Below are 1,153,433 nucleotides of genomic sequence, written 5' to 3'. Positions count from 1 at the left end.
AAAACCCTTCTTGTTGCAATATTGTGACTTCTAATAACTGACTCCTATTTCTGAATCTTGATTTTGCATAGTGAACTGCAAACGTCTTTTTCAACAAAATATCATATTACTTTTTTAAGACACAAATTTAAGTTCAGATGTTAACTCCTTACATTTTTATGTTTAATGTTAATTTCCTATATTTTGTTGTTTAATATAGTTTCCTCCAGTGCTTAGATGGAACATCTTGAAAGCACAGGTTAAAAATGTGTTAATTATCAGCATCAGAGAGAGCTTTCTAAAAAGGAATCGCAAAATCTATATTGAATGTGATTTATTTAATTTATTAATTCTCCCTCAAATGAGGTAGGTGACTGATTGTAAATATTAGAAGAGTAGATTCCTCCTACAAGAAGAAGTAATACTTCATCATTTTTACAAGGTACTTTTATTTTCCATATTTTATAATATCATTATATTTTGAGGGTGAAGAGGAGTGGAGAAAAGAACTCCCTCTCCCTTCAGTGTGTTTTCCAGTTGCATCATTTGGCTAAAAATAATTTCTAATAGTGGGTTGCTTTCTGACAACTAGAGTTGTGTTTTGGGAAAATTAATTGGACTTGTGTTTGCCAATTTTTTTAGGAAGGGTTGATATCAAAATTTTACCCTTGTGTTAGTTTGGATTACTTTGTTCCCTTTTTGCCTTCAGAGATAATGTATGGCAGAGATAATGTCTCCATATCATTACAGTAGTTGATTGCAGATTAGATTGTGTTCATAGAACAGCATCAGAGCTAACTCTGGTGTCTATTTTATTACCAAGAAATGATGCCATTCACCTTGCCATACATATATATATCTTATTTCTTCTCAAAGAGAATTTGTTTCCTCTCTTATTAGGTATAATATCTGTGGAAACTAAATCGCTTTTATTTTCTACTATCCACAAAGATATATTACAGAATCTTTTGTATAAGCTCCAACTGAAAATTCATTTTTCCTGAGGCTCTGCCCTCCTTCTTCTCAGGGACCCACAGTGTACTGGCCTGCAGGCACTTTCTTGCATCATTTAGTAATTTTCCTGCCTTCACACTGATGGGGTCACCTACTGGTGACAGTCCCCTGTCAAAAAGCAGCTACAACCACATATCAGTGTTGGCTCTGCCACCTGGGCACTATTCAGGAAGGAAACCAGTTTGTCTGGATATTAGCAATTTGGAGTTTAGAAATTCTGGGACCTCCAGTGACCTTCACCTCTCCTTTTCAGTTTAGCCATTCTCTAATTTATCATCACAATTTCTTTGATTAGAAGTTAGCCTAGTATAGTTAACATCAAAAGTACTAAGTGACTAGACTAGTGTACCTTCTTCCTATGGTTAATATTTATTGACTTTAAATCCATAGATGGAGCATGGAGATGGAGATGGAGATGGATGCTCCTATTCTTTTAAAAGTTTTATATGCCTTTATTATTTCATTTTATATTGAAGTTAAGCTTGGAGATGTTCTCTTCTTTTTATTTTTTTGTGGGGGGAGGTAATTAGGTTTTATTTATTTATTTATTTGTTTGTTTGTTTGTTTATTTGTTAATGGATGTACTGGGGATTGAACCCAGGACCTCATACATGCTAAGCATGCATTCTACCACTGAGCTATATCCTCCCCCCTTGTTTTCTGTTTTTGTTTTAACCACTAGGATTCAGTTGTTATTTTATATTCTTTTACACATTTTTTAGCCTTCTACCACATCATTTGTACCATACCTGTCCTCTTACCATGACAACTGTCAGTTTACCTAACATGAAAAGAGGATCAGTGCATATGAAGTTACCTGCAATAGGTTCTCCAGAAATTTTTCAGAGAGGAGTATTGAAATAGGATCTGTCAAAGGATGGGTACTGAAGCAATACAGCCTTGCCCACAAATAAAAAAATTGAGTGCATTTTGGAGCAAGCTGCTCACCTGGAATGTGTCTTTAAATATGCTAATCATAGAGTACAAAAATAGCCTACTTCTGTGAAGGATATCTCGGCCAAGGACATTGTATTCCATCCTTCTGATAAAATGCAGATTCCCCATCAAAAACCAAATTTATCATTTCAAAAAATTATAGAAACAATGCTTAAAAATAATTCTAGTTGATTAAGGTCAAAGCATTGGACAACTCCAATAAAGAATACTGTTTGAGCTTATAGCTTTAAAAAGTTACTTTTTGGATTGAATACATTTTCCATTGTTTTAAGACTTTCTTTCTTAGTATTTTGTCTTATAACATCAGATGAGTATTGCTGTGCTGAGGGGTTAGTAATGCTGCTATACCCTTTTGTTTACAGTTATGTTTTCATTTGTGGTGCAGGTTTTTTTTGACATTTGCTACATGTTATATGAATTTGGCCTTCTTTGGCTTCTTCTCAAAATCTGATCTTTTTATTTTTAGAAGCTTTGTTCTATTTGATATACAACAGTTAAAAAGTCTAATGGCATCAGAGGAAAATCCCACTAAATCATAAGAATGCTAGTTCATATTACTTTAGCTAATGCAATTACATGGAAGAATTTTATTTCTACTAAATATCATATTTCCTATTTATGCACCAGCATTTTCCTTATACCTTTCTTATCTTGATTCCAACCTATTTCACAGTAAGTTACCTTAATAAATGTCTATTTTATCACAAAATAAGGAATGAGAATGTCTTGAAAGGTTGTTTAGGCCAACCAATTAAAGATACTTAAAATACTGCTATTACATCTTTGACAGGAAGTGGTTCCCATGTGCCCTAAATTCCCTAACTATGCTTAGGATTTCTAATGATAGCGGGAAAATATAGAACTTAAATTCAAAGGCAGAGTTTTACCTAGTAGTCAGTTTTCTATATAATGACCTGACTTTCTGAAATTTCCATTGACTACTGGGAGTCATCCAAACAATTAAAATTTCTCTTCCATGTGATATTTGTTATCAATGTGATATCTCACCAGTTTTTTCATGTATTCTAATTTTAATTTCCTCGTTATCATAGATAACTCAAGTAGATCTTAGATAAGTTATTATCCAAAAGTCTTTCTAAAAATATGCACTGCTACTAGGTCACATCTCCTTCCTTCTAGAATTGAGCAGTTTTTAATGTTGTTATTATTATTATTCAAAGAGTAAGACTTTGTTTTATTGTTTCCTTTTAAATGTAAAACTATTAGCTTAAAAGTCTGCTCTATCAATAAGGTCTGGGATTTTGATTATTTAATTCATCTTAGCATCCCAGCTTTGCCCTCAAGAGTTAATTATGTATGTTAAAATTGAGTAAGAGAGGGTCAAGTGTAAATTTCCACAGCCCATGACCAGCAAACTACTACCCTGGTGGTCACTCAGCCTGTTAGGAATTACCTTGACAGTAAGTTTTTTCACTACATACTATTCCACTTTATAAAGAAATGAATAAATAGTTTAAAAGTCATTATAGCATGTACACAACTCTAATGAAAAATTTACTATACCAAAAACTGTATATAAGAAATTTGAAGACTTGGTGTCCGTTATGAAATTCTTTATGCTCTAAAAGGGATGACAGTTTGAAAACATGCAAAATAAGTAAAAATAAATTATGATAGTATAGACATTTAGAAACGAGTTTATACGTGTCTAGGGAACAGTGAAAGAAAATATTAGTGAAGGTAATTAGCTAGAAAAAAGCTGGAGAAAGGGAATTTTGATTAGCTTTTTTAATATGGTGTTTGTAAAAGGTAGAAGCAGTAGTAAGAACGTCCCCATTGTGGATAAAATAAGCTGATTTGCTTGGCTGGAGTGAAGAGTGTGGGCCAGGAACTAATAATAAAGATGGTAACTCAAATGTGGGTTTTTACATTCTGTGATTTCATGACTCTTTATCAATATGAAGGACAAGTAATTGAGAATTTTTTCTTGAAGTACAATTCTGGTTTACAATGTTGTGTTAATTTCTGGTGTACAGCATAGTGATTCAGTTATATATATATATGTATATATATATATACACATACATACACACACATATAGACATATATTCCTTTTATATTCTTTTTCTTTATAGGCTACTAAAAGATATTGACTATAGTTTCCTGTGCTATACAGTAGGAACTTGCTAATTATCTGTTTTATATATAGTAGTTAGAATCTGCTAATCCCAAACGCGCAATTTATCCCTTCACCTCCCCCCACCTCCCCCTGGTAATCATAGTTAATTTCCTATGTCTGTGGATCTGTTTCTGTTTTGTAAGTAAGTTTTTTTTGTGTCATTTTTTTAGATTTCACATATAAATGATATCCTATGATATATTTTTTTCTTTTTCTGGCTTAGTTCTCTTAGTATGACAGTCTCCAAGCCCATCCATGTTGCTGCAAATTGGATTATTTTATTCTTTTTATGGCTGAGTAGTATTTCATTGTGTGTGTGTGTATGTATGTATATATGTGTGTGTATGTGTGTGTGTGTGTGTGTATATCTCTTCTTTAGCCATTCATCTGTCGATGAGCATTTAATGTTTTGGCTATAGTAAATAGTGCTGCTATGAAAATTGGGGTGCCTGTATCTTTTTGAATTAGAGTTTCTTCTGGATATATGCTCAGGAGTGGGAATGCTGGATCCTATGGTAAGTCTTGTTTTAGTTTTTTAAGGAAACTCCATACTGTTTTCCATAATAGCTGCACTAAACTATATTCCCACCAATAGTGTAGGAGAGTTCCTTTTTGTCCACACCCTCTCTAGCATTTATCATTTGTGGACTTTTTAATGATGGCCATTCTGACTGGTGTGAGGTGATACCTCATTGTAGTTTTGATTTGCATTTTTCTGATAACTAGTGATATTGAGCATTTTTTTTCATGTGCCTATTGGCCATTTGTATGTCTTCATTGGAAAAATGTTTGTTTAGGTCTTCTTCTCATTTTTTGATTGGGTTTTTTTTTTGTTGTTATTGTTGTTATTTAGTTGTATGAGCTGCTTGTATATTCCGGAAATTAAACCTTTGTCAGTCATATTGTTTGCAAATATTTTCTCCCATTCTGTAGGGTTTTTTTTGTTTTGTTTATAGTTTCCTTTGCTGTGCAAAATCTTATAAGTTTAATTAGGTCCCATTTGTTTATTTTTGCTTTTATTTCTATTGCCTTGGTAGACTGCCCTAGGAGAACACTGCTAAGATTTATGTCAGAAAATGTTTTGCCTATGTTTTCTTCTAGGTTTGTAGTGTTTTGCCTTATGTTTAAGTCTTTAAGCCATTTTGAGTTTATTTTTGTGTATAGTGTGAGGAAGCGTTGTAACTTCATTGATTTACATGTGGCTGTGCAGCTTTCCCAACACCACTTGCTGAAGAAGCTGTCTTCTCCATTGTATGTTGTTGCCTCCTTTGTTGAAGATTAATTGACTGTAGTTGTGTGGGTTTATTTCTGGGCTCTCTGTTCTGTTCCAGTGATCCATATGCCTGTTTTTGTGCCAGTATCACATTGTTTTCATTACTGTAGCTCTGCAGGATTGTCGAAAGTCTGGGAGGGTTATGCCTCCAGCTTTGTCCTTTTTCTTCAGTGTTGCTTTGGCAATTCTGGGTCTTTCGTGATTCCATATAAGTTTTAGGATTATTTGTTCTAGTTCTGTGAAAAATGTCCTCAATAATTTGATGGGGATTCTATTAAATCTGTAGATTGCGTTGGGTAGTATGGACACTTAAACAATATTAATTCTTCCAATCCAAGAGCATGGGATATCTTTCCATTTCTTTAAATCATCTTTAATTTCCTTAATGAATGTTTTGTAGTTCTCTGCATATAGGTCTTTCATCTCCTTGTCCAGGTTCATCTATAATATTTTATTTTTTTGGATGTGATTTTAAAAGGGACTGTTTTTAAGTAATGGAGAATCTTGAAGCATAAGCTGAAGAGTTTTGGTTTCAAGAAAGAAATGTCAAAGCAAAGTTTGATGTGATGCAAAAATAATTTTTAAAAGAGTAGATTCTTACTGAAATGTGTAGGGAAGATTCACTGGATGGGTAGGGAGAAAATTAGTCATAAAAAGTTAGTTATTGTAGAATTCTAGGCTGTTAAAATAATGTAGACAAAAAGGAGTCAAAGCTACCTTTAGTTTTGCAATCCTGAAAGTTCAGGAAAATTTTGGTGTGATTAATGGGCCTGTAATAAGTAGATTTCAAAACTACAATACTTTAAGTTAAAAAACATGAACTTAGATTTAGTATGTTCAATTTGATGTGAACTTTGGCTAAGAGCACATTTATTACTAGCAAGAGTGGATGTGTAGACAAAAGAAAAGCCAGGGACAGTCATAAGTTACCCTATTTGCAATTTTAAAAAGTGTTCAGATCCAAGTAAACCTTGTTTATCCAGATCCTGATTCTCTAGTTCACTAACCTGGGTAATAAAGAGTGATTTCTTTAAACTCCAACCTTTTGCTTTTTAAGCATGTTACAAGGTGATCTTTGAAAACTATATTATGTAATTCCCTGACATCTTTTAAAGAGAGTGCTGAATTTAATATGAACTTTACTTAATATACAAACTAATCATCATGAATATCAACTATTATATGTACTGGAATACAACAGTAATCTTGAAGCCTGTAGAAAAATATAAAGTCAAAAATGGCCCCAGAATGCCATACTTTTGAGTTTCTGTCTTTGCTATTTTTTTCTATATTGACTAAACTTACTATACTATTTTCCAAGTTATTTAATCAGTATTTAGTTAACAGCTACTATGTACAAAAGATAAAGGTGAAGTACAAAGATACAAAAAAAGCTTGAATAGAAACAGAAAGCTTGAATTCTTGATTCTTCTGCCATACTATCAGTCACCCTGTGACTTCATTTGCTTTGAAACAAATTTTCTAAGTAACTTACTGCGTAGGGTAGATGGTGATGGAAACTTCTATTTTATGTTTCTATCATATGGCTTGGCAGTTACCAGTCCTCTTCAAGCACTAAAATTTTTCTTCTAGTGACCTATGGAGTTAATATGCAATGACTGTTTTATGGATTTTCAGTAACTTTCTGGATAGTGGCTGGAGCAGTGTCATTATAAAGAGATTTATCAGAAGCCATATTTTCATCATGCTCTGTAGTAAGACCACAGAGGTCTGGGAAACCATTGCTGAGGACAGAATAGTTTAGTAAGCACCTATAACCACTGAAAAAACAGATCATAGTGCATGCTGTTCTGATAGATTAGAAGCAGCATCTCAGTATGAGAAGATTATGAGTTGTCAGAGAAGCTGTAGTTGAAAACCAGAGTCAGGCTGAGACATAAAGTCTTGGCTAAATGACGTGGCTGTTTTCCCCATCAAAGAGCTATCATAGATTCTAAATTTATGTAAAAATATTTATGTAACTTATGTGTGCAATTTCTACTTATTTTTCATGCTTAATTGTCTTCTATAAATGTCTACAATATTTTAAATCTTAATGTACATGAAAATTTATAATTTTAATTTTCTTCAATCTCATGGGAAGTTTTGTTTTCTTAAACTCAAGGCATTATGGTACTAAATATAGCATTAATATTTTCATGGAGAGTATTGGCTCAAACAAAAACTTGGTGATCAGAAATTCTCATTTATCAATTTCGGAGTCATCTATTTTAGTCACTTCATGGCTAATAAATTGAAGATTCAAGGCACTTATCTAAATGATTCATATAAAAGCCTTAATTCGCAACTGAAGCACAAGATTTTGGGGAGCAGTTTTTTGCTTGCTAAGTAACTTATTTTTCTTTCTAATGAAGACATGACCATTTATTCATTGATGAACACAGGCATCTACTATGTGTCAGACATTGGTCTTGGTGCTAGGAACACATAAATTAAAAGAATAATAACTATTATTATATTTCATCATTGTCATTATAATTGTCCTCAAAGGTCTCTTCATGTTTTAAGAGGCATAGAAATATATAGGCAGCTAAAGGTTCATGGGTGACAGAGAGTACGTTTAATCACTTAAAAAACTAATGCACAAAAGGCTATGGGAAATAATATACATTCATCTTGGTTTTATTTATTAAATGGGAATGATAATCACTACCATATTATTTACATCATGGCAGTGTTTCAGAGAACAAAAGAACTAACTTTTTCCTGCTTTTATTCAACTGCCCCCAGTTAGTCCTTCTTAGCTCATGAAAGTTGAGCAAGTACATGAAATCAGTTAATCAGGTGAAGATTTTTGACCCTAAATCTTGGTAACAGAAGATAAATAAAAATGCAGCATGTACTATAGATTTCAGGAAACTTTCTTATGTTATAAATGAGAAAACAAAGGCCCAGGGAAATAAAATGACTTGCCTAAGACCATAACACTCAGTAGTAACAAAGCCAAGACTACTTCAACTTTGTGTTAAATACTTTCTTAAACCAAGTATTGTTTTTAAATGCATGAGCTGCCCTCATGCATTCCTCTCTCCTGTGAGTTTTATGTCAGCCAGCCCAGCTATGTTCTTACTAACTTTGCTGCAGTCATTTAGCAGCTTCTAGGAGTCTCTGCTGTCACTCATTCTCACTGCAGTGAGTCTATGTCAACTCTTGCCATGCTCTTGGGTGGTTCCAACATTCATAGGTCATTTATCTCAACTCTGCATCCTTCACTTTTACTTCAGCAACCCACCCACTCTGCCCACAGTCTAGCACCTCAAGCTCAGCAAGCACTCTTCTATCTCTGAACTCTCAAACACCAGAAAACCCCTGAACAATAGAAGCCTCTTCTCTTTAACGTCTCTTGCTTCCTACTCACTTCTTCTCCACATTGCCCTGGAAAGTCTGGTTCAAACAATTTTCTTATCTGATCTGATTTCTCCCTTGGATTTGAGCAACTCTACCTCTATATTTGTGCTTGTTGCCAACTCATAATAAAGCTCCTTTCTCAGAGAAAATGAACTTCCAGTTTAAAGTGTCTACTGCATATGAAACTAGCTGAGGAAATTATAAATGATCATTCCCCTTTTCATTCAGAAAAGGGGACATTTTCTGCCCTTCAGTTCAGAAAAATAAAGACTAGGAAGGAAGACCCCTTTTTTTTTTAATGAAAGAAGGAAGCATTCCCTCCCTATGAGGACTGTGGTCAAGAGTGGGAGATCACATTTGCTCAGACAGCTCTGTGGTACCATCTCTATAACAAGTAACCAGGGATGATGTATAGTGAATAAGGATGAGAAAATTTAAAAAAGGATGGCTTGGTTTGGATTCCAGGGGTCAGGGATAGGATTGACCCAAAGGTTTCATGATCAGCTATGCTTAGAGAGCCATCAGGATAAAATGTTAAGAAACAGTCCCTTAAGTTTATTGTGCATATGAAGTGAGACAGTGCTGTGTATAGAGCTCAATAAATATCAGATCTCATTATTGTTATCAGGCCATTTTAACCTTAAATCAGAAGTTTTCTTTAGTCTAGGCGAGCCTACATGAAATCAGTACAGGACTGTTCTGGGGTGAGGGTGTGCAAATAAAGAGAGAAGAGGTATATCTTGCTGATTTGCTAACCTTGAACAGCACATTTGGCTTCTCATTCTCTTCCTTGCATCCACAGCATGTGGTCCTAAGTGCAAGCCCTTTGGTTGTATAGCTTATTCTGCAATTATTGCTGGATACACTGAGACAGTTCCCTCTTCTCTGTGGTACTCTAACCTTTTTTATAATTTGTATATATCAGATCTCTATCTTAATAAATAAATGTTTAGTGAGCACCTTCTCTGGGCCAGGCCCTCTGCGATAGTTATTGAGGACCAGAGATAGTTAAACAATAGATAACCCTTCAATCAAGAACTTCCCCATAGAATGATTACCGTTCAGTTTGATAAGTACAACCATAGGAGTAGGTTTGAGTTAGGTAACAGAGAGAAGTGTGACTAGCCTTCTCTGGGCCAGAAAAGGAAGTGATGAAAACCTCATAGAAGCCTCCGAAAGGAGATGACTTTTGAAGTTTACTACATTAGAGGAATAAGAGAAGGACACAGAGAAGTGAGTGTGAGTAAAAATATTGATGTAGATAACAATTCAGGAATATATGTTCAGGGAAAAGAGTGGGGAAGGTTCAAACAGAAAATGGACGAAAGGGCTAGGTCATGAAGGGACAGACTTACTTGTCAAGTCAAGGAATTCAGATTCTATTTTGCAAGTGTGGTAAGCCAGTGAAAGACTTTAAACAGGGAGGAAACATGATCAGATTTATATATTGGAAAGGACACCCTGAAAACCTTGGAAAGGACATATTAGGAAAAGGAGTCAGATTAGAAGTTAAGACACAAGTTGGCCATTGATAGTTGGTGGAGTGGTGGAGAAAACTCAATTTATTTAATCAGTTTATTCAAGAGATGATGAGAGCTTTATAAAAGGATGTGTCAAAGGGAATGGAAAGGAGAGAATGGATTTGATAGCCATTTAGTAGAGAGATTAGGATTGAGGATCCTAATTATGAGGATCCAAGAGAATGTCTAGAATGACTCCCAGCTTTCCATTTTATATAACTATCTGGGAATAAAAGAGGAAGCACAGACTGGGAAAACATGAGTTTTAGACTGGTTGAGTATGAGGTACCTACAGGACAATAAAGTTGAGAGATACCATAGGCCAACGGTCTGAAAAGAGGTTGATCTGAGATTTGTCAGCAAATAGCTGTGGTTTATACCACAGGAGTAGATGAGATTGCCAAAGGAGAGGATATAGAGTGAAAGAGGAGAGTTAAGGGCACAACCTTGAAGAAGGTGAAATGAGGAAGAGGATCCGGAAAAGGGATGGAGAAGGAATAATTAGAAAGCTAGGAGGAGAAAGAGGAAGAACCAGGAAAGGACCAGACATCACAGAAGCCAAGGGAGGAGGAAGTTTCAAGAAGAGAACCATGGCAAATATCACAGAGTTTCAGGGAAGGGAGGGTTACGGAAATGGTGCTCCGTACTAGTCTCCACTTCCTCTGAGGTTTTGCCCTTAAAGAATCTCTTAAACTCTGAACCTATCAGAAGGGCAGAGGCCAAGACGAAGTGGAGGCTTCAGGTATACAACATTGTTCCCAGAGACTGAGAAGGGAGAGTGAGAGATATGATGGTACCTAGACAGAAATGTGCTTCCAAGTGAAAACATTCTCTAGGATGAGAAAGACTTAAGCTATTTTAAAGGATGACAGTAAAGAGTGGTAATAAAGGAAAATCTGAAGATAAATGATGAAGCAAAGTTGCTGAGAAGGCAAGAAGAAATCATGGCTGGGCCACACATGAATGGGAGAAGGCTTTCCTCTGGGTGGTGATGCTATTATGTTTGGGGAACAAGAGAAAAAGGAGGTTTGAAAATAACATTTGGTAGCCTTTGTTTTCTCAATTATTTAACGAGATGGGTGGAAAGGGAAAGGGAGTAGGTCAAGTATAAATAGAGCCAATTTTCAGAGGACTTGAATAATATTGGAAGCCATATATTTCTAGGAGCATCAGTTCATACTGTTTTGATATTCTCTCCAGTAGTGTACAGCCCGCAGATACAAGGGAGGAGTCTCAGCCTTCATAGCAATTCATTAACTTGGCCACCTGCTGGCCTGATGTCCAAAACTCCGCAATATTTCTCTGGCTAATTGCATAGGATATCAGGTGCTCAGCTGAGATCATAGCCTAGAATTATCCTTTATCCAGCTCTTGTCACAAGACCAGATGAGGGAATTGTTATTTAAGAATATCGTCTAAGAGATCACTATCAACCAATTTGCATACATTAGGCTTCCAGAATACTACATACCGGACTCTATTTACTCTTCCTGAAAAATTTCTTTTTTTAAATTTAAACTTTTTAAATTGAAGTATAATTAATTTATAATGTATTATTTTCTGGTACAGCATACTATGTACAGCATAGTGATTCAGTTGTACATATATACATATATTCCTTTTCATATTCTTTTTCATTATAGGCTATTACAAGGTATTGAAAATAGTTCCCTGTGCTATAGAGTAGGACCTTGCTGATTATCTATTTTACATGTAGTGGTTAGTATGTGCCAATCCCAAACTCCCAATTTATCCCTCCCTACCTTCTTTCCCCTCTGGCAACCATAAGTTTGTTTTCTATGTCTGCAAGTCTGTTTCTGTTTAGTACATAAGTTCATGTCATTTTTTTTTTTTTAGATTCCACATATAAATAATGTCATGTGGTATTTTTCTTTCTTTTTCTGGCTTACTTCACTTAGTATGACAATCTCCAGGCCCATCTGTGTTGCTGCAAATAGCATTATTTTATTATTTTTATGGCTGAGTAGTATTCCATTGTGTATATACTCCACATCTCCTTTATCCAATCATCTGTTGATGGACATTTAGGTTGCTTCCATGTCTTGGCTATAGTAAATAGTGCTGCTATAAAGATTGGGGTACATGTTATCTTTTCAAATTAGAATTTCCTCTGAACATCTGCCAAGGAGTGGGATTGCTGGATCCTATGGGAAGTCTATTTTTAGATTTTAGGGAAACTCCATACTGTTTTCCATAATTGCTGCACCAGAATACATTCCCACCAACAGTATAGGAGGGTTCCGTTTTCTCCACACCCTCTCGAGCATTTATTATTTGTGGACTTTTAAGTGACCATTTTGACCAATGCAAGGTGATACCTCATTGTAGTTTTGATTTGCATTTCTCTGATAATTAGCAATATTGAACATTTTTTCATATGCCTATTAACCATTTATATGCCTTCATTTTAATACTCTTAATTTATTAAAAATAAGAACAATAATTGGAAATGTAAATAATGTTTTATAATTTTCACAGTTTTTTGATGAAGACATTTCTTATTATGTTGTTCAATGTCCCTTGTGTAAGGTCCAGTGTTAACAATTCTTTTTAGATTTTAGTATGATGAAATCATTTATCTCTCTTGAAGAACTGACATGCTTCATCTTTCTTTTTTTTAAGTGTCTTTCTTTTTTAAAAATTTTTTAATTGAAGTACAGTCAATCTTTTTTAATAGACATTTTTTTTTTAACTTTGGGCAGGAGGTAATTAGGTTTACTTATTTATTTATTTAGAGGAAGTACTGGGGATTGAACCCAGGCCCTCATGCATGCTAATCATGTGCTTTACCATTTGAGCTATTCCCTACCCCCCTTGACATGCTTCATCTTAAATGATAATGAGAGTATTGTGCTTTCCCTTTTTCTCTTTGTGTACTAGGAAGCTCAAACCTAAATTTGCTCCTCAAGCACAGAAAATGTTTAGTTTACACGTGTGGATATTAGCATCTTCTACCTTACTTCAGCAGCATTATTTTATACTTTTTATAATTGCAAAATGTCTCAACTCCACTTTAAGAGGAGTGAGTATATTAATACATACACTTTTCAATGAAAGTGACTCAAATGTAGATAGAGATCCTTATTGAAATTTCTGTACATTATGAAGCAGACAGTAATAGAGGCTGAGAGATTTTCTTAACTGCAGAAGGTTGTTATACTCATAGTTGAATATACTAAAGATGGAAGAAAATTTTTCTGTATGTTTAGTGTGACAGAAGAATCTTCAAGCAATGATCGTATACCAGAGGAGAATCATGCTCTTTCAGATTAGTGAAAAAGGCGTTCCTCTGGCTCACAGATGCTCTGACCATTGCTGTCTTTTCCTTTTTTCAGTGTGTTCTGGGGTTTGCTTTGTGGCTGTGCCGTGCCCGGTTTTGGTAGGGTTGTTATGTGTGGGTGAACCATTCTCTCACTTTTTCAAGATCAATGGTGAGCTGGGCTGCTGTGCCTCTGTGAATTTACAAAAGCCTCTTTTTCTGATCTCCCCTCTTCTTAGTCTTAGGAAAAGATACATCTGTTTGTAAAGTGACTATTCAGTGACGAATGGATAGGTAGCTTGCTTTTTACCCACTTCCTAAGTTTTCCTGGTGTTCTCATCCTGTGCCTTCCGGACCATAATTGCTTGGGAAACTAAGCTTGATGTAGAATGAGACACCAAAAAGACATCCTATGTCTCTTAGTCCTGTTAGTAAAGTTGGTTGTTTAATCACAATGTGCAGGGAGGCCCTATGCATTAATATATGTGAAGGATGAATTACCCTTTGTTTTTTGCTAGATATGCTAGGTTTGACACTGTGAAAAGGCAAACTTCATTTTTTTCTACATACCAAAGGAAAGCTTAGTATTAGATCCTTGATCTGTCATTTTAAAAGTAAAATTTTACTTGAAAAGAACTTCTTAAAAATAAAAAAAATTGAGTGAGTGATTAATTTTTGAAGTACTTATATTCTCCTTTTCAATAGATTATTTTTAGGCTCTCCTAGATTTGGAGGAATGCACAAGAATGGAGCTTCTCAAACGTTAGTATGCATACAGATCACCTGGGAACTAGATAAATTGAAGAGTCTGATTCAGTAGACCTGGGATGGACCTGGAGTCTGCATTTCTATTAGGCTCTCAGGTGATATTGATACTGCTGGTCCGTGTACCATAATTTGGGTAAATCCTTTGGAAGCCCCTTCTGATAATGTACATCTTATCATAGTGCACTGTGATGGTTTATGAGTTATTTTCTTCAGAGTCATTTATACATGTCTCAAGGCAATACTCTATACTCCTGAAATAGGCAAACAATGACATTTAAAATGTGCATACTTAGAAAGTTATACTACAGATATTTATCTCTTCATTTCTTACATTTGTTGATCTTTAAAAAATATGCATTAACTTAGCCTGAATAATTCCTGAATGTAGCCTTGTAGTTAACCACATTTCTCATTACATGTTTGCCTTCTACTAGAATACTCTGCCCCAATAGAATATATCCCCTGATGGAAAGTAAATTTTTGGAGTATGGGATCTTTGTTTTATTTTGTTCACTGATGTATCTCCATCGATTAGACCAGTGCCTTGCACATAGCAGACACTCAATAAATATTATTTTAATTGAACTAAGTGGGGAGGGCATTTGTTTCAGTCTCTTTCTGCCTCCGTTAGGAGTTGGATGATTTAAGAGCTTGCGAGGCTTCACATCAATTCTTGTTGCCAGCCCTATCAGTGTAAGTGAAACAAGATAGTAGACTAATTATTCAATTTCCAAGGACCAAAAACCTTGAAAGTGTTTTGTTGTTACTAAATTCTTCATAAATAATTTTTCTTTTTATTTGCTTCTTTCTTTTAATAGTGGAATAAAGCAAAGAAAGTATCCAATTAATTGCATGTTTCTTGGGTAGACTCTTCTTAATATTCCTGTTCACCTTTCACCTTTCTAATTATTGAGGAAAAATCACTGCATTTACTATCAGCTAAAACTCTCAAGTTGTTATATTTTTTCTCATTTTCTTCCTTTTTATGAACATTGCTGTGCAGCACCAATATTACCCTTAGCACCCACATGCAGTAGGAAGTGCATTGAGTAGGAGGACCAGAAGGGCCCGGGTTTGGTCTCACATCCTCCGTCAGCTACCCATGTGACTCTGGACAAGTCAATAAACCACTTTAAATCTGCATTCTTATCTGTAAAGGATCAGGCATGCCTTTCTTCCAGGCCTCCTATGAGGACTATAGGAACTGATATGGAAGTGCTTTTGAAACTGTAAAGTTTCAATAACTGTAGTTAGTTGCACTGTATTATCCCATAGCTTATATCATTATTTTCTCACTTTAGTTATTAATAACTGCCTCCTGGCCTCGGCTTTTCCCAGAAAGTTACAAACAGTCACTTCTATTTAATATTTATTTGGAATGATAGATTTTGTGTGGAAGGAAACATTTATCTAAGTCCCTGATTTGAAAAGAAAGTTAGGTGACTTACCTGAGGTTGCATACAGAGAAAAGACTTTCATTGTAGCCCAGCTTTTGCTCTCTGTAACTCCTGAAGCAGCTCCAGATTATTTACTTTCATATGCTCCGCCTATTCTCTGATATTTTTCCATCCTTAATCTTTCTCTGTTGCTTTGAGGGCAAACATCAGCTTTATATCAGTGGATTAACCAGTTAATTCATTTATTCAGCAAATATAGATCCTACTAATCATCCAGCATCAGGTATCAAAAATGAATCCGGTTGCAGATGTTAATCAATTTTTTTTTAACATAGGCAAATATCCATAGGAAATTATCAGCTATTATATTTACAGTAATAAAAGATATATATATATACATTTATATTATTATACAGTAAAATAATATTGTCTTGTTTCCAGACTTTATATATATCCTGTAGTTCCTGTCGCTGCCTGAAGGAGAGGTAGAGAAACAATTATTGCCACATCAGTGTGACATGGATGAGAAGAGGATGAGGAGAGGGTGTGGAGTTGTAGAAGATCTGATTTGAAAAGAAGACCCAGATGTCAGACTGCTGAGAATGTCAGAGTTTGAATTTGTCTTCCATCTGCTAATTTAGTCGAAATAGAGTAGACACTGTCTTGCAAATTTCTACCAAAGACTGATGAATCGGGACTTTTTTTGTTAACTTTTCCTGCCCACTCATTTTTCTGATCATTTCCCCCTCCTTGTAGCATTTGTGCTAGAAAGTGACACTTTTGCAGGGAAGCTACCTTCTTTGTTTGTCTGGAAAAATGTCGTTAATCTTACAGTCCATTTACATTTTCATACCAATATAAATATTTGACTGTAAGAAGAATGCATTGCAATGGTTTGCAGCTAGAGTTGGAGCCTCTGTGGACATGTGGCCCGCCTCCCTGTGAAGCAAAAGGCATATTACAAGCTGGTTTCTCAGCTGTGAAATGCCACTACTTAGGTCACATGCCTCAGTTAAAAAACTGCCAGGAGCAACGCCTTCTTCTTGGCAGAGAGGCGTGCCACCTGTCACCCAAAGCTGCCGTCCCCTCTGGCATCAAGCATGGGTAACTTTGATTCACTTCTGCATATAGGAAGGTTGTGTTCTCTGCCTTTTGCAGCATACTTCTCTATAGTATTTATCTAAGGTAGAATTCATTCTGGTACTCACTAAACTGGGGATTATTGCCCATCCATCTAGGGGCCAAATCTTAATCAAGAAGAATAGTTATAACCTTGGGTATAACATTTGATTAAAAATGTAAATTGTCTTACATGTGAAAGATGGCAGGCATATTTCCTCTCGACACCTAGCCTTGAAGCCACCCTTGGTGACATGACAAGTTGCACCTTATGTCACTCCTTAATAGCATGCAAGGATTCCTGGAAATCAGCCTTAGAGAACACACATTCTGGACCCACGAGAGACCACCCACATAGACTCTTAAGACATACAAAATAAGAAACATATTTCGTATCTTTACAAGCAGGTAAAACACTCCTTACAGCATGTACTTTATTTTAGATTCCTTCCATAGCTTTGTAAGATCTAACAGGGTGTCAAGTACCAAGTAAGTGCTTGAGTAATACATGTTGAATGAGTAACCAAATGGTGGTTCTGTTAAAGGTAATGTAATTGACATTTGGACTGGCCATGGTATTGGAATCATTTGGCTTCCTAGTTCTTTAAGAAGCATATACTATAAAACCAATAATACCCAACTTTTGTGAAGCAATACAGGTTCCTTCTGCCATAATGATGTCAACTTGACACAAGTGTCAAACTTGAGGGTTTTACAATGTGTTTTCTCTTGCATTTTTGAGTGGTTCAAGAAAAAAACTATACTAAAATGCATATCTTCCAAAATTTTTTCAAATATAATTCCTATTTTTGGCATTTCTTCTCTTTTTCTCGGTTGAATCGTTTCTCCCCCACAAAATTCTTCAATCTTCATGCCCAGTACCTCAAAATGTAGACCCTAATGGAAGAGAAGGTCTTTGCAGAGATAATCAAGTTAAAATGAGATCATTAGGGTGGGCCCTAATCCAATATGATAGATGTCCATATAAAAAGGGGAATTTTGGGTATAGAGACATAGAAACAGGGAAAATACTATGTTAAGATGAAGGCAGAGAAAGGATGATGCATCCAAGTCAAGAAACGTCAAAGATTGACAGCTAGGAAAGAGGCATGCAACAGACTCCACCTCATGGCCCTCAGAAGGTATCAACTCTGTTGACATCTTAAGATTGGACTTCTAGACACCAGAACTGGTAGATAATAAATTTCTGTTATTTAAGCCACTTAGTTCATACTTTGTTACAGCAACCCTAAGAAACTAATCCAGTCTCCTCAGGTTATCATAAGCCTGGTCTGGGTTTAGGTACCTCCTGCATGTGCTGAGAAAAATTGGTCTTTATGGTACAACTGATGCTTATCTGGTTTATAAACTATTGGTTGCTTAACCTTTAACCTTCTCCACCATCTGACCCACTGCCTTCTACTCATGAATAGTAATATAACTTTGATGTCTATTATTACTGAAAAATAATAACAATGCCAGTACCATTGATTGAGCATTTGTTGTGTGCATAGCACTGTGCTGTGTGTTTTATGTATATTACTTTATTCAGTCCTCCCAATAATCCTATGTGTAAGGTACTGTTATTATTCTGGAAAGATTAAAAATGCTTTTCTGAGTCACACAGGCAAAAAATGGCAGACACAGGGTCAGAATGAGTCAGTCTCATTCCAAAGCTTGTGTCTGATCACTATATAATCTGTATAATAAGGTGCTACGGTACTTAACAGGCTTATGACTTTTGGGCTAGATATTGTCAGCATTTGAATACCCATTTAAGTGAGTAAGGAAAATGTAAATAACTAGGGCCTAGACTGTATTAGTGTGAGTCACATGATAAAAAAAATCAGGCCCTTGAGTCATATTGTATTCAATATACCTGTCCTAGTCAACCAGGAGGACCGCATAGGACCCACTACCACATTATCGGAGCATGACAAGGGCTACGTGTTGATTTGTTTTAAAGCATACCTGATACTTCTTAGGAAATCTTCAAATTTGTAACTCTTGGAAATGATAATTAAAAGGCATATCTTGTTTTTTTGTCTGTGTGTGTCCAGAAAAATTCTGCAATTAAAAAAAAAAAAGAAACAAACACACTTATATTTCTAAAAACAAGGGGTATTTTTAGTGGGCAAAGGGGAAGAAAGTTTTTACCTTCTCTGGAAATTTCTAGGGCTTTAGTCCTGGGGAGTTTACTACATTTTAAAATTTTACAACACTAAATTGACTCATTCTCAAAAGCAGAATGTACACACTGCCAATTGATTTTCCAGTGGCGTGTTACTTCATGTGGAATCCATCCTCTCTTGTTTGGTCCCTAGTGTGATTATGGGAATGTGTTTGTGAGATTCTTGGATTGTTGTAGGAGGAATTCAGGTGTTAGGTGAGTTGGAATGAGCCCAACAACCTGAGTAGCTAGGATTCTATGAGTAGGGGTTCATAGAATCTATCACTTTGTAATAGAGCAATGTGATCATCCCTTCCTGGAGAAGGGTACCAATGACTTTGGCTTACCGATGAAGCCCTTTAAATCAGCCCTTAAAATTTTGGATCCTCTGTTTGTAGTTGGTATTCAAACAGATGTATAATATGAAGTGTGGGAGATTCCTGGTTAAGAGGGAGGCTTCTGGAGTTAGACTTGGTTTGTTATCCCATATCTGTCATTTTTAAGCTTTATGACTTTAGGCAAGTAACTTAACCTCTCTAAATCTCATTCCTCCAACCTGTAAATTGGAGATTATAGTTGTATTTACTTTTCATGGGATTAAACAAGATAATGACTGGTACACAATAAGAATTCAATAAAATAATATATGTACATACACACAGGCTAATAAGGTGATGGTGTGATATGGTGCATTCTACTTTGGTAATCTATTGGGAATGACCTTTCATCCCTTTGTAAATATGTTACCTTTCAGAGGTAGCATAGAATTTATTGGTAGAGGGGAAAAAAGAGGCGCCATGTAATTCCCGTCCCATAACTACTTTTTATCTGGAGAATTTTTGAGTGTTTAATAAGCTTCTGGTAAAAGATAGTACCTTTGGAAATTATAGCACTTAAATCTCTTTTCATTATCTTAGGGTTATCAGATAAGCATTTAGAGTGGGCATGACAGGGTAGCCAAGAGGGGAGAGCCAATCCTGCACAGGCCAGTTGGAGGACATCAGAGGTTATTTCTGTTTAAAATTTTTGTTTAGTTTAGCTATGAGCACGTGTATAACATGTATTTCCTGAAAGTCCCTGATGATCATCTTTAATCAGCATCATTATCATTTCCTAAGCACCCTTATGTAATGTTGGTTTATAGAAAGTAGTGGCTTCTGTTCCCTACAAGGCTGAAATCTGAAATGGATGACACTAGGAAGGAAGTGGTGGGGTTCAATTCATGTTAATAAGATCACAAGCCTGAAAGCAGATACTTGTAGTCCTGGTTGTAACTTTCTTGAGGGTGGGATCCATTTTATTGTTTTTGTGATTCTTATGGCATCTATTACAACTCCTTTCCTACAGGTTGCAAATGTTAGTTGAAATAAATTGATCTTTGTTAAAGCAGGACTTGTTTCTCAGAGTTACGAAGCTGTGAGGAAGAGATATTCTTTGTCTCAGGGAAGAGATTAGTGATTTGAGAGTGTTTTCTGTACCCAAATGTTCCTAAATGTTTTTTGACTTTATTACATCCCCCCTCCTTACTATTTTCTGGGCATAATCTCAGCCCCTCTTCTGTTTGTATCTTAAATCTTCACTTTTTTTGCTTAGGGCTCTGGTTCTCACTTCTAGCTGTACATTAGAGATGTCTGACTTCACTGACAGAGGTTCTGATAGAGCCTGGAAAGCAAGTAAATGTGTGCACACACACACATGTGCAAGGCCTTCCACGGGATGAAGGGCCTGGAGGTGAAAAGCAAAGGAGGCAGAGAGTGGGTCTGGCACTGTGAATGTAAAGGGTGAACCTGCAGTGATATCATATAATATCGCCTGTTCCATTCTTCCTCACACCCTAGCCATAGGCCTCCTTGCCATCTTTGAACACATAAAAAAGGGTGCCCCCTCCTGGAGGCCTTGGTGTTAGCTGTTTCCTCTGGCTGGAATCCACATTGGATCTTTTAGTGACTGACTGCTTCTTTCCACTAAGACTTTACTTGGTTCAAATGTTATTTCCACAAGAAGGTCCTCTCTATCCAACATATCACTCTTCTCCTCTCACTTTCTATCCTATTGATTTGTTTTATTTATTGATGCCATTTATGACTATTGGAAATTATCTCATTAATGCAATTGTTTACAATTTTACTGTTAGTCTCACCTACTAACAGGACACTGTTGTATTTCAGTATTACTAGAGCATAGAACAGTGCCTGGCACACAAAAATCTTGTTGTATACATATATTCATATATATATATCTAATTAATAACTAATGCATGAATCTATTGAATATATATTAAAATTCATTAAATACATAAATTTAATGAATAATCCAAAGAGTTTGTTTGCAACAGGATTGACACATACATGTATAGACACTGCTAACTGACTATAGTATCTTTTCTCCTGGATTCAGTATCATAGTTCTCTCAACACAGTTCTCAATCATCCAGTTAGCTTCAAATAAAAATCTTTTTTATATCCCAAGTTTAAAAAGTACTTTTTGTACACAGCTTTTTTAGTTGAGGAAATTGAGACTCAACTAGTAAGCAGTGTCTCCTTGCCCATTCAATCTTTCATTCATTCAGAAAAAATATTTGTTGAGAATTTAGAATATAAGAAGCAAGATTCAGGTTTTTCCCAAAATGTGTCCAGTGCTTGGATCTTGTGCTATGCTTGGTTATAATATGTTTTTCAACATATATTTGCTGAATTTAATTCAATAGGGGCCTTAAAAAGGTACACAATTACTTTCTATAAGGCTCCATAAGACAAATGCAAGTGGAATGATTACAGTGTAGATTATAGGGTAGAATTAGAGAAGGGATTTCAGACCGTCCATTCTAATGGCTTAATTTTACAGATGAGGAAGTTGAAACCCAGAGAGGACAATAGCTTGTTTTCTATGATTGCCCATAGGATGAGTAAAGGACTGACAGACTGAGCATTGCTCGAGGTCAGGTGATTACTTTGTGGCGCAGCGGGTATCAGAGCTCTGCTCTCAGTCCAGGGCTCTTTCATCCCTACAAGCTGATCCCCAAACGTGTGTACTTAGAAACATCTGGGGCTCAAAACATGATGATGTCCTGGGGCTTGAATTTTTACCATCCCTCCCCTTCAGGTAATTCTGTTGTACAGCCAGATTTGGGGGAACCACTGTATACGCCATATTATTAATACATGAATTTGCCTCACCTATTCCTGCAGAGATGAAGAGGTTACACACAATGTATGGAAAGTACTGTTTATAGGACTTATAAACACACAGTATCATCAGTTTTTGAGTTAAATCTCAGTAAAGATTTGCTTTTGACATTTAATTAAATTTGACCGTTATTGAGTGTGAGGGATATAAAAATGAGTAAAACATACTTCTTAATATAGAGTCTTTAATTACCGCTTAAATGGAGGGGAATAAGTCAAAGTGCCTGGTATTCTCTTGAATTTTAGATAATCATGATTTCGTTTGGCTTCTGACAACATAGCTTGTGCCTTCTAAGGTGCACAGGGATGCTTAATTTGTGCTGATTTACTGTTAGATGAAAGTTTCAGCTTCTTACTGAAACTATTGTGGAATTATCCACCACATTATAAGTACTCAAAAATACTCTTTTATTACTTACATTCTGTGGATGATTGGGGAGGAAATAAAAAGGAAGCACCATATTTTTGTCCCTCTCATATTTTCAGATTGAACTGTAATATAATAGATATAATTATATAATTGATACAACAATTATATAACAGAAGTCATTTTTCTATGACAGTAAAACCTTCATGGCACACATTGCTTTTCCTAACCAGTTTTCACCTTCTATGCCTTGTATTTTTTCCTAAGGTATCTGTCAACTGTAAAATATCCTATGCATAAGCATTTCCCTACTTGATCTCCACAGAATGTTGGGCCTGACGTGTTTCATTTCAGGAGACATAGAAATTCATTTCCCATATTTATGGAAAAGAAAACAAAAAAGAAAGACTTTGGAAACAGTCATTAGACTCAAAGAGGCATTGGGAAATTCAGTGTACACTGGGGTGCAACGTACGTTTTTGTATTTGTTTTTTAATGGTCTACCAGAAATGTTCCATAGCAAGAGCAGGACAAAGACAACTACCAGAACAGTGGGTGTATTTTTCCTCTAGAGGCTTATTGGGACTATGTGGTTGTAGGAGAGGGATGTCTGGGTCACAATTAGCGTCACCAACAGTCCTCTCCCTTATCTTCTGTGGTGGGGAATTGTGGGTCGGTGTGGAAGACAAGTGACAGGCAGGAGTGGCTGTGGTGGGTGGGTGAATGGGGAGAGCTGGATGCTGGCTAAGTGCCCAAGTGGAGAGATAGGAATGTGGAGGAGCAGACTTGCTTTGGGTCTGGGCTAAGCTTCCAATACAGGTAAGACCCTGCCTGTCTTGTTTATGCTATTTTTTGGGAGACCAGTACAGTGCCTGGCACACATCAGCCATTTTTAAAAAACATGTTAAATGAGTGTTTATATAAATAACTGTTTGCACAATTATGCCAACTATTTTGAAGAAGTTGAAATTTAGTAAATAGGATTAGTAATGTTTAGATGAGTTTCTTGGTTCTAGCATATCTTGCTCATAACTGGCACATAAGAAAGTTTGTGTCCAGCCTCTAGAACTGATATTGAGATAAGCATTATAGATTTTAATACTTTAAATACATTAGAAAGGACTGAGAACACTGAAGTTTTTTAATTTTTAGGAACTCATACTTCTGTTTTCACATTTTTGACTTAAATGTTTTTCCCTGAGAAAGAGGACTCACTCCATTCAAAATTGAAGTTACTCCAAAATTATGATTCTCAGTTCCTAACGTATTACCTTGCTTATTCCTCCTTTTGTAAATACCAACTTTTGGACTGAAACCCTAAGTACAAATCTAATAAGACTATGATGCAGTCGTGTGTGTCTGTGAATTTAAGGGAACAGAATTTGAGATGTGCTTATTTTTTGAGAGCATGTAGACAGCATGTAGAGCAATAAATTATTTCTCTCAGCAGCAGTAAATGTGGATAATCTTTGGTTTTGCGTTTATAAATGAAATGAAATAAAAATGACTGCCAACAAAAATGGGAACATCACTGTAATGAAATAACTTGGAAAAATGGAAACAGAATTGCCAGTACTAAAAGAAATGCCTGTTTCCTCTGTTTAGTGAATTTTATGATTTTTATTTATACACATAAGGCATTAATAAAAAGGCAAAACAATTGAATTTAATCAATCACTAAATTATTTTGAAGGGAAGCAGTTAGAGACTAATCAGTGAGAAAAACCTTCTAGCTGATTCATTAGTTATTAACATATTTACTGTTTATATGAATTCAGTCCTACTCAAACCATACAAAAAATGCTTCCAAATAATATACTCTTGTAATTTGTCCATTTTCTCCTCAAACTTGCTTTTGTGTGTGTAATCACTGTCAGATTAGAAATCCTATATCTTGTCTCTGTGAACAATGGAAAAGCTGATATATTTTGAATGTTGTATCTTTCCATAAAATTAATTAATTTTTAATTTGTTTTTTTTTTTTTTTAAAAAACCATCTGCATGGCACCAGGGACCAAAACCCCTAATGTCTACAGAGGACAGGTGGGTGAGGATAAAATGGGGAGGCTGACCATGTGGGACCTGAGGGAGCAGGAGAACAGGTGCCATATCATCTCCAGCAACTGTAGCTGTGGGAGAATCTGGGCTGGCTGGTGCCAGATCTCTTCTATCAAGGAAAGCTAGAAATTGGAATTTCGATGTGAAATGTCTCTATCTTTAAATTTCAGCAACTAATTAATTTTTAAAACATCATGTAGACCAAGCAAAGCCTAAGTGTGCCCTGGCTGTCAGTTTGTGACCACTGCTTTAGTTGAGCAGGTGTAGTCAGAACAGTACCACCCTTAGGGCTGGATACTTTGGGTTCTAACTAAGCAAGAACTAAATGTGGGACGTTGGGCAAGTCTCTCTCATTTTTAAAATTATGGATTTGGGCCAAATGATATATAATTTAGTGTCTTTTCAAGTTTCACAGCATCTATGATTGTATAAGGAGCAATTAACTGATCTTCTCATTCATTACCATTCTTATTTTCACTGTGACTTATGTGATTTCCCCAAATATTTGAAATCTGCCTACTATTGGCCTCTCTGAGAGCTGTTTATGAACATTTGTTGAAACTGACCAGAGAAAATACTGTCAACTTGTCTCTGAGTCGAAGCACATTGTTAGCAGAGTTGCAGAACTTGGCTATCTCCTGCTGTAGTAAACATATTAATAAGCTCTCACCAGAAGAGCTGTGAACAGATGCAGTTCTTGAAAACACAGTGTCCTTGTCACATTTACTCGTCTGTCTCTCCTCATGAGGCAAGACTTGCTTGCACTATCCTAGCAAATGCTCTCCTTTTTTGTCATAACCAGACCATAGTTCAGGAATTCACTAGAAACATCATTGTAACCAGTATCTTTAATACACAGATCCAAGCCCTAGGGGCAGACACACAATAACATAAAATGACAAGTTCCTCCCCCTCTTTTTCATTCTGTCACATAGTTTCTTTTATTTTATCACATAATTCCTTGGAGCCAGAAATAAGAATAGTACATTGCCTTTGTAGCCACTTTTCAATGTGACACTTCAGGTGCTTCAAATATAATAAATGTATCCATATAACATATCTTATGTGGTAAATTGGGAACCATCCTCAGTGTAGCGGAACAACTTAGGCATTACACTTAAGCACCTCTTTCTTCGCTGATAACTAGCTGGGTGACCTTGAAAATTGCATACCTTTCTGAATTTTCATTTTTTTCATCTATAAAAATGCTTCTTAAAAAAATTCCCATCTCATAGAGTTGTGGAGATCACAAGAAAGCAATTAGATGTGAAAGTGCTTTGCAAAACACAAAGCGCTGTATGTCAGCGAGATAACATGCTAATCAATCACTTACCTCATTCCAACATGAGGAATGGAAGTACAAATTGAATAAACCAGCTTGTTGGATATTGTATGCTGCAGCTGTAATTCTTTGGGATTTGGAATTGGCCAAATTCTCTTCTCTCATTCCTTCTTCCTGCCATTTAATACTATCTCTTATATCTTAACTGTTTAATTCATTTGTCACTGGATATATGGAATCAAACTTGGAATCTCAGAGAAAAAAGATCTTGTTCCTTGAATGACCTTAAAAATATTTCATTGGATTTATTCTTTAAAAAGAGTTGTGTCTAATCTCCATTTTTTTTCCTTCTCTGGACTTCCAGTTTTTCTACATTAGTGTTAGAATTGAGGACCTTGGGGGATTGTAATGTCATATACACAATTATTTAGAGAAAACATTATTATCTTCTTTTCACTTAATCTTACTTAATAAACAGTTTTCTAAGTTTCTATCTAGTATTGATATCTGTGATTTAAAACAGTGGCATGATATTTGAGAACTGGACGTACTAAAATTCCCTTCATTTTAAGTATTCAGGATATTTCTGGTCAGTTTTTTTGTTTGTTTGTTTTTCCTCAGATATATTCAGTAGTATGCTGCTCTCCAGAACATTTCTCTAAAAGCCCTGATTTGCAGCACTTACAGTTTTCAAGGTGTAAATTCTCCCACTATATTTGATGCCAAGCTAATGATTTTATGTCATTGAATTTGGAGCTGGGTAGAGAGATGCCTGATTACATCTTATGAGACAGTAACCAGCCCATAACTACATAGTATTATGATAAACATATTAGTAAATGTGGAAAAGAAAAAGCTCTAAGTAGTTTTTTTATTACTGACATTATTATTGATAAACTATACTTAATGTCTACATAGTATTTTATGCAGTGGATACTAAATATATTCACTATGTGTATATCAGCATAACAATTCCATATTTTTCATAAAAAGAATAAAATAAGTAGATCATTAGATTCAAGATTAATTTTATTTGATTTTTCTTCAGTTACAAAAATTATTTATACTCACCAGTCTCAGTCTTTTTCTAACATCATTATATCTTTAAAATGTTTCAAATCTTACTTCAGTCATGTTCATTCATCCATTTCCTCATAATGTAGTTTTTACTTCATCTCACAGTGTATATCACTGAGAGGTTTTTTTGGTAGAAAAGGTATTTTGGTATCATAGTTTCTGAGCTGTCACATGACAGAGAGTCCCCCACACCTCTGGATGTTGCTTCATTGTCCTCTGGTAGCCACTGCTACAGGAGAAAAGTTTATGGAAAGCCCAATTTGATTTCTTTTGAAGGTGAGTTTATTTATTCATTTTTTTCAGCTCGGATGCTTGTAGCATTTCTGACGTATGAAACAATAAAACTTACCAGCATGTACCTAGATTGTCAAAGGCCCCGCTGCCCACGTTTTGTGCATAACCTTGTAAATCCTCTCGGTTTCCAGGTCTCCTACTAGTTCTGGTTGTTGCTCTTCTGTTTGTTGTTATTTCTGCTGCCCCATTGTCTTCTTCGTGGCAGGGATTGCTGTTCTCTGTCTTGTTGTGCATGTCTCTTTTAACTTTTGCCTTTTATTTTTCATCATTTTTAGTTTATTTTCGCTCTACACTTAGGTTTGTTAACTGTATCATCAATCTAGTTTTCCACCGTGCCTATTTTGTTTTTGTTTTTCCTCCAATGTGATTTTTTTGGGTCTATCACTCTATATTTTATTTGGCTATAATCTGTTCTTATCCTTTTCTCTTACCTCAGTCAATTCTTGTTTAATAGGAATGATACCCTTTTAAAACCCTCATTTTTAAACAACAAGTAGATATTTTCTAAAACCGCCTTACATTTCCTCAGAAAGCTATTTTTAAGGCTCCCTACTCCCTGCCATGCCTTTAAAGTATTGTTCTTTTTCTTCCTGCACTACAAATTTTCTTTCATGGACGCATGCTGACTATGTTTCCTGTTGCCCATCTTTGAGTGAGGCTAAGTCTGACCAGGTCTGATAGGTCAAGGCAACCAACAGGCAGGACTTCCCTTAGAGCTCAGTGTCTCCTCCTCTGCCAGCAACCTCCGTGTGCAGACCTGAGACAGGAGGGCAGGCTGATTTCAGAGCACCGGGCACTCCTCTAGCACAAAGTGTCACCAGAGCAGGTGTTCGACAAGTGCTAGGTTCTCCTAGCTGTGCAAGGACTGGTCAGACTTCAAGTTGAGGGGGAAATTCTATTTGTCTTTTTTCTTTTTTAATTGAAGTATAATCATTTACAATGTGTCCATTTTTGGTGTACAGTATAATGTTGAGGGGAAAATTCTTTAAAACGAGCTTGGATTGCTACTTAATACTGTTTCCTAATTGAGTCTTATCAATTTGAGAGTTTGTAGAAATGTATTTTTTTGTGAGTTTTTGTTTTTGTTTTCTTTAGTTTGTAGAAATGTTGACTGGATTCTAGAAGGTCATTTTCTTTGTATTAACTAGTTTCTAAACTTGTAAGAACATTTTTTCTTTTCAATTTGGACATTTTCTTGGCCATTTTAATAGGGATCAGGAAGGAAGCTTACTGTTAGTTTTATTTTCTGATCTATATAAACTCTATACTCAGTTTCTCCTTAGAAAAAAGTCACCGAGCTTTGTTTGTTTTGTTTTCTACTTCATATTTTACTTATACAGTTCCACATACACAGCAAAGCAGGATGATTGTTCAGAGCTATGTTTTAGACTTTTATGTTAGCTCAGCAGCCACTTCCAGGCTACATGATACATCATACCATTCATCAACATTATGGATCCTTAGGTACTTATGTTGCACACTGAGGTCAAGGACAATCATACATACTCCACTGGAATCACTGCAAATCCTGTATTAATAGGACAGGAATTAATGATATTTAAATGCATTGCATACTCAAGTACAGTCAACCAATTATCTATGCCAATTAAGAGGTGCAGTGTCACAGAAATATAAAGCAATCCAGAAATCATTTATGCATTATTTTCAATTCATATGCATTACAACTTTTCCCTGTTTCATATTTGCATAATTACAATTTCACCTAAACTTATATGCAAATTAGCCTGGGATCTCTGAGAACATACCAAGTGCCTAGATTAGCATGCTGGTTCACAACCAAAAGGAAAAAAAAAAACAAAAAACAACCCAGGATACAAAATTCAAAGTGGATAATTCTCAAAATGGGTAATCTGCAAATAGTTCAGAACTGGCAAGTCCTCTCCAGGAATCTGTAAGAGTTCCTGGAATGATGCACGTGTGTGCATTTGCATGTGTGTATGTTTTTCTGTATTGAAGGTGTACTTAATATTAGACATAATTGTATTAGTTTTAATTGTGCTATGTATTTTTCCATAGCATCAAAATGAACAAGACTTGTTACATGGTTTTCATCTAAATTCATTAGGTCTATTTTTGTAGATTACTTTAATCTAATTTAAAACTCTTTGATTCATAAATATATTAAATAATATGATATTTAACACTATACTCTGCAATTCTGTACTGATGTTCTATCCATGCTTTCTGTATTTTCAGAAAATATTCGAACATATGACAACATTTGAGTTATTTTTTACTAAAATGTGATGCTTTTCCTGATTCTTAGTGTATATCTGTCCAACTCCCTTGATCCACTAATGTTAAATTCCTCACAAAAACAAAAAAAGCAGGAGTCAAATTTGTCCTCTTTAAATTTTTCTTTTTAATTATGAATATTCATGATATTTACAGATTTTTTTCTTGGCATTAATCTTATACTTAAGCCATCATTATCTAAGTGCTAGATGGCAATTAGCACACTGTTTTACCTTATTAAAAACAGTTGCCAAAGTTACTAGATAGTTTTTAAGATCTGAAATTTTTGTGATTAATACTTTAAAATTTTAATTTTGAAACTGTTTTAATATAAAAATATATACTAAATTGCCCTTTCAGCTTGTATCATCTAGGAAAAGCAACTTTCAGTTCTGAACTCTTCCTTGATCTCCAAATGGCTATTTTAAATGCTTTAATTGGAATCCTATAAAAATATGTTCAAAATTTTCTTTATTATCAGATCCTTTATTAATTTTTAGAGTTAATTTTGGAGGAAAATGTAGTGATTCTGTGCTGGCATGGGCTTAGTCTGTGCGTGAACCACATTCAGATCTACTTGCACTCAGTGTCCCAAAGCCGAGTGACCGGGCAGCCCTGCACAATGGTATACAGCACAGTTTCTGAAGTCAGGCTGCCTTTGGTCCAAATCCTGACTCTGCCCCTTATTGAACAAGTTCTTTAACCTCTCTGTGCTTCCATTTCCTTGTCTCTAAAGTGGAGATAATAATCATCTTACCTTTCAGGATAATTAACTGACAGACAGTTCAATGAGATAGTGCCTGCCACACAGTGCCTCATTGTAGAATTTGTTCCCATTGTTTTTATCCATTCAATAAAAGCGAGATACCCTACGTAAATTACATTTTTAAAAAAAGGGCGTTTATTGACTCATGATGCTGGGCTATGAGCAAGAGGAGAGGCAGAGTCCACCACCCCTGATCAACATGAAATGAGATTTCCAAAATGAAGAAGGGAGTAGTCCAGGGAGGAGAAGGCAGAAGAAATGCTAGGCAATTCAAAGCAACAGGTGTCCAGTCCATATGTGGAGATGTTATAGGAATCATAAAGGAAAAACAGCAAGACTAGTCCTCCTTATTATCAGAAATAATATTTTATGAAAAAGGGATTCGTCTTGTTCCATATGGTTTTAGAGGTCAAGAATAGTACATACGGGGAGGAATTTCAGGACATCAGATTCCTCTAATTTAAGGGGAAAAAAACCAAACTAGTATTCTGAATGGCTGTGAGACACCTGTTGCTGGTAAAGACTTTTAAACAGAGATCTAAAATCATTTTCTAAAGAAAAGATTATACCTAATAATATACAGGGATGGAGAGGTAACAGTAGATAAATATGTCTAAATTCTATGACTCCTACAAATGTGGGACATTTAGGGAACAATCTCAGGTCTTTGAGTCATTGCTCTGTTAACATGTATGATACTTAGTCTTCTAAATTTCTAATGAAAATGTTGACGTTTTTATTCAACATTTGATTTCTTTGAGCTATAGTTTAGAAGTAATTTCGCTTTTGTCTTTCATATTTCATTACATACAGTCTAATCCTTGCTAATCCATGCTTACTAGAGACTGGGAGAGTCCAGAAACATAACTGACTCTCAAAGCCTATTTTGCCTAATAATGGCAACAGGACTAGTGAACTTGTGAATTTCTGGCATGATACTCCTGACTCTGGCATTAATAAATTTCACTGAGAGAATAATTTATTAATTGATTTCATGTTAATGAACTAGTTACATTTGCCCATCAACAATGACTCTTCATAAATGAATTCCTTTTTTTTCTTTTTTTAGAATTTGTTTTTTTTTTTTAATTGAGGTATAGTCAGTGTACAATGTTGTGTCAATTTCTGGTGTATAACACAGTGCTTCAGTCATACATGAATATATATCATGAATATATATTCATTTTCATATTCTTTTTCACTGTAAGCTACTACAGATACTGAATATATTTCCCTGTGCTATACAGTCTAAACTTGTTTATCTATTTTATGTATACCAGTCAGTATCTGCAAATCTCAAACTTCCAGTTTATCCCTTCCCACCCCCCTGGCAACCACAAGTCTGTATTCTATGTCTGTGAGTCTGTTTCTGTTTTATATATAAGTTCATTTGTCTTTTTTTTTAGATTCCACATATTAGTGATATCATGATATTTTTCTTACTTCACTTAGAATGATATTCTCCAGGGCCATCCATGTTGCTGCAAATGACATTATTTTATCATTTTTTATGGCCGAGTAATATTCCCTTGTATAAATAAACCACAACTTCTTTATTGACAACTGTCGGTGGACATTTAGGTTGTTCCCATGTCTTGGCTACTGTAAATAGTGCTGCTATGAACACTGGGGTGCAGGTGTCTTTTTGAATTAAGGTTTCCTCTGAATATATGCCCAGGAGTGGGATTACTGGGTCATATGGTAACTCTATTGTTAGTCTTTTGAGGAATCTCCATACTGATTTCCACAATGGCTTCACCAAACTGCCTTCCCACCAACAGAATAGGAGGGTTCCCTTTTCTCCACACCCTCTCCAGCATTTATCATTTGTGGACTTTTGAATGATGGTCATTTTGACTGATGTGAGGTGATACCTCACTGTAGCTTTATTTTGCATTTCTCTGATAATTAGTGATATTGAGCATCTTTCATTTCATGTGCCTATTGGTTATTCATATGTCTTTATTGGAGAATTGCTTGTTAGTTCTTCTGCCCATTTTTGGGTTATTTGTTTTTTTCTTATTAAGTCATATGAGCTGTTTCTATATTCTGGAAATCAAGCCCTTGTCAGACTCATCTTTTGCAAATATTTTCTCCCATTCCATAGGTTGTCATTTTGTCTTGCTTATTGTTTCCTTTGCTATGCAAAAGCTTGTAAGTTTAATTAGGTCCCATTTGTTTGTTTTTGCTTTTATTTCTATTGCTTGGGTAGGCTGCTCTAGGAGAACATTGCTGAGATAAATGAATTCTTTATAAAGACTTGTCTATTTATTGCTCAAATATTTATTCAATATGATATATGCATTAAATATTCTGCAGAAGAATTTTAGACCTATTTCATTTTAGACCTATTTCAGCCACTATTATTGTAAAGATATTATAGACATATATTTTGTTTATCTTTGTGGTTCTTTGACTATAATTTAGAATCAATTATCAAACATATGTGTGTCCTTTTGGAATGTTTAAAATTTATTTGAATGGGACAGAACAAATTAATAGAATCATTATTATGATTATCCAAGTAAGAAAGAGCTTTTTTAAAGAAACATTTTATTTTTTAACATTTTTTATTGAGTTACAGTCATTTTACAATGTATCAAATTCCAGTGTAGAGCACAATTTTTCAGTTATACATCAATAAGTAATCACACATGATCCTCAGTCAAGTTATTTGAAATCATCTTAAACTATTTAAATGGTTTCAAAATAGGTTATAATTAACCTACCTACCACAAGTTCTTTTTATAAAAGCAAAAGCATAGGGTAAGGACTAGGTTTAGATTTTCCTCATATAAAAAGAAAGCCCTGTTAAATTCTTTAAAAACAAACAGGAGGAAAACAACAACAACAAGATTCCAAAGATGAAGGACTTGGAAAGAAAATCCCACAAATGACTCGGCAAATAATTCTTAAAGGGCTACTAAAACAGTCAGTTCCCCAAATCTTACGGTTCATATTATGACATGATAAAATGACAATGAAGCAATGTTTTAAATTCTAATAATAGGAAAAATGATTTTTTGTCTTACTCTCACTGATTTGGTTTTGCTCAGTTCTAATCATGTTCTAGGGTTTGAAGGGGGAGAAGTAATAAAGCTCTTTGTGTTCCAAAAGGTGACTTATAGCTTCTCTACAAAACAACTCTTAGTTATTGGCAATAATTGGTAAGATTCACAGAAACTCAGGGAATTTAAGTACCTTTGACTCTCCAAATAACTCTGTTCAGATTTTGTGATGTGATAAATGATATCAATGCATTCAGTTTTTCTGTTTTTTTCCTCCTCCTCCTGAGGTTAGAATTAAAATCTGTTTGCAAGATAGGGAGAGAAGACCCAGGAATGTGACAAGTTGTGATGAATGTCTATTTGGAATTAAAATTCAGGTCACAGCTAATCTGAAAAATGGGTAATCAGATAATTGCAAATTATCTGTCTTGAAAAACATAATTGCTGTGAACCCATGGTATAGCCTACCCAACTGAAAGTATATCAAAAAAGGAAACTCTATATCATGCATCAGAAAATATTGTGATGTAGTAAAGGAAAATAATTAGCTTGAATAACTTGAGATTCTAATTCTACTTTGCGATTATATTTACTTACCTGAACAAAATATGATTTTTACCCAATAACACCTTCTTATTAAAAAAAACATTACTTATTTAACCCAACAATCCTTGAACATCAATTGATAATTACCTGTTATTTTAAAAAGTATTTTAAAAATCAAGGCTATGCTTTCTTTTAAAATTTTAGTATGAAATTTTTGTTACAAGTGTGCTGTGTGGAATTTCTGTGCTTCTTGACCTCTGTGTTTCTTAGAAGGCTTCTAAGTTCCTAACAGTTTTTGAACTATTGAACTTATGGTCATTTGATATCAGTTTTTGAACTATTGAACTTATGGTCATTTGATATCAGTGGGATCCCAAACATCAAAGTCACATGTGGCATTTTGAAATACAGAAATTATTAGACTCCTTTGTAGACCTACTAAAAGCAGAATATCCAGAAGTAGAGTCCCAAATTATATTGCTTTTTAAACTTTCCTAGTAAATATTACCTTATTCTTGGGGACCCTTGATCTTATATATAACTCTTAGGACACTTATATCTTAATTCAGTGGTTCTTATTTGGCCATTTAATTAAATCTCTTTTACCAGGTTTTAAGCTTCTGAACAATAATGCTCACATTACATTACATTAATGCTGAGGTTTTAAAAAAGTCTTCTAAAATAACTTGCACATGTTAAACATTAAAAATATTTTTGTCACTGACTGATTCTAGGTTGTGTTTTGAGTTAGGAATATGAGAGTGTTTTTTAAAAAGAAATGCAGATAATATTCTAATATATTAAAATATATCCTATTCCATTTATAATTGTTAACATAAATTATGCAGATTCCCTGGGGGCCAGTTTTCAGTCTCATCTACTGGGCTTCCTTATAATCAGTGTCCAGTTTATAGAATAATTTTAATAAAGCCCATGAGTTAAGTTTATTTCTACCCTTAACTGTGTTTAAATAGTAACTGTGATTCAAGTTGAACTTTAAATGTGGATGTAATATTTTCATATGATGAAAGATTTTTAATGTTGTCTTATGAAAGTTGTGGAAACTCCTGGGAAGTCAATGAAGCAATCTACGTTGAGGTTTAATATGCTTTTTTTGTACCCACCATCACCATCACCACCATTTCTTCCCCTACCACTGTTGTTTACTATATCCTGAATTCTATGCAAGCTGTTTTAAATATATTAGCTAATTTGCTCTTTATAACAACTCTACTAGGGTGAATGAAACTGAGGATTAGAGGGTTTAATCGGCTTGCCCAAGGTCGTACAGCTATAAAGTAGGGGAGCTGGAATTTGAACCATCATATCCAAAGCTCTTCTGTATCTACTGTATTCTTCTGCCATGATAAGCACCCCCAAACCTAGTAAAAGTGTTTATTTGCTATGTTCCAGTTTCTGTGTTTGACCTTGGGAAGACCAAGGTAAATAAGACCTGATCTCTACCCTTGGGGAGCTGGTGATCTCAGAGAAGGCCCTCAAAACACTTCTCTATCTTGCCTCCAGTGCTCTTAAAGTTATTTTTTTTCCTCTAATGAGTTTATTCCTTAATTGTCACCTGGACCAATTTTTAAGGCCAGTTAAAAATATCCTAGAAAGCTCTCACAAAGCTTAAAGCATAAAGAATGTAAGTAAGAGAATATATTAGGAAGAGAATGGGCACATTTTGAGCACTGAATACATGTGATTTCATTTAAAACTTAGAGCAATCTTGTGGTGTGTATTTTATATAAGATTTATTAAGGGAAAAAAATAAGGCTCATAGAGGTTAAGAGATATGGTGAAGGTCACTAACTTGTAAGCAGAAGTGCCAAGATTTTAATCTTGTCTGGCATCCAAAGCATTTTTGCATTTCCTTTGGAATCATGTCCTCTCCATCTCCCATGTGGTTTTAGGTGCCTGATTTCTAATCTGGCAACCATGAAAAAGGGAGAGTTCCCTGGGGAAAATGAGATTTAAAGTGCAGGTTAAAGTTTTGCTGTTGTACTCGGTAAATTGGTAGAATCTATGTTAAAATACTTTTAAGATGTAAAAGTAACAGGTAGCAAAAGCAGACTTAAGTAAACTTTGTTCTGACATCCTCCAGTGAAAAATGCTGCTAAACCTATTCGTCAATGCTAGGCAGCAGAATCCTGCCCTTATTAGTCATTCGTGAATCCACTTGGTTCAAATGCCTCTCTAAATGTTTATCAGGATTTATTAGCCTGAGACCTTGTAACATAAATATTAGTTGAAAATGGCTGAACTTACAACATGTAATGAAAACTATAAAGACTTAACCAAAGTGTAATCATATGCAGCAATTATAAGTACTATAAGGCAAAGTTTGATATAAACATCTAATTCTCATTCACTAAGGAACTATTGAAAATTTAGCCTTATGGGGCTGGAGGAATCACTTGCTTTTGGTGTATCTGGATTTCTTTTCCAAATTTGCAGTCATTCTTTTTGTTCATGCTGTTCTTGCTGGTCTGCTTCTTTACATCAAGGTTATTATTACATTGACAGGAAATTCTTGGGCTCTGTCCATGTGATTATTATTCAAAGGTCACTTTAAGTACAGAGTCTTTCTAGATTGTTTTTTAAGGGGGTTATTTCTAATATAGTTCTGGTAGATAAATTCCATCTTAGTTATTCTCTTCACTATAACGCTTTAGCGGTGCCCTGGACTGTTATCCACTGTCCCATGTTCTTCTCTGTGGCAGAAGGAAGGAATTTTACTCTGTTTACTTTCTGGCAGAAGAAATTCCAAATAGAAATCGAAGCTAGAAATGGACTTCATGTTATGCAGAACTATGGATGTCACGTGACTTCATACTTAATATTGTTACATACTTTCCTTCTCTTAGGCAATTCTGGAGTTTTCCCTTTAATCACATTTTTTTTCCTAAAATCATGTGGGTTTAAAAAGCAAGACTTTTTGGAAAAGGTAGCATGGTTTCTATAAGACGAATGGACCATTATTAAGATCTGTTTTTTTCAGTCCTCTTATGTTGGGTCCCTAGGAAGCAGACTCCGTGATGAAGATTAGCCTGCAGAAAGTTTATTAGAAAAGCTTCTGAGATCCACATCTCTGAGGGAAAGTGAAGAAAGGAAACAGGATTGGGTAGAGGGACACGATGTAGCCACATCAAAGCCTCAGCCAACCAGACAGGGAGCTCTGCAGGGGGGATATTGTACCCCTCAATGGTGTATTCAGTTAGGGTGAGGGACTGGCTTTCATACCTCTGCATTGTCATTGGTTGCAGGCTGCCCTTGAAATCGACTTTGGGTAAGGGAAGTCTTTCAGTGGAGGCAATTCTAGAAAAAGGTTGACAGCTGAGAGCTGTCTCAGTAGCAGAGGAATAAATCTGTCATTGCTAAAGACAGGATCTTGGCAGCACAATGCAACATCCATAACACTAGTATCTAATGAAGAGGAAATGATGACATACATTAAACCAATCTTTCTCAGTCTTTTCAAAATCATTCCACCTTTTGCTCAACATAGAATGTGACTGATATGTCTGAGGGAAGGGTGGTATGGCTCTTGGTTGACCATCTGCACACTTTGCATACTCCCACTGAACAAGAGTATATCCTGAGCCCTGCCATTCATTAGAAGGTATGTCTTTTCTTTTGCTTTCCTCCTCTCCTAACTTCTCTTCCCAGCCTCCCCTATGCAGGAGTCTGAACTGTAACATGTTCTGCAAAATATCAGGATAAAATTTAATAGCAATATCGTGGTATCTTTTCCTCCTTTTGTGCATTACTCTATAATATCCTGCACAGTGCCAGGACCATACCAAATGCTCACAAAACATCAGGTGGTCAATGTGAAAAGGAAGAACCAATGGATAGTATTTGTTTTTACTTTCAAAAATTTTAAGCAATGGTCTAAATCAAGAGCAAAGTAAATGAATAAACAGAACCTAAATTGGATTTTTTTTTGATCCTGAAAAAAACTGAATTGGCACTAATTCTGTGGTCAGATGACATATGTAGCTATCAGATACATTTCATACAAGAATCCATGTTGAAATATGGGGTTACTAATTTGTACCAGATAGAAGAAGGAAAAATTGTGGGTGAAAGAAAATTCATTCTAAAGCAAAAGACAATGAATGTTAAGGGATCAAAGGAGGAACTGATGATAAAAGAAGAAACTCGTTATAAATTTCTGAACACACGATATATTTGCCAGTGAGCATTCATTAAGTTTTTATGACATGCTGGATCATATGCTAGGAGCCTGGGAAACAAAGATGAATAAGGAATGATACTTATTGTCAAGCAAATTACAGTCTGATGGTGATAGAAGCTGAGCACAAGGGTCTCAGTGGTCACCTGAATATGTAGGTCCAAAAGCTTGCTCTCTCCTCTAACTCTCCCACCTACTCTGTCCCTCTTTGAGGTTAATGTCATAGGTTAGTTAAATATTTATAGAGTAAATGCAATTATATTGTTAATAATTATATTTACATATCTCAGGTGTGCTTATTAAGACTGGGGATATTTGTTATTACTGTAATTGGAGGGACTGGAGATACATTGATGGATCGATAAGGGAGATTAACTGATTACATGCCAAACTCTGTCGACCTTGGTGGTTAGAAGGGGGTATCTGGCACTGATGCTTAAGGAGTCAAAATATTTTCAGTGTGAATTAGAACATTATAGAGGTTTGGAAGAGAACATTTTAAAGTATTCTTTCTTATGAAGGAGTGGCTTGCACTCAAGTACGATGTGGTGTAGTAAAATGTGGAACTGGGATAAGGGTCAAAAGGCTCCACAGCTTATTAGCTACATGAACGCATAAGTTGTTAAATTTTACTTTTCATTTGTATTTGGAGCTAACACTTGGCCTACTTATATAACAGGATCAAAGGACACAGTCAATATAAATACACTTTGAAAACTATAAAGCATGACAAGAATGTAATAAATTATTATAAAAGTATAGGCTATCAACTATCAAATGTGAGCTGAAAAGGAAATCTAGGAGTCATTGTAAGTTGTTGCCTACAAAACTGGAGATGATAGGGAAAAAAGCAACTGAAGAGCCTTACGAGTATTATCAGCAATAATTTTAAGTGGCCACAAGAATATTAAGCATCATCCAGAAAGGCACTAGGAAAATCCTACAGCTGAGCAAAACCTTGTTTACATGCACCTGAAAAGATAAAATTCTAGTATTGAATTTTGAGAAAAAAATGAATATGTGGATTACAAAAGTAATCAGCTGTGAAGACAATCAAGTGTAGACAGAGGCGTCCATATACAGAGTAAGTAGAAATACTTATAGTATTTAGTCTTGAGAAGTTAATGGTTAATGTAATCTATGAATTAAAATCTGTAAAAATCACCAAGATTAAGGGTTGTATGGGTGATTCACCATCACAGGGAACTAGATTTTGGGAGCAGCTATCTCTTGAAGTTTGAAAGAGGTGCTGAGATAAAAAGATGAAAATTCTACTTTACCCAGAAAGTCATTATCTTGAAAGGGCGTATATACTGCAGATGGGTGGGGGGAGAGGTGTCTAAGCCAGATCATCTCATATGTTACCTTCCATAGAGTGGGATTCGAGTGGGAGTGGCAAGATTTTGTGCAAACTTTATCTTCGAAAGGTGGGACTTTTTTCTGTGGCCTTTCTAGTCACCTGTTTTACCCTAAGGGGAGTTTAAGAAGTGAGTAATGGGGCCCCCAATGTGTGGCTACTATGCTTACTTACCTCTCAGCCATCAGGCACCTGCCATGCCTGAGAACCTGCAGGGTTATTGGGATTCCCTTGAATTCAGGACCACTAGTCTGTGCCTGGATTAAACTCACTCAGAGACCTGGATGTCTTAAGTGAATGAATCAGTCAATCGTGGGACATTTTGTGACCATTTCTTCTGTGCCCATGACTATGCTCACCTTTGGCTGGAGTATGGTTAGTCATTTCCTGGCAGGTTTCCTCAATGGTAAATTGTTTGTTTTTAGATGTTGAGTTCAAAGTAATATTGCCCAATAAGTCTTATTCTTAAATCACTTTGGCTCCCTTTGCTTTTGGCTATAATTACTTGGGCTACTCTCTTTTATAAGTAACAACAATGTTTTATTGAATAATTCAGAGTAATAAATCTAACAAATATTCCATAGAAAATGCCTATTTACTTTCACATAACAGTTTAATGACATTAAACCTTGGTTCTGTGACAAGTAGAGAGGTCCAAAGTACCTGCCCAAATTAAATTATACATAATCAAGGGCTGTGGCAGCTTATTGAAAAAAGTTATGTGCCAGTAAGAGCGATTTAATTTATGGAAACTATAATTTGCTTTTCTTTTTATGTCTACTCTACATAATTTTTCCTTTTATAATTTAAATAAGGATCTATTTTTTCCAGAGTTCATATACTATGCAACTGTGTGATCATATTTCTGAAAACTGGATTTCATATATCTCAAGGCCTTGATTGGTTCCTGCTAGTGTTGTGTATGGAAGAAGCATTAGATGTTAATCCTTTGTGAATAACAAGGAGATATTTGATACACTCCAGAGAAAATAATATATTGTTGCCTAGATTAACAAAGCAATCCTATAGCACATTTCACTGTGAGAAAGCCTATTGTCAGACTCTAAAAAAAGGAGGCACAACTATTTCTCCTCATTTAATAATATTCACTGCCTGCCAGGCATTGTGCTAGGTTCTGGGGATACACCAGGGAATAAAATTCTCCGTCTTCAGAGAGCGGATCTCCTATTGGGAAAAGAAAATAGAAATGATAAATGATTAAATTATATAAAATATTCAAAGCTAAATGCTTTGAAACTACAGGGCAGGGTAAGGGTGATGTGGAGAACAAGAATGGGCTACATCTTAAATAAAATAGTCAAGATGGGCTGCATTTAGAAGGTAGCATCTGCATAAAGAACTGAAGAAGAGTGTGTTCACTTCCTATGGCTGCTGTAACAAAATTCCACACAGCTAGTGGCTTAAAACCACACAAATTTATTTTCTTACAGTTACAAAGGCTAAAAGTTCCAAATCTCTGCATTGGTAGGGCTATGCTCCCTCTGAACCTGCAGGTTAAGAACACCAGTCATGTTGGATGATATCCCATTTTAATGATTGTATTTTAACTTGATTATGTCTGCAAAGACTTTATTTCCAAAAAAGATCGCATTCAGAGACACCAGCGCTTAGGGCTTCAACATGTCTTGCTGAAGGACACAATTTAATTCATAACAATGAGGTAATCAGCCATGCAGTTATTTGTGTTTTGAGTTTAGGGTCCAGTACCAAGGCCCTGAGGAGGGAACAGGACTGGTGTGTTTGAAAAGCATGAAGGATGCCATTCTTCCTGGTGCAGTGTGAGTGAGGGAAAGAGCAGAAGGGAGTGAGGTCAGAGAAGAACCAGGGGACAGCCCATGTGAGGCTTTGTGAGCCCTCAGAGGGCATTGGCTTTTTAACGCAGAAGAAATTGAGAACTTTCAGGATCTGATTTTCATCTTAGAGAGTTCACTCTGGCAGCTACATGGAAAACAAATTATGGAGGCAAAGGGGGATGCTGGGAATCTGATTAGAAGCCTATTGCAATATTCCAAATGAAACAGGATGCTGACTTGGATCAGGGTGGTAGCAGTGGATGTGGCAAAATGTTGCTGGATTCTGGGTATATTTGAAAGGTGTAGCCCAAGGATTTCCTGATAGTTTGGATGTGGGTATGAGAAAGAAGACTCAGGGATGACTCCCAAGTATTTGGGCATGAGTAATTGGAAGAATGAAGTTTGGAGGCATGATTAGAAGCTCAGTTCAGGCCATATAATCCCTTTTCAACACTGGAGTGGAGATGTTGGATAGTTGCGTATAAAAGTTTGGAGAGCTCATGGGAGAGACCAACAGAAGTGATGCTTCTTGCCAGATGGTATCTGTGTAAATTAGGAAGAGGTACCTCTTCTGGACCAGCAAAGCTCTGGACCAAGCATTTTAGCCCTGACCTTGTCCTCTGCCTGGGAGATTCATGTAGCACTAATGATGTACACAGTGCTGTGAGAATGGTGTCCACCAGGCTGTTTCTTCCTTCCCGTCTCCATAGGAGAGCCAGATTCTGACTTTTCATTCCTCTTAGACGGAATGATCTTGGAAAAGGTGTGGGGAAAGTAGAGGTGTAAAGAGAGGGGAAGGAAGAGACTGATACTAAGATTTTCTTTCTTAGTGCAGGGGTCTGTTCTTCATTGGCCTTGCCTGGTGGTGAGAGGTTCCTGGCGGGAAGTCAGGAACCTCCTCATGGTTCAGGGGCTAGTCCAAACATGCACATTTTTGTTTCTTTGTATCTGCCGATGACACACACAGTTCCATATACTCTCACTTTTAAATTTATGAACGAGAGATACTTACTGGTTATTTATGAACTGTTAAGATTACTAAGTTTCGATGATAAAACAAAGTGCATTTCAAGGCTTATTGAGAACTGTGACTCAGTATTCTGTTGAGAAGTGTGGTAGCTGCTCAACACTTGGCATGCTTGCAAAGCCTTTTCTGTGCAAGTCCTCACACGACTTGTTAGACTTACTGCAAATTTCAGAAAGGAACCTTTGTTCTGAGTGTATTATCAGTCTTGTCCTGTGTTGGTCATGCTTGTTTATTGCTGTTCTTTTGGCATTGTGATTAAAAATGACCCTTAATTTACCTTTCTCATTTTAAATTAAATTTACTATGGGTTTTGTGATTGAAGCCACAGTATGGAGTGAGTGATACATATTTAAAACATACAGACTTACACAGACACCTCTCATCTGTGTGGCCCACTGTTGTCTATTAAAAAGTAACCTAATAAACTCCTTTCTGTTCCCATTAAACACACACACACACACACACACAAACCATACATACCACCATTGCTAAGGCAGTGCAGAGAGGTACACATGATACATCTATTCCTCCCATATTTTATTTGGATGGTGGCCCTTCATGGGAGTACAGGAGATGGAGGAAGGCAGTAGGGTATTTTACTTCAACCCGAGTCAGCCAGTTGCTGCTCTGCTCCAGAGGCTAATCTGATCCCCCCCACCTTCCTGCTCCCCTTTTTCATCTCCTCAATACTGAATTGGACCTAAGGAGACAGAAAATTTTCCACAACACAAGGGCAACTTTAAAAAGCAGAGTGGTGCTGTAGAACAGGCATTGCATTGCGCCTCAGAGATATCAGTAGATAACTATTGAATTTCAGAAGGAGTAAAAATAATAGCCAATTATCCTCTGCTTACCACAATTAGAAAATAAACTTCATATCTAAATAATGAAGGGGCAAAAATCTTACTTCACTTAAGTTTTTACCAGGAAATTCAGAACTCCCCTCACTTTAAAAAATTATTCCTAAATTAACTGTATCATTTTTTTTTATGTCCACAAGGATGTACTGAATGCCTTCCTGTATGAGGTGCTGGTCTGAGCACAGAGCTACTTCTTCACTTCATTTTGGCAGAAGGACTTGGACTAAGAGGTCAAAGCAAGGCAGAGTGACTCAGTGTCTGCTGCGCTGCTCAGAGGAACCAGAGGGGCAGGTGATGAAGCACAGGGACAGATACTTGGCTGAGGGGTGGGGGGGAGAAAGTGCAGACAGCCCGACAGAGGTGTTCCATATTAAAATGAGACACTGAGTTTTGCTTTAATTCCTTTGATAAAGCAGGTGCTAGTTTAGTCGACACATTCAGCAAAGTGTAAGCAAATGAACATTATTAGGGAAAAGATTTCCCCCTTTTTTGGTTCTGCTTTGTTTGTTATGAGAGGAATAGGCACTGTCAGCAAAAATTTTACACAGGCTGGAAATGTTTCCTAGTGTTTACTGTAACATCACATCTAAAGCATCTTCATTATTATTCAGTTTGAGATCTGCTAGTGTGCCCGAAGATGAAAGACAGGATTTTTGTTGCTAAATTCTTTTCCTGTGCTGTGTCTGAACTGGCTTCTTTATGTGTTGTTTCTGATGGCGGTCTGAAAGACCTCCAGATGAATAACTCACTTGAGATAGCAGCTGTGGAAATACACTGTTTAAAAAAGTTAAAGATACTGGCTGTTCAGCACAAGTGCTCACTGAGACTGGCATTTGGATACGTGCTGGTTCAGCCAGTGTCTGCTGGGAGTCACTGATAGTCCTGAAGTGCTGGGACAGAGACAGCAAAGAAAATGAAGGGGATGATGCATTTATCACCATTCCACTGGCAGGAACTGTGGGTGTAGAGGTAAAGAAAGATTTATGTTAACACTGCATTTAATACACATGGCTAAAGCATGTGACAAAATTATCTTATTATTTTTTATAGGATATTTTACCATATTTAAAACTATTTCAGCAAAAACTTAGAAAATTAATGTGATTGGAGCACTTTAATAATCCCAATCTCATATTTTGTGTCATAGAGCCCTTCTTATGGTTCTAAGAGCATGGTATCATAACTATTATCACAGATGTTGCATAGAAACACTTGTGGCAAAGCTCATGTGCTGGAAATCAAGATGATAACATGCAGTTTCTGAGGCAGTTTTTAGTTTAAACGCAACATCCCATCCAATATCTTGGATATGACATTTGTGCAACTTTAAGGTGATGGGTGGGATAGGAAGGCCTTCTGTGAATAAAATGGGAGAGACAAAGGGGGAGAAAGGAAAAAAAAAAGGCAAAATCCTCTGAAGAATATCCTCAGAAGTATCTTCTTTATTGGAGGAGGTTGTTGGATAACATTTTTTCCTATTTATTTGTTTGTAAATTGTTGAAATTTTATAAGAAACACCCCCATTATTAAAACCTATTATCTTGTTCCAATAGGTCAAAAATTAATACTTTTTTTAAACTATATGAGAGAAAACTAAGGCAGAGGTAGGGAGTCTGTTCAGGCTCATGTCCCCTTGCCCTTCTGTATGGTACCTGGAAATGCAGAGCAAAGACTCTTGAGTGCAAAAGGCATTGAACCTGTCTTTTCTTTTAAAGCAATCAATAAGAGCCAGGTCTTCTCAGTTGTGAGGATATATAACATTCATAGCTCATGGATCATCAAAAATGAAAACCAGACCGATGTCGCCTTTTCAAAGCCAAGAGCTGTAGAGGAGCTCTCAGTTGGAATTTTTATTTCATGTGCCTGTTGGTGCACATCCATCAGATCCCTTTAAAGCTACAGATAGGCTAAGAGGTGCCTAAAGGTGGTGAAACAGAAACCTGGATTCTACTTTGTACTTTGTTCTTGTTCTCTTCAGTGAAAATGAGGCTTGAGAGATTTTCACAATTCTTTTTCAGAGGTTTGCCACAGTGACAGTACATAATTGTAAAGTGAGCATGGCAGTGGCTGGCTGTCGCCAATAAAGTAGGTAAATGTGTGATTTTGGTGGCTCGGAAGAATCAACTGTATCTTCAAGAAACTGTTTGCAGAGACAGAGTTATAGCTTGCACCAGGGAGGGTGATTTTACTTTGTTACTATGTTCAAGAAGCTGATGTTGAGGTCAATGTAGCAATAAATTTCCTATTTTACACATTTTGCTAATGTAAAAATTTTATGTACACTAGCATGTGGGTGGTGTGATAATGCTTTGAAGTATTAACCAGTTGATTTCTGCTCTTTTCCTATTCCGCGTATACAAGCTTCTGGCTTCACTGCTTCAAGGAAGGGAAAATACAAAACATGAGAGCAAAGATATCAAATCTTACTTTTTGTGTTTCCAAAGCCTAGGTCCTGTGGGGGACACAGAATATAAAATTACACATGATGCAGGAGAGCCAGTTCTTCGTTCCTGAAACTAGAAAAGGGCCCTTATGTTATAAGAGAAGGGAGAAAGATAAACAAAAGAGTTAGATGTTGAGGGTTCCTGAGAAACGGCCTCTACCCTACCATACTCCTCTGGGCTGACCTTGCATCCCTCAGATAGTTTCGGAGGATCTGAGAGCAGAGAGGGTCTAGGTCTTGGTGGGGTTTGAGAGAAGGGGTAGGGCAAAGAAGGGAGGAAGAAGGGGGAAATGCAGGCAGCAAGGCTGTCTTTTTTGTGTTCCCAGCTGTGGCTTGGAAGCAGGAGGGTAGAAATGGCGGTGCGGTGTCCATACATGCAAGGCTAAGAAAGCTTCATCATCATCTGTGCCCCAGTGAGGGGAGGAGCACGCTGCGGTCTGCCTGCTCATAGGTAGCATGGGACCACCTTACACGTTCCCACCGAATTTCCCGCAGTCCTCAATGGAGTGGGAGCAGCTAAACGTTTTCCAAGTGCCTGAGAGAGCAGCACCTGAGCATCCTTGCTCTTGGTAGTAGTGAAGGGTGATGCAGTAGCCTCCCATGAGAATAGATGACCCAGGGCCAGGCAGAGCAGAGTCCATCTTGGCAAAGCATCCTTTAAAATGCATTGAGTTACTGGAGTACTTGGAGTTAAAGAGCCATTGTGACTGCAACTTGCTCACAAGTGATTAGGGGCAGGAACTGGAAAATGATAAAGCAATTGTGATGAAATATTCACATTTGGGAAATCTGGGGAGGTCTGCAGAAATTCTCCATGTATTCCGTAAGTCTGAAATTATTTCAAAATGAAAAGTTAAAAAACTAGGAGAGAGAGAGAACAGAACCAAGAAATAAAAATTCAAGCTTGCAGAGAGGTCTGAGTTGTGTTAAAGATTTGCAGTATAACCTTTATTCAAAAATAGTAGCCTGGAAGCACTGAATTAGTAATAACTGGGAGCCTACCCCTTTACATCTGAGAAGAAGAAAGGAGGAACCGACTTATAGACACTTTGAGGACACACAGGAGCAATAGCTGAGGAGTGTTAATTTCTTTTAAATTGAAGTTAATATAAAGTGAACTGAATGTGACCTGAGGCAGCTCACAGCTTACAGAAAGATAAAGTTCAGAAAACTTGAACTTTTGGTGAGTTAGTTGAGTGTCAAATGTCTGATTTTGCCTGGAAGCACTTATTTAAAATTAAATTAATGTCATTATTTATTCCTGAATTCACTGATGAAATGAATACGGTTTTGCATAATCTTAAGCACTGTGTGCTAGGTGTTGTGGGGCTATAATGAACATGGCTGATAGCTATGAAGATGAGACGCTTTCAAGGTGATCGTGAGTCTTTAGGAGTGACAGACGCATATACATATATGTATGTATATAAATAACCATGAAATGATAGGATTTAAAAATTACTATACAAAGTATGTAAGTAAAATGCTAAGGCAGCAAAATAAAAAACTACTTATTTTTGGAGAGCAAGGAAAGATTTTGTGGAAGAGGTGGCATTTCAGATGGATTTTGAAAAGGATCCATAGGTTTTTAGAGGTTAGAGGTGGGAAGTTTAGGGTGGCCCTTATGAAAAGATGAATATGAGATAAAATATAGACACAGGTAAGGGTTCTGAGTACTGGGTGGATGGGTGGTCTACACACTGCTGCTTTGGGAACCAGGTAGGTGGATTAGGTAGGTCAATAGGCAGAGTGGAACATATTCCAGAGGTCCTTGATTCCTTAAAGGAACTCAGTGGTTTCATTTTTTGAACATTTAATTTCTTTTTCTATCTAGAAGTTGTTTTGATATCTGTTTTGAAGTGGGATCCATTGTGATACTGTATCTCTGCCGTACCATCCCTCCATACCTGGTCTATTGTCCTAAACACCACTTATTAAATAATTATCTTTGTCTCTTTCCTTTCTCTACCCCCTTACACATCCAATAAATCACTGAGTTCTATCAAATCTACTTCTAAGTAGTCCTCAAATATTTCCATTTTCTCCATCCTCCTTGTCAACACTTTAAGCTACAATCATCTGTTACCTGAATTACATGAACAATTTCTGCAACAGCCTTCAAGCTAGTCATGACATCCACCTCTTCCCTCTCTGATCCACTTTAAAAAGGAAAATCTGATCAAGTCATTTGTCTGCTTAAAATTCTTCAGTAGCTTCCCACTGCCCTTATATAAAGTTCAAAATTTCTAATATATAACACAGAGTCTTGCATAATCTGGCTCCTACCTACTTCTGCAGATTCATTTCTTACCACATTCTCGTTATTCTCTGTGTTCCAGCCACAGGGAACTTCTTTCTGTTCATCATGCCCTTCTTTATGACAGGATGACTCTTCATCTGCTGCCTCAGATCTCAGCTTGTAAGCTACTTTCTCATGGTATCCTCCCTGGAGTCCTGAATATAAGTTGACTCTTTAAAATACTCCCCTAGTGCCCTACACAACTCCCTTACCATGTGTGTAATTACATATCTTACAGGACCATCTTCCCCACTAGCCTATAAACTCAGTGAGGCAGGACCCTGCTTGTTTTCTTTTTCCAGCACCCGGCATGGATCCTAGTACATAGAGATGATACAGGTGTATTTACTGACTGATCAAATTCATCTCTTCCCCTATTGATTTGTGATGTATTCTTTGTCATATATTAACATCTTTATTTTAAGGTCTGTTTCTGGGCCATTTATTCCATTCCAGTGATCTTGATCTCCCCTGCCTCCCCAACTATCTATCTATCTATCTATCTATCTATCTATCTATCTATCTATCTATCTATCTATCTATCTATCTATCATTCATCTGTTTTTACTGACATCACTAACCTTTATTTTAGTTGCTGCAACTTTTAAGTATGTTTGGATGTCACCTTAAAAAATGAAAGTTTATTGAACCTATTCCGTCCTGTTTATTTATTTTTCTAGGTTAGCCTAGAAACCCTTAGAATTTTGACTAGGATTTTATAAAACTATTTTGGAAAGAACCGACACATTTACAATAGTGTCAACATTTTGCAAGACTCTTCCCATACAGAAGCATGTTAAGCTTCACCATTTAGCCATGTCTTTCTTCAAGTCTCTAAGGAATGTTTGCAATTTTTTATAACAAAATCTGGAAGAAAATACAAATATGTGTTTATTTAATATCTGGACAAAAATTATTTCCTAAACATTAAAGCAATAGAAGCGCTAACAATGGAAAAGGCTGGTTGATAATAAGTGTATAACAATGAAAACAACAGTGTTTGCTTAAACACATTATAAATAAAATTAAAAGACAAATGAGAAACTGGGAGAATAACTGCAATACAGATGCCAAATGGCTTCTATCCTTATCAAATAAGAAATGCTACAAATTGATAAGAAAAACAGTAGTTTTTTAAAATAAAATTAGATAAAGAACTTGAGTGATTTTCAGAAAAGGAATTAAAAATGTCATAGACTATTCTTTTAAAGTAATTCTATTTCTGACATCACTGTTTGCCTCAGGCTGTTTTTAGATCACAAGGCTCTTCGGTTGAATGATACCTACCAGATATTTAAAGTGACTAGATTCTTTGTTAAATATAGGTTATAAGCTTTAAAATTTTATTTAAGTATCTTCTCAGTGCTTTTCTATTTAGATATGTAGGGGTAAAATAGATGAAAGAAATTTTCTATACTTCATAAAGAGAGGACAAAGAACTTGGTACGTGGTTGTAGACCTGTATAAACCAGTGTTCTTTTCATTGTATGTTAATTTCAATACCCTAAGTGTTTATTGGCATTTCCTTTTATTGCCATTAACCCAAGTATTATGTTTCTAGTTGCTTTGAGGAACAAGGACCTGAGTTTTCTTGAATAATTTCTCCTATTATATACTTTTAAAACTGAGAATGTAGCTGCTGAAATTTCATCATGAAATTGGTGAGTTTATTTAGCAAAAATTGACAAAGTTATTACTTTGTACTGGCACAGCCTACATTCTGGGGATACAAAGATAGAAGACTGTTCCAGCTATCAAGTGAGCACTGGAGTATGTGATTGCTTTGTTACAATAAGTGATATATTTTAGATTTGAAAGAAGCACAATACCCGTTTTCTCTTTCTTGTTCAGGAATGAGTGATCATGGAGGAATCAGAGAGATAGTAATCAAAGTATCACTTTTCTTTCTGTTAAGTCTGAGTTAGAGTATTTGGCTTGACCTGTGGTGATAATGAGTTACACAAATTCTGATCTGCTATGCCTTCCCTCAGTGCCCCACTGAATTGAATCCATCCATCTAACACTGCAGCTTTCCCCCTGAAGGACAAAACCTGTCCCAATTAGCTTATAGCACAGTGGCAGAAAAGCGTGTCCCGAGGCCAGACTATTCTGTAAGACAAAGAAGCTGAGCTGCATATGCTCAGTCTTCCCAAAACCACTAATCAGGTAAACCAGGGCCTGAGGCTTGGAGGGAGATCTGAGAGAGGGGCCAGATACTATTTTCACCCAAGGAGTAGAGTTTTCTCTCCTGCATAAAAGTGTAAAAAGTAGGAGATAAACACTACCTCTAAGTCTCCCCTAGCTTTTTGTTTTCGCAACCCACTGAATTTAATACCTAAGCCTGTGGTCATGCGGGGTGTGACCGTCCCCTTCAGGGGGAGGAGATCATACACTTATCCTGCTCTTACCTTCAGAAACTCTTACCCCCAGCACCACCCTTGTTCTTAGTCTGTCTTCCTGAGACCGCTGGTGGGCAGTGCAGATATGCAGTGGTCAGAACCGCACATCAGTTGAATCCGTTCTAAGACCTCGTTGTTATTAGGACTAGCAGGCATCCCCTAGTCTAATCCCCAACCCAAATTATGCCAGCCTGTGATAGACATAACTCCCTGGAAGTTATTCAGGGAGAACAAATGGCAACAAAAGGGTACTCTGGTAATACTACAATGGCAATGTAAAAGTGTCCCCAGTTGTGGATTTTCCCCCTTCATAAAATTCCCACGTCAAAATCACCTTATTTTGTCTGAAACTTTAAGGTCCACAAATTTTAAGCCACAATTTAAAAGAATGAATTTTCAAAAATTATGTCCCCCATTTTCTGTTTATGTTCAGTCTCAGTTAGGGACATCTACTCCACAGTCTGGATAGAATTGGATTCCTTACATTGGCTGTTGCTGTCTAGTATTGGAATTATAAACATCTTTCAATCTTAATCCTCCCCTGTGCCTCAACTTTTAAATCTTTTTATTTGACATAATTTTAGATTATCGTATCATTATATAGAGAAGTACTATGTATCCTTTGCCTAGTCCCCAGTGATAACATCTTACATGACAATAGTACCATAACTAAGTAAAGAAACTGACGTTGGTACAATCCATAGATGTTGTTCAGACTTCACCAGTTTTACATGCACTTTGTGTGTGTGTGTATAGTTCTGTGAAATTTGGTCACACGTGTGGATTTGTGTAACAGCACCGCCATCAACATATAGGACTGTTCATTATCATGAAGATCCCTCGCGCTACCCTTTTATAGCTACACCCATGCTCTTCACCTTCATCATCGCTGATCCCTGGTCCACTAGTCTATTGTACCTCTCTGTGATTTTGTCATTTTAAGGATGTTGTATCAGTGGAATCATACAGCATATGACCTTTTGATATTGGAGTTTTTTACCCATCGTAGTGCTCTTGAGATTCATTCAAGTTGTTGTTTGTATCAAGAGTTTATTCCTTTTTATGGTTGAGTGGTGGTCCATGGCCTAGATGTATACTTTGTTTAACTATTCCCCATTGAAGGACATTTGAGTTGTTTTCAGTTTTTGGATATTACAAATAAAGGTGTTGTGAACATTTGTGTGTATGGTTTTGTATGGACAAACTTTTAATTTTTCTAGGATAAATACTCAGAAGTGGTTTGTTGTTGGGTCATATGTTAAGTATATGTTTAGATATTTTAAAAACCTGCCAAACCATTTTCTAAAGTGGCTGTACCATTTTATATTCCTACCAGAAATGTGTGATTGATGCATTTTCTCTACATCTTCACCAGCATTTGCTATTGTCATTATTTTTTAATTTTAGCTTTTCTGATAGATATGTAGTAATAACTCATGGAGTTTTGATTTTTGTTTCCCTAAAGGCTAGTTTGAATACCTTTTCATATGCTTATTTTGCATGAGTATGTCCTCTTCAGTATAATGTCTCTTCATGTTTTTTGTCCATTTTCAAATTGGATTTTTTTTTACTGTTGAGTTTTGAGAGTTTTGAGTCCTTTGTCAGATATATTGTCATATGCCTCATTTAAAAAGTTTAATAAATAAACACTTGACATTATAAGACCAGGCCCATGGAGATGAAATTTAAAAACAAAAGCAAAAATTTGAGTTACTAGAACTGTAATCCCAAGCAAAATAATGTTTCTAGAACACATTGTTTAGTCTAATGCAGATTCCTATTATTGTGGCCAAAGACCATAACAGGAATTCCTTGATGTTTGGGAAAAGAAGGTAGGCAGAGGCAATCTTATTTTAAGTCTTGCCAGGATGTCAGTGTATGCCAGTGGTCTGGATACCATGATATATGAATTTAAACTTAACTGGGGGAAATCATCCACCAAAATGTTAGTTTGGCAACATGCATGTCCCATAAATGGGGAGAAAAATCCAGTTATAGGTGAGCAAGTCCGTTTTTGCAGTGGCTGCCACCTGCGTCTCTGGTTCTGGAAGAGACCTGTGAAGCAGGCCTTCCTAGGAGAAATTTCGCCTGTCCACATCCGTTTCTCCCTTAGCTGACACTTTAAGAAAAGTTGCTGTTATTTCTTCTAAAGCTGAACCATTAAGAGTCCATGGAGGTAGGGATTTTTTTTTTATAAATTCAAGGTCATATTATTTGCTGCATTTGCTTTTTCTCATTCAACAATACCTTTGGAAATCCTGTTAAATCAAGTGATATAAATTTATTCTTTACAGTGACTACGTAATATTCAATGGTGTAAACACACGACAGTTTAACTAACCTTCCCCAATCGGTGCAGTTTAACTTCTACGGAGGCACAGACACTAAGGTAGCCACCTGTGATGGCCATTCTTGGTGTTCATACCTTTGTGTAATCCTCTTCCTTTGAAAGTGTGGAGGACCTGTGACTTGCATCTAACAGCGGAACACAGCAAAGGGGATGGGTATCACTCCAGTGATTGTTACATTATGTAAGACTGTCTCACTAGCAGATTCCCTCTACAGACTCTCTTTGCTTGCTTGATGAAGTAAATGGCCATGAAGAACTGCAGGCCTCCTACAGGTGACCGGGTGACCTTTGAGACATGAGGGCAGTATCTAGCCAAGAACCAGCAAGGAGCCAGAGACCTCAGCCCTACAGTCACAAGGAAATGAATTCTGCCAACAAACTGAATGAGACTGAAAATGAATTCTCTAGTCAAACCACCATTCTACATCCAGAATGCAGCCTGGATAACACCTCGATTGGAACTTCATAAAAATCCTTAACAGAGAATCCAGTTAAGCTGTGCCTTAGTTTTGACTCACAGAAACTGTAAGATCATAAAAGTGTGTTGTTTTAACTCATTTCATTTGTGCTAGTTTGTTACCCAGCAATAGAAAACTAACACAGCTTTTTCCCCAGACTATTTATTTATGCCACTGAACATAATTCTCAATAAATATTTTTGTTTCTATATTTTTATATATTGATGCCTTTATTTTATAGAATAGATTTTTTTCAGAAATGTGATTACTGTTTATATTATTTTTAATTTAAAAAGGTAATGCCAGATTGTGTTCTAAAGGTCTAACAATTCATACTTTACCAGCAATGTGTGAGTAAACCTTTTCCTTTAACCTTACTAGTAATAGGTTTATAATTCTTTCCCATTGAATAGGTATAAAGAGATATTTCATTGTTCCTTGAATTCACACTTCATTGCCTATCAGTAAGTTTGAGCATATCTTCATGTTTCTTCATTATGAGGGTTAGTTCTTCTGTGTGTTTCTCTTTTATATTCTTTGCCAATTTTCTCCTTGTGTGTGTTTTCTTTTTGGTCTCCTTTTTATTTTGTAATAGGTCATTTTGTACTATGGATGTTAACCTTTATCCTTGTATGTTGCAGAATTTTTTTTTTTTACTTTGCTTATTAGGGAATTTTCGTGATAAAAATTAATTTTTTGCTAAAACAGATTTTGTATCTTAATAACTGCTGAGTTTCCAATTTTATCTAAGGAGGTCTTCTGTCCCCACTTCCCCCAACCCATGGCTCAAAGATATTTATGCTTTTAGGCTTTTATTCATCTAGAATTTCTTTTTGTACTTGGAGTAATTAAGGTTGAGATTGATTTTCTTCAAGGGGTGTAGCCAGTTGTACTAGCAAAATATGAATTGCCAAATTAACTCAAGAAAAGTTAGAAAACTTGAATAATCTAGTTATCACAAAAGATTTAAAAAACTTAAAAATATACTTTCAAAAAGCCCCAGTGGATTTATGCCTGCACTGTAACTAGTCTGTAAATAACAGATCACTCCACTTTGATTTAAACCTTTGTTAGTCAAAACGTGGTTTTGGGACCAGTAGCATCAGTATCACCTGGTTTATTACTAATTAATGCAAAGTCTCAGCTACCACCCTGACCTAAAGAATCAGAACCTGTATTTTAACCAGATCCCAGATTATACCTGTATACATTAGTGTTTGAGAAGCACTGATTTAAACCATTGCAGGTGGCAGAAGATTTGGAAAGCTCCCTGTAAATTTTCAGTTGTTACTGTAGAGTTCCATGCAGTGTTCACTTACATGGTTTTAATTGCTCCCGCATTCTTGGTATGGCTCCTTTCATCCTCCACACTTTAACTATTTTTGTTTATTATTATTTTCCATTAATTATGCTTATAATAGATTTATCTATTTTGCTGGTCTTTTAAAAAGAATCATCTTTTTGATTCTGCTACTGTGTTCTCTCATTAATTTCAAATTTTAGCTTAACTAATTCTTCTAGTTCCTTTTGGTTTAATTTGTTGTCTAATTTCTAAATAAATATTAAGCTGTTTTCGTTCTTTCTTCTTTTTTTTTTTTTTTTTTGCACAATGAGGCGTATAATTTTATGCTTTCCTTTGAGTATAACTTTTGCTCTGCTCTTAAGGTTTTGGCCAAAGTTTCCTTTTTCATTTCCCATTGCTTTTCTCTTTTATCTAAGTAATATCTAGAAATATGATTTTTAACTTCTAAGTAAATGAAATATTTTTATGTAAATTGCTTATTTTATGATTAGATTAAGTCCTCTTTAAAATAGCTTAAGATTTTATTTGTGTGCTAGTTATATATTTGAATTTTATAAATGTTGCATGGACATACAAAAATTATATATTCTCTATTTCTATTGAATTGATGGCTATTCAATTCCTCTGTGCCTTTACTTTTAAATTTTATTTTTGTCTCAAATCTGTGCAGAAAGAAGTCCTGATTTAGTGCTCTGGTTATAGATATAGAAAGAGATTAAAGGTTCCTCATTACTACTCTTTTTCATCTTCTGTCTTGAGATCTCTGTTTTGTTTGTTATTTGTTTAAAAATAATTTTTTTTTCTGATAGTTCATTTGTTGGTTAAGTCTCTGAATTGTTTCATATTCATAAAACATTTTCTAGATGTGAATGTCTTCTTTCCTTTACTGTTTCTCTATTTTCAGGCCCAGACATTTTTGTTTATAACATATTGTGCCTTTGCCCCTTTGCTTGAATTTCTGTTTAGAAGATCAGAATGTGTTCTCCCTTCAGAACCGTGTCTGAATGCGTCATTGTCCTGCCTGCCTTCCCTTTACTATGGTGCATCTTCCCTGGTTGCTGTCAGTTCTCCACATTCCATACCTTTCTTAGGCATGTACCTTCAGGGCATAAATGACAACTGCATTTCTATTAGAATAGTTGTGTTTCCTTAAGCCTCATCTATCTAATTCCCTGTAATCATTTGAGATTGTTCAGATCTTTGAGAGTGATTCCCCTCTTGGTTTTACTGTGGACTCTCTACAGGCAACTTTAAGAGTGTACTTCTTAGTAATTTCCTGGGTCATATCTCCTTCTGGGGAAGCCTTCCAAATTGCTCTCTGAGATATTTCTTCTCTTGCTATACTAGATTTCATTGGGCTTTTATGCTGTCTGATATAGTAAATGCTAAAATACCTATTTCTCTTCAAGTACCCTCTTTATGAGCTGTTAGACCCAGGTTCGTTTTTTGAATTTGCCATCTTTCTAGCCTGGCCTTCAAGGTCTCATTTGTTTTCCTTTGGTAACTATCTAGCTTGTATTCTAAGATCTCAACATTCCATTTAAGGAAAACTCTTCCTCCAGCTTATTCAGCATCGTATTTGCTCACCGTCTCATTGCTTCTGTTCTGACGCTAAGGCTGAAGTACAATAAACCAATGCAGCCTCTCCTCGGCTTCCTCAGTAAACGAGTCTTAACAATGATATGTTCCGAGCCCAGGCATTTTAAATTGCCTCTTTGTCTCTGAGTTTGCTATTATTTCATTTGTGGGGTTTTTTTTTTTTCTTCATGCATTAAACACCGGCTCCTTTTTAGTTTTTGTTAATAGCATCCCTTCTGTGTGTGATGCCATAGTGAATCTCTGAAATGCAAAGCCGGTGTCCTGGTTATTTCAATAACAAGTTATAGCCTCTTTGAAACCATTGATTTGGAGGATGACTCTTAAAAGCTTGTGAAAAGGCTACGTGGGCCCAATAGGTTATTTTCTCCATAGTTTTCTTTTTAACTTTGTATTTCAAAACATAGAGAAATGCAATCTAGGGCCGCATATTTAGTGATATTTACCTATACCTGATTTGAAACCTACTTTAGAAGAACTCTCTGGCCTAGGAGTAACTTAGCTGGTTCTGTACTTCAGAGACCCAGCCTAATAAGTACAATAAAAGAAATTAAATTTGATCTGACTCCAAATGCCTAAAGAGCCTATGTACTAAAGCTCTGCTTACATTAAGGTTAGTCTTTACTGGAACAAAAGAGATGCTTACCTGTAATGTAATCTCTGTCCCACTGGCCTGCGTTAAGCCATAGCTGTGCTATGTAAGTCAGGTTAAGTTTAGGCACAAAGAACTACACAGATCACAATTATGAAGCCCCACATTCCCTTAACAATTAAAATCCTGCCACATAGTGACAATAAAAGCCACAGTAAACTACCGAGGTAAAAACCCATGTGGCTTAGGACTCCTAAGGCATCAAAGGTTTCAAATTTTGTCTGTCTTTCTATGCACTGCCCTCATTCTGGCCCAGGGTTTATTGCTCTGTATTTCCAGTGAGTTAGGGCTAGAAAAAGCTAATTAATAACAGTCCTCTTCACCTCCTGAATATGAAAAAAAAAAAAACCTAAAAAGTACATTCAGGAATTCAAAAAGATGATGGGAAAAATATCTGCTTTTATGTTGATAATGAATAAGAGAATGCTTGATCTATAGCCACACTCTGTCCTCTCTCATGTGCTCCCGCAACCTGTGAATTGAACTTATAACTTCAGGCCTTGTGAAAGCAGAACCTTCCTGGTAAAGTTACTAGGGTGGATGAGAGGAAAAATGTGTGTCCTGAAGACTTCACATTCTAAAGCAGGGAAAGGAGCTGAATTATTTGCCTCAGTTCCTTCTTCCCATTGTCAAGATCAGAGATGTCTTTCCTCTTGTTGTTGAATCCAAACTCATTCTGCTCCCCGCATGACAGGCCGGTAAATTGGGAGACAAAGTGTCGGGGCAAGGAATAGCGACTTTATTCAGAAAGCCGGCAGACCAAGAGGATGGCAGACTAATGTCCTGGAGAACCATCCTGTTCCAGTCAGAATACAAGCTCTTTTTATACAAAAAAAATAATGGAAGGGGTGTGGTTGATTGTTGTAATCTTCTTGCTGCAGGCATTCTTTGTTCTTGCAGCCATCTCCATGGGCCAGGTCATGGTGTCCCTGTAAACCTCCAACAAAACAAAGGATATTCTCTACTACAATTCCCCACTGTCAATGTCCATTCCACAATCTTGTGGGAAAAGGGGTGATGACCACTCTGGCTACTTCCTGCTGAAAAGGGGCAATGAGGGGGTGATTATGGAATGGAATTGATCAACCTTGGTCAGGGAACATTCCTGGGAGTTTTAGTCAGTTGTATAATCTCTCTCTCTTTCTTTTTTTCCCGACTGTACCATAATTACTCTAGATTCTTGTGCTATTTAGTTCATCAGAAGACTTAGAATGCTGTCATGATGCTTCCAGGCGACCAGTTCTATAGAGGCTAACGGTTGTCACTGTTTCCATCTCTTTATCTTATAAGCACCCAAGGTGTGGTCTTCTTGGTAATTCAGGCTATTTTGTAAGGTTAAAGTCCTGTGACCTTCTCCCTGGAGATCGACTCAGCGACCAAGCGTGATTATAGCTTTTGATTATTGGAATAAAGTAGAAACAGTAAGATCAATAGCTTTAGTTTTAACAATGGGCCTGGAACTGTGAGTAGCAACCAGTCAGGCAGGTCAGTTGACCATTTTAAGGGCAAGCATAAGAATAAGCAATCCGTTAGGCTAAGTGTAGCCATTTTATTAATCCTCCTTCAAAATCCCCATTGCCAGTTTCTCTCATTCCATTTCTATGGAAATAGGGAGATGGGCGTCGAGTTCCTGCTAAAGGGGGTGTTGTTTGGGGCCCTTGAAATGGAATGAGTGAACCTGATCTTGCCATGTGGCTGGGGGTTCAGAAAGAGCCTTAGCTGCTTGTTTCCTGCACATTACACAATGGAAAACAGTCTAAATATTAGATATATACCAACTCCTGTTAACAGAAGTGATAACAGAAACTGTAGAATTCCCATAGGGGTGGATTTGAGACCTTGGGGTATCCATGAAAAGAGATGAGAAAACCAGGAGTTAACTTGGGTTATAACTTTCCATACATATGCATCTGAATCCCCTACATTTTATATTTGTTGTTTTATGTCCTCCAGGGCAGTTGTGATGTTCCTGGATTTATCTGGTATGAAAGTACAACAGGCAGTATGAATGCAGAAACTCAATAACTACAAGAGAAGAACTTAAACCTATAAGGTTGTAGCTACAAGTTGCCAGCAGACACTGCTTTGAGACTGGCTGGTGGCATTCTAATTTTGACACAACACAGAAAACTCAAGTACTCAGCAATACAGAAACTTGTCTGAAATCACATCTACATCGGTTACCTAATTTTATCTAGGATGTCTGAACTACAGTTATTCCATTTTGATTTTCAAAAGCATTTTTTTCTCCTTAATGGCCAAAGCAGATGTTACCATTAATGATTTTAGTGCTTTTCTAGATATGAGGAGATGCAAGAATTTGGGCTCATACAATCTTTTCCTGAAAATATCTAGCTGTCTGAAGGCCTGTTCAGACAGTTTTCCCAGAGCACAGAGCACCTCGTTCCTAATCTCCACCCTGAACACCATTCAGGGTTTGTTGGAGGTCAGCGGCAGCAGCAGCTCATGATTTAATCCAAGCAGTGGTAGATGGCAAGTGCCAACATGATTCAACCCTTGTAGAGGCAGATGGCAAGTGCCTTCATGATCATAAATTTGACCATGGTTTGGCACGGCCATTTCATCCCACGGTGCTGGTGCTAGGAATGCATATTCCTAGGTCAGGTGAGGATTTAATTGACAAGCCACTCAATGTGCTATTATGGGACTAGACCTTATTTTTTTTTAAACATTTTTTATTGATTTATAATCATTTTACAATGTTGTGTCAAATTCCAGTGTTCAGCACAATTTTTCAGTCATACATCGACATATACACACTCATTGTCACATTTTTTTCTCTGTTAGTTACCATAACATTTTGTGTAAATTTCCCTGTGCTATACAGTATAATCTTGTTTATCTATTCTACAATTTTGAAATCCCAGTCTATCCCTTCCCACCCTCTGCCCCCCTGGCAGCCACAAGTCTGTATTCTCTGTCTATGAGTCTATTTCTGTCCTGTATTTATGCTTTGTTTTTGTTTGTTTGTTTGTTTGTTTGTTTTTTAGATTCCACATATGAGCGATCTCATATGGTATTTTTCTTTCTCTTTCTGGCTTACTTTGCTTAGAATGACATTCTCCAGGAGCATCCATGTTGCTGCAAATGGCGTTATGTTGTCGGTTTTTATGGCTGAGTAGTATTCCATTGTATAAATATACCACATCTTCTTTATCCTGTCACCTGTTGATGGACATTTAGGCTGTTTCCATGTTTTGGCTATTGTAAATAGTGCTGCTATGAACATTGGGGTGCAGGTGTCATCCTGAAGTAGGGTTCCTTCTGGATACAAGCCCAGGAGTGGGATTCCTGGGTTGTACGGTAAGTCTATTCCTAGTCTTTTGAGGAATCTCCACACTGTTTTTCATAGGGGCGGCACCAAACTGCATTCCCACCAGCAGTGTAGGAGGGTTCCCCTTTCTCCACAGCCTCTCCAGCATTTGTCATTGTGGATTTTTGAATGATGGCCATTCTGACTGGTGTGAGGTGATACCTCATTGTAGTTTTGATTTGCATTTCTCTGATAATTAGTGATATTGAGCATTTTTTCATGTGCCTTTTGATCATTTGTATGGACTAGACCTTATTAATGGTAGCAAAAATGTCTCTGGACCACCTGTCTTACTAGCCTTTTATGATTCAGGAAAATATTCCCTCTTGTTGGTTCTTCCCATATGTAGAGTCACACTATTACAATCATTGGTCTCATACAGAAGTATATATCTGGTCTACTCTTTCAAGTTGCCTAGTCATTATTTTATCAGAGGCTCAGTCACATATTTGTTAATGCAAGAAACAACAATTTTGTAAAACAGGCAAAATACAAATAATATAGTTAGTAGTATTAGTAAGGTCATAAGTTAGAATTTAAGCCAAGAACTTTCATTAGGTGCAGCTCAGTGTATCCCCAGGTCTTCTGACTTAGTCTGTTTTGTACCAATCCTTATCCTTAAGGAAAACATTATACAGGCATTGTTCATAAGCAAAGATATGAGACAAAACCAAAAATTATAATCATATTTATCAGTGTACTCAGTCCCATGTAACTAATCCTTTTTGTTAACAGGTTTATGAAATCAGAGTTTCCATCAGAATTTTAAAATTTCTTACCCAGTTTAGTTCAGTGCTATAGTTTGAAATTTATTAGGAACCAGTAAATCTCCTTGAAGAGAAAGCATTTTGCAAAAGCATCAAAATAAAACAATAATTGCCTATAAATGGCAAAAGACTTAAAAGCATGGTTAAGCACCTCGTTACACTGTAATCGATAAAGAGACCTGGTCACAATAACCAGAATTATGACTGGTAACATTTCAGACATATCAGATTTTTAGTGATTTCATATAATTTCTAGAATATCTATATTAATAATATTTTTTCATACAATATAACCTAGGAAGATTTATTATTCATTTGACAATACTTCCCATGTTATTTAACATACCAAATGAAACTTACTAGTTTAAAACCTCTCTTTGGGATGTTTCAGGGGCCCTCTGAAGCATCCCACATTTAGCTGGAGGTTAAAAGAATTCTGATTAAAATTTGATATTTGGGAAGCTTGTTAAAAAGTTTCAAAACACTTGGTCAGATAAAAGTATAGGTTACTGTGAAACAGTACTTACTCATTAACAATAAAAATATTTCAAGGGTAAATACAGAACTGATTACTTATGGGGTAAAAGAAACTTTACAATCTGTTACTAAAAGCAGATTAGCATTTTAAGATAACTTTGTTCTCTCAACAGAGAGAAAGAGAACCAAATCTAGTCATCTTGTACCAGCTTACTTTTAAGATTTATTTAATCAACTAAATTTATTTTAAACTTAGCCAATCCAGACCACGTACAAAATTCTTCTCTCAGAATTTCTCTTTCGCAAACCTACAATCTTCTCTATCTATATTATTTTGTCCCTTATTTTCTTTTCCATTCAGGAGCAACCAGCTTTAGGAAAAAGTCACTCTTTTTTCATTAACAAAATATAATTCCATTTCTTATACCTTCTTTCACTGAAAACATTCGTCTTATTTTCCTAGCACACTGAGATATTTCCTTTAGTAGTAGAGACTATTTCAGGGCGGCACCAAACATTTATTAATATTTATTTCTAAATATCTTTAGTTTCTCTGTAAGAGAAAGTCAATATTCAGCAAATAATGTTTCAATATCTTATTTTATCTGAAAATGACCCAGATATTTAATAAATTTCCATCATTTAACTTAACTTAGCACAACTCTAAAATTTTAAGTTACCAAATATCTGGGGATATCATTTGAGTAGACATTTTTGAAATAATCATTCCTAGAGAGTTTACCCAAAAGCTCTTTCTCACTTGCATTTAAGTTACTTACAAGAATATTATACTAAGTTGTTTTTCTTGCTGACAAATTTGTAACAGATATGACAAGGTCTTGTTGGACTTCTATTAAACCTAAGTACAACAGAAGTTTTATGCTTAACATTAATGAATCTTGAGACATGTCTATATTAATTAAGCCAATACGCTTAAGCTAGCTTTAATTACCCAGTATCGATTCAGTACTGGATTTTTTTTTTAGATCACATGAAACTGATTTTCATTCTGGCCAGTTTCTTTTGTATTTCTGAGTATTTATATAAGCATTTAATTTTCTTTAAGCCAATTAAATAGAACTCTTTTACAGATTAATTTTGGCAATGCCACATATCTACAACACACGTATGGGTATGTACAAACATACAAACACAGAGACCTCATAGTTCCCATTTTAAACTCTTAGCTGTGAATCAGATACAACAATGGAAGACTCATCAGTTACAAGAGGTTGGATTCAAATTGGGTTTTTGGCAGATAGACCAAATCAAAGTTGCCTGACTAGATAGCTAAACATAACTTCTATGGAAGACATTCAAGATTTCTATTTGTTTCCAAATTACTCCCTTTTTCAAAATCTGCATTCCAGCAGCAGTTGAGGCATTGGTAACTGGACAGAAATTAGAAGTTACAGAGCCCACTAGTTGAGACCCTGCTGTCAGTTGTACCTAAGGCTCTTGAGTGGCAGTTGTTATAGGGGTCTTTAAAATGGCTAAGAGCCCTGGACCCTGGCAGCCATTACCTTCCTCATTATGGGATTTCATAAAGGCTTATATATATATAGTATTTCTTCCTATTTACCTTTTCTCTGGCAAAACAGTTCTAGCTGGAGAATGGCTTAGTAATTTCCAGGCTGGTGTTCCCCAGAGCCTAAAGTGTACACTGCTCAAGCAGTATTACAGTAAAATACCATCCTTTTCTCAGTCACAGGCTCACAGCTATATTTTCCCCATTTATTTAAGATACACCCCAAAGGGCTTTCCTTAGGGACAGATGGAGTACTTCCCATATCTATAAGTTTAAGAACAATAAGACACAAAAGGTGCAAACAAACCCCGAGACCAAAAACACAAAGTATGACATGACTAAACACAACACTGAAGCCATCTTTCCCTTAGGCGTGGGTTCATAGCTGTATGCAATCAGACAACTTATTCAAAACTGCCTCAAAGAACCTTCTTTAGGGATAGTTGAAGCGTTCCCTATTTTTTTTCTTTTTTAAGACAGGAATGCAAGATAAGCAAAACACAAACGATGCACACAAATGCTAGCATCCAAAGAAAAAAATGAACTGGTTTGCAAATCGGGTAAAAGTCCAACAACTATTTCACCAACAGGGTACCCCACCTAAAACAAATTGGCTTATTCCAGAGAAAAAGCCCTAATGGAGAGGAATAAATTTCTTGGCTGTACACACCAGAGCGACTTGCCCTACTACATGGAGCCCGTTGGTCCCCAAATGTCGATTCCTTGCTCCAACTAACAAGCGCTGGGGCAGCTGGTGACGCTTCAGGGAATTTTGAGGGGAAGATCCTCAGGACAAGTGGTCCTGACAGCTGGAAGGGCCTCACCTGAAAATTCCCCAAATGGGGTCGGCTGGCCACGAGCAGCAAGGCTCCAGGCTGGCTTTGCCAAAATTTTTGCTGAGTCCAAACTCGTTCTGCTCCCCGCATGACAGGCCAATAAATCAGGAGATGAGGTATTGGGGCAAGGAAGAGCGACTTTATTTGGAAAGCCAGCAGACAGAGAGTTTGACAGACTGATGTCTTGGAGAACCATCCTGCTCTAGCCAGAATACAGGCTCCTTTTACACAAAAAAATAAGGGAGGGGGTGTGGTTGATTGTTGTAATCTTCTTGCTGCAGGCATTCTTTGTTCTTGCAGCCATCCCCATGGGCCAGGTCATGGTGTCCCTGTAAACCTCCAACAAAACAAGGGTTATTCTCTACTATACTCCCTTGTGAAAGTGTAGGTGGGGAAGCAGAGGGTGCCTTTCTGAGAAGTAGAGCTCTCTCTCCACTGTGGAAATGGAGTCAGGGGTGGGTAAGTGCCCTGCCTAACTTTATGATAAGGTACATACAAAAGGCTCTTCATAGCTGATGAAATGCTTAGCTCTGTTTAGGATTTGGATTGAGAAACAAGAGTGTGACGTGAAACCTGAGCTTTAACAGATGAGCAGAAATGCGCTAGATTTTTGATGGCTGGAAAGGCATTTTAGAGAGAGGAACAGAATAAATAAGGAGAGCCATAAAATTAAAGGATGTGTTCAGGGAGCAGTGAGGGGTCCTATGTGGCTAGAACACGGGGAAAGTGGCTAGAGATGAGGGCAGACAGTCCTGCTGAGACCAGGTTTTGGAGTATACTTCATTTCACACTAAAATCTCTGGAGGTTATTGTATAGTTACTCATTTAAGGCTTTAAGTAGAAAAATGATTTTGATTTTTACATTGAAGGAAAATTCCATCAAATAGATATCTATACAAGTGGTAAAAGGATAGCTTTGAAATGTAGATACAGAGTTCAGCAGATAAACAGGGTGTAGCTAAGAATTGTGAACACATCTATGCCTGCTATTTTAGTAGAACTAAGAAACACTCAGATAAGTTTAAAGAGGTAAAAATGCTTTAATTAGTATTCTGTGTGATTGGAGGAACTCTGTAAACTCAGAGAAAGGAAAGGTAATGAGATTCAAACATGGTGGGATTTTTGAATTGTTGAGATTCCATGCTGCCATCCTCAATATGCCCCATATCTAATCAGCCACCAAAGCTATGAATTTTCCTTTGAAGTAATTTCACAGCCCATGATTCACTTTTCTATCCTCCAACCATCTCCATTTTTCCCTGGCCCACATTACCTCATGCCTTGGTGATTTTGGCCTGCAGTAATCATTTGACAATCTTAATGTCTTCATCGAGTTTTGGTCCTGTATTACCTTTCAAGATTAAACTTATGGTGTGGTTTCTTCTCCTTTGCATGGATCTGGTTGAGAGTTTATACATAAAGAGCCGTATAGACATGAAGTCCGATGTACATATGGATGAAGGACATAGACAGGCCTTTTGATTCTGTCACAGATTTAACTTATTCATCTTGCCATGGGTGAATGCAGTGACACACATCTGAAGGGTCTTACTGCCTGGAAACTGTAAGTCCAATGCCTAATGCATCTGAAGAAACAAAACCAAGAGGAAAAACAAAGGAAGAGAATAGACTTTCCTTTTAACTCTTGAGCCGAAGTGACTCCGATTGGCAGCATAGTCAATGAAAGTTAGACTCTTACCAACATCATCAAATTGATATATTTTTCTCTTTCCAAGGGGAGGAACAAATTAGAGTAGAGTCTAAAACATTTCTAGTAATACTATCCTTTACTTTCTCAGAGTTTGCAATAAAATTTTTCTTAACTTTTAGTTGGGGAATGGATGTAGAGGTAAGCAGGAGTAGAATCTTATACTAAATTATTCATCTTATGTATTATTTTCTAACCTTTTAGGGTATGTGCTTTTTATTTCTAGCTTGGTGCTCTCTGAGACCAGAGCCCAGGTATATTGCTTTAGTTCCTTCTAACATCAGTGAATATTTTGAACATATATTTAGATTTAGTTAGAAACATGCAAAAGGGGTGTCATATGGGAAAGTCTCACTGCTACAAGATCTAGGTAAGATTGGCTTGAGCTCAGTAATTCCATACCTTTGCAAGGTTTCCGTCAGTTTCCAGGGCTTTATGTTTTCATGGTCTTGTCTGATTGCTCATCTCCTGCTCCCATATGTGCTGTCTTAGCTGTGCATGCAGTTAATTCAGAGGGGACCCTAAGAATATTTGTTGTTTTACACATGCTCAAAGCATTTGTGACTAGGTTTGACTGGTGAACTGACAGTCACGGAGAGAGGTCTCTTGATCAAAACTCTGTCAAAAACATACATCCACATGATGCATTCCTGTTCTCTAAAATCTTTTGCAGTTACCCTTCAGAGGTTTCCTGTCTCAGTCCCACACCCAGGCATTATGTTTTATATCCTTCTCTCAGCCACTCTTTTTTCCTTTTTTTGTTTCCCATGTCCTCCTTCCCATATTTCCCTAGAAATTCTAAATAATTCAAACTTTATTTTGCTAAAAATACAGCTTTCTCTTGCTCTTCTTCCCAAACACACATAACCAAACCCATTGAAGTGCTTGGTAAAGGACTGCCAGGCATCTATGATCCATTAAGTCTATGATTCATTTTGAGTTAATTTTTTGTTTATGTTATAAGGTACACAAATGGTATTTTAAATTTCATTTTTCAATTGTTCAGTATTAGTATATAGTTATAGAATATATATTTACATGTAGATAATATGCTCAAGGGAACAGGCCCACCCTCCTTAGGAGAGACTTATAGTATCAATAGCACATTTTTTTGTTGTTGTTAGACTTAGGATAATACCCTTTCATTTCTTTTTTTCCCTCTCTCTCTCTTTTTTTTAAATAGAGGTACTGGGGATTGAACCCAGGACTTCAAGCATGCTAAGCACACACTCTACCACTGATCTATACCCTCCCCCTCATATACATTCATATCTATGTTAATTTTTCCTACTTTAATGATAAAGAAATACATATTAAAGCTGTATTAAGAAATCTCAGTGTTCATGTCCTATTAGGCCTCCTAAAATATAGAATAAAAATGAGTCTGAAAGTAAGTAAAATTTTACAGAATTTTATTTAAGGGCACAAAATTTAATATGTTAATTGTGCTTATAAAAACCAAACCAAACCCCCCCAAACTTTTCCAGTATTGATGGTCTCATGCCTTTTTTGGATACAGATACATCTTGAATACATAAAGATAAAACCAGAGATAAAGAAGTCTTTAACAGAAAAGTCAACTGTAAACCTTATTGTTAGGATTAAACACAATGAATTCCAGGTCTCTACAAACAGGAGAAAGTGAGAGGAATACCCAAACTATACAGGCAGTTTGAGTGCTGGTAATAGTAAATCTAAGGTGACTGTCTCTTTTCCTGATCTGAGGATACTACTCCTTCCAGTTAACTAGTGGCCAGCAGTCCTGGTCAGGGGCATACTTTATTCTGGTAGTTACTACATTCAAATAAACCTGAGGCCTTACAATTCTTTTTTTAAACTTGTATCATTGGCATTACTATTCTGTAGGTTCCTGGAATCAAGAACAATATTACCTTATCTTCATGTGACAGTCACAGGACATATTACTATATTTTCTTTACTATATTAATCATTTCATAAGTTTGGTAACACCAAGAGGTCTGCATTTCAAACAAGTTATATAATCATTTCATTGTTAACGGAATGATGTCAAATATTGAAAATACTTATTCTAAATTGCATGTACGCAAGGATAGCAAAGACTTGGACACTCATTTTAAACTATAATTGCACTAGAATAGGATAACAATCTCATTGAGATATGTCATTGGGGATCTACTATAGGCTCATGACTGAATTCTCAAATCTCAGAAGATGCTCTAAGAATCACGTATTAGTTTAAAAAGGGGGCTCAGGGCGGTGGTTACGTAAAAATAAAAAGGATGGCATCTCGTATGCAGCATTAGCTGCAGTTCCTCTAATGAGCAGAAGGTAAAGTTTTCTTGCTAATCAAAATTAAATTAAAAGCTACTACAGTGTAAATATACCACAACTTCTTCATCTAGTCATCTGTTGATGGACATTTAGATTTCTTCCATGTCTTGGCTATTGTAAATAGAGCTGCTATGAACATTGAGGTGCATGTATCTTTTTGAATTAGAGTTCCCTCTGGATATATGCCCAGGAGTAGGATTGCTGGATCATATGGTAAGTCTGTTTTTAGTTTTTCGAGGAATCTCCATACTGTTTTCCACAATGGCTACACCAAACTACATTCCCATGAACAGTGTAGGAGGGTTCCCTTTTCTCCACAGCCTCTCCAGCATTTGTCATTTGTGGACTTTTGAATGATGGCCATTCTGACTGGTGTGAGGTGATACCTCATTGTAGTTTTGATTTGCATTTCTCTGATAATTAGCGGTATTGAGTATTTTTTCATGACAGATGACTGAATAAAGAAATTGTGATACGTTTACACAATGGAATACTACTCAGTGATAAAAAATAATAAAACAATGCCATTTGCGGCAACATGGAGGGAACTGGAGATCATCATTTTGAGTGAAGTAAGCCAGAAAGAGAAAGAAAAATACCACGTGATATCACTTATATGTGGAATCTAAGAAAAAAAAAGAAAGAAAGAAAAAAGAGGACACTAATAAACTCATCTACAAAATAGAAACAGACTTGCAGACATGATAAACAATCCTATGTTTACCAGAGAATAGGGGGTGGGAATGAATAAATCTGGGAGTTTGAGGTTTGCTAATGTTAACCACTATATATAAAAATAGATTAACCCCCCCAAATTTCTTCTATATAGCAGAGAGAACTATATTCAATATCTTGTAATAACCTTTAATGAAAAAGAATATGAAAATGAATATATGTATATATATATGTATGACTGGAACATTATGCTGTTCACCATAAATTGACACGTTGTAACTGACTATACTTAAAACAAAACAAAACAAAACAAAAACACCTTGGTCCTGTCATCAAAATTTCATGTGATGCCTTTGGTTTGCTAGTGTCACCCAAAGATAATCATAATGTGATTTTGATTCCACATTCAGTGTGAACCCCTGTTCTGGTCTGACGTCTCCTGATAGCAGGGTGTACCCCATTGGCCCTTCCTTGATTAGCCCGATGGGTCAAGGAGGTAGCACTTTAAGGTAGAGGAACGAACATATCTGTGCTCATTGTCATATCATTCTCAGCTATTTATTAAGCACATGAAGTCTCAGGAATGGAAGGTCTTAGAAGGCATTTATTTTCACTCTGTATTCCCTGCCTTTATTCAGGTCTCTGCTCCACCTTCATCTCTTCCATGAACTCTTCATTAGTGTTCCATCTTTGCTCTGCAAACTTGGAAGTAATCTCTCCCCACCTCTGATCTTTGTTGGTTTTTGTGTTTTTTCTATGTGCTTCCCTGGTAGCTATCACATTCTTATCTTATTCTTCAGTAGCACAGTGTATACTCTGAATCTTGTTTGCATGCCTTATAGGACTTGCACAATGCATGGTCCAGGATAGGGCTCGATAAATGCGTTGACTGAATAATGAGATGCATTCTGCTGTGGGATCCATGAGAGCTAAGAACACTGGATTCTGACATTGCAGCTTATGGTGATATTTTATATTCTGTTTGGAGATCTTGGAACTTGATTTACAAGCTCCTCAACATCCTTACCAAGTGAGCTTCCATTCTCTCCCTGAACAGCTCCCATGATGGTAAACTCACCTCTTTTCAAGGCAGTACATTCCATTTCAGACAGCTCCAAGTGTGACTCTCTTCCCTTCTCTCCTGAGAGTATTCTGACCCCAAGACTTCGATTCATTATCAGCCCAGCTGAAGTTACTCTAACTTAACTGAGCTAAAAACATTCTCTTGTTTTAATCAGTCTAAACAACTGTCCACATTCTACCTGACTATGTTGGAATTTTCTGCAGCTATTTCCTTTTAAATTGCTGTTTCTTTCATAGATTAGAGGACTGGAAGAGATCTGGAGAGTAGCTAGTTCACCTTACTTAATTTTCAGAGGATCAAATTGAACCTCAAGAGAGGAAGGGACTTGCTGAAGGTCACCCAGCTTCAGCGGCCTTAGCTGCAGTCATCAGCCGCACAGGGAGTGGGGGTGCGTTTGCAGAGGCTGGCCTGCTTTAAGGAGCCAGTAGCTATTTATTCCCACATATTTCACATAGGCAATAATACCATATGCCTCAACAGAAGCTTTTCACTTTAGAAATACAATATTAATGGCATGAACTTAATTACAAACATAAAAAACCGCCTCCTTCCTCTCAACCCCTCACTTGTTCACTTGCTGGCATATCACCCATGACCAGGCAGACAACTGTTTGTCTTCTGTCAACTGATTGAGGAGTGATGTTGGGTGGGTGTTAGTTCTTATGAAGAAGAGGAAGTCAGAAATTCACCATAGGAACGTGCTACAGTAATAAATTTGATGATATAATTTTTAGCTATGAGACAGTTTTGAGTCTCAGAAAGGGATAATTTTTTATAATGTTAAGTTGCATTTTAATGTTATCCATTGAAGTGCATTTGAGTTCAGCACAGGAAACAGATGATATTTGGTCTGAAAACACTGTGAACTTACTTTTTTTCACAGATTGTTGCTTACTTTTTAAAAATTTCATGTTCTACTATGCCAGGGAATGACAGCTAGATTAGATTATGTAACCGATAATAGTAAATTGGGGAAATAAATAATTAGAGTGGAATGGTGGTTCTGTTCATGGGCAGCATACTCAAAAAAGTTCATACTGCACATGTTTTAACTTTGTTCTGAAACTAAAATATGGACAATCTAATAAATTTTAGGGGGACTTCTGCCTAATGGGAGGGGTTTCCAAAGTGAATTCTGATTTTACTCTTTTCCTCATCTCTCTGACATGCTGCTTGAGAAAAACTATATCTGTGTATAATGTTTTATTTTAAATTCATGTTCTGACTAAATTATTTGATTTTTTTATAATTTCAAAATTTTCAGTAGAAAATACTTTTAACCCTGTAGGACAGGTATTTGCTAGTACAGGGTAAGAAATACCTCAAGTAACAAGTAAGTGTGGGTGAGGACAATTGGTTAAATGGAATTTTTGTCAGGATTTATAATTCTGGAATGCATTTGCCAAGCTGTGTGGTGGGCCACATTCTCCTCTCTTCTGTTAGAGTCATTTTAACCCAGTTGCTCTAAAACCTATAGCCACTTCTATATACTCAAAGGTGGGTTCCCCGTTGCCTATCCAGTGTGTTCTTCCTCTACATCCTGCTACAAAGTGAATGTTCCACCTGTTTCAATCTCCTTTACAATCTTTGAGCATATCTAGGACTTTGCTTCTGCAATTTCCTCATTCTGGAGTGCCTGAAGAACTTGTTCAAATCATGCGCTGGTAAGGGCCTAATATGGATCATCTGTCAGCCTCCTTCAAATGACAATCTGTCCTGATTTACTCAGTCTGAGTGAAATATTCCTATAGCATGTTACTTAACCTCCAGTAAGCATTTATATCAACTTCATTTTATGATTAGTTTGTTTCCTATTGATTTAATGAACTTTGCGACTTCCTTATTGGCCATGCGTTATTTACCCCTTTAGCTCCTCTTCCTCCCATACTTGATACAATGCCTTTCACAGTGCAACACAAGCTCACTTGTGGAAGTGATACTACTTAAAAGAATAAAATTTTTCTTCTAAGTCTTACAATCAGTAATTCTTGGATGAATCACAGTGGTTAACTCAGTTGATTTGAGTACCATCCTACCAGCTCAATCTTTAAAATTGGATATTAAAGAACAGAGGAAGAAAATGAAATATGATTTGATGATTATATCTAAGATATGATTATTTTAAAAATATCAATATGTTAAACTTTAGAATATATGGATTAAACCACTTGTTTCAATAGGATAACATATGCCCAAATGACTTGGTTAGTTGCATATCTATTTGAAAAGGAAATTAATATTATTGCTCTCCTGTAAGGAAATCTACACAAAAGGGCTAGGATTACTGGTAATCACAAATTGTCCTAAACAGCTGAAATATACCTTCAAGTAATTTCTGAATTGAAAGAAAAAGATCCAGCTTTTAACAACATTTTTCTTTTTTCATGCTAGCTCCTGTGTACAAATACTTTAATATTACAATTATTATACTTGAACATGCATTTCATCTTATATGTATAGCTAAGCATGTTATATGGGTTATGTTTAATTCTCACAATAAGTTACTAAGTAAATGTTGTATTTTCCCACTATTGTCTAAAGTTAATCTCACCACCTATATTTTTTCCCCAACACTTTTCATTAAGAAATATAACTTGCACACAGAAAAGTATATAACACACATATGGACAGTGTGATAAATAACTATAAAGCAAATACCTGTGTAAACATTACCCAGATCAAGAAACAGAACATTTTATGTAGAAGATTCAGAATAGCTACTGAAGGCAGAGGGTGAGGAAACTATCCAGGCAAACTCATGCCAGTTGAAAGCTCATTCATTTCCTCTTGTGTTTATACTATCCTGACTTTTATAGTAATAGTCTTTGTTTGTCTTTATGATTTTACCAATTATGTATGTATCCCTAAATAAAAAGGTTAGTTTTTTTTTAAACTTTTGAACTATGAATAAGTAGAATAATATTATATGGATTCTTCTGTGACTTGTTTCTGCTTAATTTTGTGTTGGTAACTTTCATTCATGTTGTTACATGTGACTTTAGTTTGTCAATTCATTCTCAATATTTCATAGTGCCCATTAAATGAATACATCACAGTTCATTTATCCTTTCTACTGAAAACCACAGTTTGGCATATTTCCAGTTTGGGGCTATGAACATTTTCTCTTGGTGCACACGTTTCTTTAAGGTATGTACCTACCCATGGTATTGCTTAGTCAAAGGGTACATGTGCTTCCACTATGCTAGGCAATGTTGCATTGTTTCCAAAGGGAGTGTGTGCATTTATGTTCCCACCAGCAGTGGGATGCTCCAAATCCTGGCCAACACTTGGTGTTAGGCTTTACATTTTCCAATCTTGGGGATGTTTAGTGTTAATTCATTGCTTTAATTTCTACCTACTCTAATTGTCAGTGAGGTTTAGTACCCATTTTTTTTTTAGAAAATAAATTTATTTATGATTTGAATTTTCACATCTATGAAACTTCTTGTCAAGTTCTTTGCCTATTTTTTTTAAATAGGATTTCTTGTGTTTCTTTTTCTCCCCCATTTATTTGTGTTTCTCATTGAGTTGACTGTGTATTGAGATCTAGTATGACCAGTTTGCAAATGTCATCTTCTGCTCTGTGGTTCATTTCTTTACCTTTTTCATGGAGTCTTATAATAAACAGAAGTTTTTAATTTTAATGTAGTCAAAATTATCTATCTTTCTTTTATAATAACTTTTCTGTCTTATTAAAGGCCTCTACCCCTAGATTATGAAGATATCCACCTATATTCTCTTATAAAAGTTTAAAAATTTTGCCTTTTCCACTTAGATTTTTAATCCACCTGCAAGTGATTGGTATATATGGATACTCATTATTGTAGTTCCATTGGTTGAAAAGCCTGTCCTTTCTCCATTGCTTTGGAGTGTTCCTTGTAATAAATCAGGTGTTCGTGTGTGGAGTTGTTTCGAGACTTCAATTACATTCCATTGGTATAAGTATCTACCTTTGCAATAAAAATTCACCATCTTGATTACTATAGCTTTATATAAGTGTTGGTATCTGGGCAAGCTCTTTTTATCTTATTTTTCTTTTTCAATTGTGTCTTGGCTATTCTTAGCTTTTTTAAGGCACATGTAAATTTGCTTGTTAAATATCCCCCTCACACACTGAAATAACTTGATGATATGGAATTCATTGAATCTATAAATTAATTTCAGGAGAGCCATTTATACTAGTGAGTTTTCCAATCTGTGAATTTGGTATATATTCTGGTACTTTTAAAAAGTGTTAATGTACATGCCCAGATAAATTTAATTTTTTTCTTCCCCTCAAGATTTATTGATATATGATTGATAAAAATTGTGTATATTTAGGATACACAATGTAATTTTTAAAGGTGTACAAAGTGGTGATTTAATACACATATACATTATGAAATGAAATTATTTCAGTCTTTGAGGTTTTTTAAAATATAATTCAATAGCTCTCTACATCTTTTGTTAGTCTTTTTCTGAGGTGCTTGATGTTTTTCATACTGTTTGCTCTTGATCTACTCCATCTGAATCTTCCAAGACCTTGCTCGTTATTTCTTCTCTCTAACTAATATTCTCACTATTTCTTCCTCCACTGAGCCAGGCCCTTTATTATATGAACATACTCTCTACACATTAAAAAAGTACTCTAGAAGCTCCCTGTCTGCACTCCTCTCTCTTTCCTTTTATGGCTAACAATTTGGACTTATAGTCTACTTGTGTCTCTTCTTTCTTCCTAGTCAGACAGTCACTTCACAATCTGCTGTGATCTGACTCACTGCCACCACCACATTGCATCTGCTCTCTCCAAGGATCTCCTGAAGGTTAAAGATGGGGGCAATTTTTCTCAAAGACTTTCTGTTGATATTTTTTTTGGATTATAGAACATTATTGATAATGATAAAACTGTTAGTAATAGCCATAATAATTATAAAACAGTAATAATATTGTCAGTGATAAAACTTATCATTGAGTGAGTTTGTGTGGCAGCACTCTAGGTCCATTATTTTTGCAAAGCAGACATTATTATCACAGATGAGATGGCACATTCCATTGTTCAAGGGCACAGTGAGTAAGTTCTACAGGGAAGTCGGCCTAACGCGATAGTCTAAACTCTGTCCAGTCCTTATCTCTCCCTTAAATTTGGGGCTCTTTCTCTCCTCTGGTTCTCCTTTTGCCCACCCAGCCTCCTTTTCTTAGTATTTTTCTCATGTTTCTCTTCCACTGCCCATATACTCAGTTGGCTCCTCCCCAGGGTTTTGACATGGTCCTCTTCTCACTCTTCCCATCCCTCCTTGTATGATTTCATCTCTTCCCAAAGCATTAGCTGTCATTAACCACACTATTGTCTTTATATCTAGGCCCTAGCATGGTACCTTTCTCATAGCTAACTGAATGATAAATGAATGAATAAGTGAATGAGTCTATAAACTTGTCTGCCAAATTCATATTCCAAGCTCAGCCCTGAGCAGACTGACAGATCTAAAACTATCTTGTATTTTTTGCTGGATGGTGTCCAGGTATTTGAGCTCAATATTTACAAAACTGAGCTCATAATCTTTCCTTCCCCAACCTGCTGCTCCTCTTATATATCTTCCCTGGTTAAAAGCACCACTCTTCGTCTATTTGCTCATTCATGAAACCTGGCAGTCACAGAACTGTTTTTCCTCATGCCAGCCCTGGAACTCAGGAATCAAAATCTACCAATGCAGATTTCTTGCATTCTAGTCTTTAGCACCCCATCTCTTGCTGCTGTCCCTTTTGGAGCACCTATATGCTTCATTTGTTGGTTATTTGATAGACTGTTCTAGAAGGAATAGAATAGCTGCATATTTTACCCTTTCTGGGATATATAGAGTTACTATTTCCATTTAAAGAAAACAAATATGTCTAGTTTGACAGCTTATATTTTGAGATTGCCCAAGAGTCATATAAGTATCTACTCCTTGCTTTTTTTCTTTTCTTGCACTTTTAAGTATATAAAATAATGGAAGAAAGAAACTTGGGAAGAAACTGAAATATTCAGCTGGAAGTTGTATATTCAGATGCTTTGGCACTTAGTTAAGACTTTTCAAAATTTTCATTTCCAATGATCACAGAAATATGGCTGAGAATACTAAACTGTGCACTTCATTAAAGTTAACTGGTGAACAACAAAATATCTAGTTTTCTGTCATTTAAGTCTCCCCAAATGGAGTCACATTAAATTCTCACTGCAAGGGAGTCTGTGTACAGTTTCTGGGATGTCCTTTTGGAAGGGCTCTCTGGGGCAACTGTCCATTGGGAATGCTGAGAAGGCAAGAGAAATCAAAATAAAGATTGTAAAGTTGGAACAGAAACTTTTACAACAAACTTAGTAAAATTGGCAATTACCATTTTTTCTTAATGATATATAGGTACAGCTAGAGCCACTGGAAATCCTACCTAACGGACATTATATATAACTCAGGAGGCTGATTCATAAAGTTCTTTTTAACAGAATTTTATAATATGAAGGACACTGCAGAGCTAAAACTAGCTGGCATCTATTTGAGCTGCCAGAGCCCACCAGGGACTGGCCAGTCAAAGAGGTCACGCCCTGTTCTGATGTAGATGAGGGAACACAGAGGCCCAGCTCTCTAACCCCACCTTGGGACGTTCCAGCCTCAGAATTCTCTGTAGTGTCAGTTAAGGCTTCCATTGCAACAGCATCACAGCTTGACATCCTCCTCTGCTCAGTCTTGCTTCTTTTTCTTTCTCTTCATTTCCTTCCACAGGTGTTGATCCCAAGAGTTTTCTGTAACAAATCTCCTGCATGTTAATCTTCGTCTCAGAGTCTGCTTCTGAGGAAACCCAACCTGCAACACGCCCCCCACATAAAAGTTTGATGCGTCTTTGGCAGACAAGCACAGTGCGAATGTGAATGCTGTAAGCCTTTCCTAGCATAGGAAATTCAGAAGGGTTACCAAGTAAACAGATTCCTTCATTCTGGCAACATTTATACATCAAGCACTCTCAGGGATTCAGAGATGAATAAGACATGACTCCTTGTCCTCTGGTGAGGGAGATAGACACACAAATGTTCACAATACAACATAATAAGTGTTATAGCAGGGGACTACTCTGTGTGCTCATGGAACACAGATGAAGGAGCAATGAGAGCTGCTAGAGTGTTTCTGAAGATTTCACAGGAGGAAATGTTTGATCTGGAAATTAAAGGAAAAAGAAGGGGAAAGAGAATTCCAGGCCGGAAGAGTTGCTTATAAAAAGGCACAAAGGCAAGAAGGGAATGGCGTGTTTAGAGGTAGCTTTTTTTGGCAGTTGTGAAAAATGTCTAGAGGGAAGGGAGAGGCTAGGCTGGGATGAGGGCAAAGGAAGGCAGGAAGTCATGAAAAATCCCAGAAAAGTAGTTGGGGTCCAGAGCTAAGAAAGGAGTGGTTGCCTAGTGATAATGTGTGCAAAGAGCAGTTAAAGAAAGATGCCTAAAGAAGACCAATATTTCATATGAGAAGCACTGAAGAAGAGCAGTTAGTGAAAAATGCTGAAGAACCATCAAAGTGATAGAGGGGAACTTTGGAGAGTGTTGCTGTAAAAGGCAGGAGAGAAGAGAATTTCAAGGAGGTGATGGTCAACACTGTTACATGTTCTGGAGGTGTTTGCTGGGATAGGGACTTCAAAATAAGCCATCGAGCCCACAGTGGAATGGGCACACAAATGGTGGTGTATTCATAAATGGAATTCATGCAAGAAAAAACAATAAATCTTGCAAACTCAATGTTGGTCAGATAAACTATGAAGGCAGTTTTAACTAAACCCATAGTGCTTAGGAATACTTGCTTAGGTGGTAAGAATGTAAAAAAAGCTAGAAGAATAAATACGTCAAATTAGGATAATGGTTACTTGGAAGAAAAGGGATAAGGACTTGGAGCAGGCATAAGGGCAAGCTGCTGGGATCTCTTTCTTGATCTGAGTGATATTTCTATGGGTATGTCTCATGGGAGAAATTTTTTGGCCACACATTTATATTTTGTGAGCTTCTCTGTGATGTAGTTTAAATTTTACACTAGGTAGGGTTAAGAAATAAACAACTGGAATGATTAATTTCAGTGTCATGTTGGCTTTGGTGAGTAGTTTCAGGAGAGTGGTGGGTGGTGAAAATCTGACTGTACTGGGTTGAGGAACTAAAAGAACAAAGTCCAGAAATGAAGATTATCCCTTTCATATATTGCTCATGAATAGAAAGAGATAATCTACCATTTTGCAGTAAGTAACCTTTAAAAATTAGTAATACTCCTAAGCTAAATGCCCATAGCTAAAGTGTATAACACATAAAAGTAGACAGAAGTAAGTTATAAATAACTGAACAAAACATTGTAATCACTAGTTAAAACTCATGGTGACAAGCAAATAACCTTAATTTTTTTCAAACCAGGTTTTTGAAAGCCTTGCTTATAACTGTTATTTAATGTGAATCTAGTGAATGATTCTTAGAAATTTGGGGTTATAAAAGGGACTGCTTGAGAAAAAGATGAATAAACTAAAACAACAAGCAACTCACAAACATATGTCATTAATAATTTGCCTTTAAGGGACTGGAATCTTTGGTATACTAGCACTTTTAAGTCTTGGCATAGTATTTGTATTATGTAGTATTTTTGATACAACAAATTACAACTTATTTGGCTTCATGAAAACCAGAATTTTGAAATTTGCACTAATGTGACTCTCTTAAGAATTAAGAAGTGTTAAGAATAAGGGAGGATTTGGAAGATAACTCAATCAATTTGCTTATTTGACAGATTGGAACTCTAAAGCTTTGGAGACCGAATGTCAGCACCTGGGTCACAGAGTGATTGGAAAGCTTAGCTAAAGCCCAGGTCTCGTGCCTCTTAGTCCAGTGATAATTTCCCTGTAACACCCTTGAGCAATACTTCATAGATCAAACTTTCGTGCAACAAAAGATTCCCAACAGTCTCAAGGGTTTTGTTACAATGGGATTTGGTCTGCACCAATAACAGAATGTTCTGTATTTGGAAGTTGTTTTCCTTCAAGTCATAGCTTTAAAACATTTAATATATGGTTAAGTGCGATTCGTGTTTGGTCTTGGGGTGGTATCATTTATTTAGGGAGAACTCATCTTCTTTGTAGAAGAATGGAAATGTGGAAAATGACTTTAATGGAAATTCACTGTAAATGCAACTCCTAAAGCAAACCTAGATTCCGAGGCAGAGGTCAGCATAATCTTGTCAGCTTCCGTTACAATATGAGCACAGTTATGTTGCCTTATTACAGAATCTGGGATATCTTTGTGGATGACCAGTGCCTCTGTCCTCATGGTACAGGGAGAAAGAAACCCCTGGTTGATTAAGCAATAAGTCTCGGGCTATATTCTCATACAAACCCTGACCTTAAGGGAGCTTATTCTTAGTTTGCCCTTCTTTTTATATGAAAATTACTCCTTGAAGAGTAGTGTCCTTTGTGACACATCATATGAAGCAGGGGAATTTTTCTGACTTAATTCTCATTAGGATTTGCATTTTTTTATTTTTTCACATTGATTTGTCATAAGGGCTATGTCTCCCAAACTGAGGGGAGCTTTGTATCCAGACAGACTGTATATCTTTATAGTCATTGACCTTCTGAGTAACTGTTAATAAAATCTTCTAGCTTATGACCTCAACAAGCCACTTCCATCATCTGTAACTTTCAGCTCACTTAAATCCAGACAACCTGTGGGTTGAGATTACTCTTTATGTATAGAACTGATTCCTCTGCTAGACTGTAAATCCCTCAAAGGCAGATTAAGAGGCTGGGTAATTTTTGTGCATACGAATGCACTAGAATGGTGATATGTGCAGAGTAAGTTCTCAATAGTTATTAGTTAAACAAAGATAAATGCTTTCTAGCCTTATTGCTTTATTGATTCAGTGCTTCCAAGGGTACCTAACTTGCTTTTTAACCTCTAGGCAGCATTCGACAACATGACTCTAAATACTTTCTCCTCTCCTGGCCTCAGCATCCCTCTAATGTGCCTTTACTCCAGTAAGCTGAGTTTGCAAGGTTTTCCCTGACAGCATTCCTGCGATGTACTGTCCTTGTCACTAGGAGGATGACTTTCTTTGACTCCTTTTATTCTCCTTCTTCTAGGATAAAAAACATTTAGCATGGTTTTGAAATTATTTATATACATTTATTTTAAATAGTATTACTCTCCTGTATGAGGCAAAGTACAGAAATATAATAAAGGAGCAATATGTAAAATAAATGGAAACATCCAGACAAAATGTAGTAATATGTTAGCTTAAACACTTAGTTGGCTATTGTCAGTTTCTACATAGGTTTTCTCTGGCTTCAATATTCATTTATTTACCTACAATGATTCTGGGTACTGAAAAAGAGCCCCAGAGCTTGGCTAGGCTGAGACTTCTTACAGGCTTCCTGCAGTCAATTGGAGCCTTGCCTCCTACTGGGCCTGAGGTCACTGTTCTTACTGGAGCCTTCACCCTTCAAGTCTGAAATGGAATTGAGATTGTCCCAGAAATTCTGAGCACTCCTGGGGACACACTAAGTCCCTTTCAGTGGCTGTTGAATTTGCTTAACCTCTCAATTACATTTATCTTCCAAAACAGTAGATATTTGTACATTTGACAGATAAGTTTTGGGAAAATGGATACTTAAAATATATCCATGGAATCCAGGAGCCACATTTCCTATCCCTCTTACATGAGAACCTAATTTCCAAATTAGGACTTGGTTATCTGGGTGACTATTTGCTCATATGTGGGGATGCCTTTTCTCCTAAGTCTCTCTCCTTGATTTTCTAATTACTGGATAATAATCGTAAAAGTTTCTTATTTATGAAATTGCTCACTTGTATTCATTGACATTAGTTAGGTTTCCTGCTATTTAATTTGTTTTCTTTTGTAATCAGAGAGCTGAACATTTTGCAAATACTTTCAAATATGTGTTTATACAATATATATTTATATGCTATATATTATAATTATATTATGTATTATATTACATTATATTATATAGTAGTAATATATTATTCATATATATTTCCATTAATCACATTAACACTGTGAAATATGTAGAAAAAATTTTACAAATGTAGAAATTAAAAATCAAAGTTATATGATTGCTAAGCCACCTAGTTGATAAAAGGCAATGTTCAAACTGAAATGTAGGTGGCAATAATTCAAAACTCAGTGTACTCCTATCATCTTCTACCAGAATGTTCTCCCTACCACCCCAGAAATGGCATGTGCATCCCTTCTGTCTTTTCTCACCAAGTTTTGTCTCTCTGCCAGTCCTGAGATGATCCGTTTTCCAGGGCTCAGTTCAAGTCTACCTCTCTCCTGGAACTTGTCTCTGGCAAGCCAGTCTGGAGTTACTTTTCTATAAATATTTGTTATTTATGTCATCTGTTTTGTATTTACTCATAAGCTCTTTGTGTCATTATTTGATGATAAATTAGATATTTAGAGGTAAGGAAAAAGACATGGGCTTTGAAGTCACCTGGACTTGGGTTCATGTCTTCATGCTACTCACCAGCTTTATGAACTTAAGTTCCTGTTAATTCATATGTAAAATGAGGATTTATTAATTCACTTAAAATACCTGCTGAATGCCTACTACATTTTAGGTGTGCATAGTGATGAACAAAATACAACAAAGAGTGTGAGGGAGATAAACAAATAAATGATCAAAAGAATATAAGCAAGTGTTAAATGATTTTAAAAATAAAACCAAATGATGAAGTAGTGACTGTGGGAAGGGTCCACATTAGATACAGTGGTCAGGAAGGTCACTCTAAGGAAGCTGATACTTGATATGTAGAATGAATCACATAGAATCAGCCTTGCAGAGACCTGATGAGGAGCTCTCCAGGCAGGAAGATTTGGAAATGCAAAGCCCTTATGGTTTGAGAGAGCTTGTCAGAGGAGCAGAAGAAAGGCCAGGATGGCCAGGGCGTAATGGGAAGGACTGTGATCATACTGTAAGGGTAAGGTTGCAGAGGAGAAGAGGGATCAAATCATGTGGGATCTTTAGTGGTCACGAGGAGTTTGGGTTTTATTCTAATTGCTATAGGAAGTCAATGAAGAGGACAAGAAAGCCCCCATACAGTTGGGGGTGCTGAATGGGTTGACACAGAAAAGCAGTTAGCACAATACCTGATAGTTAAATGTCCAACACATTTTATTTCTTTATTACATATATAAAGACATGTGACACAGAAAACCTGATGAGATTTTGTTAGATACGAGCATCAGCCTAGTGTGCCACTAGGCAATTGCCTTCCCTGTAGAGATTTGCACTGTTCTAAGTAGTTCAGCCAAGCTGCCTGATTCTGCCTGTGTGACATCACCTCATACACACCAGGTTACCAATAAGTTCTGTAATAGCAGCTTGCGTGTAGTGGAGTATGCAAGTATGCATAATTCTCACCTCAGTCTATATTTAATTGCCATTCTGGAAAAACATTGACTTCTATATGATTATCCAAAAAAAAAAAAAAAAAAAAAAGAGAGAGAGAGAGAACAACACAAATATAAGAGTTTGAAGATTCCATTTAGCATTTTGGAAAGGTAACGTCTTCAGAAAAGTTTTTATTTGCCACGCCATCTGCTTTTCAGATAAGCAGAACTAGTGAGTTCCTTACTGAGATACATAGTGTTTCTTAGACCTTGAAAGTTTCTTTCTTTCTGTTAATGCCAAAGTGTATGAATTTTTCTTTGCTTCAGAGCATATATTCTTTTTCTTTCTGACAGAATAGAGATCAAGATAGAAATCCCTCTAGCTGGGCTTCCCTGGTAAAGGTTTCTTCTGAAGGGCAGCTTCCCAAGAGCCATTTGTCACTGTTTCTATGCATAACAAGTGGGAAGATTCTTACATTTTTCCTTTGTATGTTCACATTCAGATCACTCACTTGGGGACATGCACTGGTTTTTAAATTGTCTGCTGTTTGGAATTAGAGATGCCTCGGGTTTTTATGCAACTCCAAAACTGAGCCAATTTAGCTCCCCCCTGAATTGGTGGCCCTTTTTGTTGTTTCTCCTCATTTTCTTCATAGAAAGTCACCTTCAGATAATTAATAGGTGCATTGGCTTTAACGTCAGCATACATTTAAAAAACATTTGTTTGATTTTTAGCTATTTATGTAGCTGTAGAAATAATCAATATAGAGAATAAAACTTTAATAAGTTAAAGGCAAACCGTTATTTGATGAAATTCTCTTTTCATCTCCGTAAGTCTTCAACCTCCGTATTTCTTTTTGACAAAAACATCAAATAAAATCCACTAGCAAAATAGAAGGAAAACCATGAGATCAAAAGTACCTTTATTCCTTTGATTTATCCAGTCTTTAGTTGTTTTAAATGGGATTTAACTTTTGTTTCCCAACCCAAATTGAAACTTCTGGAGGGCACAGCTCATGCCATGTGGTCCTGTCTCTTCCACAGTGCCAAAATCTCTTTAGATACTCAACACACATATAGTAAATTATATAGAATATTTTGAGCCAGTAGACTTGTAATTTAATGACTTCCTCCAGCAACTTAAAACTTTATGATATCCCTCTTGTGATAGTAATTAAGGTATATGTAAATTCTGAGTTCTTGAACTTGACGCAGTGCAAGAAGAGAAGGAGTACTGACAGGGCCTTATCTTATGCTAACTACACTGCTGCATTTGTGTTGTTAATTCAGCCCTCCAAACACTAATATATATATATATATATATGTATATATATATACATATATATATATATTCTTTTTTTTTTAAATGAAAGGCTTCAAAAGAAAGAATTCAAATGAGGATAGCTTAATTTCTTTCTCTCTCTTCAGTCTCCAAAGTGCAGAACAGCATTTTTTGAAGCTTTTAACTGAAGGTCAAGGGTGAGATGGTAATGTTGTTTTGATGTCTAGGACATTGACAGTTTTTCTCTCCAAGTTTTTTTTGCAACATAGCTTATGAGTAACAGTGAAATAAATGATACTTTTCATAGTGAGTTCTCATGAAAATAAAAATATATGCTTCATTTCTCTCAGGTATATTGTGAAAGATCTGACAGCAAACCATTACTCTGTAGCCATTTCTTATGGGAAAGAGTGGGTCCAGGGCAGGTGTCCCGAGTCATTATCAGTCCTAAATCCTCTCTTTGGACTGGGAAACGCCCTGTATTGGACATGGTTTCTTGCCATAAGTCTCAAAAATTAAACTATATACTCCTCCCAAATCTTAGCTACCCTTAGTAAATTTTTGGATCCATGTATTAAACTCCTCTTAGACAATAACTGCATCTCTTGACAACATGTTGGAACCGAAAGAAGAGACGTAGAGGATGTGTATTTAACACTGAACTGTGTACTCTACTGCTTAATTTTACTACTTTAAGAATTTGGAAAGGAAGATCTCGTTTACTAAAAGCAGCTATGTTGTTAGGAACATTGTTTTAAGATTTCAGTAAAATAATTATTTTTGAGAGCCTATTAAATTGGAAAAGTTACTTTAAATACTGAATACTGAGAGCTGCAAAGAGTTTGAATCTAGTATTCTTGTACTTTTGTAGTGGATTGCTCTTCTACCATAAACTGAAAAGCAACCTGACATATGCATTGAAAATAAAAATATTTATAATCTTTTCTGAGGAATTACATTTTCTATGGAAATAATTGGAAACATGGAGAAATTATATGCATGGGCAAACTCATTGAAGTGTTATACATAATTACAAAAGCAAAAGAACACCCCACACCTCAAAATAAAGCAACAAGAGCTGTGGAATGCTTATGTAAATTAGGATACCTCCATTCAATGGAACATTATATGGCCTTCAAAATCATGGTTAAATGGCAACAAAAACATGATGAAAGTGTTTATTATGCAATAGTAAGTGAAAGTAGGCTGCTTCCTAAACTATTCTAGTATTACTGGTTAGAAAGAATGTATTAAAATTACAATGCTAGTTACGTTTGAGTGCTAAGATTATTTGCTTATTCATCCAACAAATAGACTATGTAAATCACATATATTCTTTTGTAATCCTTGAAATAATGCATTGCTATCCCCACTTAAAATACTTGGAAAACACATTAAAAATAAGATGCTTTAGACCAGAATCTTAGTGTTTAAGTTTGTTGTTTAGTCATCATTCCAATACTTTGGGTATTGAAGATATGCTAGGGTCTTTATTTTTCCTTAAAAATCTATCAGTTTTATCAGTTGTGTGATTAAGGACTAAAGCAGTCCAGGAAATCCACACTTCAGATGCTATTATAATTCTAGTAAACCCTGATTGAGACAATGCTACTTGAGAGAAAACTAAGCAACTTCCTTCAATCCTATAGATTTTTAAAGTGCTACCTAGATGACTGTAGCCACATTACTTAACTCTCCTGTGGTTCATTTTCTCATCTTATGAGACTGACACTCTGCCTACTGTTCTATGGATGCAGGTTATTTTCTCATCTTAAAATAGTGATAGTAATCATCCAGTTGTTTTGAGGATTAAATGCTTATGTGTATGTGTGTGTGGAGAGAGACAGTGTGTGTGTGTGTATGTGTGTAGGGGAGGGTTGTGTTCATCATATTTAGAGCAGTGCTGGGCACATAGTAAGTTCTCAATATGTAGCAACCAGTACTGCATAATTTTAGATTTGCTCCTTCAATTGCAGATTAGAGGTTTTTCGTAATATTTCTTAATTAGTTATTAGAAAAGCTATTGATTCTAGTTGGATGATCTTCTATGTGGTTACCATTATGTGCTTTTGTTTTAGTTCTAACTAGTTTTCTAGTTTACTTCTGGTATTAACTAGCAGACAAATACAGTCTATAAAATAACTTTTGTGTCTTTCCAACTAATATTTAATGATTTATCTCTTTTCTTGTCTTTTGCATTGGCTATAAACAGTGCTACATACTTACGCTGTGCATGTAAGTGTATATGTAATTTCATTTCTATAAAGAAACAAAGGTTATCTTTGTTTTGTTTAAAATCTTTCCAGTGTTCACCTCTTAATATTTTTAAATTTGTATTTGATAGATACCTTTTATCAACTTAAAAGAAACTTTACCTATCTTTAACTCAATTTAATTTTTTAAACTCAAGAATAAGTCTTGAATTTTGTCAGATACTTTTTCTTCATGTCAGGATGAGTATGTAATTAAACAGTTGACACATTGACTCATTAAATACAATTAAAATTTTTGAATGATTCTTTTACTTCTAGAATCAACCCGGCTTGGTAATTGAATAATATAGTCTTTTAATATTCTTCTATATTTTGTTCAATCATATATTGTATTTAGAGATTTTCCTCTCTTTTTCATAAGAGAAAAGCATTTATAGTTATTATGTGTGTGTATGCACATGTGTGACTTTTTTTTTTTCAGTTTTGTGATCAGTTTTAAATGCTTTTCTGGAATCAAACAAAAAGTTTACTAACTTTCATTTCTTACTATTGTTTAAAGTTTGTAGGTTTGATAAAATTTACCTGGAAAGTCATCTCAGCTTAGTATATTTTGGGGGGAGATGAATTTTTAATTTTCAAAGAATTTCCTTCTGTGGTTATCTATTAAAAAAATTTCAACTCTTGGAAGGAAGGTATAGCTTAGTGGTAGAGTGTGTGCTTAGTATACACAAGGTCCTGGGTTCATCCCCAGTACCCCCACTAAAATAAATAAATAAATAAACCTAATTATCCTCCAACAAAATAATACTAATAATAATTTAAAAAATGCAAGCCATTTAAAAAAAAAGAAAGAAAAAACATTAAAAAAATTTCAAATATTGTTAGGTCAATGTGGAAATTTATATAATTTTCTGTTTCATATAGATTTTAAGGTTTTAGCATAAGATTGTATCTCATTAAAAAAAAAAATCTGTGTATCTATCACCAAATCGCTCACTGCCCCACCCCCCAACTTCGATTCCCAGTGTGGTTAACTTGTGCTTTCATTTTCTTTCTTTGCTTTTTTCCTTGAGCAAATCTGGAAGAGATTGGTCCATTTTGTCTATCTTTTAAAAAACATCTATTGTTGGTTTTATTTTTGTTGTGTTTTTTTTCAGTATGTTTTTTAGTTTATTAATTTCTGTTCTTTTGTCCTTTTTCAATTTTCTTTGGTCTCATTTTGCTTTTTTTTCTAGATTTTTAAGGTGGATACTTAACTATTAATATTTTGATGACATTCTGTTTGGATCAAAAATTGTGTTTATTATATATTTTGTATTCATACAATTTGTTTGCTGTAAATCTACTTTGCTATTAATATATTGCTGTTACTCCTTTTAAAATTATTGTTGTTGGTATTTGCCTAGTGAATACATATAGCTCTTGTTCATTTCTTACCTTTCTGACATTTTATTTATTTATTTATTTATTTTTATAACTTGAATATAGTTGGATGTTTGTTGGTCCAATCTGAAAGCTTCTGTTTTAGTAACATCTAATTTACATATTTTTATTGAGATTACCTTACATTATAGTCTTTCTACCATTTCATTTTATGATTTTTTATTATTTCCTACTTTATTTTATTTTTTAATGTTTTTGGTCAGATTGATTAGGTTGCATTTATTCTCTAGTCCAAAACTGTTTTGATATTCTTCTATTTCAGTTCTACTAATGAATATACTTATATAGACATATTTATCTTATGTTTTCCTGTCATTTTCAAAACAGTATCTATAACTTCCAAACCAATCAAAAAATGGGCAGAAGACCTAAATAGATATTTCTCCAGAGAAGACATACAGATGAACTACAGGCACATGAAGAGATGCTAAGCATTGCTAATTATTAGAGAAATGCACATCAAAACTGCAATGAAGCATCATACTATATTAAAATGAGTTACTTATCAATAATGACTTATGCAGCTTTTTATACATTTTACTCAGTTCTTTATACACCACTGTTACTTACATTCTATAGCTTCTTTTTTCTTGAATTCATTTTAAATTTTGCTGTAATGCAGCCTAAATTATTTTCTAGAAAAAGTGCATAGGTAATGAATTTTATGTCTTTATATATCTCGACGTCTTTACTTTTTTACTTGAGTTATTATCTACATCAAAAGATTTTTTCCACCAACAACTTGTAGATTTTGTTCTTCCCTCATTCACACTCCTATTTTGTAGATAACATAATAATTCTGATGGCTGTCTGATTTCAGTTCTTTTGCAAATATTTTTCCTTTTTTGGTAACATAAGTTTTCCTCCTTATTTTGGAGTTTACATATTTTATTAGATAGTATCTAGGTTATATTCTACAACTTACTCCATCTCTACCACAACATTTCTGTAAAAAAATTCATCAAGTTCTTGCTCTCTGAAGATGTTAATACCTTGTCAGCTCAAGTAACTTTTCTTCTATTATTTTCTACTTCTTACTTTTCTCTTGTTAGGTAGAGGTTAAGTCTTCTGCATTTGTTCTCTGCCTCAGCTTTTCTCTTATAATTCTCATCTCTTTGTCCTGTTGTATTGAACCCTGGAAGATTTCTTGGCACAATCTTTTGTTTCACTATTTCAGCTTTAAGCCTATATCATTCTGATATTTTTCTTTGAATTTTGTATTTAAATATCTTAGTTTCTAATTTAAAAAATCACTTTATTGAGGTATGATTGATATACAAGAAGCTATGCATATTTAATGTATACAACTTGATGAGTTTGGACTTAAGTATACACATGAGATACCATCAGTATAATCAATGCCGTAAACATATCCAATTGCTTCTCTCTTTTCAAATTGAAGTTGGGTCAATTTCTGGTGTACCGCATAATAGTTTAGTCGTACATCTGCATACGTATATTCATTTTCATATTCTTTTTCATTATAGGTTACTGCAAGGTATTGAATACAGTTCCCTGTGCTGTACAGTAAAAACTTTTTTTTATCTATTTAATATGTAGTAGTTAGTATCTGCAAATCTTGAACTCCCAGTTTATCCTTTCCCACCCCTTTCCTCCCTGGTAACCATAAGTTTGTTTTCTACGTCTGTGAGTCTGTTTCTGTTTTGTAAAGCATTTGCCCATTGCTTCTTTTTTGTAGTAGACTTATTTTTTTGTGTGTAACATCTTTTCAGATCTCTAAGAATTCTAATTATATGTATTTAAAAGCTATCTGCTCTTTTTTTTGTCCTCAAATTGATATTTTATTAAAGTTATCTAAATTGTTGAATGGGGATTTTTTTTATTGAGTTATAGGCAGTTTAGAATGTTGTGTCAATTTCCAGAGTAGAGCACAATTTTTCAGTTTTACATGAACATACATATATTCATTGTCGCATCCTTTTTCACTGTGAGCTACCACAAGATCTTATATATATTTCCCTGTGCTATACAGTATAATCTTGTTTATCTATTCTACATATGCCTGTCAGTATCTACAAATTTCGGACTCCCAGGCTGTGCCTTCCCACCGGCCTCTCCCCTGGCAACCACAAGTTTGTATTCTATGTCTATGAGTCTGTTTCTGTTTTGTATTTATGTTCATTTTTATCTACTCTTTCTTATATGGGCTTTGTTTCCTCAGGTATTCATTCCTTGGTTGGTTCTAACACCTGTTTTGACACAGTTGGCTTTTTAGAGTTACTTGTACTTATAATTGAGGCCTGAGGTTGCTAAGTCATGAGAGCTAGAGATGGTTCCCCCTGCAAAAGTGAATATAATAATTCCCTTGGTGAGTGAATTTAGATTCTATTTATTGAGGAGTTTTGTGTAGAGAGAGGGTGCACGATTGTGACCAGGAAGGTATTTTTGCTGTATTACCCTGAGAGTTTGCTTAATACATCTATGAAGTGAACCAGAAGTTACCGGGAGCACCACTGCGGTACTCTCCTTTTGCTCCAAAACTTCTGTGTTTCTTATGGAAGATCCTTTATTTTATCTGCAGGGCATTTCTTGAGGCTTTAATGTGAGTGTCAAGATAGAATCAGCAGTTCCACGTTCCATTCCACTGCCGCTCCCAATCCCACTGCCGACTGTACTTCCAGTCCCCGCTGCCTTTGGTCTTGATGGGCTTGATTTCTGAGAAGAACACGCTTCTTTAGTGCTGTTCTCTTGTGCATTTCAGTGCTACAGTTTCAGCACTATTAGATTTTACTATCAATCTGATCCCATCTGCTGGTATTTTCTAGAAATTCCCCACTATTCTGGTCAGCACCTTTCCCAGGTTTCTAGTGCTACCATGGATTCGTTCTTATTTTAAAATTTCTTCTGTTATTTGAATGGCATCATGGGAAGTAAGAAAGATTAGTACATATGCTCAGGTATCCATCATAAAGCAGAAAAGCCCAGTTTTTAGTATTAGCAGAAAAAGAATTTCTTCCTTCTGAGGAATCAGCATAGTTCATTTCATGGAACTCATAACTCTTCTTTCAGTTTAAGCTTTGTTTCAGAAATATTAAGTGCCAGGTACTTTTACCACATGATTTGAACACATTTCTCTATATCTTTATATAAATTCAAGGTTATTTTCCTATTTTACAGATTAAAAAACAAAAGCCCGAGGAATTTGAACTAGTAAGTGATTTTAACCAATGTGTTGCTTTCAACATGATGCTTTCCAAAGCCATATATTTTTTTAAAGGACAAAATGATTTAAATACAGAACACTGGAGACTTCATAACATAACTTACGTTTTATGATTTTGTAATTTGATTCAAGACTACTGATATACACAGTATTTTCCTCACTGTAGACTTCAAAGAAGACATTAAATGTTTGCATTGATTTTGGAAGAGATGGTCTCTAAATTGACTAAATATTTAATTCCTCCAGACATATTCTATTGACAATTCCCCTTATCCCTTTGGAGACAGTGATCACTATAATACAGTAGTAACTGAGTATATATTTATCAACATTTATGTCTATAACATATGTTGGCAACAATTATTTCCATGATCTAAGTATCAGCTATAATTACTTCTGTGGCATAAGAATTGGCCATACTGTAGTAAATATTTCTTTAAAAAATCAGCAATGCTTACATGATAATATTCATGCATAGGGCTGAAACTGAGAGCATTTTGGCCCTCATAATTTTAAATAGCTGTTTATCGTTTAAACAACTCACCTGTGGTCATTTATAATTTAGAGAAGCTAGTCTGATGAATTCCTTCAGTTTGCATTGGTTAGTGGCCACAGAGCTCCAGGGAGAGAAAAATTGCTTAGGTTTCTTGAAATAACGAAATTGTAAAAATTCCAGTTCATCCTTTAAACAAAAATGGAAAACTACCTGTTAGCGATCTGAGTAAACTTATTTTAATTATCTAATGCTAATGACATCATTTAACCAACAAAAGAATTCTTTAAAATTTTTTAACATTGGTATAATTGGTGGTCATGCAAAAGAGTTTGAATGTTAAAAATGATAAAGACTATTTCTTCTTTAACTTACCTTTGGTCATTGGCACTTGCCAACTCATGGAGTCTGGAATTAGATAAAAAAATTTTTTTACCATTTCCATCCCTGAAACAGTTAACTTCACTTTATTTTTAATTGATATTATTTCAATTGTGGCAATTAAATATGCACAGACAGTATTGTCTGTACAGTAGTTCAGTTATTATATGTGAATATATTTTCTCTGCTTTCTGGACATTTTAGGCCATTTGCAAAGCCTTTGTTGTGGTGTAGCTGATACTTAAGATTATAGGGATAATTTCCCCCTCTTCCCTTCCTTCCTTCCCTTCTTCCTTCCTACCTCCCATCCTCCCATCCTCCCATCCTCTTCCTCTCCTCTCCTTTCATTATTTGTTTTTCTTTCTAGCTGTCATTACCTTATTCTTAGACTGAAGGTGTAATTTTTAAATTGAGAGTTTAGGTCAATATTCTAAGTATATTGGAGGCTAAGGTAATGATTTTGTCTTTTATCACCTTTAATAGCTTCTTTAAGTAAATAGGCTCCTTGTTTCCCCTCTTTTCTCCATTCTGAGTTGCTATTTGTGTGAGTGTTTATCATACTTGTGTATGTTCCCAGTTTTTTCCAGTTCACTTACTCAGACTCCTAATTAGTGTTGAAATGCTCTTTCATTTTATCTTCAAGGATTCTTAAAGGAAGCAGCCTATTCTGAAAATGTTTAAAACTAATGAAAGTCAAAACATTAAGTGAAAGTGAATTTGTGATTTAATCCAACTGATGAGACTGTCTTAGCTTCTTAAAGTTCAGATTGTTTTAAAATCACTTTTGTTTTTAATCTGCTTTTTCAAAAATTCTGAAGTGATATAGTCCTACCCATTTCTACTTATAGCCAGAAATGAGAGAAAATAATGTTCAGTTTTAAACTGTTGCTACTTCATATTTTTGTGTAGACCCTTAGGGAGGATCCTTATAGCAGAAGGACCAAAAGTTGACCCAAATTGTGGAACAAAATTAATTAATCTTAGTGAAGCCTGAACTAAATACAAATAAGATTTTATTTGAACTACCACTTGCCAAAAAAAAATTCTTGACAATGAATATTTATCATTCACTTTTGATATAAACATAGCCCACATTTACTATAAAACATTTCTAAAATAAAGGAAAATATAAAGGAAAGAAAAATCAACCACAATCTTACCACAAAGAGATATTTTCTGTTAACTTTTTGATAAATTGCTTTCCTATATCTTTTTGGCATATGTTTGTACACAAGTATACACATATTTTAAAACATACTGTGTATATAGTTTAATCTTTAAAAATGATCAACTTTATCAGTTTAAATGGGAGGAAAGCTCATTTTTTAAAATGGCTGAAGCGAGGCATCAAAATATTCTCTGAACTAAACAGTGATCTCATTTAAAACTGATTACAGAAGAATTTTCAAATTCTTGAGTGTTCTAAATGTGTCATTAGTTGTATCATACCACTTGAATTTGTAATTATTGAGGGGGAGGGAAAAGATTCCCCTGTATGTTTGGTTATTGAAACCCTAAGTTTTATACTTAATTTGAGAAGCTCCAATAAACTTTTTTACTATTGAAGAAAATTCTAAACTCACTATGAATGGGCTGTTTTAAACATGCTGTTTCCAAACTGTTTTAAGATTTTAAGTTAATGCAAAACCACTCCTACAGAAATAGAAGTTAATAGCTGTGGTGTGCATTCCTGTTTTGACGAAGTCACTCTCAAGGGTAGGGGAAGATTCAAGGTTGTTGAAAATATATTGTACTTAGCAAATTTAATAAAAGAATATGTCCATAAGTACTTTGTTACAGGCCCTCTCCAAGTCTTGGGAGGAGCCTATGTAAGTGAGCAGCCCTGAAGCTTAAAGCTTCATTAGTTTCATAAGAAGATTTCCTTAGCTCAGAAGTTAATGATAGTTTTCATTTGAGAAGTATAGTTACATCACAACATTATGTTACTAAATGTGGATCTGTAATTACCTAATTTCATGGAAAGAAATGGTGGGGAGAGTGAGGGGACATATTAAAGGTTCTGTAGGCCAAGACTGACAGAGAGGCTCTTACATACCTGAAAGTTCAGGTGATGCTATGGCCATAACACCCTGAGCACGCCCAATCTCGTCTAAAACTTCAGGTGATGGCCCAGTGAGTAGGTATTATTGCTGCATGAATAGTCCAGGTTCAGAAGTCAGGAAAGGCAGTCTAAGCTGGTGGTCAAATGAGACGAAGTTCAGAAGCAGAAACAGAAATTCCTGACTTGGGAGCCAGGAAAGTAACGGGAAAGGCAGACCCAGGTGGATGTAGATACTGTTGCCCATGGATGGTGTTTACTTCTGAGATGTGGTGGTTGGGAGGCCATCTGGGGTCAAGTGATCAGAAACGGTTTGACATCAGTCTACAATGTGACCATGATCCAGGCATATTCTCAAGACGTTCTTGTTTAAGACAGCTTTCCAAATTTGAAATTGTGTAGGAGAATGTGATTTGGAATCAGAAAATCTGCCTCTGAGTTCACTTGCTACCTCTTAATGTCTATATAACATTGGGGAAAATTCAGCTTCCCAAAATTTAGTGGCTTAAATAACAAAATTACTTTTTTTTTTTCATGAATCTGCAGTTGGGTGGGGCTCAGTGGGGAGAGCGTGTCTCTGCTCTACTTGGCATCAGCTGGAGTGACTCCAAGGCTGTGGGCTCGGATGATCTGTAAGCTCACTCACTCACCTGTCTGTTGGTTGATGCTGTCTGTGTGCTGGAACCTCTGGCTGTGGCTGGAATACCTACACATGTCCTCTCCACATGGCGGCTTGGCTTCCTTGTGGTGTGGTAGCTGGTTTCTGAGGGCAAGTATCCCTGATGGCTGGGCAAAGCTGTATCACTTATGCGACTTAGCTTCAGAAGTCATTCAGGGTGACTTCAAGGGCAAGAAACACAGACTCCTTTTCTCAGTGGAGAAATGATGGTGTCACATTATAAGAAGAACACGTGGATGGGATATGTTAGTGTTACCATTTCTGGAAAATGCAATCTGCCACAAGGATAATAACAGCACATTTATTGAATACTAAATAAGCATCAGGTGCTAAGTGACTGACATATATATTACCTCACTTAATTTCTCACCATAACACTCTTAGGTAGGTACTGTTACTGTTTCTATTTTACAGATGAGGAAAACGAGGCACAGTTGAGTCTTCGATCACCAAGAATTCAGATGATGAGGGGTGGAGTCAAGGTTTGAACCCAGGTCTTTAGAGCCATACATACCAGTCTCTAATAGCATTAGTCTCTAAGAGCAGAATCGTTTTGGGGATTAAACAAGATCATGTCCGTGATAGAGCTTTGTGAATTATGAACTTGCTATGCAAAGTTAGGTCTTTTGAGGAAAACTTAGGGAAAAATTTCAGAAATATTAATATTTCAGATTCAGTATAGTGAATGTGTGCCTAGGAAGGCTGCAAAATTAGTTTAACAAAAATACTACTAATGGTGTTATTTGGTGTTTCCAAAAGGTAAAGCCTTTGAGAGTCTTCTTGTCCTTTTATCCTCTCTGATTATTCCGTTTTCTCATGCCAGCACCTTTGGCCATGTCCTGTATTACCATTATGGAATCAGAGAATGTGAATGCTGTGAGAAGTCTTACATATTATACGGTCCAACTTCCTAATATATCATAGAGCCTTTAGTTGTGGCCTTTAGAAATGTAATGCTCTTCCTTTGAGAATAAATACTGATGAAGAGTATTTTTCCCCTTACATTCTCAAAAAATGTAACATTTTTAGTAGTTCATACAAGCGTAAAGAATGACAGACTTGGGGTGAAAGACTTTTTATTTTACTTCAGAGATTAAATATTTGGGTATTTATTAGAGTATTTTGCCTTCTATTAATATTTAACAAAATGGCAATATGTGTAGTACAGAAAGGAAAACAGAAAATAATATTCCCCATGTTCCTAGAGCCTGCGTTGTATAAGGAACAGCCTCTAGACATAGTGACTGGTTTCAAATTAGCAGAGATCTAAGTTATTGGAGGTGTTAAATATCCAGGATATATGCCTTTCTTCTAAGTGTAGTTGTTTCATTAAACAAGACAAATAATGCCCGTGTGTGTGTGAGTATGTTTGTGGCAGGAAATCAATTTCAATTATCCTATGAAACACCACTCAGCGTCTGTCCTACATGAAGCCTACTGAGAGTAGTTTGTGGGCAGGACAAAGCCAGAATCCCCCTTGGAGGCGTTTCTGTAGTTCACTGAGCACGGAGTAACTTGGGAAGGTGGCAAGGATTTATGTATGGTCTCTGGTTCACCTTGAGATGAATCTCAAACTCAATCCTTCGTTAAGCTAGGTCACTCCATCCTGTTTGAGACAGGAGGTCATGTTTTAATGACAGTTTCATGTTGTTGCAGGTCTCAAACTCTAGCCCAGGGCTGCCCTGTCTGGCCAGTATTAGGATCTCTGTATCCCAGCGTCTTCTCCTGCAACAGAAAGAACCCAGCTTGATTTCTGTGTGGGCGGGACTTTGCAACTTCCCAGGGAATTTGGGTTATCAGCTCAAATCATGCTTTGTCCAGAGCCTAGATTCCTAAGGCTAGAGTCAGAGATGTTGAAAGCTGTTTTCCTATCAACAACAACAACAACAACAACAACAACAACAACAACAACAACAAACAAAAAATCACTCAGAGCACAGGCATTCGTTTCGGAAGTTAGACATTTCTATGGGTCAGACTAAAAGATTTCAGATGTATTGAGTTTAGCAAGGTAGTTTTCGGAGGAGAAATGTGAGTTGTCAGTACTCAACCCTGATGTTGCCTCAGTATATAATTAAGATGATTAGTGTAATTAGAAGTCATGGAGAACTTTACCACAGTATTGTTTCAGATTTCACAGTTACGCCTCAAGATTTTGAGAACAGGTTAAAAAATGTTTAATTTTATTCTCACTGTTGTTTCCTGAGGCTCTAGGGTTTAGTTTTCTTCCCATCCCCCCTTTCTTCTTTCCTTCTTTCCTTCCTTCCTTCCTTAAGAAAAAAGCAGATAGCTTCATAAGGCATTGTATCAGTCAATGCACTTAGGAGTTATAATATTTATGCATTAAGTGTAAATAAATGATAAAAGTAAATAATAAAATTTCCTAAGATTAACAGGTGGAGGATGTCAGACAGTCAAGAGAAAGTAAATTTTGATCAGTTGAGAATTAGTTAATTATTTAATTAGAACTAGTTTGGTTTTATGTTTTTTAAGTTATAATATTATTCTTCAAAGCTTCATGGTAGGAAGACCCTAAAACTATGCTAAGATTTAAAGAAAACTTTGTGATGAGTTATTTCTTCCATCAGTGAACTCACCTTCTGCTATGTTTTATTAATAATAAAGTTATTTGGTGTTTTTCAAAAGATAAAACTCCAGAGAATCTTAGTTTCTGTATTAAATCATCATTAGTTTTAACAAGAAAGCCCTAAGAAAGGAGGCAACTAATTTCTGAGACTTTCAATACTAGGAAGCAAGAGGTTTTAGCTGAGCTCAGGCTGCAGTGTTGTGCAGAGTGATGCATTTGTTGGACTGATTCTCGCTGAAGTTCTTTCTAATTACAAGTAGGGAATAAATGCATGTGCAGCAATTCACGTACCATCGTAGAGCTTCATCTTTCTTTGTTAAGTAATTCTTCTTATGGTGGAATAAGCACTCTTACCATGATTGATGACCTTAGACGAAAGTTCTTTCCACTTTTCTAGCCAACCTAATGACAGTACATTGGAAGATCCTAGTAAGCTCTGTTTCTGCCAAGACTGTTCTTTCTCTCTGGAAGAAAGTTAGGGCCGTAATAATTCTACCTGGACTTTACATATGTTTCCAGAGTTGGAAAAATTAAAACACTACCTACTCCTCTAAGTGCTTGTTTAATCAGTTAAGATTTGAGAACTGTCACAGAATGTTGTAATATTAAAAGAGATTTAAAGACTGATTTTCTCCCACTATAGTTCTCTTTTTTTGTGCATATAACCATCAATAATAACCTAGAGTTCTATTTTATATGGCAATGTGGTAGAAGGGATGATGTCCCCAAAGTTGGGAGCCCTGAGTTTTGATAGATTAGTGCCACTAACTTCCTTAGTGACCTTGGGTAATTTTCTTAACTTTTTTGGACCTCACTTGTAAAATGAGGGTCATAGACTATATAGCATCTAATGTTCCCCAAGTTTTAATATATTATATATATATATATATATATATATATATATCACATTAGATATAGTTAAATGTTTTATATAATATGTAATGTTATGTATAGTATATACTATTATATAAATATATAATATTTATGTATTTAATTATTTCATTAAATATGTAATTTTTAAGTGAACTGCAGAAAGTGCACACTGTCACTTAAAGTGCATGGGCTGTAAAAGGGCAGTGATACATGCTTCCCGAATTCCTCTAGGACTTTAAATCCAATATAATCACATTCTAGTGGGACAAAGAGTTTATCAAGGAGACTAATTATGTATTTTCTGCTTGAATTGGTCAACAATTACTCATCCAACAAGAGTTATTGGATTGAAACAGTGCCCAGACACTGTGCTGGACGAAGGTGGTACAGACACAGCCCTTACTTTTACCAGGTGCATGCATTAATGGAGTATACAGGAATTAAGTAAATAATCACACTAACATGATTACACATTTATCCATATCTCACCAAAAGAGCTGTAAAGGGAATAAACAGGCTTTATTGTTATTGTGATGGTGGAGCCAAGGTGGAGCCACTTTATATAGATTGGTTTGGGAAGACCTCTATGAATAAGAGACAGAGCTGAGAGGCTGAAACCTGAATGATGAATAGAAGTAAGTCTGGCAAAGGCAGAGGGAAGCAAATGAGATTTTGCTCTCAGCAAGGAAGGAGCTTTCCACACTTGAAAATGAGAAGGAGTCCAATGTGGCTGCAAAAGTGAACTGGCAAAGTGGCAAGAAGTGAGGTTGGCATGGCAGGGAGATCGGGGTCATATGAAACCTTTCAGGCCATGAAAAACTTTTGGATTATATCCTAAGTGTTGGAGGAGAACCACTAAAGATATCTGAGCTAATAAATAAACTGATCCAATTATATTTAAGATAACCACGATTTCCAAGTTGAGAGTGAATTGAAGAGAAATGAGTGGGCATGGGGAGATCACAAAATGAGAAGAAAGAGAGTGAAGACTTGGATTAAAATAATGGTAATGGATAAATTCAACATACATTAACTGATAGATTATGAGTAAGCAAGAGTAAGGAAATAAAATGATTTAATTTTATTGGACATATGGAATATATCTAAATTAACTTTCGCTGCAGACAGCTTTTTTATGTATCATACACACAGATGTATATGCATGTGTGTGTCTGTGTATGTACATGTGTGTATTTGGAATTGTCATAAATTTTATTATTTTCTTCTTCTTACTTTTTTTTTTTAACTTTAAAGACATTTATTTACTCCTATATTAGAATGGGTCCAGAAAACAGACATATGGGTAAGATATTGTTTTAATACCCTTAGTTTCTGGTTCTTTAGATACTCTCTCATCTGGCCTGCACTTCAGCACTGTAATCATTCCTTTGCATGTCCATCTCTTCCAGAAGCCTAACTTTATCTAGTACATGGATTCTCTCTATTCATTTGCCCCTAAGGGTCTTGCTTTGCCTGGCACACACATGTGTTCTGGAAGATACTGAACAACAAAATGATCATCATGTTCATTCATAGGATGTAATATTTGTTCTTCTGTGTCCCCTAATGATGGTGAGAAAACTGGAGGCTACAGAGCTGCTTATTTGAGTTCCTACGTTTCTGCTCTCATTTCTCGGTAATGAGTCAGAGATATTGGAGGGTGGTGATTTGGCAGCCATAGAGCTTGCAAAGTGTCATTGGAAGAGCTAAGTCAACAGTACCTGTGTGGTTCATCAAGTTGAAGCTCTTGGAATTGGAAGAAAGCTCAGAGGAACTCTAATCTTACAGAGGAGTCTCTCTGTACTGTAATGTCATAGCTGAAGGTCGTCTAAAATGCTTGATTCCAAATATTGGGCTTCTCAGAAATAATGTCTCCTTTCTTAGTTATAACTGGTGAAAGTAAATGATGATGTAATACCAAAGTGGGAAACTAGACTACAATGCATTCTCATTAATTTAAACTACTAATTAAACTGTATATTCTATTAAACATAGGGATAAGGAAATAGATACCATATACAGAAGAAGGAAAATTACAGTGGATGATTTCCACTCAGGTTCTTCATGAACTTATTCTTTATATTTTATTTATATACATTTTAACCCAAATACTGTCATTAAATATTTCCATCTTCCATGCTCAGCCAGTTCCTTCTCTCTGTAGTCCTCTTATAAAAATATACTGTGGAGATTTTAAATAATAGACATAAGGAACTATTCACCATCAGAGCATATTTATAAATGATCCAAGGATAACTTTGGGAAAGTGCCCAGGACCTAGTGTGTTGTGAAACTGACACACTCTGCCTTCTGTGCACTGCTCTGCTTTACAGCCTCTTGTATCCATGGCATCATGATCCCTTCTGTGCCCACTGCTTTCAGGAAGATCTGCCAAACTAAATCAGATTAGGATGTTGGGGCTTTAATGAGTTACCTCTCCTAGGAGCATTTTTCTTTTTAGGAGAAGGAGAAAAGTCATGTCTTGCTAATGGTAGAACTTCAGGTATCAGTGAAGGAGACATCTTGAACTACAGAGGACCAAGCCTCTGCTGGCGCTTTTAACAGCAGTGTGTGTAAGCCTTCTTCCAAACACCCTGGCCTGAAGGGCAGATAAAATACCCAGTGACATTTACTTGGTTGTGTTCTTAGTTGGCTCTTCAGTGACTCTGCCTTGTTATCACACATAGACACAGCCTGTCACCCTTCCTTGCAGTCTCCCTGACCCGGCTGATTCATCCCTAAAGGCTCAGACTCACACATCTGGTCCCTCTGCATGTCAACTAGGACCACAGGCTCTGGACTCTGATTGCTGGGCCTGACTTCCCTTTCTCTCCCATTTACTGTGTGTGGGAACAGAAGTAACCTTTCCAAGTCTCAGTTTTATCATGTGAGAAATGCCATGTTGTGGGTTTCTGAGGACAAAAGAAGACAATGGATGTAAATGGCTTCATCTAGTACCTAGAATACAGAGGAGCTCAAGAAATATTAGCTAAACAAATAATAACAAACTCTCATATGTGAATATTTATACATATTAAATCATCTAATTCTTATAACAACTCTAAGAAGTGGTTTCTATTATTATTTCCATTGTACAGATGAACAAAAGCACAGAAAGGTTAACTGACTTACCAAAAGTCCCATAGCTAATAAGTGAAGGAGTCAGAATTTGAGCCCATGGCTTTCCAGAGTACCTGCTTTTTACCATTCTGCAGTGCTACGTCTCCTATAAACAAGTGATATCACCTAAGAGCATTGGCAAAGTCATCAGAAAACTCTTCTGTATAACCCCAATCCAGGTGAAACGCAGGTCAAACGAAAGCTCTGTAATGCAAAGTGATGTGGAATGAATGAGTCATTCCCACCATAATGCAGAAAACCGGGGTAGCCTTACAGCCTCATAATAAGAGACCTAAGATATTATCCAGTGCAACTGTTTCACTTTATAGATAAGGAAACTGGATCCCAGGCAGTCCAGGTACTTGCACATGGTGATAGTTAGACCGACGCAGAACCAAGTCCCCATTAGGTTTCATAGGCTCAAATCCAAGGGCACTTTTATTCACTACATTTTCTGTATGAGACTCTCATGTCCTCTGAATTAAAGACAATTTTTCTTTCATAGGCTAATTTCCTTTGACCCAAGGTAAAAATCTATTTTGACTTGTTTCAATGGAAATTTTTAGTGATGATGTAAGATACAAAAAGTGGGGTTAAATAGGAGGAGACCAAGAGCTCAGTAATGGGGTTGGGTTAATTCCACTGAGCAAAAGGTGGCTAAAAGTAGCTGTTTGGCGGGGTTAGGGAACAGCTGGCTCCTGCTGAATGTCAGTCCAAAGATGCTGGACAGTATGTCTCTCTATTACTTCGGGTTCACCGAATGAGCTTGTTCTGTAAGCTGCCTTGTTTTCTAATACGATGGCTGTTTCTGCAGGGCAGTGTCTTGCTCCCTGCTTTTCAGTGACTGCATACCTAAAAGTGAGTATTGGCAAAAATAAACCTGCAGGCAAGATACATTTTAAATGGTTACACAACAAATGCTTTCTCCTCCCCTACAGTAATGTACTTGTAAAAGAGTCAGATTGGGGAAGGAAAAAGCTGTTGAAGAAAACTTTGCTAAGTGGATGCTTACTCTGAGCGCTGAGAATATGAAATATGTTTTGCCACGAAGCTCTGGATTATGAAAGAGTGCTGATTCATATTGTTCTGGAATCACCAAATGCTCGAGCTGTAAGGAGCCTTAAAGGCCTCCTAGTGTGAACTCCATGTTTTGAACAGGAGCAAAAGGAGACAATGATAAATAGCTCAAGGTCACAGCTAGTTTGAGAGTCAAGATTTTTGTCCTGGAATTTTTATAGTGAAATGTCATTTACAGGGTCAAGAAGGTGTTCATCTGCAAATAACAGGAACCCATCCTAATGGTGGCCTTGCAGATTGGGATTCACCTGTGTCATGCAAGAAGACATCCAGGGGCAGCCAGCGTAATGTAATGATGCTGCCAGGTGTCTATTAAGCTTTCTGCTCCTCCCGCCTTTGTGTGAAGGCTTCATTCTCATATTTTCCCCCTCCCTGTGACAAATACTGCTGCATCTCCAGGCCCAGGTCCATGTACTTATGTAAAGAAAGAAGGGACAGAAGGCCTAAGAAGATGCCTGACATTGGACCTTTTCAAAATTTTCCCAGAAGCCTCACCTGGCAACTTCTGTTCAACTCTCATTGTCTGGAAGTGGGTCACTTCTGCATCTCTAGCTGCAGGGGAATCTGGGAAGGCAGGTACTTTTGGTTATGCACAGTCACCCCAAACAAAATAGGGGATTTTTTAGTTAAGGAAGGATGGGGGAATGGATAATGCATAGAAAACTACTTGAGTATGAAACATAAAGGATGCTGAAAGTAAGTCATTAAGGGCATAGTCTTCAGGGTCAGACATATCTGGGTTCAAATTCTGGCTGTGACAATTTTGGTGCAAGTTACTTTACCTTCTCAGGCCTCAGTTTTCTTTACAAATGGAGAAAATTACGGTGAAATGAGGCAACAAGTTTGTAGTGAAGTTAACAAAGATAATTGTGGCATGATAAGATCTCCAGATATTTTCACATTTTATCATTGTTTTAGGATCTGGTAACATTCGTGTTGCTTACCCTCCCTGGACCAAGTTATACTTTAATTTCTTTTACCTTCAAAGAGACAGAATATTCAGGACACCAAGATACAGAAGCTGGTTAAACAGGTTTTATTCACCTTTATTCCCTATGACAAATAATGCCCAAATGATAACTTGGACATCATTTACACTGCTTCTGACACTTTGCTCAAAGGAGGGAGACTTCAATGGGCCACCCATCCTGGCCTCAACCTGAAGAGCTTCCTTATTGTGGAGAAGAGATGCCCAGGCCTGCAGCCCAGACCTCATAGGAATTCACAGCCAACAGAGAGGGAGTGTTCGGAGCCTTTTATATATTTTCCTAGGGCAGAAACTCAGTAGATGATGAAATTTACATCTCCCAGACTAAATCTCACTGAGTTTTAAAGAAAAAAAAAAAAGGAGACTGACTGCTTCTTTAATAAATTAGAGGAACTCATATTTCCACATTTCAAACAGGAAATGTGTGTGTTTTACACCTTCTCTCTCAATCCAGGTAGTTAGATATCACAGGAAGTGGCACAGGGCTTTGGTCAACTTTATTTAAGAACAGTGATGATAACATTAGTATTTCTTAGTTCCTTTAGAAAGAAAAAAAATCATTACATTGTTTCTATGAGAGGTTAATTTCCCTTCTGGAAATATTTCCTGAATACCCTATAATAGTTATGCTTGGCATGATATTCAGGTGAAAACTGTACACTATATCCTTTTATTTCAAACATTTTTATTAATAAAATAATACATGAGTGTTGTAGATAAATGAGAAAACAAAAAGATAAAAACATGGTCATGTATAATTCTACCATCTAAAAACACTTAATATTTTCTTGCATATTCTTCAAACTTTCTATATATTTACACATATATATTAAAATTGGCTTTATGTTTTGCATACTATTTTTTAACTTTTTGTACTTAACAATGTGACATTCCTTTTACATTGAACACACAACTTTACATCATCCTAGAAAATGGTTGCATAAGTATTCTTTATATAAATGCATAATAATTGTTTAACTACCTCCTATTGTAAAAAATTTCTTTTGTTATTGTTTGTTTTGTTTTGCTTTTTGCTTCTGTTATATTTTCCAGTCATGTGTTGTGATGGAGCACATAACTGTATTTGGACCTTGGTGGGCAATGAATTATTTTCTGAAAACTAAATTTCTGAGATAAATGATATGAATGTAATTTAAAGCATTACTACTACAAATTTTCCACCAAACAGATGAGGATGGTTTGTACTACCATTAGAAGTATATAAGAGTGCTTATTTCCATGAACTCTTGCCAACACCAGGTATTATCATTAAAAAGTATACTATAGTGTGTGTATGTTTGTGTTGGGGGTACTTTTTCTGAACTTGTAACTAGATAGAATTTTCCCAGCTGTGATTGTATATTCAGTATCACATAGACAGGGATAGTGAATAAGTGTGAAGGGCTGCTTCTGTGAACCTGTTTCCTCCATGTGAAAACTGAAATGGAAAAATGCTGCTTTTCTGCAAGAATGATGATGTCCCTTTGTATTTCTAATACCAGTTAAATTTTGCTTTCTCTGAACTTCTTTCTCCATATTGTAAAGAAGTTGAGTTGAAGAAACAGCAAACTGGGTTATTACATAAAACTCTAAAATAGATACAATGTCTGATACTTAAAGAAGATCAGTGACAGAGACTCAATATAGACAAATACAGCTTTTGAATGCATCATGTAAACACCAAGAGTCCAAAACAAAAAGGGAAAGGAATTGCTTTGTGCAAGCATGGCAGAAAAAGTAATCTAGGGGCAACTTGGGAACAAGGTGACCATGAGTGAAGAATGAAGCATTTCAGTTATAGAAACAGTCTCAAGCTTGCGTTTTATAAACAGGAACACAGAAATAAAGGAATCTAAAGCTCCTGAGTCAATGATAAAGCCTTATGTCCAGTTTTAGATTCCACAACTTTAGAGAAACATGGAGAGTAAAAGTAGGCACCATTCCTTGAGTTTCTTTCTGTATTCCAGCAACATTGCATTCATTAACAAATATAATGTAATAATTACAAGTCTTTGAGATGCATATTATGACCCCCATTTTACATAAGAGGAAACCTAAGCTTAAAGAAAATACTTTAAGGCTGCCTATCCCCTCATCTAGGGTCCAGGATTGAAACCAGGTTGGTCTGCCTCCAAGGCTCATCCTCTTATTCACTTAGCTATAAGGCATGCTTGAAAACATGATGCGGCAAAAGGGCAAAGATTAATCAATCCTATTGCTTAGAGATGACAGCAAATTTCTATTGAATCTCCTTCTTCCACCTGGATACTGTAACTATACCTACCAAACTGAGGTAATTAGAGGCAGGGTTGGAAAATTGCTGATAAAAAGAATTTTGTTTTCTCTGACTGCATTCTGTGAGACAGTTCCTTCATTGACCTTGCATATAAATTCCCTTATGTGCCCTAAGGCAGGTGATGACTCACTCACCTCTGACTGACCAGACCTATAAAGCTGACTGCAGGTGTGAAGATGAAAGCAGGGGAACCATATTTTTCTACACGTTAAATGGGAGAACCAAACAAATTAAAAAGTTGCCAGGAAAGGTTAAAATATTAGGAATTTTTTTCCCTAGGAGAAGAAAAAGCTGAATTGTGGCTTTCAGAAAGACTTAAAAAACAAAAAGGAAATAAAGAATTCAAACCAGCTGATATCTGTCTCCACTGAGAATGAAGAGGAAATGAATTTAGATTTTGTTGTATAAGATTTAAGTCAGAAAGAACTTTCTGATAGTAATGGTTGTTGAATATTGCAATAGGTTTACAGAAGGTGCTGTGAAATCAATTTCCTTCATCATAATTCTTTTAAAACTGGGGTATTATCTTATTTGTCCAAAGTGTCCAAAGAGGCAGAATAGTCCATTTTCAGAACCTCGGATAGGGACTAGCCCATGACCAAAGGGACATCATTACCAAGGGAGCCTAAGACTACTACAGAATACAGAAGAAGGAATGTAAACATAAAATAAGGCAGCGATTAAGGGATTAAGCATAAAACAAGAGAATCTTTCAAAGTGATAGCATTCCTTTTTCAAGGAAACTGAAGAAATATTTACGTATTTTCCCTGTATCAGTGTTTCCCATCATATCACTGATGTGTGTCTATGTGGGGATGAGGCACTGAATGCTGCTGTTTTGACCAAGGTAATTTATAAAGATGTAATAACAGAATTTGAACTTCATTCAGTTTAATGGCTGAAATGTTATTTTAGCCACCAAATGGAGTTCAGTTTGTTTCTTAAATTCTGCAATATTTTAAGAGTAGAAGAAAAACAATCAATATAAGAACTAGTGTTCAGTGCCTACTTTTCACCATGACAGTTCATACAGGTGATTATGAAATCCAAGACAGTTTTATTTCATAGCTTGTTTGCTCAGTGAATCTTACATACCAAAGCACTACAAAATCAGTCTTTTACCAATGAATGCCTGTTAATCTGGTCTGATAATAATTATATCTAACCTCTTCAAAAAATTATGTGTAGCTTAGAAAATTCCAAGTTTTAGCCTTCTTTTCTCTTGAGATAGTTCTATTTTCAGTGCCTTTCTAAACTTTGCCCTTCTATAGACAATAATGTCCATTTCTATTATGTTTAAATACTTTTATTATTCAAACTATAGGGATTTCTACATAAGTCCCATATTCTCTCTCATTAATCTCATATACATTCTGTTTAAAAGCATGTTTTATAGAATATCTTGATTTATCTCTGTAAATCTTTTCATCATATAATTTAGAAATTGAGATTTTTCAACATGTTTCAATTTTATATTTTATAGGTTTTGTCAGATGTCACTCTTCCCTCTCTCACTCTCTAGGTTTTAGGCAACATCATAACAGTGATAAAGTCTGTAATAAAATCTGCTATGACACAGCAGCATATAGCACATTTCCATGTTGCAATCTTGTAGTTGTATGCCAGATGCTTCACTAGAGATCTGCTATATAGAGTGTCATTCTATAAACCATGAACCTTCTGCTCCAATAGAACTTCTGTACTTATCGCCTCTAAAAATACCTTTTGTGGATTCTCATTCACTTCCATTCACCCTGAAAGCCAATCCATTGCTTACATTATTGAAGAACTCAGTTTCATTCCTACTTTTCCCAAAAGGTATTCTCTGATCATCTCTGATCTCTCATTCTGAAATTTAGTATTGTGGTATTTTTTCATCTCCCGCATAGCATATACAGCTTGGTATTGTTGCTGTATTTTGTGTGCTTGTGTCATGCCTTCATAGCTGTATTATAAGTCCATATAGGAGGCAGTATAAAATAGTGGTTATGAGCAAGAACTTCTGAGTCAGATGTTAAATCCTACACTCATCACTGTTTGTTCTTGGGCAAGTTACATAATCTCTTAAAGCTTCCATGTCCTAATCTGAACTATAACTTCTATATGGAGTTGTTGTGATGAATAAGTGAAATGCTTAGGTATTTAGCACATTGCCAGACATAAAGTAAGTATTCATCAAATTGAAGGCAAAGCCAATGCCCAATAATTCAAGGCAACTCTTGAAAGTGCAGAACCTAAGGATTTTTTCCAAGTTGAGATCTCAATAAACAATTTGATAATTGAATGAAAATATGGTGCTCCCTACCAGAACTGAGTAATAACAATTATATAGTTCTTCTAAGAGCTTTATAATAAGTCAGCTATTTATCCATCCACAACTCCTTCTAGGGCTGCACAGAGAAGTATCTAAATAAGTTCTTCACTACTAGGAAAGTCAAGATGAAGCCTGGGTAGTCAGATGGAAAGGGAAGAAGAGGCAGAGCATGGGTTCTGTGCTGAGTGTTTTATTTTCAGTCTGACATTATTTACTCATGACCTCATAGACAGGCAAAGGGTACATGTCCCCTAGTTTTCTTTCCATCTATGGAAAATCTGTTTGTATAAGATCCAGAATAAGAGCACTTTATTTTTTCCCAAACTTTTGAGGTATAATGACAAAAAATAGTATATGTTTAAAGTGTACAATATGGTAATTTGATATACATATACACTGTGAAATGATTACCACAGTCCAGTTAATTCACACATCCATTACCTCATGTAGTTATCTCTTTTGTTATTGTTTTTCTAAGGACATTTAAGATCTACTGTCTTAGCAAATTTCAAGTATACAATATATATTATTAGCTATAGGCTGTTATTTGTAATATATATCATCAACTGTCTAGTCACTGTGCTGTACATTCGATCCCCAGAACTTAACCATCTTATAACTGAAACTTTGCAGTCTTTGACTGACATCTTTCCAGTTTATCCATTCCACAACTTCTGGTAACTACTGTTCAACTCTCTGGATCTATGAGCTTGACTTTTTCAGATTTCACATATAAGAGAGATCACATAGTATTTGTCTTTCTATGTCTGGCTTATTTCACTCAGCATAATGTCTTCCGGGTTCATCCATGTTATTGCAAATGGTGTCATTACCTTCATTTTTATACAAATATTCCATTTTTATGGCTAACATTTCATTGATAATATTTCACTCAATTATATGTAATATAACATTTATTATATTTGCTTTCTCCATTCACCCATCAATAGACATTTAGATTACTTCTGTATCTTGGCTATTGTGAATAAGGCTGCAATAAACATGGTAGTGCAGATATTTCTTTGAGATACTGATTTCATTTCCTTTGGATACACACCTAGTAGTGGGATTACTGGATCATATAATTGTTCTTTTTTTAGATTTTTGAAGAACTTCATATTGTTTTCTATAATGGCTATACCAATTTACATTCCCACCAACAGTGTACAAGGGTTCCTTTTTCTCCATAGTCTTGTCAACAAGAGGCACTTTCTTTAGGCAGCTCTTCCTGATTCTTAACCCAAGGCATCTTTATTAGATATTTACATTCAACTTTGTCGTGTCATTAGTTCGGTTGCTACTAAATGAAAATTACATGATTTTAAACTTCTTGGAGGTGATTTTCTTCCTCTTTTGTATCTAGTACTATCATCAATATGAGTACAAATAAGATAATATTTATGAACACAATGTTTAAAGTACAAAGATTTATAAGAGTGCACGTTATTTTTCTTGTTCTTATATTAGAGCTTCTCTTATAGAAATGTACATGCTAGTTTGGAATCTCTTAGACTTCATAAGAGAAATGAGCAATTTAAGCATGGTTCAACACTTGATACTCAAATCTCAATCAATTTGTAAAGAATTGCTATCCAAATAAGAAATATGAATAAAGAAATTGAAATAAGTATTTCATAGAACTAATTGACCCTTGACCCATGCTGACATCTTTTTTTTTTTTTTGGTTATGAAAACATACACATTTAATTCCTTCTTGCTATTAAGAGAAACAAGCAGTAACTTAGGAGTCAAGTAGACTGTTCCAGTTCTAACATAAATAAACTTCCTGCCTATTGGTGAGCTTTACATCTCTATGGCTCAGTGCTCTTGTCTGTAACCTGAAGGGTTTGAACAGAGTATGTCTAAGGCACTTAATAAATTTAAAACACAGGATTTTCTTATTCAAATGCATGGAACATTCTTGCTTATTTATTATGCACGTATTTTGGTTAAAAAAGTAAAATCATTTTTGTGATTGTAGTCCAAAGGTGGGCACCTTAGCTGTAGAGTTGCTTCCCTTGTAACACCAGCTTCTGATGCATTTTCAGTGCCTTTTGCTGAAAGAGTTGGCTGGTGATGTCTAGGTACCTTGTAACTTCCTGAACCTGCATTTATTGTGAGTAAGCGGCATCTGACTTCCTTCCTCGTGCCCTCTTCTGCAGACAGATGAGGCATTCATTTGCCAGCTGCAGTTTCCCCCTTATAATCAGTCAATGCCTCTTGTCTGAGCTGTGATGTCCATGGAGCCGAGGATTTTGCCACGTGTTAAATCTTCCATTTGGTCTTCACTGGCCTGCATTAGGCCACTGAAGGTGGTTAAATGAAGAGGAAAATACATTAATTTGGTAATTTAATCTTATGAAACAGGAAACAAAAATTTTTCTGTTCAAAAATACAAAAAAATATTATTAGGTTTCATTACAGTATCTATGAAACTTTAATAGATGTTGAGATTTAAGTCCTAAGTTGTTTTTGGATATCATTGTTTTAAAATAATTTTTACATAACTATTGCTGTATTTATATGATATTTATCTTGAAAAATTTTGAAAGCTACTGCCAAATTGTCCACCAAAATTTGAACTACTTTCGCCAACAGTGAATATATTGGTGCCTTGCCAACACTGAATATTATTAATCTTTGAAATTCTGGCAATCTGATAGGTAAAAAAATAGCATTTTGATAAATGACACTCTCTTCATATTTAATGAGATTAGTGATTTTTAAAACATGCTTATTACCCACTTTTACTTACTTTGTTTCAATTGCTTGTTTATAACTTTTTGCCATTTTCTATTGGGCTGTTGTAACAAATGTACTTTTACCATGCATTTAATGTCTAGAACTACTCTAAATACTAAGACTGTATCATTGAACAAGTCACAAAAGGGTGTACTTATATTTCTAGGAGGAAAATAAAAAATAAATAAGAAAAAAATTCAGGTAAATTTACTAAGGTAAAATCAAGGGACATGCTCAGTATTTACTGGGAGGTGACTTTAAGATAACTGATCACAAATGGCTTTTCAGAGGATGTATTTGTGTTGAGACATGATTGACAATAAACATCCGTACAAGTACCTCTTTTTAGGTGATAGAAACAGCTAACATAGAGGCATGAGTGAGTTTAGGGTATACTAGGAAGAGAAAAAGACCACAGAACTGGCTCAGCCCATGTACAGCCTGATAATCCAGAGTAAGGAGATTTGGCATCATTCCAAATATATTGGGAAATGATTGGAGCTTTCTGCAGGGGAGTGATATAATCTGATTTATACCTTAACAGATCTGTTTTCTAAGTGTGGAATGAATCATTGAGGACAAGATTGAAAGCAAGAAGACCAATCAAGAGACTAGGATAGTTGGCTAGGCAAGAACTGATAAGTTACTTAGGGTAGAGGATGCTGTCAGTGGCCTGCCCAGGTTGCCTCTACCTGTCTGGTGCACCGATCTCCCAGCTACTGGAGAGTAGGCTTCTACAAATCCCAGCTGTCTCCTTCCTGGGAGGCTATACCTCCCTTCCCCTCTCATGGACCTTATACAGTAATGGATGGACAAAGGGGTCTGCTTGCTTAAAGAGGAGGTTAAATGTGTAGTACAATTTGTCCCTTTCCTTGTGAAATCAGATGAAGCTAACTTTTAGCTGAGATGACATTCCTACTTAGTATTCCCCTCTTGTTCTTCCCTGAATCTCTCTCTCCTCTTCTCAAAAATTACTTGAACAAGAAACTTCATCTCAATTCTGTTTTTAGGGAACCTAACCTAAGACACTTGGTTTAGGGTGTCATAGGTTGAAATGAAAGAGAGAGACTGAATTAGGAATGTTTTAGAGATAAAGTCTGCAAGAATGTATCAGAAATATGAGAGAAAGACAGCAATTAAAACAGCTCCTAAATTTTGTTATTGAACAGCTTGATGGATAATGGCACTATTTACTAATAGGAGATGTCTGAGAGGAGCAGTTTTGCAAGTTGGAGAAAGAAAAATTATTTTTCAGATATGTTAAGGTTGAAATGTCTATACATGGATATGTCAGGTAGGCAATTGAATACACTAATCTTTTGCTCCAAAGGACAGTCCAGTCTGAAGATTTATATTTGGGATTCAACTATTGTATTCAAATGGTGTTTGAAGGGATTTGACTCAATGAGGGTACTTAGAGTGAGTGTACAGGTGAAGAAGAGAAAGTTTCCCAGGACTGAGTCCTGGCATGATGATATTTAGAAGTTGAGCAGAAAAGAGAAATCTAGGAAATACACTGAGGAGTGGTCAACGAATGAAGAGGGAACCGTGAGGGGGTTGTGTCACAGAAACTGAGAGGATACAGTATTTCAAGGAGGTTGTGGCCAACTGTTGAATGCAGCTGAGTGGTTGATGAAGACGAAGACAGAGAACAGATTATGGGATATAGCAACAGAGAACCTATTGATGACCTTGACAAGAAAAGAGTTTAACAAGAAGAAGGTACTGAGGTGATGGGAGTGAATGGTAATGGGGAGAATGGGATCTGATGAAGCAAACACAGTGAGCCAGAAAACTATCATTGCTGTGAACAGGAATAGTGAATGAGGTAGTAACTCAAGTAGGACAAAGAATCCAAGTTTTTTTTTTTTTTTGATTGACACTATTAGAAGGGATAAATTGATTTTACAGAAGAGAGGGAACAATTGCAGAAGGAAGTCCTAGAATAGACAAAAAGTGATTGGAATTAGTGTTCGTGAGCAGGAGTTGGCTTTATCCTGAAGCAGAAACACTTCAAATTTGCAATAGGAGGGATGCCAGAGAATGAGTGCCAATAAAGAACATTTCATAGATGTTGTGGTATGTGGCTGAATTAGTTCTTGTCTGATTGTTTTTGTGTTTTTACTGAAAAGTGAAATGAAGATCTCAGCTGAGATGGGGGTCAGAGGAGGGATCAGTAATTTAAAGACTTGCGGATAGAAGAATAAAGATGAAATAATCATGTTAGGGACTAGGAATGTTTATTTATGGGAAGATGTAGTATAATTTCCTTGCACTATTGAGTACCCCTTTTGGTATGTATGCTTATGAACTTTAATTAAAACCAGTCATCAAGGTTGTGAGTTTTACACCAGCCATGTTCAGGTGCTCAGGTGTAGACATGGACTGGGTGAATAGTTCGGTTTAACTAGCATTAGGGTTTTTTCAGAAAAACACAAGGGAGTTAAAGAATTTGCAAGAGAGTAATTATGAGAATAGACTATGTGATCTAAGCTGGGCTAAGAAGCAAACCAGAGGGAGGATGGAAAAAAAGGGAGGTGAACAATTTGAGATTTTTATGAGGTTGAAGAAATGGTGGAGTAGTGGTAGTGAAATATATAAGCTTGAAAGGTAAGAGGACATAGAGACTGGGATGTTTTATATCCACATTTAGAGTTATTAGAAACATTTGTGATAGTGAGGTAAAAAGTGTGAACATGAAAGTAGGTGGATTCCAGGAAGTATAATTGGATGGAGGAGGCTGAGAAACTGAGAATATGATATTGGATCATCTACATTGGTATCAAAATCCCCAAGTTGGGGAGGGGAGTAGAGGTGTAGAGGACACTAAGGGGGGTCATCAGTGAAATACAAAGATGGGGGGTTGACATAATGTGGTATTTCTTTTATTTCATTGATTTCTATGAGTTCTTAGCTTTTTAAACTATATTTTATTATGAGAATAATATTAAGATAAAAATCAAAACATAAGACCAAACCTCTCATAATCCCATCACTTCATTAGAGGGTGGTGGGTTTTGACTAAGCCCTGTAACTGTTTTTTGTCTGCTTATTTTGGCCTAGCCAGGTGTTCTATTTGCTTTGCTTACTTACTCTTTGTGAAAATATTGTAGGACTTGCTATCACCATGACTATCTGCCTGGCAGCCAGCAGAGGCAAGCCCTCAAATGAACAAGTCTCATCATGTTGGTTGACCTCCTACCCCAATGTGCTGATCTCTCCCACATTGCTAAAATCTGGGACAACTATTAATCATGGTTGTAAAATAGGGCAGCTGTCCTTCATTTCTCAAAACCTGTTTCACCGTGGACATCCCAGTTATATAGTTTCCCTTTATTTTCTTAGAGCTGATAATTTGATTACATTTGATTATTCTCTTTAATCCATCCAGATCTTCCTTCAGTCCTAGTTATATTCACAAATTATTTGGCAGATCTGTCTTCTCCATTCTCTGTGACTAATGAGCCCTTATTCTAGCTTGTAAGTGCTGCTGCTGCCAGGTTGGGTTGAACATCTGCTGATTGTTTCTGGACAGGGAATTACGGGGAGAGCGGAATGGATGCTTTCAAAGAGCTGGCTGCCCAGGAAGGCCTCTGCATCGCTCATTCAGACAAAATCTACAGCAATGCAGGGGAGAAGAGCTTTGACCGACTCCTGCGCAAGCTCAGAGAGCGGCTTCCCAAGGCCAGAGTGGTGGTCTGCTTTTGTGAAGGCATGACTGTCCGAGGCCTCCTGAGCGCCATGCGGCGCCTTGGCGTCGTAGGCGAGTTTTCACTCGTTGGAAGGTAAGTCTTAATCTCTTTGTCTCTCTCCCTCTCTTTCACACACACATCACGCGCGCGCCCACACACACACACACACACACTTTGGCCCACATACACTTGCTCTCACAAAACTGGTCTTCTTGACTCCAAAGCGGGTGAGAGATGCTCTGGGCTGAATGTTGGTTCTGTCTCTCATTGAGAGTGGGGCTATTGCCATGTTGATGACCGACAAGAGCAGAGCAGTCAATGACAAGATGATGAGACTCTTTCAGAAAAAGGTGCCGAGTTGTTGCTAGAATATGTCATCCTGGTGAATTATTCTTTTCATTTGCTTCTCCTCTCCCACCCCTCCTCCTCCCCAAGCCATGCAAATGCTTATTTCTTCATGTTCCTAAACGTAGATTTCTCAGTGGGCTTAGTTAAAGGATGGAGGGTAGCAGTGAAGGTGGAAATATATATTAAGATTTGAAATTTAAAGGGCTAGCTGAATGCAAGTGAGGACATGTGGCTGAAATCTGGTACTTGATAATATAATCTCTTACACCATGGGATGGCTGATAGTGATGCTTTCAACATGTGATTTCTGGAATTGCAGATGGTGGGTTCCAAAATCTGTGTTCTTTCTAGATAATAGGTACTTGTGTGGGAATAGAATTTAGTATCATATTTTTCATAAGGGTTTTTTTTGACATAAGAGGTATCTTCTTTAATTTGCCATCTTCTAAAGCTGCATAAAGGAACCAATAAATTTTTCCAAGAAACCTACTGAGTTCACTTAAATGAAAGCTTTCGTTGATCTCTGACTCTATTACTCTCATCCTTCAGATCTCTTTTTCTCCTCCATCTTCTCTACTAGCTAGAGCACAGTCCTTTCTCAGCTGCTAACGTACCTCAACCACCAACACTTTTCTCTAGGAAACCGGGTAGTAGTGGTATGGACATCCCCCCTGGACCTTTCCCTTCTGTCCTTGCACTTGTGGTAATGACTGCAATGGTGAGAAGACTAATGTCACCATCGTCTGGAACTAGAGGCACAAGGCACTTCAAAGACTTTTGAGTAAAAGATAGAATAGGAATACAACTAAATGAATAAAGAAACAAAGAAATAATCTCTAGGCGAGAGGACGTATGAAGTCAAGTTAGGGTATACTTCAAAATTAAGACAACTATTGGATTTGTGTAGTATTGGCACACTGCCACAGTGTCTTTTTGGTTTCTTCAACGTGATGCAGTTGTATGAAGCCATTTGAGAAACGACATTTAAAGAAGGAGTAGTTAAAGATGGTATGCTGTTTCCTTTATGAGTAGAAAAGAATATAAGTAGCATTGTTGAAGTGTTACATGGAATAAATTTCTTAATATATGCACCAGGACAGATGGCATATAGATATTCAATCTTTTAACTGATTTTATAAAATGACTCTTTTATGAAGGATGCTTTTTTTTTTAATTCTCCTGTTTACCATTTTCAAAAGAAAAATAGTCTGTTTTGAAGGATTCATTCCGTTTAATACCCCTAAAGAGAGGCTAGCTACCTGGATTCTGGCAATCTTGAACAGATATAGCAAATATGTGAGCTTTGGGGTATACAGATTGCCTAATTATGAAATATATTTATACAAAATGCTGCAGTGAGTAACTGGAGTGTGAAAAACTCATTCTATTATCATTATTTAAAAGCTTCACAAGAATGGTGGTGTAAACTTACCTCTCTGGCTCTTGCTTACCTGCTAATAACACAACTGGGTCTGTCCAAGAACTTCTGAGAGTTTCACATGTGCTTGCTTGTCAAGGGCTCGGCCACATGTGATATCTACTTCTTTTACTCCTCTCTTTCTCTGCCTCACCTCTTCCGGGTTCTACTGACATGTCCTAGGGAACTATTATCACAGTGAACACCTCTGCTTCTGAGGACACTGCTCCCTATACTAATGGTCACTGCCAATAAAGCATGGAGCCCTGGAGATGTCAAAGCTATGCCACACTCAGTGCTTCTCTGTCTTCCTGGGCTGTATTCCATGAAGGTCTATCAAAGTGGTTTTTTGCTTTTACTCTCCTATCTCAGAGGATTTGAGGGAAAACAGCACTTTTTTCATTCTTTTTTCAAAGCTCTCTCCCTTTTCTGGGAGAGATATGAGTCCAGGGGGAGCTGAGCTGACGATAAAGACAAGTAGTAACACTATGTCATACCTAGAATCAGCCTTTCCTTCAGACGCTTGATTCTCCCACTTTCTGTGGGGTGAATTCTATCCCAAATGTTCCCCTGTGCCTCATGCCAATGGATATTTGGTGAGCTTGGGTCCCTAATTTCAGCAGACATGTCCAGAAGGGTTCTAGTTTAACTTCAAGTTAAACCTTTGTGATGCTGTCAAACATATCTCCTTCCTATTTAAAGGGAGTTTCATTTACCAAAAGATAAATTCCTCTAGGGTTAGGAGCCATTCTTTAGTTTCTTTCACAGTACACAGTAAGATTCTGCATGCTGTGTGATTCACAGAGGGGGAATTGCATAGATGGTGATGGACCTCTATTCATAGAGGTGAAGATAAGTAAATCATGGTGTAGATTGCAGCAAGAGACATGTAGTTCAGAAAAAAATGAAAACTTCCTGAATGGAGATTTGTACTCCCTTGCCTCCCTCAACTCTTTTCTCTTATGCTTCATATCCAACAGAGAATGAAATGTTGTTGGTGCTACCACCAAAACATACCCAAATTTTGACAATTTAATACCATTCTTGCTGATACCATCCTGGTCCAAGCCACCATCATCTCTCACCTGGGTTATTGAAATAATCTCCTAATTGACCCTTTTTCCTCCCCACCATCTATTCTTAAGGCAAAGGAATCTTTTAAAAATTTAACTCAGGTAATGTCATTTTTTTACCCTACATACTCGATACCGTAAAATGGCTTTCCATTTGTCTCATAACAAAGTCCTTACAATGGCCTTCAAAGTCCCACATTCTGTCATTAGGACTGAGTTCCTTATAATGGAATAATAAACTATAGTGACAGAAATAGAAAATTCTCAGAGATATTAAACACATTCTATATTTAATTAATGTATGGCAATGGAAAAACCAAACAAAACAAGACATGAGCTCAGAGTTCCAGCTCTGCCATGGTCGTGTGATCATGTGATCTTATTAAGACTCGTTTTGTCTCTGAGTCTATTTTTTTCCTGTAAAAATTAATGAACTGGCTCCAGATCATCTTCAAATATTTCCAGTCCTAGAATTTATAATATATTAAGGCCATATGACTAATCTATGATTAAAAGAAATGTACCTATAGATTTATTTGTTTCTAAAATTATTCATGAATTTGGATTAATCAATTTATGTTTCTCACCAGCCACCTTTTTAAAACCAGGAGAATACATTAAATAGAAGTGCTCAGAATTAGTGTCTTAATCTGTGGTCATGGAATGTAGCCAGCAGATCCACACGAAAATCAAACCTTTTGACTTTGGACAAATTAGAATAGTATTCTCACCAAGTTAAGTTAACGAACCGCACTCAAGTTAGTTATCATGCAAAATAACCATTTTATTTTCTTGGCTTTATGGAACTCCCTCTTTTGAGATGCTCCTCAGACTTGTGCTCACCGTTATCTATAATTATGTTTTAATTATGATGGTGATGACAGTGATATTGTTGATGATGATGATAATACTTGTTTAGTACTTACTGTATGCCAGGCACTGTTCTAAGCACTTTGTATATATAAATTCATTTAATTGTCATAACAATATAAGATAGATACTAATATTTCCATTTCAATGTATAGAAATGTAAAGAATGTGTCAAAAAGTGTTGCAGTGCCAGAGCTGGGATTTGAACTGAGGCAAAGTGACTTCAGAACTCATGCTCTTAATCACTAAGTTATACTGTGTGTTAAGGCATGAATGTTTTGTTTAAGAGATACTAGCTTTACCCTTAGTTTTCTTTTAGTTTGCTCTGTCTTCTAGAGATTTATTTCATTGTTTAGATCCACTTTATTTGGGACAATCAACTGAAGTATCTCTATGAGAAAATTATTTTTTTTTTGGCGAAGGGTGGAAGTAATTAGGTTTATTTATTTACTTAGTGCAGGCACTGGGATTGAACCCAGAACTTCATGCATGCTAAGCACGCACTTTACAGCTGAGCTACACCCTCCCATCCGCTCCGTGAGAAAATTATTTTGCATTTCTAATTATTCTCTATTTCTTTCAGTCCTTTTTCGCTTTCTTTTACTATTAAATGTTTTATATGATATTTCAATAAAGGGGCCATTCTTTTCAAGCTCCTTATTTTTTAATCTTAACATGAGACTCTGCAATATCATTCTCATGTGCATACCAGTCTGTATCTATGGAACTACACTTATAGAGAAGCTGATTTGAAATAAGTGTGTGATATTTGTTGGAAATCCTAAGTTATAATTATTAAAATTCTAATAATTAACCGATGGATTTGTTCTAATTCCTATATTGTTCTTTTATTTGAAGAAAGTGAAAGTAAGCATGGTTTATGTATATAAACACCTTATAATAGCTACCATTTACTGAGGGTTTGATATGTACTAGGCTAATAATATATATCTCCAGTGTTAACAATAATCCTGAAATGGTGATTTGGAAGGTAGAGAAGTTAAACAATTTCCCCAAATTCCTAAATCAGTAAGTGGTGAAGATGAGATTCAAACTTACTACTATACTACAACATCACATAGATATGTAAATATCACAATTGTGACCTCCTCAGTGATAGGAACTAGGAACTTTTATTTTCTTATCATGCCAAGCAGTGTTTTGATGTGTTGGTTATGTAATAGCTATGTCAGGAAGCTCGGAGTGTCATAAAGAGAGCAGGTAGCTTCATTATGTGGCCCTGATTTCCCTTTCATGTTCCAGGATCAGTGAGTTTTACCTAGTGTGGTGAGTAGATGTTCTTCAATCAACCTCTATTTCTAGAATTCGTCTGTAAAATTGGAACTCATACTTGCTTACCTCTCAGAATGTTGTATTTGTCTAATCACAAAATGCTTACTTGTCTGTTAAACCAAAGCTGAGTGTTGGTAGCAGGTTCTCTGTGGGGACCTCTTTCCCTAAAGACACTCTTTTCTGACGGTAGGTGAGAGCTTTCTGGCTTTCATTCTATGCCTGGTATTGGCATTGTCCTGGCCTTCAGCCTGGCTTCCTGATCTTGGGAAGTTCTTATGGTAAGTTTACATTCTACCTTTCTAGAGTCTCTGATTAGATATTCTTAGGTGTACCATGTTTAATTATGTATTTCCTAGCCCCTTTTATTGGATTAATTTCTAATTAATTTCTACCCTGTAAAAAATGAACATCCAATAAAGATGATTAGGTCAATAACCTTCCATTTTGCCCCCTCTCCCTACTATATTCTGGTCAATCAGTTTGTAAGTGTATGGTCCTTGCATTTCAAATGCCTGTCCCTTTCTTACTGGTGTGTGATGTTTTACCTGTCACCTCTCCCAATTCTGGAACTTCTCACTCACTAGACCCACTTGGCATTATCTGTCACTGCAGAGAAACTCCCCTTCCCCATCTAAAACTGATCCATGAAAATACTAAGCTGAAAGCACAACAGACAGCATTGGGCACATATTTGAAAAAAAAAAATATTGAAATGGAATAATTTCTTTATCTGGAAAGTCTAGAGTTTCATTTTCAAACAAAGGAAATACTTGGTTTTTACAATGTAATTTTTAAAATATTTTTCTTCCAGAACCTAAACACATGTTTGGAAAGGTTACTTTTATACCCTTGAAACATAAGATAATATACCATGGTGTTACATTTCACACCCACGCTTTTAATGAAAAATGAGTCATTTTAGATCCCATCTTTCCATTATGGAAAAAAATGGAGAAACTATCTAAGGTTTGCAGACTTCAGGCAGAACTGCAAAGGTTATGTGTTTTAAGTAAATGTGGACTTTTAGTGAAGTATGACCTCCCCCACAATGGATTATAATCAGGAGGCTGCTAAGACCAATGAGCATTTTCTGACATGAAATGGTCACGACTTATAGATTCATAACTTGGCCTTCTTTAGCTTCCCAAGGGTGGAAAGTGATTACTAACCTGCTGACAGGCTGTCCCTTCCTTAAAACATTCCTGCTCCAGAGGCAGATTAATGAGAGCTTTGCAGAAGATAACACTGTTAGAAAAAGACCATGAGAAATGTGTGCTAGGGAAAGAGAAGTGATTTAGTTTAGAGCACTCTGGAGAATGGACATTATTTGTAGGATATTGACAGTTATTTTGAGCATAGAACTCAGCCACAGAAATGCCCAGGATTTCCACAAAATTGGGGGAACGATTTGCATTAAAGTTAGTAATGATTAACTCTTCTTTTATACCAACACCTATTTCTACGTTTCAGACAATGGACATCTGAAAACTGAAAGACTATTATCAGAGTCTCTACTTGCCTTTAGGGTATTAGAAAGGATTTAGGGTTTCTTCTGTATCTATAAGGCACTGGCTTAATTTGAATGAATGAAAAAGGCAGTCATTAGGATTTAGCCCGGTTTGTGTTTGAGGCTGATGGAAGATAACAGGGAATTTATCTTAATACATTTTTTTGGTTCCTATGACAGTCTATTTTCAACCTGGCTGCACATCAGACTCAGCAGGGGCACCTAAAAATGCAGATTCCTGGATTTCACCCCAGGCCATCAATAGAATTTCTTGGCAAGAGACTTTGGATCTTTTTCTTTTTTAAATAGGACCAAAGATGAATTAAGTTTCAGAACCAACACTCTGCAATGTCTACATCAGTGTTTTGCACTCAGGTGATGAATGAATTACTTACAGGATATCTTTGACAGGGAAAACAAAGTGAAAATTTTAGCTCCACTGCCTGTCAATCCACCATTTTAGCTCCACTTTTGGGGGATTGTTTTTTGCTTTATTATATCTTGAAATTTATTTGCCTTTAAGATTTTCTTTTAAAAATAAAGATATATCTGAAAGTAATAAATCATAGTAGTAGTAGTATTAGTAGTGGTAATAAACACTATTTGCAGCTCTGCTTGTTTGCTTATTTCCTGTGTTTCTGTCTCCTCCTGATGCCCAAACTGGCCTATTGACCTGGCCCCTAAAAATTTAGCCCTGGCTCAGTTTTCAGACTAATTAAGATGCAAAGTGGGATGTGCATAAACATGTAGCAGATTTAGTGTCAGCCATCTCCGAGTCCGGGCTTTCCCAGGGCGGACCAATGAACTACTATTGCTGAGGACAATTGACCTTTGAACAACACAGGTTAGAACTGCACATGGCCACTTTTACGTGGATATTTTTCACTAGTAAATATTACAAGTACTACAATGGTCAGTGGTCACTAGTAAATATTACAAATACTACATGGTCGAATCCACAGATATGGAGGAACTGTGAATACGGAGTATTCACTATAAGTTATATATGGATTAACCTCTACATTGTTCAAGGGTCAACTGTAGTATTCCGTGGCATGGATATGCTTCAATATGCATATCCTTTCTCCTGCTGATGAACATTTGTATTTTTTCCAGTTTTGACTATGATGAATAATACAGCTCTGAACATTAATGTATAAGTGTTTGTTTGGACACATATATTTCATTCTCTTTAGGAAATATTATAGAGTGAGATTATGGGTCACATGGTAAGTGTATATTTAACTTTATAAGTTACTTTATAAAAAACTGCAGGACTACTTTCCAAAGTGGCTGTAAAATTTTGCAGTTCCAACAGCAGTTTATGAGAGTTCTAATTCCTCCACATCTTCACCAGAATAGTATTACCTGTCTTTTTAGCTTTAGCTGTTCTAGTGGGTATGTAATGGCATATTGTTTTTGGTTTTAATTTGCATTTCCTAATGACTAATAATGTGTAATATCTTATGTACTTATTTGCCATTTTAATATCTTTTTTGGTGAAATCTCTTTTACAGTCTATGTCCCTTTTATCAAGTTGTTTGCCTTATTATGAAGTTATAAAAATTCTCTAAAATTTCTGGAACCAAGTCATTTATAATATATATGTATAGCATATATTATCTCAGTATATGTCTGAAAATTTAATTTTGTTAATTGTATCTTTGAAAAACAGAACATTTTTTGAACTTATCTACAGAACGCTGAGCTATTACTCACCCCTCTATAATTACTGTTTGTGATCTTTGTCATTCCTGTGTAGGTCCATATTTTCTCTGGATTTTTTGTTCTTCTGTTTGAAGAATTTCCTCTAACATTACTTGAGTGACTGGTCTGCTGAGATAAATTCTCTCCACTATTTTTTTGCCTGGAAATGTTTTTATTTTGCTTTAATTAAATTTTTTCTCTGGTATAGAAATATAGGTTGATAGTTGTTTTTATGTGAAATGCTTTAGAGGTATTACTCAAATATATTTTGACTTACATAGCTTCTGATGAGAAATCTGCTATAATTCTTATTTTTGTTCCTTGAATGTGTATTTTTTTCCATTATTGTTTTAAGCATGTCTTTTTATCACTAGTTTTCAGCAGTTTGATTATGATAAGTCTTTATGTGTTTTTTCTCTTTATGTGTCTTTGACTTGGGGTTCATTAACTTCTTAAATATGTGAGTTTTTAAAATCAAATTTGGAAAATGATTGGCTATTATTTCCTCAAATATTATTTCTATCCTGGCCATTCTTTTCTTTTTATCTTGTACTCCAATTTTATGTATATTTGACTGCTTAATATTTTTGCACAGGGAATTTATATGTTTAGTCTGGGCTTTTTAAAGTCTTTTCTCTCCTCTTTTTGTTATTTTATGGTTTCTATTGCTATGAATTTGAGCACACTGATTTTTTTTTATAGTATGTAATCTGTTCTTAATACTATCATGTGCATTTTTTATTTCAGATATTGTGTCTTTCATCTTTAGAAGTCATATTTGGGTCTTTTAGTTACCTTTTATTTCTCTTCTTAACACAATCATGTTTTTCTCTACGTTCTGGAATACCTAGAACATATTTGCAACAGGTGTTTTAATATCCTTGCCTGTCTTGTCAGAGCAGCTTTTATACTAAGGTCTAATGGGGTATGTGCTATTCTCAGTATTGTGTACTTCCATGATTTGTTTGGTCTCTGGATTTTAGCGAGTCTTTCTCCAGCCTCTGGTAGTTTCTTCTCACACATGTGCACATCAGAACTTAGCCAAAGACTTGAAGGGATCCATCCACGTATCTCTGTTTCAGTGTACATCTCTCCTTTCTACACCCTGTTCCAGTAATTCTATGTTTTTGCCTTCTTGAACTCTGATCCCCATGTTTTTGTTTTCTGTTCAGTTTCATCCTCCCTTCTCTGCAACCTAGAAAACTACCATAAGGCAGTAACATGGTAAATTAGGCTTATCACATTAATGTATTGATTTTAATTCTCTAAGTTATCATAGTCTTATACTGATGTTTACACAATGTCTCCTAACGGTTAATTTATTTTGTTTGATGTTCTAATTGTTGAAGGCAGGAGGGAACCATTTTACATTTCTTCTAGCAACATATGAGTTTTCCAATTTTTCCACATTCTTATGGTGTGAGTTAGGGGTCTAACTTCCTTCTTTTGCATGTAGAAATCCAGTTGTCCCAGCATTATTTGTTGAAAGGACTATTCTTTTCACATGGAATTGTTCAGACACTTCTGTGAGATATTAACTAAATATAAAGTTTTAGTTTTGGACTCTCAGTTTTATTTCATTGATCTAAACGTCTAGCCTTGTGCCAGTACCACCCTGTTCTAATTGCTGTGGCTTTTTAGTAAGTTTTGAAATTGGAAATTTGGAGTCGTCCAAATATTCCATAATTATTTTGGTTATTTTAGATCCCTTGTATTTCCATATGAATTTTAAGATCAACCTGTAAACTTCTTTTTGAAAAAGGGCAGTTGGTATTTTGATAGGTATTGAATTGAATCTTCAGATCAGTTTGGGGCGGTATTGTCATTTTAACAATATGAAATCTTTCAATCCGTAAACGTGGAATGCCCATCCATTTAAATCTTTCTAAATTTCTTTCAATGGTGTTTTCAGTGTACACATATTGCAGTTATTTTGTTAAATTTGTTCTTAATTATTTTATTCTTTTTATGATATTATAAATGAAATTGTTTTAATTTATTTTTGATTGTCATTGTAGTGTATAGAAATATAAATGATTTTTGTATATTGATTTTGATCCTGCAAACTTGGTGAACTCATTTATTAGTTCTTATAGCTATTAGTGGATTCCTCAAAGATTTTCTATATACAAGGCCATGCGGTCAATAAATAATTTTACTCCCTCATTTCAGATTTGGTTGTCTTTATTTTATTTTATTGTCAAATTTCTCTGGCTAGAACATCCATTACAATATTGAATAGAAACACTGAGAATGGTCATTCTTGTCTTGTTACTTATCTTTGGGAGAAAGGACTCAGTCTTTGCCAGTAAGTATTGTGTCAGCTTTGTTTTTTGTAAATGCCCTTTATCAAATTGCAGAATTTTCCTTCTACTACTAGTTTGTTACATATCATGTTGGATTTCATTAATGGTTATTCTGTCTATTGATTTGATCATGTGATTTTTGTCTCTGTTTTGATATGTATACAAAGTTATTTGATTTTTGAGTGTTTAACTCTTCATTTCTGGAATAAATCCCACACAGTCATACTTTATATTTATTTTTATATTTTCTTAGACATAATTTGCTAGTTTTTTTTTTTAAATCTTTTTTTGTGCTTATATTTAAGAGAAGTATTGGCATGTAGTTTTCTTTCTTTCTGATGGCTTTGCCTGATTTTAGTATCTGGGTAATATTAGCTTCATAGAATGAGTTGGGAAGTATTCCTTCTCTTGCAGTTTTTGGAAGAGTTAGTGAAGAATTGGTATTAATCCTTCTTTAAATCTTTGCTAGAATTTGCCAGAAAAGTTATGTGTGCCTGGGCTTTTCTTGTGGGTAATTTTTAAATTACCAATTCAATTCCTTTACTCATTATAGGTTTATTTAGATTGTCTATTTCTTCTAGAGTCAGTTTTGATAGTTTGTGTTTTTCTAGAAATTTGTCCTTTTTATCTAAGTTATCTAATTTGTTGGCATGTAGTTGTTCAGAATATTCCTTATAATCCTTTTTATTTCTGTAAGGTTGGTAGTAATGGAACCTCTTTCATTGCTGATTTTAGTACTTAGAGTCTTCTCTATTTTTTTCTTGGTCAGTTTAGCTGAAGAATTGCCAACCTTGTTGCTCTCTTGAAAGACTATTCTCTTTTGTTTTTCTGTTCTCTGTTTCATTAAATTTAATTACAATTCTTATTATTTCTTTCCTTTGCTTGCATTAGTTTCCATTTGATCTTTTTTTCTAGGGTCTTAAGGTGGAAGGTTAGGCCCTTGATCTGAGTTCTTTCCTTTTAAATGTAGGCGTTCATAGCTATGCATTTTCCTTCAAGCACTGCTTTAGCTACATCCCATAGGTTTTAGTATGTTCTATCTTTTTATTCATCTCAAATTACTTTGTTTTCTCTTTTGATTTTTTCTTTGACCCCCTTGTTTTTTTAATATTGTGGTTTTTAATTTCCATATATTATTAATTTCCCAAATTTATTTCTACTGTTAATTTTCAATTTCATTTCATTATAACTGAGAACACTTTTTGTATGCTTTCATTTCTTTTAAATTTATAGAGGCTTGCTTTATTGCCTAGTAGATGGTTTATCCTGAAAAATATTCCAAGTGCACATGAGAAGAATATATATTCTGCTGCTGTTGGGTTGAGTGTTCTATAGGTGTCTGTTAAGTCTAGCTGTTTTTAATGTTATTAATTTTTTTTTTTGATTCCTGCTGATATTCTGTCTAGTTGATTTATGCATTATGGAAAATGGGAGTATGTTATCTTCTATTTCTACTATTATTGTTATATTGTCTTCTATTTCTCCCTTTAACTCAGTTTTTGCTTCATCTATTTTCAGTGTTTGTTAATTATACAATTGATGAATTGACCTTTTTATCATTAGAAAAAGTCCCTCTTTATATCTATTGTTTCTTTTTATTTTAAAGTTTACTTTTTTCCTGGCACACGTAAATTTTCTGGTAAATTCCAGCAAAGATTTAAAGAAAGATTAATACCAATTCTTCACAAACTCTTCCAAAAACTGCAAGAGAAGGGAATACTTCCCAACTCATTCTATGAAGCTAATATTACCCAGATACTAAAATCAGGCAAAGCTATCAGAAAGAAAGAAAACTATATGCCAGTATTTTTATGGATAGCAAAATAATTAAGAATTACTGCTTTAACTATTTCAGAGAGTAAAAATAAATAACCTCTTCTCATTGGTGGATTATTCCAGGATTTTGGCTATAAAAGGTTGACAATTGCACAAAAGAAATGTACTTTTTTTTTTCCTGAGGTACTCACCCAGAGTCCTAATTCTAATTATAGTCAATGTCAGAGGTGTTAACATATTTGGGAGAACTTGGATTCTTGCTTTTTATCTGAAATCACTTAGAGATGAGAACGATTTCTACATATTTTTAAGATAGCATTGAAAGTTAAAAGAAAGCCTGCTCTGAACATTTCTTTTAGTAATTTTTACACTTTTTCCATTGTAAAAATTTTCCTCCTGCACAGATATATTCCTTGGAAATTACCATGGGCGATTTTTCAAAATGTAGCTGCAGCTGTAATTTGCGGCAATATCATACAATAACTGGGGAGTTTGACCTAAAGAGCTTTTGGGTTTGGTATTCCTCTCTAATGAGGAGACAAGCAGGTTTAGTTTTCCTTCCTTGCTCACCAAAGGTAGCACATTGCATAGTTATTAAAATTTACTCTAGTCAATGCCTATGGGGACTGCAAACTTAGCTAAAAACTTAAGGAAGCTAGAATTGCAAAAATTATTTTAGTAACAAAGTACAGAGGAGTAAGCCTGCTTGCATGTTTTACCAAAATAGAAGTAGAATATTGAGAACTATTAAACTGATTCATTGATTCAGTCATACTATTGGAAAATATTAGAAAATCTTACATAGATTGATATGAAATCACTTAATGAAGCTTGAAATTTCAAAAGGACACTCTGAGTTCTATTAACTGCGTTTCAAGTTATTAAATTAGAGACGTTTATACCTGTATCTCCAAGGCTTTGTGTCTTGAGTTTTCTGTGGAGAGGAAAAGATGTTTGCGGAGCCTGACTTTCTGTAGAGTTGTAAAATGCAAATAGTTTTCATCTATCAAAGATCTTGTTATCCTGAGGCTCAACTTGGGGAGAATCTGCTTCCAAACTCACTCACTTTCCTGTTGCCAGATTTCAGATTCTTGCTGGCTGTTTGCTGGAGATATTTTCTTACCACATGGGCCTCTCTGTGGGGCAGCTTACGTGACATCTGGCTTCTCTAGAGCAAGCCAGCAAGGGGGAAAGGGAAAGAGAAAGAAAGAGTGAGAATGAGAGAGAGAGAGAGAGAAAAAAAAAAAAAAAAAAAGAGAGGCAGAGAGAAAGAGATATGGAAGTAGTTATGGTCTATTTGTAACCTAATCATGGAACTGCATCCCATTACCTTGCCAAATTGTATTTATTAGAAGTATATCACTAGGTCCAGTGATTCAAGGGCGGGCGGACTGCATAAAAGAATGAATACCAGAATGTGGGTCTCTCTTAGAAACTACTGTAGTAGTAGTAGCATGAACAGAACTACAGTAATTGCATTTGTAATTCATTCTTTTCAATAAAAATTTTGCTTTTAGTCATGTTGTGATCTTGTTTATAAGCTATTATGCTAATAAGGTTTAAAGTAGGAATCACAGTGAAATCTTTGCAGTGGCAACATTAAAGGACACAAGTACCCTCTGCTAGCATTATCCTTCGTGTTTTCTGAGGTTTTTAACGTACACTTATTACAACTTCTATTTCTCTCTAAGTGTCATCCCTTTAAAAGCTTTAGGAAAGCCTGTCACCATTTGTCTGGATATACCTGTGTAGATGATGTTTCTTGTCTGGATTTATTATATTATCCACAGGACCTTGAGAAGCAGTGTATTAATAACAGGAACATCTAACTTCATAGAAGTTGGTTTGACTTTGTAGGTTTTTGTTTTCAAGATGGTAAATAGTAAAAACAAATAGAACAATGCAATACACATAAAAACAAATGCAGAATCTATCTCATAAATCCAAAATATCCTCCTTTGGTTCATTAGAAAAATATGGTTTTAATCACAAACTGGAGTTTTCAAGTCTTCACGCACAATTCCTGTGATAAGGAAAATAACATCTCAATGGTGTATCTTCTGAGAGGGGTAAGAAAGACCTGCTATCTTTTCTAAAGATGATATGAGCTACATTAGAATTTGAAAATACACTATTTTATTTCAAAGGACATACTGTAACATTTGGTTTATGTACATCTATATGTTATAATAGCATTGTGGCTATACGAAAAACTCTAATCCTCTTTCTTCACTTGTGAAGGGAGACAAATAATGCTCCTATATATAGTGCCTATCTCATAAGTTATTCTGTTGATTAAATGATAAAATATAAACATAATAAGGCTAGGGTCTTTTTTAAGCTCATTTCTGAATCCCTAATACCCCTGTAACAATGCCTGGAACTCAGGAGGTATTTGTTACATACTTGGTATTAAACAAATATGTCCAGTTTAGTACCTGTCACACAGTAAATACTCAATAAACGTTGGCCATTGTGATTATCTATTCACAATAAAATAGATTTTTCTAATGTTTCAAGTGAGAATAGCCAAGCAGAAGTTGTAGAACCACCAATCAGGAACTGGAAAAGATGACTATATTAGAAAGATTTATTGGTCTGCATGATTTTAAGTCATGATATATTGTAATTGCTCTTTTAGCATTGATGGGTTGATATTTTGCTTCCCCTTTGAATAATTTAAAACATAGTTATACTTTTAATTCTTCCCCATGGGCTTCTCTGGTCAAATCAGTACTAAAGACTCAGAGATCCTCACTTACAAAATTTATATATATATAAATAATATATAATATAATGTAATATTTATATATATTATATATATATATATACTGAAGTATAGTTAGTTTATAGTGTGTCAATTTCTGGTGCACAGCATAATGCTTCAGTCATACATGAACATATATATATTCATTTTCATATTCTTTTTCACCTTAAGTTACTACAAGATATTGGATATAGTTCCCTGTGCTATACAGTATGAACTTGTTGTTTATCTATTTTATATATATTAGTTAGTGTCTGTAAATCTCGAACTCCCAATTTATCCCTTCTCATCCCTTTCCCCCTGGTAACCATAAGTTTGTTTTCTATGTCTGTGAGTCTGTTTCTGTTTTGTAAATAAGTTCATTTGTGTATATATATATTTAGATTCCACATATAAGCAATATCATATAGTATTTTTCTTTCTCTTTCTGGCTTCCTTCACTTAAAATGACGATCTCCAGGTCCATCCATGTTGCTGCAAATGGCATTATTTTATTATTTTTTTTATGGCTGATTAGTATTCCATTGTATAAATATACCACAGCTTCTTTATCCAGTCATCTGTTGATAACCATTTAGGTTGTTTCCATGTCTCGGCTGTTGTAAATAGTGCTGCTATGAACATTGGGGTGCATGTATATTTTGAATTAAGGTTCCCTCTGGATATATGCCAAGGAGTAGGACTGCTGGATCATATGGTAAGTCTATTTTTCTGACTTACTAAAATTTTGGTTTAGATCACTTTGATCTATCTCCTCCAGAATCAACAGCTCAAAAATATTTGACAGGAAGAAATACGTATTTCCTTTCAAGATAAATTAAATATTATAGTTCTTTCATGTTTCCTAAGCAACAAGGAAATTACATCTACTGTATACCAAAATAATTAGTTGGTTCAGTAAATTCTTAGAAAAGATAGTTAAATCTTTGAACTTATTTCTCTAAATTGACCAGCAAATTGCATCAAATAATTACTGTAGAAGAATAGTTTTTTACTAGCAGTCATAAGAGTCAGAAATACTTGAATTCTAACCCCAGCTTCCCCATTTATTGCAAAGAGACTTTGAATAACATCAGAAATTGACACAACATTGTAAAACTGACTATAATGTTAAAAAAAAAAAAAGACCTTGAATAAGTTTCATAACCTTTCTTCAGAATAGCACCAATACTAGAAGCCACTACATGGAGCTATCGCAACCTTGAATGGAGATAATGGAATTTAAATGCTTAACAGAATTCCCCTGCATTGCCGTTAAACCAATACATGTTACCTGTAGAGGACTCTGAGCTTTCCTCCTGAAGCGTTAAGTATTTGGCCTTAAGTCTGTTATTTTCCGAACGCAGCACAAAGAAGGGAAGTTACAAAGTGAGCCCTCTATGTCTGACCTTTAGACCATTGTTCCAACATATGATTTCCTAATCCCAACCGAGTGGAGTAACAAGAACTGACATGTATTCCCATTGTGACTTTCTCTGACAACTCACAGCAGGCTAGACTAGAATAGGATGAAATAGGCTGAGTCACTTTTTAATCTTAAAAATTTTAGATTCTCTTCATTCTCTTTCTGCTTGATATATTCTGAAAATAGTTTGCTCAAGGTAAATTTTATTTTTTTCTTTTAGGATACTATTAAATGTGTATTTTAAAAATCTGGTTCTTTTTATCTTCTATAAAGCTATAAAACGTATATATATTTACACATTTAATGTTCATAAATCTGTTTCAAAATTTCTATGTCACATTAAATCTACTATTGACATATTTGCAACTATTCTAAGATAGATAACTTATGAGTGATATTTTGATATCATTAATTTCATTACTTTCTCAGTTATTATTTACATGGCATCCTTGCCTTCATTGGATTTTTTCAGTGATGTGCTTATTAAATATATTTTTGTAATTTCAACTTGGTCATTTCTAGTCCTTGCCTCTAAAAATACATTATTATATTATAAAGCAGAATTATAGCAAAGAAAAATGACTATGATAGACCACTTTCTCATATTCATATAAGTATTATTCCTTATAAGTATACAGATAATAATTTATTTTTACAATAAACTAACAGAACTCTTCCTTTTTGTATATATTTTCATAACTTTTTTTAGAATAGTTTTACTGTTTTTAGAACAGATTTACAGAAAAATTGCTGAGATAGTACAGTTAGCTCCCATATACCCAGCATTTAATTTCTTTTATTAACATCTTATGTTAGTTTGATATATTTGATGCAATTAATGAATCAATATTGATACACTCATACTAACTAAAGTGCGTATATTATTCACATTTTCTTAGTGTTTACCTAGTGTCCATTTTCTGTTCTAGGATTCTACATTACATTTAGCTGTCACGTCTCCTTAGGCTCCTTTGGCTGTTACGGTTTCTCAGACTCTCCTAATATATGATGACCTTGACAGTTTTGAGCAGTACTTTGTATTGGTAGAATGTTTTTTAACTAGGACTTGTCTGGATTTTTTTTTTTTTTCTTTTTCTTCTCGTAATTTGACTGGAGTTACAGGTTTTTGGGAGTAGACCACAGAGGTAAAGTACCATTCTCATCATATTATATCAAGGGTAAATTCTATCAATATGACATTACTGGATTGATATATTAAATTTTATCATCTACTTTTTATGCATTAAAGAAAGAATTTGCTGATTTAAAGGCCATTCTCACTTGGATACCAAATGTCATGGAGGCATAGCATTTATGTATTTGTGTTTGGAATATCTGTTCTAGACCATCTTTCTCACTGTTTTATTATGTGCATCATCCACTGGCACAGATTAAGGGCAACTGAGTAATGGACAGCCCTCTGATTTTAATTCAAAGTCATTAGTTCACCCAAGAAAGGATTCTAATCTGGGCTGGAGACATAGGAATGAAAGTGGGGGTTGAATATAATGACTTGGTAGAGGGTCTTATAAGAAAGACAATTGTCAGAACCCGGACACATACTCTTAGTAATATATTTCCAAATAGGAAATGGAGTACCAGATTGAAAACCACTGGAAAATCCCAATCATATAAATTCGGAGATTTATACTAAAGAAAATAAAATCAGCACTCTTGTGTGCACATGCTTTCTCAGGATTAACGCTGGTACTGCAATCTGGACATAAAGCAGCAAGACTGATTTCTGATCCCAATGCCAAAATGGCACTCGTTGCCCTAGCAGGATAAGACTTGGTTAGGTCTGCCGAAAGATGACCTCAGGGAACCCCAGCTAAGCATTTGGAGAAGGAATGGTCTGGTTTTAATACAGTGTCAATAGATGGAACACTCTGCTCATTCATTTACATAAAATAATGTTGAAGGGCAAAAGTGCCCATTGTTCAAATTGCACAGAGTTGGTAGCATGCCCAGAATTAGAACTTAGAACCCTCAATTTTCCTGTTCTTTATTCCTTTACATTTTAAGAGTTTTCATAAACCTTTACAAAATGGTTATTTACATTTTTGTGTTATTTCTTTGTCATATTTATTTTATCTAAATATTTTATTTTGACTTTTTTTCACATTGCAGGACCAGATCATATAAGGGCTTTACTAGATTTTGTTACTTCCATTAGGTATTGCATTTTCTAATTACATATTACTTTATTTTCATTGATGATGAAAGGGAAAAGCTAAGCTTCAGTTTGTTTCTATTGGAGATCGTAGAGAATTACCTCTTTTAAAAAAGAGAATTGTCTCTTTTAAAAATTATCTATTTTAAAAACTCCTCTACACACAAAGCAAATTAGATCTTAGAGGCCTTGTGTGAAGTGATATCAATTGATGGAATTCCTTTCTACTACTTCTATTTTAAGAAAAAATTAACATTTTTTTCTTTTGTTTTTGTCCTATAGGTTTTACAACTGTGATAACTTTTATTTTTTAAATTAACATAGACTATAGTATCCAAATGTCATGAATTTAAACTTTATTAAATTTAGTTTTCTTTGTAGGACCTTTACTAGTTTTTTTATGGTGAACTCTTTCCAGTTCATAGTCTGTTTTTTAAAAATACACAGAATTTTAGCTATAAAATGATCTCAGAAAATAGAACCGCCTTAATATGTGACCTGAAACAAAACTGACTCGAGTGAGAAGTCAACAAATATTTTAAAAAGTAGATCTTTCTAATTAGCTCTCTTCAAAATGGCTGAAGATATATAATCCTGGTTTAATTAGAAATAATCTCAATATGATAACACATAAAATCCATAGGGTTATGAAACATAAAATTATAATAAAACATCTGCTAAGGAGCATTTAAGCCAAGAAAAGGAAGACACTATCTTCACTGCCCATCAACCAAGGATAATTTGCAATAACACACCTCAGGTACACAAATAGATGTGTAGTGCACATGGATAACAAATGCATTTCAGCAAGAGATTTCAGTGAATACAAAATTAGCTTAGAAAGAGGCTAGAAAACTTGAAACGTTCACACATAACTTGTCACCTCTTAAAGCAACACAACACAACAAAACCCCACAAATTCTTTAAAGAGTGATGGCGAGAAATGAAGTGTTTGAAGCACTGAATAATGAAGTCTTCATGACAGCTTCAATTCACTAGAGTATGTCTTAGATCATCACCCTAAGTTATGAACATGTTCAAGATCAAGGAGAAAACCCCGAAATAACTGCAAGTTTTCAGGTGAGAAAAGAAAAGGAAAAGAGGGGTTGTATATCCCTAACTCATCACTGCATTGAATACAGGTTTACTCTGCGATGATTGCTTTTATGTTCCCAGTGTATCTACAGCACTTAGTATATGATAGCCACTTAACACAGTAGAATTTCTAAATGACAGGTGGATGAAACTTTTCTTCTTTTGAATTTGGCTTGATTGCAAGAAATTAGCTAATTTCATCCCCCAGCTCCCCCCTTCCCCAAGTCAGTTACAACTGTACATGCACCATTATCTGAATTGGAAATATCCTTCAAAAAATCATTCATTTGCATGTCCTACTAGAAGAACAGGCAATATTTACTTGCCCTTTCTTTTTGCTCTTTATAGAAAATGCCTGACAAAACTCTACATTAATGTGCTTTAAACTTTTGGGTATCAGCTCATCCATGTAGGATCCATTCTTAGAAAAAAATTTTTTTCTTAGCTTTGCCAAATGGCTAAATGAAGGACCCATTTCTAGCATTGCAGATTTGCATATCAAATGTTTTTTTTCCCCCCTGGACTAGAATGAGATATGGTAGTTTGCAATGTAGAACAAGTCATACACACAGGGGTTAAATCAGTAAAACATTACACTCCACATTCTTTGAGAGAGGCACTAATCAGTGATCATGTGTCCTAAGCAAACTGGGTATCAATATTTCCTCAAAATTGGTGATAAAAATACTTATTTTGCCTTTTAATTAGAGTATGAGTTTGGTTACTATAATAAAAATAAAGCTAAAACAACAATCTGGAGGTAGGCACTTCAAGGCTCAAAGGGCTGCTCTACTCCACGAAGTCTTCTAGAGGTTCAGCTTCCTTCCGATTTGTTGTCAGAGCTTCCCTTCTGATGTTGTTCTCATCTGCAGGGTTTAAGAGGGCTATCTATGCTATCCATGTTCCAGTTTGGGAAAGAGAAAAGGAGAAAGTGGAGACCTGCTTCCTTTAAGAACAGGGCATGGAAATGTCAAGTGAAATAAATGCGCAGCCTAAAAGTTGAGAGTTATGCTTTATTTGGCAGAGGGCTCGAGCCGGGATGACAGCCTCTCACATCGCTCTGGGGGACTGCTCCGAAGAGGTAGAGGAGGAGCTAGGATACATAGGAGCTTTACAACAAAGACCAGGTAGTTGGATCAATAAAAGATTACTTGTTATCTAAAGAAAACCAGGCATCTCAAGTTAAAGAATTTAGTGCTTTTCTGTGTATGGGAGGAAGCAAACATTTGGGCTCATTGAATTCACTTCTTTGACAAGCATCTCACTATCTAGGGCCAATATCTTGTCTTTTATTATTCTGAGTGCCCTCAGAGGGCACCATTGTGAGTGGCTGCAGAGGCTGGGCTGCAGGCTTGTCTTCACTGGGGGGGGTGGTGGCAGCGGCTGATGACTCGATGGCTTCAGCATTCTTTTACTGATATGGTTTGCAGTATTTTTCGTTCACAGAAGTTCTACACATCCATCACTCTCCTTATATTCCACTGTAACTTTGTTACAATGCCACAGTTAGCTCCGTGAGAGATTGAATTTGTTCTTTCTTTTGGTTGGCCATGTGTCCCACTAGGAACTCTTATTATGTAAAAAGGGAGGATGAATTTTTGTTGGCACTATTGTTTTCTGTTCCACTTCCCAGCTCTTAAGTTTGCATTGAGGGTCAAGTAAAGTGATGGATGGAGAGGAGATCTGAATGTTAGCTGATAAAAAGTGGTAGTTTCTGGTCTTATAGTCAGCTACTAGGACCTGAATGGGAAAACAGCTGAATGACTTTAAATAAATCCCTGAATTTTAGTTTCTATCTATAAAAAAAATTTAGATGATACTTATGTTCCTTTTCTGTGCCTTGTATGATAATCTTAAAATTGTTTCTGTACCTTTTAAAAGTAATTCTCTGGTCCTTATTCAGAGTCTTTGTACCTGTGGTGATTGCTTGGCATTATTCTGTCTAATTTTGATCCTTTCCTCTCCCTACTCAGTTTTCCCTCCTTAGTCTGACTCCTGATGTTGGCAGTTTCAGTTACTGCCATCCCATCTGTCTCTTGCTTTCAGCATAAATATTTACATTCTGATAAGTACTTTGTGTGGTTTTTGTAAAACTAGGAACGAAGTTGAAAACAAAAATATATACCTCAAGAAGTATGGCAATAATCAGGCCATTCAGTCTGTGAATCACAGTTGGAATGGTCAATTAAATAGGTCTCCTCCCTACTGAGAACCCTGAAGCATTGTAAAATGTAGGACCTGGAACACTGGCTGGATTTAGCCAAGAATTCAATATTAAAATGGGTCACCTCAGACATATAATAATGCTTGTCAGATGATAAAGTTTAATAGCATTATCTTACATCTTGGGTTTAGCCTAGGCACTTAAGTTTCTACCTGTCTTGTTTTAAATCAGTTTGGAAGAGACAGAGTGGGAGACAATTACAATTACAAAATCTTTGAATCAGAATAAAATGTAAAGGTCATTTCAGTCAACTTCCCTTCCAGGAAGAACTTTCTTTTCAACTTCTCAAACATGTTCATTCTATTTTTGTTTGATTGGAAGCTCACTGGTTTCTAAGACTGCCTATTGTTCTATTGTTTACAATATTGAGAAATCCTCTAATCTTGTGCTGATATCTCTTTTCTGTTTTCCAATTACCTATGTGTGGATTATCTGAATTGAACCTCATTGAATGCTGTGAGAATCCACAAAATTGCATTCCCTTTGACTTGGATTTTTGTTACTAAACACTAAAACTCCTGCATGATTTTCAGTTCCATTATCAAATCTTTTTAAGTGCCTGTGGTAATCTTAGCACTGATTTTCTATAGGTACATATCTTGTGTTAGTCAAGTGGACTATGTTATGCTGCGGCAGCAAGCAAACAGCTCTGTTATCTTAGTGGCTTAAAACAAAAAAGCTTCACTTATTGCTCACATTACCTGTCATCTCAGGCTTATGGGGCTCTGCTTCATGTTGTTTTCTTTTAGGGATGTATATCCTGATGAAGCTTTTGTGATCTTTCATGATCTTTAGTACTGGTAGTTAACATGGAAACAGTAAAGGAATAAATTAGAATAGTTCCTTTAAACACTCTAACCCCGAAGGGACCACATAACTTCCACTCACATTTCACTGAATAAACTTTGTCTTATGGAGGAGAGGTGAAATCCTACCATGTGTCTGAAAGAAGGCAAGCCAGAAATATTCATTATCCAATAAAATATTAATGACAGCCATGTAATATTTAGAAAATGGTCGATTTATTTTTATTACTATGTGAAAATTGCACTACTCTTCCCAAAAGAGGGAACCCAAAAGTCCCATCCAGTGATAGCGTAAATCTCATAGACCAGGATGTCTACATAATAAACAGGCTATGCATCAGGTCTGAATATCACTCCTTTTGATCTGGAGACATATGAGTTAAAAATATGAGTTAACTTCCTCTCACAGTCCAAAATGCATTGGTTATAGTAGATTATATAACTTCAATAAACATCCCCTTTTGGAAAGAAAATAATGAAAGACGTGCAGCAGATGCTAGTCTGATCCAGAACAATTCTACTGTCTCATAGAGCCAAAATTATAAAAGTTGCCTACCTTGGAAATAGAAATGTTCTTTGCATAGGCTCTGGTTCCACCAGCTGGAAGTAATCCCCCTTGCCCAGTGTTCTCTGTGGTCCTCTGTGAGAGTCTTTCTTCTCTGTGATTCTTTGTAGGCACATCTGGAAAACTGATGTAGGAGTATATGTCATCTTTCAGACTCAAGCAGCTCAAGTCCACTTTCTGCCTGTAGATGACTGAAAATTCAAGAGTTGATTTAAGCCTAGATCAGTGGCAGTCTTTTTCAGTCCAGACTGGTAATTCTTAATGACAATAAAATTCTCTGAAAATGTTGTGGGTGTCTTACCTGTTTGATTCCAGTCAGTACAATGTGCCAGCAATCCCACCCACAGTTCTTTGTAATACAAGGTTCTTAGGACAGCTATATTCTTTAACTTTCTCATCAAGTATCCTATCTCTAAATCTTGACTTCCGGCAGAAACAGCAGTTAGACTTGGAGGAGAGTAACTCCATTCAGTTCACTTTCCGAGAGGTCCACCTTTAGTTCAGTCTCACACTGAAACACCTTTATCCATTCAGAAATTTATGCAATGTGTGCTATAACCATGTACTTAGCATGATCCTTGCCTATGTGGCTGAGTTTTACTTGGCCTTTGTTTCTCAAAGGTTGTGAATTTTATCTCAGGCTGGGAAGCAGTTGCCTCTTCTCTATGTTTCTGGATTCAGAGACAGTGTGGATTCCTTTCTTATTCTTATTTCCAAACCGGGTAACATCTTCCCGACCAAATCTCTCTTATAATACTTGCCAAGTGCAGCCAATAGCTACCTATATATGCCAAAATTATTTCTCCAACCTCTTTTCCAAGAGTTTGAAGTTCATTGGGTACATGATTTGCAAATTTTACCAGATGTTGCTCAACCGCTTAACTGATAACAGTTTCTGATAATGGTTTCTTCTCTCTAACTGCTTAATTGCTAAACTAGTGCCACATTTTGTAGTTTTTCTTGTTAACAGCTGTCTTCTCTTTTTGTTCAAATGTCTGTATCAATCAAGATGTGCTAGATTATGCTCTAGTAAAGAACATCCACAAAATTTTAGTGGTCTATCACTCACACTACATGTACATTGTGTTACTGGGATTATCACCTACCTGGTCCTCACCTGAGCATGTAAGTGAGGGAACCTCCTTGATATTTGGAGTATCACTGGGTATCATGGCAGACAAATGGAACTTTAAAGGCTTCTACCCAGAAAAGCAGATGTCAGTTCTATTCATATTTTATTGGTCAAAACAAGTCAGATGACCACATCTAACTTAAAGTAGGGGAAGAAATGCAAATTAGTACTAATGACTACCCTGCTCCTTTTAATTTCTATAAAAGATTATTTGATTATGTTTAAAGTCTAGAAGGTCTGAAACTCTAACTGTGCTAGTTTTTGCATATGTGACATCCGGACATGATTTCATTATTGAGACATTTGTAGAGCTAGAATATATTAACAACTAACCATAATAAAATACCAGCTACATTCCATAATAAAGGAAAAATAAAGCCATAGTAAAATAAATCAAGATTCTCCATCAAGAATATTTATTTACTAATAGAGGTCTAGAAGGTATGGTATTTTCCAAATGAAGACATTCATAATTCATGCAGCTCCATGAAGTCTCTGATCAAGTAGAATTCATTCCTAATTCTTTTACTCCCTTTACTCATATGTGAGGTGCATTAGGACATATTTGTGACAATGCCATTTAAGGGCTTTAAGATTTTATTAATTTGTTCAGGGCAAAAGTCCATCTTCTTTTAAAAAAATCCATGGTATCCATTAATTCACTAAGTACATGGGAGGCAGAGACATATTTCATGAACAACAAAGAAATGATGTTCTTTTAATACTGGGGTTAATTTCATTGAAATGTGATTTATATTCACTAAGAAACAGAAGAAAAATATCTGTAACAAAACGAGGCACAAAAGGTATATAGAATGAGCTATTTGCTTTAAAAAACAACAGAATAGAATAAAACAAAAGCCAAACATAAAAGGTTTTAACAATTATTTTCTATAATTAGTAAGACAATCAGGCAAATCATCATCTGGAGTTTAGTAGGATAGCTGCTTTCTTATTGTTATTTATATTCTTACTTTACTGTTAAAAAAAAACCCTCAAAACTGAATGTTTGGTTAATTAAGAAACAAGCCTTCTGTCTTATGCAGGATGTCCTCTTTGTAAAACTAAAGTCCATTGTGTTTGTCTCTGCACATAATTATCACAGTCATTTGACATGTTTCAAAAGGGATTAGTGTTTCTCTTAGAGCCACCACAGGTCATAGAATTAGCAGGAATCTCAAAAACCCCTGTGGTCACTATACCACTGAGATCACTGCAATATTTCTCTCATTTCCTTTCTTCCAGACATCTTCTCTTTCAAATCCATCCTGCACCCCACGGTTGAATTGATTTTTTAAAAAAACCTTTCTTTGTCCATATCAGTTCAAGACACAAACAGCTTTGATTCCCTGTTATTTATAGGACTAAGTCTAGATTTCTTGTGCTAGCATTCAAGATCCTTTACAGTCTTTACAACAATTTCTTTTCTCTTCCAAGAGAATAGAAATTCTCTTTATCATTTCTCCAATGTGCCACAGACATCTCCATTTCTGGACCTGAAATGTTCTCCCTGCTGTGACAATTTGTACATAGACTCAAAATCCAGGTGATTTTCTCCATGACGACTCCCTCATGTTCTCCTATTCTTAATTAAAATTTATGTTAGAACTTTTTATTCTCTCCCCTCTCCCAATAACTTACAATTTGTAAAAAGAGGTGTAGTTATCAAGTAATAAGATGATTTCATGAGCCAAAGACTATATTTTTTAAATTCCTCACAAGACCAAGCTTATACATATGCTGAATTAATGCTTGTTTATTGACCTGGAGACATTGGATTAGTTTCCATCTCCTGGCAAATCCATAAATTAGCAAAAAATTAGACTAGTTCATTTTCTCATTCTCTAAAACCAGAAATTCTTTTTAATGAGAAATTGTTTTTTACTCACTCTCTGTCTCACTTTTAAATTAAAAAAAAAAAACAAACTTACTTTAAAAATTCTCCAGAAATTGTTTCTTAACTAGGTAACACCGTGCTTGTCATTCATGAATATGAATTATAATCACTCTTGATGTTTTAAAAAACTGGACTTGACTTCCAATACTCTAATTTAACAGGTATGAGTGAAGACAAACATCTGTACTTAAACTCCACAGGTAATTCCAATGGGAACTTATCTGTTGAGAACCACTGCTCTAATAACTTGGAACTCTTGACTATTTCTATATTTTTTAATGTGAAGAGACAAGCCTAGTCTTGATTATCTTAAAATGCTTATTATAACCTTCATCCCCCTCCTTTTCACTTTATATTTCATACAGTGGTTCATAATACACTAGTTTTAGCTACAAAGTATTGGTATCTCTAGGACAGACTCCCATCAGACACAATTCAGTCTTATCAGCGTTGTTCCACAATTCTTCAAAGTGTCTCTTCTAGACCACCGAAAATGGAATTATCCAAGTGGCTTTGTAAATACACAAGCTATTGGGCTTCCCCACAGACCTTCTTATTATCATGTATACTAAAGTTTGAAAACCACTCTAAACCGTTATTCACCATTCTGTTATGTAATGGAGCATGTCAGTGATAGCAAACCTGAAATCGTAGACTGGTCTGAAGCTTCATAGGAGAACCTTGAAAGAATTAGTTGTAGCACATTAATTTGATAATTTAATTATTTAAGGTGCAGGCTAGGCTGATATGTAAGTAGATGATCAAAATATTCTTTGGCTTAAAATAAAAGCTAGATTCCTACTTAACAGTCCAGATGTGAGTGGTCCAAAGCTGGCAGGGTGAATGTGACCCATAAGGTCATCCAGAGACTCAGGCTGAAGAGAGTTTGTAGTCCTGAACATGCAGTTTCCTTCTCTCAGTCCAAGGCAACTGCCCTAGATGTTGCCAATAACAAGTGATTGTCAAACACCAGCTTGCTGTCCTATCTTTCAACTCAATTCTGACATATCTACATGGAGATAGTGTCAGATTCCATAGGCTAAGGGCTTAGTCCTACAGGGCTGCTCCCTGCTTCCACTTCAGACTCCAATCTCAAGTCTAGGTTATCACCTGGGCTTCTTTCTGAGCAGCTGGCTATAGATGGAAGTTTCCAATGACTCCCTCCTTGGGTTTGTTTAATTTGTTAGAGCAGCCGACAGAACTCTGAGAAAATTTTACATAATCGATCACCAGTTTATTACAGAAAGATATAACTCAGGAACAGCCAAATGGAGGAGATGCACAGGGTTTAGAGCTTCCATGCCTTCTTTGAGCTACTCTTCCCAGACCTCCACTTATCCACTAAACCAGAAGCTCTCAGAAACCTGTCCTTTTGGGTTTTAAAGAGGCTTTCTTATATAAGCAGGAATGTTTAAATCATTGGCCATTGGAGAGTGACTCAACCTCCAGCCCCTTTCCTCTCCCTGGAGGTGGGGAGTGGTGAAACTAAAAGTTCCAAGCCTCTAATCACAAGGTTGGTTTCCCTGGGAACAGGCTCTATCCTTTGGTGGTGGAGGAGTTTTCCAAAAGTCACCTCATTAAAATAACAAAAAGCAACTTTATGGCTCTTATCACAGAAAATTGCAAGAATTTTAGGAGCTGTGAGCCTGGACCCAGTGGACAAAGACCAAACATAAATAAGAAATATATTTTGTTGTTGAATGACCAAATATATATTGCTTATAAATCACAATATCACAATTTTAATATTTATTTACATTAATTACTTTATATTAATAAATCTAAGTATATACATTTCCTCCTTGTAGTTTGGGACATCATTAAGCAAATTATCCAACTGGCAGATAACTATAACATTGAATCAAAAGCCTCACTAATGTTCAATTAAATTACACTAGTTATTTCTTTTATCTACACAACCTGCCATTCCACTGCAAAAATAATTTGATTTGTTATGATTTACTCTTCCCAAAGCTAATCTAGTTGTTCTATGAACCTTCAAGGTCTCATTTAAAATACTTTTGCTTTACTGTCCTCAGTGACCTGGCAGACTAGTGTGAGTTGCTGAGTTTGCCCTCTTCCACTCCCTTTGATGAAGAGCCCTCATTTGTCCGCTTTCCTCCACTTTCCAGAGGCCTCCTCTGTTCTCTCTGTGCACTCAGAGGTGGAGCTTGTGGCTGTGTAATATCACCTGCCGATTTCAAGTTACTCAGAGATTTTAATAAAGATGCTCTGGTGGTTTGTGTGAATCCTGATTCTGTCTGACATCGCACATGCCTCTTTTCCCTGGCTTTTTGTGTTCCTATCATGTCAGCTTTCTTATTTGTCCTTTCTGCATTCAGTTGTTGAAAATGTATTCTGTACTAGGCCACTGTGCCTAGGGCTGGAATTGGAGAAATTTCTCCTGCCCTTAAAAAGTACATAGTGTAGTAGTAGAGACAGAAGCTAAGCCAACATGTACAATAATGTTATAAATGTTGAGATTAAAACATAAACAGGGTTAATGGGAAACATTTGAAGTTCAGTAGAATGACAGTTCCAAAGCCCCGGTGTCTCAATTTTTGGTATAGTTTCCTAAGTACTATTATTTTCTCATTGTTTTTTCTGTTTTACTTAATTGAAAAAAGTTTTCTAGCAATTTTCTTATGTCTCTTAAACCTTAAGATCCCTGATCTGATTTCTGTGCAAGTGGACTATTTTTCTGTTTTCCTCAGTGACCTGGCCTGTTTTCTACTTCTCGTAGGATTCCCACCAGCCCTTTGAGCCTCTCACAGCTCTGGACTGAGCCACTATGACATCCTGCTGCTTTTCCCATCTGCCCCATATTCCTGTAGAAATTCCTATTCCCGTCAAAGTAGGAGTTTAATGTATGAGCTGACCTGTTAGAGTCTCCTGCCTCTGAACTGTTCTTCCATCTGCATGCTTTCTCTAAGCATCTTGGCTTGCTGTTTTGAAATATTAGCACTTTCTCTTCCTGATCTCAGGTTCACAAGTAAAATAAACAATGCTTTCATACCATTATCATTATACTTTATATGTTAGAGGCTTTTATATATGTCAAAATCATTTCTGCTTTCCACATTTTATTAATAAAAACAAAAGTGCAGTGAGGGTATGTGATTTGATTGCAGTGTTTTTTTAGTAGGAGAATAGGATTTAAACTCTAGTGTTCTGATTTTAAATTCCATGAGTCTGTGACATTCTGTAATAGCAACATTTTGGCCCTTTCCACTAAGATTATATCTGCTATGAAAAACTTCTCTCAATCTTTACCGCTTGAAATAGCATAAATCTTTTACCTTCTATTAAAAAATAGAAATTCTGGATATGTTTCAATTTGTAAAAATTATGAGTGTTAAAGAAAGGAAGGGAATTGCTAGGTTCCAGAATCAAAGGGAAACTTAAAAGCCAAAATGTTAAGTTAGAATGTTTTGCTTTGGCAGCTCTAAGATTGGAGGGCAGAGATGTCAGATTATGTCTCGATATAGGACCTTGGTAAGTAAAGTTGAGTGATCATTGTTGGAATAAGATGTGTAATCTTAAAGTTGAGTAAAGGAATGAGAACTAACAGCCATGCTAAAGCTGGACCTCTACAAAGAATGGAGTTAAAGAGGAAATAGGAAAAGTATACTCATCTGCACAAAGATATAACAAAGAACTTGACTCTACCATAGCCCTGAGTGGGAAAAATATATTCTAGTAAGAAACCTAAGTCCTAGGACAGAACCAAAAAACAGTCATGAAGTCTGAAGTTATTTTGCAAATATTTTGCTGGGCTGCTCAAAACAGAAAATTAATTTTAAAACTAAACTATTGAACACCTTGTGGGTTTGAAGAAGCAAAGACAAAACAATTACATAACAACCAATCCAGAGAACATGGGATTTGTACAGGAAAAAAAAATTCCTACTAAAAATGAGCTCATGAGAAAAAATAGAACACACACAAGGAAATATTACACCTTGAGGGAGTTAGCCAACACATATTTAAGGACTAGCTCTCTTGGAACTTGAGATAATAAAGCAGTTGCAAAGAGGTCATGTAATAATCACGATGCTACTAAAATGATTTAAGAAACAAAAAGAGGATTAGAGTCATAGAAAAATAAGAGAAGACAATGACAAAGTAGCTTGCAGATTTGACAAAGAACAAATAAAGCATCTACCAATAAAGAAAGTGATCACTGAAACTAAAATTCATGACATGGTTAGATTGAACATTATACAGCTAAAGATATTTTCAGTGAGATAAATCTGAGATTACCTATAATGAAGCACATAGGATAAAGAGTTGGCAAATAGTAAATAGAGGGTAAGAGATAGAATGGAATGAGAATACGATTATCAACATGAATCACCTTCCAAGAGTGAGAGTGTGTAGAAGTTATTATTTGCTCTGAATGTTAAATGTATAGAATAACCCTTCTGTCTCAGATTCCAAGATCATGATGAAGCCTTCATCTGATGCAGTATTGTGGACATAGTTGGAAATTTGGAATGAGAGTTTAAGAGAACCCAACTTTCTGGGAATGGGAAGGGGGAGGTGTGTGTTTAAGAGGTCCCAGAATTCATTTATTTTATTTTCTTGCTGCAGACTTTAATAGCTCTAATGTTGTTTTTATCTTTTGTATCTATGTATGTCTGTGTCTTTCTGTGTCTATCTATCTAACTCAAGGCTGGCTAGCCATTACATTTGGGATTTGATGATTGAAAACTAATGTTTAATGTACCTAGAAATTAAAACTTTTTCTGCCAGTTAGATTTGCCTGACTGGCACAGTAGAACAAAAAGGTCATCTCCCTCCGTTTTCACTTTTATTGATTTTTTTTTTATGGTGGTCTCTGATCAGTGATCTTTGATGTTACTACTGTGACTCACTGAAGGCTCAGATGATGCTTGGCATTTTTTAGTAATGAAGAATTTTTAATTAAGGTATTTACATTGTTTCTTTAGACATAATGCTTTTGCACACTTGATAGACAACAGTTTCGTGTACACCTACGAAATAAGAGAATATATTTGCAAATCACATATTTGATAAGGGGTTAATGTTCAAAATATACAAGACACTCACCCAACTCAATATCAAAACCCCCAAATATCCCATTTAAAAAGTGGGCAAAGTACCTAAGTAGACATTTTTCCAAAGGAGACATACAAATGCCCAACAGGAACATGAAAAAGTTTTCAGTATCAGTAATTATCTGGGAAATGGAAATCAAAACCACAATGAAATATCACCACACAACTGTTAAGATGGCTATTAAAAAAAAAGGACAAAAGATGCCAAATGCTGGTGAGGATGTAGAGAAAAAGGAGCCCTTGAACACAGCTTGTGGGAATATAAAGCCACTATGGAAAACAGTTTGGATGTTTCTCAAGAAATAAAAAACGGGAGTATCATATGACCTAGCAATCCCACTTTGGGATCCAAAGGAAATGAAATCATTATCTCAATGATAGCTGTACTCCCATGTTCACAGCAGCACTATTCATGATAACCAAGGTATGGAAACAACCTAAATGTCTATCAATAAATGAATGGATAAAGAAAATATATATATAATATTATGCAAAGAAGGAAACCCTGTCATTTGCAATAACATGGATGAATCTGGAGGACATTATTCTAAGTAAAAATAGCCACACTAGGAAAGTCAAATACTATTTTTTAATTACTTATAAGTAGAAACCAGATAAATAAATAAATATAAAAACTTCAACCTTACAGAAAGAGAAAGTAGTGAAGTTGCTGCCAGGGGCTTGGGGTGAAGGAAATAGAGAGAGGCTGATAAAGGGTGCACACTGTCAGTTATAAGATGAATAAGTTCTTAGGATCTAATGTACAGCATGGTGACTCTAGCTGATAGCACTGTATTGGGTAATTGAAATTTGCTAAGATAGTAGAACTTCAGTGTTCTCGTAAGAAACCAACTAAAAATAGTTCTTTATATGTGGAAAAGTACTCACACCTCCAGCAAAGGCTTCTTTTCAGATGGCAGTAGTCAGAGGCAAGTCAGTGATGCTATAATAGGTCAAATCTTTCAGATAGAAGGATGGTAGCATAAAGCAAAGAAAAAGGGACAGCTTGGGTAGAGCTGGTCTCAGTTGCCACTGCCAAGCATTGATTCATTCATTCAACAAATGCTCTTTGAGCACAAAGTCTGAAACCTAGATACTTTTAGAGATACAGCTAGGAACTAGATGAAGTCCTCGGGGTGGAAGAAAGGACCTCCTCCTGCAGGTTTGGAAAGGCATTCCATTTGCATATGCTATCCACCCTTGATAGGCAAATCAAGACTACACACTTGTCTCAATATTAGACATTTGGAGCGGTAAGTAGCTTTGTGTTAATTAGGCGTATATCATCAGATACTCTGCAGCAAAGTCTAAGGATGGATTTTTTCCTACTTTCTTCCCTCACCATTGCCAATAAATGACGCATACTTACCCCTTCTGCCATTCTGTAGAACACTGCCCACCTGTGTTCTAGATTCCATGTCCTTTGGTCTCCTCGGAACTTTATCTCTCTTCTGGTTGTTTCCTACTGGCTGTTCTCTACTGATTGGTTACTCTTAGTATATAAATACGCTTAGGTATAAACCTTAAAAATAAAACAAAAATGAAACAGCAATAACAAAAGAAACAATCCTTTTCATTTCTTCAAACCCACAGATTTTTGTTTGTTTGTTTGTTTTTCGTGGGTTTTTTTTTTTTTTTTTGCCGGAGGCAGTGCATTTTACTGTTTCTATATTGTTATCCCCAATTCACTCTTTGATCCACTGCAGTCAGTCTTTTGCCCTTTCATGCCTGAACCTGTGTGATTATGCCTCCTAGTTGCTGTATCCTGTGGACATATTTCCGTCCTTATTAATGTGCTCCTCTGCTAAATGTGTTGCTGTTAAACATCTCTTTCTCCTGATTTTCTCAGATTCTGTTCTCTCCTCTTACTATTCCCTCTATTATATTCCTTCTTGCTTTGGAAAATCTCTTGCAGTCTCCTTTGTCCCTCCCTTTGCTTCTGCTAGGTCCTTAAATGCTGCTGTTTGACATGGTTCCCTCCTCACGGAGCATTGCTTCTTCCTTTTCCACTCTCTCTGGGGGATTTCGCTCACTCTTAAGGTTTCACCTTCCATCCATAATCTGTCCTGAATTCTGCATCCACACATTTATGTACTGACTGAGCATCTTCATTTGGACGTCTGCTGGCCACACAAGCTGCTTATATGTGAGGCTGAACTCATCATCTTCTTCCTATGCCTCCCTGTATGTTCTACCTCTTAATGCACTATCTTAAGGAACAGTACCCCATACTGCTGCCTTGTCAGCCAACTCACACACCTGAAGTTTTACACACACACACACACACACACACACACACTCATCTATATCTGAATTTGGTCACCATGTTTTGCTATTTTCTCTCTTCAATGCTTTTTGGCTCTGTCCCCTCATCTCTATCTCCATAGCTCTAATCTTAATTCAAGCCTTCATCATTTCTCATTTGGATTACTACCATAACTCCTAACTGAATTTCTTGAGCTCATCCTTGCAATTGTACCTCCCTCCACTTTGACTCTATTTCCACTTCTTCACATTGCTGTAGCAAAACATGCCATTTCCCTGATTTAAGAATTTGAAATGGCTTGTAGTCTTTGGGATGGCATCTGAACTCCTTGGCATCCTATCAATGCCTCCTTTTGATATGACCCCAGATTACAGCTCTAAATATCATCGTATAACTGCTTTATCCTCTGAGCCCCTGTCATTCTCCCTCTGTCACCTCCGTGCCTTTGCATACTCTATCCCTGATATTTCGAAGGACTTCCAAGTCCCCTTTGGAGTAACTAGTCCTTTTAGGAAGCTTCCCTGACTCATTATCTCTCAAGCCTCTCCCCACATCTGGGTTAGCATGCCCACCCTCATGCCTTCATCCCCTTAGTGTCTTTTTTTATAGCACCTTGTACTTTCTGCTGTTCTGGAATTTACTTCAGTGTGTTGTGATGGTCTGTATACTGGTATGATTCTCCCAATAGAATTGCAAGTTTTTTTGAGGGCAAGGACCCGGTCTTGTATTTGTTTGCCAAGCATTCAGTAGAGTGTCTGGCACAGACAGTGAAGGCTGTGCCATAAATGAATGAAGTGGTTACAGAATTATTTTCTTTGGAAGGATTCCTCCCTCTCTCATCAGTCCTTTTATTGCTTTTATTTCCAACTTAAGCCAGAGTCTTTCTCTCTGACTCCTTAAAATAGTCAAAGTGGATTTGATTTGCTTCTAATAGCTCTTCAGCTTCACTGTCTATTTAGGCTCCTCAACATGAGGCCAGAGTCAATGATTTTACCTAAGTTGGAGGGAGAAGGCACTGAATTCTCTCTTTTTATTTTCTTTTAAATTTATTGTTTCTTTAATTAATCTTTTGGTTTAGCATTTCCTCTCCTACTTTCCCCCATTTCTCTCCTTTTTCAGATACTTTATTCATTCCTTGATGCCTCTTTGGTTTGCTCATTTTCTTTTTCCTTTTTCTTATGCTGAAGCTAAAAGCAGTCTGTCACCTTTTGTTCTCTCCTGTCAGTCAATCTCTGGTCCATGACAAATTAATGCAAGCTTTTGTATTGAGTATATAATAGTTTCTCTCTGTGCTTAAGAAGGAACACACAGCACACAAACAAAGCTGGGGAAGGACTATTTACCACAAGAGAACTTGGAAAATTGGAATAAACATATTGATCTACCACAATCTTTTGATTGTGCTAAAATGAGACCAAGTAACTAAACATTCAGAATACTTACTAGCCTCTTCACACATAAAATTGATTAACTCCAGCATAAACAAGATTTATTGCCCTCTGAGTCAATATCCAAATACTAGCATTTGCCTTATGAAAAGGGAAAATCTATAGGATAATATGCCTTTAATGCAAATATTTACAGTAACAATTTGAAACAATTATCATTCACACCAATTACGTGACAGCAAACTGAAATAGAAAAAATGAGACTATTATCTGAGGTTTTAAATTAATGCTAACTACTTATAGAATAATAGTGGAACACACATGGAGGAAATATGTTATCCTAGTTACAGAGATGGGGCAGTGAGCTCATACAGAGCTGGGTTAGAATCCCAGCTCTGCAACTTACTTACCATTTGACCTTGGGCAAAACCTCTGTTTTTCATATGTCAGCTTGTCCAGGATTAAACATTTAGTATATTGCCTCACATATAGGAAATATCCGAAATAGGTAAGTAAATCATAAATCTAAAGAGTATCATTAATTGCTTTTTTATTCTCCTGTTCTCTTCATTCTTATCATTCGACTTACCTACCTGGTCTTAAAACTCTCACGATTCTTACCTCTTCCTAAATCAGTACTTTTCAAATTGTGTGCTGTGACCCATTAGCAGATCATGAAATCAGTTTAATGGATTGTGATCTGCATTAAAAAATGTTATTGGAAAAAAATGAGTGAATTGCATGTACTACATGTCACTGTATCTGGCTTAAGTGTCCTGCTAAATTGTAAGCTGTTTGAGGGCAAGCATGTTATCATAAGCCAATACAGCGTGGGAGTTTACAACGTGGGCCTGCTCTGCTGGTCTTGGTTCCAGTCCTGGCTCTGCCATCTAACAGCTGCATAGCTCTGGGGCAGCGTTACCTAACCACTTCGTGCCTCAGCTGTTGCCCCACTGTTGTGAGAATTAAATGAGTTACTACATGCAAAGCTCTTAGAAGAATGTCTAAAGGTTATACTGTTCAATAAATGTTAACCGTTACTATAGACATTGCTCTTCCCTCTACTTCCATCCCAGTAACATGCTGTATATGTTAACAATGCACATTTTAAAAAAATGACTTGAATATAAATGCAATATAGTATAAGTAGTAGGTGAAATGAGAGCTAGGAGTAAAAATGGGACGAGGCAACTACTTTTTAGCACTCTTTCTCTGTACTTGGCCCACAAAATGGTAACTTCACAGATATTGGGAGGAAATTTCACCTCTCTCTCCACCTCCTCAGGCCTACCTTCTAGGAGAAAGGCTCTTTTGATTGGTGAGAGGAAGAGGATCTCCAGACATGCCTTCTTGAGCCCTGTTTTTTTGCTCTTTCTTTTTACCTAGACTTCCTGTAGACCAAGATCTTCCTTATTCTCTCCTTATAGTAAGCATACTGGGGCAGGCCTTGCCCCTGTATAGGGAGACACTCCTTCCAGAGGAAGTGGGAAAGCCTGTGTTTGTCTTGTATAGAAACCAAATTCTCTAATCCAAATTTAAAAGCAATAAAGTTATTTTGATTCTTATCTAATATCTTCCTTTATCACTGTGCTTTTCCTCTGAAAAATTCTAATAAAAGGGGAGATAAATACTAAGATCAAGAAGAGAGAGAAAATAAATAGGAAGAAACAGAAAGGAAACTGGCCAGCTGTGAATGATATGATGGAGATTTGTTTTATAGGACAGGAAAGTCCATGAGATTGCAGTGCTGGTGACTGATGAAGAAAAGAATAGATCCAAGGAGGTGTTGTGGGGGGTATAGATAGTTACAAATAGGGACCATGTGGCCTGCTGTTTCTGCGACAGTCCAGGCTTGTGCTTGCAGTCCTAGCATTTTGCCAGTTTAGCATTCCGTGACAAAGGTATCCCTGGTTAGATTATTAGTTTTGTAATTACCATGCATATTACAGAAAGGACTCTTCTTCGTCCACAATAATGGGTAAAATAGGTGAACAGTTTCATGAGAAATGTGATTTTTAAGTGATTAGCTATATGTTTCTAGTTTTAAATTAAAATTGTGTATCATGAGTCTTCTTTGGGGAAACATGGTCATTAATACAAGGATGGCCAAAAAGACTCTATTTTAGTGTTTCTCAAAGTGTAGTCCCTGAAACAGCAGCATCATTGTTAGAAATGAAAATTCTCAAGAGTCACTCTGAATTACTGAATCAGAAACTCTGAGAGTAGGGCCAGCAATCTATGGTTTAATAAGCCCTCCAGGTGATTTTGATACACACTAACATTTGAGAATCACTGGCCTCTTCTATATGTAAAAACTTCTATAGTGAAAGGAGGAATATTATTGTACTATGAGCTGTCAATCATTCAATCAGGTATTTTTTAAAGAATTTATGAAAACTGTGTTGGGTACTTTATCCTATGAAGGGCATAACAGCACAAATATAGTAAAAAAGAAAAGCAGTCTCTACTCTTTAGAAGGTTACAATCTAGTTTGGGAAGATTGCACCTATGCCCATAAGAAGTTGTCTAGTAATAGAAAATGGTAAATAACTAAGCAGGCTGAAATTTCCATTGGAATTCAGAAGAGAATTCCTAACATGAAAGCATAGTCAGGAAATATTTTGTGGAGATCTTAGAACTGAAAGAAAACATAATATATGGCAGGAACTGGGAGATTAACTGGGGAAGTACGGTTGATTCATATAAAACAGTGTTCACATCAATAGGGCATTAGGTCATTTCACTGACAGTATTGAAAAAAGATTCAGAGGTAAAATGTGTTTTGGAAATTTGGGATTAAGCAAAGTTAAACAAGTGGTTTTTTTTTTTTAACTGTATATACTTCTCAAAGTATTTAAAATTCTAAAGCACAATGTGGTGCTCCAAAAGGGATTATGGTACTAGTTTAGCTGTATTCCTCAGCAAAGCAGGTGCCAAAATGGGATTAGATCCCTGAAAACTTTCTGAAATGGAAAGTCTTTGAATCATCGTAGTGCATGTGGCTTACTAAGGCATCTGACATGCCAGCCACCTCTTGCTTATCCTGTTGCATTAGAATTATGTCGTTGATGTAACAGATCAAAGTAATGTTCTGTAGGATGTCCAGACAACCCGGATCTCTTTGGACTTTATTATAATAAAAGGTGGGAGAAATAACAGCCCTGAGACAAACTATAAATGAATATTGCTCATTCCATGCAAATGGGAACTGTTTGAGATCATCTTTTCTATTTGTAATAAAAAAGATTACATTTGCCAAAACATGGCAACTTACTACTTTTAAAGCTTTCCCGATCTGCCTAGCGATGCCACGCCCTGCACAGCAGTGGAGATGAGGGATACTATGTGACTGAACCTGAGATAGTCTAAAGTTACTCTTAAGGATCCATCCGGTTTCTGTAAGTGCCAGTCCAGGGCATTAAACAGAAATGATAACAGCACCACTCCTGAATCTTAGAAACTTTAATAGTGGAAATAACCTCAAACTATCTACCACTCCCAGGATAAAATATGTATTTTCTTTACTATTTTGGCTGGAATTGGGGGGGGGGGTGGTTAGTTTCAGAGTTTCTACTTATTCTTTCCTGAGACCAATAAACCGATGTGGTGGTAACTCTAACTCCACCCAAATATATCTATTCCAATTATATACTTGGACTGGAGAAATTACTATTGCCCAGGTCCATGGACCTAGTAGATCCACTGTAAACTGGACTTTAGCTGGGACTTCATTCATTATCTGGCTATCATAAGCCCCCATTCCAACAGAGAAGCCACAATGATGATTGGCATTTCCAGGTATCGAGGCCAATTCAGACTCTATGTCCAAATAGTTCTAAAAACGTATCAGTATTCCCTTTCCTTATGTACAGTTACATGAATATATGACTAAAGATCCCCTTGAGGAAGAATTAGGGAAATGTGGGCTCCTTCCTTCTAAAGCACCAGCCAATTCTTCAAAGGTTTCCAGATCTGAATATTGGCCCAGGCCTGTGAACTGAACAAGGGATTGTGGCTTTGTATTGAGATTGTTCCCTTCAGCCTTCTGCTCTTCCATTCTTGCTTTTTTTTTTGTTTGTTTGTTTTTTTTTTTGGTCTGGTTGTAGATATTAAGATGCATCCTTGTTAGCTTCCAGTCTGTTTTATCTAGAAATGCTATACTCTGAAACCATCTCCACAGCTGCCTCTGATTTAAGCCCCTTGGCTAGTCCTCCAGCCATTTTGATTGTTAGGCTGATTTCAGTCTCCTGGCTTCTGTTTGTCCTGACCCATGGTGCAGATGGTGCTTCTGTAAGCACCATCCCATGGCCTCTAATATTCAGAGCCCCATCATCCTTACTGATAGTAACAACCCTTCTCTGACTGTCTCTCCTATACTCAGACTTAGTCAGCAAAGGAGATATACCGCTGAATAATTATGTGATGCTGGTGTCCCTCTTACTAGTGTATTCCTAGTAATGGTTGGTATGTCCACTGGGCTTCCTGTGGAACAAAATTCTTTGGAGGATTGTCTGAATGCATGTAATATACCCATGACAGAAAGCTCACTTTCCTCAGCCTCTTTATTCCTTCCTCTACCGTCTGCCAGGACGCCTCAGCCATACCCATTTCACTCATCACTGACTATTGCTTTCTCCAGGCTTCTAAGAACCACTGTAAAGCAAAGCACATTTTCCCCTGTCCCCTGGCATCCTTGCCAGCATGTTAAATCCCATGTCCTAAGCCAGTGAATTCTTGATTATCCATTCTTGTACCATGACCTCTCTATTAAGCCCTCTTAAAATTCAACCCCACAGGTAATTCCCTGGCTCCTTGCAGTACCTGCTAGCTAAGTATCACAGCTCCTTCAGAATATAATTTCTTTTCTCCCTTATCAGATTCAACACTGTCCCCAGCAGAGTTATGCTGGAATTTCTGCAGCATTTTTAAGCATAAAAGAAGTGCTAGCACTTTCTATGGAAGAGTGGGCTACCTCAGAAAGCTTTGAGGGTTCAGGGCATATGCAGAGCCAACCCCCTCAGAGGCATCCATCCAGATGTCTTCATCCATGTTTCAGGGTCCCAGATTTTCCCATCTAGGACTTTAACCTCAATATATCAGACCTGCCTTGGCTGAACACTGAAACACTTCTGGAGCTCTGTGAGGCTAACAGGTCTGCAGCCTGCTGCTCATCTGTATGTGCCTTACACTGCAGGAGGTAAGGGCCTCTTGGCAAGCTACCAACAAGGCTCTCTTGCTCTCATACTTTAGTCTTAAACTGCTTGTTATGACCTTCAGGTTCTCCTTGTCCTTCTGCATGGCATCAATCCAACTTAGCAGTACCCAGACAAATCCCTGTCCTAGACATTGTTCCCATCATCTCTTTCAAATGCCTGAATGCCTATCCTGGGAGCATTCCTCCGTGTCACCACTAATGAATTCTTTAGTCATTGGACCATCACCCCTGGTAGGAACTCTCCATGGCCCTCACAACAAGGTGCATGAGTGAGTGGGTGTCCAAACTCTTTCTTTCCATCTGTCTTCTCATTTCACTCCTGTTCCCAGTTGTGATGGTTCATATCCTCTAAGAAGTAAATGCCACAATGAGAATAGATGTGCAGGAGATTATTTTGGGGTGGGTAGGGGGAATGAAAGCCTATAAGAGACAAAGGGGCAGGAGGACAGAATGTAGAAAGAACTTTTAGACCACAAGGCAGTCTGAATCTATAAAACAGAGGGACCAGGGAGAAGTGAGTAGAAAGAGTCTCAGATTACAATGAAGTTCTGAGAACGTTTTGGTCAGGTTTGTGGGGAATTTCAGGTCAAAATTGTCAATCAGAAGTGTCCTGTGTCTTTCATTATTACTTTTGCTGTGCTCATTTACTGGCCATGAGTGGCCTGTGGGGAGCATCACCTCAGTATAAACATGGTGGTGGATTTTTGCCTCCACAACAAGAGACATGTGGTGCATTTCATGGCTGCCAAGGATCCTGTGTTTCCAGACTTATTTGATCATGGGCTTTCCTTCTAAAAAAACCTTCAGGAGATTTTTTGTGGAATATATTTCAGAAAACTCTGGGTTTTATATTTGTGTAAAGATTTGAATTACTGGTATAAATCACTTTAGGAATGCACAAGACACTTCTTTAATGTCTCTGATTTTCATTGCCTTTTTTATTTTGATCAACAGAATGCTCTGCATTTTTATTATATTTTTCTACAAACATCTATATAGCAGATTGCCAAGTGCCAGACACTGTTCAAGGCTTGTATAAGTATTAACTTTTAATGGCACATTTAAGATGGACACTATTATTATCCTCATTTTACAAATGAGTCTCAGAGACGTTACATGATTTGCCTAAGATCATATAACTAGTAAGTGACTGTGTCCGAAATTGAACCCACAGAGTCTGATTCCGTAGTGTGAGCTTTTAACCACTGGGCAATGCTGACATGTAGGTAGGTATTCCTGTGTGTCTGAAGCCCTACAAAAGAGCCTTTGGAAGCTAATGCTAAACTGCACCTAGCAGGCCATTGTTGATGACCCATTGTTTGGGTCATCCAGGCATCTCAGTGCCTGGATGACCCAAATAAGCAGGATTCTAATAGCCAGAGGGAGCATTCTCCAGTGAACATGCACACAAATACACACACTCTGAGTACATATTATTTGTACCATGGATCAATACATATAACAAACCCGTACATACATGCCACATACACACCAACTATTATGTATCAATGCCATGCCTTGTAATATATGTTCATTATAAGTATACACAGAAATTTTCCAGTATCCTCATGAATGTAGTAGTAGCTGGTGAGTGTGGAACCCTTGGGGCTTGAAGCCATACAGAATTTCACTCTTTTTAGCAATGGGATCTTGAGCAAGTTCCCTTCCTTCTTTGAACTTCAGTTGTCTCATCAGCATAAATAGCTATCATAAGGCCTATCTCAGGATTTCTCTGAAGATCAGGAGACGGGAAACCACTTAGCACAGTCCCTGCATTCAGGAGTGCAGTGAAAGTTTAGTTAAATTGAATTAAATATTATCTATAATTTTTAATACAGATAAATTTCTAGTGATTATTAATGAAATGAACATGGATCATATTAACCTCAGCTGGTTTCAAAGTATACATCTTACTGGTTCTACTTTGATGTCTAGTCTTCTTGTTTTTCTTTAGGCTTTAGGCTTCAGGGGGCTGCAATTATCTTCCTCACTCTCTCACTGTTTAGCTGTGCAATTCCAGACAAGTGACTTCCCTCTGTGGACACCAATGTCCTCTGTTGTTTCTGGGATGAGATTTAAACATTCAGGACCATGGACAGGTGCTGGGTTGGCAGCATGAGAAGCAAGAGAGAACTTAAGAAAATGCAGTCATAGGCTTTCCCTTAGGGATTCTTTTGTGTAGCATTTTGTTCATTAGGGTAACAGTAGCTACTATAAAAAATAAATTCCTGAATTTTAGTGGTTTAACACAGATAAGTTTATTTCCTGGTCATCTAAGTGTTCAATGTAAGTGTTTCTGTAATTGTATTTATTCTCCATAGGAGTTTTACCTTTCGTCTTCTTGCTCTGTCATCTTCCAGGACATTGGAATCCTCTAGTCCCAAACAGAGAAAATGCATGTAGGAGTGTGTGCAGAATGGCACTCATCTCTTTCTCTTAGATCTCATTGACTAGAACTCAGTCAAATGGCACACCTAGATTCAAAGGGCTGTAAGAAATGTAGCCCCTGACTACAAGGCCACATCTCTTATGCTGGGATGAAGAGAGCTCATTTCTCCTAGGGACAGCCAGCTCTTTCTACTATAGTCAAGTTTGTGAAAGAGTAGACTCAATAGCACCCAAAACCCCTTCTGATACAATCAGTTGAGCACATGTCTGAAGCACAGTGTGTACAGAAGAGTCTTAGTTAACTTAGTTAACTTCTTAAGACTTTTTGAAACTCTGAAACTTAGAGTATATATTCTAAATGTTATTCTACAGGAAAGGAAAAATCAGAAAAGATCATGCAAAACTTTATCTCTCACCTAAATTTCTCAAAATGTAGATGCTGGAGCATTAATTACTGTCACTCTTTGTTAATTCCCTTATCTTTTGAGTGTGTGGATGGCAAAAATCTTTCAAATCAAAAGGAAGCATATTATTTTAATCACTATTTATAACAAACTTCTCATCAGAATGAACTCTCCTGTTCTTCAACACATGTAGACTATGTGTTATTTTTGAATATAGTGTTCTTATTGAGTGTTAATTGCATGCACCTACAGCTTTCAAAGAAGTGATAACTAGATACTGTCAAATTGATAACAGCCAGTCCTCTCTCTACCATTGTGCATGTGCTAATTTATAAGGTGCATTAGCAGGAACTTCACAAAACTTTTATTTTTGGGCTACATGGTGATGTGGGTGAAGAAAGAAAAATGCAGATATACCGCTTCCACTTAAAATGTTATAATAAGGCAATGAGCAGGAGCTCTGTAGCAGTGACATTTTTATTGTTAAAAGCTTTTACCAATTTACCCTAATTTCTCAAGATTTCAGAGTTAGCACAAGAAGGACTTGTAAACCCAGAAAAATCTCTATCTGAATATGTTTTCCTTTAATTTTCTTAACACACGCATTCTCCTTTGGAAAGATTCTACGTAACTATAGTTAAAATCATTTGCAAAGCACTCAGTCTACCATTTACATCTGTGTAACTTCCTAGGGCCCCATGAGATGGGTGTGGTCGGTGTAGCCTAGGGCATCATATTTACAGGCAGGTCTAATATTGGAGTATGTAGTGTTCCTGTTGAGAACATCATCTTTATAATAAATTTCATTAATTTTGTGGTAATTCAGAAACAATTAATTGTTTTAATTGTCTTAATTTTTTAATTGTCATGAAAGAAGAGTTTACTACATAAATTAATAACATAAAAGTTATAAAAGAAACCCTCGGTTATGAATAATTTAAAAAATCAGACTTTAAAGCAATTTAGAAACCCTAGTCACAGGTGCTTTGGAAATGCTCACCGTTATAAAACATTCAGCAGGGGGACTTTTTGTGTTCAGAGTTCTGGAATAAGTATAGGGAACAGAGCCGAGGTCTAAGGCAACAGCCTTGTTTTAGCCAATCGACAGCCTGCCTTGAAGTTTCTGTAACATCTTAAGACATATCCTTGTATCCTCTGAGGACAGAGGCTCTGTACAGGATTCTTGCATCCCAGCTCTTAACATAGAGGTTAAGGGTGGCCCTTTACACAGTGTTGTGTAGTATTTCACTAATGAATGAATAAACACACGAAAAAGGCATACATTTAAAAATATCTAGTGATTCCATAATTTTCAACACTTAAACCATTTCTGATTAGTGAAGTTTTAAGTAATGTGAAAAAGTGGCTCTGGGATGCTATGGGATTCAATTTAAGATGCATTTGAAAGTACTAAATATTTGTAATATACGAATGCTTTGTTAAAAAATGACAAGGAAGTCATTGAGCTATGGTTCCTTTTCCTAAACTGATTCTTTTTTTTTCTTTTAAGCTACTGTTTTAAATTCTTTCATGTCATAGAACATTTATTTTAAAAGTAAGGTTCATTTTATGGGAAACCTTACAGTGTTCTAACTTTTTATTTTCTCCTTTTTGACGATTTATTTAACCCAGCATGTATATTTCAGCTGAGTGAAAATCTAAGAAGCAAATTCTTAACGGCTAGCTGATCTGACAGCTGATTCAAAAGATTAAAGCAACAGAAATAGCATGATGATAGTTGTAGAGTTGATGAATTCTTATGTAGAAATTTTTTAAAACTTTATTTTCTAGTTAAATAAGTTGGAACCTGTATTGTTATCATCATAATGCAATACACCCTTCTCCCTAAGGAGTTAAATGTAGAAAGACGAAATAACTATACTTAGAAATGGCATATTGAAATTAAATTTCTTTATTTTTCCCCTTTATAAGTTAGACCTGGCCCTTTATCTACTTTGAATCCTTTTCTGGGACACATAGGTTTTCTAATGGGAAGCTGAGGGCGCTATACAATCTTTGAATTGTAACCAAACTGAGTCAGCCTTTTCCCAATCAACATCTGTCCACTTATGTGGTTCTCCTCCCTCACACTCCGCACAAAACGAGTGGGCATGTGCAAAGCCATGGCATGCTTTCCCAAGGCAGTGGGAGCAGAGGTCCCTTTGTGGGCCGCATAATCACGTCAGCCTAATCACTGTAGGATGTGGGACCTTTTCAGTCCAAGTGGAAGGATTTCAAGGGAAGAAGCAGGCTTGTGTGCCACAGCAGAGGAATAGGAGGGTGGGCATCTATAAGGCGTGGTCAGCATGGTTGTTTCTACTCTCAGAAACAAAATTAGGGCTATCGCTCTAGAACTCTTATACTGGGGGCCGTTTTTGCTGGTGCATGTAAGGCAGGACGATGGGGTCAGGAGAAGCAGACAGAGAAGCAGGAGGTAACATCACTGCTGTGTGGGAGAAGATAGGGCCAACCTTGTGCACCAACAAGGAAGGACAGATTTATTCCTTTCTTCCCAACCCAGTCCCACTTCTAGCCCTGGACTTCTTCACGGACACTCCCACTGAAGGGGGAAGGAGTTGCTATTCCAGGCCTGAATCTTCACACTATCAGTGGGCAGGGTTATTATTCCTTAAAATGTACAAAGCTATGCTTATTTATTATTCTCTTTCTGGTTTCTTGAGCTGAATGGGTAAGTGATCTTAAGGCCTTTTGGAGCTTGCTTAATACACACACTCGTATCTCCCCTACCCCTTCTCTTTCTCTTTCTTTGCGTATCTGCCTGTGTTTCTCTCTCCCTCTGCCTAAAATATACTTCATCCCACTGATTCTAAGATACAGACTTGGAATTTGTTAGGTCCTTCAAACAATCTTTTTCCAGAGCTCCGTTTTAAGTACTTTCACAGTTATTAGTTAAGTAGCACTTCACTTCTTATCTCCCTGCAGAGAGAAAGAATAATAGGCAGTCCAAGATACAGACATTTCTAGTCATCTGGCCATAAAACCGCCAACCACCACCAAACCCCCACCTATTCAAAATAGAAAGGCAACTCAAAAGATAGAAAGGCAACTTGTTTTGGTGAGAAAGGAAAAAAAGGCATTTGTGGTCAAACAGACCTCAGTTTAAATCCTAGCCAACACAGTGTCTGTGGGACCAAGGGAAACTATTCATTTAAAATTATATAGATTAATTAATTTAATATATTAAGTTATTTGTCTGAGCCTGTTTTCTTATATATGAATAGGAGCTTATAATGTTTGCCTTGAAAAATTCTAGCAAAAATCAGAGATAATATACAGTGTTTGAGATATAGTAGATACTGAATATGTAGGAAATTTTATTCTAATCAGCTTCTGATGGTTTTCCTCCTTTCCTCTGTCCCAAGTGACCTCTTTCTCTCTTTCATACACAGCCTTCAGACTCCCTGCCAACTTTCTGTTATTTCACTTTTTTTCCTTAAAGGTTAACCTGATTTACTGTCATCAGATATCACCTGTGCAGACCCGTAGCTTGTTGAAGTTTGAATAAAGAAGGACACAAGTCCTGTGGGGTTGTGGTGACTTAAACCTACAGGCATGTTATATAGGTAATCTCCCCATCAAGCACCTTGATGCTTTCAATTGATAACCCAAGACAGCTAACAACGTGACACTTCTACAGTGATGTTTCTTTTTAAAGTGCTTTTTCAATTTTTACTTAGAGTGAGTAGATATAAAGAGTTTCTATAAAAATTGTACATATTTTTTCTGTTGAAAATAAAAGATTTGTTATATACACTGAAAATAGCATAAGTTGTTAACCTAGTGAAATAATCTTTATTTTTCACAATTTTAAGTCACACATAAAAGAAACATTAGTAATTCACATAAAGAAACAGTGTTAATAAGGCTAACGCCCTTTAAATTTTCCCTTTCTTTTTTGTCTGCTGGGTTAATAAAGATAGCATCTAAATAAAAATTTTCCTTATACCTGTTCCCTGCCAATTTTTCTTCACTTTACTTATGTTGGGCTAATAATTGACCGGTTTTATTTTTATTGTCTCTGTAATTGTTGTTATGCATTTTGAAGTTAAGATAGGACTTTTACCTTTTTATTATATACTATATATATATATATCACATATACACATATATGATATTGAATTGCATATATATCTCCCCCTAGAAGAAAGATAAATTACTGCTAGTATTTTGTCATAGTTATTAATTTTGTGTTGCAATTTTGAATAGTCTCCAACTCTCAGTTTAAATCATTTTCCCTCTTAACATTTTTATTACTGCCAATAATTATGAGCAGTATAGTTTATTTTTTTAAAAAAGACAATGACTAAAACAACAAATTTTTGAAAGATTGTGCAGTGATATAATAGTGTCATCTATGGGTAAAAATCTTAATGTAACCTTTACATATTACATTATAATTTTCTTACAGTTTACTAAAAATATCTATTAATTAACCCTGACAGAAACCCTATAAAGGTAGGTATTATTAATATTCTAGTCAACATTATTAATATCTTATTCAATAACTTCATTTACCTAAGAGTGTGAAGCTAGAAGCTGGTGTATTAACCAGAGCTCAAATACAATTCCTTTAGATACAAATCCTATGCTCTTTCAAGTGACCATCTTGCAGCTAACAGATACTTTATTTTTAGAATATTGAGCAAATGTTCCAAATCTTAGGTTAAGAGTCAGACAGGCAAGAATAGAACACCATCCACCTGGGATGATTTGTCCTAGAGAGTGCAATTAACCTGGTCCCCAAGTGCTTTAAAGATCTGGGACATTTTTGACTAAGTAGGTGAAGGTTGGTAAAATTTGCTAGTTTTTTCTGTTCTGACTTCATTCACTTCTTTGTACTCTAAATGTGGTTTCATAGAACAAAGAAGAAATGGAGCATCACATTAAAGGTTGACAGTTCATGGATGCCTCCAGGCATTTGAAAAATCTTTTATTCTACTACATAGGGTTTCAGAGAAAACATACAGATTTAAAAGGCTCATGGAAAATGGTTTGGAGGCAAGGTACACAAAGCAGAATGATGGTTTGGGCTGCAAGAGTGTATTTCATTCATTGAAGGGAGATGTTATGAATGTCTGAGGCATTTTTGTTGACATGTGAGTATCAACTCATTAGGATTTTGCTCATTTACATTATAAATACAATTGGTATTTTAATTTGGCTTCTGTAATTTTTTGGGGGGGGATTCATGTTTCACAACTTTAATAGAATATTCTAACTATTCTGTACAAAATGAAAACACTGTATTCAGTTACAAATGTGTAATAAGTAAAGCTGAGCACTTTACAGTCCTGGCCACAGTGTGGACATGAGGCCCTCAGCTTCCCAAGGATGTGGTCACATTCTCAGCTTGGTGTTGCTGGTGGGTAGTAGATACTTCACTCTGAAAACATTTTTCAGAATGTCAGGAGTTGAGGGGCAGGAGTGCAGGGAGGGTAAATGTTGAAAAAGACTTTCAACTTTATGGTTCTTGTTGTGCATAAGAAGTATAATGATATTACAATAATGTTTTAAATAGAAAGGAATCTTGAAGAGTGGAACATTACCATTTTGCACAATGTGATTACATGCAAAGAACAACTATGCTGTATTTTCTGAAGGTACTGTTATTTTGAGATGAAAGATTAGGGTAGAATTATAAACTATTACATTTTTAGCTGCAGTATCACAAGGGTTCTCTTGGCTTTTGTATGTTCAGAATTTTTCAGTGACTCAGAGCATATTGAGTTGGGATGTTTGGAGAAGTGGGAAGAAATCAAAAAGAAGGAGCTTAGAATTAGAAGCAAGACCTTAAGAAGCAAAAGGGAGAAAAATCAAGTCACAAAAGCTTTATAATTTGCCCCAAATTTGACAACTTCTATATCTGTGTTCTTGAAATTTATATCCTCATAGTTCTATGAAATCTGTGAAATAAGGAGGATAGTAACCCTAGTCTGTAATATTAATATAGTATTAAACTACAGAATAAATCTTAAGTGCTTAACATAGTATGAAGCAGACACTACAAGATACTATAAGATTATAATGATGATGATGTTATGATGATAATTCTACATCCTCTGCTTTTTCTTTTTACTGTCCCATACCTTTATAACACAAGATGATTCAGTGGTAAGACCAGGCTGACAGAAAAGCTGCTGCTTCTTTATTCTTATAATGCTAGGAAGTGGCTGAATTATGGATAGGCTAGCAGGAATAGGGAGGGGTGATTCCAGGCTGGTGGAAGAGGGAGGGGGGCATAAACAGAACAAGACTTTTGAGCCTGTCCGTGGCAACTTGATGGAAGTTAATATCTTTTCAGCAGACATCCTGAGTTCACCTCCTACGTCATCACTGGGAAAAGTATTTGAAAAAGAGCTTATTCACTTACCAATTCTTTATTATGAATAGATCTACGAATAGGTCTATGAATAGGTCAAATAAATGAGACCCATTTCAGGGAAATCCAACAGTCCTCCAAATGCAGGGGTTGTTTGCATGGCATTGAGAGCTATGCTTCTGGCTCCTGCTGTGTACTTGCTGGCATGTGTGTGCTGAAGAATGAGGACTCATAGCAGGAGTGGGAAAGAACCTTTTTAACCTCACAAGTTAAGTGTATGGGGTAAAGTAGAGTGCCTGTTCTACACACCACCCTTCTGATGTGACTCTTTCAGAGAAAAAACTTCTCAATATAAAGTAATTATAGCCTATTCAAATCAATCTTTCCCACCTTTCAGCTCCATTGATTCACTCAACTTCTACCAGTGTTATTTTCTATTTGAGTTATACAGAGGAAAATAACATTTGGTTTAACTTGCTACAGCACTTTTCAAAATCCAGGCATCACTAGATGGAAAGTTCTTGGGAAGTAATTACAACTGAATTTGTCTTTGGTCCAGAGAGTTTTTATCCCTGTTCCTGGCAGAAATTATGGTTCTCACATTTGGCCATTAGTATTTGATGACCTTTGTATCCCCAATATAACATGAAGAGACAAACCCAATCTTTGATGATAGAAGGAAAGCAAAGTAAAGCAAGGTAAAAAGTTTTACCAATTGCTATAGCAGATAGACAATTTTTACTTTAAAAGAGAAATATTTTTAGTAAATGAAACTTTTCTTAGGTCTCTTAGATGGGAGCAGTCTGATAATCACTTAATCAAATCAAATCAATTTAATTGTCAGGAGATATTTTTATTGTGAGATCTATTGCTGAGGAGTGTGTCAAGTGGGTAGAACAGAATCCATTAAGACCTAGTATAAAAATATCCACAAACTTTCATCAAACATCTCAAATTATATCTTTCAAAAATCCATGATGATACTTAACTTTCTATGAGCTAGTAGCCCAGATATAAACAATAGTTAGCTATGAACAACAGTGTTTGTCTTTAAACTTTTCCTAAATTTAATTATAATAATTAATTATAATTAATTATACAGTTCTTTTTTTCCAGTTTCATTTTTACGTTCCACTGACTAGCCTGGCTCCTAGAAAGTCCCCCAATAATACAGAGGACAACATGTGTATTAGGGCTCAACTAGGGAAACAGAACCATTAGGACATATACATATTAAGAGATTCATTGCAAGGAATTGGCTTATGTGATTGTGCAGACTGGCTAATCAAGTCCAGAATCCACAGGGCAGGCCATCAGGAAAGACAGGCTGGTGCTCTTGGGTGTGTTCAGTTTATAGGCAGAATTTCTTCCTCATTATGGAAGCCTCAGCTCTGCTTTAAGACTTTTTAACTGATGGAATCAGGATAACCTAATTATCTAAGGTAATCCCCTTACTTGAAGTCAACTGGACTTTAATCACTTCAACAAAATAACTTCATAGCAATGCCTAGATTGGGGTTTAATTGAATAACTGAGGACTGTAGCCTAGCCTAGTTAATACATCAGAAGACAATTTCAATGTGTCAACATGCAACAGATCCATTTAGATAACAAAGAATTAGTATTCACCAACTGCTTGAATCAAAAAGATCTTATCTATGCATTTCTAAAAATAGCTTTGAAGATGCTCCATCACTGCCTTTTAGTTTACAGTGCAGTTATAAATAAATAAATTTGCCCATGACCTGGGTGGGTTTTTCACTTGAATGTAATTCTTGAATAACCTAAAAACTGTTTATTAATGCCTCAGGCCTATAAATATCAGTGCATAGCTCTGATTTGGAGAAGGGCTGGGAACATGAGCTTATTTTCTTCTTTTCCTTCCCCATCTTTTTTTTCAGTTCTAATGGAGACTGTTCTTTCACTGAATTATTTGTTGCTACAGTAAAGGATTTTTCTCCCACAAAATCATGTTGAATACATGGTGGTTAAGTTCCCAGGCCAGCCCCTCAAAGTCCAGTTCAAAGATCAAATCCTGTTCTCATTAGGTATACATATCCTAATTAGAGATTTATTCCTTATGCAACTAACTTGAATTTACAGCTGCCTTATGGGGTATATATACTGCCGTCTGTTCCTTCAGGTACTCATTCATTAACTTATCCCATTCCTAATTGGAGAATTATTTCTAATTGTATCTCATAAGAAAACATTTACTGAGTTTCTCTCATGTCCTAGATTTGATACTAGATGTTGTGGTATAAGGAGGAAACAGCCTCACAGAGATTAAGAATATATTCAATTCAGGGTCACTGGTACTGTGATAAAGGGAAAGATTCTAAGGGTGAATATAGCAGGGAGACCAGGGGGTTGTTTCTGAAACTCTTCCTGGAGGAATAAACACCTAAACTGATATTGGCCTGGTTTAGGGCATGTGAGAGTGGTGATGAGCAAGAAGAGAGGAAACACATGCACAAAGGCCAAGAACTGGCAGAGAACATGGGGGCTATGAATGCTAAGAGTCGTTTTATCAGTTTGAAGAACAGAATTCAAATAAGGGTTTTCAAATGTCCAGATATCAGACTAGGGAGGTAAGTAAATGCTAGATATTCAAAGTCCTCATTAGCTATGTTAATAGATTTCAAAATTCATCTATGGGGAATCAAAAGCCATCAAAGAGTTAGAAATAATAGAGCAAGAAGCATTTTAGAAAGATCTCTCTTGATATAATATGAACAATAGTTTGGACAAGAGAACTCTGTAAATTCAGCAAGAATAGAGATGTTTCTATTTTGGGCATGGTTGTATGTATTCCAACCGACTAGCTCATTGCTTAGAATACAGTAGGCATTAATTAATTCATTAAATATTTATTGATGAACTATGTACAACATCCTTGCTATTTGCAAAAGAGACAGTGTTGAATAAGACTGGTGTGATCTAAGCCATCATGTGTCTGGTAGGGAAGGGAGAGAGATAACATCAATACTTTATAAGTAAAATAATTATATACTGTTCCAAGTGCCATAGAAGAAACCAAAGCATTGCGTTAGTAGAGAATGATGGGAAATCTCTACTTAGGTAAGTTTATCAGGGAAGACCTGCTTAAAGAGGTGGCAGCTTGGAGATATAAATCATAAAATATGTATTTTAAAATAACTATAAAAAGTAAGATCAAATGGAAACTATTTGCAATGATCCAGGGAGAATATTATGAGTGTCTATTACCAGGGTAGTGGAAATGATTGTGGAGAGAAGTGCTGGATTCAAGGATATTAATGATCCTATAGGACCAGGTCATTAACTGAACATGGAGACTGAAGAAGTGGGAGGAGTTAAGGATATCAACAAGTGGATGGTGGCACTATTTCCTGAGGAAGAGATTCCAGGAATAGAAGTAGGAGGACCTTCTGTGTTGGAGTGATGATAGATTCTGTTTCAGCCACTTGGGTTTGAAGTGATTGTAAGATATCCTTGTGGAAATGGCCACATGGAAGTGGGATATATAGATTTGGAACACAGGAAAGAGGTCTGACGTGGGTGGAAATAGGAAGGAGGCCAAGAGAGTAATGTCACAACAGCCATCAGGAAATGGCATTTCAAAGAGTAAGTGGTAAAATGTCAATTGGTGACTCAATCAAGTAAGATAAGGATTGGACTATTGCAAATTGATAGATACAGATTTTTGTTGTTGTTGTTGTTGAGTTGTCTGTGCTGTTTGCATATTCTGGAAACTAAGTCCTTGTCCATTGCATTGTTTGCAAATATTTTTTTTCCCATCCATATGTTGTCTTTTTGTTTTGTCTGTGGTTTCCTTTGCTGTGCAAAAGCTTGTAAGTTTGATTAGGTCCTACTTTTGTTTTTATTTCTATTGCTTTGGGAGACCTAGGAAAACATTTCTATGACTATGTTCTCTTCTAGGAGATTTATGATGTCCTGTAGAGGTAGCAGGATACAAGATTAACATACAGAAATCTGTTGCATTTCTTTACACTAACAATGAAGTATCAGAAAAAGAAAGTGAAAAAAAAAACACTCCCTTTTAAAATCACAACCAAAAATACTTAAGTATAAACCTGACCAAGGAGGTGAAAGACTTATGTGCTGAGATCTATAAAATGTTGATAAAGGAAATTAGATGATTTAAAGAAATGGAAAGCTAGCCTATGCTCTTGAATTGGAGGAATTAACATTGTTAAAATGTTTATAATACCTAAAGCAATCTATAGATTTAATGCGATCCCTGTCAAATTACCCAGGACATTTTTCACAGAACGAGAATCAATAATCCTAAAATGTAAATGAGGTCATAAAAGACCCAGAATTAGCAAAGCAATAGTGAGGAAAAAGAACAACATAACCCTCCCAGACTTCAGACAACACTACAAAGCGACAGTAATCAAAACAGCATAGTAGTGGCTCAAAAACAAACATATGGATCAATGGAAAAGAATAGAAAGCCCAGAAATAAACCCACACACCTACTGTCAATTGATCTTCAACAAAGGAGACAAGAATATGCAATAGAGAAAAGACAGTTTCTTCAGCAGGTGGTGCTGGGAATGCTGGACAACCACATGTAAATCAATGAAGTTAGAACTCTCCCTCACACCATACACAAAAATAAACTTAAAATGGCTTAAAAACTTAAGTTTACTTTTAAATAAACTTATATACAGTTGTTTATGAAACTGGAGTGGATGATTTAGTTGAAGAAAAACATAGTAGGCTGCTACTTTGAGAACAGTATTTATTACTGTCTCAAAAATGCCATTTAAAATCATCCTGTCAACTACTGTCATTTTCCTTTGAATGGTGAAATTTTTTGTTACCATGTCAACTGCTTGATGTAAAGTTCAATCTTCCTTGGTCTCTAGTGAAAATATATTCTTCAGCTGACTAGCTCTCTCAAAGAAATTTATTAAAGCTAGCCAGACATTTTAACAGTATAACAATATATTGGGAATGAGGGATAATGGAAACTATGGCTTGAAGATGCAGCACTTAACATGGAAGAAACATGTTTCTCTAAAACTGTAAAACATTCACAGCAGAGTAATCATACTCTCATGAGCTGCCTCACATACCTTAGTCAAGTTATCACTCGATAAATTGTTGCAAACATTCCACTGACAGCGAAATCTTTTAAGAAACTTTCCCCAACTAAGCACCACCTGCTGGAGGCCACATGTTTTCCGAACAGTATGGTACCCAGACAAGTAGCCCACTTAGTTTTAGTTTGTAAGGTGTCTTTCCATAGCCTATAGCACTGTAAAGCTAGAGAATATTGGTGCTAGAAACATCTAAATATTCTGATGAAAAATCATTTATTAAGGAGCCAATATTATAAGCCAAGTACTGTGCTAGGTACTGATTTTATATATATAAAAATAAAATATATATATATATTTTAATGAAAGTATAGTCAGTTACAATGTGTCACTTTCTAGCATACAGCATAATGTTTCAGGCACATGTATACATATATTTGTTTTCATATTCTTTTTCATTATAGGTTACTACAAGATATTGAATATAGTTCCCTGTGCTTTACAAAAGAAATTTTTAAAATTTATTTTATATATAGTAGTTAATATTTACAAATCTCAAACTCCCAGTTTATCCCTTCCCACCTCCAACTATGTCTGTGAGTCTGTTTCTGTTTTATAGAAGAGTTTATTAGTGTCTTTTTTCTTTTTTTAGATTTAACATATGAGTGGTATCATATGGTATTTTTCTATCTGTTTCTGGCTTACTTCACTTAGAATGACAATGACAATCTCCAGGTCCATCCATGTTGCTGCAAATGACATTATTTTATCATTTTTTTAATCACTGAGTAGTATTCCATTGTATAAATATACCACATCTTCTTTATCCAGTCATCTGTCGATGGACATTTAAGTTGCTTCCATGTCGGGTATTGTAAGTAGTGCTGCTGTGAACGTTGAGGGGCATGTATCTTTTCGAATTAGAGTTCCCTCTAGATATATGCCCAGGAGTGGGATTGCCCGATCATATTGTAAGTCTATTTTTAGTTTTTTGAGGACTCTCCATACTGTTTTCCATAATGGCTGAATCAATTTACATTCCCACTAACAGTGTAGGGGGGTTCCCTTTTCTCTACACCCTCTTCAGCGTTTATTGTTTGTGGACTTTTGAGTGATGGCCATTTTGACTGGTGTGTGTAATACTTTATTGTAGTTTTGATTTGCATTTCTCTAATAGCGATGTTGAGCATTTGTATATTCTTTAGGCACTGATTATTAAAAGACTGGGGAATCTGGTGGGAGCCCATAATTTAGTTGAGAAGACAAATACATGTAATTACTTAGTGATATGGGTTCTTATATTTAAAGAGTGCAGATGAACCACGGGCCAGAGGAGTAAAGGGAGGAGAAAGCAAAGTAATGAAAATCTCTCATTCACTGAAACACACAGAATACCTACTAGAGTAAAGTACTTTGTGTACTTTCTTGTTGAAAACTTTGCAGTGTGGCTACTAAATGGTAGCTTGTTCATTGCCAAATTTTTCACCCAGGGAGCCATAATTTCAGTTGGTACATTCACTTCATTAGTCAAGATTTCTCTGGAGCTGTCTTTTCAAAATCCTTATCTGAAAGACTTTGATGAATTGGGGTGATTCTTCTTTGACAATTATTTGAATTCAAAATGAGTTAGCTCTCTCATGATTAAAGAGCTAATATTATACGATGGCTTTTTTATAGTGTTGTAATTAACTCAATAATGCTTCCAAATAGAAGTGAAAAGTCACAAAAGTTATTTGATGTTATCCACCTGCTGATTAGTTAACGTCTGTATTTCCTTTGTGTCATGATATCAGTAAGACTCAGGCAATCCAATTTTCAGACTTCAGAAACATGTTGGGATTTTGACATAGTGTTTCATAAACACAACTTAGTGCATCCTTCTTAACTGCTCACATTGTTCTTCTTACAGATAAAATCATGATACATAAACATTAGCGCAGGTGCAATAGAGCTCCCAATTACTAATATTTTAAGATATTATTTTAGCAATTAGATGATGACATGACCTGTCATGAAAAGTAATTAATATTTATTGTACTTTCCTAACATTTAGAGTAAGACATGATTCCAACAATGGAGTCATTCGTTTATCCAATAGGCAAAGACTATAAGTACCTACTGTGCACTAAGCATTGTAGTAGAGCATAGACATGTAACATTAACTAAAATATAGCTTCTCCCTTCATATAGCCTGTAGTCTATATGAAGAGACAGATACATTCCCAATAATAACAATATAATATGAAAATACTAATAGACGCAAGTAAAACATATTTTTGGAGCATCAAGAATAGAGGAATATCTGCAAGATGAAGGCTTCACAGAGAAGGCAATTTTAGAGCTGCATCTTGAATGAAGAATAGATTTTGTAAGGCAGATAAGCTGTAATAGTAGCAGAATTCTTTTATAATATATATTTTGTCAAGTATTTTGCTATACGTATCTTATTTTTTATAATACACATGTTATGTATCATCATAATAAAACTGTGAGTTGGCACCATTACCATCTCCATCTTAGAGACAGAAGAATTACCAGGCTTAGAGAGTTTAATAATTTGTCAAAGTCCTCATCCAGGGTGTGGAAGGGGATGGTTGCTTAATAACTTGATCTCTTACCTACTAAAACTAAACCATTTCTCAATATGGTGGTGAAATACTGAATAGATACAATGGTTATGGGAAACTTAGCATCATCTTCTGGCCCAGGTGATTTGCTTTTACTTCACAATTTTCTAGTTTTAGTGATATTGTAAGATCTTGAGAATAAGGTCCAGATCATATATTTCTTTCCTACTCCTTGCAGTGCCCTGGATGGACTTCCTAGATAATTATAGACACAAACTTCTTTGTGTGTGTGAAAATATTTTTGAAGCAGAAAATCATTGGCAAGTACAAAATTATACTCTAAAATACTTGGAATAAAGATGTTCTCTGAAGCAAATGCCCTGCCATTGATTCATGAGTATAGTCTTAATTTTACTAAGGAAACTTTAAGAAATCATAAATGATGTATAAGTCAGTGATGTGCTTGCAAGATTCTGACAAAGTCAGTTAGTATCAGAAGAACAGACATAAATAAATTAGTTCCTTGCTAAATAAAACATATAAATAAATCAGAAGAATGAACCTGAAAGGATCCAGATCCTGATTTAATTAAACAGGTGGTAGAATATACCTGCCATAAAACATTGGCATCTCTGAATACATCTATAATTCCAGATGTAATGTCCTGTCTTTTGCTAGGACATTGTGCATCAATTTCTGGAGACTCACTAGGTAAATTTAATATTTAATCACAAGTGAAACTGAGAAAAGGAGACATGCTTCATATCACAAGTATAGTTTGTTTTTAACATACCTTTCTAGAAATAATACTGTAAGGAAAACGTCATGGCTGCAATCACAGTTAAACCTGTTTTCTTGTGTCTTTAGTGGAATGATTTGGAGCCCACCTACCCATAGTTTGCCTGATTTCTCCATCTTCGAAGAGCCAAATTACATTATGTTTTAGAAATGATTTTGTGACTTCTCTTTTTCATTCTAATTCCCTTGATTGCTCAAGCCTTGGTTATTTTTAAAAGATTCAGATTTTCTTTGCACTTATCTCTCATTTAGAGTCTGAAATGATGCGATCAAATACATCTGCTATAAGAAATAGCATTCAAATCACAATCTGAGTAGATGGGTTTGAAGTTTTTCATTTTTTGTTTTTTTAAAGTAGAAGGCATGTTATTAATTATAGTTTCTGTCCATGGTAATATTTTAAATGTGTGAGGCCAAAGAGAATACGTTATCTTCATAGCAGCTTGTGAGAAAGTCTTTGTAGAAAGAGGCTAGCCTTGTTGAGAAGAGGCTTTGATAATGACTCTGGGGGTAGGAATAAGACTTTGGAGTCTCAGGTAAAACTTTCACCCAGGTTTCATGCAAAGAAGAGAGCAACTTGAAAAATGAAGAATGAATGAAACTGGAGGTAGAATAGTCAGTCTGTGGGGCAGCCTGGAGTGGTGGTTTTCAAGCTATCATAGGCTCAATAGATGGGTGACTAGCCATAAAAATTTTTGAAAATAATAGAATAGAAAATATCAGTGCCCAACATGTAATAAATATGAAGTATTGCTTTCAGGAAATATTAGCATGTCATATATTGTAAAGATTAAGTATTGTTTTATAAAATGTTTGTTCAATTTTATGTGGGTCCATAGTGGATAAGTTATATTTCTTATAAAATTTTGGTAAAAAATAAGTTATGAATAATGATCTAAAAAGAAAAGGAATTCATATTAATAGCAAGTGAGGGGTTTTCTTTGGGGAAGAATAAAACTGAAAGTTTGCAAATTCTCTCTATCTCCTTTGCTAAAACTTGAGTAAATTCTACTTTGTTTACAAATACTTTCATGAAAATGAAATTTGTCATTGTTGCTGTTGTGTGTATGTGTGTACACAGGCACCTGCACACACACGCAAGAGTATGTAGGTGAAGTATTATAAACAGGGAGGGTTTCAAGAAAGTAGGAAAAAATCACTTATGATACATATAGGAAATATATATTCATTTTTAAGTGTTTTTCATATATCCATATATAATAGATACTGCATTTAAATTTTTGGATACATATATTATCTTGAGGTCAGAAACTAATAAAATTCAAATAGTTATATGAGGAAGGGAAAGGAACATAGATACAGATAGTTACTTCATTAAATTTTCAATTTGATACTCAATTCCCTCAACTGAAATGAAATGTATAATTAATTGAATGTGTAATATCAGGTCCAATGTTAAAAGACATTTTATTTTTAATAAAATTTTCAACATTTACTTAATTTTAATGCCCTATCAGAAAGATTTTTTCAGAGTATATTATTTTTTATAATTAACAATACTGTATTGTATATTGAAAGTTGCTAAGAGGATAGAGTTTTTATCATCTATTGAAAAGTTGAAGTATAATTGACTTATAGTATTATATTGGTTCAATGTGTACAACATAGTGATTTGATATTTTCCTACACTACAAATTGGTGACCACAATAAATCTAGTTACCATATGTCATATACAAAACTATTACTGTATTGTGAACCACACTCCCAGTGCTGCACATCGCATCCTCATAACTTGCCTGTTTCATAGCTGCTTAAGTTTATACCTGTTAATCTCCCTTTCATATTTCACTCATTTCCCCACCTCCTTTCCTGGAAACTACCAGTTTGTTGTCTGTTTCTATTTTGTAATGTTTGTTTTGTTTTTCTAGATTCCACGTAAAAATGAAATCACACAGTATTTGTATTTCTCTGTCTGACTTATTTCGCTTAGCATAATAATCTCTAAATCCATCCATGTTGTTGAAGATGGCAAAATTTCATTATGTTTAAGGATGAATGATATTCCATTATATATATATATATATTCTTTATGCATTAGTCTATTGATGGATACTTAGTTTGCTTCCATGTACTGACTATTGTAAATAATGCTGCAATGAACGTAAGAGTGTACGTATCTTTTGGAATTAGTATTTTTGTTTTCTTTGGAAAAAATACCCAGTGAAATTGCTGAATCATATGGTAGTTTTATTTTTAATTTTTTGAGTAAACTTCATACTGTTTTCTGTAGTGGCTCTACCAATTTACATCCCAATAACAGTTCACAAGGGCTCCTTTTCTCCACACCATCGCCAACACTTGCTATTTGTTGCCTTCTGATAATAACCATCTGACAGGTTTTAGGTGATATCTCATTGGTAGTTTTAATTTGCATTTCCTTGATGATTAGTAATGCTAAGAATCTTTTCATGTATCTGGCGGCCATCTGTACGTCTTTTTTGGGAAAATGTCTATTCAGGTTCTCTGCTCATTTCTTGAGTTGTTAGTGTTTTGATGTTGAATTATATGAGTGTTTGGTACATTTTGGATATTAATCCCTTATCATATATGTAGTTTGCAAATATCTTCTATTCAGTAGGCTGCTTTTTTTTGTTTTGTTGATAGTTTCCTATGTTGTGCTAAAGCTTTTGATCTGCTTATTTTTGCTTTTGTTTCTCTTGTCTGAGAATATGTATCTAGAAAGATATTGCTAAGACTGATGTCAAAGAGCATACTGCCTATGTTTTCTTTCTGGGGTATTATGGCTTAAGGTCTTAAATTCAAATCCTTAATCCATTTTGAGTTTATTTTTGTATATCGTGTGAGAAAGTAGTCCAGTTTGGTTATTTTGCGTGTATGTAGCTGCCCAGTTTTCCCAGCACCATTTGTTGAATAGGTTGTCTTTTCTGCATTGTCTAGTCTTGCCTCCTTTGTCATAGAGTAATTGACCATATAAATGTGGGTTTATTTCTGGCCTCTCTTTTCTGGTCCATTGATCTATGCGTCTATTTTGTGCCAGTTTCATAGTGTTGCAATTACTTTGGTTTTGTAGTATAATTTGAAATTAGGGAGCTGGATACCTCCAGCTTTGTTCTTCTTTCTCAAGGTTATTTTGGCTACTTGGAGTCTTTTGTATTCCATACAAACTTTAGGATTATTTGTTCTGGTTCTGAGAAAAATGCCATTTGTATTTTGATACGGATTGCCCCAAATCTGTAGATCGCCTTGGGTAATATGATCATTTTAATAATATTAATTCTTCCAGTCCTTGAGTATGTTATATCTCTCCATTTGTTTGTATCACCTTCAATTTCTTTCATCATTGTCTTACATTTTTCTGTGTACAGGTCTTTTATCTCCTTGCTTATATTTATTCCTAGATATTTTGTTCTCTTTTATGCAGTTGTAAATGTGATTGTTTTCTTAATTTCTATTTCTGAGAGTTTGTTTTTAGTGTATAAAAACACAACAACTTTCTGTATATTAATTTTGCATCCTGTAACTTTGCTGAATTCATTTATTAGTTCTAATAGCTTTTTGGTGGTAGCTTTAGGATTATCTATATATGATATCATGTCATCTGTAAACAGGGACAGTTTTACTTCTTCTTTTCCAATTTGGATTTCTTTCTTTTTTTTTTTTTTTTCTTGTCTATTTGCTGTGGCTAGGACTTTCAATATTATGTTGAATAAAAGTGGTGAGAGTGGGCTTCCTTGTCTTGTTCCTCGTCTTAGAGGAATACTTTTAGCTTTTCAATTTGAGATTGGTGATGTACCTTTGTCATATATGGCCTTTATTACATTGAGGTATGTTCTCTCTGTACCCACTTTATTGAGAGTTTTTATTATGAATGGATGTTGAATTTTGTTAAAAGTTTTTCTGGTCTATTGAGATCATCATATGATTTTTGTTCTTCAATTTGTTAATGTGGTATTTCACCTGGATTGATTTGCTTCTGGATATTGAACTATCCTTGCATCCCCGGGATAAATATCACTTTTTTGTTGAAGATTTTTGTGTCTATATTCATCAGTGTATTGGCCTATATTTTTTTTCTGTGGTATCTTTGTCTGGTTTTGGTATCAATGTGGTGCTGGCCTCTTAGAATCAGTTTGGAATTACTTCCTCTGCAATTTTCTTTTTTTGAAATAGTTTGCGAATGATACAAGTTAACTCTTTCTTAAATGTTTGGTATAATTCACTTGTAAAGCCATCTCATCCTGGACTTTTGTTTGTTTAAAAAAACTCACAACAAACAAAAGTATTTTCTTAAAACTATTGAAACTTGAACAAAGAATTTCATTCCTTCCAATTGCAAGAAACCTTTAATTGAAGGAAACCTTAAAAAATCATCTACACAGCAACCTTGGAAAATTTCATTTTTATCATTAATATCACTAAAATATACTTACACAAAAATAATTTTATAGCAGAAAGACAAAGCAATCCCACTTTCTTGGAACCACCCTTTATCACAAGTGGATCACCTCTTTCTGTCATATGTTTTATACACTACATTAAAATAAATCACACTGCAATGCACTGTGATTCTAGGCTTACATTTATAATCTCTGTATAGAACATGCACATTCTGATATACTTTTATATATATTATATCCATTATAACCCATGTTCAACCACAGAAAAGTGAGTCCTTTTCATTTTAAATGTCATGAAGATCATAGTTAACTGTTTTGGTGCATTTTAGCTGTATCCTTAGGGTCCAGGCATATAGTGTAGGTTCCTAACATTATGGAAGATCCATTTTAAGGGTGATAAATAACCCTAATATCTTCATTACATATGAATAGTTTAGGCCTACCAGAAATCCAGCTGTGATGCCACAGAATCTTCATTGGCCTAGATGTGATGTCATCACCCAACAAAGCTAAAATTAAATCATTTTATTATAAATTGTTAATACAAATAAATTCGAGTCATCTAATTATTGGTTACAGATAACACTTCCCCAGTGCTTTACTCTAAGGTGTTAAAAAAAAAAAAACATTAAATATGATTGGTCAGTAATGAAATACCACAGTTCTGGGGGGGCACTTGCTAGAATGATGAAATTTATTATATTTTTAAAAACAATGAAGCAAATGACTTCTGAAAATATATTCTTGAGACAAAATTATCTTAATGATGTTTAAAAGTGCTAAGTACAACTTTCTAAATAGGTCCTATGCTTCTCATTTTCATGACAGAAGGGGCTTGTAGCCATTATGTTCAAAGAGCAAAACTCAGAGGGTGCCATCATAAAGTGACTTTATTTTTCTATACAACACTCCCTTTAATGTTGCAATAAAGGATGATAATTTGCCTTCTTCCTTTAAGTGATATGCAGGGTAGGTTTCATAGCTTAGATAATAGAAAGTCCCACATTCACTTCTCATCACAAGAGTCTCTGTTCAATAACTAATATGTCTAATCCAGTGTAATAATAAACAACTTTGAATTTTGACTATACTTAAAACTTTTGCTTTACCTTAAAGAGAATCTTGTGAAGTTAGGTGTCTAAAATCTGACTGAGGAAGGGTTTAGACAGCTTTTTCCTCTGCCAGCAGTATCTCCTCAACCAATAACTACTGCTTGGGATGGGAGGAAGAGAGGGAGGGAAAACAGAACAGAATGAAAACAACTCTTATTTGATTGATACTGTTGAGTTAGTGTCAATCCTCTGGAGGGCTACCAGGGGTAAAAGGTGACATTCACTCTTGGGGCACTTTCATGGGTTCTATGGAGACCTTCACCCTGCTCCTCCTTCCCCCAGTCACAGAGATGCATCTTCTCCAACTGGTTGCTTGTTTCCTCCATCATCCCTGGGCATCTAGAAATTTCCAATTTCTCTCTGCTAAGATATCCTTAGCCCTCAAAGTAGTGCTTCTGGGAAGGCCCAAGAAAAATACAGCCTTGTTTTCTCTTTTATATAACCAACATCTGGTCCACAGAAATCATGGTGCCTTTGACTCATTATGAGTGGGAGTGCAACTTTCTTGTTTCAGCTCCTTTACAGGAAGCTCCAGCCTTTTACCTGTTAGATGTCTCAGATGGGCTGTCTAACGTGATCCAGGGACATATGTTGAACTCTCCTGTAGTTTCCTTCAAGTCATATCACTAGTTTAGGAGAAAGAGCAGGAAGGTGCTGGAAGTACTCACAGTATAATAGTCTCCAGAAAACTCCTCCTTCTGATGTTCATTTTTTTTCCAGGCAATTCAACTTCAACCATATCAGACTCATAATGTAAGAGAAAGGTAAGGGTAACAGAGTTGGTTTTATTTTTCCCTTGTCAAGAACATTGAGGTAGCCACCAGTTATAGCTAGGCATATTATTTATTTTACCTCCATATCTAATAACAATAACAATATTGTCTATCATTTATTGAACAATTGCAAAGTGCCAAGCAGTATGCTAAGTGCCTTAATATGTTACTTAATTCTTCCAGTAATCCTCTGAGCAGTTTTCATTAGCTTCATTTTATAGATGAGAAAATGAAGACCTAGTGAGGTTGATTAATTTGTCTGAGGTCACAAAATTAGTAAGTAAAGTAACTTAGATATGATACCAAGTCTTTCTGAATCCAAAGCCCTAGGATCATTACATTATTATCCTCAAGTCACAAATTGATTACCTTATTAGGAACTTAGTTAAATCCTTTTGCTATACTTCTCCTAAAAAATAGCAGGAGTGGGATTTAGCAAAATTATATCTTCTATGAAGACAAAGCAGTGTTCTGATGTAATTGTCTGTACTGATTACCATTATACTTTGTTTCACATGGAACAATATTTTTCCCTTTTTAATTAGACTATTATTTAGAGTAGTGTTAGTTTCACAGGAAAATTAAGTTATATCTCTTCTGTCCTCCCACCCTCAAGCACAGCCTCTCTCACTGACAACCTATACTAGAGTGGAATATTTGTTGGGACTGATGAGCCTACATTTACACATCATTATTACCAAATTTTACACTAGTTTGCATTGCATGACATTACATCAGTTTATATTCCATAGTTTACATTAGTGCTGTTCATTCTATAGATTGTACATTGGTTTTGTATATTCTATGAGTTTTGACAAATGTATAATGACATTTATCCACCATTATGATATCATACAGAGTAGTTTCACAAGAATATTTGTAATGGACATATCTTCAATTTTTGATTCAATAAATAAGCACTAATGAAACTTAGAATTCTGAAGCCTTAGAGATCACATCAACTGAATATGAAAGCTTAATATTCTACCAACTTACCAGCATTTCTTTGGGGCCAGTCTCAACAATAAAATGTATCAAATGACCAGATATGACAATTGAGTGAACTGCAACCATGGCTTCATATGAAAGGAAACAGAAACATGGGCAGCCTCCTTTAAAAGATGAAGAATTCTTTTATTCTAACGGGAGGTCATCTTATGCAGTAGAAAGCACCACACACTCATTGCATCCAAACTGAAATCACTGTGCAAGGAGCTATGCATTGTCATCTATTTTGAAGGTACCAGACATTTTCTTTGGCAAAACAATTCATTCAGTTTTAAAGAACGTTCTTATGTGCCCATCAGATTTCAGAGGGCTGCGCTTAGAGATTTTTTCTCTTACTGTTGTCAAGTGAGAACAAGAATAGAAAAACTTAGCCTACGAGTTTTTTTCTGACATTATCTCTTGCATAGTAAATAGTACAAAATTTTAGGGCCTAATATACATCTGCAAAGCATTTATCAACTGTTGACTAAAATGCAAAACTGTGTTTGGTCTCTTTTGCATTACTTTTTTAGCCCACGTTTTTTGCTGAAGTGGTCTGATACTTGATTGGGAATCTGATTCTTAATAGTGGAATGAGAGTTTTAACTCTGAAGAATACAGTTCTCCTTCAACTGACAACATAAATAAATTTCATTACAGGTGCACATAAGAGAACTCAATCATGAGTTTACTGCAGTCTACACCTTGTCAAAGGCTCTCTTGAGATAGATGTCTGATGTTTAACAGTCTACCAAGCATATGAATTATTGATTCCTGTGACTTCTCCAATTTATCTTTTTATTCAATTACATCACCTATAAATGCATCTCTAAACTTTATTATCTTGGTGGCAATCCCATATTCCTATCCTTGCTCTATTATGATTTCTTACCTTCCTCTTCAGCTTTAGTAAATGTATTTGTTTATAATTTCTATCTGCCAGTCTAGAAAACTTATTCATTATTTAAAAGTTGGGAAAAGAAATTTTAGTATAGGGGTGAGCCTGCAGAAAGCACAATAAACATCTTGTCATTGTAAGCTTGTCTCTGTTAGCCCTTGAAAGGGGAGATGCACTTTAATAGCAGATGAAGGTCAATTCTAAAATTTCATTTATTTTTCGTTTTTGGGAAATTGGGTTCCTGTTACACTAATGAAAAATGATGGAGTTATAGTTTCAAGGATATGGGCATTATTTCAGATTCATAAAATTTATCCTTATGTTAATTCACATACTTTAGTTTTTGATACACAGTCTTATAGCTTACCTGAAAGAGTTTTTAAAATTATAATTGAACCCAGTGTAGCTCTTTTTATAGGAGGTATTTATAATAGACATTTTGCTTTCGTGTGAGTCCTGAAAATAAGATGAGCTCCACCTTCTGTTACAGGAATCTCAGGGGCCCAGACACTCCTGTTCTCTGCCCCCAACAGAAGGGGGTCAGATAGGGATAGCTGAGGATGATGGAAGAGAATCTGAAATGGCCTGTTCTGGTGAATGATTATTTGCTGTCTGGCCTCTCTTGACTCCAGCCCATTTCTGAGCCTGTTTTTCAAGTCTTTTGTTAACATGTGAGCTACCAAATAAATGAAATAAAATACTTTCCTGCTTAATTAGCAGGTCAGATTCAGTTGTTTGCCACCAAAAATCTCTAACTGATTTAGCATTTAATAATTCTTTGTGAACTTTGACATATTAAAGCTGCATATTGAGGAAATCTAGGTACCAGATCACCTAAAATGTTCTTGGGAAGGAATTCTAGTCTTAAATGAACTTCTAATGATCTGAATAGTACGGCACAGGTCAACATCTCTGGGCACCAGTGGCCTTGTCTATAAAATTAAAAGTGTGACTAGATTAGTGACTTTTTTGCCTCTAGGCGCCCTAGGGGTTTATAAGAACTTTCTTTTGGCTACTGAAAGAGAGCAGAGTAAAAGGGGTCATGATCAGGAAGTGCTGTGAAACTAAATTTCCTCCCTACATTTTACAAAAATTACCCAAAGTCATGTTCAGTTTTACTCATTACGTTTTTGGCAAGATTGATTTTTAATAAAGGATCCTTCAATAATTTTAAAAAAATGTAATGAAAGATGTCTAAAATGTCTTCTAGCTTCTTTATTCTTTGAATCGGTGTTTTGTCCTGGAAATCTCTTCTGCATAGTGTTATCCAAAAATAATGAGAGGAAAGAAAGTGTTAAAAGAATAAAAGCTCATGCTTTTAATAAAACAACTATTATTTATAGAGTGCTTATAGTGTACAAAGACCAGTGTTACAAATGCTTTAAATAAATAAATTAATTTAAAACCCTCAACAACCCTATAAGTTTAGTACTATACCTAAGACCATATAAGTATAGGAGGTAGAATTTGAACCCAGGCAGACTTACTCCAGAGCCCAAACTCTTAACTACAAGTCTATATCCTTTCTGCTTGCTGATAAGACATTTGAAGCTCAAGGCAACATATCAGTGGCTTCCATAAATAAATAAATGAATAGGAATCTTGGGAAAGTGTAACAGTTCTTATAGTGAAGCTCTATGGGATGCATTTGTCAGATCCAACATGAATGGGATCACCAGACAAAAAAGTGGTTGAGACTTTGTTTTCAGCAGTTTGCATAAATTGTTTCCTGCTAAACTGCTGATATGTAAAAAGGAAAAATAAAGTTGATTTAAGGGCATCACTTTAACTCTATCTCCAATAGCAATGCCAGGTCAATTCTTCTGGCCACGACCTCCAATACTATCTTCAATAAGAGTGGTGTGAGTGGACAACCTTATCTTGTTCCTAGTCTTAGGAGAACAGATAGATGATTTCAACTAAGAGTTAAAAACTCATATCTAACATTTCAAATAGAAATGCTATACATAAAAAACAGGATGACAAGTATTCAGTATCATTATTAAATATAATAGTAGTTATGGTGGTGACATATACCTTTATGAGGTTGAGGAAGTTATATTTCATTCCTAAGTTTCTTGAGTGTTCTTTCCATATATGAATGTTGAATTTTGTCAAAGCTTTTTTCTGCATCTAGGGAAGTGATCATATATTTGTCTTTTATTCTCTTTTGTTTGTTGATATGGTGAATTACATTGATCATCATTTGATGACTGAATCAGCCTTACATGTCCATATTATACCCCACTTTGGCCATAAAATATCTTTTAGATATATTCCTGGTTCGTATTTGCTGATGTTTTATTGAGGTTTCTGCATCTATATCCATTAAAGAAATAGACCTATAATTTTATATTCTTGTAAAGCTTTTGTCTGTTTTTGCTGTCAGAATACTCCTAGCATCATAAAGTAAATTAGAAAGTATTCTCTCCTCTTCAATATTCTGGGAGAGTTTTGTAGAATTGGTATTATTTATTACTTAAATGTTTGGTAAAATTCACTGGTAAAGCCATCTGGTCCTAGAGTTTTTTTTTTTTTTTTTTTTTGAAGCTTATTAACTACAAATCATTACTGCAATAGAGATTAGACAATTTAGGCTATCTATTGAACGAGTTTAGGCAGTTTGTATCTGTATTAGTCTGCTAGGGCTGCCATAGCAATGTATCACACAATGAGTGGTCTAAACAACTGAAATTTATTTTTTTCAGCATTCTGGAGACTAGAAATCTGAGGACAAGGTTTTTGCAGAGTTATTTCTTCTAAAGTTTCTCTCGTTGGCTTGTAGTGGCTGTCTTCTCCCTCTGTCCTCACTTGGTCATCCCTTGGTCTGTTGTGTTCTGATCTCCTCTTCTTATAAGAACATCACTTATATTTGATTAGGTCCAACTGTATGACATCATTTTACCTTAGTTACCTCTTTAAAGGCCTTATCTCTAAATACAGTCACATACTAGGTACTTGGGATTAGGACTTCAATATATGACTCTTGGATGGACACATTTCAGTCCATAATAGTGTCATTCAGGGAGTTTGTTCAAGGCAGTTGTTCAATTTGTGACTATAGAGTTATTCATAGCATCCCATTATTAGTCTTTTAATACTGTAGATGCTGTACTTATGTCTCACCTTTTGTTCTTGATGGTGGCACTTTGTGTCTTTTCTCAATTTGGCCACATGTTTATCAATTACATTATCAAAGAAACAGCTGATTGTTTAATTTATTTTCTTTATTGCTTTTCTGTCCTCAATTTCATTGATTTCTGATTTTAGCTAAATTATTTTGTTCGTACTTATTGTCCTAGGTTCAGTTGGCTTTTGTTATATTTTCCTAAGCTGCAATATTAGATCATTGATTTGAAGTCTTCTTCTCTAATGTAAATGTTTTAATACTATAAATATTCCTCTAAGCAGTGCTTTAACTGCATAGTGGTATGCTGGACTTTAACTGTATAGTGGTTTATACTGGCTTACAAGAACTGATTGTAGACATCTCTCTTTAACTCCATCTTCTGTGATGTTGACCGTGATGGAAATAGTCACATCATGGAAATTGAAAAATACTATAAGACTTTTTTTCCAGAGAGCTGGTTGTTGAACATTTACTGCTACACTGTTGAGTGTGTCCTGTGAATTTTGGTATGTCATGTTTTGTTTTCACTCAATCCAAAGTATACTCCTATTTTTCTGATTTCCTCTTTGATTCATGAGTTACTTTAAAGGATGTTGTTTAACATAGGAGTATTTGAGGAATTTTCCAGATATCCTTCTATTGTTGATTTCTAGTTTATTTTATTTATAATCCAAAAACATCCTTTGTATAATTTCAGTTCTTTTAAATTTGTTAGGATTTGCTTAAGGCCTAGAATATAATTTATTTATGGTCCAGAATGTTCTATGTGTACTTGAAGTAATAGTGTATCCAGTTATAGTTGGGTGGAATAAAAAGGTCAACTAGATTAAGTTGGTTTGTAGTGTAGTTCTGGCCTCCTATATCCTTCTCAGTTTTCTTTTTACCTGTTCTGTCATTTTTAAGGAAGTAAGTGTTAAAGTTTCCACCTATGATGGTGAATTTTCTATTCTCCTTTCAATTTTAAGTTTTTGGCTTCATGAATTTTGAGACGTGAAGGTGCATACACATATAGGATTGTTATGTTTTCTTTTTCATCATTATGTAATATTGTTCTTTATCTGATGTGTGTGGTAATTTATATAGCTAAATAAACATTCCTTTTTTAATATTTTCGTATTTTTTGTTTTACTTTTTTAAAGTGTACAATTCATTAAGTTTTTGGATATTTGCAGAGTTGTGTAGCTATCACCACTTTCTTAATTTCAGAATATTTTCCATTAACTCAGAAAGAAGCCACTCAAAGCATTATGCTAAGTGATATAAGCCAGAAACCACTCACCCATTAAGTCACTCCCCATTATGACTAGTTTCTTTCACTTAGCATAATGTTTTCAAGCTTCATCCATGTTGTAGCTTAGTACATCATTCTTTTTTTATAAATGAATACTATTTCATGCATGAGTATACCGCATTTTGTTCATCCATTGATAGATACTTTGGTTGATTCCGTTTTTTATTCTTTTACTTTAAACCCATCTATGTTTTAGCATATAACTGGGTCTTGCTTTTATATCCATTCTAGCATTTCTTTTCTTTTAATTAGTTTGTAATGATTGATATAATCATATTAACATTTATCATCTTCTTCAATGGTTTCTGTTTCACTGTTCTTTTTTTCTTATTTCTCCTTTTTCTTTTGAGTTTTTTAATGATACATTTATATCCACTATTGTCTTACTTTTTATATCTATTTGGAAGATATTTTTGTGTTTGTTGCTCTTAGGTTTGCAATATTCATCTTATTCAATGAGACTATACCTTCAAATAACTTTATGTCACTTAATATTTAGTGTAAGACATAATAACAGTATGCTCCTAATTTCCTCCTCTCATACTTGAATCATTTTTGTCATAAATTTATTTTTATGTATTTTATGAATTCATTGCAATTTTTTTTTGCTTTAGACAATTAGTTATCTTTTAAGTAAATTAAAATGGTAAAATAATCTTTTTTTATTGAAGTATAGTTGATTTACAATGTTGTGCTAATTTCTGGTGTACAACATAATGATTCAGTTGTGTATATATATTCCTTTTCATGTTCCTTTTCATTATAGGCTATTACAAGGTATTGAATTTGCCTGTGCTATACAGTAGGACCTTGTTGTTCATCTATTTTATATATAGTGGTTAGTATCTACAAATCCCGAACTCACTATTTATTTCTCCCCTCCTTCCCCCTTGATAACCATAAGTTTGTTTTCTACGTCTGTGAGTCTGTTTCTGTTTTGTAAGTTCATTTGTGTCATTAAAAAATCTTGAGTTCATCTTTATAACTAGTTCTCTTCATTTTTTTTATATAACCAAATTTTTCTCTGTCATCATATTCTTCTGCCTAAAGAACTTCCTTTTATGTCATAGTGCAGGTCTGCTGGCAATGGATTTTCTCACTTTATTTTTCCAGAGAAATGTCTTCATTTCTCTTTTATTTTTTAAATATATTTTCACTTGATATAATGCTATGGGATGATAGATACTTTTTGTCTTTCAGCACTTTAAACTACATGTTCTGGCTTGCATAATTTATAATGAGAAATATTCTGTAATTCTTATCTTTATTCCTTTTCATGTAATGTGTCTCTATCTGTGAGTGGTTTTCAGAAGTTTAAATATGAGATATCTAGGGATTTGTGTGTTTGTTTTTGTTTATTACAGTTGCTGTTTCTGAGTTTCTTGGATTTGTGGTTTGGTGTTTATCATTAATTTTGAAAAGTTCTCTGCCATAATGACTTCAAATTAATTTTGGTTCTTTCTGTTTATCTCCTCCTTCTGGAATTCCAATTACCCACATGTTAGGTCACTTGATATTTTTGCACAGAAATATTCTTTTTTCTATTTGTGTTTCAATTTGGTTAATATTTCTCCTTTAGCTTCAACTTCCTGATTTCACTTTAATTTCCAGTCTACTGATGAGCCCATCAGAAACATTTTTTACTTCTGTCACCTTTTTTTTATTTGTAACATTTTCATTTGATTGTTCTCCTATAGTTTCACCCTTTTGTTGAAATGATCTATCAGATCACATACGTTATCCTCCTTTTCCACTAGAGCCCTTTACATGTTAATTATAGTTATATTAACTCTCCTGTTTTAATATTTTGTTTAGGGAACATAAACTGAGGTAAATAGTATTTTTCCCTGGAAGTGGGCATGTTTTTTCTTATTCTAGACCTTTATTATGATGAATAGAGTCAATCTTGTTAGGACTTTAACTGGGTTCAGGCTTCAAATTCTTCTAATGCAGCACTCTAATAGAAACACAATACAAAACCTATATGTAATTTAAAAATCTTCAGCAGCCTTATTTTAAAAAGTAAAAATAAAAATGAATTAAATTAATAATATATTTAATTTAACCCAACACATCCAAAATAATATCATTTCAATAAGTAGCTCTAGCTACATTTCCAGTGCTCAATAGCCACATGTGGTTTGTGATGATAATATTGGACAACAAAATTTGAGTATTTTCTGTGTTTAGGGTAGAAGTGGTTTCACCAGAGAGTTCTTCTCAGCATCTCTTTCACCTTCACCATTAAAGTTTCCCTTGATGCCTGTGCCTTAGAGAAGTTCTTTTTCCATAGTCTTGTCCTTTCCCTAGTAGTACACTGCCATTACTAATTAACCCAGTGCTTGGTGGTAGGCACTGAGGGGACATTCTGTGTTGTTCTGGTGCAGCCTTATTCTTAGGCAGCACTTTGTCCCTGCATCTCAAGGGTGGGGCCATCTCAGTGATTCTTCTGCTCTCTCTAATGGTTCCCTTTTCCCAACTTCATTGGGTTGTTCCCTGTGCCTTAACCATGATGGTACTTTCCCATTTCCCCAGAGACTTGAGGTTTTTATTCTATAGGAAAGATAAGGGAGAAGGATCCACAGGTAGGACACTGGCTTCCCTTCAGGGGTGCTTTTCTACTACCTCAGGCCCTGTACCACAGTGATCACTTGCTCAGCACTCTTTTCCTGCCCCCGATTAATTAGGTAGCATCTAGAGAGGTTTGTGGAGAAGAGTCTGACAGTGGATACAGTTCTCTGATGTTTTGGTTCCCAAGAGCCATATGCTGTCACACTAGTTCACATTCTACCTTCAGTATGCTGGTAAATTTTAGTAGAATATTCTCACCATCTTGTTTGGCTTTGGGTATCCAGCATCGACGTCAGGTTATTGAGGGCCAGTGTACTGTTTCTCCTTGGAAATGTTTGTTTTTCTTTAGATTTAAGGTTACTTGCTTGTTCTGTGACTCTGCTATCTGATAGAGTCAAGAATCATTGTGATTTTGCAGATTTTTCTGTGCTTTTATTTATTTACTTTTTGATGTAGGGGAGAAAATGACACTATTTTCAGCTTTCTACATTCCAAGCAGAAGCTGAAATTCCTGATGCTTACTCTTCATAAATATAACTCTAATTTTATTGGAATCTCTAATACACCTTGCTTAAAGTCACTGCTATGCATAAAGTCTTTTACAGAGCTCTTCAAGTCATATTTTATTATGCTTCAGTTGGTATTGAGAAACTGTATATCTTAGTTTGTTTTCCAAATATAAATTATAGTATCTTGTTAAATATCCTTTTTCATATCATATTGCTCCCTCCAGAATGGATAAATACCATTGTTTTACAAGGTAATGAACTCAGACCGTATACTGAAAATGTATGCAGCCAACTATGCTGGGCACTAAACATATATTTTCTAAAAGCATTTGGAATAAATTGTTTCTAACCTTACACTATTACATCCAGGTATGAATTGCTGCAGTGCTCTCAGGTTACTAATCACGGCTGCTAACTAATGGATGCTATAAGACCGTGGCTTCATTGACGCCCATCATTGTGTGTGTGTTTCATGTTGTTTTTCTGCTGGAGCTTGCCGTGACAAGTTAGATCCCATCTGTCTGCTCAGTAACAAGCAAAATGACAAACATAACACAAAAAACATTGTTCGGATATTCAAGATTGTTTTCTACCATTTGGTTTTACTAATATGCTAACATTTAGAGCTGATAAATAAATGGAAGATGGATAGGGCCTTGAAATTGGGATGATCTTGATGAGAACTGCTAGATGGCAGCAATATATTTAAATGAACATTTGTTCACATTCACATTTGTTAGACATTTTATACTTAATCCATTTACTCCTCTCCAAAAGATTCCAGTGCTGTGGAATAAATTAGCTGTCATATTTTATACCAGTAGGGAGTAAAAGAGCTTCTTTCTTCTTTGGAGCTGCGTTTTTACAGGAAGATGTCGACATGTGGTATGATCGGTATTTTGTTTCCTGATCTAAAATAAAAAATTTTTTTTTAATGAAGGAAAAAATTCACCCTTTAATGGATTTTTTTTCTATTATAGTTACTGAGATACTGTGGTAAGAATATTTCTCTATAGTTAGAGGTGGGTTTGTGTATTTTATATCCTTAATTATCCCTATCAGGAGGTGGAATATTTTTTTCCCTGTAACTTTCCATTGCTTTTTCTGTAGTGATACAGCTGTCCTTGGGAGATGCGCTGTATTTTTTCTTTAAGGTGAAATCAATTGAAAAGATTTAGGAGTTTAATTAAATATCTTAATCACAGGGGATATATATTTGACCCATTTTGTGCTTCTTTCCTAACATATATCCTTGTTTCTCCCTACTTTTTTTTCATAAAATACCTTGTATATAGTGGGTTAAAGATAAAAAATGTGCTCAATAAATGCACATTGGATTCACAAAATCAGGTCAGCTGACTGTTGTATATTTTCCTAATGAAGGTATTTGACTATAAGAGTCTGCCTCAACCTTCTCACCTTTCCAAAAACTGCCTAACTTTGACTCCAAAGCATGCACGAATTAAAATATTATGCAGTTCTTACACAAAAGACTTATAAACACCCACTATTATTGCTGTTATTAATATTCTTTTGTTTTAAAGATAAAAGTACCAGCTCCTCTCATTTCATAGCAAATAACACAACTGTAAGAGCTGTTGCCAAGCAACCTGCATTCACAGCTCAGATGGGCTGGATTGTTTATATTCATATGTGGTTAAAATTGACCCATTCCTTCTCTGAAAAAAAATATGAAATCTTTGAGATAGTTCTACTAAGATTTTAGGGGGTGGGTCATGGCATTATTATTCTTAGAAGGTTCTGATACTGACATATCCAATGTACATATCTCTCTCACTGCTTTTGCCATGTTACAGTGTAAGTGTCTGTTTTGGGATCTGCTTCCCCATTAGACTGTGAGTTCCTTGAGGGCAAGGATTGCATTCTACTCATCACACAGGAAAGGATTCTATATATAGCTAATATTCCATAAGTGTGTGATAAATCCTCAAAAAAGTTTTTATACAATTTTTTGTGCTATATGCTTTCTACAAAAATATTTTTTACAAGAACATAGGAGCAAGAAAAAAGAAACTGTTAGATCGAAAAATACAGCAGTATTAAATTATGATAAGCCAAAACTAAAGCAATATGTTAAAAAATACTAGAATACCAACTTTTTAGAATTAGGAGAAATTTTACAGGACATTTATTCCAATGGTCTCAACCTTAGTTCTCATTTGAATCATAAAAGAAGCTTATAAATTTAACTGCTGAAGTTTTGAATTGGGGTATATTTAAAGTTCTCCAGCTGTAGAACCCAGGACTGAGAACTACTGACATAGTCCAACAATCTGATTTGATGGTGGAGCAAATAGCCTCAGAGGAGCTAGAATTGTGAGGGTGGGGAAAGAACACAAGCTTTGGAGTCACTGCCAATGTCTAATTTTAGCTATCAGTTACTCACTATAAAATGGAGATAATAATATCTACTGTAGGACTGCTGAGAAGGTTGAATGGGATGACACATGTAATGCACCCAGAATCATGCTTGGTGTCAAGGATTAACCCTTCCCTCAGCAAGTTTATCTGAGTTGCAAACATGATGTGAACAGATCCTGGATCCACTGACTTCCAGACTTTTTGTGTTACCGAATCCAAACTCATTTTGCTTGCTGCACAGCAGGCCAATAAATCAGAAGACAAGATGCTGGGGCAAGGAATTTATTCAGAAAGCTGGCAGACTGAGAAGATGGCAGACTAACGTCCTGGAGAACCATCTTCCCCAAGTCAGAATTCAGGCTCCTTTTATACTAAAAAGGGGAGAGGATGTTGGTTGGTTTTTGCAAACTTCTCGTGTCAGAATCCTTTGTTCTTACAGCTGTCTGTGTAGGTCAGGTCATGGTATCCCTGCAAACCTCCAATAAGACAAATGTTATTTTCTATTCTACAACTTTTTATCTTTATATGAATGGGGAAGTGTTATACCCTTAAAGGTCAGAGCCTTGAGAATAGGCTATCCTGTATATTTCTGGCTACAAGAAACATTCTTTTACAAAAGGTGCAGAACCAGCATGACTAAGCACCAGAAACAGAGCTTAGAGTTAGAGCTAAACGAACAGATCTAATATGTAGTCAGGTTTGTTGTTCCCAATTACATTCAGTACCGTGCAAAGCAGCACAGGATCTCTCTAGTTTTGATGTTTATACCAGGAGGGAGCAAGCATTAAATATATCTGTTAGGATTACTTCAGGAAACACATGAAGCACCAAAAAGGGTAAATGAAGAGAATTCAACGAAGGGACTTTTTTTCAAAGGTGTGGCAAGGTTAAGGGAATCACCAAGGAACCATGACGTGCAGAAGGGCTTGCCGGAGGAAGGGGTCAGAGGGGTTACCGGATCCTGGCACTACTTGTGGCTGCAAGAAATAGGCTACCTGGTAGAAGCTGCATCCCAATTAGAGGAAGAGAGCTAGTGGCTCAACTGCAGCCTGGCCTGAAGGGAGCTGGGGCTGAAACTCTTCTCCTTCCGCTGTCTAATTTTCTGCTGGTGCTCACAGTGGTTAGGCCAGGGGCAAGGAAGGCCAGTGGATGTAATTCATAAAGGTCAGTCTCCTGAGGCTGAGAGCAGAGTGAAGAAGGATGAAGATGGCTCTGAAAACGCAATCAGAAGTTATCCAGGCATTACTGGGCTTCTAACCCAGGCTGGGTACTTTATAAGCATCATGTCTTTAAAGGTTGTGTTGTTTTGAGCCTAATCCAATTGAAAATAAACTGCCCCAAATTAATGACACTCCCTGTGGCACAGCCTTGGTTGCCAGAAATTCACATACATACCTGCTAACTTTGCCCTGAAATAAACTTTCTCTTGGCAATGAGACCTGAACTTGACTAAACTGATAAGCTCCTTTTATGATTCAAATGAGAACTACGGTTGAGTGGAATGTGGGTCCACCACAGAAGAGGTACCGCTTCTGCACCGGCAAATGGCTGCTTTGTTGGAGTAGATTGACCTGGGAAATCAGCATGCAAGGCCTGCTAGCCAGGGACACAATAGCCAAAATCCACTCCTGCTTCAGCAGCTGCCTGCTTTTCCTGAGCCGTCTGTTCACCTCTTTGTTTTGTAATTTATCCATCTAAGAAATGAGAAGAACACCTGCTTCTCATTATGCGATTGAGATATTTTGAGGGAAATGAGGATCATTCTTATAGAAGAAAGATGCTATCTACTTAAATGCAAAGCTGAAGCAGGAGACATTCTACTGGCACATATTTTCATCAATAAATGCGACACACTGAAGATACCTCATTTTATTTCTTTTAATAAACTTACTTGAAAATCACCTGGAGAATCAGAGGAAAATAAGGCAGCCTCTGCCTCTGAGGAATTCACGGTCTTGTGGGAAGAATCAGAAATGAAACATTTCTTAAAAGGGAATAATATTAGGTTTTAGTATCCTTTTAAAATATGCCCTTGTATATATCAGTCTAGGAATAGATATCTGTTTGTCTGTCTGTCTATCTATCTAATTTTGTTTATAAGGTCTGATCTGCAGACACTCTTTCCGCATTTCAAATGTATCACAATCCTGACCAGGAGTCCCTCTTGGCCCCTCTCCTACCTCACATGCTTTCTCTTAGATTCCCAGGGTTTTCCAACCATTTACATTTGGTTCTTTCTTCAACCCCAACTGATTCCCCATTGACTTGCACTCTTATTTTGAATAATTTTTCCTAACCCAGTTTTTCATTCTTTTATGTTAAAATTCTCTATACTAGCCCTCATTCAGCATCCTTATCCCCATCTGCACCTGCCTGGAGAGAGACTTACCAGTAATTTTATAAAATATCTTTTGAGGACTTGCAGACAGTAAATGTTCTGTTGCTCTTTTCTCTTTGTCGAATGCTGAAGAGTCTGGCTTATTCAGTAACTGGGATGTTGGGACTAACAACCAGGGAAACCCTAGACTTACAAAAAATTCTCAGTCAGGTTTTAAACAGTTTAGCTAAGACATATCTCCTAACAACATTAAGAGGGAATAAGGCCTTGTAGTTGACTTGAATATGAGCTGGAGGTAAAGAGGAATAGTATTTCTAGGACAGCTTGAGCAAATACTCAGGGTTAGGCATTGGCCCAATGTGCTCAAGGACAGAGTGACAACACCATCCTGTCTGGGGTGAAGAATTCCTGGTAAAATGTGATTCTGTAACCCACCATTTGTTGTGTGCCTACTGTGTGTCTGGAACTCTGCCAGATTGCTTACATATATGACCTCTGTTATGGACTGAATGTGCCTCCGACTCCAAACTTGTTAAAACCCTACCTTCCCCACCCGCTAATATAATGGTATTGAGAGGACCTTTGGGAGGTAATTAGGTCAGGAGAGTGGAGCCTTCATGAATGAGATTAGTGACCTTATAAAATAGACTCCAGAGAGCTTCCTCATTTTCTTTCCACTGTGTGAGGATACAATGAGAAAATGACGTCTGAAACTTGGAAGAAGGCACTCACCAGAATTCAACCATACTGACACACTCATCTCAGACTTCCAGCCCCCAGAACTGGGAGAAATAAAATTCTGTTGTTTACAAGCCTCCCAGTCTATATCATCCTTAACTGATTAAGACAAGCTCAAATCCTCACAGCACAGAAAATTTTGTCACACAGCTAGCAAGCAGTAAAGCCCTGTAAGGTACCCAACTCTGTCTGTTGTCAAATTCTATGACCCCTTCATGGCAGTATGCTGCCTTTTTTAATAAGTAAAATAGAATTGGTGAAGGAGGACCAAATATCAGAAATCCTTGGAAAGCAAAATGAAGAGTGTGGGAAAGATCTGGTAGCTATTGGATATCAATTTTCATGTGCATCATTTATGGAAGAACATTTTCTGAGATGATCACAGCCCCTTTCCCCCAAAGATTCTCAAGTGAGTAAGCATATTGCAATATTTTTTGACTCTGAAAATGTGTTTTTTTTAATCAGGCACTATAAAGTCAATTGCATGAAATTCCTGTGCTCTGTCCAATCCCTTCTGAATCTGGTGATTATTTTCCTCTCTTCGCTGTCACAAACATATAGGAGTGTATTCATTTTCCCAGAATGCCTACATTTTATACTCTCAAGATTAACATTCATACGACAATTAGTCATTACAGTTAAAAGTAAAATATAATTGAGAAACCTCTAAGGAACAAAATGCTTTTCCAATAGCTACAAGCCAAATGTGTAAATCTTACAAGAAAGAGCTTTTATCTTCAACTGCCTAATGTTTATGACCTTAATGCCTTCAAAGGATGTGACCTGTGAATGTTTATCTCAGTGATATAATAAGATAGAGTGGCCAGCTCATCGAATTTTGTTCTGCAGGCCCTGTTTCAGTAGCTCAACTTTTTCCAATCTTTTACGGCTGAAAACATTTAGCTTTTGATGTTAGTTTTTGATTTTAAACAAGGGTAAATTAAATTATGCTTACAATTTTAAAATGCTACACACGTTAGAGTCAACAACAGTAATAGATGAACAGGACAGAATCTTTGTACTTGGAGTCTTATTCGATAACATTCCAGGAGAAAATTCTCAAGTCATTAGGAAGCATTCTCTAGAGAGCAGATATATGTACTAATTTGCCTTCAACAAGTTAGAAATATGTGGGTTTGGACCTGCTGCCTGGGTGACTCTACCAGGGTTGGAAGTTTGCTCTAGCTGAAAGCAATAGCTTTGGTGAGATTCTCTGGTTTGGGAAGTCAGTAAGATTCCTGGGTCAAGCTTCTACAGTAAGCAGGGCTCAATGGAGCGCTCACCATGCAGGTGCAAATGATGACTGCAGTAACTATGGAAGGTGGAGCTGACAATGTGATAGTATGTGGATGAATACCCGCAGCAAAGAGGAGATCAAAGGAGGAATTATGCTAAGGGACCAAGGGTTAAGTATTGCTTATTAACAGAAATACCTAGAATACATTCCATGGAAGTGTCAGTTTACCATGTTCTTTCAGTCTGTGTATTTATTATCTGTTATTTCTTGATCAATGCTACATCTCAAATACCAGAATCGTATGTTTTTCATTTTGTATATCCAATACATAAAACATAATAAGCACTTGATACATGTTGCACTTTGATTAAACTGGACGTATTAATTAAAGACTGTCTTGGTTGCAAGTTACAGAAACTTATTAGAGCTAACATAGGGGGAAGAGATGAGTTTATAATAGGGGGAAGATCACATTCAGGCATCAAAAAAAACTGGTACCAGTCCAATAAATGTTAGTAGCATGTTCTCTCTTGTCTGTCCCTCTGCCAAATACTTTTCTCTTCCTGTACAAACCAGCTTCCTCTTCTCCTTCAACTCACTTGGTGGAACACATGGCTGTCAATAAACATTCACATTTGCATGATATGAGATCAATCTTCTGGTGAGAAGAGATATCTCCTTCTCATCCCCAACTCTAAATTCTCCAGAAATGAAGCTGTTTATTACAGCTTAGGATCAAGTGCCCACTCATATCTGGCAAGGATCTTAGGGTTACCTGGCTGCCTGTATCCCAATGACATAGCTGCATGAATGAAGAAGGCAGGTTTTAGAAAATAGCAAATGAAACAATTCTAAAAGTAGGTGGCCCACTACTTTAGAGGAATCAGTGTTAAAACAGCTTAAGAAATACACGTATATATTATACATGTATATCTAAATATGTATCATATATGATGTATTATACATAAATATATACTATATATAATATATGATATATACTATATAATTGGTTATAATATAATGTTATATATTATGTAACTATATAAAGTATATCATAATACATAATAAATATTGTATATGTATAATAACATCAATCTACTTTTTAGAGCCTTTCCCTGGTCTTAGTAAAGCTGTACAAAGAGAGAAAGAACCTATATCAGATGTCTCCTTGAGAATAGTTTGTTGGATGCTGGGTCTTAAGAATTGGAAAGGAACTAGATCATCTGTTCTGGTGAAGCTTTAGGTGTTCAGACAAGAGCTTGTTGCTTAATAAAGGCTTCCTTCTTTGCTCCCTCTCTTCCTACCTCCCTCTCTCCTTTCCTTTTTCCTTGCCCTTCCTATAGGGTAACTCACAGCAGTGTGGCTGCTTCCATTCTAAAAAGCTCTGTTGGTGATAAGAACTTAGGTCTCATGAATGAAAAGAGTTGCAAAGGTATGAGAAAAGCTGTATAAATTACTGCCAAGACAGGTGAATTGGATTGGTGATAAATATAATAGAGGCAGGCAGATGTACAAAGGATTCAATGTATTTATTTAAATTGTTTTTAGATATTGGAGATTTTATAAGCATATTTACTGTATTGTACTGGTTTTTTGGTATCATCCAGAGTTTACTATGTATTTTCTACATATTTAACATTATGATTGAGCTCTTATATTGTACTAGGCACAGTTCCAAGCATTTTATTTATCATCCCATTTAATTGACATAATAATTTATAGGGTAGGTTGTTAGCCTCTTTTTACAGAGGAGGAAACTGAGTCACAGAGAGGTTAAAAACTTAACACCATATGACGTGACCCACCTGGTTCCAGACCTCACCTTGGTGTGTGCTCTATATAAACCTCACCTACCTTTTCTGTGCATGTACAGTGATGTAATAAGTTATGCAGCTGATAAAATTAAGGAATATATTACTGGAAATATTTTAATGAATGAGAACTATGAAATTAGACAAACGTGAGGAAAACATACCATAATTTCCTATGCTTCTCTAGGCTCTAAGGTGACAGATGGGACTATTTTAGCAAGACGAGTGCCTTAAAGGGTTTCTAACATTTCACTTTTCAGTCCATATGCAATCATTTGATTAATGAAGTACTGGTTTGAGTTTCCCTGATTTTTAGGCTTAAAAACAAGATCCTTGGAAGAATATGTAATAAGTCTAAGTGGAAATTTTAGCATCCATGTATCTCTTTCTAAATAGGACCGTTTAAATGGTCACAAACAGGTGTCTACCTTAAAACTATAAAAATATGTTGTAGAATGTCTTTCTTAACTCTCTCACAAACAGGCATCTTAAATATCAACACCATAGCATTATCCCTTCTTTCTCCCACTCTAATTTTAATTGACTTAAATCCCTAAAGCTCCATCAGTGAAATAACTTCCAAATTAGTTTCCCAATCCTCTTTGCATAGTGCTTTTCTAGCCCCAAGATCCTTTTATGTTTGTCCTTGCATTAACTTTATTTTCAGGTATGAGTGTCACATTTACAAACGGGCAGCCCTAGAGAAAGTAGATCATACATTATTCTCCTTTGAATTATTTGTGACCTAAAATTCAAATGTTAGAAGTGAGGGACAGACTTGCTGTATTTATCTGGCAGTTCTTAGTTGGAAACTACCTTAGGCCAAAAGCACCAGATGATCTGTTTTTGCAGTTGTTCTTAAGCATCACAAAAAGTAAAGACACCTTGTCTGTCTAATCTGGTCTTAGCATTTGATTTGGGCATATGGTTGAGGGAGAATTTGTGCAGAGTGATCTTTATAAATCTACTCAGATCATATCTCTTATCCACTTCGATCTCTCCAGTGGCTTCCCATTTCATTCTAAGTTCATGCCAAATCCTCCATGATCTATTCCTCTCTGACCACATCTTTTAACCCTGATTCCAGCTCTTTCTTGATTTTTTCCAGTGCATTTCTACTTGAGCATCTTTGCATTTATAGTTCCCTCTGCCTGAAATGCACATCCTCAGACATTCTCAAGGCACATGCCTGAATCTCTTACGTCCTTTCTCAAATGCATCTCAGTGAAGCTCTCCCTGACCACCCTCATAAAGTTGTCGCCCTCTCCACTGATATTTCCAAGAAGTTATATCTATCTTACATTTGATATATTTTACTTACTTTTTCTTATTGATTTTCTTGCCTTGTGAAGGTAGATAGCTTTGTGTGTATTTTTTACTAGTATATCTCCTAAGTCTAGAACAGTGCTTCAGCAAAATACTTGTTGCATAAATGAATGGGCAACAAACTATATGTGCAAGAAATAGAGATAATAAAGAAGAGTGTGATTAATTTTTTAATGGTGCTAGAAAATATTTGGGAAGACTTCCTGGAGGAGGTAACCTCAAAACTGGGTTTTGAAGGATCAATAGGATTTTTCCAGGAGAGCATATTGAGAAAGCATTTCACACAGTGGAATAACATGCACAAATGCATGGATAGAAAACCATATAATATGTTTGGGAAACTCTGAGCTTTAAAGTATTGATGAATTTTACTATATACTAAAATAAGAATATTAGAATGTATTCTTTAAATAATATAAAGCCTATAAGAAGTCTTAAACATGGATAATAGAGAACCATGCTCTGCTCCATCAGCAATGGAAAACATGGATTCAAGGAAATTGAGGCTTAACTCAGGGGTACAAGTTAAAAGCCTTAGCAATAGATTATCAGAGAAATGCAAATCAAAACTACAGTGAGAATGGCCATCATTCAAAAGTCCACAACGATAACTGCTGGAGAGGGTGTGGAGAAAAGGGAACCCTCCTACACTGTTGGTGGGAATGCAGTTTGGTACAGCCATTATGAAAAACAGTATGGAGATTCCTCAAAAAATTAAAAATAGGCTTACCATATGATCTAGCAATCTCACTCCTGGGCATATATCTGGAAGGAACTCAAATTTGAAAAGTTACATGCACCCCAATGTTCACAGCAGCACTATTTGTAATAGCCAAGACATGGAAACAACTTAAGTGTCCATCGACAGATGACTGGATAAAGAAGTTGCCACACACACACACACACACACACACACACACACACACACAATGGAATACTACTCAGCCATACAAAAGAATAAAATAATGCCATTTGCAGCAATATGGATGGACCTGGAGATTGTTATTCTAAGCGAAGTAAGCCAGAAAGAGAAGAAAAATACCATAAGATATCACTCATAAGTGGATTCTAAAAAGAAAAAGAACTAATGAACTTATCTACAAAGCAGGAACAAACTAACAGAGATAGTAATCTTATGGTTACTGGGGGAAAAGGGGGTGGGAAGGGATAAATTGGGAGTTCAATATGTGCTATTATATATAAAGTAGATAATAAACAAATTTCTTCTGTAGAACACAGGGAACTATATTCTATATCTTATAATAACTTATAATGAAAATAATATGAAAACAATTATATTATTATATGTATGCATATCTATGACTGAAACATCATGCTGTACACCAGAACTTGATGCATTGTAACTGACTATACATTTTTTAAAAAGCCTTAGAAATAGTGCAAGCTGAAGGAAACAACGGACTGTACTAAGGGGTGTGTATGAAGGGGTAGTAACAAAAAGAATTAACATGAATGAATGATTGATTGAGTGTCTTTGTGTGTGTGTGTGTGTGTGTGAAGAGGAGGCTTAGAGGGATGAAGGAGCTGAACTTAAAATGTTGATGAAGAATAGGGCTGTTCAGCTGAATTATCCAATCTCTCTTTTGTTTGTTGACTCTGGTGCTTGGATAATTCTTGAGCTGTCCACCTTCATTTGATAGATCTTGAGAGTTCCAGAACTCCGGTTTATTGCTAGGAGAATGCAGTTAATAGGATGATAAAATTCTTTTTCTTAAAGTCAATGAAAATATCAGAAAAATAATCTAAGCTATATTTTCTCTCAATATGTATAACCTTAAGGCCTTCTGTTAAATCTCAAGAGTGTTGAACTTTATCTTGAAGTTAATAGAAAACTATTGATTTTGATTCACTCAAATAAAATAAGAACTATTCCCTGACAAATCCTCTGCATGAAATTATTCTACGTATGAAATATATCACTGTCTGCTACTGCCAGCTCAATGTGCATTATTTAATAGAAAACAAATAAACTTTAAAAGTGATAGTGATGTAGTCTGAATTCCATACCTGCAAGGATGACCTTTGGCAAGATTACCAGATCATTATGTATCTCACTTTTCCCACTAGTCAAATAAAAATACCTACATCACGAAATAGTTTTGAGGTTTGAAAAAGGATGACACATATATGTATAAGTCTAGAGTTCTTTCATTAGAATAACAAAAAGTAACTCTGGTTAATGAGCAAAAAAGGATTTATCAGAAGGAAGTCAGGACTTAACATATTGACATGAAGCTAGACAATGGGCGGCAACGGGCAGAAACTAAGGCAGCAGGAAACACAGAAATGGCTTCACTGCCTAAACAGAGTGATCTGGATGTCACCACTAGAATGGGTGTGTGCCAGCTATTTATGTTTTTCATTCTTGTGTCACCTGCTCAAGACTCTAAGTCCCAGGAGACAGGATTCAGTTGGCTGATTTGGCTCCTTCCAGCTTCAATACCAGGAGGCTGATCTGGGAATTTCTATCTCAACCAGACCTCAGCAGAAAATTGGGATGCTGGGGAAAGTGGAATGGATTCTTGCTAGCCAAAAACATTAAAGTGATAACTTGAAGGAGGCCCATAAACTTGATGACTTTGGAACTGTTTTAACCATAATACACAGCAAGAAGTATATTTTACATCATGGCCTAGGGTTCACAGATATATCTGTATATGTGTGTTTATATGTAACCAAGACAAAATTTTCTCTAAACTGAACTTATTCTTAGTATATGTGTTATACTATGTTCTGTATTAGTTTATTCTATTTCACTTTTTACAAGCTCTGTCATGGACCACTAAGTTGATTTTACGACTTATGAATGGGTTGCAATGCATAGGCTAAAAACATTTTATTACAGTGTATATAATATTAGCAAGTCATAGATACTCTATAAATGTCAAGTTTTCACACCACCTCTCTCCCTTTATTCTGCTTCCTCCTCTCTCATCAAATAAAATTGCAGACAGTAACTGAATGACCAAGATATCTGAAGCCTCTTTCATTTTATTGACCTAATGACATAATATTAATCGTATTTCCCAAAAGAATGGAGTTGTACCAAAAAATCAGGATTTTTAAGAGAAGTGGAGTATAAAGAAAACCAGTATTGAAGAAGAAATAGTATAATTAAGAGAATAAGATATGACTTTAAGCCTCAGCAAAACTAAGAGTCCCTTCTTGAAATAGCATGGAATAATTTTCTGTTCCACACACAACATCTGCTGCTGCTCTCTGGAATAAGACTTAGAAGATTAAGCACACCTTTTCTTAATTTTCCCTGTATTGAAAGAGCTATTTGGCTTTCTTTCAGAACAAAAATATATTTTGATCTAAAATATTGAGTCAGTTAGTTTGGGGGTTTAGGAGCTTGAATTAGTAAAATAATTGGCTCAGTTCTTTATTTCATTTGTGTGTGTGTGTGTGTGTGTGTGTGTGTGTGTGTGTGTGTGTGTGTGTGTGTGTGTGTGTGTGTGTGTGTGGTGGGGCTGGGGTGAGATAGTTACAAAGCATTAGGCTCATAATAGTTTCCACCAAAAGGCCTTGAATCTGTTTATATGCTTCAAACACGAGACAATTAGAGAATTTATCAGTTTAAAATGTTATTTTTTTAAAGCCATTTCAGAAGAGCCTCCTTTCCCCAACTGACAGGATCCACTATACATGCATGTTAGCTTACCTCCCCTGGTCCTTACTGCTCAGCAATCTTGTATTTACTTTTTATTGATTCCCTATCCCATTTCCAAGGGGGAACTGTGACAGTCCCCCTGTATTCAAGCCTTTGGTGCTTAATCTGTCCTTGTCAAACCCTGGAGTGATTTCTCTCATTTGTATCTGAGGCCTGTCTAGTTGAGACTCCTTATTTCTCTCCCTTCAAATAACCCTCTGTCTCTCCATCTAGTAGAAGCCTCTGATTTCAAGGCATATTGTTTTTCGTGTCTCTCAGACTCATTCCCTCTTGCCTTTTCTGGAACCCAAGTCCTCTAATTTAGTACCCTCTCATTTAAATCTTCAAATCATCTTTCTCCCCTGGAAGATTCTTCTCTTTTTATAAGTGTTCTCTGATGCTGTAACAAACTACCCCGACACATCCTGGCTTACGTTTTCTAGTCCCACAAGCGATCATACTGTCACTCCCCTTTCCTTCATTTGCTACACTTCTTGAAAATGCACACTTGTTGCTTAGTACTCATTCTTTCCTGTGTCTCTATTCAAGCTTTCATCTCCCTGAGTCTACTGAAACGCTTTTCTGTGTCTTCATGACAAGAAGATCCAAACAGCTGTTTTTGTTCTACTCGGGGTCCCTGGTAGTGCGCTATTCCAGTTACTTGACTCCTTCCTGGAATCCTTGTTCTCAAGCTGTACCCTGAAGAGCAGGCATTTCCCAAAGCCCTCTCCTAACGTCTCCTGGCATAGACGTTAGGAACCACAAGGCCTTAGGTTCTATTCAGGATCTGACACCGTGCGCTGTGTCGTCTTACCCGATTTACTTATCCTTTCAACTCCGCCAGATGAAAATAGTAACACTGCCTGTATCCTAGAGCTTTTTAAATACTAGATGAGACAATGTCGGTAAACCACTTAGCAAGTCCTTTTGCTGGTAGTAAATGTCAGCTATCATTTTTACCTCCTAAGAAAATACAAGCCCTTCTGTTGGGGATGAAGGAACAATTTTTGCCAACTTCTTGTACAGAGAGCTCCTCCACTATACTTCTCTAGTCCTCTATCTGGCCCTAACTCTGTCGTTTCCTCGTATGTTTGGGGAAGGTCCTCAGCAGTTAGTTTAACCCCTCCAGTTTTTTGCCTTTCTGATTTTGTAAAGCATTCTCCGTATAGAAAAGTCTATCTAATGGTAGGAGTCTATATTAGGAAGTTCATTGTTGCCGCACCCCTAAACCATGACCTTCAGCACTTTTTGTATTCATCTGCCACCTCCATGATCAATTTCAGTTGGTCCGGAACTTGATCAGAGAAAAGAGGGCGGTAACTCTTTGGCCCCCTCAAATCTCAACACTTACTGTTTTATTTTTGTTTATTACATTTGATTCTGTGCTCAAGCCTTTCCCTGCTGTAATCCATCCTACACATTGCTGCCTATAATCTTCCTAATGACAAGCTCTTATGATATCATTTCTTTTATAAAAAATACAATTGCTCTTTTTTATTTTGAGAATTGTGTGTGGATTTCACTGACATATTCATGGTCTGACCCTCCCACTTCGGCTTTTGTGTTACCTAGGGCTCCAGATGAGCTAGATTTTTTTTTTCTTTCCTGAAGAGCAAGTCAGATTTCTGCCTCTGTCCTTTGGTTTATACTGTTTCTCCCACCTAGAGTAGTCTCTTATCCATCTTTAGTTTTTTAAATTCTAGTAATATTCTGAGACGGTCTCCATTGTCATCTTTTCAGTAAAGACGCTTGATTCCACAACCTGATATAACGTATTCCTTCTTTTGCATGTATTTTTCACTTCTCTTATGGCATAAGAATCTTCTTATTTAAAAATTTATAATGGGACTATTTTATTTTCTGTTATACAAGAAAATCACAACCTGTTTACAGGGCAGGAGCTACAGCCACCTCGTCTTTTTAAACTCTGTAATGTCTATTGAGCATTGAGCTTGAGACCCTGTATTTAACAAGTGCTGCATAAATATTTTGTGATTTAAATTTAAATTACTAAATAATACAAGGTACCTATGTAACACTTTCTACCCATTTGCTCTTTTGTTAGAATAGTTTTTCTCCCAAGAAGACAACTGTGGTTTTAATTGCAGTATTAAGCCATTTATTTCATAACTAAACAGCACAGTGTTTATAGTAGAATGAGTACTTTTCTTGAGATTTTCAGGTTGGATAAGTTGATTTAGGGTCTTAATACTTACAATGGAATTAAAGGCAAAAGGGAATATTGGAATGCTAGTTTGAAGACAGGTGGTTTTCATGGCAATAGTGAGATTCATACAAAATTTTTGTTGAAAATGAGCTCCTAAGCACTTAAAAATACCCTGTATTGCTTATTTTCTTTAACTCATCACATAAAAAAATTTTTTTTCATGCACCTATGTGCACAAGGCACTGAGCTGGGCATACTAGATGTTCAAACCCTTAATTAGAAAGATCATAGTGTCAAAGGTAGACAGCCTATTATGCCTGAGAAAGCTTTTCATGGCACTTTGTCTTTTTCCATCATAAATATATTATTTCTGTTCTCTTTCTCCCTTTTTTCCCTTATCTCAGTTCCCTTCTTCCTTTTTGTTTCTGTCTTTTAAAAAATATCCTGCCCTCTTTTCTTTCTATATATTTTATTCTCAGCTTACCTACTTGTGGGTTTGTTCCATCAAAATGCTGCACCAAACTGACTTCACAGAGGTCACTGGAACCAAATAGCCTAGAAGATCTCACTACATGCAAGGCAGCAGTAAAATCTGTCGGAGCAGGAAGTATATCTCCCATACTTGGTATTATCACCCAGCATTTTGTTCTGCATTGAAATTATGTATAGTTGCTGAATGAAAAAATTAACAACAATGCTAATAATACATGAAGAAGTCCTCTCTGTCACATTCAGGACAATGAAGGCTTCTTGCCCTGAGAGCTAATGAAGACATTTCTGCCCAAGCTCCCAGAAGCCGTCTGCTCAGAAGAGTTGTGCTGATCTCATTACCTGGGCATGGTCATGGTTAAAAGTTAATGCTTCTAGAAAACCCTTTCCTTCTCATCAGTTGTCTTTGCTCACTCCTACTCAATTCATCCATCAGGGCCTAGGTTAGATAATTGCTTTTCATACAGCTCAAATCTCAGATGGGTGCCTGATTTCAGTTAACACTTCATTTTTCCACCCCATGCTTATCACACTGTTTTAAAATTGCTAGTTGCCTTGTCTATTTCGCCTTTGACTATTACTTCCATTTGAACAGGGACCTTTTTTGCCTTGCTCATTGCTATGTTTTCAAATATCTAAACACTCTACTTGGCAACAGCCAGGATAGAGACACTGAGTGAAAGCCATTTAATTGAACTATTTAATGGGACCTCTGGTTTAACCTAGCTAGTCATCTGAACTCCTCTGAAAAACTAGTGGAATCTCAGGGTGCCTGACCAAGCCAGCTGCGATGGAAGTTTGATTTGAGTAAGGGAGTCAGAAAGGATTGATTGGCAGGTGATATACTGTGCAATCATAGATGAAATGAAGGACAATATTGAGTGGTGGAGCTGGAATAAAGTGCCAAGGAGATAACTGGACTAAAACATCCACCTAGGATGGGGAAGAGATGGGCAGAAATGTGGACTATGCAATGGGGGCTAAAACTAGAGATACCGTGACATTAGAAAGAAATAGGAAAGGAGGGTAGGCTGAAGAGCCTGAATGTCTTGGAACATAGGCAAAAGGTTGCTTTGTGGAGCTTCTGACCTTAGCACAGAAAGAGAGAACTGTTTAATCACACTGGTCTAGTTTGGACACATGTTGCTATTCTCAATTTCTCACAAAATGCCCTTTAACGTGGAGAAAAAGAGAACATAATAATTCCCGCAACTAAATTTTACTGTAAAACTTTTGTCAGTCTTGAATACATTTTCATTAATTCAACGTTTTGGACAGAATTGAGAAGTAGCTGGCAACTGATACTTTCTTACTTGGAAAAGATAAGCCCCAGTGGTCCAAAGGAAAGTAGAGAGACATTTCATTATTACTCTCTGCTTTCTGGCAAAGAGGTCTGGGCTCTGGACCAACCAGAAAACTGGGTAAGTATCCTTCTGCAAATGCCTCCTGAGGCAGCCAGAGAACTTCTCTGTATCCATTTGACAGCTTATCTTGTCCTGTGAAATGGCAGGACACAAGTCTTGGTAAGGGCACATTGCATACTTACAAGTGTATTTCCAGCAAGTGAATGTTGCTCCCCTCCAAACCCTTTTTTATACTACCCTGTTTTGTTTTCCTAATATGACATAGCACTATTTGAAAGGACCCTATTCTTGTGTGTAATTATTTATTATCCACTCCAGCATTAACATGTAAGCTCCATGAGAGCAGGGGCATAGTCTAGCTTGCTCACCCCTGTATTAATACCCCAGCACCTAGGACATTGCCCATGTGGCATGGCACTCTATAAATAGTTGCTGAATGATAAATCAAGGAAAATTGATAAAGTTGGAATATTTCTGATTTTAGTCCATGTTGTGGAGTGAACCAGAGAGAGGTTCTCTAACAGCTCCTCCTAACTCATCAGAGCCATGCTGAGGACCTGTGCATGTTGGCCTATCCTCCAGCTGGAGGTTCTGATGAAACATTATGAGCAATCCATGGGGCCAACCCACACGTCTTGTCCATTAGCAAAACTGAGCCTGGATAGAGCCCTTATGTTTAAAATGCACATAAATTAGAAAATAAGTTTAGAAAATTTCTTGACATCCTTAAAAGGATAAAAATGATATGGTCTTCATGAAACAGGTATAGACAGCCAAAAGGCAGACATTCAGAAGGATGAGTAAGGAAGGAATAAAAAAATAGAACAGCAAAAATAGATTAAAATCTGTGCTAAAAATTAAATTGACACTGTGGATAATCAGTTGATGATGGTGATGCCAGTGCTGAAACTGAGGATGTCTTACATGCACTGAGCACCGGTATGTTTCAGAACACACGCTAAGCCCTGTGCACATGCCATTGGCTTCCCGCCTTCCTAATCATGGTTGCACCCTGGGATCACTGGAGAAAAAATTTGAAATATCAGTGCTTTACTGCACACCCTGATTTAATTGACATAGAGTGGGACCCAGGCAGTTCCACATCATTGCACAGCTCCAGCAGTTACTGCCAATAGGGAATAGAATGGCTCATGAATTGTGCAGTGTGGATAGCCCTAGGCCTAGCCATATTATTATTATTATTATTATTATTATTATTATTATTATTATTATTATTATTATTATTATTATTATTATAGTTTCACAAGTGATTTGAACAAAAAGCCAGTGTTGAGAACCACTGACATATATGATTCCACTTAATCTCATTTTTAGAGGTAGGTTTGAGATGGTCTTGCAAAATGCAGAGGGAAAAGCAAATACAAGTAAGGAGAAAGAAGACTATAGATATGGGAAAAACTGAAAAAATGCCAACTATGAATGATAGGCATTCTCATGAGAGAGACCAAGACCATTAGAAGTTTAATTTAAATAATTTAATTTAAATTTAATTTTAAAAGGGCTTCAGTTACAAAGAAAAGACCCTTTGAAAGGGCATGCCATGCTGCAGATAAAATTAGTGAAAAGGAGGCATCTAGACACATCCTTGCAATATCTATGAATTTTAAGAGTGTAAAATATTCTAATGAATCAACATACAACAGTCAGAAAACAAAACAAAAACAAAAAGAGAACACTGGCCACAAAGGTATAAACTTTGGCTAGCTTTGGATTTTTATGATAAAAAAAAAAAGGTACACAGAATTTTGTGGAAGACAGTTTGTTATCTTTGACAAGCCAAGATATTGTCCTCATGTGAAGGCAAGAGAAAAACAATTTTATTTAAGAACTTATCCTAACAACCTGCTGAAAAATTATACAAATATATTCTCCATCTGACTAGATGCAATAATCATTAGATTTTTATCTTGCAACATAAACCAAATACATCTTAGATAGATGAAACCATATGTGTGTGTCAGTATCTAGCAAACTAGTGATGTGTATTAAGAACTTTTAAAAAGTTCGTTTTTTTGACTCAGTTCTTCCCCTTCATGAATCTATTCCTAGAAAAATTTCAAGGATATTGGTAAAATGTAAGCAAAAGGATATTTACTTCAGTGTTATTTGCAATAGAAAAAAATGTTAGAAACAGCTAAAATGTCTAGCTATCGGGCAGTAGAAAATATTCCTTTATAGTTTATAAAAATATTTTTAAATAAATTTTCATGATGTGGGGAACATTTTATTATATAATTGTAAGTAAAACACTGAACATGAAATTATTAGTAAGATTTGAGCTTTTTAAAGAAATAGATATGTAAAATAAGATTGGAAAGAATTATCCAAATATAATACAATTATTCTCTAGATGGTGGGATTATAGGTGATTTATATAATCTTCTTTACAACTTTGTATATAAAATTTTGATTATGTGATAAAATTATAGACCAGTGAGGAAGGATTTTTAGTAAATAGTATGCTGATAAATAGTAATTTAAAAACAATCTAAATTAGATCTTTATCTTACCTTGCACACATCATAAATTTATTTATTGCTTCAACACAATATTTTTATTTTATCTGTGTTACAGCACTATAACCTTTTGTATTTTATCTGTGTGCCAGCACTATAATCTTTTGCATCTCGATTTTTATTTGCATCTCAATGACTAACATCTCTACAATTTTTAGGGACAAAATAACAGAGTTGTCAGTGTAATCTATTATACAAAAACTAAGTACACAGTTATAGAAAGATCAAGTTTGTCATTTATACTTGAATCTTTAATTTTCTCATGGAAGAAAAATAAGTAAGCTAGTGCGTAAGTCTTAGCCTTTTGGTATAATGACATTACAAATCAATTTGAAAGAATATGTCCAATTCTTACACTGTTGGGAATATTCAGCAATTGCATTACTTCAGAATGCTATTCTTTGTAGAATGTGTACTCACTGGAGAGTTAAGTAATGTTAAATAAATTAGCATCTTAATGAAAGTTGTATATTAATACTGTTCCTGTTCCTAAGTAGTAATTTAATTCCAGTAAATCAAGGAATTCAATTTTAGCTAAATAAATATTGCTGTCTTGGAAAGTACTATGCTGCAACTGAGCATTTGCTGTTCTCTCTGATAGAGAGAGCTGTTATTAAAGAGAAGATGTATTCATTCTGAGGACTATATGGTTTGGAAATTTTGCTTACTGTGCTATAGAGCAAATTATATGGGCATATACAGTATTCTCAAATGAGTCATTAGTTAATCCAGTTTAGTTATAGAATATGATAGTTATATACTATATTGCTTAGGTAATAAAACTTTAATAAGAGTTCTATTATAAATTTAATTTCTTTAAAAGATTCAGCCCAACTACAAAGAATGACAGTAAGATTCTTACCACATAGTATAACAGCTAGAGGGTAATTTTCTAGTAAATATTTTAATCCACATGACTAACTTTTCAATGAAATTAAGACTTTGGTATGAGTTTTTTAAAAAATAATACATATTGAAGAGTTTATAAATACATATGTTAATAAACATGAAAATCCAACATGAAACGAGCAAAGAATCTTTAAAATGAAATTTTAAAGATTGTATGTAATGTTTCATCTTGAATTATAATTTATATTAGGTGTTTGTTTCAGTTAATAATGTCTACACAAATCATTTTGTGTCATGTGTTTTTTTTTTTTTCATGCTCAGCTTTACCAAGTTATTCATACAGATTTATTTTCTGAAGGCTCTCAAAACTTATTCTCCTGTTCGTTTTTCCCTTTTCTTGAATGCCCAGGAACTCCACTGGTTTTGATTAGTGGCTTGAAATTTTGACTTCTGCCCTTGTTCTGCCTTCTTAACTCAGAATGTAGAATTTATAATACTCAGGAATACATGCAAAATCATGTATAAATGGTATTTGCTAAATGCTTATTATATACCAAGTTCTGTGCTGGTCATTCTGTATGTGTTGTTGAATACTCATAACAAATTATTTCACAGATGAGCACATTAAAACTCAAAGAAGTCAAGTCACTTTCCCAAGGTGACATAACTGTAGATAATTAGTGATGGATTTGGGGTTTGTTCTTAGGTGCATCTGACTCAGAAGTTTATAACATGAAGAGACTATAAGAAGTTGAAAATACATACTAGTGTTTTCAACTTATAAACTACTCCATGTCTTTTAAAAGGCCTTATACCGCATTCTCAAAAATGTGCTTGCTGGTCTTCCTCTAGTAGTTATCTTTATCTTATGGCTTGGGATCTCTAAGCTGAGGTTCACTGGAATCTATGTCATCAAGATTCATTGGTCTTCCATTTCTGTCAGTCAACAGCAGCATCTTAGAGATGAACTTGAAGAATCTGAACTAGGAACCTGTTGGTTGCCAGGCGATTTGTTCATCCAGGCTGCCCCATATTTCTTCAGACTCTATCAGAGACTTTTTCAAGTAAAAGTACTTTGAATCCAGGTGTGTCAGGAGGTCCTTGAGACCAGCCCCAGGTTTAATGATTTGCTTGGCATCCTCACAGGACCCAGTATCTAGGAACTCTCATAGGTATGATTTTTTACAATGAAAGAAAACAAAGCAAAATCAGCAAAGAGACAAAAAACACATTAAGGCAAACTTGGAGGAAACCAGGCAAGTATTACTAACACCCTTTTTAAAAATAATTTAAATGTTTCAAAAATATAGATAGAATAAGGAATAATACAACAAATACCCGTGCAACCACTAGTCATATTTAACAAATGTTAACATATTGTCATTTTTTGTTCTTAAAGCTGCAGATATATTCGAGGGCTACTTCGTTCTCCCTACTAATTGTTGGTTCAGTTCCTATTTCCCCAGAATGGGATCATCACGTAGCTCACCTCTATAGGCACTATTCATAGAAAACAGTCAAATAGGTTCATGGAGATGTATAGTCCTGCAGTTCTGCTCTTGAATTAGCTGCTATCTGAGAGTGGGTACGAATTTTCCCTGACAATACTTTAATACTTTTACTACATATGTATGGACCCATAACTAATTTACAGTATTATATTTTGGAATTTTCAAAGATATACATACATGCTAGTGGCCTCTTTGTAGCTAAATCTAAGGAAACATTTTTCTGCTTACCTTACTTGACCTCTCCACAGCATTTGACTCAATGGATCATTTTCTTCTTAAAACTCTCTCCTTCCTGAGCACTTTTGGCACCAATCTCTCCTCGGTCTCCTCTTCCCTGTATTACCAATCGAGGCTCCTTCCTTGGCTCTTGCCAAATCTTTTGTGTCCTTTCCCACTAAACCCACAGTCATGAGGATTTTATTCACACCCATATATTCTAGTACTAGCTCTATACTGATGACTGCCTCATTGGGATCTTCATTCTAGACTTACATCTTCATTAATAGTCTCATTAAATTGATGACTGACTATATGAACTGTAATCAGGTTGATGTAGGACCTGTTTTCCACATTTTACTTTTAGCCATAGATTAATTGACCATTTGAATAATAGATCAACCTATAAATCCAAACTTTTATTTTAGTGCTATGCTTTTATTTTTCATGTCATTTTTCAGAATTTCTCATGTTCTCTCTTAGCTCATGAGTTTTTTGCTTGGTGAGGTATAACTTATAAACAATTAATGATTGAACATATAAAATGTTAAACCCATGACCACCTCCCAGACCTACATTTGACTGAGTCCTATAATGTCCACTCGCCTTAAAGAAGTTGATTCATTCATCACTTCTTCCCCAAAGGCTTTCTTTAATCCCCACTTCCTGCTTGCCCCAGGTAAAGAGAATACTTCTCCATCTCCATTGACTACATTGTATTATCGTCTGTTCACCTGTTTCTCTCTCTTGCTTTCCTTGATAACAAGTACTTAGTCATATTTGTATCTTTAATGACAACTACATACTTGATAATAGTGAGCACCCAGTAAATATTTGTTGATTAATGGAATAAATGCAATTCTGTTGTAAATATTTGTATTTTAAAAGTGTATTAAAATCATCCCTTATCATCAAGGTTCATTCAGCTCATAAACTACCTCCTACATTAAGCTTTTGGGATTGCTGCCCCTTTGTCAGTTGGTTATGACTTTTCCTTCCTTTGAGTTATTCCTTTCTTATAACTCATGATACTCTGTTTTCTATAATTTATGTGCATGTGTGTCTTATATCTTTGTCTTACATTTCCCACTCCAACCTCTAGCTCCTGGGGGTGCTAATCCTAAATTCTCATCTTATTTATGTCCCTAGCACCGAGCTATGTCCTCTATGACAGGGAATCAATATACACTCTTTGGATTTGGAATTTATTTGATGGCCACATCCTGGTTAGACTGCAGTGAGATAGTCAAGACCACATGCCAGTCATGCTTTAGATCTACCAGAAGTTAAAAAAAATCCATTGCTTAAACTATTTTATTAAAAGAAATTCCCAGTATAAGGCAGTGGGCCATGTTTTCCATGAAACAGAAGTGTATTATCATCTCTTTACTCGTTTGTCTCTTTTGCTTTCCTTGATAACAAGTACTTATTCAGAATGATGTAATGAAGTGATCTGTCTATCTATGGCTCCTTGAACAATGTCAGAAATAGAATGCTCAATACTGGATAATTATTACTTTATGACATTTAAGTAATCACTATAAACTTTCTGGAATGCTTTTAAATATTGTATAGAATTTTCTGATGGCTATACTAATGATATGGGTGGGCATCAGATGTTCCTCATTAAGACATTGTTCTAAATTTTGAATTTCCGCAGAAACTTCTATCAAGATTCTATTGTATGCCATCAAGAAGTGATTTGAGTCATAGCTATCAGAGACAGTCTGAATAGCAAGAGTTTTGTCAGATGTTCATTCCATTTCCTAAGAAAGAAAATAATCTATGAATAAATTTTTAAACATTTTTACTTGAAAGAACAGACAATACCCATTAGGCATAATCAAAAATTGTCACAGTGTAACACTTAATGTATGTTCTTTGTAGTACCATAACCATGACTATTACTAGATTCAGCAAATATACCTACCATGGGTGAAGCACTATGCTGAGTATTTGAAAGCACAGTCTATGAAAATGCTACTTTATAGTTCAATATTTATAAAATATTATACTAGAAGAATTTAACCTTTACTCTTCTCTGTTTGAAAGGTGGTTGCCAAGGGCCAGGGAGAGGGGAAAATTGAGAGATGTTGGTCAAGGGGTACAAATCCCAGGTATGTGAAATGAATAAGCTCTGGAGATCTAATGTATAGCAGTGTGGCTGTAGCTAACAATCCAGTATTATATACTTGAAACTTATTAAGAGGGTAGATCTTAAAACACTTTTACCACAAAAGAAAAGAATAGTTTAATTATGGTGATTATTTCATAATGTATACATATATCAAAATATCAAATGGTATACTTTAAATAGATACAATTTTAATTTTTCACTTCTACTTTAATAAAGCTGGAAAAATAAATAATAATAATAAATTTACAAATAACACCAGAATTACTCTGGTACATAATGCAAATTCATTTTCACTCAAGAATCATTACAAAAAAATGTGCTATGTACTTTCTAAATGAACAGTACACAGGTATCTTTCCTGCACTGTCTTTCTAAATGAGCAACATGGAGATAATGATATAATAATTGGTTCTTTTGTTGAGTGCATGTTCTTTGGTGAGTGCTTAAGTATATCATCTTGCCTCATTACCTATGAGACACAGAGAAGTGAAGCTGAGAAGTAACAGTAGAAATCTCAACCTAAGCAGAATACTTTAAGAGTTTTAGCCACTGTGCAATATTGATATAATGATTTATTTCAAAAAACCAAGTGTAAAATGCTTATTTTTAAAAAATGCATCAATCTTCGATACCTGATATTTTATAATTTTCTAAAGAAAAGTTTCTTATTATTTATTTGAAAAATTTTAAATACAATTAATATGCAGCCTGACTATGACTTATTTTATGGCATATAGTTCCAAGTGAATATTTCTGAGTTATTTCACAAAATAGTTGATCTATTCTATTATACATCATTTCACAATATCATAGTGAATTCATAATAATAGTGTATTTGTAACCTCACAAATTGCATTAAATCTTCACCTAGAGTGAGGCTATAGTACTGAAATAAGTGTAACGTACATCTCACTGTGAGGTAGCCACTTGACATATAGCTGAAATTAAAATCTGAAAATTAGGTCAGTTTTAGACTGCCACAGCCAATGCAGTCTGCAGCCATTTTCAAGCGGATAATAATAAAAATACTCTGATATGTCTGAGGGGTAAGAAATAATAGATAAGAAACATCATGCCATCATTTTCCCAAAAGATTCATTGAAGTTTTAATTCTTTTTTTTTTCTACCTTAGACTTACGCAAGATATTCGAGATCAATTAGCACAGGGAAAAAACAAACCAATGTATATTCCTTAAAGAAAGAATCTTTTCTTCTACCACCCACATTCCTTCTGATGTAGGCTAGGTGAAATAAATTAACTTGAAATGCTAAGTAAATGATAATATTTTGATACTATCAGTTGACTCAAGATAAATGCTGCTCCCCATTCTGACAGGAGCATGAAACCAGATTTCATGTTACCATTGTATAAAAATACAATCATCAATGCATAATTTTGCATGTCTCTAACTCATATTTGCGTGTCCTTCTATAGTTTCAAAATGAGTTCATGCCTCATATTTATTTAATCCTCATAACCTTAAGAGTTAGCAAATAACTTAAAAACTGAAAGAGACAATGGAGGTCATGTAATACACACTAACTTCACAGATAAGAAAATCTGAATTCAAGCGCACATTTCAGAGGACAAAAACCAGAATGGTGAAGGAACTCAAACCAATGAGATCTGATGGAACCTTGTGCCCAAGAAATATTTGCTCAACTGGATTAAACGGAATAATGTAATGTAGGAAACTAATCTGTTTAAATATGAACAAAGAAATGGTGAGAAAGCAATTTGCATAGAATTGAGACACAAAATAATATTAAGGAAGTGTAAATGTACATATTCTTTGCATATAGAAAAATTAAGTTTTATGTTTTAATCCATCACAAGAATTTGCTAGCTGGAAAAGCTACATTTAGGTGGATAAACTCTTTCCTGAATAGTACGTGATTTCAAGAACTCAAAAAAAAAAAAAAAAAAAAAAGAAGGTAAAAATAGAGAGAGAAAGAACTTACTAAAATTGTTTTCCTAATAAAAGATTCAGGATGCAACAATTTTTCTTTTCTTTCCTTTATTCTTTTCTTTCCTTTTCATTTTCAAAAAGTCATGCTTGGTGTACAAAATATTTTGAACATAAAATGAAGCAGTGCAGAACTCAGTATGTTTTTAGCTGTTTCAGTGCCTTTAAATCCTTCATTAAAACTTTGCCTGTTTATCTCAGGCAGAAGAACCTTCTACATTATGTCAATATTTTAAGAACAACATTGGAAAAAAATTTTGTTTAACAATGATTTTTCTTCCTAATTAAGGTCTGTGGGAAAGAATCCCAAAACAAAAGCAGAAAAAACTCCTATCTCTGAAGGACATGCTGTCCTGTGGACATAGAGCAGGAGTTACTGATGATCCTCAGAAAGTTTGTACTCCTCCATCTCCTCCTCTACTTCCTTCTTTGTGACACCTGAGGCTGTTGGTCACAGTTTTGGTCCAGGAGAAACTGACTGGCCTAAACCATGTGGAAATTAAACCTACAAACTCATCTTTATGAACACCATTTTGGGGACGACTACACTTACGGATTCCTTGAATTGCCGAAGTTTTAATATTATACCCAACAAAGAATATTTTTTAAAAGAGTAAAGCTCTAGTAATATCCAGTTGAGAAGTTGCCAGGGCCCCCTGGCCAAGAGCCTAGAACCAGACTGTGAGTAATGAGGTGGGAGGGATGTATGGCTTTCTAGAGAACCTTGTTGGGAAGTTGGTGGAGGAGGATGGAGGAGGAGACTAGTGGGAAAGGAAATAAAGGGTCCATTTAGGAAGTCCTGGAGAGAAGGAGGAGAAAGAAGTAAGAGTTCAGAAATGCTTCTGACAGGCAGGTGGTCCTTTGAACGTTTATCTCATTCAAACCAAATAGCTAAGTCTTTAGAAGCTTGCCTGTCATTAAGTTTTGTAAGCATAGTATTACATTTTCCTAAATGTAGGCTGTTTGTCACCTTAAAAATTGCTAGCTTTGTTTGTGGGAAAGAATGAAGAGCGGCTGCTCATGTGAGAGACTAAATTTCCTCAGCATGACTATATCCACTAAACGGCCATTTTCAAATGAATTTCATAACTCAAAGTATTGTTGCTTTATGATTTATAAGCTTTATCATCCATTATAAGGGTCTATAATGGATAAGTAAGACATAATTTCTGACTTCTAAAATGAGATAATGCTTTATTAACTGAATAATTCGCAGCTTTTGTCAGGGTGTGCATTCCTGCCTGTGGCCATGGTGCTGAAGAAAATGGCAGTCCCTTTTCAGTTTTGCCAAGTGACCATCCACTTTATATTCTGCCAGTGATTGCTGAATTCCAAGTCTATGTCCAGATATACAGTAAAATTAGTTCTGCCTTCTCTTAAGGATATATGTGAATAGTGGATGCATGATGTAGGCATCTGACTATTTTCTGCAATCTGACAAGCTCTGCAAAGGCCCATATTCCTAAAACATCATTGAAGTGCCCTTGGGGATCACTTTTGAGCTTAGTATTTTCTAAAATACCAACTCTCCTTAGTAAATTAATATGATAATCTCCTAATACTGTAGCTAGGATTGATTTTATCATATGGGTTTCAAGTCAGCAAACATTTATCAACCACATTTTATGATCGAAATACAAAGTTATTTACTTTATGGGACACAAACAGTTATCCTTGCGCCTAGATAGCTCAGAGACCATCAAACTGTAAGTTGCTTAAAGATGGAGTGTCTTTTCTAGTGCCTAGAATGGTAGAAAAATGAGTAGTATTTATTCAATAAATACATTATTGAGTGCTTCCAGTAGATTGCTCATGCACAGAAATATCTATGGTCCGTAGAGTACATCATGAACAGCATAAGAACATTAAAAATGTTTTGGCAAAGAGAAGATTAATAGAGCCTTCATAGAGGATGTTTCATATGCCATGATTGATGGGCAGGATTTAGAATGCTTGTGGGAAAGGTTATGGAAATTCTATTAGCATAAACAGTAAAGACTGAGACCCAGAGATTAAAAATTAAAATATAGATTCTATTTGGGGAATTGACTAGTGCCTCTAGTGTAGAGTGGGGTGGGAAGTGGAAAGGAAACAAAGAAACAAATCTTGTGATCATGAATGGCATCCTATGAAAGCCTTGCAAAGGAGCATGGACGTTACCTAAAACAAGCAAATAGGGAGCTACTTGAACGTAGTAACAAAATCAGATCATGGAGTACCTGAGATGCAAAGAAAACATGAAATGATCTGGGGACAAAAGGCAGGTCTTGCCTACAGCACAAGTTGATAAGGCTGGTCTACAGCTCAATGAATTCAAGAGGAATGTTGCAGGAATTATTTATTCCAAGAATATTACATAAATTATTGACTGTCTACATAAGAATTTAAATCTGTGACAAATTTACTTTTTTACCAAAATCTAGTGTCTTCTTTTTCTTGGTCCTCTGGCACTTTTGTTAGATAACACATTTGGTAACTATATTCAGATGCTCCTGTAAATAGTGTGGGACTTCCTTGGTGTAAGACTCATATGATGAAGACCCTTAAGCTGATGGACTGATGTGGAAAACTTTCTGTGTGCCCTGGGAGAAGAATGTAGCCCCAGTGGAGAAGGAGAAAAATTCCACAGTTTACTTATGTGAGAAAATAAGTGATTTGAAGGAGGTGTTCTTCAAACATAAAGAAAAACACTGCAAAAGAATCTGAGATTATGCCTTAAATAAATTTATTGTTAATTTTGTCCCCTGTGTCTTCTAAAATCTCAGCAAAATGTTTTGAAATCTGGCCACATTTTCAAAAAGCAGGAACACCCACTCATTTGATTCTTGCCCTTACAAACTTTAATTGGTGCCCAGGGCTTATGATGCACCATTTTCATAGATTTTTAATGGTAGTCACATGATCTCTCTTCTGGTTTCCCCAGATCAAGACTTAGAAAGGGGTCCTTTTATATATCAGAGGGTAAATGCAAAATGCCCCCTTCAAAGGAGACTGCTCAGCAGTACAAAGGATTGGATTTAATGTTTGGAACTTGCCTGTTTTTTTTCCAAATGGATAATTGTTAGAGGGTTATTAGAAGTAGTTAAATGAAAAGGCAATTATGAGGAGACTATGGACAAATCTGCCTTCATTTTTATTTGAATGTTGAAGCATTCACAGTATTTGTTGTGTGCTCGTGGTAATGGAATTCAACCCTTTATCTTTTGTTAAAATGTGCTTCAATAATATATGATTATGCAGATTTATAGAAAAGCCTATATTACAGAGTCAGTCTCTCTGCAATTGTTCTCCTGTTATAACAAATGTAAGGTCTCTTTCTTTATGTAACTGCAATAAGGATGTGGCCTTTGAATTGCTCAAGGTACCCATATGTATGCATTTTATTTCAGCCACTGAAGTAAAGAGGAACCAAACACAGGAATATTACCAACATATCTTCTGAATAAGTAAAACCTTATGGAAAAAAAATGACAAATAACCTATGTCACTATATGTTTAACATTCTATCTAAATGTTTTTAATTCAATTAACATAAAAATATTTTTTAAATTGCATACCTACATTACATATTATCCAGATATGTGAGCTATTTTCAATAAAAATCAACCTATATAGGCTATTTTTTTAAATACTGCAAAGACTATATCCTACATAACTCTTAAGAAATAGAGTAATTTATGAAAGTGATGTTTAACTTAATTTTATGCACAAGATACCTAGTTTGGCTACAAAATCTTCTCTGACTAGAACAAGTTCTTGTCAACTATTGCTAATCATTTTCATTCTTACAGTATTTTAAAAATGTTTTTGCAAAAGAGGAAAATGCTTTTAATTGTTTTAAAAGTAAATATAAAAAAGAGAGTCAGTGCTGTTAGGAAGCTTATTTGCATGCCTCAGATTGTTGAATATGCAGTAGACATTAGTGTTTATCTCACTTCTATGATATAGGCTTAAAATAGGAAAAAGATGTCTGTTTTATGAATGAAGAAACAGAGGGCAATTTGGCTTAGCTCCTGAGAAGACCCTTTGCTTTAATAGTTACAAGATACTGAAATGCATTAGGACCAGGATCCTGGTGTCTAATTATTCTAAGAAATTGGCATCTAGTCACACAATACTTCATTGAAACATTTATGTTGAAGAACTGCTGTAAGCATTGTGGAAACTGTAAAGGACCAAATGAAGTGGATATTTATTTCAAAAAGCTGAACTGGAGGAGAAAAAGACTGTAAGGAGTATAGAGATTCAGAAGTGGGAGTTACAATGGGCAGTATAGGCTTAAGTTAGAACTTTTAAAGTAGTTAAAATTTGGACTGGAGGAGGAAAGAAGTAAGAACATTCAAGTGAGTAAGTGACAGGTCATTTACTGGTGGGTCAACTTTATCCTATTAAGGCTTGCTTTTAGGCTTTAGTAGCATGGAGGTAGACCAGGAATTCCTGACTGCACTGCTGACATTTTGGACTGGGAAATTGTTTGTTTTGTGCAGTATAGCATCCCTGTGCATTGTAACACCTCTGTTCTCTACCCAGTAGACACCAGTCACACTCCCCCACCAAACATAATAAATCGTCTCTAAACATTGCCAAAGTTCTCCTGGGAAGGGGTCAAAAATCACCCTAGTTGAGAACCGCTGATCTAGAGCAGTCATTTCTCTGGGACCAGAATAGCTCTTCTCCTTATATGTGGCCTCAGCAGAATGCTCAGGATATTTAGTAAGGTGTCTCTACTCTGGCTGGTCAGAACGCCAAGGCTTTGTAGCACTTTGTGGTCTCAGTTCAGCTCATATCCCCTCAATAGTCATATTCTGTCAGGTCTCATGGAATCTTGCCTTGTGCATTTCATTTTAGTACCCAGGCAAAGACTTAAGCAGATTGCTTTGCAGATTTGTGGAGCTCCTTCTCAGTGCAGCTCCCTCATCTGTGTTACTCTGTCTTGCGAATTCCACCAGCACCTGCTACCCTGAACTCTGAATTTAATTTCTCTCACCCTCCAAGACTTCAGCTCTCTCTTTGGACTCTGCTGCCCAGTGCAGTGATATGCATAATGCTCCTTGGCAGAAGGATGATGTTAATGTGGAAACTGTCTTGTGTGGTTCCCCATCTCAATGATCATAGCCCTGAGCTATTTTTTCTCCTATGCTTGAAAACAGTTGCTATGTTTATTTGTCCAGTTTTATTATTATTTACAGTGAGAACTTAACACAGGATGACCACTAGTCTTTCGTAACTTATTCTCATAACTGACACTCTCTTTGGAACCTGAATGTTTCTAGTTTGCTATCATGGTCTCGAAAACTTTTCCATTTGTTTGCTTGCTGTCAGGTTGAAGAAGCATCACACATCCTTTGATACATGCAGGTTATCAGGGACCTGGATTATATGATTTTTCTTTCTTAAAGACATGAGCATTTTATGTAATGGATTATATCTCTTTTCTCTTAATTTTACCCATTGCTTCTTTACATTTTTATGTATCAATTTATTTTTAATACCAACCTCACTCACCTCTTCTTGCCTTTAGGAAATAACTTTATACTAAAAAAGCTACTTTCTTTGCAGTTATTTTATTACCTAGGGAGGAATTAACTAACATTTCTAAATAGTGCTCAATTTTGTTTCAAATGCAACAACAACAACAACTTTGGAATAATTAATTTCTGATGAGTACTGCTTTCCCACATTCTTTTTGCTTATAGTTTCTTCTGAGGCAACCTTTTATGATTGCTAATTTCATCAAAAACCAAATTCTCAGCCTTTTTTTATGACTAGTGTAATAGTGAGAGAAGTAATAAGGAACTTAGGGACCAGAATTCCAGCCACAGCTCTGCTTCTGACTAGTTATATTACATTTAGCAAATTTCTTAACATGTTTGGGTTCAGCCTCCAAATTCTTAATGGGCTAGATGCTCTCAAATGTCCCTTCCAGCTCGAAATCCTATTTTGGATCTTAAAGTCACCTGAAATGTGTCTCTTTTCCAAAGCTAGCTAACTCAGGCTCTGAAGGACATTACAGTTATTAAAAATGACCTATTAGAGTTATTAAAAATGGTAAAACATAGTCAACAAAGGACAAAATGTGAAAATAATTATGAAAGCAATTAGAAAATGTTTTAAGTGCTTCAGCAATATAATTTCTATTATAAATATTATGATTTCAGGGGACAGAATATGGTCTTATTCCTTTTTTATGTATCTGTGTATCTTATGTAAGGTAGATCTTGAATTCTTTCACATTGTTACGTTTCTGGAAAGGGAAAATGAAGGCTTAAGTCACTTCATGTGACAAAAGGAATATGGTTCTCTTCTTGTCAAAGTGTGGCCTTTTCTGTGACTCTCACTTCCCCTTCACCCATTTCATCTGGACTGTAAATGAGTTGATCCCATCTTGGGCATACACTTAAACTGTAAAAAGCTGGCATTTGTTCACGTGTGCATTTGCCAACCTTGGGTTTAGTGGAGCTCTGTACTGGATGCTTTGAATAAGAAACTGCCAAGATACAGATATCTGCATGAAAGGAACTCGATTTCCAGTGGAGAAGACTGACAGGGCAGCCAACAATTATAAATCTAGGTGATCAGTGCACACGATACTAGGGAATCAAAGACAGGAAATCAAATTTAAGACATTTGAAAGGGTTTTTCATTTCGAGATTGGGGTTGAGAATACTTTCAGCTCTGGCTTCTTTCTGGACCTCAAGTAGGCCAAGCTCTTTTTGTCTCAGTCTTTGCTCCTGCTGCATCTTGTTACTTTCTCTATATCTTCACTTGGCTGGATTCTTCCATCATCCCAGTTTCAGTTCAAATATCACCTTCTTTAATGCCTTCCCTGTTTATCTTATCCAAAATAGTCTCACATCCATAATGTAATTCCCTAATACTTTACTTTTGTAGCTATTCACCATGATCCACAATGAACTTATTGTGTCATTGTTTATTGTTTGTCTCCCCAAAGTGGTAGGAATTGTTTTGATTACTTTTAGATCCCTATTACCTAGAACATGCCTGGCTCATAATAGCCACTCAAAAATATTTGTTGAATGAATAAAAGGCTGAATAAATAAAGCGATTAGAAGATAAAAAGGCTGTTCTTCTATCTACACCTCTCCAGGAAAAGCTGGACCCACTAGTGCAGGAAAATTACCCTCAATATCCCATGCTATTGATTCAAAAATACTTACTGAGTCAGGTACTGTTCTAGACACGTGTTCATGATATATATATCATGTATCATAAAGAAGATTCTCCCTTGTTAAGAAAAAGATTGTTTATTGTTTATTTCTATGGATGGTTAATAATCTTGAACTATACAAAGACAGGTCTCAAAATGAATTATTTAAATAGAAGCAAAAACAATACTTACAAGAATTATTATAGCATTACCAGTAGCATAAGCTAATGTGATAGATTAGGTAGCTGAGAGACATATTCACTCACCTCCCTTCTTGCTCCAGAAAAGGGTATGTATTTCTCTGTCTCTTGACAGGGATCAGCCACATTACTTGCTTAAGCCATTGAAGAATTAGCAAACTTAACACAAGAAGGGATTTGAAATGACTTGCACAGTTGGGCTTGTCCTCTTACGCTTCTGCCATCCCCACAAGCAGAGCTTTGGCACATAACACCTACTCCCTTACCCTCAGACCATGTCCAAGATGAATACATACGGAGCAGACTTGAGCAGCAAGGCCAGCTTGAAGCAGAACATCCCAATAGGGTCCAGCCTAAATCATCTGAACCCGTTCCACCTGTAGATATGTGAATGAGTATAAATGTTTGCAGTTTTAAGCACTGATTTTTAACAGGGGTTACTATAATACATGAATAACCTATATACCTATTAGAATGTAAAAATCAGCCAGATACAAGTTTCAAAGTGCTCTTGAACTCCTGAGTTAAGGAATTTAAATGTACACGTGACCCTTGGTTTTGTACTGTTGGTTATATGGAAGTTATTTAGGAAAACATCGAACAGGCCCGTGAGCTACAAAGGCACAAGAAGAGAGTTTATGGCATACTTATGCAAGAAAAAGAGCAAGTTCTGTCGTCAGTAGTCATATTTGCCTTCTCATGTAAAGTTAGTTTAGCATGTTCTAGATGAGCTCTGGGTGGCCTGTGGTTTGCATCTCCTGTGTTAAGTCATGCATTCTTAGATTTTTCTAAGGCAGGGATAAAATTATAATAATACACAAATATTGAACACTTGCTATGACAGGCACAGTTCCAAAATCTCATCATTCATGTAGGACTCTGCAGAAATATGAGATAGAGATATTAATCCCATTTAATAGTTAAGAAAATTAAAGTACCCATCCCTTAAATAATTTGTCCAAGGTCATAAAGTTTGACAGTGGCATAGATGAAACTTCACTCAAGCAACATGGTTCCAGGATCTACACGCTTAACCACACTGCAGTGTTGGAGTATTTCTGGCCTATGATTCATAGATTACTCACATCATATATTACTCACATATGATACAGAAACATCTGGCTTCTCAGTACTGTTTCCTTCAAAAATTCCAAATAGCTCAAAATTGATCTTTAAATACTGCAGTTTTGGCCGTTTAAGGTTTGCTAAGTGCAGGTGTTCTGAGTGTGTCCGCTCACGTTGAGTCCCTGTGGACTGCTTGCTTGAGCTTTTGTCCATCGGAATAGGGAAGGCAGCAGAAAATCAAAAATGAGCACACAGGAGATGGGAATTTGAGGGGCCCAGGGCTTCAAACTGAGGTAGGAATATGTGAGAAAGCTGAGAGTCACATATCTAACCTTCCCTTTATAGTTAATCAGGAAATGTTGGTTTAAAGATAATAAAATTAATATGGTAATAATGTGAATACTCCAGTTTACTAATAAAGAAGGGCAATGGCATATTTAAAGTTATTTTTAAAAAGAAAGAAAGAAAAATGTTCTCCAAAGCTATTATTTTCTGTAGTGGGCAGGTACCGATCTTTTTATCTATAAACACATATATTAAAGAGGGCACCTGCACATGTGTTCTTTGTCCTGGATGCTAAAGTAATAATGCATGCTTTGTTACAACAATAATGAAAAAAAGAGGCTTTGAAAATTAACTGGTATGAATTTCAGGTTATGTAGATATTGGAAATTTTAGCTCCAGCCAATCTGCTTTTTTCTCAGTGATGGATAACTTCATGAGAGCAAATAAGATATAAAATGAGCAAGTCCTGGTCCCAGGGACCTCACCTAATGAGAACAAATTTAATAATTCACAATGTTCCCTTCAGATCATTCTCTTTCTGCCTTCCACACAGTCACAGAATTTTAAAGATGGAGGAGACTTTCATATCATCTAGAAGAATATTTATTCAGTCCTTGAATTTCATCTGATGGAGAAATGTTGCATTTCCGGGGAGCATCTGATGCATATTCTTTACTATTTCAAACTTAACATGTCCCACACCCAACTCTTGACTTCTCCTATCTTTACTTTCCCCATCCCTGTTAATATAACTGCCATCCACCTGTTGCCCAAGTCAGAAATAGAGTTATTCTTGTCTCACCCCTTCATCCCTCACATCTAGTTCACCACCAAGTATTTCTGAGTCTAATTCCAAGCATCTTGTGGCTGTCTTTCTTCAGTTCCCGCTGCGTCTACCTCCCTATGTGTCACAAACTCAGTCCCAGGCACAATAATCTGTCATTCATACTGATTAAATAGGCTCTGACTAATTTCTCTAGTTCCATCCCTATGCCTCTTTAATCTGTATCCCTAGTAAGCCAGAGTGTTCTTTTTTTTCCTTCAATGTAAATCAGATCATTTACTCTCTTCTGTAAAACTCTTCACCCTTCAATAGACTCATATTGCACTTAAAAATAACTATAAACTTTGGCCCTGCATCCTCTGCTTTCCTCATCTCTTTGCACAGTGCTTATCTCGGTGACCTTCTTTGATTGCATTATATATTATTCCCATTACTACTTTAGATTGTTTAAGAATTAAATAACAATACATGTAAAGCTGTTAGAATTGTGCCTTATAGATAGCACTTAATTAATAGGTACATGGTTAGCTATTTTTTAAAATGTATACAATTTTTATTTGTCAATTACACCTCAATAAAGCTGGAAAAAATGATCACAAAAGTTTAATTGCAAAGTCTTGACTAAAATAATTTTTATGCTAAAGATATGTCCAACAAAGATTATTAAGTGTTATCACTGAGAGTATTATTTCTTTTTAAATCATTTTTTAAATTAAAGTATAGTTAATTTACAATGTGTCAGTTTCAGGTGTACAGCAAAGTGATTCAGTTATACATATATATATATGTTCTTTTTCAGATTCTTTTTTATTGTAGGTAATAACAAGATATTGAATATTATTCCTTGTGGTATACAGCAGGTCCTTGTTGTTTATCTATTACATATTTAGTAGTGTGTAACTGTTAATCCCAAACTTCTAATTTATCCTCCCCCATTCTTTTCCCTTTGGTAACCATGTTTGTTCTCTATGTCTCTACTTCTATTTCTGTTTTGTAAGTAAGTTCATCTCTTAGTTTTTAGATTCCACATATAAGTGATATCATATGATATTTGTCTGTCTCTGTCTTCTTACTTACTGGGTTAAAGACCTACATATAAGACCAGATACTATAAAACTCCTAAAGGAAAACATAGTTAGCTATTTTTATTGTGTTACTGTTGTTTTTGTATTCCATGCTTGCTCCTCTGTTAGAATTTGAGAGCAAACATATCTATTTTGTTCAGTGGGCTCATAGCACAATAACATCATACCTGGAAAATATGACATGTGTATTTAATATTTTTTATAAATGTATATTGATTTAAATATGTATTTAGAGAATTCAAACTTACATAAAGTTATTGAGTTGAAATTTATCTCTCTTCCAAACATTGGACCTATTACAACTCTAGGACATTCAAACTAAGTTATATTCCTTTATATAGTTACACAGTTATAGATTGTTAAATCTATCTTTATCTATGTTTGCTATCACAACCAAATCAACATTGAATTCATCAGTAAGTCAGTTGTAAAAATGTTGAATTTAAATTGCTTTAGATGCTAAAATTTCTATATATTCTAATCATTTAAAAAAGTCATTATCTTCTAAATACATGATAATTAAGCTTTTAAATTTCTTCCAAATTTCCAAAAGTTGTTTAGTCTAAGAAAACTCAGTATACAAAAAGGTACAAAGTGGAAACGAACTAAATGAAGATGCACTTCTAAAAATTTACCAAATAATACTTTGCTTTAAAAGGGCTTTAGATTTAAATAGAGTGTTACCTCAACATAGCATCTGTACTTCTTATTTTTTAGAAACTTAACTCTTTGATAAAATTTTAGTTTTATCTATAAGCTAAATCAAAGTACTCCTGTTTTATTAATACAGTATGTTCAAGTTTTTAAGTGAATCACCAGAATATTTGTAAGAAGGAATTCTTAGATTTTGCCAATGTGTCAGCTCTCAGTTAAGTTTTCAATATGATGACTGAAAAGACTTCATGTTTAGATATAAGGAAGGACCAAAAAGATTGGAAAGCTCATTTGCTAACAAGGTTTTGCTGGAAGGGATTTGCAAATCGGTTTTAAGAACCGAACTCAGCTGACATTGATGGCCTCTGCTGGTTTCAGAAAAACGATAATGAGAAAATGTCCTGGCAGAATGTACTGCTCCTGAAAAAAAGTCTAAAAACTGACAGCTTCTTGTATAGATTTTTGAGAAATAGTAAAGAACCTCAAATGAAAATGATGTTAAATGGCAGGCATATTATTCCTCTAGGGGAAAGTGTAATGAAAATCAAATGTTTTAGTGCTGTATTACCATTAAATGAGATGGTGAGGTGAACAGTTATTCTTTATATTTGATTAATGTGGACAGACAATCCAATAATTTGACCCAGAAGCAAAAGAATACAGCATCAGACATTTTGAGGGAAATTTTTGCTCATATAATCTAGAGTGTTGCTTCAGTTTTGGTATGAAGCCACTGGCTGTTGGCCAAGAAAGAGTTTCTTTTTAATAAAAAGAGGTGATTTCTATAATAATGAAGGTTTAAAGACTCTTCCCAGAATTCTGGGGGTTGTAAGAAACAAGTCCAGGGCAACCCCTAGCATATTCTACTTTTTATTACTAAATAAAGTAAAAACTAAAACTAAAAACATTTTGGCATAAAATTAGTTTACCACATTTAAGAGAGTCTTAAAGTACAATGTAAAATCATATTGCTTTAAACTAGATCAACTCATAAATCAAGCTATTTATGGCTGTTTGTGTGGGCAAAAGAGGATTCTTGTTTCATAGTGGCAGGGAACTTAGCTGAATTGTTTCTTGCAGACATATGGAAAGCAAAACTTGTAAATTATGAAAACAGAGGATTATTCCCAGGCTTTTAACCCTATGTTGTTTACCCAGCTAGATTCTGAATCTTTTTTTTCTTCCATTTTCTCTTTTTTGAATGAGAATACTTATGGCTGGTATACCATGACTGTCCCAGTATTGTATTTTGGGAGCAAATAACTTGTTTTCTGATTTCACAGGCTCATAGATGCAGAGGAATTTTGCCCCAGGATGGATCAGGTCTTATTCATACCTCAGTAAGATGATTTAAATAATGAGACTTGGGAATTTTGAGCCGATGAGATTTAGATGAGATTTAGGACTTTGATGCTGTAATGAATTGAGACTTTTCGAGCTGTTGGAATGAAGTGAATACATTTTACATGAGGGATTGATGTGACTGTGTACCAGAGGGCAGACTGTGATACACAGGATAATGGCCCCCTAAAGATGTCCACATCTAAACCTCCTGAACCTGTGAATATATTGGTATATGACAAAGGGTAATTAAGGTTTCAGATGGAATTAAATTTGCTAATCAGCTGAATTTGAGATAGGATTTTTGCCTTAAATCTCTCCTCTAATATTAAAATTATTTTATATAATTTCTTTGTTTATATTTATCTGGTTGCTCTCACACATCTTTTTATTTTCAACTTTTTGAAAAATTTGATGTTAGGTATGTCTGTTTGATCTAGCATACTTTTGATTTTTTCTTTGGACTCCAATTTAATATATTAATTTTATTATAATCAGTGAGTTAAGCCAATATTCTTTTAATTGAAATGGCAGGTATATTTAGTCCAATTTCTGCCATATAATTCTTTTGTCAATTTTATACTTTTTAAAGCCTCTCACTGGGTGTTTGCTTTGCTTTGATTTTTTTGGACGTGTGCATGTGGGTGTGCCTGTGAAGTTCTTCTGATATTTAGGAAAATTTTCATTATTATTCTAGAAGTTGATTTTATGTTTTACTTGAAAATATAATTATTTTCAAGTGTGACATATATACAGAAGGACAAATAAAATGTGCGCAGGTCAATGCATTTTTACAAAGTGAAAGTACCCATTTAATTATTGCCAAGGTAAAGAAATTGAATATCCCCAGCACCTATGAAGTGCCCCCACATCTTCTGTCAGTTGCTATCACACTTCTTAAACATAACTATCATTCTGACTTTTAAAACTGTAGATTAGTTTTGATTGTCTAGAACTGTATACAATTGGAATCATAGAATTTATTCTTTTGTGTTCTTTTGATCAACATGTCTATGAGATTCATCTATAGCTTGCTTACTTCTGTTGCTCTGTAGTATTCATTTGTACAACTATAAACACCATTTATCTCTTTCACATTTGATGAACATGTAGGTTGAACATTTAAAACTTAGTTCTTGGCTCTTAGAAACAATGATGTTGTGAACATTCTTGTTCATTTCTGATGATGCACACATGCACACATTTCAGTTAAACGTATAACTAAAAGTAAATTTCTTTGCATAGTTTACACATATATTCAGGCATGGGGTTTTATGAATATTTTCCTGATAGCTTTTATCAATTAAAGTAATTTTTTCTCTATATCATTTTCTGTTTATGTGTCTGTGTGTTTTAAAATGAACAGATACTAAGCTTTATGCAATGACTTTTTTCCTACATCAATTTCAATAATCATATGAATTTTCTCCATATATATATATATTATTATGGTGCATCATACTAATTAATTTTCAAAAACTAAGCCACCTCCAACAAATTAGATAACCTCGATGAAATGGAAACAATTCTTAGAAACACATAAACCAGCAAAATTGACTCAAAACGGAATGTAAGATCTGAACAGACCTGTAGTAGGTAAAGAGATTAAGTCAGTAATCCAAGCTTCCCAAAAAGGTAAGTCCAGAACTGCATGTCTTGATTTGTTAATTCTACCATTTCTGTTTTTGAAATTTCAAATAGCATAGAGCTAGATTTTTAAATGTAGTTTTAGAATAATTGCCTTTTAAAAGGAAAGTTTAATGTGTTTGTGGATTTAATATTAGTTCAGTATCCTTGGCGTGCACGTATGTGTGTGTATTTATTATAAGCTGATCTCAGATTTATTTTTTGATGAGCATTCAGAGTTCCCTAGATTTTGAAAGAATCTTTAAATATTGATTTCAGATGGCATTCGTTTGGTTTCTAGTAGTTTTAAGTAAACTTAGGCCAGTTTTTATGATAATTTCTGTGCTTATGGCTCTTGTACCATATAGGCTATGTAAATTCAGACATTACACATGTGCATTGTGATTTTTCCCTGTGTGTTTTCAATCCTAGTTCCTGGACTGACTTGAAACATACTCAGTCTGGTGGACAAAACTTTCAGTCCCTCTATGGGATTTTGCAGCCCAAACAAGCTCAGCTCCTGGCTTTGTGCTAAGGTGTCAGTTTCAACCTCCTGATTTCCATAGTTCACTAAAGAGTCTTTCACATGACCAAAGGATGTTAGAAACCATTTTCAGTTTCCTAGGGCTTCATTTACAGAGGCCAAATCCTTGTGGGCTACTCATTACCTCATGCTTATTGTTCAGCTTTGATTCCTCTCAACATTTCCAGCACCCGGGAATTACTTTTTATTTCTTGGTTTTATTTTATTCTGTATTTTTTATAATTTCAGATAATTGCAGTAAGAGGAATATCTGTATAACTTAGTTGACCACATTGTGAGAAGTTTTAGCAATTAAACACAAATCTATTTTTAATGATTAAAAAATTCGGAGTAGTTAAGAAAATTAGGGTGTATTAACAAGTCATATAGCTATTGATACAAAGTTGGTGAGAACATTTTTTCCTTCAAATGGTAAGATCTAGAAATTGGAGACTAGGATGATTTGCATTGGATATGTTAAAAGAATTTGTTAATGAAGTTTCTAAACCATTGGATTTACTTTTGAAAAGCCTCAAATTGGTGTGCTTTGACCTTTTGTTCATGTAAGGAAAATACATCAGTTTAAAAAAAAGAATTGCAAGAGATCCTGACAGCATGGTTGCCAGCCCAGAATACAAGCCAGCAGCACTGGAAAATTAGCCCTCTGTATGGTACTGCTAACTTTCCCACCACTGTGGACTTCATATGCTCATTTCTTAGTCCTTCTTTCTCCCTCCATCCCACTATTTTCTCCCTTCCTTTCTTCCACAAATACTTACAGAGGACACAAAGTTATATTATCTATAGCATTGAAGAATTATTCTTGTTGCCTGGAGCCTTTCATCAGGGAGTTCTATACTGTTGTCCAATGACCCCGCAACTCAAGACACTGTCCACCCACAAACGATTGCTGAGAATAACTCAAGATCTTTATAACTCATTCATTCTCCATTTTCACTTTAGAAACCTCTCACTCATTATTATTCATGACCTACTTCTCTGCTTCCATGTAAACTTATGTGCCCTTTTCCCATGTGATGTTAAATCAAAAGCAGTGAGAATCACTGTCTTCCATCAAGGAACACTTCCTTTTCTCTCTCTTCCACAGAAATATGCATAGCTCTTGCTTTAATCCACAGTCTTAAAGCGGATTCCCTACCCTCAACCCCAGGACTGCTTTAGAAACAGAGGCCACTAAAAAATAAATGGTAATGAAAATTTTAGCGATCAGTTGGAATCTATTGGATAAGCTCACTTTTGACTCTAGTAAAAAACTAAAGCTTCAAATTCCATTCAAACCTTGCAGAATTTAAGCTCCAAATGGGTCCGTTCTGACCTAGTCCTCTGAAATCCTATAGCCAATAGTTTGCTATAACACAAGATGATTTTGGAGTCATTTCAAAAATGGGACCACCTTCATATCAGCTTATTTCCTAACAAAGACTTTTAAAAATTGAAAACACTAAGATTTTAAGAGATCTTAGAGATTAGCAAATATACAGTGGGCAGCTGAAAAACAGAAAAGCATCTATTCATATGTCTTCTGTTCTGATAAATGGGAAGATTTTGAGCCTACATTTCTGTTGCAGGTGGGTAATGTTCAGCCACAGCTGCTTGCTCCTACCTCAGGGCCTTTGTGCTAGCTGCCTGAAGCCCCCCTCTCTCGGATCTTCATGCAGCACAGCTCTCAGTGGAAGTGTTGTCCCTTCAGAGATACTTCCCTGGCCAACCAATGTAAACCGTGCTCCTCTTCATTCATGTCATGTGACTCTTCAAAACCCTCTACCTAAACTGCATCACCGCATGATAACTTTTTGTTATTACTTACCACTTTAATATCTCTTTTCTCCCTCACTCTACCTATGAATTTATACGCCTAGTAATATTTATTGAACCCCAGACATTGTCAACTGTACCTTGTGGATTATCAGATATTTGTATTTCTAAGAATATTCTTGAGCTTGTTATTGGAGGAAGTGAAGTTATTTAGAAATAATTTGGGATTTATTTATTTTTAGCATCTTGATTTTAAGCTTTGTTAGACAAGTCCAAAATAGCACTTAGTCTAGGGTCTAATTTCCTCCAACTACTAAGGCAAGACCTTTCTTAGTACTTTAGCCAACTTTCAATGAAACATATTTTCCATGCCAGCTGTTGAGAATAGTTGCTATTCCCAACTCTGTGTAACCTCTAGGCACGCTTCCTTCAAATTCCTTTTGGTTGTTTGTTTTCTCAACCTTAGGTAATTTCATCACATTCTAATATTTAACTGAATACTTTTGGGAGAAGCACTGAAAACTGTTCTCTCTTGGCAGCTCTCCCCTTTGCAGTGCTTTGTGCTGGGAACTCTGGTCACCTCGGTCTCCCCCAACTCTGAGCCCTGTCCACTAAACTCAGTGAATCCACTAGACTCTGCCTAAGTTCATTCCTTCCCAATGCTCTTCTTACTCCTTTTGCTGTGACTTGGAAGTCTCCACACAGAACCCACAAGCAACTATAAGGCTCATCTCATGTGTTGCTCAGCTTTCAGAGATTGCTGTCTTTCATTGTCCAATGTAAAACGTCTTGCGGGCCATTGTTTTATGTATTTTGTCCAGTGTTTTAGTTTTTTCAGTCAGAAGTGTAAATTTGGTACTTGTTACTCCATTAACTTTAAGTTTAATTTAAAAAGTAAGGACATTTCTGGTCTCACTCAATGAATTCTCAGGATCTGATAGTCATTGGCATTAAGTTGGGTATCAGCAAACGTTTATTAAGTGAAAAAAAATGCAAAAGATTTGAATCAGCTAAGAGACCTGAATTGAATCAGTCAAAGGATCTAGATTTATTTTTCAATGAATAAAAATTACACTCTAAGTGAATTACATGAAATGTAAAATCAAAATTACCATATAAATATATGCTATCTTTTATTCATTTTCTTGTATTATCATAATGATTTACTAAGTTCCAGATACAACTCAACTGATCACTTTTTATCATTAAGAACTCTTTATCATTAAGAATGTGCACATGTCTGATTCTGGTGCAAAACATGCAAATATTGTTCCCAAATGCTAATAGCTACAGGCATTAGCTATAAACCTTTTTTAAAAATTAATAATATTTGTTATGTTAAAAGTATTTTGGTCAGTTTTTGGGGGTGTTTTATATTTTTTAATGCTCCTTAGCATGTAGTTATCTGTCCTTGAGAAAGAAAAGGTGAAGTGATCCAAATGTATAAACCATGGAACAATAGCTTTCAGAAAGAATAACTATTTCAAAGAATAGTAGCTTTTAATTTCTATTATGTATACTTTAGAACTAAAAATAATCATTTAAATCACCTTTAACTCATCTAACAGATCAGAAGTTCACAACTAATCCTGAATTTCAGAGAAAATATCACAGCATGTTATAGTGAGTGGTATGCTGGTAAATGTTTAACGACTGCCTCTCTTAAAAATTAAGCAAAGCAGAATAATGAAGCCCTGATTTGTAATGTTGGCTTATTGTTATGAGCTAAATTGTGTCTTCTAGATAGATATGTTGACTATATTGAATACAAATCCCCAGTACCTCAGAATGTGGCCTCATTTGGCAGTAGAATTGTTGCAAGTGTAATTAGTCAGGATGAAGTTATACTGGAGTAGGGTAGGCCTTTAATCCAACATGACTGATGTCCTTAGAAGTAGAGAAGACATATGGATGCATAGACACACACAGGGGACATGGTGTGACAATAGAGGCAGGGACTGGAGTCATGATGCAGCTGCAAGCTAAGGAATGCCAGGGACTGATGGCCACCACCAGCCTCTCAGAAGAAGCAACCTCAGAGTCTCTCGAGACTCAGAGGAAGCATGCTGCAGGGCACCATGGTTTCAGATTTCTAGCCTCCAGAATGTTGAGAGAATACATTTCTGCTGTTTTAAGCCACCTAGCTTGTGGTACTTTGTTATGGAATCTGATATACATATGAAGTAAGTACTCTCAGCATGGCCAGTTTCAACCAACTTACGTGAAGTCACTTACTAGAGCCAGGAAAAAGATGCTAACAATGGGTTCTTGCTAGCTGGTATGAGCCACCTCCAGCATACTACTGATCATAGTGTTTTCTATGAATTCTTGAATACAAACTAGTTCATAGAGTCTTTTATCCATTAATTCATGTAACAAATATATAATGAGCACCTACTATGAGCCAAGAACTAGTATAAATTCTGGGGTCATATATGGGAACAAAAAAGATAAAAATCTCTCCATGTGGGACTCCCATTTTACTGGAAGGATGTAGAAATTTATTTATATGGTATGTCAGATAGTGATATTTTTTAGGAGAAAATGGGAGTAGAAAAGAGGAATAGAGAAAAGGGATACAGCTTTAAATAGGGAAAGACCCCAAGAAAACGTGATATTTGACACTGAAGGAAGACATGAAGGAATGAAAAGAGTAAGCTCTGCAAATATCCAAGTGAAGAGAATTCCAGAATTCCAGGCAGAAAATATAGCCAGTGCGAAGATCCTAAGGCCAGGGTGTCCCTGGTTTATTGAGGAACAGCAAGGTGGCCAATGTGGCTGATGCAGAGCAAAACGTAGAAGAACAGTAGAGATGAGAGAGGTAAAGTGGATCAGAGAGAGCAGGGCTTTTTAAGGTACTCATTGAAAGTCTTTGGATGAGATGAAAATGCACTGATCAAAAAGATACATTCACCCCAATATTCATGACAGTACTATTTACAATAGCCAAGAGATGGATACAACCTAAATGACCATTGACAGATGACTGGAGAAAGAAGTTGTGGTATATTTATACAATGAAATACTACTCAGCCATAAAAAATAATAAAATAATGCAATTTGCAGCAATATGGATGGACCTGGAGATTGTCATTCTAAGTGAAATAAGCCAGAAAGAGAAAGAGAAAAAAAATACCATATGATATTACTTATATCTGAAATCTTTAAAAGAAAGACAAACAAACTTATTTACAAAACAGAAAGACTCACAGGCATAGAAAACAAACTTATGGTTTCTAGAAGGGAAGCGGGTAGGAAGGGATAAATTGGGAGTTCAAGATTTGCAGATACTAATATATATATAATAGATAAATAACAAGTTTATACTGTATAGCACAGGGAACTATATTCAATATCTTGTAGTAACTTATGGTGAAAAAGAATATGAAAACGAATATATGTATGTTCAGGTATGACTGAAGCTTTATGCTGTACACTAGAAATTGACACAACATTGTAAACTGACTATAGACACACACACACACACACACACACACCCACACCCAAAAAAAGAGAAAAAAAAAAAAAGCAATGTCACTGGTGGGTTTTAAGCAGAGGAGTGCCAGCATCTAATTTATGCTCTAAGTAGAATCACTCTGCCTTCTTATTGCATTCTTTTTCTAAGAAGTCTCTTGCCTCACTTCAGTTGGTTCTTAACATTTATCTGGGAAACTGCAGCCTTTCACACATTGCACAGGGACATGAAAAATAAAGGTTCAGCAGCAATAAAACTGCCAGGGATTTAAAACAGAGCAAAGAATGGTGGTTTAGATCTATAAAATTTTGCAGTAAAGAATGAAGCCACCACAGCCTTCACAACAAAATGAAAAGTCTACTGGTAGTCATGGATTCATTTATCATGAGCATCAAGGTGGAGTTTCTGAAATGTCCTTTTTTTGAACTGTTGTAATAGCAATGTCTTTATCTTAACAATTTCTAGAGTATAAAGGACAGACAGCTCTTCTAGAACAGTGCCTCTTGAACTCTCTTCTTTTTATTATTTTTTCTTAATTTCCCAGCTAGTGCAGAGTTGTACTTTGATAAAATACAATAAAGATAAATTACTAAGAAATTAAATACAGCATAAAGACATGCAGAATACAAGCCCAAAGTTGTATTATTAGATTTAATCAGCATAAAATCTCATCTCAGTAAATATAATAAAAATAAACAAAACAAAGGAGAAAAGGGAATTACAAAAATTGTATCCATTATTCATTGAAAGTGTGTGCCTAGTTGATAGCAGAGAAAATTTACTATTATAACTTTTAGATGTTTTATTATTATAAATAAACAAAAAGTTGTAAGTGAAGTAGGGGTTCCTCATGGTAAATGCCTACATACACACTTTGAAAAAACACCATGCCTATCAATATTTTAAAATTTTAATATGATAAGTGAGTTTATTAAATTATCTAATCTTGGTTGGAATAACAATGGTATTTGCATAGGATTATGCATGTTCTTTATTTTGTTTTCTTAACATTCCTAGTAGAATAACCAGCCTCACAGAGGTCTACTGATGGAAATGGAAGAACAGATTTTACAACACTTTCAGCGAGTTTGGGAGATATATTTTAAATTTTTGAAACAAGTAAAGCAAGTGAAGCTGTATTTTCAAAAGTCATTTTCAATTCTTTATCAGTAACCGGCTCCAATAATTTATTCCATGACATTTTGGTTCAGTTTATCTTTTGATAAAATAAGTGAATTCTGGATTCATTAATTTCTTATATGAGGATTTTTAAATGAATGATCAGTATTCTTCCATCTGCTATGGACTGAATTAAGTGCCCCCAAATTCATCTGTTGAAGGACTAACCTCTGATGTGGCTGTATTTGGAGATGGGGCCTTTAGGGAATTAATTAAGGTTAAATAAGGTTATAAGGGTGAGGCCCTACTCTAATAGGACTAGTGTTGTAAGAAAAAACACCAGAGAACTTGTTCTCTCTCACAGTGTTTCTGTGTACCAAGGAAAGGCCATATGAGGATGTAGCTGGCAAGCCAGGAAGAGAGCCCTCAGCAAAACTGAATCAGTTGGAGCCTTGATCTTGGACTTCTGTTCTCCATAACTAAGAGAAAATGAACTTCTGATGTTTGGTTACCAGTCTATAGAATTGTTAGGCAGCCCAAGGATACTAAAGCAATCAAATTCATCATGTTTGCTGTCAACACTTTGCAGATGATAATTTCCTACTGATTGATAATTATTTTAAAATTAAACCTGTGATACAGCAATATATAACAAAAACTTCATCTTCCAAGTTTCTAATTTTAAATTTTGCTCTTTGATCTTAGCTCCCATTTGGTAAAATAATAGAATTATTTCTTTTCATAGAAATATAGAGATTATTAACTATATCTATTAGCCAGTAGAACAAGGCAGCCTTTACTATTGATATGTTTAAATATTGGGATCAGCCTTATTTCTTGTCCTGAAGAAACACTAAGAATTTATTTAGTAGTACAGACACTCTTGATACAACTTCTTTCCTCAATACCAAAAATAGCTGTTTATAGACAGGTTCCATATTATCATAACTGGCTGTGTGGGAAAAAATTTTAAAAGAATCCCTGATTTATAGTATTTACTAGTTTCCTTGAAGTATATATCCCTTCATGTATAATTTAAACCTACGAACATAAAGTTACCGAACACAGCATTCCGGAGAAAAAGCTAATAATCAGTTCTGATGAGCCAGTGAAAGCCACCTCCAGTACATTGGGTCTTACGTAACTCAGACTTTGTGCTGTGTCACTAAGCGTTGTTTACGTCAGCTGACTTTTTTAAAAATCAAGACTTTCTCAGTGAGGAAAGCACTGCATTGATTTACATTCTCTCCCAAGCTGCTTAAGTAACTACTTCAGCATGTTTTCCTGATGTTGGCAGTTGCAGCATCAGAACATACCTTTATATAAAACAAAAACCGTCAACCACATTTGTTGACAAAATAATTCCTCATAATTTCCTAAAATTTAAAGCTAGTTGCATTTCTCAGCCATAAAACTAAAAGAATTTAAATCAGAGCAGAGATTCCTTTCTTCAAATCTTTATCCTTTTCAAATTGCACGTATACTAAAAGAACTGCCACAAAAAGCAGTATCTGCACATTCATCAAGTTACAATGAAAGAATGCTTTAACAGCTTTGTTTATTCAGTAAGTTGGTTTTCCATATCATTAGGCAGTTTTGGAAATCATCGAGCTATGATGGCATCAGAAAGCTGTACCTGAGCTACTTCTTTATCAGAGTCTCTGAACATTTCTCAGCAAATATCGCTAATGCTCACTCACTAATGTCTTGTCAACTGTATACGTATTTTAGTCTTAGCAATCTGAAATGCCACTTCATATAAAACTAATGTTTATTGGTAGAATTTCGAACATAGGTTTATCAGCTTTTTAATTCAGTGCTTTTTCTTTCAATTATTTTGGTTTAAAATTTTAATCCTTTATGTTTTATATATATAGTGGTCCCCCCTTACCCTTGGGTGATTCATTCTAAGATCCCCAGTGGATGCCTGAAACTGTAGATAGTACTGAATACTATATACACTATGTCTTTTTCCTCCTATATATGCATACCTATGATAAAGTTTAAGTTATAAATTAGGCTCAGTAAGAGATTAACAAGAACTAATAATCAAATAAAACAATTAAAGTAATATACTGTAATATATTGAACGTGGTCTTTCAAAATATCCTATTGTACAAATTTACTGCCTTTTTCATCTTAACTAAGCACTAATCATGCACTATAGTTGTAATTTTGCAGTTTGAGGTGCAACAGCAAAACTAGCACATATTTCTTTTTCCTTCTTCACAATTTCATGGATAGATTTTTTCTTACTGTGGTTGCTAAGGCAACTTCAACAATTTTTTTTCTTCCTTATTTAAGTCGAGAAAGTTCACTTTTTCACTTAAATGAAGCACTTTATGGCTTTTCTTTGGCATATCTAAATTGTCAGCATCAACACTCTTGCACTTTGAGGCCATTATTAAATAGAATAAGTGTTACTTGAACACAATTAATACCTCGACAGTCAATCTGGTAACTGAGATGAGATGGCTGCTAAGTGACTAAGAGGTGGAATATCCTGGAAAAAAGGTGATTCACGTCTTGGGCTGGGTGGAGCATGGCTCTGACATTTCATCATGCTACTCAGAACAGCACATAATTTAAAATGTATAAACTGTTTATTTCTGGAATTTTTGTTTAGTATTTTCAGACCATGGTTGACTATGGATAATTGAAACAGAGGAAAGCAAAACCATAGAAAAGGGTGGGGGCTACTTCAAGTAATAAATTTTGATGATTTCACAAATTCATTAGCTAAAACAGCCCCACAAATAATACACTCTGGTTTCAGCACTTCACCATCCATTGGGGGTTAAAAATCGAATTCAATATATAAACCAATACATGTTCAGATAAATTTCATTAGAGCACTTTTTGCCCTCATTTCTATAGAATCGTTTCCATTGTCCATATTCAAATACTCTTGCCACATTCAGCATATTGTCTTTTCTTGTAATAAAAAAAAAGTCTGGTGAAGCTTGTGTGGCTACATATAATTGGAGTTAAAGTAAATAATGAAAATTTTATTTCTCTGAAATAGAAAGTAATCTCATATGATATATCATAAAACAAGTTTGGTTAATTAAAATTTAATGTGATAAAAGCAAATTGATAAAAATAACTATTTATGTATCCTCAGATATTTATATAATTTGGGGTTATATTTGGCAAAGTAACCTCAAAAGGTCACACAATGTAACTTGGTTCTACTGCATATGACATGCATATGGCTTGAGTCAAAGGCAGTTCACCGTATGAATTGGAAAACAACGTGTTTAAACCTTATTCAATGACGTGAGTCCACTGATCATGTTCTTAGATCTTTCGATAAGGTCTCACTGCTGTAGATTTTTCTGAATGCTTACTCTCAGTCTCTGTACTGATCTCATCGATTAGTAACAGACAGTTCATGAACTGGCACCAATCTTTAGACCACATTGTGAGCAATACTTTTGTAGAGAAGTCTTTCCCTGATGTCAATACAGCTCAGTACATTTGTTGAATTATAAGAAGACTCATAATAAATTTCTGTTAAGATCTAGTAAAACTTAATTTGTTCTACATATTGTGATAAGTGTTTTACATGGATTATCTAGTTTAATTCTCACACAGTGCTTAATAGGTTAATGTCATTTCCAACCCCATTTTATAGGCAGAGAAACAGAGCTTAGGAAGTTTAACTAACTGATTCCTATTTCATATTGTTTCTTTGGATTATTTGAATGAAAGACAAAATGGAGTGCTTACCTTGGTAGTAAAATTTGAAGGAAGAAAAAAGACCAGCTTGTCCACAAGTAATTGCCTATTGGCCCACCCTTCTTTTATACTGGTTTGAAACTGTCATTGCTAATTATAAACGGTCCATATAAGGTTTAGGAAATGGCCTCCACATTTGCAAGGCTGTGTGCAATGCTTGTCAATAGACACCTTTCATCTACACTTCTGCTAGGAGAGGAGGATAGTCATAAGTCTCCACGTGGCAGATGATTCCAGGCTCAGGATGTCAGAGGTGGGTTGGGGAACAGGAGTGAGGAGCAGATGGGAAAATAGGATATCTGATCTGACCTTGACCTGCTTTACATGGAACTTCAGCTCCTTGAGAATTAATTCCCTTCATTCTTTCGCTTTTGCCTTTTGATGCCTTCCCTTTCCCTCCTCCACCTCCATCAATTTTCTACTGAAACATCACAGATTTAGCAGTAAGGCTTGTCTGAATGCTAATTCTGGCAGTGCAGTACAATAAAGGTGAAGCTATCCCCTCATCTTCTCTTCTGCTTTTCGGTAGGCTGAGTGATCGCTAAGTGCTTGTCCTAGATAATTAAATAAAGAGACCTACATCTTGTGTCAGTTCTATATTCATGGCAGATTAGCAGTCACTAATATTATATTTAAATATAAACTAATTGTGACCACCACCCCAATTCCTGGTTCAACACTGCCACTGTGCCTTCATAATACAGTGTAATTAGCCTGTGTGTGTGCATATGTATATGCACGTGTGTGTATATGTGTGTGTGTGTGCACACATCTATGTGTTTGTTTCTGTAGTTTTTGCCTGAGAATTCTAGAACCAAAGACTCTTCACAAGTACCTACAGTCTAGGTACTTTTCAGAACTACCTTTCTAAAACAGACTGCCTTAAAAAAGAAATTCAGAACCCTTAACCAGGATGTTAAAGTTCTTCTAGATCTCACCCCTGCTTATTCTATCTTTCTTTATGTTGCATACTGTAAGTAAACTGAATGCTTTGGTGTTGTTTGAAAGCTTTGCCGCCTCTTTAGCTGGTCCCTAGCTGGTCCCTCTCCCATCTCCCTCTTCACTCGTGGCAACTTCAGCTCATCCTTTAAGTCTCATCCTAGATGTTAGCTCCTCTCAGGCAAAAATCTTCCTTGGCATGGCCCCCTTCCCCTTCTTTGTGCTTCTGTGGCCTGTCTTCCTTTCCCTTCACTGATTGCAGCTCTGTGGCTATTCAGTGGTGTATTCAGTGGCCAGACTACCCCGCCCTGTAATTGCCTTGGCAGCAGGGGCCTTGCCTCTACTTTTTAGCATTGAATCCACAGCAGTAAGCAAAATGCCTAACTCATACAAGATTCTTAGTGAATAAATATTGAACGAATAAAGCCAGTCTCAGTTACTATTGAAAAAGCTGCCATTTACTCTATAAAAATTCCAATAGTTGACACCACTTGGCTTAAATTACATTACCTTACATTTCTTCAACCTTTGTAAATACAGTTAACGTTGTACTTTATAGAATGTTATGCTTGTTTAGATGTGTTTTTGAAAATATTGTTTTTATTATGCTTTTCTTCTTTCCCTGGTTTGTGGTAATCTTTGGATTATTTGTGAAGAATTACAGTTTTATTATTGGGCAGACACAATCACTTGAATTCATTACACAAATAAAATTGCTTTACTCTCTAGACTGTAATTATTTTAATTGAATGAAAATAGGATTTTTCTAAAATGTACAATTTTTAAATGAATATTATTGCTTGTATGTTGTTTTTTTTTTTTACTATCAGTTGGCTTATTAAATTATTTTAATTGCTATAATGCAAAAGAAACACTCCTGCGGCTCCTGTTAAGTTATAACTGGTAGAATTAGAGACAGTATTCTCCTGCTGCTAATATCAGAATTTATTGAGTAGAAGAAATCTTATTATTTAAGTTGGATTGTGAAATTTCACAGGACTAGAACAATGCTTTTATGGGAAGAGAACAACCTTGTGAAAAAAACTGCTGTATAAAAATGTTGAGGGGAGATAGGAAATAAGAAGTCTTGTATATTTGTGAGGAATACTTAAGACATGTAGCTCCCTGTTAGATGTTCGTCCTGTTCATCCACATTGTGCAGTTTCATTTCCGGACCCCAGATAGAAAATGAACTCAAAATTGAGAAACAGATGGAGCAGCAGAAGCTGCTAGAGGCTGTGAATATGCCTCATAAGAGTTCATCACTGCCTGAGGCTGGTCAGCGCCCAGCACAGCAGGATTCACTCCAGACACTGGGGTGAGCAGACCTCTGCAGGGTCATCTCTGGTCAAGCACAATCTACACCACCACCACTACCACAACCACCACCACCACCACCATCGACAGCAAAAGAGAAAACCTATACCACTATCAGAAGAGCTGCTGGCTTTGTTTTTAAGTGTGCTCCAGAAGAAATTCACCAAAAACAATATTCCAGTAAAAACCCCCAATACCATAACAGCGAAAATATTTTTAAAATTTCTGTAACTACATTTGACAAGAGGTACGTAGATGAAATGATTAAAATCTATACAAACCATGAGTTGCTTTATGGGTATTTTTCCATGCCTTTTTATTGTTAGCATTCTCTTACGCCTCACCTGTGATAGATTTAAAATGTCATACCAAACTTCAGCAATTAAAACTTCAAAAGATAGTCACCAAGTAATCCTAGTTGAATATTTTCTCTATCACATCTTGGTTCTCCTTGGATATTTATGACCTCTTGGGTTTAACACCAACTCTAATTTATAGAAGGGAGTTGTCTAGACAGAGCAGGGAAGGGCCTTGACCAATGACAAAGGGGATTTAGGGCTCCACCCCACTTAACCAAAGACTTCAAATTGTCTATATTCACGAACAAAACTTTACTCCTATGATGTGCTCCTCGGTGTTGGTGTGCAAAAGAGCAGGCGGTCACACTTTCGCTGCTTCTAGCACTGACGTATGATCCTTGCTTTTATAAATTCAGAATGATTTTTTTAAATGAATGCAAATAAACATTATAAAAGTTTCATTTCATACACTTTTAAAAATTGTAGTTTTCTTGTTCAGACTGTATGCACACACTGAAGTCTCACATAATATTAAACCTTGGGGAGAAACACACTTCAAGCCTCAACTTTATGTCAGAAAGTAGTTATTTCCTTCACGTTATAGGTCATTTTGATTTTAAATATATACTCATAGGCAGAATATCTTGAAAGCTTAACTGGCTTTATTCTTACCTTCTTTTTCAGCATTACATGGACTGTAGCTCACATCTTCAAACTGCATGTAGATGTAGTTATGACATTAAGGTGAATATATCTAAATAAACTAGCTCAAAATTTTCTAAGTAGATTGAGGATATATGAAGATAAATGAGTGGACTCTTTTTCTTTTAATCAATTTGATTGGCCAGCATATTTGGTGATGGTGAGTAGAGAAGGACTTCCCCTGCAAAATACTCAGGCCATTTGTCACCAGGGGCCAGATCTGAATGACTTCATTAAGTAATAGCCTTACAACACTTGAGGACTTCCTGCAGTCCTTAGGCTAACAGTTCCTAGGGTGAGATATATGCCCTCACTCCATCTTCTGCTACACTTCTCTCTATACTCCAGCAAACTGACTCTCTGAATTCCTTGAAAGAGGCTTGGTCTTGTCTGTATGTTAGATAATCTATCAGGAACTTTCTTCACCAATCCCTACTCATCCTTTGGGTCTCAGTTCAGACATCACTTTCTCGGGAAAGCCATCCCTAATCATGTCTCTCTTCACCCACAACACATGCTTGCATAAACACCAGACTAATTTAGACCCCCAAGCCCCTCCTTTGTCGCTTCTCCTTCTTTACCTCAATAGTGTTTGTAATTCTTGCTTAACGTCCCACAAGTCTGTAACACTAGGGGGAGGAGAATAACATGTCTCATTCTCACTTGGGTCCTGAGCATAGCACTGCACCTGGCACATAGGGGGTGCTAGGTAAATGCTGAAGGAAAGACGGAAGGAAGGAAGGGAAGAAACAGAGAAAAGAAAGATCCATGCAAAATATTAAAATCTATCTTCTAGTGGATTTGGAAGAAGTATATAGACATTCCCTTGTCTGGCTGGTTAGATGGTACTGTACTGTACCTCCAAATTCCATTAGTTCTGAATCATGTCAACTATAGGTTCTGCAATCCTTGATCTGGTGAAAATGCAGCTCCGGTGTGGTTCACTGGGAAGATTCTTGAATGAAATTATAGCAATTAGCTTATCTAAGTGGAGGACACATTTATCTCAGTTGCTATCAGGTGACAAAGAGAGGAGTGAGCTATTGTCAGTCATATGGATCTGGCCCAGCTCCCTGCTCTGTGAGCAGCAAGCGGTGAAACACTTTCTCTGGCAGAAACTGAAGGGTTGTGCTCCAGAAACTGCAGGACACTACTCTGTGGGTAGAGGAAGAAATCCACCACTTGACGAAGACAGTTTAATGTTCTCCTAAGCTTGACTAAACTTTAGACAAATTTCTTCCTGACCTTATGTCCCTTGAATTCCCTTAGAGCACTTACTTTCAAAAGCATTCTAATAGTTCTTTCTCTGACCCTTTGTAATGTAAATTTTCTCTCAGCCTCTCACTAGTTTTACAACAGAGAAAACTCCTTGTCCAGGGACCTGGGTGCCATCCCTTGAAATGTAATCATTAAGAATGATAGCAGACCCCTATCTCCCAGTTTTTATGGGACATGGGAGCCTAATTTAGATAAGTGACAATTATCAAACACAGATGGATTAGTCACATTGCCAAGATCCCCTCAGTGTCCTCCAGGACATTCTCACTGGCTCATCCTCGCATTTAAAACTCTCCCACCCTTTGCTTCAGCAGAACTGAGGTCAGTATCTCTGCCCTGTTGGAAAAGTCTTGTATAAAGTCTTCTTTGCCTGTTTAACTCTGGTGCAGTTTTTCTTTGACACCCTCTTGGGAAGGGATCACAGCCAATTACATGAGATCTGACCTGGCTCATGTGTACCATTGAATTAAACTGGAGACACATCACTCATGGTAGATGTGAATGTTCTAGAAGGTGAACTTTAAAAATTTGAACCTATGAATGAAATGTCAGTGAACTTCCATTTAGTGAGCAGGAGGATTATTTTTATTTTTATTTTTGTGAGTGAGACTTTTTTTAAATGCTGTTATTTTAAAATAGCACTTTTTTTTTTTTTTTTTGAGAGCATCTGGTCACTTCTAAGAGTTGCAGATTTGAACAATGTCCAGGAGCAAAAATCTGTGGTTGTCTTATTTCTGAGCTAAATCAATTTTCTACACCATAGAATGCAGCTTGTGTAATGGTTTTGATTGCCACCTTGAAAACTTGCCTAGCTCTTACTGAGAAGCCCTGAGTGCCTGGGTTTTATTTTCTTCCAATTTGGAGAGCAGCTGATGGGCTCTGTGGTCTCATAAAGAGCACTGGGCTTAGGAGCCAGACTGCTTGGATCCATATCTGGGATCCACCAGAACTTCAACTAGTTGCTGAACATCTGACTCAGTAAAAATGAGTAGTGTGGAATCTGATGACTAGTAAATGCTCAATAAATGTTGGTTCTTGTAATTGTTACTATTCATCATATTCATCATTACTTTCACTACTGCGAAAAACAAACTCACCACAAAAATTAAAAAAATCATTTACGGATAGCAGTGCTGGCTTGAAATAGACTTTCAGTCTTGCTGAATTGCTTCATTTATGCATAACTCAGAGTCCTATTTGTGAGACTTTTGTCTTTCTCTCTCCCCATCCCTATCCCTGCATTTTTTTTTTTAGTGATGGCTGGGCAGACAGAGATGAAGTCATTGAAGGTTATGAGGTGGAAGCCAACGGGGGAATCACGATAAAGCTACAGTCTCCAGAGGTCAGGTCATTTGATGATTATTTCCTGAAACTGAGGCTGGACACTAACACAAGGAATCCTTGGTTCCCTGAGTTCTGGCAACATCGGTTCCAGTGCCGCCTACCAGGACACATTCAGGAAAATCCCAACTTTAAAAGAATCTGCACAGGTAACTCGTATTCACAAAGTCACAACTCAGGTTTTGGTCACCTCTTCCAGCTTGTTGAGTGAGCATAGAAGATGCCAAGGCTGGAGATATCAAAACTAAATTGCCAGCTTAACTTATAAAATAGCTAGAATGAGGAGGGAGTGTGCATTGCCTCATGTTTCTAGATTCTGGAATGATGCTTTGGTCTCTGGTGGAACAAGCTAGAAGAACCAATAATATAGGCAAAGGAAAGGCAAACTGAGAATTCAGGTATCTAGTATTCAGGCTAGAGGGAAGAGATTTTATTGCAGGTATGCTTAGCAGACGTTAGCCACAGATATAAGTATGCAGCACTGGTTTGATCCCGTTTTCTTTATGACTTGCTTTGATATGAAAGTCAGCAGAAGATGAGATAATGTCACCTGGGGACACACTGCCAACATGGGTGTATGTGGGCACAGATGACAAGAAACTCTATACTTTCATCTGTAAACAGGAATGCACAGGGTTTGATGAACTCCACAGGATGCCCCCCCCACCCCCTGCCACCAGGAACTATCAGTTAAGACTTCTTAATGCGGTAACTTTATGAGTGTTGTCATTCCTGCATAGACACTGCTGTCCCCTGTTGGGTTTGTTTTTTTTTTTTTTTCCCCTAGTATTGTCTATTGTGACAAAGATAGATTCCCTTTGGTCTGTCTTAGTGCCATTCAAAGTACATGCTGGGTTAATAACATAGCATGGTGGGTAGGCATTAAAGTCTCTATCCATGACCAAATTTGTATTGTAGCACAGTGATATGACACATATTTCCTACAGGCTGGGAAGATTTTATTGAGAAATGTCTAGAACCCATTCATTCATACAACGCATATATAAAACACTATATACAAACCCCCAAAACGGACAGAAAGGTGTATAATCCATGACTGTCAAACTAGAGAAATGTGTGGTCTCTTTGGCAGATCAAAACAGATAATACACATGATATAGATAAATAACAACCAAAGACAATGAGTTTTTATAAGACAGCGTAAGAATATGGCTAATTATAAAAATCATTTCTAGTTTTAATAACATTCACATTTTGGTGTTAGAAAATTATTTTAAATACCAGTATATTTAACAGCAGTGACGTATGTCTGGCTCATTAAGGTTCAGCAGAGTTCACTGAGAGTTTGCTTGGTGTGAATCTGTTTTCAATCAATCAAGGTTTTTAAGATGTCCTTGGTACAGCTTCTTGGGAGGCTGAGAGCTAGGAAAAGGGGAGAGAGATGCTGAATAGTTAGCCAGTTCTGTCACATACGTATCTCTACTGACTTCTCTCAAATAATAGACTAAAAGAAGTTAAGAATTCTAGAGGACCAATAAATTACCTAGTGCATTATTCTTATTTGAAAAGTAACGATATTGAGGATGAAGGGGCTTCATATAGTTAATGGAATTAGAACATACATGCCTTACCTCACAATACTTGACTACTTTAGGACTTAGACTTTCGTAATAGATTGTCTTTTATTGTTCTCTGTTTTCTGATGCATGTTGTTTCTTAAACTGTAAGATCTTTGAAGATAGAGAGCTCTTGCAACCGTCACAGAACCCTGTACAACGTTGATCTCTGGAATCTCAGTCATTTTTTTAGCAATGGATTGATCGGTTAATTTATATTCTTTTAGTGTATGTAGTCAATGAGTTTTCCTTTACTTGAAAGTAAAGGACTATTATTTTTAAAATGAAATATATTTAATTTATTCAACATTCTACAAAACTTATTGAGCACCTACTATATGCAAGGCTTTAATCTAGGAGATGGAAATACAGCAGAAAACTAAAAAGAAAAGAACTGTTATCAATAGCCTTACATTTCAGTGCAGGGAAATAATAAACAAATATAAATTAAGCAAAATATATTCTCACTTAACTAATCATAAGAGCACTGAAGAAGGTAAAGTAAAGAATAGGGGTAGGGTAGGGAATGATGGAATGGAGGCACTGCAGTTTTAAGGAGAAGGGCCAGAGAAAGCTTCACTGAGAAGGTGACATTTGATTAAAGATGTGAGAGTGAGCCATGCAAACACTGGGGAAGGGCATTCCAAGTAGAAGGAATAGCAAATATAAAGAGGCACTCTCATGCCTGACTCAAGAGGAGAACAGTAAGGAGCTCAGGCTGGATGGAGCCAGTGAGTAAACAGAATAGTAAGAGATAAGTCAGAGAGGCACACAGAGGAAAAGGTCATGCAGGACTTGACTGTCCTTTGTAAGAACTTTGGTTTTGTTCTGAGTGAGACGGGAAGCCATGGGGAAGTTTGAGCACAGCAGAGACAGAATCAACCTTACCTTTTCTGAATAGAATTACTTTTGCTGCAGTTTTAAAGTTTTGACAGAAAGGAGAAAGGCAGAAGGAAGCAGAGGAATGAGGAGATCCTTGTAATAATGCAGGTGAGAGTGTGGTGGATTGGGCCATGGTTGTGGCAAGCAAGATGGAGAGAAGTGATTGACTTCTGAGTATATTTTGAAGAAAAGCTGACAGGATTGTGAAGAATGACTCTGGTCTGAGCAACTGAAAAGATGGTGTCACCGCTGATTGAGATGGAGAAGATTCCAGGAAAAGCAGGTTGGGGAAGAATCAGGAGCTGGATTTCAGATGAGTTAAGTTTGAGATACCTATTAGTGATACAACTATATATGTCATTTTGTCATTGTGTTTCATTAGGAAAATTCAGAATACTACTTATTAAAAATGCTTAGATGTCTTTATACAAGAATTTCCAGGAAAACATCTGGAGACCTGAGGTTTTGGAATAAAAGCTAGACCTCTGCAGCCATGTACAATAACACTTTGAATTTTCATTTGTACATGCAAATATCAAGGTTAAAGTCTGAACTTGGTGAGCATTCATAGCAAGAAATAAAAATTGGCCCTTTCAGTAATTATTCTTATATTATGCTTGACTCTCAAAGCTACTTTTAAGAGCTTCTTATGTGATTACAAAATTTAATAAACATGTTTTTATTTGCATTTTATTCTGGAGTCAAGTTCAGCAAATATTTCCCTTTGTTCTTAGTTCTAAGGAAGGCAGAAGACTTATTTAACTTTTCTACTTGGAACTAATTCATAAAGGTTATTAATCTTTTCTGCTGCAAAAATCCTAGAATCATATCTTTAGCAGTGTTTATTTATGTTACCTTCGTGTGTATGCATTCATGTACACTTACTCTTCTGTTTTAATCTCTGTATGAAATTGACTTCAGTGTTATTGCAGAACAACATAAACTTTCACTCCATGTATCATTCTTCTCTACTTGATATTCTTGAACATCAAATGAATTCCATAGTCTTCTAATGAATATGCAGACACACTTATGAAAATTAATGTGAAGAAGTCGAAGTAACCTTTCCATACTATTGATAGCTGCTCTTCCTGTCATTTATTTTTACCTCTTCTAATTGGGTCATTTTGGTGTTTTGGAAAATTTTGATAATTGCAGTTAGTCTCCATAGAAACCTTTATTGAGCTTAATTTCAGATGTCACTATTTAAATAAAGAGTTTACACGCACTAGATCATCAGTCTGAATATTAAGGGTCCTGATCCCAGGATGAATAATCTGGGAATCACTGTGGCTAATTAAAAAGTACTTCATGCAAAATCTACATCACTGCTTAATTAGTTGAGTATATCAAGGGATTGGAGATATGTTGGAAAAGCACGAACTGAAACATCCAAGTCTAACTTCTAAAAAATTAATCATTGTGAGGACAGTGGAAAAGTAGGAATAAAGCAAATCAACATCACTCTCCTTCGATAAATGTCTTAGTTGCTTGTAGCCTTTGTGTCATGTTGGCAGTGGTATAGTGCTTTATCACTCCTGATGAGAACTGCTAAAATGATTCCATAGAAGCTGAGAGAGCATTTGGAAGCTCAGCCATTGGGTCCAGCACTGGTTCAGTGAGGCATCTGCCGCATGACTTGGAAGACTTCACTTAACCCATGAGTCTCAATTTCTACAACTGTAACATGGGAACAATTTCTGCTTTACACAGGTGTGAGAATTGAATGAAATAATGCAAGTGAAATGCTTTGCAACCTGTAAATCCTTTTACAAATATAAAGTGTTATTATTAATGTCATGTCTTACCATAAAACAAATGATGTATGACAGGGGTCATTTCATTAAAAATTATAGTTTTTGAAATTATAAATTTAATATAACTACATTCCAAATATGGAAACTGGAAAAAAATAAACACACAACCCTTAATCAATCATCCTTACACAGTGCCAATATAGGTATTTTCTTTTATTTATTACTTATTTTTTCTATGTAAGATTTTATACTTTTTTCTGTTGGCCAAAGCAGTACATACTACTATGCTTATCATATGCAAATTGAAAAAAATAGAAAAGCATAAGAAAGATGAAGAGGATTAAGAATTTGCTTTTATATAATTACTGTTAATTATTGTTAAATTTTTAATTTATTTCTACTAAAAACTCTCATTAAATTTTTAGTATATTTTTATCTTTTTATAGTTTTAAATTATGAAGTTAATATAATTCTATATATTGCTTATTAAAATGAATACAGCCTTTTCTTTTAAATTTATGAAATTCTCTGTCATTAAATTATTTCATTCCTAATGACTATATAATGTTCTGCAAACAAGCTATAATTTATTTAACCATTTCATTTTCAATTCTTCATAAATTGAAAAAAAAAGCTTCAGTGTTGCAATACAAATTCCTCTTCCTAATTTTTTTTTGCACTCAGATAGTTTTCTTAAGATACATTTCCAGGAGTTGAATTACTCAATCAAAAGATATGAATATTTCTAAGGCTTTTGAAAATAAGGAGTTCCAAAAGACAACTCCCACCATCACTGCATGAAATTCTATGTACTTTTTCATGTTGTTTTGCATAATTATAATCATAGTGTACATATAATTCTGTATCTTAATTTCACTTAGGATTATACTTTACTTTTTTAATGTTGCTGCATGGCCTTTGTAACTACCATTTTAATAGTTCCATAATATTCTATTCAATGAATATACTATAATTATTTAGCCATTCTTATACTATTGAATATTTAGTTGCTTCTAATTTTCCTTCTTATTAAAAAAAAACCCACTGAATATGGTACAGAGTTTTCATGGTTGTTATTGTTACTATTTTTGGATTGTTCCCTCACTGTAGATTACTAAATATGTAATTATTGGTCTAAGAACATAGCAGTTTTGGGGTCCCTTGAAAACAAATATTACCATCCTCCCTCATCTGAAAGATGGCAGTTTTAAGATTTGCTGTGGCTCTCAGTGTATTAACTGTATGGGTTTACTGGGTTCACTATGTCCCCACCAACCTTTTTCATAATCTAGTGTATTTATAGCCATAGTTTTACTTTTTCCCCTTATTCTTTGTACCAATTGGGAACAGATGGTCACAATGCTTTTTAAAGTTAGTATATCCTTGTACTTGGTTATTACCCAAGACATAATGAAAGAATTTTGATGGCATTTGTAATGCTTACCAACAGCTGAGGACCAGTAAGATAAGGACAGCAGGTCTGATGGGATGAGATTTCAAGACTTCCAATCATATGGATACTCGTCCCAGTAGTGTGGAGACTACCAATCACAATTTTTAGATTGGTACTAATTTTTATAATATATTTGCCTCATCAGGTCATCAGGTTATAAACTTTATGGAATTTCTGTTTTGAATTAAGTTATTATGGAAGGCTGTATACAATTGGCCCATTGCAGTTTGATCTAGATTAAGATGATCTGTAGACTGAAATGGGTTCCAATGTACTTCAGCCCATTAGGTCTCAGGGCAATAACTTCTCTTTGCCTTTGTAAGTTTGGCCTAAACACCAATATTCATTCCTGAAGAATATCATTGTCCTTTAAACAAGAAGTCAGTAGTCTTAAGTGGAGTTTGTGGAAGACTTTACAATTCTTCACACTTTTCTGTATCCATGCTCTTTAAAAATCTGACTTTGTAGCTCCTTCGATTAAGAGATAGAGTTTTGTTCCTGACCTCATGAATCTGGATTGCCCTTATAGCTTATTAATTCCAAGTCTAGGTCTCAAGCGGCTTGACCTGCTCCCACTCTCTTTCTTCGAGTCCTCCCTCAGCCGTGTGTAAAAGCCTGAGTTAGCCTTCTAGAAGATGAGAGATGACATGGAGCCGAAATAGGATAACCTCTCTGTTGAGGTCATCCTGAATAAGCCAGTTCCCAGCCAGTCCACTAGCTTACTGTTAATACATGAACAAACCCAGCTGAGATGAGTCGTGGTCCAGCCCAGAGCAGCAGAATGCCCCAGTTGACCCCCAGATTTACGAACTAAATAAATACTGTTGTTTTAAGCCCCTGAGCCTCAGGATAGTTTGTTATGCAGCATTATTGTGCCAATAGATAACAGATAAAAGGTCTCCATAGCCTGATATTCCGTGATCCTCTCATAGAGCAATAGTTGGTTTAATTAAACAGAGAAACATAATTCCTTAACCCAATGCTAGAATTCTCAGTCTTTCCCTGCTGTAAGAAGAATGGTACAGTATTGCATCCTGCATTTCATGGAACAAAGCCAAACATTTTTATAGATCCTGTAATGAAGATTTCAAAGTCCCCTGATCCAGGGCAGTAAAACTCTTCCACTTAGTAATTCTGATATGCATACAGAAAATGCTGATGAATGGAGCGCAGTTACAGCTGAGTCAAACAAACACCCTTAAAACAGGAGTCATAGGTTCTCAGACAATGCTGGTAAAAGTTGCCTTATGGAGCTACGTTTCAAAGGCCTTAGATATTTTTAGTCTGTTTGAGCTGCTTTAGAAAATTACCATAGACTGTGAGTGGCTTAAACAACAGAAATTATTTTTCATATTTCTGGAAGCTAGAAATTCTGAGATCAGGATGCCAAGGCAATTAGATCTTGGTGAGGGCTCTTTTCTTGGTTTCCTCACAGGGTAGAGAGAGGAAACAAGCTCTTTTCTTACAGGGGCACTAATCACATCATGAGGACTCCACACTCAAGAATTCAAGACCCAATTACCTCCACAAAGCCCTATCTCCAAATACCATCACATTGGAGATTAGGGTTTAAACATAAGAATTTTGAGAAACATTCAATTAGTAGCAGGTGTGTTTAAATCTTTTGGTTGGAAGAATAATAATGAACTGAACTTGTGTCCCATCTGGACATTATAATTTCTCAGACAAATCTCATTATCACTCATAGATGAAGTTCTGAAAATAATATTGTACTATATAACCATAGTTTTGGTCTGACTATTTCTTTTCTTTTTATATTGAAGTATAGTTGATGAGTCTGCCTTTTTATATTTTTTATTTAATTTTTAAAAATTTTATACAGTTTTTAAAGGTTATTTTCCATTTACAGTTATCACAAAATATTGGCTATATTCCAGGTGTTTTACAATACATCCTTGAGCCTGTCTTACACCCAATAGTTTGTAGCTCCCACTCCTCAACCCTTATATTGTCCCTCCCTCTTGGTAACCACTAGTTTTTCTCTATATCTGAATATGCTTTTTTTTTTTTTTGGTTATATTCACTAGTCTGTCATTTTTAGATTCCACATATAATATCCTACAGATACCAAACAGTATTTGTCTTTGTCTTATTTCTCTTAGCATGATGCCCTCCAAGTCCATCCATGTTGCTGCAAATGCAAAATTCTGTCCTTTTTGTGACTGAATAGTATTCCCTTGTGCGTGTGTGTGTGTGTGTGTGTGTGTGTACGCATATATATCACATATTCTTTATCCATTTATCTGTTGATGGACACTTAGATTATTTCTGTATTTTGGCAATTGTAAATAATACTGCTATGATTATTTGGGTGCATGTGTTATCTTTTCAAATTAGTATCTTCACTTTTCTTGGATATATACCCAAGAGTAGAATTACTGGGTCATATGGTAATTCAATTTAGTTTTTTGAGAAACTTCCATACTGTCTTGGACAGTGGCTGCACCAATTTGCATTCCCACCAACAGTGTATGAAGTTTCCCTTTTCTCCACATCCTCGCCAACATTTGTTATTTGTGTTCTTTTAGATGATAGTCATCCTGACAATATGAGATGAGATCTCATTGTGATTTTGATTTATATTTCCCTGGTGATTAGTGATGCTGACCATCTTTTCATGTGTGTGTTGGCTGTCTACACTTCCTCTTTGGAAAAATATCTATTCAGTTCTTCTGCCCATTTTTTTAATTGGGTTGTTTGTTTTTTGGGTGTTGAGTTGTATGAACTGTTCATATGTGTTGGATATTAGTCCCTTATCAGCCATATAATTTGCAAATATTTTCTCCCATTCAGTAGGTTGTCTTTTCATTTTGTCAGTGGTTTCCTTTGCTGTGAAAAACTTTTAAGTTTAATTAGGTCCCATTTGTTTATTTTTGCTTTTATTTTATCTGTTTTAGGAGGCAGATCCAAAACATTGTTGTGATTTATGTCAAAGATATGTCCTGCCTATGTTTTCCTCTAAGGGTCTGGTCTTACATTTAGGTCTTTAATTCATTTTGAGTTTATTTTTGTGTATGGTGTTAGAGTATGTTCTAATTTCATGCTTTTATGTGCAGCTGTCCAGTTTTCCCAGCACCACTTATCGAAGAGACTATCTTTTCTCCTTTGTATATTCTTACTTCCTTTGTCATAAATTAATTGGCCATATGTGCATAGGTTTATTTCTAGGTTTCTATCCTGTTCCATTGATCTATGTGTCTGTTGCTATGCCAGTACCATACTGTTTTGATTACCGTAGTTTTGTAGTACAGTCTGAAGTCTGGGAGCATGATTCCTCCAATTCTGTTCTTTTTTCTCAAAGTTGTTTTGACTATTTGGGATACTTTGTGTTTTCATAAAAATTTTTAAAATTATTTGTTCTATTTCTGTGAAAAATTCCATTGGCATTTTGATAGGGATTGCACTGAATCTGTATATTGCCTGGGGTAGTATGGCCATTTTAACAATATTGATTCTTTCAATACAAGAACACAGTGTATCTTTCTATCTGTTCATGTCATCTTCAATTTATTTCATCAGTGCCATATAGTTTTTGAAGTATAGTCTTTTGCTTCCTTAGGTAGGTTTATTACTAGGTATTTTATTATTTTTGATGTGATGGTAATTGGGATTGTTTCTTTAATTTCTCTTTCTGATACTTTGTTGTTAGTACATAGAAAGGCAACATATATATATATATATATATATTAACTTTGTTTCCTGCCTTTTTCTTATTAATACTTTCGACCTGCATTGTCAAATGTGGTAGCCACATGTTTCTGTTCATATTAACTAATTAACTAATTAATTTACTTTTTTATAATTCACAGAACATTATGTTAGTTTCAGGTATACACCATAACGGTTTGATATTTGTATATACTGCACCACTACCCACCCCAGCCACTTATTGGTTTTCTGTCACTATAGTTAATTTGTAATTTTTACACTTTAATATGAATGAAATTATACATTGTGACCTATTTTCTGTCTGCCTTCTTTCACTCAGTACAATTATTTTGAGATTCATCTTTGTATTGCAGGTATCAACAGTTCATTCCTTTTAATTGCTGAGTAGTGTTCCATTATATGGATATATCACAGTTTGTTTATCCATTCACCTGGCAGTGGGCAATTGAGTTGTTTATGGTTTTTGATATTACAAATCAAGCTGCTATTAAGATCCATGTTCAAGTCATTATTTGAACATATGCTCTCATTTCTTTTGGATCAAGTCCTGAGAGTAGAAAGTCTGGATACTGTGGTAGATGTATGTTTAACTTTTTACTTCCTCCTTGGTCCTATTCATTATGGAGATACATATATGATTGGGAAAAACAGAATCATAAAGATATCAAACACTGAGGAGATAAACACTGAAAATTTTCCATCATTCTCTCACTTCTGCTATTTGGAGGTGATGGTTAAGATGAAGGGAATATCTTATATCCATACTGTGAACCTAGTGTTGGAAATATCCTTTTTGTTACTATGGAAACAGGGTCACCATGTATCTCTGAACAACTTCCTGAATATGTTCCCTAGTTGTAAACTCCCTAGTGTCTGCTCATGCCACAAGTTATAATTTACATTTGTGCTCTGAGGAGTGGGCATGCCCTGATACTATACCTTATGTAATCAGCCCACCAGTTACACTTTAGCACCTGTGTCTCTAGGACACACTAGTATCCTTGGAGCATTTACACTTTATATGTGGGAGAGGCTTGCCAAATCTCACACCAAAGAGCTATATGAAGGAGTGTCAAACCCAAGTCCATAATCACTTGGACCTATGTCAATGGCATGTCATAATTCTATGTGGCCGTTATATTTATTTACTAATTGACCTTTCTCTTGAGTGTTACTGGCTGGTAAACAACATAGTTATGACACAAATCATTATAGAAGTTTGTTGGGAATCCACTGGTACTACATGGGGACAAGTATTTAGAATTTATTAGAAGTGTCAGTGAATTGAATCTGTGGGGACTTGCCTCATGTGGATCTGGATGTAATACTCTAATACATTTGGATAAATTAATAACCAAACCCTAGTATGGTATGAGTAAGAATCTTGTCCTTTAGAGCAGTAGTCCTTTTTTGTTGTTGTTGAGTTATAGTTGATGTACAACATTATATTAGTTTCAGGTGTACAGACAGTGATTCACAATTTTTAAGGTTATATTCTATTTATAGTTAATATAAAATATTGGCTATATTCTCTCTGGTGTACAATATATCCTGGTAGCTTATTTATTTTATACATTATATTTATGTATTTATTTTATACACAGTTGATCCCTCTTAATCCCCCATCCTTATCTTGCTCCTCCTTCCTTCCCTCTCCCCATTGTAAGCACTAATTTGCTCTTTACATCTGTGGTTGTTTCTTTTTGGTTATGCTCACTAGTTTATTTTATATTTTATATTCCACATATAAGTGACATCATACAATATTTATCTTTGATTTTTTTCACTAAGCATAATACCCTCCAAGTCCATCCATGTTGCAGGTGGCAAAATCTAATTCTTCTTTATGTCTGAGTAGTATTCTATTGTAAATATATACCATTTTTTTTATTTGTTCATCTGTTGATGAACACTTACATTGTTTCCATATGTTGGCTATTGTAAATAAAGCTGCTATAAACATTGGGGTGCATGTATCTTTTCAAATTAGTGTTTGCATTTTCTTTGGATATGTACCCAAAAGTAGAATTCCTGGATCATATGGTAGTTTTATTTTTAGTTTTTTGAGGAACCTCCATGTTGTTTTCCACAGTGGCTACACCAATTTACACTTCCACTAGCAGTGTACAAGGATTACCTTTTCTCCACACCCTTGCCAACATTTGTTATTTATGGTCATTTTGGTTTATTAGAATCTCCAGGAAAGCTTTTTAAAAAGTACACTGCTGTACAAATCTGGATCCCATGCTATTCCAGTTAAATCAGAATCTCTGGGGTGAGGCCAAATATTTATATTAAGGACAGGAAGAAACTCATATTTAAAATTTATGAGCCCTTTAGTTCTCTCTCTCATTCTATTTTTCTTTAACTTTCAAAATTTGGTACCATATATCACTGTCCAAGCTGAGAGCTTGCCAAGATTTTGGCCCTGGCTGTGGCAGCTGTGGTAGCTAATGAGAATTTACTAATTTATAATGCTGAATCAATCTCTGTTTGTTATATTTATTTACTAGTATGCTTGTTTGAAACATTGGCATTTCAAAACCAATAAGTCATGACTAAACACTATATTTCTCTATGTCTAGACTGGGCAATTGGTAAATGTATTAATTTTCTATTACTGCCATAACAAATTACCATAAACTCACTGACTTAAAACAACATAAATTTATTATTATACAGTTTTGTAGGCTAGAACACTGACAGGGGTCTCATTGGACTAAATCAAAGTGTCAACAGAGCTGCATTCCTTTATGAAGACTTTAGGCAAGAATCTGTTTCCTTGCTTTTTCTAACCTCTAGATGTCATCCACATTTCTGGTTGTGGTTTCTTCCTTCCTATACTAAACGAGCAATGTTGCCTCTCTCTGGCTCTTTTTCCATAGTCACATCTCTTTCTAGCCAGAGAAGTTTCTCCACTTTTAAGGACTTGTAGTTAAATTAGCCTCACCAGATATTCAAGGATAAATCTTCCCATTTCAAGGGAAGATCAGTCATCTCTGCAAAGTCCTTTTTTGTCATGTAACCTGACTTATCCATAGGTTCCAGACTTTAGGATGTGTCTTTGAGCGCCCATTATTCTGCCGACATCAGCAGATGCCTAGACAGAGCAAGGGATTAACCTCTCTAAGTCTTTACTACTAGCTACCTCCTTAGCTCTTTCCTTTACAACAGCCCTATTAACAGCTGCCAAAAAAGCAGGTTATAACTCTTTAGGAGCAGATTTTAAAAACAAATTTCACTATGGTAAAGCATCCAGGCAGTTGAGGACATGTGCCTCTGGCTGACCAGAATAGTATATGAATGCATGGGGACCTTCCGTTTACACTTTTTGAATCCCTGTTTCTTGGTTTTCCATTGGTAGGGTTGTTCTTTTATAAATTGAGAACATCATAATCATTATGCTCTTACCACAGAGAAACAAAGAACTAATTTCTTGGATAATTCAACTTCCTGTAAAGCTGCAACTAGAGAAATGTCCTTACAAATACTCTTTGTTCCTCATCCGTCAATTCACTCTATATAAATAGTTTTCCATCTTTCTCCCACAGACATACACTAAGATGTCAGATATTCTCCATGAGCCTGGCTGTCTATAAGAGCTAGAGCCTTGGCCCCTTGGGGAATCATAGTTTGTTTCTCAATTATCTGTGTATTAATTACTGAGTGAATCTGAGTTGGTTTAAAGAAAATGTACAGATTATTTCATTCTGCAAAGTCCTAGAGAGGCATAAACACTGAGATCTTGAGCTTAACAGGTGCTGACCATGCTCACCCCTATACACCCCAGTATCTTGCCCTTGTACCCAGATGACAGCACTGTCTCAAACTTCAAGTCCTAGGTTTCAAATTCTAAACTCTCTCAGGGCTTGCTTGATAATGTAAAGTTATATTTGTTTCTTCATGGTCATCTTCCAAAACTACAGGCAATAACAACACAAATCCTGCCAAAGACTGTCAATTTAATCAAGCTGATTTGGGTTTAGTGCCCTTGTTTCTGTCTATTGCGTTTTTCTGCATTCCATACTAAATTTGGATTTCCAATTTATATAATCATTAGTTCAAAGATCTGACCATAAGAATCCTAATAAATTTGGCTCTTAGTAAGTGTGAGAAGATCCATAATTTCTTAGTTAAGCAAAGTAAACTTCCCTTCAAGATTTTTTGGAGTGCCCCTTTTTAGCAGTCCACATTTTTCCATGAGGATAAATTAGAAATAAATAAATACAAAGTGGAAACAGAAATTTGAATTAGGACTGACTAGGTTATGCTGCAATAACTAATGACCCCCAAATTCCAATACCTTCAAAGTACAGACCTGAATCTCTCCCATGTCCCATTTCCACTGCAGATTTTCTGTGCCTTTTCTCCAGGTCATCTTTACTCCACAACCAAGCCGACAGTGAAGATTGTCCGGAACACTGTCCATTATTCCAGAGGAAAAAAAGGGTGTGGCAAATCATTTGTTGGCTCACAGAGTTGCTACTCAGCAGTGACATTCACTAATTTTAGTAATAGTTTATTGCCCAAAGAGAGTCACATAGGCCTGACCTGATGTCAGTGAGTGGAGAAGTATCATACTCTCCCAGGAAAAAGCAGCAAATATTTTGTGAACAACAGCAAATATTTTGTGAACCACAGATCTGTTGTTCTGGCTGAAATAATTTAAATAAATCTAATCTGTCCTTCTGGTTGAAATCATTTAGATAAATCTAATTTCTTCATGCAGAATATATTCATGTACTCTCCCAACAGAGATCACACAGCGGGTCACCCAATGATCAGGCTCAAAATTTAGGATCAGGCAGAACATGGCTCCTCTTCTTTCTGGTCCCAAGTGTGAAAGAGACAAGTTAGACATCCCTCTGCACCCAAAGCATAATGAGGGGGGCAGTGAAATAATTACAAAAGTAATCCTTTTGGAAAGGGCAAAGTCCTAGTGATTGGTCCATAGAAATTCTAAAAATCCCCATTAGGAAGATATCTCAAATGCCCTTTACTGGTATTGGGAAGTGTTCTCTGAGTGGGCTCTGATGTGCTCCCTGGGAGAAGCTCCTCATGTGGTGTTCTCCATGGCCTTTGCATCCAGTCTCAGTGAGGTCCTTCCTTTTCCATCATCCTTTCTGGCCTCTTCTGATGAAGCATTCGGCACTGTCTTCTTTGGGGGCCAAGCAACTTTTTCAATCTGCCTCCTGGTCCTAAAATATTGGGGCACAAGGACCACTTTAAATCTTCAGTGGTCTTTTAATTTATCCTGATAGATTTAGTTTTTTATTAGTAAAACTCTTTCAAAAAGTGTAGGTTTAAAAAAAAAAAAACTAGATTATCACATCACAATGTGTGCCAATAGCCGTGCCTACAATTCTTTTTTAGAGAGGCCTCACCTTCTAGACTTAATTTTAGAAACCTTAAGTCTAACCGACTTCTAATGAAAACCCAGTCTTTATCTCTCCTCTCTTAGCAATTTTGTTCATCTGAAAAATTTATGGGTGCAAAATTAATTCCTTCAGAGGCTTTATTAAAATAAAAATGAGTTTTGATTTGCTCTTTATCATGAAGCTGAATTTTCATTTGTCCTTTGTAGCATAGAGACCTCAGTTTTAACTTTTAAGAATTGGAAATGGGAATCCGTTCTATTTTCATCTCTGTACATTTAATTTTCCTATCTTTTTACCTAAATATGCAAGCTCATTTGATAAAATATTTACCTTAGACAATGTTATATTCCTCAAATTTTCTAAGATTTCTTCCTTACTGGCTTAACATGCCAGTGTCAAATGGGCTTTTTATTAGCTTCAGGGGGAAAAAAGACAGTGCAAAACTATGTAAACTATGAACACAATTTACCAAACTGCATAGCAGGAAGTTTCTTGAATGGCAGAAGGGATGACTGTGTGGTCATGACCAGGTAACCTGATGAACACTGTGTCTCCCTCCAAAACTGCTGGTTGAGAGGAAAAATATTGAAGATTGATGTTACATTGGTCTTCATTTTTTCTGTGAAAATGATTTTTGTCAGTTGTTTTAGACACAATCATTTTTTAAGCTTGGAAAATAACTCAAGAAAGAGAAACTTTCAGAGAGAATAGATGTACTTTTTAGTTTTAATTTTAATTTTATCTATTTTATGTACTTTTTTGTTTTATTTTTATGATCTTTTTTTGAAAAAAAATGGACTTTTTTTACAAGCAGTTTTAGGTTCACAGCAAAATTGAGAGAAAAGCACAGAGATTTCCCATATACTCTTTGCCCCCACACATGCATGGCCTCCTGTACCATCAGCACCCCTCATCAGAGTGGTACATATGTTACAACTGACGAACTTACATCGACCCATCATTACCACCCAGAGCCCATAGTTTACATTAGGGCTCAGTTCTGGTGTTGTTCATTATACGGGTTTGGACAGATGTATAATGACATGTGTCCACCATGATAGTGTCACTCAGAGTATTTTCATTACCCTCAAAGTCCTCTGTGCTCCTCCTTCACCCCTCTTCCTCACCCCCTAGGCCCTGGCAACTACTGATATTTTTACTGCCTCCATCAGAATTCATGTACTTTTAAAGTTTTTACTGAGAAAGCAATGTTAAAATAACAACAGAAATCTATGGGAAATTTTCGCATATTCCCATGACCTTTTCAAATTTGTTTTTCTCTGGTCCTTTCGTTTTTACATTATAAACTTTTGTCTTACACATAACCGTAATTCCTAAATGTTGTAGTGATATTGTTGATCCAATATTGTAATTTAAGTTTTCAATTTTATCTTAGATTAAAAAAAATCTTTTTTCTTCTTCTTTTCTCTGTTTCCTTTCTCTTCCCCACATCTAAACCCTGCATTGTCAGCCTGATGCTATCCCCACTCTACCAGTTACATGTATTTTACAGTGATGCTTTATTTAAAGTTCCTTGATGTTTATATAGGAATAAAAAGGGCATAATACATATATTCTGTAACAAGGACAGGAAAAATCAACTACTTTAGGTAAAATAAAATGAACCTACGAGCTGTTTACTCTATACTGTTATGTCCCAAATGCTGTGTCAGTGTGTAATGATATGCTGTGGAGTGCACAAGATTAATAGCATGATGTCTGTGCTCACAGAAATTTGTAGTCTTATGAGGTGATGGGACATATTCACATGATACAATTAACTAAGATGATGTAGCATCTATAACAGCAAGATAGGCTGAAATAATGCAGTGCTTAATTATGAGATGCAGAAACTGACAGGATAGGAAAGCCCAGGCTATCAAAAATGTGCTGATTGTGAGGTTTAGATTCAGGCAGGAAGACACAGTTCAGGGGGCCCTGCAGCCATGCATCTCAAGGGGGAATCCCAGAAGAAGAAGTGATGGGGGCCAACACTGTGGCAGAATTTAGGTACCAGCAGGAAAGGGTTTCAAGGAACTGTCGGGAGTGTTCCATCAGCTGCCCTGGAATTTTGGTGGAATGTATTCATCTTAACTTGGAACCCACTTAGAACCATGTCCCACCCTAGCCAGGGCTATAAGGGTTTGCCCCCGCTTGAAGAGAAAGGCACTAGGAGAGGAAGAATCAATCTCTGTAGAATAAGATACTATTGTGTTTTTATGCTTGTTTTTTTTTTTTTTTTTTTCTAGCTAGGGTAAAATAGTGAAGAGGAAACAATTGGAAAAGGTATTGTACAAACCAAAGAACAGAGACTATTTCACTATTGTGTATGTATATCTATATAGTTGCAAATCTGAATTCAAATTCAGAAGCCTTTCATAAGCAAGGGATATAATTAATTATTATCTGGATAAGTCCTTTTAAGACCCCTGTGCTTAGGAGGCAGACAAAATGAATCTCGATCTCTTAACACGTTGCTTGTTAGTTATGGGGCTGGGAGCAACTTTAATTTCTTTTACTCCAGAATGAGAGTCTCAATATCCTCTTCATAAGGCTTGGAGGAAGATAAGCAGTGTACAAATAGATGTCAGTTTTGTTCTGTTTTCTTTCAGAAGAAAGCTTTCTAACCTCAAACATGTTTATTTTTGAAGATGACTTTGATCTTGTGTAAGTGACAGTAAAAAAATACAGTCTGGGCCAACAATTGCCATTGACGGATGGCCTTCAAGTCAGCTGGTTGATAGAAAAATGGGCTTTCAGAGTGTTCAACAGCTTGGAAGTCAGAAAAAAAAATCATAGAACTAGAATGGCAATAGCACACTGTCCAGTTATCATTTCAGGGAAATGAGCATTTCTTTATTTCTTAGATATTCTGAGGGAAGTACCCTTAGACCACTACCCTAGACCAGTACTTATTGTGGTGGTAGATTTCATGAAATATAAAAGCTAGTTGTGCTCTCCTAGGGGTCCCTCATTATCTACTTTCTGTAGTTGGCTGGAGGCTAATGCACCATGTGTCTCAGCCAGTGAGAGCTGTATTCATTTTCTCCTGCTGCCCTAATAAATGATCACAAAGTTAGCAGCTTAAAAGAACACCCAGTTATTATCTCACAGTTGTGGAGGTCACAAGTCTCAGTATTACTGGTCCAGTTGAGTCGTGTAGTGCCTCATAAGACTCTGGGGATGAATCCTTCCTAAGCTCATTTAAGTTGTTGGCTGAATTCTGTTCTTTGCAGCTTGTCCTTGTTTCACTGCTGCCTGTCAGACAGCAGGTATTCCTGCAGGTCTCCCATATACTTTTTCGTGCTTTCCATATGACTGCTCCAGCAAGGATGGGTCAGATCCCTCTCGTGCTTCAAATCGCTCCTATTTGTCTTGTCCCCACGTTCCTGACCCCAGCCAGCCAATGTTCTCTGTTTTTAAGGCTCTTGTATTTTAGAATGGAGCTGCCTGGTTAATCCAGAATAATCCCCCTAATTTTAAGGTGCTCAACCTTAACGACAAAATACCTTTGCCATGTAATATAACATTCATAGCTTCTAAAGATTTGGACATCTGTAAGGGTGCTTCTGCCTACCACAACAAGTTAAAAGCTATTACTCCTTACCCACTTTCAAAGCATATTGTCTTCATAAAAGATACTTTTACAATTTCAGTTACATTATCTTGGAGGCCATTAATATCTATTATGCCTACAATATAACTTCTCTGAGGAGTAGCTGCTGGAATTTGAACAACATCGATGTATCTCAAATATGTGTTTACTAGTTGGTTTTTTTTTTTTTTTTGGATTCTCTCCTAATCTAAGTAACAAGTCTTTTCCCTCATCTCTGTTTTGATTCTTTAGGACAATGGTGAGGAAAGAAATTAAACATAAATTTTATTAAATACCCTGGTAGTAATGTGGGCAGGCATAGATGATGAATCATCTGTCATCTTTTGGTGGGATTCAGCTAGTGGGAGAGACTGGTTGCCTGATAAGGGATCATTCCTGTCATTCAGAATGTGCTGCTCCCAGGAAAGAGTTAAACTCCTCCTCAGATGCCTGCAAACAGTGGTTGATTTGGCTACAACTGCTTAAAGAACCTAGAGACAAAACCCTCAATCCTGCGGTGCTGATTCCTACATCCATGTTTTATTACTCATCATATTTTTGCCCAGCTCAAGCAAGAAAAATCTCCCATATTCTTCTCTTTCTGTTTTTCTCTCTTGCCCCCCCCCCCGTGTTTATTTCCTTCAAGTCTAGAAAGATACAATGGGAAAACCTCAAGTCACACATTATTATTATAAAATCCTTGCTTTCAGGCTGATTTTCCTTCTTCCTCCCTTCTTCATCCTCCCTTTGGCTTGCTCAGTCTTCAGCCATTCCACTGCTAATTAGAATTCCTATCAGGAAGTAAGCATTGGCCGAGAGTGAAATATAGGCACATCTGATCCTAATTATTAGCCTTGATGGAAGGTTTACAAAATGAGAAAATGAAAAACAGTGACCAGCAAGAACTGGGCTCTTTAGTCTTTCTTGCTAGTCCCCAGGATGTCGGTGACAATCACAGGTAGCTGGGTGGCCTCGTCCTCAGCCAAGGGATTAACTTTAGTATAGCATTCTGCACATACTTACAATCCAAACTGGAAATGTTGGTGTTTACCTAGATTATTCCTTCTTATTGTACAAGATGAAGAACCTTGACCCAGAAAGGTTTACTGTCTGGTGCATAGCCACACAACACAAATACTATGTAAAATTTTTCATATAATGTCTAGAAATTTGACCCTATTATCCTTCTGAATACATTAGGAGAAGCCATGGCCAAAATTTGTTAATAACTTACAGTTGCATTGGTCAACATGGAAAAGCTAAGACCAGAATGCAAATCTGCTGTTCTCTCTCCATATACACTTCCCACCATCCTATGTCTGGCCAAGTGTGGAAGAGTCCCAGGGAGATTACAGCAGATGGGCTGTAATGAGAGGGGCTATAGGGGGTGGAAATCACCTAATGTGTCATTATCTGCATCTTCATATGCTATTAGTATGCCATGATGCTTTTTTCCCCACTAATAAATCACCATAAGCTTTAGGACTTTGTCTTGACAATTTTATTTTCTCTCAGCCCAAGACCATTCCATGGTTCTGGTGATATCTGACTAGACCTCCTCCTTGCATAAGTTCCTATGTAAAGAATTTCTCTTCATTTGAAAATCTTTTTCCCTTTGGAATTCAACCAAACTTTAATGAGAAAAATTATCCATTAAGCAGTCTCACTCTTAGAGCAAATGTAAGTCTCCAGTTGCAGAAGTCTTGTTGCAGATACTATCTGCCTTCAGTTAAGAATAATTTAGAAGTTGAATAAGAAATACTTTTCATTGACTGACATCTTGAAGATTAAATCTGAAGCCTCTTGAAGTTCATTATAGCTTCATGAATATTGTAAGGCTTTAAAACTTGGCTGTGCTTTTGAAACTCAGCCAGGAAGGTATTGATGGTTGTTAGAATTTGTATTTATGTAATGCCCTTTCTTCCAACTGATTTAAAACACCTAGCTTATTGTTTCAGTCTATCGCCATTATATGCATATGAGTTGTTAAGTGGAGGCCTCATTCTATTTATAAGTAGGAGCCCTAAGGGTCAATAAAGTGACACCAGCTAACAAAGGATACGTAATTCTCTATTAGGCATCTCCAGCTCTGAATCCCTGTTTGGGAATAGATGCCTCTTATTTGCATCACACTGCTTTAGCTATGCAGTAAGTCTCCACTTCTGCTTCAGCCTCATTCCTCTCCTCTTCATTTGTCCACCCACTTGATTTCCATCAATAGCTTCTTCCTACTTTAAGTTCTAGGACACCATTCTTAATCTTTAAAGTGCATGAGACTCTCCCAGGATGCTCTGGCCTCAGTATTGGTGGGGTTTTTTTGTTTGTTTGTTTGTTTGTTTTTTAATAGAACTATGATGGAGCCCAGGAATCTTCATTTTAGCAAATACATTAAAAGAGTCCAGTGCTAATAATAACTGAGAAAAGTGCCTCACTATCAATCATGCTATGGAGTGGAAAAGCTGGGAAGAGTTTTACCATCTTGAGTTTAGTGGCAATGGTCTAGATTACAGGCCATTTGTCCTAGTTAGGTTGAGTTTCTGAGAAGCAGGGCTAGAGGCAGAGATTCTTTGGCTAACAATTTATTGAGGTGTGTTCTCAAAAGAAGTAGGAGGGAATCAGGATAGGGCAGGAGAATAAGCTAGCAATGTCTCAGCTGGAGTCTGATCCAGTCTGATCCAGTCTGATCCCATGAGGATGCTCTGGAATACAGATTAAGCACAGAGTTAGTAAGGAGGCCGGCCAATTTTTTGAATTTCAGAGTAAGTCATTCATTGGCCGAGTTCTTTTATGGGGCACAGAGGGCGCGGGTAGGTGTAGTCTTCCTGATGAGGCATCTCTAGTTTGTTTGAGAGCAAATCTTTTTAGAAGAAGGCAGCTCTGGGTTGTTATCAGTCACACGGCAGCAACTGTGGTATGTGTATTCTGGCTGTAAAGGTGATCTGGGCAGGGCACCAACTGTATCTGCTACATCTCTCAGCTCAGCAAGAATCAAGAATCACCCCAACTTCTCCTAGTCTTGGGCTCCTGGGTTTATCATTTCCCCACTTTGAATCACCCAGTCTGATACCTAACTCTGTATATTTCTGTGTCTGAGTCCCCTCCCTGGTAGCTTCTATATTATCACAGTTCCTTAAATACTTGTTCTTAACAATCCCTTTTCTAGAGAAATCCTGCCTTACAACTTGGCCATTGAAAGAGTCTGCATGGCTCTTCCATTACTTCTCATTTCCAAGGTCCCAACATGAGTTCTCCCTTTCCTGCTGAAGTATTTGCCTGACTCTGTCCCTAGTTTTAGGAGGGGGTTCTGCATTGCACAGCCCCAGGGTACAATTATTACTGTGTTCTCTGAGAATGATGCCTTCCAGAGACTTGTAACATGGTAGCCCAGGCAGTACTCCTTGGGTGCAGGGTTCTGCCTCCAAATTAGTCTTCTGCAGTGGGATCAGGCTGCCCACTTCCCAGTTTCAGCTTCTCCCAGCCTCTCATTTCCCAGGTTCTGCCTGGTGAAATCCATATGATATTAGGAATGCTAGGGATGTTTTTATTTCTACTAAGTTTCCTCTTAGGTTGTAAAATCGTGAGTGGCCATCAAATGTTATTACACACTCCAGTGTATGGCAAACTGATAATGAAATTGTGTGCTTCAGCAAAATTACTTTGCTTGGTAGAGATATTGCTAAAATGTTCACAGCACAGAGTGAACAAAGTCGCTGAACTAAACGTAGAAAGTAGGGGACAGAGATATTAAGCCGGCTCCCTGGATCCTGGGATTGCTGACTGCACATGACCTGGCCTCATAGGACCATGTGATCTGAGGGGTTGTGTTCAATGGCAGAAATTCAGAAACACTGCTTCTAGCAGCTTTCCTGCCAGGAAATTCTTGTTCCACAGAGTGGTGTACTTGGTTAATCAGACTTACATTTTGTATTTACTTACAACAAAATTCACAAAAGTGAAAAAATTATAACTACTTGAAAATATTACAATAAATATCATTATTTAAATTTAAAACAATGAAGAAATAGACAGGAATACACAATTCAAAATAATGAAAGAGATTTACTCTCCCTTAGTAACCAAAGAAAACAAAAGGAATTATTTTGTACCTCTCAAATTGTCAAATATTTTACAAAATGATAGCATGTAGTATTGTTCAGGATGTGGTAAAATGGACACTCAAGTGGAGCTGAAGATAGAATAAATGGTACAATTTTTTTGGAGGACAGTTTTTTAATATGCATCAAGAGTCAAAATAAACATCTCGATTGAAAAGTTTTACAGCAAAGGATTTATATCAAAAAATGATCAGATACGGAATGATACAAACATTTGTGTACAAACAGGAAAAGTAATAAACTTCTCTTATTTCTAACCCTCAACAGATCAAATAGTATTTAAATTCTAGTAAACATATTTTTAAACACTTAATTTTTTTGGAGTAGATTTAGGTTCACAGCAAAATTGAGAAGAAGGTACAGAAGTCTCCCATATACTCCCTGCCCCCAGACATGTGTAGCCTACCCTACTATCAACAACTCCCCCTAGAATAGTACATTTTTTATAATTTATGAGCCTAAATTGACACATTATAATCACCTAAAGTCCATAGTTTACATTAGGACTCACTCTTGGTGGTATACATTCTGCGGGTTTAGACAAATATATAATGACTTCTATCCACCATTACAGTATATCATACAGAGTATTCTCACTGCCGTCAAAATCTGTTCTTTGTCTAGTCACCTCTCCCTACCCCTAGGTTCTGGAAACCTCTGATATTTTTACTGTCTCCTAGTTTTGCCTTTTCTAGAATGTCACATGTTGGAATCATATAGTATGTAGTCTTTTCAGACTGGCTTCCTTCACTTAGTAATATGCATTTAAGTTTTCTTCAAGTCTTTTGATGCCTTGCTAGTTACTTCTTTTTAGCATGGAATAATATTCCATTGTCTAGATGTACCACAGTTTGTTTAACCGTTTGCTGCTATATTCTTACTGTGGGAGGTAACGGCTCCATTTTACCGAGTTCTGTTGTGTGTGACATCAGTGGACTTCTTCATTGATGATATCACTCAAACTCAAAGTTTGGAGATTTGGAGAGCAGAGAAATTTGGGGTCGAGTGGGCATGGAAAAGATGGAACAGGGTTGAAATTACTTGGGTCTGACAAGCTGAGATATAACAAGGCTTCTCTGAGGCCTGTTTCAATTCTGAATTTCCTTTGTGACCCAAACCCCAACTAATAGTAAAACATTAACTTTGCTTTTTTTTGTGTACTTAGTTTACCTACCTTCCTCAGAACTTCGTGGGTGTCTATGGCTTAGAGTAAGACTCATGAATTTGTGTGTATTAAAAATAGACACTTAGGACTGGACAACCGTCTAGGAGATAAGACCTGGATAGGAATGATGGTTCCAGGAAGAAGCCTGAGCCTTCTATCCTGAAAGACTACAGGAATGTCCTTTGGCTCATTGTTTCAAGTCTAAAACTCTCTGACTGGCTATTTAAAGTTCAGTGAATAATAGCTATTATTATTGTTGTCTTCGTAAACCAAGTTAATAAGGCGTGGATACTTACTGGCTCCTCCACACTTGATATCTGCACCTCTGTCAGCATTTCCGCTACATCAGAAGCCCCTTCTTCTTCCATCTCCTTCTTCACTCTGTGTCTTACCTTTGATTAACAGCAGTCTTATGCCCACCATCCTGCATAAAGCTTCCCTGTAATTCCACAGTAATTGATTTCTCTCCTCAATCCCTGTCCTTGGAGTTGGACTCACACAATTTGACTCTTTAAAATATACACACAGAGGTTGACATATGGAACCATGCAGGGCTGAGGGAGTGATTTTCAGAATGAGAATGCATTCACTGGAGTATTTAATTCTTATTCTGTTAGATAACCTAAATGAATAAGCTGGCATTCTCATTTTAATTGTATTCTAAAAACTATTAAACATTTCTATTATTCCAGGTGCTGACATCTTCCTTCCCCTTCATCCCATCAGAGAACCAAATGGACATGAGCCTTGAACACCTCTCTTCCAACAGCACCAGTTCACAAGTTTAATGTGAACATAATTTTGGTTCTTTGAAGAGTTGAAGAACTTTCTTCCTTACTGCTTCTGACTAAAATAATTGCCTGAACTCCCTCCTTTCATTTTTTTACCCATTTATACACAGTTTCTTATTTTATTTCTACAGATGTTAAGAGCTACTAATTTGACTAATGTGTTAAATAGACACTTCATTTATATACATTTGTATTCAATAATCTCAAGTAGTAGCTTATAGTCATCATATAGGTTTCCATTTGAATGTCCCTAAATGTGTTCTAACAACCGTCAGTAATAATTAAGCCTCTGTTAGATCAGGATCCTGTTCCTGAGCTGTCAGTCATTCACTGTGAGAATAATTTAGATCGTGTGTAGGAAATTGTCTAAATAACTCTTATTACTGCACGAAAATGAGTGAGGCATGTTTTCATTGCAGATGGAGTCTATTCTGACAAGATGATGGTGGTTTTGCAATTTTCAAGACGAACAGGGGTTGTGTTGTGGTGGATTTCTGGCAGCAAAACAGCCCTCGGCCATCCTTGCTCTTTGCACCACAAAGTTGACTTGGGCTTGTATCTCCATCACATTCTGGAAGCCAGGTGAAATACAGACCAGCAATAAACCACAATATCCCTTGATACACAAAATCTGCTTTTCCCCCAGACCAATGTTACATGAAGAATTCCACAAATAAATTTTTATGCGGCTCCAGTCTGTGTGAGCAGTTGTAGGCATACCTGGTGATTCTGATTCAGCAGTTACTGAGGCAAAGAGAAATCACTGCTGCCTTCACTTTATAGTTCTGTGAGCTTTCAGGGGGCACAGCTGAAAAATCAATGCCAAGTGTTCTTAGAGAAGATATTTTTAATGATTTTCCTTTTGATCTCATCACTAAAAGAAGCTGTCATATTTGATCAATGTGGCAGGGTCATCCTGATCAATCCCTTCCCTGGTTTTCTCTTCCCAAATATTTCTGAGCACCTACTGGGTAAATATACATGTCCTGGTTCTAGTGCTCATTTCCCAGCAAGCTAATCTCTGTGTTGGCCTTCTTATCTCTAGTTAAGGGTAGAATTCACCTCTGCTGCTGCCTTTCAGTGGAGGGGTACCAGTGCTGTATCTCTAACCTTACTCAGAGTGTTGTGACAACTCAGCATGCCCTGTGTTAATGAGGAGGCTTCCTCCTTCTCTGTTGAGTTCATTTGAAGAACAACACAGAGTATCAGGCTTCAAAATTGTACAGTGCTTTGAATGCACATGCACAGCTGTTTAACCCAAAGCATGTGCAAGCACACACGCACACACACACTCACACACTCATACATGGGTAAGAAAGAGTTCTGCTCATCACTGAATTTCACATCCAGAACCAGAATTGCCCTCAAATAACATAGGCTTTGGTATAAATCTAGTACTTCAGCTTAGATTGCTTCTACCTTCATGATGATTTACAGGTATCCATTGTCCCTTCTTTCAGTCTTGACTTGGTCGTGATAAACCCTGTCCATCATTTCTGCTCTCTCAGTCTTGAACCTTAGTGGTGAGCCGGTGCCGAGATCTCTGTAACTTCACCTTCTCTCTAGAGTTGGCTACTCGTTTATGTGCTTTTGAGAATCAGATAGGTACACTGAAATATGGGGAGGCACACCGATTTTATCTAAATTCCAAGTCCTAACTGAAGGTAATTTTCTTTGTTACACTAGAAAAAGTTCAATCTGAGTACAAAAATGAACAGGGAATAAGTGTAGACAAAGAATCATCTTGACCACATTTGTGTTTGTCTCAGATCCTCATCTAAGAATAACTAGAAACCATCAGGGAAAAATCTTGATACATTGCTCAGTTATTTCAGTCCGAGTGAATCCCATGATTGAGGCATCATCCAAAAAGCGTGTAACACCTGGCATCCTAGGAAGCACTAAAAAGTCCCACAGTCCACAGAAATGCAGCCTCAGAGATGCTAAATTCCATATGTTCCACAAGTGCATTTTTGATGAGTGTGTTTGATAAGCTTGAGCAAGGTCAGTTTGCAATGACTTAACCCCAGAAGTCTAAGTTAGCAATCTAGGTTATCGACAGGCGCCGAGCATGGGTGCTGCTCGGGAGAGTTCCTTGTGATACTTTGGAGCCTCCTCAAAGTTTGTTCTTCTTTTGTGCCTTCCAAAGTGATATTACCAATAAAGACTGTGTGCCTTCCTCAAAGGCCACTTGTTTAGTTGGATTCTTAAGTTACCTTTCTGTAGGTATTTCCCCCTAGAAGCAGGTGTACTTTCAACTTTTTAAATGCTTGGACAACAATTGTGTCCAGAAGAGTTGACCTGCAGCAGTCTGGAAGTGCAGACAATACCTTGGGGAATCAGTTAATAGTTTCTTGTGGTTTTTGTCAGTCTGATGGTCATACAATCTAGAATACTGATTCTTAGTGATGGGTTTCCTTCTGAACAATTTTTGTCAGTTGGATTTGGCCTTCTCTATGTAGTAATGAGCAGAGCATCTATAAGGCAAAATCCTGCCTCTGTATCGACATCATCCACATGAAATAAATCAGGACAACCTCACAGTGTGACAAATGTGTGGGCGTTCTCTTCATACGTTACATATAATCTACAATCAAAGTCAAATCTCATTCCGCACACACAAACATTTATTAATACAGCATCAAATACCACTTCTGTCTATGAGCCTCCTGAATGTAGTGTCACTCGGGTTACAGCAAAGCAAGAGAGAGAGCAACGTAGTACCTAAGAGTAAGAGCTCTAGAGGCAGCTAGGTGTCAGGCAGTGTGACCTTGGACAAGTCCTTGGATTTCCCACTAGTAAGCTGCAAATAGTAATATCACTTATTTTATAATTCACTGTGAGGTGACGAGATAACATATGTAAAGCACCTGATTACATTCCTGTCACATGGCAAGCATTCAATCATGTTTCCTCTTATTAACTGACACTAGTCCAGGTTGGATGCTAATGCTTGTATATATTTTTTAAATAAAATTTGTATTTTAGAATAGCTTTAAATAAAAGTTGCAAAGATATATCAGGGAGTCCTCATATACCCTGCACTCACTTTCCCATCTCATAGCACTCTGCTATGTTTGCCACAATGAGCCAACATTTATACATTAACTAAACTGTATTTTTTCATATTTCATCAGTTTTCCTTTTTCTGTTCCAGGATCCCATCCAGAATATCACATCATATTTATTTTTCTTGTCTCTTTGGCTCTTCTCAGCTGTGGCACTTCTCAAACTTCCCTTGTTTTTGATGACCTTGACAGTTTTTAGGAGTAATGGTCAGGTACTTTTGTCAAATGCTTCTAAGTTTGAGCTTGTATTTCTCATGGTCAGACTGAGATTATGGGCTTTGGGAGGAAGACCACAGGGGTGAAGTGTCTTCCTCAACACAAGAGTACATCCTATCAATTTATCACTCATGATGTTAACATTGATTACCTGGCTAATGCAGCATTTACTGGGTTTCTGTTTCTATATCCTTTTTTTGGTACTCTACTCTTTGAAAGCAATTCACTAAATGTATCCCACACTTAAGGGGTGGGAAATTGTGCTCTACCTTCTTGAGGGCATAGTATCTATATAAATTGTTTGGATTTCTTCTGTGCAGTAGATTTGTCTCTCCCCCATTTATTTTTTATTTATATCAGTTTGGACTTGATACTATTTATATTTTATACTTTGGTTTATAATGCAATGCTATATTATTTATTTTCTTGCTCAAATTGTCTCAATTTGGCTATTGGGGGATCTTTCAGTGACTCTTGTGTTCTTTTGACATATCTCTATTTCATTTTTTAGGCACCTCCTTATTTTCTGGTACTACAAGATTTTTCCAGCGTATCTTTTATACATCCTGCCCCAGCCCTACAATTAGTTATTTCTCCAAAAGCATCCTAATCTCTTTTATTAGGAATGCTGTTAGAATCCAAGATCTGGGCACTGGGTATGCTTGTTACTGTCGGAGTGTTGTTGCTTCAGTGGACAAAATATATACCAGTCCACATATAAACATACATGTGTGGTTATTTCTCTATTAATTCAGCAGTACATGTATTAAGCTAAATTTAAATTTATATTGATGTCTTTACCTCAATTCCAGTACCTGGTTTCTTTGAGCTTTTTCCCTTTGCTTATCAGTAACCTTCCCCACTCCAACTGTGATAACCTCAGCTTCCGTCATTTGTCATCCACTTAGTCACTTGTTTTTTCAACTTTGATATATATGTGTACAGCTATTTTAGAATTTTTAATCCATACCCCATAATAAATAACGGCCAACTGGAATATAGTGCTTCTATTCCACTCCTGAATATAATGCTAAGAGTTGTATCAGCCCTGTGACCTCTCAAGACAGCCCTTCTTATGGAATCTATATTTGGCCTTCTTGTTTCTGTAAATTTGCCCTTCACAACCTGAGCAGAGTGGTAGACATATTTACATAAAGTCTGAGTTTACATAAAGTCTGAACCCTGTGTTTGTTTCAGCGCAGACCTTGCTAAGAGTCTGTATGTACTTGACAACGTTAATCTTAGGAGCTAATCTTTTAATTTCTGTGACAGTTATTGACTAAAGTCTCACAAGCTCTTATTCTTATTAGGCCTTTAGGAATTCCAATTTGATTCTTTCAGAAGATGCTGTTGAGAGACACCACATAAAAGGCAATGTGTCATTCAAGAAATCCCAACAATTGCAACGCTGGGACAAATAGTGTTTTAGTCCACATGGGCTGTTAAGTCTACATAAAATATCAATGTAAAATGTCAACTAACAGTGCCCCAGGGAAATGAACCATACATGAAAATCCACAGTATATCTCATTCTTAGGTGATGCTGGCAGGGTAATAAACCTTGTGGCCTATATTTAACCCCCAGAATCTGTGCAGAACATGGACGCTTCAGTTCCAAGCTCCTGCTTTACCACTTGGCATATGAATTCCAGGAAAAAGGCTGAAGAATATGCTATCCTTTAAAATGTTCCAAAGTACTTTTTATATACAGCATTTTGCCAAGTTATAAATACTGTATTGTATTAACCAGAAAGTCAATCAAAAAAGGGGATTTACAATGCTAACTCCATACATCATTTAAGGTTTGATTTTGTAATCAACGAGACCCTATATTGATTACCAGGAGATGTTATGTTAGATTCTAATAGGTCAGAGATAAGTAGAGTTTTCACAAATAGTTCCTTTATTTCTGGAAAATCCACTCTGACCCACCAGCTCAAGGTAAAGACTACAATGTGAAGCTAGAGATACCAAAAAAGGACAAACCATTGACAAGAACTCAAAATTGGACCATAATAGCATTAAACCATGGAACTCCCTTTATGTGTAAAAGGAAGCATGTTTTCTGTCACCCACAATAAGTAGAAATGGTGCTATGAGCATGGGTGTGACTCCTTAGAGTTTGGAAGAAGCCAAGATGAATAAGCTTGGCAAGGATTCTAACCCAGCAGGTCGCTGAAAAAGAAGTTGGTTCCTGATGAATTTTAACGGCACCCTAACTTCCCACACTGGCTGAAGCAGCCAGCTCTCTGTAACATACGCCATCTCTATGATTACCTGCCAAATGCTCACTGCAGACCTGCAAAGATTAGTTGCTCCAGAGGGAGTGGTTTATAACTCCATGACACTGTTTTGTGCCAGATCAATAAAGACAAAGGCACATGACAAGCTGCCCTTATTTTCTGTCCGTACAGACACAAAGGACCCCGCAGTTCCACCGAATGCTGCTGACTGGTCCTCAGCATCACTTAGACACCCCAGGGATTGTCCTCATTTGTTTTTCACATAACACTATAATTTTCTGAAATATGAATTAGCTGCAATGCAATTGTATTTTCAGGGAATTGAAGGTTTCCCATACATTATCGTCAATTTGCAGGGAGCTTGCTGTTCCTGTGTCATACAATGGGGGATTTCTCTATTAACAATAGATTATAATGACGTAGTTAGAAAAATGTCTGTATTGTTCACATATGTTAAAACCAGGTGGTTTTAAGCAATAGAAATTCAGCTAATAATAACAGTGATGATAAAACAGGCTCAAGTAGATGATCCTTCCTTTCTTCTTTTCCATCCTACATAGAAGTTAATTTACATTTTAATAAACTGAATAGAAAATAATGGAAGGGTCATGTTTTTCTGTGATGTGAGCAGAGAGTACTTTTTAGGGAAAGAGGAAAATACGGAGTCAGAGGACACAAAAAATTCAAAGATTCTAGTCTAGAGCATGAACAAGGCTAGACTGTTGTGAATCTTATCACAAATTCTCCCTGGGAAAAGATAAAGAAAATTTAACAGTCCAGGACTTCAAGAAAAATTGAGGGCACTTTAGTCCTATGAGGTCATTATTTTAAAAATGACCTGATTAATCTTCCCTCAATTAATCTAATACTCGGGTCATTTAAAGGAACATGAGTTTCATTTTCTTTGCTTGATATGTTAACAATATAAAATAATTACAATTCTTTCTATTTCACTCTGAATTAGATTGTATCAAATTATGTATTGAGTATAAAATGCTGTCAGATAAAAAAGGCAGTGGAGAGCTAAAGCTAAGAAATCAGAAGAATGTTTTCTCCAGGGACAGTTATGTTTTCTGATGTTTCCCAAAACATTTCCTTGTTTTATGATGAGATAGAAGAATACTTGTTTTGTTTCTTGTTATTTTGAATTTAATACTGAGGGTGTAGACTTGAAAAGACAGCATCACTAGACCCACATGTATAGTGGTAGGTTAGCACTAATGAAATAGAACAGGCATCAACAAAAGTACTCTCCTGGGGTTCAACATTCTTTCAGCTTATTTTCTATATTTTTCCACTTTGGACTTTCAAACTGAGGTGATATTACTAAAAACTCAGAAAAATAAACATCAGACTGATTGTTTTTGCTAGCCAGTGTCTCACCGTCTGTTATAGGACTGTTCCAGCAGGTGGGCAGGGCTGCTGTTGCATGCATAGGCCACTTGGCAGGGACCAGGTCCAGCCCTGGAGGCCACTGCCTCTGTCCTTGGTAGCTGTGTGACTTTGAATTCAGAATCTCTGGGACGTCAGTGGGACAGCCAATGTACTTCTTTCCCAAGTTTGAATCCAGCTAAGGAGTAGACTCAGAAGTGAAACAGATGGAGATAAAATATGTTTTATTAATAATATGATTGCATATGTAGAACATTCAAAAGAATTTATAAAAAATTAGAATCAATAAGTAAATTTAGCAAGCTTGCAGGATACAGGGCCAAAATAAAAATATCAATAGTATTTCTCTGTACTGGAAATGAATATTTTAAAAATATTTTCAAGGACATCAATTGTAGTAGTAGCATAAAAATCAAACACCTACAATCTGCACACTAAAAAATTACAGAACATTGCTGGGGTAAATTAAGGAAGCTCTAAATAAAGGGAAGCCTCTGGAAATGCTCCATATCGTGATCTGGAGAGCAGTTACATGGGTATGTACATATGTAAACATTTATTGAACTGTAAAGATTTCTGCATCATATGTGAGTTAAAACAGTAAAAAAAAAACTTTTAAAAGTTAACAACAACAAAAAACTGGATTAAGGACGTGGATCAAATGTGTGGCCACAATAGACTTTTACATACTAGACACACAATACTTGCCCAAAAGCACAGCTAGACAGCTACAGCCCACATTTACCAAAAGCTGCAGAACCAACCAGAACTCTGAGAACTGACAAGTGCAAGACTCCAGATGAGAGGGAAAGAGGCTGAGCCGAACAATCCAGGTTTCTTTTTCTCAATCCCCCCAGTAAAATGCATTACTCTTCTCTTTCCATTAGGTAAGACAAGAGGCCTGGGGTGTTATTTAATAGGAGTCTCTTCACAAAGAAGCAACTGAAAGGAAAGGAGGGCATGTCTCCCCAGTCGTGACTTCACTTCTCTGTGCTTTAATCTTCGTGCTTGTAAAGTGGTAATAATAGAACTGATCTCACACAGTTTTGCAAGGATTGGGGAGAAAAAAACAATACATGTGAATGACTTTGCTAAGTACCAATAAATGTGGAATTGGAGAAGCAAAGCATGGACACTTTAGAGAGGGAAGAGATCTTCAGAAGGACAATCTGATCCACTTCTGGTATTTTTTAGATTAGGAAACGGAGGCTCAGGGAGGTCTAGACCTGGTCCAAGCTCCACAGCTCCCTGGAAATGCGCTGTTGATTGTTATAGCGGAACTGCCTCCAGGTCCCAGGAGTTCAGGTGCCTAGTCCCGAGGTCTTTCTGCTAGACCATTCTGCCGAGTAGCCGTTCTAAGTGGCGGCAGGTAGACTTGCCAACCCTTCTCCCAACAACCATGGAGTTCCTGTTTTCAGTAGGTACATGCTATGTTTCTACCCCGTGGAGCCTCTGTGGGCTGCTGCACTCAGGCAGCAATTTATAGCCCTTGTTGTGCTTTTGCAGTAAGAACAAGATTACTATTTAGAATCAAGGTAGCTATTTTCACAATCCACTGCGAAGCAGTTAGGCAGGTATTCTTTTGAAGGTAAATAAACACAGTCAGCGCAATTATTTGATTCCATTTAGTATATTAGAAAAGGTAATGGGTTAATGATACCCTAATGGCCCATAACAGTTAATGCACCACAAAAAGAATGAATCATAAATCCCCTTCTCACTAATAACTCCGTGACTAGTGTTATAAAAAGGCACTAAGCCCTAGGGAATCAGTGTTTTCACCTGCCTACCAAGTGACAATATCATTAGTTTGGATTCTGTATTCACTGGTCACGAAAATATAGGATCTTTGGGGAACAGGAAAACCTGTAATGTATTCTGTTTGTTTGATGTTAGATCTTTGCAACCTCACCTGGGGGAGTTGTTATGGCAAAGAAGATGGTCCTGTAAAATCCGGGTGACTTTCTAACCGTGTGCTAGTTCATCCTGAGCTGGGGTAGTAGCTGAAGAGAGAGTTCTTACTGATGGCAGGTAGCACCCGCTTCCGGTGCAGACCCAGCGGAATGACAGGGTAGGGAAGGACATGTACCAGTTCAGATTGACACAAACACAGAAGCTGTTTGTGTTTCTTTTGGAAAGGGATTTGACTTATACGTATGCCCTGAAAACACGTGCCTTGCCTCCTGGTTCTTTCCCTCTATGGTAAATACTGACAGGACGGGCTTCTTTGTCATAATTTTGGGTTAATAGATTGGGAGCCAGTAATTCTAGTCAGAGAAAGAGCTGTGCACACATGGAATAATTCCAGGAGGATGCCCAAAAAAGCCTGACAATGATACTGGTGCACAGCAGGGCGCCTTGTCCTCAGTCACCTGGCTCCTCTGTAGATTTCTGTATCTGCACCCACATTTCCCCTGAATTACCGAAAGAACAACTTATCTAGGGACCATTTTGATACCATTGCTGTTTCCTTACTTATAAATGGTGAGATCAATATCTATTCGGCAGGATTTTCATGAGCTCATTATTTGAGTTTTGAATGTAATAAACACAAAAGTTCATAGCCATTATTATTATTATTATTAACGTGTGTATTTCCCATTAAAATTAGATAAATGTAAAATTAGTTTAAAATAAGAATAGTCCACTAGTTATTTATTATATATGTATACATAAATGTATATATATTTACATGTGTTGTTTTATATGTATATATCCCATAATAACTACAGTAAATAGATACAGTTAGAGATCAGCATGGCTCAAGAAATGTGTCACTGTTTGACCAATTTTCTTTGTTTACACTTGTGTTTATGGAATAATTATTACTCACTTTACTCACAGAAGTAACCTAATTTGGACAGTAAGTTATGTAACAGCCCTAACTAAGGATTAAATGGAAATCTTTGATCTCAGAAAAATCTAAGACCAGTTATAGTCCCAATGCCAATGAGTAAGGCATCCACTAGACAACCTGGCTTAAGAAATTTGTATTGGAGACACTAACATTTTTTTTAAAATATATAATACATCTTCAATAGCAGTTACCAAAACAAAGACAAAAACAACAAACTCAGCAGTCATGAGATTTGTCCCTAAAAGGGAACTTTGCACTTGGTAAGGAACATTATGTGTTTATTCTCATGTTTTCTTACAGTTTGCTCCTGGGGTTGACATTAATAGCTGCAAGTTCACGTGGATGGCTTTCGTATTGACTAGAACCCTTTAAGTAGCTGCTGCATTAAAGGTTATTCTGCTATTCAGTTTTTGTCTATTTTTTTTCCTTTTCTTTAACTCCTGGTAATTTCTCTAGTTCTCACAGCTTTTACATTTAACTCCAGCACTTGGAGATTTCAGGCAGTTTTTAAAGGCTCATTTAAAACTTATCAGACAGATGGCATAAATTTATCTATTTTATATCCTAATGTGAAAAAGAGGGAAAGCAAACTAACATTAAGACCTAGGGGTTCCACATGACAAACATAAATTACCTTATTTTGATGACTTCTGAATTTTTGCAAGGAGGATATTTGCTTTCTGCTTTATATAACTTTTCTGTACTTTGTGCAGTTTGATTTTAAAATGTCTTTTCTGCCTCTCTTACTTCTATTTCCTCTCAGAAAGTGTTCTTTCAGTTAGGAAAATATTACTTTAGCAAAACACCCTTTTAACAGTCTCCTTTTAAGCAGCACTGGAAGATGAGTTTTTCCTCCCTTCAATCTGGCCTGGGCATTTTGTATTCACTCTTAGGGTAGATGTACATGTATCTTTTTTTTTTTTTTTTTAACATTTTCAACTGTACCTAAATAGATTAACCTTAAATAGAACTCTTTAGAACTGTCTTATTTCATCTCAAGCTCAACATCAAAGTCAAAACTCTTTACCATTTCTTCTAAACACTTCAAGCTCTCTAACTTCCTAAAATACTCTCTGCTATTCTCCAGACCAGGAGCCTTGGGGTCCAGTGACCCATTTAGGCTGTCACCTGTGGCATAGGTAGAAATGATGGCAGAGTTTTTGAAGTTCACAGGTAAAAGCTATAGGTTAAAATTAAATGTGCAGTATGACTCTTACATTAAGAAACATTTTATTTGAATTTCTAATAGTAAATCTGATTCAGATATTTCTGTACTGCCAACCATATGTAAGGAGAAATTTCATACTACCTAGTTCGTCTTCTTACTCTAGGTTTTTGTGGCCCTAGAGATGATAAAATTAGTGGAGTCATCAAAAGAAAATATTGAGGTTTAGATAATGCACAAACTGATTTACTATGGATTGTGGATTGTTACAGAGGATATAAAAAATGGTTTTTTTTTTCAGTACTGTGACATAGGGAGACTTTTTTAATATAAGTCTCTGGGAACCTAGAGGGAATAAGAGTTATTTTCATTGCTCCTTAAGGATTTCATTGCAATATGTGAAAGTTCTTTATTTGCACCTCTATGGCATTTGCTTTGCATGTTATAAAGCCGTTATTGAATTCAGAAAATAAAATGGAATAAACTATTTGCAGTAGAATACACTAGAGCTAGTCACAAATACAAAGCTTGAACAGGTAGGTTTGGCTTCCCCTTCCTCTGAGAGCCCTGAAAATCATTTGAGAGTTAAACATGCAGGTAAAGACTTCATTACTGCAACCTCATCATGATCTGCTTTTATGTTACAGGCAATGAAAGCTTAGAAGAAAACTATGTCCAGGACAGTAAGATGGGGTTTGTCATCAACGCCATCTACGCCATGGCGCACGGGCTGCAGAACATGCACCACGCCCTCTGCCCCGGCCACGTGGGCCTCTGCGATGCCATGAAGCCCATCGATGGCAGCAAACTCCTGGACTTCCTTATCAAGTCCACGTTCGTCGGCGTGTCTGGAGAGGAGGTGTGGTTTGATGAGAAAGGGGATGCTCCTGGAAGGTAAAGCAGTCTTTTCCGTAATGGATCCAAATAACCTTGTTATCTTCCCTGAGCCAGACAGGTGGATGCTCTGGCTCCCTTTGGTTCCATGGTTTCTAGGCACCACAAGGATAGATACAACTGGACAGCTGAAAGGACAGGGCTAATGTCAGATGGAAATTACATTATAAAGCATTGAAAAACTTACTGGTGAATACGCTGTCTCCTGCATCCTGCCAGTGCCACCACCCGCTACCCAGCAATCCTCCCTGCTCTCCCCTCAGCATGCCTGTGACCCCCCTGCAAGGCCAAGAAACTTAAGAGATTATGTCAGATCAGCAGAGCCCCCCCGGCACTGCTGACACCAGGCCAGCATCTTCCTGATGGATTGGTCTCAATGCCATACTGGTCGTGGAATATTTTAATAACACACCTGCTTACAGAGCTTAATACGTGAAGAAGCCAAGTCCCACTAGGCACCCCCTTCCTCAGGCTAACTCATGTTCCTGCTAACACGTCTCGTGGAACAAGAAAGGAAAGAATTTTCCATCTGGCATCGCTTTCGAGTCTCTATGGCTTCCAAAGAATTAATCAAGAAGCAAAGAAGAATTAAATCTAACTAACTGTATGCATTTTCCCCAAGTTACTTTATATACAGTGTTTTCTGCAGCACTTGTTTTCGTAACTCCAGTCAGAGCTTGTGTACTTGGTACATGGAGAATGGGATCAATGTGAAGAGTAGTTGTGTTCACTCATGGGGATTTTCCAAGGCAAGGGATAATCAGAATAGTGGGGTAACAATTCAGACCTGCAACAGGAAAGAAAAAAAGGCACTCAGTTTGGCTGCTGCAGTTTGCCCACAGTCTTGGTTGTTTTTTTTTTTTTTTTTTTTCATAGGCCCTGTTATCTTTCAGTACATGATTTTGCAGAATGAGAGTTTAGAAAAGCATATGTTGTGATCAAATGGAACATCCAATCATTTAATCCTCATTTCTATAGGCATATTATTTTCCTCTTTTAAAGATGATAAAACTGAATGTCAGAGAAACTAAGAAACTCATCTAAAGTCACCCAGAGAGTAGCTGGTAGAGGCAGTATGGTCTCAATCGGAGGCTTGTAATCTTTTTGCCACAACACGCTGCCTTTTAGCTAATCCTAAAATTAGGCAAAGTTGCTGGCAACCTTCTTAATGGCATTTCAAAAGTACTGTAATAGACTATTTGACTCTAAAAACTTACCCACATATCTCTTTCATATAAACTTAAAGTTCTATGTTTAGAGAGTGCCTTGTGGGGCCCGAGTGGCTTCTCCCTGTTAAAATCCAGCAGCTCAAGGAAGGATAAATGATAAAAGTGATTGTCAGAAGTTAAAGCGACGATTTTATCAGATTCCTTCCAAACTACCAGTTAGGTAGGAGCAGATTTAGATGAAAATGAGAGAGGGAAGGAGGGAATGATGCCAGATCTGGGCATGTGGGAAGCTCCAGGTGCTAAGCACCTTAGGAAATGGTACCAGAAGGAAGAAGTAGGCCTAAGAGTCAGAACACTGACCACCCCCTACAACCCACTTTTAAACTCATGGTTGTTATCCTGGGTTCTGCTGGAAACCAGGCTGTGTAAAGGATTAGATTTGGAATGGAACCTTCCTTCCTTCATGATTCTGTGCAATAACACACACAATGTGCCCAGGACAGGGCCAGATGCATTTCCCACACTCTGTAGGTGTGAGTGTCCTCCCCTTCTCTCTATTTGTAAATTATCCAAAATACAGGCACACAAGTTTAGCTGGTTTCTCCTCCATCTTTTATTGCATGTTTAAATAATGAGCTTTCCCTTGGGTCCCTCTTCAAGGATCATTTCCTCATGCTTGAAGTTGGTCAGCTTAATCTGTGTTCAGTTTCTATTCCAACCACTTTCTACTGTTTGTATGTCCTGTCATACCACCATTCATGCTTTTGGTCCCTCTTGTAATTATTTTAGTTAATAATCATGCTACATAAACTTAATGCATTGAGAGGATGCTGTAAAGTTGCAATTTACACATAAGGATACTCCAAATAACTGCCAACATGTCAGGAAGAGACTCTGGGTTCAAGAGAAAAGAGCAGTGATCACTAAAACACACAGCGCAGGAGAAGACCTCTTTTTAGCAAGTCAGTGTTTTTCCCTTGTTACCTTCAAGCATTTTTTCCTCCAGCTCTTGGAGCTTTTTAGAAGTGTGTTTTTATACCAAAATATTGTGAATTTTTCAGTTTCTAAATGTTAATGAAGTGTGAACTGATTTCTCTTATTGAAATGAGGAAGTTGAAATAAAAGTCTTAGGAAACCGATTTATAGGAAAAAGATATCCTAAAGCTAGCGTTACACTTAAGACTTTGTTGAAAGTATATAAAGAGACTTAACCATGTAATATGGAGTAAAACAGAAAGATTAGAGGAAATGAAAAAGGAAACTACTCACTCACAGCAGGCTGTATAACCATAATGAGTTTAAAGTGGAAAAATATTGAAGGTGTAGATTAGTATCGTTGATCAGTGGGATGAGTGTGAGCTGTCAGCCCGCAGTGAATACCCATGTGGTTATCACTCAGAGAGCTACTCCAAGAGCAACCTGATGTGTCTCAGCAACAGGAGGAATAAGAACCCTCTATTAACCAAAAATCAGAAAGCAGAGAGGTGAATAATGTGCTGCAAGTGTGCCATTCTCTCTTCTCACTCCAGGTAAGTTTTGATCATCCGGAAAAGTAGGAGAAAGACTCCCTTTACTCTTGTAGAGTCCTCTTTCCCTTGAGGGGGCTACTATTTATAGAAATGGCCAGAATCTGGATGTGGAGAAGCCACTAACAACCCTGTGGGTGACAGAATGCACTTGCACATTAAGAACAAGCAGAAAAGCCAATAAAAGATGTTAGTTGTCCAGACAAAGAACTAGGCCAGATATAGCCAATAGATTTCAGATGCCATCTAAGGTTGGTTGGTAATTTCTTCCTGGAGTGCTGGGCTGAGGACAATTCTGAGTCTGAATCAGGTTTAGAGGGATGAAATCCCAGGATGGATTGGGTAGAAGCATTGTAGGGAGAGGGAAGAGAGCTGTGTTAGTTAATTGCCATCTGTTTCTTTGGGTCAAGCGCAAAGAGCGAGAACTTGCCTCCTATATTCTAGGGCAGAAGGGTGAGAACCCTGCCCATGTTCTGCAGGAAAGAATCCCACTTTGCAGAGCCAGGAAAGGAGAATCGGGCGTACATTTTGGGCCAATTGCCATGTGAGTTATAGTTTACTTGGAGTAAAGAGCAACATGGAAAGAAGACTGAAGAATACCTGAGAATTTTCAATGACTGAGAGAGAAATGGCTATGACAACACAAAGATGTTCTCGTATACTTATAGCATAGAAATAAGGAGAGTATTTTAGCACAACAATAGTGCTACACATATGAATGATGCAGTGATATTGCCTTACATGTGCATTTGTCCCGACTGTGAAACAGTTTTTTACATGCCTTATGTTCGTAAATCCCTGCAAGAACCCCGTGAGCCTTAAAGAGTTTAGCAACATTCCAAAGTAGTATAATCTGCTGTTAAAATGTTAGCAAGGCGATTCCAGCTTACACATTCTAACGTCAAATCCTGTGTTTTTTTCCATTGAGTTGGAAAATGCTCTCCACTGCCAGCACAGAGAAATGATGAATCTGGCCCCCCAAACACACTCTGGCTAGAGTAAATATTTCTAAATGTCGATTTTACCGCCATGTAGCCCCACAGCATTTGAAACCACTGAAATAACTGACGCGGATGATTTGGATTCAGAAATGTTTCTCCTAATCAAGGGAGAGACCAGTTTAAATGTCAATGCTCAGGATGTTCAATTCCCAACATCCTTGCTAATTAAAGATGCATTTATCAGATTCCTTGCTCTATTAGCACCTAAAATAGGTACCAGACTTGGTAAAACTCACCTCTTTTAATCCAATGGGATGAAAATAGCAATTGAATGTGAAAAAGAAATTTGGAATAAAAGCAATCAAATTAAAAATTAATGTTAGTAAGAACTGTTACTTGATCAAAAAATAACTATATTCAATATCTTATGGTAACCTAGAATGAAAAAGAATATGAAAAAGTATATATGTATGTGTATGTATGACTGAAATATTATTTGCTGTACACCAGAAACTGACATGACATTGTCAACTGCTAGACTTCAATTAAAAAAAGGTTGAAACAAAAGGATAACTTAGTGAATAATAATTTGAAGGAGATAATGGTCAACTCAGCACATATGGGATTACTTCTTTTGGAGAACAAGCAGAGAGAAAAGTACAAGAATAATATATTCTTTAATATGGATGATATGCAAACAGAGACTGAAGAATGGAAAACATATTTTGGAAAATCAGAGGATACATAACTAAACTAATTAAAATAAACTAACACATTGACAGTAGCTGGTGTTAGGACATGGGGTGATTCTAATTTTTACCTCTCTTCTGTCTATTATTGTCTATTTACCAGATTCCTTTGGTTTCTACGTCATGTCCATGTCATTCTCCAAGACACACATGTCATTTTCTTTGCAGGTATGATATCATGAACCTGCAGTACACTGACGCTAATCGCTATGACTATGTTCACGTTGGAACCTGGCATGAAGGGGTGCTGAACATTGATGATTACAAAATCCAGATGAACAAGAGTGGAGTGGTACGGTCTGTGTGCAGTGAGCCTTGCTTAAAGGGTCAGATTAAGGTAAGCCAGCCACAAATGGATTCTTGGATGATGTCCATAGGAGACCTCCTGCCTGGGCAGAAGTAGAGAAAAACACATTTTTCTTTGAAAATACTGTCCAGGAAAGGGTGTGCCAGGGTTACTGTTCCTGTTCTTGTGTCTAGCAAAAATTGAAACGACAAAGATCGGGAGATGAATAGGCATAGAATAGTCTTTATTCAAATCGCAATGATGAGCTGCAATCTTAAACACAGTGTAGAAAGCAAGAGGATGAGTAATCAAATTAAAAACTGAAACAAAAGTAATGGAAACCAAAACCAGTGATACTGCTTAGTCATAGTTCTAGCTATTGTTAAAGAAAGCAGAAGCTGAACAATGCCAAGTAAGTGTAAAACTAAAATAAAAGAAGTTGAAATGAGGTAACACAGAAGTGCTGCTTGCCTCTTCTCTTTTCTCCACCAAGTTCTTTGATTTTTCCTGAAACTACTGTTTTCCACCCAAGAAAGAGTCCTCACTTTCTAATTATTCTCAGAAGTTTTTTTTTTTTTTTTCCGGTTTGAGGCAAGTGAGTGACCATGATATCACTGTATACTTAAAACTAGAGTAAATAAACATCAAATACTGGGCATTTGACTCAACCTAGTAGAGAGAATTCTTGCAGAAGAAGGCATAGAAACAGCACTCTCTGTTTCCCGTGCTATTTAAAACCAAACTGCCTGATGCACCGGGAATGGAGCATAGGGGAGTGATTGTGAACTGGTAGGGGTGTGCATTAAATGACCTGATAGGTCTCTCCCATCTCTAATTTTCTGTGATTCATCTCTGGGAACAGACTAGCTGTCACGTAAATGTCACAAAGCACAGCTGGAGGTGCAATGGGTACTGTGTGAGGCTCCTGCTCTCTTGCTATGGAGCTGCACTGCTGCGCCGTTCGCAGGAGCTGCAGAAGCGCCCTCCACCCTCAGAAGATGCCCTGAGACGTCTACTGAAGGGTCCTTAGGGCAAGAGGCTGGTAGTGTTGGTGCAGCAGCTGGAAAAGCTTTCTCTCTACTGATCAAAGAAGGTAGAGGATCTGGAACCTCCAACATGTTTTAGCAACTGAGAAGAGCTTTCTGGGTGGACTCAGACTCTCAGTGGATTCAGTCACTTTGAGTTAGAAAAAAATTTCTAAGGCAACTCACCTGAGGTTTTAATGTTAGTGCTTTCTTTGCATATGTGATATTAAAATATTTAATAATTGTCTTGACAACTAACCAATCAAAATGAACTCCATTTTAGTGCTATAATGGGATGTTGGAGGCCTCCTACCATGCCCATGGTTAATCCTTGAGTTGTCGGATCACAGGAAGATTTAGGTGAGGAATCCTGCACAGATAGGGTAGTGTGGGGCAGTCAGGATGCTTGACGACACCATTAGTTTCTACCCAATGTAGAAGTATTTCAGAAATGTGAGAACGTCTCCGGCCAAATCAGTGTGTATGGGGTGGGTATCAGTGCTGCTTCTCCCCGTAAATCCAGTTCTGATTCTTGTCCAGATGGAAGTTTTCCCATGAGGCTGTCTAGTGGTATGTAGGAATCTATCCTCTGAAATCAGGGGCCTACAACTTCTCTTTGACTATTGCCACAAGATGCCAGACCACTAAACCCTGTGCCGGTCAGCTTCTCTAGGTGGTAGGGAAAACCAGACATCTGAGACCGACGTCATATGACTGGGACAGGCCGGAAGCCCCGGGCTCTATGCACTTCTGTGACCCAAAGGGCACGTCACATGTTCGACTCAGGTCTCCTTTCACTGAGTGTTTAGTGCAGAGAACTGCTGTGAAAAAGTTGATAGAATGAGAAAGTTTGGTTTTTCAGAGTATAAGAAAAGCAAACAAGCAAAGCAAGCCCTGGCAAGAGAATGCAAACCATTCCAAAGACGCTCCACACTCTCGCTCGCTTTCACAGTCCCCTCCTGTTACTCTGACTGCTGCCAGGCCGGGAACAGGGCTCACACACCACGTGCAGTCCCATTTGAACATTCCAGAGGAGAGGCCTTCCTCCCGCCCCCAAGTTCGGAGGAAAAGCTGTCTGCATAGATACTAGAGTATTTCTGGCACCACATGTGCGTTACACCTGTGCAGTGTTATCAAAGGAGATCCCAGAAATCGTTCCTGAGCCATTACAGAGTTCTCGCTATAAATGCAGGTCCCTTGGGGTCCAATTTTTGTAATACTGGTACCCTGCAGGATGGAAAGTGTGCCTGTTCTCAAAGCACCTGGAGTCAAGGTGAGGGGGATATTTGTTTCCCATAAGCACCATGGGAGGTATGGAAACAAATGAAATCTGAATCCCATTTACCAAATAATAGCATTTATATTCTTATACCATCTATTTGCCACCTACCAGGCCCAGGATGCAGAGCCAGATCTCTAAGTAGCCACGACAGAGACTGAAGAGAAGCAACTTAAAAGGCGACCTTAGGACTTGCACTTGTATTAACTGAGAACCATAACCTTTAGGAGAGGATTATTCATTTAAAATATCAAATGCCACTTAAAATGATGGAATAATCATTTGACTTCTTTTGTGGTAAACTTTGGAACTTTCTTCTGGTCATTTCCTTTGAAGTAGTTAAAAGTCCAGATTTCTTATGTTATTGATTTTTAGAAATATAACTATAATATCTTACAGATATAATATTTTATGGAGGCAGAAACTGATTTCAATCATACCACAGACACAGGTAAATAAAATCAGACTTTCATTGTTGTTCCTTATATTAGTCAGGGTTCAGTCAGGAAAAAAAAGAACCTATGCTCGGTAGGTTCAAGTTTTATATTTTTAATATAAAATACTGGTTATGAAAGTAAAAGGGGGAACTGGGGCAACTCAGAAATGAGCAACAGCAGGAATCATTTCCACCCTGGGGCTAGATGGACATGGGGAATGTCACAGCTACTACCTGAGATGCCCCCCAAGGTGGGAAGAGGAAGATACCTGGATATTGTGGCTTCTCCTCTCTCTGTCTGTTCAGTCTCCCATTAGATAATTCCATTTTCCCAACACTATCCAGAAAGACAGCCTGGAGAATGCAGTTCATCGGTACTTAGCTCAGATTCCCCTGAACCCCTGATGCTAAGCAAGTCTTAAGTGCTAATGCATTATTGGGAGGTGCAACCCCAGGGAAGCAAGAGTGCGGGGAAAAGTGAAGGGAGACATGGAAGCACGGAAAAACACCACCACCAGGAAGGTGATGCGTCGTTGAGCAGGACGCTGCCTCACTGAGCACAGTTAGTCACTCAGCCTCCTAGAGATCTCTGGACGGGCTGCTCGGACTCTCCGCTGCAGGAAGGGGAGAAGGATGTATGTACTCATGCCATTCTGTTTTCTGTTTCCTGTGGTCAACGTTTGCTCACAGGAAGTAGCATCACCTGACCCCTTTAGACAGCTGCTGAGGAAGCCAGGGTCCACATCCTGTTATATGGCCCTTCTTCGGATTTGGAAGCAGTTGGGGGAGTGGAAGCCTCTGTGGGTCTGTTCTGGGCTCCTGCTGTGGTGGGTGCAGTGGAGGTGGCTGTGGAACCCAGTGCCTCCTTCACGGAAGAGAGCCAGCTGGAGATGCCAGAAGATGACACAACAGTGGTGGAAGCTGAGGTAGGGGCTGAAGAAGTGTCCAGAACCCCCAAGAACTAATGGCCAAGGGCCTAAGAGACAGGCCAGGCAAAAAGAATCAGAGGCAGCACATTAAATGCAGACAACAGAACTGCACGCTAACAGCAAGGGCCTGGCACGTGTACTGGCCTCCCGTACCAAGCCTGCTGCTGTTTTCCTTGGTGTGGGGGAGGGCAGGAAAGATGTAGGAAGGAACGAAAAGGCAGAGGAGGGGAAAGTGAAGGAAAGGAGAAGGAGGCAGTAGAGATCAGAGATTAAGTTTTATCAAATTTATTCTTGTGCAAGTATAAAAAGGGATGCCTTATGGACATCATTTCAATTACTCCTTTAAACAACTGTTTAAAAGGGGAATAATCACCCTCATTTTATAGATGAGGAATCTGAGGCCCAGAGGGTTTGCAGACTTTCTCAGCTAGCAAATAAATGCTGGAGCTGGGCTTGGAACCAACCCAAAGCTCTTTATCAACCCACAGCCACATGTTGTTCAACCATCTTTCATTGTATGAACTGGCATACCTCCTACAAATGCAAATTTCAATTGCTAAGCCTTATTTTCTCAACAGTTCATAGGAAAATTATAGAGATCCACTTTAAAAATACTGAGGGAACAAAATCTGGAATTAAGGAGGCAATCAATATTTGTGAGAGCTGACAGGAGAGTTTAGCAGAGACAAGGAAATGGGCAGAAAAGTTGAGGGAAAGGATCATGGAGGTTGCTTTCACTGCTCTCCTATTCTTTCCCCGCCCACCCTTTTTTTTTTTTCCCTCCCCTTAAGTTTGTTTTCAGATTCTTTACTCCAAGATGATGGTTTGAGTCTGGGAGGCTGGACATGGAGTGTGAAGATGATCATCATTTCCCCTATTCCCACATGGACAATAAGACAGAATTATGGAGACATTAGGTGAACAAGGACTATATCATAAGTGGTCCTTCATTACACATGCCATATCGTCATATAGTAAAATATACCTTCTATATGTGGGGAATAGCCCAGATACACGTATTTTTTTTACAAACTGTAGACTTCAGAATTCGGTTAACCATTTTTTCCCATTTGAAAGTGAGGAGCAAATGTCATGAAACTTCATATCTTCATACCTCAGCTTTTGTTTTCTAAGAATAAGGGCAATTCTCACATGGCCGTAAGACCACCTAAGAAAATTAGCAATAACATCATCATTTATAACTCTCCTGCCCACCTCAGCTTTCTCTTTTTGTGAGTCAAAATGAACCACCCATTTAAATTGTTCATAGTTAATGTCACCATTTTTGCAACCAATGAAACAATAATATGGTTCCTTCATTAAGCAATATTTTCTAAATTCTACTGTAGGATGGCAAATTCTCAATATAAATTGTCCACAAGAAAATAAAAAGTTCTTTATCTGAGAAGCTTATGATTATATACTGATGAGGTGATCTGCCCTGGCTACTAAAAACATATTGGCTAAAATTCTGAAAAAAGTTGAAAAAATATTTTTGTGTGTTTTATTATGCATATGAAAACATAAAATTATTATAGTCTCTCTGGATGAGGAGGAATCTTTGGAAGAACTGGTCATAATGAGAAACTCTACAGAATCATCATTCATTTATCCACAGCCACTCTGAGTAGTACCTACACCTTCACCTCTCATGCTTTGACTGGGGTTTACACTGGTCTCCTGGTTACTGAATCTTTTGGTGATCACCTTATCCTCAGACCTAGCTTGTCTGCCACGTCTGGAGACAGGTGCCCACCGGAGCTGCTGCTGAGTCACGTGACACTGGGCAGAGCAGGAACGCAGCAGAACTGCTGTGCCTGGGAGGTGGCAGTGGCTGAAGCGGGGCCCATTTTCCCTTTTCAGCAGACATTTACTGAAGTGTAACACACGTACGGAAAAGTAGAGGAGGAAGGCAATAGTATGGACACCCGGGGCACTCTTACTGCCGGTCTTCGCTCTAGCTGCTCCCGCTGCGCGGGACCCACTTCACCAGGTATACCAGAAAGCTTACTCCCTGCCCTCTCTCAAGTCTTTACTTGACTAGCATGTTTCTTAGTGAGGCCTTACCTGACCGCCACATGCAAAACTGCAATCCCCACTTCCAGGTGCCTCCCTATCAGGCCTGGGGCTAAGGTGAGGCACCTAAGGTACAGACATTAAAGAGACCCCATTCTCAGAGACCTGCAAGTGCAGGGGGCAGGGTACGTGCACAGCCCTGAGGGTGAGTGCCCCTTTAAATCTGATCCCTAGGCACTAGGCTTGTGCCTTACTTTGGTCCCTGCCCTGAACCCTATTCCTCCTTTATGTGGTAGTTTTTTCAAGCCCTTCTCTAGAATGACAGTTCCCCAAGAATGGGGCTATTGTCTGTTTTATTGTATTTCTAGATTTTTTATAGTGCCTGGCACTGTAAATGCATAATGTGAATAAATGAATGGATGAATGATTGAACATATATGCTCTGCATAGGCATTTCATTCCTCCTGCCAGCAGTACACTGAGTACATCATGTGAGATTCTGAGCTTCTTACCTCAGTGATCATCAGTTCTTTTCATTTATTTGTCCCCATGCAGAGCACCATGTCTGGCATGCTGAGCCACTAAATAAAGATTGGCTAAGTGAATATATAGCTACCAACCTCAGAGATACAATTTTGGTTCCCAGCGTAACATGCTATCATTGTGACAGCCATTATTACACTAGGAAGAGCCTGATTCTTGAGAATAACTGGAGATAATGTGACTGAGGTTTGCACAAAGTACTATCCCCTTGGCAGCTGTTTCCTCATCTGCAAAATGAGCATAATTAACTTAGTCCATGGAATGGTTGTGAGGGTTAGTGTAGTTCTGTACAGGGTGCCTAGCACATAGTCTGGTTCCATACGTGTCTGTTGTTGTGATCGTTTTATATTCCTATATGATTTTTGTTACATTTTCCTCTAATAAATTACAAAATAGACATTTTCCCAAATGGATATTTTTCTTTAGTTCTTGCAAAATTCTCTACACTTTCCTCTTATTTTTTTATTCTCTTTGAACTCTTCATTTTTATTTCCTCTGTTTATGTTGTATTCCATATTATTTCCCTCTTCTTTTTCATATACATTACTGAGTAATTAATATGTGCCAAGAACTATGCTAGCGCTGTGAATGCAAAGGAAACTTAAACATGACCCCTTCCTCTGAGGAACTCGTAATGCAGCTGGAAAAACATATATCAGCAGTTAGGGTCCATTGTTGCCCAAGCTCTCATACTGGGCACGGGGGGGACACAGGAGGGTAGGACTAGCCCTTCTCTCTTCCAGCTGATTCTCCTACAGTCCTAATTGGGTAGCCCAGTGTCTTTATTCTGTTTAGTCTTCTAGGCATTTCCCTTCTGAAGAAAAATTTCTCTGTTCCCTTTGATTTATCATTACTTTTCCTTCATTATATCCTCCTGATGCTGTTTATTTTCTTTTGCCCTTTTTCTAAATAAAGCCTAAATTTTGAAAAAATTAGGTTATTTCAGAAATGTGGTCATAAGGTGAATATTTGATTTCCTATGGCATAAATTCTTTGACTCCTATAGAGTATATGGAATTAAATCATATCCGTGTGCAAAGCAGCAGGTCATCTAGCCTCACTAACAATAAACAGAGCATCATGTACACAGGGCATAAAAGGAATCAAAACAGTCCCAGTGTCTTGGAAAGTCTTAATCCTTCAAGGGCAGTTTCAGTGAAATATCAAATCCCTTACCATGACTCAGAGCTGTCATAAAAGTGCTTTACTATAACAAAAATGAAACAATAACTTTATTCAGCTTTTGAGCATATACAACAGGCAAAAGAAATATCAGTTAGTACAAAAAATATAAAAATAAAATTTTAAATTTTGGCGATATTGGGGAGAGTAAAACATAAATTAGAGACAGTAATCTAAGAATGAAAAAAACAATATCTGAATGAAACATACCTACTGTATATATCTGAAACAATTAGAGGACAAAAGCTAACTTGTGGTGATAAAATACCAAATATATTTTAATTATAGAGAATTCCAAATAAAGTAATGTTTCAAAGGGCTCGCTGCTCCAGAAATACTTCCCAGAGCTTGTGATGTTGTGTCAGAACTCAGAAGTAGTGCCATAGATGGACTGATGGAGGAAAGATGATATTCTAAATGGAAAGGAATATTCTTTCTTTTATTAAAATATATATGTTTCTTTACTATATTGTTTCATGTTAAAACCATGGATTAAACAACTCACGCACTCTCTCTCTTCTGCCCTCCTTAAAATCTGTTCTCCAAATAGCAGCCATAATGATCCTTGCAAAAAGCAAGCCAGATGAAAAACAAATTAGGCTATGTAACTACCCTACTTCAAACCTCTCTCAAAAACAAAGTTCTGTGGACATTAATGAGGACATAAGCAGGGGGTGGCATAGAGGCAGCTCTTCCTTGTTTGGCAAACTTACGTAACAGACTATTAACAGTCAAAGTTATGTGCAGAAACGAGGTCCAGGGACTAAGTGAATGCCTGACCATAGAGCTTGTGTTTCAAAAGTGTAGGAAAAGTGAGGCACTAAGGTTCCTTGAGTGGCCCAATTCTATTTTTAAGAACTACTGCACTCAACACTCATTCATTGGCCTCCTACTGTGTGTTCCTGATACATTTCTTGATAACTATGATCTGATAACAATGAAAGTATGGCGTGATTCCCTTCTCTTGAGGAGCCCACAGGCCATTCAAACAATTTTGGCAGCTGTGTGCATGTTACTCTGGAGTGAGAAGAAATTAGAGGCATGTTGTATGACTGGAAGATAGGGACCAGAATTCAGGTTTCTGAGTCTAGAGGGGTGACTCTGAGATAGAAAAGACAAATCCCATATTTTAGGCATTGTATGGCGAAAATACACATATTTGGTGGTTGAATAAAGAAGTAATAAAAAATAACTCCATTTGAGCAGTTCCATTTTCATTACTTATTAGAAGTATAAGCTAATCATTTATTTAATCATTTAGTCATTGACAGCCTAATTTTAAACATTTCCCATGTGCCAGTTACTCATATGATCTACCTTCACCAGTCATCCTGTACAAATACATTTTCTTAGCATTATTATCTTATGAATTTGTCTAGTTTGTAGTATTCATTTTACAGTGAGAGAAAAAGATAAAGTTGATTGAAGAGATATACAGTGTTGTGTGACAGCTCTTATTGTGCTTCTTATAATAATTAAAATTAGAAAACAGTATTCATTACTAATTCAATTTTTCTCTTATCACTTAGAAAAATTTATAATTTGGAATGTAAATTTCTCCTGATTATTCTGAGGATAAGTGTGAATTTTTTCAAAGACTTAATTTAATTCTACTTTCTAAAGTTATTTGAAAGTTACAGGAGAAATAGAAAAACCTTTACGTTTTCTGAAAATATACTGTCACTGGATATTTTTCATGTAATTCTAAAACAGTGGTATAAATTTTGACCTGATTTGCAAGAAGATAATTTTATTTTCACAAAGAAACTATAATGTTTGTATAATAATATTTAGTTTAATTTCTGACTTTACATATGAGAAATATTTGATAATGTTTAATAGTTAGGGAGGGACTTCAGTTTCTACCCATGAGGGAGTAAGAGTATAGATTTTGCCTTCTGCTGTAAACAACCAGAAAACTTGACACAATGCATGAAATAACTGGGATCAGACTTTGGAAAACAGTGCATGACCTTGATTCCAAGAAAGTGAAACAAACAAGGTGAACCCTGAAATGACTCAGGCTTTCTGCCTGGAGGCAATTTCCTTGTTGCTGTTTAGTGAGAAAGAAACAGAGCTTGGCTGTCTTGATAATTTAGGAAGACAGAAATCAGAGTTTAGAAAGGCCAAGGCAGCTAGAATTTGTAGTACAGAGGAAGGAAGAGGTTGGATCTATGCAGGAAGAGTCCCAGAATTTGGCATTCGAGCTCCCCTGAGTATTTGACCGAATCTGTATGAATAGAGTAGAATTCAGAAAGTCCAGATAAAGAACAACTGCTGATGAGTTGGATTCCCAGAGGTAACACAAGGCCAAGAGTTGTCCTAGTTTCTACAGGCCAGAGTGGAGGTACCTTGTTGAATACACAAAGAATTAAGTAGAGACCCCAGTAGATCCATAACTTAATAATGAGGCTAAACTATTCCTAGAGTAGAGACTATTTAGGCTTGCCAGGAAAGATTAAAAACAAGGCTCAAAGTGATCTACAAGTAACTTAGATGACTTCCAGAACAAAGGGCAGTACTTCTTAAGAAAAAAAAAATCCAGCACTCTACAACTTATGTACACAACATCCAGCATCTGATCAATTTTTTAGACATATGATAAAGTGAGAAAATGTGACAGAATACCAGAAGGAAAATCAAGCAATAGGAGCAGTACCAGATATCATATTGATGATGGAATTAGTAGTCAAGAATATTAAAATATCAGGTATCACCTCACACGAGTCAGAATGGCCATCATTCAAAAGTCCACAAATGATGAATACTGGAGAGGCTATGAAGAAAAGGGAACCTTCCTACACTGCTGGTGGGAATGTAGTTTGGTGCAGCCACTGTGGAAAACAGTATGGAGATTCCTCAAAAGGTTAGGAATAGACTTCATATGACCCAGGAATCCCACTCCTGGGCATATATCCAGAAGGAACCCTACTTCAAAAAGACACCTGCACCCCAATGTTCATAGCAGCACTATTTACAATAGCCAAGACATGGAAACAGCCTAAACGTCCATCTCCAGATGACTGGATAAAGAAGATGTGATATATTTATACAATGGAATACTATTCAGCCACGAAAACAACATAATGCCATTTGCAGCAACATGGATGTCCCTGGAGAACGTCATTCTAAGTGAAATAAGCCAGAAAGAGAAAGAAAAATACCATATGAAATCACTCATGATTTCTGTGGAATCCAAAAAAAGAACATAAATACAAAACAGACTCATAGACATAGAATACAAACTTGTGTTTCCAAGGGGCCAGGGGGTGGGAAGGGACAGACTGGGATTTCAAAATCTGTAGATACTGATAGGCATATGCAGAATAGATAAGCAAGATTATACTGTATAGCACAGGGAAATATATACAAGATCTTGTGGTAGCTCACAGCAAAAAAAAAATGTGACAATGAATGTATGTACGTTCATGTATAACTGAAAAATTGTGCTCTACACTGGAATTTGACGCAACATTGTAAAATGACTATAATTCAATTAAAAATGTTAAAAAAGGAATATTAAAATATCTACTATAAATACATACTAAAGGATTTTAAAGAAAACATACATATCATAAGAAAACAAGTAGAAATGTAAGAATATAACAAAATGGAATTTATACCATGAAAAATAAAATACATTAGAGATAATACTTTAATGGATGGGATTAACAGCATGTTAGACATTATGGAAGTAAAGATCAGGAACTTAAAACATAACAATAGAGAATGGCCGAATGAGGCAGAGAGAGCGAAAAACAAACTTAAAGAAATGAACAGGCTCTCAGGAACTTGTGGAGTACCATGAAGAGGCATACCATAAGTGCAGTTGGAAACCCAAAAGGACAGGGGATAGAGACAAGCCAGAAAAAAAATTAAGAAATGATGACTGAAAAAATTTCAAAAATAATGAAAATGTAAACACAAATCCATGGAGCTCAACAAATCTTGAGGAAGATAAACATGAAGAAGACATAATTAAATTGCTAAAAACCAGGGATAAAAAGGAAACTCTTTATATCAGCCATGATTAAAAAATAAAGGTCTGTGACACAGAGAGACTTATCAGAAACCATATGCAAGACAAGAAACAAATGATATCTTCAAAATGTTGGGGGAAAAAAAAAACTTTCAAACTAGATGTCTATTCCCTACAATAATGGAAGGGCATAAACTGCTGAAAGAAAGAAAAAGCTGTCAACTTAAATTTCTATACCAAGTGAAAATATTTTCTCAAAAATTAAGTCAAAATAAAGACTTTTCAAAAAAAAGCTGAAAGAAGTCAATTTTCAGATCAGCACTATAGTAAATATTAAAGAAAGTTCTTCATTCAGAAGAAAATTATACCAGATAGATATGAGTCAATACAAAGGAATTAAAAGCACCAGAAATCACGAATGCATGGGTAAATATAAAATATAATAATATTTTTCTTATTGCAAAAATTTATCTCAAAGATGATTGCTTAAAGCAAGAATGGCAACTTATTATGTGAGGGAGTTATAAAATCTGTGTAGGTAAAATATTTTATAACTGTAACCCTAAGAATGGGAGGGAGAAAAAAAAGGATTTTGCTGTAAGGGACTTACATTATCCATGAAATTGTATAACATTATTTGAATATAGACTGTGATAAGTTAAAAGTGCATATTGCCAACTCTTCAACAACTACTGAAACAAAACAAAGAAGTTTAGCCGGTATGTCACTATAAATAAATCCTTGGATGAAAGGCAGACATCATCAGATGAGAGGTGCAAGCAATATTGAATTAATGTTTACAAGAAACTCACTTTTAATTCAATTTTTTTAATGCAATGTTTTTTGATGTTTATTTTTGTATTGTGTAAGTGAAAAAGTACTTACCAAACAAATTGAAAATGGGAGAAAGTTTAAACTGGTCACATAAAAAGCAATTCTTCAGCAATTTTGAACTAGTAATTTTTCTTCCAACGATCCATGTGATCTTTTGAATTCACTAGAGCTAGTTACAAGATCAGTAATAAGGTTACACTTTCTTAGCCATTAATCTGTTTTTATTTATACAAAGCTGCTTAGTCTTTGATAATTACAACAAAAATTCCATAATTTCTCAGTTTTTATGAATTTATAAGGTTTTATTACATAGGAACTTACGTGGTTAAACATTACTTGCTTTTACAGAGAAGAAAAATGTATTTTTACTTTTCTGAGAATTATTAATACATATTAACATAAATATTGATAAAACTCAACTTTTTCACTCCCTTTATAAAATAAATTAGCCTTGAAAAGTCTCCAAATCCAGGATGGAATGAACTGAAATTCCTATTTGAACTCTAATGTAATAAGGTATTCCGAATCCATGTATTTAAGATTCCTCAATATGTAGGACTTTTTGAAAAATTACTTAAAAAAAATCATAGTGTGAAAGCAAGTCCTCATCTAAAATAAAAGAGTTTTGGGAGAAACTGTCTCTGAGGCATGTGAAATATCCTTATGTTACAGGTTATACGGAAAGGAGAAGTCAGCTGTTGCTGGATTTGTACTGCCTGCAAAGAGAATGAATTTGTGCAAGATGAATTCACCTGCAAAGCTTGTGACTTGGGATGGTGGCCCAGTGGAGATCTAACAGGTAGGAGTCACCTCACTTGTAATTGTTGTCCTTGATCTTTGGCCTTTCCAACATGCCCATTGTTCAAAATGTGAGTGATTAGCTCATGTCTTTTTCAATGTTTATTTTCATTGTTATTGCTCGTATCAAAACATACATATAAACCTCTTGGAAGTTTTCCATAATCTATATTGAAAATTCATTTAAATATAAATAAAAGTGTATTCAAAGGGTATTCTAGTATACCAGTTGTTCCTGTTTTTCTTTTTAAATTTTTTCTTTGAAGATATTTTTAGTCACCTGAATTTATTATTTGCAAACACTTCTTGAATATCTGTATGTAAGGCACTATTGCAGGTCCTACCTGTACAAAGGTAACTAAATCACAGCCCCAGCTTTACTTTGCTTAAAATATATTAGAGAAGAAACTTGTAAAAATATAAAATAAAAGTTATTAATATAATAGAGACATTTATAAACTACTGTAAATTTTAGTTAGGCAGACAAAGAGAAGAAAGAGATTCCAGATAGAAAGTGGAACATGGGAAACATGAAAGTAGGTTAATGCATCTGAGGAGAACCATGAGGTTGCTTGTAGAGATGTGGTCAGAAATGAGATTGTATGAGTACCCTGGGAGCAAATGGTAAAGAGCTTCTGTAGGAGCTTTTCCTAAATGTTTGGGTTTTGGCTTTAAGCACAGGAGAACCACCCAAGAATTTAAAGTGGTGAATAACATCATGACATCTGTCTCTCAGAAAGATGACCCTGGTGACGTGTGGAGGAGAGTAATGAGGCTAGACTGAAAACAGAGAGACGTTAGGAAGCTGTTGTGTTGGTCCAAGTGAGTAATTTCAAAGGGTGTGGACTAAGGCAGTTGTAGCAGAATTGGAGAGGAATAAATGAATACCATGGTTGGTTTACTAGTAAAGTCAACGGGGCTCCTATGGATGGGTTATTTGAGTTTATAAGCTTCCCAAGAGCCAATGTTCAGATATGTGAGTTTTGGTCTGAGCTTATAGACGAGAGATGTTTCGCAGAAACTGTTCACAAATTTAAAGAGTGATAGGGCCATAGAAACTTTGTCTTTCAGTGTGTGGAGACTTTATCATCTGAGTAATATAATCCCTCAATTTAGAACAAGAAAGCTGAGCCCTACAGAGGTGCACTTGTGTGCCCAAGGTTATGCAACTAGTTAGAAGCAGAACCTAGTTCACTGACTCCTGATCCTCTACCTCCCGGGGTGTTGCTGAGAATCATGAGAGGGTAACATTCATGAGTGTGATTTACTTTTTTAACTTGTTCCCAAATAAGAATATGAAAGTAAGAAATTGTGTGGCTTATTCAAAGGACATCGAAAATGTCTGACCGAGTAGAACCAGTCACATAATTAAAATTATACTTCATAAGTGAGACACCTTGTAAAATGTTAAATCTGTTAGAAAAAAATTGAACAAAAATGATTATCAGAAAGCTTTTAGAAATCACCTAGTACAAAGGCCATTTTTAAATGAAAAGAAATTAGATATGAATATTTTTGAAGGTACAAACTGTATCTCACTAGTTTTTTTTTTTAATTTTCTAGCTGAAAATGTGCCTAAAAATTACCCAGGAGAGACCCATCTGCAGAGATTTCCATTTGCTAGTTCCGAGATGAGAACTAGAAGCTTCTGGGTCACGTAGTCCCTGTCCTATACCTAGGGAAACATTACTCTCTGGCTCATAGCCTGGTGCCTGGAACATAATTGCTGCCTGATAAATATTTGTTCTATTGAGAGAATTAGAAAAGAGAAGGGACTCTCCCAAGTTCATGGAGGTCAATACAGTTGGTTAATAGAGAAGCCACCATGAGAATCCAGGGTTTTGTGTTTAGGTCTAATGCTGTTTCACTCTGCCATTTATCTCATGATCGCATGCAGCAGACTGACCGGAAAAACCTCTTTTGGGATACAGGCCTCCTCTTCCACTCACACTATGTCTCTCTTCACATCTTTTCCCTCTTTATAGTGTGTGCTTCCAGCTGGGCCTTTTTATCTCAAGTAAGCAATTCCTTTAGGTCACCATTGTGCTTGAGAACTGAGCTTGACTTCAGAGTCAGTCCTCTCTGCAGTTTGACTGGGACCACAGCTGACCAGGAAGAGAGTCAATTCGAAGACAAAACTAGCCTCCTTCTCAGGGTAATCTGAGAGGTCAGAGTCCTGGCTTTGAGGTAGAAGAGTCTGACTCTTGTCTACATTTTTTGAACTTCCCCTAACTTTTCCTACTGCTTCATTTTCACTTTAATTGGGATTTACCTGGTACATGAAAAAGAATTCTATCCTATTTTAAAACATTAAAGTACAAAAAACTTTTTAAAAAGATCAATATGTTATAACAATGGAACTCAAAGCCATGTATTTTATTCCCTAGAGATCTTCCATTGTGGATATATTGTTTGTCCACTGCCAAATGATCACCATCATTGACTGAGGCTCTTTGACTTAACAAAGTATTGAAAATATCCTCCTTGATTATAAATAGATGAATATTATTGCAATTATCTTTCTAAAGAATTTAATCTTCTATCATTCATCATACGTGTACAAGTCACTTTAACATTCAAATGAGTTGAGCCAAGCAACACCTGCAACTGCCTTTATCTAATAACAGGAAAGTGACTACTTTGGGATCATATATCCAGATTATGTTTCCATTCTGAAGTTTAGGGTCTTTCAGAATATGAATCCCTCATGCTCATTTATACTTAGCTTTAATGACACCTATTGTTTCTGCACCCCTTTCAGTCTTACACATGAATGGAAAAATGACACCCAATTCACCACTTGCTTGGTGCCATCGTCAGGCTCAGAGCGAGGGCTCAGTACATGGCAATGGGGTTCTGGTTGTTGCCATGGCAGCAGTAGTTATGAAAAGCGAAAACGCGCAAGCAGGGACTACCAAAAATCAGTGAAAATACTCGGAGGAATATGTACATTGCCTTTAGGTAGGTGTTTTGTTTTCATGGGTGGATTTTTGCTTTTTTTCTTTTTAAACGAATTTTAGTTAAAATGGGAAGTCAGTCTTTTTGGGAAACTTTTTACAAGAGGTAGAGTTTGTTAAAAATATGCTTAAAATCATTTTATGAGATAACCACTTTCTGTATATGCTCCAAAGACTCTAGTACTAATGAATAAAAACATGTTATTAAGTGAGTTTTCATTTTCATTAGGATATTTTGTTTTTTGGCTATGAAGGAAAATTTGTGTATTTCTTAGAAAATGTGCCTTCTGAAGCTGTTAATAAGTTTCTCATATTTTCTTCTTGCACATTTTAATTCAACATTTAAATTTCACACTTTATTTCTTATGGTGCATAAACAGGAATCTCTTCTGCCATGATATACAACTTAACAGTAGTTTAGCAATTCATAGGCCAATTATATGTAACTCAATGCTACTTATCCCTTTAAAAAGTCAAATACTATAAAATGATTTCTCAGAAAGCCAGACTACACTAAATTTTATCATTAAAAATAGAAAACACTAAGATATAGAAACTAACTAATTTTAACTATTTTTTTCCCATCCAGCAGTTGCTGCCATCTCTCATATTATCTGCTCATTTATTTATTTCTATATTATACACTGCCACCTGCTTTGGGCCAGGCATTCTTTTGAGAAACTGGGAACATATGGGTGAATGAAACAAAGTTTATACCCTGGAAGAGTAGCTTCATATGAAACTAGAAATGTAAACAGGCAATTATAGTATAAATCCTACAACAGGAGCATGTGCAAAATGTCACATAGATACAGAGAAAAAAAGAATCATTTTTCCCTGGGAAGAGAAAAACCTTCACAGAGGAAGGGACATTTAAATTGAAAATTGAATAATAAATAGAATTTCATCTTGTAGGTAATTTATATTAATGTAATAAAATTAAAGAAAGCATTTTGATGAAGCCTTATACAATCATGAAGTATTATGAATGTTACTAAATGCCCCAAGACATTTCCGGTAGAATGATAGTAGCCTATCTTTGTTTTCTGATTCATATTAAGTTTGTCTTTGCCTAATTGGAAAGAAGTTATATATTAAATTTTAGCATGCGCCAATGCATTTGGCTCTTACAGCTGAGCCAATTTGATTCAGTTTGGTTCAAAATTAGTAGTAACTCTTTGTCCTTAGATCAGAGGTACTACCACTGCACCTTGGATTTTGCTCAGTAATTCATGGTCTGCTTGAAGGAAATTAAGTTGTCTGAAGGTTCTGGGTTGTCTGGGATAACTCTAACCATGGACAGTGCCAGGTCCTTAAGTTCTCAGAGCTTTAGATATAGTATGCACAACTCCCATTAAAGTCTTCTCCTTTCGGGTGCTGAGGGTCAGGTAGGCTCAGGACACTCTTCTCTACTGGTTGGACATAACCCCCACCCCTTCTAGTCTTGGAACACCCAAACACACCTGGGGGTTGGGCAACTCTTCTCTTTAAACTTCAAAACAAGACAAAAAAGTATGTTACATCACATATATGGACGACATGAATATTTTGTCTAATTCCCTCAAGATATCAAAACTAGCACTTCTCAAATTTTGGAAGTCTGAAAAAGAAGAAGAAGAAGAAGAAAACAACTTTTAAGAAGATTATTCAAATTTAAATGACCAGTCTCAATTCCCAGGTGATTCAGTTTTGGGTGGTCCTGGATTGGCATTGAAAAGCCTGGTTTCTACATAGGGAAAAGAATCTAGGACCTTCATAAGAGATAAAGCAATCATAGTAGTGTTGTAGGTATATTGTTTTGGGGTATTGTTATGACAAACTGCTACTGTTATAACACAAGAATACTTATATTCCCTTCTACCATAAGGATATTTTTCTTCATTTGTGTATAGTACATGGCATAGGATAGGCTTAATTTACAGCTAGACTCGGAAAACTCTATGATTATTTGTGGAGATGGCTGAGTGTCAGTCTTTGGTTTCTGTCCACATTAAGGGGACTGGAATTTATGATATGCGATTTAGAGTTTGAAACTCCACTGTGACAACCAAAACCAGTTCATTTACTGAATGAATTTCACCTGGCGTATTTTATTAGACAGGCTAATTGGCTACATGACCTGATGGTCATAAAAGACTTCCCTGAGAACTTCTATCTTCAGCTTGTCTGAAAGCCAATGCTCACTGGGAAGATTTTGGTAGTTCATTCCATAGATGCCCTTGTGGGAATAAAGGTCCTAGCAAGCTTGTACTTGGATAGCTCTTGGTCCCTGGGTGCTGACCTGCACTGTCTTTCTCTTATTGTACTTTACCTTTTGCCGTTAAATGAAAACATTATATGAGTATGTTCTGTGAGGCTTCTGAATCCCTTCAAATATTTGAACTTGTGAAATATTTGCATGTACAAAGAGTATCATTACTGAAAAAGTTAGTGTGACATACCTAATAATAGCTTGGTATAATTGAATTATTGAGTTAGAGTTAACGATTGTCTCTAGTAAAACCTAGGTATAGGCAAGTACTTATTACTAGTAAGGAGAACATCAAAAACAAACTCAGGTTTGCATAGCTTTTAATCAGTAAGAAGAAAAGTATAAATAAGCAAGAACATACAAGGAGAGTATGACATATATAAGAATCTTCTTAAGATGATCTCGCACAGAAGAATATTGTGCAGTCACCTCGTTTCAAGGTTCTTGGGTTAACAGTCAACTTCATGGGCCTTCAGCTTCTGGAGGCTCTCTGCAAAACCTCAGTTTAAAATCACTAAAGGTTGTAACCTTCAGCAATATTAAGGGTCCTTTTTATTTGTCCAGAGGTTTGGGAATGAAGACAGCCTTTTATAATTTACATTCATAAATAAATGCTCCAATGAAATGGTCCCATATCAGTAGATTGGTAAATTGGAACATGCTAGCTAAGATCACAACATCTAATTATATTTTAGCCATTATAAGTATTGATTTTCAACAAGGGGATGTTTCAACCCATCCAGAAAACACACACACTACTTAAACTAGTACATATTTGTAAACCATAGATGGAGAAAGTGCACACAGTGCATTTGGAGTTATTCAAAGGATTCTTTTGTGATTGTATCAGTCAATTTCCCCACCTTTACAATTTTTCCAGATTAATTTAATTACAAGTGAAGCATGAACTGGCCATGTCTGCTATCCTCGAAATGTTTTCCCATTAGTGTTTAATTTTGTGGCCAATTTGTTTCTATTGGAATGAGTTCTTTCATTTTTTTCCATCAAGATTTTATCCAGTGTCTGTTAGATATTTTATCTGGTGCCACCACACAGCCATTCTGGTTTTGCCAGATATCCTCATGAATCTTACAACACAATCATTCTGGCATTTCTTTTAAGGATTTCTTTTCTGGTCAGATTTTATGTACCTGTAATGGAATTCTTGAACTTCTCCATGGATTTGTTATTATTAAGAAACTATTTATATTTGTTTTATATGAGACCTTTGTTTAAGGACTTTTAGTCAGAGTAGTCTGTTTAGTATGATCATCTCTAAAATATTTTCATTATATTTTATGGTACTAGCACAGCATTAGCTTTCATAATAAATACCCTTTTTTAAACTGCAAGTCTCAACGTTTATGACAGCAATTATTTTATATAACATCAGTATATCAATAAATTATTATTACTTTTAAAAAGTAACTGAAGGCTTATCTTTAAAAAAGTATCTAAATCATGTTAAATAAGTGAAAAAAGTATCTAAATCATGTTAAATAAGTGAAAGCATACCAGCTATTAGTTTATTTATCTGCCTCTTTTCTTTCAACAATTTGATATGCTACAGAGAAAGCCATAATTCAGTTATTAAAATATTCAGATTATGATACAGTGTTACATTTTGTAATACTGGCTGGACTTCTTATTGTATATTAAACCCAGTAGTTTGTTTTGTTTTTGTTTTTTTAGTGTAAGACTCATAGTGAAACAATATTAAGTCAAGATTTAGCATGGGGGTGTTCAAAATTCTGTTCTAGGTAGGTAGCAGTTGACAAGTTTAACATACAGAAATCTGTTGCATTTCTTTACACTAGCAATGAAATATCAGAAAAGGAAAGTAAAAAAAAAAAATCCCTTTTAAAATTGCATCAAAAAAATAAAATACTTAGTAATAAACCTGACCAAGGCGGTGAAAGACTTATCTGCTGAGAACTATAGAACATTGATAAAGGAAATTAAAGATTATTTAAAGAAATAGGTAGGTATACTTCTTGAATGACATAAACACAATCCCGAGATTCTCCTCCATTGATTATAGAGCTGCTGAATCATGAGTATTACGCCAGTGGATAGTGATATGGAAAGGAGAATTAGCAACACTTCGTAATTAGCCAATTAACAGAAAATGTTGGATGGTTTCTGTTAATTATAGGGATCTATTACATATGGTAACATTTAACTTTAGACCTTGTACAAAACCTAAGGATATTTTGACTAATTTAGTTTATGCCTGCAATTATCCTTAGTCAAGGAGACTGAGCAGTGGCTATGGAATTAAGAGGTTGGCTTTAATGAGTAAATTAGTTATTTATTTCTGTATAACAAATTACCCCCAAATTTAGTAGCTTAAGATGACACATATTTAGTATCTCACAGTTTCTGTGGGTCAGAAACATGGGCATAGTTTAGCTGGGTCCTCTGCTTCATGATCTTTCACAAAGTTAAAATTAATGTGTCAGCTAGGGATGGGATCTAATTGAAGACTTGATTGTGGAAGGGTGCACTTTCAAACTCACTTTGGTAGTTATTAGCATGGTATAATCCTCAAAAAATGTTGAACTGAGGGCTTCAGCTTTTTTTCTTTTTTTCTGGTTGTTTGGTGAAGACTACTCTCAGTTCTTTGCTGTGTAGACATTACCAGCATGGCAGGTTGCTTCATCAGAGCCAGTAAGAGCGTCTGCTAGCAAGATGAAAGTTATTATCTTATGTAACCTAATCATGGGAGAGACAGCCCATCAACTTTGCTATATTCTATAGAAAAGAAGCAAGTCATAGGCCTTTTAATACTCAAGGAAGGGGGATTCCACAAGGACATGAGTCCCAGGAGGCGAGGATCTTTGAGGACCATCTTAGAAGTTGCCTACCATGATGAACAATGGTTTTCCATGTGCGCCATGCTGTTAATACATCCAGATCATGGTACAGCATTTTCTTATTTACACAAAAAAAAAGACCTAGGTACCTGTGATACTCTGCGTGTATATGTGCCCTGTTTCAACCCATCTTGCTATTTTTGTGAAGTCTTTTAGCCATAGGAATTCTGGGACAAAAGCTATTACTTGGGTAATGCCTTAAATTATGCATAGTGTAGGTATTTTCATGAAAAAAAAAAAAACCAGCTATAATTTGACCATATGTAAGAACTGTAACACATCTTGTCTGGTAGTACATCCTGCATATTAAATTTGCAGGTTTTATGTCACTGAGAATAACATATCTTTCTAATAATAATCTCAAAGTACCAGTTGTATGTTGGGGCATAGGACTGTTAAAGGTTTTCACTATTTGAATGGCTTTATCAAACCAAGGTATCTGATGTTCTATTAATAGTGAGATTATTGGTGGATAGAAAGGCATCTATATCAATAAGAAAGAGGCAATGCTTCCCTTGGGAGTTCAGAGGGTAGACAGGGAGTTCTTGGGAGCCAGTGTCTCCCATGGAGTTGTCATTACACAGATTTCAGGCAGTTGTCTTTAGTTTTAGCTAATCTAGGACAATGGTTGTTTATTTTTGTTTTTTAGGACAATGGTTCTTTAAATGACACTTTTATTTGCAGTAGTAGATTTTCTTATATGTAGACTCCCAAATCATGGGGAATAGAGGCCCTTTTAGATATTTTACCTAAAGATCCATAATTACATTGATTCCTAGTTTATTTACTTTTTGAGTCTATCTGGAAATGTCTAGTCATATATTGGATATTTTCTATGTTGGTAATTTTTCATTTTAACATTTAACATTTTAACAATTTGATTGCCCTAATTCAGGTGTGAGCCCATTTACAGAGAAGATAAAGTCCTTCCTATGTCAGCTTTTGAGTCTACCCCAGAATTACATGAAAGTTTCCTAAAATCTATCTTTCATCTTTATCTTGAACTTTATTGAAAGAAAAACTTCTGAAATTGCCTTATGTAATGCATTTTCTATTTTTATTTTTAAAATTTTACACCACTGAGTTATTTAAATCTTCTCTTTTATAACCTACTGCTTTTCAAAAATTTTCCTCCATGAGGCTAACAATTGATTGAATTAATTGGTACATATCTGTAGTGCAGGACAATACATATCTAATAAAAAATCCTGAATTGTGCAGAAAATATTTTGCCTATATCCCTGAAGTTTAGGAAAATCATTAATTATAGCTCTTAATTTGGCTCTAGAACAGGGTTTTAATTCAACTTCAATAGATCTGACTTGTGTTCTAGCAATTTAAAATGCAGTATTCTTTTCTAATGAGCACTCCAAAGACAAAATAGCTCATTTGCAAAACCGGGTTGTATAGAAAAAGAGAAATGCAAAAAGGATAGCTTTCAGAAGGTTACAGAGGCCTTGACAATGACTACATTGGAATTTGGGTTTTATCTAGCAATCTCACTGTGCCAATTAGAGGAGCTGAGAATTGACTACTCAGTCTTGTATCTCCTAATTTGTCTATAGCTACTCTTCAGTATTATACTTTGTTGATTGTGTTACATCAGAAGTCCCTTATAATGGTCATTGTTGTTCTAAATAGCTAGCTAGCTATCTAGTCATCTTTCTAAACTGTATTAAGGACATGAGAAGATTTAGCATTGAAATGTGACTTTATTGGAAGCAGAAGTTCTTCCAGGAAGAGGTTGAGACTTTGACATAGACAAACCCCCTGACCCAGGAGAGAGAGGCCACCATGGTCATTAGGAGCATGTGTTGGTGAATGGTTGGCACTCAGGTATTAAATGTGAGCCTGTTCCTGACTGGGTGATTATCAGAAGCTGACTGGTTAACATGCGGAAGCTGTGTTCGCTGAGGGGAGCTCTTGTTGCATGACTGAACAGGTTTAAAACAGGTTCTGGTGGTTCCTTGCTCTCATGGCTACAGAACAAGGAGTCTTTTCCTAAATGTATGGAAATACATATTTTTATTCTCACAATTTGGGCAATACTGGCCCAGACCAAACACAAAATCCTGAGAAGGGGTTGTAGCCAGAACTTGACAAATGTTTTTCTCTCTGTGAAACACAAAACAGACTTTATTCTGGAAGGAAAAGATAAGCCAGGCATTTAGGAACACAGCGCTGTTCCTCCTTTCAAGGGGTAAGTGAGGGGAGATTTCATTCTTCCTCGGTATATCTGTTAGAGGCTGGCAACTCAAAGGCCCTCAGACAGATCATATACAGCTAAAGGGGTGAGACTTAGAGTGAGCAATATAATATGTGGTAAATAGGAGAACTAAATTCTTCTAAAAAATTCAAATGAAATGTATGTTTAAAATACTTTGCTGGCCAAGAAAAAAAATATGTGTCTATGAGCTGGACTTGCCTCTGGACAATAGCCACATAATAATTAAAATTTTGTTAGTTTATTTCTTACTAACTTATTCTATTACATTCTGACCATTTAACCTTCTATGGAAACACAGTTTAGTTCCCTTCTTTTTCTTCCTTTTTTCTGAAAGTAGAGAGCTGAGTTCCATCCATGGAGCGGCATCCATCTGTGATGCTGGTGTTAGAAGAAAAGATTATTTTCATAAGCCTAAGTATGTCACGTTAGGCTTACGATAAGATTAGGTTTGGGAACTTAGTTATCCAGAGAAGACAATGGTGTATCTTTATTTGTGTAATAGACAGGCGTTTTTTAAAAAATGAATTAAAATAGCATAAACCAAGGAAGATGCAAATATATCTATGCTTCTGGTGATGAGTAAGCACTGTTATTATTGATCAGCAAAAATCTTCATTTTAAAATTATTTTTCTCCTCACAGGCTGTGAACCCATTCCTGTCCGCTACCTGGAGTGGAGCAGCATAGAATCCATCATAGCCATTGTCTTTTCCTGCCTGGGCATCCTCGTTACTTTGTTCGTCACGCTCGTCTTTGTGCTGTACCGGGACACGCCAGTGGTCAAGTCCTCCAGTCGGGAGCTCTGCTACATTATCCTGGCCGGCATCTTCCTCGGTTACGTGTGCCCTTTCACTCTCATTGCCAAACCGACCACCACATCCTGCTACCTCCAGCGCCTCCTGGTTGGCCTCTCCTCTGCCATGTGCTACTCTGCTTTAGTGACCAAAACCAATCGCATTGCACGCATCCTGGCGGGCAGCAAGAAGAAGATCTGCACCCGGAAGCCCAGGTTTATGAGCGCCTGGGCCCAGGTGATCATCGCCTCAATTCTGATTAGTGTGCAGCTAACCTTGGTGGTAACCCTGATCATCATGGAGCCCCCGATGCCCATCCTGTCTTACCCAAGTATCAAAGAGGTCTACCTTATCTGCAATACCAGCAACCTGGGTGTGGTGGCCCCTCTGGGCTACAATGGACTCCTCATCATGAGCTGTACCTACTATGCCTTCAAGACCCGCAACGTGCCCGCCAACTTCAATGAGGCCAAATACATCGCCTTCACCATGTACACCACCTGCATCATCTGGCTGGCTTTCGTGCCCATTTACTTTGGGAGCAACTACAAGATCATAACTACCTGCTTTGCAGTGAGCCTCAGTGTGACGGTGGCCCTGGGGTGCATGTTCACTCCTAAGATGTACATCATTATTGCCAAGCCCGAGAGGAATGTCCGCAGTGCCTTCACCACCTCGGACGTGGTCCGCATGCATGTTGGCGATGGCAAGCTGCCCTGCCGCTCCAACACTTTCCTCAACATTTTCCGAAGAAAGAAACCAGGGGCAGGGAATGCCAAGTGAGTTATCCGACCTGGGTTTGCCTCCTCTCTCTTTGTCTCTCTCTCTGTTTTCTTCTACTTGACTAAGTCATGTTCTTCCATTTCCCCAATGTTTCTCATTTCCTTTCGTAATCTTTTCTTTTTTTCAAATCTCACATTCGGTTGCAGTAGGCATGTAGTACCAAAGGTTTTCTTTGTTTCCATTTCTTTGAAAGAGCAAGAAGCATGAAGCCGCAACCAGCTGGGTATATGTTTATTCTTACCTAGAATTGGCAGCTTCCTTTCGGCCTCCAGCATTTTCCTTCCACACGGGGCCCCTCCTGTGAAGCATGAGCACATCTCTGGGGTCTGGTCAGAGATACAATCTCTAGTTCTAATTCCTAGTTTCAATTATGGTTGGAGATAGTTTCTGATTTATCTTTCTCACTCTGGAGTCACACCGTTACTCATCTGGGTCAGAAAGGAAGGAAATTAAGCACCTGGGGAAATTTGACTCTCAAAATTTGACTGCAGCTACACACCAAGTATGTCCCGAAGTAAGTTCCCTTAAGCAACTGTCTGACCATGCCCCTCTTATTTCTTGAACTTTCACGTGTATTATAAACTTCCATAATGCTCCTCATGAATTGACCTGTCTCTACTACAAGGTCATGATTAGAACGGCTTCTTAACCATAAAGCACCTAATGAAATAAGGAACCAGATAAAGGTAAAGAGCCCCAAACTTGAGAAGCAGCATGAGCATCAAAGTCCAGATTATTTCTACTTTGGTAATTCTTCTGAGCAGTTTATGTAATACACACATTCCTGTCTTCTTCCTGGTCTGTTTTGCAAAGAAGCATATGCTAAAATTTGCATGCATCATGTATCTCTGAGACCCATGAAAACAGCTTTCATGTCACATTTACATCTTCTAAAATAACATGAATGCTTGACGTTCTAACAGTAATTGCATTATCCAAAAATTAAACAGTTTTCCCCAGTAGTAGGATTAATTTTACTTTTTGAAACAGTCCTTTTAAAGTGAAGAATTTTAATAGTAATAATTGTGACATATACATTGTTGTATAACTAGTCTGTTCACCTGCACGAGTCAGCAAGGTTTATGAGCTTGAGGGGGATGGATATTATTTTCCCTGCTTTTGTAGGTGAGGACACAAAGTCACTGTGGATTCGTGTGATTCTTAAGTAAATTCCACTTTGTTAGCCATTCTTTACCTAAGTGTTAACTGACATGAAATTGTTCATCTTAACACATGTCAAAAAATCTGCATGCCTTAAACGTCTGGGTTTTGTTATCTTTACTGGTCAAGCAGAACCATGGGCGTCTTTTACAGAAATCGTAGAATTGGTTTGAAGATCAGATGAGGGAGTCTATGGGAAAATATATTTTTGAAGTCCACCAAGTTTTATCATTATTTCAAAGACATCCCTAAATTTTTCAGCAAAGATGAAGCCAATCATTTACACCTACTTCTTGCTTTATCAATTTCCAGTTCCTTATGAGATGCTAACCATAAAAGTTGCTTAGTCATTTTTTAATTCCCTTTCCCTGATTTTTCATGCTAGCCAACATCCCCTCAGTTCCAGCCTCCTGGCAGGGAGTTATCAGCAAGCACGAAAGCAAAACAACAGTGCCATGAAATGAGAGAGAAAATAGACCATAGCCACAGAGTCCAGATGAACAATGGCGTCATGACAATTATCATTGAAAGGGGAGGACTGAGAGGAAACAAAATGAAAAGAAGGGAGAAAAACGTTCTTAAAACTAGAATGTTTTTATAGACTAAGAGATTTCCTTTATCCCATCCCATATAGCTTTGTGAAGTTTCCATTCCATCATCCACCATGACGGAGCTCCATGTTTTCTGACTTTATTATGGGCCTTCAGAAGCTTTCATATGATTTTTTGGTCATGAGTCATTTCTGAAAGCTGTTTTTCTAACCATTAATGGGAAGAGAAAGCCTATATGATCAAGTTTCTTGTGCTGATCCTCAGGAATATGCATATTGGCAGCTCTCTCAATGATTCTGTGTACAGACCGATATGGGCACTTGTCCATGAGAACAGTGACTAATCATTAGTGCACACGGCTTGGCTGCTGGGATAGAATGAAGTTGGCTTATAATTTCCACAGTAGCCAGGTATTATGTATATGCTGATTATCATCTCACACTTGGGACTGCTTTCCTTAGAAGTTGAGAATATTGTCTTTATTATTTAATGAATTTAGAAGTCAATTTCGTTTGGAATTATGCTTTTGAGAGAAAAATCAGCATGGTCTGAATTAGACTGGTTATCTAGGAAGCACTGTTTTACCAGTTAATGCATTGCTCAGCTGTTAGCTGTGATTTATCAAGTACTGTCCGATTATTACTTTAATTCTAATTAGTAATTCTAACATGACACTTTCTTAGTACAATTGGTACCTTAGTACAATTGGTAGCTGTGTGGTGCACCTTGGACTTTACCACACAGCTGAGCTGACCCACAGAAGGTATTTGAGGCTAAACTTCTGTGGAGAAAAACCATTTATTTACTCATTTTTCTCACTTACTTTGCTGTTGCTTCTCTTGTAACTCTATGAGACTGTAATTTTTAAGTATAACAATAATCTCAGTGCCTATATTTTTACCTTTTTATTGCTATTTTATGATTTCCTGGTTTGTCTCCAAAGTTCCAAAAACCACAAACAATCTAATATTTTCTACAGCAACAAAAATCTAGAAGAGTTTTGCCAACTGAAGCAAGGGGCTGAAAACTCTGGAGAACACATCACCCAATGAGTTTATTACCATTCTGGATGTGTAATCCCTGCGTTTATGGTGCACTGTGGGTGTTCGGCAGTCTGCATATGTAGCTATAAACACAGAACAGATGCTGTAATGAAGAGCTTCCAACTGATCTATCTGTTTGAATATTATTCTGAGAAGTTGCAAGTCCAACTGCATTCTCATAACAGCCTGCTTCTGAGTACATGAGAGGGTTGATGTTGTGTGTCTGTTTTTGCAAAGTTGACTTCCAATTGTCCACAGCCAGATTCCAATTATTCACAGCCAGATATCTGACACAACCAAAGGTTTGAGCACTTGCATTTACATTTTCTGAAATGTAGTTTAGGAGGAATTTAATCAATAAATTGGATATTTGAATCACTTGAGTTGCTTATAGTTAGAAGTCCCATTAGGCATAATCCTACCATGGAAGATCGACTGAATAACACAATTATCTTCGATGTCTCTATTACCGTTAGCTGTTAATTTAACGTATTTAATGGGAAAATAGGCCTAACTTAACATAAAGATATTGGTTAAATTCTCTTTCTTGGCAATAGGAGAAACATAGAAATCCACAGACATTTATAATTAAACAAATAATTTAGATACACGTTACTTATCACTTCCTTTTAAAGCAAAATGAGTTAATGTTATGCAATTGAAAAATTAAAACATTATGTAAATGATGTGCCTTCCTTGAGAAATATTTATATCAATGGCTAAATGTCAAAATAACATTTCTACTTATTTTTTGGATAAATAACCTCAATGAGTGCCAAACAGTTTGAGGGCACACGGAGCTGAAACGTGACAAGCACTTCTATGACTTTTTGCATGCATAACTTCATGCAAAACTAAAAACAACTACAATCACAAAAAAAGTAATCAGATTGATGCAAGGAAGTAATTTTAAAACACAAGTTTCTAAGTAAATAGAATATTTGTATGTTTCTGTGATTGTTTCTTAAGCATTTGAGTACATGGTTTTAGTGAGTGCAAAAGCTAAGTGAAATACTAAATGGAATGATACTCTGAGGGAATTTTCTTCTTGGTCTGCTAGAAAAAAAAATTTTTTTTTTTGTCCACAAGAAGAGGTAAGTAGGCCGGCAGTATTAGTGATTATGCCCTGGGTAAGCATCGTAATTAGTCTTTCGTCCTTTGATTATGCAAGGAAATATGACAGTGTGCCAACAGACATAATAATCAAACAGAGATAACATGTTCTCCTTCACAGAAAGAACTCATTCATTATTCTAGCTGGTAAAGGAGAAAAGCTGTCATTTTAAAATAATTTTTCCCTTAATCATACAATCAATGGCTTTAAAGTTATTGTAATTTTCCACTTGATTTTATAGTAAATATCAGAATTTTATTGAGTAACTGTCATAGAGTTTCACTACTTGAGAGTAACATTTGTGGTGCATCTATGGTTTATTCTTTCACTTATTCAATCAATTATTGTTTCAACAGTAACATATGCTTCGTAAGAGCACTTAGGTACTTGATATGGTGCTGGATAATATTTTGGATAAAAAAAGATGTAAGAGGCAGGCATGGACTGCATCAATCTTGCAATATAGTAAGGGAGACACTCACAAGTATAACTAAATATACTGGGTTAGATGCCATAATAGAGAACCAATATGACATTTTGAGTGTCCGGGGAAGAAAGAGATCAAGTCCAACTAAATGCAGTAGTATCTGTGGAAGGCTGGGGAAAGACTGCTTAATAAAAGCAGCATTTGAACTTAACCTTAAAGGATGTTTTTCAACAAAAGTAACTGTGCTATGAAGAGACCATTTCACATGTAGAAAAGAGTATAAGTGAAGATTTAGAAATGTGAATGAACTTTTTGGGCCACAACATGGAATCTGTTATGAAAAGTACATGGAGAAGTATAGTGCTGGGTAAATTTATAAATGCAGGAAGAGGACAGATTATAGATAATGATCAATTTTCTAAGAAGTAATTGGATACTTTTTAGATAAACTACAAGATGCATTAACAATTTTTGTGAAGTTTTATGTTCATGTGTAAGCTTTATGGGAAGAGATTGACTGTAGAAAGACTAGTTAACAGTGTTACAATAATCAAAATGACAGTTTAAAAATAAAAGGCTTAAACTAGAGCAGTGAAATAAAAGTCAAATCCCAAGTATGCTTATGAAAACGTTTTCTGAACTTGAGTCATCAGAACTGGATTATTGATTTTGAGAGAGGAAGAAACGAATGAACAAAAGAGTGCAGCTCTCATGATTTGAGTTTGGGTAACTGGAAGAAAAACAGCAACTACCAGAATGTCTGACAGGGAATACAGGACTAGGACTGGGGAAGTGTTGATAAGGTGGGGTTCAGACCTATCAACTGAAAATTCTGTAAAGGCATTCAAATAGAGGTATGCATAAGGTATTTTAAAATTTAAGTCAGGAGCTCAAGAGAAAGATCTGAGCCAGAACTCTAGATTTGAGGCTTAATTGTCAGAATATTTAAAGTGGCCCAAAGAGTGATTATGACATAAGAAAAGAAAGTGGGAGGAAGAGCGTTAGGGAACACTTAGATTTAAGAGATATGATAAATAAGGAAAATCTGAAGGCAATAAACAAAAGGAAATTTAAAAAATAGGGGAAACAGGGGGATCGCAGCGTCAAGGAAACCGAGGTGGAGACTGCATTTTAATCTGCCACACTCTGTTGCCATAGTAAAATCCCACAGGCTGGGTGACTTAAATGATGGCATTTATCTCCTCACAGTTCTGGAGGCTGGAAGTCCAAGATCAGGGTGCCAGCATGGTTGAGTTCTGGTAAGACCTCTCCCCTTGTGTTGCAGACAGCTGCCTTCTAGCTGAGTGCTCACATGACCAATTTTCTGTGCAAGTGTGGAGCATAAAGAGGCAGAGAAGGGGAAAGGAGGGAGAGGGAGCTGTCTGGTGTCTCTTCTTATAAGAGCACTAATGGGGACCCCACTCTCATGACTTCATCTGACTCTAATTACCTCCCAAAGGCTCCAACTCCTAATGCCGTCACAGTGAGGGGTTAAGATGTCGGCACAGGGATTGGAGGGGGACACAACCGTTCAGCCCATAACAGACGGTTTCAAGAAGAAAGAACCTGGGATCCTTGGGATCCCCAAGGGTGGAGACTCTCTGGTTACCCTGGAGTGATTTCAGTGGTGTGATATGGGTAGAATTGTTATTGCAGTAAGTTGAGGAGTTTGTCATTAAAGGAATTAAGAAGTTTAGACAGTACTTAAGGAGGCCAGGTAAAAGGGAAGAGCTGTATTAGAGGAGAAATTTAAGCTCACTTGTAATATCTGAGAAAGGAGTTGACAGAGAAAGAAAAATTGAAAATGTAAGCTAGAGATCATATGGTTCATGCTGGGCAGCCTGACCCAGAACCGTGCCGTTTGCAGCAGAGCCATTCGACATCAGTTGACAACTCTCATAATGAAGCGCCAGCTCTGAAGGCTGTGCTGGCTGAGGTCGATGCTGGTCCTCCCTTTGCTGCATACGTGCTGCTTGAGGTTAAAATAAAAAGATGGAAAATCAAGCTGGGAACTTGGAGGAATTTTAATTAAAGTCCAAAACCACAACCCTTACTACTGATTTTATCAGATCTCTGGGCTTACAAACATTGATTGTCAGATTTGAGATGAGACCCATAAGGGAAAAGCTGGGAAAGTAAGGTGTGCTTTCCTGGAATTATGGGTGGAGCTGGAGGATTTGCAGTTCATAAATACAGATTTCTAGCAGAAGAGAGAAGGGTGTTGTGTATTCAGAGCCAGACTCAGTTGAGAATAAAACGAGTACCATTATTCAACTGTGATTGGAAGAGGTTAGAAATCCAAATCCTTGGCTCTCCTCCTGACAGCCAGTTGTAAGGCCTGAGCCTGCAGCACGAGGGTGTTTTGTTTGGGTGAGAGCCTTATGCCTCCTGAAAAAACAAGCTGAAATGCCTTCACTCCCTGAAAGGTGTAACACTTTATGACCTAAAAGCACATTAGCCACAATTTAGAGTGGAAGTAGGTAAGTAAGGAAGTTGTGTCTTGAGGAGTTGTGGCCGTGAGTAGCCACCTTCAGAGGCCATGGGCTTAAGTGCTGGGAAAGGAAAAACATGACATCAGGACAAGGGGGGATGGACACAACTTGTCCCCCAGCAGGCACAGCAGATTTGCCGTCACCATTATTTCCTTGGTTTTTCCCTGTTGTCAATAACATACTCATTCTGCAAACAACAGAAAAAGCTACTTTTAACACTCATATTTTATGTTTTCAAGTTCTATACTGAGACTGTGTGGCACAGATTATGTTATAGCTTCAAAAAGAACATAATTCATTTTGAATATAGGTCACCTTTTATATTTCTTTCAAATTCAAACAAACTCGCATGACTGATACATATTCAAGTTCTCAAACTTAATATTTTATTCTCCTGTGTTTATAATATGTAGTTTCTAAACTGAATTCAGAAATATTCCATATGAGTCTCCGTAATGGTCCATAGAACACCATCAAGCAAATAAAGAAACTGAAGCTTGGAAAGCTCAAAGCCATTTTTACAAGAGGAAGAAATGAGACTAAAATCATTGTTTTCTGGGTAAAATCATTTATTTTCTATCACTTTAAAATATAGTTTTAAGCACTTTTATGTCTGTTACCTCAATAATGCATTCATTCATTCATGCATTCATGCAATAGAATGAATAAGACATAGAGGCTGCCCTCAAGAAGTTCATAGTTTATTGATATAACACACCATGACAATAAAATCTGGCGAGTGAAATGGTAGGCAATGGTACAATGTAGTGATTCAAGTGGGCAGGTAAACTCAGAGTCAGAAGGGTATCGAGGCTGGGTTTGTTATTTTTGCAAGATCCTGCTCTATGTGACAGATGCTGTTCTTCCTGGTTCCCCTCTATGTAACAGTCACCAGTTAAATGAAAGAAACCATCAGAGGACACACTGGAGGCCTGCAGGCTAGAGCTGACCATGGATGTTCTTAGATCAGAAGAACAAAGCCTTTAGGCGCATTAATTAAAACTCGTTGGCCTCAAGTTACAGAAGACAATCTGAGCTAGCCTAAGCAAATTTATTTTACTTTTGTATAAAGCGATGGGAAAATTTATGCAAAGTGTAGCACAGTGCCTAGCATATAGTAAAATCTCAATAACTGTTAGCTAGTGACATTAAGGTTATGGAAGAAAATAGGGGAGGAGGTATGGAAGCTCATATACTAACATAAAACTCGACATACCTCTTCATGTAAAGAGAGTTCTATGCATCATTACTATCAGCTCATAATACCCACACTAACTAGAAGGGAGGAGCTGTGTGTCTGCTGAAAGTCAAGGCGTGTGTTTGCTACTCAGTGTGAGACGTGTGAGGAAGGACACCCTGTTTGACACGACTTGGCAACCTGTCCATGCTTGGCCACACCTAAGGAAAGATGAGATCATTTGCATTCCATCTGTTAGCTGCAGTGGCCAGTGTAAAGTGTTATCTACTCAGAAAGGAAGCGGGCCACGTGAGCGACATGTTTGTAAAGCTAGTTTAAGCACAAAAATACTAACAGCCTGCACAGCGAAGAAATTGTGAAGAAAGTGCCAGTGAATTTGTGAATTTGTGAATTTGGAAGCTTTCGATCATGAGAACAGTGCTTATAGGTTCATTAATTAGAACTCTTCGGCTGCAAGTTATAGAAGCCAATTTAAGCTAACTTAAGCAAGAAGGGGTGAAATATTTAATAGCAAAAAACATAAGGAATGAGTTCAGATATCTGTGGTAACAAGGTTTGGAATGCTTCTGGGCCACCTCGGGCTCCTAAGGAAAAAGGTTCCAGGCCTCTGCGACATCTCCTGGCTCCCTGCAAGCCTCCTCATCTTCTTCCCGTGCGTCCACTTTCTCCGTTTCTTGGGCCTCATGCTCGTCCAAAGACAACCATCCCAGGTCTCCTGAATTTACATGTTGTTATAGGTTCATTACCAAAGAAACTGCTTCACAGACCTGCAGACATAGTAAACAATCTTATGGTTACCAGGGAAAGGCCGTGGGAAGGGATGAATTTGGGAGTTGAGATTTGCAAATGTTAACCACTATATATAAAAATAGAAAAAAAATAAATTTCTTCTGTATAGCACAGGGAACCATATTCAATATCTTGTAATAACCTCTAATGAAAAAGAATGTGAAAACGAATATATGTATATGTATGCATGACAAAGATATTATTCTGTGCACCAGAAATTGACACATTATAACTGATTGTATTTTAATTTAAAAAAAAGAATGCATTTAAAGCAATCAACCCCCCTTCCAAAAAAGACTGCTTCAATTCCCTTGACCCATGTGGTTCTACAGAACACAAACAGAAACTGACTAGCTCAGCCTGACTTGGGTGTCTATCCAAAGTCAAGGAGATGGTAGATAAATGGTGGAGTCACAGAGTATAAAACTGTCTTCCAGGGGCCCAAAGCTCCCGTCCTATGTGAGTAAATTCAGGGAGGCAGTTCGCAGAGAAGGGGGTGTGATTGTGACATGTGCAGAAGCCCTGCAGGTATCTACCCCATAGTAATTCCTTCTCCCTCCCACCCCCCATCCTTGTTCTTGGCATCTGAGTAAGTCACTTCTAAGCACCAGCGTTTTATATTTAGAATGATTGACAAAAAGAAACTTCAAAATCTCCAGGTGGCTAACCAGTCAGCCAAATAATCACGTCTATGCAAAATATGAGTGACTATTACAAACTCCAGTAGATACGCTGATGGAGGGGAGAGAAAACGCGATTGCTCTGGCGTTCACTACGAAGGGGTGAGATGTAGAATCAAACAAGTTTAACAGCTAGTCCTCGTCCTGGCCACTTTTTTAGAGAATCCTGGCTATGAAATACTTCTCAGTTGCCTCAAGATGAACAGAGAGGAGGGAAAAGAAGTTTTGTTTTTAAAGAAACATGGATCTTGAAGACGTTGTTTTCTGAATGAATTAAAATATATCATAAGTTATAAGCCAACAATCGAATATTACTTATGGTTAACACTGGTTAATAGAATAGGAAAAAAGTCAGCAAATATTTAAGCAAGTTAACCCCAAAATAGGTCTGTAAATTTGATTTTATTTCAGAGGGATAAGGGAGATCTCGTATAACTGAAGGCAACTTAACAATACCCTTTATGCAGATTATCTTCAAGATAAGCGAGGCGTCTGCTGCTAACAAAATTAGGCCAAGTCCTTAGTGACGCTGCTAAACTATTAGAAACAACTGCTTAAAAGAAATCAATAAAGACAGAAACTACCTTCCTTCCCCTGATTTTCCAGTTATAAAAATGTACACTGTTATCTCGTTCCTAGTAAATGCTCTCAAACACCGTGGGAAGTATTATGTAGGCTCGGCTGAGACCAGACCGTGGGAATTAATATAATTTTCCACTTGATTAAACTTTGTACTGCTTTTGTTATTTGGCTTAGATGGGTAAGGGATGGGGAATAGGAAAAGTGTTAACAAAGGGGAAAAATACCCAAAGACCTACACAATTAAAGTAGAATAAGAGAAGTCATGATAATGGGGCCACAAGGGTAGGAATGAGGAGGCAGGAAGGATGGCTGTAGATCTGTCACTGGGCAGCTTTGTGACGTTAGCCACTGATTCTGTCAGTGTCTCACTGTAAGCCATAGAATTGCAAGTAATTTTAGTAAGGTTTTGTTTAGCTCCAAATGTTTAAAGTCAAAAGTTGTTCCAGGGCTGATCCTAGTACAAAATCACTTTTTCTCTGATGGTTAGAATGGTCTCAAGGCCTGACATACCCCTTTTAAGGTTGGGAAGGGAAACACTGGTGACTCATTCACTCAAGCACCTAATATGTGCTGGCCATTGGGAGAAGGGCAGGGAACACAGTGGTGAACAAAACAGACCCAGGCCCTGCCTCTGTGGGAAACTGGAAACTAGCCAGGGGACCAGACATTGAACATGTAATTACAGCTGTGGTGAGTGCTTGTGAGGATAAATACAAGGTGTTACAGGAGCATTATTCAGATGATCTAACTGGTCCCAGGGTGCAGAGGCTGGAAACGTTCCCAGAGAAGTATCATGTAGGCTCCGCTGAGACCAGATCATGCAGCACCTCCGCACAGAACTCGAGAGCTTGGATCTCATCCTCCGAACAGTGCAAGGTCACCACAATCACAGAGCAGGCGGGGTGCACTGTGATTGGTGAGAAGAGTGCTTTGGAACGAGCAGTTTGCCCTCAGTGTGGAGAACTCACAGGAAAGCAAGATGGGGCGTGGTGGGGGGTGCTCTGGGAGGAGGTTGCTGCAGGGTCCAGGTGGGGGATTATAGTGGCCTGACCTGGGGCTTTGACAGTTTAGAGTGAACACAGGGAAATGCCTAAGAGGTAAAAATAAAAGTGAAAGTAAGGTTGTATACAGAATGCAGAGTAAGTAGGGATATTCAGTCACTGCAGGGTAGTTTGGCTCCAAAGTCTACAGAATTTGAACGGTTACCAGAGTAAATGTGTTCTCACATCTAAAATGCGATTGATCTACAAGAGAGCGAGACTGATCAGACACAAAAGCAGAAAAAAAGTAGTTACTGAAACAAACGTTGGCAGTGGCTGTAGACCTTCCTGATGGGTTTAGGGGATGGCGACCTACAGGCTCTTTGAAAATTTAAGTCTAAATGACAAGGTGATCCCTAGACCGAAAAGGATGAATTAAACTATATTAACTTAATGTCATCAAATGTTTAAGTACTGAACCTTAAAACCCTCCAACCCTTCTTCTGATTCCCTGTGAGCAAGTAACTATCAATTATCGTCTTCCCTATCTTCCCTATTTGTAGGTCTATTTATGTATGTTTGGGTATTCTAAATCCTGTACATTATTTCCCACTGCAAATGAAACTGGAATCTGGTATATAGCAATCTTATTACATGAACTTGTTTAATATAAGTCTTACCCTGGATGATATATCATCCTTATTGGGCAGACAAAGTAAGTTCTGCTGTTGTATTTACCTGGGTGGTGAGTGATGGGAAGAAGGACTGGAAGGCTGAGAACCAGATCCTGGTTGGTCCCTGGGAAGACACTTCTGTAGGAATGTGCACTCTCTGTGGTCCATAGGCTCCCACCGTGTTTCTCACATTTGCCTTTCTACAGACTTCAGTTGCTATCTCTTTAACAGTGGAGATGAAAATACTCACTTTCTACTTACCAGACTCTACTTGTGAACCCGCCATATTCATATGATGTAATATTGTTCTAAGACAGTGAATTATGTGTCTGGTAGATTTTAAGAAGTAACTTAAAATGACTGTTCCATGGACAACGTATTATATCTGGTCTCTGCTTTTCTGGTCCAGAAATCTATAAACAACTCATGTATTATCATATACTACACATACATTTCCTTTATCCCACAATAAGAATCCTAGTTCCCAAGGAAACAGACGATAGAATCAGAATATCTCGTAAGTATATATTTATGTTATTCCACAATAGCCATGGAAATGTCTAAGTGTAACAGCTCGTACTACCACTGTCAGTTAACTACTGGGAAGAGTTAAAACAAATTGTTTGCATACGATCTCTCCACCTCCCCATTTTAAAATAGTTTTACTGTATATCCATTTTCCGAGTATTATCTCTAATATGTGGTTACAAATCTTTTTAAATTGTAGGAAAATTTTTTTGAACTATAGTCTTCAGTATTTGTTTCCCTGCTTTGGTTTTTTTTTTTTCTTTGAGGATACCTAACACCTATATGTTGAATCTTCTTTGGCTGGCTTCAATATTTACACTTTTTTCTTTAATCATTTTTATTCTTTCACTTCATATCCTTTTTATTTACTCATAATTACATAATTACAGAAATATGAATAGATGTTAATGGCAGTCTGATACAGTTTATACAATTGTGTAGTGCACAACATAATCAACAAAGTATTGTCAACGCATTGCCATCACCCTAGAAAACTTGCTCATATCCCTTTCTAATATGTCTGACCATTTAGAAGCAACCACTATTCTGATTTTCTGTCCCATATATTAGTCTTGCCTGTGCCTAATTCATAAAAGTGAAATTGTACAGGAGATTTTTTTTATGAATCATCCCTTCACATAGCATGAGACTTACAAGTATCAATAGTTTATTCTCTTTCATTGCTGAGTAGTGTCACATCGTATGACTCTATATTAAAATTTATTTAATCTATTCTGTTAATGGACATTTGGGTTATTTCCAACTCTCACTGTAACAAATAAAGCTACAGACAACACACATGAACATTTTTGTGCACACAAATTTTCATTTCTTGTGAGCATATGCCTAGTAGTGGAGTTACTGTATGTTAAGGCGGGTGTATGTTTAATTTATAAGAAATTGCCAAAGAGATTTCCACAATGATTTTGCCACTTTACACTCCTATCAAGAACGTATGAGTTTTGTACTGATAGTATTTTGCACGTTAGCTATTCTAATGTGTGTGTAGTAGTATTTAATTATAGTTTTAATGTGCATTTTCCTGATGATAATGACCTTAAGTCTTTTCATGTACTTAACAGACATTATATACCCTATTTTTTTGAAATGTCTATCCAAATTCTTGCCTATTGGAGGAAGGTCATTTATATTTTATTATTGATTTATAGGACTTTTTATAATCAAGATGTGAGTTCTTTGTCATATGTATGTATGTATTGTAAATATTTTTTCTCAGTCTGTGACTTGATTTTTAATTTTCTTAATGGTATCTTTTGATGAGCGGATGTTATTAATTTTGATGAAGTCCAATTTATCGTTTTTCTCTTTTATGGTTTGTGCTTTTTGTGTTCTGGTCTAGAAAATCTTTTCTTACCTCCAGTTTGCAAAGATATTCACCTATGTTTTCTTCTATGAATTTAATAGTTTTGAATTTTACACTTAGTACTGTGATATATCTTTTATGTATGATATAAGGAATGAATGAGGGTTAATTTTTTTCTAAATAGAAATCCAGTTTGCTCAGGTAATTTTTTAAAAGATGTCCCTTGCCTCATTGAATGACACTGGTGCTTCTTTCAAAATTCAACTGACCACACATGTGTAGATCTAACTATGGACAGTCTATTCTGTTCTATTGATATATAGACCTATCTTTATGCAAATGCCATACTGGCTTGATTACTAAATCTTTGTATAAAACCTTAAAATCACATAGTGTAAGCCAAGACATGGAAACAACCAAAGTGCCCATCAACAGGCAAATGGCTTAAAATGTGAGATATGTATGTATGTGTGTGTGTATATATATATATATATATATATATATATATAATGGAATATTACTTAGCCATAAAAAAGAATGAACTATTGCCATTTGCAGCAACTGGATGGACTTAGGGAATAGTATACCTAGCGAAGTAAGTCAGACAAAGACAAATACTATATGATATCACTTATATGTAGAATCTGAAAAACAATACCAATGAGTCTATATATAAAACAGAAACAGACTCACAGATATAGAAATCAAACTGAAAGGAAAAGGGAGAGGCAGAGGGACAAATTAGGAGCATGGGATTAACAGATACAACCTACTATATATAAAATAGGTAAGCAGCACAGATTTACTGTATAGCATAAAGAATTATATTCAATATCTTGTAATAACATATAATGGAATATAATCAGAAAAAAAAAACTGTCACTGTGCTGTACACCTGAAACAAACACAATATTGTAACTAACTATACTTAAATTTTAAAAAATCATGTAGTGTAGGTCTTTCAACTGTGTTCCTGTTTTCATTATTGTTTTGGCTATTCAAAGTCTAGGACATCATTGCCATTATTCAAAATTTCATCATTATGTATATTACCTCTAGGGTTTTCATAGATGCCCTTATAGTTTCTTATACTCCCAGTTTGCTGAGGAGTTTATCATGAATAGGTGTCAAATTTTGTCAAATTCTTTTTCTACATCAGCTGAAATATCTTTTTTTTTCTATTTTATCTGGTTAACATGGGGGAATATGTTGAATTATCAAATCCTAATCCAGGCTTGACTTTCTGATATAAATTATCTTTTGTCTTCCTCTATATAGTCAACATGAAATAGTCAATTTTGCCTGACATTTGTGTAGCTAACAGTTTTTATTTTGAGTTAATGTTTGCACATTATACGTTTTCCTATCCTTTGATTTTTCAGCTATTTTGTGTCCTTATGTTTGAGTGTCTCTCATAAGATGCACATAGATTTAGATTTTGTTTTTTAGTAAGTCTGATACGGTGCCTTTTAATTACAACATTTAGATCATTTATATTTGATATACTTGTTGACATAATCATATTTATATCTACCATTTAACTATTTTCTACTTATCTCACTGGAATTATTACTTCCCTATATATCCCATTTTCTCTCCTTTCTTGCCTTCTTTGGATTAATCTAGTATTTTAATATGCAATTTTCCCATTCATTCATTTGGTGGCTTTACATCTTTTGTTATTTTTTATGGTTACCCTAGAGATTGCAGTTAGAATTCCCTGACCTTTTACAATCTCAAATAAATTAGTATAGCAGTTTTGTCACTTTTGAAATAAGACAAGGATCTTAAAATACTTTAATTGCATTTATTTTGTGTCAATTTTTGTGCTTTCTTTGTTGTGCATTTTAATTCTGCACATTTTACATACTATTTTACATTACTATTATTGTTTTGCACAATCAATACTTACTTATATATTACCATATGCTTTCCATTATATATTATATTCCAGTTATGGACTGAGCTGATCTAAGTATATATTATAGTTTCATAAAGTTTGTTCTGCTTCACCTGATGCATCCTGTTCCAAGGGTACAGCTCTCTAGGGGTTTTAAGAACCTCAGTCTTTTCTGTGTACTTCGGTTTCTCATTCTTTAAATGTCTTTAACTACTATTTGGATTTCTTATTGCTACGAGACTTTCTAAAACTTCACTGATTTTCAGTAGCTTTCTGCTTAGCTTTGTATCCTGTGCTTTGTGCAACCTAAAATTTGCAAAATTTTCTGAAGGCAACCCACCAAGTGTTGGTCTCAATTTTCTTGACCTTTTTCTCTTCAAGGTCTTGACTCTTCAAGTCCTGGCTGCGTTGGAAGGTTTGAACTCAAATTTGTATGTCTATAGCCCTGTTAGGGGGAAGGGTATAGCTCAGTGGTAGAGTACATACTTAGCATGCACAAGGTCCTGGGTTCAATCCCTAGTACCGCCATTAAAAAAGTAAATAAATAAACCTAATAACCTCCCATCCACCCCCCCCAAAAATCAGGAGTATAACCCTGTGAATTTTTACATTTTTCTTACTTCTTTACTTCTTAGTTAAAACCCTCTGCTTGGACTCTGAATCAGTTCTTCTGTACCAAAAATCATCAAATGTCCCAACAGGAAAAATAGTTTGAAGATTATCTGCTTACCTCTCTGAAGTTCTGTTTTTTCTGACTTATTAGTCCCTTGGATTCTGGTTGCTGTAACAGCTTTCTAGTGTCTTTAAATGGTTTTTAAAAACATTTTATCGGGTTTTTTTTTCTAGTTGTTCTCAGTGGGAGAGCTGGTTTACCCCAAGGAATTACATTTTAGCTGGAAACAGAAGTCCTCTTATACTATTTTAATACCCTTCCCTTCTTCTTTCTCAATAGGCTATGATATGACAAAGATTTCTTTAGGGCTATGGTGACTATATTTCTAATGCTATGAAAAAAATTCTATGATACTTGCCTATTTAGTTTCTTTTCAGGTTTGTTGAGTAGTGACATGAGGATATTAATGCTTCTGCTTAAACAGAAATGATAGCATAAAATAAACTTTAGTAGAAGCATATATCTAATATTACTGTTAGTGCTTTAGCCGAGAATATTAGAAGCCTCACAAAGTTCTTCATTTAAGTGATTGAAGTCCTTTTTATTATCATTATAACCTCAATTTTAAGCTTCTTACAAAAGTAATAGTTTCTTTTTTCAAAACATCTGAGGTGAAGATTTTAGCTTTTGACAAGTTGTTTTTATCATCTTTTTCTCTCCTCCTCTGTGATAAATCAAAGCAAAATAATAAAAAAAGATTCATTTTGGCACTTTGGTACCTAAAGTCTATCTGGAAACATAGCAGGATTTTTTTTTCCTTTTATGTAACTTAAGTTGTCTTTTCACCCCCCCTAATTTTGAGCTTTTGCTTTCTAATTAATAAAGATGCATATACAGGAGAATGAACATTTAAAATATACTTACAATAAAATAATTTATTTACAGTATAAAGGCTAAATTAACTCTACTACAGAATTCTGAATTAAGAAAGACTTTGGGACATACAAAATATTAGTATGAATTTCCAACTTCTGTAATTTATATTTGATATTTCTCCTTATTAGCTCTTCATATATTTTAATATATATTTTTAGAATTTTTACTTTAACTTTTTTTCGGCAAAAGAAAATAATTCATGACTTCCATATAAAACTTTAGTTTTTGGGGGGAAAGCTAAAAGAAGAGGGAATTTTACTTCTGAATTATATGTTATAAATTTCATTTTGGAATAACAGTTAACTGCTTATTTTTCATAATTAAAGAAGTGATAAGTATTAATTGTGGGGAATTTGGAAAATATAGGAAAACACAAAACAGCTAATAAAAATTACCTATAATTTTTTCAATACACAGAGAAAAACCACCATTAACATTTTTATATATATTTTAGTTTTTGTTCACACAAATACATACATACACTATATTTACTACTTTATTTCTTTTAATTTAAATTTTGCTGGAGTTTTTATGACATTCAATATTGAGTATGAGAATTAATTTAGGAATTAGTAACAAAAAGAATAAATGTGTTTGCTATTTCTGCAATTATCACAGTGATGAAGAAGCTGAGGACTGTTTCTACATTACTTTCATATTAGGAGTATTTCTTCATTCTGTTTTGTTTATTCAATCATTTATTCAACATTTATTGTAAATAGATGGCCATACATCTCTTTGTATACCTGGGAAAGTCTGAATTTATCTCTTTTATCATGACATAATTTTTAAGAGCACTTCCTTCATTCTTAAAAGTAATCAGTTCGCATGAGGAATTATATCATTTCCTTTTATTTCTAAAAATTGGGCAGGTAAAAGGGGAATAAGATAGCGCATGATGGTAAATCTGCCATGGATCCTGCCCTTCAGAAACTATGATCTGCCTACTGTAGGAGGTAAGAATTACCATCAATAACTTACATAGTAAGAACTAAAAAGATCACAGGAGAGAAGCAAAGATATAGTACACACCACAATGTGATCAAGAACTGGATAAACATTTTAGAATTCTGAATGAAATACGTGAAAAATTTTGTGAAGAGTAAGAATACTGTAGGTTTAGGGAACAGGTATGAAAGACAAAAACTATCTTTTTACAGTAGCAGGGAGCTGCTGAAGTGATAGGGATTAGTGAGACTAAAATAGCAGAGAAAGAAGAACTGAGAAGTGAGCAGATGATCTGTAGAGGCTTCTCCCTGGGGGCATCTGCCAATTCCAGGCACTGGCAAGAGGATGGGTATCCTGACTTGGTCCAAGAAAAGAGTCAATGGAGGGAGGAGAGAATGCAGAAGACACATTGTAGTCTCTTGTGGCTGAAGTGATAAAGTGAAAGGCATGAAAGGCATGAAAGGCTTCAACACCCGTTCAGCTTCTCACCCAAAACATGTGCTGATGTCTGCAACTGGGTGGATAAGAAAATTAAAAGATACGCCAAATGCCTCTGACACGGAGAGTCTATTTTCATAGTCTTTCAATGCTGAGGAGACAGACCCACCTGTGGACAGAACTAGAAATTACTCTTAGCAATCACCTGAGGTTGGACTGACAACGTTGGAGACTCAAAGATACGCCAACTTGTAGTACAGGTTCCCTGTCAAGGTGTGTGCCTAATTCTGAAGTTGTGTATGGCAGGAGGCCAAAAATCTAAGCTAAAAGTCTTTGAAGAGCTGGTTGGAATTTCGCACAGTCTCTCAACGCTGAGGAGATAAAGGCCCACCAGGTGAGCTGCACCGGTGCACAGCCAGATGCTCCGTTAGGAGTCTTGAAGGGATCTGGCCTATGGTAGGCTTCCGTAATAATCCTGTCCCAGCTGCAGAATAACTCTACTCCATTCCTGACTGGATTAAGTTCATCTTTCCCTCTCTACTTAGCAGAAAAAGTGGTGAAGCAACTCCGGTAGAGATCAGACCATCTACAGCCTCTACAGAATCTAATTTTATACATTTATAATGTCTTACCTGATATAAAATATGTTTAGGCAAGGAAGACTTAGAACCATATAACAAAAAAACCAAGGGACACAGACAATAGAAACAGACCTGCAGGTGATACACTGATCACTGTCTGAGGATGTTAGAAAACCAAATTATTATTCTGAGCATTGGTAAAGAAAGGAATTGACCATTTGGCTTGTGTTTCCTGTTTGAACTCTACCTTGGAGGAATTAAATACCTGAAAGGGATCAGTTCTCCTTTAAAAACAAAATCTAGTTGACAAATACAGAAGGGATGATAGAATTATAGTATCATTTTGTAGTTTTGTCATAAAATGATTGATCTACATTATGTCATCCATGCTTGCTAAAACCATTAAATGGAAGACTGATGGGGAATTTTATAATGTATGCCTCAGGCTGCCACATCTGAACACACCGATGCATCTTAATGTGATTAATAGAAAACCCAATTTATGTGCTCCCCGGTGTGGTATAACAGGAAGTAAACACCACCTTCAACAAACTATTCTCCCTATGCAATTAATCATGGAGCTGAGCAGGACTTCAGATCTAACTGCCAATTCATTAGGAAATACAGGTAACAGAGAAACATGTTAAATGACACTGCAGGGACTCAATTAGTAAAATCCATAATCTGGATGTTTGTTCAACAAATAGATAGCAAGTAGAAAGGAAGAGGGAATGTCATTAGATTAAAAAAGACTTAAAAGACTCATCAACAAAATGCAATGTGCAGATCTTCTTTGGATGATGATTTGAAAATCAAAAGAAAATAAAAATATATGAGATAACCAAGGAAATTCAGATATTGACTATTTAATATCAAAAATTTTACATCAAATATTGAAGAATCACTATTAAGTGTGATAATCTTTTTCCTTTTTATTATAAAAATGTGTACCTATATTGTAGGTATATATACTAAATTCTTTATGGATGGAATGACAAAGTTTTAGATTTGCTTTAAAATAAATAAATGCAGGTACAAATGAAACAAGATTCATATATATTGATTACTGTTCAAGCTGGATAATAAAGATATGAGGGTGCATTTTAGCGTTTTATCCATGTTTATACATTTGAAATTTTTTTCATAATAGTCAATAATAAAGATGTCTGAAAAACAAACAGAATTGGGAAGAATAATAGGAATTTTCACATGTCTATGTAAATTGTGCAAGCATTTTGCAGAGCAATTTGGCAATACACGAGACAGATGAATGCGGATTTACAACAATCCATCAGTTCTACTTCTAGGTTCAAACCATAGAAGAGGCCTCTCATACATGTGCAAAGACACAACCAAGAGTGTGTGCTGCAATATTGCTTAAAATAGCAAGATGAGGGAAGCAACCTAAATGGCCATCAGCAGGAGAACTGATTATGTTCTTGATAGTGTGGTATTTATTCAGTTTAGTTTAAGTGCATAAACCAGAGCTATATCTAATAACATAATACTGTACAAAAAGGGCAAATTGCTAAATGGAAATTTACTGTGATGCTATGGATATGAAATCTAATACCATGCTAAATACTACCACATAAGATTTATTAATACCTATGACTCCACATGTTGTAAAAGTATTAGAATATGCCAAGTGATGACACACACCAAATTTTCTTTTGAAAAGGAGAGGATTAGTGTTAAGAATGATATATAGAGGGTTTAAATATTTCCTTAATATTTTCAAAAGAAAGGAAAACTTAACAAGGCAAAATGTTAATATTTGACAAATCTATGATGGTAATTGAACTGAATCTTATTACATTGTTCTCTATAATCTCCTATTAACTTAGATATCTTTACAATTAAGGATTTTAGACCAGAGCAATATTTTACACTGCATTGTGTGTTTATGGAAAGAGCCTGGAAGTACTGTGTTAGATGTGCAGACACTGAAAGGAAGAGGGGAACGATTACCATTGGCAGAGGGTCTATATATACACTCAGAGCTCCATTTTTCACTCTGATGAGTGAATGCTGAGAAATAAATATTTAAATTCAGATAATAGAAAAAATGCACTTGATTTTGAAAGCAATCAGAAGCACAAATTATCCTATTTATTCATAACAAAAAAAAAGATAGATACCCTTTGCTAAAATGGTCTTGAGTGGTTGCTGTCAATCTTTATGATTACTTTGGACAGCTGCCACATTATTTCCATGGTGACCATCTGGAATTGTATAGACCATTTTATCTCTGCTAAAAGACTCATCTCCAATCCTGTCATAGACATGCAACTTCAGACATAGACAGCTAACCTGAGTCTTTACATAGATTTTACCTGCTCCTGACACATCCACTCAATGTCCCTAAAGTTGTTGGCCAAAAAAAAAAAAGAAAAAGAAAAAGAAAAAAAATCTGCAGAGAAAACAATTTTCTACTAGAAGTTATTGAAATTCTTGAATAAGGAAAATGGCTAAAAATCCATGAGTTAAATCATTTGAGATATTATGAATTAGTGTCACCTAAACTACACACTGAGATTTTAAATATCTGGGTCTTTTGTCTGGCCTTTTTTCTTCCAATACTGATGTCTTAAGTTGGGATAGCTTTTTGCTATCTGGAAGCATTTTCACATGTACTATTTCAACAATCCTTTTTTATAGATGAGTAACTGAGTTTGAAAGAGGCAAATACACAGTTGGAGAGTGCCTGGTCTCCTGAATCCTTGTCCAACGATCTTATTGCTACACTATAATGAGTAAAACTTGTCTGAAACAACCTCCCAAGTTCATGTAAAGAATAATTCCTAGCATAGAAACTGATGTATGGCTGATCTGCTGTAAAGAAAATAACATGCTGAAACAAAATCATACGGGACTAAGTACACTTAGAGAGACAGAGTCTCTTATTCAAAAGAAGGTTATTTGGGCAATGGGAATAAATGAGAGAAGCTGTGCACATAGCAAGCAGTGACTTGAAAGAAAGGAAGGAAGGAAGAAAAAAGAAAGAGAAAGAGAGGAAGAAAAGAAATGAAAAGAAAAGAAAAAATGTTTTGCACTTTTAGAAGAAATGGAAAAGGAATCTTTCTAATTAAATTTCTGGGGTTCCTTTAAATCCACAGTTTCTGCCAAAAGATTCAGCACAGATTTGGGACTTATATTTGACAAGCCCCCATATGCTGCATTTTCCCTCCAAGCTTTTACTCTGGCTTGTGGACTCTGTAGTTGGTTGAATATGTGGTTCTACAGTTGCTAAAAATATCCTGAAGTCCAGCTCCTCCTCTGTGATTTTGCTCAGTTGATAAAATGGCCACTCTGAGATAGATTTTTTTTTTTAAGTCTTGGCCTGTAACCTTTAATAAATTTCTTCTTCTTTCATAAAAGTTAGATGTATGCAAAGGTCATTTATACTTCACTTCAACACAAAGTCAGAAACTAAAGAAATGGCACCGTGTAGGAGATGCTATAATTTTTTTCAGCTGTTTCAATCGATAGTTAATTAAGGTGGCTTTGGAATTGCTTGGCGTTACAGTGTGACGTTTGGTTGTCAATATGGCTGAAACCCCCGAAGGAACCACAGAACTGTCCACTAGCTGGGAGTATAGCTCCAAGTCAGCTACAGAGGCCACAGAGCTTCCTGCCCCAGTCCCCAGAGACACAGAAGCGCTGATCTGTCCAGGAGTGCCACTGTGTGCATCTATGCTAATGTCAGCATGTCAAGTCTCCAAGCTCTCAAGATGTTTCCCCATTTTTTTTTTTTAATCATCATCCATACATCCCAGGAGACAGGGTCGCTATATCATTTTCACAGCCCAGCGCAAAAGGAAAACCTGGAGCCCCTGGTTGAAAACACAGAGGGAAAAATGTTGAAGTTACCAAAATATAAATCCTTTTCCTTTCTTCTACGGTTTCTCTCTAGACCTGTCATGATGTTTGGTGTTTTTTTTTGTTTTGTTTTCTTTTTGTTTTTGTTTTTGTTTTTGCCATTTAATGCTGTACTCCCTTGCGGGGGATGTTTACATGGCTAGTGCAAACCCTGTGAGGTGCAGCAGTCCCCACTCGGTGACTCCACATGGGTGTGGCTCCCAGGCTGCCAGGTTCCCCTCCAGCCAGTGGGCAGGGGAACAAGAAGCTGTAAACCTTCCCAGGGAAGTCAGGGAGGCAGGACCATGCATGAGCTGAGGCTCTATCACCCCGTGAGTGCTCCGTTTCTGCATGGAACATCACTTACACAACACAGATTAAGCGACAACGTGATTATGAATTTCAGAAGGATGACCATGGAGCACTAAACCCTGAGTGCAAGGCCCTTCTGCTGAGGGACCCACCGCGTGTCTGTATTGGTCTCAGGCCGTGAAGCCAGCCCTTCCCAGGTCCTGGCCTCCCAGCACCACTGGACCAGGCCACATGCAGCTATTATCTGACAGAGAACAGAATTCTAGGATATGCAGGCAGTTTAGCATGGCAAAGTCACATGCTTTGAGTGTATTTTCTGCCTCCTTTCATGAGAAATGAAGTTGTTTTAATATTATTTTACAGGAGAAATGGCCTTTTCTACCCATAACTTCATTTATATGTTCAAACATCATATTTTTTATTCCTGGGCATCTACTACCAATGGTTTCATTGTTTTCATGATCTTTGTGATTTCAGGTGGGCATATTGAATGTCAAGGGCATACTACTTTGGCAAGTTCAACAGCAAACATTCTCTCTTTGTCTAATTTTCGTAAATAAATGGATTATTGCAATAGTAATGAAATTATAGCAAGGTGTTTCAAGTTCTCGTCTCTGAATGAGGATTTCAAATTGTTCTAGGTAGATCATGTACTTTCAAATGGTTTATTGAATGGCCCAAAGTTGATGAAAATATATGTATTGATCAATTTTATTTTTTCTCTCTTAGCTTCAGCTGTACTATGAAAAATCTTTTTTCCCACCATCTACATTTAGATTAGATTCCTTGCTTTCAGATGTTGAAAAGATACTCCACTGTATTCTTGTTTCAAACCTCAAACTCGGATCTCTCCTTCCCAGCACAATTTCAGGCCTCAGCCTGAAAGACTTCAGTTGGGAAGGGTCGTGGTCTGCTCTTGAAATCTCTCTGCCTTTTCCCTCTTCTGAATTGCCCCTCCTCTGCCTGCTTTGATGGGAAAAGAGATGGGAGAGTTGGCCAAGGTCTTTGACTTGCCTGGAGCTGTTGTGGTCCTCTTCTGATTAACAATGGATAATTGTCACCAGGATCTTGGAGTAAGTGGCCCACTGATGACTCATAGAGAATATTTGTGAGTTTTTGGAAAGCCCTATAGGGGACTTCATCACTGCAGAGTTCCCAAAGATGGGAAATTCCCCCAGTTCAGCCTCATCCATACCACTCATAGTCACCTGCTGATGGTTCACATTTAGCATCTCATTCCCCAAGTTCCTCTCTGTGATTGGCAGCCTCCTTATGTGGAGTGATGCTAAGATGGCTTTATCCTACCACTTTCTAAAGTGCTGCTTAACTCATGGGACACCTGCGTACCCTCACTCCAACACATGCTAGAAAGGCCAGCTGCACACAGCTGCCCCATCAGCCTTGTCATGTCCAGGCAGTGCCCTTCTCCCCTTCCAGACCACACTATGTGCTATACAAGGAGACAGCCAACCGGGGAAGGAGAAGGTGCTCTTCCCTTGAGGCAGATTACTCCAACCTCTTACCATTTCCCTCTCTCCACCTCTAATTATATTCTGCCTTGTGAAGACCAAGAGATACATGTGACTTTATATGAAGTGACAGCAATACTTTTATGATAACATAATGTGGAGGAAAGTTAGCAGTACGCTTAAAAGTCACAGTATAAGACATAAATCCAGGAGCATCCTTTAAGAGGTGGTGGGTGAGAAGGCTCAGGTGGAGTCCACAGCCACCAAGAATAACGGGGGTGTCAAGAGTGGAGGGAGAAGAGCCCATATGGGACAGACATACACAGAGCAGAAGAAGCATCTGCCAGTTGGAAAAAGATGGTCCCACAAGGTACTCCACTGACAATGACTTTCAGAAACGAGCCTAGCAGTAAGAAATAGTTGGGCAGCTCGGGAAGATCTAGGACGTGGAGGTGGAGATGACGTGGAAAAAGACTCCAGAGCCAGGCACGCTCTGCCCCAGCCCAGGCACCGCCTGAGTGGTGTGATCGCCATCTCTGTATCCATGTATAACCACTCACTCACTGGGTATCTTTTTCTTTTCAATCCTCAGGAAGAGGCAGCCAGAATTCTCGCCCACCAGCCAATGTCCGTCGGCACATGTGCAGCTTTGAAAACCCCCACACTGCAGTGAATGTGTAAGAGAAGCTGCATGGAAAATATAGTGGTTTGCCCCTTGCTTTCTCTCTCCTGGGTTTTTCTACTTTCTAACATGGAAACAGATGTGGTGCATGCCATCAAGAATGAGGAACCATTTACGTGCCATGGTTTGCACGACTGCCTTAATTTGATTGTCCATCGTTCTTAAAAGGACACTGTCAAGCTGTTAGTCCTTTTGCTTTTCTTATGTTTTGATGCAAAGATGCACACTTTTCCCTGTTCTAGAGATTCACTTTTGTCTGTGACTCCCACTCACAGGCTTGAAAGTGAATTTTCCCCCCTTCGCAAATTTGTCAGCTTCCCCTTGGCAAACAGAGCTCTTTCTTTATTTTATTTTTCTTTTCTTTTGCCTTTTGTTTGCTGCTGCACAAATGTTTGACATGATCCTGTCTGCATTCGAGTAAAAGCCATGACTTGAACTCATGGAAGAGTTCCATGATGTCAGTTTGAGGGGGTGGGCACCAGCATGAGCCTCTCTCTGCTGGGAGCCTCCCATGCCCTGGGGAGCGCAAAACCAAAGAAACAAAAGTTTTGTGAGTCCTACAAAAAATGAGTTTTGCAAAAAAAAAAAAAAGTTTTCCCAGAATTCTGAGTGCTTTTATCAGATTTTCCCCGTCTGATAAAAACATTGCATGTTTGGTCCAATTTTTGACCTTTAGTTCTTGACAGTGTCTCTTTAAGTCAACAAAAGAACATAGACCATGTTCAATTCATTGTGCACGGAGTCTGTGGTCATTTTCAGCTGTTCCTTTACAGCCCTTCAAACTCCTGGGAGAGTCAAAGGTACACATTCCTGCAGCAGGAGGGAGCCCACTGATGGGGTGTCTGTGGCTTGAGTAGCTCTTCAGATGCTACCAAACCTGGCCATGGAGCCCAGTGAATGGGGCCCTAAGTCTCTTCTCTTCACTCAGTGGAGTGCATTGGGAAGTCATGTTCTGACATTCCCTGGAAAAGCCCAAATAGAAAGAAAGAGTGTGGGGCAGTCAAATCATACCGAATCTTAGAGGTTGGGAGGACTCTGTGCTTCTAGATCAGAGCAACTCTAGTCTGCTTGGATTCATTCTCTGTAACTTTCCCAAGTCAAAAAGCATTGAGTGTTTCTTGTGCCAAAGGTTGAGTCTGGCCAAGGACACAGTAAGGACATCCCGATTATGACAGCTGCTGGCTGCCTGTCAGAAAGGATTGATGGGACTAGCAGATGTGCATGTCTTGTCATGACAGCAGGGCCAGAGAGAAAGGGAAGTCCCCTAACATTTCATGACTTAAAAGTGAGTGCCTGAAAGCAAAAACAAAGACCAAAGGTGGGCGCATCCTTGGTAGGTGACAAAAAAATAATGCGTCAGCAAGGCTAACAGGTAGTTGTAAAGAACTTTTGAAATAAGATCTATTCAAGCTGTCTTTCTGGAGACAGTAAAGGATCAGGAAGAGATTGGTAGCTTTCAAGCTGTGTGCCATAGACTAAGACTGGCTATTCTTATTCATGGTTTTTCCCACAAAAATTAAAAAAAAAAAAAGATATGTTCTTTTTGTGACCTTCAGCTCCCATAGCTCTTGTGAACAAGCCAGGCAAAGAGACTAGTGATAGAAATAAAGCTGCCTACTGGACCATTATGGTCTGCCTAGATCTCTCCTGCCTCTGAGGAATAGTCTCTGCGGAGCATGCAACTGCCCTGTATTTCCAGGGCAAACTGTGAGGACTCCAGGTACTGCTGAAGAGCATCAAAAGCCTTGCTATTAAAACTACAGGTCTGGAAGCATGGAGCACAGAAAAACATGGTAATGCTTGACCTGAACTTTCTTCAAAAGGAACATAATTTGGGCTCATCTATTCTTCCTGGAAGAATGGAGTTACACCTTGTATGCTGCTCTGAAACAATGCTCCTGTACCAACACAATGTCTTAAATCAACTTTGGCACCAGAATTCCTTCCTTCAGCCAGTAATCATGATTAGGTTGGACCAAAGGCCATTTAATGTGTACTTAGAACAGGTTTAATAATCATCAGAATTCTACTCTTTAGTTCGAAATAGATTTGTCAATTTTCTCTAGACAGTGGACCCCGTGCCCAGACAAAGTTGATGGGGTCTTCCATACTTTATCAACCTTGATGAGGTAATTTCACTTGTGGATGCCTTTTTCTTTATTAATTCATTAGAGGAAGCACAAGTCTTAATGAAGGCAAACTGATTTTCTTTATGCTGTCTTTTACCCTGAATCGTATAAATTTAGGTTATTCAACGTGATTGATCTAAAGACTTTAAAAGGAGAACTGTAATATTTAGACTTAGTAATATTGTCAATTTCAGCAAGCCATGTGGTTTTCTGATCAGCTTACAATGAGGTAAGAATCAAAGAGGAAAGAGAGAAAATTCACAATGCTATTTAAGATTTAGTATCAGCAGAAACGACTACATTCTCATGTAATCAGAAAGCATTTGTCTTCAACAACACATTCAAATCTTCTCTACCTTACAAGTAGTGGTGAGTGAAAAAGGTGAGAAATTTTAAATATGTTCAGATAAGCTTCCAGAGAACATATACTGAATATGCAGAATTTTTCTGGAAAGCTTTCAAGAAGTGAAATTGGAGTCAGTGGAAGTCCTTTGTATTGAGGATTAGCTTGGGGTTGCCTGGAAAACAGGGGTCTGATTCAAAATGGCTTCAAATAGTACCTGTGCCTGAAATGCTGCAAGAATCACTATTCAGACTGCATTCTGGTGCCAGCTTGCTGAAGCAGGTGGAGGTGAGATACCTGGACAGTGCGGCTCTGGCATTCCATCTGGAGTGTCTCGGCTGGGGTGGCACTATCCCTTCCCTGAAAGGCCGTGTGTCTCAGCCGTAGCCGCAGGGCCACGGCAGAACTGTCCGCAAGCCTGTGGCTGTGATTTGCTTTCTTTACTTGGTGAGCCATTCTCCCCATGCTGTGACTCAATGGCATTTCCTGTTTCCATTTTTCATTTTCAAAGAAAACAAATGCTACCCTCCTCCTGTGCCAAGGAGTGAGTCTTCCCTCCTTGTGGGGAGGTCTTGCCTTGTCTGTGGGCTCTCTGGATGCCATCCTCGTGTCTGTGGTGCAGCTATTAAGCCTAGTGGCAAAGACTTGAGTTGGACATAAGGGAGACAGGTGTTGTGCTAGCTTCCCCCTCAGGCAGCTTGTGCAGGATGCTTCCCTCCTGATCTCAAACACCCACCCACTGGTGTTCCCATTTTAGACCTCTCTGGAGCGGAGAGCGGTGTACTCTGCAGATGTAACTAGTACTTACTGAAACAAATAAAACAGACAGGATTGCTCCGAACGCAAAAGATACACTAATCTGTTTACACCACCCACTTCTAAGTATTCTCTCCAGTGCTGTAAATACTGGGTTTTCTGTTTGGGGGGATTGTGATACTTACCAAATGAAAGGAAAACCAAAGCAAGATCCCAAGCCTGTTGTGGCTGGAGCTGCAGCCCTCAGCCCACTATCAGCGTGCAGTATCCTCTCCATCTCTAGTTCCTCCCAGGCCTCGCTGCGGTTTCCCCCAGTTACTTCAATGTCAGTAAATATCCTTAGCCACAGGTATTTACTGCCTTGGAGCTTCAAAAAGAGATTAAATCTTTAATTGTCTTTTGAAGTGAGAGCAAGAAGGATGGGGTGCTTTGTGACAATTCTGTGATGTTTCTAAGCCCGGTTGCTTTTCCTAAGATTAGGAAACCAAGTAAAATTAAATAATAGAAGGAAGTGGCTGGTGACTGGAACACAAGGTATTAAAGTTACCTGGGAGTAAGGAAGAGTCTTGTTTCATAGTAATATTGCATCTCTATAAAGCATTTATTCCTTTTTGCTGCCCCATATTTTATACATTTTTCTCTTCTTAATATCACAGCAATGGGCTTCCAACCTTTTCAAATTGGATAGTCGCTTTTTACACCTAAACAGTTATTAAACCTTCACCTGAATCTGTGATAGTAATTGTACACTTATTAGTGGCCACTTGAACACAAAGCACAAAAAAAGGCTTCTCAGAATTTAGTTACACTTTTACCTAAAAGCACTTTGCATTTAAAAATAGCAGAGCATATTCTACAAAGACATAATATTGATTTAGCCTAAAAATAATACTCGATGCATGTGTGGATTCATGGACCATTCAAGCTGGCTAAAGCATAGGTTAAAGTAACTAATCCAGAAGGACCAAAGTTTATACCCTGCTGCTATGAGACGATGAGTTTCTATGAGATGATGCATTTCCTCTGCTATCTCTGGTTTTGTCCTTGGGGGAAAAAAAAGGTTAATCTAATTTTCTTAATCTGACAAATTCCCTGGGGCATTGGAACTGTTTTCTAATTAAACAGTACTTTCCAGAAAATCTGGAGCAAGACTCTGAGGGGAAAGAAAGCTGCTAATTTAGACAGCCAGGGTGAAGATCTCCCATCACAGGCATAAAAGTGGTATTGGATTAAAACAGAACTAAATTGTAATCATATCTGTCTGAAAGATGATTAATAGTGCCTTTTACATATGGAAGTACATGATGGAAAAAGAGGCTCATTTGGAACCCCTGGACAAGGAGGAAAACAACCTGTGTGAGGGAGTGAGTGGGTGAAGTCAGTCCCAGGAATACAAGGCGGCCTTTTTGGCTGGTATATATGGAGACTGGAGCAATGTTGTACTTGCATATTTAAGCGTACTGATTGAATTGGGTCAGACTAGCTCTCAAGGGAATTGATTTTTTAAACACCCACACATGCAGACACACAGATACACACCCCTTAATGAAGACACAAGGCAGCCTTTGACTTTAGCGATTTTCTTAGTGAACATGGAGAGGCAGACGTTTGGAGAAGGAAAAAGTGTTTCCATTGCAGCTGAAAGGGCTGCAAAGCGTTGAGGCTGGAAAGTACACTACAGCAAGGCAAGAGGCAACTAGGTAGCTTTGTACTTTCTACAAGAGGCATATTAAATCTATAAAGAGAGAAGAAGTGTGAGTAGAGTGGGAGATGGAGGAAACTGAGAAAGATCAAAGTGGGAGGCAAGCTTACCCAGAGTTTCAAAGGCAGGAGAGGAACTGTGGATTCTGGTCTTGCCTTTGGCTGGCTGGTTGACTGCTGTTCTCGCCAGGAACACACAGGCTCATTCTTTAGTTTGCTCAACTCAAAAGTGTCAGCTATTCTGACAAGACAGTGCAGAAGCCGACAAGTCAGTAATTTCACATTTACCTGCACTTATACATTCTCAGGGAGTATATTTGCATACATTTGAGTGAAACATTAATTTTGATACAGTATTTTGGAGATGAGACTTTTCTTGGACAATTAAAAATGCAGCATAGATTATCAGATATATCTATGAACTACCTTCCTCCCAAATAATGAGATAATTTTAGCTGTTAACATCTATTTTAGAACCTTTATAGCCAAAATTTTCTATAATTGATAACAGATTTTCTACACAAATTTGTACTTATTTGACTCACTTCACTTTTCAGGATTATAAATGTGGCCCTCACATATAATTTTTGAAGTATTCATTCTTGTATTTTCAAAGTTATTAAATAAACTGTTATGTTAACTCTTGATCATTTCCTACAGTTTTCCAAACAAAAGACTGTGATAGGAAATAGTCTATTTCACATATCCACCTAAGAAAAATACCCATTTTCCCTCTTCCTTTTAATGTCAAAAATGTGTCAGTATTGTTCTACGTTCTCTGTTGTTTTCATGGGTACAAAGAAAAAGCAAACTCCTGAAAAACAAGAAGAAAAAAAATGATTTCCTGATTTAAGTATTAACGCTCTTGTTATTATAGCTTGCTATGGTAAGGTACCACCATCTGCTAAAAATTATACAGAAAATAAGCTGAGTCCAAAAGTGAGACCAGTTATTAGAACACAGAGAATAGAATTTGTAGTATATGCACACAGTACATCTCACTTTTTTCTTCTTCAGTGATACATTCTCTCTGGTTGGTTTTATGAGCATCCCATGAAGATGAAAGTTGGTAAGGGTGGAGGACGGCTGGTAACCTAAGATTATTTTCTTCACTGATGCTCAGTGAGGAAAAGGCTGGGCAGAGGTCTTTGTCTCAGTAACTTCTGCTCTGTCTGAATCTTAATTTTGTCTCATTTGCACCAAACTATGTGAGAGGACTAATGCAGGCCATGGGCATTTGAATTTTTCTGGGCCTTTCAGTTCTCTTTTAAACACACCTGGTTAAATGTTCCCAGTGTGAAAATCCTAAACTAGCTGCTACGAGTGAATCACTGTGATCCACTATATGTGTCTGGAATAACACTTTGCAATTAAAAAACAAAAAAGAAAGTTATAAAGCTCTTAAATGGAACATGGGTCTGGGTTTTTCTGTCATCTCCTTTTTTTTCTCTTCTGTACAGGTGCCATGGGCATGACCATCCTGCCCCTGTTACCACAGGAAATACCTGCGTATCAGAATGGGCAACAGAGAGGATGTATTTTATAACCCTGCAGGATGATGAAAGTAGCTTTATACGTGGGCTTTAATTTGTTCCACGGACTAAGAAGAAAGGGGGCAATAGCTATGGTCATAATGGTCTGTTGTCCATGTGTAACTGAGATTTTATTTTTAATTTATTTCCTCCATCGATTTTGGAATCTTGCAAAGGTTTCATTGAGCAGCGGTTTTACCATCGCCTTAGAATGTGTGTGTGTGTGTGTGTGTGTGTCTAACAACTGTGAAATCTTAGACCTAAATGAAAGTAGCAGCTTCTACAACAAGCTGACTTTTCTCCCCTACAACTTTTTCAGGGTCAAAAATGCCCTGCCTGGTTGTGGAGTTGACGGAATCACTGGCTGCAGCTTCAGAGGCAACTTTTGGCGTTTGATCTGCAGCAAGGAGAGGCTGGGGGTGTGGAGGACAGGCATATGGTGGAGGGGGGAGTCAAACTGCTTTCAGCTGGGCTTGCAAATGTTTTATATGTATGTTTTCTGTGTGCATGACATATCTGCAAATAAACCCATCTCTATTTTATTCATAGTTCTAATGGCAAGTCTGTGTCATGGTCTGAACCAGGTGGAAGACAGGTGCCCAAAGGACAGCACATGTGGCACCGCCTCTCTGTGCACGTGAAGACCAGTGAGACGGCCTGCAACCAGACAGCCGTCATCAAACCCCTCACTAAAAGTTACCAAGGCTCCGGAAAGAGCCTGACCTTTTCAGATACCAGCACCAAGACCCTTTACAACGTGGAGGAGGAAGACGCCCAGCCGGTTGGCTTCAGCCCTCCCAGCAGTCCTTCGATGGTGGTGCACCGACGCGTGCCAACCGCGGTGAGCACCCCGCCTCTGCCGCCCCACCTGACTGCAGAGGAGACCCCCCTCTTCCTGGCCGACCCGGCCGTCCCCAAGGGCTTGCCCCCTCCCCTCCAGCAGCCGCCGCCGCCCCCGCCACAGCCACCGCAGAAATCTCTCCTGGACCAGCTGCAGGGGGTGGTCACCAATTTCAGCACCGGGATCCCGGATTTCAACGCGGTGCTCGCAGTCCCTGGGGGTCCGGGAAACGGGGTGCGGTCCTTGTTCCCGCCCACGGCGGTCCCTCAGCACCTGCAGATGCTGCCGCTGCAGCTGAGCACCTTCGGGGAGGAGCCCGCCTCCTCGCCAGCGGAGGACGACGACGACGATGACAGCGAGAGGTTCAAGCTCCTGCAGGAGTACCTGTATGAGCGGGAGGGGAACACGGAGGAAGACGAGCTGGAAGAGGAGGAGGAGGACCTGCAGGCGGCCAGCAAACCGACCCTAGAGGATTCGCCTGCCCTGACGCCTCCGTCCCCCTTCCGCGACTCGGTGGCCTCGGGTAGCTCGGTGCCCAGCTCCCCCGTGTCCGAGTCGGTGCTGTGCACGCCTCCCAACGTGACCTACGCCTCTGTCATTCTGAGGGACTATAAGCAAAGCTCTTCCACCCTGTAGGGAGGAGGTGTCCACAGGGAAACGCAGAGGTGTCAAGGAGAAGCAGCACCTCCGGAGACAGAAAGCTGGAGAAGCGGAGGCTGGAGGGTGAAGTCAGGAGCAAGGAGGAGACCGCTGCGGCTGCCTTAGTAAGGTGGGCGTGCGAGATGCTGGACTCCGCAAGCAAAAAGTGATCCGGGAGAGGATTCCAATTCTTGAATTATTCAAAAGCCTTCTCTGGGAAGAAAGGGAGTTCTGACAAAGCACAATCCCATATAGTACTTAACTTTTATTGCAAAAAACAAACAAAATCAACCAACATAATCTTTTCGGACAATTGCGCATAGATACACATGCCCACACACTCTTGGCCACCTTGAAACAGGACTGCGCATGGGAACCACCCAGCTGAATCATTAACTCACCATCATGGTATTCCTAGCGAGGATGGTGGAGCCAGACAGAGCAGATGGGTGACGGAGGGGCAGACACAGAACCACCCAGAGAACAGTGATGAACAGCAGCTCATTGCTCTCAAGCCCTTCTCCCTGCTTGTCCCACAGTGTCTCCAGGACACTCGGAACCCGCCCCAAAAGGGGCCTCTCTTCACCCCCTGCACCACATCCAGGGCCAGCCTCGCGATCACCCTTGGAGAAAGGTGCATGTGTGGGCACCCTGCTGCTCTGTGAATTCCCTCTATTTAGGAAAACAGGAATAAGGGCAAAATCATCACCAAAAAGCACTCCATCAGGAGTGCTTCTGGAGGATGGGATGAGAAGCAGGATACTACATGAGCTTGGGGCTTTGAACAAGTCAGTCAACAAAATCGGCTTCCCACATCTGATACTTGTTTAGTGGTGATTTGGGGAAAAGGCCGGACGAGATTGTTTTGAGAGTGGCAGAAGACTTTTTGTGGATTTGCTTGTGTGCCAAGGGGGCTCTCCTTGCCTTTTCGTTAAAGAGAACAAACCATGTGGCAGAATTGTTACCTTCCATTTACTGTAGCAAATAATACTTACCAGTTGAACTTCTAAGATGCGGTATGTGTACTTGGTGCCATTGTTTCTCCTATGTACTACAGAAACAAATCCATCTTTGAACTTAACGGTGTACTCATAGCAACTATTAGTGGTTTCAGTGACAAGATTCAATTGTCACTGAAGTCCCCGTAACTAGCAAGTGAATGTGTTCTTGTGTCCTTGTATATCTGTGATAATAAAATTTGTGCAATGTAATGTCAAACTAACTGCAACTAGAAGATTGTCTTTCTGATATAGTATTAATATTTTTATGTTCCAATGACATTTTATATACCATTGCCATCAATATCTACAGGAGCTCTTTGAAGGTCTGAGTGCTCTGGTCCAATGTTTTTCATATGCTGCTCAGATGGTCCTTCTTCTAAGAGGGAACTTATTTTTCAGATATTTTATGATGTGGAAATATGTTATTAATGAAGTGGTTAATATTGTATTGTATTAAAAGTTCACAAAAACTGTGGGGAACAATAAAAAGGTACATTTTATAAATTTGCAGACATCATGATTAAAACGTAAGATTGAAATGACAGTATTTATGTTATTTCAAGTTACTTTAGATTTTTTTTTTTTTTTGAATTTTCCACAGCTACTTAAGCTTGTGCTTAACACATATACTAACCTCTGAGTCTGGTCATGATTTCTCAAATTATTTTTCGTTACTTTTTCATTTTTTTAAATTTTTATTTCCATGTTCTTTAAATTCCTATCTATGCTGTCTTAACTCATCTTTTTATTTTTGTTATTTGCAGTGTGTAATATCCACGTGCGTGTAATTTGGTTGTTTCACTTCTGATCTCACTTTTTACCCCAAATAAGAGAGATTTTTCTTGCTGTTTTGATTTCTTGTATTATTTGGGGATGAATCAGATCCCCTTAGATATCTTTGTTTATGCCTTATGTTCAGTCATGTTTAATATGCTTCCTTCCTGTTGAAGCTGCTGATTTCTAGCCAAAAATCATCTCAGAACCTTTAAATACACATGGTATCATTTATTCAGTTTAACATCCACTCCAATGTTTGAGACTCACATTCTTATGTCTTCCCATATTCTACTGCCAAGTTTAGAAAGTTTTATATCAAGAATAGACTGCATTTCCTTTAAAAAAAATTATTTTATTACACCTTTGGGAGAAAGACCTCACAACTGAGGTGGATTTCAGCTCCATATTTTCATTGTCATGAAGCAGAATGAGGAAAATGGATGGTTCCAATGCTTAATAGACAGTCTACTAATTGGCCAACTAGCAAGGGAAAGCATACTGTCTATTATTAGTGAAACATGTATTTTATTTTAACACCAGTGGCGCATGTCCTTGAATCAGGACTTAGGCATTCAGATATTTTTAAAGTAAGAATGGATCAGGAGAAGTGCTTCTGCTATTCAAGCAATCTGTCAGTGTGCTCTGAGGTTTCAGTCTGAGGTGTTACACATTCAACACCAGTCACATTATTTGAATGCCTACTATTATTATGACTAAAGTTTTCCTGAATACAATAGAGTATTAGCTCTTCTATCATAATTGCTCAAAACTGGAAGTGTACACATATATACCTTATATCAAAAGGGCAGAAACTCTTCACCTTAATGTACGTGCTTATACAAGTTGTTTAGCTTCTTGTAAAAGTGTTTTCCTTTGGCTCGTTACTGCCTTTTGTCAAATAATCTTGACAGTGCTGTATAATAAATATTTTCTATTTATTAAATGTCTATGTCCGTTTTCTGTACTTCGTACGAGTTGCAACAGAAATTGACTGGTATCAAAAGTAATTTCAATGGTTTGGTTTTGCTCAGAACATGTCTTCTAGGTGAAAGCTGGATGGAGATCACCACGCAAAACGTATAGACCAGGTAGGTGACAAAGTAGAGTATAATTTGATTATGAGGAAGGTGGTATCTGTGAGTTTAAAATTGAAATCCAAAAAAACTTCCAGTGTTGTGGCAGACCTTGTCATTTGTCTTTTGGAAGAATTATGTGAGCCTTGGCGAACTCCAGCATCCCTGGCAGAGCTTTAGAGACAGAGGCATCTGAAAGCCCCGTCTGTTTCATTTGTGCCCTGCACAGCTTTTCTCCCCTTGGCTCTACACTCTAAGGGGACCTGTTTCCTCCCTTGTGGATATCCTCCTGCTCATCCCAAGTTCTATTTCTCTCTATTTCAATGGAGACTTCACCGGTCCTCAAAACAAGGGCGCCTCTTTCATTCACATCTCTGGATAAGATTCCGGCAAAGTAAGGCATCTACCAGTTGTCATTCAAAGAGAAAACTTGGTGGCACCCAGGTCACATCCATGAGATTGTGGTGTGGTTAGATGGAAAACGCAGACTCCATCCAAGAAAGGTGATGTTGAAGAAATTACCAGAATCAACAGGGGGTTCTTCATTGTGCTAAGAAAACAGAATAAGAAATGAAATGAGAGCTTGGTATCTCAGGAGGAAAACCCACAGGGGAGAAAGTGAGAAACAAAGAATGGTCCGATTCTTTCAGGTGTGTAGTCCAAAGATATGCCCCTATATGGTGGTGGGTCGCATGGGCCTCCACTTGGAGAGCCCAGAAGCTTCCCCACAATGGAGACATTGGAGGGGTTGGGATTGGGATCCAGATACCACGAACTGTCCCAACAATTTCTACCCTGAGAAGGAATCAAAGAGAAGGCAGGCAACATTTTTCTTAACCTGCTCTGTGCCAGAAGTTTTGCAGGTCCTTTGCATTCATTCTCATTTAATTTTCCCAGTACTGCTGCCACAAGGAATATTTGTCCAAAGTCTCTCAGCTAGTAAGTGGCTCAGTGGGGACTTGACCCTCATCCTAAGCCTATGAATCCATGTTCTTCTCCAGAACCCAGGACAGTGTGCAGGAGCTGGTATCTGCTGTGACTGCTCCCTCCTTGTATTCCCACAGCATTGTATTCACATCGCAGATTACACTGTAACTTCTATGTTTCTTTCCCTCAGTAGGCCGTTAGTTCCTTCTTGCTTTCTAATATCTGATTTCTGAATCTTCAAGGCAAAGCAGAAGCTCAGTAAATGTTTGTTGAGAAAGTAAATGAGTGTTGTAACACCACATAGTTTTCCCAGCCCAGTTCTCTGAAGGTTTGTTCCCAGATCCTTATGGGTCCTGAGCTCTGTATTTCTACCCATTGGTCTTAAATCTGCCAGCTGGAACAACACATGTTTTCTTCATGAACAACAGGCATCAGAGACAGTTTGTCCCACTGGGAAGAGGTCTGTCTCACCTGCAGAAGACGGTGGCAATACTCAGTGCCCAACGAGCCCAGCCAGAGGTCCAGCCAGGCAGTGCAAGTTGCAGGAAACAGCGTCCTCTGCAGGATACCTGCAGGTAAGACACAGACTGCTGAAGAAGGCACCTGTTAAAGTGAGGGCAAAGTCATCCGTGGGGAAAGTATGGGATGGGGGCTCCTTCCTTACAGAAGTACATATCTTCAGATGAAGTGAAAGGCTAAACTGGTCACCAAGGCTTGGAAAACATGAGAGAAAGGAAGAGCCTAGTTAGGGAGTTGAAGTAATGATGCTATTAAACTAAAACTGGCTTGATTTTCTTAGGGTAGCTGGAGAGAAAAAGCTTATAGATTAATAAACAAGAGAAACAACACTTAAAAATGGGGATACCAAAAACTGCAAAGCAAAAATATGATAGAATTATAAAGCTGGACGTAGATTTAGAAGTCACTTAAAATAAGTTCTCACCCCATTGAGGATGAGGTCCTGTGTCCTGTTCCTCTCCCCATGTCAGGCAGGGGTCAGATGAGAGGCCACTGCTGACTGGGGTGAGACAAGGGGAGAGACTGGGGGAACAAGGCCTACTGCCAGCAGTTGTGCAAAGAGAGAGAGAAGACGGCCCTGGATACTGGGAGTGCAAGTCCAAAACTACATTAATACTCAAAGCTGGCTGGAGAACAGAATTGCATCACAAATTCAGAACGAAGGTCTCTGAGGAACCAGGAAAACTAAAACAGGATCAACAAAGCATGCAACAGGAGGGGAGGCTGATGCAGTTGCAGAGACAAGATGCTGGTGACCGAAATGAGCTTCTGATGAGAATCGCAGAGGCTTACACGTGTGATCTGGCTTATTTTAAGAGATGAGATGGACCTAGGTGATTTTTGCCCTTTGCTTAAGTATCTCCAGGGACTAGGATCTTGCATTTGATAATGGAACGCTCCAATTGTTAGAAAATCGTTCATGTTCCAAAGTCAAAATTTTGCTTTTCTCTAACTTCTGTCTCATCAGCATTCTGCCTTCAGGAAAAAGACAAACACATTTAGTCCACTGTGCACATGACTTCCCTTCAGCCACCTGAATACAGTGAGTATGCCATTAGTTAGTGGTTTAGTCTCTAAGTCCAATAGCTTTGCTTTCTTTAACTGTTATCTTTGTTATTAGGTTCCTAAACTACCAATCAAGCTATGGTCATATTCCAGTTTTGGAATATCCTTTTTAAAATGTTGCATCCATAACTAGATATAATACTGCAAGGATATGTTCACCCTTTTTAACCATTATTCTAGTATTGCTGCCTGGTGTTGTGTTAATTTTGTTAGCAGTCTTGCCACATTTTGAGCTCACATGTAGCTGTGAGCCAGCTATAACCCTTAAGCCATTTTCATGTGAAGTGCAGGAGATACATGTGAATGAGAATATATTATCAGGGTGGATTTCTCTGGGACAGACCCTGAGAGGAGGATCTGAATGCAAGCTGTGTATCGGGGAAGTGATCAGGAAACTAGGAGAGTGGAGAAATGGGGCAGCCAACATACACGCAGCCAATACGGCCCTGTACCATGCACGTTCCCTCGGTGGGGCTCGGTCCTGCTGGAGACTCTGGAGGACAGCGGGGAACGTGACTCATGATCGTCCCCACTTCCCAAAGGGCAAGGGAGTCTGGAGCACTGAATCAGCAATGCCTGTCATGGGTGAGGGCTGCTGGGGTGGGAAGTGCATGTTGATTCCAGTTACTTCTAGTGTGTCTCACAAGCAGGCTCCTACCTCCAGAGAAAGCCTGCAGGCAAAGAACTGCAGATGCTGGCAACTGCAGATGCTAAGAGTTGGCCTGTGTGGGGAAGGTGAGTGTCAAGACTGGGCAGGGCACCAACAATATCTGCTATAGATATGATATGGAGATAGATAGATAGACGGATAAACAGATGGGCACATAGAGGATAACATACATGCACACAGATGCAGACACTGCTACAGATTAGGATACGAAACAAGAGCCGTAGAAGGCAAGGCAAAGGTGTACTGAAGGGCTTGAAGTGAGAACAAATGCCTCCAGAATCAATCAAAGAGACCACTGCTTCTTTACAGCGAAGGAAAAATACACACAAAAAAGTTTAAGAGCAACTTTCCTTTAAATAAATTTGTTGTTAGCCTCTGGATATTTCTTTGCAATGATGTCTTAAACTCTGCCATTTTTCTATTAAAAAATAAGTTGCATGGTAGAAACTTACAGAATCAAAGAAAGATAAAATCTACAATCACATCATCAAATATTAATATTACAGATATTTTGATTTTCTAATGATTTTCATGCAGGTAAGTTTGGTTTTAACAGAGTTAGGATCATCTTTCATTTATATTTTTTCTCTGCTTGTTTTCATTTAACAATATGACATAAGCAAGGATTTCCACTTGATCAGAGCTAAGGAGTCACTTGCCCATGGAGTTAGGCCAAGTTCCCAATCACCATGCACCTGAATCCAGGAACCCTTTGGGGGAATAATTCATACCGGGTTCCCAACTGAGATTCAAATATACAGCAGCATAGCCATTAGATAGGGCAGGTTATGGGGACTGGGAATAGATAACCTGAAAGAGAAAGCAAATAAGTCATGAGAAAGAAGAATGGAATCTGGGCAAGAATCAGCAACAGGGCTGGAGTAGACAGGGGCAGTGATTAAGCCCATCAGAACCTAGTGTATTGGCAATGAAGGGACCCAGAATGGACCTCTAGGGGTTAACAAGTCTTCCAGCCCCCTCCTTCACCCACACATATAAAATTTAGAAAATACCACAAGAAGGGGGAGGGAGCTCCTTGAAGGCCAATGGTTAAGATAAGTGATGTGGATCCTGAGGGTCAGAGCCCCTGTTTGGGACAGCTGAGCAGGGGGGCTGGCTGGCCTCCAGCAGCTTCGTGAAATGGTACAGGGGACATCAGAAACAGATCCAAGCAGGCGGTGCTGAGCTCTTAGCAACAGCAAGGGAGAGAGCCTCAAAGGATGTTAGCGGTCAAGCGTGGGGCTGGACCACTCTGAGGGCAGCCCAAGCCAGGAAAAGATGTGGGTAAATGGCTGCAGAGAGACATAGGGAAGAGCAACAGGGACAAGTGAGATCGCAAAGCTGGTGAGATACAGACAGGGAGGGCAGTACACCCCCCAGGTTCCAAAGCCCACACTCCAGACCACTATCCTGTGCTGAAAATTACGCCGAATACCACGTGGAAAATACTACGCTGAAAACCGTTTTGCAGACAACAGCCAAAACGGATCACAAAGCAGCAGCTGAAATAGAGGAAAGCAGAAATGCAGGCAGTGTGCAAATTCTATCAAAGGCAATGCTCTCCCTTCAACTTAACAGAATTTGGAAATACCATGGTATTTGCCATGTAGCAGGTAGGGAGTTAGGGTAAATCATTAGAGGTATCTACTTACTGCTCATGCACGAACTCATTAAAAGCACTTCTTACTGACATTAACAAAAATACTCCATAAATCTCATTATATGCATACCTTGTAACTTACTTAACCATTCCCCTGTGGTTGGATATTTAGATTGCTTATAATTTTTAAACCCTACAATTAATATGAAGAATTATTTTATACCAAAGCCTTTTTCATATGTAATATTTCTTTTGGCTGCACTTTAATAAATAATATGCCATTCTAAAATAACATGTGTACTGAGAATTTTTAAAAGGTGACTCTGTTTTTTAAATAAGTAATTATTATTTCCAGAATGTTTACCAAAAGAATGTAAAGAAAAAGAGAGAGAGAGGAAATGATCTCCTCCTCAAAAATGTGAACAATTTCATGAACAGATATAAAGATAGTAAGCTAAATTTCTAGTAAGTGCCACTCAACAATTACAAAGATTGATATGAACATTGTTCAGATATCACTAAAGCTTCAATTATATTAGATACCGTCTTTAAATAAATTTAGCTCAATAAATGTAATGTGTCTAAATGTTTCTGAAATGGTACATCTGGTTTAGGGGATGACTGTAGTATCTTTGAAAAGAACCTCAGGTTGAAAATCTCTGGCTATACCTCAAATTAGCTGTTTCGTTGTGGGTAAATCACTTAACTCCTTTAAACTTCAGCATTTTAAATCCCTAAAATGATGAGTCTGAATTATAAAAATAATGAAAGTATTAAAACTTTTTGTGTGTCCCTATGTTCCCAGCATTATACCCTTGCTATAGCCATACACCTGTGTGCTGTAGGTGTGAAGTCCGCATTAATCAGGATATGCTACGCTGTGCTGCAGGATCAGGAAAGAAGGAAGCTGGGAGGAGAGAGGAAGGGAGGGGAGGAAGGAGAAAGGAAAGGAGAAGGGGAGGACTGGAGGAAGAGCTGAAATCCCAGGGCTTTAATAAGGTAACATTTATTTCGTGCTCGCGTAAAATCGCATGCAGGTCAGGCCACCCTCCTCCACCCTGGGTGCAACCCTACCTGGAAAGTGGTCTCTAAGTTTGTGCAGCCCGTGCAAAAGAGCCAGGCCAGAGTGGATGGCTTCACCTCCACCCACGCTCTTTGGGTCTAGAGCTGATCATTTGTCCTCTAAAATCAAACTGCAAGACAGGCTGGAAACTATAGTCATCCTGATGCCTAAGGTGGTAAATGGTGAGCAGGTCTCATTGTTTCTGCCACGGTCATTGTCCTCAATCTACAGGTAAGAAAATTAGGGCTGAGATCTACTAAGTAGCTTGCCTAGTCCCAAGGCTAGTAAGTGATGATGATGAAATTCACAGGATTGCCAGAATCCAGGGCTTCCCTTACTGATCAGTCTCTCTGCCTTTCCAACACTTTCACTGCCTTGACCCACAGTGCTTGCTTGTGCAGATTCTTTTGATTTGTTACCCTTTCTCGGGTTTTCACTGCAATGCATGATCTGCTTTCCTGTAGTCGCACACACGAGCATGTGGTGGAAAATTTTAGCACAGATTTCTGTGACCAGTCCCTTCTGTTTATCAAAACCCAGTCTGACGGTGAAGAGTGCCGCCACCAGGCCTTCAGGGAAGGTTCTGCAGCTCAAAGTAACTAGATGTGACTTCAAATAACCTTAATCCTTCTGTAACGGGATACAACTTACCATAAGTAGTGGTGACGTGGGGGTAGAATTTTTAAATGACTGAAAACATCATTAAACTTCCTAACATTCTTATAATTTTAACTAAATGAAAATTAACTTTTCTTCTTACTAACTTGTTAAATAACTAGTTAAAACATTATGGGATGGGAGGGTGTGCAATTCACACAGTTACAAAATCACTGTAGAACCCTAGTGAAAGAATGAAATCCTTTCCCAGGAGAGAGGATTTATAATTAAGGAGCAGTTTCTGCTCACTCAGGCTGGTAGTATCTGGCCTGACACAATACAATCTATCTGTATAGGAGAAATGGGTATCACTTATTCCTTGATTAGATATGTTTATTTCTCCTTTAATGGAGAGGGTGGTAGCAGCCTCCTCAGAAAAGAGAGCCTCAGGGGTGCAGTGCCTGAGACCCAGAGAAATGGAAGTTATAAAGGGGTGCTGATCATTGACCCACATTTGCAAGGCCTAGTGACCCCTGTGGATTGACATGACTGTTCCTAAGATACAAAGAAGATGTAATTTTTGGCATTATTTATGTTCACTTTTTTTTAGATGAGCCTTTTTTTCCTTTGGTTTTTTTGGGGGGCAGAGAGTAATTTTATTTATTTATTTATTTTTAAATGGAGGTACTGGAGATTGAACCCAGGACCTCGTGCACGCTAAGCACACACTCTACCACTGAGTTGTACCTCCTCACTACATCCACTTTTTTGATCAGGGTCTCTGCTACACAGATTTTCAGAGAACCCGTTCTTATTCTAACAGGCAGTAAAATGCTGGACAAATGTGGTACTGCTCCACCTACAGAAAGACTGTAGATCCTCACTGCTTCTTTCCTGTCCCCTCGGGTTTGAATCTCCAGCTCTGAGGTCTGAAACCCCAGAGACTGTAAATGTTGCCCATCTTCCCTTTCTTATTCCACCATTCTAAATCTGCCTAGATATAAAGCCTAAGCAGGAAAGATTTCGTTTTCCCTGATTATCATCTCTCCTGTTTACCATGTCTGTTGGCATCAACAGGCAAAATTGAATGACAATTTCATTTTTCTCTGGTGCCTGTGTATGTTAAAATAATGATACTGCAGATCATTATGTATAATGTGTAAAGCAGTTTCACTTCGAAACCAAAGTGTCTATTTTCCTCTTCCTTACAGCCAACATAAACAGGTTGTCATTTTATGTCTAAAAATGTTTATCAAAAGCTTAAGAAACACCATCTCTGTATACTTAAAAATTTTTTCAAAGATTATTTTCAAGTTGATTCTGTTCAAGCTTCTGTCTAGAAAGTGTCCTAAACGACTGCTTAAATTTTTTAAAAAGCTTCACCTCCACGGCCAAAGTTAGAGGAAAGAGAGGAAAATCTTTTTCACATTTTGGGAATCATAGGATCACTCAAGACATTGGAAGTTTAGCCTAAAATATATGTGAATTTAATCCCTTAGCAAATACCATTATTCTTTATATTAAAAAACAAAGTTAGAAAAGTTATTTATGCGTATACCACTGCCAAACTTGACCATATGTTGCAGTTTCTTTTAGAGACTTTAAATAAAATGTTAATAGCTACTCTGTCACATCACCTGGTCAAAGGTGGACTGAGGGTCTTTTCTTACTTGAGTCCTTTATGGTATAAATGAGTATCAGTATTTTACATGTTTAGTAGCTTTTTGCTGAGAATCTGGGGTCAGGATGGGACCCTCACAAGCTAATGGTTTTCAACTGTGCTTCTTCCAGCGGAAGTAAACATTCATTGTTGGAAACAGACAGACAATCAGTATGGTAGGGATGTGTCAAGCCCCCAGGTTTTAAATAAGTCAGTTAACAGTACCCAATGTGAAAAATATAGTGGAGTCCCTCTAAAGCAGTCACTCTGAAGGTAGGCTGCACTTTAGAGGCACCCCCCTAGGGAGTTTAAAAATAAATGAAACACCTGGGCCTAATTTCCCAGTGTTTCTGCTGTGCAGCCAGATTGGGGAATCATTGCCTTAAGTGTACAGGTATAGACAGGGGATTAAAAAAGAAGAAAAAAAGAAGCAATCCTGAAGAGTCGTAGAAAAGTCTGTTTACAAAAATCATGCTCCTACTTACAACCCTGGCTCACATGTTGTACATCACATGAGCTCATGCTTCATGGCCCAGGAGGCCCCTGTCGAGCCCTCCGCACACACGGAGGAAGAAAAGCTACGTTGAACGTTAAACAATTCTCACGGAGTTGTCTTCTCTCTTCCCTCCTTTTGATCTTCCAACTGGAACCAGCATCCGCAATAGGAAAGAGGGACATTTAGACTGAGTATCAAGAGACGAGGGAGGGAGGGAATGTGAGAGGCAGTGTCGGAAGAACGCGATGTGCCCTCAACAACAAAATCACCGGCTTTATTCTTTGTGCTTCCCCGTTCCCTATAGACATGGATACGCTTTTCTCTCAATCTGTGTTGCATCAGACTCCCTACAGTTCTTCTATCGTCTATGAAGAATCTCAGATGTGATTCATTTAGGAACTGGTGAAAAAGAACCGAAAGCCAGGCATTGTGCTCTGTGCTAAGAGTTTGGAGGCAATTCAGAACCACGTGAATGGAGTGCCCAGGAGCGCGGAAGAGGGCGTGGCGGGTCTTGGCGCGGTTCTGAGCCTTTCCCCTGCTCAGCAGATGTGACCGCACTGGCACCCACCGGGCTGTCTGGACGGGAGGGAGCTGTGTGTGCAGCCAGAGTCCACAATTAGACCGTGTTAACTGCCCAGGAAATGCCCAATCAGTAAACAGCAAATGCCGGATTTCAAAGGGAGATTGCCATCCAGAGTTCCTTCTTCTTCTATAACCATTAGTAACAGAAAAAAATGCAGAGGAGATCAACTTAGGTGACATTTAACGCTTCTGACACCCACCTATGAACTGTGAAATTTTCTCACTATTCTAAAAGAAGAAATATAGCTAGGATCATGACTTGTAGCTGCTGTGTGTGTGTGTGTGTGTGTGTGTGTGTGTGTGTGTGTGTGTGTGTGTAAAAGATAAGCCCTGTCCTGGATATTCCTAAGACTACAGAGACGCAAAAGAAAGAAGTCCACAGCATCAGAAACTATAATAGACACGTGTCATAAATGATGTCATTTAATTTATTATTATTTATGATCTCATTTGATTTAACCCTTCACAACAACCTCATGATTTTGGTATTACTTTTTTTTAAATGTGTAGCCAGATCTTACCCCATATACTCATTCTCTTTTCTATACTAGGATGACCTCACCCCCAGATTTGTGTATAAAAACAGGATATCAGGAGTACTTTACATCAAATAGTTTTGAAAATCCCTGGTTAGATAAAGATGCTTCCTTATTTCAGAAAATCTTAGAGCTTTTAACTGCAATATTCATTGGGACTCTCTAAGAATACACAGTGTTACCTCAGCTGGTTTGACCACAGAAACCCTTATTAAGATGACTTCTCTTGGGGACGCTGGCTAGGGAGAAAACGCGGGTGCAGTGCTGCTTTATACCATACCGCCCCCAGAAGCCACGGGCTCCAAAGAGAGTCAAATGATGGCACAAATACCCCTCGTGAAGGCAGAATGTGGTCAGTGCACTCAGAGAGGTGTAGACACCAGGGTCATTTAGAATAAAAAGGAAATATCTCCAGCTGCCAGAATAGACTGCCCAGGAAATGTGACATTTGGGCTTTATCAACAGTGGCATCAGTTTCCTCACAGGATCCCACTCTCCAAACCCAGTGATTAACAACGTTAGCTGCAATTTAGAAAACCTGGAAGGCTTTAACAAATGCTAATATCTGGGTCCTGCTCCCAGAGAGTCTGATTTATCTGGTCTGGGGTGTGACCTAGACCTCGAGGTTTTTTTAATTTGCCCAAGTGATAGCAGGAGCAGTCAAGGTCAAGATCTTGGCAAATTCTTTGATTTGCCTTATCCAGAAAAGAAATCTGATGTTTTCTCTGCAAAAATTCTCATGCCACGCCTCTCAGCTGTCCCCACAGCCAAAAGCTGTAAGCCAGGTGTAGGTTTTAACGTTATTTAGTTCTGTGCCAGCATCACAAATGCTTCCAGATTTGCTTCCTTCTTTCAGATTTTCTCTCCTGAGGTAGGCATATCATTTAGAGTGAAGGCTACAGAATCATTCCAGAATCAGGGTATAGAGTCGTTAAGAGCACAGTGTCAGACTGCCAGAATTCAAATGTATTGAGTAGGTTTCTAAACTTAGGTAAGATACCTAAGGCTTTGTAAGCCTCAGTTTCCTCATTTGTAAAACAAGGTTAATAATAATAATAATACCAACCCTTATAGTGTTGTTCTAGGGGTTTTTAACACGTTAACCATGGGAACACCCAATGCAATGCCTGGCGCATATTTGATACTCATTCACTGTTCGCTGTCAGCATCATCATCATCATAACTGTCACCATCACCACCATCATCATCCACTTTCTGATTAACACACACAACTGTCCAGAAGTTAGAGAAAGCTAGTCAGGACCCTGTTAGGAGCTGGAAGCTTCTTAGGGATGCAGAATCTCAGGTTCCACCCAAGACCTGCATTTTTCCTGGTGAACTGTAGGCACCTTTAAGTTAGAAAGGCACTGCTTTTGTTCAGTGGTTCTCAGCTTTACTCAGATTAGAATCACCTGAAAAGAGCTTTTCAAAAATTGACCTCAGACCAATTAAATCCGAGTGCTGGGGGTGGGACACAGGCATCAGTATTTTTAGAAAGTCATGGGTGATTCCACAGTGCAGCTAAAGCAGAGAAACAGATCTAGGTCTAGCAACGACCAATAACCTCCAAACATCGCATTCTACACCAGGCTTGCTCTCTCTTTCTCTTTCTCTCTCTCCCTCTCCCTTTCTTTCTTTCTCTCTCTCTCTCTTCTTTCTGCAACAGATTCCATTTCCCTTTCCCAGTTTATAGGCTTATTCTTCCCTCAAATGTCCTTATGTTTAGAGTCTGAACTCTAACTTGAGAGCTGATAACCCCCTCATTTGAAAGAGGATGTAATCCAAATTATTGGATTGCCAGATTACTGGATGTAAACTGGTAGCCCAAACTCATTAACCCTTTGCCACTTCCTAGATAAATCCGCACATCTGTGATTACCTTAACTCCGCACACAGCCGCATCAACACCACCTGCATTTTATGTCCTTTACACTCAAATCTGTGAAAGGGAAGGGTCTATACCTACTTTAACTCCTAGTGGGTGAAACTTTCTAGACATAAAAACAAACAATAAAAACTTATTTGAAAAAAAAAGTTTACCTAAAACATATTACCAAGAAGATGGATTGTGATACCTAATTTTTATAGCTTTCAGAGTTCTTTTACTTTCATGATCACATGTGACTCTCACAACAGCCCTGTAAAGTATTCTAAACCCCATTTCACACTCACATATAGCAAGACTCAGAGGAGTTAAAGGCTATGCCCCTGTCTGCCGAGCTAGTAAGTGGCTACACCGGTGGTAAATACTTACCTTCTGGGATATTTAAGGCTGTTTCTGTCACACCACGCTTCAAGTCAGAAGGTCCAGAATGTGATTGCTCAAACCCAGCGTCAGGTAGTGCCAACTAATGAGAAGAAAGTAGGAGCCTGTGATCTGTGTCTGTCCCTGACTTTGCCTAATTATGTCAGGATGCCTAGCAAGACCTGCTTCTGTGGCTTAGAAGTTCTACATTAGACAAAAAATAGAGTTCTGAAATCTCAAATCTATTTTTCTTCAGTATCCTTTGCTTTCTTCATTAAAAAATTTGCTAGTCCCTGGTCAGGATTCTGTACAAAACTGCTGCAATATTTGCCTGGATAATGCGTTTCCAGCGTGTGTTTGACCTGAAATTTATCTGTTTGCCACAGGCCCATCAGTCTGCCACCTCTCACTGAATATGGCTCAGGAATAAAAGGGAAGGAGGAGGGAAAGAAACCTGTATACAGAGAAAAACAAAACAAGCAAAAAATAAATAGGGAACTGCATCACTTACCTCTTAAGAGCATTGAATTAAATGATAAAGCACCACTGAAAAAGCAATCAGCCATTTCCACTCAAACAACCATGTTCATTGCATTTTTCATTTCATTCATTATATTCTTTCTTCAGCTCCAGAATTTCTGCATACTTGAAATTTGCTAAGAGGGTAGATCTTAATGTTCTCACCACGCAAAACAAAAACAAAAACAAAAAAAGGTAATTATGTGAAATGGTAGATATGTTAATTACCTTAGATATGTTGTGGTGATCATTCATTTCCAATGTATAGGTATATCAAAACATGAAGCTGTATGTCTTAAATATATACAATTTTTATTTGTCAGGAAAACGAAATGTGTAACAGTATGTCTATAATTCATTTTCAGTAAAACTAAACGTTTCTGATCATATACTCATCTACATATATGTACATGCTATTTGCATAGAATAGCAGTTGCCCTGGAGGATAGACTTGAAGTTATTTATTTTTACCTTTCTTCTTTAAATCAAAATTGAATATCAAAAATGAAGGGATAGACTAGAGATTTCTCATCAGTCTGTCATGCTTTAAATAAAAACTATTCTTAATACTTAAAAAATGCTCTTAACTTTGTGATGAATGCCATTTTGAACACAACCCAAATCCAACTTTTTAAGACATATGCACAAAACACATAGCAGTTAACTGCTAGCATTTTATTGCAGCCAAATGAGAGTTTTAATGAAAGGAAAGGCCCAGAGCCTTTAGTTAGAAATTATCTCAGCCACCCTTTATATCAATAGTATCTCATCTGTTTCCCTCTTCCAGCACAGCTTGTTCTAGAACAACATGAGTATGTTTGTCCCAACCACTAGACTAAGATCCCAGGAGGGCAGGTGATATGTCTCACACTTCTTTATATCATAACAAAGCCTCGTTCAGTGTTTTGTACATTATATACACACATACTAAATGCTGAATACTTTTAACTGACTTGAAATAAACAAAAACAATTTAAATGATTGTAGAGATTTGTTGTCTTTATCCCACTGCCTAGAACAGTGCTTGGCAGCAAGTAGGCATTCAGTCATCATTAATGAATGAATAAACATTTGACTAAGTGAATAAATGACTTAAAAAAAAGTGAATATGCCTACCAAAGAACCTAATTTATTTGGCAGGTTCTAGGGAATTGAAGGAATTAAGGTTTGCAAGGTGGAAGAGCAGCCATGAATAAGTGAATAAGTTTTAGCCTTATTATTTTGGATATTTTCTGGGAGTTTACTGTTGTATCTCAACCACCAGAGTTTGATATCTCTTGGACAAGAGACTTTCAGAACTTCAAATCCCCCTATGACAATGGTTAAGAATGAATGCTTTTTGACTAGTAGTACCCCAAATCTCCAAATCCTTATGTTTATTCATGAGCAACTTCCTGCAAAATGAAGTATTATGAAGCATTTTGCAAAGGCATTTGAGTTTGCATCCAGTAGAGGCAGGATTGGAGCTGGGCTTTTAATAAATCCATAAAGTATTTTTGCTGAAATAATATTCTTAAAATACTTTATAGTTTTTGCATAAGCAACTAACATACTTGAATCTGATTGAAACTTAGCCAGTTTTCAAGAATTATGGGGGAATAGAGGAACAAATTAGATGACACTATGAAGAAGCAAACAGATAAATCCAGATTGTGAAACTTATACAGGAAATTGACTTTGTTACTTTAAGAAATTAAGGTTATGAAAAACAAAAAGGTAGAGGATACTGATCTAGGTTAAGAGGTCTTAATGATAATAGTGATTTCATGTTACTTAAGTCATTAAATTGAAAGAAATATGTAAATTTTTAAAAAGATATGAAAGATATTTGAAAATGGCCTGGCTAGTGCATATCAAAAGTTATTATTGACTTCTGATATCCAACTCTTCATACAAGGAACTTGGAAGTCTCTGCTCCACCCTGACAACAAATAAAACAAAAAGTTGAACAGACTGAAATATTAACGAATCTTCTGAGATCCATAAGAGAGGCTGGACAGGCAAAGACAGAATAACAGTTTGCCACAGCAGAGACTCATGCATGAAAACTACTCTGGGAACCAGTGCTGGGGTAGGCAGAATTGAACTGTAATTGATCAATTTCTGGAAACTCAGTGTGGACAAGTCTGATAGTTAAAAGCTCCAAGGAGACCCAGTCATGGAGGAGTCTGTCCCCAGCTCCCTCCCAATTTTATAAGATTTACTTCCAGAAGCTCAGGCTTCCATCACAGGGAGGAGAAAAGCAGTCATTTTGAAGTATGCCAAAGCATTCTGTTCTTCTTAAGAAGACTTGCCCTCAGGAGAAATGAGTTAACCTGAGCCTAACCTGCTATGGTATTTCCAGAACTTAACCAGCCTAAAGGGGAGTGAAATATCTAAACATCCCAACCTAACTATCCTCTCCTAGCTAAGATGGGCCGGCGGGGGTGGTGGCGGTGATAAATATTAAAAACACATGTGAAGGTCACAGTCCAGAAGCATAGGTAGCCTCACTAAAAGACTGAGCCCTAGTCACCTAATCACAGGACTATATGCTTCCCCTCCCCCAATACCTCACCACCGTATTACTAAGGTCCTATTTACAGCAGTATTTTTACCCAGTATATGATGTCCAGCTATCAACAAAAATTTACAAGGCATATCAAAAGGCAAAAGAACATAATTTGAAGAGATAACACAAGCATCAGAACCAGATATGGCAAGGATATTGGAATTATCAGAGTGGGAGTTTAAGATAACTATGATTAACAGGCTAAGTGCTCTAACGGACAAAATAGACTGCATGTAAGAACAATTGGGCAATGTAAGCAGAGAGATGGAAATCCTAAGAACCAAAGGGAAATGCTAAAGATCCAACATACTGTAATAGAAATGAAGCATGCTTGTGATGGGCCTAACAGCAGACTGGACACAGCTGAAGAAAGAGTCACTGAGCTTGAGGGTATCTCCATGAAAACCTCCATAACTGAAAAGCACAGAGAACAAAGCAGAACAGAATATCCAAGGACTGTGAGACAGCTACGAAAGATGGGTGCTGCTTAGTAAGAACACCAGAAGGAGAAGAAAGAAGACGAAGGAACAGAAGAAATATTCGACACAATAATGAATGACAATTTCCCCAAGTTAATGTCAGACACAAAACCACAGATCTGGGATCCAGGAAGCTCACAGAATCTGGGATTCAGGAAGCTCACAGCTCTAGGGCAACTACTAAAAACAGTTTTTAAAAAAGAAGTGTAAATGATATGCTAAGAAAGGAGATAAAATGGAATCATATAAAATACTCAATTAAAAGAGAAAAGGCAGAAAGGAGTAACGGACAAAAATAGAAGTCAACAAGGGCAACAAATAGAAAACAGTAACAAATATGGTAGCTATTAATCCAGCTACATCAATAACCACTTTAAATGTCAGTTGTCTAAATGTACTAATTAAAAGACAGATTGTCAGAGTGGATGAAGAAACACAACCACTTTAAATATAAAGAAATATATAGATTAAAAGTAGAGGGATAGAGAAACCTACTTTAAATATAAAGACATATATAGATTAAAAGTAGAGGGATAGAGAAACCTACTTTAAATATAAAGACATATATAGATTAAAAGTAGAGGGATAGAGAAAAAATATACCATGCTAACAGTAACCAAAGTAATTGAGGAATAGCTATATTAATTTCAGACTAAGCACACTTCAAGGCCAGGAGTGTTATCAGCTATAAAATAGGGCATTATATAATTGTAAACAAGGTCAATTCTGCAAGAAGACGCAATTGTTAATGTGGATGCACCTAACTACAGATCATTTTACTACTTGAAGAAAAATCTTTCTTCCTAAGCATAGTCTTTTCAACAAATGGTGCAATGTTCATATGAAAAATAAATAAATCTAGACAGAGACATTATACCCTTCAAGAAAAATTAACTCAAAATGGCTCATAGACCTAAATGCAAAATGCTAAACTATAGAACTCCTACAGGAGAAAATCTAATTGATGTCGGGTATGGTGATGACTTTTTTAGATACAACACCAAAGTCGTGATCCATGAAAGAAATAATTAATAAGCTAGACTTTATTAAAATTAAAACTTCTGCTCTGCATAAGACAATGTCAAGAGAATTAGAAGACAAGCCACCGACTGGGAGAAAGTATTTGCAAAAGCACATTTGAAAAAGAATTGGTATCCAAAATATACAAAGAACTCTTAAAACTCAACAATAAAAAAAAAATAGCACAGTTAAAAAATGGGCCAAAGACCTTAACAGACACCTCACCAAAGAAGATATAGCAATGGCAAATAAGCATGTGAAAAGATGTTCCGCATCATATGTCATCAGGGAAAGGCAAAGTGAAACAAAAATGAGCTATCACTACACGACTATTAGAATGGCCAAAATCTGGAACACTGACACCACCAGATGGTGGTGAGGATGTGGAGCAGCAGGAACTATCATTCATGGCTAGTGGGAATGAAAAATGGTACAACCACCTTGGGAGACAGTTTGGTGGTTTCTTGCAAAACAAAACAAACTTACCATAAAATCCAGGAGTCATACTCCTTGGTATTTACCCAAAGGAGTTGAAAACTTATGTCCACACAAAAACCTGCACTTGGGTGTTTTATAGCAGTTTTATCCATAATTGCCAAAACACGGAAGTTACTAAAATGTCTTCAGTAGGTAAATGGATAAATAAACTATAGCACATGCAGACAGTGTAATATTATTCAGTGCTAAAAAGAAATGAACTACTGAGTCATGAAAAGACATGGAGGAATCTTAAATGCATACTATAAGTAAAAGAAGTCAATTTGAAAAGGCTACAAACCATATGATTTCAACTACATGACATTCTAAAAAAGGCAAAACTGTGGAGCCAGTAAAAGGAGGGATGAATAGGTGGAGCATAGAGGATTTTTAGGGCAGTGAAAATGCTCTGTATGATATTATAATGATGGATACACGTCATTATATATTTGTCCAAACTCATAAAATCTATAACATCAAGAGTGAACACAAAGGTAAACTATGAGCTTTAGGTCATTAACATGTGTTATTGTAAGTTTTAACATTTGTAAAACATCAATGATAACATAAGTCCCAGTCTGGTGGGGATACTGATAATTGAGGGAGCTATGCATGTATAAGGGGCAGGGCTATATGGGAATAGGGGTAAATCTCTGTACCTTTGTCTCAGTTTTGCTGTGAATCTAAAACTGCTCTTAAAAAAACAAAGTCTTAAGAAGACGTTATTGTTAATTGTGTAAGGAGATAGAATGATACTGTAAATATGAAAGTAAAAAAGTCTATATTTTTAGCAATATACATAGAAATACTGATGAAATGACATAATATTTAGAATATACATTTAAAATAATTCAAAAATAAAATAGAAAAAAGAAACAAAATAAGAAGCAAGTATAGAAATTTCTGGTAACTATCGAGTGAATGATGAATAATAGGTGATTATTATACCATTGTCTATACGTTCATATTACATTTTATCTAATGCTACATTTCCAACAACAAGGTAATGGTACACAGTAAGCACTGAGCACAGAGTTGCAGTTCTTCCTGAAAGTGATCAATTTCATCCAGATCTTGTTATTTTTAAGAATTGTTCTATGTATCAATAATCATATTGCTGTGTATTCTGTGTATGAGACCATGCCATCTACCCTGCTTTGTATTCTGCTTTTTTCGCCTACCTTGGAAATTTGCTTAACATTACATATAGAGCTACATTGTGCTTCTTAATGTCTGCATGTGATTCCATCTCTCAATTTTAAGGAATGCTGTTTTATCCATTCATATCCCTGATAGAGAAAATGACTTCGGGGTTAAAAAACAATCAATAAAAAACAGTTTTTTCCACTCTCTCATGATGCAAGTTTGATCACGGCAGCAAGAAAGAGGGCTTTTAGCTGGGAGCCCATCATTAATGGGAAAGCTGACACATTTTCATCCTCTCCTGATCTTTCCTGACCCATACAGAACACTGAATGCCACAAGCACATGGGTAAGCCTAGGTATCTGATAAAACACGTCTTTACTTCTCAAAAGGAATGAAATAACATTACCCAGTGAGAAGATGGGAAAAGTATTCTTGGAGAAAAACGTGAAGAAGTTCGATTCAAGAAGACTTGATTTAATGCCCTCTTCTATCAAAAATACTGTCATCGTTCAATAAATGTTTAAGTAGTACACCTCATAATTCATGAACAGTAATTAAATACAAAAAGCCAAAAGCAGGAATAGAATCAGGTTTCCTAGACATTGATTACTCTATACAACATTTCAAGGTAAAGAGCTGGAGCCAGCACTTCGTAGCCACAAGGGGTTTAGTTTTGTCGCCTCTCAGAAGACAGACAAAGACAAATTCTCCCAGCATGTCCTCTCCCTTTGCCATTTGTTCAAACAGAAAATCCAGCTGTCTACATACAGGTGAGGGTACATATGAGTTAGTCTGGTGAGGGGACAGAAACCACACCAACTGTGAGGTCTTCTGTTATGTCAGCTTGGCTGGGCTACTGCCACCAGTTATTCAATCAAACACTGACCTAGGTGTTGCAGTGAAGGTACTTTGGAGGTGTGACTGAGGTCCATAATCAGTCGACTTTGAGGAACAAAGACTAAATCTGGGTAGACCTGACTCAATCTGTAGAAAGGCTTTAAGAACAGAGCTGAGGTTTCCCTGGTAAGGGAGGAGTCCTGCCTGTGGATAGCAATTTCAGCCCATGCGCAAGGGTTCCCGCCTGCCACTCCTGACAACATGCCCCACGGATTTCAGGCTTGGCCAGTCAGCACCCATTCGTGTAAGACAATTCCTTGTTTCATATATATGTATGAAAATATCTTCTACTGTTTCTTCTTTGGCTGAACTTTGATTCATATACCAGTTATGTGAACAGTGAGAATTTAATACAAATAATTAATTAGGTTAAAAGTACTAGCTACGTAACTGAAAGGGTAAAATGGTAACTTTGAAATATGAACTTGCAAGTGAAGGAAGCAGTTACCACCTCCAGTGCTCAGAGCACAAAGGACAGAGAGAGGTCGGAATTGTTACACTTTAGTAACTTTGAGGAGAGAGCCTGTGGCCCTGGACAGCCGTCTGTGCGGGCAGTGCTAGCTGACATGCTTATGTCACTGAATGGGCATGGTAAGGCTGGTTTGCAGAACGAAGGAAAACTACAGATTGGCTACAGCCGCTGCTTTAGAACAGCACTGCTGGTGCCAGAATGAAGAACCAAGGAGAGGGTGTTGCAGAGGGGAACCACCGGCAGACAGGTAGGAAGTGAGTAGGGCATGTCTGTTCTTTCTCCTGGGGCTTTCCAGGCTCATTCCAGCGCTCTCTGTTGTTGGAAAGGAACAAGGATTGAGTTGGCAATGCAAAAATGTGGTTTGCATCTAATGCAAACATTCAGAAAGATAAAGATGAATTTGATTCAGGACTGATTACTGTCCTATCAATCAAGAAGACTTGAATTAAGACACTCCTCTGCCCCAGAGGGAGGTTTGGCACTGAGAGAAAATGGCTTAATAACTAGAACAGAGTTTTCAGGTTGCTCAGAATACATACGTATGTGAAAAAGCTGTATTCTCTCAAAGAAGAACCAAAAAAGCATATGACTGTGCACACCTGTAGCTTACATACCATTTCCTAAATCTTCTATTAAATGCAGCTAAATCAGAATTATCTTGCTGGGGAGGGGAAAACGTCCCCCCTGCCCTTTTTGAGTTCTTGTGATTTGACTAACGATAAACTTGACACAAGACAGATTAATAGGAGAAAAAGAAACAAATTTTAATCCATGCACACAGAGGTCTCATAGCAATGGGACATAAGAAACAGCCAAAACAGGCAGCCTTTAACTCAGGCTTTGAGTGCGTAACTAGTGAAGAATCTAAACACATTTGGGCTTGCGGTAGTAAATTAAAGGAAAAACAAGTTCTATTTATAAAGCTTCTTGAACCAAAATTCCCTCTTTCTGGCACTAAGGGTGTCTCTCTATCTCTAGATGTATGTATGGAGTGTACCTTTCACATGTGAGATCTATTTACTGCTTTCAGAGGGACAGAGAGGAGGGTCAAAGTGTCCCTCTTGCATTAGCCACTTCTTAAGTAACTTGAATTCAAAATAATTAGTATGCTATTGAGGCATATTTTAGGGTGACCTGCCCTGGGCCCCAACAATCTACTGCCATATTTCCTTCTTTTAAAAAACAGCCATTTACATCATCTTCTGCTTAAAGCTTCACTTTGTATTCAAGACACGGTAAATTGATTTTCATCTCTATCAGACCACTTAAAATTCATCAATAATCACACTGGTTGCCAAAACACTTTTTAAAATATTCCACCAAACTAATTATATTCTTTGAAGTAGGTCAGAAGTGGGGACAGAGTAGGAGTAAAAACTATCTACTTAGGAGTTATGCAATATTCCAACTGTAAGTAAAAGGTGCGGGTAGGAATAGGAAGTACCATGATAAACAGGTTTATCAGAAAGTAAGAAACGATGACTTAGAGACCAGCTTGGCATAGAGAATGAGAAAAAGAGGAAAATCTGGATCACCCTGATAATGTTTTGTTTTGTTTTTTTTAAAACAAAACTAGGCAAAAGCAATAACAAAAACAGCAGCAGGTCACCCAGTCTGGTTCACAGACGCTGACTGCACAAAGGCTCCCACATGCCTTCTGCTCTCACCTTAGAAAACAACTTGGCTTCTTGAAAATGCCATCAGTTTCACGTATCTGTAACTTTTCACAAGTTCTGCCTGGAATGCCTTGCCTTCCTTATCTTTCTGTGAACAACTTATTTGAATCTCCAGTCTTAATTCAAACGTCTCCTTCTCAGTAGCACCTCCTCTGTTCCCAGGCTGCGGCATTGCACAGCTGCAGGGAGATCGTTCACATCTGCTTCACATAAATGACGTCCCCTTGGAGTTGTGCAACTTGACAGCCTTCCTCTGACCTCCCCAAGCAAAGTCTGGGTAGGCCATGCTGTCTGTCTGTCTGTCTGTCTATCTACTTTATTAGTCTCCTAAGGCTGCTGTAACAATACCACAGGCTGGATGGCTTAAACTGCAGAAATTTAATGTCTCCAAGTCCTGGAGGCTGGAAGACAAGGTCCTGTCGGGTTGGTTTCTGGTGTGACCTCTCTTCTGGGCTTGTAGATGGTGCCTTTGTGCTCTGGCCTCCCGTGGCCTCTTCTCTGTGCACTCAAGCGGGAGAGAGAGCTCTCTGGTGTCCCCGCCTATTCTTACCAGGACCCAAGTCCTATTGCATTAGGTCCCTACTTTTGTGATCTCGTTTAACCTAAATTACCTCCCTAAAGGCCTATGTTCAAATGCAATCACATCAGAAGTTAGGGCTTCAATATAGGAACTTCAAAGCTACACCATTCATCTCATAACACTATCCAGCTGCACGGGAGCCCCTACTCCCTCATAGTCATATTCTCATGTCTGCAAACCCATGACGCCTGACTTCCTTCAAGTAAAAGACTGTATCCTGTATACCCTTGTTGTACATTAAAAATGGGCACAAAAACCCCTCACTCCCTCGCCTTCAGAGATGGCCCTCACTGTCTATGGGGTGTGTATCTACTTTTTCTTTAAATTGAATACCAATCCTGTACCTCATGGCTTTTTTTTTTTTTTTCCTTCTGAGACAGCCTGCACTCTGTCTGTGGAGTGTACCTCTTTCTAAATAAATCTACTTTGATTAAAAAAAAATGGCCACAAATACTTCAACATTTCTACTGGTAGGTGGGATTTACTTTCCCTCCTTTTGAATTTTGACAGGAGCTGTCACTATTTTGTTCAGTAGATTAGAGTAAAAGCAACTTGTTTCAGGTTCCAGATCTAGGCCTTAAGAAGCTAGCAGCTTTCACTTCCTGTCTTTGAAAAATAATTGCTTTTGGATCCAAGCCCCCATAATATGAGGAAGCCCAAATAGCTCCATGAAGGAACCTACCGGGGGAGAAATCAAGGCTGACTGTGCTCTTAGCTGACAACCGGAACCAACTTGTTCACCATATAAGTGTATCATCTTGGAAGTGATTCCTTCAGCACAGTTGATGCAGAGGAGAGACATACTGCCCCAGAAAAATCCTGGTCAAATTACACATTTGTTAGCAAAATATAGAATCGCTGTTTTAAGCCACTAAGTTTTGGGGTGGCTTGCTACCAATAAATAGATAACCTCTGCCCTTTGTGCTCCTGTTCTCTGGCTTAGCACAGTGTCTAAAGCATTTTGACATTAACATTTAATAAAGAGATAATGTATATGCAAGATCCCAGGCAAGATAAAATGGGTGTAAAAGACAGGCTTGATGTTGAGTTTTGTAAGCCTGAACTTCCAGCCAGATGGGAAATGAGACACATACACCATGACAACATAGATGAGAACAAGTGACACAAAAATTCAACCAACAAAATGTCATGGTGTACTAAAAAGGAAGAACAAGACTGTGTGAGAAGTGTAGGCTTGGGACTCTTTAGTTTGCAAGCAATAGAAAACTTAATTCAAACTCAAATGATTTGGAAAATGTATCAAATAATATAGCTGTAAACTCCTAGGCTTCTACTTCAGTCAGTCATGGTCTAGTGGCTCAACAATGTCCCTCAAGACCTAGTTTCTTCATATTTCTCTTGAATTCTGCTGGTGTGTCTGCTTAAGCCTAAATCTGCATTCCTTGTAGTTACAAGATGGCAGCAGCAGCTGTGGAGAAATTATATGCTCCATTTCTAATTTGTAAGAGAAAAAGAGGAGCTCCACCAAAGAGTAATGAAACTACTTTCCCAGAAGCCCCCATCAAACATCTGCTAGCATCTCAGACATATGCCAATTCATCAACCAATGTCCATGGCCAAAGGAATTGAATATGCTTATTGGTTTAAGTCAGTCAGAAACTTCTCCTGGAGAAGAGCGATGGACTACAGGAGGGAGAGGTGAGTGTTTCAGCCAAAATAAGACTACTATTTCCAGCATAAGGGAGAATGGATGTTGGATAGTCAAAATCCCAAACAAATACATATTTATGGATGTGAGATTTGAGACAGACTTTGAAGAATAGTTGTGTATAAGGGATGGGGGTTGCTGGGGACGGGACAATGTAACCAGATCTCAGTGTCAGGAAAATACAATGGATGTGAAGGAAACGTCAAATGGCCTAGCTTTACAGGAAGAACAAAGGAATATTTAACCTGATAAATATGACTCATAGGAGGTTTATTTGTGGCTTTTTAGATATCCTTGAGCCCCTTAAAAATGATATAAAGAATGTTGGGTGTATAGATACACGGGTATCATCCTGGGGGGAAAAGTCCACAGAGAGTCAAAGGCGTGGATAACAAAGAACAGAACAAAACAAAACAAAAAAGCCACAGTGAATGAAACAGAGTAACGTGGTAGAAAATTCCATACAAAAAAATAAGGTTGCATTAGGTGCTAAGTTCTTAAATGCCAGAGTGCAACTTTTGTACTTAATTGAAAGGACCTAGCACAGGTCCTTTAGAAAGCAGATTGGAGAATTCGCTGATTTTCATGCAAGATAATAAATTCAATGTTGAGTGTATTGATTTTAAGACGATGGTAAGGCAGTGTCTAAACAGGAAACTGGAATTCGGAACTGAAGCCCAGGGTAACCATTGAGGTTGATGGTACACTTGTGGCACTTAAAAACAGAAGCCAACATAATTAATGGCATGTGGCTCCCACCAAAACAACAGATTCCACTGCATTCTTTTATCGTAGCTCATGTTACTTGTTCCAGTGTCCAATTCTTGAGCTCTCAGCTAAATTGAAGTTCTTTCATCTAATGAGGGCAGTGTGCAGGGAGATGAAATTGGCTTAGGGGAATTCATTCCGCACTGGCAATGTTTCCTTCATAAACATTCAAGTTTTATTCCATCTTGCTTTAACCAAAGATAAAGTGGCAGCAAGTCAACGTGCTTTTCCCATGAGCATTTGGGGAGTCTTAGCTCCCCAAATGTGGCATACTGTCTTCTGATAATGCCTGTTAATTTTATGAGAGGTATGGTTTATTAAATGCCTTTTTAAACCTATGAGGGGAAAGAGATTTTATTTTGAGAAAAGAACTCCAGCCTTGACACTTTATGTTTTCTTTCCAAATAGTGGTTAATTAAGATTTAAATTCTATTCAGTCATTCCTAAGTAGTTTTGTACAATAATAAATCCTTCAACCAAGTAGGCTATAATGCAGATAAACCACTGGCATGGGTTAGAATTGGAAGAAAACAGAATGGTATCATATACTGTTTGGTGACATTTCATTTCAATCATTAAGGTGAAACTGGGTATAATTGGTAGGTAATAAGCAGACTTGTTCTACCTTAGGCACTTAGAATTTGTCTTGCAACAGTAATTAGCATAAGTAAGTAATTTCTGAGTATTTCCTAATGAATAATTATGTATTAGTAAGTATTTGTAGAATGACATATGACTTGGAAGGAAAAAGGAGAGTAGGAATGTACTGAATAAATAAGAAACACTAAATAAAACAAATAAAGAACAGAATTTTTAAAGTTATTTTTATTAAGCACTATTTGAGTATTACCCCAGTGCCCAAATTTCATTAGCCCCTTCCTTCACTTTCATATATCCCTATAATCTTTTATCTTATCCTTACAATAGAAAAGAGATTTACAAAGCTGTGGTGCATATAAGATACTGTAATCCTGATACACATTGTCTTCCAGGGATGTCTGTGACTCCCCGTTTTACTTTTTGCAGAGTCCAGATTAGCTCCCATGCTATTGATATTCTAAATTATAGTATTTAAGATTCATCTTTCTCTTGACTAGTATCTATCTTCTGATGAAAATCTTTTTATGGAAAGTTTCTTTAGTGGTTTTATAAAGCCATGATCTCTCAATTCTTTCTCTCTCATTTTGCTTTTCCTTTAGACAGTCATAGAACGGTAGTAATGCTTTGAACCATGGCTTGCAATATGTATCATTTGTATAGGAATCTTCTAACAAGAAGACTACAGCAAGAAGAATGGCATCAAGAACATTAATCAAACTGTGATATTATTCACTTGGGCCGAGTGAGCCAGCTGCCGCAACAGGTACAGGAGGGGATTTCGGACATTATTAGAGGCTGTGGTTAGCCTTGTAAGAACTGAGTGCATCCTACCCAACAGATTCTCTAAGAAAGTTACATTATTTTAGAACTCATTTGCTTTCAGTCAATATTTTTTTTTTTGCATTTCTAGACACAGCCACAAATGTGGAAGCTAGCTTAAGCTGTATTTCTAGTGTTTTAAAAGACAAATCTACCACTATTGGCCACAAATGGTACCAAGATCAGATAATAACAAACAAAAGAGGTTTTATACAAGATACATAAAAAGACTTTTAAAATTCATTTATAACTAAGCTTAAAAGCCACTGATGAGAATTTCCCCTAGGAAACCAGCTTTTGTTTTGTAAGGCATAGGTTCCTTAAAACCATGATTGCTGCATGTCTACCCACAGACCTCTCCTCCCACCCCAACAGGGTTTCGATTAGTCTGTAGTGAAATAAACCAAATAGAGGCAGTGAAATATAGTTATCATGTAATTAAATTTATTTCATTCAAAGGAAACTTTTTCTGCTTGAAAGGTGTATCTTCCAAAAGGTTTTGGTATTAAAATGGTTTTGTATTATGAAATGCCAATAAAGATAAAAGGTTTTTTGTGTTTTTGATTGTATTTTTTAATGACAAAAACTGGCAACAAGACATTTATCCTCTTAAATTTTATTGGCAATTTCAGTCTCATCTACAGACTCTTAGTGCTAGGGAGCGGTTCAGTGTAGAGACCCTTACACAAGCCTTATGGGTGCAGCCGGTCTCTGCTCTGCACTGTAGGGCAGCCCCCTCCAGCGTGTGTTCTCACACGCACAAACACCACGTGACCTTACAGAATCTTGCAAACAATGAGAAGAGTCCTTGCACTGAATGACAAGTTGCCTCTCTCTGGGCATTACAATGTTAGTAGGAGCCATCAGAAGGGTGGCTTGTCATCGAGGGTAGCAGACCAACGTGGGAGTTGACCTTGGCTGGAGAGGGGCGAGAGAAGGAATCCACCTCTGTCCTTATGTAAGGACAAATTTATCTGAACCCTTATTACTTAATCCTTACATCCCATTTAAAAGAAAACATAATAATAAGACTCATAAAGCTAGTATGGTTTGTTTGTGGTCTCACAGCTACTGGCAGATCCAGAATTCACAAATCAAAAATCTGACTTGTCTGAGTTCCAAGTGACTTCAGCTTTTACAAAAAGGATCTGTTTGGGGAAGATTTGGGGATTATCTGCCGAGGCATAAAGATTGCAAACAATTCAAGTAAATTTTATGGGGATCATAAGAACAAAGTAGCTGACAAAATACATATGCCTGTGAAATACAATCCTCATATATTTTTTCATGAAATGATCCTCAGTTTACCTATGCCCTGAAATGTTTTGCATTTATTTGCAACTTGTTATTCTGCTAGAGATAAACACATTCCAGTCTTTCCACTTAGTTCCACATGGGTAAATGACTCCTTCAGTTCACAGCTATTTTTTAATTAAAGGAAATGCATGTTCCCCTTTGGCTGTGTTTCGCAACACTGAGGAAACTCATCTAACTGAATCAACGCAAGATTACACCCACAACCAAGAGCTTTGTGATAACACATTTTTTTCCTGAGGGGATTGCATCTGGCAGTTTTGTGGCTAACAGACCTGTGCTGACTTTTCCAAGAGAGAGGATACAGGCAAATTGTAGGTTTTCCTGAACAAGAAAACAGATGGGAACATAGGGAATTATATGGAATATCTTAAAGCCATCCCCTCACCCTGCCTAATAATAACAGTGCCGTTCAGCAGGGTATTGTGTGAGCCATATGTCAAGGGGCTTAAACCTGAATGCTGATTTAGCATAAGATTTTGATCAATTCATTTTATTTCCCATTGCTTTCTTCAATGCCTTTCATCTGCTTTCTCTTGCAAAACACTCCAGATATCATTAATTCACGTTTTTAAGGTCTCTAGCTTGTTATTACAATTGGGCCATTGCACCTCAAAACCCAAAAGGCCTTTCTACACATCATTGCTATTCTGAACAAAACTTGTCTGTCTAGATTTTATATTGGTTGCAGATCTCTGTAAGGAACAGCCTTAAGAATAAACCCTTTTATTCCGATTTATAGCTTTACCTTGTGCACTTCTTTTATTTCACCTTTCCTAGGGGCATTTTAGTGAGGAAGGAGCATAATAAATATGTTACTGAGCCCCAGTGAGTTCACCCTTCCAGAGATTGTGAGTTTAATGTTTTGTTTTTGAATCTGAAAGTCAGAAAGAGGACAGTCATGTGGCTGGTGTGGACATCAGTGTAGGGGACGTGGCTGTTACAGAGGCCAGTGTGGCTTCAGTTAGGATTAGACAAACCTATAAACAAGATGAATGCATTTGAATATTTGGAGAAATAAGAACCTTGAATACAGAGCTCTTAATACTGCCTGTCTGTGCAAATTATTCTTTCTGGGGATAAGAAATAAACGAGCCATTTAAAAGAGAGTTGATGACTGTGATGCAAAACCCTAAATAACCAAAATGCACTACAGTTTCATTGCTATGTCCCTAGAAGTTCCCAAGAGCAGGAGGGCTTCAGAAGGACCAAGAGGAAAAAGTGCGGTATATCTGAGGAAAACTGGGGATCTCAGCTGCCCTCACTTGGGAAAAGCAAATATGGTAAGAAATTATTATAAGCTATTTTTTAAAACTTTCTTTAAATTCAAAAAAATTGGGGGGAGGGGGTGTAATTAGATTTACATATTTATTTAATTTTTCTTTTCTTAATGGAGGGATTAGGGATTGAACTCAGGACTTTGTGCATGGTAAGCATGCACTCTACCACTAAGCTATCCCCTCCCTGACTTTAAGCTAGTTTGTGTTTCAGGCTCAGCTACCCCAGGCCCTGCCTTCCACAGATCCTTGCATCTAGACCCAGACTCAGGCCTCCTGATCCTGGGACCAGTCATAGAAGAGGAAAGGCATGAGGAGGAATCCCCAAGGTCCTTGTTTACTGGGATGAGAAATTGAATCAGTCTGCAATGTTGAGTTCTGTAGGTCCCAACACAATTATTGAACTCCCACATCTTCCTGAGTTTCCACAGCTGCCTCTCAATCAAAACAAAGATCGGGGTTCTTGGGAAGGATGCAGTGTTCCTTTCCTCCCATTTGGTCCAGGGTCTGGGACTAAGCTATTGCCTTGTGGTCCACTCTGACCCTGCCCAGGGGTTCTGCCTAATGATCTAGCATCTTTGGTATTAAAAAAAAAATTTTTTTTTGAGTAAAGGCATATTTAGAGATACATCAAAAAGCAAGAGAAAGGCCACGAGGTGTGGTGGTTGGGTGCTCAGATTAGAGTAAAATTAGGTACACACTCTGTAGACAGAATGTGGGCTGTCTCCAAAGAGGAGGGAGAGAGAAAGTGGCAGCACCAGGTACCATTTTGCCAGTTTTTATGGGCTGGGTGGCTTCATATGCTAATAAGTGGAAGGACCAGTCTAAGTAGCCTGGGGAAGGGGCTGGGATTCCCAGGAAGCTGGCCATTTCCCACTCTTTGACCTTTTGTGGCTAGCCTGGGGACTGTTATGGTGCCTGTGGGCGTGTTATTCACCTTGCTAATATACTACAATAGGCATATAATGAAGCTCAAGATCTGCTAGAAGTCAAATCTTTTACCATCTTGAGCCTCAAGGCTTACTGGGGGTTGAATCTTCCACCATGTTTATGTTAATTGCTGCATCCTTCCTTGAATGGCTGTGCCCTGCCCCCTTCCTATCTCATCCCCCCTCAGAAATTTTACTCCCATAATTTTATAGGGTTGCAGAGGGGCGATGGTCCTTCTTCTGAAACTACTCCCAGGCTAAGTAGGGGCATAGACCCTGCCTATCAGGGAGTAAAAATCTCTGAATGCCTAATCTAGGGGTCCCAGGGGCAGGACAGCCTTTTGTTTTTGCATCCGAGGGCTGAGGGTGTGGGCTGGAATCCTCAGAGTCATCATCTTATGTGGGGCTGCTGTAAACCACTGTTTTCACTGACTTTTGACAAATCTTTTTAAAGATGAAGCACCTTTGTAACAGCAGCTTAACAGTCTATAACGACAAAAAGACTGCAAAGTCCTGGTTAAATATCTGCAATCGATAAAGAGACTTGTTCGCAAATTAAAATTATGACTGATTATATTTAACTTAATATATTAAATAATCCTACTTAACTTAATATCTAAGATGCCTCTGGTATTCTTTAAAGCATCTCAAAGTTAACTGGAGCTCCATAAACTTTTAGAATTTGTTAAATAGTTAAAATCCTGATTATGCATGAAACTTCTTGTTTTAGTATTTTTTTCACGAAACTCTTACTGAAAACATACATCTTTCTTTCCCACTGTATACTGAAATATTTCTTATTTTAGGAGCTTTAATTACATATATTATAATTTTAACCCTTAAAAACCTTAAATCTCTGGCAAAAACCAAGAAGCAAGCAACTGTGCATTGGTTGTTACATCACCGTTTCCTGACTGGAAACTTATGTTTTAGTTTTTTCTCCTAAGGCAAAGGTAGATAAACTTAGACCTGGCCAGCAATTAATGTTTAAATATTTTATAAATGACAGATAGGCAGTGAACTTTTTAACTTAGTTTCAAGCTTTAAGTACCAAAATTTGGAGAGATAGTTTTAGATTGATATTTTTAAAATAAAACTCCTATAGAGTTTACCCAAAATCTCTTATTTTATTTACTTTTTAAAAAATATTTTGTATGGAAATACTTCGGGCCACGCAAATATCTCATTCCTTAGCCTACTTTATCTACTAGTTTTATCACTTATTGAATTAATTATTTCTATCATGGGTCTAAGGGATGGATTTTCAATTGCATACTTTATTCTGTATTTATTATTTGGTATTTATTTGTAAAGAATAGTTTCTCTTATCCCTATTTATTTATGTATTTATTTACATTCATTCAACAGTTTATAACCCATCAATATGATTATTCTGATGCTCAGATTTTCCCGAATTTGGACAGTGGGGAGCCCCTTCAGGAATAGATGAGACCCACCTAAGGAAGCCAGTGTTAGATACTGTCATCTCTTCCTTTACAAGTTAGTTTCTGCAGCTGATGATTTGGGGGCAAAGTTCAGGAGTCTGCACTTTTGACAAAAGCCCTGAGTGATTCTATTCAGATCACACTAAGAAAAACTGAAATATGCTTCTATGTCCTTGATTTCAAGTCTAAAGAGAGTTTTATTCTCCAATGTCACTATTAGAGTACTTTTTCTGAGCACTGCAGACACTAAACGCATTACGTGTTTTAAAAGGAGCTGAGATGCAATCTTGATCACATATTGACCTTCTGGGATGCAAATTAACAGAGTGTTTTTTTCTCTCTCTAATGTATGCCACTTAGATACTTTTTTACATTCTTCCAGAGAACTCTTCATTATCTATGCACTTTGTAGCTGAATCTAAAAAGAAGCTTCCTGTCTCTAAGAAATTTGGACTTGACTTGGAAGAAGTAATAGGCAACCTTCTAGGATCACACGATTATTAAAGCATGACAGCAAATCCAATGGGCTCTGTAAGTATTGATACCTAGAGAACAATTATAAATACCCTACTGTCTTATGCTATGTACAGGACTAGAAAAATGCAGATTTATTTGGCACAATTTTCTTTTCCAAGTATTCTGGGTCATATTAACAGATTATATCCCTTTCTGCAACTGGATTGCTTTCTATGCTTTGTAACTGGGTAACCACATGAGGAAAAGAAAAAATTCTTTCCACTAATCAGACCATTTGTTGAATTAAAAACTGAGAGAGTTGTGAAAGTTACATATAAATTGCATACTCTTTTTGGCCAAGAAGAGGTACAGTGGTTGTGTTTGAAGAAAAATAAGAAGAGAAAGCTGGCCTGTTCATGTCCATGATGTCTGCAGGCCTGAACCCATCAGTTGGTGAGGCGAGATGCTGCATACCTTCCCACAGGAGCATTCGCCCTGGATGGAGGGTGGGAGGGGAGGGTCTTCAGCCACAGGGACTCATCGCATCTGATTTTTACATCTGATACCAGCGCTTGTCTGCTCCACTTCACTTACTGGCCTTTACATTTTGCCACTATATTTTATATCCTCTTGTCTTTTCTCAAGCCTCTTGTTTTCCTCTTTTCCAATCCTGGCATTTGCACGTTGAGGTTTATAACAGAGCCCCAGGGCCCGGAATCCGTGGGCTGTACTTTTGAAGGAGGATGTCCATTTGGTAGGAGGAGTTTGAAGCCCACTCCCCTACACTGAGTTACAGAAACGAAAGAAAGGACATGTCAGATAAAATCTCTCCCTCCTACTCTGAAAGCAAAAATGGGGGAAAAAGTTAGACCCATGTGGTGAAAGGAAGAATTTCTCTTAAGTCTATCACAATAGAAAAGGGGGAAATGAACCATTTATTCACCAGTGACAGCCGCTCCAAAACTGATTCATATGGTCTATGTCTATCACTTCCCCCCAAATACTGACTACCTGCACAGTATTGATAGGATGCAGGATTTTTAATGTCAAACAGTACCAATGCAGAGTGGAGCTGAGAGATGAGAAGCTTTTAATCAACAAAGCTTACTCCTCTGGATGGTCTGTTCTCCTGTAGGCTTCTCTGCATTAGTATCTATTGTTTCAGAGTCCAATTGTTCCTGAAATTCTCTGCCTATGTAAATACATGTTTATCTTCAGTCATCAATTTATTCAGTAGAGTGTTGTATACACATGATTACCAAGTGAGTGTTTTTAATCAATGCTCACAAAAGTAGCAGAATTTGGCTCCAAGTAGCGGCAATGTTCTCAAAAGGGGAATGTGCTATTAAGACAGTTCATTAAGAACAATGTGGGCCAAGCACTCTTTCAAACTTGAGTTTACCTATTCAGCCCCGACAGCCAGCCAAGCTGGTAGTCAGTGATGAAGAGAGAAAGAACCTAGGTTACACTAGTCTTAACTCTGCCAACTTGTTTTTCATAAACCAGCTATGCCACTGGCATTCCTCAGAGGAATTAGCAACGTAATTGCCATTTAATTATAGTGATCTCTTAGATCAATTTTTACTTCAGGAATTATGCTGGGAAATGTGCCTTCAGAGTCTTATTTCTCTCTACATATCTAGAAAGTTTCTCTGTGCTATCGTAAAATGAATATTTCATAGGGAAGATCGACTCAGGCTGTTTAACAATATCAGAGAAGTCAGAGCTGTCTAGATGCCTTTAAACTGATGTTTCTAGAAATAGAAACATTCACAAAACAAGGTGGCTGGGAGAAATTTACAGGAAGCTGCTCACCATGAAAGAGAGGAAGAGGAAATACTTAATGCTCATATTCAGTGAACAAGGAAAGACAGGCATGTGTCTTGGGGGAAGAGAGGGGTCAGTTTCTTATCTCGCCCACCCCTGATCTCAGATCATATTGCACAGACCATATCTGAATCAATTCAAAGACAGTTTCTCATCGTGGATTTGGACAGGATTTCCATAATGAAAGGAAGTGTCGTTAAAGTCAGCCTCGCCACATACTTGCTCTGTAACCTCGGGCAAACTTTGTAATATCCTCGTATGTCAGGTTCGTCGTCTGTAAAATGGGAATAATCCTAGGACTCACAGCAAAAAAGCTTGTTGTGAGAATTAAAGGGAAGAATGTGCATAAGGCTCAGACTCTCACTCAGGCTTTTACTTTTTTGGTTGATTGTTTTTTAGTAGAAATAAATATAAATTAACTTGTTTTTAACAACCTGCTTTAATGTTTAGGCTTAGTCTTATAACTGTCAGGTATATCACGGAGTCAGTTACTCTTTTGCTCCTGATGGAAAGTAATTTCTGCTAGCAGTTTGACTTTTTCTATCAGTTCTTTTTCTACTGATTTGTTTAGGAAATCAGAATTGATATATTTGATTTTAACTTGACAATTTATTTTACAGAGCAACACTATGTTTTTGGTACCTGTGTGAGAAGACAGGTAGGGAAGTTAACTTTTATTGAATATTCTTAACACCTACTGCATGTCTACAGGGTAGATGGCCAAATCTCCGCTTACAGAGAGAAAAGCCTAGGTTCAGGGAGGTAAAAATAACATTTTTAACATATGGATGATTTTCTAAACCCTTCAATTATAAGAACCTTTTCAAAGGTATAAAAATATCACAGATCACCTCATAATAACAGTCAAGAGTACTGTATTTACTGACTGAGGAAATAATAATTGAGCATAAATGTGTAGTATATAAATCACAATTGGCCCAAAATAAAAATGAAAGAAGTGGGTTGATTATTTTTATTCAGCCTGTAAATGGTGGTGCGTAGATTCATCTGTATCTGGATTCTTGCAGTAACTCCATGGACTTCTAGGGTTTCTTAATCGACAGTCGGAGCAATCACACAGCGTATAATCCTTTTTTCACTGATTATGTAACATGTTCCATGGCAGTGTTAAGCATTTTTTAGGTATTTGATATTTTTCTCACTGTTTCACTTAGATTAGTTTACTAAAAATATGATACTTATAGAAATTAGGTTTAATAAATATAAACTTTGATGGGCATTTTTACTGTTATTAAAAATAAGGACTTGTTATTAAAAATAAGGACTTGCTTACTCATCTAGAATATGTGTGTTTTAGGGAAAAATTTTTGTGGAGTCCCACATTAATAGCTTACCTTTGTAAGCAATGAGGAACAATTTTAGAACCAACAATAGTCAGAAAGTTGTTTTGTTTTGTTTTGTTTTAAAGAAAACTCCTTTATATTCTAGCCATGGAAATATTAGGGACTAAGTAGTTATCACCAACACCAACTGAGAAATCAGCAGCCCTCTGCTAATGAGTTCCTTTTGAAGAACTGGAAATCTCATCCTCTCTGACTCTATCTTAGAAACCCTCTCTTAATACCACTCTTGAGGGGGACAGCCTCTGTCTTTATTACCTAAAGTGACTGATAGTGAAGCCTTTCAGACACCACTTTCTCTTTTTTGTTGTTTGCTGGCTTGGAGCAAGTAGGCAAAAGCATACTTATGGTAAAAGAAATAGAGGCTGTTAAACTTCTTTTACTTTTGTTCTTTCCATTTTTGTAATTTATGCAAATAGAATATAAGAAACAGAATATAATAAGACTTACTGTATCATGTTTTCTGAAAAGCAGTTTACAAAATCCATATGTTCAGAGAACAAGGCAGTATTGTCTCATGGAAAATGGCCATGTACCTATCTTGACATATATAAAGTAGAGTAGGCTTCCAAAATATTGTATAATTTACCCAACTGAAAAATGAACTGTTTCTCTTTTTGTGAAGAGTTTGCCACCAGAACACAAGTGTCATAAAAAAAAATTACTAAATATGAGCCAAAATGGGATAAGACTCCTATTGTTATCATTGGCTACTGATCACTGGCCATTTGATCTACAAATGTTGTGAAATCAATAAAATAACCATCAAAAAATTAGAATGCAGCTGCTGAGATGAGAAAAGTCTCCTTCAAGTATGCCTGGGTCTTGGAAAAACTTAAAGCTGAGTGGGAATATGATATCAACACTGATATTTCCTTGTGGAAATTTGAGATCAGCAAGTATTATGTGACCATCATTGATGGATTAGTTACACAGAGATTTTATCAAAAACATGATCACAGGCACATCTCAGGCTGGCACTGTTGCCACTGATGTTTCTGAATTTGAAGCTGGTATCTCCAAGAATGTGTAGACCCATCAGCATGCCCTACTGGCTTACATGCTAAGTTTGAACCAACTAATTGTTGATGTTAAGACAATAGATTCTACCCAGCCACCCTATAGCTAGAAGAGATATGAGGAAGTCAGCATCCACGTTAAGAAAAGTGGTTATACCCTCCTACCCTGTTGAGGGGGTGTAATTTGGTGCAGCCATTATGGAAAACAGTATGGAGTTCCTTTAGAAACTAAAAACAGTTACCATATGATCCAGCAATCCCACTCCTGGGCATATATCTGGAGAACACTGTAATTTGAAAAGATGCATGCACCCCTGGTAATTCACCATAAGGATGGTAATTATCAGTGGAACTACATTGCTCAAAGCTCTGTATTGCATCCTGCCAAAAACTCATCCAACTGACAAGACCTTTTGTCTGTCCTTCCAGGTTGTCTACAAAACTGGTGGAATGAGCACAACTGCTATGAGCTGAGTTGAGACTAGACTGGGCATGGTGACCACCTTTGCCCAAGTCATCACTACTAAGTAAAGTTTGTTGAAATGCATTTTGAAGCTTTGAATGAAGCTCTACCTGGGGACAATATGGGCTTCAATGTCAAAAATATGTCTATCAAAGACATTTATTGTGACAACGTGGCTGCTGACAGTGAAAATGATTTACTAATGGAAGCAGCTGACTTCACTGCTCAGGTGATTATCCTGAACCATCCAGGCCAAGTCAGTGCTGGCCATGCACCTGAGCTGCTTTCATTACTTGTAAGTCTGCCAGGCAGAAGAAGATTGATTGCTTTTCTGGTTAAGAAGCTGGGAGATGGCCCACATTTTTGAAATCCAGTGATGCTGCCATCATTAAGATGGTTCATGACACAATTATGCGTGTTGAGAGTCTCTCTGATTCCCCTCCTCTGGGTCGTTTTGCTGTTCATGATGTGAAGCAAACAGTTGCTCTGAACATCATCATGACAGTGGGCAAGAAGGCCGCTGGAGCTGGCAAGGTCACCAAATCTGTTCAGAAAAATCAGACGGCTAACTGGATATTATCTAGGACTCTGCACTGTCTTAATTGGTTGTGGAAGAATAGCTCAGAACTGTTTGTCTCATTTGTCCATTTACATTAAATAGTAAAAGACTGGTGAATGATATAAATGCACTGTAAAGCCTTCAGAAGAAAATGAATGTTTTGTGAACCATTTTTTGGTGCGGTAGTTTTAAGTTGTTAGATTTTAAGATCAGTGCATCTAATGGAAGTCTCTTGACCAAAATCTGTCATAGAATTTTGACACCCATTAAAACAAAGTTTAATCATAAGCCTGTATCTTCTTTTGGTTAACACAAAAACTTCCCATAAAATTGCTTAGGAAAAAGACTTAAGGGAAAAAGTTGCCAGTGATCTATATTTGGTGTTCCATTTGCTAAAACTTGATTAAGTTATTTCAGAATTAACTGATCACTTTCAGGGCATGGGTTGAAGTGGCTTTTTATAACTTTCACCTATATCCAATAGAAAAGATTATCTCTTTTGTTGATTTCAGTACACAGTGAAATGTCATAGATGTGATCTACCATTTGTAATATTTCATATTGCTTAGGATAGAAAAGCAAAGAGTAACTTGTAATGTTATGTAGGTTACCTTATACAAGAGCCCAAATTCTGCAATATTAAAACTCATGTGTTACATGGAGTATTTAACTTCATGCCATTCTGTTAATATTGAGAAAACTTGTTGATGCAACCTCTTAAACTTAGTTTCCCTGTTCTTGAACGCATTCTCACATTTGCAAATAACACAGTGAAGTTTGTTAAAACCAAAGACTCTGAATTACTGGGAAACTGGAATGCTGTGCAAAGACTGTAGATGTCATTCCTTGTAGAGAAGACATTGGTGTCTGGCGTAACCAGAACAGAGAGAACATGGAGCATACTATGGAGTTTCAAATGAGACTCTAAAAACTGTATATATACAGGGGGAGGGTATAGCTCTGTGGCAGAGCGCATGCTTAGCATGCACAAGGTCCTGAGTTCAATCCCCAGTACCTTCATTTAAATAAATAAATAAACCTAATTACCGCCCCCCCAAATAGTATAGTTGGACAAAAAGTATGTATATAGAGTAAAATTCAGATCCTAGAAGCAGAGGCATAAGTAAAATAGACATGCCCCCCAAAAGCCTAAAATCAGGCATCCAGAGTGGCAAACAAAGTAATATACTAGTAGTTAAACGGTCAAAGGAATAAAATTTAACACTCTTTGGAATAACTTAATCTATAAACTTTAAACTTTAGTTCATATGCAATTTCCAGCATACAATAATTGTTAGTTACTAAAGTTGCAGGAAGGATAACTGATAGTAAAGAAATACACATTAGCAGAAGCAGACCCAGAGACCATCACAGTATTGGAATTAACTGACAAGGACGTCAAAATAACCATGATTAGTATGTTAAGAAAACAGAGAAAAAGATTAAGAATTTCAACACTAAATCAATGGGTACACTAGAAGTGGAAATACGTATCTGCAATTCAGAGCCAAGTGGATAGTTTTAAACTTAACAAAAGACACAGCAGGAAACAGGATTAGTAAACTCCAAACAAATTAATAAAAAACATAAAAACTTACTCACAACAGAGAACAACAGAAAAGAACATAAAAATTGTGTGTAACTGAAGTCACACAAGGAGAGGAGAGAGAGAACAAAACAGAATCAGTATTTGAGAAAGTAAAGGCAAAACATTTTCCAAGTCTGGTGAATGACATGATCCCATTAATCCAAGAAAATCAGTGTTCACCAAGTAGGGTAAAAACAAAGAGAAATTCAGCTGGGTATATCATAGTGGAAATGTTAAAGAAACAACAAGGAGGGAGAGTGAGAGAAATGGAACACATGGCAAACAAATAATAGGACAGTAGACTTAATCCCAACCATATCAGTATTTAAATTACAATTGTCTAAATGTTACAATTAAAAGACAAAGATTTTCAGGCTGTACAAAATATGCAATATAGATATAAGGACATATAAAACTTAAAAACGTGAAAAAAAAAAGTAAAACATAGGGCATGCAAACACTGATCATATTACAGTTGGTTAATATTATCACACAAAGTACTTTTCAGGTCATACGTATGGCTAAGGAAGGACCTGTGTGCATCATGTATAAATAATCGCATAAAGCAGGTAATTCAGTAGAAAAAAATGGCAAAAGGCTTTTAACAGGCATTGTAATTTTGTTGCCCACTTGGCCACTAAATACAAGAAAAAGTATTCAACTTTACTAGTCATCATGGAAGTGTGAATTAAAACCACAAAGCACTATCACTGCATATCTACCAGAACGCCTAAGATGAAAATGTCTGATGAAACCAATTAGGGCAAAGATATTGAGAAACTGGAACTCTCTTAAACATGTAAGATGATGAAAGAAGGAAAATGGAAAAAGAGCTGGAAGGCGTATTTACTTGAGCCACACCTGGCTAAGCCTCTCAGTGGTTCTGAATTAAAACTAGCATTATACTGGAGGGTTTCTTTTTTTTAAGAACCTGAATTCTTTTTAAGAAAAAAAAAATACACACATATTTGAATATATTCAAATATATTTAGATATATATTTAAATATATATGTATTTGTGAGCGTATGTATAGATATGTATTTGAGATAAATGTTTAGTAACTTTATTTTGTTCTTGTCATATAGTGAGTATGTTTGTTCTCAAATCACGATTCCCTGTCATCATAAATCCTACGGTAAGTAATTCCCTCAATATTGCTAAATAAACTTGTTAGATTTGGGTGCCCCAAATATGTGGGCCAAAATGCCTCACACCGTACACCGTGTGCTTGAGTTAGCCCTGCTCCTCTCTAGAAGTGTGGATGCTTTAGAGATGTCAACCTCAAAAACATGGAAACAGGGTCATACCTCTTAAGTGAAGAGAGAAACTGTAGTTGGGAATGCATGATATTTTGGCATCACAAAAAATAGAGTTTAGTACACTATTTTCTCATTTCAATGCTAAACTCATTTAAATTTCGAATGAGTAGAATCTTCTCAAATCCTCTAAGATTCTGGGGACATCTTTTCCCCTAATAGCCAATAAAATTATTTGATACTTCCTCTCAACTTTTGTGAAAACTCTAACATGCTTTGTAAAATTTCCAGACCTTCAGAAAGTCTTTACATTCTTCCAGACACTTGAAACTTTTATACTTGTCCTGGCTGAGTCTTTGGTGAGCCCCTTCCCACTTCACTCTCCTGCTGTCCTCTATTTGCGTGGCTTTGTTCCAGACCATTCATTCAGCCTCTGCCCCTTTTCCCAAGGCACTGCCAACTTCAGTTCTACTGGAGGTTTGGTAGTAGCATGGCATAGAAAGTTATTTAAAAAGAAGTATTAGACATCAGTGTTCAGAAAGAGTAGCTTGGTGTCTCTAGTCATTGTCCTTAAGCCTGATTTTCTGCTGTACTTTTGGTGATCTTCTTTCTCCCAAGACCGCTCTACAATCTTTCAAAGCTTTTCTAACAGACAAAATTCAACCCCCAAATACTTGTTATTCTGTCATACAGAGCAATGAATAGCATTTGTCTTCTTATTCCTATTCATCTCGACCAGTCCTGACCAACAGGTGCCTCCAAACACGTCAGCCTCTGCAGGACACACACACTTGCGCTTGCCAATCTAGCACCACAGTTTATTCACAGGCAAGTAAATCAGGACTTCTGCTTTCCCGGATCTCACACACCTTGGGAGAAATATATAAAAAAGCAATTCCACTTCTTTGGAAGAGGAGAGAATAGGGAGATAAAGAAAGGTTCCCAGAGCTGAGTCTTAAAAGAACTGCTAAAGGTCATCAATAGGTAAGTGGGATTCTAGCAAGGGAATTCAGAGAGAGACAATGATGTAAAAAAGTCCCCTTGTTGTCAAAGACCATGACATGTGCTGAACATAAATAGTTATCTGCGGTTGCTGGGAAACAGAAAGTGTGTGTGTGTGTGTGCGTGTGTGTGATTTATGAGACAGCTGAGTAAAGATATCCAAGCAGGCATCCTGAAATAAGGGCTGGAGCTCAGAAGAAAGATGCAGACTGAAGGTTATCTTCTGAAAAACAGAGCTTTCTAAGGACAAAATCAATCATCTCAGAAGAACTCTGGCAGTGCACCACTTAAATGCCTAATCTTTACAATTTCTTAAGTGATGAGACGACAAATAGACTGATCTTAAAAGTAAAATTTTGCCAGGAGTAGAGTTCATCTTCTTAGGTCAGTTCTGCAAACAAGTGAAAATCATTTCTGTCATTGTCAATGTGAAGGCAATGAGCCTTGCAAGTATAAAATTAAAGTATTTGAGGAGCACCTAGAGGACTACGTGGTCCACTTCTGTTTAAATAAGAGCTTGAATACTGTCATACGTATGGCTTTATCTAAATAAATCATCAACTGATTCATTATAACATAAATATATATAATAAACCTGCAAGCATTTATAAAACTTTCCAATAGCATGTGCATTATTTAATCCTCCAAAGTACTGGAATTTTAAGTTTCAGCTATAATTTTTAATAATACAATAGAACTTCCTTTTATCAGTGTGACACAGAAAACACTTCAGAATTTCTTCCCAATTCATTTTTCCTTTTAGTAATGGATCAATTCCCCCCACCCCTTTCCTGTAGTGCCTTAAACATTAAGGCTAAACTGTGCAATTTCAAATCTGGGGGAAAGAATAGTGAAGGTACATTCTAAAGTCAGGTGGTTGTTGTTCAGGCTACTTTATTTGAGCCCTTCTTATGACAGTAGTCTTTAAAACCAGAGTTTGCCAAAAGAGAAAAGGATTTTGCAAATTTTAATAGTTTCCCTTACATAATAGGAGAAAGTAGTCTCATTCTCAACATGGAGCTTTACCATAATTTATAGGTAGAAAAAAACAAAAAATAAAGTGTATGGGAATTCGTACTGATCTAGGAAGAGTGCAGAGTTGGGAATTTGCATAGGGGAAGAGGGGGATTTGGAAGGGGTGAGGCCAGGATTTGGAAACTCATGGATTCGGTTTCTCCCTAACCACCTCATACATCTTCTCAGCAGGGCTGATGTTAGAGCAAATGGATTCAGTGTAAATTAAAAAAAAAAAAAAAAAAAAAAAAGCACCATAGACTTAAGAAAAAGCCAAAACAGAGGGAAAGCCCTGATGTCTTATTCATAGTTAGCTGTTCTGGGAGCACCAACTGGCTCCCTGGGATGGCCATGGCCAAGTAGAACTGATGGTATGATGTGGTTAGGAGCTCCTTTAAAAACAAGCCATACAGTCTTCACTCAGAGACCTTCAGCTATAGGTGGATTATGGAAAGAGAGCAGGGTAGAAGACTGAGCTACTCTAGCTTTACAGGAGGGTCCAGAGACAGCAGCATAGAGATCAGCGCTTCCTATATTACTGTGAGGAAATAGAACTTGTTTTTTCCTGGCCCCTTGGGGCAATTTTGAAGGAGGAAAAGGGGAAGGCAAGGGTAGAAAATTTTAATTTTGATTGATTTATTTTTTGTTAAATAATCTCATTTTAAAATAAACTATAGTTTTAGATTTGCCAAAAAGTTGGGAAGATAGTACATAATGTTCTCATGTACCTCACACATAGTTTTCCCTATTATTAACATCCTATGTGAGTATGGTACATTTGTTACAATTAATGAACCAATATTGACACATAATTATTAGCTAAATAAAGTTAATACTTTATTCAGATTTCCTTAGTTCTTACTTAAAGTCCTTTTTCTGTTCCAGGACACTATGTTACCTTTAGTCATCATGTCTCTACTTAAATTTTTTAAGTACATAGAATTTATTCATAGTAATTTATTTTAATGTCTGTGTCTGCTAATTCTATCATACGTTTCAGCTCTTGGTAGATTTTTATTAATTTATTAAATCTTTACAATAACTCTATGAAAAAAATTACTATTATTATTAGCCCCATTTCACGGATAAAGAAACAAGGGCATAGAGAGATCAAGTAACTTGCCCGAAGGCATACAATGGAGTCAGGACATGAACCCAGGAAGTCTGGCTCCATAGAGGTGAATGCAGACCAAAAAATCTGTTAGTTCAAATTATCTTAAATTTCTGAACAAATCTCCAAAATTTCATTCTCATCCTTCAGAGTGTCAGAATTCCTGGGCCCCTATAAAGAAATGGAGAAAACTGAGCTTCTTTGGCCATGGTATCTGGTACATAAAGCAGTCTGGGCTCTAGTTTGAGCCTGACATTCTGCTCTGTGATTTCTGCCTGTGGCCTTACGCATCAGATGAGAGGACTGGACCAGTGTGTGGAAAAAGGCACATCCAGCTCTATCCCTTAATCGTCAATGGTAAGATGAAACATAATTCTCTTGTGTGGGGCACTTTCAGGCAAGCCCAGTGCAGGCTATGGCAACTCAAAGACTTGCGTTGGTTTTTGTCCCTAAGGTGTTTTGAACAGGTTGTTTAATTTATCTTAGCTCGATTTGTTTGTCTATAAAATGAGGTGGCCACAGAACCTAACTTATGTGGTTATTGTAAAAATTAAAGGAAATACCTATAAAGTATCTTACGTGTTATTTCCCTTTTGTCCGTCATCATTACACATGCAATAGTCAGGAGACGGAAAGACTGTTTTTAATCCTCCTCTAATCTTCTGACTTCATCAAAAACAAGATCCAAAATGGTAGAAATTTCTCTAAAAATTGTGTAATAATAAAACCATAGCAAGTTAAATTTTCCGATATTTACCGTTTGAAATAAAACTATTGCTTTTGTTAGAATATCTGATGAATGAGGTGGGGTTTTCTTCAAAGGCTTGTAACAAAACAATAGATCTTTCTCACCATGCTCTGATGCTGAGGTGGCAGTCCTAACCCAACATCTTTGGATACCAGTTTGAATGCATACAAACGAGTTGGCTGAGCACTACAGAAAGTTAGGTCATACCTGATACATTTCTTTCCCTCTGGGATGTCAGAAGAAAGGAATTTCAAATGGTGACAATTACAAACAGAACTACTCCCAAGAATTTGAGAGAAGAAAAATTTTGCTTTTTATTGTTAAAGAATATTGATGCCATGTTAAGAACAAATGTGATGTTACTATGCAGAGGTTAATGATTATAATTTTCCAGTAGAGATTGTTTAATCCTGGTCAATAAAACAGGTTTAGGAGAGGAGAGAAAGAGGAATGTGGGAGGCAGGGGGAAGTCCTGAAGCTAGGTGTTCACTTTCATTCAGAATTAAAGTTGTTAAACTCACTTAGCTATTTCTTCACCCCAAGCAAAGCAGCAATAGAGTAGCCCGTATTTTTAAAATAATCATGCTCTGCATGTATTAATACATATAGATGTCAAATAACAATCAGATTTATTAAAGTTATACTTATGCCCCAGAAGAGCTTGTAAAACATTTGAAGAAGAGCTGCTAGTTAAAATGACAGGTGAAATGTGGAAGGGAAAGAATCTAACACTGGAATTTTGTACCTAGTTCATCAGAAGTAATCTTTTCATGAGACAAGATAATGAAAATTGTAGCAGAGGAAATGGGTAGCAAAAAGCATTTTCATTTTAAAGCCTTTTCACAGTTGTGCATAGAAAAAGAAAAAATTTAAAAAATTGGGGGCAGAGCAGATGGCTTGGTGCACATTACCAGTGATTTGTGTACACACAATTTAAAATGACAGTCTTTATTGTTCCCTGAACATGACTTCTGATGACAGAAGCAACGTCTTAACAGGCTTCAAAATATGCAGAAGTGTTAATATAATTTTATAAATGGAGATTGCACTTTATCTATTAGAAAAACTCAAGGTCATTCCTTACCATATGTCATAAAGATCCTGGCTTTACTGATAGATGAAAAATACAATCTGGAAAGAGCTATGAGACATCAGCCACCGACTTCTAAAATAGACACTTAAAGAAGGAAATGCTGAGGGACATTTATCCTTAAAGAAATAGTCTGTTACCAGTAGAACAAATCAGCCCCAGCAACTCTTTTCAATTTGGAGTGAAAAAACCAAAAATATAAAATAAATTACAATTTTAAAAATTGGAAAACAGAAACAAAATAAGCATACAGCACAAGACAGTTTGCAGACTAAGTACCCAATTTTTTAAAGAAATAATTTAATAGAAGATTTTTAGAGTATTTACAGGGAATGGCAGGTATAAAACTGAAGTAAGAAATTAATTTCAATTAATTTTTAAATTAATAAGACAAACTATTGGGGGAAAAAGTAAACCCAAGTCTGCCTATAAATTGGAAGCACTCTTTTTGGGGGGAACGGAGGCATCAAAATGAAGGGTGTAAAAGTGTGACTGTGTGAAATTCCAAGTAGGGAACATAGCATTCAGTAAAGATATCAGAGAACCCAAATTACATTTTTCTTCCATATTGTGTTCAGTTAAAGAAAATAACTAGAAAATTCTAGAATAAAAGGGAGAAAGATAAAAGGAAGCTGGGGAGAGAAAGAAAAAACAAGGACAAGAAAAGCCAATAGATTGTCATTCATGGATGAATACTGGACAGCTACCAGCCACCAACGAAACTGAAGACACATCACAGATGATGCTGGAAGATCAAAACACAGTAAGATTTTTGCCTGGTTATCAAGTGGGGAAGTTGGAAAATAAATGGAAAAACATTTTCACACCTTGCCTATTTTCATCCAATATATACCCACAGAGAACAAGAGCACCTACATCGGTTTTAAATAAAAGAACCCCTGGGGCAGTGCCACAGCCTGTAAAGCTGGAATGGATTCAGGCTTGGGGCTCCAGAACCCAAGCAATAATAACGCGTGTTCAATCTGGATGCCTCCCTCCTTTAGATAATGCTGCAGAGATGGAGTTGTGGATGGGCTTTGGGAATCTACGAGCCCCTTGAAATTGCACACAGATTTTTGTTTTGTATTCTGCATATGCATTTTTCTAGAAAGAGAGCATATTTGCATCAGGTTTTCACAAGGGCTCAATCAAAACAAAAATCTGATGTAAAACAAACTGAACTTCGTACACAGAGCAGGTGAGAAGGTAAGACAACAGCTACACACAGACTATAATGCTATATTTAGTGACTACCTGCCTATGTGAGGCACTGTTACAGTCCTATATTGTATTCCCAAATTTATAAATGATAGAAGTGAGGCCTGAGATAGATAAAAAGAAAGAAAAAAAAAACACATTAAATGTCACACAACTGATTAACTCTCCAGATTCTCAATTTAGTCTCTATTGTAATTGTCAATATTCCACAGGGCTTTTCCCTAAAGCCTGTCTCATTTTCCCAGCTTCTTTGGGAATTCTCGTCCTCTGACTTCCATTGCTATGGGCATATTGAGACTTACCAAATCTGTATCTTAAGGATACAGCTTCCTCCTAAGCTCCAGGCCAGTAAATACGATTGCACACAAGACATCTTCTCTTGTCAGAGAACCTCCAAGTCTATCTGCTTTTCATCCATAATGAGATCATTTTCCTCTTATCTTCCCTTTCAAAGCATCTGGAATCATCATTATCAACTATCTGACAGCACAGATAGAAAAATTAAAAATAGAACTAAAAAACAGAACCATTAAAATTAGAACTACCTTTGATTCCTTATTGGGTCTTAGCACACACATCCAGACACTTTCCCTGTTCATTCGGCTTCCTAAATGTTTTTTCTAGTTCTGTGAAAAATGCCATTGGAATCTTGATAGGGATTACATTGAATCTGCAGATGGCTTGGGTAATATGGACATTTTAACAATATTAATTCTTCCATTCCTGGAATATGGAATTTCTTTTCATTCATTTGTGTCTTCTTTAATTTCTTTCATAGTTTTCAGCATACAGGTCTTCCACCTCCTTAGTTCAATTTATTATTAAGTATTTTATTGTTTTTAATGCTATTGTAAGTGGGATTTTCTTTATTTCATTTCCAGATAATTCCTTGCTGGTGTCTAGAAACACTACTAATTTTGTGTATTGATTTTGTATTCTGCAACTTTACTGAGCCAGCTGATTAGATCTAACAGTGCTTTGGTGGAGTCTCCTGGAGTCTCTATATATTAAAGATCATGTCATCTGCAAATAGAGACAGGCTGTCTTTTAATTTTTTTTTTTTTTGCCCAACTGCTCTGACTAAGACTTCCAGTATTATGTTGAATAGGACCCTTGTCTTGTTTCTGATCTGAAAGGAAAATCTTTCAGCTTTTCACCACTGAGTATGGTGTTAGCTGTGAGTTGTCATATATGGCCTTTATTATGTTGATGTACATTCCTTCCATATACAATTTGTTGAGAGTATTTATCATGAAAGTTTGTTGAATTTTGTTGAATGCTCTTTCTGCATCTATTGACGTAATAAGATGTTTATCTCTTATTCTATTAATGTGATGTATTACACTTACTGATTTGCATATATTGAACCATCATTGCAACCCAGGAATAAATCCCACTTTATCATGATGTATGATCCTTTTAATGTGCTGTTTAATTTGGCTTACTAGTATTTTGTTGAGAATTTTTACATTTATATTCATCATGGATATTGGCCTGTAGTCTTCTTTTTGTGTAGTGCCCTCTTCTGGCTTCAGTATCAGGATAATGTTGGTCTGGTATAATGTCTTTGGGAGTATTTCTTCCTCTTCACTTTTTTGGAAGAATCTGAGAAAGAGTGACTTTAATTCATTTTTAAATGTTTGGTAAAATTCACCAGTGGAACCATCTGGTCCTGGGCTTTCCTTTGTTGGGAATTTTTGACCACTAATTCAATCTCCTTATTCATTACTTATCTGTTCAGAGTTTTTTATTTTTTCATGATTCCATCTTGGTAGGTTGTATATTTCTAGTAATTTGTTCATTTTTTTCTAAGTTGTCTGATTTGTTGGTATTTAATTCTTCATAATAGTCTCTTATGATCCTTCCTATTTCTATGGTATCAGTGATAATGTCTCCTCTTTCATTTATAATTTTATTTATTTTGATTCTTTCTCTCTCTTTTTTTTTTTTTTTTTTTTTCCTGGTGAGTCTAGCTAAAGTTTTATCAACTTTGCATTTGGGCTCTGCAGCTTCCTGGGTGCTCTGGTTAGGCTGGGTGACCAGTACTTTAATTTGCTAAATATGGCCACACTGCTAACTCTTGCCTTTGGTCCTTTGTTAGGGACTTTGAAGGTCTTTTTATTTCATACTAAAAAGACATCTCCCACAGGCTTCAAAGTTCCCCCTGTTAGCGAATAATGTTCATCCTGCACTTCCTGAACTGCTGAGGCTCTTCCTCTGACTCACCTCTACTTTTTACTATTATTTTTATTTTTGGTAGGGGGAGGAAATTAAGTTATTTATTTGTTTGTTTGTTTGTTTGTTTATTTACTTTATCTATCTATCGATTTTTAACTTATTTATTACTAGCAGTACTAGGGATTAAACCCAGGACCTTGTGAATGCTAAGCATGAACTCTACCACTGAGCTACATCCTCCCCCAACTCACCTCTACTTTTACTGCTGACTCAGCTTCTGGGTTTCTTATTACCTAGCCCCCATGGCTTGCTTGCTTTCCCGCTACTGACCCCAGCCTGATGTCTGCACCCTCATGAAGTATTTTCAGTCCCTCATGTCTAGTATTCAACTGTTACTACATCCATTGCCCTGGACTCTGCTTCTACGTACCCTATCCTGGAGCATTACAGCTAAACTTAGATATGAGAGCTCACAGGACTCCTTGTTACCTTTGTTTGTGGCTAGCCCTGATAGTTAGGGAATCAGCCTTTGTGTTGAACTAAAATTGTCTTCCTTGACATTTACACCTATTTGAGTTTCAATAGAAGGTTGCTTCTTGAGAGTGGGAGAGCTGGATTCACTTTGGTATCTCCTGCATCTGTGGCAGTGACTGGCACACGGAAGCTCCTCATAAATGTCTGCTGAATACAAATGGATGTCATTGCTTCTGGAGCCACATTGTGTAAAGTGAATCTCTTATCTACAGTCAGTTTTTCAAATATGTGAACAATGTTAGGGGTCTGCATCAATCTTATCTGTTACAGGCTAGGCATTCCCGGTTACTCAAATCATTTTTCATTTGAGAAACAGTGTACTGGCACAGAAGAATCACATGGTAAATGTTTGTCTATTAAGAATTTACCCATGTTTAATTTAAAATAGCAAATACTGACATGAAAATTTAATGTTAGATATAGCTTTCATGACATAACATTATTTGTGGGTTTACATTTTAAAAAATAATGGTCAGAGTGATCCTTGTAGCCCCTAAAAATGTGTATTATGCTAACTTTTCAGTGAAAAGGAGACTCAGCAGAATAAATATTAGATCTTTTGAAAATGTGTGTGTGTGTACCCACACCCATGTATACCCACAATTTGAGAGATGTTAATTTTGAAATACATTACTCTAATTTTTGTACTATGTTCTGTGAAAACCCTCAACAATTCTCCAACCTTATGACCTTTTGAGTCTTATGCTTACATAAATTGTCTAGATATTTAATATGTTGCAAGAGAATAATTCAGTATTTTTAATGAAACATGATTTTCCATTTTTGTTGAACTAATTAACAGAAGGAATGATTGTCCCATCCACTGCAAAGAGATCTATAGAAAAAATAAATAAAGGAGGAGGGAAAACCAATGATTCAATCTAAATAACTAGAAGAAAAATCATGCTAGGAAGTAGAAGGGGGCATATGTAGGTGATGGATATACCTTAATTAGGTTATTAAAAACAGGGGTAATTGTCAACATATCTTCAAGATTGCTTACTTTCCTTCAGCTCCCCTACTAACCTGAACAGCTATATTTGATCATTTATAGCAAATAAAAACTAATATATTTATTATTATTAAACTATATTTTTAATCAGAAATATTTGAAGTGGAATGAGCAACCAACCTGCTTTTTACTTCGACCCCATGCTAGTTCGTAAGATGGCTTACTGACCTTACATTCTCTATTAACATCTGACTTGGGTTGTTTAATAAGCTGTCACTTCTATGGTCTAAGCGCTATGAGTGGGGTGGGAGGAGGAAAAATCTTAATCTACATTAGAATTTGCATGTGGCCACATTGCCAAACTGTGGCTGGATTAGTTGCTGCAGAAAGTTGCACGTAATTAAATGGATGGGAAATGAAGGAGATTCCTCTCAGCCAGATTCCCTAAAGGAAGTGGGTCTTAAACACTGAAACGGGGGAAAGAGCTAAAGAAAGTTAGTTGCATCTTGTCCTTAAGCACGAGATTGGTCATTAAAGGTAAGAGTTTCTGAATAGAAAGTCCTGTTGTAGAAAATATGTGTCTGTGTGTGTGTGTTTATTTATACAGAAAGAGGGAGGGAGGAGGGAGAGAGACTCTATACACCACCATGCTGGTTTCAAACCGCATGATAGCTCTGAGACAAATACCGAGATTCTGCAGCACGTGAAATTATTTTGTTCAGTATGTTCGGGCTGTTCTAACAAAGTGGCACAGGGTAAAGTGGCTTGTAAACAACAGGAATCTGTTTCTCATAGTTCCGGAGTCTGGGAAGTCCAAGACCAGGGGGTTGGCACATTCAGTATCTGGTGAGAGCCTTCTTTCTGGTTCTTAGGTGTCTGTCTTTGTGATGTGTTCTCACATGATAGAGATGGGTGACCGAGCTCTCTGGGGTCTCTTTTTTATAAGGGCACTAATCCCATCCATAAAGGTTCTGCTCTCATGACCTAATCACCTCCCAAAGGCTCACCTTCTAATACATCACATTAAGAGCTAGGATTTCAACATACAAATTGTGGTGGGGGGCACAAATATTCAGTTTACAGCAATTTTTCCCAACAAACGCCACAACAGCCACTGTGTGTCAGAACATTGGGATCCCTATGTTCTAGCTACAGATCATGTGTTTACCTTCTCTGAAGAAGTAAACAGTCGTCTTCTCTCTCAATCACCCTCACAGCACCTCTGCTCCACTTGCTACCCATTTTCCTAAATAGAAGGTCTGAAGGGAATCCCTGCAGGAGGTTACAAGGTTGCCAGAGGAAATGCTTCTCTTTTAAAAGACAAAGAATATTCCGCTGGCTCTGAGATACGCCTTCTGACAAGCTGCTGTTAAAAGGCACATCTGTTGCCACCTCCAAGCGTATCTGGGAGACAGTTGTGGACGAAAACCCTCTGTAATGAAGCTTGCTCTCTTGTGGAGATTCATCATGCGAAGAGTGGTCAATCTCTCATAAGAAAAAGGAGCTGAGGGCCTGTGCCAGAACATTCACAAAGAGAGACACTTGGTTTTTCAGGAAGATAGAAGATGTGGAAGCCCCCGAGCCATATGTCCCAAATGATGATGGGATTTGAATTGCCTTCCTTCTCACCTGCCTCTTGGCTGCAGTGTCAGATCAGGGAACCTGAAATACTTGGGGTTTTCTTTACCTGAATGGTAGCATTTGTTCAAATTCTATCCCTAAACCCCTGACTGAGCTACTAAAAATAATATGACCCCTAAGACAAATAATGAGCAATACTCTGAACGGAGCTCCAGGAGAGGGAGGAGAATGTTAGCAGCTGAGACTTGAAAGGGAAGAATCAGTGAGAGAGAGAGAGCAAACACGACACAAGGGCTGATGTGGGAGACACTCTCCCCTCCAGGCGTCTCCCATTTTCTCTATCCCCACAGGTAAAATGAACACATTTCAGAAACATTCAAAGATATTGAGGAGATTCTCTGAGAACTGCCCTTGGAGAGCTTAAGGAACGATTCTTAAACTAGCAAAATAATATCCAGGGGAACCGTACAAGACCGTGTTGATTAAACCACAATTTATTCTTGTAAATAGGAAAAACATTAATTGCAAAAGATTTATTTCCCATTTGAACAGTTTGATAATATTAGTGCCATAACAAACAAAGAAAAAGTTTGCTCTGGGACTGAGTTTCACATCTTCTGAGAAGTGGGAACAGTCTAAATATACCCAAGCTGAGATTCTTCTGAGCACAAAGCCATGAGACAAAGCTTTTCATCATATTGGGACAGTAAGAAAAAAATGTCACATCTCTTTTATGTTCCTTGTGGGTAAATCTAAATTAAGCTCTAAATAAAGAACACTAACCATCACTAATCAGGCATAACCCAAATCAATTAAAATGATAGGGTTATTTTGGCAATTGGCACGATTTCTTGAGCCTCAAGCTGGAAGTGCTTTAATGTCAATTCCTAAAATCTTCGGGGGAAACTAATTCGGATAATACTGTATCAGATGGTTTTGAGAGTTAATGTAATTCAGATGATTTTGCAAGTTAAACTAATTCTCATAAAGTTAATTTAATTTTAATAGCTCAGAAAAGTACAGGAAAGAGCAGCTTTTTTCATCAAAGTGAATAACATTGATTTTGAGGGCAGTTGTCTTTGAATTTTAAAACAGTAAAAGAAGTGCATCCTGCCCCCACCCCATGAATCAAGATCTATGCCTTAACACATTCCAGCAAAAAATCTACTATGATTATTGCTGCAGCTCTCCCAGAACATGCTGCAAGCATTTATTATTTATTTTTACATTGTATGAAAATTTAAATTTGATCAAATTGTAGGAACTTTTCTCTGTCTACCACTTCAAATAATATTACATGAAAAACCTGTCCAACACTGTTGTTATTACTATTCAGAGAGAGAGAGATAGAGAGACACCCATATTTCCCCAAATGCTAAAGACTGATTTTTAAATCAATGACTACTGGTAAGGTATGGATGGGATGCTTTTTTCTCAGAGCATCAAGTGAGGGTTTCAAAGATCATCACAGAACAATAAATCAGTAACAGAATTTGATAGCCTCATCCAAATCTATTCAACTCTACACCCTCATTTCAACAGTAGAATTAGGGTTACAAATTGGTCCAGGAAGCATATGGATAAAGTTAAGATGGAGGAAATGACTGTTTTCTACACAGCCCAAAGTGACCTTCTTGCGAATTCTGGTAAATAGAATTCTGGTCAGAGGGGCTAACTCTGACCCAATATAGAAAGTGTATGCAAAAGAATGATATTAAAATCTGTTTAATGGAGAATCCAGTGAGAATTTTTTTCCCATTTAAAAATAACCTAGCTCTCCCTAGACTTATAGCCCATGAGATGAGTTTTCTTGTTTCACCTAATCTCCAGACCACATTAAGTTTTGGGTGTTTGGGTTTAACAGATACACTTTCCTATACATAAAATAGATAAGCACTAAGGACCTGCTGGATAGCACAGGGATCTGTACTCAATTTCCTGCAGTGAGCTATAATGGAAAAGAAACTTGTAAAATGTATGTGTATACCTGAATCACTTTGCTGTATACCTGAAACTAACACTGTAAATTGACTACACTCCAATAAAAAATAAGAATTAAAAAAAATTTTTTTTTTGGAGTCTAGCCCCAAACACAGCTGTATCTGCTATGGGAGACAAGGACAAAATTAAAAGGTCAAAAGTTTATCAAAATGTATCCTTCTCAAAGGAACACAGGCAGTTAACACGAACTGTACACGTGAACTTCAGGAGCTGGGCTGCCTGTCTGCTGTGAGGGAAGGAAAAGGAATGTCTGCAAAGCTGTGTGAAGATTTTTTGTTGAAAAATCATGCTTCCTGGTGTTTTATACTTCTATAAATATTAGGGAAAAGCTTGTCCCTTTGTAGCTCAAATAAGGCAATCACAAATTATAATTGAATGCTAGCATGGGCGCCCAGATTCTGTTCCGGGGACTGTAAATAGAAGTGATGAGAACACTCTCTCCCTGCTGGAACTACCAGGTGGGCTTCCCTGTGGGGCTTGGCTGCAGGCTGAGAACAGAACAACGGCTTCATCCAAGGCAGCTCCGCCCACCCTGAGGTGCTGAAAAACACAGGAGCTTTGAGGAGTCTCACCCGCTGCAGGAGGCTGACAACTGTGCAAGGGCTGGCTGTGGTGTATTTAGCATCATGGCTAATAGGGAATACTGGGAGAGGATAAGCCTTTGGTTTCCCCTGTAGTCCTGCAATTCCTGCCTCCCCGAGATCCAGAAGAATCCAGGAGTGTCTCACACACAGGTAGCACTCCCAAAGGTGAAGCACCTTCTAGCATTAGGGGTTACAAAAATGAATGAGCGCCTTGTCCTTCAAGTGCTCTTTTTCAGGGACAGAGTCACAAACATCTAATAATAAGGCCAGGTGAACATGTAAGAGTTGAAAATCTAGTAATAATAATAATAATACAAAGCAGAATCTGGTCATTATTAAAAAAGGGGAAAAAATAAACACATTGCAGAAAAAGAGAAGGGAGAGATAACTTCTGACATCTGAGGAACAATTAACGATCACTGAGTTTTGAAATTAAGACTTTTTTTCAATATCTAGGTATTACCAAGAGAGGTACAAAAACTAGGAATGAAGTTCTAAAAGGGACATTAAAGTGAATAAAATAGGTAATTATACCATACTAAATAACTGAGTAAGCCATTCTAACAGTCGATGCTTTAGGTCTATCATCTATAAACCCAACATAAGATGAAAATCAATCTGGAAATTACCATTTCCCTCCTATTTAATGGAGACTCTAATTCAGATGACTGAATGGATCCCAATATGGTGTTTTGGACTCTTCCACAGAAAAAGCACTAAAAAGGCATTATATTATTGTAAACAGGTGCTTAGCAACATAAAAAATTATGGTATGCTAAAGTAGTCTGTGTTTCTGAGATAGGAAAAGAGATTTCTTTGATGTATCCTGTTTCATATGAACAAGTTTGCATTATGTGAGATTCTACGATCTTTGGAAATTTAAAATACACTTCATAGAAGGCATGATACTTAAGGCTATTTTCTTAATTTCAACAAAGTTATGAGAAGATATTTCACGATAAGAAGGCATTAGGTTAGGTTCTTGGGTCAGAGTTGCCCAGTGGACTAATTATGGGAAGATCCTCACAACAGAGAATGAGAGACACACTAATGGAAGGACTAAGGATAGATAGCTTTTGTCATTCTTTTCTCTATAAATGAGGTGGGGTGGGTAGCAAGAAAGAAGGTGGTAACTGGAGGAGAGTGTGGGGTCAAAGGAATGGTCCAGCAGTGAGGAAAAACCTGATGCTCTAAGGATGAGCTAGATAAAATTCAAGGTCAGCTGACAGAATAATATTTCATGAGTAATCCAAAGTAAACATTGAAATAATGATCCTTTGAATCACATAATCCTTTTTGACTTACTTATGTTCCTACTCAAAGAAAATTGACTTCAAATACATTTAAGGATTGGTTTCCTCCAGGAATACTCCTCATTCTCCAGTGTCCTTGCCTGTGCAAACCTAAAACAGACAGCAGCAGCATTTCCATCTCTTTCTTTCTCTCCTTCCTCCCTCTCTCTCTTCATTCATATGTCGGGTAGGTCAGACGTGAATAATCCAGCTGAGTTCATTTGAGGAGGACTCTGCTCGCCAGTCTTTTCCTCATTCCCGTGTGAACACTTGGGCATCTCTGGGTAAGCCGCCTCCTTTTCTGGGGAGATTACCTCTTCTCTCCACCTCCATCTCCATGTGCTTCAGCTCAAAGAGGCAGAGGAGGCTTTCCTTTGTTGCTACTCCTTGGCAGAAAGAAACCTCATAATTATCAACTGGAATCAAAAGCCTGGGTGGTGTCTAAATGGTTGCATAGTTTTACAAGAGCTAGTATGAAGGGTGAATAATTTAAAGCCAAGTAAATTGCTATGAAAATTAAAAAATTCATGCCATTATTATTTCTGAAACACTGTCAGTAGAGCTACCTAAGCATATTAATTAGGACAGCTCTATAAAACAAACATCATGCAAAAAAAGGCAATAAATCTTAGGATATTTGGGAAGTTAAAATCTAATGAGAAAGCATCTTTAATTTAATTCATTTCACTGAAGCTTACTTTGTGTAAGACACCATGAGGGGTTGTGTGAAATACATAATTGAATAAGAAATAGTTTCCACCATTAGAAAAAAACATACAAACAAGAAAAACCAAGATTCAGGTATAAGAAAAAGAAAAAAAAATCCAGTATATAATTATTTAAGCAACCCGCAACACACACACACACACATCAAATTAGTTAACTCTCCAAACACATCGAGCATTTTCATATCAAATATTTCAGCACAGCCATTATGACTCCCTAAGTCACATTTTCTCCAACTCTCTGCCTTTGAGATGCTATTCATGCTTCCAGATTCAGCTTCCAGGAGGCTTGTGTATCTCTACATTTAAGACTTAACCTTTCTTCCCCCATTTTGCAACTAGATCTTCTTCCTGCTAGTAAGCACAGGTCACCCCCTTAGACTGTGAATACTTTAAGGACAAGCATTATGTTTTATTCTTCTGTAACTCCCCTAGTGCCTAGCCCAGTGTCTTGCCCATAATAAGAACGTAATATATTTTTGTGGAGCTAAATTGTTTCATTGATCATCAGCCTGAGAAAGCTTAAGTAAGGACAAGAAGCCTAAATAATTGCTGGGGTCCTGATAACATTGCCTCGAACTTAGTCTATGCCAGCAACTCTGCTAAGAGCTCTGTATACAGTATGCCTAATCCTTCCTTTAATCTGTACAAGTCCTCTTGGAGGTACATTTTATTAAGCCTCTTTTAAAGATGAGAAAACTGAGGGTCATAAAGGTTACCTAACATGATCAAGATCCCACATTTGCAAGGGGCAAGTCTGAATATAACATACATCTAAATTAAACTGGATATGAATCTAGTTTATCTGACTCAAAATCTGTGTTTTATCCACTATTCAAGTTGCCCTGCCACTGTGAGAGATGGGAGGACCTTGTCATGCGTTGAGCACCTACCCTGTGTAAGGCATTGTGCAATTTACTCAATCTCTTTTATTTCATTAGATGCTCACAAAACTTCAATAGGATAAACTTAAAGAGGCTTAAAGAGTGCGAGTAAATTGTTCAAGATTGCATAGCAAAAAGTGGCAGAGCTGAGATTTCTACCGTAGGCTAACTAGGCTGACTAGGACAATTTAATAACCATTTAAACACAAAGGCCAGGTTGAGGCCGTTCTCAACTCCCTTCCCACAATAGCTCAAGGCTTCCCTTCTCTGGATGCAGGGAAGAAAGGATTTTGATCAATTACAATGTGTTTTGGGGAAGTTCCCTCTCATGACCAAGCAATTTTCTGACACCAGCAGCGTGTCCTACAATTTAACTCTATCCTAACACTGTCTACCAGGCGATGGCATCAGATCCCACAGGTTAAGGACCTCAGTCCCACAAGACTAACTCTAACCCAGCTTCAGATGCCAATCACAAGCCCAAGTTGTTACCTGGGCTTCTGACTGATTGGCTACTTTCCAACCCTCCTGGGTTCAATACTTTGCTAGAGTAACTCACAGAACCCAGAGAAACATTTTACCTACTAGATTACTGGCTTATTATTAAAAGATATAACTCAGGAACAGCCAGATGGAAGAGATGCATAGGGCAAGGCATAGGGAAAGGACAGAGCTTCCATGCTGAGTCAGGGCTCAACACTCTCCCTGAATGTCCACGTGTTCACCAACCCTGAAGTTCTCCCAGCCCTGCCATGCTTTGGGGTGTTTATGGAGGCTTCTTACATAGACAAGTAAGTCATTGCCCATTTGTGACTGAACTCAATCACCAGCCTCTCTCCCTCTCAAGAGGTCACGGCTGGAAGGGAAATTTCCAACTCTCTAATCACCTGGTTATCTCCCCTGGCAAACAGCCCTCAACCTTACATGTTTTCCAAAAGCCACCTCATTAATATAACAAAAGACACTTTTACTACTCTTATCAATTAAGAAATTCCAAAGGTTTTAGGATCTCTGTGCCAGAAACTGGGGAGAAGGCTAAATACATATTTCTTATTATAAATCTCAGTATCACAGGAAGCCTGTCTCCTGGAGACCTGCAGGCACTCAGTAGGGAAACCTCTGGGGGACTCAACCCAGAGGATGCTGTCCTTCTCGAGGTACTCACCTCTACGTCCTCCCTACCCCACATCACAAAGAAACGGAAACGCCCTCCTCTCTGTTCTTTCCCCAAATTTCCCACCTCTTTTTAAACAACTCCTATATGTTTTTCTCTGTGGGGGCAAGTGGAGAAATTGGGGGTGAGGGTGAGTCAGAGTGAGGAATGATTGCCCTCAACCAACACAAGGAGTGCTGTCACTTCCAATCGTGACCCGTATATAAAATGCAGAAAACAGGGACTACTTTGGACCTCAGATCAGGAAAAGTTGGGTAGAGGAGGAAGACTGTGATCAGGACAACACAAAAGGTGTACGATCTCAAGCGAGGCGACAGGAAGAAGACGCCCAGAGGGTGGAGTGACACTGGCGTGGTGAGACAATACAGGAACAGGAAAAGCTGTGAGTCACTGTTTGCTAGTTGTGAAGGCTGGCGATGGAAGGAACAGCATGATATCAATAAAGGCTAAGAGAGAAGTGAACCGTCTGATATCGAAGAGCAAAGAGCACTGAGGGCCTAGATGCTCCTGTTTGAGAAAAGAGCCTTCACATACTCTCTGTTTCCCTGTGTGATACGGAAAAGCATTTCGCTTTTTCAACTTGTTTCTTCATATTCTCCTGTAGTTATTTTATTAATTGAGATGAAGCCATGTATTGTGCTTTATATATTGTAAAGTATACATGCATGCATGTTACTGTGTTAACTCTAGGTTTGGTGTTGAAAAAAATACCGGGAATAGTTCAAACCAGTGCTTCTCAACCCAGGGCGATTTTGCCTTCACAGGGACACTTGGCAATGTCTGGAGGGATATTTGGTTCTCATATCTGGATGAGGGAGGCGTATCGGCTATTGGCAACTAATGAGGAGGGCCCAGGGATGCAGCTAGACATCATACAATGCACTGAAAAGCCTCCACAACAAAGAATTATCAGGCACAAATTGTCAATAGGGTGAAGATTGAGATGCTCTGGTTCAAACTCGAAAACATATGAGAGGTAAAACACTTCTTAATATGTTTGTCACTAGACAATCGTCTGAGTTTTAGCTTTTTTATACATAATTAGGGCTCATCATATTAATGTGTTTGTAACTATTGGACTAATTCCTCATCTTTCATAATATAAATGTGTTTGCTTACTCTTTGGAAACCCCTAGGTAAATCAGTCATGAGTGCCAGGACGTTTTCCATTACTGTGCAGCAGGAGTGAATTTGCAAAGCTTTGTCTAGTCTTCTAGAAACAGGAATCTATGTATGGGAGAAACTTCTGATTTTCTCTTTTTAGGTACATGATGGGCTTATACTTTGCTAACCCCCTTATATGTAGACAGGTCTTCATGACTAGTTTTAATCAATGCCTTGTGAATAGAAGTTACATGTGTCACTTCAAGGCCAAAGCATTTAATAGCTGGTGCAAGACTGTCCCATCCTCTTTTGCTCTGGTTTGCTGATTACAGAAGTAGCACTTGAGATGTTGACACCACAAGATGGAAACAGCGTGGATATCAGAGCCTCACATGGTAAACAGCTGCCTAGAAACTCACCCAGATCCACATCAGATTTTCCATGAGTAAAAACAAACCTTTTCTAGGTTGAGCCACTGCAATTTGAGGATTGTTTGTTAAAGAAATTGAACTTAAAGTTATCTGACCACTATACCAATGAAAGTAAGAACAATGTTGGTTGCATTGAGCACTTCATATTCAACTTGAACAAATCCTGAAATAGAATTTGCCTTCAATAGATATTTTAGTGTATAATTTGTTGAAAGAAAGGAAAAGAAAATCATTGACCAAGTGTTTTGCTTTTCAAAGTACCTCTGTTCAGTTGTGACAAATATGCTGATCCTAGACTGATGGCTTTGTTTTCAAAGGTCAGAGTCTAGAAATTGTGGCTAAGGTATTTTGTGATATGTAATCCTTTAACCACTAACTCATATTTAAATAACGTGTAGCAAATCTTGACACGTCCTTGATATTCTCCCTGACCCAGAATGCCATAACCACACACATTGGACAACCCACTGCTGAGACTTCATGGTCTTTGGCTACAAGGAAACTCCTAGGTAATTTAATCATGAGTGTCAGGACATTTTCAGTTACTGTGCAGCAGGAGTGAATTTGCAAAGCTTGCCCTCTTGCAGCCAGTTTTAATCCTCAATTTACGGATGATAAAGAGAATCGTCTACTTGCCCCCTTTAAGCTACTATCTGATGAAGTACTGCAGAGTGAAGAGTGGGGACTCTGGAATCAGATGTCTGGGACCTACCACCTCTTACCTGTGTCATTTAGGGCCCATTCCCTCATCTGTAAAATGTGGATAATGAAATTACCTATATTAGAGAGCCGTCCAGCTAAGTATGTGTTATAGGGTTTAAAATGCAGAACAACACAGAGCAAATGTTCAAATAAGGTAAACTCACATTATCTACAGTGACTCTGAACTGGTACCCGCACACAATGTTCTCCAAATTCCACATACTTTAACTCAATAAGCAATTGCTATTCTTAAACGGCTGCATGCTTTACCAATGGAACGTTTCAAAATCTATTTGAAAAAAATAGATAAAATTAAGAGCTTAGAAACATGATGAAATTATCTGTGTTGAAAAGTGTTTCCAAGCCATATCTCTGTTATAAAAATCTCTATCAAGCCACGAAGATATTCTCATGAAGACATGATGATGCAAGATTTGCATATTCACATCTTCTCAAATGACGTTCTTGAATGGTTCAGAGAAAAGAGATTTGTTAAATATTTTCTCCTGTCTTTTCCATTTCCTTTTAAAATTTCCAGGCACCTGAACAGACATTGCAATGACTAGTTTAGACATGAAAAACATATTGCAGATAAAGAAGCAGATAAATTGATTCAAAAATGGTCTTTAGTGGATTCAAAGTGGGTGTTCAATTCAATGTAAAAATGAGTCATAAAGTTGATTACTGTGCATTATCTAGAAGATCACGTCAACTAACTCTGTGAAGACATAGTTAAAAGTGCATCCTGCTCCCACACAACCGTAGGGCCTCCACAAGAGTCTGCAATATAAAATACAATCTCCTACAAATTGAGAAGAGATTATAATTGCATTTGGCTCTATGATCTCATGAATATTAGATTACTCTGCACAATGTAGAAACAGAAGGCAATAAAGAGAATTGTCCAAACTGGCTAGAATTTCATTTATATTTTGCCAAGCTGTTCTATATTAGCCATTGAAAATTATATGAAATAAACATGGAATTAAAATTATAATGGTTAAATAGGGATACATAACCTATGGAAAAATATTGCAAAATTTCATTGTCTGATTCATCTAAAATATTTAATACATTTATAATTACTTAAAGTTACGTTAATAATAGGGGCATCTTGTGCTTTTGTTCTTAATCTATTATATTACTATAGACATTTAAGAAAAATGAAAGGCTGGTAATTTAAATAGAAGTGCACACAGGAAACACACTTACACATGCACAGTAAAGAACTTGGCAAGCAGGGAACACAGTAGGTATTTAATAGCTTCTTAAAGTAAGATTTATTTTTAGCATATTTTATACATTTATAAAATGTACTGCATATTTATGAATATTATATATATATTACTTTGTGCAGAAAGCAGGACTTCTATTTTAACTCTATTTAAAGCTGAGAAAATAGAGGTTGAGAGGTTGTGCTCTTCTGAGATCACATAAGAATTGGCAGAACCTGCAATTCCTCTAAATCCTGTGCTCTTTATTTATTAAAAGATCACAAAGTTGCTCAGTGGATAAAGCTGGGATGTGAACTCAGGTCTTGGAATAGAGTCTAGTGGCCATTCAATATTTACTCATCAAAATTTTAATGAGTGCCTGCTACATAGATACTGAGTGTTGATGTTCTTAAAGTCAAGAAGACCAACTTCCTGCTTATCCTTCATAATGCAGAGAGGGGCATAGAGGGCCTTATGTACACATGATGCAGACTAGCACTGTACAGCATACTGTAGCAGAAGGAAAAAAGGGGGAAAATGGATATCCATCCTAAGCTCGGGGGAAGTGGAAAGAGCAGATGATGTTTGAGCTGAGAACCAAACACATTTAGGTGCTAGACACAGGAAGAGAGAGGAAAGGGGAAATTCAGAGCAAACATCCCAAAATAAAAAGAGAATAGCATCTTAAGAAACAGGCTGAGTTTCAGTAATGAGTGGTAGGGATAGTATGAATGGCAGTGGGGTTACTGGTAAGGAAGAAGGGTCAGTTTACAAAGTTTAGACTTCAAATCAAGTTTTGTGTGGAGCCACTGATGGCATTTAAGCAGCGCTAAGATATGATTTGATTTGAATTTTAGAAATATCATTCTGAATTCTGATTAAATATGGCAAATTAAACACGTATTCATCTCTATTTTCTCCTAAAATTCCAGTACCATGAAAAAAGTTTAAAAACCCAAAAGATCAAGTTGATGGAGAAAGAGGACAACAGGAAATGAGAAATGACTACAGATATTTTGGAGATGGAGCATATACAAGGAGTGGTAACTGACGTAACGACAGAGGAGAATGCAGAAATCTAGGCACCTGCAAGGAAAGAGCCTACAAGAATCAGCATAATTCATAGGGCAAACCTGGAAAACTCAGAAACTGGAGATAAATATTCCCTTGAGGGCCATGGTTAAATGCAATAACTAGAAGAGATGCTCTCCGCAACCCTGTACAACAGGTTATTACCCATCCACACGCCTATAGAATACATAAGGTTTATTATCAGGAGAAATTATGCTGGAGAGGATACCAAGCATGATGTAATAAAGGGGGGAGTGTTTTCCTGAAAAGAGGGAGAGTAGGTGGACATCTCTGTGTTAAACATGGAGAACTCTAAGCTCTCTAACTAGCAACCAGGCTTGTATCTCCCAGAAGAGAGACTGGAAAATTATTCTCTGGACACCCTGAGCAGGCAGAGAGAAAAACTCTACAGATACTGCTAAGGGAAGAGGCAATAAACTAGCTGGGCATCCCATCCAATGATCTGACAGTGAACCCCACAAGCCAATAATCCCTATCCATGGCCACAGAATTTGACTTAATATAGTGTCTCATTCTTAAATCGATTAGACATTTAAATAATGCCTCCAATATGTAAGATAGAGATAATATAGAGGAAAAAAAAAAAAACTCCAAAAGAAATTTAGAAAGCAGAACAAAAACTTTTAAAAGAGAAAGAAAAAAAAAGCCAATCAATTGTTCAGATAGTCATGAGAAGAGCATTTTTTTGTTGTTATTTTAAAAGAAAATGGTGCTGTTATTAAAAGGAACAAAAAACAAAGAAGAGTTCTTGGAAATAAAAAATATGATGGGAAAAAAAAATCAACAGAAAATGATACAGAAAATGATTCAGCAAGGAGAACTCTCCCCAAAAAATGAAATGTAGCATAAATGTGATAAATTAGATTAATTTTTCAGAAGGTATTTCTTCCTTTTCCCCCACAGAGTAGAGGCTATTTCCCCACTCCACTGATGCTGGGCTAGGACCACAAGGCCAACAGAATGTACGTGGAAGTGACAGTGTGATGCTTCCTAACCAAAGTCTTAAGAGGCATGAGTTTCTATTTGCTTTTTTGAATGTCTGCCATTTGAGAGGCCACTGGTCCAAGGAAGATGAGAAGATACACTTGATCTGCCAAGTCCAACTGACTCCAGCCGAACCCCATGGAGCCCCAGCCAACCACAGACCAGTGAGCAAGAAGATAAATGCACTGAGCTCTAGAAAAGTTTGTTATGTGGCATTATTGTAGTAATAACTGACTAATGTAAGATAAAAATATAAAAATCAAAAGAAACTAAAAGGACTCAAACTAAGACTTTAAATAACCAGATAAGAGAAGTTTCACAAAGAGAGAACAAAGAAAATTAAGGGGAAGAATTTAGAAAAGAAATAATATGAGAAAAATTCCCAGAACTGAGTGACATAAATTTCCATATTTAAAGAGCCCAATGAATACGAAAGGATACACACCAAGGCAGATCTTATGAAATTCCAGAACATCAAGAATTAAGAGAAGGATTAAAAGCTTCCAGACAAAATAAACAGGTTATACACGAACAAGTGTTGATCAGAATGCCATTTGGACTTAACAGAAAATGCTGAAAGCAAGAATTCAATAAACAAATGCCTTTGAAATTAAAATTTTAGAGGGTAAAAATTCTAATCTGGAATCATATAACTATTCAAACATTAAATCAAATATTAAGGTGGAGTAATAGCATTTTCAGGCAGGTAAGGACTTAAATATTTACTTTCAAAGCACCTTTTCTTACAAAATTATTAAAGAATACATTTCAGTCCAAATTAAAGAAAGGCTCCAGATGAAAATCCTCATGGAAAATCATGAAACTAATAATTTACCTGATATACTATTTTATGAGAGATTTTACAGATCTTTTCCAGAGTTTCAGGAAGATGTCAGAACAAGGACATAGTATATAAAGAAGAAAAAATAAAATGAGACATTATTATTTACAGGGAAAAAAAAAAAAACAAGATCCTTTTGGAAGGACTGAGGTTTCTATTGAGTATATTTGCCCATGTATAATATTTTTCACTTCATATTTGAATTACACATAACACATGCCTGAGTTTGAATTTCCTAAGAAGCTAGCTCAAAGATAATGTTTCAAGGGTAAGTAGTTTATTTAGAAAGTAAAGGAGACTCTGGCAGAGGAAAGGGGAGGTGGAAGGAAAGAAAAGAAGCTCACAGAACAAGGGAAACCAAAAAGTAACTGCAAACTGTCTTCTCTACCTCATTAGGCTCACACCATAAAAATAACTTCAAAACCAACTTTTTTCATTCAACATTATATTTTTAAGATTGCTCCATGTATTCATGTAGTATTTCATGTATTTTATCTCCTATGAATTATAGAAATATGAATTATAGCTTATTTTTTCCATTCCTCTCATCGTTTTCACCTTTTCCCTATTATAGTCAGTGATGCATTGTACATGACTTCTTGTGAACATTGGAAAAGGCTGATTTCTGTTTTTTGTTTTTGTTTTTAGCATAGATATTAGATTATTAAGTGTGATGGTGAATTTTACGAGTCAACTTGCCTGGGCTCCAGTGCCCAGATATTGATCAAGCATGTATGCATGCTGCTTTGAAGATATTTTTTAGATGAGATTAACATTTAATCAGTAGGCTTTGAGTAAAGCAGATTACCATCCATAATGTAGTTGGGCCCCATTTAAGCCATTAAAAGCCTTAAGGAAAAGACTAATCTTCCCTGAGGAGGAGTGAATTCCATCAGCAGGCTGCCTTCAGACTGAAGCTGCAGCATCAACTCTTTCCCAGGTCTCTGTCCTGCCAGCCTTCCCTGCATATTTTGAACTTGCCAGACTCTGTAATCATGAACCAAGATGCCTTAAAATTAAGGAATCTCTCTCTCTCTTTATGTCTATAGTGTGTGTGAGCTCTAATTGCTTCACATCTTTGACAACAATTGGTATTGTCAGCACTTTTAAATTTTAGCCAATCTAGAAGGTGTGAAAAGATATTCTTTTATGGTTTAAATTAGCATTTCCCTGCTGACTAATGAGGCTGGTCATATTTGCTTATGTTTGTCGGCTATTTGAATTTTCTTTTGTGAAGTATCTCTTCAAGTCTTTTTCTCTGATTCTTCTATTTTGTCTTATTATTTTCTTAATAAGTTTTATAAATTATGTATTTCAAAATTGAGTTTTATTATTGTGTCACACATATATTTCCCGACTCTGTTAAATTACCTTTTACTCTCCTACTGGCTTTTATAAGGGGAATTTTTTAAGTTTTATGTAGTCCAACTTAGCATATTTTCCTTCATAATTAGCAGTTTTTGTGACTTTAAAAAATCCTAACCTATCCTAAAATCATAAAGATATCTTCCTATGTCATGTTCTATAACAGTGTTGTCTGAAATAGAACTACCATATGATCTAGCCATCACACTTCTGGGTACATTTCCAAAAGAAATGAAAACAGGATATCACAGAGATATCTGCATTCCCATATTTATTGCAGTATTATTCACAATAGCCAAGATGTGAAAACAACCTAAGTGTCCATCAGTGGATGAATGGATAAAGAAGATGTGGTATGGATATACAATAGAGTATTATTCAGCCATGAGAAAGAAGGAAATCCTGTCATTTGTGATGGAATGGCTGGACCTTGAGGGCACTATGCTAAGTGAAATAAGTCAGATAGAGAAAGACAAATACTGTATGATATTACTTGTATGTGGAATCTAAAAAGGCCAAACTCATAAAGACAGAATGTAATGGTGGTTGGATGAATAAGTTCTAGGAATCTCATGCACAACGTGGTGACTATAATTAACAATATGTATTATATATTTGAAAGTTGCTAAGAGAGTCAACTAACTGTTCTCACCACAAAAAAGAGATGGTAATTATGGGATGTGATGGAGGTGCTAGTTAGTGCAATGGTGACAATCATTATGCAATATACATAAGTATATCAAATCAGCACATTGTACATCTTAAACTTACACAATGCTACATGCCAATTTTATCTGAATAAAATTGGGGGGAAAAAACAATAATTTCAGCCCTGATAGAGATGTTCTCTATCTATGCTAAACATACAGTAGTCACATGTGGCTATTCAGCACTTAAAATATAGCTGGTGTCACTGAGGAAATACTGTCAAACTTTTATTTAATTTTATTTAATTTAAATTGCTATATGTGGCCAGTGGCTGCCATATTGGATAGAAATCATTCAGTCATGTTCTCAGACTATAACAGGATTAAACTAGAAATCAGTAACAGAAAAATAATTGAGAAATCCCCAAATATGTGGAAATTAACATACTTCTAAATAATCCATGGGTTGAAGAAGTATCAAGATAAATAAGAAACATTTGGAACTAAATTAAAAAAAAAACACTATTTAATCAAATTGTGGGCTGCAGTGAAAGGAGTGCTTCAAGGTAAATGTACAGCATTAAATTCATGTTTGAGTAGCAGATCTAAAATCTAATTTTCTACCTTAGCAAACTAGATACAGTAAATTAAGCCTAAAGCACGAGAAGAAAAAGAATCATAAAAATCAGAGAAGAAATCATTGAAATTAAAAATGGAAATCAATAGGGAAAAAAAATCAGTAAAACCAAAAGCTAGTTCCTTGGGGGTAATTATTAACAGTATTTACTATTGAGAAAAACCCGTGTATAAGTAAACCCCTGTTGTTCAAAGGTCGACTGTACCTAGCCAGTGCTTCTCAAAATTAAGGCCATCAGAAACACGGAAGGTCTGAGAAACTGTCACAGCCAAAAGGAGCCTAAGGAGGCATGTTAATTATATGTAATGTGGTATCTTGAATGAGATCCTGGAACAGTAAAAGAGCATTAAGTCAAAATGAAGAATATCTGAATAAAGTATAGGCTTTCATTAATTATATCAATAATGGTTCATTACTTGTGACAAATGTACCTCACTAATGTAAGATATTAGTAACAGGGGAAAGGAGGTATGAGGTACACAGGAAATCTCTGTACTATCTTTGAACTTTTCTGTAAATCTAAAACTATTCTAAAATGAAAGGCTTATTAAAATAAATTAATGGGGATATGTTGAAAACTTTATCTCAAAAACTAGGTTGCCTACTCTCTCCATTTTAATTCAAAATTTTATTTGCAGTGCTAGCCAGTAGAATAAAGTACGAAATAAGATGTATAGGGATTGAAAGGTAAGAAAAAAACAGTATGTTTCTATACATAGAAAATGCAATTCTATAAAAGTATCAGGGTCACTGAATCTAAATTCATTCTAAACAAATCAATTTTATTTTTATTTTTATATACCAACTACACACAATCCAAGACCTCCTCATATGACTGAAAGACATTAACACCTACATAAATGATGGATATACCATGTCAATATTTTTGAAGACCCAATGTTTTCAGTTCTCTTCAAGTTGACATATGGACTCAGTGCAATTCCAACAGAAGTCCCAGCGGGCGTGTTTGTGAACACTGAGATGCTGATGCTAAGATTTATATGGAAATGCAAAGGAATAGGAATGGCTATCACAAACTTGAAAAAGAATTGCAGAATGAGAGGTTTTGATTTGCCAGAAAAGAAGGCTTATAATAAAGCTACAGAAATTAAATCAGGTAAGAATTGGTGCAAGCACAGATACACAGACTAACGGAAGAGAAGAGAGAAGAAACAAACCCAATCTCTTATGAGCACTAGAATTAAGACTAAGGTGGCCCTGCAGAAGAATAAGAAAAGGATGGTCTTTTCAATAGACAGTCCTGGGGCAATCAGTTACCCACGTGGTAAACAAATGAAACCTGGCACCTCCTTTCAATATCTCCTTTAGAGTAGGCCTGCTGATTGGTGTAGCTTTTATTCTTCACTCAATGATTACTCACTAAATGGCATTTCCTATTTTATTCATACAATTTATAACTATCTGAAATTATTTCACTTCTTTAATTGCTCTTTAATTATCTGTCATATTCCCGGTAGAGTAGAAAGTCCTTGAGAACAAGAATCTTCTCTCTTCAGCTCATATCATTGTACTTGGAATATCGAGAGCATTTCCTGGCACAAATGGAAGCTTATTAACAAATTAATGACTGTAAATCTGCCAGGGAAGTTCACGGTGAAAAGAGCAGGAAATCCCTTGAGGTAGCACTTGAATGATGAGGAGGAGTTTACTTGGGAGAGGCTGGGGTAGGGTAAAGGTTTGGAATATATTCCAGATGGGGAGCGTAGCAAGTGCAGAGGTAGAATAAATGAGTGACGTGAATCCAGGGTCTCTCTAAACAGGCCATTTCCTGTATGCAGTAAATGGAAACATTTGTTTAAAACAGAGTCTTGTTTATTCAGTCACAAGTCTCAGGTTACTTCCTTTTTTTTTTTTTCATTTTATAAATGAAAAAAACCTTATTTCCTCACTAAAATAGCTCAGGATTCTGACTTGTTCATTCTCCCCACCAAATTCTCAGCCTTTTCCAATTTAAGTCTACACAAGCAGACATTACTTGGTATTATTTTAATCCGTAGTTCTATAGGTCAAGTGTGTGCGTCCTGCTCACTTAATGTTTTTTGTTGCTTGTTTGTTGTTTTTTTTTTAAATACACCTTCCTGGGCTCTTCTAAAAGATTAAAAGAGAAGGTCTGGGTAAGTTAGACAGCTTGCTCCCTAGGTGTCTTAGCTCTGGCTGATATTACAAATTACCGTCAACTGAGTGGCTTGAACTATAATTTATTTCTCACGGTTCTGGAATTGGAGAAGTCCAGGGTCAAGGCGCTGGCAGATTCAGTGTCTGGTGAGACCCAGTTTCTGGTTCATAGGCCACTGTCTTCTCATTGTGTCCTCACGTGGTAGAAGAAGCCAGGGAGCTTTCTGAAGCCTCTTTTCTAAGGGCGCTAATCTCATTCATGAGAGTTCTACCTTCCTGACCTCTGGAAGGCCCACTTCTAAATACCATCATATGAGGGGTTAGGATTTCAACATGCAAATTTGGGGGGACACAAACATTCAGTGCATCACTTGAATTGAGTCAAATACAAAGAAAGGTGGGAACTAATCTAAACCCTTACTAATAAAAGTGTGATCCACTAACAGCACTCACATCACCTGGGAATTTATTTGAAATTCTAAATCTCAGGCCCCACCCCACATATTCTTAATCAGAATCTGTACTTTTATAAGATCCTGGATGATTGATACGAACTGATCCAATCCACAGTGCTCCTAACCTCCAGCATGGGCATCACCCAGGAACTTTAAAATGCAAATTATCTGACTCCACCACAATCTACTGAATGAGAACCACTCTGGGGGTGGGCCTAGTGTGTAATCTGTTTTAACAAACCCTTAACTCTTAAGTGGAGCCTATCTATTATCCTGCCTTTAGCTGGGACCAATTCTAATTTTAAATCATTTACCACATGTGATTTTTAGCACCACAATTCTATTTCTAATGCCAGTGGAACTAGAAGGATTGAAGGAAAAAAAAAAAAAAAAGAAAACTCATAAAGATCTATGGTAATATACATGTATGGAACAACATGCTGCACTCATGGCAGCAATTGGGAGATTTCCTCTTTCCCCAGCCTGGAGACATACTGGAAGGGCTCTCTGGTTTAATGAACGTAAAAGCCATAAACTGGTGGGCCATTAAACTTCTTTAGAGCATATCCATGGTTTTTCAATAGCTGTTCTACTAAAGGTTTTACTCCCACCTTGACTTGCTAAATTTTAAGACGCCTCCACCTCTGAATAGCATTTTCTAACGATTGTCAGCGTGAGGGTAGGGGCAGCAGCGGCTTTAGTTTATTCAAGGAAGCTTACAGAGGATATCAGCTCCAGGTGTGCCTAAATATTATGGAAGGAGGGCATCCCTCGATTTTATTAACAGGCTAGGCAAGGCTTCCTTTCTTCTTTAAAATAAAAGCTCTCAATACTACCTACTACATTTCAATCAGTTCTTAGGATCTATCTCAGAGCCTCCACCACCTGAAGATTTAAAAAGGCTTTTGTGGTTCACTGAAGTAAAATAAGATCGTTTTAGAGTTCCTGTGTTGTCCTCTTCCTCCAACTCACCCCTTCATTTGAATGCAAAAGTATTATCAGTCCTTTGTCAAGTTCAGAGTCATTCATCCATTCTTTTTCACTTCTTCCAAACTGGGCCAGAGATCAACCAAAGACAACGATCTCCAGGTGTTAAACTCCCTCTGGGCAGAGCCTGGGAAGGAGGTTTACTCCCAGGCCAGCGCCTCCCAGGCTGGGGTCCGCGCCCTGAATGACCACCTCCTGTCCCTCCGCGCTCTGCCGGGGGGGAGGGGGGCTTCCACCACCTGGCTCGGTGGCCTGGACACTTTTGCAGGCCGACCTTGAACCTCCTGGGCTCCCGGCGGCCCCGGGCCCGCAGGCCGTCGGCTCGGGTCCTCGGCTCCCCGGGGCCACCAGGGGGCGGCCGAGCTCAGCGCCGCCCCGAGGAGGGGAGCCCGCGGAGAGGAAGTGCCCCGCGTTCTGGCCCGGCGCGCCCGGAGCGCAGCCTCCTCGCCGGGGCCTCCCCCGCCAGGCCAGCCCCCGGCCCTTTCCCCGCCCCGCGCGGGCTGCGGGCGGCGGCGGGTTCCGGGTCCTGTGACCGGTCAGGCGGTGCGGCGAGCGCGGCGGGGAGGGCGGCTGGCCTCGGGGAAGTTCCGACGGCCGCGGGGGCTCCGCGGGCGCCGCGGGGAGGGCGCGGCCGGGCGGGGGCCCCGGCGCGGAGCCCGAGCTCGCCGAGAGCGGCCGTCCAGCTGAGCGGGGCCGGGGGCGCTCATGGCGGGCGGGGGAGCCGGGGACCCGGACCGGGGGGCGGCCGCGGCCGCGGTGCCCGAGACCCGGGAGCACCTCTTCAAAGTGCTGGTCATCGGCGAACTCGGCGTGGGCAAGACCAGCATTATCAAGCGCTACGTCCACCAGCTCTTCTCCCAGCACTACCGAGCCACCATCGGGGTGGATTTCGCCCTCAAGGTCCTCAACTGGGACAGCAGGACGCTGGTGCGCCTGCAGCTGTGGGACATCGCGGGTAAGCGGGTGCCCAGAGCCGCCGACACGCGGGGACACCGGAGCCGGCGGGCGGGCGGCGGCCTCCGGGAAGGGGGCGCCCGCCAGGTTTTCCAGCCGTCGAGAGCCAGGGGCACTCAGGTCCACGCGGTCCCCATTCTCCTCTCTGTCCTCGGCCTGAACTCAGCAGCCTGTGTATGTTTAGAAGAAAGGGACTAAATCACTTAGAAGGACGGAAAGGGATGTGGTTGAGTGGACTCCAGTGGGGTCAGGACAATGGAACGAGCAGTAGTAGAATTTTAAAGCAGGGTAAGATATATAAGTGCATAAATAAATAAGCCTGGTTAGATGCCTCAGCTAAGTCTGTATTTAAGAGATGGAAAGGGGGCCCTGTACTGCGGGGCTCTCACCTGACCAGAGTGGGGAAAGCCATGAGGGCTTATCCTGAAGTTTTCACTCTGAATCTTGCCAAGGAAGAGTTAGGGGAAGACTCCTGGCTCCTCTCATTCCCGTTAACGTTTCACAGATAAGAGCTGGGGTTCAAAGTGGCTGAATGACTTACCCAAAGTTAGGCACCTAGTTAGTGGCACAACCAAGACCAGAAACCAGGTTCCTTTTCAGATTTTCCATCACCACCTTGAGTCTGAGACGCTTCGTTGTGAGTGAAACCCCACTCACCATATACCATGTTCTCATTCCTTTGCCACCCAGGAGAGAATTTGGGAAAGGTGACATTCCTCCCTCCCTAAACCAACACCTAGCCCCACTTCTGTCCCCCAACTCCTGCCCCATATATTGTTGCCCTGGCATTTGCTTTCAGTTACCATTTTGGAGCATAAAACCCCTATGTGAGGGGGTACATATTCTCCTTGCTCTGATTTATGAAAACGAACTCTGGCTGGTGTGGCGGGTAGGATGTGCACATTTAAAAAGTTGTTAGCTTTTGGAAAGTTTCAATATGGAAGTGGTACCAAGAGTTGCTTTCCTCAATCACTGTTAAGAAGCTCAGTTTATCTTAGAGCATTTTGATGGGAGCATGTTCAGGGATGGAGAGACCATCCTTTGTCCTCCAGATGCATAACTGAAACGGGTAGAAGATATGGTCACCCAGCTGGTAGCAGAGTCGAGGGCCACAGGTCTGTTTGCCCGGTAGTGTTTTTTACATATGAGAAGATACTGAAGAATTACAACTTACATGTGCATTTATTTAAGAACAGGCTTCTCTATGTCTGATACAGGAATAAATTTGTTTGTCAGTCCCTCTGAGAAAGAGGGATAATCAGCCGTGGGCTCAGCTTTTTTTTTTTTTCCTCTTTGGGTTTCAGAAAACCAAAAGTCCGTTTGAAAAGTCATCTTTTGAAGCCAGAGGCTTCTTTCGAAACACTTCCTGCTTTTTTACAAAGCACTTACGAGCAGTGATACTGCTTCTTGACAAAGTCATGGATTGTAAAGGCTGCTTTACCAAGTGAGAGTCATTCTCCAGGAATTTTCAGTGGAGCCTTGGGTTTCCATGAAGATGATTTTAAAATCCTGGCCTAGGAGGATTGTTGACTTTACCTCATTCTTCATGTGAAATAATGTGACAGTTAGCAATTAAATTGTGATTGGGTCCTATTGCAGGTCAATAAAAGACTTTTGTGGCACAGTTGTGTTTTTAAACCTCAAGGAAAAATGCTTATATTTGGAGACTTGGGAAAACAGAAGCATGAGTAAGCGTTTTCTTCTGGATGTCACCTATTTTTTCATCCTGCTTGAACAGACCTATTTTGCCAGGAAGGGGATATAGTCACTCTTTACCAGACTCTGGTACATGTCGGTCTAGCTGGAATATCCTTGCACATTTGCCTAAATCCAAAACTTGAGCTTGTCCAGGAAGAAGGCAGACCTTTCAGATCTCCAAAAGGGATTCCTGGATATTAGATAACCATTCAGCAGGTACACACCAGCAATGAACAAGACTGGAGGTAAACTTATGAGCTAATTGGAAATTATTAAGCTCATCTTATAAATCAAGTTTTCAGAGGTGGAGCTTTAATATATAAGGAAACTAAGAGCAAAAATAACTTGGCTTTAATGTAACGTTCAGGAAGCTCCATCATTAACTACATTTGGTTTGAATGTCTGAGCCACTGGTGACTCCTAGCTCATACCATTTGAATGAAGTAGGAATGATGTAATGAAGGCAAACTGAAGGCCACTCCAAAAAGTTTCCCCCATGGCTAAACATATTTGCCTTATGTAGTAACAAAGTTGAATCATATTTAATTCTCAGAAGAGATAAACAGTCCTTGATTGCAAAATAATAGGTGGCACTGGCCACTTGATATGATTAACTTAAGGTGTGGTGTTGTCACTAGTAAGTTTTTTTTGTTGTTTAAAGATGGGAAAGGTGGTAAAGAAATTATGTCAAATCTCTATACTTGGAAGCTTTGGTGGCTGTGACGGGCAGGAGTTGTCCAAAGGTTTTCTATAAATGTGATCAAGGAGTTTAAGCTAAGCTTTTTAAATTAAGAACCATGGTGACTCTTGGGTGCATGCCTTACAAATCCTTTCTTGTTATGTTAAATGAACGTAGCTTTAAATACAGATGCAATTTAATACAATTTTTGTTTTCGGCAGTCGCTCTCTTTTACTGTGTACCTGCTCTAAGGCTGCTGCTCAACACATCACTGAAATATACTAGAATATTGAAGTCTCTGATAAGATTTTAAAGGGAGTTTAGTAAATGCATACTAAATTAAGATGCATACTGATCTTCCTTTTAACACTTATTATAAATGAAGTAGTATTTGGCTCATTACTTATTATAATCTTATTAGCAACTTTAGACATTTCCAGGTAGGTTGAATGGCTGGTCTGGCCAAATCTTTTTTTTTTTTTTTCTTTTTTTAAGTTTGTCCATTTAGATAGAATAATTTAGGCTTCATATATTCATTGAAGTGATTTGCTTTTGGCCGGGAGGCGAAAGTTTATTTCTAGCTTCTTAGAGCTTTCATCTGGGCCTGAGAATTAATGTGAAATGGGTTAATAGCAGAAATTTATTTAATCTAAGAATTCTGTGACACAGGAGCCCTCATAAGGAAATGAAGATCCAACAAAAGTAGCAACATCGAAATGCTTTTATGCTAGGTTGAATAGAGAGAGGCAATTGTAGAAAAAAAAATCAACCTCTGTGGGAAGGTTAAAGGAAGATAAAGGGTTATTTTAACAAGATCTGTTTATACAGAATTCTCTCAGCTTGACTCCCCATCTCTGGTGATGAGAATGTTCCTTCCTCCTGGTCTAGGGAGGACATCTTTCACAAGGGAGTTCTCTCTTGATTTAAGGAAGGAAAGGGGGAGATTAGAGCAACCTTCATGCATTTACTGTTTTTCAAGTGCCTTTAGTTAAAATAATTCTTATGCCAAAGTGTCATTTTTGGGGGTGGCCTATTCTGCCACCCTTCACTTTTTAGGATCTAAATTTCTTTGTAAAAATCAGAGTAATAATCCTTTGGGCCAAAGAGCAAATCAGGAACAATGTAGTCTGAAATTCATGTAAATATTATTTACCAAAGCTTAAAGTGCATGCTTGGAAGACATCATAAATTATCTAAATCATACTTAGATTCACTTTTTATTTTTTTGATTCCCATCTGGAAATAGAATACTGATCCTGACTTTGTTGTTCTGTCTTGTGTGTTGCTAATTATTACACCCAGTGAGGTCTCTTGTCTTCTTTTGCTAACCTTCCAACTCTTCAGGAGCAAGAATCTGGGATATTATTTCTTATGCTTTCTTGACCTTCAGAGTATCTATCTAAATATGAAGCGGTGCTTTGAAGAATTAGTCTGTTATCCAGAGTCTCTGTCTTAAACACTGAGTACTACAGTAACTTTCTTAGGGCTTATTGGTGGCCAATTACTTAATAACTCATTTAAAGAGATTTTTAAAAAATCTTTATTACATCTGATTCTTGTAGATTCTTGTACAATCTTGCTGTCTTCAGCCTCATTCTGGTTCAATTTCTGTGCTGAATTACAAGCAATGCCTGCTGTTCCACTTGACAACTTTAAGTCTTCCTCGACATGTGAGTTTTGACATACCTTTGGGTGCCACAGTCTAGACGCTGCTTTCACAATTGCCCAGGCAGGAATTTCAGCATAACAACATATTTGTGTTATCGCACACAAAATTTCCCCTGATAATGATATGCCTGTTGCTTTTCCTTTTTTTAAATGTTACCATTCTTAGTTGCCTAAGTTAGCCCGCATAAGCTAACAGGTCCTCAGGTTAGAGGTAGAGACAGCCAAGTGCGGACAAGAAATACTAAACCTTGACTGGGTTCCCAACCATTTGCCTAATTATTCTACTGTCTGAACTGGGCTGTCAACATTGCAAGACACCATAGTCTAAATATTGGGAGGTGTGGTAAGTTGACCAAGAAAACACAGGTAATCTGTGGCACTGCACAGAGACAGGTCTCATGACTCTGAGATAATGACAACGAAGGTTTCTAATTAGAGTGGATTTTTGGTTCACTGGTTTCAAAACAGTAGCATAAACTCTTGTTTAAATTTGCAGACATTCTGGTCACCCCTATTTTGGAGAGACTCACATTTGATACCCATCATAATGCATACCCCCTCTTTATGTTATCAATCCAGAATTTCCAGTACTTATACTTAGTTATGAAGCATAATACTTACAAGGTAGACACTTTTTGATTGGCTTAATCATTTTTTGGTACATTTTGAAAGACTGTTTCTAAACTGTGGACTTTTCTGAAGTATCAAAGCTGTTTTTTTCCTGGTATCTGGTTGCAGAGCACAGCCTGGAAAAGCCAGGTAATAATTACCGCAGTCTGCCTGGTCTACTCCGTGAGCTCACTGATTAAGCCTGTATGCCATGCATTGTGCCAGGGGTGCAGTGTTATTTTCAAATACATTTAAGGAGCAATTTTAATCCATTATGTATATGTTATCCTGACCTTCCAATTTTCTTAAGCTTTTGATATGTAAATTTTAATGATTCTTACTCTCTTCTAAAATGTACTCAAGATTTTGTTTTTATTGAAGTGTGATGAGGTCAACACATCAGGAGACTATTGCCACTGGAAGAAATAGTTTCTTACGCATAGTCCCCAAGAGGAGGGACCATCCCACAGCATGCAGGACCATGTCGGGAAGCAGCAGGCTCGGTCAGGAGGCAGAAGGAGCAAGGAGAAAGCCAAGCAGGGGCGAGATCCATTGTTGTCATTGTGGTTTTTGCAGGAAGGAGTGGGCGAGACACTGTAGGATTAGAGAGTTTGAAAGATGTCATTGGGCTCTGGGCTACAGGGATGGTCCCTAGTTGTCTAGTACCTGGCCATGAGGTGATTAGAACAGGAGGATAGTGGTCCTGGACTGCAGGAGCCTGGAAGAAGAAAGCAGAGGGAGGGTAAGGACTCAGGACTGGTTGATTTGCAAATCAGAGATGTGCTCTCAGCAAATTGTTTGTTCCCTCTAAGTAGCAGCTAACCCTGGCCAGGTGGGCAGTCCCTCCCCTGGTCCACAAGGCCCCAAGATTTCAAAGCATCATAAAATATAGAAAACAAAAAATACGATTAATACATGTTTCTAGCCACTTATTAAAAGAGATTGAGAGATGAGAGAAAGTACTCTTCCAAAGAAGAAAACTTTGAAGGCCTTAAATTTGGAGCCCAAGAATAGCATATTCTCAAAATAGTGAGGATTTCACACTTAATCAACACTTAACTAATAGAGAGTGGACTCAGCCGACAAGTCTTAAGCTGTACTATGGTTTGTGGGGATCGTCTCTTATATGGTGAAAAAGTGCTGACATATGGGGGAGATTTCTGGAGGGTGAGAGAAAAGATCAAGAAGGTGCTTTAGAATTCTATTCAATTATATTTTCAAAAGAGCTTTTTACACTTTTTGCAGTCGAGGAGGTTAGAAACATGTGATTCCTTCACTTTTTTTGAGAGAGACAAACCACAAAAATAAATGTAGAGCAGTGGTTTAGTTTAAGGCTGCCAGTTGGTCTAACTGACAGGTGAGCCTACATTTTCTTCTTTCCCATTCTCTTCACTCCTGTCCACTTCTATACTTTCCTTAAGCATCTTCTGATTTTTTATTGCTTCTTGAAATTAAGCTCTGTATATTGGTTTTTTTAGTGCGATTGTATGGAACCCCGTCCATCTGACTTGCCTGAGGTGCTGAAAATGCGGATTCTTCAGCATTAACTAAGCAGATTTGGCTTCATCTGCCAAACATCCCCAAACATCATGGTTTCCACAAGAGAGACGTTAAGTCTGTCACCTAGTAAGTCTGCGGTTGGACGGTCAGTCCAAGGCTAGTGAGCAGAACCATTCATCCTTCGTGGACTGAAGCTCCATTTCACCCCTCTGCTGATCACTAGCCGAATCTTTTATCTTTGTGGTCCAGTCAAACACACATGCCTTGCTGCAAGGGCAGCTAGGAAATCTAGGGCTTGTTTGTTGGTTTGTTTGTTTTTAAATTGGATGCATTGCTTCCCCAAATCAAATTCTGTGAAAGGATATTGGGGAGGCCACTAGCAGTCTCCCCTACTCACCAAGTCAGAATTCCTAGAGGTAGGGCCTGGAAATTCGGGATTCACCAAGCACCATGGGTGACCTGATTTAAACTCAAGTTGAGAACAGTTGTTCTGTCTTGGCTCTGTTGTGCGCTGTCAGCAGAGCCACCCTCTCCCCGTGCTCCAGAACTTCTCCACCTGCCCGGGCGAGCCTGCTGCTCCCGGGGCTCCCTCATGCTCACCGTCCGTGACCCTTACTTCCTGTATGGTCCACATCACCTGCTCCTTATCGCTGGCTGTCTCAAGAGGTGGTGTGAGGGGACGAGATAAATTACAGGACAGATATGGTACTTGTCTTGCTCTCTTTGAACGCTTTACTTAAGAAAGGGAAAAGCCAGTATCTTAAACCTTCAAAACTGTTACGGCTTTGGACACAAACCAAAAAGATATTTTGATTTAATTCCTTATTTTAGATTGATTAAAGTCAGCTGTTCTTTTTGCAGTCACCACAGAAGATGTAAATAGTTGAAAATAACAGACCTTACACTGTGGCCTAAAAACCACAAAAACCTGGTTGTCTCAAATTAAGAGAAAGAAAAAATCCAGAGCCTGAACTGGCATGTGTCTAGGAGTAGGTCATTTTGAAGACTGCTCAGTGACCATCTCAAAAGCAGTTTGTTCTCCTAATTTAGTTTAGGTATTTTAAATTTTTTTCTGTGTTCAATTTTGTTCCTCTTTTGCTTGACAGACAGGTTTAATCTCAATCTCAGAAGGTGGTGGTATGAGTGAAAAATTTGTACCTGACTTAAATAGCAACTTGGCCTCTTTCTCCATAATGCTTATTTTTCCAAGTGGAAATAGATTTCCAAATGTAAGCATAGAATCCCAGACTTGGGAACTTTTGGTCATTGACCCTCTCATGTAACAACAGTTACCGCCGATTAGAAGTCGTTTTCTGGACGCTGTCATTTGATTTACTTTTATTTTCATGTATACTTGATGATAATCTGGAGAAATGAGAATGATTCTCAGTTCACAGTTGAGTAAACTGAGACTCAGGAAGGTTAAAGGATTTTCCCAAGTTCTGTATGCCTAGAATTTGCAGAGTTAGGGCACGAATTCAGATACTTCTGACTCCAGTTTCTGACTCCAAAGGTTACAGCCACTTGTTTTGTGGGAAATTATGCAAGCCAGTTGGAGGAAAATGGGCAACTAGCAGTACGGTCTGTTTTTAGTTACATGGTTTTATTGCTTAGTATTGTGGTGAATCTTTAGTAATAACCTATTTTTTTTCTTCTAACAACTCCTATAATTTTAGCATGTTAAATATTTAAGTGTAGTGCTGGAGCATGCTTATAATGGCTTTAAAAACTAGTAGTAGGCCGAGTCATTAACCACTAAAAATAACAAAACCTATGTGGCTACCAATTGTAGCCTCTTACATATAAAACCCAAGACCCATTATCAAGCTATATAAAATTTTAGTGGCTAGATAATTATCCTTCTAGAACCAGTGACTGGACTTAAATTAAATTTTGAGTGGGTCTTGATCTATTATCCACCAACCACACAAGCTTATTAGAAATGCTTCATCTCTGAAATGCAGACCGAAACTTAAGGATTTGTTTTGAAAGGACTTTAATATGCACTAGTTTTTCACCCAATCACCTTGAACAAGAGTATGTAGCTCAGTGCTTCTTAAGTGGGCGGGAAAGTGTAAGTGTTTATACTTGGAAAACTAGCATCAATTGTCCTCTTGTTCTGATTTGTTCTTCATTGTGTAATTTTTTTTTAACATTTTTTATTGATTTATAATCATTTTACAATGTTGTGTTTCATTGTGTAATTTATATTTTGAGTTTCAAATAACATTAAGTGACATTTGGATTATCTATCAAACGGGGGCATGAACATAAAATACTGAGACAAACATTAAAAAACAAAACCAGTAATTAAAATCATAAGAGAAAGCATCTCTGGCCTATGTTTCTGGTAACAGTTCAGAAGCCTTTGTTTCTGGTAACAGTTCAGAAGGCAGTGCCTTCCTTGTTAAATTAGAGAGAAAATACTCTCCTTTTGAAAATTCACATGAGATGTAAAGAGATATGGCAAACTGTTTTTGTGGTTTTCTTTTCCTTAATTGAAGTGTGTATTCTTGGAAATGTATTATGTTGTCTCAGCTCCTTTTCAAAGTCATTAGTGTTTGATATGCCAAATATTAGAGAAGCATTTTAATCCTTTTGCCAACATATATACCTTAAGTTTCATCCATTTGGGTATGTACAAAGCTGTGCATCTTTAAATATCTTTGAGCCTAGATGACTAAGCACTGTGCTCTTTTTTTTCCTTTCTCCTTGCCAAGATGTCGAGTTATAATCAAGGTTCTTTCTTCTAGAGAAGGAAGTAAAACATCTTTTTAAAGGATAACACATTTCATAGTCATATGGAATATACGGGCAGTGTGCCCCAGCAATATGGATGAAAAAGGCTGTCCCTAGGTTCAGGTAGCGAATGCACTTGGCAGTGGAGCACTTCCCTTAGCACTAGGGGACATAGAGCAAGGCTCTCACTTTTGTAGCGGGGCTGTGCTATCCTTAAGGAAAGTCACTCCTAGGCTGATCCTACCTTGGATCTATTTGGAAATATAGGGACATGTAGAGCAGTGTACACTCCAGAAAATACTTGGGTAACAGATCGAACAGCCCATTAAATAACAAATCAACCTAAGACGTTTGAGTAATTACATCTCCCTAGGATTTTGTTTTCTTATCTATAAAATAGGAGAGGTTGGACTAGATAATCTGGAGTGTCATCTTCTGTTATCATATTGTCTGTTAAAGTGTTTTGTCAGACAGGCATAAAGTGGTCCCTCCCCTTCCTGTAGGAAATGATTACAGCTCTGGTCTAAGAAGATGGTGTTGCTCAGATTTCTCCCCTCCCTTCTACAGACCCGGGAAGAGGAAGATCTCCCAGGTTCTGCTGAGTTTCCATATTTCTGTACACTTTAACTCCACACACGCACACATATACACACACCATGCAACAAAATGTATGCAGCTGTCTTTATATTTAATAACTGCAGACTTTCTCCTCTACCTAGTCCTCTCCCATCACGGGACACAATCCAGTAGCATTCGGTATGGTAGGAATTTCCTGCTTTTATTTTTGTATTTGTGGAATGTAGAATCCTGGAATAATGATTGGACTAAACTTAAAATGGTTGATTGGCTATCTCTCAGAGTATTTTTTTTATATTCTTTTCTAAAATTAAAAAACAATCTAAGATTCTGTGAAATTCTAATGCAAGTCTAGTTTGGATGTGAAAGTCTTTTGCATTAGTTTAATCCTTTGCCCCTTTTCAAACCTAGGAAGGGCTGACTCCTGATGTGCTGTGAAAGGGTAAGTGGGAGAATGCGCATTTCTCCTGGGGGTGACTCAGCGCTACTGGGAAACTGCATCCAGCGGTTAAACATGTCATTTTTTTCCATCGATGGTGAGTGTGGCTCTGACTAGACTGACTGCCCCCGTGGGCATGCAAAATGAAAGTAACAGAACAAAAATAAAGAAATAAAGAAAATCTGTTAAGATACTATATCTTCATGACAAGTAAGCATTTCAATAGCATTTCTTGATAATGTATCCTTCAAAAAGACTAATAAAGATTAGCTTACACACCTCAATGAACAACATCCCCTTGTTTGATACCATAATATGATCTTTTACACCTCACACATCAGGTATCACTTTGTCTATTTCCTCAACTAGACTGTGAGATCCTTAGGGTCATATTCATTGTTTCATTATTTTCACCAATGTCTAGCACAGTGTCACCACACAAGATGGAGAGGGTGATTTTTTTTGCTGGAGCCACTTGGAGAACCAAGCTGACAGAGGCCCTACCATCCAATACTATCACCTCAAAATTAGGATTCAAGCCTTGCCCTGCAGGACAAGAACACTGGCAGCTGAGTGATTCTGCATGGAAAGGACACTTCTGTTCATATTTCATTGGCCAGGATAAGTCCATGGACACTACTATTTAATGGAGGCAGAACAGTGTGCTCCTCCATGTATGTAGAAGGAAGTGGAGGAGAATGGAATATTCCTGAATATTAGTTTTTTTTTTCTCCCCCACAGGAATCCTTTATTTTAGACAGTAATTAGGGAATATCTAAAACTACCCAAGGAGAAGTCATAGCAAAGATATAGGAAGCAATTCTTAGTCTAAGAGCAAAGTTCACTTTACTTTCCAGTTTAACGACCCAAAGAGCTTAGCAAATCTATGCACTTAAACCTTTAAAACAACATAGTTAAGTCTAGGTTTCACTTTGTTAAGTTTTTAGAGAACAACTTTTAATTTTATATTAAGATGATTATTGTAAATGAATTCGTCTTATCTTTCCCCACTCCCTAATTAAAACTCCTGTGTTGTAGAAACTTTTGTTTCTCACTTGTTTTTATCAGTTCAGGAATATCTCTGAAGCATAAATGGATTACTTCCGAATTTTCAAAAAAGAAGTTATGAACTCAGTAAAAGAGGAAGTGTATCTTACTATTCTTTTGGAAAATAAGCTGTTTCCCTAAATGTGTGGACTTGGCTTTTTGCTGTTGGGTCATCGATGTTTAATCCCCATTGCTTTCTGGATTTGGTATTGCAGAAAATCATTTGTAACTGTTCCTAACCCCCTAGAACAGAGGTCATTACATTTTTTTCTGTAAAATTCCTGATATCAAGTATTTTAGTTTTTGTGAGCCACTTACTCTTAGTTGCAACTCTGCCATTCTAGAATGAAACAGGCATATAGTACATGAACATATGAGAGTGACTGTATGCTAGTAAAACTTTATCTAGCTGGATTTGGCCATGAGCTATATAGTTTGCTAAACTCAGTCCTAAAAACCTCCAGGCAGTCATTTTACATTTTTACTTTCCCAGTGACTGTATGAGGTAGGTACTGTTTTTTATGGCTTTACTGTGGTATAGTTGACATATAATAAACTGTACAATTTTACAAGTTTTGACATATGTATACACTTGTGAAACACCACTATAATCAAGATTGCAAACATTTTTATCACCCCAAAACTACTTCCTTCAGCTCTTTTGTAATCCATCCCCCTGCCTTGCCCAAGGCCATCATTGATCTGGTTTCTCTTACTGTAGCACTATAGCTTCCAATTTTTTAGAATTTGATATCAGTGGACTCATGGTATTACCTATTCCTTTCTTGGTCTGGCTTCTCTGACTCAGCATAATTCTTTTGAGATTCATCCATGCTGTTATTTGTATCCATAGTTTGTTCCTTTCCTTTCTGTTGTGGAGTTGCATTCCATTGTATGGACACACCATAGTTTATTCATTACTACGTGACTATGGGTTGCTTCCATTTGGGGGCTATTAAAAATAAAGCTGCTATGAGCACTGATAAACATGCTTTTATATAGATGTGTTTTCATTTTGTTTGCAAATACCTAGGAGTGGAATGCATTGGTTGTATGGTAGGTATATGTTTACATTTTTAAGTAACGAACTATAGAAATGATCCCTGAAAGTATAGTCTTACATTTTTAAGTAACTCTCCAATTGTTTCTTAAAGTGGTTGTACTATTTTAAATCGTTATTCTCACCTGCAGTGTGTTAGAGCTCCAGTCGCTCTACCTCTTTACCAGCACTTGGTATAGTCAGACTTTTAAATTACAGCCATTCTTGTGGGTGTAAAGGATCAGCTCATTGTGGTTTAAATTTGCATTTCCCCAATAATTAATAATTTTGAGCATCATTTCTGACACTTATTTGTCATCATATAAATTTTTTAGTGGAGTGTTCCAATTTTCTGCTCACTTTATAAAATTTTTTTATCTTTGGAGTTTTGAGAGTTCTTTATATTCTGAGTACAAGTTTTTTTTAATCAGATATAGGACCTGTATTTTTTTTCCTCCCAGTTTGTGCTTTTATTTTTCATTTGCTTACCTGTGTAATTGACACGATTTTGATTTGTCGTATGTGGTGGTGATTAGAAAGCATACACTCTGATGTTGAGACTGTCAGGGAGTTTTGAATCCTAGCCTTGGAACCTAAGGAAACTGATATTCTAAGCCACAAGATGCTCCTTAAAAATTTCTTGTCATATACATTTCTGGTTTTCTTATTCCTTAACCATAAAGTTTACATGAATACAGATTTGAATATAATTTGGTATGATTTGGTAAAAAAAGAAATAGCTGGGGTAATTATATGAACAAAACAAAAACAAATTCAATAGAGCTTAATACCGCTTTATGACTTCTGGATTTCTATACTTTTACTAGTTTGACACCTTACCCTCTTAAGGGATAGTCCAAAGGAATACTTTCTTATAATTATGTAATTTTCTTATAATCTGGACTATCTTAGACTAATTTCTCTTATTGCTGTAGTCATTTCATGTATATAATTAAAAATTGGAAAAAAAGGATATTATTGCTGGTGTGCGCTCTCTGGTTAAAATTAAGTCAGAACCATTTTAATGTATCTATAAATTAGTGATACCGACTTTGAACAGTTGGTCTATCCTCGGTGAGCATGCCTTGTGTGACAATTAGATGTGTGTTTATGGAAAATGGTACAACGCTAACTTTTTATAAACGTCAGCATTGTGATCAAATAAACTAAATAGATGACTGGTAAGATTTACATTACCAATAAAATATGAACATGATAGTGAGGTTTCTCATGTGACCATTTGTTATAAATAAAATTCAGAACTCTGAGCTATTATAATATAGCTTCAGATAAACCCCTATGAGAAATTGTCACAAACCAGATGAACTTTCTTGATCCATTTAAGCTTGACTGCTATATTCTTCTTCCATTATTCCACTCAGCAATATCTAAAATTGTATGATGGCATAGAATTTGGAGGGGAAAATATTAATTTCAGGGGGTAGCTTTGCATATGTTACTACCAATTAAATGTAGATTAAGCTTGTTTTTCATCGTATGTTTCAATAGGAAGGTGTTTTATCATAGAGCATGTTTTTATCACTGGACAAAGAGTTATAAATCTCCGATTTGTAGTGATTGTCAGTCATTTTTCCTTAGCATGGTAATCAGTAATTTGACAGCCTGAAGGTACAAGCTTAAGTCAGGGCAACTGCAAGACAGTCGAGAATGGCTGGCGGATTTCCACACACATGTGGGAGTCAGAGACCTGGCTCTAGCCCTGTCTTCTTAGTCAGTGCCACCCTGATCCTGGCCTGGCAACCTTTGCATGTTTTTTCATCTGTCAGATATGAGATAAGGCTTCTTCCTGTGCCAAAGAACAGTACAATGTCAGATAGTAAGAGAATGCTTTGCAAAGTCCTATGATATATTTAAGTCGACTTTTTAGCCAAAGTATGTAACATGTTAAATTATTTTAAATTACATTGATATTTGAACAACTCTGCAGCTGATCCTTCCTTTAACAATTCAACCAATTAATTGTACCACTTGTTCTAAAACAGTAGGTTTGCAGATCTGCCTTCTTAGAGGAGAGCAGTCTTGCATTTTGAGTTAAAAGCTGGTTTGGCTGAGATGTGAAGAATGAGGAGTGAAGAACATAGCTCCTTTATCTCGTCTCCTGTCCTGATCTTTTTGACTAGCATTCTACCCACCACACTTATCTTCTTCCTGCAAGCCTCATTTTCTCTTATTCTTGTCTCTTCCTTCTGCTCCCAACTTCCCTTTCTCCTTTAGTACCTCTCTTCTCTTAGACCAAGGGGAGTGGAGGGGGGGAAATGATGGCCTCTGCAGCTTTACAAACTGTTATCTTGATGTTTATGGAGAATGTGGTGTAGATGCCCAGAACATGAAACCAGGTGACTGTGTACTCAGTCTACGTGATCAGCCACTTCTGCTTTGTGGGTCTTGGTTCTGTGTCTGTGTCCTCAATCCCACCAGTGTATGTTGCTGTGGGATGGCAGGTATTGTTTGTAGCATTATTCTTAGGGTCAGAAGGGTTATATGTAAATATAGACCCTGTCCGAATTACAAATTTTGAATCTCTTATTATATGTATTTCTAGGACAGGAACGGTTTGGCAACATGACCCGAGTGTATTATAAAGAAGCTGTCGGTGCTTTCGTCGTGTTTGATGTATCGAGAGGTTCCACATTTGAAGCCGTTTTAAAATGGAAAAGTGATCTGGATAGTAAAGTCCATCTTCCAAATGGCAGCCCCATTCCTGCTGTCCTCTTAGCTAACAAATGTGACCAGAAAAAGGACGGTGGCCAGAATCCTCCCCAGATGGACCAGTTCTGCAAAGAACATGGCTTCAGTGGATGGTTTGAAACCTCCGCAAAGGTGAGGTCTGCTCGCGTTTGTATCTGCTCTGCTGTTAACTTGTAAATCTGAACTGTAGCCATGAAGTATTTAGCTGGGTTTGCCTGAGCAGTTTGGGGAAGCCTAGAAGAAAGTGAAGCATAGCATGGATATGTTACAGCTCCTTTCAGTCAGCAGCAGGCATGCTTTCAGGACTGGCTAGTGGGGAGGTGAAGAGAAGGGCAGGTTTTACGTTAAAAATAAAATTGAGTATTATTAGAGCAAAGAACAAATTACACTTTCTGCGAGTTTGAGTCCTTAAATGAAGTACTCTTCATGCAACTGGAGTCTATGGGGGATGAGATGTACTGTCCAGCACAAGTATTTTTTATTTTTATAGAAGGCTTAACAAAACATAGGGACATAGATGTTCCTAGTGAAGATGAAAGTCACGTGCAGGACTAACAAAGACACTGAAAAGGTAAGAGAGGAGGTGTTATTCAGATGATGTTTGAAGAGTTTTAGATGAAGCGTGTGGGAAAGAAATTGAACAAGAGTAAAGTATCAACATTTGTGACATACCTCTCCATGAATAGTAGAGTGAGAGAATTTTTTCTTTTGTCCATTATGAGAAGCTGGATAAAATGTTTTTTGAAGAAAAACAAACACGGTTAAGTTGGCTGTTGAAAATCTTAATAGTCTAGATACACAGGAAAGCAAGAGTGAAAACCCCAAGCCCAAAATATTGTGCAGGAAGGCGATTAGCTATGTCCATTGGAAATCTCACTTTAGAGGTCAAATAACCATCAAGACTTCTGTAAGAGTGATGAAATGTTGCCCCATTTCTGTTATGACAAACTTGACACCATTTGGTATAATCTTAACACAGTTCCAGCTTTTAGTAAGCCTTCTGTGAATTTCTTGTGTGATATATATATATATGTATAAAAACTCACATGGTCCTCCAAATCACCTACATACTTAATACCAAGTTAATTTTAGCTTTACCAGAATCCCTAAAAGTGGAAAATGATTTGCTGCCACTGGTGATCAGAATAATGAAAGCAGAGCTATGAGAGATTACACAAAAAGTACCCTGAAAATGTGATGATGGGGTCATTGAAAAAAAAAAAAAAAAGTCTATTGGAGGCAGAAGTTAAAGGCTAAGCTAAAGGCTATTTGTTTAAACAAATATTTTCTAGTATCTTAAAATTTAGTTTCATAAATAAAAAGTAGTGGCGGAAGAGAGACAAAGCCCAGAGATGCTGCAGGAGCACTGAGCCAAACAGGGAGGGAGGGACTGCAGGGGGGAGGCTTTGTAGAGAGGCACTTGCTCTGTGCTCTCTGCATCCATCAGGGGATTTGCTTTATTTCCAACTTTGTTAGTGGTGTGTGTAAATGTTTATTAGAGCATGAGATTTGGTGGAGAAGATGAATGCATTACAGATAAATTTTCCTCTTTAGGTTTTATTTGAATTAATCATTCAGGTAATAAATCCAGATTTCTCCCCAAAATCTAGACAGAAGATTCATAAACAGTAGCGTCATGTGGCCTGTAGCCCAAGACTGTATAAGCCATTGGCTTCATTATATTTATAGACAGTGTTACATCTAGAGGTGAGAAAGGAAATATTCATGTTTTGTGCTTTCCTACAAATTTATTAGAAACCATCTGCAGAATTTCCTTAGTGGAAAACCAGGAGAGTTTCAAGAGAATAACAGTAATATAAAATTTAGGTTAAAAATTTTAGTCCGTGCTTAAAATGCTATCCAAGTGTCACTGACACCTATGCTTCTGAGCCGGCCAGCAGTTAACTTCAAATCTGGCTTCTGCTAGAATTTCAGTGATCTGAATTCTAATAGGAACATAGCCACAAGGCAAGTTTGAATTCATGAACTTCATCTTTCATCTTTATGGCAAATAATGGATTCCCAACATGAAAATGTGTGACTGATTACAGCACAACACGGGAATTTCTGTTCCTAATCAATTACAACTAAGAGCGGTAGAGAATGTTACAGTTGCTTGGTATAATGGGGTTGGTGGGGACCGAGTGACATTGGGCAGTCAAAGATCAATAATTTAATTAAAGTTAATACTTGTCTTGGGAGTGGAGGTTAAAAAGCTTGTGTTGGTGTTAGAAAGGATACCCTGAATAAATAGCACAGGTCTTGCAAGGTTTCTCACTGTCTGAGAAAGGTGTAACAATTAAGGGAGAAGGCTGGGATGAAGCTCGTGGATTGGAGTGGAATTGGAGAGGTCACATGAACTTAATACCAAGTAAGCATACATGTATACACATATATATATATATAAATTCTCTGTTTTTGTGTGTGAATATACACACCCATGCACATACATGCACACATACACACGTATATATATTAACAGATAAACACAAGTAGATACCCATGTGTGTATGGATACTTACAGATATTTACTAGGTCTGTCTGCTGAAAAGGTTTAGAAGCAATGACACCACAGAGCCAGTGAGCTTACCATGACCTCAGAATTTGGCTTTTCAAAACTGTTATCCAATGAAAAGAACCAGGGTTCCCTGGAGAAGTGACTGATTCCAGGACTAGTGAGACAAAGAAAGTAAAGACACGCCTGAGATATTTTGTGGTGCCAGAAACTAAGAAAACACAAAATGATGGAGACATGCCAGAAAGACACAGGAGCCTACTTATAGGAGCTCCACAATCCAAGACAATTTGAGGACCAAAGTAAATAATTATTGTAATGGATTTAATCCATAAAATAAAACAGTAATCCATGATATGAATAAACATGTGAATAATGAGTGAGAAGAGAAAGCTCTTCTTAACTGTAGCATTCCAACTAATAAATGGAGAAGGAATGATGGAAATAGAAAGTCACCACTAAACACAACAGTAATAATTGTTTTAGGGAAGAAGTAATTGATGCTTAAGTACAAAGTGAAAAATAGTAACTTTTCAGTGGAGAAGCCTGGCAGACACGACTTCAAGCAAGTGTGCACCCTCATAAACTGAAAAGGGCACATCACTTACATCTGATTCCTGCCAACAGTGTGTGACTTGAATTTAATGATACGGACCCATCAGACAAACCCAGACTAAGGGATGTTCTCTGGCCAGTGCTCTCCAAGGTTGTCAGGGTCATGAAAGGCGAGGCGACTGAGGACCTGTTCCAGATTCATGGAGACCAAGGAGACAGGACACAGAATACAGCTGCTCGTTGGATCAGAAACAGGATGTTGAGATAGGTGGTGAAATTCAAACCAGGCTGATAGAGCAATGCCAGCACAACACCATCATCTAATTCCCTGATTTCGGTAGTTACGCTCTCATTATCTAAGATGTTAACATTTGAGAAATACGGGTGAAGAGTCTGTAGGAATTTTTACTATTTTTACAGTGTCTTTGTAAATCTGAAAATATTTTAAATTGAAAAGTTGAATACTTAAAAAAATGAACCCAGTTTTTGCTATGTGTTACTTATTATATATTTAGTGACAGCTTGTAAATCAGTCACACAAATGGCCGTGACAGCTGGTGACTCCTCAGGGCATCCTTAATGGACATCACACCTCCAAAGTTGTTTCAGCTCAGTTTATACATGTCAACTAAAAGTCATAATTTGTACTCAGAGACGGGGAGGCCACATGTTGCATTTATCATATTTTACTGTGGATTGAGCCCTTCAACATTTTTTCCATAGTTGTCCCGAGTACTTGAAGTAGACGTTCAAGGGCAGGACTTTCTTAACCTCTGTGCTTTCACTTATGTGGCCGGCAATCTAGAGCAGGGCGAAGACTCATCTTCAACCGTGGAGGTAGTTCATTGAACCCCAGTGGCAAAAGTTTAAAACACTAAAACAGGAACATCAGAAAGAGTGATCCTTTGTAAAAAGACCAGGGTTCCACAGTCACTGTAGTACTGGAGCAGAAGACGGAGCTTGCGTGCTTAGAACGCGCCCCTCTGACAAACCTTCCCAGTTCCCGTTAATACTCTTAATGCTTTCTTCTAAGAATTAATCCTGAGAACTGATCCTCGTCCTCGTTTCTGCACTACAGGATAACATAAACATAGATGAAGCAGCCCGCTTCCTAGTGGAGAACATTCTCGCGAACCACCAGAGCTTCCCCAGTGAAGAAATCGAAGGCAGTATTAAACTGGATCCGGAGACCCTGAAAAAGGAAAACAAACCCCAGTGTTGCTGACTTGGCGTCTGCTTCTCTCGTGCGGATGCAGCCTGACTTGCTTGGAACGAAGTAATGCCCGAGAAAGGATCGTGGGTGGCCGCTGGCTGCTCTGTGAGTCTTCCCCGGGCTGCCCGTTAACAGGAGGATAGCCTGCGATGAAGGGGCCCGCTGGTGAAGGAGTCCGGCCGGCGAATCTGCACCTTCGCACGTGAACACCTGGGCCCCTGTGGTTGTTGCCATCACATTCAGGATTATGTTTATGTCCTCTTTAACGTCTTTTAAAATGACACTTCCTCAAGATTTGTTAAGGCTTACAAGGTGCGGCTTTCAGTGTGAGCACTGGGGTGGTAATAAAACTTCCCCTGCAGCCTTAGGGTGATCCCGTGAGTCTGTATTTTTGTCTCTGTGTTCCATGCTCACATTCGAGGGAGGCTTTTGGACTTTTAGCCACAGAAGCTGGAAGTTCCTGTTTAGCCATCTTTTATTTTTCTAGTCAAAACTTGGGTACTCATGTAAAATTGTTATCCTTGCATATTGTAATTTAACCAGTCCTAGCTAGTGTGACATGTGGTTATTCCTCTTAAACAATTAAAATGCCCTTCTTGATGACTCAGAAGCACTCGCACCACACTGGTACCCTGATCTAGCTGCTACCAGTTGCAAACATCATAAATGCACATTTCTTCTTCTCTCTCCCCAGTCTGTCCTCTCCTCTCTTCTTCCTGTGTGTTTGTGTTTAGAACTGAGGGCCTGACTCATAACTGCTGTCACAGTTCTAACTGGAGCTAGGTTTTCAAGGCTATAATAATAATGGTTAAGGAGAGAATTTATTTCAAAACATCCAATTAAATTGAGATTCTGTATGTGCATTGTGGAAGAAGCTAAGTCATGTGTGGTTTTATACAAAGTTTTGAACATTTAAAGTATAATACATGAGAAACTTAAAGCAGGCTCACAATATATGTTTTGTCATTTAGCCCAATTAAGGAAAAGAATAAATATTTTGACTGAAACCTTTGTTTTGAATTCATGTAGTTCTAGAAAGGTAACATGGGGTATATACGTTTCTGCCTTAGAAAAGTTTGTGTCTGTTCACTTCTGCCTTTTATTTTTAAGAGACTTTATATCATGTGAAAGGTCCAGTTTATCTCTTTCAAAGGAATTTCAGAGATGTTTGCGACAGACCAAAGCCAATGCAAAATGAGGTCTTGTACATTAAGTATGAACTTGGACAGGAGAGATCTATACATTTATTGAGCAGGGAAAAAAACAGCAAATTTCACTTGCACTGACAGATGTGTTCTGAGAATAAGTATTAATTATCATGGACTATAAAATGTAGCTTGCTCTTCTCATTAAACCTAAGCTTTGGTAGGAATCGCAAGTGTGTTTATATGTTATATATTTAAGTAAATAAACTCCTTAACCTCTTTGGACATGTATCCCCTATAGAATCAGAGTCTCTGAGGCCACGGAATACAGAGCAGACCCTGATTTAAGTAATACTCATTTAATTAATATAACCCTTTTAAGTTTCAGAAAAAAATGCATCAAATCTTGTTTTCTAGGAAACATATGTGTCATATTTTAAAATTTTTCTAGACTGGGTACAAAGTTCAACTTTTTAACCTTTTTTAAACTCCAGAATCCAATATTATAAGTATTTTGAAATATTCATACCAAAACCAAAATGTTAGAAATATAAAGTTTATTCTAGGTAGTCACTGAAAGACTGAATTCCACTGCTTGGAATGTTCTTTTTTCGTATATTGTTTTTTATTTTTTACAGGAAATTATCATGTTTAAAGTGATTTAGCAGTGGATTCAAAGTGGAGAGTTTTGCATTTTGTTTGCCACACTTGGTATCTTCTCTTAGAATAATTTTGAGGATTGACAATACTTAAATAATTCTTTTTCTGGGGAGAGTGATAGCTTAGTGATAAGAGTGTGTGCTTAGCATGCATGAGGTCCTGGGTTCAATCCCCAGGAAAATAAATAAAATAAATACATTTTAAAAAATTGTTTTCTGTAAACACTCAGGGTCCTGTATGTCAGTGAGGGGTATTTTACTCTATTTATCATTTCCTACACTTTAGAAGTGAAACTGAGTGAATATTTTGCTTTACTTTAAATTCTCACTACAATCTGTTTCTACAAGTTGAACATGAAACATGGATTTAGGGTGTTGGAGAAGTAAAAAATTTCCTCTACCCTTTCTAGGTTCTTCTGGCTGATCTGAGAATTAAATTGACATGAGACAGATTAAAAGAAGAAGAATTTAATTATGTACACTTGGGGCCCCATAAGAAAAATGAGATCCAAGGACAATTTAGGCAATTGAGGCTTGTCTGCCATCTAAGAGGAGGAGAAGGGGATAGGGGCATGGGGCTTCAAGAGGGAGGAAAGCAATTCACATGGAGACTGAAAGGAAACAAATGTTTACTCTGCCGCTGTGCAGAGACAGTGGGACACAGAGAGGACTCTGGTCTCCAGGCCCTGCCAGTTCCCCTCACCATGCCTAGCCCAGGCCATATTCTTTGTCAGTGTCTCAGGAGATGGTGTTCTTCCTGGACCAGGTCCTTTATTTAAATTCTCTTAGGCAGCAGTTAAAGGAGAAGGAAGGAAAAAAAAAAAAAGACTTCCTGAGTCTTGGGTTTCTTAAAAATAATCAGCCTAAAATAATCCTCATGCTAAAGAGATATTCTGGGTTGGCAAATTTCGTTCCTCTACAAGGGTAAGCTACATACATGGTCAAAGGAAAGAAGTGAATACTATGAAATTTCTTACTTAATTGCTGAATGAAAAATGAGCCTCACTTAAGATAGTTTTATACAGTTGAAATAGTTTTCTGGGGATGGAGCTCAGAAATCCGCTTTAAAAAATTTTTTTTGTTCATGTTCATTTTGAAAACCTCTTATGGGTAGCAATAAAGTGTTATTTAGTTTGAATTCTATGATTTTACATAAAGCAGGAACATTCCTAAAATATAGCACTTTAATTTCCACTTATAAATCAATGTTATTAAAAAATCTGTACCCCTTAAACAGCAGACCAGCGGAGTCAATTTATTTTCATTCACTGAAGAAAATGAAGCCTAAAGGTTCTAACAGGCTGGATTAATCTCTGAATAGTGCTGCTACAGTGGCTAGGCATTTGGAAAACGGAAGTCATATCTCTGTCATATCTCTATGGCTTAGTTACCCAAAGTGATACAATCTGTAAATTAATAACTTAAATGTAAAAACAAGGAATAAAACTACAAAACCTTTAGCATGTATGGAACAAAAAAATTTTTGACTTTGGGCTAAGAAAAATCCTTAAATCTCCAAATGCTTAAAGCCAAAGAGGGAAAAAATAGATACATTTGATTACATCAATATGTCTTGTATAGCAAGATGATATATGTAAAATTATAACAACATCAAAGAAAATATTTGCAATTCATTTAGATGGATGAGGATTACTAAGCAGGATAATAAAAAATAATTTGAAGGCAATGAGTAAAAATGAGCAAATAATGTAAAACCAGCATTTACAGAAGAGGCAATTCATGTGTCAAATCTTAGTATCCAAGAAACATAAAAGATAAAGCAAGATTCACAAGAAATGTATGAGTTTGATTATATCTCTGATTTTGAAGAACATGTAGGAAAAATAGATACTCATAATCTGCTGTTAACTCGATTTGTCTTGATAGATTCCTCCAGGTTTTCCCTCTGGGGTTGCTGTTCACTTTATATTCCTGGCCCATGTCTTGCCTAGAAGTGAAACTACTGTTGTTGGGAAAATAGAATTAAGAACAAAATTTCCTCCCAACCCAGACAACCTCTCCACAAAGGTAGAACAGAAAGAAAGTAGTTATTACTGAGTAAGCATGAAACCAGAACATGCTCATCACAGACAATATGCTAAGAGATTGTAGAGGCAGGAAGAAATTTCACCCTTTTACATAGCCCGGCAGATACGACCCATTCCATGCACATGTTCAGGGTGCACAATAACTAGTCCTCAGACAAGAGGACTTAATCGGCACCATCTGTCACAGGCAACCCTAAGTCCACTTGACAATTGGGCTGACCATTGCAATAGCTAACGGCTTATCCAAAGGAAACAGGTATTTCTGTCTTTATGGTGGGAGGTAGTCTTGCACATTGGCGTGAGGCTCCTATCAAAATTAGGCTTCTCCCCTCCCATGGAAACTAGGAGAGAGGGACCCTAACTTCCTTGATGGTTATATTTCAAAGAGATGGCTCCCAGGTCCCTGAACAAGCTGGTAAGAGTCTTTTAGCTTTAAAAATGACTTACATGCACTTCACAGAGGCAGAGAAAGAATTTACAAGTTTTCGAATGTAAATACTCTCAAAGGGAGGCGGTAAGGGCAGGGAGAACCTCTTTCCTTATTTTCCACAAGGAAAATTAAACCTCTTGCTTTTAATTCATATTTGCCATTACTATCAACCCTAGGTAAACATTTGCTTCTGTGTACAAGGGAGAATACGGAGGAGCCTGTCCACTGCCACACTGAGTGGTGCGTTTTACATTGGTCAGTATGTTCCCTACACTATCACTGAAATGAAAAGGAATATTTCCATTTAAAACATAATACTTAAGAACATAAAAACCACTTTGAATTATCTTGACTTTTTACTACAGTTAATAACATCACTTATGATTTTACACTCCTTGGATTTTACATATATTAGTTACTTTCTAAGTCAGTTAACTTTCCTATGACTAATAGCTGGAATTATTCAGCTCAGACTTTAAAATGTACATCTGTATTTGCATGGGGTGAATTTTTTTGTTTTTCACTCTAGCCAGTGTTCAAGAACAGTTTAAAGAACCCGTTTTATTTGCATGTGAAATCATATGAAGTACCTATTTCTTTTACAAAACAGGATTTTGTTTTGAAATATAAATATATAAAACCACCATTCTTTTACTTCTGATTCTCCAAGTTGTGTGTGTATGTGTATGGTGAGATGAGGAGATAGGAATGTAGGTAATATAGGTTAGAGTTACATACAAAATACTGCTAGAACTATGTACATAGTAGTAAATCAATCTATTGCCTCCAAAAGTCACCTGGATACAATCTGGTGTCGTCCTACTAGTCCATTAGTATTTCCCAAATCAAACCAATTATCTCTCAGTCTTCTTCCCACTGCAGACCTGCTCTGAAGGTTTAAGTGTTTATATATTATAAAGTTTATGTTCAGTCTAACATGTAATGCTATCTTCTAATACTATGATTATTTTGCTGATGTTTTTGAAACACCCTAAATTTATACCTGCCTTATCCCTCCCTTTAAGAAAACTGCTTTTGTGTCCCTATTATATAGCTCTAGTCATGCCGTTAAATTGTGATTTGAGAGCCTACTGAACTTTAAAGAAATACAGTAATTGCTTTAAGTGAAGTCGACATTGGTTGAATCTGGCTTCACTTTCAGCTCAACATACTGCTTCCCTGTCTGTCTGTGGTTTAAAGATGAAATTCTATGGGTTTCTTTTCCTTTATTGATTACAAACTGAGATGTTCTCCAGATTTTTTTCCCGTATGGAAATTTAGCTCTGTGAAGTACCGTAGTACCTCCATGCGGGTTTGATTCAGAATGATTATAACAGCTGGGAGTAGAGTCTAATTTTCATGGCATAACACCTTTAAAATTGAATATATACTCTAGAGTGTTTTTCATGGTACTGCTTGAGCATATTTCTATTCAATCCTATTTAAAAAGATGATTAATGGTAAATACAATGCATGTTGCAAATAACGTGTGATAGTTGGCTCTACACAGGAAGGGACTATGGTTAAAATCGGAACTGATGACAGGACAGATATATAAGCCATTCCTCAAGTACATACACTGCTAAGCATATTATGTTCTAAAATAATGGTCACTGTTAACTGAAAATCAACTTATGTTCAAACATTTAAAGACCCATCTCAGTGTAAGATGAAGACTGATTGGGAAATCAGTGCTAAGTTTAAAATATTATGTTCTTCTGTTTTTAATTTATATATTATAATGTTTCAACATTTTCTCACCATACATTTTTACTTAACTATAAAGGGAATATGAAATGAATACGTCACTCTGTAGCAGACTTTTTGGACATTTCACAATTCAGTGAAGGACCCCAAAGAAGAACTTACTTGATGTAAATTTTAAGATAGCTCTAGGAGGAACCAAGCTAAGCTGAATCAAGAGTATATGAAATTGGGGGAAGGGTATAGCTCAATGGTAGAGCTATACAGGGTTCAGTCCCCAGTGCCTCCAATCAATCAATCAATCAATCACAAACTAATTCCTTCCAATTAAAAAAATTTTTTTAAATCATAGACCTGAAAAAAAAAAGAGTATATGAAATCCACTGCTGTACCCAGCCCTTTCACTCATTGTTATTTAAGACTGACTGTCCTGAATTATGGGTGCCAGACAGAATCTGCTGTGGTAACTCAGACTTTACTCAAGTCAGTGGTCATGCACCGGCATGAACTACCATCGCAATGTCAGCACCAGAATCCTGTACTTATAGTTCAAGGGAGACAACTAAAGGTTTTCTACGCTCCTTTAATTCCCCATGTACTATATTAAATCAACAGGTAAAGAAGGGAAACCTACATTTATTTTCTTCTTAATGAATTGGACAAGCTTCCAAACGGCTAATTCTAGTAGTGATATTTTTGGAACTGCATATTATGAAACAGTTAGTCTGTCTTTTAACCTTTACTAAATGACATATTTGTAAGTACATTTTTGAAGCCCTCTTGTTCTTTTCAAACCAAGTTTAATGGTGAACTTGAAAGAGAAAATGAAACAGGTCTGTCAAATGGAATTACCTGTGAGCTTCTCCACCCACTCAGTCTATTCATATTAGAGAAGAAATTTAGCCAAGTCCTGCTAGGTCCTTAAATGTAATTTTTCATTCTGTTCCCAGGCCCCATGTTTTAATGAAATATCCAATATGTCATGGCTGGTTAACATGTTCTAACATTTGTTTTAGAAGTCACTTTAAAATATTGGAGTTCATTATTTCTAACGTAGCATTAGTATGTACCCTAAGTATTGGGAAATTAGTAACACTTTAAAAAATAAGTTTGAAGTAAAGATGAGGTATTATACGCTGAATTCAAAATCATTGTCCTATTTAATAACCATGATCACTTCTTAAGAAGCATTCTGATGTATAATAATATAACTTGGCATTTTTAATGAAAATCACATTATTAACTATGTCACAACTTTGTAACCAGATCAGAATTTATACAAAGTTATCAGGAAAAAAATAGGAACAGGAACTAAGAGTGATAAACATTTAACTAGAAAAATTTTACCAAGGAGCCCCTATATAACCAATCATATTTCCAAGATTTTTTTTTTTAAAACAAGAGATGAGTCAGAATCAGGAACTTAAGGCAGATGCACCCTGTTATGTATTGAATTATGTCCCCCACAAAAAACATGTTGAAGTCCTAACCCCCAGCAGCTCAGAATGTGACCTTATTTGGAAATAGGGTGGTTACGGACATAACTAGTCCAGATGAGGTGCTACAGTAGGGTGGGCTCCCAATACAGTGTGACCAGTGTCCTCATAAGAAGATGGCCATATGAGGACATAGACAAGGAGAACGCCATGTGAAGACAGAGGATTGGAGTTCCTTGACATCTACAAGTCAAGGAACACCAAAGATTGCCAGCAAACCACCAGAAACCAGAAAGAATCAGGGAAAGATTCTTCTATAGGTTTTGGAGGAGCATGCCACTGCTGAAACTCTGATTTCTGACTTACAGCCTCCAGAACTATAAGCAATAAGTTTCTGTTGTTTTAAGCCACCCAACTTGAGGTACTTTGTTACTGTAGTCCTAGGAAATGGATACACACCCTGACACCAATTCCTATTTTATTGAACAGAGAAAGAAGTGGAAGTGGAGGAAAAAATTTAAAAAAAAATGAAGGTCAAATTGAAAGCAGTACAAAGAACAAACTGCTGAAAATACAGTAAGGGATATAGAATTCAAGATGGCAAAAAGAAATGGAACTAAAGTTGTTTTAAAAGTCAGAGGAAATGAAAGAGGGAATGGACAGTGAAGCTCTAACAACTGCTGTGCTCAGAATATGCTAAAATAAAGTGATTCATAGTTTGAAAATAATAAGGTGCTAAGGACATACTATGGCAATGCAAACAAACCAAAAAAAGGGTACAAATATCAAGCAAGGTGAGGGCAGGGCAAAAAGCACCAAATGAGACACAAGAGAACATTTTATTACAAAAAGAGGAACCTATAATGGGAATCTAAGTGATAAAGGTGTCGTTTATCATCAACATTCATAAAAAAATTCTAGGAAGTACTAGAGAAGAAAATTGTAGTACAACACTTCGGTTGAACTTTCCTCAATCAATTGTGGAATAATATTAGATTCCAGCAAACACATATACTCCCCACCCCCACAAAAGGCTATGTCTTATTTTCCAATAATCATGGAAAAATCAATCACAAAAGTCACCATGGACTAGCCATGAAGAAACCTCAAATTCCTAAAGAAATAGAGTTGACAACACTCATCACAACTTATCATAGCAATAAGATCAGAAAATAGCAGAAGGCCCATAACCAAACCAGCTAAACAAAAACTAACCTGAATATGCCTCAGCCCAAAGAGGAAAGGAAACCTAATGTTACAGAATATCTGGAAAATAAATATGACGAAGACAGCACACATGGAGACCACCTGGCTGCAAGTAACAATACCAAAATCAAAATGCTTACTTCAAAATGATTAAGAATAAAACTGAATGGAATGAACTTTTGAACAGGAGTTTTAGAAGACCAGTGAAGGAATAAATTAATGCTAACAGCAGAAGTTTGTTTATTAGAAACAGAATAATTTTTGTAAAAGTTTTTTGGAGAGAGAGGATAAAATAGATAAACCTGAAAATTGTGGTATTGAAAAATAAGTGATATTTATATGAGAAAGTAAAAAAACCCCAATTGAAAATCTTGCTTAATATGATACAAATGAATTCAAAGGAAAATGTGAATTTCTCAAACTTCCCCAGGGAGAAAAATAATCCAATTTTTATATTTGAGAAATAAGTGATCAAAAATTTAATTTTTACTTGGCCCAGCCCTCTTTGTAACAAGCATTACCAAAAAATGCACCAAGTCTAGAATATATCACAGGGAACTCAATGAGACATTTAAGGAATTTATTTTCCCAATGCCATTTAAAACGTTCCAATGCATAGAGCAAAGAAAGCTCTCCATTTTAAAGGAAGTTGGCTTTGAAGTGACCAAAGTTGAGCAGCCAGTTTGCGGTTGGTCTCTGTCAGACTGTAACCAGAGGAAGACAGTTACTAGTGATTAAAGGATCTGGGAAATGCTGCAAGGTGAGTAATTTTGGCAGTGCAAAGAAAGTGAGTCCCAAGGGCCCTAAGGAACATACATTACTAAGTTGGAATCAGAGGAAGGGATTGGGCTTTTTGTAAATGGAGGGGGTAAGACAGAGAAGCAAACTATGAATACCATGACATCAGTCTTGCTGATGTTTTATTATAATTCCAGGCTTACTATCAAGAATGAAACAACACACTCAACAACATAATTGATTACGTAAATATTGAAACTCTCAACCATCAAAGAAATGTTATTTGTTAGAAAGAGAGCCCTTTATAATAAAAATGACCAAAACATGAATTTTTCCAAGGATTAAATAGCATATATATAAATGAAGTTAGCATGATATTTATACTGAAATCTGACAGAGGTGCACAAAAATAGAAAATTAGTTACCAATGTGAAACTCATGCAAAAACTCTAACAAATAATTAATAAATGAAACCAACAGCACAATAAAGATCAGCATAAGATGTCCAGGGTGGGTTTATACAGTTGTTTACTATTAGATTGTTAGGAAAGCTATTAATGAAATTTACCATGAAAGCAAATCAAAGCAGGATGTTATTTTTCCATAAATGCTCAAAAAGAATTTATAAAAATTAAGTGCAATTAATCTTTCATTCAATAAAAACTAAATTGCAACTTAAAATAGTAATAAGTAGATATTTCCTGAATATGATTTTTTTAAATATTGTGCCTAAAAGTTACTGGCCAGAAGCAGAAAAATCGTGAACCATTTTAATCATTTCTTTTTAGTCAAAGACAAAGCGTATTACAAACAAGATATTGGAACTGTCTGTTCTGATCTTATGTAAGGTGTTTAAAAAGACAGAATGCACATTAACATAGGTTAAAAGGGACTTTAAATAAAACTACAAAAATTATTAATTATTAAGTGGCATAAGTTCTGTTAATAATCAAGGGTTGCTTGCTGAGAATGTAATTAGTGTGCCAGGACCCACTGAGAAAGCAACTGAGCTAATATGCCTGGGAATGCAGATATTTCTAATATCATGTTTGCTAAACATCATTTTATCATTCGGCTCTAGGAAAATACTGACATTGCTGAGAAATCAATATACAGGAGATGCAAATGAAAATTAAGAGACAATTTTGTTATCCTAAAAAATACTGTTCATTGTTCCATTTCAAGGTCCATAGTTTAAGAACAAAATGTCCTCCAGTAATAATGTGAAATGGGAAGGCAAGAAAATATTTTTTTAGGAATAAGCATTAAAATTAAGGGTAACAATCTACATCTACTTCTAAAAATATTGTGAACATTTGATGCATGATATAGTGTCAGTGAAATAGCATCACCACCACAAGCCAAGTCTTCAAGTCCAGAAATTGTAGGGGATATAAATGCATATTTTAGTTATTATTTGAAAGGAAAAAGAGAAACATCACCATCATGGGTAACCTATAATGGAAGAGCTGGCCAAAAAACATGTTTAGTTTGTTCAGGTGAAGTGAACATCAATTTATTATAGATTCTATATAATAGAGTAGACAGGAACACTCTAGCTGCTGGTGGTACTGATCATATAGTATTTTTCTCTTTCTGGCTTTCTTCACTTAGTATGACAATCTCCAGGTCCATCCCTATAAGTGATAACATATAATATTTGTCTTCATCTGTCTGAATTACTTCACTTAGTAGGATATTCTTTAGGTCCATCCATGTTGTTGCAAATGGCATTATTTCATTCTTTTTTATGGCTGAGTAGTATTCCATTGCATAAATATACCACAACTTCTTTATCCAGTCATCTGTTGATTGGCATTTAGGTTGCTTCCATGTCTTGACTATTGTAAATAGTGCTGCTATGAACATTGGGATGCATGTGTCTTTTCAAATTAGAGTTTTCTCCAGATATATGCCCAGGAATGGGATTTCTGGATCATACGGCAACTCAGTTTTAATTTTTTTAAGTCACTATGGGGAGCAGTATAGAAGTTGCTTAAAAAATTAACATTGAGTTGCCATATGATCCTGCAACCCCACTCCTGGGCATATGATATCACTTACATGTGGAATTAAAATATGACATAAATGAACATATTTATGAAACAGAAACAGAGTCACAGGCATAGAAAATAAATTTATAATTACCAAAGAGGAAAGGAGATGGGGAAGGGACAAATTAGGAATTTGGGATTAGCAGATACATACTACTATATACAAAATACTTAAACAACAAGGTCCTACTGTATAGCACAGGGAACTATATTCAGTATCTTGTAATAAACCATAATGGAAAAGAATATGAAAAAGAATATATATATATATATATGTACATATACACACACACACATATATATGTATAATTGAATCACTTTACTGTACGCCAGAAACTAACAATGTTGTAAATCAACTACTTTTCAACTTAAAAATCAAGGATAATAGCAATTTAACTATAACATAAAATACTTTTCCAGAATCATCTTTTGAGTTTATTTACAGCTAGTTTTGGCAATATATTTATTTATTTTTGTGTGGTTGAATGTATTAGATTTTATTGTCTTTGTGTCATGCTTAGACTTTCCCAATTTCAAGATGTTTTAAGAAAATATTTGCAAATGATGTGACCAACAAGGGCTTAATTTCCAAAATATAGAAACAGCTCATACAACTCAGTAACAAATAAACAAACAAACAAACAAAAAACAATGCAACAACCCAATCAAAAAATGGGTAGAATACCTACATAGACGTTTCTCCAAAGAAGACATACAGGTGGCCAATAGGCACATAAAAGATGCTCAACATCACTAATTATTAGAGGAATGCAAATCAGAACTACAATGAGGTATCAACTCACATTGGTCAAAATGGCCATCATTAAAAAGTCTACAAATAATAAATGCTAGAGAGGATGTGGAGAAAAGGGAACCCTCCTACACTGTTGGTGGGAATGTAAATTGGTGTAGTCACTATTTTCATCAATAGATGAATAGATAAAGAAGATGTGGTGTGTATATATATATATATACACACACACACACACACACACACAATGGAATGCTACTCAGCCATTAAAAAGAATGAAATAATGCCATTTGTAGCAACATGGATGGACCTAGGTATTATAGGGTAATAAGTATATAGATATTATACTCAGTGAAGTAAGTCAGACAGAGATACCATTTTTTTAAAGGAACTTCCATACTGCTCTCCATAGACTGCACCATCATTTGTAAATATTTTCTCCCAGTCCCTAGATTGTCTTTTCATTTTGTTTATGGTTTCCTTTGCTGTGCAAAGGCTTTTAAGTTTGATTAGGCCCCATTTGTTTATTTTTGCTTTTATTTCTATTGCCTTGGGAGATTGACATAAGAAAACATTGCTACCATTTATGTCAGAGAATGTTTTGCCTATGTTCTGTTCTAGCAGATTTATGGTGTCCTGTCTTACGTTTAGGTTTTTAAGCCATTTTGAGTTTATTTTTGTGGATGATGTGAGGGAATGTTCTAATTTCATTGATTTACTTGTGGCTGTCCAGTTTTCCCAACACCACTTGCTGAAGAGACTGTCTTTTCTCTATTGTATATTCTTACTTTGTTTGTGGAAGATTAACTGACCATAGGTGTGTGGGTTTATTTCTGGGCTCTTTATTCTGTTCCATTGATCATATATCTGTTTTTGTGCCAATACCATGCTCTTTTGATCACTGTAGCTTTCCAGTATTGTCTGAAGTCTGGGAAGGTTATGCCTCCAGCGTTCTTTGTCCTCAGGATTGCTTTGGCAATTCTGGGTCTTTATGGTTCCATATCAATTTTAGGATTATTTATTCTTGTTCTGTGAAAAATGTCATGGGTAATTTGATAGGGATTACATTAAATCTTTAGATTGCTTTGGGTAGTATGGCCATTTTAACAATATTAATTTTTCCAATTGAAGAGCATGAGGCACCTTTCCATTTCTTTGAAACATCTTCAGTATTCTTTATCAGTGTTTTATAGTTCTTAGCATATGTCTTTCACCTCCTTAGTCATGTTTATTCCTAAGTATTGTATTTTTGATGCAATTTTTAAAGGTTTTTTCTTTTTAATTTCTCTTTCTGATATTTCATTGTTAGTGTAAAGAAATGCAAGATTTCTGTAAGTTAATCTTGTATCCTGCTACCTTGCTGAATTTGTGTATCAGTTCTAGTAGTTTTTGTGTGGAGTCTTTAGGGTTTTCTATGTATAGTATCATGTCATCTGCATATAATGACAATTTTACTTCTTCTCTTCCAATTTGGATAGTTTTTCTTTCTTTTTCTTGTCTGATTGCTGTGGCTAGGACTGCCAATATTCTGTTGAATAGAAATGGTGAGAGTGGGCATGCTTGTCTTGTTCCAGATTTTAGAGGGAAGACTTTCAGCTTTTCACTGTTGAGTATTATATTAGCTGTGTGTTTGTCATAAATAGCTTTTATTATGTTGAGATATCCTCCCTCTATACCCACTTTGGTAAGAGTTTTTATCATAAATCAATGTTGGATTTTATTAAATGTTTTTCTTCATCTATTGAGATGATTATATGGTTTTTGTCCTTTCTTTTGTTGATTTTTACATCTATATTCATCAAAGATATTGGACTGTAATTTTCTTTTTTGGTAGTGTCTTTGTCTGGCTTTGGCATCAGGGTGATGGTGGCTTCATAGAATGACTTTGGGAGTGTTCTCTTCTCTTTAATCTTTTGGAAGAGTTTGAGAAGGATTAGTATAAATTTTTCTTTATATGTTTGGTAGAATTTCCCAGTGAAGCCATCTGGTCCTGGACTTTTGTTTGCAGGGAGGTTTTTTTATTACTGATTCTCTTTCACTTCTAATGATTGGTCTGTTTGGATTATCTATTTCTTCTTGATTCAGTTTTGGTGTGCTCTGTGTTTCTAGAAACTTGTCCATTTATTCTAGGTTGTTCAATTTGTTGCCATACATTTATTTATAATATTCTCTTATGGTTTTTGTATTTCTATGGTTTTGGTCGTAATTTCTTCATTTTTTTCATTTCTTATTTTGTTTATTTAGTTCCTCTCTCTTTTCTTCCTGGTGAGCCTGGCCAGAGATTTGTTGATTTTGTTTGCCCTTTCAAAGAACCAACTCTAGGTTTTACTGACTTTTTCTATTTTTTAATCTCTATTTTATTTATTTCCTCCCTGATCTTTATTATTTCTTTCCTTCTGCTGACTTTAGGTTTTGTTTGTTCTTCTTTTTCTAATTCTTTTAGGAGGTAGGTTAGTTTGTTTACTTGAGATTTTTCCTGTTTTTTTTTGAGGAAGTCTTGTGTCTTTACAAATTTCCCTCTAAGAACTGCTTTTGCTGCATTTCATAGATTTTGTATCATCGTGTTTTCATTGTCCTTTGTCTCAAAGTATTTTTTAATTTCCTCTTTGAGTTCATCCATTGTTTTTTTTTAGTAGAATGTTGTTTAGTCTCCATGTCATCATTTTTTTCTCATTTCTCTTCCTGTGGTTGATTTCTGGTTTTATACCATTGTGGTCAGAGAAGATGCTTGAAATTATTTCTATCCTCTTAAATTTGTTGAGGCATGTTTTGTGTCCTAGTATGTGGCCAATCCTAAAGAATATTGCATGTATTATCCTTGATTTTCAAAGAACTCCTACATATCAAAAAGACCAGAAAAATGAGCAACAAATAAGTAGAACCCGTTAACCAATGAGGAAACATAAATTACTATTAAACAGATGAAAAGATGCTCAAAGACACTTAAAAATGCAAATTCAAAACTACTCTAAGATATCATTTTTCATCTATTAGGTTGGTCAAAAACGTATTTACTGTCACTATTAGTATGTGGCAAAACAGAGTCTCACATTGCTGAGGAGAGAGAAAATTGACAAAATTTATTAAAAGAACAAATGTATAATACCTATCAAAATTACAAATGCCATTTTACATTGAATTTCCTGTAGATATTTTTCCCACAGCTATGCTTGGACATTTAAAAATTTAATTCATGTTGCAAAGATAGTCACTGCAGCCATGTTTATAAAAGCAAAAAAACTGGAAATCATGGATTAGAAGCAGAATGCTGCCGTGGTATTACTTTCACAATCAGATAAAAACATTGATATACAAAAGGTACAAATCCTTTATATGGGAACATAACAATTTCATAAGTTATTCAAAAGTACTTTGAAAATTAAGTGCCAAAGCAATACCCTATTTTGAATGGTAGAAATAAAACCTTTCTTAGGCAATGCATTTCCTTGATTTAGCAGTGAGGGATCCGTTTTTGTTGTGGTTGTTGTCACGTGCCAAAAACTGTGCTGGGCACTTTGAAAGATTATTTAAATTGCTTTTAATAATATATGCCCCTAACACAACCTTTCTAATGCCAATGACTCTATATGTCTTTTTCAGAAATCCTTTAAGACACACAGATACTCTAAAAACTGCTTTCTAAATTACGATCCTTACTGTTACTGAAATCCTAACTTACCTTCTGCTCTGTAATTTAAAAAAATGTTTCTTCTGCTCTGGAAAGAATGGTTAGCCTTTCTCTGTCAGTCCTCATACAGGTGGGACAGACAGCTTCAAGCCCAGTTCTAACTTTGGGAAAGCAGGAAATATGCAAACATAGTCCAGTCATGACTCTAATCAAATCAAACCAGAAAGATGAAAAACTAAATTCCTGCTTCTGAAGAACCTGTAAGACTGGCAATTTCAGGTGACTAAAACAGAATTAAGCATCCTCTCTTTTCATATATATTATTGCCATCATTAATTTGGAAATCCTCTCTGATGTCAGCTAAGTTGGAGTTCATTTTGAAACTGAATCAATAATTCACCACTGGTGAATAAACTGGGGAATACCACTCAGGCATGATTTCACTGCAAAGGCTTAGTGCCTGCTTAGAGGGAAGGAAGTAAACCCATTCAGCACTTTCTATCTGGAAGGCACTATTTTTATTGTGTGTATGTGTGTGTGTTTAATTCTTACTAGTAATTAAGGAACATGACATCAACATCCTTACAGGTGAAAAGGCAGAGGCACAAATAGATTAAGACATTTGTCAAGGATAAGTCAATGTGTGGCAGAGCTGGTTTTGATGAACACATTTATGAATCCAATAAACGATTACAGCGATTGTCATTGTTGTCAGTTATAGCTATTATAGTATTTCATCAAATCTGGGATGTTGTAAAACACATCACTATTTGATGTTTCTAACCAAAAAATACAACTTTGCAAATTACACTGTAGCATACACACTTTATCATAGTATTGTCTATCAGATCACAGGTAAATAAAAAGTTTAGGATAGCAGAATGTTTCTGACAACTTGATGTTTGATGTGTTAATGGTAATCCTTCAAAAACTGATCATACGATCTTCTCATTGTCTTGGAATTTCTTTTTTCTATTCTGAAAGCTTCAGTTATATAAGCAGTCCCTTTTTATGTATTTTAGTAACAAGATATAACACCGTTTCAATTAGTTATGAGTGTCTTTCTTTCCTAGGTACAATAAAGCATTTGCTGGTTGATTATTTATAAATGAATGAATGAATGAATGAATAAATAAATAAATTGTGATTATTCCTCAAATGACAAATATCTGCTTCATTAATTTTGATCTTACACCTAGTCGCTATTACAGTTCATTTTTTTCACACACAGTAACTTTTCATTTCAAGGAAAATCATGCCAAAATCTTTCTGAAGGCAGATTTAATAGCAATTAAATTCAGTATACTTAGCAACAATCCATAAAACTCAGATATGAAAAAATCATGGATGGTTATGACCAGGTTCTCTTATATTTAGATAATGGCAATCACATTTTGTCTCTTATCTGGCTGACAGTAATTTTAAGACCTCATCATTTGTAAGGATTTCAAGGATTTACAATGTGAAAATAAATGTCTTAAAATATATGAAAATATATGTGTCAAACACTGTGCCAGGAACCGAGAATATCATGAAGTAACACAGCCTCGTGCTGTTCGTTGTCTAGGGTGGGCAGACAGATATGCCAACAATTTGTATTTCATGTGATGATAAAAATAGCAATAAACATTAATATAGTTTTTATACACACACTTTATATGCTAACGTATTCAATCCTTATAATAATCCTATGAGGCAGGTACATAATAGAAGTATGAGTCTATCTGGATACCCAGGAAGGGTATCTAACTATGCTGTGTGTGTGGAAAGCTTTTTGGAGAAGGTACTAATATGTATGAGTAGTAGAGAAGGGAAGAAATAAAATTCGAGGCAGTAGCACTTCATAAGCATAATCAGAGAGGCAAAGAGAGTGGGACACCCAGGGCAGAGAAGTAAAGGTGCTGTGGTTCATGAGGCATGGCGGAGGACGTGTCAGGAGCATGGCTTTGTGTCGTAATAAGGAGTTTAGATTTTATCCTACAGATTGAGGAATGCCATTGTTGATTAGAGGGAAATGTGATTGGGACCAGAGAGGCCAGAAAAGAAAACTCTTTCAAAACATCCAACTAAAATATAACAAAGACTTAGATTAGATCAGGGACAGTTTGTGAAATATTAACTACTAATATTAAAGGGGTGAGGTTAGGGAAAATACAGAGTAAGAAATTCCAAAGTTACGCTTCTCCATAAAAGGAACAAAAAAATCTGCTAAAACTGAGAATTTACCTTTTGGGAACTCTAGAAATTACCCAAAGGCTTACAGCAACCCACGGAGTGCTTATGCAAGAACAAGGGCTGCATCTCAGTTTGAACAGCGAACTTTGTGTCATTGGAACTTATCCTAGCTTCACACCCCTATGCCTACTTCAGAGGTGGCATTGAAAATAATAGCCCGTTACACCCTGTAAAGGGTATACAGGGGATACCTGTATAATGGTTCCCTGGAAGACCAACTCAAAAGGCTAGTCATTATTTCACCTGACTCCAAACTAGCTTAGTGCTAATGCTCCTTACTTGGGGGCTTTTGTCTAAAACATTAGCAAGCAAACATTTAAGACCCTGTTCCCTGAGGCTGTTGATAACAGTGAGTCAAATGATGGTCAATTCAAAAAGCTTGGGAGGGAAGCCTGAGAAATGAAGTGTCCATTAAAAATTCTGCAAAGCTCTGAACAATTCCTAGGAATCTGCAAGGCCACACGTATTCCCAGGATTGTGTTCAGAGAGACCTGTAAAGGCCCTAAGCCCTCAACGCTGGCTTTTAAGGCCCTGGGGAAGCAGAAGATAAAGGCTAATGTAGATTGTAAACTTCTATGGTTTCACATTGAAGACATGCCTCTTGGCAAAGACTGGGTGATTTTGTGGCTCCAGGAATTTAAGGAAATCTCTGTTCAGCCATTAGCTGACCTCTAACCTAACAGAATAGATTTTTCAGTGGCCACACATGACTAAGGATACATACTGCCCAAAATTAGTTCAAAAAACTCATTAATTAAACAACAGCTACAATAATCAGTAACATCAGCAAACCTAAGTGGGGAACTGGGAGGGAGAGAAGTTGCTTTCTGGAATTTCTCCATTGTGATATTCAAAGTGTCCAGTTTTCAACAACAAAAAAAATTACAGTGCATGCAAAAAAAAAAGTGCCTCTGAGAAAACTTAGATGTCAGACTGTCTAGACAAAGATTCTAAATTAGTTATTTTACACATGTTCAGGGAGCTAAAACAAATCTTAAACCAGTAAATAAATAAATAAAAGAAAGGATGAGATTAATGGCACATGAAATATAGAATATAAATAAAGAGTAGAAGTTATAAAAAGGAACCAAAGAGACATTCTGGAGTTGAAAAGTACAATAATTGTTATGAAAAATTCATTAGGAGGACTCAATAGCAGATTGAAAAAGCAGAAGAAAGAATCAGTGAATTTGACAATTAAAATTTCTAAGTCCAAGGTAAAGAAAGAAAAAAAGAATGGAGAAAAATGAACAGGATATCAGAGACCTTGGAACACCAGAAAATGTACTGGCATAGTCATAAGGGGAGTCCCAGGAGATGAGAGGAAAAGGCAGAAAGAATATTAGAAGAAATAATGGTCCAAACTCCCCAAATTGGATGACAAACATTAATCTACACAGCTCAATGAATTCTAAGTAGAATAAACTCAAAGAGATCCATACCTAGACATATTATAATCAAACTATCCAAAGCCAAAAACAAAGAGAGAATTTTGAAAGCAGCAAAAAAGAGGTTATAACATCAAATGCAAGGGATGCTCAAATAAGATAAACAGTGGTTTCTTATTAGAAACTATAGAGACCAGAAGACAGTGTGATGACATACTGAAAATACTGAAATAAAAAAAAAAAAAACCTTCTTTCAAGTAAGAATTCTATCTCTGACAAAATTATTCTTCAAAAATGAAGGTGAAATTAACACATTCTCAGATAAACAAAAACTATGAGAGTTTGTCACTAGCAGACCTATCCTACAACACATGCTAAAGTCATTTGTTTGCTGGAGTCATTCAGGCCGAAATAAAAAGAGATTATGTAGTAATTCAAACCCACATGAAGAAATAAAGAACACTGATAAAGATAATTAACTACCAAGGTAAATATGAAAGACAGTATAAATGTATTATTTGTAATTCATTTTTTTTCTATCTGACTTAAAAAACAACTGCATAAATCAAAATTATAAATGTGATAAAGGGCACACAATGTATAAAGATGTGGTTTCTACAACAGCATGAATGTGGGGAACAGAGACATATAGGAGCAATGTTTTTATATATTATTGAAATTAAGTTGGCAATGTTCTAAATCTAAGGAGAAATACAATATCTGAGTAGACTTATAACAAGTAAAGAGATTGAGTTAGTAATTAAATACATTCCAAAAAAGAGAAGTGTGGGACCGGGGGGCTTTATTGATAAATTCTACCAAATATTTAAAGAAGAATTAATGTCAATCTTTCACTAACTCTTTCAAAAAAAAAAAACAGAGGAAGAAGGAGCACTTCTTAATACATTCTATGGGGCTAGCATTACCCCAATGCCAAAGGCAGAAAAAAGCAACACAAGAAATGAAGACTACAGACCAATATCCCTTGTGAGTATAAATGCAAAAATCCTCAGAAAGAAAATTCCCCAAATCCCAAAAAACTAGCAAACTAATCCAGCAGCATTAAAAAAAAAAAATACATACCATAACAAGTGAGATTTTTTTCAGGAATGCAGGATTGGCCCAACCTACAAAAGTAATCAATGTAACATCGTATTAATAGAATAAAGGAAAAAACACAAGATCATTTCAATATATGCAGAAAAGCACATGACAGAACCCAATACTATTTCTTGATAAAAACACACAACAGACTAGGAATAGAAGGGAATTTTCTCAACCTAATAAAGGCCAACTATTGAAAACCCACAACCAACATTAGGATTAATGATGAAAAACTAAATGCTTTCAAAAACAAGACAAGTATGTCTGCTTTTGCCACTTCATTCACCTTTGTTCTGGAGGTTCTAGCCAGGGAAGTTCGTCCAGAAAAAGAATTAAAAGTCATTTGGATTGGAAAGGAAAAAGTAAAATTATCTGTTTGTAGAAAACATGATATTACATATAGAAAACCCTTAAGAATTCATTTAAATAACTAGTAGGTTTTAGTTTTTAATAAACTTGCTCAGCAAAGTGGCAGTATACAAGATCAATGTACAATTTACAAACATTAGTGATACATTGGTATGCAGTGGCAATGAGCAATCCGAAAATGAAATTAACAAATCCATTCCATTCACAATACCATCAAAAAGAATAAAATACTTAGGGATAAATTTAACCAAGGAAGTATAAGATTTGTACACTAAAACCCACAAAACATTATTTTAAAAAGTGAAAGAAGATCTAAATAAATAGAAAGACATCCTGTGATCATGGATTGAAAGACTTAATATTACTAAAATGACAGTAGCCCCCACAAATGATCTACAGATTAAATGCAATCCCTGTGAAATGCCCAATTGCTTTTTTTTTTTCCTGAAAAGGATAAACTAATCCTAAAATTCATATGGAAATGCAAAAGGCACCAAATAGCCAAAACAACTTTGAAGAAGAAAAAGTGGGAATTCTTACACCTTTTGATTTCAAAACTTGTTTTGTAACTACAGCAATCAAGACAGTCATAGAGTCAGTACAGAGTCATAGAGTCGGTGCTGGGTCATATAATAAGTTCTTCTACACTTAAACACAATGAACAGCTTGATGGACATTTTAAAATTGAATTTCTGAATAAGAGGTAAGTCTTTAATTAGATTTGTAATTTATAATTTTGTAAGTTGAGTTTGCTTATGTGAGAACATACCTGCTCTGACACTTAAACTGCTCATCTTTATAAAAAAAAGAAAAGGAAATTATATTAGTGCAATTTGCAGAGCTCAGTATGAAGCTACATCGTAGCTTCTTTCTGTTGCTATGGGCAAGTTACTTGAATGACTTCAACAGATTCTTGAACTGAACAGAAATTGCTTCCCACTCAGTTATAATTTTACCATGCAGAAGCTAGAAATCGGGAATAAATAATGAAGGAGGTCATCCAGGTTCGCATTTAATGCTCTGTGTGGGATGTAGCTGATGGTTGGAGAAGGGAAACGTGACCTAGTGATGGAGAGATCTTGCTTTATGATCTGAAAGAAATTCTGGCAGTTCTGACGTTACTGTCACATAAGTAAATGGGGGGGAAGGCTGTGTAAAGGAACAAATATGGTTGCTAAAGTTGTGACTTTAAAGTTGTACCCTACAGAAAGAACAATCCCGAATTAAAAAAAAAAACAGAATGTGGACTGTAGGTTGATTATAATTGTGACATTATTTGTCATATAACTGTCATATTATTGAGATAAAGATTGAAGAAATGGAAGACATAAGAAATGTTTTTCCTCAAAACACCTTTTATGTAATCCATAGCTTTATTTATTGACAAGAGGTTTGGTGGATTAAAGATGGCTACGGTTTCTTCATTGTTAACTCGTCCTGAATCTATTCCAGCCCTGTGATGGCTTAAGCAATAGATTATGGTGGAAGTGACACTGGACCAGTTCTAGGCTTAGCCTTTTAGAGGACTAACGGGAAGCTTTTGCTTCTGTCCTCTGGGAACACTCACACCTAAAACTCTGCCTTCCAGAACCCAGCTGCCATCCTGTGAAAAACGCAAGCCACATGAGAGCACATGTGAGATGCTGTGGCCAGCATGCCCAGCGGGGTTCCCAGCCTTCAGCCAGCATCAACTGACAGCCATGTGGGTGAGTCATCTTTAGATGTTCAAGCCCAAAGCCTAATAGAATCACCCAGTAACTGTGGCCCCACAGTGACACTGCTGGACTAGAACTACCCCGGGGATCCCAGTTAACACTCAGAACTGTAAGGAGTAAAAAAATGGTTGTGTTAAGCTATTGAGTTTTGGCTGGTTTGTTATGTAGCAACAGGTAGTCAAAACAATTATCTTGCATAATGATGTGTATTAAGTTGTGTTAAAATTTAGGTGTTACAGATAGCAGAGGGAACAGAAAATTAGCTCTAGACAAAAAGTATGTGAAAAATCTATAAGTACTTCAATTTAACACGTTGAAGGTGCTATCTCTTCTTTAAACTTCAAACATGGAGACAAGGCTTTTACTTAGAACTTTACCTCAGCAAAATTGTTCATTTGTTTGTTTTGAGTAAGATGAAAAACAGAAGACTGTTAAGTTCATAATTTTCACATAGCCTGTTATGTTGTCATTGATATGTTTTAAAAATAGATTAAAACAAAACAAAAGAAAATCACTCCAAAAGACAATAAACCCAGTTGCCCTAAAAGAAAAATTTAGATTCAGTAAGCTACGAAAAGAAATTCCTATATGTTATATTAACTTTGTTTAGGGGGAGAGAGTTAATTTGGTTTATTTATTATTATTATTTTTAATGGAGGTTCTGGGGATTAAACCCAGGACCTCGTGAATGGTAAGCATTGCACTCTACCACTGAGCTATGCCCTCCTGCTTGTTAAGTTAATTTTTGAATTTGGTTTCTGAGTCTTTTGTCAATAATTGGTAAGAAATAATTAGCGGAATAAAAATGCACTGGATGGGGAAAGGGCTTACCTCTAGTGGTAGAATACATGCCTAAAATGCAGGAGGTTCCTGGGTTCAATCCCCAGCACCTCCATCAAAAAATAAATAAATAAATAAACCTAATCTTCCACCCCCACAAAAAAAGCTACTTTATAAAAAAGTGCACTGGTGAGTCCCTTTTATCTTATTCAATTTTACTTCAGATGCCAGAGTTAAGTTAAATGTGAACATGTGTTTTTGTGGATTGACAACACACATTTTTCAAAACATATAGTCTACTGAGAAACACAGTGCTCTTAGAGTTCAACCTGTCTTCTGGGAATGTTTTGAGGAAACACCTAATTTTGAACAAGTTACCAACACTCTCCCCTCAATATCTGAGTCAGTAGGAAAAATTAAAAGAATGCTAACTATCTTGCCCAGTTTAGTTGAAAGGACTGATCTTTAAAATCAAGTGATCCTATATGATGAGCATATTTAAAGAATAGAAGGCTTTTTTTAAGCTAAAATCATTTTATAATTGTTCTTGAAATTTTGCTTCCAGTAATTGTGTATTTTTTTCTTTCAATTCTGCAAACTATTTTAATACATTTTTCTGAGATCCAAAACTGTTCATTTTTTAGATTGTGCTGTCTCTGAATGCTTTATTTATAAAGGTCTCTGAAGTTAACTGATATTTAACTGGAACATAAACCACGGCAGAAATATTGGAGAGAGAAGAGAAAAAATAATCATATACAGAGAAAATAAAAACTAAGATGATAAATCCAAGCATTCAGACTTCTAACATAACCTCCTTTCTTTCTATCTCATTTCAACCCATCCAGGATCTATACTTTGTAGATCCAAGTAACTGTTCATCAGCTCCTCATGTCCTCAGTTTCTCTCCACGGCCAGATTAGATTCCATGGTTTGTCATTCTAATCAGACCTTGCATACAGCATTACTCCCTCACCTCTCTTTCCTTGTATGTTTTTCCGGGAACTTCATATATAGGAAATTACATTGTAAATACTCTTGTAGCATGCTTCATTGCCTAACCTAATGTTTTTAATGATTTATCCATGTATGTTTCTGTCATTCATTCCTTTTTGTGCCGGAATGGGATTACTGAATATATCACATTTCGTTTATTGTCTTGTTGATGAAAATCTAGGTTATTTGTAAGTTTTGTTATCATGAATAAAGCTGATGTAAACTTTCTTGTACAAATCTTCATGTGACCATGTGTTTTCATTTCTCTTAGGTAGACATCTAAGACTAGAATTTCTGAATATTAAGGTAAGTGTATGTGTTTAACTTCATAAGACACTGCCAGTTTCCTAAAGTAATTTTCCATCATCAGTGACAAAGAGTTGGAGTTGCTTGGCATCCTCTCAGCAACTAATATTTGTATTGGTTAGTTTTTGCTTCATTCAGATCTCTACATAACTTAGTGCCATAAAACGGCACCAATGTGAGCCAGCTCACTGGAACACAATGGCCTAGGGTAACCTCACTTGTATATTTGATGATTATTCCATCGTCACCTGGGATGACAGTCATGACTTGGCCTTGTGTGTGACAGAGATTGGTCAAGACTCATCCACATGGCAGCTGGTTATAAAATCAGCAAGAGAAGGCAAGCTCCATTCCACTTCCACTTTCCAAATCTCTGCTTGGTTCATGTTTGTTAATGTCCTAGTAGCCAAAGAAACTCATGTGGCCAAGAACATATTTAAAGAATGAGGAAACAGATGCCACATTTAACAGGACAAACTGAAAAATCACATTGCAAAGGGGTATCACTGCAGGGATAGGAAATATTTCAGCAATCTACCGTAGTCTTCTCTTTGATCAAAAACCATTTACAGCCTCTTCACTGTCATCCTAGAACTCCCCAGAGTTTCATGTCAATGATGGCGTCAGTCTCAGAGTTGAGGATCTAGTTATCTAAATCAGATCCACATGCTGCTGAGGTGCCAAGAACTATAGTCATCAAGGGGTCGTCAGGGAAGCAGAGCTAGCATAAGCGTTAGTGGAATAAGGGATTCACTACAGGAATTAGACCTTCCATGAAACTGAAAGTAGATGGGGGTAAATGGAAGGGTTGCTGGAGGATCAGAAAAAGGATCATTAGTGAGTCTACCTAAAATGCTGGTGCAGGTTGGAGCTTGCAGTGGAAATCTGAGAAACCAAATACATCCAGCCATTGCAGGAGCACCAAGAAGAGGAAGTTCATTGTGAGTCATAGGAGAATTCGTTGCCTTTGTGTAGCAACCATTTTTGTGGGTCCAGAGCCGAGCATCTGATGACAGAACTGGGGCTGCTGTTGATCACCCTGAAAGATGAGTTGAACAGTCTTGTAAAACGAGATCAGGCCGTGACTCAGTGAATATATCTGCACCTGTCTGGCACTAAATCTGACACTGACAAACTTTTTAGAACAATGGATATTGCTTTAATTATATGCTTTAAATTGTGTAGAAGTTTCTCTTTTGGACAAATCTAAAACACACAAAGAAATCCTGGGGAATATAGTTCTCAGTTTAAGCAGGTTGACATAGAAAAATCCAGAGCACAGTTATTAGTTTTAGTTTTTCATTTCAGCATGGTACTAGATCTGTAAATACTCATTTATCTCATTGGGTTCCAGTTTACACTACCCTACTGACTGTGCTTATTGGCCATTAGCATTCCTTATTTTGTGATTGTCCAAGTTTTGTACTGATTTTTATTGGTTTGTTGTCTGTTTATTGTTGAACTTTAGAAAATCTCCATATATTCTAAATACAAATCCTTTGTTATATAAATATATTGCAATGCTTTTATCCCATCAAGGCTTGCCTTTTTAATTTTCTTAGCAATGACTATTTTGAAAAGAACTTTTTAATTTTAATGAAGTTCACTTTGTTAAACTTTTTATTATGGACAGTGATTTCTGTGTTCGAAGAAATCATCGAACACTCCAAGGTTGCAAAGATGTACTTCAATATTTTCTTTAAGGAGTCTTTTAGGTTGAATTTTTATGTTTAGATCTACATCCAATCTTGAGTTAATTTTTGTATCTGGAGTGAAGTATTGGTCAAGTTTTTCTTTTTTCTTTTCTTTTCTTTTTTTTTTTTACGTAGACAGTCCATTAGTACCATATGAAAACCACATACCTCTGTTTCATTGGTGTCTTTATTAAAGATAAATTTACTACTTTTCATTGTGTAGGTATCTACTTCTGGACTTCCTATTTTGATTCATCTATTGTCTTCCATATCAATAATTATTATAGCTTTATAGCAATTCTTAATGCAAATCTTGCAAATTTGTTCTATTTAAATATTTAAAAAAATTATTCTAGGTCATTTGCATGTCATTATAAATAGTATCAGACCATCAACTTATACAAAAAATAGCCTACTTGAATGTTGGTTGGAAATATGTTGAATCTATAGAATTTGGAAGAAACTGATATTTTACAAATCTTCTAATCTATGAATATGATGTGTATCTCCACTTATGTAGGTCTTCCTTAATTTTAGCAATAAGATTTTCAGGTAGAAACCTTGTACAGTTTTGTTAAATTTATTATGAAGAATTTTTCTTGCTGGCACTGTAAATGGCATTGTTTTTATTCTCCCACCCTCACCCCAATCTATCATCAATAGGGCAGCTAAATTATTATTATTAAAAATAAAATCAGATGTCATTCCTCATTTCATAACCAATAAAGTGCCTCTTCTATAAGCATAATAAATACCAATGTCATTTTAATAACTTAGAAATTCCTACCTCATCTCCTTCCATTATTCCGCTTATTCCTACTCTCTTCCAACCACAGAGGTCCTTGCTGTTTCTCCAAATGCCTCCCTCCTCAGGGGCTTCATTGTCATTTCCTTGGCCTGCCACATCCTACCCCCAATATGTGCATGGCTTCCTCCTTCACTGTCTTCAGGTCTCTCCTCAGATGGCACCACATCACCTTACTCCTGACCACCTTATATGAAATAAAGCTGACTCACCCCCTCAGCACCACCCCATCCAAAATATCTGGGTGACCTTACATTTTCATTTGTTCAAGCAGGATGCTCCAGCTCAATGCCTGCTGACCTGGCTCCCCATCTAGTTTTCAACTCCTTTCATTCTAAAAAGTTTCCCAATTTGAACAATAAATTACTTATCACCCTATCCTTACCCTGATTCACTTTTCTTCCTAGCCTTTATCAACTCCATGTCATATAGTACTTGTGCACATTTGTTTGTTTTCCAGCTTCCCCAAAGGGACTGTAAATTCCATGTGACAGAGTATTTTTTATTGTTGGCTGCTTTTATCTCCATCACGTAGACTATAACCTGACTTAATTTATCATGCTAAGTAAATAATTAATAAACATACTGGCTGAATGAGTTCAGGAATTCACTTCACCATTTGAACTTCTGTTTTTTTTTTTTTTTCTCCTCTCTCTGTCAAAGGAATTCCTAGATTAAATGAGGTCATTAAGGGCATTCCAGTTCTCAAATACAATAGTTGCTTGTGAAATCCCACTTCTTTCTGATACAAGTTACACTTAAGTCAACAGTTGCTCTGTGAGGAGGGGGAACATTAGAGCAACTTTTTTTGTAAGCCAGAGTAATCATCTAGAGCAATAAAAGACGTTGTTCTAAAGTAGAATTTCACTTAAGAAGCATAGATTGATTTAAAAATAATTTCTGAGATGATGACTTGCCGGAAGACTCAAGCATAATCCTTGTTAATCGTTTTCTGACCTGAGTTTTTTTCCATACATTCTTGTAATATTAAAATATATATTTATGGAATGGGCAAAGTTATTTATGGAATTCATCTTGTGATGAGCCCTAGATTTCTATATCTAGCCCAGACTTGTCCCCTGCACTCCAGACTCATATATCCAAATGCCTGTGAACTCTCTGCTTGCATTTCTAATAGGCACCTCAAACGGAACATGTTCAAACCTGAGCTCCTAATTTTCTCCCTGAACTTTCTGCTCTCAAAGTCTCTCACTTCAGTGGATGGTGGCAGTTCCATTCTTCCAGTTGCTCAGGCCAAAATTCTTGCTGTCATCCTTGATTCTTCTTATATCTTATACCCCATATCCAATCTATCAGCATGTCCTTTTGGTTATCCCTTCAGATGCACCAACTATCAGACCAGTTCTCACCCTCCTGCACTTTTGCCCTAGGGAAGTTAATACTGCGTTTCTCTGAATTACTGCAGTAGCATTTTAACTATTTTCCCCTGGCTTCTGCCCTACTCATCCCTCAATACCCACCCATGTGTATTTTCAATAAAGCACTCCAGAAGATCATTCTAAGGCCTAAATCAGATCGTGTCACTTCTCTGTTCCAAGTCCTCTAATACTATGCTGAATAAAAGTGGTGAGAGTGGGCATCCTTGTCTTGTTCCAGATTTTAGTGGGCAGGCTTTCAGTTTTTCACCATTGAGTATTATGTTGGCTGTGAGTTTGTCATCAATAGCTTTTATTATGTTGAGATATGTTCACTCTGTACTCACTTTGGTAAGAGTTTTTATCATAAATGGCTGTTGAATTTTACCAAATGCTTTTACTGCGTCTATTGAGATGATAATGTGATTTCTTCCTTTCTTTTGTTGATGTAGTGTGTCACATTGATTTAGTTGAGTATGTTGAACCATCCCTGTGTCCCTGGGATAAATCCAACTTGATCGTAGTGTATAATCTTTTTTATGTGCTGTTGGATTTGATTTGCTAAATTTTTGTTGAGAATTTTTGCATCTATGTTCACTGAAGGTATTGGCCTGGAATTTTCTGTTTTGGTAGTGTCTTTGGTTTTGGTATCAGGGTGATGGTGGCTTCACAGAATAAGTTTGGGAGTGTTCCTCTTCTTCAGTCTTTTGAAAGAGTTTGAGAAGGATTGGTATAAGTTCTTCTTTGTATGTTTGGTAGAATTCCCCAGTGAAGTCATCCAGCCCTGGACTTTTGCCTGCAGGGAGATTTTTTACATTACTGATTCTATTTCACTTCTAGTGAAATGATCTTGATTGAGTTTTGGTAGCTTGTATGTTTCTAGAAACTTGTCCATTTCTTCTAGGTTGTCCAATTTGTTGCCCTATAATTTTTCATAGTATTCTCTTACGTGTTTTTGTATTTCTGTGTTGTTGGTCATAATTTCTCCATTTTCATTTCCTATTTTGTTTATTTGTGTCCCCTCTCATTTCTTCTCGGTGAGTATGGCCAAAGGTTTGTCGATTTCATTTACTCTTTCAAAAAACCAGCTCTTGGTTTGATTGATTTCCTAAGTCCTCTAATTGCTTCCATCTAACTCTAAATGCTATGTTCCTGAGAGGGACCTATAATATCTGTCACCCTGCTGCCTCTCTGACTTCATCTTTTACTACTTTCTTCTTGTTCTTTTTGTTCTAGTCAATGTGGCAGGGAACACATTACATACCCTCTCGCCTCAAAAAATCACTTGCTATTGACCTTGCCTAGAATACTCTTTCCCGCAGAGGTCTGTATGTCTTGATGTTTTACATGCTTCAGGTCTCTCCTCAAATGTCACATTATCAGAGTGGCCATTCCTGTGCCCTCGATATAAAATAGCAACTTCCTCCCTTGTTCCCACATTCCTTATTTCCTTTACCCTCTTCATTTTTGTCTGCTTAGTAGTTAGCTCCATCTGATATACTGGAACAACACAGTATATTTTGTGTATGCTTTTTGTCTGTCCCCCTTTCCTAGAATATAAATTCATGAGGTCCAGGGTTTTATCTGTTTTGTGACCTCCGTATATCTCTCCATCCCCTGGAACTGGGACTGGAACATAGATGTTCAATAAATACTTGTTAAATGAAAGAAGCAGTAAATCTATTTATTAAACAAACCTGTTATCCAGTGTTCTACTTCCCCTTCCAGTCTTAACTCCATTAAAAAAAAATGACTCCTTGATAAGGTAAACTTATTTTAAATGAGTTATCTTTAAATTAATGTGCATTTAAAACTGTTTTTTTAAAAACTTGTCTTTGAAGCTTAGAATATGCACAAATGCAAGCAATGTAAAATGCCCAATCAGACTTGTAAGAATCATCCTCTGACTGACCAGTAATTGCTCCGAGTCTAGAGGGATGGCAAGGTTGGATGTCAGTCCTTCTTAGCTCTCAGAGGAGAGGAGAGGGCTGGTGGAATCAGAGGTGTCTTGACGCTTTCCCACTTTTTCCAGTGCACCACACACTTCTTGCTGTTTTAGTTCTTCAAACAACGCACAGAACGTAGACCTTACACTACCTTCTAGTTCTCCAGTACAGCACTCTACACAAGAACTCAAGACCTTCCCCACCAAAGTGTTTTTTAATCCTGGAAGTGCTGTTACTTGTGTTAACACCAAAGAGGATCTGGAACTTCATCTAGTTCAACCTGACAATTTTCTAAGTGAGGAAACTGGAACTCAGGGAGATGAAGTGACTTATCCAAAAACCACTCAGAGCTGGCCTCAGAATCCAAGTCTCCAGTTTCTCATTCCTCTTAATCTATACTCTACTGTATTCATCAGCCTGTGAGTCACATGAATTAAATATAGGAAATAACCTAGAAGTTAACAGTAGGACAATGGTTACCTGTATTCTTATGATAGCTTACTACACAGCTATTAAAAATCATCACATAGAAATCATTAAATGACATGGGAAGTATTTGTAGCATAGCTAAGTGAAAAAAGTCAATCACATAACCTCAATTTTATAAAATTGTTGTGTAAATGATGAGAAGGCTTTATACATCAGTAATTATCAGTGGGCTGACTATACATCAATAAAATAATTATCAGTGGTTACTTCTGGAAGATAGGATTAGAGACTTTTTTAAACTTGTTTTTACACTTTCATAATTCCAAAATCAATACATTTAAATAAAAGATCATTTGAACATTCCTCCTGTATCACACTTCTCATAAACTTTAAGGTCTGCATTTTAAACATGGGAATATATTTATTTGTGCTAACTTTTCTTATATAAAGAGCATGTGTAAGATATATATGAGGTATAAATGTATGGAAAATTCAACAAGCTTCACAGATGTATAGAATTCCTAACAATTAAGTCCAAAGACGGAGTGGCTTCTAACTATCTTAACCAGGTATATAAATGAAGAATTTGGGGGGAGAATAATATAGCTTATTAGAATCACAAAGCCTTACTATTTTTTTTAATTCTCGTGTCTAAATATTATACTTAATTATTGCACAAAATTATATTCTTACCCTGCAAAAAGGTTTTTAAATTATTTGAAGCCCTGTAGATCATCATAACACAAAATTCTGTTAGTCTCTTCTTTGCAACTGCAGTTTTGCCGAGTCATTTCAGAACTTTCATATAAACAAATAATGCTCCAGAAGAAAATGACTATGCATGGTTTTGTTTCGCTTTGTTTTTGCTTAACATTTGCATCTCAGCTGACATTCATAATAATCAGTTTATAACTAATGTTTAGATGAGTAAAATGACTTCAGAGAGTCTAAAAAGCTTGCCAAACATCATCCCTCTAGTAAGTGAGGGAGCTAGGTTGAAGCCTAAGTCTCCCTGTGCATAAACTTATGTTATGCTGTCTATACAGAATATTTTATTTTTATTTTTTATTAAAGTATGGTTAATTTATCGTATTACCTTAGTTTTAGGTGTACAGCATAGTGATTCAGGATTTTTGCAGGTTATACTCTATTATACATTATTACAAGATAATGGCTATAATTCTCTGTGCTATACAGTATATCCTTGTCACTTATCTATTTCATACCTGGTAGTGTGTATCTGTTAATACCATACCCCTAATTTGTCTCCCGCCCCGCCCCTTTGGTAATCACAAGTTTGTTTTCTATATCTGTGAGTCTGGTTTTTTTTCAAGTACATTCATTCATATTATTTTTTAGATTCCACATGTAAGTGATATCATACAGTTTTTGTCTTTCTCTAACTTATCTCACTAAACATAATATTCTCTAGGTCCAACCTCACTGCAAATGGCAGAATTTCATTCTTTTTCATGGCTGAGTAATATTCCTCTGTGTGTGTGTGTGTGTGTGTGTGTGTGTGTGTGTGTGTTTGTAAAATGTAACGTCTTCTTAATCCAGTTGTCTGTACAAAATATTTTACATTTTACACTAATTTGGTGGTATTTCTTTATACAAGTGAGAAAATGGGGATATTCATCCTAATCTTTCACTCTTCTTAGTCCTCTCAATGTGCCATCTCTCACTAGCCAGAACTTCTTGCTTTAGCCAGGGCTCTTCCATGATGCAGATATGAATTGTCATTCTACCCCCATCACCATGTATCTGTCCTGTACCAGAGCCCACATGTCTTAGGCCTCGGCTAGATACTTGTTTCCAATCAAGCATGCTGAGGACATCCCTTGGATATCCCTATTTGGGCTTCACATATTTTCTATAGAATTCATTGCATTGTCTTGTAAGTATAGGTTCTAGTTTTTGTTTGCTTCACAAGATTATGAGTTCTTCACAGGCAGGAACCAAATCTTATTCATCTATTTGGAAATACCCAACACATAAAATGAAATCTTCAGGTAAGCTAAACCTCCAGACAAACACAACTAAGTTAAAGTTACCAAAGAAAGAAATCATTATTATTCATAGGATCTGATGCCAGCACCCAATAAAGTAAAATTCACAATGTCTTGTCCTAATAAAAAATATAGCAAATAAAAGGAAACAATACATCCCATTAGGAGAAAAAACAAAATTACATCAACTGAAATTGCCTAGATATGACATCCATAGATGATACATTTAATAAAGTCATTAAATCAGTTGTTATAACTATATTTGATATTTTTAAGATGGCAATAGTCACCCAGGTTCTTAGTCTTTATAATTATGGTTTCCCTGAACCTCCTGTAGGCCCAATACACCTGCCAATGGATTCTCCTCGTCTAGCACCCTGCCTAGTTTACTGCAGTTTGGTGCTGAACAGCTGCACTGAAATCCTGTGTCAGGACTGTCAGTGCTCCAGCTCTCACCAGTGATGGACTCCTCATTACCTGTTGGTCAGTCCTGAAGTCTCATTTTAAGATCTTCTTTTTAACTGTGATTTTAATCAATTTGATTTTGATGTCCCCGGGTGTAGATGTTTTCATGTTTCTTGTGCTTAGTTAGGGTTCATTGAGATTCTGGGATTTATAGCTTTACAAAATTTGGAAAAATTTCAATAATTATTTTCCCATCTAATTTTTTTCTGGATCCTCTTCTCCCAACCTCCACCCCTGCCCTCCTTGCCCATTTATTCAGGGACTCCAGCTGCACATGTATTGGTCCCTGTAAACTTCCACAGCTCCCTGATGTTCTGTTCACCACCCCCCACCCCCGCACTGTGTTTCACTTTGGATTGTTTCTGTTCCTATGTCTTCAAATTAATGAATCTGTTCTTCTGCAATGCATGCAGCCCACCCAGTGTATTTTTTTCAACATAGGCATATTTGCATTTTTAGGTGTTCTTAAGATGAATTTAACATATTTAATCTTTCTTCTAGCTTCTTGAACATATGGCGTAAAGTGATAACGGCTCTTTTAACGTCCTGCCTGCTAATTCTATCATCCATGTTTTTTTCCTGAGTCATTTTCAATTGGTTGATTTTTCTCTCCTTTTAATGGGACATTTTTTCCTGTTTCTTTTTATGCTTGGTAATTTTTATTGGATACCAGTCTTTTTGAATTTTACCTGTTGGATACTAGTTATTTTTGAACTCCCACAAATATTCTTAAGATTTGTTTGAGGAAACTGTTAACCTGCTTGGAAAACAGTTTGATCATTTCAGGTCCTGCTTTTAAGTTTTGTTAGATGGGAGCAGTGAAGAATTTAGTTTATGCTGTGCAAAAGCTTTTAAGTTTAATTAGGTCCCATTCATTTATTTTTGCTTTTACTTGCTTTGCTGCAGGATGTAGATCCAAATAAAATACTGCTATGATTTATGTCAAAGAGTGTTCTACCTATGTTTTCCTCTAAGAATTTCATGGTTTCCAGCTTTAAATTTAGGTGTTTAATCCATTTTGAGTTTATTTTTGTACATGATGTTAAAGAATGTTCTAATTTCATTCTTTTACATGTAGCTGTCCAGTTTTTCCAGCAAGACTTATTGAAGAGACTGTCTTTTCTCCATTGTATGATCTTTCTTCCTTTGTCCATGAGTGTGTGGGTTTATTTCTGAAAAGCCCACATGTTTTATTTTTCGTCTGTGGGATTACTGATTTTCACTGCCTGAAGGCCAATGTCTTTATATATTTTATTCAGTGTGTTAACTATTGCATGCGAGAAGGTAAATTCACTCTGTTACTTCTTCTCATTTAGAAGCAGAAGACTTCCCAAATCTCATTTTAGAGTCTGCTTCCAAGAGTCATACCTGCTATCAACTGTTCTAGGATAGTTCCCAGGAAACTCTCACACTCTGAGATTTACATACACGTGTTTATTAGTGAATGTTCTCAGTAGCATCTCTTAGAGTGTAAAGGAAGCAGGATTGGGCAGCAGGAGAAACTGCAAGGCTGCTGTAACAGAGGTCTCCGCCAATGTTGAGGGAGCTCGAAAAAGAGAACGACCTTTCAGAGTTGTCCCAATTATATCCCTTCCCTTGCACACAGTACTGAGAGGCAGGAAGACCTCAGGGAGAAGGCATAACCTTGGGCTGAGTGAGGGAGCTTTCTCTGGCAGGGGAGGGAGTGCCTCTGTCCAGCATCAGTACCACCACATCCAGCACAAGGTGATTGCAGCATTATACGAATACCGGTCATTTTGCATCCTGATGAAGTGTTTTATTACAGTCAGGAAAACTATTGCTTCTTATTTAAACAGCTTATCAAAATGGAAATTATTTTTCAGCTAGTATCATGAAAATATCATTTCCTTATTCTCTCACTTTTTAAGAATCTCTACTCGGAACTTCCTTTCAAAGACAATTAAAACTGTAAGTTAAAGTTTGCTCAGTAGGATGAGGCTTTCCTGGCAGGGTCAGCTGCTTTCACACCTGCAGATCCAAATCTTCCATAACTAGTGGGCTCTGGAGGGACTGAACAGTAGGGGATGAAACTGAATCTGAGGTTGCAATTTATAATCATGTTTTCAAGGGCATATAGTGAACATTTTCTGGTATTCCTTTTGTTTGAAGGAGGCAATGTCACGCAGAACTTAAGAGTGTACACAGGTAGAATGTTCCAGTTAGCAAGGTGAAGAAGCTCTGGGGATTTGCTGTACCACACTGTGCCTACTGTTAGCAATACTATATTGTGCACTTAAAATTTATTTGGAGGATAGATCTTGTATTAAGTGTTCTTACCACAATAAATAAAATAAAATAAAATAAAATGCAGTGCACTCTGAAGCCAGACAGTTCCCATTTACATCCGGGCTCTACTCCCTCTGTGCTTTGGACTTTGGGCAAGGTGATATGATTTCTAAAGCTCACATTCCTTCTCTATAAAGTGGGCTGAGTGTAGCACCTTCTAGGGTTGTGATCACTGAGGGAGGCAGAAGCAGAATAATGTGGTTACAAAGAACATGGTTCTGGCACCAGATTGCATGGGCCTCCGTCCTGCCTGATACTTACTGATTTAGTTTAATCTCTGCTTGTTTTCTTATTTACAAAAGAGAGATTGTAATAATAGCATGTCCCTAGGGTGTTTATGGGAGTTAAGTGAATTAATACAGAAAAAAAGTTTAGTAGAGTGCCAAGCATACAGTAGGGGCTCAGTAAATGTGAGTTCTGATTATTAGCCATTGAAAGGGTTTGCAAAGTTTGACCTGAATTTGGTGAAGAAACATAGAGCAGGCCCTGCTGTGAGTGCCCTTCCAGGCTAGTGAATGAGAAGGGCCAGGGCAGAAGTAATGATCAAAATAAGGCTGAATACTACAAGAAGTTTTTTAAATGAACAAATAAAGCTCTGTGGAAAATAAAGGAGAAGGATATTAATTTTGAAGGAAAAGTGACAATTAAGGACAGAACTTGAAAGGGCAGTTAACCAGAACCGTAAGCAGAACAGGTAGAATTTACACTTCCTCTTCGATTAGTTAAATGTAGGCAGCTTTCTAAGTGACCTAATTGCAAGGAGGTGGCCAGCAGCACTGTCTGTATAATTTCCTGTGGCTGTGGCCCCAAGCTTCTGCAGCTGCCCAGAGCTACGGTTTTAAGAAACAGAGATGCTGCCCCTCTCCTTGGCCCTCTCCCTGCCCCACCTCTGGCTCAGTTCCAGGGATCTGGGACTCCCAATGGCAAGTGGAGAAGTGGTTACCAAAGCTGACTTCCCCCTTTCAGCAGATCTCCAGGCAGTAGGAAGAGAGAGCCCCCGCCCGTTCTGTTTCTGCTGGCTTGAGGAAGTAAGTACAGCTAACCACTTCCCTGTGGAGCAGGGGTTACTGTTATCTGAAGTCAAATAACTCTTCCTCAAAATGTTAAGTACAGGCTTAAGAAAGGCTCCACTCTGGGTAGCTCTAATAAAATACAAGCCCTGTTTCTCAGCCTTTGAGACTTGTCAGACAGCAAGAGAACTTGGAATTCCCGGAAGTGAGTCGCAGGGCAATGATCTGGACTTGCTGTGCTCGGGAGTGACTCTGAAAGTTTACAGCCTGGGTGGTTAGTCTGGAGAAGTGCAGACAGCAAAGCTGTGGAGGCAGGCTGGTCTTGCTCTGCCACCTGCCCTGGATCAGACAAGTCCCTTTACCTCTCTGCCCTTTAGCTTCTTTACCTGTGAGAAAACAAACGTGTTAAGTGTCATTATCTGGGTGCTGATAATGTTCCAAGCACAATATTTGAGGGAAGTATTATTCTTTTCTTTTCACAAATGAAGAAAGTGGAATTCAGAGAGTTTAAATAACTTACCCAGGGTAACTCAACTAATAAGAATGAGTATTTTAATTCAGGTCTGTCTCTCAAGCCTGTGCTCTAAGGAGCTGTCACCCCTCTCTAAGCCAGGCATGTCACAGGAGCTCAATAAATCACAGCTACTATTAACATTTCAAAATGACATTGACTGGGATTACCATCTGCACATAAGAATATAGGTTTCAAAAAAGCATAGATGTAGGGCCAATTGTCCTTTTGCACTGGCATGTACAAATACCATCTTGCAGTTTATAGAGGAACATTTGCCTCTTAGAATTGTGATCTGACCAGAGTTTGGCATCAGAAAAAAGAGAGATTCCACGTCTGCACGCTGCAAACATAATGTAATAAAGGAGACAGAACACTGGACTAGGAATTAATAAGCCCTTTATACTTTAAAAACAAATTTTTATTATCTCATTCCATCCTGGTATAAACTCCCTTGTTTTTATCCTTGTTTAATAAAGAAAACAGTCTCTGAGTGGAGTAGTGGAAGGTTTGGCGTAAACCGGTGCTCCTCCTTTTAATGCTTCTTGTCCAAACTCTATCATTAAGTAGCAACTTTTGGCAAGGCATTTCTCTTCTCTTGGTCTGGGGTTCTTCATCTATAAAATATGCATGGGCTGTAGATCATCTGATTTCCAAGACTTTTCTTCTCTAATGGCCTTGGCATCTTGCAACCATCAACTGTGACTTCAGGGATGGCCCTTGCTCAAGAGAAAACTCAACCATCCATGGGTTGGTTGCTTAAAATTGTGCTATTTCTAACCAGTATTCTTTGCAGATGCTTATGGCTATGCTTGATGACTCTGATAAGATTTAGTGTTAAGTAATTTTTTTTTAAAGTTGATCCTTTACTTTATCTCAATTCTGGGGTGAATGAGGCAGGGCCCTTAAGATGTCTTCATTGTCTTCACATACACAGCTGTTTGTAGGGCATTTCTTCAATCATAACATTAACGTATAGAACTACAAAGACCTCGCTGTCTGATTATCATCTATGTAACCCGCAATAGTAAGATTGGGACAGTCTGACAAAGCAAAGGCTATGCTGAGTGGAGAAGGCTGAGCACTCATTTGTTAGAGCAGTTGAAAGATTTGCTTTGCAGGAAGCTGCTTCTTCCCTGTAGAGTTGGGCTCCCAAGCAGTGTGCAGTTCCAAGAGCAGAAGGAATGTCTTTGTTAAAGACGCTTAATTATTTCTAGGCTCATGGAAGAGGCCAACTAGTGATAGAGATTCTCAACCTCAGGCCTGTACATAGTTAAATCTCTCTGAAATGAGGTTGTGTTGGGCCAGAGCAATATTTAGTTTTATTTTAATGAACTTTTAGCTTCATTCACTCATGTTATCCGTCTACTCCTTGAAGGCATCTGAGCTGTCATCTCTGAAATTAGGGGCCCCTATTTGTTGTGCTTTTGGTGTGTGCCAAACATTTCACATATATCTTATTCATCCTCAAAATAGAATTGTCTTACCTATTAGCATCTCCCTGTTTTACAAGTAAGTAAACTGAGGCTCAAAAGGAAGAACTTGCCCAAGGCAAGGTACCCTATAAATACCACCAGGATTGGCTGACCCATTAAGCCTCCAGCTTAATGGGTCTTGGCTCGCTTGGATTCCTGTCATCTGGCTCCAGTGCCTTCCCAAGTGAGTGTTTTAAGGGCCACTCCATTCCACGACATGGATTTATCCTTTCATGTCAACAACCCAGAGGGCCGACTTATTTAATCACAGACATCATCATTACCAAACCTCAAACGACTAAGGGTGTCACGATCCTGCCTTCCCTGCAGGGATTCCTCCTGCACCCAGTGGATTCATTACTGAACCCACGATTTTCAAGCCATTGGTAAATTCAGTGTGTCCATAATGTCTCCTTAATTGTTACTGAAGGAACTTGTTCACCGGAGAGCAGACCTGGGGAAAACGGACTCGCATAGTATTCGTCTTCAAAGAGTTGAAAATCCAAGAGAGAGTCGATATATGTCTACGGTTCCAAAGGGCAACACCTGGCAGTGTCAACCCGATAGGAAAACAATTTATCAGATCTTCCCATCAATCCTACCGTCAAATCCATGCCCGCGGCGCCTTCCTCCCCAGACACTCAACCCCTAGGTTTCCACCGGCATGTGGCGACCTGAGCTTTCGGGCTCTCGCACCCCCACTCTCGGCGGTGGAGCCGCTCTCGCTAGAGGCGCGCTGGCACCTGCACCGCGCGGCTGCGGGACGCGCGTCGGCGTCTCCTGGCAACGGCGGACGCCGAGCCAGGGTCGCAGAGCCTACTCCGAGCTCCGAGCTCAGCCCCTGCCATGACCTCCAAACAAACCAGAAAGAAAGAGGTGCATCGTATCAACTCGGCGCACGGATCGGATAAATCTAAAGAGTAAGGGAACTCTGTCTGCCATCCCACCCCTGGTTTAACCCCTTGGCCTTTCCGCTCCTCCCTGTGCTGCTTCCCTGCAGCGAACTCTGCCATGGCAGGAGTTTAGCTGGTCTCCTCGCAGCGTCTGTACCTTCTGTGGGAACCCAGACCCGGGAGATTCTTGTCCCTATTTCTCCTCCATGCACACCTCGATCCAGAACCGTTTATGTCCAGCAGTGACCAAATTCATAAGTAAATATGACTTTGAATCACCAAGAATAATCATGCCAGGTAACTGAGCTATCAGCTTTTACATTAGATTAAATTATTTCTGTTTTATGTATTCGCTATTTCTCTGTATCAGCAAAAATGAAATCACTATTCTAGGGTTCACCCTCGCACCATTTTTTGAGACATTGATCATGTCATTTTTTATTTGGACATTCAATGTTTTCTTCTTTAAATGAAGGGCCATTTACTTAAAATTGTTCCCACTCCAACATTCCCTGTCCTGCCTTCTCTACTTTATTTTTCCCTCCAGCTCCAAACTTCCATGATTCTTTCAGATTTTTTTAACTCTACTAGTTCCATAATAAGTGAGGGAATTTTATATATAAAATTTATACTATATATAAAAATATAGTAAAATGTTTAAAACTTAAATTTATTTTTCTAGTTGGAAGTGTCATCTTTTTAAAATTTCATCTTTGAGAACAGTATTTTTTATGGTCCTAACAACTGTCACAAATTATACCTTTCATTATCGGTACCTAATGATAATTAGAAATGATAAACCATTTTAATCAACTTGAAAACTAGTATGCACTGCAAAAATGCTTTCATTACTTAGATGCCACTAGAAGGATTTGAGGATTTGTAGTGATACCAGAACAAATATGTGACCTTCTTGAAAATATTAAGTATAATGTTTTTGTATTTTAATAATGCAAAAAAGGGAAAAGGAAGCATGCAATTTAAGTATTAAGAGTTATTAGAAATGTTAATGGTTACACTTGAAGTGCTAAAATATTTGGAACTTTAACGGAAAGTTTGAGATAGAGACACAATTTGGTGTTTGTAGTCCCCAAATTTTGTTCCACTTCCAATAGCACATTAAAACTAAGACCAAACAAACATATATTGAACATTTATTTGTTGAACTAATAAGAATTATACAACTTTCAAGATTCTTTATGGTGATAAAATATTATTAGACCTCTTTCTAAAACAGAACAAAATATATTTCTTAAAGCTCAAGTTAGTCTATCTTTACTTACTGAAATGCCATGCAAATGTCATAGAATTCTCAAAAAAATCAACATATTTGCCTATACAAAAATTTGAAAACATCTATTCCCAAGTCAAATTGTGATTAATACCATGAAAGCAACATAAAATAGAAAAATAAATATCTTACTGAGAATTAAATTGAGTTCTTGGTTATCCCAGCTTCAGAGAGAGCTGCTCCAGTGAAACCATGCAATAAATGGTTGATAAATAATAGATGATATATTCCTCTACCACCAGAGATCTGAAAGAAAAAAAAAAAGCACAGGCACACACTATGGGGGAGAGGAGAGGCAGTAGGGAGGTTTTTTTTTATATTTCCAGGTCTAGTCCTTATAGCTCCACAGAAAAAAGGCAGAGAGGTAAGAGGAGGAGCAGGGCAGGTAGTAATCCAGGATTCACAGTGAGTTTTGTGATTTCCCCAGGTAACCTCTTTGGACCGCAACAACTAAGGTCATAAGTACTCACAATTTAAAAGGTGACCCCTTGGGACAGAAACTTCCCTAGAGAAAGGCCTACTTATGTTCCTTTCCCAACTATTTAATGAGCACTTCTCATGCGCAAGTCACTGGCTGGCTGGGAGAATAAGAATTGCAAAACAGGGTACCTGTCCTTGGATTTATGATCTAGCAGAGGAAAAACTAAGATTCAAATAGATATAACTAAGAAATATACAGTAATGCCAAGTTTGTCAGGGAGAACTTGTTGCAAATAATGGAAGGAACCACATACTGGTGTAGGGTTAGATTCGAGAAATCCTGACATTTCCAAAATGATGCATCAGAGAGGAGGAAGATCACTTCGGACTGGAGCTGACCTTTCATCACCTCCCTCTAACAGCCATTCTCCAATTTTGAAAGGCACAGGCGAGTGGGATGACTAGTGCAAGCAATGGAGATGTTTGAGGCACAGAAAGACATCCAGGTTGGCTGGAGCAGAGGGGCTTCATATGAATGTACTGGCACATCAAGGATCCAAGCTGAGTATGCCGCAGAATGAGAGGGACAGATTAAGGAATTAGAACTATATGTGATGGGGAAACATAGATTATTTTCAATATCAACATGATGATTTACTAGGTATAATTTGACAATTGTCTGCATGGAATTCATGCTGAATTAAGAATCAGGCTAGCAAGAAATGGGTGATGATAATGGGAGGTAATGCAGGAATGCATGCTTCTGGGAACTCTCCAGGATAGAGAGGAACCTTTTTTTAAAGGAGAGAGGAGGAGATCAGTGGGGACAGAGCAGACCTGTAAGATGTTTGTGGTCAAAGATTACAAAAGCCAAGTTACTGATTTTCCGTTGCAGTGGTGATGTTGTCCAGGTGATGATACTACCATGTCTGAAAAGAGAAGGGAAAAAAAAGTATAAACGAAATTCAATGACAAGTGTCTGAAGGCCTTGCCTTGTTTATTTTTGCAGTCTCTTCAGGGCCTGGTACAATGTGTCTTCAATAAATGAGCGTACTTTAAGTGAGATAAAATGGGAATCGTGTGTGGCAGCTTGGCCATTAAACCCTGTGACTCAGAACCAGAGACAGACTGTGAGAGCCCAGAAGGAAGAGACCCGTTAATCATCCCAGGACAAGGGATAACACTTGGCGCAGATTAGGGCAATATAAATGTCTGTTGCATATTTTTTAAATATAAAAATCTCAGCAAAAGCTCGGCTTAATGAGGATAGGACTACTGCCATGTTAGTCTTAGTGGGTGGTCTGCCACCAGTCCTCCTTTTGAAAAAATCTTAATCTGAGCATTTGTTTAATAATTTGTTAAGATTTGACATGGGTTATAAATCATTCCAGACAATGAAATCTTTTGATTTAATCAACCAATTTCTATTTTGTTTAGTTTGGAGGAGAAATCATACTTCATTGTTACCTAAAAAATTCAGAGTTATACTTTGAAACTCATAGCACTGTTGTTAATGCTTCTAGATGAGCGCACTAATATTGCTTCAAATAAAAGTGGTTATTTAAAAATATATTAGTTGACTTTAATAGTACTTTTACATTTCCAGGTCACAGACTATTGAAATTAAGGCACTGAATAATCTATAAACTGATTAGGATACTTAATGTGAGATAAAATGACTAAAACCTGCATCCAAGACGGATTAAAAATATACCTTTGATATGATTTGTATAATTTGATATAATTTGTATAATCTGAAAGATTGGATAGAAATATTACTAATCTTTCTCACTTTTACCCTCAACAAGGAAGACATGCATATGTTGTCAGAAGTATTCAACTAGGCGCTTTGAAATTTTATTACATTTTTTCCCAGGGTAGGTCCAGGGTAGTTAATTCCAGGGTCTAAGTCTATAGCCATGCTAATTTGTATGGCCGAATTAACATATGGTACATTTTTAAAGTAAGCAAATACTTTTTTTTTTTTTTTGGCTGGTGCCAAAAAAAAAAAAATACCATACTCCAAATATTTTGTGATTATTTTTATTCCATCCTTCTGATCTGATGAGTTTCAGAATTACATGTATTACTTCAGTTAAATTTCTCAAAAGGTCAGTGTGCCCTTTTTGTCCCCACTTCCTCACTTCTCAATCTTTGATTCAGGGAGGAAATGTGTCTAGTTTAGTTATAAATTAAAGAGAAAGGCTACTCCAGGTCATCAAAACTTGTGCATACACAAGACAAGAGGAGAGGAAGCAGGAAGAACTGAGGTCTGTTTTGCCTGCTTTTGCCTCAGGTGTGAGCAGAAACACACTGAAAGTTTAACCAAGTGAGGTCAAGGTCAAAGGTGAAGGCTGAACTGTGCAAACTGCTAACAGGTCTTTTCCTCATACTATTGTAATGCATTAATTAGAAATTAGGGACAAAACCACATGTTCACTCCACCTTAGGTCAAAGTCTAGTGGGGATTTGGGATTGGTTTGCACCATAGACAAATAACTAGGTTAGGAAAAAAGAGTTGGTTTAAAAGAAAAAAAAAAAGTTAACTAAAGTTCATGCATGTATTAGCCCACAGGTACTATGGGCCCGTTTTTTCTCTCGTGGATCTTGGTTAAAGTCATTATGGACACTATCACATGTATTCGCATATCACATTTGTCCTTGCTCTTTATAAGCAGCAGCTTTGCTGCTGGACCGTGTCGGATTCTGGGAGATGGCAGAAGCTAAAGGTTCTAGCGGCCGGTGTACATTGGGATCAGAGCAGCAGAAGCAGCCCTGTCCTGTTCTGCTCTCTCCCTTTGGTTCATTCCTCCCTGTCTCTCAAGAGGGTTCAGCTGCCTACAGGGGACCGTGTGTCACTCCAGCTAAATCTACCCTCTTTTGTCCTTTCTTGGAGTACTTCTTTCCCTCTGACCTGCTCCTGCTTTGTTTTCTTTCTTCTACACTCACAGTTAAGTCATTCTTCATTACATTACATAAGTCTCCTCTTCCTTAGCCCTCTTGATGATCTGAAACAATCATCCCTGACCAAGGACGACTAAATTAGCATCTGTGGTCCTGTGAAGGAAAAGCCCAGCTGGGCTAATGAGCTAAGTCACAAATCTAAGTGTGATAAGTGTCGGTTTACTGATCTAAGTTCTGCTGGGCTAACTCATAAATCTGAAGTTTAGGGTCAGTTTACTGGGCTAACAAGCTAACTTGTAAATCCAAGCTCAACAAGTGTCAGTAACGTGATCTGTTCCAAATTGATAGGCTCCAGTGTACTGATTCCTTGCTTTTTGTTGTTTGAACCTTATTGGCTAATAGCCCCATACTTGTAATTAACCCTATAAAACCTCATGCGCACGTCTTGGAGGTGCTCAGAGCTTCAGAGCAGAAGCCCCTCTGAGCCCGCCGGCGTAATAAATCTGAGTACTCCAACCCTCCAAGTGGTGCTTGTTTCTTGGCTGGCCTGTCATTTCCGTAACATTTCTTCCCATGTAACTGAGCTCGAGTTCAAGTGGCCAGATCCCTTGGATGTGCTCTTTTACTCCCAGAAAAATATGTCCAAAATGGAGGTCTTCATTTCCTCTCCCAAAAGCGTAGATTTCCCACGTTCCTTTTAGAGCATCTTACTACCATTCTCCCTGACACTTTGAGTCTAGAGAGCAGTCATTTTTTACCTTCACCCTCCTTTGCCCATATCTAGCTGGTTTCCATGTTCTTTTGATCTTCCCTTCAAATTGCTTCTCTACCTTGACTCAGCATTTGTTGTCTTCCCTGACATCCTCTAGTTAGAGCCTTTATTAACTCCTATAGAACCACTGAGAAAACATTCCAATTCCTCTGTAATACTATTAGTAGTCTTACCACACCATTCCACTGAGTAGGATGTTTTTCAAAAAAAAAAAACAAAAACAGAAAGATAGAGGGAGATTGAAAGAGAGAGTGAGTCAGCTACAGTATTTACATTCTTCCACTTTTCTGCCTTTGTGCCTCTGCCCATCCTCTTTTCTCTGTTTATAATTGCTTTTGCCCAAGCCCCAATTCCATCTATATCTTAAGATCTGCTTTTTCCATATAGCCATTATTTGCTTTTTCTAAGTTGGGAGCAATTTTTCCCCCTCTTCTGTGCTGATGAAGGACTGTTTTTAACTATTTCACTTTTGCCTTTGCATCTTTGTTATTGTGTGTATTTATTCTCATTAATTTTGTTATTTGAGAATATAAACTAAGTCATTGATTTTTTTCAGAAAATGCTATTTTATTTTATTTACTTTTTTCCTCCCAGTTTTGGTGAGATATAATTGACAGACAGCACTATATAAGGGGAAGGTGTACAGCATCATGATTTGACTTATGTATTTCATGAAATGATGACCACAGTAAGCTTAGTGAATATCCATCATCTCGTGTAGATACATCACTAAAGCATTAGGAAAAAATTTGTTTTCCTTGTGATGAGAACTTTTAGGATTTACTCTTAAAAACTTTCATACATAACTTACAGCAGTGTTAATCATATTTGTCATGCTGTACCTTACATCCTAGTACTTACTTACCTTATAACGGGAAGTTTGTACCTTATGACCACCTTCATCTAACTCCACCTTTTCCACACCTATCTATGGTAACAACAAATCTGATCTCTTTTTCTATGAGTTTTGTTTGTTTATTTGTTTTTTAAGTATAATTGACCAACAACACTATGTTAGTTCCTGGTACCCAAAATAGTGATTCAATATTTCTATACATTTCAAAATGATCACCATGTAACTCTAGTTACTGTCACCATACAAAGATATTATATAATAATTGACTGTATTTCCCACACTGTACATTTCATACCTGTGACTCATTTATTTTGTAATTGAAAGTTTGTACCTCTTAATCTCCCTCACCTATTTATCTTCATATTCACACAAACACTGTGTATAAAAAGATAAATTTTGAACTTTTCAAGTTAAATACCCAATTAAATATTTTTAATCAAGCCAAGAGAATAAACATTGACATCAAAACCTAGCTTTAACTATTTTTAATTTTTTAGAGGTTGCCATTTATTTTCTGACATATTTAATATTTCTGAAGAAGAGGGCTCAGAATGCCCATAACCCAAATTAAGACAGTTGTGTATTCTATTCATATTCTAATTCCTTCAGGATATTAGCTGACACTATTTAATAAGGCATGCTGTTGCACATTGCATAAATAAACTGCCTCCACTATGAATAAAATCATGTCTTTACCCTGAACAGCATGCTTGAAGAAAACAATGGCACAATTCCAGACCCTCATTTTATTAAAGTTTTAACATCTTTACAGTGAAAGTAATCTAATTAAAGCATATATAGCAGCATATGTGTGTGTGTGTATGTGTGTGTGTGTAAATAAGATTCTGCTGCTTTTTAAATTTTTTTTCTTTTAGACGTCTCTAATGATTTTGTGCCAGCTAAAGTTTTCTTTGGTTTTTAACTCTTATATTTATTTCTCATTTTATTATATAATCTTGTTAATTGACCTAAGAATTTTTTTAGATCATTTTGTCATCTTTGCTAGGTATGTGATTAATGAGTGATTTTAAGTTGCAAAAAGTTATTTTATTAGTGTTTTATTAATAACCAGATTATAAAACATACTAATGCAAATATAAACTACTCTCAATATATGTAAAGACAACTTTGACTATTTTTCAAGTCCAAATTATGCAGAGTTTAATTTACCAGGGATAGGTATACATGAAAGGGAGAATATGTAGAAAAAATACATTTTGTTGGATATGATTTTGTAATCAAATATATCATACACTCTAGATCTAATTCAAATATGTATTTTGACTCTAGGAACAGATAGTATTGCTATCACAAAGTGATGTTTGGATTTCCCTAAATTTGCCTTTTAAAATTCCCAGGCTTTTCTTATTCTTTCTTTAAAAAAAAACAAAACAGGTTTATTGATATAAATTTGACGTACGGTAAATAGCACATATTTAAAAGATGCATTTTGATAAGTTTTGATGTACATGTACACACATGAAAGCATCGACACAAACAAGATAATGAGCAGATCTACCATTCAGAACAGTTTCCTTGATCCCTTGGTGGTCCCTTCCTTCTGCCCTGCCCTGATTGCAGTCCCCAGGCAATCACTGGTCTGTCTTCTGTCCCTATAGATTAGTTTGTGTTTTCTAGAGTGTTTTATAAATGGAATCATAAACTTCCATCTGTATGGCTTTTGTATGGCTTCTTTCGCTCATCATAGTTGTTTTGATATTTGGCCATGATATTGCCAACAATTAGTATAGAATTAGTATAACTTCTTCCCTAAATGTTCAAGTAGATTTTACCAGTGAAGCCATTTGGGCCTGGAGTTTTCTTTGTAGGAAGGTTTTTTAATGTTAAATTCACTTTACTAATAGATACATACAGGGATATTCAGTATCTCCAATCCAGTCTATCTTTTCTTTAATGAGTATTTTTAGTTTTCAAGGAACTGATCCGTTTCATCTAAGTTATCAAATACATGACATAGCTGTTTGTAATATTTCCTTATTATCTTTCAAATGTCTGTGGGATCAGCTGTGATGTCCCCTCTTTCATTTCTATTGGTAGTTTGTATCTATCTTCTCCCTTATATTTTTGATCAATCTGACTAGAGTTTCATTGATGAAAGTATTGGCTTTTTGATTTATTGATTTTTCTCTTTCATTTGTATGTTTTCAATTTCCATTAATCGGTCCTAATTTTTTATTAATTTACTTTAGATTTAACTTGTTCTCTTTTCTTAAGGTAGAAACTAAGTACATTGCTCTGAGACTTGACTCTTCCAATATTTTGCGTGATAAATTTTCTGTGTATTGCTTTAGTGGCATCCTGTACATTTTAATGAGCTGTATTTTCATTTTTATTTAGTTCAAATACTTTTATAATTTCTTTTTTGATTTCTTCGTTAATACATCAGTTCATCATACATATTTTATTTAGATTCCAAATATCTTGGAATTTTCCAGGATTTTTTTGTTGTTGTTAATAATTTTTATTAATGATTTTTTTTTTTTTGGTTAATGGTTCCATTGGTCAGAGATAATACTTTGTGTGACTTGAGTTCTTTTAAATTTATTGAGACTTATTTGATGTCTTAGATTACGGTCTATCTTCAGAAATGAAGTATGTGTTCTTAAAAAGAATGTGATTCTGTATGCTAAAGTGTTCTGTAAATTAATCAATTAAGCTGATTTTGATGGATAGTGTTCTATAGTCCATATCTTCTCAGCCTTACTGATTTTTCATCAGCTTTTTCTATCAGATATTATGAGTGATATTCCTATCTTCCACTATGCTTATGAAATACAATTGACTCTTATAGGTCTATCTGTTTTCACCTCATGTATTAACAAAATTTAGGATTATTACATTATCTCAATGAGTTTTCATTTTTATCATTTTGAAATTACATTTTTAATCCCTGATAATATTCTTTGTTCTGGAATCTACTTTTTAAAATATTTATCTTTATTAATGTTAACCTGATATACGTTTTCAATTCTTTTATTATTTGTATCTTTATATATACATAAAGGATTTCTTATAGATAGCATTTAGTTGAATCTTGCTTTTTATCTAATCTTACAGTCTATCTCTTAATTTGGGTGTTTGGACTCTTTATATTTAATGTGATTACTAATATTGCCAAGTTTAAATCTATTATCTTGCTATTTGTTTTCTCTGCTCTATCCTTTGTGTCTCTTTTTCTCTTCTGCAATATATTGGATAATTTTTTATTTCTATTTATCCCTTTTATTGACTTTTTGTGTTCTTTTGCTGATTACTGTAAACTCTTTGCAGTTTATAGTACACATCTTTAATTTATCATCCTTTCTTTTGATGATATGCCAGGCACATTTAATATAAAAACATCATAATAGTATATGTATTCACCTCCCAACTTTATGCTATTGTTTTCATACATTTGACTTTTATATATGTTATAAACCCTATACTACATTATGTTTGTGTAAGTAGTTAATTGCATTACAAAGATATTTAAATAGTAGAATAACTTGTATATTTAGCCATGTAGTCAATGCTTCTGATGTTCTTTTTTTCTTTGTATATAGATTCATATTTCCGTCTGATATAATGTTTTCTTCTGCCTGAAGGCCTTCTTTTATTTTTTACTGTGGAGAACTTCTACTGATGACTGCTTTTAGTTTTTGTTTTTTTAATGTCAGAGAAAAGTGTTTGTATCACTTTTATTTAAAAGAATATTTTCACTAGGTGTATAGTTCTAGCTTGACAGATTGTTTTCTTTTAGTGCTTTGAAAATGTTGCCCATTTGCTTGCATTGCTTTTAATGAGAAATTTGCTGGATTCCTTTTGTTTCTTTCCCTGCATGTAACGTCTTTTTTATCTAGCTCTAAAGATTTTTTTATCACCATTACTTTTGAGTCATTTGCTTATATTGTACCTTGGCATAATACTCTTCATGTTTCTTGAGTTTGGAGGTAATTGAAGTTCTTGAATTTGTGAGTTTATCATTTGCATCAAAATTTTAAAAATTTTGACCATAACTTTTTCAAATTTTTTTCCTATCTCCTATCCTTCCTTTGATGGCACCAATAACACTTAGATTATTTGAAGTTTTTCTAGAGTTCACTGATGCCCTATTTATTGTCATTGTGTGTGTGTGTGTGTGTGTGTTCCATTTGGATCATTTCTATTGCTATTTATTCAAATTCATCAGTCTTCTTCAATATCTAATCTACCATTAAAATCCTTCTTATGTATTTTTTCTCAGGCATTTTAGTTTGAGTTTTCCTTTCAGGTATTTCAGCTTTTTTTTTTTAAATCACAAATGCATGAGAAATTACCCAAGGCCTTAAAAAGAGTACCCCAAGGAATTGGAAGACTCACATACGGCCAAGACTAGACCTGTTTTTATCAGCTGCAAAACCCAAAGCTAGCAGAAATAAAAGGTATAATAAAATTACAACCAAGATAAGCAAAATAAAGACTAGAAAAGCAATAGATAAAATTAAAAACACAAAAATTGGTTCTTTGAAAAGGTCAACAAAATTGATAAAACTTTAGCTAGATGGACTAAGAAAAAAGGAGATAAAACTTAAATCACTAAAATTAGAAATGAAAATGGTACATTATTACCAATTCTGCACAAATAAAAATAAGTATAAGAATTCTATGAACAATTATATACCAACAAATTAGTTAACTTAGATGAAATGGATAAATTTCTAGAAACACAAAACCTACCAGACTAAATCACAAAGAAATAAAAAATCTGAATAGACCTATAACTAGAAAAGAAATTGAATCAGTAGTCAAATGTCTCTCAACAACAACAACAAAATCTCTGGAGCTGATGGCTGCACTGGTGGCTTCTACCAAGCATTTAAAGAAGAACTAATACCAGTACTTCTCAAACTTCTGCAAAACACTGAAGTGGAGGGAATGCTTTCCAACTCACTCTATGAGGCCAGCATTAGGCTAATACCAAAGCCAGATAAAGATAGTACAGGAAAAGAAAACTGCAGATCAATAGCTCCTAAAAACATTGATGAAAAATTACCAACAAAATGATATCAAACTGAATTCAGTGGCATAGTAAAAGTATTCTACCCCATGGCCAAGTGGGATTTATTCTTGGAATACAAAGATGGCTCAATGTGTAAGAATGAATAAATGTAATACACCATATAAACAGAATGAGGGGAAAAAAACACATATGATCATCTCAATTGATGCAGAAAAAGCCATTGACAAAATTTAACATTCTTTAATGATTCAAAAAACACACAACAGACTAAGAATAGAAGGCAACTACCTCAACATAATAAAGCCATATATGAAAAACCTACAGAGGATATCATACTCAATGATGAAAGACTGAAAGCATTTCCTCTAAGATTAGGAACAAGGCAAGGATGCTCACTTTTATCATTGCTATTCCACATAGAACTGGAAGTTCTAGTCAGAGCAGTTAGGTAAGAAAAAGAAATTAAAGACATCCAAATTTTAAAGGAAGAATGAAAAATATCTGCAGATAATATGATCTTATAGGTACAAAACCCTAAAGATTCTATAAAAAAACTGTTATAACTAATAAATGAATTCATCACAGTATCAGGATACTAAGTCAACACACACAAAAATCAGTTGCATTTCTATAATGAACAAAGAACAATCTGAAAAGTAAATTACAAAATAATTCCATTTATAATAGCATCAAAAAAGAGTAAAATACTTATGAACTAACTTAACCAAGGATGTGAAAGACTTGTAAAGTGAAAACTACAAACTATTGCTGAAAGAAATTAAAGACATAAATAAATGTAAACATATCCCATGTTCATGAATTGGAAGACTTAATTACATTTTAATGTCATTACCACCCAAAACAATCTACAGATTCAATGCAATCTGTATTAAAATCTCAATGATTTCTTCGCAGAAATAGAAAAATCCATCCTAACATTTTTATGGAATGGGTGAGCCCCTGAAGATCTCAGGAGTTCTCTCTCCATGAAGCTCTCTCTTCTAGTCCTCTGTACTGTAAACTCTAGGCTGCTTTGGTCTCCCCCAAACTCTCATCTCCAGCTCCTCTTCTTAAGGAATCTGTTGAGATATCCTGGGTTAAATATCCCTGCACTGCACATAGAAAACTCTCTCAGGGCCATAAGATGAGGCAATTATAGAGCTCATGTTATTTGTCTCTCACCTTTTGGTAATCACTGTCCTTTATCACTTTATGACTGTGTCTTGAAAACCAGTTTTCTGTGTTTTACCCAGGGTTTTGGTTGTCTTAGTGGAAGGGTAAATCCAGTCCCTGTTACTTCAGCTGAAATGGACATGGTGTGTCTCAGGTTAATTACTAAAATTTTATATTTTATTTCTAACTATTAAGATGACAGCTTTTAAAAACAATATTTACAGATATGTATCCACAGATAATATATTGCAAGTGTGGATAGAATTCTTTTCTTAAAAATAAAACTCCAAATTGGATATAATTTCCAGTATATATATTATATTTTTTAAAATTGGTTTTTGATGTGGTAGAGACATCATGATACAAAAGGTTCAATTAAAAGAATGCAACTTCCAGACCTTATGAAGATTACTTTAAATCAAATTTTCATAACTATTATATTGTTCTCACTTTTGAGTCATATTGCAAGTTCAGTGTTCCTCAAGCTTCCTATTTTAAACCAGTGGTCCATTATGGGTAAATGTTAAATAATACGTATATCCAAGAATAAAATGTTTGTCTTGGCAAAGTCAACAATAATACACAATAAGGTTCCAGCTCCTCAACAAGACTCTCAGTGGGGAGCTGCCTGCCAACTTTGTGTTTCTCTCCAGCTTGATTTCCCCTCACCTTATACTACATGCTTACCCAGTACTGAAAGGCTCATAGTTCTCTGCACTCACTCTGTTGTTTCTTGGCTCTGTACTGTCTTGTGTGTTGTTCTCCTTTCTTAGTGGTGTCCTTTCTCCTTTTTCAGTCTAAAAAAAAAATTGTGTTTATCCCTCAAGACAGCTCAGATACTATTTACTGCAGGAAGTTTCTCCTAATTGCTTCATATTGGGCACAGAGCCGCCTCTTTACCACCTGTGAATACTTCCATCACTGCACGTACCATATGATATTGAAATTTCCTGTTTACCTGTTTGCATTCCAAAATAAACTCAAGAGCAAGAGCAAGGAGATATATTTACATGTCTGTAACCCCATCATCTAGCTCTTTGCTTGTCACAGAGCAGGTGTTCAATAAATGTGAGTTAAAAATAAGTGAACTGCTGTTTGAGTGAAATTCCTTTCTCATTCTGAAACAGTATTTTTCTAAAGTGTTTTAGTCTCCAGACCTATTGGTTGATTTGATCCTAATTTTAAAAATTCTGCATTCCCAATTTCCCTTCTACCCAAGGCATAGTTTAGTTGTTTCCTAATGTCAGAGCCACTCTTTCTCTTCTTTCTCAGTTTGGAAGTTTTATATTTTATTCCTTGCACTGGACTGAACATCAGTGTACCCCAAAATTCATATTTTGAAGCCCTAATCCCAATGTGACAGTCTTTGGGAAGGGGCTTTGGGAAGAAATGAAGTCACGAGTATGAAGCACTCATGAATGGGATTAGTGCCCTTATAAGAAGAGAGAGCTCCTTAGCTTTCTTTCTGCCATATGAGGACCCAGTGAGAAGCTGGCCATCTGTAACATAGAAGGAGGCTCTCGTCAGAACCTGACCATGTTGGTACCCTGATACCAGACTTTTAGCCTCCAGAACTGTGAAAAATAAACTTTTGTTCTTTATAAACCACCCATTCTATGATATTATGTTATAGCAGCCCAAACTGACTAAGACAATCCTTAATTTTTTAAAAATACACTCATCTTTAAAGATTTTCCTACAAAGTCTACAGATAGTATTATTCCAAAAGGAAAACCAAGCACACTAGTGTCTATGAGAATTCCTTCCCTTTCCCACTGCTTTTATTTTGGATAGCTTTTAAAAGCACAAAGTTACCCTTATCATTATTTATTTATAGGAAATATTTTTTAGAATTTTACCAAAACGTTATATTAACTCATTTGTTTACCATTGCAACTTGCACTCTACATTTTCACTCTGGGTTCATTTCTATTTTCCTGAGATAAATCCTTGAGTAATTTTTTTGAGGAGGAGCAAGAGTCTGTTATGGTAAACCCACATTTTCAAAGTGTTCTTGTTTAATTTAAAAAAAAATTTCTACTTCATTTTTTGAAGAAGAGTTTAATTGAGTCTTAATTCCAAGATGGACTGTTATTTTACTTCAGCTTTGAAGACATCATTTCACTGCTTTATCATCTCTACTGTTGCTGTCCATTTGATTATGTTTTATTTTTAGATCATTTTTCAATTCTTTATGTACATAGATTTTCATCTTCAATGTTGGTCTGTAATTTCAGTTGATACTTCTAGATGCAGATTTCCATCCCCTGACGTCCTGTTTATGCTTTATTATTACTTGATGTGCTTTTTCCAATCTGAAGACGTCTCTCATCAATTCTGAACATTTTTCAGCAGTCATATCATCAAGTATTTGTCCAAACTCCTCCTCGCCCCATGTTAACCATTTTATCCTTCTGGGACTTCTATTACTCACACATTAGAGTTTTTCAATCTCTATGCTTGTCTATGTCACATTTTCTATCTCCTTTTCTATCTATGCAAACACTTGATTTTTAAAATTCTTCCTTCTGTATCAGTCCTCTTCAGCTTCATTTAGTCTACTCTTTCAACTGAAATTTTCATTACTAAAATTTCCAATGTCTTTTTTTTTTATATTGGTCTTATTTTTTGTTTGTTTGTTTAAGATCTTCCTGTTCTTACTGTAAAGCAGAAAGTTTTCTCCTTTATCTTTTTGGTAATTCTAAGTATACTCCTTTTAAATACATTTTAGATTTGCTACATTATTGCTCTTTCCTTGGGTGGTTTTTTTCTTTTGATATATTTACTGAGTGTTCTTTTATTTTTAAGTTTCTTTTTTTGCTTTGTAATGTTAGTTCTTTAGTTCATATTTTGTAGATGTTTTAAACTTATGCATGCTGTTTTCTGCAATGAGGTTTGGATGGCTTTTAGGCTGATCTACTCCCTACCCATTCTGACATCCAGTAGGGATGCCCTAGTGAAAAGGACAAGATAGTTATTACATTATTGGAATACTTCCTTATCAGTTGGCAAATAGCTGCTTTTCTGAACTCCCTGAAGAATGTCTCTCTCCCCTTGAACTCTGACAACTCTCTGAGAACCCCAGGACCTATCCATAATTCAGTTACTAAATGGTTAAGGACCAGCTAGGTTCTCTCACACTCTGTTCCACACAAGAGCAGAGTCCTTTCTGATTGGTGGGTGTATTTTTATATCACCCCTGCTTCCACTCAAGTCTTAACATGGGGAGGCTGGCGGCTTTTCTCCCACGTGGGAAGTGCTATCCCTGGGTCCACACCCCTGGTGGTAGAGGGCCACCCTCATCCCCATTCTTCCCTTTTGGTCAGCCTGTTTCCTTATGGAATCACAGGAAAGTGACATGCCGCCTGTTTCACCACTAATGATGGAGTTATTCCAGCCTTAGTTCAGAACTAGGAGTTCATGAGTACTCCAGCTACTTGCTCATTCACGAAGACTGCTTCTGGTCTCCTGACATTTACAAGGTAAATTCAGCATTTTTCCCCCCAAAAATAGACTTATAGGCTTTTAAGCTTGCTTAATTCCAATTCCCAGAACCTACTTGTGGATTACACCATTCCAGTCCCCAATGCACCATACAGGTTCTTTCTGTAATTAGTCCATTGACTTTTTTTCCATTGAGATGTAATTGACATATAACTTTATATTAGTTTCAAGGGTACAGAATACTGATTTGATATTTGTATATATTGCAAAGGATCAACACAGTAAGGCTGTTTAACATCCATCACCATACAAAGTTGCACATTTTTTTGTGATAAGAATTTTTAAGATCTACTCTCTTAGCAACTTTTTTAGTGTATTATTAACTGTAGTCACTATGCTGTACATTACATCCTCATGACTTATTTACTTTATAACTGGAAGCTTGTACCTTTTGATCATTTACACCCATTTTGCCCACCCCTTATTATTACCCCCTGCCGCTGGCAACCACCCACTCACATCTTTCAATCATGATCAATTCATATATATAAAATCATCTTAACGTCTCTGTATCTGTTGCTTACTTGATATATCTGACTTGACCTTCTGTTATAAATTTGCTTCTTTTATGTTTCCTCTCTTTTCACCACGAGCACCTTTATATTTGATATTTCTACCCTAGAAATCAGCCTCTTGCCTGGCTTTCTGGAATTTTTTCTCCTGTTAAACACTGGTTTTCTTTGGGGTATCATTTAGCATTTAGAATATTCAAGTTTTATATTATAAACATTCCCCATTGACTTCTATCAAGTTTTAAAAAAATAATAAATTTCCATAAATATGTTTTGTTTACAGATTGCTAGCCTCTCCTAAAAAGATCAATGACACTTCACTTATCTCAATAGCATATTTAGACTCACCACGTGGAAGGGAACATTTAGCCATATACTTAGAGAGTGTGTTTATCTTTGAAATCGTTTACACAACTTGTAATTGTAATGAATTGAATCATTTACCAGTGTTTGGGTATATATATTGCTACATGAATAGAATAACTCTGTGTGTACCACTGATGTTTTCAGGGGCAGGTTTGATTTCTTTGCATGTTTGAATTTTCCTAAAATTTATCAACATTTACTTCTCAGCATTACCAGTTCCTAAATCTTCAAAAGTCCTGGGTTACTTTTGTGTTTCAAGATTATCTTGTTCCCAGAATTGATGAAACCCGGAATAATGTGCTTTGAATATTTAAAGGATCCCAATTATGCTAGAACAGCAGATACATTCTGGCAATGAAATTCAAAGGCATACTGTGCTGAGAGTTGAAAGGCAACAATTGTGCACGATCGTTTGAAGTCTGCAGTATATCTCACATTGGGCTGTGTTTGACCACTGCTTGTGTTGTGTGTGTAGTACAGTAGGTGAGCTACTGGACAGGACAAGATACCTCTAATGAGATTCTTTTGAAGTGATCTTCAGTATAGATGGAAACAAATTTGACATGTTACAAGGAAAGTAGGCCAATTAGTGATAAAGCTTAACAGCTTAAGGGAGAGAGCCAGAATATATTTACTTACACTTGACAGAATGAGAAGGAAAGCAAAACATAATATCAGCAGAGATCTCATTTTTTCAAGAAGTTAAATCTCCCTTTTACAAAGCAAGCTTTTAAGATTTTGAGCTTCCTGAATGCAGTGATTTTATTATTATTTTATTATGGTTTTGACAGATACAAAATCACCAATTCCTTATTATTTGTAAGGCTGCTAATAAAACAGAGGTACTGTAATATACTATTTCATGCCATGATTTTTTAAATAATATTGTGAAAAACTTCCCTTTTCCCCTGAAAACTATTCTAGTCATCCTCATATTTTCTTAATGCTACTTAGGAACACTCCTTTGCAATGTATATATTTTCAGACGTTCTTTTCCAGCAAGAAGGTAGATTATGATTTTTTTAAAATAATAATAATACCTAGAAATGCCTACATAAAGAAATAAAAATCTTCAGGATCCAGAAACAAGGAGGGGACTGGAGGCTAGAATGGCATGGTTCTGAGCTGAAGCTGCTACTTTGCTAAGGAAGGCTTATCAGTTTGTGAAAGTGCAATCTTTTGTTTTAACACAAATAAGGCCAGGTCTTGAGCCCAAATGAGGAAAAGGAGCGCTCCCACATTAGACATAGGCATGACTTTTCACAAGTTTAATTCTCTGTAATCAGGTGAATGAGAAAATCCATCCAAGTACAGAGGGGATAATTAGAAAGCTAGCATTTCTCTACCTGTTATTTTTTTTTCCTTGAGAAGTGGAAACTCCTGTACTAAAGATTACATTGATTTGAGATTTGATTTTAAAGTACGGATAAGTTTCTGGATGGCTTATTCATTTTGGTTCTCTGAAAGAAGGAAACTCAATGTTGCATTCAAAGAAGATTCTTTCAACACAAGATTGCCTCGGGGGAAGGATGAGCTCATATTAAGCATGCCCTAAAACACAAGAATATAGAAAAGATAGGCAGAAGTCACAACAAACAAAAGAACCAAGTGTCACAAATGTAAGATAATAGAAAACTAATCTAGAAGTAATTTACCATATATTTGTTTATAATGGTTAAAGATATGAAAGAGTAAACCCCAGTCCTAAGACTTACAGTCCTTATGTTAGTCAATGTTAGTAATCAATGCTAGCTCCAATAACAAATTAGCAAATAGAAAGTACGAGATGCTCACTTCAATACTGAACAACCCCCAAATCTCAGGGACCTCACACAACAAAGGATATTTCTCATTCACACTAGAGTGTGATCTGGAGTTTAAAGGTGACTTTACATGTGCTGTATAAGGATTTTGGGCTCCTTCCATCTTGTGGTATTACCATTTTCTAAAGTCTTCTCAAGGATTGAGCTATGTATCAAGCAGGAAGAGAATAAAAAGTATCTTACAGAATGCTTTCTGAGCATAAAGGTGGGACACAACACATGTCCCCACATGTTGTTTTGTAAAACACCATCACAAAGTACCAGCCAACCTGCCATGGAGTGTGGGAAATGTAGGAAATGGAAGACAGGATTGGTGAGCATCTGGTCAATCTCTACTTACATATAAAAATTTGAAACAATTCTAATTAGAAAGTATAGACATATAAAGACCTTCATTCTTCTATTTCAGGTAAGTAGGTAGATGGCAGAGAAATGGATAGATTGTCTGTGTAGTCCAGGCACTGTTCCAGTTGCCGGAGGGAGACGGAGTGAACAAAAACCCAATGTTCCCGCCGCTGTGGAACTTACAAACCCTACATATGGAAACATACAAATAGCACATAAATAAAGGATCAGTGAGAGAATTGTCAAGTGCTGTTAAAGATGAAAAGATGCAGAGAGGTGAGGGTTGCTATGCTAGGTAGGGTGCTCAGGAAAGTCCCTCCCAACCCTGACCTTAAAAGGTGAAATTTGGAGAGACCTTAACCTTCTTATTGCTGAGTTCAACATTTATTTGTTTATACTTCATCTTGTTCGGTTCCTAGAATGAAGTGACTATGCCTTTCTTATTTAGCTGATTTATGTTTTTTAATTTTCTTTTAAAATGATGATCATATAGCACTTTTATATTAGGAAAAATCAATTTATATTTGTATTGATATTCAAAAAGCTATTACTGTTACACATGTAAAGGTGTATTGTATATAAATACATAAAATACATATATAAAGGTGTATTAAGTGTGTATTGTATATAAATATTCCCCTTTATGGCATCTTATGTGTTTATGATAATTATCCTACATTAGTACGTAGGGACTGAAGCTCGAAATTTGCTTATGGAATAATCTCTTTTGGGTATTTCAGTCTTTAGAACCTTAACATGTGGAAGCTGTCTATCCACAGATATGACTGTATTAAATGTATTTAACACAGGTGCTAACAAGATAACTAAATTAATATCATGAAATTAATTCAATATTATAGCTCAGAGATTTGAATTAAAAGCACCTCCCTCGCTCTGTCTTCAGTCAGTATGTTTTTGGCAGTAATGTACAGCCCAGCGAACAGAAGAAGGGGAGGTTTCCAATCTGGCCGGAATGGAGTGAAGCCGACATAAATGCTGAAAAGTGGGATGCAGGCAAAGGTGGAAAGGAGAAGGACAAAACGGGGAAAAGCCCTGTACTTGTAAGTAGACTCGAATGTGACTAGATTGCATTTTGGTTTTTCATTTTATAACGAGTGGAGTAAGACCTGTTAATATGTGGATGTGCTCATTCCTCTCCCCAGCCTCCATTCAAAAGAGAAATGTCTTTGTCCACCTTGCCTCCTCCCACCCCACCTTGTCTTTGCAAGCTCAGTCCTGAGCTTTGGTGAATCACATTTGAGTAAATAGGAGGAGAGAAACACCCAAAGGGTTGTAAGGATATAAAAAGAAATTTGACAGGCCAGGTTTGCAGGTAGGTTTTGAACAGAATTGGGAACCAGGCATTTAGAGATGGTGGTTTAGAAAATGAGAAGCCTCAGCGAAACTGTGAGCTGTTATTTGGAGATTATAGAAAAGAAAATTTTTAAGAGATGTTGCTATAAGATAAGAGTTGAATCCCTCTTAATATCTGCTCCCCCACAAGACACTTGGGTAAAAATCTCGGTTACTCTTCATTTACCTGTAGCTTTTAAACATGATGTGTCCCTGAGATTGGAGCTGAGAATGGGGTTCCAACATTTTTCCAGTTATATTATTTTAGGTTCTGTTGCCTATTTAAAATGTAGATGAGCTAGGTCTAGGTTGCATTTTAAATACGACTTACTTATCTGGTGCAGTAATTCAATTAACAAAAATACTTTTAGAACACAATACAATTTTCAAAATACAGACAACATTGCCAGAATGGCTGCGTTGAACTCTTGTGTCTATTTACATAGAGCACTCTGAAATGCTACCTGTTAGCATTGACATTTGGTTCACAAAATGCAGAATCACAAACTGCGTGATTCATATCGGTAATTTGTTTACAAAAGATGCTCAATAAATATAACTAATTGCTGGCTCTTTTAGTACTTGAACAATATTAAATTAGTGCTGTGGGAGGGAAGGCATTCTTTGTACCACACCTAAGGTGATTCTGGAACTTTTAGATGCAATGGACTTTTGAACTCTCTGGGTTCAATATTAAAATTTCATATTCTGCATATTTTAATAGAAGTTCAAATCTTATAGGGCTCATGTGTGAATATTCATCAGCAAGATGGATTGTGCAAATCCTGAGTTGAACAGCTGAGCTCTGGGAAAGATCCACAGATGAGTCATTCCAAATTGTGAAGGAGCAACCAGGGAGGAGGAGAGCAGAAGTGCCTGAAAGCTTGGAAATAGGAAATAAAGTATAATATTTTAAGGACCTTAGAGTGCAGGCATGCCTTTATCAGATGACTATGAAAAACTCTTGCAGATGTCTGGAAGGTCAGGTGTCAAATTCTGGAACTTATCAGTGTTATCAAAGCAAGGGCAAGTTGGTTAGAAGAAACATTTACTGGAGGAAAACCACTGAGACTGAAGCAGTAATAAATCTGCTGGTCACATGATGTCCATTTCATTTGGGGGTGACATGTTAGGAGTATTGTTGGCTGCTGTATAAAATCGCATGATTTGGGAAGCACCAGCCCTACTCCTGTTCTGATGAGGGCTATGCCAATGGAGAGTGACACATCAGAACCTTAGCTGACAGCCCATTCAGCCCATATCTTTCACAAGATAAGAGAGCACAGCTCAAATCCTGGCGATTACGACAGGGCAAAGAGGCACCGTCTGAAATTTAACCCTGCTTCCCACCCCCAGTTCTGTCCCACAGCCTCAGCATTCATGGCTCAAGAAGCAGCAGTCCCTCACTGGAATGGGTGGTAGACAAGCATCGTGGTCACATTTCTACGAGAATGGTGGTGCATTAGCTCTTAGCCGTGATTTGCACCATCCATATTTTACTGGGATGAATTGCCTTAAGCATCTAACTGTAGCAGTTATCCTTGGAATTTTACAGAAGGCCACTTCTTTAGATGGGAGGCTAGTGATCAGGAAATCAGCCTCAGGTGAGCTGACCCTTATCTGCAAGTCCAGGGTCAGGTCTCACTTCCTCAGCTAAGTGATGACAATGAAAGGACATGATGGGTGAACCAAATTGAGAAGTATCCGATAAGTACTGCAAGGTGGAGATGAGAAGTGTGCCTAAAGCAAAATGCCATGGGAAGATCATCATTTACAATGTGAGGAGCTCGAGTCCTGGAAAAAAGGGAATCACACCAGGATGAGCCCCTCATTCACCAGTTTTTCCCTCAGGGACATCCATTAATTCAAAGCATGGGACTAGAGACCAAGCAGAAAGTAGTGGCCTGGAGCTTGTGTCAGTTTTTCTGGGCTGATGGGGAAGAGGATACTGTCTGGGGCTGCCAAAGCAGCCAGAACTTGAACCCAAATCCTGGAGGTAACTAAGAAAAATGATCTGAAAATTTTGCATACAATTTTATTTTGAGACATTTGCCTGCCTCCTAAACATTGTGTGTAAAGCTTTTGCTGCTGAGTAAATGAGTAAAAAGCAGCAGCTTGGAAGCTAAATCAATGAGAAAAGATTTCATGATGCTATGGCAAGAAACCGGAATTCAGCATACACAGGGTAAAGGAACACTGATTAGCACCCCAGCCTTTCAGTTAGTACCCTAATATGGCTAGAGTATTCTGTATGAAGGACAAACCAACATTACACCAGCGCTGCCAAATCCTAGGACCCAGTGTTGACTAGGTCGAATTCATCTTGCACTCTGCCTGCGAGAAAGGAATGAAGACATTATTCAGAGCCTGTATAAATTTTTATATCCAGCATGTACCACACAATCACGATTGACGAGACATGAAGAGAAACAGAACCAAGTTACTGAACAGCAAGAGGAAAAACCAGGTAATAGAAACAAATCCACAGGGTGCTCTTTTGGAATTGCCAGCTAGGGGACTTTAAAATAACTATATTAATACTTGCAGGGAGAAAACAATGTGAGGGAACCCCAGAAGTCTATTAAAGCTCCTGGAAACCTCAGTTTATTTTTTAAGGATTCACTCTTTAATCATTTTGACTAGGTGTTGGGGTTGCCTTTGTCTTCATTTAAATTATTCTAGTATCTTAAAAGTGACAATAAACCACATGCTCCAGATATACATAGACACATTATGTTTAAAGCTCAGGCAATGCCCTCAAATACAACATATTTCTCAAGCCACACTAGCACTAGGATAAACATGTAATTACAATGAAAATCACAAAATGGTATTTATTTGCCCCTTTCCCCGTGAAGGTGAAATTTACTTGTTTTTTCCCATATAGATAGTTTATGTTCTTCTAGCATTTTGTTTGTACTCCTAGAAATGTTCGTGTTATTTGTTGTAAAGCTCCCATTCCCCTACCATCTTATGAGCTATGAGAACTTTAACATAGCAGCACCCTGAAGTCTTTCTAACTTACTAGATTTCTTGCTTTTGGATGTCATTCTTTCTCTAGAACTCACTGACCCATAGTTGGGGCTCAGAAATTAATAAATGGCATTCTTGAGCATTCATCCCAGAGAAATGGAAAGTTATTTTCACACAAAAACCCGCTACCTGTACACAAATGTTCATAGCAACTTTATTAGTAGGGGAGCCAAAATGGAAACAGCCCATATGTCCCTCAATGGGCAGATGGTAAACAAGCAAATATCCGTATCATGAAATATTACTCAGCAATAAACAGCAAACTATTGATACATGCAACAGCTTGAATGGATTGAATCTCCAGGGAATTAGGCAGAGAGAAATAAACAGAATCCAGAGGGTTACAGACTATATGATTCCGTTCATATAGCATTACTGAAATGACAAAATTATAGCAATTGAGTCTAGATTAACAATTGCCAAGTGGTAGGAATTAAGCACAGAGTGAGGAGGCGGAGGGTGGGTGTGGCTATAAAAGAGTATAAGAAGGCTCCTTGTGCTGATGGAACTGTTTGGTATCTTGACTGTGTCATTGTCACTATCCAAGTGGCATTCTATAGTTTTGCAAGATGTTACCTCTAGAGAAATGGGGTAGAGAACACAGAAACTCCCTGTATTATTTCATACAAGGCCTTCTGAATCATTACGTCAAAATAACAAATGTAATTAAAACAATTAATAGATGAATGTCAGATCAAAGGTAAAGATTTCATTTACATATAATCCTCTTTATGATTCTAACAGTTGAAAAGTAAGTAAATACTTTTCAATCTTCTCTACTCAGGTTAAAAAACAAAACAAAACAATATTTTCAGTGGAGAATGTGGCCATATTTGGCCATCCAGACTTGCTCCCCAGCACACCTAATTCACATTCCAAAGCAGCTCATGCCTGTTTGGACTGCTTCCTCTGCTATCAAAATGCTACTCAGCAATCGAGGTTTTGTTAATTAAATATAGTAGTTTTAATTTCAGTATTCAAGTGTTCTATGAACTAGCTCTGAGAACAAATACACAAATTGCTCTATAAATGCTTATTTATTGATCAAATCAATGCACTTATTCATTTTTATTAGAATAGAATTGGTTTTATTTTTAATAAAACTTACGGAGAAAAGGCCTAATACATTTTTTATATAGCATTTTTTTGAAGACCCTGAAGGAAAGATTGAATTGCCGCCATCATTGAAAATTTATTCCTGGAAACGTCCACAGGATTTTTTAATTAATCAGGTAAGAAATATTTTTACTCTTAAACAAAACATGTGTTAACTTTGAGAGGCGGTATCCTAGTTATGAAAATTTGCATTTTAAAGACAATTTAGGGTAATTTTTTCCTGTGCTATTTAGTAAGAAAAAGTAATTACTTTTTGGCATTTAAATTGTAAATAAATGTTTATCAATATAGTTTGTACTGGTTTCCAAGAGGATATTGATATTTTCTTGTGCTGGTTTCTTACACTGGTTTTCAAGCAACTATAGAAATTTTGTTTAGAGCCTCAAGTTTTCTTCTTCCCTTCATGATGTCGAATTATAACCTAAAATGCTGCAAACAGTTATTCCATAATTTCTGACAGACTTTCTCCTGTTTCTTACCAGGAACTCACATGGTGTTAAGGTCTGTTGACTCTGGTGTTTATTAGCATTAATTTTCCAGCCCAAGAGGTTTGCACTTGGGTCTCTCTATTCTAGGAATTTCTGAAGCATTTCCCAAGGGCCACTTTCATTTCTGAACCCCATTTGAATCATATTCACATGGACATCACCCTGAGAAAGCTTCATTTTAAATAGCACTTATGCACATTAAAACTTCAGACCCACTGGTCTATCTTTCTAATTAATAGCCTTGTTACTTTGAATATATTTAGTATTTCCAAGGGGTTAACCATCACTAATGCCTTTTTTCCCTTCTTGAGTCTCTTATTTTCGTTTGCATGGAAAAACCAACAGATTAAATTCGTTATTTAGTGCAAGTCAAAAAGTTGCAATGGAGCTGATTCTTGTGTACATTATGTAATCCACTGCATCTGTCTCGATGCAAAGTGATTTTATTCCTAAGAGTTTCAGCTTTTATAAGAACTACTGCTAATGCAGAAAATACAATTTATCCATCATTTTCCAATTACTGTTATTAGTTGAGAAAGTCAGAAATTCTAAATCTCAAATATTTATTAAAATAAGAAAATAAGTAGGTACATCTTTGTCCATCAGAATATTTATTCAATGCCTACTTGTAAGACGTTTTAAATAATAGAAATTACATATGCATGAAGCATGCCTTTAAATTAATTACTTATGTTAGGTAATACTGAAATGAAGAATGTAAATTCTGTAGTGTTAATATAAAGCACTTAATATTTTTGTATTATTAGTACTCAGGCTCAACTCAATATAGGTGCAGAGTTTACATTCCATGCAAATGAAGGATATGAATTCCACGAAGTGAAAGTGTTGTAAATTTGAATAAGTAGAAAAGTTTTATAACTTTTCCTCTTTTTAGCATACCTTAGTTCTGAGAGAGACATTTGTACTGAAAATAAACTGACTCATTGATGCTGATGACCCTTCCACCTGTATTTATGGAAATGCATCTGTCTCCGTACCTCTACTCTCCCTCTGCACTCACTCCTTCTCCTGATCCATCACACGGCAGTATGGACCAGAACAGCTGGAACTGAAAGTCTAGCGAATCAAGAAAGTTTTAAAGTAGCGCTTGTCAAGTTTTAATGTCTAAGTCCACAGTGGTAAATGCATTTTACATTGAGACTCATTAAATATGTGAAGTCCAGACAAAATATTGCAAAATGATAATGACATTTCCATAGGAAATTTACTCAGTTCTATTATATTCCATATATATGTACTGCTGACACATTTTACAGATGTATATACATGTGTATATAGTCCTGACCCATTAAATGGTTTCATGAATCACTAAATAATTGCAACCCACAATTTAAAAAACACTAGAAACATACTCCAGAACACTAAGTAAAGTATGAAATCCAAGGACATGATTTAAGTCAGAGAGATGCTAAGTAATTAAAAAACTTAAAAGACTGAATTTAAGATAGAGTCAACAGGGATCATTCCAACCAAGGAGATTAACAAGCCCTGATCTTATAGTGAGTAATCGGATCTGTTCATTTCTGAGAACCAGATATGGGTGGCCCAGGTCCCTGAATGTTGACTATATTAAACAGATGTAAGATGTCTAACAATTTACCTTCCCTGAGGTACAGGTGTAGGGGACAGAGATGCTAAAATACCATTGTAGAGACCTCTGTCTTAATATTTGTTGTCTTTTACGAACTGTCATTGTCTCCTTTTCATTTGTCAGTGGGTGACTATTAAGTCTAACCCTTCAAACCTTAGATATCTAATCCTTACTTAATCTGTGATTAATCAATTTTAATGCATTTGGTACTTGCTGAAAGGGATAAGCACTTTAGAAGTGTTACCGTACAGTCAGACAAGCCAGAATACTACATACATGTGTACATATATATTTATAAACATTAAGTTATATATATGTAACTTTTATAAGTTATATAAATTATGTTGATGAATTATGAAAATGAGTCAGTTCAGGCTTCCAAGGTAGTTTTAGGTAAGTTTTTCTCAGACATACAAAAATGTTTTACTGAGCTTTCAAGATGCTAATTATACAAGTGATTGAGAGTAACTGATGGCATCAGTTTCTATAAAAATCTATTTCACTAATCAAAACCATTTTCATGTTAATTTGACATGTTAAGTAAATAAGATTGATATTAATTGTAACAAATTTTTAGAACTGTTACAAGTCATGTTTTTCCCTATTATGTTTATTCCTTACTAAATACATAAAAGCAACTTTTAAATACATGCCAATTGAATAATGGCCACCAAATTAACTTTAAAATGCATAACAAGATTTAAAGTTGAGCAAGATTTTAGAAAGCTGTCACAGCTAATAGTTTTCATCCAAGATGAAGATATTTTTCTAGCTACCAGATGTTAACAAAGCTTCAGGTTTAACGTGAGTGGTTAATTTAAATTTCAAATCAAGTTTTAAACATAATTTGTGCATGCTTGCTAAGTTTAGCTGCATATGTTATACTTAAAACATTTTATTTGTATGTTAAAACACTATATTTTTTAGGCATTACATTATTAAATTAATGTAACCCACCCATATCTCTAACAGGGTTATCTTATGGAATAAAATGCTTAGCTTTTATTTCTTCTAATTCCTCTGGTTGCAGGAAATCAAATCAAGCTCGGCCTGCTTACAGCACATAAACTATTTTATTAAGCTACATTTCATTTATTTTTCCTAAGAAGTAATATCTCTTTATATATATATATATATATATATATATATATATTTTAAAATTTCAGGCTCCAGTGGTTGTGAAAAATGAAATCCTGTTTGACTTGTTTTCAGCAAACGAGCACTTGATCTGCAGTGAGGTAAGTAGGAGCGTATGAACCGAAGAAAAGCCTCATTGCAGAGTGCCTTCCGGACCTGCTCAAACCACTGTCAGTCCTCAGTTTCAGTTCTCCCTTGCTCACCTTCCAGTTTTGGTATAACTGAGTATTTCATATTCCAGACATTCAAAGAGGAAGAAGCCTCTTTAATTGAGCCTAGCGAGAGAATGGATGGGGGAAGGTTAATATCAGCACTGTGTGTGTCCCTATTCTCCTGCCCAGGGACCCAGGGGAGCTGGGTTCTCACCATCTGAGCATTTCTCCTCTGGATCCCTGTGCCTAGCAATTGGCATGAAGTTGTTTCGAGTCTTGCCCCGCATCATGTCCAAGAGCAGTGTGTTCGGTGTTGTTTGTCTTGCTGACGTCGGGAAATCATGGGGTGAGGTTCAACTGCAACACCTCACCTAAACAAGCCAGATTTTCAGCACAACAGTCTTATTGCCTGTGGGAACGCTCCACCCCATGTCTCCACCCTGGGTTTCATCTGTCAGAGGTAGACCTGTTCCACTCCCTCAAGGTAGTTACATCAGAAACAGGCTTTTTGATGATTTTCTCTTAAGACCCAGCCAGAAGAGTGAGGCATAGTCATTATTGATTCAAATATTTTGTCTTTCTTATTTTTAAAATCTTGACTAATATTAACATAAAAATATTTCTTCAAGTTGTACTGATTAGTATAAAATTATCTCTGAATTGTGTTTTTTTTTATTGAAGTATAAATGATTTACAATGTTGTGTTAGTTTCAGGTGTACAGCAAGGTGATTCAATTATACATATACATACACATATATATATATATACACACTCTTTTTCAGATTCTTTTTCCATTATAAGTTATTATAAGATATTGAATATAGTTCCCTATGCTCTACAGTAGGCCCTTGAATTGTTTTATATTTTATAATTTAGTCTAAAATGTGCTTATTTTATGAATTCTAAACATACATAGGCTTCAGTGTATGGTTTTTCAAGGGAGGTATAAAATATTCTATAGTAAAATTTCCAGGTGTACAATAGGACATATGTCCTATTAACCAAACTTTAAGAAATTTCCTAGACAATGCAAATAAAGGAAAGTATAAATCTTACAATGATAGTTTCACGTATTTAATCTCCTTACAAACCACACAGCAACACAAACTCCAAAATTCACCTCTGCACTGTGTCTTGCTGCCTGTTAAAAACCCTGCAAGTGGGAGTTTTACTTGGAGCACTTCTGCATCTGCAGACCAACACAGAAATAAGAACCTTAGAGTGTACGTAAGTGTTTGTGTGTAATTTCAATTCTTTCTCGTGTCTCATTTATTGTCTGAAAGATCTTGTTGACACAAAGGATCACTTCCTTCTCAAAACTTCTCAGCGTTTACAGAAGAGTAGCTCGGTCTTTTATAAAAAGTTAATTGCAAAATAAAATCACCATTGCTCTCAGAAGCTTTCAGTCTCCCTCTCTCCCCTCTCCTCTCTCTTTTTGTGACACACACACATACACACACACACACACCCCTAAAAGGGAGGTCAGTGTCAAATTACTGACAGCTCCGGAAGACAGCTCTTAGCTAAGAATTTACAGCTTGTTTGGTGGCTGTATTTCCTGAAAACAAAAGGAAGCTCTATGACTTTATTCTGTGGGTCAAAAAATCAAAATGCGGAATACACTCCATATCAAATGTAGTATTACTACTGGAAGTAGATTTTCAGCTGTCCACCCCCTCCAAATTACAGTGCCAATAACTGAAAAATAATCAACACTACTGGTTTTTATCTTTAGCTGATGAGATGGATTATCAGTGAGATCTATGCCGTGTGGAAGATCTTCAACAGGGGTGCTTTGAACAGTTATTTCAAAAGGACGTCAGGGGAGCCTCCTCTTCTGACCTGGAAGCCCTGGGAACACATTTACTCCCTGTGCAAGGCTGTGAAAGGTCACATGCCCTTGTTCAACAGCTATGGAAAGTATGTTGTGAAACTTTACTGGATGGTAAGTTTGTGTTCACATGCATTAAATTTTGTGTGTCTTTCATACTGAAATATCTTTGTCTTACTGGCTGTTAAGGAGACTAATAGAAGATGAGGCAGTTTAGGAAGGATACCAACTGTGTGCCTACTGGGAGGGGGCAATGTCCTGTATTTGTAATTTGAGTTTAAAAAGAACACAGTGACACCAGTCCCATGTGCTTTTTAAACTGGTGCTGTCGGGACCACGGAGAGGTGACTCTCTGCTGCCTTTGCCCTCCCAGGGGTGCAGTCTGGGCAGGCAGGTGGGTGCACAGGGCTCTCCCCTCTCTGATGTGGTATCAGGGTCGTGGGCCGGAGAGAGTGCCCGTGCCTGAGACTTGTCCGGTCCTCTCTTGGTATTTGCTGCTCCCAGTGGCCCTGATCCATCCATGTTTTTCTCTCCTCAACTTGAGGTTTATTTTCATATCACCAGTTCTCACTCTGACACAGAAAGTTTTTACCTCTGCCTGAAAGGAAGCAATTGGTATAGTAGGAAGCACAAATAGAGAATTACAAACCCCTTAATTAATATGGCAAAGTCGACTCACGCCACATTTAGCAATGCTAGATTATATTAAGCACCTTTGGGTTTTTAATGGTGAAATGAACACCCAGCTACACGATTTGCAGAGCCTCCTGTTCAAAAATTGTTAAGAATTTCAAGACAGTGATATCAACACTTTAAACAAAGAACGGGGTCCTTCTGAGCATGGGGTTCCATGTGACAGTGCAGGTCACCATGTACCCATGAGGCTGGTCCTGGTCACTGAGAGAGAATGTTCTTGAACATGTTAAGGAGTGGGGAAGGTTAATCAAAGTGCTTTATATGTCTAAGAACATGACTTTTTCCTTAATGAGCTGGAGCCATCTCTCTTTCTGGGATGGGGAATGTTCTAAGGTCAATACTTAGGAATTAATAGAATCGTGGTGAGGTGGTACGGAAGGTCATCTTAGTCGCTGATATCCGAACTAGGAATTTGGAGGGGGTTTTTTTTGATATTCACAGCAAGACCTTGAAAGTCAAAATGCTGTTAGAGAAAATAACTTCCTAAATTCCTTCTTTGTTTACCAATCGGGAGGCAGGTTTGGCAGAGTAGACTTGACAGTATGAAATGTGTGCAGAGAAAGGAGAGAGAGGATAAGGTATTAAGAAAGTGGATACACAGAGGATAATGTAGGATTACAGGAAGAGAGCAAACACGGGAAGGGTGAGGGGGCCAGATGCCCGGGTATTGGGCCCCACTTCTGCACATTTGCCAGAACTTGAGGTGGGACGGAATTCAAAATTACTAAGAATTTCAAAACAGCATCAGTGGAACATTAAACCAACCTTGTTAATTTCTCTCTGTGTTTCCTGACATCCTTCCTTCTTTTCTAATTTCCTCCTTGTTAGGGGTCAATGTTTATTAACACTATATTCCATTTTGCAAAGAAAATGTGATTTATATCTCTTTAACTATACTGATTCCTCAGCAGCTTAAACCAAATTGAATTCACAAAAAATTTTTTAAATGTATTAGTCCAAATGATCCAGTCTTTTTTAACCTGTCTCTTTAGACAGTGTAGACCTTGAGTGAAGAGGTCTAGGAGTCAGGAAGACTGAACCTCATGTCCCGTGGCTTCTTCTGCTTCCTCATTAGTCTCACCTGAGGAATGGTGTGTGGGGGATGCTGACAGACTGCTGAGCACTGAGATACAGCTGGTTCCATACGAAATATTTTGCAAGCAACTTACTGGCACTCATCGCTGAAGTTCATGGTCAAATTCATGCTCACTGAGATGTGACAGATAGCTCTGCTGGCCCCCAGCATTACTAGATCCGCTTGGAGGGTTGCATGGGCCCTTCAGGGTCCCTTCCATGCAAACGCAAGAAGACCACATCCCTCAAGATGATAGGCATGTAATATGTCATGGAACAAATACAGGGGATGATAAAATGCAATAATTATGTAAAAGAGCCTAGCAAAGGTCCTGACAAATAGTAGATTCTCAGCACCATCAGCTTCCTTCCCTCTTTTCGTGTATTCTTTCCTTCCTTCTCTCTTTCCCTGCTGCTGCCTCCTATTATGGAAGCCAAAGGGATGGATAGTTCCTCCTCCTGGCCCTTTGGTAGAGTCAGGGAGAAAAGTACCTGATCAGTTTACTAGATGCTGTCTTGCCCAACAAATGGTTCTTGAGCAAAGATGCGTAAATGGAGGGGACACAGGGGACACACAGTTATCATAGGCAACACTCAGCCTGATTCTCCCACAGTCCGATCCGCTATGGTGATTCCTTTGCCCAGACTTGCTGAGTTCCTCTGGCATCCCTTCAAATCTGTACATCCCTTATATGTCTTTAATTGCCTATATCTTGCCTACTTACAAAACAGTTTACTCAGAGTTCTGTTATGGAATTGTAAGTATTCTTTTATCTGTTGTAGGTAGTAATATATGTGAATAGAAAGGAAGCACTTTTTAAATTGGTTTTTAGCTTTCTGTCTTCCACCCAACTGGAACTTGTAATGTTATGTAGTCAGTGTGTCGTTGTTTTTCTTTACAGAGATCTAGGACTTTTTGTCGTTTAAAGTAAGCTATCACTATCAAGAATTTAAAAGACATTTCCCCTTAATTTTATTTTAATGTTTGGACCTTTAATTTGTTTTATCTACTGTGAGAAATGAAGAACTGGTTTATTTTTTATTCCAAAGGCTTAGCTAGTTGCCCCACTATTATATATTGAATGTTCTACTTTTACCCATTGATTTTAAAAACCACATTTATCTTACACTCATTTCCAGTTTGAACTTGTGTTTGGTTTTGGACTGTATTTTCTTCCACTGTTTTTCTTGTCCTATTCAGATACCACTCAGCTTTAATTATTATGAATTTATAGTTTGTTTTGATTTATTTAAGAATAAAATCCACCTGATATTCTTGTTTCCATATTTTCTTGACATATGTTTTTTGAGTAAATATTTTTATTAGTATTTTCTTTGAACTCATATTTGTAATTATTTATCCTTTATTACATATATAAAAAGGTTTAGTCCATATCATTGTGGTTTTTGTTCAATTTAACACAGCTTCCCCTCTCTTGAGTATTTTATTTTGATTCATCTTTCATTCAGATGGAGTATGCATTCCAAAATTTTATTCACTTAGAATATATATGTGGTATATTTGGGTTAACTTGGTTTATTGAGGTCTGTTTTTCTTTATATACGATTGTTATATGAATAATAATTTGGCTACATATGGAATAAATGGATAATACACTTTTTGTTTAGACGCAATAAGCAATGCTTGATTATCTCCTGGTTTTAGTGTTTCAGACACTCATTCTGAAGCCTTTACTCTCCTCCCTGTCTGAAACCCTGACTCTCTCTCCTCCCTCTGCTTCATTTTTCTCCATACACTGAGTATGAAGCAGCCAGCATCCCATCCACTTAGTGTATTTATTAGTAGATGGAAAAATATTACCTCCTAGCTGTTTTCTTTTTCCAGGGCTTTTGTTCAAATATATATTTCTTGTGTTCCTATGTTGTTCCAATCTACAGTTATTTTCATTAAGTTAATACACAATGCAAATTACAATACTCTCCTGCTAGTCCTCCTCTACTTCACTTTATTCTTTAAAATTGGAACTGTAGTCCTCCAAAGGCTATAGAAAAATGCTGATAGCAATGCTAATAAATAGATAAATAGATGTGATTTTTAAAGGGAAGCAAACAAGAACTTTGCTGTTTCAAAAACTGTGTTCATGTGATAGATGACTGCCTGGTTTTCTAGCTGGTAGAAATCTTTTCTCTCTGGGCTGGGGGCAGACATCTATTCTTCGATCTCCCTAATTCCCAGGCGGAAGGGCTGAGTCAACACCTGCTTGCATATTAGGCATTAGAGTAAGTTATTTCTGACAAGATAAAGTATATTGCTATTTTTTTCTTTTCTTGGCGCTTTCCAAGAATACATAATTTAATTTTTAATTTTTTTCCTCTTCCAATTCCAGTTCAGTATTTACATATTAATCCTTTGCTTTTCACTATAAATATTTAAGAAATATGTCCATAAAACAATCTTTGTTCCCTTCTATTGCTTGATTCAGGGTAATGTACTGGAAACACATCTGCATTTATTTTCCTTCCCCTGCTCCATCTTCTGCACCTTAAGTCTCCTCCTCACTGTTTTTCCTTCCATTTTTTTTTTTGATGCTTTTTTATTTGTTTCTTATTGAACATTGACTTTCCTTCTCTGCCTTATTACATGTATTCTTCTCCCCCTTTCCTGTTGTCTCTGGAGGCAATTACGTTAGTCATTTCTTCAAAGTAAATCAGTCAATCAGAGCCTCTCGGCATGATGTTTAAAGTTCAGATTTTTACATAAGCACATCATTTTCCCCATAAAGTATTCCCATTTTTTTTTCCAGTTTGGATTCTAAGTAAATAGCACCAAGGTTCTTTGTCATCAGCCAGTTAAAAATGTATTGGGTAGCATGAAGAGCAGCGTTATAAAACAAAGATTTTTTCTCTCTTCGTTCCCTTGGCAGCGATAACACTGCTACTGGGCCACGTGTAGCCCCATCGGGTACTTTTGGCTCCTTGAAAGAAGCAAGTATATTACTGCTCTCCTCTTGAAATATGTACTGCTCTTGGCAGCCTTTCTCTATGTGTCCCAGTGCTTTCATTTGTCTCTGAATAGACAGGGAAAACCCACACATTGGGATCAATAGTTTTCTCTAGTTGCCATCTATCCGTCCAAATAAAAAACGTATTAGCTTTTATTCCTGATTTACTTTTGAAACACAATATTATTGTCGAATCCAGAGTTTCTTAAACTGTGGGGTACAGGCACACCAGCATCAACACCACCTAACCTGTTTCCCAGACCCCAGCCCAGCTGCCTTGAGTCTCTGTGCAGAGCCTGCAGTCAGCTCTCTTGAAACAAGCTGTCTCCCACCCAGTGATGTCTTTTTCTCTTTAAACAGTGTTTTCAAGGTATATGCCATGACAAATTATTTTTCCAACATTCCATTACGTTTTTTCCAAAATGGAAATATTTTTATTCTCAGTTCTTTATTAACATTATATATACTTTCAGTAAATTATGTATGCTTTTAGTAAATCAAACCCAAACACTGTTAAAATATTTAAATTAGTAAGTAAAATTTCCCTATGATGCTACTACCCAGACAATCATAGTAAATGATGTCTCTAATCCTAAACATTTTTCTTATAAACATATGTAAACCTATTATACGTAATCTATACCAACAGTAAGATCATACAATACTCATCATTCTGTGTTTTTTCCCTAACCATGGATATTTCTTACGCTAATATTTACTGATCTACTTTGTACTCCACAGTTGACCCTTGAATGACAGGCTTGAACTGTCCAGGTCCACTTATAAGTACTTTTTTTTTTTTAAATAAATACAGAACTATGTTTGTGATCTGCCCTCGGTTGAATCCTCATATAAGGAGGGCCAACTATGGGACTTGAGTCTCCCCAGATTTTGGTATAAGTGGCCAGTTCTGGGACCAATCCCCCACCTGAGGAGGGGCAGTGTGCTTCACTGTTGCACGGTTAGTGTGGAAATGAGAGTCCTTCCAATAGGTTCTCCAGGCCAGGGGGCCTCTTGTTCACTCAGGAGGAGGACGGAAGTCAGTTCTTCCTGTGGCTCCACTGGGGAGGGAAACTGCCTCGTTTACTTCAGAGCAGGTGTAGCAGTCAGAGTTCTACCCGCAGGTGGGACTAGGTGGGAAGGGCACCCCACCTGTTACTGCAGTGGCAGTAGAAGTGAAGTCCGGATTCCAGCTCATCTATGTAACTCTGACCATTCAGGTTTTTGCTGAAATCTCTGTCCACTGGTTACTCTTTTCCTGATCTTTTATAATTGTGACTTAAGCTATTAATTATAAAACAATTTTTTATTTTCCTTGCAGCATAGTCATAGGAAGAAGAGGGTATAAATATATGTAGCCATTTAGTTATTATAACCTAGAATTCAAATATTAAAAATATTAAAATTTGAACATGACTATATTCTAAAATATCTTACTAATTTATGTTTATATTAGCAAAAAAATCTTTCTTCATAAGCATGCTGTAATTAAACATTTTGATGATCTTTTAGAATTATGTGGAACACAGTAAAGTCCATAAAAATGTCAAATATACATCATTTACATGCAGTCACAAGAAAATACCAAATGCAAAAATAATTCAATGTTCTATGATGAGGTATCAAAAATAGTTATATTTATATATATATATATAATATTTCATTCATTCATAAACTTTAAGGGAGAAACCAACCAATGTATTAAATCAAAAAATTCTAAGAAAATTGTCATAACTTTAGTCGTTATGTTTTAGATATATAATACCAAACGTTTATCCCTGTGTATTTTTTGTAACAGCTTTATTGAAATACATGTCACATACCACACAGTTCACCCATTTAAAGTGTACAGTTCAATGGTGTTTAACAATCAAAGCATTCTTAATTGAAGTGTGTTCCCACTGATCAGCTGGAAACAGATGATATTTGTTGAATTGGTCTAACGAGTTCTTATGGCTACGTAAGACTTTTCCTTCTTAGGAATCTAGTAGCCTCTTCAAAAACTTTTTTTGAAATCTAAGTATAAGAAGGGAGCTCCTATTACTGTTTTTTTTTTATTGTAGTAAAACATATATTTTTAACATAACATTTACCGTTTTAACCATTATAAATGTACAATTCAGAGATTCATAGTTTTACAAGGCTGTGCAATCATCGCCACTATTTATCTCCACAACTTTTTTATCATTCCCGACGGAAATTCTGCATCCATTAAACAATATCTTCTCATTCCTCTCTCTTCCAGACCCTGGTAATCTCTGTTATACTTTATATCTCTGTAAATCAGATTTTTCCAGGTATATTGTGTGAGTGGAATTATACAATATTTGTCTTTTGTATCTGGTTTATTTCACTATGCTTTCTTTTAGATCATTTCACTTAAAACTAGAAGGAAGAGCTAAATACTTGTGCTTTTTAACCCTGTCTTGCCCTACATCATCTATTAGGAAAGAAAAAAAAGTCATGTAACCACTAAATAAGGTAGTATGAGTTCAGTTACAAGTGTTAAAAAAGAAAACATTTTTTACTCTGTTGTTCTCATCTACCTGGGAAAAGTATCCTGCCCCTCAAATCTTGAGTTTAGATGTCACCTTCTTGTGAAGACATCCCCCAAGCAAAATTAGTCACACTTTCCTTTTGGTCCTAGAGCATTTTAAACATTACATTTTATGTTGTTTGCTTATATACCTTCCCTCACTAGACTATAAGCAACTCAATAGTATCAGTATAGGCCATGTGTTATGTGGGTTCACAACGCTTACATCACTGCTGAAACTATTTCTTGGGCAAAAGAATGAACTCATAATAAAATTTCACATCTAAAACCAAAGTTTAAAAAAATGTGAGTTAATAATCAGTAATTTTATCATTTGTCTCAAGCTTTTAATTATGAAGTAATACATATACAGGTAAATGTATAATGAGTTTATTAAATAAATTATTAACTTTATGTTAAAAATAGATCTTTAATTAGGAGTAGGAGTAATATGGTCATTGGAAGTATAAGATCACTGAGCCTATGAGGATAAATTATGATTACTAAAGTTATATTTGTAGAATTTGCATTATGATTGTATTAAGTTCTTTAATTATGCCCAAACTTATCCATACTTGTATGATGTTTTGGTTTTGTTATTTGAAACACTTTAATTTACTGCAATATGTAGGATGGGGTACTCAAGAATATGCTAAAGAACCTCATAAATAATGACACTATTGATACAAAGTTCTGTAATTACATTAAATAAAATAATAAGCTAAAATTCTCAGCCAGAGCAGTGTTGAATACCAGTATGTCAGTCATTGGATGTAAGAAGCTAATAAAATTATAAAGCAATAAATAATAATGTCAACAGTGTACAGTAATGTATATGAAAAAATAATATAAATCATTGATGATATGTTCCTTTCTTCTCATTTTTAGGGTTGCTGGAGGAAGATAACTATTGATGACTTTCTGCCTTTTGATGAAGAAAACAATCTCCTGCTTCCTGCGACAACCTATGAATTTGAACTTTGGCCAATGCTTTTATCTAAAGCTATCATTAAGCTGGCAAATGTTGAGTAGGTAGAATGAAGAATTATCACTTACTTTTATAAAAACAAAACAAACAAAAAAAACCCAACAGCAACAATAACTATACATCTATATTGCACACCCTTAATTTTTTAAAAAATCAGGTTTATAAAGCCTTCTTTCCAAACAGTGTAAACTTCCTAATATAAAAATAAACATGCCAAAGCCACTGATTTGAAGTATTGCATTAGCCAGTGATAATAAAAGTTCCCTCAAGAATACTCAAAATTTATTCTCTATCCAGTGTTTCCTTATGATAATTTAAAAGTCAATCATGGAAAATAGTTTAATGGGAGAAAGAAGTTGTTTTGTACGGGGAAATGGTTCATCTAAACACAGAATAATGTATACTGGAATCCAGTGAACATTTCAGGCTCTGTACATGCAGCAATTACCTACTCGTGTTGAAAACCTGAACTCTTCTCAAGGCTGTCAACATACTCCTCACACTTTTGGTAACATTAGTCCTTTTTAATATATTCATGTTGAAAACTACTCATGTTTCCTTCAATATTCCTATGAAATCTGTTCATGTCTTGTATTCCCGCACTGACTTGTGCAGGAGACATATATGAGACACATCTACTAGGTTTATTCTCTCAGCTGCCACTTGCAGGGACCTGTGGTCACCCCATCCCAGCCTTAGCCTTGCAAAAAAAGCTTTGATGCCTGAGTTGCAAGTAAGTGCAAGGCAACTTTGTGTCGGTGCTCAGTGGGAGAGCTCTCCCACACAATGCACCAGCTTGAATTTGATACCCTTCTCCCTCCTGCAGTGTATCACAGCCTCTCCTTTTCAATAAAACACACCCACTGGCTTTAACAGGTCACCCCAGACATTTGCTCAAAGCTCAGCCCCTCCCCTTCTGTTGTTACACACAGCAATGTCAGTCAGAAGCCTGGTCTGCTTCTCTGTGGATTTTCTTTTGGCTCAGCTTCCTCTTTCTCTCCCAAAGCTACACAACAGAAACAGCCACTCCTACTGCCATCCTCTTCATCTTTCTTTTCTCTTATTAACCCTGAATTTTCTATTGAGAATTTGTTTTACCCAGCTTGCAACCCTTAATTTCAATCATTTTTTAAAAACTCAGCCCATGTCATTTTAGGTAGCTGAATACTACTAAGTATTTAAAACGGTGTTGACTACGTTTGTTTATTTTGAAAGAAAATAATGTTCCTAATTCTCAGACCTAACTCGAAGTTCAGCAAATTAGAGCTGCAAGGCCAGTGAAGCAGTAAATGTGTGACCTGGATAATTGGGGTGGCGTTTTATCTTTCTTAAAGCCATAGTTCAGTAGAATTTTATAACAACTTGAGTCATAGAATTACTGCTATTTTTGAAAAGTAAACAAATTCAACTTGGAAATAAAGGACCAGAATTAATGTGAGACATTTCTTAGGCTTTCCAGTGGAAATCCGCACAACGTGGTCCAATTTATATTTGTCCAAACATTTTTTTCTCAGATTTTATAGTATATAAAATCTATTTTCATGTGAGTTTTTGCTTCTTACCTTAAAAATTAATATTGAGTGGTTATTTAAATATCACTGTGAGATATGCAAAGGAAAAGGTATTATTTTTTTAGGTTTGTACAGTCACTTCCTAAAAATGATTATTCAAAGAGTTTAGACTGTGAATATCCTACAGAATATTTATCTTTGAGATATGTAGACACATCAAAGTTTATAATCTGTAAACAACAAACCAATGTAAATTTCTAAATGATGGAGCATGTGACTAAGATGGTAAAATTTCTTTCTGAAGAAAAAGACATGTATGTTAGTCAATACCATCAATCACCACCCTTGGCATAAGGTGAAGCTCTGATTCCTGAGCAGAAAACAATTTTAATGTATGTGTGTTGATATAAATAGGCTAATCACTTCAGAAAAAAACTTAAAAAATGAAAGGGTTAAAATTAGAAGAGTGATACTTGGTCAACCACAACCTCATTTGATTTTACGTGAGGGTGGCAGGTTCACTCTTTTGTACAGGATAGAAGGGATGATTCTGGTTTCTCTGAAATTATCTAAGGATCTAATTAAAGATATCTGATGCCCATCTAGTCCTGCCACGTGTGAGACTGACATAATACGCAGCCTTACGGACGTCTTAGAATAATTCCTGAAATCAGAAAGATGAAAGACACTGTCCTATTTTTAAAAGAACATGATTACTATATTGAAAATATAAAATAGATTATATATCATCTCTCTATATTTCATAATATATAATATGTATAGATATGTTTTAAGTATGTGACAGTGTTTTACATATATGACATTTTAAAGTGAAGCTTATAAGCATGTTTTTTAACAGATATGAAATTTTATCATGGGATCTATTTAAGTGCCTTAGCAAAACAAGTCATCTGGCTGGTGGAAAAGTATTTTCTTGTCCTCTAATATAACCAGTAGGACCCCTACATTTATTATTGTATCATTGCGTATTAGACATTCCTATTTCTTATGTATCTCTCTGTGTCTTCAAGTGTTATTAACTGTACAATTGCACATTTTTTTTTTAGCATCCACGTAGCAGAGAGGCGAGAACTGGGAGAGTTCATGGTGATTCATGCACTCACAGGATGGTTACCGGAAGTCATTTCTCTCCAGTACGTTTCACCCTTTAAGTTACTCATATATTTTTTTCTTCTTTCTTCCCCGGTAAGGTTTCTTTAACTAAAATATTCTTAATCTTTAAGAAAATTTCAAAAATTGTCACATTTTATAAAATGTTCGGAGAATAACATTTTATAGTATTATATAAAATTCTTTAAGAAGTCCAGGATAAAATTTTTTTCCTTATATACACTATGAATTTAATCCTTAAGCATCTGAATTACAAATATTAAAACAATGTTATTTATTATGGTAATGTATTTACAGCTGTCCCTTTATACTTGTTCACCTACTCAATACAGAAACATGAAAGCTAACTAACCACTTGTACTAGGGAATAAATAATAATAAAATGTCTATTAGGCATTAGGTATTTTAATATATTACTTCTAATTAAAGCCCACAGTCCTGAAAAGATTATCTTATTTAATCATCCATATGACCCTATCAGCTAGGTATATGTTATTAGAAATGAGGAAATGGAAGCTCAGAGTAGTTGAATTCCCTAAAGCTGTGTACATTGTACCAGGAGGAGATAAAAATGGAATCTAAGTCTTGCGGGGTCCAAAGCCCACAGTCTTTCTCTCATATGATTCTAGATATACAGATATTGCTTATCTATGTCCAAAAAAGAGAGAACATTTAAAGTAATGCTTACTTAAATTTCACAAATACTTTTGTTTTATACATAAAGGTTATAGACATAATTTGATCATGTTACCACAGACACTGGAAATTAATCAGGTTAAGGTGCATAGAAAACAATTATATCAATAGATCTGAGCATACCGTCAATCCAGATGCTGATTTTTACCAGATCAAATCCACAGTAATCAATTTGGATCAACTCTGATCTTTGATATTAGAAAGCTACCATTCCCAGGGTCCAAGTTAAAGGAGCTTGAAGACAGGTCCTCGTAACTTGGATTCTAAACATCTAAATCATCTTTTCAGAAGAATAAGCTAGCCATTGCTTGGTTCAAATAAAAATATTTACAAGGAAAAAATGGGAAGGTAGACAACTACCTGGAAGGACCACTTTCTCAAAAGAGGGCTGATCTTGCTCTTTACCTGTGGGGAAGGGTCCAGATGGCACCCTTTAGAGGTCTCGTGGAAAATTCTTTTCTGATATCTAAGAAAAGAGAAAATTCCTTGACATAATATGGACAATGTTAGTGGAGAGAAGCTGAGAGAGAATGGGATTTCTAAGTACAGACTTTTCTAAATTTTTATCTTCAGTGTTGATGGAACGCTTACAGCTTTGCCTTAATTCTTTCTGCAGTGAAGATACCAGAAACTTGAAAATATCAGAGGTCTGTCAAAGGGTGGTAAAGAAACAGGGGAGCAAAGTAATTCATGACTAGAAAATCAGTAAATTAAAAATTGTGGATTGTCTCTTGCTAGAATCATACAGTGAAATCATACATGAAAATTGGAAACAATGTTCATACACTTTCAGAATCAGAAGACCAGTTTAATCATTAAATTGAATTAACATTTTGAAGAATTGTAGATGGTCAACTTGCATGAATTTGTGGTTGCTTATGAAATGTCTATGAAAATGATATAAGGGGGAAAAGCTTGAGCTTTAGAATCAGATCCATATAGCTGGACTTACATTCTTATACTCCAATTTGAAGCTATGTGAATTTTGCTAGTAATATAACTTCTTTGGGCCCTAGTTTTTTCATATTTAAAATGGGGTAAAATGACTTATCATATATGATTTTTCTGAGATTAAGTGAGTAGATGAGCATTTCAGAAAAAGTAGCTAGTATATGGTAGAGACATAACTGGTGGAAGTTTCTTTCCCTCTAATGAGTATCACTAGATTATCTAATATTATTTAGAAATACATATAGAAGTTAACAGTCAACCTTCAGAAACAGGGAAAAGTCTGAAAAATAAGTGAGACTGACTCAGCTGTTCAAATTGATCATTTTTCTTCTAAATAGAACCAAACATAAAAGATATACACTATCTTTGATCTATGTCATGATTTGTAGGATTTTTTGTTATAAACATTCTGCCACATTATTCATATAATTTAAAATTACAATTGTACTACAAAATTACAAAGTTAATTCATGTGTACATATATATGTATAATTTTAAATGAAAATAATACCATGAAACAGTATATAAGTGATTGTCAAGAAATGTTTCATTTGAACTCACCATCTGCCAGGGATGCAGGCAGAAGTCAGGTGCGGCTTCGTGGAGAAAGTTTCCACTTGGTCTGGGCCTTTATTGTTGCCTGGGTTTGATTTGAAGGGAAGGAAGGAAAGGGACATGGAAGTCAGGAGACCAGTATGATCAAAGCCACGGTATGTTCACGAGTGGGATGCTTCTATTACTAAGAAGAATTAGAGTGCGCAGAACAGCCCCTGGGGGGCTTAGCCAGGCATGGCCGTGGTTTCACAGAGGTCGAGGAGAATTAGAGTATTCAAGTTTCAAACTTATGTACACTGCTGAACTTTTCCATATGAAAATCAATTAAGGTGAAGTGTTTTGTGGCATTTCCAACAGACAGCCCTTTCCCTCCCACTCTCCCACAGGAGAACAAAAGGGAGACGTTGCTCTATTCACAGTTATTGACTTTGCCTCTTACATTTCCCTACAGTTAGCACTGTTTCATCATTAGGAAAAAAAAAAAACCTTCTAACTCCATGTAATAATAGAAACACAGAGTGGATATTAGAAGTCTCACAATTTCAAATCAAGAGATGACTCTTTAAACCACAAATTCTCTGATCTTGGTGTAGTTCATTTGTAAATAGAGCACTTCGCCCCCTATATCTAAGCCTAACTGTCCAATAAGTTATATAGCTTCATCCTATGGTGTTTGAATATTTCTTTTTTGTAGCATAATACTTTTTATACGGTAGATGAAGGAAAAAAACAAACAAACAAAAAAAATGGGTTTTGGATTCAGAAAGATCTGTTTTAACCCTGATTCTATCATTTGCTAGTTGTGTGACTGCATAACATCTTAACGTCTTAAATGTCAATCAGGATTGTAAATACCTATGTTGCAGAGCTGTTGTGGGAGTAACTGCAAAAATAAAAACTCTGTCTTGGCAACCACTAGCTGGCCACCCACATTTTCATTCTGTTCCTCAAATGCACCAAACTCATCGTCCCTTAGGGTCTTCACATGAGCTGTTCTTTCCTTATTCCTGGAATGATCTTGCACCAGATATTTACTGCATATGTCATGACATTTAGATCTCACCAAGCTTAAATATCAACTTTTGGTGTAGAGTCTAAAAAATTATCACCAAGACTGATTTCAAGTAGCTTAATACCTATTGCTTTCTTCTAGGAGTTTTATGGTTTCAAGGGTCACTTTTTAATACATTTTGAGTTAGTGTTTATGTATGGTGTAACATATTGGTTAAGTTTTAATCTTTTGCATGTGGCTGTCCAGTTTTCTCAGCACCATTTATTAAAGCAACTGTATTTTTCCTCATTATGTTCTTGGCTCCTTTGTCATAAATTAATTTACCATATATGCATGAGTTCATTTCTGGGCTCTCTATTCTGTTCCATTGATCTATGTATCTGTTTTTATGCCAATATTATGCTATTTTGATTACTGTGGCTTTGTGTTGTAGTTTGAAATCAGGAAATGTGATGCCTCCAGATGTGTCGTTCTTTCTCAAGATTGCTTTGGCTATTCAGGATCTTTTGTGGTTCTATTCAAATTTTAGGATTGTTTGTTCTATTTCTGTGAAAAATATCATTAGAATTTTGATAGAGACTGCATTGAATCTTTAGATTGCTTTGGGTAATATGGACATTTTAATGATATTAATTCTTCCAATCCATGAGCAAGGAATATCTTTCCTTTAATTGTGTCTTCTTCAATATCTCTCATAAATGTCTTACAGTTTTCAGTGTAAGTTTTTCACCACTGAAAAGTTTGGTGAAGTTATGGTTAAGTTTATTCCTAGGTATTTTAGGGTTGTTTATTTTTCCTGCAATTGTATATGAGATTGTTTTCTTAATTTCTCTTTAGGATAGTTCATTATTAGTGCATAGAATGCAAATGATTTCTGTATATTGATTTTGTATTCTGCAACTGTACTGAATTTGTTTATCCTAACAGTTTGCAGGTGAAGTTTTTGGGTTTTTCAAAATATAATATCATGCCATCTGCAAATAGTGATCATTTTACATCTTCTTTTCTGATTTGGTTTCCTTTTCTTGCCTAATTGCTCTGGCTAGACCTCAAATATTATGTTGAATAAAAGTGGCTATAGTAAGCATTCTTGTCCTGTTCCTGACCTTAGAAAAAAGCTTTCAGCTTTTCACTATTGACTATGATATTAGCTGTGGACTTGTCATATACATCCTTTACTGTATTGAGGCACATTCACTCTAAACCCATTTTGTTGGGCATTTTTAACATTAATGCATGTTGAATTTGTCAAACGTTTTTTTGCATCTATTGAGATGACCGTATGATTTTATCTTTCATTCTTTTACTGTGATGTAGCAACATTGATTGATTTCTGTGCATTGAATCATTCTTAAACCCCTGGAATAAATCCCACTTGATCATAGTGTATGATACTTTTAATATATTAAAATATGTATATATTAATATATTTAGTATACGTTAAATTTTGTTTGCTAATATTTTGTCGTGAATTTTTTGCATCTGTGTTCATTAGGAATTTTGGTCTGTAGTTTTCTTTTGTTGTGGTGTCCTTGTCTGGTTTCAGTATCAGGGTAATACTGGCCTTGTAAAATGAGTTTAAAAGTGTTCCCCTCTCCTAATTTTTGGATGATTTTGAGAAGTATTGGTATTAATTCTTTTTTAAACATTGGTAGAATTCACCAGTGAAGCTATCTGGCTCTGGACTTTTCATTGTTGGGGGGTTTTTGATTCCTGATTTGGTCCTTACTAGTAATCAGTCTGCTCAGATTTTCTCTTTCTTTGTCTTGGTAAGTTGTCTGTTTCTAGAAATTGATCCATTTCTTCTAGGTTATACAATTTGTTGTTGTACACTTGTTTACAGTAATCTCTCATGATCCTTTGCATTTCTGTGGTATTAATTGCAATGTGTCTGTTTCATTTCTGATTTTATTCACTGGAATCTTCTCCCTTTTTTCTTTGTTAGTGACTCTAGTTAAGGCTTGTCAGTTTCATTTCTTTTCCCAAAAAATCAGCTCTTAGTTTCTTTGATCTTTTCTATTGTCTTTGTAGTCTCTCATTTATTTCCACTGTGATCATCATTTCTTTCCTTCTACTAACTTTAGGCTTCCCTTGTTCTTCTTTTTCTAGTTCCTTAAGGTGTAAAGTTAGGTAGTTTATTTGAAATCTTCCTTATTTCTTGATGTAGGTACTTATTGCTATGTACTTCTCTCTCAGGACTATTTCTCACTTAGAACTGCTTTTGTTTTGGTGTATTTGTTTTGTTGTATTTATTGTATATTTGTTATGTTGTACTTCCATTTTTATTTGTTTCAAGGTATTGGTTGATCAGTAACATGTTGTTTAATATCCACATAGCTGTGAATTTCCCAGTTTTCCTTTTGTATTTAATTTCTAGTTACATACAATTGTGGTTAGAAAAGATGCTTGATAAAATTTCATTCTTGAATTCATTAAGACTTGTTTTGTAACTTGATATATGTTTATCCTGGAGGATGTTCCACCTGCATTTGAGAAAAAATGTGTATTCTGTTGCTTTTGGATGGAATGTTCTGTTTGTGTCCAAGTCAATCCTGTTTAATATGCCATTCAAGGCCAATGTTTCCTTATTGATTTTCTGTCTGGATGATCTATTCATTGAGGAAAGTGGGATATTAAAGTCTCCTACTGCTATTGTATTGCTTTCTATTTCTCCAGGTGTGTCTGTTAATATTTGCTTTATATACTTAGGTGCTCACGTGTTGGGTGCATTAATACTTACAGATGTTATATGCTCTTGTTGGATTGATTCCTTTATCATTTTATAATTGCCTTCTTTGTCTCTTAGTAGAGACTTCTTAAAGACTTTTTTGTCTGATGTAAGTATAGCTACCCCATATTTGTTGGTTTTCATTTGCATGAAGTATCTTTTTCCATCCCTTTATTTTTAGTCTGTTTGAATTACATCTGACATGAGTCTCTTGTAGGCAGCATGTAGGTGGATTTTTTTTTTAATCCATTTATCCCACTATGTCTCTTGATTGGAGAACTTAATCCATTTACATTTAAGATAATTATTCATTGGACTGACTTATTGCCACTGTTAGTTTTCTGGTTTTTCTTTATTTTGTTTGATCCTGTTTTCTTTTGTTGTCTTCCTTTGTAATTTCATGATGCTCTGTAGTGAGATGTTTAGATTCCTTTCTTTTTATCTTTTGTGTATCTACTATCAGTTTCTGCTTTGTGGTTACCATGAGTCTTATATTAAACAACTTTTATTTATTAGTCTATTTTAAGTTGATAACAAATTAAGTTTGAACACATTCTAAAGCTCTGCATTGTTACTCCCTTCATTCACATTGGATGCTTTTGTTATCACAATTTACAACTTTTTATCTTGCATATCCCTTAACAAATTACTGTAATTATAGTTATTTTTACTTTGTCCTTCATCCTTCATACTAGCTTTATAAGTGATTAACTCACCATCTTTACATTATATTTTTCTGAATTTTACTATATATTAATCTTTATCAGTGAGATTCATATTTACTTATGTTTTCTATTACTAATTAGTGCTCTTTGGTTTCAATTTGAAGAAATCCCTTCAACATTTCTCATAAAGCTGATCTAGTGGTGATAAACTCCTTTAGCTTTTGCTTGTCTGGAAAACTCTCTATTTCTCTTTCAGTTCTGAATGACAAATTTGGAGTAGAATATTCTTGGTTGGCAGTTTTTTCTTTCAGCCCGTTTAGTATATTATGCTACTCCCCTCTAGTCTGCAAACTTTCTGCTGAATAATCTCATAGTTTTATGGAGGTTCCCTTGTCCATGACAATTTTTTTTTTCACTTACTGCTTTGAAGATTCCCTCCTTAACTTTTGACACTCTAATTATAATGTGACTTGGTGTGCGTCTATCTGAGTTTATCTAAATCAGAATTCTCTGGGCATCCTGAATATCTGTTTCCTTTCCCAGGTTAAGGAATTTTTCAGGCATTATTTCTTCAGATAAGATTTCTGTCCCTTTCTCGCTCTTCTTCTTCCAGGACCCCTACAATCAATGTTTGTTTGTTGTTCCATAAGTTGCTTAAGCTATCTTCACCTTTTAAAATTATTTTTAAAATTTTTACTGCTCTGATTGGGTGAGTTCCATGACCTTGTCTTCAAGTTCATTGATCCTGTCTTCCAGTTTATCTAGTCTGATGTTAAAACCCTCTAATGTATTTTTCAGTTCAGTTATTGTGTTCTTCAGCTCTTTGACTTCTATTTGGTACTTTCTTATACTTCCTATCTATTGAAATACTAGTTTTGTTTATCCATTTTTTTCCTGAGCTCAGTGAGCCGCTTTATAACCATTGTTTTGAACTCTTTATCAGATAAATCACTTATCTCTATTTCATTAAGATCTTTTTCTGAGGTTTTATCTTGTTCTTTTGTTTGGAACATATCCCTCTGGTTTTTTCATTTTCCTTAACTATCTTTTTATGCTTTAGATAAAATATCTATCTCTTGTAGTCTTCAGGGAGTGTCCTCATGTAGAAGTTAAAACCTATTCAATCTGCCCTATCTCTTAGTCTCTCAAACCTATGTGATTGTACATAAACTGCCTACTTTACTTCAGTGGCTCACAGTACTTAAGGATGTGCCAAGACCCGTCAGTCTGTCAAAGGGAAGGTTTTCAGTCAGCATCTAGATTCAGTCTGATTAGAACCAAGATTATCAGGCAGTAACTTTTAAAGTACACACATATGCCTTTTTCATTGGAAGACTGTGAGATGGGAGTGTCTGTCTGCTCCTTCTGTGCTGAGTCCTGGGGTGATAGCCAGTTAAAAACTGCATCTTTCTTTGCTACTGTTCCTTTCAGTCTGTGAACTCAAGCCTAGCTGCTCACCAGACTCATGCTATCAAGGGATATGTCCTCTCAGTGGCAGACACAAAAGCCAGGGCTTCAGACCGTACATAAGCTCCTCTCTCTGAGACACCAATGGAGGAGCATGAATATGGCACCTACCAACCTCCCCAGACTCTGGAGAAGATTGTAGTTGACATCTAGATGTGGGTTTAATTAGAAGTCTACCCCTCAGGCCACAGCTATGGAGATAAGCTAATCTGCCTTTCCTATAGAACGGCTGGGGTTACATTTCAGTCTGCTGTCTCTGTCCTGTGCCCTGCTAGGGAAGGGTGTAACTGGTTAACAACTATTTCTCCATTTGTAATAGTCTCACATGACCCTTGAAGGCAAGCCCCACTGACCACCAATGCCAAGTATTTAAGAGATGTCCTCTGGCAGCAGCCACAAGAATCAGGGCACAAGATGAAAAAACTGGGGCACCTGATGTGTGTACAAGCTCCTCTCTGAGAGATGCCAGTGCTCCAGGGCACAGTAGCAGGAGAGAGCCAAGATAGCACCCCTGTCCTGAGATCTCTGGGTAGGGTTACAGTCAGCCCTTATAAATGTTTAATTAGCAACCTGCTCCTCAGGCTGACACTTTGATAAGCAAATTAGCCTCTTGCACAGAAGGTCTGGGTGCTTTTCAGTCGGATGCCTCTGTGCTGGGTGAATCCATAAGAGTCCTTTAAGAATTGTTTCTGAGCTCACTGCAGCCTTGTGGGTCCCATAGATGCAAGTCCTGCTGGCTTTCAAAACTAGCTATTTTGGGATTCTGTCTCTGAGCTTCAGGTCTTAAAAGTTGGGTGCCAGATGTGGGGTTCAAATGCTTCACTCCTCAGGGAAAAGCTCACAGTTATGAGGTCCCCCCAAATTGTGGGTTCCCACACTGAAGGGGATTGATAGCAAAACTGTGTCTCAGCCTCTTCTACCCATTTAAATATGGGTTTTTTTTTTCTTGTTTGCCAAATATGTAAGAATTTCTCAGCTAGGTTTTTTTTATTATTATTATCTTCAGAGGAAATTGTTCTGTATTTAGCTGTAGATTTGGTGTGTCCATAGGAAGAGGTGAGTTCAGAATCCTCTTACATAGTCACCTTCAACTGGAACTCTGTGTTTGATGTCTTTGCATCAGCAAAGCCCAGTGCAGAGTAGGCACTCAAACAAAGCTTGTTGAATTCATGAGTACGTATGGTGTTTTTAACCAAAATATGAAATAACTATTGAAATTTGTCTTGTGAAATAGACAGTTGATTTTTTTCTGTTAGTAATTTCTTGATGTGGAGTAAAAAACTTAATTTGGAAATTAATGTTGTTTTTTAACCTAAGCCCAGGATATATGGACAAAGTTTGGGAGCTCTTGAAAGAAATATTGCCTGAGTTTAAGCTGTCAGATGAGTCCAGCTCTGAAAACAAAATAACAGAGATCGATGCCAAATTAAAAGAACAAGGGAAAGATGTGAAGGATGGGAAAGAAGTGAAAGATGGCAAAGATGGCAAGGAATTCAAACCTGAAGGTTCAACAACAACACTAAAATTATCTGAGAAAAGTGACAGAGTTTTAAAGGGTAAGACATTCTATATCACAGTGTTATTCAACATAGGTATTGTTTATAAATGCTTTACAGTCATTGCTGAATTTAATGATTCTTTATTATCATTTATTAAGTTTTGTGCAAACAGTCATGTAATTAAGGTCCTTTCTTTTCAGGATATTTCAGTGGTGTTTACTAATTACTGTTCTATATGTTGCTTTCTTTAAAAATCAAAGGCAATTATATATTTTGATGATACTAAATTAATGTAGTATTAATATAGAAACAGACATTACGTTTGCAATTTCCTTTAAACGCATTTTTCTTATATGTTATAAGTATAGTGGAATGAACCAAAATAGCAAAGGAGAAAAGTTGTCCTGTTTTTCTTTTCAGAAATTGTGAAATGGACATAGATTAGATTATGATTTGCAGATGGTTTATTGTAAGGTGGAAGTTAAAATCTGGAAAAAACTTTTACGTTATTTTACAAAGTGTAGGAGCATTTCTCTTCTTAAAGTGAGAAATATATTGAATAATTATGTATTTATGGTTTCCAAAATATCTCATGTATCTGTGCATATGAACAATAATGCCTATATGCTAGAGTTAAATATACTAGAAAGTACTCCACTTTTTGTACACCTTGATAGCGTCTATAATGATCTTTGAAATATTTATGTTTTATAAGATATTCATCTTTTGTCCTTATCAAGATCTTACTTACCAGCTTTTCCAACTATATACTGCCCTGAAGTAATTACTGTAAATGTTCTTCAAAGATACATCAAAACATCAAGTGTGTGGTGATATCTGCCTATCATACGCCCCTCTTAAAATGACCTGACATGTGTTAGTTTATAAAAGAAAGCAAAAAAAAAAAAAAAATCCAGATTAAATTTCTTTTACCCAGTGTATTCTAAATTAATTTGAACCTAGAAGCCCTTTCTCATGTATCACAAATTAACTTCTTTATCTGTCCATCCATCCATTTGTCCATCCATTCATCCATCCATTCAAATACACTACTTGCTGAGCAGAACCCCAGTAAGTGTTCCAGGAATTAGTGATAGCTCGATGAACAAAATCAGGTGTGGAACTCACTTCCTAGAGCTATGGTCTAGTGAGAGAGACTAACATTAACTCTAAAAATCATAAATACGTAGTAACACAGGAGTCTTGAAAGGAATACAGAAAACTGTAGTTCATAAGCGGGGCTGAGTCTGGGGCATCAGAAAAGAATTCTCTAAGGAATTTTGAGCTGTATTTGCAAAAATGAGAGCGAAATCTAGAGGAAGATGAGGGACTGTAGAGGGAAGAGCATTCTAGGCAGAGGAGAGAGCAGATATAATTGTTATGAGGCAGTAGGAGGAATGTCAGGGATTTGGAAGACCTGGTAGAAGATGCATTTAGCTGGAAGAAAGGATGTGAGGAATAAAGTGCTTAAGAAGAGCCTGGAGAAGTAGGTAGGGGAGTGATCGTACAAATCTTCTGTGTCATGTTAAGATTATCGATCTTTAACAAAGAGCAATTGACAGTTAATGGAGAGTTTACAATTGAGTCATGCTCTATTTCACATTTTCGAAAGGATATTCTGATTCTCTGAGAAAAAGATAATGTGGGGTGCCAGTTGGGGTGGAAGGCCATTGACATGAGTAGATACAGAAAAAACAATTTGGAGACTATTGCATCAGCTCATTTTAGAAACAATAATAGCTTGGAACGGGGTGGAGCAACAGACAAAGTAAATGAGAGATATTTAAAAAGTTTAAAAATGACAGGATGTGGCAAAGATAACTTGTAGAATTCTGACTTGCAAGACTGGATAGATGGCAGTACCTTTGACTGGGATGGGTAACGCTAAAAGAAGAATGGCTTTATGAGGAGAGATTACAAAATGATTTAGAACATATTGAACTTGAGGTGCCTTCAAGGAACGAAGTGTACTTTTCAAGTCAAGATTTCCAGGCTGGTGCTATGCACTTGGGAATCACTGACAAGTGCATGCTAAATTAAACCATGAATGACATTCCCAAGGAGATGACATAGAGTGAGCAGATTAGGAAGCTTGAGACTGAGCTTTAAATAAGCTAAACATCTGAGAACTAGGTACAAAATAATGAGCTGGAAAAAAAGTTTAAGGGCTGACCAGAGAAACTGGAAGAAGACTAGCAGGGCGCGTTGCTATTGAATTCAAAGGAAAAGAGTGTTTCAAGAATCAGAGAGATTGTCTGTGTCAAATAGAATTCAAATTTCTCTGTTGCATTTTGTGACATGGAGATCATTGGGCACTGATACATAACGGGAGTGGAAGACACAGTGGAGAGGTTAAGAAATAAGTGGGAAGCGAAATAATGTGTAAACAACCCTGTTAGAATTGTGTCTGTGAAGAACAGGAGGACTTCAGCGTGGAAGCTGACAGGGAATATGTGGGACCCCTGAAGGATATATAAATTTTAATCTAATGAAGAAGAATCAAGTATTTCAAAGTGGTGATTGGGAAAATGCAGCTGAAGTGACAGCCGTGGTATAGGTTTCCAGAGAGCCCAGGTGAAGGGGATTGGACCAATTCAGGAGAGCAATGTCTCCTTCATTCTAACAGGTACACACGGGGCATGGGAGAGAATAGATGCAGATGTCAGTGGGTAGATTGGTTTGCTAGGGAGAAGCTGAGGGTTTCTGACAAAAGGCTTCTATTCTTTCTATTTATAGGCAGCCCATCTATGAGCTAAGAGTGAGGTGGAGGTAGAGTTGAAGGTTCTGGCGGTTATTTAAAATAGATGTGACAGAAGTTTGGAGAAAAGGGGAAGATTAGAGCCAGTAGTGCTCAGCTGCTAATTCTGTTCAGAGGGGTTGGCCAGATGGCTGAAATGAAATGATGGAGGAGCAAAAAATTTATTCAGGGTATTGGTGAAAACATATTTTGGTTAACATTTTTGCATACTATCCAAATTTCTACGTGAAATAGTGTTTTTTCTATTTACAATTTTCATTATATTATTTTAAGTTATGAGTTCTAAACAGTCATTTGAAGGCTTTAAAAATCCTATTTTAAAATCATACATGAAGTCATATATTATTACCTATGATTAATTTTAAGTCAAATATTTATAGAGAAAACACAGAATTCTGATGATCTATTTTTTATACTCAAGCTTCCCAGTGAAATGTGTAATCCTACACTTAACAGTTATCATTGCTTTTGTATCTAACACCAATGTAAAATCTACTATAAAAGCTAAGATATGAGACAAATTTACTTTAGAGGCTAAGGAACAATATAAGTTGTTAACGTTATAGTTTCGGTTTGTGCAAATTTTTTACAAACAAGCAACCTGATCAATGGTGATTACAAATTTAGCAAATAATGAAAAGATGAATGGCAGAAATTTGAAATTTCTGTTTTAGAATTGGAAGGTATTTATTAGAAAATTTAAAAATTAGGGGGTATTTTTTAAAGTTGAAAGAGAACATGCTTTATAGAAATGCACATATGAATGGAAATTCAAATGGTGGATGATTCTGGGTACCGAGTTTTACTACACACATCACGTTGGCAATAAGATGTTGATTTGTGGATATTGGTTGCTGACCAGACTCCACCAGAAAATATTCTGGGGCAGAAAGGTGTATTTCTTGAGATGGAGGCCCCAAATAAAGGATATCTGAGAGGCTCCACATTTAGGACTAAACTTTAAGCACATTCTTCACTGTTCTTTGTTTTTCGTTTTTAAAATGAGAAAATTAGCCTGACACCATAATTTTATGTAAATAAATTATATTTAACTGATTATCTACATTTAAGATAAAATTATTATAGTCAATAAAAAATAATGCTACAGCATTATTTACTGTGCTTCGTCTTTCACAATGCATCTCAATTTTCAAAATTTTCGCTTTATTTTGAATTAGAAGTGAGTAGTGTTTGGGGAAATTTGTGGCTATTTTATACTTAAATAACTTAAATAAAACTATTGTTTTGGTTTTCTTTTCAACGCAATGACTAAATAAGCAACATAGATTGAGGTTTTATAGTTAAAAGATTTATTATATTTTTAATGTGTTAGAGAAAGCCGATGCAAGAGACCCTGGGAAGAAGAGGAGTAGAGATGGAGAGAAGGAAAGAGAAAAGGAAAAATTCAAATGGTCACTTCATGGTTCGAGACCTTCATCAGATGTACAGTACTCTCTACAGTCTCTGTTAGATTGTAAGCTCTCCGTCTCCTAGAATAACTCTTTTACCTGTTTCCTAAACTGTTGGAAAACGCTGGAGCATAGAGATGTCTTTTCCTGTTTAGATGTATCTAAACAAGCTTGTTCAGTAATTTTTAGGCCCTCAGATGATTAGGAACAATAGAGCAAGATCCAACATATGAGACAGAAGCCAACGTTATCCAAATTCTAATGGTACAGTGGTCACAGGAGGAGTGTTTACATCAAGGAGGATATATACTAATAAAAAGCATACTATATATTAGAATAGTATATATAACATTTTATATATCATAAAATATATAAATGTAAAATTACGTATTACTATATGTTAGTATATGTCCTCCTGGAATAAATACTTTATATTTATAAAGGTGTGTGTGTGTGTATATATATATATATACAAATTTATATATATATATATATAAAATCTTCTTTTAAAACTTTATAGTCCTAACATTGGGTCATCTATCTTGATTGATTAATTAATTAATTCTCAGCTCATTCTCCTTTGCGTGAGAACATGTCCATTTACCTCCAGAACTATGCTTTATCTAGTTTCTTTTTTTTCCATTTGTCTTTGTTCTTAATGCCTTGCTATTTTTTTTTGTAAGAACATTTTAATAATTATGGCTCTGTATTCTTAGAGAAATATATCTGGTAGTTGGGAAGAGAAAATACAAATACTAGTCGCTCTAATTTTTATTTTATTTTTTAAAAAATTTTATTGGAGTGTAGTAGGTTAACAATGCTAGTTTCAGGTATACCGCAAAGCGCTTTTGTTATACACGTGTATACATATATATTTTTTCTTTTCAGATTCTTTTTTCATTATTTGTTATAACAAGAAATGAATATAGTTCTCTGTGCTATATAGTAGGTCCTTGTTTATCTATTTTATATATAGTAATGTGTGTCTGTTAATCCCCAACCCCTAATTTATCTCTCCCTGCCCTTTCCCCTTTGGTAACCATAATTTGTTTTCTATGTCCATGAGTCTGTTTGTGGTTTGTAAATAGAATTTGTGGGGTTTTTTTAGATTCCACAAATAAGCAATATCATATGATATTTGTCTTTCTCTGTCTCACTTAACTTCACTCAATATGATAATCTCTAGGTCCATCTATGTTGCTGCAAATGGCATTCTTTCATTCTTTTTGTAGCTGAGTAATATTCCCTTGTATGTATGTACAGGTCCCCCTACCACACCAACCCATATTCTATACAGGGATCTCTGGTGATGGTGCTCTTCCTGGACCAGGTCTTTTATCTAAATTGTTTTAGGCAGTTAAAGGGGAGGTAAAAAGAAGTCCTGAGTCTTCTGTTTCTTAAGAATAATCCATCTAATAATCTTCATGCAGAAGAGACACATTTTAGGGTGACAAAGTTTTGCTCCCCTACATATTCAAAGTTTACTTTTTAAATGTAAAGAGATGTTTTTATAAGTTTGGCGTATTTTATGCCTTAGTGACCCAGGGCTCATATCTAATTCATATTTTGTGGCTCTAAATGTATTACTCTTCAATAAACATATTATCTAATGCAGTTAAATGCAAATGCTTGAATTTACTAAAAGAATAAAACAAAATGTTTTAATTAAAAACAAAAACAGTAGAGGTAAATACATTCTCTTATTTTGTCCAAAATCCTTAAAGAACAAAAGTATCATGAATCAAATGTAGTAGTTTCAGGGATGTTAAGGAACACATGAATAAAGGAGTGATGTTCAGAGGCAAATTCTACAAGCATTAAACATTCCAAACCAAGTTACCTTCTTAGGCTTCCTTCTTCATGGAAGGATTAATTTATTTATGTTTTCTTTCTATTTGAAATGTCATAGAAACTCCTGGACTTCTTTAAATTCAGAATAAAGATTCTATCTATAAAAAATAAGAAGTGACTCAATTTTAAAGTTGTTCTTTTTTAAACATAATTGTTTGTGGACCGTGCTAAGTTACACTGACTGATAGCTAGAGTAATTTTCTGTAATAACTTTTTTACAGAGAAGTAAAATAATTTTTTAAGGAATTATGTAGTACTGTTATAAAGGTGAAACTAATGAGATATTCTGTAAAATAGAAGCACATTTGAGATTTAACTTTTATTAAGTGCATGTAGAGTTATCTACCTATTTTTCACTGGCAAAGATAAGTTCATTAAGGAATTTGAACAGTCTACCATGACCTACTGACAGATCCATTTTGGCTAGAATTTCCACGACACAATGTATGCTTGGTTTTACAGGTTCTTCAGCAATGCCGTCCCCTCAGATGGTTGTATATGCTACCTTTACACCTCTTTATTTGTTTGAAAGGAAGATTTTTTTATTAAAGAAGATGGTAAGCACTCAAGGCCAGGGAACGCAGTATAATATGTGTGTGTGTGTGTGTGTGTGTGTGTGTGTGTGATTACTTGCTGTAGTATAAAGTCCACAAGAATTTAATTAAACTTCCATTCCTGAATTTCAATCTTGTTATCTTTATTATTAAGCACTTGAGCCAAAGGACCTGGAGCATCCAAAGTTTTCTTAGGTGATTGCAACAGTATTATCTAAAAGAAAAAAGGATATAATCTTATATGTTTTTATCAGTTCCTTCCATTATAAACAGAAGAAAAGGCATCAAATCATATATTGAGAATTGTGTAAATTATTCCTAAATAATCTCCTTTCTATAGTTAAGTCATACATATTTTCTTAAACTAAGATTGTTCAAATTAATTCACATCCAAGGCTGGTAAACCACTGCTATGAGTTCCTTGCATTTCAAAATGATACATACAAGAATGTTAATGGCTTTTTTTCTTATAAATCTAACAACTTATAGAAAATTTAGCAAATATGGACAAAGGGAATGAAATTAAAATATTCATAGTATAAATACCTAGACATAGGCACTATTAACATCTTGGCATGTATAATTTGCTTTTTTTTTTTACTTCTCTGCATATTTTCTATGTGTATAAATTTTCACACGGGGGAATTCTATTTTACTTTCTATTTGGAAATCATCTTTTTCACTTGACACTGTATCATTAACATTTTTCCGTGATATTAAATATTTGACAACATAATATTTAATAGTTGCATGGGTTTGCCATAATTTTTTAAGTTATTTTGGTTCTAGGACATTAAAATCATTTTTCTCCTCCCTTTTTAAAAGGTGAAAAACCCATCAGGTTGCTCTTCAATCTACTTAGACAAATACCCTGTTATATTTGTATGATTTCTGACCCTTTAGGGGACTTTCAGACATCCAGCACTTTATTGTTAGAATTCCATGTATTCTGAAACCCTTATATTAAAGCATAAGAAGACAGTGATATAATTGTACACACACACACACACACACACATTATATATATTAATGTTCACTTAGTTAGTTTGAAACAACTGAATATTAAAATTCAATAGAAATTAGGTTGAAAGGTAAATACACCAGTTGCATGATTATTGCACTTTACTATGGGCATTAGATTTCTCTTCTGGATGATTTGCCCCAGGGACGTAATGTTATCATTACTTCTTCCTTTCCTTCCTTCCTCTTCCTTTTCCTTCTCCTCCTCCTCCTTCTTCCTTTTTATATAGAAACCATTCCTTCCTGCAAAAGTCTGCAATATAACAAGGGTAATATTGTCAAGACAATAGGACATAATGTGCCAGAATGAATGCAGGCAATGTGGCAATTTCTGTTTTTAATTCGAAGTTATTTAACTTCAGCCATGGTTTAACCCAAGTGTGCTTCCCAGGCCTCCCAAAAACTTGAGTCCTTTGTTAAGACTTGAGCTGGCTATGTTAGCCCTGAATTTTTCTTTTCTTCTTCTTTTTTTTTTAAATCTCCTTATATGGCATTGACCTAGGTGCTGTCTTAGATATTTCAGAGAGATTAAACATCTAACACCGTAGATTACAAAAGAATATGAGCCATGCTTTGTGGAGTGTCATAGACCCATGTACCAGAAATACTTAAATACTTCTTAAGACTGTAAAATAGAAAGATGGGATTTACATCTCCATTATACAGAGAAGGCAGCACAAAATAATCCTTTTTTCTAAAATTTGACAGGGTTAAAGTTGTACAAAAAGGTTTAGCTTTTACAACAGCTATGAAAAAAATTTAAGCCACAGCAAGGCATAATTCCAGATGTTTCTGATTTTTTTTTCAGTGAATTGCTAATATTCACAAAAGAGAAAAAGAGGATGTGACAATTTCCTCTACTTTTGAATTAGGCCTTAAAAAAAAAAAAAACTTAAAGCACTTTCTCTTTATTTCGTATATTTATAATGCTTTTAATGGCTTTTTTTGGACTTAAAAATTCACTAACTCTTTCTTATAATTATCAGTTATTACACTCATTAATTAATCTCTGAATTCAGAAAGAATTGTCCTAGCTCACGGACACCCCCACCTGTTTTGTGCCTCCCAGACTGAGCTATCGTTCGGACTATAACAAAGTATTCCCTAGAGCAAGGCATGTTCTAGCTGAGGCAGTAATTTGGAACAAGCTAACTGGTGGGCTTCTGATCCCAATTTAAATGACTGCTTTATAAATCTGCATTTTCAAACATTTCTATTTGCACAGAAATCAATGATGCAAAATCATTAGGAAGAAAAGTAGTTATGGGCCAAACTGACTTTAATGTAGTTCATGTTTTACTGTACTTTCAATGTTTCAACATTTATACTGAACATCCAAATGTGACTAAGGTATATATGACTTTAACTTTCACATACACTTTGATTAGTTATGGTGTATTTCATGGCCATCAATCAGTAACTGTTTGTCTCCTTAAATATTATTCTGAATTGTTCCAAAGCCGACTGGCATCAGGAGATCTGAACAGTCGAACATGGGAAACGTCTGCCTGGGAAATTACTTGACTTGGCAGGACACAGGGCAGCCTCTGTTCTCAGTTCTTTGATGAACGCCTCCATTGTCAGGAGTGCTCATGAGGGTTTCCTGCAGGGGAGCTGCTGTTTAGGCTTGAGGACACAAACAGTTGACAAGGCAACCGCTTATCCTCACGGACCCGATATGGACCTGACACACCATGTGCAGTGGGATTTTTCAAACACTATGTAGCAATTGCTGATACCAAAAACAAACAAACAGATAAAAACTTGACATGTTAAGAACTTGCATCAAAGCTTTAACCTATAAAAATAACAGTTGATTCGTTCTGGACGGAAACGGATATACTAAGACTTCTGCAGTCTCATAGAATCTTAAACTTTTAAAACTGAAAAGTGGCTTCTGGTTCTGGTCTCTCATTTTGTAAGTAAAGAAATGAGGCCCCAGATAAATTAAAAGGTGGAAAGAAATACCAAGAGTCTTAGTGCCTATGTTAAGGGAGGTAGAAATATGGGTGGTTGTTTTTTTCCCAATTACTACTGTATCTCTCCAGTGGTGATAGTATTTTCATAAGGGCAAAAAGTGTTATCTTAACTGCATGAAGTACATGCAAGAATCCTTTTAAATCTGCCTTCCACCTTTCAGGCTGATTCTGCTGAGAAACTTAGAGAGTACGGGCTTTCCCACATCTGTAGCCATCCTCTGCTGGTGACAAGAACTAGGTCTTGTCCCCTGATAGCACCGCCGAAACCACCTCCTGTACCTTCCTGGAAACTCCTTCGTCAAAAAAAAGAAACTGTCATAACAGATGAAGCTCAAGGTATGGTTCGTGCTGTCTGAAAGTCTTCCTTGTTAACACTTCTCTCTATGAAGTTCTAATAGTTTCCTTTGTAATGAGAGAGAGATATCAAGGCAAACCACCCAGAATTGCACCTAACGCTGTCATTTAATTTTATATCCAAATTTGGTATCTTTAAATGATTAACTCTGCATATCTCAGAAGCCAAGCAGTTTGGCTTTCACATCTAAACTGGCATTTATGAAGGCCATTTTGGGGGTGATGGCATGGTGATCATAATTGTGATAGAAACATGGTTTGTAGTAAATAACAGAGAAACTTAAATAGCGTACATGTTAAGCCACTGGTGTGAATTTCTAACCTGGAAATCATTCTAGAGGACTCTGTAGGACGAGTCTTTGAATTAACCGATTGCTGTCTGAAAGTCCTCTAGGACCAGAACTTCCACCCTGGGTGGGTTCCTGCATTAGTACCATCATACAGCCAGTGAACGGCACCTGTGCTCAGAATTAAACGATTCACACAGGCTGAGGATGGGGCAGGGGGACAGTTCCCATCTTGTTCTTCTTCTCACCTTTCATTTCTAAATTCCTCACAATCCATGTCTAATTCTTCACTCCTTCAACCTTTTTCTCTACAAGTCTTCATTTTCACTCCTTTTTCCATCAGCGCCATGTCTGAGTGAAACAGAGACCAAGATGGCGAGAGGATGGTGCGAGACCATAAATGAAACATCAGTGTGAAAGCAGAAGCACGGACATGAGGAGAGGAGATTAAAAAAAAGAAAAACTAATAATTAAAAACTGATCCCTAGCAGAATAACTCAATTTATTTTTGTTGATTCACATACATAGCCTTTCCGTAGCTAATTTACACTTCCAGTTTAATGAAGGATGATAAAGAGTTGGGCGCTGTAGATTATAGATGTGCATGTGTGTCTGTGTGTATATATATTTCCCATTCTGAAAAGCTTAAATTATTTTTGTTCAAAACCAGCTTTTTTGTTGTTGTTGTTACCTCTTTGGGGTTCATTTCTTTGCTTTTGCATTTTCTTCTGTTGCCTTTTCCGGTACGTCATTATCTTCTCATGGTATCTCCATCCAGTAACATGTCATCACATTCTAGACATTATTGCATTAGAGTTCACAGACCTGTCACCTGAATGAACAATGAAGTCGAGGCCACAATGAACACAGCTAATGCCAGTTTACTGAAGGCATCGCTGCGAAGCTTATAAATAAATGTGCTTTGAGTGGTTGGTCCCTTGAACCATGGCTTGTACCCTTCTTGGCAATGCTTGCTGTGGCTCCTGCTACCAATTCAAGTGTTGTTGACCCTTCTTTGTAGGGAACAAGAGACCCATATCTGAGTCACAGTGTAATATGTGGGTCTCAGTGGTACTCAGGATCCTACCACTACAAAAGCCACAGAGACTGGAATATTTACCTGTTCCTTGCCTCCTACTTCCAATCATAATTTACATGTTTTTAAGATAAAAATAACTGTTAACCGTGTAATTTTCCTCACATTCGCTTTCTGCCTACATTGATACAACCAGTACAGCTGGTAGCAAAGATATTCTAGCACAACATGTTTTATCCTTGCCAGAAAAGAACAAAGATTAAAGAAATATCTGGTTTAGATGGAAAGGAGAAATGGTCAGTTCATTTTTTTTTTTTTTAGATTATTATTAGATGTGTCTGCCTCTCTGCCTCCTACTTGATTATTTCAGTTATTTCTTTACCTTCCTTGAGTTTCTGCAATAGGCTGTTGGTGCCAACAGAACACCAGCTGCTGCTTTCAGTTACAGGAACTTTCCAGTTTCCCTCTCTCCCTCCTCCCCTTCCCTCCTTCCTTCCTGGCCTCTTTTGTCTTTCCAGCCAAAGATCAGCTTTTCACATGATGCTTGAAAGAAAACCTTTTACTTTTAAATGCTATATTTCAGTTAAATGCAAAGAGCCACACTTAAAACAGGTCTTTGTTCAGAGCATCAGAAATAGCTAAATGAAAGGAAAAATACTGAACATACAGTTTTTCTTTATTTTACTGCTGACCGTTATGCAATTCTATGTAAGTGACAGCTCTGTTGCCAGCTGGGGAAGAAAATCTAGGATTGGTGGGATTCCACAACTGCAATGTCCCACTCGAGGCTCACCATGTAGTTGTCTTTCTTCTCTCCATTGGGTTTAATATTTAAAGGGGAATTCACAGGAGATGGAGAAAGATCAATTTGGAGATTATCTCAAAACAAGCACAAGAAAGTCATGTGTCATAGTCACTGTGTCAGAGTCTCACATTTTTTTTTTTCATCCAGTGGGCATCCTTTCCACTGTTGCAGGAGCTTTTGTTAAAATAATCATGCCTAATGTTTAATTTAATGGAGTGTATGCCTTATCCGTTGAGAATTTACTTCTATATCAGCTTCAGACTCCTTTAAGAATATACACAACTCTTTTCTCGACCTACTGCTTTCTTTTCTACTTACGACCTTTACTTTGTTACATTTTCTGTTTTTCCAATTCTATCACCATACATTAGTCCACATTTTTTTTTCATGTCCTGAGCAATTGTGTTGTAGACGTTAACTAAAATAACACATTTTTTAGTAAAAGACTTTTATAGAAAGTCATTTGTGTACTCAAAATAGCAGCATGTGCCAAGTAATAACTCTAGAAAACATTGCTAACTTCCTCCTTTGAGACTTACTGCTTTACGTTGTAAATCTGGAAAGCAACTGAGAAGTAGACTAAAGAAATCTTACTATTGGCAGGATCTATAAAGCCCTTTCAATAAAAAGAAAAAACTTCATGTATCCTAGTGCATTTCTATCTAACTGTATTGAAATTTGCTGGGTAAATAGTTCATCTAATCAGTACTGCATTAAATGTTAAAATCTACATATAATCTAGGAAGAGTAAAAAAAAAAATGCATTCATCATACTACTTTTTTCTTTTTAGAAACAGTAATAAAGAAGCCTGAACAGTTTCTTGAGATTTCAAGTCCGTTTTTGAATTATAGAATGACTCCGTTTACAATTCCAACAGAGACGTAAGTATATAGCATTCTTTCCCACAAATACATCTTGTTAACAGATGAAGTACTTTATGACTTGTGCAGTTAAAAACATATGCTTTGGCAACAAATGTACTAAATGATTATAGGAAGACAAAATTTTCAAGCTCTATTTCATAGTAATAGTTAAGATAAATTTTGAATTGATCAAAATAGGCCTAAATATGTCTGGCTTTACAGTGTTGGCTTCTGTCTTAGAACAACAAAGTATTCTGTTTTTCTTTAAATTTTAGGACTGGTGAATGTTTTTTGGTTATTACCTGATAATTAAATCACAATATCAGATGATTGTCATAGAAAACTAGGAGATGAAATTTGTCACTGATGGAGGGAAAAAAAAGTGCTAATTAAATACAACAACAAAGACAATGAAGGAAAAAAAAAGGAAGAATCCATATGTACTAACATTTCAATAGGACGATAGGGATGGAAAGAAAGACTATGTTCCTGGATCTGAAGTTTTTAATGCGTTCATAGAGGTGAAAAGGACGTCCACAAGCGGCATTAATGTGAAGAGGGTATGATTATTAACACTGAAAGTGTGGTGATGTTACATAGCAAGTGGTAACCAATACATGGGTACATACATGTATCAAGGATTATCAAATTTATTTGAATTTGTGCAGTTAATTGTACTTCAATTATTCCTCAATAAAGTTGTAAAATATAAAAATTAAAAAATAGTATATAAAATGGTTTTAAAAAATCAAATAGGGACTCTAGAACCAAGGAATGCAATAACTGAAATTAAAAATTCAATAGATGTGTTTAATTACTGATTAGATACAGCAAAAAAAGACAATTAGCAAAATGGAAAATAGGTCAGAAGATAAAATCCAGACTGATGTATGGAGACCAAAAAAAAAAAAAAAAAATGAGAAGTACAGTAAGAGGCTTATAAGACAAGTTGAAAAAGACCAACGTACTTTCAAGTGGGTCTCAGCGGTAGCGGATAGAGAGTTTGCGGAATAATTGTGAAATAAAAGTATAATGGCCAATATTATCCCAAAAGCTGAAAAAAAATCAAGTGAAGGTTCATAAAGTTCTGAAAAATGTCAAGGGATGTAAATATGATGAAAACAGCAGCTAGACAGATACATCATAGTAAAACCAAAGACAAACATGATACAATAATACAGAGATGTAAAGTTAAAGAAATACAGCTACACAAGTCCACATGGGTAAGTGTCACACACAAAAATATTAGACCAAAGAAATCTGGTATAAATAGTATGCAGTTTATTTTCAATTATTTTATTCATATACATTAAAAAAAGAAAAGCAATATATGGTGTTGGAGGCCTTATGTTTTGGGGGTTTCTCTGGGGGGATTAGATTCATTTATGTATTTCTTTATTTACCAGAGGTTCTGGGGATCGAACCCAGGACCTCATGCATGCTAGGCGTGCACTCTACCAGTGAGCTGTACCCTCCCCCTGGAAGTCTTATGATGTTTACCTGTGGTTACCTGTGGTGAGGAGTGCTGGCCTGGCCGTGATTAGGAAGCACATCTGGCAGGGCTTGTGGGGCTCCGGTAACATTAATACCTCTCGATCTGAATAATGGTGATCTGGCCACGTTTACTAGGTGATTTTTCAGCAAGTTTTACACTTACTATCTGTGTACTTTTTTGAATGTTTTTTAAACTTCGTTAAAATTTTTGAGTGGCTTGTACTGTAGGTCACAGATGCAGTGACCATCAGATAGGGTTTATCCTTCCCTAGGATATATTAAAATCCATGATAAGAATATAAGGTGATGAAGACAAGCAGTCAAAATTTAGAAGTCTTTTCATTGTACTGTCCTACTTTGAGAACCTCTACATCCTACACAGTTAATTTACATTTTGTGGGCTCTAGTTAAGTTGAAAATATTAGAAGTATTATTCAAATCTTTTTATCTTTAAGGCACTTGTTAGTCCTATGCATCAATAATTGAACACTGAAAAGTAGATGAGGAGGGACCCGCAGGCAGCACGAGGGGACAAACACAGCAGTTAGCCCTGTCAGTCCGTGAGGGACAGCGTTATAAGCAGAAAAGGCAATTTGCTGCTATGTTGGTTTTAAAAATGTGTTCTGTTACGTTATTTTCCTTAAACTTCCGTTTTAACTTATAAAAAAATCTAATTTCATACACAAATTATTAATTTCTATAAAAGTTTTAAGTAAATTTAGTTAGCTGAATTTAAACATTTTAAATTGCATTTACAACACTACTATTTTATTTTTACCTTAAGCACTTTAAAAGCCAAAAATCATAACAAATGAAATCTTGCCAAATATGTAAATCATCATGAAAAGTTGAAATAATCAAAATGATGTATTTTGAGAACCTTGATCTTTCCTATGCATACTATTAGTTTTAAATTTTTTCTTATCCCTATAACTTAATCATAAAACTAAAATTAAATATAAGGCTTTATATATTTTATATCTTAATTTGTTGAATTATGTAATATGCTGCACTTTTTCAGGTGTTACAAATACAAAATACCACATGTGGACAAAATTTTCATAAACTCAGCATAAACATACTAATGGTTTATAGTTTTTCTAGTTAGTTATGTACTTAGTGTTACTCATTAAGATGATTTTACCATTCCAAATAATTTTTGATTATCTCTCAGCTGATTGAGATCACATCCTACTCATGAATTTTGTGGATTGTAAAAAGCAGAGCTGCAGACCCCCAGGACAAATTTTCTCACACTTCAATATGTCACACCCAGACTTCTAGGACCTCTGTGCCAACAGGGACCACAAGTGGGTTGGTGTCATAACTTGAACTTCCCTTGTTACTCCCTTACTTGATTTTCTTATGCCCTCTTTCAGTTTTTTTACCCAATTGAGGTGGATGAAATGCTATAACCCAAGTCCAAGTGGTGACACTTGATTGGATTCAACTAATCTATTCACTGACTGAACCTGTTGTGAATTCCCTGGCATATCCATTCTATGGCAGAGCCAAAAGCCAAAATCTGTGAATGGCATTTCATCCCCCCTAACTGCTGTAGAGTCAGGAGTCTCAGGTCAACATAAGAGCAAGCCCGTTCTTTGTCGAGCCCTGGAGAGTGACTGCTATCACAGCTGCCTTTCCTAGGGACACTGTCACTGTAGCAACAACGTGCCAGTTTTGCCCATTCCTGTCTCCCAGCCTTGTTTGAGAGAATCAGCCTCACAAATATGTGTGTGCTGCCCTCTAGTGGCAGTTCCAGGTAAACCAGCGCCATTTAGCCTGAGGTGAACTAAGTTTTACGGAACACTAGCAAGAGAAAATTCGAAAGTTTAGGAAGTTCTGTCTACATGAAATTCAATTTTATCTTTGAAACACACTTACCTAAAATATATGTACTATAACAAATGTCTTTTTATTTATCCATAAACTTCTAGCTGTGGCAATGTTGATTTGGGGTCATATTGGCAATAACTTGAAAGAAAATACTGTGCTCTTGGGGTAACTAGTATAAATTTCACAGTTGTAAACTCAAGTGCTCAACACTCGCAATTAAATTTCTGACTCTGAGCCCCATTTCGCTGATACATTACTCTGATACTTAATTAAATCAATTCTGAACATCAGATTCCTTTGTGTTCTGATCATCAGCATTCAAAGATGACTACCATAGCTTTAAAATAAATGGTGTTCCGGAAAAATTTTAGCCAGTGCATTGACTGATGGAGAATATTTCTTCAGTAGTATATAAAACAATTAAATGTTTTTTAACACGAGACAAAAAAAAAAAGTACTGGTTGTAAAAGAATGAGGATGATAAAATGAACAAAATCAGAACTCTCTGTTGTTGACAAAACGTTAATATACAATGGACTACTATTCGGCCATTAAAAAAAGAAGGAAATCTTGCCATTTGTGACATTATAGATGGATCTTGAGGACATTATGCCAAGTGAAATAAGTCAGACAGCGAAAGACAAATACCATATGATCTCACTTATACGTGGACTCCAAACAAACAAACTCATCGATACAGAGAACAGGAGAACATATTGGTGGTTCCTGGAGGCAGGGGTGGGAGTGGCTGAAAAGGGTGAAGGAAGTCAAAAGATACAAACTTCCAGTTATAAAATAAGTAAGTCCTGGGGATGTTATGTACAGCATGGTAACTCTAATTAATACTACTGTATTGTATATTAAAAGTTCTCATCGCAAGGAAAACCAGATGTGACGACCTGTGGTGATGCGTATTAACCAGACTTGCTTTACCATTTTGCTCTGTATACAAATATTGAACAGTCATGCCGTGTAGCTGAAACTAATATAATGTCATGTCAATGATATCCCAATAAAAAACTGTAGTTATTTATTAGTAGTTTAAAACAAAAATTAAGATAACAGAAGTTTTTTTCTTCCTCCATTAGTCATTTTGTGCGATCCTTTATTAAGAAAGGGGTGCTTCCAGGATCTGGTTTATCTCCCCTTACTGAAAATGATGAATCTTCAGTCTATAACCAGGTAGACTTAAATCAATCGACGGGAACTGCATCTCAGGTAACTGTGTTACTCTTATTATTAGCCCAATTTTTAATTAGGAAATTTTTTTTTTCTATTTTGAAATATACATAAATGCATTTGAGCAGAATAAAGAATACTCCGAGAATAAGCTTCTTTTGTACCCATCTTCTAGATTAGAAAATGGGATATTCATCTTTTGCAGGAGTCTCTCGTCTGTCTCTTCAGAGTTGTGTCTCCCATCTGCCATTCGGAGTTGGGTGTTAGTCAACTCCACGGTCTTCTCATTTTGCCAATTATGGATATGTTTATGAACAATACACAGCTTAGCTTAATTGTTACGTCATTTTATTTAAGTGGACTCATATTAATTCTGGGACTTTTTAACATTGTTTGTGATATTTGTCTCTTTTGCTGCGTGTCACAGTTCATTCATTTCACTGGCCAAAGGTATTTAATGCCTAACTAGTCTGCCATTTGAAAACAATCTTTCACAGTGTTAATGGCTACCTTGATTGCTTTTTGTTTCTTACTGTTGTGAGCAGAGATACCATGATTGCTCTTTTTTTTTAAAACATTTTTTAATTGAGTTATAGTCATTTTACAATGTTGTGTCAAATTCCAGTGTAGAGCACAATTTTTCAGTCATACATGAACATACATATGTTCATTGTCATGCTCTTTTTCGCTGTGAGCTACCACAAGATCTTGTATATATTTCCTTGTGCTATACCGTATAATCTTGTTGATCATATTCTATATATGCCTGTCAGTATCTACAAATTTTGAAATCCCATTCTGTCCCTTCCCATCCCCCGCCCCCTTGGCAACCACAAGTTTGTATTCTATGTCTATAAGTCTGTTTCTGTTTTGTATTTATTTTGTATCTTTTTTATTTTAGATTCCACATATGAGCAATCTCATATGGTATCTTTCTTTCTCCTTCTGGCTTACTTCACTTAGAAAGACATTCTCCAGGAACATCCATGTTGCTGGAAATGGCATTATGTTGTCGGTTTTTATGGCTGAGTAGTATTCCATTGTATAAATATACCACCTCTTCTTTATCCAGTCATCTGGTGATGGACATTTAGGCTATTTCCATGTCTTGGCTATTGTAAATAGTGCTGCTATGAACATTGGGATGCAGGTGTCTTTTTGAAGTAGGATTCCTTCTGGATATATGCCCAGGAGTGGGATTCCTGGGTTATATGGTAAGTCTATTCCTAGTCTTTTGAGGAATCTCCATACTGTTTTCCACAGTGGCTGCACCAAACTGCATTCCCACCAGCAGTGTAGGAGAGTTCCCTTTTCTCCACAGCCTCTCCAGCATTTGTCATTTGTGGATTTTTGAATGATGGCCATTCTGACTGGTGTGAGGTGATACCTCATTGTAGTTTTGATTTGCATTTCTCTGATAATTAGTGATATTGAGCATTTTTTCATGTGCCTATTGATCATTTGTATTTCTTCCTTGCAGAATTGCTTGTTTAGATCTTCTGCCCATTTTTGGATTGGGTTCTTTGTTTCTTTCTTATTAAGTCATATGAGCTGCTTATATATTCTGGAGATCAAGCCTTTGTTGGTTTCATTTGCAAAAATTTTCTCCCATTCCGTAGGTTGTCGTTTTGTTTTACTTATGGTTTTCTTTGCTGTGCAGAAGCTTGTAAGTTTAACTAGGTCCCATTTGTTTATTCTTGCTTTTATTTCTATTGCTTTTGTAGACTGCCCTAGGAGAACATTTTTGAGATGTATGTCAGATAATGTTTTCCCTATATTTTCTTCTAGGAGGTTTATTGTATCTTGTCTTATGTTTAAGTCTTTGATCCATTTTGAGTTGATTTTTGTGTATGGTGTAAGGAAGTGTTCTAACTTCACTGATTTACATGCTGCTGTCCAGTTTTCCCAACACCATTTGTTGAAGAGACTGTCTTTATTCCATTGTATAGTCTTGCCTCCTTTGTTGAAGATTAGTTGACCAAAAGTTTGTGGGTTCATTTCTGGGCTCTCTATTCTGTTCCATTGGTCCATATGTCTGTTTTTGTACCAATACCATGCTGTTTTGATTACTGTGTTTTGGGGGGAGGTAACTAGATTTCTTTATGGATTTTTAAATTAATTTTTTATTTTATTTTATTTTTTAGTGGAGGTACTGGTGATTGAACCCAGGACCTTGTGCATGCTAAGCATGCACTCTACCGCTGAGCTATACCCTCCCCCATGATTGCTCTTGAATGTGCCTGTTTACACGTGCAAGAGTTTCCGTAGTTCTGCGGTTTGTAAACTTTTACGTGTTATGTCTCCCTTTGTCAATTTCCTGAATCACATAGAGCATTTCTTTCTGTGTATTAGTTGAGTATTGGTGATAGAGATCAGTGGAAAACAGAACAGCTGTCTGGATTAGCACTGTGTGAATTTGGTGGTCGAAGGACTGCCAAGTATAGTTGGCAGGTAGTTGGCCAGCTCAGATCACAGGACTATCTGTAGACAGGAAGACATGCCCACATGGAATCTGACAATGGGCCTGATAACTGCTGTAATTTCAAAGTAATGATCAGCATACATGACATTCTCAGAGTTTGCAACAACTCTAATATAACGTAAAATATTTTGATTTCTTTTGTGGATACAGTCGTAGTTATTAGCAATAACATTGTGGCCACTCACTTACATTGATACATTGATAATCGAAGAAAACTGCATGCTGAACTTCAGCTAAATGTGAAAAAAATCTTTAACCCATCCAGGTTCATGGATTCCTGAAATTTAACCATGGGCCTCAGTGGACACTAGACTAGGAAATTCGCTCTAGGATACGAATCTGGGAGTATCATTGATGGGGCACAGGGCATTCCACCTGTTTACCTTACTGTAAAATGTACTGGATGAGAAGTTTCTCTGCACCACATTTTGGCCAACACATACATTGTCTGACATTTTAACTTCTGCCATTGTGGTGGGTGTAAAAGGGGATTTAATAGATAATATAGTCACACGTTCAAAAATAAAATTATGAGGCATACATTAAAATGTCTTCTTTCCATGTAAGTACCTGTCCCACTTCCACTGCTCTGCCCTCTGTAGGACACTTTTGTGGTGTCTTTATATAAATGAAGAAAAACGCTATATTCCATCATTTACTCTCCTTCTATTCAAAACCTAACTTTTAAAAAAATTTTTCCTTAATGCATACTGGAGCTAACTTCACTATGCCTAAAGCTTGTCGTTATTCTTAAAGTCACATAATATTTCACTATGTGAATGAACCATAGTTTATTTCTACCAGCCTCCATAGATGGTATAAGATAGCCAAAGGCACAGCATCACATAGAGGTAAACAACTTTTTTTAGTATTAGTTGAAAATTGAAGACTAACAAATGAGAAATCCTGCAAGGAGAATGAATAGACTTTAACATTTTTAAAGCTTTTTTTTTTTTAATTTCAGACTATTGTATGCCATAATTTTAAAGAGTCAAATTACCAAAAAGATCATCATAAAAATAGCCAGCCTGCCTTACCCCTCATCCCTGAGCCTCCCTCCCCAGAGTCAATCACTTTTTTTTATTCACATGTTTCTTCTGCTATGTGTCTCCATATTTCTAAGCTGTAGGCTTTATGAAGGCAGAGATATTGATTGTAACATATACCGTGTCTCCCTCAGCACCTGCAAAGATGCCTGGCATCTGGCAGACACTGTTACATCCTAGCTGAATGACTAAATTCTGTTCTTTCTTGAGCTATCAATTTAGACATCATCTCCCTGACTTCCTTACTCTTCTTGACTAAGACAAGGATTTAGTGCTCCCGAAATCCTGTATTCACTCACCATCCCATACCTCCACTTTCCTCTGTCTTCCAGATTTTTTCATTTCACCAGTTTTTGTCAAATCAGTATTTTAGCTGTGTAAGGATTATTACTGCTAAGGCAAACTTCTTTTTGATATATGAATTTTTGTACAAGCTAATTACTGCTTTTTTTGTTGTTGTTTACTTTTCTATGACACTTTAAGAGGCCTTCCCAAACATTGAAAAAGAAATAGAAAAAAAAGGAAAAAGAAAATCTCTCTAGACACCAATTACCACACAAACATGTCAGATAATTCTATCAATGCCAACTGTTTTCCTGGAGACATCACTCCCAGAAATCTTTTGCTCTGTTGCTCTTGTTCAAACTGATGGAAACTTGTACCTGGCGTTATGGGACTTCCTTTTATCTCTCTCCTCTGATGATTTCCTAATTTTTGGAAACTAAGTTCTCCTCCTCCTTTATCCTCTAATTTGGGTGGTACACATCTCCAGTATTTCCTGAGAAAAGATGAATGAGAAGTGAACATTATGAGGCTTTGTATGCCTGCAGAGGTCTGTATTCCAACCTCTCACCTGATTGATTCTTTGGTGGATTACGGAATTCCAGTTTGGATGTTGTTTCTTTCAGAATTTTGAAGCTCTTCCTTAATCCTTTGTCTCTTACCTTCAAGCATTGCTCTTAAGAACACAGATGATATTCTGATTCTTGGTATGTGTGTGGCTCTTTTTTCCCTCCAGGAAAGTTTTAAGACCCTCTTTTCATTCTTGGCATCATGAAAATTTACAGTGACTGGCCATGTAAGTGGGTATATTTACATTAACTGTGCTAAGTACTCCATAAGCCCATTCAACCTGGAAACTCATGTTTTTCAGTCTGGAGAATCTTCTTATACTGTTTCCTCAAGCAATTCCTCTTCTTAGAACAATGATACTGAATACATTCACATTGTTGTGCATGTATTCATTCATTCCAGAACTAACTTCATTTTACAAAACTAAAACTTTATACCCATTAAACCATTCTCCATCCTCCCTCCCCTCAGCCCCTTAAAACTACCCTTCTATATCTTATCTCTAGGATTCTGATTACTCTAGGTACTCATATAAGTGGAATCATACAGTGTTGTATTTTTGTGGCTGGCTTATTTCACTTAGTATCATATCCTCACAGTTCAGCCATGTTGTATCATGTATCAGAATTTCTTTCCTTTAAGGCTGAGTAATATTCCATTGTGCATGTATTTTGTTTATCCATACATTCATCAATGGACTTTTGGTGAATGAGGCTGCTGTGAACATGGGTGTATAAATGTTTCAGATGCTGCCTTCAAATTTGAGGGTATATACATAAATGTGGAATTGTTGGACCATATGTTAATTTTACTTTTAGTTTCTTCCAGAACCATCATACTGTTTTTCATAGCAATTTCAACATTATATATTCCCAGATAGCACAAAAGTTCCAATTTCTCTACATCCTCACTGACACTTGTCATTTCCTGTTTTTTTTAAAAGCAGCTATCCCAGTGGGTATGAGGGTAGCACCCCATTTGTTCTGCATTTCCCTGTGTGATGCTGAGGATATTTCCATGTGCTTTTTGTTCATTTGTATATTTTCTTTGGATAAATATCTGTTCAGATCCTTTGCCCATTTTTTAATTGGGTTGTTTGTTTTTGTTGTTCTTTGTAGAAGATCTTTATATATTCTTGATGTTAACCCTTTATCAGATATGATTTGCAAATAATTTCTCCCTTTCTGTAGGTTGCATTTTCACACTATTGATTGAATGACAGAAGATTTTTTTCTATGTAGCCCAATTTATTTATTTTTGCTTTGGCTGTCTGTGTTTTTGTTGTCATATCTAAGAAATCAATGTCAAATCCAGTGTTACGAATCTTTTCACCTATGCTTTCTTCTAAAAATTGTCAGTCTCTTAGCCTTTTGTATCAGTTTTACTGCCCAAACTTTCTATTGAATTTATTTCACTTTCCTATTTTTAGTTTCTAAGAGCTCTCTCTGATTCTTGACTGTATTTTTGCAGAAGTTTATTATTTGATAAATGAATATCCTCTTATCTTTCAGATATTACTAACAAAAATTTTCTTCCTATATTATTGTTTATTTCCTATGAATCTTCCCACCCATACCCATTAGTTTCTTTTATGTGAGATGCTTTCCTCAATTATCTGGCAATGCATTATTGTGCATAAGTCTTTAAGGAATTTATGACATTAAAGAACTGCTGATCAGAAGACGCTTTATGGAATGATAGAGTCTGTCAACTAGTGGCTTTAATTTGAGGTAATTGGGGATAAATGAGCTTCATTTGGGGGTGGGACTAGCTCCAAATATCAGATTTCCTGAGGATTTTCCCCCTGCTCCGTTCAGTTTCTCAAGTTAAGGGTCCTCTAATCTCCCTACTGGAGTGGAATGTGGTCATAAGGATTGTTATAGCCTTATCCACCAGTTATTAAAGCCAAGCAGCACAGAGTTCCTAAGTCACAAAGTTCAGTATTTTGATGGTCATTTAATTCCTCTCCTCTCTTGCTTCCCACAGTATCTGTGAACCCAGATCTGGAGATTTCTCATTTAATTTCTCCACTTGAAACAACTCCCAGTGTCCTGTTTAGGCAGAAGAAGGATAGATGCTAAACCAGAAAGGATTCAGGAGAAGAATCGACATTCAACCCACTCGTGTATTTTCAGCCTGTGTCTCATTCTCTCTTTCTGCAGTGCCTGCTAATTGTTTCTGGGGTCCTAAGGCATGGATGGGCTCGCTTCTCACTAGCACTTAGTATTCAGTTACTCTACTCTGTTATCTCCTTCACCAGCTTTACACCATCCAAAATATTGTTGACATCCCCCATCATCAGTCTGTACACATTTATACCATTTTATCTCTTATACTTATTTTAATTGTTCCAGAGATAAAAGAGTTGTACATGTGAATTTAACTTATTTTCCCTGTTAAAAATTTGAGACACCATCTTTATAATTTGAAATAATCCTTTCTAGTTTCTTTATACTAATTGCCAATTCTAATCTCATTTTACTCAATCTGCATTCTGGACAGATGCCTCATACCAAGTAATATACCTAGTTGGGGATACTATTGTTTTATTTTACTTTTATTATAAGATTCAAACATTTAATAAGCTTACATGTTCTGTATTTTAATGTTAACGAACTTAAACTCTCAGCCAATTGTTTAAGTAAATTCACATCCTTTGAATTTCAAGGTTAAAAACAAATTCTGTTTTGCTGTTATGTTTTAGTAAGTATTTGAAGAAATCTATTTCTTCAATATTTAAAAGATAGTATTAACTCTTTTAAAAACTGTGGTGCTTTAGAGAGCTATGATGTCTCGTTGAATTTATAAATGGTTTCTTAATGTGGTCCTTTCAATTCACAGGGTCATGTTGCTTCACAAGCTGTACTTGGAAAAGGTAAATTAATAACCTTCTCATGACTTTTTTTTTTAGCAGACATCAAAGCACAAAGGGGTCTCTTGCTCCTTGACAGCTTTTAGCTCTCCCTTCTTTTGGCTCTCAGCAGACTCCCTCCAGTGCCTCCTCTGATGTGCTGAGTCTAATCTTCTCTGCGCTAGAAAAATCAGATAATCTCACTTGTTAAATTCAAGCTTAAAATCAAAATAGAAAACAATCTGATTAAAGTCCCATGAGTAACATTCATGTGTTTTTAATGCATGCATGTTATGATCAAAGCACTAAAACCATTTCGAATTCCTCAGTTCCTAAATGAAACTTGACCAAGGCTCAAATCCAAAAAAGTGTTATGTGGCATATGAATAAATGACATTTTGGTTCAAGAAAAGTGTATGAGAACTTTATGGCATTACTTGATAAACATAAAGCAAGATTACAGAATCACTGACTGTGGGGAGCTATGAAGTGGCTTACACAAATATGTCAATCCAATAGGTCTTTCAAGTTTTTGTTTCTCCTTCTGTTGCCTGGGTCACCCCCTCTTATATGAATATGTCTGTTTACAGCAGATATGAAGTACATAAACTAGCTAATTTCTGTTATATCATTATAATCGCTAAAGAATGTGTGCATAAATTTATGAGAGTGATTTCAAAATTTCTGAATGCTCTACATAAGTTATGATTAAATTTTCCTGAGTATATCAACACGGGTCTCCGTACGAACCTCCACAGATTTGAAGCCTGCATGTAAGTGATTCTGTCAGTAAATATTTCCTCAAAACAGACTTCACTATGTGAGTCTACAATCCTCCATGTCTTAATAACTTACTATGTAACAGTAAAGGTGTGCTTGACGTGGCTGCCTTCTGCCACACACAGATGAACCGTCAGACTGTGGACTGAATGACACAGCCCATCCAGCTGAGGGAATCAGTTTGGAAAGAGATTTGTTCAGCCAGATAACAGCAACACAAGACAAATCGCAGGAGGAGCTTACAACAGTAAATAACAGCGTTTGTAAAGAAATATGGTTAGATTTTGAAGACTTCTATATAGGCTTTCAGTAAGTAAAAATTTGTTGTTGTTATTTCATATAGTGGATACAGAAGTGAATTTTTAACTTCTGTGTAAGAGTTAAGCCAGTGTTAGTCTGGTGTCTATGGAACACCAAACAAAAGTATCAGAGGGAAATAACGGGTGAATTGGTTTGGCCACATGAAACAGGAATAGCCAGAATGGTCTCAGGCCAGTTTCAGGTCAGTTTTCCTCAAAGACTTGTTTGTTGAATAAGATGAAGACAGTTTATTCACTGAGGAAGATCATTTTTGTCCCTTTCAGAAAACTGATTCAATACAGTTATTTTTTTTTCCCAGCTTTACTGAAGTACAGTTGACAAATACAGTTGTAAGTATTTAAAGTGTGCATGGTGATGAATTGATACATAGGTACTTTGTGATGAATTGGTACACATTTACATTGTGATGAATTGATACACATGCATACATATATATATATATATATATATATATATATATATATACACATACACACACACATTGTAAAAGACCGCCCCATTGATGGGTATGTTAATTGGATATATATTTATCTTCTTACTGTGTGTGAGAATATTTAAATTCTAGTCTCAGTGAGTTTTAATTCTACAATATAGTGAAATCAACTATGGTTGTCATGTTGTACATTAGAACTTCAAACTTATTCATCTTATTACTGAAAATTTGTACCCATTTACCAACCTCTCCCTATTTCCCCCACCCCCACCCCTGGAAACCCTTTTTCTCCTCTCTGAGTTGTTATTATTTTTGTAACTTTCATCTGTCTTTATCTGTTCTGCCTGTAATTATTTGCTTCTAAGAAACCTAACATGTAGTACTAGTTTGCTGCATATGACAATCATCTGTTATAAATAATGTTTTTCAGGAATATATGTATTTTCCACAAGCCAAGTTCGTACTGTTTTAACTTTCAAAAAACAGAATTCAAGGTAAATATACTCTGGTCTCTTTCCCTTCTTAAATTTTTGATAGAATCATGCTAATGAAAAACACCTTCAAATGTATCGAGCATTTCTAAACTTGTAACATAATTATATTCAAAAATTTAATTCTTACCGTCTTCTGCTAATCTCTTATCCAGACAATAAGCCAAATTCCACTACTTCCTACCCCCAAGTGTGATGTACCTGATTATGTTACCATGGTTCATTAGTATATCAGTTCATGTTAGGGAATTTTTGACTTACGAATAAATGAAGGAAAAGCCCAAATAAATTTACTATATGTGATTTCAATTGGTGTTTACTGACTTGCACACAATTCCTAAAACGTAAGCACATTTTCACTATCATTTCTGTTATTTTTGCGCACGTTCTTCCCTCTGCCTGGCATTCATTCACCATCCTTATCACCTCCACCTGGTCAATGCCTCGAAGTCCTTCAGAACAACATGGGTGTCCTTGACCCCGTGAGACCTCTGTCCCTGGCCATAGAGTCTGGGTCAGGTACCCTGGCTCCACGCACTCTGTGTGACTTGTCCTCACCCGGACACTTTCCTCCCTCCATCCTCTGCCTGATCACTTCTCTGTGCCCCTCCTCCTCTCCGTCCACTCGATGTCAGCATCGTAAGGAGGACTCTGTCCTTTTCCTTACTGTTGCAGTACAGGTCCTGGCCTGAGGTCAAACCTTGGTAAAAAATAAAACTGTTGAATGAAGGAATGAATGAATGAATAATTATTTAAAAATCTCACATTGAGTGGAATTTGGGGGGAAACTACGAAACATATTCTGGGAAACTCAGTTGTACTAAAACTTGCATGTTGTTTGGATGGGGCCGTACAAGCCCTCAGTGTTAATCCCACATCTTCATGAGCTGGACGCAGAGTTCGGAGAAGTAAGGAGTCTTGGGGATGACCTTTCCCTTTGCTCTTGTACTAGATGAAAACGCAGGCAGAGAAAACCTTATGAGCATTCCTCAGGAGGTGCTCTGAGGCTGGTTTCCTGCTCTGAAAGTAAGACCCAGGTGTGTGGTAGTGACTTGGGGCTGGGGAGGGCAGGGGTTGGAACTGTCAACCTGGTTCTGAAGTCTATGCATGAAAGCACCCAGAGGAATGGTTTGACTTTATGAATATAGGAAAACAATAACAACACAACAAAAACTGTTAATAGGGAATGACGGAACCCAGAGTACGGTATGAGAACAATGTACAGTTTCCAGTTAACTTAGGAGTGTTGTCATATTCAAACTATCGGCAATAATTGAACAATAGTCACTTATAGGTACTTTCTCTGTTCCTAGCCCTGACCTAGGCTCCTTATTGCATTAACTCCTCATAGCAAGCCCAATGAAAGGACTATTGTTATTGTCAATTTTCAGGTAAGGAAACTGAGGCAGACCAAGTTTGGGTAAAAAGCCCAAGATGACCAAATTAGTAAGTGGCACAAGCATCGCGAGAGCTGGGTTTGTCCGACGTGAAGCTGGTGCCTCTGTCACAGGCTCACCTTCGGGGGAAGCAGATTAGTGGCTCTGGAGACAGACCGCCTAGTTGTGAATCCAGGTCTCACTGGGGGTGGGATCTGAACAAGTTATTTAAGTTCTCTTTGCCCCCGTTCTCTTATTTATGCAAATGGCAGTAATGAGAGACTTTACATCATAGAGTCAGGGGATAAATGAGAAAATATATATGAATTGCTTAGAAGAATGCCTAATACTTAGTAAGTGAAAATAAATGTTGGCTGTCATGATTATTACTAAGAGCAATTACATATGTTTTTGTTATACATCATCACCCTGATATATATGTGTATGTGTGATGGGAAAACGGCCAGCTGTTCTTTGTTCTGATCCTATTTTAATGCAGTGATGGGAAGTATAGAATTTTTTCTTTTCTTTTAAAGTCCCAGCTTGGCAAAATAAAACAGCAGCATCCATTATGAGTCCCTTCATTCCCCTGAATTTTGTTTTTTTAATTTCAGTGGTCTGAGAAAATGATACCTTTTTGTTAGAGGATGTTATTGGAACCCAAACTTAACAGCCTTTAGTACGGCCTGACAGGAAGGATTGTCTGGGGTCTGAGGCCAGGCAGTCCTGATTTTAGTGGCCACAGGCACTGCCACCTGAGCCGGGGACACAGAGCCTGAGGCCCCTCCTCTGCCCGCCCCTTAGATGTGCCATGGGTGATGTCATGGGGGTTGGAGGGGCTCTCAAAGGTTCCTTGTGCTGGCACCAGGGCGGAAGCCCTGTGTGTGGCCTCCAGGGCCACCTCACCCTCAAATCCTCAGACTCCTTAAAATGACAGCAATGAGCTCTGAGCAGAAACTTCCTCAGTCACACACGCTGGGCTGGCAAATCCAGGGCCCTTCATGGTTTTAGACGGTGAATGTTTGAAACAACTGTTCCTATCAGCAACATGTTGCAGCTAAAAAAAAAAAAATGAAATGAAGTGTCAAATGCTAACCATTGGAAAACACTGGAGGAAGCAATCATGTAAGACAGTTACACCGTATCAAGCAATTTTAGCAATCTCATCATATGTGATTAATAAGAATTCCTTTTTCACAGTGTTACTAGAGATTTTTCTTCATCTTTCAACTTATTTAAATATCGTTGTAAAATAATACGAAGAGCTTTTAAAATATGATGATGAATTAATTTAACACATTTACCATATAACATCAGTCAAAAGTTTTTTGAAGCACTGGGAAATTGAAATACAGTAATAGCATAATTATTGAGAAGACCATCATTGGAGCCAGGTAGATAGATAGACCCACTTTTGCATCTCAGCTTTGCTACTTGCAAGCTCTGTGACCTTTAGCAAGTTGCTTACCCTCTCTGTGTTCTAGCTTCTTCACACACAATTATGGATATTAGTAGTACCCACAGAGGATGAATCAAAATCATGTTCATGTGATCCTTATATGGCTCTCCTCTAAGGGATGTTCCTGTTGTACTCAGGAATTTCTTGTTTGCCCAAGACAAAAATCCAGTTTGGTTCATTAGTGTGCAATAGGTATGTTTCTGAAGATCTTGTAGAAAGAAAGAGTAAAGGGTTTCTATGACAAACCACCAAGTAAAATGCTTTGATACATTCCCATTCTCTGCCAGAGTTTCTCCATGGCCTGGATACTTATCAGGGACCCATTCTCTAAGCACTACTTAGTTCTGGGCTCAATGTCTTCCTCTAGTTGTCATTTTTGGAACAAGTGTGTCCCTCTTCTTTGCTCATGGAGAAGAGCTTTGGCTGCCTGATACGGTGGCCCATCTCACACAGGCCCTGCACACCCAGCTTCCACGGACCGTTGCCAATGTTCACAATTTTCCTCCCATCGTTAAACCTGCAAAGTACTTATTGTGGTGTCTAGACCACAGTAAACTCTCTATAAATGTTAGATCTTGTAATTTTAGTAGAAGTGGAAAAGAGCATGAGTAGACTAATATGAAATACAATGAGTGGTCTGATTTCTTGCAGTTCTCGGATGAACGCATGTCCTACTATCTGTTTGTGGACAGTCTAAAACCTATTGAACTGCTGGTTTGCTTTTCTGCATTGGTACGCTGGGGAGAATCCGGAGGTAAGAGGACTCTGAGAAAATTATAGTCTGAAAGCCCAGCTCACTGCTTGTCCAGGGAAATGTATGGTACAATGTTTAGACTCTGAGTGAAGGAACGTATTCCCTTTCCAGACGCTAAGAAAGTTGCACACCACCTGATGAGATCTTCTTAACTCCTCTGACATCAAGGATGATGCTTGTTCTTGCCTCCTGCGCCTCTCCTTGTCCTGGTCATATGGTCCCTTCTTTGGCACGCCTCATCCCTCTCTTTTTCTTTCCACCTGTACATGTCATCATTCTTGATTCTTTCAAAATCTATTGGAAAACATGAACTCTTTCTTCTTTGATTTGGCAATTTCAAAGACCTTTTCCTGCATCCCACCTGGTTCCCTACTTTCATGGTCATATTTTAGACCCTGTTGTACCAGTAACTGCATCATCTCAGTCAGTTTGCAGTTCTCTGACCACCACCCTTGGATCTCCAGTTCACATTCTCTCCAGAACTCCCACCCCTAAAGTTCTTTGACTGAACTGGGACCACAGTCCATCAACGCTACCTCTTTTTCTGCTGCTCTCCTCACATCATTATTTCTCTTATTCCCAATGTAGTTTCCATGGTCCATCGTTGTGTTTATACCCTTGCAGATGCCCTCAGCACAGCACTCTCCTCACGCTCTCATCTTACATTCCTGGCAAAGTCCTAATACTGGTTGAACGTCTCTCTGGGCCTAACCTGTGGTTGCATCAGAGCAGCTGAATGTAACTGAGAAAAGAAAAATCCTACTAGCTAGCCCCACATTAAACTGAGGACCACAGATCTCAAAAATCCCCTAAGCACTGCCGTCATTTCATTGTCCCGCTCATTCTCATAGGTGATTATTTCAAACTTTTAGCTCTCTCTCTGCCTTCGATCTCCAACACCCACTCTTATCCTTCCTCGTTTTCAGCTGATGACCTTGCTGCTGTTTTCACTGAAAATGACCCACTTCCTCTCCTCCTAATGAACTCTCCCAAGCTCTAGCCACCCTTCCCTCCTGTTCTAACGCGTGGACTATCCCTATTTCTCTCAAAGGGCAGCCTCTTGTGAACACATGCACGAAACATCATTCTTTGCTTGTTTGGCTTGTTTTATTAAAACATTTTTATCTAACTCAGCAATACCTGACACTGTACAGAATCAGTAAATATATGCTGAATGCTTAATGTCGAATTTCTTGCCCACTTTGAGGACAGAGACTACGATTTTCCACCAGGATATACCCAGTGTTTTGAATGGTGTCAGATGTGTGCCAGGTGGGCAATGAGTACTTTGAATAAAACTTTCCGAACTTCAGTGGCGTGAGCTTGGTGTGTCTACCTCACCATAGCTCCTAAGCCACACCACGCCCTAGAACGCTGAAGTTCTGTGTGCGTGGACGGCTTTCAGGCCATGTGGTGGCCTCAGAGCCTCAGACTGATGTTACCTGGAAACAGGGAAGAAGTGTTTTGCTCTCAGCTACTGATGAAGAACAGTCAATATTTTCTGTCGATTTTAAGAGAAAAACTTGACATTAAAATTTTGTTAATTATTTGCTATTTTTCCACACAGTCAAAGCTAAGAATCAAAGGTTAAAACTTTAAGTAAATGGTGGGATATTCTGACTTTGCTTAGCCACTATCTTAGGAAAATCTCTCATTTCCTCCTTTCACGTTGCATCGAGAGGTATCATAATTACTGCTGTACATAAGAAAAGCGGTGGTATGCACCACTGAAATATCCCTGTCTGTCCTCTTTTTGCTGACTTTTCCATTCCTGGTTTCTTCAGCTGAGGGGATGACTGTGTGGAGAAAAATAAGGTAAGGGGGAAGATCTTGATTCCTCTTGAGTATTATTTCCAGATTATTTACCCAGGGTAGTTTCTAATGTTTTATGAACGTTTTCAGACCATCTCTAATTCTTGCTGGTGATGGTTATTATTATTGTTATTAACAATATTATGATTATTAATGTCATTATTGATAAAAAGCAATACCAGTGAAGGCCAACTATATGCTCACAATCAAATATATATATATATATATTTTTTTTCTTTTCTTTTCTTTTTCACTTCTCCTAAAGCTTTAACAAAAGACAGCCCCCCCATAGAGCCTGGACTACTTACAGCTGAAACAGTTTCTTGGAAATCTCTGAGGCCACGCGATCTTGTTGTGAAGATTCACACATATGCAACCAAGGCCGCAGTGGTTCGCCTGCCAGTTGGGTATGGGCTGACTTTGTTTTTCCCATACTAAGAATTTTTTGAAGACTTGTAAACTTTTGACTACTAAGCAGTGAAACAATGTGGAATCTAATATGTTTCTCCCTGAAGTGATTTTTTTAAGGCATTGGTTTATCATCTTGAGATTCTTGAGAAAATAATTCTTGTGAACAAATAAACTGAAGAAATTCTGTACCTTCTGGAAGGTTCATAATCGTCAAAGAATCTGGTTATGGCTTCAGTAAAGATAACCGTTCAAAGTCGTTTAACCCAGCATTTCTTAAAATTAATGAAAAAGATCTTTTTTGCTGTTTTATTGTAAAACATATCCCTTAGCAAGAGCCATGATTTTATCTAAATGCAGATTGAGGAAAATAACATTTTCACCTGCAAAGCTATAGTTTTATCTGTAGTTTGCTTTTAATTTTACCAGTTGTTTTATTTTGATTTCAGATAAAGTTGGTTAAACACATCACATTTTCCATTTTAAAGAAACTGTGTATAATTGAAAAGTTTTCATGATTTTGATAAATGAAATTCAAAATATTACCTCATATTTTGGATGAAATAAACAATTTTGCTGGATTTCCTAAGATCAATCATGATAATTTTTTGTGATAGATGAAAAGCTATGGCTCTTGTATAAAAAGCAAAGCCCAGGCCAAAAAAAAAAAAATGCTAAATAATCTATGGCAAGCATCCAATATTCCTAAAGAAATAATAAATTTTAAAGCTTCTATCTTTTCACATCTTCCCTAAAAACTGTGGTATGAAGAGATTCTCCGAGAAATCAAGATGATCAAGGGCAGGGAATTGATAGAGAACCTACTTTCATCTACATTTCCTCCCACAGGACCTAAGGTCCCCACAGGTCCCCGTACATAGGTTTTGAATATGCTCTGAGTGCTCACTGAAGAAAGGGGAGTGTCCGTGCTCTCAGTGATGCCTCAACCTGGTGGGAGAAACACAGATAACAAGCACGAAATTATGCATTTGTGAGAAAATGACTATGGAATCCACAAAGCACTACACTGACATGAATTATTACTATTGTTAAGGGAAAATCGAGATGAGCCTTTTGTCAGTGTGTCTGCCGTGTGTGGGAGATGTCTCCAACACGTGCACGTCTATCATTCAGTGTAACCGTTTTTGTCCGACATAATTAGTGACATATAGATTCCATGATCTCTAAGGGCTCTTTCAGAGGGAACATTCATCGTCTACGCCTCATCTGTATCACAAAATTCAACTCTCACTGACGTTTGACTTTGAGCACAAACTGTCATCAAGACGCTAACGGGGTGGAGGGGAGCCTACAACAAAGGAAACCCTTGGTTCTCATCTATCACCCACTGCCTTTAGGAGACACATGCTGCTCTTCACTGCGTCCTCCCCAGTGGGGCACTCCATACACATCTGCAGCATGGGGACCTTTGTCGTCGGGGACGAGGATGTTGTGCTGCCCAGCTTTGAGCCGGTAAGTATTTTAGCAGCTGTGATGTGTGTGTGTGTGTGTGTGTGTGTGCACGCGCCTTATTTTCAAAGATTTTGAACTATTCATACTGTGGAGAAAATACCCCTGGTCCCCAATGTGAGGTCAGTGTTCTTTCTACATGTCCCTAATACTGCAGGAATGTGTTCCTTGTTTTATATCTCTCGGACCATAGCACCTAACAAAATGCTTTGATCAAGTAAGTCCTCCATGAGTAACTATTAAATCAACTGTAGAGCAGATATTAAATATATTAACAGAAATTAGATCTTTATAAACTGAATTACACTTAAAGAAACAGAAGTGAGGCTGACTGCTCTGCTTTGTCTCCACAGGAGAGCTATCGATTTACAGAGCAGTCTTTAACAATTTTGAAAGCTGTTGGACACGTGATTGCTAATTTCAAGGATAAGGGTAGACTCTCTGCAGCCCTGAAAGATCTGCAAACAGCTCACTACCCTATCCCCCTGCAGGACAAAGAACTAACTGCGCAGCACTTCAGGGTAAGCGTGTTCAGGTTATAATGTTCCTAGAAGAATGTTCTTTTTGAAATAATACATCTCATAGTAGGTGACCTCCAGAATCAGAGCTGAGAAAATGCTTCAGTTGGAGACAGTTCATTTGGGAAGAGACGTCAGCAAGCAGAAATGAGTGAGTAGGAAGAATGAGATGAGAAAGAGACGAATGTTCATTAAAGGGTGTGATAATTATTGCTGTGGGCTACTGGGGCTGTATCCTCCAGGAGATCCTGATAAACGATGTAGGACATCCCTCAGGAGGGTCCCGCTAATGGATAAGGCAATTGTGACATTTACCCAGCAACCCCTTCCCGGCTCTCAGGTGCATTTACTTCCTCACACTTACAACTTGTGCCTCTGCTGGGGCTGAGCAGCCTTCTGGCTTCACAGGAAGCCTTGAGGGATTGAAGCAAAGAGACTTCGTGGTACCCCCTACACACTGTTGACATTTTGCACTAGATGATTTCTGTTGTGATCCTGACCCACCAATAGCAATATGGCTTCCCTACACCCTCTAAACACCCATAGCATCCTGTTGTGACAACTAAAAATGATATTGGACATTGTCAAGTGTCCCCTGGGGAGTAGTGTTACTAGAGTTAGCAAATAAAAATACAAGACACCCAGTTAAATTTGTTTCACTAAAGATTTAATTTTTAGAGTAGTTACAGGTTCATCACAAAATTGGGCAGATGGGGGTTTCCCAATATTTCTCCTGCCCCTACACATGCCTTCCCCATTATCAACATCCTCTACAAGTGGTCCATTTGTTACAGCTGGTGAAGCTACATTGACACATCAATCGCTCAAAGTCCGTAGTTTACGCTGGGGTTCACTCTTGGTGTTGTACGTTCTGTGGGTTAGGACAGATGCATAGTGACATGTATCTATCGTTGTAGTGTCATAGATAATAGTTTCAGTGCCCTAAAAATCCTATGTGTTCTGCCTGTTCATCCCTCCCCTACCCCAAGCCCTGGCAATCATTGATCTTTTTAGTCTCTCCATAGTTTTGTCTTTTCTAGAATGTCATAAAGTATGTAGTCTTTCTAAATTGGCATCTTTCACTTAGAAATATGCATTTACCTTCCTTCTGTATCTTTTCATGACTTTGTAGGTCATTTCTTTTTAGCGTTGAATAATACACCATTGTTTGGATGTACCATGGTTTATTTAGTTATTCACTTACTGAGGGACATCTTGATTGCTTCCAAGTTTTGACAATTATAAGTGAAGTGGCTATAAACATCTGTGTGCAAGTTTTTGTGTGGATGTAAGTTTTTAATTCATTTGGGTAAATACAAAGGAGTGTAATTGCTGGATCATATAGTAAAAGTATGTTTAGTTCTGCAGAATCATCAAACTGTCTTCAAAACTGGCTGTACCATTTTTCATTCTCACCAAAATGAATGAGAGTTTCCATCGCTCCATATTGCAGTCAGCATTTGATGTTGTCAGTATTCCAGGTTTTGGCCTTTCTAATAGATGACAGTGGTGTCTTGTTTTAATTTGCATTTCCTTGATGACATATTGATGTAGAACCCCTTTTGATGTGCTCATTTTCCATCTGCATATCTTCTTTGGTGAGGAATCTGTTAAAGCCTTTGGCCCATTTTTAATCAGGTTGTTTGTTTTCTTATCGTTGAGTTTTAAGTATTCTTTCGCAAATATTTCCTCCCGGTCTATGGCTTGTCTTCTCATTTTCTTGACACTTACTTTACAGAGCAGAAGTTTTTAATTTTAGCGAAATCCTTATCAATTCTTTCTTGCATGTGTCATGGCTTTAATGGTGTATCTGTAAAGCCATTGCCATACCCAAGGTCATCTAGATTTTTCTCCTTTTATCTTCTAGGAATTTTATACTTTTGCATTTTACATTTCTGTCTACTGTTCATTTTGAATTAATTTTTGTGACAGGGTGCAAGGTCTCTGTCTAGATTCATTTCACCCAGTTAAATTTTAATTTTGTAAAAAACAGTGTGTATAATATATACTACATACTTACATTAAAAATTATTCTAAAAATTTAGTTTCTCTGTTATTCCACCTTAACTGGGTAGAAGGTGTTGTTGGGGAAATATCATTAGAAACAAAATCTCCTTCAAACCAAGAAAACCTCCACCAAGGTAAAAGAAAAAGTATATTTTTTAATAAGCATTAAACCAGAACGTGACGTACATCAAGGGTAATCCGCTAAAGCAAATCTCCCCTTTTTGCATAGCTCGGCAGATACAGCCCATTACATACATGTTCTCAAGATAAATGATCATCAGTCCTTAAGTAAAAGAATTTGATAGTGCCATTTGTTACACATAGTCAATCCTAAATTTACCTGATACAAATTCAGGGTGACCATTTGTGTTAGCTAATTGACTTTATCCAAAAGAAAGAGAAAAATCATGTCTTTATAGCAAGAAGTAGTTTTGCAAGGTGGCATGAGGCTCCCAGGGAAGTTAGGCTCCCCCCCTTCCACAGACACTGGGCGACTGGGGCTCTGTCTTCCTTGATGATCACATTTCAGAGAGATGGCTCCCAGGTCCTTGAGAAAGATATTCCTGGATCTTAAAAACTGGCAAGAGAACTATTTAGCCTTTAAAAATATTTCCATATATTTCAAAGAAAGAGAGAAAGAACTTAAAATTACAAGTTTTCTGAAGTGAATGCTCTAAGAAAAGGGAGGGGAAGAGTTTCTTCCCTTATTTTCCATAGGGAGAATTAAGTCTTCTTTTGTTTTATTTAACTTGGCATTTGCCCTTACAATTTCTTCTATTTTATCTGGTGACCCTGCCTGGGACACGAATTACTCCCAGTTGAAAACCACTCACCTAGGGCATGAGTAATTTACAAAAAATATCTGCCATGATTTATCTTTTTAAGCAATCCGATTGTTCCTGAGTTAATTCTGTCCACCCAGTCTTCAAGGTGGTGGCTCTAGGTGGCTCTTGCTGGTGGTCACAAGCTCTAGAAATAAATGATTAAATCATCACCTAACAAGAAAGCCACAGTATGCCCTGCTACAGCTGGCCCTGAGGCTGTAATTGGTATTCAACTTCTCTGCTCTCCCACCCAGTCTAGATTCCCCTTCCTTCCAGCTGGTCTAGCTGCCTGCCTGGCAGGTGACCTAGGCCTCCAATTTTGATGGGTATAGACCTTGATTGCCTTACTCTTAACTGGCTGAGATGGTTATAATTAATCATTCACTGTAGAAGCACCAAGAAGTGTCCCAGCAAATCCAGATGTAATTCTTTTTGTCTCCATTCTGTAGCAGAAACCTGAGCTCCTCGCAACAATCAGCACGAATTCTACCCCCACCCACACCATTCCATTACCAGGCACATATCATAGTTTAGACTTATTGCAAATCATACTGTGTTCCCTGGTGAAAAATATTTCCTGCCATCCACCTACAGGAATTAGGTCCTCCAATCCAGAAGTCCTCTGTTATGGGGACAGAGAACACTAATTACTGAAAATAGGCCACTGGAAATGAGTGAGGCCAATCCTACTTCCAGTTTTTTAATCCCAAGCCAGTATGTGATAGCCATTGCATAGTACTGCATAATGCTTTTTTGTTTTATATATATATACTGTATCCCGGAGGATACTGCCTCAGTTTTGCAGGATGTCATCCCCAGGCAGGTTTCTTAGCTGAGCCTTTAATATGCCATTCCAATGTGCCAGGAATTTTTATCAATTCTTTCTATGGTACATATTAGGACCATTGCATCTCAGGTATTCCCCAGTGGTTAAATGGTAACCATATAGTGTGACTCTTGGTCCAAAGGGACTGTTAGCCTGGATCCCATGTCTTTAAATCGGCTGTTCTGTAACCCCTTGCATAACAATGCTGGCAGAGGCACCAAAGGCAGGGAGAGTAAACTCATATCTGAGGTAGGTCTCAATTCTAGCAAGGATGAATTGCTGCCGCCCCTCCTTGATAGAACTCCACTGAAATCAACTTGCCATGAAGTGTCTGACTGGACTCCCCAGGGGATGATACCACATTAAATAATCAGAGTCAGTTTTTGCTACTGACAGGTTAGACAGCTAAGCCTGGGCAAGAGAGAGCCCATACTGCTGGGCGCATTCGCAGTCACCATCCCTGCTACGGAGATCGCTTGTACATGGGCCTTCTGATGCCAGCACAGACCTGACGCATATAGGGCCCTTGTGAATGTGTCACTTACACAGAAGGAAGCTATTCTGGTAATTAAACACCTCCATTTTATACTTTTTTATTACACAATTATGTGCCTTTTTTTTTTTTTTCAGAGAGACATGCCCCCTAAATCAATAGATTCCAAATTTGTCTTTCACAAACAATTGTAGACAGATCAGGTGAGTCACGCTACAAGGATCTCATCGATAAGGACTCTCTCAATAGTAAATAACAGCAGTGTGTTTGCTGGGAGGTCTTTCATTAACATGTCTGCAGCAAAACTGGACCAGGTGACCTTTCTTTCTTTCCTGGGGTACCCAAATCTCCTCCTCTCGCTTTGGATCCCACTCAAAGCTAACAGCCTTCAGAGTCACTCAATAAATGCATTGAAATAACATTCCCCAAAGCAGAATGTTCTACTACCCAAATCCCCAGAGAGGACCAGCAAGTACTGGCCTCTTTCTTAGTTATAATATCTTATCCTTTACCTTAGAGGGGATGTCCCAGCATGCCTAGCCCTCTGGACCCCTAAAATCTCCACTGATGTGGTAAGTCCATGCATCTCTGTAAGATTTATTCCCCACTCTCTATTATGCACGTGTCTTCTTGAGGAATTCAGAGTACTGGCCACTTACTGCCATGGTCTGGGTTCATTGTTGTCAGCAACATGCATATGTAGACCGGACTCACGTACCATAGAATATCAATATGGCCAAGGACTCAGGGCACTCACTTGTAACAGAGAGTGGGAGGATTAACATAATCATGTGTTTTTAAAAAAAATTTTATCTTAGATGTTGAAATATTTAGGGCATTTTATTAGCATGTCACAGAAGACACATCTAATTCATTAAGCCACAACAAGGAGCTGGGTGTGTTGATTTATTATAAGGTACAGAGACATCTTCTTAGCACCTAAGGACAGGAATGACTCAGTGAGGAACTTCAAAGAGGGAATAGAAAGCTCTTAGAACTTACCTTCTCTATTTTTTTTTTCTCTTTATAGACATGTTTTCTCTCCTAAGTTCACATCGTGGAAAATATGGCCCCTGAATTTTCTATTGCTTTCTCATATGAGACCAGTTTAGAATGTTTTGATCCTGATTTGAAATTATTGGCCAAAGTGACAGTGATTTGCTCAGCTTGGGTTAGGTGCTTGCTCGCAGACTTGTTCACTATTGTTGGCTGATGGGGCAGGTACAAACGTAGATTGTGGGATTAAGTCCCTGTTCCTATACATATGGGGAGAGGTGAGGAGTTGTCAGAAAATGCGGACTAAGCAGGAAATGCAAAAGTCACATGCCTGTGAAGGGCACTGTATTTCACCAATTCTGAGATCAGAATGAAATCAGAGTGTGTTTTATAATTGGTGATTCCTTATCATCCTTGCTAGCCAGGTGGCCTTCAGCATTCTCTGCACACAACGTGGACTTGTTCACAGTAATTGACACTGTCTCTGCCTCAAAGGAAATATGTGTATTGTTTGACAAAAGCCTGATCCTTAGGGGAAGAAAATGAAATGGCATTTTAGAGTCCCTCAAAGAAACATGAAGGGAAAGGGGTTTTCCTCATATCGGAATAACTCCCCCAGGGCTCAGGAAAAGAGAAGAGAAGGTATGACTGGCTAAAAGTCACCAGAAATAGTGCCCCAGGACCCCTACCTAATACACCAAGCACATTACTCCCTGTGAACATGTACACAGCTACAAGCAAGCAGAAATGTGCAGTGGCTTGGTTGTTATTCTCAGCAGCATGACTGGATAAATGGAATCCCGCAGCATTTCAGGATAAAAACCATGAAAAAGAACTTTGAGGAAGGAATATATGCTCTGAAAACCTACCGTCTGTCCTCTTTGATGAGATCAAGAGTGAGCCAGCATCAGCACTTACTGAATGTGGGTCAATGGCTTGAGAAAAACCTCAGGGACAAAAGGAGAACTGTCTATGGGCAATGGTGCATCTTCAAAGCTTTGGACAACATGAAGGACAAAATCATATAGAAAAATAAAGATACTAAGAGTTTTCAAAAAGCGATTTGCAAGAGTAGGAGTTTAAGTTTGAGTAAGTTTACAGAATACTTAACCAATCTGTGTAGTTTATTTTATTTTTTCATGTATGTTTTAAATGTGATACATAATGAAAAGGCTATACCTAAGTAAATTTAAAAGAGCTTTCTCAATAGGAAGTAAACACTCATAAGTGATAAGAAAGTGATTAAAAACTTTGAGTGGTGTATTTTCTTTTGTGTAGTACGTGAAATAATAGCGTGTCTTGCAATGGATGTCTTACAATTCTTAGAATGAAAGAAATCTGGTATTTAATTTGCTTAGTCAAAAGAAAGTATTTTTGTCTCATACTATAGCTTCTCAATCAGTTTAATGTTATATTTTGATTGAAAATATATTACAAACATTGTTGTAGTGACTAAATCTTATCAAGTTAAAATTAGTCAAATGATAAATTGCTTTGGCCCCTTACTGGGTGAGGGAGACTTCAAAGGGTCTTCTGTCAGATGGTGTGTTCATCTGAGAAATATGTACTTTTTATTTGTAGTGTATCTGGAGTTTTCTAGAGCCTCTCTGGCCAGAGAATAGTGTTACCTTGGTTTTAAAAAATGTACTAATGCATTTTATCTTTTTTCAGGTTTTTCATGTCTCTTTATGGCGTTTAATGAAAAAAGCCCAAATAGCAAAACTTCCTCCCAACCTCAAATTTGCCTTCCGTGCTATGGTTTTGGACTTGGACTTGATCGATTCTTCTCTGGAAGAGGCTTCTTTAGGTACTGATTAATTTGAGATATTTATGTGGCAAAGGAATTCCTAGCCTTAGAGAGGCTAAATAATTGGAGGAAAGATCACTGACAATTTTGGGGGAGTAGGTGGAATAAGTATGAACAGTTGTTGAGGTCCAGCTATGCTTGAGAAGCCTAAATGTTCCCAAAGGTCTGATGTGTGTCCCCTCTTCTGCACACTTCCAGGGAAGCCTAGAATTTCCTAGTTTTACTTTTTCCTGACCTGGAAAAGTATGACAGTCACTAATCTATACAGTACCGCCTGAGGAATTCTGGGAAGATTCTCTGATCTAAGTAACCCTCATTTCTTCATCTTCCAATGCTCCATTCCCACCATTTTAAGAGAACCTGCTTGCTGTCACAGAGAAATCAGTAACAGTTCACTCTCAGTGTCCATACTGTGTCAATATTTAGTGTTTCCCTTCTCCAGAATGTTTATAGTCTAAAAAATGACCACCTGCAGAAGAACACAGTTAAATGTAAGAACCCATCTGTCACTGTGGTGCTGTGTATATTGGAGGGCTTTAATAGTTAACGGCATTGAGAACTGAGGTGGAGATGACATGTAAATTTCAGTCCAAAGTTTGTTTTTCTCTTTCCAGAGGAATGGGTAGATATTAAATATAACGTGCCAACAAGTGATAAAGACTATTTTTCTGAGGAAATAGCAGCGGCAATTAAAATCCAAGCCATGTGGAGAGGGACATATGTCAGATTGCTTATGAAAGCCAGGACACCAGGTATAATCTTTCAATCATTTATAAAATGAAATTGCATCTGTAGAGGTGAGTATTTGTTTACGTGTTAACAGAAAGATTTTTAGAGTCATTCTACTTTATGGCTCAGCTAATCTTTATTTTACATTCTATAAACACTGAAATCCCTTGAGTTCAGGATGCATGTCAGTACACTCATGCTCTTGTTCCTGGAATTTAGTGCAGTGCCTGCCACCAAAGAAGGACACAACAAATACTTGTTGAAAAAAATGAATGAATGAGTGAACAGCTCTATTTTACCAATCTATTTTATGTTCTTTAAAAACAGGAAAGAGTCCTTTTTCTCCATACCTCCCCAGTGCCTAGCAGAATGCTGCTGCAGTCAGTTTTAGTGAAGTCATAGATAGTTTAAGATTTCTAGACCATTTTTCAAAGGATTGAATGATAGAATAAGTGAATGAATAAGTTAATTAATTGAAGAAGCTTCCATATATGTCCACGATGACATATGCCTTCTAAATGTATTATTATATTTATTAAATCAAATATATTTGTGTATATGAAATAAACTATTTTGTGAGCAGGTCTATCTTATCAGCTCAAAAATAAAACACTGCAGAGGCAAAAGTTGCATTCAATTGTTTTCATTCTGCTATTGTTGTTATTTTTATAGAAAAAGCCTTGCCTCCAATGGATTTCTCTGAGTATACTGAAACATTTTGCTGTAAAAACGTCTCTGAAACATTTAATGAGAAACACTGAAATGTTAATCTAAGCAGTAAAAACTAGATACAGAAATGTAAAACAAACTATGTTGCATATTTTCGTGATAGAAAAAGATTACTGTTGCTTGATTTTTATATTTTTTTCTATCAGAAAAAATAATCATAAATCCATCAAATTAAATATGTGGTAAAATACACTTCTTGTTGTCTCTATATGCTATAAAAATCGTATTCATACAATAATTTTTTCTCTTTATAAAGGCAAAAATGAGCAGCTTAATAATGTTTTAAGAGCATTTGCATTCTCTCACTCAACACTTTTACTGAATAACTCTTGCATGCACAGCACTGTTCTAGATTCTGCCTTTACAGAAATTAAGAAAATTGACAAGGTTTCTGCTCGGAGGAATCTTGTGTTCTACTGATGACAGGCATACAATAGAAAGTAAATGTATTAAGGTACTAATGTCAGATACCGGTAAGTACTATGAAGACATTAAGATAGGATAATCAGGAAAAAAAAAAAAAAAGCCAGTTTCTGACATGTTAAATTTGAGACACTATGGATTTGCTTTTTTTTTTTTTTTTTGCTAGATCATCGACTCTTAAGCCATTTGTGGATTATGCTTTAGATTAAGCTTCAGTGAGATCCTATTAGCCACTGCTTTGTACAAAAAAAATTGGAAGGATTTTTTTTTTTGGATATAAGAGGTTTCATAAGGATTTCTACTGTGAAAAGTGACCTCCTGATGTAAACTCTTTGATAAGTATCTTCAGTTAGATCAAAGAGAGTGTTCTGATTTTTAAGCCAAAGATGAAAGGAAACAGCATAAAATGGGAAGCAGAGCTCTCGACTATAGGTTCATAGCTTTATATTTGAAATACAGTTTTGTTGCCAGTCAATCTATGACTTTGGATATCATCTTACTTGAGACTTTCAACTCCTTCAACTGTAAAAGGAGGGCTTAGAACAAGATGGTTTTTCAGGCACCTTCCAGCTTTTATATTGCTACTTTTTATTGTTATTTTTTAGACACAAAGGAAAATATCAGTGTTGCAGATACTCTTCAGAAAGTCTGGGCTGTACTGGAACAGAATATAGAACATTATGCAATTTCTCTCCTAAGGTAAAGCCGTGTAATGCTATTTCTATTGCATTATTTTGGTATCCTTCAAGTTCTAGTTCAAATGCTACCGTATTCATTGAGTTTTCCCTAATCCCTATAGCTAGAAACACACCATTGCTTCTGAACTTTTACTCATTTCACACTCATTACTTTTTGTTTGTCTTCATTGCACTTATCTAAAATTCTAAACAGAAAACCTCTGAGAAGCAAAACCGTTTTTTGAAATCTTTTGGTTCTAAGGAGACCAGAGTTAGAGTTTAGGACCTGCTAAGGAAGGGGACTCCAGTAAACAATTAAAGTTGTCAGTTGAAATCCCTGGAGGGCAACATTCTAGAAACTGAGACAAGTGTGAAGTAGACTGAGCTTTAGGAAAACTGCATTCTAACCAGAAACCAAGTTCAGGGCAGGATACTCTGAAGAAACTAAGAGAAAATTATATACATATGAAAGAAGCAGACCATCTGGTGATGTAAGAGTTAGCAGATCAAATCTCTAAAGGTAACTATTATGGAAATGCCCAAGAAAACAAAGAATAAAGAAAGAGAAAATAGATTAAAAGGTTAGATGAATAAAGCACAGTCAAGTGGAAATTACATAAATGAGATTTTTAACAACTGAAATTTTAAACTTCTTAATGGGTTTAACAGCAGCAGATCAGGCAAAATAGAGAAAGAGATTAGTGAACTGGGAGATAGGGCAATAGAAAAGTTTCCAACTGAAGCATAGGAGAAAATAAATAGAAGACAAGGGAAGAGCTAAGGGACATGTGGAACACACTTAGAAAGTCTAGTATTTGTATAATTATAGTCCCAGAATGTAAAAGGATAATAGCTGATAAATTTCTGAAACTGATCAAATACATCAACCTGTATTTTCAAAAGATTCTTCATGCAGACTCCACGTAGGAAGGACACAAAGACTCATCATAGTTAAAATGCTTAAATTCAAAGGCCAAAAGATAAACCTTCGAAGTAACCAGAGCAATAAGACATACTATTTTCAAAGGACAATCGGACTAATAGCTATGGGTGGTAATAAATCCACACCCTTAGCAATGCAAAATGCAGGAGTTGGATAAAGGGTTTTAAAGGGTTCTTGGGTTCTGGCATTACTACAGAAATGGTAAAAGTAATCATCTAGGTAAAACTCTGGTAGGGCTAGGATGCATAATATACTCTCTAGCAATATGCTAATAGATCAACTAGTGAATCTAAGAAATCAGATTATCTTACACATCTTCCAGAGAAAAGGAAAAAAGAGGAAACATTTACCACATTGGAATCTAAAAAAGAAAAAAAAAAGGATGCTATGAACTCATCTACAAAACAGAAACAGACTCACAGACATAGTAAACAATCTTATGGTTACCGGGGAAAGGGGATGGGAAGAGATAAATTTGGGAGTTTGAGATTTACAAATGTTGGCCACTATATATAAAAATAGATTTTAAAAATTTCTTCTGTATAGCACAGGGAACTATGTTTAATATCTTATAATAACCTTTAATGAAAAAAGTATGAAAATGAATATATGTATGTGTATGCATGACTGGAACATTGGGCTATACACTAGAAATTGACACAATGTAACTGACGGTACTTAAATTAAAAAAAATATATATATATATGTATATATATATATGTGTGTGTGTATATATATATATATATCACATTCAATGAGACCAAAAGAAAAAAACAAGACCTAATGCTAACCCCAGTTCTACTAATTATCAGATGTGTGACCTGGGGTAAGTTTCTTATCCTCTCTGAAGTTAATTTTTTTTTCATCTGTGATATAAGGATAATAATACTTACCTCAAAGTACTGTTCCTTTATAAATATTGCTACTATTGTTACTACTGCATGGGTAATTTTGAGGTCCTGAGAGCCTAGCCTTGCATTCTCAGATCTTACGGGGCACCACTTCTCCAAGCTGACTTTGGGCAAGGCTCAGTTTACCAATATAACTTTCTCTCTGTCCTAGGATGCAAAGTTAAAACTAAATCTTTCTGTCAGGGATACATCCCTCTCTAGGTCATTCAGGACATTCCACATGGTACATCAGGTTTGTGATGGTCCTATACTCATTAGAATTTCCTAAAGTGTATGAAAAATAGTAGAATGTATGATGAGAATGGAAACAGTCTGGAAAGCCTTTAAATTCTATCTTATCTTAGAATGGTGGCAGGTCCCATCATTCCCAGTTCCCTATGTGACCTGCTTAGTTCCTGAGTTGGCTCAGCCAACACCCACATTTAGACTCGGCCAGTCCCTGTGTGATTGACAGTGGTGCTCTGTACTGACAGATCATCACGTTGTAGTTCCTAGTGAGGATGATCAGGTTATTTATCATCCAAACTGGGACACTCCGACAGGGGAAGAGGGAGCACTATTAATAATTACGCCAGGGCTCTGAGCATAAACCAGGACTGCCCCAGGCGAACCAGAATATATAATTACTCTGGTCTTTGTTTTTGTCATTATTTTCAAAAGCTTTTAAAAATCCCTTCAGATATAAACCTATCATTTTCCTTCCACCATCAAAGACCAGTGAGCAAATGGAGCAGCTGAACCCTATTCTCTCACCGTGAGGAGCTCTATGGCTTTGCTTCCCACTGACAGTACAATTAAACCAGCCACCTTCTGGAAGCCAAGAACACCTCTAGCTCTGTCTGGACCTCTAATAGAGAACCATTGTCTATGGCCATTTATAGCTTCCATCCCAGCTAATACCCAAGACGTTATACAAGAGACCTTAGATTCCTGATGCTAGTAAGGCTGGTTCTGGTTCCCGGCAGAGTGGGAGGTACAAGACCCAGATGATCTCTCTCATCACTTCCATCATGTTCTGGAATATGCCACAGCCTTCCAGGGGGCAAACATGGAGAAACCTCAGTTGCACACACCCCTCCCTCAGGCACCAGAAATAAAGTAGCAGGAAAACTCTGGCGCTCTCCCCTTCGTCATAACCTGTGTTTTAGGGCTTTATTTCAGTCGTCTTTTCTAAATTCATTCCTCACTTTAAATTCCATTCTAGTATTGATTTTCTGCATCAACCCCAGACCTTCAGCAGCTCCCACCCAGTTTTGTTGCTAGTTTGCCTGCTTCTAGTTTTCTCATCTTATAGCTTGAATTTTGGTTCTAATTTCCCACCTATAAACTTCAGTTACTCCCTAGATCAGGAGTTAGGTTCTCTGTCAACTAAGAACTTCAGATAATTTGGGGCACCTTTGAGAGACGTCTTTCATGGTTGACCTGGAATGGGCTCCTCTGCCTGGGTGCCACATACCATGAGCCTTCCTTTTAAAGAAGGACTCAATCCAGCCAACAATGAACTGCAATATTTTATGCTATTTTTTTTGCCTATTTCTTTTTTTTAATGGAATTTATTTTAAAAGTTGCTTTTGCTATTGGTACTTACATTATTTTTGCATTTATAGATTAATGTTTAAAAGCAAGTGCAGGTCTATGGAATCTTACCCATGCTATCAAGATGAAGACACTAAGATTGCTTTTACTGACTATATAGTGACTTATGCAGACCAACCACCAAATACTTGGTTTATAGTATTCAGGTGAGGCTATCATATGTTAGCAAGTGATTTCACCCTTAACTGGCATGAAATAGTTATATACATAGAGCTTTGTTTGTGATAGTAGTAAAAATATGAACATTTAAGTTGCTTTCAGAGCTTAAAATTTCTTCCATATCTGCTATGCATAAATGAGATTATAGAAAATTTTATTCATATTTCTTTAAACAATATATGAGGAATGTGAACTTAATTATTAGGTCTTTTTATGAGTATGGTAAACATAATATAATAAATTTATATACTTTCAGTATATAAATAAATCATTTAAATTCTGAGCAATAGCATATTAGGTAAAAGTCACAAATTACTTATAAAATGGGTTTCTTAAAGGGTATGCATTTACATGACCAAACAGTATATTAGTAATAATTTTAAAGGAAAACAATGTGTGTACATTTAAATTATTTGCAACTTTAAACTTTTTTATTTCTTAGCATCAAACCTGATTTTGAACTTTCTTTGTGACTTGTGTCAAGGGAAAGTTCACGCTTTTGTCATTACAGAGAAACATTTTTAGTTCCTCAAGATATGATTTTGGTTCCCAAAGTATATACTACACTTCCAGTCTGTATGCTCCACGTTGTTAACAATGACACAATGGAACAAGTGCCAAAGGTGTTCCAAAAAGTGGTGCCTTATCTTTATACTAAGAACAAGGTAGGTGTAAAATTTATTCTCCCCATGTAATAGAATGACAGTGAGAAGCCAGCACCCTGAGAGGTTCCAGGAGAAGTTAGAACAGATGTGTTTTCAACCTGCGTAATAAAGGAATAGGGTCCTGGTCTTCTCTGCAGTAGTTTCACGTGTTTGACAGCAAGAGGTACTTAACGTGAGTGCTAGAACGTTCACCTTTTTACCCACTTCTTATCTTTATTCCAAAGAAAATATGACAAAAGGAAAACATTAGAAATCCCCATAATTAAAATCATAAAATCATACAAACTCCTAAAATGAAAATGGAGGTAGAGAGCACATGTAGTCCTGTTCCCTAAACCAGATCAGCAGGCTGTGTCAGTTTCTCACTGGCTTCTTTATTCCATTCCTAAATATGTCAGAACATTGTGATTACACAGCCACTCTCCCCACCCCCAGCCTTTCCTAGGGCTACCCAGATTCCTTCAAGCATAGACACTCCTGGAACATTTCTCCTGCTGAATGACAGACCCTGATCTTTGATATTCACTCGAATCATGTTGTCTCTATTTTAATCTCATTTTTGAGTTTCTAGTCATTTCTTCTAAGAGAAAAAGCATGTTTTTCACTTTAAATTCCACTTGTTCATTGTTGATCTACTTTAGAGATTTTAGAGTTTTAGGAAACTTTTAAAAAACCAGGGCAATTTATATCTATATATAGAAATATGTGGGTATATATAAGTATTTTTAAAACTTTCTATTTTACTAGTGAGTTTTTTCACTATTTCATTATAATTAGGAAATTCTCATATATTTTATTAAAAATTTGTAACTTTTTCCATTATTTTTCATGAGGTACAAACTTTCTCAATATTCCACTGATTTTACTAAATTTGAAGATATTATCAAATTATAAATTAGACTTACGTTAGTTTTAGTTATCTTAATTTTACACATTTAATTCACATTTACTTTTTATTAGAAAATCTGACAGTATTTTTGTGTTCAGTTGTATATATTTAGAATTATATACTTAAATGTAATTTTTAAAAACTTAAAATCAGTGCACCAATTTATCATTTTTCTAATTGCTTTTGAAAAAGTATTTATATTATACTTGAAAATGGAATAATATGCTAGTAAAAGTTAATTTCTATACATCAAACATATACTTACAAACTGAATTTATTTGACTCTAATACAATTTGACCCTCCATACAACTTCTTTTTGCAGTATATTTATTCTCCTCTGTGTCCTAGTAAATAGCAATTTATTAAAAATTACACTGTGGGAAACATATTGATAAACTTTGCCTCTCTCCAGCAGAATATCTTGGGTTAAACCAAACACTACAGGAGGCAACTGGTTTTTTTGTTAACAAACTCATCTTCACACTAGTAATAATTGATGGGTTTTTTAAAATGTTTGTCAAGTCTGACCTAGCTTTCCTTTTGAATACAAAAATTTTAGGTCAACTTTTTCCAGTGTATGTCCACTGAGCATACAGTATCTAAGGTTAAAATAGAAATAAAACATAAGGTTACACAGTTAATTCTTCGGACTTGCTTGATGTATTTTTTTCATAATTTTTCGAAGACCATAACCTGTGATTTGTAATACTTACCTACAAGGTTTCTCAGTATTCGGTACTTTATAATATTACTCTTTTATTCCAGAGTCTTGAAGTCATTTACAATAACCAGGTCCTCTCTTAAAATCCTACCACTGAGTTAGCTTTAGACTTTCACTTACCAATATCTATCTTACCATTTTATCAATCTTTTATTCTCTCTCAGAATTGTTTTCTGAATCTAAAGAAGCACAAAATCAGAGTTGTGTAGTTTTGTTTTGCTTCTTTAATACATTAATACCACAAGCTCAAATAATAACAAAAATAGCAATAAATCTGCACTTTGCAGGTAAAAGTACTTTAGCATACATGATTTGTCTTCCTTCTGTCCTTGCCCCAAACATAACGTCAGAAGTCCTTACGGATGTTGAAATTCTGATCTCATTATGAGTATTGGAATTTTGATTAATATTCCTGGATTTTTATTGCAATGTCATGAATTCATTCTGTCTTGTATATTTTGAATTTTTGTTTCTGGAATTCTAAACACATCGGAGGGCTTCCTCTGCATCAGAGAGCAACTGGAGTACAAATCTATATTTTTCTGCCTTGTTAGAAGTGTCTGGAATGATAAACTCAGAATTACTTTGAATTTTTGTATGTTATCACTTTCCCAGGTCCCTTAAATGCTTCTTTTCTCCTATGTAAAGAGCTCATCTCCAGACTCATACCTGGGCTCCATGGAACCAGATCTGCTGCTGATTTCATAGCCTTACCTGCCAAGTGTCATCCCAAGGGAACTGCATTTCCATCACCTCTTCTTCCTTTTTTCATCTCATATTTAGAAAGATGATTCTAAGACAAGGAAATCAAGTAGGAAGCTATTGGGCTAATCCAGGGTGATACAATGATAAAAGATCTCCCTTGGGAAGCATTAGAAGGAATCATAGTAATCCTCTACACAGTTAAGCACCATTTTATAGCTAGGGAACCATTCAAACAAAAGTGTTAGTTTTCCATTTTCTCCCAAAACATGTAAGGTGACACTTTTTAAAAGGGATTTTAAAACATAATGCTAGTGATTTGTCAATTATTGAGAAATTTTGGGGTCTTTAAGTATATGAAGATAATAAAGTATTTTAATACTGTGAAACCATGTATTGTACCTTTGAGAGACTAACAACAATATAACTTCCATGTAATTCTTCTTTCCTATAGAAAGGATATACATTCGTGGCTGAAGCTTATACTGGTGACATGTATATGCCGTCATCACGATGGAAACTGCGCCTAATTGGTTCTTATCATCCACTCCCATTCTTGTGTCGAGACCCTCCTTGTAACACCTTTGCCATAAAGGAAATCAGAGATTACTACATACCCAATGATAAGAAAATCGTATTCAGGTATGTGACAGAAAGGAAATCCATTCCTTTTAAAATGTTAATGTTCTTGCTATATTAAATATTTCACCTTAAATGTAAATATTTTATTTTAAATATTAATATTATTTAAAATAATAAATTCTGTACTAAAATTCTGAGTGAATTTTGAGCTTCAATTTTATACTCTTTTCGAGAGTAGTGTGATTGTATAAATGTTTATTTAAGATCAAGCCTATGTTGCATGTAAGGATAATATTTTCTTAGTCCTCTTCTTATTTGATTTTCACTAAATATTCTTCATAACACTCCTTCCTCTGAATACTCTTTCTTTTTTCTGCTCCATCTCTGACTGTTCTCTTGTAATTCTCTTGTGTGGGTTTCTCCTCTGCCAACTCATCCTTCTCTCCATGTTTATCTGTATATTCTCCATGAATAGCCGCATCATGGACCCCACTCTCTTTCATTAATCAGCACTTTTGATTCTAATTCCCACGTATTTCTCATCTCTATGCACTCCCCTTTATTATCAATGTCGTTCACCACTTCAGGGCCTTATTATATTTTGTTTATAGAAATGCTGTTTCTGGAATCCATGTCTCCCTTATATCCACTTTTCCTCTTACTCTCTCTTTCTCTCTCTCTCCTTATTCATTTACACATCCACGTTTACTACCAGAGTAGTTACCTTTCTAACACAGACATTTAAATATGTGATTTCTCTTCCTTAAAATTTTTGACAACTTGCCATTGGCTGTAGGATAAGATCCAAACCACAAACTCTCATGCCCAGCCAACCCAACAACATGGCACACTGTCTCGGTGGAGCTAAGGACCAACTCCTGACATATATGTGATATGATTTTATCTTGCTCGTGCCTTTCTTCTGTCTTATTATATCCTGTCTCTATTTCTCCACCTAGCAAAATTTAATACTCTTAATGATAATTTTCAACAGTCAAATCTTTTGCACTTAAACCTCCAAATATAATTAGTTGATCCTGGTCATGTTTCTATATATAGTCTTTTGTTCTTTCTGAGAATATGACCTATCAGGTTTTATCTGGTTAATTTCACATCAGCCTCCATGCAAATTAACATCTATTGGAGGTAGGAACCATGTCTTATAAAAGACATATTGATAAATGCCTGATACATAATTGGCCTTCATTAAATAATGTTAAATGTTCGTTAAATGTTATTAAATGAGTTGCTAGAACACTTGTCTTCTCTTTTTCATATATATTGTTTTACACGGAAAATTTGGAAAATATTTAAATATATTATTAAGGAAATAAAGATCACCCATAATCAAACAACCTAGAAACAATCATTGTTAGTATTCTGTACTATTTCTTAGATACAGTTTAACATTATTAAAATAATAACATAATTAAAGTTTTATAATCTGACCTTTTTACTTAACATTATGGTATTAACATTTCCAATGCCATTAAGACATTTTGTGAATTGTTTTTCATGATTATCTAATAATCACTTATATGAATATGTAAGACATTTGGTTATTGGTTTCTCCTATTGTTACAAATTTCCTTTTCTACTTTTTCTATAGTATTAATAGAGATGTGATAGGTATATTTTGTTGTAAATATTAAATAAATTTTCTGATTATTGTCTAAGGATTTATTATTTTAAAGAGATTATATGTTTTAAAGACACCATACATGTTGGTAAGTTGGCTTTCAAAGGGGAAACCTAAGTCTTTTTGACAATATGTACATAAATAACAATTCATTGTAATCTGGCTGATTTGTCCCTATTATTCTTATTTATTTGTTCTTTAAAACATTTTTCCTTTTAACAAACATGCACACATTTTTGTAATGAAAAATAACAACAAAATTAAATTACCGAACAATATATACTGTATATCTCAAATATATTTCTTATGTTTATATTTGTTTTAGGTAAAAGTTTAGAGAAAATACTAAATGTAAACCCATAAACTGAGGGCAGTAGAAAGGTTGAAGAAATCTCTTTCTAATCTGTCTGTTTCTTGTAATATATTTGCTTACTGCCTATTAGAAAGAAAGCAAAAAAAAAAATGGAGAGAAGGAAGGAAATGTGGCAGTAACTAAAAATAACAACTGTGATGAAGTGTTTTAACTACTGTGATAGGAAACCACTGTGTCACATAGCAGGACCACTAATAGACTCAGATGTGATATTGAACCAAATGTCTAAATTTGTCCCAGTAGCTGGTCCCAAAGCTGTCAAGCTGCGTAGGGGAAGGTGAGGAGAGAACAGCATGACCAGCCCATGTGAAAGCTCAGAAATTAAAGAGTATCTGACCTTTTCAGGGGCCTAAAGGCATTTGTTCTGTTTGCAGAGTGGGGTTCTAGGGTGCTATAGCAGGCAGTAAGACACAGAGGTTGGCAGGGCCCTTTCCTGAAGGACCTCATAAGGCAAGAGATTTAGATTTTGCCATAGAGACAATGAGATGCTACTGAGGGTTTTAAGAAAAGTAGCATTCATAGACTTGTGTTAAAACATTATGTCTGCAAAGTATGACTTGAAAAAGCATTCTAAATATAATTTCTAAGAACAGAAAAAAATGTTAGAACTGTATTATTGTGAAGTTATATGTAATCGTAAAAGGTACAGACTATGAAATAAAAGCTCACTCAGAAGACTGCAGTGTGTTGAATGGACAAAGGGGAACAACTGGGATCAGGGAAGGAAACCAGACAGACAGACGCTTCAGAATACTCCAGGTGTGTGATCCTGGCAACCTGAAATAAGTCAGTGTGTTAGTCCATGAGGGCTGCCGTGACAAAGGCCACAAGCTGGCAAAGTAGACGTCTTAACAGAAACTTACTGTCTCACAGTCCTGGATGCTAGAAGCCTGAAATCAAAGTGTCAGCTAGATTGGTTCCTCCTGAGGGCTGTGAGGGAGAAAATACTCCAGGCTTTCTGCCAGCTTCTAGGGGGTTCTGCCGACTGGCATTCTTTGACTTGCAGATTTGTCATGGTGGTCTTCGAGCTCATCTTCACACAGCATTCTCCTTATGTCTCTATTTCCAAATTTCCCCTTTTTATAACGACCTCATTTTAACTTGATTATCTCTGGGATAATCGGGTTGGAGACATAGATTTGGAAATCATTATTTTGTTTCTGCTCATGGAAGCACCCAGGAAAGTTTGTACAAAGAGGATCGGATCCAGGACAGTATCTCAAGGAATGATGACATTGTGTGGTGCTCGGGGTTAGGACGCCAACATAAGTTTAATAGGGGGACACAGTTTAACCCATATCAGGCAGTGACAGTGAGCCCAGAGAGAAGAGAAAGATTTTAAGATATCAAGGAAGTAAAACTGACAGCCTTGGTTGGTTGGGACCCTTGGGATTTGACTTGGAGGACTGTTGGGCAGTGTCATTTACCTAGATAGGTTACAGGAAGAGGACCCCATTTGCCAGTTGAGCAACAGAAAGACCATTAATTCACTTCTAGGTGTTCAGTATGGTAAACCAGTGAAGTGTCCCTGTGACACTGCATGGGGAGTCGGGTTGGAGACATAGATTTGGAAATCATTATTTTGTTTCTGCTCATGGAAGCACCCAGGAAAGTTTGTACAAAGAGGATCGGATCCAGGACAGAATATTAAGATTCTCTGACATTTATGGGAATGTCAAAGTGAAAGAAGTCTAAAATAAATCACCCCTAAAATAGGAGGTACAAAAGTTGTTATGCTCATAGGGGAAAAAGTTTTTGAAAAAGAGAAAATGAGGGTTGATTCAACCTTGTCAAATTCTCCTGAGAGGTCAGGGAGGATGAGAACTGAGGTTTCTGTAGGGTGGTGACGAGCTTCCAGAAACTGGCAAGAGCAAGTTGAGCACCTTGGCTGGGGGCAAAATGAACTGTCGTGAGGAGTGGGAGGGGAGGAGCCGAGGACAGTGCAAGTGGACAACTCTCCTTAGATTGTGAGCTGGGGAGTGAAATAGAGCTGAGGCTGGATGGCAGGATTGACTGAAGATTTTTTTCTTTTTTTTTTTGGTTTGTATTTTGTTTTGATTTGATCTGTTTTTAAATGGGTGAGACCTGCGCAGGCACAAAAGCCAATGACCAGGAGGAATACAGTGGGGAAATTTAAGATACAGAAGAGAGAAGATAGTCAGAAAAGCAAATTTCTAGAAAAGCTGAAAGTTTATAGGGTCTTGAGCATTTGCAAGGATTCACCAAAAATAGGAGAAAGCCCCCTAAACAGGAAACCTCTTCAACTACATTAAGGAAGGAGATGGGAAGGAATTAGATTTCACATTTCCAGTCTTTCTGCAAGACGTTCCCAACTGCCGTGGTTAAAAGGTGAGAGTGCAGGTGACAGGTACTACTTTTGATTTCTCTGTATTTTTGTGAATCAAAGAGAACGTTGTTACCAGCGAAATTTTGAAAACTACTGCTAGGTGTGCTCTTTGTCTGACTGGAGAGGAGGGTGTCATGGTTCGATGTGGCAGTAGTTTGCAATCTATAAAGTTTTATAAGTGAATGCTTATCATATCTAAACAAAAAGTTACATTTCCTGTTTGGCCTGTGATGATAATAAACTTCCTATACTTACTTCATTTTACCATAGCGTATTGGGATCTTTCGCCAAAGTCTTTATTTCCAGGATTTTAGCTGACTTTACAAAGTGGTTTTATTTGTAGATTATCATATCAGCAAATGATACAGTTTCCTTTATTGATTTGAGGGAAAGAACAACATCCTGGCTTCTAAAGGTGAATGTTTTTCTTTATAGGTATTCACTTAAGGTTGCATTACCACATCCTGTTACCATACAGGTGCGCATGTCCAAACCAGATGCGTTCATCAAGCTACAGATCCTAGAAAATGAAGAAGTTATCGTGAGCGCAACTGGGAAGGGCCAAGCTATAATTCCAGCAATTAACTGCTTGGGGGTTGAGAAAGCCTTGAGCTCCCAGTGTAAGTGTGACTTTTAAAATTGGTTATTTAGTTTCATAAACAGATATTGATGTTTATGTAACTGATTTTAAAAATGTTTTCAGATAAAATAGCAGGTAAAGATTTAAATCATTAAAATTTGATACCCTAGTGAAATATTTTTTAACAACTATTGCATTTGTGTGCCAAATTAGTCTCAAAGATCAATAGAATTGTTATAACTATTCTTTAAAGATTTTCTTATTACATGAGCCTTCTTAGATTTCTGAATAAAAAATAGATTTTTACTATTTTGAAAGAGTTTTTCTCTTCTTTTATTCCCAATTCATTATTTTTAGAAGATATTCTACTTATTAAAATTAAAGGAAACTTTAAAATTACTAAAGTTACTACTTGCAATGTAATAGTTACAAGAGCTTTTAATTAATAAAATAAAATTAGTTCTGAAATAATGGACAACAGTGATACTGCGAGACATATTCAGTTATTTTAATAACTTGATTCTGACTATAAAAATAACATATGCGCAATGTAGAAAATTTGAAAAATAGAAAATTATAGACAAGGCAACAGGAAAGCCCTTGTATAAGCATGCTATCCAGAAAAAAATACTATTAGTGTTTTAGCTTTTTATGCCTCCACTGTCCTTTTACGCATTCTCATGTCAAACAAAACTAGGATTTTACCAGTTTTGATCATTGGCATTTCTTCTTAAAATTCTAACTTTTTCTTATTTGTAGCATTGGTTGGAATCCCCAAACCTATGCTAAATAAATATACTTCCTTTTCTTAAATAGGAAGGCTTATAGCATTTACCATTAAGTATTATGTTTGTTGTTGACTTCTAATAATTGCCCTGTGTAACATTTAAGAAATTTTTCTCTATTGATAGATAAGAATCTTAATATGGAATGAATTTGGAACTTTACTAATTACTTTTTTTGTTGTTTATAGAAATCATCAAATTTTACCCCTTTGAATTTCATAATTTTTAATTAGAATAATTCTTGAAATAAAAACTATTCGTCTTTGATGTTTTAATACAATCCTATGTGTAGAATACACTATTTTATTTAGTTTGTTAAATTATATTACTAACTGTATATCTTTTTGGGTGTTTTCCTCTCTGTGTGTGCACTACTTTTTTCAGGTTCTCAAGTTAGAATTATTACAAATTTTTGAAATTAATTTGGAAAATTTCTTATTTTGGAAGCCATTTAAACACTACAGAAATCATTTTTTTTTAAGTTTTAAAGTTTAGTTTTAATTATCTTTTTAACAATTTCAATGGTTATTTTTCAGACTTTCTTTCATTTTTGCAATATATATTTTTATTTAAAAGTGACAGTTTCATCTAGGATTTCAAAAGTAACTGCTCGTATTTATATACAAGATTCTTTAAAAATTTGTGAAGTTCTTCATAATTATTTCTAAATATTATTTTTATTTGTGTTTTTTAAAATATATTCTTTATCAGCCTTTTCAGATGTTTCCCTGTTTTTTCCTTAGAATGAACTCTTGGATTCATTAATCAAGCCTAATAGCTTTTTCACATTTGTAATCTATCGATCAATATTTATATTATCTTTAAAATTTTTCCTCTACTTTAAAAATTTAGTCTAATGTTCTTTATTCTAGCTTCACCAGTTGAAAGTTTAGTGTATGTCTTAAGTCTTGTTTTTAAATAAACATATTGATATACAATTTTCTAAGTATAGCTGTATATTACATTTAATAGCAAGCTACAATGCCCATTTTCTGTGTAATATTGTTATAGTGGGCCATAGTCAATGATTTAATTTGGTTTTCTCTTTAACTTTGTAACATTTTAGTATTTTTATAATTTTGAAATAATTGTTTTGGCTAGTCTTTTGTTGTTAATACATAATTAAATTTTAAGGAGTTAGTATGGCTTATGTATCTTCTATTTTGAGGATTGGATAGATGTTCTTCCTGTGGCCTGATTCAAATTAGTTTTGGTTGGGGTTACAATGAGGTTTATAAAAAACACTTATGCTTTATTTTGGAGGTAAATAACTTGATGTCAGAATACATACACACACATATACATACTCTCTAATAAAAATAAAATGCTAACTGTGATGCTTAAAAATTTCAATTTTCATTTTATCTTATTGGTATGTAAGTTTCTGTGAAAAATACATTAAGATCTCCTACTTTCTTTGTAAAATGTGTAGAACTTTATCTCTAATATTTTTCACTTCACATATTTCTATATTATGTTGCTAGTTGCATGAAGTTCTACATTTACTTTATATATATTTATCTGTTACATTTTTTAAATGAATATAAAGCAACCTTTTTTCACCTTTATAGGTGGTCTGATATTAACACTGATTCTTTCATTTGTTGTCATTTGCTTGTTCATTTGGGTTCATGCATCTAGTTTTTCAACTTGTCTCTTATAAATTGGTATTTTTTCCTATTCAGTTCAAGATTCTAGTCTCTGAAATGAGATAATGCAATCCATTTACATTTATTTTGATAATATACTTTTTCTGAATCTTGCCATCATGTTTTATTTTAAAATTGATTATATTTTCTAGCTGACTTTTGCATAACTATGTGATGGCCAGGACTCCTCCTGAACTCTCATTAATCCCGATAGTGTTTAGCTGATTATCTCAAGCGGACAAGCAAGCTACTAAATAGAACTGTATCTTTACCTATTTTCTGTCTAATATTTATACATTTCTTTCTTTCTTTTTTTTTCCCTTTATAAAATAGATGCACCCAAGTCAGGGATCTCTTTCTCCTCTCTTATTGATCCTGGAAACAGTGTGTGAGTTGTCATTGCACCCGGAAACATTCCTTTTCAATATGAATAAGAATTTGGAGGAGCAGAGAATTGAGAAGAAACCATGTTGTGTTGACACAATTAGGGCACAGGCATCATGCTTTAGATACAGGGAAGTGGGAAATATCCTATGTTATATTAGGAAGACTGAGCTTGGGTAAAGCTGAAAATTAAGCAGTTCTTTTGATCATGTCTCCTTTTCTCCCATCACTTTCCTTTCATCCATGAGTTTCCTTGGGTCGTTTTCAGAACTCAGTTCACATTACTGCTTTGTGGGTTTTCATTCCAATCTGCCTGCACCTTTTATATATTTTTACTCAAATAAGTTCATGTAATAAAATACCATATTTTTATATATTTTCCAGGTATGTTAAGACCATTAGGGTACTGTCAAGTTTTCCTAGCCCAAATGCCCTCTTACTCTTTAAGATGACTTAAAAGTTTTCTTTTTTCTAATCCATTCTGTACAGGTTTCTTTTTACTTTACTTCACGCAGAGATACCTTAAACTTCAGCAGGCACTAATGTGCAACTCTCCTATACTGTTTATAACCTCATGTTTTTTCTTTAAGTAACTATTTACCCCCAACATTACTCTCCAAATCTTTTGATTTATATTCATTGAGGCAAACACTGTTTATAGTTTATCATATAGCTTATCATTATTTCACTTCAAAAATTACCATTAAAAAGAGAATTATGCACAAACATTTAAAGCACTGTTATGAGTTTACTTCTGGCAAAGAAAACGACAGCCAGATGGAGTAGAAAGTTGATTGAAACATAATTCAGAAATTGACCCCAAATTAGAACCATTAGCCAAGATTGTTCTTCTTTTACAAGACATTTCTATTTTAATATTTGTATTTATAGATGAACTCTAATACAGTTTTTTAATTCCTCTCAAACCATGCCAAAAAATCATTTTCTTTCTGATTATCTTGAATATATTGATTAATTAATTTACGGGAAACTAAAACATTTATAATACTGAACTTGTATGCAAGTAAAGGCTATTTCTTTCCATTTATTCATGACCTCTTCTATGTTTCACAGAAAAGATTGAAACTTTTCTCCATAGAAATTGATAGTTATTGTGAGTTAGATATTTTCTTTATTTAGATTTCAGACAGGATATTATTTTTAAAAGGATGCTATTAATTTTTGTTTGTGAATTATATAAGCAGGCATTGAAATTCTTTTTTCTTTCTAAATACTTTTCAGATGCTTCTCTTGAAAACATATCCATTTATGAATTTTTTACTATGTATATTTCTGGAGTACCCTCACCAAAAGTACATACAGAAAAAGTGTGTGTGTGTGTGTATTTGTGCTGTATTTGTAGTGGAACGGACTATGACAGACTACAGTATGTAAACATTATATGGTACTAAAGAAGAAATAAATTCCCTTGCAAAGGTATTGAAGGCTTTGAAGTGAATCAGTAACAGAAATCTTAAATATGGGCCTCTTTCAGTTTTATAGTATCTTCTGGGAATTTTAAAGGTGTCTTTATAGTTTACATAATTTTCAGGAATAACATCTTACGATATCTTAGTGACCAGTATTCATGCTGTAGGGGTAATATCAAATTTGTAATTTTCCACAAAATCTGTAATCTAAGCAATTGAGTGTTTGAGGAAGTACTATGAATAAGGAATAGTAAAATATTTTATTTCATATGGTTGTTTAAGGCTCAATTTTGCTGATGATGTATCATAATTAATGTAACCAATCTCCTACTGATAATGATTTGTGGTCATTCAAATCATTAGTTTATATAAACAGTGTTGAATTTTTTAAAAAAAAATCTGTGTAATTTTCTGAACATATGTATACATATATTAGATAAATTCTTGGAAGTAGAACTATTGGGTCTGTGGGCACATGCAGTTTTAATTTTGGCATATATTGTCAAATTGCCCTCCACTGAGTTTGTGTAAATTTATCTTCTTTTGTCCATACTCCCTTAAATGACAGTGAGTTATCGTATTTCTTGGTTTTTCATATTTCTTGATTTCAATCTGAATGCTACAAGGATTTATTTATATTTAACTTATCATTAGTGAGATTTAAACATGTTTTTATATATTTTATATATTCTCCTTTTATATTTCCTTCTTTGAAAAAAATTTTGAGTGCTTTTCTCATTTTTCTGTTGGAATTAGTTGGTATTTTTTTTCAAATTGATGTGTAGATTATCATATATTAAAGAAAAGTTTTTCTCTTTTCATTTTTTTTCCCAAGTATCTTTGATAATGAGTGGGTTATGAATGAATGACTAAATGTCTGAAGGAAGTAATGAAGGCATGTACTAGGACAGGGACTTTGTGTCATTCATTTTTTTTATTGAAGAATAATTTACATATAGCGAAAAGCACAGGTATAAGCTGATGAGTCTTGATAAGTGCATGTACCAGTGTGACCACACCCTTTACAAGATAGAGAACGTTTCTATTACCCAGAAAATATCCCTCAGGCCATTTCCATTCAATTCCCCATCCCATAACCGTTGTTCTCATTTCCATCACAATTAACTAGTTTTGTCTGTTCTAGAACTTCATGAAATTGGAAAACTGTAAATAGTCTTTTGGCACCAGTATTTTTAGCTCAACGTAATGTTTTATAAGATACATCTATGTTATTGCTATTCCTTTTTTACATGCTGAGTATTATTCCATGGTATAAAACCTTGGTGTATGGCTTTAGACTTTAATTGGCATCGTGTTAAACTTGGGGTGTATTGGCATCTTACCAAAACAGTTTTCTGGTCCATGAATGCAGTATATTTTTAATTTCTCTTAACAATGTTTTATGCCTTCAATGTACAGATTTTACAAATAGTTTATTAAATTTATACGTAAGTATTTTATTTTATTTTTATAGGAGCTCCTTTTAGGACTAAGAATACACATGAATTATATTATTTGTTATCTGTATGCATTTCCTAGGGCTGCTGTTAGCAAATTACCACAAACTGGGGGGCTTGAAACAACAAAAATGTATTGTCTCACAGTTCTGGAGGACAGAAGTCCAAAATCAAGGTTTGATCAGGGCCACATCTCCTTTGAAGCCCCTGCAACAGAATCTTTCCTTGTCTCTGCTAGCTATTGGCGGCTCCTAGCGTTTCTTGCCTTGTGGGAGCATAACTCTGCCGATGTCTGCCCGTGTCTTCACATGGCTTTCTTTCTGTGTATCTGTGTCTTCTCCTTTTCTCTTTTAAGGATGCTTACCACTGGATTGAAGGCCCGCTCTAATCCAGGTTGATCTCATCTTGGGATCCTTACTGATTTTAGCTGCAAACATCCTTGTGTCAAATAAGGTTATATTCTGAAATTTTGAGTGGATATATTTCTTTTTTTAGGGGGGGTTCACTCTTCCACCCGCTACAATATCATACCATGGGTCAGTTAGCCTCTGTTCAATTTTTTCTGTATTCTTTGCTTCCATTTAGATTATTTTCACGTTTACTAATCTTTTCTTCTAAATCTGACAATGTTTAAGTCCATACAGGAATGTCTCATTTCAGTTATAGTCAGATCTAGAATTTCATTTTATATAGTTCAGTTTCCTGTTAATATTCATCATTTGTCCTTTCATTATGTCAACCTTTTCCCTCAGATCTTTAACACTTTTTTTAATAGCTATTTTAAAGTCCTTTTGCTAAGCTCAGTATCTATGTCAGCTATTGGGTTATTTATATTGACTTTTTTCTCAAGTGTTGTTTGTATAGTACGACGCCCACTAAATCTGCTACATTACAAAGACTCTAGATTACGCTGTCTTCATCAAAAGAATGTGGAATTTTGTTCTGGCAGACAATTTATTTACAGTTTAGCTTAATCCTATCAAGACTTGGTTCTAAGCTTTCTTCAGTCAGGTCTAGAGTTTCTATTACTCTAGGGTTAGGGTAGTTCTACTCTTAAAGAATAGCCTTGTTTGAATTTCAACTGAATGCCCTGTGTTTTCATTAAATTTTGTTCATTTCACCAATGTCTCTCAGCACTGTGCAACCTTCAGAATCTCCATTAAACTCACAATCTTCCAGTAATTGTTTACCAGGCATTGTTAAGTATTTGTACAAACGAAATTTAGCATTCGGCTACATACTCAAGTGGATCCCTATGCATGTTTCTGAGTTCCTTTGCTCCTCAGGTGCCTCCTCTGTGGTACCCTGCCTCCCAATTTTAATTATCTCAGGAGCCTCAAATTCTAGTCTTTGCTTCCTGAACCTGACAGAACAGCTGTTCACTGTTCAGACTCTATTTCCCTGTGCCACAGGTGAGAAGGTGCTCACAGGCAGAAATCTGGGGAAGTGGAGAAATCATCTTGATTGTTGCCCTTCTCTCAAGGGTCACAGTCCTGGGCTGGCTGTTGGCCAATGGCTGGAAACAGTTGCTTCATGTGTTTTGCCCAATTTTGTCATTTTTTTATGGTGTGAAAATGAATCGTGGTCATTATTCTGTCGTGGCTGGAACTGGGATTTCCCTGTGTCATTCTCTTATGTTCCCTTAATACATGTTTGATGAGTTCATTAACATCCAGCACATATCTATTTGTATCCCTTCCAATGGTACCTATATTACCTGTTAATTACAAAATAATGAATGTAGAAATTAAGCATTAAAAATTATACTCACATATAATATTAAACAGAGAAGAAGTCAAAGTTTGTGGTGTTAGTTGTGTCATTCAAGTGTCACAGAGTGAAGGAGAAATTATCCAATTGTTGTATATTCTTTTAGCAATCATTGGTTGCTCAGAATATGCATTACTCTATGCAAGTCATATACTATTATAGTTTTTTTAGGACCAGAACATTTCCCAGAAGCCAGTGATGTTGGTTTTCAGCTCATTCAAAAAACACAAATTGACCTGTTCCTTCGAGTATTTTATAGAGGGTTATAACCAAACAACACAGTCGGTAATAACTATGCATTCCATATATTTCAACTTAAACGTAATATTTTTCATATTCAGCTAGCAAGCAAATTCTTTTAAGTCATGCTGCACCTAAGAAGGAGCCAGAATTTTACATTAAGAAGAAATCTGCCCAGGGAAGTCAGAAATACTATAAAAGACTTGGAAGTGCAATTGACACTGGTCAGCCTATTGTGGATGAGGAAACGACCTGTGTACCCACCACAGAAGAAAACATGAGCACATCACAGCAGGTATTTCACGTTTAAAAGAATTGTTCAATAATACTGCTCCTAAAAATGTAACATACGTTGCAACAATTACTTCCCTAAAAATTGTCAATGTATATAATACTTTCTATACCTAATGCCGCTAGTATATAACCAGAATTGAAGAATTAAACATTACTGAAAATTCTCTCTGTGCCAAGATTTTAAAATACGTGGCAGATTTGCACTAACCGTATAATGTAGATGTGATCATCTTACGTTATATGTGAGTTAAGACGTTATGAAACTTTGAAAAAGGTCACATATTAATAAAAACTGAGTTGTAAGTGCCTTAAATTGAAGAAATATAGGACAATGCATATAATTTAAAGCAGCAAAAGAAAACATGATCTATTCATTGGAAACCAAGAAAATTAATTAATTAATTAATTAATTAGTTAAAAGAAATAAAAGTGGAATGCTAGAAATATCCTAATGACAGTAATTTGAATAAACACAAATGGATTATTAATCAATTAAAAGGGTAATATTTTAAAGTTAAGTTTAAAGAATAAGATCCAACTCTAAATAGTCTAAAAGTGACATTTTTAAAGAAAATGGCACAGAAAGTTTAAACTCCAACCAGGAGAGAGCTGTGATGATATTTTAATATCTCAGTAATAGAATTCATGGGGGATATTATATAAAGATAAAAGGAAGTAAGTAAATATGACCATGACTAACATATCACACCTCACTGCCCAGACTCAGTACATAAAAAGCAAAAACTATTAGAACTACAGAGAAAATTAATTAGTTAACAAGTAATAGCTGGCTATTAATAAGAATATGAACACCCACCTTTCAGAAACTAGTAGATCAAGTTGAAAAAAAAAATACATTTGATCATTAGGATTTGAAATATTAAGCATAACCTTAATCCTTCAGATACCCATATAGAACACTTCCCCTAATAAAAAAATATACTTTTTCATAGAACACATAGGAAGCCTCAATAAAAACCAAACTATATTGTATAAAGTTTATCTTAACATAATACAATAATATAAATATTAATGATTAACAGCCTACAATCCCATAAATGTGGAAACAAAGTAAAATGAACTAAATAATACTTTAGTTTAAAAAATCATTCAAAAAGTAATTATGAACTACAAAGGATTCAATAAAAATAAAAAAAACTACAAATCAAAATTTGTTAGCCATCTAAAGTAGTGTTCAATAGAATGTTTACTTTTAAATTAATTCATCAGAAAGTATAAATGATTAAAACAAATGAACTAAGCTATTGAAACAAAGAGATAGGAAAAAGAGTAAAAGCGTAACTCAAAATAAGAAGAAAAGGTTTTAATACAAATGAGGGTAGAAATCAGTAAAATGGAGAACAAAATTTAGGAAGATTAATAAACCTTAAACGTTTTTTAAGATTAATACAGTTGACATGCTTCTTGTATGACCTATCAAGTAAGAAACAGAAAGAAAATATAAATGAATCAAATACAGAACAAAACAGTAGAGTGGAGGTATAAATGCAAACACCAGGTTTTAAGAAAAATTTTACTTATGATATACAACTCTATGCTAGCCAATTTAAAACTTAGAAAAATTGTTTTAAATGTAAAGTTCCTGGAGTAGGAGGAGGAATGGCATAGCTGTTCCACCAGAAAATAGAAAATAGGAAATAATAAGAATAATAAGAATAAGTCAGAGTAATAAAACTGAAATGATAAAGTCTTACCTTTCCAAAAAGCCATAGGCCTAAATGGCTTTATAGGCTGTCCTGTGAAAGTCTAACAGACTTTTGAGGAGTAGATTGTTCCAAAAAACAGAAAAACAATACAAACCTTCCAGTTCTTTTTAAGAGATTAATGTAACTCTGATTCTAAAACTTGATAAGTAACAAAAGTAAAATAAACAAATTTCATTTACAAACATGAATGCAAAAAACTGTAAATACTAGAATATTTGACTGTAGATATTGGTGGGGATGTGAGGATAAACTTGTGTAGACTGTGGTATTACAGAATTTTGGAGACTGTCTGACAGCATTTCATTAAATTACTATTGTCTGATCCAGAAAATATGCATTTATTATGTGCCTAAAATAATAAATTGTTAGGCACATACTGTGTTTATTTGTGCTGTTTGTGTTTAAACGCTGCACTTCATTTCACAGGTATACAAGTATGTCATACAGTGTTCGGTGTTATATAACAGTTGGCCTCTCACTGAAAGTCAGTTGATGTTTGTTCAAGCACTAAAAGACTTAGAGAAAAATGATAGCAAAGGTATGTCACCCTAAATGTTTTTCATGCATTTTGTATCTTACACAAATATTTAACAGTAAATTTGTAATGTAATTATTAAAACATTGTTGCTTGCAGCTTGTACTTTAATGTACTGGCAGTTCCTGTTCTGCTCATTGATTACATGCCTCAAAATCTTTAGTGTTTTGTTTCTAAAAGGGAAAAATACCTGATTGTTTAGGCCTAGTTTAAACAAATTGTTGTCCAGTTGGGTAAAATTACTTGATGACTCTCTAAGAAATGTACAGGAAACTCTTCTAGTTATAAAATTATATGTGTCCAAGTTGTTGAGAAAATGGAACCCTAAAGGTAAGTTTTTAAAATATTTAAAGGATAGAGAATATCCTACTGAAAGAGGATTCAGGTTTACGTTTACAAAATATTAACTACTCTCAATATTCCTGAGCAGAAAATGATAGTTTGATGATTTAGATTAAAAAAAAATTCAAATAGCCTCTACTCCTAAGCTTTATATCACTTTACTCAATAAAATAATTAAATCTAAAGGATTGGGTATTTTTGATGTATATTCTTTTCAAATTTTAAGCAAGATTGCCTAATCATAAAAGTGAACGTAAATGCATCATTTTCAAAATAAAACTATACAGTACGAAAGAGCATAATACTACACCAAAAGCTGGGGAGGATGCAGAATAACAGGAATTCTCATACACTGGTGGTGGGAATACAAAATGGTACAGCCAATTTGGAATACAGTTTTATGGTTTCTTATGAAACTAAAAATACGCTTACTATTGTGAAATAAAATTCACATTTTATGGCAAGACCAGACAAACTTAAACATAAAATCTTTTCTCTGCCTTTTGGCCTCCTCTCTCCCCTCTCCTGTGCATTGCGTTGTGTATCTATCTGCCTTATGTGCCTACCAGACGTCCCCCATCAGCAGAAATACGTCCTCAACTGTAAAAAGCAACATTCTCTTAGCATCAGCAAGACAAACCCTTAAAAGATAGCATTCCTTTTTGATTTGTAAGGGGCCACTATGACACTTAGATCTGGACTGTGTATGCTGTCAATAATATGTCATTTAGTGCACAGCCCTCTGTCTTAAAAACTGTATGTAACTGTCCCCTGACTTCTCATGGATGGAAGAGCTCTTGGAGCTTTCTGAGATGCTGTTCCTGGGTTATAATCCTTAATTTGGCTAGAATAAAATTTTCCATTTCTTTCTTAGATCGACTGATTAATTTTTTGGTCGACACTATAAAATCCAGTAATTGTGCTCTTTAATATTTACTCAGAAAAGTTGAAAGCTGAGAGTTCTGGTTTAAGATGATGATACAGGATGCTCCTGAACTTAACCTCCTCCCCCACAGACACAGATACAGAAGGAGCAATTGCTTCTTAAAGAAACCCAGAACCTAGCTGATTAACTCCTACACATCAGGCAAATGAGAAAAAACTCATACCAAGACGTGTCTGAAAGATTGAGATACACGCTCGCCATAAACCCCACACCCAGAACGGCAAAATACAATTGGAAAGGAAATCTCAACTCCCAAAGCAAAGGATTTGGACCAAACATCTAGTGCCCCCCCCCTTAAAACTTCCACCTGAGTGAGTGGTACCCAAAACACCTAGCTTTAAAAGACAATAGGGCTTGTGTCCACAAGACCCACAGGACTATTAGCAAACAAAGAGACAGCTCTTAATAGGCTTACAAGGATGTTGTGGCCTCCAGGGCTCAGTGCAGAGAGAGCAGGCAGAAACGCCCATGGCCTTTTTCTTCCCTGAAAGAGGTTTTCTGCATACTTTAAAAGCTGCTGCCTGAAGGTCTGGCTTCCAATCCAGTATTTTTAAAATTTGATACTACCCACAGCCATCTCTAGGTTCATTGCAGTCCCTATCAAAATTTCAGTGGCATTTCTCACAGAAAAAATAAAATCCTAAAATTCAGATAGAACTACAAAATATTCTGAATAGCCAAAGCAATCTTAAGAAAAACAAAAGTCTGAAGACATTGCAAATCCTAATTTCAAACATATGGTAAACAAAATAATATGGTTTGGCATAAAAACAGACACATAGACCAATGGACAGAATCAAGAAACTGGAGATAAACACTTTCCTATATGGACAGTTAATTTACAACAGTGGAACCAAGAATATACAACAGAGTTAGGATAGTCTCTTCAATAAATGGCGCTGGGAAAACTGGACAGCCACATGCAAAGGAATGAAACCTGACCCCCATCTTATGCTATACACAAAAATCTATTCAAAATGGATTAAAGACTTGAAATCATAAAACCTTTAGAAGAAAACATAGGGGATAAAACCCTTGACATTAGTCTTGGCAATGATTTTCTTTGGATTTGATACCAAAAGCATAAGCAACAAAAGCAAAAATAAACAGGTAAGATTGCGTCAAACTAAAAAGCTTCTGCACAGCAAAGGAATCGTCAATAAAACAAAAAACAACTTATGGAATGGGAGAACGTATTTGCAAACCATTTATCTGATAAAAAGTTAATATCCAAAATATATAAAGAATTCACACAACTCAATATCAAAAAAACAATCAATCCATTTAAAAAAATACCTGAATAGACATTTTTCCAAGAAAGACATACAGATGACAAACAGACACACAAAAAATGCTCAACGTGACTAATAATTAAGGAAATGAAATTCAAAACCACAATGAGATATCACCTCACATTTCTTAGAATGGTTGTTACCAAAAAGATAGGAGATACCAGGTATTGGTGAGAATATGGAGAAATACTGTTAATGGAAATGTGGCTACACTATGGAAAACAGTATGAAGATTTCTCAAAAAATTAAAACTAGAACTACCAAATGATCTAAGAATTTCACTTCTGAATGTGTATCCCAAGGAAATGAAACCAATGTCAAGAGACATCTGCACCTTCATGTTCACTGCAGCATTATTTACAATGGCCAAGCCATGGAAACAACCTAAGCACCTATTGGTGGATGCATGGATAAAGAAATTGTGGTATGTATACACAATGGAATATTATTCAGCCATAAAAAGAAGGAAAATCTGCCTTTTGCAGCAACATGAATGCTTGATAAATGAAAATAAGTCAGACAGAGAAAAACAAATGCTGCATGATCTCATTTGTATGTGGAATCTGAAATAATAGAACTCACAGAAACATAGAACATATTGGTGGTCACCAGAGAGGTGGCCGGGAATATAGAAAATGGGCAAATGTCCTCAACAGGTACAAAATTCCACTTATAAGATAAATAGGTCCTGAGGATGTAATATACAGCTTGTTTGTTTCTCAAGTTCAAATTGTCTAACACAGGTGGAATTTCAATACCTGAACACAGTAGCGTAATTTAAAATGTAGATCTGGAATAATATAAAATGTAGATCCTGGTTTGGGTACAAAATTAATAATATGAATTAAGTTTTTAACAGGAAGTTAACATTAAATGGAGAAATACAGCCTAGTGACTAAACTACTGTATATTCAACTACCTGAAACTGGGTTATTACCTGCAAAATTAGAATAACTCCTGTATTATATAACAATGCCTCTCTTTCAAAGTTGTTGTAAAGTTTCAAAATAATATATATATAAAGTTCCTAGAACCTATTAACACTTGAAAAAATGGTTTTATCATTATTGTGTATTTCAAATAGAAAATTAAGTCTTTAGGAATAATTATATGTCTTCTTTTTTGACATTACATTTGACAATTTTATGTGTGAATGAGCAGCTGCTAAAAAATAAATGATACCTTGCATCACTTAATATAATTTTTTGCTTAAAGTAGCAAAGAAATTCAGGATTGAATTGTATTTTAAGTGCACTAGGAAAATTTTCCATTTGAAAGAATATGTTGGCCAATCTTTTTGAAAGTTAAGTGGCTTTTGAATTCAGAATAATCATTCTCTAATTTCATGTTTATAAATGTGTTTTTTTAGGTAGCCAATTTGTTTAAATTAAAACATATCAATATGACCACTTTTGTCAATTATATTTACGACTTACAAACTTTAACCTTAGGAGTGTGATATATTTTAGAAAAATTAAGTTATAAATGTCCTCAAATTATCACCTTAGCTTACTTTTCAATTATAAATACTTTACATCAAAAAAAAATCATGTGTTTTTTATGAATACACCAGACTAATTTAAAATTTTATGTAAGTTAAATAGAAATGTTGCCCTATTTTTTGATTTAAACTCAACATTTAATTTTTATGAGAAATAAAATATATAATTTAATTTTTCTCCAAAAAATTATATCTTTATAACATATGACAAAATGTAAGGCTTGAAACATGGCCATGTACAACCTAGGATATTTCTATTATAAAATTTTAGAAAGTTTGGCATCTGGTTAACATGAGGCAACAGTGCCACCCTTAGTATATTTCAATACCTAAGTTTTAGTTAAAAATTGCTTACTTTCACTTAAGGAAATAGAAATTGGAGAATCTTGAGCAGGTAGTACTTGCTCAAGATTCCATTTGCCTTCATATATAGTTTGCAGCGTTGTTATTTTGAAGTTCTTTTTTTTTAACATTTTTTATTGATTTATAATCATTTTGCAATGTTGTGTCAAATTCGTGTTCAGCACAATTTTTCAGTCATTCATGGACATATACACACTCATTGTCACATTTTTTTCTCTGTGAGTTATCATAACATTTTGTGTATATTTCCCTGTGCTATACAGTATAATCTTGTTTATCTATTCTACAATTTTGAAATCCCAGCCTGTCCCTTTCCACCCTCCGCCCCCCTGGCAACCACAGGTCTGTATTCTCTGTCTATGAGTCTATTTCTGTCCTGTATTTACACTTTGTTTTTGTTTGTTTGTTTATTTGTTTTTGTTTTTGTTTTTTAGATTCCACAAATGAGCGATCTCATACGGTATTTTTTTTTTCTCTTTCTGCCTTACTTCACTTAGAATGACATTCTCCAAGTCCATCCATGTTGCTGCAAATGGCATTATGTTGTCGGTTTTTATGGCTGAGTAGTATTCCATTGTATAAATATACCACTTCTTCTTTATCCAGTCACCTGTTGATGGACATTTAGGCTGTTTCCATGTTTTGGCTATTGTAAATGGTGCTGCTATGAACATTGGTGTGCAGGTGTCATCCTGAAGTAGGGTTCCTTCTGGATACAAGCCCAGGAGTGGGATTCCTGGGTTGTACGGTAAGTCTATTCCTAGTCTTTTGAGGAATCTCCACACTGTTTTTCATAGTGGCTGCACCAAACTGCATTCCCACCAGCAGTGTAGGAGGGTTCCCCTTTCTCCACAGCCTCTCTAGCATTTGTCATTTGTGGATTTTTGAATGACGGCCATTTTGACTGGTGTGAGGTGATACCTCATTGTAGTTTTGATTTGCATTTCTCTGATAATTAGTGATATTGAACATTTTTTCATGTGCCTTTTGATCATTTGTATGTCTTTCTTGGAGAATTGCTTGTTTAGGTCCTCTGCCCATTTTTGGATTGGGTTGTTTATTTTTTTATTGAGTCGTATGAGCTGCTTATATATTCTGGAGATCAAGCCTTTGTCGGTTTCATTTGCAAAAATTTTCTCCCATTCCATAGGTTGTCTTCTTGTTTTACTTCTGGTTTCCTTTGCTGTGCAGAAGCTTGTGAGTTTCATTAGGTCCCATTTGTTTATTCTTGCTTTTATTTCTTCTAGGAGAAAATTTTTGAAATGTATGTCACATAATGTTTTGCCTATGTTTTCCTCTAGGAGGTTTATTGTATCTTGTCTTATGTTTAAGTTTTTGATCCATTTTGAATTGATTTTTGTATATGGTGTAAGGGAGTGTTCTAGCTTCACTGATTTACATGCTGCTGTCCAGTTTTCCCAACACCATTTGCTGAAGAGAAAGTAAAGAAACAATCCCCTTTAAAATAGCACCCAAAGTAATAAAATATCTGGGAATAAATCTAACCATGGAGGTGAAAGAATTATACACAGAAAACTATAAACCATTAATGAAGGAAATTAAAGAAGACTTTAAAAAATGGAAAGATATTACAGCTCTTGGATTGGAAGAATCAATATTGTTAAAATGGTCACACTGCCCAGGGCAATCTACAGATTTAATGCAATCCCTATCAAATTACCCAGGACATATTTCACAGAACTAGAACAAATCATAATAAAATTTATATGGAACCATCAAAGACCTAGAATTGCCAAAGCATTACTGAAGAGAAAGAAAGAGGCTGGAGGAATAACTCTCCCAGACTTCAGACAATACTATAGAGCTACAGTCATCAAGGCAGCATGGTATTGGTACAAAAACAGACATATAGACCAATGGAACAGAACAGAGAGCCCAGAAATGAACCCACAAACTTTTGGTCAACTAATCTTTGACAAAGGAGGCAAGAATATACAATGGAATGAAGTTCATTTTGTTTATGTTACTGGCCTGCACATTTGAAGTTCTAATCTATTTGCAAAAAAATAAATAAATAAATAAACTTTATCATTCTCAAAAGTATTTGATTTCAAGTCCCATTGCTAATTTTATTAGCAGGATTATAACATTATTTCCTTAACTAATAAATATTATATTGCTGCTGCTTCTTAGGTACAGTACATTCATTCATGATTTATCCTTTCAGAGTCTTTGAAGAAACCACACGTTGTAGATACTATTTATATTTACTATATATACTTATATATTCATATGTATATATGTGTATATATATATGTATATGTATGCTTTTCCTGTTTATATTCATCAAGTGTGATTGTACTTGGTAAATGTCTACTTTGTTCTAAACAAGTTTTCTAGTTTAGAAATTATGTTATAAACCTAAGCACTGAATTTTAATCGTAAAATAAAAATTACATTTCTGTAGTTTTTGTAAGTTTTATTATCCACTGAAGATTTCTGTCTGCTGTATTCTGGATACATGTAAGATAATGTCAGAGGAAACCTAAAGGCATTATGCTAAAGGTCTTTCCAGCAAATGCTCCCTGAGCACTTCCTCTCTGAAAGGGGTATATTACTTTATTCCAAAGGTCATTTTCTCTAGAGTTCTTCTAAATACATGAATATGCAATGAGGGGGTCACATTTTTCACAATTTTTGAGCTAGTAGGATATTTATTCTTGCATCTTACTGATGCATACGCTCCCAACACATACAGATAAAGCTTTACATATTAAAGTTAGACAATCTGATAATGAATACATACTATGAGTTCCTCTACTCTGAGTTTTTATGAGGTTCTATTATATAGCACTGGCCACAAATAGAGCTCTAAATTCTAGCTAACTCCTGACTTTGCTGGCATTGCGATCTCTGGGACGCGGATTTTACTGGGGCAAGAAGCTGAGGTGGTAGCTGTGGCCACTGAGACTGTTTACGCCCAGTTAACTCATACTGGGCTTAAGACAGAGAGCTGTACTGCACCACCTGTATGGAGCAGAGGCAGTGTTAGGAGGCTCTGGAGGAAGGCAGCATTGAAATACATGGGCTCTCATTTCTGTGCAACTAGTGTTTCCTCAACCTCAAAATTTTTGGTTACAAAGGATATCAAAGAACCAAAGAGAAACATGTCTTTTGTAGCCTCCTTACATTCTATCCTGGGTTTCTGATAAAAGGTGATTTTACTGTGTGGCTTCCTATAAACATCTTTGTCTTCCTTTCTTCTTCCTTCTTCTCTTGATTCAATTTCTGTGGCTTATCATTTCCACCCTTATGCCTCATTCTTCTCTCATTTAAGTAACCTTATTTTGTTTTCTGTGGTCTCATTATTTTCATTTTTCTGCTCACAAGTTAAATCACTTTTTACTTTGCCAGCTCCTCACACTCAGGAGCTGAGCAGCTTAGAATGGAATCTCACCTTCCTCCACAGAGCTTTTTGATATTTCATACTCTTATGACAATGTCTCTAGGCAACTGTGAGAGACCTGGCCTATGTGAATTCTCCATTCTCTCAGAACTCTGCCCCAGACAAACTGCATGCACAGATAACTCAGGAGTTTCAAATAAGAAAAGAAATCCAGGAGGACATCAATGGAAATAGCAGAAAAAAGATTCAAAAAATTAACTCCTCTGTAAAAACAATGAAAAAACTGACGAGATGACCAGAATCAACTTTTCAGAACTCCGGAAATTAACAAAGGCTTTATTCAATAAAACAGCCATCTCTCTTTAAGAACAGTGAGTTTCATGGCATTTTTATTTGCCCCAGTCTCATCCCCTGGTCTTCAGCTCAGTAGGAGCCTTGAAAACTAACAGCCTATATTCCTGGTATAGGAAAATGGAACTGAATCTCTTCCAAAGCCTCATTCCCAGAGAAAAAAAAAAAAAAAGCTGAAAAAGTTTGTCACCAACAAACCTGCCCTATGAGAGATACTGAAGGAAGTCACTCATGCTGAAATAAAATGACACTAGGCAGTAATTTATATCCACCTGAAGAAATAAAGTGCACCATGAAAGAAATTAAGAAATACATGGAGATGAATGGAAAACAATTAACAACATACCAAGACTTACGAGATGCAATGAAAGCAGTGCTAAGAGGGAAATTTATAGCTATAAATGCTTACATTTAAAATGAACAAAGATCTCAAATCAATAACTTAACCTTCCACCTTAAAAATCTAGAAAACTAGAAAAGAAAAAACAAACTAAGCCTAAAGTAGGCAGAAAGAAGAGAGTAACAAATGTAAAGCAGAGATGAATCAATTCAATATCATACTGGAGGTAACAGCCAAGGTAATTAGGCAAGAAAATGAACTGAATGCATCCAGACCGGAAACAAATTAAATAGTAGTGATCATTACATAACTTCACGAATATACCAAAACCCACTGACTTATACTTATGGTATGTGAATTATTTCTCAATTGTATAAAAGAGAGTCACACAGATCTTTATTAAAGGTCTGTTTGTTTGCTTGTTTAAAAAAAGAAAATCAAATGCATTAGACTAACATTTTTCTTTCACTTTCTTCTCTTTTTCTTATATGACGTGATTTTAATGTTGTATCATGACTCACTGGTTTCCTTTTTTTATGTTTTTCTAGCTCATGGAGAGAAACATGAGGAATTAATTACCTTGGGAAGCCCAGATTCCCACACTATTAGTGAGGGACAGAAATCTTCAGGAACTTCCAGAATAACAAGGAAAGGCAAAGAAAAGTCTTCGGAGAAAGAAAAGACAGCCAAAGAAAAACAAGCACCTCGATTTGAGCCTCAGGTGGGTACGGTGCTTTTTCTTATTGGAGTCACTTAAATTTAGGTTCATTGGGTCCCTTTTTGGCCATCTCGTTTCAGGAAAAAGTGAAAAATTCCATCTCCCTGTTTCCAGCAATTATCTGGATACCTTAAGAACACTCCTTGGACAACTTCTGTAAGGAGTCTTCCTTAGTTTAGTATCAAAAAGCATTAATTGAGCTTTTAATACTTAAGACAATGTTCTGGGGACTTGGGGTTCCAATATTAATATTATGCAGTCCCTACCTTCAAAGAATTCTTAGTAATGGAGGAGACTGAAGATAAACAGAGAGTTGTAATGTTAGATATATTAGAAAGTACCACTTTTAGCCTCTGCCTAGAGGAGTCTTGTACTAAGTCAATGAATAAAGAAATGCTGAGGCAAAATCCAACACAATCTGGTTCTTTGAATCACTAAAGTATGAGATATGAGTCAGGAAAGGTAAATAAGGGTCAAATAGAGGGGAGCCTTTAAGCCTGTTTAGAAGGCTGGGGGGAAAAAAAAGGCAGCTGGGACTCTATCTTCAAGGCAAAGGTCCTGATTCCAGATTTTTTTCAGGTCCAGTTAGGTAATCTCAATGATTAGGGGTAAGAGTTATTTTTAATGGAGGTACTGAGGATTGAACCCAGGACCTCGTGCATGCTAAGCACACACTCTGCCACTGAACCATACCCTTCCCCACCATCATTTGTTTTCACAACTTAGGCTATACAGGGCTGAGAGGTGAGAGGTGGGGGCTTTAAAAAGTGTATAGATATGATCAGATTTATATTTCAGATAACCTGATAACTTATAAGGGTATGGAATTAAAGGGGAAATGACTAGAGATGGAAAAACCGTTCAAGAAAGCACTGTCATAATCCAGGCAAAAGAATACAAGCTGTATCAGATACAAATCAAAGAAGGGAAGAAGAGGACAAATAAAGAACTATCTAGGAAACAAATGTGGTATGTAGTTATTGATCTAAAATGCATGATAAGGAGCAAGAAGGAATTCAAAGGCTAGCTCCCAACTTGATTAACTAAGCAAGATGCTGGTAGCACTAGCAAAATAGATACTAAAGAAAAATTAACATATTAGGAGATGATGTCTCGGTTTCGCCTTACTACAGTATGGAAAAACCTGTCCTCTAGCATTTCCAAGATTTAATTTCCTGTTGTTGGAGTATACCCTTGGAAACATTGAGAAGTAAATAAGCTTAATTCAACTTCCACTGGTGGCAGAAGAGAACTAAGGGTGTGGTGCCCAGACTGCTGCTCTTCTGTTTGTGTTGAAAACTCAGCTGATGCAGGCCAGTTCCAGTCCAAAGTCAATGCCAGGGAGAGGCAAGTTGCCACTGCTACAGAAGCAGTTTCAGTCTGCATCCTGTAATGCAAAGGGTCTTTGGGGAAAGTGGAGAAGCAAGCAGTTGCATTTCCAGTGCTCACCCAAACGTTATTGGAGGATAAGCCACATCCATCTACAGAGAGGGTTTCCTATAAGCAAAGTAAAATGTAAACAGACCAAAAGTGAAGTGCATACTTGAAGCAGCACTGTTGCTTTCCAAGTAATCATGGTTTACGTATAGGAATTTCAAACTTCTGCTCTTAAGGGACTTAGAAAAGTAGACATTCATATGTCATCCTTGAACTTTGTTTCAAAGACTATTTTTGCCAATTAGAATGAAATGATTTCATGTTTAGCTCCATTTAAGCCAACTCCTCAAATATTAAGAAAAGTATCAGATAGTGGCTGGTTAAACCAGAAAAACATTAAACGAACCATCAAATCTCTGAAAAAATATAGTGTTACATCAGCAGAGAAGAGAAGTCATGGTAAAGATCAAGACAAAATGAAGAAATAGTAAACAAGACCTTTTCATAACACAAATGGTTTAACCACAAAATTTGGAGAGTCATTCTACTTTTTATCAAATTATATTCATTCATACTTCAAATGTGAGGGGAAAAAAACTGTCTCAGAAGAGGGAAAATAAACATTTCCAGGATAAATCAGAAATTGAAAATAGAAATATTGAAGAAGGGAAAATGCAGTTCTCCAGATACTGGTGTCCTGACCAAGAAGCGAGTCTCGGAATCTTCTTTTTATTCTGTGGACAAGCCTGCAAGTCCCCAGTGGGTCACCTAAGGTCCTTCTAGTTTCTTTTAAACATCGTACTGCTAACTTTCTTTCTCATCCCACTGAAGGTGTACGAGCTTTAGTAGGCAATTCTGTTGGTGGACTTGTTCCCAAAGTAAAATATGATTCAGTCAAAAAGAACAGGAAGAGGCAGTTAAAGCTGAGCAGGTTATTAGCAAAGACAAAAATGAAAGGAAGGAAGAAAACATTTATCTCTTCAACAAGGAAGGATTGCCAAGGTGAGTATTGATGACAGAACCCGGGCATTAGTTCAAGCATTAAGAATAACTGACCCAAAGCTCTGCATTAATAGGATTGAAGAAATGACTTTTCATCTCCAGAAATTTCCTGAGGGAAAAGGAGTGGCTGCCAAGAAAAGACATTGCATATTTTTATGACTGAGACAAATTAAGGCTGGCATTCTTCAGGCTACAGCAAGAGAAATGTTGGCCTTAATTAGGCTGCATGAATCCAGCAAAAGGAAGAGGAATCCTATTCGCACAATTGATGATGGAAGAACAAGGACAATGGTTGCTCTTCAGATGTGGTGGAAATTAGTTGAACTCGCTCAGAAGCCAGTTCCTCAGCTCTTTGACTGTATTTGCAGTGTAACCCCAGGTGCCATATTAGCTTTCACGTTGGGATTTTTTTCCTGCGCCCTTGGATTAATGTGAGGAATTTTATTAAAAATTAGGATGATATCTGTTTTCACAAAATGTCATTGTTGGAACTCATCAAAATGAGTTGGAGCCATGCATTTTAGGATGGTCAGACTTGGGGAAATATTCTTAGGGATAGAATGAGCTGCACACTAATTATAGAAACAGCAAGAAATCCCACAAGTCTTAAGGTAGCTGCAGTAAGTACCATGGTAGATAGAGGGATGATGCCAACAGATTTGTGTTCAGAAATTATGGTCAATTTCCTGGAATTAACTATTACTGGTTGAATAGAAACTGGGTCAGGCCATTAGAGCCACATCTGCTTCTCCAGGCTACTGTGCAAAGTATACAAAGTAGCCTGGAGTAACATATGGGAAATGATATTCATTAAGACTGAGGTTTGCTTCTGAATAACCCCTCAGCACTAGCAATGCATGAGTGTAAATGTCTTTGACCAGACATCCCATTAGATTGCCTAGTATCCTTGGGCGTTAGACATTATGAGAGTGATGTGAGAAACACCATGATAAACATGAACTTGAGAACCAAACTGTCTAATGTTACCAACAGTGCTACAGATACAGAAGAACCCAGGTGATAATTGATGATTGGTTACTTCCTGACACCTATTTTAGATTCAATCCTGTAATGTGTGAAAACATACCTCTAGATGAAAGTTGAAATGAGAAGCTGGATAAGCCGCAGTTAAAAGGGTTGAAGTACAAAGAAAGAAATGAAGAAAAAAACGAAAAAAACTTGCAAAACTATTGTCAACAACAACAAAAAATTCTGCAAAAAACTAATGATTGGATAAAACTAAAAACTGACATGAATGAAGGCCTTCTGTTCTTTTTAAAATTGAGAAGAAAGCCTGTTCAGAAGATATGCAGAATTTAATAAGGAATTGTGGGATTCAGTATGAGATAACTTTGAAATACTCATGAATTCTAGGGAATCCTGAAACAGACAATGTTTGGACCATCTTGTGAAACGCAAAGGGTATGTTTGGTTACAGAATTCATATGGGAATTGGGTTTTATGACATTAATAGTGAACTAAGCTTTAGGAGTCTTATTGTGCTAGTTGGCTTTTAGTAGCAATCAGTATTACATTACTTCATGTTTGAAAATTTATTAACATATATGCCAAACAGAAACCTGAAAACTATCATATTGTACTTTGTATTTTTGCTTTAGTCACCATAATCATGTTGAATTTATTTGATCATTGATTTTATTTCATATAGAAAAGCTAATTTCTTTTTAAATTTACATATGTTCTCACTGGCTACATTCTACAATCCAAATACTGCCTTTTAGTGTAATACCTTCTAAACAAATACAGAAAAATGGAATGATCTTTATCAGATTACAATTACATTTGGAATATGAAAGAACCAGATACAGTTTTCTATTCACAGTATGTTTATTTCAGCATTGTTTGGTTCAAAAACATAGATGAAGTTCCAATCAACCACTTTTTTTCCCTTGAAACATCAAGATAATGCTGTGTGGTAACTTTTCCAGATGTATCTCCAGTTTACCATTTATTTTGTAAAATCTACTATTTGAATTTGTGGACGGAATAGTCCTATCATTAACAACAAAAACTACTCAAATTTAAAACCAATAAGTTTAATTCAATCCATAATTTCTTGTAAGACATGTGGCCCTCCCTGAGTCCTTCATCGTGTTCCCTTCCCTAATCAAAACTTGATTCCAAATTTATCCTTTGAGATTTGCAAATGCTAGCTAGACTATATATAAAAATATATTTAAAAAACCATCTCTTCTGTATAGCACAGGGAACTGTATTCTATATCTTATAATAACCTTTAATGAAAAAGAGTATGAAAATGAATATATGTATGTATATGCATGACTGGGACATTGTGCTGTACACCAGAAACTGACACATTGTAACTGACTATCTTCAATTAAAAAAAAACCTTGATCCCAGAGAATTTTCTGATAAACTCATTTATCAGGCAATATAAAAGAAGACAAAAGCTTATGTACTATATTTTAAAAGAAAGAAATAAAAGAATTTCCAATTGTGAGATTTAAGATTTCATCAGAATAATAAGAGAATATTATAGAAAGCTAGGAAATTCTTTTGGTAACATTAAAACCAAACTGCATGTGAAAATTTTATTCAATGTCCCCCATCTCTGCTTTCCCATCTGTACTATGTAACATGGATAATTGACATTGTCTCAATCTTACGTAAAGAGCTAGTAACCACATCAGACTCAAGCTCTCTACCCTAGCAGTTTGCTACCAAAGAGCCTCACTTAGCTAGACATTTTCAAGTCCTATGTGGATCTGCTCCCAGTCCAAAGTCCGTGAAAGTGATTCTAGAAGACATCAAAATATGAACTCTCATAATGAGTATATATCAAATATATCCAAACTTGGTAATGATCAACTATATTCCTGCCCTCATTTATGTGAAGAGATGGTATGAGTGAGCCTAAGTGTAATTCAGAATTATTTTTATTTATAGTTTTGAGGTGAAATTTGCATAGAGTGAAATGCAACCATCTTAAATGTACAATTCAGTAAGTTTTGACAAGTGCATTCACCCTGTAACCCACATCTCTGTCAAGGTATAGATTACAGACCATTTCCATAAGTTTAGAAATTCCCTTAAACCTCTTTGTAGTGGATTCTGTCATCCTCACATCTCACCCTCGAGCAAGTGTTGCCTGTTCTGGAATGTCATACAAGTGAATCATACATGAAGGAGTCTTTTGTGCTCAACTTCTTTATTTCAATTTAACGTCTGTCTCTGAAATTCAACCACACTGTGGTGTGCATTAGTAATTATTTTTAATGTCAAGTAGTATTCGATGTGTGGACATGTTACAATTTGTTTATCCATTCATCAGTTTATAGATACTTATATTTTCTCCCCTTTCTGGCTATTATCAATGGGGCTATAATAAATGTTCTTTTCCAAGTATTTTTGTGAATATATGTTCTCATTTCTCTTGAGTAAAATACTTACTAGTGAAATTATGGCTCCTAGGGTCAAATCTAGACCCTTTTGAAAGGAGGAGAACATGGGACCCAAAGATTTTTACTTTATTTTGTCAGATGTCCACTGCTCACCCACAACCAGAAGACCCAAATAAACCCTACTGGATTTTGAGGTTGGTCACTGAACACAACGAAGCAGACTTTTTTGAAGTGAAAAAAGACACAGAACGAGCAGACGAAATCCGAGCCATGAAGCAAGCCTGGGAAATGACTGAGCCTGGAAGGTCAATCAAGGTCATCTGAGTTTGGAAAATTGTCCTTTTTTCATTTCTGGGGATAGTCTGAAGGAAGAGTCATGTTGGTAAAAATTACATAGTCTTTCCCTTAGGAAATATCTGGAATGTTGTCAGACACCAACTAACCAAATATTAAGACCACATTCAGACACATTGTGAAATATTATTCTCTGGAAACCCAGATGATTGGCAAAAGCAAAGCACACAACAGTGCCACTTACCGGTCCAAACTGTAGGTCACCTTGGTCTCGCACATCACCTGGGACTAACGCTGTCCATCCTTAACACTCCCAACCAAGAAAGCATAAAAATGTTTGATGTGTGCTTTCATGTACTTTGAACAGCCTTAGATAGAGAAAAAGCATGTGCTGCCCTGTGGAATACACAGACCTCATGGTTCCTCCTCTCTCTATTTTATATCAGAATCATTGCCACAGTGAAACATTATCATTTATATGGGTTTCATGCCCCCAGCTGAGGGTTACTGATGCAGATGACAAAGGTTCAGGAGCAGCCAGATGGAAAGTAGCATGTTCAGAGTATTAGTTTTAGGACTACTTCTTCATTAGTTCTCAAAACTAACTGGCAAAGTCATGGGTGGTTCAGAATTTGAGTTTCTTTGATAGTTAATAAGAGTTGGCCTGGTTCATTCACATTTTCCTGTGCCTTTTGAGTGCCACCAAGCCAGTGTTCCCTGTGCTGTGTGTTGATAACTTCTGTCTCTCAGGCTGCCCAGGCTCGTCTCCACTATCTCAGCCGGTTCATTAAGAAAATGCCTGATGCTGAGAGTGTGCCCATGTCTGAGAGCCAAACCAAAGCCAGAGAAGGTCAGTGGACCCTGCCCCAGATGCCCCAAGCACGGAACTGTTACTTGCACTTCTCAAAAGCAAGTCAGCAAGTCAAGCTCAGTAAAAAGAAAACTTTCAGAATCTATTTTCTTATAGGATTGTAAAAAGTCACAGATAATCCTGTAAGAGAATGTATTCTGGAGTGTTTTCTTTTTACCAAGCAGGGGTTCACTTTTTTCCCAAGTAGATATGACTTTCCCCATTTAAGAAAAGATGAAACCAGAAATAAGGATGCAGCCTAGTTAGAAGGCAGGAGTACATGAACTTGAAGGCAGGTTTATAGCTATAAATCTGGCACCTTTCTAATCACAATAGCCATCAGTAGTAACACTAAGTGTCACAATGACAAAGCTAACTACTGTCATTGAGCGATTTGCCTTTGGGCCTGGAACTGTGAAATACTAATTATTTAACCTGATATGCACACCAATCCACTGATATATATTATTTCCAACTGAACGATAAAGACACAGGCCCAGAATAACTTGCTAAATTCACAAACTACCCAGAGACAGAGCCAAGGTGCAGACAGAGCCCCCCATCACCCCAGTGTCTTCTCACAAACACTTGGCTGCTCCATCTATCACCACATTGAGCTGCCCAGGGAGGCTGAAGGCATTCACATCCCAAATCATGCTTTTCCACTTTGACATCTTCAAGAGTGTAACTCAATAAATGTTATAAAAGTAATGTCCCTTAACTTTTCATATTAAGTGTATAAACCACAAATATCACCCTCATCCTGTTATTCTGGGATGGGCATTGCTCAGTCCTTTATATTTATTGTCTCACTTTAACCTACAGCAGCTATGAAGTAAACATTACTATTCCCATTTTACAGACTCAGAGACCAAAGCTCAGAGAGTCACCTTACTCTTTTGAAATCACACATCTAAAAAGTGACAAAGTTGGGATTTGAAATCTTTTTAACTCCTAAAGTACTCCTCTAATTGGAAGAGTCTAATGTAATCTTAGGAATACAAAGGTGAAAGAATGCAGCTCTTGTTCTTTGGGATCTAGATTTTATTATTAATTTTTTAAATGTTGTATTAAGTTATATGTAAAAGAAAATGTATTGCCCTGAACACTTGTTAGAAATGGAAAGGAAGATTTTATTCAAGACTATTGCAGTAGGAGAGAGATTGAACTCAACTCTGAAAACAACAGACAAGTAGGGATTTATAGCCGATAGACAAGGACTGGATAGAAAATTACTTACAGGAATTTGGTTAGGTATCAAGGGTCAGGCAAAAGAAATTTGATTAAATATCAGGGTTGGGGAAGAGGAGCTTAACTGAATATCAAAGATGGAACAATTCTCAGTAAATTAGTTTAGCAGGATTCTTTGCTAAAACTGGGATTCATTACAAGCCAAGGACAAAGCCTGGTGGAGGACAGAGCTCAGAGAAGGCTGACCTTATCATACAAAATGTAGTAAAGGCACAAATGTTAATTGTATAGCTTGATGTATTTTCGCATATGTGTATACTCAGTAGCCACCATTCAGATCAAGATATATGCTTAATACATCCCAGTAGTCTTCCTCATTCCTCTTCCCAGCCATTTCCTTCTTCAAAGTAACCATTAGTCTGATCTCTATCATCATGAATTAATTTTTCCTGTTCTTGAACTTTACATATTTGGACTCATTCAGTATGTACTCCATATGTCTTGCTATTTTTGCACGTGATTTCATAGAACACAAGTTCTTTTCAGTAATGCCTGTGTCATGTTGTAGTAGAAACATCTTCAAGTGTCATAAGAGAGTCAGACACAAAGAGTCCCATGAGTTTAGACAGCAAAGAGACCATACCCTCAGGGAGCACGCTGTGGAAGAAGTGGCAGCTGAGCAAGAGCTTGAAGGATCTGGCAAAACCTACCAGCAGCGATAGTGGAGGATCATCCCCATCCTCCTTCCCTAAGGAGGAGCGTGAGCAGGGCATGCGGAAGGAAAATATCAGTAAGTATTGCTCTTATTGATAAGATGAATGCATATTTTGAAATGAAAATTCTGGAACAGATATGAAATTAAACATATGTGATGGCCAGGATTAAACGTAGAAAAATATGTATATAATAGGATTCATAGGTCTTCATTTTGATTATCAGAGTTGGAATCTGCTCAAGGACCTGATTACTAAATACCTAACCTAAAGATAAAAGTGGGCAAATGTTTTCTTGTTTAATTTTAAGGAGCAGTTATATATTCATATAGTTTTCTTTGTCTACAAATACTAAAAATAAAATTGCAGTGATCACATACACAATTGTCACTAAACACAGATCCTTTTTGTTTTATCTATAGTATGCTACATCTTTGACAACAAATTTCAAATATTTGGTTTCTAAAATGTTGGAAAACAGCGATTTTCAGTGGTGCCCAAGCCACACTGATTGGTTCATTTCTGTATACTATGGGATTTGTATTTATTTACTAAAATGAACCTAACTCCTATATGGTAAATAGTATAGAGAAATGTCTTTTGACATTCCTGGCTTCCATGAGGGACAGTTTTCCCTAAGCAACTCCTGGACTGTCTGTCACTGGTGGGCTATGTGAGTCATCTGATTGATACATTAGGAAAGAATAAACTGGGCTGCCCACAAGGAGCCTGCATCCACTGCTCATCCCTGAGTTGGACAAGTATAACTGTGACTGAGGGATGCTGAAGGGTTCGGCCGAAGGTTCCATGATCATGGCCCATTTGCCTCTCACACCAAGCTACATCCCAACGATATGTCTTTCAATGGAAAATTCTTACTTTTTCTTTCTCTGCTTATTCAGAATTCAGGAAAGAAAGATATTTTGGAAGAAAGCACCCTTAGAAATGCCAACTGTGGTTCTCAAAGTTGCTAAACCAGTCTGAGAATTTTAAAATTAAAACTTGTTTATGGCTAAAACATGCTCTTGAGTGATTTTCACAGTGAAGAGGAAAATTCCAAAATTCAAAGGGCTCTTTTACCATACTAACCAAAGATTCTGATATCTTTGAACCAGCATTTTGAAAGTCAACGTTCATTTGATAGATAATCACATATAACAACAGCACTAAAACTTACTAGAATAATACCTAACATTTAAGATTAATATTGAATTTGTAAAGTGTTTTGGCATAATCATCTCATTTGAGCCTCTGTAAACTGGAAAAAGCATATACTGTTACCTCTGCCTTGTTACCAAACCAACTTGGGTCGGCTCGCCCATTGCACAGCAAAGCCAATCTATTGATACTGGATTGTGGTGAAGAAAAGTACAGTGTTTATTGCAAGCTGCCCAACATGGGGCTAAGCAAGGAAAATAGGCAGCTTATGCTCAAAGATGCAAACTCCCCAGTGGCTTTCAGGGAAGGGTTTCTCAAGGCAGCATTAGAGGTGAGAGTTGTGGGCTGCCTGACCAGATCATGGACATTCTTCTGATTGGTTGGTGGTGAGGTAACAGGGTGGTATTTCAGGAGTTAATATCATCAACTTTCTGGTTCCAGTCCGTCTGGGGTCTCTGTGCTTGTGATTATCATGCAGTTAACTCTTCCACCTGGCGGGGGTTTTAGTATCTGCAAAATAACTTAAGGACATGGCTCCGGGTATTATCTATAGCCCTTGAGGAGGAACTAAAGGTTCTTTGTGTGTGTGTGTGTGTGTGTTTAACTGAAATATAGTCAATTTAGGCTGTGCTATTATTATTTTGTCTTACTTGGCTGTTTTCTTTTTTTTTTTTTTTTTTTTTTTGCATTTTCTCACTTCTCTGATTAAATTTGTCCTTTGGAACTCAGGGAAGGCCTCAGAAGCAAAGCTTTTCTACAAACAAGAGGTGGGGGACATGTGTAGGGCGTCTGTCCCAAGGAAGGCCCCTCAAGGGTCCTGCTTGTTTTCAGCCTCAAAACAAAGGAATTCATAAATAACTCACCCAAGAGCAGAAAGCTTAAATAGTTTGCATAGAATCAGGACTTAAACCCTAGTATTTTTTTATTCCACGTACTGTGACCTCTATTTTAACACAAACTTCTCCCCACATTTAGTTAAAGATCTGTAAAATAAAAATAAAATTAAATTCTGGTTATTTATTTACTAACAAAGTAATCTTTGAGTTGAGAAAATTATGTGTAATCATGATTCTTCACACCTGCCTTGGATAGTGTCCCTGCAATCATAATATAGATTACATTTTTTTCCCAGAGTCCCAGACTGGTGTTACAAGGGACCGAAGCTTGTGATTCAGTTTCAACCCTCCTGATCCTCATTTCTTAACTCATTTGGCCATTAGAGTCTTGAGACATTTTCATTAAATTTCACATAATTCTGAAAGAGTGTACCTTTTCCTATCAGATTTACTTTATTTTTATTGTGGTATATTGTTGATTTATAATAGTAGTTTCAGATGTACAAAACAGGGATTCAAAAATTTTATAGATTATACTCCATTTAAAGTTATTATGAAATATTGGCTATATTCTCTATGCAGTGCAGTATATCCTTGTAGCTTTGCATGAACTATCCAGGAAAGGCAAATCAACAGCCTGGGGCTTGTGGTGGGTATGCAGAGGGCACAAGAGTATGCATTTGGATAATGGGAAGGTTTTGGGAAAGGATTTAGTTGTCAGTTGCACAACTGTAAATTTACTAAAACGTACTGAGTTATACTTTCAAAACTAATAAATTGTATGGTATGTAAATGACACTTCAATATTTTTTTAAAAAGAGAGATTAAATGGTCTGGAAAGGCTGAATGGTTAACATCTTAGTCTCTAAAATTTCTTTCTTAGATCTGTTCTTGTGGGTTCAGATGAGTCTGTGGGGTAAAAAGCTCCTGTTACTTTGATTTTCAGTGTTTACTTGTCGTAATATTGCCTACTTTACTGGACTAAAAGTTTTTTGGAGGTAGGATACTGTGTATCAAAACATTTTTATATCCCACCCCCACAGTGCTTAGTACAGCTTTCACAGATAGACCAAACTTTAAATATTTGATTATTTAACTTGTTTAGAATAAAATTTTATAACAAAGTATGATCTTTTTTGGTCTCTGCTTTCACTTAAGTAAATTAGAGTCATTTTATTACTCTCTTTTATAGACCATATTCATTTTTTCTATACCCATTGTCATCTCCTTCATTTAACTGGTAGTATAGTAATACCAACGAGAGGATAAATCTGAAATATAGTCATGTTTCAACATAGTCATTAAATAACATGAAAATCATATTAAATAAGGGAAGTGCAAAATATTTTCAATATAAATGAAATATACAATCATTTAGTTAGTTATTGTTGATTTTTTTGAAAGCCTGGCACTTTTTGTTTTGAAACAGGGCCTCAATCACGATCCCCAACAATTTTGGAAATGTCTCCACAACTTATTCGAAAAAAACTACAATGTGTAGACTTAAGTCAATATGTACGGTAAGTTTTAATAAACATGATTAACATTTGTGTTCATAGAATTTTGGATAGATTGTCAATAAGCAGTTGCTAAACAACTGAAAGTTTGAAATTAAATGCTTAATATATTTTCAGTGTATTTAGGTTTTTAGAAGTATATGAGTTACATCTCAAATTTAGCAAATGTTTTATTAAGTCAATTATAAAAGCATTTAAATGTTTTTGGTAAAGATTTAATTTGTAGCCTGGTTAAGATGAGTTTAGCTGCAGAAAATTCCCAACATACCAGCTGCCATGGTTTGATTAGATTGAATTTTCTTAAGAACTAAACAATAAAATTAATTGAGAGTTATTCAAGCATACATTTTTAAACCTATTTAGCTTCATATATTAAAAAGGAAAAAACTGCAAAATATTCTCATAGTTTCGAATACCAATACACCTCTTCAAATAGCACATCTAATTTTGCTGGTATTTTCCTAAAATAATTTCCAAAAATATTAGTGGCTTAATAAATGGAGTATAGCCCATGTAAAAATAATGGTTTATTCCTTCTGTTCCTAATATTTGATTCGATCCAGATCAGCACCCTGCTGATACTTTTTTTTGTTTTTTTTTTCCTTTTTTTATAGAGTTATAGACATTTTACAATGTTGTGTCAAATTCCAGTGCAGAGCACAATTTTTCAGTTATACATGAACATATAATATATTTATTGTTACATTTTTTCTCTGTGAGTTACCACAAGATCTTGTATATATTTCCCTGTGCTATACAGTATAATCTTGTTTATCTATTCTACATTTTGAAATCCCAATCTGTCCCTTTCCACACCCCACCCTCTTGGTAACCACATGTTTGTATTCTATGTCTATGAGTCTGTTTCTGCTTTGTATTTATGTTCTTTTTTTTTTTTAATTCCACATATGAGTGATCTCATATGGTATTTTTCTTTCTCTTTCTGGATTACTTCACTTAGAATGACATTCTCCAGGAACATCCATGTTGCTTCAAATGGCGTTATGTTGTCAGTTTTTATGGCTGAATAATATTCCATTGTATAAATATACCACCTCTTCTTTATCCAGTCATCTGGTGATGAACATTTAGGCTGTTTCCAAGTCTTGGCTATTGTAAATAGTGCTGCTATGAACATTGGGGTGCAGGTGTCGTTTTGAAGTAGGGTTCCTTCTGAATATATGCCCAGGAGTGGGATTCCTGGGTCATATGGTAAGTCTATTCCTAGTCTTTTGAGGAATCTCCATACTGTTTTCCACAGTAGCTGCACCAAACTGCATTCCTACCAGCAGTGTAGGAAGGTTCCCTTTTCTCCACAGCTTCTCCAGTATTTGTCATTTGTGGACTTTTGAATGATGGCTATTCTGACTGATGTGAGGTGATAACCTCATTGTAGTTTTGATTTGTATTTCTCTGATACTTAGTGATATTGAGCATTTTTTCATGTGCCTTTTGATCATTTGTATGTCTTTCTTGGAGAATTGCTTGCTTAGGTCCTCTGCCCATTTTTGGATTGGGTTCTTTGTTTCTTTCTTGTTAAGTCATATGAGCTGCTTATATATTCTGGAGATCAAGCCTTTGTCAGATTTATTATTTGCAAAAATTTTCTCCCATTCTGCAGGTTGTCGTTTTGTTTTACTTATGGTTTCCTTTGCTGTGCAGAAGCTTGTAAGTTTAACTAGGTCCCATTTGTTTATTCTTGCTTTTATTTCTATTGCTTGAGTAGACTATTCTAGGAGAACATTTTTGAGATGTATGTCAGATAATATTTTGCCTATATTTTCTTCTAGGAGGTTTATTGTATCTTGTCTTATGTTTAAGTCTTTGATCCATTTTGAGTTTATTTTTGTGTATGGTGTAAGGGAGTGTTCTAGCTTCACTGATTTACATGCTGCTGTCCAGTTTTCCCAACACCATTTGCTGAAGAGACTGTCTTTATTCCATTGTATTTTCTTGCCTCCTTTGTCGAAGATTAGTTGACCAAAAGTTTGTGGGTTCATTTCTGGGCTCTCTATTCTGTTCCATTGGTCTATATGTCTGTTTTTGTACCAATACCATGCTGCCTTGATGACTGTAGCTCTATAGTATTGTCTGAAGTCTGGGAGAGTTATTCCTCTAGCCTCTTTCTTTTTCTTCTGTAATGCTTTGGCAATTCTAGGTCTTTTGTGGTTCCATATAAATTTTATTATGATTTGTTCTAGTTCTATGAAATATGTCCTGGGTAATTTGATAGGGATTGCATTAAATCTGTAGATTGCCTTGGGCAGTGTGACCATTATAACAATATTGATTCTTCCAATCCAGGAGCATGGGATATCTTTCCATTTTTTTAAAGTCTTCTTTAATTTCCTTTATCAATGGTTTATAGTTTTCTGTGTATAAGTCTTTCACCTCCTTGGTTAGATTTATTCTTAGGTATGTTGATATGTTTTTAAATTATTTGAATGCTAAAGTTCATTCCAGAGTTTCCCAAATGATTTATGTATCTCTTTTGATGTTTCTATATCAAGTAAAACAGAAACCAAGCCTCTGTTGCGAACGGAAGAACTGAGTCAGCTGCAAGCAATGCAGAAAGCAGAGGAGGTCCATCAGTTCCGACAGTATAGGACCAGAATCCTCAGCATTCGAGATATTGACCAAGAAGAAAGGATTAAATTAAGGGATAGAGTTCTGGAGATGTACAAGGAAATGCGGGTGAGTCTCAAAGTACATAGACATGGATCACAGCTGACAAATTATTTTGTAATATTAAAAAGATATCACAGAATTATATCATAACTGGGTAGAAAGAAGTCTTGAAAACATTAGTTCCCAACTTCTCAGAAAACTGGCAAAATTGTTTATACACATCTAATTTACTCGCTTCCTAAAACCTCTTTTGCATACAGTATTGGAAATCTATCCACAGAATGGAGAGAACAGGAGAGAAGACCACAGCAAAGTATTTGTGAAGCTGAAGTCAGAGGTAGATCACATTGACAGACTTGTGGTAGCTAAATCCTAGCTGGCAGTAGAAAAACTCCTAACCTAATTTGCTCCACAGAATCTCCCACAGGTTCAGAAATTGATGACACCAGCCACATTAAGAAATGAAGGTGAAGTGGGAGGAAGAAAAAATTAATCACTGAGTTTCGCTGGTATAAAGCTATTTTGGAAGCAGTTAGAAATCGCAGGTTACACCTCAACTTTTTGTAGCCAGATGACTGTCATTCCTCCATCCCAGCAGAGGGTTAGAGGTGCTTTATTTAGACATGGTCCAAAAACAAAAAAATAGAGATTTCTGTACTGTGAAAGATCAAGCTAAATTAAAAATAGAAGTATCATCGTACTAGAAATGGGGAATTTAATAAATGTACACAGATGACTTCCACTATGGAGGATGAAGATTTATTTTTTCCTCCTTCTTCCCTACAACACACAAACACACATACACACTCCCAAAGACACTGAGGGCTACAGGACTTTCTAAACATTTTAGCTACAGGGATATTGGGTTCTCCGTGTCATTCCTAGTTTTGGCCAATCTGAGGAACATGTCTATGTGTCATCTCTTCCTGTTTGTCCAGTAGGTACCTCTAATCAAACCTCTCCAAATCCAAATACTATCATTCTTGCCCTCTTTCTTCTTTCAGCTCAAACACATCCCTCCACCAATGTTCTCCAGCCTGGTAAACAGTGATGGCACCCTCTCAGTTGCTCAGAGCAGAAACCTTGAAAACATCCTTAACTTATCATTCTTTACGTCTAATCCATCACCAAAACTTGTCATCATCACCTTGAAAACATATCCAAATTTCAGCCACCTTCCATTCTCTCTGTCCCAGCCACCCTAGTCCAGACCGTCCTGGTCTTCCATTCAGAGTCCTGCAGCAGCCCCCTGGCTGAGCTCACTGCTTTCACCTCGTCCTCTACAAAGTCTCTGCTCAGGAGCCACAATGATTGTTATCAGTCAGGACAAACTAGTCTATCCTGTGCTTACAAAAAAAACCCATTGTCTCAGTGGCTTAAGACAGGGGTTGACAAACTTGTTTCTTGTAAAGGACCAAATAATAAACATTTTTGCCTTTGCAGGCAGTAAGTTAAATCTACTCAACTCTGCGGCTGTTAACACAAAATTAGTGATGATACCTAAATGTGTTCCAATAAAACTTTATTTAGAACATCTGGAGGCAATGAGCCAGCTTTGTTTCAGAGTCCTTAGTTTACCAATCCCTGGATTATAACAATGAAAGAGTGTTTCTCACTCCAGCTACATGTTCACTCGTTCACATGTTCAGTGAGTCCAGGCGAGGGTCCTTCTCATCATGTTTATATTTTATATTCACATTTCATTGGTCAAATCGACTTTCATGGACACATACAATTTCTGTGAAGGAATAAACCCTGCTGACACCTTGATTTAAAACATCTAGTATCAATAACAATAAAGTTATACTGTTTAAGCCATCCAGTTTGTGGCACATTATTACGGCGGCCCTAGCTGACTAATAAGGAGTGCCACGCCAGCACGTACCTGGAGGGGGACTGGAAATGTTTCGTGAATTGCAGTAGTGGTTATCATAGTACAGCTTTAAAATGGAGGGTGGGCTCATTTCACTCCTCTAATGGCTTCACATTTCGCTATGAAAAAAGCCGAGATCTTTATTAAATGTCTAGAGCACTGCAAAGTCTAGTGCCCACTTTCCTCTCTCATCCTTTCCTCTGCCATTCCACCTGCTTTGAGCCTTTTGGTTTTTCCAAACTGATTTCACCTTCCTTCTAACAGTCAAGTGTGTACCCACTTCTGGGCCTTTGATCTTGCTTCTGCTCCTTCCTGGAACATCCTTCCCCGAGAGAGCCAAATGGTGTACAGCTTTACTTTATGAGGTCTCTTATCTATTGTCACTTCATGAGAGAGGTCTTCTCCACCTACCCTTCCAAGATTAACACCATTGAAAATGTGTACACCCATTCCTGGCCTTTTTATTTTCCTTAAAACACTTATCCTATATATATATATATATATTCATGTACTGGTTTAACATGGAAATGTATGTATATTATAGATATATATTAAATATGCATACATTTTAAAATCTACCTCCACTAGAATAGAGACCTTACATAAACAGACTTTGTTTTGATTCACTCTTGTGTCCTTGGAGCCTGGAAAGGATGTTTATTTCAAAGAAATTTGCTTCATCAAGGAATCAGTGAATCAATAAATGAATATTAAAATTATATAGATTCAATTTATCAGGTAGAAAATAGTTTAACTGAAAATATTGTAAGACAAAAGGGAATTTCAGGATTGCCCATCATGTGTTTTGTGTTTAATACACAAGTAAATGCAGTAGATGGAGAGGAAGCAGGGAATAAATATTAACTGGGACAGTTTTGAATTTAGACCCCATTCTTTAAGTGTGAGGTACAGATAAACACCCTAGTTTTTATTGAAGCTACCTTAAGAGAAGCACGATCAGTAACATACTTACTGTCAGGTGAGAAAACACTAATCTTCAAAAGATCACTGACATACATTAAACTTACTTTACACTAAACCCTTAAGATGGTGCGATCTCTCTCTTTCTCTGTTTTTAAAATATGTCACTGCTATCATCTTGTACTTGTGCAACTGGTTTAGTAAAACCAGTTTTATTGTGGTAGATACAGTACTTTTCTTTCATCAAAAACTTTGGGGAGTCTGATGCTGACATCCAGCTGTTCCACCATCTCAACCAAAGCCATGCAAGTTGCAAAACCATGACAAAATTTCTAAAGACATCAGTGATGAAAACAGAACAGCCATTTCTAGAAGCTTCTCTTCCAGCTAGCATCAGTTCATTAATCCTTTCTATTCCATTATATTATTTCTGAGTAATAGTAGTAAATCAACAACAATCAAGAAGTTGAACCATAATTTTGCCCTTACTATCAGAAATGCAAATGAAATTAGGAAGCCATGGCCTCCTAGTAAACTTACATTAGCACTTAATAATCACTGCCTTACTTGCAGACATGTTTTTAGAGAAGCCATTTCATAACCCATTTCTAGAATGGTGCCTGAAACTGACAGTAAGTATTCTCGTCTACAGTTTGAAAAATTATTCTTCTTTTCAAAAATATAAACATTATTTACCTGTTTATAATTTTCTGACACTTCCCATCTCTACAGTTTATTTACCCAGCAAATATTTCTGTGCATGTTTGTATCAGGGACTGTCCTAGGCACGAACAAAAGAGATAAACCCCTACCCTTGTGGAGCTTGGATTCTGGTGAGCAAATAGATGGTCAAATACAAACATAATCCATAAATATTGTATAAGGTGATAGAAAGGGACCAGAATCAAGAAAAACAGAGTAGAGCAGAATCACAATACAATGATTCAGAAGAGCTGGCTAGTGCAGAGGCCCTAGGGAAAGAGCATACTCATTGCGTCAGAAGGACAGCAAGGAGGCCGGTGCCACTGGAGCAGAGTGAGCAAGGAGTAGACGAGTGTAAGAAGAGATCAGAGAGGAAGTGGGGAGAGGCTGACGGAGAAGGTAACCATGTAGGACTGTGAAGGCCACTGTCAAGACTTCAGCTTTTATTCTGAGAAAAATGTGGAACTATGCATGGATTCTAAAGAGCAGAGGAGTAATGATTTGACTTATGTGTGAGAAGGTCCCCTCTGGATATCATGTGGAGAACAGGTAAGCACACAAGGAGACACATAGAAGAAAAGAGTTCTGTGAGAAGACCACTGCAGTGAGCACGGGAGGGGGGTTCACTCCAAGATGGTGGGGTGGAGGTGTTGAGAAATTATTGCATCCTAGATGTATTTTGAAAGTAGAGTTACGAGGATTTCCTGATGGATTGTTGGTGTATTTATTACAAGAGAGGAGTCAAGAAATACTCTTAAGTTTTGGCTTAAAACAGTTGAAAGGACTGAGTGCCATCAAATCTGATGGTTTAGGAGGAAAGATAAGATTTCAATTGGGACATTTTTTAATATATCTATTGTATTTAAACAGACATTACTATATATCTATTAGTCATGTGGAAACAGTGAATGAAAGTTAGACATATGCTTATGGAATTTGGGAGCGAGATCTGGGCTGGGGACCCATCAGTGTATAAATGGAAAGTAAAACCATAGATCGTATCTACCTCAAGGGAAGAGGCCTGAGATCTGAGATGTGGCCACTTCCTCATTAAGAGATGAAGCAGAAAAGAAGAAATCAGCAAAGGCAACTGACAAGGAGCAGATAATGAAGTAGAAGAAAAATGAAGAGGGTGTGATGTCCAGGAAACCAACTGAAGTCAGGAAGGAGAAGGTGGTTAAGTAAGAACAGATCTAAGAAATGAGCTTGGATTTAGATGCGTGTAGATCATCAGTGTCCTTGAGGAAAACAGTTTTTTCTGAAGTGAAAATGAAAAGCAAATTGACAATAACAAAGATAACCAATCGATTTAGGTGACATTATTCAGAAAGTCTTCAAGTACAGCTCAGACGTATTTTGTCAGGGCTGGAATTTGTGTAAGGAACTAATAATTTACTGAGCAGTTACAGTGAGAGACACTGTGTTTTATATAGATTATATCTGAACTTGTTTAAAGCAGATAGTTGCTCTGCCAAAAATCTCTGCTTATTTCTTGCTTCATCTTGCTCTTTCTTATCTCATGTGCCCTTAGCGGGCATCTCACGTTTTACGCATTCAGACTTTAACCTGATTTTCATCTTTCTTCGTTAATTTCTCAAATGAATCTATTGGCGTGAGCAAAGGATAAAAGGATTGCAGCTTTTTCTGGAGCCATAATAAGGCCTTACCAGTGGAGCTTATTCTCCTGGGCTTTCTTTTGGACTAGGACTCCGTAGACGAAGCCCGGCAGAAGATCCTCAGCGTCCGGGAGGAGTACCGGAACAAGCGGCTGGACGCTGAGCGCCTCCGCTTGGAGGCTCTGGCCGCCGAGGAAGCCGTCAGCCGCGTGGAGCCCGAAAAGAAGGTCCCGGCCCCGGACACACAGAAAAAAAAGAAAGGAATGAAAAAATAACCAGGGGATACCCCCAATAGAAGAGGATCTATTTCTAATCACCTGTAACTTTGAGAAAAATAAGGTTTTAGGCCAATTGAAAAATAGACGTTTTTCTACCTTAGAAATAGTTTCTGTGCTTTAATGTTCATGTACTAGTTTTTCCCTGAAAGCTATCATTTGAGTATAGAATTTTCTAATTTCAATAAAAATAGCCTCCACATATTTAGAATGTAATAAACTTTACGTGTCTCCATCTGAATGGCTTCATTTTCAGTTAGTAATGAAAATAGGATCGCGAGTGAACCAACAGATTGTCTTTGAAAAATTCAACGAGAAAAAGAGCTATTGTTCTTCAAAGAAATTTTGTCTCTAACTTTAAAGGCTTTAAAATATTTTTAAAAGTATGCTTTAGACCTGTGCTTTAAAAAAAAAAAAAATAGGAACCATCGAGACACCCAGCTCAACAGTCAAGAACTACCATGAGTTAAGCACACACTCAAATTGCTGGAAGCCTGAATCCTGACCTGAGTCAGGACAACCCAGGCAGACAAGCTGATCACGTACATCCTTCGCTATATGTATCAGCAGTATTTTTTGTGACATAGAACATGTTCTTTCATGCTAGTTAAAAAGAAAAAAATACCGCGAGTGGATTAACTGAGATATGCAGTAGGAAATTGACTTTATCAAAAGCACATTTCCAATTCATAACTTTCTCAGATAAAAACACCCATAGACTTTTTGAACCAGTCAAAGCTGTTTCACTTTGACAGATGATTTTACTTTTTTCATTTATTTCAATGCAATTTTTTCTCTATTACTCTTTGCCTGCATGTTCCTTCACAACTCTGTGACCTACCCCACCTCAAATAATTCATAGTAACAACCTAGTATGGATATTTTTCACTCATCTCATATAATTATACATCAGGATTTTATATCATGGCTTATTTTACATATTGACATTTTGTTATACATACTTCACTGTATCTTAATTTTTCTCACCAAACAATACAAAGTCTCTTCTAGTCAAAAGTAATTTATTTTTAATTGCTGTGCAATATTCCATGGCACCAATATTCCATAATCTATCCAACTAATTCTCTATTGATGAATACTTACTTTTGTTTTTAGATTTTTTTTACCATACAAGCTATCTACTTGAAAATGTGTGTGTGTGTGTGTTTGTATCAGGATATTAAGTGTAGTCGACCCTCAAAAAACACAGATTTGAACTGTACAGGTCCACTTATACACACATATTTTTCAATAAATACATTGGAAAAATTTTTGCAGATTTGCAGCAATTTGAAAAACTCACAGATGAACCATGTAACCTGGAAATTAAAAAAAAGGAAAAGTTAGATATGTCATGAATGCATAAAATACATGCCAATGCTAATCTATTTTATCCTTTACTACCATGAAATGTTACAAATCAAAGTTAAAATTTACCAAAATAAACACTTGCAGGTTATGCATGATGCCATTCGCAGTCAAGAGAAATGTAAACAAACATAAAAATGTAGTATTAAATCATAATGGCATAAAATTATCTATAGTATATAATAATTTTGCAGCCCCTCCTGTTGCTTGTACAGTGAGTGCAAGTGTTATAAGAGTCTGTATAAAATGCCATGTGATGCTAATCATCTCCACCCGAGCAGTAGTCACTCCAGTAAACTTCATATTGCAGTAAAAAATGATCTCGTGGTTCTTGAGTATTTTTCACTGTGTTCAGTGCAATACTGTAAACTTTGAATGACACCATAGGACCATATGAAATGTCACTAGTGATGCTGGAAGTGCTCCCAAGAAACAGAGAAAAGTCATGACATTACAAGAAAAAGTTGAATTGCTTGATATGTACTGTATTGGGGTCTGCAGCTGTGGTTGCTCACAATTTCAAGGTAAATGAATCCAGCATAAGGACCATTGTAAGAAAGAAAGAAAGAAAGAAAGAAAGAAAGAAAGAAAGAAAGAAAGAAAGAAAGAAAGAAAGAAAGAAAGGAAAGAAAGGAAAGAAAGAAAGAAAGAAAGAAAGAAAGAAAGAAAGAAAGAAAGAAAGAAAGAAAGAAAGAAAGAAAGAAAGAAAGAAAGGAAGAAAGGAAGAAAGAAAGAAAGAAAGAAAGAAAGAAAGAGTGGGGGGAGGGAGGAAGGGAGGGAGGGAGGAAGAAAAGGAGAAAAGAAAATCCATGAAGCCATCACTGCTGCTATGCCAGCAAGCATGGAAACTTTGCACTTTTTGAGAAACACCTTTTTATCTTGTATTAAAAATGCAGCTTTCATATGGGTGCAGGATTGCTATAAGAAAGGCATACCTGTACACTCTAATAGGATTCGAGAAAAAGCAGAATCATTATATGACAACTTAAAGCAAAAAGAAGGTGAAGGATCTAAAGCTGGAGAATTTAATGCCAGCAAGGAATGGTTTGATAATTTTAGAAAGAGGTTTGGCTCATCAAATGTCAAGATAACAGGAGAAGCAGTTTCTGCCAACTAAGAGGCAGCAGACGAGTTCCAGAAGCCATTAAGAAAATGAAGAGAAAGGATATCTGCCTGAACAGATTTTGAATGCAGACAAAAGTGCCCTATTCTGGGGGAAAAAAATGCCATAAAGGACATTTATTAGCAAGGAAGAGAAGCGAGCACTGGGATTTAAAGCAGGAAGGGATAGGCTGACTACTGTTTTTTGCAAATGCAGTGGAGTTTATGATCAGGACTGTCCTTATCCATAAAGCTGCTGACCTTCAAGCCTGAAGGGAAAGGATAAACACCAGCTGCCAGTCTTCAGGTTGTACAACAAGAAAGTCTGGACAATGAGACCCCTTTATCTGGGTTGGTTCCATCAATGCCTTGTCCCTAAAGTCAGGAAGTACCTTGGAAGTAAGTGATTGCCTTTTAATATTCTTTTGGTATTGGACAATGCCCCTTGGCTACCCAGAACCCCATGGGTTCAATTTTGAAGGTGTCCAAGTGGTCTACTTGCCCCCAAATACAGCAACTCTAATTCATTCTCTAGATCAGGGGGTCATAAGAACCTTTAAGGCTTATTACACATAGGACTCTATGGAAAGGACTGTCAGTGCTATGGAAGAGAACCCCAATAGAGAGAACTTCATGAGAGCCTAGAATATTGAAGAAGCCATCATTGTTACAGAAAAAATCTGTGAAAGCCATCAAGCCTGAAACAGTGTACTACTGGAGAAACTGCATCCAGATGTCATGCATGACTTCATAGGATTTATGACAGAGTCAGTTAAGGACATCATGAACGAGACTGTTGATATGGCAAAAAGGTAGTGGGTAAGGTATTTCAAGATAAGAATCTTGGACAAATTCTGAAACTAATAGACACCACCAGAGGAATTAGCAGAAGATGATTTGATGGAGGTGAGTGCTTCCAAACCAGTGCCAGACGATGAGGATGAAGACATAGAAGAAGCAGTGCCAGTAAACAAACTGACCTTGGACAATCTGGCCAAAGGGTTCCAGTTATTCAAGACTGCTTTTGACTTCTTTTACAACACGGACCCTTCTATGATATGGGCACTGAAACTCAAGCAAACAGTGGAAGAAGGATTGGAATTATTGGAAAGATAGAAACATTTTTAGAGAAGTGGAAAAAGCAAAAAATCAGACACAAATTATGACATATCTCCATAAAGTTACATCTAGGTTGCTTGTCTCTCCTGCCTCCCCTCCACTTCCTCCACCTCCTCCACCTTTGCCTCCCCTGAGATGGCAAGTCCAGCCCCTCCTCTTCCTCCTTCTCCTCAGCCTACTCAACGTGAGGATGGCGAGGATGAGGACCTTTATGATGATCCACCTCCACTTAATAAATAGTAAATAATCATCATGCCTTCCAGTTGATAAACTTATCTGTTGTGTATGTGTGTAAAAGTCTAACTAGTGTACGGCAAGAACAGTATGAGACATTTTCGTGTCATCATCATCATCATCATCACCTAAATATTCATCCTGCAGAACACCCCATGGAAGACTTGTATCAAAGTGAATAGCCTATCCTCACATAGACATAAGGTGAGTGATATTTAATATAAAATTAATATGCGTTAGTTTTATTACTGTTTTGTAACTGTGCTTTCAAAGAATTATATTACCATACAGTATGCCTCTCTCTCTCTTTCTCTCTGGCAATTAAAGAAACTACATATCAGCCTATCATCACAGGTAAATGTCTTTTTAAAAAATGTAACAGTATTTCCAATACTGTATTATAAATATAACTATAATACTATATGGCATAAAAGTTTTATGAGAATTCATTCATTAGTGTATGGGCTATCATAAAGTGACCGTCTTGCTGCTGCTTCATTATCGATGCATGAAACTGTTATACTTGTAAGTAACTGTGAATTTCTTTTTCACATTGTCTTTTCATTTTTTATGTCTAGTGTTAGTAATTAGTATAACATCTACAGTCTTTTGTATCATATGAGACAATATTGATGTAGATACTGACAGACGATTCATCTTATAAACTGACATAAACTTACAGTATCAAAAAATACATTGCAGTACTGTAAATGTATTTTCTCTTCCTTACAATTTTCTTATTTTTTAATTTTTTTAGGGGGAGGTAATTACATTTATTTATTTAATTTTTTTAATGGCGGTACTGGGGATTGAACCCAAGACATTACGCATCATGCTAGGCACACACTCTGCCACTGAGCTATACCCTTCCCCTTGAGTTTAACATTTTCTTTTCTCTAGTTTACTTTATTGTAAGAATACAATTTATAACTCATGTAACATACAAAATAGGTGTTAATCAACTGTTTATGTTATTGATAATGCTTCTGGACAACAATAAGCTATAAGCAGTTAAGTTTGTGGGGAGTCAAAAGTTATAGTCAATTTTCAGCTGCACAGGGATTGGCGCCCCTAACCCCTAGGTTGTTCAAGGGACAATGTAGTAACATTGGTATTTTAAACTCTCTTCAAGTTAGATGAAATTCAGCTGCAAACATATCTTGCCCTTATAATTAAATTCCATATCTTTAAACATCAATGGCTTCTGTGAAATTTTTTCTATTGCTGTCATTATTTCTGTTTGTTTTTTTTTAACTTTTTTTTCTGTTCTCTTTCTTTCTTGCTATACTTTTTAACTGATTATTTACTGAGCTTTTCTATCTCTGATTTTTCCAAATCTCTGGTTATTTTTTTTTAAATTTTTGGTAGCTTACTTTGAATTTTCATACAACATTTTTCTTCTGCTTAATGCACACATCTCTGGCATGTTCTCATTTTCCATCTGAATGCTATTTGCTTCATTTTCATCTCATTACCTTTAATAATTTATATGGAGTTTTACCCAACATTTTTAAAAAGGTTTGTTTTTAGAACTATTAGGAGGCGTTTCCTATGTTTGACAGACAGCATAGAATGTTTTCCCAGCTCTGTGAGTGCAGGACTTTCTCTCTTGATATAATCATCAAATGTGGCCACAGCTCTGTCTCTCACTGATGAGTCTGGCTTATGAAAGTTTATTGTTTGGGTTGGGTTTCATTCTTGCCACTACACCTCTATTGCCTAATTTTCTGTAAACCTTGGTTTTCAAGATAGAACTCCCATCTTTCGATATTTTATTTTGTTGCCACAGTACTCTGGATCCTCCACCACTATGCACTGTGTGTTGATGGGGATGTCAGTTGGTACAGTCACTACGGAAAACGTTATGGAGTTTCCTCAAAAAATGAAAAATTGAACTACTGTATGATCCACTAATTCTACTTCTAGGTATATAGCCAAAGAAAATGAAATCACTGTCTCAAAGTGGTATCTGCACCCCGAAGTTCATGCAGCATTATTCACAATAGCCAAGATATGGAAACAACCTAAGTGTTCATTGACAGATGGACAGATAAATAGATACAGAATAAATAAATAGTTAAAAGTATATATAGATAAAGAAAATAAGATATATATATATTACATATATATATGTATATATATATATATATAAACTCATTATAAAAAGGAAATCCTGCCATTTGTAAAAACATGAACCCAGAGGACATTATGCTAATTGAAATAAATCAGACATAGAAAGACAAATATTGCACGATCTTACTCATTTGTGGAATCTAAAACAGTCAAACTGGTAGAAGCAGAGAGTAAAACTGTGGTTACTAGGGGCTGGGAGGTAGAGGACATGGAGAGAAGTTGGCCAAAAGGACACAAAATTTTAGTTATAAGATGAATATGTTTGGAGTAATACAATGTATAGCATGATGACTATAATTAATGATATGTGTTGTATACTTGAAATTTGCTACAAGATCTTAAGTGTTTTCACTATCCCCCCCCGCCAAAAAAGATAACTATTTGAGGTGATGGATATATTAATTAACTTGATCATGGTTCTCATTTCACTATGTGTATATATATATATACACATATATGTATAATAGCACATTGTACACGTTAAATACATACAATTTTTATTTGTCTAATATACCTCAATAAATCTGGTAAAAAATACAGTTATAATGACAGTTCAAAAAATTAAATAAATAATTGCTGTGTATTGTCCATTTTAGAACCTGCATAGAAGTAAAATGGCTGACAACAGCCACCCAGAGGACAGGAGGGCGGATGAAAGCACACTGTTGTAATGTTCTTAAATAAGACATCAGTTCTAGAATATTATTTGAGTGAAAGCTCCACAAGTTCACAAAGTATATTGTTAACTGTAAACCTTTAACCAAAAGATAAAACCAAGTTAATAAATCATTAATGAATTGAAAATAAAAAATTAGTTAATAAACCCAAAAGTAAGTTAGAAAAGAGAACGAAAATAACAAAGAAAAACTGGTAAGAACAGAAAATAGCAAGCTAATAGATTTAACAAAGTATCTCTAATAAATAAAAAATAATTATAGTGCCCAATCTTTAACATAAAGGAACAACAAAACCAAAATATTTTGTAACAAGATACTATGAATACTGATGTATAAATGCTTGGAGTGACTACACTAGAAATACATGCTACATTAAATGCTAGCTACAATGTTCATACCAATATTTGAAGTCGCTGAAAACAAAGCAGGTACAAATGCAGACTGATTTATAGGTGGTTTATAATTGTGACTCAGATATTTTGAATGAGGTTGCTGTTGGTGATACCTTTTCCAAAACAATGAACAACCCTTCTCAAAGATAACAATGTTTAGTCTGCCCTTATTGTACACAATGTTTCCATTCCTGAAATATTCAGTGAACTTTAGAACTGTGCAAAAAATACTTTGGTTTTATATATCTTACAAAGGTAGGTTTTTGGGTCACTAGCTTGGTTTTAGACTGCATGAATGATGGGCCATTCAAATCATATTTAGGAGGTAAGAATTCTTTAATGCATGTAACACTTTCAAAAACTGAGGGTTGTCTAACATTCTTGGTTTTCACCCACTAAATAGCAATAGTTCTCTCCTATTATTGGGACAATCCAAAATGCCGTCCATATTTCCTAAATGTTCTCTAAAGGGGGCGTTTTCCTCACTGAGATGATCCTCATGTAAAAAAATAGTACAGATTGCTGAGAAGCTGAAGATAATAATGTGTATGGATCACAGTTAATAAATAACTCTTGTAGAACACATAGCCATATAAATATTCTCCATTGTGTTGACTGAGTTGACCAGGGTACACCTATAAAGCATATCATAGTTCCTACCACCTCTAGACTGTTTTCTCTGACGAAGTATATGCCTACCATTCAGTTTCCTTCTCCTTGATTTCCTCCCAAGTACTTCAAGGTCAACCCCTCCTTTCTCGGGGCCTCTTCTAAGAGCAGAGAAAACAGTTTTCCTTTTCTGCAGTCACAGGCCTGCCTCTGAGTCAACAGTAATAATCCCCAGGGCGCAACTCTGGTGATACTGAAACATCGTCATAAAAGCAATTTAACTCCTCAGTGCCTCCAACACCTCCACTGAAGAACGGGACGCTGGCTTTTCCATTTGCAAAATCAAAGTGTCCACTAAAATGTTTTTTGAAATATTATCAAAGGACGGTCATCATTTAAATGGATCAGAAAATTGCTGGCAACTTCAATAAACTCTTAACTGGCTTCTAGAAATTAAGTTTCCAAAAAAGTCACACATTAACTTCCGGTCTCAAGCCCCCTAGTAATATAGACTATTTGCACACATTCCATATATTCTGCATGTGAAATCTTGCATGTATTCTGATATGTTAACTGATATTTACCTTGTGTCTCTGTCTCACTCAAAAGCAACCCTTGCATTCACTGACTCTTAGAAAATAGGAAAATGGAGAAGTGGCAAGAAGAGCCAGGCAGTAATGGACTCTGCCTCCGAAAAGAAACCGGGCACCACCACACTTACCCCCTGGTTTGGACCATGTCTCGGGTGGAATTATTTATACCAGATTAATTAAAGTTTTCAGTGACCTTCATGGAACAATCCTGAAACTGATATTATGAAAGAACTTTATTTCAAGTTGTTGTTATAACATTTTTTGTCTAATCAATTATAAAACAGATTTTATTCATCTTAATTTAGATAAAATAATTTCCAACCACAGGTGTGTTTTCATGTAGTATTCATTACATATTGAAGGCTTTGTAAGTGCTTAGAACTTTAAGCTAAACATCCTTGTTTTCGGCATGAGCACAGATGGCAGCATCACCACACAGTATGATCTGCATTTGAAGTGAACCTGTATGATAAATCACTCTACTCTAATAAATCTATACCTTTAAACAATTCTAACTTTGTTCAAATAAGCCAAACTCCTCTAACACGTTTTGTTAATTATAAAAATTCACTAATCTGTAAATCCCTTTCCCATCTGGTGTTTAATATAATAACACTCTTTATTTTCAATGTTTATCAAAATGTTGATTTCAGAATCACCAATTCAGATACCATATGGATGTCGCTTTCATTCCACTGTAGGTGGTTGATATATTTAGACAGATACAAAGAAAACTAATAAAAATGATTTTTGTCTTCGTGGAAAAGATTCCAAATTAATATGTTACATTGTAAAAACTTAGTTAATATTTAAATGGTTAAATAATATAAATCATGATTATAGCTCATGGGTGAAAATGGGCTAAGTTGGTTAACATCTTTATAACATTTTATGAGTTTGAAAAGAAAATTTATATGCTGTTTTCACCAGGCAAGTTTGGTTTAAACTTGTGAAAATGGCCAAAATTATATTAGATACAATATCACCAGTGCCATTCCATTGACTAATAACATAATATGAAATTGTTGTTATGTATTTTTTTTCTCAAGGAACTTTGAAGTTTTCATGTATTTCTCCACGAACTCAATCAAATTTTAACTTAGTTGCTTCTGAAGTAGCATGTGCCCAAAGTCTGCATATCTTCCAATAGGATTGTGGAAACAACCTTTGGCCAATAATGTTAAAGCTTGTGTAAGGACCTTCATTCCCACAACAAATCATCCGAAGTAATTCAACTTTTAAAGTCACAGTCTATGAAAATAGTTTTTAGAACAGTCAACTTGAATTTGAGATGCTTTCCAATTTATTATTCATACAGGCATTATATTTACTCTTCCTTTTCCATGTAACATTTAAGTCATCTTTGGTTCCATAAAGACAAGAAGAAAGCAGGAGAAAATCCAAAGAATTTCATTTGGTGTTTGCAGATATGATTAAAACATTTCCTGAAGGGAAGTAGAAACTCCTTAGGAGAAGCTCCTGTAACATATGCACATTTCAGTAACTCTTGGCCTTCAGTACCCCGGATTCTTCAAATTTGGCTGAAAGGCTTCATTTCTTTAGTTGTGTCATTACTCTTGAACTAGTTTGTTATGTTAGGACGTTTATAATGCTTTACGTAAAGACTTCATTTCTCTGTTATCTAATGGCTTTGAGTGCCAGGACTACCTCATAACTGGCATATGTTATGCATCTTAATTACCCACAGATCACGGCAGAAAACTACACAGAGTAGGCTCTCCATAGGTTGTAGGTGAATAAACTACACTATTTGCATTATTTGAGTTAAAATGTGCCTGTATCAATGCTTATTATCATTTTCAAAAATGTATCAGATTGGCCTTCAAGTGAAAATATTGAAAAATAGAGTTTATAGAGCTTAAAAAGGATTTACACCATTGAGAGACTGTGATAACACCAGATGGCAGGTTGTCAACAATGGTATTTTGCAACGTTCACAGAAGATAGCTTCATTTTCCAAACAGGGTCTTAATTTACACACCACTCAAGCAACCAGGGAGTTTATATTCATACAACTAGTGTGTACATGTTCCAAAATTATTACACTATATATCTTTTACTAATGTCTTTGGCCAGAAGGACATCCTTTTAGTTGATTTTTGCCTCTTTTCCTCCACACAATTCCAATATACCATTGTGGATCAGAGAATAAACAATAAACATTAATTCAGAAGGGGGAAGAACAGGAGACAAATCCATCACTGCTTCATAGCAATTCTGAAATCCCTCAGGGCAAACATCGTGAAGGCCCCCACCACGACCTGGGGAAGGTCCTTGATCAGGTTTGATTCTGCACTCTAGAAAGACCTTTCTGCTCAGTTGAGCTCCATGGCCCCTGCTTCCATGAAACTTCTTCTTGTCTGTTATACTCTTTGGCCACATCTGAAGTGGCTTGAAGTATGTCCTTCTCGGAAGTTGATCAGTGTTTGGTTCCTCAAAATTCACATAGATATGTTGTATGTAGATATAGATTAATAATAATAAAAATAATAATAGAATAATTGTGGCCATAATAATAATAGCAGAGATACTTAAAATAAGGAATCGCAATAGTTTACATACTTCTCTTCCCAGAAGTCTGTAGATACTATAATGTACATTTCACTGCTTGTTTCTGCCTGCCCTGAATCCCTGACACCTGTGTGTTTTTTGTTTGCTTGTTTGTTTGTTTAGCAGCAACAAAGAGCCAAATCTGAGTCATTATGAGCATCTCCAAATGACCGTCCATTACACTAGCATCTGCCAGCTCACTTACTGTCCTTTCTGGTCTGGGTTTTTCTTCACATCTATGAGCTCAAATATCTCTCCAATGACTCTTTTTTTTTTTCTTAAATTAGCCAGAGTTTGTTTTTGTTATATACAACCAAAGAATCATAGCTTATACACTCAAAGCTCATTTTGGGTTCTCCTCTATGAATCAGTTGGATTCTGAAATTTTGAAGAGACACATTAGAAGTTCTCAACAACAACAAAAAAACTGACCCACATACCAGAGCAAGAGTTCTTACCTTGGGGGCTTTGGGTGACCCCTGAGCCTCCTGCAATTGTATATATTTTCTTTTGATGAAATCTATAGCCTCCATCAGATTATTAAAGAAGTCTGTAACCCGTAAAATTCTAACTACTGCTCTGGGAATTTATTTTCAGTTTTCAATTAGCATAAGGGATAGTAAAATATTTAAATATTTTCTTATACTGCAAATTATGTTTTCTTTTTCATTGAAGAATGGCTTAATAGCTAGTCAACTTAGAGACATTTACTTGGAAATAAAGCTATTCCATATGAGAATGTATCTGCAAAAGTTATTATGAAATTGACTTCCCTGGAGGTTCTTAAATATAGTATGAATTGTTTAATTTAAATTTGTCTTCCTTAAAAAGGTTGAGTTGGACACCCTGTGAATTTTTCACCCTTTTGAAACCCCTGTGTTTTTAATATTTGGCTTTTGGAGAGAAAAAAAGAATGGCATCTAAATACAAAATACTGTATGGTGTCAGAGCTCTTGGCCAACAGTTATTAAGAAGATAAGAGCAAAGAGATTTAACGGAAAGGTGTTCAACCGAGAAGCAGACGCAGAGACTCTGCAGTAGAACTGTCATGTGGGAGGATCAAGAACTGGGTTGTGTACAGACTCGTTGGCAGGAGTTAATGCACTCATCCAAATGTTGCACTTGAAAATGTCAACATGATTTTTTTTTCCAGCAAACAGATCTCTTTATTTTCATAAAAGTATTAAACAGATTCAAAAACAATGACACGAAAAATAAGAAGGTTTCAATTAAAGAGAAAAACAGAGTGCTGATTCAAGTATGCAGCTTTGTGGGCTTTGGTGTTAGTGCAGATCTGGTGGGATAATTAATTGAAAGGTGTCTCATCTCCAGGCAGCTCTCAGTAGAACTCAGCATCTATCTCAGGGTGCACAGCTGTCCTGTTCCATTCGTTAAAGACAGAGCACCAAGAAAGCTGCATGTAATTTCCACTGCCAAGGGAATTTGGAAGATCAGTATACTTATTCAAATTGGAATTTAGCCCAGACTCTATTTCTGTCAAAGGAAAAAAAGTTTAAGCATTTTAACAAAGCACAAGAACATTGGATAGTTGGAGAAATGGCACTCATTTTCCAAGTTCTGAAATTTCTGTTCAATTCTGCATAAACGTGCAAGAGCTGCTCTTGATATGTCGTATTTTTTATTTAAATAAGCAGTTGCTTATCTATTTGTGTTTTTTCCTTTAAATACCTATGTGATAGACCTGGTCCTTCTGGTCTTGTCCTTACTCTTCCCGACTAAGCAGACCCATAAAATCTGGAGAGGATGCCGGGGACAACCAAAGGAGATCTCTGGAGAGTCGTAAGAGGGTGAGCTGGTTGGGGACCCCAGGACGGAAGGCGCAGCACAGCACTGTCTTTCTTCCCCACACACAAAAAGGAAGACTACTCAAACCCAGTTTTCTCATCACCAAACTAGCAAAAGAAGACAATCAATGTATTTTTCTCTGGTTAGAATGGGAATTCTTCTGACAGCATCACATAAGCTGACACCACAGGCAAGGAGGTTCAAATGGGCTCCTCATTACAAATAAGCAGCTAGAGGCAGCATTACACTTCTTTGCCAGGCTGGCGACTCGCCTTTTTCACTGAGATACTGAGGCAGGTTAGGGGATATGACAGCTGGTACCTGGTCAAGGAAGCATCTTTGTCCCCAGGGGCCCAAGATTCTTTAGGGCATAAGCCCTAGAGTAACCAAAACAATATTGACAAAGGAGGAACTACCCTACCCAATATTAAGACTAACTATCTAGCTATTATTATCAAAACAAAGTGATATTGGCAGCATGATAGATAATAGATCAATGGAACAGAGTAGAAAACCCAGAAATAGATCCACACAAATATGCCTAATTTTTGACCAAGATGAAAAACTCCTTCAATGGAAGAAAGAAAGACAACCTTACAACAAATAGTACCAGGGCAACTGCACATCATTTTCACAAAAAATAATAGATAAATAAAAAGAAAGAAAGGAAAGAAAGAAAAAAAAAAAAAGAAAAGAACCTCAACCTAAATCTATCACCTCAAACAAACTTTAATTCAAAATGGATCATAGATTTAAATTGGATATATAAAACTATAAAACTTTTAGAAGAAATATAAAATAAAATCTCTGAGGTCTTCGGCAAAGAGTTCTTAGATCTGACATCAAAATCAAAATCCATAAAAGGAAAACGCTGATACATTGGGCCTCATCAAAATTAAATACTTGCTCTGAAAAGCATCATATGAAGAGAATAAAGAGCAGACCATGCACTGGGATTAGACATCTACATACCACATATCTGACAAAGAACTAGTATTTGAAATATTTTAATTATTCTCAAAACTCAACAGCAAACAATTAGAAAATGGGCAAATGACATGAAGACAGATGATCAAAGAGGACAGAGAGAGAGCAAATAAACACAACAAAAGTTGTTCAGCATCATTAACAACCAGGGAAACGTGAATTAAAACCAAAATACAATATCACCACATAGTTTATAAGAATGGTCAAAATAAAAAATATTGACAGCACAAATGCCAGTGAGAGTAAGAAGAAACTAGATCACTCATATACTGCTGGCAGTAATATAAAATGGTACAGCCACTCTGGCAAACAGTTTGCCAGTTCCTCAAAATAAATAAACATGCAGCTACCATATGACGCAGCAATTGAATTCTTGGGCATTTATCCCAGGAAATGGAAACTTACATTCACCCAGAAACTTGTGCTTGAATATTCATAGCAGCTTTACTCACAGTAGCCAAAAATTGCAGTCAGTCCAAATGTACTTCTACAGGTGAATGATCAAACAAGTGCTGGTAGACACATACCATGGAATGTACTGCTCAGTGACAGAAAGGAACGAGCAACACACCATGACTTGGATAAACTTCCAGGGAATTATATTGAGTGAAATATGCCAACCCCATACGTACTGTATGGTTCCATTTATATAACATTGTAGAAATGGCAATATTTTAGAAATGGAGGACAAATTCATGGTTGCTAGCTTTTGGAAAGGGGAGCCTGGTTTCATTTTTAAAGGACAACATCAGGTCTCCCCATGCTGTTGAAAGTACCCAGCATCTTGACTGTTATAGCGTGTGCACAAAACTACACGGGTGATAAAATTGTATACAACCAAATATACACACACAGAAATGAGTACAATTAAAACTAGAGAAATCTAAGTAAGATTGGTGAATTGTATCAAGGTCAATACCCTAAATGGGACATTACATTAAAGCAGAAGACTAACTATGTCCCTGAGGGGGTTGGTGTTGGGGGACTGTTTAGAGCTGTCCTAACTAGCTATGTTTTTCCTGCTTGATTCCTGTGTATGGACAGGGTTGACGAGCACCAGGTTGATGCCAGCAGTGTGGGCTGCTCTCACCAGCAGCGAGCAGTGCCAAGAAAGGGCTAAGTACCCAGGGTGGTGATGACGATATAAGATGACTATGATCAAGAAACTGCTGAGACGTGGAGATGTTCTCACCGGCTCAAAAGAAGCACTAATTGAATTGCTGCTTGGGTTTTCCATCCACATGCCTATGCTCCAGACCCTCAAGAGTTTGAAATGAATTCTCAGTTATTTGAAATCAGTTTATTAATCTTAGTTTTCAAAGAGGAAGTAAAAAGACTTCCCTAGTGTTCCTTTCCAAGTGACTTTTCCCATCTGCTGTACTTTAATTTGGCTGGAATTTTGGGCATTAGAACACAGAGTGGAGACAAGTCAATTATGAGATAACTTGATGCCACATTTAAAGATCTGTTGAAGTGTGAAATGATTTCCAAGCCTCAGATACAAGGCTGAATAACAGAGCACCCAGAAAAACTGCTACCCTGCAAGGACCTAAAACTCAGGAAGGCCAAGGGGAGGAAAGTTTGATGTTGCAAATTGATTTATTTCAATTCCCAGCAAAATTAAAGTTTATTATGTAAATCTCATGAACAAAGCAGGGAAAAAAGCTACATCTTTATAAATCTGCAGTGATTCAATGTCCTACTCTCAATTCTCTCATAGTCTTCCCCTTTTAATTTTCACCTTCCATCCACCCATCTCCTCCCGCTAGGAGATAAGCATTTGCTTACATTTCAAGGGAGAGAGGGCCTGTTCACCCTTCGAGTACTTCATACATAGATCCCACTCTACCGAAGGATGTTGTCACTGGGTAGATAATCGAAGTCTAGTATTATTTTGCTTTCTATAACCCTCACTAATTCACCTATAAGGCCCCCCATCTCTGGTGTGGCAGTGGACAGAGGCTTGCTATCACGTTTCCAGGAGCTCCCCAGCTTCTGCCAGCCCCACTTTTCAGTGTTCCCAGAAGACGAGTAAGTGAAAATCATGAACTCAGGATTTCCACATTAAAGTGCTCTCATTACCAAGTCTCTTCTGCCGTCAAAAAATGAAAACAAAAGAGCAACCTGAGACAGAAGTGAGAATTAATAACAGATGGGTATTTGGACCTTACCTAAAAAAAAATTATATATATATTCCATTTATCATTTAAAATTACAGTACTCAAAATGACATGGAAGGAATGGGTAAAGATGATCAAAAATTTTTTTTGAATTATGGCACTCGAAGTGAAAAAACCTGCTTTACCTAGGAGTGCAAAACCGTAGAACCATTTCTGAGAAGCAGCCACAGGAGTGTGGAAATAGATCCCGTACCAGACTCAGAAATCAACAGGCAGTTTGTATAAACATTCAAATTTATCCAAATTTATACATTTATTCAAATTATTCAGGAAAGAGCAGTCATATGTGGTATAGGAAAATCTGTTCCAAAAGTTCAGCACACTTTATAGATTTATTTTAATTTTTTTACAAAATTAATACATGTTCCTTTTTAAATAAACTTGAGTGATACAGAAATATCCATATCTCTGTCTATTGTGTGTATACATATATATATATATGTATAAAATAGCTCCAATGTGTAGTTTATTTACGTCTGACTAATAAACTTAAATAAACTTAAATAAAGTTAAGTACTTTATTTAATCATCATACCCTCTTTGTAAAGTAGAAAAATTATCATCGTGGATATTCAGGTTTTAAAAAAGAAAAAAAAATTAGGCTAAGGAGGATATTATGTTACTCAAGTATCACAGTAAGTTATGGAGCTGGGATGCGATCTTTTTTGGGAGTTTTGTTTGCTTGTTTGGGTTTTTTTGGGGGGGCGGGGGAGATGAGATGCTTTACATTGTGTCTGCCGATATTAAAACTAATCACTAGCATGCTACCTAAGCCCAGACATAGTCACTAATCATAGTGTCATTCCAGATCATTTCTGCAAAAAGAAGGTCACAACTTACAACGTTTACAGCAACTAACTTTTTTTCACTCACCAATCACAGAAAACCTTGCACATTATTATGTATGACTGTAATACATTCATGCCTTGTTTAATAACTTTTATTCATAACTGAAACCATACCACTAACTGTAAAGATGTTAAGTTGAAAAAAAATATGCATATCAATTTTAATGGGAAAAATTAGGATTGCTTTCAACCCAAACTAAGATACCAAAACCATTTTTACAGAAAAAAAACAGATTGACAATAAAAATCAAGTTATATACACAATAAAAAACAATTTGAGAGGAAACAAATGAGTTTTCCATAAATGAAGTAAACATAATAATGTCGTGAAGTTGTAGTGCACTCACTGAGAAGGAAGAGATATTGAATGGTGAGGCAGAGAAGAGGTACAGGGGAGGCGTTGTAAAGAAGATTGAGGAAGGTTAGGTAATTGACTTTCAGCCAGGTATTCAATATCATCTATTAAGTAAGTAAACTACCCCAAAAGACTGCAGAATCTTTATTTCTGTCTCCCTCTTCAATCCTCTTTTATCACCTATCCTTTGCTCCATGATTAAAATATTCCCACTTTTCTTCCTGCAGTATTTATTTTGTCAATTTTTCTGAGCCACCTGAGGGCTCGTGGTTAACTTTAATTCAAAGTATACTTGAAAATAAAGGCTAAACACAAGAAACATTTGGTAACAGGAGCGCATGGGCATAAAAGACCAAAGAGTCACAGAACACACACAGCTCGACTTTTCCTCACGTACTTGAACAGTTTTTCTATAGTTGCTGCCTTGTCTGGAATTCTGCTTACTCCCTCTGGGCTGACATTTTCCTTGCAGTAATAAATATCCTTCAATAATTATCTCAGCAAGAGACCACAATGGCAACTTCCTTGGTCCATTCATCACCCCTGGAAGACAGTCTGACCACAAAGGAAACTCCAGGCAGACAGTGAAATCCCAGCATTTTGAAGGGATTACTTCATTGACTCTTGGCGTTCATTTTTGCTGATCAGAAGTCTGACGTCAGTCTTACTGTGACTCTTTTTTGTATGCAATGCAATTTTTTTCCTCTCTCAGATTGCTTTTAAAGCGTTTTTATTCTTTTTTTATTGAGGTATAGTTGATTTATAATGTTGTGTCAGTTTCAAGGAGACATTTTTACTTTTCTGCAATTTCACTCCAGTGCGTACAGGTGTAAGTTTATGTCTTCATTCAGTATGTGCTTTAAATCTAAGAAATTATATATTTTCTTGGTTCCAGAAAACTCAGCTGTTATCTCTGCAGATAGGGTGTTTACAGTGTTCAGAATAGCGTTTTTCAGGGATTCACTCAAGTCTTTACTTTGGGGATTCCTATAAGATACATGTTGGAATTCCTCTATTTACCATGACTCTTAACATTTATTTCATATATTTGATTTTTTTGTATCTTGTCATGCCAAGTTGAGGCAGATTACTCAGTCCTACTTCTCTAAGTCTTCTTTGAACTATATATAGTTGAAATTTATCATCTAAAGAGGATATTTCCTTGGCTATCTTTTTTTTTTAATTTCCAAGATATATAATTGAGTCTTTCTTGTATCTACTTATTATTATTTATGTCTTTCTCTCAACTTCATGATTTCCTATTCTCTTTCCTTTTAACTTCATAGTTTATTGTTCTTTTTTATAATTTCTTATTCTTGTTGAATCTGTAATTCTGTACTCTCCATGAAAAGATGTGTGACCTAGAGTTAGTTCCTAAACTTCTCTGTGCTTTGGTTCCCTCATTTGTAAAAAGAAGATAATAGAACCTATTTCATAGAGCTATTGTCTTGCTCTAATGATATAATGCATGTAAGATTCTTAGTAAAGTGTCTGGATACTAAACATAATTATGTTTTAATCCTACTCAGAGTGTTCTATTATATGTGTATTATTGAAAATAAATTGTTGAGCTCTGGTGTTTGTTTTGTTGGATGTCTTTCTTAGCAATAGTTTTCCTTGCATGTATTCTAATTTTAGTTTACCGGCATAAATTGAATGAAACTCTTTGCTTTCACCATTCCCTGTCTGGCAGTTTTACAGCTGCCTTCCAACTGGACCCAAGTCTTATAGTGTTCTTTAGTGCACTATCGAGCAATTACATCAGAGACGTAAAAGATCCGTGCGTGGAGCTAGTAGGTGGCTTGGCCAGGTACTGGGTGTGTTACCGTATTCTTCTTCCCATTGTGCAGCTCAGACAAGTCACAGCCCTTGACAGTGGGCAGGCTCCCAATTTTATAACATGACTCTGGCTCTGGTCCTCTCCCATCTGTGCATTGTGTCTGGTCTCCATCACCCTACAGAAGTCAAATGCTTGTTTCTCTTCCCAGAAGTCGATATATCCACACATTCAGCCTAGTTTCTACTGTGTGTTTCTGTTCTGTTTTTTCCCTAACTGATTCCTTAGAATTATGAAGCAGGCCATTCTGAAGGTACTCATAAAACACATTGCTTTGCCCCAACCATTAAGAGAAACTCCTTGTTATTAATTCTATTTTGAATATGGAGCATCTGCAAATGATAAAGGAAACAGTCTTGGTTGTTTAGGAAGACTAGACAGCTGCAAGCCTGGAGATAGATGTTCTGAGGGCCAACCTCATCCTACCTGAGACTGATTTTCCTTATTAACTATTTGGCTCTTTCTCCAGCTTTGTGCCTGCCCCAGAAGGTCTCCAGCTGGTACCACCCATTACTGCTGGAATTTTTACCATTTACAATTCCACTGAATGTTAATTCTGTCCTTAATGTTGCTGTCAGTTCCCCTATTGCTTGCACTCACTTGAGAAGCCAGTCTACTTTCATAAATGTGGAAAACAAACAAAACCAAACAAACAAACAAAAAATGAATGCCCTGGCTCCACTCCCCAGAGATTCTGAGTTAGTTATTCCGAGGCCTGAGCATCCATGATTTTGAAAAGCTCCCTGGGTGATTCTCAAGGGCAGCCAGGATTGAGAACCATGAGAAGACAAGAGCATAAATAACTTGGACTAAAATGAAATGGCAAGAATTCTCTAAAAGATTCAGATAGTACAGTGGGAGCCCGCATCCTCCACTGGGACAGCACTGCGGGTCTCATGGTCTCTGTGCAGCCCAGGCACACATCAGCCAGAGCTCAGGGGAGAGACATGTCATATCTATCACAAGCTGAGCAAAGAGAACGTGATAGTATCATTAACGTTTTCTCAGCTGAGCAATAATGGTACTTCTTTCCCTAGTGAAAATGCACAGTAGTATGGGGAATTTTGTACTGCAAGAGCCCACCCAAGTCCAGGAGTCATAAACCTTTAAAGGATTTAGAAACAAGACTGAATACCTCTGATATTCTTATGGCTAGATGGGGGCAACGGCTTATGCTTCAAGCGACATCACTGCAACTGACAGAAGTGACAGGCAGTTTGTCGAGATTGGAGGAAGGGGAAGGAAGAAATAAGCTTAGGACAGCCTTGTCGTCCGAGGGTCTTTCTGCTCTGATGCCGTTTGGAGTTAAAGGCAACAGAAGGCTGTAAGCCCAGACCCTTCGCGCGCCCCTAAGCACTAAAAAGTCCTGTCTGGCCCTTTCCCTGCTCTGTCAGGGGGAGGCCTGTCTTCTCCACCCTTCAGAGTACAAGTTTAAGGCGAGAACTGAAGCCACGTGGGGAAACTGCTGAGAGTGACCCCTTCCTCCCACAGAAACTGTTTACTGACTAATGCTCCAGGGGGGCGCTTTTTGCTGCAGGGTTAAGTTTCATCGCTTCTCTTTTTCTGCGGAAAATTCCCTTCTGGTGCACAGTGAGAAAATACTTAAGATGGAGAAAGCCTGATGCTGTACAGCACAGGAAAATATACACAAGATCTTGTGGTAGCTCACAGCGAAAAAAAATGTGACAATGAATATATATAGGTTCATGTATAACTGAAAAATTGTGCTCTAACTGGAATTTGACACAACATTGTAAACTGACTATAACTCAATTAAAAAAAAGTTAAAAAAAAAATAAATAGATGGAGAAAGCCTGGGGCAAGGGGCAGATGTCAACGAGAGCGCCATTTTCCTGTTTGTCCAGCAGGGGGAGCCTCTGACAAGCGTGTGGGCCTGAGGCAGCCCCGGGATGATTACGCAACGCCGAGAGCGCATGCTCTGGCGGGGTGACCGCCCCGCCTGGTGATGCTGACGCAGGCCTGAGTCCGGGAAGAGGCACATCTGGGGCCCAAGCGGTCCTTTTCACTAAAAGGGGGACGGGGACTCGGGACTCTTCATCATTCCCATGAAACCCTGGAAACGGCTCAGTAGTTCTTCTGGTTGACCTGCTGCTGCATATAGCTGTCAGCTGCCTGTGGACCGGGAGACACTAGCTCAGCGCTCCTGTTTTCCAGAGGATTGTCCTGATTTCTTTCTCTCTTTCTTTCTCTCTCTTTCTTTCTCTCTCTTTCTTTCTTTCTTTCTCTCTTTCTTTCTCTCTTTCTTTCTCTTTCTTTCTTTCTTTCTTTCTTTCTTTCTTTCTTTCTTTCTTTCTTTCTTTCTTTCTTTCTTTCTTTCTTTCTTTCTTTTCTTTCTTTCTTTTCTTTCTTTCTTCTTTTTAGACTAAATGATAATAGTTATTAGAGACACCCTTTCCTGAGCAGCTCCTATATACGTTCACCTAGCAGATGCTTGACGTGCACTGTGTAGCAATTCCCTGCTCCGCGTTTTCTACCCCCTCACCCTGCAGCAAGGGGTCCTACCAGTGCCTTACTTCAGACCTGCTGCTGCATTAATGAGCTTGTTCTTAAAAGGGAGAGAGGGAGAGAGGGAGGGAAGGAATCAATCACTTCCCAAATTTACTGGACTATCAGAGAACTTGAGTTTAGAGAAGAAATAGGAAACTGAATACTATTTGATTTTCTTCTTTTGAAATTAATTGCATCTTCCTGCTTTTTTTTTTTTTTAAAAAAAACCTTTTAAGGTGTGTGTGTGTTGTTTTTAATTTCCCTCAATTGCGTCCTTGATCTTTTTTGATAGCATATTCTAAAGAAAGACACTGGTCAAAAGGGAGAGAAAAGATATTACTTCTAAGTTCTTTCTGGTCGGGAGTTAGGGCTGCTTTTTTTTTTTAAATCTCTTTCTTAATTATGTCATAAAGGAAAGTCACAGAATTATTTTTAAAAGAAAAATAAGAAAGAGGTCAAGACCAAGTTTACATCATTGAAAACATGTTAATTATAGAAAATTTGGAAAATATAGATCTGAAAATAAAGAAGATAAAATTCACCCATATTCCCTTAACCTAGTGATAAATATCATTTAATTTACTGTATGAATTAATAGCCTGTTTTTTCGTAATGTTATATACGCTATTCTACAAAGCATTATAATATTGTTCATGCTGGCTAAAAATCTATTGTATTCCTCAATATAGTGTGATCATTTTTAATACTTACAAGTACTCTTTATCATATATCATATAAACGCAGTGTAATATATTCAGTTAACTTATAAGGATGGACATGAAAACTATTTCCATTTTTTTTATAATGGTACTTATCACTGGGATAATCATCTTTATGCACATCAGTATGTCCTTAGGGAAAATCCTAGAAGAGAAATTGAAGGTCAGTGGATACTTAGTTTGTGTGTTTGAAAATGCCCTTCCAGAATCATGGCACCAATTTGCCTTGTCACCAACAATTATGAGCCAACACGGGTATTGTGCTGTGCTTTTGTGTGCTTTGCCAGTTTTATAGGTTACAAATACATTTCATTTTTTGTCTAATTTGTATTCGTCTGCCACTTTCTTTTGAATTTCTCAGATTTCCTTTAACGACCTTTCCAGCAGACTTAGATTCTGATGTAAGCAACAAAAGGTAAGTGTGTACAGCAGCTGAAGAAACAAAAAACATGCAGTGGGAGACACTGGCATTTAAGACACTTGAGACTTGATGAAACAATGACCTTGCACAGGCTGATGCTTATAGAGAGACTCAGGATCCGCAGTGGGGAAGATTCACAGCCACGAAAATTAAAGAGGAACTATGCTTGGAGATCCAGGTTGGAATAATTTTTAAATTTGAATACTCAACTTTAATAACTAAAAAACCCACCATGGTCAGAAAGACTAAACGCAAGGATTCTGGTGATTTTTGCTTCCAAGGTAGCTTCACAATAAGGCAAGATTGAAGCAGGCAGAGGAGGGGAAGGTGACCTCTGTGGAGACTTTCTTCACCTTGCAAGTCAGATTTTGTAACTGGTTTGTACATCCAGGTGTGCGCATGTCATCTTGTGGTGTGTATGTGTGCATAGCCGGGTGTGCCTGTCTGCAAAGTTGTCAGCCCTCCTTATTTTAACTGAGTGTGAAAAAGACAGGAGCCTGTGCTAGGAAAGAGAGACACCATTAGGAAATAGCTCTGCTTTGGGGAAGAAGCTAATTTACTGAACCACTGATTTACTGAAAAACAATTTGCCAAATGTCCAGTTTGCAAAATTGGGGGGAAAATGTTTACAAAGTTTTAGTTTCATCACACCCTGTGCTTTCCCTTTGCCCTGTCTCAGAGGTTTGCCCAGTCTGCTTCGTTAGAGAGGCAGGGTCAAGTTCAGAGGCAGGGACAAGGAGAGGCAGAGGTAGCAGCAGGAATTGTATTAAAACTGATCAACAAAAGCCTCGTGACTCAGGAAATCGGTCATTCATGAAGTTAATGGTAGTAAACTGGCTTTCAACAAACTGGCCCAGAGTCCTGTTTTCACACCTTCTTCTACAAGTAACTCTTCCTTTTCCAGTCCTTCCTTGCCCCAAGTTGTACTTCACTTAGACCTTGATACAGTGTCATCCCTAAGTATAACCCCAACGCTCAACACTTTCTACAGGACTTTAAGATTTAATTGCTAGCTGGCTAAATTTTTACATGAGATCTTTAATTATATTTAATAATATATTCAAGGACCACAAGATGGTGTTGATTTGGAAATAACTTCTCTTACCTACTCCAACCTGCCTTCTAGGTCTTTCTACGGTCATAAGGCCTTAGGGAGCCCCATTTTGAACAGAGTACACCCCCAATTCTTGCCTGCACACCCTTTCCTTCAGTCTTTATATAGCCCTTCAAAGATAAGTAACGATCACACTGCCTCCACTCGCCTCTGCCCCTGGGGCAACTTACTGGGTGTCTGGTTACCGCAGGGCAGAGGCCTTCGGAAGCTCTGAGACTGGCAAGGAGGGTGAGTCCCTCGAAGTTATCTGGCCTGTGGAGCAGAGACAAGGGGATCAGCAGACATTTTGCACCAAGATGAGCTTCCTGCCCGTTTTCTTACAAATTTTCCTAAAATAAATGTGCATCTCCTTCTCAACCTGTTTACATTTTCAAAGCCCTCTTCTGCTATAGTAGCCTTGAAAAATGCTTGACTCTAGGGAAGATTACAGGTGACAGGGGTGGTGAGAAGGGTGCAGCCTAGAGAAGCGTTGTCCCCACCACACCCTGGGTCACAGTGAATGCTGGTTACACTCACGTTACTTGCAGTGCACCACCGTGGTCTCTGTATGGGAAGAGTAAAGTTTGTTACAGTTACAATGTACAGGGGGCTTAAAATGTATCTGTTAAAAACCTCAGTACAAAGTGTTGTGTGCTAAAGGGTGAGGTGCCAGAATGGTCATAAACTTGACCGGGACACCAAGGATGTTGGCAGAGTAAGAAGCAAAATTGTGAGCTAGGTGCCAAAGTGACTAAAGAAGATGGAAGAGTGAACTGAAAGTCAGCGTCAAGGGCACATTAATGTACGGCCTGAAGCGTAAAAGCGGAGCTATAATTGAGTGATGGATACAGAACACGTTCATCTATCATGCTGGAAGAATAGCAGGTGTCTATTCAACCCTATAGAATTCTAGAGCTGGGGACAATTTATCTGCAGGTTCAAACTGGATTTGCTCTGGACCAAGCATGAAAACATAGTAAATATGTAGCCTTTTAAAGAATCTTATCCCTGTATTTATAGACATAGGGTACATATTTGTGAATTGAGGCAGAGCATAACATAATAAATAATGAACTGTTTGTGTTCTTTTTTCTTTTTTTTTTTAATCCTCATTCTACCCAACATAAAGAATGATATTACACTTTAGAAAAGGCAGTGACACCTCTGATCTATGACCATTTTATTTCAAAAACAACTTAATATTACAATTCTGTCTACTGCTTGGTTGGGAAAAGGCCTTTCCATACCTCATTCGCTGTGGAATACTCCAGTTTTCTTGTAATATCCATCTGGTGTTTATATCTATCTCTTGAAATGTAGGGGCTGTTAGAATTAGATCAGAAATAATCCATGTAGAATGGAGCTGAGAGTCATGTCACTGACAACTAGAGACAGAGAGAGAGAGAGAAAGCTAACAGCATGACAGGGACACAGTGGGCTCCCTTACAGGTCTTTGGAAGACTAGCACCTTATTTTTCCTGAACCATTCACTGCAAGGCTAACTTTGAGGTCCTGGATGGTGGTCACCTTCAGTCTGAGCGGCAGGTCCCCTGGCCCCCTCTGATATGACCATGTAATTAGTTTCTTTCTGGAGTCACCAGAATAGCTGGATTGGTTATACTGTGTCATTTCAGAACACTCACCCCAACCCTCATCCTGTTTATTTGTTGGCACTAGGAATTCTTTTTTTTTATTATTTAAAATTTTATTCAATTTGTTTAAACTATAAAAAAAAATGCACCCATTTATCTCACCTCCCACCCTCACTTCTGGCAAAAGCACCCATCTATCCTCTGTATCTATGATCTTCAATGTCTTTGCTTTGGTTTTTTTTTGTTTGTTTATTGTTTTAGGTTCTGCACATAAGAGAGATCGTACAGTATTTAGCTTTGTCTGACTTTTTCTCACTTAGCATAACATAATACCCTCTAGATTCATCCATGTTGTCTCAAAGGGCAAGATTTCTTTTTCTAGTGGCTGATTAATATCATGTTGTATGTATAGACTGTATCTTCTTCATTCATCCATTGATGAACACTCAGGTAGATTGCGCATCTTGGTTATTGTAAATAATGCTGCAATGAACATGGGGGTACATGTATCTTTCTGAGTTAGTGCTTTCATTTTCTTCAGATAAATATCCCAAAGAGGAATTCCTGGGTCATTTTGTAGTTCTATTTTTAATTTTTTGAGGAACCACCATGTTATTTTCCACAGTGGCTGCACCAATTTGCATTCCCATCAACCGTGAACCAGGGTTCCCTTCCCTCCACGGAGACAAGTTCCTGTATCAGCTGCGTTCAGTGAACTTGAAGCTCCCCACTCAGTGCTTCCACAGATTTTGTACTCCTGATGGAGTCTTAAGGATTTTCTATACGTAATATTGTGCCATCTGTTCTGATGACAGTCTTACTTCTTCCTTTCCAATTTAGAGGCCTTTTACTTCTTTTTGCCTGATTGCTGTGGCTAGGACTTCCAGTACTATGTTGAATAAAAGCGGTGGGAGTGGACTTTCTTACCATGTTCCTGATCTTAGAGAAAGAGCTTTCAGCTTTTCACCATTTAGTATGATGTTAGCTATAGGCTTGTCATATGTGGCCTTTATTACGGTAAGGTGTGTTCTCTCTGTACCCACTTCGCTGAGAGTTTTTATCATAGATACCGAATTTTGTCGGACACTTTTTCTGCATCTTTTGAGATGGTCGTGCAATTTTTATCCTTCATTTTGTTGGTGTGGCATATCACATTGACTGATTTGTGGATATTGCCTCATCCTTGCACCCCCAGAATAAATCCCACTTGGTCATGAAGTGTAATCCTTTTACTGTATCATTGAATTCCATTTGCTAACATTTTGTTGAGGATTTTCACATCTGTGTGTATCCGGAATATTGGCCTGTAATTTTCTTTTTTCGTGGTATCTTTGTCTGGTTGGTACCAGGGTAATGCTGGCCTCATAAAATGAGTTTGAAAGTACTCTTTCTTTTTCTGTTTTTTGGAAGAGTTTGAGAAGAATTGGTATTAGTTCTTCTTTGACTATTTGGTAGAACTCACCAGTGAAGCCATTTTGTCCTGGACTTTTGTTTGTTGGGAGGTTTTTAACTATTGATTCAATCACCTTATCAGACAGCATTCTGTTCAGATTTTCGATTCCATCAGGAGTCAGTCTTGGTAGGTTGTAGGTTTCCAGGAAATTATCCATTTCTTCCAGGTTGTCCAGTTTGTTGCAGTATAATTGTTCATAGCAGTCTCTTATGATTCTTTGTATTTCTGTGGTGTCAGTTGTAACATCTCCTCTTTCATTTCTGATTTTATTTGTGTATTGAGGAATTCTTTTTTTAAAATAAATCTGTTTAATCTGATTAGAAATAAAGTTTAAAAAAGTGTTTGGGAATAGTGACATGTTGCTTTAAGCGCACACGTAGCTCTCAAGGCGAGTAACAGGACTTTGTCTAGAAGCAGGTTTCCATGCAGGAAAAAGCTTGTGGGAGTGGGGAGGGGCTGGAGGTCTCCACCCCTGGCCTCCTTTATAGTCTATGGCCAAGCACATACACTTCCCAGGAATTCAATATATGTATTAAACCCCAAACTACTAAAATTGTAATTATTTCACATTAATAATTTGAGTCTTTAAGTTCTTGGTTTGTGAAGGACGGCATCAGCCTGCCTTTGAAAGTCAAGTATTTTTCTTTCAAGTCAGGTACCAGTGCTTCCCACGGCATGTGCCAGCCCTCCGGCAAGAGTTAGAAGTTATGTGTCGAAACAAGCAGGACCATCTCACTATAGATTTGTGGAATCATTGAGTGGGAAGGGAGTTCAAGTTCACGGAGTGCAGCTGATACAGGAACCAAGCTGATAAAAGAATTCTCTTTACAACATCCCTGTCAGGTGGACATCAAGTCTCTACCTGCGTATTCACCCAGCCCTGGGCTGCCCAAAGCCTAGAGAGAAGTATATTGTGCTCTCAATAGCCTCAATTGAAGGAAAAGATTTTTTTCTTATTTTCAGTCAAAATATACCTTTGTATAACTTTGATTGATTGCCTCCCCTCCGACAACCCAGAAAACAGTGTGCTCTCTTTGACATCATTACCCATTGACTGAAAAAGTCACCCATAAAATACAAAGAGCCAGAGTAAGTTTCAAGAGTCCCAGATTTGCTCCTTAGCTCTGCTATAAATCAAATATGTGACCTGTGTTTAAATTCAATCACCCTTTTCCTATAGATTTCTTTTTTCCTTCTTGGTTTTTTTTTTTTTTTTTTTTTTTTTTTTTTTTTTTTAATATCCGCACCTCTACATTTAAAGTGGAAACTTTTTTTTTTTTTAGCAAATTAAAGTATTTCATTTAAAATTGAGAGAGATGGTTTACCTTTTAATTTTTTATTATGAAAAATTTCAAACATGGACAAGGGTTGATGTAATAGAATAGTGAATGCCCTTGTAATCAACACCCTCTAAATATACCAACTTGTGATCAATCTTATTTCATCTTTATCCTCACCCAGTTCCCCTCCTCCCTGGATTTGTTTTGAAGCAAATCCCAGATACTGTATCAAATTATCTATGATTCACAGTTTCTCTAAAATTTAAAGACTGTGACTTTGTAACAATCTTAATACCATTGTTTTTCTCTCCCAAATTAAAAATAATTCCTAAATATCTTAAAACTATACAGGCAGTGCTCACATTCGTCCAACATGTGCTCGCTCTCTCTTTCTCTCTCACTCTCTCTCTTCCTGCTTGTTTGAGTCAGGATGCAAATAAGAGCCTTACCATTAGAACTGGTTAAGTCTCTTTCAATCTAAAGGTGCCCCTGTCCATCTAATTTTTGGTTTTTTTCTTTATTATTTATTTGTTAAATAAACTAGGTTACATGGAATTAGTGTATACTGGATAGCTTTGTCCTTTTGTGCATACATATATATTTTTTTTTTCACCAATGTATATTTGCAGAAATGTTGTAGAGTGGAATTTCTGGGTTGTAGCAACTTAAATGTCCATTGACAGATGACTGGATAGAGAAGTTGTGGTATAGATACTCAGCCATAAAAAGAATAAAACAATGCCATTTGAAGCAACGTGAATGGACCTGAAGATTCTCATACTAAGTGAAGTAAGCCAGAAAGAAAAATACTGTATGATATCACTCATATGTGGAATCTAAAAAAATAAAAAAGACAAATGAACTTATTTATAAAACAGAGATAGACTCACAGACAGATTTATGGTTACTGAGAGGAAAGAGGGTGGGGAGGGATAAATTGGGAGCTCAGGAATTGTAGATACTAAGTACTATATATAAATCAGATAAACAAGAAGGTCTTACTGTATAACACACAGAACAATAATCAATACTCTAATGGCCTATAATGAAAATGAATATAAAAAGGAACATATATATATATATACACACATATATATATAAATGACTCATTATGCTGTATACCAGAAATTAACACAACATTGTAAATCAACTAGACTCAATAAAAAATAAAAATAGAAACAAATATTTATATTAAAAAAAAAGAATCCAGGGTTTCAATCTTTATCCTTTACTAGTCTCAGCATATAACTTCCCTCCTTTAGAGTATGGCATGGTCTAAAATGGTTTCATTACAGGTTGACAGTAGTCAGAACAGCAAAGAGACCAAAGGGCCATTCTTCCCAGCTAAGTGATCTCAGTCAACCCAGAAGTCACATTCATACTGGCTCTTATATTTCACACTAACACGTTAACACTGGCTGTTACATTTCATTGGCCAGAATGTAGTCACATGGCCATAGCACGCAGTAAGACAGGCTGAGAGGCGTTTGCTTCCAAGGGATGGATTGCCCCCAGTGAAATCAGAACTCCATTACTAAAGAAGGAAAGGAGATGGGACGTTGGACTGGTCAACTAGGTGTCTCTGCTGCCTTATTTTCACATCTTTTGACACCTCTCTTATTCTCCATGTTTAATTATGATTATTCACAGTGATGCTGGGATCACATGAGCATCTTATAAGAACCTGGAATAAAATTTCTCCAAACCATAGAATACATGAAAGAAATGTGGTGCCCCTAGAATTACAGTAGGTGCTGAAGTTACAAAGATGAATAAAGTAGCAGCACACTTCAGTCTTTTTGGAAAACTCTGCTCTTTATGGGTCTGTAAAACTCAGTCTTCTTTACGCCCTGGTTCTTCCTTTTTCTAGTCAAAATCCTTCTAAAAGTAAACAGTGAGAATTCTGTTGCACTAGTTTCTTACTGCTCTACTATCAAGGTCTTCTAAGATTGTATCATTAGAATGTTTTAAGAATCTCATTTCTCTTAAGCTGTCTTTACTTTTTAAGACCTCCTGTCGTGGAGTGGTAGTTTTTTTTTTTTTTTTCTCTGATAATTAAAAAACTGTGTACTGTATTCTTCTCTGTATTTCCCTCCTACTTTATTTTGAACACTAAGATGATGGGGTTACTTTTCCCCAACATCTTAACCATGTCACTTTACTTTGTGTTTCTTCCCCATTGCTCGGACTTAAGCCCACAATGGTAATTTTCTCTTTCCTTTGTCTACCTTCTGAAAGGTGAACCTAGGGACAAACCAAGTTAGGAATTCCTCAGAAGACCTGCATTCATCAGAAAGAATCTTTCTTCCAATATTAAGATGATCAAAATTTAAAATTCAGCATTGAACACAGTTCAGTTACACTGTCTGCACACACACACAACAGGGCAGAAACCACTATCATGTGCATGGGGTAAAGAAATCAGACCAAGTGATCATTATGTGATAATGTATTAATAATAGATGGTCTAATGAACCAAAAATGAGCTTGGCAAATCTCCCAGGTATCTTTCATGAAATAATTTCTACGATCAGCTTTGGCTGTGAAGAGTAGAATACATTATCCCACATTTCCTTGTGGGTGGAGAGGCTGGCACAGATCCAAGGACTGGGGCAGTGACTCTGTGCTTGGCTCCACACTTCCCCAAAGTCCATGGCCTCTCCTCCATTACAGTGCATGCATCTGTGGGAAGGAGCCTAAGAGCCCAATTATGCTCCACAGACTGAACTCCCATGTCCCTGAGCTTCCCAGCAAACACGCCTGGCAGTCCCTTGACGGCTGCAGAAGTTCCGCTCATGGCTAGAGCAGCTGAGATCCTGCTGTCTGTTTCACTGGTGTGGTGTGAGTACACAGACAAACTGTATGAGAACTGGTGATGTATTTCCTGCCACATTATCCTGTACAGTCCTCAAGCTGACCAGGGGAAGAGGCTGACCTTCAGAAGGTCCAAGCTTGGCATGAAGCACAGTCAATACATGGGTGAGAAATCACGGTTACAAAAGGGAAACCCAGGGCTTGCCTCTCACTCCAGATCCTGCAGTCTACCACAGAGCAGGACTTGGCACCTGCATAGGGTATACCAGTCATCAGCCCTCTAAAGAGCTATAGCACATGCCCCTCAATCTTCTGGAAACGGATTTATGTGTTAAACGAAATGACATAGGACGGATCACGGAGAGGACAGAAGAACCATGGCTGATGCTTCATGCGTATTCTGGTCTGGACATCAGAGACATGAAATGGCCTGCAACAGCCCCGGAAGTAAGGATCACTGGGGAATCTGTGTTCAGAGGCACTGCTGACACGTGCCAGAAATGCCACTAGTAGTCCCGGACATGAGACAGGTAGTGGAACCAAAGTGGGTCGATTCAATGAGAAGCTCAAAACCTTAGTTGGTTTTGCAGAGCGTTTTTTTCTTTGGCCACATGCATTACACATTCCACACTTTAGGTCTGTTTCAATGAACGGGATTTCATTCACCTCCACACGCTTATTTAACCCATTAAGTGGTTCTAAGTTATGGGCAAATATAGTCACAAAAAAAGTAATCATATAAGGAAGATCAGGGCAAAGCTATCAGGAACTTTTCAATTATCTGACTTAGGCAGCGCCTCTAAGAAGTGTTGAGCAGAGGCTTGTTATGGGAGTGGAGAAAAGCAACTTGTCATCTATCTCAAAGTCACAACGGCTATGGTGTGCATAGCTATGAACTTCTGGATTAGAAAAGCCATATAGCAAGTTAGTAGGTAAGATCAGAGTGGATGTACATTCTCTGGACCCCTAAATTAGCCAAGAAATAGACCAGTGACACCCTAATTCATCTTCCTGGGGCCTAAACCATACAGTCTAAAAGCAAAGGCATGCTTAGATATATTTGCCAAAATATTTGATCTTTTATTACATTTCCTCTGTGACTTTATCTTGGATGCAATGTTTCAGAGGGGAGGCAAGACATTTTATAATTTCACATTTGTACCCCAGCTCTGGCAAATGTTCTAGAATTTGTTCATAGAGCCAACTTCCCCTCTGGACACAAAAGGCCAAATTTAGCTCACCCTTTTTTGTTCCTTTTTTCATCTCATCTGTTGCCACTTTTAATGCTTTTTCTAAAAGACTGACCACCCAGATCTTCAGTCCCCATCGGAAGTGGTGTGATGGTTAATCTTACGTCCATTTGACTGGCGGTGCTCGGATTAGACATTAGTTCTGAGTTGTCTGTAAGACTGTTTTTGGATGAGACAGGCATTTGAATCAGGAGATTGCCTTCCCCAATATAAGTAAACATGATCCAACCTGATGCAGGCCTGAGTAGAATAAAAGGCAGAAAAAGGAAGAATTTGCCCTTTTTTCCCTGCCTCATTCTTGAGCTGGGACATCTCAATTCAGCTTCTCCAGCCCTTGGACTGGGATTTGTACCACAGCCGTTCTCAGACCTACAGACGCAGCCCTAAATACAGCACTGGCTTTCCTAGGTATTCGGCTTACAAATGGCAGATCGTGGAGCTTCTTATTCATGTGAGCCAATTCTTCATAAGAAATAAATAAATCGATATATAATAGAGAGGCCTACCTCCCCGACTCACTGTCCGTAAGACTTCTGCAGTTCTGACTTCTCTGAGCCTCACTGTTTCCTCACTGATAAAATACAGAAGTTAAATGATCTCCAAGCTTTCCCCACTTTTCAAAGCTATGAATTCTGAATACTCAGGTTCTTGGACTCTGGCAGGTTCTTTAGAGCCACCCTTATAAGTGCTTGCAGATAAATATTAGCACAGTTATAGCCATTAGCATTTCTACATGTACATGCAGTTCAGGTAACCCAAGCGTGCCAGGCTTGCTGCCACCGAAGCAACCCATTACAGTCACCTCTGTACAGACAGGCTCTGCCTTTCTTGCTAAAATCAACATGAGGTATTTCAGAGCCACAGGTAACAACCTGGATTTGATAAAGGACGCACACTGGAAGTCAGCCAAGCAAGATTTGGATACTAGTTCCGGCTCTGAGATTGATTATCTAAGTGCCCTTGGTTTAGTCACTTACATCTTGTGAGCCTCGTTCTTACCATTTTAAAGTGGACCTAACAACACCTTCACTACCTCCCTCACAGGGCTGCCGCGAGGTGCTGAATCCCACAGGCTGACCCGGCAGACCAGACCTACGTCACTTAACCACCCGCCACCAGGCACCACGGCCGCAAGGTCACCCCAGGCCAGGAAGCCCCTCCATTCCTGGGAGGGAGGCCTGACAGCACTGAAGAGTTAGAAATCCTCTTGTTACCCCTACTTGCCTTTGCAGCTTGGTCTCCTGCCTGCCTTAAGACACACGCTGCAGCACATAGTGGAAAAAGTGAGTTGGTTGTTTTTTATTACTACAGTGATCATGTTTAGCATTTTCACACCTTTGTTTATATCATTTTCTCCTTCCTGAGCACCTTTTTCTTCCAAGCATAATTACACAGCAAAATCCAAACATTTGTAGAAAAGAAAGTGGATGTTCTGAGCGCCCATGTTTGCATAACTCTGAAAGTAGCTTCCACACCTACTTTTATTGTGATGATTTTTGCATGTGGTAATTTTCTTACTGTACATATGCTCCCGAAAGTCACCAGACTGTCAGATACATCTTTATATAGTCCCAAAGCGAGCTAGCCTACAACAATTCACATATAGAACTCAATAAATACTCAATACATAATTAATAAAGAATTTATGAAAACAGACCCATGAGCCCAGGAATCATGGCTGTGTAGCTTGCTTGCTCTGAGCTTGCCTTTTGGTTTAGGAAGGACAGAGAGGGTATTTTCAGGCTTGCCTAAAAAGAGAGCTGTCATGTACCTGACGTCATTAAACCCGCAGCCCTGTCTGCCCCCGAATCCATTCCATTTCTGAGCATATCTGTTGGGTTGAAAGCAAAAGTCTTTATAATAGGACTAGACATTTTAATAGCCCCTGGGGAAATAAAAGCACTTCTTGAAGGTTATTTTTTTTTTCTGAATAGAAGTAGTCTATGCATGGAACAGCTAGAAAATGTCATAATGAGAAAAAAATATATTATTCTGTTCCCTGAAATCATAATACTGCTAAGTGATATTTATTGAATTTTTAATATGTTGCATCATCAGACGCATTGTCTCATTTAAGCTTCACAATGACTATACTGTAGAAATCATTATTATCTCCATTTTACAGATAAGGAACTGGCGACAGAGAGATGGCTGGTTAGTTGCTCAAGGTTACACAACTAGCAAGTGATGAAATAGATAACTTGGTCATGACTAGAGCTCTCTACCTGGACATGAACATTTGAGGAATTTCAGAACAGGACAGTTTCCCTATTCTGAGGCTGTTAACCTTAGGTCTCCAAGGTACTGGAACATGAAAATGGATAGGGGTTTTCATGGTCATTGTGTAACCTCTGTTCAGTTAGCTTTGAACTTAGATATCTTCTCTCTCTCTCTCTCTCCTTGGAAGAATGAAAATAAACTTGATTTCTGGCAGTTTTCATCAGTAGTCACCGGAAGGGCTTTCCCAATGCTCAGGAAAATACGGTTCCCATGACCTTTTGCCCGGGATTCTCTGTGCACGACTCAGGCACCAGAGCAATCAAAGCCCAAGCAGCAAGAATACCTGTCGTCAGGCTGCACTGCCCCAGGGTGGAGCAGGGGCTCCTGGCTCGCCTGTAGTGCTCTGCCAAATGCTCAAGGCACAGGGTCCTTCATACCACTCTCCCCCACCAGGATAGGCACCCAATATTCCATTGGTAAAGCCTCCCATCCAACAAGGGAAGCTGAGAGGCAGCTACTAGTCAACCCAGGTGCTGGTGCGCAGAGAGGGCGAGAAGACTGAAGTGGGAGGGGCACGTGGATTTCAATACTACAGAAAGCAAGCCCCTTCCTCCCGACCGTGGTGCACTTTTTTATGAAAAGGACACACAGCTGGGAATTCCTACCGACGAAAAGGCCACACACGTGGCACAGAAAACATAAGTAGAGCTTGAATCATCCACAAAATGACCTCAAAAGGTGATCGAGTGACCTTTAAACCATCGCACCAAGAAAAACTGCTCCCATCTTGTTCCATCACCTAACTCAGCCCTAACGAGCAGGAATTTGAAGGCACTGTGTCTAATCTCCAAACAGCTCTGTAGGATCATTTATATTACAATTGATTTTTTTTCAATTTTTTCTGACAGCTCCATCTGTTACTTGGTCATGAGATGTAGATTTTTGTGCACTTCATGCATTTTATAGATATTGGCATCACTGGGCATTTGTTTGTTTGTTTGTTTGCTTGCTTGCTTCTGCCTCCGTCCAGCATTTCTTTTTTCTCACTCCAGTTCCTAGGCAGATATAGCTTTCTTCTAATAACACAGGCAAGGCACACACTATTGATCTGATTGCAGCATAGAACCCTCCTGAAATACTGCGAGCCGGTGACCTCATACTGCACCGCTCAGCACAAGTTAGGACAGCCTTCACAGAAGGAATCAGTCAAGTGTTTTACAGGAGAGGAAACTATAAAAAGAGAGTTCTTCAGACTCTTCTCTTGCTGTAATCCAGTCAGGTCATATTTTATTGGGGCTCATTGCCAAGTTAGAGAGTGATAAGTGTGGGAACCATGGAAACGGATTATGGCCAAATTGCTGTTGCTTCGAAACCCTAGTGACTCATGCTGCAGAACTCTACACATTATCCATTAGGGTACCTCTCGGGCTTTTGTCGGGAGGGCCTTTTACAGGCTCATTCTAGGTTCAGGCTCAGCCACAAGCTTGCTGGGAGAGTGAGTATGCCATCTGATATAAAAGCTACTGCAAGTCACAAGGGTTTTTTCATAAATAAGGAAAACATATCACAAACTGCACATTATCCTTGATCGATTTTATTTAACTGAATACCTTGAGTTATAAAAAGTATTTAAATATTCCTAAATGTTTAAGACATTTACAGTACTCTCTCCCTTTCTCTCTCTTTTAAAGTGAATTATTTGCCTCCACTTTTTAAAACTTCAAAGAAGAATGTGTCTTGCCAATGTCATTATACCTATGAAACTGTTAGGTTTCAATATTCTACATCTGAAAAAAAAATCCTAGTGGATCATTAGATTTTGTAAAGTCCCCAAAGCTATGAACACATAACATCACACCCCACTTCAAACAGAACAAGTTGGAACAAGGATTCCCCTTTTATATACAGTCCTGAAAGTTAAATCTATTTCTTAATTAATTTATGAAATCAAAATAAAGCATTAAATAAACACAAACTTTCAGGTAGTTGACATATAAATGACATATAAATTCTGATTACTGTTTTTGTCAGAATCAATGATGCAAGGTTTCTGCAATGTAAGTGAACAAGAGTAGGAATTTTCAAAATAAGTCATGAAATTTTAACTGGCTGTGTACTTCCTGCCATCTCAGTGGGATGTACAGAAAGGCTAGAATTGAAGAGTCCTGACTAGTGCACACGTTTCACTGAATATTCCCATCCTATCTCAACATCTCATCTTGTAAAATGTGCCAGTCTTCTAGGATTACAGCAAATCAATAATTAGAAGACTGATTCTTCTCAGGATGATAGCACCCTTGATTTGGGGCTGAAGTCTGAAACACTCATTTAAATCATTCTTGTATAAACATAGTTGAAATGAAATTAACATTTCTTTTTGTATCTTAGTAACATCTTTTTAAAAATAGTTCCAAAATAAATACATGTTCACTGCAAATAAATGAAGAAATAGAAAAATCACAGGAAAGAAGCATTAGTTTTCTATAATCCAGCACTGATACACAGTTGACATTTGAATAACAACAACACAGGATTTAAGCTGTGCAGGTCCACTTACAAGACTTTTTTTTTTCCCAATAAATACATGCAGTACTATACGATCTGTGCTTGCCTGAATCAACGACGCAGAGCCGTGGATACAGAGATTGACTATGGGACCTGAGCATCCTCAGATTTTGGTATCTTCCTGGATCCTGGAACGTCTGGATACCAAGGGACGACTGTTCAATCATTTACATTTTACTGCTTACTACTTTTCTCATTTGTTTATGCATAATTTTACAAAAATAATGGCAGACCCTTACCTCCCATATGTAATTACTTTGCTCTCCATTGTGAATATTTTCTCTTATAACTACATATTTTCTGTACCACTTTCAATGACTACATGGATCTCTACAGTAAATATATAACGGAACCTACGTTACCCCCTCCTAAAAGAACTTTTAGATTTCTTTAAATTGTCCCTTTCGTACATTATGCTAATTGGATGTATTTAACTGTGACTTCATCTTAATTATTTATTCAGGGTAGATTCCCTAAAACTACCAGGTGAACTTGTAGGGACATTTTTAAAGATCTAAGAGATCTATTTTCAAATGTTCTTTAAAAGTTTATTCCAATTCACTTACTCCTCAGCAATGTCAATGCCTGATACCTTAATTAACCCTAGGAATTACAAATTTTTTATCTTTACTCAAATGATACATGAAAAGAGAATCTTACTGTTGTTTCAGTTTGCATATCTTTATTATTAAAGATATTTAACATTTTTTCATAAGATTTTTAAGAATCATCTGTGTGAATTGCCCGCCCATGCCTTTTACTTTTTAAAATATGTAGATATCAAACTTTTCTTTATAGATTTTTAGGTGCTTTTCATTCATTCACCACTGCTGGACATGGTTCCCACTTAGTCATTAAACTCTGTTAATCTTCTACTGTTGAGGTACAGAAATCTTCATTTTAGTTCATCAAATCTCATTTGTTTTCCTTGGTAATTTCTAGCATCTGTTTTTGTCTTCCAAAAGTCTTCTTGAATGCAAGATATATGTTCATATTTTCCAATACTTTTTTACAGTTTTATTTGCATTTAGTTTTTAAATCTATTTAAAATGGATTTTAGCATGTATAAAAGGACGGTGCTCTCTACCATATTTTGCATCAGAATGCATATAGAAAATGATCATTTTCATGGCACTCTGTGATAAACAGGTGAGGTTGCTCAAGGCCAGAATATATCAGCCACTGTAGTCACTAAAGGGACCATGTCCCGTCTTATCTGCAACCCACTCCCAGCATACCATTGGCATTTCTGCTGTAAGGCAAGTTAAGACATGAAATTTTAATAAAATAGCTTACCAATCATTCAAGTTACTGAATAATGCATTTTTCTCCCACTCATTTGAAATATCATTTTAATTATATACTAAAATCTTATATAAATGGGTCTTTTTCTGGTGTTTCTGCTCTGTTTCATTGATCTGAGTGCCTATCCCCACATTTATACCACACTGTTTCACATTTTGCAGCTTTGTAATAAGTTCAAGTCTTTGGTAATGTAAATTTCATCTTACAATTTTCTTTCAAAAACGGCAGTTCTCAACTACTTATGTTTCCAGATAAACTTCAGAAAATTTCTCAAAAATTTAGATGTTTGAAGGGGATTGTATTACATGTAAACATCACTTGGAAAGTATTGACATGGCACAGTATTTTGTTTTCCATTTGGTAGACGTTTATTCAAATCATCTGTGTGACTTTCAATAAAGGTTAGTAGTTTTCTCCATTTAGGCAGACACTTCTGCTAAGGTCACTCTTATGGAGCGTCTGTTTTTGTTGCTATTTTCCATGGTATTGTGTCCTCATTATATTTTCTAGATGGCTATTATTGGCATAAAGGAAAACTATAAACAGTTAATTTGTTTACAACCACCAGACCATTAAATTTGGCCCATCTGTTTCGCCATATCCCATCTGTGAAGACTTTAATATGGAGGAAAATACTGTCCTCTGATAACACTCTTGGGAACATACAGCATAAACTCAGAGTATGATTCTACATTATTTGAGTAGCTCCTTATTTTTAAAAAGTATATTTGTGTAAAGTGCATTCTGTTGAAAGAATCACAGAATATTCTCTGCATTCTCGCAATTTGATTTTAGCCTTTGGATTTAAAAATGTTACTAAGATACATTATTTAAAGACCAAAGATATGAAGGCTGAAATACTCAGCATAGTTACTTTAGAATTTAGAGGTATTTAGATTTTTTTTTTTATAAAACTCTATGTTTGATAAGTGTTCCCCAGTTATTTGCACACTCAAGCAATTTCACCAATGGTGTTTATGATGGCAATAGAGAGATATAATTAGATGCAAATGGGTACGTTTTGTAAGCAAATCTCCATTTCCTACAGTGGTATCCAAAGTTAAAAAATCAAAGATTTTAATGAAACATATCAAAGGACAAAATAAAATCCTTAAATTAGGAAACAAATGGCTCTAAATTATTTCTTCTTCCAAAATTGTGCCTAAAAAAAGTGGTTCATAAGGTTGACAAATGCTATCCCCATCTTGCAGAGGAATGGATATCTTCCAGGTTTTCAGGTAATGTTTTAGAGAAGGGAAAAGAAATCAGCAGATCTCTGGCTTTTCTTGGGACTAGACTCAACAGATTTTAAAATCAGGTACACTCAGCTCCTTAGGTACAGGGAAACTGCTCTCAAGCTTTATTGAGTTGCTGGTTAATACACAGGAACTAAATTAGGTCTATGATTTCAGGTGCCCTTTTTTAATGACTCATTTTTCTGTCAATGAAATTGACAACAGAGACCAGCTCAGTTCCTTTGCCCACCTCTGATCCACCTGGTTGAGTCACATAACATAGTCAAGTGTTGCCAGATACAGGCTGTTGCTCTCTATTGGTGTTTTCATAGAAATAAGATTAGAGAGATGGAGCCTGCACAAACCCAGGGAGGTTTTCAGCAGACATGAGGGATGGCATCAGTCATTCACCAGAAGGTCTCACATAGGAGATTTTCACTGATAGTGCAGACTTCATGTATCTAAAGATGAAGTACATTCCTTTTCTGGTATAAGTCATCTCCTTTGGCACAGGGCTTCTTCACTGAACCCAGAGCCCTCCTAAAAGATTCAGATAGTGTATCTCCCTTCCATTCCTGAGACTAAAGAGGAATTTCTAAGATGAAAAAGGGAAGCCAGGTTTAACCATGAGTTGAAGTCACATAAAGAATTTGCAAAATGTGCTTATCACCAGGGAAAACCTCTAGTGATCCTTTTATAATCTTTTTCAAAGGGAAAAAGAAAAATTGAGAGCCCTCCGTTTTATTCTGAGGTTTTCCCTTATTGATGCCAATCAAGTCATTTATTAGTTAATGTAACCAGACAGACTGTACTCATGAATATTTTGACTTTTAAATATGGATAACAAAGGAACAGATATATAAGCTTGCCGAAGGATACAGTGATATGCTAAATAAAAGTCACCTTGGTGATAATACACTCCTCCACTTTAGGAAGAAAAGAACGAAGAGGCTCAGAGAAAACTTTGAAAGGTAAAGTGCAAATGTGACAATTTATATCACCGAGATGTAAATTATGAATATATTTTAAGTGTTGTTAAATTTTTTAAAATTTTAATTAGTCTAATTAACAATTAACTTAAAATACAGAGGTTAAGAATACTTTTTAAAATGACACTGGCTGTTCAAGAAGAGAAATAAAATAAGAAAAATGAAAAATAAAATACTGAAATAACATTTTGCCTGGGCTAAGGGGGCAATGATTTTTTTTTTAAGTTAAATAACATACTCACTGACCAGAGTGTGGGAAAATGGCATTCTCATTCTTTGTTGTTATGAATACAAGTTGGTAAAAATTCTGTAGAGAATAATGTAGTTGAATCCATCAAACTTACAGAGGCACCGACTGCTTTACCCAGAAAGTTCCAATTTTAGGAATTGATTCTATTGATATACCCCTACCTCATGCAAAATATCTTTGAACAAAGGTAGTAATTGAAGCTCTGCTAGAAATAAGAACAACAAAAATTAGAAACAACTTAAATGGGCATCAGGAGAGGGTAATTAAATATCTATCTTTAACTCATGTACAATGAAATATTATATGGCATCTAATACAGTAAAGAAATGACTGTAAAAGCTCATATGGTACAAACATAATTGCAAACCAAAATGCAGAATAATGTGAAATATATAATTTTATTTGTGCATATATGCTCATCAGTGCGTCAATTAACTCTAGAGGTGTACATAAGAAACTAACAAAGGTGGCTACGCATGATGATAAAAATGGTGGAAACTTTCGTTTATATCATGCACAGATGTTACCCAGAGGAAAAAAACGAGGAGAAAAGATAATGAAATAATTCGAGAGAAATAAATAAAACAAAAATAATTTTCTGTGTACAATCAACTTAACATGAGTAATAAGTGTTTACTATGTGAAAAGCAATAGGTTTTTATCGGTAATTATTCTCTCCATTTTTATAGGATTTTAGACTTTGAAAGCATTTTCCCAGAGTTGGTGCCAAAAGTTCTATATTCCAAAACTTGGACCCATGCTGACTCATTGCCTAACTGTAAGGAAGTCGTTTGATATTTTTATACTTTTACATCTAACTCTTTGAACAATGATTATAAGATTTCTATCTTCCTTTCAAATCAAATACAATGTCAAAAAATAAACCACAGAATTGATTTTTTTAACAAACATGCACCATAGTTCTAAAAATTGTTTCCTTAAGGTCCTTGGAAAAAGAGTAGAATATTTTAATGTTAATCCTTTTAATTCAAAGAGTTATTTTCCTAGACCATTTCTTTCTCTTGTGTTTTCTCTGATTTGCATTCATATATTTTAGCTACTTCTGTTCTCATTTGAGTTCTTGTTGACAGGCTTCAAAAATAGCATTTATTTAGCTCCTTTTGCCAATGCAGTGAGTTATTTAACTTTTTAACCACTGCCAGTGTAATCCATGTAACTACAGTGTGCCTGCCCAGCCACTCCTGGGGTTACCTTGAACACTGTCTTCTTATAATCCCACCCTGTTTTCCTTTCAGATTCCCACCAAGCCAGGTTCTCACTCAGACTGTTAGCTCTGCTAAGACTTGGAGCTGCTGTCAGCTCTGATTAGATTCTATTCCTCACTACAAGCCTATTATGGAATGTGCTTCCATAATAAAATTTAGTCTGAAATAGACTGTGTGCTAAAGGTCAAACTAAGATAGCCTTTGGCTTCCCCCTAGATTCTAAATTGACTTTCTAGTTCATGAATCTCCTCTTTTATATTTGTTTGCAGGATGGCCTAACCTTAGTGGAATAGAGATCTGATAACCCACCTATCTAGCTCCATTGTTTCTGGTGGCTTTACTCGGAATGGGTTGGATTCTGGGAGTCTAAAATCATTGCTGCCCTAAAATTAGGTAGTCAAGGTCATTGTATCTCCTTGCCAGAGCCTCCTCTGATACCTCTTCTCTTAATCATATATGCTGATGCCCTTCCCTTTGGTTAACGTACAGAGTTCTGTTCTTGGGTTGGTCCCTGATATACTTCTGTAACACTAGTACCATAAAGGGATGGGGTGTCTCTTCAGGATATTGATTTACAAGAGAAAACTAAGACCCCAGTGAGTCCCCAGAGATTACAGTAGAAGTGAGTCTCAATTAACAGGCTTTTATTAAGTACCTATTATGTAGACTCAAATAGCATATAATGCAGTTGGGGAGATGAGTCATGGACTCACGAATAGGATATGGAAAGCAGTACATGATGTGTGCCAAATAAATGATACATATTTTCAAATATCATAGGAGCGTGTAATCAGATAGCAATCACCTCCAGCTGGGATAAGCTTGGAAGGCTTCTTGGACAATTTCAATTGAGTTTTTAAACATAGGAAGGATTCAGGCCATTGAAGTGATGAGATACTACCAACGAAGGAAAAGGCATAAACCAAAAACAAAGTATAAAATAGGTTTTGGGGACAGTGAGCACACACATCGGCTGGAATGGAGGTGTTTTGGGTATGCAGGTCATAAGCCTTGTCATACTCAGAGACCTCTCCTTTAGGAAGCTGCCCAGCCCATACGTAGCCTTCTGCTCGGGGAAGAAGCCCCAGCACCACCACCCCTTCATTAATTGCACAGACGGATAATCAGTGGTTAAGCTGGATTTGGGCAAGTGACTCAAAAGCAATCAAATCAATTACCACAATGGTGTCCTGGCATGTCAGCCTTTGTCCAGAAGAGATGACGGTGCTTAGCTCAGCTATTCATACCAACTGCCTTGGAATTTGAAGACTGGTCACATACATGATAGCAAAGGGAAACAAAGACAACGTGACAGGGAGATGACCCCTCATCCACTCTCCTTGTACCTTTTTTTTTAAAACATGTTTTTTATTGAGATATAGTCCATGTACACTCTTCTTATATCTTGAGTCTCTTTGCATCCACAAGAAGCTACAGACCCCAGGGTATCCATATATGAGATGGGGAGATGAAGGGTTATGGGGCAGGGCCCTGGAGATAGGCTCCTACCCATGGCCTTGGAATTTGCAGAAAGATCTACAATGCCTCAGTTTCCCTCCCTCCATGGCTAGAGAAAATGTGAAAGTGGGCTAACGTGAAGGGAAGATGGAGGTAGGACAGGAGACTTGCTATCTTTCAACATACGAAGCTCCTTTCCAAGTTTACAAATTGCAGGATTTAACTTGTTCATGAATAGCGTTACCTGGAGGTACACATATCTCCATCTTCACTTAGACAGTATAGAATAGGGGTCAGAGCCCCCAAATCTGGCGCCTGAGCATTTGGAATTGAATCCCACCTTCCCTGCTATTAGCTACATAACCAAGGGCAAGTTATTTTGTTTCTCTGTACCTCAGTTTCTACATTGAAAAACAATAAGGAGGATGATAGTAATTATATCTGCCTTATCGGGTTTTTTGTTATAAGAATTAAATAAAGTGCATGGTGTATAGTAAGAACTATAAAAACACTGTAAAATAAACTTAGCATATTTTTATTTTCAAAGATTCTATGTAAGTACAGTGGGTACTGGATGTCCCCTCAGCCTCGGCTCCTAAGGACTTAGGTAAAATACTTGGAGTCGTTTTCATGGTGAATATAGTATATGATGGCACCAGGAGTCCTTTTGGGATACTGTCCCAGCCGAATATATAAAAAGATCAATTAAAAAACGGCATCCTAGAATTTCGTTCTTCCCACAACCCTGGGCAGCAGGGAGAGAAAACTATGGGAACTTGAGTCAAGAGCGGGAGCCCCATAGAGGGACAGCAGCTCCAGGGAGTCACAGCAGCCTCTACGCCTTCACTGTGCACCTATACGCATGGCTGTGCCACGTGGCATGTTTGAGTTAAGGGAGAACATTGCAGGGGATTCAATTCCTTCTTCAAAAGGAGAGTGCAAGGGCCAGCCATACAGAGAAGACATTGACGAGGCATTTTTAAAATCACTTGTAATTTGAAATTCTCTAAAAAAAAATATACTAAGAAGAAAAAAAGCAATACCTAAAACGCCTGCCTCAGCAAGCTGACAATCACTGCCTTGGCACTGACTCTGTCCCGGTACCCGGAGCCTGCAGCAGGACGCTTGGAGCCCTGCAGCTCTGAGATGGAGAGAAGGTTCTTTCACAGCAGCTCTGGGGAGGAAGAGGCCTAGGGAGCAGAAGTCAGTGATCGGCAGTCTTCTGGTAGTGGCAGGGAGCAACAAGACAAAGGTCGTATATGCACCGGTTTTTAATACTAATCTGGTTTCCGGTCTCATCTAACACACTTGCGTCTCACGTAGGTCTGTCTTTCTTTTCAGGCTCCCGGGGTAATCTTCTGACTTTAGATCCATTTTATCCTTCCTTTGTTCCCACACACCTAAGGCCTGGTGAAGCCTTACTTCTTGAACGTATGCCTAGCTGCACTCTCAACACATCCAGCGTCTCATTTTAACACAGCTGATCAAAGCAAGATCTTTATTTCCTTGAATCTGCTCTATCTTAAAAACCTCCTTCCTCTTCTGGTTTCAATTGTCTGCAGTCTATTCAAAATACTTGAAAAGACTTCATCTTCCCAAGCATCACTTTATCACAGTATTTTCTTTCTTAGAATCCTAGAGTTGTTCTTTATTGCTTCCTGAATCCTATTAAAATCTAAGACTGTGGGCTTTATTGCCTTCCAACGACTGGATCTCCCATTTTTCCACATTTCATTCCAACCTGACTGCCTTATTTCCTGTTACTTTACCACTCTGCTGCCAGCAGAGGGCCTCTCACACCCAGTCACACATGTGACATCTTCCATTTGAATACCATTGCACCACTCCTTACACAGCCATATCTTTAAAAATCTTCAGTCTGATGGCTTTCACTCAAAACTTGCTTATAGTTGGTTTTTCCCAAATAGCACATAATTTTTCTTCTTTCTTCCCCAATCCCTGAGAATTCCACCATTATAAACACGGGATGATGAAGAAGACGATGATGATGATAACTTTCATGAACAAAATAATACTAACAGCCATGGATAGAGTTCTGTAGTTGCCATAGCAATTCACAGAATCTTACTTTGTTGTTGTTACTGTCATTATTACTATATTTAGTTAGCAGAAATTTTTTTCCAACTCTTTTCTTCCGCACATCATTCATTCTATATTTCACATAGTGCTTCATATACGTGGGGTAAAAGAAAGCTGAAAGGATAGACTGAGTTCTCATTGCGTGGTTTTAGAAAATAATTTCCCCACGAGGCCTCCTGTTTTCTCACATTACAAGTTGGGATAATAAATGATTTGCCACTCCCTTCCCTCTATCAGCAGAGCTTTGAGGATTAATGGTAGAATTATGAAAAGGACTCATTTCACAAAGTCACCAAGAAGTGGAATTCAAGAGAATCGTGGCCCAAAGGGGCACACAGACCAGCATATTCCCCCATCTCTGTCCCATGTCCATTCCAGCTTTAAGGGTATGATGTAGGCACAGTGAAAGAAAAGCTATCCCAGAACCCTTGAGTTTTCATCCTAAAAATCAAGACACATACTGGTCACTAGTTAAATTGACCAGAAAGTTTGGCAGAAATATCCTTCAATGGCATATATAACTGCACATAATTCAGGGCCCTGAGGCAAATTCCAAATAAAGCTTCATCATTTCCACAGGCATTAACACTTATTGCCTCGGGGAGAAAAACTCTAAGAAAAGATCATCTTGGTTTTGCATTACTAAATCAGCACTCTGAAATAAAACATTTGCTCTGTTTCAGTATTTACTGAGAAATGTTTATATTCTGGGTATTTTTTTTTCTAAACTACTGATTTCTGCCCCTTAATTCTGCAAAATATTTAACATGCAACACCACAGGCTGCCCCTTTTGGAGAACAGAACAACCCCGCAGAGCAGCCAGTTACCGCCACTCAGGGCACTTTTACAGCACTCTGCCTTTGTGCTTCAGGCTTTTTCAGAAACAACTTTTTATTTTAGGGCAATGAAACAAGAACCAAGGTATGTTTAAATAACCATAGTGAGGGCTTATCATGATTAGGGGAAAGTGAACAAATCTAAGAGGAAAAAGGAAGAAAAAGGAAAAGGTAATCAACACAAAATGAGCACAGACACGGTGCCTGACGTGATGATAAGTATTTTCCTTTAAGTTATTCACACAGTTAACATTTTATTTTGAAAAATGTAAAAGAATAGTACAATAAACACATATACTCTTCACTTTGTTAACATTTTGCCACATTTTCACACTATATCTACATAAGAAATATAATAGATTTATATATAGAGAAAGATATATGTGTATATATACAGATGTGTTTATACATATATATATAGAGATTCATATATTCACAAGAGACACACACATATTACCTCTGTGCATATTTATGTATATATATGGTATATGTGTGCATATATGTGGTACCTTTTAAAGTAAGTTGCAGACATCATGACACTTCACCTCTAAATACTTCAGCATGCATCTCTCAAAACCAAGGATGCTCTCCTGCAAAATCTCTGTACCATTACCCATATTAAGTTTGATCTCTGGCATATGTCTCAACTACAAGATTATTTGTAATTTCTCAACCTTAAAGACATATTTTTCCTTACAATTCAAATGCAATATGGGGGGAAGGGATACTTCCTTTGAGAATATCCCTTTCTTCAACAATGTTTTATCTAGCTATTTTAAGTATCAACTGGTGATCCCGAATTATAAAGATACTACTCCAATTTTACCAAAGAAGACACCAAGTTTTGCAGTCTAGAATAACTAGCTGGCATGTAGATGAGCCAGGCTTCAAACCTCATCAGGGCCATAGACTCATAACCAACTGCCACTGGGGTCATGCTGCCATCAAGATCTTGATAAAATCGGCCCTAATTCCTATACCACCACCCAGAGGAAATCTATTGCTTTTTTTTAAGATTCCTGTAACTTCTTCTGGGATTTATAGTCTCAGGGATACTCCTGGGTCCAGCTTCCTGGCCCTGATGAATCAGTGTCTCCTGTTCCACATAAACCCAAATGCTGGGCCTACTTTCAGCTTCTTTCTTGATTTCTCTATGTAAAAGTCTGAGTGGGTAGCAGACTTTACGGTAGGATTGAAGAGATGTTAAAGGTAAGGAAAAGATTTTCTTTGTCTCTTCACCAAAAACCTAGAATTGAAGATTAGACATTTCTATCCTACACATCATTGTCTCGCCTCCAGGTCCGCAGCGTCATCCACCCCAGCTTCTGTCTTCTTCCTGTTGTGAACACAGAGATTAACTTCCTCTCATATTTCTATGGAAAATAATCCAGCACTTCCCTTACAGTAAACTCTGCTATTCCTGCTCCCCACCCCACCCCACCCCCGTCTTCTGGTGTGTATCCAGACTCAGCCAAAGCTTTAAATTACACCTGATCAAAATGTGATTAAGCTTTCAGCTTCCAACTCCCCCTAAGTCATTCTAAGGAGGCCTGGAGGAGGCAGAAAGAGTAAAATTCTTGTTACACAATCTCTTAGGAAAATCAACCAATTGACCTAAGACCTTAAAATAAAGCCTAGCTTATGTGTCTCTGAGTTTTCATGGGGGTAAAACACGAACTGGAATGGGCCACCAGTCGATTCAACTACCCATTTCTCCTCCCCTCCCGCTTCTCGTATCTCTATTTTTCCCAACCATCATCTGCTTCCTAGCATTGAAAGAGTTTTCTGCTCTGTGGTCAGGCCTGTGCCAGAGTTAATAAAAGTTTTGTCACTGCTGTGCTTCTCTGATGGCACCATCTCAAGAGAAATAACTCAGACAAGAACTGTTCCAAAAAGGAAAAAGGAGAAAAGCCAAGGAGAATTCAGCTAAATGTAAGGCACTCATCTTTTGAAGATCTTCTCTCCTCTGCCAGGATCAAGATGAACTATTTCTGCCCCCTCAGTAACCCTCCTCTTCCAGTCATTGTTACGATTTCTTGTGGACAGACCTGCTTCGTTTTTATGTATGTCTAACTTCCAGAAAGTATGTGGACTGGAAATAAACGGCAGAAAAAGCGTGGTGACAACGTCCAAGATCATCCAGAGGGATGACTTTGAAAGACTGAGAAGATATAAGAAAGTGTCAGTAGCTTTTTTTGAAGGAGAACTTCAGAAAAGGAAGTCAGAATAGGCAGAGATAGCGCAGAGCTGGGGAGATGCTAGTTTGCTGCTGTTCACAAAATTGAAATGGATCTAGGGAACCATATGTAAGCCCTTTTTTTTCCTTAAGGAAGGTCTTATTTTCCTTCTAGGAGTAGAAAATAAAACAAATTATGAACATTTTTCAAAAAGCTTCAAGAGAATCCATTAGCCTGATAAAAAGATCCAATTTCTTTTATACATTTAATTATCAAATTATAATTGCCCTGAAATAATAAATAGTAGTTCACTATTTTTAATTTTTATTTACATATCTTTTTATTGAATATAGTCAGTTTTCAATGTACTGTCGATTTCTGGTGTACAGCATAATGCTTTGGTCATACATGAACATACATATATTCATTTTCATATTCTTTTTCATCATAAGTTACACAAAATATTCAAGTTATTGAATATAGCTCCCTGTGTGTGTACAGTATGAACTTGTTGTTTATCTTTTATATATATATATAAAACTAACTAAGATATATATATATATCTTGGTTAGTACCTGCAAATCTCGAGCTCCTAATTTGTCCTTTCCCACCCTCATACTCCGCTGGCAACTGTAAGTTTGTTTTCTATGTCTGTGAGTCTGTTTCTTTTTTGTAAATAAGTCACTGTCTTTTTTTTTTTAAGATTCCGCATATAGGTATTTGTAAATAAGTTCATTTGTAATTTTTTTTTTTTTTAGATTCTACATATGGTATTCTTTTCTCTCACCATTTTTTAATGCTTAGGTATGAGCTAAGCATGATTTAAGTGCCTCATTTGGAATGCTCCTATTTTATAGATGAGAAACTAAAACTTAAACAAAACAATTGGCTCAAGTTTCCAAACTTACACAATTAGTAAATGGTGAAACCATGAAAACTACCACAACCTACTTGAGACCCTATATTTTGAAGCTGGATTAGCCAATACAGGAAGACGCCAAAAGACTGATTTGAGTCCATAGAGGATCAAGAGTTACACAATCTTAATATCTTACCTATGGCTCTCGCAGAGCCTCCAAAATCAACCACTTCTGGTTAATTCCACTTTTAGGCACACCAAATAAAAATGTCCAAAAAAGATCATCAAGAAAGGTGGAATTTTAGATAAGAAGAGAGAATTCTAAGGACAGCAAAGTGCAGCTGCCTCTGTCTCCCTAGAGGGAAGGACGTGGGGAACTCCTTGGTGCTGTCCACAGGTAGCAGAGTCTACATTATAACTGGAGCGTTAAAGCTGAAATGCATATGGGGCTCTTAGGTATTTCCAGATCCCTGCTTCATTTAAGCCTTCTAGGGTAAGTAAACACCAGTAACACTTTCCAATCAAACGGGCAAACATTTTACCTTTCTGTTTGCTCACAGTCAACAGTTTGTCTTGCTATTTCTGCTGGATCAGCGTTGAGAAATGGGACCCTGGAGAATCAAGGCCTTTCACCTTGCATTAATTCCTCTGCCTGCCCAGTAACAGAAATAACACTGCACTGCTCAGAACCCTGCTGCAGATAAATTAGCCAATGTCAACAGAGGATAACGAAGATTAAAATGGTGCAGGTCCTGTTGTCGTGAATAATGAACACATTAGCTATACATCGTTATCCCAAACATGCGTATTAAAGCTGATCGGCTACAAATCCCGTGACATTTTACTAGATGACGGTTCAATTTAAAAGGAGGCCCTTTGGAAAAATATCTCCTAGATTTATATAAGATTTTAAAATAATTTTCATATTTCAAACCATTAACTGTTTATTTAGGATCCCATTTTACATGGTCACTCATTATCTACCAGGTCATTCTGAACTTTCCACAAAAGGATTTCAAATAGCACCAATTTTTTTTTTCAACCTAGCCAGTAATGAGCCTTTCTTCTTGAAAATTTTTATAGAAAGTTGGGAAGCATATTGAGAAAAAAATAAATAGACCTGATTTATGGAGATCCACCCACTCTTCAGACCTCCTGAATGTTCCCGCCACTGCCATCACCCCGGCCACTGGCGGGACCCACCTGATGTGCTTCTCCCTCCCAGCCAAGCCCCACCGTCTGCTTTCCTGTCCAGGTAACTGCCTAAGCCACCCCATCTTAAATGCCTGGATTCACAATGAATCTTTTAAATTTTGCTTTGTGGTTTAATGTGATCAGTCAGTCGATCTACGCTTGTGAATTCTAGACTAACTACACCTGAGTAACATTGTCTCCTTTTTACCTGGGACCTCCTTATCGCATGATGTTTGTTCTCGAATATCTGTGTACATATCAGATGGTTGGCGCTGTGACTGTCTTAGTATTTACTGACTCTGTGGACCCCTCAATCCTCACCACTCCGGGGCATCCTCTGTGCTCACCTCAAACCCTCCCCTTCGGGCTTCTCTGCCCCTTTATTTATTGTGCAAACTGTAAATCTATTGTGGCATGTCCCTTGGCGCTTTCACTGGATGAGCTGTTTTGCTAGAACAGTTTTTAAACGAATCTGCTCTCTGTGGCTGCTAGTTGGGAATTTTATCATTCTGAGAGACAGAGCCACAAAGGAGAGAGAGAGAGAGCATGAGAAACAGAAGCTCCAGTGACTCATTTCAGAACAGAATCCTAAAATAAGCTAGCTTTCCAAATGTGCATAAAATTTTGACTGCATCTGTATGTCCAGCACGCAGCAGTGAGTTGCACGTTCTGCTTATCTCTGGTACAATGAGGCATATTAAAACTGCCTTCCAGAGCTTGCTCCTACCCTGCAATAATATTGACAGTGCTAGTGTGGTGTGGCCGGCAGGTCCTTATGGAGATGGAGAGAGAATGTCTATGGAAGACAAACATTGGGGGAATCTGCCCCTGAGGCCCTGTTGCTGCCATTTGTTAAATACAGGGCTGAGTTTGAGGCATCAGAGATGAAGATGAGGGAAAATGGGTGGCAATTATTCATATGGAATTCATGGAGGAACAAAAAAATATCCTAAAGAAAGTCTTTAGTTTAAAAGGATAATTTGGAAAGGATGTTTCTTCATCCCCAGTGTTAAATGAGCTTCTCAAAATACTTAACTTGGACTCCACGGACACCCTAAGGGTTCCTGGGAGTATTCTGCAATTAGATGCCGAATGACGTGGTGTGTGTATTAGGGGCAGAGAATATTTCAAGAATAGAACTCAGAGTAGTTCATGACCTCAAAACATTTATAAACTTGAATTAAAAATTGCAAATCTTTAAGTTAAATTAAAATATCATGCAATAAAATCTGCAGAAATACTGGCTAAAGAGGCAAAAAAAAAAAATTTGTAAACTTAAAAAGACCGAAAAAGAGACACTCCAAATGACTATTTGGAAATAATGCACCCAGGCACTGATTTATAGAGGTATGGTATATGATGACCACAGCAAAAGAACGATACTATTTCCTTATTGTTGTTATTATTATTATACTCTTTATCTCACATTTTCTTATGCACAAACCCAGTGAAAGTGAAGTGCCTCATGGAAGACAGAAGTTAAGTAATAGGATTAACAGAGCTCTGAGATTCCAGGGAGTCATGTAAACCATCCAAGCCTCTTCTTTCAACTCCAAAATAAGAATCAGATCTGATGATACTTCAAGGGAACCTTCAACTCTAAACTTCTATAACAAAGCCTTTTTTCGTACTATAATTTAAATATTTGTTCTCAAATGTACAGTCAATACAAAACAAAATTTTAAAATAACAACAAATACACAAGGAAGAATACCCAAGCTTTTGCATTCTCCTAAAATCTCTCCTAAAATGAAGACACTCTGCCGTCAAAAACCACTCTGGAATATCTACAGAATTTGGCCCAAAGCACAGTTTGCTTATGATTTGGTGATAGTCATTGACAAAAAAATTGTAGTTTGGATGATTGCCCAGTTTATTGATAACTAACACTAGCCATTATTCTTAAAATTCAGCTTGCATCAGAATCACTTGAAGGCCTTGTTGGAATACAGATTTTTGGGCACCACTCCCAGAGTTTCTGGCTCGGTGTGTTGGTGTGAAGCCTGCGAAATGGCACGTCTAACACGTTCCCAGGTGATGCTGAAGCTCTCGTTCCAGGGACAAGGCTACCCTGTGCTGCCTCCACCCTACCCTTTCCCTACAACAGAAAGTTGTCTGGGCCCAGGAATAACTCATTTGATTGTCATAAAGGAAACTGAGATCTGTCTTATTTTTTTCTGTCTCTGAGAGGAGATAAACGATGTTTAGAAATTCATAATTCTCTCATCCACCTATAGACTCATTTTCTGGTAACTCATCAGTTTCATTGACTTCTTCTGACCTCTGGGTGGCAGCAGCTTTAATATCTCAGATTCCCCCAAAGAGAGAAAAAGAACCATGTGTATCAGCCACGTGTATGATGAAAGGAAAGAAAGAGAGAAAGAGAGAAAGAGAGAAAGAGAGAAAGAAAGGAAGGAAGGAAGGAAGGAAGGAAGGAAGGAAGGAAGGAAGGAAGGAAGGAAGGAAGAAAGAAAGAAAGAAAGAAAGAAAGAAAGAAAGAAAGAAAGAGAGAAAGAAAGAAAAAAAGAGAGGAAGGAAGGAAGGAAGGAAGGAAGGAAGGAAGGAAGGAAGGAAGAGACAGAGAGAAGGAAGGAAAAAAGAAAGGAAGAAAGAAAGAAAAAGAAAAGAAAGAAAGAAAGAAAGAAAGAAAGAAAGAAAGAAAGAAAGAAGGAAGGAAGGAAAAAAGAGAGAAAGGAAGTGAGGGAGGAAGGGAGGAAGGAGGGAGGGAAAAGGTTAGTATCACCGAGCTTTGGATCTTGACCAGACAATTCGATGTCCTGGCATAGGAGGTATTAAATGAGTAGCGTCCAGTGAATACTGAGGGGTAGACACCTACTCATTACAACTCATTAAAAAAAAACTGGAATTTTTTGGTTGTTGTCCTGGGTGTGAACTTGATATTTTCTCAGTACCTCTTACTTAGTTCCACAGATGATGCTATTGCTTCTGAGAAGGAACTGTACGCACAGCAGCTGAGTGCAAGAGAATAAACACCGGATGGAGCTCCAGTCCTGCTACGTCCTTGCTACGTGACCTTTCTCATTTCCTGTTTGCTGTGGGTAAAGTGGAAACTCCTTAGATTGCCATGAGTCTTTGAGGGAAATTTGCAGTTTCCTCTCCTTTCGGTTCCCTGCAGAAAGATCTTCATTCTCCATGTGCTTTATCAGCTACTTTCAAAGTCCCTAACATACCTGAGAACTATTTGAATGACACTTACACATTAAATTTGTCCACTTTTAGAGATCATATAATCTCTACTCTCCTATATATTCTTAAGTAAAAACCATGATCATTTATATTCTTATACACAATGCTAAAAGTCTTAATAAAACACCTTCTAAATTTTCAGTCAAAAATATGGCTATATCACCTACTCAGTGATCCGGTAAGTACCTGTTGAGCATACTATGTGTAAGGTATGATGCAGGGGTCCCCTGGCCAAGAGCATCAGTGTCACCTGGGAACGTATTAAAAATGTGGATTCTTGGGCCCCACTTAGAACTACTGAATCAAAAATTCTGGAGTGGGGGCCTAGCGATCTGTGTTTTAACAAGCCCTCCAGGTAATTCCGATGCTTGCTAAAGTTTGAGAATCACTGGCATAAGGGATTCAAGAAAGTTGATTGTAATGCAGGGGAGATTAGACAAGAGTTCAAATAACCACAGCGAGCAGTATGTAGTAGCTGTGTGCTTGTAACAGAGCTTGGAGTTCCACGGAGGAACAGGGCACTTCAGGTTGGAGCACTGAGGATTCACAGAGAGGGTGTAGGAGAACGTGGACTAAAGGATCTTAAAATGCAGGGCAATGAGGAAGGCAAAACAAGCTACAGGAACAGCCTGAGCAAAGCTTTGGAGGAAGTTCATGATTAATTCAGAGATGCTCTGGGTGATGCACCAGGTGAGGCAAAAAGGTGGTATATGATGGAGAATTTGGGGCACTCTGTGAGAAACTGACTCCCTAGGCAGTGGGAAGCCGTTGCAGGTTTTTGAGGAGGAAAGTTCTTCAAGCTGACCTGTATTTCAGAAAAATAGCTCTGGGAGCAAGGTGGGGAATTGGCATACAAGAGTTTAGAGTCAAATAATGATGTATTTTAGCCCTTCTGGGGTGATTCTGAATTCTAATTTAAAATCCACAATGTTGTTTAAAAACCACTGCAGCAAAATGAAATTGTTTTATTTAAATGAGAAATGGTGCCATCTGATTGCCTTCTGATGCATACCATGTATTGATTCATAGCTCTAAATCATTGATTAAATTATTAAATGCTTCTGTGAATGCTTTTTCTGTACTACAATACAAATAAAATTAAACAGTGTGGTGTTTCTTTTCTCAAACTTTCTTGTCAAGCAAAAATATGCTTTCGAATCAGTGACCTTGTCCTTGTGAATCATCCTGACTTCCTCCTTTCTGCTAAGATGATGCAGCCTTTCGTGTTTATCAGTCCATCCATCCGGCACGTTTGTCAGTTCCTTCCACATTTCACGAGATGGGTCCCGTTCAGAACCTCCCTACTGTGTACAGCATGCATGCTTCCCAGGCAGTTCATCCCACACACCACTGGCAAATCAACCACAACCCCACCTCTTCTTTGCTAAAACTGACCCAACCCAACTCCCAAAACTCATCATTCTTCAGCTGGGAAATATCTACATGACCCAGTAGAAACAGTCAACTCAGTGGAACTTGATGGACCAGTGAGACATGGGAGGCATAGGGGACGTAGCATGGGTGCTTGAAACAGGCTGGAAACTGCGTTGCATTTTTTTTTAACCTGACTTCTTGTAAGTGGTAATGTTTAGTGTTTAGGTACTGATGACCCTGTTTTAAAATCTCAGCCAAACAACTTATTGTATGATCTTTTTGGTTTCTCGTTTTCTCTCAATTCATAATTAAAATGGAGATAATCCTTGGAGTGGAGATGAGATTGATGGTTAGCACAGGAACTATTATTATCATTTGTGAATTGTTGCAAGCAAATTGAAGTTGGAGAAGAAATATCCCTCTTGATCATTAAACTAGTTAATAAGGGAGAAGATATACATTAGCTGTTATAACTCAGTGATGTGTATTTTATTCTAGATATTTAAAAGCAGACTAGAGTGCATTTTGTTCAGGTAATTCAGAGGAAAAAGACTTTAAGTCTCTAGTCAAAAAAAATTGAAGCACAGAATTCTTCTTAAACAGCAAAACACACTAACTTTAGTTTTTACGCTTACGTTTCAAATATAAGGAATATAATACATCAAAGAATGCAGAAAGCAGATTTATTCCTGTAAAATGAATGAGAGGCATAATTTGGTTCTAAAAGTAAAATTTAAAAATTGCTTGCAAATTAAATTTTACCCTAGAATCAGAGCACTTTAACCAACACTTTGGGCTGCAGCGACAACTATTCTATTTCACACTGGCAGAGCATAGAGGGTTTTTAGGGCAATGAAAACACTCTATATGGTATTTTAATGATGTGTACATGTCATTATACATTTGTCCAAACCCATAGAATATACAACACCAAGAGTGAACCTAAGGTAAACTATGGACATTAGGTAATTATGATGTGTCAACCAAGTATCATACTTGTTTAAAAAACTGCACTAAAGGACAGGGAACTATATTCAATATCTTGTAATAACCTATAATGGAAAAGAATCTGAAAAAGACCATACATATGAATCACTATACTGTACACCTGAAACTAACACAACATTGTAAATCAACAGTACTTCAATTTTTAAAAAAAATGTACTATTCTGGTGAATGCTTTGATAACTGAAGATGCTACGCATATGTGGGGGCAGGGGGTAAGTAGAAAATCTCTGTACTTCTCAATTTTATTACAAACCTAAAACTTTTCAAATTTGAAAAGAAAAAGAAACTGACTTTCTCTTTCCTTAGGATGGAGATGGGGCTAACTGGGCCATGGAGATCCATGATGACAGAGCAGAGACTTCAAGGAAATTCAAATCACAGAAGGGAAAGGAGCATAGAACTATGCAGGAAGTCAAAGTAACCAAATGGGATTTTAGAGTTATTCACTGATACGTAAGAATACGAATGTTAACAGTAATTAGTAAGTTCTGCCCCACTGTACTCCTGGCTCACGGCAGAATAGGGAGTAGATGAGAACCACAGGGAAGTCCTCATTGTGAACTTGAAAATGAGAAATATATTATCACCCTCTATTGTATAAAACCCCCCTCTACTGTACAAAACATAATGGCTCATAGCAGACTATCAAAGTCATGCAGATGATCTAGCATGAGTCCAGGCCCTTGAGACTAGACAGCAACTTGATGGGAACTCATATTAGACCTGAAAACTGTCTCATTAGAAGCAGGGGTGACCTATCATGGAATCAGAGAAAAGGGAGCCAATATTTAAAGCAAATACTGAAAAAAAAAAAAAGACGAGTATTAGGTTGGAGACCCTAATATTTGAGCAGCACCAGTGCATTTGGCTGTGTAATATTCACCAGAATCGCCAGTCCTGCGAGGCAGGAACTGAGAAGACCTACAGCTAGATTGATCGAAGGCTGGGACTCAGCTGGGCGGGTGAAAAGGGAGGACAGGCAGGCAAGAACATTAAAAGAAAGTGACTGAAGTGATTTACAGTGGAGTCTAAGTTGGATGAGAAAGCAGTAAAGTTAAGAGGAGCTGATAGACAGAAAGCCGGGAGAATAGTGGGAGGACTCAGGGGTGTTACAGCTGAAAAACCGAAGGCTGAAAGCATAGGATGCTGCCATCAGAAAAGGGTCTGGGTGAGTGCGGGATCATGAGCGTGAGGAGCTGGCGTGGGGGAAGTTGAAGGTTATTCGACCTGAGAAGATCAAACATTCAAGAGGCCAGGGTGCTGCATGAGAGATCGGGGTGAATGGGAAAGTACCGCATGATGGAGAATAAGGCTGCGAGCCAGGTGCTTCCAAAGAACAAGGGGGAGACAGGAGTTTGGGAAAGGAATGAGATGAGGAGAGACATTTAGTTGGATGTCCCAAGTCCCCAAAGAGCAAGGATTTTTACATGAGAGAGAAGAACTTACGGCCTGAAAGTAGCCTTGAGGGTAGGAGTGTGTTACCCAAGTTACTGGATTTGGGGAGTTGGCGGATTCTACTTGGGAGGAAGAATGTCATTAGGGGAGTCAAGCACCAGCTGCGGCAAGGATGTGGAGGGCATGTTCAGTGATGGAGCTGAGGGCAAGGGGAGCTGTGGATGTAGGACAAGAGAGAACACAGAAGAAAAGTAGGGGAGGGAGTGGGGAAGTTGAGTAAGAGGACGGAGCACAGAAGTGTCTGGGAATGGAAAGATGGGAGAGGACAGAGGAAGCGGAGCTTACATTTTGGACGGTCATTGAAATAGCCGGGGCAAGAGGCACTTTTTACATCCAATCCCCAGTTGAGGGGCGGGGATATTGTCAGGAAGGGATGGGGAAAGATTCCATGGAAGGAGTAAATTATGACCTGTGTTGATGGGACTTTTAGGGAGTTAGAGAGGTTGAGCTAGGTTTGTCCCAAGAGAAAGACATAACAGGTCGGGGGAGGGAGTTAAAGTGGGGCAAGGTACTTTTGAATAACCCTGAGCATGTTAGCTGAATGCCTCTCCATTTCCTCCTAGGTTTCAGCTCAGAACATTTCCTTATATGAGTACCATGAGCCACTTGGCTATAAAACAGTATAAATCACAGAGCAGTGTAAGCGGCAAAGGAAGGTAGGAATCTTACCATATGTCCACAATGCTGTACATATTTTAAAGTTTAAATACCAGAGGATCAGTGTATTGAATCCAGAGGGGAAAATACAATATGTTGTTGCAGCATGCCATAAAACTGCCAGGCAGCACCTCTTCATGTATTCTGCATCCATTTGAAAAGATAGTGGCTCTCCCTTTGTATGCGTCTGCGCCTGTCTTCCCTCTGCTTAAAACAATATCTTGCAAACAGCAGCCTTTCTGAGAAGAGATAAGAGGATTTGGAATTGTCCAAACGCAGCCTGTGCAGACTCGGCTCTTATCTGTTGAGATTCCCTTGCCTTCATTAACTATTAAATGCTAAACTTTCCTGTTTAATAAGAGAAGACTAATTTTCCATGGCCTGATGAGAGAGATGTGGCCACGTCTTTCACATTTCTGCCTTCTGGAAGATACCAAAACAAAAAACAAAACAAACAAACAAACAAAAAAACCCTCATTAAATGTTTCTAACCATTCTCATGACTATATTCGCCCTTCTCTTAACCTGGAGCTAGTTAGTGGAATTTGATGTTCTCTGTGTCTGCAGCAACTGCGTTTACAACTCTCGTGGAAAATAGTGGAGACGGTCCTTGTAGATACTTTGGCCGCACGGGGTTGGTTTGCTTTGCCCTGGGCGTGTCCGGGGGTGTCCCAGAGCTGGGGCTCCGTCCATTTTCTTTGGCATTTCACTTCTTTTCAGTGGTGTACTTCCCTAAGTCTCTGGACATTGAGTGGTTAAGATGATCTGAGTCTGATCATGTATTGTTTATAATTTCTGAAGCAAAATTAAGTGAAATCGTTCTGAGAATTAGATCTTAAAAGTGTGAGTAAAGTGTTCCTTTACTTTCTAATAATCTGGTTATAATTTTAATTTCTGCAGATTAAATCCTGAGACCCAGGGCTGACAATAATTTGTTGCCCCTTCAAACTGATGGTTTAAAAATATTTGTGCAACACATATTGAGGAGAGAGGTGATATGTTCTGTGGGGTGGGGCCGAGAAGGAGGGGTGCTCCCAGCTGTTCTGAGTAATTTAGTTCTTACCCCAGATGAGACTAACACTCTGCAGGTATGCACCATGCCCTTCCTGACCCACTAGCCTCCGAAGCAGGTTAGAGATTTTTTTTTTATTGTAACCTGAGCATGAGTCTCGAAGTCCTTATTCTCACCCCTGAGCCTTATCAAAGTGACTCTTGCAACTCCCACTCCCTGGAGGAATTCTGGTAAATATAGCTCCTTATTATATTCCCACTGTTGTCTCTGCACTCAGTGACCTTCAGCAGTCTTCACAGATGGACGAGCTGGCTCATCCTTTGACTCAGCTTAGCTAACAACTAAGGTCCCCAAATATACATGAATTGTACAGTGTTGACACTATGGCAGTAATAAAATTACAAAGGGCTACTATTATATGTGACAAAGTTATGGCCAAGATTGGAAACCAAACGAACAGAGATTTTGATAATTTTTTAAAGTTTTTTTTTCTCTTAATTTTTTTAACGCTTAATTCCAATTTTGGAGGAATTCTGAAAATTTGCCAGACAATTAACTAAGAGGAATGTTTCTGACAATATGCATCTTGATTTCAGCAAAACACTGGGCAAATTTTTTGCTATATTATTAGATGAGATGACTAAGGCTAGGTATAAACAAAAAGATAATATGTGGGCAAAATTTTTTAATTTTTATTTTGGAAAATTTCATGCATATGCAAAAAATACAGGATGGTAGAATAAGCCCCTGTGCACCTATCACTTAACTTCAGCCATTTTCACTGCATGACTAATTATGTTTCATCAGGACCAGAACATTCCTCCCCACCACCAAGATTTTAAAAATCTCAAACAGCTGAGAAATTATTAAGTGAAGTAAGTCAGACAGAGAATGACAAATATCATATGATATCACTTATTTGTGGACTCTAAAAAGTAATACAAATGAACTTATTTACAAAACAGAAACAGATTCACAGACAGAAAGCAACGTTATGGTTACCAAAGGGGAAGATGGGGAGGGGTAACTTAGGAGTTTGGGATTAACAGATACACGTTACTAGATATAAAATAAACAAGGACCTACTGTATAGCACAGGGAACCATATTCAATAGCTTGTAATAACCTATAATGGAAAAGAATCTGGAAAAGAATATCTGTGTATCTATATATAACTGAATCACGTTGCTGTACACCTAAAACTAACACGATATTGTAAATCCATTATACTCCGATTTAAAACAAAGCTGAGAAATATATTTATGAAATACCATCAGCATAAATAGAAAACTCCCCCTTTGAGGATTTTTAAATGTAGGTCTTTTAAATTTAACTTAATTGATTTTAATTTCAAGGATAAAGGACTAATTTTAAAGGAATTTGGGAGAAAAAGATCTGCGTATGAACCAGTTGCATGAGATAACTGCTGAACAAGTGGACACATCCTAACCAACACAAAAAGTGGTTTTCAGATCAGCTAGATGCTCACGAACTCCTGCCCTGTGGGCCCCGCTGAGATACCATCTTTAACTCCGAACACATTTTAAGAAGGATAATGTACAAGTAAACTACATCCTTGGAGAGCTACAGAAAAGGTAAAGATTCTACAAATCATAGGGGAGGAGCTAAAGAAATTGGGCATGTCTCATTTGAATTAAATATAATTAAGAAGTTAAGAGACAAGAAAACTACTTTCGGTAATTGACCAGGTTCCATGGAAAAGAGACTAGTTTTGCCAAATTAAAGATATGGTGAGTGTTTTGTGATACTTCGCAGGCTCCCATTGGTTTAATTTGGTGACAAATATCAGACTCTTTCATGTCCTTTATTTCAGTAGAAGCTTAATGCCAGGCAGACTAAATACTGTCTTTCAAGGTGCTTACTGTTTTCTAAATGATGAACAGATCGAATCTAGATCTGAAAAATGCATTCAATACTGGGCATGGAAATGAAAATTTTAAATATCCCCAGTAACAGATACCATAGGATTTTGCTAAGGTGGGATAAGAGTTATTTTTAAGAAGAAGAAGAAAAAAAAAAAAAAAAACAACTGGAGACATTGCTCCACAACTGGAACCTCCCAGAAAAGAGGGAAAGGTTATTAAGAGAGAGAGAGGGGAAGCGTGGTTCTTACCAGTGAGGTTTTCACTTCCAGAGCCTGGCACAGAGCCTGGCAGATGCGCTCGGCAAATGCTGGCTGAAGTGACGTGGACAGAGCAGAACGCTGCGTCAGGGACAGACGCTGAGGGCCCCCCTGAATCCACTGCTCTTCTACTCCCACCCTCTCCAGTGTCCAGAAGTGTCTGGAAGTTCAGCTTTGGAACTCATTCCTTCACCTTTTGAATGCGATCACAATCAAAATGCACATGGTTCTGGAACACATCACCACCCAGGCACAAAGTGGTCACAAAGTACGAAAGGAAGCTGGGCTCCGAGTCTGCCCAGTTTGGGCGTAGTTTCCAGCTCAGCCATTTAGTAGCTGTGTAACAGTGGACAAACCTCTTAATCTCTCTGCACGTCTTTTTTTATACGCTAAAAGCAGGATTTTTAAAACGATTAACAATAGGAAATGTTTAACTGTCACACATGCTCAAGTAATGGTACCTGTTGCTTGTACTATTTCTTATCTGAACGTTTTGAGAGAGAAGGAAAAGAAAGACCCTGAGGAAAGCAGGACCCAGCGGGGGCAGGAGGTGGGGGGAGCGGTGGCAAGAAGGCACACCATCCAGAAGGGGAGGGAAAAGAAGCCACTTCAGTTTGGGGCTGGGACTAAAGATAGCCTTTGTGGGGGTCCCACCCCCTAGGCGGCTCACTCCCCTCCCCTTCCTTGTCACCCACTTTCCTCTATGGCCCTGACGCCCCCATATGTCACAACTGCTTCCCTTCTTCATACAAACATTTGGTTATAACTGCTTATGGCAGAATCTGGCATGCTAAAATTATGGATAGGCCTTTAAATGAGTACTGATTCTTTAAACAATGAAGGATTCTTCTATAAGAGAGATAAAAGGGAGTCGATGAGAGAACAAGAAAAAAAAAGCCAAGATAAAATTCAAAACAGAGTATAAAATGTGACTTCTAGATCTTACTGTGAGGTGAAGCCAGATTCTTTAAGATAATTTATAATGGCTTTCAAGCAGTCAGTGAATTAAGTTCAGAAATTGTAACTACTCTTTTGAAGGTAGGAGGCAAAAGAAAAAAATAAAAAATAAAAGGACAGTGAGCAGGGAATAAAAATTTCCAAAAACTTTCCTATTATTGTTGTTAAATATAGAAATGAGGAATCAAAAAAGTTATCACATCTTCCCAGAAAGACTTCAGACTGGAACTGATTCTCTCTTATGATTTGGTTGTAACTTTGTCAGCAGGTGCGTTCGTTCCCAGATCCCCCTGATGACCAGCCCGGTGACATCCTCAGGGATGAGAACATTATTCTATGCTAGTAAAACCAGATTTTAAAGCTTTCTAAAGAGTAATGGGAATCATAATGTGAAAACAAAATGACCTCATCTGTGTAAAAGCAGCTCCTCCCACTCACTGTGGTCAAGCTGATCTGGGGTCCACCTTGGACAGGAAAACACGAGGGGTGTAACGGGCGGTCCTTAGGAAGTAGCGCCAACACCAGGTGAACAGTCTACTTCAGCCACTACCCTGCTCGGATTGTTCCCAGGTCAGGGTAAAAGAAACTCCTCCTGGGAGCCTGTGCTACCTGTCCCAACGCCAAATGACCGGTAGTGTGAGCTGTGTGCAGGGCTGTCTCCTGCCTTGCCGTGAATGGAGAGTGGAGGACCATGTGCTACTCTGCGGTATCTCTGCTCTGAGCATGCGCTGACGGGCTGGTGTCTGCTGCTTCTACACGCTGAACATAAATCCAATACCCAGCCCATCTGATGTGGTGGGACGAGGGTCAGTTCCTGTGGTGTGATAGGCACACAGTTACTGTATTTTCCTCATCTTCCCCTTCAGGAACTCTGCGTGACCTCAGGTGCGGCATCACAGGGTTGGAAATTGAAGTTACAGGTCCACAGCTGGTATGATATTCAATTTTATTTATAAGGTCCAATTTAAATATGAAAATGTGGAATATGAGGTCACACATTAATATTCTATTCCTTGGTCTTATAACAAGAACATGGTCTGTAGGAAAAGCATCGTTTCCCCCGCCCCCCCCCCCCCAAAAAAAGATCCTTAGGTATTTCTAGGCTCTGCCCCTAACAACATCCTTTCTATAACTCCTCCTCCCTCACCTCCAACAGAGACCCATTGGATCAGCTACTGGGCTTAATAGGTTAAAAGCATCTAGCCCAGGGCTAGGCTGGGTACTGATCTAAATCCACCAATTGCCAGCTTGGAACTCTGGGTAATCTCCTGGCGTGCTGGATTGTAAGACGGAGTTTGTAGCAGTGAGGTGGAGAGGGTATAGGGTGAACAAGAACCTAACCCAGCACCTGGTGCTTGGAAATATATCTCTTGGTATGTGAGACATGCCTCAGGCTCTTTGCTTTTTGCCCCACATATTTGCAAACCTTGCACCCTTCTCCAAGTCTCATCACAAATGTTATTTTCTCACGAGTCTTTCCCTGGCCGCCTTATGTAAAATTACAAAACTTCCCCCTCAGGGTTCCCTCTCCCCTTCTCTGCTTTTTCCTCTTGAGTTCTTATCATCCTCTAACAAACAGACTGTTTCACTTATTTATTGTCTGTAATCCCACAAGAATCCCCTTGAAGGTAGGGAGCTTTGTTGATTCTTGCCTGGTTTGAGCTCTTGCATTATTGGTAGTGCAGACAATACATGCAACACTTTATATTTGCTGAATGAGTGAATGAAATGATACATATAATCTATTTTTACTCTTAGTTTTTTCACTTATTGCCAAAAACTCTGATGCGGCTACCCTTCTGTATTCCTTATTTGTGTGAAAGCTACAAAAATACTTCCTTCTCCTGTGCTGAATGACTAGATCCTGTTGGTTATACCCGTATTCATGTAGTTTTTAGTAGAAACCCTGCTTCATCATGGGCTCTCACCCGCCCTGAGATGAGAACCTGTATCCCTGGTCATGTGTGCACCGGGAAGAAGTTCACTCTTGCCTATCTGGATGCAGCGAGTGTGAAAGGCACTTCATGTATGTGTGTATCTCAGGCAGCTGATTCAATAGTGCGTTACTACTGCCCCTACTAGATTGCGATGCCAGTTTATTGAGAGAAAGTAAAATGCTATTTTAGGATCACCTGAGCTTTGCAAGTGGGCAGTGTGAACAATGTGTTGGGATTACATTGTGGGAAATGGTGGCTGCAGCAACATGGACAGGTCACAAGACGGTGTGATGAATAAAACACTGTGAGTCCTGAAGTCCATGATCATTTCACCACCGATGTCATAACCTGTGAGACTTTACCTGAGCGGGGGTCAGTAATGAATGCATTTTCTACTGACTCAACACCACACCCATTTCCATGAACACAGTTCATTCCTTAAGGTGTATCCTGGCACACTGGACCATGACATAGTGTATGTAGTGGGCACATTATAATTTGGACAAATAACTTGGAAAGGTAGGCAGAAAGTTTTTACTTCAAGGAATATTGGTTTGGCGTTTAAAAAATGTTTGTTGTAAAGACAATTTGAAAAATGTAGTGGTAGGTCTCTCCACGAGATGGCACTCATTGTCTTCCTTACTTTTTAAAGTTTTTAACATATTCATAGTTAAAGAATATGTATGTATATATATGCAAATACATGTATACATGTATACATGCATATATATGTATGTTACATATATATATACAGATGCATATTCATGTACACATATATACGGTGTGTTTATCCAAGGTTTATAATTTACCTAGATCATTCATGTTCCTGACAAACGTGTCATTATTTTGGCCCCTTGGGGCCACTGGGACAGGTAGCATATAGAGGGCTTGTTGGCGGCTGTAGCAAGGGAATCACTGCCTTCGGCCTCTTCATTTCCACTCTATGCTCTGCTTATGCCAAAGGATGAAAATACAGAGCTGGCTTTGAGTCTCAGAATCTATGCACAGCAGGCAAGGATGAAGCACAAAACCATTTAGACAGAGAATAAACAGGAATGTAATGAGATAAGCTATTTATAGAAAGACTACTATCTGGGATGTTGAGGACTGAACAGGCTAGTAATTGGAAAAGCTGGTAACATTTTAGAAAAAAAAATTGAGATTTCTTCCTCTTGGAAGAATCTTGCTCCTGTTAGCATCTGAGGCCCAAGAGTAACTCTCTTTTCCTTTGTTGACAAGTTCTAATATGAATTAAAATAAGACCTTTTTTCCTGGAAGTTCTTCCTCTCCACTGCAGTCCTAGGATCTAGTTAGAATGCTCCACCAGTGACAGACTTCAGTGTGGATTTTGAGGTTAGAGACCCACAATTATGGCTGGAGAGTTAACTAGGGCTTTGGATCATTACAAAATAATCCTGTTTTCATTACATTATCATGAAGAAGGGGAAAAGATTAGGAACTCAGACTCTGCAGAAAAGCATGTCAAATCATCTCTGGGGGCAAAACAAGATTCTCAGCAACAGTGACATCAACACACGTCAGCGGGCTGGAAATTCAACTCACATTGACCTTGTAGGCTCTCAAACCAAGTGGCCACTTGGGAGATGGAGATGGAAAAGGCACTTGTAGTGCCATCTCATGCCGCGTGCCTTCAGCAGAGGCAGCCAGTCCCTTCTGCCTTTGCAGGAGCCTCTTCCTCACTAGGAGAAAGTTCTGCCCTTTCTATTCACATGCATTAGTTTTCTTCCGCCCAACATCAGGGATTATATTTGTAAAGCACTTTGTGAATTCCAAAATACGTTCACATCTAAGAATCTTCTTTATTCCTTTCCACAACAATGGTATGGAGGTCAATAAGTTCATACTAATTTTACAGATAAGAATCCTGAATAGGGGAGGTGACTTGTCTGAGGTCACAAACTAGATAGAATTAGGCCTAAAATGAAAAGCTCCCCAGGTCTGTAGCCCGCTCTGCCTTTTGCCTGATTGTGTAAAAAGCCCAATATTGATACATCATAGGAAATAAAGGCTCCATTTTCTTCCCTAGCATGTGCAGGAGTAGTGGACACGAAAGCTCTCTTCCCAGTGCATGTCTTACATGTGATGATGATTTCCTCCCTTAAATATTATTTGCTATAACCTTCTTGAGGATAGACCTCAAGAGAAAAGACACAGTTTATTAAGTTTCCCCTAGTTCTAAAACTCTATTTTCATTAAGGCCACTGCCTGATTCTTTTTTAGTACTGCCCCAGGGATACCGGAGAGAACTTATTTTCATGGTTAGCAAGGGCATCATTCAAAAAACAATCTGAATGTGGTCATTTATGATTTTTTTTCCAAGGCTACTGTTTGGATGACCTGCAGGGAAATCTTTAAAATACCCTGAAAATAAATGCCATTTCTAATCTGGTAGACACACATATATAGAACAGCAGATAATTCTGCGTGCATGTGTGTGTGTGTGTATTTGTATGTGTTTGTGTGTGGGGTGTGTGTGTGTGTGTTTGGAGGAAGAGAAGAAAGCTTCTTTGGGACATAGCTAGTCTAGAAGCTCTTATTAATTCAAAGGCCAATAAGTCAATCATCTATTTTCTAGTCCTTTCTGACTAGATTTAAGGAGTCTGAGGATATAGAGACAAAGAAAAAAATCTAGAAATCTGAGGTATAAATACTATTTAGAGAAACATTTGAATTTGCTGTCTTCTAAGATTTGGCTCTGAGCCACCCAGAACTGCCTGAGACATATCAGAGCCTCAAGACACGGCTAACTTGACTCAACCAAGTTGCTTTCCACTTGCTGTGCAGGCAACCAAATGTCATTGTGCACACGTACGTGTGTGTGTGTTTGTGTGTGTGTGTGTGTAGAAATACACAAGCATCTCCCACATCCCCATTCATTGCATGCTTTTTCTGTGTGTCAGTTTGTGTCACATGCATGTTTAAGGTTATTCTTCTGTTTGAGTTTTTGCTGCTGCTGCTGCTTTGGAAATGCCAATGGAAAAGGGTTTAAAGATAGCACATTGCATAAAAAATTAATTTCACCAAATTGGCTTCAGTTCCTGTGTACTTGTACTTACGTGCATGCATGCACACACAAACGTACACACACCAACCTCTTCCATCCCCCCTGCAGTAATCTGAATAATTAATAGCTGCTTTCTCTTAGGTCCTTTGGAAGAAGCATCTTTAGGTATTAGACTCTCCATCATTCTTCTGCCAAAATGCAACGAATTCCTCTTCGAAGCTGTGACCCTGTTGCTTTTGCTCACTGCCAAATTTCACATCACGAAGAAAAATAGCTTGATATTAGAGTGATTAAATTTCAGGGAGAGCTGACAGAATGGAGTTCTTCAAAATCTAAGCTCTGCCAATTTTGATGTCTCTAATTTATTCCAACAACTGTTTAAGTCTAAATGCCTCCATTTTAATCACATTAACAGTCTATTACAAAGAGAATGAACACCCAAAGAACTCCAGTTACAAAATGAATTTGGCTCTCCCCACCTTTATGTTTGTGATGATCAAATAGCTGCTAGCAGAAACCGTTGGTAATTTCCTTCTGACTCCCTCTGTTTCCCGAGCCAGAGGCCTGGACCTGGGCACTTGCCCAGATATCACAGGGGAAATAAACACACCTACCACCCAAGCAACAGCAGAGCTACTCAGCTCCTAGTGTGGGCATCTAGCTCACCTGGAGAGTTCACGTTTTTCTTGCATTTGACTGGTGCTGCAGAGAAGTAGCTGTATGAACCTAATCAACATCAATGCACAGCAATCCAGAGCCCAGGTCTGATTGGCATCAAGTTCTAAACAGGGAGGCAACAGCAAGGGCTCCCAAAAAGCTGTGTGCTCCTGGCCCCCCTTCTGGATCCGACCAGTTGGCAATCTACTAGGCTCTCAACAGGGTCCATGTAGAGATTTGCTCATATGGAGCCTGAGCAATTGCCAGCTCGCCCATTCCTCTGGTAATGTGCTCGCATAAAGCCGCAGGAAAGCTGAATATTTAATGCAGATATTTTATTTGCAACCAAGTGCTTCTGTTCTCCAGGGTCTACTTTCTGTCACCAGCCTACATCCTAGGAAATAGAATAAACATTTTTCTGCCCTGCACAAGCCAAGCTATTTTCATATTTCGTTTCCCAGCAGCCATCAAACTGCATGCGTGCACAGACTCTAAAAATGCAAATATCTGTTTACCTTTTTGGCAATATTGCCTGATGGGTACAAGCTGGGGCTTTCCCGTCGGCCAGTCTGTGCTAACCCCTCAGGTCTGCTCCTCACTATGTAAACGTTCAGTAAGTTATTTATGCCCTCGGAGATTCATTTTTCTCAGCTATTAAGACGGGAAAAAATAATTGATCCTACTTCACACAGTGCTGCTGTGAGAAGTAAAATAATGCACAAAAAGTCCTTAACAGAGTCTAGCCTATGGTAAGTACTTGATAACGCACTTGATATCATAAGGGCATAAATAAGCGCTTCACCTACGTTATCGCTAATGTGATTATTATTAACATCATCTACTGGCAAATTGCATGAATTCATGATTTATCATGACTTGATAACAGCATAGAGAAAGAGATGAGGAAGCTACAAATTAGAATAATTTCTACCCAGGATGGACTTGAAATATGCTTGGAAGAGGAGCTCGGGGGATTGTCTTGAAGTGGCCTTTGCATACTAAGCCACTCATTTTCCTTGGAGTGTGTGATTATTTAAGGTGACTTGGTGAATGCAGACACTGATGGAGACACAAGGATGCCAATTTTAGTATCTTTACATTAGGCCCCTTCCATTCTCCTCTGGGTATTCCATGTCGTATTTTCCCTGCAATTTTATCTCTCCATGGCAAAGAGCAGAGGTTTTTTTAAAAATTATTTTACAAAGTCCTTTATTTCCACTTGAAAAATCTTTGAAAGAAATACACCATAAAAATAGAATTAAATACCTAAGCACAGACTGTTTTCCTCCTTGTTGTTAAGCCAAGGAAGCACCTTGTAAAGCTGGACTCTGTTGATAACCTTGGGAGATTTCACAGCATCCGTTATGGGTGGAACCCCATATTGAAAGATTAACTGAGTCAAATATGAGTTGACTGGCCTCAATCAGGCAATAGAGGTGATGGAAAAACAAGATTTTTGTTAAGTTTACCTTTCGTTCAACCAACAAATGCTTTACAGAATAAACAGGAGGGCTTCGGGACTGTGAAAGATGAAATAGAGCCTTTTTGGTACCCATGATAGAGTATTCAAATTTCTGTTCAAGCAGCAGACCTGTAGAAATCAGCAATACATCCTCGTACACTGGTATGATTAAGGACTGACGATTTGGTTCAATAAATAGAGTTGGAACAGGTTTTTTCTTTTTTTCCCCTAAACAGTTGACTATTCGCAAAGAGAGTCAGACTTAAAAGGAATGGACAAAACACAAGTACTAATGCCACGTCTGAGCCGCCCAAAAGAGAAGATCCCCTAGCCAAAGCGAAGAGCACAGTGTTCAAGTTTCTCATCACTCCCATGTTTCATTTGAGAAGGGAGAGTGGAATTTTTTGGACACTCGTGGGTCCTCTAGCGAGCAGAATCCACTCTTACCTGGAGAATGGACACTCGGTGAAACTCGGTGGTGCTAACTGCGGGAAGGCACTGAGTGTGTGCCTTTAGGCTGCCCCGGAATTAGGACACAATGTTCCCTTTCTTTTGGGACCAGTGAGGTCTTTCTAGACTGTACTGGATGTAACCAGTCAGAAAATCACATGGAGGGTTACATCAAGAGTAGTAGGGTGTTCAGCTACCGAGGTTCCCTAAGGGAGAACATTACTCAATGGTCATCTTTAAAATAAAGCTAAAAGCCATTCACACTTATATTACAAACAGAGCAATGACTATACATTCTAATAAAGTTACTTGAGCCAGCTATTTGTCTAAGGTCTATAGGTAATAGTCTCTCAACATGTAATCTTGTCTTGGAAAGTCCTAGGTCCCTAGGTTCCTTTAGGGGACTGGAAACCTTTCCAACACACAAGGGGAAAGAAAATTTTTTCAACGAATGGGATAAAACTGCAAGCATCTTTATCAAATGTGGGATTCTGTACACTAAATTCATTATTTTTAGAACAATTTCTTTTAGGAAGCTGAGGATACTTGGAAGATAGTTTGATTAAACTCAAGTAATTTCAGTCTGTGCACGAGAGGACATTTGTATTATTAACTGGTTACCATTTGATGTTAAGATGCATGGTTAAGCTCCTTCAGAATAATTTGCAATAAAAATGTAGTAACACCAATAATAAATGTAGAGAAATGACTTTCTCATTTACCCCTTATGACACCATTTCTGCCAAGATGGCTCCCCTTTGGACATGTACACTCTGAATTTTCAGTGTTTATTTCCTTACTAATGTGCTTCTAAATCCAGTCCTGGCTATAGATTGCCCCTCTCAATTTTTACTTCCATCCTCTTGGCACCAACTGTCTGAGATATTGACTGATCTCTCTCTGTTCTGCCATCCTCTTTGACTTACAGAGCCTGAGTCCCTTCTGTGCATTTAAAGCTATCTTTGGAGGCAGACCTGCTAGAGCACAAGGCCGCCTGTCGATGAAGCACCTCTCCCATCTACACTTGTACAGAAGAATGCCATCCACTTATCAGCGGTGTGCTTCTCAAGTCCAGCAAGTTGGACACTCGTCCCTGTGTCAGCCTTTGTGTGCAATGCCTCTTTTAACTCGATCATTCCGGCAGCAAGTGCATTTGACATTAAGTGCACCATACTCTGTCTATGCACATGCTGTCTCCAAGTATTTGGAAAAATCTCAAAGTCAATGTGAGAAAAATAAATGTTTTAACTAAGGTTGGAGAAACCAAAGTCAGTTACATATAGGAAAGTATGCCCAGTTATAATCTTCACAGTATGTACCATAAGTATTTTAGAAATAAGGCAATGTTTATCTATAGGGGAGGCTGAATGCTGAAACTAAATACAGTGGTCCGAGGAGCAAACGTAAATAAATGTACAAACTCTTAAGACCTTGGCACAGAGAGTGCAATAATGACGTTGTTTTGACAAGTTCAAAAAATGTTTCTGTCTCTCCTCTTTCCTATGATTTGGCACCTCCTTCACCTCATATTGATCTGTTCTCATTTCCCTTGCAACAAAATTTACCTTCTTGTAAACATATCATACGATATTCTTTCCACAGACTATTTCTAGCGCCTCAGCCTTCTTCCTAAATGATTTACAACTTTCTTTCCTACCCTTTATTATCCCTTCCTCCACTGAGAAACCAAAAATAAAAACAAAAATTTAACCAGCATGGAATAAAATATGGTGTTTTCCCAATTATCCAAGGAATGAAGACAAAGATGGGCATGGAGTTCTGTGAGGACAGCCTCCTTGGTGGTACAAGATGAACACTTCCAGAGCTCCTTTCAACTTTAAGTCTTCATCTCCAAGTCTGACTTATAACTAGATTGTTGATAACTGCTCTTCCCACATCTCCATGTCCCTGTGGGTTGCCAGGCTCCTTCCTACCACTTCTGCTCTCCGACTCTCCCCATATGCTCAGCCACAGCTCAGAGACAGGAGACAAGGTGCACTTCTAAAGGAAAGATGCTGAACTGGGAAGAATAAGGCCCATATCATTTTTGACACTTAAATCACACTTTGTTTTTTAACATTTAAATCCTATCCAATGTTTCCTGACTGGGCATTCGATTCCATTCCAAGCACTAAGCTCTTTCTCAAAGATCACCTTGTCCTCATTGCCTTCACAAGGGTCAGTGTTCTTGGTGTAAAAGATGCCAACAAAGCATGTGTCTCCTTAAGTAAAATGCGTGTCCTCCCCATGGACTGCGTAGCAGGATGCCATGTACCTCTCCTGCTTTTTTCTCTCCTCTGGAAGAATTATATTCCTTATTTGGAAACCAGGATTTTTTGAGAAATTGAAGCTGATTGAACTCTTTTCTCTTGATTATGATCAGGCCCTAAACTGTATCAAATGAGCTCTCTTTTGAGTTTTAGGTCAACTCATCACATTTCATTTAGGTTCATGGTTTTAAAAATCCTAATGTACTGCAATCCAAATCTTACACTTTATAAATAAGAAAGACAAGACCCAGAAAGGTTAAGTGACTTACATAAGACTCTACAGCTAATTTGTGGAAGAAAGTGAACAGTATCCCAGATTTTCTGATTTTTTTCATTCGCCTCGACTATACATGATATAATTTTTCTATATTTCCAGAGATAGGTATGCTCAGATCATGCATACCCATTAGGCATGTTTAAATCAATCTTCATGTTGAGGATTCTCTCATGTTTGGGCCACTCTGGTACTTCCAACAGAGCAGAACAGACCATCAATGCCATGATGAATGCTTTATCCTCTAGTTAGGAAAAATAGCTGGCGTTTGCAGAGCAGTGCACATTACTAAGGGCTTTCACACCTCTGCTTGCTTTCTAGCCTCACTCCAGCCCTAAGAGGGTGATATTATTAACACTTCTACTGTAGAGATGAGGACATCAAATATTCCCAGGGAGAATCATTCCTGTTGCTCAAGTCACATGACCTCACATTCCACTAGAACATGTTCGAGCTTGGGATCCATTTAGCCCCCATTCTAAACCAGGAGATAATGTCTATATTTTCTTAGCTGAGGTACCCTGAGAGAGGAGAGTTCTAGGGGATGTGAAGCAGCAAGAGCAAAATCTGACTTCCCATTATTGCCCCATCCAGCACAACTGGCCAAGCATACATGTGTGCTTAGCAGTAAGTTTTGGTTAAATGATGCTACCATGACTGGTCCCCAAGTCTCTAACATTTATGATGACAATCCTACATTGTGGTGCACCAGTCTTTACATTTTAAGCTGTATTCAAGTAAAAGCAGTTACCATTCCTATTTAATTATTTTTGACAAAAACATTTTATAAACAAACAAGCAGCTAAGTAAGTGTTTGTTTTAACTTCTAACTTATGAGTCACTTAAGAAATGCACACAGCTCATGGCAAGTTTTCTCCCTCTGGATGACTTTTATTTATCATTTCATATCTTTAAGAAACTTTTCAGTAATTTATAACCACATTTTATAAAGTTGCTTTGCTGCTAGAGCCAATGTAAAGGTACTTGTGATTTCTCTTCACAATATTTTATTTATGTCTCTACCCATAAGAGGCCTGGTTTCCCAAGAGGGCTGTTCTATCATGAGGGGATGGCCTGATAATTCTATTGACATATACAAGAAATCTTAATATTTTTTTCTAAAGTGAAAAATAAATGCAGTGAAGGCAGTTTTCAACATACAGACTGATAGTGGTAACACTTTAGTGGCTTATGCTCATCCTGAGAAGAAGCCCAAAATATGGTCACCTGACTTGAAAATAAAAGCAGTTTTTACTCCCACTGCTCTAAGGAGCGCCAACGCAGAAAGGAGGCTATATTCAATGCATTCAGATAATCAACAGTATATCATGAATAGAAACGTTCTGACTTTGTATAGAGCCGACAGCCCACACAGACCGAGGAGAGAAGGATGCCTTAGGCAGAACCGCAGAGAAAGTCGGGTCTGGCCTAAGCCTTGCTTACCTTGCTTCCCCAACGCCCCTCTTGTGAACACTCAGGGGTTCTCCAACCATGTGCTGCCCATGCCCACCACCTAAACCTCATCCCATTTCTGCTCTAGTCTTCTGCTCTCTTTTAGATGCTATTCCTGGAGGCAACTGCTCTCAACTTTCTGACTCCTTAGAAGACAGCCTGCTTTATGAAGTTCTCTGAGGGGTTCATGACTGGTCATGGGGCCAACTGATCATTTGTCCCTGATCACAGACTCTCCATCTTTCCAATGCTTTCATCCAAAGCCCTAGCCCAAAGTGCTGACAGAGGTAGAGGGGGGTTTTGACTGATATTCTTGTTACTTGTGGTGCAGCAAGAAAGCTCTGAAAAATCTGGAGATCTGGGTTGAACACCTGGCTTGCCATCAGGCCACTTTTCTCACTTTAGATCTAAAAGTCCTGCCTGTGCCTTTGTTTCTCCATCTAAGATACGGAGATTCAAAGGTTGTTTGTGTGAGGAAAAACAAAAACAAAAACAAAAACATACCATCCATTTATCCCTATTACTGCCAGCATTACAGGAGTTTTAAATCATTTAATCATTTTTGTATCTTCTGTACATTTATTGTGCACAGCCCAAAATCATATATTTGCTTTCACATCAAAATGTCCAAAGCAAATCAGGATACATTAATTTTCACTTTTTTTCTGTTTCTTTCAAAAACACAGATTCTTACATAACTACAGCTATCAAATGGATTTCTTGCCCTCACAGTTGGTCAATACTCATTAAAGGAGGAGGAAAATGCAGATGTGGGGAATGAGCAGTTTCTACATCCTGTCTCCGGGCCCCCTTGGGCAGCCGGGGGCTGATGAGGAGCACACAGCAGTGGCGGACGTGGCGATGCTCACCAGGCAGTGCGAGCTCTCCTGCTGGCTCCGCTGGCTGCCAGGCCTGTTTCTTCCCCAGCTGTGCAGTTCAGAACTGCTGACTCATGCTCATGCTCCAAGCCTAATGACCATGAACACGCTCTGATTTTTTTCTTCAGGCACATTTTCCTGGTAACTGGGCGGATGATGTGCTAATGCAAATTGGCAGACTCAAACTGAAACTACAAAAATTGGATCTGCCACGTGGAAGGACAAAGGACAAAAGAGACCTCAAGGCTGCCCTTTCGCTTTGGGTTTCCATTTCTGCGGCAGTGGCGCCCAGGAAGTGCTCAGCAAAGAGGTGGTATTCAGGGGAGATCCGTGGTGACCATTAGAATTTTAAAACACTATGAGCAGTAATTCTCTTCATTTAAAATAAATGTCCTTTAAGCCCTTTTAGTAACCTTGCTTGAAGAGATTCTCTGCTAATTTCTCTCTTTGTGTAGGCTAGTTCTGGGTCAGCAGTCTATACTGAATTCAGTGAGGCAGAAACCTCAAAGTTTGCGTATTCTCAGACTCCATCTTGGCCATAACCTGGCTGCGTCTTGCTTCTGAGTCATGTAGCCAAGGTTCATTGGAGGTCACTCTCGTTTCGTGGACTAATTTGGACCTTTAATGTATGGCTATTGAAATAATGTTTAATCTCTTCTTGTCAGCTGGCTGGATGGTACAATAATATTGCTCTGTGTTGCTGCACAAGTGATTAAAGTACACGAGCACAGCAAGTCCTGCTTTTCTACTGCCGTCTCACAGGAAAGCACAGAAGATTCTGCAGAAAGAACGAGCCTTCTGCAACATACAGATATTCCCAGAAAGACAATTCCGAATCCAGTTTATTAGTGCCTGATTTTCATTGCCCTGCTGAGTGGAATGCATGCCAGGGCTGTCGGCTCCTGCTTTATGAAGGTTCTCTTCTCTCTTACTGAGACTCACCTATTTCCTGACCATGGACTTGAAATTTACTGTAAAGTAAGTGAACTGATATGAACCAATCGAAATTCTCCAAACACATTCAGTTCAGATTTGAACTTACTTCTATTCCGAAATGAGCTTTTTCTTTATTACCCAGGAACTTGTCAGTTGGGTGGGTCAGGTGAGTCTATTTTAAGATGTTAAAATTACTAAATAAATCACCCTAGGTAATTTCATGCCAGAAGCTACAGCCTCCCATTGATGAAAAGGAAGATGTTTGGTTTCAATTGGAAACGTCATGGTCAGTTGCTCTGCTAAGCTGATTTTAAGTGATATACTGATAAACATAGAAAAGGGTAGAGAAACTCCTTACTAAACAGAATGAAGATAGGGACTTTTTTTTTCCCCCATCACAAAGAGGGTAAGATTCAAATCAAAGTCCTAAGAAAGAAGTCATTTTGAGATACAGAGAATTAAAGGTTGGCTATGATGGTTTTAAGTTTTCTATATTGCTTGTAACTAGTTATTTTCTTAATCAGCTCAGCACCTAGAACGACCTTGAGATGGTTACTACACTCTATAATAAAAATACTAGAAATGAGAATTTTATTTTGTCTTCTGTACTGTAGAATGCCAAATCTTAATATCATCCAAACAGCTAAATTCCTACTTTATCTTTTGAAGTGACCCAAAGCTGACAGTCTAGCCATAAACCTGTACTATTTATAACCATGGTCGTCAGATTAGCCCTGGAGCTCTCATTGGATAAAGAGCCACGGGAAGCACGGGAAGCAGCTGCCACAGTCCCCTCAGGTCCTGACGGCTGTCATTAAGTGGCACTGAGGGCACTATCTGAAGCCAATCTCCATGAACCTGGAGTGCCCCAAACACCATCCACAATGAGTATCCAGAGTGAAAATGCCCAGGCTGGATGTTTAAAGCAGGAAATTTTTAAAAAATTACTCTCTCCATTATACAGATGAAAAAAAAAAATGAGGCAGAGAGCAAGTCAGTAACTTCTCCACATCCCAACGACCAAATGAACTAGAATCAATGTTTTCTGCCCTTGTGCCTTACGTTGGACATATATCAGACCATGTCACTTCTTTGGGGGAAGGGAAAAGAAGAAATAGAACATTGGATAAACAAGCACAAAGCTAAATTCTGAGGTTAAAGAGAAATCCAAGTTGACACAATAGGAGCAATTTTCCAATGATCTGTTGTTTGAAGATTGAGGAGTAGACATGCATTGAGATCTTGTTTGTTTTCAGACAGAATATGTGAGAAGGGAAGGAATACTAAAGGCAAAGATTAGGAAAATATGGGAAAGAGGGCAACAAGAGAGGACAGGGTAGAGGCCTTGGCCTGGGAGCATTGACCTCTGTGATCTTGCCCTTGACAATGGCCACCTTGTGACCCTCTGTCAGGTCCAGTGAATATTGTTCCCTGGAAGGCTCTTGTTCCCATTAGAGTATGGGAGCTGTGGCCCAGCTCTGTTCAGGAACCCCTCCCCCAACCCCCACCCCCACGCAGGTTTGAAAAACAAAACAAAACTGCGGAATGTAACAACTGAAACTGCTCACTAAGCAAAGGTTATCAAAATTAACTCTGGGCAACTGACCAAGAGGAGGGAAAGAGCAAATACTTTTAGAGCATTTTATTGAGCAAGTACTACATATGTCAGTTATTATATCAGAAACTCTACCTGTTTTCTCACTGAATGTTCTTAAGAAGCATATAAGACATGGAACTATCCCCATTTTACTAGAAACTGAGAATCAGGGAGGTTACTGAGAATCAGTTGCTCCCTCAAGACCATACAGTTGTACGTGAAATGACTGGGATTCATTTCTAGGTGGGTTTTAACTTCCCACTAGTAAAGATACAAGTGGAATTTCTGCACATATACTAAATGTATGCAAATAATTCAAAATGCATGATGACTAACTAACATCTTTGTTACAAAAATTGTAATGGATTATCACCGGTCAGAACTTAACAAGGCAAAATTTTCCATGAGTACATGTATAATTTTGAGAACACTGAAATATTGACAAGTAATTCTCAGTGAGAGAAGTCAGGGAAAAGGGACACATCAGAATCACCTGCCCAGCCTGTTCAAGCACATCTCCCATGCCTATGCCCACCCCAGCCCTCTCCACTTCGGTCGATGTTATTGGTAGAATGCATTCTTATTTCTTGGAAATGCTGAGTCAGGAAAAAAATATTGTGACATCACTTTTTAAATGTTCACACAAATGAATGTTTCGATAGGTCTTCATTATCCTGTATACTTCAAGTAAAGGAATTTCTAGACGAATAGGTTCTCAAGTTTTTTTAGGTTGTTATATATTTCAGTACTTCATTTATATCACACACAAGTATACATGTAACCAGTATTCTCACCAGAATGTGACTTACATCTCCCATTTGCTTCACTGACATATTCTGCACATACACACATCTTTAATGTTCTAACTTCCAATTAGATCAAAAATAGAGAAAATTGGTCCATTAGAAAATATCACAACTCCTAAAGATGGTATTGAGGTGATTTCAACGGACCTGGCTACTATCATCATCTATTCATTAATTTACTCAACATCTATTTACTACCGAGTACCTACAATATGCCAAGTGGTTGGTTTTTATCAACCAAACTAGAATTCACCCCCCTGTTGAGACAGTCATTTGCTTATGTTGAGGAAACCTCTTCAGACTAAGGATGCACTAAACAACACTGAAGCTGTTCACAAATTTTAGAGTAACCGTTGGTTCACTCTTGAGTGACTGTGTTTACCAGAGATAAAGTATACTTGCTTTTTGGGTGGCACTTTCCAGATGTCAGCAATTAGAAATAACTATTAGTAATTATTTAAGTCACTATCATTTATCTTGCTACATAGGCTTAAACCTGAATAATATTGGGTTGGTTAAACCCTAGTGAAAGCATGATATGGGCCCCTTAGACTCCAAATACCTTAACGGTGCTATTTTGGGGAATTCATAGTAAAACTCATCTCTAGGTGAATCTGTACTGGTAGCCTGCACTCTGCTCCCCAGGACACCAGAAGAATGGGAAGGCACCTGGGAATGGAAATCTTAACTGCATCCAAATCTGTTTGTGAGTTTGGGAACCACAGATAAATCACTCATCTACCTGAGTCAAAGCTACTTCATCTGTGGAGTACAGAAAATAATGGCTTTGCATATATCACTGGGATATTATAAAGATCAAATAATCTAAGGTTTGTGAAAAAGTTGCAGGAACTGTAAAATGATATATTGATATAAAGTATTAGTTTTGCGAAAAATGCTTCAGAAACAGTAAAATGAAATACTAATATAAAGTATTAGTTTTGCTATTAGACCTTAAAATGTTATCTTGGATTTCATAATCATATTTAGGTTTATTCAATGTAATCTACTTGTTCATTGTAAACAATCTACCAGATTCAGAGAGGAAGTAATGCAGGAGATAGGCAAGAACTCAAGGCTGGAGTTGGCTGAATGTGAATCCCAGTTCCAGATTTATCAGCCAAGATCCTTAGGCCATGTTTGCTTCTCTGAACATGTCACTTCATCCATAAAGTGTACTTAACAATACCTATAAAGTATACTTGACAAAACCTACCTGTATTAAAAGACATAATGTGTGCAAAGCACGTGGTTCAGTTGTTTGCAACATAGATGCAATTACTGAGAATTACTTTTATTACGACGAAGTTATAATAGGCTTCATTCTCCTCACTAACCATAGTTACTCATGTCCCTCTGGCTCGATGAAAGATTGCATCATTTTCTGTTAGTTTTGTGGTCTTTTTTACTTTTCTCATCCCCTTCCAAAAGCAAAGGATTTGCAACCACCATGACTGCTATGAAATTTTACTGGAAGTGTGATTAAGAAGTTAGCGTTACAGTTTTTTTTTGTGCTAGAGGTTCTGTCCCACTGAGACACCTGGACTGTGAGTGTGGTTTGCAAGGTAAAGCAAGGAGAGGGTCACGCACGGTTGGAGACATGCTCTTCTCAAGGTGACTCTTATCAAAGTTACAGCCTCACTTTTGCATTTTGGTATTTTATATTTTCTTTTTCTTGAAATGAGAGTTTTGAAAATATTATCCCACCTGGAGGAATCTGGTAATTGGTAAAATGAAGGCTTGTCTGAGAAACAAAACACTGCTGCAAAGAATCTGATTTAGTATCATGACTTTTATTCATTTTTAATATAGAATTTCATGGCTCATCTAGAGGTAAGCCAGTCTATCATAAGAAATTGTCTTTTTGTTCATTTTAGAAATGTCCCTGCTGTTACTGTGTATGTGCTTTTGAAAAATCAACAGTTTAGACAGAAAGGGGGCTGGTGCTCTGTTATCTCTCCCCTCCTCCTGTCCAAGTTCATTGTCTTTGTCTTAAAAGTCCCTCTCAGTTTTAACAAATCCTTTCTGCAGTCCATATTAATGAGTGTCATAGCTTAGCAACAATCATCATTTCATATTAAATTTATAGTTTGGCTAATGTGATGGAATGATCTACATGCCAGAATCTCTTAATTTCTTTTCCTTTCCTTTCCTTTCCACAACTGCAGACTGGAACCAAATGCTCAGTCAAATATCTTTCTTATGTAACTAATGGGAGGTGAGTGTTTTCCTGTTTCTCTTTTCTCTCTCACCCTTCTTCTCTGTCTCCCCCTGTATTTATAGAACCAGCTTTAATTATAATTTACCAGTGTGCCGAGGGCACATCAGTGATTCTCCAGATGGCTCAAACCGACCGGTGAAAGTACATTTCTTTTCACATTTGATCTTAGAATAGCCAGTACATTCCTAGCAAGCACTGACTAAGCAGTCGACCTGACTATTTGCAGCTAGTTTCTATTCACCTGCTTTCTGATAATGAACACTAATATTCCTTGATATTGTGAATCCCCTATGCATCTCTCTATTTTCCCCTTTTAGATCTTCCTTTATGCTTAATCTGTGGATCAGTAGGAAAGAAGCTTTTAATTTAAAAAAATATATATTTCATTATTTAAACATGCTTTTCCTTCCAGCATATGTTACAGCTTCTGAAATGAAGGTCTCAAACTTAATGTCGAAGAGTGCCGGATATTTATTCTAAAAGCATTCTGAGAAAGTGAAAAGTGTATCTATAAATAAATGAAGAGAAAAGAAAGATGGGTAAGAGAAAGGTATTATGTTTTATGTGTTCTTCCCTTTCCTCTGAACAAATTTGCTGCCAAAGTATTTAAAATAGTTACATAATACCAATTTGGTTACTGTAGCCAAGTACTCATACCATCAGTGCAGATTCTGCATTTCTTTAATTCCAAAATAATGGAAAGCAAGTGCTTCAGAATGATCCTAAGAACTGTAAATAAACCAGTGACAGCAAAGTGTTAATTAGAAATGGTAATGGGATATAAACATAATATATATACATATGTACATTGTAGGGAGAAATATATGATAAAGGATTTTTCATCCGCTGCATTTTCTGGTCTAAAACCAACTAAATATAACAGAATAATACATTTATTATAGGTGAAAATATTCTTTCAAAGTTTATTTGAGTTGCCATATGTTTCTATTGAGCCCAACTGGAATCATGGAAATGGAAATACTATTAAAATTCAAACAGAATTTTAGAATGTTAGGATGTTTATGTTTATATGTAAGTAAACATACAAGTTTTAGTTTACAGTGCTATTCTGAACATTCATGGTAATTGTACTCTACCATTTTCTATTCTATTCAATGTTACTCTACTTACTTTTTCACCTGACATACCTACTGTGTCCAGTACTATGAACATGTACTAGAGGTGGGAGTAGGTAAGAAGAAAAAAATTAAAGGAACATTGAGAAAATTTTAGACAGAGAGTAGCAAATGAATGGGGAGATGAAGCAGCTTGCCACTTACGGTGATTATCTCGGTTTCTTTGCAGCATAGGAAAAGGCCACAATTGGTAAAAATGGGAAACAGAATGTAGATGGCTTTCTGTGCCATATACTGGAACATGGATTTTGTCCCTTCTCTATACCTAAATTTGGATACATTTTGAGCAGATGGGCATTACATATTACTGAACTTCCTGAGATATTCACAATAGCAGCAGTGCAAAGGGTGTCATGAAAGGGTGTGGAACTGCAGACAATCACGTATTAGGTCATTGCTACAGTCGACGTGAGAGATGAGAAGACCCAAATCAAGATGAGAAAAGATGTAATTTACAAGACTTAGAAATGATTAGATACCAGAATTGAAAGAAAGATACAAGTCTAGGGTGACTCTTGGCTTTTTGACTTGAAAAGCTTGGTGAATTTCTAAAATGAGGAATACAGAAGGAAACGTGGGTTTGTGGAAGATGGTGAGGTCAGTTTGGACATGTTGTGAAGTACATGAGGCACATCTAAGTGGTAGAGAGCTGAGACACATAAGTTTTAAATTCAGGAGGGAGAGGCCTGAGATGGATAAAAAGATTTATTTGTCAGATTTGAGAGTCATCAGCATAGGTGACTGTTGAAATCCAAAGAGTAATGATCTTGCCCAGAGAGGCTCACTGGAGGAAAAAGTCTCAATAACAGAGCCTTGGGGAACACAAACACTTAAGCTGCCATTGGAAGAAGACAAATTAGAATAGGAGAATTTTTAAATAGGAAAGAGGACTACAAGAAGAGAGTCATGATTCAGAGAAGCAGGGGAAAAAACAATTTCAAAATTAAATAAGATGAGGACTGAATGATAACATTGTCTTTGCTCATAATTATGTCATTGGTAAACTTTGCCAGAGCTAATTAGTATGGTAGATTGCAGAGGCTATGACCAGTAAAATTTAATATACACCAATTTTATCAATGGATCAAGTCATCATTTCTAAAAATTACACAGAAATAACTTATTCAAAAGAATAGTTCATTTAAAAATGAAACAGTATTTGCATTTGCAACATTAAAATTGATTTATAAATTTCATTTTCTAGAAGAAAATTCCTTCAAATTAAAAAAAAATTCTGATTGAAATCATTGATCATTGATTGGTCATCATGGATTGGTCATCCATTGGTCATCTTGGATCAACTGATCCTGGACTAGCTTTCCTGCTGCACACACGAGAAGGCTAAACAAAATATATTAAATAATGTTTTCAGACATTAGACAACAAGCAGCATGAGGCAGTATCTCTAAGGGAAGGAAAACAAGAAAAAGGTGAGCCGTGTGATGACCCAGGTCTTCTGACAGTGGCAGAGGCAGAAGGAGGAATCCTGATCAGAGATCTCACTAATAAGAGTTTGGAGAGGTTGAGAGTTTGGAGAGGTTGGCAGGACAGAATAATGGAGAGAAGGGAGTACACATAGCAAGGGCTCTAGAAAACTGCACGGGGCTATCCTTGAGACTTCGGTGTAATGCAAAGTTGTCCATGCCTCGGGACACTTTATGAGGTTGAGATCACTACCAGGAAACTATAAATTCAACAACTATTGGACCTTGCACAAAACTGGGCTACATTCAAGTTCCAACCAATCAGAGTGAAGAGACTTCAGTGCATACTCTGAATATTCAGTAGAGATTACAGAAAGGTTATGACTTAGAATAAGGCCTAACCTAGCTAGGCAGTAAAATTTGCTCTAGACCAGTGCTAACAAAGCCTAAAAACAAGCATTGAAAAGATCAAGCTGATTCTCAAGTAAGTAGATTTTTGACCCAAACAAACTCAGTACTCTTTGAAGGAAGACAATAAAAGCCAGAATGTCAATAATTAAACATTTAAAATGTCTAGCATTTGATTAAAAAATTACTAGATGTGCAAAGAAACAGGGAAATATGACCCATAACTATAAAAAAATTAATCAATAGAAACAGGCCTCAAAATTACTGAAGTGATGGAATCAATAGGCAATTTTAATGGCTTTAAAAAATACATTCAAGGATTTAAAGGCAATCATGAACAAGATGAGAAGAGAAATTGAAACTATAAAAAGTGAAATTTCTATCATTGAAAAATGCTGTAACTGAAATTAAAAAGTCACTGGATGAGGTTAAAAGCAGATTAGGTGCTACAGAAGAAAAGATCACTGAACTTAAAAGCAGAACAATAGATAGACTCCAAATAGAAACACACTGTGAAAAGAGATTTATACCAATAACTTGGGTGCTTTAGATGAAATGGATGAATTCCTTGAAAAACATAAATTGCCAAAGCTGACAAAATAGAAAATCTGAATCACTCTGTATCTATCTAAAAAATTGAATTGTCAATTTATGATCTTCTCACAAAAACAAAAGCAAGAAATCTAGGTATGGATGGCTTCACAAAATCTTGTCAAATGTTTAAAGAAAAATAATCCCAATCGTACATACATTCCTTAAGCAAACAGAAGAATAGGGAACACTTCTCAACAATTGCATTACAAGATAGTGAGGATCATTTCAATAGAGAGTTATACAAGTCCCTGTGAAAAAGAGATCTTTTCTGGATATTATGACCAAGAGTGGAGCTACAGAGTGAGAGTTAAACTTATATTTAAAGAATTTCAATAGGAGGGGAAAGGGTCATTCTAATTTGGAGGAAGGACGTAAAATGATATGAAGCCAGAAAACTTATGAGCGTGGAACAGTTAGTATGCTTGGATGGCAACACTGGGTTCGTTTCAGAGACTTTCAGGGCTGGGCTTAAAACACAGATCTTGTCATAACCATGGTGCACCTTCAGTTCAAGTGGAAGAGTCTGAATTTTATTCCATAAGCAGTTGTTAAGTCATGAAAGTTTCCGAGCATGGCAGTGGCACAGTCAAACAGAGACTTTGCAATCTTGATCTCATAAAAGCTATCTGGACCGGAGGGAAGAAACTTTAGTGACATAGAAAATAGGAAAGCCTCAGCGCCAGCAGTAGCCTGGTATGGTTCTTTGGGAATGGAAAGAAAGACACAGTGCCCAGAGGAAGCCTCAGGGTAGATTCAAAGGACAGCAGTCAAAAACCTAACCACATTTTCTAAATACTAAGATTAAAATTATCTAAGCGAGAGCAGACCATAATTTCTAAGCTTAGGAATAACCTCATATAGGGTAGAATTTTACTAGTAAAACCTTACCTATATGAGAAGATAAATATCTCTATTTATGCCATGTTCTTGGTCTTCAAGGATCCAAATGTAGTCCCAAATATGTGTGCATAAAAATTATTTTTAGGTAAGAGACATGCAGCTCTCTCCCACAATTTTTAAACATGAAGCTAGGTTCAAGTACATTTATTATGGGAAGCAACTGACTTACGTAGACTTAAGTACATTCACTAGATTTTCTTTTTTATTTGTTTGTGTGTGTGTGTGTGTGTGTGTGTGTGTGTGTGTGATTCACTAGATTTTAATTGATTCTAGGAAGATAGCTTTATCTTCTAAATTTGAAAATGATCAATGCTGACTAAGTCAGATATATTTGATATCATCTATAGTTTTATTCATTTGCTCTCAAAATGAAATTTGACTAATGCATTCTTCTCTCCTCAATTAACCAAGGTTCATGTACACATATCTCTAAGGTAGCATCTAATCCCCTGTGCTTCTCTAGTGAATGTTGTCAAGGGACTGAAGCAGACAAGAATTTGATATGTAGTAATTTTGCAACAGTAAACAAACCACAGTAGAGAAAGCAGCAATTAATATTGTGAATTTGTTAACACCACAATAGATATAAAAGAATTTTCATGACAACCAGCCTAAGGAAAGACTTGCTGGTTCCATGCTAGTCTTCTTTATACAAAAATTAAAACAAACAAAAATTCCTTAATAAATTAATAGTTTAAGACATGCAGGATTATTTTGAACACTGTAAGAGTCTGTTCATTTGGCTGAATACAGAAAATATTCACTCACACATTCGTCCATTTACTCAGCATGTGCTAAGCATTGTTCTCTCTTGAACATGGCAGTAATTTTAAGTGACTGAGACCCAGAGTCCGTCACAAACAGAAGAGCGTGTACTCATATGACTCCAGAAAAACGACTATAGGCAATACTGTGCGCAAAAGCTTCCCTTGAAACATTTCCCCACGCTTGAAAACAATTATTTTCCAACATCGTGGAAACGAAAGAATGTTTAAAATCCTAAAGTTTCCGTTTCACTATTCACATCAAGTCTTTTAAGTTTTAAATATTTTCCTAGCCTGGTACAAACACCCTCTCCTGAAGAATTAACATTGCGCAAAGCTAGTGAGCATTTACTGTCCGACAGTAAGATTGTGGAAGAGCTGCCCCTTCCCTGGAAAAACTCACAGTCTAATGGCTGGAGACCTCCTATGTGCAACGCACTTTAAAATTTACCAAGAGATTTTTTTTTAAAACCAATTTGGTTTCCACAACATATTATAAGTTCAGCAGGCAGGCCTTTCTATCTCTCTAGAGATAAACTGAAGCTCTAAGACTTTGTATTTCTACGGGTGGTAGGTGGTGGGTTCAAGATGTGCACATGAATCATCTAACTTCACATACACACATCACATGCACATATTAATGGCTTTATGGTTATACAGAGCCTATTACATGCCAGGTACATTTCTCACCACCTTGTGTGCATTAAATCAGTTAAACGTCAGGAAAACCCTAGGAAGTAACTTCTATTATCCCTATTTTACACATGATAAAAGTTTATACATGAAGCACAGAGAAGTGAAATAACTTGCCCAAGATGATACAACTAAAAAGTGATAGAGATTTAAACTGATGCAATCTGACTCCAGAGCTAGTGGTCCTATAATATATGAAGATATTTACAGGGGAAAGAGTCTAGCCAGGTACGATGTCTGATATAGATTCCAGTAGTTACATTTTAAGGTAAATATTCACATTTATCATACATTATATATACAGAACATTTCAAATCATTGCCTGGTAACACTTCAGCGTGAATTGTTTAATTGGCTTAGCTGGTTGCTAGTTACATACCTTGGCTATTAGAACTGGGTCCCAGGACAGAAACATTTTAAGGGGGATGAAAGTAGAATGATCAAAGCATGGAGAGCCTTCTAGAAGGTATGGCTGTATGGGGGCTTTTGCAGAGGAGCCTTTGGAAGCCAAGGAGGTGCTATAAAGGCACTGAATGCTTAGTCTGAGGCAGGAGAGGGAAAGGTCAATGGACATCTGACATGGAGTTCTCAGTACAGAACGGAGGAGGACATGTCACTCAGGAATCTACTATCCTGAAGCCCATGTTCTAATAGAGGTGTGTGCATAATTCAAAGCAGGGTCAGAGGAAGGCTGATTGGCTTTACCAGGGTAGGGAGTGAGGTCAGAGAAAAGACATGTCTGAGGAGATGGCTCCTGAAGATTGGGTACACCACCAGGCAGCAAAGGGGTTATAGTAAGTGGCTACTGCAATGTTTTGATTTCCAAAGCATTTAGAAGTAGTTCAAGAGAGTAAAATGCTTGAAGCATTTTAAATAAGGACTAAAACATTTTACTATTAAAGATAAAATATTTTAAGAATTATCAAAATAACTGATGAGACTCTTTTCTGCCACAAGTTTGAACTGATAACAAACCAACCACAAAGCATCAAGTGTCATGAGAAACAGGCGGAGAGGGCCTCGCTGCAGGAAGTGGTGGGGAGAGTAGTGGTGGGGAGAGTAGCATTTAATGAGCTCCTATTAGACGGTAGGTTTTGTTTTGTTTTGTTTTGTTTGCTTACATCCTTTCACTGAGTTTTCAAAACAATCCAGTCAGGTGCCATAGCCAGTAACAGATGAGAAAACAGAGATCTAGAGAAGTATTTGTCACCAGTAAGTGGTAAATCAAAAATCTGAGTCCAGACAAGTGTGTCTGATTCCAAAGTTCATGCTCTTTAGTACAGGGTATTGTTTGCTTCATTCACCCTGACCTTTTCCCTCTAACTGCTTCAGGAAATACAGATATGACAGTTCCATTAAGGACCTAAAAGAGTTTCCTGCAGCAACGCCCACAGACCTTTGCTGAGGGTTGGCCAGTGGAACATTTGGGAGAAAAGAGTCAGGGGATTGCCAACTGTCTCTTCCTCCTCCTGTGTTCTCTTAGTCCTGGTAAGCTCTGGTAAGATTTGGAGCAACGTGTTCATTTTCTTGCTGTATGTCTTCAGCTTTGGGTATCTGATAAGGGGAGGAGGACCAGGGACGACAAAGAAAAAGGGGCTACCCAGGACTTGGCTATGCATAAGGCTTTCAGGGAAAGGGGGAAAGATCTTGGGATTTCTACTTTGCCCAACTGAGTTCTCCAGGGCATAAAGTAAAGGTTTCAAAGCAAAAGCCCCAGGTAGGAAAAAGTCTGAATTCACTTGTATGAGCACCTAAGCACAATTGCAGGTGGCTGGATAATGCACAAGTCTTGTAGAGCCAAGAGTTCCATAACGTACCTCATCAGAGGGAGGAAGGTTTGTGGCAGCAGAGATGCCTGCAGCAAGTCTTCCCAATTCTTCCTAGCCTCAAAAAGAGAATTAGAGTAGCAGAAAGTTCAGGTCTTTGGAAAGGAGTCCTACCCAGCTGGACCAACAGAGGGGAAGAAGGAAAAGTGTGCAGAGGACCCAGTGTTGAGTAGAGATCCAAGGAAGTGTAAATGTCAAAGAAATTCACAAGAAGGATGCCAATCCCTAGGTCAAGGGTAGATTGCTTTTATTACCTCTTACCTAGGCTCTTACTCTCCTTTCTTCAGCATTCTCCTCTCTCCTCTTAACCAGGACTGTGATTCTGTTCTGAAATCTTCAACACCTTTTATTGCTTATAGAATGAGCCCTGCTTCTTAGGCAGGGATTCTGTACGCTCTACAATGTGGCACAACTTCTTTTTCCAACATCATTAAATTGGTAGATGCCCCATTCCCTGAACATTTTCTGTTTTTCCCACCTGCATGTTTCTTCTCTCCATATGACCTCTATCCAAATGCTCCTCTTTTTTATTTCTTACTCTCCTACTCTCTCTAAACCTTATGCACAGTGTGGAGCACACAAACCTTGCCCCCTGGAATCTGCATTAGGGTTATACGTTTATATCTTATCTCCTTCATATTTTGTAAATTCTTGGAGGCCAATAAAATGTTCATATAACTCATTATTCCTTGTACATAATAGGCAGTCAATATATAACAGATAAATGAAGATATTAGAAAGAAATAATGACTATATGTATCTAAGATATTGGAAAGAAATAATGACTATATTATCTAAGGTGATATGAAAGAATTATTTGCCAGCATCTAGTCCAATGCCTTCATGTTAGAGATGAGGAAACTAAATCCCAAGGAAGTTAATTATCTTGATCTGCATAATGACTAGCTGAGTCAGAGCCAGGACTGAGTCATAGCTAACCTCATTTGATTACCTACCACGCATCAGGCACAGCTATAAGACTTTACTTATTTCAACTTTTTTGACCTTTTAACAATACTATGAAGTACTTAGTAACTCATTTGACAGATAGAGCCACACAGAAAGACTGAGTAACACATACCAAGTCAAAGAGCTTTGTAAAAAGCAGAATCAAGATTTAACCACACTCAGACTGATTCCAGAGTACTCATGCTTAACCAGGACTCCACTCAGTTGAACCTCCTGTTAATCTAGTCCTTGTTCTACTCTGCCATTCTATCTCCATTTGTTAGCTCAATGGGGCATAAAAATATTGGCTGACCCAGGTTCTTGCTATAAAATGAAAGGCTTAGAAAGGTCACGCACAGGTAGGCGATCACTGGTATCACTAATCGAGTTACTATAAAAAATGAGGTTAGTTCAAGCTAACAAGGGATTCTATTTGAGAAATAAAGTGATTCTAGTTGAGAAGTGTAGATCCTACTTAACAAATTCAGTCTTTTAGTCTCTGCTATGTAGTCTTCCCCATAGTACGTAATACACAGACTCACCTTTTGCCAAGACATGACCTTGACTATTTTATTGTTATCTAATTATAAGGGAAAAAATATACTATATTGGTAGTGCTTGTGGAGGGGTTTATGTTTTTGTTGTTGAGGATGATGGTGATAATTCCAAATGTTTTCTGTGTATGAATAAGCTTATTTTCTAGAGCTTCAGAAGTGAATGCCTGTCTCAAGCAAGCCTATTTTGAATTGTTTTATGCTTAGTTTTCCCTGCTAGTTCGATTCCAGTTTATAATTTATTACAGTGTTCCTTTTTCCCATTCACTGTATTTCTGTGTGAGCTATTTCCAGTTTAGAATTTTGAAGTTTTCTCAAGGAAATATAAACGTTGCCTTTCTGTTAATTACAAGAGCAACTGTGCCACAAGATAATTCTGGAAAAGCAATTAAACAGTGTTTCAATTTTCTCCAAAGTTGTACATTCATAGTTAAAATTCACAAGTCTTGGAGGTTACCCTATCCAGACTGAAACTCACTGGGAGCACCCACTTTACGGCATCTTCTTTGGATGGCAGCCTCTGCTATCCCAGTGTAGTGCAAGAGATTTTCCAAAAATACAAACTTGCTCCTGTTTCTCCACTGACAGCCCTTCTGTGATCACTCATCATCCACCATCCTTAACATGACTTACCTCTTCACGCTTGGACCCTTTCTACCCTCTAGCCTCATCTCTTACCACCTCCGGTCTTAGCAATCAACTCACCACCATGTTGTAATTTTTGCAACTGGCAATCTAGAGAAAAAAATCTAATACTTCTTCCTCATGACCATCTCTCAAATACTTAAGTGCAGCTATGATGTATTACCAAAGTTTTCTATTTTCTAGGTTAATTTATCTAATTCTGGCTGTTCTTCAATAATTATACCCTAATGTGTCCATGTCTTGCTAAAATCTGGAAAAAAACTGAATTCGGTATTTTGATATGGTTTATTCTGTTCAGAGAACAGTGAGCTTTTACTTTCCTTGTTCTGGATGCTAAACTTTAATTTATGCAAAACAAAATTTCATCAGTCACATTCACTCAATTTGCCTTGGTCAACTAAAACCTTACATCCATTTTCATTAGATTAACATTCCCAAACCTGTATTTGCATTTATTGTTTTAAACACAAATATAGTAATTTATATGCATTCCTGTTGCATTGCATCTCATTAATTTTAACTCACTATTTTACCTTATTGAGATGTTCATCTTTCAGAATCCTATGTTTATATCATTCAAAAATTGAATAAACTGGCTGTCTTTGTTGTCATTCAAATTATGGATAAAAAAGTCAAAAAGCACATACTCAGTTTGAGGGCAGTCAATATATTACTATGATTAAAGTCATATTTCATCATCTCATTCGTGAAGAAATTTAGGGACTATAGCATACATACTTAAGAGTATCGAATCACATTACATATTCTTGGTGAATCCATGTTAGCTCTTTGTGATCCAAAAATATCTTCATAATCCTTTTTGAAAGTGTATTAAGCATTGAAATCACATATATGACCCCAGAATATACTTTTTCCTCTTAGAAAACTTAAAGATGAAAAAGAAAGAAAAAGTCTGAGAAACCTCCTCTGCTTTCCATAAGGTTTTGAATATAATTCATAATGTTTCCACAATCGTATCAGCAACTTCCTCATTATGAGAGAAATATGCTGTAATCATCTCCTCACCTAAGTTGTTATGTGATATTTTTCTTAACCACAGTGACTCTGCTCTTCCTAATGTGAAAATTATTCCTCTTAATAGAGAAGATAGAAGTAAAACAGGAATTAGATTTCTAAAGTCTGAATTGGTTCTAATGTAATTTTACCCATATTTTCCCAAATCACACTAAATGAGAGCTAAAGAATGCTTAAAATTATTGTTTAAAAAAACATTATCTTTGTAACTTAGTCCCCTCCAGCAGAATTTCAGAAAGCCATAGCTTGTCTTCCATCGGCTCAGCTCCAAATTCCCCCAGACTCATTAAAGAGGTCCTTATGAGTTTGCATGTGTGCTTCTGAATGTGTGATGGACCAATTCTTTGACTTTGAGTGGGCAGTGGTGATCCTTTGTCAAGGCCATTCCTGCTTTCATGTCCTTCATTCTCCTCTGCTGCCCCTGTCCATGATGTCACAGGACATGCCACCCCAAAGCCTTGAGCTACCCTGCCATGGGCTGTGGGTCCACTGCCCAGGTCACCATGCTTTCTCCTGCTTACACTGATGTCACTTGTTGCTTCCTTGCTTTGTCTCCTTCGCACAGACAAGTCAATTTACTGAAGTGGAGGAATGTCTTTCATCTACAACAAGCTGTGTGTCAGTGTGCTGTGACTTCCTCCTTTTTCTGAAGTTCTAAGACAAATCCCAGTAGATGAGGGTGATGACAATCTGAGTGGTACATACCCAGGTGCACACCAAACTCTCCCTCCCTTTTGATAGAAACTCATTATTTTTCAGCACACTCCTTGGGCCCAGATAATCCAAGATAATCTCCCCACCTCAAGGTCAGCTGGTTACCCAAGTTAATTCTGTCTGCAGCTTGAATTCCCTTGCCATGCAACTCACAAGGCCACTCCACCTGCTCTCCAGCAGACCACGTGCGTCCAAAGGAAATGCCCAGGCCTTGCTTGCTCTGACAAACAAGAGTGCTGGCTTACACAAGTGCAGCTCCATTAGTGTACTACCACAGGCCACCTGAGCTTTCTTGGGCATGACCAAACACTAAGCTCTGTGCAACATTCAACTTCAAGGAACATAGTTCTGAGTGGTCCTCTTCACAGCACCCACCTTGGAGTGCTTCTTATCTCTCCTCCTCCCTCTTAGAAACAATGACCTTACAGGTCCTCTCTCCAATCTCTGACCTTTCCTTATAATGCCTGCCCTGATGAGCCCAATAGTCACAAAGCCCTTTCCATAACATTTTCTTTGTTTAATCCTGCAGAAGGAACTCTTTTTAAAGACTGTCTTAGTATTTAAAACTTACTTTGTTGGCACGTTGGTAGAAATTTTATTTTTAATATCCTGTTATACGTAGTATCGTCAATTGTTTGGTATTATAAATGATTCTGCAGGGATTGTTCTTGTATTTACATAATTTCATAAATGTTCAAGATGTTAGATAAGTTCAAGAAGTGGAATTGGTGGCTAAAGGGTCCTCATTCTGACTTTTGATGGCCATTGCTAAACTGATATTTATATAGCTTTATTCCTACATGCAGATGTATACTAATTTACACTCCCAGAAGCAAACAGTTGAGGGACACTGTTTCCCCACACTGCCACCACCAAGACATGACATCTACCTTTTGAGCTGTGCCTATCGCATTGATGATAAAATATTTTTATTGCATTTCTCTTACACTGACTAGAAATGGGGACATGTTAAGATGGTGAGCTATTTGCAATCATAAGTGTTTCCTATGTGTTTTATGTTTTAGAATCTAGAGTACTTTGGTCATTTTTAACTGACTTGTAAGAATTCAAGTGGCCAACATGTGACTGCAACTAATTTTGAGACTCTTCCCAAGGCAAAGAACCAGGAAAAGACAATGTGAGGCAACAGTGGTCAGCAATCAGAGCCGTGAAGCCCAGACTCTTACTGACATTTTCTGACTCTTAGAGATTTTACTTTGACCATTTACAGCTTGCAGAGTGATAATCATGAAGATCTTCTTAGGACTCTAGTGTTGTCTCTTTCTCCCTCAGGGGAGGATACAGAAGCAGAGGCTCCATTCAAGAAATGTAGAAGTATCTCTTTGATTGGGGCTCAGTTTGAGAAAGGAAGAGTTAATATTATACCATCTTGAATTACGAAGGAATACTCTTAAGAATGCTGACATATAAGCAATCTGTAAGATGTGAGTAAATTCCTAACTCCAAGTTTGTTATACTTAAATGTATATTTATTATGATAATATAAAATATATTTAATATATAACATAAAATATAATTAAATGCATATTTATTATAATATAAATATATATTTAAATTTATGGGAAACAATTAACCAAATTATTTAGGCCCATTTTCAATCAAAAACATTAAAGAATCTATAAATATCAAAATAATATGGATGCCTACTTAAAAACTCTAAATTTTGTGTCCTTTTTCAAATTGGATAGAGTGATTATAATGCTCTCTGTTATTTCAGATGAACATGACATTCAGTGCCCTTTAGTGTGGGATCTTACACAATTCAGATTCTATATTGAGCATATAATTTATGTCCATTGATACGCTCTCTTGAACTGCTGAAGGAAAAAGAAAAGACGTCTTCAGTTCCCTCTCTGTGAAAAATATAGGGCCAGGAAATGAGAATGCAGACCTCAGGTAGTTTGATCTATTTAGAGAATCCTTAGTTCTGAATAATACACATAAATAGTTTTGTGACAGACAATATTTAATGGTGATTAAATGTTGGATCAAGAGACATCCCAAGGATAGAATAATTTACCATGTTTGAATAAAATTTTTATTGTTTTCAAGGCTCTTGCCCAACCAGCATAATCATTATGCTCAGATGATCTTTCCTACCCTCTAACTGGATTAGCAATGCCTCCAAAATAGTACAGATAGTCCTCACTTTGTCCGGTAGTGCAGGGCCATAGGAATGACCATGCAAGCTGAGACCACACAAAGTGATCTTAATCATCAGTGGGAAAAGTTACGGTTGTTCCATGACTTTCAAAAATGTTTGTTAAAATTTAAAAGCTCTTTTACCATAGTTCATAAATACATAAAGAAATGTAAAACAGAGAAAAATAGTATTTATTTAGTATACTGTAATTTAAAATATTAGAACCATTGAGAATTAAAATTATTTCATTGTACTTTTATCAAGAGTAGTTTGAATACTGTTTGCTTCTTCTTGTCATGGTTTAACTTAAGATACAAAAAGAGCATCTTTCCTGCTTTGGGGAATTGTCATAGCGCTAGGTTTTGATCGACTTCAAACATTTTAGCCTTTGTGCTTTCAACATTGTGAAGTATCTCTGAGAGTTCTTTTTATGTGAAGAGGTCACTTTCTCTAGGGCAGCTTTATCCTTTTTGCTCAACCACCTTCCTCGTTTATGCTGATAAGTTCACCTTCACTAAGTTTTCACTAAGTTCCTCTGGTTGCACATCTACAGTCTCTCAAATAGGCCATTGTCGACCTTCCCCACACCCATCTATTTCTTCTGTAGTCCCATTTTATGTTCATTCAATATGCTATCATTTGTCTCTTTGTTGCGTTTTCATCTTTCTTGGCTACTTTGCTCTGCTGATTATTCATTTGTATAAAATGTCATGTGGGCCTGTCCCTGGAAGATGAGGAAGCAGCGCAACTACATGCTTTGCTGTCTGCACGTGAACTGAAAAACAGAAGTGCAATGATCAATTACTGACAAATTTTGGAGGAAGTGACATCATTGGTCACTGATTATGATGGGCATCTGTTCTGGACATAGTGATTGTGGACTGAAGAGCTAGCAGGAAGTCTGGTCTAGATGTACTTGGCTCACTTAATATGCCATGGGGACTGAAATTTGAATCGTGTTGTTGGACGACTGGTGTTAACTAAGCCGCAGTGACCGACCTTCATGCATAAGGGAACTGTGCAAAGCAAGGACTGACTTGTTATAAATAGAAATGCATTTATTTCTTTATTCATAAGTCCTGCCTTTTGGTAGCAGTTTAAAATCTTCTTTTTTTTAGGAGCAGTTTAAGCAAATGAGAGGGAAAAAGCAGACAAAAGGTTAGGATCTGCTGAGAGATCATTCGTATGCACTTCTCTGCATTTCACTTTATTTATCAGATGACCTACATAATATTTACTATGATGGGCATGTTCTAAAAGCTTTACAAACATCATCCCATCCCTTTTAACCATCTTAACAATAGTGAGGCAGTTACCATTATTTTCCCCCTCTTAAAAATGAGAAAAGAGGAAAAGAGAAGACAAGTGACTTGCCTAAGGTTACACAGTTTTTGGATGGCAGAGCAAGATTCAAACCTTGGCAGTCTGGCTTTGAAGGCTGTGTTTCCAACCACTGCACAATGCTGCCTTGTGTCATTGGCCTGAGTTGCTAATTCTGCAAAGTATCACATTATCAGGTCATTGCTCTTCCAGGTATAGTTAGGTCTATCTCATTTATTGTTGTAGTTTATGATTATAGATAGAAGTTCAGTACATAAAGCTGACATTATTTATGACAGAGATTACTAAGGCTCCACAGAGCTTAAGGGAGACATTGTGCCTTTTTTCAGAGGAGCTTGAATGCAAAGGGAATGATTTGGAGAAAAGAGGATGAAGCTGGTGACATTTCAGGGTCAGAGTCAACTAGTTCAGAGGGTCAGAAGGTTGAACTTCTGATCATGAAGCTCTACATGATGGTAGAAAAAAAACACCAGGGATTATGGAATGAATAATTTATTTACTCCATTTCTACCCAGATTATAAGAGTCTCCTTAGGGAAATATTCAAGCCAACTCTACTGAAATTTAAATGGCATAAATTTTATTTTGCTTTGCAAACAGTTGTCCATCTCTCCAACCACTAAACCTGAAAATTATAAAAGTGAATTTTAATCAACCTGGCAAACATTGAGAAGAAAAATAACTCTATTAAGTAAGCATAATCGATAGACACCGAAAATTCAAAAATATCCTACTTCTCTTGTTAAATGTCTGTTTGGAGAATCCTAGTAATCAGATAACTTAATCTGCTTCATTGGAATTGTGGTTAAAAATTAAAATGGTTGTTTATTTTTAAATCATCTTGTGTTTCATTGCCAGTTCCTGAATGTTTGCCTGGTGCCTAGCAACTGCCAACCATCCAATTTTCAGCGCTATCCTTTTCTTTCTTTGGCAAATAAAAATTTTTTAAAAAAGGTTATGCAGATTGTCACTAGAGATAACTTATTTCATAAAACAATATGAATGACCCAGAATAAGCCATTCATGCATAAAAGGTCACGGTGAAGACCACAAGTAGAGGGTCTATTCCTCATGGAGTTCTTCTGTCCAATTTCCAAGTCCAGTTCCACTAGTGGTGAGAATATTTTTATTATCTCTACAATAGATCTTGGCTCCAGAGTGATTTCACTTAAAAGGAGGAAGAAAGGAGAGGATCAATACTGAAGAAAAGTTAGTAAACTTGGGTGCAAGTGTGGGTTAGCACAGTAAAAAAAAATGAAAAAGCATATGAATTAGAGATAAGAGACAGGTTTGTGTCCCAGACAAGCGAACTAACCCATGCAGACAGCAGTTTCCATTAAGAAGAGAGAATCGAGCTATATGATCTCTAAATTCACTTTGGGCTCGAAATTTGAATAATACTACAAAGGCACTTAAATTACTTCAACGTCATCCAATACACTGTAATGCTCATTAGCTCATGCCACTCAATGCTGAAACGCTTCCACTGGCTTCCCATTTCTCTTAGAATAAAACCCCAAATCGTTATCATGGTCTGAAGCCCTGAGAGGTCTGTCTCACCCCAGCCACCTCTTCATTCACACCTCTACCTGTTCACATGCCTGCTTCCGTTACTCACACTTGCTAAGCTCGTGTCTGTCACCAGACTTTTGCCCTTCCTTTCCTTTAAACATTCTATGTTCCACATCCCTGCTTATCAAAGTTGTCATCTTCTTGTCCTTCAGATCTAAACAAATGTCACCTCCTCCTTTTCATAGAGGTTTTCCTTGTCCAGCTGACCTAAGGGATATTTTCCCCAGGTAATCTCTATCACCCACCTTGTTTTACTTTTCTCTATAGCATTTAAACAACCTGCAATGATCTTATTCATTCACTTGCTCTTTATCTGCTTTCTTCTATACAAGAGCATAGACTATGGAAAGGCAAGGACCTTACCCATCTTATTCCCCCATGTATCCTCTGGAGCAATGCCTGGCAAAGAGTAGGCACTAAATAAATATTTTGGAAATAAATTAATGATCATATATCATTTACTGATGCAACACCAATGCCAAAAGCTTGGTGTGTAGTAGTCCTTCAATAAATATGTTAATTTCTTTAATTCTTATTTTTTATTGACATGTAGTCAATTTACAAAGTTAATTTCAGGTGTACAGCAAAGCAATTCATATATATATATTCTTTTCCATTACAGCTCATTACAAGAAATTGAATATAGTTCCCTGTGCTATACAGTAGGTTCTCGTTGTTTGTCTATTTTATACATAGGAATGTGTATCTGTTAATTCCAAACTCCTAATCTGTCCCTCCCTCCACCTCACCACTGGTAACAAAAGTTTGTTTTCTATGTCCATGAGTCTATTTCTGGTCTGTAAATAAAATTTTTACCTTTTTTTTTAAGAGTCCATATACAAGCGACATCATATGATATTTGTCTTTCTCTGTCTGACTTACTTCACTTAATATGATAATCTCTAGGTCCATCCATGTTGCTGCAAATGGCATTGTTTCATTCTTTTTTACAGCTGCGTAGTATTCCATTGTATAAATATACCACATCTTCTTTATCCATTCATATGTCAATGGATATTTAGGTTGTTTCCATGTCTTGGCTATTGTAAATAGTGCTGCTTTGAACACTGGGGTGCATGTGTCTTTTCGAATTATAATTTTCTCTGGATATATGCCCAGGAGTAGGATTGCTGGATCATATGCTAAGTCTATTTTTAGTTTTTTAAGGAACTTCCATACTGTACTCCATAGTGGCTGCACCAATTTTCAGGAAATATGTTCTTAATGTAACTGAGTGAGTGAACTTGATCATTTTCTTAAAAAGATGTCAGTATGAATTATTTATTATGCATTCTGTATTAGTTTCCTATCACTGCTGTAACAAATTCCCATAAATGTGGTGGGTTAAAATACCACAGTTATTATTTTATGGTTCTGGAGGTCAGAAGTCTAACACAAGTCTCATGGGGCCAAAATCAAGGTGTTGGCAGGGCTATATTTATTCTGGAGATTCTAGGGGATAATCTATTACCTTGTCCTTTCCAGCTTGTAGAGGTTGCCTGCATTCCTTGGCTCATGGCTCCTTCCAGCTTCACCACCAGCAATGGCCAGTTGAGTCTGTATCATGCTAGTTCACTCTGATGCTGATTCTCCCGCCTCCTTCTTTCACTTACATGGACCTCTGGGATTCTATTGGGCCTACGTGGTTAATTCCAGAATAGTCTCCTCATCTAAAAGTCCTCAACTTAATCACATCTGCAAAGTCTCTTCTGCCATATACCATAATACATTCCAGGTTCCAGAGATTGGGACATGGACACCTTTGGGGTGGTGGGGGCATTATTCTTCCTGCCACATTGTCATCTGGTATAATTCCAGAAACAAATCACCCTTGTCGTGGGTAATCCTACAGAAACCTCTTATCTTTCAAACATGTGCGACATTGTCACATTCTGAAGAGGAATTCCCCATGAATAATCTGTCTCATTTTCCCATCTCAGGGCTGTAGCCTGAGGGTGTGAGTAATGCCACTCTGCATAAATTGAGCAAAGGGTTTAGACAGCTACTTCCTAAGCATATAAACAGCCTAAAAATTAGCAGACGTTGACATCTCTGGGTAGGCAAAAAAAAAAAAAAAAAAATCCATTTCTGTGGCTGGTAGAGATAATTACAAAGAGAGAGAACACATTCCATTGCCATCACCAAAATAAGAAGGACAACACCACTGTATATGGGAAGAAGATAAAATTCAGTGAGTCAAGCAAATTGCATCATTATAAGAAGGATCTATCTTAAGCCTGAGAGATGGGGGGAGAGGAGCAGGCGGATGGACTCCAGAACCAGCACCGAGCTGAGGCCATTCTCTTTCCTTGCCAAGGCTAAGTCAGCCCAGACAATTAAGCAAACCCAGGGGCCTAACACATTAACTTGCCGTCGATATATTCTATCTGCCTTGGCATAGCCAGTGTTTCCGGCATTATTTATGAAGGCCGTCTTGCTATATTTGCACAGCATGCAGCATTGTTCATAGCAGGCTACCGATTATTGTCAATGAATAATGCCCCACAAGCTCCTAGCCCTTTGTGCTTATGCCTAATAACTAAATCAGCATAGCTGCTTCTCTGTGTTCTGCTTAAGACTATAACACAGCCATAAATAAACTACCCGTGGCAGGATCCATTTGGCGTCAGTGACTACCACTGCAAAGTTACAAGTTCGTTATTTTTCCCCGCTGTACTATAAACAATGTTCATTGCTAAGATTTTTTTTTTAAGGTGACGAACCCTAAACACAGATAGCAGAATTCCTGAAATCTCATATTGCTTGAATTGTTAACCAAGCCAAAATATCCATCAGGCCTCATTTGGGAATTTACCAGTGAAGGATGGGAAGAATAACCGCAGAGAAGTGGGAATTCTTACACTGTCATTCTTCTCTCTCAATTATTAAAAATCGTGTGGAAATTTATCTTCTAATGCTCAGAGGAGGCTGGATTTTTTCTCCTGCTAACCGGCGTGCCTTGTGAGAGAGCTTCCACAGAGCCTAGCGGACCTCAAAATTTGCAGTTCACAGCCCAGTTTGATAAAGATAAAAATTATTCCAAGATTTCCCCTTTACATCTTCCCAAAGGCAATGTAGAAACACTTTACCAAATTAACAGGAAAACGGGTGCTCCTTTTGCTAAAATACCACAAGGGCAATCTTTGTGCCTGATGCCTCATTTAAATGTCTCTAATGAGTATTTTTCAAATTCATGCAAGAAGCAAGCATTTAGAAAGATGTATTAACCTCTTTGATGGAATCACTAAAGACACTGCTTGATTTATGACTCATGACTTATGAAGATGCAAACAAAGTGCCACAAACACTAGAGAGGGAGGCAGAGCAAGAGTCCTGGACAGAGTGGTCTTGTTTGTCAACTGTGGTGATGAGGGACATCACCCCTAAAGGGTCCAGGGGTGCTGCTACTCTCCTGGACTTCCCCTGGCCCGGCCATCTCACCAGGGCATGTTAGTTTCCAAACCAAAACAAGTTACCACAACCTGGGTGACATTAAACACCAGAAATTTATTCTCTCACCACTCTAGAGGATGGAAGTCCAAAATAAAGGTGTCGCAAGGCCACGCTCCCTTGGAAAACTCTGGAGGAGAGTCCTTCCTTCTTTCTTTCAGTGTCTTGTGGCTCCAGGTGTTCCCTGGCTCATGGCTGGGTAACTCCAGTCTCTGTCTCCATCTTCCCTGTGTGTCTCTGTATCCAAATCTCCCTCTGCTTCCAGTTATAAAGACACCCGTCTGATGATTATATCCTCAAGATCCTTAACTAATTACATCTGCAAAATCCCAATTTCTAAATAAGGCTGCATTCTGAGATTCCAGGCAGACATGATTTTTTTTTGTAGGTTGGACGCTATTCAATCTACTCCACAGAGTCTGGGTCCTCTGCCGGGTTAGGCTATTCAGAGAAGAATTTGCATTCCCATGGCTCCCAAATCTCCCTTCTGCACCTGCCCTGTTCCCCTGATCCTCACAGGACGTGGAAGGAGGCTGGAGCCTGGACAGATGCAGAACAAAGCACACCTACCCTGCTGGCCGTCGCTCCTGCCCCGCGGCCCTGCTCCACATCCCAGGCTTTGTCCCCTGGGAATCACCCAGCCGAGCTGCCTCCATTCCATCCCCCACCTTCTCTGGGGAGATGGGCCTCTGTCTCCAAGGTTCTCTTCTTCCCACTGGAAGATTTTACAACCCGCCACTCCAGGGCTCAGGCAACCTGCAGGGACTCGACTTTTTATTTAAAATACCCTTTTTTTCTCTATAAAGATGACACAGCCTAGTTCCAAGATGATTTTTTAGGAAATAATGAGAATATGAAAAGGATGAAAATTGTCATCAATCCCACCCCATAGAGGCCACCACTTCACTGTTCCCCAACAGTCTTTCTCCATGAAACATATTCCTTATTTAAAAGAGTTAGGATGAGCATACGCATATTGCTGCCCAGTCCCTTGGATCTCAGATGCACAACATTGAATGAATTGATACATTTAATTTTATGATATAATAAACACCCATGAAAACAACACTCAAGAATTAGAATTTCTTTGTAGCTTTGCTCTTTTCATATGCTCTGTCCTAATCATTTCCTCCTGTCACTAATAATGTCTCAAACATGATTTTAATAGCTGTTTGTTATTTTGTGTTACACATGCATTGCAATTAATTTAAACCATCCTACGTTATGGACACTTAGATCAAGTCCAATTTTAATAAAAATAATAATAAGGCAATGTATAACTTTGTTCACAAATCTTGAATATCTCTGATATTATAACAAAATATAATTCTTAATCAAAAGATAAAGATGTTTTAACATTTTTGATACATAAGACTAAACCTCTAGCTTATAACAATTTATAATTTCACCATCTGGTTCATTATTCTCTTCAAACACTATTAACTGTGTCAACTTTGACTAATTTAAAAGACAATGTGATAGCATTCTAATTTGTATGTCTTTGATTACTAGTGAATTTAGAGATTCTCTTCTTGTATTTATGAAACATTATATTTCTTGTGTGATGGCCTCTTTGAATTCTTTACCTATTTTTTTCTACTGGGATATTTATCTCTGTGACAATTCATTTGTTCATTCAACAGATTTTTATTTAGTGTCTGCAATGTGCCAGACAGTAGGCTGGATTGAGGGAAAAGAATGCTGTGGGGTAGGGGGAAAATGGTGTGTTGATTTCTGCCTTCGTGGAAAATTATGTTCATTTTTTCATAAATTTATAGAATCTCTTTATGTATTAAGACTATTAACTCTTTGTCATGTGTCACTTGCATTTTTACTAATTTGTCATTTCTTAATTTTTGTGTATGGTAAGTATTGTTTTACAGAAGTTTATGGGGAGATATTTTGAGGGGAGTGGGAACAAAGGGAAAGAGTTTATTCTTTGAGAGAAATTTCTCATCAAAAATGTCCATTTTCAAGAACATGGATGGACCTAGAGATTATCATACTAAGTGAAGTATATCAGAAAGAGAAAGACAATTACCACATGATATCATTTATATGTGGAATCTAAAATATGATACAAATGAACTTATTTACAAAACAGAAACAGATTCATATACATAGAAAACTTAAGGTTACCAAAGGGGAAAGGGAAGGGGAAGGATAAATTAGGAGTTTGAGATTAGCAGACACAAACTGCTATATACAAAATAGATAAACAACAAGGTCCTACTTTATAGCACAGGGGACTGTATTCAGTAGCTTGCAATAACCTATAATGGAAAAGAATCTGAAAAAGAATTTGTATATATACATGTATATGTACTACTGAATCACTTTGCTGTACACCTGAAACTAACATAGCACTGTAAATCAACTATACTTCATTTTTTTTAAAAAGTCCAGCTATTATTCTTATTCGCTTGTGTTTTCATTCTATTCATATAATTTTTCCATTTGGACCTTATTTTGATATATGAAATGAGGTTTTAGAACCTTATTATTTTCCAAATGGTAATCAATTATGCCCCTGCCATGTATTAATGATCTGCCATTTTCTCATTGTTTAGAAACTCATGTTTATCATACTTGTTTTATAAACATCCAGGTCTGTTTCTAAGCTTTCTGCCCATTCCATTGTTCAGTCTATTCTTAGGCCAGTGTTACAGTATGCATTATTCAAGCTTTATAACATGTCTACTATCTGACAGTGCAAATTCTAGCATTAAAAAAAAATTCTTGTCTATTTTCACTCTCTTCTTTTCCCTCATCTGAGATAACTTTATTATAAACACCAAACATATGAACAAAAACTTCCCATGGAGACCTTGGAATTGTCATAATATCCCCCTAGACTGTAAACTATATAAAGTTTGATTCACCGTTATTCTCAGTTGTTAAGCAATTCTTCTTAACTATCTTTTTCTCCACAGTCCCTTAATATACCTGACCCTAATGCCCCACCTTTCAGGACCACAGTAAACAGACCTGTCAATTCAGGTCATCTGTTTCCAACTCAGCCTCATACACCAGGAGAGTCCAAGACAAGAGGAAGGTTGCTTGGGAGTTAAAAGAGGGAGGGAAAAAAAGCAGTTTCCAATTCAAATTTTATTAGCAATGTAAGTTTATAAATCAAGAAAAATAAAAATTCACTTAACCTTTCCTTTGTATTGATCAAAAAAGTACAAGCATTTTGATATATTTTACTACAATCCACAGAGTATTTTAGATATTTTATGATTATTAGAGGATTTGTTGGCTAGCCTGGTCCAAAACAACATTGTTCTAGAGAACAGAACAAAAGAGAAATTCCCTAACTTCTCATTTATAATAAACTATAAGAGACACACGAGGTTCAGATGGCGTCTCCTGGAATTTTCACCAAGAACACGGTACAGGCTTTAGTTCCTTCTGAACCTTCTATGTGTCGCACATTGTTCTTGTCCCTGACTGTTCGACCTGTAACATTTGCCTCTTGCTTCAGTCATCTTCCCTGTATGCATGCTTACAAACGTACATGTTCTAGTACAGCCTCACAAGCAAACGTATGTATGGTTTCCAGGAGCCTTAGAAAAAGAAATTAAACAATGAACTCATCTAAGTTTTCCAGCATATCAGCAGATACCAAACTACCTTTATTTTCTATGAAACTTAATAAAACTGAATAATTAGGGTGCTACATTTATTCAGCTATCAGTAATAACAGCTTGCTTAAAACTTTTTCAGTCTACTCCAAATAACACAACTCACAACAACATACAGAATTCATTCAGTATTCATCCTTTTCTCTCTTGGCACCTAAAAATAGGTCAAATTTCTTACTCAAAGTCCAAAGTCACTTTACCTATACACGTCGTGTTCTTTTTAAGAAGTGGATTGGAGTAAATCAGATACCTCTTGGATAAAGCATTCGAACTAATTCCAATGGAAAATACAGGGCTGCATAAGTCTGCTGTGAGGCACAGGATGAAGGACCAGCCATGAAAACAGGCAGATACTCACTGAGCCCTTCTGTGTGATGTGTATGTTTTCAAATGTATTGATCTCAACCTTAGCCCCTTTTAAATGGTTAGTTTCTCAATCCCACACCTCCGCCTCTCTGGACTCAGACTCCCACTTGGACCCTGGACTTGAGACTTAGACTTTGAAGGGTGCACTGCAAGTGCTGAAGGACCACCCCAGTTTCTCTGTACATTCCCCTGGCAGCTCTTACAGTAGCATCAAGAAACCTAGTCCCATCTCAGAGAAGTCATCACTAGGGATTCCACCAGGGGTCTCAGGACTTAAACACGCCCCTCGTGTTGCTGAGGGGTCTTTGCAAACACTGTTGCTGAAAATATCCGTATAAGAACTGAAGTTCTTACTCACCCACAGAATCACAGGGTCCAAGACCAAAAAAGCTGCCTCCACCACGTAGGCATCAGACTGAGGCTGTAAATGCCCAATGGTCACTAGACCCTTAATTTCAACTTGGTCCTCTTCAAAATTCTCCTTTCCAAAGCCTTTGAAATGTCTTATTTTTCTTAATTTCAAGTGGCAATCATTCTATAACTGGCCATAATTTAATTTATATGTAAATGAAATTATATTTTCATTTTCATTTATGTTTCAATTGAAGCTAGAAAAAGTCACTATTTCTGGCTTATTAAAAACTAAAAGATTGAGTCTTCTTAAGTAGACCAAAGATGGGATTCTAAATTATATTTATACTTTTCAATTTAGTAACCTAATTATATTAAATTAGACTTGGGACATTTTCTAAAATGTCTAGAGTTTTCTGACTCAGCAGATTTTTAGTTCACTTTCTTATTAAGAGCTTATGAATGTGTGGTCTCACATTTTCTTTTTTCTGATCCTACATTGAAATCATAGTCATCACACATTTTCTTGGCAATTTCAGGAGACACCTGCTCCTTTTAAGACAGTCTTCTTTTTACCTGGACTTCATGGAGTCACTTACCCCTTATGATTGCTTTATTGATATTTAAAATAATTTTAAAAGTTCTTATTTTCCCTGGATCTTTGTCACAGAACATTCTCATTCCTCTGGCGTGGTATTACAGTAAAAGTTGACAAAACTTGGAATGACATAGACACTTCAACATACAGGGTCATGCAATTAAAATAATGTATAATATTGATTAATTAAACAAATAAACACTCAGGAACATATAATTAAGTATCCTTTTTATGCACTGAATCCATTCAAAATAGATGAGTTTAATGCTACTTATAACAAGTCTAAGGTTTTAGAACTTTTAAAATAAGTAAAAAAATATATGCAGAAATTTAGGTGGGTCTTATAAATAATAAAAACTAAGATTTATACAGTTTTTTTTTGATGTGCAGAACACTTTATGTATAGGGGTCCGTTTAATCTTTACAACAACTTGCAGTTAGATGCAGGCAGCCATATTCACAGAACCAGTGGAGTGAGTTGTAGGCCAATTATTCTACTCCATTTTGTATAAGGGATTTGAGTATTCCCTGATTTGGGTGTCTGCGAAGAATCCCAGAACTAATCCCCCTCAGATACCAAGGGGTGCCTGTACTATTGTCATCGTTTCACAGGTGAAGAAGCTAAGACACGGGAAGGTTAAGTGACTTACCCAAAGTCACACAACTCCAGTGACAGAGTCTTGATCCAAACTCATGCCACCTGACTCCAAACTCATGTTTTTAACCAACTACGCAATATTATCCCTCAAGTCTTATTCGCAGGCAGTTTCCATTCCAGTATTAGCCAAGAGCCCAACCTTGCTAAACTCTATTGTCAGATGAGTCATGACTTATTCATATAGCTATGCAGGATGGAATGCACAGTCTTGCAATGATATTCAGAGCTCCTTCTTGGCCCAAAGTAACTGCCATGCAGAAGGTCCTGATTTACAAATGCAGGATTTAGCATATAAAAATATAAAAGGCTCAATTACATTTGAATTTTAAGTAAACACAATTTTTTTAATATAAATATGTTCAGGCCTCTGATATGGTTATATTTCTATAGCCCCCTTTCCCCCCAGCAAACCAGCTCCCCTGAGATAGCAACTCCCAGTGCCTAAGCCATGTGACTTAATTGACTGAATTACAGGGCAGCTCCCTGTCCAAAAAGATTTTGTCCATCTCTTAATATTTCAGTTGAAGCCTGAGTCACAGAAGATAAGGTCTTTGGATTCCAAAGCATCAGCAAAAATTATCACAAACTCCTAAGCATCATTCTTACTCCCACCATACTCCTGGTCTCCAATTCTTGGTGCAGTGAAACATTCAAAACATCATATATCGAAAAGAATGTCTTTCTCATTCTGTTGCTCTCTGTATAGTTTCAGTCATAAGATATAAAGAGCAGATGGACATGGTCTTTTAACATCTGAGGACAGAATTCAGTCCTGGATGCTGTGTATCTGATAGCCTTAAACTCTACACTGGGGATCAGGCCAAAATGCACAGTTTCATGTAAAATTAATTACTGGGTGAGCTTCCCATTACTGAGTTCACAGTGGTCTTGAAAAATATTGTCCTTCCAGGTATGCCAAGTCAAAATCATGCAAAGTGCTATTTAATTGATGCATTGAGCTTACCAGCAGCCAACTCCATTATATTAGCCCTGTGTTGATCACATCAGCAACTGGTCAGTAAATAACTTGTTGACTGATTGACTGAAGGGATATTGGAAAGGTACCAGGTGATTCTCTTTGCTATATGACAAGATGTCCTTTGCAAGGGTAAACTCAGCAGGGTAACAGACAGCAATTGGGGGAGCTGCTGAAAATTATTCATGAGAGCAAAAAAAGAAGAGAAACACGGTATCTGCATTCTCTGCTGGTTGTATAAGCATTGGAAATGGAGTCATCACGGCATTAAGAACAGAGAAAACAGCACAGGATTGAGAGGAGGCTTGGATTTTGGTAATCTGCCAATAACCCTGTGAGAGGCCATGGAAAAGTTCATTTACGTTCTTTCTGGAAGTTTGGTTAAATGTTTTCTAAGGTCATGCCTATTTTTTAATTTTATTATTTTTCTTCTGATTCAGGTTTATATTCATTTAAGCATCAAGAAATCTTAGCTTTCTGCCTCTTCTCACATATTGATTTGCTGCTTTTATTCCTCAACTTTCTAAGCAGATTCCACACTTGGAAACTGTAATGTCAATTTCTTATGAATATTCCTACTTCTAAGGGAGTTCAGCTAGCTAGATTAATCAGGACAGATCAATCAATCCTTATAGCCATTCATTCTTTTAATTCAATGAATGCTGAAATTTAGTCAGTAAATATTTAGTATTTATTAAGAACTGCCTACATATTATGCACTAAACCAGGTGCTGGTGAGTAGGTGCCTACTCTCAAAGAGCTCATAGTCTAGGTAGAGAAACAGAAATGTAAACGAAATTTCAACAAATCATGGTACAAGCTGTAATAAGTGTTTACAAAGAGCCGTGGTAGGCTGGAGGGAGGGGAACATCTTGCATATGAGTCAATCAGAGAAGTCATGCACAGAGCAAGGACTGCTTGAGCTTTGAAAGATGAGGTTGTCAGACAGAAAAGCGAAAAGAGGCATTCTGGGCAGAAAACACAAGGTTATTCTTCAATAATACGCACAGCTGATAAAGGCTTGAGAGGAAAGGGAGTTGGGGAGGCCAAAGAGGCCATGTTTGATAGCTAAAAAGTCAGACTGAAGAGAGAAATGAAGAATCAAAGTTGAAGAAAATTTTTAATGTATTAAAGTATGTATGTTTGTGGGGAGAGCAAGAACATGAACCTCTGCCCTATAGAGAAATCTCAGTAAACAGCACAGAGAACACCACGATCTTCTATAAACCAGTCTTTGGAGCAAGACATTTAGTTGTAGCATCAAACAATGATTCGGTACTGAGTTTCGATTTTCCTTAACACTACGTCTTCACAAGGCTTACTTCTCCTTGACCCTCAAGCTAAAGTTACCCTTCCTTCCCAGCAAGTCCTCTCACCATATGACCCCATCAATTACAACTTGTAAGAGCACTGTCTATTCATCTATTTATTTGCTTTGGACGTGAAAAAAAAATATGGTTCCTTCCACAGATGCTATTATTTGAGATGGTGTTTCTATTCTTGAGTCAAGAATTAATTTCCTGTGCGCTCCCAACCTGACAGTGCCTAGCACTGTGTCTGGCATATCAAAGCCAAAAAATCCAATTTCGACATCTTGGAGCAGAAACTCTATTTTCCCCTTCTATTGCACTAACCTTCACAACATCTCATATTCCCAGGGGCCTTGTGACCCTTCAATAAATAGTGGTGAAATTGGTTATTTCATATTTGTATTACATTTTGTATTTTAAAAATCTCTGAGGTTAGCTCCTAAGTCCTAATGAAACCTGTTTCTCTCTCTCCTAGAATAAGTTAAGGTGCTCAAATAGAAACAGATTAGGGGTGGGGGAGATATAATTAGAAATCAGCAGAAATGGTAGCTTTCCTATTTGTATTGCATGGTTCCTTTCATTGAGCATAATGCATGAGCTTCAGAATAATATGTAACATGGTCATCAATTTTAATTTTGCCAGCCTTTCATTTGACTATTGCTGCCATTCCCATCCAAATCATCAAAGAGTGCTGCCAGGATGATTATCACAGCCACCAGATCTCTCCCCTGTAATAGCACTGAATCTGATCAACCTATTTTCTTTGCAATGTGGGATCACACATAGAGAGCTATTGCACTCACTCTGAAAATCATCCTTTTCCAAAAGCACAGATTTCAGAAGTAGTAATTACAAATTACATATTCTGCATATAACACATTAATATAATAATTAGTAATATTAATATAACTCATTTCAGATAAATATTAGGTTCTATTCCACATTTAAATGGTTATAGCACGCTGGATTGAATACTCCTGCCTCTACTCAGTTAAAGAAGAGTTTACATCTCAATTGAGGACATAAGAAAAGAAAGCATTCTCAGACTTGGCCATTTCACCAAAAGATTTCTCTCTGATCTTTAAATATTTCACCTTAAAAATAACTGACCCAAGTACATATAAAAGCTAGGAGTCCCCTTCTGTCCTCTAATGTTGTATTTTGCACATTTTTACTACATACAAGCCAAGTTTATGCAGGAATCAGTAGTCAGTGCTAGAATTCATGAATAAATGTTATTCCAGTTGGTATTTTAGTTCAAAGGAGATGCTTTTAACACAAATTTATATGGGCAGATTTGCCAAATTATCAGCTTCAGTGGATGTTGATAGTCTAAAAGATCACCTGAGATGCCCCAAGAAATAAAAAGGCACAGCATTTTTAAAATTAGGCTGGTAGTTATTTCCATCTCTTTAAAATCTGAAAAAAAATCACTTAGTGTCTGATTGCAACTTTATCATCTGATAAATGTCTTCCCCTGGGATAATAAAACATGTAAGTGACTTCCCGGTGTTACCCATGAAGTTATGGATGAAAACTGTGCAAACTGTGAGTTCTTGGTTTCCCACAATAAATTCAGAGCTAAATAGACAAAATTTCTATTTCAGCATCCTTGGAGGCTTAAATCCACTTCACTCATTATTTCTAGGTTATGTTCTTTTCACCTAACTCTACCACTCATATAATTTGTAAAGGCCTCTTAAAATAAACATACATATTGCATCATCTATGCCTCTGAAATGAATTTATTGCTGGGATTTACTGTATTTAATGACAGAATAAAATCCTCATCTAAATTCATAGTTCACGAATATAATTGACAATATATGCTATACAGTTCAAATCTTTTTAAACACTCTCAGACACACACACACACATACACTATGAGATTATAAATCATGGCATTCTCCATGGTAGGTAATTACTTTCTAAATAATCAGTGTCCAGTAATATTCTCATAAGTTATGGTGTTTACAACTAAATGAAGATTAGTGTAATTGCAATACTCACAACAACAAGTTAACAATGGCATGAGTCCCCAACTGACATGGAAGGCCAATAAGCAAGGAATGCTTATTCTGGCCTAGAACAGTGCCTGAATTAAATATATATATTTAAAACAAATATATATATATATATTTGTTTTAAAAAATGAATAAATAAACTCTCTGTAAATATTAAGTGGGAAGTAACTTCTTTCTTTTTAAATTCTTTTGTAGTAAAGCAATGTAGAGGAGGATATATTTTGGTTCAAGAGAAAACATACATTTGACTTACATACATTTGATACAGAAACAGCATCCAGATGGGCAGGATTTTAAAGTGAATATTTCCCCCCTATAGGAGACTCTATAATTACCTAAATGCTGAAAAATCATAGTGACTTACAGTTTCTGGAAAGTCTTACATGCAGCAAGGTGTGGTAACCAAGGATATCAGCGTGTAGGGACTGACCCAAAGGGCAGAAGTGAATTCAGGTGAGCACATTGAACACAAACTATCTTTGGAACGTGTGTCTAAGGGTGATGTGTTTACCTGCTCAGATCTAATGACCACAGTCATTTTTCTGGTTGAAGATATACAGCCTAATGTACCAGCTTGTGGAGAACAGCATGCCATGTGTGTGGTTCATGGAAAAATACATTCTTCCACAAAGTGTTAACACTTGGCCAGCTATCCACAAGATCCAGTGTTATGGTAACATCACCATTTTCTCTCTTATGCTGAAAACGTCTGAGCTCTACAGCTTTTACTTTTGTGCGTGATCAATATGAAAACAGGATGATGGAAACATGTGACACATTCTAACAAAACAACTTCTTAGCTAAGTAATGCATGACACACTACAAGGAACTTGATTTTCCTGTTTATCCTGCTCACCCTTAGCCTGGCTTAACTCCAAAAGTCTAAGTGACGTTGACTCCTCATTTGGTCCAGGCCAACTCTACAATCCCACAGCCCCTAACCTTTTATCAGATCTGCTCCCAGGGTCTTGCTGGGGGTTTTACTGTGCTAATAAGAAATTCTGGATGGATAGGATCCAGCTTTCAGATTTTTTAATTAAATCAGAAGATGTCTGCTTGTGGACTCAAAATTTACATTTTATAACTGCTTAAGCATCCCACAACATCTTGGAACATGAAGATAGATGTACAGGGAAAAAAGAAAGATAATAATAAAAAGAAAAACTAAATTAGAAAAAAAAATCCAGAGACTTCACACTATGGGTTTTTTTCCATCTTCCAGGCTATTTTTACTTGCTAACTCTGCCATTTATCCATGGGTGTCGTGTGGCTCTCTGCCGGGTGAGTTACACAGTGCGAGTCCCACTGTCAGCTCCAGCTTCACCTTTCCCCCTCAACTACAGCCAGAAAGGTGTCACTGGGAAAAGCGGAAATACTGCATGTGAAGGTCAAAAATGAAAGTACTAACTGGAACATGTAGCCTAGGGGAGGGAAGGCTAAAGAGAAGGCATGTAACGGTGTTCAGACCAGTACAAGGTGTTGCCAGGTCTGCTGATCTGTTTTCAGTTAAGACTGAACTAAACAGAAACCTAAAGATGTCACTGACTGAAGGGACTTTAGAGTTTATCTGGCCCAACATCCTCACTTTAAAGCTAAGACATTTATGGTTGCAAAATAACCCTTTGAGGCTAAAAAACTGAACTTGACCATCCACATCTATCTTGCAAAGGAGATTGATGCACTGAGGACATGGTCAAACTAACACTTTATAAATCTGTTTTCCATTATGCAAGATGATTTCAGGTGGGACAAAGGCAGAAGTATATTTTCATAATTATATATTTCCTTCTTCTATATATATATTTAAAAATAGAATCAGCACAGCAATTTCATAGTATATAATTTCCTGTAGGTGAAAATAAACAAATCCCATGATGTGCCAAAGAGAAATTGCTCTTTTGGAAACATGGCCCAGTATTTGTCCTTGATCTTCACTGCACCATCTCAGCCACTTCCTTAGAAGTGGAAGGGGGCCAAGGTGGAGGCAATTGGAGCTTCTTTGAGATGCCAACCATGAGGAAGGTTTTTCTAATGTCAGAGATCTTTCTTTTTAAGGGAAATTAGGTTACTCATTGAGGTTATGAGAATTCCTCTGGATGTATCCCTGGCAATGATTAAATCCAACCTTCCTTGACATTATGAGACATTTGATGGATTCTTCACATTGTTTCTATCCATCATTGTCTGTTATTATTGAGAAAATGTGAAAAATTATCATGCTGTCAAAACAATAACAATATATTTAATGCCCAGCATGCCTCATGCAGCAGACAAATCAGTGTAAGCTGAAACCTCACATGAGATAATCCTTACTTCTTATCACAAGTTTGGGGATAAGTAGCAGTGAAACAAGAAAGGATAAACACACCTGAGAAAAATCTAGGTTGGGGTCAGGGATTTTTATCATTATTATTTCTATAAACCATGTGGACTGACACTCCCCCTAAATCAATACGAGTGTTAAAGGACAGTATTCCAACATTGACTCCAGCCTCTCTGTAGTTAAAATGGATGAAGAATGGGTACACCTATTCTTTTGTTTCTTTTACCAAAAGCTAAGCTTGATCTAGATACAGATTGTTGGGACATGTTTGTAGACGTGGTTCTCTAAGAAAGTCAGGTGGACTGACTGTTTCCTACCACTGAGCTTAGAAAGAAACTGGGTAGTAGCTTTGTACTGCTCCACTTTAGGAGAGGTGAACGTCTGGACCACAGTCTCAAACTGATCTTCTTCCAATGAAGAGATGTGATGGTGACATCATACCAAAGATTCCTGCCCATGAATTCTTTCCTCAACCAAGCTAAATGAATCAATATTGAAAGAACAATCGCATTTGGTTATTGATTTTCATAAATGGCTACAGGACTTTGAGTTTTGCAAGCCTGAGAGATTCGTGACAGGACTCAGGAGATCTCCAGCTACCCTCAGAAGATGACCAGAATCCAAAAGTTCCTGCTTAGTCACTTCTCAAGAACAGCAGTTGCCTTCTAAGATTTATTCCAAGTCTCCTGGCAGACGATATACAGTCGTGATTTTTTTTTTAATTAGTTTTAGGCCACTAAATATAATTTACACCAAAGTTCTCAGGCCAATTACTCCTGGAAAGTTTCCTGTTACTAAGACAATGTGTCAAATGCCTTGTGGAATAATTACACAATTGACCTGTCAAAATACACCTTTTATAAGCAGAAGATGTAAGTTATTAATGATTTAGATTTAACTGACTTTCTTATTACTAGCTCCTCCCCTCTTTATTAATATGAGACACAGGACAACTTAGGATCCTATGAAGTCAATAAAGGGCTTTGCATCTTTTGAAGAAGTAGGTCACGTCAAAACTTTCAGTAGAGTTAGCATAACCGATTCTTGGATATGAAGCAACAAAATTATAAGTGAAACAAAAAGATTCCAGAATTAACCTAGTGCCACAAATATATATATATTTATACACAAATATATATATATGTGTATATATATATATATATATATATATATATACACACACATACACACATATATATATGTTTATTATTAGGCAAAATTTATCAATAAAATTTTGTGATCATGCAAATTATAAAGGCAAAACCAGAGACATTATTAAGTACATACTTTTCTCATTTTTCTTTGTACAATAATCTCTAAATTGCAACATTAGTAGTAAATCAGGCTAACCAGCATCCTCACCAAAATAATAAGCATCGGTTGAACTGAAGAATTTTCTGTTTATGACTCACTGTGCCTGTTTTTAAGCATTTGGAAACACAAAATGTTGTTTGCAATGTCATCATCTGATCCAGATATTATATGGATCTTCTAAGTTAGATTATCCAGCCATGTAATCGAAATTTGTTTTACTTTACGTTTTAGCTCATCTTTTTTTTTTCTACTCTCTTTGGTTTCTTTGATTTGATGCCATTTGACATAATTGTGAACGTTGTCTTCAACTGTGTATATGAATTTTGTCTACTGGGATCTCACCTCCGAACTTTTAATTACCAGAATATCCCACTATTTAATTCTCTCATCCTGTAGCTTTAAACACCTACCCTATGCTGCTGACTGGGAGATTTATACGTCCAGCCCAGCCCTCCTTGACACAGACCTGTGTGCAATTGTCCACTTCACATCTCCACCTTGACATATATTAGACATTACAAACTTACTATGACTAAAACAAATGGCTGAATTTCACCATCCTGCTCTGCCCCATGTCTTCTCCATCTCCATCCTTCCAGAGTCTTTGCCCCAAATCAACGGTTTCATCTTTGAATCCTCTCTTTCCTTCACATCCCACATTCAAACTAGAAGCAAATTCTATTCGTTCTACCTTCAAAATAGCTCCAGAGTCTGGGAACTTGTCACCACATATACTGTTGCCAAGCTAATGCAAGCTTCCATTATCTCTGCCTGGATTATTGGGATAGCCTCCCGGATGGGACTTTTCTTTAATCCTTATGTTTCATAATTTATTCTCAGCATACAATAGCCAGACTGATCCTTTTAAAAGTCAAGTCATACCATGCTCTTCTTCGCCTCAAATGTTCTAATTATTTTCCATGTCATTCAAAGTAATGGCCAAAATCCCAACGTGACTTACAAGGTTCTACATGACCTATCCCCAGCCCCTGCCCCCAATAGTTCTGACCTACGTCCTACTACTCTCACCCTTGCTGGAATCCAGATATTTGGGCTATAAAAAGGAGAGAAGAGAGGAATGGATCAGAATCACAGATAAAGTATTTAGATTCTATGGAGTTTTTTTCCCCCCAAAAGGTTTTTGCATGGCTCACTTATGATGACAGGGAGAAGCTTGGTTATAGAGAAGCAGCACAGCTCCTGGCCATAGCCACTGTGCACCCCCCTCCCAAGGCAAAGGCCGTGTCTCTTTCATCTTTTGCATTGATGAATGCTAATGCAGTACCTAACATATAATAAGAAAACTAAAAATGTTCGATATATGCCAAATTGCTGGAGTTGCATACAGTTCTTTCAATAATTTTGGCAAGTAGTCTTTTGAAAAATATCATGAAATGCATCTTTATCAATTAATGGTGTCCTATACTCAATATCCATCACTTCAACATTGCAACAGCCCTAACACTGTTAGCCTAGCAGTTCTTGGTAATGACCAGAACATCTAATGCCATGTGATGTGAGTAGTTGAGTGATCCCTTTTCTAGGCTTCATTTCAAGGGTTTCTGAATGAGGAACTTTCTCAATATGGTCCTTCTTTGTGCAGAACCTACTCTCTGTGTCTTTGAATGTACAAGTAGTTTCTCAGTAAGACTTTCAAAGCCTAAATATCTAAATCTGACCAGAGGAATTTCCTAGAATTTGTTTTCTGTAAGCTACTGACCTGAAAGAGAACTTTTTTCCCCACATATTAAAAACATAATTTGTGTGAATAGCTACTCCTTTAATTTCTGTAACATGAAATTATGCAGACTTACTGACTAGAAACTTCTCCTGACGCATTTCAAATGTCAAACTGAGAAGCATATTAGGGAGTTTCAGCACGAAATCTCATATCCAGTATGACCTAGCATCAAGTCATCTAAGAAATAATAGTAACGGAATAGTATTTGGAAATGTGGCACAGTTGTTGAAAAGCATAATCATCTACTCTGTTATGAGAACGTAAAAATCTCTATAAATTTTAGCCTTCAACCATGAATGAATGGTAATGGTTAATGGGATATCTTCAATGTTTCAGCAGTTCCAGAAAATGTCTTGGTCATAGTTCTTGTGTGGTCTGGATGTAGGTCCTAAAGACTGAAAGAACATATGTTTTGTTTAGTTTCTTGTTATTTTTCACATGCTACTAATTTATTTTCCTCCAGGTAAAGTAAATGAACACCAGAAATCAAAATGACTAATCTTAAACTTTTCAAAAAGCCCTCAGAGTAGCCAGCTTTATCACAACGTTCATCCACATCACCCCTCTGTTTCTAATACTTTTCCACCTTGTTCAGAGAATTCTTACATATTTCTCAAACATTATTTCAAGTGTCAATTACTGTCCTACCTCCTCTGAGGAAGCCCACCCCTTCCCCACTCACCCCTGCTGTCTTCACTAGGGAATCATTTTCTCTTTCTCCTCTGAACTTATAGCATCTCTCATTGTATTCTGTCTATATCCTTCCTACAAGACTGTGACCATCTGGATGCCAGAACCATTTTTTAACCTTGCAAAGGATCATAAAGTGCAAAGCAAATAACGTGTTAAACAATGTTTGGGAATTTAAAGAGAAAGAGCAACCAGCATTGTAATGTCTTTAGATCAGTTACTCACACAAAGATTCTCTTTTATAGAATCTGTGCTCTGCAATCCTGAATCTCAAGCAAAATATCACTATGGTCTGAGCAACAGTCAGAACATCTCTGCCGGTGAGCACATCATATTCAGTGTACATTTTCCAGAATCTGGGCCAATGTCCTTGGGCCAGAATTTGCTTCATGTGGATTGACGGCAGAATTTATAGGAGAAGCTGCCTTAACAACGTCAATAACAAAGAACATTGATCTTTCCTAAAAGAGGAATCACACTCCCTATTCTCATGCAGGTTTCCTCTGGCAGAATCCCATCCTCTCTGAGACATGTTGGATAGTATAGAACAGAGTCATCAGTAGCCCTTTCTCACCCACTTTTTTTGCAACAAAATTACCTTAAACCAACTGTACTCAAATCGCTGCTGTCCTCAAACAAAAGCAACTCTGAAGGGGACGGAAGTCTTGACCCACAACCCTGTTCTCAGTACACAGAAATGGTAGACTGTTTCCTTACATTGACCACAAAGGGACAAATCAGTAAAAGCACGGCGCTGACTTGAAAAGGAGAGAAAATGAGTTTAATGGGCACAGATACTAATTTCCCTACTCTCAAGGGTATTACTTCACTTCAACAAATAAGCATATGCAGCGAGACGATTCCTGTTCCAGCTGAAGCACACTGCAAAAGCAGGCAAGTATTTTGGCCCTGGAAGGAAGCAGTAGCAGTGGCTTTAAAACCCCTAGAGAAGTAGGTGAGAAGGAGGCAAAGAGGGTACCTCTGGGTCAGGCTTCAAAATACAGATTCATTTTGTCAATTTGGCTGTTGTTTTATGTTGTGATTCTATTAGAAATGCTGGGTAGGGGATTACTGGATTTTTCTGGGGTCCTCACATGCTCATAATCATTCACCACTGACACTTGAACAATTTAACATGTTGGAAAATAAGTCCGTGTTTCCAATCCTCTACACTGTGGAACTAAGTGTTCCCAGCTTGTTCTATTTTTGCCATTGGACCATTTCATTTTGAAGACACACTTGGGGAAGATGACAGCATTAATTTAGCCAACAATATTTATTCTGTTTTCATTAGTTGTTTTTGTAGTTTCATATTTTGATGTTTGATCTGATAAATGTATGATACCCAGAGGATGACTCTGTTTGTACTAATAACAGCATCTCGTCCACACTTCAACAATGATAGAATAGTTCGGCTTCACTGTCAAAAGAGCATGAATCAGAAAGGCTCATGAGAAGAGGGGTATTTATAATGCAGATGGAAGCTACAGGGAGGGTGTGGTGAGGCGGGAAGGGTGAGGTGAGGTGGGTAGGGAAGAAAGGAAAGGCAAGGCACTGGGTAGAGGTGGTGGGTACGAGTTCTCTAAGCTGCTGAGTAACTTGAGCAAGTTACTTAAACCACTTAAATCTCAGTATTTTCATCTTCAAAATGGGTATGGGCCAGTTACAGTATAAAAAAAATTCGTGATTCTATAACTGTATACTTGCATACATTGAGTTTATAGTTGTATCAACACTATTTAATTGAGCAACGATGATCCTTGTGATCCCCTAACAGAAAACTTTAGAAAGAAGAAATGTATGGTACAAATAATTTGGGGGAATCAATAAGTAATAACAACCATTTATTGGGTGATTTTGTGACGGGCATTATGCTCTTTTGTGCATGTTATCTTATTGAATCACCACCATCACATTGCTATATGGGTATTTCATCCTTATTCTAAAAATTAAAAAATCTAGCCTCAAGGGTTTATGTAACCTGCCCAGTCACTTACCTACAACCAAAATTCAAATCCAAGAGTCTCAGACTTCCAAGCCTGAGCATTTAACTACATCACCTCTGAGTTAAATTCCAAAGAGGCCATATTTATAAAATTTAATCTTTCAAGTGTACATTGCAATCACGGGTGCCACAGAAAGGACATACCATTTTGTTGTCAGTATGAATGGCCATAATAGAGACATTCATTCTATTGTACCACACTGCACAATTGGTAGAGCAGGGGGAAAAGGTAGCCTTAGAAATGAAGGCTACTAAATACAGAATAGACAAACAACAAGGTCCTACCATATGGCACAGGGAATTTATATTCAATAACCACAATAAAACAGAATATGAAAAACAATATATATGTATGACTGATACGCTATGCTGTATACCAGAAAAACTAACACATTATAAATCAATTATACTTCAACCAAAAAAAGAATAAGAGACCAAGAACAAAAGAAATAAAGGCTTTGGGAAACATTCTAATAAAGAAATAATAAGTTTTTAAATTTATTTTATCATTTGTTTATGAATGTTGGCTCAGAATGCCTACATCCAGGAAAATGGGTTTATGCTTCCGTTACTATCCTAAACATACTAGATAAGAATCACCTTTATATGTCTGTTTCCCTCACTAGCCTTAGTATTTCTGAAAATGAGAACCCAAGCCTTATTTATCTTCAAATTTCCAGCATGCAATCCAATGCTAAATACAGAATAAACAGTAAACATTAGCTATACACAATTTAATGAATAAGCATTTCCCCAAAACCAATTTATCCTGAAAATATACCTTGGTATCTCTTCCTTTGTGAGTCTCTGAAAGAACAAAAAAGGACAAAAGCAAATGTTTAATTCTACTAAAGTGGAAAAGGGAAAGCAGCTGAGGCAGAAAAAGAAACTCAACATTTTAAATATCGTTAAGCATCCATGTAAAGGAGGAAATCGTGCTGCCAGTACAACACTAAACCTTACCAAAAAGTAGGTAGCCTGAAAACTATTTTTTAAATGTGTATGTTCCTTATCTGATATAATTTATAGGAAAAATGTTAATAGCATTTTCTACGAGATGACTTATAATGACTTCAAGTACTTTATTCAACCCTGCCAAGGAGAGTGTGAAAAGTGGCCTATTGTTAAGATCTAGAAGACGGATGGGGAACCGAGCCCATTAGCAGCTGAGGGAGCATGGTGTTAGGAGACATCAAGGAAGCAATCTGGTCTTAAATTATGTTGTGAAAACTTAAAGATGTGAAGAGACCAGAAGTAAAGGTTCTGCTGTCATAGTAGAATCTTTGTCCTTGGTCATCTTCAAGGGTATGTGGACTATCTTGCTCTCATTCCCCCGTCCTCCTTACTCATCAGTATCCTAGAGTAAATAATACCCAGTGTAGTTATGTATATGGAAAATGAATCTATAGTTACCCCAGATTAGATTTCTCATATATTTAGAGGATGTGTCCACATCAGTGGCCATGAGTCATATCAAATAAATGACCACCGCTCCTTAACCACACTCTTAAAATTATGTACAAAAATAGCTACTTTACTTAAATCCCTGCTGAGTCCTTTTGTTGTCTTTGCATGCTGATTCAGAAGGACTATTTGATGTTTAAAATCTTCAATGCTTTCTTTTCTAGTCTTTTTCTTACTGTTTTGCATGAGAGAATACAGAAATCTAAGTCATACTGCCACAGACTCACATTAGCATAAATATCTCTCTTTTCTATGCAATTTAAAGGTTCATCTTATGATGAAAAAAATGAAATCAGTCTTCTTTTGCACAATGGGAATGATAAAGTGTAATCAATAACAATTTTTCATAAAAGGACTTAATTTTAAGTGATAGTGATAACATTAAGTGGTACTATCTTTGTATTTCTCCTGCTTTCATTAAATTGCTCCTTTAGCTGTGTCACTAAACAGACAGCAGTACATTGATAGGTATCTGAGCTTGTAAAAATCAATGAACAGAACTCATTGTGGTTTTTTTCCAGTTTCTCCCTGGCCTAGATCCTCCATCTCTTTACTGCCTTTCTCTGTGTCCAAGGAGACTGGTCCCTGCCCATTGCATCAGCCAGCCTCCCTGCCAGCTTCCTCTACAGTGGCAGCCAGTGGGAGGCACTCCTCACAAGAGACTGGAGTAGGTGTGGGGAATAAGAAGTTTGGGGGAATGCTCCCCAATCCCTCTCTGCTCTGAGTGGTGCCCCTCCACAACTACAGCTCTTGCATGGCAGTCCCTCCTCATTTCTCAAGCTCTCTCTGATTCCAGAAACACCATTTTCCTCTGTTTCCTCTGTTTCCTTTAGACCAGGGGTGAATTCTGTTTCCTTCTGGATCTTGACTGGTAAAACTTGAAAGCAGATCAACTTAAACTTTTTCTATTCCAATCACTTAACTCTGTTGAAAATAACGTCCCTTTTCTTTGTGTCATTGAGACTGGGATCAAACAGTTCAATAACAATATAGCCAGAAGTCATCTTTAATTCTGGTAATCAGGGCACAAAATGATGTTCATGAACTTTGTACACTGGAGAACTGCTTCTCCTTGGCCCCACTCTGGAGTCGCCCTTCTTGCCAACAGGAATGGAACATCATACTCCCTCTTACTACAGTGAGAACAGAGGACACAGCAGTACTCAGTGGTTAGAGAGCAATATCGGAGGAACCATCTTGGGGTCTGAGACAAAAACGAAAAATCAATAACACCGATCATGTCTTGATTTAAGTTTTTTATATTTTATTCATCAAGGATTTCTTGCATTAATTTAAACTGTTAGTATAGTGCATTTTTAAATTATTTATCTTGGTCACTGAGTTTTTGGCACTCCCTTTACATTTTATACCCAAGGTGAGTGTCTCGCTCCCCTCTCCCTAGTCCAAGCCCCGTTAGAAATAGTCAGAAAATGGAGAGTTCCCACAAACTGACAGACAGTCAGGGCTAGGTTATGACATCGTCATTAAAGATACAAACTTGGAATTCAGTTTGAATTTTTCCCCTACCACTTACTGGTTGTGACCTTGGGCAAGTTTCTTAAATCCTCTTAGCCTCAATTTCCTCATTGCAAGATGAACATAATAATATAGGTCAACAAATGCTAATCTGCACTGCAACTTCCAACATGTTCTTGGAACCAAATGATTGTTCACACATTTAGCACAAGCTAATTTGCAGCAAACTCTGACTGAACTGAGGTAAGGCAATTCATAATCTTTATTTTATCCCACATATGAGGCAGTTACTTACAGGGTGCTGCCTCAGATCCCACTGGGGGTGGCACCAATTAAATATATGTTGTATGCGTCATTTAGCTGGTCTGAAATTTGAAAGTTCTGAATTCAAAAACTTAGGTTAGCCTAAGTGTTTTGGATAATGACTGTGAACCTGTATCAGCTCTTTGTGCGGAGTCAATGAGATGCTGCATGAGATCACATCATAGAGTGGGGGTACCTGGTGAATACTCACTGGAAAATGGGCTTTCCTAGAACCCTGGAAATTGAGAACAGAGATTCAGTTCCAGACCCTGATATTGCTTGCTCCCTGGTGGAAAGATGACACCTCACAGACACTGAGTTGAGTTCAAAAGGCTATACTAGTTCTTTCAAAAAATGATGTAAACCCTGAATATTAAAGGTGAGTGGCAAGGTGAGAATGAACATTTGTCCTCTTTGTGTGGACAGTGCCACAGGCAGATATGGGTTCCTGTTGGATTTTGGGGGAAGCCAGGGAAGCTCTATGCTGAGATATGCTGTGTACACTCCTATGCTGTGTGGCCGCCTCCCTTCTGATTAGGTTTGCATCCTTGGCTAATTACATTTGGAGTTTAATCTAACCTTGCAGTATGTGTGTTGGGAGTGGGTCTCTTCCTATCAATCTGTAACCTGGCTGAAGCACTGCAGTTCTCAGGAAACACTGATTATTAATGTCATCTCCATCATCATCGTTGCCTAACGGCAACAGACGTTTTTCAAAATTGAAGCTTTCCTAGAAGTCAATTGATTTACAGTATAATCTTTGAGCAATTGCAAACGAAGACTAACATTTCACTGTAATTATGACTAAAAGCTTGATGGAAGAAAGTGGAAACGTCATCCCAGCCTGGGGTGGGATGTGAACTATATTAGCAGAACACGAATGATGAAGACACATCTAGACTGGACCACAACAGAGACAATTCCTTTAATGGTAAATGACTAAGGATTTTTACCAATTTCCAATAAGAATCGGAAGTTAATTTTAAAGCCTGCTTTATACTCTTCAGAGTTCCCTGTTTTTAATTTAATTTTTAATTTAATGCTTAAATTAACTTGCAAGAACAGTATAGAGTTGTTATTCCTCAGGATGGGTTTAGTCATGCTCTCTTCTCTCTCTTTTTTTTTTTTTTTTTGGCTACACATTGTCTTCATAGTATTAGATGACTAATTTGATTGGGGGCCCCATTTGTTAACTTCAGTCAGATTCCAGTGCTCAGAATGGGCAAAACAGATCAGAGCCACCCTCAACAGTAAACTTGTATCGGGGGAATTACCTGTCAAAATGGCCCGATGACCTGATATAAACACCCCTCAGACTTGCTGATATTAATAATGAGTTTGTGTACCTACCAGAATCATCTAACAAAATGGACAATGGAGCAGATCACTGGACTTACTGTGCTTCAGTTTCATTTATAAAATTAGGAAATTACACTAGAATATTTTTTTCAGTTTTTTTCTTTTTGCAGAACTCTTTCCTTAAAGTATTATTTTTTTAATAGGACACCCAAAATATGACATAAAAATAGAGACATTCTGTTTGAAGTAGGAGTTGAACCGCCAAGTCCCCCTTTACCTCTAGGTTGCCTGCCCCTTTCCAATGTCTTTACAAAGCACTTAAAGCTCCAAGGGATCTTATGAGACTCAGTGGGGCAATAGCTCCTAAGAAAGAATCCTTTCCACTCTAGCACTCCCTAGATCCACAAATCCATGAGATTCTAATAGTTACTATTTACTACGTGTCTAATGTACAAGGCCTGTAGTAGCATTTATTCACGGTATCTTACATAAGCTTTAGAAAGACCTTACAAGGTAAGGATTATTTATCCCCTTATACAGATTAAGGAACTGAGGCTGTAGAGTTTAAATAACTTTCTTGAAGTCACACAGCCAGTAAGTGAGACTCTAGAATTCAAGCTCAGTTCAACTGACCCCAAAGCCCATATGCTAACCAGCACGTCTATCAGGGAATCCGAAAGAGAAGAAAACAGCTTGGTGAATAAACTGCTGGAAAGAGTCTGCCTGAAACTCATCTTAAAAGGACCTGCGCTTCACAGTGGTTTCCTTTCCACTTTATACAACTGTTTTTTTGTTTTGTTCTATTTTGTTTTGTTTCTTTTCCTCTCCTCTCCTCTCTCCAAACCACCTGTCTAGGTCTCTAGAAATTTATGACAAAAAACATGATGACAGACAGCTGCCCAGTTTCACCACTTACACCCTAGGAATCCAGACAGCAAGTGCCCAGGGCACTTCTCAGGGGCAGTTGCCCATCTCAGGACCATTCCACCATGGACCCATTTAAGGGGGCAGGATAAGGGCATAAAACGGCTGTTCCTGCTGCAACTGGACAGCAGTCCTCAGAGAAGAGAGGTGGGAACAAAATGTTAGAAGGTGGGTCTGTTTCACAGAAACATGGTCCTGACTGGATTTGAAAAAGATGGCCCTTATTTCTGTTTTCTCATTAAAATACCTAACTATTGACTACCTGCTTTGTTCATACTTTGTGAATATGCAAAAATCTAGAAGACCAAGATTGTGGTTTTATCTAGGGTTTTCCATTCACTACTTGTACAGATTACTACATGGACAAATGACTTCTGTCCTAGTTCAGTTTATTGTTTGTTTGATTGTTTTTGTTTTTGTTTCTGTTTTGTTGTTGTTGTTGTCATTGTTGTTATATTAAATAAAAGGATTATCTCTAAAGAGTTCTTGATTACTCACATTTTCTGGGTTAGCAGAGCTGTCCAGAAAATATTTGTAATGTCAAATATAAATCCAAGAATCTGGGAGATCTAAGCATAAGTACTAATAATTTTCATATGTAGTTGCTTGGGATTTTACATTTGGTCCTCTCTCTAGTTCTTCAGGATGGTGGTCTAGATGTCATTATGTCATTCCTCTTCTGTGCAAAGAGGAAACATATCAAGAGGTTGAAGAACTTGTTCATAATCACACAAGTGACATCATGACTTGAACTCAGGTCTCCTGATTTAGAGTCAACATGCTGTAGTCATTTGGAATAATTTTCAAATTAGCCATCAAAAAGTCATAATTTTAGCCATTGCCATTTCTCTGTTATTAGCTCCTAGTTCTAAGTAGATAAATACATAATGAATGCTCTAGAGCTTTGAGTGCCACCTTTCCTAAAGCAGTTGACCTGGCATTTCCGAGTGGTGAGATCAGTGTTGTCACCTGTAGAATTGCAGCCTACCTTATTCTGGAAAATCAGTGTACAGCTGGAGAACTTCTAGGTCTGATATGTTTGACAGTCCCTAATGGGAATCCGTGAACACCTTATCAAGGTGGTTGTGCTTTATAAACCTGGGGTGAAAAGAAATACAAAAAATCCTCACAAATTAGGTAATGCATCTTGTTTGTAATTTGCTGTTTTCTTACTCCCAGTTCATCCCTTGTGTCTGAACCAACAATCTATCTCCTTCTAAACAAGGCTATTTAGTCAGCATACCCTGTGAGATTGTGCCTTGTATAACAAATCCTTTGCTCAAAATGGTTCTAATACTGCAATATTTTCAGCTTTGAGGGAGAGAATTAGCCATAGTTAGAAAAGGCATTTCGATAATTCATTTTCAATCATTTTCATGTCAGTAACCACATGTGTACCTAAATCAGTTTTGGATCAGACCTTAAGTAGGATCATCAGGAAAGAATATCTAGACAATGAAATAATGGAATAAATATAACCATAGCCCTTTTACTTCTTCCTTCTTAATTCTGAATGCTGCTTTTGTCCTTATCAATGCATACTAAAATAGCATTATTAAAAGAGATTACTGACCTCCTAACCATCCAAACCAATGGCCCCTTTATCTTTGAATTCTACATAGCATCTGACTCTAGTAATCATCCTCTCCTTAAAATATCCTCCTTCTTTGAGTTTGGAGATATGAAGCTATTGCATTATTTTCACCTCTCTGAAAGTCCTGAGAGTTTTATTCTCTTGCTCCCAATGTTCATTATTTTCTTCCTTTTCTCTCTATTTACCTCTTACCTCAGATGTCACATCTAGTTTCAAATATCATTATAGGGAAGACCTCCAACTACGAGTAACTGTAAATTTCTTAGCAGAAAGAAGTGGAACAAGGGGAAGAAGAGACATGGGCACTGCTAGTCATTCGCCGGGAAGAGAATCATGTGTTTCCAGTCTAGATTTACAATTATGAACTGTTCAAATTTTCATCCTTGTTTGTAAAGCTAACAGTGATCCTCTTTTGCTTTTGGAGTTTGGGCAAGTTTCTTGAATCCTCTTTATATAAACTTTGCCTCTTTATTTCTCTTTTTTTAAAACATAGTGGCCTGTATTATCTGGATTTGATGTCTACATTTATTAATATGAGAGTTATTGGATTTTTAATATTAACTCATTTATTCTATGTCATGCTACATAGAAATAGGTCATGCACAAACAAAATTTAAGCAAGAAGAGCTTACAAAAACTAAATGTTACCCTATGTGAAAAATGTTAAAGTGAAATTGTTTATGGCAGTTTTATGGGTATCCTCCCCAAATCTTCATTTGCCTAAAGATTCTTCTTTTTATATAAATTGAAACTTCCATGCTAATTTTGAGGGAGAGAGTACGGAAAGGAACATGGGTCCCTGAGTCAAGTTCACAGGTTCATATGGACGTCCCACAACCTCCTAGTTCAATGTCAATTTCTGTAGTTCTGAAACAGAATTATTATAAATGCCTGTTAGAATTCTTGGAAGGATTAGAAGTGATGAAGTAAAATGCATAGAATACAGTAATATCATATTTATAAGTCTAATAGTCACTCTTAATATAGTATAGTATAGCACAATGTCTTCATAGTGGAGGAGGTCGACCAGGAGGCTTAAAGAAATCTAAATGAAATGAAGGAAATCAGACTGTGATTCAACCAAAATAGGGAGCCAAGTTCCAAACAGATCAAGATATCCTGCACTATCTTCTATTCAGTAAACAAATTACAACTATTACTTGTTTTCTTATTTGTGTAATAAAAGAAAGAGCTAAACAATATGGCAAAATCCAAGTCAGTTTAAAAACTTCAGTATGTGTGACAAGAAAAGTCAAGAATTTAAGGGCTGCCTGGATAGTTTATTGCTCTACACAAGGATGTCAAATAGGCTTTTGTATACTTGCTTACTTGCATTATTGGATTATTTGATCTTAGCCTAATGGAGTATGCCATTAGCCTATGAAATATTGAAAAGAATTTAAAGGCTGGATATGAGCACAGGGTGGTCAAGAGAATCTGACCAATGAGCCTTATCAGGTTTAGCTGCAGGAAGGGAGAGGTCAGGTGCTCTGTATCTGCAATCCCCAGTAGTCTGTGGGTATTGGACTGCATTTCATAGCTATATGGGTAGGGGATTTTTTTCCAAGTCTCTCTGAAACAAACTTTGATATAAATGCTTTTTGCCCTCACAAGCCTTAGCAGACTCAAATCTTCATGCTGTGAAAGAATGTTTCCCCTGCTTCAGAAATCAGTGACTGCAAACAGCAGAGGGAACTTGAACTGCTCCATACTGGAGTCAAGCTTAAGGAAAAGAGAAAAGAAAATACTTTGTTCCATGAGGATGAACAAGAAAATCCTACCAATGATCTTCGACTAAGTAGTTTTAGGAAAATGCTCTATTTGCTTCCCTGAGCCAATTGAATCATGATGCTCCTTGTACCCTGGGAACATATCAACTTCAATTAGGAAAAAAAAAAAAAGGAATAACTGAGCAGAACGTTTGATCAATTAACGCTTTATGTTAACCATATCTGTAGAAGGATAGGCCTGAAAAAGTAAGCCTATAACAAAAGCTACAAAACAACAAACGTACTTTAGATTATTCCTAGAAAGTCTTGGGTACATCTCCTGGAAAATGATCAAAGAAATAACGACTCTATTTATCAGCTTTCAATTATCCAGAAGTTGTTTATCGCATTTGTGGATGGTTCACATCTCTGTTCTACTTCTGCTCTCTCTGGCTGAATGCCTTTTGGCTATTATAGTGTCCATGTGCACTTTCATGAGAGATGGGCAGGGAGAGACGTTAGCAAGCGTACAAATTAAAAGACCCATAAAAGTGAGAGAATAGCAAGCCCTTTGGCTAAATGAGGCTTATGTATTACCTGTAGATCTACAACTTCCATGCTTTTCCTGAAATCATACTATGATATCCTGCCAGATCAGGGCTTTGTATTATCAGCATTCAATAAATATTAGTAGAAAGAACGTATAGCATAGTGATAAAGAGCCCAGGGGAGAGAGCTGGGTTACCTGTGTTTACATTCTATCTCTAAACTTAAGTTGAACGACTATTTACTTGACCTCTCTGTGCCTTAGTTTCCTTATCTGAAAGTAGCGTTGTGATAGATTGTATTGCTATCCAAATATGTGTCAAAGGGGCAAAATCTGGAGATGAGAATAGACCAAGGGAGAGAGACTAATTAAATTTCTGCCATTTTCACAGCTCCCTACCAACAGCAACAAGGGCAGCTACCCGTGGTGCAGAAAACATATACATCTTCCCAAACCACAAGTCCGTAGACCACGTGACATTCCTCCCACGCACTTCTCATTAATGTGATTAGTTCAACATGAAAAAGGTGAATCCATAATTGATGCACATGCTTCCTGGCAGGAAAGGATAATCTCTACCTTATTATTCATTGAGAAAAGCTTCACAGAATTGTATCAAATTGCCCAGCTGTGACAACAAGAGACTCAACTTTCTACCATCCTCAGGCTACTGAATCCCTAAAGTTTGGAATATCTGATGTATGATAAGGCTAAATTTGTCCAACTTATGTTTTATAAGAAGGAATTGAATAATCCTCTGGGAAGTAAACAGTCAACCCCAAAATGAAACAACACTGTTCGGGGGCATGGAGGTTCAAACTTACAATAAACCTGTGTTACTCAAATAAAATAGGGAGAGTGGCAAAACTATGCATAAAAGGTATTTAAAAATGAGAAAATAAATATTGCATGCCAAAGCTAGACTTAAAAGATTCATTCCAAATTTTTTAGGGTGAAAATGGTTTACACTCTCAGGAAAATTCAAGAAAACACAGACTTGTAAAACAATAAATAACAGATAAGAAAAGATCACTGTCTAAATAGGATAAATAGCATAATTAAAGAACTTTTAAAGAAGAATTTCAAGAAAAAGATGAGCAAATGATCTCTCTTTAAAACCATCAAAACAGCAAAATGTGTAAATACAGAAAAGTTCATGCCCAATGAAACTAGGAAATAGCTACAATGAAAATTTTAACAAAACTGGGAAAGAGCACAAAATCCAGTGCATCATACTTCTAACTCTTAGAAAAACAGCAGAATGGAGGAGAAAAGGAACTACATTGTCATTTGTGTTGCTACTCAACAAAGTTAACTGAGCTGAGTAAGTCAACACCAAATGCCAATGAGGGGATCTGAATGTACAACGGCTTCCCTCTAGGACACTCCAGTCTCCTTCTCAGCAGAGGACATGCTCACTGCAGTAGGGGCTCTGGGTTTTAGACTGACCCAACCAGAATCTTCAGGAATGGGGTCTAGGAATCTGCTTTAACAGCAATAAAGGAGCTTCAGAGCAGAGGAATCCAAAGATTGTGCTAAATAACATTATAATTCTGATATTTATATATGTATATAATTATATATAAAATGCTAAAATATGTTTATATCTGTTTTATGACAAAATACTATAGATAGATCTAAATACAAGCAAGTGTGTATATGTGTGTGTATACATATATATATGTGTAAATATTAGTAAATACTAAAAGGTACACATAATTCAGATCAGTTTTCTTGGCCTAAGTTCAATAGCCTAGCAAATAATAACATAAGTAAAATTGAAATATAAAGGAAAAAAACCCAACCTTTTGAAAATGTAAAAACTCCCTCTCAGAAAATTTATAATTGAAATAATAAATCAGTTCATATTATGGAATAATTATACAATAATAATAATGAAAAAATTTCAAAACTAAGACCTATAGTCAAAGTTGTACATAAAGGAAAATTATAGTCAAAACTATACATAGAGAAAAATTTATAGCCTTAAACACATCACTAAACACATCACATTAAATTAAACAAAGAATTTGGTTCAAATTAGTACACATACAGTAAAAGAAAACCCTCAAGGAAATTAAAATGAAGGAATGAATAAAGGTGAAACAAGAAATTAATTTACAGGAGGGGAAAAGTTATTTTAAAAAACATACTGTTAGCTAATCATCAGGAAAAAAAAAACACAATATACATTAAGATATTAAAAAGAATATAATAAAATATACAGAGAAAAAAATAAAAGTGAATAGTGATTTTTATCCAGCTCTGAAAATAAAATAGTAACCATGAAAGAAACTGACAGTTTACTAGAAAAATATATATTATCAAAAGAAATCCCCAAAATATAGAAAATCTTTACAGACTAAAGACAATAAATGAAATAAAATTAGTCCCCCAAATGACACTATTCATAGGAAATCTTTGCAAACCTTTTTAAATAATTTTTATGTTATTTAAATGTTTTCAGATCACGGAGAGAAAGATAAAATCTTCCTATTATTTTTTTCAAAGTCAGAACAAGACATATAACCTGACAAAGATAACATACTCATATACACAAAACAAAAAATGGCTTACTAATAAATAATAGTTGCTTATTTGAAAGAAAATTAAGTTGTATTTCTATCCACATTATAAACACATAAAAATTCCAAATGGATTAAAAATTTAGATGTACTTGAAAACCACAAAACTAGTGGTAGTAATTATAAAAAATATTTTATAGTGTTAAGAAAAGGATTTATAAGTATGCACAAAACCTAGGGACCATATTGAAAGATAAAAGATTTTTTAAAAAACAAAAATGGAGTTTCTATGGCAAAGATACATTAATAAAGAAAAAGGCAAATAAACTGGAGAACATACACACATTGTACAAAAAGCAAAAAGATCAGTACCCTAGAGGTCAGATCCAGCTTGCCCTATGTGTTTGTAAAAAAGAGTTTAGTGGAACACAGTTATGTCCATTTGTTTATATATTGTCTATAGGTGCTTTTGAGCTACTTCTGTGGGGTGTAATTTGCAGATCTCTGCTCTAATGCTAAGACCAGGGGTGATTCTCACTTTCTTGTCCATATCTTTGTTTTGAATAAATTTTATAATTTAAAAAAATTATAAAAAGTTATAGTTAATTATTTTTAAAAAATCTAATTAGACATATTGTCTATACTCATACAAATTCAAAACCTTGTTTGATTTCAATTTAAAAAAATAAAATAAATGAACATTCAACTCAAGTAGTTAGAAAAAGAATAATTAAAACACATATGCTAACACCATGCACTAAAAAACCAATGAATGAACAGAGGAATCAAAAAAGAAATTTAAAAAATACCTTGAGATAAATGAAAATGAAAATAAAACTTTCCATAACCCATAAGATGTAACAAAAGCAGTTCTAAGAGCGAAGTTCATAGCAATACAAGCCTACCTCAGGAAAAAAGAAAAATCTTAGATAAACAGTCTAATTTTCAACCTAAAGGAAGTAGAAAAGAAGAATAAGCAAAGCCCAAAGTTAGTAGAAGGAAGAAAATAATAAAGATCAGAGATGAAATAGAGACTAAAAGAATAAATAAATAATGATCAATGAAACTAAAAACTGGTTCTTTGACCAGATAAAGAAAAATGGTAAACCTTTAGAAAGACTTATGAAGAAGAAAAAAAAGAGTTGTGGCCCAAATAAATGAACAATGAAAAGGAGAATTATTACCAATATCACAGAAATACAAAAAATCATGAGACTACTAAGAACAATTTCCCACCAATAAATTGGACTACCTAGAAGAAATAAATAATTCTTAGAAACATATAAACTTTCAAGACTGAATCACAAAGAAATAGAAAATCTGAACAGACCAATTACTAATAAGGAGATTGAATCAGCAATCAAAAACTCCCAACAAATAAAAGTCCAGGACCAAATGGCTTCACTGGTGAATTTTCCCAAACGTTCAAAGAAGAATTAATAACAATCCTTCTCAAACTTTTCCAAAAAATAAAAGAGGAAGGAGCACTTTCAAACTCATTTTACGAGTCCAGCATTTCCCTGATATCAACCAAATATATTACAAAAAAAGAAAATTCATAAATAAAAGTCCTGATGAACATAGATGCAAGAAACCTCAACAAAATGTTGACAAACACAATTCAGCAACACAATAAAAGGATCATAAACCATGACCAAGTGGGATTTATTCCAGGGATACAAGGATGGTTCAACATCCACAAATCAGTCAATGTGATATACCACATCAACAAAGTGAAAGATAAAAATTACATGATCATCTCAAAAAATGCATAAAAAGCATTTGACAAAATTCAGTATCTACTTATGATTAAAATAAAAAAACTTAACAGAACATGCCTCCACATATTAAAGGCCATAGCTAATACTATACTCGACAGTGAAAAGCTGAAGGTTTTTTCTCTAAGATGAGGAACAAGACAAGGATGCCCACTCCTGCCACACAGTATTGGGAGTGTTAGACACAACAATCTTAAATGGGAAAAAAAAAAGTAATCCAAATTGGAAAAGAAGAAGTAAAATTGTCATTATTTGCAGGTTACACAATACTATACAAAGAAAACTCTAAAGATGTCACCAAAATACTGTTAGAATTAATCAATGAATTCAGTAAATTTCCAGGACACAAATTAATACACAGAAATCTATAACATTTCTATACATTAAAAATGAACTATCAAAAGGAGGCATTAAGAAAACAATCTAATTTATAATTGCTTCAAAAAGCATAAAATACCTAGGAATTAACCGAGGTGAAAGGGCGATACTCTGAAAACTCTAAGATATTGATGAAAGGAACTGAAGACAATTCAAACAGATGAAATTATACACCGTGCTAACGGAATGGAAGAATAAATATTGTTAAAATACCCATATTACTCAAAGCAATCTATAGATTCAATGCAGTCCCTATAAAAAATACCCATGGCATTTTTCACAGAACTAGAACAAAAAATCCTAAAATTTACATGGAACCACAAAAGATCACAAGTAGCCAAAGAAACATTGAGGAACAACAACAAAGCTGGAGGTTTCATGCTCCCTGATTTCAAACTTTACTACAGAACTATTGTAATCAAACTGTATGGTACTGGTACAAAAACAGACACACAGATCAATGGAACAGAATAGAGATCCAGAAGTAAACTGAAGCATATATGGTCAATTAATCTACAGCAAAGGAGGCAAGAATATACAATAGGGAAAAGACAGTCTCTTCAATTAATGGTCTTAGGAAAACTGGACAGCTACAATCAAAGGAATGAAACTAGACAATTTTTTACACCATATGCAAGAAATGAATTCAAAATGGATTAAAGACTTAAATGTAAGACCTGAAACCGTGAAACTCCTAGAAGAAAATCTGGGTTATTCACTCTCTGATGTCAGACTTAGCAATATATATATATATATTTGGATCTGTCCCCTCAGGCAAGGAAAAAAAAAAGATAAATAAAAAGGACTAAATGAAAATAAAAAAGGTTTTCACACGGAAGAAAACCATCAGCAAAATAAAAAGACAGCCTACTGAATGGGCTGAATGAATGTACAAATGATGTTTGATAAGGGAGTAATAGCCAAAATATACCAAAAAAAAAATTCATACAACCCAATGTAAAAAAAAAATTGAGTTTTAAAATGGGCAGAGGACCTGAATAGACATTTTTCCAAAGAAGGCATACAGCTGGCCAAGAAGCATGTGAAAAAAATGCTCAACATCACTAATCATCAAGGAAATGTAAATCAATACCACAAAGCGATATCATCTCACCACCTATTAGGATTGCTACTGTCAAGAAGACAAGAAATAACAAGTGTTGGCAAGTATGTAGAGAAAAATGAAACTTAGTGCACTGTTGGTGGGAATGTAAATTGATACAGCCACTATAGAACCAGTATGGAGTTTCCTCAAAGAAGGAAAAATAAAGCTACTATATGATACAGCAAGTCCACTTTTGGGTATTTATCCAAAGAAATGGAAACACTAATTCAAAAATATATATGCTCTCCAAGGCTCATAGCAGCATTATCTAAAATTTAGCCAAGATATGGAAACAACTAAGTGTCTATTGATAGACAAATGGATAAAGAAGATGTGGTATATTTATATAAGGAATATTAAACAAGAATGAAATCTTGCTATTTGCAACAACAAGGGTGGACCTAGAGAGTATTCAGCCAAGTGAAATAAGTCAGACAGAAAGATAAATATTCTGTTATCACCTATATGTAGAATCTAAAAAAATTACACACACAAAAAAAACAAAAACAAAAACATAACAAACAAACAGAACAGAACAGAAACAGACTCACAGATCCAGGGAACAAGCTGATGGTTGCCAGAGGGAAAACAATGAGGAATATGGGAGAAACAGGTAAAGGGGATTAAGGGGTACAAACCTGCAGTTATAAAATAAATGAGTCATGGGCATGTAATGTACAGCATAGGAAATATAGTCAACAATATTGTAATAACTTTGTATGGCAACAGATGGTAACTAGACTTATTGTGGTGATCATATTGTAATGTACAAAATTACTGAATCAATATGCCATACACTTGAAACTAATATAATATTGTGAGTCAATTATACTTTGATCAAAAAAACACACACACACACAAAGAAGTCAGCAGGAAGAAACTAATAAAAATAAAGAACAAAATGGAGAATTAAACATAGAAAAACCATAGGTTTAACTAGTATACATAAGTATTAAAATATGAGGATGATGACATGACTCACCATATCCTGAGGTTCTTCTGAAAAAGCTCTAAAGTATTCTTACTCCTCAAATCTCCAAGATTTTTCTTTCTTCCATTTTTACAAAACATCAAATTTTGCTTAGAAATAATACAACACGCTCCTAAAATGTATTCTTATTTCAAAATGGATAAAGTGCTATCCCTTAGGGCTCTCCTGTAGCTCAGTCTAGTGGGGAAGGCAGACCTGTACAGAGAAATGCAGCTTTACGGTAGTCGGCATACGGTAATGGAGTTAAGGAAACAATAATAATAATTTATTGCTTTTTTTTCCCCAATTGCAGAAAGACAATTTACTCTGCTCAAGACAATTTATTGTACAACAAGCTTTAGCAGAGAAAAACAAAAACTGAGACGATATGATTTGAGTCACAGTTGTGTATTAATATTGTAAACCTTAAACAAATTGCTTAATCTCTTGTGCCTCTGCTACCTCATCTCAGAAACCAGGGGAATGACTATACTCACAGTACTGAGCTCACAGGTCGTGAGGTTCAAATGAGATAACGTTCCTGAAAACCCTTTTAAATGTGCTATGTGCAAAAGTTATTTTCATGAACACAATTAGCATCGAAGTGTAAACGATGGTGAATTTCACCAGTATATTTAAATTTCACACTTCTTCCACTGCTCTTGAAAATACTTTCGTATGTGAATAGTGCACAAAGGATTTTGATTCACAAATTTAATGGCTACACTCTATCTTAAAGCCATAGTTATGCCCCCAAATTAGTTAAGATCAGAATGTAGTCCAGAGTGTCAGGTTCTCCGTAGTCTAAATATTGAGGCTCTTTAGAATACATTGTGCTTACTCTTTCAGACTCTACTCATTATTTAGACATTCTTGTTAATCATGTAATTACAGTGTAATTACAATTACAAAACAATAGGTCTCCAAAGTGACCTCAGGTAAACAGATTCTGCTTACCCACAGTTCTCTGTTACAGGATGCATGCTCACACTCACACACCTTTTGAATGTTGACACTGTCCCTAAGCTTTGAGTGATATGCTTACTAAGAGTGGATGTCTATTCCCAAACTCTTTATGTTGGTTATACTGCTAATTATAAGTATGTAATTTAATTTATTATTGAATAAACTAAAAACGTAAGTGGGAAAAATAAAATTGTTTCCATCAATGTGAGGTTGAGTGGTTTGGAAAGATTTGAAAATAGGTAACTCATTTAAAAATTCACTATCAGATGAGTTGTGGACAAGACAATTGTACAAGCTTGAGGGGAAAGAAGATAAAAAATTCAAAAAGATTCTGAACTGGAATTGTGTCAGAAGTGTCTACCTTCTTATTCTACTTTCAAGAATACAGAAGTATAGAATCGTGCATTATACTTGTGGTTAATATAATAAAATAACTCAGAAGTTTATCAATGGACACAAAGAATAATAGGCCAAAGGACAGGCCTATCTCAGAAGATTGTTGAGTGAATGTACACTTCATGTTTTAAAAGTTAACATATTTAAGGTATATACATAATCATTTTTGATTCTCTCCTTTGACTTTTAAAAATTAATTATGCATATTAAAATATTAGTTTGAAACTGGAGTTATTTCAAAACGAGAACATATATTATAAGAACACTCATGATTATTTTTAAATTCCATTAAATAAATAAATATGAATTAATCCCCAACTCAGTCTTAGATAAAATAATAGACACTGCAGGGAACAGAAAGATGAGTAAAGCTAAGTATTTGCTTTCAAGGCCTTGGAAAATCACAGACTCCTTACATATGAGAAAGTTCTCAGACCCCTATGCGCCCCCTGTAGAACTGTAAACAAAGATGAAGAGAGAGCATTTTGGTTTACCACTCACTGCTGTAAGGATTGAAGTCACAGCCTGCTGCAGTCGCTGAGCAGCAGTTCACTCTGAGAGGAAAATAAGACAGTAACAAGATGAGGCCCTCTCTGCTTTGGACAAGCATCCCCTTTAGACAGTTAGATGTATGTCTCAGGAAGGATTTGAATGAACCCAGACTCTTACATCTTCCCATACACAGAAAAGCACTAAGATCATTAACTTGAGATACCTCTTCTTTGTGACCAGCAATACTCTTACCAAGATTACCAAGATTACTTGACAGCATGTGTTCCCTAGCCAAGAACATCACATATAAACTGGCTTCTCCTTCTGTCTCTTCAGAACAGCTTCCTCAGAGCTACTAAGTGGCTGTCTCCTGGGCTTTAGTCCTCAGTAAGGCCCTGAATAAAACTTAATTCACAACTCTTACATTGTCCTTTTTTCTTTCAGTTGACATCCCTGAAGCTGTGCAGATCATGATTCACATAACCATTTAGAGTGGCCTGACGGTTATAATGTGGTCAAAACTAAATGCATCCTTGATTTGGTGAACCAATCAGACACAGGAACTAAAAATACCTGATGTTTTAGGGTCCATTTTGTATGTCAGCCACATTAACCATTTTTATTGATAGAAATTGTTACTACATTCCTACCACTGTCTAGGTAGGGACAGGCAGAAAATACAGTGATTAACAAGATCTCCAAATTATTTTCAAAGTGCAATGGAAGGTCCTTGAAGGATTTTAAGGTTAATGACATAATCCAATTAATATTTTAAGATTATAAGAAGAAGAAAGGGTTAGAATGGGGAGAAAAAAGACAATCAGAAATGATGTAGATATGTTCTGTTATCTCCAGGTTTTTGAAATTGTTTTATCATATTTAAGATGTGGTGAGCAAGTCTCAACTTCCTTATCCTAGATTCTAAGCTCCTTGTTATCAGGAATTACAAATCTCACTGCTTGATAATATATGTCCAGAAATTTCTAGAATTATCTTCATTTAAAAATTTGTCCCAAAATTCCTACATACGTAAGGAACATGCCAGGAATTTGAATAAATTGGCCACCAAATGGCATCTCACCACCTCTTGCTCCCAGAAGCAACAAAACCCTTCCTCATTTTGGCTCAGAATATACGACCTCTGCACTCAGGAAACCTAACACACAGTAAGTTTAACTCATCACATATTCTTAAAACTACTTTCAGGTAACTTTTAAAAATGTGAGAAGACTGAAAAAAAAAAAAAAGATATCAATTCCTTTGTCATTTTCAGCTACTTCCTAAAACTAGATACACTTGCTATTTATCTTTTTTTTTTCTTTTATTTTGGACTCACCAGCCAATTTCCAAGGCAATTTGAATTCACTTTTTGTGAAAGAGTCTTCAGGAAAATATTCTGTCAAGGGCTTTGGGACAATCAAGATAAATGACACTCCTACATTTCTCTCATGCTAATCACTCCTTTATGAATCTGCGGAAAAGAATGCATCCCTCTGTGCTGGGCTCCCTTTATATGATCCTAGTGCTGCTGCCTTCAAGTGCTCTCTGTCCTGTGCATTATCGCTTCATTCTCTATTGAGCTGCCTCTCCACGTGAGTCTATTCTCAGAGCAGTTCTGCTTGGGATTTTGGATATCAGAGATTAAAATTTTGTAAGAATGAAATAATCCATCTTTTATGGAATACCCCTCACTGTCATCACCCAAATTTTGATATTTTTCTATTTCTCCACTAGAAATTTATATCTGTAAAAAAAATACATATAATGGACTTTGGGAAATTTGAAGTTACCCATTGGAATACCTTCTCTTTGTTGTCAATATTTTCCAAAACTCACACAAATAATGTGAAAGAAAAGAAATATTAGACTGCAATCATTGCATGGTAAAACTATCAAAGAATAGGTTTTTAAACTTTCTCTAAAGTAGGAAGGAATCATAAATGAGATAAAAAATGTGATTGATAACTCAATGTGAGAGATGTGGTAGGAAAAATGCCAGACTGGGAGCTGAACTTTGGTTTTTCCACTTTTTTGTATCTGCTAGAACTTCAGATAATCAGGATTTGTTGTAAAAATATATATGGAAAAGAGGACTAAGGGAATCTTTGCTAATCCAGTAACATACATTCTGGATCTCAAAGGAGAGGAATAGAGTTTGAGAATTAGAAGTTGATTTAGGGTCCAAAGTTGTTTTACTACCAAATTAACTTGTCATTCTTTAGTTAGACAATCTCTTCCCAATACTGTGACTCAGCTCCTCTCTTTAGCTCTACTGATGGATTTCTTTTATTTTCTGCTTAGTCATGACATCTGTGCTTTGAACTTGAATGTACTCACAACCTCTGTGTACTTCCAGTCTCTCGCAACCACTGCCACATTATCATCTCTGACTTCTGTATCTTTTCCAGCATCAGCCTTCATTACCAACTGGAACACCCTTTTTGTATTTTCCATTCAAATCCTCCAAGGAGGAGAATCTGATGAGTGTTATTTAGTTACAGTCATTTTGTCTGGGTAACGTTCATGCCAGATTTCTCATGGACTGCTCCTAGCCAATAGGTGGATCCAAACTACAGGAGTCAATTTCTTGGCCCGAACTTAAACAACTGCTGCTGGTGGGACACAATCACATGGTAATTATCTGTGGCATGTTATCCTTGGAGCCATCTATCAGTACCTTTTTTTTTTTTTTTTGATTACTACTGTGGTGTTAGGTGTTATTCTAGTTGTTGAGGAAACAGTAGTGACTGAGACCGACCAAGAATATAACAAGATTCTGGCAGGAATAAAAATTTACCCCAGGTGGTACAAATTAAATGGTTTTAATGCAAAAGCTGCTTAGATATGTGAGGAAATATTTAGGGAATAGACAGGAAAGTTGAGGCATCCCAAGACCAGCAACAGTGAGAAGCCACTACCACATCTAATGTTGAATGGGCAAAGGGGACATAGTGTTAAACCAAGGAGACTTTAAGACGTGGAGGAAAAGCTGCCTGGAAGAAGCTACAGTCACAAGGGATACAGACACACCCAAAGACAAGGAAATTATAGGAAGAAGTTCCTTAATCTCTCTCTCTTCTCACACTCTAGTTTACCAGGACTTCCCATTGGCCAAATCTAACTGGAAATATGAGAGCAAACAAGTCAAGGTGATACAGTCTTCAGCACAGTGCAGAGCCAAGAGTTATAGAAAATGGATAGGAGGGAATCAAATGGAAATTAACTGGTTCATGGACCTTACCATCAAGTGGAGTAAACAGATTAAAAAATTAAACTAAAATAATTAAAATATGAAACAGTAAAATTTGATTAAAAAATAAGTGCAAAGGGGGTAAAGAAGATAGAAAGTGACTTTCAAGGAGAAAGGGATCATTTAGAATAATAGAAGATATAGCACATGCTGACAGGTTTTTTTTTTTTGTCACTTTAATAAACAGGTAAAGTGTACTTGCCTTGGACTTTTTTATTTTGGAATATTTGATATGTGAAAGGAATGTATGTGACATATACAAGTTATGAACATAAAAAATTAAGCAAACACTCATGAACCACCACTAATTAAAAAAGAAAGTCTTATCCACACCATTGACATTTCTTTGTCCTCCATCATCTTTTCTCCTTTCTCACTCTACATCGTTAGAACTCACTAGCCTGAGTTTTAGTTTTTCATCACACACTTTTCTTTTAATACATGTTAGTTTTGCTTATGTTTTTAAATTTATGAAACTGAAAGCTTATTTTCATTCTTTTGAGTCTTGCTTTTTTCACTCAGTAATGTTTTTTAATATTCATTCATTGTGCTCCATATTGTAGTTCAACTTTGTTGTTGAATAGATGTCTCATTATACAAATATTGTTTCATTTGTTCAACCATTTCCCTAAGACATGGTGTCATCGCCATTTTGTTGCTGATACTGGTGCAAATATTCTTGTATCTCTCTTTTGGATGTATAAGCAGGTACTTCTTTATGATACGATACAGGCAGGGATAGAACTGGTGTATTATGGAGACTGTGCATGTTAAAACTTTACAAAATGGTACCAACTTGTTTTCCCTACTCGTTGTATCTGTGTATACTCCCACCAGCAACATTTAAGAGTTACTCTTGATTCATGTACTCTCTGTCATGAGGTGCTATGGGTTAAATGTTTGTGTCCTCCCAAAACCCATGTGTTGAAATCTTAGTCCCCAAGATGATGCTTACAAGCAACCCTGAATTATGATTGTAGACAACATTGCTATGATAAGCTATTGAGATGGACACTAGGCCTAACAGCTACTAAGACTTACTAGAAAGTCATTATATTAAAAGCAGTATAATATGAATACAAAAATAGGCAAATTGACCTATAGGCCAGGATAGCTGTGAGATAGACTCATATTTGAGATTTATTACACAATAAAGATGGCACAAGTCAGACTGTTTAGTAAGAGATGATTGGAAAACTGCTCGTTATGGAGAAAAATCCCTATCTATCATCACCTACAAGAATGGAATCCAGATATATTAAAGAAATAAACCAAAGTGAATCATAAAGGCAGGAGATAATGTACCCTAGGGTTAGGAAGAACTTCTTAAACAAAATTCTGAAAGCATCATTGATGGTTTTAATCACATCAAATTATGAATTCCTGTGAATCAAGTTAACATAAAGATGTTGCAGAGATATGACATCTGCCATGTCTAAAACCACAAGGAAATTATTATCTATAAAAGAAAGAAACTCATATATTTGAAAAAAGCACAGGAATCCCAAATTTTAAAAATGAGTAAAGGATGTTTGAGTCAATTCAGAGCCAAAGGAACCCAAATCACTAGTGACTGGTGCCCAAAATCACTAGTAATCAGAGGAACGCAATTTAAGTATTGAGTGAAAAAAATAGAAACCCTACATCATCTATTTAAATTAAAACGCCATGAAATAATTCATGGCTTACACTAATACTTTAGAAAAAAAGAATATAAATCAAATATACATTGGAGAATTGTGAGTGAGGAGTGGACCAGAGGACTTGCGAAGAGCAGTGATCACCAGATGACCAGAACTGCAGAGGATTACTAAGGAACTCTTTGCTCATTAAAAAAAAAAAACAAAAAAAAAACTATAGCACAGGGAACTATATTCAATATCTTCTAGTACCTTTTGGTGAAAAAGAATATGAAAATGAATATATGTATGTTCCAATATCACTGAAGTATTGTGCTGTACACCAGAAATTGACACATTGTAAACTGACTATATTTCGATAAAAAATTTAAATTTAAATTTTAAAAAACCAAAGCAAAACAGTAGTGCACAGATGAAATCATACTGTGTCATCTTAAATTCCCAGTTCCATCTTGGGAGTCCTGTCCACAGGACACCACCGTCTAAGCTCTTTGCTTCCCTGTGGATGTCTTGCTTCCCCAGAGCCCTGATCAACCTTCTGTAGGCTCAGGATCAAATGGCTCTTTATCTAGTTTTCCAACCATTTATATTCTTATAGTATACAGCAGGGAAATAAACAAGTGATTTTTTTTCTAATAATTGAAGTTTTAACCCAAAATTTTCCCTTTATTTTCTTGTATCCTTGTCTCCACTCATTCCCGCAGCAGAATTCATTGCCTCAGGGAAGGGATAATACAGCAGAGAAGCAGAGAAAATCTTTCTGGTGTTAAAAGCGAAACTATGAAGGATGTAACTTCTAGGCCATAAAACATTATCTTTGGAAAAGCAGATAAAGAGCAGGCCGGCTTGTCCTCAGACTACATAAAAGTGGTCAGGACTGCGGGGAGTGAGAAGAGTCAGTCACAGCAGAAGCGGAGTCTAGGTGATGGGGGGGTTCCTGAGCTCTGTGTCCTGGGGAACGGTCACCCAGAGGGAACTGGGAATCAAAATCACGCAGAACTGGGCCCTACCCCCAGGGGAGAGCTTGGAGCCAGCAAGATCCCTGTCCATCCTGTCTGTCCTGTCCGTCCTGTCCGTCTGCCTGGCTCCCCAGCGTGGTACCAGCACAGGCCTGAGGTCACCTCCCGGAGCATCTTGGAATGATGCAGGAATAGCTTTGTGCCACAGAGCAGAGACAGCTGTTCTGAGAACCCTTTGTAAGAATGTGGTAGACACAGCAGGGGCCCAGGGTCAGACAGGAATAGGGACCCCTCCATTTGAGTCTATGTGGATGAAGAGTGATTTCAAGGAAAGGCCTTCTCCATCCCTCCTTAATTCTCTGCCCTAGAATGTAGACATCAGCCCACAGAAAGGGAGGGGCACTCCACTAAGCCCATGGGTCCTCAATGTGGGGCTCTCTTGCCCCCCAGCAGGTATTCAGCAATGTCTAGAGACAAGTTTTGTCATCACAAGTGGGAAGTGCTACTGGTGCCTGATGGGCAGAGGTCAGAGATGCTGCTGAACCTTCTACAGGGTACAGAACAGGCCCTCGAAACAAAGAATTATGCAGCCCCAAATGCCAGCAGCGTCAAGGTTGAGAAACACTTCCCCAAAACTGAGATTAGGTTTTGACCACATGGCACAATAAAAGATTTATAATTTATAATGTAATTGTTCATTTAAATAAAGAAAATTACTCCTAGTTCATGGATTACAACGTGCAACCACTTGTTTATACAAGAAAATATATTCTTCCTCTAACATAAAATAATCAACAATGATCGGTTCTGCACTTAATGAAACGGTTTCGAAGGGGGGAAGAAAAACTTAAGTAGCTCTTAAGGGCCCCCCACACAAGAAGGAAAGTGAATCAGAGGCATGAAGACAGATGCTGGAAACTTAACAATATCGGAAGCAAACGAGAGGAGGAAAGTTGGGGGAGGAAAAGTACATGCAGGTAAGTCATCCATGGAGCAAAAACCAGAGAACAATTGCTCCTAACCAAGGACAAGGAGGATCATGAGAGTTTTTAAAAGAGATGAGATGGGTTTTCTTCCAGACACGACACTAAAAATTTACTAAGAAGGTGGCATGAGAACCCCAGGCCACCAACACGCCAGGAAGAATATCAGCAAAGGGAAAAATTGGAAGGGCTTTCAAACATAGCAGGGATGAAGGCAAAAGCCAGAAACAATGAAGGGAGAAAAAGAAGGGGAAAGGAGAAGGGAGGGAAGGAGGGAGAGAAGAGAGGAGCAGGGGAGGGAGGGAGAGAAATCTGGAAACAATGGCACTGGGTAATAAGTAAACCAGTCTTATGTTGATGACATGCCAAAGCGTTTCATTTTTATGCAAAAGCAAATAACTGTGAAGTATCCCCAACATAAACACTGATTAAAAGAGATTAAATGTCTTGGGATGAAATGTCATAATATTACACAGTGTCAGTTTGTGGTGTTCTCAAAATGTTAATGACCTCCAGCTTCAGCTGCTTCCATTACCAGCAATCTCAAGGGAGAGCAGCCTCAGCTGCGGGGCTCCCAGGAGGCGCCCAGAACCTCGTCCCATCTCCTCGCCGTTAATAGATAAAATTTCACTGAAAATGACTCGGTGACACTTGGCCATAATTCAGAAGGGACCACATTTTTTAAAAAGACTTTTTCTTTTATCAGAAAGTACTTGGGTTTATCTTACCATTTCAATAATGTTCCAGACCCGATTCAGTCAGTCTTCAATACTCTTTGGAATAATAGTTTTCTATTCTCTAACAGTGACATTTCCCCAGCAACGGTAGCATCTGCAGAAAATTTGGGAAGTGAGAGTTCATCATTTTACAAACTAATTCTGGGAAAAAGCGTGGGTCAAGATGTATGTATAACTATTTCACCAGGACTGATCCCAGGATTCTTCATGAAGTGTTCCAGTGTATTCTGAGTGGCCATGCCCCCTCATTTCCTCTAATAAAAATCATTAGTACTTCCGATCTCCACAATTATTTTTGCCTCCAAGTCAAATAAAATAGGCTAACACCTGTGGTCACTTTATAGATTAGTCATTCTCTCCTTCCTATATTACTGACCCAGTTTCTCTCACACAGCCGGGACACGTGCCTTCCCATCTAACTGGTGACATTTTTGAACACATGGACCTCAATGGGTATATATTTGTTGCCTGGTAATACGTATGCCTTCCACAGAACATAAGTGCATCCAGACATTTATGGTTGGTGCAATTTTGTCTGCATTTATTCAACAAATGTTCATTGAGTTTTTATTAAGCATAAGCTCTCTAATCAGTCCCTTCTGTCAATGAATTTCTAACATCTCAGGTGAGGGCAGAAGTGACAGAAAGCATAATAGGAGACAGGATAGAGAAGGGACACTTCTAGGGTCCAATGACAGCGCTTAGTAATTAACACAATGAAGAGAAGTCTTTCAGCTGGAGATTTCTGGGAAAACCACAAGGCAAGAGGGTTACACAAAACGGCCCTTGTAAATTCTGATAGAATGTTGGCTGAGATACATTGAACAAAACATTCTATCTGCCCTGTCTGAGTAAAGTAGCCACTAGCCACATGTGGCTATTTAAATCAAAGTTACGTAAACTGAAATGATATTTAAAATTCAATCACAGTAGCCTTACTTCAAGTGCTCAATAGCCACATGTCACTAGTGGCTACCATATTGGAAAGTGGAGAAGAACATGTCCATCACTTCAAAAACTCCTTTGGACAGCTCTATTTTAAGTTGGAGAAATGGGATAATCATGAGAAACTACAGGTGTTTTACAGGTGTTTGGAAACCAGCAAACATCCCACATCTGCTGGCCCATAGTGTGAGACTAAAACAGTAGCAGAAGATAAGACTGGAAAGGGAAGCTGAAGTAAAATTTTAGTGAGTCTTGACTCATGTTGAATCAGGGATTTGTTTGGTGCAGAGAACTGAGACTTAGAATAATTAATTTTTGGTAATGTGTAAAATGATGACCTGGAAAAGCAAATGGTCAAGGAGGTCCTCAACCCTGGCTGCACATTGGAATCACCTGGGGAGATTTTTAAAACCCCAATTCCCAGACCATACCCCTGAAGAAATGAATCAGAATCACTGGGTGTGAGACTCAGACATCAGTAGCTTTTAAATCTTCCCAGGGGACTCCGGTGTGCAAAGGGATGTAGGGACAGCCGCTATTCTTATATGCACAGCATCACCTCTCACGTCTGTCAGCAATAACCTCTGTTCTTTTATGAACTTCCCTTTATCATTTCTATCCAATCTTGGTGGAGTTGTGATTCATAACAAGCTGATACCCTGGTCACTAGAGGTGGCCTTGGAACCAAATCTGGGCAAATCACAATACCCTAGTAATGCTGGCTGTGGTGATTAGCCCAGATTTAGACTACAGTCCAAGTCAGGCAAGTAAGAACCTGTTCTGGGGTTTTACATACATACTTCTGGCCAGAAAGGCCCTCTCTTCCATCCAGGAGGTCACTACCCTGGGATGATGTTGTCCTGAAAATCTCTGTGAATGTGTTCCCTCCTATGCTCCATTACTCCACTGCAAGGTGGGGAGCCACCCACACAAGAAAACTGCAAAATTCACAGATCCAAATATAACTACAAGCTCCCTTCTGAATCTGTTTAAAGGGTTGGTCGGGATTGGGGATTGTGGCCAGTTCTTGATCTCTTTCCTCCTTGAAAGCACAACCAACGACCTACCCAGCTATGTTGCCCAGCCATTCCCAGGTATGAACTAGGAGGGGCTTTCGATGTTGTGTGTTGATCATGTACCGCTGAAGGCCAGTGAAGCAGGAAAGTATCAAAAGCAGTGAACGTAACTGGTTAGAAGAGCAGGGTGGATGGCGATTAGATCTACTCACTGGAAGGGAAAATAAGGCTTTTGATGAAAACAGACAATACCTGGTTGTGCAGGCATTCTTTCCACCCCTGCAATCCTTCCTCTGCTGAACTGCAATGTTTCCTGTCATTTTTACATGAGGACCTGACCTTTACCTCACACCACCTCAGGCATTTTATGTAACTTAACTCAGGCAATTTTCAGATGCCAGTCTCTATAGGATGTGCTCTGTATTTTAAAGAAATTTTACAATATATTTCCATCTATAGCATTTTAAAATGTAGGCTTCTATGACATATGATGAAGGGAAATCTCTTCCCTGGCGGGAGGTTGTTCAAGATGCCCTTTATAAGTCCTTTCCCAGTTCTAATAGTGAATTTAATACATTATAGTGAATATTCAAAAGGTGTGCATGATGTGTGAATGTAAAAAAAAAAAGAAAAAAAAGACTGAAAGGCTAAAATGTGAGAGTCTAAAGATCAAAAGTAGAGAATGGAGAGAATGTGGGAATTTTGTTTTACTGTTTCCATGATTAAAAAAAATAAATTATTTTTAACTTTTACGTAAGTCCTTTGGGATTTCAACAACAATATTTATGGAAAGAAAATTCAAGAGACCTTCGGCATTTGAGGAATTCAGCTGTCTCAGTATTCACTGTGTCAATCACACAATGATGCTTGGTTTTTACCAAGCCTTGTGGGGTCCAAATCAGCCGGCAGAGGTGAAGGGAAGATGCACATTGTGGACAGTAACAGGCTGCTGGATCATGAAGCTCTCATGCATTCTCCCAGAGCAGGCTAGTTTTGACAAAGCCACAGGGATTTAGATACTCTCCTGGTGAGAATATATTTCCATTCTATAAATTCCTTCATAAAAAAAAGAAGAATCCTACCGCTAAACCTGTGCACTACAAACCTTCTTTTTAAAATAGACAGATGTCCAATATAAAATCAGATAAAAGATCCTACAAGTGGGAGGGGAAAGTGGGGTCCTTTGAGTTCTTTCTACTCCCTCCATAACCCCAGAGATCCCAGTGAGCAAGTTTTGAAAACTACTATACCAAATTCTTCCCTTCACTGGTTGCCAAGTAGGGCACCCCCTGGAGTTGTGCAACATAGCAGACCTGCCTGAAAAGCCTGAAAGAACAATTAATTTATTAGAACTAGGGAGTTTTTGTATCTTCCAGAGTTTCCTAAAAAAATGCAAATGTTCCTGGGAAGAAACACCTCAAGTAATCACAGGGGATTATTTTATCAATTCAATTTGCAGCTTGGAATCTTGGCTGACAGCAAAGCCCTGTAGGATTGGGCACAGATAAAGAACTGAAACAATGTAACCAAGGAAAAATGTCTTTACTTCCTGAGGTTATACAGGAACCACCTAACAGGCTATTAATAGTTTTTAAATAAAGATAATTATAAAATGGCTAACATTGGAATGTATCCTGAATGCCAGATACTCTTCCAAGTCTCTATTTATGTTGTAGCTCATTTTATATATTCCATTATCCCTTTATGTATTAACTCACATTTGTATTCCTTACAACAACTACATAATGACAGTACAATCTTTATACCCATATTATGGATGAGGAAACTGAGGCACAGAGAAGTTAAGATCGCACAGCTAACGAGAGGCAGAGCCAAGACTCAAATCTGCACAATCTGACTCTATGGCCTGTGGTAACCTCACACAATGGTTCACCTTCCAGAAGTGGATGATTATTTCAGCTCACTCCAGCACTTTCAAAGGGTGGCCTCTTCTGAATTTTAACTCTCTAATCTCTGTGATTGTCTTGAGTTTGACGGATTACCCAAGAGGAAACAAGAAGGATGAATTTCCAGTAAGCTACATGCTTATTGAGATGGGAAGTGTCTTCTAGTTTTGTGCTAAATTTCCAACTAACTGAAAAGGGATTTCACTTAACTGAGGCCCGGTGTTCTCAGGTCTGCCATGCACTCCAGCAAGGACTGTGCTGCACAACTCAGGAAAATGATGCACATAGAGTTTGACTGAACATCATCTTCTAGAGCTGAACTGTGAAAATTGGTGACCCTAGGAGTTTGGCCTTTGCCCCTATAATTTAAGCACTCCTATTTTCTTTTAGGAGTTTTATGGCTTCAAGTCGTATGTTCAAGTATTTAATCCATGTTGAGTTGATTTTTGTGAGTCATATAAGATAAAGGCTCAATGACATTCTTTTGCACATGGCTATCCAGTTTTCCTAGCACCGTTTATTAAAGAAAATATCCTTTCCCCATTGTATATTCTTAGCTCCTTTGTTGAAAAGTGACTATATAAGTATCAGTTTATTTCTGGGCTCTTTATTCTGTCCCATTGATCTAAGTATATGTTTTTATGCCAATACCATACTATTTTGATTACCATATCTTGGTAACAGAGTTTGGAATCAAGACTTATGATACCTCCAGCTTTGTTCTTCTTTCTCAAGTTTGCATTGGACATTTGGGATCTCTTGTGGTTCTATACGCATTTTAGGATTTTTTTCTAATTCTGTAATAAATGCCATTGGAATTTTGATAGGGATATCATTGAATCTGTAGATCACTTTGGGTGGTATGGCCATTTTAACAATATTAATTCTTCCAGTCCATGAACACAGAATATCTTTCCATTTATTTGTGTCCTCTTCAGTTTCTTTCATCAATACCTTATTGTTTTCAGTGTATAGACCTTTTACCTCCTTGGTTAAAGTTATTACTAAGTATTTTATTCTTTTTGATGTTGTTTTAAATGAGATTGTTTTTTAAAGATAATTTCTCCCAACTAATACAGATCAAAGAAATCCAATCAAATGGTCATGAGGCTTTTTTTTTTTTTGACAATCACTATAAAATTTATGTAGACTAGACAAAACAATTTGGGAAAAGAACAAAGTTAAAGGACATACTCCATTGATTTCAAGATTTACTTTATTACCTTAGCAGCCAAATCAGCATGATATGGTGTGAAAATAGATATGCAGGTCAATGGAACTAAATAGAGAATTTAGATATAAACTCACACTTATATGATCACTGACTTCAACAATAGCAACAAAGTAATTCAGTTGGGAAACAATACCCTTTTCAATAAATGGTACTTGAACAATTGAGCATTCAAGGTCAAAACAAAACAAATGTACTTTACCCTTACCATATATAAAATAAAACTAAAAATACACTATAGACCTATGAACTTGGAGCTGCAAAACTTCTAGGAAGAAACATAGAAGAAAATCTTTGTGATCTTGAATAAGGACAAATTTCTTAAATAGGACACAAAAAGCACACAAAAATTGATTAATTAAGCTTTGTAAAAATAAAAACATTTGCTCTCCGGTATTTTTAATAAAATGAGAAGGTAATCCACAGACTAGAAGAAAATGTTTGCATTTAGATTATCTATTAAGACTTGTGTCCAAAATATATAAAGAACTCTTACAACTTAATGCAAGAAAACAAATAACTCATTTTTAAAATGAGTAAGAGACTTGAATAGAGAGCTCAATGGAGAAGACATATAGTTGGTAAATAAGCATAAGAAAAGATGTTCAACACGATTAGCCATTAGCAAATGCAAGTTAAAACCACAGGAAGATACTACACACCCGCTACAATGGCTACAATTATCATGTGTCTGAAAGAATACGAGGCAACTTGAACACTCATATGTTATGTATGGAAACACACTTTAGAAAATGGTTTGGTGACCTCTTATATTCTTAAAGATAAATATACACTACTCTATGACCCAGCAATTTCCTTTTTATATATATAGCCATAGAAGAAAGCTTATGTTTACACAAAGATGTGTATGTAAATGTTTACAGCAACTTCCTTTAGCTCAAAATGGAAATAATCTAAATATCCATCAACTGATGCATGGATAAACAAAATATGATTATTCTATAGTAGAATACTACCCAGCAATAAACAAGGAATAAGGTACAGATGCATGCAATAATATGGATGACTCTCAAAGTATCACACTAAGCAGTACAAAAACTGTACACTCTATGAATTCATTTTTTATTAAATTCTAGAAAAAGCAAAATTGTAATGATACTAAGAAAATCAGTGGTTGCCTGGGGCCAGAAAGTTAGGGAAGGAAACTGACTACAAAAGGACAGCTGGAAATGTTGGTGTGACAGAAATGTTTTGTATAGTGATGTTGGTGGGTTGAGCTACTGTATAAAAATGTCAAAGTTCATCAAATTGGACAGAAAATTGGTGAACTTTATTTTATGCAAATCAATAAAGTAGACCAAAAATTAAAAGGAAGATCTCTTTATCAAGGAGTTATATTCTTTCCAGAGATAGCAAATAAGAAATGGAGAAAAATTAAATGTCTTTAATGAAAAAAAGAAGATGTTATGAAAGATATTTTGTTTTGTATAATGGTGTGTGTATTAGTTAGGGTTCTAGAGAAACAGAACAAATAGGAAGTATAAATAAAGAGAGAAAGAAATAGATTTTAAGGAATTGGTTCATGGGATAGTGGAAGCTGGCACAACCAAACCTGTAGAGTAGGTCAGCAGGCTAAAGCCCAGGGAAGAGTTGCAGTTCAAATTTGAAGGTGGTCTGCTGGCAGAATTCCCTCTTCTTCCAGTAAAGTTAGTCTTTTTCCATTAAGGCCTTCAACTGATTGGATGAGGCCCACCCTCAGCATGAAGGGTAATATATTTTACTCAATGTCTACTGATTTAAATGTTAATCTCATCTTAAAAAAAAAAAAAAAAACCTACACAGAAACATCTAGAGTAATGTTTGACCAAACATCTGAGTACAGTGGCCTAGCTAATTTGACACATAAAATTAACTGTCACAGTATGCAATTTACAAAGTTCTACTATACATGTTACCTCATTTGTTCCTCATAATAAACCAATTAGATTGTAGCTACAACCTACCACATAATGGGCAAGAAACTGAAATTTCAAAAAATTAAATGCCTCCCCATTTCCATAGCCAGCAAAGGGTGGCTCTGGAATTCAGGGCAATTATCCTGTCTCCAAACTGCACGCTCTTTTGACCGCACTGCACTGGAGAAAGACAGTAAGAGTAAGGGATTAAATACATCCTTTGTTCCTTATGAATTTTTCCCTGGCATTTATCCAAGTCCAAGACACTTAAGGGTTATGTAATTTTTCATGTTCATTTTTAGAGTTTGGCAAAATCGATAATATATTTTATAAAGGCTTACTTCACTTTTATCCTATGACAAGATGAAGTTAACAAAGCAGCAAACCACTGATTAAATAGAGGCAGATAGAAAATAACATCTGACAGTGAAATTCTTCCTTGCCTTCTCTTGCTATTTACTTCAAAACAGTATTATTAAAGGGGTGGGAGAAAGTCATGGGCTCTACAAAAACCTGCTAACAGATGTAGAAATGGGAAATGAAGAAAAGGAAAAAAATTTACAAGATGATAAACTATGGGTCATCCCAACTAATTTATTTAATTAGCATTTTTCCTCACCAACTAACAAATAACATGTAAAACTTACTCTACAACTCTTTATCATGTTCAAAATTTTCAATTGAAAGGGACAGAAATCTCTCCCACTTTGGTGTAAATGAAAACTGTACTCCTTTCTATGTAATTTTAAATTCATTTCGGAGCTACATAGAAAGAGTCACTTATTAAGGCACCATTAGCATTTGCCATTATGAAGAAAGATGGAAGAAACTCCTTAGGTGTTACTTTTTCCTTCCCACTAGCTGGCTGGCTGACCGACCTTGGAGAAAGTAAGCTCAGCACCTTGGGTCTCTGTCTGTAAAATCAGTATATGTCTACTTCACAGAAGTGTTAGGGGAAAGATGCATGAATAGGCATCTAAGCAACTGGAGCTCTACATCAGAGCATCGTTACCCACGCCCTTGCGCGGTGCCCTCTCCAGGCCCCTCAGCAAGGCCTTCTCATGGTATAGCCTCACTGCCCTTCATCCCGCCAGCTCCTGCCTGATGCCTTTCTTGCCTGCCAGGGAGGTCTTTGCATCACTTCAACAAGGGCTTCCAGACAAAAGGAACCAGGTGCCTTCCACTCCGTCACCACCACCTCTTAGAGGTGAACGGTACCTAAGAAATCTCAGAAAGCATTAGCACAGTGGTTCTTCTGTAGACAAAGATTTCTCTTTCCTGATGGATTTACACGAGAATCTGTTCCAAAATAGAATACTGACAGCCAACTGGGAGAGAGCATGGAGCCAAATGTTATCAGCAATATCAATGACAATAAACATTATCTGTTTTAGTGAGTGCTTGTTCAAGGCCATGAACATTGCCATTTAATCCTTACACCAACTCTGCAAGGTAGGTATTATTACTCCTACTTTATAGATAAGAAATTGATTAGAGCTTGAAGTGAAATAATTTGATTACGGCTAAAAGAGTCAGGATTTGAACCCATGTGAAGGAAGAGGATCCAATAAATGTATTCCTCATTTAGCACCTTACACATAGACTAAAAGGGCTAATGCAAACTTCTCTCGGAAAGGATAATGGGAACAAATTGGATGAGGAGAAGATGTGAGAAGCTGTAACTTCTTCACCCTGAGGCTGTGAGCCCATGTCAGGGCACTAAGTGGAGAGGACTGAAGTGAAGGCAGAGAGGGTGTAGGCACTGAGATATGGAGGTACACTTACTCTTCCCTTCTGGCCCCCCCAACTCCCAAAAGACTCATGTTTGACAAACAGCTTTCATTTCCTGCCAAGCCTTTCCATCTTAACACCATTATTAATAGGCACATCCTTTATGCAGAGCTTCTTTTTGGAAACTGATGGGAAGTAGGTAGGTGGGTGAGGCAGCAAGGAGAAAACACTCAGAAGAGGTAGGAAGTGGGTGGATGAAGGTCACTGGAGAAAAAGAGAAACCAGAATTCTTCTTGGAAAAGAATGACTCAGTAAAATAAGTGTGATCATTTGAGGCAGTCAGTCAACCTGACCTTTATAAAAAGAGCAAGGTGATTCTACTTTTCTGCCACTCCAAGACATTTTAAAGCAATCCATAAAGGTTCACTTCTATCAGAGGGTAGGGAGATGCTGTTGTAAAGCTCTTACCGACGAAAGGTGTTTCAGAGGGGTCAGCTCACACTTTCCCACTTTCCTTAGAGTCTAGGGGTGGTGGACTCCGCAGCACTCGCAGGTGGTTATTCTTGTTTGACTCTTTTTGGAAACATCACAGACAGGCCTAGGGGGCAACATCTTAAGGCAAAACTTGAGAGAATAACCTGCTGCACCTTTTTGGACCATCTCAGCATTCTCTTCCCAGATGAACACCAGGGCTAGAGATAGAGAGATGCCACAGTGGAGTAGATGGGGCATGAACCCCAAGTAACTCCTCAGAAGTGACCCGGGCTGAGTGAAAAAAGGGTGGGCCATCCCATTTCTTCATGGAATGAGAAGATTCTCTTATGCAGCATAAGAAAAGATGACCAGTTACAAGGATGAAAAAGGACAAAAATGGAAGCGATACTTACTCATCTTAAAAGGTTTCCAAGTTTGATGACAGGGTTTTGTGATCTTCGCCAGCTGCGAAGGTTTAAGAGATTCCAGTGCCCATTAATGCAGAACATTAAGGCTCTCCCTAAAGGAACCTGTATTAGTTTCCTAAGGCTGCTGTAACGAAGTAACACAAACTGAGTGGCTTAAAACAGTCAGGGGCCAGAAGTCTGCGTCAAGTTGTCAGCAGGGCCACGCTCCCAGTGAAGCCGGTAGGGGAGAATCTTTCCTTGCTTTTTCCCAGGTTCTGGAAGAAGCCATCAGTCCTCACCACCCCTCACCTGTAGCTGCCTCATTCCACTCTGCTTCTGTCATCACATGGTGTTCTCCCTATGTGTTTCTGAAATCATGTGGTGTTTTCCTCATCTTATAAGGACAACAGTCACGTTGGACTCACCCTAATGACCTCATCTTAACTTGATTACATCGACAAAGAACTTATTTCCAAATCAAGTCACAGTCACACATACTAGGGGCTAAGACGTCAGCATAACTTTTTGGGGAACTCCAGCAGCTCACGTCCCCATCTTCCACTCATTCATTGACTGTCCAAGGATACAACACCTGTGCTGTGCTTGCTGAGTCCTAGAGGAGCAGCTCAAGGTTGCAGGGTGGGTGTGGGATGGGAGGTAGGTAGATGGGTTCAGGACAGAAAGGCTGGACAAAATTCCAACAAGGGACAGCAAGAGTCAGGTATGTGAGAAACAGCAGAATGAGACCAAGAAATATTATCAATTTCGTGTAACACTTCACTAGAGTACAAAAAAGAAAAGGGAGAAGGTAGCAGTGTCACGTTCCCAGTTGGGGCCAGTGAGATAAGGTCTGAAACACACGGCAGAATGATTAGTTTTTCTCACATTCACTGCCAAAGTATAGGGTTTTAAGGTAAGTTTTACAACATATTCTATCAAGATTAAAATTTTTCTATTAAAGTTAAGCTGTCTATATACTCATGAAACTTATTCCAAAAATTTTAAACATTATATTTCAGAATAATTGAACCAGGAAAAATAAGTTACTTAAATAAAGGCACTAAACAAAAATATTTGAAAATAGATTTTTTTCCCCGAAGTTATGTATTAATTAAAATTAGCCTAATACATATCGTCTCTTAGGGATATGACTGGCTCCACTGATGCAGACTCAACTTCCACTTCAAATATATATAGAAATGCTTGGTAAATATAACCTTTTTAAAATACAAAACTAATCTTAAAGGAAATAATAAGTTCATAAATGAAAGAGTAAAGATAAGAGTTGATACTTTTCCTACTGGGAGGGAAAGAATCCATGAGATTCCAATATAGATCTTGACAGCAAAAGGTTAGGTTTTTAATACCTAGTTTTATCCAGGGATATGAGACATGGAAATAAAGTACTTAAATAAAGCCAGGACTCTTAATATAGCCATGTTTTCCACACAAAGAGGTCTAGAAGCAGCAAGGAAGCCTATGGTCTGTTCAAAATACTGAATAGGGAAAAGTTAAATTTCCCAAGAGAAACTGAAATTGTATAGCTAACTAGGTGTGAGATCTAAATGTGCACCACCCAAGTGGCACAGGGCACTCAAGGTGGAAAATGAATTCTGAAAAGAAAAGCACACAGAAACTAGTGTTTCTCACAGAAGTAAGCAGACAAACAACAAAAAGACACAAACACTTTATACAGAATCCACATCACATATGACTTCCATGGATAAATAAGTGTGACTATGAGCTAACCCTAAGAAATTTTAAACCATGCAAGGAAATAGATCTCTATGAGAAAGTCAGCAAATAAATATAAGAGGGTAATTAGCATGCTAAATAAGACCTTAATAGAGTTTGGGAAGACTCTAAAATAAGTGTAAGTGGTTTAAAAAATAAGAATATGAAATAAAGCCCTATGAAAATTATTGACACTATTTTAAAAGGCAGATTAGAAAAAGAAACATATCTAGGAATTTAAAAGAGAGATTATCACTAAAATCTAAAATTCAATGAATGAGTAAAACAGTACATAAGCATAGTAAAAGGGAATACAAGTAAACTGGAAAATAGTTTGGAAAAACTTACCCAGAGCTGGAAAAAAGTAGAAAATACAAGGCTAAAACACAAAGAGATAAATTGAGAAAGTCCAGCATATTCTCAATGAGAGTTTCAGAAAAAATAATAGGGAAGATAGTGGTAACACAGAAATTTAAACATAATAGTGGAGAATCTTCCAGAACAGAAAATCAGTCCACAATTTAAGCAAATAAAATTAATTCTGAATAAAAATAAATGTGCACCAAGTCACATCAGAATGAAACTTTAGAATACAAAGTCAAAGAGAAAAATCTTAAAAGCAATTTGGAGAAACAGAGATTACCTATAAAAGAATAACAATTAAAAGGATCGCAGATTTCATATCAGCAAAAATACAGACCAGAAGACAATGAAAAAATGTCAGTCTGTAATTTTATACAAGCTAAGTAATTACTCAAAAATAAGTTTTCAAACAAAAACAGAGAAGCAAAACAAACTCCATGATAAATAGAAGAGATAAACTATGATAGTCAAAATGAATCCAAATCAGTAATTACAAGAAATATAAAAAAATTAATCTCAAACAAAAGAAAACAGAGATTCTAAGATACGATTTTAAAAATAAAGGTTATTTGCTGTTTACACAGAACATACTTATACTCAAATATACAGAGTTATTACATTTTTTAAATAGGAAAGGATAAACCAAGACAATACCAAAGGAACAAAACCTACTGTGGCAATATTAATATCAGGCAATAGAAATTTTAGGCAAAACTCACTTTGTAGTGAAAAAGAACACATTACTTTTAATAACATAGGGACAGTTCCCCAGGAAGATGATCCTAAATGTATCTCATAATATTGCCTTAAAATTTAGGACAAAAATGGACAGAAATTCAAAAAGAAATAGCCCTGATAATGCTGAATAAAATATTGTCTCAAACACAATTTATATATGAATAAAACTTTCATAAATATAAGACCTAGTTAAGATTTTAAGATAGAAATTATCTCCATTGTCATCTTGGTTACACCACACATTTACCTATAAAACCATAGTTTAAAATTTGTCCTCCATCACAAATTATCAATTTTTAAATAATGAAGTTTAACTATAAATAGTTAAGCTTCTTATGTTAAACAATGTTTAAAAAGGCAATAATCCTTTTTGATATAGTGCCTTTCTGTGTATAAAAAAACTTTTCACAAACATTGATGCTTAGAGAAAGTAGGTCACAAAGTCACACAGAATATTAATAACCAAGAGTAAGCCTAGGGCTCCTAACTGTAAAAATCAGTGTTCTTTACATGTCACCAAACTGCCTCTCAAGCTTCTTAAAGAATTTGTTAGAAAATGTAAGTATTGATTCATTTATTTCATCCAGTATCTATTGCTAAAAAGTACATATGATGATGAATTAGACATACACAGACCATTCACACTATCTTAAACATTGATTTTCTAGTCTTTCCATAGTGAGTTTCCTCCATCTTTCTCACTGCTCCATCTTAGTCTCCACTGTGGGTTACTCTTTTCCCTGCCCAACCCCTACTGCATCTCCAGGATTCCACTCTGTCCTGTTGCCTTCTTGGTCTTCTACACATTCTGACTAGGCCATCTCATCATCACATTTCCTTCAGGTATCAAGCACTCATTAAGCTGATGACTCTCAAACACATAACTCCAGTCTAGAGCTCTGTTTTGAACCCCAAGACAGATATCCATTGCGTAGTGGATCTCCAGGGACACAAACTCACCAGTTACTCTCGCAACCTCCTCAGCAGCTGAGGATTACCAAAGTAGATTTTGTGGCTCTCCTGCTTGGATCTGTACAAATTTATTCTCATTACCTATTTCTTCCCCACTCTTGCTTTGTCTAAATTTCATCAACACCCTCAAAGGCACTGACCTTAAAAATGGACTTCTTACTGTCAGAGCAAAATGATGACCTTAGCTACTAGTTCACTGAGAACACACAAGTTACTACATATAAACGTCCTTGTTTTACCTCCTGTCCTCTCCCAATTTCTCACTATTACACCAATTGATTTTTGTTCCCTCCTCACTCTTGTTGCAGAAGAGCCTCTTTTGCTTACAGAGGTATTCTAGTAAGGCAGATGGGGGTGTCAGCAAGATACTCTTCATAACTTCAAGTTTGCATGCTGAGAATGAAATTGGGAGAAGTGTAATTAATGAGATTAGCCATCTGTACAAGAAATGTCCCTCAGTAATGAGTGGCTAAAGTGTTTCAGGAACATCCAGGCTCAATGCCCTCAGCGTCCTCTCAGAAAATCATTAGCTTATCTAGGCTTGCAGTTAATCAACTGGATCATAAAGACATGAGATTTGGAGACAGACAGATCATTCCAATTCAAGCTAAACTACTTTTGCAGTAATTTTGTTCAACTTATCTAACTTTTCTATGCCTCAGTTTTCTCAAATATCAAATAAGGGTAGTGGTACATACTTCACATAATTATGAAATTAGATGAGTGAATTTATAGATAGCCTGGCCACAGTATGTATCAACAAGGAGTTATGGAGACTGAAATCATAGCTGTAGAAATAGTATTAACTGTGATAATAATCCTTTGTTATTGTTTGTTGCTATGTGTAAATAAGAACAATTAGCATGAAGCATAGAAAAGTGATGTCAAAGGGCAGTTATGACCTGTACTATAAAGTTGTCCCCTGACCAATAGGTCTAAATGAGCCAGTTCTCTCTCTTTTCTTTTCTTTTCTTTTTAATTGCATATCCATGACTTACTTATTTCATAATCGGATGTTTGTACCTTTGGCCTTCTTAACTCATTTTGCCCACCCCCTACCCCCAACACCCCCACCTCTGGCAGCCACCTGTTTGTTCTCTGTGTCTATGAGTTTGTTTTTGTTTGTTTTGTTTGTCTTTTAAAAAGATTCCATATATAAGTCAGATCACGTGGCATTTATTTTTCTCTGTCTGACTTACTTTACTTAGCATAATGTCCTTAAGTTCCATCCATGTCATTGCAAATGGCAAGAGTCCATTATTTTTTATGGCTGAATACTATTCCACTGTATAGATATACCACAACTTCTTTATCCAATCATCCATCAATGAACACTTAAGTTGTTTCCATGAGCCTATTCTCTTGATACGTAGATTCCTACATTGCTCTTTGGGCTACCATAGCTCAATGGCCATTAAAATCATGCAGTTAACTCTTGTTATTCTGATTCTGTGCTCAGCAACCAGCCTGTTGTTTGTAATTTGATTTCACGGGTAACTTTTTAATACAGAGAGAATATACTGAACAGCCCACAGAAACATTCCAATCCTCATGGCATGTATACCTTCCACTATAAAGCACTGGCATTCTGGTTTAGACACCAATTTCTTATGAGTTGATTTTGTAGAGTTAATCCCTGAGAGACTGATTATCTGTGTGCATACTGACATTGTGATATAAGAAATACATACAGGTGTCTCTTGGAGGTACTGCAGCTTGGTTCCAGACCACCACAATAATTAAAGTAACATAACAAAGCAAGTCACATGAATTTTTGGGTTTCCCAATGAATAGAAAAGTTATCTTTACACTATACTGTAGGCTATTAAGTGTGCAATAGCATTATGCCTAAAAAACAAAAACCACATCCCTTAATTTAAAAATACTTTATTGCTAAAAAATTTAACCATCATCTGAAAGCATATAGTAATAATGAAAAAATTTAAAATATTGCAAGAATTACCAAAATGTGACACAGAGACATGAAGTGAGCAAATGCTGTTGGAAAAGTGATGCTGATATACATGCTTGATGAAGGGTTGCCACAAACTCAGTTTTTAAAAAACACAGTATCTGTGAAGTGCAACAGAGCAAAGTCAATAAAATGAGGTGTGCCTGTATTGGTCTTTGTCCACCCCTTTCTGTTTCCTGGCATACAGCTCCTAAAACCCTAGCAATCTCTGAAGCAAAGTGTCTTTTTGTGAGAAGACAAGTGGCTGGGGATTCCTGGTAGCCCCTAAGGATGGAGAGATGGTTGCCAGGGGAATCAAGCAAGTGATTACAAGGTTGAAACTTTCAATTCCACCCCCTGATCTCCTGGGAGAGAGTCTGGAATCATCAATGGCCAGTGATTTAATCAAACACACCTATGTAATAAAACTTCTATAAAAACCCTAACCTAGTGGGTTTGGAGAACTTCCCTGTTGGTGAACACATGGAGATGCTGAGAGGACAGTGCTCTCAGAAAGGGCACAGAAGCTCTGTACACCATGCATCCTTGCCCCATGCATCTTTTCTATATAGTTGTTCCTAAATTGTATCCTTTTATAATAAACTGGTAATCTGGTAAATAAACTGTTTTATTGAGTTCTGTGACTCATTCTAGCAAATTATCAAACCCAGGAAGGGTTGTGGGAGCCTCCAATTTATAGCTAATCAGGTAAGAGTACAGGTGACAGCTTGGACTTGTGATTGGCATCTGAAGTGCTGTGAGGGGCAGAGGCAGTCTTGTGGGACTTGAGCCTTTAACTTGTGGGACCTGACACTAACTCCAGGTATACAGTCTCAGAACTGTATTGAATTTTAGGTCACCCCGCTGGTGTCAGAAGAATGGTCAGTGTGGAAGGAAAACAAAAACAAAAACAAAAAAAAACAAGCAATCCTATACAGACATAATCAAAGTTCTTCCTCTAAATAGTTGATGATCTGACCATGGCTTAACATGACTTTACTGAAGTGAAGCTGTCTGACCAGCGTCTTTCATGCCAAACCCATGTCCTCATCTTTCACATTCAACAAAATTCTCTCTTAGTCTTGTATACCATCCCCTCTTCAATCTTTTCCATGATTCTCCCTCTTCCTTTTCTTTGTGGTTCCTCTATTTTTCCACAAACACACCTAAATTTCCTCTATCCTAAATACTCTTTCATTTACTAGTTTCTCAAACTTCTATTTTTTATTTTACATTTTTATTGCAAATCTTCTTTAAAGAGTTACATAAGATAAACATGGCTGATAAACACACATTGACACAACATCCTCTCTACTCAAAACCTATAAAATTACAGGAATAATTTTCTTACATGAAAGTATCTACTTGAGCTCCAAAGCCAAAAAGAAAACTTCAGATGCTATAAACAAAGGAATATTCCACAGAAGTAAGCAAAAGTTAAAACAAAAAAACTCGTGAAAGCTGGGACCACACATGGGCTGTGGGGTTTGCAGCACTGACCAAAACAGAAGGGTGGGAACTAAGTCTTGCACCCCACAAATGGTAGAAGGCTGAAACCTACATGAACATCAAGCCCCAGGGAGCAAATATGGGCAATAATTAGAAAATTAAAAAGGCACTCCATTGCTTTAATTAATGATTGATAGATATGTAAGTAAGAAAGTCTGCATCTAAGAAAATAGATATAAAAAGAAATACGTTTAAAATTTTCAAAGAGAGATTATCACTTGTGAAGTAAAATCAGGCAATAAAATTATTTCTATACCAATAACCAAATAAATAAATTGAAGCAGTAACCAAAAATTTCTCTTTCTCCCAGCACCCCATAGTCTACAAACCCCCAACAAGGACTCTGGTTCAGGAACACTTAATGGACAAGCCTTCAAGAGACAGAGAATCCCAATCTTACACTAGCTGTCCCAGAGAAATAAAAAAATAATAAAAGTCACTTACCTTGTTTTATTAGGCCAATAAATCCTGATACTGAAACTTTCAGAGTATAAGGAAATAAACACATTGGCCAATTTTACTTATGAAATATACATAAATAGCTGAATAAAACATTCGCAAATAAAACATTTGCAGATCAAATCCAATAGGTTATATTAAGAATATGCTCACAAACATGTACTTTTTAATCTTTTCTTGGAAAACAAGAATGACTAAGCAATAAGAAAAATCGATCAATAAAATTTACCATCTCAACGAATGAAGGGAGAGATGACTTCTCTAAATATATTTTTAGAGCCCAAAAGCTTGGGGTAAAATTCGGTATTTATTCTTGGTTTTTAAAAAGCTGTTAAATTAGAATTAGAAGAAAACTGTCTTAACCTGAGAAAATGTATTTACAAATATCTTTAGAGTGAGTATTAGGCTTAAAGATGGACCTTTGAAAAATCCCCTTTAAAGTCAACTATAATTTTAAAAAACTGTTATTACTTCTGCTGTACAGTATTGTATCAGATGTTCAAGTCAATATAATAATACAGTTAAAAAGAAAAGAAAAGAAAAGAAAAGGAAACAAAAGAAAAGAAAAGAAAAGAAAAGAAAAGAAAAGAAAAGAAAAGAAAAGAAAAGAAAAGAAAAGAAAAGAAATAGGAAGACTGAAGAGGAAAATCCAAATCCTCTCCCCACTTTTTTTTCCAGGTTTCACGACCACCTACATAGAAAACCTGAGCAAATTAGATAATTAGACTTAACAAAATTTATAAGCACATTCAACAAGGTTACTGAATATATAAAACATAAATAATAGGACTCTGCTTGGGTCATGATCACAAATGGATGAAGTCACTGTGAGGGAAAAGAGCATCACCAATGTACACCCACTTGTCTGCTGCCTATTTCCTCCATATGCCGAGGGTGACCTTCTAGCCTGTCTCTCTTCCTCACCTGTGTGTCTAAGGAAGCTGGCAGCACTTTAGCTCACTTTACCAAAAAAGCTGGCCTGAGTATGGAAATGTCCCCAATTTGGGATTTATGCAGAGAAAACGGGAGAGATTATAACACTGATGTAAACTGCATATTCCAAATAAGCCTCATCAGAAGCCCACACAAGAGGCACTGGCAGTAACCCAACTAATAAATGACATCTTACTTCCCGTTTACTCCTTTGAGAATGCCCAAACCAAAATTCCTGCGTTTTTTTTTTTTTTTTTTTCCTGGCAGGGGAATATTGCTTTTTGTTTGAGGGTTTTTTTGCGTTTGTTTGTTTCGCTTAATACAGTTCTAGAGCATCAGAGATTCACCTTGAATGCCTAGGCACACTAGCTTCCTCCTGTGCACTCTCACATTCCGACAATTTCGTTCACGCTGTTTCCTCAATTACGAATGATTCCTCCCTTCCCCGATCAAAAGTTTATTCTTCATAAAAATTCTGCCCAAGTGCATTCTCTATGAAGCATCCAGATAATTTCCAGTTAGTGGCAGCCCAGTGTTTATACATGCCTGTGTTTATGTCTATGTCTACTTGTGCATTATGGTGGGGCATCAAGCATTGTATATGCAAGTATCCTAACTATATCTGTGGAGTATTTTAAAGTTCACCCTAGTGCTGTCCAACAGCATTTTCTTCAATAAATGGAAATGTTATATGTCAGCATTCTCCAAAACTGTAGCCACTATCCATTTACGGCAGATAAGCACTTGGAATGTGGCTGTAGGACTGAAGAAATGAATTTTTTATTTTATTTTATTGTCATAAATTTAAATGTAAATAGTGGAGTTTGAAAGCTTTCTTGTGACAAAAAAATTACACAAACTAACATGACAGTCTGACAAATAACTGAAATCAAATTAATTTCCAACTTTAGTTACCATCTTAGGTGTTTGATAGCGTCTACTTACTGCTCTTTCTAGATGGTCCCTGTGGTTGGAGGGACTTCATTAAGAACAGAAAACTTAGTACTTGTTTTAAAGGAAGTTATAACCCTTCAACAATGAGTATTAGAAATATTCCAGGCATGAGAAACGGCAACCACAGAAGTATGGAGGTGAAAAAGCACTTTATTTTTAAAAATTAATTTACTTGAGGACCATGGAAGATATAGGCAGAGACTTGCACTTTCTCTTAAATATTATATCCCTCCTACCTACCTCTAATATCCTATTCTAGGGTATTGTTCTGGAATTGTGTCTGTTTCTCTCCAGTATCATCAACTATTTCCTCTCTATTGATTGATTCCCAGTACAGCATAATAAAGCTGTTATTTCTCCCATTACAAAGGGGGTGAGGGGAAGCACTTTGGGGGGCTCCTTTTCCCCAGCAGCACCCAACTCATTTCATCTCATTTCTCTCTTTTGTTTCTCGGTGATCAAGCATTTGATTAATGTTTCATCAACCAATTGGCAGCATTTGACACAATTTGTTTAGAGCAGACGTTAGTACCTCTAGGAAAGTCAGGATTCAGGATTCAACAACTCTCCAAGAGGCAGTCTACAGGGCTTCTAGGACAGCATCTTATCTTGCTTTTCCTCCTGCCCACCTGGCAGCTTCTTCCCAGTCTCCATTTACATACATCAGTCACCCAGAGAGCCTGATAACTTATCAAAAGACCACAATTAATAACTGGCAGACCTGGAAACCAAACTCCATCATCTCCGACTTCAAGTCAGTGCCAATTACAGTCATGTTAAATACTTTTATAGGATATTGGATAGAGGTCTCAGAAAGAGCCATTTCCTACTTGACTATGCCCCAGGGAAAGGAAAAAAACAGAGACTAGAGAAAGATGGCTGCTTAGACACAGATGCCTCATCTAAAATCTCTCATTTGATGTACACATTGAGTGAGATTTCCTTGGTCACCAAATTAATAATAGTATGTGGTCCCCATCCTGGGACACAAAAACTTTGCAATTACAGTCACTAGCAACTCATGTAGTCCACAGCTTCAGACAGAAAAATCCAGGGAGGGGGTAGATTAATTTAATTCATAAAATAAATTTAATTAAATAAATGCATACTTGTACTGTGGGATCATTATGTTCTCACGATTGTCTCTTCCTGGACATAAACAGACTCACAATTACCATATAAATTACCTGCACAAGGATACAATCGTAATAACTTGTATTTGTTCACTATTATTTGCTTTGCAAAATCCTCATATCTGTTATCTCACTTAATATAAGTGGCAATGGACTAAACTGATAAAAGGTACAATATTTGCAGCTTGCTTGGAAATCACTTAGAAAATTTTTACTTAGTGCAGAGTATTGGCTTCACACCTGTGCCCTTCAATCTGCCAAATGGTATCCCTCCAGGTGCACTTGAGGATGCTGATCATTAATCTGCATAGTCTAAGAATCCTGAAATCTGATGGCCTCATAGATGCTTTTCTTCCTATACACTGAGAAAATTTTTAGAATTGCATATAGCAGATTATAAAATAATGTTTCTTCTGTAAAGCTAGTATAACTCTGAAATCTTTCTCTTCTGGTCCAAAGCACACAAATAAGCTGGCAGTCTAGGGCATTAGGCAAAGTCCATCTGTTTGGTCAGGCATCTGTCCAAAAGAAGACAAAGATTTTCTTTTCTCCCGCATGGATTTTTTTTTTTTTTAATTTAAGTTCCCCTAGTAAAGGAAACTGAAACTGAGCCATGATAGCTATACTTGGATGTGCTGAAGAATAATGCCTTCTCTCAATATTTTATTCCTAAATCTTCCCATACACCACCCAACCACTATCACGTAACCAAATATTGATATTTGCCACTAGACATTGAAATTAATATGTTCACATTGCTTCTCTCTTGTTCAGTGAAGGGACAAGTTTTCTGTTAGATCCTCCAGCTCTGTGCTCACAAGACATACTGTGCTCTTAGTTACATGTTCAATGAATACCCTTTCCCATGGCACCATAAGCTCCAAGAGTGCCAGGGCTGGTCTCCCCACTGTACCCCGGCATCCAGAATAGTACCTGACACAGAACAGTTTTCTTCTCACACAAGAAGTTTGCTCATTACTCAATATTGAATGTATGGTTAAGTCAGTCCTTCTGTCAAAAACACTCTAGATGTGTAGATAAATATTCACGAAATGCCACGACTTAAGACTCTTCAGACTTCCGATACTGATTTTCTGACTGATATGAAGATTAGGTGCAACACAGTGTATCACAATACCAAACATCATAACTTGAGAAAAGTTTGAATGCATAATGTATCGTGTGATCTGACTATGATGGAAAATGAGGATGGATTCCCCTTAACTGGAAAGCAGTGTCTACCTACAATAACTAGCAGGGCATGGAAAGTAGAGTTGTTGTAAATTTGAAACAATAACAATGTAAGTCATCACTAGCTGTCAACCAAAAGTCACAGGGCAGAGAAGCTCTAATACAGCAGCACTGTGTATGCAACTGAGGCACAAAAACTCTATTTGGACTGAAAGCTCACCCCTACCCCTGCACAGGGGAACTGTTAATACAGGAAGGAAAGGAGGAAAAGAGAAAAGAAGGGAGAAGGGAAGAAAGGGAGGGAGGAAAGCAAACAAGGAGATAGGGAGGGAGGGAGGGAGGAGAAAACTATTGCCAGGGCCACCTAAAACAAATTTATCTTAGATTCTTCTTGCATTAACTAAAACATAACGACTCATGCATTTCAGAAAAGAATGCACTTCTTGCTAACACAAACGCTTAGCTCACAATAACATGTAGAATTAGCTCAGACCAATCTCATAAATGCGTTAAGACTCAGCTATGTCCAAAGGGCAAATCTGAAAGATTCTGGAACTGCGGTCCAGCAGTTAATTAGCATGACAGAGCTAAATGCCTCTTGGGAAGGAACCCACCCTCAGGCTGAAAAAGAGCAGCAATTTCAAACACAGCATCTAACTGACATTCAGATGTGTCCTTAGCCCCAGAGCCCGTGAACTTGGCCCAAGTCTACTGTAAATGACTGTGACTACACTAAAGTGCTACAAGCCGTCAGGAACACAAACGGCTCGACCTGAGAATGGGGACTAAGTATTCCAGAGGAATACTGAGAGAAGAAGGCTCTCCATCTAGCAGGACACGTGGCACAATGTAAGGCCATCCGATGCTCAGCTTCGAAGGATTGGAACGGCTTCTGACATCCTTACAACTGCAGCTTTGGTATCCACAGAGAATGGAAGCTGCAGTTTTGGCAAAAGTAAGAGGCATATTTGCAGAAGTTTTCCAGAACCATATTCACCATCATGGTACCAATACTAAAGCAAGAGACTGGTCTCGGGTATCTGAGACACCGCCTAGAGGGGAATTGAAGGTTCCGCAATAGTACGGAGAGATGAAATCAGAGAAACACTAATTCTATAACTGCACACCTCTCAACTCTTAACCAACGTGATCTGGTGAAAAACAAAATGCATATGATCTTGAAACAACTAAACAATCTTAAAGCTTCCAAAAGGCCAGTGCAAAAATACTCCTATTTATATGTTAAATGTTTCTGGTTTTCCTCTTCTGAGTGAGCGCCAAGAGCAGATCATGCACACATCACATAGGACTATAAGACGAACCACAAATAACTTAAGATTTGTCAGACAGCGACTAGTTCAACCACGGACCAGCTTCACACGTTACATCGCCAACACACACAGCAGCTGCCCTGCGAAGAGCACGTTCTGACTGAAATCTGAAATAAGTGAAAAATGCCAAAATTACTACTAAGATTAACTCAATAAAATAACTTAGGTTCCACAGTGTCAGTCTTCAATATACTCAAAAAACACTTGCAAGTTCTTTATATCATGAATGCTGAGGACTTTTATATCATTTTTAAATAGATTTATCATTCCAGATTGGAAAAGTCAGATTAAGATGAGCTCTGGAATACTACACATTTGGTTGACATGAATATAAATATCTCAAAAACCCAAGCCTAAGTGCCCGATAAGTGGATAATGAGTCGAAGAGCTGAGTTTCCTATGCTGGAGCTCTGAATTGTTCAAATTTGTTCTCCAAGTTTGGATAGGCTATACATTAGTATGGTTATTTACTTCAGAAAACTCAGGATTCAACTAATCTCATGCAGACACAGCATAAAAGAAGACCCCAAAGAATGTTTATAAAAATCTATTTTTTAAAAAAAAAAAAAGCCTTTTTCCATTGATTTCAGTGAGTTAAATAATATTAGAGGAATCTGGATTTGAAATTAGACGGGTTTGAGCTTGGTATCCATATCTACCAATTACTAACTGTAGTCCTTTGGGAAGTTATCAGCCTCTTCGAACAAGTTGACTGATCTTGTAATGATGAGTATTAATATTCCATAGAATTTTATAAAGATAAAAGAAATAATGTGTGTACAATGCCTAGCTCAGCACCTGATACACAACACACACATAAATGGTAGACATTACTGTTACTTCGACTGGTGCTGTTACGTCCACTACTTTTACTGTCAATGTTACTTAATACTACTACTGCTACTAAGAGACCAAGGATGAGCATGGAAAATGCTGGAGATGAGAATAATAAGTAGAGTTCACTTGTTTTCGAATATGAAAAAACAAGAATAAAAATAATGACTATAACATTTCTGGATATCAAATTAGCCCTAATAAATTTTTCTCTATAGAGAGGATTATGGAATTAACATTATCTTGGCATGCTTGCAGAATAGCTCATTAAAACACAGAGGGACTCTCCTCTCTTTAGCCATTTTATCCTTTGGAATGCCCACCCGAAATATGCTAGACTACAAGAACTACAAAACAGCTTCAAATAACAGTGGATATCTTTTTAGGGTTTAAAATATCTAGTGACTGGCAATTAGAAATGACAAAATAAAATAAATGTACCAATGATATTTTTAAAGCAGAGGGCATATTTATGAAGCCCAAAGAATGCTGCAGATACTTAGGTCTGAACCAAGGAGATGGGCAAGATAAGATCTCTAACGTCAAGAAATTTGCAGCATATTATTACAGGTAAAACAAGAGTAAAGCCAAAGCAGCACAACTTGTAAAGGCTGCAGATTAGCTAAGGATGTGAGCAGTGAAGAGTAAAACAGTCACATCAAATTTCATGAAAGTGCTAAGAGATGCTTGAACTGAGTCCTAACAGGTGGCAGAGAGCAAAGGTAAGAGCTTCCAAGCAAGCACTTTATCATAAAACAAATCATGGGGAAAAGACAGAGCTTTATATGTTTGCAAGAACACGGGATCACTGGGTTTGCAAAGCATTTTGCCAAATAGTGGGACCTAAAATTGTATATAAATCAGCAAGCTGGTAACTTGAGAAAATCTGTTTAGGAAAAAAATGTCTATATCAAAATGCCATATGATTTGTGGATGGTGAAGATTACAGGCAGGAAAACTTGTAAGAGGTTGTAATAATCCATAAAGAATATAATCATGAGGACAGAGGGTTTGGGCAGGGTGATTATAAGAGAAATAAAAAGGAAGAAGCAGAAATGAGAAAGGGTCTAAGGGAAGATAAGTAAGACATATTAACTGACTGGATATGGGGATATGTGTCTAAAGAGTTTTAAAAAAAAAAAGAGTCCAAAGTTAAGTCTGGATGCTTGAAAAGAACCATGAGATCCATGGTTGGAGTCCAGGAGTATAGAGAATAGGCCAAGTAAAGGGGAGCCAGATAAAAATTACCCCAGACGGGTGACAGTAAGAGTATGCCTGTTGGGAACATGTAGGGACAGAGCTGTATATCTGGGTACCACTCGTCTTGAGGTTGCTAGGACTCATCAGAGCAGAAAGTGTCTAGAGAGTTGGAGGACAAGACTTGATCTTGGAGATGCTCATAATCAGAAGACAATAGTCATGGGAGCCAACAGTGAGAGGGCTTTAAAAGGAGGGGAAGTGTCTTTAAAATTAAGAATTTCTCAGAAACCATCTCTATGAATGCTCTACCTGTCTTCTGAACTACATCTATAACGGAAAGGGTAAGTTATGATTTATGCGATAAATTTTTATGAAGTGTCCCTTTGTGTCAGACACAGCCTAGGCAGTAGGGAGAGAGAATAAGCCAATGAATTGGAAATGAGGACCTCAGTCTCTGCCTCCTACCCATTCAGAGTCACTGATGCTTGACAATGACAGCCCAGGCTCACCCAGTGCCAGAAAGAATCCAGACCAATGCAATTAGGATCAGGAAGGCAAGACCCATACTTTATTTTGCTATGGGTAAGCTGATACCTGATGTTTTGAAGTTTATACCTAGATATACCCATGGTCAGAACTCCCCCCACCATCTCCCATGTTTATCCCCTTTCTATACTTTGACTGTAACCAAAACTGTTCCCCTCCGAGGACAGTGTAATTTGAAATATTTCTGAACTTCTCTGAACTCAGCCTCCCTAGAGGGGAGTTACTACCACTAAATTAGGTCCATCCTTTCCTAGATTCCTTATCTTTCCTACATATACCACCCAGGAGTTTTTAATGGATACTATTTTAAGAGGGATCTGAGAGTAGTAAAATTATGCTAAAATGTCTCCAATTTCACATATATCTCAAGATACATACTCACTAACAATCTCAAAATAATCTTCACTCTTTCAATGAAAATGTAGCCAAAGCTTTAACTTTCTAATTGAAAACTGAGCAAGGCAGAAGGACTTTCCACCTTTAGAGAGGTCCCCAGACATTGGAGTCAGTGAACTCCCAACCAGATAGCCCTAATAGAATTACATCTGTCTTCCAGCAGTGGTTTGTTTCTGTTTATCAGGGCTTACAATCTTCTGCCCCTTAGTAGCAATTGCTCTTTTTTGGTTTCATGTATTGTTTTTCCAAACTGAAAATGGGACAGAAATGTATAAGAAGAGATCCCAAAAGGCAAAAGAAAAAAAAGTCCCAGAACATCAAAAACCAAATTAGAAAAATTCTTTGCCTAGATGTAGTCAGAATTTAGCCTTGCATTAAGAGCTAAGATATTCCCTCAAGCTGCAAATCAGATTGCAAAATTCAAATTCCATTTACTTAATCAGTAGCTTATAATATTACAATAGCAATGAACCTAGTTTCTGAAGACTAAGGAAGTAAAATATGAGGGCAATGATTTAGTTACAGATTTGTCCTCAAAACATTGACTTATTCACTAAGTGAGTTTGTTTCTTCTGATTTTTAAGACTTACTCTGGACTCAAAAGAGATTCGGTTCAATAAATATTTGTGCATTACCAGATATGTAAAGATACATAAGGCTCCATACCTCTAACTTCTAGGAGTTCTAATTATAAGATCAGTTCAAAATCTTAGCACATCAGGGGCCAAGGCTGTCAGGAATCAAGACTGAAGAAGCAGAGAGGAATGTCAGGGTCAAGGAAGTAAACTTCACTCTGTGTGGTTGGAAGAAGGAGTAGACACTAAACTATTTTAAGCTGGCGCATGATGCGATTCAATTTGCATTTTAGACAGATCACTATGGTGACGATGGGTTGGAGGCAGGCCATTTGGGAGCAGGGAGAATGAGAGGGGCCAGAACTGCAGCGGCAGCAGTGGCAAAACGAAAATGTGGCTGCTCGGACAGACATATGATGAGTAGAATCTGACTAGATCTGGGTTGAACGGAGACAGAGGAATCTTTCTCCTCTGAGAGTTCTTCCAGGGCGCTCACCACATTCCTAACACTGAGGGTCCCACACAAGGGAGGCAAGTATCTCTCTGCCCAAGGCACTGCCCCTTTGCTGCTTCCTTATCAGGCTAGCTATATATTCTAAGTCCTAAAGGCAGCCAGTGTTCTTTACAGTGAGCTGGGATGATCCAACCTGATCTTCACATTTGTTCCTGTTGAATTTATTCTCACTTTTTCTTCACTAAGCCTGATACAATGGAAATGACACAAAACTAAGGAAGTCTGGTGGTCTTGGGGTTTTAATAGTGGCTTTTTTGATAATGAGAGATGTGGCCCTGGGCGAATCACTTACCTTCTCTGAATCTCATTTTGTCTGTAAATTGGGGATTACCCCAGTTATAAATAAAATCCCTTCTAGACACATCTGTTATTTACTCCAAGTAATTCTGTTCTAGTCTACCAACCAGGGATTAGTATGCATAGAAAATACCGATTAACCCCCAAAGAAGTTCAGATAGGTTATATACTAAATGACTTCTTGAAAAAGAAAGTCCCTGAAGCACGATAGACAAAGAATAAAACATAGACTTCTCCAAATTAAAACAAAGACATCAAGAAAGCAAAATAATTCAATGGGATTTGATTATTGGAAAAGTGCTGATCATGAATTAGAAATCTAAGTTTGTTAAGAAAATCACCCAATGAGATTAACTGTCTGGGACTGAAAACTAAGGAGAGGTTTCAGAGGTGGGCACCACTCTTAAACCAGTAAATATTTCCTAGCTGCCAAGTTAATTTCTAATTCCCACTGGCCATCTTGCAAATGGACTTTTTTTAGTGAAGACTTGTTGTTTGTTTGGTTTTTTTAATTTGTTTTGTTTTGTTTAGTAGCTGTCTCTTCCTCTGAGAACAGCATCCCCACATTCTTTTGGGGACCTGCCTCTTTACCCACTCCAGATTCATGGTCTGGGGGCTGCTAGCTTACTCTGTAACCTTTATTCCCTTGTCACAGTAATTTGACCATCTTTGGGTTTCTGATCTGACCTGACCACTATTTTTTAAGATTTTTTCCTGTGGAACTGCGAGGTAGAATCCTTTCCTTCCTGATACTAGAACTAGAAAGATACAGCCTTAAATCTGTCAGTGAAAGAAGATGCTCTGCTGAGAGAAAAGAAAAAAGGATGGTAGATGGAAAGAAAGAGTTCAGATGTCAGGCCCTAAGACCCCTGGCACTGCTCCTTGCCTTGTAAAAATTTCCTTAACTCTTCTTTTGATTCTTAAACCTAGATTTCCTGCCAAAACTAGCTCAAGTTGGATTTCCATATTTTGCAACCGAAAAGGTCCTGACTGATGTAGCAATTTTCACCATAAGGAAGAAAAGTAGAAAGAAGTGGTTTAACTCATGTCATCATTATGACTGGAAAAATAATTTAAGTGCCCAAATACTAGTAGCATGTCAGTGATACCATCTTTAGGTATGTCGAACAACTATATCTATATCTATATCTATATCTATATCTATATCTATATCTATATCTGTATCTATATCTATCTATCTATCTATCTATCTATCTATCTATCTATCTATCTATCTATCTATCTATCTATCATCTATCCATCTACCCTCTGAAATACAGTACTTGCTGAGCCAAACAAACACAAGAGTGGTCCTTGCCAACAATTAAAATTTATACGGTTTGGGTTCTGTTGTTACTGTTGTCATCAAAATGCAATAAAGTCTGAATCATTTGCAAAAACTTTATGAATTTCCTTTTTAGATGCTGTGGATCTTCAGTAAAACATGTAGGAAAGGAAAATCCAAGTGATGTGCAAAGATGGATGCCCACATAGACTGTATCCTCAATCCTCAGAGACACTGTTAGGGACAATGTGTGAGGGAACAGGTACCTACCCATCACTGAAGGCCATCTGGACCATGTCAAAGAAATGCAGTAGGATTCAACTGAAATGGCTGGTCTGTCTACCGTTCAAGTTGATTCTGGGAACAAGAGAAATGAAAATTATTTTCCAGCTATAGGAAAAAAAATAGGCTCAAACAGCTGGCAAAAAAGATAGGGGAAATAAAAATGAAAATAACTACAAATCACTTTTCATGAGAGTCACTTGCTAAACTTGAACAGCTGGGCCTTGAAAGGCTTGGGACAAATTCAACAAAGGAGTGTTAAATTCATTATGTTCTCACTTCTGCTCTGTGGTAAACCAGTTTGACAAAGATCATCGTCACAAATTGTTTTATTATCAGATCAAGTATGTGAATTGCGGGAAAGTCTCTTTCCCATCCTCTTGGGAAAGATAAAAGAAAAACTGTCTTAAGAAATGTGGAAAAATCTTTAAAAATGGCACAAATGAACTTATTTACAAAACAGAGACAGACTTGCAGACATAGAAAACAAACTTATGGTTACCAGGCAAGGAGAGATGAGGGGAGGGATAAGTTGGGAGTTTGGGATTTGCAGATACTAACTACTATACATAAAATAGATAAACAACAAGGTCTTACTGTTTGGCACAGGGAACTATATATTCAATACCTTGTAATAGCCTATAATGAAAAAGAATATGAAAAGGATTATATATATATATATATAAAACAATCACTATGCTATACACCAGAAATTAACACAACACTGTAAATCAACTATATTTCAGAAAAAAAAAAAAGATGGAAAAACAGATTCAGGGACAAAGAATTAAAAATTTAAAGCAAGAGTCTTAATCTTTTTGTTCCATAGATCCCTTTGTCAATTTTGTGAATCTTATGGGCCCTTTTTTATCTTAATAAAGAACATAATCATTTCCCCAGTTTCCTAGGTCAAATATTCAGAATCCTTTATTTCCTTTAACCACAAACTCAAAAATAAGCTGTCAACAAATTGTTAGTTCTACCTCCTTTGCCCATGCGTTCACCCTAGTCAAACCTACTGATGTGAGTCCCACTTACACACTAACACACTGCATCTACTCACCTCCTGCCTCATACTCCAATCTAAATATGGTAGGAAAAAACTGTTCTCTAAAAATTCTAATCATGTTAGTTCACTCCCTGCATAAAACACTCCAATGACTGCACAATTTAATTTGAATAAAAGCAAAACATCTTTGAGACCCTACATAATCTGAACTCTGAACCAGTGACTTAATAATGATAGCTAACATCTATTGAGCACCTATACACCCCAAGCCCTGGTGTAAATTGTTTTTTATGTCTTGTTTTACATTTTTCAATAATTCCATGAGTTGTGTATTGTTATTTACACCTACTTTAAAGACGCAGAACTCAAGACACAGATAGGTTAGGTAATTTGTGCAAAGCCAAATAAATAATAAATGGCGGGTCTGTTATTTAAACCTAGGCTCTAGAGGGTAGGTTCAAAAAAAAAAAAATCCTGAGTGTAGATTCTTAAACACAACACCATTTCACATCTCACCTCCTCCCATTCCCCTGCCTCTAGTAACACTGTGCTCCAACCCCACGTCTTTCTGTTTTTTGAATACACTGAGCTAGTTTGACACTCAAGGATTTGCATGTGCTGCTCTCTTCTCTGGAATATTCTTCCCTCAGATCTTCATATGGTTGACTCTGTCTTATTACTCAGAACTCAGCTTATAACAGGCACTGACAGTTGCCTATCCAAATCTCAAATGTGATGTAATCACCCTCCAAATTAGAACATGATAGTAGGAGGACTTGTCTTACTCAAAAGAAACAGATTTTTAAGAGAAGTGGAGTAGTCCTAAAGGTCAAGAGGGTTAATGTCTGCATATAAATCTTCATTTCCCAAAGAGAGAAGCACATTGGAGAACACTGAGTAAATGATAACAATAATGGTGGCCATTCTGGATCATCCATCGTGGCGCAGGAACTAGATGTGAACAAGACAGGTGAGGTTCCTGTCCTCAACAGCAGTGAAAGAAGACTTCAGTGATCCATGAATAGGGCCACGCATCTTATTTGGCTAAAAGCCAACCATATAACACATGCTTGAATATCATTAATGAAATTTAATCTCTAAAACAGCAAGGGAACAACTGGAGGAAATGACCATTTGGACCTAGTTCTGACAACAAGAATTGATTGGTTAAGTCAAAGTAGTATGAACTTTGAAAGAAAGTGACCATATTATCTTGAATTTTATTTTTTCCAAGGACAGCATGAATTGTACATTTTATGTGAATGTCTTCTAAATTTTAGAGAAAAGATATGCATTATTCATGGCATGAGACTCCTAAAGAGATTATGACTCAAAAGTATTATGATGTTCTCAAAAATGCAATTTTGAGTGCAATTGCAAATGATAAAATAAGGAGAAAAGCAGAGAGAAAACTAAAAAAAAAAAAATGTAGCTACAGATATTTTTAAAAGAAAAAACTACAATTGAAAAGTTATCCATATCGATCTTATTCATCATCTTGGTAAATGCAGTGCCAAGAACATAACAATTAGTCAAAAAGTATTGCCAAATGAATAAATGAATGAAAAAATGAACACTGAATATGAGAATGGTAGGGCCAGACAGACTCATATCAGAGGGATTAAGGTCACAAATCAGCTGAGATTTAAGAAAAAAATTAAAATACCAAAGTAACTTATAGTTTTATTTAGAGTAAGAGAAGGCCATAAGTTTGAGCTAATGATATAATAATGACACAATGTTTTTCAACCTCCAACACTCAGACGAAACACTATTAGGAAGAAACTGAAGCCCAATAAGACTTTCTTGGTCAGCAACTAAATGAATGCATATCTGCTGATAATGATGAATTTCAAACCACATTATGAACATAATTTGCAGTTAAGATCTCTGGGTACATAGAGCAGTATTAGAAGATTAGGAATAGATGAAGGAGCCAAAACAGTGAATTTCAAAATCTGCAGAGAGGTTGATTCTTTGTGGTTGATTCCTGGTGCATTCTGAATGACATCAAAACAGCAAATACTACCACATTTCCTCCTCTGACACCACTATTAATCTGATAGACCATTATTAATCTGCTAGATCATCCAGGTTTACACGAGAGGGTTCACATTCTTCATGATTTGATCAAAATGTCTTTGAGACAATCAGGTATAATAAGACTTGGATACTAGTTTAATTTGGTGATTACCCATTGGCTACATTGAGATACACTTATATCCCATTGGTGAGGTGACTCCCTTGGTCACCTTAGCCAATGACTATAACACCATTCCCCCCACCTACATTTTATATCTCTGTCCTGGTTTATTTTTCTTTCCCAAACACTTATCACTCTCTAAGCTACTTTATTTATCTCATATATTTTCTGTCTTCCTCACTTAAATGTAAGTTCCACGAGAGCAAGTATTTTAATTTATTGTGTTCACTGTTTTATCCTCAGTATCAAGGACAGTGCCCAGTGCTTAGTAAGTACTCAGTGAATATTTTCTTGACTGATGAATGAATAAATGAATGACCCTTGAAAAATTATGTCTTAAGTGTGACCATGAAGAAGAATACAGGCACACTGAGTTTTGGGTGGATCAATGACAGAACTTCAAATCATGTCCCACAAAGAATGAAAGAATAAAGTATTTTTAGTCTAGGGAAGAGGAGACATGTGGGAGTGGGAAGAGGAGGATGGAATTTGGTTTCACATGGTAGAAAGCTTCAAATAATTCAGGGCTCTATTATGAAAAGTAATTATCCTATTCCGTTTCTATTTCTAAATGATCAACTGGTGTAAATAAATGGAAGTTACAGGCAGATTTCAACTCTCCTATATATATTCCAGGCTTTCAACTCTGTTATACATAGTCCTAACTGCCACTGAAGGAGCATGTTTCTCCTAAGTCTTGAAGGTTTAAAATGAATGAAAAATTAATAGGGGCGATGATCAGACTAGATAATTTTAATATTATGCCAGACTATGATATTTTTATTCTGTGAATGAAATCATACAGCTTTCCTGTACTTAATGTACCATTTGGGCAAATGGAAACAGAATTTATTTACAAATGAAGGATAGGAATTAAACTCAATAGTTGCAAATACAAATCTGACTTGGTAATTTTTCCAGCTTTCTAAATCAGTTGCAAAAGTTTTAAGACCTGTAAGTGCTCCATTATATGAAAAATACTTCCCAATTTCTCTCTCAGTTTTTGATACTAATTTTCTGTGCCCCTCCTTCCTCTTCTTTTTTCTCAACACACACACACACTCTCTCTCTCTCTCTCTCTCTCTCTCTCTCAAGTTCTAATCATTATAAAGACCACTGACTCATATTTCTAAAACTCCCTCAATCTTTTCCCAGATTTAAGTTAAAAACAGAAGCTAAAGGGTGCTGCTGGAACATCTCCTCTTGATATACAAAAAAAAAAAAAATAGTCTTGAAAAAGTAATAAGTATTCTAACTTCCTTTCAACAGCTGAGATTCCATGCTACCACCCTTTCTGTCAATGGAATAGGATCCACCTGTGTCCTGAAGTAAATTCTGTGTCTCAAGGGCAGAGACCATGAGAATCCTTTACATCTTCCCACAGGATCAAGTATAATGCATCAGTTAAGGTAACTTGTACTCAATAAATGTTGAGTGTCAAATACATAGTTTCCTGAAAACCTGGCAGAAAGTACTTTTGAAGAATCCTAGCTATCCTAGCTTCCTTATTTTTGAAGGTTCCAAAGGACTTTTATAAAGGGACAGAAAAGATAATTTAAATAAACCAAAATGTTAATAAACGTGCTACGAATGGATCTCATAGGATTAGAACTGTCCTACTCATTTAGATTGCTTTTAATAGATGTGACTTTTCTAATTTTCTTGATTACAGTTCCATATGTAACACATTCATCAGCTTCGGTCATCTTTTTCCCTTCCAGTCTAGATAAAATGGGACTAATTCCCATTCCACATCCTATTGAAAGTTTAATGCAAGCCTTAAGAAGAAGGTAAGGCGGAGATGTGTGTTTGGGATGAGAGGGGTAGGTTCTTACGTTACCTCCAAACTCATCTACCTCCAAACTCTTACTTCTGCTAGATTAGCTCAGCTTGTGGTTCACCACACAGTCTCCACCAACTGCCAGGTTCTACCTGATACTGTCCCATGAGTAATTCAGCCCCTTTCCTTTATTTCCACCAAAGAAGAAGAAGGAGGAGGAGGAGGAGGAGGAGAAGAAAGAAACAAAAAGAAGCATTTGAATATCCTTTTATGTAAAGCAGACTTCCAGAATTTTTTGAAATAACAGGGGGAGTTTTTACCAGATAAACACATACACGTATACCTCAAAACTGAATATTAGACATCTCTCTTCTCCAAATGCCCCTTTCTACTAAGTGTGTCCCATTTTTTTAAAAAAAATTCTATATGTTTCCCCTCTTTTTCTTTCACCCACAAATTCTTTCTTATTTCTTAAAAAGAGCAGTATGGCAATGTTAACATTTATTAGAAATCCAGAAAAAAATATCTTAGCGTCATCTTTAATATTTCCTTTTCTTCCACCCCCCACAATTATTGTCCCCAGATCTATTTTTGTTCTTCAGACATCATTCAGAGTGAACTTTTCTTTCCTGCTACCTGTTCTCTAGTCCAAATCCACAAATATGCCATAGCTCCTCTCTGTCCCCCTGCAATGTACTACCCGACCAAATGCATGAAAATATATCTGTTCAGAGTCCATTCTTAAAACTTTGTTGGCAATTCCTAACTTCCCACTTAGAGATTTAAAAGGCCTCTCATACCTAGATCGACTCTATTTTCCTAGGTTAATTTCCTAATACAACCCTCACAATTCACAGAAAGTATCACCACTGCCTATGCTATCTTGCCTTTGTTCTTGATATATTCACATTCTATGGCAGTTCCCTGTATCTCCTTTGTTTATTTAAATGCTACATATGTTTGAAGGTCCCCCTCCTAATCCTACCCTCATTTTGTAGATTTCAAGCCTAAACTTCTCTCTCTTTTTATCAAATAACTGTTTGGACAATAACACACAGTTAAGAACCCAATTGCTTCAATTATTTTTATTTATTTGCTGCTATATTTGTTTCTAAAATTTGACTTGAACTCACAGGAATAGGAGGGGCTCTAATTTATGTGTATTGTGTCCTACCCCACAGCCAAGGCCAAGTCTGGACTTACAGAAGCTATTTTGGTTTATTGAACAGGATGACAGCTAGGAACGTAGGCTGTGGATAGCCACCACTTACTCGCTGGGAGATATCAAGGCAAATTTTTAAATTTCTCTAGGCTTTTGTTTGTAAATGTGAATGACAGATGCCACTATGAAGATTAAGTGATATAAAGTATATAAAGCACTGAGCATAATGTCTTTGGCATCTTAGCCTGGCCATTTTTAAAGATCAATCAGAAAGAGAATTTCAGGTCATCTACTCCAACACCTCCATTTCACAAATAAGAAAATTGAGTTCCCAGAGATTAATTAAACTGAAAGACTAGATCCTTCTCTTAGGAGAAGCAGCTGGTAGCTTTCCCAAGGTACTTATTAGCTTGGGGCTGACCAAGGACCCAAATTCCTGACTCTCGGCCCATTGCTCTCTCTGCAACATTCTGATGCCACCAGAATTAATTTGGAAGTTGAGAAACCTTCAAGTGATTGACAAAATTCTAAATCAGTGGTTGCACTTTGGGTATTATGAAAGATTCTAGAGGATGGCTTTTAAGATGTCTTTAGATCATTCTGATAACAAATTCATTTAGAAACCAATAAAGAATTAAAAGATGTTATCTGTGATTCTAAACAATAAAGGACATAACTGAATCATTTTTCTCCTTTAGAATAAAACAAAATGGATTTTAATATTTACCCTCTCAATGCTCTTATCCCTCCAAAATCCCATCATAAGTTTTTAAAAGTATGTGTGTGTGTGTTTTAATAAACCACACAAGTGTGTGCACATGAGTATATGCATTTGCTTGCTGAGTGGGGAAGAGAAATCTACATCACCTACTGGACTGGTTACTACATTGACATCCTGACTCTTGATAACCACAGAACAGAAGAGGCTCCACAAAGAAGACTGGGGGAATCCAGACAATGTCGATTAGAGGAGCCCCAGTAGCTCTCCTCTTTTCTAGAAAAATTTCAGAGACAGTGGGTGACTTCAAGAGACCACCAAGTTGCCATTTCTCCTATGACACATCTGTAACGGTTAAGCCTTACCAGTCAGTGCTGTCTATATCCAGCTACATCACCCATGTCATCTTGGACCAGTCATCTTTCTCCCCACCTACACACATGCCCCCCACCACTACACACACACATGCACATACTTAGAAACCTTAGGGATAACCACTCTGCCTGTAGAAACTACAAGAATGGTTGTTAGAGCAGAGTCTCACTGGGAGACTGACTCACTTTGGGGGAATTCCAAAGGAGCAGAAACAAAACCTGCATCTTCTGTGCTCAGACCTACAAGGAAATTTTAGAAACTAACTAGCATTTGCCAAATACTTTCCATGTTCCGTCTACTCTTCTAGGGAATCTAACATGGACAATACTCTTTTTCTGTCATATTGACAACTCTATGACTAACTCCTACCATAGGACCTGGTAGATACTCAAAAAATATTTAGCAAATGATTTCCAAATGAACTTGCCCAAGTCCCACAGTAAGTGGCAAAACCAGAAATCAAACTAAGATATGACTAACTGCAAAGAATATACTCTTTAGCCAGTAAACTATACCATTTTCAATCCTACACATACATCCCCTAAGAATCTGTAACCTTCTTGTTATGAACTGAATGCCTGTGCCCCCTCCTGCAAAGTCATATATTGAAGCCCTAATCTCCCAGGTGGCTGGATTTGGAGATGGGGCCTCCAAGCAATTAATTAAAGTTAAATGAACTCAGAAGGATGGGGCTTTGAAGCAATTGGATTAGTGTCCTTAAAGAAAAGAGCCCAGAGAGTTCTCTCTCTTCCTGCACGCGTGCACTGAGGAAAGGCCGCATGAGAACAGAACGTGAAAGCAGCAACCTAAAAGTCAGAAAGAGAATCTTCACCAGAAACCAAATCAGCTGGAACCTTGATCTTGGTCTTCTAGCCTCTAGAAGTGTGAGAAATAAATTCGTTGTTTAAGCCACTCAATCTTTGGCATTTTCTTTTAGCAGTCTGAGTGGACTAACACACATCTGATACCTAAAATTCTCCAGCTCTGAGCCTTATATGACTCTTATGCCTTGAGTTATTCTTGGGCACAACAGGATATATGCCACAAGGAAAGCCAATGTGTGTCATATGAAAAGTATAGAAAACAAAAGACCATCACTAATTTTAATATATAATTGTATGCAGAACCCCAGCATACTCAAAGAAGAGAAAGCTATGTTTTTTCTATCAAGTTCTGCTCATACCACCTCCCACCCCACCCCTACAAGATGAAATTTTAAATGTGAAGGAAAGGCAGGTAGATTATGACAAAATTTTCAGTGTTATTATACATTTAAAGCAGTTATTAAAAACATATTGATGGAGGAATGATTCATAATTTGGATAAGTGTAAGCGAAGTATCAAATTAGCAGTATTATTTTTACCCCAAGCCTTCTTCTTGATTTATTTTTTGCATAGTAGATAACAGAATCTACAATGAAATATTTATAGCCTCATAGCAGAGTGTGGAATTGATCTAAAGCCCAAAGCTCTGTTACAATCCTGCAGTCTCCCACTCTGGAACTTAGGAACCTTGGACAGCTCTAGAATCCATCCAGGGCTACTGAACAGTACACTCATGGCTGCTCTAACGTTCAGAGTAGGAAAACAGGATGGGGTCAGATTCCTCTGAGAGCCTTTCAGAACAGCCTCCACTTCAGTAAAATTATTTGAAGGGCATATATAATAATTTGGCACTATTGTGGAAAAATTGTTTGTGGTCTGCTGGTGTGAGCCATTGCACAGCCAGTTCCATGGATACTGAGCTCAAAATTATTTACCACAATGTCCCCAAGGCCTTACTTACAGTAGAAACTTAGTAAATCATACTTCCCTGCATCAATAATACAATAACAATTAGACAAATGCAGACAAGAAATCTGTACTCGCCTAGAAAACTCTTCTAAATATTGAAGAACATGACAGTCTGAAATTAGGATCTCACCGAACTGTTTCATCAGGCAGACCTAGTTTTGTTATTTAAAAAGCTACCTCCCACATGTATCTGAAACTTATTTATTCCTCCCCCAAATTGTTGGCTGGCCATAATATAGTCATCACTGTAATGCAGAATGGATCTCGCTCATAGGCACCCTCCTGAAGCATATTCACTAAATGGTCACAAGGAATGTTAGAGATGAGGAGTGACAGATAATCATTCGGTTCAACTCTGTCATTTCAGAGATGAGAAAACTGAAGTCCAGAGAGTTCAAATAATTTACCAAAAGTCACACGGGTAAGTGCGTTCTGTTTCTCCAAAAATTTCCTATTTTCATACAAGCCCCATCTCCGTTGTCTGCCTCCTTTCTCTTCTCTGGCCTTAGCCCTTACTTCACTGTAGCCCCAGGTGTAGACTACAAAGGAGGTGACATGTCCAGACAGCTATCTTCCTGCAAGCAGATTCTCACCGGAAAACTGGCTTTTGGTACCTTGGCAGAGAACTGCTAAAGCAGGAGCAGAGAAGTGGCCACCATCTGGACATCGTGATGCTTGGTGCCAAATGGGACCCAGCCATGGGGAAGGAGAAAGGAAGGGTGTCACCCGATTGCACACATTTATTTTCACTTTGAGGGGATTTGTTAGTAACCATGCTATCTGAGTGGAAGCTGTTGTAGGTGGTTCTGATGGCTGACAAATGTGTAGGCAAGGATGAAACAAGGTGAGTGGTAGCCAGGCAATTTGCAAATGATTTGTGGGCCAGAAATTGTCGGTGGTACTGATTACTCTGTACAAATGAAAGAATACACTTTTGAAGGATAAAATGATGTGTACACTTTCCCCCTACTTTCCTCTCCCTTTTTTAGAAGAATAGTAAGCATAAGAATTTTCCTGACAGTACCTAGGGGAAAAAAATGTAACACTACCCACTGACATTTCTCTCTTCCTCCTGAATTTTAATTATATTAACATTTTCCTATGCTACAGCTCTGTGTAACACCTGTGAAAACAACCCCAAAGTACATAGTGATATTTAGTGGTCAATTAGCAGCATCAAATTTGCTACAGAGATTTTCCTCCTAGTGACCTTGGTTTCCTATGTATATACTGCTTTTGGCAATAGTTTCCAAGTAATGTGTATCTTAATTATTATTGTCTGTATTTATTATGAAGATAGCTTGGGTGAACTACAGCACGTTGGGGGCATAGGTGTTTTAAAGTGTCTTCCCCACTTTAAGAATCATCTTGAATTTGCAATCATATATCCACAGTACATTGTATCCATCATTTGACAGTTTGGAGTTTGCAAAGCACATTCACATACACGGTGTCATTCTAATTTTGATGGTAATAATCTGACACTGGCAGTAATTCCTACTTTATGGAAATACTAAATGGCTTATCAAACAGAACTTAGCCCCTGAGAGGCATTGTGGCTTGTGGAGCCAGCACTCACACTGAAATCACATGGACCTGGATTTGGACCTTAAAATCTCCTGTAGCCCAAATTAGCAAACCTCTCTGAGTTTCAAGGGTACCAATTCCTGCCTCTAAGACTCATGTACATTCAAATAAGGTAATAACAGGAAGATCCTTGGGGTGGAGGCCCTGTCCATGTCTTTTTCCTTCTCAACTAAGTCCAGGTCTCTTGCTTCTTCTATTTACAAGGATGCCTTCCCTTGCCTCTTTTTCTATCCTCTCTGTGACCAGTGAGACACTTTTTGAGATAACTGTATGCAATTAGGAGAATAAAACCTTTGGCCATGGAACACAGCCATGAGGAATAACAGAGATAAGAGAAAAAATACATGCTCCAAAAATGAGCTAACTACCCCAATCTACACTATTATTAATGGAATACAATTGGGATTATACATTGATTCTTAATATATTAAAGCTTCTATTCCCAAACTTAATATGTCACTTTCCTTTTAGGTTTTTTAAAAAGGATTTTTAGTCTATCACCATAAATAACTAGAAGTTAATATTTCTTTTTCCTGTTTCACAATGATTTAAATTCGTATTTAGTAAAATGTAGGCCACTCATAACCAAAATGCTGGTCTAATAATAAACTTCTTCTGTAATGATTTTTATTTTATTTGTCACTACAGTAAAATAAAATCTAATGACCAAGCTCCCTCCCCCCCTCCGCCAAAATGCATCTGGCGCAGCTGATCCATTCAAATTCTGTTCAAGCTGGAATGATGGCCTTAAGGCAGAATCCTCAGTACTTGGATGCTTTGGTTCATCAGGATTCAACCTCTGTGAAATAAAATCTGATGTCTTTAATCGTTAATTCTTCAGTCAAGGAGAAAGCACTGCATCCTTGCTAATAGGAATCCATTTGTTGTATTGTGGCTCTTTTTGAATACAACCAAGGCTGGATGACCACATAACTCCATTACTTCTCAGCAGAGCGTAAGTACGACTCACAAACTGTAGGCGGGAAGATTTCCTTCTCATTAGAAAAGGAACGCTTCTGCCCACTCTTCATGCTTCTTTCCATATGGAGGGTGCTACACGATTGCAACTCTCCTAGGCTCTCTTCCCTCCTTCACTCCTTCCTTTCAAGGCGGTAAGAATAATTCCATCCTATTAGTCTTAAAGGGAAAATTTGGAAAGCATAGTCCAGGCCTAGCCCTCCCATTTTTTCTTCAAGAAATGACTGTCTCCAGTAAGCCTGTAATCTGGCAACCCAAGACACCAGGGACTTAGGAAACTTTCATGACTCAAAAATGCATGTGATCCATCTAGATAGAGCAAATGTTAGCCACCATATATAAAAATAGATTATAAAAAACAAGTTTCTTCTGTATAGCACAGGGATCTGTATTTAATATCTTGTAATAACCTTTAATGAAAAAGAATATGAAAATGAATATATGTATGTATATGCATGACTGGGACATTGTGCTGTACACCAGAAACTGACACACTGTAACTGACTATACTTCAATAAAAAAAAAGAACACAGAAATTTATGTTATTAAAAAAAGAATTACCCAAAGTTGGCATTTAACCATGTGATTATAACTTTTTAACCAAAGTTTACAATAATCTTAGAGCTATAACACACACAGAGGTAATATCTAACTTCGGAAGGGGTAAAAATACCCAATATTTCATATATGTCTTCTTCTATATTTATTTCATTGAATAGCTTACTACTCCAACTCCAAAATATAAAATCCTGACAGGAAAGAAACCACTAATTAAACAATATTTAGAGGGGTTCAGCTTAGTGATAGTGCGCATGCTTAGCATACACAGGGTCCTGAGTTCAATCCCCAGCACCTCCATTAAAATAAATAAATAAACCTAATTATCTTCCCCCCAAAAATAAAAATAAACCATATTTAATTTTTAAAGCATATTCACAACCTAATCTAGCTATCCCTATCAAATTTAATTATATATTATAATTCATATAATTTATATTTTACATCAACATGTACATTTATATAATTTATATTGCATACCTATATTTCATATGATATTATGATATATATATAAGTATTTACATATGCAAATGTAGATGAAAATTTGTCTACTGTATTTGAAATTTCCATAAATAGAAGTAGGCTTTTTTTTCCTATTCTAATTGCCCAGGTGATGTTTAGTCCAGGATGACAGAATTTAAAAATCAACTAAAAGAAATACGGTTCATCAGTCACCATTTAGAAATGTTTGAATATACATATATGTGTGTGTGTGTGTGTGTGTGTGTGTGTGTGTGTGTGTGTGTGTGTGTATGGATAAACTTCCAAACAAATATTTATAAATCAAAGAGATTGAGCCTCTTGAGAAGCCATTTCACCCTCCTTATACTTAATAATGCCCCAAATATCCCAGGCACATGAGTAGTAGGAAGTACACCACTTTAAGCCCAGCAAACTAGGCTAAGAAAGAATCAGCCAGAAATGTTCCCTTGTGTTCAGGCACTCGCTATTTTCATGGGTGGCGGGTGGATATTTCCATCCCCAGCCCTGGAATGTCATTCTAAATCTGGGTCGTCTGGGAAGCCCCTGCCAAACTGCCTCGGCCCCAGAGGCTTCTGGGCTGTGTGCAGCCTGCTCTTCTCCAGATCAAGGAAGCTCCCCATTCGTCTAACTTTTCCTCACAGCCTCACTTCTCCTAACCTTTCGGGATCTTTCAGGCCATTGACCATATGTCATTTTCCTTTCCCCAGTGTCCCTTCAGAATTCCAAGTCCAAGCTCCACTGACTGAAGTTGACAGTCTTTTCCTCCATTTATGTCAAATATATGCAGCTTCACGCTAGCCTAAAAGAAGGAAAAGCAGTGTCTCTCCCATACTGTGGGGATATGTACAGTTAAGAGGACTGTCACGCAAAGAAAGAGCACAATGAAGTGCTGACTAGCATGTATCTGAACACACCGCAAAGAAATTGGTTGAGGAAAATGCTGTTAATTCAGACCTTACTTTGTCAGAAATTTTGACGGATTTATATCCTAACATAAATTTGCCTTTGTACTATCTACTTACAGTAAAGTATATTGAGAGTTTCAATAGGAATGTTTACATCAGCAGAATTGAGGAAAACAGGTGCTTTAGGTTTCATTAAGAGATTATAAAGTTTTATCTACTTTTATTTGGTACATGTTTTAAGTTACTGTAGCCCATAATACATAATACCTGCTATATGGTCTTCCTAAATATATTTGCATAGTTAGGTTATATTTTCTATAAATGACTTCAGAATAAAAAGTAGTCATTGTGAAATATTTTCTATAAAATGAGGCATAAGAACTGGTCAAGTTGAGGGTCATTGCTCTACAAGGCTAGACCCCAGGACCTCTCAGCCCTCACTTCCCACCAGCCTTCTGCAGGCTTAGCCCAGACCTTCTGCTTTCCTTGCTGCCTCTCAGACACATTTCTGCCTCAGGACATTGGCACTGATTATTTCAATGCCTGAAACATTTTTCCCAAGTTATCCACCTGGTTCACCCCCTTCATTTGGGTCTCTGCTCAAAGGTTACCTTATTGGAAAGGTTATAGGTGACCATTCTTATAACACAGTTCTCTCTATTGACTCACACACATTGACCATCCTCACACCATATCCCCTTATGCTACCTGTTATAAACTAAATGTTTGAATCCCCTCAAATTCACATGTGGAAGCACTAACCACTGCACTGCCCCCGCCCAGTGTGACTGCATTTAGAGATGGAGCTTCTAAGGAAGTAAGTATTGTAAAATGAGGTCATAACGGTAGGACTTGCTCTGACAGGAATAGTGTCCTTATAAGAAGAGACACCAGAGAGCCCCCTTCTCTGTGCACACACAGAAGGCAGGCCATGGAAACACACAGTGATGTGGTGGCCACCTACAAGCCAAAGAGGAGAGCTCAGAATAAAGTCTACCTTGCCAGCACTTTGATCTCAGACTTCTCTGCCTTCAGAACTGTGAGAAATAAATTCCTGCTGTTTAAGCCCCCCCAGGCTGTGGCATTTTGTTGTGGCAGCCTGAACAGACAGATATGTTACCCTACCATCATAATTCCAGTGAAGAAAAATGTGTTTTAAAATGTAATTTCTTAACAATTATCATGACCTCTCACTGCATTTCTGCCTGCGGTGCGTCTCCCATCTAGAAAGGAAGGACTATGAGAACAAGGTCTTTGTCTTGTTCATCACTGACTCCACAGCACTGTAGGTATCTATTGGACGAGTGAATGTTAAGAAAATGAACGTTGATGTAATACTTCAAAAGTATTCAAGAGCAATTTGACAATCCCTTCCTCTATTTTGTCTGAAATGGCAAGATCTTTCCAAAACAAAAATCAGAAAAAAAAAAAAGCATCTTATGTGTTTTCCGGTTTATAGTCATAAGACACAGCAAGAATCTGAAACCTACTTCCCCAATGTCCAAAATAGAGCATGCCGTCACCACCTGATATCGACGTGAGGGAGAAACAAGGAAAAAAGAGCAAAAGGAAAGCATGAACATTTCATCAGCAAACAGGGGAGCCATTCCAATCTAAAATTATTTTGATAACGTATAATATGCTAGATAGCATGGGGAATAAGACAAAAATACACCATCGCTTGCTATTTTGGAGGGACAAGCAGTTACACTTGCTCTAACAGTTGTCAAGTGTGTTCCCGTACTCTGTGGGTCTATAATGGCCAGCTAGAAACTGTGGGCTGACAGTTCTATTGATAGACTTGAGCAACACACTGCAGTCTGTCATGTTTCACATTTACATCTTAGACTCTGATCTGTTTTTCTTTTCCTCATGAAATCAATTCTGTAGCAATTAAATCACCAGCCTACCAGGCATTTTAATATCCCAAGCCTGTATCTATATATAGCCCAGAAAGGAGAAGGTAATTAGAAGTGACCTACTATCTCTGGTGAAGGGAGACATGTTAGACAAATCAGAACTTCATCATTACTCTAAGGAGGTATTGCTAAATCTGCTTCATGCTTGATTCAGTCCTTCTTGGTGACATGCTGTTGAGCCCTTTTATTTGATCCCTAGAGGACACAGGCTCTAAAATGGGTGTCATTATCCAGGATTTTGTTTCACTTTCTGTGAATTTAAGGCATCGCTGAAATAGACTCTGTTTTTAGCTGTGGGATGATATCGTCACATGCACACGGCATTGGATGAAGTAGGCTTTGAAAGATACGAAAAGGCTCAAGGAAAATGACTTTCCAGATTCTCATCCATTTGAGTGTTTTGAGATGAGCCTTGCAGGTTGAGAATTTCTTGTCTAAGTGATTTAAGAAAAAATAAGAAGAAATTGCCACAAGATCCAGGCAAATTTTATTGGTCTTTATCTTTGAAAATTTTGTTTACTACTTCAGATGTATAGCATGCATAGATAAGGCAGTTAAGGCATGGTCTAAAAAGCAAAGAATTTAACTTATGAAGCTATTGGAATTGGACTTGGGTCTGGGTCTTTTGAAGACCCAAGTCCAATCCCTGCTTTGTCTCTTACTAGCTACAACTAGTCATTAAAATCTCTGAGCCTAGATTACTTGGTTTATTGAATGGTAATAAAAAGACCATTCTTCAAATATAAGATACACATTTTTTCCATTTTATATTTTATTATATATGTATTTCCAGTTCATTTAGTAACTGAAATTGAGATGCATCTTACAATGTTTGGTTGCTTTCAACAATCCACCTGTGTATTTTGGACCAAGCTATTGCTTTGGGCCATCCTGTATTTCAGAAATAATAGATCTGAGCCACTACTAAGCTAAAAACATGGCCGTGACTCTGTCACCACCTCCTCAGCCCATCTCCCTGGCTGTATCCACACAGCTCCTTAGTTCCAATGCCTCTCTTTGCTGAACCCAAGTTTGGAAACCTCTAGACTGAAAGCTCAGGGGTTTAATATGGGGCAAGCATGGCACAGAGCAAGGTAGATTTCCTTGATCTGCTCCCTAGTTTTATTCCCCATTATGATAACACACCTATTATAAACACTTCAAGTCATTAAGTCAGAGAGAATACTTAGTGAACTCATCTGGGGCTAAAGGAAAAACTCAAAGTACATTTATGATAAGCATAAAACAAAATTTCTAGGTGATTAAAAAACATTTTGTCATGGTTAAGTAAAATAATTGTTTTGCTTTCAAAGTGGTATATAGTAAAAAGGACTTTTGTAATCTATGGTATGTAACCTACAGCTGGGTTAGATGAGATAATTTAGGTAAAAGTGCTTCGTAAATGACAAGTCAATAGAAATGAAAAATATGACAAGAGTCAGTCAGGAATCTTTTGAAGATAAGGAAAACCACTGTAGGTATTAAGCAAAAAAGAATTTGTCAAGGTTCCTAAAAAAGCACGGAGAGGACAGAAGAAGAGGTTCTAGACAATGCCTTTTAGACGGACTCTCAGAACACCACTGTAACACAGGGCTATCGAGATGTTTGCTGCCTCTACAACAGTCAGAAAGCTGGGAAATCATGAAGTCATCTCTGGACCTGTTAACTCCAAAAATATTTTGTCTTAAGTACAATCCAGAGATAAGGAGACTACCCTGGAACTGTTCACCCAGAGCCAGCCACCTACCGGATAAAGAGATGCTTCACATCCCATGACCTGCTTCTCCACAAACACACAACTAATGACAGGTAACAGGGACCCGTGCTAACACAGTCACAGAAACACCCACTGCTTCTGTGACCATGCCTGACAGCAAGAAGTAGGAGAAGCAACAGAAAGACAACCTCAGATTCACTTTTTCCCCTGTATTTCGTGGGTGTACATCTAACTAGCCAAACTTAAATCACACCTAGATCCTTGGCTGCAAAGAATTTTAAATGTAGTTTTTAGTTTTTTAGTTTTCCAGCATCCGAATATAAGGAGGCATACAAGGATGGGGAAGGAATAAATGTAAAAGGACAATTCAGAGATTTAGGGAGTATCAGGAGACCATACTCCCACCCTTAAGATGAGAAAAGCTACCAAGAATAGTCTTCTTTAAAATCCATCCCAGAGCTGAGATGCAAAGAATCAAAATGACTTAAATTCCAACAAGTGACAAGCCCTTCTCAGGAGAAGAGACCATTGGTTGTCCTAATTCTGCCCAAACAGTGAGAGGAGGAACCAATAATCGGTGGGGTAAGGAGAAACCTGCCAAATTTTAACAAACTATTAACGAACTACTAACAGCCACCTGTGAGCTAGCATGATGGATTAGAATCTTGGGGAACTCCGGCCACAAAGCAATTCTGCATCAACTTTCCAACATGTTCTCAGGAGCTACACTGATGCATAGAGTGGTGTATCAAAGCCTGGGGATGGGAAAAGAGGTTTGGAGGAAGTCCCTCTGAGGCACTCCAGGACTGCTTGTCCCTGGTTCAGCCAGAAGCCCACTGAAGGCTGAAGGAGTCAGGAGCGCTAAGAGTAATCAATCTCTCAAGGAACTCCAGACCTTTACCGAGTATGTTCCAGAGACCCTTCAGAGTCTGGGGGCAGAGTATCAGGGTGGAATCTTTCCTGAAGGAACATGAAGCCAGGGGTGTAACTACAGTGCAAAGAGGATTCCCCAGTGATTTATAAGTCCTAAGAGAATACAAGGAAAATTTAGAGAAGTGTTCAGTCTAGAGTTTAAAGTTCATCTGTCTGCAATAGGATATCAATGAGAGTGACAGGGTATGTTTCAAACCTTTCATATACAAAAAAAAAAAGTATATTAGAAAAAATCATCATGGTAACCATCAACTAGTAGAGGTCTACATTGGATGTGAATTTGGAGGTGGGAATTTGGCACAGAGGCTTTACAAGATTAAACTCACTTTAGAATCAATGTAGAGAAAAACAAGACTCATACAGCCCAGCAACAATCTGCCAAGGCACTCTGAACACCAAGCTCCACCAGCATCCAGTCCAGTATCTGAACTTGCTGTTTATTCAACAGTCATCTATTGAGACCCTACTAGGCACAAAGCAGAGTGTGAGACACTTCAGGGACATCATTCAAAGAAGAAAAGGGTATTTGTTGTTCCAGCTCAAGGAGATTACTGTGCCTCTTAATATAGTACAATTGAGAGTTCCACACTCTAGGAAAAAGCAATGAAGTGAATAACACTGTGTTCACCCAACACTGTCTAGAAAAGATTCCTCAACATCCTTCCTCTCAGAGCCGAGAGGACAATATTTCAACATGGTGCATTCTACTGGATGTCTCGTTGGGGGTTTCAAGTGGGTAAACATAAGTCAGCCAAAAGTAATATGTCATGATCATTAGCACCTCTGTACCTGTTCAAGTATCATTTCTACTACCTTTTATGTAACTTCTTAACTCTTGTTCTCTCAAGTTTCTGCTAAAAGATTCATTTCCACTGGGAAGCAATCCCGGAACTTCCTAGAGTTAATGGCTTCTTTCTCTGTGTTAATATAGTTTCCAATTCCCTTCCCTGTGGAAAGGCCAGAAGGTTAGGCCTGGCTGGTGGAAGTGCTGGGAGCTGAAGATGTCAGGGTGGCCACCATCATGTGGCCTGGACTGCCACCTATTTGAGGGAGGAAATAAAGTGTTCATAACAGAGGCCTCATGTCATCCTTTCTCACCTGACAGTTCTCTTCTGATTATTGCACTTCCCTGCAGAAGTGCCCACTTACCACTTACTGACAATATCCAGACTCTAGAGCAGAGGTTGGGAAACCAAGTCCTGCTGGCCAAATCCAGCCCATGCTGGATTTGTATGACCCACAAGCTAAGAATGTTTCTCACATTTTAATGGGTAGGGGAAAAGAAAAGAAGAAGAAGAAAATGCAACAGACTTATGCAGCCCCCTACACTTAACAGGAAAAGTTTATGGACCCCTGACGTAGAGAAGGGCATCTGAGCTGGTCTTGTCTGCGCCCCAGTGCCTTTCTGGCCTCATCTATAGAATCCAACATCCAGCCACGAAAACGACTTGAACTTTCCCCAAAACATGTCTTGCTTTTACTACGCCCACAGCTTTCAACATGCTATTTCTTCTGCCTCCCATGACATGATCAGATGCTTATTTTAGAAAATTAACTCTGGTGACTGTTTCAAAGATGGGCTTTTGATAGGTTGTGGGAATGATGTTGGGACCAGGACAGGATTTGAAAAGGTCAGTCGTTTAAGAGAGTGGGTTTAAGAAAATGATATTGAAAGTCTGGGAAAAGTACAGAGGAGGATGCAGTTGGAAAAAAAATAGGAAGGATATTGTCTGAGTTCAGGCTGCTACAACAGAATGCTTTTGACTGGGTGGCTTAAGCAACAAATGTCTATTTCTCACAGTTCTGGAGGCTGGAATCTGAGATTGGGAAGCCAGCATGGTTGAGTTCTGGGTGAGGGGCCTCCTCTTGGGTCACAGACATCTGCCTTCTCACTGATACTTTATCTGGTGAAAAGAGAAAGCTCTGGTCCCTTCACTGCCCTATAAGGGCACTAATTCCATCCTGGGAGCACCATGCTCATTATCTTATCTAAACCTAATTACCTCCCAAAGGCCCCACCTCCAAATACCATCACACTGGGGTTTAGGGCTTCTACATATTAATTTGATGGGACACGAATATTCAGTCCAGAGCAGATATGAAACATATTTATTAGCTGTAGGGGTCAAGGAGTCTGTGAAGCCAAAAAAGCCTGGAAATGTAGTAAGATCATGCATGATGCTGTCCACACTCACAGAAAAGTGGTTCTGGGAAGAAGATGGCAGGTTCAAGCTTCTAGCTGTTGCATTTTTCATTTCTGTGTGAAACATCCATGTTAATATCTTGCAAGTAGTTAGAAATAGTATTCTAAAATTCAGGTGACAGGACTACTTTGGAGCTAGAGTTTTGAATGAATTGGCACTGTGAGTGTAGGTGAGATCCTGCGGTCAAGGCTGGAACCAGAGGAACGTTCACGGGGCAAAAGAAGTCAGGTCAGCAATGAAGGAGACTGAGGAGTGATCGGATTAAGAAATAACCAGAACAAAATGGAGTCATAGAAACCACGAGGAAAAGGTGCCAAGTGCTGCAGAATAATCAAAACCAGTAAAGACTGAAAAGTGTTTATTTCATTGGCTACAAGATGGCATCACCCTCCTCTCAGGGTCTGGAGAGTAGAGAAGTACAGAGAGAAAGAAGAGGCTTGTCAGAGAATTATATGATAATCATAAAAAGGCTGTAGCTTCAGATGGTTCTGGCTTTAAATCCTGGCTCAGTCCTTTATTTGCTGTGTGACCTAATTAACTTTTCTAGATGGCAGTTTCCCATCTGCAAAATGGAAATAACACTAATTACATGACTATTATGAGGCATTCATAAAATGATAGATATTAAAGTGCTTAATACATAGCAAATGTCTAATAATCAATATAAATGATTAGTAATAGTACTATTATATTTGCAGCTTGTAAGAAGACAGGATTATAGCTACAGGTGGGCACAAGATCAAGAGAAAAACACTGTTTTTAATTTTGAAAATTGAGCATGTTTATAGACTATAGACTTGATGGCTGTAGAAATAGAGCTTGTAATTGATCAAGTACAGTCCTGGAGGATATAAAAGAATGAAATCAAAAATAGAGATGACAGGGGGTGAGGATATAGCTCAGTGGTAGAGTGTACGCCTAGCATGCCTGAGGTACTGTGTTCAATCCCTAGTACCTCCACTAAAAAAAAAAAAAAAAAGAATAACCTAATTACCTACCCTCCAAAAAAGATGAAAAATAAATAATTTTAAAATATGTGTATATATGACAAATTAGAATCTGTTTTTAAAGAATTAAGTTTATAACTGTGCACATATGAGAGATACATGAGGTGGGAGTAGAATCAAAAAGAGGGAAGAGATAATGGAAGCTGAGGGAGTTCCCATCTAGTTAGTAAAGTTATGGAGAAAGCCTTAAAACTTCCCAAGGGACCAAGCTCCATGAAGCATTAAAATGTCACTGGAGAAAATGATTTTACCTGAACTTCTCTCAGAGACAGCACTACTAGATACGACGAGGGCAAATTCAATTGCTCCTTGAGGTAGGGGAAAGGGAGACAGCCTTCCCTCAGTCAGCAAGGCTCGTGCACAAGTGATCACAACAGAAGGTGGCAAAACTGCTTTCTGAGAAGGGAGGCTCTGACACGGCTCTGCCCAGGGGGCTGCGCGAGTCTGAGGCCGCAGGGGACAGCGTGGAACAACAGGGAAGCTGGACTTGGCACCAGCCCCTCCCTCCTCGTTAACCACTGTCTAAATAACACTGGTTTAAAGCCGCCAAGTCATCAGCCTGCGTGGGTGCTTAAACCTTGGCCTCTGTCAAGAATGGAAATTACCTGGTGAGGATCCAGGGAAGAGGTTAGGGTATCTGAAGAGTGGTGGAAGTGATGATAGATTCTGTGGGAAATGTGAAACCGACAGGTAGGGAAAACATGCCAGGGGCAGACAGACTGGGAGAAAGGGGGAAATCAAGGGGCTAGAATTCTCTACAAGGCCATCTATACTTCCCTACCTTTCCTTTGATGTCTTCCGTTCTGCCAGTTCTTTCTGCTGACTTTCTTTGAATCTCTGCCTTTCTTCCTTCCCTCTTCCCCCTCTTCCCCACTCCGCCTCACCTTTGGCCTCTATCTTCGCTCAGTATTCCCCTGGTAGCACGACTTTGCTGAGTTCTGCAGGTGAACGCTGGCTTGTTTGATCTTATTGGCAGGATGTGCAGCTTCCCATTATGGTGGGGGAAGGGGGATGGTATATAAATCCCAATTTCTATGACCAAAAAATGGAGTCTACAATATTTAGATATGCTTCCCTTTCCACAAATACACACAGTTTCTCTTCCATTTTGCTCTAGAGAGCTTTAGTCAGTTCCTCTCATAAACTTTTCTTTCTCATAGCCCCTTCAGCCCACCCAGTACGAGAGGAATCAAGCAGTTTTCTTTAAAGAGGCATATTCAAGCCAGAGTATTAACTCCAAAATAAGACATTTCCCAGGAGTAATGACTGTTGTAGCTAATAACCTGTAGCACGGTTTGGCCCATCAACAACTCCCAGCTGGTTAATGCTCCCTTAGGGACTGCCTGGTGTCTCAATCATTATTGACTAATTAGTCCAGCTTTCCTGAATGCTTCTGTGTTTTTGTGACATCACATCTCTAACAGCTGTGTTTGGTTATCCACTAACCAAACGCCGTTGTCTGATTTCAGATTCTTCTGGACCAGTATTGAATGATGCACTAGTTCACTTCCACATAATTACAGGAGAAAAATGGAATGAGACTACATCTTAAAGGGCAGCTTCCCACACAGTGCAGGCTTTCTAAGATAACCATCGACGAGCTCTGGGATACTAAATAAGTTAATTAATCTCTTTTGAGTTTCATCTCCTCGTCTCTAAAATGAGGATAATAATAGCAGCTGCTATCATAGGAAATCTCCTAAGGATTAAAAGACAAAGCAGAGAAAGAATATAGGACAGTGTATGTTAGATAGTAAGTATTCAGGAAGTGGTAACTATTTTCTTTGCTACAAAAGTGGAGGGCACATAGTGTGAATATAGAAAAATTTGTACTATTCACATGTTCACCTCAATCCCAATATTTGGGACTCTTTTAAAATAAAAACAAATCTGAAAGAGATTGTTGCAGCTATCATGGCTTCTTAGTTCTGAGTAGGAATACGGAAAGGAAGGGAGGAGCCGGGGAGGGCGATAACTCAGTGGTAGACCACATGCTTAGCATGCATGAGGTCCTGGGTTCAATCTCCAGTACCATCACTAAAAAAAAAAAAAGGGGAGGGGGGAGAATCAGGATAGAGTTCTTTGCTCACACAATAATTTATTGAATGTAAAAGTGCCTAGCCAGCTGTGAGTTTTATGGCCTCTATTACAATAATGGTACTAAAAAAAAAGGATGGCCATTCCATTTGATTATGACCTTTAAAAGCTTGCCTTTATGTATTATCCCATGTTGTTATCCAAACCACATCGGGACATGTCATCTCCCTTTGCCTCCCTGAAATCAAGTAGAAGAAATAACAGGCTAGAAACTGAAAAGGAAGCTCAAACATGCCTCATCTAATGTGATCTGTTATGGGAACCATTATAAGCCAGTGGCCTGAGCTTTTTTTTTTTTTAAATTTTGAAGATATTATACCCTTTAATAAGGTTCTTTGTGGATAAAAATGACTCAGTGCTTTGGATAAGTGGGTTAGATATCATTGCCCCCATTTAATGGAAAAAGGAAGGAGAAACTGAGACTTGACTTAACCTAAGCTCAGACCGCACTGATCAAGCCCGTTCAGTGCTGCCGTGTGACCTTGTGCCCACTGCAACTCCACAGTGGTCCACAAGCCGCACAGAGCTTCCCAAACAAGCATGCCAGTGGGACCTCTCTGAACCCCCAGCCCCATTTGCTTCCTAAGATGCACTGAAAGTCAAAGAGAAAAGAAAACAGTGTGAGGATGTACAACTTCACACCTCCACCAAACCTGCTCTTTTCCTCTTTATCAAAAGCCATCAGATGTGGCCACTGAAAGTGGTGAGTGACCCACAAGAGAAATCATGAAGGGAGGTCAGGGTTCTGATGTTCTTTCAGGCACCAAGGTGGACACTCAGACTGAAGAATTAAAACGATCCAGGGATGAGTTTGAGGCTGCAAGCCCAGGGGGAGGGTGGAAGCATGGAAGCCGTGCCTCTGCCAGCTCAAGACAGAGCCGCCACTGCATGGGTCCCACTGAGGCAGCCAAGGCCCCGTGGGGAATGCAGCCTTGGAAATGACAGTGCCCTCTGCAGTTGGCGAGCTGTCATCTCTGCAGACACTCCCCATGTCCCTCTCCTGTCTCTCATGCCATGTCACTTTGCCTCCGTGAAATCAGGTAGAAGAAAGAATAGCCTAGAACCTGAAAACTAAGTTCAACGTGCTTCATCTAATGTGATTTGTTACGGGAACCATTCTAAGTCAATGGCCTGAGCATTATTTTTTTAATTTCAAAATCTTTTTTTTTTTTACCCTTTATTAAGGTTCTTTTGTGGGTAAAAATGATTGAGTGCTTTTAAGTACAAGATCCTTCCCGCTTATAAATGCTGGCTAGAATCACACAGGGTAGGAAATTATGAATATCAAAATGTGAAAGTAATAGAATTCTGATGAAACCATGGAGCTGTATTTTTTTTAAGTCATAGGAACAAAAATGTACAGCTCCCTGTTATAAATAAAATCACAATAATCCTCCCTCAGGTTATCGCTTCAACATTTTTAAGCCAATGTGTTGAAGGAAAACATGTAAAAATTTTATGTGTTAATAATTTAAAACAGTGGCATTATTAGTTTCACTGAAATGGTTCAATATAGCCTTTCACTTAGAATTTACTTCAAATCTAAATATCAGGTAGGGTTACAAAAGAATTATTTAATAGCAACAGCTATAATTCCCATTTCAATTTCTATATGCAACTCCTGACAACTTGAAAGTATAATTGAAATGGGAAAATGAGGTTTGGTCCCAATAATGGCAGGAGAATTGTGCAGCATGAAATTTCAAGAAGTGAAAAACATATAATTTACTACCGTAAATATTTGGAAAATCAGAATCTAAGTAACCTTCTTAGGAAGAAAGGAAAGCTTGGGAAAATGTGCTATCGTGAGGGTTTCTGTACTGCTTATCAATATGATTTCATAGTTAGCCTTGCCATGCTGAACATGCCCTTCACTGAGAAACACCAGCCCAGGAACAAGCTCATTTCCGATAAAGCTGATGCAGCTGTTTGAGGTACAGAGGCGCTCATAAGGCTTCCAGAAGGAACCTTTCATTTAGATGCACAGATCACATAATGAGATTTACCAAAAAGCAACGGTGGCCCCAGAAACTGTTAAGATAAAAACAAAAAGATGCAGAGCTCATTTTACATCAAGGCAAGCCATCGCTGCACTGCAAGAGACCCATAAAAGCAGACCAGTTATACAAAGGAACATACGAATTTGCATGATGGGTCAGTCTTATGGCCCATCAAACTCAGCCTCTTCCATCTAATAATATGTCAGTGGATAATCTATGTGAGAAAACAGTTTGCTTCTCTGTGATTAAGAGGAAAAGATTTTGTATTCACTATTCCAACAGTAGCTTTATTCAACTGGCACAGGCCTTTAAAAAAAAATCACAGCATTGCCAGAGGAATGATATTAGAGGAATATGTGGTCTGGTCCACACAACACAGTCATGAAAATAAACCACAACTCTTCCAGATTTGGGCCCTGTCCAACTGAACTGACCATCCTCCTTGGAGGACCACACGAACTATCCTTCCAGGGCATGAAATTTAGTACTCTTCACCTGCTTTTTCCAAAAAAAAAAAAAAAATTGGGTTCCAAGTTCCCTACATAATGCTGTGCCTTGTACAGAATTTATATTCAAAACTTAGATGAAGAAACAGGCATTTCTTGCTGCTGAAGCTGAAAGCAGTGCATCTTTTCTCTCTGTGGCAATATGGCACAATCTGAAAAGAGGTCACAAGCATTGTTTATCCTGGCCCATATGCAGAACTGTAAGGAGGAGATGCCTACTTGTGGGTTGACCTTTGTGGACCTAGCTCTGCTTATTCCTAATCCATGCCAGGAGGTCCCTGAAACAAAGAGACGGAAGCTTTGTAAATTGGAGACTGTGTTCTGACCAGCAGAAAGCATGCTGGCAGAGTCAGAAGGCAGACGCTGCATCTTATCTGCTCACAAAAGGAGGGACTTATCATTTAGGCGAGACGCAGATTAAATCCCTGCCCAGCAATGCAGGTGAACTGGAACTTCAGAAATGTCTAAAGAGACACAGAGCACATTGTTTGGAGGACATCTGGAGACATTAACCTTTACAGAAAGGAAAAACAAAAAAAGAAGAAGAAGAAGAAAGGAAGAAAGGGAAGAAAAGCTTTCTGTACTGTTAAAGGCCTGGTAGATGGTTATAGAAATTTACTCTTGGAAAATCAGTCACTTTGAAAGGGAAGTCCTTTCTCAAATTAGCCTAAATACCACCTCTCTGGGGACAATTTATACTTCATTTTTCTCATGACTAAGACCATGACTTTGATTCTGGCTGTGAACATTTTACTTAAAATCTAACAGAGGATGTGAATGACCAAAACAGTGCAGAATTTATACTGAAGTTTAAAGCCTTGAACAAAAACTCTGGGCCCACGCAGGAGGAGAAAGTCCTAATTGGCCAATTATTTGAGGACCCACTCAAAGTAATAAAAAGGAAGGCTGGAAGGATGGGCAGAAAGGGAGATAGCAAACAGAAAGAGTAATGTCCCCAAATCTAGAAGAAACACGAGAAGAAATAAGAACAAAATCAAAAGTAAATGTAATTTTAATTCAAATACTTTATCCAAAGAGTCAAATTCAACAGTTGCCTTTATTCATCTTAGTCATCCCCAGGCCTTTCTCCCGGGAGCCCCTGGGAGCTTTAAGCCCTAATTCCTTAGGTCATCCTAGGATATGTAATGAGAGGATTCACTTTTCTCCTCCGCCTCTGGAATGTTAGTTACATGCCAGCTTTGGGAGAACCAAAACAGTGATTCAAGTAATTTTCTGTTTCTGTGGTTCAAAGAGCTCAATCTAAATAATCTTCTAGACTAGTCCTCCCAAACCATACAATCTCTCTCTCTCTCTCTCTTTTTTTTTTTTTAACTTTCAGGGAATTTTTTTTTTTTTTTTTGGTGGGGGGGTTATTTACTCATTTTATTTATTTATTTTTAGAGGAGGTACCAGGAATTGAACCCAGGACCTTGTGCATGCTAAGTATGTGCTCTACGTCTTGAGCCATACCCTCCCCTCAGCCTCTCTCTTTCTCTACCCCACAGCTCCTTTTATTACAATCAGACTAAACCTGAATAAGGCATACTTCCTCTCAACCTGATGACCTGGAATCCTCTCCAGCCCTATCTCTCTTCCCCGTTAAGGTTTCATCTTCTGGAAACATTCCTGACCCCATCCAGGCTGTTTTAGGTGCCCCCACATCCCATAGTACCCTCTCCTTACTTGTATTTTTAGCACTCGTCATTACATTGTAACTAACTGTGGACTGTCCCTTTCTCCCCTCCCTTCAGTTCTACAAAAGCAGCTTAGTTTTTAAATTCCCAGTGACAGATTTAGTTTCTCAAATAAGAGGTGCTCTATAAGTGTCTACTGTTTGATTAAGAACAATTTTATCTGTAATACCAATCTAAAAATATGTTAATGGAAGTGAAAGCCATAATCTTGTTTGATATTCCAAATATTTCATTATCTTTATTATCTGTCAAAATAGCTGTCAAATTCTATTTCACAGAATCCTGGGAGTCCTTCGAAGAATTTGTGATCATCTTCTACACATATTTGCTCAGTAAATATTGAATAAATTAATGACAGAACAAATGAATGAATGAATGAAATATATAGAAGGAGATGTAAAAAATAGAATATTGAACGCTAGGTACTTTGAATCTTTTTTAGAAAAAAATTGGAAGTATAAACAAATAAAACATCTTTGCTTCACATTTTTGTAGCTTAATTGCTTAGTAATTTTTAATTACAAATCTGTAATTTATAATTTTTTAACTATAAGCATTTTTATCTAATAAGACTTTAAGGTCCATTATATCTTGGACCACATCATAGGATATTTAATACCCCCAGAATTCTAAGCACAATGATCGTCAAAGAACAAGTGCTTGATAAATTCATTGATAGCATCATTAAACTGAAATGAATATAAATTCTTTTTTAGAAATGATATATTGAATAGCTTGACATATAAAGAGTGTTTTACACCAAATATATCCTCAAATAATACTTGCTATTTTGATCATCACAACTCACACCACATCTAGAATATACATAAGTTAATTATTCTTCCAAAGCATCATACTTTTTAAAATTCTTTAGTTACTTTTCTTAAATAAAGGAGATTAAATGGCAGAAAAAGTAATGAAAAATAATAAGGAAGGCAAAATTGCTTTTAGTGGGCAACACTTCAAATGTCAAGTTAAGGAATTCGGTCTTAATTTAACAGGAAATGAGGGAGCTTTATAAAAAAGGCTTTTAATCATACTTTTGCACAAGATATGTGCTTATATTCAAAAGAACCAGAAAAGTTCATATGACAACATTTCACCTACAATCCATAAAAATATCAATTCTGGCTCTACAGAAATCATAGCACAGCTTAGTAACTGGGAACACAGATCTGGAACCAGGCCACCTGAGTTCCAGTCCCAGCAAACCCACTTACTAGCTCAACAACCTTGGGAAGTCACTTAAACTTTCAATGCCTCTGTAGTTTCCCTATCTTTAAGATGGAGATAGAAATAAAACCTGCCTCACAGGATTATTGTGAAAATTAACTAAGATAATACATATAAAATACTTATCAGTGACTAGCACATAATAAATGCATGTACATGTTGGTAATTAATATAGTTGTAGGGACATGGTATCTGAAAACTACATTTAAATCAAATAGAGGATTCAATTCAGAGGAAATGAAGATTTTCTCGTAGGAGGTTCACTGTTACTTTTCCCCAAATGTTCGTTTCTCACTTCCTGTCCCCTGAAAGGCTGTCTCTTCTATGAGCCAGGAAGACTTGAGAGAAGAAAAATTGGAATGGAAGGTTTTATTTAATGAAATTCCAACCAAAAAATTATTTACAAGCATTCAGAAAGAGAAAAATGATGGGAAATCAAAAGCAAAACAAAAAATCGAAACAGAAGAACTGCCCAGGGGACAGGAAGGTTCTGCATAAAAAGAGAAATCCATCAAAGTCCACCTCCCTTCCCTTGACCCCTCCCTGTGTGTGCTCTCAGGCCAGCATCCATGTATAGAGCATCCATCTGGAAGTGTGCACTTCACAACCCAGCTCCGAGACCAGATGGCACAGCATGGAGACTTCACTTCCGAGTGCAAATGATTTTGTAAATCAGAAGACGAAACCGTCCGAGTAAGCACAGTTTCCTAACAGGATTAGGCAAACCCAAGTCTCTGACCCACAGGTTAAAAAAGGTCTCCAAAAAGCTACTGCCTCTGTGCACCCACGGCATGTATGATCTCATTCGCAGAACATACCAGAGAAGCATTAACGATGATAGTTTCAGATGAAGAAAGAGAATGTAGCCAGGAAATGGAGTACATACAGAGAAACAGTGATGGCACAGTATCTGACCCACGCTGCAAAGCCCCGGATGAAGGAATTCTCCCATTAAGAAAATTGGGGTGAGGGTGTAGTTCAGTGGTAGAGTGCATGCTGAGTATGCGTGAGGTCCTGGGTTCAATCCCCAGTACCCCCATTAAAAGATAAAAAAAAATACGAACTTAATTACCTTCCCCCTAAAAATTTTTTTAAAAAAATATTCACTGAGAGTTTACCATATGGCACAGCAGTTATCTAGGTAGCATGCAGGGGTAAACAGACAACCTCTGCCTTCATGGTACCTACATTCTAGATAAGGGAAGAAACAATCCCAAGGCAAATAAGTAAATGATCATATCATATATAATATCACACCATATCATACCACGTGAGGAGATGTCTGAAGATTAAGGGGAAATGAAAAATACTGCAGTCACTTTGGAGGACAATCCAGTGGTTTCTGACAAGACTAAACACACCCCTATGACATGGTTCAGCAGTCATGCTCCTTGGTATTTACCCAAAGGAGTTGAAAACTTACATCCACACAAAAACCTGCACAGGGATATTTATAGCAGCTTTATTCATAACTGAAAAAATTTGTAAGTAACCAAGATGTCACTTAGAGGGTAGATGGATACATAAACTGTAGTACATACAGATAATGGAATATTATCCAGCACTAAAAAGAAATAAGCTCTCAAGCCATGAAAAGACAGGAAGAAAACTTAAATGCTTATTACTACGTGAAAGATGACAATTTGAAAAAGTTACATACTGTATGATTCCAACTACATGACATTCTAGAAAAGGCAAAACTATGGAGACAGTAAAAAAAAAAAAAAATCAGTGGTTGCCAAGCATCGGAGGGGGAAAAGAAATGAATACATAGAGCACAGAGTATTTTTCAGGGCAGTGAAAATACTCTGTATGCTACTATAATGATGGAGACATTATACATTTGTCCAAACCGATAGAATGTACACCAGGAGTGACTCATAATGTGAACCACGATGTGCCAATGTAGGTTCATCAAGTGTAACAAATGTACCACTCTGATGGGAGATGTTAACAATGGGGTAATGGGAGAGATGAGACATGAGTGAGGGTAAGGGGAAATCTCTGCAGCTTCCTCTTGACTTTGCTGTAAGCATAAAACTGCTCTAAAAAAATTGTCCTTAAAAAAAAAAGACTAAGGGGAGATGTAAATGTAGGAATCATCAATGCATCCTCAACAGTCAGCGTTTAGAGCTGAGACCACCTGGTGAGTCCATAAAGATATAGCAAAGAAAGTGTTCCAGTAAGGAAGACAGGAAATCCAGAAAGTGTGCATCTCAAAGATGAACAAGAAATCTTTTAAGGAGGGATTGTGTATTATTCATGTCTGAGTCAAAGTGGCTGGTCAGCACACAGCAGCCTTCAATCCATGTTTATTGAATGAATTGATTTATTAATTTCATAAACTCAATCCACAACATAAGCTTCTTCAAAATCTCCTTGCCCACCAAACACTAAAAAGCTTAGAATACAGCTTTAATTAATGGTAGCTGGAACACCTTCCGGGTATCCCAAATCTATAAACCAAAAAAGGACAAAAGTTTAGACTTCTAGAAATTTAGGTGTCCAAATCAGGACACTTGCTGTCTACCTTAGTGATCTGTTTGCTGTATTCAGTGTGTTGAGTTTTCTTGAATAGTTACAATAATCAAGCTCATTGATTATTACTACATACCATGCACTCTGACAGACATTTCATATGAACTTCTTCATTTAAACTCTTTCTCCAAAACACGAGTTTGATATTACTCATCCACATTTTACAGATAACATTGAAAGAGAGAGAGAGGAGGTAGTTTAGACAAGATCAAAAGCTAGTAACAAATGGACTGCAATTCCAACCCACGGAGTCAGGTTGCAGGAATACTACTAACAGCACTACTTGAAAACAACCTTAGTCAAGGGGGCATAGCAAAGGCAGCATCTGAGGGAACCTAGTGTATAAAATAAATAAATAAATAAAAGTATAATGCCAGTCGATCCATCAACCTCTCCAAAAGCTTTGCCTCTGAACATAATAGATATTCATCAGAATGTAGAATACAGGTGAGTATATTTAATAATTAGCTATAAATCCTTTCTACATCTTAGACTAAATGATACTGTGTAGACACTAGAAATTTGTTTAGCTAAAAAGGCAAATGTCTTAATTTAGAAAACTGTTAAGAAATACTGAAGTCAAAAGAGAATCTCCTTACTGGTTTTCATAGTGGCTGAATCAATTTACATTCCCATCAGCAATATATGAGGGTTCCCTTTTCTCTATGCCTTCTCCAACACTTGTTATTTCTTGCTTTTTTGACAGTAGCTATTTCCATGAGCATGAGGTGCCAAGTCCTTATGCTCTTGCTTTTACATTTCCTTAATAATTAGTAATGTTGAACATCTCTTCACATGCCTGTTGGCCACCTGTACATCTTCTTTGGAAGAATGTCTATTCGGATCCTCTGCTTATTTTTCAACAAGCTGTTTGTTTTTTGTTGTTGAATTGTATGAGTTCTTTAAAGGGGACAACAGCAGGTTCAAAGACAACGTTGTTACTTGAGATGCTGCTGGCAGACAGGTAAACACCCGTACGGAAGCCAAGTCAAGCAGGTCAGGTGTTCATAAGGGCTGGCCTGGTGCCTCCATTTTTGGAGCCATCAGTATGCCCAACACACACTTGGTCATGGAACACTGTGCCACTGAACAGGTGAGGAAAATCCAAGACGAAAGAAATAGGGCATACACGCTGGGTGAACTCTAGCTGCCCAAAACTTTTCAAGAGAACGCTTGTAAACAGGAGCTAAACAAGTGTATTCAGGAAGCCAGATCAATGAGAGATAAATGACTGTAAAGCCTTTCTGTATCTTGACCGGCTGTAACAGGAGAAACCCGTATAGACAATGTTTTCTTAACAAGAGAACCAGCCTGCCCCTGGGAGACATTGCAGAGAAATGTTCCATTTAAACTAGTATGTTCTGTCCCATTTGAAAGATGTGAACACACTACTATATATAAAACAGATAAACAACAAGGACCTACTGTGTAGCACAGGGAACTATATTCAATACCCTGTAATAACATATAATGGGAAAGAATCTGAAAAGGAAATACACATATATATGTATATGTATAACTGAATCACTTTGCTGAACACCTAAAACTAACATTGTAAATCAACTACACTTCAATAAAAAAAAAAAATTAAAAATAAATAAATAAAAAAATAAGAGATGTGTCCAGCAAATCACTTTACTTCTCATGTAAACAATAAAACCCAGGAAAACCACCTGGTTTCTTTCTCTTTTCAAGCAGACTATTTGTAATTGCTAAGCCAGCCTCCTTTTAACTGTTAAATAAAATAAGTCTTGTTTAGCACTTTATATTATATAAACCACTTTCATAAACATTAAGATGTTTAATTCTCCCAGTAATGCCAGGAGTTATTTCTGGTTCCACTTTATAGATTGAAAAACTGAGGTCTTAGTTCATGTGTCTTGGACCAGAACTCAGACCAAAGCTTCATCTTGTCAAAGAGAACACTCTACTCCTTGGATAACTCTGGTCACGTCAAGCAAAAATTATTATAATTTAAAACTTTGAGCCACTTTTTGGTCAATATAGGAAAGTCAGCTGATTAAACAGTTCTCTCCACAGGTTAAACAAGGCGGTTCAGGAGACTCCGAGAAGCTAACCATGAAGGAGAGAAAAGATTAGAGATAAAACCTGACAAACCTACAAAGAATCAGGGCAGAAAAAGAGACAAATTGGGATCTAAGAAAAACGGGAACAAGCTTTCTCCACATGAATTTGATTTGGCATAAGGCCTCTGACCCTTTCACATTCAATCTCTTAAGCTTCTCTTTGTACTTTTCCATTTTACTGCCTGCTCTCTACTCGTCCATCTGCGTGAGTCCCCGGTGCTTCATTTTTGTGATTTACCTGAAACTGGCAATAAAAGGTGTTTACGTGCCATGTTGTTTAGAATGTCGGAAACAGTCGATTATTAGAATTACTAGAGAAGAGAGTCCTGATTGCTGAAGCAATAAGGCGAGGCGTCCCTGTGGAGAGCTGCCATTTGCAACCACCCAGGCCAGTGGGGCACGATTTGAGGAGGGAAGAGGGGGTTTGCCATGAACCTCTTGAGAAAAATAGCACTTGCTTTGTGTTGTCAGTGAAAAATCAGCAGTGATTTTCGTTGCAATAAAACAGCTCAAAATTGGAAGAAACTTGCACAAATTCAAAGTTACATCCATGAAATGGAATCAGACCATAGTGCACTAACCTTCCCAGAGAGAGCTAATGAATACACAACTGGACTTCCATGGCTTAAAATTCCAACAGTACTGTGAAAATGTAGCAGAACCTACTGAGTCTCAGAGGGACATCTGGAGTGGGGCAGGTTGAGGGGTCTGCCATGATTAATTCTTTAGTAAGTGTAGAATTCTACTTGAGGCCATGCTGAGTGTTAATGAATTCATGTTCACAGAAAAATGTGGCAAAAGTTAGCAATGGGCAGAAGAATTAGGGACTTTAACGTTGGATATATATGTCTCAATATAATCATCAATTAGAGGGTACATGCTAATAAGATTTTAAAATCACAATGCAATACTTAAGTCAAGAGCTGACAAGTCTTTCAACTGTTCAAAAATAACAGTTTTTGAACTGTTTCTGAACAGTTTTGAACAGTGCAATACTTAAGTCAAGAGCTGACAAGTCTTTCAACTGTTCAAAAATAACAGTTTTTGAACTGTTTCTGAACAGTTTTTGAACAGTTTCTAATTTGAAAATGAGCTATGGCAACAAAATTAACAAATACTAATAGGAACATCCAAATTTTTTTCTTAAGAAGTAAGATCCCTACTAATTTTGAAAGTTTTTTCATCAGAAAATAATTACTACAGTAATGAAGTAGTCAGAACTCCGTTTAACCACCTCTAGGCCCAGCTCCTTTGTACTTGGCTGGAATCCCACCTATGTGGTTGTTGCCTTCTCTCCATGACCTCCTGTAACGCTCATCTTGGCACCTATCTAGCTGTTTGAATTAATCCTTTTTTAATGATGTCTATGCCCTGCCTTACTTCGGACACTCAGTATCTAAAGGCAGGAGTGATTATTTTCCAAAGGATCCAGCAAAATAATCTGTATGCAGCTTGGTGTTTGGAAAATGGGTTGACTAGGAGATCTAATTGCCTTTTTGCTCTTTTTTAACCGCAAGAAAATGAAATTAAGATTATAGAGGAAGCAGAGGCTTTTGGATTTAGGTTAGAACATTCCTAAATCAAGATGATGTTTTTATCCCAAATGTGAATGTCAGAATGACATTCCAATCTATGACCTATAATTAGAGATGTCTGGAGAAACCAAACTATGTTATGACAGATTTTGCCATTCTTGTTCATGTTCCCTAAAACACGTTAGTTATCTAATCACAATGATTATCGAGATCAATGTGATTTTTAATAGTTTCAAAGCTTCGAGTGTGTTAGGGTCACAGTTCATTTATTTTTCAAGCATTTATTGAGCCCCTGTTCCGCGTGTAGAAGCTCGAGAGAACCACTACTGTTTGCACGGCACTTTAAGCATTTCCCCACACATTTTCCCTTTTGGCCCTCAGGGCAACCCTGAAAGGTAGGTAGATCAGGTATCATCAGTGACCTACTAAAGGGTAGGGAAATAAAAAAAGATCCAATCCAACGTCACAGAGCTAATAAACAATAGAATGAGAATCCAAATCTAAGTCGTTGAAAATGTTTCTGACTTTGGAAGTTTCATTTTTAAATAAATCCTTAGGATTCCAAGTGACTGAGTTCTCAGAATTTTAGGAATTCAAGATTTTTGTGTTTTCACATCAAAAATGTTTTGATTTGATATTCTACAGCGACGTTATCACTTATTGACGGCTCATTTAGTCTTTCCTGGGCCTTTTGTGCAGCTGTTTGACAACACTGCTTCATCACTTTCCCTGAGCTGTCAAACATCCTGCAAACCTGTCTCTTGCATGTACATGCATGAATGGTTGAATAGTCTGTGTACCAAAGCAGCTAAATAATGAAAAGCAACATAAACAGAAGGTCAAAGATAACCAAACCAAATGAGACTGCATTGTTTGCAGACCAGTGGCTGTTAATTTTCGTGGTTTTCCAACATAAATGAACAACATAAAGGTCATTATGAGCAGGAATCACCCTCGGCAATCTCAGCTCACTCTACAAACTGGTTTGTTTGCATTCCTCAAAGATGATAGCTATATGAACATTGTGAGTCTGGGGAGGAGTCGGCCTCTGAGAGAAGGACAAGGAGAAGAACGACATGATGGGTGAAGTGGATATTAACTCCTCAGGCTCTGGTTTTCTTTTAGTGTCCTCAAAGTAAAAGATGATGGTTGTTGGTTCACTCGTAGGTACACCATATGTAATGTTTTCCTTGCATGATCCTCTCAAAGGCTCAAGAAATGCAGGATTCCTTCAGTGGGCTTTGGATTTCCATTTTCTGAGTCCAGCAATGAATTGTGATAGGCTTAAGTATTTTAAAATATTTTTGAATCCTATTAAAAATGATAATCATCCCATTTTCGTTTCTAGGGATTACTTTTCAATGTTAACAATTTCTATAATACATTTTGGTTTTAAGGTATCTACCAAGTATTTCCTGATTTTCCCTTGCCATCCTCCAAATAGTAGAGTTTGACTATATCAGATACACTATATTTTCAAAAGCATCAAATATGTCTTACTTGCTGGAGCTGACCGCGATACCACAATATTTTTCTCTGTGTTTTTTATCACTTGACTTATGCTTAGGATTGGCTAATTTATTGCTGAAGCAGTAAGTCAACTCCCGGCTCCACTGAAAATAGAATGAACACGGAACTTTGCTAAGACAATGAATCATTAAAATGTTCTGTCATGAAGACAAACTTGTTCAGGTGCTTACTTTAAATAAACAGCCAAATTGTATAGAATACCTAGAATTCCTTCAGACATGGTGGGCTCAGTTTTCTCCACCAAGGCCCGGAAGGTGAGGGCTGATGTACTCTGGCTACTCAGGCAGCTGAACAGAGAGCACTTTCGCAGATCACTAACCAGAAGAGTCACCGATAACCACACAAGCACAGGCCTGATGGAGTGAAGCCAGGGAGCAAACTGGGAGGACTGGCTGGCACCCAAGTGTACTTGAGGTCATCCTCCCTCTCAACCCTCGTAATAATTCACCTGGACTCTCTTGTGGCACATTGGCTTTCCACCTCCTATTGGAGTGATTGGTAAACACATTTCGGTCTCTTATTAGATTGTAAGAACCTTCAAAGTAGGACCCGTGACTGATTGATATCTGCGTCCCCACCACCAAGCCCAATGTCTTGCCCCCAGTTTGTGATCAGTAAATATTTGTTAGCGGACTGAAGCCTCACATAAAGGCCTTGGATCTCCTCTTTCAGGGCCTTTCCTGGGTACTCACTTTGTCGGTGGGAAGTGGGAAAAATGGAGTGTCCCTGGAGTACTACACCACTTGCAAGAACCCTTATTAATGGAAGATGCAATACCATTAGATAAAGGTAACTTGTGTCTACATTTGCCCACGCTCGACTTCCTCTTTCTCATATGAGGAGAGGTGGGGATGAGAAGTTCTCTTCTCTTCGAGATCTGGGTTACTCTCTGACATCAAGAAAGCCAGGAACACTGAGTGAACAAAGGAGGCTGCTTATACGTTTCCCAGAAGACCTAAATGATTAGCAGACAGTGACTTAGGCAATAGTAAGTGTAGAGCTCATTTCATTTGTATTATGAATCTACTGGAAATAGAATTTCATATTTTATCCATGTTGTATCCTCATAACCAAAGACACAGAGGGCCAAATGCTGGGCTTTAGTGCACACTCACAGTTGCTATTAAATTAACCAGGAGCTGTGTTCATGCATTTAACAACTGCATTTGCTACCACGGAATATTCCTTGACCTGATGCTACATTCCTACATGTTTTAAATCTTACTCAAGGATTACAAATGGTTCCAATATAAAAAAATATGAAGACAGAGAAACTAAAAACCTAAAGCCATGGTCAAGTATTTAAAAACAAATTTACAACTCAATCACAGACTAAGCTGAAGATCGCTTATGTTTTGTATCCCCTTTAGATCCTAGGTAGTGTTCCTTAAATAATCCTGTTACGAACACAGGACTTGCTGAGTCTTTTAGAAAAACTCACTTTAAGATGGGGACAGCAAGCATTTCTTCCACCAGACACACACTTGACAGACACTGTTTACCAGTCTTCTCTGCTGAAGAGTTCACTTAGAGTCCTTCTCATCACATTACTCCCAGAAACCACTATTTAAAGTTTATCTTGGTGTTAAGATGAAACCTATTTGCCACATTTGCTCTAGATCAATTCTCAGCCTTTCTTGAATCAGAAACACTTGTGAAAATTCAAGAAAACTATGAACACTCTACCCAGAAAAATTTACAGATGCAAAAAACTATTTTCATACTATTTCAGGTTGTCTTTGGCACTCCCAAAGTTTGTCTATTAATCTTCTTGAGATCCAGTGACTCATGGAAATAACTTCTATGCTAGATCAGTATTTTTTTCTAAGAAAATTCAGAAAATAATGGAAAGTCTGCATCACAACAATAAGTACTTGAATTCTCACTTTTGTCCTCAAATTCCTCTTCCCTTTCTCTCATCCTCCTCCCCCCCCAAATAAATATATTTGCCTAAACATCTGAGATTACCACAGTTTCCTTCTCTCTAAGTGGTGACTAGCCAAAGAATGAGTCAAATTCTCCAAAAGTAGGTAGGCATGTCTTAGCCTCAATATTCTCTGAGGCATCTACCACAGAGTCTCCTCAGGGGTGGAGAAAACAATGTGGGTGGACAACACAGCATGTTTGTGAAATTAGGATGACAATTGTAAATGACCAGGTAAATACCTCTCATGGATATCAAAGATCTTATTTTTCACTGCTGCTGTTTAAAAGGCTATTTAACTTTGCTTCTTCAAAAATGCAAAGCAAGTGTTACCCTAGATTCAGATTTATTATTTAAAAGTATCACAAGTGCCCTAAGAAAATTCAACTGTTTCCAGCTTGAGACTTTCATAAGACCTCAGACCTTGTCCTTGATACAGAGGTGCTAATTAATACATTGGTAATTAATAGGCTAACCAGGAAGCTGAGAATCTATAGACAAGCAGTTGTATTAGTGTATACTATTAGCATGTAAACTTTGCCCAAGTTGTTCAGTCAAATATGAGTGCTCATTACCAGTTTCTTGACCACAGTGCTTTACTAAATTTCCTCTCTGTTAAATGTCACACGGCATGCAATACTAAGTTTTCAGGTTCATATTAAAAATCTCGACACTGTTGCTCATGAGGTGTCCTAGAAAATACTGAGCTATCAGTCGTATATTCTATTTTCCTTTTTTGTTGTTGCTGTTTTTCTTTCTCCCTCCTCATTCCCATTCTTTTTAAAATAACTCTCTGTTCTAAGAAGATTATCTTTTTTCATATCGCCTTTCACCAAAGCAATACAAGTGATACTTGACAGGACAAAATTCACTATAATTACTGAGATTTACCCCCAACCCCCAGTAAGTTTCTTGTGGCCTCTTCTATCCCTTGAAGAGTCCCTTCTACTCCAGTCTCTCATGGGGCACCCCTTTGCCACAAAGAAGGAAGGACATAAGAGAATCCAGGGATTCCAAAATCCAAAGATGTTTTTAAACAAATTATGTTCTAGATAAGTTTTGAAACAATCCCATTTGAGAGCATAATCTTGAAAGCCAAGGTGCATGTGATTTGAAAGAATCAGATTTTCTTTCTTTTTCTCTTTCTTTTAATCTTTCTTTCTTTCTTTCTTTCTTTCCTTCATTCTTTCGTTCTTTTTGACAGTGGGAGAGGAAGATTTATTGAATTATAAATATTTGGCTTTGAAAATCCAGGAACAAAACTCTAAGCTACCAGGTAAAACGCTATACCATAGAGCTGAAAACAAAGCAAAAATATTACAGCTATCCAGAATGAGATGAAATTGGGAGGACACAGCATAAGGATAGACAGATAGAGAATGGAGGGTCCAGAAATAGACCCATATTGAAGTTTGACAAGGGTGCCAGTTCCATTGAAAAAAAACAGTCTCTTCCATATGGGGACAACTAAATTTTCACTTGCAAAAGAACAAAGCTGGACCTCTATTTCACACCATATGCAAAAATTAACTTGAATTGGATCAATGATCAAATATAAAAACTAAAATAATAAAACTTTTAAAAGAAAACATAGGTGTAAATCTTACAACCTTGGATTTGGTAAAATATTCTTAGATATGACACCAAAAGTACAAGCAACAACAACAACAACAACAACAAAAAGATAAATTAAACTTCATCAAAATTAAAAAAGCATTTATTCATCAAAGGACATTATCAGGAAAGTGAAAAAAATGACAGAATGGGAGAATATATTTTAAATCATATATCTGATAAGCGTTTGATATCCAGAATATATTTTTTAAACTACTTAAACTCAATCTCTCCAAAAATATAAACAACCCAATTAAAAAATGGGCAAAGGACTAAAGTCAACATTTCTCCAAAAAAGATAAACAAATGGTCAATAAGCACATAAAAAGATGTTCAAGATCTTTAGCCATTAAGTAAATTAAACCAAATCTCAAAGAGATACCACTTTATATTACTAGGATGCCTATAGTAAAAAAATAAAACATAAAACAACTGTCAGTGAGAATGTGGAGACATTGAAACTCTCATATACTGCTGGTGGAAATGTAAAATGGTGAAGCTCCTGTGAAAAACAGTTTGGCAGTTCCTCAAAAAACTAAAGAGTTACAGTTACCATAAAACCCAGCAGTTCCACTCCTAGGTACATACTCCAAGAATTGAAAACAGGGACTTGAACAGATACTTGCATGCTGGTGTTCATTGCAGCATTATTCACAATAGCCAAAACGAATACTCATCAATAGATCAATGGATAAGCAAAATGTAGTTTATACAGACAGTGGAATATTATTCAGCTATAAAAAGGAACAAGGTTCTGTTATATGCTACAATATGGATGAGTTTTGAAAATATCAAACTTAGTGATTTAAGCCAGACACAAAAAGACAAACACTGTTTGATTCTACTCACATGAAATATCAAGAATAGGTAAATCACAGGGACAGAAAGTAGACTAGAGGTTGTCGGGAACTGGGAGAAGGGAGCCAAGACTCAACTGGAACTCATTTCGAACCTGGCCCCTGACAACTGGGGCTCAAAGCAGGGGCCGTGACTCTGCAGAGAGGAAGGCACTGGGTGAGAGGACCAGGAGAAGCACGTGCTACCTTTCCTCCCTTCTTTCCTCCATTCAGAGAAGCTTTTCCTACCTTCATGCCTGAGCCACCTAGGAAAAATATCACATCCCAGGAAACCCTCCAGGAAAACAGTGCTCCTAGCTGAGGGAGGTAAGAACTTCACCCAATAACCAGGTTTCTCACAGGACACTAAAGCCAGGGGCAGAAGATGATTCCACAACCACGCACTGTCTCATGTGTAAGAGTACACACCTAGAGAAACAGAATCTGGACAGGTACCCCATGCCACTTTCTTGAGAAATAATGACTAGAATGGGGTCAGAGGGAAGGGCTCTTTGTAGGGAGAAAAACTATCAGCATGCAGTTCAATGTGAAGAAATAAAATCCTGTGAAAATCAAACACTTTCTTTGCCGCATTTTGCTGATTGCGCTACATTTTACCCATTGAATCACTTGGCCCTTGTTCCTCAGTGGACAGATAGAGTTGAGAACATAACAGTCAACTGAGTTTATAAATAGATTTTGGAACTCAGCAAAAACAACAGCTTTGAAAGCTAAGGTGTTCTCGATTTGCAAGAAACAAAATTTTTTTTTTAAGAATAAGGCTTTTTAAGTACCAAAATCTTGGCTTTAAACATAAAAAGCCCAAATCCTGAAGGGCTCATAAACAGAAAAGATTTCTGGCCTCGTGTAGAAGAATATTCAGAAATGTAAAAGAAAAAAGTTAAGTTAGCTATCTCTTACATGGGTCTCTTGAGAAAGAGGGCCACGATCCACCAGTCCCCATAAAAGAACTGAGCCTAGGATGTGGAAACAACAGAAAAGCCAGTTAAATTTACTGGCATCCCGGAAGAGAGAAGATACCCGCCTTTCTTCTCAGAGGTAGCCTAGAGAGGCTTCAGACTTCATGAAGGAGAGTGGCAGCAGAGCACTCAAATGGCGTCTGCTGACTAAGCCATTCGCTAATGAGCTTACTCGCAGTATGAGAGTGTTCTCAGGAAAACAGCTCCCAGGGCCCTCAAAGAGAAAGTAGGTAAGGCTGAGAGTAGGTCTTGCAGTTTGAGAGGAGAAACATCAGAGCCCTGGAATGTGGAATTCAGGAACTGTGAATATCAGGAGCAGGTGCCAAAAACCAACCAGGAGGACCGTGTGATATGGACCAATGCAGACAGAGAACACTCAGTGAGCAGACCCTCCCCTCTTCTCTGAGGCTGTGGTCCTATTATAAACCTCCTGGAACTCAAACACAATCCAATAACAGGAAGCAAGAAAATCCCTGACTTGACTGAGTAAATGATCAGAATCATCATTACTCTGACCAGGTTTGCCCAATGTGAACAAGTTTAGTTTTCTGCTATGTAATGGAAGTGGCACTTCATGAAAAAAACTCAGACTTTATAGAAAAAAATAAGTAACACATTTGAACTTGAATTTTACAAATTCAAGTTTTTCCCCTGTGAAATTTCTACCAGTTCCATGTGATTTCTAATCCCAGTTATATTTCAGTCCTGGGCTTACTCTCAGATTATTTTGTTCAGCATTTTGTCTATTCCCACACTGGTAATGATATTTGCAACCTCTTGGTTTACATTCCCAAATATTCTCCAAAATATAACCATCGTGTGGTGATTTCACTCATTAAATTTTATATTGCTCCCAACTAAAAGAGTTATCCAATGCTTTGCAATTTGGGGTTGGAATTTTTTGAGTAAAGATGCTACAAGATATCTGAACAAATATGCCTTGTGGATAAGCAAAAAAAAAAAAAAAAAAAAAAAAGTAGGGCAGGAACAGCTGGACTACTCCTCCCCAGGCAATCTTAAGGAGAGATGTAACCATGTTTCTCTTTTTAGTTGTTTTTTTAAACCTTGCTGTAGTGCTTAGCACAATTAAATTGCACATTATAGATGCTCAACTAATAGCTATGGGTGGAACTGGCTTGAAACAGAATTTAAATAAATTGCAGAAATATGGCTTGTTTTCACTGTTTTCTGTACTTTGCCATACAGACGTACTTGCAGATAATTTAACGTCCCCAACCTCAAATGAGTAAATGGCTAAGTCCAGAAATGTGGGGAGATAAGATTGAATAAATATATTGCTCATAACCGCAGTCTTGCGGAGGGCCGGGGGGCTTTGCTGACTCATAACAGTCTGTAAGTGGCTTCTATAGTCTAACTGTAGGATTTGTTCCTTGGATTTATTTAAGTCCTTGATCCCTCAATTCTTGCTGAGTCTCCTGAGATGCTGCTAACCCTCAGACATGACTGTTGTAGTAGGCAAAATGAACACATCCTTTGGAGCCCCTGTGTTCAAGGCCTGCTTCGCTAATGGTATGACCTCCAGAAAGTTACTCAGTCTCTTCGGGCTTTGGGTTCATTATTTATAGAACAGAAATAATATTACCATTTCATTAGGTTGCTGTAGATATCAAACTAGATTACAAATTGTAAATGCTTAGTGCTCCCATCTGTAAAGTGCCTGGCAGGGAAGACGTTCAATAGCTGGTAGCTCTGGATGACATCATCACATAAGAACACCATGATCAGTGCTATCTTTGAACGTCTCAGGGATGAGAGTTTTACTGGTCTACCCTTGAATATTTGGTGTGAAACAAAGGTCATTTTTTTCCTCTGTTATATATTGTATTACATGTGTCTGCACATACAACATACTATAGCTAAAAGTGATGGGTTCATAGTCCAAATAATTATCTAAGTACCTTCAAAGGTATTCAGAAATCATTATTCATCATATCATCATCAGGTAAAGTCATTCACCCAGCACACCTCAGCCTGTCTGTGTCTGCCATGCACACTGATGCATCTGTGTCATCCATGGCTTCAAATGAAAACTGCCCAACACCGTGCTATGGCACACAGAAACAGCTGAACAAACACTGAACGAAGCAACAAATTCAAAAACTAAGTAAGTAGAGAGCATGTTAAACACGTGTAAGCACAGGGTTCAGCAAAGGGAGATAATCTTCTAAATAGGTCACCTTGTAGGAAACAAAACATCTTAACGTTCCCTTAGCTGATTAAGAAAATATACAAGGAACAAATTCTGTGTGGTTTGATTCAACTGAACTCCCTTTTAATCCTTATATTTCAGTTCCAAATACATTGTGGGCATTCAAGAAACACGTAAAGAAATATTGAAGCATTGGACATACTGCTATGCCACTAATCATTTGGGAATGCAAATTGGGTTTTGTATTTTTTTTTTCTGGGAAAGTGTGGAAAACTATGTAAAGCGTGATACCAATATGAAGCATTATTATTTTTATTATTTCATGAAATTCAGCAATCTATATGCACATGCCAGGGGCAAAGAACGTTTCTACCATCCAGAAACATCCACAGATCCTATTACTGCCTGCTTCTTTGCATACATAGCTCTGAGGTTGGCCCCATTTCTTAAATGTAACAGCCACATAATGGCAAAGAATCTATATACAAAGTAAAACTCATTCAGTCTTCCAGATGCTCTTGTTACATGACACCAAACAATGGAGTGATTGATTGATTAGCTGAACTCCCCCTTGGTATTTGAATTTTTGGCATTGTGTATCCCACATTTAAATTTGACCTGACAGTTAGAACATCAGCATTTCCATGAATTTGAGCTTGTCCATACATACTGAAATAGTAGTACGTGTCAAAGTCACCGTTTGGTTAAGTCATAATCTACTGAAAAGCTGCATTTTTCTTCTTTTCTGAATAAATTGGTATGTTTTTTTTGGTTCATATCTTTTGCCATTTATCAGGCAACCCAAATAAGAAACTGATTCATCTCTGTCACCTCTTTCTCCCACATTTCCTGTGGTGGTTCTGGGTTCCATTTTAACCGTCTTGTATACATTGTTCTACTGTAAGATCTCATGGTCTCTACCTTAGACTTTGCTTTGGTTTTGTACCATTTAAAAGTATGGACTCTGCAGTCAGGTGAATGGGTTCAAACCTGAATCTGCCACCTATTTTCTATGGGACCTGTACAACTCTCTCATCTATAAAATGGGGTTAATAATAGGACCTACCTCCAAGCCCTGTCTTAAGTAGTTAATATGTGTCAAACCTTTAGAATGTACCTAGCACAAAGTAAATTCCACACAAGTGTCAGCCATCAAATTCTCCTCTTGTGTTGTCATCCTCCTCCCAAATTCAAGTACCCTTCCAAAATAAATCTGATCCTGCTTCCCAGCCTAGAAACTTGTGACGTCTCCTTTTGTCTATAACGCCATTCAAGCCTTTCAACCTCTTTGCCCAAAGGTAGCATTCTGGCCTTCTCCAAACACACACCCTGAACTTCAGCCACATCAGGCTTCACCATATTTACATACCCATATATTTCTGGTCTCCTAGCTTTGCTCACATTACTTTCTCTAATTAAAATATCCTTTCTTATTCTGTACTTAGTCGTGGTCTATGCTTCCCTCAAGACTCAGATCAAATGGAAGTTCTTAGTGAAATCTTCCCTGAAATAACCTGAACAGAAAGAATCATTCCCACGTGAGTTCTTCCACTGGATTTTCTTCAAACACCAATGCAGGACTCAACACATTGTAAGATATTATCAATACTTGCTTATGAAACTGTTTTCACCCTTAGATTTGTGTTCCGTGAAGATAAGGATCATTCTTACATAGTGCCTGACAAATTCTAGGAGCGGAATAAGTGAGTGGGCATTTGTTCAGTGAATAATCTCATATCAGAAATTTCACTTCTCTCTTTCACAGGATTCAAGTTGAATTCTAATTCTATTTTTAAAAAAAAATCTTTCTATCTGCCTCAGCTCCAATAACTTCCCCCACTTTGAACTTCTCTACTATTTATTCTGTCACTCATCTGACATTTATAATATATTGCATTGTGATTTTGATTTCTTTTATTCATGTATCTGTAACTCAGATGTCAGCTAGAGCCTCTCTACCCATTAAGATCTATCTTAATGGGTTTCAAATCCCACCCCCGCCAGTCTTTAACACAGCACAAAATTCCAGTGAATTCCTGGGGGGCTGGATGCTCATCATGAGCTCTGGCTCTGAACCCTTTCCTGTGTACATTTAGTTTGGTCTGTGGGCCATCTTCCTCTCCTGTTTTTGCTTTTCCTCTCTGCCCTTCATCAATCCAAAAGCAGAAGTCAGACCCTTTCCCTCTTGTCTGTAAAACAAAACCAACCAATGAAAAGCAAATAAATCTCATTGTATAAGATTTTGTGCAAATGACAGGCTTCACCAAAAGTTTGAAATCTATATCACAGTCAGAGAAATATCTAGTTAACCACTGTTTGGCACCATACTCATTCAGAAATGTGTATGTGTATGAGGGTAGAGGTAAAGCTCAGTGGCAGAGCACATGCTTAGTATGCATAAGGTGCTGGGTTCAATCCCCAGTACCTCCATTAAAAAAAAAAAAAGTGTGTGTGTACCTATATATGTATAGATGTGTGTGTGTACATATATATGTATATATAAGATGTGTGTGTGTACATATATATGTATATATAAGATGTGTGTGTGTGCATATATGTGTATATATATTCAACAGTCATTACTGAATCACTGGAGAGACAGAGCAGGGGTCTACATCACAACAATCCAAAAAAGGAAACACAACTAATATTATGATCTGGGGATTCATGCTGGGGGTTTCACTGGCCATTCCATGGAGCACCCCAGCTTCACTTCACTTCTTTGGTTTCTCTCTTTCATCTTTCACCTACCCTCTTCTGTCATCCTCAATTCCTCTCCCATCCCTTCTGGAACACTTTCTAGAATTTTCTCTAATTTTTTTTCATTCTGTTTGGTAGAACAATTCAAGTCCCTTTAGTCTTTTACTCTGAAAATCAGCATCAGGCTTACATTTGCATATGCTAATCCATCAAGATGCTCCTCCAAATAAAATGGCCTCTTGTAGTAATGGAATGTATCTCCTAGAAAACTGTTGTGTTTTAACCCAAGATTTCTTTTTCCTCCTTACATATTTATTCTGCTAATTAGATTTTAAGTCCCTTAAGGACAGAGATAACCTATACCACACTTTGATCCCTCAAAATACAATACTTTTAAAATCATTCATTCATCCATTCAATAAATATTTATTGAGCAGTTGCTATATACAAGCTATTATAAAACAAGCAATCACCACTCTTACCCTCAAGATGCTTCTGGGAGGAGTGTGTACACACATGAGCAAAGAATAACAATGCACGGTGGAAAGTAGCGAGAACCTGAAGTGCAGAGCTGATTCTGCAGGACCCCAGAAAGGGAGATCTCCCCACAGTTCTCAACCTTGTCTCCACCCCAACATTTCTGAAGCCTCATAGTCTCCAAAGATGATCAGTAAATCTCTACAGCAGAGATTCTTACCCTCCATGGAAGCGAGTCTTGGAGAACTCTCGTTCCCCCTCCAAGTATAGAGCAGAACAGAAGTGGGGTGGAACGTGGGGATTTTCAAAAAGACCTGTAAACATCAGTGATTCTTATAAGCATGCTCAGGGGTGTGCCCTTGGAGAATCACTAGTGTAAAACTTTGAAGATACAATTAAATTGGAATGCAGTTTTTCAAAAACGCATTAATTCCATAATATGAGGTACACTGGGCATATTTGTCTAAGTGCCAGCAACTAGTAGATGTATCTGCATAACAATCCCTGTGCCATTTGCTTAACTCACTAGCAGAAAGGCATAAACAACTTGCTGCAGGTCTGTTTGTCATGGCAGTATAATGAGGTCTCTGGGGCCTTGAGCTGAAAATGACTTGAGATTTCTCTTAGAGAATATCCTTTAGTGCCTGTGAATTGGTTTTGCTTTATGCAATGCTCAGAATGAGAAGGGAAAAAATCATTTTACAGCGATTTTTTTTCCAAATGGGAGTACAGTCTCTCAGCTATTTTTAGATCATTGTTCTAAACCCCAAATACTGTTTTACTTTTTTTTTTTTTTCAAATAGAACAAGGCATATGTTGAAAGCTATTTGTTAAATCCTTGCTCAAAAAAACACCAGTAATAAGCATATATTCTCTGGAGAACAACTTGCTTTCAGATTGAAATCACCTGATAAACCATCCAGCTCAGTGAAGCAGAGGTGTGTTTCCTTTTAGATCATGGAGATCAATGCAGAGACTAGAGAAGAAATCACAATTCAAGCCCAGACCACCTTTGGACCATTAAAAGAGGGAAGAAGACACAAACAGAAAAGAGGAAGAAATTTTCCTTTGAAAACGTCTGGCAGATCTTCTGTAACTCATGGATGCTTATCTGATGACCACATAGGCCCCCTGCTTGGGTTTCTAACCAGTTACCTAAATGTGCTAAAGAAGAACAAAGTTAAATTTATTAGAACATATATTTATTGACAATCACTAATTTATGCATTCTCATTATCATATAGCCCAAAGGAATACTTAAATTTTGTTACAAATATTGATAATGGCTTTAAAGTATGCAGCCACTTGGGGCTATATTATAAAGTGAAGAGTTGAAACAATTTTCTGAGCAGCCCAGATCATTAACGGCCTTTTATCTGCTACATCCAGCAGAGAGGAGAAAGAAAAAAAAATGGGGGGAAATGTTATCTTGCTGCTCCCTCTGCCTGGAAGTTCTTCTCCCAGAAATATGCAGGACTCGCTTCCTCAAATCTTTTCTCAAATGTCACCTTCTCAGCGAGGCCTTCCCCAACAGGGAAGATTGTAACCCTCCCCTTGCCTCCAGCTCCATGAGCCTTCCTTGACTTTTTTTTCTCCATAGCTCTTACATTTTCTAATAAGCTGAATAATGTACTTATTTATTTTGTGGGTTGTCTGTTTCTGTCCAATAGAATGCAAGTGCCAGAAAGACAGGAATTTCAGTTTCCTTCATTTTTTTGCTCTATCTGCAGGTCCCCAGCTCATTGTAGGTGCTCAAAAAAAAGGTGTAGAATAAATAAGTGAATGCTAGGTGCAACTTAATTGACAGAGGTCTGTCACTGTGACACTTGGTAGGGGCTCAATTCTATGAACCTTTTTTGACTCCCTTCTGCACACAACATTTAACAACCCTATGTGTAGCTACTCTTATCCATTGGTTCCTATGAACTGCCCTATAGAATAGCATACCTTTATATTATGAATGATAATGTAGAAGATGAGGTCTCCAGAGAGTTGGCAGAGAAAAATTATCAGATTCTCTCCCACCACAACTAAAGAAATTTATAAATTCTATGCAAAACAAGATGTAAAGAAATAAACTAGTAGCATTCAAACATAAGAAGGAACACAGATTTACAATTATTTTATGAAAAGGATAAGCTGAAAAGAAAAGGAAAGAGAGAGAAAGAGATTATTCCAGAAACCAGTATGGCTACTAATAGTGAATGAAAACGAGAGAGAAAGAGAGAAAGAAGGCAAAATCATATATAGAGAGAGAATACTTCCAAAGTGGGAAGAAGACCAAAGGTATAGAAAGTCCGAAGGAAAGAAACATAAACATCCACCGTTGCCGCCTCGGAATCAGGAAAAAAAAATCTCCTAGGCTCGCTGTCTATTTTGTGTCTTGTTTTTTCCAGCTGAGAACAAAGCTGCAGAGAGAAGGCAGGCTTTTCACAGTGACCTAGGACTAATTATAGCCAACAAAATGTATGTATCTAGCAAAACAGAAGACCGAAAGCAAAGAAAATATGAACAGAGAGACATAAAGCAAGCTCCTCTGAAGGTGCAAAAGGCCCAGGGCGAGGACGCCACAAAGAACCCCAGGCTCTGTGATGCTCCTTCCCCGCAGACCTTGAGGCTGGAGGTCCAGCCCACAGGGTTCACTGGAGTTCTTGATAGGACGAACAGTCGGGAAGAAGGAGGTGAAGAAGAAGGAGATGCAGCTTTTCTCTATGCAAAGATCAGTGTCCAGGATCCACCCTAAGTTGGGCGTCCCCTGGCCTTAGACAGGACATCACACCAAGTTGTAGTAAACTCTGCTCACGGTGTCGAATCAAACTGGAGTCATGAGAGCAGAGACCGAGTTCACAAAACATAGCTTCCCACAATCCAAAGGAGCTGTCCTCCTCTCCCCTGTCCCTCCCACAACAGAAAACAGGCACAAAACACATTACCCAGGCCTCACAATACACTCTAAAACATACAAACTGGTCTCAGATATGATGGGAAATCAATTAAAGAGAGCCCCCTCCCACAATATCAGAGAAAGCAAAAGTCCCTATAATACTAATGACAGCTAACATTTACTGTTTACTGTGAGGCAGGCACTAGGTGCTTTACAAATATCAATTCATTGAATCTAACAACAAACCTATAAGATAGTACACAGTTCATATTCGAAACACTGGAGCCAAATGGGTCTGAAATTCGTTTTTTTGTTGTTGTTGTTGTTATTTTTAGATTTCAGAAAGGGAATAAGGTTGTATGTGCACTATAAGACATAAAATTCACGGGTCTTGGAGAAGCATTTTGTATTCAAAAGTGAATATTTTGCAGTGAAATCTATGAATATTCACACTAAGTTGGAAAAACAAATTGTGTAAATAGCTCATATCAATTCAAATCAGGCCAAGTTTTGCCACCCACATGAGCTTGTGCCAAACTTACAAAAATGTAGGGTTTGGGGAGCATTTTGGATTTTAAATTTGTGGGTAAGAGACTTGGACCTGTGTAGTAGCCCCTGCACAAGTGAGGAAGCTAAAGCAGAGAAAGGTTCAGGTTACGAGTTCTCGTAGGTCAAACAGGTAGAAAGTAATGGAATCTAGATGTGAATGCGGACTCCAGAGTTCAGCTCCCAGCTGACAGAGTTACCAGTTTGCTTCCATTCACTCAGCAAGTATTTATTAAGGAACTACAGCTAAATTACTGGAACGAGAGATAGGGCAATGAAGAGACAGACACAGTCCCACCTCCATGGAGCTTACAGCTTAGTGAGGACAAGGAACAAACACACAGTGTGCCAGGTAGTGGTAAATGCCAGAGGTACCCCAGGGACTGCATCGCAGACCCAATCCTTCTCTTCCCCCTTTCATAACAGGAACCCCATTTCTCCTCGGTAATAGGGATCAGGCGTCATGGCCTGTCACTTCAATGCCTTGGAGAATCTAAAATGGCCAGAGGGCATTCTGTCTAATTTAGTGCAACAAAACTGTATAACCTAATGGAAGCCCCCCTCCCTTAGGTAACAGGACTTCCAATTTACCAAGATCAAAGCTGCAGAAACAAGAAGCAGAAATTCCAGATTATTAGGTGTGATAAAGACAAGGGTTCCTCACTGCTCTGCTTCTTGTCTCTCAGATTGTATACTCTGGCTGTAGGGGAACGGTACAGACATTACTGACGTGAAGTATATACTACGCGCTGTAGGACAGCACCGAAACATCAGAGTGATGACCCCATAGCTCCGCATTTAGTAGGCCTATTTACTGTTCAGTCCAGTTGTTTTTAAATCATGAGGAAGTGGCAAGACCAGTGAATCCCATGGAGCTCATTGCCATACTTCTTTCACTACGAAATGAGTTTCCTGGTTGAAAGTGATGCTGTAAGGAACACTACGGCATTTTGTGAATGCCACAAAGGCAGATGGTAGTGCTGACAGAAGAAATGTGGAAAGGGAAGGCAAACCTGTAACCAGAATACGAATCCTGTAAGGATAGCTTCCCCTATCATAATGGTAGGAAATCAATATATTCAACTTCCCACCGAATGGCTGGCTGGTTCCCTCTGAAAAGGGAGCCATAGTGGGGACAAAGCATTGGTCTGTGCTGTAGACAGGATGGACACTCGGCAATAGCAGTGGTCAGACTGCCTTGGTAAGGGAAGGTCTGTGCTTTTAGGCCTATGCATAACTTCCATCCCTGATGCCATGCCCACTTTGTCAAGGAGTCTTTTGAGCAAGCATCATGACGGCTGATATAAAAGGCTGATATCTACAATACAGGTCATCTTGCCATCTTGTTACTAAGTGCCTGTATTGAATGGGCATTCATCTTCCCTGAATCTTCTTGTTACCACCCTTCCGATCCTTTCTTTCTAAGACCTAGATCAATTATCTACCCTATTAGCAAGCCCATGACCCAGTGCAGATCCATACTTCAGGCTACCTTTTTCCCTAAGGAGAGTAGATCACCAGATGTACTGCTAAAAATTCTGTCCCTTAGGAAGCTCCTCTTCACCTCTGACTGTAGACACTTTTAAGTAGGTTTATAGAAACATTTTATTCCTCCTCTATACCAGCCTATGTATTACACACACACAATACTCAAGTTGACTTTCAATTTTTTCTCTTCTGTTAATTGGTCATGGGCAACTCCCCATGAGTTGAAGGAAAGGTGGTGAGAGAAAATGATACCATGTGAGTCTGAGCCACTTTTTTACATGATTTACTTGTGCCCTCTGGAACTGGTCAAACCCAGATCCACTTTTAAGTAATGATGGATTGCTGCCATGCAATTTATGCTATGGTAGGTCAGAAAAGACCCAGACCATGATGAGTTTCTCAGATATTACAGTCACTTGGTATCTCATGGTCAGCTATTCCATCTGTTTGAGGATCCTCAAAACAGAAACTCCTTCTCACAGAGAGAATTTCAACAGCATAAAATGTCAGAACTTCATTCTAAAATCCTATGGTGTGAGAGCCAATCCACAGTGATCCCCTTACTGAAGGCCATATGCATATCAAGAATCATTAGGTCCAAGTGGTAAGGCAGCTTTCACCACAGCTTGAACTTTCTGCAGAGCTCTCATTAGGTCTCCACTCAAAAATAGCAGTCTTATGAGCAAGCCAGCAAATAAACCAGAGTAACATACAGAAAGGTAGTACACAGCGCCTAACAGCTTGTCTTTCACTTTAGAAAGAGTATCCAGGTAGTCTTCAGACCACCAGAATTCTAGCAGCTCACCAACATGGTAGATTCTTGAGTTTTCCTGGGGTTTATTTCCACTCATAGACACGCAAAGTCTTACTAAGGTGTGTATGTCATTTGCTATTTTTTGCTCACCAGATCTCATCATCAAAATGCCATCAGTATTACTGGTCAGTGTAATGTTCTATGGGACATCAAGATGATCAAGGTGTCTCTAATACGTTACAACAGAGAGAAAGAGTTGGCACAGTCCATCAAGAGTATACTCTAGGTCCTATCATAAAAATGAAAATTGCTTCTGATTTTACTATTGGATATAGGATTTTTTTTTTTTTATCTGTAACTGCAAACCAGGGGCAGGAACTGTGCTGATTTGCTCCAGGAAAGATACCAGATCTGAATAGCAGCTACAAATGGCATCACTATTCAAGTTTATGAAAGCCGTTATCATTCTTTAAGATCAATTTAGCTTTTGGACCAATTACACAAGTAAGTGGAAATGTGGTCCTAATCTCCACAATTACTCCCAGGGAGAGTGCACTGCTCTTGGCACACTATTTTAGCCTGGCAAAGGTAGTTGGAATAGGGAGGAAAACTAAGTTAAAAAATATGATGAAAATGCAATCACCTAAATTTAAAATAAGAACAATTCTACAAGACTAATGACACAGTTTCTTCACCAAATGTCATGAAAAAACAGGGAGAAGAAACTGTTATTGATAAAAAAGACTTGAGATATATCAACTAAGTACAAATATGGAGTTTATTTAGGTACTGATTCAGCCAAATCACAAAAAAAAGCCAGTTTTTTCATATAATTGGGGAAATTCAAACGTGTATGGTAGATGATTTTAAAGAATTATTATTAATTGTTTAGATGTGATAAAGATATGATGGCTTCATTAAAAAGTAAAAGTCCTTATCTACTGGAGGTACATAGTCAAGATGACGTGATGCCTTGGACCTTTTAGAAATCTCCAAGGGGTGGGGGAAAGTGTTAATGTGGTTAGACAAAGCAATATAAGCAAAATATTGATATTTGTTGAATCTGAAGGATGAGTACATGGGGTTATTATCACTGTTCTATTTCTGTATGTTTGATTTTTTTTTTTTCAAAATTGTAACTTGTTAAAAAATGGCTCCATCTATCTATCCTCCATAGCCCCTTTTTACTGGTAGGTCACAATGGCATACTGGGTACTTAGTGATCAGCCTCAACCCAGGGTCAGTATTTTATAATATATGGAAGTTTTGGAAAATTCCCTTTTCCCAAAGTACAGTCACCCTATAAATGGCCGGTGGAAAATGCTTAGAGAAAGATATTACAGTATACATTTGTGACTGTGCTACTTCGCATAAGATACTTCTTATAGGAACCCAACTGCCCTTTAGTCATCCCTCCAGTTCTGAACTGGCTTAAGTCTAGTGTGGCTGGCAGCCTGTGAATTCCCACTATGGAGAGTCTATAACCATGTTTCTGCCTAAAAGATTAAATAGTTCAATCAGTATCTTAGTAGACTATACATCTATTTCATTCCTATAGATCCGTGATCAATTGACCACCACCAGAGATTTCAGTGCACCAAGATCGTTGGCCTCTTTGATCCTGCCTGTTCTAGAAATTGTGTCTCTCTAATATCAAGCACCACTACCTGGCTTCTGCCTAACCAGGACATAATTTTTCCCATTAAAATTGGGATCCCAATTCAATATTAAGCACCACTACCTGGCCTCTGCTTAACCAAGATCTAATTTTCCCCATTAAAATTGGGATCCCAATTCAATGGTGGCACTTCCAAACATCATTTCCAGGTTATGGAGCAGAGATCAGCGAACTTTTTCTGTAAAGGGACAGACAGCAAATATTTTAGCTGTGAGAGCAAGTCTGTCATGACAAAAGCACCCATGAACAAATGGGCAGTGTCCGTGTTCCAATAAAGCTTTATTTATGGACATAGAAATCTGGATTCCATATAATTTTTAAGTGGCATAAAATACTCTTTTTTCAGCCATTTAGAAATGTAAAAATCTTAGTTTGCATGCTATACAAAACAGGTGGTAGACCACTGGCCTTCAAACCAAAAGTTGCCAATCCCTGGTCTAAACCCTTAGAATTCATTCTCTTAATGAGAATGAGTACTCCCTAGGTTTCAGCACATCTAAAAGAAGTAGAAAGCACTTGCAGTTCCTTTGGTCTATTTACTATCTCCCTCTGGAAGTAAATGCACTCTTCTCCCCTGCACAATGCTGTTATTTAACTCTACTTAGGAGCCTAGAGGCCTTTTGGGTGGGTCTAGGAGAACAGGCATTCCCCAGCAAGGCAACTGCCTCAGGGAACATCATTGAACCGTCTCTGGGAAAGAAAAGGGTGATTTCTTGAGACAGGGGAGGAGGGACTATTTGCAGCAGCAAAGGAGGCTCAGGGTGATTTGGAGATTCAAACTGTGTCTGCATAAATGTCCTTTTCTGAAGTCTCAGAAGATCCTTCCTTCTCAATCAATGTTCTAACCTTAGCACAAGTGACTTTCAAAGGTTGCATACTTAACTAGAGTTGTAATTCTGCAGCTGAGCAATTTGATTTTAGATCTGATCTTCATTCCTGTCTGCTCTGTAGCTATAGGCAATAAGAGATTATCCTAAGGCCTCCAGAGATGGCAGATACCAGGAGAAAAGAGCCATGGAATACCATTATGCCCTCAGGACTGGGAAGGGGAGGAGGAAGCAGTGTTATCGGAGTCTAGTGAGAGCTGGAGCTGGGGAGGAGTGGCCACTTTCAGGAACTGACCTGGGGGGGGGGGGGAGGTGCAGCAAGAGAAAGCAAGAAAAAAATACCCACTCCTCCCACCCACCCCCCATCATCATTTGACTTCCTGTAAGCCCTTCCCATTGGTCTAATCCAGCTGGAAGCCAGCCAGCCAGGGAGCCCAGATGATGCCAAGAGCCATGGTCAGCCTCCTGGGGTACAGAAGGAGGCACGGCAGGACCCAGAGTCGAATTGGGGCAGGTGTGCAGTGGGGCCAACAACTGGAATAAACAGCACATACAGGTGTCCCTCTTTTAAGGATAAGGAAACATGAGCACAGTTACTTGCTCAAGGTCACATAGTGAGTGGCAAAGCTAGAATTCAAACCTAGGAAGACATTCAGAGAGATCTTCATACAGAGCTTAAACTCTCAGCAACTCAGACAGACACCACCGACCACTAGAGAATTTAGGAAAGAGAGAACTCACCAGAGTCTCTTGAAAAAAAGGGAAATGCTTGATAGCAAAATAAGGGATGACTAGAGAATCCATGACAAAGGGATCAGTGATGAGCAGTAAATAAATATATGAGAATGTTATGGAGGAAAATGCTACGACTATTATCAATTTAACAATTGTAAAACAAATGAAATATGGAGTTAGTGGCAGAAGGTAGTTTAAGGACACTAATACCTTTATCTCTTCTTTTGTGGGCAATCAACAGTGACAAAGTTGATGAGTAGGAAATAAAATTGTATTCTTATATATTCTGTTTTTTGAGTATAAATATAATCATATTTTTCAAATGCTATACATCTTTTTAATTTTTGTCTCCTTAATTTGTCATGGGTCAAAAAAGGTGAGTTAATATAACCAGCAGTGTGTTTCTGTCCATTTCTGAACACATTTGTCCATTTCTGTCCAAATGTATTTGTTACATTTCCTGCTTTTTATGCTTGATATACCTTGATGTTAGAGTAAAGGAAAATGCGAGCATTAAGAAAAGCATTTTTATCTGCAATGTTGCTAGGGAAGTTTAGCCTTCAGGAGAACTGAGTTTCTTAAATAAAGGATGTAGCCAATATTTAAAGGATTAAACATAAAGTTATAGTTTCTCTGTTCATTATTCCATTGGTAGTAAAAGGCCATTTTCCCTCACATGGTTTTCCTATCTGCAAGAACTGCTGCATATCTTCAGATGTCAGAGAATATTACTCTCTCCTGGAGTCAGCAACTTTTACAGGAAAGGGCCTTGAGGCTTTATTTCTGGAGGGGACTCAAGAATTCTTATTTTGTTTTGTTTTGTTTTTTTTGTGGTTTATCTCAGATGGAAGGTTTTTTCCTCGGATGGCGGTGTAGTACGTACATCTCATGGTAGTGGCCTGGCCAATCACCGATTTTGGTTTCTCATTTTGGTATTTATTGCATAAAATTTTAAATAGCCACATCCATTTGTGGATTTTTAATCTTAATACTATTCTTAAAGTACACTTCCTTGCTCACTAAACACTTTTGTCTTCATGGACTAATGTTAATGTCATAACTCTATCTTTTTTTGCTTAGCATTTACCTCCGATTTCCTTGTCTGCTTTTATAACCTTTCTGAATTGCTTTCTTTAGAATGTGTCCTTTGTATAGAGAGCACTTAGTTTGATTTTTCATCCAACCTGAAAACCAATTTATAACCAGTGAGTTTATATAATTTACATGAATTGATATAACAGATAAATTTGGTCTTAATTTTTTCATCGTATTTTCTTTTTTCTAATTATCATGCTTCTTTTGCTTTCTTTGGTTATTATCTATAGTAGATGCTTACTGGTGAAAATACAGGAGCATTCCCACTAAAATCTGGAGAAAAGGACCCCAACACCACCACTAGTATTTAATTTTACGTAACATTATTTTCTGGAGATAACTAGTCAACACAGTGAGGGAAGAGCAAGAAGAGCTTAATATATAAGGCAGAAGGAGGAAATTTTTTCAGTATTTTCAGATAGCATTATAATAATCATGGAATATCTAAGAGAACCAACTGAAAAAGGTTAGAAACAATTAGAGAATTTGATAATGTGCCTAGTTACAAAATCAATATACAATGGATCCATTGTTTTTCTAAATGCAAGGGAAAAAGGAGAATATAGAATAAGAGAAAGAATGTTATTAACAACAGCAACCAAGAAGAAAAAATATCTAGAAATCAATTAACAAGAACTTCAGAAGACCTATATAAGAAAAAAACAAAATGCTACTGAGGAACATAAAAAAGACTTAAATTAATCAAAATATAGCTCTTATTTTTAGACGGAAGGTGCATTATTGTAAAAATATCAAATACCTAAATTGGTCTAAAAATTTATGCAAATTTAAATTCAATTAAAATTTTTTGAAACTTTATAAAACTGAAGTTAATTAGAAAAAAAAACTTCCAGAAAATTCTTACAAAGAATAGTAAAGTAAAACAATCCCATTAAGACATATTTCAGAGCTTTAAAGCTAAATTAATTTGGTACCGTTTTACCAATAGAGCATAACACAGAGTTCAGTTAAAGACCCAAGTACACATGGGAGAGTACATACAAAAAAGTTACACATTTGTAATAAAGAGTGTTGGTATAGTCTGCAAGATCATCATTTGGAAAATAATTAAAAGCTGGGCCTCATCTTTAATGCTTTATTACTTCTAAGTATTCAAAACTTTTGAAAGTTTAAAAGCAAAAAAATAAGAGTATAAAGTACAGCTACATTTTTGCTACATATAGGAAATACATAGGAAATGCTGCAGTTCATTTCTAAATATTTTATAATTTGTATTGTAATCCCCTTTCTAATCTTTGGGTAAATTAAAAGTGATTTTTTTAAGTTTCCAAATAAATTGTTAAAGTTATCTTCTCTTATTTCTAATCTAATTGCAATAAATTTAGAGATTATATATTTTTAAACTTTGTGGAGATTCCTTTACACTGTGTCTTGATTCAAGGTCAGTTTTTGTAAACGTTCAATGTACATTCAATAAAAGGACTGTATATTCTTTAATATTGGGTGCAAGATTTTATGTACATTTTATGTACATGTGCCTATACACATCTATGTGAATCAACTTTGTCAGTTGCGTTGTTCAGATGTTTTAATCTTCATCCATTTTTGGCATACTTTGTTTCTAACTGAGGTATATATAAGTAATTCAGTATAATTGTAGAGCAAAAAAAAATCCATAAACAAAAAGATAAATACTGCCTAATTCCATTTATATCAATTTCAAGACTAGGAAAAACTAACTGATGGTGACAGAAATCAAAACAGTAGCTGCCTACAGGGTGGGGAGAGTAGGAATTGGTTAGAAGGGAGCACATGGGATTGGGATGTTGATTAGATGAGTCTCTCTATTGGTCCAAACTCAATATCTCCTTTTAAACCTATTTGTTCTCTCTGTTGCCCAAGGCTATATTGTTATACGTATACAGGTTCATAATTCTACCTTTTGGTGGAATGTTGATTTTTCTTTTTAGTCATTTTGAGTCATTCTATTTAAACTATTAATTGATTTGCCTTAAATGCTGTTTTTGTCTGATATTATTGCTATACCAGTTTTCTTTAGGTTGGCATTTTCATGATATATCACTTTTTGTATAATTTTGTTTTAGGTATACTGCATAAATAACATACAGCTGAACTTTAAAAAATTCACTCTAGTAAACTCTGTATTTTAAAAGGAGATTTTGGTCTATTTGCATGCATTATAAATACTAATGTATTTAAATTTATATGCATCATTTTATTTTGTTTAATATTTATCATTATTTTTCCTTGGTTTTTAATCTTCTTTCCTACCTTGCATTGCATATGTAATATTTTATTTTCCTCATTTTTCTTCTATTAGTATACACACCATGAACCATCTCTATCTCAATTGCTAACCATTCAATTTTATCATGCAAACATATCTTTTAAACAAAATCAACAATTATTTAGGGTTTCCATTCTCTTCTTGACTATTCCTAGCCACCTAAAGAGAACCGAAGCAGTCACCACCATCCTATTGTTAAGCATTGTAGTTTTTTTTTTGTATTAAATAGTTAAGTAAACAAACATAATTTCATCGGTTTGCATGCCCATTGTCTTCTATTGACCATGCATAACTTCTGGGTTCACTTTTCTTTATTTTTTTTAACATTTTTTATTGATTTATAATCATTTTACAATGTTGTGTCAAATTCCAGTGTTCAGCACAATTTTTCAGTCATTCATGGACATATACACACTCATTGTCACATTTTTTTCTCTGTGAGTTATCATAACATTTTGTGTATATTTCCCTGTGCTATACAGTATAATCTTGTTTATTCTACAATTTTGAAATCCCAGTCTATCCCTTCCCACCCTCCACCCCACTGGCAACCACAAGTCTGTATTCTCTGTCTATGAGTCTATTTCTGTCCTGTATTTATGCTTTGTTTTTGTTTGTTTGTTTGTTTGTTTGTTTTTGTTTTTGTTTTTTAGATTCCACATATGAGCGATCTCATATGGTATTTTTCTTTCTCTTTCTGGCTTACTTCACTTAGAACGACATTCTCCAAGTCCATCCATGTTGCTGCAAATGGCATTATTTGATACTTTTTTATGGCTGGGTAGTATCCCATTGTATAAATATACCACTTCTTCTTTATCCAGTCACCTGTTGATGGACATTTAGGCTGTTTCCATATCTTGGCTATTGTAAATAGTGCTGCTATGAACATTGGGGTGCAGGTGTCATCTTGAAGTAGGGTTCCTTCTGGATACAAGCCCGGGAGTGGGGTTCCTGGGTCATACGGTAAGTCTATTCCTAGTTTTTTGAGGAATATCCACACTGTTTTCCATAGTGGCTGCACCAAACTGCATTCCCACCAGCAGTGTAGGAGGGTTCCCCTTTCTCCACAGCCTCTCCAGCATTTGTCATTTGTGGATTTTTGAATGATGGCCATTCTGACTGGTTGTAGTTTTGATTTGCATTTCTCTGATAGTTAGTGATATTGAGCATTTCTTCATGTGCCTTTTGATCATTTGTATGTCTTCCTTGGAGAATTGCTTGTTTAGGTCTTCTGCCCATTTTTGGATTGGGTTGTTTATTTTTTTCTTATTGAGTCGTATGAGCTGCTTATATATTCTGGAGATCAAGCCTTTGTCGGTTTCATTTGCAAAAATTTTCTCCCATTCCGTAGGTTGTCTTTCTGTTTTACTTCTGGTTTCCTTTGCTGAAGAAGCTTGTAAGTTTCATTAGGTCCCATTTGTTTATTCTTGCTTTTATTTCTTCTAGGAGAAAATTTTTGAAATGTATGTCAGATAATGTTTTGCCTATGTTTTCCTCTAGGAGGTTTATTGTATCTTGTCTTATGTTTAAGTCTTTGATCCATTTTGAGTTGATTTTTGTATATGGTGTAAGGGAGTGTTCTAGCTTCATTGTTTTACATGCTGCTGTCCAGTTTTCCCAACACCATTTGCTGAAGAGACTGTCTATTCCATTGTATATTCTTGCCTCCTTTGTCGAAGATTAGTTGACCAAAAGTTTGTGGGTTCATTTCTGGGCTCTCTATTCTGTTCCATTGGTCTATATGTCTGTTTTTGTACCAAAACCATGCTGTCTCGATGACTGTAGCTCTATAGTATTGTCTGAAGTCTGGGAGAGTTATTCCTCCAGCCTCTTTCTTTCTCTTCAGTAATGCTTTGGCAATTCTAGGTCTTTGATGGTTCCATATGAATTTTATTATGATTTGTTCTAGTTCTGTGAAATATGTCCTGGGTAATTTGATAGGGATTGCATTAAATCTGTAGATTGCCTTGGGCAGTGTGACCATTTTAACAATATTGATTCTTCCAATCCAAGAGCATGGAATATCTTTCCATTTTTTAAAGTCTTCTTTAATTTCCTTCATCAATGGTTTATAGTTTTCTGTGTATAATTCTTTCACCTCCTTGGTTAGATTTATTCTCAGATATTTTATTACTTTGGGTGCTATTTTAAAGGGGATTGTTTCTTTACTTTCTTTTTTTGTTGATTCATCGTTAGTGTAAAGAAATGCAACTGATTTTTGAACGTTAATTTTGTAACGTGCTACCTTGCTGAATTCTTCAATCAGCTCTAGTAGCTTTTGTGTGGACCTTTTACGGTTTTCTATATATAGTAACATGTCATCAGCATATAGTGACACTTTTACCTCCTCTTTTCCAATTTGGATCCCTTTTATTTCTCTCTCTTGCCTGATTGCTGTGGCTAGGACTTTCAGGACTATGTTGAATAGGAGTGGTGATAGTGGACATCCTTGTCTTGTCCCAGATTTTAGTGGGAAGCTTTTGAGTTTTTCACCATTGAGTACTATGTTGGCTGTAGGTTTGTTATATATAGCTTTTATTATGTTGAGATATGTTCCCTCTATACCCACTTTGGCGAGAGTTTTTATCATAAATGGGTGTTGAATTTTATCAAATGCTTTTTCTGCATCGATTGAGATGATCATGTGGTTTTTGTCCTTTCTCTTGTTGATGTGATGTATTACATTGATTGATTTGCGTATGTTGAACCACCCTTGTGTCCCTGGGATGAATCCCACTTGGTCATGATGTATAATCTTTTTTATGTGTTGTTGGATTCTATTTGCTAAAATTTTGGTGAGGATTTTGGCGTCTATGTTCATCAGTGATATTGGCCTATAATTCTCTTTTTTTGTATTGTCTTTGCCTGGTTTTGGTATCAGGGTGATGGTGGCTTCATAGAATGAGTTTGGGAGTATTCCCTCCTTTTCAATCGTCTGGAAGAGTTTGAGAAGGACTGGTATGAGTTCTTTGTATGTTTGGTAGAATTCCCTGGTGAAGCCGTCCGGTCCTGGACTTTTATTTGTAGGGAGGTTTTTAATTGCTATTTCTATTTCCTTTCTAGTGATCGGATTGTTCAAGTGTTGAGATTCTTCTTGATTCAGTCTCGGTGGACAGTATGTTTCCAGAAACTTGTCCATCTCCTCTAGGTTATCCAGTTTGGTTCCATATAGTTTTTCATAATATTCTCATATGATATTCTGTATTTCTATTTTATTTGTTGTAATTTCTCCATTTTCCTTTCTTATTTTGCTAATTTGTGCTCTCTCTTTTTTCTTCTTTGTGAGTTTGGCCAGAGGTTTGTCGATTTTATTTACTTTTTCAAAAAACCAGCTTTTGGTTTGGTTGATTTTTTCCATGGTCTTGTTAATCTCTATTGTATTTATTTCCTCTCTGATCTTTATTATTTCCTTCCTTCTGCTACTTTTTGGGGCTTTTTGTTCTTCTTTTTCTAATTCATTCAGGTGGTGGGTTAAATTGTTTATTTGAGATTGTTTTTCTTTTTTGAGGAAGGCCTGTATCGCTATAAACTTCCCTCTTAGCACTGCCTTTGCTGTGTCCCATAGGTTTTGAGTGGTTGTGCTTTCATTGTCATTTGTCTCAAGGTATTTTTTAATTTCAGCTTTGATTTCCTCATTGACCCATTGTTTTTTCAATAACATATTGTTTAATCACCATGCTTTCCTTTTTTTCTCCTTTGTTTCTCTGTTGTTGATTTCCAGTTTCATGGCATTGTGGTCAGTAAAGATGCTTGAGATAATCTTCTTAAAATTGTTGAGGTTTCTTTTGTGCCCAAGTACATGATCAATCCTGGAAAATGTTCCATGTGCACTTGAAAAGAATGTATATCCTATTTTTGGGGGGTGTAATGCTCTGAAAATATCCACCAAATCTAGTTTTTCTATTGTAGTATTTAATTTCTCTGTTGCCTTGTTTATTTTCTGTCTGGAAGATCTGTCTAGTGATGTTAATGCAGTGTTAAAATCTCCAACTATGATTGCATTCCCATCAATATCCCCCTTTATCTCTGTTAGTAATTCTTCTATGTACTTAGGTGCTCCTATATTGGGTGCTTATATGGAGTGCAATATCCTCATCTTGTATCACTCCTTTAATCATTATAAAATGTCCTTCTTTATCTTTCTTTATGGGCTTTGTTTTAAAGTCTATTTTGTCTGAAATCAGTACTGCAACACCACTTTTCTTTAACATACGAACTTTTGCTAATCTTTTGTTGAGTCATTGGCAGAATAAACCCTTTTAGTCTTTGTATGTCTCAAATATTTGTATTTGCTCCTCCCTTACCCACCAGAGGAGTGAGCCTGGTTGTGTTTCCCCATAGTCAACTGAGTATACGTGGCCACCTATACTCCCCAGAAGCATTAATCCTCACTGGGAACCAGTCTGCCTGTGACTTCCACCCTGCCCCGACTTTACATTTGTTCCAGTTCTCCGGATGGCAATACTCATCTTGTATTGAAGTCCAACTACCTGTCCTTGCTTCCTCCTCTTATGCACTATTTTTCACTACAGTGCATTTGGTGAAGAGGGAGATGTTTGAAATGGATTCACTCTTTCCTTCATTGCAAGCTCTTGCTTTTCAAAACAAGTTATTTATTCTGAAGTTTTCATTTGTTTGTTAGATTATAAATTCTGAATAGGATGAGAAAATCAAAAGTTTCTCTTCTGCCAGTGACTCAGATTTGTTTACTCAGTAAACTCTCATTATGTTCATTAAATAATCTATTGTGTAAATCAACCTTTTTTTATTCGTAAACAAGTTCAGTCAAGGTTTTTGGAAGTTTAGACAGTGAGCTATTAATTCTAACTGAGATTAGGGAAGGAGTCACGGATTAAGGGATATTTGATCTGTGTCAAATATCTGTGTCAAGTAGATGAATAGGTGTTTGTCAGACTGTCAAATGATGTGAGGCTCAAGGCAAAAAAAGGGGTCACAGACTGGCCCACGGATACAATTTGTCTTGCAAAGTGGTTTCAAAACATGAGCCAATATTTTAAGAACAAGGAACTTCAATAAAAATTAGGATTTCTAGCTCTGATAGGAAAAAAGAAAAAACAAATAGTTTTGGCAAAACAGGCCCAGCCCTCCAGCCCTCACATGGGGCTGGAGCTGAGTAGTTCTGCCCTTTGTGAGAAGGGTCTTTAGTTTTCCACCTGCTGCTCTTCCTTGTATCACCTGCTTGTGTGTATGGCCCCTGCGGACTGTCTGGGAGACTTCAGAGGTGCACAATACATTTAGAAAAAATTTGAAAACTGGAGAGTGATATGATCTTTGTTTTCATGAAGCATCTATGGTGGTGAAGGGGTCTGAGTGGGCAGGGAGCACAGGGGACAATTTAAAAGCAGAGAAATCAGTTAGGAGCTATTGTAATTGTCCAGGAGAAAGATGACACAGTGCAAACCTAATCAGTTAACAGCAGGGCTGCAGGGGAGGGTACAGAATCAGAGAATTTTTAGAAGCAGAATCAAAAAGACTTGAAAATGAATTAATGACAGTTGAGAGGGAAAATGTGTCAAAGCTGATTCAAATGTTTCTAGCTTTGGGGACTGTTTGTTGCCATCAGTTAAGACCTAGAACTATGAAGAAAGTAAAAATGTTGGTGGAAAAAAAAAATTGTGTGTGTGTGTGTGTGTGTGTGTGTGTGTGACCTCTTTGGATCAGAGGCTGGATCTTACTTATCTTTGTGTCCCCAGCTTTGAACACATCTCCTGAAAGGGGTTTAATAAATAAATGTTGAATTGAACTCAATTAAGCTTATTGATTTTAACTTGTTTGTGGGAAGGTCATCCAGGTGGAAACGTCCAGAAGTCAATTTGTCATTTTAGAGCTCAAGAGAAAGGTTAAAGCTGGAAATAAATTTCAGTGTTGTCAGCATATTTACTTTCTTGACTGACTTCCATGGGTTGTATTTTACTAAGGCATACTTACTGATAGTGTATCTTGATTTAAAAGTTTATGATTTTGTTTATGATTGCCGTAAGTGCTTAATATCGTGTGATAACGAGGAGATACTGGTATTTTCACCATCTCTTCTCTTGTGCCATTAGCAGTATATATAAACCATGAGGAAATGTTTTTCACCAAAAGATATTTCTGATAGACTCTAAAATGACAACAAATCTAACTTCTTAGAGTCATCAGATAATGTGAAAGGAACTTAGGTGATTTAAGTATAAATACATCAACTCTAACGTGACTAAAGTTTCAAAGTACTTAATTTCAGGGCTAAAAAAAAAAAAACATGCAAAGTGATATAAGCAATCATGCCTGGCTTTCAGCACCAACAACAAAAGAAAAATGGCATAAGCAATGTTCTACGTGAACATTGATTATTCGCTCAAAGGTAGCATCCACATAATATACATTTTTGAAATCAAGTAATCATTGTTTGAATTGTTGAGCTAGTTTTTAGCTTAAATTTGTTATATTCATGGAAAAAATATGGTTTCCATTTTTAAGTATGCCATGCATATCTCTTCTGGGTATAACCTTCCTTTAGAAAGCACATAAGTAGGTTTAAAAAAAAAATGGGAAAGGGTTCATAGCTTTTTTCAGTTTCCTGTGGTCTTCATCTTCTTTCAAAGTTACCTGTGGTACTTGGTAATTCAGCACTTAAAAGACCTCAAGGGATCCTGACCTCATAACTGTACCATGTTCCCTGCCTGGAGATACAGCGGAGTTGTCACCTTGGTGACCATACCAGACGAAGTGAGTACTACTCAGAGTAGAGCACAAAAAACACTTAGGATGACACAGAAGAGAAGCTGGAATTCAAAAAGGACTGTTCTCTTCTATTTCCTATTTTTTCCTCCTTTTATGTTTCATTGACAAAACCAGAGAATACTGAAAAAAGTGGAACAAGATTTCCCCATGCACCTGTCACCCAGCTTCAAAACCCTTCAACTCAGGGTTCTGCTTGTTTAATCTATTCTACCATCTGCTTCTTCCCTTCCCCACAACAATGGGAATATTTCGAGGCAAATATTTGCTATGATGTTATTTCATTCATAAATATTTCAGGACACATCTCAAAATGATAAGAACTCTTTTTAAAACATAGTCAAAATGTTGTTAGTCTGTTGTCCCCACCAAAGTAATATTCTCTAATATCATCAAATATCCAGACTGTGTTTGAACTTCTCTTATTTTGTGTTGGTTTGTTCTTACCACTGAGTTAGTTTGGAGATGGATCCAAACAAGATCCACAGTTTTTGCATTTGTTTGATAGGTTCTTTATCTCTTTTAATTGACAGATCCCTCTTCCTTCATTTTCTATTGGCAATTTATTTGTTAAAGAAACCAGAGGGGGAGAGTATACAGCTCAAGTGGTAGAGCGCATGTGAAGCACACACAAGGTCCTGGGTTCAATCCCCAGTACCTCCCCTAAAACTAAATAAATAAGTAAACCTAACTACCTCTCCCCTTCAAAATACAAAATAAAATAAATTAAAAAAAAAAAGAAAAAAATAGAAACCAGGTAATTTATTCCTGAAGAGTTCATCATATTCTAAGATTTTGCTGACTGCCTTTTTATTATGTCATTTAACATGTTCCTGTGAATTGTAGGTAGATTTAGAAGCATGATTTAATTAGGGTTTAAAATTTAAGTAGAATGTTTGTAGAGGTACATAATACTCAGTTGTCTCTCTTTTAGTGATGTTAGTAGCCATCAGTAATCAGTGCCTAGATCCACTGTTTCATTAAGGGTTTAAAATATAATATTTTATCACTCCTCTGTCACCTATTAGCTAACACTTCTATGGACAGAAATCTTTCCTCATCAACTGTATAGTTATCCTGATGACAGTTCATATGGAAATACAAGTAAATGCTTGATTCTTTTCTTTTATTTACTGGTTTTCAGAATAATAATCCAGTTTCCTAGCATCTATCAAATGGCTGGTGAGTTTTTCAATATAATTTTGTACTTATGGATTTTAACATTTATTTCAATAATTTCCTATTAGTTTTCAAACTGTCCTATCTTTGACCAGCAGGAGACTCTTAAAGTTGGATCCTAAGTTTTTTTCACACAACCCCAGTAGTCTGTTGATTTCCTTACTCTTTGAATAACAAGATAGCTATCTAGTGTATTTCTTACTCTAAACCAAAAGCCAGACATTTCTCCAAAGCATCCTGTCTTTTTTTTTTTAGCAGTATATGATATTTAGAGAACAGAGTTTGGGCATGCTCAGATTTTCAGTGCTGTAAAGTGTAAGAAATACCAGGTATAGGTGCTGTAACCTTCTCACCGTAGGTCACTTACACTGCTATTCCCTGTGTCTCGGACACTGTTCTCTCCCTTCTTTATCTACTTAACCCCTACTCATCTTTCATATTTCCAGGAGGGCTTTTCCAACCTCTTGACATGGTCAATTTCCCCTGCTATATGCTCTCAAAAAGCATTTGTTCTTCAATATACTTAGCACTCTTGATAGCACTATTTGATATATGCCTAATTTGCACACTGCAGGGTAACAACCATGAGGGCAGGAACCATATTGGGTTTTGCTCATGACTGTGTCTTAAGTGCCAAGACAAAGTCTGACACAGATGAACACTCTGTAGTGTGTTGATTAGTGTCCCCCAAATATTGATGTATGCATAGAGCTTCAGATTGTGACTTTATTTAGAAATAAGGTATTTGCAGATGTACTTGGTTAAGATGAAGTCATAGGGGTTTAGGGTGAGTGCTAAATCCAATGGCTCATATCCCCATAAAAAGAGGAAAAGATGAGCAGATACAGGAACTAAGGCCATGTAGGATGTGAAGACGGGAACAGAGATTGTAATGGTGCAGCCACAGGCTAAGTAAGGCTGAGGATTGCTGGGAACCACCAGAAGCTGAAAGAGGCAAGGAAGGATTCTTCCCCAGAGCCTTCAGAGAAAGGACAGCCCTGCTGACAGCTTGATTTCAGACTGCTAGCCTCCAGCGCTGTGAGATAATACATTTCTGTTGTTTCAGGCCACCCGATGTCTGGTACTTTGTATGGCAACCCTAGGAAATTAATACAGTGGATATTATACTTCAAAACTGCACTAGGAAATGTGATTGCCCTAAAAATCAGTGTGTTATGTAATATAATTAATCTGATTAATCAAATCACTACAAATCTGGTGTCTGGGGTACAAAGGTAGTGCCTCCTGTCCTCCTTTCAGATAAAGTCTCCCACCCCATAAGCTTCCTCTGCTCCTCATGTCTGAGAGCTCTTAATGCCTGGTGATGGCTGTTGGAGCAGATCATCACTAGAGGATATACTATAGGACAGGGATTCCTGCCAGAGAAAGATTGGGGTGCACGGGAGGGTTGTTTCTGAAGCTACTAGGGAAGCCGTGTTGCAGAATTGCAGACACAGGAGGCAAATGCAAAGAAAACATGGAACTTTAAGACAGAATTATACAAAGCCTCGATGACTTGGAGTTGATCTCAGTCTTCCAGTTTGAGAATTAATATCACTTTAATGAGACCAAGATATCCTAGGTCAACAATCTGCTCCTAATACATGTCATCTTTCTCTACAGCTATATTCACCTAGTTTCTTAGTCAAGACAATTATATTCCCTTCCTTAAATCCTTTCTCTCTTCCATCACACCAAAACTTCTCACTCACTCAGTCATTACACAGGAGCAGTCCTACTCCTCATCCATTATTCAAAATACTCTAAACAGCTAACTTCAATGTTGAGTAAATCATGCTAATCAATGAAGGGTTTACTTTATGAGTTCTATCAAGCAAATAAAACCAAAATAAGCTCTCGAAAAATGCTATAAAACATAGGCAAGGTATCATTTAACCTAGAAACTATGGATGACAACTACAAAGTTTCATTATGATTTTAAATTAATACCTCACTCAATAAATGCAAAATAGTGAGTTATATACATACTTCTCGTTGCTTTAAAGAGATTTCGAACTAAGGGCTTTCTAAGTGAATTGTCACCAAAGATTCCACCTCTAGAATTCTCCCTACTTTTTTTTTCTTTTCTGTTATACTCACTAGTCTGCTGTATTTTTTTTAATTCCACATGTAAGTGATATCTTACAGTATTTGCCTTTCTCTGTCTGACTTATTTCACTTAGCATAATGTCCTCCAAGTCTATCCATGCTGTACACTAGAAACTAATACAACATTTCAAATCAATTGTACTTCAATTAAAAAGCAAACAACCAACCAGCCCATTTAAAATATGGGAAGAAGAACTGAACAGACATTTTTCCAAAAGAGGAAATGCAGATGGCCAACAGGAACATGAAAAGTTGTTCAGCATCACTATATCAGGGAAATGCAAATCAAAATCACAATGAGACACCATCTCACACCTGTCAGAATGGCCATCATCAAAAAGAACACATACAACAAATGTTGGCAAGGACGTGAAGAAAAGGGAACCCTCGTACACTGTTGGTGGGAATGTAAATTGGTGAAGTCACTATGGAAAACAATATGGAGTTTCTCAAAAATCTAAAAATAGAATCACCATATGGCCCAGCAATTACACTCCGGGGCATATATCCAAGAAAAACAAAAACATTAATTCAGAAAGATACGTACACGCTACTATTAACAGCAACATTATTTATAATTGCCAAGATATGGAAGCATCCCAAATGCACATGGACAGATGAATGGATAAAAAAGGCATAGCATATGTATGTGATGGAATACAACTCACCAATAAAAAAGAAGGGTATTTTGCCATTTGCAGCCCTCATTCACTTTTTTTCACTTCAAAAATAAGAATTTCATAACTGACATAAACATTTCCATTGCGTCAAAACAACAAAATACCAAGAAATAAAGTTAACCAAGCAAGTTACCTATACTCTGAAAACTGTAAAACACTGATACAGGAAATTAAAGATGATACAAAGAAATGGAAAGATATCTTATGCCCTTGGATAGAATTCTCCCTACTCGATATCATACTTGGCTTGATTAAGAGATTAGCTTCATGTGATAGAAACACTATTCAATTTGAAATCATAAGACTTAAATTTGAGCCTTGGCTCTGCTATTGGACATGCCACTTAAGCATGATTAAATGAGAGGGCAAAATTATACGTGTCTAAAGGCAGTGCCTGGTATTCAGCTGGTACCTAATAAGAACAAGCATGGCATATCATTAGATTTGAAGTGAAAGGATTAGGAGCGAAAGGCTGTAGCATGAAACAAGCCAGGCTCCAGTTCTGCTCCTGCCCCTCACCAGCTTTGGATGTTGAACCCAGTTAGGGGGCTCTCTCAGCCTAAGCCTCCTCCTCTGTGACAAGGGAGAGTCGGTTCCGACCGCATAGGGTTCTTGCAAACATTAGGAAATATAATCCATAAACAGAACTTAGCACAGTGTCTGGAACATTGTAACTGCTCAATGAGAATTTTTGTTGTTATTGTAGTTCATGCAACTTAATGTGTCAGAGAGATGCTTTAGTAGTTTTAAGTTTTTGGATGTTTTAGAATACTATGATATTGAAGTAAAATATTATTTGAGCTACTGTGTTTTTAATTAAATACAAATTAATTCTAAATTATCACAGGCTAAAATCTAAACTTAAAATTATGACAATAATATTACCAAAAATTAAGTATAATGAAAAAAATCAAATATTTTACTACTAGGGTGCAATACATAGAGGATCCATCTGACACATATTCCTTGTCAAATACTACTAGCAAAACATGTTTTATGGGAAGATTATAGGTAAAAACACACTCTAATACATATTCATTCATTATTTCTGAGGCACTGGGACATGATCTCCCAAAATGTTTTCTGGTGTTTAATATTCAGCCATTAGAGATTTAATCCTTTGACTTAAAAACATAATCTCTGGGAAGAAGACAACATGCTGTCAGGTATGAACATCTAAGTGTAAACGAGGTTATCAAAGGCACTCCAAAAAAGACCACTGTTTCCTAAATATCCTAGAATCAGAAAAGGTAGCAATCCAAAGGGAAAATAAAGGTGAACAGATGCTGTGAAGACAAATTTCACTTTCTTCCCAGCTAAAGCTGTCTCCAACATTGGTAGTGTGGAAACCAGGAATTTTTATAGGCAAGAATTGCTTTGATTTAAAAACAAAATCATATGTCTCCTTGCATTTGTGTAATTGTGGAAATCAGATCTGATTAAAAAATTCTAAAGGAAGGCTTTAGGGTATCTTTCTTCTTTCAGATTCTGTCAATGATCCAGACACTGATATTTGCATAAAAGAACATGATACTTCAATAGAAAACTGTCCTATCAAAAATGTTTTTATAATATCCATTGTGAAGCTATTAATTTTAGTAAGGATGACACAATGAAGTGAAAAACTTTTAAAAATCCCCTATTTTTAGTTTTTGCTTACACATAAAATAATATAAAAATATGCATTAGATTGGCAGGTCTTTCTTTTGGCAGCCAAAGGCACAGCACCAACAAAGTATAATTATAAAATCATTCAAAAACTATTTTGTCATGTAGTGCGGCAGGTAAATAATGGTTGCTTCAATGTTAGAATTATTTTAGTACCCAGTTATGCAAATGTAGGCATTTGTTCAAGTGAAGGTTAAGCCTCTGAGAGGTAATGGCTAATATCCCCTGAGAATATTCTTTATTCTCAGCCAAGGAGATGTAAGTTTTTTTCTTGAGAACTCTAGGACTATGTACTTCTTTATTTAAAAAAAAAGAGTATTAACAAAATTCAAAAAGAAATATGTACTTAATTTTTTTAATTCCAATACACAAAAGTACAAATTAAAATATGAATACCCTACATTATCTACTCTCTGTTGAGTCTGTCCTTCATTTGTCCTTTACATGTGTGTGTATGTGCACATGTTCAAGTAGAGGGGTGTTCAGATACAGAAGGAAAGAAACTTTCTTCAAACATTTTTGCCAATGTTACAATTGGAATTATACCCTGATATGAAGATTTTTTTAAAACTAAAGATGGATATTTATAGATGTGGGAATCTTCTGAATTAGGATTTTTTTGGTCCTCATCTCACATAGGGTCTAACTGAACCAACTGCCTTATGATGAAATCTTTAAGTTATTCAAATTGGAGTCATGGATATGTGTAGCCCTGTGTTGTCCAATTCAACATTTCACTGTTCTCGCTGTGAAAGCCAAAAAACAGCATCGATACGCAAGCCTGGAAATATTTTTTGAAGTTCAGTTTAAATATCTACCTCAAATTTTGGATAAGTTTCCAAAGGTTGCCCAGTTTTTAAGAGTTTGCCTATCTCAGACTGGCAAGAAACCTGATTGGCTTTTAGACTCCCATAGGGAGAGGAAGGGCGGCCTCCTCTCCGTGGGGAGGAAAGTGCTCTGAGAAGGGATGCTTGTGCAATTTTGGTCCATTGTTTTCCATCCTAATTGAAACTAGGAAATGCAGGCAAGTGTGATCATGAAAATAACAGAATCTGGGGAGTGTGGAAAGTAGCTGATTTCTTCCCTCACAAAATCCGTACAAACAGGCTAGCCTGAGTTTGGGGTGTGATTTCTAGGTTACCTGTGAGAGGAGACAGCTTACAATGGAAAACCATGAAACCAGTAAGGGAATATCCTTTGCCTTCCTGTGACCCAAGGCATGAAACAAAAATGCTGCTTGAGACTAAGCCCAACAAGACACCCCCAAAAGCAGAAAAGTAGGGGCAGGGTTGAGGACAGTGACCCATTCAAATTAGACCTGGTTCATACTGTTGTGAAAATTCCATGAGTCTATTCGTGAGCATTTAGCATGATGCCTACTTTACAGACACACTCAATAAATGGGCATTGGTCCAGCTGCTGTAGTTAGTGCTTTGCTTTAGCTCTAAATAAAGGGCATCATTGTGCCACTTCCATCACGGAGAGCAGTGCTTCTTTGTTAATGGCTGCACAAATCATTGGCAGTTGGGCAAATCTTTTCCCTGCCATTGGAAATGTTAAAAGTGACCTCTAAAGATGGGAAGTATACAGATTTGTATCTCTGTGCACTAGACTGGAAATCTCTTGAGGAATGTTTATCTCTCTAGTCTCAGTGACTAACATAATGAATAACATGTAATATGACCTCAGTAAATGTTGCCATATAGGGTGATGGTTAACAGCATAGTCTGGAGCAAGTATGGAGCTAGTCTGTTTGAGTAAGTATGCTGATTCTCCGACTTCTTAGCTGGATAATCTCAAGCAAATCACTTAACCTCTCCACGCTTCAGTATCCTCACCTGTAAAGTGAGGGTGATGATAGCTTCTAAGGTTACCATGAGAATTTAAAGTAAATGATTACATGTAAATTGTTCAGAATAGTGTCTGTCACCTTGGGATGGATGCTATCTATTTGCTGTTATTATGGTTACAATGGTGATGGTGATGATGACGATGCCCCCTGCCCCCTGCGCCCACTCCCCACCTCCAGCACCAACCTTAGAAATACCTTATAGCATGAGAACATGCTCGCTGCCACATCTCCTGGTGCCCACTGACCCTCTAAGAAACTTAGATGCCCTTTTTATATCCAGTAATAGATCTTGACAACAGCTACTAAGTAGAATATTTTCCACCTGATTGTAGTTTTTTTCAAAAAAAAAAACTGATGCCAAAGAACCTGCCAAGCACCTCTGCTACAGTTTCAACAGGCAAAGTCAAGTTTTTTCTTGCTGTTTTGCAAGCATCATCTGAAAATGATCAGAACTGTGGTATGTGCAATATTTAAGAAAATAACAATATTTGCTAAATTATTGGGTAAATTATATTTACTAGTGGCACTATCTAACCCTAATAGGGTTTTTTTTTGTATCAAATTAGCCTATTCAAGAAGAAATAAGGCACAATAAAAATATTCTCTCCAAAATCAATAACTAATGTTTTTAATTCAGTTGATGACTAAATTTGGCAGGAGGATAATCGTGTCATGATACTGACGCTCCAAAAAAAAATCATTATGCCAATAAAAACAAGTAAGAATAAGCCAACAACTGAGCTGCAGAAAGAAAAAATATGCCAGGAAGTCGTTTCTGCCACGAGATGAGAAGCCAAGGTTCTGCCATTGGCCTCAGCGTGAACAGAGCAACTGTCTCTTGCAAATTGCCCTCATTGCAGCTGAATGATATTATCTCCACCTGTGCAGCAATTCTTTCCGCCAACGGTTTCCATGAGCAGTGTGAAAACTGCACCTAACATCTCCTTAGTAAACAGTGCTAGTGGATGAGACAACACTTACCCCAAAAGGAGTGTGCACTAGATTCATTTATCCCGAGAACAGGACCATCAACTAACGTTTAGATTCCCTCCTGCCTGGTGGTGTCATTCTAAAATGCTGAAGGAACAGCAGTTCTCTCCTCTGAAAGGTGATCATTGTTGCTAATTTCAGTTAACAAATTTCAGATAAAGCATTCCTTTTTCCCCCCTTTGTTTCTGGAATCTATAATGAGAGTTTAAAAGGAAGGAGCATCAAAGGTCAGCGAGAGAAGACTACAAAGAGGTCCCTGCCTGGGGAGAGAGGAAGGAGTCTGGGCGGTAGAGCCCAGGAGATCTGCTCCGATGGTCAGCTTTGCCTTCCACACATTGAGTTATCATGGGGAAATTCACCTCCCCTCCCCAGCCTCAATTTCCTCAACAGCAAAAGGGAATAATAGAATCTATTTTGGGGTTGTTATCACAATGCTATAAAATATGTAAGCACCTAGCACGCAGTAAAAACACAGTGAATCATAGATAGTATTGTTAAAATTATCTTGCAGAATGACTCTTTTTCTTGGCCTTTATATGTATCAGAGACCTCAGTGCTCCTTTGTGTAGAAGGATTGAATTTAAGCTGGAGTAGCCCTTGGAAGATGAAATTGTCTGGAGTCTGGAGATGACCAGGACACCATGACCTTTAAAGGGAAGTCTGATCCCTGGACTGCATTCTCTCGATTGGGAGTGAGACTGCCACATGGAATGCAGTCAGAAGGGCCCAAAGGCCATTCTTAAGCTCTCCTCTCTTCATTACAATCTTCTCTCACCCCTATTACCCAAACCGTCGCAAGAGGAAATGATTACACAAATGCTGTGGCTGTGAAGGCTTCCAGGGAGGCTTACAAACCAGCTCTTCTTACTGCAAACTTCCTGACAGCCCTCCCACCACCACCATTGTGCATGCAAACCCTTTTTATGATTCCTTTAAACATACAGACTGTTAAGAGCCTAGAGCAAACATGCGCCCATATTGTGGGTGCCTGAGGCTTATTCATACACTTGGATAGGAAGGAGAAGGACTTTCCTTATTTCCTTTACAGATTGTTGTTGTTTCCCTATTTGTGCCCACCCTCTGAGACTGAGGCGCAGAATTAATAATTCACGAACAACTTGAAAGAAAAAACTTCATCTCATGTGCATCCCAAGTTAAAAAACTAACAGAGCAATGTAGGGGTATGCAGTTAGAAGCAGTGAACTCTAGCTGAAGCAGGAGTCACACTCAGAACACGCTCTTCAGGTGAAGCAGCACAATATGGGCTCAGTTCTCTGCCCCCAGTAAAACCCAGGAGGATAGAGTTGAGCACTGCCTCGGGCAGAGAAGAAAAGGCAGGGGAAAGGATTATTTTTCCCTTTTACTTTCTCCCTTGGTTAATCTCCAAGGGAAAGTAAGCTTCCAGTGGCAGGCAGTGAATGAGACTGCAGAGAGGTTTTATTTTACCTCTTAAAATTAGGTTGAATAAAGCTCCTACCAGAGAACCTCCTGGCAGTGTATCTACAGCTACGAGATTGGCAGATCTGTCTCCATTCATAGACAAGCACACGTCCTCCATTTCCATCCCTCCCCTCCCCTAATGAATGCCCAGGAAATACATGAGAAAGGGCAGGGAGACGCCACACAGTTGACTCAACATTATTTTTTTCAACCAACTCTATGTAAAAACAAACTCATCAAGAAACATGCACTAAACACACCTATAATGTGCTAGGTCTTGCCGCTTCCTTCAGGCATTTCCTGACAACACAGATCCTCACCATCAGGAATATCTCCTGATGCTTGGTACCAAGTAATTTAGCATGTTGCAGTCTTGGCTATGTGCTTCAGCGGAGTGGTTGAGAGCACAGGGTCTGAGCACAGGCAACAAAAGGAAAAATGGATGAACTGGACTTCACCAAAATTAAAATGTCTGTACATCAAAGGACACTACCAGCACAGGGAAAGGTAGCCCTTGGAATGAAAGAAAATATTTGCAAACCATATATCTGATAAATGATTAATACCCAGGATCTATAAAGAGCTCCTACAATTCTGTAACAACAAAACAACCCTTTTTAAAAATGGGCAAAAGACTTAAATAGACATTTCTTCAAAGAAGATTTACAACCAACCAAAGAGCACATGAACATATCCTTAACATCACTAACCATCAGAGAAATACAAATCAAAATTGTAAGGAGATACTAATAGAATGGCTACTAGAAAAAAAAATGTAGGCAGGAATTTGGATAAACTGAAACTCTTGTGCATTGCTGGTAGAAATGTGAAATACTGTCACCACTATGGAAAAGAGTATGGAAGTTCAAAAAATTATACATAGAATCACCATAGATTATAGCAATTCAAACAGATATTTGAACACCCATGTTCATAGCAGCATTATTCACAATAGACAAAAGATGGAAGAATCCAAAGACCTATCAGTGGTTGAATGGATAACAAAACAAGGTATATACACACAATTGAATATTATTCAGCCTTAAAAAGGAAGGATACTCCAATACCCGCTACCATGTGAATGAAACATAAAGACATTTTGCTAAGTGAAATAATCCAGACACAAAAGGAAAAATACCATGTGATTCCACTTATACGAGGTATGTAAAATTGCCAAACTCATGGAGACAGGAAAAAAGAATAGTGATTACCAGAGTCGAGGAGGAGGGAGGAACAGGGAGTTATGATTTAATGGGCATGGAGTTTCAGTTGGGGAACATGAAAAAGTTTTGGAGATGGATGGATGACTACCCAGTTGTACAATGTGGATGTACTTAATGCCATTGAACTGAACATTTAAAAATGGTTAACATGTAAATTTTGTGATATGTATATTTTACATAAGGACTGGAGTCAAAGTGCCATTTTTGACATCCTAGCTACCACGAACACTAGCTGTGGGGCAAGTAATTCAGCCTTTCTGTGACTCCATTTTCTTATCAGTAAAATGAGACAATCAGAGTTCCTAAATCAGAAGGCTGTTGTGAAATCTTTGGGAGATGATTAAAACGAAAACCCTGGCACATAATGAGTGCACAAAATGCGTTCACTATTGTTATTGTTTGTTTGGTATTTATGCTAAAAACTCCTTGATGTCACAGGTAAATTTTTCTTCCTTTTCTGCATCCCCCACAGACCATGCTGTATGTACTACCAAATACTTATTGACTGATTTATGTATTTATACACAAAGATGAACCTATTGACTCACTACCAGTGGTTGTTTTTCCAAAACAGAATATAAATTAATATCGATCCATTCATATTCCTGAATAAGCCTCTTTGAATCAAAGATACTCATTTATAGACAGCTGGCTAAAGCTGAGGTATTAACTTGAAAAGACCATAATTCACATTGCTATGTTCCAAGGCCAATTGCATCATGAGGACTTTCCCATGCTATTATGTTATTCTAACCAACCTATAGAACCAGCCACAGAGCAGAAAACCACGTAATTGTTTGGGATGCCACCATTTAAAGAAAGATTCAAAGTATGTTAAATAGACATAAAATCCCTGAGCCTCAGAAGCTGGTATCTTCTTAAATCTTTCCACATCACTGACAAGGGACTGAGGTGTGAAGGACATTCAGACCACTGTTAATAAACTCTGGCCCAGATGAGGTTGAAGACCCCTATTCAATTTAAAGTAAGTGTATTTGAGGATGCTGTTGGTTTCAAGTTGATAACAGGAGATACAGGGCATTTGCTAATTCTCTCCATTTTAAACAACACTATTTTAAAATAAAAGCTTCTTCCTCCCTCCTAAAAAATGCTATAATAAAATATTAACATCCATTAACATCCAGAAATAATGTGATTTCTAAAACGTACAGCATTTTCACAAGCTTTACCTAAGATGGGTTTTTTTAAAACCTTGGCTGATACTGGTTTCTAAAATGATCTTCTATCGGACTGAGAACAAATTCATTTAATGGTTTACTTCTCCGACAGTTCAAGTAACTATTTCCCCTAAATATCTTTTTCAGAGCCCACACCCTAAAGCTTCATAATTTCATTAAATCCGTGCACAGCTGGGCAACTCTTTCTTTGCTCACATTATAGTGATCCCCGGGGAATTTATGTAAATCTATGGAAATTCATTTTCAAGTCTGTACTCTGAAAAGGAGGATGCATCCTCATTAAGTAAATGATTATACCTACAAACAAGCTAAAAGCAACATGCTGGCCAGCTAAATTAAACTTTCCATCAGGAAAACAAAACAATTCACTCACATATAGGCCTTACCTAAATGCCACCAAAATTATAAGACAAAAGATTCTTATGAAGTCCAAATAGATACCAAATAGGAAGCCTGTGCTGTTGCAAGGCACAGCCTCCTTTCTGGTACCATCACTTAAGTTCACTTTGGGCAATGCTGTGGGAAGGGGTTCAGCCTTAGAATTCATGGGTTCTCAGCAAAGACTTCTCATATAAGGGTAAGAAGACATGAACTCCCCTAGTCCTTCAAAGGGCACCTAAGTCAACCCCAAGAAACTCTGATAAGACCAGAGGGTCTGAAAGTTAACAGATATTATGGGCTGGAAAGAGGACAGGCTTTATTTACAGTTAGACTCACCTACGTACCAAGCCTTGCTCCTTCATTTATTAGCTGAGTAAACCACCTAGACTTCAGTGTCTTAGTCACTGTCTCCTCTGCGTTCTGGCACATGTTTGTGCTTAGATGATGCCATTTACAATGATATCCTGTGTTACAAATGTATGTACATCTGTTTCCTCCATTTGATGGTAAACCTTCATTGTTAGCTTTATATCCCAGTGGGGATGTAAATTTAGTTCACTGCAGATAGTGAAGGCTCAGTAAGTATCTGTTGGGCTTCATTTAAATTATTCTTTTTAGACCTTTGGGACTGATGAGACCCCCTTTGCTATCTCCTACCCTGGCCAATTCCTCATGCCCTTAACTAACCATACCCATCACTGCTTTCTCATATACCCATTCAGTCTCTCAGCCTTATGTGTCTTTTGTTTCAAGTCTTGCTACAGTGACCAGCTCTACATGAGTTGGATGATTTGATACAGGCAGAACTTGGCAATGCCTTACTGTAAAGTCACACCATGTACCTCTCACCAACCCAGGACTTTCTTGCTGATGTTGAGTGTGAGTGGTCTTGCTTAGTAGCCACAAGTACAGTCTGGAATTTCAGGGATGTTAAGTCCCAGTAAAACAAACCTTTAACTAATGGCTGGCAAGAAAAATAGATAAACACCTCCCCTTTCTCCTCAACTATCTATGGTACTAAGATGTAGCTGATGTCGCCAGCAACATGAAACAGTCTATTAGTGCTAGCTAGTTCAGCAACGTACCTTCCAATCAGCTTTCCTTCCTTCCCTACCTTGGTGCCTTTTACACTCACTCCTGCCTCCCTTGAGAAAAATGGTAGCATAAATTCTTATATCAGGCTCTGCTTTCTGGGGTACTCAAACTGAAACACCTGCCCACAAACACCTGAAATGCTGAGGGAACAGGACCATGTCTGCACCAGGTAACCCTCCCCACTTTTCAAAGATTGAACAGGGATGAATACCTAAACACAAAGGCTGCCAATCCACTGCCTAAGCCAGTAAGCAAACTCTAGACCCGGTTTGAAAAGATGAGCTGAACAAACTGAATTCCTCTCTAGGGAACTGGGAAATAGAAAAATAATAAGTGAAGCTAGTTAGCGGATTATGCCGTAAAGAGAGAAGGTGGCAAGGCAGCCATGATGGTCTAATAGCTCAGTTCAGTGGGGGAGGGAGGAGGAACTGTATTTATTCGTTTGTCATTGTAACCCACTACTTGGTATAGTGCCTACCACACAGTAGGAGCTTAATATATTTTTTGCTAAATCAAAAATGACACTTTTTTCCCACTTTTTCTCTTTGAGTTTAACTCCTCTGCACCCAGTCCTTCCCCTGCAGAAATAAGAATCATCTAGCATTTCCTCAACCCCAGCAACACTAGTACCTTCCACTTCATTTAGTTAACAAAAAACCACACCGTAAACCTCACCATCTGTCTTAACTGCTTCCCCTTCAGAAGCCTCAGTTCCTCTCCCTGACCGTTATTATATGTTCTATTCTCCATCATCTTGCCATTCCCCTCCCTTCTGGGCATGCTCTTTTTCCTCATGAGTCCTCCTCCATCACAGTCCCTCATTCCCTTTCTGGCCTTCCTTGCTTCATGCTTCTCTACCCAGCCAGCAGCCTGTGGTCAATTATTACAATAAATACTTCTATTCCTGTGTTTAACTAATCCTTTTATAATATACATACAGGCATAAATGTACCAGTTCCAACATTAACAGACCACATTGTCTGTTTCCCTCATGCCTGTTCCTGATCTAATAAACACAGCTGGAAAATATCACATCTAGCTTCAACTGGACCTTCCACCCAAATGAGATTACAACTTTTTTACTTGTATCCCATGACCTTGTTCATAGCACTTTAAAAAATTTTCCCTCTGTAGCCCATACCTGGTAAGTGGCAAGACCTCAAGTCTTTTTCTTTTACTTTTTTTTTAACATTTTTTTTATTGATTTATAATCATTTTACAACGTTGTGTCAAATTCCAGTGTAGAGCACAATTTTTCAGTTATACATGAACATATATATATTCATTGTCACATTTCTTTCTCTGTGAGCTACCACAAGATCTTGTGTATATTTCCCTGTGCTATACAGTATTTTTTCTTCGTTCTCATGATTCTTCAACAGTTCATAAATGGAGAATTATTTCACATATGATTCTTTCCCCTGCCTATGATTCTATGTCAACTCATGGCCATTGTGCATCACCACTTGACTAGTCTATTTTTTTCTTGCTCTGATTCCCTCACAAATCCATTTCACATGCCTTTACATACATGTATGAACCTAATAGTGGGACAGACTCAAGTTTCTTCCCAATGGACTCACGAAAACCTTGCAAATTAGGGGATGTGGATAGATGCTAGGTATCCACCTAACTCCATCCACTGGCATATCCAAGCCTCAGCAAGGACCCAGCCAAGACCCCTGATCAAATAATTCAGTGACCTTCCTTACCCAGTGTGTTACAAACTTTTTATTCAAGTTTAATCTTAAAAATAACTCCATAAGGCTCACATTATCACAGCTTACATATAAGGAAACTAAGGTCCAAAGAAGGTTGAGTAAACTTCCATAGGTCACACAGTTAATAAGGGGCAGAGATAGTATGAAACCCAAGCTTTCTTATCCCTAGTGATACTCTTTCAAGACTATTATGAAGATGATTAGCAATTTTTTATTCTCAATGGCAGCAAAATAATATTAAGCCTCCAGGATTACATCCTTGGACAACAGACCATAGTATTAACATTATTATTATTACTGGCATGTTGTTTTTTTCATTTTTCTTCAACTCCTTCTTAGCTGATACCAGTACTTATTAAGTCTCTCAGAGAATAGATTTCCTTTATGACTCCTTGTCATCATTTTAATTCACCCCTTTGCCAGCAAGTCTGATTAATTGAAAAAAGGGGCTTCTAATCTGTTCTCCCTGATCTCAGTCTCTTGCTAACTCAATTCATATTATTTATAATTGCTATCTTTCTCCAACAGTTTTCATCATATCATTTTTCTCTTTTATGAGAAAAGTTAATAACTTTTACTTTCTTGATAAATGTAACATTAAGTGACTTCCTTCCTCATCAATCCATCAATATTAAATTCAGCTTCATCTTTTATGCTATTTTTCACTGTAATTTTACCCTCAAATGTTATTCTTAAAACACAATTTTGGACTTCCAATTGGAAGAGTACCACTTTATCATATTTGTTTAACAACTCTACATTCCTAAAACTATTGAATAACCAAAGAAAAAGTTTTAAGGGTAAAATATGTATCTATGTTAGAAAATATGGAAGATTTCCCTTAAAAGATGGGAAATTTGACAATTTTTATAAACTATGGTTCTTGACAGGTCAGATTAAGGGAAATAATAACCACAATTCAAATCAACCAACAGAGGGTTGGAGAAAGTAGTATATGCAAATAATTTGGATGACAAGATACTAATGCTAAAATATATTTAGTTATTAAATAAACTAAAGCCCACAATCATGAAAATATTCTTCTGTATCCACAAGATAGTAAAGGAAAACCTCAGGGATGCACTACCAGAGAGAAAGAGAGGAGCGAAGAGAGAGAACCATGAGTTAAAGCTGGAGAGGAGAGAAGCAGGGGAAAAAAATCTGGGGTTACTTTGAGGGAAATTCTGGTACTAAGATATTAATCCTGCCTCAACATTAGGTGAACAGAATCTGAAACTCCAACATTAGAATAAGGCCCTTAATGGTAAACAAAATGGACCTACATTAGTAGCAACCAAGGAACCCAGGCAAACCAAATTCAATCCTCTCTAGAGGAAAGCATTCCAATTATAATTCCTAAGATTTCTATAGATCATGAAATCATCATAAATTGACTAAACATACAAAAAGACAGTTTACCACAGGAGCAAATCAGCAGCAAAAATATACTGCATATTAAACACCCCCCAATAACTTCAAATTGTAGAATTACTAGCAATAAAATATAAAATAATTCTAAATAAAATACTGTAAGAAATTAAAATAAATTCAAAGAAGGAAGCAGCCAAGATGAATTTTTCAAAGATCAAGGAAACTTTTACAAATAAAGTTTGAAGAATGAAAACATAATTATTGAAATTATAAAGTTTCTCAGTAAGTAACCCAACAGCTAAGATAAAGCTGAAGAGAAAATCAGGAAATTAAAAGATTGCCTTAAAGAAATTACACAGAATGAAGCAGATAAAAGGCAATGCAATATATGGAAAAAAAAAAAAGATAAACAGACATGAAGAATTGAATGAGAAGAGCTCATAAAGTAATAATAGAGCACTCTTAGCATTCCAAGCTGCAATGTAAGAAGTCTTAATGCTTTACTGGAGAAGCCATGAGGAGAGGCCCTGTTCTAAATGGATAGAGGGAGAAACTCAGTTGAGCTCAGCCCTCTAGTTTTACTTGCCAAGGCTTCAGGCATGTGAGGGAAGCTATTAGAATCTCCAGACCAGACTAAGAATCAACTGAATGCACCAGGTAAACACAGTAATACCACATGAAGCAAAAGAATGACCCAGGAAAACACTCCCTGAATTCCTGACCCACAAACTATGAAATAATAAAACAGTGGTTGTCATAAGCCAGTAAAGTTTGAAGGTTGTTACACACCAAAAGATGAAGAGAGTAATAACCAAAGCCAAAAGTTGGTTCTTTGGAAAGACTAATAAAATTCGTCTCTAATCTCTAGTGGTATTTGTCAAGGGAAAAAAAGACACAAAACATTTTTTTTTAAATTGAGAAAAAAGCACTCATGTCAACTAGACTTACTGTGGTGATCATTTTGCAGTATATACAAATATTGAATCATTATGTTGTACACAAGAAACTAATGTAATGTTACATATCAATTATACCTCAATTGAAAAAAAAAACAGGACTACATATCAGACTATATGTCGAGGAGGTGACTCTGGATTAAAGCCATCAGACAGGATCAGGACAGTCAAATGTAGCAGAACAAGTAGTTGTTTGAGGTATGGATTTTTTCACTAATTAACTCTGGGAAAGTTATTTAAATCAATTTGACTTCAGTTTGATAAAAACAAACTAACTAACTACTATAACTCTTTGACATTGTGATTTTTCAGTATATGTTTAGTCTCTGCTATTTACAGAGGCTGTACTTAAGAAATGGCAAATTTAAGGAAGGGAGTGTATAGCTCAAATGGTAGATCGCATGTTTAGCATGCATGAGGTCTTGGGTTCAATCCCCAGTTCCTCCTCCAAAAAATAAATACATGAATAAGTAAACCTAATTACCTCCCTACCAAAAAAAGATTAAATTAAATTATTTTTTAAAAAGAAAGAAATGCAAATTTAGGGCAAAGGAAAAATAGAGTTCATAAGATAGCCAATACTACTTGTTCTCTTTGCTTATACTGGAGGGAAAAAATTGGAGACTAACCTGCCTTTTTTTAAAAAAACAAAATTTCACTATGTCTATTCAAGACCTTTTTGAATCAATAAAGTCAATAAAAATCTGCTGAATTAAATTCACTCAAGCACACAAAAAGGTTATTTCTCAGTATAAAAGAAATATCACACTAGCTAGTTGATAGACATAATGCCTGCAATGAAAGACCTAGTTTTATTTTTACATAGTCTATACAAACACTGCACATAAATTCTGGTTTCTGAAAGATTTTGCAAGATTTTCAGACCTCTACAAATGGTAATATATGATACATATATATTACCATATATATATATACGGTAAATATGGTACATAGTTCATGCTGTAATATGATGTGGAGCTCAAATGCATTTAAGTGCTTATTAAAAACATGGCCACAACTTCTACCTGCTCTACATTGTCAACAGTAACTTAAAAGTTTCCTAAGACTTAACACAGTATTTGTCTTTCTGTGGGTTCTTAAGCCTGGAATTTCATTAATGAAGTTTTGCAGCATGTTAAATTTTTGCTGCCATTTTGCTGAATGATTTTGAAGCATATGGATAGAGGGGGTGGGAAGGGTCATAGTTCTATCAAAATGTTCTAGCTTGTTGCCTTAGATAAAATAAAAAGCTGCATCATGTTTTCACCTTAGTTTCTTGTGAGAAAGTTTATTAAATGCCTTTTCAAATTCCAACATATTTATATCCCAGTTCTGAAACTTAGTGCACCAAAGGAAGCTGGACCAACTGACATAATGAACAGGTTATAGGCTCCAATGGAAAGATGAGGCCATTCTAAAACAGGGTATCATTAAGATTTTTAAATATTTCATTTTAAATTAGGAAAGCCATTTCACATATTCACTTATTTTCTAATGAAGATAAGTATTTGCATGATGAAATTAAGAAACATTTATGATTTAAGGTATTTAATTTATACAGTATAAAGCATCATACCCAGCAATAGATCTAGATTACTCTTACTCTGAACATATAAAGACATCTTTAAATAGATACAGCTATGTAATATGACTTATTCATGTAAGAGTTCTCAGCATGCTTACTAAAATTAAGATGAGGACATCAATCTTGACCTTTACTCATTACTATTTCAAAAACTAAAACTAAAGCCCTAGCTACATGCTTCCTTATTTAACAGTGTCTTCTTTATCTTTGTGAGCCAGCTAGGTATCAACTACAAGGCATTAATAATTCCTTTCTTTCCAAGTTATTTTAGGGTGCTTTAGCTTTATCAAGATGTCTACCAAATGCTAAAACATTAAATAATGAGTTTTCTCTTTTCTGTCTGCCCCACAGATAGGAGACTTCTTGCTTCAAACCTCAGTGCACACATGTAAACACAATTACTCAAAACAAGGCAACAAGTGAGAAGCAGCATTAAAATAAGAACTCAGACATTCTAACTCACAATCCAGCATTCAACCCCCTAGAACTTGCTGTTTTCCTTTGTCCTCTTTGCTGTGAACCAAGATACTTGTTCTTTAGCAGGGTGTTTCTGCTGCAAATCCAGTTGCTACTGCATTATGCAATGAAGTCAGAAGCCTGAGCTTGTGACATCAATATAGGTTGCTATGGTAACTCTTTCCATAAGTATTACAGGTTCACTGTAGGCTCAAAAAAGAGGACTTTAGCAGAGTAGCAAAATAGCTGGCATTATTCAGCCTAAATTACAACAATAATTGGTGCAAAAAAGTCTTAAATTAGCTATAGTAAATGCAGATTTTTATATTTATATTTTCTATTATTATTGAAAGTCATTTTCTAATTTTTTTAAAGAAATGGCAATTCTCCAATAGAACTAGCATTGCCACTCACCTTCTGCTATAACAGATCCACATGAACCATGCAGAAGAGAGTCTTACTGTAACATAACTAATTAATCCCTGCATTGTGTCATTCCAGGAGTCAAGTAGTTATACATTATCTGTTATGAATAAACTCATGATAGCATGATGCCAATCCAATTTTCTCATTATAGGCATTATAAGAAGGTCCCACAGAGCTGTGTACATGAAAGCAATTTTAGATGACAAGTTTTCTTAATGATTGTGCCTATTTTTAACACAATAGAAAAGATCACCTTATTACAAGTTCAACCTTATCTCCCAAGAATATTTCTGCTAATGTCTCAGTTCTAATGGTTAAATCCATCTCCCTGTGTAGGAGATATTTGGAAGTGTTCTTTCTCTACTACATTCTTTTAACCTGAATTTGAAGCACATGGCTGATAACTACAAACCCTGAATTCCGTTCTTCCATGCCCCCTTTTAAAAAATCATCTATCATCCTCAACATGAAAATTTTGGTTCAAATCTGCCATTATGCTTGGGCTAGGCACTGGGGTCACAATGTATCAGGCATTAGGTATAAGAAGCATAAGACATAGTTCCTTCCATGAAAAGCTCACTTAAGTAACAGCAGTAACGACACCAACCATATTTACTGAGTATCTGCCATGTACCAGACACCATGCTAAGCACTTTACATCCATTATCTCATTTAATCGTCACAACTACACAGTGAGAGAGGGAGGTCCTCTAATTCCCATTTTACACGTTACAGAACTGAAGCTTAGAGGGATAATATCACTTGCCTGAAGTCACCGAAGTAGTTAGGGAACATAGCTGGCATTTGAACTTAGATCTGTCTCCAAATATTTATAATCTTTTGACAGAAATTAAGGAAAATTTCCTGTTGTTCACTGTGGTAAAATGAAAAATTACATCATAATTCTACTGAGAAAGAATTCTTCAATATAGTATTCACTGAAGAATAAAGCGGATGATAGTCTTCAGGTTGACTTCATAAACACTTCTGAAGACTGTGACTTTTCCGTTTTCTAACACTCAGCAGTTCAGAAAGTGTTTGCCTGCAGACATTTTTATTCCCATAGGTTATAAATGAAAATATCTCTCGAAAATATTGGTCTATAACTTTTCTTAGACAGTTGCATTGATATTCTCATATGCTCCAAGCTACTGTACTATCTTCAGCTCAGTTAAATATATTAATAATGTGTATAGTGTGTAGCAGTTTACAAATCATACTAAACATTCATCCATTCAGCACATATTCATTGAGCCACTATTGTAAGTCAGGCACTGTGCTAAACGTTAAGTATGAAACTACAATAAAAAATTGAAATGGTCCCCAAATAAAAGGACCGTATAGTATAAAATGAAAGAGTCATTAATCAAATAACAACATAAATGAATATAAAATTGGAACTGTGTCCAGACAGCAGAAAATAAGAAAGGCTAAAAATAGATAATCTAAGTATTCAACCCTGAATGATACAAAGAGGACAGGAAAAAACCAAAGAAGCAGAAGGAAGAAAACAATAAAAGGAAAGGAAAACCTAAGGAAATGTAATGCAACATATGATGGGAACATCAACACAGCCAACCTAGTTATTTGAAAAGATAAATAAAATTGACAAACTTCTGGCAACTTCTGGCAAGGCTGATCAAGCAAACAGAGGTGAGGCAAAAGTAAACATTTGAAATGACAAAGGGAACACAATCAGAGATACAAGAGAGATTAAAAAGGAAATAAGATACAATGAACTTTATGTCAATACATTTGAAAGCATGGATGAAAGGAACAAACAAAATTGATCAAGAAGAAGCAGAAACTTGGATGGACTCAGAAGCACAAGAAACTGAATTAGAGATACAGAATCTTCCCAGAAAGAAAGCATCAGGCCTAGATGGTGTTACAGGTAATGCTACCAAAATTTAAGAATGAATAATTCCAATCTTACAAACTTTTCTAAATAAGTTTAAAAAGAGAGGACTATCCAAATAAATTATTTTATGAGTCTAGTATAACTTGATTAAAACAAAAGATGATCAAGAGCAGTATGAGAAAAGAAAAATGAACAGTATCTCCCATGAATATAAATGTAAAAATCCTAAACAAAGTATAAAATCCAACAATGTAAAAAATGCTGTAACCCTCTTCTTCTTCCAAGTTCAACTATAAATCAGTATTTGGGGATCTAGTATTCTCCACTTCTTACTTTGCCTTTCAGTAATAATATTGAACCATGGTGTTTCCAATGGACATACCTTATGTTTCTCACCTCTGTGCCTTTCCTGGTAATATTCCCTCTACCTTGAATTCCATTCTTCATTTAACTAGATCACTCCTACTTATCTTTCAAACATCACCTCATCCCTCGCTCCTTCTGATCGGAACTTTTTCTTATGATTGACCATATAGTTTAAAGTATTTTAATAGATTTCTTTCCCACAAAGAACCATATGGTTACAGATTATGTCTTTTTCAGCTTTGTACCCCTTGGCTCTTAATAATATGTGCCTGGAATGGTGCTAAACCTTCTAAATCAATTTCATGAAGTTTGTGTTTCCACCACATAGTGAGTCTGATGAGTTAATAGAATAACCTTCATTTGACTCTTCAGTATCATCTGTATTTACAATATTCAGCTTTTTACAGTTTCTTTAATTTTTATTTGTAAGATGTCTGTCATTTCTCATGGACATCTTTATGTATTCCATCAGCTTTCTTTTTATTTTTAAATTTTTTTCCAACTTTATTGAGATATAATTGACATGTAACATTGTAAATTTAAGGTGTACAAAGTGATGATTTGATACATGTTTCTTTGGGAGATGATTACCTCAATTAGGTGAGTTAACACATCCATCACCTCACATAGTTACTTTATTTTAAAGGTGACAATATTTAAGATCTACTGTCTTACAGCTTTCCAGTATACAATACAGTATTGTTAACTATAGCTACCACGCTGCAGATATCCCCAAAACTTATTCACCTTATTACTGGAAGTTTATATCCTTTGTCCAACATCTCTCCATTTTCCCCACCCCCCAGTTCCTGATAACCACCACCATATTCTCCGTGTCTGAGAGGGTTTTTTAGATGCCACGTATAAGTGACATTGTACATTATATATCTTTCTCTGTCTGACTTATCTCACTTATCATAATGCCCTCAGCATCATCTATGTTACTACAAATGGCAGGATTTCCTTCTTTTTATGGCTGAATAATATTCTGTTGTGTATATGTACACATGTTCTTCATCCATTTATCCACTGATAGACACTTAGGTTGTTTCTCATCTTGCTATTGTTCACAATGCTGCAATGAACATGAGGGTGCAAACGTCTTTTCAAAATAATGATTTTATTTCTTTCACGTATATACCTAGAACTGGAGTTGCTGGGCCGTATGGTAGTTCTATTTTTAATTTCTTGAGGAAACTTCATAGTGTTTTCTAATGTGGCCGTGCCAATCTACATTCCCACCAGCAGTGCACAAGTATTCCTTTTTCACCACGCACTCCCCAGCACTTGTTATTTCTTGTTTTTTGATGATGGCCATTCTAACAGGTGTGAAGTGGTATCTAATCATGATTTTAACTTGCATTTCCTTAATGATCAGTGATATTGAGAATATTCCATGTACCTGTTGCCCATTCGTATGTCTTCTTTGGAAAATGTCTATTCAAATCCTCTGCCCATGTTTTAATCAGTTTGTGTGGGGTTTTTTGTGTTGTTGTTATAGGGTTGTATAAGTTCTTTATATATTTTGGATATTAACTCCTCATCAGCTATATGATTTGCAAATATTTTCTCCCATTCACTGGGTTGCCTCTGCATTTTGTTAATGGTTTCTATTGCTGTACAGAAGCTTTTTAGTTTTATGGGGACCCCCTTTTTTTCCCCTGCTTTTGTTATCTTTACTTTTGGTGTCAGATTTTTAAAAAATTGCCAAAACTGATGTCAGGCAGCTTACTGCCTATGTTTTCTTCCAGGAGATAAAATTCCTAGAAGAGTTTTAGGTCTTATATTCAAGTCCTTAATTCATTTTGAGTTGATTTTTGTGTATTATGTAAGACAGTAGTCCAGTTTCATTCTGTTGCATGTGGCTTTCCAGTTTTTTCAACATCATTTATTGAAGAGACTGTCATTTTCCCATAGTATATCCTTGGCTCCTTTGTCGTTAATTAATTGATCATATATGCATGGCTTTATTTCTGGGTGCTTGATTCTATTCCATTGATCCACATAATGGCAATACCACTCTGTTTTGATTACTATAGTAATATAGTTTGAAATCAAGGAGCATAATGCCTCCAGGTTTGTTTTTCTTCTCAAGACTGTTTTGGCTGTTCAGGGTCTTCTTTAAATGTTAGGATTGCTTGCCCTGGGTTTGCGAAAAATGCCATTAGAATTTTGATAGGGATTGCACTGAATCTGTAGATCACTTTGGCTTGTATGGACATTTTAATAATATTGATTCTTCCAATCCAAGAATACCGTATATCTGTCCACTTATTTGTGTCTTCTTCAATTTTTTCATCAATATCTTACCGTTTTCAGTGTACAGATATCTCACTTCCTTGGTTAAATGTATTCCTAGATATTTTATTCTTTTTATGCAGTTGTAAATGAGACTTTTCTTAATTTCTCTTTCTGATAGTTCAAAATTAGTATATAGAAAGAATATTGATTTTATATCCTGAAACTTTACTGAATTTGTTCATTAGTTCCAAAAGCTTTTTGGTGGCATCTTCAAGCTTTTCTATATATATCATGTCATCTGCAAATAGTGACAATTTTACTTCTTCTTTTCCAATTTGGATGCCTTCTCTTCTTGCTCAGATGCTCTGGCTAGGACTTCCAATATTATGTTAAATGAAAGTGGTGACAGTGAGCAACCCTGTCTTGTTCCTGATCTTAGAAGAAAAGCTTTCACCTTTTTGCCACTGAATATGATGATAGCTGTGGGCTTGTCGTATATGGCCTTTATTATGTTGTGGTGTATTTGCTCTATATGCACTTTGTTGAGGGCTTTTATCATAAAGGATGTTGAATTTTGTCAAATGCTTTTTCTGCATCTAATGAAATGGTTGTATGACTTTTATCCTTCATTTTGTTAATGTGGTGTACCACATTGATTGATGTGTGCATGTTAAGTATTTGTTGCATCCCTGGAATAAATCCCACTGATCATAGTATATGACGTTTTCAATGTATTGTTGAATTTGGTTTGCTAATATTTTGTTTCAACATGTTATAGCTAAAATTTTCAGAGGTTACATCTCTTGTGAGTCAAGGAAAAGATTCAGTTCCAGAAATTTGTGTTAGGATTTTAGTTAACTTCACATAATTTTAGCTTGTTGCATGATGTAAATCCCAGCCTCATTCTCTCCCTAGATTTATCTAGTAGGCTAAAGTCATCCAGGAAGTCTGTTGTTTGAAAGGAGAGTGGATGGGAAGGACTAGAGGAAAGAACATGACTATAGCATGTTAGAGGCTTTTGGCTTTCTGTTAGTAAAATAAACCTCAGTGGTACTGTTACAGGTTGAATTGTGTCACCCAAAAATAGATATAATGAAGTTCTCACCTCCAGTACCTCAGAATGTAACCTGTAACCTTATTTGGAAATAGAGTCTTTATAGAGATAATCAAGTTAAAATAAGGTCATTAGAATGGGCTCTAAATCAATATAACAATGGTCCTTTTACCAGGAGGAAATTTGGACACTGAGACAGACATTCACGAGGGAAGACTATATGAAGGAAGAATGACATGTGAAGATAAAGGCAGAGATTAGGGTAATGCATCTTCAAGGCAAGGAATGTCAAAGACTGTCAGCAAATCACCAGAACCTAGGAGAGAGGCCTGAAACAGATTCTAATCGACAGCTCTCAGAAGGAACCAATCCTACTGACACCTTGATCTTAAATGTTTACCGTCCAGAACTGTGGGACAATAAATTCCTCTTGTTTAAGCTGAGCCACCCCTTTTGTGGTACTTTGTTACAGCCCTAGGAAAATAATATGAGTATCTTCAAGAAGTTTTAGAACAAATCTGAGCTTCTTGTCAATAAATAAGGCAATTCCCAACGCTTTCTTTCATCCGGCACCATGTTGATAGAATCAGTTCACAGTGAAAACAGCTAGTTAGAACCTCCACCTGTATTTCATAGCCTCACAGGGAAAATTTGCAAATAATTTTATAAAGACATTACATCTGGTGTTTCCTAACATATTGCCATCATTTGCTAAAAGAAGGTTAATATTTTTTTTTCCAGAGAGAATGGTTTGTTTTTTTTTTTTTTCTGCCAGAAACCTGACACATAAACGATCATTAAAATTTTTTATTCTTGGCTTCTAAGACACATCTAAATGTTCAGAATGGATTGTTTACCCATCAGTACACAGTTAAGTTCCCATTAAAACATTCTCAAATATCAAGAAAGTGTTTTATTTTAACAACAATTAATAATTCACCTAATGGCTAACTTTGACGGTCTGATGAGAAGTGTGGTGGAAGATTCTTATTGAGGTTTTGAAAAAAGACAAAAACATGACATGAATCATAGTTGGGATCTATATTAATAGTCACATTACCAAAAAATATACAGAACTAAAAAGTTAAACATTTACTATGTTCTTGAGGAAACTGAGAATGTTAATCAAATGTATTAATGTTGAACACTGAAGTCCCCTCTAGGGAAAAAGGCAGAAGCAAATGTGCCCCCCTGAACTTAACTTTTTCCAGACTGATGGAATCTGAGGGCTGTTCTGAGCCAGCAGACAGGTCACTCCTATGCACCCTCAGAGAGAACCATATGTCTTTTAGTAGAATCTAACAGTCACTGATCCTGTTCCTGGGCTTGCTATGCTTCCCTTCCTTTCTTCCTCCCTTCCTTCCTTTTTTAGTATAAATATGTTTTTCTATTAAAGTAATACATGTTTGAAGTTTTAAAGGAGCCCCATTGTTTGTGCACAGAACTGTCAAAATGAAGAAGTATTTTGAAGCAGGCATCCTGTTTCTTATTTTCTCAATTCTGAATATGAATTTAGCAGCATAATATACTGGTTGGGTACATGTTCCAGAACCAAATAGCCCTTTAAACTGACACATTCTCTTATTAGCTGTAGATAACTTTAGGAGTAGTACTTAGCCATTCGGTGCTTCCTCACCTGTAGTTAAGGATGACAATTGTACATCCATCATTGGTCTGAGAACCAAAAAAAAAAAGATGGTACCTGAAGAGCACATAGCATAGGGACATCTACCTGGTAAATACTTAATAAGTGTAAGCTATTAATAGTGTTTATAAAGAAAGAAACCACCAATTATATGATATTCTAGAAATCTCAAAACTATAACAATGGTAAAAAGATCAGTGGTTTCCAGGAGAACGAGGCAGACAGGCATTAGGTGAGGGTTGAAGGACATTTTTAAGGTGGTATAACTACTCTATATGATACTATAATGGCAGATATATGACAGCACACATTTGTCAAAACTTACAGAGCATTATAATATAAAGATTGAAACTTACTGTATGAAAAATTTTTTTAAACTTATTTTGGAGGTCAGGGTATACCTTGGCAGAATGCAGAATGTGACAAAACTGTATCATGAATGTATGAAATAAGTCTAACTGTATTACAAATATAAGAAATGACCTCACCGCAGGGAGTGGGGAGTAGAGGGGGGAAGATGACCTAAGTCACTTTGGAAATGAACGGAGCCCATAAGACCACAGGCAAAATAAACTGTTACATAAGTACCATGTTCTAGTTGATAACGTTGTTTTTTGTGAGGACATAGTTAATTTTGATACCGCTATTACATATATGATGAATTGAACAATTAAGTAATTGGATGCTAAACATTGGGAGCCAGGTTTCTATGGGAGATACAGATAAGCAAGGAGGGGAAGCCAGAATGAGCCATGTGGTAATAGACTAGCACTGGAGACATAAGTATAAACTCATGTTTAGCTTGATATAGATACAGATGATTACATAGATAAATAATTATAGAAATATTTATGTACATGGGTTAGAATACACACATTTAACTCCTTGCTCTGCTGGTAGTGGGGCCTGGAAATAATGACAACCCTGTAGCAACAAGCACACCTACTATCCAGATCTTGTTTTCTAATACCATTTTCCAAATTTAAAAAAATCAGAGTTCCTTAGAGAAAGGATGATTCTAGGACTGGGACAAATGTATAGATATATATATACATATATATATATATATCTGTGTGTATGTGTGTGTGTGTGTGTGTATGTGTGTGTGTATAATGATCCTGGAGCATCTTGTAGTGCCAGAAAGTAAGGAAATGCTTTTTTAAAAAATAATGGAGCATAGAAAGGGACATAGCAGACAAGTGAAAGAGTTCCACTGCTGGCAAATTTTATCACCAAAATAACCAAAGTAGTATTAGCTTATCATTCAAAGTAAAGAATATATCTATGAGTCCATACTGATGTAAATAATTAAAAAATAAATAAATAAGGGAGAATAGACAAATCTCCCACACAAAAAAATTCCAACTAATTAGTGTCAATATTCTACCCTCAAGGAGGTGAAGCACACACATAAGACATGGGCTGCTCACAGTGACTCCCTTCCAAAAATTACAGTAATCAAAAGGGGGAAATGAGTAACTTTATAGTAGAGAAACCTGACAAATACTAACTCAGCCAGTTGACCAAGGTAAACATCGACAGTGATAAATCAGCTTGATAGTATGTCCCTTTGGTATAATGTGATGAAAACGGCACTTCATCTTTGTGGTCTTCCTCCCCAAAACCCATAACCCCAGTCTAATGATGAGGAAAACATCCCAAGGTCCTGTTGAGAAATGTTGTACAAAATACTTGACCAGTACTCCTCAAAACTGTCAAAGTCACCAAAAACAGGGTAAGTTTGATAAACTATCATAGCCAAGAGGAGCCTAAGGATATATGGGGACTGAATATAATGTGGTGTCCTGGATGGGATCCCCAAACAGATAAAGGACATTATAGTTAAAATAATATATCAATATTGATTTAAAAATTGCAACAAGTGTACCACACAAATATACAAATATAAGATGTTAATAACAGGGAAAGATTGGTATGGGATATATGGGAACTCTGTACTGTCTTAAACTGTTTTCAAATTTAAACTTTAAAAAAGAAAAAAATTAAAGACAGCCTATTGAATCTAAAAACAAAAATATTAACCAGCATTACTAAATGTTATTTTTTAATTTGGTAGGCAATTAGTGTAAGAAATACCTAGCAACTACTAAGATTTACAAACTTGAATGTTTTAATCATTACTCCAGCTAACCCTGTCTAATTCTTATACTTGATTCAATCCATGTTGAATCTCTTCTTAAAGTTAGACCCTCCTTGAAGTTGATCTGTCATGTTCAAAAACTTTACCACCCAGTTTAACTTACCTACAAGGAAATCTTACGGATGTCAGTGACTTTCATACTCAACCTGCAGTTCCTAACACTCTAATTTCTCTGTTATTAAGCACTCCTTGATTTATAGCCCAAAGGTCAATTTGCTCTTTCTAATCAGTGAAAAACTATTTAAAAAGTAAGAGGTCAGTCACAAATTACATTAACTTATTAGTAACACAAATCCACACATGACCATTTTTCCCAATATAAATTAGGTTTCCCATCACTCATGTCTCCTGGGTTTAGTTCTTTGCCTTCAAGTCAGAATGTACATATTTAGCTTTTTCTCAAGTAAATCCTTTTCTAACAAACTTGACCATGCATAGTAGATTTTATTTGGTACAATTTTCTTTTTTCTTCTTTTTTTTTTTAAACTTTTTTAATTGAGTAATAGTCATTTTACAATGTTGTGTCAAATTCCAATGTAGAGCACAATTCTTCAGTTTTACATTAACATATTCATTGTCACATTTTTTTTCACTGTGAGCTACCACAAGATATATTTCCCTGTGCTGTACAGTATAATCTTGTTTATCTATTCTACATTTTAAAATCCCAGTCTGTCCCATCCCACCCCCCGCCCCATTGGCAACCACAAGTTTGTACTCTATGTCTATGAATCTGTTTCTGTCTATGAGTCTGTTTCTGTTTTGTATTTATGTTTTTTTTTTAGATTCCACATATGAGTGATCTCGTATGGTATTTTTCTTTCTCTTTCTGGCTTATTTCACTTAGAATGACATTCTCCAGGAACATCCATGTTGCTGCAAATGGCATTATGTTGTCAGTTTTTGTGGCTGAATAGTATTCCATTGTAAAAATATAAATGTGGTACAATTTTCTTTTTTAAATGTGAAGGTGCAAAACAGTCATTTAATAGTTTCCTGTATTACTTCCAGGAAGTTGTTCCTTCCCTGTCTACTGTAACATAGAAATGGACCTCTCTGAATTGAAGCTTTTTGTGAAGCCTTTGCTTTGGGGGCTTGAAGGTGACTACAAAGCAGAGAGAGGAGAAGAAACAGTAGAGATAGGTAGTTGAGCTCCCCCGTCATACAGTTTTTGAAGGAGCTCTTTGCATATGGTTATACATCCCATCCATCTCTCCTCTGTACACTCAAGGTTACATTCCATAATCTCCTCATTAGTGTTCTCAGATCTTGCATGTAGAATCTGATATGAATATAACATAAGCATAACTTAGAATTTTATGATTCTTCACAAGGTCCTAAAACACCTGGAGACAAAGGCCCTTGACTTAGATGGTGCAGGGAGAAATATAGATGAAAGGAGAGAGACTGAGAAAGTTTACCACTTCTCAAGTGCTCAAAACCAGCTCATCTATTCCCAAGCCCAGTGGGCTTCCCCCTACACTGAAGATCTCTGTGTACACACCACCCTGAGCCAACTTAAATTTACATTTGGTTGATACGAGCCCTTATTTTGTTCAGGGTGAGTATTCCCTTTTTCCTTAAAGTATAAACTGATGTGGCAATTTGGTGATCATCTTACAGTTCCTGTCTCGTTCACTGGAAAGAAAAGACTTCCTCTGGTGACTGGTAAAGGGAACCAGCCTTGTGTCCAGGTTGAAACTCTAATTTGAAAATTCCTCCCAACCAAGATTCCACCCTGCCCAAATTCCTGTACAGTATGGCTTCTGAGAGAAATGGAAAAAGCAAGTGGAGCCAGTTTGTATGCCTAATATATTTGGTAATTCACAAGTCTTACAAAACCTCATGCAACTGTGAGCTTGGTGGCTATGGTTGAGTTTGTGTGTGTGACTGTTGGGTTGGGTTGCCCTTTCATGCATCTGAAAGTCAGTTACAAAAGGAAGTTAAGCTATTTTGTGGGGCTCAAACTCTTTCAACCATGGTACTTATGACAACTGCTATTGAATGCTTTATCAAATGGCATCTGGACTTAAATTGAGATAATAGCTGTTTTTTTTTTTGAAATTAAATGTAAAAACAAGGTTATACATATTGGAGATGCTAGATCCCCATGGAAGCATGAGACAACATGGTATAGAAGACAACATAGCTATTTATACCTTGCCTCTCCTCCAATTCTGGAAGCTGGCTTAATTCCATAACTAATCCCGATTGTGTCTAGCTGAACGTATCTTGTTCTATTTCCCAGAATAGAACCCGGTGAATTGACATGTCCCTGGTTGTCCTCATTCTATAGCATCCAAGGGAGACCAGATTATTTTACAGTCAAACCTCAGAAACGTGTCTGCCCTGGGGCAAACCAAGCAATCCATTTAATACCTTAACTTTTCCAACCACACCAGACCTGGTCTAAAACTAACCCTTCCATACAAAGTGGCCCAAATCTGGTGTCTGAATACAGGCCATTTATTTTTTTATTTTTTAATAAATTTTATTATTATTTTTTAATGGATGTCCTGGGGATTGAACCCAGGATCTCATGCATGCTAAGCACAAGCTTTACCACTGAGCTATATCCCCATCCACCTACAGGCCCTTTAAAGGCTTATCCAAGGAAAGTCATAAGACTGGCCCACTCTGGTATGATCCTTCTTTCCTCTACTGCCATCACCCCTGCCCAGATCCCACCCCTAGACTAGCCTACTGAGTGCAGGATTCAAAACAGAGGTTCAGAAATATCCTCATTAAAATGTTTTGCAACTTTTGGTCAAAATTACATTATTAATTGTGGTATTTTGTTCAGTTCCCAGCCATGGTAATTCTATTCAGTTCACTAAATTGTGTCTTTGCAGTTTTAATTGAACTCCTTTTTTTCATTATTAAATACAGTAGCCAAAAAAACTATACATTTGCTAGTTTTCACCCCACAAATGGATATATATTTTCTGGTAGGTGAAGCAATACTCTGCTTCCTCCCTCTCTCTGCCACAAATTTGACTCCTGTACGAACCACTTTCACTCTCGAGGACCTGCAAAATTGCCAGTGTCTTTCAGTCTAAATCCTTTAAACTTTAAACATTATTATTCTTTTGACACATTGTTTTTTATACCATGTTATTGTTGAGCAGTGGTATGTGGAAGGAACAAGTGACTACAGAAATGAGCAAGCCTCTCCAAAAAGAAGAAACAGAAAAAATAAAGGTGACATTGAGGGCTGAGTAGAATCTCTTTTTTTTTTTAAAGCCCCAAGCTAAAGCAAACTGAAAATTGCTCATCCCACTGTGAAGGAATGCTCAGTAAAACAGGATTTCCTTTTTTTTTTAGGTTATTTCATGTATACTAAGTTTATAGAAAAACAGTCTCTGTTTTTATAGAGTCTGAGAATCCTTGCTTTATCATAGGAAGAAATCTGCAGACTGTCAGGTTCTGAACAGCTGTGGGTTCATTCATCAGCTAGAACGTAGCAGGATGACGGGCCGAGGGGGTCAGGCTTGGAGGAGTCGTCGGAATAAACACTTCGTGATACGTCGTAGTGATAATGTTCTATTTAGTCTTGACCCCTTGCCACTTTCTCCATTCACTTTCTATTCCCCTGTATAAATCCTTTAATTTTACTTATTACAGAAATGCTCAGGAGAAGACCTGATTTTTAGGGATTCAATCATCTTTCTACACATTGCTGTCTTCATAAAATTTTAGACTAGTAGAAATTCAGTAAACTACTAAGTGACAGCGTCACATCTGCTACCAGTGGCTGTTACTGAACAGAAGCAACGGCGTTACCTTGACATTTAGTGATAGGACTTTAGCAATTGGCAGTTCTCAGCCTCAGGAGAGATTTTAAGAGGGAGTGAATTTGAAAGCCTCTACAAGAAGTGGAAATTTTCCAAATATCGTATATTTAAGCATTTTTGCATTACGTCAAAATTTAAGGTATGTATTCTTGGGCTCACAAAAAAATAAACAATAGATGTTCTCCTAGTCAACAGTCAACAAATGTTTACTGGGTGCCTGTTATATGCCAGGAAATTTTGTAGGGAGTAAGGATGTGATGGAAACAAGCAATATCCCTGTCCTCAATATAAACTCTTACATTCAGAAAAGGAGAGATAGAGGATAAATGTGTAAATAGACAAGATCATTTCAGGAGATAGTAAGTGCCATGAAGAAGATAAATAAGTGTAACTTTGGGTACTGCTTGAATTAGGTGATCTGGAAAGGGCACTGATGAGATGGAATTTGAATTGAGACCTGTTAAGGTCATTTACATATCTGGCCATGCCTTTATAAATGCATGGCTAGCTCTCCCACAGGGTAAATGTGAAATGGATATTTCTGGATATGGGCCCTCCCTCCACACCTCTCTCCAGGTATCATTCCTTTTGTTTGTTTGGGTTTTTTCTCTGTTTTTTCCCCTCTGTCTCCCAATCTAACTTTCTTTTCTTTCCACCTTTAAGTCTACACATCATTCTCCTTTTCCTTCTCTCTCCCCTTCCCCTTTTCCCTTATATCTTCCATTTTGCTCTTTCTGCCTCTTCTCCTCAAGCCCATTGCTTCCTCTCTGCAATGTTTTCCTTAGCTTCTTAAAAATTGTGTCCTCTGGCCCACTGGTACCCCCAAGTCTCTCTTCCAACACTTTCCTTCTTATTCTCTCTAACATAAAGTAAACTTGATCAAAACTCTGTGTTTTTTGTGGAATTTAACATAGTCTTACGTTTGTGTCTCTAAAGGAGTTATGTCATTCTCCAATTACTTTGGCCTTTGAGTTCTCTTTCTGTGCCACTTACTGGGGGGAAAAAATTGAGATATGCAGTGTTATACCAGGTAAATACTATGTAAATATTTGAAAAGTTTTGTTGTAATTCTCCTGAATGCCTGTGAAACACAGCACTATATTATATATTTGGAGGAAGCATATGCTCCAGTTTTATGCTTTTAACTGCAATCTCATCAATGTGTTTTAATGATTTTCTTTAAAATAAAAGTATGAAATTATCTGTACTTATTATGAAAGTTGTCTCCATAGAACTTTTATTAAAACTGGGAAGGCTTAATATATCCATAGTAGGGCACACTGAAAATATTTATTTTAAGCTACAGCCTCATAAAGAATGTACTTTTCCTTAGAAAAGAACTCTGTACAGAATTACTTGTATTAACTTCATTCTAATAAAATTGAAGTGCATTTTATAAAGTAATACATAAAGTAACACATTCTAGAAGGTTATTTCTAATTTTTGTTGTAACTTTCTTCAATGAAACTATTAGTTTGAAACTATCCACGAATTCAAGAAATGACTTGAATAAGACTGGGTAAAAATAAGAAAGACCAATATTCTTTTTCTAACTACATAAACAGTTAAACAATGTCAAAAGGGACTCACTGTAAAGATATTTCACCCCATTACATTCTCATTTCAGAATCATGTAAATACTGCCTGTTTATCTGGTAACATATATAGCAATAAGACGCATCCTCAAACTGATGAAACTCCTCCACGTTGAGAAGATTCTACTACCACTGACATTATTCTTGGGCCAATAACCATTCCTTCATACGCTCACGTGGTGTCCCATCTTGCTGACAATGCTGGTCTTGGGGGGTTATTGTTTGGCCTCACAGCATAAACAGGAATTTTTTTTTCTTAAAAGGGGGTACACCTTTGCCTTCTGAATTTAGGGAAAGACAGGCTTATCTCCCAGCAAGCAAATATTTCTAAGAGGAAATTCTAGGTGTGAATGGACTACAGGGAGACAAAAGCACCAGCTGAGTCCCCGGGATGAGGCAGAAATCTGGGGCATCGTCTACTGGGTGCTTGTCTCACTTCTCGCTAGAAATTCTAGGGGTCATTCTAGCACAGACTGATTAAAGATTATTTTCATCATGTTCTCAAGCAAAAACCTACTAAGTCCTTTCCACTCTCCTGGCATAAATTCTTTGTGCCTCCATTTCCTCAGCTTGAAAATAGGAATAGGATCAATCTCATGATGTTGCTGTGGGGATTTAATTAATTAATTCACTTAAAACACTTAGAATCCTGTCTGAAACATATTTATCAATGAATGACAGCAAGTTTCCTTGCAGCTGCTGCTGCTGTTGTGGTAGCTAATAGGTCCAGATGCAGATATGGTACTACTTATGCAGTTGTGAGACTTAAAAGAATCTGTAAATCTATACATCTGAAACGTATACACAATCTAGATGCTACAAATATCCAAGTTTCCCATCTTTTTCTAAGATCATTGTCAGAGACACTTCATAATCAAACTCATCTTTCTAATTACCTAGAAAGAAAGCTTGATAAGTCTAGTTTTATTTTATGTATTTTAGGCAACTGCTTGAAAATGTTTTAAGGAATAGGGAAGACAAATTCAAAGTATGCCCCTAGTTTTCAGGGGAACAACTAATATAAGAGACTATTATCAACTATGGGAGAGTCATTCGGAAACTATGGGATTTGTCATGTAGAACAGATTAAGGAGGACTTTGGCCATTTTGGTAAATTGTTTACGAAATGGCAGACTTAGTATCCTTCTCTGCACCATGGGGAGTCCCCTCCTATGCTGACTCTGGGTCTGGCTATGTGACTTGTCTGGAATAATAGCAAATGTGATGCAAGCAGCAGAGTGAAAGGTGCTTATATTAGTCAAGTTCTCAAGAAAAACAGAACCAATAGACTTTGATAGTATATGAAATTATATTAATATGTAATATTAATATTACATTATTGTGCTAAAATACATTGTTAATTATATTAAGACATTATATAATATTGATGTGTTTATAATATAGTAATATTACATATCATTTGTATATATAAAACCTATTGGTTCTGTTTCTTTGGAGAACCCTGAAACAAGCACCTTTCACTTCTCTGCCTGTATCACATTTTTACATTTTTCTTTTTTTTTTTAACATTTTTTATTGATTTATAATCATTTTACAATGTTGTGTCAAACATTTTTACATTTTTCTCTCATTTTATCTCTGTCTCTCTCATCCTTTACTTATGCTAAAGAATTGGCTCACGTGATTATGGAGGCTGAGAGGTTTCATGATCTGCCAAATGAAAATTAAATGCCCAGAAGAGTTGGTGGTGCAAGTTCCAGTCCGAGTACAGAAGACAGATGCCCTAGCTCAAAAACAGTCGGAGGGCAAATTCTCTCTTACTCACTCCACCTTTTGTTCTATTCAGGTCCCCAATGAATTGGATGAGGCTCACTCACAATGGGGAGAGTAATCTTCTTTAGTCAGACTAACAATTAAAAGATCAGTCTCATCCCGAACACCCTCACAGACACACCCAGAATAATGTTTAACCAAATATCTGGGCATCTGTGACGCTATCAAGTTGACACATAAAGCTAACCACAGCAATGTTCGTTAGCGGGCTTCCCTTCTTTTATTGGACCCTTCCTCCGTCAAGCGAACAAATCCAGGTGAGCCTGCTGGAGGTTGAGAGACCACATGCAGAGAGAGACAGCGAGGCTAGCCTGTCTCAGCTGAGATTTCATTCATAAGGGATAGTCTGTAGTTTGCTTGTCTGTGATGTTTGTCTGCTTTTGGTATCAGTGTAATACTGGCCTTATAGAATGAGTTAGGTCTTTCCTTGTTTGTTTTTGGAGGGGAAAGGTACGTGACTAACTGGTGTAAATAATTCTTTAAATGTTTGGTAGAATTCACCAATTTGCTTAATGATATTTCAGAGCTAATCCTGTAAAGTCCCTGCTCTTTGTCATGTATGGCCATTGAAATCTCTGTTCAAGTTAGCTTAGGAATCAGCTAATGATTAGGTAATTTTTTTAAATTCCTGGAACCAATACACCATCCATTCTTTATTGAGGAACTTTACATGCATGTTGAGGTACGCCTTCAACACTCAGTTTACAACTCTGTCTTAGCTTCCACTTTCTGCTTTTGCAGAGCTTCAAGGTCAGCCAGAGGTGAGAGGTCAGGTTCTTCCTGAGAATGCATCCGGCACTACATATACGCATGAACTTCTAGATTCCCAGGAATACTGTAAGTCCAAACTATCCAAAGCCCCTAGGGACATCTCATTGCTCAGCTTTTCTTTTCGAGCTTTTTTGGTTAATCTGTTGTCTGTGCCAGTTGTTAACTATCACCTCAGGCACTATAATTTTGAACATTTGCCTGTAAATGTTTTTCATAAATACCCCTTGGGGAGAGGCTTTCAGCACTGGGCAAGCTTGAGTCATATCAAATAAAGACAAGTTTTTCCAGTTGGGTTTTCCAGAGAACCATCTAACACATCAAATAATATCACTTTGGGGGAAAGCAGCTTTGAAAGAGCAGCTCTGTCCTGCTCTCTCAGGTATTGGAAATGCAGGCTCTGTTTTCTCAAGGCAACTGCTGAGTTGGGGAGTGGGAGTTTGGAGTTGCTATTCTTACCAATATTCAGTAGTTTTTCTTGAATCAATGCTTCCCGGGTTGCTACCAGCCTTTGATTAATTTCCAGAGTTCTGAAAAAAATTGACTGACTATTTTGACAATCTGTTGTTGTTGTTGTTGCTTTTATGGAGGGGTACATTTTTGGATGCCATTTTCACTACACGTCACCATTAGCAGTAAATTAACCTTACCAAAATGGAACTAATATAGTACAATCAGTTCACCAGTATTGACCAGTAATTTTACGGCAACTCAACCTTGCATAATAGAGGGGAAAATATACTAAAATTGATTTGAATTGAATTGATTAATTATAAATTGAAATAAATAAAAATATGCTAACCCAAATTGGGCATTTCAGCTATCAAACATGACTGCACATAATGACACAGGAATATCTTCTACGAATATAAAGAACAATTAAGCGTAAGCATACATTGGTAACTACTTAAGAGAAACACTATTCAATGGCAGCACCAGGATCTAAAAGAATGAATCAGAATTTTTAAAATTAGGGCAACAAATTATAAGATGCAGCTAAGAAATTAAGAGTAAATTCTACTTGTAAAGTTAACTCGTCAACATGAAGGCAAAGGCTCTTTATTAGAAACAGCCTGCATAAGAATATTAAACTTACTTCGCACTTAAACTCTCATCAAGGATGATTGATGACAGAAGAAAAAAACTATGAAGAAACATATTTTTGTGACTGTACTTTTACTTGCTGACACTATGAAAAACCAAATCTCTACTACACGAAGAATGAGTTCATAATGGAAAAACACTGAAGCATCCAAATGTGACTGTATACTGTACTAAGTCAAAAACAAACTCAGAAAATGCTCTATGTGAAAACAAAGTGGATTTGCTAATTATTGTGTTAGTAATTTTGCATTTTCTTTCTGCTATAGTTTTATTTCTAAGTTCAATCTCCCTGACTGAAATGAGGTTTTTAAAAAAATCATATATTTCATACTTGTCCTCACAGCAATCGATGAGGCAGATGAGATAAATAGAACTATTCTGGGAGACACAGAATTCTAAATTAAATGGTGAAGTATGTCTTAAAATGACATGGACTAAGTGCACTTTTAGTTGGACCATTCAGCATTTAAAAGGCCACTTTAATTTGCTACCTTGTGGGGAACAGACAACAAAGACTTTGGTTAATGATTGTGCATCATTATAGATGGCAATTTAGAAGTGTGTACAGAGCCAAACCCTTCCTACAAAGTTGTCACAAGCCCAAAGATTATACTGACAGCACTACCATCATCTTTTAAATTGTACCACAGGGCTTTAAAAAGCTAATGTCCCTCTAAGAGTGTGACTGTCTCTCAGGGTAGTAGACGAATCCTCAGTCTCTCAGTTACCTGATTTCCCATTGCAATTACAGTAAGTTCTACAACATGAAAAATTTATTGTCTAGTATTAGTTTTATGTGTTTAGTATTCTCTTTTTATTTAGGTAATATGCTCCCTGAGTTCTTAAATGTCCATATCACCCTCTCCTCTCCTCTCTTCTTTCCCTCATGGTGTCCTCCTCTCTGGGTTCCATTCCATCCCAGCCCTTCCCTGGGCAACAAATGCCTCAACGCTGCCCTCTTAGAGCAATTCACTCCAATAATTTTGAAAATCTACAGTCTTCCCTAATTAATGGAAGCAATGTTTCAACCTTACACTGGGTCTGTCCTGTCTAAATATAATTTTGAGACTTCCTCCTATCTTATTCCTCATGTTCAAAAACTCATTGTCCAGTCTTGGTCCGTAGAAGGCTTCCTGCTCTACCATCTCCATTCCTCACTGTCTAGTCACTGAAAATATGGACCCCATCCCAGCTATGCCACAGAAACAATTCACACTTCATGGACTTTATCTTACCGGAAATTTCTTTATCACCTGAAGTTGACCACTCTTGACATAAAATACTCTTTCTTTGGCTTCCATAATACTGCACCCTCTTAATTTTTATTCTGCTTCTTTGGGCCATGCTTCTCAGCCGCCTCCTCAGATCCACCTCATATTCTTATTTCTCAAGTACTTGTTTTCCTCACAGATCTCTCAGAGGCTCTCCTCTTTGCACTGTATATGCTCTTCATGGGTGATTTCCTCTCTCCCTTGCCTACAATTTCTAGCTTTAAATTTATAATTCTCAAATAATCTTTAGCCAGGAATTTTCTCTAGAGCTTCACATCTCCATATCCAACTGCTTTCTGAATATCTCCACTTGTATGTCTGACAGGATACAAAATGCAATCCATCTAAAACTGAACTCATTTTTACTCCCTTAATTTCTTCTTCTTTCATATTCTATATCCCAGTGACTGTTGCCACAGAAGGAGCAGACATAGTTGGATGCCTCCCTGGAACTTATCCTTGCCCTTTTTTCCTTCCTAAGAAAACCATGATTTTGTTCAGATTTCGCCCTCTCCCATGAGACCTCCAAGCTCTAGCCCTGGTGTGTCCTGGCAAGTTGAAATACTTTAAATCAATAATGTGAGAATCATTTCCCTTGCCAGTAAGTGGGTTTGCATAAGCATGTTATAAAATTCTGGTCAATGAGACATGAGTTGATGTCTGTTGATGTGCTTCTGGGAAAGGTCCCTCCCCCTTAATAAAAGACACAGGAAGACTCTGCCCCCTTTAGCTGCCCTTGAATGTTGTCATCCTTGGACTGACACCTGAAACTGTTGCAAGCATCTTGTGTTTCCAACAGGAGTTTGCCTGAGAGCAAGCACATGATATAGTAGAAGATAGAATCAAAAGACTGGTAGAGAAAGGCGGGGGAGGGTATAGCTCAAGTGGCAGATTGCATGTTTAGCATGCATGAGGTCTGGGGTTCAATCCCCAGTGCCTCCATTAAAAAAATTAATTAAATAGACCTAATTACCTCCCTCCACCCCCCAAAAAAAAACCTAAAAAAAAAATAGTAGAGAAGCAAAACTAGAGTCCCATTTCTCAGGCCACTCTTCTCTTAAATGATGGTCCTCAAACTTAGCACGCATCAGACCACCTGAAGGCTTCTATAATAGCTATTGCACAATTCCACCTCCAGAGGTTTTGATTAAGTAGGTCCATAGTAGGGCTCAAGAATTTGCATCTCTGACATGTTCCCAGGTGTTGCTAGTCCTGTTAGTCCAAAGAATGCACTTTGAGAATCACTGATTTAAATCACTGACCCAGATTTCCTGCTATTATGTGCAGCCAAACACATTTTAATGGAAAAAGCTATGCACTCCATTGTCAAAATCAGAAACTTGTGTCTCATTCCATACTCTGTCTTCTTTTTTCCACACATACAATCAATGGTGAAACATTATTCATTTTACCTTCTAAATGTTTCTCATATTTGTATACTTTTTCCATGGTGAACATCACTTCCTAGTTCAAACCACCATCATCTCTCCCTTAGATTACTGGAGCAACCCAACTAGTCTTCTTCTCACACTCTCTCCCTTTTAGTGGTTCACATTGCCGTTAGGGAAAGCTTTCAAAAATACAAATTTTATCCAGTCATCTGTTGATAGACATTTAGGTTGTTTCCATGTCTGGGCTATTCTAAATAGTGCTGCCATAAACATTGGGGTGCCAGTGTCTTTTTAAACTATAATTTTCTTCAGAAATTATTCAGAAATGCCCAGGAGTGGGATTGCTGGATCATATGGTAAAGACTTTTAGTTTTTTAAGGATAAAGAAGATGTGGTATATATATACATACACACAATGGAATATTACTCAGCCATAAAAAGAATGAAATAATGCCATTTGGAGCAACATGGATGGACCTAGAGATTATCATAGTAAGTAAGTAAATCAGACAAAGACAAGTATCATATGATATCACTTATATGTGGAATCTAAAAAAAAAAAAGATATGAATTTTATTTTGAAACCAAAAACAGATTCAGGGACATAGTAAACAAACTGTGGTTACCAAAGGGGAAAGGGCAGGGACAGGTAAATTAGGAGTTGGTGATTAACAGACACATGTTACTGTAAATAAAACAGATAAACAACAAGGACCTACTGTATAGTACAGGGAACAATATTCTATACCTTTTAATAACATATAATGGAAAAGAATCTGAAAAGAAAAAAAAATGTATGTATATATAACTGAACCACTTTGCTCTACACCTGAAACTAACATTGTAAATCGCCTACACTTCAATAAAAATTTTTAAATGCAAATTTTGTTATTTCTCATTTGCTTAAAACTTCACAGAGGCTTCCTAGGCCTGCGAGGTACAAAATCTGTACCCTGAACAACAGTCCTCGCTCCCACATACTGCAGACTCATTCCTGGTCACTCTCCATCTTACACTTGCCTACAGCAGCCTTCTGGAATGTCTCTAGTTCTTGAGATCACTGTGCTCATGGCTCCTCTGCACCTTTCATATATTCTGTTCTTTTCCACCCTGGCCCCTTCTCTTTTACTTGGATTTCCATTATTTATTTCAAATTAAATTTCTGTTTAGGTATTTCTTTCTCAAAGATTTCTTCCCTGATCTCCCAAGTGTGGGTCTGAGACACCTCCCGCAAGCTCTCAGAATGCTCTTTGCTCCTCTACAGTAGTGTTTCTTTTACTGCCTTGTAATGACCTCTCTCCTCATCCACACATCTTGGGAGATGGGGGATCATGTCTTACTCATCCACCTCAGGAATCCCTCATATACTGCTTAGGACCACACTGCCATCATCATCTTCATCATTTCATCTTCCTCCTCCTTATCTAGCAAACAGACACTGAGCTAAGGGTCTTACATATTTAATATTATAATTACTGTATTTTGCCCATGAGGCAAGTTAAGTTCAAAGAGTTCAGGTAATTCACCCAAGGAGGCAGCTATAATGAGAAAGTAGGATTGAAGCCCAAAGGGAGTGGAACTCTAGAGCTTACTCTTCACTCCTCCTTCTGATAACAGTGTAAGGGCATGTGGTTTTTCTCTAGAAAACCACGCCCTCTCCACCACCTCCCCCACATTCCTTTGCCTGAGATTTCACTTCTATTACCAACCATCCCTCCTGTTCGCAGCATACCTGTGCCACACAGCCAGTGGCCTGTGGGAAGAGGCTTAATTAGAGTTCGCCAGAGGGGTGTGAGGCCTGTCACTGGAGCCATTCTCAGTCACCCAGATATCTCTTCACCACTCTCTGGGCAATGACTGTCCAGTGATTCTTTTCACTACACAGATAAGACTGAGCATATATTGGAGAGAACAGGGCTAGTCTTTCAAGTGTTTAAGCAAGTACGCCCTAATCCAAATTCTGAAAATACTAGGTTCGAAGAGGAAAAATAAGTGTAGATGTATCACTTACGTGTGACAAATTAATGAAGCTAATAGAAAAACAAACAGAAAAATTATTCCAAAATGTAAAAATGAAAAACACAGTGCTTTTTAAACTCTAAAGCCCAGCTCCAGCCCCTCCTGATGCTTGCACATCCCTCTCTTGCTATCCTGGCTGTCTCTGTGGCATACGACAAGTTCTGTGAACTCTTGGGCACAAGGACCATTTTTCATCCCTGGATGCCCAACACCAAGACCAATTCTTGACATAACCATGGTGTTCAGGGAAAAAAAAAAAAGAAAGAGAGAGAGAAAGCAGTTGTTCATATAATCCAATGTTCGCATCTAAGGTTTGTTCCCTCATAGCAAGATAGTTTAAAAGAAATTTGATTGAATCATTTTAAATTTGAGCTTGACTCTGTCTGACCAAACACTATTGTTGGGATTTCCGCATTAAAATGGAAAGTTAAGTTGTCCTCTGTTCTGTCATCTCCAATTCTTGGAGGCAGAGAGATATACATAACTGTCACCCTGCCCCAGATTCCATCCAAATTTCACTTTGCTGCCATGCACGGCCCTTCTGACCCTGGAGTAGCACTCTGTCCAGCCTCTTTCACTCTGGGGCATCCTCTACGCAGCCTCTCGTTTTATACACAGGCAGGCAACCTGATACTATTCAACATTCTCTAGTGACAACATTCTCCACAGACCCCCTCGTGGGACAGAGCAGAAGGAAGGGCAAGGTGAAGGACAGACCCCAGGGCCTGCCAGCCATCACTCCTTCTCCTTCCTTATCCCGGCAGTGGCTGCCCTAGAGAAGCAGAGCACAGATGCTGCCAGCCAACTGGAGCAATCTATTCTTGAGACTGACGAATTTTTTTCTAGTCAGCACTATGCTACTGTAATGAGGAGACTCAGAGCCTCAAAATTAAAGCTTCCTGAGAAAAGAACATCCTGAAGATTGTTTGAACTCTGTTACCGAAATTCCTTATAATGCGTGGTGACTCAACCCTGTGTGTTCATTGCAAACATAAATAGGGCTGATTTTTAAGGGTGTGCCTGGTTAAACATACTGTATACACCCTCTTTATTAAGACTAACACCTAGTTAGAAGCTGCAATTTATTTTGTGTAGAGTGTTTAGTTTTCACATAGAATGGAAATTGAGAACAAGGTAGTTAAATATGGTTGACAGGTATCAGATCATGAATGTCTTCTAGCCTTCATTTTACTATAAAGGACATTATTGGGACAATTGGCAAACTTTGAATGGGGTCTGAAGATTAGAGGGCAGTAATAGATCATTGTTAATGTCCTGATTTTGATGGTTGTATTATGGTTATTTTGGGTACCTGCCACATGCAAAGAACTGTGAGGTACAGAAAAAAAGGACAAGAATTGTTCCAAGTTGCTTACAGTGTAACAGGAAAGATATTCAGGGGCATGTAACAGATGATGGAAAATTCAAAGCACAAGGCCATGAGGGCCAAACAACAGACAAGAACTGTAGTTCTCAATATTTTCTCCACCAATAACATTGACCCTAATGCTTCCTCTTAAAGATTTATGGAGGTTTCGACTCAAGTCACTGTGAGCTGGATATAATTCCACTCCTTTCTCCTCTATTGAAGGAGTGGGAGTAGCATTGTTCTAATATTAGTTTTGAATTTATTTGAATTTAATCTTAAAAGGTCAATGATTCACCATCTTGGGGACATCATCTCTACCTAATTCATCACCAAAACAGCTCCTTATAATCTCTCAGTATAGCTCAAAATAATAAATTTTGAGTAAGGCTAATTTTTAATTGGGGCAACAAGTACAATTACCACCCCTCCCACTGTCAGCCCATTAAGAAGTACTTCCCTGCCCACTCGATCTCTAAAAGCAACAACCACAAACCCTACCTGGGCCAGCAATTTGGGAATCCTAATGCCTGCCACTTTCTCAGTAGCTCTTTCCATGAGTACCAGTAACACTGTGATAATAGATTCATGAACGGTTCTCAAGTCCAACGTGTACTCTCCCACAATTGTGGAGTGTGTCAGCTGGTGAGAGGAATACAATTCCTCAAGATGCTTATGGTTTAGAAGAAGGAGATGATAAACACTAGAAACCCTGAAATATATACATACAAAACATGTGCGAGGTCCCTTCCTTTCCCTCCCACTCCAAGATTTGGAATTTTTTATCTCACCCTCTCCCCACTGGCTTGTAACAGAATCCTATTCTCTCCCAGCAGCCCCACTCCACAAGCAGGGAAATGGGCCACTTCCCATGTTTGGGAAAATCAATCTACCAGGGGTCAAGCAGATGCACTTTGTGGTGATGGCAGTTCTCCTCATTTCCCTGAGTCTATTCCTACATACATAAGTCCAGGACATGCAAACCTGCCACCCAGCTTGGAGACGGGATTAAATGTGATCATGCACATGAAAGCACCTGCGCTCAAGGAACTCTTTTCTCCCAGCTCTCTTCTCTTCTCTGCTTCTCTATGGAGGGCAGTTCTAGGGATGCAGTGGACAAATAAAAAGGAAATGACTGTGACAAAAAAGGGAAGGAGAAGGGAAGGTTAAAGACCTCTCTTCCCCCACAGTTTTCTGCACTCCTCACCCCAGCTAATTTCTCCACCTTTCATTCACAGAGAACAGAGAAAAGCCTCTCTGATGCCTGGTCTCTGTCCTCTCTGCATCAGAAGTAAGGAGGCCACAGGCCAGCTGTTAAGGCTCCTGTGTGTGGAAAAGGCAGGCTCATAAAGTTATGTGCCTTACCCCACATTCCTTACCTCAGCACTCTCCAGTGCTGGACCCCAAGCCTCGTTCCAGTGCAAAGGGAAGACTCCCCTGCATTTCCCATCAAGCCACCTAAAGAGCTTGGAGCCCCCCGATACCCAGCCACCTTCCTGTCCCAGCCCCGCTGCAGCTCTGCAGGACAGGTGGATGGGCTGGATGTTGGGATGAGGTAGGAAAAAGATGGTACAACCATGGCTCATCTTTCCAAACCCATATGCAGACTCTCAGTAGTTCTTAGTTCTTGAATCTTCTTTTCCTCTTCTATCCATTTTCACCAAACACAGGAGTGATTCCTGTGACTTTCCCAAATGGCTGAACACCCCCTCCAAGGCCTTCTCATTCTTCTTGCATCATAAAAGCTAAATGAACCCTCCTTAGAGAAAGGCATTAAAGAAAAGAAGAGAGAAAGAGAGACAGAGAGATGAAACTAGGAAGAAGATGAAAGTTGGAAATACTCATGTGATATCAAATGCCGGTGAGTCACAAGTGTGACTGTCCCCCCCTCTTGCCTTCTACCAGCATCATCCCCAGAGCCCCACGGAAGCACATACTAGTTCCCCATTCTGGAGGAACGTCCCACTCCCAGTGGGGCAGGAGCAGGAAACAGTGCATAAATATTCTAGAGTCATTTTCAATGAAGCAGTTTGAGAAGGAATTGATCAGAGGCTTACCCCTGCCTTCTTCAGAAGTTTCTGGGTGTCATGTCAGGTACTCCTGAGAGAAGTTTTGTATAATTTTTTGAGCTGTGTTTTTTCTGTGGTTCATTAGAATCTTTCTTCAGCTATTTTTTAAACCTTGATTTTGATATTCTGTCCTATGTTAAGGTACTTAAAGAGTTTGGTTTGTTGGGTTGGGAAAGAAAATCTTATGTACTACTGTGTGTTAGGATATGTTCCACAAAGCTTATCAATTCTTCCTTTATTTATCTTGTTTTCCTAGAAGAAATGTCTGCAATTAAAACAGAATAAAGGATCAGCCTGAATAACACTATTTCAGGAACCTCAAACTTAGAGCCAGAGTACCTGAGCTCCAATCCTCACTCTATTAATAAACTACTTGCCATGCAAATTCTGTGGAACAGTGACCTGTCTCCCTCATGAGGTTGTCCTAAGGAGCATATTACATGATGAGTAAAAGTAGGTTGACAAAATATAATGTGCAGTATAAAAATAAGGTATTATATTTATAGAAGTTACTAAAATAAGAAAAGAAACGTAAAGTCTGTGGCAAAAAGAACACAGGAGACAGCTTTTGCTTAGAATTACCTATTTTCTCTAAATACTTTACAAGACCTTCAGAGTGGGGAAGAGTTTCTGAGTCTTATATGCTCAGTAGAGAAACTTCCTCTTCTACCACATGATATTTGGATTACGTCTAGAAGTAAATCTAAGCCAGCAGGTGCTAGACTGCATTTCTGATTATTTGGCATAAATGTCCAAGTCAAAAATTGAGATTCAAACTATTCTATCTGGATAATTTGATCAATTATTTCTTAGAACTGTTTAGAAATAAGGGATGATATAACCAAAATACCAACTGACTGGATGACTAGCAGATTAACTTCATTACTGTAGGGAGCCTAATTGGATAACTTGGGCTCAAAGTGGATATGAGGAGGTGGACTCCATTCATTTTTTTCTGTGCACAGAGCTAAGTTCATACATCTCACTCGTCCATGTCACTGAAGTAACTCACAAGAGGATAAGATTCTTACCCAAATGGATAGGACTTTGTTCCTGCAGCACAGCATAACCACATAAACCTTACATTGAATCATTATTTCCTTTTATTTCATACAGTAATCCTTGCATTTATTATCAGAAAACCACCGTTTAACACCTTTTAGTCTGTGATGTTAATATCTAACGCAATGCTTATATTATCAGTATTATTTATTGTACTGTATTTTCACAAAATGCTTAAAAAGTTAAACACTTTTTTGGTCTAAATATCAAAGATCAGTTTGTTCAAGCAGTATAGGGTGGGTGGGTTTTCTAAAAGAAGATTTCTTTTCTTTCATATGTTCTTTGCAGGCTGGCCAAGAAAATTTATAAATACTCCACCAAGTCACAATACATTACAATTTATTTGATTACTGGTAGCTGGCATGTGGCGCAATGAATATGCAGTTTAAAAAATTAAATGCTTAGCTGGTCGCACCAAGACACCAGGCAAATATATACAAACAGAAATCCTATGATTTTTATCCTAAGGAGGCTGTTTGTCTTATTTATTTCCAGCTTCCAGCACAGTATCTGATCTCAGTAACCACTCAATAAATATTTGTTTAACATCTTCTGGTCAAATAGAAATATCCAGAGACAATAGCTAGACCTGGATATGGATTCTGGTAGGTTTTCTTCTTTGCTATGCTTTTGTCTTCTTTTCTAGAAGCCAGAAGTGGTTTCTATGCAGGTAACTCACACCAGCAATTCCTTTACAGCAAATTTCCAAGTAACTCTAAGTATCCTTAAAGTGGTGCATTGAGAGACTCACTGTTCACGGCGGTTAGAAAGCATTTTGATAAGACAGACCACAGCTTTCTGAAAAGGATATGAAGTAACCTGAGCCCTACACAATAAGCTCTTACAGACCACCCTCTCCAGAACTGCTTCTTACAACACTATTTTCAGGGACAAACTGTCACCAAGGAAGAATAAATTAAGCATGCCACCATTTTTCAAAGGGAGTTATTTTATGTTCTGATAGTGTTTATATAATAGACACTTTATAATTACTCTCTAACTCTTCAACATAAGCACTGAAAAAGATAAACCTTTAAATTTCACTTTCTAGACAAAAATGTAAAATTGAGGCTAAGAAACTCTACTGATTGTGAGCCTGATTCATCTGATGACACTGCAAATTCTCTAATTTTCTTCCCATCTCCCTACAAAGTGTTATAAACCAAGAAGAATTTTCAGTTTGAACATCATTATAAATTTAGGGGATGTGGTAGACACGAATGACAAATCTGAATTAAAATGAAAATATAGACACAAGCTCTGGAAAGCATTGTTTGTCTTTATAAATTGTTTAAGTGGATGGGCTGTATGTTGTGAGGCCAGGAAGGAAACACAGTAAGCAATAGTATTATGTTACAATCAGAACCCGGAGAAGTTAGTCGCTTTCAGCCAGGCGGATATGGGCAGAAACCACCAGAGGAGGGTTTTTCCAAGCTTTGAAAATGCTCGTGCAGGAAGAAAAGAGGGGAAAAAAAAAAACTGAGATAGAAAGATGAAAGATGATGGCTCTGAGACACAGTAATATGAGGAGGGTGTGAAAGAGAAATGAGAAAATAGAGGAGGAAAATCAAAGGTAAAAATGTCCATTCCAAAGAGAAATTCCTGAGACCAAAGGCAGGGATCCTACCACTACGTGGGCAGCAGTGGCTCAAAACTCTCCTGAGCATATCTCTAAATTCTCAAAGGTTTACCTTCTCACGACCCTTTGTCCCCAGTCCGTGCTATTTATTTCACTCATGCTATTTATTTCAGCCCAAGGCAGCCTAATCTGGAACCCTCAGTATCAAACATCATCATCAATTTTCATAAAAATAACACTCACCCTGAACATTTCTGAGTTGAGCAGACATCTACTGATGACCTTAATCATCAGGGATGACTGAGAGGAGAATGAATGAAGAGACAGAAATCCACTGCACATTACACTCTGCCATTTTACTGGCCTCATTCCCTCATCCTATCTTCTTTTTCTTTTCAGAAGCAAAATGCAAAATCTATTGTCCTGTCTTACTTGGAGCAACTTAGCAATGCCACTTAAATCTTTGCACCAGCAATAACTGAGCCTCTGGGTGTTGACAGAAGGGGGGGAAGTTGTAGAGGCCAACTTTCTACCAATAATAGTATCAATTGTCATGTAAATATCATGTATTCATTTCATTACAAATATCAAATTTCTTAGGGATCTTATACAGTCAACAAGATCTTATTTACAAAGAACATCTATGACTATAAAATGCTTACGATAAATGAGACATAAGCATATATGATATGTATGACATAACTTTTATAAAAGTTATAAATATTTATATTGTTAAAAATGACTTCAGAAAAAGACAGTAAAATAAAGTAACTCTGAACAGTGGGATGGTAGGTGATTATAACTTTCCCCGTTAGAGTCTTCAGTAGATGTTTTATCATGAAGAGGGATTGTTTTTTAAATCAGAAAGAAAGATACAGCTCTTATTTTTAAAGATGTCAGGGTCATACTCAGTAAAATTGTTTTTATATTAAAGGGATGTCTGGTTCGAGTCACAGAAAGCAAGTGAGGGTTATTGCAAGTCTCCCTTTAAATGTGAAATACATACTTCGCTTGTCCTTGAAACCCAAGCCATTTGATTCCTTGAAACAGCTATGAATTAGATTTCTCCTTGGGGAACTCAATCTTTTCTGGCATTTAAGTGATACATTAGCTAAAAAGAAAGAGAAAAATGAATAAAAAAATAATATGTGAACTAGAGATACAATTGCTTACATTTTTAAAAGTATTTCGTTCAATAAAAATTTTCATTATGGAGGATTTAACCAAGTTTTTTAGTTTGAGGACTTGGCTGTGATCCTCTGAAGTAAGGTAAAATGATGAAATTCTACCTGAGGGCCACCTTTTTAAAAAGTTGTTTTCTAAATGCTGTATTATGATGGTCTTAGAGTTACACTTATTAGTCCTCTTAAATGACCTTCACAAGTGCTGACGATGCGAGGCAACAACCCTGACTTCTCTCCCCATCTCTGAAATGCAGATCCAACATACTCTGCCTAAATCCTGTGACTAACTGGATATCTTTAATTTTTAGAATAAACGTATTTATAATACTGCCATTGATTCATTTACTCACATATTCAGCAAATACATAGGAGCACTAATACACGCCAGGTGCCGTGTTAGGCTCTGATGATAATGAAATGAATAAAAAAAGTCCCTGCCCTTAAGCATTTCATATTCTATGGGAGACACTCAAGACACTGGTAGGAAACCAAAGTTACACAGTTCCTTTTTGGCCTTGACCCTTTAATTACAATTAATGCTTACTTTTCACCCTTGAAAAAATACTGTTACTGCTTTGAGGGAATCAAGCCCAGCTTCCTTCTCCTTCCTTCCTCCCTCCCTCCCTTCTTTCCTTCCTTCCTCCAAACTCTATACCTGCACTGTGCAGTATAGTAGCCACTAGCCACGTGGGGTTGTTGACCACATGAAATGTGGCTACCCAAATTAAGAGTAAAATACTCACTTCACTTTAAAGACTTGGTATGAAGAAAGAATGTAAAATATCTCAATGATTTGTTTTTCATTCATTACATGTTGAAAGGATAACATTTGAGATATAGTGGGCTGAATAACATATATCATGAAAATCAATTTCACCTGTGCTTTTACTTATTTTAATAAAGCTGGCGAAACTTTTTTAAGTTACATATGCTCACATTACCCTCTAGCACATGTGCATTGTGCTAAATACACTGTTGCTCTGGGGAAAAAAATAGAGACACCTACCACCCCTCAAGGCTTATTTGTACGAAACATAATGACATATGCTTTAGTTTTAGTAGCCAGTTATGAGGGTCAGTCCATGTGACCAAGCACACAAGATTTTGCCAAAAAAAGAGAACTGGATATGAGCACTAATAGTTTCCGTGTATATTGTGAACCATAAAACACAACAGAAACTAGTGACTTACCTCTATCTTTTATCTTTGCGGGTAGGGTGGGAAAGAAGCTGTTTTCTACTTTGGTAACTTGTTTCATATTATTGAAAGCACATACTTTATAAAACTCAGGAGATCCATTTTGGGGAGTTTTATAATTTACACTTCTTAATAGGATAATTTGATTTTTAAGTACAAATTCTACATATATCCAGATATGTCTTTATATCAGAGAAGAACCTCTTATTATATACCCAATGACCTTGAAAACTATAAGAATGAAATAGCACTTCTGTTTTCTCCTTAAGAGTTGAATAAATCAAATTCCCTTCCTATTTGCTGTGATTCAGAGATAGCATTTCTAGTTTCTAAGTTAAATGTATGCAGCTCAGTGAAATGTCACTAGAACTTTTAAGATTCACAATATTTTAAAAAGACATTTTAAGTAAGAAAATTATTAGAATAATATCTTTTTATTAAATGATTTCTTAATTTTTATAGGAAAAAAACAGTCAAATTTTTAAATTCAAGTTTAGCTTTTAAAAATTACATAGGGCTTATATTGTATTTTTCCCTATAATACATTTTATAGTGTTTATTTATAATGTATCTCACGTTATGAAATATCCCACATAACCTTTACAATGATCATTTTCACAGTACATGCCTGTGATATATTAAATGGGTTTCTCAAGTAATTTTGAATATAGGAAGAAAGTCTGAGCAAAACACTCTGAATTGTATCTTAACCAGAATCTACTTTTCATGTCTCAGCTTAAATTACTTTTATATAAACAGTAATAGCATGCAATATGATACAGAGCCCCACCCCTAATAAATAAAAGATATATTTAAAAGGAAAAAATATATGCACATGTTTGTCTGATGGAATCATTGCCTCTCATATTAGATCACAATAAAATTGGTCTTTGTTTTACCAACACATTCTCTCATTTTTTCCTCTTTAGAAGCCCAAAACTTCTAAAATTCTCATTTCTGTGATTTGGTCATTGAATATTTGATTAAAATAGTACTTTCATTTGTATAAACTTTGAACAGAATAACAGTACTTTCTATTTTTTTTTCTTGCATTCATTCACTGAATAAATTTTTACTGAGTATCTACTATATGCCAGACACTATGTTAGGCCCTCTGGATATGCTGATGAACAAAACCATTATGATTCTTGCCTTTCCAAAACTTAGAAATAGAAGGAGATTAGACATTTCAGAAATAATCTCATAAACAAGAGCATAGCTACACACCACGAGGAGAGTACAGAAAGAGAAGCACGGGTTTTATAAAAAAAGCTTAGGGGGTTAACTTGGGTTAGGGAAGTTAACGAAAACCTCTCTGATGGAATGACTAGTTTTGCCTGGAAGAACAGAAGAATTTAGCATTGGAGGAGGAATGTCCTAGGCAGAGAAAAGAGTATATGCAAAGGCTTCCAATACAAGAGCTCCATGCATCCAAAGTCCTGAAAGATGGCTGGGTAGCAGCAGCCTATGGGGATGATGGGAGATGAGGTCAGCAAGATTGACAGCATGACAGCAGTCAGAGCACACCTGGTTCTGTCTGTTCTTTATTGAGACAACTGGCACAACATGAATGCGGCTTAAACGTTAGAGGGTAGTAATGTTAACTTTTCTGGTTTTGATGGTTGTACTTTGTTTCATAAAATAATGCCCTTGTTTGTAGGAAATATACACTAAAGTACTCAGGATTAATAAATCATCCTTTGGGCAATTTACACTCAAATAGTTCAGAGAAGAAAAAAGTTCTTTGTGTGATACCTGCAACCTTTCAGTAAGTTTGAAACTGCTTCCAAGAAAGAAAAAAGAAACAGAATTGGATAGTGAAAGTTCCTTTCTCCTAATGCTTTAATAAGATTTCCATTCCATTTTTTTTAACAACAAAAAAATCTGAATGGAACAATTTTAAAGGATTCAGGGAAATATAACTTGTGGAACAATTTATCTTTCTTCTTAGATACAGATTCATGTAATACGTCCCCGTACAGCCAGAAAGGAGGTATTAGGAAGCAGCTGATTTTAATCTAGCCCTCTGGGCTTTGTATAGGCAGATATACTATACATTGTGTGGACAGGTGATTTGGGATGGAGAAAGGGAAAACCAGGTTCTGTGTGAGTGACCTACCTGTATGGCACCTCTCTTTGACCCTTCAAAGTTCAGTGCTTCTCCCAGGCGCTAGGACAGCAGAAGCACTACCAGGCCTGCCCCAAATACTTGAGGAACAAATGACAAATGGAGGCTCACATACCAAAAATTGGAATATTTCAAAATTATAAATCAAGCTAATAAACTATCAAATAAAATATATTTTGTCCTTCTTGTCTTGATAGCAGACCTTCATAGCCATCTAGAAGATGCATTTACAATATATAAATAAAAATTCAGAATTCCAACTTCTTAGAATTCCTCCCTAGAATATGTCATTCAAGGGAGAGTGGTCCACAGTTCTCTTCTCACAACAGGTTTCCATTCACACGCAAATGCTGTTCCTCACACATACGTGGACACCACCACCAAGAGCTGCTCCCTTGCCACCACCCCATGGGTCTAGGAATAAACTGGTAGGAGTTCCTTCAGTATCTCAGTGATCCTTTTGGGATTTCCATCACATGGTTTCTTCTTCTTTTTTTTTTTTTTTTTTGGTATAATATTCCAGGACTTCTGCTAAACATATACATTCACATCTAATATTTGCTAAACATTATATATTTACTAAACATCTACAGTTTTGTTTACATAGGTTTTTATTTTTTCTTTCCTTTTCACATAGTGTAAATAATAATACATATCTATTTTCAGCTTGTTTTGTTGCTCTATAGTAAGTCTTTTAGATCTATCCAGCTTTACCTATGATTTTGCTCTAAAATATTATAGATATCATTGGGTACGTGAGATGGAGTGGATAATGGCCAGGTCACATACATGCAGCTCTGACACACAATCTGCAGCAACTAGCTCAGGAAATCAACTTATTAGCTAGAGTAACCAGCCCAGAAAGCCAACCTGCTATCTGTGAGTCAGACTTGTGGGAACTAGCAACCCACCCAGGAAGCCAAACAATAATCCCTAAGACAATCAGCCACAAATGGCCAAGACCTGATTAATAACTGACAGCTTCCCAAACTTTTGTCCTGGCTTCCAACTTAGGACCAACCAAAGAAAGCAAATACGCTCCCCTAACCAATCACATAGGATGACCCCCTCAGACTTAGCCTATCTACAGCTTTCCTGTACCAATAGCCTCCAATAAGGGCATACCTGAAGCCTTCTCTTTTATTCAGTATAAAGCTTTCCAGCTCCTCTGCCTGTCTTTCAGTCTCTGCCAAACACAAGTAGCGGTGGCTGATTCCTTTGCTATAACAAGCTCCGAATAAATAACCTTTGGTTGTTCTCATTTGGTTAGTCTCTATTTTCACATGCAGCTTCCAACGATAGCTTTCATGCTTAATATCATTTATGGTAATGAAGCAGTTGGCAAATTTAACTCTAACATATGTTTGGTTAATATGTATTTATTTGTAATTTACTAAATTAAGTAAATAATTTAACAAATAATTGTTTATTATTTTATCATTAAAGTTTCCTTTTTAGAATTGGCTGTGGCTCTAGTAAAAATGGAATTTAGCCTGCTTAAGGAAAATGTTCAGAAGGCTTTATTCATTTCCAGAGCAAACTTATCAACAGTAATTTATGCAGTGAGTGATAGATTCTTTGAGTTCTGCACATAAGGATGAGTCATCACCAAAGGGTGTTGTATATAGTGAAAAACAATGCTCATATCTATAAAGACTTTTTACATAATTTGCTTAACAAAAGGACGTTAAATCTGAAAATATAATTGATTTTATTATTGCAAAAGCGTTTGGTAAGTGGAAGAAAACAGCCTGATACTCAGAGCAGTAGAATTCTAACTCATCATAGGTTGAAAAGTGAGTTCCCAGATATTTTCTCAATCCTTATCGTAATCTGTTTATGAGGTCTGTGACATGAAGATATTTTAAAATTCAAAGCATGAATCAGAAGAAGTCATTTTGAAGGCAGATAAAGTAACTAGTAAATTCTAATTCCAGTGTTTTCTGCAGATAGTAGCAAAGCCATTTCCAAGTTGCAGCCATCTATTCCTCTCCCAGTCATTGAATACAGATCTTCCTCCAGCCTTCCAAACTGCACCCAAAGTAATTTCTTCAGCCTTTTACTTCTCCTGTTATACCAGTAATTTCTCAAGGTGTACATGTGAGGTTCTCCATAAGAATCATCAAACGGTGTCTGTCAAAATGCAGATTCCTGGGGTCCTCCCCAGACTTTCTGAGTCAGAATCTCGAGGAGTGGGGCCAGAGGAATGTGCATTTTCACAACCTATCCAGATTATTCCATCGCACATATGGAGTTGAGAGTTACCATTTCAAGCAACTGTCTACCTCAGAAATCTCGTCAAATCTTGGATTCACAGATGATCTAATATGGTAATGACAATACAATATCCTTTTTTAACCTTAGTTTCTTTATTGAACTTCAACTAGTTTCTCTAACTTCTGACAAGAAATATTTATGAGATAACTCACTGTCAATCCGCAGCTCAGGAAAAATAAAACCAAATTTGTTACATTTGCCATCAAAGAATCTCCTCCCTCTCCCTCTATCAGTGGTACCATCGGTCTCCTATTACCAACTATTTAAACATATAAAAATAAGAGTCATCTTTGGCCTCTGCCCTCACATTGTAAGTCCAGTTGGTCACTAACCATGTAGCTTCTTCCCTCATAATGCATGGCTGTGGACAAATCCATCTTTAAGTCAATAATTATTAACTAAGCACCTACTATGTGCTAGAAAATGGTGATATAAAGATTAAACAGACCTGATCTTTGCTTTGAGATACTTACAGTCTGACTAGAATGAGATTCCAATAAATAAGTAATTCTCTGTGCTAAGGGCTGTGGTGTAAACATGTCAAAAGTTCTGAGGGTATACAGACAGTGAACCCATTAATGATTCCTACAGGGTCTGTGAAAAGTTCAGAGAAGAAGCAACATTTAAGCTGGTGTTTCCTGAAAGGTAAGTAGTTCACCAGGCAGAGAATGAGGAAAGGACAATCAAGAGAGAAAAACAGATATAAGAATATAAGGATATAAAAGTGAGTTGGATAGAATAGTTCTTTCCCTGGTATGTGCTGGTTAGTGATCATGGTGTAGCCAAAAAGGTGGGTTATGCCCAAGTTTAGTGTCTTATGTGGCATGCCCAGTAGTTTGGATTTGTTTTGCAGGCACTGAGAGTCACCAAAGGGCTCTGCTTTTTTTCTTTTTAATTAAATTTTTATATTTTTGAAAAATATATGTAGGAATTTAAAAGTCAAATATTATTACAAGGCTTAAAATAAAATCAGTATATTCTCTGGTCCATCCCTCTCCATCTTCCAGTCCTGCTCCCTTCTGGCAACCACTTTCTTTATTTAAAGTCATTACTTTTAGTATTTGCCACCATATTTCAAAATAACAGAGCAGTGAAGAAATTTTATTGTGAAATCAACAAATATCAGTATCATTGATTATTTTCTTTTGGCTGATCTCTTTGGCAAAGAGGAATTCTCTGGTCTCCTTTCCAAGGGAGGAAGTGGAACTGATGTGGGAGGAAAGGGGGCTGGGCACAACCACTGAAGGAAGGACACAGCAATTGAGGACAGGACAAACTAGTTAGAACCAAGATGGTGGAAGATTTGACTTGCAGTAGACCTTGAGCCCCATGGCATTCCCAAAGGCGCCATCACAGTTCCTAGGCTGACCATAAAAGGTCAAAAAGTAGGCAGGGGGGTGGGAGGCATTTCCTGGAAATCCTCACCCCTGCTGGAAATTAGTTGGAATAATCCTCCTACTCATTACCGTATAAAATTACCAAGCCCATAAAACCTAACAACTCTGCATCTCTTGGTCTCTCTGTCTCTCTTCCCTGGTGAGATGGCCCACACTCTGTACATGGAGTGTGTATCTGCTTTTACTTTAAACTAAATACCCCCACACCTCTTGGTCTCTCTCCCTCTCACCTTTCTGAGATGGCCCACATTCTGCCTATGGAGTGTGTATCTCCTAAACCATTTTCCCTTCTGAGCGAGATAGACCCCATTCTGTCTATGGAGTGTGTATCTCTCTAAATAAACTTGCTCTTGAATTCTTTCCTGTGCGAGGCAAGAACGATTCTCCCACAACAGAACCAGGCTTGACTATTAGTTATACAGACTCTGACTCAGTCTCCCTATGTTCTACTTACTTGACTTTTCCCTGGACAGCAGTTTCTGATGCTCAACATGCTCAGAGGCTTCCTTTGATCTTAAGTTATGTCAATTATTTACTATCAAATCAATTATTACATTAACTTTAGCTTTATACTTTGAAGATCACAAGTTACTTTACTTGTACATAGCAACTGGACCTAGTTTCTGTGAGACAGATGAGGAAACTGAATAGAGCTGGAGTGAGGAAATGATAAAGGCTTCTCATGCAGAAGTCAGAAATCTATGGTCCATGGGCCAAATCCAGTTGACCACCCATTTTTGTACAGCCCAGGAGCTAAGGATGGTTTATATTTTATAAGTAGTTTAAAAAAATCCAAAGATGAATACTATTTCATGATGCACAAAAATTATATTAATTTCCAATTTTACTGTTCATAAATGTTTTATTGGAATCTTACCATTCTCAATTTTTACATATTATCTATGGTTGCTTTCATGCTACAACTGTGTAATTGGACAGTTGTGACAAAAACTGCATGGCTTACAAAGCCTAAAATATTTACTATCTGATTCTCTTTACAGAAAAAAAAAAATTACTGACCCTTGTTCTAGAACAATTAGTTGGGGCAATACAAAGAGCATCAGATAAGAGGATTAAACCCAGGTAGTCTGGGTCAAGAAAATAGTCAGATCATAGTAGAGAAATTGGGAGAAAAGAAATTAAACATGTTTTCTGCCCCAAGTTCTTGTTCTTTCTAATATGGTTAGTATCGGGTCAGTAGAGCATTAACCTTGAGCAAATTTAAATTGCTAATATTTCTCCATGCAACATTCCATGTCAGCTTCCTATCTCACCCTCTCCTACATCATTATTGTCTATACCACTTACCAATATATCTTTAATTATCTGCATATTTACACATGCCTAACCTGTTCCTCAAATAAACTGCAAGCTCCTAGTGGTTTAAAACAGAATATTTTTTATATTCTTGTATTTCTGAGGCATAAAATGAGATCCTTTTTCAAGGTGCTCATGGATGCTGAAGGTGATAATAATCAGCTGGGCATTATTTGCACTTCTGTCTCAGAGAAAAGAAAATAAGGCCTACAAAAAATATATTTCCACACTCTAAGAATTCCAACACGATAGACTTTAATGGAGCTGAACCTTTTAGATGAATAGCATGGTCTGGGAGTTTGGAAAATACTCAATAGAACATGTGTTTTTTGGTTGAACAGTTGACAAAAAGAGACCTTTAGAGCTCTCTTGATTTCCTTTCTTTGGGACTCTGCCAGCCCCCCCCCCCCCGCCCCAAGCCCCAGACACACACACACACACACACACACACACACACACACACACGTGCGCGCGCGCGTATCCCTCAAGCACTCCATCCTGCTGTATTCAGAATCAGAGAGAAAACTTCTTGATGGTGAAATAAAGGTAGAGGAGTTTTCAAATAAGCATGTGCTGAGACACAGAGTGAAAAGAAAACGAAATCCAAAAATACTTCAGGCCAACGCAGCTTGTATCTCTAAATTTCACCCAGGATTCTGAGGGAAGAGTGAACTGCAGTTTTCATTTAATTCAATAAGATACCCATTTGGCAAGGTTAACCTTTTCCCTCTTGTGTCTTCATTGTGACTTAGTTGATACAAATTGCTTTCATTAGGGCATTAACGGGCTTCTGGCTGTAGTTTCAAATGGAAACTGTTGCGGTAGTTCAGGACACAAGTGGTCAGGATGCTGCTAACTGTGGATTAACATTAGGAAGGAAAGGAAGCAGGCTTGTAAATAACTGCTTAAAGATTCTGTCTGAATGGAAATTCTGGAACATTAAGAGATCCAAACAGAATCATAGATTACATGTCTTTCTAGCTTAAAATGAAATAATTAAAGATACTCTCAAACCTTTTCACTGACATCATCTACATATTATATGAAGGAAGCCTCAGTGTATACTTAATGTATATAATACATTCCTCTAATGTGCCCAAGTGAAGGTAAAGTTGGGAGAAAGGGAAATGAAGTGTGCTACATGGGCTGAAGGATTTGCCAAACAGATCACAAGAGAACACCAAAGACTCTGAGACAGACTTTAAGGAATGAGAGGAGGGGAAAAACAAACAGGCAATTTTTCAGAAAGAATAATGAGTACTTTAAAATCTCATCATCTCTTCCCCTACGGTGCCAGCTGACTGATGATGCAGATACCAAACTGCTTTGGAGACAGTTCTCTTAGTGTGGCTCACAAGTGACGTAGAGGACAACATATATCTAGGATGCTTGGTAATTTGCTAATAATTTTGGAACTCAAATGTGAGGAAATATTTCTTCAGTAATCTCAGTAACCCCACTCAAACCACGAAATAGAACAATAAATGCATTGAGCTCCTCCAACTCCATCATAACTTTGAATATAACCTCATTGTTCCAACCATGTCCTAGGCTGTAAATTACAACAATGAAGCTGAGAACGTGGCATTTAGTAGGCACTTGGTAAATATCTTTCGAATGAATATATGGATGAACTAACAGTTAAGTAACTGGCGGTCTGGTTGTATTGTTGCAGAAAAGTGTATTACAGCTCAGTGTTACAGCTCGGTGTTACAGCTCAGTTGTGACAGCAACCTGGATCTGGGCGAGAGACCAAGCAGCACTCAGAGTTGGAGAACTCAGGTTTATTACGCCAGTGGGCCCAGAAGGCCCAGAGGACCCAGAGGAGTTAACACTCCAAGCTCTGGACACCGTCTGTAGGTTTACACAGCCTTTTATAGGCTACCAGTCTAGACTTTGCAACATTTTGTAACATCATATGCAAATAAAGTATAACAAAGGTGACTAATTAGGAACAGGCTTTGTAGAAATGGACCAATCAGGAGTGAGGGAAATGGACCAATCAGGAGTGAGCTCCATGCAAATGAAGCACTACAAATAGACCAATCAGGAGTTAGCTCAGGGAACCAATAGAATCTTAGGGGTAAGTTCTGCTTTCCTAGAAGTAAGCCGTTTCAAAGTTTAAAAAGTGAAATAATGCTGCAGGGCCAGGGAACGGAATGGTGTTGGCAGGAGGGTAGTGGCCCTGCCTGGGAGTACTGCCGTCTTTTTCGTGGGGCTTCCCATCTCAGTATGGGTACGTAAATCCTGCCAGTGCAGGTTAAACAAAGCGTAAAGGAGTCTGTATGTATCATGGATAATGGCAAATAATTTAAAGACTAGGTCCAAAGCAGATTTGGTTATAGAGTTCTGTAAGGGAGAGTTCTTGATAAAAATATCAACCGCACATTAGGGAAACACATTTGTTTACGTCTTATCTAGCAGACATTACCAAATTAGTGTCTGTTCTTGTGGTTACCCTGTTTGATATACCCTTTTTACGGAAGGATCAATGATTTCATCTTTAGAGAGAGAGGGATTTGCGATATTGCTATGGAATCTTTCTTCTGTCCATTCCAGTAACATTTCGAACTTCTCTGGACTAGTACACATTGATCGTGGCATGGAAATATTTCCTTTTGTCAATTTATAGTGTGAATAGTACCTAGAATTTGGAAAATATGCTATTCTACGTGAAAATTGAGGAACTTGCTTGAGAGCATGTAGAATATCTGGGACGGGCCAGAATTATGCGTCCTGAGGTTTTAATCTAACCCTTAGTTCTTTTGCTCAGAATAATGCTCTGCCTTAATCCTTTAATTCCTAGCAATAACGGCCCTTCTAACCTAAAGTTTCCTCTCTGAAATTCTCTTTTCACAACCTTCAATAATTATTTTGATTCCACTACTCCTCGAAAACAATGATTTTGTTTCAAGCATCAAAAAATCAAGTATCTACAGGGGCCAGGTGGGTAAAACACACAAATGAAGTGATGTGAGAAATGGTAAGTGACCCTGAGCCCCAGTTTCTGGGGGACACAGATGATGGGGATTGTGAGAAACTGGGGATTCAAGCCCAATGTTGAGGCTCCAATTCTCTAAGAGAGACCAGAAATTCAGATTTGTGTATAAGGCTTTTAAATTTCATTGTGTTTATTTTAGTAACTAATTAAAATGTAAAACACTTTCCAGGCCAAATACAGGCCAAACCAATCATGTCTGTGGGCTGTGTCTAGCTAAAGGGACAGCTCAGTTCCTTTTCACACTGCCAGACTGAGCTGCTGGGGGTTATTTCGCTCTCTGTTTGGACTGGCTTCTAGTATATCAGCCCTCGATCACACTAAAGAAAGCACAGGAATGTTTTCAGAAATGCCAGCATAGATGGAATTGCACAGCCTCCCAGGATGGCTACTCGGGAGGACAACGCGTTTGGGGTGGAGAGGTGGTGGTGCATGCTAGCTGAGGTCGGAAGCTCTGGGTCCCATTTGCCTGGGCTCTTTCACTTACCAGCGATGTAACCTTGGGCAAGGGATGTAGTTTCTTCCTTTCTTCTTCAGTTTCTCATCTGTAAAATGAAAATAATTACAGTTGTCATGACAGTTACATGAATACACACACACAGTACTTAGTAAGTGAGTGCTGTCTAATTATTTGCTATTATTTATTATTCACAAATCATACCATTGTTGAAAAAGAGCAAAATTTTACATGGCTGTGTCACATTAGACAGCTACTGATTCCTTAAGTGGCCTCAGAAAGCTTTCTTCCTCAGACGGGGCAGGTGCAAGAATCAGGCTGCTTGTGGTAAAGTCCCACTATTTTGTCCTTAACACCAGATGCCATCACTTCGTGGAAATGTCATAACTGCATATTTCAATGAAAGGAATATACAAGCAAATTTTTGAAACACTAAAAATACTAGCAGTTAATAATATGTTAAGCTATCTTTTCATTTTTCCCTTTTCTGGAGATCTTCCATTTTAAAGTCAGGGACATCCTGTTCCAGGATTGAAAGTCAGAAAAATCAAAGGACCTTTATTTTCCTCTTTTACAGGTTGCTGAAGCATGAAACATACTGACAAGTGCTTGAGCTAGATATAAGTTACCACGCGATTTCACCCAAGATTGTTTTCACATTCAATGATTCTAAAGGTTTTAATTTTTTAAAAGGTACCCTAAAGGTTTTGAATGTCTAGAAATAGAGAAAATAGAAGGTCACACGACATCTATTTTACAGAAATAATCGTATGTTTGTGAGCAGTACATGGTGACACTATTTTCTGTGGCACAAGCATACTTGCTCACCAGTGAAATTCAAGATACACTCTGCCGTTTAAGGATTCTGTTACCTCAAAAGGTAAAGACACCAGCTCTTGTCATACCCGAAAAATAAGTTTCCAGTCAGGAGACTGTGCACTGTGTACCGAAAGATTTTAAAAGATTTCTTTTAAAAAGGAAAAGTACACCCCCCAAAATGGGAGGCAGGCCCATCCAAGGGAGGAAAAGTGGCAGTTTTTGCCTCCTCTCTCTCTCTGTCCTCACTTAGAACTGGTCTCTGGATTGATTGATGGCTCTTGTCCCTGGAATGCTTAGTCACGTTTGGCCCCTTTGCGCGTGTCCTTACCCCCCGTGGACACAGAAGAACCTGGGGCAGGGAGTGCCTAAACCACAATGTTAATTATAATACAATGAACACTGGGTTGTGTCCAGTTAAGTCTTTTCTCAGTTCATAGTCATGACTGTCGAGTGCTGACCGGTTTCTCCCTGGCACTCATTTAGAGGAGGTAAAGACCCTTTATGCCGGAGGCGGGCATAACACCATCTTCCAGATCCTCCTCCCTCTCCTCCACTTATCTGCCCATTGCCCCCAATTATCTAACTACCTGACAATTCCACAACTTCCTTTTTTATTTCCTGTATTCCTACAAATAAATTTAAGTTGTCAGGCCCACCATGCTTTCATTCTATCAAATTCTTTCTTCTCAAGGCAGGAGAAGACAGTTGTGAGTTCTCAAAAATAATGTTGGTTGAATTTTTTAAGACCGAGGACATCTACTTCCATTCCAATCTTGTCAAGTGCTGCTAGGCAGTGGCCTTATGCTCATATAAAACACAGCCCAGGAGCCAAGAAAAGCAGAAGTGCAGAAGAACAGACTCACATAAGATGGGAAGGCACCGTGGAAATAATGGACTCCACACACCACCTCACTCTCTATTTAACAATGAAGAACCAACACTCAAAGAAAGAAGTGATTTACAAATGTGCAACTGAATATACAGCGGCCAGAGGCCAAGCCTAATATTGCCAATTGATTAAAATACTTTTGCCAAGTTGATTAAAATTATTAAAAGATTAATATATTACAATAGAACTGAGTCTATAAGCTTCTAGAAGTGTATTAAAATTAGAGATGCACAACTTACAACATTAATTGCTTTTCCTTTCATAACAATTTCAAAATTCTCAGTGTTTCTCAAATGTAATACAACCACTATTTTCCATGAGCATTATTCAGAACAAACCTGGCACTCTATGTACTATGTGGGTGAATTGGGGCTTTTTTTCTGAGATTCTATTTTAAGACCAAAAAAAGAAAAAACCTGTCTTAATTTAAAACAGTAATGATTGGTAAATCCCCAAGGATCCATGCCCAATATTTCATTAAAAAGGAGCTAGTTCTCCTCGTTTTCTGAAAATGAATATGACATTGTTTTTGTATTCTTATTGTGGTAAAATATCTCTGCTTATTACATTTCCAGTATGGGTAGTTCATTACTATTATTGCCCCGTTAAACTGGAGCTGTTTTCTCAATGACAGCTATTCCTTTTAGTCAACTAGATACTCAACACTCTACTACCCAGGATATTTACATCTTACAGGCAATGAGTGTATGCAGAACAACAGTCAAAATAAATTTAACAATGGTCTAGAAAAGTGAAGAAAGTTAAAATTATCCTTCTGAACTACTGCCACCAGTCCATTTAAGAAAAGGAGTAACTCTAGTGTTTATTATGCACAAAGTTTTCATCACTTCTTCCATGCAGTTCTTACACATTGTCATATAAATCTATATATAGCCATATCCAATATTGTCCTATATTTTATTCACCATTATATTAGGACATAGGTTGAGTTTCAATCATGACTTTCTGCAAATATTTGCGAAAAGATCTTAAATAAACTAGGTAGGGCTGGGTAAACATTTCCTCGATTTGTACTGGATTGGTTCTACAGTGATTCAGTAAAACCTTAATTTAAAAATGCTTACATCTAAAATTTTATTGGGAAATGATGGGCAGAGAAGTTCCATCTGATTGGCTGACATTTAGAGGAATTAAGATCAATAATAACCCACCTACCAGGAGACAAATGCAAGGAACCAGATCCTTCCGTATGTGGAGTGTTATATGATTGCTGGGAAACTGTACACCTGGGACCACATTTCTGCACCTGGTCAGCTTCACACTTCCTATCAGTTATCTCTTTCCCCAGAGTTCTTTCCGGATCAAAGATCAAAGTTAATGTTTACTTCTACATTTAACATTCTGTGGGCCCTGATTTTGTGCCAGGAATTGTGCTAAATTCTTTACAATCCTATTTGCTTGTATAATTATTAAATCTCATTTCATAGTTAAGAAAACTAAGAGCCTGTTCCCTTAATAACAGTAGCAAATGATTGGAAGCATCTTTCTTTCCTTTTTGGTAAATATTTTATTATCCTTTTACATTTGGTTGCAATTCTTTTGCTTTTGCTAAAAACATTACCTAGGTGAATATACATAAATACATGCTACCATATTGCAGATAAATAATTTAATATGTCTCTCTTAGGGTCCAAATGTAGATATTTGTATCTTTCTGGGAACATGAAGCATCATTTCTTATGCAGACAAAATTAGTGACGAGCAATGTAGTATCTTTGGACTGAGAAGTCATTAAGTCATTCCACTCAATCCTAGCCAGTACTCCTCTGTTGCAGAATATTAATAAGATCTTGTTGTCTATAAACCCTTTGTTGTTTTTGTTACCTATAAACTTGAAATTTAACATTTTCAAAGTGAACTTTTGATTACCAACTCCAAGGTAAGTAGAAGAGAGATCATGATCCTTACTTTAAAGCCGAGATAACTGAAGGGAGGGGAACTCCAGTCAACGAAACTACCCAAGTTTATATAGTTAAATGATGGCAGAGTTTTGCCTAGAACCTTCTGATGACTCGTCCGATGTTTTTCTAGTAGAATGTCCCTCAAATAACACTTAACTTTCTGGTCATTCAGTCTTTATAGCTCACGACTTTTATGAATTTGATAATTTTTCCAGAAATAAACAACTTCATATGGAATACAAAATTTAGCTGAAAGAAAAACGATATGGAAATACAAAGAAGAGATGCAATAAATTTCTAACCACATCATAAACAATCACAAAAAAATTTCCTGGAATATTGGATTTGAGTCCTCAAAAAATTTGTAAGACTGACCTTCAGAAGACTAATTCTTTATAATTTGTCTCATTTATAGTTTGTCAAAGAACAGCATTCAAAAAACAAAACACCTTTACAGCTACTTGCTTTTGTTATTCCATGCTGTCTGGAAAAAGAACTGATTTGTGTATGGCCACTAGTTTTTGGTCATTGTCATTCTAGGCTGAATAACCATAAGAAAACCTTAGTCAAAAGTGACATCAATTTCAGTTATTTTTAATTTTTCAAAATGAATGTGTGTAAAAGTAAGAACAGCATCACAGTTCCTATGGAGTTACTTTATTAATTGGTGTCACTTGGGTTTTTATATTTATTATAAATTCATATAGTTAAAAATCAAGTCAAAGTACTATGAGAACATGGTTCTTTTCTCTGCCATTTACTGAGACTTTCTGTAAATGTCATTTACAGAGAATTCTGAATGAATGAATCCAAGCTCAAATTCTTCAGACAGCTGTTCTGTTGCTTGGTCAAGTTCTGTTCCATTTCTCTCTAAGCATCAATTCTATTCTCTCTGAAGACCTACTTTCTCTGCTTACCCATTATCCCTGTTTTTCCATGTCTGTCTGTGGTTTTTGTATCTGTTAGGTTCTTCCTTTCTAAGGCATGGACTCTGGCCCTAAATTTTCGTGTTTTACAAGTCTAGCACCCATATTAACCAGCCATAATTTTGCCTCTTAATTCAAAATTTTAGTAGCTGTAACAAATATATTCAGTCCAGTCTTTGGGCATGTTTCAATCAGATATGATAAACAGGGTGAAGACTCATATATAAATAATGCCACTACAGCCCACCAAGTCAGGACAGAAAGCCCCCCAAAGAGAATAGCCAAGCAAACACCTAAAACATGTCTACTGGTAATAAATATTTATAGAACATTATCCTAGCTGCTACAATAAAGGAGAACACAGGGTGTTATGAATGTACATGGAACTGCACTTAAACTAGACCAGGAAGCATCATGGAAAGTTCCTAGAGGAGGTAATATACAAGCTGAGATTTGAAGGATGAATGGATAGTAAGAGTTAGGGAATGACAATGAAGTTGTGTGTATAAAGCACTGGAATCCACATGCACAAAAATAAGAAGTATAAAAAGGTTTGGCATCTTAAAAGAATTGTAGATATTGCAACATGAATAAAGAAAGCACAGGGTTTGAAGGGGAGAATGATAAGAGATCAATCTGAAGAGTTTGATAGGGACTAGATTACAGAGCATTAGCCAGGCTCACTAAGAGATGTGATTTTATCCTAGAGGCAATAATAATTCTTCAAGGAATTTTTAGAAAAGTTATGATAAGGTAATACTAATAATAATGTTAACAACAGCTAATTTTTCTTGAAAAATTTTTTAAATTACTGCTGTATTTCAGGAACCATGCTAAATGCATGGCATGTATTACCTCAGCTAATTTTCAAGAGAACTCCATAAGGTTGATACTATTAGTATCCCTATTTTCCAGATGAGATCATTGAGCTAGTAAGTAATAGAACCATAGCCAAGAATGAACTTGAGGGGAGCAAGATTTGAAACAGAAAAATTGGTTATTAGGTTGCTGCATTAGTCCCAGCCTGGGATGACTTGGACTTCATCTAAAACAACAGATAAGAGAATAAAGAAGAAAGGGTAGGCAAGCAATAAAGGATTCAGAACCAAGTTGTTGTTCCAATTCGATATGAGCAAAAGGGAAAGGAAGTAGCCAATAATAACTCCACGTGTAATGGATTGGTCATCTGGGATGACAACAATACCAGAAAGAAGAAGTAAATTTGAAGAGAAATATATTAGATTTCAGACATCTGTGAGACACAAAGGTGGAAATACTCTAGTGAACAGCGGGATATACAAGTAGGGTACTCAAGAGAGGCAAGCAAAAAGAGGTAATTGCTCAAACCATTGGAAGGTATTTCTCACCACATGAAATTCTAGGATGGGTGTTTCAAGCTGGTAGGTGGCTCTCCCTCATGCAATTATTCGGGGACCCAGGCTGATAGTAGTTTTTCCGTATTCAACATGTGGTTTCTTCTAGTCTCTCTGCTTGGAGAAAAGAGTGGAAGTTTAAGGCCAGAGATTTCCTCTTAGGCAAGTGAGGAGGAAGTTGCATAGCTCACTTCTAATCACATTCCCCATGCTAGAACCACCACATGTCCACACCTACTGCAACAGGGCTAGGAAATGCAATCTCTAGCTTACTTGTCACAAAGCAGCTAAAATTCTATTATTATGGAAGAAGGAACAGCTAAGAAGAGTAGATGGAGAGTTTAGAGCCATGGAAGTGAATTAGATTACCTTGGAAGAATGTTTAAAGTAAGAAGAGAAGAAGGTCAAGAATGGGATGGACATATTAATAGTCCTTTTCAGGCTACATGACAGCCATCAAGGAAATTTCCTTCTCTTTCTGTAAATTTTGAATCATATTTCTTATCTTATCCTCACTCCTTTTTGTAGCATTTGGTAACCTGACTCTTGATAATCTATTTCATAACATAAAACATCATGGTAAGAAATGACCCCATTTCCAGTTACAATTCCATGGTGAGCACATCACCACCACGAGCATGCTGTAGTCTCAGCCTTCTGCTTTGTCTGCAGAGAAGATCATCCAAGGCACACAGAGAGCATTTTATAAAACCTTTGTATAACAGATAATGTGTAGGACAATTAATATGTTAGCTAAACCGGGGTTAAAGGGGGTTGAAGGGGATGAAGGACGGTCTAATATTAATAAGATAAAATTTCACAGGAATGCATACAGTATAGTTCCGAAAAACTAAGTTCAAAAGAGGGAGGAGACCTTGCTCAAAACAGTTAATATGAAGACCTCAAGCTCTGTTTGACCACAACATCAATATGCAGGAACACTGTGATACGGCTGCTAAAAAAGGAATGCAATCTTAGGCCTTAGTAGTAGGTTTGACACACACAACAAAAAAATGTTGGTGCACAGAACGCTTTACACTGAACTGTTGGGAGCGCCATGCTAGCATTTACAACTTACAGTTACCGTGAATTCTTCCCCTCCTTTCCCCTCACATGCAACTAATATCTTGTCCCATCTATTTCTACTCTTTAAATATTTTGTGACCATTGTGGTGTTGAATTGGAATTGGAGACATGAGTATGAACTCATATATGTGTGTATGTGTGTGTGTGTGTGTGTGTGTGTGTGTGTATATATATACATATATAGTGTTCCTGCATATTGATATTGTGGTCAAATAGAGCTTGACGTCTTCATATTAACTGCTGTTGAGCAAGGTCTCCTCCCTCTTTTCTCATGAACTTAGTTTTTTGGAACTATACTGTATGCATTACTGTGAAATTTTATCTTACTAATATTAGACCATCATTCATCTTCTAGCTTTATGCTCAGGCATGGGAGGCAGGGCTCCTGGTGATGGGCCATTATGTATACTTTAAGCTATAGCCAACTCTTTTTAATGATTAACTTGTAGCAAAAGCAATAGAATACAAAGGTTAAAGTAAAAGAAACATCCAATATGGAGTCAGATTTGTTCTTCCTTATTACAGACAGAAGGAAAGAACAAATGCTAAAGCAAATAGGGTAAAATGTTAAGGAATGCTGAATCTGCCTAGAGGATATAATAGAGTTCTTTGAAATGTTTTTGCAATTTTTATGTAAGCAAGGAATTATATTAAAATTAGAAGCTAAGAAGATGAACTTCTGAATCTGACCCAAGTAATTAGCAAGAGATCATTTCCTGAATCTAATCAATTTTTTCAATGCAATCTAGAAGATTCCATCTGCAATTTACAAAGAAAAGAAGTGGAAAAGTGTATAAAGTCTCTTGTTTACATTAACCGTGTTGTTCAATATGCCTTATGTTTTATCATGCACTGGGGAAATCATATCACATTCCAGCAATCACCAGGTAGTCAGCTTTCAATAACAGAATTTCAAAGACAAAGGAAAACACAAAGTTAGATCTAAAAGACTACGTTTTTGGATACTAAGTGTGATCTCAAGTAATCTAAAAATATGCCATAGGTGTCACATCTGGGGCAGTTTCATCCTTAGGTTTTATCTGCCATAGCTAACATTGAATGCTAAGAAGAGAGTTCTCAGCAGAGTGCTCTAGACTTAGAGTTATAATTCAACTTCAGCAGTCACTAGATGAATTTTGAAAGATACCAGTTATATATCTAGTAGAGTTATATTCCTAACAAGAACCCTATACATAAAATACTATTATCCTAGTTTTAGAAATAAAGAAACTAAAGCAAAGAGATGTTGAGTAACTTTCCCAAGTTCACACAGCCTGTAAGAACTCAAGCTGGCACTTGAACCCTGCAATACCACCAAAGATAGCTCTCTCTCTCTCTTCTCTCCACTGTGATGTGAATGACATAAAGACACACATTTTCTAAGAGAGACTTTGCTCAGGCATGGTAGGTAGAAGAAATGCTACATAGAGTCAGTATAGCTATCCTCTTATGGAGGAGTGTCCAAAAATGTTATTCATACTGGCTAAAATATATATAAAACATCTTAAATGTTCAATAATAGAAATTCGTTAAATGAATCATGGTAGGTACAATGGAGTATTATAACTTATTTTCAGAAAATATTAATGATCATAAGAAAGTGAATACTATATAATGTTTCATTAAAAAGAGTAGAATACAAAATTATTTAGACAGTATGATACACCATATATTTAGCATATAAGTGGGTGTATACACACACACATAGGAAAAAGACTAGAAGGAAATAAATCAAAATGCTAACATGTTTATCACTGAGTATTGCAGGTTACTGAGGTTTACATTTGTGCACCTTATCTTTATTTTCAAAGCTTTCTAATGTTACTCACCACTATTTTTATAATTTTAAAAAGCCAATAGACAGTGCTAAAAAGATTCACTGTAGCTTTTGAAAAGATAAGAAGGAAAATAATAGATGAGTAAACCCAAGAAACCCAGGAGACATTCATCAAATAAACCAGGAAGTGGAGAGAGAGTCCCAACCAGTTGTAGGCTCTGGAAGGAAGAGATCTGGTGAGATCAAAGGAGAGGGTAAGTATGGGAGAACTGTCAACCTCACCACCACCCTCACATAGGTTTCCAGTGACAACACTGGTGTCATCTTCTAAATAAGGGATAGCAAAAAAAAAAAAAAAAGGCAAGAAAAGTACAGTGTATCCACTGTTTATAAGAAAATTCAGGGGAAAAAAATCTAATAGAAGTAGGGATCCCCTTATTGCCTGAAAATTGGTAAGATATTAGACATAAAAATAAAGTACTATTTATAATGGAACATAAAAAAAAGAACATTCAGAGGGGAAAATCAAAAGTAATAAGCTTTGAATTCAGAAATTAAAAAGAAACAAAAACAGGGCACTGAAACTACTCTGTACAATTCCATAATGGTGAGTACATGGCATTTCACATTTGTCAAAACCCACAGAAGGTACATCATCAAGAGTGAACCCTTAATGTAAACTATGGATTCTGGGACATAATGATGCGCCAATGTGAGTTCATCAATCGTAACAAATGTACCACTCTAATGTTGATGGAAGAAATTGTATATGTGTGGAGACAGAGAATATATGGGCACTCTTTGTACTTTTCACTTAATTTTGCTGTGAACCTAAAACTGTTCTAAAAATAAAGTTTTAAGTAAAAAATAAAATTTAAAAAAGAAAGAAAAAAGAAAGAAAATCTAACATAATGCTCTAATCATTCCATATTTATGGAGATTTAATTGGATTTATTTAATTTGAATTGATTTAATCCAATTGTATTTACTTGAATTTAAATTTTAATATGTGTCTTTATATTTTATGCCTACATTTCCAAGGAAGAAGCAGAATTATTTTTTAGGTGAATGTGCATGTAGGTGTGTATGTTCACACGTGCATGTACGTGAATGCACAGATGACATAACAAGCTAGTAGAGATAAAAACAATTAAAAGAAAATTCTTGCCCTTTAAGAGAGTGCATAGTCTAGCAGAGAGGAAAATATGTGGTCAGGGCCACCCTCTCCTGAAAATACGTGCTGTATACTGCATTAACTCCAGGGGACCATCCACATAGCTGATTAGGAAATGAATGTTATAATTTGGAATTGCTCGGCAGTCTTATACAAAGTTACAAAACATCAAGAAGAATAGACTGTGGGGACTATGTGACGAGGTACCCATTTTCTTGGTGGCAGTGATGGAGGCTTCACAGACCAAATGATGTAGGGCTTGAGATTAACAGAATGAAAAGATGGAGGGCATGTTCCAAGCATGAGCAAAAGCAGGATTGGGGAAGAGAAGATAGTGTTCCATGTTTCCGGAAAGCAAAATGCAAGGTGGATAATGACAAAAGACACACTGGAGAATTAGGCAGGGCCCAGATGGTGAGGCTATAGAGAATGAAAATTTTATACTGGAGGCAGGGAGTGAAGAGACATGAAGAGCTTTAAATAAGGACACGACATGATTAGATTTTTATTTTGGAAAATTAATCTTTGGGTAGTAAGGAGGGGTTCCAAAAAAGACAGGAAGCCAGTGAACTCAACATTGCAATAATCTAAGGGAAAATAATGAAGATCCAAAATATGGTGAGTGTTGTGATGGGGAGGAATCAGGAGAGGAGAGGAGGAAACAGACACAGAGCTATGGAGAAGGTGGAGTCCTGGGAGTTGGCATCTAATTGAACGTGGTGGTGAAAGAGAAGACAAACTCTCAAATGACTGTCTCGGCTAACTGGCCTGGTCACTGGGTGGATAATGATAGTCTTTTCTGAGGAGGAGAACATAAGAAAGGGATCACGTTCCAGGGAAGAGATGAGCGTGTTGAATTGTGAGTGCCTGTGTGACATCCACATGGAAATGTTCTGATGACAACTGGATATTTGGATCATTTCCTTTTCACTGATAGACGAATCCATGCTTCAGGATCCATAGCTCCCCTTTATTTGCTATGTGGACAAACATCAGAGGACTATGCAATGTGCGGAAGGAAGTGGTCCTGTCAGCTTAGAGACGACCTTCAGCCCGCGATCAGGGAAAGACTAATGCTGGCTTGAACCAAGATGAACAGTTTCCTCTTTTCTAAGTCATTATTTCTTTGCTGTTGGGCTGCTGTTCTGGAGAATGCTGGCAGAGTAAAGCATATGTCTTCTCCCTGATCAGGGTGGTGCTTAGCTAGTGTCTCCATACATGCAAAGGACATAAATGAAGCTGAGTGCGCAGACTGAGCATTTAAAAACATCCAGGAAAGAAAAAATAAATCACTAGCTATCTTGCTATATTAGCATCAAAAATACATTTATTATTAATAATATAACTGAATGAAGCTCTCTGGAAAGCATTCCATAAAAATCATTTAACACTGTCCATCATCCAAGAGATTTTGGAGAACAAAATTTCAAATGTAAAAATAGCAAACAGAAACAAAGTGATTAAATTTGAACAAATACATAAATATCAAAGTATGTAGTTTTGAGGTGGGAAGCCCCATAAAAAAAACTGGCAGGATCTCTAGGTAGGGCCGCTGCTCTCCTCCCAGCACCGTCCAGTTCCCTGGCCCACAGGCTCTATCTCACTTTTTGCCTCTAAAGTGGCTAACTTACACCTAGAATTCTATTGGTTCCCTGAGCTCACTTCTGATTGGTTATTTCCTTCACTCCTGATTGGTTATTACTCTCACTTCTGATTGGTCCACTTCCCTAACTTCTGATTGGTCCATTTGTAGTACTTCATTTGTGTGGAGCTCACTCCTGATTGCTCTATTTCTACAAAGCTTGTTCCTGGTTGGTCAACTTCTGTTATACTTTATTTGCATACGATGTTGCAAAGTGTAAAACTGGCAGCCTATAAAAGGCCTGTGTAAACCTACAGACAGAGTCTAGAGCTCGAAGTATTAACTTGTCTGGGCTTGCTGGCATAATAAATCTGAGTTCTCCAACTTTCTGAGTGCTGCTTGGTCTCTTTCCTGGATCCAGGTTGCTGTCACAACTGAGCTGTAACGCTGCAACAATTTGAGGAATGGTGAACTCAAAGGGTTGCAGTTGGAGACAAAATAAAATAGAAACAGCCACCTCCCTTTCAAACTACTAAGAAAAGCTTTGTCAAGGACACAAAACTTCATCAGTGTGTAGAGTGTTGAGTCTGGATTTCTGAGAATGGAAGAACTTTCCACATGAAAGAAACAGCCTTGAATGGTTTGTAAAAAGGGATGGGATAATCTGATAAAAGAACTGTGTCAGTTTTCTTGGGGAGAGACAATACGCTGGATCTTAGAGGTAGAGAGTGGGGCTTTCTAATTGAAACTTTCAACGGGAAGCCATTTCGATTACTACTACTGATACAATGCCTCCACTTAATAATAGTAATTGCTAAATTGAATTATATCAGTTATGAGTGTATATAAAATCACCCCATATCGTGGCTTATTGGATAGAAATAAACTTTGAGTTACATCAGTTTTATTATGCATTCTTTCCAGGGTTAATTTGAGTGTTGTTACCTCTATTGTTAAGTTTCCTGTTTTCAAGTGTAATGACAATGTGCTTAAAAGTGTATATTTTAGGAATTTAAAATACATTTCTATTTTAGGTGAGAGAAATAAACTGCGTGAAAAGAGGAACTCCTGAAAAACAAGGAAATTATTTTCATCCAAATACCCTTCGTGATTAAAAAATTTTAAAAGGCTGAAAAGAATCCAGAACATGTTCAGCACTACAATATTTCTGCCACAGAATGTTGGTCGGATGAGCATGTTTATAATTGCAACCAAACAATCTTCACCACCGGTAACTACAGGGGCAGAACAGGTTTTGCAAACAATAGCTTGTAAATAGAAATTTACTAGGCTAGAATTCTTTTATTCCTTGTAAACAATGATAATATTTATTTTAAATGAATACCCAAATAAAGGTAATGCTTTAACTTTTTTGAGGTACAAGTCAAAAGGACAACATATAATTGTCATTTAGAATTGAATACAGTTTTTTTAAATTTTCCTCAGTCTGACCTGAGAAGGACTCACTTCTCATACTCCATTGTATGCCAAATAATGGTAACAATACAAGCAATAACAAAATAATTTTTACTGAGCATGTACTATGTGCAAGGCATTGTTCTAAATGTTTTTCATGTGCTGAGTAATCTAAACCCCGCAAATCCTTGTGAGGAAGTACCTTACATGATGGAAAAAGTCAGCACTAGCTACAGTTTTAGGCCCTGAAACTTTCTCAAAAAGATTAGGTAATGTGTTTTGAGTATTAACAGAGGACAGGGCACAGTATAAAAATTCAATTCCTGAATGAAGATATTCAAAAAGAAAATTAAGAATGGACTATAGGACAGCCATAGTAATTGGACTTTAAAGAAAATTTTTAATGAGGAGAAGAAAATTTAGCAGATGAAGACTGAGTACATTTTAGAGCTCAGTCAGATTTGGCCTAGAAGGAGAATTCACAAGAAAAAGGATATTGAAGAGAATAGGAAAAATCTGCTAGGAGATAGGGACTAATCTTTAAACATAAAGCCAAAGCATTTGTTTATTCTTGCTTTTATTTCTACTAGGAGAAAATTTTTGAGATGTATGTCAGATAATGTTTTGCCTATGTTTTCCTCTAGGAGGTTTATTGTATCTTGTCTTATGTTTAAGTCTTTGATCCATTTTGAGTTGATTTTTGTATATGGGGTTAGGGAGTGTTCTAGCTTCATTGTTTTACATGCTGCTGTCCAGTTCTCCCAACACCATTTGCTGAAAAGACTGTCTTTATTCCATTGTATATTCTTGCCTCCTTTGTCGAAGATTAGTTGACCAAAAGTTTGTGGGTTCATTTCTGGGCTCTCTATTCTGTTCCATTGGGACCTAATGAAACTTACAAGCTTCTGCACAGCAAAGGAAACCATGAGTAAAACAGAAAGACAACCTACGGAATGGGAGAAAATTTTTGCAAATGAAACCGACAAAGGCTTGATCTCCAGAATATATAAGCAGCTCATACGACTCAATAAGAAAAAAATAAACAACCCAATCCAAAAATGGGCAGAAGACCTAAACAAGCAATTCTCCAAGGAAGACATGCAAATGATCAAAAGGCACATGAAAAAATGCTCAATATCACTAACTATCAGAGAAATGCAAATCAAAACTACAATGAGGTATCACATCACACCAGTCAAAATGGCCGTCATTCAAAAATCCACAAATGACAAATCCTGGAGAGGCTGTGGAGAAAGGGGAACCCTGCTACACTGCTGGTGGGAATGCAGTTTGGTGCAGCCACTATGGAAAACAGTGTGGAGATTCCTCAAAAGACTAGGAATAGACTTACCGTATGACCCAGGAATCCCACTTCTGGGCTTATATCCAGAAGGAACCCTACTTCAAGATGACACCTGCACCCCAATGTTCATAGCAGCACTATTTACAATAGCCAAAACATGGAAACAGCCTAAATGTCCATCAACAAGTGACTAGACAAAGATGTGGTATATTTATACAATGGAATACTACTAAGCCATAAAAACCGACAACATAACGCCATTTGCAGCAACGTGGATGCTCCTGGAGAATGTCATTCTAAGTGAAGTAAGCCAGAAGGAGAAAGAAAAATACCATATGAGATCGCTCATATGTGGAATCTAAAAAACAAAAACAAAAACAAACAAACAAAGCATAAATACAGGAAAGAAATAGACTCATAAACATAGAATACAGACTTGTGGTTGTCAGGGGGGTGGAGGGTGGAAGGGATAGACTGGGATATCAAAACTGTAGAATAGATAAACAAGATTATACTGTATGGCACAGGGAATCACAGAGGAAAAAAATGTGATAATGAGTGTGTATATGTCCATGTATGACTGAAAAATTGTGCTGAACACTAGAATTTGACACATTGTAAAATGATTATAAGTCAATAAAAAATGTTTTAAAAAAAATAAAGCCAAAGCAGCACATGTTCCCCATAACCCTAGTTTTTTAGTCATTGTGTAACTTGGGCTATTCACAAAGGCAGTGTGGGTAGAAGAAAGGACTCTGGACAGAGGGTCCAAGAAACTGAGTTTTCATCTTTATTCTGTTGTTTATCAGCCATATGACACTTTACAAGTCACTCCTCTTCTCTGAGCTTTATTTCCTTATTCTAAAATAAAAGCAGTGATATGTTGGTATCGTTGTGAATATTATACAGATAATATGCTTTTAAAAGTGTAAAATGCTAAACAAGTGAAAGATACTGTCTGCATTCTTTTCAGGTTCAGTCACTGGACATTATTCTTCCTTTACTTGATCTTTTTTCTTGTTGGCAAAACAAAGTATCTCGGCATCAGCTTAGAATTCAGTTATGCTAAGCTTTTGAAATTCTTAAATAAAAAAGCAGTTAGGTGAAGGAAAGAGAATGTGTTTCTGAGCCTGGAGCAGGACTAAATTCCTGAGCCTACACTTCAACAATTCCTATATTCAGGTCAACAAGTTGCAAGTCAATAGAATGCATCTTCTGTGGATGGCTCCGGGCAAGGGATAAGCCTGAACTTGGAATCAGACACAACTGAACAACAGATAGTACAAATGACCAGCTTAACATCTATATTGTGTAAGAGATAATTTACTTTCTGATCACAGTCTATAAATCTTGGAGAAGTTTAGGTTAACAGAGGGTTATTCTATCCATCATAGATCTAACCCTCTTCCTAGACACCCTGTCCTGACAAACTCAGCTCTAGCAGTGTCTGGAGGTTTGATATAGCACAATGGCAAGTAGGGGAAGTGGAGGAGGCCAGTCTGCGCCTCAGAGTTACAATGGTGTGGCTGGAGGCAGTGGAAAAACATCGTATGTTGTGCCCAAGAGAGTGCCGTTACTCTAGAGCCAGAGGTGATGGCAGAAAATCACATAATGTATCCACTGGGGCCAGATCAAAAGTCTGAGCTAAGTTTGGGAATAAATCAGGACAGAGGAACCGAGCCAGTGAGATGGGAAACCAGCCTAAGAAAGTTTTGGTTTGCTGTGCTGGCATCCAGAGTAGATCCATTAAAAGAAGTTACAATTAGTGTATAACTAGAGTAAATATAACATATATATGTATATAGTTATTGTGGAGTTTTTTTGGTTTTTTCCTAACATTGTGAATACATACTTCCATTCATAAAATATTTCAAGAAATAATTAACTATGGATCACCGATAATGGGGACATCGGGATTAGGCACCTCACGGCAACATCACTCTGACCACCGTTTGTGATGCTGGACCCTAGGATTGTTACGGTCTTTTGAGTTTTCGCGTTGTTTGGATTGTGAGCAATCAAGAGTCTATGCAACATTTTCAAAATTACTGACCTGGAAAATTCATTAACCACACATACACAAAATAAAACTCAGTGCCAACAAAGGAAAATCACAAAGGCAGAGAAAATAAAATATTAGGAGGAATGACACTTATTCCAGTAGTTGGGTAGAAAATAAACTAAAATCTTTGACAAGTGAATTGAAGTGAATTACAACGAAAACCTGAGAAAAAGATAACTGACTCCCAGAGAATGGTTCATTAAACCTGGGAGGAAAGACAAAGTCAAGGTGAATTAACAGCATGTTTGCTATTGATGCTGCTTAAAACTTTGACTTAGAATCTTGAAATTTTCACTGAAAAGGTATACCCCCTAAATTCTAATCATCTCCACAGGTTATAAATGAATATAAAAATTTGAAAAAATGTTTTGAAACAACACATCAAGTGATAGTTTTTAAAAATGGAACAGTTGTAAACTGACTATACCTCAGTTTAAAAAAATGGAACGGCAGACAGAAGTTGAAAAGTGGAGAAAAAGAAATAATGCTCACTTGTCATAATTTCTGAGATTTATTCCTAACTTCCCCCTTCCCATGTAAGATCAGAGGGGGATAGTAAAGACCAAGAGAGGCGGATGGCTTAATTCTCCAGAGGAGCACACGTTCAGACTTGCTATGTGGAAGAGCAGGGTTTTCGTATAAAAGTGACTGCCCTGTGCAATGTCACCTAACATTGATTATTTACGTCAGAGGGTCTTGGCCTGTTAACAAAAAGGAGTGGGATGTTATGTGATGTTACGCAGCTGACAGCAGCCCTTGCCTTACCTTGAATCCGTGACTTAAGATAATCTAGATGTCAACATGTTTTCCCCTAAGGGGAGAAAAAACCCAGTGTGACATTTTTCAAAGTATGTAGGAGAAAACCAAGCTGAATGCGGCTAACTAACACTTAGGATTTGTATGATAATATTTTAAAAGAAAATTGATGACTTTCTTCTTTCTAGAGTTTTTAGAAACCTTTGCAACAACAACAACAACAATAATAATACAAGGATGTTGAATATAATGTAATATGATGGGATAAGAAAACAGATAGTAATCAACATGATTTTTCTCTCATTCACTGCCTGCCCCTCTAAACCACCCTCCTGCTTTTATCCTCAGAGAGGTGGGTTCCTGTTTGGTCTGTTGGGAGACTGAACACTTGCCTGGCAATCAAACATGACAACATCTTGATTTTTAAACTTAAATTTTAAATAGAAAGATTTAAGAGGCAGACAAAGGTGATGGGGGGGAAGGAATTCTGTCTGTTCTCTCTGCCCTCCCCATACAGATGTGAGAAGGGAAGGGAGGAAGGGCTGAAGAGTTGGGTGTAAGCGTGGGGAGCCCACCTCCCCCTACTTCCTCAGGTGGAGTGCAGAGTTGGCGAAAGGCACCACACAAATACAACTATCTTTCCAAGCATCTTCTTCCTCCCTTCACTCCCCTTAAGTTTGATGACCCCCAAGTGGAGAATCTGTGCCTTCTGTTCTAGGTGAGGTCCAGGGAATCGGCAAGCTTCCAGAAAAGAAAGCACCCATCCCCATGCATGTTGGTGCAGCATGTAAAGTGCAAATCTAGCATGAGAGTAAGCATGAGAGGGCTGGAGAAAGGTCCCCTGGTCTGAGTCTCATCAATTGGACAAAGGGAGGTCAAATTTGATGGAACTGGTACAGCATGGGCACTCCCCACTAGAAATCTGTTGAGTCCATGGCTACATCTCAGCAGACTGTCATCTGCAGGCAGTGGAACTGACTTCCAGGACCACCTCTTTGCCCTTTAAAAGACTGTGATTTACTTCCTTTGCTGAAGACCCGGCAAATCAGACCAAGGCTGAGAAGTTGACACTTCTTTCCCCACCCATGTCAGCATTGAGAGAGGGAAACAAAAAGCATACATCTTGGAATGACTGAGTTTACAAACTTATGGTTGAAAAAGCCCTTAGTTTACCTGATGTGACAAGACTGAATTTTTACATCCGGTGGGGGGAAAAAAAAAACAGATGGTGGGCTTCAAGTTAGAAAATAATTTTAGCATTTGAAGATGAAAGTTTTACTTTCTTGTACACTATGAACTTTGTGCCTGCTGCTAATAATAATCGTTTCAAATAAGCTCTTTTGGGGATCTCTGTCCCTTTCCTTATGTGCCTGGATAATTATTTGGCTGCCACCAAAGCAGCAATCTGAGTTGTACAGCAGCCAAGAAAATCTCAGATCCTATGTTTGCTAATTGGACGTAACAATCCACGCTCAGGGGCAGCAGGGAAAATGGGCTTTACTCTGCCGGAATTGTTTGGGCTTCCATTTTTTGGTTAGCCCCAGTCTCTCATTCCAAATTCTCTGACCCCAAAGCTACTTTCCTGGCGTATAGCACCCAATTCTCTACTCCAGTATAAGAAATGCTCATTCTTCCACGATATCTGGAGAGGACAAGGCTTTCTGTGGGAGAAGATGAGGGTTTGCATCTGGCTAGAGCTTTGTGCTTCTCTGAAACTTGACCACTTTAGAATTAATAAGAGTAAATATTAGAATTAATCCACAAGGAACCAGGAGTCATAAACATTAGTCAATAATATTCTGGCATATAATCTTTCCATTTAAAAAATCCGATAAATACAAATCATAGCTTATAAATCAAATTAGTAAGAAACAAGTGAGTCAATGATATCGCTCTAGGTTTAATTAAGTAAAATTTGAAAACTTATAGTTCTTAAATTATAAAATGGAGTCCCAGATGATCACTTCTGCCTGATCTCTGCAGGAGATGCTTAGGTTATAAAGGAATGTTTGGGGGGAAAGTAGATTATTTAGATTGAATCTTGAAATGATTCTTGAAGATTTCCATTTTATCCCCCTCTATATACAAAGTTTGAAGCAGAGAAAATGATGATAAAGAGGACATGACTTTGGTCATTTAGAATTTTGAATAAGCCAAGGTTCTTTGATTTGAAGAATACTTCTATTTTTCTTAAAAAAAGTACTTCTATATTCTTAGGGTGCAATATGCTAACAAAACTTACATTTCTATTAGTTTTTATAGGTTTTTCCCTGGGTTCGGTTTGTTTGCATCTACTATTTGACATGATTTCCACAGCATGTGTTATCTTTTCCCATTTTACAAAGGGACGTTTATAACCTGAGGGGTTAGATGACATGTTAAAGGGTTAGGTGACTTATACTAGAAGCCAGAAGGAACTCTTGCCTTCTGGCCCAGAATCCATTGATTCATTCTGTCTCAACTGTTCTATGCCCCAGGGACACAGCAGAGATGAAAAAGTCCCTTACGAAAAATGGATAGTGTGTTAGGTAGTAGGCCTTACTTTGCCAGGACTGTTTTGGTTTCCATTTTTCAGTTAGCCCTAATTCCCCTCTCTAAGTCCTCTGACCCCTAAAGCTACTTTTCTGGTGAATCACACCCCAGTTCTCCACCAGGTATAAGAAACGCTCATTCCATTACATCTGGAGAGGCCAAGGCTTTCTGTGGGAGAAGATGAGGGTTTGCAGGTAGACAGAGTTTGTGCTTCTCAGAAACCTGATCACTTTGGAATTAATAAGAGCAAATATTAAAATTAATTCACAAGGTACTAGAAGTCCCTTACAAAAAGGGAGAAAAATAAGGCACGCAAAGGGGTCTGGAGTGGGGAAGGGAAGTATCTGTGTGTGTGTGTGTGTGTGTGTGTGTGTGTGTGTGTTTGGGAGGGAAGGAGAGAGAGAGGGGGTAAAATGTGGGAAGGGATCACACAAATATCTGGGGGAAAGAGAAGTACTGGCCAGAGGACAGAGGTCAGCTAAATTTGGCCCACCACCTGTTCATGTAAATAAAGTTTTATTAGAACACAGTCCCATTTGGCCATTAACATATTGTCTGTAGCTGCTTTGGCACTACATTGGCAGTGTTGAGTCATTGTGACTGAGGCTGTATGTGACACATAGAACTGAAAATATTTGCTCTCTGGACCATTAAAGAAAACATCTGCTGACTCCTGGTTTATGCAGAAGAAACAACGAACACAAAGCCCTCTGGTGCAAGTGTGCTTGCTGTGTTCAAGGAATAGCAAGAAAGCAAGTGTGGCAAAGGTGAGGGAACCGGGAGAGGGTCAGAGAAGACAAGGATGGAGAGAGAGTGAGGACCGATCTGGCAGGGACTTTAGAGGCTGTTGTATAGAACTTTGACCTTTACTCAGAGGGAGATAGGAAACCACTGGAGGAGGTTGAGCACAGAACAGACATAATCTGACTTACAGTGTAAATTGATCAAGCACTCTTTTTAGAACAGATGAGAGGGGGTTAGTTTGGTGTATACTGCAATAATCCAGATGAAAAATGATTCTGGCCTGTACTCAGGTGTAAAGGAGGAAGTTGTGAGAATTTGTCAAATTCTGAATATATGATAAAGATAGTGCTGATGGGATTTCCTGGTAATTGTGTGTATGTGTGTGTGTGCACGCACGCGCATGTGTGTGGGGGTGGGGGAGGGGAGGGAAGAGGGGTCCAAGTTTACTTGTGTGGGCACGCACATCTGGGAGGACAGACCCTCCATTAACAGACAAAAGGATGATTGTGGGGCTGGGGACTTAAGGCATAGCTCATGGTTGGGACTGAAGAATCTAGTTTGGACAGTACAATTTTAGATGCCTTTTGGATATCCAAGTGGAGATGTCAAAGAGGTATATATGAATCATATCTAGAATTCAGGGGGAAGGTTTGAAACAGACATACAAATTTGGGAGTCATTAACATTTAGATAACATTGAAATCACAAGAACAGAATAAGATTACCTAGAGAGTAAATATAGCCGTCACAGAGAATGGCTTGAATAGCTACCATTTAAATTCAGTGTATGTGACGGGTTTTGAGCTAGGAACTTTATACTTTCTGTCTCTCTTACAGCCCTCTACCTGGGTAGGCATTTATACACAAACCTATTTTGCATATGAGGAAATGAACACTGACGTGCTAAGTGACTGGTCGGACACTACCTAGCTAGTGACAGAATGCAGGCATGCCTGCCTCAGTGGTAGAGCCCTCTCTGCTCGACGTGGACATAAGGGATAGAAATACAAGAATGAGCTTCAGCTCTGCATATTTGAATAGTTAAAGAGGCCGTAGAACTCTGCAAGTGGGCTGCCCATTAACATCGACATCATCACCAGATGGGCACCTCTGCTCTAAGTTTCAACTGCAGTAAGACACTTCTTTAAGGAAACCACGAGGCTGGTAAGCCATGATAATGCTATCGTGGAACTTCCTTCTCGATGAATAAGCAGAACATTTCTCACTGAAGAGCAGATTAAGAGGCGGACACTACCGAGGAATTTATGCATGGATGTCATGCTAAGGTTAGATGCCCTAACAGGATGCTGGACAACTCCTTTATTAAATCGGAGGAAATAAAACCTCATGACTAAAAACTGAGTATGAATCATTTAAAACAGCACAGAGATAGAGAATATTACTCAGCGACAGATGTGACCCACAAAGTTACTAAAATCTTCATAGTGTCGCTTTCATCCTCACAAAAGCGAAAGTTTCTTGGTTGACTGATAGTCTCAAATGATATTGTTTCCACTGGCCTCTGGAAAGTGCAGTCATTCAAACTTCCAAAAACTAATGTGGAGCAAAGAAAAGCCTGTTATCCCCCTTTCTTGTCTTCCTACAGGCCTGGGCTGAAAGGAATCATCACTTATTTTTATCCCTACAAAAATCAAAAGGGGCTCATTCTTCCACGTTGAAGGGTGGATAGGAACTAACCTGTGTGCACATGTGAGAACATCCACTTATCCCAGTTACAAAGCCACACCTTGAAGTGACACCTTCACTACAGTGATGAGGAAATCATGGAAGGGAAGTTGTGCTTGGGGCCTGTTGAACAAGATTAAGTCTTGGTGGAAATATTTAGGTCACACTGGTCTGGATGAAACCTAGCGGGAGTAGTCAAAGGTTTTAGATGAATAATGGGGAACTGAGAGATTCCAGTTTCTTTCCTCCTCCACCTTCATGTTTTCCAACCCCAGGTGTTGCTTCCATGGAAGCCCACCATCTGGGACAAGGTACCATGATGATGGTACCAATGGGAGAGCATTGGTAGGGAGAGTCTGCAACGATACACAGTAGTAATCCTCAGGAGAATCAGAAGATGCATTTGGCATTGATGCTTGTCATTTCTTTTAGGGATTTTGCTTCTTTATCACTATATTGTCATCTTACTGAGTGCCACGAGCAAGTTGTGTCATATTTGTATTTCCCACAATACCCAGCAAAGTACCTGTCACACAGTGGGCACAGAGCAAATGCTTATGGAATGGAATGCTAATAATCACCCTGCTGGCGGACACACATAAGCACCAGGATTCACATTCCTAATCCTCTGTTTTGGAAATTGTACTAGTACTGCATTCTTCTGTTTCTCCCTTGCTTTAGAGATTTTAGACATTTTGTGTCTCCAACAGCATGATTATTATCTCTCAGGATGTGTTTACGGGCCAGGAACAAATAGAACAAAACCACTAAAGTGTACATAGTCACATTCACATTTCTTGTCGCTTCCCTGGGAAGAGTATTCTTTGTTTGTGCTTCTGAGCTATTCACTTTTTTTTTTGTCTGATTAACTGAGAATATTAGCTGAGTGTTGAAGAGAAGGGAGTAGATGCTGCCACATAAGAAAGTATATATAGAAGAAAATGTCCAAGAGGTTTAAGGAGGAGGCAATTTGGAGAGAGTAAGCTACTAGCAAAGGCTGGGCTTTCTAAGGAGAGAGGGATCTGGGATATTGGAAAAACTGCCACGAGGTAGGGAAGAGTTGGGGGGGTTACAAGTAGGTGAAGAGAATTCTGGGGAAGCGGGACTAAGCTAAGAATTTTATCATCCTTCAAAAATTATCTTAAGAAATCAAGAAAGATCTAAATTGTTCTCCAAGGTTTTGGGAGTTAGGGGTGTGTGTGTGTGTGTGTGTGCGCGCGATTGTGCTGAGAACTGAAAGTCTGTTTTATTTGGGGTACAGTCAATATCTTGTGTGCTGATTTTGGTACCATGCTGGTTTACTAACACGTTAGTAGGTTACTTAATAGCGATTTTTCATTAAAAATTGTATGCCCAGGGAGATGGGTAGTAGCTCAGTGTCAGTGCTTGTGCTTACCATGAACTAGGTCTTGGGTTCAATCCCCAGTATCTCCATTTAAAAAATTTAAACAAAACTGTATGTCCAAAGAAACTTAGTTTGTGCCATTGGTCATAGAACAAAGAATAGTACAGTGGCCACTGGAGGTTGAATTGAGACCACAGGTGTGTGAAAATAGAATAACAGAGTAACATAAAAAGAACAGATGACCCTGAGATCAGAGGTTACCTAAAAGCTGAATTCATTTGACCCAGAGCTGAGGGAAGCAGATACTACAACTGTAAGTTTGTAGGCACATTGTTACTGGACTAAGCAGACAGTGTTTATTAAAAACACAGCCAAGGAATCCTTTCTGAGCTTTAAAGCTAGATGCCCGGCCAGTGTTGACAAACTTCACCCGCTGTAGTGAGACTATGCTTACCCACCTTCTAGGTAAATCCTCCAAGAGTTCACTAGAATCCCTTGCGTGTTTTCATGTTAGTACTATTCTCTTGGCTGTTGATGGTTCCTTGGAGAGAGAATTGCTCCCACTCTCAAGTCAAGGTTTTTGCCTTGATCCCTTTTGATTCCTCAGGTTGGGTCGACCAGAAAGAATGGAGAGTTGGCAACTAAAAGTTCTACAGCCAGGTGGCCAAGAGAAGGGACACAGCTGTGTCTAGCCCCAGTGCCAGAGACAGAGGACCCTGTCCTACCAGTCACACACGACTGACACCCTCTCACTGGGCTGCCATGTCAAGCAGCTCTCTCTGAGGGGAAAAAAGTGTTCAGTTTTTTTGTTAACATGCTCGCACTTAGTTAATTGGCCTGTGTGCTGAGTAGTGTTTAATTAAAAAAAAAAGTGTGGCGTGGTGATTCCCTCTGAATCACACTTGGTGTGCTTGACCTACCCTAAGGAATACTTTTCAGAAGTATTATCATATACAATTTATTCTCTTTGTGTGTGTGTGCGTGTGCGTGCGTGTGTGCGTGTGTGTGTGTGTTGGGGAGGCATAAACGGAGAGAAAGGACAGGCAGGGTGGAAAAGAAAAAAGCAGTGGGGTTGGGGGTGGAACAACATATTAACTTTAACTGCCTTTCCAAGCTTACTTAGTTACCACAGTATATGAAACGTGATGGATTACATAAAGTACCAACTTTGTCGTTCGCTCTTCAATCCACAGATCAAATTGTAAGTAGTTATTTACAACAAGATTTAAATAATTAAATAAGTAAAAATTCTGGGAGCATTATTCCTTACCTTGAATATGGTTCCTATTGTAGAAAGAGAATTTGAAATACATAAAAAATATATATATTTACTGAGGAACTCCTAATTGCCGAGTTCTAAGTTTTCAGAATTTGACAATATTTTTCACTTATATTATTGAATGCCTCATAAACTGTTCATTGGGTTCAATTAGTTTTGTTTTGTACTTCTGGAATTTTCCTTTCCCTTGAACTTACTGACCTTTGCCTAGGCATTTTTGTATATAGTTTAATGATATTCATACAAATAATATTAAATAGTGAGAGAGGTGATCTATGGAATAATGAATGCTCATTAATATCTGCCAAATCTGTTTTTCTAGACAGGCCAGAGCTTGACAAAGAAGATCACAATGTAGTGGATCCTGTTTGTTCCCAGACAAGCCTTGTTTATTTAGCTGATGATATTTGTCAAGTCCATTCAGGTACAATTGGTAACTGGAAATTATCCAAAAATCATAAAAGTGGAAATTAAATGGCAACACCACTCTTCTAAGTGCTCAGGCCAAAAATGGAGGCATCACTCTTGCCTCTTCTCTTTCTCTGACACCCCCTATCCTGGCAGCATATCCTCTTGGCTCTACCAGAAAATATGATCCAGAGTCTGACCTTTTGTCACCACAACCACTACTTTTAACACTTCCACTCTAAGCCATGATTTCTTTGCTGGATTAATGCAATGGCCCCTTACCTGTAAAGAGAATTCTGAGAAAAGGTAAAAATGACAGCGAAAGATGGCTACAATATTTCTGCCTTCCTTTACATTTTGGGCAGGTTGTGTATAAAGTTCTGGCAGAATATTTGTTTGCAAGAATCAGAAACCCTATTCAAACTCGTTTACACAAAGAAAGAAAGTGTTGCCAGATTTCACAAGGAATAAGAACTGGGAACTGGAAAGTCAGGAATGGAGACTTTTCTCTCCACCTCACTGGAGTCACTTCTATGTGTGTATAGTTTGTGTGTCTGCTCCATTCTCCTGGATTCCATAGATGTCTGGGCACTCTCAGCTTCAACCCCAGCTCTGCATGACTTCCCGGGTGAGACTAATTAGCACCTTTATGACTCAATTCCAAATTCCCAGAAGAATATGATCTCTTGGCTTGGTTTACTTCAGGTGTCTGCCCTTGATCCAGTCAGTTTAGACCAAGACTCATGGTCACAGGATCAAAATACGGTTGCCAGGTCCAGCATTTCAGCAAGGCCTCGGGAACTCATTCAGAAAAGATGGCACGAACTAGGCAAACTAACTAGTTAACATCTCTACCACAATTTACAGATAATTTAAATTCAATATTCTGTTAAATGGTGTAGTGAATCAATTATTGTCATAAATACATCCTTTAGGACTCAATAAATGAAAATTAAGTTGATATAAATGAATGCTAGCAGGTGAGAAAGATTTGGTCTACCTTCCAGAAAGTTTCTGCCAATAACGTAATTTCTCCTTAAAATACTTATTTTCAGTTTCTACTTTATTCCTCTCAATCAGCATCCAGCTGCCCCTGTGAGACCAATAACAGAGCCTTTGTTAGCCTGGTAGACTTTAAACAGGATAATGAAGACTGGCAGATTCAGGAACGCTATGAATTCTTGGTCTTGGGACTTTCATACCAAATAATTTAATGAGCTGCCTTTCTTTTTGCATTTATTTGTTTTTGTTTTTGTTTTTGTTTTTTGCCTTTTACTTTTCCTTGTATTAACTGAGTATTATCTACAGCTGTCCTGGCTTAACTAAATGTAATATCGCTATTTATAATTTGTCAGTGGTATGTACTATTATGCCATCATCTCCTGGTCCATTCTTCAATAAGTAGGTAACAAGGAATTCCACTTGGAAGAATGTTACTTGGCCAAAGGCAGAAAGCTACTAAATTGTTTGGAATCAACACACTGATTCATTCATTAAAACAAAACAAAAATAAATAAATAAAATTTTGTTAAGAGATTATTAAAATTAATAATCTCTTAAAACTTTTAGTTATGTGCTAAATTTAAAATGAATAACAAATTATTGAATTTTTAATCATTTTATTCTAAACTTTAAATGTCTAATTAATTTTCATTTAAAATTAAAATTTTTATTTTAATTTAAGAATCAATTGATCAATTGAAACAAACACAAGAAATATCATGAGTTTGAGGCTCCATTATTTTATCTTTGCCATCATAAAGGTAGATTTTGGGGCGCATTGTTGTTTTTTGCCTAACAGAATTCTGGATATGTCCCTTGAAAGTAAAAACTGAGGGACTGGCTTAAATTGGTGATCTGTTGAAGTCCCTTTCACCTCAAGGACCCTGACAGTAGTTTTTCCATTCTACTATGTATTACTAATATAATGCACACTTTACATTTTTGTTTCCAGTTTATCTTTACAAAACCCTAGGAAGAAGGTAGCATTAATCTCATTTTACACATGAGGAATCTGACCCCTAGGCAAAGTAAGGAATTTGCCCAAGGTTGCACGTATTACCAAGGTCTGGATTGAAATCTATGTCTGGCAGACAACAAAGCCTAGGATTTTTCCACTATATCACAAGGCCTATCAGCAAGAAATTGTCCCTTTTCCCAAGTTTCATAGTCCAATGATGACAAATCATCCAACAGATTTCTTTTCAAACTAGATGAAAATTCTGTGGGGAAGTAATCTCTCTGTTTTGCAATTTACCCCTCTGGAGGTATTTGTATTTTAAAAAAGCTCTCCGCGTAATTCTGATCACCTCCCCAGCTGCCTTCCAATGTTCCTCGCCTTCCTCTTCACGTGGTCAGCTCCTATTCACCTGGACTCAACTATGGTCAATTTACTATTTCAGGTCCTCTTCATTTCTCCACTTGCGTGATTCCATCAATGAACTCATCATATTGTTTCACAATTACTTATTTACGTGAGGTTTGCCCTCTTTTGACAGGGGACCTTACTTAAAGCAAGAATTGCATTTTTGTGTCTTCAGTATCTAACACAATGTCTTACACTCAATAAAATGTGTTTCAGAGAACTAAATCAGTAAACAAACATTTCAGAGCCACTTGAAAATAGCCTGAGAAAAATCTCCAAATTTGTTTCATTGTTCATTACACCTAGTGAATTAACTGAGTAATTCAATAAATATTAAATCACAAGACAACTTTATAGGTTCCAAGAGCAAAACATCATCCTTGAATGCGGAAACTCCACAGAGAACTACATTTCCCGAAATCCCCGAGGCCCAGTCGTAGTTGGTTTGCTGACTGTTCTTGAAAGCCTGTCACAACAACCAATACTGTGGCGAGAATTTCCCTGAGCAGGGCAGGAGGTGACCAATCACAAGGAAGAGGGCGGGCACTTCTGATTTCGGTTCAGAAAACCCTCTGTAGCTCGGGACCGTCAAGGGCTGGAGCTGGTAACCTGTGCCCTCCCTCCATACACCCACCCCACGAATTAGAATTAGTCTTTATGCGCTTCCATCCTTCCTTACGTTTTTCCTAGTTTCCACATCCTTCCTAGTCAAGCACCTCTGTTTCCCAACCACATTTCCTTGTTGAACTCACTCTCCGGGAAGCGTACCTGCAGCATGAATCTACCTTTTCAAACTTGAGCCAGACATGTGTGTCTACGCATCCAAGTGGGATTGTGACAGTGAAGCAGTTTAAAGGTTTGAAGGAAAAGTTCATTCTTCCCACCTTTCCCCTTGCAAGAATGGAGAAGCTACTGGGGATTACTTAGTGGACCATCAGCATTACAAGGCGGCTTGAAGGTTCTGAAAACGAGTGAATCGCGCGGTGTTTACTTCCACCCTCACTCCCGCCCTCATCTCCACCCACCCGAGCGTGCGGACTGAAGCCAGGGCTGGTGTGTCACTGGTCCGGGCAGACACCAGGCCCTGGAGCCGTCTCCCTTTGGCAGCCTATTCCATTCCACCAGCTACCTGCCATCGCCACGCTTTAATCCTACCAACAGTAACAGCTTCAGGAAAGAATTCATTTTCCCCCCTTTAGGTTCATCTCCTTTCCTAGTACGTTTCCAAGTCTGTCATCCTCTTGTCACAGACATAACTGTTGTCTAGACGCTCTTTTTCAAAATCCAAATCCAAATTCCAAATCCAAAACAAAGCCCACTAATAAAGCAACAACAATAATATTGCAGCCGGCAGCCAGGAGTGTGCGCCTCATTAAAGTATGAGAGCATGAACCCCTGCTTTAATAACTGCATTTGAAATGAAGGTTTCCTGCTGCTTGTTAGTCGTCAACATTTTTACTACCAGCTGCAGGATAAGCAGCTGCATCCTCTGGCAGGGCGATTGGGATGGCAGAAATTTAGCCACGGTGTGGGATTTTCGCAGAGGATAATTTAAGCCCCAGCTCCAGTCCGGCGGCGGGTTGGGGTGGGGGGGGAGGTTGCGGTGCGCATGCTCGGCAGCCTGGCTCCGCGGAGGCCCAGCTGCCGCTGCCGCCACCGCCGCGGCCGGCGCTGTAACCGCGGCCGCCGCTGCTGCTCGGAGCGGGCGTTGGTGCCGTGTGCCGAGGCGCCCTGTCAGGCGAGAGGGAGCGGCCCGGCGGGAGCGCGGGCGGCGGCGGCGCCTGAGGAAGGCAGCCGAGGCTCTGAAGGAGCGAGGGCGGGCCAATCCAGCGGCGGAGGAGCGAGGCGGAGAGCGCGGGGACCCACCCCGGGCGCCCTGCGTGCGATGCCCGGCGGGCAGCGGCGCTGAGCTGCAAGGGAGGCCGAGCGGCGGCCGCGGACAGACAGCCGGCGACCCCTGCGAGGAGGAGGAGGAGCAGGAGCGGGAGGAAGCGCCGAGGGACCGCGGGGCCCTGGGCGGGCGAGGAGCGGCGGGGCCGCGGGCCATGGACGCGGCGGCGGCGGCGGCGGGGGCGAGCCGGGGCGGCGGCGCGGCGCAGAGTCAGCCCGCCGCCAGGTGAGGCTGGGCGGAGCGGGCTCCGGACGCCGCCGCCACTGCTGGGCCGCCCGGCCGCGAAGCGAGGCGGCGGCGGCGGCGGCTGAAGCGGCGGCACAGCAGCCGCGACGAGCAGCGGCGGCCTCGGAGGAAGAGAGGTCGCCGCCCGGGGCTCTGCTGGCCGCGGCGCTCTCGTCGTCGCAGTATTTCCTGTTCGAATTATCTTTTGCTTCTCCCCAGCTGCCTCCTTCCCCTCACACTCCCACTCTCTCCCACTCCTCCGCGGCCTTGGCTCTTGCCCCCCACCCGAGGACGCCCCTTACCTCTCCTCCTGGGCTGCGGGGGAGCCCCGCCGAGACCATGAGGAAATTCAACATCAGGAAGGTGCTGGACGGCCTGACCGCCGGCTCGTCGTCAGCCTCGCAGCAGCAGCAGCAGCAGCAACACCCGTCTGGGAACCGGGAGCCCGAGATCCAGGAAACGCTCCAGTCCGAGCACTTTCAGCTCTGCAAGGTGAACCGAGCGCGCAGCCCCGCGAAAATCGGGGTCGTTTTAGGGGCACCACGGGGTTTACTTGCGAGTGCGAGGAAATAGAGCGCCAATAATAATCACACCTCGAATAAAGGGCTCGCTCCTTTAGCAAACAGTTTGCTTGGTGGGCTATTTTGGAGATTGACATCACCTTACTCCTTTTCGTTAATTTTTTTCTCTCCCCTTTTCGCATGCAGCAGTCATTTCAAGGTTGCTTCTAACGTACTATACTGACCTTTAATTTGTATTCTTAATCTTTAAGTTTTTATATTCAAGCATTTTAATATATAATTCACAACTTCTAAGTTCCCTTTGGGAACAGTGTCTAATGAATATTGTTTATCCAAAAACCAAACCTGTTTAACTAGATATTGGCTCCTTACTTTATCCTTAAAATGGGGTAGGAGGCTTAAAATATGAAATCACAGGGTCTTTTTATTATTGCGTTTGGTTAAAAAGTTAGAACTGTTGATTTTTGCCTATTAATGGCACGACAATTGCCATAGCGATCTGTAATTCAGAAAGAATGATGCAGCGAATTAATTCACCAGCTGCTCAATGAGAAATACAAACTTGTCTTGGTATAAATACTTGCTTTCCTCATAAATACCAGGCGCTCATAAGTCGTAGTTTCTTAAAAGTGTGTATGTACATCGCTTTTTTTGCCCTAATGTCCTAAAATTACTAAAGATTTAATAGCAAAATACAAAAAAATAGATGCTGTATTTATTTTTATTCTCTTACAGTTGCAAAATGTTGGGATAGATGTTTGCTAATTGCTTTGCTGAATCCTTAACTAATTATGACAGCATTTCCTTAGAAGTACTTGCATTAGCATCCGAATAAAGTAATGAAGTTACCACACTTGAAATAAAGCATGAATTGCATTTCTAAATGAATTTACAGAATTTTTGACCACTGCAAACTTCAGTAATTTGTTCTCAGACATAATAGTATAAAATGTTAATAAGAAATAATCAATTTTCTTCTATAGAATACCAGTATGATGGAAAAGCAGAAATTAAGGTATAACACTGGGATAGAATTTTTTTTTCTTTTTCATTTCAGGTTCTATGTACATAAGTTTTGTTTGATGTAGAATTCATAGTTGTCTGCTTTAAAAAAAAAAAAGCAATGCATGTATATGTGTTTTGCATCAGTTATAATTGGTTCTAGATTCTAATGCTCTATTGACTTTTCTCTTTTAAAATTTTGCTTCCTGCCTGGGTTGCTGTGATGTCATTTGCCCATCCCTAGACTGTTCGCCATGGATTTCCCTATCAACCCTCAGCCCTGGCCTTTGATCCTGTGCAGAAGATCCTGGCAGTGGGAACTCAGACTGGTGCTTTAAGGCTGTATCCTTTCATTTATTTTTTTTTTAACTTTTACTGTATTTTCCCCAATCCTTCTGTGTGGCTGAGTAGTTGCTTTTCCTGTTGAATTCCAAAGAAATGGTATGATCAAGTATTATGTGAAATCATGTGATAGTGTCTTTCCCCACAATTATACATGTATTCAGGTTGTAGGCTGCTGTGTTATTTCTCAGCTCTCAGTTTATAGTAGCTAAACACATATCCACCTAGAGTTCTGAAGTTTTGCTATAGTAACTACTGCCTTTGCAAGGAGGTAGAAACTTCTAAGGGGAAATGTATCTGCTTGTACTAGTGGTCTAGCGAATGGAGTATGTGGAGGATGGGGTTTAAAGATAATAGCACAAGGCATATTTTATTTACTTTTTTAAAATATTGTGCATGGTAGGAGTTGAACTTAAGGCCTGTTTATTACTGTAATGAATTAGAGGTTGAATTTGAATTTGGTTGGTTGTCTTGTCCATCTAGAAAAATCATTAGAAAAAAAATTGTAAATTAATTTCATATAAATAGTGTTTCTATTTCTATAAGTTTTGGAGCATTTTCTTAGTATAATGCAAATGGATATGTTTTCCCTTTTGTCATCTACATTTGTTATGTATATGTAAAAGCTGTTAGGTTAGGTGTGTATTAGTATAGAAAGAATTATGTTTCCTGGTTATGCGTGAAATATAATAGTTTTGTCATAGCATTTTTTCCAGATAACCTACTCATTCTTCAAGATCATTCTTATAGTCTGAACAATGGAGAATACTTCACAATTCCTCTTTCAAACTATTTAACTTGAGATAAAATTGTTTACTTTTACTGTGACATTTACCCATGCTTAACCTAAATGTACTTATTTTTAAACTTAAATATAAAATTTTAAAAAGAAAATGCTTTGTTCATCCATCTGTAAGACATCTGCTTCCCACATATTATTGAAGTAATGTGTTGGTAATAAATAGGAAAAAAAGCACTAGATGATAAAAACACAAAGGAGCAGGGAACTTTACCCACCACATTTTAGATTTATCTGGGTCCTGATAAGGGGGAGGGAAGCCTGCATTTGAATTAAACGTGTGCCTTACATTTCCTTATACTCTTGAAATCTTCATTTCAAACTATATTTTCTATCAGGATATTCCTCAAGTTTCATTTGTGATTAGTGTGCTATGTTCAAAATGCTTATAAAAGTTTTCAAGTGGGCAGTTGAACTGTGTTACTAAGTGAAATCTACCATTCATAGTAAAATACCAGTAGTGCACTCTTACCTATTAAAATGGTAAAATCTGACCAGGCTAGATGTGAATCTGTGAATGTCTAAGACCGTATGTCTAAATGGCTCTTGCCCAAATTTCTAGATAGTTGACTCTAAAATATTTTTGGCTTCAATTGTTTTAGATATTTTTATTCCTATACCCAATGATCAGTACCTTCCAGTTTAGGGTTCCTGTTTTAGTCTTGTGAAGATGATAATAAAGCTAATTTTGGCAGTGTGGATACTAATGGTTTAGCAAAACTCTGTGTAGTGAGTGACAAAAGTAGTATGTTGTTGGATCTAGATGGACTGTTTAGAACGCAAAGCAGATTTTTTGTTGTTGTTTTCAACAAGAAAGTATCATTCCTGGACTAATAGAGGGAAAAAAAGTTGAATTACATCAGTTATTTTTATATTATTTTGCCTTTTAAGTGGGTTCAGTTCTTATGATTTCCCCAGTGTGGTCTCAATTTTCTTATGGTATGTAACTTTTTTTCCTTTTAACAGCCAATCTCCTCTTATAATTTAATATAACTGTAAGTACCATAAGCAAGACTGATTTTATAAAACCAGGTATTTTTCTTAGACAAGACTTTTTACCCCTAATGTGTTTGGGTAATTAGCAAATTACACAAACAGAGACGTAAAGACGTTAGGCCTAATGCTAATTGCCAAATAAAGGCAAGGATCAGGTGTACAAAATTATGACTTACGTCTTTTGCTTTTATACATATGTTTTATAGTTAAATACTTTATGGAAAGTGAACCTGTAATTTTTAATTACACTCTTTTTTTTAAGAACCTCTCTTACTCTATTTAGAATAAAGTTAGGAAAGCGATTTACTGAATACATTTCTACTTTCCCTTTTTATGAGATTTATATGCTCATTCCAGAATGATAAATTGGTTTAACAGTAATACCACCTAGTTATTTCTTCTGTTAAGTTTAAGTGATAAGCTTATGAGCTTTATTATGGCCTTGATTTATAGAAAATGACTTAGACCTTTTTATTTTTGCGCATTTTCCACATTGAGGTTGTGTTAGTTTCTGTGTTCTTTGTTTTGAAAGCTAGACAACTAAAATTTAATTTATTTCAAAGCTCCAAACTATTACAAGTCCGTTCTATTATTATTATAGACTTATTACAAGTCTGTTCTATTGCCCTTACTCTTATATTTTTCACTATTGTAGTTGGTTTTAATCGTTATCTTTTTCTTCTCACATTAGATTCTTGTAGCCTGTGATAGATTTGTCCTAAAAGATGTGTTTAGAGCAGAAATAATACTTGCAGGTAAAGTCTTTTCTTTCATTTAACTGTGGAGCAGAGAGTAGGAGATGTTTTCTGAAGTGGGATTGGGCTATTAAAATTTGAATTGCATATCTAATTTAACTAATAGAGTGTCTTCCTAAATGTTGGAGGACTGTACTAATTTTATTTTGAGGTTAGAAAAAATGATGAGAAATTTACGTCTGGTATCTAATGTTTTGTAGATAAGAATTAGAGAAAATCTGAATCCTTAAATAATATCTAACCAATAATGAGGGAAAATCAATTCAATGTATTTGCTGCATTACTTTATAGTGAATGGCTGATGTCATTATAAACATGCTTTATGTTCAACCTTCTTGGCTTCTGGAGTGAATATGAGGTTGGAATGAAATTAACTGATAGGAAGCAGGAAAGCATAATTGTATATGCCAAGTCATATAGTGGTGATGTGATTTAATTATCTTAATCTTTCCCCCTGCCATGTAGAAATAGGTATAATTTGATTCTTCTGAGTAATCTAGGGATCAGAACTATTGGGATAAAATAATCTCTATCTATTCCCATGTGGAATACGGAAAAGGGAGGAAAAGGTTCTAAATAAAAAATGAAGGCATTTCTACTAATGCTGCTGTGGTTCTTATCTAGACCCCTGGTTTACTAGTATCATCTCTAATTGCTTCATAGGCTGTTGTAACCAGGGGCTATTTAGATCTTATTTTCAAGGTATTTTTGTCTAAACACAATGAGGTTGTTTTGTGTGCGAATATTTCAGGGATTATGCTAAACAATGGAATTTCAAATTTACTGAATTTTTGTAAAAGTTTGAGTTTTTAAATATCAAAATTATTATCAAAGGACCTCATTTATTGTCTTTCTGACTTGTGGAAAATACAGTACAGTAGGCAGTCTCTGCTTTGGTAAACTATGGACTTGCATTTTAAATTGCAGTGTAATGTTGCTGACTGCAGGCTTATGAAATGATTTTTGTACCTTGGAGTTCATTTAACAAGCACTCGTTAAGTGTTAACATGAGATTATAAATTATGGGCTGATTTCTTGTTCGTGTCTTGCCACTAAAGAATTGTGTCCTTGAGTTAGTTTTTTTCTTTTAAAATGAAGGTGCTGTATTAGATGACTTCCTCAAGAAATAGCTCTGTGATTCTAAGTAGTTATATATAGTTCTAGGTGAGTATGCAAAAGAAATAAAAATATGATTCTTACCTTCACAAAGTTTCCAGTCCTAACTAAAGGACTAGAATTAGTTAAATGTAATTGGAGTTTGAATTATTTAGGGGTCCACTGACATAATGTAAAGTCAGATTACATGCAAATTTATTGCATTTGATGACATGTCTGCATGTTAGTAGATGAGGATTCCAAATGGCAGGGAAAAGGAAGTGGGAAAATTATTCTAGGCAAGCAGTGTGGGGAAAAGTAGAGAAAAAGGAAATATGGTAGTTTAGAGGAATACTAAAGAGATTGGTTGAAACTGTGGTCCTAGTTGAGGTGTGGGGGAAAAATAAGGAGCCAGTTATTTGAAAACCTTGAATGTTAACCTCAGTTATCTGTGTGTTATTCAGTGAGAAATCGTAGTTATATAAGGAGATATGCTGACTAGAAGACAGTGTGATTTTTAGGATATCTAATAGGGCAGTGGTATCGTGGGTGAAAAGAACAGACCAAGGGAACCTTAATATGTGATTATTAATCCATATGGGTAGTAAAGAGGACTCAAAGCAGCAGTAGTGGAATGGGAACTGGAGAAGGATCTGATGACTTCTATGTGTCAAATCTTGGAGTAACTAAAGATGATAAAATTTAGCAAATACCACACTAAGGAAATTACAAGACAAATGGAAAACTTAATGAAGAATGTGTCAGAGTAATGTTGAGTGTGAAATTAATGCTATCTTTTACTTTTATCCTATTGCTGTTTTGAGGAGGTAGGCTAGATTTATATGAGCTTAAGAGCATGATATGCTTTTATATTTGATTTCCTTTGTGTTAGTCCTTGGTGATTACCTTGATTTTGTTACTGAATTGAACTAGTTTAAAGTCACTGTTAGCTGTTTGGCTTTGTCTGTTTATCCTTCGTTAGTGTCTGTTAGTAGTACTAGCATTTTGGGCTGGATAATTCTGTTGGTTTGTCTAGCACATTGCAGACTATTTAATATCCCTGGCTCTCACTTAACTAAATGCCAGGGTTGCCTCTGCTGTCGGTGTGGCAACCCAAATGTCTTCACATGCTTCCAGGTGCTCCTGGCTGAGAACCACTACACTTTGTCCTACTTTGTTCTTCACCAGTTAAATAGGAGTAATAACCCTACCTAGCTCATGAAGTGCACATCAGGATTAAATGCAATAATGTATATGTGCAGCTTTTAAGACCATGCAAGGACTGTTTTGGGACTATTTAATATGATAGTATTAAAAATAATGAGAGTTTTTCTGTGTTTTTAATTTTCAAGTTCTTCATTTATTTTAGCAAATATTTGCTGAGAAGCAGCTAGGTCCCAGGCACTGTGAGGAAGGCCTTAATTTCATTTATTTTTGTTGCTGATGCAGTTTTCAAAGAAAGGTCTTGAAAAGTACTATCTTTGTCTTCTTTGAAATGGTTGTGTTCTTTCAACCACAAGTTTGCAAGATTGCTATTTAGGTGTGAGAAGATAATATATGTGAAAGTATGATACACACAGTAGGTGATAAATGATTAATGACTTATAAGCATTAGAATGTTTGACTTGCTGCTTATTAATTTTATGAAACATAATTAAAATATTAGAAAAAAGATTTGGAAATAGATTTATATTCAAAGTAGTTAAAAGTGAAACAGTTTAGGATTTAGCCAAATTTTTATTTCTCTTCTCCCCCGTCATCCTTTTTGTTCATAGAATTCTAGTCATTCAGAATTTGAGCTGTAAGGGGGAAGCAAGGACTTTGAAATACTTCAACTTCTCAGCTCTTATCTCTTCATTAAAGAGGACTTTGTATAAAAGGAAGAATGAGTACTGTGTCAGCTATAGGTTGTGATCCTCAGCGTGGATTACTGCTGCAGGAAGAATAGACGCATTTTCTTTAGAAACTACCAGAAACAGTGTCTGCCAGGAAGCAGTTATTTTGCAGTGAATTTCTTGTGGAGGGAAACAAAGTATGATAGAATCTGAATGGAAATGAAAAGGGATATATGTTAATTATTGAGGAGTCAAATCTGTGCTTGGTAAGCCTTTCTGCATTCAATACGATGGTTTTTATTTCTGCTTGGTATTCTCTTTCTTTACTTTTTTTTTTTTTAAGTATAATTTGCTTTAAAATTATAATCTCACTTTGCCATCCTAAAGGTAAAGGTAAAGGAATTTTAGGAGTATTACCTTATCATTAAAAGATTTGTGTTCTAGTCTTCAGACTAATTTTGGATAAGCCAACTAAAATCTCTGGGCTTTAGTTTCTTTTTCTGTAAAATGAGGAAATTGGGATGTGTGATTTCCAAGAGTCCTTCCAGCTCTAGAATCTAGAATTTTTTTCTCCCCTGCAGAGGATTTGGGCAGGCTCTGAACCATCTCTGTCCAGAGTGGTCTTCCGATTCATTGTTCTGAGTACCTGTTAAAAAGGATAAAGTATTGGACTCAGTCCCAGTTGTGGGCCCCTTTACTTTGTACCCATTGACTGCACTCATAAGTCTAGTCAGTACATGTATAGGTATAATCCTTTGTTTACACAAGGGATCAGGAAAAAGCATGTGAAACATACTTTTCTCATTGTTGAAATAGCAGCTTACATTGAATACTAAAACAGTAGTTGCTTTTTCTTTGTATAATTGGGAAGATCTCATTATGACATAGGACACTTGGGGGCATTTTTAAATTCAATTAACAAAGTTTACTTTTCTTTCTTGGGTGTTAATGGTCAGGGTATAAAATTAAAATGAAATTACTTTAAAATAATCCTGGGTTCCTAATCATGTGATTCTATTAATTTTTATATAAGAAATTCAATATGGAGACTAATTTCATTGACTTGCTGGTATGTAATTTGAGTAGTAAATTTGGTCATTATGTAGTAACTTGGAATGGTAATAACTGGTGATGTACATGTAAATAAGTGGACTATGGGGTGAGTATCTAAATAAAAGTTATGCTTTGATTGTCTCCATTAGACTTTATCTTCTTGCATTGGAAGGGACACCTTATTTACGAGTCGGAAATTAACAATCTGATTGTCAGCATTGATCTGTTTTATAATATTTAAAGGAGAATTTCCTGTCCTGATTATCATCATCATAAAGTATACTCAGTATCGTGGGATTGCAGATTAATGAAATGTTTTTGGTTTGAACTAAACATGTCTGTTTAAGACTATAGCAGAATGATACAGAGAAAAGGACGTTATACTATATATTACCTTTTGTATTTGAATGCCTTTTATCAAACATAATAGAACTCTATAAAATTTCTTGGGAAGCAAAACGAAGTGACTGGTGATTTGATTTTTATGAAATAAATTGTTAAGAATTCGTAAAACTATAGTCATAAAGGACGATCAAAAGATATTTGATACATCTCCCTTCCCTTAGTCACATGTGATGTAAGTCATTCTAAGGAGAAGAAATAGCACCTTCCAATTTAATTACTCAAACTTTTTCCTATAAAGATGTTCAGGCTTCTGTATATCTTGTACTTTAATTTGAATCCATTTCTAATTTTTATTTGCAACACTGAAGAAGAAAGACTAGTTATCGTCCGTATATCATTACTACAATTTTTAACATTTTTGAAGAATTTAAATAGTAAAGTCATCTCAGATTTAGCAATCCCAATTGCTTTAATCTCTCATTCTTTTGTATTTCATTTTAAATAAAATTTTGACACTAGCTCTTTTTAATTTTAGGCTGTGGGTAAAATATGGGGGGCAGGGTGCATAGGGGAAAGAATCATTGACACAGTTTACTCCTTACTACTCAAGTGTTCCACAATGGGCTATGTTTTTAGTGATTCCTTAAGTCTAAATACTTTTCTTCCCTGTTCAAATTATTCTTATCTGTAAAGCCCAGTGCCTTTGTCTTTGTGATGTGGTTTTGGTTTAATTCCATCCCTACTTCCACCCACAGAGGTATCTTTTTCTTAATTCAACATTTAAAGTCTAAATTTCTACATTACCATCCTTTATACATAATATCACATAGTCATTAAATGCCTAAAACTAGACCTTTTGGAAATTATAGCTATAATATTGAGTGTTATTTTTGTTTTAAAATAAAAACTGTCAGAAATGTCACAGCATATGAGAAGATGCAGTAGAGTCCAAAGTGCACAGCAGAATCAACCAGTATCCTCTGCCTTATCGAGAGTGCAGAATTTGGATAGTGGATATATAATCAGTATACAGTTATAAAATCAAAACAGAAGGAACATACAGATTATTTTTATGCCCAAAATTTTAATATTTTAAAAGGATAATAAGATACCTTTATATATTATTTGGGCTAATTATTAAAACAGCAGAGTTTTTTCAGTAGCATAACTCAGAGAACTAAGTTTTGAAAAGCCACACAGTAGTTTAAAAGTCATTTCCATAATCCTAATATTTTACAAATGGGCTTGTGCCCTAGTTTTTTTTTTTTTTTAATTGAAGTATAGTCGATTTACAAAGTTGTGTTAATTTCTGGTATACAGCATAGTGATTCATTTATATGTATGTATTTGTATGTATGTATTCATTTATATATATGTTATATATATATATTCCTTTTCATATTTTTCATTATAGGCCATTACAAGGTATTGAATTTCCCTGTGGTATACAATAGGACCTTGTTATTTATCTATTTTGTATGTAGTAGTTAGTATCTACAATACTGAACTCCCAATTTACCCCCTCCCTACTCCCTTTTCCCCCTGGTAACCAGAAGTTTGTTTTCTATGTCTGTAAGTCTGTCTTTGTTTTGTAAATAAGTTCATTTGTGTCGTGTGTTTTTTTTTTTTTTTAAGATTCCACATATAAGTGATATCATGTGGTACTTTTTTTTCTTTCTGGCTTACTTCACTTGGTATGATGATCTCCAGGTCCATCCATGTTGCCACAAATGGCATTATTCTTTTTAATGGCTGGGTAGCATTCCATTATATATATATATATACCACATCTTCTTTTCCAGTCATCTGTAGGTGGACATGTAGGTTGCTTCCATGTCTTTGCTATTGAACATACAGATTATTAAATGATCAACTTAGTATGTTCTCTACTAAAAATTATATGGAAAAATGTGTGTGTGTGTGTGTGTATATACATGCACTCATACAATTAAAGTAATGAAGATCTAAATCTTTCAGGATCCAGCAAACTTCTTCTGTAAAGAGAAAGACAGTAAATATTATGGCTTTATCGTCTCTGACACAACTTCTCAACTCTGCCAATGTAGCACCAAAGCAGCAACAGAGAATATGTAAAGGGAGGAGTGTTGATGTGTTTCAGTATAACTTTATTTATAAAATCAGTCAGTGGGCTGGATTCCGCCCACAAGCTAAAATTTGCCAATCCCTGTTTTAGTTTATTAGGCTGCCTTGCTTTTAAATTGGAGAGGAATGCTCAGGAAGGAATTACTATTGACATTTTTATAGTTAAGTTTCATAAATTATACTTGCATATTAGTTTAAATTTAATCTTTTAGTTATAAGTAGAAAAATATTTTAAGAAAGAAGCAATGATACATGGTACTGCTATATACCAAGTTAAATTATTTTCATAAGTATTTCTTTGATTCTGTGAAAGATGCATTATTCTTCTGGTAAATTATAATTAGTATAGTAATGAAGATGACTAATTAGGTATCCTTTGGGGACAGTTTAGTGATCAGGTCTACTACTGAAATGTTCAACTTGTTTGAGACCTTTCTAATTTTAATTTAAAATATATTGGCATTTGTAACTTTTTCCTAATATTTTCATTAATATTATATAAAGATATATAGAACATTTACTTTTAAAAATAAAAGTGAGTGTGAGCATTTTATTAAAATACTGTGATTTCTTAGATGTCTGCAAATTTTGATTAAAAATAACTCATTTTCACTTGTGGAAGAACACAACTTGAGAAATGTATTAACAACAACAGAAAAACCTAAAGCTCTTAAGAGCAAATTTAGGTGCATGGTTACCTTCTTTAAGAGTCAGATACATTGCATGCACCTTCTTGGAAAGAATGTATATAGTGCTTTAATTGAAAACAAATTATATCTACTCTGAAAAATCTTTATAGTTGCTCACTGTTTATATCATTTTTTGGTAGCAGTAAATATAATTTTATTCAGTAAATAAGGCTAATTTCTACTTAAGATTCATTTCTCCAACTACTTAAGATTCATTTCTTCTTTTGGAAGTTGTTATATAAGACAAATAATGAAATGATGACATGCTGAGCAAATTTGCTTTATTGCTGCTATTATTTAAAAATGTGCATTGATCTAGAATAACATTCCCTTAAAATAGAGGAGAATGCAAAAGTTTTTAACTAAAAAATACCAGACATTTTTGGTTTTATTATAAGCTTCATTTGAAAATTAGGGTTTGCTAAACACATGTGTTATTTGCAAAAAAATATAGTCTGAAAAATTATATGGTAGTTTCTAAATAATAAGGTTTTTTTTTTTAATTAGGGATATCTTTATAATAACTTTTCATTGTTTCCCTTTCAATAAGTGCTATCTAGAACTTTTGAATCTTTTCCTGTGAGGTTGGTTGTCTGTTGAAGAATGATTAATCCTACCCTTTCTTGAAAGTACATAATCTTTTCTTGTAATAGCAGTACCCTTGCCTTTTCACAGCAGTATTCTGCCAAAGGTGACTATAAATCTATGACATCAGCTAGTGCAGTACTTTCTGCCAAATTGCTTTCCTTTTGTGTATTTTTTTCTTTTTTGTCTTTTGAAAGGGGAAAAAGTGTTGAAACAGATTTTCCATCCATTCAGTCTTTGTACTTTGTTTTTCATAATGTGTTTTATTTTTCTTTTAAAATTTAGTTTGCCATACTTGAGAAAAGAACTTAGACATTAAGCATCTGAGAATGGATGCTGAGATAAAAGATTGTTTTTACTTGATTGTGAGAATGTGTGTTCCTTCTTGTTTCTTTAGCCCAGACCACTGTTATTTATGACTGTTTCACAGATGAGTGAGCAGGTGGTTCATTTAAATGTATATTTATGTATCAAAAGCCGTTCTAAAGACTTGCCTGTGATAATAAGTATAATTCATTTTGACGCCTTTACAGATGATCCCAACTCCAAAACAGTAAATAATAAGAATATTTTTCAACTACTCTGTTCAAAATAATAAAAATTCTTAATTCAAAATAATAATGGAAGATGTAACTAGAAGTCTGTTTCAGTTCAGTTAATGCTATAATTATATTTTAGTCTAGTCAGTTACTTTGTTTTGGTGTTGTTTCACTCACATGAAGAGAAAGCAGTTGACTAACATAATTTTTCTACCATTAGACATTTACTGTAAAATATTACAATTGTGTTGGGTTAAAGCAGTTTTAAATGTTGATGGATGCATCTTCCATGGTTAATTTTAGCATTGTTAAATTTTTACTGTAGAAATAGTACACGTTATAGTTTTGCTTAAATAGCAGACTAGCAGAATGTTAGAATTGTGAGTCAGCAGTAAAAATTAAATCTGTCTACCCTTATAATCATGAGGCTGTGGCTAGCTTCATTTTTTTATTGAAGTATAGTCATCATTTTTTAATGTTAATTTTTTAGATAGGCTTTACTTTTTAGAGCAGTTTTGGCTTCACAGCAAAATTGAGTAGAAAGTACACAGATTTCTCATATACCCGTGTTCCCACTCAGTACAGCCTCCCCCATTATCAGCATCCCGCACTAGAGTGGTTTGTTTGTTACAATTGATAAACCTACTTTGACACATCAGCCTCCAAAGTCCATAGTTTAGGGTTTTCAATATTAAAAACTCCACACAAACTACCAGGACTGATCAATGAATTCAGCAAGGTAGCAAGATACAAGATTAACGTACAGAAATCTGTTGCATTTCTTGACACTAACAATGAAATATCAGAAAAGGAAAGTTAAAAAACAAAAAACAAAAAACCCTTTTAAAATTGAATCACAAGGAATATACCTGACCAAGGAGATGAGACTTAATTTGCTGAGAACTATAAAAAATTGATAAAGGAAATTGAAAATGATTCAAAGAAATGGAAAAATATCCCATGCTCTTCTATTGGAATAATTAATATTGTTAAAATGGCCACCTGAAGCAATCTACAGATTTAATGTGATCCCTATCAAATTACCCATGACACTTTTCAAAGAAGTAGAACAAATAATCCTAAAATTTATATGGAACCATAAAAGACCCAGAATTGCCAAAGCAATCCTGAGGCAAAAAACAAAGCTGGAAGCATAACCCTTCCAGACTTCAGACAATACTACAGAGCTACAGTAATCAAAACGGTGTGGATGGAATGACAGCTTCCAAATTTCTTGTGTGCTGGAGAAAAAACCGGAAGTCTATTAATTTCTATAGGTGACAAATTCATGATCTTGAAAAAGAGGTTTTTCAATTGATGTTTTTCAAGTAGGTGAAACTACAGAATAGGGGTACTATACCGTAAAAGTGAAAATTAATTTGTTATTTGACAAAGGTTTTATATTGCAGATACGTTCATTGGTCATAAAATAAAAAATGAAATGTTCTTTACTATGTTAAACTTTAGTAAAGACTTATTAAGTCTTTATATCCTGAGCATATTCCTATCAAACTGATCAGAAGCTAGTTCAGATGGAAATAATTTTTTAGAAGTTTAGAAAGTAAGACTTATAATGTGATACTAAGGGGATTCATGATTATTCCATCTGAAGAAAGTCTAAGAAATTATTTAATTATTCGTATACATGACTTAATTTTGTGGTAGTGCTAATTATGCTTTTGCCCACAAGATTTCCAGATTTTCTCAACTATGGCTGTACATTAGGATAATTTGTGAAGCTGAAAACAAACAAACAAACAAACAAAAAAAACAATGCCCTAACATGTGCTTGGATTTCTTTTCTAGATATTTTGATTCAGTGAATCTGGCATGGGGTTTGACATCTGTAATTTTTTTAATCTTAAATGTCCAAGGACGCTTATAATGTAGAACCAAAATTGAGAAATACTGGTTAAATGTTCAATAGGCAGAATAGCAGTATTCCTAGTGAGGCAGATGGTAGATGAGAAACATGTTCAACATAGTGTGTGCAGAGGGGATATCATTTTAAAGCAATTGTAACATCTTGAGATGTCTGGTATAACCATGAGGAAGTAAGCTGACACTTTTCATCCCATTGCCTTTGGAGACAGGGCTGTGAAACTGTGATGTATGAAATATTTATGAAGATGGAAAGGAACTGGAATTCCAGATTTGAATTAGTGTTTCCTCTTCCTAGCAGTGTATCACTGGACATGACAACCAGCAATAAAAAAAGACCATGGAGTCTAATTAGGAGGTTGAAAAGTCTAGTCTCAGACTTGCAAGTGAAGGAGGCAGGCAGAGCATTTCACAAATGAGAAAACCACAGCACATGTACACATGTAGGTTGTCCTAGTTATCACAGATCATTTTACGTATTTCCTTTTGTTTTTTCCTAGTAATCTACTTCCAAAATTTAATTTTTTAACAGGTTGTATTATCTTGAATAGGATAAATGTATGACGTACTGTCCCTTTTATTTGTTGCCCCCCCCATTTATTATTATCAGTATGGAAAAAAAAGAAATGAAAGCTTTCATATGCTAAGTCATTTGTTATGTTCACACAGAATAAATGGTAGAGTTGGCTTAATGCTAAAGTTCACCTTCTTTTCATTGTAAGAATGCTCTCATCAATATTCTTTGACCACATTACGGTGGTGTTTAGGTTTAACTTTGTAACTGAAAAATAATTACATTATGGTTCAAGACTTAGACCATTAAAAATAAAAATCATCCATTGACCTTTTATTCACAGAATAGTAAGCCAGTTCAGAGTAAATACCTTGAAGGCTTACTAGAATGCTTAAAGAGGTGTAAATTACCCTGTGTGCTGAAAGTCTAAGAATGTACTAAGAGAAGTGGTAACAGGAGTTAGTGGAAATCTTCAGGGTTTCTGATGGATTAAAATGCTCTTGGATTTAGTATTTTTACTGCAGCAGAAAGAAACAGTTTACCCTTAAAAGTCTTTTTTGGTTTGTTAGCAGAGTATTTATCTACTCAAAGAGAATTACTTTCACAGCATATTATATAGTTAAATGTGGAATAATTTATTAGTCACTTATGAGTTCATGAAAAAATTAAGTATCCATAATCTTACTTTTAAACTTTGCAAGATATAAATGTATTTTAGAAATTGCACAGAATATCAAAGTTCCCCAGTTCCTTTCCATTTTATATGTACTCCAGTCTTCCATTTCTAGGTTGGAAAATTGAATGTCACTTCTGTAGATGCTGGAATAATGCCAGTACTTTGTTTGTCTTTTTTGTCATTGACAAAAGTTGATGAACAGATTCTCTAACAAGCTATATAATCTATAAAAATCTTAATAATTTACTGAATATTTGCCCCTTTTGATATTATCACATTCTTCATAAAAGTAGAGATTGCCAAAACATGTGTATAATGCACAGTGATAGTGACAGCAGTGAAACCGGTCTAGGAGTTCTACTCTCAGAACTTAGCACTTGCTGGGGTCACATCGTCTGTTTCTTTTACTATTTTTTATTCTACTATGCTGACAGTGCAGTAGAAATCCCCAAAGGAGGAATGAGCAATAAGAGAAACTATTGCTGTGATTGTAATACCAACCTAGCAAATGATTGGAAGGTAAAATGAATAGGCTGGAAGTATAGATTCATGGAATTTTAAGAGCTATAATGGATCCTAGAGACAAACTAGTCCAATCCCCTGATAGAGACAGAACTGGAACATCTTTCTATTATCCTATACTTTTTGCTGACATTTTGAAAAGTGAGCTGATTTTACCTGAACGGATATGACTAGACATAAACATGTGAAAAAGCTCATTCATTCATAAATATTTATTAAATGCCTACTATGTGCCAAACACTGTTCCAGACTCTCTGAGTGAAGAGACAAGATCACCATGTTCTATTACCTGAGAATCTTGAAAGTCTAGGTAGCCTGTGTGGAAGGCTTTCATAAATAATACTACAATTTAGGCACAGATGATCCCTGTTGAATGAAACAAGTATCTACAGAAATCAGTATGACTATATAGTAAACAAGGAGGAAAACAAAACAACAGCATGGACGTAAAACAGTGTAAGACAAGCTACAGCCCAAATGAAATGATGATTGTGAAAATAATTGGGAAATGTTTTTTCTTTTGAAGCTAAATTTTTATGTACCAAATGGACACTGTTTGGGTGCATCTAACTACTGTATTGCTTTTATATTTCTATTGCTAGACTTTAAGACTTTTGAGGATAGAGACTATGATTTATGTCCCCAGTGCCTATTAAAGTTTTCAATTAAGAAAATTAAATGAATGGATTAAGCAGACATGGTTAAGGAATATCATTCTATTGCTTGCATCTTGACCTTTTAAGAGCTACAAGATGGGAAATGTGGAGACAAAAGAATCTTTAGTACAAGAAGCTCCGTTCTGTTTCCCCATTGGTTTGTCAGTTATTATTGCCATCCAAGTGGTAATTTTTTTCCTGGTGGCATATAGGATCTTCTTTTTAAGTGTTTATGTGGTAAGATTTTATGGTGGTGTATTTAGGTGTGGGTCTTATTTATTATTCTGGGTACTTCTATCCCAAGACATGTTTTTTAGAAACTGAGTAAAACATTTTTTCTGTTATTTTTGATAACATTTTTCTTATTTTTTTTTCTATTGTTAAATGTTACTTCTCCTAAAACAATCCTTTATACTGCATTTTTTCTTACATTTTCCAAGTTCTTTATCTCTTGGCTGTAGTTTTTTTAAGTAAGTTCTTAAGACAGAGTAACAGCAAGGATATTTGTTCAGCTTACTCTCTTGAAGTAAGGCATCTTTTTCACTACTTTTTAATGCATTATATTTTTTAATTGAAATTTCCTGAAAATTTTTCATCAGCATATTTTACTGATTAATGTATGTTTTAAACTATTTGGTGGAATATAAATGATTTAATTTATGAAGTAAAAGATATTTTTCTTGGGATTTTACTTACATGTGTTTCTGAAGCCAAACTATTTCTTTATATGATTGAAGTTCTACTTGTTTAAGAGAACACTGCATTTTCTTTGCTTCTCATCTGTTGAATACTCTCTGTGTTTAAATCTTGAATAAAATGAATTTTTTTTTTAAATTGGGTGGAGGACAGAAGGAAATAAAGAGCTTAATGGCAAAAATGCTAAACTCTAATCTTGTATTGTCTGCTTACCTCTGCATGTCACTTAGGTTCTAAACTGTTAAGTTCATTCATTGCTTGTGAAAGATATTTTAAAATCCCAGATAAAAGGTAATTTAAATTATATTTAAGAATATATTTTGTTTCCTTAATAAATGACAATCATTTTTGCTCTAAATTCATAGTCTTCTACTTTTGCCTGTTTATATTATCATTCATTCAAGTTGATTCTTTTTTAGGTATCAGTTTTATTGAAATATTTTTATATACCATAAAAATAGAGTTATACAATCATCAGCACTTTTAAAATTTCAGAGCATTTTCATTACCACAGTAAGAAACTTTATACCCATTAACAGTCCCTCCCCATTACCCTCCACCCAGTCCTTCACATTTACTTGTCTACTTTCTATTTCTATATATTCGTCTATTCAGGACATTTTATATAAATAGAATCATATAATATGTAGTCTTTTATGACTGGCTTCTTTTACTTAGCGTGATGTTTTTAAGGTTTATCCAAATTGTAGCATGTATTAGTATTGCTTTTTTATGGCTGAATATTCCATTGTATAAGTATGTTGCATATTACTTATCTGATCAGTTGATGGACATTTGGATTCTCTTCTTTTTTGGCTGTTACGAACAATGCTGCTGTGGACATTTGTGTAATTTTGTGTTTATGTATGTTTTCATTTCTCTTGTTTATATCCCTAGGAGTGGAATGCTGCGTCATATGTTAACTCTGTGTAACATGGAGGGTTCTAATTTCTCTACGTCTTCACCAACCCTTGTTATTGTCTTTTTTATTACAGCCATATTAGAGGGTGTAAAGTGATGTTTCATCATGGTTTTGATTTGCATTTCCCTAATGACTAATGATGTTGAGCATCTTCTCATGTGTATTTTGGCTGTTTGCAAATCTGCTTTTGGGAAATGTCTGTTCATTTCCTTTCCCCATTTTTAAATTGTATTGTCCTTTTGTTCAGTTGTAAAAGCCCTTTGTATATTTTGGATATTAAATCCTTATCAGATAAATGATTCACAAATATTTTTTTCCCATTCTCTGGGTTGTCTTTTCACTTTCTTGATGGTGTCCTTTGAAGCACAAATGTTTTTAATTTTGATGAATTCCAGTAATCTATTCTTATGTGACCTGTGCTTTTGGTGTTACATCTAAGAAACTATGACCTTAACTGAGGTCACAATGATTTACTCATATGTTTTCCTCTTAGAGTTTTATCATTTTAACTCTTACATTTAAGTCTCTGTTCCATTTTGATCTAGTGTTTGAGCTAGTATTTGCGAGATAGGAATCCAAATTCATTCTTTTTCACGTGGATATCCAGTTGTCCCAGCGTCATTTGTTGAAACGACTGTTCTTTCTCCATTAAAGTGTCTTGACATCCTTGTCAAAGTCAATTGTCATAAATGTTTATTTCTGGACTCCTAGTTCATTCCATTGACCTATATATATCTACCCTTATGCTAATACCACACTTTCTTGATTACTGTAACACTGTAGTAAGTTTTGAAATTGGGGAAGTGTGAGTCCTTCACTTTTGTTCTTTGTCAAGATTATTTTGCTGTTCTGGGTCCCTTGCATTTCCATACGAATTTTCAGGGTCAGCTTGTCAGTTTCTCCTAACAGCTGGGATTCTGACAGAGATTAATGTTACTTTTGTAGATCAGTTTGGTGAATATTGCCATCTTCACAATATTAAGTCTTCTGTTTCATGAGTCTGCAATGTCTTTCCATTTACTTAGATGTTGTTTCAACAATGTTTTGTAGTTTTCAGTGTACAAATCTTGCATTTGTTTGGATAAATTTATTCCTAAGTATCTTATTATTTGTGATATTATTGTAAATGGAATTGTTTTCTTAATTTCAGTTTAGATTGTTTATTGCTGGCATATAGTACAATTGATTTTTGTATATCGATCTTATGTTGTACAACCCTGTTGACCTCATTTATTCATACTAATAGTGTTTTTTAATGGATTTCTTAGTTTATTCTAAATCTTAGAATTTTCCTTCTCCAAGATCATGAAGAGATAATTTTACTTTACTTCTTCCTTTCCAGTAAGGACACTTAGTATTTCTTTTTCTTGCCTGTTTTCTCTGGCTAGAACATCCTGTATAATGTTAAATAGAAATGGTAAGAGCAGACATCCTATCTTTTCCTGGAGCTTAGCACAAAAGCATCCAATCTTTCAGCATTAAGTGTAATGTTAACTGTGGGTTTTTTATACATGCTCTTTGTCAGGCTGAAGAAGATCCCTTCTCATTGAGTGCTTTAGCATGAAAGAGTGCTGGATTTTATCAAAGGCTTTTTCTGTGTCTATTGAGATGATGATGTGTTTTTTGTCCTTTATTCTACTAGTGTTTGATTCTGTGAGTTTTTTGAAGGTAGAGTTTTTTTTTTTTTAATATCTTATTTAACTTTGCTAAGAACTGTTCCTCTCAAAAAGCTTTAGTCTCTAAAATGTTGGTTGGTTCATCATTTTGCACATGATGACATTTGTAAGGTGGCTATCTCACCTTCAACTAGAATTAGAATACAGAACTCCAGCCTTTTGCTTTTTATACTTGGTCATAGTGCTTCGTTATTAAAGTAGGTATTTACTACCATCAACTAACATGAAAAATGAGTCTCGAGAAAAAATTTTTGGTTAGCATGTTTTTATGTCTAATTGGTTTTATGATGTTTACTTGCTACCCAAATTTATGTTTGGTCTAGTTTATTGATTTAGACTAATCTGACTTTAGTAATGTTGATTATGTTTGCTTTATGTTATACTCCAGTTTTAAAATGACTTAAAATAAGTCAGAAAGTTATGTTTACATGTGAAAGTTGGCTCTTTCTTTTTGGGTCATTGAGGCTTGATGATTTATATTGTGTCTGTGTGTGTTCTGGAGTTAAGATTGTCTGAGTTCAAACCCCATCTTCCTTACTAACTAGTTGTACGACTTCAGGCAAATTATTTAACTTTGTTGTACCTAAGTTTACTTATTTATAAAAACAGAACTTATAATAAGGTATTTTCGTGAGGTAGTATGTGGTGCTTGACACATATTAAGTGTTCAGTAAATCTCAACTGCTATGATGTTGATGGTAATGTACTAAAAGCCTCCTAATTCCTCCATTCTCCCTCCCTTTCCAACCAAATATATAATAATCATTTAGGCAATTGGATGACTGCTTATTCTGAATTTGAATTTGATGGTACAACATTATAAAATAAAAGATTTTACTGGTTCTAGTCTTTGTTTCTGCTTATCTGTCTTGCATATCTCTTCCTGATTATTCTTCATTAGTTGCTAATTTTAATGTGTTATTTTTTTCTCTTAAATATTTCTTTTTCTCTTATCCTCTTACTTAGAGGATTCCTTGAAGGACATTTGTTTCTGTCCAAAACATTTATGAGACATTTGGTCCATGCCAAAATGTCCTTGATACTTGGTCCTATCCAAAATGTCCAGGAACGTATTTGGTCTATGCCAAACGATTTTGGAAAGGACTAATATCAGAGACCTTATGGCATGGACCAACTGTCTCCATGTATGTTTTGGACAAGACTAAATATGACCAAATGTCAAAGACCTTTTGGAATGCATCAAATGTCTTATGGGCTAATGTGTTATGTTCGTTTTGGGCAGGACCAAATGTCTACTTGCCCAGAAAATCATGTCTAAATTCAAGGACTTGCATTAAAGACTCTGCTCCCAACGAAACAGCCTTGCCTTCTGTAGGCCCTCTTCAGGAGTTACCGTGGTACTTGTCTGGACAAAAACCATCAGTGTAGCTGCACAGGAAGTATCTGGCATGTGTCATGGGTCAGAGAAATTGTTGGTTTACTCTAGAAACAAAGATGACTGGTAGGATTAGGTAGACATCATAGCTCTTGATAGGTGATCAGTAGAAATATTAAGACTAAAGGTATCTGAGATAGGAAGATTATAACATTTTAAAAAGAATACGTTGGAGTTCAGAATTAGAAAGTGAGATAAATTGACACCAAGAAATAATGTAGCCTCATAGTTTGGCTTTGCCTTACAATTGACTCATCCGTATGTAGAGGAGTAGACATCAGATTAATGAATAAATATTTCTGCATCTAATAAGTATCTTTATAGAATTATTCAATATGTAATTTTATTTCCTTTTGGGTTTTTTCATTTTAATTTCAGATACTTTATTTTCTCACTTAATTTTGAACATAGCCACAATAAATGAATAATTTATCAGGCAGGTCTTTATTATAATGATTGACCATTTTTAATACAACTGTTAACACTCAGTAATGACAATATTAGGAGAACCATGTGTGCAGGAAGCAATGATCATTATAGGTATGAAAGAATATGAATATTTGCATCTATGACCTGCTCTTTTATGATCTAATATATTCAGAGTTGACGTTTTCTTAATTACGATATGTTCACTGTAACTTTAGTTCTTGTTAAAGTAATAAATACATTCTGTTAAATGATGATAATAGCCGTCATTTGTTTAGTACACTGTATATAACTTTAATTCTCACCACCATTCTGCAGGCTACACTAGATAGGTATCTACATTTTATAGAGAAAATTGAGAGCTGTAATAACTCTCCTCAGGTCACAGCAACTAATTAAGGAGTTGGCATATGAACTGTCTTAAAACTAGATGTCTAAATTCTCGTCATGCCTCAGATGTTCCTGTGGCCCCCTAAACAATGACAACAGCAAAAAGTACACTCAGGCTTCTTCTCAGTTTGGGTTTAGTCAATTTGCAGTAGAGCCAGAATTCTGCCATACTACCAGGATTGAGAACTACTTGCTCTAAAACTATGTCCTTTTCCACACTAACATCTCAGTTATACTTAAACAATATCTATTCCTTACAATCTGATTTTAAACTTTCTGTTATTACGGAGTAATGGTTTTTTATAAATTGTCCCCCCAATCCATAGGGCTTTTTAGTGGTAGTACCCTTCAGGGCTGGCTGCAGCATAGTACTGCCCTATACAAAGGAAAAGGGAAAGAAATCAGTAGTAACCTCAACCAAAAAAAACCACTTCTCTGAGCCTCAGAATTATCATCTGTAAAATATGGATGATAACCTTTCAGAGTTACCTTGAGGATTTAAGACAGAGTGGCTAAAACTTAGTAGATACTCAGTAAGTGGTTCTTATTATTAAAAAGTGTATGTATCATCTTAGCTAGAAGTAAAATGACAATTGTAATGTCATAAAAAGTACAGTTTTGTCTGAGATAGTGTCACATAGAGTAAGAATAAAATCTTTCTTGATCTCCATGTAACTGACTTCCTGGATTTAGACACTTTTCATTCTCTATGAATAAAATATTGATAGATGCCCAGGGCATACTGAATTTTCAAGACTAGTAGGCTATTTCCCAGGAGGCCCAAATTAGTAAAGCTATTTGCATGTTCTTTACTTATCAAGAATCAGTTTTGTCTATTCCGAAATCTGCTTATGCCTGTTGTACTTAATATTATACTCAAGTAATTCACTTTAGTAATATGTAAACTGATGAAATGTGAATGCAAATGTGTATTTTTTAATATGTAGAAATGTAAGATAGATACTTTGGGAAGACTTCCTGGAGGTTAATCAGTTAAAATTTCCTGTCTGATGCCGTGTAGATAAGACAACAGTAGACAATTGGAAAAGAAAGAATAAGACTCTTTTTGAATGCCGCATTTAGATAGCATTGCCAGTGTCTTTAAAGTTCCACTTAAAAAATTAAACTGCAAATTTTATACCTGGGTAGTTATGACTGTGTTTTATTGAAAAATAATTCTGAACCCTAATTGTAATAGATCCATACTTAAAAAAATATCTTTAGCTAGTATCACAAGATTAGCAAAATTGTGTATGGTTTATGAAAAAAATAAGGTCAGTAGAATTGTAATGATTCTCTACAGTAGCTCACTTTTTTTATTTACTTAATCCTGATCTGTTTAGATAAGAGAAATTTTACTCCATTCATGTTAAGTAGGACTATAGAATCTGCTAATTGGTTCCAGAAAGAATAATTTAACTGAAAATATTAGAATTACTTAGAAATGAGTGATTTCTTAGAATTACTTATAAATTAGAAATATTGACTAAAAGGACAAGGTCTTTGCTGTCATCTGACAAAAGAAATGGATGAACAGGGTGTGATTTGGCACTACCAAGTGCCAACAGTAGTAATTTGAAATCTAGCTTCATGTAGTTGCGTTTGGTCAATTGATGTAGCAAAAATACCATTTTTTGAAGGTAATAATAATAGTAATAATAAAAAAATTGGGGTGTTTAAAAAGTTGGATACTATAAGCTAAACATGCTCAAATAGTCTATACATTTATAAAATAATAGAAGAGTTAGTTGCCAGTAATGAAATGAAAAAAAAATCCATTGAAAATAAATACCACCTACGAAGATTTCTAGAAATCAAAAGGAAAAAGTATATAGAAAATAGGAATTTAAGCTTTGGTGCAGTTATTTTTAATTAAGAATCCTAGGGCATGTATTAATAGAATATAAAAGTAGTCTACACACTTGAATGTGAATTTGTATAAACAGGGCTATAATTTTATTAAACTCCATCAAATTTTATTTTTAGATTTAACTTTATTTTCACTTAATATATATTAACTCAATGTCAAGTAGATCAGTGTAGTAGTGTGTTAAAATGACTTCAAGTTTATGAAGGTAAAAGGCATATAACAATGCCTGGCACATAATAAGTTCTATGTTTGGATTTTTTTTGTTTGTTTTGTTTTGTTCTTTACTCAGCATACCGTATTAATTAAGTGTATGGAGTCTGGAGCTATAATGCTTATTCATGCCTTCTAGTCATGTGACGTGGGGCACAGTAATTTCTCTGTTCTTCAGTTTCCTTATCTGTTTATATGGCGAAACTATATATTCGTCATGATTGTGATTATTAAATGAGTTAATATATAACATGTTTGAAATAATGCCCAACACATAGAAAATGCCATGCATTTCCTATTATTATTATATGCAAGTTAATAAATTTTTGCTTATTACTCTATTAAAGCATATTGTAAAAGACTGATATATTTACTGGTGATATAGCATGCTACAAGTATAAACTTAGTTATGTGGTTTTTTATTATATTTTTAGCTTACACTATTTAAAAATGACACTACAGAATGAAAAATGCAGTAAAAAAGATTATTGGTTCTAAAAACAATACTCCAAAATAATATTTGTCTACTTTACAGATTTGTTTGTTGACTTGGGCAAAATAGGATGTTCCACAGATCAACAGCTTTTTTCCTCTTTTTATTTTAAGTGAAAAAAGAAGACTTGGGCCACAGTAAAGTAGATTGAACCTATTTAGCTTGGTTCTGTACATTGCTGTTTTTAACACTTTTTTTTTCCTAAAAGGGACAGTTGTCTTATTTCTTTTAGACCTGAAGTCTGAGACTTCTGATTATCCACAGAAACTAGCTGATCAGATTGATGTGTAATAAACCTAACTCTGTATCTCGACCTCAGCTGATATGCTGTATTGAATATCAGGTTATTGGAATATTTGAGTCTATTTATATAGCTTATCAATTGCTATAAAAAGCCCACACACACCATAAACTCCTTAATGAAGTTAATGACAGCTTTGGTCGTCCAGGAGTAGAATGTTATTGCCAACATGACAGTGGAGCTGCAGTAATCCAGCTCCAGTTCCTGATTAATGAGGTTAGTGAATTGCTTTAATCTCTCCTGCTTATATATGAAATAGGGCCACATCTCATTTTTTAGAATTCTTGCATGCATTCATGTTTAAATATTTGAACAAAAACGAATTTTTGGTAGGTCAAAGTTAATAGTAATTTAAGGCATCATCATGGACAGTTATATAAATAATGTAAGGTGCTTCTCAAAACAGTGTTGAAAATAGAATGGCATAAGATAAATCTTCTTGGCACAAGGTGCTGCATTTAAATTTTATTTCAGGAATATTGAAAATTATGTAACAAAAATCTATATTAAATTTTTTTTCAAAGATTGACTTTATTATAAATAACAAAATGTACTTCTCTGATGCGTTGTTTTGAAATACAACCAGGAAACCAAAATCCATTAGAAACTGGTTATTGTCCAAAGTTCTTGTTGGTATCACATATTGGTTGCAGTAATTGATGTTGCCTGTCTTTTTGATAGACTATAAAGTTTGGAGGGAGCTAGAGAAACACTGTTTTATCAGCAGAGTAAACAATGTGTTTGCAGGTTTTAAAAAAGTCTGAGGAGCTATGACAATAGATGTTTATGCAAGTAGTGACAGGCAGGAAAAGCTGGTTATAAAAAGAAGAAAAATGAATTACTCCAGGAAAGGTTCTGCTATACTTAGATGTGAGGAGAGTTCACAGACATTCTTTTTGCCCCTAAGTCCTTAGGTTCCATGGAATACATTTTTAGATGCATATAAGAGAAAGAAAATAGTTGATACTTTTGGCTTTTGATACTTTTGAAATTATTTTTTTCATGTCAGAGGATCTAACAGAGGCAGCATGGTGTAAAAAGCTAAAGAGGGTAATATAAAAAATTTAGTAAAACTATGATCCAACTAATATGCAATTGTAGGTTTTTCAGGGTCAGAGGAAGTGTTTTTTTTGTTTTTAAAAACTTCAGTATTCTGTGTAGGACTGAATAATAGGCATTGTAAAATGTTAAAATACACACACACAAAATCACAGTTTAGAAAGTTGCTGAATTCATATGTAAGATGATTCTATTTTTAAATAATTTTCCATTATGAAATAAATAGACTGGCAGTTAGTTTCAGAAGAATGGTCCTATGTACTCTTCCCCCATTCCCCCTAATAGTAACATTTTATATAACAATAGTGCAGTATTAAATCGGGAGAATGACATCAGTACAGTACTAGTAATTGGAGTACAGACCTTATTTAGATTTTACCACCAGTTTCTACGTGCACTCACTGTATGTGTGTAGTTTTGTGCACTTTTATCATATACATACATTTTGTGTAATGACCAGCATAAACTAGCTAGAAATCAGTTCCATCATCATGAAGGAATTCTCTTAGTTTATAATTGTGCCCCTCCTACTTTCAGTCCCTAATCCCTGGCAACCACTAACCTATTCTCCATCTTCATATTTGTGTTAAGATTATATCTTTAAAGCAGTATGAGACAATGTAAATACCATATTGCAGATTGATTACCTGTATACCTAAATTTTAGCAATCTTAACTAGTTGATGCTGTTGTTATTCATAATACAGAATTCTTTTCTATAGAACTTACCGTAAAGTTCTTTGCTATGACTGCGTTATTTTACTTTACATGCTTAAACGTTGCATTTTAAGTACTTAAAAATGACAGTTTTTAAAAATGCTTAGCAAAATATGAATATTTAAATGTGGATGGCTATGGAAATCTGACAATTGGGAGTGACCATTTACTTTCAGTTTTGGAAAACCCTATGTAGGTAAGTGAGCCACCATAGGTGGTCAGCTGTCATTGCCATTTTGGCTCTACATCGTCTCTTCTTCCTTGCGTTGCTAAAATGGGGCAAACATCTTGAAAAAGAAGATGACCTGGCCCAAAACTATGGTGGAAATAAGAATGAAAAATACAAACTTTGATACTCTGAATCCTTTGAGTTTCTCTGCTTCAAAGGGATATAGACAAAAGGATGCTTTCTAGTGAAAGGGAGGGTATGTGGACTTTATGTATTTCTGCTTTCCAGAAGTCATATTGTAGCAATAGCAGTTAAACAGTAGAGTAGCCCTCATAGAATTCCAGAGGTGGAAGGGACTTGGGGAGGTCATTTAATGTAAATTTTGTCTTCAGAACTATTTTAGTTCTCTTGGAAAATGAGAAACTCTCCTATTTTAAAAGAGGAAGATTTTAAGATTTCTCCTAATAACCTGAGGGATTAGAATTGCAACTCTTTTTTGAAATTAATATAACGTCTTCATGTTGCATCTTTTGTCTTATTCTCTCAGTGTAAAGAGCATCTGACTCATGAGGAAAAAACATTCATATGTCTTAATAAATCGGCCTTACTTTATAAACTCTTAATCTGATTCATACATCAGAATCACCTCTGGAGATTTTTTAAAATACACCTGCATAAGTCCTTGCTGTGAGAATCCTGATTTGTGAAGTCTGGGGTGAGACTGACCCCCCTGCTTGATTCTTACATACTGCCAAAGATTTTTTTTCCTCTATTCTTAATAATGTCAAGTGTTTTAACTTTCTAAATTAAGTCAGATTGTTCAACCCTTTGGACATTGAAATTACAGTGTACTGAATACTATCTTTATTTTCCATATCATTCAAGGAGTAGAATTATGATCTAGGCAGAGGACATTCATAAGAATTTGTGTTAAGCCAAATAAAATGAGAGGTTACTTCATATCCTGTTTCTCTCTTTTAGTCAAGGAAGTGTATACAATAAGGACCAAGTAACTTATAGTCCAACCTCCAATTTTGTATAACTATATACTGTCAACCGTATAATCCAAATCTATCACCTGTAATATTCAACTAGATCATAGAATACTTTTAGTTTATACTAAAACAAATTCTGCTGTTCAGAATTTGGGTGAGGCAAATGTTTCTCAAAATTAAATCTATTTGCAGAAAGTTTTGAAATTTTGGGAAGGAGATTTTTTTGCCAGCTCTTTAGTAGCTTCAGTGTTTGTAAATGTACTCTATATAAAATATGTTACACTTTATTTTTAAGGGAGCTCTTGTGAGTGCCTTGGCTGATGACACCTTACATTTGTGGAATTTACGTCAAAAGAGACCTGCCATACTACATTCACTTAAGTTTTGCAGAGAAAGGTAAGAATTCTCTCAGTTACAGTATATAAAGGATATTTGTAATTCTACTTTGAAATTTTTGTTTGAATTTTATTTGTTTATGATGGATTTTATTCACAAAAAATAATTCAGAAACTTTAAAGCATAGTCAATAAAAAGAAAGTTTCCTTTGTTTAATATTGGCATATTTTAATGTTCTTAGTCATTTTCATAATTGCATGATATTTTATTGTATTGAAGTACTATAATTTATTCAGTCAGTCTTCATCAGTTGACTAGACATTTAATACATCCAGGACTGGATCTGATATAAATGGACCTTGATACCATTTTTGGTCTGCTATTCATTATGCTCTGTTGTGATATTATGTTACATATATTTCTTTTTTCACTTACACAAGTACTCCTGTGAGGTAAATTTGTAGAAGTGGAACAGCTTGGTCATAGAAGTCTCTCACCTGACCTGTGAATTTTGTGCTTTGATAGAATAGCCTTTTTAAACATTCTCCTATATTTTCTTATAGTACTCTTACAGTTGCATTTTTATGCTTAATCTCTGATTCATATGGAACTTACTTTGGCATAAAATATGAGTAAGGAATATAGTCCCCTCTCCCATATTGCTTATGAAATAAATTTTTTGATGCACATTTATAAATATATATGTATATGTGCGTGTGTTAAGGTTAAGAAATCTAGATCTACATAGTATCTAAATGCAGTGGAATTAGTGTCTTCATGCCATACCTGTGGAAAGGCAGGCATTAGACTGCTCAATCCATGTATGAGGATCAGGCCACATTCCTGCTTAGATAAATATCAGTTTGTTCAGGTTATATAAACTGATCAGTCTGTTTGAGCCTGGGCTTCTGCCCACAGTAGCCCTCCAAAGTAGGCAAGGTAAAGAGGCTGCTGGAAAGAGAGCAGTTCAGACTTTTCTAGCCACCACTAGGACATGTCTACATTGTATGCCAGACCAGAGCTAGCAGGGGGCAGTAGCAAAGTGGGCTATTGGAACATCTTATCTGGGCTGATAAATCATCTATATGGTTTGGAATCACAGTTCTACTTCTAGGAAAATGGCAGAAGTGAAGAAGGAGTTAATGGAAGGAAGGAGGGAGGAGATAGGGGAGAAAGAGCAAGCAAAAAGTCAAGGTTCAGTTTTTCTCTACCCGACGGGAATAGGGCCAGCCTTTCAACTTGGCAGTTTCGTAGTCTATTTGCCTGTGGGATCTCAGGGAGTGCCCTGCATCAGCCTCAAATGTTATAGGGCTGGTGGAGGTAGTAATGAGCATCTTAGTCCCAGTACACGTCTCCTTGGTGTCAGTCTCAAACCACCTGCTGGAAACTGAAGTGTAGGTCTAGCAGAGTAGTTGTCAACCTGGTGCAAGCTTACCCCCCAGAGGGCATTTGACAGTGTCTGAAGACAATTTTTATACAATTGGGGGTGGGGAGAGGTGAGCAGTACTACTGGCATCTAGTATATAAAAACCAAGGTTAGTGCCAAATATGTTACAATGTGCAAGACAGTCCCCATAACAAAGAATTATCTGGTCCAAAATATGAATACTGTCAAAGTTAAGGAATCCTGCATTCTAGCACATCAAAGTGATGTCATTTGATCCGTGTAGTGCTGTAAAAGTTCTCTTAAGCCGCCACCCACAGGAGGGATGCTGGCAGAATGTAGAATTCTAGTAGAAGAACACCTCTGATGCCTCATTTGCCAGTGGCATGCCCATATTCCTCACTGAGACACAAGAATGTGGCAGTTTGTGGTCCAGCTTCACAAACATATATTGCAGGTTATCATGGTTAATCTTCATGGAGGAAGGATCAAACCTCAAGGAGTCCCAGAGCAGTCAGTGCCAAGATTGTCTGGTATATAATGAGTCTCCTTTATAGTTCCCCTAAGGATGGTCTCCAAGAAGTTCTGGTAAATGTGGGTAAGGAACAGTAAGCTAGTTTATAAGGTGCCTATAGGCACATATCTTGACAAATAGAAGGCCCTTTGTATGAAATACAAAAGAGTAGCCCTTCTTGATGGATGCAGCCTCAGAGTCTCCCACTCCCCTCCTTGGGTGGGTGCTGTTACGCAGTGCACAGCCAGTGCAATTACATGAATTGGTCCTAAAAGTTACAAATGAAACGAAACTGATGAAATTCCCAGTTTTGAGTTCTGTAATACAGTTTACCCAGCTGACCAGCAGAAACTGCTTGGTCCTGTTCAAAGTTTTTCTCAGCCTTTATTAGGACAATATGAAACAAGAAACTGTAGCTTGAGTAACTTGGTCCTTGAATATCTTCTTTGGACAAAATGCTCTAGGATGGCTGCAAACTTGGATGGCAGCTGGTGTACTTCAGTGCCAAAAAATGGGCCTGGTGCCTCATGGATGAACCTTGTTAGTCTCTCCTCAAGTGGCAGGATGGAGAGAGGTGGCATTTCGGAGGAGCCTACTTTCCCTGGGCACCTGGCTACAGGTGGAGGGGACGGGCATGGTAGAGGCTTTCCCCTAGCTCTAGGAACCTGCCCATGGTGGCAAGTCTTATTCCACTCCTCACCTTGAACTCTGCGTCATTCAGGATTTTTCATAATACCCTGTAATCTGTACTCTGATGGAAGCCTTCTGTTGGAACAGCTGCCCCAGGCAGGTGAAGGGGCAAAATCCTGTCATTCCTTGCCCGTCCTTCCATCTCCCTCATTTATAGGATTCCATTCTTTTCTTTATTCAACTGCTTTGCATTCAGTTTTTATATCTGGATCAGTCAGAATAGACTGGTGTTACACTATGGTAACAAAATACTCTCAAAATCTTAAAGATTTAAAAGAGCAAAAGTTTATTTTTACTTACGCTATGTGTTCTTTGTGGATTTGCTGAAACTCTCTTCCTTTTCGTTACCATTTTTATTTAAGGATCTTGGCTGAGGAACAGCCAGTCTTTACAGTATTACTAGTCACTATGGTAGAGAGAAGACGAGAATATGGTGAAGCATGTTTTGGCTCTTAAAGCTTCCGTCTGGAAGTGATACATATCTCTTCTACTCTCATTTCTTGGGCCAGAGCAAGTCACATGGCCATCCCTGGTTTTACTCATATAACTGAGAAGAAAAAGACCTGGATTATTTATGAGTACTTATAATAACTACCACACTGCTTATTTTTATTGTTGACATTGAAATGCAATAAGCAATAGCCTAGTTAGTTTTCTCCTCATTCCACAGTGGGTTTAGGCTAACTTAATAGTTGAATTACTCCACTTTATTATTGTGCTATTTGCATTTTTACATCTGAAACTGGGAAAGGCAAGAAAAATATGAAAAGTTTATAAATCACTATTTCATTACTTTCTGAACAACTGTTAAATAATTCAAGGTTTTTATTGTAACATTTGTCTTAATAAGTAGTTAAATTTTCTTATTTTAGTGGAAATTTATATAAATAGGAATTGTATGTAGTGATTTCAATTGTATTTTTTCATAGTGTGGATTTTTTCTGTTTTTAATTTTTTTTAATTATGCAGAAATGTATATGACATAAAATTCACTACCTTAACCATTTTTAAGTGTATAGTTCAGTAGTGTTAAGTACATTCACATTGTTGTGTAACCATGTAATGTAGATATTTTGATAGGATTTCACTTTTATGATGTTTAAGAAAAAATAGAGAAATTGGAGTCTCAGGTCTTGGTTTAACTATATGAATTTAAGCAGATTACTTCACTGCTTTGTGTGCTGGTTTTCTAATTTGCAGAATAATTTCCTCTATGATTCATGTAATTTTTACCAATTCTTTTCTCTCACATATTAAAATAACTTTGTCCTCCTATCCCCATTAGTTCTGTAGATGATTGTAGGATGCTTGCTATGTGCTGGCTTAATGCTAGCTTCTGAGCATACGTTTTGTAAACATGACAGACTTGGGCCTTACCATTAGGATCTTAGTCAAAGTTAAAACAATCTTAGCTTCCTAGATCCCAATCAAATGACATTTGTTCATACAAAATAAATATGTATCTCAATTTCCATAGAATGATTTTGAATTGCGGGATAACATAAACTTATGAATGTCTTCCTTGGTTAGCAGTCAGCTTGTACTAATTGTCAAGTTTAGTTCTTTGCATATTTGGTTACTTACCTTAAGATGGGATTTTCTCTATCACTGAGAAACAATATACCCTAGTGGTTAAGAGTTCAGACTCTGGAGCCAAACTGTGTATACTGAATCTTAGTTCATAGCCCAGTCACTTATTAACTGTATCCATTTTATTATCTGTAAAATGAACAGTTATTATCTTACAGAAACCCAAAGATGCATATTATAAAGCTAATAATGTTTATAAAGCACTTGGAAGAGTATGTGACACACAGAAATCACCTATATAGTTGTTTTTGTTGTTAAAAGTATTGAATTTACTTAAAGTAATAATTTTGTAACTTAAAATATCTGCATTAACTAAACCAGAGACTACATTTGTAGGCAGTCCCTACAGAAGCAACTAATTGAAAAAGGAAAATCATCAGAAACAATGATACTAACTTTATCCAATCTATTTAAATTATGAACAATTCTGAGCTTGCAGTTAACACTAAATACACCCCTCCCCTTCAACTTAAAATTATACATTTTGAGACTTCATATGTGCAGGTCATTTTTACGGAGTCCACTTCAAAGAGTTTTTATAGTCATGAGTCAGGGAATATATTGGTTTGCTAGGGCTACCATGACAAGTACCACAGACCAGGTGAGTTAAACCACAAAAATTTATTTCCTCTTTGTTCTGGATGCTGGAAGTCCAAGATCAAGATGTCAGTAAGTTTGGTTTCTTCTGAGGGCCTCTCTCTTCAGCTTGTAGATAGCCATCCTTTCCCTCGCTCTGTGTGTATCTGTGTCCTAATTTCCTCTTCTTAAAAGGACATCAGTTATTTGGGTTAGAGCCCACCAATATGACCATATTCTAACTAAATTACCTCTTTATAGATGCTGTCTCCAAATACAGTTACATTTTGAGATACTGGGATTAAGACTTCAACATATGAATGGGGTTGGGAACCAAGGGTGGGGGAGGAGACACAGTTCAGTCCTTAAAAGGGAACTAGTCTAAAAGCAACCAGGGTAACAATGCAAGACAGAATTTTTTTTTTTAATCACCAAACGAAGAAAAAGTAAAGAGACGTTGAAAGTTGAAGAAAAACATAACGTTTTAAATGTCCTCCTTGAGTAGCATATAGCTTAATACACCAGTTGTCAGGTTCAGCTCCCATTTGGCATTCACCTGTCATACAATTTCTATCGTTAAGAACTAATTTGCCACTGGTAGTAGCTATAGCATCTAAATCCCCTGCACCCTGAAGGGAGTTAGTAGCAACAGTTTATCACAGTAGAGAACCTTAGAGGTGTGGCCTTTAATGCCACATCCCCTGTTAGGGTTTGACCTATGTATCCCAAAAAGATATGTTGAAGTCCTAACCCCCAGTACCTGAGAATATAATATTATTTGGAAATACAGTTTCCAAATGTAATCAAGTTAATATGAGGTTATTAATGTGGGCTTTAATCCGATATGACTGTGTCCTCATAAAAAGAGGAGAAGAAACACAGTCACACAGGGAAAATGCTGTGTGACAACAGAGGTAGAAATTGGGGTGGTGCATCTACAAGCCAAGAGATGTTATGGATAGCTAGCAGTACCAGCAGCTAGGAGACAGGCTTGGAATCCTTTCTCCCCTGGAGTCCTCACACAGAGCATGACCCTGCTGACACCTAGATTTCTGACGGCTAGCCTCTAGAACTGTGAGGGAATAAATTTCTGTTGTTTTAAACTACCTAGATTGTGGTAATTTGTTATGGTAGCCCCAGGAAACCAACTATAGATCCCCTTGTTCCTCTTGCTTGGTATTAGTGAACCTCATTATTACACACTGTTGAGTTTACACATGTAAAGGAGAGGTTCTTTGGCTTTAGTGGAAACTATGAATTTGACAAGTGAAATTCTATCTGGTAGTGGCCTTACCAGAGTATGTTTCATTTAGCTTCTGTGTTTTGGTTTTTTTCTTTAAAGGAAGTTTACTTGAGAGGAAATCATGGGCTTATAAGCAACTACAACAGTCTGCTAGTCTCTTTTCATCACTTGAGTTAACATGACCAGTATTCTCAACTATGTTAAATTTTTACATAATAGTTTTTAAATAACAATATATGAAACATTTTAAGACTGAAGACAATTATATATCTGGGCTTTCCTGTTTAGGACTTACTGTTACTTAATAATTATATATCTTAATTGTATAATTTTTATATTGTTTATAAAACGCTTTTATATAAGTGTTATTTATTCTCAAAGAAGAAAAAATTCCCTAAATGAAAGCTCAGAGCATAGAATTTTTTCCCATACATATATTAAGACACATAAATAGCTGAGTCTATATTGAAACTGATATATTTCTTTTAAAGGTATGTTTTTCTTTATTCTAACACTCTGATTTACAGTCTATTCCTAACACTGATTTACAGTTTATTTATACTCTGATTTAAAGCTTTTTCTTTTGATGATATATCTATCTACTGGTTTAAAGAATAAACATGCATGCATTCTAAACTAATGGTTGGGAAAATACAGTATTATATGGTATACATTAATAATCAAAATTTCATCCTAACAATTATCAATGGAGCACCAATGTCCAAAGTCCTTTAAAGAAGAAAAAATTAATAAATGGAGTAATCCATGCAGATACCAACACAGCAGTTGGGAGAGTTGGTGCCTATAAGATATTTCAAGAACTGACTGCTGCCATAGTATCTTATTTTCTTCATAGTATAAGTAAAGTAATGTAGAAACAAAAACTAGTTTGTCCCCTTATATTCTTATTATATTACCTAAATATTGTGCTTTGCATATTTATGAGGCTTATCATTTGCTTAGTCTGCACATGAACAGAGCATAGCTGTAAAAGAGTACTTGGCTAGATACCAGCCCTCAAAAAGTCTATACAGGTAGTCCAAAAATTTTGAATTAATTCATTGCACATACTTAACAAGAAAAAAAAATAATATTGAAGCAGATTATAGACCTATAATTAGTTTTTGTGGTAATTGCATCATATTGGCAAAATATTTTTCTTTGAAAGCAGCTTAATGAAAAGTATACAAGCATTAGAAATGAGGATGATTTGGTGGGAGGAAATTCAGGACTAGAAAAAAGGAGTGGAATGATATCCAGGTCTGTTAGGAAAACAGGCAGAGGAACCTATTACTCTGGACCTAATTCTAATCCATAAAGAGAATTACTTGGTGATACGGAAATGATGAGTCACCTTTGGAATTCTAAGTGTAGAGAACCACATACTGAGACAAAATTCAAAATGGAAAAAAATATTCTCAGTGTTTAGAGAAAAGAGTCGTGATTTGATGACCTTGAGACTGTAAAACTCAGGAAATGTTGGGTAACTTCCTAGAATAAATTTATAACTAAGAAATTCTGACAAGGCAGTCCAGAGAAACATTCAGAGAGATTGGTCTGGTTGCACAGGGCTTTATAATGTACTCAGGTATAAAAAGATATGGATGATAAACAACAGGGTCCTACTGTATAGCACAGGGAACTATATTCAGTATCTTGTAATAACCTATAATGAAAAAGAATATATGTATAAAAATATATAACTGAATCACTAAGCTGTACACCAGAAACTAACATTGTTTAAAAAAAAAAAAAAGTATGGAAGGAGGGGAGACCTGTAACAAATACCTTAAAATGTGGAAATTACTTTGGAATCAGGCAGTGGGTAGAGGTTAGAAGAGTTGTGAGGAACATGATAGAAAACCCTGAACTGCTTTGACAGGCTGTTTATAGGACTCTGGACTTGGAGACTGCTGCCAGTGAGAGCTCAGAAGGAAGAGAGAAACACGTTTTTGGAAACTGGAGGAAAAGGTTCCTTGTTATATGTTGGCAGAAAGCTTAAGAGAAGTGTCTCCTGCACAGTATATGAGTGTTAACTTGTATTTAGCTGAGGGTTGGAGGTGGTCTGACTTTGAAGGAAGAATTATTAAAGGAACCAGGACTTGATGATTTGTTAAATTCTTACCCTGATCCAGATGGCAAAAGAGAGATTGCTTCTGCAAATGTGGCATAGGGAAGGACATGAGGATGTGACTTAACAACTTTTCACTAAGAATCTCCTGAAGTCCGAAAGGTCAGAGTACTTGATCACACAAGGGGCTCTTTTAAGAGACTGAGGGTATGCCCTTAGGCATCTTCTCAACTAAACTAAATAGCCTGTGGGAAATTTGAGTATCATGTCTCAGCAGAAGCCCAGATAAAGTGTTATCTCCAAAAGATTTGTGGGTGTGACTTTTTCTAATGGAGTAAAGCTCAGTGAAATTTATTGAAGACCCACATGTTTCTTGAGAAAATTGTATAGCAGAAACATTGCCAGCTGGGACCATAGAGACAGCACAAAATGAAAAGAGGCTGCAGCCAGAAGCAGGCTGATAAAAGTACTCAGCTGCAGACAGGTGCTACCTTTCATGAAAAAGAAAGGATAATCAAGAGAATAGAACTGAGAGTCACAGAGGATTATTCCTGAGCCTTGAAATGTAATTAAGAGAAATCCAACATTTGCCCAACTAAATTTCAAAACTGTTATGGACCAGTGACTCCTTTTTACCTTTCACTTCAAACCATTTCAAACAGGAATTTCTACAGGTGTTATCCTATGCCATTAAATGCTGGGAGTGTTGAGGGCAGATAATCTGTCTCTTTAGTTTCATAGGTCCACAGATGGAGTGGAATTGTCTCTAAAATCCATACTGAATGGTTACACTCAGGACCCTCATCTGCAACAAATTTAGATGATGAGATCCGGGGGTTTTGAGCTAAGATTTTGGACTTGAGTTGATGTTGTAATGGGTTGAGACTTTGTGTATGTTGAGATGGCTGAATGTATTTTGCATTTTGGAGGGATGTGAATCTTTGGAGGGTGAAGGGCAGATTATTAGAGGCAGAATTCTAAAACAGTCCCCAAGATTTCCAGCCCTGGTAGACTGACACACATCTTCTCCTAATTATTCAATTCTAATCAAAGGCTGCTGTGAAGGGATTTTGCAGATGTAATTGAGATCCCAAGGCAGTTGACCTTCACAATAGGGAGTTTATCTGATTGTTTTTAGGCTTGGATTACCTGATTTAAAATGGTAGCAAGTAAGTGGAATTATCCTGGCTGATTGGATAACTGGAACTCAATTCAATTTAAGCGTCTCCCAAAGTATATGGGTAACTTGAGGAAGACATGGGCACTCTAACAAACATCTGACTAATGTTAGGAAGGAGTGGACTGAGGGATGGATGGTATGGATGGTAGGTAGATAAACAACCAGTGCCCACTGTTGTTTTCACTGCCTTCAAAGTGAAGTTGAAATGTTTAAATAGTTAGCATTCTTTAAAAGGTCTTGCATGATCTATGACTCAACTTTTTAGTCCCCATATTTTCATTTCACTATATTCTCTCTCTCTCTGCATTATAATACAGCAACCCTGAATTTTTAGTTCTTTAATGAGCTATCCTCTCTCCTACCTGTTTATGTGAGTTGATCTCCCTGCTCAAAAGATTCTTATGATTTTCTTTTTCCATGGCTACCACTTGTTCATCTTTAAAATCTTGTCATTTCCTTTTATACGTTTTTCTGAATTCCCAAGTCTGGGTTTTATATTATCCCATAATATGATGTTCTTCCTCTAAAATAGCACGCACCATGCTGATTCTTACTGCCTTGTTTTTCTTGATTGTCTTCTCAATTAGAATATCAGCTGTATATATTTTCTTTTTTGTATTTCCAGCAGCAGTCTCTATGCCTGACATTCAGAAAAGACTCAGAAATGTTTGACTGATTGGTTACCTCACTGTCTTTGCAGAAATAGTGGGAAATCTCTTTTCTCTAGAAGGCATGGCTCTCCACAGACTGTGTTAATTAACTGGGACACAGGTTCTAAGAGGGAAAGTCTTCAAACAGAAAAAAACAAGAGCAATTGCTCGAGGCTAACTCTATATATAATCTTTATTCCTCCTACTAATCCAAAACTAGCTAGGTTGTTTGATTATCCTTGGAGTGCTATTTGGTCCTTGGCCCATAGCAAAGCTTTTAAATGTTTTCTTCTTTGTAAAAAGACTGAGATGGGAGAATAAAGAGATTTGAGCAGTGGATTTCTTTTTATTAAACCAGCATACCTGGGAGATACAGCAGACTTCTGTCTGTAATAATTTGGCAGTGATTTTCAAAATACAGATGAAGATTTTATTTTTCATTTTCCTGCCTTCCTGTATTAGCAAGAATTTCCAAAGCAGTGTTCAGTGATGTTATTGGTAGCAAGTATCTTTTTCTTTGTAATAATTTTAAAATATTGCTTCTAGGGTTTTACTGTTAAGCATAATGTAGGATGTTGGTTTAAGATAGAATTTTTTTCCCTTAAGAATTGGTTGTTAATTATGGAAATTAAATTTTAATTGAATGCCTTTATAGCATCTTTTAAAATTAACATGTGATTTTTCACCTCCCTTTTCCCTATTGATTTAATTTTATGACGTTGATAGATTTCCTAACACTAGGCTTTCTTGTATGCCTGTGAAATTTTTTGAATAAGGTTGAAAATTCTCTTATGTTGTTAAATATGACTGGTAATCTATTCTTGAGGATTTTTACTTCTGTTCAAAAATGAGACTAGAATATAACTTTTTTCTTCCTTTTACTGTCATTTTTGGTATCAGGATAGTCTTCCTTCATGTAATGAATTGAGTAACCTTTCTGTCTGTCTGTCTTTCTCTTTCTTCCCTTCCTGTTCTAGGTCAGATAGAGAAATTAATAGAGGAATTATCTGTTTTCTGAATATTTTTAGAGTATATGTAAACTTTTTAGGACTAGAAATTTTTTGACATAATTCTTGAATATGTTCCGTTTTATCCATAGTATTGATCCTTTTTGTCTTTTTCTTAAATAAATTTTATGATTCAGAATATTATGAATTTCACTAAGATGAGAGGCTTATATCCCATTGCATTCCAGTGTATTTAAACTTATTTTTATATTCTCTATATTCCCTTTCTCACTTTATTTTATCCTACCATGTTTTTAGTGATTTATCAGAAGTTGGTCTGTTTCATTGTCTTCTAAATGGAGCCATACTCTTTTTTTAGTGATATCGAATTTATTAATAGTGATTTTTATCTCTATCCTCTTTAACTTCTGAAAGTTAAAATTCATTTATTGTAATTTTCTTAAAAATAAAAATACTTTAGGGCAATGGGATGAATAAAAACAGAGACAGTGATAAGACAAAGGCAAAGGATGGAGATTTCAGCCTAAGAATTGTAGGGATTTTTTTTGGTGGCGAATACAATAGAAAACAGAACAATGGAGAGAGTAGTGGTCAAAGGCCTAAGTGAAGAAAATTTTGTGGAGCTAAAATATCTTTAGGCTGACTAATGCTCAGAGAACTCCTGACATAACTATTAGAATTGGAAATACCTTTATAAACTATGTTCTGACATTATCAGCTGTGAAGGAACTAAAAATATGTAACACTTACCTGACTAACCACCTCTATACTCATACTTATTCTTTCAGACTTTGTTAGAAAGTTATAAAATGAAATGTGTCTTAGAAGCATAAGGGTAACTACTAGGATAGAAAATATATATTAAAACCATTAGAATTAGCAGGTACAAACTACTATATATACAAGGTCCTAAACAACAAGGTCCTACTGTATAACACAGGGGACTATATTCAATATCTGGTAATAATAACCTATAATGAAAACGAATAGGAAAAAGAATATATATATATGTCTAACTAAATCACTATGCTGTGCACCAGAAACTAACACAACATTGTAAATCAAATATATTCAAATTTTAAAAAAGGTAAAAAGGAAATGAAGAAAACAGACAGGGGTCAGGAAAAGGAAAAAATGTTATAAGGTGAAAAAATTAGTTCAACCATATCAGTAATCAAAATCATTGGAAATATACTGAATTCACCTGCTGAAATTTTGAGATTTTTTTTTCAGATTGAATTAAAAAACAACAAAATACAGCTGTTAAAATGTTTATAAAAGATATACCTAAAGCATAATTACACAGTTTGAAAGTAAATGGAAGGAAAAAGGGGAAGAAAACACAGATCATACAACAAAAATTATAATATTCTTAAAAATAACATTAGCAAAAATGTATAAGGTCGATGTGAAGAAAATATTAAAACTTTATTGAAGAAATAAGAAGAGACTTAAACAAATGGAGAGCTTCCTACATCCTTAACTTCAGTACAGTTTCAATCAAAATTTTAACAGCACTGTTCATTGGACTTAGTAAGCTGATCCTAAAATTCATATGGAAAAAAGAAAGGCTCAGAATAACCAATACAGTTTTGAAAAAGAAATATGAGATTATAGGACTTATTTCATTAAATATCAAAATGTTTATAAAGGTGTAGAAATTTAAATGGTACAGTAATTATAAGGGGAAGACAAATAAATGAAAACACAGTAAATGGACTCCAGAAATATATTTATGAAGAGAGAGAGACACACACACACACATTTCTTATATAAATGGGGGAAAATGGTCCCTACTTCGTGACTGAAATAAATTGCAAACCAGTTAAAGACTTAAATGTGAAATGACCATAGAAATATTAAAACTTGAAAGAAAGTAATACAAGGAATGTCTGTAAGACCTGGGCAAGGTATGCTTAAATAGCATACACAAAAAAACACAAGCTAAAAAGGAAAGGGTTAAAAATTCTGTACAACACACCACAGAATTAAAAGACAAAACTCCATCCATCAGGTGCTGATAGAAAAGAACACAAAATTCAGAATAATTTGTACAATATTCTTCTTTTTAAAAACAATGACTCCCTCCCCACTCATTATTTATGTCATCTTATATGTGTATTTTATGAACATGAAGAAACAATATGGAAGAATATGTTGTTCTAGGCTGTTAACATGACTTATGGAGAGAGTAAATTTTAGAAGAGACAAACATAGTAAAAACTAATTTTAAAAAGTTATTTGAGATAGTACGTTTGCATAAATGTGCAAATAGGGTCATATTTGTGTATGTGTGTTTGTGTGTGTGCATGTGTGTGTAAAGAGAGAACGAGAGGAAAATATTTCTTTAATAATAAAAAAGACACAAGCCATAAACTGAAAGATATTTGGAGTATATCTACCCAAACAGTAAAGGACAATCTAATATAGAAAAGGGGATAAAAAAGAAGTGTAGGTAGCAGTTACTAATGAGTACCAGGTTGCTTTTTTTTAATCATAGCATTTGTTATATAAAAACACTCTGGCATCTTCATTCCTCAAGATAATTAAAAACAAAACTTTAAGAAATCACCCATACAACAGGAAAAGTTTTTTTCAGATGTTATTCATTATTCCTGTAATTGACATATACTGTTTCCCTATTTGATAGTCACTGTTTTGCTTACTGATAATTCAGTTTTTTGGTAGTCATTGATGGTGTTTAAGGTCACATTTCACAAGAACAGTTAATACCATGATTTTTTTTTTGGACATTTTTCCACAAGTTCTTGACTGTTTTAGAAAAATTAACTTGTAATTGATAAAGAATATAGTAAATCAATACAAATGTACAATGACCTTCGAAGATCTCTGAAGCTTATTTTTCAGAACACTTACTACATTGTGCTGCTGTGTTATAGATATGATGAAGATTTTTCTAAAGTAGCTGTGACAGTTTATCAGAAAAGATATATGGGACTACAAATAAAAAGGAAATCCTTTGAACTGATTCATAAATTGCTTTCAGCTGACTCTTCTGTTTTTAATACATTTCCCTGTTTATTAATGCAAACTTAAATTTCTATCTAATAGCAGGACAGTATAAAGTACAATTAATTTAAGAAAAGTATCAAATACTTGCTTCTTTTTAATTTTCTTTTGTATTAATTCATTTGATAAATATTAATATTCTGGTCATGCAAATACTGTGATAAATCCTGGGAAAGATGTGGAGGTTATAATTATCTAAGAGAGATGAAATGGCTAATTACAATGCAGTGCAAAACATAATATAATATAAATGTAATGAAATTTGTTATAAATTTTAAAGATTAACCAGAAAAAGGATATATCACCATGTTTTGGGAATTTTAGGTTAAAGCATTACTAAAGGAGCTCATATAAACATATTTGTAGGGTTAGTAGGAATTTCTTACAATGACAAAGGGGAAAGGGAATTTTCATTATGTTCAAGTATGCTAAGTCATAGAGCAATCTCACATGTTTAGGGAACTGTGTCTCGTTAGACATTGCTAGCTGTGTAGTACAGAGAGGATAATTTTGGAAAGATGGACAAGGTCTACTTCCTGAAAGCCCTTTTATACAATTATAAGAAAATTATATTCTCTACTTTTTTCCAACTTTAAATCATTGAATGAATAACATTGTCTGAACAAGATACATTATAAGTGGATATTTTGAGGTCCCCATATACTATCATATAGGTAAGTTGCAGATTAGGTGCATTTCTTTGTTATATTAGTCAAGGTTCAACATAGGAACAGAAAGCACTGTAGGCATTTTAGCATAAAGGGATTTAATTCAAGGATAGAGCTGTTGATGAGTTTGTTTGGAAGCGTGTTGAGTTTTAGAACTTACTATTACTGCCTCCCACCATGTGGCTCTCAGGGGTAGGCTTAGGAATGCTGTGTCTGGTCCCCAAAACTCTTCTTACCACTTTCAGTGCCTCTTACCCTTCAGGTCTCCATGAACATTCTTATCAGCAGAAACAGCAACAGAAAGGTTTCTGCCTCACTTTTGCCTACAGATTTAAGCACATTCAGTCAGTTGAAACTTAATCTCATCTAGAACTCCAGCTGTAGTAGAGTCTGGTGTATGTAAGTTTAGCTTTCTAGCATCTGCAGTGCAGGAAGACATATAGAAGGATATGGAAGAGGATGCCAAGTACCAGTTGACCAAATCCAGCACACTTTATATCTATAACCACTTTGCGCAGACACTGGTACCACAAAGTGTCACTAAATATTGCTTAAGAAGCATTATGGTAGAAAATAGGAAGTAATTAAGAGTCTTTCAAGATGGATAATGGTGTGTGTGATCTCCCTTGGCTTTGAAAAGATAACTCTTGGGGCAGCTTGGAATTGATTTAACAGTCAGTGATAATGGTTCAAATTAGACCCAGGCCATGAAGATAGAGAGGAAAGTAAGTCAAGAATATCTGTTTTGTTAATTAACATAATAAATCCTCACATTTTATATAGTTCATTTGTTCACTTAACAAATATTTATTGAATACTTATTATTTGCAAGATGGTGTGATATTTGCTGAGAATATAAAAGTGATAACTTATTTCCTGTCATACTGAGCTGACCTAATGATGATATAGGCATGTAGAAGAGCTTATTGGATCATATTTCTTTCTATGGATTAAACTGTAAAATTGTAATCATCTGTGTTTTATGCCCTTGTTTATGGATGATTAATTTCAGTATAGTAGCTGTGTATGTCTTTTGTTAAAGAAAATCGGTGATAGTAAATTTTCCAAATATGGTGCTTATTGACTACATAATTTTTGACAGGCTGATGGTAAGGACAAGTAGTGAATAGGATATATGTATCACTTCCTAGCACGTAACATGTTATACATTTTTTTAAGTCCCTCAAGGAAATAGAGAAATTACTGTGTTTCCAGTAACACTTTGTGTAGGGTAAGTCCAGTGTAGAGACTTGGAATGCAGCTCTATCTAGTGACACACTGAGAGAATTAACTTTATTATCTGTGTATTTCCAACATATTGGTTTCAGTCAGACTCCTTTTATGGCTCAGCTTACCCATTTTAAAGTACCTTTTCAGTCTCAATTTAATATGCCATTCTTACAATATAACCTTATTAGTGTTTACTGCATTTTTAATGTTTCCATGTGAATCTCAACTATATTATAAATTTTTTTGGTGTAACTTTATGCTTTAATTATATGTCAACACATAAACTTAAATTAACTTGGTCTCCTGGTATCAGTAAAACTGAAATCACTGTCATTTATTATGATCTGTATCACCTTAAAATAAAAGTTAATCTTTATAATAAAAGTACATGAAAAACAGTAGTCTTGAATTTGATTTTAATCTAAGGTAATATTTTAGCTTCACGATACATATACTGCTTGCATTACTAATTTCCCTAGGGTCTTTTTGATACTAAATCTATAAGAATTTGTTTTCGAATATGTTTTTATAGCTTTTCTTCATTTTCAACTAAGAATTTTAGTTGAGTGGATATTATGTGATCAGTTATCTATTGCTACTTATCAAAAAATCCCCAAATTTAGGAGGCTAAAATAACAGTTATTTTGTTTGCTCACAGTTCTGTGGATCAGCATCTTGGGTGGGTTCAGCAAGAGTGGTCTTCCCCTGTAGTCATTTAAGGACCACACTCATTTTGTTGCTCAGCTGGGTTGGATGATCAAGCTTGCCTTACATGTCTGGTGGTTGGCGCTGGGTTTGTGCTGGGCCAGTGTCTCCAAAAGGTTATTCTAGGCTTTACCATGTGGCAGGTGGGTTCCAAAAGTCTCAGTGTGTAAGTACTTTTCAAATCTCTGCTTGTGGCACAACTTCTTAAGTTCCATTGCCCAGTGTAAGTCTGATGGTCAATTCTAGAGTCAATATTAGGGGAGACTACACAAGCAAGAGGATACAGGGAGGGAGATGACATATATTGAGGCCATCACTGTAATAATTTGCCTCATGTGATATTTAGTTCATTGTTGAAACTTTCTATTTATTTTCAGTAATTTTTACATCTGTTGACCTGAACTCTTTTTAAGTTTGAAATGACTATTCAGTGCCATAATGAAGGTAGTAATGGAACAGAGTAATTTTTAAATGTGGTAGTACATTATACAAATACACTCATACAATTTGTATTTTTTTAGGAATATGTGAGACTCTTGAGAATTTGAGATATGCAGATACGACCGTATATAAGATAGATAAACAAGTTTATACTGTATAGCACAGGGAACTATGTTTAATATTTTATAGTAACCTATAGTGAAAAAGAATGTCAAAAGGAACATATGTATACATCTATGTATGGCTGAAACATTATGCTGTACACCAGAAATTGAACCAGCATTGTAAAATGACCATACTTCCATTAAAAAAAAGAAAGGAAAAGAATGTATGAGACTCATTCTAGGGACCACATTTAAGTCTTGGTGCCAGATAATTAAGGAACATTTTAAGTTCTTTTTTTAAATGTTAAACATTAAATAGTTCTCATTTCTGAAAAATGTAAAGATGCTTAAAATTTCCCAGCAATATAAGCTGGTTTTATAGTTAACTGGGGGAAAAAAATCTTACGATATTAGCTGATGTAGAAAAAGTGAATCTAGGGGAAAGTTCTAGAGTTTTTTCTGAACAGTAAAGAATTTATTCTTCATTCTTTAAATATTTGAGAACCAGCTACAGTATGATGTTGCTCTGCTAGGAACAGAAAATATTGTATGATATATCCAAAATCTCTGCCCTTAAGGAGATAAGATAAACTTTATAAGCATGTTATTTAAATAATTTTGTTAATCTTAAAATCAAAGATAGGTCATATAATTGTATTAAGCAAGCCAGTAGCTACTGCTTTTGAAGAGTGAAGAAGAATGGAGAATTGCAAAATAGTAGAACAGATCAAGAAGTTGGGTATTTCTGATTTTTGTAATCAAACTGTCATTATTTTTGTCTTAGTTTGAAATTATTTTTGAATTTTCAAAATATTTAAGCTATAGTCATGTTTTAGTTTAAGGCACATTTCAAATGAAAAGTTGTTTTTAGGATATTTATGGCATTGTTCATTTTATATCAGGCATGCTATTGTACTTTTATTTTCTTCATGTTGTTAAAATTTGCCTATAACTTCTAATTGGTAGAATGTCACTTAGTTTTAATAATTAGCTCACATTTATAGAACACTTCTTTGTGTCAGGCCCCATTTTAAGCAACTATCATGCTTTGTCTTATATAATCCTCTGGTGAACACAGGTAGATGTGCTTTACTGCTTAGAAACTGAGGCCCTGAGAGATTGAATAGTTTACAGGAGGTCACATGCTAGTGAGTGGCAGAGCTGGAAATTAAATCCGGGCAGTTTAACTCCAGAGCTTGTGCCTATGTATTAATCAGAGTCACGAATCTTGTTTCATAATTCCTCAAGTCACATATCTCTGAAAACAAAAAATTTAAAAATAGCTTGATTTAGATATAATTGACATACAATAAACTGCACATATTTAAAGTGTGCAGTTTGATAAGTTTTGACACATATATGTATACACTCATGAAACTGTCACCACCATCAAGATAATGAACCTACCCATCACCCCAAAATGTTCCCTTGTGGTAGTCCCTTCCTTCTTCTGTTGCTAGTCCCTACCCCCCTAATTCCAGGCAACCATTGATTTGCTTTCTGTTACAGTAAATTTTAGTTTGCACTTTCTTTTGCATATAAATTGTGTCTAAATGGAACCATACAGTATGTCTTTTTTGTCTGGCTTTCACTTATCTAAAGATTTTGAGATTCATTGATGTTGCACATATAACTAGTTTACTCCCACTTACTACTAAATAGTATTCTAAGTATATAACACAATTTACTCATCTGTTTACCAAATGAAGGACATTTGGATTATTTCTAGTTTGTGGCTTTTGGAAAGCTGCTGTGGACGTTTGGGTACAGGTCTTGTATAGGCAAATGTTTTTCTTTCTCTTGGAAAGAATGGGATGGGTGGATCATATGGCAGGTGTATGTTTAACTTTTTAAGAAACCACCAGTGACTAGAGTTAATAATACTGTATTGTATATTTGAAATTTGCTAAGAGAGCAGGTCTTAAATGTTCTGTTCACAAGAAGAAAAAAATTCATTGTGGTGATCATGTCACAATATATAAATATATTGAATTATTATGCTGTACACCTGAAACTAACATTATATGACAATTTTATCTGAAGTGAAAAAAGAGACTGCCAAAAATTATACCTCAGAAATAGTGTGTTTATGAGATGCTACCCCCATATTAGGTTATACACAAAATATTCATTATGTGCCTTTCTAAAATCTGGAAAATTCTAAATTCTGAAACCTATATGACTGTGAAATTTATTGTTGTTGTGAAGTGATAAAGTACTGTAAAATGTTTTTTGATTCAGTAGACATTTCCTTGCTTTGTTAAATTTACATAAATCCTTTGGAAAAATGATACTCTATCATATAAAACACTGAACAGAAAATATAGATGATGAACCTTAAGTAATTACCTAAATGAACATTACCTCTAGGAAATAGTGAGACCATGATTTACATGTATATATTTGATGTGTTTTCATGTTGAAAATTCTCTGTGATGAAATTTGTTAATGGGAATAGCAAATGTTCTGTATTCTGTATCTTTCCTAGCAGTTATTATTACTGTTGTGTATTAATTAAAATTTTAAATAGTGTATTTTGAGAGACACAATAGGTAGTCTCAAAAAATAAGCATTACATGGTTTCATAGCATACTATCTTTTTTTTTAACTAAAGATAACTTCTACAAAAAGCACAAGATAGTTTTCATTCTTTACCTTGTAATCAAGTAAGCTTATGCAGAAAATGTTTGGAATTGTTGGACTGATAATAAAGTTTAATACATGCATGTAAATTATTAAATGAAGACCTCTTATATCATCAGGACATAAAATAAGATAGGTTGAGTATATACCCATGTCACTGTCCAAGCCTGAGTATCTGGGATCTTTGCCCTTCCAGAGACTTCCAGGTTAGTGTAAACAGAGACACAAAAGTATTGGGGTATAAATTTGACTGAAGATGACATTTTAACTGAGTCTTGAACAGAAGAAAAATATGAGCAAAAGGAACATTTTGCCTGGAAGAAATAGGAAGTACAGGTACTGAGAGGGATTAGTGTGTTAACCAACTCCTGAGAAATTCAGTAGTACCTATGGGTGATGTGAGTATTAGACCCAGTTTGTGGCTTCAAGGTTAAATTTGTGGTGTGTCCAAAAGAACACAGGTAGTGGATGACATAGCCAGACTTGAAACACATACTGACTTTAAAACTCATCTTCTTTCTGTCAAGCCATGCTGTCTATTTACTATAAGGACTTCTACATTTGACATTTAGGTTGAATTAGCATAGTTGAATATTAATTACAGTGAGTTGATAAATCTGATGGTTATCTTTTTTGCTCTTCCTAAACTGTAGATGTCATTATCAACCCTCTAATACAGTTAATAAAATTTACCAGATATTTCCCTGATTTCCTTCTTAAATATATTTTTCTCTTGCAGGGTTACATTTTGCCATCTGCCTTTTCAGAGTAAATGGCTCTATGTGGGCACTGAACGAGGTAATATACACATTGTGAATGTGGAGTCCTTCACACTCTCAGGCTACGTCATTATGTGGAATAAAGCCATTGAACTGTGAGTTTGAGCAAATATTCCATATCTGAAAGTATCAGTACCATATATGATAATAATACTGTGTCATAGCTAATTAGTAAATATAGAATTAAATGTGTCAGACATTTTTGATATTAAATACAGATTTATTAGACTTTTATAAATATTGCCCTGTTGGCAGTTTGTAAAATTAAATGCTTTATATATGTATATCTATATAGATATATACACGTGTAAATGTGTTCACATATGTATAAACTATAGCACAAGTTTAATAAAACAATTATTCTTATTGGGTGAAAAACATTCCAATTTTCTTGTGTTCTTTTATTTGCTAATTCTTCTTTCAAATGTTTAGTCATGCCTCACAAAATTGATTTCATGACCCACTAAATGGGTTGCCACCAATGTATGGAAAACACTGATCTAAACCACTACTTGTTTTAATAATCACCAAATACAGTGTAAATGTTTGCAATGTACATTGCAGAATTAATTTGATAGTTCATTTTCCTTAATTTTGATATAGTGGTGATTGCTTTTATTTAGCAGTAATGACAACAAAAACTGGGTTGTACTGTATACAAGGTCCTGAGGATCTTTACGGCTAACTTTACCCTGCCTTGAATCTTCTCTTTCTCTTAAATTTTTTCTTATATTATTTAGACATAAGAATCAGATTTTAAGGATATTGGCAAGATTCATTTTTAACATTTCTTTTTGGTTTTAAATAAATAACTCTGTACTGTTGCATTCCACAGAATTTGGCATAAGGATAAATTTGTGGCATATCTCCTAAGTGATATGTTGTTGCAGCTGTAATGATGTATGAAGCCTCGTTTTCCTTCCTTTGGCAGGGATGTTGTTATCATATCTCAGTTCCTTGGTACAAGATACGGGTTTTTGAGGTCTGTTCTTTTGAGTTTATCACAACATGTAGTGGGTAGGCCTTGTGTAGGTGCTTTTGTGGTTTCACAAGTGGCTCTCATGCAGTGGACTGGTCTCTCAACCCTCAGAGTTTATGAATAGGGAGGTGCTTATTTCTACTCTGGAGGCATCAGTTCAGCTACATTCTTATCTGTATGACTTCTTTTTCTCCAGTAAGTATTAGTGGCATTACTTTTGTTGATTTTTTAAAAAACATAATGGAAGTTTTCCTATTCTTGGTGTGAACTGTAGACCTGCTAAGATACCCCAATCAGAGGCCAGAACTGGGTAAAATAAGATAATGATATTTTAGAAGTTGCTTTATTTTAAAATATTAACTTTGAGAATTCTACTTTGAAATAAATTTTCTATGCTAAAATACTAAATTGAAGATTCTCTCCTACACAGAAAGTGTACATAATTGTAAATTTTGCTGGCTTGTATCAGTGTAAAATTCAGTACCTTACCTGATTCCTATTTTGATCCATAGTAAGAACTATACATCTGTTTTGATTACTTACTGAAATGTTTTCAGCCTTTGTAAATACATCTTTATTTTCCATTCATTATTTTTATTGTAATGAATATGTAGTTATGTTGAAATTTTTAATTGTGAAAAAAAAAAAATCTTCACTTTTTTTAGGTCATCTAAATCTCACCCAGGACCTGTTGTCCATATAAGTGATAATCCAATGGATGAAGGAAAGGTAGATTTTTTAAATTGTTTATTTATTTCTTACTTACTTACTTACATGCATGAAAATTTGGTATTTTTTAAGTATGAAAACTATTCTGGAACCACACTTACTCTGCAGTGTTGAGATTGCTCACAAAGGTTGTATATCATATACTTAATGACTTATTTATGCATTATGAAGTCCAAGTGAAAGAATTAGAATCATTTACATTTACATTTACATTTACATTTCTTCCAGGCAAAATGTTCCTTTTGCTCATATTTTTCTTCTGCTCAAGACTCAGTTAAAACCCTAAAACAAGTAAAATGTAATAACTACAATGAAAGGTTATAAGTTACTTTTGGCTTATTCAGAATAACTTCCCTGATTTTCTGATAATTCTGACAAAAACCATTTTCTTTTGGTTTTAAATTTTTTTTACACTAGTTATACAATTTTTGTAGCACTTATCACATACCCCTTATGTTAGGTTGTCTCTGTGTCTCATCTTCCCTTAATTTTTCTTCATAAATAGCTCAGATTAATAGAGATTTTTTTTAAATACTAAATTTTTTATACTCTGAAACCCATTTCATGCAGTCATTATCTAGCTATTGTTAATTTAAGTTCATTAATACATTAAAAAATAATAAAATTTTTTTCCATGAATTTCTATTTCCTAATTCAAACCAATCTCTCAGTAGTTCTATTTAATGATCTTTTTCTACTTATATAATTTAATTATATTAGCCTACATAAATAACAGGAAGTTTATCACTATCAGAAATCAGTGAAATGAAACTTCTGGATTTCGTGAAGAAGTTTACCCAGGTATTTCCTTTCCTCAATCAGGGAGAGTGGTGGAGTCTATATGTTGTGTAACACTGTTCTCTTATTTGCCACTGAGAAAACAAATGGATAGTTGTACTGTTTGGAGTTAGCTTATAATCATACAGTTGTGTGTTTTGGGAGAAACTTTACATGAAACAAGTTTCCATATGCTGTATCTTCACTTATTTATTTTAAATAATTGTTTAAAGCCGGCCTTTGGGTGGGAGGCATCGTGGAAGGACTGAAAACTTTCCTTTCTTCTCCCTTGAATCAGTCACAAGTCATTTCAGTCTTTCACTGCAGTGTCTCTTTTCTATTTGATCTCATTATTACCACTGCAGTTCAAGGCATTCCAACCCATTCTTGAATCATTTCCAGATCAATCTTCCTAGAGTGCTGTTTTAATCTTAATTGTCTCCTGTTCAAATGCTTTCAGTGATTCTGCAGTATCTATATCTAACAAATAAAATAATGTTTCCTTAAAAAATAGTCCTCAATTTCCTTATCTTTAAGAACATCTTTACCTGAATGCTATGGTGAAGCAAATAGTTATTGTTACCCAAATATGAGCTGCTCTTTGCTGCCTCAATGCCTTTTTTATGTAAATCACTCTGTTTGGAATTCTTTCCCACTGTTTTCTTTCTGCTGATTCCTACCCACATCTTGAGGCTCAGATTAAATGTTTGTCCTTCATGATACCTTTCCTGATAATCCTGACAGAAAATATTTTCTTTCACTTCTAAATTCATTAGCACCTTAGCTGGGCAAGTTCTGCAGTATTTACCCTGCATTGCCATGAAGTAGAAGTGTGTGTGCATCTCATCTCACCTGAACTTGAAAAACTCCTTGAGCACAGAGAGAATACTTTTTCAGGTTTATATTTCTCATAGCACTCAACATACAATATAATTAGTAACTCATCAATATATACTGGACTTATTGAATAAATTTACATCATCCTCATTTTTTGAGACTTGGCATTATATTATCCTCCTTAGTTCCCAAAGTTAATCTCATTCAGACTTTTTTTTAAATATTAGGGTGCTAGAATAGATTATATTATCTAACTTTTGATTTCTAATAGAAAAATCTATTTTAACTACATCAATGACTCCTATTTCCAAACATCTGTGTAACATTGTGTCACTAAAGAAAAATAATGGTTAAAAAAATGATAAGGCATTAAAAATTTTTAAATAAAAGCATACATTACATGATCAGGTTTGCATTTTAGAAGTACCTCCCTTGCTACAATATGGAATGGGTTAAATAAGTATCAAGCCTGGATTGTTAGGGTGACCAGAGCCCAGAAGAGAGACCTTTGTGTCTTGAACCAGGAGAGAGATATCGAAGGTAGAGGAAAGTAAATTTGAGAGATATTAGAATGTAGTTTTACAATTACTTGATGATTTTACCTGAGCAGGGAGAGACAATAGTTAAGGATGACTCCAAGGTTTTTGCCTGAATGATTTAATGAATATTAAGAAAAGGAGTGCTGAGAGAGACACCTGGAATAGGGAATACAAAAAAAGGAAAGTAGGGAAGAAAATAGTTCGCTTTTGGACACATTTACTTTGAGGTTCTTGTGGAATAAATAAGTGAAGAGGTGGCCAATGGAATTATAAGTCTGAATCTCATGAAAGGGATCTAGGCTAGATATAATTTGGAACTAATCAATATATAGATGAGTAAATAAGATTGCCTGATAATGTGTTAAAATAGAAAAGTTTATAAACTTTAAAAAATATACAAATGTTAATTTTTATTAGTAACATATTAATGAAAACATATACTCAGGACTTCAAAATGGTACTGTTATCATTTTCAGTAATCAGTTGTATGATATATGTTGACTCCCTAATCATCAAAGGCATATAAATACGCACTGCAGTCTCATTTGTCATCCATGTGATAAGTAATTAGTAATGCAGGTGTTTAATTGTAATTTCATACTTGAAGCATATGAATGATAATAGTTATCTTCATTGTCAGCAAATAAAAGTTTCAAATGATTAATATGATTCCTAGATAATGTGGCATTTTCTTTTGTTACAGCTTTTAATTGGCTTTGAGTCTGGAACAGTGGTGTTATGGGACCTCAAATCAAAGAAAGCCGACTACAGATACACATACGATGAGGTAATTATTTTTGCTGATCAAAAACTCTGGTCACCTCTCCACTTTAGAGTGGCTTCTCTAAGAACTTAATTGGTGATTTCAGTTTAGGCAACCTTTGTAATTGCAGTAACACGCAAATGTATATTTATATACATATATATATGCACATAGCTCAAAAGGTACAAAAAGAAAAATCTCTCCAACTCCTGTCATTTGGCCATCCAATTCCCTTCCCTCAGGTACTAGTATTAGTTTCTTATGTATTTTCCAAAGGTATTTTCTGCATTTACCAGCAAATTAATAAGTGTATGCTATTTTTTATTTTATACAAGTGTTCTGATTTACAACCAAATTAATAAATGTACACTCTTTTTTATTTTATGTAAATGATAGTATACTATAAATATTTATAGTTTGCTTGCTTGAAGATCCAAATAAAGATTGTGATTGATCGATAAAAAGATGTCTTTTTTTTGCCCTCAGGTTTCCTATAAATTGGATAGTTTACTGAGGCTTGCTCAAATTTAGGTTCATTTTTCATTTTTATCAAGACTACCTCAAAGATGATGCTGATGCTCTTCTACCAGGTTGAATGTTAGTGTCTGTTTGTGATGTTAGCAGCCAGTGATGTTCAAGGCATAGATCTGTTAGTGTGCAATGGTTGCAGAATAGGAGGTTCTAATTCTGTAATTCCTTCTCTATTTATTATCAAGGACACTTTAGTAAAGAGAAACTTCTTTTCTACTCTTTTGGTTATATTGTAGTACAGTTCAGATAGGAAGGGCAGGATAAATGCTTGATTCTTTCCTTTTATTTCAGTATTTACTCTAAAGGGGTTGTTCTCTAGTCATCTCAATGATGGGCAATTTGTTCCTGTTTTCCATTTCACTGTGTACGCAAAGATTTAAACATTGCATATGCTACGATACATTGAAATTATTATCTTTATTGATTTTCAAATTGTCCCATCTTTGGTCAGTGAATCTCTTCCAGTTGTTTCCTGAGTCCTTTGGTGATAATGATCTTGGATAGCTTCCTTGCCATCTGTTATAACAAAGTATACCCATTAATCTTGTATATTTCTGCCCCAAACTTAAACTATCTGTTTCCATGAAACTCACTTCTTTCAGTGTGAAATGGTATCTGGTGACCATAATTTGGGTACCAGGAGTGTTCACAGTTTCCAACTCAGTAAATAGATATAGGAAATGTGTAAGTAGTTTTGTTTGTTTGTTTTTAAGAAATATGTCATGTCTTCTTATTGATACTTTCAGTTGCTCAAACAGCAGACTGCACTGAGTAACTATAGCAATACTTGGAATACTTTGTAAATGTCTGCATATTATCTTTGTAAGCATGACTAAAAGATAATTTCCTTTGTTTTCATAGTGGCATATTCTTTGTAAGCTTTTCAGTTAGTCAGTTGTTTGGCTCACTAATCAAGATCTTGAAATTACAAGAAAGCATATTTTTAATAAAGAATTCTTGTCATTTCTCCGGAAGCTTTGGCCTGTAGAGCTGTTTTCTATGTTACAATGAAACCACATTTTAAAGATTGACTTTTTTCATTTTATTTTTTATAATTTAATAGTTATCTTGGCTTTAGCCACTCTGGAGTTACAGGGACTGGATTTACTCTCACCTTAAAAATAAACTGGAAAAATATATGAAAGAATAGTTTTTAGAAATTAACAGATAGTGTAGAACAAGAATTCCTTAGAGAGGAGAAACAAGGTGAGCCCTTCAGTTGTCGTAGCTTATGACTTGGAGAGATGTTCTAGGTCTCAGTACATGAAAGGGAAACCTAATTGGAAGCCCATCAGTGTCCCTGAGTTGAGGATACAGGGTTAGTAAATTGCAGAAGATACTCATAACTTATAAGGCAGGGTAACAGAGAATAGAGAACTGCCTAGATGGAGAGAGTTTTAATTAAAAGTCTGCAAGGAGCCCTTCACCCTGAGTCTTCAGTTGAATACTGATTAGTGCATGTGTATGAGGCTTGGAAAAGATCCACTGGTAAGGAGTAGATGGAACAATTCTCATAGCACACACAAGACTGATAATAGTTCACATTCTCAACAGATTGGAGAAACCTTGTAATGGCAGAATATCAGGAAAAGTACTCAGAAAGGTATTCCCTCACTAGTGGGGCCAAACTAACCCTATATTAAATAAAGATTGGCCTAGCTAGCCTAGTAGCTTAAAAGCAAGCCTTGAAAAGTCCAAGCTGTTTCCAAGGAATATAACTAAATCAGGAAAAAGGCTCAAAAATATTTAAAAGAATTTAATAACCCACCATAAATGGCACAATGACTAGCATGCAGAGAAGCCAGAAAATGACTCAAAGTGAGAAAAAAAATGCAGTCAATAGAAACAAACTCAGAAATTATACAGATGATAGAATTAGAAGACAAAGATATTAAAACAAATATTAAATAGACTCCATATGCTTTAAAAGGTAAATGAAGTGTGAAAATGTTGAGGAATGACATAGAAGTCTTCAAAAATACAAGTGGAATTTCTAGAGATGAAAAATACTCTGGATGGATTTACCAAAAGATTTGATATTTCATAAGAAAAGCTTGATTAACTTGAAGACACATAGAGATAGAAACTACTCAATATGAAAAATGAGCAGAACATCAGTGAACTGTCAATTTCAACGAGACTAATATACGTGTAATAGGAGTCCCAGAAAGGAGAGTGTGGACAGAAGATATATTTGAAGAAGTAATGGCCCAAAATTTTCTCAAATTTGATGAATATTTTAACCCCTAGAAACTTCTAGGATATATAGATATCGTAGAAGTTCAGTGAACTCAGTGCAGAAGAAACATAAAGAAAACTGCACAAAAGTACATCATATTTCAATTGCTTAAAACTTGAACTAGTGATAGAGAAAACCTTAAAAGCAACAAGAATGTGGGAAAGGGCCGACACATTAAACACAGAAAAGCAAAGATAAAAATGACAGCAGATGGTTTCCTTAGAGACAATGCAAGCCAGAACATAGTGGAATAAAATCTTTCAATTCTGAAAGAAAACAAAAATATCTTTTCAAAAGCAAAGGCAAAATAAACACATTTACACAAAAAAAAACTCAAAGAATTCATCATTTGTAGACCTTCACTACAAGACATGTTAAAAGAAGTCCTTCATGCAGAAGGCAAATGATATGAGATGAAATTTGAATCTACTCAAAGGAATGAAAGATGCCGGAATGGCAGATATGTATGTAAACATAAAAGCCTTTCTACTTTTTAATATTTGAGAGAGAATTAATTATTCAAGCCAAACATAGTAAAAATATAGGGTTTATGACATACATAGAATTAAAATATAAATAATAACAACATAAAGGTCAGGGGACAGAATGTTGTTGATTAATACAATTTTTATACTGTACCTAAAGTTTTGTGATACTTAAAGGTGAATTATGATAAGATAAAGACATATATTGCAAATTCTGAAGAGAACACCAAAGCAAAAACAACAGTAACCCAAATAGGTAAGCCAAACAGGAAGTAAAATGAAGTTTTAAAAATTTTCAATCCAAGAGAAGGCAGAAGAAAAGGAAAAAGGGAACAAAGAATAAATGGGAGAAATACGAAAAAAACAGCAAGATGATAATTTAAATGCAAGTATGTCAGTAATCATATTAAATGTAAATGTGTAAATGGTTTAACTACCCCATTAAAAGGCAGAGATAGTCAAATTGGATTAAAAAACAAGATCCAACTATATGCTATCTATAAGAAACCCACTTTAAACATAAAGACACAGGTGTCTGAGGGAAAAAAAAGGTTGGAAAAAGTAAAATTAGCACTAATCAAGATAGCTAAAATGGCTATATCAGTATTAGCAAAGTAGAAATCAGAACACTTCACTCAACAACAAAATACGTTCTTTTCAAGTACACATGGAATATTCATCAAGACAGACCATATTTTGCACCATAAAATCAATCTTAATAAATTTTTTAAAAAATTATAAAAAATAAAAAATACGTTCTTTCACTATAACAGAATTAAATTAGAAATCAATAAAAAGGTAGATGAAAAACCTATGAATATTTGGAAGTAAATAGCATATGAGGAATGCAAATAAATGGACATTGCATGAGATGATAGTAAGTGATGACTTTGTGTATAAGTTAAACTAAGTTCTGTGAGAAATGGATAATATATCTTGAAGCTGAATCTGAGGGGTTTTTAATTGTTCTTAATTCCAAATCTACATCTTATCTTCTTAAAACTTTAATTTTTAAAATTTTTTCTAGCCTGTCAGTGCAACTAGTTTTTCCAATGGGATATTGGTTATAATTCCTTGGTAATTTATGCTTAGTTATAGTTTATTCTAAGAAATTACAAGAATACGTTTTGTTTTCCTGAACTTGTCAATAATACATGTATCACTATTGTCTCATCCTTATGCTCGCTTAAGGAGAAAATAAAGTAAAAAGAATTAAAATAATGTCAATGCCAAAATAAATCTCATTTCTATTGCAGGAGGACTGAATTATTATGGGAACTTAAAGTTAACATTGACTTTAACTTGGGAAATGTAAAAAAGTTTAAAATGAAAATTAATTATAATACCAATTATGAACACCTTGGTGTTTAAATAAATTTTTGTTTTTAAAAGTGGAATTCTTCATTCCTCTCCCATAGGCTATCCACTCTGTAGCTTGGCATCATGAAGGAAAACAATTTATTTGCAGTCATTCAGATGGCACCTTGACTATATGGAATGTGAGATCCCCCACTAAGCCTGTACAGACAATAACTCCACACGGTAAGAATGCATCCCTTTTAAACAGTACCTAAATTGTGATGAACAGTAAACTGTTTTGAGTTTGCATTTGGATTTGTTTGTTTGTTTTTGATGATAAGGATGGGTTTTCTTTTGTTTTGAATTTAAAATATTTACACAAATAGAAATCATTTGTAAGAACCAGGTATGTAAAGTGTCAAATAACTTTATTTACAGTTGAAATTGCAAATTTGAGCTTTGAGAAAATGAAACTTACATAATCTTCTGATATTGTTTCTCCAGTAGTCCAAAACGTAGATAATGTACTGAGTGGTAGCGGACTTAGTTTAAGCTTTTGTCATCTTAAAGTTATCAACTGCAAGTTGCTAATGTATATATAACATGTTTTGGTACACTTGAAACTTTATAGAAGGTAATTTTATACATTAAAAGTATTGTGTTCAGGGTCCATAAGATGACCCCAGATTTGATTCACTAGGAATACTCACAGAACTCAGCAAAAGCATGCAAAGCTAACTCAGAAAAGGGAAAAGCACATAGGGTGAAGTCTGGAGGAAGCAAGTCTCAAGCTTTCAGCAGTCTTCTTCTGGTGGAGTCACACAGAACATGCCTCATCCCTCTAGCAATGAGTTATTACCACATGTGTGATATGTTACATACCAGGGAAGCTCACCTGAGCCCAGGAGTCCAGTTTGTACTGGGGTCAATCCATGTGAACTCCCTGCTTTAGCATGCACCAGAACTTCAGAGGCTCAGAAGGAAAGCAGAGATTTGGCATAAATCATATTGTTTGTTCAGATAGCTGAGGCACAGTGTGCCATCTTATCAGACTGGGAATGGTGGAAGCAGTGTTGAAAGCGCAGTTACCAGTTGCCAACCAAGAGCTAGCCTTGCAAGCTGGCCTTTCTAGGAATAACAGTATCAATCCTACACTCCTACAACTCTTTTCTCCACAAGTAATACAAAACCTCCATGAAGGTTTTATTAGGATGCTTATGAACAGATTATGAAGGCCTTCCTTGAATTTTGGATGAAGCCTAGGAATTTGCATTTCTTTATTAATCTGCATTATCCCAGTTCTACCCACAGAGATTCTTTACCAGCAAATTTAGGGAAATGAAAGGAACTGTTCTTTGAATTGGTAGCATACTAAAAGAGTACTTTTGTAGCTATTGCTAATGTTTCACTGTTTGCTTTAAAATATGAATGCCCACTTTTTAAAAAAAGAATGGTACATTCTGAATTATTGCAGTGTAGAAAATAAACAGTCATATTAAAAACTTTGTCTATAGCAGTGTGAGTTTTTAGACTTGCTTGTTTTTGGTAAAAATTAACAATACTTGTAGCCACATATTTTGATACATTTTACCTCTGCTTTTTGGTAGCAGTCATCTTCTGGAAAAGCACTTATTTTAAATTTGCTGCAGATCTATTTATGTGTGCCTCCAGGCAATAGCCCTTTTGATAGTAGGTTCCAGTTTTCCTTAATATATTTTTGTTCTTCCTCCTATTAGTGCCTACGTCCCTAATCTTTGTGGTACTCCTCGGTATTCCCATACATTTAAGGATCTCCCAACCCCATTGGAACCTAGGAATTCAGAAACCCGAAAACGTAGATGATTAGTTTAAAAACCCTTAATTTCAAGTCCAGAAGAAAATAAAACTCATATTAAAGCTGGTAGAAATATGTAATATTGGTTTTAAAGTGTTGTTTATCTAAATTTTTATCTTTTTTTCTAAGTATAGTACAAAGAGGGTTTTTTTTTTCCTTTAAACCATTTAAGAGTAAGTTTTCGACATAGTGTCCAGTCACTTGGAAATATTTCAGTATTTGTTTCCTACAAACAAGGACATTCTCCTATATCACCAAATTTTGCCTTTTATCAGAAGGATCTATATCAAGGTTACATTTAGTTGTCCTCTTTCTTCAGTCTCTTTCAAACTGGTACTCTTCTTGAGCCTTTTCTTGACTTTCATAACTGATTAATTTTGACAGTTATGTCAGTTACTTATAGATTGTGCCTCCACAGGTTTTTTGTCTGAAATTTTTTCATGTTTAGACTCAGGTTGCACATTTTCATCAGGAATATCCCAAAAGGATTGATATGTTCTTTTTGCATCCTCTCAAGTGGAGCTTGTGTTTGATTTGTCCTGGATTGGTGATGTCTTGTACCCTGATCCCTTGATTAAGCTTCTGTCTGCTAGGTCTCTCCATTGGAACATTATTTTTTTCCTTTGAAATTAATAAGTAGTTTTGATTTGTACTTGTAATCAGTAAGTATTTTGAGTTGCAGGAGATACTTTGAAACTGTAAACATACTATTCCTCACCAAATTTTTACCCTCTGGTTTTAGCATCTGTTGATATTTCTTGGATGGATTACTTATGACTGTGATGGATGCCAGTTGGTGATTTTCTATTTAATATTGATCTTTTTTTAATACTTAAAGCCTTGAGAGCAAACTTTAAGAAGTAGTGTAAAGTAGTTTTCTACAGAGTTTTTAGTATCTTAGCAAAAAAGGGTCAGTAGTTAAAATTATTTTTTACAAGTAAGACAAAGAATATTTGACTTAATATGTTTCAAATTTAGAATCCAAACCTAATGTAGAACTTCATTTTTTTCTGTGGCAGGTATTAAAAAATAGGATGGCATTAGTTGCGTAGAATAGCAGCCTAAAAATGTAGATCATCAGAAGTACTCATTCTTTATAAATGTGAATTATTTGCCGCAGTAGTAAAGTAGTAGGTAACCTACCAAAGTTAAATTCAAGTTGACAGCTGAGTTTAGTGGCAACACTAAGTTCATTTTTATACCTTAAAACATAAAAATGTGTTTTTTGTACCATAAGGTGTCATATATTCCATATATATACACCATATTTGTGGTATTTAATTTTTGGTATACTAAATGTCTGCTTTGATGGATTGAAAGTTAGGGATTTTTCTCATTACTGTCTTGTGTTATGGTCTCTTGCTCTTACTGTCTAAAAGTTATGGTAAATTTGTGGGTTTTTTCATACCTAAACCCATTTAATGGTTAAGTATCTTACTCCTTTTTTTTTTTCTTTCTTTCTTTCTTTCTTTCTTTTTCCTTAGTGGAGGTACTGGGGATTGAACCCAGGACCTCCTGCATGCTAGACATGTGTTCTAATAGGGGAGAGCTATTACTCTTCCCTAAGTATCTTATTCTTAAAAACCATTTATAAGCATTACCTTGATAGCCAGGAATTGATTGTGCTTTTTATTCATTCATCAACAAATATTGGTTCTACCATGTAATAGGCACCATTCTATATCCTGGATGGAATAAGCAAAATGTAAGTGAAAGTACCTGGAAATTGTGACATGTTATATATACGTGATTATAGTCAATATAAATCTGGATATGTTATTTACTTGGTACGGTAGGACCAAAAAATTTTGATTAGTGTTCCCCAAAATATATTTCACAATATTGTTTTTTCTTATGTTAATGAGTTGTTTGGTGAAAAAGTATATTACAGTGAAAAAAGTTTTAGAAATGCTGAATTAAATTTGAGCATTTTCTATACTACAAGACTTAATTTTTAATGTCCACTATGAATCTCCAAGAGGGAGAATATATACACACATAACACATACATACATATATACGGTTGGCCCTTGAACATTACAGGGGGTTAGGGGCTCCCATCCTTGCATAGTAGAAAATCTGCATATAACGTAAAGTCAGCCCTCAGTCCCTGTTCCACATCTGCAGATTCAACCAACCACAGATCATGTAGTACTCTAGTATTTACTATTGAAAAAAATTTGCATGTAGGTGGACCCTATGCAGCTCAATTCATGTTAAGGACCAACTGTATATTTATTATTTATATTGGTTTATATATTCGATTATTTTACATGACTTTTCCCAAACTTATTTGACTTTAGTATCTTTTATTCACAAAACATCTTATGGTTCTCTAGTATTCCATGAAATGAGAAATAAATGATGGCTTAGTGTTTGAACTATAATTTAATTATAAGACAGTTCCCCAGATTTGGTAGCTCTGTTTAGTTTACCCTCAGATGGCATCTTTCACTACTAAAGTTGTTTGATAGTGGACTCTTGCTCTGAGGGTCATAACAGTTACCTAGATAATGATGATAAAATGGCTAGAAAGTAGAATAATTTGAATTTATGTAAGGTAATTTTCTGACATAATGTTAGATATGCATATCAAATTGGTTGATAGTCATATTTTTGGAGGAAGTCTCCATTTGGGTGTTAAAATTACTCAACAGGTGATTTTTGACTAAAACAAAAAGCGTTATCTCCCTTTAATCTACTTTTTAAAGAGTATCAAAGAACATTTTCCTAACAATCAGACAACCTGGAGTGGAATTCTAGCTTTGCTATTTGTGAAATACCTTGTAGAGATAATTACTGTTTTCAGGGACTTAGTTTTATCATATATGTAAAATGACAGGATTGAACAAGGTGATTCTTAAGGTGTAAAGTTTTGTCATTATTTGGAAATTAAGCAGGATTTGTTTCATTTATTGACTGTGCAAAGTCATTTCCTTTTGGTGGGCTGTAAATTCTGTATGTCTTTATGGTGAGCCTAGCAGGTGAGCTCTGTTTCTCTTTCTTTTTGGCTGTTTCTCTCCTGTGGGAGATAGACTTTCATTTTTTAGGAGGGGAGGACTTGGATAGTCCATTCCTGGCTCACATACTTACCCTGAAGCAGTCATCATGGCTAAGTGACTTACTGTGCCAGGGCCCTGCAGGACCTCCCCGTAACCCTGGAGGGGTGTGTGTGTGTGATGTGTTGCAGAGTCAGATTTTTCTGTGTCATGTTCACCAAAGTCAGATGATTCTCAGAGGAAATGGAGATGATAGACAGTCAAAATCAATAGATGTCATTGTAGGAAATGACATTTTTAAAAATTTAGTTTCCGGAGCTTATTCATCAGTACAATCAATCCACTTATCAAAGAATAAACCAAGATTGGTAAAACCCTTTCTATTAAGGGTTGCTGAAGGAAAAATAAATTCAGAGTTCACATAAGTAAATCAACTTAATATAATATTTTCAAGGATGTAGCATACAAAAAATTCTGTTAATCTACTTTGAAGATTTACCTGAAGCATGAAACATTTAATAAATAACAAATCTATACTGCACTTCTTTAATGTAGTTCATTACAAAGTTTTCCCCAGTTTATGTATTTGAAAGAACTTACCAAACTCCACAGAATATACTCAAGTAAGACTTGTATGTAAAGCCAAAGGATATCGTGCAGCAAAAGGAGAAGAATATGTGTAAGCATTCTGAGAGACATCCCATAAGAAGCTCCCACTCTGTGCACACAAGGATTATGCTGAGTCTCCAGCTCCACCCCCAAGATTTGGCTTCTGAATAACTTGACAAGAAACTCTCAGAGAGGCCCTTTAAATGATCAAGCCACCATTGCCAGTTAGGCCACTTGCCAACCATCAATAAAACAACTACATTGGGGCTCCCCAGGGGGAGTTTGGGAAGTTTTGGATCTTGAACAAGTACATCATAAATCCCACTGCCCCTGGCCATGATTCAAAAACCAGATATCCAAGTGTCTTCAGTCCAGCTGTAAATCAGCTCTGTCTCCACACGTTAAGGAAAGAACACTCTCCCCATTTCAGACTAATATTATTAACAACGTGATTTTCCAGTTTGAATTATCTTATTTGCTAGAACATCATTTTTAATAGAAACATGATGAGATCTGTGTGTGTAATTTTAATGTTATTTTACTTCAGATATGCAAAATAGCATCTCAGCATGTAATCAACATATAAAGCTGAAATGTTTCATATTCTTTTTTTGTACTCTTTGAAGTCTAGTGTGTATTTTACACTAACCATACATGTTAACTTGAACTAGACACATTTCAAGTGATCAGCAGCCAGCCACATGTGAGTGGTTGCTACCACACTAGATAACCAGCTGTAGAGTGAGAACGTAACTGCTGTGTAACAGCAAATGTTTTCTACATTCTAAATGGCAAAATACAAAACTTAGGAAGCACTTGTCTTTGTCAATGATCCTCATTTGTTTTTTAATGCAGCTTCATTCATTCATTCATTCATTCAACAGACATTTACTGAGTACTTCCTATGTACCAGAGATTAAGTACTAGAAATATATTGTCCTTGAAGAACTCATAGTCCATTGAATAAAAATGATCACAAATTGATAACTAAAATACATATGATAAGGGCTGATAAAGGCCTGCATAGTAGGATGTGGAAACAGAAGTAGTTAGTGTGCTTTTAGATGAAGGGTGTAAGAAGATATCACAAATTCAGGTTAGATGAACTTGGCCTTAAAGGATGAGTGGGATGTTATGAGATAGCGAAGAGCAGAGTGAGGTTATTTTAGTCAGAAGGTGCAAAGACATAATCGAAATCAGGGTATTCTTGGAAAACTTCTGATAGTTTAATATGACCAAAGTTTAAAATTCCTTTTGGTGAGTAGCAGGAAACTAAGACAGTACTACATACAGAGGCAAAAATACACATCATAGCATGCTAGAGAGCTTGAACTTCATGATGCAGACCTAGAAAATGATTTTACAGTAAGAAACATAAAATTTATATTTTAGAAATATTTCTTTGATAGTAGTACATCAGATGAGCTGAGGACAGAAGAGAGAGGCCAATTAGGAAGCTGTTGTCAACAATAAATAATGATTTCAGTTATGACAGCAAATGGGAAGAAATGGACATACATGAATAAAATTCTGGAATTAGAATCAACAGGACTTAGACCAACTGATTATGGCTGGGTGGTTTTGGGGATTGAGAAGCAGGGCATAGTAAGAGAGAAGAAGAAATCACATGATACATGAAGGTTTATATGATTCATTAAGTTGAGTTTTATAGTTAACCAGATCTTGTCAATGACTTTTCAAAGAGATTCACAGGTAATTGAAAGAAAAAGCACAGATTTTTCTAGGTGGCATAGCAGGTAAGAAGTAAAATGACACCTACTGGTGAAATCCAGTGATCCTCTAAACATCCTTTAGTTTATATGTGCCTTATACAATCTTAGCTAGTGCGTTATTACTTGATTTGCTTTAGAAAATGGTTAGTCTGGGATTACAGATGAATAAATCTTAGTGGAACATAAGCAGTAATCCGTGGCATAATTTTAAAAATCTGAGTTGAAGAAAAGATCAGAGTCTGCAAATCAAAAGGACTCACTAATTTCCAAGCAAGATTAGTGCAGAAAGATCACTTTAAGAACTGCAATATTTTTAATTTACAGGGATAATGAAACTACTGTTAGTATCCTTGGAGGGTGTGGACAAAAAGTTATTTATAAAGAAATAGAAATCAGATTGGCTTTAAGCCTTATTATAAGTTTAAATGCTGGACACAGTAGAGCAATATCAAGACTGTTGAGCAAGACAAAAGTTAAGAATTGTGTACCTGTCCAGGTTTTTATGCAAGATATATGAGCTCAGACTTGTGAAGGATCAGTAAATATACCACCCAGGTGCCCTTCTTTAAAATTGTTCCAGCCACTGAGAGATTGGTGGTAAATACGGAAATAAGTTAAATTGAATTATAGCTGAGTAATTATTTTACTTCTTAAAATAAAATGCATACAACAAAATAATTTTTTAAATAAATGTAAAATCTGCATCTGTAATCCCAAGTTATGTCAGTCTGACACTCCTATTAGAACTTTGGGTGGCAGAAGGGTAAAGGCCTGGTGCTGATCTTCTTTAGAGCAGACACTCAACTTCTGCACTGAAAGGTCATGTTTCTCTGGACAGCTGGAAATAGAAGTTGAAATTCTTACTTTGTTCCTTGTACAGCATGAGGGACTACTTTTAAGATTTAAGCATCCTTTTTTCCATATCTTTCTTTTTTCCTCAATCCCCTCTCCCCCAAGAAAGCAGTCTTCTACCCTGGCAGTTCTTTCTGGTTCCCTTGATATGTTCTGCTTCACTCTATTACTGGTGACTTAGTTCTTGTAAATTAGGATGCCAGAGGTTCCTGATTCATCGCACCATCATTTTCCGTGTAAAGAGGGAAAAACTTGTTTCCTTAGGATCTTAAGGCATGATTAGATGCTCTAATACCAGTTGACAGGTGTGTATTTATAAAAATTTAATGTAATAAATGTAACATTTCGTATCAGTGGGAAACTGATGATTCAATAATAATGCTGGCAGTTGCGTACATTTATCACAACTTACCACGTCGTATGCTTTAAATATGTGCACTTTATTGTCTAGCAGTTACAGCTTAATAGACCTATACAAATAGTACTGAAATTATTAGAGAAAAAATACCTTCTCCACACGAAAGTGTACTTCAGAAAAGAATTAAATGTAATAAATGTAAAACTATAAAGCAATTACAAGGAAATTCAAAAAAAAATCTATAAATGATACTGATGTGAAGAACTTCCTAACCATGAAACGAAAGTGGTGAGTGAGTGACAGAAAAGACCGCTAGTTTTTTTCCATTCACATACACATGTCATTACACATAAATGGAATCACGTCATACCAGTCTCTTCTCCGTTAATCTTCCCCCACATTTGCAGCCCAATCCCCTTTCCTGCCCCACCAGTTATGTCAAAAATCTTATAAGTGTTCTTCCAAAATGTATATTTTTCTAAAATTATATTTACTTACACAAATATACAAACATAGGGGATTCTTAGGTCATTCTTTTACATAAAATAGAATTATATTAGTCTTTATTGCATCTTGTTTTTCTTAATCTGTACTTGAGGAAAATCCCTCCACATCATCTGGCATGGCTCTGATTCCTTCATCTGAATAGTCATGTAACAGAAACCAGTTGTTTGTCTCATTATTTTTCAGTTTATTCAGCCATTCCAAATTAATGGGCATTCACTTATTTTCAGTTTTTAATCACTACAAATTGTGCTGCTGTTACCTTTCCATGTATATTTGATAGGAATTGATCCTTTTGTTTCTGTGTAACAAATGCTTAAGAGTGGAATCCTCAAAATTGACTAGTTTTGCATACTTCTATTTTTAATAAATGTTCTCAAATTGCTTTTCACAAAGGCTATATCCTTCACATTTTTACCAGCCAATATGAATACCTCCTTTCCAGTATTCCTGCCAGCAGTGGTATTGTAGCTCATTTTACTTTTTTTTTTTTTTTTTTTTTTTTTTTACTTTCCTGTTTAGTGAGGGTCTCAGAGTTGTCCAGAGATGCATGACTGGGGCCTTCTCCTTTTCCCAGGTCTTTCCTGGGCATGCACACAGCCTTGCACATGTGTATGGTTTTTTAGATACCCAGGAGTATGTCTGTTTCTTCAGGACTTAAAAAAAAAATCCTACCTAGGCTCTTACTTGCCTCAACTGAAGCCACAGCCTCCGGCAGCTGTAATATTGCCAGCAGATTGCTATGTTATTTCTGTGATGCCCTGGAAGTAGGGCCTTTGTCTTCCTGAACTGATGTCTCTTGTGTCAAATGAAATTGTCACAACACCTTGAGAATAGAGTTTTTCAGGGAGCTGCAAGTTGGGACAAAATATTGATTGTGCCCTGGAAACTTCTTTTAAGGGAACTGCAAGGATAATTCAGTCCTCTGTTGACTGATGCTGTTACCTTTTCATGGCACCAGGCCACTGAGCTGGGAGCAAGGGGAATGGGAATAGCCCTTCATCCGAACACCGCACTTCCCTCTGTCTCACCAAGGTTCAGCCATTTCCACTGAGTAGACAGTGTTCCACTCATTTTGTGACTTTGGTTAATTTCTAGAGTTCTGAAGTGATTAACTTTAGGTGTTTTGCTAGCATTTCCGTTTTTGTGAGTGAGTTCATGAAGGTCTCTTTGTCATCCTGAAAGTCAGTCTCCTTTTTCAGTTTCCTTAGCTATTCATAGACATTGAGTCCACCACATGAACTTTAAACTCATTTTGTCTAAGTCCAAGGAACGCTGTTGGAATTCTAATTAAATTAAATTTGTAAATGAATTTTGGAAGAATTCATATTTAGGATTTTAAGTTTTCTTAAATGAAAACATGATGAAGACTGATAGACTTGATTATTTAAATGTATAATTCTGTGCAATTTTTTTAAATGTCTAAAAATTGAATCACAAATGACACTGTAGCAAGATTTTGTAACACATAGATGCAACATTAATGATCTTTGAATAATACATTTATTTTTAAATGTAAAGAAGATAACAAAGAAGCATGGGTAAAAGATTAAAACTATTTTTAAAAGAAGAAATTCAGATGACCAGAAAGCCTAAGAATTTTCAGTTAGTTATTAAAACCATACAAATTAAAATGAGATATCCTTTCCACTTACCAAATCAGGGAAAAAAAAAAAAAAAAGCACTGTTTGGTAAAGGTATGGCAAAGTACTATATTACACTTTCTGATTTCTGGGAATACAGTTCAACCCAAATATCCCTTTTCTAGGAATTAATCCTAAGGAAAAATCATTAATTTATTCACTTATTAAATGGTTGTTGAATGCCCCATATGCCAAATAATGTTTGTCATCACAGGTATGTCAACAGAAAACACATACACACTTAAAAACCTTTGCTTTCATGGAATTTATATTTTTATTGGTGAGACAAACAACAAACAAAGAAAATTCAAAGTATGTTAGAATGAACTATTTACTGTGGGGGAAAAACACTGGGAAAGAAGATAAAAGGTGTTGGGGTGGGGTGTGTGTTTGTGACCTCCACGAATAATATAATAATATTGAGACTGATTAATCTCATAAGAAATGGGAATAACACATTTTATTTTCTTTAATTTTTCTATACTGTTAATACAATGAACATGCAGAAATAGATAACAGAAATCAACCTTTTTTAAAATAATCAAAATTCTTTGACAATAAGAGTTTCTGACAGATTTTATAGAGGTTGGTTTATTTTGGACATACAATGGATGGATTTTACTTTAGGAGAATAAATATAAATGAATTTACTAACAAAAGGATTAATTTTACAGCCTGTCACTTTAGGTGAAAATATGATTTAGAATTATTTTTCTTAAATAAGCTATTTTAAAACTTGAATCCATTTAGCAAGTTGAAATTCTATTTTGCTTATCTTCAATTAAAAACATGGGAAAGACTGAATTTCTCTTATTAGAATTTTTATCACATAATTGTTGTTGACAACTTAATTCATTTTATTTACTTTTTAGCACTGAATTTCAAGCAGTAAATTGATCATTTAAAATATCTTATTTTGTATTAAATACTTCTCTCAAAATCACTTTAAAATGTTTCATGGTAGATTTCATTATATCTCATTTTATAAACTATCAATGTATAAGAATTTAGAGTAACTTAGAATTTTAGAATTTAATGCAGGAAAATATATTTTAGGAAAACAGTTAAAGGATGGGAAGAAGCCAGAACCATGCAAACCTATCCTCAAGGTGGAATTCAAAACGACTAGATCTGGGTAAGATTTTACTTCATTGACAATATTCATTGTATATAATTACTCAAATAGCACTGAAGGCTATTTTGTCATTATTTTTGAAAGCCTACTTTAGAATGGTCCAGCCCAGTCCTAAGTTTTATGCTTTCTTTATTTAACAAAATAACTAAAATTGATAATTTGAGAATATAAAGTATTTGTGTTCTGTCTTTAGTAGTTTTACAAAGTATCTTGGAAAAGTTTGAATTATTTTTATTGTCAAACTTGATAGGTTCTGTTAGATTCGTTTCAGTAATAGTAATGTTTATTCACTAGTGAAAATTGTGGAATCAGCAGTGAAGAAAAAAAGATTTAAACCTTAACCTATTTATACTATATGTGTTAATTATGAAAGTTATATGTGTCCTTTGAAAATTAAATCTTTTTGTAAGAATAATTGGCAACTACCAAAATAAATACAGTTTAATATTAAAGGAAGTTTGTCAGTTGTATGTTGAAGACATTGACTGCTGCTGTGAAGTAGGTATAAGATTTGTATGGTTTTTACAATTTGCATTTCTTAATATATTTTTTGTATGTACCAAATGTTATACTTAAAACTATAATAAAGAAAAAAATTTTGATGTTTCTTTAAAAATTCCACGTCTCTTTAACCTGTAAAGGAGCCCTTTTATTTATGTCCTAGCTCCTTAGGAGAGGTGTGTGGTTTTATTTACTAGACCTAGGAAGGAGAGTGACTTTATGTAGTATATACAGTGCAGTGGTTCTCAAATTGTGGCCCCTAGGCGAGCAGCATTAGCTGAGACCTTGTTAGAGATGCAAATTCTCAGTATCCACCCCACGCCCACTGAATCAGAAACTCTGTCTGTGGGTAGAGCCCAGCAATCTGTTTTAACTAGATCTGCAGGAGATTCTGATGCACACTAACGCTTAGAACCACTGGTGTATTTTTTATATATGAGTTTATAACCACTGGTGTTATAACTGACCTATTTGCCTTTTTTAATCTATTCTCCCCGTCTAATTCAACTCAGCCTTTTTTCTCACTTGAGAAAAGACAGTGGGCTGAAGAATCATAAGATTGCTGTTGTTTTTCCTTGATTCTCTTTAGCCTTTCTCTGGAATCCAGAAGACATCTGTGTTCAGACAAAAGGCTGAATGATCTCCAAGAGGAGTAGCATGTGTTTAGTTGACTGTGGCATCCCTCCTGTGCTACCTTTGGCACAGTTATTTGACTTCTTTGTGCTTCAGTTTCCTCATTTATGACATAAATGTCATAATAGGTCAGAAGGTTGTTGTGATGAATTAAGATAATCATGTGTTCAAAACATTTCATAGAGTGCCTGGTACATAATAAGCTTTCTATAAATGGCTGCCCTTATTTTTCCTGAGAAATCTCCTGCTGCCAATTGCTTTCTATTTGCTGAACTTGTCCTATGGCAAAGGAACGTAAACAGGAAAGCATGCAGTGAAAGGGGGGGTGATGGAGTACCAGAAAAAAAAAACCTGTGTTTACGATACAACATGAAATGAATTGTCTAAACATTCAAACTAACTGTACTAGTTGTCTTCTGAATTACGTATTTATTTTAAGAAATATTGGTTGGCAACAAAGACAAAAGTCCAGGGAAGATTTTTTTTGCCTCTCTGTGTTCTACCTGTTCCCATTTTCACTCCTATCTAGTGGTAATATTTATGAGTTCCTGGTTTCTTTAGGATAACAGTGATACTTTCTTTTCCTTTTGTAAGATGAGAAATGGGAAAAAAAAAAAAGTCTGGCTCTTCTGTGTGCATTTGTAGATTTTATTAAATAGATCAGTTTATCCCTCTAGCAACAGTCTTCTCTAGCTTTCCATTTTTTTTTTCACCTGGGATAGGATATTTAGTAATTTGATGAGTTCTTTTTATCTCACTCCATAACCCATTTCCTTGAGATAGCTCCCCAGAATTTAGTGTGTAGCCAGCATTAAAGATTGCTGCACCACCCCTCCCACCTAGAGCAGAATCACCCTCCATTAAGTAAGCTCGGCAGCTCTCAGCCTTTCCTATTCCTAGCAAGTGTCTTGGGTAGGTGCCAGCAGAATGTTTTCTATCAGTTTCTGTTGGCAAATTACCAGATTTTATTAGAAGAGGCAACCTTCCCTGCACGGGATCTTCTAAATTTCTTCTCTTTTCCTAGAAATCATTCAAGGCAGAAGGATTCCCTCTTATCCTTTATAGCTCAGCGTAGATGTCACTACTTTTAAGGATGTCTTGGCCCTGTGCACTAGACTGTGTCCCCTAGTAATATACTCCCAAAGCATGCTGTATTTTTCCTTTCTGAAACTTACACTTGTCATTAATAATGAAATTATTTGTTTAATTCATGCCTTTTCCATTAAATATTCAACTTGATGAAAGCATAGGACATACCCATCTCACTTCTAATTGTCCTTGTGCAGTGTTATTAAGTGTTATTATTAAGAAAGAGAAAGCTAGGCTGATGGATAGAAAAGCACAGCCATGAAGATTAACTGTTATCTGTTCATGATAAACTAGCTGTTACTGTTAAACAGATAAACTCTGACAAAATATGGAATCAAGATGTTGTGTAACTCTTATTTTCTAATAAAATACAGCATATACTGCACCAGGAGAGACGAGATTTTCCCTTATATAGGGAACAGTGAAAATTTAATTATTATATTATTTTAATAACACTTATTAAAAATATGGAACTAATCTTTACATGACCAGTTCTTAATGAAAAGTCAAAAGTTAAATGGTAAGTCAGTTCTGTTGAAGCAGTTTTCTTTGGAAAACTGTGACTCAGTTGTGAAGTCCTGCAGCCGGTGGTGTTTGAGCCAAGTGATTAGAGTGTGAACTCTTGAGCCAGACCACCTGGGTTTGAATTCTCAGCTGTTCGTTCCTGTGCTATCTTTGGCAAATCAACTAAGCCTTCATCTGTAACATAGGACTAATAATAGTATCTACCTCGTAGAGTTATGAAGATTAAACAATATATATAAAGTGCTTGGAACACACTCTTTAAACCAATTGTCTCATGTATCAGTTGTCTCAAAACGTCATTTGATAACCCCTTATAAATATCTAAAATGCAGTTATTCTCTGATTTTGCTTTTATAAAGCAGATGTACAAGTGGCAAGGTTGAACAGACTTTATGAAAATTAGAGAACCTCATTAATACTCTTCCCTAGATTGTGAATCATCTTATTCTGAGAAAGAAACACTATGATTTAGTGCAGTAGTTTTATTTTATTTTTTCAAATATCAGATGATAGTGATCTATTAATTGGTTGTGAAATCATTTTTTAACTTAAACACTAGCATAGGAAATAGTGCACCATACATTTTAAGGGTAAGTATTGGTTCATGAAACTTCTGTTCACTTTTATGTATTTATGTGTCTGTATACTGTGTCATGAAATAAAATGCACTTCTTACTGTGAGTCATGATCATATTTGAAAGCCCTTAATTTAGTGAAAATAACAAAGGTTTTGGATCATTAGACTTAGGTTTGAATCCTAGTTCTGCCACTTACTTTATCTTGAGCAAGTTACTTAACCTTCTCAACCTCTGTCCTTACCTCAGTGAGACAGGGGTAATAATTCCCACTTGATAAAACTGTTGTGAATACCTCAAAAGAAATAATATGTTTGGCACATGCCAGGTGTTTGATAAATGCCAGTTCCCATTCTCCGCTACTTCAGCACTTTCGTTTCACTAGTAGACTGCATAAGAAGTTGCAGGCAGGGCCAGATTTTCAATAAGAAGCAATTCTGGGTGGGTTCAAGTTTTTAAACAGGTATTCAGTTGAACTGCTTAGAGTTTTGCACTAGAGAACGTTAGAAGTTGTTTCTCTTAAGCAGGCCACCATTCAAAGAATCACCAGGTTGGGGTGAAGCATCTCTACTGGGGAACCTGTAAGTGAATATTGTCACAGTCAAATATGGCAATTTAGTTACATTTGGAGAAGCACATCTAAGAGATTAATTTAGTCCCTTGTGTCATAATAATGCTTTGACAAGCCTTTTGTATACAGGGCTAGAGACTAAATATTTTAGGATTATAAGCCATATGGATCTCTTCTGTTGTTCAACTCTGCCACTATCACCCCAAAGCAGCTGCAGACAACTCATCAATGAATGAATGCAGCTGTGTTACAATAAAACTTTATTTATGGACTCAGAAATTTGAATTTCCTATAGTTTCCATGTATCATTAAATATTCTTTTGTGTAATTTTTTCAGTTATTTAAAAATCATTCTTAGTTTGCATGCTGTAGAGAAACAGGCAGCAGGCCCTGTTTGCTGACCCTTGATGTGCACACATGTACACATACATGATATATTTAAGTTAACCTTTAAGGAAAAGTTGTTAGGCTTTTGTTTATCCCCTTGTTCTACCCAATCCCTACCCCTGGTGCCAGAATTTGTTTTCAAGTAGTTTAGTAGATACGGTGATTTCTTTAATTTTATATGTGGGCTAAAAGCTGTAGGTGGATTACCTATATAAGAATATAAGAAAAACAGACTGCAGTAAAAACTCAGTACATTCGTGATACCCTGGTTCTGAAAATACCTAAAGGTCTATTTCAGTAACACAAACTTGCTACCGCTGAGTTTCCTTCACGACTATCAAGGCTATGTTTCCAGTGAGAGAATTCTAACTCTCAGAAGCCCAAAAACAAACTCCCTTGTGCACAAAGTTATTTCTCCAGAACACACGCTCACATATGCTTACATGCTCTCATATGATTTTTTATCCTCCTTGACTATAGATTGTTCTTACATAACTATACCTGTTAACACTTAGGCTGCGCTTAGTAGATGCGTGCTGCTAGACACTGAGTGCTTTACACATTCTTATTTAATCTTAGCAACAACCCAGTGAGGCAGGTATTTTTATCTTACAGATGAGGAAACTGAAGCAGAGAGGTTGAGTAACTTGCCCAAAGTCATACAGCTCATAAACAGAAGAGCTCAGATTTAATTAAGTCAGTGCTCTAAACTGCACTCTACCACTGCCTTTTTAGTGAATCCTACTTTCTGTTTACATTGACCACCAATCCGTATTATGCTCAAACCTGCAGATCTCCCAGCAACAATTGCTCTGCTAAACTTCTTGCTGAAACTTCAGATGAAGAAATTCACCTTTAGTATATTCACAGATATGTTTATCACTGAGAACAATGTTTTGGTAATAGTCTTTACATCAATAAGTATGTTTGTATTGTCTTTTCTCGTGCTTTTCTCTGTGCTCTTGCCACCAAAATATTATTTAGCAAATATTCCATATTCATTGTCTCTCCTCCATCTCAGTTCTTGCTAAGCCATAGCAACAAGAAGAGAAACTCATTTGCAGAGCACACTCACATTCAGAAACAAAAGTAGTGAACATCCATTATTTACTTGCAATATGCCAGGTATTCTGCTATGCAAGTTGAATGCATTATTATCTTTCATAATTTTCGTGTAACAGCGCTATGATTTGGGTACTTTTATTCTCTTTGTACAGGGTTATACAATGAGTCATAGAGAGCTTAAGCTGCCCCATGAAGTAACAGAGCTGGAATTTAAGCCCAGGTGACTCCAGATCTAGAGCTTTTACTCAGGGTACTGACATTCTCACAGATAACCTGAGATCATCCTAATGATTCACAAGTCACTCAGTTCACCGGGAACTGTATTCTCTTTTAAATTTGCTAGTTTATCAGATCATCTTTTTAAATGTAGTATTAAATCATACTCAGTACAAGTAATGACACTAATGTGAGCTGAGAAGTCTGTCTGTGCCTCTAACAGACTGGATAGCGTAATGCAAGTAACCCTAGCTACTCAGGACTGGAGATCCTCACGGATTGCTTCCAGGCTGCAAATTTAATTCTGATTTGATGAAGTCCAAGTCTGGTTTTATGGTATCTGTTTGTGGTCATTGCACTTGGTCCTACACTCACTGTTGAGGAAAAATCCACAAGTAGATTTATATTTAATTGCATCTAATGTGAAACGACCTCTCTGAGTCGATGGACTCTAAAATTTTCAAATGCCTCATCAGATAACCTTCCCTCTTTTCATGTTACTTTTACTACATTGGACAGCAAGTTTCAATCTTAAATTGGTTAATTCTCATTGTATCACCATCTTCAGAAAAATTCTTATGACCCACCCCAGATTTATCTGTATTATTTTCATTCTCTCAAAACTAGAATATTTTCTCCCTTATTCTTCAATCCTCATACCTAACTAGGATAAGTTTCATTCACTTTCTTGATTTTAAGAAAAGTTTGACTTGCAGTGCCTTAGTGCTATTATGTTTAATCCCATATAGCTAGAAAACTGAGACTGCTAGATTGGTAGTTCTGTCTTCTGATCTCAGAATACTTCATTTAGTAGCTATATTAAGTGTATGCTCAAGATTGGGTTTTGTCCTTGGCTTCTATCAATTTAAAGTGCTAAGATCTCTGTAACTTTTAGGTTTCTTCCTATATTAGCTTTAATTCATTACTGTTAAATTAAAATCAATATCACATATTTAATTGTCTGCTGATACACAAATCTGTTTTTATATCATTAGCAAGTTTTACCTTTTACTTTTAACTTTGTTGAAAGTAAACGTGTACTAAGCCCTTGAAGTATATTTAACCAGTGGTGGTTGCTGGAGGTGATGTTGCATGAGTATAAGAAAAAGGAGCACATGGAGAATGGTTCCCTGACAGCCGAGAACCCGTTAGCACCAAGGCTCCCAGCACTGGTATTTTATCTTGAAAGGCACTACATAAGGATGTAGAAAGGAAAATTAGTAGATTCTAAACTGGGGGAAAAGAGTAGGAAACCCAGGGTATCAAGTTCTGGAAGTGTTTGTAGAAGAGAGTAAGTAAGCATTGTTTGCTTCTATAGAAAGATTGATTAGAATGATAACAGAAGAAAGGTTAGAAGACATATATTGTAGGAAGGATTAATTTATAAGGGTACTCTATTAGCATCATTTCAAACATGAGCCAGGATTTAGGGTCATTAAAAGAAAGAAATGGAAAACACTCACTTAGAACATGTATTTAGTGAATTCAGCAGTAGATATATGTAGCAATTATGTGTCATCAAGAAGAGTAAGACAGATTTTTATTTTTACTTTGAATTAGGAAAGACTTCCATATGACTAATGGCAGAAAAGGAAGAGACTTTGCAATAGGAGACACTGAAAATGAAGAATTTGGGAAGAAAGTTTTAGAGTGGGTTTCTCATGGTGAAGCCAAAGTACAGGTAGAGAAGGTAACTTTCTTAAGTACTGAAAGCATTGTCATGTAGATCCATTCTTCTAGAAAAATTTTTTGGCCACACCAGAAATCTTAGGATTGAGATAGGTTTTAGGTCCTGAAATAGATCATTGAAGTAGGTAAAGCAGATGACAAGAGTAAAAGGTGTGATAGAGAGGAGTGTGCTGGCTGAAGGTGGGAGTGACGTGGGGAAATTAAATGATGGAAAATGAGAATTCTTGGCCCCTACTGCAGTGACCAACACATATGAAGCACTCAGTAGGATGCTTGTTGGATGGATGAATCATAATAATATCTTACCTTAATTTGTATAGTTATTCTTGAGTGACCTAGGAAGCAGAAAATTTTTCAGCATAAGCTACATTTTAGCAGTACTTTAATACAAGGTGTAGTGACAAATATGGAAATGACATTAAAAATGACATTAAAAATGGCAAATTAAAAATAATACTTTCATGGTATTTCACAGGAAAAATGCACTTTAAAAAAGTTTAATTAGTCATAAATATTATATTTCACTTTTAACAACAATTATTATCTTATTCTCTGATCTGGTTTTGGAAAAATCTAGGTTTTTTTAAAAATGCCTAACATTATATAAACTCCTAACAAGAAAAGCATAGGACCTGTATGTAACTCCACTATTCTAAAACAATTTTTTTCATTTGTTCATTTTTCCCTAAGTCTTTTTTCAGATACATATCCATTTTTACTTAATTATATTCCTAAAGCATATTCAGTTTGGTATTTTTTTCTACTTAATGAGTCTAAAGTATTATAGTTTTTATCAGTTTTTTAAAATAATTAATCTCAAGGGCTGTGTAGTTTACTCAGACATACCTCCCTCTTGTCAAGCATTTAGGTTCTTTGATATTATAATCAGATTTTTAATATTATAGATACTATATGTAGTGAACATATTCTCTCTCTTGAAATTATAGAGGGTTCAACAGAAGATTTTTACTGTTATACTATTTCTTTGCCAAATTTCCCATGGTAAAATTTTGAAGATAAAATATTTTTATAAATCTTGACAAATTGCCACATTGCTTTTTGAAAGCATACTTTATAGAACTGAGCATAAAATATAATAATTTCATCAGTCTCATTAATGTGGGATGACTTTGTTTTATTAACTCACTACCTTAAAAATCAGCATTTATGCTTTAGAATGATCTGAAATTCTCTAACCACAGTGTGAAATGACTGCTGTTAATGGAGGCAGCCTGCTATCATAAGGGATTGAAGTTAAATTTGTTTGTATCTGCAGGCAAAGCAGCAATGATTAGAAATTTTCCAATTTAATTTTTTGTAAACAATTGTCCAGCTAAGCTTTTATGTTTTGACAGGAACAAGAAATTATTCATATGCTTGTCTGTGCCCTTGTATCTAGAAACTATCTGATGAATTCAATAAAATTAATATGCTAGTGGTTGATATCCACTTGGTAACAATTTTTCCATTTCTGAAATCCTAAAATAGAATTTAAAATCTTGTAGTTTTGAATATGTGTTATTTATTAAAATACATAGGTTTATTTCATACCTAATTATTTTCAAAATTGTTATGTATTTGTTAAAGCTATTCAGATATCCCCTTCTTATACTGCCTCTAGTTTATTCATTCTCCTTTTCCTACTATTAAAGTTCATTCTGAGCTTTCCTACAGTTGTTTTTTTTTTTAGTATCTGCTTCCTTCATCCTCTAAATCAGTTCTCTGGTGCATTCTTAAAGCTTTATGGCTTGTTCAAGCTAATTTAAGGATAGATTTCCCATCATTTTGCATCCTAATCTACATTTTTTACCTGAAATCCTTTCACTTGTGATCTGTACATAGACTGAATATTTTAATGGTAGTTCACTGATTATGCTAGTACTTTGACTTGGATGTTTATAATATATATTGATATCAGCTTGTGTAATTTAGATTATATCTTTCTAGAGCACGAGGATCAAATCCATGTAAGACCTTATCTACAGTCAGTGATTTTGAAATTTATTTTATAGATAAGCTTTGAAATCATATTTGTAACACTGTGAACCTCATATACAATCCATTTGATCACAAGTTAATTCCATATGGCAGAGAGTACATTAAAGAGTATAGATTTCTTTTTCAGAAAAAAAGCGCCTAGTTGTTACATAGTTAAATTCTTATATACGTATCGATACTAGAAAGAACCAAAGTAGTGGACTAATACGAATTGCTGTTGTGTACTTATAAATCTCATGCATCCTAACCAATCTGCATGTAAAAACTGTAGTAGACTGACATCCCAAAACATAAATTTTGTGGAATTTGTATGTTTAGGCTAGGTCTACTAAACTATATCTTTATCTCGTGGATTTACCATGTTGATGCTCACTGCTTGTTTTGCTTTCTGTTAACTTCACACTGCAACTGATGCTCTGTCCTGCAAAATACAGGTTGAGAAAGTTGTGTTGCCATGCAGTTGGCAACTTCATCATACTAGCTTTTGTTATGGTTATCAGCCTTTATTGGCTATAAGAGAGTACTGTAATTCTTCTAAAGTTATTAAGGTTCAGAAATTTTCAGTTTATAGGAGCACTTAAGCAAGTTTTTGTGTCATTTCATTATCATAGTGATTTATTCTTGTGGTACCCAGGTATTTCTCTGTTCACTCAAATAGTACCCAGATGAAAACTTCTCATAACTAAGCATTAGTTCTCTTATTCTCAAAAAGTTGTTCTCTCTATCCAGACAGGCCCAGCTGAAGAGTTCTGTGGTTTCTGATTGAACTCCACAGAGTGTGAGGGGTGTGGGGTGAGATCCTCAATGACATCCTCACATTTTCGCCTGATAATGATAGGCTGTCATGTAGTACCCATCACTAGGAGACTCAACTTTCCATGTTCCAGACTAGTGCTACTCAAAGTGTGATGCATGCATGGTTCCAGTCTGCTAACTGGTCTGAGACAAAGTAAGTCCAGAAATCAAGAGTGAGAGTGTAGAGACTTTAATGTTGTTTGACATTGCTGCAGCATCTACATACACATTTAGTTTTTGTTTCTCTTACAAAAATGTGGATTGCCAGTGTATTAAACATTTTCTTAGATAGTTCTTGACTATAGATAGTTTGAGAAGCATTGTTCAAAACTGTGACATTATATGATAAAAAGAGTGCTTTAAATCTCCTGATATTTTCAATTTTCTTTTCTTTTTTGCTTCCTGGCCCTTAAGTTAAACATTCGCACTTTTGAAACTTTTGTTTTTGAGTGTTCCATTTTGATTTGATGTCTCAAAAAACTTAGTTGAAGGAATTCATTATTACTTTTCGAGTGTGCGTCACAATTTATTTTTCACTCTAACCGTATGCAGGTGAACCTATTATACTAATTGACATATAATCAGCAGAAACTAAACTTGTAACTTTTACCTGTAAAGTAGACAGCTTAACACCAAATACAAGATCATAGTTGCACAGTTTTCCCTTAGACTATTTAAATTGGATAATCACAATTTATGTTTGAAATGTGAACTGAGAATCTTAGAAATTTGATATAGTGTCTCTTAAGAATCAACAGTTGTCTATTGATTCACTCAGTAATCTGTGTGTGTTTGGACTTTGTGTTAAGCACTGGGATTCGAGTGGTAAATTTAAGATACTTGTTACCTGGTAGCTCTCAAGAGTTAAGGTACAGTTCTGCCCACCAAATACATAGTTAAGTGTTAACTCTGAAATAGAATGGCATATCTTCATTTGAAAAAACTTGGAAGAAACTTGCTGAAACCACCTGAGATGCTGGGCCCCTCCTGCCGCATTTCTGAGTCTGTAAGTCTAGCACGAGTGACCAGCTAAGCAGTAGGTCTAGTGGTATTTAAAATGTAATTGACAGACACTTTTGGGGCTGGATACCTAGCTAGGGCCTCAGAGTACAGAGGTAAAATACCATTCTGTGTCCTGAAGGAGATGACAGTACAAATGGAAAGTATATAAAAAATGACAATACAATGTGGAAATGTTGAAAAGAGGTATGCGAAGGGTGCTTGGAAACACAGGAAGGGCACTCAGTCAGGGAAGATGGCTCAGGAAAAGTGTTTCTGAGGAGATAATGATTAGACTAAGTTTTAAAGGAGAAATAGGAATTAGTCCAACAGAAAATGAGAGGGCAGTCTATATATCTCAGGCAATGAAAAACCTAATACTATTGTAATAATATAAGCTGTAAGTTACTAGGGCCAGAAATAATACAGAAGTAATTGTGAGAATGAAATGGAGGAGACCGGTTCTTGAGCTCCTAACAGTGTAAACAGGATATGTTTGCAAGATTAGGGGTTGTGTCATCTGTTAACACGTATTGCTTCACTCACTTGTCTTGGAGCCACACTGGCCTTTTAGCTCCTCAGATATGCCAAGCTCATTCTTGACTTAGGGTCTTTACAGTGGTTATTCCTGCAGTATAGAATGTATATCCTTCTCAACTCCAACCCCAGGATCTGTGAATGGCTGGCTCCTCTTCATTCTGATGCCAGCTCATCTATCCTTACTTAAGGGGCCTTTCCTGACTGTTCTATCTTATAGTAACCCCTCCCTCACATGCAGCACATCACTCTGTTCTCTTCATCATACTTATCACGGTGTGTTTACTGTCTAGACTAGGCATGAGAGCGCCATTTTACTAATCCAATAAAACCATGGACAAAAAAATGAACAGGCAAGTTAAAGAAGTTCACAGACCAAAACATATGAAAGGATATTTAGTTTTTCTTTTTTGCATATTTAGATATGCAGCTTTTTAAAAGTAGATCTAGATTAATCACTAAATTTAATAATGACTAATAGGGAGGCAGAGTTATAGGACTCATCAGAAGGGGTTAGATGGGCGTGGGAGGTGTAGTTTGAGAGCATACCAGCCAAGGTTCCAGGAGAGAATTAAGCCCGTACAGAAGATGATTTAAGTGACCATTTTCTTGTTTTCTCTAGGGTAATTTGTAGCTAGTACACTCTTGATACATCAATGGGAAGTTAATTCATTACATACAATGGATGCCTTAGGGCATGATCATTCTCTCTTACAACTTCTGTTGAGAAGGTCAGGTTATTGTGATTGGAAATAATGGCAGTACTTTTAAAAGACTTACCAGCAGAAACCCAGAGAATTTTTTGACAATTTTATGAAGAGGATAAAGGAAAAAAATAGGGGGATCAAAAGGAGGTATGAAAGTCAAATGTGATCAGTGTTGAATTCTTACTATAGATTAATTTTCCAGAATTCACCTGGGTCTTACCTAATGCAATTAAAAAATCCACAGTGAGTATTCAATTAAATGATGCATAAAAATGTTAAAATTTAAGATTTTATTATTTCACTAAACAAAAAAGTTATGATAGAGCAAAAAAATAGTCTCCACTATGCTATTTATAATCCTATCTATGTATTTTATTTCCAGGGAACCCTTTATTATTTTGTCAGGAGGTTTGTCATATGACACTGTAGGAAGAAGACCTTGCTTAACAGTTATGCATGGGAAAAGTACTGCAGTGCTAGAAATGGACTATTCAATTGTTGATTTTCTAACACTCTGTGAAACACCATACCCAAATGGTAAGCTCTGTGTCCTTCAAACTCATTCTCTGTAAATATCTGTTATTCAGAACAAAGACCTATATGTTATCTAAGTAGTTTCCTTATCCTGTTGTGCTAATTCTTCTAGGGGAGAGCTGCTACCTTTATAACTGCCAATTTTATTTCATTTCGGAAGTTAATTTTGTTTAATAAATTTTATCTATTTAATATTATGGGTAAATAGTAAGTGCCTTTGAAGGATAAACAAAACTGTCCGCATTAAGAAACATTTAAAAATCCTCTAAACTACTAGTGTATTAGTTATGGTTCTCCAGAGAAACAGAACCAGTAGGAGATTTTAGAGAGAGAGTGAGAGAGAGAATATGAATTTATTTTAAGGAATTGTGAAAACTTACTATAGACTGAAAATTCAGGAAAAAGTTTGATGTTGCAATCTTGAGTCTGAATTCTGAAGGCTGGAAACTCAGGCAAACTTTGCCATTGTGAGGCAAAATTACTTTTTTCAGAAAACCTGTCTTTGCTCTTCAGGCCTTCAGCTGATTGGATGAGACCCACCCACATTATCTAAAATAATCTGCTTTACTCAGAGTCTACTGAATTAAATGTTAATCGTATATAACAAATACCTTCACAGCAACATCTAAACTTGTATTTAACCAAACCGCTGGGCACCATCGGAAAGACAAGTTGACACATGAAATTAACCATAACAACTGGCATATTTTATTTCAAGAGGAATTCAACAGGATCTTTTTTTTACTTTATTTGAAGCTAATTAAAATATAAGTATGTAATGCATTTTATAGCTAATATGCACATAGAGAATACCCAAGAAAGCGATTATGATATTATAGTAGTACTCTAATGGGTTCTCATGAGATCCAATAAGGAGACTTGTTTTTATGGGTATTAAATTTAAATTTGGAACTTGTTATTCGCGTCCTGTCTTGGAATTTGCAATACTGTGGAAGTTACTGTGAGCTTCTTGTCTAGTTCATCTTTACAAAACTGAAATAATTTTTATGAGTTATTGTATAGATTTATCTAATTTAAAACATACTGGCTTTAAGTTATATGAAGTACAAGATCAGAATGTTGAATGCTTGAGAGAATGGAACAAAATAAAATAAAAACCAAGCAAGAAATGTTTGTTAACTAATTTGCTGTCCTTTTGCATATTGTTCATTCATTGTTTTCCCTATTCCAGATTTTCAAGAACCATATGCTGTAGTTGTTCTACTAGAAAAGGATTTAGTACTTATAGATCTTGCACAAAATGGGTAAGAAATAAAATTTGGTAAGCAATTACTTTAGTATATAGTGAAAAATGATTCTTTTTAGTGTAGAATTGACTGTTTCACTTCTTTGATAATTCTACATGTATATCCATAACTTTGACCTTCTTTGAGGGCTACAGATACACATTTCTCATTACCAAATTTCTCTGTTATGTTGCTCATATAGAAAATCCATTTTTAAGTCAGAATTTGTTGAAGTATCATATATGATTCAACCTAATACTTGGATACCCTGGGAGCACACAAAATCAGCATGACCAAAATTACTCCCCTCGCAGTTTACTTCCAGATCAAAACTCTTGTAATCTCTCCACCCTAACCCATATGCAGTCTCTTTTGCAGTGTGTCATGAATACCACTGCCAGGTAATTTTAAAAGCAGCATCAATCTTGTTACTCTCTTTTTTAAACCATTATGGTTCTTTATTTCTTATTTAAAAACAGTTTCTCAGCCCGCTGCTCTACAAAGAAGGAATTCAGGGTACAATTCTAGTCTGTTGCCTGTTCCCTAGAAAAACTGAACTGTGTGTGTTAAATAAACATCACACTTCCATGTCTTGTCTTATGTAGCCCCCAACAACTGAAACACTCCACTTGCTTCACTGCCATCAAAAATCCACGTAACTTTCAAAGTCAGCCTTCTTTTCTTCTTCAAGCTTTTCCTATTCTTTTTTAACCACAGATTATCATATCTGATCTGTAAATTCTCACTATAGCTCCTTTGAGCTTTTTGTGGTATTTCCCATATTCTGCTTGTTCTAACTTGGATGATAGTATGTTTACGTACGTATTTTTTGAATAGAAGAACATTGTATTACTTATTTGTATTTCCTGAGAGATAAACATTAAATGTGATTTTTAAATGAGTTTACCCATTCAATATTTCAGTGTTTCTCGATTGGGGGCAATTTTGCCCCGCCAGATGATAGTTGGGAGTGTCTGTGTAGACTTCTTCTATTGAGGGGAGGAGTGCTGCTAAACATCCACAATGCACAGGACAGTCCCCCACAGTAAAGAATTATCTGGTCCAAGATGTGAATGGTACTGATATTGAGAAACCCTGAATTATAAGTGAACAGTGTTATTTACCTTGCTTTAAGGCATTCCTAAATTCATATCAACTTAGTGTGTGCTACCTGTAATAGTCAGTTTTTTTTCTTTTTAAAAAAAACAGGACCATTATGGAACAAAGGAATTTAAAAACATTATTTCTAAATGACATCCCTAGAATATAGAATAACTATAAATATATATATAATTTATATATTTTTATAATTTATATAATTTATAACTAAATAATATATATAAATATAAATATATGTAACTATAAGGAATAAAATAGAATAGCTTATTCTTAGATAAGCTTACTTTTAAAATTTTTCATTGTTGCATTAATCATAGGTAATAATTCATTAAATTAACTTTCTTCTTTTCCTGTTGTTAAAGATATCCTATATTTGAAAATCCATACCCTTTGAGTATCCATGAATCCCCTGTTACGTGTTGTGAATATTTTGCTGATTGTCCTGTGGACCTTATTCCTGCACTTTATTCTGTTGGAGCTAGACAGAAACGTCAAGGTTACAGCAAAAAGGTATTGAACATGAGTTTTAGTATTTACTGTTACGTTTCAGTATTTTATATTTATCATCTTGGAGTATTTGATGACAATACCTTCTCTAGAGAAAATACATAACAAATCCTTTTTGGAAACAAAATATGTTGTTTACTGTTGTCATTGATATATAGATAAATGAAGATTATGGTATGCTTGGAAATTGTTTTAATACAGTAATCTTTTCTTATAGGAATGGCCGATTAATGGAGGTAATTGGGGCTTGGGTGCTCAAAGTTACTCAGAAATAATTATTACAGGGTAAGTAAAAAAATCTGTTCTCACCTAATAAATCAATAATAACTAAATATGATTAGGACTACATGAACGTTAATTGGGCAGGTAGTGCTTTTCTTTATGCTGTAATATAAGAAATAAGTTATTGTATAGAACCTGCCAATTTACCCTAAATTATGCCTTTTTCCTCATTTTGGTGACTAACTTAAAATAACAGTGTGTTTCATTTCAAACAGAGAAATAATGTAATTTTTTTTTCTTCAACACATTCTTAACTCATTTGTTTTTCACAGGCATGCTGATGGGTCAATTAAGTTCTGGGATGCTTCTGCAAGTAAGTATTTTGAATATTATTTCTTATATTCTGTACAATCATTGCTTTTACATAATCTGTTTTGTAATAATTGCATGACCAACATTTAACTTGAAATTTATGTGCTGTAAACTTAATACCTGATTTATCAAGTATGTGAGTTTAGAATTTATAATAGATTAAAGATATTTTAAGGATATTAATTAGTAAATCAAGAATAATTCTCAGCAGAAATACTCTAATCTTTTCTTTAATATTTCTTCAAACCTTCTCTTCCCAACTCAGAGATAGAAGAATCAGGAATATATTTAAAATCAACAGAAATGTGTTGACTAATTTTAATGCCTGATTCTAAACTTAGGTCAGAAAAGTTTGTGATGTTTTTGTGAAAAATACATGATAGTTACACAGGAAAAAAGCAAGAAGTGCTTTGAATGACTAATGTTTGCAATTAGAATCCAGTTAACTGAGGGTGTATTGTGTTTCCTCATGTAGAAATGTTAGATAATATTGGTACCTTTCAGAGAGAAAATATGTAGAAAATAATTTTATAAAACAAAATATGTTCTTTATTATTTTCATTATACTTATGCATTTTTAATAAAATCTTTTTGTTATCCACTTTTTTCAGGTTATCTAAATTCATCATGATGGTTTTTTTTTTTAATGAATACAATGAGTACATCTTTTTTGGTCAATGAGTACATGAATGCATTATAGAAAAGAATAATAGAGAAATGTAGACCTAGGAATAAAAACATGGTTCAAAAAATATAGGCTACTTATCTTTCATGGTATGACTGATTAAATATTACCTTATATTTGTTCTTTTTGTATTAAGATACCTAAAATATTTTTTCTTTTTTTTTTAGTCACTTTACAAGTATTATATAAACTAAAGACGTCTAAAGTATTTGAAAAGTCAAGAAATAAAGATGACAAGCCAAACACAGACATTGTAGATGAAGATCCGTATGCCATTCAGATCATCTCCTGGTGTCCAGACAGTAGGATGCTGTGCATAGCTGGAGTTTCAGCTCATGTCATTATTTATAGATTCAGCAAACAAGAAGTGATTACAGAAGTCATTCCGGTAATACCCCCCTAGTTATTTTCAATGTCAGATACCTGACATTTTAAAATTTTTAAATTATTTAAAAGACTATTTACAGTCAATTTTAAAACACCTCAGTATTTATATTGCCATCTGTCTTTTGTGAAAAAAGGCATATTTTACATGTATCTTCTTACTGAACATTTAAATCTTTAAATATATTGTATGTTTCACTTGAGGAAAACTAATATGAATATGAGCATACTCTAGTATTAACAGGAGTGCAGTAAATTCTAAAATCATAATGCATGCATGTGTACTTGCACACATACACACAATCATTTTTTAAAAGCTGAGTCAGAAGCATTTTTTTCTTTGCTAAATCCTTACCTTTAGAAATCTCACTAAGTGTTTCCATTAAAAATTCTCATTCCACTGTAGCATACGTGTGTGTATGTATGAACTGTAATAAAATGAACAGTAATGCTTAGGTATAGCTAAATTGCCTTATTTTTATGACAGATGCTTGAAGTTCGATTGTTATATGAGATAAATGATGTGGAATCCCCAGAGGGTGAACAGGCACCACCTTTGCCAACACCGGTGGGGAGTACCAATCCTCAGCCCATCCCTCCTCAGTCTCACCCTTCTACCAGTAGCAGTTCATCTGATGGGCTTCGTGATAATGTCCCTTGTTTAAAGTAAGTTATATAAAAATAGAGATGTTTTGGAAATTATCTTCTTAGATAAATTGTAAGCATTAGTAAAGTTAAGTAGCATTTTCCTGTGATAGAGTAAAATGATTTAACCACATCTCTTTCTGTGTTTTGCTGTGGTTAATCCAGCTCCTTTTTCTGTGGCACCAAGAGGAATCTAATTGGGTTCTGTGATTTTATCCTTAAAGTACTAAGATTTGATCTCTAAGCATACTGGTAGACCAGCATGGATCTTTCCTCTATGTATAGTTTAATCTTCTAAATCCATCATTGTTTTTTAGTCTTGATTTATATGTAGATCAGATGTATAGTTAGACTGCTTTCTGCCACTCTGAAAATTCTGTTTATTCGGTCTTTAGAGATTCATTTGTTTGGTAATTATTTTCTTGTCTTTTTCTGCATCTTCTCTAACATCATATATTGTTTTCTTTTTTTTCTTTGAAAGAAAAATGGATTAAAGATTTATTTATTTTTATTTTTTAACATTTTTTATTTAGTTATAATCATTTTACAATGTTGCGTCAAATTCCAGTGTAGAGCACAATTTTTCAGTTATACATGAACATATATATATTCACTGTCACATTTTTTTCTCTGTGAGCTACCATAAGATCTTGTATATATTTCCCTGTGCTATAGAGTATAATCTTGTTTATCTATTCTACATTTTGAAATCCCAGTCTGTCCCTCCCCACCCACTGCCCCCTTGGCAACCACATGTTTGTATTCTATGTCTATGAGTCTGTTTCTGTTTTGTATTTATGTTTTGTTTGTTTGTTTTAGATTCCACATATGAGCAATCTCATATGGTATTTTTCTTTCTCTTTCTGGCTTACTTCACTTAGAATGACATTCTCCAGGAACATCCATGTTGCTGCAAATGGCATTTTGTTGTCGTTTTTATGGCTGAATAGTATTCCATTGTATAAATATGCCACCTCTTCTTTATCCAGTCATCTGTTGATGGACATTTAGGCTGTTTCCATGTCTTGCCTATTGTAAATAGTGCTGCTATGAACATTGGTGTGCAGGTGTCATTTTGAAGTAGGGTTCCTTCTGGATATATGCCCAGGAATGGGATTCCTGGGTCATATGTAAGTCTATTCCTAGTCTTTGAGGAATCTCCATACTGTTTTCCACAGTGGCTGCACCAAACTGCAATCCCACCAGCAGTGTAGCAGGGTTCCCTTTTTCTCCACAGCCTCTCCAGCATTTGTCACTTGTGGTTTTTTGAATGATGGATATTCTGACTGGTGTGAGGTGATACCTCATTGTAGTTTTGATTTGCATTTCTCTGATTATTAGTGATACTGAACATTTTTTCATGTACCTACTGATCATTTGTATTTCTTCCTTGGAGAATTGTTTGTTTGGGTGTTTTGCCCATTTTTAGATTGGGTTATTTGTTTTTTTCGTATTAAGTCATATGAGCTGCTTATATATTCTGGAGATCAAGCCTTTGTCAGTTTCATTTGCAAAAATTTTCTCCCATTCTGCAGGTTGTCTTTTTGTCTTACTTGTGGTTTCCTTTGCTGTGCAGAAGCTTGTAAGTTTAATTAGGTCCCATTTGTTTATTCTTGCTTTTATTTATATTGTTTGGGTAGAATGTCCGAAGAGAACAAAACTGGACAGCAGCATGTAAATCAGTGAAGCTAGAACACTCCCTTACACCATACACAAAAATTAACTCAAAATGGATCAAAGACTTAAACACAAGACAAGATACAATAAACCTCCTAGAAGAAAATATAGGCAAAACGTTATCTGACATACACCACATATTGTTATTTAAATACCCTTATTATAGAATTCCAGCTTTAAATACCTTATGCTTTTATATAGGAATAAATTGGACAAAGTTTTTTCTTTCCCTTTTTCTGTCCAATTTGTATTATTGAGTGGTTAAATTTTTAGAAGCATATGAGTCTCAACTATGGCACAGAAATAAAACAAAGAGGAGAGTTAAAATCACTGAAGGATTTCATGAAGACTGTGATTAGAAGTATTACATTTACAGAGGTGTCGGTTAGGGCAATGACTGAAAAGTGATTGTGGAAGATGTCAAAGAGATTCAGTACAAGAGTCGGGGGCAAGAGCCAGGTTATAGTAGATTCAAGGTAGGGAAGGTGGGAAGAGAGACAATTTGTATTTATTAAAAGAACCAGTCTTTCTCCTGCTTTTGCTTTAGATCTGCTAGAATCTCTTTTATTGGTGAATAGTTCAACAATTGCTGTGGAGAATATGTGCTTAATCAAAAATGCATTCACCCTAGAGATAAGGCAGATTTTTTGTATCACAATCACTTGTGATAGCAATCTATTAAAAATATAGGGTTTTTTTTTAATCTTCTTTCTATGTTTATGTAAACTTGAGATTGTGTGTTCTCTGCCAGTGTTTAACGGGGATGATTTTGCTCCTCAGAATGCATTTGGCAATGTCTGGAGACCTTATTTTCACAACGAGGGGAGGAGGTGCTACTGGCATCCAGTATGTAGAGGCCAGGGATGGTGCAAAACATCCTACAGTACGCAGGACAGTGCCTCGCAACAAAGAATTAGTCAGCTAAAAATGTCAGTAGTGCCAAGGATGAGAGACTTGATCTGACCTGAAAAATGTAAGCACTGAGGTTACACAGCTGCATTCTTCAGAAAGGTCTCAAGTTTCTTCTCTCTCTTTTTCTCTCGTGCATATACACACACACCCCTCCTTTTTGTTGCAGTCTGGCATATGTTTAGCTAGAATGAGACTTGGAAATAACAGAATTCTACATCCTTCCCTTTTTTTTACTTACTCTATACTACTTTAAACTTAAATTTGTAAATTTTTCAATTATGCCATTTCTTCTGATTTTAATGTATATTCCCCCAGCTTTTTGTTTAATTTTTATAAGCATGTAAAACACAATTTATCTTTGAGGTTTATTTTGTTAACATGTTTTTGATAACAAGTTTGAGATTTTTGTCTAAAATCCACATATTCACTGGTGACTTTTTTTAATTATAGGCAATTTGAGTTATATTTCTTTTTTTTTTTTCTCATTTTAATAGCCCTCAGGTAAATACAGCTATTTATCAGCTTCACGTTGTTTAGTCCAGTCTCAAAAGCCAATTTTTAGAAGTCAGAAATATAATATGATGTTAAAATAACTAATACAAAGATCTTTTTTGTTTTTTTAATACAAAATGTTTTCATACATGATTTTTTTTGAAGAAATATGTTAAAAGCAACTATTCGATTTACTCCTTTTACCAATAAAATTTTGTTTTTATTTAAGTATTTTAATTGTGCTTCTGCAGGGTATTTATCCAGAGACAAATTATTTTGAAACTGCAAAGCCTCTAAACACTATTTTGACTTTTGAAATACATTTATACAAATTGTGGAGCTTTTTATAAAAGTTCAAACCTTTGTCTTTAAAAAGTAAACAAAATAATTTGCATATATTTAAAACATTAAAATGATAACTTGCATGTAGCCATTGTAGACATTACTGCATTTTATATTTTTTGTAATTTTTTAATACTTCGTATTTTAAAAATCTAATATATTTCTTCATTTCTTGTGGTTTCTAATTTTTTACCAGTTGGGGATTTAGCAGCAGTTTTGACTTATTTTTGCTGAAAAATGTTCTTGTTTCTTTATACTAAGTAAAATAAGAATTCCAAGACTTTTGTGTGTCTTCACCACTTATATCTTAAATGTGCCCATATATGCACTTCTAAAATTATCCCTGAATGCCTGTTCCTACTGTTGAAAATCTGATGTAACGTGTACATTAAGTATGCCAGAGGGAAGGGAGACACTTTTTTGAACCTTATCTAATTCATACAGGGAGAAAATGGCATACTCAGCCTCTGCAGGCTATGCTTATATCAACAGAGGCTCTCTCTGGTGGAGATGAAATGCTACTCGGTCTTTATTTTTGTCTGCTGAGATGGATGCTGTAGCTGATCCCTGAGTGTTTCCCTGAGGAAAATCAGAACTTCTGCTTCAGCCAGCATACAGCTCTGAGTGTATTGCCTTGCAGACTTTGCACAGGCAGATGTGTGTGCAACTCAGTTCATTTTGGGGGTACCCTTGGTGGTTCATGTTTACACTGAAATTTGAACAACATCCTGACCCTTTTCTTACCTAGAGTCTAGCAAATATGGCAGCAAAAGGTCCAGTGTCATGGTGTTCTTCACTGGGAGAACCAGCTAAAAGATTCCAAGGATCCTTACCTCTGAGTTTAGTGTCAGGAAATACAACACCGAATAGTATTCCTGCTGGCCTTCCTTTATACAGTCACTTCAAGGCAGAAGCCTCAAGAATTGTTGGAATAACCAGGCTTTGCATATGTTTTACAAGAACAATTACTAAAGAAAGAGTCTGTGCAATTAAAAATATTCTAACCTTAAAGTAAAAGTAGATTTTTGATAGTATAAGTAAGTAGTCACACACAAATAAATTGCCTATATTTTAAAAATTTTTTATCTTGCAAATTCACTTGGAGTTTACAGAGGTTGTATCTAAGTGACTATTTTATGTCTTAGAAAATCTCACACTTTTAAACCTCTCCTTCACCACCCCCAACATGTTTATAACAAGTTTAACCAGTATGATTTGTATGAACTTACTCAATATAAGTGAGTTTTTAATGTTTGCTGAGTGGTTCAGTTGAAGACCCTATCATCACCTCAAAGTTACCACATATTCCTCTGAAACATCTTTTTTTCTTTCTTTTTTTCTTCTTTGGAACTTAGAATAATTATCTTCATTTTCTCCCCTCCTCTACCCCCAGCCTCCAGCTCATTCATTCACTCAGTAAATATTGAGTGCCTCTGTGCTAGAATATTAAAGTTAACTGCAGGGTTTCTACCTTAATGGAATTTGCAAGGCTTTTTGAGACTTACTTCCTGTGTTTCACATCTACCTTTTCCTTACTGTTTCGCATCACAAGGATCACAGGAACTTCCTAGTGGCTCTCCTTGTTCTCCTTCATCTTGCATACCTCCACCAGTTAACCTTCCCAGGATATTTCTTATAAATCTTCATTGGTTTTTAGTTATACAATAATGAAAATATTATTACTTTTGTGTAATTTGTCCATTGACAAAACTCATAGGCACTCATAGTGTTCTCATACTGTGATTAGGTAGTAATAGTCCCAGTTTTTAGACAAAAAGACAGCTAGTAAGTGGCAGAACCAAGACTCATACTCACATTTTTTTTTAACTCTTTCCTTAACTTGTTATGTTTTTGGCCAGTTTTCATTTAGTTAAAACATACTTTTTAAAATTTTTTTGTATTTTTTTAACATCCTTTTTTTTTCTCTATAACTTTTTTTTCTCCTCTTAATTCCTGGGCTGCTGCTTCTCCTCATTTGTCTCTCCATCCTTCCCTTTTCTTCTTTTATTCCTCTCTACCCACTTCTCCCCTTCTCCCTCTTCCCTTACTACCCACCACCCTCGAATTATATGTGGAAATTACACTTGATTTCTCATTTTTGTTATTTATGTGTGTGTTTCATCTCCAACTAGATTAAATAATTCTAGAGGACAGGATTCTGATTTCTACATTTTTTAAGTCATACAGTTTCATATATATATATATATATATATATATACACACAGTTATTTTTGTATAGTTTTTTTATGCATGACTTTATAATTACATAGGCTGATAAGATAATTAAAGATGGGTTAAAAGGTAGCATGTTTTCTTTTCTTACAGAGTTAAAAATTCACCTCTCAAACAGTCTCCAGGTTATCAGACAGAATTAGTTATTCAGTTGGTATGGGTAGGTGGAGAACCACCGCAGCAAATAACCAGCCTGGCAGTTAATTCTTCCTATGGATTGTAAGTATAATTTCAGTCTCAGTCTCTTCATCATATTCCATATGTTTTTCTTATTTTTAAAAACAGAAAGGATAATTTTTATTATAGCATCACCTAAAAAGTTGCATAACTTTCAGACCAAATTCAGTATTTATTTGGAACATATTTCTGTTCTGAATAATTTACTCTGGGTATGCTTATACTGCTTTCTGATGTAAAGTTAAGTATCTCATGGACCGACTGTATTTCCTCCTAGAGATAAATTCTGAGAAATAGTTTCTCTGTTAATATTTGGTATAATGAAGGTCTAGCAACATCAACCCAGAAGACTATGTTCTGAGCTGATTCTGTAAATGTTGACCCTTGGCTGTATAATTTGTTCTTTTTCCTTTCAAAGTTAACTTGTATAAATTGTAAAGGCCTAGTAATAGTTTAGTAAATTATTCATCTGTACTACAGGTATATTTATCAATTCATGCCTTCAAATACATAGTGTTAATTGTGCATACTTTTTATTATATGATAGATTTATAAAAAGTGTTTATTTTTCTTTGTTTTAAAAATCAATATTGTGGTGTAAGAGAAACCGCATGCCAACTGTTCAGTCCCAGGACCGCTTATCATGTGTAGGTCACTGTCTCCCTCCTTGATTCCAGCCCTAGGAACTCCTTATAACTACTTCTTCCTGCTTATAACGACTAACACCTACTTGTCTCTTGCAGTTGTGTACCCAACTAAGAGTGGCTAGAGTCTGAGATAGTCTTCTCTCGTGTATTTTATTTGCTACCCCACAAAGTAAGAATACAGGCCTTCCCTTTTTTAATATTTTACTGCCCATAGCCATAAAAGAAACACACAGGGAATAAGAAGAAGAACCAACAAAAAGTTTCAAAGAAAGTTGCAGATCAGTTGATCACAGATCTCATTGGGCTCACAGTTATATTTTGTTTAGCCCTTTTTGTATATTTTTAAAATTTGACCTAGTTGCCAAGACTAATGTAAAAATCCATATTTAGAGCTTCATCTGAAAAATCTGATTATCTGGCCCATGTCTCCATTCCTGCTTGGGAGTAGTCAGCAGGAACTGAGTTGAAGCTCTTCCTCTTTAGATGGCTCATGCACTCTCCAGTTCACCAGAGCTCTTATTCGGCCTGTTTTACTTACTTATATAGTGCTTCTATGTATTTCAGTTTTCAACTTCTCGCTTGAGAAATCTTAAAAGAATAAAATCCCTTTGTTCATAGTTGCTTTACTTATAGTTGATTTGTAGTTCTTGACTCAAAATTAAGAAGACATTCGGAATAGTCCAAAGGGAGGCCTCCAAGATTTATGCTTTCTACTTTTTATTCTTGGCTGTAAGGATTACCAAAACTTCCCCAAAGGTATAACTCCCTACTTCCTTAGTGGAAGGGAATGTCTTTCCCTGAGGGGTTCAAAATATCCCTAAGTCAGAAAGATAGATGTCATGTTGCCTAGTGTGAGGATTTATGTCTCTGGTTAAATTTCAATTCCAATATCAAATTTTTTATATATTGACTTCTAATCACTAATGTGTACAGAAGATCTGCACAATTCCAGGAAAAGGCTTATGTAACCTGTATTTCCATGTCTGTAATAGTGTTTTATTTCAAAGTGGAATTTTCCTAAAGACCCATGCTTTTTTTTTTTAAGCCTTATAGACTACAATGCATTTTCTTGTAATTATTTATTTGTACTAAAATATTTGCTCTTTTCCTATTCTCAGGGTAGTTTTTGGTAATTGTAATGGCCTTGCGATGGTTGACTACCTCCAGAAAGCAGTACTTCTCAACCTGGGCACTATTGAATTGTATGGCTCCAATGATCCTTATCGGAGAGAACCCCGATCTCCTCGTAAATCTCGACAACCTTCAGGAGGTAAAAAGAAAAAGTCCTGAGCTTTAGGACTACCATAGGACTTCTATGAATATAAGTACTTCTGTTAAGTAAATACCTTGTCTGATTCCATCTGCTTGTGTAAACTGTCAAAAACTAGTAAAAGATATCAGCCTCCTTTTTTTGTTTTTTGTTATTAGCTTTTGCTTTTGTTTTTAATATTCTAGGATTTTATTTAACATTGGGAAAGAACCATAGTTTCAAACTTCTTTAGCTAAATTATAATGACAGGAAAATTTGTCTCGTTACAAACAAAAGTTAATTTCACAGTTCTGTCCATTTTATTGTTTAGTATTTTGAGACCAACAGTTTATTGTTTTGACTATTTAATTCAAAGGACTCCTTTCCCATTTGAAAAAAGCTATAGATGCAAAAGTAAATTTGAACTCTATCAAAATATAGTGTCCTCAGATAGCTTTGAGTCAGTGCAAACCCAGATCCATTAAGAATTCTCTCTGTAGCATTCTTTTGTGTTTGCTAGGCAATTAGTCTTATTTTAAATGTTTTAACACTAATACCTCATGGAACACATGTATAGTTAGCTGTTTATAGCCATACTCCTCCTCACCTTTTTTTTTTTTCCCCAAACCTCATTGCACATAGTCATTGGATCTCTGGCATATAGGAATGTATTAATGAGACCTCCAGTGGTAACCGGCGTGTGGGCTCCAGGCTCTCCAGGACCTGGACCAGCTGGACCAAGGACTGAGGGAACCCTGTCAAGGGCAGACTTAATCTAACCCATCTGCAGAATGCCACTGGGAAGCTCTGCCCTATACTTCCTAACTCAGTCTCTCTGAATTGAAATTCTTTCTGAGATTCACTTCTCAGTTGCTTTCAGGAAATTAGTAGCTGATACTTCTCACAATTCATTAGTAGAGGGAAAAAAAAAAAGGTGATGGGATATAGAACTTACTGTCATGTTGACGATGGTTGAATTTTTGTTTTCTGTTTTTGTTTGTGTGATCATTTTGTCATGTGTTATCTTCAGCAGAAGTTGTTGTCCCAACCATACCATTCTAGTATCTTTGTCTCCTTTTTTTTCTTCTGCTTTTCATTGCTTCACTAAGGTATGCTGATTGCGACTTCTTGCATGTGCGGCCTTTCTAGCTTATATTCTGAATCTGTGAAAAAACTTCGTTCTTCTTTTTTAAGTAAGTTATTTATTCCATGTCATTGAAGTCATAACATTGTTTTTGTCTATAAAATTATTCTCATTTATTTTTGAAACAGCCTATTATTAAAGCATTCTATATCTAAAATAATATACTTATTACTTAAATTCATCTCATAATTTGTATATAAAAACAGCTATTGAAATATTTGTGCCCCAGTCCAGTTTCTTTATAAAGCAAAGAAACTAGTACTTAGTGTCAGAAAGTAAAACATTGTCATGGTAGAGAAAGAATGGTAAAAAATTTATTACTCCTAAGTTAATTTATTACTCCTAAAATTAATTTCTTTTCTCTTTGGTACTTCATCATAGTTTACATAAAATTGCTAGAAATGAAATGCCTAAATTTATCCAAGGATAGAGACTAATTTTACCATGTGATTAAAATTTTTTTTCTTTAAATTCCACTGCATCCTACTTTATTCTGTAGTTAACCTTATGATTTTATGCATGTTATTATTTGCTTTATTTTATATTGAAGAGTTACATGTTTAGGCACAGGAGAACTAGCTGAGTTTTTATTGGTTTAAGATATTTACTTACTGTCATTATGCTCACTTGAACAATATTTTGGCTTATATTTTAAATAAAAATGTAAAGAAAGTTGTTTTAAAATATGCTGTAACATTTTAGGAATATTTGTGCCTTGCTTTTAAAATATGTTTATTTGTATTTCAAATAAAATCAAATGTAGAATAATAGTACTAAAATTCCTTAATTGCATTGATAGAAAAAATGATATTTTTGCTAAAGTGTACATTTTATAATATGTTCATGAAGCATAGCCCTAGCTCATGAAATTGTTCTTCCGGTTTTTTTAATAGATCAGTTTGAATGGAGATTTTTTTTTTCTGCTAATAAGTGTCATTACATTTTCATAAGGAATAAGATGGCACTCATGAAATTATTTCATAAGATAAAATATTACTCTAAATGTTTTATGGCTGTATTAAAATACAGTTGAACTATTGACTAAAATATCTACAGTGTTTTCATAATAAAAATTATGAAATTGTCACAGGGACTGGTAGTGATGAAGGATTTCAACTACCTACAGATATCTGATGAAAGTCTTAATTCTATTAAAAGTGAAATGTGGTAATATATGTCTTGTTTTGCTGGCCACTTTTTCACTCACTGAAGGGCACAAAAAGGAAATTTCTATTCTGAATATAATTCTAAACCCCAAACAATGTCTAATAATGATAGAGTAATATGCACATGAGGAAAAGTGCTCATTTAGTCTTAGAAATAGATAATTAAATATAGACTTTAATAAAGAAGGAAATGAGAGGCACAAAGCTGCATCTAGACTTTAAGAAAGACGTTTTCAAAAGTTATGGAGAGGAGGCTCTTAAAAATGAAGTTTGGGCTCTAAAACTGAAATTACTTTCAAGTGTTCAATATTTTCAATAAGATAAAAAGAGAGAGAGCTATGGAGCCTAATAGTACTAGTTGAAATTTCTTTTTATAAGAAGTAAGACTATGTAAGAAATAAGGGATACAGTCAAGGATGGGTAAACATGTTGTGTAGATCAATAAGTATTGTATTGAATTAAGGCTGATTTTCCAAAAATGGGAAATACAGCAAAATGTTTGTACAGTGAACATACAGTTGAGGAAGGATTAGGGCACCACTTTAGGGGTGATTTGTAATGATGGATGAAAAACAGAATGTAGAACTAAATCACTTTCTTTCTCAACTCTCCATTAAAAAGAATGACTTTTCTCTCTGGAAATTATGGAAAATAATACAGAGAAATTAAAGTCTAGGCCACATTGTGCAAATAAGGCAAACCAAGCAATAATAAAAAGATATCAAGAGAATTTGTGAAGAAAATTTGTAAATGGTACCCACAATGGAGGAAGGTCAGATATTTTACAAATCAGTAAGTTTGATTTACAAATTCAGTCAGAATTCTAGAATGATTTGCTGAGTAGCTGATGCCTTATGTGCACGTTGAAAATAGAGATATCAAAAGAAGTCAGGAGGAATTCACGAAAAGTAAGTTGTTCCAAAATCAGCATTATTTTTTTAATCTGGTAACTACATTGAAAGATCATGGCAGCCTGTTGACATTGTATTTCCTGAAGTTCATCGAACATTTAATAAAGAATTCCATGATACTTTTGTGAACCAGACAGGTGGAAGTGACTGAAAAACCTCGTTCAGTTTAATAGTTGCAAGATTAAACCAGGAGTTAGCAAACTACTGTTTGCAGGCCAAATCTGGCCCACTGCCTGTTTCTGCAGTTTTATTAGAACAGCACCATGCTTGTTTGCTTATGTGTTGTCTGTGGCTGCTTTTGTGCTTCAATGTTAGAGTTGAGTAGTTGGAACAAATTGGCCCCCAGAATCAACCTGGGCCTTCACAGAAAAGGTTTGCCAACCCCTGGTTGGTATTAGTAGGTCAAGTTGTGGCCTGATATTAACTTTGATGTTGTGTGCCTCAGTTAGTGGATATTTTTTGCTGAATAATGGATGATCATGTTTTGTTGAACATTTTAAATAGTTAAGTAAGCTTTGTATTTAAACATTTGAAAGACAAAGTGTGCTTATTATTCTTATTTAAAGGGTAACTAATACATTCGATGACAGAGTGAAGACTCACACAAAGATAACTGTAGGTAGATGTCATAAACTTACCAAGAAAATGAAGTTTATCAGTAGTTAATGTTGAGTCCTGTGTTTGGGTTATAAAGATGATTACATGCATGCAGAGCAGAATACTGGCTCAAGTAATTCACATGAACATACTTAGAGGTGTTACTGTTAATTAAGCAGATCTGTGTTAAATCTCAGCCCTCTTTTTGTGTGTGTATATTAGAGAAGATGCTCCTCTGAGAGAGTCCTCAAAATGGGAGTGATTACCCCGTTATAAAGGTAGTGTCATCATCAAGTGAGAGGGCAGCGTGCCAAATCTTGTGACTGGAACACTGTCAGCACCCAGGTGGTTGTTCTATTACCACAATGTAGTATATGCCAATAGTGTGACATAACTGCTGAATATAATGTGAGAAATACAGAAGATTCTAAGTTATCCATTTATGTTGTATTTCCTCCTGTTTTTAAAGCAGGTTATAGAGAAAATAAATTTTGGCCCAAATGTAGTCAAGAACTTCTAACCAGTAAAATATCTCTTACAATGACAACAAAATTGACTGTCTCTAGATGTAATTAGGTGTTTGTCACTAAATAAGATACCTGAAACACTCAGTGCCTCATTTTCTTCTTCTGTCAAATGAGGATAATACTATCTACCTCGCTGGCTGCAGTGAGAGTTAAATGTGTCAAGCACTTAGTAAATGTTGGTTATTACCAGCTAGCTAATTAGGTTGGGATACATTTGGGCAAAGCCTAGATAACTATATTGCTAAGAATATTTCTCGAAGGGAATCTGGCAGCAGCAAAGAAAATGGGTTAGATTATATGCTATGAAATTCTCATATATATTCATTCAGTTATTCAACAAATATTTATTGACCACCTACCATGTGCTATGCACTGTTATGGGTAATAAAACAGACAAAAATGTCCTCGTGGAACTCACATTATACTGGAAAGAACAGAAATTTTAAAGTAAGTAATATATAATAAGTTGCATAATAATGCCAAGGAGAAAAATAATTAAATGAGAGGGATTTGAAACATCAGTGGACAAGGGTGTTACATTTCAAATAGAGTCTCTTGAGTAAGATTTAAAGGAGAGAGCTGTTGTCCATAAGGATGTCTGTGGAAAGAGCATTTCAAGCAGAGAAAAGCAAGTATAGTGGCTCTGAAGCAGTATCACTGGTGAGTTCAAGCCACAGCGAAGACTAAGTGTGGCTGAAGTAGAAAGAGTGAGGGAGAGAGAGATGGGGAAGTAGGTAAGAGAAGAGGAAATAAAGTCAGACAGGCGATAGGATATGCCATAGTCCTGTACTATATACAATCATATCCCATAGGATCGTACACCAGTCACGTGGGGCTGGACTTCGGCTTTTACTCTCAGTCAGATAGAAGGGGCTTTTAGCTCATTCAGTAATTTAATATCTAAATTAAAATGTCTCTTCACACTCTTTAATTTAGCTTCCTGAATGCATTTTCCTAGGCTATTTTAAGAATGAGAATTATATATCATAGTACATTTTCATAGAGTTTAGTAGCAGTTGACAAAATACCAAAGGCTTAAAATTTCAATATTGATTATTTTTATTCAGTACTAGGCTCATTGTAATACTGGAATATATAATCACTACTGTTTATTTACTTAGTTGAGGTATGATTGACATATAACATATTAGTCTCAGATGTACAACATAATGATTTGATATTTATATACAATGCAAAATAATTGCCACAGTAAGTCTAGTTAACATCCGTCACCTTACATAGTTCAAAAATTTTTTTCTTGTGATAAGAACTTTTAAGATCTACTGTCTTAGCAACTTTCAAATATGCAGCATAGTATTATTAACAGTGGTGACCATGTTATTCATTACATCTGCATAACCCACTTATTTTATAACTGGAAGTTTATACCTTTTAACCTCCTTCACCCATTTCTTCTCCCATCCCCTGGCAACCGTCAGTCTTTTTAGGTTCCACATATAGGTGAGATCATATGGTATTTGTCTTTCTCTGCTAGACTTGCTTCACTTGGTATAATGCCCTTGAGGTCCATCCACATTGTCACAAATGGCAAAATTTCATTCATTTTTGTGGCTAAATATTATTCTGTTGTATATGTGTGTATGTGTGTATGTAATTCATTTTTCTGTCTGTGCATCCACCAATGGATACTTAAATATTTCCCATATATCACTACTAAAGACCTGTTATCTTTGTGTTCTGTCAAAAAAATGTATTTATATACACAAATATTTGTCAAAGATTAAATGCATACCTGTAATTACATCTGTCATCTTAGAAGTGTAAAAACTAGTTTATTTTTTCTTCAGAATCATTAGTTTGATGGAAGTTAAAAAGAAAAAAAAAAACTACTGGTCGTCATTCAAAAGCTTCCTACCTAATGAAGACAAATAATATATAGTTCAATATGGAACACACTCCTTATAAACCCAATTCAGTACTCAGCGTTCTCTAAATGTTACTATAAAAGCTGTCTCGGTGACTGTAGAGAGTGTGACGTCATGTCTTTTACCCAAGGAATGGAAAAGCAGATACGGGTCATACATGCACATATGTCAGTATGATACGTAACAACTTCTGAGACCTAGACTTGCAGCCCCTTACTGTTCCCCAGCTATCCCAAACCCTTGACATGTGTTTATTTGTAATTTTTAAATAATTTACAGGAATTCTTTCCATTTCAATCCCCAAACAAATTAATTTCCCATACTGTTTACCTTGCATTTTGCCATGTCTTTTAGTTTGTGTCTATAGCATAAAATACCTTGCAATGGCTTCTCCTAAGAATTTAGGCCATTCAATAAGATAGATTATTTTCATATAATTCATATCATATCTGTGACAAGAAAATATTTCTTTAGAGCTCTTTTAAAAATGTGGTAGCATGGTTTTTAAGAATTACAGTCCTACAAGATAAGTGCTGTGCAATACAGGCATCCCTCGGCGATACTGCAGGTTTGGTTCCAGGCCACCAGATTAAAGCAGATATGGCAATAAAGCAAGTCACACATACTTTTTGGTTTCCCAGTGCACATAAAAGTTATGTTTACACTGTATTCTATTAAGTGTGCAGTAGCTTATGTCTAAAAAAAAACAATGTACAGACCTTAATTTAAAAATAATTTATTGCTAAAAAATCTAACAAACCATTATCTGAGCTTTCGGCAAGTCATAATTTTTTTGCTGGTAGAGGGTCTTGCCTCAATGTTGAAAGCTGCTGACTAATCAGGGTGGTGGTTGCCGAAGCTTAGGGTGGCTGTGGCAGCTTCTTAAAATAAGACAAAGGTGAGATTTGCTGCATCAGTTGACCTTCCTTTTATGATCAGTTTCTCTGTAGCATGCAATACTGTTTGATAGCATTTTACCCACAATCAAACTTCTTTCACACTTAGAGTCAACCCCCTCAAACCCTACCATTACTTTATCAACTAAGTTAATGTAATATTCTAAGTCCTTTGTTGTCATTCAGAATCTTCACCAGGAGTCAATTTCGTCTCAAGAAAACAGTTTCATTGTTTGTCCATAAGAAGCAACTCTTTATCTGTTAAGGTTCTTTAGTGAGAGTGCAGCAGTTCAGCCACATCTTCAGATTCATGTTCTAATTCTCATTCTCTTGCTGTTTCCACCACATTTGCAGTTACTTCCTCCACTGAAGTCTTGAACTCCTCAAAGTCATCCATGAGGGTTGGAATCAGCTTCTTCCAAGCTCCCGTTAATGTTGATATTTTGACCTCTTCCCATGAATCAGGAATGTTCTTAATGGCATCTAGAGTGATGAATCCATTCCATAAGACTTTCAATTGATTTTGCCCAGATCCATCAGAGGAATCACTGTCTATGGCAGTTACTAGCACCTTGCAAAATGTATTTCTTACATAAGAAGACTTGAAAGTTGAGATTACTCCTTGATCCAAGAGCTGTAGAATGGATGTTGTGTTAGCAGGCATGAAAACAACATTAATCTCATATTTCATCTCCATCAGAGCTTTTGGATAATGAGGTACTTTGTCAATGAGCAGTAATATTTTGAAAGGAATCTTTTTCTCTGAGCAGTAGATCTCAACAGTGGGCTTAAACAATTCAATAAACCATGTTATAAACAGATGTGCTGTCATCCAGACTTTTTTGTTCCATTTATAAAGTACAGGCAGAGTAGATTTAGCATAATTCTTTAAGAGCCTTAGGATTTTCAAAATGATAAATGAGCATTGGCTTCAACTTCAAGTCACCAGCTACATTAGCCCCTGGCAAGAGAGTAAGCCTGTCCTTTGGAGCTTTGAAGCCAGGCATTGACTTCTCCTCTCTAGTTCTGAAAGTCTTAGATGACTTCTTCTTCCAGCAGAAGAGTCTACATTGAAAACCTGTTGTCTGGTATAGCCACCTTCGTTAATTATCTTTCTTACTAGATCCTCTGGATAACGTGCTGCAGCTGCTACATCAGGAACTCGCTGCTTCACCTTGGACTTTTGTGTTATGGAGACAGCTTCTTTCCTTAAACCTCATGAACCAACCTCTGCTAGCTTCAGAGTTTTCTGCAGCTTCCTCACCTCTCTCAGCCTTCATAGAATTAAAGAGACTTAGAGCCTTGCTTTAGATTAGGCTTTGGTTTAAGGGAATGTTGGGGCTGGTTTGATCTATCCAAACCACTGAACTTTCTCCATATCAACATTAAGGCTGTTTCACTTTTTTATCATTCATATGTTCACTGGAGTCACCCTTTTATCTTCCCTCAAGAACTTTTCCTTTGCATTCACAACTTGGCTAACTGTTTGGCTCTAAAGTTCTAGTTTTCAGCCTGTCTGGGCTTTCGACATGCCTTTGTCACCTAGCTTAATCATTTCTGGTTTTGGATTTAAAGAAAAAGGCAAGTTACTAACTCTTTCACTTGAATACTTAGAGGCCATTGTAGAGTCATTAACTAATGTATTTTCAATATTGCTGTGTCCCAGGGAATAAGGAGGCCTGAGGAGAGAGATGAGGAAGGGCAGGTCAATGGAGCAGTCAGAACACACACATTTATCAATTAAGTTTGCTATTTTATGTGGGTGTGGTTCATGGTGCCCCAAAACAATTACAATAGTAACATCAAAGATCACTGATTGCAGATCACCATAGCAAATGTAATATTTCAAACTTTTTATTATTTTATGATGATGATGATGATAATTACCAAAATGTGACACAGAGACACGAAGTGAGCAAATGCTATTGGAAGTGTCAATATACTTTCTCGATGCAGAGTTGCCATAAACCTTCAATTTGTTTAAAAAAAAAAATCAGTGAAGTGTAATTAAATGAGGTATGCTTGTATTTTAAATACTGTAAATTTGGACGTACAAAATATTTTCATAATTATTACTCAGTAGTATTTAAGGGAGGTGTTTGAGACATAGCACCTACTTAGGGCAAACCACTTTGAGCTTTGAGCTGAGAGTCCCTTTGATGTAAAAATCACTGAATTTATTGCCAAGTATTTATTCTCCCTCAAGAGAAATCCAGTAAGAAGTATATCATAGGCCCTCAAATTACTGGCTTTAAACAAAATTCTGTGTTATATCTATTGTCCTTATAAAATAGCAAATTATCTCTTTTGGGAATTATTAGTTATTTATGTAACTGATGACTGCTGTATTAGTTTGAAGTGTTTTAATATCAAAAAGCTCTTATATTCTTATCTCAAAACTAATGAGCTAGTATCAATGCCAGCATAGTCTGTTAATTTGCCAGGTTTTTAAAAATGGACCGTCATACTATAATAAATGCATACTATAAACAGGAGATAAAACTGCATGATATATAAATTTGTTGTGTGATTTCGTTTTGGTTTTGTTTTTTAGCAGGTCTGTGCGATATTAGTGAAGGGACTGTAGTCCCAGAAGATCGCTGCAAATCTCCAACTTCTGGTAATTTGGTTTCTTATTTTATTAATAATTAGTATTCTACAAAAAATAGCATATCAGTTTCTATAGATGAGCATTTAAAACACACCTACAAGGAACTTTTGTGTCACATGTTTATTCTTAAAATTATAACTGCATTCTTTGCATTCTCATTAAGTGAAAAGAAATATACTAGGTAAAAATCTACAGCCTGAGACAAATAACTAAAGTTAAGAATCATATAACTGTTTAACCAGCTTTCTAATATTTATACTATTTTCAGGAAAATATAGTTTACTTCCTACCATCAGATCAAACGGTTTCATTATCTACAGCCTTTGCTCTCGGCATCCCTGGCATCATCTGGTAGATAGTGCTCTACCTTGAATAATGTCCATTTAGATTTTATAAAAGATTTTTAACATTTATTGTCTAATAGTTACTGTAGACAGAATAACTGTGGGCTAGTTATATTACTTTTTATATTTGGTTAAAGTAATATCTGATATAATTTTATTGCTTTATTAAAGCACTAGTCCTTTCTTATCCATATATAAGTCTTATATAACCTATGTATATATTAATACTTCAGAGGAACACTACTTTTGAGTCGTCTTAAGATTAAGAGGATCCTGAATTTATAATTTTTTTTAGTAGGTTGAAACTTTGCTACAATTTAATAAGGCTGACTTCATAATTTTAACTGCCATATTTATTAAATCATTCTGGCTGGGAATCTTCATCGGCTTTCTACTGGAGAGATTATTTTTAGCATAAAGTAACGCTGTTCTTAGGCAGATTTGATCCTTCCATAACTAGTTCTACTACATCAGAAATAATTTTAAGAATGGGAAAAATTGAGAAGTACATTTCACTTTATTCATATTTTGTTTAGCATTTCATTAGGTCACTGACCATAAAATCTTCTGTGATATTTTCTTCTTAAAATTACATTTTCCTGATTTTGCTTAAGTTAATCTTTTCTTAAAATAAATGCACCTTCTGGTCTTCTTAATATTTAACTTTCATATTTAACTTTACTCATTACACTAATAAAACATACAAAACCATAGGAATCATTCACATCATTAACACCTAATATTAAGGCTGAACATTGGTAGAATAACACTGAACAAATAATACAGAGTAATATGTACTTCCCATCTCACAGGACTAGAGTTATTTCTGAGTATAATTTAGAGTTACAATATCTCTTAATTATTGCTGTTCTTCCTCTAGCTACATACAGTACTGTTCTGATTTTCTTACCTTCCCTAAAGGCCATATAAATGCAGTTGTCAATATGTTAAGGTTGTATCGGATAATTTGGACATGTAATGTATTATCTTTTAATATATTAAATGACCATCAAATGTGTTTAACAAGATTCAGCCCAAATAAATTAATACTCCTTTTTATCCTAAGCTAAAATCTAGCAATTTGGAGTAACCCACCAAGAGGTAATTATAGATAAGTATATAAGTGTATTTAAATATAAGTAGATAAATATAAAAAGTACATAGAGGTAAAAAGCCTCCAAATTCTCTCTTTATACCAGAGGAACTCAAGCATCATTCAGCATTTTCAAATATACCATGCTCTTTGGCTTGTGAAAAGACAGTATAGTTTAAACATGCAGAAATTTATATAACACTATGTATTTTATTAGGTGAGTCTGAAATGCAAACTAAAAATTGTGACCTCAAAAATCATTGATAAATTGCAAGTTCTTATCTTTAAATATAGACTCTTAGTTTATTTAGTTTAGTCTTTGATTATGCTCTGCAAGATAGAAGAATTATCTGAAGAGTTATATTCATTCATGCATATCAGGAAAGACTGCTTTTACAAAAAACAAATCAAAGTTTAGTAGACAAAAGTTGTACCTAAAACATGTTTCATGTAGCAGGAGACAGCTGTCAGTCATGCATCAGTACCAAGAAGTACTATAGAAACTAGAATACAGCTCTGGAAAGCTGCCCTACATTCTGAAAGCTGATGTCTTTCACTACTTGTCCTCTTTAAAATAGTTAATATTTCTGCTACCTATCATGGGCCAGTTTTCTTACTCTTTGCACATTTATAACTTTCCCTTCATTCCTGTTGGCATTCTAATTAGGAAATAAAGGAATAATTCACTGTTATTCCTCTCACCAACACATGCATATTCTAGTAATTTAGGATGGTCAAAAAAGAAAAATGAATGGGGTGAGTTCGGGGTGAGTTTAAATTACTAGCCTCAAATACTTTATTCAGTATAGTGGGAGATAGGTAAGTAGGTAGGTAGGTGGATAGCTAGATAATTAAATAGTTAAATGAACAGTGTAGATTATTAAAACCAATAGAGTTAATAGAAAACAATGTTTGTGTTTATGAGAGAAAAAGAAATGTATAAAAGTGGGTTGAAAATTCAACTCAATTTTCCATCATAAATATTGAGGAGGACCACTATTACAGAAATCAAAAGTAGCCGTATACCTTTACCAAAACCAGAGTATTTATTTGAAATAATACATATAAGTGAAGAGAAATATTTTTGAAAAGCTTTTAAGTACTATAATCAAGATTTGTGATCTCAACAGTTTAGCTAATTAATATCAAAGCTCTATTCAAAAATCATCTGAAGAAATCCAAGTAATGAATATAGTTTTCCCCTTTCCATTTATTTTTAAATAAACCAACAGCCTCTCTGAAATAGGAAATTAATTCTAACATCCTGAATTCACATAAAAAATTATTTCTACCATCTCCATTTGATCTTTATTTCAAAGAGCTCAGATTGCTTCACTGAGCACTTTAGTAATATAGGAATTTTTTTTTAGTAGTGCATCCAGAAATTTTGTGTGTATGTGTGTGTGAGTGAATGTATGAATATGTGTGTATATACATTTCAAATTGAAGAAAACCGAGGGCTACATAGGATTTGCCATGTAACCTGGAAAAAGCAAAAGCCGTGTGTATTTTCTATCCTTCTTTAACCATAGTAATTTGTAAAATATATTCGAGTAGGAAATGCTGAAAACGTTTTTAGAACTTCTTCATGAGCTATCACAGAAGTTTTGAGAACCAGTAGTAGGCATTTTCGGTTAGGAGAAAAATAAATCAGCTTTTATTTATATTTATGGCTTATGTTGCCTATTTTTCTGTTGAAAGTACTAAACATGTTCATAATTTTATATTCATGTTTAGATATTCTTACTCTGATATGAACTATATCAAATAAAACAAGTATTAGTATATTTTTGTTCATTCATGTGGCTATGTAGTATCAGAGGTGAATAATATTTTAAAGTACATATAACATCATAACCATTATCTTTTAAATCTGAATTATATTTATATAAGAAACAAGTATACCTATTTCTATTCCTGAAAATGTAACAGAGCTCATTGTCACTTATGTGATTTTTTTTCAATATAGTATTTATGAAGGTCTATATATGCTATTTAGCAAAAATAACATCGTTTCAAAAGAGTAATCTTTTATAAGACTGTTTTAAAAGTAATTGGATCCTACCAGTGTTGACAGGTTTTACTTGGGCTGAGAAGAGACTTCAAGGATATTTTCCAGCTGGCCAAAGAAAGAAAGTATGATTTTTGTGGGGGAAAAGGGAAGTCAAATTTTGACCTTATTTATTAAGGCTGAGTATTTTCACTGGGATAAAAAAGAAATCAGCACACAAAAACCTTTTTATTTACTTCCAGTTATGTTCTAGGTATTCACTTATAGCAGAAAAGTTTTACTCAGTCAGCAAATGTTTATTTAGAGATTCCAAGTGCAAAGGACTCCACTTGAGTGCAAAAGGGATGCAAAGATCAATTAGGTGGGATTCCCAGCTTCTCAGTTCAGCCCAGTGGGAAAGGTCAGGTGTGTGTAAACTTAAAATATAAGGTTTAAGTGATTAACATCATAAGAGAAGTAACAAATAAACTTACGGGAATTCAAAAGAGGGGAAGTGATTAATAGCTGGAATGATTGTGAAAATTTTAATGAATAAGTTGTCTTTTGAAATGTGTGCTATAAAAAATAAATCGTTTGACTCTAAAAAGTCAACTAGAATACTACTTGGAATTCCATTTGTAATAGATTTATGTTAGAAATTAAAGAAATACTTTGAAAAATTAGAAACACCTTCTTAAGTAAAAGGGACAAAATCTTAATTATAAAAATATTAGATTAACTTAAAGTCAGCTGAAATAAAATTAAGTACTTCTTACCTCATGAAATTTAACTAATATTTGAACATATCTAAAATTATAAGTATTATCCTCAGTATTTTAAAGACCTCTATGATAACAGTAGAATTTATATGATTTTAAAGTTTGTATCTAGGAAGCTAACTCTAAAATACACTTTACCAGGATAGTGCTTGTACAGACTTCTCAGTGTTACTAGATAAACCTTATTCAGTTAACTAATATCAAGAATTTTTATATTTTCTTTCAGAAACCATTAATTCCTTATATTTTTCTTTATCTGTTCTCTTAACTCATAATATATACCAAGATTTCACCAAGTGGTAATAATTTATGGCAAAACTATTACAAAGTTAATATTTATATATTCTAGAGATTGGTCTACCATGAAAGATAAATGCACTATTGATTGCTATACTTAGTATCATATTGTAAGAATTACTATTAACCATATACATGACATTTTCTTGAGGCCAATAGTATGGGAACTTGTTTTAGGGGTTACCAGATTACTTTGTTTGTACTTGACCCTGACAGCTCAGTGTTGTGACTGACTTTGTGCCTGTTCCTTCCATTGTCTTCATTTGTGTAGGTTCTTCATCACCACACAATTCAGATGATGAACAAAAAATGAATAATTTTATAGAAAAGGGTATAGTATCTTTATTTTAAAGTATTTTCTTTTAATTATGTTTAATTCATTTAGTTTACTTTACATAGATTTTGACATTTTATATCAAAATATTATTTTCAGTGAAGATCAAAAGCAGAAAGTTTTCCAAGATGGTAGCCAGTGATATAGGTAGGAAATAGATATTTCTATTTTGTTTCTAATCCTTGCTGTATGCAATGCTAACTCAACTCTGGAAAATTATCTAATGCATTGCATTTTGTATATATTAATTTGTTATTCCTATGCTAAACAATCTCTTGGGCTGTGTTTCTTCTGTACTCATTGGGGCAATAATTATTAAAAATCAGTTAAATTGGGATTGCAGTTCTTCCTCTGACTTAACAATGTGAATTGTTCTATTAATTTTTATTTTTGCTTTATTTTAAAATAAAGCAGGGTTCAATTTATGCCATAAATAGTACAACTTTATATTCCCAAGTTTTGAAATTGTTTTCTTTATAGATTTATTTGTATTTTTTCATACCTTTATTCTGTCCTCTTCACATTATCAAGACCCAAAATTTCAAGGAAATGATTCTTTAAAAGATTGACTTAGTCTGTAATCTGTACTACCCCTAAGCTAAATAAGAATTTTCTAGGACTTCTTCCCCCTAAATAAAAATGACTGATAGACAGTATTTTATATTAATCCTTTTGATTGTTTTATATTTTGAAGTAAATTACTCAGTCCAAGATTTTCAAAGTTTAAAACTGGGGGACAAAATATATAATTAAACTTCAGGGGTAAATCAAACTAGGGTATTTTAGTTTCATAAAAATTTGAGTATTGTGTGAAGATTTTTAAAAGCTTGAGGAACACCATTTTGCTAAGAGAATACATTTAATCTCTGATTGAAATACAAAATTTTTATTATACTGTTATTACATAACTTATTTACCCCCAAACTCTCAGCATATATTCCTTGAATTATATTAAATTAGATGAATTTCTAGGCAGCTGAAATAGATTTACTTTTTTTCAACTGATATATTTTAATATGTAATAAATTTGAATTTCAAAAATTCTTAGAAATAGCATCCATGTTGTCTGCATGTTGTAAATTGAACCCTGTTTAGTCATGTTAACATTGGCTGACTTTTAGCACCTCTGCTCATTTTTTTAAATAAGGTGGTTTATTCTTGGGCAAAGGGCTCTTCATTTGTGGAGAATCAATTATTTACCTCTGGTACTTGTGGATTTTTTAGTGAATCATTTGGTAATAGTTAAGTCACTTTAATTATGTACTTGTACTACAGAATAATTTTTTCAACCCATTTCCTTTTTAGTATATTCTATCATAATAGTACTGTAGAAGTTCTTTTACTGTCATATAATGTAAAAAGTTAGAAGGGACTTTTCTCCATATAATTTACCAAAGAACTTAAAGAATTTAATTACGTAGGAATTTTACCTTGCATGAAAGGTACTTTGTGCATACTTTTTTTGGAATAATTTATCTGTTTGATTTTTTATCCTGGGGTTATGTTTGCTTTGTTAAATGTATTGACTCACTTTCCGTTTTTTTTCTGTGTTATGAATTGAATATGTAACATGGAATATCTGAGCCTGAATATTTGAAAGACTTCAATTAATAAATTTCTTAGAACTGAGAACGTTATTGAAAGGATAGTTCTTTTATAACATAAAAAGAAAGCAATATTACTACAAACTATTGAATATAGTTCCCTGTGCTACACAGTAGGAACTTGTTGTTTATTTTGTTTATAGTAGCTTGTATCTGCTAATCTGAAACTTCTAATTTAATTTCTCTCCTCCCTCCTTCCCCTTTGATAACCATAAATTGTTTTCTGTGTCTGCCGTACACCAGAAACTAGCACAGCATTGTAAATCAACGATACTTTAGTGTAAAAAAGAAAGAAAACAAGAATGTTATCAGCAAATTTTTCTTTTTGTCATGCCAGTTTCTATAGTTACATTTTTTGGGAAAGATGTTAACTCTATTCAACTTTCCAGACTTATGTCAGTTTTACAGTTATACATAATTATTTTTTATCTGCAGAAACCACTGTTATATCTCCTATTTTATATATAATTTTATTTGTTTCCAGTAGGAATCTTTCAGTATTTTTTAATGGAAGTATAGTTGACTTACAGTATTATATTAGTTTCAGGTGTACAACACAGGAATTCAATATTTTATACATTTCACACCAAAGTCATTACAATCTTTTTGACTATATTCTCTTGCTATACATTACATCCCTGTGACTTACTTATTTTATAACTGGTAGTTTTTTAATCCCAATATATATCTCAAGGTATACAAAAGGAAAGCTCACTTCTCAATTTTTTCTTCATTCAAATGGAGACTTTGCCATTTTATAGACTGTAAAGTTTTTGCAGTTTAAAAAAATGACAGTTTATCTCCCCACATTAGTGTCTAGTTTTGTAATAAGACTTAGCATAAAATATGTCATTGGAAAATACGTAGAATGTCAATGAAACATTGGAAAAAAATCATAGAATCTCCTAAAGATGTCTCTGTGAAGACCTGTTTTCCATATGAAGCTTAATGTTATCAAGTGTGCTAGGACTCCGTGAGCATTCTGAACTCAACTATGTTTCCTATCATCCAATCCCATACTTACTCTGAAGTATCCTGAACCTCATAAAACTATCACCTTGCTCTTCCTCAGTCTACAGACATTTTTGGCTTCAGGTTAGGCAGTTATGTGGTGGCCTAAAAAGGGAAAGCATAAGAATTAAGCCTAGAACCTCCAAGGCTGGCGCTGGTTAAAGAACCATTTTGTATTAAAGGCTAACTGAATATCTTGGCTCTGAAATTTTGTCCCTAAGTTTCATCTAGTCCTTGAAGGTAACTGCTGCTTGTATCATATTGGAGAGGACAGGGCCAGGGTATGTATTGGATATTATTCACACTTTAACAATCTAACCCAACCATGAAAAATCAACTTTTTTTGCTGCCTGACAGTACAGCTGAGATGATAACAGTAGTTTTTTAAAATATACTTAACAATTACATTTTTCCTGGCACACTGTGTCTGTCGTTTATAAATATTTTTCTCTTACTCAGAAACCTCAATTAGCTACTTCCTGTTATTTCCCTGTTCTACAGACGAGGGCACTACGAGTTAAAGTAAGATATCTGTTAGTTACACAGCTAGAGAATGACAGAGCCGTGATTTACACGCAGGTAGCCCACTCCACTGTTTCTCCTCTTCAACACGGTTCTATAGTTCTGTTAAGACAATTTCCTGATAGTTTTAAAGATTCAAAAACAAATTTTACTGTGTGATTTGTAACTAGATAATCTGGTTATGACCCTGTTCTATCTACGTGGTAACCTTGAAAAGAGAAGGCTTATATTAAGTTCTGTCCATCTTGCTACCCATCACCCAAACATAATGTAACAGTGCCTGGAAGTCTACTTTCCTCAAACAGCAAGCTTAAGTGAGAGTAACTAGAGCAGTCAGTGGAGTTCCCTAACCTATCCACCCAAAGGTTAGCTTCACTGTTTCCTGACTGACAGCTAACTCAGGTAAATGATACTGACAGTGACCTCCTTGTTCATGCATGAGAATAAGAGCCTAAAAAGACATAACCTTAGTCTTGTGAATTTAACAGCAAAAATATAGCAGACTACAATGCAACTGTAGCATCGCTAAAGAAAGGTACATGTACATGTGAAATACATAGAGTGATTTTTTTGCTTGTTCATACCTTACAATTAATTTTTATTAGCAAAATCTTAATGAGCAATGTTTCCAAAGTCAATGAGTTTCCTGTAGTCAGTTAGCAATTTCTGTAAATCACTTAAAAAAAAAGATTGGTTATCAATTTATTTGTTCATTATTTATATTTTATAAAATTTCAGAAATAGAAAAATATATAAAGCTTTTTATTATTTTAAGTTTTTATAAAAATAGTCCTAAAATGTGTATCTTTGTTAAAATATTCAACAAATTTCTCATGATATACTTATGGGTAAAATATGGTCCAAATGTTAGCATTGTTTGGTAGATTTTGAAATTACATGATTAAACTTCTCTAGAGATTATTCTGTTTCATTATGATTCTATTTAATTCTGAAAGTACATTTCTAGCTGGATTCTATAGTCTACAACTCTGCTTATGTCCCATTTTAATTACTAACTTTCGTATGGGAGGAATGATTATCAAATTGATTACATGAAACTGTGAGGGGGAAATAATACTAGAGATTAAAGAATAAAAATTCAAAAGTATAATGACTTAATGACTGCTGTGCTAAAACAAATAGAAATAATAACTCTATTTAATGAACACCTCCTAAGTTTTAGACATTATACTAAATAACTTTCATATGGTATTTGTTAATATAGGAAGGATTTTACCTCCAAGGCCCCTTTTTACCTCTCAAATGTCTGAATTAGCAGTTACTCAGGGAATGATTTTTCTTCGTTAACAAAAAACAGAAGTAATTTTTTTAAGTCAGTTTAAATGAAGATAATGTCCAAGTGCTGTTTTCATTAGTTCTCCTGTACCTGAGTCCCAGTGATTTCTTTTTTACATTGAAGTGTTCTAACAGAACTTAAATTTGTTCTGAATCATTATATTCTAAATCACTAACTCATTAAATCCTACAATTTTAAATTAGCTCTCGCCCCTTTATTTTTCAAGGAAAGAACTTAAGCCTCAAAGAAGTTAAATGGCATATCCAAAGTAGTATCCCATGGCAGTGACTTAGCCAACACCAGAATCCAGGTGTCTTGAGTATATGCTATACAGCATGTCCCTGCTCTCGGATTGTGTGGTCTCTTCTTGTGCTGTCTTCCCAATTCGTTTATATTTAAACTTTGAAAAATAAATTCCCAGAGGTTTATTTGAAGTTAAATGAATTTGAAAAGGTATGTATGAAATTAAGTAGAATTTTAAGTTTTAAAATTATTCTAATTCACTATAAAACCCAAATTAGTACTGGTATTTCTAGTTTATATTCCCCAACATTCAATCCGAAATGCTGCTCTTACATCTGTAGAAGTTCATCTTTATATTTAATCCACAACATGGCCATTGAAAGAATAAAAGCTCATCTTGGAAGAGAAGATGAATCAAGTGTGCAGTCATACCGTTTTTACAGGTAACTTTAATATTTCCTACTTTGAAAAACAATTATTACTTAGCCTTAATCGGTCAAGAACTAAATTTCACAGGCAGGTACTTTAAAACCATTATACAAGTTGGAGTTCTTCTAACTGAATTCTTTTTTTTTTTTTTCAGATGACTAAAACCTGAAGAGTATAACATATTGTATATTCAAACTTTAATTCTATTTGTGAATGTATTTTCTGTCCAATCATAATAAAATCTGTTCAGCAAAGTCTGTTTGTGTGTTATATACCAGTACTGACTATTTAGGCATCTCTCTATATATAAAATCGTCTTTTTCTTACATTAGAATGGAATATACAGCGATCTTTCTGGAAGTAACTTGGTTGATGCTTCCTAACAAAGAAAATTAGTCCAAATTACATTTCCATTACTGAAATAATGTTTTTATCATCTGTTGTTTGAATGGAACTATTAATGTGGCAGTTTATTTTCTGTCATTATTTATTCTATTAGTTTGCTGGGGTTGCCATAGGAAACTACCACAAACTGGATGCCTTAAGCAATAGATATTTATTTTGTCTAGTGTAGTTCTGGAGGCTACAAATCCAAGATCAAGGAATTGACAATTGTTTTTGGTTTTTTGGTTTTTTTCCTTCTGAGGCCTCTCCTTGGCGTGCAGGTGACTGTGTTCTTGCTGTGTTCTCACGTAGCCTGTCTTCTAGACACATGCACCCCCCTAGTGTTCTTATGTGTCCATATTTCTTCCTCGCATATGTACCAGTCACATTGGATTAGAGCTCACATTTAGTGGCCTCATTTCAACTTAATCACCTCTTTAAAGGCTCTGTCTACAAAAAAGTATTCTGAGGTACTGGGGTTTAGGGCTTCAACATAGGAATTTTAGGGGAACAATTCAGCTCATACCACTTATTATGTAAAGCTTATGTAATACTTTTTGTTCTATAGAAAATGTTTTCATTCGTTAACCATGTTTATTTAAGACACATTAAGTGCTAGGCCCAAACAGAAATGCAGTATTTGGCAAGATAAATTCTGTTCCCAGTCATACAATTTATATTCTAGCATGGGAGATAGAAATCGACATATTAGTTCAAATGGGTAATTATCAAATGGCATATTAGTTCAAATGGCTAGTTCATTATACTTGAAACAAGTTGCACCGGACCTCTGTAGCTGGTGAGAAAAGTGGTATTGTCACTTTATTCTAATTATTGAACCTCTCTCAATACAAAGATCAGTTTGCTTTTTTTGGCATCTTCATATTGTCATAATAATTCATTTTACCTTTTATTGCTGGTAGATTGTTTAATGTAAAAGTCACATTCTAAAAAGCAGAAGTTATAGTACTGTTTTCCTTTAAGAAACCTTCCTTAGGAAAATAAATGTGGAACACAGTGGGTAGAAAAACTAAGAGAAGATTACAAAGCATCTGTCTGATTTCAACACAGCAATAAGCATCTCTATAATTGAGAAACTTCTACAGAGATTTCTACAGTTGCAAAGGACTAAAAAGCTTCAGCCGTGATGAAACTGTCACCTGTGGTATATTGGTTCAAGGAGTCCCCTTGCTTTAAGATTTACTTCTCTTGAACATCATGCATCTTTCCTTGATATTGAAACCACCATTGCAGACATGATTGTTGTGGTCAGTATAACTTCATAATTCTTTCCAAGCAATGCACCTCTTTACTGCTTATTCAGCCAGTCAGCTTGATAGCGTCATTCAGGTTTCTAAGAAGAGAGAGTAAAGACTCATGTTAACAGCCTGCTGGAATATATCGTTGACTCCAGTTTTCTTCAGACTGAAGAAACTTCTTTACTGTCATTCTCATTCTTTCTGCTGTGGACAAAGGCACAAAGAGAGCTAGGTTATACTTTAAAGTGACAAAAGATGTCAAAGCAAGGAAGATACGGGGTACAAGGGCAAGAGTTGAAGAATACACAGGTGAAGAAGAGAGAAACAGTTTGTCTTTCAAGAACTCATTCAGGTCATATGTCTTCAGTTTGAAAATTGAGTAACTTCAGAACATGAACAAAAGGTTCTTTCTCAGTGCAATGAAATCAGCTGGCAAGGTAACTGTGTTGGCAAGTACTTCTGAGACTTCTGAGAAATAAAAGCATGAGCTTCAGAAAATGCTGGATGAAGTCTGCAACTGCTTCCTCACAGAATTATAACCAGAGTACAGTATATAAGCTGAGAGGATTGACTAGAGGTTCTCCAGAGATGGATCTGCCTCTTGTGGACCTGCCATCAAAGAGGTTGACTAGACAGACCTGAAAACAAGGATATTCCCCAGAAATAGTCACAAAAACTGAAAAATAGAAACGTTTAGCCTAAATTTCAACCTGGACCTTAGGTTTGGGGCTTAACCTCTTGCAGAAAACAACAGTAAAACTAGTCAAAATATATGAGGCTCTTCTTTCCAGACATTGAGCCACAGGAAGTCTAGGACGGTCATCATCAGGAGAAAGAAAAAACATGAGATGAGCCCCACAATCTCCCCAGCTTTCTATCAGCGAATACTTTCCTCTTACAATGCAGGGTGAGCAGAACCCAAGTGAAGCTGCAGTCTCAGTAAGCTAAGGAAGCAGGAATTGGAGTGGCTGGAATTTGTGAGGCAGGGCAACAGAAAGGAAGGACTGCTCTGAGGGGAACTTCTTAAAGTCTGTAGAGATTCAGTGCAGGTCCTTGCCTTGGGGCTGGGCCACATGTGAGCTTGAAGACTCCACTCAGCCTAGTAGCAGCCGCCTGCTGTGAGGCCGAGAGCTGCCCAGTGGTACCAGAGGTCATACGAAGCTAGGAGTAGACTAGTAAGATCTTCCTGAGCACCTCAGTCATTCTGTTGATACTCCAAAAAGGCCACTCCTTAAGAGTAAAGATGACTTCTGTAGTATAAAAGTCATACTCTAGAACTAAGTTTGAACTGAAACAGACCCACCCTAACAAGGAATAAAGTCAATCCTGTTAAAACAAAAAGGATCCACTAGTAATTTAACTGCATGGCAGAACAAAACACCTATTAAGGTTGTTGGTATAATCCAGACTCCCTTCAACATAATATCCACTATGTCTGCATTCAGTCAAAAGTTCCCAGGCAAGATTCAAAATTAAAAGTAGAAAAATATGACCCATAATCAGGAATTAAAAAATAAGTAGAAACAGACCTCAAGATGACCTAGATGTTGAAATTAGCAACCAAAGATTTTAAACAGCTTCTATAGTATGTTCAAGTATTGGAATGGAAAAATGGTCATAGTGAATGAACAGATGGAGACTATCAGCAGGGAAAATAAAAACTTTATAATGAATAAAATGAAAATACTAGTACTGAAAAGTTCAATAGCTGAGATGATAAATTCATTGGATGTGTGTAGTAGATACAACTGGATGGAGACTACAGAAGAAAAGGCTATGGAAACTGAAGACATAAATATAAGTTATACAAGAATGGCAAGGATTTAATTCCCTCCCCCCTTCACCTCTTCCCTTCTACCCTTTCCCATAAAAATATCTTATAAATTACTCAGGTTATTTATCCTCTTTGTTATATTTAGATATATATTAAACTTAGTTTTAAAAAAATTTTAATGAACTTAAAAGGGGTTGAGCTTATAGTTATATATGCCATTCTATATTTATGTCCTAAAATGTTTTTCCATTTTCCTGTTTTAGTTACTTGGAATATTACCATAGAATTAGACTAAAGAAATATTGAGTTATTTGCAAGTATATTAATAGTTCACCTGTATAACACTTTACAGTTTATGCAAAAAGTTATTAATAAATAATAACTAACAGTTTTCAAATTCATACTGTGTGTCAGGTATTATGCTTAATGTTTTGCTTATGTCATCTTATATAATCTTTACAACTTTGAAATTATCATTATTATCTATCCCCAGTTTACAGATGAGGAAGTTTGAGATTTAGAGAGGCAAAGTGACTGGCCTAAAGTCACACACCTCGTAGTTGGTTGACTTAGATTGAAACTCATATTTGGTCTGATTCCAAATCCAGTCCTAACCACTGTACTCCACTATACTTTACATTTCCACAGTTTATAAACTAGATATTGAAGCTTATTCAAGAAACATTTGTTGTGGACTTACTGTATCTCCATAATGGGTTTGGTGACTTAGTCTTGTTTCCTATTGTGAAGTTGCTTTGAGTCTAGGGACCTTGATGCTCAGTGTGGTCCACCAACCAGCAGCACCACCATCTCCTGTGATTCTGTTAGAACCGCAGAATCTGATGTAATAAGATTCCCAGGTGATTGGTATGCACATTCAAATTTTACAAGCACAGGCCCTGAAGATTTAGAATAACTTAAATCAGAATAGGGGGTCTAGAGAGGCATTCACATCATCTGATTCTGAAAGAATATCTAGAGACTACCAGACTGACTTTTCTCCTTCAGATATCATGTATATTGTATAGTTATTTATCAGTCTATGTGCTTTATACCTATGATAATTGGTTAAAATCTCTGAATTCTTTCAAAAGTGTTTAATATTGCATTCTAGAAAAAAAAATGTTGAGTTTAGAAAACGATTTGAGGAAGGTATAATATCTTCTGATTTTAAGGGAATTGGATGTTAAATATAATAGCTATTTATATGAGATCAACCAACTATAGCTTTTGTTTGGCTATTTTAGTTTTCTGTTACATTTTAACTTTTAATTGAGATTGATTATGTGTAAAAAATAGGATAAAACCAATTCATATATTTGAACTTTATTTTTTAATGGATGCTGATTAATGAAGCTTAGAAATAAAAACCTGATTTCCCCCATCCCTTTCCAGTTTGCCTAATGCCTCTTTCCTAACACTGAATTTATCATTTTTTTAGATGTGGAAGTTATGTACTATGACTGGATTTCTCTTTGTTACATGGCGCCCTTATGGACTAGCAGGGTCTGTTCTTTAAATATCTCCTAACAGTCCAAAATTTAACCCAATATACACATTCATGTATTAACAAACAAATGCTTTTTCAAAATTTCACATAGGAAGCACTATTTTGTTACGCATGCAATGCCACTAACACAATAGATGTAGTTGAACACCTCCTAACTTTAAATCACTTCCTAGATTAAGGCAATAACTGATTTTGAGGATGGAAAGTGAATTCCAGTAAGTTTTCACATAGGCTTTTTTTTATTATTCCAATACAAAATAAAAGTATCTATAGTTGATGGTTTTGTAAATACTCTAATTTTAGACTGAGCATGATTTTGTGTTTTTGTTTTTTACTACAATGTGAATAGAGGTGGTAACATATTTGAAGAAATGGGTGAGCCAAATATTTTGTGATGTAATCAAATACTTCAATTTGTAAATATAGGTTTGTCCTATATTCAAGAGATTACCTTAAAAATAATGAGCCAAATCACTGTGAAGATGAGGAGCTGGAAAAATTTTATTGTATCACGTACCCAAACTCAGTCTTATGCCTCTGTTTTCTTTATCTGCAACACCTTCTTTCTGAGAAATGACTTTGCTTCTCTTAGAAAAGCCTAACCCTTTCCTGTGAGTCTAAGAAATAATTAACTGTTAGAATTTACAAGGCTTCCTTGAAGTGAGAGCTTCAAGCACACAGAGATATTACATCACGTAAGTACAAACTTTTTTAAAAATTGAAATGATTTACATTCCACCCATAACATTATTAATCATTTTAATTGTCTTAGCATCTAGATTTAGTAAGAAAAATATTCACTCCTGTCTTGAAGCAGTTGGCATGACTTAAGTATAAAAAAAAATTCTTCAAAACTTTAAAAATGCATTTTATTTTTCAGCAAAGATGTCAAGGAAGTTAAGCTTGCCTACTGACCTAAAGCCTGACTTAGGTAAGTAAAATAAATAAATGAAAATACATAGAAGTTAACTCTCTTTAATGGGAGGTAAGGAAATCAGGAGATGTAAAATGACCATAGACTAGGTTTTCATTGAAAATCAACTGTAAAATGACTAAAATGTTTAAAGATTAATAGCCTTTAGAATGCCATCTGTAAATAATAAAAGATAATTATAATATAAATTTAAGGGAACCAAAATAATATATTTCCTTAACCCTCTCATACTTCATATCTAAACAAAATTTAGTGTGGGATTAAAATTTGCGTGATTTCAGATTAATTTCTATTAACTGTCTGAAAACTTATTTTGAACTCTGTGATTTACAAAATTTTATAAGAATTTAATATTTTCAAAATAAATTACTAATTTTCTGTACTGCAGTGAATCTCTTATATCAAGAATCGTTATTACTTTTTGGTGATAACAAGTTTTGGGAAATACTTCTTTTTCTATAGCACTTTCTATGCAACCTGTCCATTAGGAGAGCAGAGTGACTATACTCAAATATTCTTTTTGCATTATTATATCCAGCTCAAAAACAGTTCCCTGATATCCCAGGATAGGGATAAATGGCATTCCAATAAAGATAAAGATTCCATATAGTAAATATAAAGCAGGATTTCTTTTTAAACTCATTTTTTTCATTTTAGACATTTTTATTGCCTTTAACTGAATAAGAAATATGACTGCATAATGATGATTTCACCTATCTTTAGCCTGGAAATAACTAGATTTTCTCCTTTATATTTGCTCACTCACCTCATCTGCTCACTGTTTATTCTCTAGATTCCCTGACTATCTTATTATGCATAATATAAACTTAGGTATTAGTCCATTTCACCATGTTAATTTTAGCATTTCCAAATCATAGACTTAGTTATACTGATAGAAAGCATGTGATTATGAGTGAGTAGGCATAATACCTTCCACTGTCATTAGTAAAATGTTCCATTCCTGAACATAGGAAAAACGATTTAGTAGAACCCTGTAGTATCACTGGTGTTAAGAGAACCAGAATTAATTCTGGAATGTAGGATGTTTTGAGAAGAGCATAGTTCCCTTTACTATAAAAATGAAAGATGTAATTTGAACCCAAGCGTATCTGAGATTACTTTATACCTTTTTTCCCAGCGAAGGGATTCAGAGTTTTCATCAGACTGTCAAAGAGGCCCATGATTTCAGTAACACTAAATACTACTAGGTGAAAATGGTTTTGTCTTTTAGTATCTTAAAAATCTGAGAAAACACATGTAGAAGTACTTTTAAAATTAGTAAAAATATCCTGTCAATTATTTTTTAAAAGAATAGTCACACTTATGGATTATTTAAGTAATTTAATCAGAGTGTGTGTTCTGTGCTTCTGTAGATCATCTTTTTTCAGTTTATCTTTTACCTGTGTGCCCATGTATTTCAGTGCCCTAAGCCAGTTATAACTTTAATACATACCTTGAAACAATATTCATGTTACCTAAATAATTTCCCTTCAAGTCATTGTGCTGCTCAACCGTTTTTTGGTAGAGATTCTTAGCTGGTAATTCTTTTACGCTGGCCAGAGAATCAGTCTGGAGAAACAGCTATATTATTGATAGGCTCACACTGCCAAATGTTGCTAAAGTAGCTGAGCTGTTGGACTGTCCTGCAGCTGTGGAAGCTTCTGTGAGTAGAATTCACTTTTGCTTATAGGGAAATTGTGCAACAGTGTACTTCCAGCATAGCTTCACTCTAGATTCCATGGCCCAAAACTCAGAAACCAGGCGTGATACTGCTAGACTTCTAGTGTCACTTTCCAAGTATCAGGAACAGGAGGCAAAATACCAAACTGTTACGTATCTTAAAGTGGATAAGTTTTTTGTCCTAATTTGTGCCCTGACCAGATTTACCTCTAGGCATTATGTTTTGATTGGGGGATACAGAATTTTGTTGCTTAAGGCTCTATGTGGGCAGGAGAGTGTGACACATACGAGTAGAATGTTGTAGGCATCCAGAGAATGACAAGAAAACAGTGATTTTATGAAATGGTTGTATCAACTAGAGATGGATAGAGGCATTAATGGCTATTTTCATTTCTGCTCTTAATACTACAGTTAAAATGAAAATTTCTATTCCATTTGTTTCACTTGCCCAGTTTCTAAAATTTAAGCTACAGAGACCCACAATATCTAACTTAATAGCAGTCAGTGGAAGTAATAATTCATGAACTGCTGAAAATTCCGACTTGTTTTCAAACAGTTCTAGACAGATAAAATAAGCAGCCTAATTCTATGAGTTCAAAATTGATTCTGATTCAGTTCATTTTTCAATGTTCGTATAGCCATTGGCATTTTTTTGTAAATAATTTTTATAGAGAAGTCATATACTAAAAATGCAGTTATAGTTCATGAATTTTATAGAGTTAAATTAGTCTATTAAATTAAAATAATGTCTACTTGGCCTGTGAATCAACATTTAAAATATAGATTGTTGTGAATCATCTATTGTAATATTAATAAATAGCAGTAAAAGTTTTATGAAGGTTAATTTACATTGAAATTTATAGTATCAAATTTTCTTGTATCACTGATTTTCATTTTTATCACTAGGTCACAACTGATCATATAGGTGATTATGTCTGTTCACCTTGTATGTGTATGTTTCATTAAAGTAACAAGTATTCTTATTGTTGGAAAATAAATTTTTAATTTCTGTTATTTTACTAAAATAACTTTTGCAACATAAAGAGTTAACATTTGGAATCAATATCATATTACAAACTCATTCAGTAATGAGCTATTGCTTATGGAAAGTTGTTTCATTTACGTTAAGTAGTTCTTTTCTATCATGTCATAATCAGTAACAGAAAGTACAAACTCAGGCAAAAGAAAAGCATTTTTAGAAACTATAGTTAGAAATAGCCCATGCTGTTGTCATAACTAGTGACTTTATTTTCAGAGGCTAGCTATAATCAAACTTATGCTGTATGTAATTATTATTTGGGAGAATATTTTTTAACCTGTGAACGTAAATTTGATTACAAAAAACCTTTGAATCTAATTTTGATTACAAAAATCCTAGTGTAACTAGGATTCAATTATACCTTTTTTATTTAATAAAATAACAGCTTAGAAGACTTGAACATGTTTTTTATTTTTCACTTTATAAAGTCATTTCTTATAGCACAGGGTACTATAGTCAATATCTTGTAATAACCTATAATGAAAAAGAATATGAAAAGGAATATATATATGTATAACTGAAACATTATGCTGTACACCAGAAATTAACACAACATTGTAAACCAACTATACTTCAATTTAAAAAATTATAAAAAAGAAACAAGGCACTAGAGTAGTAACCTAACATACACTTCGCTTTTTCATTTTCTTAACACTATGTAAATACATATTTTAATAATAAAATCATAACTATTGCCAAAACTCAAAAAAAAATAAAGTCATTTCTTTCATTGTAGCATTAAAAGCATGTGATGTCAGCAATGAATTATTGGATGTGAACAGTAGAAGCTACTCGAAATTTTAACATATACCAGTGATGCAGCAGAAACATATTGCTTTAGATACTTTCAACTGTAAATCTGTCCTCAGCTGGTATCTGTTGAATGCTTCCATGTGCAAGGCACTGTGCTTAATTCTGCAGGGGATCAAAACGGCACAGCCCTTGTCCTTAGGAAACTTACAGTCACATTAGAACAAGGCCTAAGACAAGTCTGAAGTCACTACAGAATAAATGTACTATTAGTACCATGAGAGAGAGAAAAAGCTCTCAAGATTCAAAAGAGAAAAACTGTAAATGGTTGTAGGCATCAGAATAAACTTCATGAGGATGACAGTACCTGAGATGGAGAACATGCACAATCTAGATAGGTAGAGAAAAGGCAGGGGCACCAGTCAGAAATAAAATCACGAGCCGTAGTCTAAAATTAGGTAGGTGCCGCGTATGTTTGGAGACCACTGAATGGCTTGGTTCATTTCCCACAGTGAACTGAAGTAGGGCAGTATTGGCAGAATACGCCAGGAAGTTACGTTGGAGATATTTTGTGGAAAGTCTTAAAAACCTTAGTTAGATTATAAGAGGAACCACTGAGGATTTTTAAGATACAGCTGATAGAATTACAACTGTACCTTATAAAATTTAAGTGAGTTGTAATGGTGACAGAGTAGAGGTAGGGAGATCTCTTGGAAATTGTAGTCTAGATGAATGGTGATGGAGGCCTAAACACAGGGTAATGGAATTTGATTGGTAATAGAAAGAAGGAAATAACTTTGGAATAACATGGGACTTGGCATCCCATCAGGGATGTATAGGTAAAGTGAAAGGGGCCAGGGCTTGAAACAGACTTGAGATTGAACACAGAGAAGAAGATAGCTAAAGATAAGAGAGATTTTATTAGTATAATTTAGAAGTATCCCTGTCATTACAAGCAGAGTCGGGTAAAGGGAATATACGTGACACCAGGTTAAGTATGAGCTAGATATCAGTTGTACATTTTGATGAAAAATGCCTTAGATGAATGTTGATTACAGTTAAAGTGGCATTCAAGAAGAATGAAAGCTAACTTTTTATGGATTAAGGCTTTCATATAGACAGATTTGAAGGGAAAAAGTCCATCATACAATAAATTTGGAAGTAGAATTTGAGTACTTCTAAATACATTTTTAAATGTAGAAAATTGAAAATACCCACTTTTCTAGTTCTACCTAATCATGAAATTGTATTACCAAAGGGAGAAACAGCACCATGAGAAAAGAAGATAATAAGGGCTAAGATTGGGAAAAGTAGCCAGGACACCAGCAGAGAGCTGCACCAAAACCGTAGAGATCACACATCCAAAATTCACTGAAATGCACCCAGCTCAGGTCTGACAGGTGTGGAAATGTCCCTTTGTGTTTTAAATTTAAATAAAGGGAAAAAATTGTTAGCATGAAAGTAAATTGTTTTTAATTAAAAGAAAACTAAAAATAAATATGCTGTAGATTTTGTCTTGTTGTATATTAACAATTTGGCAAAACTTATACCAAACAAAAACCATGATATTTTATAACCTGTGCATCTCACAACGTTTTAAATCATTTCAGATATAAAAGACAATTCCTTCAGTCGATCCCGGAGTTCAAGTGTAACCAGCATTGATAAAGAATCCCGAGAAGCAATCTCTGCTCTTCATTTCTGTGAAACCTTTACTCGAAAGGCAGATTCATCTCCTTCGCCATGTCTGTGGGTTGGTACTACATTGGGAACAGTGCTTGTCATTGCACTGAACCTTCCCCCTGGAGGAGAGCAAAGACTTCTTCAGCCAGTAATCGTGTCTCCAAGTGGTATGTATGCTCTGGTGCTGTACTTATATCGAAAGTTAGCTTTACTATAATTTAATAGAAGCCTTTGTTTTTCATTTTCTAGTCAATCTAAGAATTCTAAATGGGGATAGTTACAGTCTTATGTTTTTAATTGAAGGAATACATGGAATAAGATTCCAGAATATCATTTATTTATACAGCCTTTCAAGTTTTGCATTTTTTTAACCCTAGAATCATGTCTAAAATGATTACTACGTAAGAAAATGAAAAAAAAAACCAAAAAAACACTCTTGTTCTATTACATTCTAGAACACCTCAAAATATGTTCTATAAGCAAAAGGATGCTGCTTATTTAGGAGAAAAACAGAAACATATATTTTTAAACATTATACACTTGGCTATTTTTTAATCTCTAAGTGTGAAGTCTTAGATTATTTTTCTTCTTTGAAGAATTAGAAAAGGTGACAATAGAAAATTTTAAGAAGAAAAAATTTGAAGTCTTCATATATTGAAGATGAGATAGAATTTTATCGAATGTATGTGGAATCTGATAGGTCTGGAGATAACTGAGAATTCTGGTTTCCATTACTAATTTATGCTGATCTAGATGAAAAAAAAAAACACATGATTTTGCTCATTAGTGTATTTCTTGTTTACATAGTAAATTTTAACAATACTTGAAATTTAGAATTAAAATGTAATTATGATTTTAATGTGCATTTCTGAACTACCTTTAAAGAAACAGTTTGATTTATTCATTCAGCTCAATATTTTAATATATACTACATGCCTAGTTGTTAGAAAAAGTTACATAATGATAATATTCCTACTAATCTCATTTATTATTAGTAAACAACAAATATATGTATTGGGAAAAAACTATAGAGAAATGAAAATCAAAATATTAATAGTAATTACCACTGAATAGTGGGATTATGGGTAATTTTTATTATTTTTACTGATTTGTGGTTTCTAAATTTTCTACAGTAGTTTGTGATAAGAAAACAAATGTTTCCAATAAATAAAAATGAGAAGGATTAAATATAGATAATTTACTATTAACTACATAAATAAATATTTAAGATTTTTCCAACTTGCAGTAAAATCAAATTAGCTATAAATTTACTTTGATATAAAATAATTTTCATGTATAAAAAAGAACCTTTGAGTTCTTTCTTAATGGTAGAATCTTTGAGGTTTATTTTTAATAAGATGACTATTTTAAAATATAACAATTACTTTTATATCATGCTATCTGTATTGGAATTATGAGCAGAAGAGAGGTGTTTTCCAACTAGTTGAGTTTCTGTGCTTAAGAGCCTGAATGGTCTACTTTATCCTCAATTTTTTTTTTCCCCTCAAGAGGAGAACTCAACAGTTACCAGTGCTTGTGCTGGAAAATATACTATAATCCTGCCAACAGTAGGACAAGCATATATTTAAATATCATCTTGGTATATTTTTAGAAAATCTACATAACTGTGATTACTATCTCATACATGTTCATATGGACTATAACCATTCCCAAATTAGCGAACTGATTAAAATAATTGAATTGTCTATCTGCCAAACCTAGACAAATTTAGCAAATAAAATACAGGATGCCCAAGTAAATTTGAACTTTAAATAGCACATTTTTTTAATATAAATATGTCCCATGTAGTATATGATAACATAGTATTTGGGATATACTTATGCCGAAAAAACTATTGTGTATCTGAAATGTACATTTAACTGGGCATCCTTTATTTTATCTGCCCACCCTGCAATAGACAAAATAAATAAATGCAAAAAAGATAGGAAACAATATTTTGTCTTCTAAGAAAATTTTGAGAAAACATTGAGATCTCTTCATCTAAGAAACAAAAGAAAATATGTAGAAATTTTTTCAAACTATAAAATATTATATAAGTATAAAGCAATGAAATGAAAATTTTTAACTTTCTAGTAGCCATATTTAAAAAGTAAAAAACAAGTGAAATTAATTTTAGTAACATTTTATTTAGCCCAGTCTTTCTGATCTATTATCATTTAACATGTAATCAGTATTTTTATATTATTGGTATTTTGTTAATTTTTTTTTGTACAAAGTCTTTAAATCCAGCATGTATTGTACTCTGATAACATACCACAATTTGGACAAGCCACAGTTCAAGTGCTCCACAGCCATATTTGTCTGGTGGCTGCCGTTTTGGGCTGTGCAGCTCTAGGTACCATCTACTTTTTCCCATACTCAGTGGCAGTACACTTTTCATGTATGAGACCTAGTTCCAGACATCCCAGCATTTATTTATTTGGTAGCAGTTATCTATTTGTGGCATGTAATATTGATATCTTTTTCTAGATTCAAATATCGTGCTTAAGGTTTGAGTCCTGTCAGCGAGCCAGTGTACAATTTCAGTTCAGTATATATTCTGCATATTTTTGAGTGTTTGCTATGTGTCAGAGTTGGAATAAACATATTTGCTGTGTGGATTAAAATATTTGTTATCTACTAAAATCACAATTTTAGGTACTATATTGAGGTTAAAAGGGGCGATCCTGAGAATGGCATTCCTGGATTCCACAGGCTGCTTAGTGCCACCTGCATATGAGCCCTGGAGAGAACACAACGTTCCTGAAGAAAAGGATGAAAAGGAGAAACTGAAAAAACGAAGACCTGTCTCTGTATCCCCCTCCTCTTCTCAGGAAATTAGTGAAAACCAGTATGCAGTGATATGTTCTGAAAAGCAAGCAAAAGTAATCTCACTGCCAACTCAGAACTGTGCTTATAAGCAAAACATTACAGAGACCTCATTTGTGCTTCGTGGAGATATTGTATCATTGAATAACAGTATCTGCCTTGCGTGTTTCTGTGCCAACGGACATATTATGACTTTTAGGTAAGGGTCAGATATTTTTTTAAGACACATATATAATTTCCTCCCTCAACACATAATATTACAGAATTATATTCAGTTTGAAATAAATGCCTTTATTTGTTTACAGTCCTATACACTAAGAATTTATTTTCATTCAGTTAATAGTGAACAAGTATATGAGGAAAACAAATTACTTTTATCTCCCACACTAAATCATGAGGTTTATAAGGTCCCTGCCATTTTTACCTTCTATAGTACTTTGTTCAAGACTAAAACCTTCCTTTCTATTAACAAGTTTCTAATTTCTTTCTCAAGTTTGCCAAGTTTAAGGCCTCTATTGGATGTGTATTACTTGCCCCTTACCAACATGCGGATAGCCAGAACGTTCTGCTTCACCAACAATGGACAAGCGTTGTATCTTGTTTCACCTACAGAAATCCAGAGACTCACTTACAGTCAAGAGACCTGTGAAAATCTTCAGGTAAATAACAAAAATATTACTATAATTTCTTCAGAGGTGAAATATTTTCTAAGGTCCCTTATACTGTCCATCCCTTACAGAAGTGTACAAATGAGGCTACATGAGAAAATTCAAAGCCTCTAGAGACTTTCAGAGCACATGCTTTGAGGCTGGTGATAAAGTGTCTCCATCAGACCCTTGTTATAAGAGGGACTCCATCTCATTGATCCGTATTTTTTCTCGCTAGTGATGGGAGAAATACAAAATATTACATATGTTTTATACCCACTCTTCACATGGAATAAGTATCTATTATACACACACAAAAAAATCCTTTGTAAAGAAGCATATTAATGGGAAAATAATTGTATCTGTTTTAGGGCAAACTGTGTCATCCTTTCTCATATACTCTGTATTCACAAGGCTGTATACACATTATAAGAAAATCTAAGGTTTGATAGTTTTTCTCCGAATATTTTTGTTGATCTATTTGTGAGAGACTACAAATTCTTTAAGTACAAAAGTTTATCTTTTTTAAATATTTGAGTATCTATGTGCTTGCATATATATTAGAAATGATCAGTTTAGCTTCAACCTTTAAAATAAAAGTGCTCTTGAAATATTGAGCTAAAATATTAATTGGTATTTGATATTTTGAAGAAACTGTTATCTCAGGGAACTTTATAGTGAAAATATTAGCAATTAATTAGCCTTGTTTTACTGGTTTATAAATTTGAATTTCTGGCTTATTTTTAGAACATAGGCTTTAGAGTCAGGAAGACTGAATTTAAGTCCCAGCCTTGCTAGTTACACAAGTATGCAACCTTAGCCTTTCTGTGAAGTTACTGTGTCTGAGCTTTATTATCTTTAAAACAAGGATAAAAATAATATCTAATGTCATAGGGTCTGATGTAAATTAAAGGAGATAATGCACATAAAGTGCTTATTTACTTGGTACAGAATGTGTGCTCAGTGTCAGATGTTAGTATTATTTCAGTAAGCTAGACCATACTAGAAGTATACTCCTAATGATACTATTATAATTCTTGAGAATGAAACAGAATTACATATCTGATACATTAAATTCCCACTTACATTTGGGTGGATGTGTTTTTTTAAAGATTCTTAAGTTTCTGAATTAAAATCATGCTTTTCATGGGAAAGGCAAAATTTTCCTTTAGTGTTTCCTTTCATTAGTAAAATGTTACTATATTAAATAATGTGGACAATTGCATATATTAATTCATTTCAATCTGAATGTGGTCTTAATTCAACTACTTAAAATTCTAAACTTCATCACTTTTCTGGAATCAATTTATTCTGTCCTTTGATCAGTGTTTTCTCTTATTTTAGTAAAAATCAATAGCTGCAGCAAACTTCACCTATTTATGTTTAAATGAACTGGTCACTTAATAGTACACTCAGTTTATCTTAATAACTATCTGCTATGTGCCTTCATGATATGAAGATAAATGAAAAATGGACTCTGTTCAAGAAGTCTGTGAAGAATGTTTTCTTTGGGCAATATTGACGTATTTGCCTCTGTATTTGCAGTGCCTAAAAATAATGCCTTGGTAAAAATCTGTTGAATGAAGAATACCATGAACATCCTAAACACTATTCTTTGGTTTCCAGAGTGCCCTGCTACATTGTGCCTTCATTTAACATTAACCAAAAAAGTTGCCTACAACAACAACAGCAATAACAAAAAGCAGACAGAAACATGAAATAACAGTTTTCAAGATTCTGACATCAGGCAGTGAAAGAAAGTAACCCCTGAGAGACAGGAGATGAAAGAGGTGCCCCAGCATTAATGCCTTAATGGAGTTTCCAGAACGCTGCCCAGAGAATTGTACAGAGAGAGGGCCCTGGAGATCTACAGAGTCCGGGAGTTTTCAGTAGAGTTCTATTCAGTACATGCTTATGGATGCACTCTCTGAGCAGGGAAAGAATGATCTGAAAGGAACAGAGGATTGGAGGGCACCCTGCCTGGTGACAGGTCAGGAACAGCACCTTTTCCAATAGCCAGATGGAAAAATCTTATAGTTCATAGGTAGTTTAGTTTCCTGAGGCTGCTATAACAAATCACCGCAAACTTGGGGCCAAAAACAAGATAAATTTCTTCTCTCACATTTCTGGAAACTAGAAGTCTGAAATAAGTTTTGCTGGGTCAAAATCAAGCTGTTGGCCAGGTCATGCTCCCTGCAGAGGCTGTAGAGGAAAATCTGTTCCTTACTTCTTCTGTCTTGTAGCTTCCAGCATTCTCTGACTTGTGGCTGCATTACTCCAATCCCTGCCTCAGTGATCACATTGCCACCTCCTATTCTGTGTGTCCAATATCCCTCTGCCTTTCTCTTTTAAAAAGACAGCTATAATTGGATTTAAGGTTCATTCAGGTAATCCAGGATAATTTGCCAGAATACTTTGGCAGAATACTTAATCACACCTACACAGACCCTTTTTTCCTTACAAGGTAACACTTACAGTTTCCAGAGAGTAGGACCTGATGCTTTAGATGGTATTTGCTCAGTGTACTGCAATGGGAAGTTGGGTAAAGTACTCAGGAAGGTCTTGGCTAAGTAGTGAGGAATATTTCGCCTTAAACGGAGCATTGCTCCAGAGCTGCCTAACAAATCATGAAAGCAAGACCCAGTAGGATCAAATGTTTCCTAGTATCCCAGAAAGAAGCTCAAGGTAGCTCAGAGTATATTAAAAATACCCAGCACCCAACAAAATAAAAATCAAAATGTTTGGCATCTGGTCAGATTACCAGACATTCAAAGAGACAGGGAAGCATGACTCATAATGGGAAAAATAATCAATCAATAGAAACTAATCCAAAACTAACACAGGCATTAGAATTAGCAGAAGGACAGACATTAAAGCAACTATAACTGTATTCTGTATGTTTAAAAAGTGGGGACACAGAACATATAAAAGATCAAAATTGAACTTCTTGAGATGAAAATCTAGTGTTTGAGATGAAAAGTATACTGGATGAAATTAACAACAGATTAGACATTACAGAAGAAAAGTTTAGGGAACTTGATAGCAGTAGGAAAAACAACTGAGTTTATACTTGGCAAATTTATATCACTAAAACACCTATATTAGAAAAGAAATTATCTTGAGTACAAAAATTGTGATCAGGGAAACTCCATTTTGTGAGAGACAAACTAGATATAAACACCTTCAGAGAGCTGTAATGGCTTTAACAAAATATGAATAAGGGTTGATCGAGGTGTGGGATATGTGGAAGCCGTACTGAACACTTGATTAAAGTCAGTGTTGGCAGACTCACTGAGAGACCAAATGACTGATGTTCTCTAGCATCACACCTTTAAAATTTTTCTCTGGGATGTTTCCAGAAATGCCTGCAATTCTTGATTAAAATTCACACTCACTTTCTCCAGATCACTGCTTTATAAGACATCCTCGGTATTGTGCTTCAGATAGGAACCATTCCTGACAAGTTCAGGAGCAGATAATTAACATGACAGTACCAGAGAAGGGGACTATGTGTATAGTCAGCTCAAACTCTGTTTGGTGTTACAGGTGTTTGTGTCTCTGCGCTGACTTTCCGTGTGGTTTTTAGATGTAATCGTGTATAAACACTATGAAAAACAACAATTTATTTTAAAAATATCACATGAGGTATGGTGTAAAATAAAGTGTAAATGTTCAAATAAAGTCATCATTCTCAAAAAAAAAAAAAGGAAAGGAAACAAATTCTCATCAAATCAGTGACTTCAGCGTCCACTTGAAAAAAAACTGATAAAGAAAAACAAATTAAACCTAAAGAAAGAAGAAGGAAGAAAATAATATTGAAGTGGAAATCAATGAAATAGAAAACAGGGAATCAATAGAAAAACATGAGTGAAACCAAAAGCTTGATCTCTAAAATCAATAAAATAGAATCTCAAGCCAGACTGATTATGAAGAGAAAAGTTAGAAATTGCCAATCCCAAGAATGAGAGAAGTGACTACTGTAGATTCTACAAATGCAAAAATGGGTAACAAATATCTTGAACAACTTTATGCCAATTAATTCAAAACCTTAGATGAAATGGGAAAATTCCTTGTGAGATATTACCAAGTCTCGCTCAAGGAAAAATAGATGACCTGAAGAATACTGTATCTATTAGGGAAATTGAAGTTAGAAACTTTGGACAAAGAAAATTCCAGGCCCAGGTGGCTTCGTTGGTGAATTCTATGAGTATTTCTGGAAGAAGTAGTCCTAGTTCTATACAAAACTCTTCTAAAAATTAAAGTGGAGAAATGCTTCCCAACTTGTTAATGGTAGCTTCATAGAATATGGTACCAAAACCACACAAAGATATTAAAGTAAAAGAAATTACATATAAACCAATATACTTCACAAATATAGATGTAACACTTCTAAATAAAATTTTATCAAATTAAATCTAACAGTATAGCAGAAGGATAATGCTGCTCATGGTAATTAACCATGACCAAGTGAGATTTATCCCAGAAACACAGAGTTGACAAAATTTGTAAATCAGTTAATGTAATTCACCATATTAGTAAACTAAAAAAAAAAAAAATAGAAAGAAAAAATCCAACATCCATTCCTAATTTTCTTTTAAAAAATCAACCAACAAGGAATAAAAGGGAACTTACAGGGCATCTAGGAAAAATCTACACCTAACATTGTACTTAGTGATGAGATACTGAATTCTTTTTCCTTAAAATTGGAAGTTAGAAAGAGAACGTTTCTGTTCAGTGTTGTATTTAAGGTTCTCACTGGTGCATTCAGGCAAATGAAAGAAAAGTCATCTTGATTGGAAAGGAAAAAAATAAGCCTGTCATTATTCACAGGTGACATGATCATCTATATAGGAAATCTAATGAAATCTCCCCCTAGAAGCTACTAAAAATGATAAATGAGTTTGACAAGGATGCAAGATATGAGGTCAATATGGGGAAGAAATTAATTTCTGTACTAGATATGGAGATTTTGAAATTGAAACTTTAAAAACACTATTTATAATAGCAACAAAAAATATGAAATACTTGGGTGTACATCTGACAAAAAATATGAAAGGTTTCTACATGAAATCCACAAAATATTGAAAGAAATTTATAATAACCTGAATAAATTTAAATATGTTCCCGGGTCAGAAAACTCAATATTAAGATAGTGATTCTCCCAAAATTGATCTATGGATTCAACGCAATCCCAAACAAAATCCCAGTGGGATTATTTTTTTTGTAGGAATTAAAAGTTTATTCTAAAATCATGGAAATGTGAGAGACTAGGCAGAATCACAGGAAAAACTCTGAAAAAGAATAAAGTTGAAGGGCTAATACTACCTGATTTTAAGAATTATTGTATAGCTACAGTGATCAAAAGAGCATGATATTGGCATCAAATTAGTCAAATAAATCAGTGGAACAGGGTAGAGAGTCTAGAAATGAACCCACATATACATGGACAACTGATTTTTTTTTATTGAAGTATATAGTTGGTGTACAACAGTATATAAGTTACAGGTGTATAATATAGTGATTCACAATTTTTTAAAGTTATCCTCCACTTATAGTTATTGTAAAATATTGGCTATATTCCCCATGCTGTACAATATATCCTTATGGCTTATTTTATACATAGTCGTTTGTACCTCTTAATCCCCTACCCCTATATTGCTCCTCCCCTTTCCCTGTCTAATTTGTTCTCTATATCTGTGAGTCTGCTTTTTCTTTGTTATATTCACTAGTTTGTTGTACTTTTAGATTCCACATGTAAGTGATATCATATAGTATTTGTCTTTGCCTGACTTATTTCACTTAGCATAATACCCTCCAAGTCCATCCATGTCACTACAAATGGCAAAATTGCATTCTTTTTTATGACTGAGTAGTATTCCAGTGTATGTAGATACCACATCATCTTTATCCATTCTATCCATTCATCTGCTGATGGGCACCTAGGTTGCTTCCATTTCTTGGCAATTGTAAATAATGCTTCCGTGAATATTGGATGTGTTTTTTCAAATCACTGGGGATTTTTTTTTTTTTCAGATACATTCCCAGGAGTAGAATTGCTAGGTCATATGATAGTTCTATTTTTAGTTTTTTGAGAAATCGCCATACTGTTTTCCACAGTGGGTGCACCAGTTTACATTCCCACCAGCATATGCAGTATACGAGGGCTCCCTTTTCTCCATATGGAAAACTGATTTTGACAAAGACACAAAGAGAATGCAATGGAGAAAGGATTGTCTTTTCAACAATTGTGACAGGAAAATTAGATGTTAAAATGAAAAACAAAAACAAAAACAAAAACAAAAACAAAAAAAACTAAGCTTTGATCCAGGCCTCACACTATATACAAAAATTGACCCAAAATGGATCATAGACCTACATGTACATCCTTAAACTATAACACTTCTACAGGGAACCTAAGAAAAGATGTTTGTTAATTTGGATTGGGCAAAGATTTCTTAGCTATGGCACCAAACTCACCATTCATAAAAGAACAAATTGACTTCACTATCACCAAAATCAGAACTTTGCTCTTCAAAAGACACTTAAGTAATAAAAACATAACCCACAGACTGACAGACTGGAAGAAAATCTTAGCAAAGCATGTATCTGATAAAGGATTTGTATCCAGAATATATGAAGGACCCTTAAAACTCAATAGAAAGAAGACAGACAACTCAATAAAAACATGGGCAAAATATTTCGACAGACACTTCACCATGAAGAGATGCTTGGTATCATTAGTCATTAGAGAATTGCAAAATAAAACCACAATGAGATATCGTTAAACACTTACTAGAAAGTCTAAAATTAAAAAGAATACCATGCCAAGTTTTGACAAGAATGTAGAGAATCTACAACTTTAATGCACTGCTGATAGGAGTGTAAAAAAAAAAAAAAATAGTACAACCACTTTGAAAAGCAGCTTCACAGTTTCTTAAAAAGTCAAATATCCATGAACCAAAAGAGTAGTCATTCTACTCCCTAGTTTTTTAACTCAAGAGAAAAGGAAATTTATATTCGTAACTGTTTTATTTGTCCTAGCAAAAAAATGGAAATTACACAAGTGCCCATCAACAGATAAATGTATAATCAAATTGTAGTATATCCACACAGTAGAATAAAATTCATCAATAAAAAGGAAAGAACTATTGATAAGCATTCAGTATCATGGATGAATCTCAAAACAATTACGCAGAGTGAAGTAAGCCAAGCAAAGAAGTGTACGTATTGTATGATTCTATTTATATAAAACTAAAGAAAAAACAGATTAATATATAAGAGAAAGCAGATTGGCAGTTACTTAGAAACAGGGGCTCAAGAAGGGGAGTGAGAGAAGGTTTTGTAAGTCACAAGGAAATGACGGTGGTCATGATTTCACAGGCATATGTATATGTCAAAACTTGCCAATTTTTACACTTTATATGTAGTTTATTGTATGTCAGTTACCTCAACAAAGGCACTTTTAAAAATTAATAGATTTTAGGACTTTTTCATTAGCATTAAGATATATGTAGTCAAAAGTATATGCTTATGGATTAAAATACTTAAATTTCTTTCTACAGCATTATTCTAACCATATCTTGAGTGAAAACAAGGAAAATTTGCAAGTTGTCTTTTCAAACTGATGATTTGACTTATCTGTGAACCTTAAATAAAACTTACTATAATCATAAAGAAGTGGAACATACCAATTAATTCATTTTAAACGATTAAGTTAATAACTGTTCTAAGTACCTCAGGACTGTAACTTATAAACAAAACTCCCAGGAATATAAAAAATTGATGACAGTGGAACTGTGTAGCTTCTTTTAAATATATTATGCATCAGTACTGAAATTTATTGCTGTACTCATCTTGAAAGATTTTTATTTAGACTCAATATTCTTACAGAGTTTTCTTAATTAAAATTATTGAAATCAGTTATTTTTGAGGTACTTAAAAGGGTTTAGTTATTGTAAATAATGCTGCTGTGATCATTGGTGTTCGTTTTCTTCAGATACATACCCAGGAGTGGAATTGCTAGGTCATAAGGTAGTTCTATTTTTAGTTTTTTGAGGAACCTCCATACTGTTTTCTATAGTGGCTGCACCAGTTTACATTCCCACCAATAGTGTGTTAGGGTTTCCTTTTCTTTAACATCCTCACCAACGTTTGTTATTGTAGACTTTTTGATGATTGCCATTCTGACAGTAGCCAAGATATGGAAGCAAACTATGTGCCCCATCAAGGATAAAGAAAATATGGTGTGGTATATTTATGGAATACTACTCAGGCATAAAAAATAAAATTTTGCCAGTTGCTTAGTAAAATAAGTAAGACAGAGAAAGACATGTTTTATGTTATTGCTTACATGTGGAATCTAAAAAATAAAACAAATGAATATAACAAAACAAACAGACTCACAGATAGAACAAACTCGTTACCAGTGGAAGGAGGGGAGGGGCAGCACAGGGGTAGAGGATTATGAGGTACAAACTACTATGTGTAAAATAAAAAAGCTATAAGGTTATATTGTACAGCATAGGAATATAGGCAACATTTTATATTAACTTTAAATGGAGTAAAATCTAGAAAAAATATTGAATCACTATGTTGTAAACCTGAAATTAATATTGTAAATTATCTATACTTCAGTTTTTTTAAAAAAGAGTTTAGTGATAAGCAAAGCACATACATTGACTCATTCATGAAATTACTCCTAAATTTTACCACTTAAGCTTTTTAACACAAACGACACATGAGATCCAGTTGTCTAACTTCAGACAAGTATATTTCTGTATATTCATATTTTAGAGTAGTTTAAAAGTCCTAGACATTGTTTTAGACATAGTATACTCTAACTAGATGTAAAGAAATATCACAGAAAATACGAATCTATTTAGACTTCACCAGCATTTACTAGTCATTAAAGTTAATCTAGATACTAAATTTATCATAGTTAAAATCCTTATTTAAATACAAGTGAAAAATAACTATAGATACTATTTAATATTGCTGTAATATATGCTTCTTTAATATTGGTGTTTCTCCCCAAATACTAACTGCGTAGATGGTGCAGACTGTTTTTAAGAAACACTCAAATTTTAAACTCCCTTTTAAAATATCTGATCACAGTGTTAATCTAATGATAAATTAATTGCATATTTTCTAATTCATCTCCGTGCTTAGTGTGTACATCATTGAGTATCTACTCTTGGCATTTTATATGTTATCTTTAATTTTCATTATCTTTAATCCTGGTAACATTCCTAAGAGGTAAGTAGTATTATCACTTCTTTTTAAAGTTGAGGAAACCAGTTCCCAGAGAGACTGATTTGCCTAAGATTCCTCTGTGAGTAAAAGGCAGAGATGAGAAACAAACCCAGGTCCATGTGGTTCCAAAGTTTATACTCATCCCACTACACTATAGTGAATCTTGATTTATAACTACACTTTCAGGATTTTTTAATTTCTTACTTTACATTTACAAAATTGCAAGCTCATTAAACACCAAATAAATTAAGAGCTATAAGCCATAACTCTAAAGTGAAGTAAATCTTTAAAATCATATTTTTATGCTATCACTCTATGTATATGTCATATTACTCTTTTGATTTAGCTTTTATAAAAGATACTCAAATGGTAGCTGTTTGCCATTTTTGTTTTATCAATGTAGTAGATACAGTTTAAATTAGAATCTGTGAAGCACAGTATAAAAAAGATTAGAAATCTGCCTAAAATCACTTTTGTTATAGAGGCTAATATGAACTTGAATTAAATAATAAGTATTAGTATATACTATGGTGGGTTTCAACACCTTTTGATTTATTGATTTCAGGAAGTTTTTCATCCCAGTTTTATTCCACTTTATAGAAACCCAGAGAAAAGGTAATTAAAATGGAAAGCGTTTAATTCACTTCAACATTATAAGTGAAACTCTTTCTTGTATAGTGTTAATATTATCTCTTCTCGTTTATAATCTATTTGGAGAGACAACATTAATATGGATATACCTAAAAGCAAAATCTTTGGACATCCTTTATTAACTTTCCTAGCCCAGGCCTAAGGAAGAAACTCTAAAAAATACATACATTATCCCCAAGTATAATAATATCAAAATACAGCAGAACTGCTACCTGGAACCAGTGGTGTACTTGTCCTTTATCATAGCTTCTCTCTAATGGGCAGAAATGCAATCCCAAAGCCTCACTGTGCTTTTATTTTGCTTCTAGAACTTCCCAGAGCTGTTTTGTAAATAATGTTGCTACCATCCTTCTTTTATAAACTCCTCCTCCCTCTTTGGTGTCTCATCTACAAAAATAGCAGCAGTTTTTCTTGTCTCCTGGACCATTTCTGTGCTCTGAAGAATATTGACAAAAATTTCAGGAAAATACGACAATATAGAAAGAAACCTTTCCATATCACTGTTAGTTTTCTGAAATTCCATGTTTATGTTGGCATAATTCTCTTCCTATGTTTATGAAAAAAAGAAGTCTGTGTGTCTTTCTAAATGACTAATTTTCTAACTCAGCTGAAGGTGATAATTCCAAAACTGTGTATCATCATTACACTAGACTTTTCAACTTGCTGATAGATTTTCTTCTTTCTAATGTAGGAATACCTAATTATTCATACAGTTACCAATTCTTGATAATAAGAGTTATGTGAACATTTTGTCGTAAAGGTTGGAATCTCTTTACAGTTTAAGCAGGAATGTCATCTTTGCTTGAAATGTGAGAAAGGGAATCTAACCAAAGTAGCAAGTTATTCTTAGTCAAGTTAGTCTTAATAACTTACTGTTTGAAAAAATCAGAATGCACTAGATCTGATCATTTGAAATGTACTCCTTGTTTGTGAATCTCAACAGGTAATGTTACAAGATTGAGTTAAAGAGTTTTCATTGATGGTTTTGTGAATTATAGTTTAGTTTTCCTGAAACTTTAACAATTACAATTTGTTTTGATTTTAAAGGAAATGCTGGGTGAACTCTTCACTCCTGTAGAAACACCTGAAGCACCAAACAGGGGATTCTTTAAAGGCTTGTTTGGAGGTGGTGCACAATCTCTTGATAGAGAAGAACTATGTAAGTTGATTTATTTAATTTGGATAATATACCTATAAAATGGAAACATTCAAGCCATGTAAATTTTCTTACATGTGTAAATTTTGTTCACTTTTTTACTCTGTAATAACTACTAATATATCCATGTTTCAGCAAAATACACAAAATTATTTTCTGCCATTCTAATGAAAAATAGTAATAATAAATAAATAAGTGAACCTCATTACCTCCCCCTCAAATAAATAAATAAACAAAGTTTTAAAAAATCAAAGAGCTAACAATATAGTGAAGACAGTATCCACAGATAAGGGTGGTGAGTGTGGAGCCTCAGGCCACTTTTACCATAGGGCACTCTGCTAACCTAAAGCAGCAGGTGAGATCTACACGATCTTAGGACTAGCAAGGTAGATCCACAGAACTGTCAAGGATGAGAACCCTGATAAGTAACTCCTCTTTGCAAGGACCCCAAAGGGCCACAGCTTAACAGTAAAGATGAACTAGAAGTAAATCAGCACATACACACATGGACAGACTTTCAGCTCAGCTTCAAATGGTCTGAGTGGCCTAGAAAACTTTCATCTGCAGTTAAGATTTTTGCAGCCTGCTGAAGTCCCCAGCACCTGGCAGATTCAAATGAAAATATTCTCTCAAGGAGGATAACATATTCCAAATCCTCAAATTATTTCTAGAAATAATTTTTCAAATATGTATTCAGATAATCAGGAATACTAGGAATCAATGCTTGTGATCAATAAAACAGAAAAAGCAGAAGCAGAATCACAGGTACTTCAAATATAGAATCATCAGACACAGACTATAAAATAATTATGCACATTATATTTAAGGGGATAAGTATCGTGCCTGAACATTTTATCAGGTAACTGAAAACTATAAAAACAATACAAATGTGTAAAAGACTAAAATGAAATTCTAAACCCAAAAGATTTCAAAAACCAAAATTAAAAGCTTCGTAGATAAATTTAACCACAAATTAGACACAATTGAAGAAAGAATTATGTAACTTAAAGATAGATCAAAATAAAACATACAGAATGTAGCACAGAGAAACAAAAAGATGTAAAATACAGAGAAGATAAAAGAAATAGAAATTGCATTTTTTAGATCTTCTCAAAAACGAAATAGGAAAGAATGTGAAGAATCAATAAAGAGATATGACTGGGAGTTTTTCGGAATTGATAAAAGATACCAATTAACACATTGAGGAAACCCAATGAATTCCAAGAAGGGTTTAAAAAAAATCCATAGCTAGATATATCACATGAAAATAAGGTTTATCAAAAACAGAGAAAAACTTTAAAGTGGCTAGAGAAAAATGATAGATACCTTCTAACAAGGTATAAACTGAGTTCTCAACAGCTAAGATAGCAGGATGATCTTCTGTATACTGAGAGCAGATAGTACTTAATCTAGAATTCTGTGCTTAAAATATTCTTCAAGAATGAGACAATTTTAGACAAGTGAACAAATATGAAATAAGCCTTGGTATCAAACGCTAAAGGGAATTCTAAGGATGTGCATCGGATAGAGGGAAAATAATTTTGATGGAATGTCAGAAATGTAGGAAACTGTGCTTTCAAAATAAAGTAATAAATACATGCATAAATATAATTAATACAATCTTTATAAACTATAATGCAAAGTCTTGTGATATGTATATACACAAATAAATAAATTATATGACCCAAAATATTGCATAAAATCAAGGAAGTTAGAAAGGATAAATGGATTTAAGGTGATCAGAGATCCCTGTATTTTTTGAGAGACTTGTAAAAAGTATCCATTAGCATTAATAAGTTAAGGATGCATGTTGTACTTTCTAGGGTAACCTATGTAACCTAGAAAAGTAGTACATAACTTCCAGATGAACAGCAGGAAAATCACAGTCCTTCCAAAAGGAGGGAAGAAAGAACACAAAATAGGTGAGATAAATTGAAAGCACATGAAAGATGGTAGATTCACTTCAATGTAAATAACAGTAGTAAGTGTAGGTAGGGTAAAAAAAAACTTCTAGTTAAAAGATAAAGATTAGCAGACTAAGTTGTAAAAGAAGAAAATGTATTGCTTACAGGAGACACATTTAAAACACAAGAGCACAGAAAGATTGAAATTTTAAAAACAAGAAGAGCACGAACACAATTGAATCATCTGGTACAACTATGTTAATATCATTAAGAGTAAATATTAAGGCACTATTAAATGTACCTAATATTTTTATTTCAATGTGGACATAACTGCTAGAAGGACAATTTCCCAGTCATAGTGGGGACTTCTAATATACCCATTGATTGAAGTATAACAGCAGACAAAAGAATACAGAAGACATTAACAATACAATTAAGAAACTTAAACCTATGAGCAGGTACAGGACACTGCAGGGTACACATTTTCAAACACACACAGAGAATGTTTATAAAATGTATTCTATGTGTAGGGAAATTATAGATGAATACTGAATTATTTGGGAGGTTTTTTTGGGGGGTAGGGAGGACTAGGGGTTACCTATCTATCTATTTATTTATTTATTTTAATGGAGGCACTGGGGATTGAACCCAGGACCTTGTGCCTGCTAAGCACACACTCTGCCACTGAGCTATACCCTCCCCCTTGAATTATTTTGGAGTAAAATATCAATGCCTATAATAAATTTTAAATATTCCATTCAAAAATTATATATATACACACATAGTCATATGGCAAAAAACATTATCTGTTGCCAAAATTACATAATAGATATATGGATATTTATTATACAGTTCTTTACTTTGCTATCTGTTTGAAACTTACATTATAAAAAGGTTTTGTTTTAAGTTTACCATATGTTAGATGATTTTTTTAAAAATCAACAAATTTCAAAAGATTATAATCAATTAAGAGTTTGTGATCTAATCACAATGCAGCTATGCTTGTATCAATAGCAAAGCTAACTTTAAATCCCCATGTTTGAAAATTAAGAAATATACTTTTGAATAACGCGTGTCAAAGGATTCATGACCATTGGTATGCATCTAAAGTAATATTGAGAGTGATATTTAATAGCCTTAAATACATTTTCAGTATCAAAAATAGAAAACATGAAAAAGTAAACTGAGCATCCATTTCAGAAAGATAGAAAAAAACGCAAAATAAACCAAAGAAAGCAGAAAGAAGATAATGAAATAGTAAATAAATACATAATAGAAAAAAATCAACAAAGCTGAAAGTTGATTCTTTAAAAGTCTAAAAAAATTGATAAATCTCTGCTTAAGTTGAGCAAGAAAAAAGGCAGACGCAAGTAAACATCATCAAGAATGAGAAAGGAGACATCACTAAAGATACTGCAGCCATTTAAAAGAAACAGTAAGGAACATAGTTTATAACTTCATAGTAAAATGTTTGAAGATGTAGGTGAAATAAACAAATTCTAGAAAAAATATAACATCAAAATGGACAAAAGGAGAAATAAAATCTGAATAGCAAGTAAACTTCTGGCTAAAATTGGGCTTCATTAATAAGTTCCACCAAATATTTAGGAGAAAAAATAGTTTTGCTCTTGCATAAACTCTTTCAAATAATACAAAAAGAAGATGCCATCATCAACTAATTTTTGTGAGGTTAACACAACCTTGATACCAAAAACAAACATAGTAGGGGAAAGGAAAAATAAAGGCAAATATCACTTGTGAATATAGATACAAAATCTGAATGAAATATTAGTATAGCTGTAATAAAAATGATATGCCAGGATCCAGTTTGCATTGTTCCAGAAATTCAAACCTGGTTTATCATTTTTAAAAAATTAATCAGTAGTTCACCACGTTAACAGATTAAGAAGAAAAATTATACCACCACCCGCAACAAATGCAAAAAAGATGTGTTAAAATTCAGTATCCATTTTTGGTGAAAATTCCTAGAAGGTAAACTAGCTACAAAATATTATACAATGTTTAACCACCAAAACTCTACAGCAAATATTTATCACACTTAATGCAGAAACATCAAAAGATATTAAATTTTTTTTCCTTTGAGATAAGGAATGAGATATAATCCTGCCACCACATACATTCAACATTGTATTAAAATCTCTAGAGTATGGAAGGGGAAGAAAAAATAAATAAAAGTTACAAAAATAAGATAGGGAGAACAAAATAATCACTTGTGAATGATAAGATGACATATTTAGAAAACCAAAAAAATCTGTAGCTAAATTGGTAGAAATAACAGTTTATCAAACTGACTGGATATAATCAGCGTACAAAAATAAAATTTCTTCATATTAACAGCAATTAAAAATGAAATTTTTTAAATTGCTATTTGTATTCATTTTCCATTGCTGCTATAACAAATTACAAATTTAGTAACTTGAAACAACAAATTCTATTATCTTACAGTTTTGTGGGTTAGAAATCAACATGTTACCACTGGTGTGTTCCTTGTTGGAGGCTTTAGGGAAGGATTGATTTCCTTGCCTCTTCCATCTTCTAGAGGCCATCCATATTCCTGGGCTGGTGATCTCTTCCTTAATCTTCAAAGCTAGTAACTTCTTTGCATCTCTCTATTTTTGTAAAGCCACATTTCTTTATCCACAGCTGGGAAAAGTTCTTTGCTTAAAATACATGTGATTACATTGGGTTACCTGGATAATTAATCTGTCTTTAAGTCTTTAACTTAACCATATCTGCAGAGTCCCTTCTCCCATGTAATGTAACATAACCACAGATTCCAGGAATTAGTGTGGTCCTCTTGTTGCGGGGGAGCGGGTAGGTACATTATTTTATCTACCATTAAGAGTGTCAAAAAAAATCAAATACCTATAAATAAATTTTAACAAGATATTCAGGACCTCCATGGAGAAAATAGAAAATTATCAAATTTTATTGAGAAGAGTTAAATACCCATATAAATGAAAGGTAAACCATGTCCATGCAGGAGAAGAGTCAATAAAAGGTATCAGTTCTCCCAAAAGCAATGTGTGCAGGTACACAGACACATAAACACTTAATAACGTCCTTGCCACTCCCCGCCCTCAATTTTGTAACTGATTCTAAATTTTATATTGGAATTCATAGGGTCTCACTACTTCTATTTAACATTGTACTAGAGGCTTTAACCAAGATAACTAGGCAAGAAAAGAAAATAAAGGCATGAAGGTTGGAGTGGAAGAAATAAAACTATTCACAGATGACATACCTTGAATATAGAAAATCTTAAGGAAACTGTATAAAAACATTCTAGCCAATAAATAACTTCAGCAAGATTTCAGGATACAAGATCCATGTAAAGAATAAAGAATTGCTTTTCTATACCCTAGCAATGAACAAACCAAAATTAAATTAAGAAAACTATAATAGCATCAGCAAGATAAAATACTTAGGAATAATTTTACAAAAATAAGTGTGAAACATATTAAAAACTGCATCGTTTAAAGAAATTAAGACAAATAAATGGATTAATATCTTCTGTTCATGGATTGGAAATTTTATATTGCTAAGATGGCAATACTCCACAAGGTGGTCTATACATTCAACACAATCCTTGTCAAGGTGGTTTTTGAAGAAAGAAAGAAGCTGTTCCTAAGATTCATGTGGAAGTGGAAATATCCAAAATAGCCACATACACACACACAAAAATTTTTTTTTGAAAAGAAGAAAAAAGATGCAAGACTCACATTTTGGTATCCAAAGTTGCTACAAAGCTGTAATCATCAAGATAGTATGGTATTGGCATTAGGATAGATACATAGACCAATGGAATAGAATTGAGAGTACAGAAATAAGCCCATACATGTACGGTCAATTGATTTTCTACAAGGATGCCAAGAAAATTCAATGGTGAAAGAATGGTCTTTTCAACAGAGGTGTTGAGACAACTGGATATCCACATGCAAAAGAATGGAATTGGACCCTGACCTCACACCATACACAAAAATTAACACAGAGTGGATCAAAGACCTCAATGTAAGAGCTAAAACTATAAAACTCTTAGAAGAAAACAAAAGTATAAATCTTTGCAACCTTAGATTAGGTGATGGTTTCTCAGATATGACACCTAAATCAAAAGCAACCAAAGGAAAAAAATAGATAAATTGGATTTCATCAAAATTAAAAATCAAAAAACGTAATTTAGTATCTGTTAAAAATCTAACATCCAGAATATAAAAAAACCTCTTATGACTCAACAGTAAAAAAACAAATAGCCCAATTTTTAAATGGGCAAAAGATTTGAATGGACTTTTCTCCAAACAAAATATACGAATGGCTAAAAAACATATGAAAAGTTGCTCAACATCATTTGTCATTAGAGAAATGCAAGTCAAAACCACAATGAGATACTATGTCTCACTTACTAGGACGGCTGTGATCAAAAAGACATGCAGTAACAGACATTCACAAGAATGTGGAGAAATCGCAACCCTCTGACATTGCTGGTAGAAATGTAAGACAGTGTAACCTCTATGGAGAACCCTGGCAGTTCCTCAAAAAGTTGAGTGTAAAGTTGTAAACCCAACAATTACACTCCTAGGGATATACCCGAGATAACTGAAAACACGTTTATACAAAAACTTATACAAATTTTCATAGCAGCATTATTCATAATAGCCAGAAAGGGAAAACAACTCAAATGTCCATCAACTGATGAATTTAGATAAATAAAATGTCCCCATATAGCCATACCCATACAATGGAATATTATTTAGTTATTGAAAAAGATGAAGTATTGATACATGCTACAATATGATTGAATCTTGACGTTAAATGAAAAGAAGCCAGACACAAAAGCCATATAGTGTGCGAATCATTTGTGTGAAATAGGAAAGTGAATTCTAATAACCATGGTTTTCTGGTTTTGGGGGTGTTTTTTGAGTAATGGAAATGCTCGAGAATTAGTGACGCTGGTTACACAACCTTCTGAATAAACTAAAAAATTACTGAATTGTTTAAGGACAAATTCTGTGGTATGTGAATTATATTTCTAAAGAAAGAAATGTATGCTGAAGGAAGAGGGAATCTGACATCAGTCTTGAACAAAATTTAGGACTTTTGCAGTAATCTGAGTGTTAGACCTAGATTACAAAGGGAAAGGAAGCAATGAATTCCTGAGATCTTTTGAAAGGAAAATTTGATCCATTTGGTAAGTGACAAGATAAATGGAGAGAAAGAAAAGGAAGCTTTTGGAGACTGAAAAGAAATACTATGAGTAAATTCTACATTTTTCTTCTAAGCCCAAGCATAGCATTTTAAGTAAGAGAAAGCATGGAGTAAATAAACTAAATCAAATATGTATATTTAAATTTATATCTTTGAATTTAAATATCTTTAAGTTAATTTATCTTTAATTTTTTAGACACTTAAGAATGATTTTTTTTTAGTTATGTAAATTGGGGTCAGTATACCCATTATTCATTTCAGCAAATAATTACCTATTGCTTTTTTGCTCAAGTTCTATTATATGTGTTTTTGTATGTTTGAAAAAGCATCTATAAATTATTAAAACAATCATAATAAAAACATTACTTACAAAGCAAAATATACAAATATTTCAATTATATTGTCACTCAATCATGTTTTAATGCTATCAGGTAGTAGGATTTTTATATGAATAAAATGTTCACTTTCTGGGTTACTCTTTCACTTATCAAATCTGTTCAGTTGGAGAATCGTCCTCGGGAAAGGCCTCAAGGAGTCTTGCTCAGCACATCCCTGGCCCTGGTGGCATTGAAGGCGTGAAAGGAGCAGCGTCTGGAGTTGTTGGTGAATTAGCACGAGCCAGGTTGGCACTAGATGAAAGAGGGCAGAAACTTGGGGACCTGGAAGAAAGAACCGCCGCTATGTTATCCAGTGCAGATTCGTTTTCTAAACACGCTCATGAGGTATGTCTATCAAGCAAATATTTAAACCAAAAAAATCTAGGTAAAGCAAGTATGAAAATTACTTTATTTTTATAGCTGTTGTATTTCTACACATGAATTTTTGTGTATCCTCTGCACAGTTGCAAATTCCTGATTTTTGCCACCAGAGGGAACCATTATAAGAATATGTCTCTTACTGAGGTTTATAAATTTTGAAGGAACCTGCACCTTCAGGCTCTTTGTGAACAGAACCACTGGCTTTGCAGCAGTTTCTCAGGGAGTGCAATAACGGTGAATTTTTCTCAGTGCCTCAGATTGTACTACCAACTTCTCCTAGAGAAGGAAATAATTTGCCTCTCCTGATTCTTTAGGTAGATCTAAATAACTGAAATTGACAAATGTTTTTATTCAGCTAACCAATACTAAATCTGTCTGTAGACCAATTCATACAGAGGAGCAATGAGATGCATTTTTGTAACGAATTCTCCTTGAGGAACTAGGAAGTCGTGGTGGAGCTTAAAAACAGATGCTATGAAGCAGGGGCTTGTACTGGCCCTCTTACAAATATGCTTCACTGGCCAGCATAGTACCCTTGGAAAACTGAATTTAAAGGCTGTCAGGTGGAATACACGATTTTCATTTGGACACACAGGTCTGCCACTCCTTGATGCTTTACATGGGGCTACTTTACACATTTAGTTCCTAGCCTAGACTTAAAAACATTTTGAGCTTGTTATCTGATGAACCATATTAAGGTTATTTTTATTTTTGAGTACCCAATCTATCAGTAATAGCTCTTCTGTAAACTTTTCAGTCAAAAGTCTTCGTTGCTCAATAATGTCGACACCTAGAATGCATGAAAGAGGTAACTTGACCTGAAATAGATTTGTCCAGGCTTTCAGAGATTCAGACATCCTTTGTGAGTCCTTGTGCTAGGCCAGCACACCCCAGGTATAGGCTAGTGCCTTCAATCTAGGTCGAGAACTTTGTTGACATAATCTTGCCCTTGACTGTGATCTCAGTCATGTAACACTTCTATCAGTTGCAGAATATATCTACGGTCTAAATATTTAACAAAGAGCTCAGTCTCAAGCTTGTCCCTTTTACCAAATGTTGTTCTTAAGCCATATTTGAGAGTCTGAGGAAGACAATATATTGAACCCATTAAGATCATGGGTTCTTCATTCAGTGATTCCAATTACATAAAATTCTAGAAAATGCAAACTAAATTGATAGAAATCTGGTCAGTTGTTGCCTGGGGACAAGAAAAGTAAAACTGGAAGGAAGGGATTTCAAAGAGACTTAGGGAAAATTTGGAGGTATGTTCATTATTTTCACTGTGGTGACAGTTTTACAGGTGTATACATATGTCAAAACTCACATATGCACTTGTATGTATGTCAATTATATTTCAATGAAACTTAAAAAAAAAAGATCATGGGTTATTAAATTAGACTACATGGGCTCAAATCCCAGTTTCACAATTGGGTTACCTCATTTAAGCTGTATAAGCCTTGGTTTCCTCATTTATAAAATGGGGAGGCTAGTAATGCCTAACTCAGAGTTGTTGTGGGGACCAAGTGAAGTCATGGAGGGGAAGTGTGTCGTGCCACGCCTGGCTCAGAGCTGGGTGCTCAGTGAATAGTACATGGCAGCAGTAGTAACTTCAGCCTTTCACATACCACATTCTTTAAGCATTATTTTTAATTCATTTTAGTGAACTGATTTTTAAGTTATTAGTTTAGATCACCAAAGAATGTGCTGAGCCAAAATTTACTTATGTCCTGTCTTTAAGAAATATGAGGACCTCTAGGCTAGTTCTTCATAGTCTTTTTTTTCCTTGAAATGGAACAGTTCTTACTTCTTGCTTTCAATATAAATATTAAATATAAAACACTGGGGAATGTTTCAGAATGATGTAATGTTTTGGAAAAGTATAGAAACTGGTTATAAATCTTGTTATTCTGGCATTTTTAAAACATGTTTTTCATGTTTTCTCCCCTTTAGATGATGCTGAAATACAAAGATAAGAAGTGGTACCAATTCTGACAACCAGAAGTCCAACTAAGTTCAACTTCAGCCAGAAGGGAAAAGAATTTTCCTTTTTTATTTTGTCGATTTCACTTTAGGAAAGTTAACATTAGGAGGCTGTGCATCGCTGGAGACGGTTCTAACTTAGCACCATCACGCACTGCTTTACCTCAGTCTGAGGAGTGTTCACACACACTCACAGTGGAGCATATGGTGTGCGCCAGCTATGAGTTGACAGTTTGGGAACTAAGATGGTGACACATTACAAATGAAGAAACAGAGGGATGGTGAGGAGACATGGCAGGGACTATTCCTGGATCATTCCCGTGTTAAACTTCCATATGCCAAAAGATTACGTGCTGTTGTATCTGCCACCAGTGTTTGACCTCTCTGTGGGAGAGGCAGTAAGTCAGAAGTCCTGAAGCTGAAATAGTTACGTTTGGGTCATTGACTGAATTACAAACAGCTGTCTTGGACTTTCCCTCCCTTCAGCTGACTGATCATCATATCATTAGTGAAAAAGAAACAAACTGTTTGTTACCATATCTTTAGACAGATAAGCTGAATGGTGGGCTTTAAATTAAAAAAAAAAAAAAACATACACATAGTTGATGTGTGTATGGGCTACTCTTGGATTCTTGTTATTGTATACTTGTGTTTAGTCCATATTTTGTCAAAAGCAAAACAAGGCGATACATCACTTTTCATTGAAAAGAAAAGTGTAGAGCATGACTGAACTGCTCATCATTCTGGGAGTTTCCATGTAGTGGCCATGCAGTGTGGAAAGTGAGAAAAACCTCCATTGTGGTGAGGAGAATACTTCAGCGTCCTTGTCCTTGTTCTCATTAATTCAGCTAAAGGTGGATTTGACCAAAATAGTTACTGGTTAAATTTGTAGAAATGTTGGAATTGGCTAAGTTTTTAATTTTGCTTGAATTTTTATAAAATGTTTAACCAAATGTACCTTTGCATTATTTAATTAAAATTGCTAAAAAAAAAAAAAAGTTTCATTATCTCAGTAAAATGCTCAGCTCCCTTTTTCAAATGCCCTTTATTTGCTAACAGTTCCGGTACACTCAGGTGATGAGCCAGTTAAATCTTAGTGCACATGCTGTCGCATGGAAAAAAATCACAAGCATCCGTTGTCAATAATTATCTATGTTAAGTGTCTAGTCTGATGATCTACAAAATACTTTCTGTAGAAATATACTATAAATACGTACATGTCCTTCCAAGGTTTTAAAGAGCCAAAAGGAAAGGAAAATATGTGCATTTAGGTAACTAAATTATTTCTGTATTGGCGTATAAAGCAAATGAGACCATCAGTGGACAGTAAATGATTGGTTCCTAGAGTAGCATGCAGACAGAAAAGAGATGACTTTGGTAGACCCAGAAGTAGCAAGCTCATTACACAGGCTCGTCTGAGATTAGAGCAACAAAGGAAGAAGAATATAAAGGCTTTATTTACATTTAATGGAATTTAAATATTTTCTTCTATAAAAAATTGTTTAAACCAGTTTTCGTTTTTCATTAAGAAATAATCAGAGCATAAATTGACAGCAGACGTGATGGTTGCTTTTCTGTTCCCTGTGATCTTTGAAGGCATATGTAGAACACCTTAATTTCACACAGTCTGTTAAGCATTTTTCCTATTTACTCTTTTCATTAATAGAGCTCTTGTGTTTACATTTTTATAACATGCACTATGGGATATGAAAGTTTACATTAAAGTTTACTTTAAATATCATTAGGGAGGGATTAAATATATGTGACAGAGATAATTGATCAAGCCAAAAGAAATATCTTAGAAATAGTCATTTTCAGAAGTTTTTGAATTTGTAGAAAGTACCTATGAATAACATTTCTGTTTAGTTAGAATCAGCTATATGATGAACTTTTAGCAGTTTACAAATGGCTTAATTTGTATCATATATTATCTAATAAACCCATTGTTCCATGATATGTCACAGGAAGTATTAGGCCATTTTTTAAAGGTACAGTTTTGTGAATGTCATCAATAAAATCAGTAGTTACAGATGTGAAGTTGAGAAGCACTAAGTAAAATAGTATACTGGTTGATTCCCCATTCATGTGGAAGGGCATATTAGCTTCAATTATTTAATTTGCTGTGTTACTTTGTGTTAATTGTGTATCAACTTAATTTTTATACCAGCTGTCATTTTTCCTGTTGTATATAAAATGAACCAGTTGTAATTATTTTCAGATAGAGAAGTAGACACATTTACCTGAGATGGATTTTATAAGAAAATTTTAAATTAATATTTTGAGTTATTTTATTTCATTTTTAAATTAATCTACAAATTATGCACAGCAAACTAGAAACTCACTTAGGATTAGAAAGTTTGAAGTATTTTTGAAAATAGGAAATAAGCTTCTCAGAGTTATACTTGATTCAGTCTGTAGATAAGAGACAGTCTGCAGTAATAACTAACCCAGGGAATGTATTGTAATTTGAGAAGTAACATCTCTATTTTTTTTTTCTAACACAAAAAGTTAGAGTCACCAGCAAGCCAAGATTTCAGGAAAACAAACCAAAAAAAGTCAAAATATTAGAAAAAAGTGAAAGATTTTTGTGAGCTTCCTCCATAACCTCAAACATAATTCTTTGTTGCATTTGTCCTTGGCTCTAAAATCATTGAAGTATTCATTGATTAGCAGTTTGTCAGTAGGAAGTGGTTTCCCTGTATGTACCACATATCCAGTTCATTTCACTCTTCAAACTAAAATCCTATGTATTTGCTTAGAAGTTTATTTAAAACCTTATATTCTGACAACTTCTGTATATTACATCCATTTGAAGTTTTGCATCACCTTAATTCCCTTGGTTTGCATTTCAATTGTACAGAGTGTTCCCAAAAATGGTTATAGATATAACTGAGATATTAATAACTTCTTAATTTGATTTTTTATGGATGTGAAAAAATGCTGCTAATTGTCTGTGTTATTACGTGTAGCATATTACAATTTAATTAAGTACAGTACTTTAAAGAAAGAAGCATTTCTTTTGCTTAAAACTTCTCAATTGTAGGTTTTTTCTGAAGTTATTTCTTATAGATACGTGTTTTAAACAAGTCTGAAAGTGTTACATTTAGGTTACAGGAGGAGGTGGAGAGACAGCTGAGGAAAGGAAAAACGTGTGAAAGACACCATGGAGTTCAAAGTTTTACCCTGAGTTCTATATTCTATATATGTTTTTGCTTAAGGCATTTTCTCGTGTGACATTAGAAAAGCTATATCCAAAGGTAAATTTTTTGTGGCAAAGATTTATTTTACATTTTAACTTTTGGGATTTTGTTTGTTTTTGCAAAATAAAGAGCACTGAACTTAAAACTTGAATTTTTTCTGCACTTTTTTAGGTAATGAAAACTTTTTATTATCATTTAATCCACATTTCTCCGTTCACATCAAGTGATACATATGTATAAAACATACCAAAATCATGAGTATGCTGCTAGCTGAACCTCAAACAAACTGATCATAGTTTTAAAACCTTCAATAGGGTTTTATATAGTTTTCAAGGATTAAAAAATAGTAAAATCATTTGCTGTTTATTTCAGTGTTCTAGGTCTTAAATTATTGCAACACTTTCAGATTTGTTTTAAGATCATACAGTAACATGTTATATTTATACATACTGCTAGAGAATATACTTTTAGTTTTAAAATGGAATTTTTATAAATGTACTCTTTAATTTTAAAAATGGTGAACTTGTTAAGTCAAAGTACTTAAAAAGTATGTATATTATCCATACAAAAAGTTATGTTTTACGCTTATAATAAGAAATATTGGTATCTCATATCGAGATACAATTAATTTTAAAGAATCATACATCATTCAAAAGTCTTCACACATGACAGGAAAGATATCATCAGTATGATTTAAAAGAAGCCCTCAATTGAGCATTTTCAAACATTTTATTTTGAGGAAAAGTGCCCACAACAATAATTGCAAGATCTTTCTCAATAGCTGCAGCTTGCTGTTGGATGCCTACCTTAACTGTTGTTTTAAAATATATATATATATATTTAAAATAGTTTTCCAGGTATTTTCTTCTACCTTTTTTAAAAATAAATTTCCAAAAATGAAAACAGAGTTTATGTATTTTTGTCAATGAAGGTTTTTATTTTGTAGTTTATAGAATTTGTTCCTTATCAGTTTGATACTTGATCAATATTCCTAGACTTTTTAATCTGTATTTACTTTGAAAAAAGAGCACTTCTCTATCTTAAGTGTCCTCCTTTTTTTTCTTTTCCCTTTTAGGGTGTTTGTTCTCTTGAATTGAAATTTATGCCCATTTTTTTTTCATTTGAAAATGAATGTGAAGATACTGTTTACAGATTTTGTTAATTATGCTTTTCATCACTCTGATCAATTTCTTGTAAAGTGCTATGGGGATTATTTTTCCTGTGAATATTAATGATCTTACTACTGCCACAGAAGTTTTAAAGGTTCTGTGGGCAGAAAATAGTTGTAAGAACAGCAACAACAAAAATTAAAGGGAAAACTTCAGCTTACCTCTCTCAGCTGAATTAAATGGTTTTAATAACTTCCCAATTGTCAGGGTTATAACATTGCTTCTTCAGTTACTAACACAGTCTTAAACTATTAGGCACACTTCATTTACAAATTGAATACAGTAGTTCAGGGCTCCGTGTAATTGCTCTTTTTATTGCACTCTTTACATCCGAAAAATCATGAATGTCAGTTTTGCCAGTATTTCACAATGAGGCTCATAGTTTAAATTAAAATTTCATAGTGTATGAGTTGTAAATATATCAGTATTAATTTATTGTGGGTTGTTTGGCGCAGGCATTTAAAATGGGTATAGGCTAGTGGCAGCGGAATCCTCTTTATTTGAGTTTCTTTTTTTTTATACGTTTGCAATGTGTTTTGTGTTGTTTAAATTTTGCTTCAACTGAAGAGAATGTAAGGAGTTGAGAACAGATTTAACATATCAATAGAAAGCAATGCAAAGAGGGTATACCATGTTTTAATTTTTTTTTTTTTTTTTTTGTAAATAAGTGGTACTGTGATGCTTTAGGTGTGACCTCTGCTTAACATGGTAGTTAGAACCAGAAAAATATTTTGCTTTCTAGTTATACTATTGGTTCATTGTAAATGCGTCACCAAAAACAATATTAAAAAGAGCAAGATTAAGTTTTTCTAACATTGTCCACTTCAGTGGCAAGCATGCTTGGTATAGAGCTCGAGCTTGTGGTCACCTTCAACTGTACATTCAGGTAGTTTTCAGTTGCTGCACTTTTTTTAATCTTGCTTAGTCCAGTAACTATCTCAAAGATGATTGCTGGAATATGCATTTTAAATATGATTAAAAAAACCCATCTCTGTGTACTGTTTCATTTAAAACAAAAAAGCACTATTGCAAACACTAAAAATGTGTTAAACTTCATAGTTATTTTGCATTCCTGTACTTTACAAACTGTCATCACAGCAAAAGGTTTAAAATTAGGTAATGAAATATTTTTGTAAATAAATACCGTTAAGCTGGTATTTTAAAAAAATGTATTATAAATTAATGTTTCTGGAAAATGTTCATATATATGTATATGAATGTCTCTTTATGCTGAAGGGCTCTGATTGGGCAAAATAAAATACTCTAATCTCTCCTGAAACTAAACAAACCCTTTTTTCTGGAAAATTTGTTTTAATTTTTTTTCTCTGCATTGTGGAATCAAGTAGTTTAACCTAAGCAAATAATAGATAAAATAGATTTCTGCATCTACAAAGGGAAAGTCAAGTTAATGAGGTAATTCAAGAAAGACAAACTATATTTTTCTTAACTATTTGGACTTTCTGATAAGGGTCCCCTGCCCCTTAGGTGGGGAGTACAGTACAGAGGGAGGGTCCGGGCAGTAGGCACTAGCTGCAGGAGAGGGCATCTTGGCCCTGCGTGTGTATGGGAATCCTCTAAGCATCTTGTTAAAATGCAGATTTGGATTCCAAGTGTCTGAGATGGGGCCTGATTTAGCATCTCCAATACGTTTCCAGGTAGTAACAGATGCTTCTGGTCTGTGGAACATACTTGGAGTAACAAAGTTGTAGACAATTTCCATAAATGGCATTTTGCTAGTTAATATTGTCAGTGTGTGTCTAACTACTTGTACCAAAAATGAACATGACCTATATAGAATAATGTAACCCAGAGAAGACCAAACTTTCTTATTGTTTCCATTGCGTTTCAGAATAAAGAACATGGTAATTCTCTTACTAAATTGAAGGTTTATTTGATTTTGAAATCTATATCATCTTACTGCCCACATGGTGGCAGTCATGCCTCACCTTACTGCCTGAGCCTCTGACAAGCGGTTACCGTACAGGGAAAACTGGAAACAAGAGCAAACTGCAGACTTTGCAAAGTTAACTTTTTATAATTGATATTTTCATCCAGAAGATTATTAAAATCTTAGATATGGAACAGACAAAGTATCTTTCTAAATTATTTGTCATAAAGTGTAGATTAGATCGTTTGGTAGTGATCCACCATATTATCAAAAGAAATGATAGTATTTTTCCACAAAATATAGGCATAAAGTGAAAAAAAAAGTTAAAGAAATTGTCTTCATGTCTCTGTCCATGGCTTTTTAAAGAAACTTAATTTAGAGCATGTCCTGTTTAAATAGTATAGTGCTACCCACTGTTTTAGATAGAAATATAATTGTCACTGTAACCCTTCATAGATGTTTATGTAAGACAATTCTGATTTTCTTCAATTCTTTTAAAGATAATAGGATTGCTGTATCATAATTTTTTTTTAGTTTTTGTACAAACGTGATCTTTTAAAAAAGAAAAGACTTCTCAAATTTTACTTTTTCAATTTTTAATTACTTAACGTCAATATATATTCATTCAAAACTTACAGAAATATTCTGACCTTTAGTTTTGGTCATATTATTTAATTGTATACTATTTAAAAAACCCACAGTTTTTCATAACTGCTTCTAAATACAACATAAAAATAAGCTACATAATTAATAAAGTTTCAGATAATACAGACTATGTTGTTACTAGCAGAGAAAAGTTAACAAATCTGAGATTAAAGTATCAAACTCAAGTTCTTAGTTTACTTGTCTGTTGCAAATTTCTGTCATCCACAGAAGATCTAAGGACAGCCGTTCAGCAGGTATTCTGAGGGACGGTTAACCAACAGTATTACTACAGAGTGTGTGTGTGTGTGTGTTTTCAAACAAGAGACCCTTTTGCATCTCTCCCTGATTGAGTTTATCTCTGAATATTTCTCTCTCTCTCTCCCTCCCTTCCACCTTCTTTTTCTCTCTTACCTGTCCCTATTCCCAATACCTCTTGACCCAAATCTCTTTACTCTTTAGTAATGTTTGTTTTAATCAAGTAAAATTTTTTTGCCAATTTTGGGTGGAAATACTCTAATTCCTTATGTTTCTCAGAGTCACCCCTAAATATTGGGTGGGTTTGTTAATAATTTTTATAAGCAATGAAGCCATCCCTACTCCTTGTTGTAACCTCCAGACACTCAAAATGTCAGCAGATAAAGTAAAACCAGTTTAGCCACAGAAGACTGAGCTGAGGCAGTGATTTTTAAACCAGAAGCACTGGAAGAGAGTGAGGTGACAGAAAGCATCCTGCTGGCAGCCCTCAGGTGCCACCTGCTTCGCTAGAGTGTCTAATCAGATGATGACTTTGCTTTCCAGATCAAAGATCCCAAGAAATCATTAGCATTGTGTGGGTGTAAAAGTCAGAAGACCACATTTCAGAAAATGTAACCTCCATGTTCCTTTAACAATGACAGGACTGCAGGTACCATTAGTCTAAGAGCAGTTCTCCAACCTGAGAATCAGAATCTCCTGGAACACTTGGCGAAACACAGACTGCTGGGCCACACCCCCAGGGTTTCTTATGCAGTAGTAGAAGAACTTGTATTTTCAACAAGTTCCCTGGGTGGTGCTGGCACTGCTGACCCACAGACCACACTTGGGGAGCCCTGAGCTAGCGCAGTGCCCTGGAACCGGTTTCCCATTTATATCACAGACACTCGGGGTGTTTCCTTTACTATCCTCTAATAAAATTCATACAGAATATGTATACCTATACATGTAATTTTTAAAAATCAATATAATAACCTAATATACTAGAGATATGAAATGAATATGACTTATAATCCAAAAAGCTTTACATTTTCAATAGTTCAGTGGTAGAGTACGTGCTTAGCATGCATGACATCCTGGGTTTAATCCCCAGTACCACCATTTAAAAAAAAAGGATAAAAAAATTGTTTTCCAATATGTAAATCCTAAGGTTACACGCTATTAAAAAAAAAAAAAAAAGTCCCCACAAGTTTCCAAAACACTTCCAATGGGGTGGTCTCTCTTTCTGGCCTCCCTCCCCATCTGTCACTCCCTCCCACCCTCTGCTGTGGCACCCACTGGCCCAGAGAAGAAGACCAGTAGCAGGACACAGCCCGAGAAGCTGTCAAAAATATGTTCATAAATCCTGTGCCATAGTGTATATAAGAAAGTGTAGAAAAGAAGTCTAGACTATTTAAAAGTGAGTTTGGATTTTTCGTGTATTTGTATTAATTCCTCTTATAAGTTGACTTTCTCGTTTACATTTAATCCATGCTTTTGAATTAGTCAGAGTGGTTGAGAGAGCCAGGACTTACCTTTCTTTGTAAATGGTGCCTGAAGTTCACAAATCTTAATATCTGGTGTGGCTCTCCTAACAAAAACTCCTCTTGATAAGATGGAGCATGATAAGATGAAGCCATTTATAAGATTCTATTACATAAGTTTTCTAATGATTAGTCTATTGGAAACTTTACTGCTCCTGATCAATCACCAAAACGCAATGAGTGATTACGGGTTAAATGTTAAGCAAGTGGGTTTGCCTAAGTTTACTTATTAAAAGTGAGCATTATATGTAGCTCCTTTCAAATGCCAAGCATGTTGGCCTGAGTCTGAAGGCCAGTATTCCATCCCTAAATTTAGTACTAATTATGCCAGTGACTTTTCCAAGTCACTTGACCTCTAATTTGCCTGTTTTTTTATGTGCAAAACGAGGAGCTAAACATTGGCCTTACTTACCTCACAGAGTATTTATAGGGATATAATAAAATAACCTCTGAAAATTGTTAGAAAACAAAATTACCACACAAACACAAGGCTTTATGACCTTAAAGATATTAGTCCCTTAGAAGCTCTGTGAATCACAAATATATTTGAACAGGAAAGAACCAAGTAGCCAATCTGGTACCAGGATCAGCAAATCAGGTACTATAAAAATTGCTATAATCAGGATAAAAACAAATTGATACATTGTCTTTAATAAAGTAATTAATGGAGAATCAATGAATTAAAATGTGTTTGAATTTAACAAGCACCTTTAGTTCAACCGAATTTCCCCTTTGTGGTGACTGACTCCAGGGAGCCAATTCAGGACGCATTTATTGCCAACTATCATCAAGATAGAAGATCTTATTAAAACTAACACATAGTTGCCTTATAAAACAGAACAACCAGAATCCCAGTGCCTGGCAATTTTTTTAATAAATGCATTCAAATTTATAATGGTTATTTTTTTCTCCCTGGCATAGAGAGTAAACATTTTGGCAGGGGGTTAATTATAATGTAGTTAAAATGTATATTTTTCACAGAGCATTTATGAAATACGTCTATAAATAAATATAAAAATTGTCTGAATTTAGGATGTTGCTTTCCTGTCCTTTTACAGAGCAGATTACCTTTCAAAGACTTCATTTCCATTTAGCTGGTAAAAGAGAGACTGGGTCAGACCAAGGTCCAAGTCTTTTGTTGCTATTTACCAACAGTGTGATCTTACACTACTTAACATTTTTTAAACACTTACTTCCTTCAGATATTAAATCGGAACAAAAGCAGTACCAATTTTAGAAGACTTTTTTAATGACTCCACGTAATAACGTGTAATGTACCAGCCGTTGGGGCGCCCTCTGCCCTCCAGCCTTACAGGCGGTACCGCGTACAGAGGAGCATGGGCTCTGAAGGGAGGCTACTTTGATCCCTCCTCTGTGATGTGCATGGCCTTAAGCAAGCTATCAAACTCATCCATGCCTCAGCTTCCTCGTCTGTAGGACGGTGGTGATTACTCATACAAGTCAAATGCTCTGGACGGGATCTGATGTGTACAGCATTCTCATTGCACTAAGATGCCACTCACAGTAAGACACACCGCTACTTGTACGACTAACAAAAATGCTGACAATTATATTTACATGGCATATCCTGATTTCCAAGATGTAAACTACGTGAAAATGGTCTAAGAATTGACGAAATACGACAGTAAGCATGTTTACCATTTTTCGGAGAACTGGGAGACGAGGCTCCCTCCGCTTACACATAACCACATGCAGTCCTAGACCAGCACCTCGGGGTGCAGGGAAGAGCTTCTGAAGATTCCCGTCTTCAGTGTGTCCTCAGCACAGCCCTTGTTCATGTGAAGCTACTGAAGCTGCGCTTCTCCTGGGTCCCCCTCAGGGGAGGTGGTGTCTCAGGCAGCACAACGTGACAGGTGGAAGATAAGTTAGAAGACTCCCTCTCTGAATTCAACTCTCTCTGAAGATGCTAAAGGGAGCCCATCTCATAACCCCCAAAACACTTCTCAAGGCCCTTTTTCTTTTAAATTTTTAATTGCTGCATGCTCCCCGAAGACTTTCCGATGCCAAAACCTTCAATATGTTTCCTCCCTCTTTCCCCTTAGAGTCTGGCTCCTGGAGGGGCCTGAGCTCTCCCCTTCCCTCCTGAGTCTCAGGTAAGATGCTCTCTCACGTCACTCTGGTTGCTGGGCACGGGGAGGGGGGGGGGGGAGCTCCTCTCCCAGGCCCTCTGCTGGGCCACGCCATCTGGGTACGTCAGCTGTCATGCAAGCATGCGAGGGAGCGAATTCCAAAGGGAAACAGGGCCTCGGCTCTCCCTACTCATAGATCCTTAAACTTTTCAGCCAGGTCCATGGTCCATCATTCCTCTGCCCTCCTTGGAGCTAATCCCGGAAGGGTGTGAGGCTCAGAGCCCTGCTGTCTTTCCCCGACCCAGCCGCGACGGTGATCACCCAGTCTGGACGGGAGACAGGAGAAAATCATTCTGCATGCTTCCTGCTTAAGCCAGACCCTCAGCTCTTGACAGTGAAACCCAAGCCATCATTTAGTCAAAACCTCCTTTTTTTTTCTGCCTTAAAGCTTTTGTCTATACCATGAGCTCCAAAATTCCATTTTGATATTCAAAATACTGGCTTTTTTTTTATTCAGCAAATATTTATTGGACACCAGGATGTGTCAGATTCTGTTCTAAATAGTGGAAGTAGAAAAGCGAACAAGACAAGGACCCTGCCCTGGACTTTACATCCAGGGACAGTGTTGTTCTTTCTGTCTGTTTCTTCAGTAATAGCCCTAACTTGAGGACACCGAGTGTGAGGTCCCTTTGCCACCTGAGTGGGAGAAAATGGGGATTTTGTATGTGGGGTGAGGAACTACACCAGTCAAAACATCATCACATTATCCCATCATCAATATCTATGAAGAACCTGTTCTTCCTGCCTCAACACCCACATCTAATCCGTCCCTGGTGCAGCCTTTGTAGCCTCACAAATGATGCCCAAATTTACTCTCTTTTCTTTCTTTCCTGCTCACTCACTGCTTCTGCTTCAGCATCTTATTGATTCTGTTCCCAATTGGTCTTCCTTTTTCAGCCTCCTCTTTCTCCAGTATATTCTATCCCAGCTCCATTCAACTGTTCTCTTTTTTAAATTTTTCAAAGTCTCCCCTGATGACCGATGGTGACGTTCAGAGCTTTAATTTGGCAACACGGCTCTTGACAGTCTACCTTCTATGTTTCATTATTCCAGTACCATACACCACCCCAGACTCGTTCCCTGCCATTACCTCCTGCCCTTACAACACGTGCTGTCAATCCTCTGTGCTCTTGTTATTGCTTGGGATACCTTTTATTCCTTTCTTAGCCTGGAAAAATCCCACTAATCCTTTATAGCCAAGCTGCAATGTCATTTTTTCTTGGAAGCTTTCCATACCCCCAGGAATGATTAATTGCTCTCTGCTCTCTGCTGCAATAACCATTTCCTCATATCACTGGTTCGGTTCTTATCACACTGTGGTCCAGCTAGCTGTTCGTGCATCCATCTCCTCTCTAGATTATGGGCTCCTTAAGAAAAGACTGCTTTATCCATCTTTGTAAGTCCTCCAGTATCTGGCATTATACCTGTCAAGTAGAAGGTGTCACAGTTAATATTTGTTGCTAAACTGACAAAACACAAGAGCTTTCATACATATATATGTATATAACATGCTAACACATATGCATAAGCTTTCACATATACCCACATGACATATATTTTTATATATTTCATATTTCATCTAAATTTTAAAGTTTCTGTATTTCTGCCATAAATGTTCAGTAGCTGCTATTTCTTTTGAAATTTCTCCATAAATATAAAATATAAAAAGTCTTCTATTTTAAATGGACTAATATTCCATTTGAAAGCTTTTACAGTTCTGACAGTTCTGAAAACTTGAATAGTTTCTGAAAGCTTATTATTAATTCCATAACACTTTATATTCTGTACTGAGTATTATATTCAATATTCTGTTTAATTTAAATAAAATTGCCTACATGGTTAATAAGACACAAGTGTAATGTACAAGTCAGAGGCAGGAATCAAGGTAATGCCAAATCAGGTGATGGGATGGTCTGAAATAAGCAATCAGATTCTTGTTTTGTTTCATGATCAGTCAGAGAAAAACATTTAAATTCAGCTTTTTAGATGAGAAACTAGAATACTGTAATCATCAGGAGGTTATTCTAGTCTAACTTCTCTTGTCTTTTTTTTTCTCATTTTTCTGTGAAATCACTTCACAAGGAAAGACTTGAGATCCTCATTTGAAACGTACAATCTAAAGAAAGGTAGAAACTGTAACAAGTAAACTAAAAGAAGTGGCTCCCCGGTGCTGGGTTCAGGACCTCACTAGCTCCATCTTATCTTTAACAAACTGTAACTTCCTAAGTGACTAAACTCAGCTGTGTCTGTTGGGTTAGGGTAGGGTAGGAGCCATCATACATGGTAACTTTGGCTGACTGGAAGAATTTTCCATAATCTAGGGGTTAAAAATCTAGGTAATGAGGGGAGGGTATGGCTCAGTGGTAGAGTGCATGCCTAGCAAGCAAGAGGTCCTGGGTTAAATCCTCAGTGCCTCAGTTAAAAATAAATTAATAAACCTAATTACTCCTACCACCAAAAAAAAAAAAAAATCTAGGTAGTAACACAGTTCCTAAGAAAGTCCTGCTTTGTCTCCATATGCAAATTTGACTTGTTATTTAATCATAATTGATACTAAACTAGATTTTTTAAACCACATTTCAGATGTCATTACAAGGGAGGGGGAAAAAATCACCCTATAGCTATGTAGAATTCCACAGCAGGTGTTAACCATCTGTGAGCTTCAGGCACAAATTTGCAAAAATCCTGGCTCTCTCATCCACTCTACCTACCTCAAAAGCATGGGTTAGAATGGAAGAGAAAGTGAATTTATAAAATGAGTTAATCCAAACTAGCTTCTAAATAGTCTAGCCTTCTTTTCTTCACTTTCACATATACATCATGGCACAGCATTTATAAACTTTTGTTTAGAGATATTTTCATTTTTAATGAGCAAGATGGAGGCTTTAACTTAAACTTGTGTGTGTGTGTACTTATTTTTTTACTGAAGTATAGTGGACGAAAATATTTTTGACAGCAGCTCGAGATGTGAACAGATAAGAAGGAGCTTTGAATTTTGGGCAAGTCGCAAATGGTATGATCCTCAGTGTCCTCATTTTTGGAACAGGGACAACAATGCCTCCTTAGGGGGCTGCTGAGAGAAAGAAACAAATAATATGTGTAAAAACATTTTATAAGTAGAAGCACATCTCGGTACAAATGAGTGACCCTGAGCAACCTCGTCTCAGCGTCCGTATCTATAAAATGTTAAAGTGGAATTAAGGTATAGTTCTAATTGATCTCCTAGTTATGACATCGGTAATTCTCTCATTTAATAGGAACCCTGGAAAACTCTCCACTTAGTTTGCGTCACTTAAATAGAACCAAGACTTTGATAGCATGTTAACAAGCAAATTCTCCTTTTCCCATCTCCTTAGCTAATTGGCACTTGTGGTGAACTCCTATACTGAATTAGAAATTACAGACACAAATGAGGTGAGAATGCATTCAATGTGAAGGAAAGAGACTTGAGTGTATCTTAAACCATATTCAGACTATTTACAGTGGGTGGGGGGTAGGGTCACCATCCTAGCAGAAACATGGGCGGCAGCCCAACCAGATCAGAAGCTAGTCACAGACCTCAGAACAGCCACGCCAATGCACGGGCATCAGCAGCACACCCTCCTTCCCTGAGACAGGCTACAAATGCAGTCACATGTTCTTCAGTGTTCAGATGACAGCAGCCCTCAGTTTTCCATTTGCCCCGATTGGATGGAACCCAGTCCACTGACAGAGACAGAGGAGTAAATGAAATGCAACTGGTGTAGCCTGTGCTTTGATAAGGGTGAGATCGCACACCAGGAGAGGTACGAGTTGGCCTTAGGAAGTGGGATAGCCCTTCCCAAAGGAGGAGGGTAGGAAGAGAAGCCAGAGGATGCACAGAGCTGAGCTAAGCAAAATCAGAAGTGTCTTAATGTCATTCCAAGCTTTTAGGGTCCATTGCGAGGGACTGTAATATTTGGAAGGAGGGAAATGCCAAAGCCCATGGAAGGCAGACGGTAAATTTGGATTTAACTGAGAGGAACGTGAATACATTGGGAAGTTTCCAGCTGAAAAGTAGAGATTAGGTGGGTAAGATGGGTGAGAAGGACCATGTGGCCCTGGAAGGGACTCAGTCATTCACTGGGTTCAACAGGGGAGGAAATCACACCCACCCTGGCTTCAGTCTGAATGTCCAGCCTGTTTTGTATCAAAAATGCTCTATAGCTTTCACTTAGTCGGTAGAAAAGAGCGTGCCTCCCACTCTAACAAGAAAAAGCTGGATAATCTACAAGATCATAACTTTTCTCGACCCATCAGAGAGCTAAGTCACAAGGCAGCCAACTGGTCTGAGACCTGAGTAGACAGGTGCCTCCGAGGACAGATAGAAAGCAGGCACCAGATTTCCTGGGCAGAATCTGGAAGAAAGATAGGCTGGCAAACGTGTGGGCAAGGAGAACTGAGATAAAACTCTTAAGGAATTGCTGAAGGCCAAGTGCGGCCTGCTGTGAGAGTACAGAGGCCCCGGGAGCCGGCAGAACAAAGAGCGTTCCCAGCCACTCACAGCCTCGCCTGCATGGACCTCCTATTCTGCTCACCAGAAAGGGCAGGGTCGAGGTGAGACAGGAAAGGAGGCTCCTGCCAGGGCAGGTATAGGGGAGGAGAGATGTCCCCACTGGGAGAAAAGTACAAAGCCTTCCCTCGATCCTTATTCTCTGTAGTACCAAAGCCTTAAGCAGGTGTGGGAAGGTCATGGAATCCCCACCAGGGCCCAGGTGGAGACCCACTGCCGCCAGGAGAAGGACACTGGAAGCACGGGCTCTCTCTGGGCGGCGGGGAACCACACTGGGCTTTGGCTGACTGACTGATGTCCCTTACAGCTAGGGGAGGAGCAGGGTCATTGGGAGAGCTCGACCCCAGAGACCTAGGGCCACAAAGCTCGCCAAAGACTGAGGTTGAACCAGTGCACCAGAGAACTCCCGCAACTCTCCCCAGTGCTGACCACAGTGACCCCCGCGCTTCTCCAGGGCACTGAGCCAGCTCCCTTGGTCGGCCATGTCCCCGGTTCTGGTAGTTCTTCCCCAATAGCTGAGGGAAACTGTCTTCCCTCCCGGTGGCTCCTATGCAGTGTGTCCTTGTGGGGTGCTTTGCAGGTCTGTTCGACTTCATGCTTTTTAACTGCTGGATGGAATAAAGCCTCAACAAGGTGTGAATTCCCAAACCATGACAACAGCCTCGCAGTCACGCGGTCCTGACTGGGAACAATCCAAGAGCCACGGTGATCTGGCTTTTTCTGCCATTTTCTAAAGATAAACTAGAAACGGTGCTCTGATCCTAATAGCCAGGTCAGTTACCAATACGTTTACTGAGGCTCAGACAACACAGTACATTCAAATCACTACAGCAATTCCATTGGAACACACCGAAAGCCACTTTGTCTTTCTCTCTGGGGGTTTTGCTCTCAACCCCTCTCCTAACCAACCTCCACCCCTTGCAGGAGTCAGTCTGACCTTGAACTCAAGCGTGTATCCAGGTCAGACCTCCCTTTCTCACGAGTCACTCCAGCCTTAATACCGGGTACAGGCCCTGCTTCAATTCCACTCCTCCGAATGAACTGCCACGGTGTGAAATATGTGTGTGTGTTAGCTTCCTCTGCACAATTACCTCTCCAGTGCCTCTTCCTTCCACACAGAAGGCGCTAAATAAATAAATGTTAAATAAATGAAAAAGGTCTTTTTTTCTGGCTTTGTTTTTCACAATAGCTTCACAGTCTCCTAGCAGTATAAGATAACAAAGCTATACATCCTATTTCAGGCAAAAACAAAACATAATTTCCAGAGAGATTTGAATTAAATCTAAAATAATAAACAGAGAAACAAAAATAAATAAGTTGAAAGAAAAATTTAAACATATATACAATTGTGGGGTGACTGATATTTTCCAAAGCAACAAAGGAAATTAAGGCCATTAAAGAATAGACAGACCTATTTATCTCTACACACACACAAATTTATTATACAGCAAAAGATTCCATAAAACAAAATCAAGTTTTTTAAAATGGAGAAAATAATTTGTAACACATATGACAAGATAAAAAGTGACACTTCTAATACACAAGAAGCTCCTATTAAGAAAATGATAAACAACCCAAAACAAACAAATATACGAATAGGCATTTCATAGAAGAGATAATTCAAGTGGCCAATAACCATACACGAAGATGTTCATCTTCACTTACACTCATGAAAATGTGATAAAAACAATGAATTGCCAGTTTTTGTCTGTCAAATTTTTTCCACTGCTGTTCAATAAGCTAATGACAAGGTCCAATGATACCTTTTCTAGTGTTTTACTTCCAATATTTAAAGAAAAAAAAATCCAATAGTCAAATTTATACATTTATACATAAAATGTTTCTAAATGTGTAAGTTTGTCTTTCTTTGGGGAAAGAGAAAAATTCTTAAATTCTTTATCCATCCCCATAAAGCTATATATTAACTGAATGTACTTCATGTACATTTAGGCCCCCAAACTTATTTCTTTAGTACTCAATGGTAATGAAAAGGATTTCACAAGGTCCAGATAGCAAATGAAGACAAACGTTTCTATAATCTCCTTTCCACAAAAGTACACAATCTTCATTTATCTTCAGGGATGACATCCATTTCTTTAAAAATACTTCCTTTATTAGATGCGTTTTACTGTCTGTGCTCCTCACTATTCCTACATTATAAACTGTCGAGCCCTCAAATCTCTCAGCTGAGCCTCAGTTCTGCTGACTTCCTGCATTCCCCGGGCTGATGGATGGGCTTCTTTCCAACAGAGCTGCCGAAAGAGCAAAATGTACAAATTGTACTTCGCCCCTATTACGACTACGGTCCAATAGATTCTTGTCAACTACGGTATTCACGTCTGCCTCTGCTCACTGAAATGCACAATTCATTTTATAACTAACAGTGTGCTTCTAAATGAATCTAAAGTATTATTGGTTCAAGCTAACTTTTGAGCGTTTTGTCTTGTTTTTAACTAATTTAATACCGCGCTTGACAGTTTTCTAGATACCATTCATCTGCCAGGAATAGGCAACGCCTCAGACTAGATTCCTTTGCCATGGCTAATTTCATATGTCAACTTGACTGGGCCACGGGGTGCCCAGATATTTGGTCAAACACTATGCTGGGTGTGTCAGTGAGGGGTTTCTGGATGAGATTCACGTTTGGATTGGCAGACTGAGGAAAGCAGGTTGCCTTCCCCAGTGTGGATAGGCCTCCTCCAATCAGCTGAAGCCCAGAAGGAAACAAAAAGCCTGAGTAAGAGGGAACCCCAGGGCCCAACCGTTTGAGCTGGGCTGTTCAAAGCTGAGGAGGAGTGCGGCTTAAGCGCACACTGGGACTGAAACCACACATTTAGTACTGACTAGCAAGTATTCTTAGAGAGAGAAAAATTCCTTGAAGTCAAGGATTATTCCTTACAGTGTAAACCTTTTGGTACTTATATTTGATCCGCAATGCTCAGAATAGCGTTAATACAGTCATCTCCTGACGCATCCCCAACCCATCCCGGCAGCAACCTCCCAGCACGTTCCTCGACTGTCCTTCCTCCCCTCCCCCGCTCTCTGCACTTTTCCACTTCTCTTCCGAGGCCAGCTGAAATGATTTTCTTTTACGAACCTATCCTCCCCGCCCCACCCTCCCACAATAAACTCCCTGGCTCCTTGGTAGTTTCTATTTCTTTGTATCAGGAATTGCCAGAGGGGAGTTTAGGGGCCTCCCCTTGCACCTGGAGCCCACCCACCCCAATGCCCCGTCCCCACCCCTTCCCCTCCCCTTCCCCACCCCAATCCATTATCCACCGGGCGCGCCAACTGGGAGCAGGCCGCGCCTGCGCAGTTGCCGCTCGGTCCCTCCCTCGGCGCCCAGCGGAGGCCGCTCCTGGCGGGTCACAGGCTGCGGGCCAGCGCTCTCCCTCTTCTCTCTCCCCATCCGCCCGCCCCCGGGCGGATCCTGGCTTGCGGAGGCTAAGGGCTGCTGTAGGAGGAGGCAGCCCGGGGTGACCGTCCTCTCTTATTTTACTGTTGCCTCAGGAAATCTCTCGGGCTCCCCTGGACCCGTTGCCAGCCCCCAGAGGAGCCATCACTGCAGATAAGATAGATGTTTTCCCATCCGTGCGCCCTTGAACCCTTCTTTGGTCCCACCACTACTGGGACTTTAATTTCTCTTCAGTCTGGATTCTCCAGCTTCCAAACCCAAGGGTCAGCGCTGCCAGCTCTGTGTCCTCGCCACCGACTTCAAAAGCACGTTTATAACTTTAATTTTATTTCGTAATTAAAGAAATTTAAAATAGTTTTGCACAGATCTGATCAACACAGATCAATCCAGGTTCTGTATGTGTATACACACCGTGTGTACGTAGACGGAGATGTGTGTGTCTATCCAATATCCAAGTCTTTAGTGCGTTGGTTATTCCTATTAACAGTAGGCAGAATATGGTCTTTCTTTTCTTCAAGTTGGATTTTATTTGCTTAACTTCTGAACTTCCTTCCTTTACATCATCCTTCTGGACACAACTATTACCACTTTGTTGCTGGGCTTGTGATTGCACCCAGTCATTAGGCTTAACTTGAGTACTTTTCTGTTTTCTCTCCTGCTTTATTATCAAGCTTTGGTGTCCCTTCAGATTTTAGACGACCTCGATTTGTTCTGTAATTATCTCCAATTCAGTTTCACTATTTGCAAAAAGACTCAGAATTTAAAAAGCACTCAGTATGTTCAGGACTCTGAACTTGTTCCCTAAAACTTATCAAAGGAGACTTGCAACAGAAGTATCCAAGGGAACTTAACCCTCCTTCCACTTGACTGTGTCAGAGATGGCATGAAGAATGACAGCAGATCCCACTCATACAAGGAGTGAAAATTTGGGGACTGTGAATTCTGGCTCTGGCTTTGATGTTCACATATTTATAACCCCAGGGAAGTTATTTAAGCTTTTTCTCTGGTGTATGACATACTTGTCAAATCATGTGGGATTTATGATAACTGTCAGATGTAATATACGTTGGATGCTAAAAACTAAGCACGGGCTTGTCTGTCTAGCGAGAGAAAATAATTAGCAACTTCATTTGTTACAACAGTAGTTTCCAAATTCTAAAGATGAACCGAATCACCTTTTGACCTCTAAAACATTCAGTTATCTTGAGTCCATTGCAGACCTGCAGCATCTGCTTTTTAAGTGGGTCTCCTGATGTAGAGGCAGGCGGAAAGAGCCCTAAACTACAGGACAGGCTTGAGAACTGCTCCTGCTTTGGACACTTCCATCCGTCTTTCAGAGAAATTAGTTCCAACTTTTGTCATCCTGCCTAATTTATCATTAACTACTGAAAGATGACCATGTTTGAATAATTGCAGACATACCATATTTGGAACCCATGCTGTTCACAGTGAGACCTAGGCTGTCAGCATGCTAATGTACGCTTTCCTAGAACCAGACACAGAGATTTTACTTAAACCAATTAATGATTAGTCTTTATTTAAAATGAAACTATAGATAAATGAAAAGAGACCAGAGTCGGTGTTTCCTATTTTGTAAGTTTCTACTGTACATTTCAAAGCCTCAAAAAAGTTGGATGAAGTGAAATTTAGTCAAATTACTACACCACCTAAAAGGAGAATCTTTAAAGAAGAATCTCAGATGTGGAAGTGTGCCTTTGGGTATTAGGACACAATGAGGCTCTTCAGCAAATTCACTTCTTAAATAACTTTGTGCCAGAAAAAAATAAATCCTCCCCCAAAGGAAGAAATTTCCCCCAAAAGATATGTTCTTAAATTTTTTTCTCCAGAAAGTGTCTCTCCCCGAATCCTGCTTTTTTGTGTACTCTTTCTTCTGCCATTTCAAAATAATGTTCTGAGTGAGGGCATTAGGATTTTAATGTCTTCCAGTACAGCAGAATCGTGGACTATAAAGCACATTTATAATAGGCAAAGTTAGCTGCATCAAATCTCTCAGTCCTTCTAATCTCCCTTCTCATATCCAGTGTTTATCTTGCAGAAACTGTATTCCTCCAATAACTCTGTCATTTAAAACTGGGGCTTCACTCAATCTCTTGTCTTATGGACAAACCTTTTCTTACAGTCATAGGAATCTTAATGCAGTGTTTCCTTGGGTTCTGTTCTACAGGTTACTTCCTAAATATCCCTAGAAATCACCCCTTCATCTCATTTCCCAAAGTACCTCCTTTGCTTCAGACACTGACCTGGCTTATTACAGCAACTTCCTACTATTTCACTTGTATCTCTAGGCCATCCTGTATCTAACAGCTAAGGTGGTCAGCTATCTTCTATGCAAACCTAGCTGGGCTAGTCCTTTCTTAAAAACTAAACTCTCCCATCTCCACAGCAAAGATTTTCAATAGGTTTCGTGTCCCAACACACCTAAGGAAATCATGTATCCTTGCTAACAACAGTGGCAGATTTTCACAGTGAAAATGGTCAGAATGATATACCCAAGTCCCCAAGGTGGAGCAAGGAGGGTTTGAAAACCTCCACCTCATCTCCAGAATTCTGAAGAGGATCCCTGTTATTCCATCTAGTCCTAATTATCCTTTCCTCTTCCCTTCAGCCCCATCCCCTCAACAAGTGTAAATACACCTGCAGCATTTACAGGGAACTCCCTGGCAAATGGCACACCTTCCACACCTCTGTGCCTTAGTCGTTGAAGGGCATTCTGTTCCATGGAACACTCTCGTGGACTCCGTGGTCAGTAGTGTAGAGCACAGTCTGCCTGCTGTCCCTGGACCAGTGCTCATTCCCCAGCTCTCCTTTCCTGTCTTCCGTGGGACTGATTTAGCCACTGAGTTCTAGCAGAATTCAGACTCCAGAGAAAAGGACAGAGCTTGCTGCTCCATCAGGGCCTTTGCAGGAACAGTGACTTGGGTTTGAGGCCAGAAATCTTTCTATAGAGACTTCTTCAAGGCCAACAGAATAATTCAGCGTGGGGCCAGAAGATTTATTTGGAGATCTGCAAATGATGTTGGTGGAGCCAAGTGAAGGGAAACCTGAAAGAAGAACTCAGACTTTATTTGGAAATTCTTCTTTGGTTACCAACTTGCCATTAAAATAAAAGGTTTAAAAATAAGATAAAATACCAAAATGAAAAATGATAGTAAGACAAATACAGCAAAGAATAAAGAAGATAAAAGAACATAATTTATACATAACATGAAATAGTTTTTACATATATGAGATAATATCAACCAATATCCTTAAGCTAATTGAAGTAGCTTAAAGTTACCGATTACTGCTCTGAGGAACAGAGGTTGCTAAGTTGGGTGGGCATTTTCAGGGGAGAGTTTGTTTAGTCTGGAAAGTGCGTGCTTCTAGTTTTTTGGGTTTTTTGGGTTTTTTGGTTTGGTTTGTTCCGGTTTGGTTTCTTAGTTAGGGTCCCTATAAGGCATTGCCTTTGAATAGCACAGCTAGACCTGGCTCCTTCTGTGTTGGAGCTAAAACAAAGCACTGTGCTCTCATAAACTTGGCCTCTCCTTTCCAGCTCACCCAGACACAACATCTGGAAGTGAGGACCAAATGCTTTTTTGAAAAGAATGAAAAGCAGGTCAGCAGCATGCAATGCAGAGCCATTTTAATTTATTGAATTAAATGAGAGTAACTGAATCCAAACTTTAGCCTATCATTGTGAGCTACCGGGCACGCTGAAAGTTGACGCCAATCACCCCTAGTCTTTGCATCTACAAACTTACGTCACTGGGCAAGGGCTCGCTGCCCGACGCATATAGCAGTCAATACTATGGCACCGGCTTTTGAGAAAAGAAAGAGCTTTACTGTGAGGTGGATTGGCAAGGAGACAGGAGGCAGGGCTCAAATCTGTCTCACTGATTCAGGGGCTGAGTCCAAATTTAAGGGGCTAGAGGAATTTCAAACTTGGAAGCTGATTAGTTAGTCTCCAATCAGTCCATATAAACTTCTCATGCTGCTGGAGCCAGGTTTTCCTCATTGGTGGACTTCTTGCTTCATAAAGGGCTTTGGTGGCAACATTTCTATCCTTTGTGTTCTGTAAACGGAAGATTCCCGGTTCCCAGGTCATCCTGGAGACATGGGTTCTGGTCTTGTTCCTGTGCAGTGCTGTCGCTGTAAAATAACTCGAGGTTTGATTAATCAACAGCCTATTTAAGGAGATTGTTTAAGCTGGTCAATTTTTACATGCAGTTTCACTGAGAGCTCTTCCTTCCATATTGAAGCCAAAGCCACCCTAAATAGCTGTGTACAATAATTTTGCTGGCTGCACGCCATTTTACTGTTAAAAACAAGAGGCAGGACCAAAATGGAGTCACATGTGCTAAGCCCCATGTCACCAAACCAAGACTTAATTACAATTTCACCTCTCAGAGAAATGGAATCTTAAACCAGTCAATCATGATTCACCTGATCAGTATTAGATGATCCGCAGGCTAGAACCCTGCCATCCTCTAAAGGAAAGTAAACTTGAAATAACCAATCTGCTTTTTTGCCTCATATAACTCCTTGCTCCCTCTCCCTCCTGCCTGTAAAAGTCTTTCATTTTGTACAGATCCTTGGAGCTCCTTTCTGTCTGCTATATTGGATGCTGCCCAAGTCAGGAATCATTGAGTAAAGACCTTTTAAAAGTGTACTCAGTTGAATTTTGTTTGTTTTTTAACATTACATATTCTCATCTAGTGTTAAAGCACTTGAAATTATTTTGTAACAATGCTATCGCTCATTGTTTTCAGGTTACAGTCTCACAGACAGAAAAGCAAACAAGGGTGTTTCTGCTTCTATCACCAAAGCTGTGCCAATCATTTCAGTCTGTAAACCAGGGGACTCTTTAGTTGATAGATGCACTATAATATCACCCTGATCATGGAGCCCACATCAACAAACCCTAATGACATATCTCCTGCCAGAACCAAATTTAACATCTTAATAAGTCAAGAAATGATTGTATCCATTGAGACTTCCTTAAAACCTTAAAAGTCATACCTACATTTTGGAAAGAAATCCTTCCCCATGATTCCTATGCTGAAAGCATTTACCAATGAGACAACAGAACTTAAAAAGGGAGGAGTGAGGAAATCTTGAGAAAAAGTCCCCATTATATTTGGAATGTAAGCATGGGTTGGCTTTTAATAAAACTTTTTTTTAAAGGATTGGTGGTTGTTAAAGGAAAAAAATGTCATGACAGCTGTTAAAGAATAAAGGAAGTCTTTACTCAAGAAGGGACCACTGCAAATCAGGGTTTTGCAGTAGGAGAGAGAGATAGGGCTCAACTTCAAGAACCAAGCCACGTGGGGATTTATAGCAAAGGAACAGGGTGGGGTCAGTGGGTAGAAACTTACTAAGAGGAAACATCAAGAATAGGGGATTCTTATTAGACAAACCCAACAGGATTCTTCCTGAAGGCTGGCAAGGGTGCTGAGATATGGAAGGTGGGGGATGACAAATTTGATCAGATGGACAAACACACCACTCCAGCACTTACATGTTGCTCTAAATTCATACTTTCTTATCATTTTTGCCCTTCTTTTTATTTGTACTTTTCTGCCAGCTTAACCATGCATTATAAAATACTTAAAATAAAATTACACAGTAATTTTCCTTTCTTTTGGACATTTAGTCTGCAATATTGCCTGCAATGGAATTTAATTAATGCCTTTTTAATTTCACTCCAACAAAGGCAGTGAATTTGATTCTGGTTCTAGCAGCCTGACCTTTGGTTAGTCTTTCATTCTCTCTGTGCCTCTGTAACTCCATCTATGAAAAATGAAGAGTTTGGGCTAAATTATCTTTATGGATCCTTTCAGCTGTAAATGTCCGTGACTCTTAGATGCAATAATTCCTAATTGTACAGGAATTTCAATAGTTATTAATCACATTCAGGGAATTATTTTACAGCAGCAGTGATGAGATTGTTCTATTCACAATTATAGTTTTCCTTTGACCTGAGTGGCTCATTCATTTTCCCTCAGATAGTGGAAGTTCTTTTTATACTGAAGCCTATACATCTGATTGATTACTATTATAATTCCACTTCAAAATATTATGAGTAAAACAAAATACACCAAAGTGAAAAATAGGGTTTTTTTTCTTCACTTGGATCTTAATAGTGCCCAGAAGAGGTAAAATAAGAATGTTATATCCTTGAAAGTAAGATATGCCATAAGTACTACTAATGCCTTTAAAAATATTTTGAGATTTGATTTGGATTTCTGTAAAGAGTTGCTGGTCATAAAAATTCGCCTAAAATTTCCGATAACACTCAGAGATAACTATGTATTTAGCAGACTCAACACTTTCAAAGCCCTTCAAAAAACAAACCGTAAATTGGCAGCAGGCATTGAAAAGGAAAAAATCTTCTTGAAGCAAACGTTCTGTTTACTACGAAGAACCCATGAATCATAGAAAACAATATAAACCAAAAGTGTGTTTTTCTTCTGCTGTTTGAAGTTACAGGAGCAACTCTGTGGCCTTGAAGAAATGAAATGCACTGAGACGGTACAAAATACATTATTCAGTTGCTTGCCACATGATGTGATTTAAATTGTTCTTCCTTCCATTATCCTCGGCTCTTGGGCACTTAAGTTGAGGCAGATTTATGAGTGTTTCATAATTAACCAGTGTTCATCTCTGACACAGAACGTAGCCTAATCTGGGGGGAGAGTGGAGCCTTTCTGTCCCCGCTGAGCTTCTCCACCTACACCTTTGCTTCCCTCCAGTCTAGGACTCCAGTAGCTTTAAAAGCAAATTGAAGTCTAGTCTCTTTAACTGTATTTACTTCACTCAAGTCAAAAGGCACTTAATTAGTTTGCTTCCAGGATATATTAGTGCCATAACAGCATCTAATATAAACAGTGTAACATGATGGTCTAAGACGATGTGGGTTCAGAAAAAGATTTTGAACCTAAATTATGGTGAACGCCTAAAGGATGCCCGGACAAAGTCTATGATTCTCGCCTACCTTTGTAAGATGGTCACCCATTTATAAGGTCTTAAAAGACCCATTTGGACATGTTTGGGTAATAAGTCAGTTCCGTGACAAGAGTAAAAGTTTGAAAGTTCTCCAAGGTTTTGGCAGAACTTACTTATTTTCAACAAGTATGACATATGACAAGCTCCGGAAGGAAGTGATTTATGGACTTTTCCTAAGCTGCCTCCAACATGCCCGCACATGGTGCTCAGGCCCCGAGGGGTCCTTGTTGCTGTACCTTCAAAATGTGAGAATGAGACAGAGGAGGCTTCTGACATTCATGATGCTGATGTGCTCTGTTCCTACACTACATGATCACTTAAGGGGAAGCCCATGCACATTTCTTAAATCCCATCTCTCTTTGCCCAGATACAGAAAGCATGATACGTGTCCTGCTATGTGTTTCACGGGGTGGTTTAGTGATACAGAAACCAACAAAAGAAAGTATTCCCAGAGAAGGAAGTGGTTCCCTGCATTGGATGATGCTGAGAGAACAGAGAAGAGCCCTCTGGATTTGACAACATGGATGGAAGTCACTGGTGACCTTTCAGGCGAGTAGAGGGGAAAGTGGTTTGACTGGGAGGAGCTAAGGATAGAAGAGGAAGTGGAGACCACGTGTAAAGATAACTCTGATACTGTTGCTGTAAAGAACAACAGGAAATAGTGATGTTCCTAGAGAGGATCACCAGGGTCAAGGAAGTGCTCATAAGAAGGGAAATTATCAGAGCAGTTTGTGTGCAGATGAGAATAATCCAGTGGACATGGAGAAGCTGATAGAGGAGGGAGAAGGAGAGACTGCAGAAGCCAAGTCACGGAGAAAGTGGAGGAGAGAGGTTTTGTTCTGGTGGAAAGATGAGTGGAGTTCTGAATATAAATGTTTCTGCCCCCCAAAGTCCAAGGGCAGGCCAGTAGGTGGTAGATCTTGTTATCTGGGGAGGTTCTCAGCTAGTTGTGTTACCGGGAAAAGGAAAATAAGAATTACCTCAGTTCTTAGTCACCCAGAAAAAAAAGAATTTTTAACAAGAGACAGAAAGCGTGATATAAACAAGATTTTTATTAGTAGAGCAAAAAAGTAGTGAAAGATAATACACTGCCAAGAATTGGGAGTGGGCCAATCCAAGAGAGGAAAGATGGTGCCATTCCTTTGTTTTTCTTGTTTTTATATCCTGGTTTCATGACTGATTGACAACTCAGGTTCCCTGCTCTCTGGTTGATTGACAGCTCATGTTCCTTGCAATCTGGCTAACTGACAGCTCAGGTTCCTTGTGTTCTGGGTTGTTCCTTTCCCCTTCCTCTCCTCCTGCCCAGTACTCATTTCTATCTAAACTGCCTGACATTCCCCCCTCTAGTCATAGGACCCCAAATCTTTGGGATGTAGAGGGTGATGACCACTCTAGCTACTTCCTGCTGATCTGGGGTGATGATGGAGCTCATTGGGGTCCCAGACTAGCTGTCTGTCACTGGGCAGGTGGTGAGTGAAGGGTCAATATCCATCGAGGGGCTTGTATAAAAGCTATCTTAGCTGATTGGTTGATTACCTTATTGTATGGCCATTTGAAGTTTGATTCTAGACAAGGAGAAACATACTTTATAAGAAGGTTGAAAAGATACAAGTCAAATATACAGCATATGCCAGAGTGAGGTGTTGAAATACCACTATGTATTTATCTGGGTTATCTGAATAGCTTCCCAGATCAGTCTTAATTTGTCTCAGTTCTGCCAGAGAAAATGGCTTATGTATGAATTGAGGACCAAATTTTCCACCTGTTTCTACCAGAGGGCAGGTTTTGGCTATCAAAGGTAATGGAGGAGCTGAAGGCAGTGTCTTTCCTGAGTATGAGAGAAACAAAGGGTATATGGTAGGGAAAGCAGGGCAGGGCGTGGGTTTAGGAGAGTCCCCCTCTCTAGGGGGTGTCGGGGACAGTAGGTTATTAGATGTAACCATTGCCTGAGTGGTCAACTTACATCCTTCTAGGAGACCATTGCTGTCCCTCAGTAAGTAAAAGATATGAACATATGGTATTTCAGACCATTTGCGTTGTCTCTTACAGGAGAGATCAAGCTGGAACAAGAGGGTTGAGTTTATGCTCCTGTTTATAGGCCATGCTTCCTCACAGGGAAGTTGATATTGTGGCCAAACAACATTACAAAGGAATATAAGTGATTTTCTTTTAAGGGTTTGTTGATTAAGGCAGTCCCAGTTGGCCAAAGGAGTGCCAGCAGGGGTAGACTCTTGGTTTCCTGCCTAAAAAAAAGGGTAGGATACAGGGAGGTTTTCAGAGCTTAGCGTCATAAGGTGAAAAGCCCATGGACTAGGCTGACGTCTCAGCCTCTGTCCACAACCGAATGCATCCTAGAGGGTAGCCATGAATCAGCAGTGCCTAGCATCCTAGGGTCCTGATTTGGGGATGGACGCTGACATCTCAGCTTCCACTCCAGAAAGGGGGAAACAGCCACAGTCTTACCAAGTGCTGGGTGTCTCTGTGGTCTGATTGGAATGATCTCCTTTAGTTTAGTCAGTGGCTGGTCATCCAGGAGCAAGAAAGAAAAGTGATTAATTTATTGCAACTCAGGCTTAACCTTACTTAGCTCCACCTGGAGCTCTCTGGAGGGCGGGCTGGCGAGGCAGAGCAAGCTGGCTCATGCAGCACAGCGCAGACCTGCAGGCCAGGTGGACAAGGTATGCTGTGGGCAGGCGTGCACGTGGCTAGGCATGGGGAGGTGGTGTGAGGTCTCAGTACCCCAGCACAGCGATCTGCAAGAGCAGGGGATCCCGAATGAGCCACCTGCTACCCCACCAGCCGGCGCTGCACAGAGCACCAGACTCAGGGCCAGAGAAAGGTGGAATTGCGCCCTGTGCCCTGGCTCTGGCCTGGTGCAGCGATCTGCCCGGCAGGGGACCAGAGGGGCCACCCGCCACGACTAGCCCTCATGACTTGGAGCAACCACGTGTGTACCTGGCTGGCTTCAGGGAGGGAGAGGAAAACGAAGGAGGAAAGATTAGGTTTAAGCACGCAATCCGAGTCATGGCACCAAAATTAAGGTTACTAGGAAAAAGAAAATAAGAATTACCTTGGTTCTTAGGCACCCCAAGAAAAAGAATTTTTAATGAGAGACAGAAAGTTTGATATGAGCAAGATTTTTACTAGTAAAGTTAAAAAGTAGTGGAAGATAGTACACTCCCAAGAAGTGGGAGGGGGCCAATCCAAGAGAGGAAAAATGGCGCCGTTCCTTTGTTTTTCCTGTTTTTATATCATGGTTTCATGACTGATTGATTGATTGAGTGATTGATTGACAACTCAAGTTTCCTGCGCTCTGATTGATTGACAGCTCATGTTCCTCGTAATCTGGCTAATTGACAGCTCAGGTTCCTTGTGTTCTGGATTGTTCCTTTCCCCTTCTCTCCCCCGCCCAGTGCTCATCTCTATCTAAACTGCCTAACAGTTGTAATTATTTTCACAAGGAATTAAGGGGAGCAAGGAGGATACCTGCCTTAGTTCTTAGCTGCAGTACTTGAGGCTTTTAAGAGAAAAGGCAGCTTCTACTTAAGAAGGGTGCAGTGAGACAATATGAACTGTGAGCATTAAAAATAGTAGGTAATATCATTACTATAATTGAAGAGAACTCAATGACTGGGGGAAACAAAGAAATGGATTTGAGATAAAATAGTAAGATAAATTAAGCGGTGTTTGAGGTTTAATACTTTAAGGAATCAGCTTTGCTGACAACAGAGACTGCAAGAAGGTAAGATGAAACAATTCCTGAAATTTTAGGGAACCACATAAAGAAAAATATTAAAATGTCACTAAAAGTGATTAAAACAAACAGAGTGAGATAGATATACTCTATTCCTGAATTAGAAGACTGATTTAAGGCAATCATATTCAGAAATCCTATTTTTTTAAAAAGAACTTAACAAAATGATTATAAAATGCACCAGGAATTATAGGCTTTGTTAAAATTTTTTACTTGGGAAAAAAAAAGACAGCAAATTCTAAATATCTTAAAAGATTATGAAAATTAAGTTAGTGTGGTACTGGCATAAGAAGAGAGAAACTGATAAATAGAACAGAAAACACAGAATTTAAACATTTTTAAATGTTGGCATTACAAACTAGTAGAGAAAGAAGGACCATTCAATATATGAGCTAAGAAATTGGCTAATTATTTCTTTTTAAATCCATATTCCCACTTAACAATACACTATAAAAGATGAATTAAAGACTCAAATATAAAAATAATCAAACCATTTAAAACCTAGGAGAGATTATTTTGTTAGCTTATCTTGGTTAGAAAATGATTCTAACTTAAAGCAAAGAAAGAGAACAAAAGATCTGAATACATAAAATGTTAACTTTTCCATTTCAAAAAAATTAGAAACAAAATTAAAAGACAAACCGAAGAGCATATCTTAAATAAACAAAATACTCATTAAAATCAGCAAGAAAACATTAAGTCCCGATAGGTAAATGGACCAAGTATATGAATAGATAGTTTACCAGGAAGAAATACAAATTATTACTAAATATCTGAAAAAATATAACTTCTCTAGTAATCAAAGAGATGGAAATATAAATAATATTGATACATTAATTTTAGCTGTCAAAATAGGAAAAAAGTTTTTTATATCTTGGTAAGTTACATACACCTCCAGTGGAGGGGAAACTGGTAAAATCTTCACGGAAAGTAATTTTAGCAGTACTGTATGTATTAGCCACATTAACATTGTGTTTCCTCTGCTAGGAATTTAACCTGAGAATATAATCAGAAATGTGAACAAAAAGGAAATGTACAAAAATACTCGTTTTATGTCTATTTAAATTAGTGAGAAAAAATTGTATATGTAAATATAAAAGTGGGAAAGAAATGTGCCAAAATGTTAAGTGTTTACCTATGGTTGATGAAAGTATGAATAAGTATATTGCCTCCTTCATCGTTTATTTTCTAAATTCCCAATGTGATTATATATTTCTCCTAAAATAAGTTTTTATATATTTCTCTTAAAATAAGTTTAAGAAAAACATTTTATTTTTAAACACGTGCATGTGTTAAAAGCCCCACTAAATACGTGCAGATACTATTCCTCATGATAACAGCTCCTAAACACAGTTTGATTAAGGAAAAGGAAATATTTGTGGATGAAAGCACAGGATAGCCAGAAGACATGGGTTTATAAATGCAAATTTTTAAATATTCACCATTTTAGGACAAGAATATTTATCCTCAAACCTCACATGTAATTTTAAAGATGGAAAAATACAGCTTACAGGCCGTATTTCTTTTTACAAAAAGGGAGCTGCTTACCTCCTATTAGAGCTACAGGCATCCCGTATGAATACACAATTCAATCAAACGGACTCATGGACATTTACAAAAATTGCATTAGGTGTATAAATTATGATCAAATAAAATGCTTCATGCTAAGTTAAATGTGTGAACCAAATGTTTAAGAAATACTCCTTTTAATATCTGAAATGTAATAATTCTACCATGTGTAGGTTGTCCAGCTTAAAACTCATAATTAGAATCTAGTCAAGCAGATGACAAAACAGATGCCTAGAATACGAGTGTGTGATTTATCCTTGTATATAATTAATTTACAATGTACTCTGCTTTAAAAATTTTGAAGTTAGCCCATATATATTTCAAAAACTCATATCTATTATAAATGGTTCCACAAACAACACAATTTTATATTTAATTGAATTTTCATTATTGTCTTCTAGGACAACTATTTTTTCCTGAAATATTAAAGAAGAAAGATGTTATATTGGGTATATAATTTATAACAACAGCAGGATCTGCTAATTTATTTTTTATAAGATATTTATTTTCTTGTATTTTAAAAAATTCAGAAGACATTGAACTCACTAATGAGATGTTTTTCACGTCTTCCAAGCACTGGCTTTATTTTTGAAATTCTGGTTATGTCCAAATTTATAACATGTGTCCATTATTTTCATGAGCATCAATTTCATGTATAATAGCTAAAAACCAAGCAAGTATCTTTATAATGTAAAAACAAGATCTGAGACATTTCAAAAGACTGCTAGAAAGAAAGAACACAATAGACTGTGACCTTATTAAGGACTGCTTGACAAGCAACCACATAGGAAGACTCACTGAACTTTAAACTCCTTATACCTTTAATAATCATCACAGTCATTTTTTGAGTGTCCGGGAGTTTCTTCAGACCAACAGCACTCCCTGTTCACTGCGGCTCCACAGGAACACTCACGGTATGTGGAGAGGCCATTTCTCTCCATAGTTATTACCTTTCTTTCCTTCTGGGAGGTTGCTAGTTTTTTATTTTGACCTTTCTTTTGATTTTAACTCTGACCATTGGTTGACTTTCTGCATCTCAACCTCCTTCTTTAATTATGGAAAACCTACTCTTGGCAAGGATTTATGCCATTTCTTACACACAGATGCCTTTGGAATGTTTTTAAAAATCAGATTCTTTCAAGTGCTTTGATAACTTTTGATCAAGGATCAATTATATGTTAACATAATGCAGTGAAAAGAACATTTAATTGAGAGCTGTGAGACACGAGGTCGATAATTCTTTGTCGCTTAATAGTTATGTGACTATAAGGGACCGCAGCCTCTCTGAGTCCTGGTTTCCACATCTTTAAAGCGATAAAAATACTTACTTCGAGGCTTATAGTGAATGAGGGGCACAAAAAATAAAGTTCTCAAAAGTGCTTTGTACAGTGAAATACTAACACTATTGTTATTTTAAGACTGTAGTGGTTCTGACTTTGTCTTCTCTTTGCTCTGAGCTGTCTCTGAGGCTTTCCACATCTATAATTGAATCTAGTATTTTCTCTTTGTTAATGTTAAAGTTTATGCTAAAACCTAAATGCAACCATGCTCTGGAGCCCACAAATTAGCACCTTATTCTTCCCCAGTTTATCTACAGGGCACAGCAGGGTGCTAGGCAGAGGAGTGTGCAATGCAGGACGCTAAACTTCAAACAATGGAAGGACAGAGATAAATTAGAAAACTGTTAGGAAACGCTCATAAGAACGAGACCAATTTTCATTTTATTTCAAAGTTCTTTGAGGCTGCTCTAATCATTCTGCTACAAACCTGTAAACACAATAGACTCCAAATGTTTCAAAATAAAATAATCCAAAGGAACAGGCCAAAAGAGCCAGATAAGTGGAGGGCTTTAAAAATCTTAACAACTAAGTGTCTTTGAATTCTACTATGTATATGTTTCCAAATAATTGGAGTAATGTATATTGAAATATATATGTATAATGTATAATTTATAAATGTATAATGAAATATTCTCTTTACCAAGAAATTGCAGAAATTATGCACAAACTCTTTAGCACAAACTTGCTATGTCTAGAAGTGCCTCGTGGATTTTTCTACCAAGCATGTCTTTACTGATCTTTTTAAGAACATCTACCACTCTTTATCATTTTTGCATTCATTCCAAAAATATTCATTAAAAATCTACCACGTGCCAAGTAGCGTTCCACACAATGAGTATGAGTAGTACAAAAAACACCCATCCCCCCCAAAATCTCTGCTCTCATGGGGACCTACATTAAATATTATGTTAGAGAATAAGTCCCAGGGAGAAAAATCAATCAGGGAGAGGAGTAAGCTGTGCGTGGGAGGGAGGACTTTTGTCTAGTTGTTTGTTTGTTTGTTTGGTACTTTAACGAGGATGGCCAGAAAAAGCGCATTTGGGAAAAGATGAAGGAGGAAGTGAGGGAGCAGGCCTTGCAGATACAATGGGGAAGAGTATTCCAGGCAGAGGGAACAGCAAGTGGAAAAGTTACAGCGGACACACAACATTACGTTAGGTTCAGGTGTACAACATAATGATTCAGTATATGTACAAACTGTGAAGTGATCACTACAATAAACCTAGTTAACATCCATCACCATATATAGTTGCAGGACATTTTCTTGTGTTGAGAACATTTAGGATGTATACTCTTAGCAGCTTTTAAACATGCAAAATCCAGTATTATTAACTATAGTTGTCATGCTATTCATTACACCCCCAAGACCTACTTATTTTTCTGATAACTGGAAGTTTATACCTTTGACTCTCTTTGCCCAACCCCCTGCCTCCCATCTCTGACAACCACCAATCTGTCCCCTGTATCTATGATCTTGTTGGTTTCAATTTTACTTTCCACATATAAGTAAGATCATGTGATATTTGTCTTTCTCTGTCTGACTTATTTTACTTAGCATAATGCCCTCAAGGTGGCCAATTGATTTTTCAACAAAGATGCCATGGAGAAAGGATAATTTTTTCAATACATGGTATTGGAAAAATTGGTTATCCATATGTAAAAAAATGAACTTTGACCTTTGCCTCAGCTCACATACAAAAATTAACTTGCAATGGATCATAGATTCAAGTGTCAAAGTGACAACTACAAAACTTCTAGAAGAAAACTAAGAAAACCTTAGTGATCTTGCATTTTGCAAAAAGTTCTTAAATAAAACACAGAAAGTATGAACCCTGCAAGGATAAACTGATAAACTGGACAGAATCTAAGAATTTTGTCCTTCAATAAACAACGTGAAGAAAATGAAAAGGCAAGCCACGTAGTGAGAGAAATTATTTACAAAGCATATATCAGATAAAACACATGTATCTAGATTTTATAAAGAACACTTGCCACTGAAATTTGACACATTGTAAAATGACTATAAATCAACAAAAAAAGTTAAAAAAATAAAAATAAAAAAATAAAACAGTTAAAAAAAAGAGAACACTTGCTACTCAATATTAGAACTGTGATAAAATAAAACAGACAAAACGCTGACACTTAACCAAATATATAATTATGAGATGTAAGTACAAGAAAGGATGGTCAGTGTCATTTGTTATCAGAGAAATGCAAATTAAAGCCACAGTGAGATACCACTACATATAAAACTGAATGGCTACAATGAAAGGAACTGACAGTGACAAACACCGTGGAGGACGCAAAGGAAATCCAACTCTCCATCACCAGTGGGATGCAAAGTCACATGGTCACTTTGCAAGACAGTTTGGCAGTTCCTTATAGTCACTGTATGACTGAGCAGTTCCCTCCTAGGTATTCATCCAAGAGAAAGAAAGCATAGCATCAATCCACACAGAGATCTGTGCTCAAATGTTCATGGCAACAGTATTCATAAAAACTGAGAACTGGAAAGAACCCCAAATATCCACCAACCATTAAATGGACAAATCGTGGTCTATTCTTAACAATACATTACTACTTAAAAAGGTGCAAATTACAGATTCACACTACGTGGTTCAATCTTAATGCATTTTGTTAAGTGAAAGAAGTCAGACACAGAAGACCACATATTTTGTGATTCCATTTATAAGAAATTTTTACAAAAGGCAGAATAATGATACAAAGCACATCAGTGGTTGCCTGGGGCTGGGACAGGAGTAGAAATTGACTACAAAGAGGGAAAGAGTAACTTTTAGGGGGTGAGAAAAATACTCTGTATCTTAATTATTGTGCTGGTTCAGGATGGTGTGTGTATATATATATATATATATATATATATATATGACAAAATTCATAGAACCGTACAATTCAAACGAATGAGTGTCATGGATGTAAATTACACCTAAATAAAGCTAATTTTGAAAATTTAAACAGAAAGGAAACCCTACAAATGTATAAAACAAGATGGCAAAAATTGGACTAAAAGATATTACTTATCACAGTAAATGATCCTACCTTCCCCCCCTACTATGGCAATACTAAAAGCAGAAGCTTAACTTGGGTTAAGAAATGTAAAGTAATTAAACTTTCCCTTAGTCATTAAACAATTATTTATAACAAGGCTTATTGAAAATTAATTGCTGACTGAGAAGGCAAGCTGGGACTTTGAGTTTGGGGCTCTCTTGACTAAAGAGGAAGTACGGCAAAGAAAATGGGGGGGAAGGTAGATGTAGAACATATTTGCCTGGTGCAGATTCTACCAGTGGTGAAGCCTCTCCAGCCTGGGGGTACCAGGAAGCGGTGGTGCCCCCAACTTGGATGGTTTGTATTTAGCTAGGGCCTGCGCACACTGGGGCTGAGCTTGGCATTAGCAATGTGGCCAGCAGAGCCCACAGCTTCAGGTGGCTCCCAGGAGCCTGGATCCGGACATGCAGCCAGGGTGGACAGAGGGCTTTAGCTTTTCTCCACTTTCCGGGTGTGCAGAAGCCTCAGGGTTCTTGCACCTTGACTCAGGAGGCCAGAGCACCCTGAAAAAGCTTTTCTCCTTTCTGCCACCTCTGGCTCTGTCTCCCTGTGGTGACAGGGAGATTTGATTTGATTTGATTGGGAGAAACAGAGGAATGGATCTTTCACACTCTTGGAAGCTGTGGAGTGATTCCTACCTGTTGTGCATTTATAGATACCGACTGCTTCTCTGGGACTGCTGGATAAAGAATGAAAATGAGTAATAAATAGCCACCCCCGCCCCATTCTCATGTAGCTCACAGCTGATAAGAGGATACAGATACATAAATAGATGAGGTACAGCTCAGGGGCAGAGATTAATCAGTGCAAGGCATTGTGGGAACACCGAGCAACAGGGGTTCCCGCTGTGATTACTCAGGAGGGACCCTCTCACCTAAATTTTGGGTCAGATGCCAAGACTTTTCATTGCCACACACACCCTAAAAGGGTCTGGACAAGTTTCTTGCATAACTGACGTTTCTGAGGAGGGGAGGCTCCCCCAGCAGATTGGAAGTGGCTTGAGAAAAGAAGGAAAGGAGACCTGCTCTGGGTTTTTATTGTGGTTGAGGGATGGGGCCGCGGTGAGAGTTCCTGCGGGCGGGCAGGGGTTTGTGTGGTTTGAATCTCCCACTGAACTCAAAGGAAGGAGGCCCTGCTTGCTCTTAGCAGCTTGCCAGCTCGCATGTGGTCCACAAGGGTGAGGGGTGAGGCTTACAAGCTGTGGGTAGTCAAACATCAAAACTGGAGTCTGACTCTATTATAGTCCCTAATCCAGTTTTAGAGTAGGGTCCTCTAAAGGTTCGGAGTTTTCCTGGAGAGGGTAATGCCAGAGATTACATGACAATTAAGAAAGGAATATTTCTGTACTCATTTACTATTTATTGTTTGTGTCTGCTTATAAATATAATTACAAAAAGTTGAAAACTACAGAGAAGTAGAAAACAGAAATTAAAATTCACTCATAGTTCCATCATCCTAAAAGAACCACGGTGATTATTTGGGTGCATTTCCTTCCTATGTGGATTAGTTTGACTATTAGAAAACATAAATTATTAAAAAAAAAACACAAATTTTTTTCTTGTGTATTTTTTAGTACATTTACCCTTTTTCTCAGCGAAGTCTCGGTGTAATTGTTATAGGAAACTTAACACTTCTATTCTATTTTGCTTACGGTCTCTGGTGATGCTTTCAGCCCATTCTCCTGTTTTTTTTAAACATGGCAGAATTAAACCTATTTTTTAAAAGTTTGCACACCTATGTTTCTTTGTTTTGCCAAATGTATTTTCACTTTGCTGTCGGGAAACCACTGGAATTCAAACTTGACCTTTCCTGTCCCCTGCCTCTAGGATAGCTAAGACCCCAGGACCAAACTGTTCTGCATCGCTCCGCAAAAATACAGTGTATATTTGGAAATCCACATTCTCTTAGCACTTTTGCCTTTCAGGTACTTAAAGAACTTGTCAAAATCAAAGGCAGAACCACAAACTTCCATGTTAAAAAGACATCAAGGCGGCTTGGCAATGATGCTTCCAAAGACTGGTAGGGGGAGCTCTATTGATCCCTCCAACTCTCACCTTTTCAAGTTCTTTACTGGTATACCTCACATTATTTTTCATTGCCACAACTCGGGGACAAATAGGATAAAGAATTTTCTGCCACATCTTGCTTGTCACCTGTTCTTTCTTGGTCACATCTTGTTTTGCTGCATTCTATTTAGTGAACATCAACCCACATAGTCAGTTCAACTATGAAATGAGTGAAGTTAGCTCTATCATAAGGCAAAGGTGGCCATGGCCTTGGGCTTTGCAAATGAAACCCTCAAACGTGCAAGGACCTTCAAAGACCTTGGTTATCAGGGTGGTCCCCAGTAAATTCCCTCCTGGTTTGCCAAAAGAAGGTGGATTTTGGATCACAGAAATACATGAACATTCTCCCGTGTTTTCAGAAGTCTTCTGAAGCAGAGGGCTGTACCCCTATTTCCTTCTTTGTCTCTCCATGATGTCCTCCTGTGTACCTGCTGAGTTTTTGTCTTCCTACCTTCCCAATGATGAATAACAGGTTGCCTCCAAGGCCCTATCATCACAAATAAGGTTGTGGTGAACATCCTTAGAACTTTGTATGTATGTGGTTGGGGGCCGATATGTATGCTGGAATGGAAGTGCTTAATCTTTGAACCAGTCTGTACCCCACCTCCCAGCAATGCGTGAAATTTTCTTTATACCAATATATAAACCTACCAATACATAGAATAGGTGTTGTACTTGGCATTTTCCAGCCTATTCTTCACGTGGTCCTCAATGGATCCTGTATAAAACCACAGTCAGTGCATCACCACCTGTGGTTGCAGGCCCAGCTGTTCAGCGTGGAGCTGGCTGGGCACCTGCAGCTCTTCATTCCTACCATCAGCCTCTGCACGTCCCCTTGTGCAGCAGAGCCTCCAGGCCAGTGAGAGAGCATCTTTACACCCAGCGGGCCTCTCCCAGTCCCTGGCACAGGGGCCCTCGGTACAAGGATGTTGACTTGAACAGAGAACAGAGGACAAAGAACCAATTAGGGAGGAAAGATGATTGCATTTGGGGAAAATGAAATTAAATGATCAGTTTGCTCGGTAGTGAGACATTCAGGTACTTCTGTCTTTCAGGAAATCTAGACCTTTGGATTTAAAGCAGAAGAGATCGTTTGGCAGTGGAGCTTTTGCGTCATGATGAGTGACTCAGTGAACACACGTAGACAAAGTATACTGAGAGGACTACGAAATACAGGTTTCTTGAGCAGTCAGTGAAAGATGGTCGTCTGCCAAACTGGGGCCAGACGACAAGGCTCAGTAAGGCAAGTCTAGGAGCAGAGAGAAACCGGTGCAGTGTTACCAAGGTCATGGATAACAGGAGGGACCAGCGTCCCATCCTGCAAGGCAGTAGGGTAGAAATGAGACTACACAGGGGCTGCTGGAGCTGAAAATTCATATTCCACTGGTGTCTTTAAAGCCCATTAGTTTGCTTTACTCTTAGGAAGTGTAAGATTTTTTTTCTTCTTATCTATAGAGAATATTTTGAACTTCCTTTTTCAGTTGATTGTAGGACATTTGAAAAATCCATATGAAAGAGAAATACAGAATGGGGTACTATTACAGGAAAAAAGAAAATTTCACTAAAAGAAGTTATGTTAAAATATTTTGCTGTGTATTGTAAGGAAAGGTACAACCCTGTATCTTTCTACCACGCGTTAACATTGACACCATCTGCTTCAAAGAAATCTGCCCTTACCCAGAAATCCCATAAGGAACTAGAAGATATACAGACATAAGTTTTTGTAAGGTTACATAATTTATGGTTTTATTCTTATTTATCTAGTATTTTCTTCACAGAATTTCCATTTTAATGGACACCCTAGGTTTTTTGTCAAAAAAATTTAAACACTTTCTCCATTAATCTCGTAGGACTACTTGGAGAACACAGTTTTTCTAAAGATCATAAATTTCGATGTCTTTGGGAAAAATCTACTTCATAGCTTTTATATTTTAATACATCTTTCATGGTGATTTTTGTAAGTTATTCCCACCTTCCTTCTACCAATCCAAAGCATAATCTTTCAGAATTTCCTGGGGGGAAAAAAAAACTTGCCTTCAGTCATTTCCATTATTTCTAGGTATAGAATTAAATTAATGCCAATAAAATTTAAAGATGAAACTCTTCCTTTCATGTAGCTTTTGCGCTCATTTCTCTTATTTCCCTGGTAACTGAAACTTATGTCTCTCTGTGCTCAGAGTGACTTGTAAATCGTCTTTTCCCATCTTCACCACTAATCTCAGCCCCTGACAAAGATTTCTGAGTCCTGCGACTTCCTTTCCTGCAGCATGGTCAGGGTGGCAGGTTATATTAAGGAAATCTCAATGAGAATGTAAATTGGGTTATCTGGAATTCTGTCAAGTACAGTTATTCTTTCCTCTTCTCTCTGATACCAAGAGTAGTGCTTGTTTCACTAATAACCGTCATTGATCCTTGTAGTGGTAACTCCAAGGTATCACATTGTCTTCTGAACCCAGAAGGTTGCTAGTATGCTTTCAGTATATTTTATTTCTACTAATCCTTTCAAAATGTATAATCTTATGTAATAAAGTTTTTTATTAGTCAGATGATTTGATTAACTAGCTTAATTCTTTCTTTGCTTTATGCTAGTTAACAGAAAGCCTGTCAAACTTCTAAGTTTGTTTGTTGGATTGTTTCAGTTTTTCATGTCCTGTATGTAAATCCTCTCTTGCATTTTACTCTGTTGTTGTTGTTGTTGTTGTTGTTGTTTTCAAGTCAAGGTTTGGTAAAAGTGAATCCTTTACCAGCTCTGCACCTGCCCCTGAGCTTCTCAAGCCACTGAAGGAGAACACACAATCCTGCTGACAGGTCTCATTAAATTTATGACCATGAGCTGCAAAAAGGACTCCAGGATGGCGGGCATCCCTGCTATATTTCTCTAGTCAATTCCCTCTCCCACTCTCTACAATGACTGTTTCTATGCCATCTCATATCTCCCTTGCCTTCCGCATCTTTCTCATCAGGTGACCTTGCCTTCGGTCATCAATCAGAGTAGAACTTCCACATCCTCCCATCACCAGATCTACTCCTCTACTTGTGTCTGTCCCCACAGACTTGCTTTGCCACCTGTTACAAATGAAACAAACCAGCTGGGCTCCTACCCAAGGCCAGACGCTTTCTCATGCCCTGGATTTCGTCCCCTTCCAGCCACCAGGTGCTCTGTTCCTACATCACCAATTTTCCCCTCTTCCTGGATCATTCACTCTACAGCTCCACATACAGAAATTCTTCTTATTGCTAATGTCGACTGAAATAAATAAGCAGCCTAAAAGTTGAGAGTTATGTTTTATTTGGTGGAAGGACTCGAGCCAGGATGACAGCCTCTCACATCGCTCTGGGGGACTGCTCCGAAGAGGTAGGGGATGAGCTAGGATATATAGGAGCTTTACAACAAAGACCAGGTATTTGGAACAATAAAAGATTGCTTGCTATCTAAAGAAAACCAGGCATCTCAAGTTAAAGAATTTAGTGCTTTTCTATGTATGGGAGGAAGCAAACATTTGGGCTCACTGAATTCATTCCTTTGACAAGCACCTAGCTATCTAGGGCCAGTATCCTGTCCTTTCTTATTCTGAGTCCGCTCAGAGTGCACCATTGTGAGTGGCTGCAGAGGCCGGCTGCAAGCCTGTCCTCACTGGGGGGTGGTGGCAGCTGCTGATGACTTGGTTTCAGCATTCTTTATTTACTGATATGGTTGCAGTATTTTCACTCACATTGCAGCATTTTGGTTCACACTAAAAAGACCCCTCCTTTACTGCACATCATTCTCTAGCTCCAGCCCCATTTTTTTGATCCCTTATTGTGACACTCCTTATATCGACACCTCCATTCCCCCCTCCCCCCAGTCTCTCTTGAGTCCACTCTGGCTAAGACAGCTCGGGACAAGGCCAAAAACTGACCTCCTTTCTGCCAATCTGAAGTCATCCTCAGTCCTCACATCTCCAGGTCCCTTGATAGCAACAGACACAGTTATGCATTGCCCTCTTGAAATGGCTTTATTCGCAGCTCCCTGATCCCTCCTCCAGTGCCCATCCTCCTCCTTCTCTCCTGTGGTTCCTCCGAGTCCCTTTCAGATTCTCCACGTGGAGGTGCCCTAAACCTTCATCCCTTGCCTTCTTTAATCTAATCTCAATTCACCCAATGACTTTAAATACCAACTACATGCCAAAATGGCCACGTTTATATTTCTGCCCTGCCGTTCTCCCCTGCAACAGACTGTCCTTGACAGCTCCACTTAGGTGACTGTGAGGCATCTGAAACTTCCTCTGTCCAAGTGAAGACATTTGCTTCCTCCACCCCTCCCCAGACTCACTCCTGTGTCTCCATTTTAGAATGTGGCAACTTGTTGCCGCAATTGCTCATGTCAGACATTTAGGAGTCAATCTTGGTTTCCCGCTTTCTCGCAGTCCACATCCAGCAAGCACACAGGTGTACAGGCGTTCTTTGGAAATATTGCAGGCTCAGTTGCAGACCACTGAAATAAAGCGAATATTGCAGTAAAGCAAGTCACAAATTTTTTTTTGATTTTTCAGTGTATACAAAAGTTATGTTTATACACTACAGTCTATGAAGCGTGTAATGGCATTATGTCTTTAAAAACAATGTACACACCTTAATTAAAAGATAATGCTGTTGGGAAAATGGTACCAATAGACTTACTCAACTCAGGGTTGCCACGAAACTTCAATGTATTTTAAGAGATGCCGTATCTGCAAAGCCTGATAAAATGAAGTGCAAAAAAATGAGGTATGTCTGGATCATAAATTCTGAACATTTCTCACCCCACGTTTGCCCCATAGGAGACAAGTCCAAGGCCTTGCTAGACCTACTGAAGTAGCTTCCGAATTGGCCTCACTGCTTCTACTCTCATCCCTGTGGTTTCTACTCCACGAAGCAGCCAGAATAGTCCTGTTAAATTACGAATCAGCTCACTTTTCCCTGCTCAGACCCCTCCACTGGCTTTCCATCATATTTGGAATGAGTTCCAACAACCTGTCAATTGTGCCAAAAATCTTGGCTCTCAGCAACACCCAACAATTGCTTATTTGATTTACACCACATTGCACACATAACCTCTGCATATTAATTCATATACTACTAACAGCAGCCTCCTTAGTAAACAAATAGGTTACTATTTGTTGTTTTCTTTTTTCATTAAGGTAATTCCATCAGACATGTACAGTCAAGTTACTATTTTTAAGTCTCTGGGAGAGCTCTTCTCTGTGTCACTACAAGACAAATGGGTTTATTTGTTTTACTTTATTTCTAATTTGGGGAGGTTTTTTTTTTAATTTAAATTTTATTTTATGATTACATAAAACATTTGCATGGTCCCATGAAACAAAATATGTTCAAAAAATCTAGGTCCATCCTTTCCACCCTACGCCATCTAACTCTTTTTGGGGTAACCATTTCAAATTGTAGGGCACATATCCACACCTCCTCCTCCAATAAAGAATAGCACAATATAAGTACTTTTCTCCATCTTGCTTTTTTTTTTCAAATAGTGATGTATCCCGGAGATCACTCCATCCTAGTGTACAGAGAGTCCTCATTCCTTTTAACAGGTGCCAAATGCTTCACTGTGTTGATTAACCACAGCTAATTCCATCAGTCCCTGATTGATGGACATTTGGGCTGGTGCCAGTATTTAGCTGCTACAAAAAGAACTGTGATGCATAGTCTTAAGCATATTTAAAACATTACTTTTTTTTTGGCTGGTATATCTTTGGGAGAGAGTCCTAGAAGAGGGAATGCTAAATAGAAGGGTAAATGAACATAAATTTTGCTGGATATTGCCAAATTCCCATCCATAGGGGTTATGCTGGTTATTTGTTTATTTTTTTCTCATCTCTCCACCCACTGTTTCCTCCTCCATTTTGAGATGCTGGTGCCAGGACTCGGCACGACACATTTCTGCTTTCCCAGCTGGCTGCCTGTTAAGTTTTGGCAAAAGTGTGCGAGAGGTAGGCTGCAAGGCAGAAAAAAAAAAGGAGGGGCTTTCTCATTTGTTATCTCTTCTTGTCAGGGTCACTTCTGCAATAGTTTTTCATCCAGAAAATTTCATTCCAGTTTTCCACACTCCTAGAACATTCCCTAAGGTTTCAACTCCAGTCAGTCAGCAACCTTCTTTAGAAATCTTTGGTCTGCGGGGGTCCTCCTTCAAACTCCTGAGGCACCTGTGCCCACCAGATGGTGCCCCTTCCTCAGAGGTCTGACCCCAGCTCCAGGGGGTCTTTTCTCCTAAACAATCAGGCAGCACATCTTTCTCAGAATCCGGGTCCCAGCCCAGCAGGGCTCCTCCTCCACGCTTCTCTATTCTAATAATCCCAACCTCTTTCCTTTGTTCCCTCAACTTTTAAGGCTAATAGCTACTTCCTGAAGTTACTACATCTGGGATTCTGCAAGGTTTACTTTTTGTCTTTTAGATCCAGTAAGTGGTTAACAATTCTCTTTCAATTAAATAATAATATGAGCTTTATTTTTCTGACTGAGTCTAACCAACACAGAGGTTGTACCATTTTGCCTTTTTACTCTCAGTTATGAAAATTTTTGTTTCCCTACAGTCTTGCCAACAGAATTTGTTGATACACTTTTGGATTTTTGCTAATCTGATAGGTAAGAGGTGGTCCCAGTATATTCTGACTGCATTTCTTTTATTTTGAGGAAGGCAGAGCATGGTTTCAAATGAATACCATTTGCATTTTTACTGAGAACTCTGGCCCATTTTCCACAAAGGTGTATTGCCTTTTTCCTTTTCTATTAAAAAAAAAGTTTTTTTTTCCGTATTAGGTATATCAGTCCTTGATTGTCATGTACGTTCTAAATATTTTCCCACAAGGTGTCCTTTGTCTTTTTACTTGGCTAGTGGCAGCTTAATTCTTAATTTTTATTTTATTTGTTTGCCATGCAAAGGTTTTTTACATGTATGTAATCAAAGATATCAATCTTTTTTCCCAGTGCTTCTGGAAATTGATTCAAAATTAAGAAAGTCTTCCCCACTCTCAGGTTATGAAGGAATATACCCATGTTTTCCTTTAGTATGTATATTGTTTCACCTTCATCTTTAAATTTGTGATCCATTTGGGATTCATCCTGCTGTGCACTATAAGGAATGCATCATTTCTATTTTTTTCTAGGCAGGTCCCTGGAGACCACGGTGTCCTTGCTTATGACACCAGCAAGTCCTCTGAGATCAGGACACACTGGCGGAGAGCATGCCAGCAAGACCAAGGCCATGACCAAGTTGTGGGGGTCTGGGCTCACTCAGTCGAGACAGCCGAACAACTCCAAGACTCTGAACTTTGGCTTTGGTGAAACTGACAAGCTGAAAGGTGTTAAAGAGGTATTCAAAACGCCTACTGTTCCCGGGTTTGTCAACCACACTTCTGGGAACAGTTTTGTTGTCGAAGGATCTGGTGCTGCGCTCCACCAGGATGTTAACGCATCCATAAATGAGGGCTGTGTTTGCATGTAGATATATGCCAAAAGTGACCTCAAAGGTCAGAGGCAGTTTCAACACTGTGATGCAGCCCACCCACCTCCCTCTAAAGCTGGAAAAGGGACAAGGCCTAAGCTTTCCACAGGGGCTCTGATTACATGCAGGTTTCCTATAATTTAAGGGTTTAAGAGTTTGAGTGTATACATTCCAATAGCAAATTTAAACCAAGCAGGAAGGAACAAAGATTTGAAAACAAACACAGAAAATTACTTGTCTCAAAAGAGATTACCTACAACCTCTCAGTCATCAGAAATTAAACAGATCCCAGGAAGTAGCCTCACCAAATAATTTGTGTTAACTCCTGAACAGACATAAACTATTAGGTGAAAACAACTAGTACTTCTTCAGTTTTGGACACTTGATCATACATTGAATGATTTCATTGTTATGATTACGTAAATACTTGCACTTGTCTGAAACAGCTTTTATCAGTTTCATTTCACTTGTATGAGATTATCTAGCGTAACTTTCAGGTGTTAACTTTGCTGACTTAGATTAAAAACAAACAAACAAACAAACAAACAAAAAGTACTCCTAAGAGCTGCCTATTATTTAACAAAATACTTCACTATCATTTTTACCTTAGAAAACACCAGACGAATCCTTTCCTCCTCCTCTTGACTGCATTTTCAAATATAGAATGTTTCAGGCTTACCAGAGATAAGAGGATAAGATTTTTCTAAAGGATCTCATTTTGTTTTCTATCACTATTAGTCTCTTGGTTGGCTATTTCTGTTAGTGATCTCCAGGTCTCTGACTTTTTGAATATATTTTTTACCCTTTGTTCCTTCCTTAAAGGAAGAAAGGCCTGTTACACTAGCAATGAATAATCTGATGGAATCCTGCTGCTGCTCCCTACTGCTCCTTGTCTCTCCTTCTTTCACATACGTGTTGTCACATACAAGTATAATGTATACATCTCAGACGTATTAAAAGACGCCCCCGCCCAGCCTTCCCCCAATTAAGTTGCCAACCCAATGCCTGCCTCCCAGCCACCGGAGAACAGATTGCCTGTTCCATCACTCAGGTCCATTATTTTCCTTTCTCCTGGTGGCATTCGCTCCTTCTAGATGCTTTTTAGCTCATGGTTTAAGCAGAGGCAAGACATATTCTGCATTTTAAGATTAATATTATGTATCCTTGACTTTACAAGCCTAGACACCTTGGGGACTGACGTTTAATAGATGTTAATGGAATTTAATTTTTACACACCTGTGTGCGAACATTTATCTTCAGAATAAAATGGTATGAAACCTTTTGCGGCACCAAGAAAATTTCAAAACAAATTATTTTTCACTCTATATCCTTTTTTAAAAATTGAAGTATAGTTGATTTACAATGTTGTGTTAGTTTCTGGTGTACAGCAATGTGATTCAGTTCTACACATATATATATATGTTCCTTTTCATTATAGGTTACTGTAAGATACTGAATATAGTTCCCTGTGCTATTCATTAGGACCTTGTTGTTTATCTATTTTATGTATGGTAGTTAGTATCTGTTATCCCATATTCCTAATTTATCCCATCCTTCCTTTTCCCTTCAGTAATCATAGCCTACAGCACACGGTTTTTCCAGTTGGTTTCTCATCCAAGTACTAACCAGGCTCGACCCTGCTTAGCTTCCGACAGTGGATCTAGTGAGTTCAGGGTGACATGACCATAAACTTTTAACTCTATATCCTTAAATCAAGTTACAGAAGTTGAGCAAAATAGAAAAGCTGTCTTGATATTTAGATTTTAAAATCTAGTTGATTAATGATAACTAATTTCTCCACAACCTGTTTTCCCATTGATTTTCATTAGGCAAGGAGTCCTCTCTGAAAAAAAAATCTGGCCCCAAACATAGTCAATAATAATCAGCATGATAAATGTTTTGAACATTTTTATAAACAGAAAAAAACTCTAATAAAACAATTCCACTTGAAAATACTTTGCAAAATTATAGGTACTCAACAATGTGTGTTGAGTAATTAATTTGGTGTTGTAAGGCTATGCCTAGAAGTATAATAGCCACTTGTTTTTTGTTTCTTGTTTTTTAAATTACATTTTGGTCTGGATGTAAAATAGTTTAATTACAAATTTTGGCTAATGTAATGATTCATGGAATTTGGATAATTAACTAAAGATAGAAGAAAATATCACCTTTGTAATCTTCCTAATTCATGAACTCACTCACACACACCACAAAAACTATTGGTTTATTCTCTACATATTTAAAATGCTGAGATCTCTCCAGTTCCAATTAATGAAGAAAAACTCTTCTCTTTCTGCTTCAGTGCCTGGCACTGAAGTGCCTACTTAATAAACATTTGATGAGCAAATGAATGATTTTGACAGTAGCCAGGCGCTTACAGCAAAAATGAGGTAATGCAGGGCATTGTGAAGAACACAGAAGGAAATGTATCTGGGTTCTCGTCCCAGATCTGTCACAAACTAGTGGTGTGACCTTAGGTAAGTAACGTGACCTTCCTGAGCCTCAACTTCCTTCATGTAAACGTGGATGCTTGAGATGACCTTAAATGGCCTTCCAGCTCCAAACCCTACAGTTCTAAAGCTTAAAATGCCTGTTTTCCTTTGGACTTTACCATGTTTCTCTACCTCCTGCTTAGCCTTCTGTGTTTGAGATTACAAGTAGTTGCCTCTGGAACTAAATCTATTAAGAGTTTCAATATGCTAAGGAAAGCAGTAGAAAGATAGCAGTTGCCTTGAAGGCTCACACAGAAAAGACTTGAGCAAGTGTGGAAGACAAGAGAAGTAGAAGGGGTATCTGGAAAGTGTCTCCATACTTCAGATGAGTGAAGTCCCCAGATAACAGGCTTTCTCTAGAGGTAACAGTAAGTTTTATTTATGACTGATTAACAACTGATTAATTTATAAAAGGCTTCCCTTCCAAAGAGAGCACCAGGATGCTTTATCTCCTAACGGGACAGTGACTTTGCACATAAATAAAGGGAGAGTCACTGCCGCCTGTCAGGAAGACACTTTGACAGGGCAGGTTTGTTCTTGTCTCTTCTCTGATTTACTGTATGACCTTGGGCAAGTAATTTATCTTCCTCCAAACCAGCTTCCCTAATTATAAAATGGAAATAAAAATACTTACTGCCTTCACTGAGGATTAATGAGCAAGGCGATTGTCTTCAAGCTCTCAGAGGGGAAAAGGCTGTATAGAATCAAGCAGTGAACCCCTCCATAACACTGTTGGCCTTTTCACATAATTTGGGAGAGAAAAAAACACACAGCATTAAAACCCTGGATATTACAGCTTCCCAGTCTAAAAAAAAGGAACACTCTTACAACAGCCCATTTTTTCCCCCCTGCATGTTACACAGCATATGGAGACCCAGAAGTGTCCTGGCTGGAAGACAGGAGCGGAATTTACTCCTCTAGAGTTCTAATCCTTGCTCTACTATGAACAGTTACATCTGGGGGAGGGGGGCAAACTAGTGTTTCGGTGCCTCAACTTCTGTAAGATACTGGATAACTCTTGCCATATAAATGAGATATGTGTAGGTGCCTGGCACATAGTAAGTTGCAAATTAATATCTGCCATAACTTCTGTTTTTAGCAGCATGATTCAAACTGCTGGAATAGTTTCCTCTTAAAAGTCAAAGGTCCTTATAAAAGTGTCGGGGTAGAAAGGTAAACCTGATGTAAACATTCGTATTTTAAAAGAGGGGTAGGGAACTAATTTAAAGCCTTGAAGCTCGCTTCCCTTGGCTGAATAAAATGAGTTGGGGCGGGGGGGGGGGGACTTGGACAACGCCTTAAAATTTCGCTGCGTCACCGCAAGGGGGCACTGTGAGCCTGCTTTGGAGAGGGAGAGGCGCGAGCCGCGTGGGGCGGAAAGGGCTTGGTACCTCCAGCATCGAGGCGCGCAGGAGAAATGCAACCTAGCAGGGCCAGCGCGTCTTAGTTTGGGCTCCGGAAGGGGTGGCCCAGGTGACCCAACAGGGGTGAAGGGCAGGATATACGTAGCCCCACAGCTCTTCGCGCTCGACATCCCACGCCACTCTCCACCAGGTTCTTCCTGGCAGGTCTTTCCAAGCAACTGTTCTTAATGTGGGATCCGCAAGTCCTCGGGCTTGGGGACCCCGACACCCGCCCCCCCAACTCCAACTGTAGGGAATATTTTGGGTGCTCTTTGGTCGGTTGTTTTTCCAGTCAATAGGGCCAAAACTGTCATGATTCTTTAAGCGATCCGTGTCCACAAAGGGGTTAAGCTCTTCAGATTTAGGGAAAGAGGAACCCCTCCCCGCTCTAAAGACCAAATGCTCAGGTCTGGAAACGACCCTGAAATCACTTGTCCACCTCCAAAGACGGGGCTGGTGGCTGGCACACCTTACGGGGACTCCTTTAGGAAGTGTCCAGTTTAGGTACTAAAATAGCTCAGGTGCGAAGTTGAATCTCCCTTCTGCGGAAAGAGAGGAGACGGCGAACCTGCCACACCGAGTACCTAGACCTAAATTCCCTTAGCCCCATGAGGAGGTCAGACACGGAGTACTCGGGCTGTTCCACCTGCTGCTCGGGTCCCCCTCCCCCCGCCCCCAGATGCGTGATACGCGTTGGGCAGGAAGGGGAACTCGACTGATGTTGTCTTTCCCTAGAGAGAAAGTGTAGCTGGCGGAGATGTCCGTGTGTCTCCTCTAACCCGAGCTGGTTGCTGGTATATCCATGTCCATGCGATCCCGGGGCGGCAGGCGTGAGCTTTGCTCTCCGGGCTCCAGGACTGAACGCTTCGAATGTCCATGGGGGAGAGCTACCCGGGGAGCTCGGGCAGAATGCTGGGTGGTGGTGTTGGGGGGACCGGAAGGAAAGCACAGTGAAGACAAGGGTGAGAGGACCCGGCAGAAAGTCGGGTGGGGACCACACGGAATGCGACAGCGGAGCGGGATGTACGTACGACCCATTCCAAACTTTCGCAGACTGCAGAGCCTAGGAAGGGAGAGCCAAGCAGAATCACCAGCCTCTCCCACCGCCCAGCGCGCCCAGCTGCAGCGAGGAGGGGCCTCACGCAGCGCCGGCTGGAAGCGGGCGGTCCCCACGTCGAGCCCACCCGCGGAGCCAAAGCGCCGACGCTCCCGGCGCTGAGCGGCAGTTCACCGGAGAAGCTGGACCGCCGGGCTCTGGCTTGCGCGCGGGCTCCGAGGAAGGGGGATGCAACGCGGCTCTGGAAAGAAGGGAAACTTGACCTCACAGCCTCGCCCAGCCTGGGGAAGTGTCCTTGGGCGGCCCGCGAGCGCACAGACTGGAGTCAGAGGTGCTCGGGAAGAAGTGGGCGCAGAAATGTAACACAGGCTAGAGAAAAGGATTAAAAAGAAATATAAAAAGCAATACAAGGCAGCTGCTGAAACCCGGCAGTTTAGAAG

The 1,153,433-nt window shown here is 36.6% G+C and overlaps 4 protein-coding genes, 2 long non-coding RNA genes and 3 pseudogenes across 12 annotated transcripts in view; 7 read left to right on the top strand and 2 right to left on the bottom strand.

Moving 5' to 3' along the window:
* GRM1 (glutamate metabotropic receptor 1) overlaps nucleotides 1–345,209 on the top strand; it is a 349,171-nt gene extending 3,962 nt beyond the window's left edge. The window contains exons 3-9 of the mRNA XM_010983731.3: nucleotides 112,947–113,196; nucleotides 243,987–244,222; nucleotides 280,065–280,311; nucleotides 284,865–285,033; nucleotides 297,878–298,004; nucleotides 308,956–309,886; nucleotides 342,184–345,209. Of these exons, the coding sequence (XP_010982033.2) occupies nucleotides 112,947–113,196; nucleotides 243,987–244,222; nucleotides 280,065–280,311; nucleotides 284,865–285,033; nucleotides 297,878–298,004; nucleotides 308,956–309,886; nucleotides 342,184–343,111 (2,888 nt within the window). The 3' untranslated portion in view covers nucleotides 343,112–345,209. The remainder of the gene's footprint in view (nucleotides 1–112,946; nucleotides 113,197–243,986; nucleotides 244,223–280,064; nucleotides 280,312–284,864; nucleotides 285,034–297,877; nucleotides 298,005–308,955; nucleotides 309,887–342,183) is intronic.
* Nucleotides 345,210–381,686: 36,477 nt separating this feature from the next.
* LOC105092093 (elongation factor 1-alpha 1-like) lies at nucleotides 381,687–382,347 on the top strand (annotated as a pseudogene).
* Nucleotides 382,348–416,467: 34,120 nt separating this feature from the next.
* On the top strand, nucleotides 416,468–436,724 carry RAB32 (RAB32, member RAS oncogene family). The gene is made up of 3 exons (XM_010983733.3): nucleotides 416,468–416,732; nucleotides 431,289–431,566; nucleotides 435,583–436,724. Exons 1-3 carry the CDS (start codon nucleotides 416,483–416,485, stop codon nucleotides 435,727–435,729), a joined length of 675 nt encoding a protein of 224 aa, XP_010982035.3. The 5' UTR covers nucleotides 416,468–416,482; the 3' UTR covers nucleotides 435,730–436,724.
* Nucleotides 428,714–428,805, bottom strand: LOC116154507 (small nucleolar RNA U3; annotated as a pseudogene).
* A 38,548-nt stretch (nucleotides 436,725–475,272) lies between the features above and the next one.
* Nucleotides 475,273–622,147, top strand: ADGB (androglobin). The gene is made up of 37 exons (XM_064486604.1): nucleotides 475,273–475,356; nucleotides 495,199–495,355; nucleotides 499,820–499,912; nucleotides 503,063–503,134; nucleotides 504,922–505,131; nucleotides 513,175–513,314; nucleotides 515,853–515,939; nucleotides 525,308–525,546; nucleotides 529,581–529,721; nucleotides 531,970–532,064; nucleotides 535,222–535,396; nucleotides 538,334–538,424; nucleotides 542,825–542,954; nucleotides 550,137–550,170; nucleotides 551,052–551,235; nucleotides 552,111–552,174; nucleotides 555,658–555,760; nucleotides 557,838–557,979; nucleotides 559,339–559,453; nucleotides 559,804–559,971; nucleotides 566,786–566,921; nucleotides 567,536–567,673; nucleotides 569,408–569,501; nucleotides 572,941–573,075; nucleotides 573,600–573,753; nucleotides 576,521–576,708; nucleotides 581,443–581,627; nucleotides 589,404–589,597; nucleotides 591,750–591,861; nucleotides 600,909–601,081; nucleotides 606,979–607,155; nucleotides 607,885–607,984; nucleotides 608,867–608,869; nucleotides 609,744–609,965; nucleotides 613,312–613,402; nucleotides 615,910–616,093; nucleotides 621,229–622,147. Exons 1-37 carry the CDS (start codon nucleotides 475,283–475,285, stop codon nucleotides 621,412–621,414), a joined length of 4,986 nt encoding a protein of 1,661 aa, XP_064342674.1. The 5' UTR covers nucleotides 475,273–475,282; the 3' UTR covers nucleotides 621,415–622,147.
* Nucleotides 602,350–604,795, top strand: LOC105092080 (calcium-independent phospholipase A2-gamma-like; annotated as a pseudogene).
* LOC105092078 (uncharacterized) lies at nucleotides 622,105–952,732 on the bottom strand. 3 transcript variants are annotated; one of them, XR_010381220.1, is made up of 9 exons: nucleotides 952,596–952,732; nucleotides 922,764–922,821; nucleotides 794,023–794,109; nucleotides 765,202–765,304; nucleotides 668,818–668,875; nucleotides 646,213–646,350; nucleotides 645,157–645,238; nucleotides 624,864–624,954; nucleotides 622,105–622,733 (listed from the first exon to the last, which is right to left on the bottom strand). It is a non-coding gene; the product is annotated as an uncharacterized LOC105092078 (long non-coding RNA). The 3 variants fall into 3 exon arrangements; XR_010381222.1 differs by lacking the exons at nucleotides 622,105–622,733; nucleotides 624,864–624,954; nucleotides 668,818–668,875 and having other exon boundaries at nucleotides 644,937–645,238; XR_010381221.1 differs by lacking the exons at nucleotides 622,105–622,733; nucleotides 624,864–624,954; nucleotides 645,157–645,238; nucleotides 646,213–646,350; nucleotides 765,202–765,304 and having other exon boundaries at nucleotides 667,367–668,875.
* STXBP5 (syntaxin binding protein 5) lies at nucleotides 952,633–1,106,342 on the top strand. Of its 5 annotated transcripts, none has more exons than XM_031456505.2 (28): nucleotides 952,633–952,785; nucleotides 954,061–954,158; nucleotides 977,716–977,797; nucleotides 980,816–980,916; nucleotides 1,001,283–1,001,417; nucleotides 1,002,967–1,003,030; nucleotides 1,005,887–1,005,970; nucleotides 1,010,620–1,010,743; nucleotides 1,022,089–1,022,167; nucleotides 1,034,837–1,034,991; nucleotides 1,036,181–1,036,253; nucleotides 1,037,717–1,037,864; nucleotides 1,038,079–1,038,146; nucleotides 1,038,416–1,038,456; nucleotides 1,039,308–1,039,528; nucleotides 1,040,012–1,040,190; nucleotides 1,045,918–1,046,043; nucleotides 1,047,767–1,047,918; nucleotides 1,057,582–1,057,644; nucleotides 1,062,410–1,062,469; nucleotides 1,062,572–1,062,619; nucleotides 1,073,386–1,073,436; nucleotides 1,078,519–1,078,758; nucleotides 1,081,250–1,081,619; nucleotides 1,081,914–1,082,079; nucleotides 1,093,018–1,093,129; nucleotides 1,100,755–1,100,975; nucleotides 1,102,962–1,106,342. In XM_031456505.2, exons 1-28 carry the CDS (start codon nucleotides 952,633–952,635, stop codon nucleotides 1,103,001–1,103,003), a joined length of 3,456 nt encoding a protein of 1,151 aa, XP_031312365.2. In that variant the 3' UTR covers nucleotides 1,103,004–1,106,342. The 5 variants fall into 5 exon arrangements, with proteins under 5 accessions (XP_031312365.2, XP_010992279.3, XP_031312366.2 ...); XM_010993977.3 differs by having other exon boundaries at nucleotides 1,057,579–1,057,644; XM_031456506.2 differs by lacking the exon at nucleotides 1,062,572–1,062,619 and having other exon boundaries at nucleotides 1,057,579–1,057,644.
* LOC135321476 (uncharacterized) lies at nucleotides 1,062,626–1,067,832 on the top strand. The gene is made up of 2 exons (XR_010381223.1): nucleotides 1,062,626–1,067,592; nucleotides 1,067,733–1,067,832. It is a non-coding gene; the product is annotated as an uncharacterized LOC135321476 (long non-coding RNA).
* Nucleotides 1,106,343–1,153,433: the final 47,091 nt, after the last annotated feature.

The sequence above is a fragment of the Camelus dromedarius genome, chromosome 6 (assembly GCF_036321535.1).
Source record: "Camelus dromedarius isolate mCamDro1 chromosome 6, mCamDro1.pat, whole genome shotgun sequence".
NCBI classification, from domain to species: domain Eukaryota; kingdom Metazoa; phylum Chordata; class Mammalia; order Artiodactyla; family Camelidae; genus Camelus; species Camelus dromedarius.
Note: the sequence above shows the minus strand (reverse complement) of the source record. Positions and strands in the feature narration are given on the sequence as shown.

Coding starts and splice junctions, on each gene's coding strand:
- RAB32 (XM_010983733.3), top strand. CDS start 416,483: ATGGCGGGCGGGGGAGCCGGGGACCCGGACCGGGGGGCGGCCGCGGCC. Junction 416,733..431,288: donor GCAGCTGTGGGACATCGCGG/GTAAGCGGGTGC, acceptor ATGTATTTCTAG/GACAGGAACGGTTTGGCAAC. Junction 431,567..435,582: donor GGTTTGAAACCTCCGCAAAG/GTGAGGTCTGCT, acceptor TCTGCACTACAG/GATAACATAAACATAGATGA.
- ADGB (XM_064486604.1), top strand. CDS start 475,283: ATGACCTCCAAACAAACCAGAAAGAAAGAGGTGCATCGTATCAACTCG. Junction 559,454..559,803: donor TGCTGCCCAGCTTTGAGCCG/GTAAGTATTTTA, acceptor TTGTCTCCACAG/GAGAGCTATCGATTTACAGA. Junction 559,972..566,785: donor TAACTGCGCAGCACTTCAGG/GTAAGCGTGTTC, acceptor ATCTTTTTTCAG/GTTTTTCATGTCTCTTTATG.
- STXBP5 (XM_010993977.3), top strand. CDS start 952,633: ATGAGGAAATTCAACATCAGGAAGGTGCTGGACGGCCTGACCGCCGGC. Junction 1,039,529..1,040,011: donor TGATTACAGAAGTCATTCCG/GTAATACCCCCC, acceptor TTTTTATGACAG/ATGCTTGAAGTTCGATTGTT. Junction 1,100,976..1,102,961: donor TTTCTAAACACGCTCATGAG/GTATGTCTATCA, acceptor TCTCCCCTTTAG/ATGATGCTGAAATACAAAGA.